Source organism: Hyperolius riggenbachi, chromosome 12, assembly GCF_040937935.1.
Source record: "Hyperolius riggenbachi isolate aHypRig1 chromosome 12, aHypRig1.pri, whole genome shotgun sequence".
In the NCBI taxonomy this organism is placed as follows: domain Eukaryota; kingdom Metazoa; phylum Chordata; class Amphibia; order Anura; family Hyperoliidae; genus Hyperolius; species Hyperolius riggenbachi.
In genome coordinates, this window is record NC_090657.1 from 169,519,929 (window position 1) to 170,673,361 (window position 1,153,433).

Genomic DNA, 1,153,433 nt, shown 5'->3' on the forward strand with positions numbered 1-1,153,433 from the left:
CCAGTAGTGTTGGGCGAACAGTGTTTGCCACTGTTCGGGTTCTGCAGAACATCACCCTGTTCGGGGTGACTATATAGCAGACTATATAGCATTGTGTTTAATGCCACTCTGTGTACACGGCTCAGCCACACTATATAGCATTGTGTTTACTTCCACTCTGTGTCTGCTGGGAACAGTAGTACACCGCTCACCCGCCACTGTATAGCATTGTGCTCTGTGTCACTGCTGACAATAGTGGTACACCGCTCACCCACCACTGTATAGCATTTCTGTACTGCCACTGTACTGCTGCCAGTCAGCGTGTACTTTAAGGATAAGTGAAATGAGGAAGAAATCCGGTGAAAGAGGGAGGGGCAAGGGAAGAGGTGTTTCCCCTGACGGTTCACGTACAGGCCACAGGGGAGCACCCAAGAAAACCCACTCAATACTGCCCATGTTGTCCAGGACAACAACCCTCACAGATCCAAAAGAACAGGACCAGATAATTACTTGGATGACCTCTCAAGCGTCCAGCAGTGGGTTAAGCAGCACCAGCACATCACGCACGAGGTCCGAGTCCTCAGCCAGTTAAAGTCTGGGCTTTCTTTGAAGACTGCACTGAGGATGTTACCATGGCGATTTGCAAGGTGTGCAAGACCCGCCTGAGCAGGGGGAAAAGTATTAACAACCTCTCCACCACCAGCATGAGCCGCCACATTCTATCCAAACATCCCACTCTGTGGGCAAACGCGGCAGGACAGGGTACCACCAGCAACACTGCCTCCCTTGGGTTCACCAGACTCACCACCAGACCCGCCTCAGCAGCAGCAGTAGCCCAGCCATTGCGTGGTTCACAACATTCACAAACATCAGACGATGCTGACACTGTCACTTTCCGGACTAGTGCTCTTGAGGTCTCCCAGTGTTCATCAAACACAACAACCAACAGCCCTTCGGTGTGCAGCGCTACGGTTGAGTTGTCTGTCTCTGAGATGTTTGAGCACAAGAGGAAATTGCCAGCAAATGACCCCCGGGCCGTGGCAGTAACAGCCAGCCAGCATAGCCAAGCTTCTGGCCTGCGAAATGCTGCCATATCGAGTGGTGGAGACAAACAGCTTCAAGGGCATGATGTCAGTGGCCATCCCACGTTACGTTGTTCCCAGCCGCTACCACTTTGCGCGCTCTGCAGTGCCTGAGTTGCATGAGCACGTGGTCAGCTAAATAACCCGAAGCTTGAAGAATGCCGTTGCCTGCAAGGTTCACCTCACCACTGACACCTGGACGAGTGCGTTCGGCCAGGGTCGATACATCTCCCTTACCGCGCACTGGGTGAACCTTGTGGAGCCTGGCAGCGATTCCTCACCTGCTACGGCGCGGGTGTTGCCCACGCCGCAAACAGCTGGATAACAACAGCAGCACCTACCTCTCTGACTCCTTCTCCTCCAACGCATCTCAAAGCTGTACCTCATCCGGAAATGCTAACCCAGCACCAGCAGCAGTAGGATCGTGGAAGCAGTGCAGCACAGCTGTTGGCATGCGTCAGCAAGCGTTGCTGAAGCTGATCTGCCTTGGGGATAAGCAGCACACAGGGGAGGAAATTTGGAGGGGAATAAAGGAACAGACGGATTTGTGGCTGGCACCGCTGGACCTGAAACCGGGCATGAAGCTAGACACCTGGCACGAACTGGCAATGTACGCAATAGAGGTGCTGGCTTGCCCGGCAGCCAGCGTTATGTCGGAACGCTGTTTCAGTGCTGCCGGAGGCATCATCACAGATCGGCGTATCCGCCTCTCCACAGAAAATGCAGACCGTCTGACTCAAATTAAAATGAATCAATCCTGGATTGGAAACGACTACGCAACACTCCTGGACCCCAACCAAGTAACATGACCGATGAACATCTGGGATGGTTTAGCGTTTCCGGTCCCTGTTTATTGAACCTCTCATCTGTATTACATTTATGACTGCATGGCGGCAAAAAGCATTGCTGCTATATCCGCACGCTTTTTGTCCTCATGCAAGGCCTGGGTTGTTGTGTCTCACAAAGCGTGGCCTTCTCCTCCTGCGCCTCCTCCTGTTCCATCACGTGTGCTGCTGCTGCTGCTGCTGCTGCTGCTGGGTTACCGTTGCCGGTCCCTGTTTATGGAACCTCTTATCTTTATTACATTTATGACTACATGGCGGTACAAAGCATGCTATCCGCACGCTTTTTGTCCTCATGCAAGGCCTGGGTTGTTGTGTCTCACAAAGCGTGGCCTTCTCCTCCTGCGCCTCCTCCTGTTCCATCACGTGTGCTGCTGCTGCTGCTGCTGGGTTACCGTTGCCGGTCCCTGTTTATGGAACCTCTTATCTTTATTACATTTATGACTACATGGCGGTACAAAGCATGCTATCCGCACGCTTTTTGTCCTCATGCAAGGCCTGGGTTGTTGTGTCTCACAAAGCGTGGCCTTCTCCTCCTGCGCCTCCTCCTGTTCCATCACGTGTGCTGCTGCTGGGTTAGCGTTGCCGCGTGGTCCCTGTTTATTGAACCACTTATCTTTATTACATTTATGACTGCATGGTGGTACAAAGCATGCTATCCGCACGCTTCTTGTCCTCATGCAAGGCCTGGGTTGTTGTGTCTCAAAGCGTGGCCTTCTCCTCCTGCGCCACCCTCCTCCTGTTCCATCACGTGTGCTGCTGCTGGGTTAGCATTACCGGTCCCTTTTCCTGGAACCTCTTATATGTATTACATTTATGACTGCATGCCGACAAAAAGCATGTTACCTGTGCAAAGAAAACAGACATTTCCCGCATTTAAAAGACAGTTTTCCCTTTGAAACTTTAAAATCGATTTTCTCAAAAACTATAAGCTCTTTTTGCTAAAAAATTTTTTCCTCTTGTACCCACTCCCAAGGTGCACATACCCTGTAAATTTGGGGTATGTAGCATGTAAGGAGGCTTTACAAACCACAAAAGTTCGGGTCCCCATTGACTTCCATTATGTTCGGAGTTCGGGTCGAACACCCGAACATCGCGGCCATGTTCGGCCTGTTCGGCCCGAACCCGAACATCTAGATGTTCGCCCAACACTAATTACAGGGAAGGATAGATGTAAATAATGCCCTGGCGAATTGATAAGGGGGGGGTCTGAGGGTAATCTGAGCGTGTAGGCGGGTGATTGGGTGCCCGCAAGGGGCAGATTAGGGTCTGATCTGATAGGTAACAGTGATAGGGGGTGATTGATGGGTGATTGATGGGTGATTTATGGGTAATTAGTGGGTGTTTAGAGAAGATAACAGATGTAAACAATACATTTGGGAGGTAATCTGACGGCGGGTTTGCGGGCGATCTAATGGTGTGGGTGGGTGATCAGATTGCCCGCAAGGGGCAGGTTAGGGGCTGATTGATGGGTGGCAGTGACAGGGGGTGATTGATGGGTGATAGGTGATTGACAGGTGATCAGTGGGTTATTACAGGGAAGAACAGATGTAATGAATGCACTGGTGAATTGATAAGGGGGGGTCTGAGGGCAATCTGAGCGTGTGGGCGGGTGATTGGGTGCCCGCAAGGGGCAGATTAGGGTCTGATCTGATAGGTAAAAGTGACAGGTGGTGATAGGGGGTGTTTGATGGGTGATTGATGGGTAATTAGTGTGTGTTTAGAGGAGAGAATAGATGTAAACAATGGATTTGGGAGGTGATCTGATGTCGGATCTGCAGGCGATCTATTGGTGTGGGGGGGTGATCAGATTGCCCGCAAGGGGCAGGTTAGGGGCTGATTGTTGGGTGGCAGTGACAGGGGGTGATTGACGGGTGATTGACGGGTGATTGACAGGTGATTGACAGGTGATCAGGGGGGATAGATGCATACAGTGCATGGGGGGGGGGTCTGGGGAGAATCTGGGGGGTGGGGGGGGTGATCAGGAGGGAGCAGGGGGCAGGGGGGGTATAAAAAAAAAATAGCGTTGACAGATAGTGACAGGGAGTGATTGATGGGTGATTAGGGGGGTGATTGGGTGCAAACAGGGGTCTGGGGGGTGGGCAGGGGGGGTCTGATGGGTGCTGTGGGCGATCTGGGGCGGGGGGGGGAGAAAATCAGTGTGCTTGGTGCAGACTAGGGTGGCTGCAGCCTGCCCTGGTGGTCCCTCGGACATTGGGACCACCAGGGCAGGAGGCAGCCTGTATAATACACTTTGTAAACATTACAAAGTGTATTATACACTTTGTATGCGGCGATCGTCGGGTTAACATCCCGCCGGCGCTTCCGTATGGCCGGCGGGATGTTGCGGCGACAGGCGGAGGCGGAGGATCGCGTCACGGATGACTCGATCGCTCCGCCCATGCCCAAACAAGGACCGCCGCCATTTGTCAATACGGCGGTCCTTGCGGCGTCTGCTTCCCGGCCGCCATTTGTCTATACGGCGGTCGGGAAGTAGTTAAAGAGAATCTGTATTGTTAAAATCGCACAAAAGTAAACATACCAGTGCATTAGGGGACATCTCCTATTACCCTCTGTCACAATTTCGCCGCTCCCCGCCGCATTAAAAGTGGTTAAAAACAGTTTTTAAAAGTTTGTTTATAAACAAACAAAATGGCCACCAAAACAGGAAGTAGGTTGATGTACAGTATGTCCACACATAGAAAATACATTCATACACAAGCAGGCTGTATACACCCTTCCTTTTGAATCTCAAGAGATCATTGTGTGTTTCTTTCCCCCTGCATCTCTCATGCACTGAAGTTTCAGGCTGCTCTTTTCTTCCTGCAAACAGCTTTGCCCTTGTCTGAATTTCCTCAGTATGTGAAAGCCCAGCCAGCTCAGAGGACGATTAATCCAGCTTGTAAAAGATAAGTGAGAAGAGAGAAGCTGCTCTAATCCTAAATAACACACAGGTAGTGTGCATAGAGGGGCCTGGAAGGGGGAGTTCATAGCAGAACCACAACACTGAAGAACTTGGCAGCCTTCCAGACACAGGCCGACAAGTCTGACAGGGGAAAGATACATTGATTTATTACAGAGACTGTGATAGCAGAAAGTGCTGCAGTAAGCAAGAACACATTAGAATAGCTTTTGGAACTTGTAGGATGATAAAAAACAGGATGCAATTTTTGTTACGGAGTCTCTTTAAGGACCAGACACTTTTTTTTCCATTCAGACCACTGCAGCTTTCACGGTTTATTGCTCGCTCATACAACCTACCACCTAAATGAATTTTGGCCCCTTTTCTTGTCACTAATAAAGCTTTCTTTTGGTGCTATTTGATTGCTGCTGCGATTTTTACTTTTTATTATATTCATCAAAAAAGACATGAATTTTGGCAAAAAAATGATTTTTTTTAACTTTCTGTGCTGACATTTTTCAAATAAAGTAAAATTTCTGTATACATGCAGCGCGAAAAATGTGGACAAACATGTTTTTGATTTAAAAAAAACCCATTCAGTGTATATTTATTGGTTTGGGTAAAAGTTATAGCGTTTACAAACTATGGTGCAAAAAGTGAATTTTCCCATTTTCAAGCATCTATGACTTTTCTGACCCCCTGTCATGTTTCATGAGGGGCTAGAATTCCAGGATAGTATAAATAACCCCCAAATGACCCCATTTTGGAAAGAAGACATCCCAAAGTATTCACTGAGAGGCATAGTGAGTTCATAGAAGATATTATTTTTTGTCACAAGTAAGCGGAAAATGACACTTTGTGAGAAAAAAAAAAAAAAAGTTTCCATTTCTTCTAACTTGCGACAAAAAAAAAAAAAATGAAACCTGCCACGGACTCACTATGCCCCTCTCTGAATAACTTGAAGTGTCTACTTTCCAAAATGGGGTCATTTGTGGGGTGTGTTTACTGTCCTGGCATTTTGGGGGGTGCCTAATTGTAAGCACCCCTGTAAAGCCTAAACGTGCTCATTGGACTTTGGACCCCTTAGCGCAGTTAGGCTGCAAAAAAGTGCCACACATGTGGTATTACCGTACTCAGGAGAAGTAGTACAATGTGTTTTGAGGTGTATTTTTACACATACCCATGCTGGGTGGGAGAAATATCTCTGTAAATGACAATTTTTTAATTTTTTTTACACACAATTGTCCATTTACAGAGATATTTCTCCCACCCAGCATGGGTATGTGTAAAAATACACCCCAAAACACATTGTACTACTTCTCCCGAGTACGGCGTTACTACATGTGTGGCACTTTTTTGCACCCAAACTGCGCTAAGGGGCCCAAAGTCCAATGAGTACCTTTAGGATTTCACAGGTCATTTTGCGGCATTTGATTTCCAGACTACTCCTCATGGTTTAGGGCCCCTAAAATGCCAGGGCAGTATAGGAACCCCACAAATAACCCCATTTTAGAAAGAAGACACCCCAAGGTATTCCGTTAGGAGTATGGTGAGTTCATAGAAGATTTTATTTTTGTCACAAGTTAGTGAAAAATGACAATTTGTGAAAAAAATCCAATAAAAATCTTATTTCCGCTAACTTTTGACAAAAAATAAAATCTTCTATGAACTCGTCATACACCTAACAGAATACCTTGGGGTGTCTTTTTTTCTAAAATGGGGTCACTTGTGGGGTTCCTATACCGCCCTGGCATTTTACAGGCCCAAAACCGTGAGTAGTCTGGAAACCAAATGTCTCAAAATGACTGTTCAGGGGTATAAGCATCTGCAAATTTTGATGACAGGTGGTCTATGAGGGGGTGAATTTTGTGGAACCGGTCATAAGCAGGGTGGCCTTTTAGATGACAGGTTGTATTGGGCCTGATCTGATGGATAGGAGTGCTAGGGGGTGACAGGAGGTGATTGATGGGTGTCTCAGGGGGTGGTTAGAGGGGAAAGTAGATGCAATCAATGCACTGGGGAGGTGATCGGAAGGGGGTCTGAGGGGTATTTGAGGGTTTGGCCGAGTGATCAGGAGCCCACACGGGGCAAATTAGGGCCTGATCTGATGGGTAGGTGTGCTAGGGTGTGACAGGAGGTGATTGATGGGTGTGGCAAGGTGTGATTAGAGGTGGGAATAGATGCAAGCAATGCACTGGCGAGGTGATCAGGGCTGGGGTCTGAGGGCGTTCTGAGGGTATGGGCGGGTGATTGAGTGCCCTAGGGGCAGATAGGGGTCTAATCTGATGGGTAGCAGTGACAGGGGGTGATTGATGGGTAATTAGTGGGTGTTTAGGGTAGAGAACAGATGTAAACAATGCACTTGGGAGGTGATCTGATGTCGGATCTGCGGGCGATCTATTGGTGTGGGTGGGTGATCAGATTACCCGCAAGGGGCAGGTTAGGGGCTGATTGATGGGTGGCAGTGACAGGGGGTGATTGATGGGTGGCAGTGACAGGGGGTGATTGATGGGTGATTGACAGGTGATTGACAGGTGATCAGTGGGTTATTACAGGGAAGGACAGATGTAAATAATGCCCTGGCGAATTGATAAGGGGGGGGGTCTGAGGGCAATCTGAGCGTGTAGGCGGGTGATTGGGTGCCCGCAAGGGTCTGATCTGATGGGTAACAGTGACAGGTGGTGATAGGGGGTGATTGATGGGTAATTAGTGGGTGTTTAGAGGAGAGAATAGATGTAAACACTGCGCTTGGGTGGTGATCTGATGTCGGATCTGCGGGCGATCTATTGGTGTGGGTGGGTGATCAGATTGCCCGCAAGGGGCAGGTTAGGGGCTGATTGATGGGTGGCAGTGACAGTGGGTGATTGACGGGTGATTGACAGGTGATCAGGGGGAATAGATGCATACAGTACACAGTCTGGGGAGAATCTGAGGGGTGGGGGGGTGATCAGGAGGGGGCAGTGGGCGGGGGGGGGGGGATAAAAAAAAATAGCGTTGACAGATAGTGACAGGGAGTGATTGATGGGTGATTAGGGGGGTGATTGGGTGCAAACAGGGGTCTGGGGGGTGGGCAGGGGGGGGTCTGAGGGGTGCTGTGGGCGATATGGGGCAGGGGGGGGAGAAATCAGTGTGCTTGGGTGCGACATAGGGTGGCTGCAGCCTGCCCTGGTGGTCCCTCGGACACTGGGACCACCGGGGCAGGAGGTAGCCTGTATAATACACTTTGTAAACATTACAAAGTGTATTATACACTTTGTATGCGGCGATCGTCGGGTTAACATCCCGCCGGCACTTCCGTATAGCCGGCGGGATGTTGCGGTGGGTGTACGGAGACAGGTGCCGGCGGAGGATCGCGTCACGGATGACGCGATCGCTCCGCCCATACCCTTACAAGGACCGCCGCCTCTGTGGGTGAGCTGGTCCTTGCGGGCTCCACTTCCCGGCCGCCCCTGTGCGTTAGGCGGTCGGGAAGTGGTTAAGACACGTAAGAATTCATTCAAGCAAACACAACAAAGCTGAAAGCTAGTCCTCAGTGCTCTCTATTGCACACTGTGACGCCTGCAGACACCCCGTGCTCAATAGTGGAGACAGTGACATATATGCTGGAGTCAGGACTGAATTAATACACAGGGGGGTGGGGGTAAACTTTATTGCAACAACTCAAACACAAACTCGCATTGTGGCTCCTCCTTGCACACTGGACTATTTTGCTACTAAAACGCATCAATACACTATTGCACAATAACCAGTAGCGGCAAGTGCTCAAAAAGTCACCAGACTGTAGTTAAAGAACATGTCCGTTCTCCTTCCCGACCGGGTTTCGGCCTTCTGCCATCATCACCCTCTGATGGGGAAGGCTGAAACCTAGTCGGGAAGGAGAATGTGTATTCTCTGAACTACAGTCTGATGCCTGCAGGCAGCACAGTGTGTGGGAGTGCAGTAGAGAGCGCTGAGGATTAAATTTTATCTTTGTCATACTATTCCATGGTTGATTGGAAAAATCTCTGGCTGCTGATTGTATGTAATGTAAGCTCAGCTGTCTTAATACTCAAACACAACCAAGCTGTACTTCCCATCTTTGGGTGGGGAAGGGTGAAAATCACTGTTCTTGCATAACTGTGTCCCTTTTGGGTAGATTTCCCTCCCTTCCTGCTTCTGGGGACATCTGTAGGTGAGTCTGAGCACTACTGTGAACATTTGTAAAATGCAAAATACATGTTTGCAAACATACAAAAAGTATATTTATTCTAGAATAAGATGAGCTATAAGCTACTTTGTTTCTATGTTGTGGTCACTTACAGGAGGTAGTAAAAACCTGACAGGTTTTGGACTTGATCATCTTCTCATGGGGGCTCTGAGTTTTCTTTATTTACATACTGCAGTTATTCAGTCCAAACGCCAAAATATTGTGTAAGTAAATTAGTAGGTAAGCTGTCCGGCATCTTTATATAAATCCTTTCCAGGGAGAGCTTTTGTGAATTATGAAGTAAATGCTGAGAATCCCTCTTGAGTAGATTACAGGTCTGATTAGTTTTGAAGTAGTTCTTCAGATTTCCTGCTTACTGTAAGTGTCGGCAAAATCAGAAGAAAGTCATTTATAATCATTTTCCTCTGAAAGAAATGTATGTACATCTCACATGTTTCAATTTTACAGTTTCTCCATGATGGTTGTCCCTAAGGGCTGGTTCACACAGGCGGCTGAACCAACAGCGCTGGCGTCTCGTTTAGACAATGTCAAATGCCTTTTTGGTACAGAGCACAAAAGCATTTGGCGATAGGGATGGTCAATGAGATGCAAATAATTTTTAGTTGATGCATGATTATGCAAATTATGTATGCAAATTAATGCAACTTGAAAAAGAACCAACTAAATTGTACCTCAGTAGGATTTGATTAGTTCATTCTTAAAGCTGCATACATTTCCGTACTAAATTTGCATAATGCTGCGACAACTGTAAGTTATTTTCATGTTATTGACCATCCCTAATTAGCAACTTTCGGCGACACTTCCCATCATTTATTTGTCATGCTTTGACCCCTGCAGAGGAACATGGAAGCGGCAAGTGTAGCCGACGCTGCGTGCTGTGCGTCGCCGATGCTGCGTGTAGCCGACACTGGATGCTGTGCATTGCCGATGCTGCGTGTAGCCGACACTGGAGGCTGTGCGTCGCAGATGCTGCGTGTAGCCGACGCTGGATGCTGTGCGTCGCCGATGCTGCGTGTAGCCGACGCTGGATGCTGTGCGTCGCCGATGCTGCGTGTAGCCGACGCTGGATGCTGCGCGTCGCCGACGCTGGATGCTGCGCGTCGCCGACGCTGGATGCTGCGCGTAGCCGACGCTGGGTGCTGCGCGTCGCCGACGCTGGGTGCTGCGCGTCGCCGACGCTGGGTGCTGCGTGTAGCCGACGCTGGATGCTGCGCGTTGCCGATGCTGCGTGTAGCCGACGCTGGATGCTGCGCGTCGCCGATGCTGCGTGTAGCCGACGCTGGATGCTGCGCGTCGCCGATGCTGCGTGTAGCCGACGCTGGATGCTGCGCGTCGCCGATGCTGCGTGTAGCCGACGCTGGATGCTGCGCGTCGCCGATGCTGCGTGTAGCCGACGCTGGATGCTGCGCGTCGCTGATGCTGCGTGTAGCCGACGCTGGATGCTGCGCGTCGCCGATGCTGTGTGTAGCCGATGCTGTGCGTCGCCGATGCTGCGTGTAGCCGACGCTGGATGCTGCGCGTTGCCGATGCTGCGTGTAGCCGACGCTGGATGCTGCGCGTCGCCGATGCTGCGTGTAGCCGACGCTGGATGCTGCGCGTCGCCGATGCTGCGTGTAGCCGACGCTGGATGCTGCGCGTCGCCGATGCTGCGTGTAGCCGACGCTGGATGCTGCGCGTCGCCGATGCTGCGTGTAGCCGACGCTGGATGCTGCGCGTCGCCGATGCTGCGTGTAGCAGACGCTGGATGCTGCGCGTCGCCGATGCTACGTGTAGCCGACGCTGGATGCTGCGCTTCGCTGATGCTGCGTGTAGCCGACGCTGGATGCTGCGCGTCGCCGATGCTGTGTGTAGCCGATGCTGTGCGTCGCCGATGCTGCGTGTAGCCGACGCTGGATGCTGTGTGTAGCATCCAGGACAAAACAAGATAACAAAATTGAGCGAGACCTTTGTGCAAACGTCAGGAAACGACAGTATCAACGTTTAAATCCCCAAAAGTGAGTTTAGCTTTACTGACTTGTGAGCTCCAGGCGAGTCTCTACTTTAGCAAATTCCTGGGTTTCCTCAAAGTAAATACCGAATCCCGTGTGTGAGTGCTGGATAAGTGGTTGATAAAAATGTTACCGCTTTATTTTGTTTCCACAGCTTTTTCTTTTAAAGAAATATTGATGCAGTAATTTGGTCTGTTAACTTATCTATACATAGTGATTTGTTTGATATATATTATAATTGTAACTCCAACCTCATCATTTAGCATTATTGCAAGTTAATTTTTTATATTATTTTATAGACCAATTTGATATTTCTATATCCAGGTGAAAGTGGAGATTTGGGTGTGACTGAGCCCTGTGAACAGTTTGGGGATGAAGGACCAGAGACACTTTCCAGTAGAGGCAGAGCTTGCGATCAGAGTGGGAGGAGCAAAGTGCGGAGTGATCACATGACTGCTGTTGCCACAACAGAGTAACAGTAATTATAGACTTTATTTCTAAAGTGCATGAAGCATTATTTCTGGTTTGGGATGGTCAGTGAGATGCAAATATGTCCAGTTTTAATTTTCCAGCCAATTCCAATAAGGTCTGCTCCAAGCTGCGTACAAATTTGCATGGGAACACTGACCATTAGGGATGATGAATGAGATGTAAATATGTCTAAGTTTATCCACAGTTATGTACATTTTATGCAAATATGTGCAGCTCAAAAATGGACCAATAAGTTTAAACTTGGGTGAGATTTCATTGGTCCATTTTCAAGCTGCATATATTTGCATACAGATTTACAGAAAGTCAAATATTTGCATCTCATCATTTATTTACTCATAAAATATAAGAAAACAAAAGATACAACCAGCTCAAATTCTTTATAACAAAAAGTCAAATTTTAATAGATATTTATATATAAAGATTTTCTTGCTAAAAAGTCCAGACACAAATGCAGTATTGGAAGAGTTATTTAGTTCCACAATAAATAGATCATAGAATAGCTGTACAGAGCAATGGCAGATAGTGATAGCATGAAAACATGGCTGGCGTGACAACATTGCAATTTTGGCAAACGCCGTGTCTGTAGTAGTGTTTAGGGGCCAAGCAAATGTTTTCCTCAGATGCAATCAATCAGATTTTTACAATTGAATTGTACAGATAATCAGGCAGTATGTGGAGAAAATCGATGTGTAGCGATTCTATGGTCGATTGGAATACAGAAATGTGTTGATCAGAATGTTGGATTTTATGATATCTGAAAAGAGAAAGTTCCCTAATCTACGCATTACTGGGAACAATTGATTATCATCTTACGATCGCTCTCGAATGATTGTGTCTGAGGAAAATATTGCCCCATTTATGGGCCCCTTAAGGCACTTTATACAATCCCGCTGAAACGCTGCAGTTGTGACACGGTTGGTCTGACACAATACTGTCTGTGCTGCTGGTGGGGACCAGTGTGGCCTCCTCTTTACGTGAGATTGTACCGCTGTGTCCAGGAGACCAGCTAATAGAAGAATCTGACTGGCTGATTTCTGACATTTCAGTGAGCAGGAATTCGGTGTACAAATATATCTGTCACAGAAAGTTATCAGTGATGAATTCTTCTAAGGGTGGATCTCCTCAGAGCATACCCAGGAAAATGTCACTGGGAATAAAACAGGAGTAACCTTTGTAATCAAAATTTCATCGTTGTTCAAAATGTATCATTAGTAAAACGTCTGTAGACTTTCTACTCAGAAACCTGGTCTAAAGGGATCCCAAAGTGAGTGGGATATGGACGCTAACATATATCCTTTTAAGCAATGCAGATTGCCTGGCTGTCCTGCTGATCCTCTAATACTTTTAGCCATAGCCCCTGAACAAGCATGCAGCAGATCAGGTGCTCTGACTGAAGTGTGACTGAATTAGCTGCATACTTGTTTCAGGTGTGTGATTTAGACACTACTGCAGCCAAAGAGATCAGCAGGACTACCAGGCAACTGGTAGGGGATGAACCCTGTCTACTCATAACTTCCTGTCAGAATATTATTGGCAGAGGTGAAATGGTCAGGCTCAGTCTTGCCAGATTCCATAGTCACAGGGGAGCCCTCCTTTAAAATTTCACCTTAAAGGGACACTTAAATCAAACAAAAAAATGAGTTTTACTCACCTAGGGCTTCCAATAGCCCCCTGCAGCTGTCCGGTGCCCTCGCTGTCTCCCTCCGATCCTCCTGGCCCCGCCAGCAGCCACTTCCTGTTTCGGTGACAGGAGCTGACAGGCTGGGGACGCGAGTGATTCTTCGCGTTCCCAGACACATTAGCACCCTCTATGCTGCTATATGGTATATGATATATGCTATAGCAGCATAGATGGCACTATTGTGGCCAGGAACGCGAAGAATCACTCGCGTCCCCAGCCTGTCAGCTCCTGTCACCGAAACAGGAAGTGGCTGCCGGCGGGGCCAGGAGGATCGGAGGGAGATGGCGAGGGCACTGGACAGCTGCAGCGGGCTATTGGAAGCCCCAGGTGAGTAAAACTCATTTTTTTGTTTGACGCAAGTGTCCCTTTAAGGCCTCTTGCACACTACATGCAATTCCATTTTTTTTTTATCCGATCCGATTTTTTTATTCCGGTTAAAAACATAGTAGCAGGTAGTACGTTTTTTAATCGGAATAAAAAATCGGAACTTATAAACAAATCGGAATCGCATGTAGTGTGCAAGAGGCCTAATACTGGTTTTGCTTTGTGAAACTTTTAAAGTCATTGGGAATCTAGTTAAAACAAAAAAAAAAAATACTTAAAGGGACTCCGAGCAGTGCAGAAACTATGGAAAGATGCATATCATTTTAAAGCTCTCTTTCTCCTCTTTCCAATGATATATAAACCGCCGCCCTACGCCTTTTAGTTTTTGCTATTTTCGCGATTGAAATCGCGGCCGCGGTAATTTCAATCGTGAAAATAGAGAAAACTAAAAGGCGTAGGGCGACGATTTAGGTGTCGCCAGAAAGAGGAGACAGAGAGCTTTTAAATGATATCCATCTTTCCATAGTTACTTGTATTACACAGGATGACACTTTCCCCAGTGTCAGCAGCTCCCATTCAGCAGAATGGAGCTGCTGACTTTAGGAAAAAGTCGCCCTGTGTAATACAATGTAACTATGGAAAGATGGATATCATTTTAAAGCTCTCTTTATCCTCTTTCTGGCGACACCTAAACCGTCGCCCTACGCCTTTTAGTTTTCTCTATTTTGTGGCAATTTCAATCGCGAAAATAGCGAAAACGAAAAGGCGTAGGTGGGCGGTTTATATATCATTGGAAAGAGGAGAAAGAGAGCTTTAAAATGATATGCATCTTTCCATAGTTTCTGCACTGCTCGGAGTCCCTTTAAGGTGAGGGAAAGCTTTAGGTCCTAATGAGCCTTCTTGCGCCTCTCCCAGTCCCCATTACAGCGCTTGATCCCCGGTAGCAGTATTCGACCAATTTGGTAAAATGGTGCTATATCCGCCACGGGAGGGATGCTTCGGGAGCAGAGTGCTCCATACTGCACACGTGCGCCCTCTCTCACACACTCCCACGTGCACAGTATGGAGCCACCTCTCTTCAGGAGTGCATGGCTCCCAAAGACTTCTGAATTCCCCCACGGCGGGGGATTCAAACGGGGGAGCCAGCGATGCACTGAGGGCACCGGGAGAGGGAAGGCTCTACAGGACCCAGAGCCTTCCCTCACCTTAGGTAAGTATCTGGCTTATTTTTTTTTTTATTGAATCCCAACGACTTTAAAGGGAAACTGAGATGAGTGGGATATGGAGGCTGCCATATTTGTTGCCTTTTAAACAATACCAGTTGCCTGGCAGCGCTGTTGATCTATTTGGCTGCAGTAGTGTCTGAATAACATGCTGAATCAAGCATGCAGCTAATCTTGCCATGTCAGATGTTTCTGACATTGTCAGCTTGTTCAGGGTCTATGGCTAAAAGTATTAGAGGCAGAGGATCTGCAAGACAGCCAGGCAACTAGTATTATATAAAAGGAAATAAATATGGCAGCCTCCATATCCCTCGTTAGTTGTCCTGTAAGTCTTTTTCGCAGATTAGTGATTGGTGCAGAGTTTGGTCCGGAGGCAGTAATGTAATTACACAGGGAATGTTATTTCAGAGTAAGAGCGCAGATCTCCCTGGTTTCACCATTAATTCCAGCAGTCTATATGTTCTGTGCGGATAATAGGAAACACATGGCTGCTGTATGCAGTCTGGAACACAGACAAATATCATATGGAAATCCTAATCCTGTCTATTAACTCTTCCAGCAGGTGAGAGAGGCGAGTGTGCGGCTGCAGGAGGCATATCTGAGACCGCCGGCGCATCACGGTGAGTTCATTTATACATATTCTTCCTACAGTAATACGGGGGGCATGTCTAATAACTAAACTTCATACTCACATTATCCTGATTAATAAAGGACACCAGAAGTGAGAGGGATATGGAGGCTACCATATTTATTTCCTGTTAAACAATACCAGTTGCGTAGCAGGGTTGCCAGGCAACTGGTATTGTTTAACAGGAAATAAATATGGTAGCCTCCATATCCCTCTCACTTCAGTTTTCCTTTACGAATATTCATCAGCTGTGCCTATTCCAGAAGTCTCTCTCTTCCTCTTCCTGTAGAAAATGCAGCATATAATGATATAGAAGGACTCCATGCCCCGCCATTGGGCAGTCAGAGCAGGCATGTGCAGCAGTCTGCATAGGTATGCGGTGCACATCTGGTGTATGGTTTCCGGCGGGTCAATTTACACATTCCATTATGGCCTCCTGTACAGATAAATGGACCCAAAGGCAATGCAGCCAGGAATGTGCGGCAGACACAGAATATTAATGTACGCCGCTCCGGCTACTGGACAGACATATTACACATGCTTGTCTCCTACACCCATACGGTCAGACGTCTTTGGGTAGAGTTCTCTTTTATCATGTACATGGTGAAATGTGAACTTCTTGACATAGGAAATTAGCAGAATCTATTTAGATGTAGTAAAATATTTTCAGCTTTGTCCGCCGTCTGCTATGGTGTGAGGTTGGTTAGGCCAGAGCAGACGGCAGACACAGCGGAAAATATTTCACTAAAACACTTTCTGCCCGTTTCCTACGTGAAATTACAGCAATCTACACCAATAACACCCAGGCTAAACACAATATCACCCGGTGCTGCTGCTTAGCCTATCCAAAGTGATGGCAAATGCTCTCCATGCAACTGTACACTTGCATGCAATGCTCTCTATGTACCGGTGTACCTGCCTGCAGATATGCTCAAATAACGAATTCGGGTGAAATCCGAATAGGTGTTAATTACATCACCTGTGCGGGTGGGCGAGAGGGGGTTAATCTTACCCATCAGGCGTCTTCTTAGGTCCGTCCCTCGGCGCCTCCCACAATGCAGTCCAGGCGCGTCATGTAACCATAAAGAGTTTCTCTTTCTACCCGGAAGAAAGTAGTGTTTGTAATCATGTGACCGCCGCTTGGACCGCATCGTGGGAGGCGCCAAGGGACGGACCTAAGAAAACGCTTGATGGGTAAGATTACCCCCACCCGCACAGGTGATTTAATGAACCGGACTAAATTCAAATAATACCTATTTGGATTTCATCCGAATTTGTTATTTGAGCATCCCTACCTGCCTGCAATGCTTTCCATGTACCTGTATACCTGTGTGCAGTGCTCTCCCCATATGTAGGATATGATATTGCCCAACTTTTTAGCTCTCTTGCAAGGGATTCTCCAATTACACCAGGGAGACCTTCCAGGGGAATGGGTAAGTCACATTTTACATAAATTAAAACATGCAGTCCCAATGAAAATTATAGCAATTTTAAGAATATAACGATCAAAATAAGGCAGCCCTGCTCACCAATTCTGCAGCGATGCCAACATCAAATCAACAAACACGGATTTAGATAATAGCTTTAATGACTAACTGCAAGCTTTCGAAACTGTAACCACTTGACCACTACTTATCACACCAAAATTATCTATATCCAATTGAGCATTTTAATAGGAATAATACAAAAAAATTAAATAAAGAAATTCATAATTTCTCAGTTTTTAGCTATTATAGTTATAAATTAAAATGTGCTACTGTGAATAAAACGCACACATTTTATTTGCCCGTTTGTCCCGGATATTACGTGTTAATTCTGTCCCTAGTACAATGTATGGCGACAATATTTTATATGAAGATAAAGGTGTATTTTTTCAGTTTTGTTGTTCGTTTACAGTTTTACACCACTAATCACAAGCCCTTATTTGCAAAGAGGTACATATTTTTTTTTTAAAGTTTGAGTTCTTAAGATAAATATTTGTTTTAATTTTTTTCCTTAAAGTGTTTTATTTCAGTAACTATGGGGGGAGGATAGTAAGGGGTTAGTTGATAGGGTATTTATTTAACCACTTTCCCTCCCCCGAGACGAGTGCATACGTCCCTGCAAAATCCCACATCTCCTTGCAGGGTAGTAGCTACTACGTTCCTCCCCACCGTACGCTCCCCCCCCGTGCTCATTACTGCTACCGATCGTTAGCCAGGAGATCAATGAATGGTGGCCAAATTCCCATTCATTAATCTCTGTCCCCGTATGAATGACTACAGCAGTCTATGAGACAGCGCTGTCATTCACAAAAACAGATACTTGTGCGTCCACGCATTGCTTCCTGTTTGTAATAATACGTATACGGAAGTTGTGCGTGAGGACATCTTGTGGCCAAATAGTGAAGCAGAATGTTTGTAGATGTAATTTTACTAACAGACTTTTTTCCCCCCATTTAAAATTAACCCTTTACATCCCACGATCCCTAATAGTTACCCAAAATATATATATATATATATATATATATATATATATATATATATATATATATATATATATATATATATATATATATATATATATATATATATATATATATATATATATATATATTACTTTAGGAACTGAACTTTATTATGTATGACAAGATGCAACATTACTGTTACTTTTTAAATTATGGGCTTGTAATAAGTGATGGATATGAAACAAAAAGTACCTTTATATCCAAATTAAAAATATTTTAACATTGCAATACCTGGGACAAAAAGGCAAATAAAATGTGTGGGTTTTAATTACGGTAGCATGTATTATTTTAAACTATGATGGCTGAGAAATAATGACCCTCGGCGACCGAGGGAAAGAAGCTGGTATGCCTGTGTGCACCACCACTGACAAGCACTAGATCACCTCTGCCAAGGACAGGGGAAGCTACTTTAGGATTCAGAGGCTTCCCCCTCCCAAGGTAAGAACCCGTTTGGGTACACTTTGGGCCGTTTTACACATTTTTTTCGTGTTGTTCGGTTCCTGCCGCATCCTATGGCAAAGTGCGCTGACATGGTCATATGCATGACCCTGCACACCGCTCACTGATTTACTCCCTGCTGGGCAGGAAGTATGTTACTAGGATTTCAAATGTCCTGTGCCACAAGGCACCATGCTCAGTCGTTTACACTACGTGCGTCCCCCATAGACTTACATCACCCTAGGCTCTGTGCGTTAAGCGGGCTTGTGGTAAAATGCCCTTGCATCGGATCAGATACTTCCGGCGTAATGTAACAGACCGTACGTATAAGTGTGAAAGTCTCCATAGACTTCCATTGCTTTTGCAGCCCCATGCAGTAAAACACGGTAACACATTGCAGGTTTCAACTGCAAGTGTAAAAGGGATCTTAACCACTTCACATCCAGGCCTCGTTTCCCCCTTATGGACCAGAGCAATTTTGACACTTTAGCTATGTCCCCATTTAATCAGCAATAACTTTTTTTTCCTACTTATGACACCTAAATGAAAAATTTTTTTGCAAGACAAACTAAGCTTTCATTGTATGGCTTTTTTTCCCCCCAAAACACATTTCTCAGTTTTACCAATTCCAGTTTAAAAATAAAAAATGCTACTTCAGATAACCACAAATTTTGTTTAGCCATTTGTACAATTTATCACAAAACTTAAATTATGATCCTGTCACAGTTTATGGTGAGGATATTTGATTCTAAAATAGTGCTACAGTGTGTATTATACACTATGAATTTAGTACATAAAAGCATTTTTAAAGCGGAACTGAAATTACAAAAAAAAAAAATGTTTTGACTTACCTGTGGCTTCTGCCAGGCCCTTGCAGCCTTCCTCTCCCATGCCGCTCCCCCAAGATCCTCCATTCTCCCGCTGCCAGCTACTTTCGGTTGTGTTAACTCTGCAACTGCGCGCCCCACATATCTTCCCCTGCAATAGTGTCTTGCGCTATTAGTGCAGGACACTACTGCAGGCGGGAAAGATACACGTGGCTTGTCGACTTACAAGTTGACAGTACCAAAAGTAGCTGATGGCGGGAGAATGGAGAACCGGTGCGGGAGAGGAAGGCTGCAATGGGGCTAGCAGAAGCCCCAGGTAAGTCAAACACTGTTTTTTTCAGTTCAGCTTTAATGGTAAAAATTAATGTTATTGGCTCAGGGACCACATATTCCCTTTCACCAATTTAGTGCTGCAGCAGATAGTGCCAGAGGTTTTGCACAGCAGCAATGCCCAACCATGCACAGCTGTGCTTCAGCTACAAGACATATTTATCTAGGTCCTCGTGGGTTAGATGAAGTCAGAGGACGTAGGTTTACTGTAGTGGTGGATAAAGGGAACCTAAACTGACAAGTATATGGATTTTTCCTTTTAAAATAATACCAGTTGCCTGACTCTCCTGCTGATCCTGTGTCTCTGCATGCTTGTTGAGGGGCTGTGGCTAAAAGTATTAGATCAGGTGCTCTGACTGAAGTCAAACTGGGTTAGCTGCATGCATGTTTCAGGTGTGTGATTCAGCCACTAGTATAAACCACTGTGGGAGGCGCCCTTACGAATCAATATATACAGCACAACATAAAAGTATGTCAAAGGTAAGCGCTCAGCATCCCTGTTATACAGCACGTATTTGACCTGAAGAAGCGACTTGTGGTCGTGAAACGCGTTGTCCTTAGTGCAATAAATAAATACGAATTACTATCTTATGTGTTTGAGTCTTCGCACCAGGTAAGACGTTTTACGCTTACCTTTGACATACTTTTCTGTTGTGCTGTATATATTGATTCGTAAGGGCGCCTCCCACAGTGGTTTATACTAAATAATACCTCACAGTGTGGGGTCATATCATTATAGTTTTATAGTGGTATTTTTTTCTTTTATTCCGGGAACGGCGACCGACAAGGCCGAGTGGAGACAGTACTTCTCCACATGCTCTGATGGTGGTTGCCATAAAAGCAACCCAGAATTGTGAGTATAATTTCACTACAATAGACCAATTTACACAACGATAATACTCGATATCGGGCTCCCGGTGTCCTTGTGTCTTTCTGTTTCTACTGATTCAGCCACTACTGCAGCCAAAGAGATCAGCAGGATGCCAGGCAACTGGTATTGTTTAAAAGGAAAGATCCATTTCCCTCTCATTTAAGGTTCCCTCTAAAGTTTTGAAAGCTTGCAATAAACCATGTACAGTTAATCATTAAAGATATTAACTGAATCAACTTTCATGTTGACATATCTGCTCCACGACCAACACCGGACTATACTTCACTTGCCAATTTGTTTACCAATACCAAAAGGTTCGGTAAACTGACCCATGTCTGGCTGTCACCACCGCTGGACCCCCAATATCACCACGTCCAGTTACCAGCAGAAATGAGGTCACTGTGTTTGCACACAACTCCCTCCTGAGGTCGGCTCTGTACACTAATGGATCAGAGTACAGCCCCAGGGTGTGACCATCCACAGACCACCCACGGTACAGCCCCAGGGTTTGGTGTACCCATCCAAAGACCACCCTTCACTGAGAAGCCAGAACCTTGAAACTAGTTCTCTATCACAGGGCAGCCCGAGCATTATTAAGGTCACTCCGCAGGTGTTTCCTAACCTAACAGGGCAGAAGGTGATACTTTCCAACCAAACAGATCTGACCATTTTTACACTCATTACCATTTTTTGTTTTTACTGAAAAAGCCAGTTTTATCTCAACATTTAGAAGGTTACAGTCTATCTCAGGGAATAGGCTTGGGCTATTGAAATGTCCTGTGACACACTGAAATATTGCAGTCCTTTTTCAGATAATTGCAGTGTTTGTGGTTCTCCTGATTGCCCTATGCTGTCCGGGGTCAGGACAGGTGCTCTTTGCAGTCCCCAATACAAGCAGTACACAGAATCGCTGGCCGTGCCGGTTCTCTGCTGCGTTTGTGTCTCGTCCAGTTGTGAGTGGTGGCAGTAACGTGATAACTGATTGGTGATTTAGCAAAGCTGTTCTAGGCATAATTCATCTCCGTGGAAGCGATACAGTAGGCGATACACAGATAGCGCATTACAAGATGCTTGTTGGATATATATAAATATATATAAAGTGGTATTAGGGTGACTTTGTTAATCGCCTGTCAGTAGAAGGGGTCGGGGTAAAGGTACCGTGTAGATATCTTCACCTCTGTGACTCTTTACAATGGAATAATAACCAGACAAATATCCATATGAAGAGCGATGCTGCATGAACGTGGAACTCGTCCAATTCGGTTAAGCCATTTTGTATGTTCCCCACCCTTGCTACCTTACAGAGCGGGTGACACACTTTTCACTCCTGCTGATGTGCAGCCACGGATATGGAAGTCCAACAGGTCTCTGTGTATAGTGAGATATTAAAGCTGTGCTCCGGCTGCCCTGGTTAACTCCTGTAGTACATCCTGTAGTATTAAGGTAACTCCGGATCTTCGTGAAATTAGGGCACGGGGCTGAGGAATGCCAGAGGGCCCAGCAGCTCCCTTCCAACGAAACTTATTTCTTCAAACTGTTTTGTAATTCCCGCTTCTCGTTGTTTTAGTGGTCTGCAGCACAGCACCTCTAGTGGTGATTGCGGTAAACTGCTGGAATTTCAGTAGATGAAATTGGACACACCCACAGTCATTTTTCGCTCCTCTACAGAAATACTGGATATGAGGTAAGGACAGTCCTGTAGAACACAAATTGCTTAATGTCACTTGTGCCTTGAATGGGTGGCGCTATGAGGGCCGCCTCCACGTGTGCTTGCTGGCATGCAGCGGTAAGTCAATAATTAAGTGTCTCTGAATGTCACTTACATGTCCTCCACAAACCTGGAGAGAGAAAAGACAGGACAGAAGTAAACCACTTTGTAAAAGTCTAGAATCAGGGTGATACTATTTATTGGCTAACTTAAAGGGATACTGTAGGGGGGTCGGGGGAAAATTAGCTGAACTTACCTGGGGTTTCTAATGGTCCCCGCAGACATCCTGTGCCCGCGCTGCCGCTCACCGATGCTCCGGCCCCGCCTCCGGTTCACTTTTGGAATTTCTGACTTTAAAGTCAGAAAACCACTGCGCCTGCGTTGCCGTGTCCTCGATCCCGCTGATGTCATCAAGAGCGCACAGCGCAGGCCCAGTATGGTCTGTGTCTGCGCAGTACACTCCTGGTGACATCAGCGGGAGCGAGGACACGGCAACATAGGCGCAGTGGTTTTCTGACTTTAACCACTTGATGACCCACCCTTTACCCCCTCTTAAGGACCAGCGCTGTTTTTAGTGATCTGTGCTGGGTGGGCTCTACAGCCCCCAGCACAGATCAGGGTGCAGGCAGAGAGATCAGATTGCCCCCCTTTTTTCCCCCCTATGAGGATGATGTGCAGGGGGGGGGTCTGATCTCTTCTGCCTGCGTGTGGCTGGCGGGGGGGCACCTCAAAGCCCCCCTCCGCGGCGAAATTCCCCCTCCCTCTCCTACCTGCCCCCCCCCGGAGATCGGGGCTGCACAGGACGCTATCTGTCCTGTGCAGCCAGTGACAGGACGTCCCGTCACATGGCGGCGATCCCCGGCCGCTGATTGGCTGGGGATCGCCGATCTGCCTTACGGCGCTGCTGCGCAGCAGCGCCGTACAAATGTAAACAAAGCGGATTATTTCCGCTTGTGTTTACATTTAGCCTGCGAGCCGCCATCGGCGGCCCGCAGGCTATTCACGGATGCCCCCCGCCGTGATTTGACAGGAAGCAGCCGCTTGCACGAGCGGCTGCTTCCTGATTAATCAGCCTGCAGCTGGCGACGCAGTACTGCGTTGCTGGTCCTGCAGCTGCCACTTTGCCGACGCACGGTATAAGCGTGCGGTCGGCAAGTGGTTAAAGTCAGAAATTCCAGAAGTGAACCAGAGGCGGGGCCGGAGCATTGGGGAGTGGCTGCGCCAACACAGGATGTCTGCGGGGGACCATTAGAAGCCCCGGGTAAGTTCAGCTCATTTTCCCCCGACCCCCCCTACAGTATCCCTTTAAGGCTGCTTACACACACGGAGGTTACAGGCGCACGTTAGTGCAGCCTGTAACGCTCCCCCAACGCACAGCAATGTAACAAAAGTGGGCTGTTCACACTGCCCACGTTGCGTTACATGTAACGCTGCACGTTCTTCCGAAAGTGCAGCATGCTTCGGCGTTACAGCGGCTTAAGCCGCGTTAGACTGTTTGCACATGCTCAGTCATGTTGGGGAGGAGCGGAGAGCGGCCAGGCACATGGCTAATTAATATTTACTGCACGTTGTGATGTGCAGTGTTTACTTCCTGGTGCGGCCGCTCTGTGCGGCGATTGGGCGGCAGGACCAAGTGATGCCGCATGCGTCCAAGAGTACGCATCACGGACGCCAGATTGAGCTGCACAACGCGGCTCACTCTGACGTCCACATTGAAGAGCACCAGGCCTTGCGTTAGGTGCACGTTATGCGACCTTAACATAGCACCTGACGCAACGTCTTAATGTGCAAGTAGCCTAAGCTTTCTGCAATTGAACCTTTTCAGACTTTACTTCAGTCCTGTTTACAGGACTAAAGTCTGAGGAAGGCTGCACAGCCGAAAGCTTACTCTTGTTCATTTTTATAGAGACTCTGAAGCGAGAATAAATCTCGCTTCAGAGCTCATAGTTTAAAACGCCGCTATCGCGCGGCTAAACGGGGGTCCCTTCACCCCCAAATCCCCCCCCCCCGCAAAACTTGGTCGTAGATTTAGTCGTGATTTATTTCTTCCTGGAGGCAGGGCTAACGGCTGCAGCCCTGCCTCCAGTCACGTCTATCAGCAGCGCCTCGCCGCCTCTCCCCCGCCCCTCTCAGTGAAGGAAGACAGAGGGGCGGAGGAGAGGCAGAGATACGCGCTGACAGACTCGCGTGGGGCAGGGCTGCGGTGGTTAGCCCTGCCCCAATGCGGAAGCACTCCCCGGCTGTACGGAGGGGATTTGGGGGTGAAGGGACTCCCGTTAAGCCGCGGGATAGCGGCGGTTTAGCAGGGGCACACATGCCCCTGCTAACTATGAGCTCTGAAGTGAGATTTATTCTCGCTTCAGACTCTCTTTAAGTTGGCCAATAAATGGTATCATCCCGATTCAAAACGTCTTGCTTTTAGTGATGGCTAACTCGGTACAACACTACTGCTGTTTGTAGAAGTCTGGTGTGAATATGTAACGAAGGGAATAATTACAGTCTAATATTCTGCTGATGGTTGCGGCTTTCATGGTGAATTACCTGTATGGGTGCCAGGAGACGCCTGCTGCACTTATGCATGCTCACTAAGGTGCCAATTTAACCACTTGCCGACCGCACGCTTATACCGTGCGTCGGCAAAGTGGCAGCTGCAGGACCAGCGACGCAGTACTGCGTCGCCAGCTGCAGGCTGATTAATCAGGAAGCAGCCGCTCGTGCGAGCGGCTGCTTCCTGTCAAATCACGGCGGGGGGCTCCGTGAATAGCCTGCGGGCCGCCAATGGCGGCTCGCAGGCTAAATGTATACACAAGCGGAAATAATCCGCTTTGTTTACATTTGTACGGCGCTGCTGCGCAGCAGCGCCGTAAGGCAGATCGGCGATCCCCGGCCAATCAGCGGCCGGGGATCGCCGCCATGTGACAGGGGACGTCCTGTCACTGGCTGCACAGGACGGATAGCGTCCTGTGCAGCCCAGATCTCCCGGGGGAGAAGGTAGGAGAGGGAGGGGGGAGAATGTCGCCGCGGAGGGGGGCTTTGAGGTGCCCCCCCCCCGCAAAATGCCTGCAGGTAGGAGCGATCAGACCCCCCCTGCACATCATCCCCATAGGGGGGAAAAAAGGGGGGCGATCTGATCGCTCTGTGTGGCCGCGGATCTGTGCTGGGGGCTGCAGAGCCCACCCAGCACAGATCCAAACAAACAGCGCTGGTCCTTAAGGGGGTGTAAAGGGTGGGTCCTCAAGTGGTTAAAGGACAACTGACCTGAGGGGGATGAGGAGGCTAGATAAAGGAAAAACTGGGTTTCAACCTGGATATGTGCAAATAAGGCTAATTTATTGTAAGCCCCACAGTTAAGAAAGCACAATGTTATGACCTGTGAGGTCCTTTTCAAGTGCTAGTAGTTTAATTGTGCAACAACCACATTTACACGCAACACAATTAGTAAATTAGCATACAGCACACCCGTCAGTGGGAGGGCACAGTCTTAAAGGTACAGGCTAATGGATTCACAGGGAGAAATGCTCGCCGAAAACATTTTAAAGGACAAATATAATGAGAAGAATATGGAGGCTGCCATATTTATTTCCTGTTAAAAAAAATACCAGTTGCCTGGCATCTATTTGGCTGGCTAGAGTAGTGTCGGTCAGATCTGAAAAGATTAGCTGCAGGCTTGTTTCTGGTGTGATTCAATGTCAGAAACACCTGATCTGCTGCATGCTTGTTCAGGGGCTGTGGCTAAAAGTATTAAAAGCAGAGGACCAGCAGGATAGCCAGGCAACTGGTATTGCTTAAAGGGAAATAAATATGGCAGCCTCCATATACCTTTCGTTTCAGTTGTCCTTTAAGTTGAAATTCTCATTCAGTCCTTTAGGGGAATCACACCTAGCCAATAAAACAAAGGAGCGGTTTGATTCTCCTGTCGGACGACACTTCTATGAGTGCAACAAATTCTGGCGCTTAATCTTCTTAAATCAATAATGCCGTCAATCCATCTTCAAAATGCGACAAGATGTAAAACCGGTAGGAACCAGCACCTTGCCTCTCTCAGGTGCAGACTCACTGGATGCACAGACAGATCTCACTGTCAAACACATGTGGGATGTAGCCGTGTGGTCTCAATGGCTAATTGCAGATCTCTCCTTCAGATAACGCAAACGTATGCATATAGATGCACAGATCCGGTGAGTCTGCACCAGTGTGGTGTGAGGTGCTGGTTTCTACCAGTTTTACATCTTGTGGCATTCTAAAGATGAAATAAGTGTTGTTGAAGACGATTAAGCGCCAGAATGTGTTGGATTTTATCTGGAGGATTGCATTTGGACTGAGCACCAGTGTTTGTTTTGTCTAGGCTGCTATTTTAGGTATATGTACTTAGTTTTTAATTTCACTTCTGAGTGCAAACACACGGTAGGAGATTTAAGATGGTGCGTACTGGAGAAACTCCCAAACTTCTCTTTTATGCAGGGAAAGCAGATTGATTAACAATCTCTGTACGCTCACTCCTAATGGACTGAATGAAGGAGGCCAAGAGAGAAGTCGCCTATCAGGTGAGTACATTGCTTTTATTTTATGTGCCACCAATGACAGCAGGGATACTAGGGCGGCACCAAGTGGGGTGAAAAAGGAACTCTGTCTAATATGTTTTATGGGGGATATGCTGCCTAATGTGTTGTTTTTAAGGGTATAAATTACTAATTATGTACCGTATATATTTTAGGGGATAATTGCTGCCTAATATGTATTTTGTGGATAAACGCTGCCCAATTATGTGTATTTTGGGGGGGAACTGTCAGATTATGTGTATTTTGTTGGTAAACACTACCACATTATGGGGGAAACGCACATAATTGCCACAAAAATACACATAATTATGAAGTGTATCCACCAAAATACACAAAATAAGGGAGTATTTGGGAGAAGGGGGGTGCTGCCAAATTACATTAATTTTTGCTGCCAATTATGTGCATTCTAGGTCAACCTGTGTATAATTATGTTTCGGATTACGAAAAACATAGGGGTACATTGTCTCAGTGATGACCCACAGAGGGGTACATATGCTGGAAAGGCTGAGCACCGCTGTTTTAGCCAATAGATCAGTGCTGGTCAAACTTCTACAGACCACAGGCCGCATTCCTGAAATTCTGCCCCTCCTCTTTCCTCCCCCTTCCTCTCTGCATAGTCGCAAGCGGGCAGTAAGTGGGGGGACTTGAAACTTTCCTGATCGCCTAATCAAGTATGGCGTCTCTATGGCAACAGGGCGTCACATGACACCAGGACGTGCCATCGTATTACTCCTGAACCCAAGGTGAGAGTGATATGGAGCCTTTTAAACAATACTGGCAACCCTGCTTATATTTTTGGCTGCAGTAGTGTCTAAATAACACCAGAAACAAGCATGCAGCTAATATTGTCAGAAACACCTGATCTGTTTCATGCTTGTTCAGGGTCTACAGATAAAAGTATTAGTGGCAGAAGAGGATCAGCACAACAGCCAGGCAACTGGTGTTGCTTAAAAGGAAATCAATATAGCAGCCTGCATATCGCTCTCACCTTGGGTTCACTTTGAATTCATTATTTATGTTTTGCTCTGAATTTACTTATCCTTAGACAATAAAATGTGTTGTATTATATTTTATAATAATGAAAAGCACACCATTAACCACTTGAGGACCGTGGTCTTTACCCCCCTTAAGGATCAGACCCTTTTTTTCCATTCAGACCACTGCAGCTTTCATGGTTTATTGCTCGCTCATACAACCTACCACCTAAATGAATTTTGGCTCCTTTTCTTATCACTAATAAAGCTTTCTTTTGGTGCTATTTGATTGCTGCTGCAATTTTTACTTTTTATTATATTTATCAAAAAAGACATGAATTTTGGCAAAAAATGTTTTTTTTAACTTTCTGTGCTGACCTTTTTCAAATAAAGTAAAATTTCTGTATACATGCAGCACGAAAAATGTGGACAAACATGTTTTTAATTAAAAAAAAAAAACCCATTCAGCCTATATTTATTGGTTTGGGTAAAAGTTATAGCGTTTACAAACTATGGTGCAAAAAGTGAATTTTCCCATTTTCAAACATCTCTGACTTCTCTGACCCCCTGTCATGTTTCATGAAGGGCTAGAATTCCAGGGTAGTATAAATACCCCCCCAATGACCCCATTTTGGAAAGAAGTCATCCCAAAGTATTCACTGTGAGGCATGGTGAGTTCATAGAAGATTTTATTTTTTGTCACAAGTTAGCGGAAAATGACACTTTGTGACAAAAAAAAAAAAGTTTCCATTTCTGCTACCTTGCGGCAAAAAAAAAAAATGAAATCTGCCACGGACTCACTATGCTCCTGTCTGAATACCTTGAAGTGTCTACTTTCCAAAATGGGGTAATTTGTGGGGTGTGTTTACTGTCCTTGCATTTTGGGGGGTGTCTAATTGTAAGCACCTCTGTAAAGCCTAAAGGTGCTCATTGGACTTTGGGCCCCTTAGCGCAGTTAGGCTGCAAAAAAGTGCCACACATGTGATATTGCCGTACTCAGGAGAAGTAGTATAATGTGTTTTGGGGTGTATTTTTACACATACCCATGCTGGGTGGGAGAAATATCTCTGTAAATGACAATTGTTTGTAAATGGACAATTGTGTGTAAAAAAAAAATCACACCATTGTCATTTACAGAGCTATTTCTCCCACCAAGCATGGGTATGTGTAAAAATATACCCCAAAACACATACTACTTCTCCTGAGTACGGCGATACCACATGTGTGGCACTTTTTTGCACCCTAACTGCGCTAAGGGGCCTAAAGTCCAATAAGTACCTTTAGGATTTCACAAGTCATTTTTGTTTCAAGACTACTCTTCACGGTTTAGGGCCCCTAAAATGCCAGGGAAGTATAGGAACCCCACAAATGACCCCATTCTAGAAAGAAGACACCCAAGGTATTCCGTTAGGAGTATGGTGAGTTCATAGAAGATTTTATTTTTTGTCACAAGTTAGTGGAGAATGACACTTTGTGAAAAAAAAACAATTAAAATCAATTTCCGTTAACTTGTGACAAGAAATAAAATCTTCTATGAACTCACCATACTCCTAACGGAATACCTTTGGGTGTCTTCTTTCTAGAATGGGGTCATTTGTGGGGTTACTATACTACCCTGGCATTTTAGGGGCCCTAAACCGTGAGTAGTCTTGAAACCAAATGTCGCAAAATGACCTGTGAAATCCTAAAGGTACTCATTGGACTTTGGGCCCCTTAGCGTGCAAAAAAGTGCCACACATGTGGTACCGCCGTACTCAGGAGAAGTAGTATAATGTGTTTTGTGGTGTATTTTTACACATACCCATGCTGGGTGGGAGAAATCTTTCTGTAAATGGACAATTGTGTGTAAAAAAAAAAAATCAGAGAGATTTCTCCCACCCAGCATGGGTATGTGTAAAAATACACCCCAAAACACATTATACTACTTCTCCTGAGTACGGCGATACCACATGTGACACTTTTTTGCAGCCTAGGTGCGCTAAGGGGCCCAACGTCCTATTCACAGGTCATTTTGAGGCATTTGTTTTCTAGACTACTCCTCACGGTTTAGGGCCCCTAAAATGCCAGGGCAGTATAGGAACCCCACAAGTGACCCCATTTTAGAAAGAAGACACCCCAAGGTATTCCGTTAGGTGTATGGCGAGTTCATAGAAGATTTTATTTTTTGTCATAAGTTAGTGAAAAATGACACACCCATACAAAAAACAATAAAAATCAATTTCCGCTAAGTGTCATTTTTCACTAAGTGTCATTTTTCACTAACTTATGACAAAAAAATAAAATCCTCTATGAACACACCATACACCTAACGGAATACCTTGGGGTGTCTTCTTTCTAAAATGGGGTCACTTGTGGGGTTCCTATACCGCCCTGGCATTTTACGGGCCCAAAACCGTGAGTAGTCTGGAAACCAAATGTCTCAAAATGACTGTTCAGGGGTATAAGCAACTGCAAATTTTGATGACAGGTGGTCTATGAGGGGGCAAATTTTGTGGAACCGGTCATAAGCAGGGTGGCCTTTTAGATGACAGGTTGTATTGGGCCTGATCTGATGGATAGGAGTGCTAGGGGGGTGACAGTGTTATAATTTAAGTAGGCCTCAGTTACTTGGCCTGAGTTTTATGTAAAAGGCTTGTCCGCAGTATATGCCTTTAAACTAAATAGAGTTTTGTGATGCAGGCAGAGGCATCTCAGGGTCTGCGTGTAGCAGAGGATACACGCAGATACTGAGAACATGTTCCTAAAAGAAGGCCATCGGCCACTCTGACCTCAAATACGTACACCACAGGAACAGTAAACATCGGCCTTATTTACTAAACATCCACATTCCTGCATATGGGTCAAATGCCTCATTGATTATTAATCAAGTAGGTGTGTATGATGACACCACGAGTAGGGTCCACCAATAATCTGGTCTAGGGGATGGCGAATATGATGTCACGTTTAACTCTTTCCTAGTCGGTATTAATAGCCGGACGAGCTGAAAAAGGTAGCTCTCTCTCTGATTCCTGCTATGCTTCAATACTGACTGGAACCCACTTATTTCTCTAAGTATGTTCTTCCTTTCTGTAATCTGATATAATGTATGCTGTACATAGGTAGTCTAGATGTAACATAGAGTAGATACAAGAAGACCTGGGTACTTTCAGAAGGAAGGTACTCAAGCAGCTGTAACGCAACATGGAAGTCTGCTTTGCAAGGAGATGATAAACTGTACCTATCTGTATTTCTGTTACTTGAATAAATACGTAAACATTGAAGAAGCCTGAGAAAGTCTATCTCCTGCTTGCTGTGTGTGGAGAGTCAAGTGATCTCACAGTCTGTGAGACGCAACTGTAAGAAGTTAATGGTGTCGAAGCAAGGTGATATAGAACAGTTTATAACAGACAGGAGGTGATTGATGGGTGTCTCAGGGGGTGGTTAGAGGGGAAAATAGATGCAATCAATGCACTGGGGAGGTGATCAGGGCTGGGGTCTGAGGGCGTTCTGAGGGTGTGGGCGGGTGATTGAGTGCCCTAGGGGCAGATAGGGGTCTAATCTGATGGGTAGCAGTGACGGGGTGATTGATGGGTAATTAGTGGGTGTTTAGGGTAGAGAACAGATGTAAACACTGCACTTGGGAGGTGATCTGACGTCGGATCTGCGGGCGATCTATTGGTGTGGGTGGGTGATCAGATTGCCCGTAAGGGGCAGGTTAGGGCTGATTGATGGGTGGCAGTGACAGGGGATGATTGATGGGTGGCAGTGACAGGGGATGATTGATGGGTGATTGACAGGTTATCGGGGGGATAGATGCATACAGTACACTGGGGGGGAAATCCGGGGAGAATCTGAGGGGTGGGGGGGGAGATCAGGAGTCCCCAGGGTGCAGGTAGGGACCTAATAAAAAAAATAGCGTTTACAGATAGTGACAGGGAGTGATTGATGGATGATTAGGGGGGTGATTGGGTGCAAACAGGGGTTTGGGGGGGTGGGCGGGGGGGGGGGTCTGAGGGGTGCTGTGGGCGATCAGGGGGCAGGGAAATCAGTGTGCTTGGGTGCAGACTAGGGTGGCTGCAGCCTGCCCTGGTGGTCCCTCGGACACTGGGACCACCAGGGCAGGAGGCAGCCTGTATAATACACTTTGTATACATTACAAAGTGTATTATACACTTTGTATGCGGCGATCCGGGGGCTAGTAACCCGCCGGCGCTTCCGAACGGCCGGCGGGTTACAGCGCGAGGGGGCGGAGCCAGTCCCCGGCGGAGGATCGCGTGACGAATTACACGATCCCTCCGCCCATGCCCGTACAAGGACCGCCGCCTCTCGTACATGCAGCGGTCCTTGTGGGATCCACTTTCCGGCCGCCCATGTGCAGTTAAAAACTAATAAGACGCCTAAAGCTAGATAAAAAAAAAAAAAGCTTCACTTACCTGGGCTTCTACCAGCCTCCTGCAGCCGCCCTGTGTCCACGCTGGTACTAAACGATCCTCCGCCACAGCTCAGTTTTGCTTTCGGTAACTGAGCCTGCCTCTGGGCGCTGCTTGGGTCTGGCTGCGTGCGTCCTCGTTCCTGCTCCCATCGCCGGGAGCGTTCTGTGCAGGTACAGTAGAGATTTATTCTGATACAGTGCCTGCACAGGATGCTTCCAGCAATGGGATCATGAACAAGGAGGGCTGCGCAGGAGCAGTGGCTAGCGGCAGGCTCAGTTGCCAAAAGCGAAACTGGGGGGACTGGAGAATCGGTGAGTGATGGTGAGGGCACAGGGGGATAGTAGAAGGCCCAGGTAAGTGAAACTTTTTTTTTTGAATATCATTTAAGTATGCTGAAATTGAAGCGAGAGGGATATGGAGGCTCTAATATTTATTTTTTTAAAGAAAATATCTGAGATTTAAAAAAAATAAAATAAAAATCCGATTTACTTACCCGGGACTTCCTCTAGCCCCTGGAAGCCTGTTGGTCCCTCGCCACAGCTCTGCTCCAAACCAGTCTCCTGGGGGTCTCCTTCGTTGCAGCAGTCAACCGGTCAGGGAGCATGCACAGATGCCACTGACCTGGCCAGGCTGCAACGGAGGAGACCCCGGGAGAACGGCTTGGAGCGGAGCTACCACTAGGGACACAGCCTTCCAAGTACTGGAGGAAGTCCCAGGTGGGTCGATCGGATTTAAAAAAAAAAAATCTCAGATGTTTCAGTCAAGCAATACCAGTTGCCTGGCTGTCCTGCTGATCCTCCAACTCTAATACTTTTAGCCATAGCTCCTGAACAAGCATGCAGCAGATCAGGTGTTTATGACATCGCATTGTCAGATCTGACAAGTTTAGCTGCATGCTTGTTTCTGGTGTGATTCAGACACTACTACAGGCCAGTTGGGCTGCCAGGCAACTGGAATTGTTTAAAAGGAAATGCATATGGCAGCCTCTGTTATTCTCACTTCAGATGCCCTTCAAGCTTGAATGTAATCAGTACTGCCTGCTGCTAATAGCTGAATTAATTCTACAGAAGTAATATAATCATCACATTTGCATCCTTTCAAAAATAGTCTTTAAAGGGACCCTGAGCAGTAACTAAAAAAATGAAATCGGAACCTACCTGCAGCTTCCTCCAGTCCCCCATAGCCCACGAGGTCCTCTAGCATCCTCTTCTTCCCTCTCCTGGTCCTGCTGGCGGCTCCGGTAATCCTGCCACTTCAACTGAAGTTGCGCTAATGTGTCCCTGGCGCACACACCCTGCGCGTCCTCGCATTGGTTACCGTAAGAGTTCTGCGCATGCACGGTTCGCTAAAGACTGAACCAGACATGCACCACAGGACTCTTAAGGCGAGATGGTGCACATGGATTACCAGAGCAGTCAGCGGGACTAGGAGAGGGAAGAAAAGTATTCTTAGAGAACTTGTGGGCTACGGGGGGCTGGAGGAAGCAAAAATACTAATTAGTATGCAGGAAGCAGCTGATGCGAGTGCACACGCCGTTGCATGTCCACCATATCGCATATGCACCAGCCATTCACTTTACATCTACTCTCTGCAGATCTTGCAAATTGTTTTTGACCTGACATGCCTTCATCAGGTGAGCTGAGAATGTATACTGACCTCACTGAGAACGTTCGTACCCTGCGGGCAGTGATCGCAGGAGGGACGCAGCACAGGTGAGCTGAGAATGTATACTGACCTCACTGAGAGCGTCCATACCATGCGGGCAGTGATCACAGGAGGGACGCAGCACAGGTGAGCTGAAAATGTATACTGACCTCATTGAGAGCGTCCGTACCCTGCAGGCAGTGATCACAGGAGGGACGCAGCACAGGTGAGCTGAGAATGTATGCTGACCTCACTGAGAGCGGCCATACCCTGCGGGCAGTGATCACAAGGGGGGAGGTCGCAGCACAGGTGAGCAGAGAATGTATACTGACCTCACTGAGAGCGTTCGTACCCTGCGGGGAGTGATCACAGGAGGGACGCAGCACAGGTGAGCAGAGAATGTATACTGACCTCACTGAGAGCGTTCGTACCCTGCGGGGAGTGATCACAGGAGGGACGCAGCACAGGTGAGCTGAGAATGTATGCTGACCTCACTGAGAGCGGCCGTACCCTGCGGGCAGTGATCACAAGGGGGGGGGGGGGGTCGCAGCACAGGTGAGCAGAGAATGTATACTGACCCCACTGAGAGCGTTCGTACCCTGCGGGGAGTGATCACAGGAGGGACGCAGCACAGCTGAGCAGAGAATGTATACTGACCTCACTGAGAGCGTCCATACCCTGCTGGGAGTGGCCACGGGAAAATGGACATGGGGATTAATAATATGAAGCATGTCTTTGTTTGACGTCACTGAGCTGCCCTGTGAATGACCCCATATTGTGCAGAGGGGTTTGGATTGCACCTGCTGACCTGTGTGTGGGGGGGGGGTCTGGCTCTGTTCCTTGGGACAGAGATGAAAGGGCAGAGAGGGGACCCCAGCAGGTGCAGGGCTATCGGGGATGACACAGATACTGTTCATGATGTGCCATGTGTGTGTAATGATCAGGGAGAGATCAATCATACCTGATGTGCTGCAGGCCTCACCCCCGGGGAACTCACACTGCTGAATGCATCCGTCTCTGTTCTATCCTGAGGTCTCGCCGCCGCCTCCTCTGTACTGAAGATCTGCTGGCAGTAACAGAACAACACATCAATGGGATGCAATCCAATTATTATTATATGCAGGAAACCCACAGGCTATACAAAACTAGATAACCCCATCACTGAACAAATTGTCATATTGATTAGAGTCCGATAAAGTACACCTGAAGTGAGAAGGATATGGAGGCTGCCTTACTTATTTACTTTTAAACCATGTGCATTGCCTGGCTGTCCTGCTGATTCTCTGCCTCGAATACATTTAGCCACAGCCCCTGAACAAGCATGCAGCAGATCATGTGCTCTGACTGAAGTGTGACTGGATTAGCTGCATGCTTGTTTCAGGTGTGTGATTTAGACACTACTGCAGCCAGAGAGATCAGCAGGAGTGCAAGGCAACTGGTATTGTTCAACAGGAAATGCATATGGCAGTCTCTGGTGTGAAAATAAAGTCTACACAATCAGTGCAGGCAGCAGAAGTCCAGTAGTCACATAGTCCCCTAGCAAATCCACCCCCTGGGCCTATAAGCCAACTGCCGGGCTCCCCCAGGTCTCCACCCAACCTTGTTTTTGTCCCCAGAGCCCTTGCAGGATTTTCGGCAGGATTGGGAGTCGCCTGTCCAGGCTGCGGCCGGGCATATTATCACTTAATAACGCACAGGGTTATGGAGAAGTGCCCTTGTGGAGATGACAGGAGTGCCCGGCTAATGTAGAGTGTCACACCCGGGACGGGCAAGTCACTAACCCTCTGCCCAAAACTCTACAGGGGCCCCAGCAACAAAAATAAGGGCCTAGTTTGCCCCTATGGAAACACCAGTACAGTCTTCAGGGACATTAAAACTAATGGACCAGCATCCCTAGTGGTATAGACCAGCCTGACTTGTCTAGGGAAAAGAAGTAGCATGGATGAGTCAGGCCAGTCTTGTAGTTTCAGGCAAGTTTTTGGTTATGTGTAAATTTTTGCATGCTCTGCAAACCTGCATAGATTTGCACATGAATGTGAATGTTAATGCAAAAAAAAAAAAAAAAAAAGGTGGTTTCTGCAAAACAGCTGAAGAGTGGGGAAATGAGGACCTGGTAGATGGGGAAAATTAAACTACGTTTTTAGACGATTTGGTGTTTGAAACTTTATTACTGGTATACTTCTCGACCAGAAGACTTGTCAATGGAACAAGCTAAATGTAACCTGCAATTGTCTCCTCGCCTAGTTTACAATCACCAAATATTCTGCCTGCTTGCTTCAAGGCCCATCTCCCTTTCACCCGCCTTTACCTTCTGAACTGTTGAGTGCTAAAGGCCACCAGATTCTCACCATGGAATCCAGCAGAAATTGAATGCCAGGGAGGTTAATAAAGCTAGCTGGTTGATATACCTAGGTGATGTTTTACAAAACATTTGATGGTAATATTTGTTCCTCCTGCAGGGGACAACAGATACGTTTTTGGCAACAACTGCTAGCAAGAATAAACAGAAGCCATGCAGCAGCATTGGGACAGCAGCCATCAGCATTCCAGGTGAGTATAGACTCAGAACCTGGTACTTGCTGCAGAGAGTAGACTAGTAACCGCTGCTGATTAGTGGAAGCTAGAAATGGCTCCCTCTGCTGGAGAATGTTCCTAGGTTTCCCTAATCAGCAGCACAGGAAGAGAAACAATTGCTGGCTTAGGCGAGTATAAAGTCAAATTTTTGGGGGAGAGAGCAGGAGGAGAACATTGTTACATTTTTGGGCCAAAATTGAGTGACTTGTCAATCGGGCTTGCTTGTTTTTCATCTGATATGATAAAATTATCGAATCGGATGGTTGATCGGACCATAAAATTGTAAACTGTATGGCCACTTTAAAGGAAACCAGATATGGTAAAAACAAAACATTTGATACTTACCCGTGGCTTCCTCCAGCCCTATAAGCACCGCTGAGTCCCTTGCCATCCTCCCGCGGTCTGCCGTTCAGCCGCAATCAGCCCCGGTAACTTGCTTAGTCGAGTCAGTCGGGGGGTCTTCTGCGCATGTATGGGCCTCCCGCACATGTGCAGAAGACCTCAACTGACATGACTGAGACAGTTACCGGGGCTGATTGCAGCAAAGTGGAGGATAGCGGGAGGAGGGTGAGGGACTCAGGGGTGCTTATAGGGCTGGAGGAAGCCCCAGGTAAGTATGACGACATGTTCTGTTTTTAATGGCTCTGGGACACTTTAAAGTTTTTTCACTTTTCACTGGATTAATTGAGATGTAATGAAGCAGACTAGTGTTGTACCTTATTTTCTGGTTGAACTCATTAGACAGATTTCCCCCCCCCCCCAACCCAACTAGCTGCTGGTATGTTAGGTACCATTACTAAACTTCTCTAGCTGTTTCCTCATCTGGGCGACCCCCGCAAACAGCCAGGCATGGAAAAGGGGGCAAGATTACCGTATATACTCGCATATAATCTGACCCCCCCCCCCCCCAACTTTTACCTGAAAAGCCAGGAAAAAAATGATTAACCCCCATATAAGCCGGGGGTAGGAAATGCTGGACTGGTGCAGATGGAAATGATCTGATCATTATATTTGTAATACAATGACATTTTATCTGATTGGATTTATATTACCTGTAACAAAGAAATGTTTTTATGTTTAAAGATTACCATATGAAATGATTATGGTGTGTATTTTTCAGAGCAGAGAGGACATTCTGAGTTCAGGTCTGCTTTTAGGATAGTCCTCCTCAGAGCCTCCCCCTCTCCATGCAGCCCCTACTACATGCCCCAAAAGGTAATAACTGCCCCCCCCCCTCCCCATCCCCGAGTGAAGCACCCACCTTAATGTAAAATAAAAATCTACACAATAATGGCCGTGTGATCCCCCCCCCCCCCCCCCCCAGTCATGTGCTCACTGTTTAGTACTGCACATTCAAGCAGGTGGCTGTGTTATCCCCCCAGCGTGCTGCTTGACAAGAATGTCTGGCAGCTTTGATGTGTCCGCTCTTTTTCCCCTGAGTGTCTTCGCAGATGTGTGCATAGTAAAGCTGCTTCATTTGCTTACCGGCGAGCCTCCGACATTCCTCCGTAATTGAAGTCCATAGAGGTCTCGTCTCTATGATACTTGCGTCATGCAAGGCGCCACTAAAAGGCGTCAGAGACGAGACCTCTATGGCCTTCAGTTACGGAGGAATGTCGGCGGCTCGCCGGTAAGCAAATGAAGCCGCTTTACTATGCACACATCTGCAAAGACACTCTGGGGAGAAAGAGATGCAGTGGACACATCAAAGTTGCCAGACATTCATGTCTGGCGGCGCGCTGGGGTGATAACCCGGCCACCTGCTTGAATGTGCAGTACTAAACAGTGAGCACATGACTGGGGGATCACATGGCCATTGTGTAGATTTTTATTTTACATTGCGGTGGGTGCTTAACTATGTGTGTGTGTGTGGGGGGGGGGGGGAGGGAGGAAGAGGGGTCACTACATACATGACTCGCATATAAGCTGACCCCCCAACTTTTGGGACACACGTTGTCCCAAAAATTCGGCTTATATGCGAGTATATACGGTAAGCTAACTTCTTAGGTTTGTTTTGTTTGTCTCAGAATGAATTGGGATTGAGTTACTAGCTGTAAGTTCACATATTTATCAGCAGTCTCCTCTGTGTACATTTCAGGAGGGACACACGTAGGGGGATCCCCCAGATCACCATTTTTCAGGATAATGGTTTTTATACTCTGAAACGAGGAGGATGATAGGAAGCTCCTTTCCCCAGGCACAGACCAGGAGTACAGATAACAAGAACACATACACACAAAGTCATCCGATACTCCTGCGCACCCCCTGGGCGCAGCACGGCTCTGACCATCCATACAAGAATACTGATCAGTCTCACATGTCAGACCTTACCTACAGGACTACACAACGTGACAACTGCTTATTCCAATCCATCTTACCCCCAGAGAGGGCAGAGGGGTTACACTGCAGCATGACTCCCGCTGCTGTCCCCCGATGCTGTCATTATACAGAAGTGGCAGATCTGCCTACATTCATCACGGCTGCTCAGGATAAAGGATGCTAATCGAGACAGCTAGGCGAATCGATCGGTTTTGTAACCATGACGAACTATAAAGGGATACATGAAGCATTCTATGGAAAAGTTCCTTATAAGGAGTAAAAGGAAACTGGATCCAGAACTGCAGGATAAATGCGGACTTTGTTACATTCCGTAGCTCCAGTCACCTATAGGCAGGTGAAATCAGATGATGTTTCAGGTCACATTCATTTAAAAATATAGAATACTTGTCACCCTAAGCAAGAAATTGCCCCCCCCCCCCCCCCCCCCAAAAAAAATGCACACTACAAGAACACATTCAAAACTCCTGTGCTACTTTCTGCCCTTATGCCTCCAGCTGACCCACTATACCTCTTTATGTCTCTGTGTGCCTCCCTCTGTCCTCCCCATGCCACTTTGTCCTCCTGTGCCTCTTTCTATCCCTCTGTGCCCCCTTCTGTCACCTTTGCCTCCTTCTGTTCCCTTTTGCTGTCCCCGTTATGCCTCTCCTTCTGCCTCCCCTCCTTCTGCACTCTCCTAGCCCGGTGTGTAATTGCAATGTACAGCACAGCTGTGCTCTCACCTCTCTGCCAGAATCCAGTGCTGTGTTCCACCTGTCCTCTCACCCTAATGCTCATTTCCTACTGCATGCAGCGAGATTACACACAACAGGAGGAGAGTGAAGAGACAGACAGGATGGTCTCCAGCGGAAAGGTGAGAGCACAGCTTCTGCTGCGTTATAATCTGCATTTACACACTGGGTTGGGGAAGTGCAGGAGGGGGGCAGAAGGAGAGGCACAATGGGGACAGGAGGAGACACAGGTGGGAACAGAAGGGGGCACATAAGGGAATACAAAGAGTCACAGGGAGACAGAAGGAAGGGGGGGGGGGGGGGGGGGGGGTGACAGTGAACTGGAGGCTTCTAACTTACACAATCTCAACCTTGTGATGCAATATTTCCTCTCCAGGGACGGGTGATGCTGCTGCTCTTCAGGCAATGGCGCTTCTGCTGCAGACACACAGCAGAAGCAGGTGAGCGTACCCCCGCAGGCACTGGGGAGGTGCTCCATTTAGGGTGTGGCTTCAGTCTGGGGTGGAGCAGATCAAACCATATGGTCGGACTGTGAAGGAAGAGGGGCAGAGAGTAGAGCTGGTGCTGTTAAGGGGATCTTAATGATCACTCTCCGCAGCACTCCCCAAGACAATGGCGCTCTAGACGAATGACTGGAAAGATTTTGGTCAACAATGGCTCTGCTAAAGCTTTTCAACTGCATTGCTGCTTGTCCCACAATTGACAGACACCTATCTTGGTCGTACAACGTTGCCTCAGTGCTGTAAACCCAATTTTTGCCTTATTAGATTTTTTTCAAATGTAACCCCGAGTCAGGCTCAGAGTAAAAGAAAAAAAAAAAGTTTCTGGAAGTAGGAATGCCGGTGAGGCAAGTCTGTGCCAGGGCTGCTGTAGATCTCTCTGCAGTGTATGTCTTTTTCCTCCTTTTAGGGTCTAAAAGCACATGAAAAAATTGTACCGCTTTTAGATCCTAAAATTAAGAAATAATTATACCGCCAGGGTAAACCATGAGTGAAATAGTTTTTTTTTTTTTTTCGTTTCAAAGTTTTTATTGAAAATTTTTGAAAATTGTACATTAACATTGGACAACAAGAAGGAAGGAGGGTAAAGCTCACATAATACAACGTTTTGTATACAGGGTGATCATAGATATCGAAATGGTCATATATCCTGAGAATTACAAAAGCTTCTGTTCCCAAATTGCCCGAAGTACGTATACGAACGGGGAAACCAGACTATACAAAGGGTCATGGGGAGGGGGTTCGGTCTAGGCCAACCAGCCCGGTGGGGTCAAGGTAGGGGTATAGGGAAGTTGCAACTGCAAGGGGGTAAATGTACCTCAGAAGATTACACCAACTATCTGGGGTATGCCGTGGTAGTGGGAGGGTGTAGGAACCGGCGGGGGAGGAAAAGGTGGAGGGGGGGGGGGGGGGGGGAGGCCTTTGTGGGGAAAAGCCTAGGAGGTCGGCTCAGGCAGTGAGCAAGACCCCTACTATTCAGGAGTAATGCGAGTTAGGGGTAGGGATGCAGCAGAGAAGAAGCAAGAGAAAGAGGGGGGTGAGAGGAGGAGAAGAGCAGAGAAAAGATAGAAGAGAAGAAAGGGTCCATCTCATAGCCTGGTTATCAATGTTTCCTCCATGTTTGGGTGTTCCAGTTAGATCCAAGGTTCCCATATTTTCCCGAAGGATTTATGGGTGTCTCGGAGTATACTTGTGAGTTTTTCATTGACCATATAGGAATGAGTGAAATAGTTTTATTTACTGACAGTACAGCTGACCATACACTATACAATAGTAGTGCCAATTTAGAATTTAATGTAACAGTCTTCAGCTCACTTACCTGTCTGTGGTTTCTGTGCAGAATGTGGCGCAGTGCCGGTCCCGGGAGTCGTCGCACGTGCACCGGAGATGTGGGTCAGGCCTCACCGGGCTCCTCCCCAACGCTCGCTTTTCCCGTACATCTCCATGGTAACTGGAGAGACCCAACGGCACTGTCCTCCTGCGAAGCAGAGGAAGAAAGAGGTGAGGCGCTAATGACTATTTAATCTGTACACGACCAATCGATTGGGGGGGAGGGGTCATGCCTTTTTCCTTCGGTGAATTTAAATTTACATTGCACATTTGTTATTTTTACATAATCCACCAATAAATGTGATGGTATTTACACTGGAGCTGAATATAGAGCATACAGGTGGCCTGATCATACACCGTGCATGCGACGGCCAAACTCATGGCTCTGGAATGATCAGCTGACCAATCACATGCCAGGAATTCTGGCTTGCATGCAAATTGTAAGCAGACTGAAATTGGACCAATCAAATGCACTTCCTGCTGTTTTTGATTGGTCCAGTTCCAGGCTGCATTACATTTACATGCATTTCAAGTGGTGAAGAAGCACTCATTGGCGTAGCGCCTGCGGACGTAACTAACTGGGGGAACAGGACCTGGATGCTATTGGTTGATAGCGTCATGGGACACACGTGACCTGAGAAGGGTTCCCTCACCTTACTGGTCGGCGTTTCTAGCCAGATTCAGTCTTGTTCAACTATTTTGTTGTTTTTTCAAGTTTCTGCCGGATGATTGGTGATTTTGGATGGCAACAAGGAGGAGTTAACATTTATGTAAATAACTGAATGTTTATGGATTCTGGCTGCCCCGTTTTGGATAATCCAGGGATTTCATTTTAATAAAGGTAATGTTTATATGTGACTTAGACCAGTGTAATATACGATGTGGATATTCATAAGTTTATTATATATTTGATATGTTGTGAACAATTGTATTCATTTACCTTGATGGGGGCATGTATCTAGTATTTAAATTGTATGTTCCCCATCAGGTGCGCACATTTGTTTACTGATTTTGATTGGATGTTTGCATGTATATAACTGGATGTCTGAATAAGCAAAGTTTATTATTGTGCAACCTGAGGATGGGCAATAGCCTGAAACAGTGGACTGTTGTGCCCTGCTGTTCTGCTTTTTAAAGGTTTATTATTTTACAATAACTAAGGACTTTTACTGAAGGTGGTGCGGATCATTATGCTTATCTTGTTACATTTACATGCAAGCAGGAATTATTTGCATATAATAGACCATCCCTAATAGTGATAAATGTAAATAAAATAATTTCTATAAACAGGTGTTAATGTTATGATTAACATTTTTAACTGTCCTAACAAAACCCAGCCCCCCCCCTCCCCCGTACACCACACCCACACTAATACTCACCTCAGCCTCACTGCACAGTTTGGTAAGCTAATTTTGTGTGAGCAAGAAGTTTTGAATTAGGATGATATCATTTATTGATCAACTTAAAAGAAAAGCAGTAAGCTTTCAGCTATGCAGCCTTTGTCACACGGTTTTCTTCTTTATACTGTCAGCATTTAGAACACACAGCTTATATGGATTATTTATATACATTGGACATTAACCACTTAAAGGGGAACTTCAGCCTAAACAAACATACTGTCATTAAGTTACATTAGTTATGTTAATTAGAATAGATAGGTAATATAATCTCTTACCCACCCTGTTTTAAAAGAACAGGCAAATGTTTTTGATTCATGGGGGCTGCCATCTTTTTGGTTGAAAGGAGGTGACAAGGAGCAGGAGCCACAGTGCCAACTGTCCTGTGTCCTGATAACCCCTCCCAGCTGCACACACTAGGCTTCAAATGTCAAATTCAAAATGTAAAAAAAAAAAATTGCATCAAAACAGCAGAACAAGAACAAAATCAGAAATCCCATCATGCTTTGCACAGCATCACGGGAAAAAAGCCTGGGCTGTTTTCTTATGTGCAGCTAAAAATGAGGCTTATATAAGAGAAACAAAGTTCTGATGCTGTGAAACTGTTAAAGAAACACCAGGCCTTTTCAGTGCTGCTGATTCGATTTTTAGTCTGGAGGTTCACTTTAAGGACCACGGGGTTTTTTAATGATCGGTGCTGCGCGGGCTCTCCAGCTCACAGCACCGATCAGGAATGTGGCAGGGCGATCAGACTCCCCCCCCCCCCCCCCCCCCCTTTTCCCCACTAGGGGGATGTCCTGCAGGGAGGTTCTGATCGCCGCCGGCTGCCTGTGATTTGCGGCCCCCTCCGCAGCGCTTCCTGGCCTCCTTCCCCTTACCTCTGTCTCCCTTCCCCTATGTGAGGCGCAGGACGGATATCCGTCCTGCGCCGGATAGGATAGGCTTCAGCCTATCAAACGACGGCGATCCCCGGCCAATCAGAGGCCGGGGATCGCCGATCTCCGTCACGACGCTGCTGCGTAGCAGCGCCGTATTGATGTAAACAGCGGGGCTTTCTTCCCCGCGTGTTTACATTACGTGTGCGAGCCGCGATCGGCGGCTCGCACACTGTTCACGGAGACCCTCTCCGTGAACTGGCATGGAAAGCAGTTTCCATGCAAAACCACAAACGACCAGGCGCCGCCTATCCGCGTTAGCTGGTCGTTAAGTGGTTAAAAAGGAGATGCATTGTTCTGCAATAAAAGTCATTGTAACATCAAAAGGGTCACACAGGCATGCCAGCTAATTTAAGACCAAAAGATAAGACCACTTGTTTGATTGAACATCACATTCCACAGACAATGGCCCCTTATGCAGTTAACATTTTCTCCTAGGTGATATTTTTACATATTCTATTTAAAATAACTTCTCAGAACTTTGTAATTGAAGTACCAAAAAGTAGTTTTCTTGCTTGTTGGGGGTTTCAAGGGCATTTTATTGACAAGTTTGAAAATATCACCTAGGAGAAAAAACTCGGGAGAAAAAGTAAATTGCATATGGGCCAATGGGATGAGGAGATATTGTAACCCATGAAAACATAACTTGATCAGGCTATATACAATGTTTTAGGCTAAAGCAAATTGTGGCATTTAAGGCCCTTCTTACCAGCACAAGAAATAAAAAAAAATATAAAAGGATAGTGGGATTTAAAACCCATCATATCTGCACAAGAAATTTGAATCCTTACTTACTCATTCTGGGGAACGGAAGTGGTTAAATACGTCCCTACAAATTTCCATATCTTCTTGCAGGGGTGTAGCTACTAAATCCCTTGCTGCTGCGCAGTCCCACTTGTGCGATCGAGAACACAGGCACACTGGCTCGGCGCAGAAACTGAGCCATGGCGGGGGACTAGATGATCAGTGAGGGACGGCATGGGCACAGGACGTCTGCAGGGGGCTGGTGGAAGCCACAGGTAAGTGATTTTTTTTTTTAATCCCTCGGTTCCCTGTAAGTAATCTTATCGTCACTATATTGATGGGTAGCTTCAAATCGCAACATGAAAGACTTAAGGTGCGTACACACATGCGACTATAGTCGTTTGAAACTATCGTTCCCCGATCGTTTCAAACGATGATCGTTTAAAAAAAGCAACCAACGATCATTAAGTCTAACGACGGACGAGCTAGATTGTTAAAAACGAACGATCTAGCATGGCGGATTTTTACCAACGACGATCGTTTGCAAAAGTAGTACATCGTTGGAAACGGTCGTTCGTACTAGGCTTGACTAGGCGCATTTCGCTATTTCTCCATGAAACTTCTCATTTTTATGCGCAAGCGCAATAGTTGCTTTATGTGATGTAACGTTCATTCTAACGATCAGATCGTTACATTTAAAAACTAACTTTACTTAGGTCGTTCTTTCATCAATTAAAAGTTCGCTCGTCGTTCTCAACGGACGATCGTTGTCGCATGTGTGTACGTAGCATAATAAGAGACAGTTTAACTAAGGATTACAATTTCTTGTGCAGATATAATGGGTTTTAAATACTACTATCCTTATTTTTTTTAATTCTTGTGCCATAATTCTTCAATGTGCTTTAGCCTACAATATACATTGTATGTGGCCTGACCAAGTTATGTTTGAATGAGTTACGATATCTCCTCATCACACTGAGTATGTGGAATGTGATGTTCAGTCAAACAAGTGGTCTTCTCTTTTGGTCATAAATTAACTGCCATGCCTGTGAAACCTTCTTGATGTTGTAATAAAAGCATCCAATGACTTTTATTGCAGAACATTGTATCTCCTAATGCTGGGTACACATGTTGCGACTTCCCACTCAATTCGCGGGATCGATTATTTCCAACATGGTCGATCGGGTTTCGATCGATACAGCCATCGTTTTTGCATACTTAATATGCAAAATCGACGGCTGTATTGATTGAGCGGGAAATCGTAACGCGTGTACCCAGCATTATGTCCAGTGTATATAGTGTGTGTGTCTGACCTAGGCTTCATGAGTGAAAGCTTACTGCTTTTCGTGTAAGTTGGCCAGTAATTAGCATCATCCTGATTCAAAACTTCTTGCTTTTAGGCTCTGTCCACACTTGTCTGTTTTCAGAATGGAACCCGTGGATCTTTGCCTAGTTTTCAAAAAAACGGATCAGTTTTTCAAAATGCTGCCTGGCAAGCCGGAGGGACACACACACACACACACACACACACACGGGTGCCCCCTTCCGCGCTCCCGCTTCAATGAGTTTCTTTTAAAAATAAATCCTGCAGCGAGCGGGGAACTCACTCACTTCCTTGTTCCGCAGCACGCCACTTCCTGCAGTGCCACCCACTGAAGTAGAGGGCGGCAGGAAGTAACGTGGTGAGCGGTGGAACAGGGAAGTGATTGAGTTCCCTGCTCACTAATGGATTTATTTTGAAAGAAACTAGCTGAAGGGGGGACCCAGGAGAGAGGGGGGGTCCAACCCCCCCCCCCCCACCGCTGTGCCCACTGCACCCCTTCCTGCCTGCTACCCCCTCCAGCATGGTGGCTCCCTCCCCACCCACAGATAGTGCTGGGACACTGGAAACTGATCCGTTTCTGTGCCCAAGGCTGTCTGTGTAGAGGGAGATCAGTTTTTGCATTGGTTTTTACTGCCTATCCGGGGGTCCGTGAAAACCCTGCAAATCCAGAGTTTCCGTTCAGTTTTCCAACCCAGATCCCCCGGATTACGCACGGATCAGTTTTTGAAGTGTGTGTGAAGACGGCCGCTATTTTTAACATTGGTATTAACTCACCTTTTCACTCTGGCCTACCACCCCTCACAATTGCTCTAAACCCACAGCTGAACTCTGGTCCCCTACCTCTCGTGCCCCTACCTCTCCCTCTAGATTGTAAGCCTTTGGGCAGGGTCCTCCTCCTTTTGTGTCCTACCTGATCATGCACCTCCATTACTGTGCACCCATGCTATGCATCTGAGTGAACCTAACTTGCCTAATCTCCATGCTTCATCCAGTGACTGACTAAGCATTACCTTGTACTCATACTATGGTGTGTGATCTGGTCTTTCTTGTATTCCTGTATTGTCATATTGCTGTTTGTCACCCCTAAATATTGTCTGTAACATAAATTAATGTCCAGCGCTGTGTAATATGTTGGCGCTTTATAAATACAATTTATAATAATAATATCCGTGGCTCCGATTTTTGGTCCAGAAGTGGATTTATGTACCCAGTACAGTTACAGCCTAACCTCTTCCAGAATTCCTTTGTGGGATAATCACATGGACTGTGTATTCTTCACTGCTGCAGTGAGCAGAAGTGGAGCAGCGCTCCTTTAGAGAGACACCCACTCCCTCCTTCACCCCGGCTGGGAACTCTAAACACAAGCAGGTGTATATGACGGCAGAGATGGATGATGGATAATGGAGAAGACAGACTAAATATTTATTAGCTGCTTCTCAAGACTTCATTGTTCCACCTTTACAAGAGAGCAAGATCACTATGCTTGAGGCCAGAGCAAGCCACCTTCACCTGCCTCATATCTACAGTCCTCTGACGGAAGCCGCCATTACCACCATCACAAGAGAGCTACATGACTAGCACGCTAGATGCAGAAGAGGGAGAGTCCAGTCTGCTGTAGCATGCTAGATACAGAAGAGGGGCAGAACCAGTCTGCTGTAGCGCACTAGATACAGAAAAATAGCAGGACTCATCTGTGCCACATAGCATAGCTCCCAACTGTCCCTCTTTTGGGACAGGTTGACTCTAAAGTGTTTGACTCTAAACTTCATTCCCATCCTTTAAATTGATATATTACGGTAACAATTTTAAAATGTTAATATGAAGGATAATGAACTAAGATAGGAAGAACCAGTGTGGTTTGAATTATAAAACAAAATATTTTTCTTATGGAATCTTTATGGTAGGCGTGATCAGGGGTGTGGCAGAGGCGTGGCTTAAGTGTCCCTCTTATCTCAAAAAGTTGGAAGGTATGCCATAGCACCAGCCTGCTGTAAATATAAGAAATGAACTTCACTCTTCTGTAAGTCAAGAGAATTAAACGATTTGGCCAGAACAAACTGACTTTAAAGGAGAAACAAGTAATGGAACTGACTGGCGCTGGGCCATCCGGGAAATGAGGGGAAGAGGCGGAGCTTGCGGTCTACGGAGGATATATCATTCCTAAATAAAACATATTATACAGATCTCTGTGCCAAGCACCTTGTTCACAGCTGTTCTGAGTTAAACTTCTCTGTGCAGATGTCTGCAACAAGAAACCCCAAGTTACACAAATCCTGTCAGTACATAAGCAATGATCAGAGGTGATTTACTGCCTGGTTCCCAGTGTTTATCCTACAGGAGCCCAAATCCTTCATACAGGGAAGAGCAAGACCGCCGACAGTCACACTTCACACTGGAGAGGGAAGAGTAAGACCTCTGGAGAGAGAAGACCGCTTGTACAGGAAAGAGCAAGGCCTAAGACAGTCACGCTGGAGAGGAAAGACAGCTACACGTGTATCCATATACATGCATGATACGGACACACACACACACACACTTTCCATTCCCATATTACACTGAAAGGGACATATTGGAAGACTGTATTCTTACATAAAGTGTCTTCTTTGGTACAACACAAGCTCTTACCTGGTGTTATAGGTGTTAGTCATCAAACTCACAGGAGCTCACATCTTCTGCAGCACTTTACAGAATACATACTTATGTCACTGACTATCATCAGAGGAGCTCACAATCTGATCAGTATGTTTTCATTTTATTTATGAACTCCAAATATGCAACGCGTTTCGCAGGTTTGATCCCGCTTCATCAGGCAATAACAACAGAGCAATAGCATGTGGTCAGTAGAAGAGCCAGGCACCTCTGTGGTGGAGGTGGAGGGTTGAACCCCCTTTTTTCTCATCTACAGAGAGCGACTTCTTATTCCTGAGTGGGGTCAGGAAAATCTCCCCACCTGCCTTTGCAGTGGTTGCCTAATGGTAACCCTGGTTTGTGAGTATTAATATTTACTCTATCTAGTAACCATTTACCAGTACATATTACACTATTGGGGCTCTTGGTGTTCCTTGTTTTTAAGATTCATACAGTCATTGCCAAAGCAAAGGGAAATGGGGGACATGGAAGTGTTTGGGGTAGGGGTACGGTGGGTACGTTTACAAGTAATTTATTTTCTGAGTAAGTTCCTTTGAGATCCTGGTTTGATTTGGGTATCTATTCTGTAAATTTTTTATTTCTTGTTTGACACGCATCAAAGCCTCTATCCCAGCAAATTTACAACACCACCAGTTTGCCTACCGAACAAATAAATCGACTGAGGATGCCATCTGCTTAGCTCTCCGTACTGCCCTCTCACACCTAGAAAAGCACAACACCTATGTTAGGATGCTCTTGGTTAGCTACAGCTTGGCATTTAACACCATTGTACCTAGCCAGCTGACCAACAAACTATGTCTAGGTCTTGTTCCCTCCATATGTAGCTGGTTATTGGACTTTCTAACAAATTGCCCTCAAGCTGTCATGTTAGAAAAACGCACATCCTCCACCCTTACCCTAAGCACTGGCTTGCCACAGGGCTGTGTTCTAAGTCCTCTCCTCACCCATGACTGCCACCCTATCCAGAATTCAAACATAATTGTTAAGCTTGCAGATTATACGATTTGTCATTGGGTTTATAATCGACAATGAGGAAGCTGCATACAGAGAAGAAGTTAAGAATCTGACTGCATGGGGCGACAACAATCCGTTATTAAAAAGAGACCAAATAGATTATTCTGGCCTTTAGGACCACCAAAAAGATGACTCACATACCGATAATGATAAATGCAAAGGCTGTGGAGAAAGTTTCCATCTTTGAAAGGAAGATCCGCGCTGGAAATATAAAACAAACTGCACTTACCTGGGGCTTCTTCCAGCCCCTGGCAGTCGATCGGTGCCCTCGTAGCAGCTCCTGCGTCTCCCGGTGTCCAGTGATGAAGAAGCCGACCTCACCAGGTCGGCTTCCGGGTCGGCTTCCAGTGCGCTCCACGGCGCGGGTCACGTGGTGTACATGATGTCATCGGGTCTACTGCGCAGGCGCAGCACTACTGTGCCTGCGCAGTAGAGACCCGATGATGTCACCTACACCACGTGACCCGCGCCGTGGAGCGCACTGGAAGCTGACCCAGAAGCCGACCTGGTGAGGTCGGCTTCTTCATCACTGGACACCGGGAGACGCAGGAGCTGCTACGAGGGCACCGATCGACTGCCAGGGGCTGGAAGAAGCCCCAGGTAAGTGCAGTTTGTTTTATATTTCCAGCGCGGATCTTTCCTTTGAGTTTTTGGGAGTCATCATCGTAGAGAACCTGTCCTGGGCTGACAATGCTTTAGCTGTAACTGGCAAAGCACAAGCCCCGCTACTTTTTGAGAAAAATAAGGAGCGCTAACCTTCCACAGAAGCTGCTGGTTCATATCTACAGATTCACTATAGAAAGTGTTCTGACCAACTGCATGATGGCCTGGTACAACAGCTGCACCAAAGTTGCTAGGGTAGCCCTGCAGCGAGTTGATAAAGATTTCTGCTGTTTTAACAGCACTACACTACCATCACTCGAACTCTTGTATAAAAGGTGGCCACTAACGATGCATTTTCTAGTGAAAAATCAAGCAATCAGATCATTCTAATTTTGGTCGACGAAAATCCAATTGCACGACTGTTTTTACGCCAATAATTTTTTTTTAAAATCTGCTGCTAATGTTATCCTATGTGTCTGTGCACACTGGAGCAATGAGGTTTTGTAAAAAACAACCCATAGCATTACATTGGGAAGAGCTTTTGAAACCTAAAAGCTCTTCCCAATGTAATGCTATGTTTTTTTTTTTTACAAAACCTCATTGCTCCAGTGTGCACAGACACATAGGATAACATTAGCAGCAGATTTAAAAACTGAAAATGCTCACAAAAACTCCTCTGGTGTGCACCAGGCCTAATGGAGTGTGCCCATCAACGGAGATTTACAACCAATCCGATCAGAACTATCTGATCATAAGAAAAAAAAATAGAGGAATTATGTAATTCTCCACGCTTCAGATGTCAATTACCGTCGGCTCTAGGTGACCAGAGGGAGGAAAGAGAGGCAGGAGGAACAGAGGTGAAAACAAGCAGGCAGACCATTTATGACGCCACTGAAAGGAGGGGGAAGCAAGAAAAAATGCATCAACAGGACATTTCGGAGGAAAAACTACAGAAAATGTTCTCAGAGTTTGCAGTCTCACTCAAGACCTCCATGACTGAATCGATTGTAACATCAGTGAGGGAGGCCGTATCACAAGAATTAAAACCACTTAAAGGGGCCATAACAGACCTGATGGATAGAATTGAGGCGGTGGAAAACTACAATAAAAAATTGGGCGAAGCAGGGAGAAATCAATCGGATCTGCTTACTAGGCACAGTAAACAACTAATGGAAATGGCAACAAAAATGGACGATCTGGAAAATAGAAGAAGAAGAAATAATATTAAAATTAAGGGAATCCCTTCTTCCTCCCCCACAGCAGAACAAGAAGCATGGGCACAAGATCTTTTCAAGCTTATTACACAATCGGAGGAAAAAATAGAGATGGACAGAATACATAAGATTGGGAAGGAGAGAAAGGCCCCGGGAGACTCAGTTACAGATGTACTTTGTAGAATTTCTTCCTTCAAAAAAAAGAGATACTAACGAAAGCAAGATATCACGGGAACTTGAAATATAAGGTCTGTAATATTGAGCTTTATCAAGATCTGTCATTTAGAACGATCTATAGACGGAGGCTATTAAAACCACTGACTGACAAAATAAGAGAAAAAGGATGGAAATATAAATGGGGATTCCCTCTATCAGTCACAATTATAACAGATAAAGAATCGATCGTGCTGAAGGATGGGGAGGACTTAAAGGGAACCTTAACTGCCGTGGAAAAATAAATTCACTTACCTGGGGGCTTTCCCAAGCCTCCTGCAGCCGTCCTGTGCCCGCGCCGGTCCTTCGGTACCCTCCGGTCTCCCTCCGCCGCTAAGTTTCGTTTTCGGACGACTGCCAGTCGTCCTCGGGCCACTTCCGCATTCCTCGTCGTAAACTGCAGTAAAGCGCGTCCGCATGACGCCAAACGCCTCATGTGCATGACGGCAAACGCGTCATGCGGACGCGCTTTACTGCAGTTTACGACGAGGAATGTGGAAGTGGCCCAAGGACGACTGGCAGTCGTCCGAAAACGAAACTTAGCGGCGGAGGGAGACCGGAGGGCACCGAAGGACCGGCGCGGGCACAGGACGGCTGCAGGAGGCTTGAGAAAGCCCCCAGGTAAGTGAATTTATTTTTCCACGGCAGTTAAGGTTCCCTTTAACGCCAGTTCTACAGAAGCTAAACCTGCCGACAATGGAAATAGCAGGCTGGACAACAGAAGAGACACCAATACTTAACCCGCAACTGGAAGTGGACTCTTGGGCTATTGTGAAAAAAAGTTAAGATTTGGCGGTGTGGAGACGGGGAGGATGGTGGCAGAGGTTTTAGTGGAGCAGACTCTTCCCTCAAGGGTTCGCCCACACAAAATTCTGGAGTGGGGGAACAAAGTGTCATCGGACACATATTGGCTCTCATGGAATAAAAACGAGAGCAAGTTTCGACACCTGAAACTATAGAATGTTTGGATAGGTGAGAGTAGGTGGTTAGTATGGTGTGATGTGAATGTAAGGGTCACCCTAATGAATAATGGGCGTAACCCGTAATTCTACAGGGAATTTATAACGCCGCAGGTACCTCCTTCAATGTTTCTCTTGCATGGTTTTTAAAGAATATAATAAAATGCATATTTTAACCACTTGAGGACCGTGGGCTTTACCCCCCTTAACCCTCTGGGCGATACAATTATATCGCCCAGGAGGTGGAGCAGCACTATTTTTTAAAATTTTTTATATCATGTAGCGAGCCCAGGGCTCGCTACATGATAGCCGCAGCGCAGCGGCATCCCCCCACCCACTCCGATCGCCTTCGGCGATCAGAGTAAGCAGGAAATCCCGTTCAGAAGGGGATTTCCTGCCGGGCTTCCCCGGTCGCCATGGCGACGGGGCGGGATGACGTCACCAACGTCATGGACGTCGTGACGTCGGAGGGAGTTCAGATCCACCCCTCAGCGCTGCCTGGCACTGATTGGCCAGGCTGCGCAAGGGGTCAGGGGGGGGGGGGACTGCACGGCGAGCGGCGGCGGATCGGCGGCGATCGGAAGTTACACGCACCTAGCAAAGTGCTAGCTGCGTGTAACAAAAAAAAAATTATGCAAATCGGCACACCAGGGCCTGAGAAATCCTCCTGCGCGATTTACCCCGAGCTCAGCTCGGGATTATCGCTCAGGAGGTTAAGGACCAGGCACTTTTTTTTCCATTCAGACCACTGCAGCTTTCACGGTTTATTGCTCGCTCATACAACCTACCACCTAAATGAATTTTGGCTCCTTTTTTTGTCACTAATACAGCTTTCTTTTGGTGCTATTTGATTGCTGCTGCGATTTTTACTTTTTATTATATTCATCAAAAAAGACATGAATTTTGGCAAAAAAATGATTTTTTTAACTTTCTGTGCTGACATGTTTCAAATAAAGTAAAATTTCTGTATACATGCATCGCGAAAAATGTGGACAAACATGTTTTTGATTAAAAAAACCCATTCAGTCTATATTTATTGGTTTGGGTAAAATTTATAGCGTTTATAAACTATGGTGCAAAAAGTGAATTTTCCCATTTTCCAGCATTTCTGCCTTTTTTGACCACCTTACATGTTTCATGAGGGGCTAGAATTCCAGGATAGTATAAATACCCCCCCAAATGACCCAATTTTGGAAAGAAGACATCCCAAAGTATTCACTGAGAGGCATAGTGAGTTCATAGAAGATATTATTTTTTGTCACAAGTAAGCGGAAAATGACACTTTGTGACTAAAAAAATAAAAAGTTTCCATTTCTTCTAACTTGCGACAAAAAAAAAATGAAATCTGCCACGGACTTACTATGCTCCTCTCTGAATACCTTGAAGTGTCTACTTTCCAAAATGGGGTCATTTGTGGGGTGTGTTTACTGTCCTGACATTTTGGGGGGTGCTAAATTGTAAGCACCCCTGTAAAGCCTAAAGGTGCTCATTGGACTTTGGGCCCCTTAGCGCAGTTAGGCTGCAAAAAAGTGCCACACATGTGGTATTGCCGTACTCAGGAGAAGTAGTATAATGTGTTTTGGGGTGTATTTTTACACATACCCATGCTGGGTGGGAGAAATATCTCTGTAAATGATAATTGTTTGATTTTTTTAAAAAATTGATTTTAATTGGTTTTTTTCAGAAAGTGTCATTTTCCGCTAATTTGTGACAAAAAATAGGAGTATGGTGAGTTCATAGAAGATTTTATTTTTTGTCACAAATTAGCGGAAAATGACACTTTGTGAAAAAAAAAACAATTAAAATCAATTTCCGTTAAGTGTCATTTTCCGCTAATTTGTGACAAAAAATAAAATCTTCTATGAACTCGCCACACTCCTATTTTTTGTCACAAATTAGCGGAAAATGACACTTTGTGAAAAAAAAACAATTAAAATCAATTTCCGCTAAGTGTCATTTTCCGCTAATTTGTGACAAAAAATAGGAGTGTGGCGAGTTCATAGAAGATTTTATTTTTTGTCGCAAGTTAGCGGAAATTGATTTTAATTGGTTTTTTTCACAAACTTGCGACAAAAAATAAAATCTTCTATGAACTCGCCATACCTCTAACGGAATACCTTGGGGTGTCTTCTTTCTAAAATGGGGTCATTAGTGGGGTTCCTATACTGCCCTGGCATTTTAGGGGCCCTAAACCGTGAGGAGTAGTTTTGAAACAAAAATGACCTGTGAAATCCTAAAGGTACTCATTGGACTTTGGGCCCCTTAGTGCACTTGGGGTGTAAAAAAGTGCCACACATGTGGTACCGCCGTACTCCAGAGAAGTAGTATAATGTGTTTTAGGGTGTATTTTTACACATACCCATGCTGGGTGGGAGAAATATCTCTATAAATGACAATTGTTTATAAATGACAATAGCTTGATTTTTTTTTTTACACACAATTGTCCATTTACAGAGATATTTCTCCCACCCAGCATGGGTATGTGTAAAAATACACCCCAAAACACATTATACTACCTCTCCTGAGTACGGTGATACCACATGTGTGGCACTTTTTTGCACCCTAACTGCGCTAAGGGGCCCAAAGTCCAATGAGTACCTTTAGGATTTCACAGGTCATTTTTGTTTCAAGACTACTCCTCACGGTTTAGGGCCCCTAAAATGCCAGGGCAGTATAGGAACCCCACTAATGACCACATTTTAGAAAGAAGACACCCAAAGGTATTCCGTTAGGAGTATGGTGAGTTCATAGAAGATTTTATTTTTTGTCACAATTTAGCGGAAAATGACACTTTGTGAAAAAAAAAAACAATTAAAATCAATTTCCGCTAACTTGTGACAAAAAAATAAAATCTTCTAATTGTTTTTTTTTTTTTTTACAAAGTGTCATTTTCCGCTAAATTGTGACAAAAAATAAAATCTTGTATGAACTCACCATACTCCTAACAGAATACCTTTGGGTGTCTCCTTTCTAGAATGGGGTCATTTGTGGGGTTCCTATACTGCCCTGGCATTTTAGGGGCCCTAAACCGTGAGGAGTAGTCTTGAAACCAAATGTCGCAAAATGACCTGTGAAATCCTAAAGGTACTCATTGGACTTTGGGCCCCTTAGCGCAGTTAGGGTGCAAAAAAGTGCCACACATGTGGTACCGCCGTACTCAGGAGAAGTAGTATAATGTGTTTTGGGGTGTATTTTTACACATACCCATACTGGGTGGGAGAAATATCTCTGTAAATGACAATTGTTTGATTTTTTTTTTACACACAATTGTCCATTTACAGAGAAATTTCTCCCACCCAGCATGGGTATGTGTAAAAATACACCCCAAAACACCTTATACTACTTTTCCTGAGTACGGCGGTACCACATGTGTGACACTTTTATGCAGCCTAGGTGCGCTAAGGGGCCCAACGTCCTATTCACAGGTCATTTTGAGGCATTTGTTTTCTAGACTACTCATGGTTTAGGGCCCCTAAAATGCCAGGGCAGTATAGGAACCCCACAAGTGACCCCATTTTAGAAAGAAGACACACCAAGGTATTCCATTAGGTGTATGGCGAGTTCATAGAAGATTTTATTTTTTGTCACAAGTTAGTGAAAAATGACACTTAGTGGAAATTGATTTTTATTGTTTTTTTTTCACAAACTTTTGACAAAAAAATAAAATCTATGAACTTGTCATACACCTAACAGAATACCTTGGGGTGTCTTTTTCTAAAATGGGGTCACTTGTGGGGTTCCTATACCGCCCTGGCATTTTACGGGCCCAAAACCGTGAGTAGTCTGGAAACCAAATGTCTCAAGATGACTGTTCAGGGGTATAAGCATCTGCAAATTTTGATGACAGGTGGTCTATGAGGGGGCGAATTTTGTGGAACCGGTCATAAGCAGGGTGGCCTTTTAGATGACAGGTTGTATTGGACCTGATCTGATGGATAGGAGTGCTAGGGGGTGACAGGAGGTGATTGATGGGTGTCTCAGGGGGTGGTTAGAGGGGAAAATAGATGCAATCAATGCACTGGGGAGGTGATCCGAAGGGGATCTGAGGGTTTGGCCGAGTGATCAGGAGCCCACACGGGGCAAATTAGGGCCTGATCTGATGGGTAGGTGTGCTAGGGGGTGACAGGAGGTGATTGATGGGTGTCTCAAGGTGTGATTAGAGGAGGGAATAGATGCAAGCAATGCACTGGCGAGGTGATCAGGGCTGGGGCCTGAGGGCATTCTGAGGGTGTGGGCGGGTGATTGAGTGCCCTAGGGGCAGATAGGGGTCTAATCTGATAGGTAGCAGTGACAGGGGGTGATTGATGGGTAATTAGTGGGTGTTTAGGGTAGAGAACAGATGTAAACACTGCACTTGGGAGGTGATCGGACGTCGGATCTGCGGGCGATCTATTGGTGTGGGTGGGTGATCAGATTGCCCGCAAGGGGCAGGTTAGGGGCTGATTTATGGGTGGCAGTGACAGGCGGTGATTGATGGGTGATTGACAGGTGATCAGGGGGATAGATGCATACAGTACACATGGGGGGGTGTCGGGGGGGTCTGGGGAGAATCTGAGGGGTGGGGGGGTGATCAGGAGGGAGCAGGGGCAGTTTAGGCAATAAAAAAAATAGCGTTGACAGATAGTGACAGGGAGTGATTGATAGGTGATTAGGGGGGTGATTGGGTGCAAACAGTGGTCTGGGGGGTGGGCAGGGGGGGGGTCTGAGGGGTGCTGTGGGCGATCGGGGGGGGGGGGGAAATCAGTATGCTTGGGTGCAGACTAGGGTGGCTGCGGCCTGCCCTGGTGGTCCCTCGGACACTGGGACCACCAGGGCAGGAGGCAGCCTGTATTATACACTTTGTATGCGGCGATCCGGGTGCTAGTAACCCGCCGGCGCTTTCGAACAGCCGGCGGGTTACAGAGCAAGGTGGGCGGAGCCAGTTCCCGGCGGCCGATCGCGTCACGAATGAAGCGATCGCGCCGCCCATGCCCCTACAAGGTCCTTGCGGGGTCCATTTTCCAGCCGCCTCTGTGCGTTAGGTGGTCGGGAAGTGGTTAAGAATAGAAACATTAAATGTTAAAGGGGCCAATTCAGGTCAGAAGAGAAGTAGAATCATTGAATAATTAAAAAGAAATAAAATTGATATTGCATTCTTACAGGAAACACATTTTAAGAAAGGAAAAACACCTTATCTGGATCATAGGAACTTTGGGGAATGGTTTGTTGGATCTAGTCTCCAGAAAAAAAACATGTGGGGTAGCAATAGTCATACATAAAAATACATAAATTTTGAACTAGAGTATAATTTCTGTGATGATGAGGAAAATTAATGGGGAGTGGGTTACCTTGGTTAATATATATGCCCCGCATAAAGGCCAAGGTAATTGTGGGGGGCGATTTTAATATAACCATGGATCCAACTATAGATAACTCAAGGAAAAAAACAGCCGTCACTAGTTCCTTAAGGGGAAAACTGCATAATACAGACCTTAACTCCCTCCTTAAACGTGTTCCTGACTGCTTGTCTGCTATATCCTCCTCAATGTCCTCTCGCTTCCTAAAACTTAATATGAGTAAAACAGAACTAATAGTTTTTCCACCGTCTCTGTCCACCTCCCTGCCTGAAGTAACAATAAATGTTAATAACACTCCCATAACTTCAGTTCCCAAAGCTCGGTGCTTGGGGGTGATATTCAACTCCTCTCTCTCTTTTATTCCTCATGTTCACTCCATAACCAGCTCCTGCCATCTCCAACTCAAAAACATATCTCGCATCCGTCCCTTTCTCACTCAAGACACAACTAAAATGTTAATACATGCTTTCATAATTTCTCATCTGGACTACTGCAACATACTTCTTTGTGGACTACCGTCTAACAAACTGGCCCCGCTCCAGTCGGTACTGAACTCAGCTGCTTGTCTCATTCATCTTTCGTCTCGATCTTCCTCTGCCGACCCTCTCTGTCGGGCTCTTCACTGGCTGCCAATTGGCCAGAGGATTCAGTTCAAACTGCTAACCCTAGCCCTCACTAATCTCCAGATACAGACCCAATCGCAATCTCAGATCGGCACATGATCTTCTGCTGTCCTCCTCTAGAATCAACTCCTCAAATTCACGTTTACAAGACTTCGCACGCGCTTCACCCCTCCTCTGGAATGCCCTCCCACGGCACGTCCGTCACTCGCCAACCTTTGCTACCTTTAAACGCTCTCTAAAAACACACTTGTTCCGACAAGCATATGCGCTACCTTAGGCCACTTCCCTTTGTACTAAGACCAAATTGCACTCCTACTAGGTATCCTAAAACACAAAGGCCTCAATTCACTAAGATCATGCTAAAAATAATAAGGCAAGAGAAAACTTACCTCCACACGTGAGAGTTATCTTACCTCTTCATTCCTTAAGTTACCTCCTCTGTAGTTAATTTACCTCCTCTGTAGTTATTTTCACATGCAGCTAATTAACAGCCTGTCTAACTCTGGAGTTATTTTAAGGATTGGAGAGTTAATTTAAAGGCAGAAGAGTTAACTTTAGGCTTGCCTGAGGTAAAATGTTTCCTGAATACTACATGCCTTATCACCATGGTAACAACTCTAGAAGAGTTATTAAAGACAGGAGATAAGTTTAGTGAATTGAGGCCAAAGCCTTTATATATCTGCTGCATACTACCCCTCCTCCTGTTCCCCCCATTCCCTTTAGATTGTAAGCTCGCAAGGGCAGTGCTCTCTCCCCCTTTTGTGTCTTGGTAACCATTATACATTTTATTCATCATGTTAATTTTATCACTGTCATTACCAATTCTATAATTTGTATTTTGTATCATTCTTTGTATCTTGTCACTAATTATGTATCTTGTATATTGGTGTACACCATTGTCTGTATTATTATGTACCCCATGTTTGTTTCTTACTTTGTACAGCGCCACGGAATATGTTGGCACTTTATAAATCAATAATAATAATATATTAAGGGCTAATAAACTTATTGATATTTGGCGAATCACAAACCTAGGGGTAAAGGATTATACATTCTATTCAATCCCACATGACACCTATTCTAGAATAGATCTCTTTCTGTTACAACAACATTATGTGAAGGAAGTTATAGAGATTAAAATAGGCAATTTTACCATATCTGACCATGCACCAGTTATCTGAACAATGAAATGGGGACCCGCAAGACAACCAGAGAGAATCTGGAGACTGGACTCAGGCCTATTAAAGGATATAGATCTGGCACAGAAAATTAATTTAGCTATCATAGACTTCCTGGACATCAACCAATCCCCCAATATATCAGGGAAGACTATATGGGAGACTATGAAATGTGTTATACGAGGCGAATTTATAAAGCATAGTGCAATTAAAAAAAGAAAAGACACGTTAGCCGTTGATACATTGATTAATCTTTTACAGAACGTGGAGGATAAACATAAAACCGAACCATCTGCTTTGTTGAAAGACAAGATTGAACAAACTAAACAGGAATTAAATAATTTACTGAATGCGAAATGTAAGAAAAATTACGAAAACTTATGCCGAAGCAATGCCTTATTTTTAAATAAATCAGGGAAGGTAATGGCTGATAGATTAAAGAAAGGGAAAGCAAAAAAATGTATTGAAAACATCTAGAATATGGATAAAAAAATGGTTTATGATACCGAGGAAATAAGTAAAGCTTTTCTGGCATACTATACAAATTTATATAATTTAGAAAGTAAGTGATGACAAATTTAAGCCAAAGGCATTTCTAGATAAAGTAACTCTACCAATCTTGACTAAAGAAGATCAGGAGGAACTGTGGGAACCAATAAAAAAGAAGAATTTTTAGAAGTAGCCCAAAAACTAATAAACAATAAAAGCCCAGGCTTAGATGGTTATACGGGCGAATTCTATAAAAAGTTTGCGGCAGTATCAACAGACCCTTTTTGTACAATGGTCAATGGGGCGCTAGATAAAACAACTTTTTCAGACCCCTCAAATAAAGCTATAATAACTGTAATCCCCAAAGAACAAAAATCACCTGTAGAAATCTCAAACTATCGCCCTATATCTTTAATAAATATAGACGTCAAAATATACGCCAAAATATTGTCAAACAGATTAAACAAGAAAATAGATCTGTTGTTAGGGAAACAACAAATTGGCTTCAGAAAGGGCAGAAGTATAAAGGATAATATATACACGGTAATAAATTTTATATGTCATAGTAGGAAAAGGGGGGGGGAGAGGCGGCTCTGCTTGCCCTCGATGCAGAAAAAGCATTCGATCGGATATCCAGAGAATTTTTATATGTAACAATGGAAAAATTTGGATTGGGTGAAAATTTTATTGGAAGGATTAAAAAAAACTGTACTCAAACTAATCCGCTTGCATAAATGTGAATGGCTTCTACTCAGAATTTTTTAGTCTGACAAATGGGGTCAGGCAGGGCTGCCCTCTCTCCCCTAGTTTATTTAACCTCCTTAGCGGTAACCCCGTGTGTGAGGGTGCCGCTCAGGCCCTGCTGGGCCGATTTACTTAATTTTTTTTTTTGCTGGACGCAGCTAGCACTTTGCTAGCTGCGCCAGCACCCCGATCGCCGCCGCCGCGCGCCCGATCGCCGCTATCCGGTGCGGCGTGCGCCCCCCCCCCAGACCCCGAGCGCTGCCTGGCCAATCAGTGCCAGGCAGCGCCGAGGGGTAGATCGGGTCTCCCAATGACGTCCCGACGTCGCTGACGTCGGTGACGTCATCCCGCCCCGTCGCCATGGCGACGGGGGAAGCCCTCCAGGAAATCCCGTTCTTTGAACGGGATTTCCTGATCGGTGATCGCCGAAGGCGATCGAAGCGGGCGGGGGGATGCCGCTGAGCAGCGGCTATCATGTAGCGAGCCCTCGGCTCGCTACATGATAAAAAAAAAAAAAATAAAAAAAAACTGCTGCGCTTCCCCCTGGCGGTATTTTTCATACCGCCAAGGGGGTTAATCTAGTATTGGAGACCTTTATACAGACTATACAGGCAGATGCAGACATTAAAGGCTTAAAGATAGGGAAGGAAGAGATTAAAATTTGTGCGTATGCAGATGATGTAATTTTGACGTTGACAAAACCAGAAAAGTCAATAGGGAGAATACTGAATCTCGCCAGTACGTTTGGGAGATACTCAAATTATAAATTAAATATAACTAAAACGATGGCCCTTAACCTGGGCTGCAGCAAGGAGACTAAAGAAATAATAAGACGGAAGCATAAAATACTGTGGAACAATGATTATATCAAATATCTAGGGGTAAACATATGTAGTAATTTGCAGCGCCTTTTTGTTAGCAACTTTGGTAAGGAATTGGAATCTTGCACTGCTATATTGAAACAGTGGGAACTACAGTGTTTTAATAGTCTGGGGAGAATAAATGTAATAAAAATGAACCTGTTGCCAAGATTACCCTTTAAATTACAAAATATCCCAGTAGAAATACACCAGAATTGGTTCGCTGCAATGCATAACATCTTTTCAAAATATATCTGGAGAAATAAAAGGGCGAGAATTGGTTATAAAAAAATTACTAGGGATAAAAAACAGGGAGGTCTGGCGGCGCCTGACCTATCAAGGTACTATCAAGCTATCCTGTTAGGGAGAATGTTAGAGTGGAGGCAAGGCTCCCCAAATAAAATTTGGGTTAGGATGGAATATGGAAGTGTGGACATGCAAGGGGCTCTGTCCTGGGATAAAAAAAGAATTGAAAAGGCAATGAGGAGGTCGGATCACCCCTTTATTATCCCTTACCTTAAAAGCGATTCTAGACTATATGAAAAAACAGGGCTCAGGTACATCCCCATTAAGGCTAATCTTGAATAATTCAGATTTTATCCCTGCAAAGGAACGGGGCTGGTTAAAAAAAGAACAAACTAGATGAGGACTTAAGGGTAATAAATACAATACAGGATATAGCTCCTGGGACTGTTTTTGGGGGATTACAGTTGCAAAGTTATCTGGCGGGATTGAGGAAAAAGGAGGGATCAATAAGATGCACCCTAAATAAACTAGAGGAACATTTTAAAAAGAAGGTTGTTCCTGAGAATTTGCTGTCCTGGCTGTACGACCACCTGGGGACAAGAGGGAATGATCAGATTATAAACCTATATAGAGAAAAATGGGGAAAAGAATCCGGTGAGATAATAGAAGAATCTACATGGGAGAATATTATAGCAAACATCTGGGTACCCAGAAACACTAGTATTCAATTATTACAATTTAAGATAGCCTCAAGGTGGTATCTCACCCCCAAAAAAACTGTACCAGATGCCTCTTAAAGACAACAATGTTGGAGATGTGGGGTTGGGGTGGGGAACTTAGTACATTTGTTATGGCAGTGTCCAATATTACAACTTTTTTGGAAAGAAATTGAACAATTCATTTCAAGATAACATAGCCCCAGGTGCCCGTATAGATACCATGGTGGCAATTTTCGGGTATTGTCAAACAGGTAGAAATAAAAATACTGCACTTCTACTCTATATGCTCTCTCTGGCGGAAAAAAGAATTATAGTGAGAGATTGGAAAACCTCAAACAAACCTTCTATAAAAGAGTGGTTAAGGCAAACATCACACTTATTGCGGATGGAGTTGGGTGAGGAGGGAACAGCAGAGTGGGGCCTGGAAAATAAGTTCCAGATACCCGGTGAGATATGGGAATCAGCAATAGAGAAATACAAAGAGAAACTAAAGTAAGTTATTTGATTGGGAATAATAATTGTATAGGGCAGGGAAAGTGAGGGAATGCAGGGCTGCGGCAGGGTGTAAAGATAGAGGACGGGGTGTGAAACCAAACAAAGGGGAGGGGGTGACGAGTTGGTGGTGAATTTTTCTTTTTGAGGAGTAGACGGGTGCAAGGAAATGAATGGAGGGTATGGGTGGTAAGCTTGAGGAGAGGAGGCTGGATGGGAATGAATGGGGAGTGCATGAGAGACAAGTAGGATGATTGAACTTGGCGTACACATTGTATATTTTAGATTCGGGTTCACATTGTATATTTTAGATTCGGGTTCTTTCTTTTCTCTGTTTTTGTTTAGTTTCTGTATTAAGACTGAACCCTGATGTACTTTCTTATCTTTTTTTCTTTTTTGGATATGACTATATTAAGCAATTAAAAAGCAAGCAAACGATGATGCAAAATGAACCCAACACAAGAGAGCTTCAGTGAAGCAGAGTGATAGCGTTGGGTACAGTACAACATCAATTGTACGCTGAGTTTGAAAAAAAAAAAAACTACTATCTGATCACTCAAATTTTTTGCTACAAATTGGACCGTTAGTGGCCACCTTAAGGCTACTCACACACTAAGACGTTGCGTTTTAGGGGACGTTATGGGCGCATAACATGCTCCTAACGCAACGCATGGTGGTGCAGGAGAGGACGTTAGAGTGAGCCGCATTAGGCGGCTCTATCCGCATAAGGTCTCCCAGAGTGGCGCTGATTGGGCGGCGGGACCACGTGATGCGGAGCGAGACACTCCGCATCACGTGGTCCCGCCGGCCAATCAGCGGCCGCCAGTGCAGTGCATATTAAGTAGCCATGTGCACAACTACTGTAGCGGCATCTCCCCGCCTCCTCTCCGCCCCCCCCCCCCCCCCACTGAGCATGTGCAAACAGTCTAACGCGGCTAAGCTGCGTAGAACGCACAGCATGCTGCACTTTCACTACAACGTGCAGCGTTACATGTAACGCAACGTGGGCAGTGTGAACAGCCCACTTGTGTTACATTGCTGTGCGTTGGGGGAGCGTTACAGGCTGCACTAACGTGTGCCTGTAACGTCCCTGTGTGGAAGCAGCCTAAAGGAATACTATCAATACCCAAGTGTTATAAAACAACAATGTACAAATAATGTCTAAGTAGCTGAGTAAATATTTTCCTATTTTTCATGTTAAATATCAGAGGAAAAAGCTTTAATTAACTGTGTGTAGGGTTTAGCTCTATTGGGACAAATAACTTGCAAAGGGGTGTCTGTAGTCTGATATGCAAAAAACAACACTGGCTGTGCATTGAAACAGAGTATTTTTCCCTGAAAGCCAAAGAAAAAAAAATATATATGAAAAGCTGTGCTGTCACAAACAATTAAAACAAGTTACATTTCCACTGCTTTCTTGCGGACAGCTTAGAAACATACAGCTTCTTCTGAGAGCTCTCTGACACACAGGGCTCGTTTCCACCATAGCGAATCCGCATGCGGCGCCGACATGCGGATTCGCTTGGTACATTGAAGTGGCCGGGGCTGTTTCCATATGTGCGGCGTGCGGGAGCGATTTGGCGGCGGGCCAAATCTGCACGACGGGACCCACAGAAATCGCCTGCGTCGGGAATCCATGCGAATCCCTGGGGGGCAATCCAGCCAGCGCTTCCTGAAAGAGGCAGAGCTTGCAGCTGCAGCTCTGCCTCTACGGATGTCAATCGCAGCGGATCGCTGGAGCATTATTGTGGGAAATTAGATCAATTCATACAGCAGGTAGTACGATTTCCCCTGGTCTGCCTTCAACTAGATCCACTTCAGTTACCTTATCTGTAGACTAAATATTCTTCTAATTGCTCTTCAATGTTAACACAATTGATATTTATAATTCAGTTTGCCTTAAATACTAATTCATTTTTATAAGTGACTCAAGTGTGATACTTCCAAAACCAGCTACAGTAACAGTACTGTTGCTATTAAAATTAGCTTGTTAAAGTGACACTGAAGCGAGAATAAATCTCGCTTCTTGTCTCATAGTCAGCAGGGACATGTGTGCCCCTGCTAAAACGCTGCTATCCCGCGGCTAAACGAGGGTCCCTGACCCCCCAACCCACCCCCTGCAAAATCAACGACCAACATGGTCGTAGATTTTGCTGCTCTTCAGACAGGGCTAACGGCTGCAGCCCTGCTCTATCAGTGGCGCATCGCTGCCTCTCCCCCCCCCCCCTCCCCCCCTCAGTGAAGGAAGACTGAGAGGGGCGGGGGAGAGGCGGAGATACGTGCTGACAGACGCGCGTGAGGCAGGGCTGCGGCGGTTAGCCCTGCCTTAATCCGGAAGAGGGGATGCGCTGCTCGGAGGAAATTTCGGGGGGTAAGGGACCCTCGTTTAGCCGCGGGACAGCGGTGTTTTAGCAGGGGCACACATGCCCCTGCTGACTATGAGGTCTGAAGCGAGATTTATTCTCGCTTCATACTCTCTTTAATACTTATTACACATCTTCCATGTTGTATCATCTTCTATACACTATGCATTGTTATTTCTATATCATTATGTGCATTTCATCTTATTTCTCTGTGCTGGTCATAGATGTCAATTTCTGTATTGAACATTTGTCAATAAAAACTGAAAAAAATATCAGAGTCCTTGAGTTCTTACATAGTGAAAGTCATTTCCCCTCATCCCTTGAAAGTCAACCCCTTCACCTATTCCGATCCAGAAAATGGTCCCCACATCCTAAGTGTCCGTAAAACATCTGTACAGCGCCACAGAACATGTCACTACTGTATATAAATAGTCATTGTAAGAGATGGCAGTAGAATAAATATTCACACGTATTCTTCACTAAACATGCCACATCACCATTAGTGGGAAAATGTTTTCTTTTATTGATTTAAAGAGACTCTGTAACAAAATGTTCAGCCTTAGTTCTTCTACCCTATAAGTTCCTTTGCCTGTGCTAATGTGCTCTGGCTTACTTCAGCTTTTCCTAATTGCACAGTGGCTGTGTTATCTCTGTTATATGATCTAATCTGTTTTCTTCTGTTGGCACAGTCAGTCGGGCTAAAGGTGCGTACACACATGCAACTATAGTCGTTTGAAACGATAGTTCCCCGATCGTTTCAAACGACGATAGTTTACAAAAAAAAGCAACCAACAATCATTAAGTCTAACGACAGACGAGCTAGATCGTTAAAAACGAACTATCTAGCTTGGCGGATTTTTACCAACGACGATCGTTTGCAAAAGTAGCACATCGCTGGAAACGGTCGTTCGTACTAGGCTTGACATGCGCATTTCGCTATTTCTCCATGAAACTTCTCATTTTGCTTTACGTGATGTAATGTTCGTTCTAACGATCAGATCGTTACACACATTTTAAAACTAACTTTACTTAGGTCGTTCTTTCATCAATTAAAAGTTCGTTCGTCGTTCTCAACGAGCGATCGTTGTCGCATGTGTGTACGTAGCATAAGGCTGGAATGTGTGGAATATGCAGGGCTGCTTTAGATAGATAGATAGATAGAAGCTATACACACCCCCTCCAGGCCCCCTGCAGGCTCTGTATGACTCACACACTGCTTATGTGAGCCTATCACAAGCTGGTTAGTTTGTTTGTAAACACTGCCTAAAACTGTTAATTACAAGCCAGGATTGCAACAGAGTGTGGCAGAAACAGCACAGAGGGGCCCAGGAGAACATAATGAATAGAATGGTATGCTTTTTGCTGTAAAAATTTTAGAGTACAGATTCTCTTTAATATAAATACAATGTGATATAGGGCCCAATATTCACAGATAGGCAGCACATCTATTAGAAAAAAAAGCCACCCATTTCAGGATGATTAGGCAGATCGCCAGGGGCCACAGAGGGCCAGGCCCATGTTTGACAAGGGAAACAATATATTTTGCAAATTGCACTTGTAAAATAAAAATAAACAAAAACTTGCCTGGGGCTTCCTCTGGCCCCATTTACTTCTTTGCCTCGCTCACTGTCCTTCCGGCCGGCTTAGTTTGTTTACAATCTTCACCAGGAGTGTGATGGGGGCTCGTGTCCAGCCTGCACATGCCCAGTACAACCCGACTGATGTAAATGGAGCCTATTACTGGTAAAAATTGTAAACGAATGGAACCGCGCGGCAGGACAGCGAGGGAGGCAACGGAGAACATGAGGCTGGAGAAAGCCCCAGGTAAGTATAAATGCTGCCATATGTGCCGTCTCAGGTTTACTCTAAGACACACCCCTAGTCACGCCTACCACTAAGAATCCACAAGCAAAAGCTGCAGTTTCATCATTGGTACCACATTTGTCCTTTCTATCATAATTAGTTTTCCCTTTATACTATCATCAGGATGGGAATAAAGTAAAATACATGAATTTTCCCTCTGAAAATGTGTTGATTTCCACAGATCTGTACCCAAGTCCTGGAAGAGGGACAAATTAAGAAAAGAGGGGGACAGAGGGATTGGGCTCCACTTGGAAATGGACGAATCAGATGCAGCTGTCCCTTCACAGATTTGCATGCAAATTTATGCAGCTTAAAAATGAACCAATTAAGTTCCACAAAGGTTTAAACTGATTGGTCCATTTTCAAGCTGCATACATTTGCATACAAAATGTACATAATCCTGCATGAACTCGGAAATATTTGCATCTCATTGATCATCTCTATCCAAAAGCTGTCAAAAAATGTAAATGAACTGAATATTCTGATTGCCCCTCCTTAATTGTTAGCGAGTTTCCAGTCATCCCAGCTTGCATACGGATCTGCGGATTGTATGAAGCCTGGAGCCGAGACTGTCAGATTCCATTCCGCACACAATCTGTATGCAATCTCATTGGCATCTGATCGGTCGCCTCTGAACAATGGGGATTTATCTGCCTCTGTGCAGCTGGATAACTCCAGAGAACCTGCTGTACTTTATTATGTACATGCTGCCTGTGGTAACTCTGCATCACAACCAAGAAAAGCGCACAATTCCAGAAACTTTATTTCTATAGAGACAATCGATTTTATTAGTTTGAATATTAGTTACCTTAAAGTACAGTAAAAATAAACTGTAAGACAGCATCACACATTGTCCCTACACTTTGCGATTGGGGGTTCCTTGCACAATTTTCCGTATTGCTGCAAAGTACACAGTAATTAAAAATGTGCACATATTGCATGGAATTTTAATGAAAACCGCTGCACCAACCAAACACAAACAAACACACTGCCAATCTCTCCATTGGTTATCAATTACCCAAAGGATCCAGTTTAAACTCCTCATGTTATCATACAAAGCTTTATACAAGGCTGTCACCTTCCTCATTAATCTCCAAATACCTTCCCACCTGCAACCTTCACTCCTCCCAGGAGACCTTCTTCTCTTCTAGTTTGGTCATCTCCTCTCATGCCCACCTTTAAGATTTCTCACGGGCGTCCGCACGTCGGGCAAATTGGGGCCGCTACTGTGGGATCCCTGTCACTACCTGAACTGGGGGGCCCTGTCACTACCTAAACTATCTAGGCCAGTCAGCCCAGCATCACCACCAGCCAACCAGCCCAGAATTGCTGCCAAAAGGCCACAGCATCACCACCAGTCAGGCCAGCATTTACTCCAACCAGCCAGGCCAGCCCAGCATCACAACCAGCCAGGCCAGCCCAGCATCACCGCCAGCCCAGCATCACTGCCAGCCAGGCCACAGCATCACTGCCAGGCCTTTCAGCCCACACATCATCCCTAAGCCAGCCAAAAACAGTATTGCCAGGCCAGCCAGGCACACCAGCCAGTAGAGGAGAATTCAGAAACCAGGTGAGAGGTGTTTAACATATTAACCTCCTTGCCGGTCCAATTCCCGCCGGCAAGGGGGCAGCGCAGCACTCTTATTTTTTTTTAAATCATGTAGCGAGCCCAGGGCTCACTACATGATAGCCGCTGAGCGGCGGCATCCCCCCACCCACTCCGATCGCCTCCGGCGATCAGAGTAAGCAGGAAATCCCGTTCAGAACGGGATTTCCTGCTGGGCTTCGCGGTCGCCATGGCGACGGGGCGGGATGACGTCATGGACGTCGGGACGTCAGAGGGAATCCCGATCCACCACCACCACTGTCCTAGTCTAATGTCCCACCATTGCTAAGTTCATGTAAATTTGGCTCCATCTGTGACCAGACCCACATTCTGGTCCATGACCACACACATTTTTTGCACTGCACCCCCAATCTTTGGCACGCTACGTGCCCTTCTCCTTTTTGATCCCCCCCCCTTCCCGTAAAATTTTCTACGGATGCGCATGCAGTCATCACCTCACCTTTGGAACTCTTTCCATAAGCTAGTCCATCATGCTCCGAGCCTGGAAACATTCAAACGTTCTCTCAAAACGTAACTGTTCAGACGAGCCTATAATTTGCTGTAGGTAGCATCGGAGGTTTACTGCCTCATCTGCTAATCCCGGTGTCTCCTTCCTTAATGTCTCCTCCCCACTACCCTCAAGATTGTAAGCTCACAAGGGCAGGTACTTGTATTGCTGGATGTCATGACAGTACAAAAACAAACATTGGGGAACAAATATACATGTTAATTCAAGTCACTGTACAATGTACAGCGCTACGGAAGATGTTGGCGCTATATAAATAATAATGGGCATCGGTGCCAGTCTCCTACTCTGCCACAGCCAACAAACCTCCATTACTCAGAGGCTGCTGGCAGATAATACCCAGCTGTGAAGTTACACGTTTAGCACATGCAGATGTTTTGTTAGTGACCTTGTCTGATCCCAGAACATCTCTCCCAGCTGTGATGAATATTAAAATGAGAACATGTCTTCCAATTTCACAAACAACTCAAATACAGCAGAATCTCTGCCCATCCATTCCACAGAGGAAATACTTTGTCACCTGCCAGGCATTTCTATTTCCACCGAAACGGCAGCAAGGTGATCAGCACTCGCCTTGCCAAGTGCTGGGTGAAGTTTGTGTGGTCTGTCTGTGTTTGGGTGGATTTCTTAATGATCACAGAAACAACGTGGTAGGTCACATGGCTGCCCACAGGTTGCCCTGAGACAATGGTGGGAACAAATGGGCTAATCCGATTACAACTGCCCCATTGTAAAATCCCATCTTTCATGACAAGGGGCCTATTCCCACCTCTGGCTCCCAGAAGGAGGTGGAGGTAAGTATACCCTGGTTCCCACTTCTGGCTCCCAGAAGTAGGTGGAGGTTAGTATACCCTGGTTCCCACCGCTGGCCCCCAGGAGGGGGTGGAGGCAAGTATACCCTGGTCCCCACTTCTGACCCCCTTAAGGAGGTGGAGATGTGGAGGTAAGTATACCCTTGTCTCCACCTCTGGCCCCTAGGAGGAGGTGGAGTTAAGTATACCCTGACCTGCGGAGAGACCTTGGGGAAGAAGGTCATCCCATTTTGGAATCCGAGAGCCACCTGTAATAAGACGATTGAGTACATCTGTCCCTCTTAGGGTTTATTCCCCTAAAGACGCAGCCCGAATCACTAAACCACGCACGTCTATAGGGATGTGGGAGCGCGCTGAAGAAAGATTCCCACAGCAGTGTGATCTGGCAATTGAAAAGATAAGCAGCATTTCCCCACCCCTCCCGCCTGCAGGAAAACGCTGCAGAGTCGTCCTGAATTCGGCCCTACAGACAACAGGTCCTAACCCATTCCTGTGGAGCGTTACAGCGCACGTGAGACTTATGGGAGGAAAGGATTTATACTTCAGATGCAAAAGATGGTGGTAGGTTGGTCTGCAGTATGGATACAATCTAGCTATAGAACATGCGCCAGTGCGGCAATAGGCTCCTCCTCTTTGTAAACACTTCGTCAGCGTGCTCAAGCTGGCAGTAGTGGTAGATTGATCAATAGTTGAGAGAGAACAAAAGCAAAGAGAAGGCTGGCACTGCTGCAGCGGCTTAATTTATTGTAGCAATAGTTGGTATCAAACAGCTCATAACTTTGTGAAAAACGGCATATAAAAAGTTGGTACACATACCAGAGTGAGTGAGGAGGCGCTGTGGATGATGGTGGGTGCTGGGTACAGGATGCCCGACGGCCGTTTCTAATGCAACGGCGCTGCTACGGACCCTCCTCACTCATTCTGGTATGTGTACCAACTTTTAATATATAAATTTGCACAAAGTTAGGATACCGACTTTTGCCAGCCTTCTCTTTGCTTTTGTTCTCCCTCAACTATTGAAGGATTTATACTTACCTGGGGCTTCCTCCAGCCCCCTGTACTCCCTCTCACCCCCTCCAAGTCCTCCCAGTCCCCCCACTGTGCTGCTGTCAGTCCCTTAGTCTGATTTGGGTCAGTCACCGAGTCCTGCTCATGTATGGTCACCTGGATGCACTCCTGTGGTGCTCTGCGCATGCACAATTCATTAAGAATGTACCTGCACTTGCCCAGAAAGCTCCTGGCTACAGCACATGGGCGACAGCCCAGCTAGAAAGGAAAGTCACCTTTTTATTTTTGATATTTGTTTGAAAATAAGACATTTTTTTCTCTCTCCCCATAATCCAAGTCCATCCAATAATCTGTCTCACGACTATGGGGACACCCGATCGCTGTGATAGGCTGACTGGGGGAGGAGAGGAGGGAATAATAATAATAAAAAATACACAATTGTATAAAAAAAATATTTGAAATAAATAAATAAACATTGGGTTAGCGATCAGGCTCCACCAACAGAAAGCTCTGTTGGTGGGGAGAAAAGGGGGGGGGTCACTTGTGTGCTGAGTTGTGCGGACCTGCAGATAGGTCTTAAACCTCAGTGGCCCAACTAGGAAAAAATGGCCTGGTCACGGGGGGGGGGGGGGGGGGGTGTTGGGTTTAACACCGTGGTCCTCAAGAGGTTAAATGAAACCTTCAACTAGAGGAAGTATGAGAGTCAGAAAACATTCAGCACAGCAGCCTGACTCTCGGATACTATCAAATCAGAGAACAATGGCCGCCTGCACGTTCCCATCACTGCAGGTGTCCAGGAAATGTTTTTTAAACATTTTTCATTGGTTGTTTATCAGTCATTTGTGTTTTGTCTTTAATATGTTGAGCAAATACTCATATGGACGACATGCCCAGAATAAATGGATTAAAAACAGGCTTTGTACCGACGCCGCACACGCCTATACCACGGAGATCAAAAGGTGGCCAAGAAAATTCTGTGTACTAAATTCATGCAGGATTTAAAAGAATGATTTATTTCCAGTTTCTACAGGAGGCCAAAATATTATCCAGAAGTTCACAGAGACCTCATAAATATTCAGGACAGCGTCTGTTCCTTGGGAGTGCATAGTGTACCGCCACACACACACACACACACACACACACACACACACACACACACACACACACACACACACACACACACACACACACACACAGCGTCCCAGCCACACGCATTATAGGATGTCCTCATCTCAGCCACACAGGTTTCATCAGGCCACCGCAGCAGCCACAAGGCATGGGTCGTCAAACTCCATACATGTTGGGGGTGGATTTACTGAGGTTGCAGAACCTAATTAATCAGCAAACTTGTGCTGAAGTTTTGCAACATTGCTCAGTAGGAATAGCCAATGAGAGGCCACAAACTCCAGCTCATGCAAACTTTACACACTTGCCAAATCAAGGAACCGCTTCGATCCTAAGAGCTCTGTCAGTGTGGTTCACATCAGACAACTGGAGGAGTCTATGGAGGAGGCATACAGGGAAAAAAATAGAACCTCTAAAGTCTGGTCCATCAGTTAATATTCATGGGCTGTACGGATTTTAGAGACCTGGGAAATAATAATTTAAAACAATAAAGGCTGACACAAGAAGTAAATGAGCTTGAAAATGGCTAATGGGGAACATACTGTAGATGATCTCAATTTTCTCATTTACCCACATTTCACATGACTTGAATAAAGACTTCCTAAAGTCCACCAGCAGATGCCTCTACTCTAAGGCTGGGTCCACACTAGACCCGGTTGCAGGATGGACACTGCAGTCCGGATCAGGGGAAGTACCCACCGTACTGCAAACTGATGAAAGTGCATCAGTTTTGTATCAGTTTCCGTTCAGGTTTTTCCCTGACAGAAAACGTCTCTATCATTAGGAAGGAGTGGGAGGATTTTTTGGGCCAATCATAAAGCTCAGGCTATCCGTTTTCACATCCGTTTTTTGCCTGTGGAGCTGGAGATGCGTTTTCTCATTGCTTTCACTACCCCTGCGTGTATCCGTGGTCCTGATCCGTTGCGTGAAAATGCAGCAGGTCCGGACCTTCCGTTCAGGTTTTGAAAACGGATCCCCGCAAACGCAGACGGATCCGTTTTTTACTTGGGTGAGGCTGGCTGCTATTTTAAACATTAGTATCCGGGACTCCGTTTTTCATCAGGTTTGAAAAACGCAGCCACGGATACGTTTCCAGACCTAGTGTGGACGCAGCGTAAAGCCATGTACACATTTCTATTCAATTTCCATTGCCTGCAAGGATCAGGACTTAATCAGTCAGGTCACAGTACAGGAATGCGTTCTGGTACTATGGAGGGGGACAGAGGGATAACACACCGCAGTCTACGACTGTGTGGGAGGGGTCTAAAGGGGGAACAATGCCGGCCTGTACTCGACCGAAACGATCCTGCAGGCCAGACTTTTTGCCAGTATGTCAGAGAGGGTTGGAGGCTGCCACTCACAAACTATCTTGTCGGTAGAGGTGGCCCAGAAAGACAACATTGGTCGATAATTTAAGGTGTGTACAAGGCTTACATTTTGGCAAATTTGCTTGGCCATTCCAGACCAGTTGACCTTAGTTGAAAAGTCATGCTGAGCATCATTGGGGGGAAAAAGCGGTCAAATGCAAAAGTCACAACGTGAACGGACGTGTCTGCGCATGAGCCACTAAGCATATTAGGAAAGCCCCTTCAAGGAGCCTTGTTAAAACTACTAAGAAAACATGTTTTTCTGCCTGTGTTCCACAAAGTTCCTCAAACATTTGTCGCCCTCCCCCTGTTGCATTGCCGATTCTAGTTGCTGTAGTCACTTGCCAAAACCAGGATAGCCAACCTCATTTTTTTCCCATTTGACGTCTAAGAGTGTTCATATTAAGGATCTAATGAATCCCACATTTTAGGGACTGTGCCTGCAGTTACGCTTCAAGATTCCTGTCTTATTTATTCCTTGAAGTTCACATGCTACCAAGCTATGAATGACAGATCAGTATAAACCAATAAAAGGTTGAAGACGATAGAGACACATGTTCACACGTTACAGGCTGCAGAACGATAAAGCAGTAGAGTGTTCCTCACATGTTTTACAGCTCCGCATAAATTCCCATCATACGGACAGACTTAAGCCCAGAAAAATTAAATTCCACACTATAATCCCAGTCATCAGAGCAGAATTACTCTTGTGCTTTGATCAGCGATGAAAGGCGTCTTAACCCTTATCCAGCAAGGTGGCACGAAGATAAATGCGGAGGTATTTCCAGAGGAAAGCTACAGAATTTAGTGCCAATAAAAAGACAGAATTTAGTGTAGAACAGAGAATATGATCCAAAAGACAAACTGTGAAACACGTGTGGTTAAATGCTGCATTAATGACGTATTTATGCTTGAAAAAAAAATCTGTTTTCCGTTTTGATGTTGCATGCACATAGCTATCATGTACCACCAGCCTGCAAACTAACAGGATGTGAGCCCGATGAAGGCTGCAAGGCCGAAAGCTTGCTTATTCTTATTCATTTTTAGTTAGCGAATAAATGGTATCATCCTAATATAAAACTTCTTGCTTTTACTGATGGCTAACACGGTACAATACCCTACTGCATTAACCTCCTGAGCGGTATGGACGAGCTCAGCTCGTCCATCCCCGCCGGAGGCTGCCGCTCAGGCCCTGCTGGGCCGATTTTCCTCAAATAAAAAAAAAAAGCACACACAGCCGACACTTTGCCAGCCGCGTGTGCTGCCTGATCGCCGCCGCTCTGCGGCGATCCGCCGCAAGCAGCGGCGAAAGAGGGTCCCCCCAGCCGCCCGAGCCCTGCGCAGCCGGACCAATCAGTTCCGGCCAGCGCTAAGGGCTGGATTGGAGGCGGCTGACGTCAGGACGTCGGCTGACGTCCATGACGTCACTCCGCTCAAGGAAGGCTGCTCATTGCAGCCTTCCTTGTTACTTATGCTTGCCAGGGGCGATCAGAAGAACGCCTCCGGAGCGCCCTCTATTGGGCTTTCATGCAGCCAACTTTCAGTTGGCTGCATGAAATAGATTTCTTTTTATAAAAAAAAAACCCTCCTGCAGCCTCCCTGGCGATCTCAATAAAACGCCGGGGAGGTTAAAGAAGTCTTCATCTTCTGGCAAGTCGAATCCATAAAATTACTGGGATTAGGAGAACAAAAAAGACACAGGAATAACGGGAGCCCAAACTAGTGTAGTACGGTCAACTCTCTGCTCCCTCCAAACTCAGATCCACAGGTCCTATCAAGAGCCCAGATAAAGCACACCACAGCCAAGAGCAAATAGGACTATGTAGATAAATGTAGGAGTTAAATAAAAAACAGTCACTAAAGTTGACCATATACCAGTCCCTACAGAGAGAATATAAAATGACCTCATACCTGGAAAATCTACTAAACTCTCAAGAGAGAAAAGCCCTGAGTGCTCACAACCTGGAAATTAAGTCTGGGAGACACAGACAGACATACAAACCCAGGGAGAATAGATTATGTCAACACTGAGCAGAAGACTCTCTAGGATGAGAATTACTTCCTGCTGCACGGACCCAAATATACCTCAACTAGGGAAACCTTCTTCAAGAAAATGATGGAACTATTTCCAGACGTTAACTTAAAGGATGGGAGAAAACTCAACCCTGCGGGTCCAATAGCTTTAAGGGATATTATCCTCGCACTTTGATTGGCCCAATAGACTGCCTGTCACTTGACAGGAAACGTGACAGTCAGCCTATTGGGCCAAAGTGCCGGGATAATGTCCTTTAAAGTGATTGGGCCCTCAGGGGCTCAGAGAAGGACGAATGGAGCTCTCGTCACAGCTAATTAGCAGACATAAGTTCATAGCACTCGCTATGCTACCCTGATATGGCATGTTAACTCTGATAAGGCATGTTAACTCTGATAAGGCATGTTAACTCTGATAAGGCTATTTGTTATAGTGAATCAACCACTATGTCACAGCATGCCACAGACTGAGAGGAGCAAAAATGAACTGTAAACCTAAAAATGTCCACGACCTGCTAACACACTGTACACCTACCTCGCCCCATGTCCCCATTCCCCCCACTTTAGCAATGTCTGCATGAATCTTGGTCATACCAATAAAGCCATCTTTGATTTGATTTGGTCAGATGTAAGCAGAAGATGTAAATTCAGTAGGTGGTATGCTCACACATCTGGGTTGCTGTACCAAGCAACCACTACTCAGAGCATGTGGGGAAGTACTGTCTCCACATGTTCCCGGTTGTCCTTGGTTGAAAGAACCAACTGAGCATTATGGGGGAAACAAGCTGTCAAATGCAAAAGTCATGACATAAATGCACGTGTCTGCACATAAACCACCATCCATATTAGTAAAACCCCTTCAAGGAGCCTTGCTAAAACTACTAAATAAAAAACTAGTTTATCTGCCAGTGTTTCACAATGTTCCTCAAACATCTGTCGGCCTTCCCTGTTACGTTGCTGATTTTAGTTGCTGTAGTCACTTGCCAAAACCACCATCCAAGCTCAGCCTTGTAGTGAAGATCCAGCCCAGCATTGTTCCTACAGGAATATCATAGCCAAAGGAACCCCCTGCTACTCTGGTGTTGCATGCTGCATAAATGATCTCAAGATAGACCATCTCTAATGAAGATCTAGCAGCATGAAGGTCCATGAGATGCCCATAACTTTATGCAGCTTGGGACTGGACCAACTGAAATCAGCAGTTCATACATTTGATGGCTCAATTCCAAGCGGCCTACAATATACATTAAATTAGCCTGTGTGCCATAATTATTAGCATCTCAATGAACAGCTGTAATCTTCACAGGTAGATACATGAGGACAAAGGGGAGTGTCCTCTGTGAATTTAAGATAAATCAATTACAAGAGTTTGTCAGAAGAAAGTGTTTGCAGCCAGATATTCCCCTTTCTGTTTCCAGGAAAAAGAAAAACGGGAGAATTTGATCTAATAAAAGCAATTAAATCAGATCCTTTACATTCCACAGAACAAGGCCAATCATGTCCAGAAGCTATAATGCTGCTCACGATGCAACAAATTTGCCAGGGAAACATCACTTTAACAAGGCCCAGTTCTATGGAAAGACCACAAACTCAAAATGGCCCCAAGGCCAAGATGTGAAGGGCCCTGCATCTAATATGTATTTACATTCATAGACAAGTGCAAAATCAATAAGCCGGAAGCCCTTTCCATCTTCTTCACCGTGAAATTGTATGGCAGTAAAGGGTCAGTGTGGCAGACAGAGTCGATTCTGGTGGCCCGGAGGTTTCGGATCACTCATTGTCCCTCAGAGTCAAATTCTTCACATGCTTTCTCCCTACACACTCCACAAGCTTCATTTTCATTATCAGTTTTATACTACACTCTAAACATGACAAAGTTGTAGTAAAATTAGTTATAGGCTTGTACTTCTAAGGGCTGGGGCTCTGAAGTGTACTTTGTATGGGGACCACAAGGTTTTGGCGGATAATGGTGGCCCGCACAGAATGCACAGGGCCACAGCTCAGTTCTCAGTATCTGGTTATGTTTGTGGAGCAGAATGCACAGGCCACAGCTCAGTTCTCAGTGTCTGGTTCGGTTTGTGGAGTAGAATGCACAGGCTCAGCTCAGTTCTCAATATCTGGTTATGCTTATGGACCAGAATGCACAGCTCAGTTCTCAGTGTCAGTTCTCAGTGTCTGGTTCTGTTTGTGGAGCAGAATGCACAGGCCACAGGTCAGTTCTCATGGTCTGGTTCTGTTTGTGGAGCAGAATGCACAGGCCACAGCTCAGTTTTCAGTATCTGGTTATGTTTATGGACCAGAATGCACAGGCCACAGCTCAGTTCTCAGTTTCTGGTTCTGTTTGTGGACCTGCATGGATAGCCTTTGTTCAGAAATAAATTCTACCGAAGAGACTGAAATTACCTGTAAAGACAATTTATCTCACTCTAAAATCTTATAGACTGCTTCAGAGCAAAAACATATGCGATTTTCCTACCCATACTGGTAAGGTGATCCATAACCACTTGTATCATCGTCATAACCAATATTCCAGGCAGAAGTTCACCTGAGATGCTGACCCGGGCTCAGGTTTCCACTCGTGGGCATGTAGCTCTGACTGATGAAGGTATAGAATGAACTGTCAACATTAGTGAAGAATTGTTCCGTTTCACCTCCCTACCATAAGTCCTCCTGAGAAGAACAGAGACTTGACAGCTGAGGTGACCTGTGACATCGGCACGGGAAACTGCAAAAATATATACATTAGGAGAACGTAAAGTTATTTGACTCAGGGTTGTTAACACACAGACCTTTATTGAGATGTAATCCTAACAGCGTGGGAGGTACAAATTCTGGACATTCTGAGAGCACATTGGTTCCCACTTATACTGTGTCTACAACTGTAACTGCTTTCTAAACAACAGAAAATAAGTACGCCAGGCAAGAGTCTCACTTGGGATTTAAAGGTTCACACAATATCAGAATTTGACAGTTTGAATGTTTTCCTTGTGTTTCCAGGGTTTCCACCAAGTAGCCAGATTTCTTTACACAACCTAAAAAAACATTGTGGAGGATAACTGGCTTCCACAATAATGGCTAGTCCTAGAATGTCATGGATATGGCAATGACATAACAATGGACGTCAGACTGCAGGTCTCTTTGAGAGACAAGAAGTGCTATAGAAGCATCTTGCACTGTGGCTGGTCTTGAAGGTTAGTTTGTGGTGATTGGGACATGTCAGTATTATAGACACAGTACTGAAGGTTAGGTTGTGGTGGTTGGGACATGTCAGTATTATAGACACAGTACTGGAGGTTAGGTTGTGGTGGTTGGGACATGTCAGTATTATAGACACAGTACTGAAGGTTAGGTTGTGGTGGTTGGGACATGTCAGTATTATAGACACAGTACTGGAGGTTAGGTTGTGGTGGTTGGGACATGTCAGTATTATAGACACAGTACTGGAGGTTAGGTTGTGGTGGTTGGGACATGTCAGTATTATAGACACAGTACTGGAGGTTAGGTTGTGGTGGTTGGGACATGTCAGTATTATAGACACAGTACTGGAGGTTAGGTTGTGGTGGTTGGGACATGTCAGTATTATAGACACAGTACTGAAGGTTAGGTTGTGGTGGTTGGGACATGTCAGTATTATAGACACAGTACTGGAGGTTAGGTTGTGGTGGTTGGGACATGTCAGTATTATAGACACCGTACTGGAGGTTAGGTTGTGGCAGTTGAGTCAGGTCAGTGTTATACATACAGTTCTGTAGGGGGTGTACGGCTTGCACTGTGTCTGGCCTTGGAGGTTAGGTTGTGGTTGTTCTAGTAACAGTACTGGAGGAGACACCAGTATTAGGTTTGCACTGGAACCCTCAGCTCTCACTGGCTGGATGCTTTGATTTCAGTGTCCTCATAATCTCACCTCTCTTCAGGAAGATTCAGTAGCATTCTCCACCTTTACATTCCTCCATAATTAATAGTTTAGCAGCTCCATTTAATTACGGATGGGCCTGAGGAGTTTTCACACTTCTGCGAGTGTGAGCTGTGAAAACAGATCATTGCCTGCAGCGATACAAAGAGATGCATAATAATGAGGAATGTTTTCTTCACGTAGAGACGCTTGCAGCCCAGCGAAAGACCAGCAGCTACAGCTTGGTCATGATCACCACCAGGCGGCCGAGGTCACACATTACATCATCTGTCCATCTGCATGAAAATCTGGAAAACCTGCCCTGCTGGAGGGATCTCACCATCCAATCTGGTTACAGTCAGTGCTCCACATCAAACTTAACATCCTCCACACTCTCTGACCCCGGGAGGATAAACACTCACCGAGTTGGCTAGACTTAAAGAGAAACCATAACCAAGAATTGAACTTCATCCCAATCAGTAGCCGATATCCCCTTTCCCATGAGAAAGGTTTTCCTTTTCCCAAATGGATCATCAGGGGGTTCTGTATGGCTGATATTGTGGTGAAACCTCTCTCACAGTGCGATGTCAGGCCCATGGTCCTGACAGTTTCCTCTCTGTGAACCTCATTGCATTGTGGGAAATAGCAGCTGTTTACAGCTGGGTCCAACTGCCAAAAAAGCAAGCAGCAGCTACTTCCACTGATATCACCTGCCAGCAGTAAAAATGTCCCCATGTGATAAATGTCAGAATGTAAATCGGAGAGAAAATATTTTACAATGAGCAAATACTGACTGGGGGTACAGACAGGTAATGTATACTGCAATGGGCACCAGTAGGGGACATATTGCACATTTGGGGGAACAGCAATGGGGTTTTGCCGCATTCATTGTTCATCCAGATATAGCTAGTTACCGCCCTGCACACGATCGACCACCACAGCCAGATATCTTGCAGCATGTCCGATCGACATGCTTAGCCCGAAATTGGTTGCATCATTGATAATAATAATCAGATGGCCAATCAGCCGCCAAGTCGATAGATGTATGAGCATCTTAAGTTTACAGTATTCAGCAGCTCAACTGGGGCATTACATAGGCTCATCCCTCTTGCCTTCACGGTTTCCCAGATGGATGGATAAATACGCCACAGCTGTGTGGATAGCCCCAATCTGCAGTCACACTGTTCAGTGTCAGCTCCCCACCTCCTTCGATATATCTTCTCACTTTAATTATATCCAACGGCATTGATATGGCAAAAACCTAGATAACAAAAATGACTTATTCCGAAAAAGGTTTATGTGAGCATTCACAGTACTCTGAAAAGTGCTCTTCCAGGCTGACCATCAGGTTGCAGACTCTTCCCACCTCCCTGTCGCTATCAGTCAGGATCCTCCCTACCGGTTTTGTCAGCACTTGGGAGGGGAAAAACTTGTAACAACAACTTGTAATGGAATGTAAAGCATTTTCAAATGATTATTTCATAGAGTTCAGGCCCAGAAAGATGTTTAATTACGATTGCCCAGAAAGATCAGTGTTGATCGTTTCAGGGTTCCAGTCTGTTCTATTCTATGGAGGGGGAACAACAAGCTCAGGACTAGCAGGAGGAACCAAAGAACATCCAATCGAGCTTGAAAAAAAAAAGTGGGGCACCACTCCTTTAAAAATCCCTTTATTCCGGTGGGGGAAACAGCAGGTACATGCAGTGGGGGTATCAAGTTCCTGACAGCTGTTTCGCTGGTCTAAACCAGCTTCTTCAGAGGCAGTATGATACTGCCTCTGAAGAAGCTGGTTTAGACCAGCGAAACAGCTGTCAGGCACTTGATACCCCCACTGCATGTACCTGCTGTTTCCCCCACCGGAATAAAGGGATTTTTAAAGGAGTGGTGCCCCGCTTTTTTTCTTCAAGCTCGATTGGATGGTCTATTTTTCTGGATGAGCACGCTCTGTATCCTGGTCCCAGTCCTGGTGTGTCTGCCCTGCTACATTTGGTGCCAGGTATCGTTGTTTCTCTTTGTATTGGAACCAAAGAATAGTGGTCAATTCTGTTGAGCCCCAAGTTAGTGATATTAGGTCATGAGCATTATTGCACGATTGAATTTTTTTAATTTCCTGGCTGGGTTTGCCATGATGACTTCCTGTGTTAATGTCACATGCAGCTTGGCTGGACTAAAGAGTCCAAACTCCTCCCCATGATCCACAGGAGGTAGTCAGGGAGGAACTGGAAGGGGAGACCAGCCAGTCTTTTACTATGAATACAGATGACCCCACCCACACAAGGGAGCAGGGGAAGGGGGTGGGTGTGGTCAGATGATCACTCTGTGCTGGGGAGGTAACTCACACACTGCTGGAAGAACTGTGCTTTGAGCAAAAATATTTGTCACATGACCAAGTTTTCTAAACAGAATTACTGTGGATCAGCTGCATAAAATATGTAAATTGCATAACTACTGGCTGTCGTAGTCTCCTATGTGCCAAGTCCCGAAGGGTGAACTTGGGGCAGACAGATGAGCCCCAAACTGCAATGAGTACGGGAGACAGACGGCTCATCCCGGGACAGAGGACCTTATGAGACATTACCAGGATTAGCGCTATGTAAATACACTGCAGGAGGACTGAGCATCTATTACTGGACAGAAACAGATGTAATTACAGCCTCTAATAAGCTAAATATTTGTCCGCCTGTGTTCAGCCAGCCGTCGGCTCACACGCCAGTTCCAATCCATTCCCTGCAACGCAGAGTGATTTGTTTTATTTATAACTGCTCCCGGCAGATGCGTGCGAGTTTCTTGGCTCATAGGACTCCAGCCTTTACTCCTGGCCGGCGATGTGAACAGCTTTCACCAAACATGGAACCACATTGTTTTTATACAGGGCCAAACCTCTTGCCTAACTATTATGCATGCTGATGTATTGTATAATGGTCACATGTATTGAGCTGTACAGGGAGTTCTCCCCCCCCCCTTTTTTCTTGATTACATGTGCAAATATTATAAGCGCACGACACGCATATTGCGTAACACATGAAACACGTGTGAGGATTAATAACATTTCAGATCCATTTACTTTTTCTAACCGTAGGCAAGTTCTGGTTTAAATACAACAGAGGGGACGCATGCGCGGCGCACTAGCGGAAGGATGTCTTCTGCGTGAGCTCCGTGACTGAGCTGAGCAAATGGGCATATAATAGCCAACAAAGGAGCCAGAGCCTGCTATTTTCTGCTGGAACCGATGCCTGACAAGCACAGGAAAAGGAAAAAGCACCCTCGGTCCCATTCCCAGACAGCTAAGAGGATCTTACAAGAAGTATTCAAGAAACCTCGTTCCAAGATGGCGTCCATGGCGGAGAAGGCCTCCACTTCCTCTGAGCGCGAAATCAGCCCGCCTAGACAGGACTTGCCTTCACCCTCGGACACCAGAAAAAGATCACGCGAGGATGACGAGCTATTCCACTCCATCCAAAAGCTCTTTCGAGCTGAACTATCCGCCGCAGTCGAAAACTTCTCGGCGCAGATCCGCGACATAGGTACCCGTTTAGAAGTACTGGAAAACAAGTACGACAGCATCTCGGACGCCCTCGCAGACGACAAAAAACAGCTTTTGAAACACGACGAACGGTTCGAAACGCTCGAATCCAGGCTAGAGGATTTCGAGAACCGAGCTCGGAGGTCCAACTTCAGGATCCGAGGCCTGCCAGAATCGGTAACAGATCTTAAGACTGCGGCACTCAACATCTTTTCCGCCATGATCCCACAATTGGATACCTCGCAGTTTAGGATGGATCGTATACACAGGGCCCTGGCCAAACCACCGAACCCAACACTCCCAAGGGATGTGATCCTCAAAATGCATTACGCCGACGTTCGAGACCAACTCCTCGCAGAAGCCAGGAACCTGGAATCACTCCCCGGAGTGGCAGAGTCGGTCCACCTGTTTGCGGATCTTTCCCCTATCACACTACAGAAGCGTAGAGCCCTACGACGCATCACCCTTACACTCCTTCGCGAGAAGATTGGATACCGATGGGGTTTTCCATTCCGGCTTCTCTTCACACTCAATGGTCGGGCCTACGCGGTGAAAACCGTACAAGAAGGGAAAGAGATCCTCCAAGAGGAAAACATCCATCTCGAGGAGGTCGAGGCCTCGCTACCACAAAGGCCGCCCAGACAGCCAAGAACCTGGTCGACAGTGGGACGCGCTCGCACGAACCCACAGTCATCTTCCCAAGATGCCTAAGGAACGATGAGTATTCTCTAACTTACTTCTGAATTGAATCTATGCAGCACTACTCTAAACTGTTTCTGCCCTCACCTCACTATTTTACGAACTCTGGGCCCCAAATATACTGAGGCCTATCATAGGCCTACCCGCGTAGCTTCAGCCTCGCTTGACTGGCTCTATGATCCGCTCGAATGGGCCTAACAACGAGGGCTTTGTCACTCATGCAGCTCTATTTCTGGCCACTCAAGCTTTACTAAGCCACGTTGGCTCAAAAACTGTCGTTTTTCTACTGAGACTTTGATATACCCCACTTAATTTTAATACCCAACAGACGAAAACTATGGGCAGTTAAACCATCACACTGTATACAGAACGTAAACTCTTTAATCTCGTAACTCGACCCAAATGAGTAATTTTCACCCCAGCGCGCCATCCTGGGCCGATCGGCAGCCATACAGGTGGGCGCGCTGTTATCTCATCTACCTTTACCCGAACTGAACCACGGAATCCGCGAGTCCCTATACCAGAACCCACAGCTTAAACTACATACGTCCTCCAATGGAGGGATTTATGCCTCAACGCACCATCCTGGGCCGATCGGAAGCCGTGCAGGCGGGTGCGCTGATGCACTCTATCCACTGATTCTTTATGGGACCAAGCTACGTAAGGGGTATTAGGCTGGACGCCACAACACCCGATGTTGGAATTAATATTATGCACATTGTATGATAATTTGTGATAAATGTACCGATTTTACAATTTATTTGGGGCCGATCCACAACCTGGATACACGCTATTGATGCCCTGGGCTGCGATCCCAGGTCAAGACCCCGTCATGCAGAAAGTCTCCCCCCATTATTCGTAGGGGAAGGTGCACAGCATGGCGGTCCCCTTAAACCTCTCCCCATAAGAAGCCACCTGGGATCGCAGTCCATGACAACGTTCCAAAACCCCGGAAAAGCATCTGTTGCCGGGGGTGGGTCGGAGCTGGCCTTAGGCCCGAATATGGAGGTGGGCTCTGCCATGCCGAGGGACCCCCCGTTTTAGGTGGGGACATACGGCATGGTGGCCCCCACTATCCCTCATGTTTCTAGCTAAGGAGCCACGGGCCGGCCGATACCACCCCTGACAGCCTCCATACAGATATCCAGACTACTCAATTGAACCGATCAATAACGAGTACCACCTTTACCAATACACAGCAGGTCTTATAGATAATGCCTCACAAACAAGAGAGGGCCTGCTGTGTCCAGGGCTCCCATGATACGAGGGGTCCCCTGTCACAGCACTAACTCCGGACTGTTATACTTGAACAACCTCCCACTGTTAACCTGACAGGCAGAGGGTCACCCTCTGATATTACCTTGTTAGATCCCTTATAAAAATATATACGAGCGGCCATTCACCTGTCACGACCTAGCAAACCAAATGATGATATAACTGTCACAAGAGCCCCACTGGCCGTGAACACGCAAAACCGTCCGATCCGATTCTAGCACACAGATTGAGAGCTATGGACGCAATCTGCGTAGAATTGGCGGAGTTTGAGCGTCACGACGCAGTAGGGAGCCTGTGAGGTTACGAAAATACACTTTTACTCCAACCCAGGGGTAGATTTGCCACCATCTCTGTTTTCTATCAGCCCAGAGATAACTGCTAACTGGCTATAGACCTGTGAAACAAACAACCGGTTAAAACTGTGCAATTCCTATCTATCTATCAAAACAGTAGCGTCCCTTCGGAAGTTTAGGTCTCGTCTGTGTATACTGAATAGAAGGTTTTACTGAGAGGTAAAGACCTTTTAAAAAGCCTTTATTTGTTACAATATAAATAATTAATATATACAGACAATCGTGAACAATTAAACGATGAGAGACAGTGATAACACAGTACATAAAAGAAAAAGGGATAAAAAGAACGAATACTTATGATTCTGTGGAAAGTCCGTTCGGGAAAAGACAAAGTTCCTTTGTTGCAGTTAGTTCGCAATATGGCCGAACCACATGGCCGTTGCTCCGCCTGCAAGATGGCCACTGCTATTTCCCCAAGCAGTGGCAGTCTTTTCGGTATGATGGAAAGTGGGGGAATTGGCTGGGGGTCCTCATGCAATCAGTTTTGAGCACTGGCATTTCTGGGCGGAGTCTCAAGCTCAGCCCAGGGGCGTGTCAGGCAGTGAGTTCTCAGGGGAGGAACTTCCAGCCATCCACAAAATATGTCCAATTTCATACCCCGCCGGGGTTTTGTCGCACATGCAAACCGATTTCATATTCAGATTGGGCTGAGAATACACGTTCATAGGACATCAAACTTGCAATATTTGGGGCGCACGGGGACCCCATTATTCATATCTCAGCCCCTGCTCGGGTTACCTGGCTATGTCTAGTATCACCATATTCTACAGAATTAGGGAAACAAAATTATGTAATTTTCATATTCCTCCCATGGATGGTATTTGCAAAATGTGACAAAGTTATCAACACCATGCATTCCATACTCAGTTTAGTCGGTGCCGTCAAGACTGGGAGGAATGTAGGTGTCAATAGACCTCATGCTGTGCTAGCTTCCCCTGTTGAATAGACTCTGTTGGTATTTCAGCTCTGCCCAATTAGCACATTAGTGTCACCAGAGCTTTTCCGGGAGCCTTAACAGGATTTCTTGCTAAACCAGGTTGCTTTAGCCATATGCTAACGCAGGCCCATTCAGCCCTCATGGCAAAAGGGGGGGGGGGGAAGGCAGGAAGGAAAAACTTCTATTTTAAAAATAAAGAATGTCAGTTTTCCGATCACGGTTGCGATCGGACAATCGGCCGCGAATCCTCGGACGACTGGGCGTCGCCCGGCGTCACACCTCCCCCTTCCCGAGCTCTGCTCAGGGAGGTGTCAACAGGACGCCTTCCGTAGCAGCTATTGGCGCTGTTGGGTCGGGTTCCCCCTGACACCGCGACAGCCCATCAGCGTTTTGGTGTCGGCTGCCTGCTTTGTGTTGGATCGTAAAGTCGTACTGCTGCAATGACAGGCTCCACCGTAGGAGCTTGCCGTTGGTTCCAGCAGTACGGTTTAGCCAACTCAGGGGATTGTGATCAGTGACGATCGTGAAGGAGCGGCCGTACAGATACGACTGCAGTTTCTGTAGGGCCCACACGATCGCCAGGCACTCCTTTTCAGTTGTGGAGTAGGCTACCTCTCGGGGCAGGAGCTTCCGGCTCAGGTAGAGGATAGGGTGTTCATCCCCCTTTCCATCCACCTGGCTGAGGACTGCGCCGAGACCGTAGTCAGAGGCATCGGTTTGCACCACAAACCGACGACTGAAGTCTGGGGCCTGAAGCACAGGGGCGCTTGCGAGGGCCTGCTTCAAGGCCTGGAAGGCATTCTCGCAAGCGGGGGTCCAGCTAACAACCTTGGGGTGCTTCTTGCTAGTGGCATCGGTCAGGGGCTTCGCCAGTGTACTATAGGCGGGAACAAATTTCCTATAGTAGCCGGCGGTCCCCAGGAACGCCTGGACCTGCTTTTTCGTGATAGGTCGAGGCCATGCCAGGATGGCGTCCACCTTTCCCGTGTCAGGTTTCAGGGTGTTACCCCCCACCCGGTGACCTAAGTACTGCACCTCGGTCATGCCAATCTGACACTTACTCGGTTTAACCGTCAGATTGGCCATGGCCAGCCTCTCTAGTACCTGGGACAGGTGTTTGAGGTATTCTTCCCAGGTGGGGCTGAACACCGCAATGTCATCCAGATACGCTACAGCGAACCCTTGCATTCCCTCTAGCAGGTCGTTCACGGCCCGCTGAAACGTGGCGGGGGCGTTCTTCATCCCAAAGGGCATCATCGTGAACTCGAAGAGGCCGAAAGGGGTGATGAAGGCCGACTTTTGCCTCGCGTCAGGTGCAAGTGGTATCTGCCAATACCCCCGGCTCAGATCCATGATTGATAGGTACCTGGCTGATGCCAGTGTATCTAGCAGCTCATCAATGCGAGGCATGGGGTAGGCGTCTGTAGTGGTGATGGCGTTCAGTTTCCGGTAGTCTACGCAGAACCGAGTTGTCTGGTCCTTCTTGGGGACCAGGACAACAGGGGCTGCCCAGGCACTACTGGACTTTTGAACCACCCCTAACTCCAGCATCTCCCTCACCTCCTTCTGCATGTCCGCCTGTACCTCGGGAGAGACACGGTAAGCGGATTGCCTGATGGGGGGATGGGTACCTGTATCTACCCCATGCACCGCCATACTGGTCCGCCCCGGGATACCGGAGAAGGTGTGCTGGTACTGGCCCAGCACCTTCTGTAACTGCTCTTGCTGGGCTGAGGCGAGCTGTGGATTGACGTTTAGGTCGCCGTCCACATCTCGTACGTCAGCCAGCAGGTCTAACAGGGGGTCTGCCTCTCCCTGCTCTAACCGGCTGCACACTGGCAGCGCATACTGGGTCCTGTCATGGTGGGCCTTCAGCATGTTTACATGAAAGCTCTTCTGCTTCCTGCCCCCCATGTTCACTAGATACGTCAGAGGGTTTAACCGCTGCACTACAGTAAAAGGCCCCTCCCAGGCTGCTTGCAGCTTGTTCTGCCTCACGGGAAGAAGGGCATATACCTTGTCACCCACATCAAATGACCGCTCTCCAGCAGTGCGGTCGTACCATGCTTTTTGTTTGGCCTGAGCCTGGGCCAGGTTGTTGGTCACTACTGCGGACAGGGACTCCATTTTGTCCCTGAACTTGAGGACGTAATCGACCACGGAGACATCAGTGGGGTCGCCCTTGCCCTCCCATGTCTCCCGCATCAATTGTAAGGGTCCTCGGACATTCCTCCCATACAGGAGTTCAAACGGGGAAAACCCGGTTGACTCCTGCGGCACCTCCCTGTACGCAAACAACAGATGAGGCAGGTATCGTTCCCAGTCCCCACCTTGCGACTCAACAAACGTGGTCAGCATTTGCTTCAGCGTCCCGTTGAACCGTTCACACAGTCCATTGGTCTGCGGGTGGTAGGGACTGGAGACAATGTGCGTCATGTGTATCTTTTTGCACAGGGCCTCCATGAGTTCGGACATAAACTGGGATCCCTGATCGGAGAGCATCTCCGCAGGGAACCCGACTCGGGAGAAAATGTTAAGTAGCGCGTCTGCTACCTTGTCCGCCCTCAGGGAGGAAAGCGCCATGGCCTCAGGATAGCGGGTGGCGTAATCCACCACCGTCAGGATGTACCTTTTGCCACTGCTGCTGGGAGTGGGCAATGGTCCAATTATGTCGACTGCCACTCTGTGAAAGGGCTCACCTATGATTGGCAGTGGACACAAGGGAGCCTTGCGGGGGTTCCCAGCCCGTTTTACCTTTTGGCAAACAGTACATGAGCGGCAATAGTTGGTCACATCGATCCGCATCCTGGGCCAGTAGAAATGACCCTGGATACGGTCAAGTGTCTTGTGGATTCCCAAGTGCCCTGCCAGGGGAATGTCATGTGCGGACTTCAGCACATGCCCCCGGAAGGCACTGGGTACCACAAGCAACTTGGTACCCACACTTGTTTCACCTTCGGTGGGCTGTACAGGCTCGCTGTACAGCTTACCACCTTCCCAATATACCTTGAAGGTATCTTCATTCGTGAGGGGCTCCGAAGCCTGCCTTCTGAGTGCCTCGAGGCTAGGGTCAGTCTGGAGTGCTTGCACAAATGCAGCACTCTCGCTCTCAGCCAGCTGGCCCGTGGCATATGCAGTTAGTGGCTGAAGGCTACCATCCCTGTGGTCAGAGGAGGGGGAGGAGGCCGGAACCTCTTCCACCTGCTCTGAGCCCAGGTTCTGAGCAGCGCGGCTGCGTGTTACTGCCAGTACAGGTACACCTTCAGACTGGCACATACTGGCATTACTCACATCCTGGCTGCATGCATGAATTACAGTGACAGGTACAACAACATTTTCATCACAAACAATCGGTATATCAAACACAGGTACCTGTGACACAGGTACTATTGGACTCGGTACCCCTGGACTGGGCACATTCAACCCACCTCCCCCCTGTTCTTGCCCCTTGGTGCAAAGTACCTTAGTGTGGGCGGAGAGTCCGTCTCCCTCCTGGCAGTCTGAGGGGCTTGGGGCAGGTTCATAATAGGACACAAGCTTGCCCAGGTCGGTCCCCAACAAAACTGGGACCGGCAGTTGGTCCAGGACCCCAACAACCTTCTCTTGAACCCCCACCCCCCAATCGATGGACACCCGAGCCTGGGGAATGCGAGAAAGAGTGCCCCCCACTCCAGTGAGGGTAAGGTATTTGTCAGGGAGGATATTTTCCGTCGGGACCAGGTGCGCACGCACCAGGGTGACATCCGCTCCAGTGTCGCGGAAACCGGTAACAAGCTGGTCGTTCACTGTAACCAGCTGGTGGTTGCTCGTAGCGGAGTGGATCCCTCTCCCACCTGCGAACATGACGTTGTTGGGTGCTCCCGGCTGGGGTGCGCTGGCTGGCGGCAGTTGCCGTGGGCGAGGTGTAGGTGGTGCAGGAGCTGGCGCTGTCTGCCTCCGCTCCGGGCAGTTAAACTTCATGTGTCCGGGCTTGCGGCAAAAGTGACAGGTGATGCCCTCTGTTACTGCAGGCCTGGACGCAGCAGCTGCGCTGGAGGGCCTCTGGGGCGCACGGCTCACAGAGGTAGGAGAGTCTGCAAAATTGTGGGACTGACCTCCTCTCCAGCTAGATGGGGCAGTCCTGCGGGTCTCCGGCACCCTGGTCGTTGCAAAGGTCTCAGCGAGGTCTGCAGCGACCGTCGCTGACGCCGGTCGGCGCTCCAGCACAAACTGGCGTACATCCGCCGGGCAAATGTTCAGAAACTGCTCCAGGACGATTAAGTCCTCCAGGACACCGTAAGACCCTTTAGTGAGGCCTAGCGTCCACTGGCGGAGTGTGGTGAGCAGACTGCTGACCACATCTTGATAAGAATCAGTAGATTTTTTCTGCCAGGACCTGAACCTTTTCCGGTAGGCTTCTGGCGTCAGCTGGTACTTAGTGATTATAGCCTCCTTTATAGCGGTATAATCATTGTCCTTTTCCACAGGCAGCTCTGAGAAAGCATCAAGCGCTTTGTAGCGCAGCAAGGGTGTCAGATGTCTGGCCCACTGGTCTTGGGACAGACGATACTGACGGCAGGCCTTTTCAAAAGACCTCAAAAACAAGTCAATGTCAGTGTCTTTTTCGATAATAGCAAATTTAAATTTTGCACTTACTGGAGCGGCAGTCCCTTCAGCAGGGAGGCTGGGCGTTGAACTCCGGCTGGCTTGCTGCACTTTCGCCATGTTCAGCTCATGCTGTCGTCTCTCCCGCGCCTCTGCAGATTGGCGTTCCTCTCGCTTTTGCTCCGCCATGTACTGCAGGTACTTGTCCACATCAGTTTCCATCAGCTTTTGCAATGCCTGCTGCATTACTGGATCAACATAACTGGACAGTCCAGTACTGGCCGGTTCCAGGCGAGTACTTTCAGGGGTTCTGGGGTCGGGGATCACACTGACAGCCTCCTGCGTATCTGTTGCCGCATTGCCCGCGGGTTGCTCAACCTCGGTACGCACAGGATCTTCAGTCTCTGGTTCCCCTCGACTTGCGTTAGATGAGCCGGTGTCCTCCACAGTGGACACCTCCAGCGTCCGCAGATTCTGGCTATCCCATCGGTACAAGTCCGTTATCAGGTCCTGCTGTTTCTTGCCGCGGATGTCCATGCCTCTCGCCTCGCACAGACTCTGCAGGTCGGATAGGACCATGACCTTGTAATTCCCGGACATTTCCATGCCAAATAAAAGAAAACTTAGGGGAGGGGTACTGGTTACACAGTCTCTCTGTATATATGAAAAATATATTGCACTCAGTCACTACCAACGAATTAGTTCGTTTCTCGATAGGGCTAATTCGATAGCCCTACCTGAGATACTATCAGCACACACAGATCCCAAACGCTGCCGACCACTGTCACAAGAGCCCCACTGGCCGTGAACACGCAAAACCGTCCGATCCGATTCTAGCACACAGATTGAGAGCTATGGACGCAATCTGCGTAGAATTGGCGGAGTTTGAGCGTCACGACGCAGTAGGGAGCCTGTGAGGTTACGAAAATACACTTTTACTCCAACCCAGGGGTAGATTTGCCACCATCTCTGTTTTCTATCAGCCCAGAGATAACTGCTAACTGGCTATAGACCTGTGAAACAAACAACCGGTTAAAACTGTGCAATTCCTATCTATCTATCAAAACAGTAGCGTCCCTTCGGAAGTTTAGGTCTCGTCTGTGTATACTGAATAGAAGGTTTTACTGAGAGGTAAAGACCTTTTAAAAAGCCTTTATTTGTTACAATATAAATAATTAATATATACAGACAATCGTGAACAATTAAACGATGAGAGACAGTGATAACACAGTACATAAAAGAAAAAGGGATAAAAAGAACGAATACTTATGATTCTGTGGAAAGTCCGTTCGGGAAAAGACAAAGTTCCTTTGTTGCAGTTAGTTCGCAATATGGCCGAACCACATGGCCGTTGCTCCGCCTGCAAGATGGCCACTGCTATTTCCCCAAGCAGTGGCAGTCTTTTCGGTATGATGGAAAGTGGGGGAATTGGCTGGGGGTCCTCATGCAATCAGTTTTGAGCACTGGCATTTCTGGGCGGAGTCTCAAGCTCAGCCCAGGGGCGTGTCAGGCAGTGAGTTCTCAGGGGAGGAACTTCCAGCCATCCACAAAATATGTCCAATTTCATACCCCGCCGGGGTTTTGTCGCACATGCAAACCGATTTCATATTCAGATTGGGCTGAGAATACACGTTCATAGGACATCAAACTTGCAATATTTGGGGCGCACGGGGACCCCATTATTCATATCTCAGCCCCTGCTCGGGTTACCTGGCTATGTCTAGTATCACCATATTCTACAGAATTAGGGAAACAAAATTATGTAATTTTCATATTCCTCCCATGGATGGTATTTGCAAAATGTGACAAAGTTATCAACACCATGCATTCCATACTCAGTTTAGTCGGTGCCGTCAAGACTGGGAGGAATGTAGGTGTCAATAGACCTCATGCTGTGCTAGCTTCCCCTGTTGAATAGACTCTGTTGGTATTTCAGCTCTGCCCAATTAGCACATTAGTGTCACCAGAGCTTTTCCGGGAGCCTTAACAGGATTTCTTGCTAAACCAGGTTGCTTTAGCCATATGCTAACGCAGGCCCATTCAGCCCTCATGGCAAAAGGGGGGGGGGAAGGCAGGAAGGAAAAACTTCTATTTTAAAAATAAAGAATGTCAGTTTTCCGATCACGGTTGCGATCGGACAATCGGCCGCGAATCCTCGGACGACTGGGCGTCGCCCGGCGTCACAATAACCAACGAGTCAAACCATCCCCCTATATTGAGTGACAAAGGCCTGGGCCACCCCCCACCCCCCCCCCCCCCCACCCCCCACCCCCCCACCCCCCCACCTGTTTTGGGGGGCCTGGGGAGGGGGGATGCCCCGGCAGACACCCACTATAGAGACCAGTAACTGAACCAATCGAGACTTAAACAAAAATATAAGACAGAGCCCACCCCCAGGCAGCAAGCATGGCTACAATGCCTATATATCCATGCCCGGCCTGCTCAGTATTACTATGCTGTCCTCTCATACGCGGAAATGCCTGGACTAAGTTTAGGCAACTTTCTGCACCATTCTTGCACCAAGGTGCACTTTGTTTCTGTTATGTTAATAATCTTTGTAAAGTTCTCTCCAACTTGTTCCCCCACCCCCATGTTGAATCGGCAATGTAACATTAACCCAAAGGCAGTCATAAACCATCCCCAAAAACAGCCAATCCCATTCACTGATCATGGTTAAACTCCTATCATGCAATGTCAGAGGTTTTAATGCCCCTGCCAAGCGCAGCAAGGCACTAATAAGTATCCTCCACCACCGTCCTGATATTATATGTCTCCAAGAGACGCACTTCTCACAAACCTCCACTCCTCGATACTTTCACAAACATTACACCACCTTTTATGCGGCCAGGGCAGACTCCAAGAAGAGGGGGGTCATCACTCTCATCAAAAACAATTTCCCATTTCAGATCAATGACACACACTCTGACCCCACGGGTCGATTCCTCATAATTCAGGGTGTCATGCACTCCAAGCATATTATACTAATAAATGGATACGCCCCGCCAGATCAGGCCCTCAAGACGTTCCAAGACATATGCAACTATTTACGGACGATCCCAAGCGCCCCCATCATCTGGGCAGGGGATTTCAATCTCACATTAAACGACACCCTTGACAAATCATATCCATCCCCAGACCGATTTTCTAAGCGAGACAGGAACAAACTTCAGTCATTACTTTCAGGATTTTGCTCTCACAGACTCCTGGAGAGAACTATACGGCCCTAAAAGGAGCTACACCTTTTATTCAGCTCCGCATAATACCTACACGAAAATAGACCATATCCTTTTTTCTAACACCCTGATTCCAGCCCTTTTATACACAAGACATATACCCGTTAGCTGGACTGACCACGACATGGTACTCACATCTTTTGACTGGACTAATCTTCACTATCCTAAGCCCCCCTGGCGACTTAACGACACTACTAATAAACCCATCTTCCAAACTTCTAATATTAGATATGCTACAACAATACTTCGACACTAACCAAAGTGATGACACCTCACCTATAACCAACTGGCTAGCACACAAAGCTGTCCTTAGAGGCAAAATTATACAACTTAATGCCAAACAAAGAAAAGAGAGATCTAAGAGAATGTCTGACTTAACCTACAGACTCCATCGCCTTACCATTTTGAATCACCAGAACCCCTCTAGATTTATTGCCAAACAAATACAAGATATTAATCTCCAAATAAACCTTATACTCGCCCAACAAGTCGAGAAAGCAATCATTTGGACAGGAGCAAAATATTATAAGAAAGCCAACAAGCCTGACACATGGCTTGCCAGGAGGCTTAGAGCAAAGGAAAAAACCAATTCAGCACTCGGAATACGCTTAGCCTCTGGGGACGTCACTAGTCACCCCGATAAAGTTCACCAAGCATTTTATAATTACTATTCTGAACTATACAAAGCGACCAAAAGTCCATCTGTTTCCACACTAAACGAATTCTTGAGTCCCCTCAGGCTTCCTAAACTAAATACAGACTCCCAGGGGCGTAACTAGAAATCACTGGGCCCCCCTGCGAATATTTGGATGGGGCCCCCCCCCCCATAGGTGCCAAATAATCGTAATGGGGCAGCGTTTCACTGTAAATTAATTGTAAAGTGGGCAGCATTTTACCAGACAATCGTAATGTGGGCCAGAAAATCGTAATGTGGGCAGAGTTCACCAGAAAATCGTAATGTGGGCAGCATTCACCAGAAAATTGTAACATGGACAGCATTCACCAGACAATCGTAACGTGGGCAGTGTTCACCAGAAAATCGTAATGTGGCCCAGAAAATCGTAATGTGGGCAGCGTTCACCAGAAAATCATAATATGGGCAGCAGACACCTGAAAATCGTAATGTGGGCAGCAGACACCAGAAAATCATAATATGGGCAGCAGACACCTGAAAATCGTAATGTGGGCAGCAGACACCAGAAAATCATAATATGGGCAGCAGACACCTGAAAATCGTAATGTGGGCAGCAGACACCAGAAAATCGCAATGTGGGCAGCAGTGACCAGAAAATCGCAATGTGGGCAGCAGACACCTGAAAATCGTAATGTGGGCAGAAGACACCAGAAAATCGTAATGTGGGCAGCAGACACCAGAAAATCCTAATGTGGGCAGCAGTCACCAGAAAATCGCAATGTGGGCAGCAGTGACCAGAAAATCGTAATGTGGGCAGCAGACACCTGAAAATCGTAATGTGGGCAGCAGACACCAGAAAATCGCAATGTGGGCAGCAGTGACCAGAAAATCGTAATGTGGGCAGCAGACACCTGAAAATCGTAATGTGGGCAGCAGACACCAGAAAATCGCAATGTGGGCAGCAGTCACCAGAAAATCGTAATGTGGGTAGCAGACACCTGAAAATCGTAATGTGGGCAGCAGACACCAGAAAATCGCAATGTGGGCAGCAGACACCAGAAAATCGCAATGTGGGCAGCAGTCACCAGAAAATCGCAATGTGGGCAGCAGTCACCAGAAAATCGTAATGTGGGCAGCAGAAACCAGAAAATCACAATGTGGACAGCAGACACCAGAAAATCACAATGTGGGCAGCAGACACCAGAAAATCACAATGTGGGCAGCAGACACCAGAAAATCACAATGTGGGCAGCAGACACCAGAAAATCACAATGTGGGCAGCAGACACCAGAAAATCACAATGTAGGCAGCAGACACTAGAAAAAAAAATGCACCTGTGAAAAAAAAAATAATTCACTTACCTGACAGAAGTCTTTTCCTCTCCCGGCATCTGGCTCGCAGCTCCCCGAATCCTCCTGCAGCACATCTCCCACGCTGACAGGCAGAGTGCAGGGCTACGGCAAGATGGCTGCCGAAGCCCTGTACTAGAGACACAAATAGTCTCCAGTGTAGGGCTTCTTCGGCGGCCATCTTGCCGTAGCCCTGCTCTGCCTGCCGGAGACTATGCAGGCTGCTGGAGTGGGGCTGCGGGGAATGAACTGGTGCAGCGTCTATTAGACGCTGCGGCCAGTTGAGCACCTTGCTGGGGGGTCCAGAGCAGCGCTCCCCCCACGCACAGTGAGCGGGCCCTAGAGCAGCCCTGGGCCCCCCTGCGGCTGAGGGAGTCGCATCCCCGGTAGGTACGCCGGTGCAGACTCCGTTAAATTTCTCAACTCCTCCATAACCGAAGAGGAAGTCTCCACCTGCATTAAAAAGCTGAAAATAGGCAAGGCGCCAGGCCCTGACGGGTTCACTACCCTCTACTATAAAAAATTCCACCATACCCTCGCCCCACACATAACAAAATGCTTCAACCACATCCTCAAAAACAACTGCCCTCCTCCAGAATTTATGGAATCCCACATCACTCTTATCCCCAAACCTGCTAGGGATCATACGAATGTAAAGAATTTCCGCCCCATTTCCCTTTTGAATTTCGATTACAAACTCCTCACAGCCATCTTAGTAGCTAGACTTAAATTCTTGCCCTCTCTAATATCCAACGACCAAGTAGGCTTTATCCCCCACCGGCAAGCCTCTGACAACATAAGGCGAAACATACTAATAATTAATCAGGCAAATACCACCAAAACCCCTTTGACTATCCTTACCATTGATATAGAAAAAGAATTTGATACCCTGGAATGGCCCTATATGTTTAAAGTAATAGAAAATACGGGAATTATAGGCCCCTTCCTCAATCTCATCAAAAATTTATACTCCCACCCCACAGCCTCTCTAAAAATCCCGGGAGCCACCCCCGCATCCTTTCCAATATTACGAGGGACCCGTCAGGGATGCCCACTTTCCCCTGCCCTATTCGCACTCTCCATAGAACCCCTTGCTGAACATATTCGACGCCACCCCAACATTCACGGTTTTCATATAAGAAAAACAGAACCCAAACTCACACTTTTTGCAGATGACGTCCTTCTCACACTAACAAAACCTACAGAATCAATCCCCTATACTCTAGCAGCAATGACTGAATTTGGTCACCTCTCAGGCCTTAAAGTTAATGTCAATAAAACTGAAATTATGTTTTGCCAAACCCCCACAAATATTGGGAAGGACCTAGCCACTAAATTCAACTTCCAACATAGAGACCACTATGTACAATATTTAGGGATTAAACTTACTAACAACTATCACACGCTCTATAAATGGAACTACACTCCTCTTATTGCTAAATTGCAACAAGATCTGATTGATTGGGATGTCCCATCTATCTCCTGGTCTGGACGCATCACAGCAATTAAGATGACCCTGCTCCCTCGAATCACCTATTACTTTAGGACTCTCCCTATAGCCATCAAAATGTCAGACATACATAAGCTCCAAAAACAGATATTTCAATATGTGTGGAATCACAAAAAACCTCGTATTAAAAAGAGTCTAATGATGAGACATAAAAGTGATGGAGGACTCTCAGTACCCAATTTAACAGGGTACTACAAAGCTTCCCAACTTGCTCAACTCCCTCTAATATATGCAAACTTGTATACCCCTTCATGGGCAGAGATAGAAAATAACATCCTGGTCCCCTACTCACTGGAAGGTCTGCTCTGGTCGCACAAGCCAATTCCGCATCGGGTGGTCTCAAACTCACCAATTACGTCACATACTCTCCAGGTTTGGAGAAAATCAAGACTTAAATATAAACTACAATCTACCACTCCCCCTCTCACCTGCTTCACAGGCAATCCAGATTTCCCAGCAGGTCTGGAAGCGGGAGCTTTCCATTGGTGGAAAAACAAAAATGTACACTTTCTCAGGCACATCCTAGTCCACAATAAAGTCCCTGCTCTGGAGAACCTAATCTCTTCACTTCAACCTCCCTTATCCGAGCATTTCAGATGCAGACAAATACACCACTTCGCATCTTCCCTGAATAACCCCTTAACAGGCATTAAGACCTCCACCTTTGAGAACTTCTGCCTAACGGATCCCCTGATGAAGGGAATGGTTTCATATCTTTACTCCACCATAAACGCACCACCCAACGAATTCACACTTCCCTATAGAACTGCATGGGAATCAGACCTAGGCACTCAATTTGATGATGAGGACTGGAAACAGTCCCTTGAAGTCCTATCCAAAGGAAGTTTGCAATCTTCCACTATGGAAGTATCCATTCGATTACTCCACAGAACATATCTTGTCCCCCTGAAGTTGGCCAGAATATATCCCTCTCAATCCCCCCACTGTTTCAGGGGTTGCACTTCCCCAGGCTCTATGTATCATATATGGTGGGAATGCCCAGTAGCCTCTGAATTGTGGTCCAAAATTGCTAGGCTAATAGGCAGAATTTTCCAAGAATCTTTTACCAAAGATCCCCAGATACTCCTCCTAGGTCACAGACCAGATTCAATGCTGCATTCTACCCATAAAATGATTCAACACATAGCCTCATCTACTAAGCTGTTTATAGCATCTAAATGGAAACAACCCACATTATGCTACCAAGAAATAATCGCACGAATAGACAAAAAAATGATGTATGAAAGAATTAATGCTAGAGTTCAGGATACAATGCAGCACTTTGAAAAAGTCTGGGGACCATGGGTAGATTACAGAGGGAATGTCCCTATGTACAACATCCTCAATGATTAGCTTATCACGGGACCAACCAAAAATAACCCCTAATGTGGTTGATAAGATGGTCGAGGTTTGCCTTATGGAACCACTTGCTGCAGCCGAAAATTAGATAAAACTGCAATAATGTTCACATATCACAATTTGCAATATGGGTTTGTGTAATATGACGTCAAAATATATCAAAACTGGTTGCAACGTCCCCTACCCTTCCCTTCCCCCTATGTTGCCGATTCCTCCCCTATAAGTATTTTTATGTACCAAAAGCACACTATTCTGATACTGTACTGTTTTCTTATCATATGTTCTCCAAATATCAAAGTACATTGTTTACTATAATTGTTAACTTCTGTTGTATCCAATAAAGCTCTCTTTGAACACTAAATACAACAGAGGGTATGCAGCTTGGCATTGGACCAATCAAAATAATCAGGGAGTACCTACAATTTGCATTAAAGAGACTCTGAAGCCTCCTAAAATGCCACTTCTTATGTAACATTTCTCTTCAGCAATATCACCCTAGCTAAAACGCTGCATCTCCGCGGCAGATCGCTGTATTTAAACCCCCCAAATCCCCTGGGCTAATCTGGGGAGCGCTTCCTTGTAGAGGCAGAGCTTAGCTCTGTAGCTCCGTCTCTCCCTGCCCCGCTCAGTCTTTCACTGAGAGGGGCGGGGGAAAGGCAGCGATCAGCGGTGATTGATGCTAATGGAGGCAGAGCTACAGCTCAAAGCTCTGCCTCCCCGAGCAGCAAAATCCATGACTTTGGAAGTCGTGGATTTTTGCCCCGGGTTCAAATACAACATTCTGCCGCGGGATGCAGCATTTTAGCTAGGGTGATACTGCTGAAAAGAAATGTTACATAAAAAGTGGCATTTTAGGAGGCTTCAGAGTCTCTTTCAATTTCCATGTACGCCAGTGTTAAGGTGGCCACTAACTATCCAATTTCTAGTGAAAAATTGTTCGAGCGATCAGAAATTCTGATCGGATTGGTTGAAAATAATCTCAGTTGATGGGCACAATCTAGAATGAACGATTATAAAAATAGTCGTCCGATTGGATTTTTGTCAAACCGAAATTTGGATTTTCTTGATTGGTTGTTGGATAGGAAGCGAAGATTGGTTCGTTGATGGTGTTGTGAACAATTTTTCTTCCGATCAGAATTTCTGATCGCTCGAATGATTTTTCGCTAGAAATTGGACCATTAGTGGCCACCTTTATTTGCACCTCATTAAAAGTGGACCTGAACTCTGAATTTTCTCTCTGCTCTAAAAGATACGCAACAGCATAATAACCTTTTACAGAAAAGCATTGCTTTGTTACAGCTGATATAATTATAAACACAGCAGATAAAGCAGTGCTTTATCTCATCACACAGTCCAGCTCACAGTCATCTCAGCTCAAATGGACAGTGCCCACTGCCCAGCACACATCATCCTGCACACATACAAAATCGATGAGACACACACAGGGTATCAGCGTAATGTGCAGAGTTGCACTGATGTAGAGCTGCAAAGGAGGCAGAGCGGTGATAAATCTTACCCTGGTGAATGGCTGGTGGTATAATATATATAATTTAGTAGTATAATATATAGCAGTAGAAAGTCTGCCGCCAGCCCAGCTGATGATGTACTAGGCTGGGCGGAGTGAGAGTGAGTGAGAACCTGCCGCGGCCGCCCGCCCGCCCAGCCGATGACTCGCTAGGAAGGGAGAAAGAGCGAGTACCTGTGGGCGGAGTCCACCGCCCACCCAGCTGATGTTGTGCTAGGCAGGGCGGAGCAAGAGAGTGCTTGCCGCAGCCGCCCACCCACCCACCGATGACGCGCTATGCAAGGCGGAGGGAGGAATTAAGATTGACGACGTAGGGGGAAGAGGCGGCCACTATGAAGAAGCTGATGAGAGGTACCAAGCTGCCGCTATGGAGCGGCAAGCGGGAGATGGACTGCCGGGCTAAACTAATACATTTGCCAGGGAAATCGTGAGAAATCGGCACCTTCACGATCACGGAATCGTCATTTAAGTGATTGCGATTTCGATCAAAAAACAATAAATCGTTCAGGCCTAGGGGAGATATCAAATTACAACTTGTGATTAGTCACAGATGAGGAGGAATTAGACTGGCTAAACTGTCTAAATACATACAGGGTGATTTTCTCTAGGTTTTCCTTCTGTCCTGTGCAAGAGTTCAGGTCCAGTACATCTATCCCCTGCAGGACTTAAGTTTCCGCACAGGGGCCTAGATATACGGCCCTTGCTGCAAATGGCTGCTGCTCACTCCCGCGCTTGTTCTTGCCCATTAGCCTGGAGATCGAAGATCCCATTCACCGATGTGCCGGTGTCAATGATCGCTGGCATCAATAAGATGCCTGCGGCCATTGTAATGAATAAGGTTACGCAAAAAGTGGGATCAGCGCATCACCAGGCCGCCTCCGAATGGCCTCCGATCAGAGATGCGCTGAGCCCCCCCAGAGACTGCAAACGCACCTTGAACCCAAACAGAGGCTCTGCATATACACCAAAAGCAAAGCTGTTAAGTGGGAGCAGCTGACCAAAAATGAATTAAATTAGTACATAGCAAGGAATTTTCAATTTTACTTGGTAGCATGCCCAGGCTATGCATATGCATAGGTAGGATTTAGTTAGTGTTAGGCCCCTCCCATGGAGGACTGATTTCTTCTCAGTGGGAGGGATGAGTACGTAACAAGTTGCATGCAAGCTGTTACAGGAAACCAACATCCTCCAGTGGTAGACAGGTCATGTGTATGCTCAGTGTGTATTTTATCCCATGAGTGGGGCTTGCACTCTTTTGCAGGTAGGCACTCATCTGTTTTTAAGTAGCGCTGTTCATTTCCTTGCTGTGTACTAATGAATAAAGTTACACTTGCTAGCATTACTTCCTGTTCACGTACTATTGAGAAGAAAATGAGTGAGGACATCTTGTGGACAAATAGAAAAAAAAATTATGTAGGGGAGATTTTACTATTATAATCAACCTTACACCCCTCACTCTACCATAGTTGCTCAAATAAAAAAAAATTGAGACAGAGATATAAATAGAGTACATATACATATACATACATGCACACACATACATACATACCTCTATCTATCTATCTATCTATCTATCTATCTATCTATCTATCTATCTATCTATCTATACACATGCACGGTTACAAACATACAATTAGAAGAAATTACAAGAATACTTACTTTAGGGACTGATCTATTTTAATTTGTATGTCATGAGGGTATATTATTGTTACTTTTAGGCTGGTTTCACACCAGGACGTTGTGTTTTAGGGGAAGTTAAGGTCGCATAACGTGCCCCTAACACAACGCCTGGTGGTGTTGGAGCAGGACGCTACCAAGAGCCGTGTTACAAGCAGCTCTTGGTGCGCCTGCTCTGTCTGAGGCACTGCGGAGACCACGTGAGCGGAGCTCTCCGCATTACGTGGTCCCGCCAGCCAATCAGCGGCCGCTCCAAGAAGAAAACACTGCAAGTGCAGTGAATATTAAGTAGCCATGTACCTGGCTACGTAGCGGCCTCTCCCCGCCTCCTCTCCGCCCCCAAAATAAAAAACCCACCCGTACTGAGCATGTGCAAACAGTCTAACGTGGCTTCGCCGCGTGTAAAGTACTGCATGCAGTATGTTATCAGGACGTGCTGCGTTACAATGTAACACAACGTGGGCACTGTGAACAGCCCATTGATTTTTCATTGCTGTGCGGTGGGGTGCGTTACAGGCTGCCCTAACGTGCGCCTGTAACGTCCCACTGTGAAACCAGCCTTAAAATTATGGGCTTGTAATTAGTGATGGACGCAAAACAGAAATAAGTACACCTTTATTTCCAAATAAAATATGGTTGCCATACATTGTATTAGGGAAACCTTTTAAACATTGCAATAACCGTGACAAATAAAATATGTGGGTTTTATCGACAGTAGAACATTTTATTTTAAAACCAAAATGGCTAAACATTATGAAATAATATTTGTTTTTTTCATTTTTTTTTATTATTATTTCCGTTAAAATGCATTTAGAATAAAATAATTCTTAGCAAACTGTACCACCCAAAGAAAGCTTAATTGGTGGCGGAAAAAAACAATGGGGGATTCTTAAGGGGCCAATACGCTTGTTTTTTTCAGCGATCGATCGGCTAATCAATTGATTTGCGGCCGATTTCGATCGATTTAATTTATCTGATAAGATGGAAAATCTAGGCCGATCTGCTGCTGGTAGCAGATCGATGGCCCATAGAATTTCATGGGATCGAATGGTGCAGTAATGCCTTTAGATCGATTTCCAATAGATTTCATTCTGAAATCTATTGGAAGTCTGTTCCTAATTTGCAGCACACATCAGATAGACTCCTGTCAGATTCGACCTGACAGGCATCTGACAGAAATCTATCTGATGGTCGATTCTGCTGCAAATCTATCAGTGTATATTTATTATTTATTATTTATTTATTGTATTTGTAAAGCGCCAACATATTACGCAGCGCTGGACAATAAATAGGGATACATACAATATTTAGGGGTGACATACAGCAAAATGACAATACCTGAATACAAGAAAGATCAGATCACGCAGCACAATATGAGTACAAGGTAATGCTTAGTCACTGGAGGGGAGCATGGAGATTAGGCAAGTTAGGTTCACTCAAATGCATAGCATGGGTTCACAGTAATGGAGGTGCATGATCAGGTAGGACACAAAAGGAGGAGGACGCTGACCAAAGGCTTACAATCTAGAGGGAGAGGTAAGGACACGGAAGGTAGGGGGACCAGAGTTCAGCTGTGGGTTTAGAGCACTTGTGAGGGGTAGTAGGCCAGAGTGAAAAGGTGAGTTTTGAGGGCTTTCTTGAAGATGTTGAAGGAGGGGGCTGCCCTAATGGGTGGATGTAGGGAGTTCCATAGTGTTGGAGCAGCTCTTGAGAAGTCCTGGAGGCGTGCATGGGACTGGGTGATGCGGGGGGCGGTTAGGCGAAGTTTATTGGAAGAGCAGAGTGAGCGGCTAGGTGTGTACCTCTGAGTAAGATCGGAAATGTAGGTTGGACAGGTTTTGTGGACAGATTTGTAGGTCAGACACAGTATCTTGAATCTGATTCTGGACTGGATAGGAAGCCAGTGGAGGGATTCAAGGAGGAGATCCGCCGTGGTGGAGCGATGGGAGCAGTGGATAATTCTGGCTGCCGCATTCATGATGTACTGCAGTGGGGCTGTTCAGGTCATAGGGAGACCAGACAGCAGGGCATTGCAGTAGTCAAGGCGGGAAATTATGAGGGCATGGATGAGGAGTTTGGTGGTGGCAGAGGTCAGGAAAGGGCGAATCTTACAGATGTTACGAAGGTGGAAGTTGCAGGACTTTGTGAGGTTTTGGATGTGGGGAGTGAAGGAGAGTGCGGAGTCCAGGGTGACACCCAGACAGCGGGCTTGAGAGGTAGGGTGAATGGTAGTGTGGTTAACAGGGACATGCACATCTGGGAGGTTTATGGATGTCCGGGGTGGGAAGATCATAAATTCCGTTTTGTCTAGGTTTAGTTTCAGGAACCTAGCGGACATCCAGGAGGAAATGGCTGATAGACAGGAGGAGACCTTGTCCATGGTAGCGGTGGATATGTCAGGGGTGCGAAGGTAGATCTGGGTGTCATCTACATACAGATGATAGTTAAAACCCATGGAGGAGATAACCTTGCCAATGGAGGATGTGTATAGGGTGAACAGTAGGGGGCCAAGGACTGAACCTTGGGGGACTCCCACCGAGAGGTGGTTGGAGGTGGACGAGGACTCATTGAAGGCGGTCGTGAAGGAGCGGTTGGAGAGGTAGGATGAAAGCCAGGACAGGGCAAGATCGTGAATGCCCATGGACTAAAGGGACTGGAGAAGTAGGGGATGATCTACTGTGTCAAACGCTGCTGAAAGGTCAAGGAGGAGGAGAATGGAGTATTTACCTTCAGCTTTAGCTAAGGCAAGGTCATTGACCACTTTGGTGAGAGCAGTTTCGGTTGAGTGGGCGGGCCGAAATCCAGATTGCAGTGGGTCTAGCAGTGAGTTGGCATTGAGGAGCTGGGTCAGGCGTTTGCCTTAATACTCCTTGAGCGTCTGGTTCACAAAGGGGAGGAGGGAGATAGGACGGTAGTTGGAGGGTAGCGAGGGGTCGAGGGAGGGTTTCTTAAGCAGGGGTAGTACAGTGGCCTGCTTGAAGTCTGAGGGGAAGGTGCCTGTGGATAGGGAGAGGTTGAACAGGGTAGTAAGGACTGGGGCCAAATCCGTGAAGTGAGGCTGGAGTAAATCAGAAGAAATGGGGTCAAGGGGGGGGGGGGGGTGGAAGCAGTAGCGTTCCTACCTAAGGGCGCAGGGGGGCGTGGCGCACCGGGTGCCAGACAGCCAGGGGGGTGTCGCCACGACCCCCCTACACCTGACTAAGGAGGGGAAGAGCAGCGCTAGGAGGAGGGATGACAGCAGGGATAGCCGCGGGGAGGGGGGAAATATCCTGCCCTCCCTCACCTGGGTCCCCCTCCTTCTGCCTCTCTTCTCCCCCCAAAAATGCGGGCCGTGGGCAGCGAGCAGGCTGGCGCGGAGAATACTCACGCTACTTCCGCGTATCAGCCTGGAACGCTGCGTCGCCATAACGTGCCTCTTCTGCGCCTCCAATCATGTATTGTTTAAAAGGAAATAAATATGGCAGCCTCCATATCACTCTCACCCGGGTTCACGTCAAATTACAGTTAGCTCCGCCCTCATCCGGTCATGGCCACGCCCATTTTTTTTACCACGCCGCGCTTCGCACACCGCACACCGCATGTTATAGCGCCACCCATGTTTTGCACCTTTACTTTTTTTTTTGGGGGGGGGGGGTGTCTTATAATACCCAGCACCGGGTGTCAAATGCCCTAGGTACGCCACTGGGTGGAAGTAGTGGTATGGGAAGTCTTTAGGGCCCATTTCCACTACCCACTGACTCCAATGAAAGCCTATGGGAAATCTGCTTCTGAAAAATTGCTTTTGGTGGAAACAGGCCCATAGGTATTCATTGGAGTCAGTTTTTCTGCATCCAGAATCCGCGTGTAGTGGAAATAGGCCCTTATGGGGTTTCTTTGTTTTCAACAGCATTTCCTGAACATCAGTGGCTAAGTCTAACTGACAAAACAGTGTGCAAGTGATGAGGGAGGCTGGCCGGTATTTGACTATTTTGGCAGATAAACTGCTGTTCAGAAAATGCTGTTGAAAACAAAGTAAACCCTGAGAATCCCCCATGAGGATATGGACTAGTCTAAAACCTGTCAGTTCTGTCAGATTAAGCTGCCTACTTTTTGGGATAGTGGTCCTTTAAACAACTCTAATAATCAGCATTGGTTGTCCCAGTTGGGGATCTGTAGTGACGCCTTATATACCTTCAAGGCAAAGCAGAGGCAGCAGAAGACCCTGGAGTATCTCCACCACCAGGACTCCATGGTGACCGCAACACCTGGCCAGAAGAACTTTATTGCCATGGTAATAACACCTGGCTAGAAGAACGTCATTGCCAGAGGGCAGACAGACTGCTGTGATTATTAATCCAGTAATGTTATGAAGCCAGCAACTACCACAAGAAAATAAATCACAATTTTGCCTTAAAATCTGTTCCCTTTATGTTTTAGTGATTTAACCACTTCATGACAACACAACGTATATACTGTATACGTTCAGTGTAGTTGTGGAGAGTGCACCATCAGATTGTTACTAAATGTGGCACATTCACAGTCTCTTAAAGCTTGGATCCACGTGACATAAATAATAGGTAGGAACAAACTCAATCAAAACATAAAAAGTCAGTTTTAGAATTATGATCACACTTGGGAAAGTTGTAGGAAAACTACAAGAGACATATGTGGTAACATTTTAACTGTGATAGGTAGTAGAAAAGAGCATTTAGAGAGTTTTAGGGTTGAGGCTCAAGTTTTGTGTATTCTTTTAGTCACAAATTGAATCAAATGCAATTACTGTTTTGCATATTCTGTACCAAAATAAAAGACAATACATAGATCATTTAGGTGTGAGAAGTAGTAATAAAGTTATTGGTGAGTGTCACGGACGGTTGCGGGGCCGCAGGCGCGTCCTGTAACCGCCCGTGAAGATTGCGCTTCAAATCGATACATTCGGGATTGAGTGTGTAGGAGCAGCTAAGTCTTTTCTCAGCAGAGAGATAGCACCAGCCCAACTGCTGGATGGCTCTTTTGATATGCTAATGAGCCTGAGCCTAATCTGCCACAGAGAGTCCCTGGCTTCAAGCTGTGCTGATGGCCCATCCATCAGGTACAGGTGACAAGCGCCATGACAGAAGCAATCTAGTTGGGGGAAAAGCCAGACCCTCTGGCTCCCTCCCAGCAGGGGAGCTGACACCTAGCTAGCTGCCCCAAACTTCAAAGAGCCTTTGCCTGGGAATGACCTGCTATAAATCCCAGAGGTATCTCATATTCCATAAACTGCTATATGTATCATATTTTCTGTGTTGCCAGGCTGGCAGACCCTCCAAACTAATAGAGCATGTAGGGCCCTGTCTGGCGTTGGTTCTGAGAACATCTCAGAACATTCTGAGGTAAAGACTGCCAGTTAGGCAGTTTGAAAGTGCCCTGATGATACCACAGGGGTCCCACCCCTCATGTTTGGTATCAGGCTGCTGGGTACATCGAGGCAGACCTGAAAATATTAGTAAATCTGCCCTGACCTGTATGGTTCTGTGAGATAGAGCACAGCACGGTGGCGTAGTGGTTAGCTCTCTCGCCTTGCAGCGCTGGGTCCCTGGTTCAAATCCCAGCCAGGGCACTATCTGCAAAGAGTTTGTATGTTCTCTCTGTGTCTGCGTGGGTTTCCTCCGGGCACTCCGGTTTCCTCCCACATTCCAAAAACATACAGATAAGTTAATTGGCTCCCCCTAAAAAATGGCCCTAGACTACAGTACTTACACTACATAATATAGACATATGTCAATGGTAGGGATTAGATTGTGAGCTCCTTCAAATGAACAGTTAGTGACAATATATATATATATATATATATATATATATATATATATATATATATATACACACATTGTACAGCGCTGCGTAATAGGTCGGCGCTATATAAATACTAAAATAATAATAATAATAATAATAATATATGGTTAAGGCATGATTTCTGGTCCCCAGGACAAGGGGAGGACTCATCTCATGTTCTAAGGGGGTGTGTGGCCCCGCCCTCACTCCCTCCTACTGAATCAGGGGCATAAGAATGGCAGAGGACCCAAACTCAGTGTCCTCCACCCTGAAAACATCTTGAACTCATCGGTGCCAGCTTGAGGATATGCTGGCATCCACCTGGTCTGAACTTTGATTGAAACCCAGAACTCTGATTTTTCCCACAAAAAGGACATCTTTCCAGGAGGTAAGTATTTTTCTCCCTTCTTTTATTTTTTATACTGGCTATTACTGTTTTAATAATTGTTGATTTTAATAATTGTCTGTATATATTAATTATTTATATTGCCGTGAATAAACGACTTTCTCCAAGTCATTCACTGTCCGCTACCCTGCTTATCAGCACACACAGAACTGATCCCGGGTCTCTGAAGAGCCGCTACTGTTTGTTTGTTTGTTGTTGGCTAGACAGAATACCGTGTGTTTAACCGTTTTATTCGCAAGACTAGTCAGTCAGTAAATCGGGTCCACTGGCCCATACCAGTGGTGGTGGCAGATACCGTGGAATCGTGTGTACGTTGTAATTACCCGTATCTCACAGGCTCCCTTCTGGTTTGTCTGTGGCTACTTCTTAGCGGTTCCTGCGCATTGACTGCGACCAGAGTTCGCACGATCTGTGCGCTGGCACCGCTTAGAAGGCCAATTGCGGTCAGCCACTAGGGCTCCTGTGACAGTGAGTGAATGGGATCAGCGCTGATATGCGAAAATTGCTCTCATCCTGAAGTGGTTAAATGGTTGGAGTGAACTTCCCAAACTAAATTTTCAAGCATATCTGTAGCGAAAAAAAAAACCAAAAAACTACAAAGGGGATCTCTCTGGCCTCGAAACGATCGTAAGCATACGGTCAGATTGTACGTGTGTGATGGGACAATAAAGGTTTCACTGTTCCTGCATAAGTCTGTGTGTGGATCCATACTTCTCTTCTATAACAAAAACCACAGACTACAAAAAATACTCATACCCACTTTCCCTGAAATTGAAACATCCCCTGAAAGTAAGCCCTAGCAGGAATTGTGAGCATGATCAAAATATAAGCCCTAACCCGAAAGTAAGCCCTAGCAGCAGGGGAAAAAGTATGGCAACTAGTGTTATTACTGGAGCCGATGGTCTTGCGGGCAAGACCATGGTTCCCTCATAGAGAGGGAAGGCTTTGGGTCCTGCACAGCCTCTCCTGTCTTATCTGTGTGGAATAGACCCAGCAATGTCTCTAGTTCACATTGTGTGCATTCACGTTTGCGCAGTATCTTCAGAAGCCCTCGGGGACACAAGCCTTCACTAGACCTCCAGAGAGTTTCCAAAGGTGTACTGGACCAGTTGGTTGCATGCCTGCAATGGGTGACAACGTTTCAACAAGGGGACCCAGAGAGGACAGGCAAGGCTCTATATGACCCAGGCCAAAATACATGTATACACATTCCTCTCTGGTGGGGCCAGCCAGCATACATGTATACATATTCAGCTCTGGCTGGGGGGGGGGGCATAGAATTTCGCTCTGGCAGGGGGGAGGGTGGCCAAAATACATGTATACACATTCCTCTCTCGTGGGGCCAGCCAGCATACATGTATACATATTCCGCTCTGATTGGGGGGGGGGAAGGAAGAGACGGGAACCAAAACCCCTACTTTTGGGCCATTTTTTTTTGGCCCAAAAGCTCGGCTTACACTCGAGTATATGTATACATTTTCACATATAGGGAAGGATTTCATGCACCCAAGACTACATGCTTACATTTTTGTTTAGGAAGTTTAAGCCCACTTTACATAAACTACTGTATGTCTAAGGCCTGGGACCCACTAGAAGCTCTATTCTAAGCTCTTGTGATGTCATGCTATGGGTGTGATCCCACTAGAGCACGTGTCAAACTCTGGCCCGCAGGCCAAATTTGGCCGGCAGTGCCAGAAAACTTGGCCCGCTGCTACTTTTTAAATTAACATTAGCTGTGGCCCGCGTCGCTTTCAAAGCTGGCCCGCAGCCACGCTAGAGGGTCCGCCCCGTCCATCAGCCTCACGTGAGTTGATCACTCACCTGCTCCACCTCCCGATGATGGCCCGGGTATCTCCCTCCCTCCTCATTGCCGCGCGCCGTTGTCCTCTCTGGTGCGGCGGGTGGCGGCAGTTCTGCACACCAGCGTGACCCCCACACTGATCACAGGAGGGCTGTGTGTCCCTGGCTGCTGACGCGCCTGTATACGCGTGCCAGCAGCCAGGGACACACAGTTCTTCTGTGCCATTCTCCAGTGCGGGGCTCACGCTGGTGTGCAGAATGCAGATCTGCCACCACCCGCCGCATTGGTGAGTGCAATGGCCAGCGGGCTATTACTGGGACAACTTCCTTCCTACCTATACATAGGCACCTTACTTTTTGCCTGGCTACCTACAGTGAGGTACCTACCTATAGCCTGGCTATCTATACTGGGATACCAATCTATCTATATTGGCACACCTACCTATTGCCTGGCTAGTGGCTACCTATGCTGAGGCACCTACCTATTGCTTGGCTACTTATACTGAGGTACCTACCTATGCCTAGCTACCTATACTGAGGCACCTACCTATGCCTAGATACCTATACTCAGGCACCTACCTATGCCTGGCTACCTATACGGAGGCACCTACCTATTGCCTAGCTACTAACACTGGCAAACCTACCTGTTGCCTGGCTACCTATACTGGCACACCTACCTATTGCCTGGCTACCTATACAGAGGCGCCTACCTACCTATACTGAGGCACCTACCTATGCCTAGCTACCTATACTGGGACACCTACCTATTGCCTATCTACCTATACTGGGGCACCTACCTATGCCTAGATACCTATACTGGGACTCCTACCTATTGCCTGGCTACCTATACTGAGGCACCTACCTATGCCTGGCTACCTATAGTGGGGCACCTGCTAAGCCTGGCTACCTATACTGAGGCACCTACTTATGCCTAGCTACTTATAGTGGGGCACCTATGTCTGGATAACTATACTGGGGCACCTGCTATGCTTAACTACCTATTCTGGGGCTCCTATGTCTGGCTACCTATACTGGTGGCACATACCTGGCTAACCTTTACTCTGGGCAATTATGCCTGGTTAACTTAAACAGGTTTTTTTTTTTTTGCACCGCAGTTATGAATTGCGGTGCAAATTGTGGGGTGTTGTGCGATCATTCCAAATGGTAGGGGGGGGCGGAAATAAACATGGCTGTCGGCCATCGACCTGGTTTAAGCTTTAACTTTCGGCCGTCCGTCTATTTGAGTTTGACACCCCTGCACTAGAGGGATGTGATTTTACAAAAATCCCCCATAGCATTGCATTAGCAAGAGCTTTTCAAATCACTAGCACTTAGAAAATGCTGCTAGGGGGTCCCAGGCCAAAGTGTGATCCCTTTATCATTATAGAGTCACAGTGCAGTGCTACTGTTCTATTTTACAGAAATTCCACCGTCCGCTTTCACTACTGATTCGGAAGAACGTTTTGCAGACTCTGGAAGGAATGGTCTTCAGAGTGGGAGAGAAGCAATTTTCTAGATGATTCAGACCTTTTTATCTCAGAGGTCATATTGATCAAAGAGAGGAATCACTAAACACGGGTCCAGATGTAATTATATTAATCATTTACGTATGAGGGGTCCAGGGGAAACGCCGCGGACAATGAACAGATTATTGATAAAGAAGCATTTAACATTCTGAAAATGCTGATAATAGCAATGCTGAAAAAGTGATTATAACAAAGAAGGTTATACTAATGAAAAATATTATTAAATAGCAGTTCTTTAAAAAGGAGGAAAGTAGTCACTGTGCGCTTTGCCTTTCTCTGGTCCAAGTTCTGTTCCTTGAGGGATACACAGAGGAGATACAGTGGTTTGCAAAAGTATTCGGCCCCCTTGAAGTTTTCCACATTTTCTCATATTACTGCCACAAACATGAATCAATTTTATTGGAATTCCACGTGAAAGACCAATACAAAGTGGTGTACACGTGAGGAGTGGAACGAAAATCAGACACGATTCCAAACATTTAAAAAAAAAAAATAACTGAAAAGTGGGGTGTGCGTAATTATTCAGCCCCCGAGTCAATACTTTGTAGAAGCACCTTTTGCTGCAATTACAGCTGCCAGTCTTTTAGGGTATGTCTCTACCAGCTTTGCACATCTAGAGACTGAAATCCTTGCCCAATCTTCTTTGCAAAACAGCTCCAGCTCAGTCAGATTAGATGGACAGTGTTTGTGAACAGCAGTTTTCAGATCTTGCCACAGATTCTCGATTGGATTTAGATCTGGACTTTGACTGAGCCATTCTAACACTTGGAAATGTTTTGTTTTAAACCATTCCATTGTTGCCCTGGCTTTATGTTTAGGGTCGTTGTCCTGCTGGAAGGTGAACCTCCGCCCCGGTCTCAAGTATTTTGCAGACTCCAAGAGGTTGTCTTCCAAGATTGCCCTGTATTTGACTGCATCCATCTTCCCATCAACTCACCCCCAGAGCATGATGCTGCCACCACCATGTTTGACAGTGGGTATGGTGTGTTCAGAGTGAGTGCAGTGTTAGTTTTCTGCCACACATAGCATTTTGGCCAAAAGGTTCCATTTTGGTCTCATCTGACAGGGCACCGTCTTCCACATGTTTGCTGTGTCCCCCACATGGCTTGTGGCAAACTGCAAACGGGACTTCTTATGCTTTTCTTTTAACAATGGCTTTCTTCTTGCCACTCTTCCATAAACACCAACTTTGTGCAGTGCACGACTAATAGTTGTCCTATGGACAGATTCCCCCACCTGAGCTGTAGATCTCTGGAGCTCGTCCACAGTCACCATGGGCCTCTTGACTGCATTTCTGATCAGCGCTCTCCTTGTTCGGCCTGTGAGTTTAGGTGGACGGCCTTGTCTTGGTAGGTTTACAGTTGTGCCATACTCCTTCCATTTCTGAATGATCACTTGAACAGTGCTCCGTGGGATGTTCAAGGCTTTGAAAATCTTTTTGTAGCCTAAGCTTGCTTTAAATTTCTCAATAACTTTATCCCTGACCTGTCTGGTGCATTCTTTGGACTTCATGGGGTTGTTGCTCCTAATATTCTCTTAGATAACCTCTGAGGCCGTCACACAGCAGCTGTATTTGTACTGACATTAGATTACACACCGGCGTACTCTATTTAGTCATTAGCACTCATCAGGCAATGTCTATGGGCAACTGACTGCACTCAGACCAAAGTGGGCTGAATAATTACGCACACCCCACTTTGCAGTTATTTATTTGTAAAAAAAAGTTTGGAATCATGTATGATTTTCGTTCCATTTCTCACGTGTACACCACTTTGTATTGGTCTTTTACGTGGAATTCCAATAAAATTGATTCATGTTTGTGGCAGTAATATGACAAAATGTGGAAAACTTCAAGGGGGCCAAATACTTTTGCAAACCACTGTATATAAAAAAAAAAATCTGCCACGCCTCACACACACACTGAACATGGCTGGTCCCTAAATCTACACTTAGGAAAACAAAATTCCTGTTCTCACTTACTTGCCTTGATTTATTCCACTGATCTCTGAAGGTGTACCTCTCATCTTTGATGGATTCACTCTAGGTCAGGGTCTTGTTTTGCTCGGCTACTGTAATATTTTACAGAAATCCCACAGGGGTTGTCAGCTTTCATCACCCCTGTGAGACGGTTCACCGATTCCTCAGACCGGCTCTGGAAGCAATGGTCTTCTGTGAGTGGGAGAAGAATACTTCTACTTCATATATCAGACCACCTTATCTAGGAGGACATTCTCACCAAAAAGAGGAACTGCTAAACACGGCTCCAAAAGTAATTACCGGTATCTTTATCAAATATGTAAGAAGAATGAAGGGGAAACACTACAGTCTATTGATAGAGAATAAATGTTTCATCTCTTTGGCTTCCCAACACTCTGCAAAATGCCAAGGATAGGTGTGCTATAGACCATCTGTGGTGCAAGCATGGCTGGCCTACACAGCTCCCCTACTGTCAGAAAATCATGCACACTTGTTTTATGGGCACGTGCTGGAAGCAATGACCTGCACTTACTTTATGTTTAAAGAGGGTAAACCTTTACTCTGCAGCACTTCATATGCCAACCTTTCACTCCTAAACAATCAGAGTTTCATTGCAGTGTCCATCCCCGCAATGGGCAGCAAAGTTCAACCCCGACTATAAAGCCAACCTCCAATAGCAAATGCTAGACACCAACACTTTCTGCTCTATCCACCACTCTGTACGATGAGAACTGGTGGAGAGGGGAGAAAAAAAAACACAGGGAAACTGGGAACCCAATCTGGTATATTATCGTAGGTTAATGGTCAATATAAACAGGTAGAAGGTTATACTCAGAAAACTGTGTTGCAAGGGATGCAACCACTCATGTAAATAGGTGGGGAAATACCATTCCCACTCAGCCTTGTGAGAGCGTAGTTGTGTTGGCCACAGCGCCAGAAAGAATCCACTCTTTGGAGGTCTCTCCTAGTAAAGTGGGTACCCCTGTCCAGGGTAGAGATGGGCCGAACCTCCGATTTTAGGTTCGCGAACCTTTGTGGAAGGTTCGGTTCGCGGAAAAGTTCGCGAACCGCAATAGACTTCAATGGGGATGCGATCTTTGAAAAATAGAAAAAATTATGCTGCCCACAAAAGTGATGGAAAAGATGTTTCAAGGGGTCCAACACCTGGAGGGGGGCATGGCAGAGTGGGATACATAGCCAAAGTCCCGGGGAAAAATCTGGATGTGACGCAAAGCAGCGTTTTAAGGGCAGAAATCACATTGAATGCTAAATTGCAGGCCTAAAGTGCTTTCAAACATCTTGCATGTGTATACATCAATCAGGGAGTGTAATTAGAGTTCTGCTTTACATTGACACACCAAACTCACTGTGTAACGCACCGCAAACCGCTGTTTGCGTAGTGACGGCCGTGCTGGACTGGTGCGCACCGTGGCCAGAGTGTAGGCCATGGCGGTTTTCAAGCCCATATGGTCGCCGGGCTGTGGTAGCTCAATGATAGAACAACAGTGACTGTCCAGCTGATCAAATTTGGTCTGACCACAATGAAGCAACGACCTGATTATCTTCTTGTATGTAGGTAGGAGTCCCAGTATAGGTAGGTAGGCATAGATAGGTGTCCCAGTAGTTTGCTAGGCATAGGTAGGAGACCCAGTATAGGTAGGTAGGAGTCCCAGTACAGGTAGGTAGGCATAGGTAGGTGTCCCAGTAGTTAGCTAGGCATAGGTAGGTGACCCAGTATAGGTAGGTAGGTGTCCCAGTAGTTAGCTAGGCATAGGTAGGAGACCCAGTATAGGTAGGTAGGCATAGGTAGGAGTCCCAGTATAGGTAGGTAGGCATAGATAGGTGCCTCAGTAGTTAGCTAGGCATAGGTAGGAGACCCAGTATAGGTAGGTAGGCATAAGTAGGTGTCCCAGTAGTTAGCTAGGCATAGGTAGGAGACCCAGTATAGGTAGGTAGGTGTCCCAGTAGGCATAGGTAGGAGACCCAGTATAGGTAGGTAGGAGTCCCAGTATAGGTAGGTAGGCATAGGTAGGTGCCTCAGTAGCTAGCTAGGCATAGGTAGGAGACCCAGTATAAGTAGGTAGGTGTCCCAGTAGTTAGCTAGGCATAGGTAGGAGACCCAGTAAAGGTAGGTAGGCATAGGTAGGAGACCCAGTATAGGTAGGCAGGCATAGGTAGGTGTTCCAGTAGTTAGCTAGGCATAGGTAGGAGGACCCAGAATAGGTAGGTAGGCATAGGTAGGTGTCCCAGTAGTTAGCTAGGCATAGGTAGGAGACCCAGTATAGGTAGGTGTCCCAGTAGTTAGCTAGGCATAGGTAGGAGTCCCAGTATAGGTAGGTAGGCATAGGTAGGTGTCCCAGTAGTTAGCTAGGCATAGTTAGGAGTCCCAGTATAGGTAGGTAGGCATAGGTAGGAGTCCCAGTATAGGTAGGTGTCCCAGTAGTTAGCTAGGCATAGGTAGGAGACCCAGTATAGGTAGGTAGGCATAGGTAGGAGCCCCACTCTAGGTAGGCAGGTGCCTCAGTAGTTAGCTAGGCATAGGTAGGAGACCCAGTATAGGTAGGTAGGTGTCCCAGTAGTTAGCTAGGCATAGGTAGGAGACCAAGTATAGGTAGGTAGGCATAGGTAGGTGTCCCAGTAGATAGCTAGGCATAGGTAGGAGACCTAGTATAGGTAAGTAGGCATAGATAGGTGTCCCAGTAGTTAGCTAGGCATAGGTAGGAGTCCCAGTATAGGTAGGTAGGTCCCCTAGTATTAGGTAGGTAGGTAGGTAGGTGTCCCCATATAGGTAAGTAGGTGCCCCAGTAGTTAGGTAGGCATAGGTAGGAGTCCCAGTATAGATAGTTAGGCAGGGCCTGGCTGGCACAGTAATAACAATTACCAAGGTCCAGCTGCAACAGATAGGGCTGTATAATGTCAGTGTCAGTGAGCAACACACACACAAAAAAAAAAAAAAAAAACATTAGCTCTCAAAAGAGCTGTTGAGGGGTGCTATTTTAGCAATAACAATCAGCCAGGAGCAAGCCAAGAGCCTAACTAATCTTTCCCTAGGAGAAAAAATCTGCAGCAGCTCTCCCTAGTCTATTTGCAGCAGGCACACGAGTGAGTGTAATGGCCGCCGGAGCCTGCCTTATATAAGGGGGGGGGGCTCCAGGGCTTAGTGTAGCCTGAATGGCTACAATGTGCCTGCTGACTGTGATGCAGAGGGTCAAAGTTGACCCTCAGTGCATTATGGGGCGAATCGAACGTCCGCAAAACCACCAAAGTTCGCCTGGAACCATTCGGCCCATCTCTATCCAGGGGTTACTAGATCCAGGTAATAGCAAGGTAGAATGCGCCCAGAAAAAGAAGCTATGTATATACCAAAAATTAAAACTAATAAAAGAATAGGTAGGTAAAAGGTCCTACCTTAAAAGGGAACTGAAGTAAGAGGTATACGGAGGCTGCCATATTTATTTCCTTTTAATCAATACCAGTTGCCTGGCAGCCCTGCTGATCCTCTGCCTCTAATACTATTAGCCATAGCCCCTGAACAAGCATGCAGCAGATCAGGTGTTTCAGACTTTAAAGTCAGATCTGACAAGACTAGCTGCATGCTTGTTTCTGGTGTTATTCAGATACTACTGCAGAGAAATAGACCAGCAGGGCTGCCAGGCAACTGGTATTGATTAAAAGGTAATAAATATGGCAGCCTCCGTATAACTCTTATTTCAGTTACCCTTTAAGCCAGGAATAAAAAAAAAAAATCAGTTTTACTTTCCTGGGGCTTCTACCAGCCCCCTGCAGCCGTCCCGTGCCCTCGCAGTCCCTCATGGAGCCTCCGGTCCCCCGCTGTCAGCTAGTTTCATTTCCGCTGACAAGCCCGACAGGCCTGGCCACACGTATCTTTCTTTGCATTCCCGTCTGCAATAGCGTTCTGCGCCTGTGCAGGACGCTATTGAGGATGGGAACATGAAGGATACGCCTGGCCAGGCCTGCGTAGGTGACAAAAGCCTGCCAACTCCCTGTTAGGGCCTGTCAGCGAAAATAAAACTAGCTGGCGGCGGGGGACCGGAGAATCCGTGAGCGACTGTGAGGGCACGGGACGGCTGCAAAGGGGCTGGTAGAAGCCCCAGGTAAGTAAAACTGATTTTTTATTCTTGGCTTAAAGGGGAACTGAAGAGAGAGGTATATGGAGGCTGTCCTGTTTATTTCCTTTTAATCAATACCAGATGCCTGGCAGCCCTGCTGGTCTATTTCTCTGCAGTAGTATCTGATTAAAACCAGAAACAAGCATGCAGCTAGTCTTGTCAGATCAGACTTATAAGTCTGAACCACTGAAACACCGGATCTGCTGCATGCTTGTTCAGGGGCTATGGCTAATAGTATTAGAGGCAGAGGATCAGCAGGGCTGCCAGGCAACTGATATTGTCTAAAAGGAAATAAACATGACAGCCTCCATATACCTCTTACTTCAGTTCCCCTTTAAGTGTCCCTTTAAATGAGGAACTCTCACATGTTAAGTAATAAAAAAAAAAATCTAACTTTATTGAGCACTTTAGGAGATAACTTGTTTCACGGCATAAACTGCTTCCTCGGGTCGATTGCTGTGCTTTTCGGGTCTGCAGTATTAGCCACAGATGCCAGTCTAATACTGCAGACCCCAAAGGCACAGGAATCTGCTTACGCTGTGAAATACTTGAGAGGTCCTCATTTAAGGTAGGACCTATTCTTTTACCTAAAAACAAGGCACACCAAGAGCCCCAATAGTGTAATATGTACTGGTAAATGGTTACTAGATAGAGTAAATATTAATACTCACAAACCAGGGTTACCATTAGGCAACCACTGTAAAGGCAGGTGGGGAGATTTTCCTGACCCCACTCAGGAATAATTAGTCGCTCTCTGTAGATGAGAAAAAAGGGGGTTCAACCCTCCACCCAGGGTGGACTCGTTATTATGCAGGAGAACAGAGGCGCCAAAAGGATAAAAGGAAGCCAAATGGAGCCTAAAAACCAAATTCTTGGTAAATAGAGGAGGTAGTGGTGGACTTACCTCCTCCAAGTAGACACACGACTGTAGTAAAGACAGTCAATATATTTTATTTAATTTTGATTGTTGGAGTTCATAAATAAAATATATTAACTGTCTTTACTACAGTCGTTGTGTGTACAGTCGTGTGTGTCAATTTACCATGAATTTGGCTCATTTAGCTTCCTATTCTTTTACCTACCTGTGTTAGTTTTATTTTTTGGTACATACATAGCTTCTTTTTCTGGGCGCCTCCTACCTTGCTTTTACCTGACTTTGTAGGATGAGATGTTATAACGATACAGAGTGATCAGCGACAGCTGTGATGACGTTGCTGTTGCTCTTTGTGTTTGGATAGAAGTACAATTTTCCAGAATTTTGGCCATTTGGTTCTAAATACTTCAAAAGGAGGAGACTGGAATAAGAGTAATGGTAAAGTTTGTGTTAGAAAGTGACAGGCTACCCATAATGCTGTAGGCTTCTACAGTAGCCAATTGGCACCTTTATCTGCATACGGACTACAGGAGTCTGGATTCACAAGAAATATGACAACTGTAATGAGATGAATATAAAGGCTGCCGTATGTATTTCCTTTTAAACACCAGTTCCCTGGCAGTCCTGCTGATCTTTAGCTGCAGTAGTATCTGAATCACACCAGAAACAAGCATGTGGCTAATCTTGCCAGATCGTACAATAATGTCAAAAACATCTTATCTGCTGCATGCTTGTTCATGGCTGAGGCAAAGGATCAACAGGTCAGCCAGGCAACTGGTATTGCCTAAAAGGAAATAATTATGGCAGCCTCCATATACCTCTCACTTCACCTTTAAGAGTCGCTAGTCAGGCAACATAATTTGGTAAACAGAGCACCATGTTTAACAGGACAGTCGAAGCCTCAAACCTGCCATGAAGAATGTGATATATGATGTAACGCTATACTCCCAGGCCAGACCTGTACTGATTTCCCTGATTAACAAAATGAAAGCTTGGATTTCAGACATTTTCTGTAGGACAACAGCCTGAGGGAGACGTTCCTCCAGCTGTCTCTCTGCACTATCCAGCTGTAGAACCACATGTGCGCGAGGCGGGAATCCTTTAGAATTCCTCATGTATTCATATTTTTTTAGTTTCTTTACACCAAACATTTCTTTCATTTCAGCAGAAAGTATGGGGGCCATCAACATGGGGAGAAAAACTATTTCTTATAGATTATCTGAGGTGAAATACCTTAAGTCAATGGTGCACTCATTGGACTTCATAATGCTGTCTTGAAGAGGACTGCGTCCTCAGTTGTGCCCCGGCACGGCTCTGCTTTCTTGTAATTCCTGCCGGACCAGGCCCAGACCCACTTTGAGTTGGGCCCTTTCAAACAGAAGCAGTTCTTTAGCATCATGTGCAGTTCGATTCTCCAAACCAACCCAGTTTTACAAGCAGTAGTTAGTTTGTTTCTATTTCCCATTGTTCCAAACCCTACACTGTACTGGCACTTTATAGTTGGCCAAAAGGGACCAAGAACCCACCTACTGGAGGCACTGCAAATGGAAGCACCATATAATGAAAGGGGTCTACACATCATCGCTTCCAGGATGTGTCCACAAAATAAGGCATGAGGCCTCCACCACACCACAGGGGTTCAGGCATATTTCTGTGAAGGTGCAAGTCTAGTAAACTTCAAATACATTCAGTTTGCTTCAGAAATGAAGCGTTCACAAAGCCAGTGCAGTCTCAGAATAAGGCAGGTGTTTATATTACATGACTATCTAAGCCGGAAAAAAAAAAATGTCACAATGTTCATCAAGTTCTACCTCTGCCTGAACCATGGCACTTATAGTGACAAGATAGGTGCACTAAACAGAAAATGATGAATATATTGAATTGCAGCGGTTCTACATACAAAAGCTGCAGCTACAACAGGATATTCATGTCCTGAGGTTATTTCTCTAACTAGTCCAGAGGAAAAGATGTCTGGGCACTGGACAGAGGTGCGCATAAAGTTACAAAGTCTGTCTCCAGCAGCCTAAGTTCGGGGTCAAGGGATGTACAGATGTTCTGTTGCTATAGAGGAGGGAGGGAGGGAGGGAGGGAGGGAGGAAGGACGGCAGCTCAGTAGAAAAGAAGAGGCTCCTGTTGAACAGGTGAGGAGAAATTCATGGGTATCAGTTGAGCATCACTTTCAGTAAAGATTTGGTGTACCAGATCTTGATGGGACATCGGGAGATACCTGTACTCACGCCGGATACTTGGCTGAGATGGTCATAAATGGGCGCCTCAGTCGAGTGTCATCTAGCATATGCCCCTAGCTCGGGAGTGATGAAGTCCTCTTATATTGATACTAATGGTGGCTGTAAAGGGGTCATTTCAAGTCACAGATGCTTCTCACTAAGTTTTGAACCCAGTGGTACAAGACCTCATTGCATTGTACGGTTGATGGGAGCAAGATATGTGTGGCAGAGAAAGTGCCAGTTAAAGCCAAAGTGGTTCTGAGGCTCGTAGTGGTCTGCCTGAATAGTGAGCTCACTGAGCTTGAAGATGGAGGCAGTTATGGAGGGAAGGGAGTTAATGGGGTGTTGCTGCATTAGGTTAGTTAGGGGGAAGAGGATATTAGGCATAAAATAACGCCAGAGATTGGCATTAAATCAAACAGTGATTGTTCATCTGAATCGTTGGACATGGCCCCACAGACAGCAATGCAAGTCATCATATTATTAAGCGTAAATTATATAGTAAGTGAAGAACACAAGTGGACTGTCTAGAGTTCCGCTTCAAACGTTAGAATCAGAGAGCGTGTTGGGCAAATCAGAGGTGTTAATGGGGTGTAGATGTGAGGAGGTAGTACTGCGCAAGCCTGAAAGCCATGATACCCAAACCCTGGTGCCAGAATCCACTGAACCAAAACCCCATCTGTTTCACGGGAAGATTTACTCAGAAATAATGCATACATTAAATGTAATTCATAAAGAAAGCTGTAAACGGTTAACATGAATAGAATCCTACAGCCGTCTCCCGGGAAGGCCGATGTACACATATAGCAAGATGTTCAATTAATAACATTCGCCCGTGTCCTGAAGCAAGATGTTTGGCTTTATTTTAGAAGAGGAAGTCATCTGTTCCCCATTAACACTGAGGTTAAAATGTTCTGACATTAAGAACCAAAAAAATGGTTTTTGATCAAGTGTAAAAGTCTTTTCAGCCAATAATTTCCTTTATCAAGGGACAAATTTTTCTCTTAACTCAACCATCAACTTTGGCAGCCCCCTCAAAAAAATCCCATTACATTTAAGGTTACATAGTTGCATAGTTACATAGTTATTTTGGTTGAAAAAAGACATACGTCCATCGAGTTCAACCAGTATAAAGTACAACACCAGCCTGCTCCCTCACATATCCCTGTTGATCCAGAGGAAGGCGAAAAAACCCTTACAAGGCATGGTCCAATTAGCCCCTAAAGGGAAAAATTCCTTCCCGACTCCAGATGGCAATCAGATAAAATCCCTGGATCAACATCATTAGGCAAGTAATTGTAGCCATGGATGTCTTTCAACGCAAAGAAAGCATCTAAGCCCCCTTTAAATGCAGGTATAGAGTTTGCCATAACTACTTCCTGTGGCAATGCATTCCACATCTTAATCACTCTTACTGTAAAGAACCCTTTCCTAAATAAATGGTTAAAACGTTTTTCCTCCATGCGCAGATCATGTCCTCTAGTCCTTTGAGAAGGCCTAGGGACAAAAAGCTCATCCGCCAAGGTATTATATTGCCCTCTGATGTATTTATACATGTTAATTAGATCCCCTCTAAGGCGTCTTTTCTCTAGACTAAATAAACCCAGTTTATCTAACCTTTCTCGATAAGTGAGACCTTCCATCCCACGTATCAATTTTGTTGCTCGTCTCTGCACCTGCTCTAAAACTGCAATATCTTTTTTGTAATGTGGTGCCCAGAACTGAATTCCATATTCCAGATGTGGCCTTACTAGAGAGTTAAACAGGGGCAATATTATGCTAGCATCTCGAGTTTTTATTTCCCTTTTAATGCATCCCAAAATTTTGTTAGCTTTAGCTGCAGCTGCTTGGCATTGAGTACGATTATTTAACTTGTTGTCAATGAGTACTCCTAAGTCCTTCTCCAAGTTTGATGTCCCCAACTGTATCCCATTTATTGTGTATGGTGCTAGACCATTAGTACGTCCAAAATGCATGACCTTACATTTGTCAACATTGAATTTCATCTGCCATGTATGTGCCCATATAGCCATCCTATCCAGATCCTGTTGCAATATGACACTATCTTCCTGAGAGTTGATGATTCTGCACAATTTTGTATCATCTGCAAAAATAGCAACATTGCTCACTACTGCATCTACTAGGTCATTAATAAATAAATTGAAGAGCACTGGACCCAGAACAGACCCCTGTGGGACCCCACCAGGTTAAGCTACGTCTTCTGGTCTCGTTGCTACCACAAACATCTGAAATAAAATCTCTGTCAAATCTGACATCTGAACTGTGAGATACAACATCCCGCCATCAACAACACAGACACACCTGCATAAAAACAATGTAAAAGAGATTTATAGAAACAGGAATATGGATGGACAGGGTTCTGCTTACCCACGTATGCATCATAAACAATTACTACCGTGTTCTTGGCTAGAAACATTGAGAGTAAGTCCAAACATCTCATTGAGTTTCTAGAAATTCCTCAGTCAAAATTTAGTGCTTTAATTAAATTACTTCCCTCGGGTGGTTTATAATGAAAATGTATCAGGATTTTGGGTGTGGGCTGTTAAACAGGAACAAATAAATAAGGGAAGAAGTTAGAGGAACATGAGGAACTTTTCCAGCAATGAGGGGATAAAAAAGCCACTGGCCCAATGCCCAACTCTCTGATGACTGAATACTGAGGTGTAGCACTGAAGACCTAATTTATAGGGCAGCAGGCAGGTGCAGCACTGGAAACCTAATTTATAGGACAACAGGCAGGTGCAGCACTGGAGACCACATTTGTAGGACAACAGGCAGCTGCAGCACTGGAGACCACAGGCAAGTGCAGCATTGAAGACCACATTTGTAGGACAAACGACAGGTGCAGCATTGGAGACCACATTTGTAGGAGATCAGGCAGTGCAGCATTAGAGATCACATTTGTAGGACAATGTACATGTACAGCACTGTTGACCATGCATGTAGGACAACAGGCAGATGCAGCACTGGAGACCACACTTGTAGGACAACAGGCAGGAAGTCATAGGAAGCCTTTTTCCTACATTGTACCTAACCCCACAACACCATGTGCACAGATTGATAGGCACGGAAACAGATAGGCAGGTGATCATCTACCACATGTCATCAGGGTGCTTTACTTCCCCTCATCAACAACACAGACACACCTGCATAAAAACCACGTACAAGAGATTTATAGGAACATGAATATGTATCGACAGGGTTCTGTTTTCCCATGTATGCATCATAAACAATCACTGCCATGTTCTTGGCTAGAAATCGTTCATTGGAGAATAGTTCAAACATCTCATGGAGTTTCTAGAATTTCCTCAGTAAAAACTGAGTGCTGTGATTATCATGGTTTATCATGAAAAGGTCTTTGGATTTTGAGTGTGGGCTGTCAACAAACAGGAACCAATAAATAAGGGGAAAGGTTAGAAGAGCAAAAGGAACTTTAACAGCAATTTAAAATAAATAAAGCCACTGGCCTATGCCCAACCCTCGGAAGACTGAGGTGGAGCATTAAAAACCTAATCTGTAGGACGAGAGGCATGTGCAGCACTGGAGATCTCATTTGCAGGACAACAGGCAGGTGCAGCACTGGAGCCCACATTTGTAGCACAACAGGCAGGAGCAGCATTGAAGACCACATTTGTAGGACAACAGACAGGTGCAGCACCAGAGACCAGATTTGAAGAATAAAAAGTAGGAATACAGGCAGTAAGCCATGGAATAAACTGTTTTTCTCTACCCCACTACATTATGTACACAGATGGGTGGGCTTCAACACAAGACAAGCTGTAGAGCATCTACCAAATGAGTTCTTGGTGTATAAAAAAAAAAAAAAAACCTGCAATTAAGTGGCAAAGCTTCATACTTCTAGCTTGGCTCCATCCGACCATAGTGAAGACTGCAGAAAGTACTGCTGACAACTGTCTCTTACAAAACGCTTTCTTTTCTTTCACACTCTCCTGTCACTAGCTAACCTGATGATGCTGGAACTGTGAAACTGGTCGGATTGGAGAATAGGCCTTTAAGTGATATGTGTTACTACGTGCTTATTATAGCCTGCATTGTGATTACTGAGCAGAGTTCTTCCTTTGTATGCACACGCCGGGAATCGGTGGACATGACGGGGTGAGAAAGGGACGGACAGGACAAGGGAAATGCTGATCCTTGTATTGAGGCAGATATTACCCTGGTTTGGTAGAGTGAGAAGTTGTGGCACTCCAGTGTGTGAGATTTAGCAGCATCTGGTACAACTCTTATTGCAAGAAGCAGAGAATTTCATTCTACGGACCAGGCTTGTGGGGCTCCACGTGACACTATAGTTTCATTATATATTCTTTGAAACTCTCTACATATAAAACTCACTCACCTCAGACTTTATTCATCACAGCTTTCCAGTAAATAGATTTCATTTGTTTTCACAAGGTCAATTCAAGGGAACAATAAAATTCCCTTTGTTGCTTAGATATAGGTTACGAAGAGTAATTTAAAAAAAAAAACACATCAGTGGAAACTCAGTGGAAGGAGAGGTTTTTAGCTTATGAAAGAACAAGGAAGTATTTGCACATCTGCCAGGCTTTTATTGCTTCCTGTGTCCCTCATCAGAGAGATCTTTCCTCTCCTCCTATTCTTGGTGAGCCATTAGTCCTGCCCCCCCCCCCCCCACCGCCCAGAAACACAGATGTACTACAAGGGTGATGAACTGCATTTTTTGTACTTTGACTCTGAACAGACATTTGGCATTGTGATGTATTTCAGTTCTACCTAACAAGCCTTAACCACTTGAGGACTGTAGGCTTACACCCCATAGTGACCAGGCTATTTTTTACTAATTAGGCCACTGCAGCTTTAAGGGCTCGCTGCAGGGCCGTACAACTCAGCACTCAAGTGATTCCCCCCCTTTTCTGCCCACCAACAGATATTCCTGTTGGTGGGCTCTGATCGCTCCCCCAATATTTGTTTATTTATTTGTATATTTATGTATTTTTTTTTTTTAAATAGTTTTTTTTTTATTATTATTTTTTTTTATCCCTCACTCCCTCCACCAACCAATCACCTTTGAGAGCCGATCGCTCCTTTGTCTCCCAGGGGGACAGCCAAGTGACACGGCTGTCCCCAGCAAAGCACTGCTGTAGATCGCAGTGCAGTACAGTGTACAGTGGGTTGCAAAAGTATTTGGCCCCCTTTAAGTTTTCCACATTTTGTCACATTACTGCCACAAACCTGCATCAATTTTATTGGAATACCACATGAAAGACCAACACAAAGTGGTGTACATGTGAGAAGTGGAACGAAAATCATACATGATTCCAAACATTTTTTACAAATAAATAACTGCAAAGTGGTGTGTGCAGAATTATTATTATTATTATTATTAATTTATAAAGCGCCAACATATTCCGTGGCACTGTACAAAGTAAGAAACAAACATGGGGTACATAATAATACAGACAATGGTGTACACCAATATACAAGATACATAATTAGTGACAAAATACAAAGAATGATACAAAATACAAATTATAGAATTGGTAATAGCAGTGATAAAATTAACATGATGAATAAAATGTATAATGGTTACCAAGGGGGAGAGAGCCCTGCCCTTGCAAGCTTACAATCTAAAGGGAATGGGGGGGGGGGGGGGCAGAAGGAGGGGTAGTATGCAGCAAATATATAGAGTCTTTGTGTTTTAGGATACCTAATAGGAGTGCAATTTGGTCTTAGGACAAAGGGAAGTGGCCTAAGGTAGAGCATATGCTTGTCGGAACAAGTGTGTTTTTAGAGAGCGTTTAACGGTAACAAAGGTTGGTGAGTGACGGATGTGTTGTGGGAGGGCATTCCAGAGGAGGGGTGAAGCGCGTGCGAAGTCTTGTAAACGTGAATGTGAGGAGTTGATTCTAGAGGAGCACAACAGAAGATCATGTGCCGATCTGAGATTGCGATTGGGTTTGTATCTGGAGATTAGTGAGGATATGTACCGGGGAGAGAGATTGTGGAGAGCTTTGTAGGTTAGGGTTAGGAGTTTGAACTGAATCCTCTGGTTAATTTGCAGCCAGTGAAGAGCTTGACAAAGAGGGTCGGCAGAGGAAGATCGAGAAGAAAGATGAATGAGACGAGCAGCTGAGTTCAGCACCGACTGGAGCGGGGCCAGTTTGTTAGACGGTAGTCCACAAAGTAGTACGTTGCAGTAGTCCAGACGAGAAATTATGAGAGCATGTATTAACATTTTAGTTGTGTCTTGAGTGAGAAAGGGACGGATGTGAGATATGTTTTTGAGTTGGAGATGGCAGGAGCTGGTTATGGAGTGAACATGTGGAATAAAAGAGAGAGATAAGTCGAATATCACCCCCAAGCACCGAGCTTTGGGAACTGAAGTTATGGGGGTGTTATTAACATTTATTGTAACTTCAGGCAGGGAGGTGGACAGAGACGGTGGAAAAATTATTAGTTCTGTTTTACTCATATTAAGTTTTAGGAAGCGATGATCAAATTATTCGGCCTCCTTTGATCTGAGTGCAGTCAGTTGCCTATAGACATTGCCTGATGAGTGCTAATGACTAAATAGAGTGCACCTGTGTGTAATCTAATGTCAGTACAAATACAGCTGCTCTGTGACGGGCTCAGAGGTTGTCTAAGAGAATATTGGGAGCAACAACACCATGAAGTCCAAAGAACACACAAGACAGGTCAGGGATCAAGTTATTGAGAAATTTAAAGCAGGCATAGGCTACAAAAAGATTTCCAAAGCCTTGAACATCCTAAGGAGCACTGTTCAAGCGATCATTCAGAAATGGAAGGAGTATGACAACTATAAACCTACCAAGACAAGGCCATGCACCTAAACTCACAGGCCGAACAAGGAGAGCGCTGATCAGAAATGCAGTCAAGAGGCCCATGGTGACTCTGGATGAGCTGCAGAGATCTACAGCTCAGGTGGGAGACTCTGTTCATAGGACAACTATTAGTCATGCACTGTCCAAAGTTGGCCTTTATGGAAGAGTGGCAAGAAGAAAGTCATTGTTAACAGAAAGCATAAGAAGTCCTGTTTGCAGTTTGACACAAGCCATGGGGGGGACACAGCAACCATGTGGAAGAAGGTGCTCTGGTCAGATGAGACCAAAATGGAACTTTTTGGCCAAAATGCAAAAACGCTATGTGTGGCAGAAAACTAACACTGCACATCACTCTGAACACACCATCCCCACTGTCAAATATGGTGGTGGCAGCATCGTGCTTGGGGAGGTGCATCTCTTCAGCAGATACAGGGAAGCTGGTCAGAGTTGATGGGAAGATGGATGGAGCCAAATACAGGGCAAACTTGGAAGAAAATCTCTTGGAGACTGCAAAAGACTTGAGACTGGAGCGGAGGTTCACCTTCCAGCAGGACAATGACCCTAAACATAAAGCCAGGGCAACAATGGAATGGTTTAAAACAAAACATATATATGTGTTAGAATGGCCCAGTCAAAGTCCAGATCTAAATCCAATCGAGATACTGCGGCAAGATCTGAAAACTGCTGTTCACAAACGCTGTCCATCTAATCTGACTGAGCTGGAGCTGTTTTGCAAAGAAGAATGGACAAGGATTTCAGTCTCTAGATGTGCAAAGCTGGTAGAGACATACCCTAAAAGACTGGCAGCTGTAATTGCAGCAAAAGGTGGTTCTACAAAGTATTGACTCAGGGGGGCGAATAATTACGCACACCCCACTTTGCAGTTATTTGTTTGTAAAAAATATTTGGAATGATGTATGATTTTCGATCCACTTCTCACATGTACACCACTTTGTGTTGGTCTTTCACGTGGAATTCCAATAAAATTGATGCATGTGTGTGGCAGTAATGTGACAAAATGTAGAAAAATTCTAGGGGGCCAAATACTTTTGCAACCCACTGTAAATTGCGATTGTCACTGGGAGAATGAAGGAGAGATGCACGCAAAGTTATGAAAAATAAAATTATCCTGGCGAGCTCCACCTCCTATACTCAACCTCCAAATACTGTGGGTATGCTGCAATAGTCATCAATGTTGTACCAACATGTATCATATCTTATTCCTATATCACACTAAGCGCTTCCTCACAGTCCACTATAGATGTGGATATCCAAGTCCCACAGTTCTCAAGTATAATACGCTCCTCTTCACTCTTCAACTCGGTGCGTCTCATGCAGAAAGGGAAACAGAAAGAACAAAAACCTTCATCGCATAGGCTGCCAGAATGTCCGAGCAATCCTCCACCAGCTATGGCCCGTGCACAACTCTAACGATATCACCATTCACTGTGCAAACCACCACCCGCCGTGGTTGCTCTCACCTTATGCTATGGCTGCCCAGACCCACAGACAGCTAACACAGCACGTGATTCCACACGACCATTCACTTGTCTCCTTACTTCAATTCCGATTCAAGGTCAATCTCCCCCAAAAAGAACACAGTTAAAACATCATTGCGCAGGCTGTTTCAACTAATATAAGAAGGTAACCCCTAGCCGGGATATATCACCGTGTCTCTAGTTATGGGGGCCACCAATAGCACACCGTGTTACCCCCACCTTCCGGGATCGTGCTCACCTGATTAATAGGCTGCCCAAATCACAGACAGCTCCACAGCGTGTGTGCACGATCTAGTGCTACCAGCAAACTTCAACTCACTCGTAGGTCCACTTTGCCAGCATCCAGCCACAAAAGATACTGCCCACTGCAACTGAAAGCTAATATGGCTGTGGGACTTGGATATCCACATCTATAGTGGACTGTGAGGAAGCGCTTAGTGTGATATAGGAATAAGAGATGCACGCAGTCTCCTGCAAAGCCCCGCCCCAGAACTTCACGCCAATTGGAGTTGAGAGGTCCTGGGGCTGCCGCCGCGTCCACGCCAATTAGCATGGCGTGGTCTTTAAGTGGTTAACTCTCTACAGAAGGAAATGGGGATGTAACAAACAAATAAAAAAATTCGTATAATTACAACATTAATTGTGAAACACAACAGCCATTTTTTAACAAACAAAAAAGGTGGAACAATTCCATTTAGATCCTGTCCACACTACCTTCTCCGGGAGTGTTCTGCACATGCGTGGTTCACAAAAGAATAAACCAGGCATGCGCAGATTGCTCCTGTTGATGGAAAGGGGATCAAGAAGGGCATGCAGACAGGATTGTGCATGCACAGTCAGCATGACCAGAGTTCTAGTCGCACATCTTACGGAGCCACCAGCGGGAGAACCGAGGGAACCCAGAGGGCGCTGAGGGACCTCACGGTCAGCAAGGGGCTGGAAGAAGCGCCATAAAATCTTTAGCATACTGCAATAAGTGAGGCCCTAAAATGCACTGTTCACATATTTGATTAAACTTAGCCAAGGAGATTGATAACTAGACTACCCCCTGCATAGCAACAGAACGTGTTCCTAGCTTGGAAGATCTCTCATCTACCCCTTTCTTCTTCCCTCCAGATTTACTGGACAACATACCTGGGCCCATATGCAATTCACTTTTTCTCCTGAGTTGTCTCCTAGGAGACACTTTCTCAACTTATTTTCAAAAGAACTTCAGCACTTTGCAATGTAAAAAAGTAGGTGACAATGTAGCTTAACAAATATTGAGTATTTTCTTACTTGTTGATGGTGACAAGGGCCCTAGGAGATAAATTTTTCTTCTCTTTAAAATACATTTTCAACACTTTGCAACTGAAAAGTACCAAAAAGTAGGTGAAAAAGTATTATCAAAATTATTTTGAGTATTTTCTTGCTCTGTCTAAAAAGGCATTTTATTGACAGGGTGTGAAAATATCCCCCAACCTAGAAGATAACTCTGTAGAAAACATTAATTGCATATTGGCCAAGGTGTAAAAAATATCACCTAGGAGAAAACTCAGAAGATAAAGTTATATGGGTACATAGCAAAGAAATGAACAGCGCTACTTAAAAACAGACAAGTGCCTACCTGCAAAAGAGTGCAAGCCCCACTTATCGGATAAAATACACACCCAGCATACTCATAACCTGTCTACCACTGGGGGATGTTGGTTTCCTGTAACAGCTTGCATGCAACTTGTTAAGTACTCGTCCCTCCCACTGCGGAGAAGTCATCCCCCTATGGGAGGGGACCTAACACTAACTAAATCCTAACCTATGCATATGCATAGCCTGGGTGCGCTACCAAGTAAAATTGAAAATTGCGCAAAAGCTGGATCAGCGCACCACCAGGTCGCCTCCGAATGGCCTACATTCAAAGGTACGCTGAACCCCCCCAGAAACTGCAAACGCACCTTGAACCCAAACAGAAGCTGTGCATATACACCAAAAGCAAGGCTGCTAAGTGGGAGCAGCTGACCAAAAATGAATTGAATTAGTACATACAGTGGGTTGCAAAAGTATTCGGCCCCCTTGAAGTTTTCCACATTTTGCCATATTACTGCCACAAACATGAATCAATTTTATTGGAATTCCACATGAAAGACCAACACAAAGTGGTGTACACATGAGAAGTGGAACAAAAATCATACAGGATTCCAAACATTTTTTACAAATAAATAACTGCAAAGTGATGTGTGCATAATTATTTGTCCTCCTTTGATCTGAGTGCAGTCCGTTGCCTATAGACATTGCCTGATGAGTGCTAATGACTAAATAGAGTGCACCTGTGTGTAATCTAATGTCAGTACAAATACAGCTGCTCTGTGAGGGCCTCAGGAGGTTGTCTAAGAGAATATTGGGAGCAATATTCCATGGAACAAGGGACTCTTCCTGGGGCATCGGAGGTGGGGAGCCAGCGATGCTGGGGGGTTGTTTCATGGTGGCATCTGGGAATCCGCTTTAAGAAGGGGATCCCAGATACCAGCCCCCTCCCCAGGAGAAATTAGTATAGGGGTATAAAGTATACAAAGGAGTACAAAGAGTATACGGGCACAAAGGGATAAATTAAATAAAAACACGACAACGAAATTGAAGATATGATATATTAAACATATAATATAAAGTTATCGGTGTTCCTGAGCGTCCATACAGTCTGTCGTTATCGGATATCACAAACGTACAGCAAAGTGTCCTTCTTGAGCATCCATACAGTGTGGTGTAATCTTGGACACACAGTTTCTATAGTTATTTTTTACAATCCATAGCTGTTCTCAGAAAATTCACAGGTAGCAGGCAATTAATTCCAGACAGAAATAAGACTATGAATTATCCATCTCTCTTGAGCAAGGAATTCACAAGTGTAAATTTTAAAATTATGAATCTTTCCCCACAACCTATCTTTACACTATGTTAGCACTGCTCAATTGTGACAGTAACAGGACTATGTACTCTGTAAAGTGCAGCAAAAGATGTAACAGCTATATAAATACATAATAATAATAATAAGTATAATAATAAGTATATAAGAATAAGACTGTGGTAGGATTAGATTGTGAGCTCCTTGGAGCACAGTCAAGGACATGATGATTTATCGTCCAGCACTGTGTAATATGTTGGCGCTTTATAAATACAATAAATAAATTATACATGTATAGACAAATATACATTCATAACAGTATGGTAGGACATTAGATTATGGTAAGGATTAGATTGTGCACTCCTCTGAGGACAGTTAGTGATATGACTATGTACTCTGCTACAGAAGAGGTCAGTGCTATATAAATACATAATAATATGGTAGGACAATAGACTATGACTATGGTAGGATTAGATTGTGAGCTCCTCTGAGGGGATCCATCTGAAAATGGCACCTGCGAATAATGGCGCACAGTGTTGCCGCTAATCTGTTTGCCGCTTATCGCTATTTAACATTAAAGCCTTATTGTTATTTAACGTTAAAGCCTTATTGTTATTTAGCGTTAAGACAAAGAACCCTCTCTGTACCTATCCCTAACCCCTAAACCCCCCCTGGTGGTGCCTAACCCTAACCATCCCCCTGGTGGTGCCTAACCCTAAGACCCCCCTGGTGGTGCCTAACCCTAAGAACCCCCTGGTGGTGCCTAACACTAACACCCCCCTGATGGTGCCTAACCCGAAGACCCCCTGGTGGTGCCTAACTGGTGGTGCCTAATCCTAACCACCCCTTGGTGGTGCCTAACCCTAACCACCCCCCTGGTGGTGCCTAACCCTAACCACCCCCCTGGTGGTGCCTAACCCTAACCACCCCCCTGGTGGTGCCTAACCCTAACCACCCCCCCTGGTGGTGCCTAACCCTAACCACCCCCCCTGGTGGTGCCTAACCCTAACAGTGTTACATTAAATCCATTCACTTTTTTGCAGTTAAATAACGTCTGCAGTTTGGCTTATGTAGGGCGCTATTGATAAATAACGTTAGTGTGTGCCGCTATTGATAAATAACGTTAGTGTGTGCCGTTTTTCTTCTTTTTTCCCTGTGCGCCATTATTATGCAGTACTAACGATAAATAGCGATAAGCGTATCTTTTTAATGCGGCGCCATTTTTATGCATAGGCGCTGTGCGCCATTATTCACTGATCCGCCTCTGAGGACAGTCAGTGACATGACTATGTACTCTGTAAAGTGCTGCAGAAGAGAACAGTGCTATATAAATACAAAATTATATGGTAGGACATTAGACTAGGACTATAGTAGGGCAGTAGACTATGATGTAATGGACTATGGCTCTAGGTCCCCCCTTTAAGCACACTAGGGTTTGTGTGTGCTGACACGGAGGTCTGTGAGATTCCAGTCAGTTTCTTCCTCTAATGCAATAACTGCAGCCAGATGTTCTGTGTGATTTCTCTGCCAGGAGTGGTCAGTAAATCAGACCTGATATTACCTAGGGGCAGTGATGGCTAACCTTGGCACTCCGGCTGTGCTGGAATTACTAGTCCCATGAGGCATTGCAATACTCTGACAGCTCTAAGCATAACTCGGGGAGGCAAAGGCATGATGGGATTTGTAGTTTTGTCCCAGCTGGAGTGCCAAGGTTAGCCATCACTGATCTAGGGGCAGATCAGTCGCTGGACAATGTCTCTCTCAATGGGAGATCAGATATTTTTGTTTTAGTTGGCTCTTTGTGAATTTCCACCCTTCACACAAGATGATGTCCATATACTGGATACAAAGGGCAAGACAGGGTCTCTTCACTGACTGGGTGCTGGTGGGAAGAGCAGAGAACCCCGGTCTCCTGTGTTAGAGGCAGAGCCAGTGCACTATGCAGCCTGTCCCTGTTATGCTAGGTACACATCATACAATTTTCTGGCAGATTTACCTGCCAGATCGATTGATTATTTCCAACATGTCCGATGTGAATTTTGATCGATTTTCTGATCGTTTTTTGTATCATTTTATCGATTTTCATAGAACTAAACAAAAATAGATATAAAAAAAACTGATCGAAAAAACGATTGGAAAATTGAAAAATTGATTGAAATTCAGATCGGAAATGTTGGAAATAATCCATCTAGCAAATTAATGTGCCAGAAAATTGTATGGTGTGTACCTAGCATTACTCTGAGCTGCAAATCTGTCCTGGAGGAGAGGTGACCTCACTATATCATAGGAGATCCTCCAGCAGCTGCTGCACTCCCATTATATCAGCATCTCCTAACATTATCACAGCTTGTGCCCCTCACTGACTGATGATGCTTGTACAGTACCACATACAGATCATATCATCAGCACAAGTACCCCGACATACAGCAGTGTAAGGAGGACATCATTGTATGTACAATGTAGCAGTAGGGTATTGTACCGTGTTAGCCATCAGTGAAAGCAAGAGGTTTTGAATCAGGATGATACCAAGCCAATAAAAAAAAGGTATTAACCTGATTCAAAACTTCTTGTATATAAAATGGGTGTCAGATTTATTTATTTATTTATTTTTTACTATTATTCATAACAATATTTAGCATTTACATTGTGCCAACATCTTCTGCAGCACTTTACAGAGTACATAGTCATATCACTGACAGTCCTCAGAGGAGCTCACAAGCTAATCCTACCACAGTCATAGTCTAATGTCCTACCATATTATATTATTATTATTATGTATTTATACAGTACTGACATCTTCTGCAACAGGTTACAGAGTACATAGTCATCATGTCACTGTCCTCAGAGAGGCTCACAATCTAATCCTACCATGATTATAGTCTAATATCTTACTATATTATTATTATTTTGTATTTATATAGCAGTGACATTTTCTGCAGCACCTTACAGAGTACTGCATTTTTGGGGCTAGAAGACGCAAAAGTTTAGGGAAAAAAAGTCACTGCGTCTTATAGTCCAAATGCAGGGAGTTCCCGACTTGTGAACGCCTGCCAATATGAACCTACAATCCGCCACAATGTCAGGGACTCCCTCTACTGTGCCCGTGCAGAGGAGGACACAGGGGGACAAACGGAGGACACAAAGGGACATAGAGGAGGACACAAAGGGGAAAGAGAAGGAGATAAGCGGGACAGTGGAGGACACAGGGAGACAGAAGAGGTACAAGGGGGCATGAGGTAGAAAGGGGGCAGAATCCCCAAGATGCCCCTTCATCATGGATGCACCAGGTTTAGTATATTTTTCCCCTCCGCTTTTTGTCCTCTAAACCTAGGTGCGTCTTATGGTCAGGAGCGTCTTATAGTCCGAAAAATATGACACTGACTGTCCTCGGAGGAGCTGACAATCTAATCCTACCATAGGTCTTACATTATTATTTTTATTATTATTAGGATTATGATTATTATGGATTTATATAGCACTGACTTTTTCTGCAGCACTGTACAGAGTACATAGTCTTGTCACTGACTGTCCTCAGAGGAGCTTACAGTGTAATCCCTAACATAGTCACATGGTAACATCTTACACAATAACATGCAGTAGCGCTCCCCTTTATAGCACCATTGTGATAGCGGAGAAAAGAGAGACTCTGCATGACCCAAAACTGCAGACCCAGAAAGTGATGTAATCCAAAAGGAAAACTCGGGGCACAATCAGACCACCAGATCTCCTTTATGTGACACAGGACAACTGAAAACCGTGGGGAGAGACTCCAGACCTCAGATTACAGGGAGGAGGAACAGGTGGGTGCCTGAGCATGCAAAGCTTATAAGCTTATAGCTTGTAGGTCATTAAGTTTGCAGATGATACCACCATACTAGGACTCATCTGCAAAAATGGGGAGCTTGAATATCGCAGCGAGATTGAGCGGATCCTCAGGTGGTCCACCGATAAACTTGTACTAAACACGGCAAAAACTGGAACTGATCAGAAGGAATGCCCTTCACAGACTTCAGAAGGAATGCCCTTTCACCCAGCCCAGCCTTCATTTATGGAACCAAGGTCATCAGGGTCCAAAGTGCTTGGTTCCTAGGCTCCACCATCACCGAGAACTTGAGATGGGATGTAAATGCCACCATGATCAATAAGAAAGCCCAGCAGAGATTGTACTTCCTGAGGCAGATGAAGTTTGGAATGCCAAGGGAGCTACTGATCAGTTTCTACACAGCAACTATTGAATCTGTCCTTTGCTCCTCCATCATTGTCTGGTACTTCGGTGCCGGGAGCAGTGAAAAATGGCACCAGGCGCGGGCGCTATAAAAATGGCGCCTCATTGAAAATCATTATTAAACGATATTTATCGTTTTTATAACGTTAAAAAATGGCCTCGACCTTCAAAACGTTATTTATGGTTTTAAAACCTGCTTTTTTTGCCCTGCCTGAACGATATTTACCGTTTTAAAGAGACTCTGTATTGTTAAAATAGCACAAAAGTAAACATACCAGTGCATTAGGGGACATCTCCTATTACCCTCTGACACAATTTCGCCGCTCCTCGCCGCATTAAAAGTGGTTAAAAACAGTTTTAAAAAGTTTGTTTATAAACAAAATGGCCACCAAAACAGGAAGTAGGTTGATGTACAGTATGTCCACACATAGAAAATACATTCATACACAAGCAGGCTGTATACACCCTTCCTTTTAAATCTCAAGAGATCATTTGTGTGTTTCTTTCCCCCTGCAGCTATCTTCCACTGAAGTGTCAGGCTGTTTCTTCCTGCAGAGTGCAGACAGCTCTGCCTGTATGTAATTCTTCAGTATGTGAAAGCCCAGCCAGCTCAGAGGAGGATTTATCCAGTTTGTAAAAGATAAGAGAGAAGCTGCCCTAATCTAAATAATACACAGGCAGTGTGCAGAGAGGGGCCTGGAGGGGGGAGATGCATCACAGAACCACAACACTGAAGAACTTGGCAGCCTTCAAGACACAGACTGACAAGTCTGACAAGAGAGAGATAAGTTGATTTATTACAGAGATGGTGATAGTAGAACGTGCTGCAGTAAGCCAGAGGACATTAGAATAGCTTTTGCAACTTGTAGGATGATAAAAAACTGGATGCAATTTTTGTTAAGGAGTCTCTTTAAGCCCTGCTTTGCTGCAGTTTAGAAAATGTCTGGCCGCCGACTTTAATGTTTAATAGCACAGCCTCCTTAAAAGATAGAAACACCAAATTTGCAGGTTATGTTAAGAAGAAAATTGGGAACAAGAACATTTTTTTTCAAAAAGACCTTATAGTTTTTGAGAAAATCTATGTTAAAATTCTCCTTCTGACTGTGGGAAAATTAAACGCCCGCCGACTTTAGCGGTTAATAGCAAAGCCCCCTTACATGCCAGAAACACCAAATTTGCAGGGAATGTTAGGAAGAGCAATTTCTAAAAAAGACCTCATACTTTTTGTGAAAATCGATTTTAAAAGTTCAAAGAAAAACCCAGATACATTTAAATGCCGCTGGTCAAAGACAGAGTGTGGGAAATATTTCCCAGCAATTAATGAAGGCCCTTACATCCTAGCAACACCAAATTTGCAGGATATGTTAAAAAGATAGTGGGAAACAATATTTAAAAAAAACATTTTTTAACCACTTGCCGACCGCGCACTCATACCGCGCGCCGGCAAAGTGGCAGCTGCAGGACCAGCGATGCAGTTCTGCGTCGCCGGCTGCAGGCTAATTAATCAGGAAGCAACCGCTCGCGCGAGCGGCTGCTTCCTGTCAATTCACGGCGGGGGGCTCCGTGAATAGCCTGCGGGCCGCCGATCGCGGCTCGCAGGCTAAATGTAAACACAAGCGGAAATAATCCGCTTTGTTTACAGTGTACGGCGCTGCTGCGCAGCAGCGCCGTAAGGCAGATCGGCGATCCCCGGCCAATCAGCGGCCGGGGATCGCCGCCAGGGGACGTCCTGTCACAGGCTGCACAGGACGGATAGCGTCCTGTGCAGCCCAGATTACCAGGGGGCCAGGTAGGAGAGGGGGAAGCGGAATTTCGCCGCAGAGGGGGGCTTTGAGTGCGAGTCCCCTTTAAGAAGGGGAACCCAGATGCCTGCCCCCCTTTCAGAAGAAATGAGTATAGGGGTGCACATTACCCCTTGCCCATTTCCATAAAGGGTTAAATGAAATAAAAATGCAACCACGAGAAATGCCCTTTAATGTTCCTAATTAATCAGAAATACTTACCTGTACCTTTAAGAAAAAGTTCCCACGCCAATATCCTCGGAAAAGGTCCCACGCTATAATCGGTTATGTCCCACGAAGACAGTATCCTCTATCTTGCGATCTTCAGATACAGTTGATTAAAGATCTCTGCACACACCCGACGGCACACACGCTGCCCCTGCTGAACTGCTCTCAGCTATACAGTATAGCTGAGAGCAAAAAGCATCTTTACATTTTGGCTCCAATGGTCCCCATTGGTTCCTTAAGGACCAGGGGTGTTTCTTGTGATCTGTGCACAGCACAGATCGTGTGGCAGCCAGGGCGACCAGACTTCCCCCCCTTTTTACCCCACTAGGGGGATGTCCTGACGGGGGTGTGTGATCGCTGCCGGCTAGTTGTGATTAGCGGGGGGGGGGGCTTTTCAAAGCCCCCCTCCGCAGCGTTTTCCGCGCTCCCTCTCCTTACCTCCCTCCCCTCCATCAGAGCGGCGCAAGACCTGCGCCGGATAGGATAGGCTTCAGCCTATCATATGCCGGCAATCCCCGGCCAATCAGAGGCCGGGGATCGCCGATCTGCCTGCAGCGCCGTATTGATGTAAACAGCGGGGATTTCTTCCCCGCGTGTTTACATTAGGCGTGCAAGCCGCGATCGGCGGCTCGCACACTGTTCACGGAGACACCCTCCGTGAACTGACATGGAAAGGCCGCTCAAACGAGCGGCCGTTTCCATGTAATAACCACTTAAACCTGCCGCCGCCTATCGGTGTTAGACCAATGGGGATCAGGAGGATCCCCATTGGTCAATAAGGAACCAATGGGGAGCCTTGAAGCTAAAATTTAAAGATGCTTTTTTCTCTCAGCTAAACAGGATAGCTGAGAGCACGTCTATACAGACGCATTACCGCCAACTCCCGCTGCCCTCTCTGCCTCTCTCACCCATGCTGGCACCCATGGGTGCATTGGGTGCCAGCATGGGTGAGGGAGACCAGTGGGGGGAGGCTGGGAGGGCAGCGGGAGACTGTGGTAATGCGTCTGTATAGACGCGCTCTCAGCTATACTGTATAGCTGAGAGCAGTTCGGCGGGGGCGGCGTGTGTGACGTTGGGTTGGCGGAGATATTCAATCAAAGTAAAGAAGATCGCAAGATAGAGGGTACTGTATTCGTTGGATCAATTACCGAGGATATGGACGTGGGAACTTTTTTTAAAGGTACAGGTAAGTATTTATGGACAATTTAGATTAATAAAATACTTTTTTCGTGGTTGCGATTTTATTTCATTATTAACCCTTTGTGGAAATCGGTAAGGGGTACTTTGTACTCCTATACTAATTTCTCCTGGGAGGAGGTCGGGCATCTGGGGGTCCCCTTCTTAAAGGGGACTCAAAGATGCCACCATGACCCCCCCCCCCTCCCCCCCAGGGAGTCGTCACTCCCACCTCCTCCTGGGGCACCGGAGGTGGGGAAGAGCCCCTTGTCCATGGATTGAACAAGGGGGGGGGGGGGGGGAAGGCTTGGCCGCCCCTTTCCCCGGAGCCCCCCGATACCATGGACCATGCGGGCTGGTATAGCTCAGGGTGCGAAGCCCCAGTTGGCCGGGGCTCCGCCTTCTGGCTATCCCAGAATGCGTCCTGTGAGCCGGTTCTTTTTGTATTGAATCGAATTAATCGGCTCAGAGCCGATTCATTCGATTTAATACAAAAAGAACCGGCTCATTCGATTTAATACAAAAAGAATTGGCTCATTCATGAGCCGGTTAGTATAGCTTAGAATGCGTCCTGTGTGGACGCGTAGCTGCTGGCTCCCGGCTCTCCTCCCCACCTGGCTGCACCTGCAAACTTGGTGTTTTTATCTTTTAAGGGGGCTTTGCTATTAAACGTTAAAGTCGGTGGGCAGACATTTTCCAAATGGCAGCAAACCAGGGCTTAAAAACGATAAAGAACGTTCAGGCAGAACAAAAAAAAAGCAGGTTTTAAAACCATAAATTACGTTCACAAGGTCTACGCCTTTAAAACGATAAATATCGTTTTAAACAAATATGGGGAAGAAGGGGGCGCCATTATTTAACCGGCGCCATTTTTCCCTGGACGCTCGGTGCCAACGCAAGAGACAGGCACGAGAAGATCATCGCGCCTCCCCTGCCCCCCCCCCCCCCACCCCACCTCCTCCACACATCCAGAATGAGGTCCAGGGTCAACAGGATCACATGACCTCTCCCACCCTGGCAATAACTTCTTCATCCTCCTCCGCTCAGGTCCTCGATGCAGGTCCATCCTCACCAAAAACACCAGGCACAGAAACACCATTCTTTCCCCAAGCGATCACCCTTCTCAATACAGACCATCTCTCCAATGTTATCTCCTAGTCCCCTCCTGGCCCCCTGGGGCCCCAGCATATGCGTAGGGCTGACTCTCAACAGACACTCTGTACTATACTCTGGTCTATCATGTTCATTCTTACACAATTACGGGTGCCATCTGCACTAGGTGTTTTCTGCTGCCTATAATGTGCCACTGTCATAATGTATTTTAAGGTGCACTATGCTGTGTTTGTATTGTATTACTGTTGTGTTATTTGTACAGTCTGCACTATGCCAATATATGCCTTAGTTGCACTGTTCCTTACTTGCATTATTTGCCCTGTCTGCACAGTGCACCTTGCCTTATGTCCACAAATAATTCCGGGTGCGGCGCCTGTCACACATTCAGCGAATAAAGAATTCTGATAACACGAGGGGGAATTGTGCAGTATATACCTCCGGGGAGAACAATAGCGAAAGCCAAACATCCTCAACACCTTTCATTATTCGCTGGATCCAGTCTACGGCCAGGCGTCCTCGGCCCGCTGCTCTGATATATATATATATATATATATTTGCGAAGCATTTAATTTATTACAGGTCTGAATGGAATTAATCTAACCTTTCATGAACCCGCACTTTATCAATTATATTCCATCCTGCGCAATAATTGGAACTCGGACGATATCTGGTCAAATTGACCAATCTACTCAGATCAGGAAGGAAGGAAACCATCAGTGGATCATGAAGGGATTTGATTATGTTCTCGTGATTTCGATCTACACAGATTGTATTAGTGGAGTGAAGAGCGTGGAGGCACAACATCGTTCAGCTCGATTAGTGAATGAAAATCACAGAGGACCTTGTCACTAATCAATCGGCTTTCGATTGACCACACTGTAGTTGAATGCACAATAAAGTCAAGCGCTTAATCACTCGCTGGAAAATCAAGCAATGTCTGGCTGCCTTTACATGCCGTCAGCCGTTGGTCTGTGGATGCTCTCATTTAACCTTCCCTGACAGATCTCATTGAATGAAAGCAGGTCGAAAGGTCTCCAAGCAGACCTGCCAGAAAACTATAATCTCCAGAATTTTCCAGAGAAAGTCCAGACCAATCAGTACTGAAAAGCAGAAAGCCAAAGAAACAAGTTCCTAAACGAAACTTGTGTTATCTGAGAGAAAAGTAAAAGGTTAGCTTAGGAAACTTGGGGATCTAAGCTGGGATCCTGGCAGCAGACACTTGACAAAGGCCTGTCGGCAGAAACGTGAGTTTTGCTATGGTACAATAAATTACTGCTATAATTGCACAAATCCAGGTTGAGACCCAGCCATCTTTTTTGTTTGTTTAGCTGTCCCTACACCTTTGGTGGATCCGGGTGGGGACTAGCTGACTCCCTGGTAGCTACTTTTTTTTTCTAGCAGTTTGACCTTTCTTGTCCTGCCAACAGATAGGCATGGGCTCACGAGTAATTACAAGCGTCTAAGCACTTTAATTTGTGATTTAAATGAGGCTTAACCACTTGAGGACCACAGTCTTTCTACCCCTTAAGGACCAGAGCCTTTTTCTCCATTCAGACCACTGCAGCTTTCACGGTTTATTGCTCGGTCATACAACCTACCACCTAAATTAATTTTACCTCCTTTTCTTGTCACTAATACAGCTTTCTTTTGGTGCTATTTGATTGCTGCTGCGAGTTTTAGTTTTTATTATATTCATCAAAAAAATGATTTATTTTTTTTTTACTTTGTGCTGACATTTTTCAAATAAAGTAACATTTCTGTATACATTTTTGTCCAAATGTATTGTGCTACATGTCTTTGATAAAAAAAAAATCCATTCAGTGTATATTTATTGGTTTGGGTAAAAGTTATAGCGTTTACAAACTATGGTGCCAAAGGTGAATTTTCACATTTTGAAGCATCTCTGACTTTTCTGACCACCTGTCAGGTTTCATGAGGTGCTAAAATACCAGGATAGTATAAATACCCCCCAAATGACCCCATTTTGGAAAGAAGACATCCCCCAAAGTATTCACTGAGAGGCATGGGGAGTTCATAGAAGATTTTATTTTTTTGTCACAAGTTAGCGGAAAATGACACTTTATGACACACACAAAAAAAAAGTTTCCATTTCTTCTAACTTGCGACAAAAAAAAAAAAAAAAAATGAAATCTGCCACGGACTCACTATGCTCCTCTCTGAATACCTTGAAGTGTCTACTATGCAAAATGGGGTCATTTGTGGGGTGTGTTTACTGTCCTGGCATTTTGGGGGGTGCTAAATTGTAAGCACCCCTGTAAAGCCTAAAGGTGCTCATTGGACTTTGGGCCCCTTAGCGCAGTTAGGCTGCAAAAAAGTGCCACACATGTGGTATTGCCGTACTCAGGAGAAGTAGTATAATGTGTTTTGGGGTGTATTTTTTACACATACCCATGCTGGGTGGGAGAAATATCTCTGTAAATGACAATCTTAATTTTTTTTACACACAATTGTCCATTTACACAGATATTTCTCCCACTTAGCATGGGTATGTGTAAAAATACACCCCAAAACACATTATACTACTTCTCCTGAGTACGGCAATACCACATGTGTGGCATTTTTTTGCACCCAAACTGCGCTAAGAGGCCCAAAGTCCAATGAGTACCTTTAGGATTTCCCAGGTCATTTTGCGACATTTAGTTTCAAGACTACTCCTCACGGTTTAGGGCCCCTAAAATGCCAGGGCAGTATAGGAACCCCACAAATGACCCCATTTTAGAAAGAAGACACCCCAAGGTATTCCGTTAGGAGTATGGTGAGTTCATAGAAGATTTTATTTTTTGTCACAAGTAAGCGGAAATTGATTTTAATTGGTTTTTTTTTCACAAAGTGTCATTTTCCGCTAACTTGTGACAAAAAATAAAATTTTCCTATTGATCTACATGTGTACTACATGGCCACTTGGAGTGTGAGATCTACCTCATTTGTATAGTGTCAATCGGCAATATTCTCCTTCTGGACGAGCTGTCATAAGAAGTTTTGAGTGTGGATCAATAGGAAAAGCTTAGGAGTTTTACCATCTAACTCTTTTTTGACCACAGAGGTACTGTGGAGTATCTGGAATAGTGACGTATTGGGTCTGCCGACATGGTTTATTGTCGGTAAACCCTATTCTGATATATTTATTTAAATTTAAATATTTCTACTATATGGTTTATTGTGTATACACACTTTTTTAGGAATTCATGAGGAACCAGCGTACTTTGGTATGCATGAGATTGTAGTCGTATGCATGTGATATGGATGAGCATTACTACGACAGTCTCCTTCGTTTTAATATGCAAAATTAATAAACCGTTTATAGATTACCGGTATATTCCCAGCGCTCTTATATTCTCTTTTATATATTGATTCACCTGTAGAGGTGGGATACAAGGGAAATCCCACCAGAATAGGAAGCAGAGGTTGAAAGGAATAAGCCCAATGTGATCGGGCCGATTGAGGTGTGTTAATTGAACCCCCAATTTGAGAGTATATTTTATTAGCAGTGCTCCTTGTTGATTGATTGTTTACCCCAAGGTATTCCGTTAGGTGTATGGGGAGTTCATAGAAGATTTTATTTTTGTCACAAGTTCGTTACATAGTTATATTGGTTGAAAAAAGACATACGTCCATCGAGTTCAACCAGTATAAAGTACAACACCAGCCTGCTCCCTCACATATCCCTGTTGATCCAGAGGAAGGCGAAAAAACCCTTACAAGGCATGGTTCAATTAGCCCCTAAAGGGAAAAATTCCTTCCCGACTCCAGGTGGCAATCAGATAAAATCCCTGGATCAACATCATTAGGCATTACCTAGTAATTGTAGCCATGGGTGTCTTTCAACGCAAGGAAAGCATCTAAGCCCCCTTTAAATGCAGGTATAGAGTTTGCCATAACAACTTCCTGTGGCAATGCATTCCACATCTTAATCACTCTTACTGTAAAGAACACTTTCCTAAATAAATGGCTAAAACGTTTTTCCTCCATGCGCAGATCATGTCCTCTAGTCCTTTGAAAAGGCCTAGGGACAAAAAGCTCATCCGCCAAAGCTATTATATTGCCCTCTGATGTATTTATACATGTTAATTAGATCCCCTCTAAGGCGTCTTTTCTCTAGACTAAATAAACCCAGTTTATCTAACCTTTCTTGGTAAGCGAGACCTTCCATCCCACATATCAATTTTGTTGCTCGTCTCTGCACCTGCTCTAAAACTGCAATATCTTTTTTGTAATGTGGTGCCCAGAACTGAATTCCATATTCCAGATGTGGCCTTACTAGAGAGTTAAACAGGGGCAATATTATGCTAGCATCTCGAGTTTTTATTTCCCTTTTAATGCATCCCAAAATTTTGTTAGCTTTAGCTGCAGCTGCTTGGCATTGAGTAAATAGTGAAAAATGACACTTTGTGAAAAAACAATAAAAATAAATTTCCGCTAACTTTTGACAAAAAAATAAAATCTTCTATGAACTAGTCATTCACCTAACAGAATACCTTGGGGTGTCTTTTTTCTAAAAAGGGGTCACTTGTGGGGTTCCTATACTGCCCTGGCATTTTACGGGCCCAAAACCGTGAGTAGTCTGGAGACCAAATGTCTCAAAATGACTGTTCAGGGGTATAAGCATCTGCAAATTTTGTTGACAGGTGGTCTATGAGGGGGAGAATTTTGTGGAACCGGTCATAAGCAGGGTGGCCTTTTAGATGACAGGTTGTATTGGGCCTGATCTGATGGATAGGAGTGCTGGGGAGGGAGGGGGTGAAAGGAGGTGATTGATGGGTGTCTCAGGGGGTGGTTAGAGGGGGAAATAGATGCAATCAATGCACTGGGGAGGTGATCGGAAGGGAGTCTGAGGGGGATCTGAGGGTTTGGCCCGAGTGATCAGGAGCCCACACGGGGCAAATTAGGGCCTGATCTGATGGGTAGGTGTGTTAGGGGGTGACAGGAGGTGATTGATGGGTGTCTCAAGGTGTGATTAGTGGGGGGAAGAGATGTAAGCAATGCACTGGCGAGGTAATCAGGGCTGGGGTCTGAGGGCGTGGGCGGGTGATTGGGTGCCCTAGGGGCAAATGGAGGTCTAATCTGATGGGTAGCAGTGACAGGTGGTGACAGGGGGTGATTGATGGGTAATTAGTGGGTATTTAGAGGAGAGAACAGATGTAAACAATGCACTTGGGAGGTGATCTGACGGTGGGTCTGCAGGTGATCTGATGGTGTGGGTGGGTGATCAGATTGCCCGCAAGGGGCAGGTTAGGGGCTGATTGATGGGTAGCAGTGACAGGGGGTGATTGATGGGTGATTGACAGGTGATCAGGGGGGAAAGATGCATACAGTACACAGGGGGGGGGGGGTGTCTGGGGAGAATCTGAGTGGTGGGGGGGTGATCAGGAGTCCCCAGGGTGCAGTTAGGGTCCTAATAAAAAAAATAGCGTTAACAGGGAGTGATTGATGGGTGATTAGGGGAGTGATTGGGTATAAACAGTGGTCTGGGAGGTGGGGGGGGGGTGGGGGGGGAGATCAGTTTGCTTGGGTGCAGACTAGGGTGGCTGCAGCCTGCCCTGGTGGTCCCTCAGACACTGGGACCACCAGGGCAGGAGGCAGCCTGTATAATACACTTTGTATACGTTACAAAGTGTATTATACACTTTGTAGCGGCGATCGCGGGGTTAACAACCCGCAAGCGCTTCCGAACGGCCGGCGGGTTGTCGTCGCGGGTGGGCGGAGCCAGTTGCCGAGGGAAGCGCGCGTCATCAATGACGCGATCGCTCCCCCGGCATCCCGAAACGACACAACGCCCTTGGGCGTATTGCGGTCCTTTCGGCGTCCACTTTGCCGCCGCCCATCGGCTGTGGGTGGTTGGAAAGTGGTTAATTGCCTCAGGTGTGCGGCGGGGAAACAAGGGGTTATTTACCCATAAGTCCATGGTATAGCGTACGCTCCAAAAAGGCTTGCATGCATCCTATTGGACACGTTGCAAGCTTCACTACGTGCACTTCCTCCAAATCGGAAGGAGGAAGTGCGCAGTAGTGAGGCTTGCAATGCGTCCAAAAGGACGCGTGCAAGCTGTTTGGAGCGCACAATATATGCCGGACTTATGGGTAAATAACCGCTTGTTTCCCCGCCGCACACCTGAGGCAATTAAGCCTCATTTAAATCACTAATTCAAGAGCTTAGACACTCGTAATTACTCGCGAGTCCATGCCTGTTAACAGACCTCAATACTTTAATTTCACAGCAAACTGTTCCAACTGCTCACTACCACTAACTGCAGATAACTGACTGAATCTGTGGCTGGAAGGAGATGGCAGATTCTGCTCCACGAGATTTCTGATTCTCTGATCAGCAGTAGAGAGGTGGCTAATGACAAGCAAATCATAAGTTGGTGCAAGTATTTATGCAAATTATGCACAGCTTGACAACAGAACAAACCACTGCGTCCAGGGTGGGATACCGATCTATCCTCCAGGCCGTGGCCCTGTGTGATGCTTAAAGGCAGGAATCCCTGAGGGCTGGTTCACTGTTCACACTATGTGCAGTCCTGTCACTCTCGTACAATCAGGACGGGAACATGAAAGTGCAGCGATATTGTCATTCACACACAGGGCCGCCATGAGAAATTTTGGGGCCCCTCACACAACATCAAGCCTGGGACCCCCTACAGACTGCTGTGCATGCCCAGTACAGTGCCCCAGTATAGCCAGTATAGTGCCCCAGTATAGCCAGTATAGTGCCCAGTATAAGTATAGTGCCCTAGTATAGCCAGTATAGTGCCCCAGTATAGCCAGTATAGTGCCCCAGTATAGTCAGTACAGTGCCCCAGTATAGTTGCCCCCAGTATAGTGCCCCAGTATAGCTAGTATAGTGCCCCAGTATAGCCAGTACAGTGCCCCAGTATAGCCAGTACAGTGCCCCAGTATAGCCAGTACAGTGCCCCAGTATAGCCAGTACAGTGCCCCAGTATAGCCAGTACAGTGCCCCAGTATAGCCAGTATAGTGCCCCAGTATAGCCAGTATAGTGCCCCAGTATAGCCAGTATAGTGCCCCAGTATAGCGCCCCAGTATAGCCAGTATAGTGCCCCAGTATAGCCAGTATAGTGCCCCAGTATAGCCAGTATAGTGCCCCAGTATAGCCAGTATAGTGCCCCAGTATAGCCAGTATAGTGCCCCAGTATAGCCAGTATAGTGCCCCAGTATAGCCAGTATAGTGCCCCAGTTTAGCCAGTATAGTGCCCCAGTTTAGCCAGTATAGTGCCCCAGTATGGGTAGGCGGTGCCCCCCGCTTGTCCCCGCCGCTGTTGTTACCTTAACAGCGGCCGCTCTCCCCTCTCCGGCGCCTGTACTTTCCAGCAGCATCTCCCGGCTACTGTGTGTGATGCGGCAGGAAGCAGGGCAGCGGCTTCCTGTAACGGTGATGTGTATCGCCGTTACTATGGGAACCGAGCCATGCTTCCTGCTGCATCATCACACACAGCAGCCGGGAGATACTGCTGGAAAGTACAGGCGCCGGAGAGGGGAGAGCGGCCGCTGCTAAGGTATTAACAGTGGCGGCCGCTGGGGGGGGGGCCCCGAAAAAGACCATTCAGCAGGTTAATGCCTGGAGGGGGGCCCGAGGCTGCGGGCCCTGGGCCCGGCTCGGGCCCATGACGGAAGTCACAGTTGTACCCCCCTGATGGCGGGCCTGTTCACACATGTGCTCTGCGTCATCACATTGTTATACACATCACAGGCACTACACACACAGGGCCCCATTCACGTTTTCTCCTAGAAGATCATTCTTCACTTTCTGTTTAAAATAACTTTTCAGCACTCAGCAACTGAAAAAGTACCAACAAGTAGGTGAAAAAGTCCTGTCAAAATTATTCTGAGCATTTTCTTCGCTGATGGCGTGAAAGGAATTTTTTTAATGATAGAGTGTGAAAAGATCATGTAGGAGAAAACTTAAGAGAAAAAGTGAATTGAATCGGGCCCATAGTGTCTGCAATTCACTAAGCATTACTGCATTCGGTAATGCTGTAACCAGTTGGTTTTACAGAATTTTTTGTGAAACGTCAACTCACTAACCACTAGTGTTGGGCGAACACCTGGATGTTCGGGAAAGTTCGCCGAACATGGCCGCAATGTTCGGCATGTTCGGGCCGAACCCCGAACTCCCCGAACATCCCGCTTTTGGGGGCCCTATGGGGTCGCAGGCATAAGGGGGGAGCATGCCCCGATCGCGGGGGGCCTGAACCGCCCGCTGCCCGGCCTCCCTCAACGCGTCACTCTCCGGACTCCTCCTCTTCAGTCACTCACTTCACAGTGCCGCCCACTGCCAGCCACCCACTACCACCAGACCGGTACTTCCTGAAACTTTTGTATGGGGAAGCGGGCAGAGGGGGGAGCGCTAGCAGAGGGGGTGGGGGGAATTTCTGACCCCCCCCCCCCCCCCCGCGATCGGGGCATGCTCCCCCCTTATGCCTGCGACCCCATAGGGGGGCAGTATTCGGCCGAACAGGGGCCCTGTTCGGCGGCCAATTAGTAGTTCGGGGCGAACCCGAACTTAAAAGGCCGAACACCATCAGGTGTTCGGCCGAACTCGAACATCACCCGAACAGGGTGATGTTCTGCAGAACCCGAACAGTGGCGAACACTGTTCGCCCAACACTACTAACCACATGGAAAAAAAACTCACCCTCTTGTGAGGTAAATACCTCATAATCAAACAAACAAACACAGAACATTTATATTGTGATTTTTCTCCTGGCGGACTCAAAGTGCCAGAGCTGCAGCCACTGGGACGCGCTCTATAGGCAGTAGCAGTGTTAGGGAGACTTGCCCAAGGTCTCCTACTGAATAGGTGCTGGCTTACTGAACAGGCAGAGCCGAGATTTTCCTGTATCAGAGGCAGAGCCCTTAACCAGTACACCATCCAGCCAATACCTAATTCACAGCACTTCAGAATATTTCTGCAGGTCTGCTTACTTCCCATATATCTCTATGAGCCTGTTCACAGTACTACAGTGTAACTGATCACGTTATTCTAGCTCTCTGGACAAAGACTTTAATACACAGCCTGCATGCATTCTCCATTGCAGTTCACATACATTTTAATGAGGAATGAACTCTTGCACAGGACAGAAGGAAAACCGAGAAATACGCCCTGTATGTATTTAGAGAGTTTAGACTGTCTAATTTCCCCTCATCTGTGCCTAAGTGTAATTTGATCTCTCAGCTGTGTCAGCTGGCTGCCTCAACAGAGCAGCCAATTCGTAAACACAGCCGTATGTCTGCTTTCAAGAAAGCAGTAAGTAGACACACTGCAAGATTTGTATCAGCTGCAACAAAGAACTTTTTTTTAACCTTAGCGGAAATCAGGCTCGGGATGGAAATCCACAGCTCAAAGCGGTAATCCCATGCCTGAGTGAGTTATAAGCTGGATTTGCTGCAGATCTCTCTCTATACAGCGGGAGGAGATCAGCGGTGCAGGGACGGAGGTGAGTTCTGCCTACAGCGCTTCCGTGCACCGCGCACTCTGCATTTGAGGGGGGGGGGGGAGCCCGGGGAGAGGAAGGGAGGGAGAGGTCTGGCTGCCCTCCCCGCAGCTGCGGCTCCCCCCTTCATTATGGGGGGGCACCTACCTACCCTATCCTGGGGGGCAGCTACCCACCTAACCTATCCTGGGGGGGCAGCTACCTAATCTATCCTGGGGGGGCAGCTACCTACCTAACCTATCCTGGGGGGCAGCTACCTACCTAACCTATCCTGGGGGAGCAGCTACCTACCTAACCTATCCTGGAGGGGCATGGGGGAGGGCAGCTACCTACCTAACCTATCCTGGGGGGCAGCTACCTACCTAACCTATCCTGGAGGGGCAGCTACCTACCTAACCTATCATGGGGGAGGGCAGCTACCTACCTAACCTATCCTGGGGGGCAGCTACCCACCTAACCTATCCTGGGGGGGCAGCTACCCACCTAACCTATCCTGGGGGGGCAGCTACCCACCTAACCTATCCTGGGGGGGCAGCTACCTACCTAACCTATCCTGGGGGGGCAGCTACCTACCTAACCTATCCTGGGGGGGCAGCTACCTACCTAACCTATCCTGGGGGGGCAGCTACCTAATCTAACCTATCCTGGGGGGCAGCAGCTACCTAATCTAACCTATCCTTGGGGGCAGCTACCTAATCTAACCTGGGGGGCAGCTACCTAATCTATCCTGGGGGGCAGCTACCTAATCTATCCTGGGGGGCAGCTACCTAATCTATCCTGGGGGGCAGCTACCTAATCTATCCTGAGGGACAGCTACCTATTCTATCCTGGGGGGCAGCTACCTACTCTAACCTATCCTGGGGGCAAGCTACCTAATCTATCCTGGGGGGCAGCTACCTCATCTAACCTATACTCCGGGGCAGCTACCTAATCTAACCTATACTGGGGGGCAGCTACCTAATCTAACCTATACTGGGGGGCACCTACCTAATCTAACCTATACTGGGGGGCACCTACCTAATCTAACCTATACTGGGGGGCACCTACCTATCTAACCTGGGGGCACTTACTTGTCTAACCTGTATTCGGGGCACCTAGCTAGCCTATACAGGTGGCAACTATACTGGCTACATATATTAGAGGCACCCACCTAGCTAACCTGTACTGGGGGCACCTATCTAACTTATACCGGCGGCGTCTGCCTATCTAACCTATACTGGGGGCAACTATACTGGCTACCTATGCTGGAGGCACCTACCTGGCTAACCTATACCGGGGGCAACTATACTGGCTTACCTATGCCTGGCTACCTATACTGGGGGGACCTATAACTGGCTATAGGGATTCGGATATGTGTGTGCGCGCGTCGGGTGTTGCCGGGGGACGGGGGCTGTTGTTGCCGTTGGGGGGGGGGGGGGGGGGGAATTGGGCCCACATCCAGATTCCGCATCGGGGCCCAGAGGTTTGTAGCTACGCCACTGACACTGCTTCCTGTTTAGCCGGAAGCAGTGTGTATCAGCATCTATACAGCGGGAGGAGATCAGCAGCGCTTGGAACGCAGGGACGGAGGTGAGTTCAGCCTACAGCGCTTCCGTGCGCCGCTCACTCTGCATCTGAAGGGGGTGGCCCGGGGAGAGGTAGGGAGGGAGAGGTCGGACTGCCCTCCCCGCGGCTGCCCCCTCCCAATAGCGCGCACGGGCCGCACGGTCGGCACTACAAAAAGACATGGGCCCCCCCGGGCCCCTCCCCTGCCTCTTCAGGAGCCGGGCCCGGTCGCCGTGGCGACCGTTGCGACCACAGGCCCTACGCCCCTGGTTTCTGCTATCCATTTGTAAAGTAAAGGGGGGGATTAGGGCTCAGGAGGAATAGTCAGGGGTCCTTAGACATGGGGGGCCCTATGCAACTGCCCAGTGTGCACAGCCCCAACACCACCATATGTCCTCTGAGCAGCTAGATTCTATGGGATTTTACCGACGATTTTTACAAAAGAGGAACGAGCATTTCTATGGTCTCATGACATGAGTGCAAGCAAGCGATGATGCTTAGCAAGGTGCAGCTATAACCAGGGCTGTGGAGTAGGAGTTGGAGTCGAGGAGGCGGAGCAATGTTGGGGAGTTGGAGTCGGTAGTTTCATAAGAACCAAAAGTCCGAAACAGGCTGTCTTGCATGTGGGGTTGATGTGGCTGTGTAATATTTAAAGCTATAGCCTTGCTATACACCAGCGGTTCTGGATGCTAGTCTGGCTTACAGGGGCAAAAAAGAGATTATGTGCATATTCAGTAGTGGTGTATTGTGGGTAACCACAAATGTTCACTTATAGCTGAATTATTGCAAGTTTCTTTCTGTTTTAAGAAGGCAAATTTCACCAAGCATTACTTATTAGCAGGAGGGCTTTTCGGTCTCTTTTATCCTCCTATACATTTCTAGTGGTTTGGGTCTCCCCGAGCTGCTTGGTTACTCTGTTCATAAACTGAGGAGTCGGAGTTGGGAATCAGAGTCGGATGATTTTTGTACCAATTCCTTAGTTCTGTTAAGTATTAGACTAAGGAGTCGGAGCCATTTTGGGTACCTAGAGTCGGAGTTGGAGTCGGTGGTTTAAAAAACTGAGTTGTCGGAGTCGGATGATTTTTGTACAGACTCCACAGCCCTGGCTATAACAACTCACAGCGTGCAAATAACCGCAATTGCTTGAACTTCCCATTTGCACCCATGGGGCTTGAGTCACAAAAGAGTGCTAACTGTTAGCACGGCCGTTTTCGCGTGAATTTTCACATTTGCACGCGCATTTAAACGTTTTCGTGTGCAAACGCAAATTTTCGTGCGAAATAGTTATAGTTTTGCGTGAAAATTTACGTTTGTGCGCAAAAACAATTAATTGCGAGCGAAAATTCTCGATCACGCACAAACGCGAAAATTTGCGCGAAAATGGCCGTGCTAACAGTTAGCACTCTTTAGTGAATCAAGCCCATTGTGTACTATCGCGTATCCCTGCTTGCAGGAAGATGGATCAAGAAACTCTCGTCGCCATGGGAGGTCCCTGGGATGCATCTTCCTCAGTCGCGAGGCAAGTTGCATGAAGTTATAGCCTACTGACGTCAACTGATTTTATTTCAGAGGAAGCTGAAATTTATTATCACAAAATTTCTCCTGAACGCTCCGAAGATGACTTTTCCAGGTCTGGCGTGCCGAATCCATAGCAGGAATTTGTGTATGCCAACATAGTACTACCACAGTGTACATTTCCACTTCTAATCATTTTTACATAACCGCAGAAGCGTGAACCCGGGAACTGTCACCATACATCCATGACTGCCCATAAATCGCAGCATAAATTATATACAGATTACGGCTCGCCAACTTATCATCCCCAGGAATTAGCACGCCACCAAAAAAAACGCACTAATGCTTGTTTAATAACTTTCCCTGCTCGGGATTAGGAAATAGAAAGACTTGGAACGTGGTGGCGACTGATGTATAGCGTGATGAATTTGACACGGGATTGGCTGCAGACCAAACTATGAGCTGAACAAGCTTACGGGAAATCAGAGGAATGGCCGCCCGCGTACGCCGAACACAAACTAAAGGTCAAAAAAAAAAAGAAGCAAAAAAATTAAAAACAACAAGAAGAACTCCGTCAGACTCGCAAAGAAAACAGAAAGAGCAGCGGCGCATTGTGCTGCGTTATCCTAGCAGAAAACACGATGCTGATCATTCATATTTCATACACACGCAAAACGGGGCTGGGCCCGAGGCAGACAAACTGCTCCGAATGAACTTCATTCGGACCACCTGATCTGCTGTATGCTTGTTCAGGGGCTATGGCTAAATGTATTAGAGGCAGAGGAACAGCCAGACAGCCAGGCAACCTGCATTATTTAAAAGGCAACAAACATGTCAGCCTCCATATCCCTCTCACCTCGGGTTTCTTAAAGGGACCCTGAATACAATCTAAAAAACAGAATCTGAACTTACCTGGGGCTTCCTCCAGCCCCCTGTAGCCTGCAATGTCCCTTAGCGCCCTCCCGGTCTCCTACATTCTCTTTTCACCGCGCATGTGCGGCCCATCCGTACACCCAGCTCAATCACGTGCCGGTCGCCACGAACATTCAGCACATGGGTGGTTCTCGGAAGAATAAACCGCGCTTGCACAGGAATCTCACGGTGATGGTGCATGATCAAGCCGAGCAGGCGGATAACTGCCAGCAAAGTCGCACACTACTAGAGCCGCCAACTGGAGAATGGAGGGAACCCAGTGGACACCAAAGGACCTCACGGGCTATGGGCCGCTACAGGAAGCCCCAGGGAGGTTCAGATTCCATTCCTACTTTGTGTTCAGGGTCCTTTTTAGTTGGCCATTAAGGATACAATTCTCTGGAGCATCGTTCGTCCAATTCAATCTTGACATCGATCGGAAACGATCATTCAGAGCTACTAACGTAAAGAAGGTTGCTATCAAAGTCGATAAGATCAAATCCATTCATTTTTTGGATCGCTCCTTCAATCTGATCAGATTGGTTATTAGCTTTCTTTCCATTAGTGACCCGAAACAACTTTTTCTGGTCAATCGTCTGGAGAACTGCATGGTTAATGGACACCTTACAATTCACCACAGCCAAAACGATTGTTTGCGATCGTCTCGTATAGAAATCTAAAATTAATTAAAAAAAAAAAAAATTAAAAAAAAAAAACAGTTCCCATAAATTCTCGTGTCCTTTCCCCTCTCCATATAGAAGAACTTGCTGATAGGCAGAAGCAGAAAAGCTTATGTATACACGAGAGAAACCCCGCCCTAGGCCCAGATAATCACCATTGTGTCTGTACAGCAAGCTTTCCAAAACTGTCACCACATACAAACTAAGGCAGTAGACACATGAGCACTTTCTGAGTGCTTTTCTGACCATCAGAGCTTTCTGAGCATTTTTAAAAATGCTCCCATTGACTTGTATTAAAATTGCGGTAAAATTGCTGCAATTAAGATCTTTCGAAAAATCATGATCGCAATTTTTCAGCGATTTTAATGCAAGTCAGTGGAAGATATGGCTAATAGATTACGACAACAGGACCCCCCCTCCCCCCTTTACAAATATTAGCCTTAGATATGGAGACAGCTTTTAACAGTATATAACTGCTGGAAAACACCAGAATACAGGACTGTACTCAAGAGAGCTGCAGATAATGAAGGCTTCACATACTGATTTATTTGTGACCGTTACGTTACTACTACTGCGACACACGATTCCAAGATGCACAAGATTTTCAAGACATTTGTATCTCAGCAGCTGTCGCACGGCTTCTGCAATCAATTTGTAAAGAAAAGGGGGATTGGGGCTTACAAGGACTAGTCGGGGGGCCCTTAGACATGGGGGGGCCCTGTGCAACTGCCCAGTGTGCACAGCCCCAACCCCACCCTGTGTCCTCTGAACAGCTAGATTCTACAGGATTTTTCCAACAACCGGCAATTTGACTGACGAACGAGCATTTCTATGCTCTCATGACATGGGTGCAGGTGAGCGATGATGCTTAGCGACATGCAGCTATAACCATCACGGCGGATCGGATTTTTAAGACAAGACGAGACAACTAACATTTATATCGCGCTTTTCTCCTGGCGGACTCAAAGCGCCAGAGCTGCAGCCACTAGGACGCGCTCTATAGGCAGTAGCAGTGTTAGGAAGACTTGCCTAAGGTCTCCTACTGAATAGGTGCTGGCTTACTGAACAGGCAGAGCCGAGATTCGAATCCTGGTCTCCTGTGTCAGAGGCAGAGCCCTTAACCATTACACCATCCAGCCACCATCCAGATATCTGCTCACAATCTCTTGAACTCCCATTTGCGATGTGTGCTGTTGTGTACAACCGCTTGCAGGAAGATAGATAGAGGAGCACTCCTCCTCATGGGAGGTCGCTGGGATCCATCTTCCTCGGTCGCGAGGCGAGTTGCATGAAGTTATACCCTACTGACATCAACTGATTTTATTTCAGAGGAAGCTGAAATTCATTTCCACAAACTTGTCATGAAATGTGGAGTTTTGGGATTTCACTTCTCAACGCTCCGAAGATGGCATTTCCAGGTCTGGCGTGCCGAATCCATAGCGAGAATTTGTATATGTCAACATAGTACTACCACAGTGTACATTTCCACTCCTAATCATTACACAACTGCAGAAGCATAACCCTGGGATTTGTCCCTATACATCCATGACTGCCCATAAATCGCAGCGCGAATTATATACAGATTATGGCTCACCATTTTATCATCCCCAGGAATTAACATGCCACAAAAACGCTCTATGCTCGTTTAATAGCTTTCCCTGCTCGGGATTAGGAAATGGTGGCAACTGATGTATAGCGTGATGAATGTGACACGGGGATTGGCTGCAGACCAAACTATGAGCTGAATGAGTTTACGGGAAATCAGAGGAATTGGCGCCCGCGTACACAAGCAAAAGGTGAAAAAAAAGCAAGACAAACCAAACCAAAAAAAACAAAAAAAAACAAATACACAACAAGAACTCTGTCAGACTCGCAAAGAAAACAGAAATTGTAGTTGAGTATTGTGCTGCATTATCCTAGCCTAAAACACGATGCAGATTATTTATATCTCGTACACACGTAAAATGGGGCTGGGCCCGAGGCAGACAAACTGCTCCGAATTATCACTGAGAGATCCTGTGCGCGCACTGCGCTGGCTAACTTTACTGGTTTAAAGGTATAGAGGTTTATGGAGGCTGCCATACTTGTTTCATGTTAAACAATACCAGTTGCTTGGCAGTCCTGCTGATCTTTCTGGTCAGTAGGGTCTAAATCTCACGCCTGAAACAAGCATGCAGCTAATCCAGTCACACTTCATTCAGGCCACCTTATCACAAGCCCTCTAGTGGCCGGACCGCACAGTGCCTTGCAATCGGTTTCAGCACACAGACCATGCAATCTGTGGTCGCAATCAGTGCGCAGAAACTGCTGGGATTTTGGCAGCAGACCGACTAGAAGGGAGCCTGTGAGTAACGGTAATACAATTCACACACTATTTCAGGGTATAACTGCCCCCACCTCTGTTACCATGGGGCAGAGGAGCCCACTGACTGGCTGACTCTAGACCTGCAAATAGAAAACGGTTAAACACACTCTATTTTATCTAGCTATCAACAACAGTAGCGACTCTTCAGAAGCCAGGGTTCAGTTTTGTGTTGCTGAATAATAGGTATAGCCGAACAAATAAATGATGTTAGTGTTGTTTATTATAAAAGCACTATAAATAATATATACAGAAAATCGTTAAAATCAACAATTATAGAGATAAATAATAGCACAGTATGGAAAATAAAAATAAGGGAAGAAAATACTTAAGTTCATGTGGAAATATGTCCTTCTGGGAAAAGAAATGCAAAGTCCTTGGTTTCAGAATCATAGGCCTTTAGGCATAGTTTGTAATCCAAGCAGATGTTACAGTTCCAAGATGGCTGCTGGGTGGTCCTCTGCCCAGCAGCAGGACTAGTTGTAATCCAAATGATGTTAAGATGGAGGACTGAAGTCCGCCTGCTGGCAATGTGCTTTTGATGAAGCTGGTTTGGGGGTGTGGCAACGCCTGCCCCCTCTGAATTACCCACCAATGACAGCCCACCTACTCCTAGGGGAAGTTTGAGCTTAAAATTGTAAAACACTGTAACTTATAAATGATAAATGTCATATTTAGGCGGATAGCGGATTCACAATTGTCAGGAAATACCGATTAATATGACATCTTGCATGAGTGCATTAGGCTATCCTGTTCCCGAGAAGGGTCATACACCCATAACCGGACAGGTTATGGTTATGAATTTTATATCAGCACATTGAGCATATTTTAACGAATAAGACTATATGAATTGCATAGCTGTGCTCTACACGGGTTTTCATTTAACAGACAGAAATCATAAGCCACATGCATTTAAATCTGTTCCCCAGTGGGGCCACTGTGTCGGAGTTCTTCAGTGGACCCCTGTGGAGCTAGTTTCCTTTGGCTTCCACTGGATGAAAGACACCTTTTGGTGTGTTAATTATCATCTAAGCGTGACCAGCTAGAACAACCTTTGAGTTGTACACCAGGATTCCAGCTAGGGTTTCACACCTCTGGCTAATTAACAAGTCACAGGCAAAAGGATTCATGAACAGACTTCCTCTAGCAGCTATGGAAGCTAGATTTTCAAAAGAAGACCCCAGGCTGACTGCCTGGTATCCATATACAAAAGATTCTGATCTGGCACGTTAACGGCAATCGGTGCAGAAAATCGATTGCGATTGCATTCTCTGGTCTCACGGCTCTTCCGTGACGCACCTGATCTGCTGTATGCTTGTTCAGGGGCTATGGCTAAATGTATTAGAGGCAGAGGATCAGCCGGACAGCCAGGCAATCTGCATTATTTAAAAGGAAATTAACATGTCAGCCTCCATATCCCTCTCACCTCGGGTTCCCTTTAAAAGAGTAAAGATGTACCTAAATCTTAAAAAGGGACCCTGAACACAACCTAAGAAACGGAATCTGAACTTACCTGGGGCTTCCTCCAGCCCCCTGTAGCCTGCAATGTCCCTTGCGCCCTCCCGGTCTCCTACATTCTCTCTTCACTGGGAATCGTGTGCCACCGCGCATGTGCGGCCCATCCGTACACCCAGCTCAATCACGTGCCTATCGTCACGAACATTCAGCACATGCTTGGTGCTCGGAAGAATAAACCGCGCTTGCACAGGAATCTCACGGTGACGGGTGCGTGATCAAGCCGAGCAGGCGGATAACTGCCAGCAAAGTCGCACACTACTGGAGCCGCCAGCTGGAGAAAGGAGGAAACCCAGTGGACGCCAAAGGACCTCACGGGCTATGGGCCGCTACAGGAAGCCCCAGGGAGGTTCAGATTCCATTTCTAATTTGTGTTAAGGGTCCTTTTTAGTTGGCCATTAAGGATACAATTCTCCGGAGCATCGCTCATCCAATTCAATCTTGACATCGATTGGAATCCATCATTCAGAGCCACTAACATAAGGAAAGTTGCTATCTAATTCGATCCAATTAACGAAAACCATCCATTTCTTTCCGTAAGTGACCTGAAACAACAGTTTCTGGTCAATTGTCTGGAGAACTGCATTGTTAATGGAGACTTAAAATTCACAGCCAAAATGATTGTTTGTGATTGTCTCGTATAGAAATCTAAAATGTAAAAATAAATAAATTTAAAAACAGTTCCCATAAATTCACATGTCCCTTCCGCTCTCCATATAGCAGAACTTGCTGGTTGGCAGAAGCAGAAAAGCTTGTGTATACACATGAGAGAAACACCGCTTCAGGCCCAGATAATCGCCATTGTGTCTGTACAGCAAGCTTTTCAAAACTGTCACCACATACAAACTATGGCGGTAGACACATTATGAGCACTGAGTGCTTTTCTGACCATCAGAGCTTTGAGCGTTGGAATGCTCCCATTGACTTGTATTAAAATTGCTGCAATCAAGATCTTTCGCAACATTGTGATCGCAATTTTACAGCAATTTTAATTCAAGTCAGTGGGAGTGGTTTTTAAAAAAAAAATGCTCAGAAAGCTCTGATGGTCAGAAAAGTGCTCACAGTGTGTCTACAGCCTAAATCTTACGTTAAAGGAAACCCCAGACGGCACATATGGCAGCATTTATACTTACCTGGAGCTTTCCCCAATCCCATGTACTTTGTTGCCTCCCACGCCGTCTTCCCGGGTAGCTCTGTTCATTTAGTATTCTCCGTTAAGCGCCAGTCAGGCTGCAGTGCATATGAGCAGCCCGGGAGTGTGATGGGGGCGTGGTCAGGCACAGTGCATCCCAAATGCCACAAATGGAGCCTATTATTGTAAACGAACAGAGCCGCCCGTGAAGACGGCACGGGAGGCAACAGAATACATGGAGCCAGAGGAAGCGCCAGGCAAGTATAAATGTGCCATATGTGTTATCTCTGGTACACTTTAAGGATATACGAATCATATGCGTTCACCACATTGTAGTTTCGTGTTCAGTGATGGTCGTCTAGAAGAACTCATGGAGAAGCATGTGATCAACCTGGTCAGGTGATAGATATGCAAGTCTCTGATTAGTGATGGTTGTGTCTAGGAGAACTCATGGAAAAGCATGTGATCATTCTGGTCTGATGATACATACAGTATGTACCACAAGTATCTGATTAGGGATGGTCATGTCTAGGAGAATTCAATCAGTCTGGTCAGATAATATGCAAGAGTCTGATTTGCTAGCCATGATCATGTGCTAAAGCAGGATGTGATCACAGCAAATCAGAGCTTTGAAAATCTATCAGCTGATCAAACAAGTCACATGCTTCTCCATGCGTTCTCCACATGATCATCACGATTTGTGATGTGTTACCAAATAAATAAATCAATGTCATTATGCAGCATTAAAAACAAATACATGTCAAAAGGGGTGCACCAAAAAGTTGCATGGTTATTTGCTACAAGTGGATGACAGTTCTAGACTACTTTTCCTATTCCGTGGAAAGGCTACCCGGTCAGGAAGGATTGTGGATCAAGGAATCACTCAGATATGGTGGTAAAACAGAGGAGATGCAATATAAATTCCAGGGGAGAGAAAGAGGAGTTAAATTGCACTCAATCATTAAAGTGCATCTCAGCTGAAACTCAGGTTCAGGAACAAATACTTATCTAAGAAGAGGAAAGCCTCTGGATCCTGAAGAGAAGTCCCTCTGTGTCCTTCAGTTCCCATTCACCAAGTGCCAACCCTCCAAAAATCACTGACAAGGGATTGTCCCATAAATTGATCGGGGTCACGCTCCTCTTAGAGCACAGGAGTGGCTGTACTGCACAGTACTTTTGATCTGATTTGTTCCTGCATTTCTTTGGATCTTGGCATGATGTCTAGCTTTTGAGGTGCGGTTGGTCTACTTCTCTGTGTCAGAGAGCTCCTATTTAAGTGATTTCTTGATTAAAACAGGTGTGGCAGTAATCAGGCCTGGGGGTGACTACAGAAATTGAACTCAGGTGTGATAAACCACAGTTAAGTTATTTTTTAACAAGGGGGGCAATAACTTTTTCCACACAGGGCCATGTAGATTTGGAGTTTTTTTTTCTCACTAAATAATAAAAACCATCATTTAAAACTGCATTTTGTGTTCAATGATGTTATCTTTGACTAATAGTTAACGGTTTTTGATGAGCAGAAACATTTAAGTGTGACAAACATGCAAAAGAATAAGAAATCAGAAAGGGGGCAAATAGTTTTTCACACCACTGTATACACACAAAGCTTAAAAATAAAGGGGTAAAATGAGAAAATTCTTAGTTATGGCTGATAGTCCATTTGGAGAATGAAGAAACAGGGTCCAGTTTAAAAGTAGGCATTCAGGTTAAGAGTCCTTCAACACAGCATGCATCGGTTCTCCTTGAACGCATGCCTGGACTTTCCTGGTCAATGGAATTTGGAGAACTGGGCGGGTTTGGTCCCACCCCACTTTTATAGGAACTGAGTTTTGGGGCTGTCACTACCTGGAAAGTAGGTGTGTTTAAGGCAGGGTTATCTCCTGGCAGCAAGGTTGCCACCCCCAGACTCAGAGCAAGAAATGTACCAATTATTAATAATCTGTGTGACTCCGCACCAGATTGGCGCATCGCAAATCCGAGACTATATTCATAAGCGGCCTGCGACCCTGTATCAAACGAGGCTATACATGCCTTTTCTATCGCATTTGCTCTACGCAGGCCGGATAAAGCCGTTTCTCTACTGATTCCTGATAGTTAGAAAATTGTAATGAAGGTGAATGATAGAACTGATTTCTAGGTATCAGAAAATGCAATTTTTGTCTTTTTGTGCCAAACCTATTTTGAATTATTAATAAATTAAAGTTTCCTTTGTTTGAGTCTATGATTTTGGAGGGAGCCCTTATCTCAGCCAGTTTGAGCTGGTTTAGGGGAGAGGGGCTGATTGTTATCTGCTGAGCTGCTGAAGCTATTCCATGGCCACCATTTGGTCCTAGCATGTAACACCTATGTGAAAAGCTGGAGGAGGTAGAGGATGGGGTGAGGGGCTCTGTTTTTAAGAGAAGAGAGGGAAAAAGACATCTATTGTACATTTACACAGGACTGACAGTAATTGTGCAGGACCATACAAAAATCGTTGGCGATTGCGCACGACTTTCCGTAATGTTCGCCACAGAGACAGTTCTCATCTCCAAAGACTCGCCTATATATTTATTGTCCGTTAAAGTGGACCTGAACTCTTGCACAGGACAGAAGGAAAAAAAGAGCAATGCACTCTATGTATTTAGATAATTTAGGCTGACTAATTCCCTCTCATTTGTGTCGAATCACAAGTTGTAATTTAATCTCCCCCGTGTCACATGACTGCCTATGGCAGATAAGCTCACTTGAAAGTATAGGCTGTTAATTTGCCTGCTTCCATGAATCAGGAAGTAGAAACAGTGCAGATTTATTTTAGGATTTGTATAAATGTTTTTTGTTTAAATGTTATTATGCTGGTGTGTATCTTTTAGAGCAGAGGGGAAGTCTGAGTTCAAGTCTACTGCCGTGCCAGTCCTTGCATCAGTATAGCAACACAAGGAGCTGTTTTTAGTGCTATGTTTGGAGTTTTACTTTATATTTTCGTGGCCGTTGTCACTGTTTTGGCCTATATCTTCTCTAAGTAAAGTTATTCATACATGATACAATCAGATTGTTAAGGTTGTTGTACAGAAAAATTAAATAGAAAAAAAAAAAAGTCTGTTCCATAGATCTATAAAATCAACTGTAAAAATAAATAAATAAAAAGCAGCAAAAAAAAAAACTTTTCAGCCTGTCCTTGGCTAATAGAAAATGACTGTTTGCTAATGGACCAAACGCAGCAGCTGCTATACAACTGATTGGTCCATTTCCAAGCTGTATGATAAAATTAGCATATGTGCGTCAACTAAGAAGCATTTTAAAAAAATCTGAGATGAACATAAAAAAGGAAAAAGTGAGTGAAATACTTACCTAAGAACAGGCTTTCCACATCTTCCTCCAAGCCACCACCGCTGTCTGGGATCTAGCCTTTTAACAGTCGCGCCCATTAGACTAAGGGGGGGCGTGGCCTGCATGGCAGAGTGAGAAGACGCATGGCGCTGAGCTCCGCTGCCCCTGTTTAAATAAAAATCATAGTCAGATCCTGACGACTGCAAAACAGCCCAAAATTCTTCTAAGGCTGCTACTAAACACCGTAGAGAAACTGGCTGAGCTGCGTGACTCTCCGGTGAAGGACTCGGAAGATACAGTCCTGCCCGGACCTGCCTGGGATCCAGCGCCTGGCCCGGACAGAAATCACTCCTCAACACAGCGCCCTGCACCGTACGGCTGTCCTATGGCTCAGCGGAACAAAGGTAACAAGGAGAAGGGGGATAAGAACAAACTGCCAGAACACCTTCCAAATACCCCAACTACAAGCAGAAACAAAACCAAGCCAGACAAAGAGGTGTGCGCGGAGGAAGAGATGGAAGAGGAGGGCGGCTCTCCGGCCTTCGTGGAGGACATTATGACAGCCATTAGGACATGCCAGTCCACTTTAACTAAGAAAATAGAGCACCTGGAGACTGGCATGGGACTTATACGGCAAGATATGTCTAAAATAAGGGACCGGCTTACCGAGGTAGAACGCCGCACTTCTGACACGGAGGATCGGGTGGCAGAACACCAGCGGGCCGTCCCTGACATGCAGAAGCGCATCAAGGCCCTTGAGGACAGGGCTGAAGATTCCGAGAATAGAAATCGGAGGAACAACCTTCGTCTCCTGGGCCTCCCGGAGGGCAAAGATGTCCCGACCTACGTGGAAACGCTCCTCCGGCAACTACTTCCCGCCGAAACTTTCTCATCGCGCTTCGTGGTGGAAAGAGCACACAGAGTGCCCAGCAAGGAAGGCCCTCCCGGGGCGCCGGCTCGGGTACTCATCTTCAAGGTGCTAAATTATCAAGACAAGAGATGCAATTCTGATGGCAGCCCGGCAGGCAGGAGACCTGATCTTGGAAAACAATCGCGCCCATGTTCTGGCTGTGCTGCATTGGTATGGGCACGACCGCACCCGCACCATGGGCAAGCAGCTCTGGCTTACTGCACAGATGCAGCTGTACATGGGCAGGTGCAGTATGGCCAAAGAGGACCGAGGCAACTTAACATATCCGACAAGCTCCACTTTCTTGCCAATTGTTCACCTTTGGTGGAGGGCTATTACCCCTTTTCTCACTACAGAAAACGACTTCCCTACCCAAATGGGGTCAGGTTCAATCTCCCCCCGGCTTTACAGTGGTTACCTGACATGTGAATATATCCCTGGTTGATATGTCATATACGCTCTGGTATACTAATATACCAGGGCTGTGGAGTCGGAGTCGTGGAGTCGGGCAATTTTGGGTGCCTGGAGTCGGAGTCGGAAAAAAATGCACCGACTCCGACTCCTAATGAATTTGTAACTGTAATTAAAATAGAAAATATGATAAAATGTTCTATTTCTCAGATAATAGTCATTAAAAATAATGTATATATACAGTATATATACAGTAATAGCTGTGCTTAGTCCACAAAAATGAAATAAACCAATCAAAATTAGTTACTTGTGCTGCTTCAATAAAGCAGTCCCCGTATTTTTAAGGTCAGATATACATATCTGATTGTGACTGTATATATGATGTGTACACAGGAATCTCTTATATATACACTAAATAACATCTATGCTGTAAGAATAAAGCCTGATGTGTAGCCGTGTCACTAATAGAGATGGTCAATGAGATGGAAATAATTCTGCACTGATGCTGATTTATGCAAATGTATGCACTCCCTTTGCTGATGAAATCAAATAATTTGATATGTTGTTAAAATTTGGTTTGGTGACTACAAATTAAAGGGTACCTGAGACGGATGAAAAGTAAAGTTTTATACATACCTGGGGCTTCCTCCAGCCCCCTTCAGGCTAATCGGTCCCTCGCTGTCCTCCACCACCCGGATCTTCTGCTACGAGTCCTGGTAATTCAGCCAGTCAGCGCTGTCCGGCCGCATGCCGCTCCCACAGCCAGGAACATTCTGCACCTGCGCAATAGTGCTGCACAGGTGTAGTATGCTCCTAGCGGCGGAGTGTGTGCATGCGCACTACACCCAACTGGCTCAAGTACCTGGACTCATAGCAGAAGATCCAGGTGGTGGAGGACAACGAGGGACTGATTATCCTGAAGGCGACTGGAGGAAGCCCCAGGTACGGTATGTATAAAACTTTAATTTCATCTGTCTCAGGTTTACTTTGTTACACAGTAGTACTATACTCTACATATGCACTCCCCACAGAGCTGCAGGGAATCCACTGAGAATGCTGTGCACATTGAATACAGAGGTGTTGTCTGTTTACAATCTCCTCATTCCCCTGCAGAGTACCTGCACATCATTCTTACATGTACCCACACTTACATTGCCTAGGGCCTGATAGATGTTCTTTGTTCCGATTTGTACCTTTTACAAGTACTCTTACCAAGGACTAGTTTTAGTCTAAAGGGAATAAATATAGTAGTCTACATATCCTTCTCACTTCAGTTGTCTTGTAAAATTCCTAAGTGTTGGCAGTTAAGAGACGAATTTCATGTTACATACTTTTAATCAACAAAATTGTAATATGCAAATTAGAGGAGTCGTCGAGGAGTCGGAGGAATCCTAAACTGAGGAGTCGGAGTCGGTGGATTTTTGGACCGACTCCACAGCCCTGTAATATACTACATGATATTGGGCTCTCAGTTGTCTTCTTTTTTTGTTTTTCTGAATACAGAGACCACCAACATTAAGCAGGTGTTGTGACCTAGCTGTCCAACCATCACAATCAGGTCCTCGTTACAGTCACTTAGATCCTTCTACCTGATAATGTTTCCTGTTTCAGAATCATCACCTTCAAGCTGCGTAAAATTTACAACAAATTGTCAATAAACTTGGAAAATGATCATCTCAATTATGATAATCTCTTGTGAACTTCAGGAATGGATGGACTGAGTCTTGCACCTTCCAGGTAGATGTAGAATCTGCTGGGGTCTGATATTCTTTTCTATAAAACGAGATCCATAAACTGTAGATATGCATGCTTAGTGGCCAGCACACGTGTTGTTCAAGACTGACCGGCTGTTCCCAGGACCCACCTGTTCTGTTCCCAGCACCGATCTTCCATAAAATGCTTTATATGCTTGTATAATACAGCCAGCAACAATGGAGGAAAAATGTACTGGGATGACATCTCCAGTGCGAGGGGAAGGGAAAAGGAAGACTCTTCCGACAAGGGGAAAAGGCAAAGGGACACTCTTCCAACAAGGAGGAAGAGGATAGAGTAGCAACTCCTCCAGCCGGGGAAGAAAAAGGATACAGCCGCGGTAAGGAGGGGGGGGGGGGGGGGGGGGGGATAGAGTCAACCAAATACAAGCAGCCATACACAAGTTTCATTCCCGAATCTTGCCCTGAACAGGAACGTGTGATGAGAATCAAACATGAATTCAGGCTAGTCTACCCTCTGACACCAGAGGACAAAACAAGGTCACTTCTCTGCGTCAAACCAGGCTTCTGAAGGTCCAATGTGATCCAAACCACGCATGGCTAAAAGGAGGAGGAGGACTATAAGCAATAAAAATATGATAGGACATTAGACTATGACCAGTGTTCTCCCCGGGCTCTTTTAGCCGGGTGCTCCACCTGGGTACTTTTGGTGAGCAACCGGCTGTGATCAGCTCACCATATTGTCATCAGCTCTCAGAGGCGTATCTGGGTTATAAGGCGCCCATGGCAAACACTAAAATTGCGCCCCCCCCCCCCCCCACGTGCGCAATAACAGCCGGTTGCAGGGTAGTGACTGAGTGCTGGCTGAGGGCAGGGTGCAAGGTGCTGCTTGCTGTGGCAGAGGGTGCTGCTTGCTGGGGGCAGAGGGTGCTGCTTGCTGGGGGCAGAGGGTGCTGCTTTCTGGGGGCAGAGGGTGCTGCTGGCTGAGGGCAGAGGGTGCTGCTGGCTGGGGGCAGAGGGTGCTGCTGGCTGGGGGCAGAGGGTGCTGCTGGCTGGGGGCAGAGGGTGCTGCTGGCTGGGGGCAGAGGGTGCTGCTGGCTGGGGGCAGAGGGTGCTGCTGTCCCTCTGCTGCTTGCTGGGGGCAGAGGGTGCTGCTTGCTGGGGCAGAGGGTGCTGCTTGCTGGGGGCAGAGGGTGCTGCTTGCTGGGGGCAGAGGGTGCTGCTTGCTGGGGGCAGAGGGTGCTGCTTGCTGGGGGCAGAGGGTGCTGCTGGCTGGGGGCAGAGGGTGCTGCTGGCTGAGGGCAGAGGATGCTGCTGGCTGGGGGCAGAGGGTGCTGCTGGCTGGGGGCAGAGGGTGCTGCTGGCTGGGGGCAGAGGGTGCTGCTGGCTGGGGGCAGAGGGTGCTGCTGGCTGGGGGCAGAAGGTGCTGCTGGCTGGGGGCAGAAGGTGCTGCTGGCTGGGGGCAGAGGGTGCTGCTGGCTGGGGGCAGAGGGTGCTGCTGGCTGGGGGCAGAGGGTGTTGCTGGCTGGGGGCAGAGGGTGCTGCTGGCTGGGGGCGAAGGGTGCTGCTGGCTGGGGGCAGAGGGTGCTGCTGGCTGGGGGCAGAGGGTGCTGCTGGCTGGGGGCAGAGGGTGCTGCTGGCTGGGGGCAGAGGGTGCTGCTGGCTGGGGGCAGAGGGTGCTGCTGGCTGGGGGCAGAGGGTGCTGCTGGCTGGGGGCAGATGGTGCTGCTGGCTGGGGGCAGAGGGTGCTACTGCTGCTTGCTGGGGGCAGAGGGTGCTGCTTGCTGGGGCAGAGGGTGCTGCTTGCTGGGGGCGAAGGGTGCTGCTGGCTGGGGGCAGAGGGTGCTGCTGGCTGGGGGCAGAGGGTGCTGCTTGCTGGGGGCAGAGGGTGCTGCTGGCTGGGGGCAGAGGGTGCTACTGCTGCTTGCTGGGGGCAGAGGGTGCTGCTTGCTGGGGCAGAGGGTGCTGCTTGCTGGGGGCGAAGGGTGCTGCTGGCTGGGGGCAGAGGGTGCTGCTGGCTGGGGGCAGAGGGTGCTGCTGGCTGGGGGCAGAGGGTGCTGCTTGCTGGGGGCAGAGGGTGCTGCTTGCTGGGGGCAGAGGGTGCTGCTGGCTGGGGGCAGAGGGTGCTGCTTGCTGGGGGCAGAGGGTGCTGCTTGCTGGGGGCAGAGGGTGCTGCTTGCTGGGGGCAGAGGGTGCTGCTTGCTGGGGGCAGAGGGTGCTGCTTGCTGGGGGCAGAGGGTGCTGCTGGCTGGGGGCAGAGGGTGCTGCTGGCTGGGGGCAGAGGGTGCTACTGCTGCTTGCTGGGGGCAGAGGGTGCTGCTTGCTGGGGCAGAGGGTGCTGCTTGCTGGGGCAGAGGGTGCTGCTTGCTGGGGGCGAAGGGTGCTGCTGGCTGGGGGCAGAGGGTGCTGCTGGCTGGGGGCAGAGGGTGCTGCTGGTTGGGGGCAGAGGGTGCTGCTTGCTGGGGGCAGAGGGTGCTGCTGGCTGGGGGCAGAGGGTGCTGCTGGCTGGCTGGGGGCAGAGGGTGCTGCTTGCTGGGGGCAGAGGGTGCTGCTGGCTGGGGTCAGAGGGTGCTGCTGGCTGGGGTCAGAGGGTGCTGCTTGCTGGGGGCAGAGGGTGCTGCTGGCTGGGGGCAGAGGGTGCTGCTGGCTGGGGGCAGAGGGTGCTGCTGGCTGGGGGCAGAGGGTGCTGCTGGCTGGGGGCAGAGGGTGCTGCTGGCTGGGGGCAGAGGGTGCTGCTGGCTGGGGGCAGAGGGTGCTGCTGGCTGGGGGCAGAGGGTGCTGCTGGCTGGGGGCAGAGGGTGCTGCTGGCTGGGGGCAGATGGTGCTGCTGGCTGGGGGCAGAGGGTGCTACTGCTGCTTGCTGGGGGCAGAGGGTGCTGCTTGCTGGGGCAGAGGGTGCTGCTTGCTGGGGGCGAAGGGTGCTGCTGGCTGGGGGCAGAGGGTGCTGCTGGCTGGGGGCAGAGGGTGCTGCTTGCTGGGGGCAGAGGGTGCTGCTTGCTGGGGGCAGAGGGTGCTGCTGGCTGGGGGCAGAGGGTGCTACTGCTGCTTGCTGGGGGCAGAGGGTGCTGCTTGCTGGGGCAGAGGGTGCTGCTTGCTGGGGGCGAAGGGTGCTGCTGGCTGGGGGCAGAGGGTGCTGCTGGCTGGGGGCAGAGGGTGCTGCTGGCTGGGGGCAGAGGGTGCTGCTGGCTGGGGGCAGAGGGTGCTGCTTGCTGGGGGCAGAGGGTGCTGCTGGCTGGGGGCAGAGGGTGCTGCTTGCTGGGGGCAGAGGGTGCTGCTTGCTGGGGGCAGAGGGTGCTGCTTGCTGGGGGCAGAGGGTGCTGCTTGCTGGGGGCAGAGGGTGCTGCTGGCTGGGGGCAGAGGGTGCTGCTGGCTGGGGGCAGAGGGTGCTACTGCTGCTTGCTGGGGGCAGAGGGTGATGCTTGCTGGGGCAGAGGGTGCTGCTTGCTGGGGCAGAGGGTGCTGCTTGCTGGGGGCGAAGGGTGCTGCTGGCTGGGGGCAGAGGGTGCTGCTGGCTGGGGGCAGAGGGTGCTGCTGGTTGGGGGCAGAGGGTGCTGCTTGCTGGGGGCAGAGGGTGCTGCTGGCTGGGGGCAGAGGGTGCTGCTGGCTGGCTGGGGGCAGAGGGTGCTGCTTGCTGGGGGCAGAGGGTGCTGCTGGCTGGGGTCAGAGGGTGCTGCTGGCTGGGGTCAGAGGGTGCTGCTTGCTGGGGGCAGAGGGTGCTGCTGGCTGGGGTCAGAGGGTGCTGCTTGCTGGGGTCAGAGGGTGCTGCTTGCTGGGGGCAGAGGGTGCTGCTGGCTGGGGGCAGAGGGTGCTGCTGGCTGGGGGCAGAGGGTGCTGCTGGCTGGGGGCAGAGGGTGCTGCTGGCTGGGGGCAGAGGGTGCTACTGCTGCTTGCTGGGGGCAGAGGGTGCTGCTTGCTGGGGGCGAAGGGTGCTGCTGGCTGGGGGCAGAAGGTGCTGCTTACCGAGGTCCGAGGCAGAGGGTTTTGTTGGCTGCAGCAGGGGATGCTTTTTGCTGGGGAAGAGGGTGCTTCTGGTGGCAGGGCCGGGCCGAGGCATAGGCTGGAGAGGCTCCAGCCTCAGGGCGCAGTGTAGGAGGGGGCGCATAATTCATTCAGCTGTCATTCCTAATTGTGTTTTGAAGCAGAAATAAATAAGAAAAGGGGATACATGGCAGAGACTTCAAGCCGGTTAACTAGATATTAAGGTGTTGGGGAGGTTGTGGGCCCTGTGGCCCTCTTAGTCTAATAGCAATCAGTGTGTGACGGCTGGGGTGGGAGGGATGGAGGGGCGCACTTTGGCGTCTCAGCCTTGGGTACTGGAGGACCTTGTCCCGGCTCTGTCTGGTGGGCTTAGGGTGCTGCTTAGCTGCTGCCTCACAGTTAATGATGTGCGCACTCTGTGCCACCTAACCGCCTGCAGCTACAGCCACCCACTGTTTCCTGGTAGTCTCTCATCCCACCTCCATCAGTATGTGGCCAATCAGGAGGAGGATCGGGGATACAAGGCAGCGAACGGAGCGGCGCCGACGTTGCTATGGCGACCAGAGACGCTGCGGGGACAGAGGTCCCCGCAGCGTCTCTGGTCACCATAGAAACGTCGGCGCCGCTCCGTTCGCTGCCTTGTATCCCCGATCCTCCTCCTGATTGGCTGACTAGTTGAAGGTGGGACTGGGAGGGGAGCAGGAAACAGTTGGTGGCTGTAGCTGCAGGCCTTCGCCAGGTAGCAGAGTGAAACACGGGTGGGGGCGCGCTGCTCAGAAAGTGTCACAGTGAGCGCCGCTCACTTTCTCCTGCTTCTCCTCTTCTTCTGCGGGCGCAGGTCCGGCGGCACAGACAATTTCGCTGGCGGTGAGCCGGCTACTACAGAGGGGGTGATTAATTGCTTACTGGGGATGCGCCCCCCCCCAGGTGAGTGACAAGGGGCGCCCATGGCAGGTGCCCTATGTGCACCCCTGTAGATACGCCTCTGTCAGCTCTCCTATACTGTAAGCAGAGTTGCACTGACTCTGCATTCCCTCCTCACATCCCACCCAGCTACTTTTTCATGCCACCCGGCTGGAAAAAAATTCTGGGGTGAAGAACACTGTGGTAGGACTAGATTGTGTACAATATACATCACAGTTTTTCTGTTTTTGCACATTGAGCTTCATATTGTATAGTGCCATTTTTGTGGACATTGTGTAGGTGACCTGTTGTCTGTGCTGCCATTTCCTCCCTATTTTTAATGTAAACATAATTTTTATACTGATAATGTGAGTAATAACATTTGATATATTTACATTTTTTTTTTTTTGCATTTATAAATACTATATATTCAGAAGTATTCTATTACCCCCTCCTTTTAATTGTGTTCTTCCAAAGTGTTATTGGACCTCAGGCCATTTAGAGGGGTAACCCTTTTCTTTCTGACCTCAGTCTCTAAATAATAATAATATTATGGTAGGACATTAGCCTCTTGTTGTGACAGCTATGCTTGCAAAGTTTCTTCCGCAGTACAGTATATCTGAATTCCAATCTATTGCATCCCTCACCACTTGAGCCAACAATTCTGCAGTAATGAGGCCATAATACGCCCAGTTTTATGAGATTGCGCTGGTAATTGTAGCAATAAAACCTCGAGGCAAGGAAATATCACATAAACACTGATGAAATCAGTCACCTGTCCTCTCACTTACATTCTTGCACTGCTTGTGTGAGTCCAGAGATCTGCAGCGCTGCTTGTGTGACCCCAGAGACCTGCTGCGCTGCGTGTGTGACCCCAGAGACCTGCTGCGCTGCTTGTGTGACCCCATAGATCCGCAGCGCTGCTTGAGTGACCCCATAGACCCGCAGCGCTGCTCGTGTGACCCCATAGACCCGCAGCGCAGCTCGTGTGAGCCCAGACACCTGCAGCGCTGCTTGTGTGAGCCCAGAGACCTGCAGCTCTGCTTGTGTGAGCCCAGAGACCTGCAGCACTGCTTGTGTGAGCCCAGAGACCTGCAGCACTGCTTGTGTGAGCCCAGAGACCTGCAAGCACTGCTTGTGTGAGCCCAGAGACCTGCAAGCACTGCTTGTGTGACCCCAGAGACTCACAGCGCAGCTTGGGTGAGCACAGAGACCTGCAGCACTGCTTGTGTGAGCACAGAGACCTGCAGCACTGCTTGTGTGAGCACAGAGACCTGCAGCACTGCTTGTGTGAACCCAGAGACCTGCAGCACTGCTTGTGTGAGCCCAGAGACCTGCAGCACTGCTTGTGTGAGCCCAGAGACCTGCAGCACTGCTTGTGTGAGCCCATAGATCTGCAGCACTGCTTGTGTGAGCCCAGAGACCTGCAGCACTGCTTGTGTGAGCCCAGAGACCTGCAGCACTGCTTGTGTGAGCCCAGAGACCTGCAGCACTGCTTGTGTGAGCCCAGAGACCTGCAGCACTGCTTGTGTGAGCCCAGAGACCTGCAGCACTGCTTGTGTGAGCCCAGAGACCTACAGCACTGCTTGTGTGAGCCCAGAGACCTGCAAGCACTGCTTGTGTGAGCCCAGAGACCTGCAAGCACTGCTTGTGTGACCCCAGAGACCCACAGCGCAGCTTGGGTGAGCACAGAGACCTGCAGCACTGCTTGTATGAACCCAGAGACCTGCAGCACTGCTTGTATGAACCCAGAGACCTGCAGCACTGCTTGTATGAACCCAGAGACCTGCAGCACTGCTTGTATGAACCCAGAGACCTGCAGCGCTGCTTGTGTAAGCCCAGAGACCTGCAGCGCTGCTTGTGTAAGCCCAGAGACCTGCAGCACTGCTCGTGTAAGCTCAGAGACCTGCAGCGCTGCTCGTGTAAGCTCAGAGACCTGCAGCGCTGCTCGTGTAAGCTCAGAGACCTGCAGCGCTGCTTGTGTAAGCCCAGAGACCTGCAGCCTGGTGGATTATTATTACTATTTATATAGTGCTGTAAAGAGTATATGGTCATGTTTAACCGTCCCTCAGAGGGACCACTAATCCCTACCCCAGTCATATGTCTGTGTATGTATTGTGCAGTGCATGTATCGTAGTCTAGGGCCAATTTAGGGGTAAGCCAAATAACTTATCTGTATGTTTTTGTGATGTGGGAGGAAACCGGAGTACCCAGAGGAAACATATACAGACACAGGAAGACCATACAGTGCCCTGGCAGGGATTAGAACTGTGGACTCAGCACTGCAAGGCAAGAGTACTGACCACTATGCCACTGTGCTGCCCTATGGGGTTGCTGTAAAGTGTGATTGTTTTCCCACTTTACGGCAACCCCATCCCATAGAAAGAGAACAAAAACATATAAAAATGACTCGTTACCTCGATCCTAACCAGAGCTTAAGGCTTATACACACCATGAAATTTACCCATCAGATTTCTACAGGTAATTTCCCATCAATCGATAATTTCCAGCATGTTCAATCTGCTTCCGATCGAAAGAGGGATACATTTTGCAGTAGGGATCTCAAAATCGATCCCTTCCTTGATAGATAAGACATGTTGGAAATTATTGATAGAGCCATCGATCTGATGTGAAAATTGCATGGTATGTGAAAGCCGGGGTACCCACACTTTTTCGGCTTGCGAGCTATTTTGAAATTTGCCACGTCCAAGAGATCTACCAGTACACGTAGCTAAGTATAGGTGTCCACAGTACAGGTAACCCCAGTACAGGTAGCTAAGTATAGGTGCCCCCAGTACAGGTAGCCAAGTATAGGTGCCCCCAGTACAGGTAGCCAAGTACAGGTGTCCCCAGTACAGGTAGCCAAGTACAGGTGTCCCCAGTACAGGTAGCCAAGTATAGGTGTCCCCAGTACAGGTAGCTAAGTATACAGGGGTTGGACAAAATAATGGAAACACCTACAATTTTGGCATCATAATCTTTGAACATGTTTTAAGCAATCAAAACTTGACATATTTTCAATTTCTTAGTTTATTATTTTTGTTGTTATTTGATATGTTTAATAAAAATAATTGTTTTTTTTACAGATATTTAAACCAAAGTTGGTTATAATTTATAAAAATGGCAGATCTCTCAGACTTTCAAAGAGGCCAAATTGTTGGTGCTCGTATGGCAGGCGCTACTGTAACAGAAACTGCCCGAATGCTTGGCATTTCAAGAGGTACTGACTCAAAAGTAATGACTGCCTTTGAAAGAGAAGGAAAAACGTCCTCAGCAAAGCACAGGAGTGGCCGAAAGTCGAAGTTGTCTGAGAGAGACCGGACTCTAAATCGAATCGTTTGAAAAGCTCGCAAGACCACGGCTCCTAAAATCACTGCGGAGCTGAAGGAATACCTACAGAACCCAGTTTCCACAAAAACTGTTTGTCGGGAGCTGCACAAATCTGGATTACACGAAGAACTACAATTAGAAAACCTCTGCTCTCAAAGACAAATGTTTCAAAGCGTTTAGAGTGGTGTAGAAACCACCAGAATTGGTCCCTCGAGCAGTGGAAAAAATTTGATTTTCTCTGACAAATCATCGCCTATTTTATTTCCAACCTCCGGGCGAGTGTACGTTTGGATGAAATGCTTCTTTCTGCTGTCTCCAGACTGCCTTCTCCCAAGCGTAAAACATGGAGGGGGTTCTGTGATGATCTGGGGTGCTATTACTTGGAAATTCGCCGGGCCAATGATTTCCCTTTCCAGGAAGGATTAACAGCCGAGACTATTTAGGAATTTTGGGCGATCAAGTTCATCCTATGGTTCAAGAACTGTATCCGGAGGGGAATGCAATCTTTCAAGATGATGACGACCCAATCCATACAGCTAGAACTGTTAAAGAATGGCACGAGGAACATTCTAATGAAGTTGAGCATATCATCTGGCCACCACAATCCCCAGACCTCAACATTATTGAGCATTTATGGTCGTTATTAGAGATTCAAGTAAGAAGTCGATTTCCGCTGCCATCGTCTCTAAAAGAACTGGAGGGTGTTTTAACTGAAGAATGGGCTAAAATCCCTTTGGAAACAATTCACAATTTGTATGAATCAATACCTCAGAGAATTGAGGCTGTAATTGCCGCAAAAGGTGGGCCTACACCATATTAAAATAGATTTTGTTGATTTTCAAGGTGTTTCCATTATTTTGTCCAACCCCTGTAGGTGTCCTCCGGAACAGGTAGCTAAGTATAGGTGTCCCCAGTACAGGTAGCTAAGTATAGGTGTACAGTACAGGTAGCTAAGTATACACTCACCTAAAGAATTATTAGGAACACCATACTAATACGGTGTTTGACCTCCTTTCGCCTTCAGAACTGCCTTAATTCTACGTGGCATTGATTTAACAAGGTGCTGAAAGCATTCTTTAGAAAGGTTGGCCCATATTGATAGGATAGCATCTTGCAGTTGATGGAGATTTGTGGGATGCACATCCAGGGCACGAAGCTCCCGTTCCATCACATCCCAAAGATGCTCTATTGGGTTGAGATCTGGTTACTGTGGGGGCCATTTTAGTACAGTGAACTCACTGTCATGGTCAAGAAACCAATTTGAAATTATTCAAGCTTTGTGACATGATGCATTATCCTGCTGGAAGTAGCCATCAGAAGATGGTACATGGTGGTCATGAAGGGATGGACATGGTCAGAAACAATGCTCAGGTAGCCCGTGGCATTTAAACGATGCCCAATTGGCACTAAGGGGCCTAAAGAAAACATCCCCCACACCATTACACCACCAGCCTGCACAGAGGTAACAAGGCATGATGGATCCATGTTCTCATTTTGTTTACGCCAAATTCTGACTCTATTGAGACTCATCAGACCAGGCAACAATTTTCAAGTCTTCAACTGTCCAATTTTGGTGAGCTTGTGCAAATTGTAGCCTCTTTTTCCTATTTGTAGTGGAGATGAGAGGTACCCGGTGGGTTCTTCTGCTGTTGTAGCCCATCCGCCTCAAGGTTGTGCGTGTTGTGGCTTCGCAAATGCTTTGCTGCATACCTCGGTTGTAACAAGTGGTTATTTCAGTCAACATTGCTCTTCTATCAGCTTTAATCAGTCGGCCCATTCTCCTCTGACCTCTAGCATAAACAAGGCATTTTCGCCCACAGGACTGCCGCATACTATGGCCTCAATTCACTAAGCTTATCTCCTGTCTTTAATAACTCTTCTATAGTTGTTACTATGGTGATAAGGCAAACCTAAAGTTAACTCTTCTGTCTTTAAGTTAACTCTCCAATCCTTAAAATTACTCCAGAGTTAAAGACAGACTGTTAATTAACTGCCTGTGAAAATAACTACGGAGGAGGTAAATTAACTACGGAGGAGGTCAATTAACTACAGAGGAGGTCAATTAACTACAGAGGAGGTCAATTAACTACAGAGGAGGTCAATTAACTACAGAGGAGGTCAATTAACTACAGAGGAGGTCAATTAACTACAGAGGAGGTCAATTAACTACAGAGGAGGTCAATTAACTACAGAGGAGGTCAATTAAACTACAGAGGAGGTAACTTAAGGAATGAAGAGAAGATAACTCTCTTACTGTGTGGAGGTAAGTTTTCTCTTGCCTTATTATCTCCAGCATGATCTTAGTGAATTGAGGCCATTATGTTTTTCCCTTTTCACACCATTCTTTGAAAACGGTAGAAATGGCTGTGTGTGAAAATCCCAGTAACTGAGCAGATTGTGAAATACTCAGACGGGCCCGTCTGGCACCAACAACCATACTATGCTCAAAATTGCTTAAATCACGTTTCTTTCACATTCTGACATTCAGTTTGGAGTTCAGGAGATTGTCTTGACCAGGACCACACCCCTAAATGCATTGAAGCAACTGCCATGTGATTGGTTGATTAGATAATTGCATTAAAGGGATACTGTGGGGGGGGGATGAGTTGAAGTTACCCGGGGCTTCTAATGGTCCCCTACAGACATACAGTGCCCGCGCAGCCACTCTCCAATGCTCTGGCCCCGCCTCGGGTTCACTTCTGGAATTTCAGACTTTAAAGTCTGAAAACCACTGCGCCTGCGTTGCTGTGTCCTCACTCCCGCTGATGGCACCAGGAGCGTACTGCGCAGGCCCAGTATGGTCTGTGCCTGCGCCGTGCACTCCTGGTGACATCAGGGGAAGCGAGGACACTGCAACGCAAGCGCAGTGATTTTCAGACTTTAAAGTCTGAAATTCCAGAAGTGAACCGGAGGCAGGGCCGGAGCATCAGTGAGTGGCTGCACGGGCACAGGATGCCTGCGGGGGACCATTAGAAGCCCCGGGTAACTTCAACTAATTTTCCCCCGACCCCCCTACAGTATCCCTTTAATGAGAAATTGAACAGGTGTTCCTAATCCTAATAATCCTTTAGGTGAATGTAGGTGCCCAGGACAGGCAGCCAAGTATAGGTGCCCAGTACAGGCAGCCGAGTATAGGTGCCCTGTACAGGCAGCAGAGTATAGGTGCCCTGTACAGGCAGCAGAGTATAGGTGCCCTGTACAGGCAGCAGAGTATAGGTGCCCAGTACAGGCAGCCGATTATACGTTGCTCAAGCTTCCAGGTTTCTAGGTACCGTGTTTAAAAGGAGGAAGAATATCCTTGAAGTAAGGCGGTAAGTGAGTTCCCCCGCCCCCATCACCCCCTCCCCCCAGTCACACCCACCCTTTTAAACAATGCAAGCTGCCTGGCTGCCCTGCTGATCCTCTGCCTTTAATACTTTTATTCATAGATCAGGAATAAAAAAATGACAACGGAGGCAGTGTCAGACATTAACCACTTTACCCCCAGCGGTACGAATTTCTCCGCCCCTTTTTTCCCTCCTAAAAAACCAGGGACGGAGAAATCCGTACCTTCCGCGCTACCGCCGCTGTCCGCGCTCCCGCCGCTCGTACCCGCCGCTCGTGCACGTCGCCGCCCGCTCGCCCGGAGATCAATAAACGGGAAAATCCATTCCCGTTCGTTGACCTAGCCCCCGCAATGATCTGCTGCTTCTTTCAGAAACAGCGAGATCATTGTGCGTCTCCCAGCCTCCTACTGCTTCCTGTAAGCGTCCTTCCGGACGCTTACAGGTCGCATGTAAACAAACACTCTGTGGCCATCTTGTGGCCAAATAGTAAACTACACCCTAAAAGCATTTTACATATACAAACATTACATTTACACAATAAATTAACTCATTACCTCCCACACTCCCCAATTTTTTTTTTTTTAATTTTTTTAATTTAAATGGTTTTATAACCGGGACATATGGGTTAATACATTTCATGGGTTTTAATTACAGTAGCATGCTTTATTTAAAAACTATAATGGCCGAAAACTGAAAAATAATATTTTTTTCCCACATTTTTTCCTATTTCCCCATTAAAACACATTTAGAATAAAATAATTCTTGGCATAATGTCCCACCTAAAGAAAGCCTAATTGGTGGCAAAAAAAAACCAAGATATAGTTCATTTCATTGGGATAAGTAATAATAAAGTTATAGACGAATGAATGGAAGGAGCGCTGAAAGGTGAAAATTGCTCTGGTGGTCAGGGGGTAAAACCCCTCAGTGGTGAAGTGGTTAATATATACAAACACGTTTTTCACATACATTTACTAAGAAAACATGTTAAGCTGGGCGGTACATGGAAAGTTTTCCAAAGGCGTACGAGAGGTGTAAAGTGTCCCAGGCAATAGGCCAGCTCCAGGTAAGGCTTATCTTCACAGAAATCATGTGGACATGTTGTTCATCTGATGGGAGATAAGATTAATAGAATGCCGCCGCAGTATGAGGTTGTACCTGGGATAAAGGTCCTCTATGAGATAAGAAATCAGAAGAAGGGTAAGGGGCCCACAGGCTGATTTACCGATAAGGAACAAGTCTTCTACAGAGCAGAAAAGAAGATATAAAAATGATTCCAAACAAACAGTATACACATGGGGACATATCGACAAGTAAGGGGGGGAGGCTGGCTCCAAAAAGGTCTTACGCCTCTATTTTAGACCCCACCTCAGAGTGAGGAAACCCTTAAAAATGGTGGGTGCTCCCTGAGTAGGTGGTGGGCTTTGTACCTTGGCAGTTTTCTTGCATGAAGTCAAATATGATAACATCCATCGAGTGACATTATTGACTGTATAGTTTAAACTAACTCCTAATGCTTTTGTAAGTCTTTGTCCAAACTGTCTCCTGAGACTCAGACTGCTCCTCAAAACTTGGTCCTCTCCAAATACAAAATGTTAAAACCCAAATCGCCAGTAGGGATGGACAAGGAGATGAAATTAATTCTGAGTTGATGCAGGATTATTTATGCTGTTTGAAAATGGACCAATCAAATCCTGTCCACCTGGAATTCAACTGGTCCATTTTTAATCAGCATCATTTTTTCATAAATGATGAGCATAAACCTGCATCATCTCAGACGTATTAGCATCTCATTGACCATCCCCCAAAGTCTACACACCTCAGCAGCATGTTCACCGCTGCTTGCCTGGACACACCTGGGCAAGAGGACTGAAGAAGGCAGGAGGTCAGTTTCAATGTGGTTCTCGGGGCCAATCAGCAGCCAGGCTAGATGGTGGGTATGACCACTAGATGAAGGCCTCAACACATTGTGAAGTGGAGCTCCCTCCTGGCCCATAGCTGACATCTGGCATCTCACCAGCCCTGGTTGTGGACTCTAACTCCACAGCCCTAAAAGTCCTCACTTGGTCAATGGAGGTCTGTAGTTAGAATTCAGAAGTCAGATAGATATAGTCCACTTCAATAATCGTTATGGAATGAACATGGAGGTCTGGGTCTACTCCAGAAGAAATGTAAATCTGTGTAGATAAAATCTCTTTTGGGCAACATCTGTATCTCACAGAGACCAGACACACTGCGGAGGAGAAGACAGATTACACACTCCACGAGTATTTAGATCCTCTAATCACATTAGTACCATGCATTATCTGACGTATGGAACTCAGGAGGTGCACAGTGAAATTCCTGCTTTATCTAAATGAGGCGAGAAGGTGGACAAGGCGAAATGGGCTTGTGATGTATGACAAACATGTACACTTTTATTAGGTTTAGGTCATAGGTCATTGTATTATGCAGATCAGTGGCATTCTACAGCTGTTTCTAGAGAATCTGAGTAGACAAGTAGACCTTTGATCTGATAGGGAGCAGGTGTCTGTGATGTCAATGGCAGACGCAATGTTTTAATTACGGACTTGTCCTGCTGCCCACATCCAGAGCTAAATTCAGTGCAGGCTCCATATTATGCAGCCTTCCTGTAGAAACATTGTGTACATTCTCACTACAGCCCAGCTAAGCCATCACGGGTTACATCCAAAACTACCTGCCTCCTGCAGGGCCTGCCGGTATGCGCGGCGGAAGAGTGGCATATATAGGAAGGCTCCGGCGGGTTCCAGCAGACGCTAGAGGCTCAGCCTCCAGATCCACACTGTCTCCTCTCCTTTGTATGCCGCTCGCACTAAATCAGGAAGCAGCGAGCGGCATACAGAGGAGAGGAGACAGAGTGGACCTGGCGGCTGAACCTCTAGCGTCTGCTGGAACCCGCAGGAGCCTTCCTATATCTGCTGCGCATACCGAGGTGAGGGAGGGAAGATAGGAGTCGGGCCCCCCACCCCCACCAGGCTAGCTTCCTACCTATTAGCCCACCCTCCCCTCCCACTAGGCTACCTACCTACCTACCTACTAGTCCACCCTCCCTCCCACCAGGCTACCTACCTACTAGCCCACCCTCCCTCCCACCAGGCTACCTACCTACTAGCCCACCCTCCCACCAGGCTACCTACCTATTAGCCCACTCTCCCTCCCTCCCACCAGGCTACCTACCAATGCATTTGCCCACCCTCCCTCTCTGCTACCTATGTATACGCCCACCCAGCTATCTATCTATCTATCCACCCTCCCACCCCCCACACCAAGCTATGTATCTGCCCAACCCCAACATCTGCCCACCTTCCCACCCGGCTATCTATCCGCCTACCCTGCCACCCGGCTATCTGCCCATCCTCCCATCCCCACCAGGCTCCCTTTCTGCCCACCCTCACCAGACTCTCTCTCTAACTGCCCACCCCCACCAGGCTATTTCATCTGCCCACCCTCACCAGGCTATCCATGTTCCCATCCCCACCAGGCTGTCTATCTACTTACCCTCCCACCCCCACCAGGCTATTTGCCCACCCTCACCAGGTAATCATCCAGCTACCCACCCACTCCATTCCTGGCAATTGTTTAGCTCACGCAACCACCCACCCTCCCTGGCAATTGTTTAGCCCTCCTACCTACTCTCCCTGGCATTTGTTTAGAACACTCACCCTCCCTTGCATTTGTTTAGCCCAAAAGACCCTCCCTCCCTGGCATTTGTTTAGTTCATACCAACCAAACCTCCCTGGCAATTGTTTAGCCCACCCACCTTAAGTATCCAGGCGCGGACAGACCGGAGGCCACTGATCCGGACCGATCAAGCAAGCACCATGGTCGGACAGTATTGGTAAGCACTGACATCTTCTGCAGAACTTTACAGAGTACATAGTCATGTCACTGACTGTCTTCAGATGAGTTCACAGTCTAATCCTACCATAGTCATAGTCTAATGTCCTACCATATTATTATTATTTTTATTTATTTATTTATTTTATTTATTTATATCGCACTGAAATCTTCTGCAGCACTTTACTGAGTGCATAGGCATGTCACTGACTGTCTTCAGAGAATCTTACAATCTAATTTCTGCTATTTGTATAGTAAATAGGACATCATTTTTTATTAGGCTGTGGCTGGATGGTGTAATGGTTAAGGGCTCTGCCTCTGACACAGGAGACCAGGGTTCCAATCTCGGCTCTACCTGTTCAGTAAGCTAGTACCTATTTAGTAGGGGACCTTGGGCAAGTCTTCCTAACACTGCTACTGCCTATAGAGTGCGTCCTAGTGGCTGCAGCTCTGGCGCTTTGAGTCCGCCAGGAGAAAAGCACGATATAAATGTTATTGGTCTTGTCATTAGGAGAGAGGGCTTCATTCAAAGTTTCCGGTTGATGTCCACTGTCAGTGAATTACTGTAGCCACAAATAAGGCGCCTTATTTGTGGCTACAAGCACTATTAGGCACTGCTATTTGGCCTGAGGAAGTGGGTATGCACCCACGAAACGCGTTGCCAGTGCAATAAAATTCTATTAATACGTGAATTTGGCTTCATTGAGGTAACATACCTCACTTTTTTCATTGTATTTGTTTTTAACGTATTTTATCTGCTCTGGGCGCCTCTTCCCCCTTTACCTTGTGCCTTCACCCTCCTTTTGGAGGGGGATCAACCCTCTTTGAACAGTTTAGGTCATTTGAGGTTTGCTTTTTATCAAGAGTGCGACCATCACCAGCTCCGTCTGGTCACCCGAGTGGAGTCGGGGTTATACATCTCCACCTGCTTCTAGTGGTCGGTTGCCCTTCTGCAACCCACCTTTGTGAGTATAATACATTCGCATATTTTACATGCTTCTGGTACTGTGACATACTGCACCATTTGGGCTCCTGTTGTCTCTGTGTTTTCATCCTGCAGGGTGCAATTTTTATTATCCCTACTTTTTGTCAGTATAATGCAGATGTTACATTTATGCATCAAGAAATATTTCTGGGCCTCAGGGAAGGTTGCCACAGACTGTATTGGTAAATATATGCAATGTGTAACCACACCCAATTTAGTTATGGCCACACCCACTTTAAACTGCCTGTCAGGGGCCCACAATTGGTATTTTGCACAGGGGCCCCCTGCTGGCTGTGTCCGCCACCGATACCAGACCATACAAAGTATGCTGAAAGGAGGCAACTGTACAGACATCCAGTCCCTGGATCCTCACCGGACACCATGGCACAACTAGCCCCAGAAACATTCAGCCAGGATAGAGGACCATCACACGCAGGGTTTCAAACCTTCCAAAGTGGAGACATCTACTAGTAAATGGAGGAGGAGAGTTGGTATGTTACTTGCAACACCAGGCTGTTGGTGGACAGAGAGAGACTCTCCTAGTAGGTAGAGGAGAGACATCGTGCAATTTCCCAGCTTTCAAAACTACCCTGTGTGCCACTAGTCCCCTATCATTACAAAGGTCCAGCCTTAAAGAGAACCAGAGATGAAGCACCCTCTTGTATTTTACTTTATAAATCAGTGGGAATGTGACAGTAAACACCTAATCTGTTCTTTGTTTCATTGTTCTCGGTTTAATCTGACTGTTATCACCTCTGATAAGAATCCCCGACTGAGCACTCAGCTATAATCTTTCCGTAGCAAAGCCAGACTGAGTCTGTCTTCTCTGGTGTATTTTCAAGCCCAAGCCTGCCCCCTTGTGGCTCTGCTATAATGACTCAGCTATAATTATTCCCAGCAAAGGAAGACTGAATGCTCAGTCCGAGATTCTTATCACAGCTGATAAGACACTTTTAGCAGTGAGGATGAAACAGAGAGCAGGGTAAGTGTTTTCTCTAATGTTCTTACTGATCTATATGGTAAAATACACAAGGATGCTTAGTCTCTGGTTCCCTTTAAGCCTCATCTACATGATATGATTCTTTGTACGATTCGATTACGTTCTATTTATGATCCGATTAAATCCAACATGTCCGATCATAAATAGAATCGTAATCGAATCGTACAAAGAATCGTATCATGTAGATTGGGCTTTAGAGTCCCAGGATTGATCTGGGCCTCCTGCATGTAAAGTCGCAATACCTGAGAATGGTGACTTAAAGGACATAGTGAGTCCAAACAGCATACTCACAAGAGACGGATGACTCAAGCTCAACCAACTGCATATCATTTTTCTTTAATTATAAAAAGTAGTACACAGAACGAATCACTGGGAGGGAGAAGGCACCCCAACAAAATAACCATGAATGTAATAAATGTAAAGTGGCTTACCTGTAAGTAAAAGGGGCAACACCAATATTAGAAAGATATTTTTATAAATCAGACAACAGTTTGTGTCTGATTATTAAAATGTCTTTCTAATATTGGTGTTGTCCCTTCTTAGAGGAAAGCCATTTTCATGTATTACATCCATGGTTATTTTTTGGGGCACTTCTCCCTCCCAGTGATATTGTTTTACAGCCCCCTAGCTATTATGCCTAGTACACACCATACAATTTTCTGTTAGATTTTTCTGGAAGATTCTCTGTAAAGCCCCATCTACACGATACGATTCTTTGTACGATTCAATTACGATTCTATTTACGATCCGATTAAATCCGACATGTCCGATTGGGATTCAATTCGATTAAATTCGATTTGCCATTGTTTTGCAATAGCAAATCGAATTGAATCGAATCGAATCGAATCCTGATCGGACATGTCGGATTTAATCGGATCGTAAATAGAATCGTAATTGAATCGTAATTGAATCGTACAAAGAATCGTATCGTGTAGATGGGGCTTTCGATTTTCTGTAATTAGATTATTTTCTGCAAAGTACTGGTAGAGACTGGTCATCATCTCTGGTGCATTGTCTTCTGGTTATCACTAGTGTTGGGCGAACAGTGTTCGCCCCTGTTCGGGTTCTGCAGAACATCACCCTGTTCGGGTGATGTTAGAGTTCGGCCGAACACCTGATGGTGTTCGGCCAAACTGTTCGGCCATATGGCCGAACTAAGAGCGCATGGCCGAACGTTACCCGAACGTTCGGCTAGCGCTGTGATTGGCCGAATGGGTCACGTGTAGTGTTGGGCGAACATCTAGATGTTCGGGTTCGGGCCGAACATGGCCGCGATGTTAGGGTGTTCGAGCTGAACTCCGAACATAATGGAAGTCAATGGGGACCCGAACTTTCGTGCTTTGTAAAGCCTCCTTATATGCTACATACCCCAAATTTACAGGGTATGTGCACCTTGGGAGTGGGTACAAGAGGAAAAAATTTTTAGCACAAAGAGCTTCTAGTTTTTGAGAAAATAGATTTTAAAGTTTCAAAGGGAAAACTGTCTTTTAAATGCGGGAAATGTCTGTTTTCTTTGCACAGGTAACATGCTTTTTGTCGGCATGCAGTCATAAATGTAATACATATAAGAGGTTCCAGGAAAAGGGACCGGTAACGCTAACCCAGCAGCAGCACACGTGATGGAACAGGAGGAGGGTGGCGCAGGAGGAGAAGGCCACGCTTTGAGACACAACAACCCAGGCCTTGCATGAGGACAAGAAGCGTGCGGATAGCAATTTGCGTTTTGTCGCCATGCAGTCATAAATGTAATACAGATGAGAGGTTCAATAAACAGGGACCGGAAACGCTAACCCATCACAGATGTTCATTGTTCATGTTACTTGGTTGGGGTCCGGGAGTGTTGCGTAGTCGTTTCCAATCCAGAATTGATTCATTTTAATTTGAGTCAGACAGTCTGCATTTTCTGTGGAGAGGCGGATACGCCGATCTGTGACGATGCCTCCGGCAGCACTGAAACAGCGTTCCGACATAACGCTGGCTGCCGGGCAAGCCAGCACCTCTATTGCGTACATTGCCAGTTTGTGCCAGGTGTCTAGCTTCGATACCCAATAGTTAAAGGGTGCAGATGGATTGTTCAACAAAGCTATGCCATCTGACATGTAGTCCTTGACCATCTTCTCCAGGCGATCGGTGTTGGAGGTGGATCTGCACGCTTGCTGTTCTGTGTGCTGCTGCATGGGTGTCAGAAAATGTTCCCACTCCAAGGACACTGCCGATACCATTCCCTTTTGGGCACTAGCTGCGGCTTGTGTTGTTTGCTGCCCTCCTGGTCGTCCTGGATTTGCGGAAGTCAGTCTGTCGGCGAACAACTGGCTAGAGGAGGGGGAGGATGTCAATCTCCTCTTTAAAGTCTCTACAAGGGCCTGCTGGTATTCTTCCATTTTGACCTGTCTGACTCTTTCTTCAAGCAGTTTTGGAACATTGTGTTTGTACCGTGGATCCAGAAGGGTATAAACCCAGTAATTGGTGTTGTCCAGAATGCGCACAATGCGTGGGTCGCGTTCAATGCAGTCCTAGGCCGAAGAGGTCATAGCCTAGGGTCACAAAAACCTGTTTATTTGGGCTATTTCAATGGTAGTGATGGTGACGTACATAAATCTCAGCCATGGCCGTTAGCAACGTCTGAATTTCACGAAATGTCTCATGCAGGTAGAAGACACATTGTTAGACTTGGATTCCAAAGATGGGGTCACTACATCTCTGCAAACCAGAGTTACAGGGGTCCAAAATTGGTAAAATCCACCATAGGCTTTCATTGCCTCCCTATTTCACTTTCCAAAATCTCACATCTTTTCAAAGGGCAATGGCTCAGCAGTACCAAATTTTCTAGCATTGTAGGGACCCTTAGGGGGATCATGACTGGTGAGTTTTGCCACTGCTGAGCCATTGCCCTTTGAAATGGTGTGAGATTTTGGAACGGTAAATAGTAGGCCCAATGAAAGCCTATGGGGGATTTTACCAATTTTGGACCCCTGTAACTCTGGTTTGCAGAGATGTAGGGACCCCATCTTTGGAATCCAAGTCTAACAATATGTCTTCTACCTGCATGAGACATTTCGTGAAATTCAGACGTTGCTAACGGCCATGGCTGAGATTTATGTACGTCACCATCACTACCATTGAAATAGCCCAAATAAACAGGTTTTTGTGACCCTAGGCTATGACCTCTTCGGCCTAGGACTGCATTGAACGCGACCCACGCATTGTGCGCATTCTGGACAACACCAATTACTGGGTTTATACCCTTCTGGATGCACGGTACAAACACAATGTTCCAAAACTGCTTGAAGAAAGAGTCCGACAGGTCAAAATGGAAGAATACCAGCAGGCCCTTGTGGAGACTTTAACCACTTCCACACCATGAAATTGTGTGCTGATCTGTGCTGCGTGGGCTCTCCAGCCCACAGCACAGATCAGCTAGCAGCCAGGGCGATCAGACTTCCCCCCTTTTTTCCCCACTAGGGGGATGTCCTGCTGGGGGGGTCTGATCGCCGCCGGCTGCTTGCGCTTGCGGGGGGGCTCTTCAAAGCCCCCCTCCGCAGCGCTTCCTGGCCTCCTTCCCCTTCCCTCCCTCTCCCTCCCCCTGTGAGCGGCGCAGGACGGATTTCCGTCCTGCGCCTGATGGGATAGGCTTTAGCCAATCAGAGGCCGGGGATCGCCGATCTCCTCTACGGCGCTGCTGCGCAGCAGCTCCGTATGCATGTAAACACCGGGGAAGATCTTCCCCGTGTGTTTACATTTACCCTGCGAGCCGCCGATCGGCTCGCAGGGTGTTCACGGAGACACCCTCCGTGAACTGACATGGACCATGGTATACACTTCAGGATTCAGGGGCGTATATATACGCACAGAGAATCCGGAAGTGGTTAAAGAGGAGATTGACATCCTCCCCCTCCTCTAGCCAGTTGTACGCCGACAGACTGACTTCCGCAAACCCAGGACGACCAGGAGGGCAGCAAACAACACAAGCCGCAGCTAGTGCCCAAAAGGGAATGGTATCGGCAGTGTCCTTGGAGTGGGAAAATTTTCTGACACCCATGCAGCAGCACACAGAACAGCAAGCATGCAGATCCACCTCCAACACCGATCGCCTGGAGAAGATGGTCAAGGACTACATGTCAGATGGCATAGCTGTGTTGAACAATCCATCTGCACCCTTCAACTATTGGGTATCAAAGCTAGACACCTGGCACAAACTGGCAATGTACGCAATAGAGGTGCTGGCTTGCCCGGCAGCCAGCGTTATGTCGGAACGTTGTTTCAGTGCTGCCGGAGGCATCGTCACAGATCGGCGTATCCGCCTCTCCACAGAAAATGCAGACCGTCTGACTCAAATTAAAATGAATCAATCCTGGATTGGAAACGACTATGCAACACTCCCGGACCCCAACCAAGTAACATGAACAATGAACATCTGTGATGGGTTAGCGTTTCCGGTCCCTGTTTATTGAACCTCTCATCTGTATTAAATTTATGACTGCATGGCGACAAAACACAAATTGCTATCCGCACGCTTCTTGTCCTCATGCAAGGCCTGGGTTGTTGTGTCTCAAAGCGTGGCCTTCTCCTCCTGCGCCACCCTCCTCCTGTTCCATCACGTGTGCTGCTGCTGGGTTAACGTTACCGGTCCCTTTTCCTGGAACCTCTTATATGTATTACATTTATGACTGCATGCCGACAAAAAGCATGTTACCTGTGCAAAGAAAACAGACATTTCCCGCATTTAAAAGACAGTTTTCCCTTTGAAACTTTAAAATCGATTTTCTCAAAAACTATAAGCTCTTTTTGCTATTTTTTTTTCCTCTTGTACCCACTCCCAAGATGCACATACCCTGCAAATGTGGGGTATGTAGCATGTAAGGAAGCTTTACAAAGCACGAAAGTTCGGGTCCCCATTGACTTCCATTATGTTCGGAGTTCGGGTCGAACACCCGAACATCGCGGCGATGTTCGGCGAACGTTCGCGAACCCGAACATCTAGGTGTTCGCCCAACACTAGTTATCACCTGCTGAGTAGAACAATGCTTAATTGCTCGGCAGATAGATGGTTAGATAGATAATTTCCAACATGTTGTGCTGGGATTACACGTTACGTTTTTGCATTCGATTCTGCGTGCAATTAGCCATTCGATTTTCTGCTCGATTCTCTTATCTTTTTTCCATTCACTTCTATGAGAAATCGAGTGGAAAAGAAGCGAGCGGAACATCGAACATGTTGGAATTTTATCATTGAAATCAACGGAACGATTCTTCGCAAAAAAGGTAACCTAATCTAACCTATACTGGGGGGCACCTACCTAATCTAACCTAACCTATACTGGGGAGCAGCTACCTATCTAACCTATACTGGGGGACAGCTACCTATCTAACCTATACTGGGGGGCACCTACCTAATCTAACCTATACTGGGGGGCACCTACCTAATCTAACCTATACTGGGGGGCAGCTACCTATCTAACCTATACTGGGGGGCAGCTACCTATCTAACCTATACTGGGTGCAGCTACCTATCTAACCTATACTGGGTGCAGCTACCTATCTAACCTATACTGGGTGCAGCTACCTATCTAACCTATACTGGGTGCAGCTACCTATCTAACCTATACTGGGTGCAGCTACCTATCTAACCTATACTGGGTGCAGCTACCTATCTAACCTATACTGGGTGCAGCTACCTATCTAACCTATACTGGGGGCACCTACCTATCTAACCTATACTGTGGGCACCTACCTATCTAACCTGTATTGGGGGCAACTATACGGCTAACCTATATTGGGGGAAACTATACTGGGGAACCCATGCCTGGCTACCTATACTGGGGGGACCTATAGCTGGCTACCTATACTGAGTGCAACTAGACCTGGCTAACCTATACTGTGGGCACGTATACCTGGTTCCACGGGAGGGGGGGGGCACAATTTCTACCCCCTCGCCCTGGGTGCATTTTAGCCTAGAAACTGCCCTGTACAGGAGTGTGGCAGGGAAGGGGTGACAGGAGTCTCTGTGGCAGGGAAGGGGTGACAGGAGTCTCTGTGGCAGGGAAGGGGTGACAGGAGAGGGCCAGATTTATCAAAGCATTACCGACAGTTTTTTCTTCTAAAACTGCTCTAACCAGCAGAAGAACAGTTCTGCATGACAGTAAGAAACTTCCCAAAGCCTATGTAATAGCTGCAGTTTAGCGTGGATTTCTAGAGCTACACTACAGTTAAGAAAAGTGCAAATCCATTCCTTAAAGGGAAGGTTCAGGGACTAACTAAAAAAAATAAAAATCCATTTTCACTTACCTGGGGCTTCCTCCAGCCCGTGGCAGGCAGGAGGTGCCCTCGGCGCCGCTCCGCAGGCTCCCGGTGGTCTCCGGTGGCCGACCCGACCTGGCCAGGCCGGCGGCCAGGTCGGGCTTTTTCTGCGCTCCATGGTGCGGTTCACGCCGGCGCGATGACGTCATCGGACGTCCTCCGGGCTGTACTGCGCAGGCTCAGAACTACTGAGCCTGCGCAGTACAGCCCGGAGGACGTCCGATGACGTCAGCGCGCCGGCGTGAACCGCACCATGGAGCGCAGAAGAAGCCCGACCTGGCCGCCGGCCTGGCCAGGTCGGGTCGGCCACCGGAGACCACCGGGAGCCTGCGGAGCGGCGCCGAGGGCACCTCCTGCCTGCCACGGGCTGGAGGAAGCCCCAGGTAAGTGAAAATGGATTTTTATTTTTTTTAGTTAGTCCCTGAACCTTCCCTTTAAAGAGGAACTCCAACCCAGAATTGAACTTTATCCCAATCAGTAGCTGATACCCACATTTAAATTAGAAATATAATGATTTTCACAAACAGACCATCAGGGGGCGCTGTATGACTGATTTTGTGCTGAAACCCCTCCCACAAGAAGCTCTGAGTACTACGGTACTCTGGGCAAACTGCCACAATGTAACAATGTTCACAGACAGGAATTAGCTGTTTACAGCTGTCTCTAACAGCCAAAAGAGCTAGGAGCAGCTACATAACCTGCCCACAGTAACAATGTAACCATGTAATAAATGTCAGATTGTAAATCTGGGAGAGGAAAGATTTCACAATGAGCAAACACTGACTAAATCATTTATACATAATGATGGTAAAAAATTAAGCACTTTTTTTTACTACATTATTTTCACTGGAGTTCCTCTTTAAGGCCCCGTTTACACTTAATCAGTTCCTCTCAGTTATAACTGAAATGTCAACTGATTTTCAAAGTAAGTCCAATGTTTTCCTATGGCACCTTTCACACTTAACGCGTTTTAACTGAAATATTTTTCACAATGCACTGCTGTGGAGAAGAAGAAAAAATGCGTACCAACTGATTAAGTGTAAACGGGGCCTAACTGCTGCAGATTAAAGGGAAGGTCCAAGCAAAAAAAAAAAAAAAGAGTTTCACTTACCTGGGGCTTCTACCAGCCCCATGTAGCCATCCTGTGCCCTCGTAGTCACTCACTGCTGCTCCAGTCCCCCGCTGGCAGCTTTCTGACCTCGGAGGTCAGGGCCGCATTGCATACATTTTTACGCATTCCAGCTAGTGCAGGAACAAAAATGTATGCGTTGCACCACTAACGCGCAAAAATGTATATGTTAATGTTCCTGCACTAGCGGGAATGCGTAAAAATGTACGCAATGCGGCCCTGACCTCCGAGGTCAGAAAGCTGCCAGCGGGGGACTGGAGCAGCAGTGAGTGACTATGAGGGCACAGGATGGCTACATGGGGCTGGTAGAAGCCCCAGGTAAGTTAAACTCATTTTTTTTTTTTTGCTTGGACCTTCCCTTTAAGAAGTGCTCATTAGCAGTTCTCCAGTGCAGGCTAGATGTTATTTGTGAAGGGCTCCTCCCCCCTCACTCAGAGCTTGCTGACAGCAGATGTGTTGGTTACCTCAGCAGCCGCAATTCCCCTCACACACTGCACTGCCTGAGACCTTCCTAGCTCCTATTCCTTACAGTTTAAGAAGGAATCTGCACCATCTAGTGATTTCTTAGGATGTCTGAGACAGTTCTGCACAGATTTCTAAAAACCTACTAATATTTTGTCTCAGACACTCTTGATAAATCTGGCCCTCTGTGGCAGGGAAGGGATGAAAGGGATGGCCATCAGACTAAAGCCAGAAAATATGCCAGATCATGTGTATTTTTGGTGAAGTGCTTTCAGATTATGTGTATTTTGGGGTTGAAACCATATGCGGACAGGTGCTCAAACCCACTTACACATAGCCGGGACAAGGTCCTCTAGCACCCAAGGCTGAGACACCAAAGTGCGCCCCTCCATCTCTCCACCCCAGCCATCACACACTGATTGCTATTAGACTAAGAGGCACCCCAGGGCCCCCAATACCTTAATCTCTAGTTATAATAATATAATAATAATCTGAACATTTGTATAGCGCTTTTCTCCTGTCGGACTCAAAGCGCTCAAGAGCTGCAGCCACTGGGACGCGCTCAGGAGGCCACCCTGCAGTGTTAGGGAGTCTTGCCTTGAACTCCTTACTGAATAGGTACTTGACCTAGCCAGGATTTGAACCCTGGTCTCCCATGTCAAAGGCAGAGCCCTTAACCAGTACACTATCCAGCCACTAGTACACTATCCAGCCACTTATTATCTAGCTTGTAGTCACTTCCATGTATCCCCTTTTCTTATTCCTCTCTGCTTCAAACACAATTAGGAATGACAGCTGAATGAATTGTGCGCCCCCTCCTACACTGCGCCCTGAGGCTGGAGCCTCTCCAGCCTATGCCTCGGCCCGGCCCTGCACTTACATCACTGCTAAAGTCATATAAATTTGGCCCCACCCATGACCACACCCATGTTGTGTTACCACGCCCCTTGCTTTGCACGCCACGCAGAAAATTTGTCAGTAAAAAATGTCCTCTGTCAGTAAGAAAAAAAAAAAATTATGGAAGGTTGGCAACACTGCACTATGGGAGTTTAATTCTTGGTTATGCTTTCTCTTTAAGCCTGATACTATCACACTCTGCCCAAGAAGCCAATGGTATGTTGGGCTGCTGCTGCAGCTGGCCTATCGCAGGTGTTTTGATCGAGGGAAGGGGGACTTCCTGCCTTGCATTTCCTTCACAGTAGAACCAAAAACCTATGAAGAATGTTCAGTATCGGCTGGAGCCTTCAGTTAGGGTAATGTTAGGCAGATGCATTTACTATGTAGCCTATAGTGGAAACCCATCTTCCTCAGGCTCCAACTGGAGCTCAAACAGACCATTGGAGCGGACAATACAGTATCCAGTGGCAGTGGGAGTCTGGGTCCAGTGTGGTACCTAGTCTAAAGGTCCGTACACACGCCGGACGGCACGCAACGACGGGTCCGTCGTCACCTCCCTCTGGGTGGGCGTTCCAGCGACAGTCCGGCGTGTGTACAGTCTGTCCGCAGACTGATACGGCTGTTTCTGAGCGATCCGTCCGGCAGATCGCTCAGAAACAGCCGTATCAGTCCGCCGACAGACTGTACACACGCCGGACTGTCTGCTGAAAACCCGCCCAGCGGGAGGTGACAACAGACCCGTCGTTGCCTGCAGTCTGGCGTATGTACAGACCTTTGGGGTTACTGGGTAGGGGAGGATAAATCTACTTGCAAGGGACAGACAGTTCAATTTAGGCATCAGTAGAAAGTTAACAATTCCTGTTACTTAAAGACGAACTCCAGCCTAAACAAACATACTGTCATTAAGTTACATTAGTTATGTTAATTAAAATAGATAGGTAATATACCGTAAGCTCTTACCCACACTGTTTTAAAAGAACAGGCAAACCTTTGATTTCATGAGGGCAGCCATCTTTTTGGTTGAAAGGAGGTGACGAGCATGAGACACAGTTCCAACTGTCCTGTGTCCTGAGCACCTCTCCCAGTTGCTAGGCAACATGAACATAGGAAATCCCATCATGCTCTGCACAGCGTCAGGGAAAAAAAGCCTGGGCTTTTTTTCTTTGATGGGTGGAGCTTAGTTAAAAATGCAGCTAAAAATGATGCTTTGGTAAGAAAAACAAAGTTTTGATGCTGTGAAACTGTTAAACACCAAGCCTTTGCAGTTCTGCTGAGTAGATTTTTAGTCCGGAGGTTCACGTTAATGTTAACCTGTAAGAAGTGGTAAAATGGGGAAGTTGATCCTCTCTGCCACAGTTTGCCCCTTCTGTATGCACAGGACAGTTTTGCTTTTCATGAAACGGATCTCGCTCATCCCTAGTCTAGAATAATGCCATACCAAAAGTGTGTGTTATGGTTAAGAATCAATGGTGCGTACTGAGGACAGACCGACCAGTCCATACGCTTTCTCGGGGGTAAGAATGGTCCCGTGCGTACGGAGGACAGAGCAGTCTGTACGCTTCCTCAGAGGTAGGAATGGTCGGTACGTACCGAGGACAGGAATGGTCAATGGAACATCAATCCTACTGAGCTGCTTTTAAAAATATGCATGTTTGTGTAGCTTGGAAATGGACCAATGAGGAGCAGTAGCATTTGACTAATTCCAAGCTGTACAAATCGGGAAATTAGTATAAACATTGCATCAACTCAAGAATGACAAGCATCTCAACGGTGTTCCCTACACTGTACTAAAGCAGATTCAGGGAATTCGGAGATCTGTGCCTCGTACTAGAAGTGAGTTTGTTCCATTTTCAGGGATGCTTTTCGTCAATCATTTCACGTCTGTCATCAGAGGATAAGAATCGCAGCATACTTAGCGAGTGCTAATCAGTCATGATGTTCCCAGCATATGTTACACAGCACGCCATCTATTCACATCTCAGCCAGTCAGATTGTTTAATGACCGTAATGGGAATGGTGAAAGATCAACGGCACCCCAGATGGGGATGATCTGCATATGCAGACATCCGTCATTAGATAGGGGGGTATAGATCATGCATTTGCCTAAGAGAAGCTCAGGACTTAAATACAGCAGCGGAATGGGGGGGGTTTATTTGGCGTTACCAGCCAGATTTGTTAGATGCATCTTCTGTGGAAAAAAAAAAAAGACCAACTTACCTGGGGCTTCTACCAGCCCCCTGCAGCCACCCTGGGCCCGTGCCGTCACTAAGGGCTTGTCACACTAAGGGCGCTTTTTTTTTTTTTTTTTTTTTTTTTTTTTTTTTTTTTTTTTTTTAAAGGAACCTGAAGCGAGTAAAATTATTTCAAATAAACACATGACGTAGCTGCAAATGAATATTACATACTGACATCACCATCAGTTCTTCTCAGAAGCTCACCATTTTCTTCTTACAATAGTCCCTTCCAGTTCTGACAAGATTTTGTCAGAACTGAAATATACCAGTTGCTGTCAGTTATACATCAGCAGCTGTCAGTGAGGCCCAGTGCACACTGAGCGGATTTAGGAGCGATCCGCCAACCACATCCACCTGTGAAAACGTTTGGCTAATGTATTTCAATGGGATGGTGCACACCAGTGGTTTGAGGTTTTTAGCAAACAAGCCTCCTGCTGCACGTTTGCGGTTTGCAGAAGCGTTTCTGCCTCAATGTAAAGTATAGGAAAAAAAACGCAAACCGCTGGGGAAAACGCTACATTAGAGCGGTTTTCCATTTTTGTTACAGAAGCTGTTCAGTAACAGCTTTTACTGTAACAGTATTTGTAATCTGCTACACAAATACGCTAGGCATGTTTAGAAAACTTCTCTAAACTTGTCTAGAATCACTCTGAAATCAGCTCCAAAAACCGATAGCATTTTGAGGATTTGCTAGTGGTTTTGGTGTGCACTGGGCCTTACAACTGAATGTGCAAGGTCCATGTCCATGTTTCCCTATGGCTCAAGTGGGTGATATTACAGTTTAACAGTGTGATGACCAGAAAGCTGTTATACGGGTAATGGCTATTTTTAAAATGGAGGACAGAGAATTCCATCGATGACAGTGGAATAATGAGAAGCGGGAGAGGAGAAAGATTGAGGGGTAGACTACACAGGAGGCAAGTATGACCTGTGTATGGTTATTTTGACTTTTTATTGTGAGTTAAGGAAGCGAAAAACACAAATCGCTCTGCAAAAGCACTTCGAAATGCGCTTTACCAAAAAAAAAAAAAAAAAAAAACGTAATGCACAGGTAAGCTAAATATAATCGCACTCAAAATCGCAATGGCTTCATCGATTGGGTTATTTATTGTGAACAAGGCCTTAGTGTTCCTCCAGTCCCCCGCAACAACCCTCTTCCGGGCCGGCCAACTGGAGGGTCAATGGGCCACCGCGCATGCGCAGCCATGGCCGCACACTTCCATTACCACATTCTGCGCATGCACAGTAGAAATTTTTTCAACAGTGTATGCGTTGAACGCTCCCGACCCTGGGAGTGCGATCACGGAGGCAAGCGGCCAGGCCAAGCATCCACAGCAACCCGCAACAGACTGTCTCCCAGCTTTCAGAGGGGCACAACTGCTGAGTGGAGAAAAGCAGAACAGAAGGTCCCCCCAGGTATGTTAAACTGGGCACCTTACTGCCACTTTAGGTTACCTTTAAGGCAAATTGTGTGTAGATTGAAGTGGACCAATTCAAAGTACCTCCTGCTTATTTTGGTGGCGTTTAAAAGGAATTGTGGCAATAAAATTAAAAAAAAAAAAAAAAAAAAAAATTCGACTTCATCTCACTGAGCATCTCTACACAACAGCCAATATTTTCTCCAAGTCAACAAATAAGGACATCACAAGGACTGGATTTACCGAAAGTGAAATCTTCTGCTGAACAATCGGAAATGACCGATAATCATTTTCTTTAATTATTGGACAAGCTGTTAAAACATTGCTTGTTCCAGAACGTGTCCAAGCAACACATCGATACAGACAACAAAAGGATGTGTTGGAAAAGCCATGGTAGGGCCACTGCTAAAGCCTGCAATACCCATTTATGCAACATCTTCAAGATTCACCCTTTCCTGACCCCCCCAAAACGCCAAACTCCTTGTCCATGCCCTCATCTGCCGTCTGGACTACTGCAACACCCTCCAGTCAGACCTCCCTCAGAACCGCATCGCCCCCTACAATCCATCATGAACACAGCAGCCAGACTAATCTATTCCTCCCACCGTTCTGTCTCCTCAACTCCCCTATGCAAATCGCTTCACTGGCTTCCAATTCACATCAAAATCTGCTTCAAGATCCTATGTTTGGTCTACAAATCTATACACAAATCCTGCCCAACCTACATCTCTGACCTGGTCAGCAGATACACACCTGGTCACCCATTTTACTTCTCCAATGACATCCTCCTAAACACCTCACGCATCTCACACTCCCATGTACGGATTACAGGACTTCACTAGAACTGCCCCCAGCCTGTGGAACTCTCTCCCACTGCTCATCAGGTTTCCACTCCTTCAACAAGTTTAAACAAGCCCTCAAAAAAAAAAAAAAAAAAAAAAACTCACCTCAAGGAGGCCTACTACATTTCAAAGCTGCCCTAAAGCCCCCTCTACAGCATTCAATTCCAGGTGCGAGCGATCTATTTCGATTAGATTGATAAAATCCAACATGTCCGATCGATCGTGTGATTGATTTTGACTAGTTTTCAATGCAAATCGATCACATGATCGATCGAATCCCGATTTGGCATGTCGGATTTAATCGATCTAATCGAATTCGATCGAATGCGTCTGGAATTGAATGGTGTAGAGGGGGCTTAACTCTCTGCTGAGAACCTCTCGATGCAGCCTCCCCCCCCCCCCCCCCCATCATGTCACCAACCCCTCCATCTAGATTGTAAGCCTTTGATAGGGTCCTCTCCCCTAGTGTATCATACTTGATATAGTCAAATCACAAGACCTGTGAATATGCCCTGTGTTAAGTCCAGGCCTGACCACCAGGGGGAGCTGCACTATATTATAGGCTGACAGTGTATTATAGATATATAGTCCGATACCACATGTCTTGTGGAGTCCAGGCCTGACCACCAGGGGGATTTATGAACCCTGGGTAGCTAGGCTAAAGGAGAAGCTAAGGGATTAAGCAAAATTGAAATTTTAAGAAATACCTGCAGATAAGTCATATCTCTTATAGACCAATCCATCCGATTCGATTATTATAATGGAACCGGATGAAAATCAGTGCCGCCAAGAGCATGCCTGACCGACAAGGCGACCAATTTCAGGATGAAAACTGGACGCATTTTCGATTGCTGCAAGATGTTGGGAACGGGTGTGCGGTGGGTACAGCATGCAATTAATCGACAATTGATGATTGCTCGAAACCCCTGGCACTGACCCTCCCTAATGAAAAATTATCCCCCCCCCTATGCCGTGCCCAGTGTAAGGTATACATTGCCTGTCCACGACCTCTGCTTGTCCCTCCTCCGCTGCACCGGGCGCAGACAGGTAATGTATACTTTACACTGGGCATGGGGGGGGACATTTTACATTAAGGGACAGCGTCAGGGCGGCGAGACGGATGGTTGAGGCCTGTGGTGTATGGGCAGCTGACAGATCGCTCTCTAATCAGATTCAATTTGTCTTGGTGGAATCTGCCCATACATCGCTATATCATTTTGACTACAATCCCACTCTATAGATGGCAACTTACTAAATGGAATCAAGCTTTCCATCTGTACATTAGATTGGTTCAAGGTTGTAAAAGAAATGATAAAGTCCTCTCACTGTTTAGCCCATTGGGAGAATTTTCTGAAGCTTACCTGTCACCAGGGCTATGGAGTCGGTGTCGAGGAGTCGGAGTCGTGGTTTCATGAACTGAGGAGTCGGATTATTTTTGTACAGACTCCACAGCCCTGCCTGTCACTGGTATTTATCTCCAGATAACAGCAGTGTTCCAACAAGGCTTAAAGTGAACCTCCAGACTAAAAATCGACTCAGCAGCACTGAAAAGGCTTGGTGTTTAACAGTTTCACAGCATCAGAACTTTGTTTCTCTTATACAAGCCTCATTTTTAGCTGCACAGAATAAAACTGCCCGGGCTTTTTTCCCCTGGTGCTGTGCAAAGCATGATGGGATTTCTGATGTTGTGGTTCTCGTTCTGCTGTTTTGGTGCAATTTTTTTTTTTTTTTTTACATTTTGAATTTGACATTTGAAGCCTAGCGCATGCAGCTGGGAGGGGTTATCAGGACAAAGAACAGTTTGAACTGTGTCTTATGCTCCTTGTCACCTCCTTTCAACCAAAAAGATGGCTGCCCCCATGACAAAGATGGCAGCCTCCATGAATCACAAACATTTGCATGTTCTTTTAAAACTTGGTGGGTAAAAAAAATATTACCTATCTATTGTAATTAACATAACTAATGTAACTTAATGACAGTATGTTTGTTTAGGCTGAAGTTCCCCTTTAACTGCCTCTAGCTGGAGTGGTTTTAAGGGGACGCTGATCCATTTATTTTGGCATAGTCCAGCTATTAGGCGTTTATGGTCAGCCATAGAAAACCGTATAAATGAATTGCATGAAAAAGTAGGAGCTCTGGGCCCACAGTCCGCTCTACTGTGTGGTTCCTGTTCACTCATTCCCACCCAGGAAAGATTTATATAGTGTAACACTCATTATTTGCCACCAGTTTGCAAAAAAACTGGAATTCCAAATATATAGCCCCAACCCTACAAGCAGGTTCTTCTGAGAGCGGATTAGCTTTTGAATGCTGCACTAACATCTCATTGGTCCTTTGTCAAGCTGAATACATTTGAATAGAATCGGCATAGGATTTGAATAGATCTGCATGAATTATTAATTATTTACATTTTATTGTCCATGCCTAATGAAGGGGCAGGCTGGATCCACGAAACATGCAAGAGGCTGGAGTTTCATAGACGGACATTGTGCACATTCACGGAACTCTCATTCTTGATCAGTGTAGGAAAGCTGGATAATAAATGGTTTGTCTCCTGGAATGTTTTTTTTTCAGGTCTTTATGAAGTTCAGTTTGGCGTAGTGAGCAGGTTTATCCCTTCACACATACCTCACTGGAGACTGGATTGAAGCTCACTCTGCGGGTCTTTAGTTGGTTTTTCTATGTCGGCTCTGTTTATGTTGGGCCATAATATAGTGGGCTGTGTGCTTTCATTGATCAGTGATATTTACCATTCGCCGTTAATCTCTGTCACATTCCAGAAGTCAGAGATAGCATTGCGGCGCTAATGGGCACAGCCCATCCGCCAAGTTGGCGGGGGCCATGCTTCTCTCTGTCATGACTGGGAGATCCAAGCCTGGCCCCACCAGTACAGCGAGGAAGACTATCTGAAGAACGCAGCACATGCTCTGCTCTCCATCCATAGCGTCTGGCTGGAGGTCTTACATCACTCTGTCTAAAGACCTACAGATTGCCCAGCAAGCTTGTGGTGAACCAGAACCCCTATGAGTGTGTAAGGGCTAAAAACGACCAAAAAGCCCTCCTGCTAAATAGAGCCATATTAATCCAAGACATGCAGTGATGAGGACCAACCAGTCTGTATATATGTTGGATTATTGTGGCTCTGTAATAACAAGCTGACACATTTTTGCATTCCAGCGGATCTGGAGGTGTGGTTAGCTTATAGGGACAACAAAGGTTGATTTGCATATTCAGCAGTGATGCATTGTGGGACACCCCAGAGCTGACTCCAACCTGAATCATTGCAGTTAAATGCCTTATGTTTTAAGAAGGCAAACTTCTCTCTATCCAGAGAGAAATGCCACATTTGTGAAGGGTGAAAGCAAAGCTGCCCATCTCAGCTCCGCACAATGCTAAGAGTTGTACAAATAGTCCGCTAAATCCTCAGCTGAGCTTAGATGGACATGCACTTCATTTCAGGGGGTTTCTAATAAAATTCAGATGGCGGGGTCCCTGCTCTGTGTAGCTAGTTGTGAATTTGGAGCATATGTATCAGTATAAGAAGTGTAATATTTTGCATAGTGGTGTGTGAGGTGAAATTTTGGCTTCCTGATAATCTTAGACCACAGGTATCAAATTCCAGTCCTGGAGGGATGTAAACATGCCAGGGTTTAGGATGGACTGAGAAATGGAGATATGTGTTCTATGTGATGACCCCCACCTTTCCTGATTCCATACCATGCAGTAATGTAAGCGGTGCTAAAATTGTGTGAGAACCTCGGCTCGAGGACTGGACTAAAGGTGCCCGTAGATCTAGCGATGTATAGGCAGATTCGACCAAGAGAGGCCTCAAAATAAGCCCACCACGGATGGACACGTGAGCCGAACGCAATGTGAACAAGGCCTAAGCGAATCTGATTAGAGAGAGATCTGTTGGCTGCACATACACCGCAGGCAGATTCCCGATAAATTTCATGCTGAAATCGATCCAGAAGTCAGCCTTGTGCGCCACATCTGCCACCCCAACGCTGTCCCCTTTTGCGAACCGAATCACTCATTTTGATGATTCGACTCACAAAATAGATTCGGATCAAAGATCCGAATCGTTTATGATCCGGACAACACTAAGTGGTGGTCTATGTGCTGAACCCTGAAGGTGTCACACTATATGCTGTTTTATATCTCTTACCCTCATATATACCGGCATGGGACGCTGGGAGACACGAGACAGTTGAAGAGGATGTCTAAATGACCGAGGATGGAATTGAGCGTTTATTGCTGTCTGTAGTTGGTCAGAAAATAACTCTGGTGAGCGCATTTGTTTATTTTAAGGCGGTGGAGGATTTGCTTTGATGTGTATTGATAACGTCTACAAGGAAGCTGCACAGAACTTTATATTATTGAAAGAGTACACAGCAGGACTGTATTATATGCCGTTTTCCTTATTCCCTGCCTTTATGTCGTTTCCACTTGTATGTCAGGATTTCAGTGTTTGAAGTGGAAGACCACTATTGGATTTGTGGTTAAGATTCATTTAGTATATGTTTAATAACTGTTGATCGCTTGTGCACAAAATTTAAATGTCCTCTAATGCCCCATGTAAAAGTATACATTACCTGTCCGTGGCCTGCGCTGCTCCGGACGCACTCCCCTCTGCATACACGCACGCCCCACGTGGTTGCCTAGTAAGGGCGCGTGTCTGACATCACACATGCATGCTCTTACTAGACAACCACGTGGGGTGTGCATGTATGGAGAGGGGAGTGCGTCCAGGACAGCGCAGGGACAAGTGCAGTCCACGTACAGGTAATGTATACTTTACATGAGGCACATTTACATTAAAGGACAGCGCCGGGGGTTTTGATCGATCGTCGGGGAATTGCACGCCGTTACCACCTCGCACCCGATCGAGCAAGACGGCCCTACATCTTGCAGCATATGCAATCGAGAATGCGACCAATTTTCGTGCCAAAATCGGTTGCATTGTCTGTCGGGCATGCACTTGGCAGCACCAATTTTCATCCAATTTGATTGTAATTGAATCGGATGGTCGATCGGCCGCCAAGTCGCCTGATGTATGGTCACCTTAAGCCTGGTACACACATGCAATTTTGCATGTAATATCAGAGCTTACCTACACAACCTGTTCATAATAGTCAGGATTTGTGGAGCCTCATACTACACCGAAGTGGTAAAATAAGCCAATCAAAATTGGATGTGTGTATAGACCCTCAAAGCCAGCTCCTGTGGGAAATGTAAAAGAAAAGATGGCATCATAATATAGCACAGATATAGGATCACATCCATACCTAAATAAAAGTGAATATACCCATCAGGACCACTTAAAGGGATCCTAAACTGAGAGGGATATGGATGTTTCCATTTAAACAATACCAGTTGCCTGGCATCCTGCTCATCTCTTTGGCTGCAGTAGTGGCTGAATAACACGCCTGAAACAAGCATGCAGCTAATCCAGTCTGACTTCAATCAGAGCACCTGATCTGTATGCTTGTTCAGGGGCTGTGGCTAAACGTATTAGAGACACAGGATCAGCAGGAGAGTCAGGCAACTGGTATTATTTTAAAAAGGAAAAATCCATATTGTTCTCAGTTTAGGTTCCCTTTAAGTGAAAAGGTTTACATTGAGGAGCCAGAGTGTAACTCGTGTAACAGCTGCAGGATAAAATGCTCAGACACAGTTTTAATATGCATTTTATAGGAGGTTATTTTAAATTGCGCTTAAAATATTTTTGTAAAAATGTTATCAAAATATCTGCATCAATCCATAGATTCCCATCAATATCCCACTACCTGCTCCCTCCTCGGCCCAGTCTGAAGTCATGCCTCACGATAGGCTAGCAGTCAGCAGAGAGGCGTGGCTTCAGATGATGAAGCTGTCAAAAACCTGAGCGGTTCTTGCCTTTTTCATGATTGCTAACTCAGTAAAGGACAAGCCCTTAAAGCGTTGTTAACATATAAGTCCGGCATAGTGGGGTCTAAACCCTCTATAACAGTAATTCTAGATTGACGGTATACCTTGAAATGAATCAGAGTACTCAGTATATGATTTTATATAAAAAAAAAAAAAAAAAAAAAAAAAAAATTGTATTTGCTTATCATACAGCATATATACAAAATATGAACAGTTCCAAGTAGTGTTTCCTTATAACAGTATTCCATCTCATCCAGGCTTTAGAGCCAAGCAATCATCAATCTTCTAAGTACATTCAAAAAAGAATATAACAGTTGTGTTAAGTAGAATAAGATCGAAAGTAGTCTCATCTGTATCAATAGCTGTGTGATATAATAGCTGTTTAAAACTTGTAGTAATCTTCTTAAAGAAATAGCATAAAAAATAGCTTCTAAAAAACTTCTTGTTAACATCTTAACAAAACTTAATGCTGAAAAATTAACAAAGTAAATCACCAGAATATTAAGCATATTACCCCTTCTCTGTCATCTCTTCAGCATCTAGAGCAGTGGTCCTCAAACTAAGGCCCGCGGGCCAAATGTGGCCCCCCGAGGCTTTTTTACCGGCCCCCCACACAAAATGTATTACTTATAGATGCAGTAAGCTAAATCTTTAAATATTGGTGGTCCACATATAGAATAGCAGTGCTGGCACCACCTATTCACATGGAAGTCAGAAAGCAGTCATTCGCTGATTTCCAATCAAATTCCACATCAGGTGACACTGCTGTCCAATTGGACTGCAGGTTGTCACCTGGGTATGCTTCACTGTCTGGCCCAAAAAGCCTTTTACATCACTTTATGTATACTCCAGCCCCTCAGCAGTCTGAAGTATGTTGACCCGGCCCGCCACCCAAAACGTTTGGGGACCCCTGATCTAGAACCACGTGTGGGAAGGTAGCTTCTGCCTCATGTGTCTTCTCAGGAGATTGTTGGGCTTCTACAAACTATGAGCTTTCAGCTTCTACTTTTATAGGGATAGGAAGCAATATGGCTGCCTAATCTGGAATGTCCCTAATTCCCAGGTTCTGATTGGCTAAAGTTTCCATGCGTCAATGCTTTATCATGTTTTGATTACCCAACTCATAATATTATTATTTATAAATTCCTTAATTATCTTATCTTGTGGGAATTAACGTCATCTGGAGTGTTTGACATTTTGTTTAAGTCATTTCTGACGCAGTTGATTAAAAATGGACGTCTCCAGCCATCTTGTCTGCTGGTTTGCCCCAGACATTGAGACTAAACAATGTCATTCATGACGCATTTCTGATAAAGTGTTCTTTGCTAATTAGTTTTTGGAATATGTCTGTACTTTCCCAGGTCAGGTTGACCCTATAACACTGTACACAGATCTGTAAGAGCCTTCAGCAATTTAAGGCTTATTGAAGCATACAGGGCTTCTAATATACTTATTTAAATATAAAGCTTATTAAATAATTCTTCTTAAAACAATCATATAAGAAATAATTGCATATTAAATCTTAATCATTTTCCATAGATTTGCCTTTCTGATGAAGAAATATAATGACTTCAATCGGCAGAGGTCACCATTTCATAACAAATAATATTAATTTTATAAGACTATTAAACCGCCAGGTGGCATCATTGAATCATCTTTAACTAATTGGGAAAACACCTTATTGTTTTATCTCTTTCATATTTTGACTTTCTCTAGCTGGGAAATTTTTCCTTGCTGGCTCTAACGGCCTTGTACAAGAACACGTTAACAACCCTCTAAAACCAAAACAATCTCACAAGAATGTTTCACAGACCCAAATCATCACTGACATAATCCAGGTTTTTTAAAATATATTTCAAAATATTATATGCTATTACATAGGGTTTAACAATAACGATTTATTTCTTTAGAAGATCCAATACTGCTGCGCTTGTATTCCACAGGTATCCAAAACGCTCGTGTAGGGAAAGAAACACAAAAGAAGGAACATAGGGTGTAACGTACAGACTGTCTCACGGTACCCCTAGTGTAACTTCACACACTACCAGAGCAAGTGAATAGGCCCCAAACGTGCCAGAAAGCAGCCTCCACCTCTCCCTATGAAGTGGCCGCTTACCCTCAAATTTCTTGCTAACAAGCATAGACCCCGGCAGCCATTGCCATCAAAAAGATTCCTAGAGCCAATGTAAAATTGAACATCGCGTAATCCAGTTTATTAAAACATTAAAACCTGCTAAGATTCTGCTTACAGTGTAAATTCTTATTGTATAGCATATCATATACAAGTACTGCACCGTAACCTCAGCGCGTCCGCCGGCCTGGTATAGAAGAGTCCTCGCTTCCTGAACGTCTATGCGTGTGTCCAAGCTCCGCCCTACGCGTTTCGTCACGGTGCGTGACTCATCAGGGGTATACAACAACAGTAACATATATGCTATACAACAAGAATTTACACTGTAAGCAGAATCTTAGCAGGTTTTAATGTTTTAATAAACTGGATTACGCGATGTTCAATTTTACATTGGCTCTAGGAATCTTTTTGATGGCAATGGCTGCCGGGGTCTATGCTTGTTAGCAAGAAATTTGAGGGTAAGCGGCCACTTCATAGGGAGAGGTGGAGGCTGCTTTCTGGCACGTTTGGGGACTATTCACTTGCTCTGGTAGTGTGTGAAGTTACACTAGGGGTGAGACAGTCTGTACGTTACACCCTATGTTCCTTCTTTATGTGTTTCTTTCCCTACATGAGCGTGTTGGAAACCTGTGGAATACAAGCGCAGCAGTATTGGATCATTTAAAGTGTGCAACGCCTACACAGAGGACACGGTTTGCAGCTCGGACTTTTAACCAAGTACTTTTTAATCGTGCGCAGCACTATCTATGAATTTGTATTTCTTTAGAAGGACTGTATTGATCATTAATATTTAGATTAATAATATCTATGTGTAATAATTAAGAAAATGTGCATTTATAATTATTGCAGTAATGTGAATTTTAAACTAGCATTCTATCTTACACATACTGTGCAGTCTAACCTTGACATTAACAAAGAATGTTTTGGCTTCTTATAACCAGTACGTCAACAATCTTCCAGCTTGCAAGTTAAAATAATCTTATAAGCTTTACAGCCTGGAATATGCTGAGATGTCACATAGCAATATATTAAAGAAGTAACCCAACTTTAAAGTTTACAATAAAATTTTGCTTAGAACATTAAAACTTAAGAACACACATACGACAGCTTTTCCTGCATAAATAAACCCGCTAGAATTCTGACAAAAGCAATCATTCTGTCCCTTGTAGACCCATGTGACTAAAGGGTGTGTGTTTCAGACTGACTGGGAGCTGGAAGTTTCTGAGTATCTCTCTGCAACCTTTTTTTGTAAAAACGCGCTCATGCGTATTTATCATTATATTAAATGTATGTAAGCAATAGCTGCTACAGCTGGAGATATAAATATACTGCACTAAAATTTGAAGAAAAATCACCTAATCTGTCAGAAGAGCTGCTAAAGGCAACAAGGATTCCCCTTATGACTTCTACTACTTGACAAGATTTGCAACAGCCATTACATAACAGAAAAACAAAACCCTTAGCTGCTGTATGGTTAGAAATAGACACGCAATAGCTGTTCGTAGCTTTGTCAGATGGAAGAGGGGGATCCCTGCCCTGAGCAGCAGACCAGCTTACACAGGAGATGTTGACCAATAATTCAAGTGGCATTTCTGAGCACTTGTGGATGAAAAGATGCAGAGATTTTACTGTTGCCATTACAAGAAATGATAGAAGAGGTGCAGAATATTCATTGTTTTGCTTCAGTGGTGGAAATTAAATCATACTAATTTCATAGGTTATGGCGAATCAAGTTTGGAAAGTCCCCTTCTCCCCCTCCCCGGTGGGCTCACTGTGAAATAAGTTGCACTTTTTTCCAGGCCGGAGCTACTTTATGTACCATCTGTGAAGCCCACAGCCAAGCAGGAACCCACCCATCCCATGGTTTCTGGACACGTCAGCCTAGACCTACAGATTGTGGGATCTTCCAGGAAAAGATATTTCAAGGTTGACCAGACAGACTGCTTGGAAAATACTCGTCTCAGACCTCTTATGTCCAGAAGCCAATCTACTACACAAGTGCCAACTTTACTTCATTTTAATGCAACTTTACGTTCAGTGACATGCAAAAATGTATGCACCTTTGAAATAGGCCAATCAAAATCTTCAGGAAATTGATTTCATTGGCTCGATTCAAAGCTTCATGAACCTTGCATGGTGGCCGCAGTTATCAGCCTGTCACTGCACTTGCCCTCAGTGTCTTCTGCCTGGCCAGCCATGCCACCCATTACCATGGCTAGCCAAAAAGAAAAACCTCCTCTTAACCCAAAGCAACATCTACACCGTACAATCCAGTGCCCAAATCAACACTATATACAGCAAAGCTCAGATGTTACCTCTATGGAGGCACACACATTCTATGGAGTCTGTATAAGCAGTCATCTCCACAACAGGCTGCCGCTCCTCAGAAATGAACGTGTTATGGGAAATCAGATGCCTCGCATTGGACAGCAGTTTGACAAGACTCAGAGAAGGCAAAGAGGCAGCTTCTGTCTTTGCCAATAATGAGACAATCTCTATAAGAAAAGAGGTAGCCAGCTACAGGTGCCCCAGTATAGGTTAGCCAGCTACAGGTGCCCCAGTATAGGTTAGCCAGCTACAGGTGCCCCAATACACGTTAGTCAGGTATAGGTGCCCCAGTATATGTAAGAGGTTTCACACAGGTGGCCACACAACACTTTTTTTCTATTTCTTTACAATTCAAGAAGCACAATCAATTTTTCCAGATTTTTGGATTTTTTGGATTGATTTTTTTTGGATTGTGGAACGAATCATCTGGGTTTCCATTAATCCTTATGGGGAAATGTGCTTTGCTGTAAGAGTGCTTTGGATTACAAGCGTGTTTCTGGTAAGAATTATGCTCGCAAACCAAGGATCCTCTACAATGAATAGTGTCTGAGAGGTGGCATTATTCAATATACATACTGTGCCTCCCCTCTGGGACCTTTGCAAATAATTTCTTTTTAACAAGCACGTGTCTGACGCCGCCAGTATGTAGTGCCACAATGCGTTCTGTGGAATATATGTATTGTAGTGGTGTGGAGGGAGTTACCAAATTACACCATAAGTGTACCGGGGCCTGAAGCTCATGTCCTTCCCACCACCAGCTTCCCACCCACACAGCCTGCTGGAGGGGTCTGGGGTCTATCCCACTATTTGCACCCTCCACACAAACTCACATTTATGGCCAATATTTTTTTCTAATAAACTGTGTGTGTGTCCTGCTTTGTGCAGCACAAAAATGGTCTGCAGAAAACCACAGTTGATTTCCACAAAAGGAAGTCTGTGTCGCCTGCCGGTGTATTTTAGGTATATGCTATGAAGTTTATCAGACAGGCAACGCTGAGATGCATTGGGTAAGATGCTCCGGCTGGTTGGCTGCATGTTTTCTTTTCGGGATACGTTGAAGGTGGTTGGGTCACGGCTCTTGGGAAATGACCGGTGTGGTTTCTCTATAAGGCTGGAGTCAAGGTGGCTGTACAGGATTACATTTTTTAAAAACCTGAACAATTTTCTGCTTGGTCAAATAAATCAGAAAAATGTAACCAATATACCATACTTATAATCGATTCCCTACACCCTACATTTGACAGAAGGTCGCGCTCGCTCTAGCGCGAGTTTCCGTGAATAAACAGAGCGGGGCTCGGTGATCACCCTGCCAGCCGTGATCATGGCTGGCAAGATGTTTAAAAAAGTTTTTCGTTTGTACAGCGCTGTATTGGGGACATCTCTGTCACTAAGCGGTCCTCTCGAGTGGCTCAAGAACTGATCCCTCTCATAGGCTGATACCTATGAGAGGGATCACTATGATTAGAACTTGGTGTTACGGGGGGGGGGGGGGGGGGCAAGAAAAGGAGACATTTATTTGGGTGGTAAGTTGTATGGCCATGCAGCACCCTGTTAAAGTTGTAAAGTGCTGAATTGTAAAAATGGCCTGGTCGCAACACTACATGGTGAATGACCTCGGGGTCACTTCCGTGTTCGCAAGCTTCCTCAACACTGCGCAGATGTTTTCCCGAGGGCCGGGCATCGTTCATCACGTGCCCGTAGCCGGGAGCGCTCTGCGCGTGTGCATGACCTCACGCAGGGCGCTCCCGGCTACGGGCACGTGATCGAGGACGCCCGGCCCCGGGGAAAGCTCCTGCCTAGTATTGAGGAAGCCTGCTAACACAGAAGTGACCCTGAGATCATTCCCCATGTAGTGTTCACAAGCGAACAGTTCGGGCCATGTCTACTGGTCACTAGGGGGTGTAAGCATGTGGTCCTCAACAGGTTAAGCAAGCAGCAAGCCAGAAAATACTAATTTTGACAGGACTTTTCCACCTACTTTTTTGGTACACTTTCAATTGCAGAATGCTAAATAATTATTTCCAACAGAAGATGAAACATCTCCAAGGAGAAAACGTACGAGAAAAAGTGATCTCACTGCTTCTGCTTGTGAGTCTCCATTATTGCTCTCTTATCACCTCTTCAAAGTAGGCGGTATTCTTCCATGCCATTACCGCCTGCTCTAATCTTTATAAATTGACATTTAGTGACATGTGTGGAGGTAATTACCGCACAAGTCCTTAATTTACCGCACTGCTCAGGAATTTCAGCTTTTCATGCTGACAGCTTTTATGAATTTACATTTTTTATGAATTTACATTTTCCTAATTGCTCGGAACAGTCAGCTGTTTTCTGCATTACCGAATGCAGTAACGCTTTATAAATCGACACCAATGTTTCAACATTGATTTAGATAACGTTTCAGTACTTTGCAATGTAAAATGTACCAAAAAGTAGGTGAAAGTACGATCAAAATTATTTTTTTTGCATCATTTTGTATGCTGGTGATTTAAATTGCATTTTATTGACATATTTGAAAAAAATCAACTATGAGAAAACTCCGGAGAAAAAGTGAATTGCATATTTCCCTCGTCCGTGTCATTTACAGTGTTGTTCATGTCATGTGTACAGCGTTGTCCGAGTCTTATGTGTACAGGGTCATCCGTGTCATGCGTACCGCGTCACATGTGTTATATGTACAGAGTCGTCATGAAGCGCTCTTACCCCTGGATTATTCAATGTGGAGTGAAGCAGCCTATACGCTTTAAACTATAGTAGTTTGAAAACTGCTGCAAACCATCATTTAAGCGAACCACCAAGGATAGACATCGATGGCAAATGCCGATCTATCTTGCCAGATCTGATTGAACCACAATCATTTATTTGCAGCTGTATATATGGATATCATTAGATAAATCAGAATGTGCAGAATCTATCCAACAAACTGACAACACTTCTGTGTGCTCCTGATGTTCCAAACTGATGGCTCACTTCATCATAAAGTCAAGAATAAATATCTCATAGTATACGTTACAAAGACAAAGTGCCGGAGGTCTCCTCTACTTTAGCCAACGCGCGCACAAACCCGATTTCGTGCACATGCTATGACGTCAGGAATTTGTGGTTCGACTCATATCAGCGGCGCTAGTTCTAAATTTACCTGAGCCATACAATTAAAAGCTCCCAGAAACGTTGTGGAATGCTTTGTCTAATGTCAATGGTAACATTAAAGTCAGACTTTGTTACCCCCGCTTATCGCATCCTAGGACTGATACGTCAAAATGGACGGATAAGCTGCTAGTGTGAAAGAGCCCTTAGGGAATTCAGTTTGCAGTGTAGTTGTCAAAAATCGTTTTTGGCCCCCACGCTGCAAATTGACTTCCATAAGGCAATTTATTGACCCGAGGAAGTGGCAGAGACCCAAGAAACGCATTGTCTTTTTTAATTGTACCTTTACCTCGTATTTATTAATGTCTTTATAATGTTTACTCAGATATTTATTTATGGGCACCTCCACCCTTCTTCAAGCCCCACATTTAAGTTTTCATTGGAGGAAAAAGGGCTTCACTGGTTGAGGCTGTGATGGAGTTAATTTCATGTTGTCTTTGCCATGAATTGTTATAACATTGTTAATAAAACAGAGCCAATAAACGGGTCCAAGTCTGATAATATTTCTCTGGTTATGTGTGTCCTTTGGTACCATCTAATCATTATGTAGAGCTCAACTGATAACCCGGTCATAAGAGTTTTCACCATTTCTCATGTTCAGGTACAGGCTATGTTTTTCGTTTGTTTCATTTATTATTTGAGTTAGAAATCAGATTTCCTTTGTTTGTTTTTTCCTTTTTATTTAACGGACTTCCGAGGTGAACTAGTATAAACCCTGTGTTACCACTCCCAATATAAACCTGTAGCAAGTCTTCACTCTGAGCAGCAACACATGATCACTGCTGCTTGGCCAGCAAGTGGATTTCCTCAGCTTTTCCACCTCCCAGTCCAACACTGAACTTGTCCAATGACAGCTGCTTATGCCTATCTGATTATCTGATGGAAATGTGACATTGTACAGGCCATACATCCAGATGAAGTACAATCCTGCAGCATCACTGGGAGTGGAACCATCAGCTCCGGTGTGATAATAAACGTGACGAACATATATACGTCCTGTGCTTGTATATTACTATAATCGATTTATATCAAGACTTTGCTTGCTACGTTTCCACTAGTGCATTGCAATGCCGTTGCTGAAAACGAGTAAACGAATTTGCATGCGGATGCAAATTTGCACGCATTTCCACATTTTTTTTTTAAGTATGTGATTTTAACCATGTCAGTGCCTGTGTGCTTTTACATTAATTTTATGCGAATATGTACGCAAATTTGCATGGAAAATTTGCATGGCGACAATGAATGCAATTTTCCTATTAATTACATTACATGCGAATCGCACACTATGCTTGTGGTGTGCAAATTCTGGTGGCTCTGCTGTGCAGATTTGTTTCTGCACAGCCCAGCGTGCAGATTTTTTGCTAGTGGAAACAGGCCCATTGACTGGTATTGGTTATGTGAATCTACATGCAGAAAATGCATGCTAATTTGCGCTAGTGGAAACAGGCCCTGTGTCAAAGTTTCATATGAACCAAAAAAAAAAAAAAAAAAAAAAAAAAAAAAAACACACACACAACAACAACAACAACAACAACAACAAAAAAAACCTTTCCTTGCTTCACAATGTGCTTGCAAGTTACCTGCATCGGCCCTCGAAAGCTAGAAGGAAAAGTCATAATTAGTCAGCAATAAAGAGACCTCAGATACACTATTGCTTAAATGGGACTATACCCCCCAGAATTCAAGAATGAATAAATGGTGTTATAACATGGCGTGATTGAGGCTGTACATAGCAGCTCCTCCTCATGCGTGACCTGCCAGCAGCTCACAGGTTTTGGAAAGAGATAGAGCGAGAGGTAAATGATAAATATCCCCATCTCTCCCTGGTCAGCTTCTCTAGCACATGCGAGGTCCAGCACCTCCAAACCAGTTCAGAAATGTACAGTTTTTCAAGCCAACACAACCATAACTCGCTCCTGGGAGACAGATTATTAGCCAACTAAATTCTGACACGATAAAGGACAGCTTGTCAGCGTCACAGAAAAGACACTGGAGAAATCTGTCCAAATCTAGAATTAATCGACATAGCATTTTACTCCAGCGTTCTGTTAAGGTGGCCATTAACAGTCCAATATCTTCCTTTAGATGTGATCGTTGGATCAGATTTGCGGGATCATAAGTAATCGGAAGGTAGTCATCGATTGTTCCCATAAATGGGTAGATTATGGCACCTCCTCACTTCAAATATAAACATAAAATCCAGCAATGCAATTGACAAAGCCCTGTATTCCAACGCACCATAGAATCGTTTCACATCAACTTTCTCCACATACTGTACGGTTTTGTGTACAACTCTGAGGAAAATATTGTACCATTAATGGCCACCTTTAGACGCTACCCAGATTATTCATAAAATCATCACAGATACAATATAATATCACATCTGCTGGAAGGAAAGTTTGTTTCAACCTATTTTACCTTAAAAATCGCCAGAGATGTGAATAACTGTAACATACGTGTAAATTTAACTATTTGCATCTGATTGTCAATCTTATCTCTGTGCATAAAGACGACAGGAAAAGCATGACCAGACAATGAAAGCGACTTCGACAAGTAATTCTATATACAATGCCGTTATAAATAATCCAAAGACATACATGGCATTACATAAATGCTACAAAGGGCTTGGACAGGCATCTGTTAGCAAATGTTGCCAAGTTATACAGGAGATTATACATTATATATAGAATCTACCATGATAGGACATGAATAAAAAAAGGTAATAGTTCTAATTAAAAGCAATTTAAAAAGTAATTAAATCATTCCGGTATTCGTCTCTTGTAATAATATGCCAGGAGATCTCGGCAACACAAGAGACACGACACACAGCAAGCTATAACCGCCCAGTATCAGCCAGGAAATCTCGGCAACACAAGAGACACACGGCACCGCGCAAGCTATAACCAGCCAACATCAGCCAGGAGATCTCGGCAACACGAGACACACAGCACCGCACAAGCTATAACCAGCCAACATCAGCCAGGAGATCTCGGCAACACGAGACACACAGCACCGCACAAGCTATAACCAGCCAACATCAGCCAGGAGATCTCGGCAACACGAGACACACAGCACCGCACAAGCTATAACTGGCCAACATCAGGAAGGAGATCTTTGTAACACAAGAGACACATGGCACCGCACAAGCTATAACCAGCCAATATCAGCCAGGAGATCTCAGGAACACAAGAGACACAGGGCACAGAGCAAGCTAAAAAAAACTGGCCAATATCAGCTAGGAAACCTCGGCTTACACAAGAGACACATGGCACCGCACAAGCTATAACCAGCCAATATCAGCCAGGAGATCTCAGTAACACAAGAGACACACGGCACAGCACAAGCTATAACGGGCCAATATCAGCCAGGCGATCTCGGCAACAAGAGACACATGGCACCGCACAAGCTATAACCAGCCAATATCAGCCAGGAGATCTCAGTAACACAAGAGACACACGGCACAGCACAGCACAAGCTATAACGGGCCAATATCAGCCAGGCGATCTCGGCAACACAAGAAACACAGGGCACAGAGCAAGCTAAAAAACTGGCCAATATCAGCTAGGAGACCTCGGCTTACACAAGAGACACATGGTTGGTTATAGCTTGCGCTGTGCCAATATCAGCCAGGAGATCTCGGCTTACACAAGAGACACATGGCACAGCGCAAGCTATAACCAGCCAATATCAGCTAGGAGATCTCGGCAACACATGACACATCGCAAGCTATAACTGGCTAATATCAGTCAGGAGATCTTGGAAACATACGGCACATCACAAGTTATAACCGGCCAATATCAGCCAGCTGCCCAGACTTCCAAGAACAAGACAACCGATTGCCAAATATGTGGACAGCAACCTAAATTCAGGGACAATTAAAAAAAAAACGAGATAGTCAATGAGATGCAAATGTCTCCGGCATGCATGCAAATTTAATGTAAAATGGAACTGGGCCAATCCCAAATCCACCGGAAGTGCATTTGGTGCATTTACAATCTGCAATAAATGTGCATCTCACCGAGCACCTCTGCTACAAAGCCTGTTGATCTCAGTATAAGAAGCACAACTTGGAAGGAAGCCACAGAAGTTGATGAAGATATCATGACAGCTGAGCATTATATATACACATTCCTGGCCTCACAGCACTAAAAGGTGATATAGACAAAAGCCCTCCGGGGCATAACTTGTCCCAGTCACACAGAGACGAGAAGAGGAGATGTACCTTTACTTACTCAGGCGTATTGATCCATATGATGTCCAGGTGACAGTAGTAGACACATTCCTTGTCTCGGTAGGTGTAGCAGGTGCAACGCCTCTCCCTCCTATGTGCACCCCCCGAATCTGGCTCCAAGTGGAAGCTCGGGCTCATCTGGTCATATCCAGGTATTGGGGTCCCCTGGGGTCCAGGGGATGTAGATGCAGACTGTAGATAGATGGATGCAGATTTCTCCTCTGCCCTGCCAGTTTTCTTTGCCCCCTCCTTGAACTGAGGGCTCAACTTAATGCCAGGAACTTGCGGGAGAAGAGCAAGCATGAAACCTAAAACCGAAAGAGGGAAAGTTGGTGGGTAAGAGCAGCGATTGGATGCCAACATTGTAGCCAAAAGGTGGCAACTAGACCTTTTCTAGGGTCCATTACAGGACAGGCACCCTACAGCCTTCAAAAAGGTCTCCCCGATAGTACTGATGGACTCCTAGAATTCTAAATCACACAGAACTGGGTCACTACTTACCAATATGCAAAAACAATAACATTGCACGTTTCAAAAACAATAACATTTTAAAAACATGAATGTTCTAATGCTGAAAACTAGATTTATCAGGCGCAAAAAAGCAGAAATTTGGGCACCATATTGACTATATTTGCATTAGCGCCTGCAGGGCCGCCCAAGTCGACCATTAGCCGTGGCCCCCAAATTTCCTGCTACAATCCCTTTCATACAAGTCGCTGGTGGGCAAAGTGGCATACGTATGTAAGAAGAATCTTACTACATGAACAGCTGAGTGGTCTGGCTTACATCCACCCAAAATCAAATATCTGATCTGAGCAGAGCACTTTAAATAAAACGGTTTCCCTGCATAGCAAGCAATGGGGGATACAGGTTAAATGATCATAAGTCACTAGATTGCTATCACTCTCTGATCACTGTCAGAGCTGGAAAGCACAGTTTATCTTGCACAATGCAGTCACACACCCATATGGGAATCTGAACGCTGGCATGGACGGGTGACTACCAGAAGAGATTACAGATTAGCTATGGCTGTCAGCAGCTTGGCAGCCTTATTCCCCAGCAGAGTCTGCAGCTTTGCCAACACCGCTGGCCATGTTTCTTAACAGCTAGATCAGATTTACTCACAATCCTCCCTGAGAACACGTTATCTACACATCACACCTGCACAGCACTCACACAATCCTACAACTACACAGAAGCCTCATGCCTATATACAAATGTGCTTAAAGGGAACACGAGGTGAGAGGGATATGGAGGCTGACATGTTTATTTCCTTATAAATAATGCACATTGCCTGGCTGTCCTGCTGCTGAATGCTTTAAAAAGGACAACCAAGGTGACATGTGACATGAGATAGACATGTGTTTGTATAGTGCCTAGCACACAAATAACTAGGCGGTGTTCCTTTTTTTCCTTTCTGTGCCAGAATTAGTTAAATATCAGGTATGCAAGTAACCCTCACTGATAAGTAATTACAGCCATAAAAACAATTTCCTGTCAGTAAATGGGTTCTGAGAGCAGGAAAGAGAAAAATGGTCAATAATTCATAGATTTGAGCTCTGGCATACTTCAATGAATGAGTCATTGAGCAGAGACAATGCAACCTAAAAAAAAAAAAAAATAATAATAATAATGAATGCAGATAAGAGGACTATGACAAATCTGACAAGATTAGCTGCATGCTTGTTTCAGCTGTGTGATTCAGATGCTAGAAGATCAGAAAGATCAGCAAGACAGCCAGGCAACTGGTATTGTTTAAAAGGAAATAAATATGGCAGCCTCCATAGGTCCCACACCTCGGGTACCTTTTAATGTCAAATTATAGTCAGTTAGTATTCCCTTCTGTGCTAACAGATTTCACACATCTGGCTACCAATACTGGGGGTCCCATCTGGATAGCAATACAGGGGGGAGAGCTACATACAGTAGCAAGAAAAAGTATGTGAACCCTTTGGAATTATATGGATTTCTTCACAAACTGGTCATAAAATGTGATCGGATCATCCAAGTCACAATAGACAAACACAGTCTGCTTAACTAATACTAATAGTTTTATTGAACACACCATGCAAACATTCACAGTGCAGGTGAAAAAGGTATGTGAACCCTTGGATTTACTAACTGCTTGAACCTCCTTTGGCAGCAATAACTTCAACCAAGAGTTTCCTGTAGTTGCAGATCAGATGTGCACAACGGTCAGGAGTAATCCTTGACCACTCCGCTTTACAGAACGGTTTCAGTTCAGCAATAGTCTTGGGATATCTGGTGTAAATCACTTTCTTGAGGTCATGCCACAGCATCTCAATCTGTTTGAAGTCAGGACTGCAACTCGGCCACTCCAGAAGGCGTAGTTTTTTCTGTTTAAGCAATTCTTTTGTCTATTTACTTCTATGCTTTAGGTCATTGTCCTGTTGCAACACCCATCTTCTTCTGAGCTTCAGCTGGTCGACAGATGGCCTTAAAGTGTACAAGAGCTATTCTAAATAAAACGATTTATACATACTTGGGGCTTCCTCCAGCCCCATATGCATGGATCGCTCCCACGCCGCCATCCTCAGCCTTCTCGCAGCTCCGATACCGGGTCCCCGCACTTCCATCAGTCGGAGCCAGTCTGACATAAGTGAAGTGCGCTGTTGGCGTATCTCTCCAGCAGCTGCTGAGGGCGCACTTCTCCTGCGTAGACTGGCCCGAATGAAAGAAGTGCGGGGACCCAGTATCAGAGCTGCAAGAAGGCTGAGGACGCGGGCGTGGGAACGATCCGTGCGTATGGGGCTGGAGGAAGCCCCAGGTATGTACAAATAGTTTTATTTAGAACAGCTCTGGTTTCCTTTAAGACCAATTTGTGAAGAAATCCATATACTGCCGAAGGGTTTACATACTTTTTCTTGCTACTGTATGCATACCCAATACTGGGAACTCCACTGGCTACTCATACGGGGCTACCCCTGGCTAACTAATACTTGGAGCTGTCCAATCAGGGGGAGGGGGGGGGGGGGAACCTATGGATAACGCATCACAACAGCATGCTCGGGGAATGGCTCAGATTGATGACTTTACACCCTCATCTTGGACCCCTGTAGCATAGAAACTGCACAGAACTCCCCTCAAGTATCACAAGATAGACCTTAAGTACCGTATATGTCCCATCACATTTTCAGATTATGGCTGTACCATGCATCTCGCCTAGATACCAACACTACAAATAAATATATTTAACAGTTTTTTTTTTTGTTTTGTTTTTTTCCGCAGAAAATCTGCCTCACAGAAGTCAAACTGTATTAAGTTCCTTCACTAATTTCTTTCACTTTAATTTTACACGTTCCGTGGTTTGAAATTCTTTTGTTTTGAATAAATGATTCATACAGATTTATAAAAAAGGTATTCATACAGATTTATAAGGTACTTGTTCAGAAACAGAACAAGTAAGTGTATTATACAAGTCTGCACCTATCAAAATGCAAACAAAAACACACAATGTTCCTCAACATTCTGCCAAGAAGGGGTACCAACAGAGGAACAAGGCACAGAGCCTTCCAAACACTGTGCTGTGTTGCTTGGAGAGTTGGCCTTGTTGAGGGTCTGGCTGGAGATCAGTGAGACCAGAAGCTCGGAGACCCCCTTAATCTGTCAGTAGCTGGAATGCATGACTGTGCACGAGTCCTTGTGCAACACATGAATAAGAAAAAGAACTGTGCCCAAAAAAGTGGGAACAAGTCAATAAAGCTCAGAAAATTGCTAAATCTGAGTCCTGGCCACAAGACGTCTGAGGACATAGAGAAGCAATGCTCCCGTCTATCAGGTGAGGGACATAGACTGGTAGGAGACAGAAGTGTATTTAGAGAGAACAGTGCCTATGACAAACATTGAAATTCTCCTCCAGGGATGAGGGGGGGTCACCTCTAAATTAACCAACTTGTCCTCCCAGAAAATGTAACCAGGCAGCAGAATGTCATCTAAAAAACTAGTATCTGTATGGAGAACACAAGGAGCTCGATTCACTAAAGGATGCTAAGTGTTAGCACGGCAGTGAAAAGCCGCTTTGCACGTGCAAACTACTTAGCACCCAAGTTAGCACGTGCAAAGCCTTTACACTCGAGTTAGCACGTGCAAAGCCTTTACACGTGATAACTGAGTTATCACGCTTTAGTGAATCGAGCCCAAGGAACGCAATAGAGCAGTGCCCCCAGTATGTGGCACCTATGGCACATGCCAGGCCTGCACCCCTGTAGATACAGTGGGTTGCAAAAGTATTCCGCCCCCTTGACGTTTTCCACATTTTGTCATATTACTGCCACAAACATGAATCAATTTTATTGGAATTCCACGTGAAAGACCAACACAAAGTGGTGTACTGACAGTGTGGAGGAGAAAGCGGGTTGGCACTACTGTGAGAGCGGGCGTCCTGCGGGGATCCTTCACTTATCCCACTTCCAGCTAAGCGTGCTCTGGTGTAGAGGCATATACAGAGTGGCAGAGGAGGCAGAACACAAAAGATACCGGCACTGCTGAAAGCTGTGTTTAATAAATATTGTTGATTGTAGTACAAAAAGCGTGCAGTAAAAAAAAGTCACTATCGCTATAGTATCAGATTAAGATGCATGAATCAAGTGGGATACCTTGTGGTGCGGTGGGTGCCGGGTGGTATTAAGCCTGACGGCCGTTTCGCGCACGTCTGCGCATCTACGTAGATGCGCAGACGTGCGCGAAACAGCCGTCAGGCTTAAAGGGACACTTAAGTCAAACAATAAAAATGAGTTTTACTCACCTGGGGCTTACAATAGCCCCCTGCAGCTGTCCGGTGCTCTCGCCATCTCCCTCTGATCCTCCTGGCCCCGCCGGCAGCCACTTCCTGTTTCGGTGACAGAAGCTGACAGGCTGGGGACGTAAGGGATTCTTCGCATTCCTGGCCACAATAGCGCCATCTATGCTACTATAGCATATATCATATACCATATAGCAGCATAGAGGGTGCTAATGTGTCCGGGAACGCGAAGAATTACTCGCGTCCCCAGCCTGTCAGCTCCTGTCACCGAAACAGGAAGTGGCTGCCGGCGGGGCCAGGAGGATCGGAGGGAGACGGCGAGGGCACCGGACAGCTGCAGGGGGCTATTGGAAGCCCTAGGTGAGTAAAACTCATTTTTATTGTTTGACTTAAGTGTCCCTTTAATACCCGGCACCCACCGCACCACAAGGTATCCCACTTGATTCATGCATCTTAATCTTATACTATAGCGATAGTGACTTGTTTTACTGCACGCTTTTTGTACTACAATCAACAATATTTATTAAACACAGCTTTCAGCAGTGCCGGTATCTTTTGTGTTCTGCCTCCTCTGCCACAAAGCTGTGTACACATGAGAAGAAGTGGAACGAAAATAATACATGATTCCAAACATTTTTTACAAATAAATAACTGCAAAGTGGTGTGTGCATAATTATTCGGCCCCCTTTGGTATGAGTGCAGTCAGTTGCCTATAGACATTGCCTGATTAGTGCTAGTGACTAAATAGAGTGTACCTGTGTGTAATCTAATGTCAGTACAAATACAGCTGCTCTGTGACGGCCTCAGGGGTTGTCTGAGGGCTGGAACCCACAGGAGCGCTTTTGGCAGCGTTTTGGCAGCACTGCGATACGCTAGCAGTTTGCCAAAACGCTGGGCTAATGTTAATGGATGGGGCAACTTCCACAGGAGCGTTTGCGTTTCTCAGAAACGCAAAAGCAGGACATGCAGCATTTTGGGAGCGTTAGCGCTTCAATGTAAAGTATTGAACCGCTAGCGGAAACGCTCAGCAAAACCTAAACTGAGCGGTTTTGCTAGCGTTTTGCGGTTTAGCACACTGTAACAAAATTAAAAATAATTCACAGGACCAATCAGGATAAAAACGCAAAACGCTGGGCACCCGCTGGGGAAAAAAATACAATGTTGCAAAACACGACCCAAAACGCGCATGAATCCGCTTGCAAACCGCTCAGACAAAACGCTAGCGGTTGCGTTTTGCGTTTGCGGTTTTCAGTGGGTTCCAGGCCTAAGAGAATATTGGGAGCAACAACACCGTGAAGTCCAAAGAACACACAAGACAGGTCAGGGATCAAGTTATTGAGAAATTTAAAGCAGGCTTAGGCTACAAAAAGATTTCCAAAGCCTTGAACATCCCACGGAGCACTGTTCAAGCGATCATTCAGAAATGGAAGGAGTATGGCACAACTGTAAACCTGCCAAGACAAGGCCATCATCCACCTAAACTCACAGGCCGAACAAGGAGAGCGCTGATCAGAAATGCAGTCAAGAGGCCCATGGTGACTGGATGAGCTGCAGAGATCTACAGCTCAGGTGGGAGACTCTGTTAATATGACAACTATTAGTCATGCACTGTACAAAGTTGGCCTTTATGGAAGATTGGCAAGAAGAAAGACATTGTGAGCAGAAAGCATAAGAAGTCCCGTTTGCAGTTTGCCACAAGCCATGTGGGGGACACAGCAAACATGTGGAAGAAGGTGCTCTGGTCAGTTGAGACCAAAACTGAACTTTTTGGCCAAAATGCAAAAAACGCTATGTGTGGCGGAAAACTAACTCTGTACATCACTCTGAGCACACCATCCCCACTGTCAAATATAGTGGTGGCAGAATCATGCTCTGGGGGTGCTTCTCTTCAGCAGGGACAGGGAAGCTGGTCAGAGTTGATGGGAAGATGGATGGAGCCAAATACAGGGCAAACTTGGAAGAAAACCTCTTGGAGACTGCAAAAGACTTGAGACTGGGACGGAGGTTCACCTTCCAGCAGGACAATGACCCTAAACATAAAGCCAGGGCAACAATGGAATGGTTTAAAACAAAACATATCTATGTGTTAGAATGGCCCAGTCAAAGTCCAGATCTAAATCCAATCGAGAATCTGTGGCAAGATCTGAAAACTGCTGTTCACAAATGCTGTCCATCTAATCTGACTGAGCTGGAGCTGTTTTGCAAAGAAAAATGGGCAAGGATTTCAGTCTCTAGATGTGCAAAGCTGGTAGAGACATACCCTAAAAGACTGGCAGCTGTAATTGCAGCAAAAGGTGGTTCTACAAAGTATTGACTCAGGGGGGCGAATAATTACGCACACCCCACTTTGCAGTTATTTGTAAAAAAAATATGTTTGGAATGATGTATGATTTTGATCCACTTCTCACATGTACACCACTTTGTATTGGTCTTTCACGTGGAATTCCAATAAAATTGATTCATGTTTGTGGCAGTAATGTGACAAAATGTGGAAAACTTCAAGGGGGCCGAATACTTTTGCAACCCACTGTACGCCTCTTGGTAGGAGAGGTCTAAAAGGTAATTCAGATTGTATGCAAAGAACCACACTAGCCACAGTGCAAGAAGAGCATGCATTTTCTGCATTTTGCGCTTCTGCACTTTTAGGCATGTTTGTCATGCATTTTTAGTGCGTTTGCATTTTTTCAATGGAGAATACAGTATAATTTAATAAGAAAAAGCAACAAAAATGCATGTAAAAAACACAATCATCAGCATCTCCATTGAAATACATGGTGTACATTTTACAAGCGTTTGAGAAACATGCAACAAGTTGTAAAATGCAGATATATGCCCAAAGACTTTTTTTTGCGCAGAATAAAAGCTTTTTCCGCAACGCCAGCTATTCTGCCTAGTGTGCTCCCACCCTCCATCTTAACTGGTCTGCTGCTTCTTCCACTGCTTACAATGCAATTGTGGAGTGGAACAAAATCTGAATTTTATGAAACCACCGACTCTTGGTACCCAAAATTGCTCCGACTCCACAGCCCTGCTCTCCAGGGATCATGGCTTTCTTCTCTACAGAAAGAGGGATATTCCCCCAACCAACCACATCAATGCCGTTAGAAACTGAAACCCAAAACAGCATGGACCATACAAGCTTACTACTTCCAAGTCGTACTATAAAATTGGCAAATGCATTTTTGGATCCACTACCAGAACGACCATCTGATAGATAGCACTCTGATCAAAGCCGATTAGATCTGTTAGACCTAATGCCTGCCCACACACTGCTGACCAATTTCCAACAGATTTCAGCAACACACACTATACATACACACACACACACTTGGGGAGGAGCAGGACACCAGCTGGGGGGTCTGCCAGTCGCCCCAATATTGAACGCCATTACCACTACTGCGCACCGGTTCAAGGTTTTACAGAATTTCTGATCAATTTAGACCGATTTCAAATTCTGCGGCACCAATTTGATAAAATGATCAGATCGACGGGTCAATCGGCTTACATACATATACGCATATGGCTAGTGGACAAAAAGGGTGCACCCATAGACTGCAATGCAAATATCGACTATTGGGCGCCAGAGGAAATTTCAGCGCCCGAGAAATAGCGGTTGCAGGGATCATGTTAAAAGTTTTCGTTTACAGAATAAGGTTCATTACAAATATCGTTTACAAATTCATTTTTACTTTCAGTTTAACTTATTTTATAGTATTCAAATTTCACTTTCAGGAGTGTAATAAGTACATTTTCATTTTTATAAGTATAATGATTAAATATCGTTTTCAAGCTTATTGTATTACAAATATATATCGTTTTTGGTATTAACCTGGTTTTCAGAATTATAATGCGTAAATTATAGTTTTCAGATTTATTATCTTACTAATATAATTGCTTTTAATATTACTGTTATTTTAAGATTTTTAATGTGTACATGATTGTAAGGCTATTTATTCTGTTATAAGTTTATAACGTTTTCTATTTAAAAATATTTTTAATACGTATGTGATTGTAAAGCTATTTATGCCATTACAAATATATAACTTATTATTTATAATATTTTAAATGATTACGTGATTGTAAGGCTATTTATTGTATTAAAAAAAATATATATATATATATATATATATATATATATATATATATATATATATATATATATATATATATATATATATATATATATATATATATATATATATATATATATATATATATATATATATATATATATATATATATATATATATATATATATATATATATATATATATATATATATATATATATTCCATTTGTGTTATTTGTAGTGAAGTATTTTATGGTATCAGATATATTATTGTTTCTATGTGTGTAAGTGTGTTTGTGCAGTGGGGATGTTTAGGGTTAGGCACCCCCAGGGGGATGGTTAGGTTCAGGCACCACCAGGGGGGTCCAAGGGTTAGGGCTCTTTCACACTACAGGCAGCGGTGAAAGGCGTTTTCAAGGCGTTTTGAAGGCGTTTTAACGCCTATACATTACAATCAATTGTAATGAGAAACGCCGCGGTAGGCCCAGAAAAAGCGCCTGGGAGCGTTGAAACGCAACGCTCCAAAACGCGGCGTTTAGTGTGAATGGTAAAATGAAAGTCTATGGACTTTCTTTTACCTAGGAAAACGCCAACTTCGGCCGTGGCGTTAAAACGCCGAAAAAGCCCTCTGGTGTGAAAGGGCCCTTAGGGATAGGTACAGGGAGGGTTCTGTGTGAGAGTAGGTTTAGGTATAGTTCCAGTACAATATTTGTAACATTTACAATTTATTAAACTATGCATATTAACACCAAGGGGGAGGTGTCAAACTAAAATACAATGTGGGCCGAAATTGAACACTGGGACCAAGTCGCGGGCCAAATTCAATGTCTACTGGCCACCTCCCTCCCTTATAAAGTTCCATGGTGGCCCCCACCCTCCCTCTCTACAGTTCCCTGGTGTTTAGTGCTTTCCCCCTCCCTCCCCCATATGGCTTCCCTGGTGATCTAGGGCTTCACCATAAATATAGCTTCCCTGGTGCTCTAGAGTGGGCCAAACATAATGCAAAGTGGGGAAACCACTTGGGGGCCAAATTTAATGGCTCTAAGGGCCAGATTTGGCCCGGGGGCCGGAGTTTGACATGTATGGTATAGGGAGAGTTCTATGTGAGAATACAGTTAGGTATAATTGCAGTAACTTACCTGTAATATATATACTACTATTATTACTATGCTTAATACAAGTTTACATATCGTTTTTTCATATAGACGGCATTTTGCCATTTCATTAGCATCAATTCAACATATTTAGCACTAGATTTTCATTTATAACATAGAAACAAAAACATATTGTTTTACATAAAAACGTATCATTTCGGCTATATCCCACTTCCTTTTTTCCAGACCCCCTTTCTGCATGGATAGATATAGATATATACACACTAAACCTGGTGAGTCCATGTTCCAGGAGTGTCCTTTACATTTTTCCCCCAATTAGTGTCCCCTTCTGTCCCCCTAGTGTATCCTCTGTCCCCCATGCGTTGTGCGCTCCACCCCTCCGCCGCGTGTGTCCTGCCTGTGTATACCTAGGAGAAGTGACAGCTTGTGTCACCTAATCCATGGCTCTAACAAGGAACACAGACCCCTTCACTCCTGCACAGCTCCCCCTAGTGATGGCTTCTGCTGATGAAGTGATCAGAAGAAGCTGTCAGTAAGGGGAGCCACATAGGGAGGACAAAAGGGGGGGGGGGGGGGGGGGTTGAGCACAGGACAAACTAGGACAATACACGGAGTCCCCGACATTCCGGCATTTTGTATTGGTTGGCGTTTGTGAGGCGGGGACTCCCTGTATTTGGCATGTAAGACGCAATGACTTTTTCTCCGTTTTTGGGGGAGAAATAGTGGGTCTTATATGCTGCAAAAAACAGTCGTTTTTTTATGGTAAAATCATTTATTATATTTTATTTCCGATGGCAGTTATTTTCTTGCTCAGATGATTCTCCACTTAAAATTGCTACATTAGTAGGCATCTTAAAGTGAACCTCCAGACTAAAAATCGACTCAGCAGCACTGAAAAGGCTTGGTGTTTCTGTTTCACAGCATCAGAACTTTGTATCTCTTATCCAAGCTTCATTTTTAGCTGCACAGAAGAAAACTGCCCAGGCAGCTATGTTGCCACTGCTTTTAATGTCTTTATAATAAAGAGCTTTTCTACTTTGGATGTGCCAGCCTCCATCATCGTTTGACTTCTGGATAGGATTCTTGGATGCGAGGATCCATTGAGGCTTGGGCACCCATCTCCCCAGCTACGAGTGCCACTCTTTGTCAGTGTACTAGGACCTCCTTTTAACCAAAAAGATGGCTGCCCCCATGACAAAGATGGCAGCCCCCATGAATCACAAGCATTTGCCTGTTCTTTTAAAACAGGGTGGGTAAAATATTATATTACCCATCTATTCTAATTAACATAACTAATGTAACTTAATGACAGTTTGTTTAGGCTGAAGTTCCCCTTTAAGAGATCACAAACAATTTTTGTCTGCTGTGTTTGGGGAAAATCAGGCAGAAGTAATTGCTACTGGTTTAACCTCCCTGGCGGTGCATTTGTGTCTGGAATTAGGAGTCAAAAGCGGTACATTTTTTCTAGAATTTTCGGCCTCCAATTCTTAAAGGGGAACTGAAGAGAGAGGTATATGGAGGCTGTCATGTTTATTTCCTTTTAATCAATACCAGTTGCCTGGCAGCCCTGCTGGTCTATTTTTCTGCAGTAGTATCTGATTAAAACCAGAAACAAGCATGCAGCTAGTCTTGTCAGATCAGACTTATAAGTCTGAACCACTGAAACACCTGATCTGCTGCATGCTTGTTCAGGGGCTATGGCTAATAGTATTAGAGGCAGAGGATCAGCAGGGCTGCCAGGCAACTGGTATTGTCTAAAAGGAAATAAACATGACAGCCTCCATATACCTCTCTCTTCAGTTCCCCTTTAAGTCATAATTTACCAAAATATGACAGAATAAAAGCCTGGTAGACATTCTGCATATAAATAAAAGCCTAGAGCACACATTTTGTGAATTACCTTTATGAAGCCACTTACAAATTTTGAAACTGTAAAAATAAGTAGTCCAAATCAGGGCAAAAATCGGTAACAGTATGGCAGACGCACTAAGCACGTGTGTGTGTGGTGTGTGGTGTGTGGTGTGTGTGTCCCTAACGCAACGCCTGGTGCTCTCTGATGTGGACGTCAGAGTGAGCCACGTTGTGCAGCTCACTCTGGCGTCCGTGATGCGTACTCTTGGATGCATGCGGCATCACGTGGTCCCGCCAGCCAATCGCCGCACAGAGCGGCCGCTCCAGGAAGTAAACACTGCACGTCACTGAGTGCAGTGAATATTAATTAGCCATGTGCCCGGCCGCTCTCCCCTCCTCCCCAACATGACTGAGCATGTGCAAACAGTCTAACGCGGCTTAGAACACACAGCATGCAGCACTTTGCTGCGTTACAATGTAACGCAACGTGGGCAGTGTGAACAGCCCACTTGTGTTACATTGCTGTGCGTTGGGGGAGCGTTACAGGCTGCACTAACGTGCGCCTGTAATGTCCCTGTGTGCAAGAAGCCTAAAGGAGTTGTCAGGCATAACATGCCGCCCCATGATATACTTACCCGGGGCTTCCCCTAGCCCCTTGCGCGCGCGTTACAAAACTGCATGAACAGATAAGGGGGAAAATCTTACATGCCGGTACTGATCAATTCAATTTTCAATTGAAAAAAAAAAAAATCAATTTTAAAAAGTGCAAGCTTTTTGGCAGCGATTGTGTTCTGAGATTTCAATTCTGATTGGTCATTTCAAATTATTATTTTTTTTTTTTCAGTTTGCAGTCATTCAAAATTGCACACAAATCGCTATGTGTAGCGATCATGAGCGATTTGGCAGCACTTCAATACTTTACAACGGAGCGCAAACGCGCCCAAACTTCTGCATGTCCTGTGATTGCGATTAGGGGAATCACAATCCCTCTATTGAAATCTGTCCCATCCACTTACATGGCAGAGGGATTAGGGAACTCGCTAGAGATTTAAAGCGATCCCTAAATGCTCCAAAAAAAAAAAAAAAAAACCCGCTGTAGTAGGTTCCAGCCCTGTGGCCTGGAACCCACTACCGAACGCTAGCGTTTTTAATGAGCAGTTTGTAAGCGATTTCATGAGCGATTGCGGGCGATTTTGGTAGAGTTTTTAAAAAAGTGTCAGCTTTTTACCAGTGATTGTGTAGTATTAGCAATTAGAAATTTTTTTTTTAGCTAATAACTACACAATCACTGGTAACAATTGCTGGCGTTTTGAAAAAGCAGGTGTGAACAGAGCCTTACAGGAGTTCCCCGGAAATTTGTAGATCTCCTTTCTAAGCAGACCCTTGGACTCCCCCTACTGACGCTGCCTGAAACTTGTAACAGCCAGCATCTGCATACTCTGCCTGCTGATATACATTAGGGAAGCCCCGGTGGTCTCAGCTGTTCAGCTATAACTGGCCGATCAGCAGGACCCCCTGAAATCAGCGGGGGGCTGCTGGGAAGAGACAGGACTGATAGACAGGTGCTCCGCTTTCTTTATGAGGGGGAGATCTCATAAATAGCACAGCAGTAAAGCACGTGCCTGGACCCCCAGTATAATCCTGCCTCTGACCCCCCAGATAGAGACGCACATATGCAGAATAGTAATGACTAATAGTATTCATCATCTCTCCAGAAATCAGCTAACCTGACGCTGGGCGTGTCCAGCTCTCCCTCAATGTCTCACACAAGGGGCTTGATTCACTAAACTGTGATAGCTCATATCACCGCCGTTTTTGCACGATCGCAAATTTGCGCACGCAATCGCGCACATTTTCGCACAAATATATGCAATTGCACGCCATAATTCACGATTGCTCAAACAAATTCGCAATCACGCGAAAACGGCCGTGATAGGAGTTATGACGGTTTCGTGAAACAAGCCCAAGGAGCGCACTAATCTGAACTGCATATAATCACATACCGGAAACCGTGTGCAAAATCGCAATAACTAAAAAGGTCTATGATTTGCACTGTACATCACAATTCTCTGTAACTTGCAATGTATGGTTTTTTAAAAAAATGACACGTTGGATCTCCCTGCCTACCTTATGTAAAACACATGCAATCCTCATCCAATGCTTTCCTGTAGGGGAGAAGACATGCATTTCACATGCAGTTTTTTTTTTTTTTTTTTTTTTTTTTTTTTTACAAAAAAACAAAGATAGAATACTGTATTTTTCTCCATCAAAAAAATGCAGATTGAAATAAAAACTACAGAAAAACTGAAGAAATGTTCAAGGCAAGAAACTCCTGGTTTTCTACACACACACACTTTGTCTGCCGCTTATCACACCAAAAACATCTCGCAGATCTGCAAAACGCTAGAGGTTTTAGAAGCAGATTTTCAGAGCAATTCTAGGCATGAGAGGTTTTCTAAACATGCCTAGCGGTTTTTGGAGCATTTTTGTGTAGCAGATTTCATAAATTGTTACAGTAAAGCTGTTACTGAACAGCTTCTGTAACAAAAACGCCTGGAAAACCGCTCTGATCTAGCGTTTCTCAGAGCGGTTTGAGCTTTTCCTATACTTTCCATTGAGGCAGAAACGCATCTGCAAACCGCAAAAACGCTGCAGGAGCCACATTTGCGGTTTGCTAAAAAGCGCAAATTGAGATACATTAGCCAAGCGGTTTCACAGGCGGCAGCGGTTTTGAAAATGCTAGCAAAAATGCTTGGTGTGCACCAGGCCTGACTCAGTATTGGGTAATGCCTGGTACATACAATGCAATTTTTTGTCAGAATGCCGGTCAAATCCATTATTTCCAACAGGTCCAATCTGATTTCTGATCGTTTATTTGGTATAGAAATGATGGAAAAAAATTGCCTGGAAATCTGATCGGACCTGTCAAAAATAATCGATTCAACCTTCAATATGACAGAAATTGCATTGTGTGCACCAGGCACAAGATAGGTGTTATCAGGCGAAGGTTGCACTATGCACAGTGCGTCGTGCAGTAACACCGCATACGATTGTACAGGCATGTTCACACCCCTGCGTTGTCACAGATCGCGTTATCTGGACTGGCTGTATGTAGTGTGTACCTGAACAATGCATGTCACTATATGCAGAAACAGACCTGCTATAAAACAGTGTGTATCTTGAGAACACACATCTGCTGAGCAGAGAAATCATGTGACCAGCGAGGCTTCTACAGCAAAGAATCCCAGCTTTACAAAAAAAAAAAAAATAATAAATAAAAACCCCAAAACTGGCCAGTTGACTAGAAGCAGCCCAGCTAAAGGAGTTCACTGCAGGACAAGACTTCAGCTTGGCATCACCACAGTGTTCAGATGACAGCAGAATACAGAGGGCACACATTTGGGGAAATGAGCTTTCTGCCATTTGCATATCTGCATATTTCATGCAATTGTGTTTTGTATTTTTTTTAACGTCTAATCTGCCTTTTTAATTGGGAAAAATACAGATTTCACCCTCTCAACCTTTTTACCCTGGCGGAATCCCACAAATACTTTTTGGATCTTGAGGAACCCCTCCATTTATTTTGCAGGTGGCATGGTCTTTACACACCAGGACATTGCGTTTAGGGGACGTTATAGGGCACATAACGTGCTCCTAACGCAACGCCTGGTGCTCTCTGGTGTGGACGTCGGAGTGAGCCACGTTGTGCAGCTCACTCTGGCATCTGTGATGCCTACTCTTGGACGCATGCGGCATCACGTGGTCCCGCCCGGCCAATCGCCGCACAGAGCGGCCGCTCCAGGAAGTAAACACTGCACGTCACACAGTGCAGGGAATATTAATTAGCCATGTGCCCGGCCGCTCTCCCCTCCTCCCCAACATGACTGAGCATGTGCAAACAGTCTAACGCGGCTTAGCAGCGGAGAACGCACAGCATGCAGCACTTTGCTGCGTTACAATGTAACGCAACGTGGGCACTGTGAACTGCCCACTTGTGTTACATTGCTGTGCGTTGGGGGAGCGTTACAGGCTGCACTAACGTGCGCCTGTAACGTCCCTGTGTGCAAGAAGCCTAAAGGAGTTGTCAGGCATAACATGCCGCCCCATGATATTCATGCCCGGTAGAAGCCGCTGAATGCGGCGAATCGCGAAGGCTGACATCCCTGGCTGACACAGCCCTTCCTCTTCCAATCCTTACATCGGTGAGTCCTCTTTGGTGCACTTGCTGTTTGGTCTTATTGACCACTTACATTTCTTTCTTCCTCACCTTGTTTACCTTCCCTACTTTTTGGGTGTATTGCACTTCTGTTCCAGTGCTGCTATCTTTACTCCACTGTGAGCACTTTGGTACCATTCCTGTCCATTCTATGTTCAGGAGTGGCTTTTTATGCACTTGTCACTTTCTCATCCTTGTTTACTACCGAGGAATTATTGTGGTTTGAGTGAAGGGTTGGGCTGTACTTATTTATTCTATATATTACACAATACTATAGTCATTGGCTGTATAAATTATCATTGTGCCAACCAGGGGTCCATGATTTTAATTGTTTATATTTTTCTTGTGTAACCATATTACAATAAAGCTCATCTTTAATTGATATACAATTTGTGTGGTGCGGTCCTTTCAGGATTCACCTTTTTTGTTTAAACTGATACTTACCCGGGGCTTCCTCCAGCCCCTTGCAGCTGACATGTCACTTGCTGCATCTCCGCTCGCTGCCTAAGGCCCGGGGTCCCTGCACGATGCAGAGGCCGACCTCCTCTACTGCGTCTGCGTGAGTGCTGCTGTCAATCAAGTCCACGTTGTCCGCAGCGTACTGAGCAGTAGTTCTGCACCTGCGCAGTACGCTGCGGACAACATGGACTTGATTGACAGCGGTGCTCACGCAGGCGCAGTAGAGGGCGACCTTGGGGTCGGTCTCTGCACTGGCGGGGACCCTGGGCCAGCAGCAGGAGATGCTGCACATGTCGGCTGCAAGGGGCTGGAGGAAGGCCTGGGGAAGTATATGGGCTGTTGCACACCAGAGCAGTTCATTTTTTCCACAAACGCAAACTCGAGCGCTGTAGCATTTTTTTAGATTTCTGAGGCGTTTCTGCCTCACTGTTAAAATATAGGAAAGTGGAAAACAACTCTGAAAAACGCTAGATCAGAGCGGTTTTCCAGGCGTTTGTCACAGAAGCTGTTCAGTAACAGCTTTACTGTAACAATATATGAAATCTGCTACACAAAAACGCTAGGCATGTGTAGAAAACCTCTCTAAACATGCCTAGAATCCCTCTGAAATCAGCTTCAAAAACCTCTAGCGTTTTGCAGATCTACTGGAGGTTTTTGGTGTGCACTGGGCCCATCAGGGGGCAGCATATTTTGCCTGATAACTCCTTTAAAAGCTGGTGTGGCTGTTTGTCACTACCCCATATTACACTGCCACCCATTATACTGTCCTTATCCTAGTGCTTTTTATTAATGGCTCATTATTATTCTGAATTTAATGCTTCTTTTTACAGTACCCCCTATTATAGAGTGCTCCATCATACTTCCCCCAACCAAAGACCCCTGCAGAGGACTCTGGGAACACTGGTCGAGAAAGCCTGCATTAGACAATTGCAGAGATCTGTGATTTGCAATGCAGCTCTTAGGGCTCTTTCACATTAGGGCAGATTTTGTGCGTTAACGCAAACGGCAGCCGTTTGCGTTAACCAAGGTAAGATGAAAGTCCATAGACTTTCATTTTACCTATCACACCCGACGCTGAGTTTTGATGCGTTGCGGTTCCGACGCACCCGGGCGCAGTTTTTCATCCAACGCACCCGCGAGCCGGCGTTTTCCGTCGGGTTTAAATACCAGCTACCGCGGCTGATTGCGTCGCACCGCAGATACCCGACGACACGCCGCAGGCAGACAACGCGTGCAGGAGAACGGCTCCTGCGCGCGTTGTCTAATGTGAAAGAGCCCTTAGCCTTTCATTATACAATAAATGGCGTGCGTTTCCCGCTGTGGGTAAAATACGCGCAACATTCAAACAAGTGCGCTGCCAGCCTTTCTGTGTTTACTGTCATTCTACGTGAAGCGGAACATCGCATGACACGAGTCGGATCCTGGAAAGTAAGGATAATTGTAAGTGTTTTACAGGTGCATTAATCAAACTGTCAGTTATTCACTTCCGAATCAGATCAGCCTTTCATTCACTGTATTCTCTGCTAATTCTGGTCTCTGCAGACTGAATCACACCGAGGGCTTATTCACAGTGGGACGCTGCCTTGTGAAGCAACATTAAAGTCGCAGCATTACAATGTACAAAAAAGGGTGATAACGAAGATGAGTGCTACATTACCGTTGCATATAATAGGTAGAGTAAAGCATACAAGCAATGAAAAGTATGCTTTTCTGTACCTGGTAACATGTGCGTTTAGAGGTAACACACCGCAAGCAGTGCGTTACCATAACGCTACATGTTACAATGCGATGCTAACGTCACACTGTGAACGTCCCATAGGATTAGCATTGCAGTGCGGTAAGCTGCGTTATAAGAGTTTATAATGCAGCCCCGCAACGTCCCACTGTGAAGTCAGCCTCCGAGCTAAACAGCTCTCTGAACTCTGACTACAGATGATCCTGGTGTGCAATCTAAACACTGGCAGGGCAAACAAAAAACAAAACAAAAAAAAAACAAAAAAAACAAACAAACAAAAAAAACACTGCATCCAAACTGAGACTATGGCTATCATTCATAAAGCATTCCTGCATGCGGAAATGCTGAAAACCGCTGACTTTACCGAGCACATAGCAAAATGTGTATTCATAAAGGCTGTTTCCGTATGAAAAACTGATATTCCCGAGCAGAGCGATAAATTACCGCCTTATGCGGTGATTATCATAACAAAATGTCGATTCATAAAGATTAGAGCAAGCGGTATGCGGACGGGGGTTACCGCTCCCTTGGAAGTAGCGATAAGCATGCGGAATACATGTAAGTTGAGAGAGAGAGAGAGAGAGAGAGAGAGAGAGAGAGAGAGAGAGAGAGAGAGAGAGAGAGAGAGAGAGAGAGAGAGAGAGAGAGAGAGAGAGAGAGAGAGAGAGAGAGAGAGAGAGAGAGAGAGAGAGAGAGAGAGAGAGAGAGAGAGAGAGAGAGAGAGAGAGAGAGAGAGAGAGAGAGAGAGAGAGAGAGAGAGAGAGAGAGAGAGAGAGAGAGAGAGAGAGAGAGAGAGAGAGAGAGAGAGAGAGAGAGACCCATGTGGCTTTCCACACCACGTGCGGTGCAAAGGGTTCCAATCATCTCGGTGTCGTGTTGTTACCCTCGGTTATCCCTCAGTTTAGCCAAAGGACCATAAGGTGGAGCTGAAGGTGCTTATTTGCCTAGGGCACCCTCTCTGGTGAAAGGACCAGTTTCCACTACAGGCATGCAAATTTGTGTCAGAAGATGTGTACACATCCCTTTTTCATGCAAATTTGCATGCATATTAGCTATAGTTTTTCATTTCCCCCCTCCCTCAATGATATCAATAGAAAACACATGAGAAAGTGCACATCAAATACATTATGTGCAATTCATGTTAAAGAGACTCTGTAATAAAAATACGCCCAGGGGAAACTTACCTCTAAATCTTAACGAGGCTCCCCCGTCCTCTTCACCTTCCGGCAACCAGCGCTGGCTCCCCCGAAAATACAGGCGACAGGGATGTCAGCTGTAGCGCAGGCACGGTATTTACCTTCCCCGGCTCCAGCGCAGACGCAGTAGCTGCTTTCCGATCGGGCTCAAGCACAAATAGTTCAGCCCGATCAAGTCCGCTGTACTGTGCAGGTGCTAGTCTGCGTCTGCGCAGTAAAGCAGACCCGATTGGGCTCAGCCATTTCTGATTGAGCCCGATCGGAAAGCTGATCCTGCGCTGGATTACGGTAAGTAAATATTTCCCTGTTCTGTGTTCGGGATCTTCCAGCGCTGAACCCCGGAGGGTGAAGAGGACAGGGGAAGCCTCATTACGACCCACAGACTTCCGCTCCCTAGGCAAAATACACCAAAAAGCAAACACACCAAAAATGCATGAAACACAAACGCATACTAAAATGCACCAAAAAATTAAAAACATGCAGAAACGGCATGCACTGCCTAGTGTGCTCCCAGCCTCAGTCACACAGTCATCCAGTCCAGGGCCAACTGTGCCTGCACTGCCACCATGCTCATGTTGCCAGGAGTGTTCTACGCGGGTGCAGAATGCTCCTGACTATGGGGGAGAGCGCACAACTGGACTGTGCCGACTGGAGAATTTTCCAGGGCCATGTTGGGGCCAAAACGAGGGCGGGCTGAACGAAGTCTCAGGTATGTATATTTTTTGTTTTATCCCATCTCAGACACTTTATTTGTATAAGCATAAATTTATTCTAATGCACTTCATACACTGCCTTTCTGGATAACAGTGTAAGCTTGCAAGGGCAGGGTCATCCTCCTAATGCTTACTGTTTTTGTTGCAACACTTGTGCTGCTTGAGACTCTGCTGCACATTTATTTGGTTGTACCTATGTTCCCCTTGTCATCTTATTGTGATTTGTAAAGCGCTGCGGAATATGCTGGTACTATATAAATAATAAATAGTAATAACGTGTGCGAACACACCGCAATTCATGCCGTGAGCATAAGGTCTCTTTTCCACAGACTGTTGAGCTGTGTGCTCAGCAAGCAGTTACCAGGCAGCAACAAGAATGTTGAGAGGCATTTCACTGCCTATCAACAGTCCATGGAAAAGAGACCTAACGCACACCTTGTAACAAGCTCAAAGCATGAAGATTGCCTACAGGTGATGCAACTAGCCAATCACTGCATTACTGACTGCTGTGCTGATCTCACTGCTCTGATGTGACACAGGTGAGACCATGCTGCAGAAGAGTCTCATTTTCCCAGTCTCCAGAGAGCTCCTATGTCAGCCTCTGTTGGTGTACCTGGCTGCCTGATGGAGCATTAGATTGTCAGCTCCTGTGCACAGGGAGAGCAGAGCTATACAGGTCAGATTACAGATCTGTGTACATCAATGTTGCACAAGTGTCACATACAGACAGGGTGCAGGATTCTTGTCACACACACACACTTATGGAAGTCACTACACTAGCCTAATGTCACACATACACGTAAAACCACAAAACACATTAATACTGCTACTCTGTAAACACTTAAGTCGGCACTTCATGAATTTAATCTATATTAGAAATTTTTACATAACACCGGTATGGTGCCAACACTACTATAATAATAATAATATTAAAATGACCTAGTTGTGTAATATTACATAAATCATAATTTGTAAGAAGAAATAAAATACATAGTTAAATATAAGTTAAACAGCTCCACAGTCCCAGATGATGTAGGTAAGCTGGGAGCTGTAGTGCATTTTGCAAGGGGATGCTTAGGTATTTATGCTGGGAGTTGTGTACCTTGTGGGGGGATGCTAGGAGCTGTAGTACACTTGGTGGTGGGGGGGATGCGGATTTATATCTGCTGAGGGCTGTAGTGCATTTTGTGGGGGGGATGCTGGGAGTTGTAGTGCACTTTGTAGCAGGATGCTGATGTGGATATGCTGGGAGTTGTAGTGCACCTTGCAGGAGGGTGCTGATGTAGATATTTTGGGTTGTTGGAGGGTTGAGCTGATGTAGATATGCTAAGAGCTGTAGTGCACTTTGTAGATTTGCTGGGAGTTGTAGTGCTGCAGACATACAGGTAAGGAGTAGAAGAATGGCTACATACATATAGTACACATGTTGGCTGTGGGGGATGCTGGGAGTTGTAGTGCCGCAGACAGGTAAGGAGTAGATAGATAGCTGCATACATACAGTGCACATAGGTTGGCTGTAGGGGTACCTGTGTTGGAGGTGGCCAGCAGCCCCAGGAAGAGGAAGATTCTCTGCTCCATGGACCCCGGACACTGCTTATATTCCCGCTTCTATAATCCGCTGTTATCGGTTCCGATGTGCATTCCCGTCCGGAAAGACTTCACACTGCGCTACAACTCATCAGGGGGACGCTCATATACTGCAGCTGCTGCCGCTGGTGGAGATCCGCCGCCCCCTGCAGGACACATAGCGGTACTAAATATCTCTGCTGCGAGTGCTATCACCCTACCATATATCAACACATATGATGAATGCCCTCCTACAGCTTACACGCTGTATCTGAGTATACCACCTGAAGCCTGGCACCAACACCTCTGCCAGAACCCCCTCCTAACCACACAAAGCTAGGGCCCCCTCCAGCCCACACAATGTTAGGGTAGGGTGACCAGTCATCCTCCAAAAGGAGGACATATCCTCTTTTTTTAGCATGGTTTCCTCTGTCCTCCAGGCACTCCAAAAGTTCATTAAAATGTCCTCCTTTCACAGAATCAGAAACAGAGATGACTGCATTTTACTTATTACATATGTGATATACATATGAGATACATCAGTGGCGTACCTAGGGCATTTGGCACCTGGTGCTGGGTATTAAAAGACACACCCCCCCTAAAAAATGGGCGTGGCCACAATCTGCGGCGTGCTTTGCGGCAAAAAATGGGCGTGGTCATGCCCGGATGAGGGCGGGGCTAACTGTAATTTAAAGTATTAGCTAGTATAGTTGCCCCAGTATAGCTAGTAGTTTCCCCCAGTATAGCTGCCCCCAGTGAAGCTAGTATAGTTGCCCCCAGTATAGCTAGTATAGTTGCCCCCAGTATAGCTAGTATAGTTGCCCCCAGTATAGCTGGTTTAGTTGCCCCAGTATAGCTGGTTTAGTTGCCCCAGTATATCTGGTTTAGTTGCCCCAGTATAGCTAGTTTAGTTGCCCTCAGTATAGCTAGTATAGTTGCCCCCAGTATACCTGCCCCCAGTATAGCTAGTATACCTGCCCTCAGTATAGCTAGTTTAGTTGCCCCCAGTATAGCTAGTTTAGTTGCCCCCAGTATAGCTGCCCCCCAGTATAGTTGCCCCCAGTATAGCTGGTATAGTTGCCCCCAGTATAGCTGCCCCCAGTATAGCTGGTATAGTTGCCCCCAGTATAGCTGGTATAGTTGCCCCCCAGTATAGCTGGTATAGTTGCCCCCCAGTATAGCTGGTATAGTTGCCCCCCAGTATAGCTGGTATAGTTGCCCCCCAGTATAGCTGGTATAGTTGCCCCCCACTATAGCTAGTTTAGTTGCCCCCAGTATAGCTGCCCCCAGTATAGCTAGTATAGTTGCCCCCACTATAGCTGGTATAGTTGCCCCCACTATAGCTAGTTTAGTTGCCCCTAGTATAGTTGCCCCCAGTATAGCTGGTACAGTTGCCCCCAGTATAGCTAGTTTAGTTGCCCCTAGTATAGCTGCCCCCAGTATAGCTGCCCCCAGTATAGCTGGTATAGTTGCCCCCAGTATAGCTAGTTTAGTTGCCCCCAGTATAGCTGGTATAGTTGCCCCCAGTATAGCTAGTTTAGTTGCCCCTAGTATAGCTGCCCCTAGTATAGCTGCCCCCAGTATAGCTGCCCCCAGTATAGCTGGTATAGTTGCCCCCAGTATAGCTAGTACAGTTCCCCTTCCCAGTAAAGATGCCCAGGAGGGGGGAAGCAGCGCTAGAAGAAGGGGCAGTGGGGGCAGCGGTGGGGAGGGGGGAAATATCCCCCCCCTCCCTCACCTGGGACCCCTTCTTCTGCCTCTCTCCCCCTCCAGAATAGCTGCGACAAGTGCGGGGCGGCCGGAGGCGTATAGACAATTACTCACCTAATCTCCGCGTTCCCAGCGTCATGACGTTACAGGTCTCCGCCTCCAATGCCGCCCACTGTGCTTCCACTAATCAGGAAGCACAGTGGGCGGCATTAAAGACAGAGACCTGTGACGTCATGACGCTGCGCTCCACGCTTGGAACGCGGAAATCAGGTGAGTAATTGTTCATACGCCTCCGGCCGCCCCGCACTTGTCGCCGCTATTCTGGAGGGGGAGAGAGGCAGAAGGAGGGGTCCCAGGTGAGGGAGGGGGGGATATTCCCCCCCTCCCCACCGCTGCCCCTCCTTCTAGCCCTGCTTCTCCCTCCTGCTGTGCTGCTGTGGGGGGTCGTGGTGACACCCCCCCTGGGTGTCTGACACCCGGTGCGCCCCGCCCCCCTGCGCACTATGGTAGGGACGCCACTGAGATACATATGAGATATACTGAGATTGAGCAGACTTTGGCTTTCATTACCAGGTTATCAATATTTATAACCTTAAAGAGGATCTGTAACCTCAAAAAATCCCCTGGGGGGTACTCACCTTGGGTGGGGGAAGCCTCCGGATCCTAATGAGGCTTCCCACGCCGTCCTCTGTCCCACGGGGGTCTCGCTGCAGCCCTCCGTGCAGCCGTGACGTAATATTTACCTTCCTGGCTCCTGCGCAGGCGCTCTGACGGCTGTCGGCTCCAAACTACACGGAAATACCCGATCGTCGTCGGGTCTGCTCTACTGCGCAGGCGCAAGTTTCCGGCGCCTGCGCAGTAGAGCGGACCCGACTGAGATCGGGTATTTACAAGTAGTTCGGAGAGGAAAGCAGACACAGCGCCCCCGCTGGAGCCAGCAAAGGTAAATATTGAAATTACAGTCGGGCCTGTCGCCGGCTGTTCAGAGGGCTGCAGCGAGACCCCCGTGGGACAGAGGACGGCGTGGGAAGCCTCATTAGGATCCGGAGGCTTCCCCCACCCGAGGTGAGTACCCCCCAGGGGATCTTTTTCATGTTACAGAGTCTCTTTAAGTGGGAGCGTGGCACTACTGTTTATATTCTAGTTCCATCCGACAGCTCAACTAACCATACTTTTTGTAAAATGAAAAAGAAACAGAAATGTCTAAAACAGAAGTTGCAAGTTTTCTGATTGTCACAAGACAAAATGTCCATGTTTTGAGGCAGGACGAAAAGAAACTGCCACGTATGCCATTGGTACTAACCAGAGATGGATTAAAGAGAACCCAAGGTGGGGATCTTAGAAAGAAATCTATACACAGAGGCTGGGTCTGGCTATAGTGCCCAGCCTCTGTTGCTAGAATCCCCCCTAAGTGCCCCCTGCGCGTCGCTGTAGCCCATAAATTATAGCCGCGCTCTCGGGCATTGTTTACCTCCCTAATGTCACTCACGCCGCTCCCCCCCCCCCGCCTCCTGCAGAGCGCCGGTCCCCGCCTGCGTCCTTTCCCTCCAATCAGCGGCGAGGGAAGGGACGCGGGCAGGGACCGGCGCTCTGCAGGAGGCGGGGGAGCAGTGTGAGTGACACTAGAGAGGTAAATACAGCCCGCTGCGACACGCTGTGTGTCGCCAGCGCAGCTGTAATTTATGGGGGAGAGCGGAGCGCAGGGGAGACTTAGCGGGCATTCACCTAGCAACAGAGGCTGGGCACTATAGCCAGACCCAGCCTCTGTGTATAGATTTCTTTCTACGATCCCCACCTTGGGTTCTCTTTAAGATGTAATGGGATCCTAGGCAAGTTGGTTATATTTGCCACCCCTTTGTGGTGCCTTTGGTAAGCTGAAGTGGAGAGGTCAAAGAAGGAAGCAGGTGGGCCTCTTGACACCCTTTAGACCCCTGGAACTTGCCTAGGTTGCCTGGTGAATGATCCTGCTCTGATGGTAACCGTGGAGTTGGAGTTATTTGGTCATACAGTATTTGTTCTCCTTTCTAACGGTCTCTGTCCTCATTTTTATCCGACCCCATCTGGTCACCCTATGTTAGGGGCCACGTCCCACCCATGTAATGCCAAGCCCCCTTCCTACCCACACAGAGCCAGTGTTCTCCCACTCACGAAAAGCCAGGGCCCCTCCCTCCCACGCAGAGCCAGGACTGCCTCCCTCCACCATGCAAAACCCCATTGCCCCTCCTGCCCACACAAAGCCTGGGACCCTTCCTGCCCACTCAAAGCCTGGGCCCCCCCCTCCCTCCCACACAGAGCCATGGCTCTTTCCCGCCCATGCAAAGCCGGGGGCCCCTCCTGCCCTTTAGATGAATCCACCTCCCCATGTGGGATTTTCAGTATTGCCTTTTATTCTTTACAAAAGCGCTTCCTGAAAAAGCATATGTACAGACTTGCCAGCCTTTAGTTGTTGTATCAGTGGCGTACAGGTCCGGATTGACCTCAAAGGAGCCAATAGGCACAGATGTTTTGGTACCTTAGACTTCACGCTCCATGAACCTACAAACCCTCGCCAAAGTGTGCTGGCTGTCACTTCTCCCTTACTTCCCTTCCCATCACCAGTAGCTACAGGTGTCCCTTAGTATTAGGTAGCCATAAGTACCCTCAATATTAAGTAGCTAGCGGTGCTCTCAAGTATCAGGTAGCTAGTGGAACCTCAGTATTAAGTAGCTAAAGGTGACTGAAGGGGGCTTTTGTTAGTGGCATGCCAAGAGCAGGGTGAGTAATCCCTCATTTAAACTCTCATCAGGACTGCATAGAGAAGGAGGAAGGGGGGCACACAGGAAGGGGAGTGAGCCGCCCTTCCATCATCAGGCGCCTGCAGGCACGTGCCTACCGTGCCTTTATGGTAAATCCGGCCCTGGTGGCGTAGCAATAAGGGGTGCAGAGGTTGCGACCACATTGGGGCCCTTGGGCCAAAGGGGCCCTCCCTCAGCCACAGAATTAGCTCTCTATTGGTCCTATGCTGGTAAAATTCACATCTATAGATGCTTTGAATAGTAGTGATTATGTGGACTGTTTTCCATCCCTTCTTGCACCTCTGATACTGTAGTTGACCTTGTTAGGTTTTGGTGCGCTGTATCAATTTTTATGTATGCTTGGAGGGCCCCAATGTAAAACTTGCACCGAGGCCCACAGCTTCTTAGCTATGCCACTGTGTTGCACACTGCTTTGGCAGTTGGACAGAGAAAATTCTGCTTCCATCAGGGGCAATTTTCTGCATTTCCTCACATGCAGCCTATCGGTTGCCATCTGATTTGCACGCAGAGAAAAAATTGTGCTGCATAATAACACGCTGTGCATGCGACTCCCTGCACAACCAGAATGTTTTGGATGCGTTGTCGTATCACATCAAGTGCCGGCAGGGGCCTCTCTAAACACAAGGAGGAACAGGGGAAATCGCATCGCAATTCTTTCTTAGGAGCGAGAATCGCAGGGCAATCATTTTCAAAGTTTTGCATGCAGCGCTTTTGCATATTGCAATGCTGCAGTGTGAAACAGCCCATAATGCAATATCGCTTTTCTATTCGCTGGCACTCCGCAAGCTCAGCGCAATTGTCCCTTCATCGATGGCACTGCGAAACAGCCATAAAGCAGGTGTCACACTTTACACACGATTTCGAGTTTTCAGGTGCTCTGTGATCTTAATGTTTCACCTTCATCTGCAATTTTCCGTTCTACATCAAATAAGGAATGCGCATGTCATAGGGGGAAAAAAAAAGCAGAAAGCTGTCCAACTTTAAAAGACAGAAAGAAGCATGGAAATAGAATGCTAAAAATTTACAATTTCAGAGTGGGCCATTGACTTCAATGTGACCCCCTGCAAGAGAATCCCCCATGAGGAGATGGACTAGTCCAAAGCATGCAAAATTCTTACTACCTACTGTAAGTGACAGCAACATAGGAAGAAAGTCATTTACATTGCATTCTACTTTGGGACAAATGTACATCTTATTTGACACATAACATTTATATTGTGCTTTTCTCCATACAAACCATAACAAGGGATCCAGGTCTGCAGCCACTTGCAGTGCACTCTACGGGAAACCAGGATTATTGGGGAGCCTTGCCCGAATGGTGGAGGATGCCGGTGTAATGTCAGAATGGGCAGCCGAGAGCAGCCAAGCACGCTGAAGGGAAACATCATCACGTACTAGAGCATTGGGCTACACGGCATCAGAACGTGTCAATGTGGTATGCATGCCCGTGTTTCTGCTGCTGCTGCCTCCGCCCACCACCAGCACTGTGATCAGAATAATAGCCTCCTACTGCCCTCCTCCTCCGCATCATTTTCTGCATTTAATTAGAGAGCTGCTGATTGTGTTATATCCTTGTATTGCCTGATAGAGGATGGTGGGAGGGGGGATGTGCTGTTGCTGTGCTCAACCAACTATTTTAATTCGGCGGCGAGAGGCGGAGCAGAGCAGCACTAAAATTATGCTCTTTACCTAAGTTCCTTCACGCTGCAGCGAGGGGGGATGACGCAGCACACACGTACTACATCCGCATGCGCAGAACCAACAGAGATGCACAATCTGCAGGGCTGCCCATTCTGACATTACACCGGGTCTGAATGACGTTGCCTCTGTCTCCCTTCCGGCATGACTAGAGTGACCAGACGTCCCGGATTGCCCGGGACGCGTCCCGGATTCGGGGTCCGCTGTCCCAGGCTGCATGAGGTCCCGGGAAACGTCCCGCTTTCAGCAGCGGGACGTCCCGGCCTCGGGACTCTGGCCACTCTATGCTTATGAACTGGCAGCGGCGTCTATAGACGCCGTGCCAGTTCATTGTCCGCAGCCCCGCTCCAGCCTCCTCTTCCGGTGTCTGTTCCGACACCGGCAGGCGAGCAGGGCTACGGCAAGATGGCTGCCGAAGCCCTGTACTGGAGACTATTTGTCTCCAGTACAGGGCTTCGGGCACCATCTTGCCGTAGCCCTGCTCTGCCAGGCTTTCAGCGCGGGAGACTTCATGAGGAAGGTGGTCCCGGGAGCAGCGCGCCAGAGGCCGGAGACTTCTGCAAGGTGAGTAAATGTTTTCTTTTTCAGGTGAAATGTTTGCCCGCATTGTTACTTTTCTGGTGAAATGTTTGCCCGCATTGTTTCTTTTCTGGGGAAATGTTTGCCCGCATTGTTTCTTTTCTGGGGAAATGTTTGCCCGCATTGCGTTTCTTTTCTGGGGAAATGTTTGCCTGCATTGCGTTTCTTTTCTGGTGAAATGTTTGCCCGCATTGCGTTTCTTTTCTGGTGAAATGTTTGCACGCATTGCGTTTCTTTTCTGGTGAAATGTTTGCCCGCATTGCGTTTCTTTTCTGGGGAAATGTTTGCCCGCATTGCGTTTCTTTTCTGGGGAAATGTTTGCCCACATTGCGTTTCTTTTCTGGTGAAATGTTTGCCCGCATTGCGTTTCTTTTCTGGTGAAATGTTTGCCCGCATTGCGTTTTTTTTTCTGGGGAAATGTTTGCCCGCATTGCGTTTTTTTTCTGGGGAAATGTTTGCCCGCATTGCGTTAATTTTCTGCTGAAATGTTTGCCCGCATTGCAGTAATTTTCTGCTGAAATGTTTGCCCGCATTGCAGTAATTTTCTGCTGAAATGTTTGCCCGCATTGCATTTTTGTACTGACATGTTGCCCGCATTGCGTTTATTTTGTACTGACATGTTTGCCCGCATTGCGTTTTTATTTTGTACTGACATGTTGCCCGCATTGCGTTTATTTTGTACTGACATGTTGCCCGCATTGCGTTTATTTTGTACTGACATGTTTGCCCGCATTGCATTTATTTTGTACTGACATGTTTGCCCGCATTGCATTTATTTTGTACTGACATGTTTGCCCGCATTGCGTTTATTTTGTACTGACATGTTGCCCGCATTGCGTTTTTATTTTGTACTGACATGTTGCCCGCATTGCGTTTTATTTTGTGCTGACATGTTGCCCATTGCATTTAGTTTCTGGTGTCCGGGGTAACTGTTGCTGCATTTATTATTTAATGGTCATAGATGGCTATGTTTGCTGCTTTGTGGTTACGGTATACTATTAGCATCACACAGTTTCTGCACACCCATGATGCAAAGTCTCGTTTGTCCACATCATGGCGTAAACACTGCTTTCTTATGCCTCACTGTTACATCATTACGTTAGCTCCGCCCATACAATGTCATGGCCACGCCCATTTTTCGCCACAGCCCCCCCCCCCCCCGGACTTCATCGCTGTGCACTCTTCAGTCCTCCCCACTTTTCGCCGCCGCCCCCCCCCCCTGCCCCCCTATGCCCCCCCCCCCCCCTGCACCCACCCTCCCTATCCCAGGTTGGACCTACAAAAATCTGGTCACTCTAGGCATGGCACGCAGGTGCCACCCACAGTGGGCGTTCTTCTCCCGCAGTGCTCAGCACCTCCAGCTAATGGAGTGAGTCCTGAGCGGCAGGGAGAGGAGTTGTGACTCAGACGCCGGCTGCAGTAATTGTGTCCGCTATATGCAGCGAGGGTGAGCGTCTGGCGGGGATAACAAGCCACAGCTGGCCGCAATAACTTTTCATCCGCGGTGGCGGATTAGGCAGCAGACGAGACTAGCTGGCTGAGACCAGCAAGGCAGGTGGAGCTGCTCTAGAGTCCCATTTGTCCTGGTTATAAAACCGTTTAAATTATGTCTCTATCACAATGTTTGGCGCCAATATTTTATTTGGAAATAAAGGTGCATTTTTTTTTCAGTTTTGCGGCCATCCCGAATTACAAGCCCATAGTTTATAAAGTAACAGTGTTATACCCTCTTGACATAAATATTTAAAAAGTTCAGTCCCTAAGGTAAATCTTTATGTATTTATTTTTTAATTACAAAAAAATAAAATTGGGGAGTGTTGGGAGGTAATGAGTTAATTTATAGTGTAAAACTAATGTATTTGTATATGAAAAATGCTTTAGGGTGTAGTCTTACTAGTCTTACTATTTGGCCACAAGATGGCCACAATAACTCTTTGCTCATGCGACCTGTAAGTGTCGGAAGGACGCTTACAGGAAGAGCAATGAGGCTGGGAAACTTTTTTTTTTTTTCCCACAATGATCGCGCTGCTTCTCATAGAAACAGCCGATTATTGCGGGGGGCTTAGATCGACAAATGGGAACGTTTTTTCCTGTTCATTGATCTCCGGGCGAGTGGCCGGCGGCGTGCGGGAGCACAAGCGCGGACATCGGCGGCAGCGGCGGGAGGTGCGGATATCTCGGTCCCTGGTGTTGACAGGGTGGAAAAAGGGGTGGAGATATCCGTACCTGTGGGGGTAAAGTGGTTAAAGGGAACCTGTACTGAGTAAAAATATTTAAAATAAACACATGAGGTAACTTCAAATGAACATTACATAGTTACCTTGCCATCAGTTCCTCTCAGAAGCTCACCATTTTCTTCTGACAATGATCCCTTCCAGTTCTGACAACATTTTGTCAGAACTGAAGTATATCAGTTGCTGTCAGTTATTTATCAGTTGCTGTCCGTTATAGCTGAGAAGACGACTGATGTGCCAAGTAATGTATATGTTTCCCTATGGCTCAAGTGGGCAATGTTACAGTTTAACAGTGTGCTGGCCAGGAAGCTATTATTATTATTTTTTTATTATTATTTAGTATTTATATAGCGCCGACATATTACGCAGCGCTGTACAGTGTATATATATATTTATCTTGTCACTATCTGTCCCTCAAAGGAGCTCACAATCTAATCCCTACCACTGCCATATGTCTATATTATGTAGTGTAAGTACTGTCAGTGCAGTTTCTAGGCTAAAATGCACCCAGGGCGAGGGTGTAAAAATTGCGCCCCCCCCCCCCAAAGCAAGGTATGGGTGCCCGCAGTGTAGGTTAGCCAGGTCTAGTTGCACTCAGTATAGATTCCCCCAGAATAGGTACCCCAGTATAGGTAGCCAGCTATAGGTCCCCCCAGTATAGGTAGCCAGGCATAGGTGAGCCAGTATAGTTGCCTCCGGTACAGGTTAGCAAGATAGGTGCCTCCAGTATAGGTAGCCAGTATAGTTGCCCACAGTATAGGTTAGATAGGCAGGTGTCCCCGGTATAAGTTAGATAGTTAGGTGCCCCCAGTACAGGTTAGCTAGGTGGGTGCCTCTAATATAGGTAGCCAGAATAGTTGACCCCCGCATAGGATAGATAGGTAGATGCCCCCAGTATAGGTTAGTTAGGTAGGTGCCTTCAATATAGGTAGCCAGTATAGTTGTCACCTGTATAGACTAGCTAGGTAGGTAGGTGCCCCCAATACAGGTTAGATAAGTTAATGCTCCCACTATAGGTTAGATAGGAAGGTGCCCCCCAGTATAGGTTAGATAGGTAGCTGCCCCCCAGTATAGGATAGGTAGGTGCCCCCCAGTATAGGTTAGATAGGTAGGTGCCCCCCAGTATATGTTAGATAGGTAGCTGCCCCCCAGTATAGGTTAGATTAGGTAGCTGCCCCCTCAGTATAGGTTAGATTAGGTAGCTGCCCCCCAGGTTAGATAGGTAGCTGCCCCCCAGTATAGGTTAGGTAGGTGCCCCCAGTATAGGTTAGATAGGTAGCTGCCCCCCAGTATAGGTTAGATAGGTAGCTGCCCCCCAGTATAGGTTAGATAGGTAGGTGCCCCCCAGTATAGGTTAGATAGGTAGGTGCCCCCCAGTATATGTTAGATAGGTAGGTGCCCCCCAGTATAGGTTAGATTAGGTAGCTGCCCCCTCAGTATAGGTTAGATTAGGTAGGTGCCCCCCAGTATAGGTTAGATTAGGTAGGTGCCCCCCAGTATAGGTTAGATTAGGTAGGTGCCCCCCAGGATAGGTTAGATAGGTAGGTGCCCCCAGTATAGGTTAGATAGGTAGGTGCCCCCCCAGTATAGGTTAGATTAGGTAGGTGCCCCCCAGTATAGGTTAGATTAGGTAGGTGCCCCCCAGGATAGGTTAGATAGGTAGGTGCCCCCAGTATAGGTTAGATAGGTAGGTGCCCCCCAGTATAGGCTAGATAGGTAGGTGCCCCCCAGTATAGGTTAGATAGGTAGGTGCCCCCCAGTATAGGTTAGATTAGGTAGCTGCCCCCTCAGTATAGGTTAGATTAGGTAGCTGCCCCCAGTATAGGTTAGATTAGGTAGGTGCCCCCCAGTATAGGTTAGATTAGGTAGGTGCCCCCCAGTATAGGTTAGATTAGGTAGGTGCCCCCCAGTATAGGTTAGATTAGGTAGGTGCCCCCCAGGATAGGTTAGATAGGTAGGTGCCCCCCCTCGGAGTGCAGGGTTATTATGCGCAGGGAAGCGCTATAGAAAACTACTCACCTCGCTGGCTCCACGCGCTGCTCTCTCGCCGCCAGTCTCATCTCTGCCTACACGCTGATACACACACACGCTGCTAAACAGGAAGCAGCGTGTGTATGTATCAGCGTGTAGGACTAGGCAGAGAGAGGAGACTGGCGGCGAGAGAGCAGCGCGTGGAGCCAGCGAGGTGAGTAGTTTCCTATAGCGCTTCCCTGCGCATAATAACTCTGCACTCCGAGTCCGTCCGAGGGGGGAATCGCATGGAGGGCGGCCCGGGGAGAGGGAGGGAGAGGTCGGGCTGCCCTCCCCGCGGCTGCGGCTCCCCCTCCATCACAGCGCCCCCCTCCCAGCAGCGCCCCGGGCGGCGGCACGCCCCGCACGGCCGTAGAAACGGCCATGAGTACTGTAGTCTAGGGCCAATTTTTAGGGGGAGCCAATTAACTTATCCATATGTTTTTGGAATGTGGGAGGAAACCGGAGTGCCCGGAGGAAACCCACGCAGACACGGAGAGAACATACAAACTCTTTGCAGATAGTGCCCTGGCTTGGATTCGAACCAGGGACCCAGCGCTGCAAGGCGAGAGAGCTAACCACTACGCCACCGTGCCACCGTAATGGCCCTTTCAGAATGGAGGACGGAGAATTCCCTTGATCACAGTGGACAAACAGGATGCGGGACAGGAGAAAGAGATTGAGGAGTAGACTACATGGGAGGTACGTATGACTTGTGTATGTTTATTTTGACTTTTCATTTTCAGTTCAGGTTTTCTTTAAGAAGCCTCTCTCACCACACGTGTGGATGGAAGGCATGGAGCAGTCAGAAGCCTGTCCTGAAGCTACCAAGCTCACTGAATGCACCTGAGCAGACTGTCGATGCTCCACAGGTACTGTGACTCCTCTCCTCTTTTTCCTCAGAGCTAATATAGGTGTAATATTATCTTATAGGGCTTGTTTTATTTGTGTTTCTTTCAGACTGTGTAGGAAATGTGTAGGAAATGTGATGTTAAACTACCATCGGGGTATAAAAGATCGCAATGTGTAGATTGCTTAGCTAAACAGGCCTCTACCCCTGTTGATACAAATGCTACCAATAGAGTTATGTTAGACCTTATGAATGCTATGAAGGCTGAACTGGCTACCACGTTTGCTGCATTAAGGTATGCCTTTTCGGTTCCAGCACAGCCTGTGTCGAAACTGCAGGAGGCTCAGCAGCTATTCCCCAAGGAAGACAGTCAGATTCCAGGTGTGTCAGGAAAACCTTCTTATCAGGATAGACAGACTCAGTTACAATCATTTGATAGTGTGTTACCTGTCTTTCCATCACAGTCTCTATCGCAGAATTTACCACCTGCTCAGATACCTAGAGAGGATTCTCAGATAGGGGGTATAGAGACTATATCTGAGGAGGAGGATGAGGAGTTCATGGAAGAGGGTGAGGCCAGAGACTCTGATATATTTCCTGAGTCTGGGCCCTCTAGAACCTCACAGTACTTGTATAGCACTGAGGATACTTTGGAATTGTTAAAGGCCGTTTATAACTCTGAACAAATTCCTGAGACCGCACCAACGACCTCTGCGCAAGACGAGATTTATAGAGGGTTGGAGGGTCAGCCAACCTAATGCTTCCCGATACATTCTGCTATTAAGCATATTATAAATTCACATTGGAAAGATCCTGAAAGGAAACGGTTTATTCCTAGGTCTTTCAAGAGGTGATTTCCCTTTAAAGAGAACCCGAGGTGGGTTTGAAGAATATTATCTGCATACAGAGGCTGGATCTGCCTATACAGCCCAGCCTCTGTTGCTATCCCAAACCCCCCTAAGGTCCCCCTGCACTCTGCAATCCCTCATAAATCACAGCCACGCTGCTGACAAACAGCTTGTCAGAGCTGGCTGTGTTTATCTCTATAGTGTCAGTCTGCTGCTCTCCCCGCCTCCTGCAGAACTCCAGTCCCCGCCTGCATCCCTTCCCTCCCTGTTGATTGGAGGGAAGGGACGGGGGCAGGGACCAGAGCTATGCAATAGGCGGGGGAGCAGCTGAGACTGACACTACAGATGTAAACACTGCCTCACACCATGGCTGTGATTTATGAGGGATTGCAGGGTGCAGGGGGACCTTAGTGGGGTTTGGGATAGCAACAGAGGCTGGGCTGTATAGGCAGATCCAGCCTCTGTATGCAGATAACATTCTTTAAACACACCTCGGGTTCTCTTTAAGGAGGAAGATCAGGCGGCATGGGCCAAATGTCCAAAACTGGACGCTCTTCTGGCTCAGTATTCCAGAGGGACTGACCTTTCATTTGAGGATATTGGTAATCTAAAAAATCCTATGGCTAGAAAGGCTGAAACCTTGTTGAAAAGGGCCTGGGATTCAGTGTCTTTTTCATTTAAGCCAGCCATATCCTCTGTTTGGCCAGAAACCTGGATAAGTAGATATCCGGTCTTAAGAAGCATTTGATAGAGGGTACTCCTCACAAAAATATTCTATCATCTTTAGCTCTGATAGTTAAAGCGGTTACTTTCTTAGCTGATGCAGCCTCAGATCTGCAACTAAAACTGCGGCTTTGATTAACTTAGCCCGCAGGGCTATTTGGCTCAACACATGGGAAGGTGATCTGGGTTCCAAGCATAAGCTGTGTGCAATGGAATTCCAGGGCGAATTACCTTTTAGGAAGGATCTGGAAGCAGTACTTGAGAGATCCTCAGATAAAGCCAAAAAGTTCCCAAATAAGAAAGACCAGTTCGGAAGCCCTTTTCAGAACAGGGGTGCTTACCAGAATAGGAGAACCGGGTAGGGGGGGGGGGGGGGACCAGAGTCAGTCTAGGAAGTGGACCTATAACTCCAGTAAAGGAAAGACTGCCTTCTTGTTCAACAAGACCATAAATCCCAGCACGCCCAAGCCTGACAAATGACAGAAAGCCTCAGGTTGGGGGGGAGACTTCTTTCCTTTTTTCCAGCTTGGGAAAAGATTACGTCCAGCCAGTTCATACTGGACCTAATAAAGGACGGGTACAAGCTGGAATTTCGGTCCCTAGCTCCCCCCAGCAGACTTGTGACAGGGACTCCCAAGGATCCAGACAAGGTGCAGGCCTTGCTAGACTTAGTGACGACTCTATCCCAAAATGTAATCCAAAGGGTACCAGTAGAGAACCACTTCAAGGGGTTTTACTTGAGGGTTTTCATAATAAAAAAAAACCTCAGGAAAGTTTCGGATGATTTTAAATCTGAAACCTCTGAACCCTTACATTGTGGAGAAACCTTTCCGAATGGAGAGCATCGCCTCTGTCTGAAATCTGATATGGCCCAGCGCCTTTATGGCGACTATCTCAATGCGTATCTGCATGTACCGATTCATCCTCTGTACCAAAAGTATCTAAGATTTGCAGTCCGGTTTGGCGACAGCATTTGCCATTATCAGTACCGAGCTCTTCCTTTCGGAACATCCTCGGCCCTGAGGATATTCATGAAGATTGTAACAGAGGCAGCGGCTTACCTCCATCTCCACAATGTAAGGGTTCTCCCTTACCTAGACGACTTTTTGTTTCTAGCAGACTCTGTAGCGGACTTGCACAGGGATCGAAATTTTTCTGTTCAGGTCCTTTCGGACTAGGGGTGGCTGATAAGCAAGGAGAAGTCCAACTTGCTTCCAACCCAAACTTTAATTTTTTTAGAACTACTGTGGGACACAAAACAGGAGACAGTTTTTCTTCCACAGGAGAAAGCAGCAAAGCTGCTGGAAAGATTACGACAGTTCCAGTCAGAGCAGACAGTACCAATCAGGGAGGTTATGTCGCTCCTAGGACTAATAACATCCACCATCCCAGTTGTAGAGTGGGCTCAGGCTCACACTCGGACACTACAGACCTGGCTACTGAACACCTGGGACAACACACAGGCTTCACTGGACAGACAGGTTACAGTTCCAGACTATGTATTGAAATCCCTGACTTGGTGGGAGAATCCTCAGACTACAATTAGGTCGACAGTGGGTTCAGAGTTCTCTTCTAAAGGTCTTCACGGACGCCAGCAGTCGGGGATGGGGTGCCCACTGCCATCAGGTTCAGGGGAAATGGCCAATGGAAGTGCAGGTCAGGTCATCAAACTACAAGGAGTTGTTAGCTGTACAGATGGGTCTGCTCTCTCTAGCACCTCACATTATGAACAAAGAGGTCATTGTATTTTCCGACTTCCGACAATGGGCTCTATTCACAATCACACATGCGGTAAGAGATTTTTTTTTTTACCGCTATATTGCCGCCAGTGATAATTTCTGCATTTTTTCCACATTCACTAAAAATGTTCTGCATGTTTCCCGCATGTGGGAACAATGCGTAAAAAAATTTGGGAAACATGCGTAATTACATAGTAAACATGTGGAAACAATGCGTTAAAGAGGCATAAAAAAAAAGTAACCGGTTCGGCCTATCTGGACGAGCTTTCTCGTCCAGATAGGCACTGCTGCTTTCCCTGCGTGGTGCGCGCGTACGGGCGCGCACCCGCCGCCCGCCGCTAGCCCCCGATCAGTGAATGGGAATATAATTCCCATTCACCGATCTAACTTCCCCGCAGAAATACCGACGCTTTCTATCCAGAGAGCGCGGTATTCCTGCCCCCAGGAAACTTCTCCGCAGCATTTTAGTTCCTGGATGCGAGATCGTTCGCACCCAGGACTTTTTTGGCCAAATGGTAAACTGCACCCACATACATTTTTAATAAAAAAAAAAAAATATTATCTTACATTTAAAATTAGCAGTTTCCCTCCCACACCAAAAATTACCCACATACATTGTTTTATTAAGAAAAAAAAAAACAACATAAATAGTTACCCAAGGGTCCGAACTTTTTAAATATGCATGTCAAGAGAATATGTTATTATATTATTTCAAATTATAAGCTTCTAAATAGTGATGGACGCAAATTGAAAAAATGCACCTTTATTTCTAATTGAAATATCGGCACCATAAATTGTGATAGGGACATCATTTAAACGGTGTAATAACCAGGACAGATGGGCAAATAAAATACATGAGTTTTAATTACGGTAGCGTATATTAATTTCAAACTATAATGGCCAAAAACTGAGAAATAATGAATTTTTTTCATTTCTTTCTTAATCTTCCTGTTAAAATGGATTTAGAAAAAAATAAATCTTAGCAAAATGTACTACCCAAAGAAAGCCTAATTAGTGGTGGAAAAAACAAGATATAGATCAATTCATTGTGATAAGTAGCAATAAAGTTATAGGCGAATGAATGAGAGGTGAACGTTGCTCGGATGCATGAGATTTTCAGCACTGCGGTGCTGAACCGGTTAAAGTCCAGCAAACGCAGCACTCAAGGCTCCAGACTACATTTACATCAATGGGAAGCGAAATATATCACCAAGTACTTGTAGGTGATATAAAATCGGTAGTTAAGTCAGAAATAAGGTGCTTCCTTTTTTTTGTGAACTTTGATTTATTTATTTTTTGCGGGAATTACCGGCTTTTGCAGACTTTTACCACACTTTTATGCATGCGGGTAAACAATGCATAAAAATTTGTAAATGTCAAGATGGTCTTTTTTTCAGTCAAATTTACCGCAAGTGCATTTACGCATGCGGAAAATGATTGTGAATAGAGCCCAATATAGTAACAGTATTGTATCTCAGAAAGCAGGGAGGTACCAGGGTACAGGACCTCAGAATGTTAGCGTTAGAGGTGATCTCTTGGGCAGAGAAATATTTGGTCTCCCTCACAGCAGCTCACATTCAGGGCAAGCTGAACAGATGGGCAGACTCACTCGGCAGAGCACCAATAGAGTCCGAATGGGAACTAAACCAGGAGGTGTTCAACTCACTAGTTCAGAAATGGGGACTACCCATACTAGACCTGTTCGCAACTCCAGCCAACACAAAGTTGACAGATTACTGCTCCCTTCATCCTGTCTCTCCATCCAACAGACTGGATGCGCTATCAGTATCATGGCCACAGGGACTTCTGTACGCTTTTCCTCCATTCAATCTAATTCCGAAAGTGCTCAGATGCATTGGGACTTCGAAGGTGATGTTCATAGCCCCTTGGTGGCCGAGGAGTGCATGGTTCCCCATTGTACAGAGACTAACTCTGAAAGGTCCATGGCATCTGGGGTCCAGACCAGACCTTCTATTCCAGGGGAATTAGATCCACGCGAATCCAGACCAGTTCAAGCTAACGGCATGGATCCTGAGTGGCAAATCCTAAGGAGGCAGAGGTTTTCAGACAGAGTGATTGCAAGTGTAAAAAGCCTAATACTAGGAAAATCTACTGTAAAGTTTGGAATATTTTTTTTTTTGTTCTTGGAAACAAAGGAAGAAAGTGCACGGTTTACGTTACATTTTGGAATTTCTCCAGGATAGAGGAGATTTAGGTTTATCGGCCAGTACCCTGCGAGTGCAGGTGGCCACTCTTTCGGTTTTTCTTAACAAGCGGCTTTCGGCAGAAATTCACATTCGAATTTTTTTGAAGTCGGTGACTAGGTCACAACTGTAGCCTTCAAAGCTTGTGCCACCTTGGGATTTGTCCAAAGTTCTCAACTTTCTTATGTTCAATACCTTTGAACCACTTACTGATGTGTCTTTAAGAAATGTAACACTAAAGGTTGCATTCCTGGTAGCCATTACATCGGCCAGGAGAGTGAGTGACATTCAGGCCCTGTCCATCAAAGAACCGTATATGATCATCCACGATAAGATCGTTTTCAAACCTGATCCTTTCTATCTATCTAAAGTTGCGTCTGCATTCCACAGGTCTCAGGAAATTGTTCTTCTATCCTTTTCAACAAATCCAAAGAATGACAGAGAGGTGGCATTAAGTACTTTGTACGTAGAGCAGTTCTGATATACGTAGAAAGAGCTAAGTTGTGGCGGAAAAGTAGTCAGTTGTTTGTAGCATACGCAGGCAAGCGTAAGGGGCTACAGGTATCTAAGAATTCGATATCCAGATGGATCGAGGATCTCATAACTCTAGTTTATAGAGAGTCAGGTTTGAATACCCCGATTGGTGTTAATGCACACTCTACAAGATCTTTATCTACATCGTGGGCAGAGAAGTCGGGCGCTTCACTCCAGCAGATATACAGAGCCGTGACTTGGTCTGCTCATGCGACCTTTGTCAAGCACTACTTGTCACAGGAGCCCTAGTGGTCAGTCCGCAAATTGCCTTCCAATCGGTTTCAGCACACAGACCATGCAAGCTTTGGTCGCGATCTTTGCGCAGAAGTCGACAGAAATTTGGGCAGCAGCCCGACCAAAAGGGAGCCTGTGAGGTTACGGTAATTACAACTTACACACTATTTCAGGGTATCTGCCACCACCACTGGTATGGGCCAGTGGACCCGACTAGCTGACTAGTCCTGCAAATAAAAACGGTTAAACACACTCTATTCTGTCTGGCTAGTAACAACAGTAGCGTCTCTTCAGAAGTCTGGTTCAGTTTGTGCGGCTGAGAAGCAGGGTAGTGGAACAGTGAATGACTTTGATAAAGTCTTTATTCACGGGCAATATAAATAATTAATATATACAGACAATTTATTAAAATCAACAATTATTGAAACATTAATAGCCAGTATGAAAAATAAAAGAAAGGGAGAAAAAATACTTAGTTTCATGGAAAGATGTCCTTTTGTGGGAAGAATCATAAAGTCCTTGGTAAAATCCTTTGTTTCAGCTCAATTTAAAATCCAAGCAAAATGGCCACCACTTGTTCCTCACGGTGGCCGTGCGTTCATCAAGGTGGAAAATGGAGGAATGAGGGAAGAGCCCCTCGCAGATGCTTTTGATGAAGCTGGTTTGGGGGTGTGGCAACGCCAGCCCCCTCTGAATTACCCACCAATGACAGATCCTTCCCTCTGAGAGATTTTGGGTTTAAACTGATAAAATGCCGTAACTCACAAACGGTACACGTCATATTCAGGTGGATAACAGATTCATACTTGTCGGAAAATACAGATTAATATGAAATCAGACATGGCTAGTGCAACGGACCCAGTTCTTGAGAAGGGTCATACCTCAATAACCGGACGGGCTATCGCGATGAATTTCATATCAGTCCGATGGCCAGATTTTACCGAATAAGACTATATGAATTTCATAGCTGTGCGATGTATGGTTGCCATATAATCGACAAGAAACCATACATCATATGCATTCAGATGGCCCGTGGTCGGTGCCGGATAGTCTGGAGTGAAAGCAGGTTTTGAATAGCCCCCTGCTGGGATTAGCTTCCTTGGCTCTGAAAAGACTCCTGATTTGTTAATTAACATCTGAGTGTTACACCTCTGGCTTAATTAGCAAGTCACAGGGCCAGGTTTCCTGCCAGCTGGTAAAGGGGGGGGGGGGGAACCTGGAATGTCAGTCTCTGATTGCTTGCCCGACTAGAATCAATAGCATTCGGCGTAATAAACCGATTGCGTTCTCGTTTCTCACGGCTGTTCCGTGACACTACCGAGTGGCACTCCTGTCAAGCCAGGATCAAACATTCGGTCACAAGGTGCTTCAAAGGTGTGATCCCTCCCTGAGGTAAGATTTCTCGCTGATCTCTTGGGAGGAAGCCATCCTGAAGGACGATGAGAGCAGGAGTACCAGTAGTAGGGTTTCGATGAGTCCTTCAGATTGGCTTCCGCAACCCACCCTTTACTAATATTAATCTATGTTAATGTATGTTATGTATATGGGTATCGTTTTCTCTTGTATGAAACTGAGTTGGATAGGAGGAGGGGGAGCTTATGTGGACAGGGCCTAATTGATCTAATTGCATTTTTGCCTTTTTTCTTAGTTATTAGGAACACTATACTAATACTATATCACTATTGTGATTCATGATCACAATTTTATTTTGCAAATAGACATACAAGATACAATTATATCCACAGCTACGTATTTTAAAGCACACTTGGTTTTCTAATCAGACAACTCAACGCTGTTTATCTTTGTTTCCTTACCTTGGCTGAAGAGGGGACCTCTGAAGGGAGTCAGTCTACAGTTGGCAGTAATCTGCCTATCACTCATCTAATCTGCTGGAAAAAAATCGACAAGAATATGGGCCTTTTTACAGATATCAAGCAAGTAAACTTTTGATAGTACCATCTGCTGGCTTCAGGCTGTATCTGTGAAATACAGAACACCTAGGTAATCTTTCAAAAGTGCCTGGGTAAAATATAAAAAAGGAAGTTTAAAGTGAACCGAGCAGCATTTTTAGTCCCTAGGGCATCTCAATAGCACAATAAAAATACATGATAACAATTTGTCTCATTACTAAAAATGTAAAGGTTTGCTAGAGGCTTCTATTGCCATACTTCCGTGGCCTGCTGTCCACAGAAAGAGAGCAGGAAGATAAGGACTGCTGTAGTAGTAGTAGCATTGAGCAAACAAAAGCTTTCATCAGCGGGGGATAGGACACTGTGCTTCAAACAGCTTAGAGAAATCACACTTGATTACATTTACACCTTCCTCTGAATAAATAAGGGCAGAGGGAAGGGGAGGGGGGAAATGGCAGCTCATACAGCTATTAGAAACCAGGACAAATGGCAGGAAAAAAAGGTGCTTGGATCCATTTAAACACTCTAGTACTGATAATGAATATCTTGTTTCAGAAAACACTACAATCTCTTTCAGTATGTGTTCTTCTCCAGGTGTCATGTGAAGAGGTGATCGCACGGTAGATCTTTGTTTTCAGAGATAGCTATCTGGACTTTGATAAGTAGATAACCGATCTGGATAATGATAGAGGTGTGACCTTTTGCAGAATGTGATGGGAAAAAAACTTGGTATCACTGAATGATTGTGTCATCATTGTAGGGAATATATTTTGTTTCTTCGTAAGTTTACATCTGTGACATCATCAGGATACCTAATGTTGGGTGTATAAATAGATTCCCAGCCAGTAAAGAGAATAAGAGATGCTGGACATTGCGCCTCTTCAATGAAGTCAGAAGACGCTTGCAATCATAACAGAGACAGGGCGCTACATGCAAGATGGTTAGGAAACCATCTAGCAACATGACAGTAGACTTTAAAGTGAACCTCCGGACTAAAAATCGACTCAGCAGCACTGAAAAGGCTTTGTGTTTCTTTAACAGTTTCACAGCATCAGAACTTTGTTTCTCTTGTCCAAGCCTCATTTTTAGCTGCACAGAAGAAAACTGCCCGGGCTTTTTTTCCTCTGATGCTGCGCAAAGCATGATGGGATTTCTGATGTTGTTCTCTTTCTGCTGTTTTGGTGCAATTTTTTTTTTTTTTTTTACATTTTGAATTTGACATTTGAAGCCTAGTGTGCGCAGCTGGGAGGGGTGATCAGGACACAGGACAGTTGGAACTGTGTCTCCTGCTTCTTGTCACCTCCTTTCAATCAAAAAGATGGCTGCCTCCATGACAAAGATGGCAGCCCCCATGAATCACAAACATTTGCCTGTTCTTTTAAAACAGGGTGGGTGAAAAATTATATTACCTATCTATTCTAATTAACATAACTAATGTAACTTGATGACAGTATGTTTGTTTAGGCTGAAGTTCCCCTTTAAAGGGACACTGTAGGGGGGGCAGGGGAAAATGAGTTGAAGTTACTCGGGGCTTCTAATGGTCCCCCGCAGACATCCTGTGCCTGCGCAGCCACTCCCCAATGCTCCGGCCCCGCCTCTGGTTCACTTCTGGAATTTCAGACTTTAAAGTTGGAAAACCACTGTGTCTGCATTGCCGTGTCCTCACTCCCGCTGATGGCACCAGGAGTGTACTGCGCAAGCCCAGTATGGTCTGTGCCTGCGCCGTGCGCTCCTGGTGACATCAGGGGAAGCGAGGACACGGCAATGCAGGCGCAGTGGTTTTTCAGACTTTAAAGTCTGACATTCCAGAAGTGAACCGGAGGCGGAGCCGGAGCATCGGTGAGTGGCTGCAGGGGCACAAGATGCCTGCGGGGGACCATTAGAAGCTCCGGGTAACTTCAACTCATTTTCCCCCGACCCCCTACAGTATCCCTTTAAGGAGCACAGTGCTGGAGATTTCAGTGCAGCTGGTGCCACCATAGGCAGTATTAGGAATTACGGCTATAGTGGTGCTTAGACAGTAATTTGGACTCCGTCAAAAGAGCAATAGCTGGCAGTTCAATTACATCTTTCTTCACTTTCTATGGTGGCCTGGAGGGGGAATAGTAATTAACGATGCTGGGATTTTTGCAGGAGCAGGGTGAGCCATTTTTTTGGCTTTATCGTGTGCCCAAATCTCCCAGCGGCTTAATTATAGATATGCAGACGTTAAGCCTCAGATCAAGACGGGGTTCCTGGAGGAAGAACTCAGCCAAGGTTAAGAGGAAATATTACAGTACTGGGTGTCAGTGTAATTAGAGATTTTACACTTAGTTAAGAGGTCTGCTAGAACAGGGCTTCTTAACCACTTCACAACGGAGGGGTTTTACCCCTGAAACACCAGCATGATTTTTACGTTTCAGCGCTGCTTCCATTCTTTTTTTTTCTGTGATATGATTGGTTATTGGGGACTGGGCTCCCCATAACCAATCATTGCACTGCAGAGCGGGGGTGTGTGTGTGTGTGCGCGCGGGTCGATCGCGCGCTGCACGTTTGTTTACTATTCATTGTTATGAATGAAGACTGCCTCTGTTTGAAGCAGTCTTCATTCTATTCACAATCGGCGAGTCTAATTGGATTTAGGAACGCTTGTTCCTAACATCCAATTAGTCACCTGCTGTGCTGGCTGGAGTGTGCACGCGAGTTCCCCACCCACTCCCAGCCGGTAAACAAACGAGTGCGCCTTTCTCCGTCCCTGGGGGTGAAGCAGTGCGCAGAGGGACGGAGAAATTTAGCACTGGGGGGGGGGGGTGAAGTGGTTAATGGACAACTGTAACAAGAGTGATGTGGAGGCTGACATATTTATTTCCTGTTTAAACAATACCAGTTGCCTGGCAGCCCTCCTGGTCTGTTTGGCTGCAGTAGTGTCTGAATTACACCAGAAACAAGCATGCAGCTAATCTTGTCATATGTCAGAAACACCTGATCTGCAGCATGCTCGTTCAGGGGCTATAGCTAAAAGTATTATGCTAGGTACACACCATACAATTTTCTGTTAGATTTACCTGCCAGATATTTTTTTTTTCCCATCATGTTGGAAAAAAAAATCATCTGGCAGGTAAATCTAACAGAAAATTGTATGGTGTTGCCTGTGATGGATTGGCAGAGGATCAGCAGGACTGCCAGGGAACTGGTATTGCTTAAAAGAAAATAAATATGGCAGCCTTGGGGGCGTGGCTAGCTATGGAGCTGTGAGGACGTGGATTCCCCAGCTCTCCCAACACCGCCGTAATTAAGCAGCAATCCTGCTTTCCATGTGTGCACCACCCAGCTCACCCTGGTACCAGAGGCTGCGGGGAACAGAAGGGTCACAAAAAATGAAGAGAGGTGTCTTGAGGACAGACGGGCCAGCGGAACGGCTGGCGAGATTTGCCCGTGGTTCATCCCAAGATGGCGCCAGTGGACATGCGGCTGAACAGACGGCAGTAGAGGGAATACAGTGCCGTGTAGCTCCAAGCAACCATTTAACAAGACAGATTCTCCACACTCTCCCGGTAAGACACAGCCTGCACATAATTCTAGCCCAGGGAAAGTGAAGGGACGGATGGGAAAGTCAAGCCCAGTGCACGTGCTGGCACCAGACCATAATATACATGGCGAACAGGCGGAGGGGGCTGAATCTATCTATCCTCCTAACAAACTGCAGCCTGCCCTCACTCCTCTCCCCTCAAGAGTGAAGAGACTGAAGGGAAAGTCCACCCCACCGGCTGAGGCAGGGGCGTAACTAGAAATCACTGGGCTCCCCTGCAAAACTTTGGATGGGGCCCCCTCCCACCAACTTTGTCCAAGTTTGTATGATTCATTATCTGTGGTTGCACAGATGTAGTCCTTACAACAATTATGCTGAGAGCAGAAAACTTTTTCTCTCCATGTCCAGACTCCTCCAGCATCCCTACAGTATACAGCACTGTTGGAGGGGAGAGGCTGGAGGTAGAACAGGCTGTACACAAGACCCTGCTGCACACTGAATAGGGACTGTCTACAAATCTTTGTCTGCAAAACTTTGTATGATTCTTTATCAGTGGCTGAGCAGATGCAGTCATTAGAACAATTGTGCAGAGAGCAGAAAGTTTTCTCTCTCCTTGTTCTGCTCTCCTTTCCCTTGGTTGTCTGTCTCCTAAGGACAGGGCCCCCTGCGGCTTCTGGGCCCTCCTGCGGCTGCATCCCTTGCAGGGTCTATTGTTATGTCCCTGGGCTGAGGTGACACAGGTCTATAGCAACCATAGTGACCACACAGACGAGGCTGACTCCCCACAATCCCCCAACAAGGCGCAATCTGCATCCACTCCTCCCTCTGCAAAGGGACAGCATGGGAACTCTGATCTACCGCCTGCATCCGAATATGAACAAAGTGACCATGTTACTGAAGTGGAGCCTTTCAGAGCTGAGATCATGGCGGCAATAATATCCTCACAGGGATCCCTAACAACTAGACTTGATTCCATACAAACTGACATATCTTTTGTTAAGCATGACCTCTCCAAGTTCAAAGAACGTACTACTGTGCAGAGCGTAGGATTTCTGACCTAGAGGACTCTGTAGCTCCCTTACAACAATGCATGCAATAAGTGTCCAGTTCCTCTCAAGCTAATTCTACCAAACTGGATGATCTGGAAAATAGAGCACGCAGATGTAACATGCGGCTAATGAGGGTTCCTGAGAAAGCAGAGGGGTCACATCCTGAATAGAGATGGCTCGAACGGTTCGACCGCGAACTTATTCGTGAAAACTTTATGGCGGTTCGACCCGCCCCCTATACTATATCATTAGGGTCAACTTTGACCCTCTACATCACAGTCAGCAGGCACAGGGTAGCCAATTAGGCTACGCTCCCTCCTGGAGCCCCACCCCACTTTTAAAAAGCAGGCAGCATCAGCCATTTCACTCACTCGTGTGGCTGCAGTAATTAGAGAAGGGAGAGGTGCTGCAGAGACATTAGGGAAGGCTTAGTTAGGCTACAGGTAGGCTTGTTAAGTTGCTCCTTCTTGCTGATCCTTATTGCTAAAAAGCACTCCTCATCCTCAAAAGCTCTTTTGAGAGCTAATGTTGTTCTTGTAATCTATCTTTTTTTTTGTGTGTGTGTGTGTGTGTGTGTGTGTGTGTGTCCCACAGACACTTGTGTTGCATATACAGCCCTGTCAGTCAGTCTTAGCTGCTGGACCTTGGCCCCTTGGTAATTCCTACTGTGCCACTGCCAGGCCCAGGCCAGCACATTCAGTGACTACCTGTGTGTGTGACAGCTGCACATTTGTAATACCCATCGCTGCATATACCTACCTGTTGTTCAGTTCACCCACCCACCTACCTACGTGACCGCACGCAGTGTCACTGCACCTGTTCACGGTACCTGTGTGTGTGACAGGTGCACATTTGTAATCAGAATCAGAATCAGACTTTATTTTCGCCAAGTACGACGGTGGATTGTACCCGGAATTGGTTTTGGCGCATACAGGGTCATTGATGAAAACAAGAAAATAGCACGGTTAAGCATGGTACATACATAGACATGGGACAAGCATACATAGGACAACATAACAGCGTGTGCGTACAATTAAGCAGAGCGTCGTATACAGTTAAGCATGGTACATACGTACAACAATAAAAGCAAAAATAAAAAGCAAAAACAGAGCATTACAGCATAAACGTACAGTTAACGTAATACAAACAGAGCAAAACATACACTGATAGCAGGAACAGAAAGAGAGTGGGACTGGAGGAGCAGCCTGAAAGCTGATATGAGCGCTGCCATTTTCGGCACTGGACGCTACACAGCGACACGCTCCCAACAAGACAGGTGCAACGATTGTCCACGAAAAGTAGAGAGGAAACTGAGTAGGATCATGATAGAGGCGGACAGCAGAGATAAAGAGAGAAGGGATAGCTAAAGAGAGAATGAGGAAAGTAGAGAGAGAACCGAAGCGAGAGGAGAGAGGCAGGGACCTTTTTGGATTGCAGATTTAACAGATTAACACACCCCTGGTACAGTCCGATAATCAGTCATCCTGTGCTTGAGCCATGCTTAAGCAAAGCCCTGTCTTACTGCCCAATCCGAGGTGGTCCAGAGTCCTTATGCTGGTGGTTGCAGGCAGAGGGGGCCCAGTGGTGATGGTTGCTCCACGTGGATTGTGGCAGCTACTCAGTTGATCAGGCCGATCAGACCCAGGCTGATCAGGGCAGCAGCTATGTGCCCCCTGGATTGTTGTGGTCTCCCCTACAGCATCCTGAATGTGCCCGAGGTGGCTTTTCAGGCAGCGGTGGTGCACGGCTCAGAGGCAGGCGAGCAGAGCAGTGCCTGGGCCCATGGTCGCTCCACGTGGGTGGCGGCCGCCTCCGACGATCAGCCCTGTGGTGACCTGGCCGTGCCCAGAGGGAGCAGCTCACCGACGGAGATGCGGCGCTGGTGAGCGGATGGTATGGCTGCGGGGCTGCAGCAGCAGATGGGCTCACAGTGAGCGCATGGGTCAATGGAGGGGGACGGCACCGACATCCGGCTGTCCTCGTGATCTCCGGTGCACCCCTCATGCGGCGTCCTGGTCTCCTGGCAACTGGTGCAGTGGTCCGACTCATCAGCCTGCCCGGAGTGCAGAAATCCGGCCGGTGGATTCAAAGCGTGTCCTCCTCACTCACAGGTCCCGGCGGACGGAGGAACGGTCCATGTGCCAGAGAGCATACACTGGGGTCAGCTCCTCGGCGGCAGAGCAGCCAATGCCAGCCTTCGGTGCACGCCTGGAGCCTCTGCATCTCACCCCGGCGGACGGAGGATGTTAGTGAGAGCAGGTGGGAGAAATTAAAAGGAAAAAAAAGAAAAAAGACCAGAGCCCTGTGGCCGTGGCGACCGCACCCGGCGCCATCTTGGTGTACCCATCACTGCATATACCTACCTGTTGTTCAGTGCACCCACCTACCTATGTGACCACACGCAGTGTGATATTTAATACCACCAGTCACTGCATAGCTGTTCACTGCACCTGTGTGACCGCACGCTGTTTTATATACCAGTCCATGCATACCTGTTAACTGCATACCTGTTCACTGCACCTGTGTAACCGTACATTGTATTAGCCAAGTCAGTGCATACCCTTCACTTCATCTCCCCCAATATGGACAAAACAGGAGGCAGAGCCGGAGGCAGGGCCACCTGGCAGGTCTGTTCGAGGTCGCGCTGTCATGATTTCAATTGGCCTTTGACCAAAGTACAGTGTTCAGAAGAAGGCACATGCCATCAACCCCCAATATTGTCAGGACGTAGTTGACTATTTAACACAGAACACCTCATCTTCCTCCGCTTCCGCACAGAAGTGTGACATATCTTCCTCCTCCTGCTCTGATTCTGGCACCCCACTTAACACTCCGTCGGAAGCCATCACCAGGGCTCAGCGGTGTGGAAATTTTTGTGTGTCTGCCTCAGATGAGAGCAATGCCATCTGTACTCTCTGCCACTGAAAATTGAGCCGTGGAAAGACCAAGACCCGGGTAGGGACAACTACCTTACGAAGGCACATGATTACAAAGCACAAACTGCAATAGGATGACCACCTGAGGAAAAGCAGCACACAAAAGCAAAGCGACACACCGCAGTGCAAGATACCAGGCCGCAATTATTTCTCAAAAAAGGCGATACCTAAACTGTACCGTGATGTTGAAAGGCAAGTGGTGACATCTCTGGCACACAGCGCTGGGTTAAGGGTCCATCTGGCCATGGATGCCTGGTCTGCAAAGCATGCTCAGGCCTGCCCGAAGACTAAGTCAGACCCCACAAACAGCATCTCTGCTTGCACGCCGTGTGACTGCCTGTCCCAAGACTAAGTCGGTCCCCACACAGCATCTCTGCCTGCAGGCCGCTTGACTGCCTTCTCCGCCATCACCAACAGGGTCCAGGACTCCAGGCGGATTCCTGAATTAGCAGCGGCCGCTATACCAATTTTTCTGGTGCGTGTGCATGCCTGGCTGCACTGCAGCTGCAACAACAAAACAAAAGGCATGTAAATGTGTCAATTTCTCTTCGTGATCGTAACCTTGCCGCGGTGAAGGGGCTTGCATATCACGAAGCAATGACCGACGGCTATATGAGTGTCTCGGGGGGGGGGGGGGGGGGCACACCCAAGATAATAAGGTTGTTGCTTCATTGTGGACAGACCAAATTCGATCAGCTGGACAGTAACTGTTTTTCTGTCATTGAGCTACCTCAGCCCGGCGACCATATGGGCTTGAAAACCACCATGGCCTGCACTCTCGCCATGGTGCGCACCAGTGCAGCACGGCCATCACTACACAAACAGCTGTGTGTGGTGTGTTGCACAGTGAGTTTGGTCTGTCAATGTGAAGCAGTACTCTAATTACACTCCCTGATTGGTGTATACACATGCAAGGTGTCCAATTTAGCATGCAATGTGATTTCTGCCCTTAAAACGCTACTTTGCGTCAAATCCAGATTTTTCCCCGGGACTTTTGGTGTGTATCCCACTCCCCCATGCAAAAACTCAGATGTTAGACCCCTTGAAACATCTTTTTCATCACTTTTGTGGCCAGCATAAATGTTTCTAATTTTCAAAGTTTGTCTCCCCATTGAAGTCTATTGCGGTTCACGGAAGTTCACGCGAACCAAACTTTTTGCGGAGGTTCGCGTTCAAGGTTTGCGAACGGAAAATCGGAGGTTCGAGCCATCTCTAATCCTGAATCCTTCTTTGAGACATGGTTTAGAGTCCCTGCACTGATTTACATTCTTCTCAAGTGTTTATCATTGAGGGCCCACCGTATACCTGGGGGACCCCCAAAACCTGGAGCTACTCCACAGCCAATAGTCATTAAATTCCTGAATTATAGGGAGAAATTTGAAATACTGAGAGCTGCCAGAAATCAACCAGATCTACTCATTACTGGGTCCAAGGTTTCAATATATCAAGACTTTTCCTTGGAAGTGCAAAAGAGGAGAGCCACTTTCATACAAGTCAAGAAAAGATTGTGTGACCAACAGCTACAGTACAGCATGTTGTGTCCAGCCAAATTAAAAGTATTGCATAGCGGCAAAGCCCATTTTTTTTCTTTGCTCCTGAAGAAGTTTCACAATGATGGATTCCCAAGGTTTTTCTGTCCATTTTCTACAGTATGAATGTCTTCGTACATTTTACTTATATATCTGGCATATACAATATTCATGGAATACAACCATACCTAAGTTAATACAAATGAACCTTTTCTACACATGAGAATGGGGCAGGTTTTACTGTTAAAACTTCAATCCTGGACTGGTCCTATCTGTCCTGCTGGGCCTATCTTTATGTATTTAGCTTCAACTGATCAGGGGTCTGATCTATATACTTGCTGCACTGTGGAATTATGTTTCCATAGATAATTGCTACTGATTACTACACATAAGTCTGTTTGCTGAATTCGTTTATTATACAGAGGTGGCTATACGTATGCAGGGGTAAACTATAATCCTTTACAAAATGTCTGACACCATCCCTCTTGCTGTAGCTTTGTACAGGCTACCTGTCATAATATATGACTGGTGAAGCATATTACCAATGTTGAATGCTATCTCCTTTTAATTTGTTTCAATATGTAATACCTGTTGTTCTTTCTGGGCCTATCATCTAGAATACTAGAACGTGTTCTAAATATGTTTACTTGCACTGATATATCCTACTGCACGCGGGTCGGGAAAGCTGGCCACACTAATTGCCGTGTTCAGTAAGTTCAGGGAATGATACTTCCTGCTGTTGGGGACAGGGAGTGGGGTGGGAATGGGATGGTTGGGGGTTGTTGGGGTGGAGGGAATCAAGGGTTAGGGCCTACATTACTTATTCATGCTATGTTCAGATGTGATCTAAGGTTGTTTTGCATAGCTCCAGGCAGGGGCATAACTAGACATCACTGAGTCCCCCTGCGAAACTTTGAAAGGGCCCCCCCCCCCTCGCTTTCTGCACAGGAAAACTGAAGACCAATGTGTTTTCCCCATGCAGATAAAAACACTTAGACTTAAAGGAAATGTCAGGCAATCTATGCTACCCCCAGATCTACTTACCCGGGGCTTCCTCCAGCCCCTTGCAGCTGACAAGTCCCCTGTCGCAGCTCTGTTCCCAGTACATACACACACATACACACACACAGCCGTATTATTTTACTACATGAGAGCACATGCTATATGGAGGAACAATAATGAGATGCTGAACGTAAGATACAGTATTCACTGTAACTTTGGCAAAGCATTCAGAATGTCACTGATTGATTCTGTTATTACAGGTTCTTAGACTCAGTATCAGACACAAGTTCTTAATGAGGCAGTGACAGTCAGACATCAATCTTACCCATTCCACGTTGTCCAGTAATTAGACACCATAAGGTCACTAGCCTGTGTGTGATAAGAATCTAGGAATCTCTTCTGAGGGAAGGTCTACAACTTTTTTTCAACTGTGACTGCTTTGTTTGTAAAGTTGTCATTAGAACTCTGCTGCAGTGTGAGACAGATGTTTTTTTGATGAACCCTAAGGAGCAGGGACAGTGTACAGATTCCAAAGTGTGTATGATTCCTTATCTGTGTGGTAGACACATGCAGTCAACATAACAATGGTACGAGAGTAGAATACGTTTTCTCTCCATGCCCTTAGTTGTCAGTCTCTCAAACTTTTTCCCCCACGGGGCCCCCTGTGGCTTCTAGGCCCCCTGTGGTGGCATCCCTTGCAGGGTCTATTGTTATGCCCCTGGCTCCAGGTGTCTCTAGTGCTATTCATCATTTTGATAATGATTAACCTTCGTATAATCTCATGGAATGTCAGAGGTCTTAATGATTCTATCAAACGCAGACTGGTCTTTGATCATCGTAAAAAACGAAATCCCCACATTCTTTGTCTGGAAAAGACTCCTCTCACAGGTGGGAGAGTGCTGTCTCTTAAAAAAAACCTGGGTGTCCAGTTACCACGTAGCCCATTTTTCATCCTTCTCCAGAGGTATGGCGGTGTTGATCTCTAAGTCATTCCCGGGTACGGTGCAGGGTTTTCAGGTTGATGCGAATGGCCGTTTAACAATTGTGACCATTAACATTGAGGGTAGGACACTTACAATTGTTTCACTATATGTGCCTCCTCCCTTCAATGGCCTCAATTCACTAAGCTTTATCAAACGCTTTGTCAAACGTTTGATAATTTTACCTCATGGGTAAAATCTAATTTTGAATTCATTAAAGTGTTATAGAGGTATTAAACGTTTTATCGATAAAACATTTGATGAATATATAACACTTTAGTGAAATCAAAACTAGATTTTACCCATGAGGTAAATTATCAAAAGTTTGATAAAGTGTTTGATAAAGCTTAGTGAATTGAGGCCAATGTCTCAGTGCTGGATGCCCTCTCTATTAAACTTAGCAGCTGCCTGGACAACCCTGTAGTTATTACAGGGGACTTTAATGTGGTCGTTGATCCAATAAAAGACAAATTAAGTAAAAGTACTCGGTCATTCACCCATCTAATAGAATGGTTGGTTAGATTTAAACTCACAGATATTTGGCGCTGGCGCTTCCCTGACAGTAGAGAATATTTTTCTTCTCAGATCAATTTAAATCAATGTCACGCATAGATATGTGCTTGGGGACTCATCACTTACTTCCTCTGATTGAGGATATTAAGTATCTACCCCATGGTATATCCGATCATTCCCCCATGTTATGTGAAATTCTTTGCCTCAATAAGCAACAAAATGGCTGCTGGATAATGGGCTCGTGGTGGCTGGAGGATCAAACAGTCCTAAATCCCTATGTGGAGGCTATGGATCATTTTTGGATAGAAAATATAGGCTCTACTGATATCTGGGTATGCTGGGATGCAGGCAAAGCCGTATTATGTGGGGCATTTATCCCTATCAATAATTAGACAGAATGATCAAGCCTCATATAATATTATGGAATCTAAACTTTTGGAGGCTAAACAGCGTTTGCTGTTAGATCCTGACGATGACTCTTATAATGAATGGGCTAAAGCACGCAGAGGACATGCATAACAAAGTGGAAATGTATCCTGCTTAAAGGGATACTGTAGGGGGTCGGGGGAAAATGAGTTGAACTTAGCCGGGGCTTCTAATGGTCCCCCGCAGACATCCTGCGCCCGCGTAGCCGCTCCCCAATGCTCCGGCCCCGCCTCCGGTTCACTTCTGGAATTTCAGACTTTAAAGCCTGAAAACCACTGTGCCTGCGTTGCCGTGTCCTCGCTCCTGCTGATGTCACCAGGAGCGCACGGCGCAGGCACAGACCATACAAGGCTTGTGCTATACACTCCTGGTGACGTCAGTGGGAGCGAGGACACGGCAATGCAGGCACAGTGGTTTTCAGACTTTAAAGTCTGAAATTCTAGAAATGAATCGGAGGCGGGGCCGGAGCATCGGTGAGTGGCTGCGCGGTCACAGGATGTCTGCGGGGGACCATTAGAAGCCCCGGCTAAGTTCAACTCATTTTCCCCCGACCCCCCTACAGAGTATCCCTTTAAATGGAAACAGGCTAAAACCCCTTCTATTGGTGATTTCAAAAATTTGGTTAACCTAAACTTGCCATTATATTATATAATCTGACGTATCAGGTTAGGGGACATCCTGGGAAATTTGATAAGTGTGTGGGGTGCATGGGTAGAGGACTCAGATACGGTAATACCGGACCTTAACATTAATGTCAGTGTTTCAGATATATACCTGTGAGTTTTTGTAAATGGGTGAAGTTATAATATGTATATGTATTGGTGATTGGTTTATTTGCGTATACATCTATGGATCACACCGTACTGGGGCATTGTATGTTTAAACATCTGTTATATTCTGATATACGGTATGTCTTGGGCCCTCTAAATGTTGCGGTTGTGGGGGGTATGGAGTTACTAATTGTTTGTATTGTTTATATACAAAATTCAATAAAAATTCTCTATTATAAAAAAAAATATGGCAGCCTCCATATCCCTCTCACTTCAGTTGTCCTTTTAACCCTCTCTGCAAGTATCAGTCCATGTCTTGCAGGAAACCACGAGTATGCACAGGTGAGGTCATTAGCATCTCAGCAGTGTGGATTTCCACAAAACATGCACTGATGGTGGGCCTTGAGGACAGGGTTAAGAGCAGTAAGATTCACTCCTCCTGCTGCCCCTCTTCAAGTCCTGCCACTGGCTCCCCGCCCCCCCCAGAATTACACTTGCACTGCTCTGCCTCGCATACAGATCCATCCATTGTACTTCCCTTTCCAACATCTCTGATCTCATCTCTCTAACTCCCTCTCTTTGCTCATCCAACACTTTACGTATGGCCACCCCTTGAATAATTTGCTCCCTCACAAAGTTCCAGAATTTCTCCAAAACCCTCCATACTCTATGGAACTCCTTCCCCCATCAGGCTCGTCCCCACCTTCAACTCATTCAAGCAAGCCTTAAAGGCCAGACAAATAACATTTATATTGTGCTTTTCCCCTCGTGGACTCAAAGTGCCAGTGCTGCAGCCACTAGGGCGCATTCTACAGGCAGTAACAGTGTTAGGGAGTCTTGCTCAAGGTCTCCTTACTGAATAGGTACTGGCTTACTGAACATGAGCCAAGAGTCAAACCCAGGTCAGGTTGCCTGTGTCAGAGGCATAGGGAGGGCCCATAACCATTACACTATCCAGACCCATCTGTGCACCACTGCTATCTTCATAGCTCGGCGGCTCACTGATTGGACGGACAGAGAGAGGGAAAAGGAGGATGCTGGATTTTAGCGTGTGCCACTAGAATGATGGAATGTTTTCTTTAAAGATACAGCAGTCCCAGGGGGGAGATTCCAGGCCACCGAAATACCCGTCTAAATGCGGCAGTTGCTCCATCCCCCTCCACTGGACCACACACCCCCTTAAGTGTCCCACTCCTTAGATTGTAAGCCTATGTGACAAGGCCTTCCTCCCTGTGTGCTCTTCTCCACCACATGGATTCAGTGACTTGTTTACTAGACTTACCCCACTGTTACATCACTATTTTGTGTATCAATGTTGAAAGCTGTAATGTCCCTGTGTAACATTGATGGTGTAATGTCTTCCCTCTCTATTGTACAGAGCAGCGTAATGTATTAGTGCTTTATAATGTTTTTATTAATAATTCTAGGTAAACAGCACAGAGAAAAGAAATTGTATGAGAAGGAAACCCACCGAATGAATGACATTTGCGGACAAAGTGAAGTACAATGATTTTGTTCATAATGCATTTAAAGTTTATATGAGGAAGTCTACCTGCGCCAAGGAGCGTTCAGGATCTAATGAGTGTAAAGGTCTCCTATGAACGATAATCGCCAGGATGGATCATCCATAGCACTTGAGATTTGTTGTCCTTGTTGGTCTGTTTTTCAAATAACGATTGTCTGATGACCTATCTTGTAGAAAAGGTGGTCACTGTGGGGATACCATGGTCACCTGTATGGCAAGGAGAGACCAGAATGGGGGTTATTAGATGTTAGATTGTAGTATAATGCTGGGCATACACGGCAAGTTTATGCGCCGGAATCGAGCCAGCGGCTCGATGCTGGTGCTTCACCGCTCGTCTGCGCGTGCGTGCGGATCAATTCCCACTCGTCCCCGCGGGCACTTCCTTCTCAGCGTTTTTTCCTATTGTCCGCCCGCGAGGATCGAGTGGTGAATCGATCCACGTGGTGATCGGACATGTCGGAAATTATCAATCGAGCCATCAGCGGCTCGATTGATAAGAAAAATCTGGGCCGTGTATGCCCAGCATAAGAGTATTTATACTCGCAAGGGCAGGGCCGGATTTCTGGGAAGGCCAGAAGGGCACGGCCTAGGGCGATAAAATTAGATAAGATAAGAAGGGTGGCATGACTTGTAGAGAGAAGAGGTCATATGTCAAAGTAAATCATCTCTTCTGGTCCCGCAGCGCAGCCATCCAGCGCCCTGCTCTGCTCTAATAGCTGAATTCCAGAGTTCCCCAATCCCTGCATCTCTCTCTCACTTCCTGATGTGTTAAAACAATCAGGATCAATCATAACTGTCACTGATTATCCATTCCTCTGTATGAAGGACATACAGATTTAGAAATACCAGAGATTTACATTACAAAGCAGATAGAACTAAGTTCTGCTGAGTTTTAATGCAGGCATTCACAAACATCAGTGAGCTCTGCTAGTTTCTTTTACAGCTTTGACACTGACCCCAGCAGTTGTTAATTAATGTATCTAATCCTAATTTATGGCTGTTTTTCTTAGCTAGCAGTGGCCTCTTCCTTAGTTAACGCTTTCCTGACTCATTTTCTGTCCTCCAGCTCCTACCATCTATGAGAACTGCAGGAATAAAAATGCTGTTGTCTTCCCTTTCATTGCTAAACTGTCATTTTAATGGACACCTGAGCAGTGGTGTTCATCCAATATTCGGGTATCCGAACTACCCAGATAATCCAAACGTTTTCCACTAACTATCTAACTTTGAATAGCAGTTCGGATATTTTTTAAAATCCGAATAGCACTATCCGAGCAAACTCGGATTTCCCATCAGAGAGAGAGAGGGATATTTATTTTTTTTTTGAGGGGGGATTTTAAGTTCCACATCATTAAAAAAAACATGATGCTACATGCCTCATTCACCCTAAAAAACGTTTTAAAGGCAATTTTAAAACCCATTTCCGGTTTTCTACCCGGATATCCGAATCCGAGTGGATATCTGGGATACTGGGTCGGATATCCGATTCGGGTTCCAAAATTTCAAACTCGGATATCCGATTCGGATTGGATATCTAGGTATCCGGATCCGAATTCAATCCGGATTTTGAAAAGTGGTATCAGAGCAGCACTGCACCTGAACTGTTACTACCTCTATGCTAGTGTGTATGGTTTGGTATTCTTCTACTTTCCTGTAGCAGTAGAGCATAGTACCATCTTAGCCATCAGCAAAAGCAGAGAGTTTTGAATCAGGATGATACCATTTATTGGCTTAAAAGAAAAAGAGTAAGCTTTCTGCTAATAAGCCTTCTTCAGACTTTGTTCCCGTATACTGTCAATATGTTAGAGCACACCACCATATGTACATTCCACATTCAAAAGAGATGCATAGATTTTTTCAGCAAATATAAATAAATGTCATTCAGATGCTTTAAAGTGGAGCTGAACTCTTGCACAGGACAGAAGGAAAACAGAGAAATTTACCATGTATGTATTTAGAGAGCCTGTCTAATTCCCCCTCCTCTGTGTCACAAGTTGTAATTTGATCTCTACACAGTCACCTGACTGCCACAACATCTAAGCTCATTTGAAAGCACAGGATGTTAAAAATGTCTGCTTCCATAAAAGCAGGAAGTAGACACAGTGCAGATTTATTGCAGGATTTGTATCAGCTGTAACAAAGAAATGTTTCTATTTAAAGGTTATGTTGTTGCGTATCTTTTAGAGCAGAGAGGAAGTTCTGAGTTCAGGTCCACTATGATTACAACAGAACCTGCAAAGTTGGTCTTGACAGGATGTTTGCTACTTACCTGTTCTCTGTTTTGGATGGGCTTCTCTCCATTGCACTGCCCTGCTACCTTTTCGTGGCTCCGACTGCAGCCAGTCGCACAGAGGACAAAGAAGCAGCGCATGCTCTGTCCACTCGCGCTCCCCAGGGCCGGATTACCAGGCAACAAAAGCAGTCGCTTGGGGCCCCATTCAGAGTCAAAGGGGCCCCATCAGCACATAAACCAGCCCTCGCTATCCTGTCAGCGGTGGCTGGATGGTATAATGGTTAAAGGGACTCTGAGCAGTGCAGTAACTATGGAAAGATGCATATAATTTTAAAGCTCTCTTTCTCCTCTTTCCAATGATATATAAACCGCCACCCAATGCCTTTTAGTTTTCGCTATTTTCGCGATCGAAATCACGGTCACGGCAATTTCGATCGCGAAAATAGCGAAAACTAAAAGGCGTAGGGTGGCAGTTTATCTATCATTGGAAAGAGGAGAAAGGGAGCTTCAAAATGATATACATCTTTCCATAGTTACATTGAATTACACAGGACAACTTTTCTCCAAAGTCGGCAGCTTGATTCAGCACAATGCAATGAAATATAAGGAACCCAGGGGGATAGAATTACAAACATCATGCTGGTAGGTGTGAGGATGTAGTTAATTAGTTGTGGGTATGCTTAAAGGCACTGCTCGGAGTCCCTTTAAGGGCTCTGCCTCTGACACAGGAGACCAGGGTTCGAATCTCGGCTCTGCCTGTTCAGTAAGCCAGCACCTATACAGTAGGAGACCTTAGGCAAGTCTCTCTAACACTGCTACTGCCTATAGGGCGCCTCCTAGTGGCTGCAGCTCTGGCGTTTGAGTCCGCCAGGAGAAAAGCGCGATATAAATGTTATTTGTCTTGTCTTGTCAAATGATGCCGTGCGCTGCTGATTGTCTTCAGAGCCAGGCTCTCCTCCTAGGTCCCCCTCCTGCTACTGTGCGCTCTGCCGCTGCCCACTCCTCCCTCCCTTCCCACAGAGAACCACAGCTGCAGCAAGAATGATAGCAGCAGATGGCAAACGCTTACTCACCATGATCCAAGCGATAGAGATGCCGTCATCTGAAACCCATCTGTCTCTTCTACAGTGCAGCTGCTCGCTCTGAACTTCCTGATTCTCAGTTCAGACAGGAAGTTGGAAGTAGTAATAGTAACAGAGCGGCAGCACTCTAGAGGAGACAGATGGGCTCCGAATGACGGGACCACTATGGCTTAGATCGCAATAGGCGAATGTGAGTCATCTGGTGCTGTCATTCTCCCCCGCTGCGGCTGCCTTCTCTGCTGGACTATCGTATTCACTGGGATGAAGGCTGCATGGTGGCTGTCTAGTTTGGGAGGAAATCGGTTGTTCGGTGGTGGGGGTGGTTATGTAATTCTGTCTGGGGAAAGGCTTCCAGCTTGGCCGTGTCCAGAGCTTTCTGCTATTGCCAGGCTGGAGATGCAGGGGAAAAGTGCTGCTGCTGTGATATCTGGCACCCTCTTCACAGGGGTGTCCCAGCCCCTGAGTGCAAATGTCCCAGCCATTCATCTCTCACTCTGCATTTTGCCACTGCTATTTCCTGCATTGTGCACCCACAGAGGAAAGCGGGCTGTTGCCCATAGCAACCAGTAGCTCGGCTGCCCCGGTGTGTGCGGCATGTTGCTGTGCAGCTGCATCTTCTGATTCTATTATGACATGATGGGGGGGCCCAAATCAGTTACTTTGCTTAGGGCCCTATTTAGCCTTAATCCGGCTCTGGCGCTTCCTGTAATTTCTCGCTCCTACCCATGGCCGGTACAGTGTTATGCATTCTTGACAAGTACCGGTCATACATCAGCATCATTTCTCAAGTATGCATGCCCAGAACACTATCGGCTACTGTGCACATTTGGGCAGGAGCGCAAATTACAGGAATTATTTGTTGAATGGGGGGGCAGAGCAGCACAACTGAAATGAGCCCATTCAAACCAGTGATCGCTAGTCAAAGTGGACATAATATTTTTTTTTTCGGGGTGGGGGGGGGGGCGCTTGGTGACAGCAGGCCTAGGGCACTGGAAAGTACAAATCCGGCCCTGCACAAGGGTGGGTTGCATTCCCTGCAACCACCATATATCACCTACGGGGAAATAACCGTTGCCGCTTGGTATAGCAGTAGGAGAACAGAGGCGCCAGCAGGATAAAAGTGGATAAAAACTTTAAAATTTGCTGGGAGGAAGTGGTGGACTTACCTCCATAAAGCAGACACGAAAGACTGTCTGAATAGTAGTCACATTTATTAATTAGTACCCCAAAACAGTGCAACGCGTTTCGCAGGCCCAGCCCGCTTCATCAGGCAATAAAAATGGGGACAAGACAGAATTTCAGCAATAGCAGGTGTAGCGCCTCACCTGCTATTGCTGAAATTCTGTCTTGTCCCCATTTTTATTGCCTGATGGCCTCCTTTATGGAGGTAAGTCCACCACTTCCTCCCAGCAAATTTTAAAGTTTTTATCCACTTTTATCCTGCTGGCGCCTCTGTTCTCCTACTGCTATACCGTGTCCACCCCTGGTGGAGGGGTGATCTACCCCCTTTCGCATCTACAGAGAGCGACTTCTTATCCCTGAGTGAGGACAGGTCTAATCTCCTCACCTGCCTATACAGTGGTTGCCTGTGTGGTAACCCATGTTTGTGAGTATAATTTTCTCACGATAACCTTTACTTCATTTATGCTTAACATACTACACTATATTGGGCTCTCGGTTTCTCTACTCTTTGTTGCCGCTTGGTATTCCAGGTCTTGCCAGAACTGGGTGGTCACACTCCTGATTGGTTCTTCTTGATTGTAGATAACACCACACCCAAAATGTGAACACCTCCAAAGGAGATGTAATTCTATAGTACTGGAGGATGGAGGTGTGCAAATATGGGTAATGTAACAAAACAAAAATATAATAAGGGGGAGGGAGATGTCTTAACCACTCTAGATGGAAGAACCCAAACCCCAGGGTTAATGTAAAAATATTAAATTATTTATTCAGCACGATTAAAAGGACAACTCTTTTCACGGGTCTCAGCCTGCTTCTTCAGGTCAATACAAGTGCCTTTAAAATATGCTCACCAGGGGCTAAATAGCCCCCCCCCCCTGCAAAAATGATAGCATGGGGCCCCCTTGGTCCCTGAACCCCACTGCACTGGGAGCTGGCAAATGGCAGCAGGGCGTGTTCTGTTGTGAAGCGGCGTCTAGAACAGCCTTTCTCAACCTTTTTACACTGGAGGAACCCTGCAAATAACTTTTGGATCTCAAGGAAACCCTGCAAGCAATTTTTTGATCTCGAGGAACTCCTGCTTTTATTTTGCAGGTGGCAACTGGCACTATCTCCTATTACACTGCCACTCATTATACTGTCTACTTATTCTAGTACTTTTTATTCATGTGCTCATAATTATTCTGACCCCCAATTTAGTGCTTTTTCAGTACCCCCTATTATAATGTGCTCTTTTATACTCCCCCCCCCCCCCCCCCCCCGATAGGGGAAAATGCCAAGGAACCCCTGCAGAGCACTTAAGGAACCCTGGTTGAGAAAGCCTTGTCTAGAAGCAAGAAAAAATTACAGATGCTCCCAATACTTGCTACTCTGCTTGGCAAAAGGTGGGGGCAAGGATGGTTTTTGTGAGCGAACGGGGACATTTTTTGCTTATGGGATGCACTTGTGGTTGGGGAGAGGGAGGAGGAGGGCCCCCAAAGCCTCTGGGCCCCCTGCAATGGCAGGGGTTGCAGGGTTGATTGCTATGCCCATGATGCTCACAAGCATGGACACCAGATGACCTACAGTGGGAGTTTGGGCAACCTTGTTAATCGTCATGTTTTTCCTGTATAAATCGTTGGTTGTTATGATACAAAATGTCAGTTAAATATATCATATAGGAGACACACACAGTGATATTTGAGAAGTGAAATTAAGTTTACTGGATTTACAGGAGGTGTGCAATAATTGTTTAAATAAAATTAGTAAGGTGCATAAATTTGGGTCATTCTATTGATTCCAAAACCTTTAGAACTAATTATTGGAACTCAAATGGCTTGGTAAGCTCAGTGACTCCTGACCTATATACAAAGGTTAATCCAATTATGAAAGAGTTTTTTTAAGGGGGTCAATTGTAAGTTTCCTTCCTCTTTTAATTTTCTCTGAAGAGTAGCAACATGGGGGTCTCAAAATAACTCTCAATCGACCTGAAGTCAATGATTGTTCACTATCATGGTTTAAGAGAAGGATACAGAAAGCTGTCTCAGAGATTTCAGCTGTCTTTTTCCACAGTTAGGAACATATTGAGGAAATGGAAGACCATAGGCTCAGCTCAAGTTAAGACGCAAAGTGGCAGACCAAGAACAATCTTGGATAATCGGAAGTGACGAACGGTGAGAACAGCAGTGACAATATCATCTTGCTGCAGATGGAGACACTGTGCATCATACAACCATTCAGCGCACTTTACACAAGGAGATGCTGTATGCGAGAGTGATGCAGAGGAAGCCTTTTCTCCACCCACAGCACAAACCGAGCTGCTTGAGGTATGCTAAAGCACATTTGCTGTGGACTGATGAGACTAAAATTAAGTTATTTGGCCATAACAAGCAGCGGCGGCTCCAGCTTCAGAATTTTGGGGGGGGGGGCTCAACAGGGGCACAATGGCTGGCTGGCGGGGCTCAAGGGGGGGGGACTTGCCGCGAGCAAAGAGCGCCACGGCGACAGGAGTGGGCGTGGTCATGACATCATGTGGGCGGGGCAAACTGTAATGTAGTTGTACCAGCTAATGTAGTTACATAAAAAAATATGAAGTAAATGCACGTAATGACAGACAGCCTTTCAATAATAAATGCAAGTAATGACAGACAGCCTTTCACCAGTAAATGCATGTAATGAGAGACAGCCTTTCAATAGTAAATGCATGTAATGAGAGACAGTGTTTCACCAGTAAATGCACATATTGAGAGACAGCGTTTCCCCACTAAATGCACATAAGAGACAGCCTTTCACCAGTAATTGCATGTAATGAGAGACAGCCTTTCACCAGTAAATGCATGTAATGAGAGACAGCCTTTCACCAGTAAATGCACGTAATGAGAGACAGCGTTTCCCCACTAAATGCACATAAGAGACAGCCTTTCCCTAGTAAATGCATGTAATGAGAGACAACCTTTCACCAGTAAATGCACCTACGAGACAGCCTTTCACCAGTAAATGCATGTAATGAGCGACAGCCTTTCAATAGTAAATGCATGTAATGAGAGACAGTGTTTCACTAGTAAATGCACATATTGAGAGACAGCGTTTCCCCACTAAATGCACATAAGAGACAGCCTTTAACCAGTAAATGCACATAATGACAGACAGCGTTTCCCCAGTAAAAGCATGTAATGAGAGACAGCCTTTCACCAGTAAATGCATGTAATGTGAGACAGCCTTTCACCAGTAAATGCATGTAATGAGAGACAGCGTTTCACCACTAAATGCACATAAGAGACAGCCTTTAACCAGTAAATGCACGTAATGAGAGACAGCCTTTCACCACTAAATGCACATAAGAGACAGCCTTTCACCAGTAAATGCACATAATGAGAGACAGCATTTCACCTCAAAATGCATGTAATGAGAGACAGTGTTTCACCAGTTAATGCACATAATGACAGACAGCCTTTCACCAGTAAATGCATGTAATGATATAGATATCCCCAGTATATGTAGCCAGGGGTATGTGTGCCCAGTATATGCAGCCAGGGGTATGTATGCCCAGTATATGTAGCCAGGGGTATGTGTGCCCAGTATATGTAGCCAGGGGTATGTGTGCCCAGTATATGTAGCCAGGGGTATATGTGCCCAGTATATGTAGCCAGGGGTATATGTGCCCAGTATATGTAGCCAGGGGTATATGTGCCCAGTATCTGTAGCCAGGTGTATAGTTGTCCCCAGTATAGGTAGGTAGAACTTACCATGTGTATAGGTGTCCCCAGGAGGGGTGGAAGAGGAAGCCGTGTGGACAGCGGCGGAGAAGGGGCCGTCTCCCCCCTTCCCTCACCTTGGGGCTCCCACTCTCTGCCTCGCTCCTCCCTCAGATATCAGCGGCTGGCCGGTCAGAAGACTTCCTCTCTTCCCAGCGCGAGAGAGAGAGATCGATCTGTGCGCCGCTACTCTGGTCTAGACTAGACCAGAGCGGAGCACAGATCAGCCGCGCTGGGAAGAGAGTGAGTTTTCTGATGTCAGCCGCTGATATCTGAGGGGGGAGCAAGGCAGAGAGTGGGAGCCCCAAGGTGAGGGAAGGGGGGGGAGATGGCCCTCTTCTCCGCCGCTCTCCACACAGCTTCCTCTTCTCTCCGCTTCCACCCCTCCTGCTGCTTGGCAACCCTGCGGAGGTGGGGCTTTTGCAGGGGCTGACAGCTTGTCAGCTGAGGCTTAAGCCTGGGTAAGCCCCAGTGTAGCGCCGCCACTGATAACAAGGGGCGTTATGCATGGAGGAAAAACAGCACAGCATTCCAAGAAAAACACCTGCTAACTACAGTAAAATATGGTGGTGGTTCCATCATGTTGTGGGGCTGTGTGGCCAGTGCAGAGACTGGGAATATTGTCGAAGTTGAGGGACGCATGGATTCCACTCAGCATCAGCAGATTCTGAAGATCAGTGTCCAGAATGAGTGACAAAGCCAAAATTGCGCTGGGGCTGGATCTTTCAACAAGACAACGACCCTAAACACTGCTCAAAATCCACTAAGGCATTCACGCAGAGAAACAAGTACATTGTTCTGGAATGGCCGTCTCAGTCCTTAGACCTGAAAATAATTGAAAATGTGTGGTGTGAGATAAGGAGAGTCTGAAACGAAAATATATTGCTAAATTTACCTTTCCATTTGCTTCAGTACTCTCTCCAGCACTAAACCGCCGAATCCCCGGTGAAAAACGAGGGCTGCCGACCCCCCCCCCCCCCCCCCAAATCCCCGGGGGGGACTAAGGATGGTGCTTCCTGGAGAAAGAAGAGCTCTCTGCTGTAGCTCTGCCTTTCCTGCCGTCAATCGCTGCGCATCGCCGACTCTCCCCGCCCCTCTCACGCTTTCTTCAGAGAGGGGCGGGAAGAGGCGGCGATCCGCGTGGCGATTGACAGCAGGAGAGGCAGAGCTACAGCAAATAGCTCAGCCTCTCAGGGCAGCACAATCCACGACCAAGTTGGACGTGGATGTTTGCCCGGGCATTTGGGGGGTCTGCAGTGCTCGTTTTTTGGCGGGGATGCGGCGGTTTAGCGCTGGTGAGACTTCTGAAGTGAATGGAAAGGTAAATTTAGCAAAAAAATTCGCTTCAGTCTCTTTAAAGAGAGCTGTTCATGCTCAGAAGCCATCAAACCTGAATGAACTACAGAGGTTTTGTAAAGAGGAATGGTCCAAAATACCTTCAAGCAGAATCCAGACTCTCATTGGAACCTACAGGAAGTGTTTACTGGCTGTAATTTCTGAAAAAGGAGCATCTACTAAATATTGATTTCATTTCTTTTTTGTGGTGCCCAAATTTATGCACCTGCCTAATTTTGTTTAAACAATTATTGCACACTTTCTGTAAATCCAATAAACTTCATTTCACTTCTCAAATAACACTGTGTGTGTCTCCTATATGATATATTTAACTGACATTTTTTATTGTAACAACCAACGATTTATACAGGAAAATCATGACGGTTAACAAGGTTGCCCAAAACTTTCACATCCCACTGTATCTTGATCGTTATTTTCCAGTGATTTTAGTCTAGCGTGTGTATGAGGCTAGAGATGGCTCGAGCCTCCAACGCGAACTTCCGCAAAAGTTCGGGTTCGTGCGAACTTTGCGAACTGCAACAGACTTCAATGAGCAGGCGAACTTTCAAAACTTCAAACATTAATTCTGGCCAGAAAAGTGATGGAAAAAATGTTTCAAGGATTCTAACACCTGGAGGGGGGCATGGCGGAGTGGGATACACGGCAAAAGTCCCGGGGAAAAATCAGGATTTGACGCACAGCAGCATTTTAAGGGCAGAAATCACATTGCATGCTAAATTGGAGGCATAAAGTGCTTTAAAACATCTTGCATGTGTATACATCAATCAGGTAGTGTAATTAGTGTACTGCTTCACACTGACAGACCAAACTCACTGTGTAACGCACCGCACACAGCTGTTTGTGTAGTGACAGCCGTGCTGGACTGGTGCGTACCATGGCGAGAGAGCAGGCGATAGCAAATATGGTCAACAGGCTGAGGTAGCTCAATGAAAGAACAACAGTGACTGTCCAGCTGATTGAATTTGGTCTGTCCACAATGAAGCAACGACCTTATTATCCTGGGTGTGCCCACCAACATTTTCATATAGCTGGCGGTCATTGCTTCATTGTGATACGGAAGCAAGGTAACTATCACGAAGGGGAATTGACACGTACATGCCTTTTGTGTTCTTGTTGCAGCCGCAGTTCAGCCCGAAATATTAGGCAGGCATGTACACGCACCAGAAAAAATTGTTATTGTTGTTCTTAAAAATTCAGGAATTCACCTGGAGTCCTGGTGGACCCTGTTGGTGGTGGCGGAGAAGGCAGTCAAGCGGCCTGCAGGCAGAGATGCTGTGTGGGGACTGTGGACTGACTTGGTCTTGGGGCAGGCAGTCACACGGCGTGCAGACAGAAATGCTGTGTGTGGGGACTGACTTAGTCTTCAGGCCGACAGTAGCCCCCTGGGATCCATGCCTCATTAATTTTGATAAAGGTGAGGTACTGAACACTTTTTTGACCTAGGCGACGTCTCTTCTCAGTGACAATGCCTCCAGCTGCGCTGAATGTCCTTTCTGACAGGACGCTTAAGGCAGGGCAAGACAGAAGTTGGGTGGCAAATTGTGACAGCTCTGGCCACAGGTCAAGCCTGTGCACCCAGTAGTCCAGGGGTTCATCGCTGCTCAGAGTATCTACATCCGCAGTTAAGGCCAGGTAGTTGGCTACCTGCAGGTCGAGGCATTGGTGTAGGGTGGATCCGGAAGGGCTAAGGTGAGGCATTGGACTAAAGAATGTCTGCATGTCAGACATTGCCATGAGATCGCTAGAATGTCCTGTCCTTGTCTGTGTGGACATGGGAGAAGGATTACTGGCAGTGGCACCTTTATTCCATTGTGCTGTGACATCACCTTTAAACGCACTGTAAAGCATACTTGCCACCTTGTTTTGCAAGTGCTGCATTCTTTCTGCCTTCTGGTGAGTTGGTAACATCTCTGCCACTTTGTGCTTATAGCGAGGGTCTAGTAGTATTGCCACCCAGTACAAGTCATTCTCCTTCAGTTTTTTTTTTTATACGGGGGTCCCTCAACGGCTGGACAACATGAAAGACGCCATCTGTACAAAGTTGGATGCAAAAGTACTATCCATCTCCTCTTGCTCTTCCTCAGTGATGTCAGGTAAGTTCTCCTCCTCCTCCTCCCCCCAGCATTGAACAATACCACAGGAAAGTTGAGCAGCACAAGCCCCCTGTTCTTCGGCCGCCTCCTCAAAAAAAAAAACCCACCTTCCTCATCTGACTCCTCTTCCCCACAGGACTCTTCCTCCTCCTCCTCCCCCCCTCCTCTGTGCTGCTGCAGGTGTTGAGGAAACATCTGGTTCTGCTGGTAATTGATCCCACAACTCTTCCTCCTGTTCCTGTTCATGCTCCTCCACAGCTTGATCCACCACTCTACGCACGGCACGCTCCAGGAAGAAAGCATATGTGATCAAGTCCCTGATGGCACCTTTACTGCGACTCACCATGTCAGACGCCGGGCAAGGGGGTGACTGGCAGACATTGGCTTTTTCCGTTCAAAGATTTCCTTCATGGACACCTGGTTGCTGTGGGCAGAGGAGCAGGAACCGCTCAAGGTCAGAGGTAGAGTGGCTGTGAAGGAGCAAGGGAGAAAGTGGCTGAAGAAGATAATGCACCTGAAGGAGGAACAGGAGAAGGAGGGTGGCTTTGCTTTTGTGTGATGCTTTTCCTCAGGTGGTCATCCCATTGCAGTTTGTGCTTTCTTGTCATGTGCCTTCGTAAGGCAGTTGTCCCTACACGGGTCTTGGCCTTTCCACGGCTCAATTTTTGGTGGCAGAGAGAACAGATGGCATTGCTCTCATCTGAGGCAGACAAATACAAAAAATTTCCACACCGCTGAGACCTGGGGTGATGGTACTATGGTGGTGTCAGCAGCGTACGTTGAAGGGCATGTTGGCTGGCTGTCCATAGGTGGCGATACATACCGCCGGAGACTGCCACAAGCGGTTTCTGACGATGAGCTACCCCTGCTTCTTTCAGCAACTCGTCTCCTCCTACTCCTCTCTGACTCTCCCCTGGTCATCTCCTCTATTGGGAACCCACGTGACATCCATGTTAGTATCATCATCATCGTCATCATCGTAATCATCCTCTACAGCTTCGCTTGTATCAGGCACCTCATAAACTGCACCAATAGCAGGCAGTTCATCCTCCTCCTCACACCTTACGGCCATAGTGCCGCCTAACTTAGACAAATGAGGTGGTGTAAATTGCTTAGCGCCTTCATCTTGTTGTAAAAATAATGGCTGTGAATCCATTAATTCCCCACCAAATAACTCCTGCGAAGTGTCAAATGGAGCGGATGTGGTGCTTGTAGTAGCGCTGGTGGCTGCGGAAGATGAGGTGTTCTGCTTTAAATAGTCAAGTACGTCCTGACAATCTTGGGAGTTCTTCTGAGCACTGTACTTTGGTCCAGGGCCGCACAAAATCAACTCAGCATGACCTCGAACAAATGTGCCGGGTGGCCTGCCTCTGGGTCTGCCTCTGCCTGTTGTTTTGTTCATATTGGGGAGGATGAAGTGAAAGGTATGCACTGACTTGACTAATACAATGTGCAGTCGCAAAGGTGCAGTTAACAGGTATGCACGGACTGCTATTACAAATGTGCAGCTGTCACACACCCAGGTACTGTGAGCAGGTATACAGTGAGTGGTATATAAAACTGTGTGCTGTCACACAGGTGCAGTGAACAGGTATGCAGTGACTAGTATCAATACAATGTGCAGCTGTCACACACACACAGTTGCAGTGAACAGTTATGAAGTGACTGGTATATAACACTGCGTGCTGTCACGCAGGTGCAGTGAACGTGAACCAGGTATGTAGTGACTAGTATCAATACAATGTGCAGCTGTCACACACACAGGTACACTGAACAGGTATGCAGTGACTAGTATCAATGCAATGTGCAGTTGTCACACACACACAGGTACACTGAACAGGTATGCAGTAACTGGTATCCATACAATGTGCAGCTGTCACACACACAGGTACACTGAACAGGTATGCAGTGACTGGTATCAACACAATGTACAGCTGTCACACACACAGGTACTCTGAACAGGTATGCAGGGACAGGTATATAGCACTGTGTGCTGCTGTCACGCAGGCGCAGTGAACATGAACAGGTATGCACAGACTGGTATTACAAATGTGCAGCTGTCACACACAGGTGCAGTGAAGGTAGGCACTGAATGTGCTGGGCTGAGCACAGTATAGCAATTAGCAAGGGCCAGCTAGCACAGTATAGCAATTAGCAAGTGCCAGCTGCGACTGACAGGGCTGTATATGCAAGTGTCAGTGGGCCACACACAAAAAAAACAGATCACAAGAACATTAGCTCTTAAAGGAGCTGTTTTGGGGTGCTTTTTTAGCAATAAGTATCAGCAAGGAGCAAGCTAACAAGCCTAACTAAGCCTTCCCTAATCTCTGCAGCAACCTCTCTCCCTTCTCTCACTATTACTGCAGCACACAGAGTGAGATCATGGCCAACGCAGCTGCCTTTTATACGGGGGGGGGGGGGGGGGGCAGGAGGGAGTGTAGCCTGGTTGGCTACCATGTGTCTGCTGACAGTGATGTAGAGCAATGATGTAGTATAGGGGGCGGGTCGACCTCGCATAAAGTTCGCGCTCTACCGCGAACGTGCATAAGTTCGGTGTGCGAACAGTTCGGGCCATCTCTGTATGAGGCTTGGGTTCTCCTGTGGAAGAATCAAGTCCTATGATAAATATTGTCTTCATCCCTGTCTAATCTCTTGGCCACCCACCTTACTAACATTCCAACGCAGTGTATTCCATGCAGAAGAAGACTGATGTTATGTTTGTACAGAGGGAAGCAAATACAGAACATAATTATGGTGTTTCCAGATGGGAAGGATCCATATGTATGAAAGACTCTAAATACTATAGCTCAGAAACTTGTCCAGGTCTCTAGAGAAGCTTCCTACCTCCAGGGAGCATCAGGTCAGGCCAGGAGACCAGCGCTAAAGTCATAAATAACAGATCTATCAGCACTCTCTGATCAGTCCTGACAGGCAATAATGCTTCCAGGGATTTACAGGGTTGTTTAACCTCCCATCACTAACAAATGGCCATCTCTGGAGCAGGTTCACCAGTTCTTCCAAGAGAGATGTGCAATCAGGCATAGCTTAGCCTCCTCATCACCCTCAACAGGTTAAAGTTATCAGTAGGTTCTGTGAAGCGAAAAATTTTCCAGATAATTCAATATACAGGTAAGTAGTACAGTCCATGAAGAGAACTCTCCCAGTCAGTTGTGAAACTAGCAAAAATTGTGTAAAGGCAGCAGTAAGGGAATAAAAGCGCTACATGCAACATATGCAAGTCAGTTAACACCAATTAGTGCAATACAACATAAATTCTATTCAGAAGGCTTGTGCTGGCTATCACCCCCCCCCCCCCCTTCCTTCCCGACTTACCAGATGTTGCGGCCTAGGATGGGCCTGTGATCTCCTCTGGGGTATTGGCCACCCCACAGCCTCTCTGGCAACTTCTTTTGGCTGTAATCCACTCCAGGCACCCACCTCCGAAGGTTGTAACAGATCCAGGCTTTATGCTACGTCTACACGTAACGATCCGGCGGCTTGATTGATAAGATCCGACAGGTCAGATCTCGCCACCGCCGATTCTCTGCTCATTCCCTACGAGGGGACAATGGCAGGGAATCGAGCGGAAGATAAGTGGCACCGGCGGGGACGAGGGCGGATCGAATCCGACGTGCGGGCGAGCGGGGACGCGCCGGGGATGCGGAAGAGGCGATCCGGCGGCTAATCGAGCCGCCGGATCGCTCCGTCTAGATGAGGCTTTAAACAACAATACAAACCGCTCTCATAGCGTAAAAAAACAACAATAAAACATCCATACAGGCTCTTAATGCATAAATGCAGATAGTTCGTACAAAAACATGAAGATTGGGCTGGGTGGCTTTAAGGTTCGTGCTAGCGGCTGATATAAATACCAAAATCTCCCACTTACTAGCTGTACAGTGACACAAGAGGAAGGGTGAGAACTATGGGCCAGTTAAGGTGCATATACATATCCAATTTTCATTTACCAATGATTGGCCAATTCTACCACCTCCATGCAGTATGAGGGCCAACAGATTTTAATACTATGAACAGATTATGTAGGTAAGCTCTCATACTACATGGAGGTGGTACAATTGACAAGTGACTAGCCAATCAAAATTGAATGTATGAATTCCACCTTAATGGACAACTGAAGTGAGAGTGATGTGGAGGCTGCCATATTTATTTCCTTTTATACAATACAATACCAGGTGCCTGGCAGCCCTGCCGATCTATTTGGCTGCAGCAGTATCTGAATAGCACTAGAAATAAGCATGCAGCTAATCTTGTCAGATCTGACAATGTCAGAAACACCTGATATGCTGCATGCTTGTTCAGGGGCTAAACGTATTAGAGGCAGAGGATGTACAGGGCTGCCTGGCAACTAGTATTGCTAAAAATGAAATAAATATGGCAGCCTCCATACCCCTCTCACTTCAGTTGTCCTTTATTTATTAGTACCAAAGACAGGGGAGTAGGGCACTTTATCAGGATTATATAATTTATTTACCACCCTCCGCCTTACCTGGGTAACGCACATGATTTTCCCTTATGGAATAAATAAGGTAAATGAGTGAGGGAGGGCTCACACTAGTCATTGCAGAAAACGCATGCATTCTTCCACACGCACTTTTTCAGAGACTGTGCCTATTGACCTGTATTTAATCAAATGCTTTTTTCCACAGCAGCCAGTGATTGTCAGAGTTGTGTCTCACTGAAAATCACTGAAAGATTGCAATTGAAATTTTCTTTTTTAATCGGTCCCAAAGCACTGCATACGGTGCTTTTGCGATAGAAAATGCTGCAGTGTGAATTTGCCGACCATTGGTGGTCAGCAACTGCATCAGAAATGCTGCATAATCACCCGCGGTGTGAAACAGCCCTAAATGAGAAAACACACACGGTGTGTGAAATTATACTAAACTGCTGTAAGGTTTTTTTTTTTTTTTTTTTTTCCCACGTGCAAAATTTGAATTTAAAGGGGAACTGAAGTGAGAGTGATATTGCGGCTGCCATATGTATCTCCTTTTAAACAATACCAGGTGCCTGGCTGTTCTGCTGATCTGTTTGGCTACAATACTGTCTGAATCACACCAGAAACAAGCATGGCATAGCTGAGGAGCTGTGGGCCCCGATGCAAGTTTTACATCGGGGGCCCCCCCATGCACTCCATAGCAATTGATACGGTGCACCAAAACCTGCCAATGGCAACTACAGTGTCGGAGGTGCAAGAAGGGGATGGGGAACAGTTTGTTAATGATTACCACTATTCAAAGTATCTATAAAAGTGATTATTATGACCACAAGACCAAGAGAGAGCTAACACTGTAGTTGAGGGAGGTCCCCTCTGGCCCAAGGGCCCAGATGCAGTCGCAACCTCTGCACCTCCTATTGCTATACCCCTGATGCAGCTAATCTTGTCAGATCTGACAATGTCAGAAACCTCTGATCTGCTGCATGCTTGTTCAGGGGCTATGGCTAAAAGTATTAGAGGCAGAGGAGAAATAAATATGGCAGCCTCCATATTCCTCTCGCTTCAGTTGCTTTTTAAAGGGACACTTAAGTCAAACAAAAAAAATGAGTTTTACTCATCCGGGGCTTCCAATAGCCCCCTGCAGCTGTCCAGTGCCCTCGCCATCTCCCTCCGATCCTCCTGGCTCCGCCGGGAGCCACTTACTGTTTCGGTGACAGGAGCTGACAAGGTGGGGACGCGAGTGATTCTTCGCGTTCCTTGCCACAATAGCGCCATCTATGCTGCTATAGCATATATCATACACCACATAGCAGCATAGAGGGTGCTAATGTGTCTGGGAACGAGAAGAATCACTCGCGACCCCAGCCTGTCAGCTCCTGTCACCGAAACAGGAAGTGGCTCCCGGCGGAGCCAGGAGGATCGGAGGGAGACGGCGAGGGCACCGGACAGCTGCAGGGGGCTATTGGAAGCCCCAGATGAGTAAAACTCATTTTTTTTGTTTGACTTAAGTGTCCCTTTAAGTGAGAACATTCCCAATGACTTATATTGGTTTCACTTTATAATTCGACTTCACGTTTGGGGAAATGCATGTGATTTTGACAAGTGTGAACCCAGCGTGATAAGTTTGTCTGATTCTCTGCATGCAGACACAGGACCTGTATGCAGCCTGCCATCTAGTGGTGCTCAGGCAAACAGCAGATTGTACATCAAGGTATCAACAATCGTATATCATACACATGCATGGTATGCACACTCTCACTCTCTCTCTCTATCTCACACTATACAGAAATATTTTATATAATTACTTGCTTTCTGGGAAAGAGTTTGGACGGACGGAATTCTCTGCGTCCTGCATAGAGATGAATGGGAGTTTTATTGTTAATTGCCTTCAGTTGTACAAGCTCCCCAGGTAATGACATTTTCTGAAACTCTGCATGTAGTTTCTAGTCTCGGTTGCATTGAGGCCGTGGTCAAACCCTTAGGTCAGAATCTGGAATAGTCAGGCAGACCAGGCCGGGACAGGAGTAGCCATGCTGGCCAGACTTACAAGGACATGGTCGGACGTATCGCTGAACAACACCGGGTCCAAGTTGGGGAGAGCCTTTTATGGGAAACTGGAGGAATTTTGAGATAAACTTGTGTGTGCGCCGTTCCCTGCACATATGCACACACGGGGTCCGATGTCACAATGTACATGCCTCAAGCCACAGTTCTGAAACCACAGCCGACTATGGACACACAAGTACTGTTTTACACTGTAATAATATGAACTATATGGAGGAACTCATAGGCAAATGCCGGGGGAGGGGGATTACAGCTGCCCAGAATCCCCCCCTCAGACCTGGGATGGTGCAGTTTCTGGGGACAGGCACAAGTTGAGACACCAGAATATCTGCAGGTATCCTGAAGCTCACAGCACAGCCCCCTTTCTTTCCCTGCTACAGTTGACTTTGGATGGAGCAGCAGCGTGTGTACAGAGCATGGAGCAGCAGCAGTGTGTACAGAGTATGGAGCAGCAGCAGTGTGTACAGAGCATTGAGCAGCAGTGTGTGTACAGAGCATGGAGCAGCAGTGTGTGTACAGAGCATGGAGCAGCAGCGTGTGTACAGAGCATGGAGTAGCAGCAGTGTGTGTACAGAGCATGGAGTAGCAGCAGTGTGTGTACAGAGCATGGAGCAGAAGCAGCTGTGTGTACAGAGCATGGAGCAGCAGCAGCTGTGTGTACAGAGCATGGAGCAGCAGCGTGTGTACAGAGCATGGAGCAGCAGCGTGTGTACAGAGCATGAAACAGCAGCGTGTGTACAGATCATGAAACAGCAGCGTGTGTACAGGGCATGAAACGGCAGCATCTGTACAAAGCATGGAGCAGCAGCATGTGTACAGAGCATGGAGCAGCAGCGTGTACAGAACATGGAGCAGCAGCATGTGTACAGAGCATGGAACAGCAGCGTATGTACAGAGCATGGTGCAGCAGCAGCGTGTGTACAGAGCTTGGAGCAGCAGCATCTGTACAGAGCTTGGAGCAGCAGCGTGTGTACAGAGCATGAAACAGCAGTGTCTGTACAAAGCATGGAGCAGCAGCTTGTGTACAGAGCATGGAGCAGCAGCGTGTGTACAGAGCATGGAGCAGCAGCGTATGTACAGAGCATGGAGCAGCAGCAGTGTGTGTACAGAGCATGGAGCAGCAGCGTGTGTACAGAGGGTGGGCGCAGCTCCGGGGAACTTAACAGTCAGGTATGAGCACAGGTCTGTGCCCCTGCTGGGTGAATGCTTCACTTTACCCTTCATTACCAATGTGGACTGTCCTCATTATTATCTGTATCCAATCTGCTCCTGATCGATCCCGTTGTCGGTCAGACAGGAAATTGCATTATATGTACTCAGCATGATGTCCTCCCATATTATACTGTATTGTGCGTGGCTGAAGGAGACCTTTCAGGAATTCCCACCTTGAAAATCCTGGGTTTGCCCCTGGAACTCAGTAGGGCTATGGCTGAAATTATTACATTCTGGGTATTTCTTCAGATTAGAAGCTTTTTATCTAAGTCTCGGATGTAAGACAAAAGTAGGTAGGTCCCTCATGACCAGAGATGGATCACCATGTTATGGGGCCCTAGACAAGGTAGTAGATTTGGGCCCCCCTTGTGGCCCTTTTGCTAAGCTGAAGTGGAGAGAGGTCAGAGAAGGTGGCTGGTGGGCCCCTTGACACCCACTAAGCCCCAGGCACCTGCTTAGGTTGCTTGGTGGATGATCCTGCTCTGCTCATGACATTCAAGGAATGATGTCTTCACACTGAGATTCAAAGGCATCTATTTTCCTCTATTTATAATACTATTCTTGCTTTTCAAATTCAGATGATCATGTGACTTGATTTGCACATTCCCGTATAAGAGCCTCATCAGCAGGTTACTACATGTAGGGATTAGCTTCCAAATTCCGATTTCCACATTAGAAAACAGCATTCTGACTCAGAATGTGGAATGCCGAGTGAAATTCTGCGTATTTCCATCATTGCATCAGTCAATAACGCCAATTTCTATGGTTAATTGCAAGGCCCACATAAGCGCAATCTTCACCAACTGTGACAGGTAACTTCGGGAAAATAGTGGGAACAACTGAAAAAAAAAATCAAAAAGACCTTGTTTTGGAGAAAATTGATTTTGAATACTTCAAAGAAAAATGTTTTTTGACGTGCGCAAAATGAAATTCTGCAACAGAATTCTGCCATTCATCGTAAATGCCGGAATTCTGTAGTACATGGTGGAACTACTGCAGGATGTCATTTTGCGGACTGTTAAAAAAACATTTTTTTGAACTATTTAAAAGGCATTTTCTAAAAAAACACCAGATCTTATTGGATTTTTTTTTCACTTGTTCCCATTGTTCTCCCGGAGACACTTGGCAAATTTGGTGAATATTGCATTTATGTTGGCTTTGCAATTAACCGCAGAAGTTGGCGGTATTTACTCTTATTTAAATGTCAGAGTTCTATGGTATATGGTTTAGAAATAGTACTTATCAGGCAGAATTTGGAATTCCATCGGATTCAGACATTGCCAAATTGTAACCGTCCCTAACCACAAGAAGCAAACTTTAAGCATAATTGTTTAATTGGACAGTATGGCCCTTTTTCAATTCCCTTTTCTTTCCTACATTTTCTCCTAGTGGATATTTTCACACCTCACCAATAAAATGCCTTTTAAGCCACCAGCAAGCAAGAAAATACTCAGAATAATTTTGACAGGACTTTTTCACCTGCTTTGTGGTACTTTCCTAAATGCAGAGTGCTGAAAAGTTATTTTAAATAGAAGATGAAAAGTGACTTCCTAGAAGAAAACTTAGGAGAATAAGTGAATTGAATAAAGGGAGGCCAACTACGCAGGTCTTCAGTAGGGCATGTCCATCTCTGACAAACTGCTGCTGGAGGTGTTGGAATGGAGAGATGTCTCTCGCTTGCATATCTGGTGGAATTGCCGTGTTCATGGCTACTAGAGACAGGTCATTGGTAAAGTTATGGGGTCAAAACTGAATTGGGAGCCTTAGGCATTTCTGCTACACCATACGTCTACCTCTCAGAAGATCTTTCACCTGCCATATGAAGAGCTGAAATATATCTGGGTTAACTTCAAAGGACAGGAATGAAACACCCTCCTGGGTGCTATCTAGGAGAGAAAATGATCTTCAAAAGACTTGGGCCCATATGCAATTCACTTTTTCACCTGAGTTTTCTCCTAGGAGATAATTTTTCATCTTCGATTTAAGATAACTTTCCAGTATTTTTCAATTTAAAAAGTACCAAAAAGTAGGTAAAAAAGTACTGTCAAATTTATTTTCAGTATGTTCTTGCTTTCTGGTGGCTTAAAAGGCATTTTATTGACAAGTTTAAAATTATCACCTAGGAGAAAACTCAGGTGAAAAAGTGAATTGCATATGGGCCTTGGTGAGCAAGCCAAATGATGGATATATAAATATGTGAAGCTTATTGGTTATCTTGGGATTGGAACTTGATTATTGTGTGGCTGTGGGGTACCGTGTCTAATCTAACCTTTGATCTATTTGTCTCTTTTTGAAATTCCCAATGAAGGGTTGCATCTTTTTTTTTCTTCCCTTGTAACTTCTTGGGTTGAGTTAATAAGGCTGTGAAGTGGGTTTGACTCAAGCCATAAATCACTGGAGCTAATTTGGAACTTAGCCTCAACTTCAAAGTGTGAGGAACAAATAAATGTTCCGTCAAGAGAGAAGAGATCTAACGAGATTCGGTGTTGTAAGACACTGCTTTATAATTGTTTTTATTACAAAACCAATGTTTTGATTTATTATTCACAATTCAGTATGTTCTTCTGTAAGAAGAAACTTGAAATAAAGAAAGTGAGCAGCTGTGGAAGTTCCCAGGACAGTTATATAAGGATAACAACTTGACCCAAGAGATAGACTATTATACAATAAATGTGATCAAAGGGCCTCCAGGGATTGTTCAATGTAACAATCTACTTCCACCTGGACCACAAACATCCACCTTTCTAATCAGAAGAAAAATTATTGATGACTACGTGCCTCCAATTCTCAACTCATCCTTCACCCGTTCCCATCTCTCTGCCCACATCTGCTTTGAATGAGGCCTGGATTGTGGCCAGTTCCGTTTTGGAGATAATCAGTAGTTATCTTGTATATTTAGGTTTGTTTTCACAGCAGTATTAAACTGAATGATAAATCCCTCTCTCTGCAAAGCACTAATCTTCTCTAATAAACTTCTTCTGTCCCCCTGTATTTACTCAATCTCCCACTGCTTCTCAGAGGGACGGACCACACAAGTCCAGGCACAGGGATTCCAGCAGGACAGCTGCTTGAAGTTCCAAGTGGGAACTTAGGTACAGTATATACATATATATATATGTATGTATGTATGTATATATATATATATATATATATATATATATATATATATACAGTGTATATATATATATATATATATATATATATATATATATATGTATATATATATATGCTTGCAAAAGTATTCAGCCCCCTTGAAGTTTTCCACATTTTGTCATATTACTGCCACAAACATGAATCAATTTTATTGGAATTCAACGTGAAAGACCAATACAAAGTGGTGTACACATGAGAAGTGGAATGATAATCATACATGATTCCAAGCATTTTTTTTTTACAAATAAATAACTTCAAAGTGGGGTGTGCATAATTATTCAGCCCCCTGAGTCAATACTTTGTAGAACCACCTTTTGCTGCAATTACAGCTGCCAGTCTTTTAGGGTATGTCTCTACCAGCTTTGCACATCTAGAGACTGGAATCCTTGCCCATTCTTCTTTGCAAAACAGCTCCAGCTCAGTCAAATTAGATGGACAGCAGTTGTGAACAGCAGTTTTTAGATCTTGCCACAGATTCCCGATTGGATTTAGATCTGGACTTTGACTGGGCCATTCTAACGCATGGATATGTTTTGTTTTAAACCATTCCATTGTTGCCCTGGCTTTATGTTTAGGGTCATTGTCCTGCTGGAAGATGAACCTCCGCCCCAGTCTCAAGTCTTTTGCAGTCTTCCGCTCCTCACTTATGGCAAAATTCTCAGACATAAAATGGTTGAAAGCGAAATCAACAGACCTGGAAGACAGTAGTCGCCGTAACAATTTGACATTCAGGGGCATCCCTGAACAAATCCAACTGCCAGATCTTAAACGATACCTGAAAGACTTTGCTAAATCTGTTCTCCCAGAAACTTCAGATATAGAACTCACTATTGACAGGGCTCATCGCCTTCCTAAGCCACTGCACTTAGCTGACTCGATACCCAGGAATGTAATAGCAAGATTCCTATTCTACCATGTAAAAGAAGGCCTTGTAAACACCACTAGTAAGGCAAGCTCCCTGCCAGAACCATACAAAAAATTTTCATATATATGCAGGCCTCTCTGCCACCACACTGAATCTACGACGTGAACCTACAACCTTTTACCAGAGCTCTTCAACAAATACAGATAACCTACAAGTGGGGCTTCCCCACGAAGCTGTTCTTTTACTTTCAAAATAGACACTATGCAATTGCTTCCTCTGATGCAGGATTTAAACTGTTTAAGCAACCGCAAATTCAGGTTCAGCAACCTTCTCCCCCAAACTCCTCGGCTTCAAAATCCATCAAACTAGCGGCAGACTGGCACCGACAAAAAAGCCACGATAAAAGTATTTTTTTCTTTTCAAATCTAAAAAGTCAAAAACGCTCAAACCCCCTACCAATTCAACCAATGGGTGCAGGATCTGGGAAGCCAGGCCAGTCCATAAATGTGTACAGAATGATCCGCAAACCAAGCAGTGGTAGAAAAACGCTGGTATTCTTTATTCAAAAATTCCACATAGCAAAATGCAGTAAAATCACAAGGTTCAACTGACGCGTGTCGGGCTTACAATCAGCCCTTAGTCATAGTTCATAGTTATTTTTTTCTTTTATAGGAAGCTGAAATTAGCAAGAAATCCTACCTACTCTGTGTAAGTGCAGGATTATTTCCCCCCACCACTCCATGTGGACTCGAACTATGTCTCACACTGTTTTACAGTAGCTATTTACATCTTTTTGTGTAGCTTCATGATCTTCAGATGGTTTAAGCTTTCTTTTTCTTTTAGTTTTGATATTAACCTGGTTATTCCCTTTACCATGCATGTTCTTTCTCAAAATAGGTGGTATGGCAAAAAATGTGATACAATGTGTTTTCTTACCTTATTAATACAGTTATTAATGCTTATCACTGCTGGCAAAAGTTACCCATGCCGTTGAAAATCAGAACTATAAATGTTCGGGGTCTCAATTCGCCTTATAAATGCCCTCTCCTGTGGATAGAGGCTAAGACACAAAAATCACAAATACCCTTTGCACAAGAGACTCCTCTACTAGAGAAAAATACTAACCTATGTACTAAACCTGTATTTCCCTTAAGTTATCACAGTACTTAAAAAAAAAAAAAAAAAAAAAAAAAGAGGTGTACTGATGGCCTTTCACAAAGACTTAAAGGTAGAGCCTTGTAACGAATGTGGAATTATCTCTGTGGTTAGCGCACAAGATGTGCGCTTACACTGCGGAAGTCCTCCACAAGCGTATAAAACGACAGAACCCAGCTTTGGTGCAATGCACCTGTAGAGAGAAAGTGAGCACAGAGACAGAATGTATGTACGGTGAACACACAACAGCGGAAACCAAGTGGGAACGCAATTGCAAGAGTGGCAATTGCCAACAGTGACACAAGACCGAGTAAGACAGAGCACAGGTGTAGCGAGAAAGACACAGTAAATAACAATGATCAGAACGCCAAGGAAAATAACAAACGCACTCACTAAGCGCGGTCGCCGCACGAAAAGCGCAACGACACAGCACGCTAATGGCGCGGTCTCCGCACGAAAAGCGCAACAGAGAAAAAACACGCCAACCCTAACTAACTAATGAACACGAAAATGAATAGAGAACGCGAACGCTTGCTAAACTGTTACCTCACCGAGCCTACAGCAAGCGTTCATTCCAGACAAGACAGACAGAAGGAGTAACCAGTAGCAACCGCAGCTCTGGCCTACACTCCCAGACAGAGTACAGAGGGAACCACTGCCACTACCACTACAGCGGATGCGATCCAGACAGACAGACAGATGGAGCAACCAGTAGCAACCGCTGCTCTGGCTTGCACCCCTAAGACAGAGTACAGAGGGAACCACCGGCACTACCGCTAGGGCGAATGCGATCCCAACAGACAGATTTCCTGTCGACCGCCCCTGGCGACAAGACAATCGCAACAGATACACAGACAAGGCAATACAGATAATAACAACCTGACTACGCTAGAAGGAATGCTAGTGCACTCCCAAGAAACTACTCTAAGATAATCTAAGCAAACAATTAACAAAGGCTGAGACTCCAGGTAAGTTAGCAGGAACAAACCTCTATGACCAGCAGGGAATTCTGGGAGCAAAAGGTATTTATACTGCAAGCCATCAAAGGAAGCAGCTAAGCAATTTGCATGACAAGTAGATGCAAATTCCTCACCAGCAGAGCAACTCTGAAACTTGCAGAGTGAAGACAGGTCTCCTTTCCAGGGACCTGCAGAACTCAGACCTACAAAATGGTCAAAAAGCTGTCTGTGCAGACAGCCGAGCGGACCATTACAAGCCTATAATAACATCTACAGATCTTAATGGAAGATATAATATTTCCGTTGGGTTGATTAATGATGAACCAGAGGTGCTCTGCTTGCTATAACTGAATTGCTGTTGTTTATCCCCTGCTTATTGCCTGAAGAAGTGGGCTGTGCCCGCGAAACGCGTTGCATCTTTGGGGTATTTTCAATAAATGTGTATATCTATACATTTACAGTCCTTGGTGTCTGCTTTAAAGAGGATCTGTAACATGAAAAGATCCCCTGGGGGGTACTCACCTCGGGTGGGGGAAGCCTCCGGATCCTAATGAGGCTTCCCACGCCGTCCTCCATCCGTCAGGGGTCTCGCCGCAGCCCTCCGTGGAGTCCGTGCAGCGGTGATGTCAATATTTACCTTCCTGGCTCCTGCACAGGCGCTCTGACGGCTGTCGGCTCCGAACTACACGGAAATACCCGATCGCCGTCGGATCTGCTCTACTGCGCAGGCGCAAGTTTCCTGCGCCTGCGCAGTAGAGCGGACCCAAATGAGATCAGGTATTTCCGTGTAGTTCGGAACGGAAAGCCGCCACAGCGCCCCCGCTGGAGCCAGCAAAGGTAAATATTGAACTGACAGTCGGCACAGTCGCCGGCTGTTCGGAGGGCTGCGGCGAGACCCTCGTGGGACAGAGGACGGCGTGGGAAGCCTCATTAGGATCCGGAGGCTTCCCCCACCCGAGGTGAGTACCCCCCAGGGGATCTTTTTAATGTTACAGAGTCTCTTTAACGGAGGCGAGTCCACCACTTCCTCCCAGCAATTTTTAAAAAATTTTATGTACTTTTATCCTTCTGGCGCCTCTGTTCACCTACCAATATATTATGAGACCCTTACCACAGATCCAACTCCTTCTCTAAATATTGCACTCAAAACCTTCATCAATAATGCCTTCCTGTCTAATATCATAACCAAAAATGAAAGAAACGTTATCATCAACGTTCAACCAACTATCCCCATATTTTACTATCTACCAAAAATACATAAAAACTTGCAGAAACCGCCCAGTAGACCAATTATTTCAGGCATTAATTCCGTCACTAGTAACCTTTCCAGATTTTTGGACCAACACTTACAGCCACACGTACAGTCCCTCCCCTCCTTTCTTAAAAAATTCACAACAACTCATTCTACTCCTACGTGACATCAGCCGCAGTATTTCATCAGATATCTAGCAGCAAGTGTTAGTTTAAAAGTTTTTAAAAGTACTTTTTTTTTTCTCTAGTGTGCTTTGCAACAGGCAGGTAATTAGCTAGGGGGAGGGATTAGCTGTAACACAGGTGATATATTAAACAGGAAGTGTAGGCCAAAGCCCTAATCTTGGTGGAGGGCTGTTTCACTTCACTGCTGGGAATTGTGAGCTCTGATTATATTATATTGCTGTTGTTTGTAAATTTGTGTTTTGCTGCTTTGATATCTGGTAGGCTTGTGCATTGCAGTTCATCAGATATCTAGCAGCAAGTGTTAGTTTTAAAAGTACATTTTTTTTTCTCTAGTGTGCTTGCAACAGGCAGGTAATTAGCTAGGGGGAGGGATTAGCTGTAACAGGAGGTATTTGGTCAGCTTCAGGACTCAGTACTGAGCTTGCTCAGTCAGTGGCTTGCTCACTAAGTGGCTTCGACACAAGTGACTTCGACACAAGTGGCTTCGGCGTTAAAAACAGGCGTTACAACACAGGCACAAACAGAGGTTGAGAGGAAGCAGGTAAGGACTTAAAAAAAAAAAAACCAAAAAAACTTTAAACAATATTGCGGTTCTTTGCATTGGTTAGGATGTGCTAACACGTTGTGGTGTAGTCTTTAAGTTTTAAGGACTCCACCCCAGCTTCACTCACTCCCCCTCCTCCCCTCCCCCTCCTCCACCCCAACTTTACTCACTCCCCCTCCTCCACCCCAACTTTACTCACTCCCCCTCCTCCACTCCAACTTCACTCACTCCCCCTCCTCCCCTCCCCCTCCTCCACCCCAACTTCACTCACTCCCCCTCCTCCACCCCTCCCCCTCTTCCACCCCAGCTGCACTCACTCCCAAACTTCACTCCCTCTCCCGTTTCAACTTTTACCGCCACAGTTTACTTTAAATAAAATTTCCCCACACAATAGTTATTATCATGGACTATGCTGTACAGTGTACATCCTGTGACATGTATGCATGCCTTGATCAGCGGATTGAGGGTGTTTACTGTTGCCCTGGGTGTGTGCGTGTTGCTCAGTTAGAGGCGGAAGTCGCAGAGCTAAATAAGCATCTCGCAACACTGAGACGCATACACAACATGGAGATGAGCTTAGATCTCACGATCCAGACACTGGATGGAATTGGTGAAGATGAGGTGGGTGGAGTAAAGCCGGAGCAAGAAGCAGAGGTAGCCGCTAGTTGGGTCACAGTTAGAAGGGGTAGGGGAAAAAAGTGGCAGGGAGGCTAGTCCCGAGTTGTCTCTCACTAATAAGTATGCTTGTTTGCATAATATTGGGGAGGATGATTCAGGAGTAGCAATGCTGCAGCAGGATGTGCTCCTTAGCAACCAAGGGGCAGACTGCTGTAACGAGAAAGGGAATAGGAGTGCAGCTAAGGCTAGACAGGTACTAGTGGTAGGGGATTCAATTATTAGGCGCACAGATAGGGTAATCTCTCGAAGAAACCGTGAATGCCGTACAGTCTGTTGCCTCCCGGGTGCTCGGGTTCGGCATGTAGCGGAAAGAATTGACAGATTATTGGGTGGGGCTGGGGAAGACCCAGCTGTCATGGTACACATTGGCACCAATGACAAAGTTAGTGGGAGATGGAAGGTCCTCAAAAATGATTTTCAGGTACTTGGAGATAAACTTAAAGCAAGGACCTCCAAGGTGGTGTTCTCTGAAATACTGCCAGTGCCACGTGCTACATCTGAGAGACAGAGGGAGCTTAGAGAGTTAAATAAGTGGCTGAGAAATTGGTGTAGGAAGGAGGGGTTTGGGTTCCTGGAGAACTGGGCAGACTTTGCAGTCGGCTACAGGTTCTACAGCAGGGATGGGCTGCACCTTAATGGGGAGGGTGCAGCTGCATTGGGGGAGAAGATGGCTAAACGGTTGGAGGAGATTTTAAACTAGGATCTGGGGGGAGGCGGGAGGATAAAGTCTTAACCCTCCTGGCGGTTTGCTAAAAAATCGCCAGGGGGCAGCAAATCTTTTTTTTTTTAAATTTTTTTTTTTTCATGTAGCGAGACAAAGTCAGCTCAGCGGCATCCCCCCAGCCCCTCCAATCGCCTCCGGCGATCAGGTTCAAAGAACGGGATCTCCTGGAGGGCTTCCCCCGTCGCCATGGCGAAGGGGCGGGATGACGTCACAGACGTCATCGACGTCGTGACGTCAAAGGGGATTCCGATCCACCCCATAGAGCTGACTGGCACTGATTGGCCAGGCAGCGCACGGGGTCTGGGGGGGGGGGCGGCTGCGGCGCGACGGATAGCGGCGGATCGGCGGGTAGCGGCAGCGATCGGGCACTGCACGCAGCTAGCAAAGTGCTAGCTGCGTGCAGCAAAAAAAAATTATGCAAATCGGCCCAGCGGGGCCTGAGCGGTGCCTTCCGGCGGCATAGCCCGAGCTCAGCTCGGGCTTCCCGCCAGGAAGGTTAATATGTAGACAAGATAAGGTAAAAAGACAGTGGGAGCCTAACATTATGGGGGGTGGAGTGGGGGGTGGGGACAGTGTAAAGATTAAGGAGGTTGGTAAAACTTCAAGTAGCCCATTTCGTGTAAACAAAATTGGTAAATGTGGTGGTAAAAATATAAAGTGCATGGTAACCAATGCTCGGAGCCTTGCAAATAAAATAGACGAACTAGAGTTCATTCTGAATGACAAAGGCTATGACATTGTGGGAATAACCGAGACATGGATGGATGAAAGCCATGACTGGATAGCTAATTTAAAAGGATACAATGTGTTTAGGAGGGATAGAACAGGGAAAAAAGGTGGAGGGGTTTGTCTCTTTGTTAAGAATTCTTTTACAGCTGTCCTCAACGATGAGATGGAGGAAGATTGCGAAGATGTGGAGTCCGTTTGGGTAAATATTCATGGTGGAAATAAAAGTTGCCAATTGCTTATTGGGGTATGCTACAGACCACCTCTTATTAATGAAGCTGCAGAACTGCGATTAATACAGCAGATTGAAAAAGCTGCAAGTAAAAATGAGGTCATAATTATGGGCGACTTCAACTTTCCAGACATTGACTGGGGTATTGAGGCTACCAATTCTGGTAAAAGCAGCAGATTTCTGGCAGCACTACAGGACAATTACTTGACTTAAATGGTAACGGAACCAACTAGGGGGAATGCGTTACTGGATCTGATCATTTCTAATAGACCAGATAATGTATCAAATGTGCAGGTTCAAGAACATTTGGGAAATAGTGATCACAACATGATAACGTTTGATCTGGTGACTGATAGACCACGGGGCAGCGGGACCACTAAAACTATGAATTTTAGAAAAGCAAAGTTCAATCAAATTAGGCAGACACTAAGTTTAGTGAACTGGGATAATGTACTACAAGGGGAGGACACTGAAGGGAAATGGCAAGCTTTTAAACTTATTCTCAGTCAATATTGTAGTATGTATATCCCATATGGAAACAAAATGTCTAGGAATAAAAAAAGGCCTCTATGGATGAATAGAAAGGTTAGGGATAAAATGAAGAGGAAAAAGAATGCCTATAAGGTCCTAAAACAGGAAGGGACCGAGGCTGCACTAAGCAATTATAAGGAGTGCAATAAAAATTGTAAAAATGAAATTAGGCTGGCAAAGATCGAAGCTGAAAATCAAATAGCTAGGGATATCAAATCTAACCCAAAAAAGTTTTACAAGTACATCAACTCTAAAAAAAGAAAGGTTGACTGTATAGGACTCCTAAAGGATGAGGGTGGGAACTCAATGGTGGATGACCAAGGTAAGGCAGAGTTATTAAATGCTTTCTTTGCTTCTGTCTTCACAAAGGAAACAGCACTGTTGCAAATTACAGAGGCAGGAGAGTCTCAATCTTCTAACTGTAATATTAAATACTTAACGCAGGAAGAAGTAAAGGCAAGACTAAATAAATTAAAAATAGACAAGGCACCTGGCCCGGATGGCATGCATCCTCGGGTCCTAAGGGAATTAAGTTCAGTTATAGCTAAGCTATAGTGAATGCTAATATGGATATTGGGAATGCTGTAGATGTGATATACTTGGACTTTGCAAAGGCCTTCGACACTGTTCCCCACAGAAGTCTGGTGCAAAAGTTGAGGATGCAAGGACTGGGGAAGAGTTTGTGTGCATGGATAGGGAACTGGCTAATGGACAGAAAACAAAGAGTTGTGGTCAATGGATCGTACTCAAAATGGGAGACTGTTAGCAGTGGGGTCCCACAGGGGTCTGTACTGGGTCCAGTGCTCTTCAATTTATTTATTAATGACCTAGTAGATACAGTAGTGAGCAATGTTGCTATTTTTGCAGATGATACAAAATTGTGCAGAATCATCAACTCTCAGGAAGATAGTGTCATATTGCAACAGGATCTGGATAGGATGGCTATATGGGCACATACATGGCAGATGAAGTTCAATGTTGACAAATGTAAAGTCATGCATTTTGGTCGTACCAATGGTCTAGCACCATACAAAATAAATGGGATACAGTTGGGGACATCAAACTTGGAGAAGGACTAAGGAGTACTCATCGACAACAAGTTAAATAATCGTACTCAATGCCAAGCCGCTGCAGCTAAAGCGAACAAAATTTTGGGATGCATTAAAAGGGAAATAAAAACTCGAGATGCTAGCATAATATTGCCCCTGTTTAACTCTCTAGTAAGGCCACATCTGGAATATGGAATTCAGTTCTGGGCACCATATTACAAAAAAGATATTGCAGTTTTAGAGCAGGTGCAGAGACGAGCTACAAAATTGTTACGTGGGATGGAAGGTCTCGCTTACCAAGAAAGGTTAGATAAACTGGGTTTATTTAGTCTAGAGAAAAGACGCCTAAGAGGAGATCTAATTAACATGTATAAATACATCAGAGGGCAATATAATAGCTTGGCGGATGAGCTTTTTGTCCCTAGGCCTTCTCAAAGGACTAGAGGACATGATCTGCGCATGGAGGAAAAACGTTTTAGCCATTTATTTAGGAAAGGGTTCTTTACAGTAAGAGTGATTAAGATGTGGAATGCATTGCCACAGGAAGTCGTTATGGCAAACTCTATACCTGCATTTAAAGGGGGCTTAGATGCTTTCCTTGCTTTGAAAGACATCAATGGCTACAATTACTAGGTTATGCCTAATGATGTTGATCCAGGGATTTTATCTGATTGCCATCTGGAGTCAGGAAGGAATTTTTCCCTTTTGGGGCTAATTGGACCATGCCTTGTGGGGTTTTTTTCGCCTTCCTCTGGATCAACAGGGATATGTGGGGGACGGGCTGGAGTTGTACTTTGTACTGGTTGAACTCGATGGACGTATGTCTTTTTTCAACCAAAATAACTATGTAACTATGTACATTTCTGGATTACTTGCGATGTCACTTCCCTCTATACCAACATCCCCCATGCCTTCGGTCTTCAAGCTTTGCAACACTACCTAGCCACTAACCCATCCATGCCGCCAGCACAGCAAACATTCCTTCTGCAATGCGCCGAATTCATCCTAACCAATAACATATTCACGTTTAACAAGAAAATTTACCATCAGATGAGCGGGACGGCGATGGGGAGCTAGTTCACCCCTTCATATGCTAATCTTACAATGGGGCTTTTAGAACTACTCAAATTATTAACACACCATCTATTTTCTGATAACATTGTCCTATACAAGCATTATATTGATGACCTCATTTTCATCTGGAAAGGCGACACTTTACTCATTCCACATTTTGTTGATTATCTTAACTCTACCACAGCAGGACTCCAATTCACACATCAGCACCACGCCTCCTCCATAGAGTTTCTCGATCTTACTCTATACATAGAATTGAATCACATCCTGACAATTTGTAGGATGTCAAAAGCCAACTCACATACATCACTTTAACACATCATTAGTATGTAATGATGTGTTAAAGTATGTGCCTGTATATTTCTATTACCAAATGTTCACTGCTCAATGGAAGTAACTTTTTTCTGTATGCCTGTTAAAAGTTAAAATCAATAAAAAAATAATTTGATGAAAAAAAACTATGATGTTTTGGGCGCTCTCCTCCCAGATCTTGACCAGGGCATCACTGAGCTTCTGGACAATCTGAGGTTTAACCTGGACCATCAGGTTTTCTATTGAATTTAGGTTAGGCGAGTGTGGGGTTCAGTCAATGGCATCCATTCCTTCATCTACCAGGAACTGTATGCATACTCTCACCACATGAGGCCGAGCACTGCCAGACACCACAAGTAAACATGTACCCACCACACCAGTGTAGGCAAGACAATGGGTACAAATATTTCATTGTGATATATTATAGCAATCAATGTGCGGTTGTCAAGCCCAGGCCTTATCAAAGTTAACACGCTCTATCAGAGTAGCATAGCTAACATATGCCTGCTAATTGGCAATGACGAGAGCTCCACTCGTCCTGCCCTGAGCCCCTGCAGGTTTGTAGTGCTCGCTATGCTACTCTAATAAGGTGTGTTAACTTTGATAAGGCGTGCTAACTTTGAGTGAATCAAGCCCTATGAGTTCAGCTTTCAACAGCAATATGACATACAAAGTTCAGCAGGAGAGACCGAGGACTCCCCAACCAATCAGCATCCTAAACATAAATGATCTAGGCCCTTATCCCATTCACCTTTTTTCTTAAAGAGACACTGAAGCGAAAAAAAAATTCTGATATAATGTATTAGTTGTGTGGTACGGATAATTACTAGAACATTAGAAGCAAAGAAAATATTTTCATATTTTTATTTTCAGTAATATAGTTTTTTTTTTATACCATTGCATCATTCTCTAATATTTGCAGTTTACACACTACTCAGCATTCTAAATGATTTTACAGAGCAGGCTAGTGAACTTTTGAACTGCCCTCTGCAGAAGAAAAAAACATTACAATGACAGACACTTGAGATAATAAGCTTCAGAAGACAGAGCTCTCTGCTACTTTGAAAGTCGTGGAGCTCAATGGCTCTTTTGCATAGATAACTGGAGTTTCTTAACCCTTCCTGTACTGGAAACAATATTAGACTTATGTCTCTGCCCCTAATGATTTATTTCTTAGCTGTACTACACATACAAATCATTATATCATATTTTTTTTCGCTTCAGTGTCTCTTTAAAGGGAACCTAAACTGAAAAGGATATGGATTTTTCATTATAAAATAATACCAGTTGCCTGACTCTCCTGCTGATCCTGTGTCTCTAATACTTTTAGCCACAGCCCCTCAACAAGCATGCAGATCAGGTGCTCTGACTGAAGTCAGAATGGATTAGCTGCATGCTTGTTGCAGGTGTGCGATTCAGCCACTACTGCAGCCAAAGAGATCAGCAAGACTGACAAGCAATTGGTATTGATTAAAAGGAAAAATCCATATCCCTCTCGGATAAGGTTCCCTTTAAGTTTTCGCATAAGAGATAATGAGCCATATCCTTTAACTTTTCTCTTGAGTAGTTATTTTCAAACCTTATCAATAAAATATTTTTGAAACACCCACGAAGCAAAAAATTACTCAAAATGAGTTGGATATTACCTTTTCCAACTTTTTAGTACTTTTTCAATTAACCACTTCACCACTGAGGGGTTTTACCCCCTGACCACCAGAGCAATTTTCACCTTTCAGCGCTCCTTCCATTCATTCATCTATAATTTTATCATTACTTATCGCAATGAAATGAACTATATCTTGTTTTTTTTCGCCACCAATTAGGCTTTCTTTAGGTGGGACATTATGCCAAGAATAATTTTATTCTAAATGTGTTTTAATGGGAAAATAGTAAAAAATGTGGGAAAAAATTTATTATTTTTCAGTTTTCGGCCTTTATAGTTTTTAAATAATGCATGCTACTGTAATTAAAACCCATTAAATGTATATGCCTATTTATCTCGGTTATAAAACCGTTTAAATTATGTCCCTATCACAATGTTTGCCGCCAATATTTTAATTGGAAATAAAGGTGCATTTTTTTCAGTTTTGCGTCCATCCCTAATTACAAGCCCATAGTTTATAAAGTAACAGTGTTATACCCTCTTGACATAAATATTCAAAAAGTTCAGTCCCTAAGGTAACTATTTATGTATTTTTTTTAAATTGTAGATTTTTTATTTTTTTTTAATTACAAAAAAAAATAAAATTGGGGAGTGTGGGAGGTAAGGAGTTAATTTTTTGTGTAAAACTAGTTTATTTGTGTGTAAAAAATGCTTAGGGTGTAGTTTTACTATTTGGCCACAAGATGGCAACAGTAACTTTTTGTTTCATGCGACCTGCAAGCGTCCTTCCGGACGCTTGCAGGAAGTAGAAAGAGGCTGGGAGTTTGTTATTGCTCACAATGATCGCGCTGCTCAGCTGAGCGGCAGCGGATCATTGCGGGGCTTAGATCAACGAACGGGAATGGATTTTCCCGTTCGTTGATCTCTGGGCGAACGGGCGGCGGCGTGTTTACTAGCGGCGGGCGGCGTGTTTACTAGCGGCGGGCGGCGTGTTTACGAGCGGGAGCGCGGCCAGCGGCGGGAGTGCGCAAAGTACGGATTTCTCCGTCCCTGGGGGTTAAAGGATGGAAAAAGGGACGAAGAAATCCGTACGGGCGGGGGTAAAGTGGTTAATTATTGAAAAAGTATTTTTTTTTTTTTTTCATAAAATGAAAAAGTGTGTCCTAGGAGCAACCTTAATGGGCTATGGCCCAATGTTTCATTTTATGTTTTAAAAAAACTTTTCAGCACTCTTCAATTGAAAAAATATCAAAAAGTAGGTGCAAAGTACTGACAAAGTTATTCTGAGTATTTTCTTGCTGGTGCCTTTAAAGGCATTTTATTGGCTAGTTTAAAAATATCTCCTAGGAGAAAAAATGAATTGCATATGGCCCAAGGGCCCATGTGCAATTCACATTTTTTTTCTTAAGTGTTCTCCTAGGAGATACTGTTTCATCTTCAATTTAAATTAACTTTTTAGCACTTTGCTATGGAAAAAATTACGAAAATGTAGTTGAAAAGTACTGTCAAAATAATTTTGAGTATTTGTTTGCTTACTGGTGGTGTAAAAGGCATTCTATTTACAGTATATTCTGGCGTATAAGACTACTTTTTAACCCTTGAAAATCTTCTGAAAATTCAGGGTTCGTCTTATACGCCGGGTGTCATTGATGCCGGGTGATAAACCCTATCCTGTTACTGACTCTCAGATCTCGCTGCTAAGGACTGTAGTGAAGCGGTGCAGGCGCACATGTGCGAGATCTGAGAGGCAGCGAAGGAGGTAAATAGAAAACAAGGGTGGGGCAGAAGGGGGAAAGAGACATGTTTTATGGGCACAGCACAATCTATTCTTCTATACCGCTCTGATAAACAGGTAGACAAGGAGAGCTGACTAATTCGCTTGTGGAGAGGGAGAGTTGACCAATCCAGTCATATGGAGCCAAGTGACCATTAGGCACTACACCAAGCAAACTGGCTTTCAGCATGTTTTTTTTGGTTTGCCATGAGTTTAGGAAGGTATATGTCAGTGCCATATTTACCCACCTAATAGAGAAACAGTAATCACATTGCATTAGGAGAAGTAATGTATCATCTGATAGCCTAACCGCTGAGCTGAATTCTGAACTTGAAACAAACGTGTCATAGTTCTGAGGAACATCAAATGATCATCTGGACAGTAAGATTAAAGGGAATGTCCAAGCAAAATAAAAAAAATGAGTTTCACTTACCACTTCCACCAGCCCCATGCAGCCATCCTGTGCCCTCGTAGTCACTCACTGCTGCTCCAGTCCCCCGCTGGCAGCTTGCCGACCTCGGAGGTCGGCAGGACGCATTGCGTACATTTTTACGCATTCCCGCTAGTGCAGGAACATTAACACATACATTTTTACGCATTACTGGTTCAATGCGTAAAAATTTACGCATTGAACCAGTAATGCATAAAAATGTATGTGTTAATGTTCCTGCACTAGCGGGAATGCGTAAAAATGTACGCAATACAAGCTGCGAGCGGGGGACTGGAGCAGCAGTGAGTGACTACGAGGGCACAGGATGGCTGCATGGGGCTGGTAGAAGCCCCAGGTAACTGAAACTCATTTTTTTATTTTGCTTGAACCTTCCCTTTAAGGGTGCAATGAGTGGAATTATTTTGTCAGAAAACAAAACTTGATCTATTTGTCATTTTCAGATATAATATGATGATGTAGACTAGAAGCTCTCCTCTATAGATGTACAGAGCAGAACTTTCTCTTGGTTTTGTTCTTATTTCAGCGGAAGGACTTTATAGCATTGCTCAATAAAATACTGTCTCCCTCGTTAACCCATTCTCTTTCTAAGTACCACAGGGCTCAGGCCTCGGACCTCTTCTTTTCTATGTCTAAGGGCCATATTCTATTGCTGAACTCGCCAGCGCTAAGCTGGGGGCATCACCTAATTTGTTTTTTTTAACATTTAAAGCTTTATTGAAAGGATATTTTGTAATACAGAAGTCATAATGCATAGCATAACGTAGAAATATTAAGTTATACAAATATCCCAGTTAACATAACATGGCAGGCAGAGCCGGGACAAGTTATTCCAGCACCCAAGGCTGAGACACCAAAGTGCGCCCCTCCATCCCTCCACCCCAGCCGTCACACACTGATTGCTCTTAGACTAAGAGGCACCGCAGGGCCCCCAACACCTTAATCTCTAGTTATCTGGCTTGTAGTCACTTCCATGTATCTCCTTTTCTTATTTCTTTCTGCTTCAAACACAATTAGGAATGACAGCTGAATGAATTGTGCGCCCCCTCCTACACTGCGCCCTGGGGCTGGAGTCTCTCCAGCCTATGCCTCGGCCCGGCCCTGATGGCAGGTATATAGGTATGCATCATCTATTAGTATATGGATGTTCAATGCTGCTCTCTTTGTTTTATCTTAAGAGGCGCATTTTGGTTATTCCAAGTTTTTTATCCTATGAGGAGGAGTTAAAGAGTTAAGTATAGGGGAGGAGAGAAAGGCATAGAAGAGATGTAGAAGAAGAAGGAAGGAGAGTATAGTGAGGTGAGAGAGGAGCGGGATAGGGGGAAGGGGATGTCTAGGTCACTAGCATACTCGAATAATCTCGAAACTTGTAACAGAAGGATTCTTATGTCATTAAAGTTTTATATTCATCTGAGTATTTAAATAATTCCCATCCTGCCCAGGTGAGTGTGAATTGTTCCGTCCTATCTTGTGATAGGAGGATGATTTCCTCCATTTGTGCTATTTTATCTAATCTGTGGAGCCATTGGGTGACAGTAGGAGGGTTTTGTTGTTTCCAGAGGAAGGGTATTGTAGCGCGGGCAGCATTCACTAGGTGTATGAGGATGGATTTTTTTGTAGTATTTTAATGGGAAAGGGCCTGAGTGCAGTAGAAAAAATTCCGGGGTCATTGGAACTTTCTCTGAAGAAATTTTTTCTGTCCATTTATGGACCTGTATTCAGAAGACGGATATTTTTGGGCATTGCCAAAAAATGTGGAATATGTTAGCTCCCGCAGAACCACATCTCCAACAGATGTCTTGAACCCCTGGGATGTATTTAGAGCGAATTGCTGGGGTTTTGTACCACTGTGTAAGGATCTTATATCCTTGTTCCTGTGTAGTAACGTTTAGGGATCCTTTGTGATTCAAGGTCCATATATTCTGCCACCGTTCCTCCATGATCGTGTTTCCTAAGAGAGCTTCCCATTTAGCTTGGTAAGGGAGGGTAGTTTGTGAAGCTGGTGTAGTGAGCCAATCATATAACCAGGATATCGAATGGAAGTGAGGGCCTTTGTCTAGGAGTCGTTTTTCAAGATCAGAAAGTTTTTTACGAGATTGTGATTTAGCATCAGGGGAGTTAAGAAAATCTGGAAAATATTTCCAGATCTGCGTATCTGGAAATATGCCCAATTGGGGAATCTGCCGGAGGAAACTGTGTCATGGAGTGTGTCAATTTGCTTAAGAACTCCCTCTGTCACAAGGTCTTTTAGTCGTAGTAAAGGGGTAGCAATCCAGTCAGGAGCAAAGGATGAGTGATATCCTGGTGGAAAGAGTGGGTTATTCTGTAGTGGTGTCATTGGGCCTATAAGAGAAGAACCTCTTTGTGATTTAATAAGATAGCGCATTGCTTTGACAGTCGAGTGGACTAGGGGGTTTAGTGATTCATGCTCCCTATTTCGAGGGTCTATTATCCAGGGAAGACCTGCTAAAGGGATTGGAATAGAGTTTTGTTCGATATAAACCCAGTGCTTTTGCTGAGTGTTATCGCACCAATCGAACAACCTACATAGTACAGATGCTAAATAGTAGTTGTGTATATTAGGTAAGCTAGCACCTCCCGCTACATTAGGTAGAAATAGGATAGACTGTCTCAATCTTGGTTGTTTTTTCTTGCCCCATATAAATTCCCCAATGTTTGCTTGTAGTTTCATGAGGAAATGTTTTGGTAGGAATATTGGTAGGGTCTGGCAAACATATACGAATCTAGGTAACAGGTTCATTTTAACTGAGGCTATTCGCCCAAACCATGAAATCTGTGGTTTGGTGCCCCAGTTGTCTAGATCTTTTGTAAGTGTATCAACAATTGCCGAGAAGTTCAGGGGAAATATTCTGTTCAGGTCTCTAGGTATAAGAACTCCAAGATATTTTATCGCTTCTGTGGCCCATTTAAATGGGAATGTCACTTTGTAATGTTGAACCTCACTAGTGGGAAGGGTTATGTTTAAAGAGGAACTGTAACGACAAAACCTGCCCCTGGGGGGTACTCACCTCGGGTGGGGGAAGCCTCCGGATCCTAATGAGGCTTCCCACGCCATCCTCCATCCGTCAGGGGTCTCGCTGCAGCCCTCCGTGCAGCGGTGACGTAATATTTACCTTCCTGGCTCCTGCGCAGGCGCTCTGACGGCTGTCGGCGCCGAAGTAGGCGGAAATACCCGATCGCCGTCGGGTCTGCTCTGCTGCGCAGGCGTAAGTTTCCGGTGCCTGCGCAGTGGAGCAGACCCGACGGAGATCGGGTATTTCCGTCTATTTCCGTGCCGAAAGTCGCCGCAGTAGAGCGGACCCGAATGAGATCGGGTATTTCCGTGTAGTTCGGAACGGAAAGCCGCCACAGCGCCCCCGCTGGAGCCAGCAAAGGTAAATATTGAAATGACAGTCGGCACAGTCGCCGGCTGTTCGGAGAGCCACGGCGAGACCCCCGTGGGACAGAGGACGCCGTGGGAAGCCTCATTAGGATCCGGAGACTTCCCCCACCCTAGGTGAGTACCCCCCAGGGGATCTTTTTAATGTTACAGAGTCTCTTCAAAGCTTCTGACTTTGAACAGTTTATTTTGAGATTGGATAATCCTCCAAATTCAGAGAATCTTTTTAGTAGGTTTGGTATTGTCACTGCTGGATTACTAATAAAAAAAGTAGGTCGTCAGCAAAGGCAGCAACTTTGAACTCTCGGTTACCCACTTTGACTCCATTAATGGATTGGTTGGCTCGAATATGGTTTAAAAAGGATTCTAAGGTAAGTATGAATAGCAGAGGGGAAAGGGGGCACCCCTGTCTCGTGCCATTGGAAATTTTAAATGATTGTGATAGAAGCCCATTAACCTTTACTCTTGTTGTGGGGTCATTGTAGAGAACTCGAATCCAGAACAGAAGGTTTTGTTGTATTCCCATATCTTGTAACACAGAAAACATGTAGTTGCATGAGATGCGGTCGAATGCTTTTTCTGCGTCTGTGGAAAGCATCATGCCTTTTATGGAATTTTTTTGCATGTGTGATATAAGTCCTATCGCTTTCATGGTGTTGTCTTTGCCTTCACGTCCCTGGATAAAGCCAGATTGATCTGGAGAGATTGCTATGGGCAAGAAAGGGGCCAACCGATTGGCAATAATTTTTGCGAAGAGCTTGGTGTCTGAGTTTAAAAGCGAAATCGGTCTATAACTAGGGCATAAGCATGGATCCTTTCCCTCTTTAGGGATGACTGTAATGTGGGCTTCGAGAAATTGGGGTGATGGTAATTTTGAGGGGCTTAAGGAATTGAAAGCAGACAAACCTTGGAGCGAGTATACTCTTGAATAGTTTATAATATTGGATGGTAAAGCCATCAGGGCCTGGGGATTTACCTGGTTTCATAGATTTAAGAGCACAATAAAACTCTCCTTCAGTGATTGGTTCATCTAACTCTTTGGCCTCGTCTGTGGTAAAATTTTTATGGCCATACTTGGATAGAAAATCCTTAAGTAAATTTTCCCTAGATAATCTATTGGAGTTGTGAGGGGTGTATGGTTTTAGATTATAGAGGGTGCTATAGTATTGCCTAAACACCTCGGCAATTTTTTCGCTTGAATGATGTTTAGTTTGATCTGATGCAATTATGCATTTAATTCTGTTCATCATGGTTTGTTTGCGTAAAGCCCTAGCCAGTAATCTCCCACTTTTATTTCCTAACTCATAAAAGATTTTCTGTCTCAAGAACCATTTCCGGCGGGTTTCTATATATTGAGTAATTTCGTAAGAGAAGAACGAGCTTGAGTCAATTCAGCCTGTACCTCTACTGCTAGTGATTGTTTATGCCGCTTCTCTAGGTCTCCGATTTTCTGAATAAGGGAGTCTATGCCTTCTTGTTTTTGCATCACCTAATCTTATTAAACTTTAGACCCCCCCAGGCGGAAAAGAACTCGCTTGGGCGATATAATCGCCCGGCAAGTTCTTTACATGGTATCCAGTTACTGTTTGCATGCCTCCGGGAAGCGATACTTCCCGGCAGACATGAGCGTTCGCTTAGACCTGCAAAAAGCAAGTGTAAAGCAGCTAACGCACGTCGTCGCCGCAAGCATCTGGGGGTCTCCTTTAATAAAGGAGACCCCTAGAGCTCCCCGTCGGGTCGCCGCACACTTTAGAAGCCTCCCACGTAGCTCTGCCCGGCACCCCTGTCATTATACATACCGCCGCCGATCACCCGACGCCTCTCGCCGTAAATTCTGTCGCGTAATTACAGTGTATCTAACACTAATTACTGTCCGCATAGTAGGAGCCCGGGCAAAGCATCTTTGAATCTGCAGCTGGGGCTCCCCATTGGTCCGCTGTCTGAGCCATTTTATTGGTACAGACAGCGGACCAATGGGGAGCCCAGGCTGCAGATTCAAAGATGCTTTGCCGGGGCTCTTATGCGGACAGTAATTACAGTGTTAGATACACTGTAATTATGTGACGGAATATGCGGCGAGAGGCGTCAGGTGATCGGCGGCGGTATATATAATGACAGGGGTGCCGGGCAGAGCTACGTGGAGGGCTTCTAAAGTGTGAGGTGACCCGACAGGGAGCTCTGGGGGTCTCCTTATTAAAGGAGACCCCCAGATGCTGCGGCGGATGTTCGACGGGTTAGTGTGCATGTGTGGGGGGTGAGGCCATGGTGCTGAAGGACAGCACCACAGCGGTAACCTCACTCCCCATCGCCCGGTAATAGGGAGCATCGCTCAGGCTTTCGCCTGAGTAATGCTCTCTAACCATCAGCCATCGCACAAAGGATATGGGCAATAGGATTTGCTAATAATCATCGCGCAATGGCAAGGTGATAAGTAGCTCGCATCTGCAAGCTACTTATCACCTTGAATAGGATATGGCCCTATATCGCTACAATCCTTGTGAGCTTATTAATACATTTATCTTCCAACATAACCTGTATGTGGGCAACTAATACCCTGACACCCTGGCAAAGTGCAAAGCCTTGCTCAACTGGGCAGTCCTGCTTGCATCCGAACAAGCTACACCAAACTATGCCTTGCCCAATAAAGTGGCTCAGGGAAGCCGGCTTAAGTATATTTTCATCCAAAAGGCTACAATACTGATTGGGCGCTGGATGATCGGAAGTAGTACAGTGTGAGCTGTGAGAGTGAGGAAGGAGAGTTGATATAACCGCGGAGGTTAAATCATTGCCCGTACAAGCAATTTCTTAATTCAATACATGCTTCACTTCATCTGCATTAAAGAAGTCACGGATGGAATTTGTCTTTAAACACAAAAAATACGTTCATCTTAAATTGCCTTTTTTTGTTTTTCAGAAGAAAATCTAAAGTGCGTTTCGACTCCCTCAGAAAATGTTCTTCATGTGAAGCTGTCTGACACTTGTTGAGGTATCGGCCCCTATTCAATGAACTTTTTTCTTGAGTTTTCTCCTATGAGATCATTTTTTTATCTTATCTTCAAAATAACTACCCGTATTTTTCGGACTATAAGATGCTCCTGACCATAAGACGCACTTAGGTTTAAAGGGCAAAAACCAGGGGAAAAATATATATACTAAACCTGGTGCATCCATGGTGAAGGGGCATCTTGTGGATTATGCTGCCTTTGAACCTCATGCCCCCTTGTACCCTTTGTGTCCTCCTCTGTCCCACTTGTGTACTCCTGTGTCCCCAGACCACCATGTGTCCGCCTCTTTTCTCCTTGTGTCCTCCTCTATGCCCCTTTGTGTCCCCCTTGTGTCCTCCTCAATGGCCCTTTGTGCCCCCCTGTGTCCTCCACTGCATGGGCACAGTACAGGGAGTCCCTGACATTGCGGCGGGTTGGAGGTTTGTATTGGCATGCGTTCACAAGTCAGGAACTCCCTGCATTTGCACTATAAAATGCAGTGACTTTTTTCCCCCACTTTTGGGGGAGAAAAAGTGAGTCTTATAGTCCAAGAAATACAGTAACTAATTTACTAAAGTTAGTAATTAAAAAAAAGTAATACCAACCTAGTTTAGAGTATTTTTTGTTTGCTGGGGGCTTAAAAGGTATTTTAAGGTGTACATGAAAAAAAAAAGATACCTGGAGAAAAGGGTGTGGGGCATTGCCGCTAGTAGAATATCAGTAAAATAAGTAATATTCTACTACTGAATTCCGATAATTCTTGTAATCTTTACCTATATTTTACTAAGACTAAACCTAACCTTACTCCCACACAGAACCCTCCCTCTACCTATGCCTAACCCTTAACCCCATGGTGTCACCTATCCCTTAACCATCCTCCCGATGGTGCCTAACGCCTCCCCCCTTTGGTGCCTAAACCTTAACCCCCCCCCCCCCCTCCTCCGGTGGTGCCTAAGCCTACTTTACTCTCATTGATGCCGGTTTTTGGCATGTAACCTTAACCCCACCCAGTGTTTTTGCTAACCCTTAAGCTTCCCCAATCCTCCCCCTTCCCCCCCCCGTGACACCAAACCCTAACCCCCCACTGGTGGTGCCTACACCTTAACCCCTCCAACCCCCCTCCCCCCCCGGTGTAGAGGCAATTCATAAATTGGGTGCAGGGATCAGTATGTGCAATTTGTCATTGACCATTGACCAATCAGGGGTCATCATCATGACTTACTAATTTGGACACACAGTTTGAGTACACCTGAAAGTTGTCGTTGGAGTCGCCCCCACACTTAATGCATTCCCACTGTTACATTATCAGAAAACACTTCCTGGTTAGAGTTCTGCTTTAAAGGGAAAGCATAAGAATGGTTTTCACGCTGGGGACTGGAAGCTTTTGTTTTGGTTTAATAGAATAAGCCTGAAGGTGCCCCTGGTTTACTCTTCTAGAAGTGGGTGGAGGGGGTTGTTTTAGTTTTCTATATGTTGAACTTAAGTATGTATAATTATATGTCCCTTGTTCTTCCGCTACTATTTTAGAACAATAATTGTATGTAGGTGTTCATTTTGAGCTAAACACCTGCTGGCTGAAAGTAGTTGTTACTTTATTATGTATTTATATAGCACTGACATTTTCTGCAGCACTTTACAGAGTGCATAGTCATGTCACTGACTGTCCTCAGAGGAGTTCACAATCTAATCCTATCCTAGTCATAGTCTAATGTCCTACCATATTATTATTATGGGTGCCAGACATAGCTAAAGCCCAAACTTACGTACAGAAGGGACAGGAAATGTTAGGCATGGGGTAATGGTAGGGTTAGTTTTAGGTGTAGATGGGGGTGTGGAGGATTATTGTTAGGAGAAGGCAGAAGCCTTAGTAGAGTATTGGCATAACTGCCATTATTTTACTAAATAGTAGCAACATCACATGGCACCCAAATTTACTTGGTGCCCTCTTACATGTATGCCAAGGAAGACCCATACAAACATGCAGAGAACATGCAATCTTCATGCAGATAGTGTCCTGGCCCAGACTTGAACCCAGCGTTGCAAGGCGAGAGTGTTATCCTTTATGCTACATTGCCTTAACTTTCTTTACCTTCTTAAAGAAAACCAATAATTTTATTTTTTCTTACTGAAATATTATGTATATAAAGAAGGACATGTGTGATGAAACGCGGAAAAGCAGCCGCCTCAGCTCAGCGTAAGGCGGCTGCTTCTATGGAGAGCAGGGCGGAACGCGGAAAAACCGCCGCGTCTGACGTGGCGGTTAGCGCACATGGCCCCGTCACTGACACTCTGTCCCTGCGCGGGGAGGCCGCCGCATGTGCTATGAGCGGTGCAACCAAGCCCGCGCATGGGAACGCAGAGACATTGCAAGACAGTGTTGGTGTGGCTGGGACTCATAGTCCCTCTAGGTTCAGAATGACGCGCGTGCGCGCGGAGAGGCAGAACTTATATGGCAGCCAGAAAAAGGTCAGCTGACCCGGTCGGTCAGCTGACGACTCTGCTCCTTCCCATTGGTCCAGCACTTAGGGAGGTGCTGGAGAATGTCTGTGTATATATACTGGTGGCTGGGCATTTGCTGGTTGTCTGCCGTTGCGATCACTACGTGGTAGCACTCAGACCAGAGTCAGATCCTAAAGTGTGCCGGGACCAGCTGGAGCTGTAATCCTACACTTAGCTAGATTCTATTGATAGTCTAAAGTACTAGTTTGATTGTGATTATCTGTTATGACCTTCTGCCTGCCTGACTATTCTTCTGAACTCTGATCCTGTACCTTGCCATTCTGATGCTCTGTTGCCGAACCCCGGCTCGTCCTTATATTCTGCATCTGCCTCCTGATTTTGTACCTCGATATTTCTGATACCCTGTTGCCGAACCCTACCTGTACTTTAGACTCCGCCTCTGCCTTCTGAATCTGTACTTTATCTGTCCGTGTGCTTTCGACCTGGCTTGTCCGACCTCGAGAACTGACCTTACTGTTAGAGGCAGTTCCTAGATCTGTTAGTGACACCCCCTCCAGGGTGTCACTCCCGTTCTGTCCTTCCTACCTTCAGCCTGACTCCTCCCCCGGGAGAGTGAAGGTCTACGGAAGGAATCAGTATTTGTGCAGTACTCCTTGCTGTACGGAACTTGTTCCTGGGGCTCAGTCCTCAAAGTATTACTGTTGCACCAAACACTCTTACTCCAGTAAGGTGTCCAGAGGTTAGCTTATATATCTGATTATCGGTGATACTGCAGATCATCAATAATCTGGTATATATCTGTATTCCCAGTGATACTGCAGATCACCGGTAATTAGATCCTCTCTGTGTTACACCGATCGTTACAACATGTTAAATACAACCAGTGAATGATACGTTCCTTCTAAAATCTATATTTCCCAAATAAGACCATTGTGTAACAGGAAGATATTTTCTGGCCGATTTATAACCATTTGGAGGTACTTAGTAACACACAGTAGGACTCTGTACAATGCTGCCGATATTCAGCCTACTGTTTTTCCAGCACGTCTCTTGGAAACTGTGAAAGGCCAAGATGATGTTTTACTGTGTGAGAGCAGTTCAAGCGACCTTCCGTGCCGGGCCATTAAACTGATGTACCACTCCAGCAGTCTCGGGTCTTCCAACTGACAGTACAAACACTTGAGGCTGGACGTGCTGTGTGTGTTTTGGCATGCGGTCGATGCGCGAAGAGGGTCAAGAGAAGTTGACATTCCACTTGGGGTGCTGAGGTCTCTTCCCACTGAATTATTTCATCCAAACACAGATTAAGAAGATATTAAAAGCAGACAAGACTTTATTGACTTTGTCTATCAGGAAAGTCGTCTGTGAACTGTTCCTTGGCTGTGTACACTGTGTAACGATGTCTGAAGAATCTTTTTCTTATCCTCGTTCATCTTACTTTCATCACTGAGCTGACATATCTGCTGAGAGTCAGGCCTACAGAGCCCTACACATCCTTTATATCAGTATCCTCTGTACCTTCTGACGTCCCTCATCCATCCTAAACAGCAAACCAGGATCACACCTCACCCCTATCCTGCCTTATGAGTTCTGTCAACAAGCTCTACAGTAGCAGAAGAAAGGATACATAGCACGGTTCTCCTACAAAGACACCAGAAGACAAACAAGAGTAAGGCCTGGAACTCATTATGAGCGCTTTTCTGAGTGCTTTGTGATTTGAAAAAACTCTTGCTAATGTAATGCTATGGGTGTGATCCCACTAGAGCAGGGGTGTCAAACTCAAATACAAAGTGGGCCAAATTGTACACTGGGACCTAGTTCGCGGGCCAACCTCAATGTCTACTGGCCACCTTCCTCCCTCATAAAGTTCCCAGGTGTCTAAGCCCCCTCTCCAACCCCTATACAGTTCCCTGGTGTCTAGTGCTCCTCCCTCCCCTGTGTAATATGTTGGCGCTTTATAAATACAATAAATAAATAAATATACAGTTTCCTGGTGTCTAGTGTCCCCCACCTTCCCCTATACAGTTCACTGGTGTCTAGTTTGTTCCCCCTACCTCCCTCATATGGCTTCCCTGGTATTCTATGGCTTTACCTCCAATACTGTATAGCTTCCCTAGTGGTCTAGAGTGGGCCAAACATACTGCAAAGTGGGTAAACCACTTGAGGGCCAAATTGAATGGCTCTGAGGGCCAGATTTGGCCCACGGGTCGGAGTTTGACAGATATGCACTAGAGGGATGTGATTTTATAAAAATCCCCCATAACATTGCATTAGCAAGAGCTTTTTCAAATCACCAGCGCTTAGAAAAGGCTGCTAGTGGGTTTCAGCTTTAACACTGATAGCTGCCCCCTAAATACGTATCTATAAAAACCACAATACTAGCAAAAAAAAGAGAAATTTCATGGTTTGCCTCAGACTTAGTCACAAGATATTCTACAAATGGAATAGTCCCCATGTGGTTGAACACATTCAGTGTTTTACTTCTGGAATATTTCTGGCCCGAGGCGCACTGAAGACAGCTGTGTTGTATGGGGCAAACTTTATTGCTATTGTTGTGATAAACAGAATGTAGTATTTTATATATCTTGGTGTTTTTGTTGACTATTTCATGGTACCACAATCTCTCCTAGCACAGTTTCTACAGTCTTGTTTTTATTCTTAAAGTGAACCCAAGATGAAAATAAACCGATGAGATCTATCAATTGGATCTGTCCAAATGACTTTTATAGACACCTCATGGTCTTATTTTATGTGTAAACATTTACAAAGTAGAGTTAATATTTTTTGTCAGAAGCCCAGTTATCTGCTTAGGAAAGTGTTTTATAGCTGTAATTTGTTATCAGTGAGGGACTCTATAGCCAGACTAGGTCCCAACTGAAGAAAAACTGTCAGTTGTATAGCTGGATATTCAGTCTTTCAGGAAGGGAAAAAGAAAAGGAGCACAGCATAGGTGTCTGTGAGCTTGCCACTGTATAAACACATATCTATCTCAACACGTCACATGTCACATTGGGTACACTTTTTAAAAGATATATATAGAGATTTTTTCTTTCACTTTGTTATATATATTATATGTATTTTAACTCTATAGTCTATAGTAGATCACAATTGCAAATGTGATAACTGTTTAGCCCAGTTTTGCTGCAGAGAAGTGAAGATGACTTGGCCCCACAGAGTACAATGAAGTCTAGCTATTTCCTAAGTTTGAGTACTTTGACCTTTTAAAGGACACATAAGCTTATGTGGCCTGGTGCGTTCTGTGCAGGCGCAAAACTACTGCGCAGTGATGCTCGGATACCCCCCAATCAGATTCGACTATTTGGCCGTGATTAAAAAAAATCCAGAACTTCCGTGATTAATTTCCGGATTTGAAATGGACTCACGAATTCGACCCGGATTTTTTCCGTGACTGAGGCAATCATGGAAATTCACGGCCGTGATCACGGAAAAGCATTTTAGCTAATAGTAAGGCCCCCATACATGCTACAATCCTCCAAATTGCATGGATTATAAAGGTGATAAGAGGCTACAACTTAAACAAAAAAATTCCAAAAAGAACTTTTAGTTTTTGAGAAAATGGATTTTAAAGTTAAATCAACACTTTAAATGCGGCTATTAATTGGTAACAAGTGGTTTTAAACAGGGAAATATACTTTAAGCAATCACAGAGGTGAAGGTGAGTCCCAATGGCACCTGGAGGTGATGGTATCACTGGAGGAGGATGAGTGTCCGACACCAAAAAACACCCAGAGAGGTTTTTGTAAATGTTTTTTTTTCTCCTTGCAGCAATAGCAATGACGTGGCAGCAGAGTGGTCTATGGCCGCTGGCGGCAGGAATGCAAACTTTAGTAGTGATATAGAACATCAGCGGCAGCAGGATGAGGACAAAAGCGGTCAGTGCGGCAGCACATAAGGACCATGGCTCCTCACTGGTGGTTCCACAGCATGATAATGCTGCCCAGAAAATTACATGCATCCGTGACTCCCATCCGTGGGTGGATGTCACAGCAAGTGTGGGCTGCTGCTGCTGGGAGTGCTGCTTACAGCAGAGGCCTGGGATAAAGTAATGATGGGCTGCTCCTCCATCATCATGTCCATCAATGCCTGTGAGTCTATCTCTTGAATGACCACACGGCGACCCAAGGTGCTGAAAATGTGCGACGCCGGTGTCGGCTGACTTGGCACAGGCTGTGCTACTGATGGACGCCTCTCTGCTGCACCCCCTACAGCTCAGTCCCAGAACTGGCGGAGGCAATGGCACTCCCTCTCCTGCCACACCCACGACCCCTGCCAGAAATGTTGTATACTATGCACAAAATTTAGAGGTGGAGAAAGTGTGCTGCTTTTTACAGTCAATACGTGTGTGGGCCTGGGGACAGACGGAATATAACAGGGTTTTTTTTATTGATTTTTCATAAAAGAAAAGAAAAACAAACAAAATACTGAATACAGTAAAATAGAACATAAAAATCAGTGGACAGCGCCGTGGTCTGCCTGCACTATGCGCACAGCAAACTAACCGGCTGCACGCTAGTAGCAAAGTTCAAGATCACTGACTAAACTTAGTAAATGAACAACTGTGGCAGTGACTGCAACTAACTGAAGTTGATCACTGGCTGGCTGGCTGGCTGGCTTAGCTAACAGCTAACAAGTATACAGTAATAGAGCAGTAGAATCAGTGTGAAGTTGAACCTGCCTGCCTGCACAAGCACAGCAATCAGTACACTCTCTCACTGACAAGTACACTGACTACAACCAACTTAAAGTGACTCCGAGCTCATAAAAAAAATTAAAGTTGTACTCACCTGGGGCTTTCTCCAGCCCAGTGCTGATCGGGAGGTCCCACGACGGCGTCCTGGCTCTTCTCCTTCTCCCCGCTCGGGAATGGCTGACAGGCCGCAGCCCGGGCGACACTCGCCCGAGTGTCGGGCTGCTCCTTCCGCGTATGACGCGGATTACGTCACACGCCGGCCGCCTCGCGTCATCACGGCGGCCGGCGTGAAAGTACTGCGCATGCGCGCTTTAATCGCGCATGCGCAGTACTTTCACGCCGGCCGCCGTGATGACGCGAGGCGGCCGGCGTGTGACGTCAGCCGCGTCATACGCGGAAGCTGCAGCCCGACACTCTGCCGAGTGTCGCCTGGGCTGCGGCCTGTCAGCCATTCCGGAGCGGGGAGAAGGAGAGGAGCCAGGACGCCGGCGTGGGACCTCCCGACCAGCACTGGGCTGGAGAAAGCCCCTGGTGAGTACAACTTTCTTTTTTTGGGTGAGCTCGGAGTCCCTTTAAGCAATCACTTGCTAGATAGCTGAATACAAGTATCAGATACAGAGGGCAATGTAAGGACTGAAAACGCTCTTGCTGATGTACAATATGGCCTGGAGATGATCCTCTCAGTACCACAGAGTCTAGCAAGGACGGAGCTCAGGAAATGGCCCCCACTTTATATACAGGAGGGGAGGGCAGAGCCTCCCCTCCTATGATTGGTTGCTAGGACCTGGCTGTGGGCCTCTGATTGGCCCAGGGATGTCCATTCTGCCCATTTCCGCCCAATCACGGATTTCCCCCAGCAATCATCGCCGTAATCGAATTCCAAATATTTGCAATCACGGAATTTCCATGGCCGATTTCCTTGATCCAGAATCGATCACGGATTCGGAAGTCGAATAGTGAGAAAGTGCTTGTGAATCACGGCTATTCCGTGATCACGGAAATTATCCAAGCACCAATGCGTACTGCGCGGAATGCTCCAGGCCACATGAGCACGATTGCAAAGGCGCAGAAGATGCTGACCTGGCGAGGTCGGCATCTCCAACGAAGGGGACATGGGAGCTGCAGCAAGGGACAGAGTGGCTGCCAGGGACTGAATGGAGCCCCGGATAAGGAGATTTAAAAAAAAAAGTTTACATTTCCTCAGACCTGTCCTTTAATTAAAGTTTTTAATGTTATAAAATGCAAAGCAACTGTTGCAGTCTAGCATGCAGAGTGTTAGTCCATCACCACCAGACAGTAGCCTTTCAACCCCCCCCCCCCCCCCTCCCCAAATTCAACCCAAGCTAATAATTTGCTATGATAGTATCATGGCTGCAGGGACATTTTTCGCAAATTAATGTTCTTAAAATTTACCTTTACAAGAAAAGAAAGATCTTTTATCCATAAAAAGTTCAAGAAAGCAAGAAAAGTTGCATCAACAATTTTTCTTTCTTTTGTTAAGGACCACTTTAGCGAAAAAAGTAAACCGTTAAAATCTGACAGAACTGACAGGTTTTGGACTACTCCATCTCCTCATGGGGGATTCTCAGGGTTTTCTATGTTTTCAAAAGCATTTCCTGAACGGCAGTACACTATTTTGTCAGTTAGACTTAGCAACTGCCGTTCAGGAAATGCTCATGAAAACATAGAAAACCCTGAGAATCCACCATGAGGAGATGGACTAGTCCAAAACCTGTCGTTCTGTCCGATTTTAACTGCTTACTTTTTTCACTGGAGTGATCCTTTAATGACATTAAAACATTTCCTTCTTCAATAGTAAGAATTACACCAAGCTTTGAAGAATAAACCAAATAGTACTCCAGTTACATGCATTCCTGTAAGGCCCGGCAGATTCACTGCAGTCTTTACTCTGTGTCACCATATGTGGCGTGTCGCCCGACCCCCTGCTTAGCCTCAGGACACAAGTTCCATCTACCCAGCTCACAGTCACACCCGGGCTTTTTTTGCACAAGGTATAGAGACTGATGGAAAAGAGACAGAGGCCCATATGCAATTAGTTTTTTCTCCAGTGTGTGATAATTTTTCATCTTCTATTTAGAAGAATACTTTTTCAGCACTTTGCAACTGAAAAAGTACAAACAAGTAGGTGGAAGAGTAATTTCAAAACTTTTATAAGTATTTCTTTTTTTGCTTGCTGGTGATTTAAAAGGCATTTTATTGACAAGCGCCTCTGGGTGATATTAGGACAAAAGATAGAAGAAAAACGGAGCTGCGGAGAAAACCGCCTGCAGGCCTGACAAGCGCTTGTTCTATCTACACACTGTAAGTGTATCTATGTTGCGTGTTTACCTGAATTAAAAAGTGAATGCACCAAGGAGCGCTCCGTTTTTCTTCTATCTTTTGCTTAGGATCGCTGGCACCACCCAGCAAAAGGAGCAGCACCTGCAACCCATCAGAGTATTAAGGCAGCGCAGGTCCATTTCTACTTCTGTTATTATGACAGCTGACTGTTAAATACTCCATTGTTTATTGCCTGATGAAGCAGGAATATACTTGCGAAACGCGTTGCAACACTGTTTTTGGAGTATGCTAATAAATCTATGTTTTTGAAAACTGACAGTTTCATGTCTGCTTCAGGGAGGTAAGTCCACCACTGCCTACACAGCAATATTTAAAGTTTTTATTATATTTTATCCTGTTGGCGTCTCTGTTCACCTTCTACAATACTGTGATATACCCCTTCTTTCTAATCTACAGAAAGAGACTCCTTAATCCTGAGTGGCGACAGGCCTTAAATCTCCCCACCTGCATGTACAGTGGTTGTCGAAAGGGTAACCCTGGTTTGTGAGGAGTATTTTACTTACCTTCATTGTCCATCCTTATCCACTACATACTACACTATATTGGGCTCTCTGTGTCTCTTTAGTGTGAAATGGATGCATCACCTGCAGCCGCCCATAATAACGTGTCAGTACATTTTATTAAATTATTGATGACAAAGACCCAAAGCTCACAAACTAGGTTAGTGAGTAATTGAGTGTTAGGGTTAGAAAAAGTGGGCCGAGCCAAAACCAGCCAAATACATACCTGGGCAAGGCCGGGCCATCAGCTAGTACATAATCATAATATTATGGTAGGACATTAAACTATGACTCGGGTAGGATTAGATTGTTCGCTCCTTTAAGGACAGTCAGTGACATGACTATATACTCTGTAAAGTGCTGCAGAAGATGCCAGTGCTATATAAATACATAATAATAATATGGTAGGACATTTAGACTATGACTATGGTAGGAATAGATTGTGAGTTCCTCTGAAGACAGTCAGTGACATGACTATGTACTCTGTAAAGTGCTGCAGAAGCAGTCAGTGCTATATAAATAATAATAATAATAATATCGATAAATGCCATTGATTAGGATCAATTGGGCCCAGCTTCTCTTTTTCATACAGTATGCTCTGAATAATCCAATTGAAAATATAATTGTACAATTAAAAATTGTAATGGGCACCTTAATGATTATCTCTAATTGAGAAATGGCCATGAAACCAGATCCAGGTTCCTCTCACAAAACACAGAGGTGGGTTAATTTACATCTGACCAAAATGGACTTGGCACTTGTGAGCCCCGTCAGACACAGCAAGTGATTTATACAGTTTCAGTTTCCTGTCCTTAATATTGTACTGCCCAGTATCTCAGAGCCATATATAACCTCACAACAGCTTTTTTAGGCTTTTATGTAGAGGCTTTGACTTTAAGTGAACCTCCAGACTAAAAATCTACTCAGCAGCACTGAAAAGGCTTGGTGTTTCTTTAACAGTTTCACAGCATCAGAAATGTGTTTTTCTTACCCAAGCTTCATTTTTAGCTGCACAGAAGCTAAGCTCCGACCCATCAAAGAAATCTGCTCGGGAATTTTTCCCCTGGTGCTGTGCAAAGCATGATGGGATTTCTGATGTTGTTGTTCTCCTTCTGCTGTTTTGCCGCAAATTTTTTTAAATTTTGAATTTGAGATTTGAAGCCTAGCGTGCAGCTGGGAGGGGTGATCAGGACACAGGACAGTTGGAACTGTGTCTCATGCTCCCTGTCACCCCCTTTCAACCAAAAAGGCAGCTGCCCCCATGAAAAAGATGGCTGCCCCATGAAATCACAAACATGTGCCTGTTCTTTTAAAACAGGATGGGTAAGAGATTATATTACCTATCTACTTTAATCAACATAACTAACGTAACTTATAGGGACCCTGAGCAGTGAGTTAAATGAAAAGATTACACTTACCTGGGGTTTCCTCCAGCACACCGTAGGTGGTGAGGTCTCCCGGCGTCCTCCTGTCTCCTCTCCGTGTGCCTCCGCTGGCCCCTGTTACCGGCGACATACGCACCGGGTGTCGGGCCAGCTCTTCTTGGTTCCTGAAGCATTGTGTCATCATGCCGGCCGCTTCGCTTCATCACGCCAGTCGGCGTGACAGGTCTGCACATGTGCGGTTTAACGTTAGAAAACCGTGCATGCGCAGACCTGTCACGCGGGCCGCTGTGATGACACCATGCGTCAGGAACCAGGAAGAGCCGGCCCGCGTGTGGCACGCGGAACAGGGGCCGGCGGAGGCACACGGAGAAGAGCCAGGAGGACGCCGGGGGACCTCGCCGCCTACGGTGGGCTGGAGGAAGCCCCAGGTAAGTGTAATCTTTTAATTTAACTCACTGCTCAGGGTCCCTTTAATGACAGTATGTTTGCTTAGGCTGAAGTTCCCCCTGTAACAGAGCATTGCATAAAAGAAACAGAGATGTGCGCTCGTACCAAGCAAGCACCTGTCTTGTAATAGCTGAAGAAATGTCTGACAAAATTTAAAGGAACAGCATGTGTAAATTGTATCTGTTTGGCAGAATATGCACGGCCTAACCTAACTATACTGCTATGCTCTGAAGGTGTTGGCCCAGACAAAATACTGCATCTCAACAGGACGCTGTGTGTAGGTCTCCTGTGGCCACTAGAAAAAAGAGAAGCACTAGCTGTGCCCCAAGCACACTCTCACTGCCAAGTGCACCCGGGGGTAAGAGGGGCAGGCTGAGAAACTCAGGCAGCATCCCCCGAATGTGACCACCATCCAGGGGAATCTCCACGGTTACCCCCAAAGGAGAGATTCCCTACCTTATTACAGATTAGATCCAACTGCAAGTATGCAAACTGCATGGCTTGGGAGCGACGACAACACCAGAAGGGGGGGGGGGGGAGAGTGCAGGCAGCTTGGGCTGACTCCTGCAGTCAGGGCATAGTAGGTAATTTTAGGTTTTGAATATTCTGGCAAGCAGGTACAATTTGCACATGCTGTGCCTTTAAATGTTGTCATGCTTGCTTGGTCTGGGCACAAACCTCTGTTTCTTTTACAGGAGCATTCAATTTCTTCCTCCTTGGTGGTGGGTTGTGCAGGCAGAACCTGCGTTATCCCCCAACCCCCCCACCCCCACCCCCCACCACCACCACTTTTGGTCTTGTTGCTTTTAAATCATGCAGTTTGCCTACTTTTGCATTTGCATGTAATTCGCAATAAGGTGGGGAATATTTTCTTTCGGAGGCAATCGTGGGCACATCTGGGCAGATGGTGGCCACATTTGGGCAATGCTGTCTGTTTCTCTGACCCTCACCCCCCTGGGGTGCAGTTGCAATGTATCCAGGCAGTGAGAGTGTACTTGGGGGTATAGGAGGCCTTTATTGGGGGCATAGGAGGCATCCACTTGGTGCCCATAGGCTACCCCTGCAGGGCATACCAGTATAGTCAGTTTAGGCCCTGTATACTCTGGCGATCAGATGCAATAGTCATTAGACATCTCTGCAGCCATTATATGATGCTTGCTTGGTCTGAGCTCACACCTCTATCTTTTATGCATTATCCCAACTGAGTGATTGAACAGATCTCCTTTTCAGTCATAATAATGCTAGAATCAACCTTCAAGGCTAATGAAGCAACCTTGAAGACTTCCCAGCCATCCAGCTTCAAACTTTATTACGAGTCACAAAATCTATCAAAATCGAGAGTGCCTCGTCTGCATGTCAGTTTTACATAAAGTACAAATGCCAGGAAGTAAATATATACAGAAGATAGCAATTCACATTGATTGTCATAAAGCTTCAAGCCGAAAAGACAACATAAATGCTTGTGAACGTCCTTCATGTGTAACAGGAAAGAGATCTTCATAAGGTAAACTGGCGTAAAATTAGGCCCTGATCAATAACGCAAAACAGAAAAATGTTTCATTGCTTGTTAGGGTCCCATTTTAAGATCCCAGCTGGACTCCATATCACCGTACTGATAAAATACGTTTCAGATGTTCCTTGACTTACAGAAGTAGCTTTTGTTATCAGAACATTTTGTTGTCAGAACAAAAGATCTAAGTTCGCTAAATTCTGATCTGCCAGGACTTTCTGGCTCCTCTAAGCAATGGGCTGATGCAGCAGTGCTGTGGTGACCCCACCTGGTGGTGAGGGTAGAAACACTATCCTTTGCTACTTACTGACACTGTTGGTCAGAGTTTGTTGGCTATTTCAGAAGGTAAGACATTGTTTGTGTAGACATTAGTCTGCAATGTCTGCAGGGTGGCCTGCAAATGATATGACACCCATAACAGCCTGCTAACCTACGATCTGCAGTATAAAGTATCATGTCTGCTGGTTCCAGAGAAGTCTATTTCCATTGAGTCCTGAACAATCACACCTGCTAGTAGCCAGATGTTGTTCCCAGCTGCCAGAGAAGCTGCTAATCCCTCCAGCCATTTAATTAAGCTGAATTGACTCAACAAGTACCTCTGCCTCCAGGCTTATGTGTAATCTTGTACCTGTCCCGGTCCTTCCTGCTCATTCCTGAGGATCCTACCAGTCCTTATCCTTCCTGCTCATTTCTGAAGACACTACAAGTTCTGATCCTTCCTGCTCATTCCTGAGGACCCTACAAGTTCTGATCCTTCCTGCTCATTTCTGAGGATCCTACCTGTCCTGGTCCTTCCTGCTCATTTCTGAGGATCCTACCTGTCCTGGTCCTTCCTGCTCATTTCTGAGGATCCTACCAGTCCTTATCCTTCCTGCTCATTTCTGAGGACCCTATATGTTCTGATCCTTCCTGTTTATTTCTGAGGACCCTATAAGTTCTGATCCTTCCTGCTCATTTCTGAGGACCCTACAAGTTCTGATCCTTCCTGCTCATTTCTGAGGATCCTACCTGTCCTGGTCCTTCCTGCTCATTTCTGAGGATCCTACCAGTCCTTATCCTTCCTGCTCATTTCTGAGGACCCTACAAATTCTGATCCTTCCTGCTCATTTCTGAGGACCCTAAAATTCTGGTCCTTCCTCCTCAGCTCTGAGGACCCAAACATCTAATTTCCAGCTCTCTCCAGCCTGACTCTGATCTATTTTGCGTACAAGATTCCTGACAGTTACAATCTCACCTGCAGGACCTTAGTGCTAAACCTGAGTCTCACCTGTCCATGTCCATTCTGTGCCGGTGTTGAATATGCCAACCTAGACAATCATCTTTAGTGGACTCAACATGGATAACTCTGTTAAACGTCCTTAATGGTAAGTGCAAATGGGCTGGCCCCGGAGGTTACCTTATACAGTAGCTATGTTTATATCTTAAAATGAGACCTCTAGTAATCATTTAAATGTATTTCATTATTAGTCAGACACCTAAATTGAACCAATTTACTTAAATCTACATTGTCACTGAAGTTACACTAGAAGAGTAAAACACTGTACCTACCACAAGATGCATAAAAATCTCAGTGGCCCTTACAACCAATACACCATCACAAAAACCATAAGGGAATGCAGAAAAAAAATACTGAAAACAATTTAGAGAAAGCTTGGAGTTTGTTATAAGCTATAGAGCTCAACAGATCACAAAATAAAGTTTGTCACTAACACCTACGATTCCTCATGTTTTGGGTAAGGAGATAGACAGAATTCAGCAAAAACTTCTGATATTATTTATCAACAGAGAGCCATACCTAGCCGACACTAAAAATATGGCTTTTTGACTAAGGAATTTTATAAACAGGACCTGTCTTAAAAAAAAAAAAATCAGATCATACTATTTTTAAAGTGAACTTGAGGTGAAAATAAACTGATGAGATAAACCATTGTATTTATCCTCCTACTCCTAAAAATGACTTTTTTTTAGACATCCAGGGATTTTACTTTATATTTAAACATTTAGAAAGTAGATTGAATATTTTGTTGTCTCTGCTCAGTTGCAGCCTATTAAGTGTCCCTAAATTAAAATACATGAACTATATTGACCCTTTTCTCTCTCCCTCTGCTCTCAGAAATATGTAGAAAAATGTATTCTGCCAGGAAAATTTTTATGGCTGTAATTAGCTTATCAGTGATGTTTACTATATTCCTGACAAGCTCATGACAAGACAGAAGTTGTCACTTACATCCTTAAAAATTAACTCTTTCAGGCAGCAAAACAAAACAAGTAAAACCAAGCTCATCGGAGCACAAGCTTCCAATCCCCGGCGTCTTTTTGCCACTTTCAACTGCCTGCTTAAACCCCCCCCCCCCCTCAGTTTCCTCCCTCTCTGCCACAGATTTAGCCACCCACTTCACCAACAAAATTGTCTCCATCCGCCAAGAAATATCTAATCTCCAATCTTCACCTCCCACCCCCTCCCAACCAGCTCCTCCTCCACCCTATCCTCCCCTCACAACCTTCACTCCTACTACCACCGAGGAAGTCAACCACCTACTGCAGACTTCCCATACCACTACTTCGCCCCTTGACCCTATCCCTTCTGATTTACTCCAGCCTCACTTCACGGAATTGGCCCCAGTCCTCACTACCCTGTTCAACCTCTCCCTATCCACAGGCACCTTCCCCTCAGACTTCAAGCAGGCCACTGTACTACCCCTGCTCAAGGCTTCCTATCCAGTCCAGAATCAAATTCAAGATACTGTGTCTGACCTACAAATCTGTCCACAAAACCTGTCCAACCTACATTTCCGATCTTACTCAGAGGTACACACCTAGCCGCTCACTCCGCTCTTCCAATGAACTTCGCCTAACCGCCCCCCGCATCACCCAGTCCCATGCACGCCTCCAGGACTTCTCAAGAGCTGCTCCAACACTATGGAACTCCCTACCTCCACCCATTAGGGCAGCCCCCTCCTTCAACATCTTCAAGAAAGCCCTCAAAACTCACCTTTTCACTCTGGCCTACTACCCCTCACAAGTGCTCTAAACCTACAGCTGAACTCTGGTCCCCTACCGTTCATGTCCTTACCTCTCCCTCTAGATTGTAAGCCTTTGGGCAGGGTCCTCCTCCTTTTGTGTCCTACCTGATCATGCACCTCCATTACTGTGAACCCATGCTATGCATCTGAGTGAACCTAACTTGCCTAATCTCCATGCTCAATCCAGTGACTGACTAAGCATTACCTTGTACTCATACTGTGCTGTGTGATCTGGTTTTCTATTATTCCTGTATTGTCATATTGCTGTATGTCACCCCTAAATATTGTCTGTAACCTAAATTAATGTTCAGCGCTGCGTAATATGTTGGCGCTTTATAAATACAATAAATAATAATAATAATAATAAAACAGCCTGGCTATATTTATGTTTAGTTCTGTGCATACACATGTTTATCTCATCATGTCACATGTCGCCTAGGGTACACTTTAAACATAAAGGGATCATCTCAGTTGCAGCATTTCCAGATATAACTGGGCTAAGCCCACAAGCACAAAACTTCTCAAGAAGGCTGCCAATGCCAAAATGGCAACATCTAAAAAGTTGCCCGGATTGTTTGGATAAAGAATGAAGGATCACCCCTTTTACTACTGATCCTCTGAGCACCACAGTAGAGAAACTAAAACTTGACAAGCATTTGCTACCAGAGGAACTGTATATTTCCTTTAAATGTTTAGGTATGCTGAAGGTCTGGTGATGCTAGGGTGGTTGTACCTATAATAAAGGTTAAGGCTTATGTGTACTTGTTAAAACTAGATTTCTATTTAACATTCTTTGAGATGTCCATCATTGTGTCCAGTCGGTGCTTCTGATGTTTTTTGCCCCTTTGTGTTCTTTCTTCTTACTTTAGAATTAGATGCTCTATAATTAGGTTAAACTAAATAAGAAACATTCTTATCCTGGCCAGAAAGCACTACAGACCAAAATCTTTTTAATGAATAGTTGTTGAGTTGACTAGGAAAGAAAGTTTAAATAAAATGATTTTTGTTTTGTAGACAGGAGGAGGAGGGCGATGGTTGTCCATTGGAAGGACCGGAGAGGAGAGATTACTGCTGTAATATCGTATATCATTATTCTGAGTCAATCTCTTTCAATCTCTATGTACAAGCGGCCCTCGTCGTCACTGCTGGTGTCACTGTACTCCACATGGGTTTGTTTCCTCATCGCTTCCAAGTTCACCTTCTTCTGAATTCTGATATCTTTCTGCTCGAGATTTGAAGTGTCACATTGGTTGTGGGATGTAATGTTCCTCGTGAAAGGCAATCTGTCACATTCTGTAGGTTTTCTCAAGTTCTGTGCATCTGACTTTGGATCTAAAGATCCACATCCACCAGTCATAAATTCCCTTGTGTTCTGTGAAGATGGACTTATTACAGCCTCTTTGGCATCTGTAAAAGTTCTGGGTTGGGGATCAGAACACGGCAAGAGAGACAAAGCACTGTTGTGTAAAGCAAAGTTGTGATTTAGCACTCTACTCTCTTCGCCCAAACTGTGTCCTATGGTTTTTGACCTCTGTAGTATCTTTCTCCCGTGTTTTTGGGGTGGGCCATCTACAAGATCTTGCTGTAGGTGGACTCGTTTGATTTCAGATGTTACTTGGTCAAACGTGGCCTCTTCATTACCAAGGCTGCTAGTACACGATTTCTGCCAGTTTAAGGAGATTATAGGGGGGATTTTTAGGCAGACAGACTCTTCGTGGACTTGTGACTTGTATTTTTCTTCTGGGATGACTTTGCAGTGAGGAGAAACCAATGATGATGTGTCAATTTTTAGGAATGTCTCCTCATTTGTTTGACCCTCTGCTCCCGCCCGACAGTCACCCTGGTGGAAACAAGACACATATTATTGAGATTTTTTCCCCACAAAATACAGCAAAGCTTTGAACACGTTACACTGAACTCAGCCAACATAGTCGAGCTCTAGAGACAAAACGACCACCACAGGGGCCTTCATATACATAATTTAGTGCATGTCACATTATTCACCACCTAACACACAACACATTATCAAACATTTCAAGTCCTGTAAATTACATTTTATCGTAAAGACGTGATCACCACAGGAGTCTTCATACACACAATTTAGTACATGTCACACTATTTGCCAATATTTTATTGTTCTGAATTTATGTGAACCTTTATTTCAAATAAATTGGCCAAACAGCCAACAAAGGAAAAAAATGTTGTTGCTTGAAAGCTATATGCCCCAAAATAGTGCAAGGTAAAAAGGTAAAAGAGGTTAAAAAGTCGAGACTTTTAGCAAAAAAGAATATGTCCTATTATATGTTGAAATTGACAAATATGAAGCTGACAAGTTACAGGAATCAGAACAAGATAACGGCAGCAGCTTTAAATGATTCATACACTGTAAACCTCACCCAGGCATATCTCAGCACTGCCAGAGGGATCCAGTGCAGGAAGTGACCATCTTACATCACATCTAAGGCTGGACCAGTTTTATGGAAAGTCCACATAGGGTGGTCCACCTGCTACCCATGGGATTGGCTGGACATGGAAGAGAGGTTCCTCCAGGCCAGTTTCTAGGGGCCGTGCAGCCGTGCGGCCGCCCTGAGCGCTATTGGGAGGGGGGTGCTGTAATGGAGGGGGGAGCCGCAGCCGCAGGGAAGGCAGCCTGACCTCTCCCTCCCTCCCTCTCCCCGGGCCGCTTTCCGTGCTCCCCCCTCGGAGTGCAGAGTCAGCGTGCAGGGAAGCGCTATACACAGCTACTCACCTCCCTGGTTCCAATCACCGCTCACTCGCCCCTGGTCTCCTCCTCTGAGCAGCCGCTGATACACACACTGCTTCCTGTTTAGCAGGAAGGCTCATATGCAATTCATTTTTTCTCCTGAGTTTTCTCCTTTTAAACCTGTCAATGAAATGTTTTTTAAGCCACCAGAAAGCAAGAAAATACTCAAAATAATTTAGACAGTACTTTTTCACCTACTTTTTGGTACTTTTTTAATTGAAAAGTGCTGGAAAGTTATTTTAAATCAAAGATGAAAAATTATCTCCTAGGAGAAAACTAAAGAGAATAAGTGAATTGCATATGGCCCAAGTGTGATAATATCACCTTGCAGAAAACTCAGGAGAAAAAATGAATGGACAATAGGCCAGGGTGTACTAACAGTCTTGTGACATAAGAACAGCTTATATGCCAATTTTAAAAAAATTGGTATGCCTCGGGATCTGCTGACCACCAGCTTTTACACTGCTACTACGGAATCTATCCTTTGCAGTCATCATCTGGTTTGCTGGCACAACGGCTAGTGATAGACATAAATTGCAAAGAATCATTAGTGATGCTGAAAAGATCATCAGATCGCCCCTACCACCTCTTAACCACTTTACCCCCGCTCGTACGGATTTCTCCGTCCCTTTTTCCATCCTTTAACCCCCAGGGACGGAGAAATCTGTACTTTCCGCGTTCCCGCCGCTGTCCGCGCTCCCGCTCGTAAACACGCCGCCCGCCGCTAGTAAACACGCCGCTGCCCGCTCGCCCGGAGATCAATGAACGGGAAAATCCATTCCCGTTCGTTGATCTAAGCCCCGCAATGATCCGCTGCTCTCCGATGAGCAGCGCGATCATTGTGAAAAGATACACACTTACCCAGCCTCCAAGTACTTCCTCCAAGCTTCCGGAAGGGCACTTGGAGGTCGCATTAAAACAAAAAGTTACTGTGGCCATCTTGTGGCCAAATAGTAAAACTACACCCTACACATTTTTCACATACAAATAAATTACTTTTACACAAAAAATTAACTCATTACCTCCCACACTCCCAATTTTTATTTTTTTTTTGTAATTAAAAAAAAATTAAAAAATGTACAATAAAAAAAAAATACATAAATAGTTACCTTAGGGACTGAACTTTATAAATATTTATGGCAGGAGGGTACAACACTGTTACTTTATAAACTGCGGGCTTGTAATTAGGGATGGACGCAAAACTGAAAAAAATGCACCTTTATTTCCAAATAAAATATTGGCGCCAAACATTGTGATAGGGACATCATTTAAACGGTTTTATAACCGGACAAAAGGGCAAATACATTTCATGGGTTTTAATTACAGTAGCATGCATTATTTAAAAACTATAATGGCCGAAAACTGAAAAATAATTAATTTTTTCCCACATTTTTCCTATTTTCCCATTAAAACACATTTAGAATAAAATAATTCTTGGCATAATGTCCCACCTAAAGAAAGCCTAATTGGTGGCAGAAAAAACAAGATATAGTTCATTTCATTGCGATAAGTAATAATAAAGTTATAGACAAATGAGTGGAAGGGGCGCTGAAAGGTGGTCAGGGGGTAAAACCCCTCAGTGGTGAAGTGTTTAAAGAGACTCTGAAGCGAGAATAAATCTCGCTTCAGAGCTCATAGTTAGCAGGGGCACGTGTGCCCCTGCTAAACCGCCGCTATAGCGCTGCTAAACGGGGGTCCCTTCATCCCCAAACCCCCCACTGCGACACTTGGTCGCAGACTTGGTCGCTCCTGGAGGCAGGGCTAACGGCTGCAGCCCTGCCTCCAGTCGCGTCTATCAGCGGCGCATCGCCGCCTCTCCCCCGCCCCTCTCAGTGAAGGAAGACTGAGAGGGGCGGGGGATAAGCGGAGATACGCGCTGACAGACGCGCGTGGGGCAGGGCTGCGGCGGTTAGCCCTGCCCCAACCAGGAAGCGCTCCCCCGCTGAAACGAGGGGATTTGGGGGTGAAGGGACTCCCGTTAAGCCGCGGGATAGCGGCGGTTTAGCAGGGGCACTGCTATCTATGAGGTCTGAAGCGAGATTTATTCTCGTTTCAGACTCTCTTTAAAGGACTCACGAGGCTAAATAGGTTAAAAAAGGTAATTACCGGCATGAAATATCAATGCGCAGCCGCACTCGCGCATATGCGGACTGCGCAGCCGGGGCTAGCTCCGTTGGCCATATTGGAAGAGGCAGGAGAGCCCGACCCGGTCTGTGGGGTCGGGACCGGCCCGGGGGGGACATTCAGCCGCGGGGACCTGGTGGAAAGACATGGAGGGCGCGGATGGCGTCCTCCGTGCATTGATATTTCATGCAGGTAATTACCTTTTTTAACCTATTTCGCCTCGTAAGTCCTTTAATATCCTCCACACTGCGAGGATGAGAAAGAGAGCCACTAGTATTTCCTGCGACCCCTCCCACCATAGCAGCTGCTTCTTCAAGCCCCTCCCATCTGGTCGTCGCTACAGAACTATCCTATCCAGAACCAGCAGGTGCAGGAACACCTTCTTCCCCCAAGCAGTTCTTCTGTTAAATGCAATCCACCCTGAATTTAAAGAGGAACTCCAGTGAAAATAATGTAATTAAAAAAGTGCTTCATTTTTACAATAATTATGTATAAATTATTTAGTCAGTGTTTGCTCATTGTAAAATCTTTCCTCTCCCCGATTTATATTCTGACATGTATCACATGGTGACATTTTTACTGTGGGCAGGTTATGTAGCTGCTGCTAGCTGTTTTGGCCGTTAGAGACATCTGTAAGAAGCTATTTCCTGTCTCTGAACATTGTTACATTGTGGCAGTTTGCCAGGAGCACCGGGGTCCTCAGAGCTTCTTGTGGGAGGGGTTCCACCACAATATCAGTCATACAGCGCCCCCTGATGGTCTGTTTGTGAAAAGCAATATATTTCTCATGTAAAAGGGGGTATCAGCTACTGATTGAGATAAAGTTAAATTCTTGGTTGGAGTTCCTCTTTAACCTCCTAGTCTGCACAACTCCCAGCCGCCCACTCCACATGCTGCCTCAATTGTATCTCTTCTGTAAATGTAACATGCTTTATTTCAAAGATGGAAATGTGTTGTTAATGTGTGTTAATGTTTTGTAAATGTAGCTGTAAATGTAACATGTACTGAATAGCTGTTAATGGTTCAGTACATCTGCATAGGCCATGTGAACTATAAGCAATTCCGAGTACGGCATCATCATACTTGGCGAATTTTCTTGATTCTGTCTTAATGATAACGCTCATGCTGAAGATTATGCTTAATCCCACCAAAAACCGACTTCTGTGTTTTGAATTTTCACAGCTGTTTCTAAAAGAAGTAAATATTGGGCAATTTTCTTAACTGATACACGTTACACTTATATAATCATTCATATGATGACATTCATTGTCAAGTTACTTTTCTGCTCTCAGACAACCATTGCCTGCCAGATACCATCACCAAACATACGGACAGTTCATCCATACAGACCAAACATATGCAAACATATGGAGGACAGTCCATCCATATAGACCGAACATATAGAGGACAGTACATCGTTATAGACCAAAAACATATGGACAGACCATCATTATAAACCAAACACACGGTCCATGGATATACAGTGGGATGCAAAAGTTTGGACAACCTTGTTAATCCTCATGATTTTCCTGTATAAATCGTTGGTTGTAACAATAAAAAATGTCAGTTAAATATATCATATAGGAGACACACACACAGTGATATTTGAGAAGTGAAATGAAGTTTATTGGATTTAACCATTTAGGCCACCTGGACGTGATCCTGACGTCCAGACTGCTGCTCACCTGCTGATGCAGAACCCCCCCTACCCCGGTAGCCTGGAGGTCAATGAACGGGAAAATGGTTAATTGATCTAAGTCCCCAGCAGAAAAACTGACGGTCTCTTATCAAAGACTGTGGTCGTTCTGAAGAAAAAAAAAAGTTTCCTGTCCTCTTCTCGCTTCCAGGAACCGAAAAAAATAAATAAATGTAGCCATCTTGTGGCCAAATAGTAAAACTACATCTACATACATTTTTCTATATATTAAACACACATTATTACATTTAAAATTAACTGTTTCCCACACCAAAAATTACCCAAATAATTTTTTTTAATGGAAAAAAAAAATGACAATTGAAAAGCAAAAAACAAAAACATAAATAGCTACATAAGGGTCTGAACTTTTTAAATATGCATGTGAATTGGGTATATTACAAACATTTTTTAAATTATAAACTTGTAAATAGTGATGGACGCAAAACTGAAAAAATGTACCTTTATTACCAAATAAAATATTGGCGCCATACATTGTGATAGGGACAAAATTAAAATGGTGCAATAACCGAGACAAATAGGGATATCAAATACGTAGGTTTTAATTATAGTAGCATGTATTATTTTAAAGCTATAATGGCCGAAAACTGAGAAATAATGATTTTTTTTCCATTTTTTTTCTTAATATTCCTGTTAAAATGCATTTAGAAAAAAATAATTTGGGCACCACAAAAAAAGAAATAAAATCAATATTTAGTAGAGATGGCCCGAACCGCTTGCCAGCGAACGGTTCCCGGCGACCTTCCGGTGGTTCAGGTTTGCGGAGAACTTTTCCGGAAGTTCGGTTCGCCCCCATAATGCACCATTATGGTCAACTTTGACCCTTTACATCACAGTCAGCAGGCACATTGTAGCCAATTATAATCAGGCTACACTCCCTCCTGGAGCCATTCCCCCCCCCCCCCCCCTTATAAAAGGCAGGCACCGTCGGCCATTTTACTCACTTGTGTGCCTGCAGTAAATAGAGAAGGGACAGCTGCTGCTGCTGCAGACTCTCATAGGGAAAGATTAGTTAGGCTCTTGTAGGCTTGTTAGCTTGCTCCTTGCTGATTCTTATTGCTAAAATAGCACCCCACAACAGCTCTTTTGAGAGCTAATCTTGTTCTTGTGATCTATTTTTTTTCTGTGTGTCCCACTGACACTTGTTTTGCATAGACAGCCTTGATAATTCATACTGTGTGTGTGTGTGTGTGTGTGTGTGTGTGCCACTGCCAGGCCAAGCACATTCAGTGACGACCTGTGTGTGTGACAGGTGCACATTGTAATACCTATTACTGCATATACCTACCTACCTGTTGTTCACAGTGCACTCACCTACCTACATACGTGAGTTGAGCGCACGCAATGTCACTGTGCCTGTCCGCTACCTGTCTGTGTGTGACAGGTGCACATTGTAATACCCATCACTGCATATACCTACCTGTTGTGTTCAGTGCACCCACCTCATCACTGCATATACTTACCTGTTGTATTCAGTGCACCCACCTACCTACGTGAGTGCACGCAGTGTGATATACCACTCCGTGCATACCTGTTAACTGCACCTGTGTTACTGCACATTGTATTAGTCAAGTCAGTGCATACCTTTCACTTTATCCCCCCCTCCCCGATATGGACACAACGGACAAAACAGGCAAGGGTAGAGGCAGACCCAGAGGAAGGCCACCCGGAAGGTCTGTGCAAGGTCGTGTTGATGTGATTTCATGCGGCCCTGGTCCAAAGTGCAGTGCTCAGAAGAAGGCACGTCCCATCAACTCCTAAGATTGTAAGGACGTGGTTGACTATTTAACACAGAACACCTCATCTTCCGCAGCCACCAGCGCTACCACAAGCACCACATCCGTTGCATTTGACACTTTGCAGGAGTTAATTGGTGGGGAATTAACTGATTCACAGCCATTATTGTTACAACCAGATGAAGGCGCTATGCAAGTTACACCACCTCATATGTCTGAGTTAGGCGACACTATGGGCGTAATGTGTGAGGAGTAACTGATGTTGGTGCAGTTTTGGAGGTGTCTGAGGCAAGCAAAGCTGGGAAGGATGATTATGATGATGATAATGATACGATTCCCACATGGGTTCCTAATAGGCAAGATGACCAAGGGGACAGTTCAGTGGGGGAGTCAGAGAGGAGTAGGAGGAGACGAGTTCCTGAAATAAGCAAAAGGGAGCTTGTCATCAGAAACAGCTGGTGGCAGTGTCCGGCACCATGTATCGCCACCTATGTACAGCCAGCCAACATGCCCTTCAATGTCAGCTGCTGATGCCACCATAGTGCCATCACCCGAGGGGGGCTCAGCGGTTTGGAAATTTTTTAATGTGTCTGCCTCAGATCGGAGCAATGCCATCTGTTCTCTCTGCCTCCAAAAATTCAGCCGTGAAAAGGTCAACACTCACGTAGGGACAAGTGCCTTACGAAGGAGAAAAGACACAAACTGCAATGGGAAGAGCACCTGAGCAAAAGCAGCACACAAAAGAAAAGCCACCCTCCTTCTCCTCTTCCTCCTTCAGGTGCAGCATCTTTAGCCGCTTTCTCCCTTGCACCTTCACAGCCACCCTCCTCCACTCCGCCTGTGTCCTTGAGCTCCTGCACAGCAGCCAGGTGTCTGTGAAGGAAATCTTTGAGCGGAAGAAGCCAATTTCTGCCAGCCACCCCCTTGCCTGGAGTCTGACAGCTGGTGTGGCGGAACTGTTAGCTCGCCAGCTGTTACCATACAAGCTGGTGGACTCTGAGGCCTTCCGATAATTTGTGGCCATTGGGACACCACAGTGGAAGATACCAGGCCACAATTATTTTTCTAAAAAGGCAATACACAAACTGTACTGTGAAGTTGAGAGGCAAGTGGTGTAATCTCTGGCACACAGCGTTGGGTCAAGGGACCACCTGACCACGGATGCCTGGTCTGCCAAGCACGGTCAGGGCAGGTACATAACTTACACAGCCCATTGGGTCAACCTGGCGACCGATGGCAAGCAGGGAGTACGTGGCTGTGCAGCAGACCAACTTGTGACACCTCCACGGCTTGCAGGCAGGCCTCCTGCCACCTACTCTCCTCCTGCTACATCCTCTTCGCTGTCGTCCTCCTCCTCCTTGGCTGAGTGGCACTTCAACTCTACTGGTGCTGCAATCTCCTCTCCAGCTACACAGCCCCATCTCTCCAGGGCCTATGCTCCATGCCAGGTACGACAGTGTCACGCCATATTAGACATGTCTTGCTTCAAAGCGGAGAGTCACACCGGTCCAGCTCTCCTGGCTGCTCTTAACAAACAGGTGGATCAGTGGCTGACCCCGCACCAGCTGGAGATCGGCAACGTGGTGTGTGACAACGGCAGCAATCTCATTTCCACGTTAAATTTGGGAAAGCTGACACATGTACCCTGCAAGGCACATGTGCTGAATCTAGTCATTCAAAGATTTGTGTCAAAGTACCCAGGCTTAGAGGACATCTTAAAGCAGGCCAGGAAGTTGTGTGGGCATTTCAGGTGGTCTTACACGGCCATGGCACGCTTTGCGGACATTCAACGGAGAAAAAACTTGCCGGTGAGACGCTTGATATGTGATAGCCCGACTCGCTGGAATTCGACCCTGGTCATGTTCTTTCGTCTGCTAGAACAGGAGAAAGCCGTCACCCAGTACAATTACAGTAGAAGGACACAATCTGGGGAGATGGGGATGTTCTGGCCCCCGAACTAGACACTGATGTGAAATGCATGCAGGCTCATGCGGCCATTTGAGGAGGTGACCAACCTGGTGAGACGCAGTGAAGGCACCATCAGCGACTTGATCCCATACACTTATTTCCTGGAGCGTGCCGTGCGTAGAATGGTAGATCAAGCTGTGGAGGAGCGGGAAGAGAAACCATTACGGCAGGAACAGCTGTGGGAGCAATTTACATCAGAATCAGATGTTTCCTCAACACCTGCGGCAGCACAGAGGGGGGAGGAGGAGGAAGAGTCGTGTGGGGAAGAGGAGTCAGACTGGGATGATGAGGAAGGTGTTTCTTTGGAGGAGGAGGAGGCGGCGGCAGAAGAACAACCGCAGCAGGCGTCGCAGGGGGCTTGTGCTGCTCGACGTTCCCATGGTATTGTTCGTGGCTGGGGGAGGACGTCACTGAGGAAGAGTAAGTGGAGATGGATAGTACGTCTGCATCCAACTTTGTGCAGATGTCATCTTTCATGCTGTCCAGCCTGTTGAGGGACCCACATATAAAAAAAACTCAAGGGGAATGAGCTGTACTGGGTGGCCACGCTACTAGACCCTCGGTATAGGCACAAAGTGCTGGACATGTTACCAACTCACCAGAAGGCAGAAAGGTTGCAGCACATGCAGAACAAGCTGGCAACTATGCTTTACAATGTGTTTAAGGGTGATGTCACCGCACAATGCAATAAAGGTACCACTGCCAGTAATCCTTCTCCCATGTCCACGCAGGCAAGGACAGGACGCTCCAGCGATCTCATGGTGATGTCGGATATGCGGACATTCTTTAGTCCACCGCCTCGCCTCAGTACTTCCGGATCCACCCTCCACCAACGCCTTGACCGGCAGGTAGCCGACTACCTGGCCTTAAGTGTGGATGTAGACACTGTGAGCAGCGATGAACCCTTGGACTACTGGGTGCGCAGGCTTGACCTGTGGCCAGAGCTGTCCCAATTTGCCATCCAACTTCTGTCTTGCCCTGCCTCAAGCGTCCTGGTCACTCACTGCTGCTCCAGTCCCCTGCAGTCAGCTAGTTTCGTTTTTGCCAACCTCGGGGTCGATGGGCTGCATTGCGTACATTTTCACGCATTCCCGCTGGTGCAGGAACATTAAGGCATACGTTTTTATACGTAAGTGGTGCAACGCGTACAATTTTACGCATTGCACCTCTGACGCGTAAAAACGTATGCATTAATGTTTCTGTACCAGCGGGAATGCGTGAAAATGTACGCAATGCAGCCCGCCGACCCCGAGGTCAACAAAAATGAAACTAGCTGGCAGCAGGGGACTGGAGCAGCAATGAGTGACTACAAAGGCACAGAATGGCTGCATGGGGCTGGTAGAAGCCCCAGGTAAGTGAAACTCATTTTTTTTTTTTTGCCTGACGATTCCTTTAAACAATTATTGCACACATTCTTTAAATCCAATAAACTTAATTTCACTTCTCAAATATCACTGTGTGTGTCTCCTATATGATATATTTAACTGACATTTTTTATCATAACAACCAACGATTTATACAGGAAAATCATGATTCACAAGGTTGCCCAAACTTTCGCATCCCACTGTAGACAAAACATACGGACAGTCCATCCATATAGACCAAACATAAGGACATTATATCCATATAGACCAAACACACAGACAACTCAACGATGTAGACCAAACATACACACAGGTCATCCATATAGAGCAAACATGCGGACAGTCCACCCATATAGACCAAACACATAGACAGCCCATTGATATAGACCAGTGATCTGCAAACTTGGCTCTCAAGCTGTTAAGGAACTACAAGTCCCACAGTGCATTTGCCTTTATGAATCATGTGTGGCTGTCAGACTCCTGCAATGCATTGTGGGACTTGTAGTTATTTAACAGCTGGAGAGCCAAGTTTGCAGATCAGACCAAACATACGGACAGTCTATCCATATAGACCAAACATACGGACAGTCTATCCATATAGACCAAACATACGGACAGTCTATCCATATAGACCAAACATACAGACAGTCCATTGATCTAGACGAAACATAAGGCCAGTCCACCGATATAGACCAAACCTAAGGACAGTCCACCGATATAGACCAAACCTAAGGACAGTCCACCGATATAGACCAAACCTAAGGACAGTCCACCAATATAGACCAAACCTACGGAAGGTACATCCATATAGACCAAACATACGGATGGTACATCCATACAGACCAAACATACGGACGGTACATCCATATAGACCAAACCTATGGACGGTACATCCATATAGACCAGGGGTCTCAAACTCAATTTACCTGGGGGCCGCAGGAGGCAAAGTCAGAATGAGGCTGGGCCGCATAAGGAATTTCACAATCGCGGTGCATCGCCGCCTCTGCCCGCTCCTCTCACTCTTCCTTCACAGAGAGGGGCGGGGAGAGGCGGCGATCAGTTCGGCAATTGACGTTCCAGGAAATGCCAGCGGATTGCCCCCCGGGCGATTTAGGGGCTCTGCAGCAGATTACTTGGGAGCACTGAAGCGAACTATAAGGAAGCTTTTGCTGGCGAGGGCCACAAAATATTGTATCGATGGCCTCAGTTTGAGACCCCTGATATAGACCAAACATACGGACGGTACATCCATATAGACCAAATATACACACGGTACATCCATATAGACCAAACATACAGCTGGTACCTCCATATAGACCAAACATACACACAGTTACATCTATATAGACCTAACATACAAACAGTACATCCATATAGACCCGCTGAAATGTCAGTGGCCAGCCACCAAGGCTCTCTGCGACGGGCCATGTTTCTAGGCACAACTTTCTGTGAATGCAGCTCCATAAAACATTCTCTATAAACCTATTTTACATGAAGAAACGTGAAAATGACACACAAAGTCTCATGAAAACTGTTTTCAATTTATTCTGATCTTAGAGCCCTCCTGGAAGATGTGAACTTGTTGCATGCGAGATTCTAAACGCACCCAATTATGTTTGTGGTTGGAAATAGTGTTGGGCGAACAGTGTTCGCCACTGTTCGGGTTCTGCAGAACATCACCCTGTTCGGGTGATGTTCGAGTTCGGCCGAACACCTGACGGTGCTCGGCCAAACCGTTCGGCCATATGGCCGAACTAAGAGCGCATGGCCGAACGTTCCCCGAACGTTCGGCTAGCGCTGTGATTGGCCGAACGGGTCACGTGGTTCGGACCCGAACGCGCTCTGATTGGCCGAACTGTCACGTGGTTCGGGTAAATAAATACCCGAACCACGTCATATCTCCGCCATTTGTCTGTGGGTTTAGCTTTGGGTAGGCAGGCAGGGTAGTTCGCGCTCCAGCCACGCTAGCCAGGGTCCCCCCCAGTCATTGTGTGTCGCTGCTGGGAATAGTAGTACACCGCTCGCTCAGCATTCTGTTTACTGCCACTCTGTGTACCTCGCTCAGCCACACTATATAGCATTCTGTTTACTGCCACTCTGTGTCTGCTGGGAATAGTAGTACACCGCTTGCACAGCCACACTATATAGCATTCTGTTTACTGCCACTCTGTGTACCTCGCTCAGCCACACTATATAGCATTCTGTTTACTGCCACTCTGTGTCTGCTGGGAATAGTGGTACACCGCTCGCTCAGCCACACTATATAGCATTCTGTTCACTGTTCTGTGTCTGCTTGGAATAGTGGTACACCGCTCGTTCAGCCACACTATATAGCATTCTGTGTACTGTTCTGTGTCTGCTGGGAACAGTAGTACACCGCTCGTTCAGCCACACTATATAGCATTCTGTGTACTGTTCTGTGTCTGCTGGGAACAGTAGTACACCGCTCGCTCAGCCACACTATATAGCATTCTGTTCACTGTTCTGTGTCTGCTGGGAATAGTGGTACACCGCTCGCTCAGCCACACTATATAGCATTCTGTTCACTGTTCTGTGTCTGCTGGGAATAGTGGTACACCGCTCGCTCAGCCACACTATATAGCATTCTGTTTACTGTTCTGTGTCTGCTGGGAATAGTGGTACACCGCTCGCTCATCCACACTATATAGCATTCTGTTCACTGTTCTGTGTCTGCTGGGAATAGTGGTACACCGCTCGCTCAGCCACACTATATAGCATTCTGTTCACTGTTCTGTGTCTGCTGGGAATAGTGGTACACCGCTCGCTCAGCCACACTATATAGCATTCTGTTCACTGTTCTGTGTCTGCTGGGAATAGTGGTACACCGCTCGCTCAGCCACACTATATAGCATTCTGTTCACTGTTCTGTGTCTGCTGGGAATAGTGGTACACCGCTCGCTCAGCCACACTATATAGCATTCTGTTCACTGTTCTGTGTCTGCTGGGAATAGTGGTACACCGCTCGCTCAGCCACACTATATAGCATTCTGTTTACTGTTCTGTGTCTGCTGGGAATAGTGGTACACCGCTCGCTCATCCACACTATATAGCATTCTGTTCACTGTTCTGTGTCTGCTGGGAATAGTGGTACACCGCTCGCTCAGCCACACTATATAGCATTCTGTTCACTGTTCTGTGTCTGCTGGGAATAGTGGTACACCGCTCGCTCAGCCACACTATATAGCATTCTGTTCACTGTTCTGTGTCTGCTGGGAACAGTAGTACACCGCTCGTTCAGCCACACTATATAGCATTCTGTGTACTGTTCTGTGTCTGCTGGGAACAGTAGTACACCGCTCGTTCAGCCACACTATATAGCATTCTGTGTACTGTTCTGTGTCTGCTGGGAACAGTAGTACACCGCTCGTTCAGCCACACTATATAGCATTCTGTTCACTGTTCTGTGTCTGCTGGGAATAGTGGTACACCGCTCGCTCAGCCACACTATATAGCATTCTGTTCACTGTTCTGTGTCTGCTGGGAACAGTAGTACACCGCTCGTTCAGCCACACTATATAGCATTCTGTGTACTGTTCTGTGTCTGCTGGGAACAGTAGTACACCGCTCGTTCAGCCACACTATATAGCATTCTGTTCACTGTTCTGTGTCTGCTGGGAATAGTGGTACACCGCTCGCTCAGCCACACTATATAGCATTCTGTGTACTGTTCTGTGTCTGCTGGGAACAGTAGTACACCGCTCGTTCAGCCACACTATATAGCATTCTGTTCACTGTTCTGTGTCTGCTGGGAATAGTGGTACACCGCTCGCTCAGCCACACTATATAGCATTCTGTTCACTGTTCTGTGTCTGCTGGGAATAGTGGTACACCGCTCACCCGTCACTGTATAGCATTGTGCTCTGTGTCGCTGCTGGGAATAGTGGTACTGTATAGCATTTCTGTACTGCCACTGTACTGCTGCCAGTCAGCGTGTACTGTAAGGATAAGTGAAATGAGGAAGAAATCCGGTGAAAGAGGGAGGGGCAAGGGAAGAGGTGTTTCCCCTGACGGTTCACGTACAGGCCACAGGGGAGCACCCAAGAAAACCCACTCAATACCACCCATGTTGTCCAGGACAACAACCCTCACAAATCCAAAAGAACAGGACCAGATAATTACTTGGATGACCTCTCAAGCGTCCAGCAGTGGGTTAAGCAGCACCAGCACATCACGCACGAGGTCCGAGTCCTCAGCCAGTTACAAGGAGCCAGTGGGCACAAAGCTGACACAACCGGCAGCGACACCACGCACACAACTGCCAGATAACCAGTCCGATGAATTACCTCAGGACACAATGGGGTATTCGCAGGAGCTATTCCCAGCCCAACAAACTTCCACCTTTCAAAGGTCAATGGAGGAACAGCCAGAAATGTTGTGCCTGGATTCACAACCGTTAACTGTGGGAAATGTACCGCGCACTGAAATACGAGGCGAGTCCGAAGAGGACTCGGAAACCCAAATCCCAGAGCAATTTGGGCAGGAGGGGTTGCAATTGCAGGAGGTCGGCCGACAAGATCTGGAAGACGACGTTGGAGTGTGCTGCGCAGAGGTTGTTGTGGGGAGCTCTACTCCACGGCGGTGGCCCACAATGACATATGACGAGTTTGAGGAGATGGAAGAGGAGGGTATGGACAATGTGGACAGAGACCCAGATTTTGTTTGTGAACGAGAACATCGCCGTCGTAGCAGCAGCACAGATGAGTCTGTTGAAGAACACACTGCTGCACGAGTTCGCCTTGTGCCACAAGGTAGGCGGCGCGCAATTTCAGGCACCACAAGCGTGGAAGTTCAAGTGAGAGGCAAAAGAGGAGCAAACAGAAATCGCCAGCAAGGAGGCAGGTGCTCCAAAGTCTGGGCTTTCTTTGAAGACTGCACTGAGGATGTTACCATGGCGATTTGCAAGGTGTGCAAGACCCGCCTGAGCAGGGGGAAAAATATTAACAACCTCTCCACCACCAGCATGAGCCGTCACATGCTATCCAAACATCCCACTCTTTGGGCAAACGCGTCAGGACAGGGTACCAGAAACAACACTGCCTCCCTTGGGTTCACCAGACCCGCCTCAGCAGCAGCAGTAGCCCAGCCATTGCGTGGTTCACAACATTCACAAACATCAGACGACGCTGACACTGTCACTTTCCGGAGTAGTGCTCTTGAGGTCTCCCAGTGTTCATCAAACACAACAACCAACAGCCCTTCCGTGTGCAGCGCTACGGTTCAGTTGTCTGTGTCGGAGATGTTTGAGCGCAAGAGGAAATTGCCAGCAAATGACCCCCGGGCCGTGGCAGTAACAGCCAGCATAGCCAAGCTTCTGGCCTGCGAAATGCTGCCATATCGATTGGTGGAGACAAACAGCTTCAAGGGCATGATGTCAGTGGCCATCCCACGTTACGTGGTTCCCAGCCGCTACCACTTTGCACGCTCTGCAGTGCCTGAGTTGCATGAGCACGTGGTCAGCAAAATAACCCGAAGCTTGAAGAATGCCGTTGCCTGCAAGGTTCACCTCACCACTGACACCTGGACGAGTGCGTTCGGCCAGGGTAGATACATCTCCCTTACCGCGCACTGGGTGAACCTTGTGGAGCCTGGCAGCGATTCCTCACCTGCTACGGCACGGGTGTTGCCCACGCCACAAACAGCTGCACCGCCGTCCCTCCCACTGGATAACAGCAGCACCTACCTCTCTGACTCCTTCTCCTCCAACGCATCTCAAAGCTGTACCTCATCCGGAAACGCTAACCCAGCAGCAGTAGGATCGTGGAAGCAGTGCAGCACAGCTGTTGGCATGCGTCAGCAAGCGTTGCTGAAGCTAATCTGCCTTGGGGATAAGCAGCACACAGGGGAGGAAATTTGGAGGGGAATAAAGGAACAGACGGATTTGTGGCTGGCACCGCTGGACCTGAAACCGGGCATGGTTGTGTGTGATAATGGGAGTAATCTCATTCGCGCTTTAAGGTTGGCTAAGCTGACACACATCCCTTGCCTGGCGCACGTGATGAACCTAGTAGTTCAGCGGTTCCTGAGGACATACCCAGGCGTGCCCGATCTGCTGTTGAAGGTGCGTCGAGTGTCCAAACATTGTAGAAATTCCAGTACTGCTTCGGGGGCACTCGCCAAGATGCAGGAGCGCTTCAATCTCCCCCACCATCGCTTGCTGTGTGATGTCCCTACGCGCTGGAATTCTACGCTGCACATGCTAGCCCGCTTTTGCGAGCAGAAGAGTGCAGTGGTCCAGTACATGACGGCGCAGTACCGAGGCGCATCCGGCCAGCTGCCAAGCTTCTGTGGATCCGATTGGGCCAACATGTTGGACCTCTGCCAAGTCCTCCAAAATTTTGAGCAATCCACGTTGCTTGTGAGCAGTGACAACTCTTCAGTCAGCATTACCATACCACTGCTGTGTTTACTGAAGAGGTCGATGTTAAAAATCAAGGAAACAGCTGTCATGATGCAACTGGGGGAATCTGAAGGAGAAAACGATCAGCGTGATGGTACCAACATCAGGCCATCCGCCTCAGGGAACGCTGGCCCCAGCAGCTATGACGAAGAAGAGGAGGAGGAACAGCTGGAGTTGGAGCAGGAATTTCATGCCACCACTGACGAGGGCCAGAGCGGTGCACGTTGGACTTCCACAATTCAACGCGAATGGTCAGCAGAAGCAGACCAGGAGGAAGGTGACGACTATGATGCATCACAACAACTATCACAACGCTCACAAGAGGATGATGAGGATTCTGGTAGGACTCTGGCACACATGGCTCAATTCATGCTAGACTGCATTGAACGTGACCCACGCATTGTGCGCATTCTGGACAACACCAATTACTGGGTTTATACCCTTCTGGATCCACGGTACAAACACAATGTTCCAAAACTGCTTGAAGAAAGAGTCAGACAGGTCAAAATGGAAGAATACCAGCAGGCCCTTGTGGAGACTTTAGAGAGGAGATTGACATCCTCCCCCTCCTCTAGCCAGTTGTACGCAGACAGACTGACTTCCGCAAACCCAGGACGACCAGGAGGGCAGCAAACAACGCAAGCCGCAGCTAGTACCCAAAAGGGAATGGTATCGGCAGTGTCCTTGGAGTGGGAAAATTTTCTGACACCCATGCAGCCGCAGCCCACTGAACAGCAAGCGTGCAGATCCACCTCCAACACCGATCGCCTGGAGAAGATGGTCAAGGACTACATGTCAGATGGCGTAGCTGTGTCGAACCATCCATCTGCACCCTTCAACTATTGGGTATCGAAGCTAGACACCTGGCACGAACTGGCAATGTACGCAATAGAGGTGCTGGCTTGCCCGGCAGCCAGCGTTATGTCGGAACGCTGTTTCAGTGCTGCCGGAGGCATCGTCACAGATCGGCGTATCCGCCTCTCTACAGACAATGCAGACCGTCTGACTCAAATTAAAATGAATCAATCCTGGATTGGAAATGACTACGCAACACTCCAGGACCCCAACCAAGTAACATGACCAATGAACATCTGGGATGGTGTTGCGTTTCCGGGCCCTGTTTATTGAACCTCTCATCTGTATTACATTTATGACTGCATGGCGGCAAAAAGCATTGCTGCTATATCCGCACGCTTTTTGTCCACATGCAAGGCCTGGGTTGTTGTGTCTCACAAAGCGTGGCCTTCTCCTCCTGCGCCTGCTCCTGTTCCATCACGTCTGCTGCTGCTGGGTTAGCGTTGCCGCGTGGTCCCTGTTTATTGAACCACTTATCTTTATTACATTTATGACTGCATGGCGGTACAAAGCATGCTATCCGCACGCTTCTTGCCCTCATGCAAGGCCTGGGTTGTTGTGTCTCACAAAGCGTGGCCTTCTCCTCCTGCGCCTCCTCCTGTTCCATCACGTCTGCTGCTGCTGGGTTAGCGTTGCCGCGTGGTCCCTGTTTATTGAACCACTTATCTTTATTACATTTATGACTGCATGGCCGTACAAAGCCTGCTATCCGCACGCTTCTTGCCCTCATGCAAGGCCTGGGTTGTTGTGTCTCACAAAGCGTGGCCTTCTCCTCCTGCGCCTGCTCCTGTTCCATCACGTCTGCTGCTGCTGGGTTAGCGTTGCCGCGTGGTCCCTGTTTATTGAACCACTTATCTTTATTACATTTATGACTGCATGGCGGTACAAAGCCTGCTATCCGCACGCTTCTTGCCCTCATGCAAGGCCGGGGTTGTTGTGTCTCACAAAGCGTGGCCTTCTTCTCCTCCTGCGCCACCCTCCTCCTGTTCCATCACGTGTGCTGCTGCTGGGTTAGCGTTACCGGTCCCTTTTCCTGGAACCTCTTATATGTATTACATTTATGACTGCATGCCGACAAAAAACATGTTACCTGTGCAAAGAAAACAGACATTTCCCGCATTTAAAAGACAGTTTTCCCTTTGAAACTTTAAAATCGATTTTCTCAAAAACTATAAGCTCTTTTTGCTAATTTTTTTTTCCTCTTGTACCCACTCCCAAGGTGCACATACCCTGCAAATTTGGGGTATGTAGCATGTAAGGAGGCTTTACAAACCACAAAAGTTCGGGTCCCCATTGACTTCCATTATGTTCGGAGTTCGGGTCGAACACCCGAACATCGCGGCCATGTTCGGCCTGTTCGGCCCGAACCCGAACATCTAGATGTTCGCCCAACACTAGTTGGAAAGCAGCAGTTATGGGAAGGTGAATAGAATGTGTGTAAAATTGGGGTCTTTCCTCACACCCCTGCTAGGCTTTATGGTATTATCCAAAAGAAGAGCAACATGTGGACACAATTAACATTCTCGGGATGGACAAAATACTAGAACTTTTCACTTCATATTTGAATTGAAAGTGGTTTACAGTGTCCAAATTACACCTCATGCCTTATGTTGGGTGTGTATACTTTATTTGAATATAAGTGCAAGGAAAACCTATGAAGATAATGCGCTACGATGGCAGGAAGATACACATGTGTATGATTTATGATCACATTCGTTGCCATGACATAATTGGCCATTTGCTCCCTTCAGTCATTGGAGCAGCACATTGTGATATTTCTAATTATTGTTAATTGCTCTTTCTAGATATCTCTACAAACCATACCAACAAGAGCCCTCTTCATTGGATCCCAAACACAATGGCATCAGTAACACCACAGCCCACTGTGGTTCTATTTATAGCATATGAACAAGAACAGCTTCCTAAATTAAAGATGAATTGTAGTGAAAATAACATAATGAAAAAAAATGTTGTTTTTTTTTAACAATATTCATTTACAGATTATTTAGCCAGTGTTTGGCTATTGTAAAATCTTTCCTCTCCCTGATTTACAATCTGAAATGTATCACTGGTGGTGACATCTTTACTGCTGGCAGGTGCATCCCCTGCATTTCCCAGCAGTGAAGCAGCTGACATCATTCTGGGCCACTAGTAACCACAATTGTAGATTCGATTTTTATATAACAAAAGCACCAAAGTCCCTTATAAATGCACATATAGAATTTGCCATTAATAATAATAATAATAATAAAATAGTGCTGTCTTTACTTCCTTCCTTCACTCCTGGTTTATTTTCCCTCTTTCCAACCTCTTCATACTATATACTTTAAACTTATTCTAGCCCATACATTCCACACAATAGACTATGTTGGCTTATTAGCCCCTCTCGCAACTTGCTAAGCAACTATATAGTCCTCCCTCCCCATACACTACTCCCCTTTGTGAGTAAACTGTTATCACCCCCTAATCACACTGGCGGTTAGGCCACGTGGGGTTCTAAATATTAGCAATAAGGGGATTAGTTCCACCCGGCCTTTATGGTTTTATGAATGGGTGGTTCTGGACTCATTATACAATTGTCATAAGTCGCTTCACATCCCACCTCACCCAATTAGATTGAAAGATAAATGATTCCTGCGGATTCAAAGGTTTTGTAATGCTGGCTGTGATGCAGGCTATGAAGTGTACACTGAATATACGATAATTGAGGTAAGATGGTCAACTGAGGTCATACACAAAGTCAGAGATATGCGGTACACAGGGACTGAGGCAGAGCAAGGTCAAAAACAGACTAGGATCATACACTGGTAATCAGATGGCTAAAGTACAGTAGGCTAAGACAGGTGCGAAAACGTTATACAGGCCAAAGTCATACACATAGGTCAGATGTCAGTCGTATTGGAAGGATCAAACAGGAGCGAAGTCAGGGACAGGCTGAGTCATACACAGATATCAGATGGCAGTAATGCAGAGGGGCTAGGCAGATTCGAGGTCAAGAGGCAGGCAAAGGTCGATACACAGAATAATATGCAATATTACAATAATACAATACTGACTGACTAGAGTACATATATATATCGTGCTGATGCACAATATATGACATATGTAGCTCTCCGGAACTTTAACTAGACTAAGTAGTAAAGCAAGGCCCAGCACTCAGAGAACTGAAAGCTATAATGGACAGTGAGTAACTGAATGCCCAAGGTTTATATAACCGGAATAGAGCACAGGCCATGCCCCCAGGAAAATCAGACCAATCAGCACAGCAACATCCCTGCAACAAGTGTCAGCTGACCACAGGAAAAAGCTGACACACTTCAGACACGCCTCCTTAACCTATAAAGGCAGTTCTGAGCTGTGCACATCCTCCTAGAGAGACTGCCAGAAACACAATGACCCACATCTACAGGGGAGCCGGGGATGCGACCAACCAAAGAGTAAGCTTCCTCCAGCTGCTCAGAGCAGCCTCCAGAGACAACACCAGGTAAGTTTGTTACATTAAGGGAGGGGTGGATTTCGGACACTCCCTACCTGGCTTATCAGGATGTTGACAAAGAAATTCCTGAATTCATTCATTGGCATGGGCTTGCCGTACAGGAACCCAACTTCTCTCCTCTGGGCCATAACCTTTCTAATCTACCAAGTATTGTAGAGAAGTACGAAACTTCTCATACTCAGGTTCCCTTATCCACCACAATTGGGGGAGGGGGATCAGAAGAAGAAACATTGGCTTTTGGTTTCAATAAAGAGACATGAAATGACCTCACTCCTCTCATGGACCAAGGTAAAGTCACCCAATATACTACATCATTAATTATTTCAGCCACAGGAAAAGGACCAATATATTTGGGGCCTAACTTAACAGATGGTTGGCGAAGAGGAATGTTGCGAGTGGAAATCCAGACAAGATCTCCTGCTGAAAATGTATATTCTGGAGATTGATGGCAATCAGCATAAAGTTTCTGCTGAGATACTGCTTTTTCTAAATTCTCTCTGACCTGAGCCCAAACTGTCTGCATCTGAGAGATCCATTCTTCTAAAACTGGGTGTGAAGAATGAGAAGTAAAGAAGGAGGTGAACTTAGGACTCTGGCCCGTGACTACCTGGAATGGCGACAGTTTGGTGGAAGAACTGGGAATTGATTGTTAAAAGCAAATTCTGCAAAGGGCAAAAACTTAAGCCAAGTCTCCTGACGGTCAGACACGAAACACCTGAGATACTGTTCTAAGGACTGATTCGTCCTTTCCGTCTGGCCGTTGGTCTTAGGATGGAAGCCTGATAAAAATGATAACGCAATTCCCAATTGAGAACAAAATGATTGCCAGAATCGAGAGACAAACTAAACTTCCCAGTCAGACACAATGTTCTCTGGAATACCATGTAATCGAACAATATGCTCAATAAATAATTCTGCCAACTCCTTTGCAGAAGGCAATTTATATAGAGCAGTGGTCCTCAAACTAAGGCCCGCGGGCCGAATGTGGCCCCCTGAGGCTTTTTTACCGGCCCCCCACACACAAAATATTAGTATTAGTATTACTTATAGATGTGGTCAGCTACATCTTTAAATATTGGTGGTCCACATATAGAATAGCAGTGCTGGCACCACTCATCCACATGGAAGCCAGAAAGCAGTAATTTTGCTTGTTTCCAATCAAATTCCACATCAGGTGACACTGCTGTCCAATTAGACTTCAGGTTGTCACCTGAGTATGCTTCACTGTCTGGACCGAAAAGACATAACTTTATGTATACTCCGGCCCCCCAGCAGTCTGAAGTATGTTGACCCGTCCCTTGACCCAAAACGTTTGGGGACCCCTGATATAGAGGAACGAAATGAGCCATCTTACTGAATCGGTCCACGACTATCCAAATGACGCTCATACCACCGGAAGAAGGCAAATCTACTACAAAATCCATAGCAATATGTGTCCTGGGGACCTGGGGTAAAGGCAAAGGCGTCAGATTCCCTCTAGGGGCGCTCCTAGAGGCCTTACTTCTGGCACAGATATTGCATTCACCAACAAAGAGTTTACAATCTCTCCTCATAGTTGGCCACCAAACATGACGAGCCAAGAGTTTTTGTCTCGCCAGGATGTCCTGCCAGTTTTTGTATCATGAAATGTATGAAGTACCTGCAGACGTAGATGAATTGGTACATAATATACGTCTGACGGTTTCCCAGGTGGACAACTTTCCTGAAAAGAGGACAATAATTTAAGTTTAAGGAATTCTGAGTGTCCGTAGCAGCGACCACACAATGTTTGGGAATTATAGAAACTAGAGCCTCAGGTTGCACAATCTCTGAATCAAAACATCTGGACAGAGCATCAGCTTTTACATTTTTACTTCCCGGCTTGTAAGTTATAGTAAAATTGAAACGTGAAAAAAATAGTGCCCATCGAGCCTGTCTGGGATTGAGTCTCTTCGCTTTTTCCACATACTCAAGGTTCTTATGATCAGTGTACACAGTGACAGGATGCTCAGCGCCCTCCAACCAATACCTCCATTCCTCAAAAGCCATCTTAACTGCCAAGAGTTCCCTGTTTCCTATATCATAATTATGTTCTGCTGGTAAAAACTTTTTAGAAAAGAAAGCACAAGGGTGCAAATGTTCAGGCTGACCTGAGTACTGAGAAAGAACTGCCCCAACTCCTACTTCAGAGGCATCAGCTTCTACACAGAATGGTAATGCGACTGTAAGGAATCGCTCCTCTCGGCTGCAGTATGGTCTGAGTCAGTGACGGAGGTAGAGTCAGCTGACCCTCAGGAAGGGGGTTTATATAATAAATATATATGTGGATGCTGACCCTCCCTGGAATTGAATCCTGGTCTCTCACGTCGGAGGCGGTGCGCTTGACCACTGTGCTATGGCTGATACTGTCAGGAAGTTTGCTGGTCAGTACTGGGTGGGTCAGCTGACCTGTTGTGGTCACCTGTGTCAGCTGATTTTGCTGTCAGCTGATTGATGCCTGCGTGTGATTGGCTGTTGTGTGTATGTGGCCGGCCACTGATTGGTTGCATGTAGGATTTAAACCTGCTGAGTGCTCTCTGTCATTGCTCATGATAGCTTCTAGCTCTTGTTTGCTGGTTGTTGGCTACTCTGTTTTCCTGTTCTTGTTATTGGATTATCTGGATTTCGATCTCTGCTTGTTGGATTTCCCCTGTTTGCTGCCTGCACCGACCAATTGCCTGGATTACCGTTATGACTGTTTGCTGCCTGCCCTGATCTCGGCCTGTCTGACTATGCATCTGTATTGACATTTTGCACCTTGATTACCTCAGCTCTATAGGTCTCAGGTGACTATTACAAATATATTGTATTGCATCCATTGCTGCCTTGGTGTCTTGCTATCTGGCCAAGTTATATGTAACATCTACCTGCAGAGGTTTAGTTTGTTGTTAGGAAGGAGCTTTGCGCAGGTGTTAGGGCTGGATTAGATGCCAGTTATATGGGCATACGATCTGACCTATGGCTAGTACCTGGCAAGCGTTACAGCGACATTGGGATGCATCAAGATGGGGGCAGCGCAAAAAGCTGTTTTCAAAGAAGCAAAAGCCTTGCAGGCCGAAGACGGCCAATTAGAAGGATCGGCCCCTTTTTTGTGAGATCTGTTAATGGTGCCACCAGAGTGGAACACTTTTTAATGAATTTATATTTTATATAGTAATTGGCAAAACCCAAAAACCGTTGCAATGCCTTAAGGTCTCCCGGCTGTGGCCACTCCAAAACTGCAGAAACTTTCTTTTTGTCCATAGACAAACCAGAGTCTGAAATCACATATCCCAAGAAAGGTACCTCAGTAACCTCAAAAATACATTTTTCTAATTTAGCAAATAATGAGTTTTCTCATAACCTCTGAAGGACCTTTTTCACATGATCACGATGTTGTAACAAGGACTTGGAATAAACTAGGATATCTTCCAAATAAACCACCACATATTTGCCCAGAACATCTGTAAATACATCATTGACGAAATCCTGGAAGACGGCTGGGGCATTACAAAGGCCGAAGGACATCACGTGGTATTCGTAATGCCTGTCCTGAGTGTTAAAAGCCATCTTCCATTCTTCCCCCTGTCGAATCCTGATCAAGTTATATGCTCCCCTCAGGTCTAACTTACTGAAGATTTTTGCCCCAGACACTTGAGAAAACAGATCATCAATAAGAGGAAGTGGATATCTGTTCTTTATAGTGATCTTGTTCAAACTTCTGTAGTCAATGCATGGACTTAGTCCACAATCTTTTTTTTCTACAAAAATAACCCCTGCCCCAGCTGGAGAAGTAGATAGTCGAATAAAACCAGATTCTCTTTAATGTAGTCTTTCATAGCCTGTTTTTCAGGACCAGAAAGACTATATAAATGTCCCCGGGAAGGTATAGTACCAGGCAATAAATCAATGGGGCAGTCATAGGATCTGTGTGTGGGCAATTTATCCGCAGACTGAGGAGAAAAAACATCAGCGAATGATAAAATGGAGAAACCGAGAGCCCAATATAGGGCAGTATGTCGGAAACAATTGGCGTAAATGATTAGTGAGATAATTATACTCAAAAACATGGGTTACCACTTGGGCAACCACTGTATAGGCAGGTGAGGAGATTAGAGCTGTCTTCACTCAGGGTTAAAAAGTCACTCTCTGTAGATCGGAAAGAAGGGGGTGTCTCACCCCCTCCACCAAGGGTGGACACGGTGTAACAGTAAAAGAACAGAGGCGCCAGCAGGATAAAAGTAGATAAAAGTTTTAAAATTTGCTAAGGGGAAGCGGTGGACTTACCTCCGGAAAGCAGACTTGATAGACTGTCTGAATAATAATAAATACATTTATTAAAGGTACACCAGGGATGCAACGCGTTTCGCAGGCACAGCCCGCTTCATCAGGCAATATGGTGGGGACAAACTGTAGACAGAGACAATAGACATAGCTATAATGATTTCTGCTGTAGATAACATATAATCAGTGAGTATCATTTTGTTACAATTGAGTAAAAATATGGAAAATATTGGTGTCGGTGATAGTGTGTAAAAGGTATAAAGTGTGGTACACTGGGCGAGGTAGAGTATACACTAAAGTTGCTGGTGTGATGAAGCGGGCTGTGCCTGCAAAACGCGTTGCATCCCTGGGGTACCTTTGTAATGTCTCTACCAGCTTTGCACATCTAGAGACTGAAATCCTTGCCCATTCTTCTTTGCAAAACAGCTCCAGCTCAGTCAGATTAGATGGACCGCATTTGTGAACAGCAGTTTTCAGATCTTGCCACAGATTCCCGATTGGATTTAGATCTGGACTTTGACTGGGCCATTCTAACACATGGATATGTTTTGTTAATTTAAACCATTCCATTGTTGCCCTGGCTTTATGTTTAGGGTCATTGTCCTGCTGGAAGGTGAACCTCCGCCCCAGTCTCAAGTCTTTTGCAGACTCCAAGAGGTTTTCTTCCAAGATTGCCCTGTATTTGGCTCCATCCATCTTCCCATCAACTCTGAACAGCTTCCCTGTCCCTACTGAAGAGTAGCAACCCCAGAGCATAATGCTGCCACCACCATATTTGACAGTCGGGATGGTGTGTTCTGAGTGATGTGCATTGTTCGTTTTCTGCCACACATAGCGTTTCACATTTTGGCCAAAGAGTTCCATTTTGGTCTCATCCGACCAGAGCACCTTCTTACACGTTTGCTGTGTCCCCCAATGGCTTTCTTCTTGTTACTCTTCCATAAGAGCCAACTTTGTGCAGTGCACGACTAATAGTTGTCCTATGGACAGATTCCCCGACCTGAGCTGTTGATCTCTGCAGCTCGTCCAGAGTCACCATGGGCCTCTTGACTGCATTTCTGATTAGCACTCTCCTTGTTCGACCTTCGAGTTTAGGTGGACGGCCTTGTCTTGGTAGGTTTACAGTTGTGCCATACTCCTTCCATTTCTGAATGATCGCTTGTATAGTGCTCCATGGGATGTACAAGGCTTTGGAGATCTTTTTGTAGCCTAAGCCTGCTTTAAATTTCTCAATAACTTTATCCCTGACCGGTCTGGTGTGTTCTTTGGACTTCATGGTGTTGTTGCTCCCAAGATTCTCTTAGACAACCTCTGAGGCCGTCACAGAGCAGCTGTATTTGTACTGGCATTAGTACACACAGGTGCACTCTATTTAGTCATTAGCACTCATCAGGCAAGGTCTATGAATAATTACGCACACCCCACTTTGCAGTTATTGATTTGTAAAAAATGTTTGGAATCGTGTATGATTTTCGTTCCACTTCTCACGTGTACACCACTTTGTATTGGTCTTTCACGTGAAATTCCAATAAAATTGATTCATGTTTGTGGCAGTAATGTGACAAAATGTGGAAAACTTCAAGGGGGCCGAATACTTTTGCAAGCCACTGTATGTTTAAATCCCCCGCCACTACACGAGTACCAGTCTGATATGTTTAACCTTACGTATGAGTGATTTAATATGTTTCAGTTGGCTTCAGTTTGGGTCATATTCATTCACAATAGTGAATGGTGTTTCCTCTATGTTCCATAAAACAATCATAAACCAATCCATGATAGTCTCTTTAATGTCCACCGTAAGCCTTTGATGAAAAGTTATGAGTAGTCCTCTCTTCTTTTTATGAAAGATGTTAAATAAGATATTTGAGAAATCCTTGAGCCTGAAAAATGCAGAGTAGTATCTATGAGGTGGGTCTCTTGGTCTAATAGAATGTCTGTTTTGAGCTGTAATAGTAAACCTTTTATTAGGTGAGTTAAGGTCATTAAGATTAAAAGAAGTAAGTCATAATGTGAACTATATAGTGGCGCAATTTCTGCTTATGACTAGATGACTGTATGAAAACATGACTATTTGAAGCAGTGTCATGTGGTGAAAAGAATTTTGGCCCATATGCCAACTAACTTTTTCACCTGACTTTTTCTCCTAAATGATATGTTCTCAAATTGTAAATAGCACACCTTCTAAACCACTAGCGAGCAAGAAAATACTTAAAATAATTTTCTTAGTACCTTTGCACCCACATTTTTGTACTCTTTCGTTTGTAAAGTGCTGAAAAATTATTTTAAATGAACCAGCTTGCAGCACAGAACTATCCTGTCTGATAGAGATGGCCCGAACGGTTCGCTGGCGAACGGTTCCAGGCAAACTTCCGTGGTTCGCTATCGCGGAGAACCGCAAACTTTTCCGGAAGTTCGATTCGCTCCCATAGTACATCATTAGGGTCAACTTTGAGTCTCTACATCACAGTCAGCAGGCACATTGTAGCCAATCAGGCTACACTCCCTCCTGGAGGCCCTCCCCCCCTTATAAAATGCAGGCAGCGTCAGGCATTGGACTCACTCGTGTGCCTGCAGTAATTAGAGTAGGGAGAGCTGCTGCAGACTTTCACAGGAAAAGCTTAGTTAGGCTCTTGTAGGCTTGTTAGCTTGCTCCTTGCTGATTCTTATTGCTAAAAAAGCACCCCTCAACAGCTCTTTTGAGAGCTAATCTTGTTCTTGTGATTTTTTTATTTTTTTTTGTGTGTGGCCCACTTGCATTATATTTATATACAGCCCTGTCAGTCAGTCGCAGCTGGCCTTTGGCCCCTTAATTCCTACTGTGCCACTGCCAGGCCCAGCACATTCAGTGACTACCTGTATGTGTGACAGGCAGTTGCACATTTGTAATCCCAATCACTGCACCTGTTCACTGTTTAGTCCACCTACCTAAATACCTACGTATCGCACGCATTGTTAATACCCCCAGCACTGCATATACCAAGCTGTTGTTCAGTGCACCCACCTACCCATGTGAGCGCACGCAGTGTGATATTTAATACCACCAGTCACTGTACCTGTTCACGGTACGTGTGTGAGACAGCTGCACATTTGTAATACCCAGCAGCACTGCATATACCTACCTACCTGTTGTTCAGTGCACCCACCTACCCACGTGAGCGTACGCAGTGTGATATTTAATACCACCAGTCACTGTACTTGTTCACGGTACGTGTGTGTGTCAGGTACACATTTATAAAACCCATCACTGCATATACCTAGCTGTTGTTCAGTGCACCTACCTACGTGAGCGTGCACAGTGTGATATTTACCCATTTCAGCCGTCCGGACATGATCCTCATGTCCAGGCGGCTGCTCTGCTGCGGTGCCGCGCTTCGGCGCGATCGCGGGCGTGCCCCCTTGCTGTCTCCCGGTAGCCCTGGGAGCAGTGAACGGGAACATGGTTCCTGATCACCGATCCGTGTCCCCAGCAGAAAAACCGAAGCTCTCTTACTAGAGGCTTCAGTCTTTCTGCAAAAAAAAGTTTCCCCGTCCTCCTTGTGCTTCCGGTGATCGAGAAGCACAAAGAGAAAAAAATAAACTCAAGGTGGCCATCCTGATGAGGGACCCCCGTATAAAAAAACTCAAGGGGAATGAGCTGTACTGGGTGGCCATGCTACTAGACCCTTGATATAGGCACAAAGTGGTGGAGATGTTTCCAAATTACATGAAGGCAGAAAGGATGCAGCACTTGCAGAACAAGCTGGCAACTATGCTTTACAATGCGTTTAAGGGTGATGTCACAGCACAACGCAATAAAGGTACCATTGCCAGTAATCCTTCTCCCATGTCCACGCAGGCAAGGACAGGACGTTCCAGCAATCTCATGGTGATGTCGGACATGCGGACATTCTTTAGTCCAAACGCCTCGCCTTAGCGCTTCCCGGATCCACCCTCCACCAACGCCTCAACCGGCAGGTAGCCAACTACCTGGCCTTAAGTGTGGATGTAGACACTGTGAGCAGCGATGAACCCTTGGACTACTGGGTGCGCAGGCTTGACCTGTGGCCAGAGCTGTCCCAATTTGCCATCCAACTTCTGTCTTGCCCTGCCTCAAACGTCCTGTCTGAAAGGACCTTCAGCGCAGCTGGAGGCATTGTCACTGAGAAGAGAAGTCGCCTAAGTCACAAAAGTGTTCAGTACCTCACCTTTATCAAAATGAATGAGGCATGGATCCCGGAGGGCTACTGTCTGCCCGAAGACTAAGTCAGTCCCAGCACACAGCATCTCTGCCTGCACGCTGTGTGACTGCCCGCCCCATGACTAAGTCACTCCCCACACAGCATCTCTGCCTGCACGCCGCTTGACTGCCTTCTCCGCCACCACCAACAGGGTCCAAGACTCCAGGCGGATTCCTGAATTTTTAAGTCCACTGCTAGCAGAGGCCGCTATAGTAATTTTTCTGGTGCATGTACATGCCTGCCTAATTTTTCTGGCTGCACTGCGGCTGCAACAACAAAACAAAAGGCATGTACATGTGTCAATTCCCCTTCGTGATCGTTACCTTGCCGCGGTGAAGGGACTTGCGTATCACAATGAAGCAATGACCGCCGGCTATATGAGTGTCTCAGGGGGTGGCACACCAAAGATACTAAAGTCGTTGCTTCATTGTGGACAGACCAAATTCAATCAGCTAGACAGTCACTGTTGTTCTGTCATTGAGCTACCTCAGCCTGGCGACCATATGGGCTTGAAAACTGCTATCGCCTGCACTCTCGCCATGGTATGCACCAGTCCAGCACGGCCGTCACAATACAAACAGCTTTTTGCGGTGCATTACACAGTGAGTTTAGTGTGTCCGTGTGAAGCAGTACTCTAATTACACTCCCTGATTGATGTATACACATGCAAGATGTTTTAAAGCACTTTAGGCCTCCAATTTAGCATGCAATGTGATTTCTGCCCTTAAAACGCTGCTTTGCGTCAAATCCAGATTTTTCACCGGGACTTTTGGCGTGTATCCCACTCCGCCATGCCCCCATCCAGGTGTTAGACCCTTTGAAACATCTTTTCCATCACTTTTGTGGCCATCATAAATGTTTCTAGTTTTCAAAGTTCACCTCCCCATTAAAGTCTATTGCGGTTTGCGAAAGTTCGCGCGAATCGAACTTTTGCGGAAGTTTGCGTTCGCGGTTCACAAACCGAAAATCGGAGGTTCGGCCATATCTACTATCTGACAGCCGTGGGGGCGGAAGAGCCAGTTAAGGATCCGACCTGCTATTCCAGCATCCCACACCGCTTGTGGCTTACAGCCTCTCCCGCTTTGTCACTGGGCACACCAGCGGTGGATTGAGGTGGCGGTGGCTGCAGACACTATCACCAGACGGCGGAGGGTAATGTAAACGCCTCTGTGATTATACCAGTGTACCAATATCTATGCTGCAGTGCATCCAATTATTGGCATCACATTTATATTCAAGGAATTGGACATTCGAATACATCCATTGTGCATTGCATTTGCAAGTTACAGATTTGCATATATCTCATGGACACATGATTCCTTATAATCAGGAGATTCATTTCATTTTTTTCTCAGCAACATATTTTTTTTTCCTTAGCAATATTTTTCACAGTGAATTTTACTTGATCCCATACATTTTAACCATTTTGTGCCCTATCAACTCACTGCAGTGAGATTGCATGTGTTACTATGCATGGAGGTAATTTGTGGTATTAACCCCCTTGGCGGTATGAAAAATACCGCCAGGGGGAAGCGCGGCAGTTTTTAAAAAAAATTTTTTTTTTAATCATGTAGCGAGCCGAGGGCTCGCTACATGATAGCCGCTGCTCAGCGGCATCCCCCCGCCCGCTTCGATCGCCTTCGGCGATCACCGATCAGGAAATCCCGTTCAAAGAACGGGATTTCCTGGAGGGCTTCCCCCGTCGCCATGGCGATGGGGCGGGATGACGTCACCGACGTCGGGACGTCATTGGGAGACCCGATCCACCCCTCGGCGCTGCCTGGCACTGACTGGCCAGGCAGCGCTCGGGGTCTGGGGGGGGGGGCCGCGCGCCGCACCGGATAGCGGCGATCGGGCACGCGGCGGCGGCGATCGGGGTGCTGGTGCAGCTAGCAGAGTGCTAGCTGCGTCCAGCAAAAAAAAAATTACGTAAATCGGCCCAGCAGGGCCTGAGCGGCACCCTCCGGCGGCTTACCCCGTGTCACACACGGGGTTACCGCCAAGGAGGTTAAAGGGGACTGGTGCTAATATCATTATTAGTTTAAGGTCTGTGATTTTTGCTATAGATTGCAATCAATAAAAGTTGTATTACTTTTAATTTTAGCGCTGTGGATATTTATTTACAATAATATTGGAAGAGAGAGCAATAGAAAAACTGGCACCAGTATGCGGCAGGGATGGAACGGCCACAGATGGGCTTACCTGCAACGTGCACCGATATGCCACAGCGTCTTGAAGAAAGGAGAGATGCGGGCACTGCTGCATAAAATCCCTTTATTGTGGCCGGGTTACAGAGTGGTCAGTAGTGGGGGGAGAGGGTTTGCCTGACAGCTGTTTTGCAAGTATACAACTTGCTTCTTCAGAGGCTAAAAACCTCTGAAGAAGCAAGTTGTATACTTGTGAAACAGCTGTCAGGCAAACCCTCTCCCCCCACTACTGACCACTCTGTAACCCGGCCACAATAAAGGGATTTTATGCAGCAGTGCCCGCATCTCTCCTTTCTTTAGGACATTTATTTACTATTTATTTACTATTTTAAATACAAGATGAATTGTTATCTCCTAGGAAAAAGATCAAGAAAAAAAGTTAAGTGCATATGGCCATGTGGGTCTGCAGGGGCAAACCCAGGATTTTCAAGGGGGGGGGGGGGGATTCCTGAAAGGTCTCCCTCAGCCACGCACAATACAGTATAATAATATGGTAGGACATCATGCTGGGTACACATAATGCAATTTCCTGTCCGACCGACCGACCGACAACAGGATCGATCAGGAGTAGTTTGCATAAAGATAATAATGAGGACAGCCGACATTGGTAATGAAGGGGAAAGTGAAGCATTCACCCAGCAGCGGCACAGGGCTGTGCTCATACCTGACTCTGTTAAGTTCCCCAGAGCTGCTCCATGCTCTGTACACACACTGTTGTTCCATGTTCTGTACAAACACTGCTGCTCCATGCTCTGTACACACATTGCTGCTCCATGCTCTGTACACACGTTGCTGCTCCATGCTCTGTACACACACTGCTGCTCCAGGCTCTGTACACGCACTGCTGCTCCATGCTCTGTACATGCACTGCTGCTCCATGCTCTGTACACGCACTGCTGCTCCATGCTCTGTACACATACTGCTGCTCCATGCTCTGTACACACACTGCTGCTCCAGGCTCTGTACACGCACTGCTGCTCCATGCTCTGTACATGCACTGCTGCTCCATGCTCTGTACACGCACTGCTGCTCCATGCTCTGTACACATACTGCTGCTCCATGCTCTGTACACACACTGCTGCTCCATGCTCTGTACACACACTGCTGCTACATGCTCTGTACACGCACTGCTGCTCCATGCTCTGTACACACACTGCTGCTCCATGCTCTGTACAAATGCTGCTGCTACATCCAAAGTCAACTGTAGCAGGGAAAGAAAGGGGACAGTGCTGTGAGCTGCAGGATTCCTGCAGACATTCTGGTGTCTCAACTTGTGCCAATTCATAGACACTGCACCGACCCTGGTCTGAGGGGGGATTCTGGGCAGCTGTAATCCACCCCCTGCATTTGCCTATGGTCTGATCCAATTCACTTTTTCTCCAAGTTTTCTCCTAGGTGATATTGTCACATCATATCAATAAATGCCTTTTAACCCACCCGCAAGAAAATACTCAGAATAATTGTGACAGTACTTTTTTCATCTACTTTAGGTTCTTTTTCAATTGCAGAGTGCTGACAATTTATTTTAAACAGAAGATAGGAAATTATCTCCTAGGAGGAAACTTAGGAGAAAACGTAATGTGGATCAGGCCTAATGTATCTTATTACTGTTTGCAACCAATAAAACACAGGAACAAGAAAATATTAGTGCATTAGGGAAAAAAAACTGCTTTTGTGTCTTTACTAACACAATTGTTTTAGCTGGCAAATACTTTACTTCATTAGTAGAAGGCTTTGCCTGGGCACTTTGTAGGAAGTGACATCATCATGCAGCACGTATACTATCCATGCCGAGGGAGTGTATGGACAAGTGCATGCAAGGTGCACATCAATATGGTGGGATGCGGTGGCTCCAGTTCTGGAGGACAAACAATATGACTGCCTGTATCATGATGGAGTCACTAATGTCAGCAGCTTAATGCTGCATACTTTTTGGATTGTAAATTTCATTTTTTTTTATCTTTTTGACAATTGTGCATAGTTTAACCTTGGCTGGTACTGTCCAGGCCGGCCATAGGGTTGATGCTGGGGCACTGTGCTTGTGCTGTAAAAAGGAGAATGAGACCCCAATTGGGGCTCATGGATGGACATGGATGGTGAAACCAAATGGTTGCTTAGCTATTATTACCTCAGACTGCCCCCGGCTGTTGGGGATTCGTAACTGGGTGAGAGCGTAGACACAGCTGCGTAGATTAATGTTTGGCTGAAGAGTACCATAAAAAGGTTGATAAATAACCTCTACTAAACCATGTGTCTGAATGAGCCCTTTTTGGTTACGAGATGTTAAGGAGTGGTTGAGAAGATGGAGGGAAGTTTATTGGTTCAGTTTTCACTTTTAGAACACTGTAGAGTCTATTTTATTAGTAAAGAGCTTTACCTTCTCCGGCTGAACCCCGCTGTGCAGTAGAGGAGGATTTAATGAAGTCTCTTTCTCTGCCTGATCTTTACCTCTGAGCGTTCTGTTCCTCTGCAGAATGTCTCCTATAAACAAACAGAAAGATCAGTCTCATTACAGGCATGCAGCTTAAATCGTTACCTCTGACTGCTACAGAGTACAAAACCTTATAAACAGAGAACGGCCAATCAGTCTCCAGCAACCAGTAGCATTCTAGTTCTATTTGTTTTGTTTTGCATTTTGAAATAAATTCTAAGGACTTTTTTGTTTTATAAGACCAGACCAGGTGAGCAGGACCACTTCTAGGTTCTGAAAAGAATACCAGAATGGGGTTGATTTACAGTGGTTTGCAAAAGTATTTGGCTCCCTTGAAGTTTTCCACATTTTGTCATATTGCTGCCACAAACAATCAATTTTATTGGAATTCCACGTGAAAGACCAATACAAAGTGGGGTACATGTGAGAAGTGGAACGAAAATCATACAGGATTCCAAACATTTTTTACAAAAAAATAACTGCAAAGTGGGGTGTACCTAATTATTTAGCCCCCTTTGGTCTGAGTGCAGTCAGTTGCCCATAGACATTGCCTGATGAGTGCTAATGACTAAATAGAGTGCACCTGTGTATAATCTAATGTCAGTACAAATACAGCTGCTCTGTGATCGCCTCAGAAGTTGTCTAAGAGAATATTGGGAGCAACAACACCACGAAGTCCAAAAAACACACCAGACAGGTCAGGGATAAAGTTATTGAGAAACTTAAAGCAGGCTTAGGCTACAAAAAGATTTCCAAAGCCTTGAACATCCCACGGAGCACTGTTCAAGCGATCATTCAGAAATGGAAGGAGTATGGCACAACTGTAAACCTACCAAGACAAGGCCATCCACCTAAACTCACAGGCCGAACAAGGAGAGCGCTGATCAGAAATGCAGTCAAGAGGCCCATGGTGACTGTGGGCGAGTTGCAGAGATCTACAGCTCAGGTGGGGGAATCTGTCCACAGGACAACTATTAGTCAAGCACTGCACAAATTTGGCCTTTATGGAAGAATGGCAAGAAGAAAGCCATTGTTAACAGAAAAGCATAAGAAGTCCCGTTTGCAGTTTGCAACAAGCCATGTGGGGGACACAGAAAACACATGGAAGAAGGTGCTCTGGTCAGATGAGACCAAAATGGAACTTTTTGGCCAAAATGCAAAACGCTATGTGTGGCGGAAAACTAACACTGCACATCACTCTGAACACACCATCCCCATTGTCAAATATGGTGGTGGCAGCATCATGCTCTGGGGGTGCTTCTCTTCAGCAGGACAGGGAAGCTGGTCAGAGTTCATGGGAAGATGGATGGAGCCAAATACAGGGCAATCTTGGAAGAAAACCTCTTGGAGTCTGCAAAAGACTTGAGACTGGGGCGGAGGTTCACCTTCCAGCAGGACAACGACCCTAAACATAAAGCCAGGGCAACAATGGAATGGTTTAAAACAAAACATATACATGTGTTAGAATGGCCCAGTCAAAGTCCAGATCTAAATCCAATTGAGAATTTGTGGCAAGATCTGAAAACTGCTGTTCACAAACGCTGTCCATCTAATCTGGCTGATCTGGAGCTGTTTTGCAAAGAAGAATAGGCAAGGATTTCAGTCTCTAGATGTGCAAAGCTTGTAGAGACATACCCTAAAAGACTGGCAGCTGTAATTGCAGCAAAAGGTGGTTCTACAAAGTATTGACTCAGGGGGCTGAATAATTGCGCACACCCCACTTTGCAGTTATTTTTTCTTTTAAATGTTTGGAATCCTGTATGATTTTCGTTCCACTTCTCACATGTACACCACTTTGTATTGGTCTTTAAAGTGGAATTCCAATCAAATTGATTCATGTTTGCGGTAGTAATATGACAAAATGTGAAAAACTTCAAGGGGGCCGAATACTTTTGCAAACCACTGTAGTAGACTTATTATTGAGTGTAAGTGACACTGATATATCACAGATAATGTACAAACTCATCTGTTTTCAAGGGACAGAAGTATTTTTGGAGTTGGTTGCTCCTGTTGTTTGTAGCCCCACTAGTAGTCTCCTTTGGTATCTAATGTACAGACCTGGTGAAAAGGGGGGGGGGGGGGCAGGGGAGGTTGCACAGTGATGATAGGGAAGAAAGATATCTGAGCATGGAAAGGTGATGTAAGGTTTAACCCTGGAATGTGAATTACTTACTTTTAAATACCAATATAAAGAACACTTACTTATGTCAGAAAGAACCAGTGCAATGTGAGGACAGGAGATGTGATGATGGCATGACTGGAGGTGTAACTGGAGGCATGACTGGAGGTCTGACTGGTGACGTGACTAGAGGTTTGACTGGAAGTTTGACTAGAGCAATACCTAGAGATGTGACTGGAGGTATGACTAGAGGTGTAACTGGAGGCATGACTAGAGGTGTGACTGATGAAGTGGCTGGAAGTGTGAATGGAGAGGTGACTAGAGGTGTGGCTGGAGGCTGGACTGGGGGTGTAAATGGAGACATGAATGGAGGTGTGACTGGAGACATGACTAGATTTTTGACTGGAAGATGGGCTGGAGGTTTGACTGGAGGTTTGAATGGAGGCTGGACTGGAGGTATGACTGGTGGCATGAGTGCAGGTATAACTGGTGGCATGACTTGACGCTGGACTGGAGACATTTGTGACTGGAAGCTGGGCTGGAGGCATGACTGGTGGCATGACTGGAGGCTGGGCTGGAGGTATGACTGGAGACATCATTAGATTTGTGACTGGAGGCTGGGCTGGAGGTGTGACTAGATGTGTGACTGGTGATGCCACTAGATTATTGACTGGAGGCTGGACTGTAGCTGTGATGAAGATGTGACTGGAGGCATGACTGGAGGATGGATTGGAGGTGTGAATGTAGGTGTGACTAGAGGTGTGGCTGGAGGCTGGCCTGGAGGTGTGAATGGAGGCTGGGCTAGAGGCATAACTGGAGGTGTGACTAGTGGGATGGAGACACTAGGATGAGGACCCTGTCCTTGTGAGTTTACAATCTAGAGTGTAGATGAACCAGGTGAGGGGATAAAGGGGTTAGCAGATGAGGTGGTGAGCCTCAATATCTGACTAACAAATGATAAGCTTGTCTGGAAAGGTGAGTTTTAAGGGGGGTTTGAAGGTTTCCAGTCTCTGAGCATAATGGACACACTGTAGGATTATGTTCTCTTATTGTCAGGTGCCAGCTCCATGACGTATTTTCCCATCAGCATCTGCTGGAATGTGTTTTATCCTAGATGTTTTCTCTGCATCTTTCTGATCCCCCAGTACCGAAATCTCCTCTTTACTGCATTGTGCTTCTTATATTGCTCCACACTGTACTGCTTGCCTGCTATGCATACCTCAATGAATTTACTTTGAATTTACAAGACATCCCTGCAGAGACAAACAGCTTCAGAAGACCTGTAAAACTCTGAAGCACTCGTATATAAATGCCTTCAGGCTGCTTTCACATTAAGACGTTACAGGTGCACGTTAGTGCAGCCTGTAACGCAGCCCACCGCACAGCAATGAAAAATCAATGGGCTGTTCACAGTGCCCAAGTTGTGTTACATTGTAACGCAGCACGTCAAGTTAAAGTGCTGCATGCTGTACGTCATATGCGGCTAAGCTGCGTTAGACTGTTTGCACATGCTCAGTAATGTTGGAGGAGGAGGTCTCCCCTCCTCCTCCGCAGCCAGCCACATGGCTAATTAATATTCATTGCACGGTGTGATGTGCAGTGTTTACTTCCTGGAGGGCCACCCTATGCGGCGATTGGCTGGCAGGACCACATGATGCGGATCACGTGGTCTCCGCAGCCATAGCACAGAAAAGGCGCACCAAGAGCTGCATAACGCGACTCTTGGTAGCGTCTTCCACGAACACCACCAGGCGTTGCGTTAGGGGCACATTATGCGACCTATAAGGTCCCCTAAAACGCAACGTCCTGGTGGGAAAGCAGCCTCAATGTTATTTTAGGATATCCCTTTTGCTGGATAGTGGGAGACTGATGCCTTTCTATGTATTTAAGATTGAGTGTCGCAAGGCAAATATCAGAGAGAATTAACATTTAAGGGCCCTTTTACACTTAATGCATTTTAATGTGTTGCGTTGAGTTGCAGCAAGGCAACTCACTGCAACACATTAAAACACAAAAAAATGAATTCGTACACCATAAATCAGGACAGCAGGAGATGGTTTATACTGTAACTCCGACCATTCCAAGTGAGGAAGAGGGGAATAGGGATAAAGGATAATCAATGTGATGTTTAACATTTCTCAAATCTGTCTACTCCTTGTTACCTTCTCTCTGTGCATCCTAGTGTTGAGCATAAATTTGCGCAATTTTGTGTTTCCGTAATTACGGATGCGAATGTTGCCACTACATCGCGAATTCCTAATTTTGTAATTGCCATACTAACAGTAATTTGGAATTCCGTAAGCGAAATTTCCATCATGTAATTTTGCATTTCGGCGCAAATTTGTGTTTAACGCGAAATTTCGGGTTTTCGATAGAAACAGTTATTTTAACCACTTCACCACTGAGGGGGTTTACCCCCTGACCACCAGAGCAATTTTCACCTTTCAGCGCTCCTTCTATTCATTCGTCTATAACTTTATCATTACTTATCACAATTAAACGATCTATATCTTGTTTTTTCCACCACCAATTAGGCTTTCTTTAGGTGGGACATTATGCCAAGAATTATTTTATTCTAAATGTGTTTTAATGGGAAAATAGGAAAAATGTGGGAAAAAATTAATTATTTTTCAGTTTTCGGCCATTATAGTTTTTAAATAATGCATGCTACTGTAATTAAAACCCATGAAATGTATTTGCCCTTTTGTCCCGGTTATAAAACCATTTAAATTATGTCCCTATCACAATGTTTGGCGCCAATATTTTATTTGGAAATAAAGGTGCATTTTTTTCAGTTTTGCGTCCATCCCTAATTACAAGCCCATAGTTTATAAAGTAACAGTGTTGTACCCTCCTGACATAAATATTTAAAAAGTTCAGTCCCTAAGGTAACTATTTATGTATTTTTTTTATTGTACATTTTTTAAAAAAATTTTTATTACAAAAAAAAATAAAAATTGGGAGTGTGGGAGGTAATGAGTTAATTTTTTGTGTAAAAGTAATTTATTTGTATGTGAAAAATGTGTAGGGTGTAGTTTTACTATTTGGCCACAAGATGGCCACAGTAACTTTTTGCTTTAATGCGACCTCCAAGCGTCCTTCCGGAAGCTTGGAGGAAGTATAAGGAGGCTGTAAGTGTTTGATTTTTCTCACAATGATCGCGCTGCCTATCGGAGAGCAGCGGATCATTGCGGGGCTAAGATCAACGAACGGGAATGGATTTTCCCATTCATTGATCTCCGGGCGAGCGGGCGGCGGCGTGTTTACTAGCGGCGGGCGGCGTGTTTACGAGCGGGAGCGCGGGCAGCGGCGGGAGTGCGCAAAGTACGGATTTCTCCGTCCCTGGGGGTTAAAGGATGGAAAAAGGGTTGGAGAAATCCGTACGGGCGGGGGTAAACTGGTTAACCTCCCTGCTGTTCTAAATATTTGCTGCGCACGGCAGGGAGGGTGTTTTTTTTGCATTTTTTTTTTAGCATGTAGCTAGCCTAGCGCTAGCTACATGCTTCCCCCCTCCCTGCGGCATTCCCCCGTTCCACCGCCGGCGCATATGCCCATCCGGAAATCCCATTCTGAACGGGATTTCCATGAGGGCTTCCCCGTCGCCATGGCGACGGACGCGATGACGTCACCGACGTCATCGACGTCGTGACGTCAGAGGGAGTCCCGATCCACCCCTCAGCGCTGCCTGGCACTGATTGGCCAGGCAGCGCAAGGGTCTCGGGGGGGGGGGGACTCTCTGATGCGGCGGGTAGCGGCGAATCGGCGCGGAGCTGTGGCGATCGTAAGTGACACGCAGCTAGCAAAGTGCTAGCTGCGTGTATAAAAAAAATTATGCAAATCGGCCCAGCAGGGCCTGAGGAATCCTCCTCGGCAGGTTACCCCGAGCTGAGCTCGGGATAACCGGCAAGGAGGTTAATTATGAAATTGGATGGAATTTCATTTTTAATAGTAATTATGCAAAATTTAACCACTTCCCGACCGCCTAACGCACAGGGGCGGCCGGGAAGTGGAGCCCGCAAGGACCAGCTCACCCACAGAGGCGGCGGTCCTTGTAGGGGCATGGGCGGAGCGATCGCGTCATCCGTGACGCGATCCTCCTCCGGCGCCTGACTCCGTTCACCCGCCGCAACATCCCGCCGGCCATACGGCGGGATGTTAACCCGACGATCGCCGCATACAAAGTGTATAATACACTTTGTAATGTTTACAAAGTGTATTATACAGGCTGCCTCCTGCCCTGGTGGTCCCAGTGTCCGAGGGACCACCAGGGCAGGCTGCAGCCACCCTAATCTGCACCAAGCACACTGATCTCCCCCCCCCCTGCCCCCTGATCGCCCACAGCACCCCTCAGACCCCCCCCCTGCCCACCCCCCAGACCCCTGTTTACATCCAATCACCCCCCTTATCACCCATCAATCACTCCCTGTCACTATCTGGCAACGCTATTTTTTTTTAACCCTAAACTGCCCCCTGGGGACTCCTGATCACCCCCCCCACCCCTCAGATTCTCCCCAGACCCCCCCCCCCCCCCCCGTGTACTGTATACCTCTATCCCCCTGATCACCTGTCAATCACCTGTCAATCACCCATCAATCACCCCCTGTCACTGCCACCCATCAATCAGCCCCTCACCTGCCCCTTGCGGGCAATCTGATCACCCACCCACACCAATAGATCGCCCGCAGATCCGTCGTCAGATCACCTCCCAAGTGCAGTGTTTACATCTGTTCTCTCCTCTAAACACCCACTAATTACCCATCAATCACCCATCAATCACCCCCTATCACCACCTGTCACTGTTACCCATCAGATCAGACCCTAATCTGCCCCTTGCGAGCACCCAATCACCCACCTACACGCTCAGATTGCCCTCAGACCACCCCCTTATCAAATCGCCCGCAGATCCGACGTCAGATCACCTCCCAAGTGCAGTGTTTACATCTGTTCTCTACCCTAAACACCCACTAATTACCCATCAATCACCCCCTATCACCACCTGTCACTGTTATCCATCAGATCAGACCCTAATCTGCCCCTTGCGGGCACCCAATCACCCGCCTACACGCTCAGATTGCCCTCAGACCCCCCCTTATCAATTCGCCAGTGCATTAGTTACATCTGTTCTTCCCTGTAATAACCCACTGATCACCTGTCAATCACCCATCAATCACCCCCTGTCACTGCCACCCATCAATCACCCCCTGGCACTGCCACTCATCAATCACCCCCTGGCACTGCCACCCATCAATAAGCCCCTAACCTGCCCCTTGCGGGCAATCTGATCACCCACCCACACCAATAGATCGCCCGCAGATCCGACGTCAGATCACCTCCCAAGTGCATTGTTTACATCTGTTCTCTCCTCCAAACACCCACTAATTACCCATCAATCACCCCCTGTCACTGCTATCCATCAGATTAGACCCCTATCTGCCCCTAGGGCACTCAATCACCCGCCCACACCCTCAGAATGCCCTCAGACCCCAGCCCTGATCACCTCGCCAGTGCATTGCTTGCATCTATTCCCCCCTCTAATCACACCTTGAGATACCCATCAATCACCTCCTGTCACCCCTTAGCACACCTACCCATCAGATCAGGCCCTAATTTGCCCCGTGTGGGCTCCTGATCACTCGACCAAACCCTCAGATCCCCCTCAGACCCCCTTCCGATCACCTCCCTAGTGCATTGATTGCATCTATTTTCCACTCTAACCACCTCCTGAGACACCCATCAATCACCTCCTGTCACCCCCCTAGCACTCCTATCCATCAGATCAGGCCCAATACAACCTGTCATCTAAAAGGCCACCCTGCTTATGACCGGTTCCACAAAATTCGCCCCCTCATACACCACCTGTCATCAAAATTTGCAGATGCTTATACCCCTGAACAGTCATTTTGAGACATTTGGTTTCCAGTCTACTCACGGTTTTGGGCCTGTAAAATGCCAGGGCAGTATAGGAACCCCACAAGTGACCCCATTTTAGAAAAAAGACACCCCAATGTATTCTGTTAGGTGTATGATGAGTTCATAGAAGATTTTATTTTTTGTCAAAAGTTAGCGGAAATTGATTTTTATTGTTTTTTTTTTCACAAAGTGTCATTTTTCACTAACTTGTGACAAAAAATAAAATCTTCTATGAACTCGCCATACACCTAACGGAATACCTTGGGGTGTCTTCTTTCTAAAATGGGGTCACTTGTGGGGTTCCTATACTGCCCTGGCATTTTAGGGGCCCTAAACCGTGAGGAGTAGTCAAGAAAACAAATGCCTCAAAATGACCTGTGAATAGGACGTTGGGCCCCTTAGCGCACCTAGGCTGCAAAAAAGTGCCACACATGTGGTATCGCCGTACTCAGGAGAAGTAGTATAATGTGTTTTGGGGTGTATTTTTACACATACCCATGCTGGGTGGGAGAAATATCTCTGTAAATGGACAATTGTGTGTAAAAAAAATCAAACAATTGTCATTTACAGAGATATTTCTCCCACCCAGCATGGGTATGTGTAAAAATACACCCCAAAACACATTATACTATTCTCCTGAGTACGGCGGTACCACATGTGTGGCACTTTTTTACACTCTAAGTACGCTAAGGGGCCCAAAGTCCAATGAGTACCTTTAGGATTTCACAGGTCATTTTGCGACATTTGGTTTCAAGACTACTCCTCACGGTTTAGGGCCCCTAAAATGCCAGGGCAGTATAGGAACCCCACAAATGACCCCATTCTAGAAAGAAGAGACCCAAAGGTATTCCGTTAGGAGTATGGTGAGTTTATAGATGATTTTATTTTTTGTCACGTGCTATTGGTCGTGCTATTGGTCGTTGTCCCTCTGTCTCCAGGAACAGCAAGCAGGAACTCCAAGAGAAGAGACCCAGCACCGTATTATAAGCTCTTTAATTTATTTAAAGCATCAAAAAGACAAAAAGGGCAAGTCTGTGCGACGTTTCGAGAGGCGACTCCTCTCTTTCTCAAGCTGACAAGCCCTCTGAATACATGAAACACAATCAGCCTTAAATAGTCCTTGCTACACTAGGGAGCCAATCAGAATGGTCTGGACGCCCTGTCATCAACCAATTAGGTTAAGTTCCTACTTGCAGGCCCTCCCATCTGGTGGAGGACCTGATGGAGAACTACATCTATTTATACACTCCAATCATTTTAAAATGGCCGCTGGAGGGCCGACCAATGAGGGTAGAGCATGTTCTGAATGGAAAAAACGTCATTCAACCGTCATGCGGAAATCCGCATTGAAAATCCGCATGTGGTTGCGTTCAATGCGTATGCGTAAAAACGTACGCGTAAAAACCATATTCCAATACTATAACCACGCGGAAATCCGCATTGGATATCCGCATACGGTTAGAATTAATGCGTATGCGTAAAAACGTACGCGTAAACACCCGGAAGCAAAAAATTGTCTAAACCATAGACATTTCAATCCAATCGCCTATACCGGGTTACGCATAAAATTGATCTTTACAGATTGAAAAATGTACATGCTCCTAACCCTAATAGGAATGAGTGTTAACAATATATAATAAGAAAAATCTGAAAAAAATAAAAGGAAAAAATGACAAAACTCACGCTAGGTGTCTGGCGGCCACCCACAGCGGCAGCCAGACACCGAACGTCACAACAAAAATAAACCACATCTCACCCTCCCAGACTGGCGTCCACCTTAATAGCGGCGGCCAGTCTGGGCTGGCGAGAACAAAATTACCAATTCTGTCCCGACTGGCGTCCATCCCTGGCGGCCAGTCGGGTAAGAAACAGGCAAAAAATCAAAAAAACATGCTTTGAAGGCCAGCCCGGACTGGCGGCCACATATCAGCGGCGGCCAGTCCAGGAGAGCCAACAAATCAACATAGTCAATAAATAAATATTTTTTTCAAACAAATAATAATAAATTTTGCTATAAGCTCCTCTCCCCCCGACCGGCGGCCACCAATTGTGGTCGCCGGTCGGGAAGGATCAGAGAAAAAAGAAAACAGAACCAACCCAAAAAGAAGACTCCAGGCGTCCAGACCAAACAATAAACAACAAGACATCTATCTATAAACACATGGACCCAACTCGCACTCCCGGTTAAGACCCCCTGGACTAAGGGCATCCAGCTTCCTAATCCAAAACAACTCCCGTCTCAATAATAATTTGACCCTATCACCCCCCCCCCTGCGTGGCGGGGGGACAGAATCAATCACCTGGACCCTCAACTGGCTAACATTATGGCGACAGGCAGAAAAATGGCTAGCAACCGCATGTTCAGATGTGCCCGAGCAGATAGCTGACGGAAGGATGGAAACTTCTATAATGGAGTAACGTATTTCTATCAGTAGATTTCCTAAATATATCGGTGGTCAATTTTCCACCAACTTTCGTGACCACCGTATCCAAGTAGGATACAGAATGAGTACTACAAGTATACGTGAGAGAAATGTATGGACAGCATGCATGTAGATCTTTAATAAAGCATTCGAGGGTCGAACGTGGCCCCGCACAAATAAAAAAAACATCATCAATGTATCTCCACCACCCCTTGGAGTGGCGGAGAAACAATTGATTCGTATACACAATTGAATCTTCGTAAAGGCCCATGTATAAATTAGCATAAGTCGGGGCCACGTTCGACCCCATAGCTGTACCTCTACATTGTTCATAAAATGTGTCCTCAAATAAGAAGTAATTCCTCCTCAAAATCACCTCCAACAGATCGATAAGAAAACGTCTCTGATCATCAAAGACATCTGAACAGGTTTGCAAATAATGAGATACCGCCTCCACACCTCCATCATGAGGGATGGAGGTGTAGAGTGACTCTACATCAATTGTAACCAATAAGTCATCATCATCTAAATTTTCAAATGTATCAATCACCTCCAGGAACACTTGAGTGTCCCTAAGGTAAGACGGTAAAGCTACTACCATAGGTCTAAGAATACAATCTAAATATTTAGCAATTGGAGAAAATAATGAATTTACACCTGCAACGATTGGCCGACCAGGTGGATCGACCAATCGTTTGTGTATTTTTGGAAGGACATACATAACAGGAGTTACAGGATTGTCCTGAACCAGGAAAGTAGCTAGATCCCTATCTATGATGTTTTTGTCCAGAGCATTCTTTAACAAACGATCAATCAACTTTCTCAGATCCCAAATTGGGTCTCGATCTAAAATTCTATAGACACTTCTATCCCCCAACTGGCGTAAAATCTCTGCACAATAATTAATAGTGTCCATTACGACAACTGAGCCCCCCTTATCGGCGGGCTTAATTGTTAGGGCCTTATTGGCCTTAAAGGGAAGGTTCAGGGACTATCTAAAAAAAATAAAAATCCATTTCCACTTACCTGGGGCTTCCTCCAGCCCGTGGCAGGCAGGAGGTGCCCTCGGCGCCGCTCCGCAGGCTCCCGGTGGTCTCCGGTGGCCGACCCGACCTGGCCAGGCCGGCGGCCAGGTCGGGCCTTGAAAGGTTGTAATAATGTGCTGCTTAAATCACCCCGATATTAAAATATATACAGCACATCACAATTTCTTAAAAATGACATCATTGCTTCAACTAGTCAGCAGCACATTCCTCCAGACAGTGCTTTACAGATACATTAATAATTAACACTCTAGAAGTTCCAGGCACCTTTGAGAGACAGAATACAAAACCTATATTTCAATACCCAGTTGGTATATTACCATACAAGCCACTGTGACAGAGATCTGAAGACTCAGACCTATTCATGCATTGTTGTTAAAAAACCTGGTCTATTGAGAAATTAACACATGTAACAAAGTCTACCTCTGCCAGTTGTTTACAGAATAACAAATCCTATTGTCTCTGCTGTCTGTACCATGTCTATGCTATTGTTTCAAATACTTTCTATGTGCACTCCGGTCTAATCTGGTTTTTCCCTAACATCAGGGTGTATATAAGATTGACCTGTAAATAAAGATTTCAGATGCTGTTCCACCAACTTAAGTGTTCGTGGTCCGTGTCTCCCAGCTGGAAGAGAGGGTATTCACTTGGATTGGGGGAGAACTTTAACCTGGGTTGCAGATTATTCTGCTAAGTCATCTTGTAGCTGCCTCCGATGAAATTGAGCTATCAGTTTGGTGTCAGAAGTGGGATCCGCCATATACAGTATCGGGTGAGTAATTCTATTTTTTGATTACCACCCTATACTGTCAGAGCGGATTAATAGAACCCGGAAGGAAAGTGCTTCTGTAGCGCCTCTCCCAGGAATCTGATATTCCTAAAGTAAATAGCGGGTCTGATGCCCAATTAAGAAAGCAGTACTGTGTGTCTAAGTGAATATTCTCTCTAAACCTTGTATATTGTTGTATAGTCGCTTAACCACCCTGGCGTTCTGATTAAATCGCCAGGGTGGCTGCGGGAGGGTTTTTTTTAAATAAAAAAAAAACTATTTCATGCAGCCAACTGAAAGTTGGCTGCATGAAAGCCCACTAGAGGGCGCTCCGGAGGCGTTCTTCCGATCGCCTCCGGCGCCCAGAATAAACAAGGAAGGCCGCAATGAGCGGCCTTCCTTGTTTTGCTTATATCGTCGCCATAGCGACGAGCGGAGTGACGTCATCGACGTCAGCCGACGTCCTGACGTCAGCCGCCTCCGATCCAGCCCTTAGCGCTGGCCGGAACTTTTTGTTCCGGCTGCGCAGGGCTCAGGCGGCTAGGGGGGCCCTCTTTCGCCGCTGCTCGCGGCGAATCGGCGATCAGGCAGCACACGCGGCTGGCAAAGTGCCGGCTGCGTGTGCTGCTTTTTATTTGACAAAAATCGGCCCAGCAGGGCCTGAGCGGCAGCCTCTGGCGGTTTTGGACGAGCTGAGCTCGTCCAGACCGCTCAGCAGGTTAAGTGAATTTTAGTTATATAAGATTGCATGTTACTGTATAGATTTGTGTAGATTGTATGTGAGGTTAAGCTGAGATTGAAGGTATAAACTTGTCCACAGAGGATAGTTAAAATTCAAACCATAAATCGGGTGTAGATAAACCTGATTAGAAACTATAGAAGAATCACATAAGCTGGAGACCAGGTTTGCCAGTAAAGTCTAATACTGACGTCACCATCCCTAGATAAACCTTCAAACTCAGCTAATCTCACTCTAATTTTTTTTTTTAGCTTAGCATAATGGGAAAGTCTCAAGGTAAGGGGACTCCCAAGGGTTATTTTTGATTCTGTGATGCTGTTTAATGCGGATATATAGATTTGTAAGTTTTAGAAAGAATCATGTTCCACAATTTGCTTTGAATCTTATTTCTGACTAACTCTATTTAGGAGTTTCATTTTTTTTCTCGGAGACACTCAGCAGTTGCAGGTGTCTCTCTGGACCAGGACATTTTGAATGGGCATTGCGGCCGCAGGATAACTTTTTTTTATCAGTCCCTCCAAAATGTTCTGGCCTGGCTACTAGATGTTTCTGAGCCTTTTCTTCTAATTACTATAAATGTGTTTGTCTATCTCCTCTCACTGTAGTTTCTGTGGAACTGTGATTTAAATTGCTTGTGTATGACTGGTTGCACTTTTTCAGCTAGGTTGTACTTTACATATGCATCTCTGGACATCTGCTCAGAGTTGTTGCAGGTTTCCACCCCCTCCCTCCATGTATTGGGAGATACTTGTGTTAATGCTTTTGTTTTTTCTCTTTCCTCTTCCCTGAAAAGACTGGGGGCAATGAGGAGAGTGGCAGGAAACAGAAACGAGAGGAGATCCCAGCTATTTGTTGTTTGTCTGTTTGTGTATGTGTCTGTGCACAGAGAGTATCCAAATATTTTTTTTAGAGTTAGGAATAAACCTCTTAATTTAATTGATCGTTTTTTTTCTACAGTCAGAAAAGTCAAAAGCTAAATTATTGTTGGAGTCTAAGGTATGCGGACTGTGGTTATGTAAATGTGCATGTGTTGTCTTTCTTTGTCTACTATAGGAGAGGGTTTGTAAATTGTCTTGAGGCAAGGCAGGTGAGATTGAATGTGTAATTGGTTTTCACCTCATATAATGAATGACCCATGCACAAAATTGCTGGCCATTGTGATGTTTTGAATTTAGTGTTTTGCAAAGGAAACAATTTATTTCGGGTGAACCAGATTTAACATGTCTTAAAATTTGTAATTTAAAGTTGGTTATAAAAAATTAACATACGGAAAGGCATGTTCCATCTGAAGTTTTTTGTTTTTCATGTGGGTTTTTTTTTGTCAGGTATTTTTGCATATACCTGAGAATTCAAAGCACACAACAGTTTTGCTGTCAATGGGTCAATTGGGTTTGTAAATATTCAAGTAGGAATTAAGTTGCTTTGAATGAAATGTAATACTTTTAGCTTGAGTTTGCACTCATGCCGATATGAATGCAATGTAGAGAGATTGTGTCCAAAATCATCTTGCTCAAATTACTAGAACTGATGCTCATTCTAGGTTTTTCATTCATATTGCCAAGAATAATGCAAACAATTGTGTGAATGTTTGAATACTTGTATGAAATTAGTGGTGATGAGTCCCTTAAGCAAAGTGACATACTTATATTTTTTTTTCACTTGTAATTGGGTAAAATTCTAACAAATGCTTTTACAGCAATTTCTTTGTTGGTTTCTGGTCTGTATCTGGTTACAATCTGAGGGGTGTGGGAAACAAACCCTGGTGTTGGTGCATTTGGGGAGGGTTTTGAACAGCAGACGTTGACCCCCTGTACCACCTACTGTGCACAGGGTGAGATGGGGTGCCAACTAAACCTGCAAGTGGCTGAATCACACAGCCTCATAACCCGGCCCACATCAGTGTTCTAACATGCCTGGAGAGGGTGGAGACAAATATGTCATGGAAAATACTTATTGGTTGATTTGATTGTAATTGTCTCCATATGTCTGTTTGTATTAATACTGTGCTGTATAAAGCAAGGTCAGAGAAATGTGTTGTGTCAGAACTCTATAGTACTAGGATTTACAGAAAGTATGATGTTAGTAAAAGAAATTTGAATAGAGACGAGAATAGAGAGAGTAACCTTTGTCCAAAATATTGTTACATAGCTACGCATGTGGTAAATAGGTTGCACACACCCACTAAGCTGTTTAACTTCTTATTACCATTGAGGACCTCTACATAACTGCTTTGATCGAGACTGAGCTATCATTTACTTGGCTCATGCAGTTTGACAAACCTTGAACTCTTGTCTGACTCATCTTTACTACTTTGCTTGCACAAGTGTTCTTTATTACCTGTTCACTTGGAGACCTACCTGTGATATCACCTGATTATGGAAGACTTTGGAGATCATCTGATCTGATTCTCCTGCAGTGATGCAGCCCTAGAAGGATGACCCTCTGCTGTAAGGACGAGCCCTTCCTGCACCTGCCCTCCTCCTGTGTTGGTGATGGCTGCTTCAAGCCTTTCTTTTGTGTCATCCTTTGGGAAGAACTCCGCCTCTGCTGTTGCAACTGTGAGGTTTCTCAACTGGGATGAGAAGTTGAGTCTGCCCTTCCCTGCCTTCTACAACCTGGCTGCAATTGCTACATCCTTGTTATAAATCTGTTTCCATTTCTTTTGTGGGTGCCCAATGCCATACAATGAAACTGCTAACAAAAAGGCACTGGGTGTAGCCACGGTGATTACACGGCCAGCTCTCAACCGCCACTGTCTGTTTGCCCCGAGACAGTGAGAGCTTGGCAGAAAAACATCTGCATTCATCATGAGGGCTTGTGGTGATGAATTCACCGTCCTCCTTCACCCTTCAAATGAACAATATTCTACTCTGCAATAATGAACTGACATTTCCTGGACCCACTCGAGGATCATTTTTTTTTCCAAAATGCATTAAGGAGTTCTAACCTTATGGGTGAGGTGTGGCTTTAGGCAACCTGTTACAGTTTACCACATTCAGTTTTCCATTAAGTTATACAGGGCTAGATTAGGATGATATACTAGCAAAGCTAACTACTGTTAATTCATCTTGTAGTTGTGTAACCCTTTAAACTGTATATTGTATTTGTGCACCAATGACAACACTAACTCATTGATCTCTAACATACATAGAGCTGTGCATAGTATCTAAGTGATCCCGCCCTTTCCTTTAGAAAAGGTTGGGATCAAAGGTTGGGTTGAAAGGTTGTAATAATGTGCTGCTTAAATCACCCCGATATTAAAATATATACAGCACATCACAATTTCTTAAAAATGACATCATTGCTTCAACTAGTCAGCAGCACATTCCTCCAGACAGTGCTTTACAGATACATTAATAATTAACACTCTAGAAGTTCCAGGCACCTTTGAGAGACAGAATACAAAACCTATATTTCAATACCCAGTTGGTATATTACCATACAAGCCACTGTGACAGAGATCTGAAGACTCAGACCTATTCATGCATTGTTGTTAAAAAACCTGGTCTATTGAGAAATTAACACATGTAACAAAGTCTACCTCTGCCAGTTGTTTACAGAATAACAAATCCTATTGTCTCTGCTGTCTGTACCATGTCTATGCTATTGTTTCAAATACTTTCTATCAGTGGCGTAGCTAAGGTGCTGTGGGCCCTGATGCAAGTTTTACAGTGGGGCCCCCCCAAGCACTCTATACATAACAATTGCCACTGCGCACCAAAACCTGCCAATGGCAACTACAGTGTCAGAGGTGCAAGAAGGGGATGGGGAGCAGTTTGTTAGTGATTACCACCATTCGAAGTATCTATAGAAGTGATAATTATGAGCACAGGACCAATAGAGAGCTAATACTGTAGTTGAGGGAGGGCCCTTCGGGGCCCCTCTGGCCCAAGGGCCCCGATGCGGTCGCTACCTCTGCACCCCCTATTGCTACGCCCCTGCTTTCTATGTGCACTCCGGTCTAATCTGGTTTTTCCCTAACATCAGGGTGTATATAAGATTGACCTGTAAATAAAGATTTCAGATGCTGTTCCACCAACTTAAGTGTTCGTGGTCCGTGTCTCCCAGCTGGAAGAGAGGGTATTCACTTGGATTGGGGGAGAACTTTAACCTGGGTTGCAGATTATTCTGCTAAGTCATCTTGTAGCTGCCTCAGATGAAATTGAGCTATCAGGCCTCTTCTGCGCTCCATGGTGCGTTCCACGCCGGCGCGCTGACGTCATCGGACGTCCTCCGGGCTGTACTGCGCAGGCTCAGTAGTTCTGAGCCTGCGCAGTACAACCCGTAGGACGTCCGATGACGTCAGCGCGCCGGCGTAGAACGCATCATGGAGCGCAGAAGAGGCCCGACCTGGCCGCCGGCCTGGCCAGGTCGGGTCGGCCACCGGAGACCACCGGGAGCCTGCGGAGCGGCGCCGAGGGCACCTCCTGCCTGCCACGGGCTGGAGGAAGCCCCAGGTAAGTGGAAATGGATTTTTATTTTTTTTAGATAGTCCCTGAACCTTCCCTTTAAGACATTTAAGAGCTTCCTGTTCTTGTTTATTAAGATTCTTCATTGCTTGAGAACCAGATCTTTGTAGCTCCTGAATGTCCCGTTGCACATTCCCTAAGAATGTATCAATCACTTGGTTGGACAGGGGGCAGAAAGAGCTCTTATTTCGTAATGGAGTGTCCTTAAGTCTCATTGGCCCCATGGTTGGTAAAGGAACCTGAGTAGGTTTCGGAAGGTTGCTAAAAAAACATTTCAACTTCAAAGTCCTTGCAAAAGACCAAAGATCATATTCCAATTGGAGTGAGTCCCCATCGTTGGTAATACTGAATGAGAGACCTCGATTGAGTACCCTAATCTGGATATCATCCAAGACATATGAAGAGATATTGATGACTAAGGATTCTTGCGTTCTCTGAGTGTCATTGGAGAGCCCGAGAGTTCGGCGCGTTTCTTTGTGCTTTTTGGCACGCTGATATTTTCTCCCACCTCTCCTAATCCGTCTGGAGGGATATTGGCCGAACTGTCCGAGGGCAAAAAATCGGATTCTGATTGCTCTTCCTCTGTAGTTGTTAAAGGATCATGAATGGGTCGAGGTTGTACAGGCCGTGCACCCTTTTCTCCACATACTCACTTCCAAGGGCCTTCAACTTCAGAGTCCCACACCACCATCCGGCTACGGAGCTCAAACCAATCAGTCAATGAGACAGTAGCACAAACGCAACAATACTTGGGAAGTCCAATGGGCCAACAACATATCAAGGTCCCAGCTATAGGTTGATGGTCACTATATCATAGGCATCCAGGTTCAAGCATGACTCAGACTAAATCCTCTTTGCAATCCAAATACATGGAGGTCACCACCACCCTATGAGACTGGACTCATCGAACCATAAGACCTCCACTCAAGTCTATTCACACATCGGGACACTTTAGGCTCAGGTTCAACCACCAGATTAGTATTGTACTTCTCCACGTGTCATAAACTTTTTCCGACTTTCAGATAGTTAAAACCTCAAAGGAAAGAACTTACATGGTCTAAAAACATACCACATTCTTTCAAATATAAAACTCTTACACTCACAGATTCCTCAATTAAAGAATAGCACAGAGTTTGGTCATGGGCTCTCCACGGTTTTGTTGGGCATCGGCTGGCTCTTGTAGACCTTCCCCATGTGCGGATCAGCGTGCCCCCAATCAGCACCCCAGGGTGGAGCCAGGAAGCGCAACTGAGAGCAACTAGAAGAGTGGGAACACTGAACGGCATCTTGACTGCTTTGGTGCTGATTGGGGGGGCGCCGATCCGCACGCAGGGAAGGGCTACAAGTGCTACAAGAGACAGCTAGTGGCATGACTATGTGCTCTGTAATGTGCTGCAGAAGATGCCAGTGCTACATAAATACATAATCAGGGCCTGGCCAAGACAGAGGCGAGAAATGCTCCCGCCTCAGGGCGCAGTGTAGGAGGGGGCGCTCAGGGCTAGGCCGAGACAGAGGCGAGAAAGGCTACAGCCACTTTGGGGTCTCAGCCTTGGGTGCTAAGACATTAGACTATGACTATGGTAGGATTAGATAGTGAGCTACTCTGGGAACAGTCAGTGACATGACTACTGTATGTACTCTGTAAAGTGCTGCAGAAGATGTCAGTGCTACATAAATACATAATAATAATATGGTAGGACATTAGACTATGACTATGGTAGGAATAGATTGTGAGCTCCTCTGAGGACAGTCAGTGACATGACTATGTACGCTGTAAAGTGCTGCAGAAGATGGCAGTGCTACATAAATACATAATAATAATAATAATATGGTAGTACATTAGACTATGACTATGGTAGGATTAGATAGTGAGCTACTCGGGGAACAGTCAGTGACATGACTACTGTATGTATGCTGTAAAGTGTTGCAGAAGATGTCAGTGCTATATAAATACATAATGATAATATGGTAGTACATTAGACTATGACTATGGTAGGATTAGATTGTGAGCTCCTCTGAGGACAGTCTGTGACATGACTATGTATTCTGTAATGTGCTGCAGAAGATGTCAGTGCTACATAAATACATAATAATAATATGGTAGTACATTAGACTATGACTATGGTAGGATTAGATTGTGAGCTCCTCTGAGGACAGTCAGTGGCATGACTATGTACTCTGTAAAGTGCTGCAGAAGATACCAGCTGATTAAGAATATAAAAACTTCATCAGGGGTTTAGCTTAAAAAAAATGAGCAAAAATGTCATGGTGCTGTAGGAAAACAAATTTAGGGCTCTTTTCCACTAGCAATCGCTAGCGTTCAGATTGAACGCTAGCGATTGCGATTCAGCAAAAGGTAAAAAATTCCCGGCGATTTTCCCGACGTTTGCGATCGCGATTTTGCTTTGCTATGCACTGCATAGCAAAATCGCGGCAATAATTGTGCCGCCGCGCGATCGCGATCAGGCAAAAAACAAAAAGCGGTAGTGAAAATGACCTACCGCGATTCCTATGTTAAAAGCAAACTGTAGCGATTTGGAAAATCACTAGCAGTTTGCGTTTTTGCGATTCAGCCATCGCAAACGCCTTAGTGGAAAAGAGCCCTAAGGGTACTTGTATGTGATGCATGGAACAAGAGTGAATAGAGCCCTGAGTGCAGTCCACCTGGGGAAGATTACATTGTGCGTCTCCCCCCCCCCCCCCCCCCTGCTATGCCATAATGGCTGACAGTGCTATGCACCTTCTGTATTATAGGGAATCTTGCTTCTATCGTCTGGGTCAGGGCTGTTCGGATCCTTTTTTAGAAGTTATTTTTTTTTCCCTCAGTATGTTCTTATGTGTCCAGACACTATTTCCACAGCTGTCAGCATAAATCTGAATAGAGCAACTCATTTATGTGATAGTCAGGCTTTAGCGTTAAAGAAATGCACTATAGCATTCCCAGGATTTTTCACATCATGAACGTATGGATATCTGGCTATAAATCGTGGACTGCCTGTGATGTACGGCACAGATTAGGGTGGGACACGGTATCTGCTACGTGTAGTGAGCGGAGAGATACATACATTCCACGCCACGCAGCCATTACTCTTCCAAATAATCTCTTGTTTGTTTTAGGTCTCAAGGCAATAACCAAAATCAAATGTCCACTTTAAATCAAAGCTACACTAAGATGTGATCATAAATTCAGTATCGCCACATTCTATAAAAGGCAGGGGTAAGTTTCTGGGCCACTTGGGGTAAATACACTGTCTGAGAGTGGTCATGTACAGAAGAAGCCTTTGTAGTGCTGCTACTGATGCTCAACGAATTTATGACGTAGTGTAGTGGGGGTGTCTCAGCACCTTGCAGGGAAAAAAATATAGGAGACAAATACGGGAGCCCAATAGTGTAGTATATTAGTATGCAATTAAAAAAAGAAATTTCAATAAATTACTACTCACAAAAGGAGGTTGCAAGGGCAACCAACCGTAGGAAGCAGGTGGAGACCATAAACCCGACTCCACTCGGGGTAGTCCCAGCCGGGACCTGGATGTGGTCGCTCTCCTTGAAAAAGTAGGGACAGGTCTCCACTGTGGGGCACCCACAGGTGGTCTGTCACCACCCCTCAAACACAGATTGTTTGGGGGTATAGCTATGCACAATTGAAGGTAAAGAGGCGCCCTGGTTGAAATAAAAGCATCTAAAAACAGCTTAAAATCGAGGAAATAATATGAGGTGGCTTACCTCAATAACGAAATCCTTGTATATGACAAAAGATTTTTATTTAGCACAGGCAACGCGTTTCGCGGGTCCAAGCCCGCTTCATCAGGCCAATAAAAGTGCCAAATGAGAGGCTCCCTTTGCCATATCGACTTGTTCATTTGGCACTTTTATTGGCCTGATGAAGCGGGCTTGGACCCGCGAAACGCGTTGCCTGTGCTAAATAAAAATCTTTTGTCATATACAAGGGCGCCTCTTTACCTTCAATTGTGAATTTATGACGTGTCCAATTTTGTAAGGTGATTAAAGCTTAAGTTTACTATTAGTCCATCCAGGTCATATGATCCTTTGTCATTTATGGTTCCTGTGTGGGTAAAAATAAAGGTTTGCAAAATAAACTTATCATCTTTAGTCAGTACTGTAAAAGCTGATGTTACACCAACATATAAAAGCATAATTACCCAAAATGGGTTTTTCTGCAGAGCCAATGCTAGTGTGATCAATGGTCCGAGGACTGTCATTGCCTGTAGGAAGATACGTATATAAAATAAAATAAGACACTGCGCCTGAATTGTATCGGTCAGCAGCTATGTGGACTAGGCAATCCTCCAATACCTGAAAAAGACTAGTAAATAAATGTCCCCAGCGCTAAAATGAAAAGTAATACCACTTGTATTGCTTGCAATCTATAGCAAAAAATCACAGACCTTAAACTAATAATGATATTAGCACCAGTCCCGTTTAAAACCACAAATTCCCTCCATGCATACAAACACATGCAACCACACATGCAATCTCACTGCAGTGAGTTGATAGGGCAAAATGGTTAAAATGTATGGGATCCAAGAAAAAGATCAAGTAAAATTCACTGTGAAAAATATTGCTGAGAGAATAAAATGAATATCCTGATTATAAGGAATCATGTGTCCGTAAGATATATGCAAATCCGTAACTTGCAAATGCAATGCACAATGGATGTATTCAAATGTCCAATTCCTTGAGAACAAATGTGATGCCTATAATTAGATGCACTGGTGCGTAGATATTGGTACACTGGTATAATCACAAAGGCGTTTACATTACCCTCCGCCGTCCGGTGAAAGTGTCTGCAGCCACCGCCACCTCAATCCACAGCTAGTTTGCCCAGTGGCAAGGTGGAGAGAGGCTGTAGGCCACAAGCGGTGTGGGATGCTGGAATAGCAGGTTGGATCCTTAACAGGCTCTTCCGCCCCAGACAGGAGTTCTGCGCTGCAAGCTGGTTCAGGATATCCTGCAGTGACGTCACTGAGCGAAGACGCTTACGTTTCAAGGGGTACGCCCCTCTTCTTCAGAGCTTCTTCTGGGATCCCATACATAACCATCTTTTGCCCTATCAACTCACTGCAGTGAGACTGCATGTGTGGTTGCATGTGTTTGTATGCATGGAGGGAATTTGTGGTTTTAAAGGGGGCTGGTGCTAATATCATTATTAGTTTAAGGTCTGTGATTTTTGCTATAGATTGCAAGCAATAATAGTGGTATTACTTTTCATTTTAGTGCTGTGGACATTTATTTACTAGCCTGTAGGAAGATGTTTGTCATTTAATGGTCATATTAGCCATAGTGTTTTCACATTTTATAGTTTAGGATGGCTTGTTAATGTTACTTCACGTCCAGATTCATGTAACTGGATCTACCAAATCCTATACAGTTTTCCAGCTGTCTCTTGCAAATAAAGATCCTCTGCCAACAGAACTGTAATTGCCTTAAAGAAGTCATACCTGCCGACAAAGACCCTTGAAATAATGTTGTCAATCTATAGTCCATCCTCCATGTGAATGGGCCTGTCTTGCAAAGTATGACTTGAGAATTTCCGTCCCTGACCAATAGTCACATTTTGTCATGTAATCGAGAGTCCAGCTCACATCCCTCAAACACATAGGAAGTCCATTATTGCACAATATGAAATCTCTGATGCTGCGTTCTTTCAATCTTCCACCACCAAATAGTACCCAACAGAAAGGCACTCACCAGCTAAAATGTGATCACTGTTAGACTGGCCAAGTAGCGCACACTTCCAGGATACCTGGACACCTCAGGTCCTGGTCCCACATGTCCAAGTTCATATATCCAATTACCTCAAACAAAAGCTTCCCATAGCGTGATACAGTTTAAAACCAGCTATACTTTATTAAAAATTTGGGTACTTATCCGTTAGCCGGGCGTATCCGGCAGGTGGCGCTAATTACTATTCCCCCTCCAGGCCGACGTGGATAGTAGGGAAAGATGTAACTCTGGTGGAGTTTTGTCGCCACCTGCCGGATGCGCCCGGCTAACGGATAAGTACCAAAATTTGCACTCACATATCACCAGATGTCAATTGGGCACAGAGTTTTTCCTATGGGCTCTCCTCCGTTGCCAAGTCAGGCTATGCTGTGTAGTCCCACGGTACGCGTCCTCCACTACCGCCGCTTGCTTCCAGGTACATCCAATCCCCGCCCGACTAGTTTCGTCACTCCCTCTTGACTCATCAGGAGCAGGGGGATTGGATGCCGTACCTGAGTATTTCACTTCTATTGTCTCTCCCTACTGGCTGCCCCGATTAGCGCTCTGATTGGCTGCCAAACGATCTCATCCGCCTCTCCTCCAATCCCCAACGTGCTTTCACAACGCGCCTATGTTTACCTTTTACTGGCGGCGGCAGCCACTCCTCCCTTAGTGCGCATCACACTATTTCTCCGACTTTAGGGTGCATCATAGCATTTCTCCGCCGCTATTGGCCTATTTACCATCAATCACTCATAGTCTGTATTCCTACAGCATAGGACTTTTGTACGGGGGAAATCTCGCTTACATACTTACATCGTTAATACATGTAATTGTATTAATTTTAATCTTCATTTTCCTTAAAATACTAATAAAACCTATAGGCCACATTCTCTTTATATTATTCCTACCTTAGTGATACAGTTTTACAATCCTAATAGAGACCATATATCCACTATTATTTCAATTCCCAGTATATAAATTAATACTATACTTCCATAGACCCACATTTTCCTTCTACATAAATACCACATATCCACGTTTTCTCTTTATCATTACAATCACATTTTAATCCCAATTCCAGACATACAACTCTTCTTTATTCCACCTGTTTTTATATATGTTTTTATATATGAGTCGCACTGGCGAACCGAGGGGGCTATTCCGGGTGTTGGAACACCCCCCCCCCTGCACTGAGCTGTGTATTCAGCCAGGGAAGCCTGCATAATATAAACAGTAGTGATGGGTCGTTCGCGAACGAGCCGGCTTTTTGCTGTGAACAAGAGCCGGCTCTCAGTTTTAAAAGAGCCGATGCCTCAGCCGCCCCACACAGCTCTGATTTGCTATGTAATAAAGGGCGTTGAGGCATGCTGGGAGATTTAGTCCACCTCTTGCAGCTTGTAGGAGTGTATGGGCGGAGCAGAGCAGTAGTAGGAGGGATTGCCCCAGTCAGCGAAGCAGTCTGGAGTTGTCATGGAGAGGGGGGCGGGGCTTTTACTCCGATTCTGAGTGGTGTCGTGATATTCAATGAAGAGCCGATTGAGAGCTGTAAGAGCCGGCTCTTTAATGGGAGCCGATTCAGAAGAGCCGATTCTCTGAGAAGAGCCGGAATTCCCATCACTAATAAACAGCCTCATTCTCCCTCCCTTCTTACTTCTGGCGCCTCCCTCCAGCTAATAGAATGAGAGAGGTGAGCCTGCAGTGAGAGAATGTTGATTCTGGAGTCCACTCTCCACAGCACAGAAGTGTCAGCTAAGCTAGGAGGACTCCAACACCAGTCACTCCTGCCTGCCCTGTGCTGCAGTCTGCAGAAGGGGTGAGTGTGTAACCTCGGACCTGGGAGGAACTGACCTCCTTGTGTTATCAACTCAGCTCTGCTAGAGGTAAATAAGTGCAGCAGATAAGAAAACACAAACAGTAAATCAGTCAAGCTGCAAACACTGCTTTTATTTCATGATGCCTGACAGAGCTTAGGCTAAAGGTCCGTACACACGTCGGACTGGAGGCAACGACAGGTCCGTCGTTGCCTCCCGCTGGCTGGGCGTTCCAAAGACAGTCCGGCGTGTGTACGCACTGTCGGCGGACTGATACGGCTGTTTCTGAGCGATCCGCCCGGCGGATTGCTCAGAAACAGCCGTATCAGTCCACCGACAGTGCGTACACACGCCAGACTGTCGTTGGAACGCCCACCCAGCGGGAGGCAACGACGGACCCGTCGTTACCTCCAGTCCGGCGTGTGTACGGACCTTAAGGCTATTTCCTGAATTTTAGCCTATAAATGTGTAAATGCCTTTTCCGTTATAAGTGCCCTGAAGTATCCCCTGAAACGCCTGTCTGTAGTGTAATGTAGGGCAGAAGAGGTTTACTTTATATACATGATGCAATTAGAGGGCAGGCAAGCTGGTAAATATGCACAGCATGATGCAGAGCTTGCCTGGACTCAGGGTCCGTGGGCAAACATCTGTCTGGTCTCTCCCCATTGTTATAATGACTGCATGTGTGTATAAGATGTTAAACAAGTTGAAAAGTTTTTGACAGTCCCTAGACTCCAGGAGGGCTTCTTTCTGACTTTTGTGAGAGACTGACAGGGACAGGAGTCCGATTACAGGCAAGTAACCTGTCTGATGTGGGACTGCAATACAGATAAGTTCTCTGCTCCATCTCAGGCTATTCTCAATTTCTCCACTCCTCTCTCTGGGCTAGTGCAACGCCAAATCGCTAGCAATTTGTGAGTGTGATTTTGTGAAGCGATTTTCAGAGCGATTTTTGAATGAATCGCTCAAAAACATGCTACATACAGTATACCTGCAATTTTGAAAAAGTCACAACGCTGCTGTGGGAACACCCTCATAGGGTAACATTAGCCAAGCGCTTTTCAAATCACTGTTGATTTGAAAAACGCTCAGAAGCCCTCTTGGTGTGCACCAGCCCTCCCTCATTCACCTTTGTTTCCCTCTTCCCCTAGTGCTGGCTGGCTGTGTCTTCTTGTCATACAGGAAAACTAAATAAAAGTGCAATCCTGGTGAGGCAAATTATTATTATTTAGTATTTATATAGCGCCGCCATCTTCCACAGATGCATATATCCCTGCATCATATGACTATCGCTTGTGCTATGTGACACTATGTAGCATATTCCACTGAATTGTCCAAACTAAGTCTATCTCCCGTTCCTCTCTCGGGGAGTTGTTCCAGCGCTGTCCCCTGTTCAAATTTGCTGCTACCAGAAGCCCTCAGAAACACTTGTATCCTTGAGTACTTCCAAAGATAGGCAGCTCCGTAATACGCCAGCGCACTTTTGTGCATGGGCAGTATGGAGCCACCTGTATTCAGAAGCACTCGAGGACATAAGTACTTCTGGACCTTTCAGTAATCCCCCCCTTAAAAATCCTGCGTTTGCCCCTGAGTCTGATGTCTGGAAACATATATAAAAACAGGTGGAATAAAGAAGAGTTGTATGAGTAGCAGTCGATTTAATTCTCAGCATCTCACAGGTTCACCACAGACATGTTTGCTCTCAGCAAGCTGGGCAGTTGCCAGTCCAGATGTTTCATGGTGGACAGCCCCTCCCAGCACTGCTCCCATCCGGGGGACAATTAGTCTAAGCAGATTAGTATCATGTCGGAAGAATCTGCTTGCAGCTATATCCTCATTTGCTTAGTTATTATTTGGCCTTTTTACTCACCTCTAATCTTAAAGTGAACCTATCAGGATATAGAAACCAGCTCTGCCAGTGTTGACTTTCATATTGGCTAGTTCCCTGGCTGCCATGTTTATGTCACTTCTCTATGTCTATAAGCCAGTAAGGACACATTACTGATGGTTGAGGAGCACTCAATGATTTGTGCATGGCAGGAAGGGGAGGGGAAGAGATGACAAAGTGCATGAAGACATCTTGTAACAGGAATTGGTGGAGGACACCCTGAAGAAGCCATAGGCTGCACTTAGAGAACATTGTACAAAAGTGAAAGTGTATGATTCCTCATCTGTGGCCTGCTGCACTCTATGTACAACATAACACTCCAGTATACTGAGCTAAACATTGCAGGAATCATGCTGAGATGTGATGGCTGGGACCTCCCTACTAGTTAGCGAACCTCAGTGCACCTGACTTGGGTCTGAACACAGAGGTCAGAAGCTCCTGTTAGCCTATTTCCCAGCTCTAGCTCCATTTTGTGAATATTGATGGCCTCAGCCTCAGCATCTTCTTAACACGTTGTCATGTCTTCTGCCAGTCATGACTTGTTGCCTATTACTAATCATATCCATCTGCTGCCTGCTCTGACCTTTGGGTTGTCTGCACCAAAGCCTCTGGTGTTCTCTGGTACTCCCGATTGGCTCTACCTTCTGTTTGCCAAGTAGACTTGCCTGTAAGCCACAACCTTGGAAACATGGTCATAAAAATCTCCATTCACTTGAGATAGGGGCACTAGTGGACAGTACGCTGGCCATTACACTCTGCGCCTCGCTCTTCTCAGAGCCACATCTAAGCCAAGCTCAGCTGGTCCACCAATCCATGACAGTTATAAGCTCTGGCAGGCTGACTTGATGTGCATGTGCATGATGTTTCTGATGGATGTGGTCACTGGGAGAGGCCACTATAAGTAACAGGCTGATGTATCTCTGAAGGAACTGCACGATATACCGTATATATTCTATCACAGATGGTCTTAATCCTGAAGAAAAAGGCTGGAACACTGTATGCTGTTTCATTGGAGGTCGGTGAGAGCATCTTCAGAATATGGGCCTCATGTTCTCTTGCGAGTCTTCATGCTAAGTTTTTCCAATTCACTCTGGTCCCTCCAAGAATTTGACATGGAGACCTCCTGAATATTTATTTTGGGTTTGTCACATTATTTTTCATGATATAATGTATAGAATGCTTGCATGATAAAACAGATGCGATCATATTTTCACAAACATTTAATATTTAACCCTTTGTGCAGGCTGTGGTAAGGCTATGTTAACCCTATGCTGGACTAGAGCCGGATGGGGTTTGAATGCGTCCATTTTTTGTTTTGGATGGAAACTCTTCATACGCTGTTATCTGTTTTTGGCCTTTGTCATAAATGTATTCTGTGAGCTGGAACTGGAATTAAAGTTAGAATTCTCAGGAAAACAAATGTTTTCTTACTGTGGGGGTGAAGTGTTCTCTTTGTGGGCGCGGCATGCTGTGGAAGGGGGTCACATGATGGAAGAGATGGATTTTGTAGGTCAACTTTCATGTTCTGGGGCAAGGTTTCAAAATCTGCACATGGAATCCTCCCAATTCTAGAATATCCGTGCAGCATTTTTCTGACTGGTGTGGGACTGATCGTAGAGATCAGGAAACTCCGACGTCCTTAATGATTAGGCCCTTCATACTAAAATAGTGTGTGGTGCACATTTTTTATTTTACATAAATACATTTAACAGGGATCAGCACACTCTGCAGCTAGTTTACTATCAGTACAGGCACAAGGTAACCGCTTATACTGGAGATAGCAGAGATCGGCACACATTGCAGCTAATTTACTATCAGTACAGGCGCAGAGTAACAGCTTATACTGTTCATACTGGAGGTAGTAGAGACTCTTCAGCTGTTTTACTCTCAATACAGGCACAGAGCAACAGCTTATACTCTACATACTGGAGGTAGCAGAGATCGGCACACACTGCAGCTAGTTTACTATCAGCACAGGCAGGGAGTAACAGCTTATACTGTATATACTGTAGGTAGCAGAGATCAGCACGCCCTGCAGCTACTTTACTATCAGTACAGGCACAGAGTAACAGCTTATACTGTACATACTAGGGATAGCAGAGATTGGTACACACTGCAGCTAGTTTACAATAAGTACAGGCCCAGAGTAGCAGCTTCTACTGTACATACTGGAGGTAGCAGAGATCAGCACACACCGCAGCTACTTTACTATCACTACAGGCCCAGAGTAGCCGCTTATACTGTACATACTGGGGGCAGCACATGCTGCTGCTAGTTTAAAATCAGTACAGGCACATAGTACAGGCATATACTGTACATATTGGGGGTAGCAGAGATTTGCACACACACACTGATAGGCAAACTCAGAGGAGATTAAAGCTGCCCAGAATCCCCCCTCAAACCAGGGCCAATGCAGTGTCTGGGGACAGACACAATGGGCTCGATTCACAAAGCGGTGATAACTCAGTTATCACGCCTAAAAGACTTTAGGCGTGATAACCTTTTCACCAGCAAAGTTATCACCGCTTTGTGCTCTAACTCGCGCGAAGTTTCTGCGCGTACGCAAAGTCCCATAGGGCTTAATGGGAGCTTCGCGCGAAGCGGGGGCCGCTGCGCGTGCGCGGTTGCGCGCGCAACACTTTGCGCGCGGAAAATTCGCGCGAGTTTCTTCTTATCATGCCTAAACTGAAGTTTAGGCGTGATAAAGGGGTTTTCACAGACGTGCAAAGTGTTTGCACCGCTTTGTGAATCAAGCCCAATATCTGCAGCACTGCCCTCTTTCTTTCCCTGCTACAGTTGACTTTGGGTGGAGCAGCAGTGTGTCTACAGAGCATGAAGCAGCAGCATGTGTACAGAGCATGGAACAGCTCTGGGGAACTTAGGTATGAGCATAGCCCTGTGCCCTGCCGGGTGAATGCTTCACTTTCCCCTTCATTACCAATGTCGACTGTCCTCATTATTATCTATATCCAAACTGCTCCTGATCGATCTTGTTGTCGGTCGGTCGGAGAGGAAATTGCATTTTGTGTACCCAGCATGATGTCCTACCATATTATTATACTGTTTTTGTGTGTGGCTGAGGGAAACCTTTCAGGAATCCCCCCCTTCAAAATCCTGGGTTTGCCCCTGACACTGCAACAAGTTTGCTATGAGAGCAGGCACAGAGTAACAGCTTATACTGTACATACTGGAGATAGAGATCACTATACACTGTCAGGGTCATTACTAGAAATCACTGGACCCTCCTGTGGCTTCTGGGCCCCCCTGCGGCTGAATCCGTTGCAGGGTCTATTGTTATGCCACTGTACACTGTAGCTAGTTTACCATCAGTACAGGCAAGGAGTATCAGCTTACACTGTACACAGGGCCGGTTCTCGACTTTTTGCTGCCTGAGGCAAACGTGAGGATGCGACCCCCTCCCCATCCCCAATTTGGAATGATTGCACAGCACCCAACAATTTACTCTGCTTCATTTAATGTTCTCACATGACATGCTGCAGCTGAACACAAAAGCACACTTGCTGGTTGTGAGTCTGTGACAAACAAACTGCTCACCCTCAGCCACTCCATTCCTCCTTAGTCAGGACAGCAGTGTCACCACCTCCCTTCTGATGTGTAAGTCAAATGAAACACTGCTACTCTCCTGCCTCCCTCCCCCTCCTCACTCACTGTCAGACTCCTCACACAGCACAACAAGCTGCTTTTCCCCAGTGATGACTTCTACACCTCGATCTCCTCTCGCTTCTCCCCCTACTCTGACTGCATGCTGTTAGTGTAAACACACAGTATAAACATGCTGCCCCTGTAATCTCTGAACCTGATGCAAATGTTTCACCTTGCTTCATGAGAGATCCGGCCCTGACTGTACATACTGGAGGCAGCAGAGATCAGCACATGCTGCAGCTAGTTTACTATCAGTACATGCAGGGAGTAACAGCTTATACTGTACATACTGGGGGCAGCAGAGATCAGCACATGCCACAGCTAGTTTACTATCAGTACGGGTAGGGAGTAACAGCTTATACTATACATACTGGAGGCAGCAAAGATCAGTTCATGCAACGGCTAGTTTACTATGAGTACAGACACAGAGTAACAGCTTATATTGTATATACTGGAGGCAGCAGAGATCAGCACACACTGCTGCTAGTTTACTATCAGTACAGGCAGAGAGTAACAGCTTATACTGTACATACTGGAGGTAGCAGGGATCAGCACACACTGTAGCTACTTTACTATCAGTACAGGCAGAGAGTAACAGCTTATACTGTACATACTGGAGGTAGCAGGGATCAGCACACACTGTAGCTACTTTACTATCAGTACAGGCACAGAGTAACAGCTTATATCGGAAGCAGCAGAGATCAGCACACACTGCAGCTAGTTTACTATCAGTAAAGGTAGGAAGTAACAGCTTATACTGTAAATACTGGAGGCAGAAGAGGTCAGCACACACTGCAGCTACTTTACTATCAGTACAGGGGCACAGTAACAATTTATACTGTACATACTGGGGGCAGCAGAGATCAGCACATGCCACAGCTAGTTTACTATCAGTACGGGTAGGGAGTAACAGCTTATACTATACATACTGGAGGCAGCAAAGATCAGTTCATGCAACGGCTAGTTTACTATGAGTACAGGCACAGAGTAACAGCTTATATTGTACATACTGGAGGCAGCACAGATCAGCACACACTGCTGCTAGTTTACTATCAGTACAGGCAGAGAGTAACAGCTTATACTGTACATACTGGAGGTAGCAGGGATCAGCACACACTGTAGCTACTTTACTATCAGTACAGGCAGAGAGTAACAGCTTATACTGTACACACTGGAGGTAGCAGGGATCAGCACACACTGTAGATACTTTACTATCAGTACAGGCACAGAGTAACAGCTTATATCGGAAGCAGCAGAGATCAGCACACACTGCAGCTAGTTTACTATCAGTAAAGGTAGGAAGTAACAGCTTATACTGTAAATACTGGAGGCAGAAGAGGTCAGCACACACTGCAGCTACTTTACTATCAGTACAGGGGCACAGTAACAATTTATACTGTACATACTGGAGGCAACAGAGATCAGCACATGCTGCAGCTAGTTTACTATCAGTACAGGCAGAGAATAAGAGCTTATACTGTACATACTGGAGGTAGCAGATGTCAGCACACACTGCAGCTACTTTACTATCAGTACAGGCATACAGTAACCGCTTATACTGGAGGCAGCAGAGATCAGCACATGCTGCAGCTAGTTTACTATCAGTACAGGTAGGGGGTAACAGCTTATACTGTAAATACTGGAGACAGCAGAGGTCAGCACACACTGTAGCTACTTTACTATCAGTACAGGGGCAGAGTAACAGCTTATACTGCAGGCAGCAGAGATCAGCACATGCTGCAGCTAATTTACTATCTGTACAGGCACAGAGTAGCATCTTATACTGTATATACTGGAGGCAGCAGAGGTCAGCACACACTGCAGCTACTTTACTATCAGTACAGGCACAACGTAACAGCTTATACTGGAGGCAGCAGAGATCAGCACATGCTGCAGCTAGTTTACTATCAGTACAGGCAGGGCGTAACCGCTTATACTGTAAATACTGGAGGCAGCAGAGGTCAGCACACGCTGCAGCTACTTTACTATCAGTACAGGGGCAGAGTAACAACTTATACTGTACAAACTGGAGGCAGCAGAGATCAGCACATGCTGCAACGAGTGTACTATCAGTACAGGCAGGGAGTAACAGCTTGTACTGTAAATACTGGAGGCTGCAGAGGTCAGCACACACTGCAGCTACTTTACTATCAGTACAGGCACAGAGTAACAGTTTATACTGCAGGCAGCAGAGATCAGCACATGCTGCAGCTAGTTTACTATCTGTACAGGCAGGGAATAACCGCTTATACTGTAAATACTGGAGGCAGCAGAGGTCAACACACACTGCAGCTACTTTACTATCAGTACAGGCACAAAGAAACAGCTTATACTGGAGGCAGCAGAAATCAGCACATGCTGCAGCTAGTTTACTATCAGTACAGGCAGGGCGTAACCGCTTATACTGTAAATACTGGAGGCTGCAGAGGTCAGCACACGCTGCAGCTACTTTACTATCAGTACACGGGCAGAGTAACAGCTTATACTGTACATATTGGAGGCAGCAGAGATCAGCAAATGCAACAGCTAGTTTACTATCGGGTGTGTGATTCAGACACTACTGCTGCCAAAGTGATCAGCAGGGCTGCTAAGCAACTGGAATTGTGTGAAAGGAAATAAATATCGTAGCCTCTATGTTCCTCTCAGTTCAGGTGTCCTTTAAGTATGAGCGCCCTAAAGTTGCAACATAGTCCTCCGTAACTAACATGGCTGCTAGCAGAAGGGTCACCATGGCTTTTTGCATGTCTCGGAGCCTCCAGCGATGAGATCTCCATAATTCTCATCACAGCTGCAGCACACAAATTACTTCCCTAAGAAACACTAAATCTGTGTGAGAACATAAAGTACAAAGCAAAGCCGCTTTATGCCGAATGATTCCCAGGCCAGACAAAATAATACAAATCTTTACATATTCTGCTTGTGCCACACAGCATATTTCTACATTAGCAAAAGGGTCAGTTTGTGCAATGTGTAATGCGTGACAAGTGTGTCCTTCAGTGTGAGGCTTACAAACATACATGCAACTGCTATTACTACTGGAGCAGAAGGCCCTGTGGCTGCTCAGGTGCCTAGGGCAGGAGAGGGCCCATCTCCTTACTAGGACTTCTACTCTGATGCTCTCCAAGTAGCCACCATTGTAGAGCGTGCAGGGAAGCGCTGGCACCCAAGTTTATACTTACCTTTAAGGATGTGCTGCGGTCCTTCCTTTTGTCTGACTTAACAACACAGTCGCATCATTGTCCAGTAGGTCTGTGCATAGCAGAAGACCCAGAATGGACCCGATTGAGCTTGTTCCCGGGGCTGATCGCAGCTGAACGGCACACTGCGGGAGGACAGTGAGGGACTCGCACGTGTTTATGGGGAAGCCCCGAGTAATTATTGGTTCTGTGTAGTTTCTGATCTCTGGTTTACGTTAAGGCACTGCCAAAGCACACCAGCTTGTCTCAGTAGCAAGGAGCCACTTGTGCTCAGCGCAGTATGGCCAGGGCATGGTCCCAAACAGATTACCAACAAGCCCGTCAGTAAATAAATCTTTGGGGTGTCCACGATTGGAAACGGGGGATCAGAAGACAGAGTGGGAAGCATCATTAGAATACAAAGATTTCCCTCTTCTTAGGTAAGTACACACCCTTGTGTGTCTTGGGATTTGTTACACATTTATTCATATTCATTTTGTCCCTGTAATTAACAATTCTGTACTTTGTACCAACTCTGTATTTCGGATATTGGTGTACACCATTCTCTGTATTATTATGTATCCCATGTTTGTTTCTTACTCTGCACAGCACCACGGAATATGTTGGCTCTTTATAAATCAATAATACTAATAATACCTTTGTCACGGAAGAGCCGTGAGACCAGAATACGCAATCGGTTTACTGCACCAATTGCCGTTGACGTGCCAGATCAGAATCCTCTGTCTGTGGATACCAGGCAGTCAAGCCTGGGGGTCTCTGTTGCAATCATAGGTGTAAAGCTGGCCACTAACGGTCCAATTTCTAGCGAAAAATCATTTGAGCAAACAGAAATTCTGATCGGATTGGTTGTAAATAATCTCAGTTGATGGGCACAATCGATAATGAACGATTATAAAAACAATCGTCCGATTGAATTTTCATTGAACCAAAATTTGGATTTTCTTGTTGATCGCGATAGATAGGAAGCAATGATTGGTTAGTTGATGGTGTAGTGAACAATTTTTCGTCCGATCAGAATTTCTGATTGCTCAAACGATTTTTCGCTAGAAATTGGACTGTTAGTGGCCACCTTTAGAGTTCTTTTCATGAAAGCCAAGTGTGCTGTCTGATAAGGCCTGTGTGGTTAATTAACTTGATCAAAGGAGTCCCTTTCCTGCCAGTGACACCAGGGGCCATATGCAATTCACTTTTTCATCTGAGTTTTCTCCTAGGAGATAATTTTTCATATTCTATTTAAAATAACTTTTCAGCACTTTACAATTAAAAAATTACCAAAAAGTAAATGAAAAAATTGCTATCAAAATTATTTTGAGTTTCATGCTTTCTGGTGGATTAAAAGGCATTTTATTGACAAAAATATCACCTAGGAGTAAACTCAGGAGAAAAAGTTAATTGCATATGGGCCCAGGTGTGAAAGCTCCCCCAGCCCCAAGCAAATGGCAAGTGTTACTGTCTTTTGAAGAGACAGGATAAACTCAGCATGAGGCCAGACTGTCTGACACCGTCAGAAGCAGAGAGTAACTGAATGCTGTATATGATGTTTTGCCTCTTTACGGAATCTAGTATCTAGGATAATTATGAGAGTTGTATCATTGGGTTTGTAGTGTCTTGCTGAATCTTTTGATACCAGTCTTAGGGGGCAAGGGGTACTCTACAACCAAGTTATTAAACTTCTCAGGAACTGGACCCTCCACCCTAATCAAGTCTGATGTCATAGGAATTGTCATAATCTGAGGAATATTAATCTGTTATCAGCGCAAATGTGGCATTTGTCGGTTTTGAATTACAGCCTTTTATAAGTTTAAACCATTAATCTCTCTCCGAGGGAATGAATTGTGATTGGTTTGTAATTCAGAGGGGACAGGCGTTGCCACACCCCAAACCAGCTTCATCAAAAGCACATTGCCAGCAGGCAGACCTCAGTCCTCCCCTGTGTACCATCACTGGATCAAGCCAGCCAGAGGACCACGTGGCTGGTGGCCATTTTCCTGAACTGAAACAAAGGACACTTTCCATGTGCCCAGATTTTCCCAGAAAGGACATATTTCCACGAACTTAAGTATCCGTATTTTCTTCCATTTTTATTTCATACTTTGCTATTATTTGTCTCTATAATTGTTGATTTTAACTATTTTCTGTTTGCAGGTCTAGAGTCTGCCAGTCAGTGGGTCCCTCTGTCCCATGGTAACAGAGGTGGTGGCAGTTATACCCTGAAATAGTGTGCAATTTGTATTACCGTAACTCACAGGCTCCCTTCTAGTCGGTCTGCTGCCAAAATCCCAGCGGTCTCTGCGCACCGATTGCATGGTCTGTGTGCTGAAACCGATTGGAAGGCATTGTGTGGTCTGGCCACTAGGAAGCTTGTGACAACCTTAGCTTTGGCTCGAGCACACGTTAAGAAGACATTATCCTCACTAAACTCTTATTAATCTCAGCAGATTAAAAACTCGCAAGTCTGGGAACCAGTGGTGTAACTACTATTCATGGGGCCCCCAGCCAAACTTTGATGGAGCCCCCCAATGTTCACACCCCTTCCATAGACAAGGAAGTCCGCACAATGTCTCCAAGTTCAAGTTTATTCAGGACGTTTCCCAACACAGTAAAAGGAGCGTGCCGCTGACATGTTTCGGACTTCACTCAGTCGTTATTCATAGCAACATTACAGCACACAACATGAGGTTTAAAAAAGAAGGGGGGCAAAATAGGGGATGGGCTCCAGATCCACCCACCCAAAATAGGAAGGGGAATCAAAGGTGAACACGCCCCCAAATCTGCCACCACATAGTACAATGCAATAGATTAACACTAATTTAAAACCTATCATGCTAAAATCAGCAAAAGAGCAAGGCACAAATGGAGCATGAAAGAACACATGCCTAGTACAGATAAATAAATTCATATATTCATTTACATATATCTACCAAAGTTCTTACTAAACGTACTAAAAAGTTCACACCCCTTTCCTTGCCTCCCACAAAGCCTAGGGGGCCCATCTTACAAGGGTCATAAGACAAGTGTGGCCATCATGATCTTCACACCCATCACCAGTGTAGCCACAAAACACCCGATCTGGAGGAGAGTCCCCTGTATCAGAGGAAGGGAAGGTTAGTAGTTGGGTCCCCCCACAGCTCTGTGCCCCCCTTGCAATCGCAGGTACTGCTCTCCTGTAGTTACCTCGGTACTATAGTCTTGCTTCCCAAACCTGGACCCTACAAGTACTCTAAGTGAGAACAACAGAAATAGCTGGATTCTATTTCACAGGTATGAAGCATTGTCCATCTTGCATTTCACACATAAACTACGATGGTGGAAGACCCACGGCGAGGATGCAGGTAACATCTTTTCTGCTAATACAATAACGACCCTGTAATATCCTCAAGATGGTGGAAGATGTGTCTTGTTTATTGCCAGTGAGGACAAATTATCTGCAACTACGTTTATTGAGTAACTTGAGTAATTCATCAGCAGAGGGTAATGGGCTGGCGACAGATAGGATGGCCAAACCAGTAAATAATTCTGTAATGGTAATAATAGTGTCAGTGAGAGATCTTCAATGTTAATTATTTCCAGGCAAATCCAGGGGACCCTATCACAACACACAGTGGGCGAGCGGACATTACCAAGAAACTCACTTAATTTTTGGATAGCACGAAAAGTGGTTATAATATCTCTGAGTTTTCATGTTTTATTCACTTCATTAATGTTTCAATGATGATAACAGCGTAATCCACCACTGCCTCCCTTCTTAAACTGTTTTGATTATCTTACTTTGCTACTGGCACCTCTGTTCAAGTGCTAATCCTATGTCCTGATTCACCCTTGGTGGAGGGGTGTTACACCGCTTTTTTTTCCTGTCTACAGAGAGCGACTTTTAACCCAAGTGGGGTTGGGTCTAATCTCCCCACCTGCTCATACAGTGGTTGCCTTAGTGGTAACCCACCTTTGTGAGTACTCGGCTTTTGTTTACAATTATATATCATTTGGTATCAACTTACTACACTATACGGGCTCTTGATTTCCTCTCTTGTATTTTCAGTGTCATACATAACATTCAGTCCCATATGCAATTAACTTTTTCTCCTGAGTTTTAACCTAGGTGATATTTTTAAACTTGTCAATAAAATGCCTTTAAAGCCACCAGAAAGCAAGAAAATACTCAAAATAATTTTGATATTACCTTTTCACCTACTTTTTGTTACTTTATTAGTTGAAACGTGCTGGAAAGGTATTTTAAAATGAAGATGAAAAATTATCTCCTAGGAGAAAACTCAGGTGAAAAAGTAAATTGCATATGGCCCTCAGTGTCTGAGTAACAACTAGATTGACAAACATTAAACGTTCTGTTACAAACTGATGCCGACCTCTCCAGTGGTCAACCTTGCTTCTCTCGTATCAATTAAAGTATAAACTAAATGCGAGATTTGACAAAAGCATAATGAATTTTTTGCATCAAGCATAAGATACAAATATAAGTCAATAAACTCAACAGAAAGCCCATTCCCAGGGCAAAGCCAGCAAAATGCTATGAGCGAGAATCTAATGCCATCGCCCTTCTCTTGGTCTGACCGCTAGATTGGGATGGGATCTCAGTTTAAAACATTTTTCAAAAGACTGTACAAAACAAAATTGGGTAGAATGGCTTACTGGCACATAGTAAAGAGAGAAGGAATGAGGACGAGAGAAGTAAAGAGGAGACCAGAGCATGGTGGGGTTGCTATCAAGCAAGAAATCCATTCTTAGGATTCATCATCATGCAGTTCTAGCATTCCAGGCCACATACCACCTCAAGATAATGCAGTCTCTTGCAGGTAATTAGTATAGCATGGTGAACAAGTATTCTCTAACTTTCTAAAGTGTAAATCCTGCATCGGCAGGCAATGGGACATTCCCACAAATATGCATGTGAGTGTCCACGCCCCCGGGAGCTCCCAGAAGAAGCGGGATGTCTAGGATACTGCTTAGATCAGCTTTTTACCATCGTAATACTGAAGCTTAATGGTATACATTTCCAAATCTGACACATCGGTGTAGGGCATACATATCAAACTCCGGCCCGCAGGCCAAATCTGGCCCTCTGAGCCATTAAATTTGGCCCTCAAGTGGTTTCCCCACTTTGCATTATGTTTGGCCCACTCTAGACCACCAGGGGAACATTATTGGAGGTAAAGCCCTATATCACCAGGGAAGGCATGTGGGGGAGGGAGGGAGAAAGCACTAAACACCAGGGAACTGTATAGGGGTGGGTGGGTGCCTCTAGATATCAGGGAACTGTATAGGGGTGGGTGGGTGCCTCTAGACACCAGGGAATTGTATAGGGGTGGGAGGGGGGCCATTAGACACCTGGGAACTTTATAAGGGAGGGAGGTGGCCAGTAGACATTGAGGTTGGCCTGCGACTTGGTCCCAGTGTACATTTTCGGCCCACTTTGTATTAGAGTTTGACACCCCTAGTCTAGCGTATGATTTAGGTGACCTTCCCATCTTAAAATATATGTTGGTTTGGGTAGGTAACTTGGAGGCATATCAAGCTTTTATACACCATAGATATTGCTACAGGTGGAGATTGATTTTGGGTGCACCTGCGTCCAAAGTTGGCTCTGGTTAAGTCATCATGGGGTGTATACAATAGGCTGCGTTAAGAAGAATGATGTGAGTAATGAGTAGTGGAGAATACAATTACATGCCATGCATTACACTCCACTCATCCTGCGTAAGACTTTATGAGCGTAATTCTGCTAAACACGGTTTATTGCATATACCCTAATGACCAATAACCTGTGCTAATAATATGTTTTAGTCATAGACAGCAGAATGTTTCCGTTGTTGGAAAACTTTTATGTTCAACTAAGTCTCTGTGGGGCCATGCAGCAAGTGAGTGACAGTCTGTGAAGGATGGTGGTGAGATGACGGCACTGGGAAAGGTGGGTGGGTGGGGGGGGGGGGGGGGGTATGGGGGAAGGTGTAAGCTTTTAATCAACTTAGTATATGATGGTTATGGGTAAACCTTTCACAAAGTCAAGCATGCATACTCTTGAAAAATCTTTAAAGGAGAACTGTAGTGAGAGGGATATGGAGGCTGCCATATTTATTTCCTTGTAAGCAATACCAGTTGCCTGGCAGCCCTGATGGTCTATTTGCCTAAAGAAGTGTCTGAATCACACCAGAAACAAGCATGCAGCTAATCCTGTCATATCTGTCTAAATTTGTCAGAAACACCTAATCTGCTGCATGCTTGTTCAGGGCCTATGGCTGAAAGTATTAGAGGCAGAGGATTAGCTGAATAGCCAGGCAACTGGTATTGCTTAAAAGGAAATAAATATGGCAGCCTCCATATACCTCTCACTACAGTTCTCCTTTAAGATACTGCAAGGATCCCTCCTGTAGCATGTCCTGTTAGTTGCAGTGGAGCTGCAACCAAGAAGTTTTGATTTCTCTGCTTGCATTTGGCTGCTTAGTTTTGATTGCATTCGCAATAAGTCTCATTGCCATCTGCAATCACTCTGCAGTTAAGAGTAGTTCAGGATGTTGTCAGGAATCCACCTATGGCTTGCTGCAGTTTAACTGCAGCCAGACAGCTATGGATTTCTTACATGCATGTTGTTGCAAAATTTGCATGCATTTGTAATGAGTCCTTTCCATTCACAGCCAGCTTGCAGCCTTCAATCAGCCTAACACAGGATTGCATGATTACCATTCAGCTGTGTAGGAATTTGCATGTCTGCTCTCATTGGCTGATGTCCATAGAAAATCCTGCTCCTCCTCTCACACCTCGCCCGTCATACCGTTCAGCTTTGCCATAGTTGATTGCTGGGTTCCTTGTGTAAAGTTTGAATATTGTATTGCATTACCTACCCTTGCCTGCTTGGACATTCACTGCACCTGCGGGGGTACAGTGAAGTATTTTCCTATTCTGACAATTTGGAGACTACCTTCATTACGTTGGTGACTGGTAGGATTCTTGCTTGCCCTGTTCCTGTGGACATAACTGTAGGCTGCAGCTACTATTAGTTATGCTCCTACTTGTTTGTCTTATCCGTGTCAGTGTGGATGTTTGCTATCGTTGGGGCAGCAATTAGATTGGCAAGCATTCTGTCTGTCTGTCTGTTCTTGTTACTCAGTGTGGTGGACATCAGATTCTCAGTGCTGCGGTCGCACTGAGCAACCATTGTGTCATGTTAGGTAGCAAGCATTCCGTCTGTCTGTCTGTTGTCTGTCTTTGTTACTCAGTGTGATGGACATCAGATGCTCAGTGCTGCAGTCGCACTGAGCAACCATTACGTCTTGTTTATTGTGACGGTTATCGGAAGCTGGCAAACATTCCATCTGTATGTTTGTTGTCTGTCTTTGTTACTCAGTGTTGTGGACATCAGATGGTCAGTGCTGCGATCGCACTGAGCAACCATTGTCTTGTTAGGTGGCAAGCATTCCGTCTGTCTGTCTGTTGTCTGTCTTTGTTACTCAGTGTGATGGACATCAGATGTGAATGAGCAACCATTGTGGCTTGTTTATTGTGGCAGCTATCAGAAGCTCAGAGCTGCGGTCGCTCTGAGCAATCTTGCTCCCTTGTTCATAGCTCCTGGTGTGATCTGTGTAACTTCCTCCACAAAAGCATTCCACTCTACTACCTAATATCACCCAGCTGCATAGTCTTGTTTGCTCTGGTGGTACTCTGGCTTTTTCGGCCTCAGCCGCTATACCTTGCATGTTAAGACTTGGGGGCAACCGAAGTCAGGAGACATATTCAGTGTCCTGTTCAAGTGGGGGGCTTGTCTATAGGTGAAGATGTGGACCGAGCTCAGAGCTATGGCACTAGATTGGGGTATAGTGGCTGAAAGAAAGCAGGAGATCTGCCAGGCATTACAGATACATTCCACTCCCATCTGACTTCTATAGGAACCTTGAGGGTGACTGAAACAATTTCACAAATATGTAAGAAGAACACGGATTTCACCAGAGCTTCTAAAAACAGTGCATGGGAACTGCTGCATGACTTGTCACGACTATTAGGCCACAAGTATATCAATGTAAGATCCTCTCGCCGCTCATGGCGACGGAATGCCGATACCCATGCTGAGGCGCAAGTCAGCTGACACGCCGCAAGGTGATTGGGCACTTTGGATTCCCTTTTTGTTTGATTAGTTAGTCCTTGTATAAAAGTCGGGTGAGCGCCCTCTGTCATCGCCCGTGATAGCTTCTGCTGGGCTTGTTGCTAAGCCTACGCTCACAGCTGGTGATCTTGTGCTGACTTTGCCTGTATCTTGACCAAAGCTTATTTCCAGATTGATCTCCTGTTGCCAACTTCTGCCTGTTCCTGACCACGCTATCTGATTGGATTACCCGTTGCCGATTTGTTCCTGGATATCCCTGATTGCTGCCTGGATCGACCCCTGCTTGTTTAAAGGTTTCTCCCATGAACTCTGCTTGGAATGACTTCGGATTGGATTGACCACGTTATCTGCAAAGTGTTTGAACTGCCAACACCTATCCTTCACTGCCTGTCACCACCTGGCTATCATCTGGATTGCCTCCACCCCCAGTGTTCAGGTGACTATATATCTGAGTACACTGTACTAATATTACTCATACTGCTTTGTTTGGTGAATACTATCTGTCAGTCTGTATGCTACATCTGCCTGCAGGGTATTGTAGAATTGTATTAGGTAGGAGTTTGTGCAGGTGTTACGGGCTGGGCCATAGGTCAGTCATATGGGCATACAGCCTGACCTATAGTTATTGACCAGGCAAGCCTGACAGACAATTGGCTACAAAGGCAAAGTAAATGGACAACCAGAACCATTAATGAGGACAAGCTGGAGGTAAAAAATGGATAAGAAAAAGCTGGAGGTCAAACATGGACATCTGCGGTCATTGCTGAGAGCTGGTCAGAAGGTCCAAGCTGGTGGCAGACAGAACATCATAAATCACGACCAAGCCCAAAGTATTTAGATGTAAAATGTTAAAAAGGATTGTGAAATGTTAAATCCTATAACCAACGGTTCTCACTACCTCTACACGCTCAAGTATTTAGAAGCATTGTTTTAAAAGCTGTACTGCTAACCTCCCTCACATAAAGCCTTTGGGGGATTCTGACAAGTCCTGCACATGGACCAGCAAAACTCCTAGGAGTGTGTAAGGGCCTACAAAGGACCAAAAAGCCCTCTTACTAAAAAAGCCATGCACTGATGAGGATCAACCAATCCGAAACCGTCTGTATTCATATAAAAACAGAAAACCGAGAGCCCAATATAGTGCAGTATGTACTGGAAAAAGGGAGAATATATGAATCGTAAGTATTTATACTTACAAACCCGGGTTACCGCTAAGGCAGCCACTGTAGAGGCAGGTGAGGAGTTTAGGGTTGTCCCCACTCAGGACTAAGATGTCGCTCTCTGTGGATAGGAGAAAAAAAGGGGGGTATCACCCCTCCACCAGGGGTGGACTCCTTGAATTGTAAAGATGTACAGAGGCACCAAAAGGATAAAATTCGCTAAAATTGTTAAAAAGTTCGGGAGGCGCTGGTGGACCAGCCAACCCAACACAGACACGATGCTGTCGATTAAGGTAATAACAAATATATTCACATACTCCTAGAAACAACTTGAAACGCGTTTCGCAGGCAAAGCCCCGCTTCTTCAGGCAATAAACAACAGGAGTACAACACAGCCAGAAGTCCAATATAAGCTTAGCACCTCTGTGTGCTAAGCTTATATTAAGCACAGAGGTGCTAAGCTTATATTGGACCCCTGGCTGTGTTGTACTCCTGTTGTTTATTGCCTGAAGAAGCGGGGCTTTGCCTGCGAAACGCATTGCAAGTTGTTTCTAGGAGTATGTGAATAAATTTGTTATTACCTTAATCGACAGCATCGTGTCTGTGTTGGGTTGGCTGGTCCACCACCGCCTCCCAAACTTTTTAACAATCTTAGCAAATGTTATCCTTTCGGTGCCTCTATACATCTTTACAAGTATGTATGCATGTTGGATTATTGTGGGTCTGTACAATTAACAAGCTGACACATCATTGCATTTCAGTGGACCTGGAGGTGTGGCTAGCTTATGGGGACAACAATGAATGATTTGCATATTCAGCAACGATGCATCGGGGGAGAAATCATATGCTCACTCCAATGTGAATAATCACAAATACCTTCTGTTTTAAGAAAGCAAACTTCTGTTTCAATTATGGCCTGGCAGCAGTCAGAGGGGCCCAGGCCAAGCTGTCATGTGATGTAAGTGCAGGCTGGTAGTTGGCTACAGAAAACCTCCCTGTGTGAATCTGGGTAGCTGTTCAGCCAAATTACTAAATGTGCCGCCTAACAGGCTGATGACTATTTGGGCCACTAGAGGGAGCTCATAGCAATCCTTTCAATTAAACAGATCTGAAATAATAAACACAATCCATTTAAAAAAAAGCATTACGTTTATTTATATAAGTTACCATTACTTAAAATAACACCAGTTATGTGCAGCCAATGTACTAAGGGAGGTGGAATGTGGAGAGAAGCAAGAACTTGCAAGCAACAAAGGTCTTGATTTTGTCCTCTGCAGAGAGTTTCTGAGATCCAGTGTACTTCTACAGACATCAGTGAGATCTGGTGTTGTACAGAGAGTTAAGGTGGCTATACATCAGGCGACTTGGCCGACGATCGACCTTCCAATTCCATTATTATATTTGAATGAAAATCGGTGCCGCCAAGATCATGCCTGATCAACAATGTGACCAACTCCGGGCCAAAATTGGTTGCATGTATCGATCGAATATGCTGAAAGATGTTGGGCCGTCATGCTAGATTGGGTGCTCAGTAGCGGAGTGCGATAGTTGCGAACAACAAATACGATGGAAACCCTCCTATTGTTTTACACCCGCGGTACACCCCCCCCCCCCCCCCCCGGGTGCCCAGTGCATTTATACTCTACCTGTCTAGCCGTCCGCTGGTGTCCCCTACATCTGCCGTACTACTGCATTCTGGTCCCACTACCGGCGTTATGGCACACGGGGCGTATGTGTGACGTCGCACAGGCCACCCACGAGCTATAATGCTGGTAGTCTCCTAGAGCCAGAACGCAGAAGTACGGCGGATGCGGAAGACACCAGTGCGTGGGGGGACATAAAACATTAAGGGGGCATCGCCCGGGGGCAGCAAGACCTTTCATGCTGAAATCGATTGGGAATTGGCCTGTGGTGTAAGGGCAGCTGACAGATCTCTCTCTGATCATATTCAATCAGTCAGAGATCTGTGTTTTGGTCGATCTGCCTTTCCAACTGCATTTTTTGCAGTGTGATCCTGGGTATAGTGTAGGTTCATGAGCATGGCAGTTCTTCATGCTATGAAAGTAACGTGACGTGAGCATTATAATGTGCACAGCGTGGATTGCATTATGTATTGTATATTGTAGCCCAGGCGTCACACAACGCACATTGCCTGAAGTTATCCCTAAAGTCAACAGATTTAGAGCTGATACCATCTCACTCTGTATAAGATAAATATACCGAGAATAAAATCCCTCAAGAGGTTCGCAGTGAAGTGCAGCGTCCAATCACCATGGCAAGGACATCATTAATAGTGACAATACAAAGAACCGCAAGCTGCCATTCTTGGGAATTATTTCAAGTAGAGCTGACAGATTAAATTCCAGGCAACACCGTGAATATGAAATGAGTGTAAATTAGATTATGTCCTGTTACGGGAAAGTGCCAGGAGGGAATACATGCCTGTAAACAGCCCGTGTGAAGATGTGAGAGCTTGTGTACGTGTAGTATGTATGGATTACATCACTGTCCATGTTTAGCATGCATAGCTATAGGGTGACACATAAGGGCTGTGGGAATGAGCCCTGCTGGACAGCGGTTGTACGGGGTCTGCACACAACAGTCACAGGAAGGAAATCATATTGCTTCAAAGTGCCAACCTCTATTCTGACAAACCGGGCGTTTGTCAGAGTGGAGGCAGGGTGCTATTTTTTCAGACATGTATTGGTTAAGAGCTGCCCAAATAATGCAAAATAGTTAAAAACAGCTTAATAATGAGTGCAAGTGGAAACCATCTTCCACCAAGATATCGCAAGCCAGCTGATAAACCAACATGGGTTTTATTGGGGCGCTAAAAGACAATGCATTTCGTCAGCTATAACCGCTTCCTCAGGACATGAAGTCTTACTGAATGAATACAATGCTTGCCTTGTACTAATGCTGGTTTGTGAATATCATACAATCCTTCTCTTATCCTCCCAGAGACACTACACTAGATTTGCCTCTTGGATTACTCTGTTCACGCCAAGTTTCAGTCAGCTCCTCGTATTCTTTTGATGCTGAGCAAGATCAAGTCCTCCTCCAATGTCAGGTCAAAGTCCTATAGATCCCTAAGTAAAGATGCCAAACGCCCCATACTACTACTGAAACATCCTTTGCTTACCTTTCTTGCACCTCCTCTGGTTACTCTTCTGCTAATCTCTCTAGCACCTCCTCTGCGTACCTCTCAGTAAAACCTTTGCTTATCCCTCTGGCACCTCCTTTGGTTACCTCAAAGTACCTCTTCTTCTAACCCTTCTGGCACCCCCTCTGCTTACCATTCTGACCCCTCCTCTGCTTACTCCTCTGGTATCGCTTCTGCTTACCACTCTAGCACCTCCTCTGCTTACCCTTCTGGCACCTCCTCTTCTTACTCCTCAGAACAGTCCCAGGTACTTTTTTTGCTCAAATTATCTCAAATGGCATGAGTGGCTCACTTTCATAATATTTTTTAATTGGCTCACAGTCCAACCTCCCTCTGCCAGCACAAGTGCTGCTGTGAAGTAAATCACAGTACGGTGATAAAGAGACAGAAAATATTTAACATGCATGGAATACATTAATCATTCTTTGAGGAAATATGGAGAAATAACCATAGTGTAACTATAATGTGTGTGGCAGGAACATCTGTTTATCCTCCAGAAGCGAGACAGAGGCAGTAAAGGCAGTCATTAGCCGTACCTGACTTAAGGCTTGACGTGGGACATGTCCTCCTCCTGCGGCACTGTTCCTGGCGGAGTACTTTCTTGGCCATGCGATGTGGAACTTTGCTGTGGGGACTTTCACGGCGTCTGTCTTTATTCCTGTATTATACAAATAGCACACAGACATCACACACAGTGCAGAGATCTCCACAGCCTGCAGCTCTACATCCACTTCTACAAAGACAAATCACATTAAGGAAGACAGAGCTGAGCCATCCAAATAAATCAGTCAGTCTGCTGAGAGAGATTCACCTGCACGAGATTTCCTGTCCCAGATGAGACATGAGGGCACAGGAAATGCTGCACCGCCGCCACACTGTTTCTGCACCGCCACACACTGCCAGGAACACTGGGTACCCTGTGGGCCACACCGGCTGAAACACACGCCAGCAAGAACTCTGATTCTCTGATTATAAGTCTGACTATTCAGGCATTGCAAAACTTAAGGGGTTTTTCCCTTTTTGGACCGGAGCAATTTTCACCTGTCAGCACTCCTCACTTTCATTCGCCAATAATGTTATCACTACTTATCACAACAAAATAATCTATATCTTGGTTTTTTTTTTTTTACACTAATTAGGCTTTCTTTGGGTGGTACATTTTGCTAAGAATTATTTTATTCAAAATGCATTTTAATAGGAATAAGGAAAAAATTGAAAAAATTGTTTCTCAGTTTCCAGCCATTATAGTTTTAAAATAAAACGTTCTGCTGTGGATAAAACCCACACATTTTATTTGCCCATTTGTCCCGGTTATTGCAACTATTAAAATATTTTCCTAGTACAATGACAATATTTTTTTTGAAAATAAAGGTGTATTTTTTCTGTTTTGCGTCCATCACTAATTACAAGCCCAAATATGTAAAAATAACAGTAATATCCCCTCAAGACATACATAATATAAAAAGTTCATTCCCAAAGTTAACTATTTCCTTTTTGTTAATTGTCTTTTTTTTTATATACAAATTATTTATTTGTGTAACTATGGGAGAGAGGAGGGGGAGGTAAGGGGTTAATTTCAATCGTATATGTATGTGTTTTTATTAAATAAAATGTATATAGGTGTAATTTTACTATTTAGCTACAAGATGTCCACGCACTTTTTCTTCATGCCGCGTGCTGTTAGTACGGGGCGTAGATAACTGCCTTAACAACAGCAAAGAGTTAAACATTATGCTGAATTTTAATAAATACACAAATTATGCTTGTTGTAGGAGATAAATAGTCTTGTTAAAACTTAACTTTTAATAAATATTTCAAAGCAAGTGCTGTCTGTACTGCCCATAGTAACGGCATCAGAGGAAAGTGGATGACTATGAATCTAACACCCTTTAGTGTTGTTTTTCCCTTTAGAGCTTTCTTATTCAGAATGCACGTTTCTAAACACAACACCACCCTCCGCCTAGCCCAACATGTTTCACCCCCATAAACTCTAGGGGCTTCATCAGGGGACAAATACAAAGTGCAGCAGTGCTAAACGTGCAAAAACATCAATTTTAAAATACATTCATGTCTCAGTAATATAACATAGCCTCAAGGCTGGCTTGTACATATATTCTGGACATTACGGTCACTAAAGGGTGTTAAATGATTCATAGTTCCCCACTTTCCACTGATGTCGTTACTATAGGCAGTACAGACAGCACTTGTTTTTAAATATTTATTTAACCTCTTGACGACCAGCTAACGCCGATTGGCGTAAACTGGTCGTCTGCAGGTTACCATGGAAACGGCCGCTCGATCGGCCTTTCCATGTCAGTTCACGGAGGGTGTCTCCGTGAACAGCCGGAGAGCCGGCGATCGCGGCTCGCCAGCAAAATGTAAACAGGCGGGGAAGAAATCCCCGCTGTCTACATCATACGGTGCTGCTGCGCAGCAGCGCCGTAAGGCAGATCGGCGATCCCCGGCCTCTGATTGGCCGGGGATCGCCGGCATATGATAGGCTGAAGCCTATCCTTCAATGCGCAGGATGGAAATCCGTCCTGCGCAGCTCACAGGGGGAGGGAGAGGGAGGGAGTGGCGAGACGGCGGAGAACGCTGTGGAGGGGGGCTTTGAAGAGCCCCCCCCCCCGCTAAGCAAATGCAGACGGCGGCGATCAGACCCCCCCAGCAGGACATCCCCCTAGTGGGGAAAAAGGGGGGTAGTCTGATCGCCCTGCTTCACTCCTGATCGGTGCTGCGGGCTGTAGAGCCCACGCAGCACCGATCACTGGAAAATCCCCTGGTCAGCAAGTGGTTAAATTTAAGTTTTAAGAAGACTATTTCTCTGCTACAACAAGCATACTATCAATTCAGACATTACCATATTTATAAACTACATAAGAGGATACTGCTGTAGGAGAGTCCTATGAAAGTGGAGACAAGGAAAGCTACAGGTATTCACAGCAACAGTCATGGAGATGAGAGTAGAAAGGAGATAAGAGGAGAGGTGAGGTGAGGAAAGGAAAAGGAGGAGAGGTGAGATGAGATGAGGAGAGGGATGTAGAGAAGAAGCGATGGGAGGCAAACACACAGAGCAATGTAAAGAGAGTAGCGTAGAGGTGAGAAGAGAGATGGAAAGGTAAATAGAGGGGAAAAGAGGAGAGGAAAAAGAAAAGAAATGACCACATAGGCAATGAAAGGAGAAGTGAGGAGAAGAGCAGGGAAAGCCAATGAGAGGAAGGGAAATGAGAGGAGTAGCGTGAAGACTAAAGCAGAGACTGGGGGAGGAAAGAAGAAAGGAGAAAAGTGGAGAGAGGAGGAGAGGAGAGAAAAAGACAGAGCAGCATAGAGGTGAGAAGATAGATGAAAGGTAAATAGAGAGGCAGCGAGGAGAGGGAAGAGAAATAACAACATAGGCAAGGAAAGGAGAGTTGAGGAGACGATCGGGGAAAGCCAATGAGAGGAGAGAAACAAGAGGAGTGGCATGAAGACTAAAGGAGAGACATGGAGAGGAGAGAAAAAAAGGAGAAAAGTGGGGAGAGGAGGAGATTGGAGAGGCAAACAAAGGAAAGCAGAGAGAAGGTAAGGAGAGGAGTGAAGAAGAGCAGAGAAGACAATATGCCAGCAGAGAAGTCAGGCAGCAGCAAGCTGTTGGAGGTATAGCAGGAAGGGAGAAGGGCCGTGTCAGGAAGCAGCAAGCTGTTGGCGGTGCAGGAGGAAGGCCATGTCATAGAATAGCAAGCTGTTGGTGATGCAGGAGGAAGGGAGGAGGGCCGTGTCACAGATCAGCAAGCTTTTGGAGGTGCAGGAGGGACATGTTGGGTTTCAGAAAGCTGTTAGCAGTGCAGGAGGAAGGGAGGGGGGCCATATCAGGGAACAGCAAGCTGCTGGCAGTGCAGGAGGAAGGGAGGAGGAGCATGTCAGGTTGCAACAAGATGCTGGCTGTGCAGGAAGGCCATGTCGGGTTGCAGCAAGCTGTTGGCAGTGCAGGAGGAAGGGAAGGGGGCCAAGTGGGGTTGCAGCAAGCCTTTGGCAGTGCAGGAGGAAGCAAGGAGGGCAATGTCGGTTGTAGCAAGCTTTTGGAAGTGCAGGAGGAAGGGAGGAGGGCCATGTCGGGTTGTAGCAAGCTGTTGGCAGTGCAGGAGGAAGGGAGGAGAGCCATGTCAGGTTGCAGCAACTGCTGGCAGTGCAGGAGGAAGGGAGGAGGGAAATGTCGGGTTGCAGCAAGCTGTTGGCAGTGCAGGATGGATGGTCCAGCGCAAGGTCCCTCTATACCTCTATCTGAAAAGTTCCTTCCTGCACCATAGACAAGCGAATGCCCAGTAGAATTAAGCTGGTCGGCATTATTTCCTCTGTGTAGGAGAGCATTTGTTCTCCTGAGCATTCGTGGACATTAGTTTCACGTGCCCAGCTGACTTACAGATAGGTATGGAGGTTTCCTGTGCTGGAACAGTGGGCTCTGGGAGGGAGGACTCTGGACCATCCAGAGTTTTCCAACTGCTGAGGTAAGCATCTAACTTCTTTTCTCCAATTCAGGTACCGTTTACCACTGATCTCTGTCCTCTCATTCCCCTTTAGGCACCAGATAAGGAAACAGTATTAGCTTCACCTCTTGATGTGCTTGGATTTTGTCTGGGATCCCTTTCTGCTCATCCTCTTGGCCAAAGGCTGGAACTTGATAGCATCTGATTGTTTTATGTCCTCCGGATGGTCCTGTGTAGGTGAATAATGTGAAGAATTAAGAACCTTTTGGCTATAGCTGAACAGCGTGTACAGTCCAGACGAGAGGGAAGGGATGGTGAACAAGTGAGTGGACTGTAAAACACCATGGCAAATCATCTGTACACAGGCTAAGATTCTTGGCCAAGGCCATGACCATCTTTCCAGCCTGTGTTTAAAGGGCACCCAAGGTGACATGTGACATGATAAGATAGACATGTGTATGTACAGTATCAATCACACAAATAACTAGGCTATGTTCCTTTTTTACTTGCTCTGCCTGAAAGAGTTAAAAATCAGGTATGCAAGTCACAGTTTCTGTTTGGGTCGGGACCGGGTCAGACACTTTCCTGGCAGAAAATAGCTTCTGAGAGCAGAAAAGAGGTAAAAAGGGGCAATAGTTCATTGCTTTTAGCTCTGGCATACTTCAATTTTTACCTCGGATGTCCTTTAAGGCCTTTGTGACTGAAAAGTATTTCCTGCAGAGCTATCTTATCTTTGTATTTTTTCATTTGTAATCTTTAAAGTGGAACTGTTAGTAAAATATAAAAAGTAAAATACATGTTATATTTACGACCCAGAAGATGCTGGCACTATATAAATGTAAAATAATAATATATTTGTGCATGGACACAAGATCGTTCAGGGAGAGAGAAAGCTGAAGTGTCTGTTAGATGTATAAAGCCAGCAGGGGAAATCAGTCTGCCAGGAAAGGACATTTAAGATTTAACCACTTGAGGACCACAGTCTTTTCGCCCCTTAACCTCCTTGCCGGTTATCGCGAACACAGTTCGGGGTAACCTGCGCAGGAGGATTTCTCAGGCCCCGCTGGGCCGATTTGCATAATTTTTTTTCCTACACGCAGCTAGCACTTTGCTAGCTGCGTGTAGTACGCGATCGCCGCCGCTCGCCGCCGATTCGCCGCTACCCGCCGCGCCGCCCCCCCCCCCGCCCCCTGCGCAGCCTGGCCAATCAGTGCCAGGCAGCGCTAAGGGGCGGATCGGGATTCCCTCTGACGTCACGACGTCCATGACGTCGGTGACGTCATCCCGCCCGGTCGCCATGGCGATCGGGGAAGCCCTGCAGGAAATCCCGTTCTCAACGGGATTTCCTGCATACTCTGATCGCCGAAGGCGATCGGAGTGGGTGGGGGGATGCCGCCGCTCAGCGGCTATCATGTAGCGAGCCCTGGGCTCGCTACATGATTTTAAAAAAAAATAAATTAAAAAAAAGTGCAGCGCTGCCTCCTTGCCTAATTTTTTATAACGGCAAGGAGGTTAAGGACCAGAGCCTTTTTTTTCCATTCAGACCACTGCAGCTTTCATGGCAGTGGTGCTCAGCAGAGCTCGAATATTCCTTTTTCAGCTATTCGAGCTCGGTATTCGAGCTCCGAATAGCTGCAGGTATTCGAATGGGCTATTCGAGTAAACTCGAATAGCTCATTCACTATTCGCGCTATTCGAGCAAACAGCGCTATTCGAGCTCGAATACCGAGCTCGAATAGCGTCATAGCCCAGATTGATGTCCTTAGAGCCAATCAGAGGGCTCCCAGGCTCTCTGACGGCAGCCAATCACTGAGGGGGACCCTGGCCAGCCCCTACCCTATAAATAGCGGCCGCCATGTTCGGTTTTTCCGTCCTTGCCTGACTTTGTACAGAGAGAGATCTGCTCCTTTGTGCTTTGGCTTAGCAAGAGCTTTATTGTGGTCAATCACCTAGCGTTTTTGCTCACATACACCTCCTATATACACCTATATTGTTGTTAGTTAGATAGACATTGTATTTTAGTTAGTAGCTTTTGTGTTACATAGAGAGAGACAGCTGCTGCAGGCTTACAGCTTTAGGCCTCAGGGCCTGCCTGTGTGGGCAGCTGTTCTCTCCTGTCCTCTGTTTATTTCTCATCTATACCAGTATTTCTGCTGTCCTTTACTACTGATTGATTGTATTTTGTATTGTAGTTATATACTGTAACTGTACTAGGACACTCACTGTCACTGTTCATAGGCTAGCTCCTGCGTGTGCGTGCACTCACTGTCTGTGTACACACACTCTATTTCCTTCTGATTACTACTTATTATTGTAACTGCTAGTTATACTTCCTGACTGTTACTACTTACTTACTGTACTAGGGACACTCACTCAGTCACTGTTCATAGGCTAGCTCCTGCGCGTGTTTGCGCGTGCGTGCACTCACTGTCTGTGTACACACACTCTATTTCCTTCTGATTACTACTTATTATTGTAACTGCTAGCTGTACTTCCTGACTGTTACTACTTACTTACTGTACTAGGGACACTCACTCAGTCACTGTTCATAGGCTAGCTCCTGTGCGTGTTTGCGCGTGCGTGCACTCACTGTCTGTAGTGTACACACACTCTATTTCCTTGTGATTACTACTGATTATTGTAACTGCTAGTTGTACTTCCTGACTGTTACTACTTACTTACTGTACTAGGGACACTCACTCAGTCACTGTTCATAGGCTAGCTCCTGCGCATGTTTGCGCGTGCGTGCACTCACTGTCTGTAGTGTACACACACTCTATTTCCTTGTGATTACTACTTATTATTGTAACTTCTAGTTGTACTTCCTGACTGTTACTACTTACTTACTGTACTAGGGACACTCACTCAGTCACTGTTCATAGGCTAGCTCCTGCGCGTGTTTGCGCGTGCGTGCACTCACTGTCTGTAGTGTACACACACTCTATTTCCTTGTGATTACTACTTATTATTGTAACTTCTAGTTGTACTTCCTGACTGTTACTACTTACTTACTGTACTAGGGACACTCACTCAGTCTCTGTTCATAGGCTAGCTCCTGCGCGTGTTTGCGCGTGCGTGCACTCACTGTCTGTAGTGTACACACACTCTATTTCCTTGTTACATAGTTACATAGTTATTTTGGCTGAAAAAAGACATATGTCCATCGAGTTCAACCAGTACAAAGTACAACTCCAGCCCGTCCCCCACATACCCCTGTTGATCCAGAGGAAGGCGAAAAAACCCCCACCAGGCATGGTCCAATTAGCCCCAAATGGGAAAAATTCCTTCCTGACTCCAGATGGCAATCAGATAAAATCCCTGGACCAACATCATTAGGCATAACCTAGTAATTGTAGCCATGGATGTCTTTCAACGCAAGGAAAGCATCTAAGCCCCCTTTAAATGCAGGTATAGAGTTTGCCATAACGACTTCCTGTGGCAATGCATTCCACATCTTAACCACTCTTACTGTAAAGAACCCTTTCCTAAATAAATGGCTAAAACGTTTTTCCTCCATGCGCAGCTCATGTCCTCTAGTCCTTTGAGAAGGCCTAGGGACAAAAAGCTCATCCGCCAAGCTATTATATTGCCCTCTAATGTATTTATACATGTTAATTAGATCTCCTCTAAGGCGTCTTTTCTCTAGACTAAATAAACCCAGTTTATCTAACCTTTCTTGGTAAGCGAGACCTTCCATCCCACGTATCAATTTTGTAGCTCGTCTCTGCACCTGCTCTAAAACTGCAATATCTTTTTTGTAATGTGGTGCCCAGAACTGAATTCCATATTCCAGATGTGGCCTTACTAGAGAGTTAAACAGGGGCAATATTATGCTAGCATCTCGAGTTTTTATTTCCCTTTTAATGCATCCCAAAATTTTGTTCGCTTTAGCTGCAGCGGCTTGGCATTGAGTACGATTATTTAACTTGTTGTCGATGAGTACTCCTAAGTCCTTCTCCAAGTTTGATGTTCCTAACTGTATCCCATTTATTTTGTATGGTGCTAGACCATTGGTACGACCAAAATGCATGACTTTACATTTGTCAACATTGAATTTCATCTGCCATGTATGTGCCCATATAGCCATCCTATCCAGATCCTGTTGCAATATGACACTATCTTCCTGAGAGTTGATGATTCTGCACAATTTTGTATCATCTGCAAAAATAGCAACATTGCTCACTACTGCATCTACTAGGTCATTAATAAATAAATTGAAGAGCACTGGACCCAGTACAGACCCCTGTGGGACCCCACTGCTAACAGTCTCCCATTTTGAGTACGATCCATTGACCACAACTCTTTGTTTTCTGTCCATTAGCCAGTTCCCTATCCATGCACACAAACTCTTCCCCAGTCCTTGCATCCTCAACTTTTGCACCCGACTTCTGTGGGGAACAGTGTCGAAGGCCTTTGCAAAGTACAAGTATATCACATCTACAGCATTCCCAATATCCATATTAGCATTCACTACCTCATAAAAGCTGAGCATGTTAGTCAAACAGGACCTGTCTTTAGTAAACCCATGTTGATGCTGAGAAATAAGATTATTTTCTACTATGAAGTCATGTATAGTATCTCTTAGTAACCCCTCAAATAGTTTGCATACAACTGATGTTAAGCTTACTGATTATTGTAACTGCTAGTTGTACTTCCTGACTGTTACTACTTACTTACTGTACTAGGAACACTCACTCAGTCACTGTTCATAGGCTAGCTCCTGCGCGTGTTTGCGCGTGCGTGCACTCACTGTCTGTAGTGTACACACACTCTATTTCCTTGTGATTACTACTGATTATTGTAACTGCTAGTTGTACTTCCTGACTGTTACTACTTACTTACTGTACTAGGGACACTCACTCAGTCACTGTTCATAGGCTAGCTCCTGCGCGTGTTTGCGCGTGCGTGCACTCACTGTCTGTAGTGTACACACACTCTATTTCCTTGTGATTACTACTTATTATTGTAACTTCTAGTTGTACTTCCTGACTGTTACTACTTACTTACTGTACTAGGGACACTCACTCAGTCTCTGTTCATAGGCTAGCTCCTGCGCGTGTTTGCGCGTGCGTGCACTCACTGTCTGTAGTGTACACACACTCTATTTCCTTGTGATTACTACTTATTATTGTAACTTCTAGTTGTACTTCCTGACTGTTACTACTTACTTACTGTACTAGGGACACTCACTCAGTCTCTGTTCATAGGCTAGCTCCTGCGCGTGTTTGCGCGTGCGTGCACTCACTGTCTGTAGTGTACACACACTCTATTTCCTTGTGATTACTACTTATTATTGTAACTTCTAGTTGTACTTCCTGACTGTTACTACTTACTTGCTGTACTAGGGACACTCACTCAGTCTCTGTTCATAGGCTAGCTCCTGCGCGTGTTTGCGCGTGCGTGCACTCACTGTCTGTAGTGTACACACACTCTATTTCCTTGTGATTACTACTGATTATTGTAACTGCTAGTTGTACTTCCTGACTGTTACTACTTACTTACTGTACTAGACACTCACTCAGTCACCTCTCCCACCAACCCACTCCATTAAAGTACCCCACTTTTCACCCGCCCTTTTAAAAACTTTTGTGTTTACGCCCAAAACATCGAAGATGTCTGGAAGTGGCAGCCAGCGCGGTTTGGGCAAGGGGAAGGGCAGCAAGGGAATCAGGAGGAGAGGGAGCAGCATTGTGGCAAGCCGCGGGCGCGGCCGCGCCACCATGCACAGTTCCGCAGCAGCAGTAGCAGCGTCAGTGGCTAAAATTTCTCCTATAGCCACTGGCCGTGGACGCCTTGGGCGCCGCCCAGCAGGAGCATCTGCAACTCACGCTGCAGAGACACAGCAGCAACAGCGTGTAGCACCTGCTCCGATTTTCCTCCAGCCGGGTTGGAAACGTCCCATTGAGGAAAAGGATGCAGACACTGTGGTGCAACTGATGACGGAGGATGAGCAGCCCGCCATCAGCTCTGTATCCGAGGCCTCCACCCTCACCACCACCACCCCTGTTCGCAGCAGCCGCCCAGCAGGGCCTGGGGAGGAGGCCAGTTCACCGTCAGTCGCCGACCTGTCACTCAGCAGTCTTTTTACCCCAGGCACCATCAGGGTATTGTCTGCTGTTGTTGGCGATTTTGAGGAGGAGATGCTGATGGGCACTTTGGGGGAGGAGGGATTGGACAGCAAGACTGTGGCGACAGTCAAGCAGCCCATCCATGCATCAGGAGAGGAGTTTGGGGGGTCATCATCCCAGCAGGACATGTTTCAGGAGGGGGAGGATGATGATGACACGGTGACAGACAGAGACTGGGTGCCACCAGCTCCAGGGGATGTCGTCATCAGCAGCTCTGAGGAGGAGGATGCGCTTGTGGGCCTTGCAAGGAGGCGCATCATTGCAAGCATTGGCAGCAGTAGGCAGGTCCCACAGCCTGCTGGTGTCTCAGGCTCAGCAGCAGCAGCAGCAGCATCTGCCAGTACCACCACCAGCCGCACCCAAGCCCCCCCCCCCCCCCCAACCACCACAGAAAGACAGGCAGCAGCGGTTCCATGCCGTAGGGGGTTGTTTTTGTCACCAATCTGGCGATTTTTCACCATGCCCACAGTGTACAGCAAGTACGCCACTTGCAACCACTGTCAGCGGAAGTTGAGCAGAGGTGCTGACCCCTTAAAGTTCAGCACCAGCTCGCTCATCAACCACCTTGCTGCGAAACATTTCCACCAGCATGAGGAGTTCCAGAGGCTGAAGGCATCTGGTGCTGGCAGTGGCACCACACCCATCACTGCACAGCCTTCAGCAGCAGCAGCAACAGCAGCCACCCGCCCTCCTGCTCCTCCAGCAGCACCAGCAGGAGTGCGGAAACGCACTGCTCCTCCCCCCTCTGCAACTCCTGCCGCCGACACTGAGGCCTGTTCTGGCAGCCAGTCCTCAGTGGCCTCCTCTGCTGTGTCCGCTGATTCCCGTGCCAGCAAAAGGCCACGCCAGAGCCTTTTGAGCGAGTCCTTCAAGGGGGTGGTTAGGGCTCTGCCTCCCAGCAGCCGTCGCGTGTGGCAGCTGAACGGCTTGCTGGCACGGGCCATGTGCTCCCAACTCCTGCCGTACACGCTCATGCAGGAGGGGAGCGACATGCGTGCGCTGCTTGCTTGTGCAGCCCCAGACTGGCAGCTCCCCAGCAGACACTTCTTCGCCCGCAAGGCCATTCCTGCACTGCACCGCTTTGTGATGGCCAATGTGGAGCGAGGGCTGGAGCATGCGGTTGGTGAAAGGGTCCACGTCACCATGGACTCCTGGAGCAGCCGCTTCGGGACAGTCCTTCACTGTCCACTGGGTCAGCTTGGTGGAAGGGGGTGAGGATGGGAGAGCAGCAGCGGGCACAGCAGCAGCAGCAACACAGTGGGTGGTGCCACCCCGCAGGGTCAGGGGAACTGCAGCAGGTTCCTCCGATCCTCTGCCATCCTCCGGCACACCTGGCCAAACCCCCCGCCCCAACAGCAGCGTGAAGGCCCGCCACTGCCAAGTGCTGCTGCACTTGGTCAGCCTTGGGAAGACCAAGCTGACGGCAACCCATGTGTTGGCCAAACTCCAGGAGCAGGAGAGGATTTGGCTGACCCCCAGAGGCCTCAGAGTCGGAGAGGTGGTGGCCGACAATGGGGCCAATCTGGTTGCCGCAATAGACAGGGGAAACCTGACCCACATCCCCTGTCTTGCCCACGTGCTGAACCTGGTGGTGCAGAAGTTCTTGCGCACCTACCAGGGGATGGGCGAACTGCTGGAAATGGCAAGGAACGTTGTGCGTCACTTCCGGCGCTCGGCTGCAGCCTGTGCGAGCCTGGAAGACGTGCAAAACGAGCTGGAGCTGCCACGCCATCGGCTGATCCTTGACGTTCCGACTCGCTGGAACTCCACCCTGGCGATGTTGGAGCGTCTGGTTGAACAGAAGCACGCTGTCAACCAGTACCTTGCCCTGGCCACTGTTTCCGCCGCTCAGAGAAGGGACAAGACCAGCAACATCCCGTCCATCGTCCCCGATGATGACTGGAGGCACATGCAGCAGGTGTGCTTAGTGCTGGCTCCCTTTCTGCAGGCCACTAACATGGTGAGCAGGGACCATGCTATGGTCTGCGAGTGGGTGCCCCTGGTTTGTCTGCTGAACAGGGCCCTCGATGCTTTGCTGGAACAGGGAGCGGCAGCCTTGGACCAGCAGGAGCGGCAAGCAGCTGCACAGTCCACCTCTGAGGGGGAGGAGGAGGAGGACTTGGTGGAGGTCCCTGACCTTGCTGCTGATGAGGGGGATCAGCACAGCGCAGCTGAGTTGGTGCGGGGGTGGAGAGAGGATGAGGCGGCAGAGGAGGAGGATGAGGACAGCAGCACTGCCATCGATGTGCCAGCACACGTGGCCCGCCTCTTCCCAATGGCAGCGCACATGCTGGCGTGCTTGCGCAGGGACCCCAGAGTGATCCAGATGAAGCAGAGGGAGGAGATCTGGATCAGCATGATGTTGGACCCACGCCTCAAGGGGAAGTTGAGCCAGTTCCTGCCGCCTGCAGGAGGAGACCCAGCGCAACAAATAAGGAGCTTGCAGCAGGCCCTTGTTGAGCGCTTGGAGGAAGCCTTCCCCCAGCCTTCCACCCCCACTGTCCAGCCAGCACAGAGGCAGCAGCAGGTGCCTGCATCCAGCAGCAAGCGCCCCACAGACCTGCTGTCTCTCAGCAATGAGCTCTACAGGACTGTAGAGGCTCCGGCAGCAGTGACTAGAGAGGAGGTGCATGCAGCAGCATCCTCCTCCGGTCACAGCCAGCGCCTGACTCGAATGGTGGCTGACTACATGGGGTCCTACAGCGGGCTTGACAGCGATGCCCCTGTTGATCCCATGGAGTATTGGGTCAAGCGCCTGGAGATCTGGAGCGAGCTGGCGCAGTACGCCCTGGAAGTGCTGTCCTGTCCCCCTTCCAGCGTGCTGTCCGAGCACTGCTTCAGTGCAGCTGGTGGCGTGGTCACCGAGAAACGCTCACGTCTGTCTCACAAGTCTGTGGACAGACTGACGTTTCTCAAGATGAACCAGGCATGGGTGGAAGGCGAGTTCCTGGCCCCTGTTGTCCGCGAGAGGGGGACATGAACTGAAGAACCATCGTTAATGTGCCTTACCACCCTTTACCACCTCCTGGCTCCTGCTCACTAAGCCAGCCTGGTTCACTTTGACTATTACGTCGCCTGCAGCCACACATTTTACACCTACAGTGGGCTGCTGTGCACTGCCCTTCTGCTGTCTGTCTGTGTTTCCCACTGTCAGGGTACACAGATTTACCTTCTGCTGCCACTCTGCCACCAGCTATTACGTCAAACAATAGCTATATATCTGTGTAATTTGTTTTACAAACAAAACCAAAAAACCATAAAAAAAAAAAGGTTTAATTTTTCTGAGGTGCCTGGGTTGAAAACTGTGTTGTCCCAGTTGTGTATTGGACACAATGTGGGCTGCACGACCGCTGTCTGGGACCTCCTGTTGTGTTTATTTACGCCATGGTATCACCGCTAGGTACCAGGGCTATTATGTCACGCTGCCTGCCTGCTGCCACACTCACAATACTCCTCCATTCCTCCTGCTGCTACTGCTGTCTGTCTGTGTTTCCCACTGCTAGGGTACACAGAATTACCTTCTGCTGCCACTCTGCCACCAGCTATTACGTCAAACAATAGCTGCTCACATAATTACTCCTCCATTCCTCCTGCTGCTGCTGCTGTCTGTCTGTGTTTCCCAACGCCAGGGTACACAGATTTACCTTCTGCTGCCACTATGCCGCCAGCTATTACGTCAAACAATAGCTATATATCTGTGTAATTTGTTTTACAAACAAAACCAAAAAACCATAAAAAAAAAAAAGGTTTAATTTTTCTGAGGTGCCCGGGTTGAAAACTGTGTTGTCCCAGTTGTGTATTGGACACAATGTGGGCTGCACGACCGCTGTCTGGGACCTCCTTTTGTGTTTATTTACGCCCTGGTATCACCGCTAGGTACCAGGGCTATTATGTCACGCTGCCTGCCTGCTGCCACACTCACAATACTCCTCCATTCCTCCTGCTGCTGCTGCTGTCTGTCTGCGTTTCCCACTGCCAGGGTACACAGAATTACCTTCTGCTGCCACTCTGCCACCAGCTATTACGTCAAACAATAGCTGCTCACATAATTACTCCTCCATTCCTCCTGCTGCTGCTGCTGTCTGTCTGTGTTTCCCAATGCCAGGGTACACAGATTTACCTTCTGCTGCCACTATGCCACCAGCTATTACGTCAAACAATAGCTATATATCTGTGTAATTTGTTTTACAAACAAAACCAAAAAACCATAAAAAAAAAAAAGGTTTAATTTTTCTGAGGTGCCCGGGTTGAAAACTGTGTTGTCCCAGTTGTGTATTGGAGACAATGTGGGCTGCACGACCGCTGTCTGGGACCTCCTGTTGTGTTTATTTACGCCATGGTATCACCGCTAGGTACGCTATTATGTCACGCTGCCTGCCTCATTGACTACCTGCTGCCACACACTCATCCTCCTCCTCCTGCTGTCTGTGTGTTTCCACTGCCAGGGAGCACATACAATGGAGCACATACAATGGCGCTTCCAACATGCGTGCGCCACCAGCTATTTGTTACGCTCAAAAATAGCTGCATTTCTTTAAAAAAACAAAAAAATTATATATACTTTTTATTAATACTGTGTAATATTATTTTTAGAGGTGTCCGGGTTGAAAACTGTGTTGTCCCAGTTGTGTATTGGACATGATGTGGGCTTCACGACCGCTGTCTGGAACCTCATGCTGTGTATTTACGGCCTGGTACCACCGCTAGGTACCACACAGCCTATTATGTCTCGCTGCCTGCCTCATTGACTGCCTGCTGCCACACAATCATCCGCCTCCTCCTGCTGCTGCTGCTGAATTTACCTCCTGCTGTCTGTGTGTTTCCACTGCCAGGTAGCACATACAATGGCGCTTCCAACATGCGTGCGCCACCAGCTATTTATTACGCTCAAAAATAGCTGCATTTCTTTAAAAAAAAAATATAAAAGAGAAATAAGTGAAGAAGAAGAAGACGATATAGAAAAAGAAGGAGAAGAAGAAGAAGAAGAAGAAGAAGAAGGAGAAGAAGATGAAGAAGAAGATGATGAAGAAGATGAAGAAGAAGAAGATGAAGAAGATGTAGAAGAAGAAGATGAAGTAGAAGATGAAGAAGATGAAGAAGATGAAGATGAAGAAGATGAAGAAGATGAAGAAGAAGAAGATGAAGAAGATGAAGAAGCAGAAGATGAAGAAGAAGAAAAAGAAGATGAAGATGAAGAAGAAGAAGATGAAGAAGAAGATGAAGAAGAAGATGAAGAAGATGAAGAAGATGAAGAAGAAGAAGAAGAAGACAATATAGAAGAAGAAGAAGAAGATATAGAAGAAGAAGATATAGAAGAAGAAGATATAGAAGAAGAAGAAGAAGATATAGAAGATAAAAAAAGAAGAAGAAGAAGTATATACAGTACTGAACAAAATTCTGGACACAACTTCTCTTTCCACCTTTTTTTTTTTTAAAGGAACATCCCCACATAATCACTTGCTGTTGTTACTTGGAAAAAAATATGTTTCTTGCATCATTTACCCTCAAAACAAGTGTTGGAAGCTATTTAAGGCCAATTCGAATAGTCAGCTCGAATAATGAGCTCGAATACCGACTCGAATAGTGAGCTCGAAGTCCGAGGTCGAATCGAATAGTAAAAAATATTCGACTCGAATATTCGACTGAATTCGAATAATTTACTATTCGAATTCGACCAAACTCGAATAATAAAAAGGGGTATCCGAGCATCACTATTTCACGGTTTATTGCTCGCTCATACAACCTACCACCTAAATGAATTTTACCTCCTTTTCTTGTCACTAATACAGCTTTCTTTTGGTGCCATTTGATTGCTGCTGCGAGTTTTACTTTTTATTATATTCATCAAAAAGGACATGAATTTTGTAAAAAAAATGACTTTTTTAACTTTCTGTGCTGACATTTTTCAAATAAAGTTAAATTTCCTATACATTTGATCGCGAAAGTTATTCTGCTACATGTCTTTGATAAAAAAAAAAACATTCAGTGTATATTTATTGGATTGGGTAAAAGTTATAGCGTTTACAAACTATGGTGCCAAAAGTGAATTTTCCCATTTGGAAGCATCTCTGCCTTTTCTAACCACCTGTCATGTTTCATGAGGTGCTAAAATTCCATGATAGTATAAATACCCCCTAAATGACCCCATTTTGGAAAGAAGACATCCCAAAGTATTCAGTGAGAGGCATGGTGAGTTCATAGAAGATTTTATTTTTTGTCACAAGTTAGCGGAAAATGACACTTTGTGACAAAAAAAGTTTCCATTTCTTCTAACTTGCGACAAAAAAAAAAAAAAATGAAATCTGCCACGGACTCACTATGCTCCTCTCTGAATACCTTGAAGTGTCTACTTTCCAAAATGGGGTCATTTGTGGGGTGTGTTCACTGTCCTGACATTTTGGGGGGTGCCTAATTGTAAGCACCCCTGTAAAGCCTAAAGATGCTCATTGGACTTAGGGCCCCTTAGCGCAGTTAGGCTGCAAAAAAGTGCAACACATGTGGTATTGCCATACTCAGGAGAACTAGTATAATGTGTTTTGGGGTGTATTTTTACACATACCCATGCTGGGTGGGAGAAATATCTCCGTAAATGACAATTTTTTATTTTTTTTACACACAATTGTCTATTTACAGAGATATTTCTCCCACTCAGCATGGGTATGTGTAAAAATACACCCCAAAACACATTATACTACTTCTGAGTGAGTTCATAGAAGATTTTTTTTTTGTCACAAGTTAGCGGAAATTGATTTTAATTGTGTTTTTTCACAAAGTGTCATTTTCCACTAACTTGTGACAAAAAATAAAATCTTCTATGAACTCACCATACTCCTAACGGAATACCTTGGGGTGTCTTTTTTATAAAATGGGGTCATTTGTGGGGTTCCTATACTGCCCTGGCATTTTAGGGGCCCTAAACCGTGAGGAGTAGTCTTGAAACCAAATGTCGCAAAATGACCTGTGAAATCCTAAAGGTACTCATTGGACTTTGGGCCCCTTAGCGCACTTAGGGTGCAAGAAAGTGCCACACATGTGGTACCGCCGTACTCAGGAGAAGTAGTATAATGTGTTTTGTGTTGTATTTTTACACATACAGATGCTGGGTGGGAGAAATATCTCTGTAAATGACAATTGTTTGATTTTTTTTACACACAATTGTCCATTTACAGAGATACGCTTTGTATACATAACAAAGCATATCATACGCTTACTATGAGACAGATCGGTGGTTAAGATCCCGCCAGCGCTGCTAATTGGCCAGCTGGTTGACGTTGCGGGTGGGCGGAGCCTAATGCCGGCGGATGCTTTTCAGTGCCCAAGGAGCCGACGCCGATGGGCGTTAGGAGGTCCTGGGCGTGCCACTTTGCAGACGCCCATAGGTAGTGGGCGGTCGGCAAGTGGTTAAAGAGGAACTCCAGTGAAAATTATGTAATAAAAAAGTGCTTTACTTTTACAATAATTATGTATAAATGATTTAGTCAGTGTTTGCCCATTGTAAAAGCTTTCCTCTCCTTGATTTATATTCTGACATTTATCACATGGTGACATTTTTACTGCTGGCAGGTGATGTTACTGGAAATACCTGCTGCTTGCTTTTTTGGCAGTTGGAAACAGCTGTAAACAGCTATTTCCCACAATGCACCGAGGTTCACAGACAGGAAACTGCCAGGAAAATGGTCCTCACAGTCTCCTGTGGGAGGGGCTTCACCACAATATCAGCCATACAGAGCCCCCCTGATGATCCATTTGTGAAAAGGAATAGATTTCTCAAGTAAAAGGGGGTATCAGCTACTGATTGGGATGAAGTTCAATTCTTGGTCACGGTTTCTCTTTAAAGAGAAACTCCAACCTAGAATTGAACTTTATCCCAATCAGTAGCTGATACCCCCTTTTACATGAGAAATATAATGATTTTCACAAACAGACCATCAGGGGGCGCTGTATGACTGATTTTGTGCTGAAACCCCTCCCACAAGAAGCTCTGGGTACCGCGGTACTCTGGGCAAACTGCCACAATGTAACAATGTTCACAGACAGGAAATGGCTGTGTACAGCTGTCTGTAACAGCCAAAACAGCTAGAAACAGCTACATAACCTGCCCACAGTAACAATGTCACCATGTAATACATGTCAGAATGTGAATCTGGGAGAGGAAAGATTTTACAATGAGCAAACACTGACTAAATAATTTATCCATAATTATAGTAAAAAATTAAGCACTTTTTTTACTACATTATTTTCACTGGAGTTCCTCTTTAAGGAGGCAGAGACCACTGATTAAAAAGCACTTGCTCCGCCCAACTGCCAAAAAAAGTGTGACGCGAGCAGGGAGGCTGGCCAGCATCTTTGTATAAATTCCATTTCAGGAGTGTGTTTATAAAATAACAAAAACCATGCTGAGAATAAAGAGATGGACTAGCCCAAAACCTGTAGGTTCTGTCAGATTTCTACTACTTACTGTAAGTGACAGCAGCATAGGAGAAAAGTAAATTCTAGCATATTTTACTCTGGAAGAAATGTACTTCTCATCTGTATACGTTTACACATATTTGAAGTTTTACATTTTTTTGCAATACTGGTCCTTTAAAGTGAACCAGAGACGAAGCACCCTCATGTATTTTACCATATATATCAGTGGGAACATTAGAGAAAACACCTACCCTGCTCTCTGTTTCATTCTTCGCTGTTCAGCTTGCTTCTTAGCAGCCATGATAAAATCCACGACTGAGCATTCAGTCTGGCTTTGCTCAGGAATCTTTATAGCTGAGTCTGTGTTCTCTGGTGTCTTTTCAAGCCCAAGCCTGCCCCCTTCTGGCTCTGCTCAGGAATCATTATAGCTGAGTCATTATAGCAAAGCCAGACTGAATGCTCAGTTGGGGATTTTATCAGGGCTGATGAAAAGCAAGCTGAGCAGTGAAGAATGAAACAGAGCAGGGTAGGTGTTTTCGCTGATTTCGATGTTCCCACTGATATATATGGTAAAATACTTGAGGTTGCTTCGTCTCTGGTTCACTTTAAGAAGAATTTTAACTTTCTATGTTTGGTCTCATATTCTGAAATAAAACCCTACCAACCCATATTGCCTCTGTGGGATTCATTTATCAAACTGGAAGATAACAGTGTGCTTAGGTAAAAACATTAAATGTGAGCATAGTAAACCAAATTGTAAAGAATGAAAGGTTGAGTGGACTGAATTACCTTTAGTTGCAGTGACTTGCACAGCACAGGATAGGCCGTTGTTTGTCTAGAAGGAGTTGGCCTGCCGTTGTCTTCACTTCTTGAATGAGGAGATGGTGGCTGCACTGGCTTCCTGTCTGTTATAGCTGGCATCTGTCCAGAAGATGTTGACCTGCCGTCGTCTTCGTTTCTTGAATGAGAAGGTGGTGGCTGCACTGGAATCCTCTCTCTTATAGCCATCATCTGTCTAGAAGATGTTGGCCTGCTGTCGTCTTCAATTCTTGAATGAGGAGATGATGGCTGCATGGGCCTCCGTTTTTTTATAGAGTTGTGGTTCAAAGAAGCATAAACAGAAAATGACTTCTCCTTTTGCTCTGCTGGGAGGGGCAGACATTTGTCCAGCCAGCACCAGGTTGACTTAGGTTCTGTGTTTAAGGTTGAAAAGGTGACTTTGGTGACTATCACATTACAGATTCCGGAGTTCCTAGATATACGAGTTGTGGAATGTGAAGAGCTTCCTTGCTCCTGAGATATTACTGGTTTAACTGCAGCACTATAGGTGAGTCCAATTTGAAGACCGTCGGTAGTTTCCTGTTTATTGGCTGCTATGTATTTACATATCTTTGTATCAAGTTTCTCATGAGAAGGTCTTTCTCCTGTTGTTGTTTCAGGTGATGCACATCTGGAAGGCATGGTTTTACTTTCTGCATCTTGTTGTGTGGCTTGAGCTCCACAGTGGAGATTGGAAACTATAGATTCGTTAGGAAGAGACTTTTCGGAATTAGGCAGATCCCCAAGTTCCTGAAGTTTGCTTTGTCCAGCTGGTTGCAAGTCATTTTGTTTACATTTTTGTTCAGTCCTTCCCCGAGCATCTAGAAATACATTTTGGGTTACATGGATGGAAACTGTAGGTGCATTACTGGATAAACGTTCTGTATTTAGGTTTATTTTGCTGAAGGGTACAATAACTGAGTCATGCTTTTGTATCAGGTTCGCTTGTTTAGCCGTAGAGTGCTGGTGGGATGGTTTTAACTTTGAACATCCGGGAAGGTCAAACCACCTTGTTTCTCCAATGGATACTCCAGAAATCTGAGTTTCATGTTGTAAAGTCTTCGATGATTCTACAGGAGATCCAATGTAATGAAAATTGATGAGATATCTTGGGGAAAAATCATTCTCCTGATGTGTCGTCGTTGTCTGAGCACATGACAAAGAAGAATGCACTGAGAAAGGATCGGTGGCTTTTTCGAGCACCTCCCCAAAATATGGAAGGGAGTTATTAGAAATAGAAGTCATACCTTGATGGGTATCATTACATACTGGTAACTCCCTCAAAGTATTTATGTTGGGTTTACCTTTTTCCTGACCAATCTCATCAGTTATGGAATATTCCGTATCATTTTCAATTGAATTAACGTTTATCTTTTCCACCATAACGCCTTCATTTTCTGAGGCTGACTTTTCTTCATATTGTAGACTTCCTTTAATATTATCTGACATGTTCCCATGTTTACTTGAACCAACAGATAATTCAATCTGCATTTCATTTAACATAGTCTCTGTTTTGGCAGATCTGACATTAGATTGATAAGAATAACCTGGTCGGCTAATTTGTGGACACTTAGCTGGACTGGGATGTTGAATTTGTAGCTCACAAACCTGATCACCAATATGGATTTTGGCAGGACTTTCTGAGCTTAAATCAGGTCTTCTTTTCTCCACTTCCACACTCAAAACACTGTGTACATCTCCTGGAAATAACATTTCTGATCCATTGTTAATTTCTGATATTGCCTTGGACAAAATTTGGGGCGAAAAATCAGATGTAGTAGCCTTCAAGTCAGACTTTGGTGGTGTACCGAGAGATGGAGATAAAATGTTATCAGGTGGCTTCACCACCACACTTGGGGTTGGCCAGAGATTTTCACTTTCACATTTCTTATCTGGAAGATCCTGATTTGTCTTCCTGTGTTGCTCACGCTTCTTAATTTTCTGATAAAATTTTTTGAATGTTTCATCCCCGTACATCTGCCATTTTTCATGTGAAAACATTTTTTTCTGGGATGTTTTTCTATTGCCAGGTTTAGCTTTAATAGTGGGTTGCACTTCCTTACATTCTTCAGAAACATGGCTTTCAAAAGCATTGCTGGTTGGCAACTCATCCACAGCAACTTGGCGGACAAGACCTCGAGGGTGACTGCTTGAAAAGTCCACTGTGCAAGCTGTGGCTGTATTGGACAGCAGTAAGTTGGCCAAACTGACATTTAAATGCTGCTTTACTTGGTGGTGTGACTTAGTATTACGTGCAGGAAACCTTTCCTGGACTTTGCCATTTTCTACAAACGGTAAAGAGTTACTTCGTGCCAGTATTACATTTTCAATAGATGAAGATATCTGAGTAGGGACGGAATGAAAAAAAAGTGGTTTGGTCTTTTCTGGTGGGGTGAAGGTAGAGCCGACTGAACAAAGTGGAACTTTGTTTTTGTTGGCATCGAGGGATTTGATGTCAAAGTGGAAAGAGTCCTTGAAGGTGTACGGCATTGGGAGATCAATGCTGCCTTGCTTTGACAGAGCCGTTTTTCTAGGCCGAACGTTGTCCAGGAGAGTGTTATCTACCACGGCTTTATTTTTAGAGATTAACATGGAAATGCGTTCTTCCAAATTCTTTTTTGAGGAAGTTTTATCTTCACAGTCCAAAGCACCACTATTAAGCACAACCTCAGATTCAAAACTGCACTCACTCAGGCTGTGAAGAGGACTACCCGAAAACATTTGCAGCTCAGCACTGTCTGAGTGGGACAAATAACCAGAGTCTGTGCTTTCACATTTCTTAAGCTTCCTTTGGGAGGAAGAGGAGTCCAACTGCTTATCGATACACGTTTCACTTTGCCTCTGTAGCAGAGCGTGTCTGTTTGTGGTTGCAGAATTCTGTTCCTTGATAGCTCGCTTTTGATTCAGTATCGCTGTTGAGTCCTTTGCTTGTGATGAATGATCAGAGTCACCAGCTATCCTGTTATAGTTCTTTATTACATCTGCATTTAATAAGGTTGGTATACTGGTGTATTCCTGTACAAGAAATCTACCATTTACAAATTTACTTTCATCACCTTGGTCTTTGTCTATACAAATATCTCCCACTGCCTTACTGATGTCCAAGCAATGGTTGTCTCCATTTCCAACTTGTTCCCCATTCTGGTCCTCGTGACAGTCTGAATCAAAGCTTTGCCTGGCGTTATTAACATGAGTTTGTGTCCTTCGATGCTTGTAGAGGTTGCTTTGAGTTTTAAATGAGATTCCACAAATAGTGCAAGGGAACGGTCTTTCCCCAGTATGTGAACGAATATGCTTCTCCAGAACACTTGGCTTCAGGCAGTCCCGGCCACAGTGGGGACATATGTGTTTCCCAGTGTTCTTTGCTTTGGCAGGGTTGGTGCCAAGGAGGCTGGTGGGATAATTTGGAGACAAAACTGGCACTGAATTCATAATGTTCAGTGTGAGAGTCTGTGTGGAAGATTTCTGAAGAGCGTTTTGAGGCTGGGTGGCCAACACTACAGATAAATTTCCATTGTCGATGGCAAAGCTTGTGCCAGGAGATGCCAGCTGGAATGGTAACTGCTGGCCTTCTTGTTGGTTGATCTGATACAAGGGTACACCTATGCCCTTTAAGAGAAGTGCTCTTGTAGATGATCCATCATTTGCAGTAGACGGTTTGGTAGTATGGTTGCCAGAAGGAATGGCAGTGGTACATGACAAACTTGCCACATTCGATGCCTCCATGTTAAAAAGATCAAACTGTGAACCTGTCAAAAAAGAAAAGAGGTTAAGATCACAGCGGTTTAGCATTCAGAACACATTAATCACAGGTACAGTATACTCTCTAGCAACTACTAGGACTTCACTAAGACTTCTGCATTGAGTAATATTACGTGATTTATTTGAGATCTGTACTTTACAGACATGCAGTAAGGAGTCCATGCTTTCTTACGAGAAATCGTTCAAAGATGTCTCGCTCCAAACTTTCCAGGTTTAGGGCCAGTTCACACGGACCTCTAGGCACTGCTAAACAGGGCCGGCGCTACCATAGAGGCAAAGGAGGCAGCTGCCCCAGGGCCCCAGAGCTTGTAGGGGCCCCCAGTGGCTACAAGAGGAAAAAAAATTTCAAATCGACCTTATAGTTTTTGAGAAAATCGATTTTAAAGTTTCAAAGGAAAAAAATACACATTTAAAAACCAGCCGACTTTAATGGTTAACCACTTCACCACTGAGGGGTTTTACCCCCTGACCACCAGAGCAATTTTCACCTTTCAGCGCTCCTTCCATTCATTCGTCTAAAACTTTATTATCACTTATCCCAATGAAATGAACTATATCTTGTTTTTTTCGCCACCAATTAGGCTTTCTTTAGGTGGGACATTATGCCAAGAATTATTTTATTCTAAATGTGTTTTAATGGGGAAATAGGAAAAATTGTGGGAAAAAATTATTATTTTCGAGTTTTCGGCCATTATAGTTTTTAAATAAAGCATGCTACTGTAATTAAAACCCATGAAATGTATTAACCCATTTGTCCCGGTTATAAAACCATTTAAATTATGTCCCTATCACAATGTTTGGCGACAATATTTTATTTGGAAATAAAGGTGCATTTTTTTCAGTTTTGCATCCATCCCTAATTACAAGCCGGCAGTTTATAAAGTAACAGTGTTATACCCTCTTGACATAAATATTTAAAAAGTTCAGTCCCTAAGGTAACTATTTATGTTTTTTTTTTATTGTATTTTTTTTTTTTTTTACAAAAAAAAAAAAAAAATTGGGGAGTGTGGGAGGTAATGAGTTAATTTATTGTGTAAATGTAATGTTTGTATATGTAAAATGCTTTTAGGGTGTAGTTTACTATTTGGCCACAAGATGGCCACAGAGTGTTTGTTTACATGTGACCTGTAAGCGTCCGGAAGGACGCTTACAGGAAGCAGTAGGAGGCTGGGAGACTCACAATGATCTCGCTGTTTCTGAAAGAAGCAGCAGATCATTGCGGGGGCTAGATCAACGAACGGGAATGGATTTTCCCGTTCATTGATCTCCGGGCGAGCGGGCGGCGGCGTGTACGAGCGGCGGGTGCGCGCGCACGAGCGGCGGGAGCGCGGACAGCGGCGGTAGCGTGGAAGGTACGGATTTCTCCGTCCCTGGTTTTTTAGGGGGGAAAAAAGGGACGGAGAAATCCGTACGCGTGGGGGTAAAGTGGTTAATAGCAAATCCACCTTAAATTCTAGAAACCCCAAATTTGCAGGATATGTTAAGGCGATCATTGGGAATAAGAGGAAAAAACTATTTTATAGTTTTTGAGAAAATCGATTTTAAAGTTTCGAAGGAAAAAAGTATACTTTTAAATGCGGTAAATGTCATTTTTAGTAACAAACCTAACGGTAGTGTAATTTTACATGCATCAAAAGAAAGAGCAATAAATTACCCGACGGGTTTTCCAGGGGGTCCATACGCAGCCGCAGCGCTTTGGCCAGGGATCGCTATACAGCCCAAATATGGTTGTATGAAGATCCCTGGCATTTTTTCCCCATTTTCCGATTTTTTTTTTTTATGTTTAGAGTGTGGGAATTTTTTTTTTTTAAATTATGTGGGGTCCCCCCTCCTGAAACTTTTTAACCCCTTGTCCCCATGCAGGCTGGGGTAGCCAGAATGTGGAGCTCCGACCGATTGGGGCTTCACACCCTGACTATACCAGCTGCAAAAAAGGTCCCTTCATGCCGATTTTTGTTCCGGGGTATCTGTTGGGGGGCCCCCAGGTTTATTTTGCCCTGGGGCCCCATTGTTGCTTAAACCGGCCCTGCTGCCAAAAGTAGCCAAATCTGTAAGCTAGCAGAAAAAGCATTTGTACGAGATGTCGAGCAGCTGCAATTTGCTGTTTCAGGTGCCTGTCTGAACCAACCCACATGATGAGATAGACATGTATATGTGCAGTGCCTAACACACGAATAACTGTGCTGTGTTCCTTTTTGTCTTTCTCTGCTTGAATAAGTTAAACATCACATATGCAAGTGACAATTTCTGCCCGGGTCGGGACCAGGTCGGACTGGGTCAGACTATAGCATAACCCTCACTGACAATTATAGCTAAAAACACTTTCCTGTTAGTAAATGGCTTTTGAGAGCAGGAAAGAGATGCAAAGGGTCAATTATTCATAGATTTTAGCTCTGGCATACTTCAATGCACATGTCATTGAGCAGAGACAATGAAACAGTAAAACTCAAAAACTAGATTTAAATATAAAATAAAACTGTGGGATATCGAAAAAAGTCCCTTTTAGGAGGAGGATGAGAGATACAATTGTTTATCTCATCAGTTTATTTTCACCTCGGATGTCCTTTAACCTCCTTGGCGGTAACCCCGTGTGTGACACGGGGTAAGCCGCCGGAGGGTGCCGCTCAGGCCCTGCTGGGCCGATTTACTTAATTTTTTTTTGCTGGACGCAGCTAGCACTTTGCTAGCTGCGCCAGCACCCCGATCGCCGCGCGCCCGATCGCCGCTATCCGGTGCGGCGCGCGGCCCCCCCCCCCCCCAGACCCCGAGCGCTGCCTGGCCAATCAGTGCCAGGCAGCGCCGAGGGGTGGATCGGGTCTCCCAATGACGTCCCGACGTCGCTGACGTCGGTGACGTCATCCCGCCCCGTCGCCATGGCGACGGGGGAAGCCCTCCAGGAAATCTCGTTCTTTGAACGGGATTTCCTGATCGGTGATCGCCGAAGGCGATCGAAGCGGGCGGGGAGATGCCGCTGAGCAGCGGCTATCATGTAGCGATCCCTCGGCTCGCTACATGATTAAAAAATTTTTTTTATTTTTTTTTAAAACTGCTGCGCTTCCCCCTGGCGGTATTTTTCATACCGCCAAGGGGGTTAAAGAGGAACTCCAGTGAAAATAATGTAATAAAAAAGTGCTTCATTTTTGCAATAATTATGTATAAATGATTTAGTCAGTGTTTGCCCATTGTAAAATCTTTTCTCTCCCTGATTTAAATTCTGACGTTTATCACATGGTGACATTTTTACTGCTGGCAGGTGATGTCAGTGGCTACTTGCTTTTTTGGCAGTTGGAAACAGCTGTAAACTGCTGTTATTTCCCACAATGCAACAAGGCTCCCACAATGTGATATCAGAACCATGGTCCTGACATTACATTGTGGGAGGGGTTTCACCACAATATCAGCCATACAGAGCCCCCTGATGATCCGTTTATGAAAAGGAAAAGATTTCTCATGGGAAAGGGGGTATCAGCTACTGATTGGGATGAAGTTCAATTCTAAGTTGTGGTTTCTCTTTAAAGGACGACTATCACGAAAATATTAAAATTGAAAGTACATGTAAACATATACAAATAAAAATTACATTTTTCCCAGAGTAAAATGAGACATAAATTACTTTTCTTCTATGTTGCTGTCACTTACAGTAGGTAATAGAAATCTGACAGAACCAACAGGTTTTAGACTAGTCCATCTCCCCATGGGGGATTCTTAGTGTATTCTTTATTTTCAAAAACACTAAGTGAATGGCAGTTGCTCCATCCAACTGCCAAAAAAACTGTGCAGCAACCAGGGAGGCTGGCTAGCATATTTGCATAAATCCTTTTCAGGGAGTGTCTTTATAAAGAATGAAGGCCATGCTGAGTATCCCCCAAGAGGAAATGAGTTGGTCCTTAACCTGTCAGTTCTGTCAGATTTCTACTACCTACTGTAAGTGACAGCAACAAAGGATAAAAGTAATTTATGTCTCATTTTACTCAGGGAAAAAATGTACTTCTTCTTTGTATATGTTTACATGTACTTTAAATTTTACACTTTTTTGCGATAGTGGTCCTTGCATTTCCGTAATGCATAAAACCGGCGTGACTTTTTCAGACAGCAGATACGTTAGCATAGAATGGCACGCATTCACTTCTGAATACATTGAAAGCTAGATGCCTAAAGCTACATACTCACGGGGGACAATTGTCCCCCGTAGCATGCGCGCACGCGAACAGGGAGCGATAGCTCCCTGCCGGCGACAGCTGTCCACACGTCTTGCCAGAAAGGCAGAGACGCGGCGGAAGCTGTTTGTGAATGGAGCATCCCCCAGCCGGAAGCTCCATTCACTCCCGTAGGTCTCCTGTCACTAGCCCGCGTACTCACGTGGGACTAGCGACAGTTCCGGCGAAGTCGCGGCGACAGCTGTAGCTGGCGATTGAACATGTCAATCGCCTGGCGACAGCTCCGGCGGGCGACGGTTCGGGGCGCGCGCGTTATACACACAGGCGACCTGTCGCCGCAACATGCGCGTGCCACGTGACTGCGGCGACGGCCGTACCCTGTGTGTATGGGCCTTAAGCCACACCGATAACTGAGTGATGAAGCAGGCCACTCCATCGTGTGCTAACCCATTGTCCATCCTCCCTCTCCAATAAACAGTATGTATAACCAAGTGACCTCATAGCTCTGTCATCTGAAGCTATACTTGCCTGGTATCATGGTTAGAGAAAGTCAAGATGATGCAAATACAGTAATTCCAGTTTGCCTGCAAATTGTATGTGGCATAGTTAGTTGTTGTAGACAATCGACTACAAATAGTGGGCGTTTTGGTGCTGGTGGTTAGTGTTATGTATTAAGGGAAAGAGGGAGGGGTGTCAGTGTTAGGCACAAGGAGGGTAGTTTAGTAAAATATTAGAAATGTAAATTACCACACGGCACCCAACTCATGTGGTGGTGCCGCAATCCGCAAAATATTTATAGCTGACGTGAAGGACTAGCTTACCAAAAGTGGAGTTTTGCCTTAATATCACAGAGGATTGTGAATATGGAGAGAGATTGCGAGGGGGGGGATTTGGAATCTGAGCAAGCCACGACGGGGAGGGGGAAAGAGGTCAACTAAGGAGTTGTGGACATGGAAACAGAAGAGTGAACAATGAAATAAGGCATCGCCTACGAAAGAATTAAACATTTGAGTGTGAACTGACTACTTGTTTATAACGCTGAGACCTACTAGCAGCTAGCTGATATTAAAAATCACAGCAGGTCAACCGCCAAGGTATTCACGATGCAGTTTTCTCCAAATATTATCCTAAGCTGTAGTAATTCAATTAAGTGCCTTATAGCCCTGATCCTAATTGTATAACACAACAAGGCTTCACGGCAGGAGCGGTACTTGGCTCTTCACTTAAGACTTCTAGTTGACGTTTGACTCCATATCTTGATGTAGCATTGGCTGATAATGTGTTCTCCTTGGCTTGGAGGAACAAAGCCATCAGTGATTCCGTTCTAGCACAGTTTGTCTCGTGGCTCCAACTCAGAATTGTTCCTGATATCAAACCGTGTTAAACCGTCATCAGCGCAGTGAGGTGTCCTCCAAAATACATCTCAAGACCTTTAGGTATACACAAAGATCGCAGTTATGGCAAACAGGGAAGCCTACGTGTTCCCCTTGGCTCAGCCCTGCAATGGTCCTCATCTGCTATCTTCATATTTTCTCAGACGTTTCCAACTTTGACGGTGTCTCAGGAACTCAAATATTGTTACTGAAGTCACACTGTTTTTCCTGAGTCTACATTTAATGTATAGAATCAATATGGGCTCAAACATAAAGTAAAAAAACAAAAACATTGATCAGGGTCAGCTTCGATTCATGCCACATAAAAGTTCACATGGAAATGGATGGTGCACAAAGGACTTCCAAACAGCAGTGGTTGCTGTTAGTTCTGAATAGCTGGGTCATTGTAGAAGCTCTATTTGTCAACCGCTTATTCTGTTCCTGGCCTCGTACCTCCAAGCGTTCGAAGCCAGGAAAGAGGGACACTAATGCCTGGTACGCACAATGAGATTTTTTGACAGATTTACTGTCAGATTGGCTATTTCCAACATGTTCAAACTGATTTCCGGTCGATTTTCCAATTGACTTTCCATTTGCTTCTATGGAAAATTAATCAGCAAATTGATCGCAAATCAGATCGGACATGTTGAAAATAGTCAATCTGGCCGTAAATCTGCCACAAAATCTCATTGTTTATAACAGGCATAGGAGACTCCCATGCCACACCTTCAGCTACCCCCCAAACTCAGACTCTAAGGAGAGTTAGGTATGACAAACTACAGATTCTGTGAGAAGAGTAAAGTATGGCAAACTCTACACTCTGGGAGGAGAGTGAGCTATGGTGACGCCCAGACTCTGAGGAGAGTTAGGTATGACAAACCACAGATTCTGTGAGAAGAGTAAAGTATGGCAAACTCTAAACTCTGGGAGGAGAGTGAGGTATGGTGATGCCCAGACTCTGAGGAGAGTTAGGTATGACAAACCACAGATTCTGTGAGAAGAGTAAAGTATGGCAAACTCTAAACTCTGGGAGGAGAGTGAGGTATGGTGATGCCCAGACTCTGAGGAGAGTTAGGTATGACAAACCACAGATTCTGTGAGGAGAGTGAGGTATGACAAACCCCAGATTCTGTGAGGAGAGTGAGGTATGACAAACCCCAGATTCTGTGAGGAGAGTGAGGTAAGAAAAACTACAGACTCTGGGAGGAGAGTGAGGTATGAAAAACCTTAGACTCTGGGAGGAGAGTGAGGTATGGCAAACCACAGATTCTGTGAGGAGAGTGAGGTATGACAACCCCCAGATTCTGTGAGGAGAGTGAGGTATGAAAAACTACAGACTCTGGGAGGAGAGTGGGGTATGAAAAACCTCAGACTCTGGGAGGAGAGTGAAGTATGACAAACCCCAGATTCTGTGAGGAGAGTGAGGTATGACAAACCCCAGATTCTGTGAGGAGAGTGAGGTAAGAAAAACTACAGACTCTGGGAGGAGAGTGAGGTATGAAAAACCTTAGACTCTGGGAGGAGAGTGAGGTATGGCAAACCACAGATTCTGTGAGGAGAGTGAGGTATGACAACCCCCAGATTCTGTGAGGAGAGTGAGGTATGAAAAACTACAGACTCTGGGAGGAGAGTGGGGTATGAAAAACCTCAGACTCTGGGAGGAGAGTGAAGTATGACAAACCCCAGATTCTGTGAGGAGAGTGAGGTATGACAAACCCCAGATTCTGTGAGGAGAGTGAGGTATGAAAAACTACAGACTCTGGGAGGAGAGTGAGGTATGAAAAACTACAGACTCTGGGAGGAGAGTGAGGTATGACAAACCCCAGATTTTGTGTGGAGAGGGAGGTATGACAAACCCCAGATTCTGTGGGGAGAGTGAGGTATGACAATCCCCAGTTTCTGTGAGGAGAGTGAGGTATGTCAAACCCCAATCTCTGTGGGGATTGGGAGGTATGACAAACCTCAGACTGTGGGAGGAGAGTGAGGTATGACAAACCTCAGACTGTGGGAGGAAATGACAACAATTCTTCATGGTTACTGTTATGGTGGCCATACACGATACAATAAAAACATTCGATTATCCCGTTTTTTCGATGTAAACGATCGAATCGAATGAAAGTTGAAAATATATATTTTTTCGATCAAGAAATTCGAACGATTATCCCGTTTTTTTTTTTTTTTTTTAAATCTGATCGGACATGCTGGAAAATTGTTTATATTCGATCTAACGGAATAATCAAACTAAATTATGTAATCGAAAAAAATGAAAAATTGTACCATGTATGGCCACCATTTGTCTCCCAAATAACAACCAGCCTATTCTAATATATTCATCCACCCTGTGAATAAGATGTTGTCACTAGTCTGTATCATGTCGTGGTTCACCAATGAAACTTTCCGCCCAGTCAACTGTTTGCACTCTCCCTGATGTGTTTCTTGCTCCAGTGGACAGTCCAGTCGTCAGAAATGGCCCTTCTGAGCAATCTCTCCAGCCTTTGTCCTCCATTCTTACATGGCTTGATACCAGCAAGTATTGGGAGAAATTCATATTACTTGAGAAAATAGGCATTGGAGGCATTCATAGCTGAACTCACGAGACAGTTTAAAGGGCATATTTAACTGGGTGAGGATTTTCACCTCTCGTTAACATCTCAGCGGCCATTATCGGAATTTCTTGTATCTTCTGCACAGAAGAGGGTACAATAATAAAACTGCCTGGATGGGTCTATTTTTAAACAATGACCTTGGTAAAGAGGAAATATGTGACGGTATTACAAAAAAGGAAGAGCAGATCCTTCCCCAACCAGTACACACTGGAAGCTTCTTCTACAAGACAGGCCTTTGCCCTACGTACCCGTATCTGAGGACATTCAACTTCTAGTCCTAAGTGACCTGTACTGTACACTTACTGTACATCTCCTGCGCCATAATCTCTTCTGGTTATGTTGTTTACTCACCCATCTTTCATGCAGAGCGATATTTGGGCAGGATGTGACTCGCATGTGATTTCCTGAGATGGTGTGTGCACCCGACACCTGCAGCCCCTGTTCTTGTCTACACCCGGTCCTCTGATGTCCTCATGGCCTGAAGACCAAGGACCAGAGCTATCAAAACTCCCAAGAGATAGTCTGAACAAACAGCTCCCTCTTCACAAGGCTATGATAGTGAGCTGAAAGAAAGAGGAAGCCGGGCAAAATTAATTTTCGTTTTTTACAGTCTCGTAACTTGGAAACAGAAACCGCTGGCTAGATTAACCCCCGACACGACAAAAGAGAATTCTGATTTGTTTATCGAGACTGGGGAAGCTCACACAGAACACAGGAGCGAAATGGTGGAGAGCAGCAAGGATGAATTATTGTGCGTTTTCAACCAGTTTTATACTTGAAAAATGTAAATCTGCAGCTTTCTACAAAAAATGAGTAACATTTTGTAGTGACGATCGTAATCAGCTAATTATGATTCCACTAAATTTCACGCACATTTTCACAATTACGCCCATACGTAACTAGGATTTGTAAATTCAATTGATTTTATGTAATCATTTGTAATTGCGCATAATTTTCATGTAATTTCCTGCCGATTTTGGCAGTGAATAGCAAAGCTCCCATGCATGCTATTGTCATTAAAATTGCTACATAGGTTAAGCAGAATAGTGGGTAAGTCAAAAAATAGAGACATTTTTCAAAAAGACCTTGTAATTTTGGAGAAAATCAATATTAAAAAGGCAAAGGAAAAATGTTTTTTAAACTCAGAAAAAGGATAGTTTAAAAAACATTTTTCGTCTGCTTTTTTAAAATTGATTTTCTCAAAAGCTGCAAGGTTATTTTGAAAAAGTCTTTTAATGACTTATACCAACTATTCTCCTTAACCACTTCAGCCCGCAGGTTGTTTTCACCTTATGGACGAGAGGAATTTTCACGTTTCATCGCTCCTGCTTTTCATTCTCCAATTACTTTATCACTACTTATCACAACAAAATGATCGGTACCTAATTTTTTTCCTCCACCAATTAGGCTTTCTTTGAGTGGTACATTATGCTAACCATTATTTTATTCTAAATGCATTTTAATGGGAATAATTAAAAAATGGAAAGAAATTCATTAATTTCTCAGTTTTCGGCCAATATAGTTTTAAAATAAAACAGTCTATTGTGGATAAAAGTCACACATTTTATTTGCCCATTTGTCCTGGTTATTGCCACGTTTAAATTATATCCCTAGTACAATGTATGGTGACAATATTTTATTTGGAAATAAAGATGCACTTTTCACAAGCCCAAAATTTAATAATAATATACTCTCTTGACATAGGGCCAACAGGTCCATTGAGGACGCCATAAACATCACCCTGGCACACATCATGGAGCACCTCGACCGGCCTGGCTCCTATGCCAGAATCCTGTTCCTGGACTTCAGTTCAGCCTTCAACACGATCTGCCCAGACACCCTGGTTGACAACCTGGCGCAGCTCGGTGTTGACCCCACACTTCGCGCATGGGTCAAGAGCTTCCTTTCAGACAGGACACAACAGGTCAAGCTCGGAAACTGCTCCTCCAGCATGAGAACTACCAATACAGGGGCACCTCAAGGGTGTGTACTGTCCCCGCTTCTATTCTCTACGTACACCAATAACCGCACTTCCGCCTCAGACTCCGTCAAGGTCATCAAATTTGCTGACGACACAACAATCATCGGTCTCATCGGCGAAAACGGAGAGCGGGAATACCGCAGGGAGATAGGGAGAATATGCGAGTGGTGCAAGAACAGCAACCTGGTCCTCAACGCAACAAAGACTGTTGAGCTGATTGTCGATTTCAGGAGGAACCCTCCCACCCTCCCACCAGTCTACATAGGCGAGACCGAAGTCTCTAGAGTATCATCAGTCCGGTTCCTCGGCACAACCTTATCCACTGATCTAAGGTGGGAACAGAACACCATCAAAATTCAGAAGAAGGCACAGCAGAGGCTTTTTTTCCAACTTAAAAAATTTGGTATGCCTCGGGAGCTGCTGACCAGCTTCTACACCGCTACCACGGAGTCCATTCTTTGCTCCTCAGTTATCGTCTGGTATGCCCGCGCAACGGCCAGCGACAGACATAAACTGCAAGGAATCATTAGTGAGGCGGAAAGGCTCATCATATCGCCTCGGCCACCTCTTGATCTCCTCCACGCGGCTAGGATGAGGAAGAGGGCCACCAGGATTTCCTGCGACCCCGCCCACCCTGGCAACCGCTTTTTTGAGCCCCTCCCATCCGGCCGCCGCTTCCGAACTATCCCAACCAAGACCACAAGACACAGGAATTCTTTCTTCCCCCAGGCAGTTCTGCTGCTCAACAACTCTGACCCCTGACTCTTCTGTCCCAGTCCGCAACCAGCATACTTCCCTTAGTGGCTCTTCTGCCTTCTCTTCTGCATCTCTAACACACAATATCTCAATAGATGTTATCGCACTGTTATGCTGCTAGTATGTGGAACTGTAGCCGCAAATGTATTGTAAATGCTGTCAGTATGTGTAATTGTCACTGTATAACATGTAAAATGTACAACTGTCATTACGTACTTGCCCAAGCCATGTGTACCACAAGCAATTCCGAGTACGGCACCACCGTACTTGGCGAATAAATCCATCTTGCATCTTGTATCTTGTATACATTTTAAAACACTTTATTCCATAAAGTCTATAGGTGTAATTTTACTATTTGACCATAAGATGTCCTTGTGCATTATTTCCTATTGCGTACAATAAGTACGCTAAATAAGAAGTAATGCGTGGCTGTTTTACTTCGCAAGTGACGCAGGCATTGATGCCGGCAATCACGTGGACCTAAAGGGGAGAGTAATGAATGGGAACTTTTGTTCCCATTCATTCATCTAATGATCGGCAGCGGGGAACGGTGGAAACGAGCGAACAGGAGGGAGAGCGGTGACACTATTTGAGAACGATCACTGTTTTTGAACAAAAATAGTGCTCATTCTTGGCGGACAAGCACGGATTGTCTCAGGGGACTTCTTTCCCCTGCCACCAATCCCCCCTGTCACCAGGATTATCGCGATCGCGGACTTCCACCCACACGATTGCATGCACAGCCCTGCAGTAGCCGCAGCAGCCGTGGACATTCTCTTTAAATAGAAGGCTGGAACCGTACATCCGTTTTGTGTATTAGTCCAATTGGATTGTTGACTACAGAATTTAATAGAAGTCTAGGGGCAAGGGACCAGGAGGACCAACAGGAAGTACACTGGAAGGAAGAACAGTGAGAAACGGGGCCACACCCAACACCTGCAGATGCATGGATGGAGGGATCAGGCAACAGCCCTGCCTTTGATCAATATGGCAACCGTGCAGGGACATAACTTCAAATCATTTTCAATCAATTTTGTTGGGTTACACAATGATAATAAATCTTGAATCATAAAGTCCCCCAGAAAAGCTTTGGTGCCCCCTGCAGGTCTATACCTTCTCCCTATGTGTTGACCTCTGTGGCCAGGGAGCCCATCTGTCATACAAAAAGTGTGGCACCATGACTCCCACTCCCCATCCATAAGTGTAGCCGCAACAACACCTGTTCTGGAGAGGGGGCTTCTGTATCAGAGGGAGGAAGGGAGGGTAAGAACAGGGCAGTTTCTAGGCTAAATTGCACCCAGGGCTAGGGTGTAAAAATTGCGCCCCCCCACCCCTGTGGACTCGGGAACCCTTACTCTTTAGGAACAGAAACACAGCCACAGGTCACAAGTAGCTCTGTCTACTTTCTAGTGACCAGCCGCTCATCCAGGAGGAAGCAAGAAAACACACAGCCGAGGAGAGCCCGGAAAGCCGACTCCTCCATGGGCACCGTGTACTGACAGCCTGCATTACCGCTACAGGACATCAGGTGTCATCACGGGGTGGTGACGTGATGATGACTTGAAGTCTGACGCAGGCAGCCTAGGAGGAGTCAAGGAGGGTGATCACGCTGGTAATCCTCTTTCTTCTTCCATTTGGCTGCACTGCTCGTCACCAGCTCCCTAGCGGTAATGTCCTTCTGCCTGCGCCCCCCTTCATCTACTTTCAGGTCTGCGCCCAGTGCGGTCGCCCTGCCCGCACTGCCCAAGAAACTGCCCTGAAGTTATGCCTCTGCAGTCACGCCCACTTTCACCTCCACACAAGCCATCAAAGGGCACTCAGCAGAGTTCTTCTTTAACTCCAAAGACTGTTTTAAAATGAATCAAATAACTAAGGACTCTACAGAAGAATTACAACTGCAATAACAAAAAACAAAACTGTATTCTCTTAACCTTTCTGTTTGCATTTTCCCCAAGGAATAGAGAGGTTCACTTGCAAATGATGTATACCTCTTCACCATAATCCCCCCCCCCCCACCAATGTACTTGTGACTCCTCCCCTCTGTACCACTTATACATATTGGACCTTTCATAGGTCCAGTTCATCCTTCTCTCCTTGCTCCAGTGAGGGTCTCATCTCTATCTAGTGCAAGCCCCCCTACCCCCTTCTCTCTGCCAGGCCTTACTCCTGGAGCCCCACCCCCTCCCCTTGCTGCCATGTTGCCCTCCCCCCCCCCCTCCACTAGGTGCTGGCTGACCTCTGGTGGTGGTTGAGGTCCATCTCATCTAGTTGGTCTTCCCCTCGCACTGTGCAGTCGCCTCTTTTTGAGTTGTGAAAGTGTTTTTCATGCAGCTCACGGCAGTGAGTCAGAAGCCCCAAACGTGAGCTAATGACAGGCAGCGGGGGGTGGGCAGCTCTTGTTATGACTCACAATAATGAAATAGCTGAAAATTGGAGAGAAATCTGCATTCTGCAGAAAACAACTACGGTGTGAGTCATGAGCAGATAGCTCACATCTGTGTATAAACGGCTTGCAGAACTCAGTGTTCAGCAGAGGGTTACAGAGCCACCCCGACTTTACAAGGACCTCTTTATAAAACGCTGTAATATTATACTGCTCCCATAGCAATTCATGTAATAGCAGCAATATAAAATGCTCTAATGACTAACTGTACAAGATTTCTTTGCAAGCTTTCGAAACTTTAAAGGACCACTATCGCAAACATGTTAAAATTTTAAATACATGTATACACATACAAATAAGAAGTATGTTTCTTCCAGAGTAAAATGAGCTATAAATTACTTTTGTCCTATGATGCTGACACTTACAGTAGGTTATAGAAATCTGACAGAACCGACAGGTTTTGGATTAGTCTATCTCCTCATGGGGGGTTCTCAGAGTTTTCAAAAGCACTTAGTGAATGGCAGTTGCTCCGTCCAACTGCCCAAAAATTGTGCAGCGGGCATGGGAAGCTAGCCAGCATCACTGTATAAATCCTTTTCAAGGAATGTCCTCATTCTGAATAAAAGCCTTGCTGAGAATCCCCTATGAAGAGATGGACTAGTCCAAAACATGTCATTTCTGTCAGATTTCTACTACATACAATTGATGGCACCATAAGAGAAAAGTAATTAATGACTCATTTTACATAGAGAAAAAGGTGTAGGCAGCGCTTCCAAATACAGAAAGCTGCACCTGAATTGATTAAGCTGCAGAGTAGTGCAGAGCTCCAATGGACCATATTACACAACATGCATTCAAACAGGTACAGCAATGGAGGGCGTTAGCTTCAGCAAATAATATGTGCACAAATCATTTCCTACTAGACTTCCCCCCGGCGTTGACGTGCCCCCTCGGGGAAGACCTACCACTAACCTGACATTAAAAGCATAACTTACCTGGTGCGACTTATCATACAATGGTATACACATTTCTTCAAGACAGACAAACAAAAATGACAGCGCTCACAGGCTGCAACTGGCTTATAAACCATCAAGGGGCGTGTACAGACCCCCAGGGGCTAAATACACGCCTTGAATCCAAATCAGATGCAAAATTATGCAAATTTAAGTGCTAATTTATGTGCTAGTCCCTAATCTAAAATTTGAATGCAGATTGGATGCAGGCTACCACAAGTATACTTAGAACATTTTACATAGAGAAAAAGGTGTAGGCAGCGCTTCCAAATACAGAAAGCTGCACCTGAATTGATTAACCTCCTGAGCGGTATGGACGAGCTCAGCTCGTCCATCACCGCCGGAGGCTGCCCCTCAGGCCCTGCTGGGCCGATTTTCATGAAATAAAAAGCAGCACACGCAGCCGGCACTTTGCCAGCCGCGTGTGCTGCCTGATCGCCGCCGCTCTGCGGCGATTCGCCGCGAGTAGCGGCGAGTAGCGGCGATTCGCCGCGAGCAGCGGCGAAAGAGGGTCCCCCCAGCCGCCTGAGCCCAGCGTAGCCGGAACAAAAAGTTCCGGCCAGCGCTAAGGGCTGGATCGGAGGCGGCTGACGTCAGGACGTTGGCTGACGTCCATGACGTCACTCCGCTCGTCGCTATGGCGACGATCTAAGCAAAACAAGGAAGGCCGCTCATTGCGGCCTTCCTTGTTTATTCTGGGCGCCGGAGGCGATCGGAAGAACGCCTCCGGAGCGCCCTCTAGTGGGCTTTCATGCAGCCAACTTTCAGTTGGCTGCATGAAATAGTTTTTTTTTAATAAAAAAAACCCCTCCCGCAGCCTCCCTGGCGATCTCAATAGAACGCCGGGGAGGTTAAGCTGCAGAGTAGTGCAGAGCTCCAATGGACCATATTACACAACATGCATTCAAACAGGTACAGCAATGGAGGACGTTAGCTTCAGCAAATAATATGTGCACAAATCATTTCCTACTAGACTTCCCCCCGGCGTTGACGTGCCCCCTCGGGGAAGACCTACCACTAACCTGACATTAAAAGCATAACTTACCTGGTGCGACTTATCATACAATGGTATACACATTTCTTCAAGACAGACAAACAAAAATGACAGCGCTCACAGGCTGCAACTGGCTTATAAACCATCAAGGGGCGTGTACAGACCCCCAGGGGCTAAATACACGCCTTGAATCCAAATCAGATGCAAAATTATGCAAATTTAAGTGCTAATTTATGTGCTAGTCCCTAATCTAAAATTTGAATGCAGATTGGATGCAGGCTACCACAAGTATACTTAGAACATTTTACATAGAGAAAAAGGTGTAGGCAGCGCTTCCAAATACAGAAAGCTGCACCTGAATTGATTAACCTCCTGAGCGGTATGGACGAGCTCAGCTCGTCCATCACCGCCGGAGGCTGCCCCTCAGGCCCTGCTGGGCCGATTTTCATGAAATAAAAAGCAGCACACGCAGCCGGCACTTTGCCAGCCGCGTGTGCTGCCTGATCGCCGCCGCTCTGCGGCGATTCGCCGCGAGTAGCGGCGATTCGCCGCGAGCAGCGGCGAAAGAGGGTCCCCCCAGCCGCCTGAGCCCAGCGTAGCCGGAACAAAAAGTTCCGGCCAGCGCTAAGGGCTGGATCGGAGGCGGCTGACGTCAGGACGTTGGCTGACGTCCATGACGTCACTCCGCTCGTCGCTATGGCGACGATCTAAGCAAAACAAGGAAGGCCGCTCATTGCGGCCTTCCTTGTTTATTCTGGGCGCCGGAGGCGATCGGAAGAACGCCTCCGGAGCGCCCTCTAGTGGGCTTTCATGCAGCCAACTTTCAGTTGGCTGCATGAAATAGTTTTTTTTTAATAAAAAAAACCCCTCCCGCAGCCTCCCTGGCGATCTCAATAGAACGCCGGGGAGGTTAAGCTGCAGAGTAGTGCAGAGCTCCAATGGACCATATTACACAACATGCATTCAAACAGGTACAGCAATGGAGGACGTTAGCTTCAGCAAATAATATGTGCACAAATCATTTCCTACTAGACTTCCCCCCGGCGTTGACGTGCCCCCTCGGGGAAGACCTACCACTAACCTGACATTAAAAGCATAACTTACCTGGTGCGACTTATCATACAATGGTATACACATTTCTTCAAGACAGACAAACAAAAATGACAGCGCTCACAGGCTGCAACTGGCTTATAAACCATCAAGGGGCGTGTACAGACCCCCAGGGGCTAAATACACGCCTTGAATCCAAATCAGATGCAAAATTATGCAAATTTAAGTGCTAATTTATGTGCTAGTCCCTAATCTAAAATTTGAATGCAGATTGGATGCAGGCTACCACAAGTATACTTAGAACATTTTACATAGAGAAAAAGGTGTAGGCAGCGCTTCCAAATACAGAAAGCTGCACCTGAATTGATTAAGCTGCAGAGTAGTGCAGAGCTCCAATGGACCATATTACACAACATGCATTCAAACAGGTACAGCAATGGAGGGTGTTAGCTTCAGCAAATAATATGTGCACAAATCATTTCCTACTAGACTTCCCCCCGGCGTTGACGTGCCCCTTCGGGGAAGACCTACCACTAACCTGACATTAAAAGCATAACTTACCTGGTGCGACTTATCATACAATGGTATACACATTTCTTCAAGACAGACAAACAAAAATGACTGCGCTCACAGGCTGCAACTGGCTTATAAACCATCAAGGGGCGTGTACAGAGCCCCAGGGGCTAAATACATGCCTTGAATCCAAATCAGATGCAAAATTATGCAATTTGCAAAGATAGGGGAGTCCAGTTCGTGTCCAAGTTTTGGAGGGCCTTTTGTCATCATTTAGGTATGGACTTGTCATTTTCCTCAGGCTACCACCCACAGACCAATGGTCAGACCGAAAGGGTTAACCAGTCCCTTGAACAGTTCCTAAGGTGTTATGTGGCTGATGCTCAACTGGATTGGGTTAAGTTCTTACCATTTGCAGAATTTGCGCACAATAACCTGAAGAGTTCTTCTACAGGTTTCTCCAAGTTTCAAGTGGTTACGGGAAGATCGCCCAAATTCTCGCCATTACCGGTGGGGTCACCTCCCTTTCCTGCTTTGGAAGATTGGCAGAGAGCTTTGAGGGAAATTTGGGTCTTGGTCAAAAAGAACCTGGAAAGGGCCTTTCAGTCCCAGAAAAAACAGGCAGATAAAAGACGGTCTGTAGAGTGGGAGTTTGCTCCAGGAGACATGGTGTGGGTCTCTACCAGGCATTTGACCTTAAGACAGCCCTCAGCTAAGTTGGGTCCCAGATTTATAGGCCCATACCCAGTGTCCAAGAGGATTAATAATGTCACTTATGTCATTGCATTACCTTCCAGCATGAAAGGTGTAAAGTCATTCCATGTGTCTCTCTTGAAGCCTGCTGTGCATGTGGATTCCTCCCCCCCCCCTGTGATGATTGATGGTGAGCCTGAATATGAGGTTGAGTAGAATTTGGATTCCCAGTGGGTGCACAACTCAATTCAGTACCTGGTGCATCGAAAGGGGTATGGGCCTGAAGAAAGATCTTGGGTGCCAGCTTATCGTTTGCATGCTGAGAAACTTAGGAAGAAGTTCCACGAGTTGCATCCAGAAAAGCCATGTAAATCATGTCCGGAGTCCACGCCTCAAGGGAGGGGGGGGGGGGGGGAGTACTGTAAGGAACATGGAGGAAGCAGCTGCGGGTAGTCTGGTGTCCTCCGCAGCTGCCTCCATTCCGCTGCCCAGTGTGTCTGTAGGGAACATGGAGGAAGCAGCTGCGGGTAGTCTGGCATCCTCTGCAGCTGCCTCCATTCCGTTGCCCACTGTGTCACCTGTGCCTCCGGCGTCTAGTACGCCGAGGACGGGTTTGTCTGCTGCCCATAGGGTTGTTGTGACGCGTGCGCGCACGCACCGTCACAGACTTTATGCGGCGAGGAGGCGGCTCAGCTGACCTACGGGTAGGCTGACGTCACGCCATGCGTCCGTCGCCGCTGATTGGCTGAACGCAGGGGGGGCGTGCTGCGAGGTGTCCTCGGGCTCCTAAGCCCGGAGGATTCAGTCTTTCTTTGTCTGCTATTGCAAATGCTACGTGTTAGCATTCAGACCCTTAGATAGATCCGGTGTGCTTTGTGACGGGAGGAAACCGGGAATTTCACACAGACTAGGAGTTAATATTGCTATTTGATATATTGCTTGATACTTGTGTATGACTCTGGCTCTCTTCTGACTTCCCTTTCTTTTAACCACTTGAGGACTGCAGGGCTAAACCCCCCTAGTGACCAGGCCATTTTTAGCAAAATTGGCCACTGCAGCTTTAAGGCCAAGCTGCAGGGCCGCACAACTCAGCACAGAAGTGATTCCCCCCCCCCCCCCCTTTCTCCCCACCAACAGAGCTCTCTGTTGGTTGGGTCTGATCGCTCCCCCCGTGTTTATTTTTTTTTAAATAAATATTATTGTTTGTTTTTTTTCTTGAAAAACCCGTTTCTTTAAATTTCTTCTCTCCCTCCCTCCCTCCCCACAGCCAGCCAATTATGGCGATCGGCTGTCATAGGCTTCTGCCTATGAGAGCCGATCGCTCTCTTGTCCCCCATGGGGACAGCCGTGTCACACAGCTGTCCCCAGTGCAGCGCTGCTGCTCATCGCAGCGCTGCACCTAGTAAATAGACGGCGTGATCGCCGTCTAACAGTCTCCCGAGCAGCAATAGCCGCTCGGAGACTGAAGGCGGGGAGGAGCTCCACCCTCCGAGCATGAGATGCGCGCGCACCATGCGCGCGATCTCATGCAAAACAGAGCCCCAGGACTTTACGCCAATTGGCGTTAGGCGGTCCTGGGGCTGCCGCCGCGGCCACGCCTACTGGCGTGACGCGGGCGGCAGAAGGTTAACGTCTCTGTACTATAGCCATCTGATCCTGTTGCCAACACTGCCTGTTATACCTTTATCCTCTTGCCTGCCAATTCTGTACTGTTTCCTCCTGTCTGTTGCCAAACTGATCTGACTACTCTACTCACCTGTGAGCCCTTGTCACTGGTGAGGTTCTTTATTGTTAGTGCCCACCAGCTCCTCTGGTGAGGACTACTGTATTGATAGTCTCCGCCAGCTCCTCTGGTGAGAACTACTGTATTGTTATCATTCACCAGCTCCTCTGGTGATAGGTTTCTGTACTGATAGTGTTCACCAGCTCCTCTGGTGAGGGCTACGGTACTGATAACATCCTCCAGCTCCTCTGGTGAGAGTCGCTATACTGATAGTATTCACCAGCTCCTCTGGTGAGCTATCAAGTATTACTGTTACACCAAGCACTATTTATCATATACCTCCTGTGTGTGGCTACACCTGTTACTCCTTCAGCATTTGTTGTCATGGCAGCTTCTGATATACCAGCATTATAGGTGATACTGCAGATCACCTAATAATCAGATTCTGCCTCTCGCTGACACAGATCGTTACAGCTGCCTTCAGGGAAGGAGAAAGTACCGTATCCTCATGCGTCCCACTGGGAACAGTGAGATCCACTCCCCTACCTGTTCTGACAAACAGGGAGACAGGGAGAGCCGACCAACGCACTCAGAGGCAGGAAAAACTGACCAATCCAGTCAGTCAAACGCCTGCGCACTGCTGTACACTGAGCACCACACACACACAACACAGTACCAGCACCCGTTCACACCCAGAACCAGTACACGAAAGTTGGGGGGGGGGCTGCCCCACACGCCAGAAAACACAGCGAGTAGAAGAGAAATCACTGAAGAAAAAGTGTACATGTGTATATAATAGCTAATTAACTCTACCCTTAAAATAGTATGGCTAGTATTTACATTTCTCAGAACAGAAATTGTACAGCTTTCTCCATCTGTTTTGTTTGTTGGTAACAGTTGTTGAGGCCTCAAAGGGATGTGAATATTCTCTCTCTAATGCTGGGAATACACGGGTCCAGCAGCGTCCCCGCTTGTCCACGCGGATCGATTACCGCTCGTCCCCGCCGGCGCTTCCTTATCAGCGCTCGATTCCCTGCCATTGTCCGCCGTCTGGCGGGGGTCGACCGGCTTGGTCGGGCCAGCTGAAAATCATCAGCTGGCCGGATCAGCTGGTCGATACACGGTACAGAAACGTACCGTGTATCCCAAGCTTAAGAGCTCATTAAATCTGGTGAGCCAACTTGATATTGTAGGGCTAATGTTGGTGCCCCAGTGTTCTATAATTAGTTTCTTATCAATCCAGGTAGAAAACATTAAAAGGTCCCTAGATAACTTGGTATTGGTTTGCAGGCCCTGACCAAAGTTCGCCTCTATTTCATTGATACAGAGGGCTAGGTCTATGTTTACTCTTAGGAAAACCTTAACATTTTTGCAGAATTTCTGGATTGTGGGACAGGACCACCATATGTGGGAATAATTTAAAACTGGATGAGAACATCTCCAGCAAATAGAGGGAACAGAACTGTATAGTTTATTAATAGTATCCGGAGTAGAATAGCAGCGCATAATTACTTTATATTGCATTAACCATCTTAGCGGTATGGACGAGCTCAGCTCGTCCATCACCGCCGATGGCTGCCGCTCAGGCCCTGCTGGGCCGATTTTGCTCAAATAAAGAGCAGCACACGCAGCCGGCACTTTGCCAGCCGCGTGTGCTGCCCGATCGCCGCCGCTATGCGGCGATCCGCCGCGAGCAGCGGCGAAAGAGAGTCCCCCCAGCCGCCTGAGCCCTGCGCAGCCGGAACAAATAGTTCCGGCCAGCGCTAAGGGCTGGATCGGAGGCGGCTGACGTCAGGACGTCGGCTGACGTCCATGACGTCACTCCGCTCGTCGCCATGGCGACAGGAGAAGCCAAACACGGAAGGCTGCTCATTGCGGCCTTCCGTGTTACTTCTGGCTGCCGGAGGCGATCGGAAGAACGCCTCCGGAGCGCCATCTAGTGGGCTTTCATGCAGCCAACTTTCAGTTGGCTGCATGAAATAGTTTTTTTTTTATTTAAAAAAAACCCTCCCGCAGCCGCCCTGGCGATCTTAATAGAACGCCAGGGTGGTTAACTGAAGTAGTTTATTTTTGGGCATCCAAACATTCTCTATAAAGCTCGACCAGCTTTTATCGTCCAGAGTAATTTTCAGTTCACCTTCCCACCTTTCCTTAATCCTGTCTCGTGAAGTGCCCGTAAAGTGCAGCAGCGATCCATACAGAAGTGACAAGCTCCCTGGGGGTTTAGTCTTAGCCAGAAACCATTTTTCAAGATTGGTTGGTTCCGTCCTAATAGGACCCAGAGACCCGATTTCTTTGAGTATATAACTTGATTTTTGGTAGAATTAAAAAAATGGTACAATGTTAAGGTAGGCTGGCTAGACTGAATCTTTCCAGGAAATCCCAGAGTCTTTTATCTTGTTCTAAACCAGTTCCATTTAGCCAAGCACTGTCCACCCCTAGGATAAACCCAGGGTTGTTAGCTATGGATAATATGGGGCATGGTCCTGGGAGTGTTTTAATCAGATATTTAACCACTTAAGGGCCGGGCTATTTTTTTTTTTTTTTTGGGAAAACGCTTTATTGTATAAAAGGACAAATACAACAAGCTGGAAATAGCAAAACATATACAGAGCGAAAACAACAACAAACGCGAGATATACATCCTACACATATAAACATTGAAGAGCAAAGTCCTAATGTCCGGACCGTTCAACCCAGGAAATGGAGCACAAAAGTACTTCCAGCTGAGATCCTAGGGATCAGTCCAATCCACAAGGCTACATAAAAACTAGCTCTTAAACTACAACTAAACACACAAAAAAAAAAAAAAAAAAAAAAAAAAAAGGGCATTATTCTGTTGAAGCACAGGAGTCCCAAATGTCATAGAGGTATATAAAACAAACAGAAACCAAGCACGCAAATGTCCAAGGGGAACTAGAGATGCCTATAGGTTTTCCATGCGTCCCAAATAAGATCAAATCTTGCTATATTCTCAACACTATAATAATACACTCGATCAATTAACATCATCAAATCAAGACGCTGAGTAACCAAAGCTAACTCCAAATCAGTGGATTTCCACTGAAGAGCTATTGACCAATGGGCAGCCAATAACATATATCTATATAAGGGTCGAAAGTTTCCAGGAACTTCATCATAAGCCATATATAAAAGGGCCTGGGAGGCAGTCAAGGAGATTGAAAAACCAAACACGTCTCGTGTTAAAATTTTCCATGAATCCCAAAAACGTTGTGCACGAGGGCAATCCCAAAAGACATGCACCAGAGACCCTTCCATGCCACAACCGCGAAAGCAAGTTGAAGAGGCCGAGGGATAAATTTTATGTATTTTAACCGGGGTATAATACCACCGAAACAAAAGCTTAATCGCCGTATCTTTCACCATATTTGACTTTATCACCTTGGAGACTGCAGTCCAGATAAGGGACCAGTCATAATTTGTAAGCTGAATTCCCAATTCCTGCTCCCAGGCCCTCATATATGGCATTTTGTCGGGCCGGGCTATTTTGTAACGATCTGTGCTGGGTGGGCTCTCCAGCCCACAGCACAGATCGTATTTGCAGCAGGGCGACCAGACTTCCCCCCTTTTTTCCCCACTAGGGGGATGTCCTGCTGGGGGGGTCTGATCGCCGCCGGCTGCCTGCATGTTGCAGGGGGGACTCCTCAAAGCCCCCCTCCGCAGCGATATCGGGCCTCTCTCTCTTTCCCTCCCTCCGAATCCTTCCCCTTGTACTGTGATGTTCATGGATTTAAAAGTATGCTACTGTACTGATCAGGCACCTGCCCTGTCTTCCCTGAACACAGCTGATAACCTTGCTGTGTCCCCGATTACTGGGATGACAGGATCAGTGCCCGATTGGCACTGCACCACTGTGTCCCTGATTACTGGCTGTCTGTTCCTCCTCTTTAACTTCCGTTAGGGCTTATTTTCCGGGTAGGGCTTATATTTCAAGCATGCTCAAAATTCCAGCTAGGGCTTATTTTCAGGGTAGGTCTTATTTTCAGGAAAAGAGGGTATCTTCTGTCTGCTGTACTTACACAGCTGTTCAGTCCATGAATGCTTCAGGAAAAAAAAACTCCACTCCCTTGTATCAACTGCAGTTAGTGTTCACAGAACAGTCGGTGTAGCTCATCCAACTTGTGTAAATGAGAAGAGTCCCAGCAATGTTAAACAGTGTTGTAAACCTTTCAGTAACTCGTTATGAATTTTTTTTGTTCTTACATGGTTTTATGTTGTTATTAAACTTTTGGAGCGGAGGGGAAATTTTGACTATAGCTCCCTTTTGAAAAAGACTCTCCTAGAATTATATTTTATTTATTTTGGTGCTGAAAATCTAGGTTTGAAGATACATTTTCACTGGCATCCACTCCTGATCTATAATGTTTATGCAGCTCCCATACAGAGTAACTATGACTATGACAAGTTTTATGATCTCTAATTAGTTATTAGGGAGAATATGTTTATGTGTGTAGCAGTCCAGCTTCACTCGCTGCAGTGAACAGAAAGTGTTTTTTTAACAGCTGTGGGAGGAGTCTAGTTTTGACAGCTAAGGAGGGCCTTAATTCTGAGGGAAGGGGCCTAGTTCTCACAGCTGAGGGAGGGGCCTGGGTCTGACAACAGGGGGTGTGGCCTGCTTCTTCACAGCTTGGGGATGGGCCTGATTCTGACAGCTCACAAGATACTGCAAGGGGGAGCCTGTGAGTTCAAGAAACAGAATGAGTCAGAACAGGTCAAACTGTTCTGCTGATCTCTGAATTAATTCTAACTGTTTTTAAACTTTTGTCTTTATAGTATCAGTACAGTGATGTGAGGCCAAGGAAATCACCAGTGACATATTTCCTTCCTGAAACGTTCCGTATACAGTATATCGGACACCAGAGGGCATTCCTCATTGCTCTGAACATTTCTCTGAAGCTTGGGGGTTCTCCTGGCACAGCATGGGGAGAGATCTCATGACCGTAATGTGATTTTGTTTCAGCAGCTTGTAATGTCGGTGCCGCATCAGCTTTGTGTGGGCGTATGAAATGACACAACTATGTTTTAACCTCTTCCGTTCCATTGAGAATAAAAACATCATTGGTTACGCATCTTCAGGTGCCAGATGTTCACACTATGTCTGTAGCTTGTATGGCGACCACAGAGAATTGTACATCTTCAAAAGAAGAACCTGTCACTAGTGCAAACCAATTCTACCAACCAACCAAATCTAGCAACAAGATCCTTTAAGGCTGAAATAAAGTCATGATATACATGCTATCTCAACTCCATTTCCCTTCATCAACACTGGAGGCAGCAACACAGCTCCACTCCCCATCATCACCACTGGGGCAGCTCCACTCCACATCATCACCACTGGGGCAGCTCCCCTCCACATCATCAACACTGGGGGCAGCTACACAGCTCCACTCCGCTTCATTATTACTGGGGGCAGCTCCACTCTACATCATCACCACTGGGGGCAGCTCCACAGCTCCACTCCACATCATCATCACTGTGGGAAGCTCCACTCCACATCATCACCACTGGGGGCAGCTCCACTCCACATCATCACCACTGGGGGCAGCTACACAGCTACACTCCCCTTCATTATTACTGGGGGCAGCTACACAGCTCCACTCCCCATCATCACCACTGGGGGCAGCTCCACTCCACATCATCACCACTGGGGGCAGCTCCACAGCTCCACTCCACATCATCACCACTGGGGGCAGCTCCACAGCTCCACTCCCCTTCATTATTACTGGGGGCAGCTACACAGCTCCACTCCCCATCATCACCACTGGGGGCAGCTCCACTCCACATAATCACCACTGGGGGCAGCTCCACAGCTCCACTCCACATCATCACCACTGGGGGAAGCTACACAGCTCCACTCCCCTTCATTATTACTGGGGGCAGCTACATAGCTCCACTCCACATCATCATCACTGTGGGAAGCTCCACTCCACATCATCACCACTGGGGGCAGCTCCACAGCTCCACTCCACATCATCACCACTGGGGGCAGCTACACAGCTCCACTCCCCTTCATTATTACTGGGGGCAGCTACACAGCTCCACTCCCCATCATCACCACTGGGGGCAGCTCCACTCCACATAATCACCACTGGAGGCAGCTCCACAGCTCCACTCCACATCATCACCACTGGGGGAAGCTCCACAGCTCCACTCCCCTTCATTATTACTGGGGGCAGCTACATAGCTCCACTCCCCATCATCACCACTGGGGGCAGCTCCACTCCCCATCATCACCACTGGGGGCAGCTTCACTCCACATCATCACCACTGGGGGCAGCTACACAGCTCCACTCCCCTTCATTATTACTGGGGGCAGCTACACAGCTACACTCCCCATCATCACCACTGGGGGCAGCTCCACTCCACATCATCACCACTGGGGCGGCTCCACAGCTCCACTCCACATCATCACCACTGGGGGCAGCTACACAGCTCCACTACCCTTCATTATTACTGGGGGCAGCTACACAGCTCCACTCCCCATCATCACCACTGGGGGCAGCTCCACTCCACATCATCACCACTGGGGGCAGCTCCACAGCTCCACTCCACATCATCACCACTGGGGGCAGCTCCACTCCACATCATCACCACTGGGAGCAGCTACACAGCTCCACTCCCCATCATCACCACTGGGGGCAGCTCCACTCCCAATCATCACCACTGGGGCAGCTACACAGCTACACTCCCCATCATCACCACTGGGGGCAGCTCCACTCCCCATCATCACCACTGGGGGAGCTACACAGCTACACTCCACATCATCGCCACTGGGGGCAACAACACAGCTCCACTCCACATCATCACCACTGGGGGCAGCTACACAGCTCCACTCCCCATCATCACCACTGAGGGCAGCTACACAGCTCCACTCCCCATCATCACCACTGGGGGCAACTCCACTCCCCATCATCACCACTGGAGGCAGCAACACAGCTCCACTCCCCTTTATCACCACTGGGTGCAACTCCACAGCTCCACTCCCCATAATCACCACTGGAGGCAGCTACACAGCTCTACTCCCCATCATCACCACTGGGGGCAGCTCCACTCCCCATCATCACCACTGGAGACAGCAACACAGCTCCACTCCCCATCATTACCACTGGCGGAAGCTCCACACCTCCACTCCCCATCATCACCACTTGGAGCAGCTCCACTCCCCATCATCACCACTGGGAGCAGCTCCACAGCTCCACTCCCCATCATCACCACTGGGGGAAGCTCTACAGCTCCACTCCCCATCACCACCACTGGGAGCAGCTCCACTCCACATCATTGGGGCAGCTCCTGTTAAGCTTGGGGGTGTAATCTCCACAGTCAGCATACAACACATAAGCTGACGTGAAGGAGGTACACACACCAGCACAAGGGATCAGGATATCCCCAGTTTAGTGGAGGAGAGGACTGACTCCAATAGGAGATTGTGGTGCACAGAGCCGGTGCAGATCTGAACAGCCACAAACACTTTCGTAATAACGTCTCAGCGCAAGGTAGCGCTGAGCGCATAAACCAGGACTGAGGAGATCAGGACAGGTAGACAGAATGAACGCTTGCTAGCTAGCGATTACTTAGCGACAGCAAGCGTCCAAAACCAGACAGACTGGAATGAGGCAGCCAATGCGTTGCGGCGATGGCGTGCCTCACAAAGACAGGACAGGAGAGACAGGAAATAGCAGGATCGAGATAGATGAACGTAACACAGATAAATATACAATAAGTATGTTTTCCTAGCGTATTACAATTACAGCTATCAATGAAACTATTCGTAACGTCTGACTAACATATGTATATATTGGCAATGAACCGATATATGACATAAGCAGGAACTCTGACTAAGACTGAAGTAATACAGGGAACAGGACTCAGAAGGATTCGCTATCTCTTCGCAGAGATGAACGCAATCCACAAACAGGACCAGGAACAGGATTCAGAAGGATTCGTTATCTCTTCACAGAGATGAACGCAATCCACAAACAGGACCAGGAACAGGATAACTAGCTCAGCACGGGTGTTCACGATACGCGCAAACTACCAAAACGTGCTGGAAAACTGACTAGCTGAACACAGGAAATAAACAGTTCGTGTACGTATATATCAGCGACACTGATATATTAACGTAACACGAATACAAGGAAAATAACAAAATGCGCAAGTATGCGTATATATTGGCGATGAACCAATATATGACACAAGACAAGCAAGTAGCAACTTCTAGAACAAGAGCAGAACTAGGAGGACTCGCTGACCCCTTCGCAGGAGTCAGCGCAGTCCACACGGACCAGGAACGAGGTGGGGCACGAGCAGAGTAACAGATAGAGTCTGAAACTATGATAGCCCATGAGGCATTGCAGGAAGCAGTTCTTTATACTGAGGTCATCCAATGGGAGCAGACCTGCAGATTCCCACACAAGTGAATGGTAATTAATCACAGGCTGATAGCAGGAAAAGGCAGACAATGATATGCAGCCTGCAGGAAAGGGACCGCCCCTCCACTGCAGCAGACAATGTTTGTTTACACAAAAGCATATTAAACTGTCATTAACTTCAGAGCGACTGCAGATGGAATCAGCAACTAGTTTAAGTGCAAACCAAACTATGCAAGCAAATGCATGTAATGACATTAGAACTGCTTGGTTTGCAATACCACTGCAGTCAGCAGAAAACGCTGCAGAAGCGATCATAACAGTACCCCCTCCCTTAAACGCGGCCTCTGGACGCCTATGAAAACTGACATATTTCTCCTGAACCACCCAAACCAAAAAATCAGAAGTGGGAAATCCAGCAAACTGATCTGACTGAAAATTCATGAAGGTCGGATCCGTCCGACAAAACCAAATTCCTGAATCAGTCTCACCAAAACTAGACCAATTGGAACCAGAACCTACCGAACCATGCCCGTCAGCACTACAAGCCTCAGTGTGATACCCATCAGAACCACGACTTCCAGAGAAAAGCCCCCAGAAACTCTCTGAGCGATACCCACCGCCTTCTCGGGACTGTCCAAAAACGCCAAAGCCTTTACAATGCCCACCGGAACTGTCCCCACCAACACAAAACCCACCGTTGAACCAGTCCAAGGTACCAGGACAAGTTTCCTCAGAGATCTCCCAGAACACTTGGAAGCTCCAAAGAGATCCCCACAGGTCAGAACGCCCCTTAGGGACACATGGAGAACCATCAAGAACCCCTATGGAACCCAGGGCAACTCTAGAGTCAGGGTCACAAGGACAAACATCAAGATCAGGGTTTTTAGGGACCAGAACCATCTCCGGGCATGCAGGCCAACCGGCAACATCAGAACATGTCTCCACTAGGGAAGCGTGTGAGCACGCCAACACAGACACACTTGGGCATTCTGGCATACGAAGCACATCTGGGCACACTGGCACAAGAGAGACTTCTGGGCATGTCAAGGAACTGCAAACCTCAAAGTCAGTCAAGGTAGGACCGAAACCAGGACTGGGCAAAAAAAAATCATCATGACTAGACTTCACAGTTACTGGATTGTCACTAAAAAATGCAGGATTAGACTTAGATGTCTCTGATTCCAGCAAAGTTATTAACAAATCATGTTCAGGGGCATTTACAAGACAGGACAAATCTTCTGATGTATGCACCGAACTAGACAGGGTTCCCATAACTTCTTCTGGACTAGACAGAGACTCATCAAATACACTGGATTGGAGCTCATGAAGGGCTGCAAAACAAGTCAGTAGTGCAGCAATCCCCACTGAACTAGGCAAAACTGAGTAACTCACTGGACAGGAAGGGGACTCAGGAATTTCTGCCACACCGGCCAGAGAACCAGAATTTTCCAGGATACAGGGCTGGGTTTCAGAAACACTCATTAACCCGGACTGAAATTCTGAGATTTCTATTATTTTTTCCAGCGAGTCAGAATTATCCATGTTACAGGGCAAGACTTTTGAAACATTCAGAGGACAGGGCTGGAGTTCCTCGGCTGTTACAACACTGGAGAGGGACTCAACAACATTGGTTAAATCAGACTGTGTACAGGGCAAGGTATCTGACACACTTGCTGACGAGGACAATATTTCAATGGCTTCTGCTTCGCTGGGCAGAAATTCATCAAGTTTTATTAGAGCAGACTGTAATTCCAAAACAGCTGCTAGACAAGTGAATATTACTGTAACACCAACTGAGGTAAGCAGTGCCTCAGACTGTTCTGCTAGAGGGTTTGAAGTATCCCAAGTACTGGGTGAAGCATAAGACTCTGTGACCACAGCTTCACTGGACAGGATCACCGAACAGTCCACACTGCAGGGCAAAACCATGGAAGCACCTGCTGGACAGCATAATGATTCTGTGACCTGAGTTTCATTGGAGAGATCTACTGCACAATTCATGGTACAGGGCAAGTTCACTGGAACATTTTCTGAACACGGTAATAATTCTGCGATTTCGGACTCACATAGCAGACGCTGTGAGTTATTCATGAGACTAGAGTGAGGTGTAGAAACAGGAAGATCAAAACACAATGTTTGCGCATCTAAATCACCATTCAATTGTGAAATTGGAAAATTCAGATGTTGGGGTTCTGAGATTTCTGGACAGGATTGCTGGGACTCAGAAACTGATGTAGTGCATCTATTGGCATCTGCTGGATCAGACAGGAGTTGAACTTTATTAACACAGGTAATTTCTGCAGAAGTATTTGCAGAGACAGGCAAGATTTTTCTGGTGTCTGTTTCACTGAACAAAGACTCATGAGTACTGGCTAAGCTGGACTCAGAAGTCAGCAGGACCTCTGGGTCCTCTGCTGAGAAATTTGTGCATGGCAAGATTAAGGAAGTATTAGTAATTTCTGTCTTACTGGGAAGTAACACTGAGTTATCCATGGTACAGGGTGGAATTACAGGAACTTCAATTTCACACAAAAGGAGCTCTGAATCACTCGCTGAATCAGCCAAAGGTGCTGAAGCAGGCGAGTCCTCAGGAACTGAGGAAGTGGAACAATCTCCACTAGACAGTGTGTCTTCCCTGGTATCAACTGATTGAATCGCATAAAAATCGTCCAGAATCATTCTCCACACATCGATCAATGGAGCCACAAAGTCATACCCACACACACCGGTTTTTATTAGGTTATAAGCAGACTTAATGCATGCATTCAATACTAATTCACTCTTTGCACTGTAAAACTGACAAAATGAACTTGCATCTTTCTTCCATTCATAGACCAGGGCTTCCATCTCTCCTTTCTCAAATGGAGGATCCCATGCATATTTAACAGCTGAGCATTCCGGCTGATCATAGTTTGCAAATGTGTTAGTGGCAGAAACATACAATGGGTTATTTAGCAGGTGATTGGCCGATTTCTTATTCCTAAGGATCTCCAATACCTGTAGCAAGTATTGAACTGTAGTGTATGCAAATTTCCCTTGCTGCACGAATAAATTGATCTGTTCAATACTCTGTAATATATCTTCATAATCATATTCAGATAATTCATTTAAACAAGAACTTTTATTTTCCCTGGCTAGCAATGAAAGTTCATTAGTAGTTTCATAGGTCCATTTGACTCCCCTGAATGGTGACTGAATTTCATTATCTACTACTGGCGGAGTCTCATTACAGATCTGATGCGCAGTCGCCAAGGGCAACGACTCCGCTGATTGTAACGCTTTTCTTTTGGAGCGTTTACGTTTGGCTTTAGACCCTGCTGCCTTAGCAGAAGAAAAGTTATCAGAACAATTATCTGCTTGCTGATTATTTTTGTAGGCAGTAGAAGGAGCAGCTGATTGACAAGCTGCCAGGAGCTTATCAAAAGGGCTAGGCAAATCGGTTTTGCGCAGCCAGTTATGGATCACAAACGCTAGAAATTCCAGTGGTCTTTCTTTTAAATTGGTATGATCCAAGACATCGTAGGCCCACTGAAACAATCTTCCCTTAAATAAAACATAAACTAGCTGGGGGGCCCACGTTGAAACAGGAGTAGCCTGGAGCTCAGGATTGGCCAGGAACCTGGCACATTCAGAAAAAAACTCATTTTCTGTTTCAGAATTGAGCTTCTCAAATTTCTTAAAGGAACAGGAACCATAACAAACAGTGTCATTTTTGCTGGGAACCCCCCCCCACAATGGGGATTGGTAATGGGGCTATCATAATGTTAAGCTTGGGGGTGTAATCTCCACAGTCAGCATACAACACATAAGCTGACGTGAAGGAGGTACACACACCAGCACAAGGGATCAGGATATCCCCAGTTTAGTGGAGGAGAGGACTGACTCCAATAGGAGATTGTGGTGCACAGAGCCGGTGCAGATCTGAACAGCCACAAACACTTTCGTAATAACGTCTCAGCGCAAGGTAGCGCTGAGCGCATAAACCAGGACTGAGGAGATCAGGACAGGTAGACAGAATGAACGCTTGCTAGCTAGCGATTACTTAGCGACAGCAAGCGTCCAAAACCAGACAGACTGGAATGAGGCAGCCAATGCGTTGCGGCGATGGCGTGCCTCACAAAGACAGGACAGGAGAGACAGGAAATAGCAGGATCGAGATAGATGAACGTAACACAGATAAATATACAATAAGTATGTTTTCCTAGCGTATTACAATTACAGCTATCAATGAAACTATTCGTAACGTCTGACTAACATATGTATATATTGGCAATGAACCGATATATGACATAAGCAGGAACTCTGACTAAGACTGAAGTAATACAGGGAACAGGACTCAGAAGGATTCGCTATCTCTTCGCAGAGATGAACGCAATCCACAAACAGGACCAGGAACAGGATTCAGAAGGATTCGTTATCTCTTCACAGAGATGAACGCAATCCACAAACAGGACCAGGAACAGGATAACTAGCTCAGCACGGGTGTTCACGATACGCGCAAACTACCAAAACGTGCTGGAAAACTGACTAGCTGAACACAGGAAATAAACAGTTCGTGTACGTATATATCAGCGACACTGATATATTAACGTAACACGAATACAAGGAAAATAACAAAATGCGCAAGTATGCGTATATATTGGCGATGAACCAATATATGACACAAGACAAGCAAGTAGCAACTTCTAGAACAAGAGCAGAACTAGGAGGACTCGCTGACCCCTTCGCAGGAGTCAGCGCAGTCCACACGGACCAGGAACGAGGTGGGGCACGAGCAGAGTAACAGATAGAGTCTGAAACTATGATAGCCCATGAGGCATTGCAGGAAGCAGTTCTTTATACTGAGGTCATCCAATGGGAGCAGACCTGCAGATTCCCACACAAGTGAATGGTAATTAATCACAGGCTGATAGCAGGAAAAGGCAGACAATGATATGCAGCCTGCAGGAAAGGGACCGCCCCTCCACTGCAGCAGACAATGTTTGTTTACACAAAAGCATATTAAACTGTCATTAACTTCAGAGCGACTGCAGATGGAATCAGCAACTAGTTTAAGTGCAAACCAAACTATGCAAGCAAATGCATGTAATGACATTAGAACTGCTTGGTTTGCAATACCACTGCAGTCAGCAGAAAACGCTGCAGAAGCGATCATAACAGTACCCCCTCCCTTAAACGCGGCCTCTGGACGCCTATGAAAACTGACATATTTCTCCTGAACCACCCAAACCAAAAAATCAGAAGTGGGAAATCCAGCAAACTGATCTGACTGAAAATTCATGAAGGTCGGATCCGTCCGACAAAACCAAATTCCTGAATCAGTCTCACCAAAACTAGACCAATTGGAACCAGAACCTACCGAACCATGCCCGTCAGCACTACAAGCCTCAGTGTGATACCCATCAGAACCACGACTTCCAGAGAAAAGCCCCCAGAAACTCTCTGAGCGATACCCACCGCCTTCTCGGGACTGTCCAAAAACGCCAAAGCCTTTACAATGCCCACCGGAACTGTCCCCACCAACACAAAACCCACCGTTGAACCAGTCCAAGGTACCAGGACAAGTTTCCTCAGAGATCTCCCAGAACACTTGGAAGCTCCAAAGAGATCCCCACAGGTCAGAACGCCCCTTAGGGACACATGGAGAACCATCAAGAACCCCTATTGAACCCAGGGCAACTCTAGAGTCAGGGTCACAAGGACAAACATCAAGATCAGGGTTTTTAGGGACCAGAACCATCTCCGGGCATGCAGGCCAACCGGCAACATCAGAACATGTCTCCACTAGGGAAGCGTGTGAGCACGCCAACACAGACACACTTGGGCATTCTGGCATACGAAGCACATCTGGGCACACTGGCACAAGAGAGACTTCTGGGCATGTCAAGGAACTGCAAACCTCAAAGTCAGTCAAGGTAGGACCGAAACCAGGACTGGGCAAAAAAAAATCATCATGACTAGACTTCACAGTTACTGGATTGTCACTAAAAAATGCAGGATTAGACTTAGATGTCTCTGATTCCAGCAAAGTTATTAACAAATCATGTTCAGGGGCATTTACAAGACAGGACAAATCTTCTGATGTATGCACCGAACTAGACAGGGTTCCCATAACTTCTTCTGGACTAGACAGAGACTCATCAAATACACTGGATTGGAGCTCATGAAGGGCTGCAAAACAAGTCAGTAGTGCAGCAATCCCCACTGAACTAGGCAAAACTGAGTAACTCACTGGACAGGAAGGGGACTCAGGAATTTCTGCCACACCGGCCAGAGAACCAGAATTTTCCAGGATACAGGGCTGGGTTTCAGAAACACTCATTAACCCGGACTGAAATTCTGAGATTTCTATTATTTTTTCCAGCGAGTCAGAATTATCCATGTTACAGGGCAAGACTTTTGAAACATTCAGAGGACAGGGCTGGAGTTCCTCGGCTGTTACAACACTGGAGAGGGACTCAACAACATTGGTTAAATCAGACTGTGTACAGGGCAAGGTATCTGACACACTTGCTGACGAGGACAATATTTCAATGGCTTCTGCTTCGCTGGGCAGAAATTCATCAAGTTTTATTAGAGCAGACTGTAATTCCAAAACAGCTGCTAGACAAGTGAATATTACTGTAACACCAACTGAGGTAAGCAGTGCCTCAGACTGTTCTGCTAGAGGGTTTGAAGTATCCCAAGTACTGGGTGAAGCATAAGACTCTGTGACCACAGCTTCACTGGACAGGATCACCGAACAGTCCACACTGCAGGGCAAAACCATGGAAGCACCTGCTGGACAGCATAATGATTCTGTGACCTGAGTTTCATTGGAGAGATCTACTGCACAATTCATGGTACAGGGCAAGTTCACTGGAACATTTTCTGAACACGGTAATAATTCTGCGATTTCGGACTCACATAGCAGACGCTGTGAGTTATTCATGAGACTAGAGTGAGGTGTAGAAACAGGAAGATCAAAACACAATGTTTGCGCATCTAAATCACCATTCAATTGTGAAATTGGAAAATTCAGATGTTGGGGTTCTGAGATTTCTGGACAGGATTGCTGGGACTCAGAAACTGATGTAGTGCATCTATTGGCATCTGCTGGATCAGACAGGAGTTGAACTTTATTAACACAGGTAATTTCTGCAGAAGTATTTGCAGAGACAGGCAAGATTTTTCTGGTGTCTGTTTCACTGAACAAAGACTCATGAGTACTGGCTAAGCTGGACTCAGAAGTCAGCAGGACCTCTGGGTCCTCTGCTGAGAAATTTGTGCATGGCAAGATTAAGGAAGTATTAGTAATTTCTGTCTTACTGGGAAGTAACACTGAGTTATCCATGGTACAGGGTGGAATTACAGGAACTTCAATTTCACACAAAAGGAGCTCTGAATCACTCGCTGAATCAGCCAAAGGTGCTGAAGCAGGCGAGTCCTCAGGAACTGAGGAAGTGGAACAATCTCCACTAGACAGTGTGTCTTCCCTGGTATCAACTGATTGAATCGCATAAAAATCGTCCAGAATCATTCTCCACACATCGATCAATGGAGCCACAAAGTCATACCCACACACACCGGTTTTTATTAGGTTATAAGCAGACTTAATGCATGCATTCAATACTAATTCACTCTTTGCACTGTAAAACTGACAAAATGAACTTGCATCTTTCTTCCATTCATAGACCAGGGCTTCCATCTCTCCTTTCTCAAATGGAGGATCCCATGCATATTTAACAGCTGAGCATTCCGGCTGATCATAGTTTGCAAATGTGTTAGTGGCAGAAACATACAATGGGTTATTTAGCAGGTGATTGGCCGATTTCTTATTCCTAAGGATCTCCAATACCTGTAGCAAGTATTGAACTGTAGTGTATGCAAATTTCCCTTGCTGCACGAATAAATTGATCTGTTCAATACTCTGTAATATATCTTCATAATCATATTCAGATAATTCATTTAAACAAGAACTTTTATTTTCCCTGGCTAGCAATGAAAGTTCATTAGTAGTTTCATAGGTCCATTTGACTCCCCTGAATGGTGACTGAATTTCATTATCTACTACTGGCGGAGTCTCATTACAGATCTGATGCGCAGTCGCCAAGGGCAACGACTCCGCTGATTGTAACGCTTTTCTTTTGGAGCGTTTACGTTTGGCTTTAGACCCTGCTGCCTTAGCAGAAGAAAAGTTATCAGAACAATTATCTGCTTGCTGATTATTTTTGTAGGCAGTAGAAGGAGCAGCTGATTGACAAGCTGCCAGGAGCTTATCAAAAGGGCTAGGCAAATCGGTTTTGCGCAGCCAGTTATGGATCACAAACGCTAGAAATTCCAGTGGTCTTTCTTTTAAATTGGTATGATCCAAGACATCGTAGGCCCACTGAAACAATCTTCCCTTAAATAAAACATAAACTAGCTGGGGGGCCCACGTTGAAACAGGAGTAGCCTGGAGCTCAGGATTGGCCAGGAACCTGGCACATTCAGAAAAAAACTCATTTTCTGTTTCAGAATTGAGCTTCTCAAATTTCTTAAAGGAACAGGAACCATAACAAACAGTGTCATTTTTGCTGGGAACCCCCCCCCACAATGGGGATTGGTAATGGGGCTATCATAATGTTAAGCTTGGGGGTGTAATCTCCACAGTCAGCATACAACACATAAGCTGACGTGAAGGAGGTACACACACCAGCACAAGGGATCAGGATATCCCCAGTTTAGTGGAGGAGAGGACTGACTCCAATAGGAGATTGTGGTGCACAGAGCCGGTGCAGATCTGAACAGCCACAAACACTTTCGTAATAACGTCTCAGCGCAAGGTAGCGCTGAGCGCATAAACCAGGACTGAGGAGATCAGGACAGGTAGACAGAATGAACGCTTGCTAGCTAGCGATTACTTAGCGACAGCAAGCGTCCAAAACCAGACAGACTGGAATGAGGCAGCCAATGCGTTGCGGCGATGGCGTGCCTCACAAAGACAGGACAGGAGAGACAGGAAATAGCAGGATCGAGATAGATGAACGTAACACAGATAAATATACAATAAGTATGTTTTCCTAGCGTATTACAATTACAGCTATCAATGAAACTATTCGTAACGTCTGACTAACATATGTATATATTGGCAATGAACCGATATATGACATAAGCAGGAACTCTGACTAAGACTGAAGTAATACAGGGAACAGGACTCAGAAGGATTCGCTATCTCTTCGCAGAGATGAACGCAATCCACAAACAGGACCAGGAACAGGATTCAGAAGGATTCGTTATCTCTTCACAGAGATGAACGCAATCCACAAACAGGACCAGGAACAGGATAACTAGCTCAGCACGGGTGTTCACGATACGCGCAAACTACCAAAACGTGCTGGAAAACTGACTAGCTGAACACAGGAAATAAACAGTTCGTGTACGTATATATCAGCGACACTGATATATTAACGTAACACGAATACAAGGAAAATAACAAAATGCGCAAGTATGCGTATATATTGGCGATGAACCAATATATGACACAAGACAAGCAAGTAGCAACTTCTAGAACAAGAGCAGAACTAGGAGGACTCGCTGACCCCTTCGCAGGAGTCAGCGCAGTCCACACGGACCAGGAACGAGGTGGGGCACGAGCAGAGTAACAGATAGAGTCTGAAACTATGATAGCCCATGAGGCATTGCAGGAAGCAGTTCTTTATACTGAGGTCATCCAATGGGAGCAGACCTGCAGATTCCCACACAAGTGAATGGTAATTAATCACAGGCTGATAGCAGGAAAAGGCAGACAATGATATGCAGCCTGCAGGAAAGGGACCGCCCCTCCACTGCAGCAGACAATGTTTGTTTACACAAAAGCATATTAAACTGTCATTAACTTCAGAGCGACTGCAGATGGAATCAGCAACTAGTTTAAGTGCAAACCAAACTATGCAAGCAAATGCATGTAATGACATTAGAACTGCTTGGTTTGCAATACCACTGCAGTCAGCAGAAAACGCTGCAGAAGCGATCATAACAGCTCCACTCCCCATCATCACCACTGGAGGCAGCAACACAGTTCCACTCCCCATCATCACCACTGGGGGAAGCTCTACAGCTCCACTCCCCATCATCACCACTGGGAGCAGCTCCACTCACCATCATTGGGGCAGCTCCACTCACCATCATCACCACTGGGAGCAGCTCCACAGCTCCACTCCCCATCATTACCACTGGGGGCAGCTACACAGCTACACTCCCCATCATCACCACTGAGGCAGCTCCACAGCTCCACTCCCCATCATCACCACTGGGGGCAGCTCCACTCACCATCATCACCACTGGGGGCAGCTACACAGCTCCACTCCCCATCATCACCACTGGGGCAGCTCCACAGCTCCACTCCCCATCATCACCACTAAGGACAGCTACACAGCTCCACTCCCCATCATCACCACTAAGGGCAGCTCCACAGCTCCACTTCCCATCATCACCACTGGGGGCAGCAACACTGCTCCACTCCCCATAATCACCACTGGGGGCAACAACACAGCTCCGCCTACCATCATCACCAATGGAGGCAGCAACCCAGCTCCACTCCCCACCATCACAAAAGCAATGATTTTCATTCAGTGATCCCGGCCTCTTTACTGCTGGAAAGGTGCATCAGTGTGGGATGTTGCCGTGAGCAGGAACTTCAGTTGATCTCTCTGAGTGCTCTAGGAGAGAAGGCTGCATGACATCATAGTCTCGGCTGTGATGCCACTCGGCGGGAGGCGCTACGTACCAGTATACTGCAATATATAATTACAGTGGCTTGAAAAAGTATTCGGCCCCCTTGAAGTTTTCCACATTTTGTCACATTACTGCCACAAACAAGAATCAATTTTATTGGATTTTGATGTGAAAGACCAATACAAAGTGGGGTACACGTGAGAAGTGAAACGAAAATCATACATGATTCCAAACATTTTTTACAAATTAATAACCGTAAAGTGGGGTGTGCGTAATTATTCAGCCCCGAGTCACCACTTTGTAGAACCACCTTTTTCTGCAATTACAGCTGCCAGTCTTTTAGGGTATGTCTCTACCAGCTTTGCACATCTAGAGACTGAAATCCTTGCCCATTCTTCTTTGCAAAAGAGCTCCAGCTCAGTCAGATTAGATGGACAGAGTTTGTGAACAGCAGTTTTCAGATCTAGCCACAGATTCTCGATTGGATTTAGATCTGGACTTTGACTGGGCCATTCTAACACATGAATATGTTTTGTTTTAAACCATTCCATTGTTGCCCTGGCTTTATGTTTAGGGTCATTGTCCTGCTGGAAGGTGAACCTCCGTCCCAGTCTCAAGTCTTTTGCAGACTCCAAGAGGTGTTCTTCCAAGATTGCCCTGTATTTGGCTCCATCCATCTTCCCATCAACTCTGACCAGCTGCCCTGTCCATGCTGAAGAGAAGCACCCCCAGAGCATGATGCTGCCACCACCATATTTGACAGTGGAGATGGTGCATTCTGAGTGATGTGCAGTGTTAATTTTCCACCAAACATAGCGTTTTGCACTTTGGCCAAAAAGTTCAATTTTGGTCTCATCTGACCAGAGCACCTTCTTCCACATGGTTGCTGTGTCCCCCACATGGCTTGTGGCAAACTGCAAACGGGACTTCTTATGCTTTTCTGTTAACAATTGCTTTTTTCTTGCCACTCTTCCATAAAGGCCAACTTTGTGCAGTGCATGACTAATAGTTGTCCTATGGACAGATTTCCCCACCTGAGCTGTAGATCTCTGCAGCTCGTCCAGAGTCACCATGGGCCTCTTGACTGCATTTCTGATCAACGCTCTCCTTGTTCGGCCTGTGAGTTTAGGTGGACGGCCTTGTCTTGGTAGGTTTACAGTTGTGCCATACTCCTTCCATTTCTGAATGATCGCTTGAGCAGTGCTCCGTGGGAAGTTCAAGGCTTTGGAAATCTTTTCGTAGCCTAAGCTTGCTTTAAATTTCTCAATAACTTTATCCCTGACCTGTCTGGTGTGTTCTTTGGACTTCATGGTGTTGTTGCTCCCAATATTCTCTTAGACAACCTCTCAGGCCGTCACAGAGCAGCTGTATTTGTACTGACATTAGATTACACACAGGTGCACTCTAGTCATTAGCACTCATCAGGCAATGTCTATGAGCAACTGACTGCACTCAGACCAAAGGGGGCTGAATAATTACGCACACCCCACTTTGCAGTTATTGATTTGTAAAAAAAAATTGGAAACATGTATGATTTTCGTTCCACTTCTCACGTGTACACCACTTTGTATTGGTCTTTCACGTGGAATTCCAATAAAATTGATTCAGGTTTGTGGCAGTAATATGACAAAATGTGGAAAACTTCAAGGGGGCCGAATACTTTTGCAAGCCACTGTATAAGAAGTGTTTTTGGTGTTAAAAATGTGAATCCTAAATTATTTTTTATGATCTGCTGGAGTCGTTATGGGTCCTCTTCAATCCTTCACAAAAGAAGAATGGCACATTAACCAGCCAACGTCAGAGCCAGGGGCGTAACTAGGTGGAGCAGCCCATGCGACTGCAGGGGGGGCCCAGAGATGTGGAGGCCTAGCTACTAACATTTCCTTTCTCTGATACTCCAGGTCAGGTGTTTTTGTGGCTATACATGTTATGGGTGGGAAGATCATGATGGCCACACTTGTTTTATGGCCCTTGTAAGATAGACCCCAGGCTGTGAGAGGTCACTAGGGTGAGGCAAGGGAAGGGATGTGAACATTAGGAGGCCCAATCAAAGTTTTGCTGGGGGAGGGAGGAACATGATTTGTAGTAGCCTCTCTTACTTCATAGGAATAGATCCGAGGATCATCACTTCAAGGCAGGACAGGTAAGAGTTGAACCCTGCCTGCATCATTACAGTACACACTACCGAATAAAGAGGTACCAGGGAAATACAATTATACATTTAGTGTCCAGAAGTCCATGTACAGCAGCTAGCACGTTGTTTATGTTGTATACCCTCCTGTCATATGGTTAGTTTGTTTAGGGGGACCTGACTTTAGGTGGTGGCACTAATCGGCTTTTATACTGAGCAGATAGCCTCCATCGTCTCACCCATAAACTAACCAACTGTGTGGGGCCAGCTGTTAACGGAGTGTGGGATAGCTACACCCTAAACGCAGCATTTTCTCGCTGTGATTTTTTTGGGGGATAAGCAAAGACCCCCACACTCGGACAGCAACAAAACATTGGCGACCCACGCAGTAGAGCATCCAGATATGGGATGTTCCCATTTTTAAATATATTTTATAGTGATATAGTAAAACCATAAATTTTACTTTTGTACCGATAGGGCTGTGTCCTTCTGCATCATTACAGTGTCAGCTGTCCTGAGCTGCAGTGCCAACTATTCCCCCCTCCTCTTGCTTACAGGTAGAAGTGTACCTACAGGGAGGTGTAACACCTTCAGCCACAGTGGGGTCCAGAGCTGTGAGGGGGGCTCACCCTACCACCCCATAGAAGGTGTTTTTATGGCCACACTGGTGGACGGCCTCTCAGGGCACTGTGTGGGTAGAAAGAAGGTGTGCAGAAGTTGGCGAGCAGGTAACTTCAGCGCACTTCACACAGCACCGAGCGCCAAAGCTGGGCGCCGTCATAGCAACGATGCTATAATGCGCGCCCCGCACAACAGTAATTCGGAGATCCGGCTATTGCCAGGCCCTGAATTACGTCTCGCTCCAAGTTGCTACAACTCGGAGGGGGAATAGTATTTAACACCGCCGGGGAGTTTAGCGGCAGCAAGGAGCACTATCATTCAGCTCTCCTGCTGCGTACGCGAAGTTGGGGAGTCAGTAGGGGAACCCCTCAATTATAGCTATGCCCCTACCTCTGGGGGGAACTGTGGTAAATCTGGTCACAATCTGGGAAGTAACAGATGGCATAAATCACTCCCAGCCTCTGCAGTCGCTGCAGGAGAAGCCCGCAGTCAGTTAGCGCTTAGTCACTAATCCACACACAGAGAAAATGGGCATATCGCTAGCCTGCTCACAGGATTACATGCTGGGCTCTCCTCCCGCTTCACACACAGTGCTTTATAAGTGTGCTTCTCCAGCAACAGGTCATTCTGTGAAGAAGAGATTAAACATCTCACGGCAGCATCAGAGGGAAATTATACCTTACTATTGAGAGCGCTCTGTATTCTGTCATTTTCCTGAGCCAGAACTATACATGTGTTATCTGCACACTCTGTGGGGAATACAAGATAATGCTCAAGAGATGGGCAGCATGGTGGTGTAGTGGTTAGCACGCTCGCCTTGCAGCGCTGGGTCCCCAGTTCATATCCCAGTGAGGGCACTATCTGCACAGAGTTTGTATGTTCTCCCTGTGTCTGAATGGGTTTCCTCTGGGTATCCTGGTTTCCTCCTGCATCCCCAAAACATACTGATGTGTTAATTGTCTATGTAATATACTACAGGAAATGTCAATGCTATACAAATACATAATAATACTATAGTAGGGCATTACACTATGACTATGGTACAATTAGATTGTGAGCTCCTCTGGGGACAGTCAGTGACATGCTATTTACTCTGTAATGTGCTGCAGAAGATGTCAGTGCTATATAAATACATAATAATACTATAGTAGGGCATTAGACTATGACAATGGTAGGACTAGGATTAGATTGTGAGCTCCTCTGGGGACAGTCAGTAAAATGACTATGTACTCTGTAAAGCGCTGCAGAAGATGTCAGTGCTATATAAATACATAATAATAATAATAATAATAAAAGGGATGGTCCTCAAGGGATCATGGTGTTTCCCCAGGCAGTGTTTTATTGTAAGGTAGGGAAAAGTTATTCCTGTAGGGTTATAAGACCACTTAGAAAGTGCTACTCATGTAGGAAGATAACGATCCTAAGCTGACAAGTTGTTGTACCAAAGAAAGGTTAAAGAAGAATTAAATGAATGCTCTGGAATTTCCAAGTTAGAGTCCTGTCATTAATTCAACTGAAATGTTGTGGAAAAAGACCTAAGTGGCTGTGTAGGGTTGTCCTGAGGATGCAGGGTTGCTCGTAAACTACGCCAGCGCGAATCTACGTGTCGTAGTACGCAACTACGCATCGTAGTTCGTAGACGAAGTTTAAGAACTACACGTACGCATTTCCGCGTAGTCGTAGTCCCGCTATGCGAAGCTTCGCCCGCTACGCGTAGTTGACGTATGTATTGCTACGCGTGCGGTAACTGCATCTATATGGATCATTGCGCATGCGCATAAATATTAATGCCCTTTTATACGCATACAATTCCGCATTAGAAGGTGGAATGTACGCTTATATTAGTTTATATTTGCAAATAGGTTGAAGATTATTGCGGAAATTTTTCCGCATAAGGGCATAAGTGGTCGCAAAGCTAGCGTAATTTAACACGTAGTCTACGAAATGCAAACGTAGTGAAGTTTCTGATTACATAGCCGTAGATTGCGAAGCGTATTTGCGTAAAAATACACGTAGTTCCAGCGTAGCGAAGTTGGCTGACTACGACCATCCCTGTAAGGTGAAGTGGCCAAGGCTCGGAGAAGTAAGCAGGTTGTGAAAGCAGTTGTCGCATGGCCACAGCTTCCGGAGAAAAGAGAAGCCTTCTATTGACGTTCAGTTCTGTATTGTGCACCGGGTTGTGGCCGCCGTGTCACTTGGAGCTCATCTTCTTGAATATTATAGACCATCTGCGAGAGAGCAGCCAGGTGCAACAAGGAGCGTCCCATCCATCATACCCAATATCCCTGCCAGCCTCACCCTCTTTCTTTAATGTTGACACCTGCTTGGTAGAAAGGTGAACAGAAGCTGATGAGAGGTCAGGATATGAATCAATGAATCTTGGGCCGCCTCCTCTCCAGATGGAAGCAAGAGTTTCCTAAGTTGGAGATAAGATCTGAAACAGTGAGATGGGCCAAAAGTTCTTCTCTGATGTCTCCAACACACCCAAACATCTTCTCTCTCTCCAGATGTTCAGCTGAGGAACGCTAAGGATGTGCAATCCTCAAACACTGATTATACGGCGGTCAGATGGCTCTACACTTTCAGCCTCATCACATAATATGCTCCATATGAGCAGCAAAAACAAGTACACCACTTACTCATAAAACAACGTGTGATATTAAAAAGGGAATGCAGCTCTAAACAACATCCTTTCCTAGTTTTTTAGTGTCTTTTCAAGTATATTTTAGTATAATATTTTGTGTTGGGGTGGGGTTGTAATGCTTCATTTACTTCTCTAACTATAGCCCTGTATAGAGGAACTCTGCTCATTGTTCTTATTGGCCGCACAGGGAGGGGAGGGGTCATAACGCAGTCAATAGAGAAGGCCCATGAAAAGCTAATTTTTCCAGATTTCCTGCAAATTATTTGCAGCTTGCCATTGGACCAACTGGATCTAAATTGACTGAAAACACATTTGATTGTCCAAGGTCCAAGCAGCTGACAATTTCCATCAGATTTGCAGGCGCAGCACTATTCTCCCGGAGAGAGCGCACTGCGCATGATCAGACTGGCAGAGGATTAAAAGAAATATCACTCTCAGTTAAGGTTCCCTTTAAAGGAGTCATCAGGCAACGTAAATTAAAATGAGTGGTACTTACCGGGGGCTTCCTCCAGCTCCAAGCTCCCAGGATGTCCCTCGCCGCAGCTCTCCCCGCAGCCGTTCGCCGCAGGTCCGTCCCGGTCCCCGGCGATGACGTCAGAGCGACCTGGAGGTCGCTCTGTACTGCGCCTGCGTGAGCGGTGCTGTCAATCACCGCCACGTGGGCCGGAGCGGACTGATGCTGATGACTCCTTTAAGCTGTAAGTGGCATATTTCCACCTGACCCCTTCTACCAGGTTATGAGCAAATGTGTTAAAAAAAATCGATAGAAAATTGTGTGTTGCCTATTTAAAGGGAACCCGAAGTGAGAGGGATATGGAGGCTGGCATATTTATTTACTTTTAAACAATGCCCATTACCTGGCTCTCCTGCTGATCCTCTGCCTTTAACCACCTCGGCGTTCTGATTCCCAAGGATTTCTGTGCAAAAAGCGGTACATTTAATTTTCAGCACCTTTTTCCTGTAACTTACCAAAATGAGCCAAGCAAGAGTTTAGTATACATTCTGAGTATAATAAAAGTGTCAAACACTAATTCTTGTCAAAAATAAAATAAAATTTATGAATAACTAACTGAAATACCTTGCATTTTTCCTCAATGCAGAAATATAAAGAAAATGCAGAAATAAATAAATCAATGCAGAAATAAATAAATGAAGGCAGAAACAAAATTATACAGGCTACAAGTGTACCTTAGAACACTTCTTTAGTGTGGTAGATCTTGAAGCATGGTAATGCGCAAAGTGGCACGTCACAATCTGGGCAGTAAGTGCGGGTCTCCTTCCGCATCTTTTTGCCATCCTTGTCCTTCTTATTGCAGCAAACAACGCACCTTCTTGTAGGGTTTGCTTTCTGTGGGGTCGGTGGCAAGTACTCCACAAAGTGTCTCCCTGAAAGCCGTGCCGGATTCACGACATATGATGCCCTGCGCCCCGGTCTAGATGTTGACTCTGGTGCGGGGTACTTCGTGCAGATTGCTTCCGTCAGCTGCCAGACAAAGTCATGGTGGGGTACAGGCCTTACACACCTTTTCTTGTAGAGCACATAGCCATTCCACAAGCACTGCTCAAGTAAGTGGCGGAAATTTTTTTTATAATATTTCCGCTGCTGCTTGCGGACAGCCGGATAGAAAGTCATGGCTCCATCAGCCCTGTCCACACCCCCCATAGTGTTGTTATAATCCAGTATGGCTTTGGGTTTATCCACCTCCTGTTTACTCCTGTTGGTGGTGCGGACAGTCTCGGCATTATGAATAGTGCTGAGGACACAGACATCACGTTTGTCCTTCCACCTTAGAGCCATCATTTTGCCTTTCTGCCAGGCAACGACCTCCCCCTTTTTCAGCTTCCTGGCAGAAAAGGCCGGCGGCAGATTCCGACGGTTAGCCCTCAAGGTACCATAGGCATCGGTTTTATGCTGGACCAGGTAATCAAAAAGTTCAGGGGAGCTGTAGAAATTGTCTGTCGTCAGGCAGTACCCCTGATCCAGCAATGGCTCAATTAGGGTTAGGACAGAGGAGGTGGCACACCCAAACTGGCTGAACTGAGGGGCAAATTTGGTGCCTTTGCCCGTGTAAATTACAGAGTTCCAGATGTACCCGGAGTTGGCCTCACAGAGCATATACGACTTCACCCCAAAGCGTGCCCTTTTTGAGGCAATAAATTGCACCCAGCTCAGTCTCCCCTTATATGCCATGAGGCTTTCGTCAACCGTGATGTCGCGATCTGGAACATACACAGCCTTGAAGTTCGCAACAATCATCTGGTATATGTCCCAAATTTTTTTCAGCTTGGGTGCGGGATGGGTGGCCTCATCAAACTCCTCGTTGTTTCCGAAGTGCAAATACTTCATGATGAGGGTATACCGTGGCTCGGACATAACAGATCCAAAGAAGGGCGTACTGAGGATCTTATTAGTGGTCCAGTACCACTTCTGCAGCGGCTTACCAACAACTCCCTGGAGGATGACGAGCCCCAGGAACACCCAGATGTCGTTGCTGGTCACAGGTTCCCACTTCCTGCTCCGCGAGAACCTGGGTAGAGAAGATCCCTGCTGATGTTGCGCTGCATAGCGATTCGTCTCCTCAACAATCTTGCGGATGACGTCATCAGTCAGGAAGAGCTCCAGAAAGGACAGCGGACTCTCGTCGCACGCGATCTTCTGCCCGGGTGCCCCTGTGAAGGGGAACCTGGGTGGCGGAGCTTGAGTGGGGCTCCCCAGCTCACACCAGGTGCGTGCGACCGTCACTGGCTCCTCGGCTTCCTCATCACTGGTCTCCGTCTCCGAAGACAGGTTACCGGGAACATCGCTGTCTGTCGATTCCTCTAGGAGCTCGTCTTCGCTGTCGCTTGCCTCGAGGACATCCAACAACTCCTCGTCACGCACACGCCTCCGGGAGGACGAGGCCATGACCCCAAGCAGGGTACGGGGTCACGAGCAGCGACAAAAAAAAAAAACAAAAAAAACCAGCAAAAGCAAACGCACAGGGATCACAGCGTCTTGAAAAAGACGGAAAGCAATACGCAATCTGACAGTAATATGAACGAAGCTAAGGCTGGAAAAAAAGCAGTAATCGCACAGAAATCGCACAGAAATCACAGATGATAGCTGTAAACAGACTAACACTGGACGCTGAGGACTCTGAAAGAGGGAGAGCCAGTAACTGTTCAGGGCTTTTATTGAGAGCTGACAGGTGTTTGTGTTTGTGCAAACAACTTTTTGAATTACTGTAGCATGATTGGATTACATAGAGTTTGTGTACCTATGTAATCCAATGATGCAGTCGCCGCGACGGACACTAGGGGGCGCAGGAGCCGGCGTCAGAGGAAGTGGCTGGGCTACGCCATCTTCCCTGACTGCCAGATCTCCGTAGGCTTGCGGAGAGGAGGGGAGCAGGGACCGGAGGATCGGGGGAGCCTGGGGAGCGGGGACCGGAGGATCGGAGGAGCCTGGGGAGCCTGGCGCCGGCGATCAGAGCCAGCAGGAGGGAGAGGGAGCCCCGCAGCAGCCGCAGCAGCACAGAGGAGGCGGCGGAGATCACGCTGTGCACGCTGGTGAGTGGGGACAGCGCTGGACGAGCTGAGCTCGTCCTAAACACTAACAGCAACTTTTTCTTGGACGAGCTCAGCTCGTCCAGAACGCTAGGGTGGTTAATACTTTAAGCCATAGACACTGAACAAGCATGTAGATCAGATTTCTGTGGCAAATCTGACAAGATAAGCTGCATGATTGTTTCTGGTATGTTATTTAGACCCTACTAACCAGCAAGATCAGCAGGACAGCCAGGCAACTAGTATTGTGTAAAACAAAAAAAATATGGTAGCTGTCATAGGCCTCACAACTCAGCTTCCATTTAAGCAGGTTGTATTATAGGCAATTGCCCATGTTGCCTATGCCTCAAACCAGCCCTAGCTAGAACAGAAAGCTTCAGAAGAGTCAACTGATATTCAGCACAGTGTGTCACACTAAGTAGCAGCAGGATATTCTGGTTTGAAGCCTCATCTACACAGTACAATTTTCTGTTAGAACGTATCAATAGGCGGATCTATTAGATAATTCCCAACCGGTCAAATAGGATTGCATTAGATTTTGGGTACTTATCAAAGCAAAATCAATCTCAAAATTGATCTGAAACAATTTGGACGTCTACACACAATGCACTTTCTTATTGGATATATCTAATAGATCCATCTATCTGATGTAAAATTGTACCGTGTAGATGAGGCTTAATGCTGGGAATACACCATGAGATTTTTCAGCAGATTTACTGTCCGATGGATTTTCTGATCATTTTTCTGATCAATTTCCATTCACTGAGAAATTGATGAGAATAACGATTAAAATCAAACCTGCCTTAAATTATCTATCGAACCATCTATCTGCCAAAATATCTTATGGTGTATTCCCAGCATCAGGGCCGGATTTAGGGCAAAGCCACCTAGGCCATGGCCTAGGGCACCACAGGAGCAAGGGCACCAAAGCAGCAGTATAAACTGGTGCAGCATTTGCAAGCTTGCAAATGCTGCAATGCAGGAAGATCAGGCGAACGTCTGACTGCGGTACACTGCTGCTAGCCGCCTGTGCAGCAGCCACCTTGCTCTCTGTGCACATTTGCACTGTGGCTGGCGGCTACGGACTAGGGCAACATTGGAGACAGAGAGGAACAGGGGAACAGGAAGCTTTGGCACTGGACATGAGCAAATAAATGAGTGACACTGATGACTGCTGTGGTGAGAAGGTGAGCTGGCTATCTATGCTAAAAAGGGGGGTTGGGAAAAGGAGGGATTACGGGAGTCAGCTGGCTACCTATACTGGAGGGAAAGGGGGAGGGGTCATCTGGCTACCTTTACTAGGGAGAGGGGGAGTCATCAGGCTACCTATACTGAAGGGGGGGCGGCTGGTGACAGTGGCTTTGGACGGTAAAGAGTACAAATCCGGCCCTGCCCAGCATTAGAGTGATGGACGATACTTCCCAAAAGTGCCTGGCATTCCTGGGTTGGCAAGCATATTGTGATGGGAGGTAGAAACAGAGGTTACAGCTTTAGGTGAGTATGCTTTAGGATTTTAGTCATACCCATTCTCATGAAAACATCCTCAAGATGTAAGTGTCAGTGTATATCAGGCACGGTGCCCTGGACATACCTGAGTTCCCACACCTCTACAAACAAAGCTCAACTTTGTGACTTCACATGCAGATATGTACCCATGAGCGGTAATCTGTCTGTGACCAGAACATGGATTGGACACATTATTGCACAATTATGGGGACAATCCATATAACCTCCCATAGCGGAGAGTATTCTTTTATTAAAGGGCAACCAAAGTGAAAGGGATATGGAGGCTGCCATATTTATTTCCTTTTAAGCAATACTAGTTGCCTGGCTAACCATCCTGCTGATCTTTTGCCTCTAATACTTTTAGCCATAGACCTTGAACAAGCATGCAGATATCAGGTGTTTCTGACATTATTATCAGATCTGACAAGATTAGCTGCATGCTTGTTTCTGGTGTGTAGTTCTGGCACAACTGATGCCGGAATGATCAGCAGGGCTGCCAGGCAACTGGTATTGCCTAAAAGAAAATAAATATGGCAGCTTCCATATCCCTCTCACTTCAGGTGTCCTTTAAGGTGTACCGGAGCCAAAGCTCTGGTCAAAAAGGAGATACCTAAGAAGAGGGAAGCCTCCTGAAGGGGCTTCCTACACCGCTTCCAGTCCCCCATTGCTGCTCACAGACCCCCAAGGTGTTGTCAGAAATCTGACCTGCGCCTCCCTCCTCTTCAAGCACGAGCTGCACCTGTGCGAGGGAAGCCTCTATAGCATACATGTCAAACTCCGGCCCGTGGGCCAAATATGGCCCTCGGAGCCATCAGATTTGGCCCTCAGGTGGTTTCCCAACTTTGCATTATGTTTGGCCCACTTAGGACCACCAGAAAAGCTATATTGAAAGGTAAGCCCTAGATCACCAGGGATGCTATATGATGAGGGGGAAAGCATAAGGTACCAGGGAACTGTATAGGAGAGGGAGGGGGGGCACTAGACACCAGGGAGCTGTATAGGAAAGGGAGGGGGGCCACTAGACACCAGGGAATTGTATAGGAGAGGGAGGGGGCACTAGACACCAGGAAACTGTATAAAAGAGGTAGTGGGGCCACTAGACACCAGGGAACTGTATAGGAGAGGGTGGGGGGCATTAGACACCAGGAAACTGTATAGGGGAGGAAGGGAGGACCACTAAACATCCAGGAATTGTATAGGTGAGAGCGGGAGAACCACTCACACCAGGGAATTGTATAGATGAGTGTGGAGGGCCACTAGACACCAGGGAACTGTATAGGGAAAGGAAGGGGGCACTAAATACCAGGAAACTGTATATGGGATGGAGGGGGCTATTAGACAACAGGGAACTGTATAAGGGAGAGAGGTGGCCACTAGATATTGAGGTTGGCCTGCGACTTGGTCCCAGAGCTCAATTTTGCCCTCTTTGTATTTGAGTTTGACACCCCTGCCCTAAAGGATCCAAACACTTCCCTCTTCTGTAAGTATTTATTTTAGACCCAAGCTTTGGCTCAGGTTCACTTTAAGGAAAATAGAAAGGGTTCCTAAATGTTAGTGACGTTGATCTTCCTTATATGCACTGTTTAAAAGGAACCCAAGGTGTGAGAATTATGGCAACTGACATGTTTATTTCCTGTTAAATCATACCAGTTGCCTGGCAGTCCTGCTGATCTTTCTGGTCATTAGGGTCTAAATCAAACACCTGAAACAAGCATGCAGCTAAATATTGTCAGATTTGTCATGGACAACTGATCTGCATGCTTGTTCAGGGTCTATGACTTGAAGTATTAGAGGCAGAGCATCAGCAGGACAGCCAGGCAATGTGCATTATTATTATTAAAAGGAAATAAACAGGTCAGCCTCCAAATCCCTCTCACTTCAGGTTCCCTTTAAACAGCTCCATGGATTGACCCGAGCCACATTTAAGAATTGTGAGAAGGTAAGAAGCCCAGTGAAAAAATCTCGATAATTATTTATTACAAAAGTACACCAGTGCTGCACAAATGTTTTGATTTAATGCAATCTTATTAAAAATGACCTGCCCATGACTATTTGCAGTCAGCTATTTCCAAAACTAATTGCAAGCCCAAGTAGCACTACTTTTCTAGTCTGGAATCTATAGATTGTGTTCCTCTACTTTTTAGTATGGACAGCCCAGGAATGCTCCTCTTCCTACATGAGTAATTAGCTGCATGGAGCAGGAACAACTATTACTTGTTTTCTACACCTGCCTAAACTGAATGACTGGCAGGTAGTTCTGAAAATAACAAGTGGCATTAATTCTAACAACATGTACAGCTGAATTAAAGGGGTTACTGTTTTTTTTTACAAAGGTGGAATTGATTTCCAGACAGACATCCCAATCTATATAGCTCACACAAGTCAATAAAAAGATAGAAATACCTTTTTAAACATACAGGGACACTGTATGTATGCTAATGTCATAGTTTCCAGACATGATGGCCCCTAGACTATAAGAAGGGTGTGTATCCCGGATGCCTAGCTGGAGCTGGAACCCAGCCATGAGTTAAACCAATGGGTGGAGCTGGGAGTTTAACTCACAACCTCAGATTTAGTAGGCAGAAGCAGTACTCCTGTGCTTTCTCATCTGCGCTAGTGTTATGCCCTGAAAAGGTGCAACTTGGTCACATGACAATGGTAGACCGCTAATTCTATAGTATAGTAGATGTTGGGCATATAAACTGTTTAGTCGGCTGTTTGGAAATCATCTTACAAACACAGATAAGGGTGTTGGGCTACTAACTTCTAACAGACCAAATATTGCATTGCTGAATGACAAATCTGCAGCTCATACCGACAACAGGCAGATAATATCAATCACAGGCAGACAATCACTATAACAAGCAGATATTGATAGGTAGTTACATGTCGGCAAACCCACCATCAAAGCAAATACAAGCACAGCGTTACTGATCTGAAAGCCTTGCATTAATGGGAAACTTCTACCTACTTAACATATTAATAGTTTGAGTAGCTCCCTGACATACTGCTGGCTTCTGGGCAGTAGTTCTGGCCCCTCTAATCACTGTGCCAGCAGGTAATGTGGATGTACAGATCCCTGAAGTATAACAGCACAATATACTGACAGCACTGTCACGACGGATACAGCAGCAGAGTACCCCACATTCCACCTCACTGCAGCCCAGGCGAGATTAGCCCCAAACTCCCCGGCAATCACAGGCAGCCCAGCATCCCCAGACACCACACCTCACCTCACTGCAGGCCAGGCGAGATCAGCACCAAACTCCCCAGCAATCACAGGCAGCCCAGCACCCCAGACACCTCACCTCACTGCAAGCCAGGCGAGATCAGCACCAAACTCCCGGCAATCACAGGCAGCCCAGCACCCCCAGACACCTCACCTCACTGCAGGCCAGGCGAGATCAGCACCAAACTCCCCGGCAATCACAGGCAGCCCAACCCCCCAGACACCTCACCACACTGCAATCCAGGTGAGATCAGCAACAAACTCCCCGGCAATCACAGGCTGCCCAGCACCCCCAGACACCTCACCTCACTGCAGGCCAGGCGAGATCAGCACCGAACTCTCCGGCAATCACAGGCAGTCCAGTACCCCCAGACACCTCACTGCAAGCCAGGCGAGATCAGCACCAAACTCCCCGGCAATCACAGGCAGCCCAACACCCCACATTCCACACACCTCACCTCACTGCAGGCCAGGGAGATCAGCACCAAACTCCCCGACAATCACAGGCAGCCCAGCACCCCCAGACACCTCACCTCACTGCAGGCCAGGCGAGATCAGCACCAAACTCCCCGGCAATCACAGGCAGCCCAACCCCCCAGACACCTCACCTCACTGCAATCCAGGTGAGATCAGCACCAAACTCCGCGGCAATCACAGGCTGCCCAGCACCCCCAGACACCTCACCTCACTGCAGGCCAGGCGAGATCAGCACCAAACTCCCCGGCAATCACAGGCAGCCCAACCCCCCAGACACCTCACCTCACTGCAATCCAGGTGAGATCAGCACCAAACTCCCCGGCAATCACAGGCAGTCCCGCACCCCCAGACACCTCACCTCACTGCAGGCCAGGCGAGATCAGCACCAAACTCCCCGGCAATCACAGGCTGCCCAGCACCCCCAGACACCTCACCTCACTGCAGGCCAGGCGAGATCAGCACCAAATTCCCCAGCAATCACAGGCAGCCCAGCCCCCCAGACACCTCACCTCACTGTGGGCCAGGCGAGATCAGCACCAAACTCCCCGGTAATCACAGGCAGCCCCGCACCCCCAGACACCTCACTGCAAGCCAGGCGAGATCAGCACCAAACTCCCCGGCAATCACAGGCAGCCCAGCCCCCCAGACACCTCACCTCACTGCGGGCCAGGCGAGATCAGCACCAAACTCCCCGGCAATCACAGGCAGCCCAGCACCCCCAGACAGCTCACCTCACTGCAAGCCAGGCGAGATCAGCACCAAATTCCCCGGCAATCACAGGCAGCCCAGCACCCCAAGACACCTCACCTCACTGCAAGCCAGGGAGATCAGCACCAAACTCCCTGGCAATCAGGCAGCCCCGCACCCCCAGACACCTCACTGCAAGCCAGGCGAAATCAGCACCAAACTCCCGGCAATCACAGGCAGCCCAGCACCCCCAGACACCTCACCTCACTGCAAGGCAGGGAGATCAGCACCAAACTCCCCGGCAATCACAGGCAGCCCAGCCCCCCAGACACCTCACCTCACTGCAGGGCAGGGAGATCAGCACCAAACTCCCCGGCAATCACAGGCAGCCCAGCACCCCCAGACACCTCACTGCAAGCCAGGCGAGATCAGCACCAAACTCCCTGGCAATCACAGGCAGCCCAGCCCCTCAGACACCTCACCTCACTGCAGGCCAGGCGAGATCAGCACCAAACTCCCCGGTAATCACAGGCAGCCCCGCACCCCCAGACACCTCACTGCAAGCCAGGCGAGATCAGCACCAAACTCCCCGGCAATCACAGGCAGCCCAGCACCCCCAGACACCTCACCTCACTGCAGGCCAGGCGAGATCAGCACCAAACTCCCGGCAATCACAGGCAGCCCCGCATCCCCAGACACCTCACCTCACTGCAGGCCAGGCGAGATCAGCTCCAAAATCCCGGCAATCACAGGCAGCCCAGCACTCCCAGACACCTCACCTCACTGCAGGCCAGGCGAGATCAGCACCAAACTCCCCGGCAATCACAGGCAGCCCCGCACCCCCAGACACCTCACTGCAAGCCAGGCGAGATCAGCACCAAACTCCCCGGCAATCACAGGCAGCCCAGCCCCCCAGACACCTCACCTCACTGCGGGCCAGGCGAGATCAGCACCAAACTCCCCGGCAATCACAGGCAGCCCAGCACCCCCAGACACCTCACCTCACTGCAAGCCAGGCGAGATCAGCAACAAACTCCCCGGCAATCACAGGCAGCCCAGCACCTCCAGACACCTCACCTCACTGCAAGCCAGGGAGATCAGCACCAAACTCCCTGGCAATCACAGGCAGCCCCGCACCCCCAGACACCTCACTGCAAGCCAGGCGAGATCAGCACCAAACTCCCCGGCAATCACAGGCAGCCCAGCACTCCCAGACACCTCACCTCACTGCAAGCCAGGGAGATCAGCACCAAACTCCCCGGCAATCACAAGCAGCCCAGCACCCCCAGACACCTCACCTCACTGCAGGCCAGGCAAGATCAGCACCAAACTCCCGGCAATCACAGGCAGCCCAGCACCCTCAGACATCTCACCTCACTGCAGGCCAGGCGAGATCAGCACCAAACTCCCCAGCAATCACAGGCAGCCCCGCACCCCCAGACACCTCACTGCAAGCCAGGCGAGATCAGCACCAAACTCCCCGGCAATCACAGGCAGCCCAGCCCCCCAGACACCTCACCTCACTGCGGGCCAGGCGAGATCAGCACCAAACTCCCCGGCAATCACAGGCAGCCCAGCACCCCCAGACACCTCACCTCACTGCAAGCCAGGGAGATCAGCACCAAACTCCCTGGCAATCACAGGCAGCCCCGCACACCCAGGCACCTCACTGCAAGCCAGGCGAGATCAGCACCAAACTCCCTGGCAATCACAGGCAGCCCAAAAACCCCAGACACCTCACTGCAGGCCAGGTGAGATCAGCACCAAACTCCCCGGCAATCACAGGCAGCCCAACACCCCACATTCCACACACCTTACCTCACTGCAGGCCAGGGAGATCAGCACCAAACTCCCCGGCAATCACAGGCTTGTGCCGCTATGTCATCCTCCTCAGCGAATCCTCCTCTCCGCAAAGATACGGCTCCAGTATTATTATTATAATATATATATATATATATATATTGCTTTCATGCAGTTATGCTTTCATCAGTTGTCACGGAAACACTGTTTTTTTCCCTTTTGCACTTGAATGTCTACATTTCGGTAACCATGGCTACAAGACAACCAAAGAATGTAAAAGGGACAGTTATCGGGATCCTGTAAGTTTACAGACGTCTGGTGCACGTGCAAGCGTTTCATTGCAATCCAAGTAAGTACATCCTTCCTCCCCCCAAACATTCCAATAGGTGCAGGTCCTAAATGATACTATGAATTATGGGAAATTACAGCTTTTTCCAACTGCCAAGCAAGCAGCATCTCTCTCTGTGCATAGAACTCTAAGTAACCAAACATTCCACAGAACTGCACCTGACAGGACTGAAGATGTCACCACCTGTAATACATTTCAGAATTTAAATCAGAGAGAAGAAAGATTTTACAATGTACAAACGCTGACTAAATAATCTATAAATGACTATTGTAAGAAATAATAAGAAAATGTATTTGAAATGTTATTTCCACTACAGTACCTCTTTAACCTCCTTGGCGGTAACCCCCGAACGTAGTTCGGGGTAAGCCGCGCAGGAGGTTTTCTCCAGCCCTGATGGGCCGATTTGTTTAATTTTTATTTTGCTGAACGCAGCTAGCACTTTGCTAGCTGCGTCAGCACACCGATCGCCGCCACCACCCCCGCGCTTGATCGCCGCTATCCGTCGCGACACGCCCCCCCCCCCCCAGACCCCGTGCGCTGCCTGGCCAATCAGCGCTGAGGGGTGAATCGGGACTCCCAATAATGTCCCGACGTCGGTGACGTCATCCCGCCCTGTCGCCATGGCGACGGGGGAAGCCCTCCAGGAAATCCTGTTCTTTTAACGGGATTTACTGATCGGAGATCGCCGAAGGCGATCAAAGCGGGCGGGGGGATGCCGCTGAGCAGCGGCTATCATGTAGCAAACCCTGGGCTCGCTACATGATATGTGAAAAAAAAAAAAAACTGCTGCGCTGCCTCCTGGCGGAATTTTTTATACCGCCAGGGGGGTTAACCTTCCTGGCGGTAAGCCCAAGCTGAGCTCGGGCTATGCCGCGCAGGAGGATTTCTCAGGCCCTGCTGGGCCGATTTGCATCATTTTTTTTTTTTTGCAACACGCAGCTAGCACTTTGCTAGCTGCGTGTGCATTCCGATCGCCGCCGCTCCGCGCAAGATCGCCGCACCGTATCGGCCCCCCCGACCCGTGCGCTGCCTGGCCAATTAGTGCCAGGCAGCGCTGAGGGGTGGATCGGGACTCCATTAGACGTCACGACGTCCATGACGTCGGTGACGTCATTCCGCCCCGTCGCCATGCCTAGGGCTCGCTACATGATTTGAAAACTTTTTTTTTTTAAATAGTGCTGCGCTGCCCCCTGGCGGTTTCTAATAGACCGCCTGGAGGGTTAAAGGAAACCTGAGATGAGAGTGATATGGAGGCTGCCATATGTATTTCCTTTTAAACAGTTCCAGTTGCTTGGCTGTCCTGCTGATCCTCTGTCTCTAATACTTCTAGCCATAGCCCCTGAACAAGCATGCAGATCAGGTGACTGAAGTGTGACTGGATTAGCTGCATTTAGCTGCATGCTTGTTTCAGGTGTGTGATTCAGCTATCACTGCAGCCAAAGAGATCATCAGGACAGCCAGGCAACTGGTATTGTTTAAATAAATAGGGCAGCACTCACCTCAGGTTCCCTTTTACTACAACATCCCTGCCATACCTCCAATCGTACCCTTGACACACCCCTAGTCATGGCTTTGACACCCCTCTGTTTACACCCTGCCACACCCCTAGCCATGCTCCTGCCACACCTCAGTTTACATCCTGCCACACCTCTGTTTACACCCTGCCACACCCCTAGCCATGCTCCTGTCACCCCTCTGTTTACACCCTGCCACACCCCTAGTCATGCTCCTGCCACACCTCAGTTTACACGCTGCCACACCTCTGTTTACACCCTGCCACACCCCTAGCCATGCTCCTGCCACACCTCAGGTTACACCCTGCCACACCGCTAGCCATGCTCCTGTCACCCCTCTGTTTACACCCTGCCACACCCCTAGCCATGCTCCTGCCACATCTCAGTTTACACCCTGCCACACCTCTGTTTACACCCTGCCACACCCCTAGCCATGCTCCTGCCACACCTAAGGTTACACCCTGCCACACCGCTAGCCATGCTCCTGTCACCCCTCTGTTTACACCCTGCCACACCCCTAGCCATGCTCCTGCCACATCTCAGTTTACACCCTGCCACACCTCTGCTTACACCCTGCCACACCCCTAGCCATGCTCCTGCCACACCTCAGGTTACACCCTGCCAGTGTTGCCAACTCATCCCTTTAATTACTGACACATCTAAGTTATACAGGTTCTGGGGCTATTTGCACATAATCAGTGCCTTAACTGCATCTACCTAGCCACCAAACCTGTATAAATCATGTGTGTCAGTAATTAAAGGGATGAGTTGGCAACACTGCACCCTGCCACACCGCTAGCCATGCTCCTGCCACACCTCAGTTTACACCCTGCCACACCTCTGTTTACACCCTGCCACACCCCTAGCCATGCTCCTGCCACACCTCAGGTTACACCCTGCCACACCGCTAGCCATGCTCCTGCCACACCTCAGTTTACACCCTGCCACACCCCTAGCCATGCTCTTGCCACCCCTCTGTTTACACCCTGCCTCACCCCTAGTCATGCTCCTGCCACACCGGTTTACACCCTGCCACACCTCTGTTTACACCCTGCCACACCTGTTTACACCCTGCCGCACCCCTATCCACGTCCCTGCCACACCTCTGTTTACACCTGCCACACCTTTAGTGACAAAAGCCACAGATAATTTATAAGCAAAAGACATAGGGCTCGATTCACAAAAGCGTGTTAACTTAGTTAGCACTCCTAAAAGCTTTGGGCGTGTTAACGCAAACAACTTTTACCTAATATACGCAAAGTTTAGCGCCACGTGGTGCGCGTGGAACGTCGCGACCAAAACGGCGCATCAGGTGCGCCTATAACGTCTCACCGGGTGTGCCTGAAACATTGCATGGTTCAAGGATTCGGGCGCACCCGGTTGCGACGTTATAGGCGCACCTGATGCGCCGTTTAGGTCGCACCGCGATGCGACTTTGCTCGCAAAGTTTAGCGCGACTTAAAGCTGTTTAGGCGTGTTAACACTTCGCACGCTTTTGTGAATCGAGCCCATAGTTTTATCCCTTCTATCACCATTACTTTTCCTTCATATTATCATTTGAAAATGAGAAATATATATGTTATCAGTTTAAAAGGTGAAGTAAAGTTTAGAGTCAAAGGGCATGATTCACGAAGCTTTGTCACCTGTTTTCACCTTATCTATGTTACATTTTTAAGCTCCCAAAAAACAAAAAATACAAAATAATTAAGGGAAGAAAAGTAATACTGTAATTGAAATGAAATTAACAACTTTGAGTGATTAATTTTGCTTGTAAATGTACTGAAAGATAATTTTTTTTATCAATCTGGTGATAAATAAGTCATGATAAGTTTTGTGAATAGAGCCCATTTCATCATGTTTTTAGTAGGAAAGTTCATATATTTGCATGGATCTGCACATCAATCCTGAAAAAGGGACAAAGGGACTCAGTTCTAAAAGAGGGACTGTCTCTCCGAAGAAGGAACAGTTGGGAGCCATGCTTTGGCCTTTGCAGAATCCTGGCCAAAGGTACGTATAGAAAAAACATTCACTGACCACTAGTGTTGGGGTTTGAATTCAGGCTATTGAATTTAGGAACAGCACACTTAGCACCCAAGCAAGCAGGAGGGAGGAAGTATCGGAGTCACGTGAGCGAGCTTCCTGTGACACTTTCCACTTTCTCTGGTGCTGAAGTGGGGCGATTGTGATTTGTGAAAATTCAGGTTTCCAAATTCAATATCCCAAACTCAAACACTGACACTGCTGACCACCACAGCAGCCAGGAGATTTCTCATATGCTTATTTCAGAAGGTTACAGACTTCTGATGCATCAACCCAATGGCAATTTGCTTTTAGATACACAATGAAATGTACAGAGGACTGTGTAATGTGCCGTTATTAAAAATTATTTATCGTAGAGCCACTGAGCCAGTACTGATATGGGATGTGTTTTGTATCAGTGAGCTCTGCTAAATATGAGGTGCCTAGACACAATGTCCCACGCTCTGCCGACTAGACTCCCCACCGTGTTCCGCAATGTCCAACACTCTGCCGAGGAGACATCCCACCACGTTCCACAATGCCCCACGCTCTGCCGAGGAGACACCCCACCGCGTTCCACAATGTCCCACACTCTGCCGAGGAGAAACCCCACCGCATTCCCCATTGTCCCACGCTCTGCCGAGGAGACACCCCACCGCGTTCTACAATGTCCCACACTCTGCAGAGGAGAAACCCCACCGCATTCCACAATGCCCACGCTCTGCAGAGGACACACCCCACCGCGTTCCACAATGTCCCACGCTCTGCAGAAGAGACACCCCACAGCGTTCAACAATGTCCCACGCTCTGCCGAGGAGACACACCACCGCGTTCCACAATGTCCCACGCTCTGCCGAGGAGACACCCCACAGCGTTCCACAATGCCCCACGCTCTGCAGAGGAGACACCTCACTGCGTCTCACAATGTTCCACACTCTGCCGAGGAGACACCCCACCGTGTTCCACAATGTCCCACGCTCTGCCGAGGAGTCACCCCACCGCGTTCCACAATGTCCCACACTCTGCCGAGGAGAAACCCCACCGCATTCCCCATTGTCCCACGCTCTGCCGAGGAGACACCCCACCGCGTTCTACAATGTCCCACACTCTGCAGAGGAGAAACCCCACCGCATTCCACAATGCCCACGCTCTGCAGAGGACACACCCCACCGCGTTCCACAATGTCCCACGCTCTGCAGAAGAGACACCCCACAGCGTTCAACAATGTCCCACGCTCTGCCGAGGAGACACACCACCGCGTTCCACAATGTCCCACGCTCTGCCGAGGAGACACCCCACAGCGTTCCACAATGCCCCACGCTCTGCAGAGGAGACACCTCACTGCGTCTCACAATGTTCCACACTCTGCCGAGGAGACACCCCACCGTGTTCCACAATGTCCCACACTCTGCCAAGGAGACACTCCACCGCGTTCCACAATGCCCCATGTTCTGCCGAGGAGACACCCCACCGTGTTCCACAATGTCCCACGCTCTGCCGAGGAGTCACCCCACCGCGTTCCACAATGTCCCATGCTCTGCCGAGGAGACACCTCACCGTGTTCCCCGATGTCCCACGTTCTGCAGAGGAGTCACCCCACCACAGTCAACAATGTCCCACGCTCTGCCGAGGAGACACCACACCACGTTCCACAACGTCACACGCTCTGCAGAAGAGACACCCCACCGTGTTCCACAATGTCCCACACTCTGCCGAGGAGACACCCCACAGCGTTCCACAATGTTCCACACTCTGCTGAAGAGACACCCCACCGTGTTCCACAATGCCCCACGCTCTGCCGAGGAGACACCTCACCGCGTTCCACAATGTCCTATGCTCTGCCGAGGAGACACCACACCTTGTTCCACAATGTCCCACGCTCTGCCGAGGAGACACCCCACAGTGTTCCACAACGTCCCACACTCAGCCGAGGAGACACCTCACAGCATTACACAATGTCCCACGCTCTGCCGAGGAGACACCCCACCGTGTTCCACAATGTCCCACACTCTGCCGAGGAGACACCCCACCGTGTTCCACAATGCCCCACACTCTGCCGAGGAGACACATCACCGCGTTCTACAATGTCCCACACTCTGCCAAGGAGACACCCCACCGTGTTCCCCATTGTCCCACGTTCTGCAGAGGAGACACCCCACCACAGTCAACAATGTCCCACGCTCTGCCGAGGAGACATCCCACCACGTTCCACAATGTCCCACACTCTGCCGAGGAGACACCCCACCGTGTTCCACAACGTCCCACACTCAGCCGAGGAGACACCTCACAGCATTCCACAATGTCCCACGCTCTGCCGAGGAGACACCCCACCGTGTTCCACAATGTCCCACACTCTGCCGAGGAGACACCCCACCGCATTCCACAATGCCCCACGCTCTGCCGAGGAGACACCCCACCGCGTTCCACAATGTCCCACACTCTGCCGAGGAGACACCCCACCGTGTTCCCCATTGTCCCACGCTCTGCCGAGGAGACACCCCACAGCGTTCCACAATGTCCCACACTCTGCCGAGGAGAAATCCCACCGCGTTCCACAATGCCCCACGCTCTGCAGAGGAGACACCCCACCGCGTTCCACAATGTCCCACGCTCTGCAGAAGAGACACCCCACAGCGTTCAACAATGTCCCACGCTCTGCCGAGGAGACACACCACCGCGTTCCACAATGTCCCACGCTCTGCCAAGGAGACCCCCCACAGCGTTCCACAATGCCCCACGCTCTGCAGAGGAGACACCTCACTGCGTCCCACAATGTTCCACACTCTGTCGAGCCGACACCCCACCGCGTTCCACAATGTCCTATGCTCTGCTGAGGAGACACCCCACCGCGTTCCACAATGTCCTATGCTCTGCTGAGGAGACACCCCACCGCGTTCCACAGTGTCCCACGCTCTGCCGAGGAGACACCCCACCGCGTTCCACAGTGTCCCACACACTGCCGAGGAGAAACCTCATAGCATTCCACAATGTCCTATGCTCTGCCGAGGAGACACCCCACCGTGTTCCCCAATGTCCCACGTTCTGCAGAGGAGACACCCCACCACAGTCAACAACGTCCCACGCTCTGCCGAGGAGACACCCCACCACGTTCTACAGCGTCCCATGCTCTGCAGAGGAGACACCCCACCGCGTTCCACAATGTCCCACACTCTGCCGAGGAGACACCCCACCGCGTTCCACAATGCCCCACGCTCTGCCGAGGAGACACCCCACCACGATCCACAACATTCCATACTCTGTCGAGGAGACAACCCACCGTGTTCCACAATGTCCCACGCTCTGCCGAGGAGACAACCCACCATGTTCCACAACGTCCCACACTCAGCCAAGGAGACACCCCACCGTGTTCCACAATGTCCCACCCTGCCGAGGAGACACCGAGGAGACACCCGCGTTCCATAACTTTCACACATACTGCAACAGAATTTGTGCGCGATTCAAACTGATGTAATTCAATGGCATTGCATTTGACTCATGTCGATGTGCGATTTTTGGGGATGCATGTTTTCTGCAGGAAAATATTCGGCTGGCTTGTTTGATTTCTTTTCACAACAGACATGCAATATGCATATTAATTCAAGGAAATGAGAATTGGGAATTTTCATATTAGCAATGCGAAAACACGTGCAGATTTTACATTCATTTAGATGCATTTTTATGTAAATGAACTTCATTTGCATTCTGAAAATTTGCATAAAGTACAGTAATTTTCTTAAAATCGCACAGGAAAATTACCAGCCTTTCGCGCATCAGGCCCTCTAAATCAAATCATGTTTCGACTATCGCTTTAGATTCTTTTTAATATTGACAGTTTAAAGGAAACTTGAACCGAAAATTTAAAGTCAAAATAAACATACACCCGTCATACTTACCTCCCGTGTAGTCTCCTCATCAATCTCTTTCTCCTCTCCTGCGTCCTGTTTGTCCACTGTGATCGATGGAATTCTCTGTCCTCCATTTTAAAAATGGCCATTACCCTATAACAGCTTCCTGGTCAGCACACTGTTATCAGTAATATCAACCATTTGGGCCATAAGAAACCATGGACATTCCCTTGTACATCAATTGTCCTTTCAGTTATAACTGTCAGCAAATGATATATTTAAATTCTGACAAAATCTTGTCAGAACTGGATATATTCATTGTTAGAAGAAATTGCTGAGCTTTTGTAAGGAACTGAGGGTGAGGTAAGTATGTAATATTCATTTGCAGGTACATCATGTGTTTTTTTTTTTAATTAATTTACTCGGTTAAGGTACCCTTTTAGAAGTCTGGACTAAACTCTCTATTTGGGTGGCTAGCACTAGAGGGTGGGAGAGGATAAAAGGAGGATGGTATTGTGGGTAAAGGTGTATACACACACACTATCATTCGCAGCGCGTGGGACAATCTGGGGCAGAGTGCAGCGCTAGAAACGCCAAAGCTTCAGACAAAAACAGAATCGCTCAGTATAGAATGGAATTGAACGCACGAAAACGAAGGGTGAGCCACCAGCGAACAAGGTAAACATAGGCACAACTCCATGCAGACCTCCTCTGTGAATCTGAATACCTAACATACAGGAGGGGGAGATTTCTCTTAATAATAAGCCAAGAATATAAAGCCAATTATGAGAGGGCTAAAGAGTGTGCAACTGATTCTAGGCCCATAAGGAAAGACAAGACAAATAACATTTATATTGCGCTTTTCTCCTTGCGGACTCAAAGCGCCAGAGCAGAGCAGCAGCCACTAGGGCGCGCTCTATTGGCAGTAGCAGTGTAAGGGAGACTTGCCAAAGGTCTCCTACTGAATTAGTGCTGGCTTACTGAACAGGCAGAGCCGAGATTCGAACCCTGGTCTCCTGTGTCAGAGGCAGAGCCCTTAACCATTACACCATCAGCCAGGGCCTCCATCACAATGGCTCCTCCCACTTATTTACCAACGGTGTGTTCCCAGTGCTTTCTGCATGGAGTAAAGCTGAATACACACGGGACATACAAGTCTTTGGAAAACAAAAGATCAACTACCAATCGGCAGATAATCTTTGTATAAAACTTACAAAACACCCCCAAAGATAGCGACCACCAATATTTGTCTCTCAATCTTTCAAATCCACCCCGGCGGATCTGGTCTGCAGATGATTGTTCAGTAAACAAGGTGTGTACGAGATCGCCTGATACTTCTTAGGTCCTGTATGCACAGCGCAAGCATGAAAAAGAAAGAAAGTAAATAGACCACAAAAGCATTTCTCAGGTCTCTTGCGTGTGTACAGCACCATAAGAACAATCTGTTGCTCAAACTTTTCTGGCAATCCTGCGCAGGGGATTGATTCCTAATTTTAGAAAGAATTGTATCTGACGTGTGTATCCATTGCTAAGCAACATTTACCTTCCTTTAGCATTAATTCCACATTGAGCCTCTGGTACACTTAGCAAGAAGAATACATAAGTCATTTTACAGATGGTTATTCAAAATTAGCAACCCAAGTTTAGTTTCAAAAAGATTTTATTGATGAAAAGCAAGAAACACACCGTAATAGCACCCCAAGTTTGAAGAATATTTGTGCTGTACACTTAAATATTAGCACTATTAGGTTGGCACTAGCAGCTTCCAAATAACTATGCTCTGGAGCACCCCACGATCCCTCCCAGCATCCTATTAGCTCTGTATAGTGGGCTGTAGGGTGTAAAGGGGGTTCACCGTGCCAGTCCCCCCACCCCCCTATTATCCATCTTATCTACCAGCTGATTATCTATAGCAGCCAGGGGTTGGGAACCTATGGCTCAAGAGCCAGATGTAGCTCTTTTGATGGCTACGTCTGGCTCACAGTTAGGGGTTGATTCACTAAGCTACACTGCTCAAGCAGCGCAGCTTAGTGTGGCAGTGCAAGTAACATCTTCAAAGTAGGCACACTACTGCTGTAGCATGCACCACTAACTTACTCGCACTAACCCAAAACGAACAACGGCTGCTCCCGTTGTCCCACTCTGGACCCTGTCAGGTCCAGTGAATTTGTAGGATGAGATCCCTGCACACTGATTGGCCCAATAGGCTGTCTGTCTCTTGACATGCAGCCTATTGGGCCAAAGTGCGGGAATCTCGTCCTACAAAGTGAATCAACCCCCAAGTCAGCTAGCTAATTGTACAAGCTGTTATTCGGGACTTCTCTCTGGCTCTCAGGAAAATTGCTGATGTTGCTGAAACCCAAGAGAAGCTGAAGACGTGTCTGATACTGCCACTGCCTGCCAGATTAACTGTATACACATCACCATGGCAATGAACTTGAGCCCTACTGTCCCACTGTGAAACATATTGTATGGCTCTCACGTAATTACATTTTAAAATATGTGGCGTTTATGGCTCTCTCAGCCAAAAAGGTTCCTGACCCCTGATTTATAGGCTCATGCCACTGTTCCCGTTTTTCTGTGTTTAAGCCACAGGATTTCCTGATGTTAAATAAATCACTCTAAAAGTAACTGATAAGGAGCATGGAAACTGCCCACTTCCTGCACTACTGCCCATCAGGGCTAGAGGCTAAAGTTTTTTCAGAGAGCATAAGTCTTTGCACCCCCCCCCCCTTTCCTGATTGAAACACAGGATGATGCAATGCAAGCAGCAGCTGCTGCAACCAGACCCACAGAGTCTATAACTCCTCCCTCCTTATTGTCTTCGCTTCCTGGTCATGTAATCAGAAGTTTAAGACAGGAATTGTAGCTGTTGAAGGCTACACTAATAAGTGGCATTTGAACATTGTGATTACTTGGCTATTTGATATTTGCCTTTAGATCATATCTGTGGCGGCAGCAAGTCAGGAAGGTGTGAGGTTCTTTGCTCTGGTTTTGGGAAGTGGTTTTGCTGAAGAAACGGAAAAGAGAGTTTTCTGCAGAAGCCACAGAATGCATTTGCAGTAAGAAAAAAATGATCTAATCACTGTTGTAGGGTTTTGTGTGACGGCCCCTTATTGCATGTGTGTGTCATAATCTAATCACTGTTGTAGGGTTTTGTGTGACGGCCCCTCATTGCATGTTTGTGTCATGATCTAATCACTGTTGTAGGGTGTTGTGTGACGGTCCCTTATTGCATGTGTGTGTCAGCTGTGTGCAGCATCCGCGTGTTAATTACGATGCCTAATTCTATGAAGGCTCTTGTGACAGGAGTCTCCATGGCAACGCATCATGTTTGTCCTGTTGATAGCACAGAAGGCTACTTCCATGGCAACCATGTTAGCTTTAGCTGGGTCATTAAATTAGCAGAACAGAAAAAGTGTTTTCTCCTGCGTGAAACTGTTAAAGGAACAGGATGTATTGTGAGCTGCATCCCCCTGTGCAGCCCATGCACATCCCCGTGCATCCTCTGTACATCACCTGTGTATCCCCCTGTGCAGCCCCTGCACATCCCTCTATGTATCACCTGTGCATATCTCTGCACATTCCCTGTCCATTCTCTGTGCATCCCTCTGTACATCCTATGCACATCACCTGTGCAAACCTCTGTACATCCCTTGTGCAAACCTCTGTACATCCCTTGTGCATTGTCTGTGCATCCGTCTGTACATCCTCTGCACATCACCTGTGCATACCTCTGCACATCCTGTTCACATCACCTGTGCATACCTCTGCACATCCCCTGTGCATTATCTGTGCATCACCTGTACATCCCTCTGCACATCCCGTGCATTCTCTGTGCATCCTCTGCACATCACCTGTGCATTCTCTGCGCATCACCTGTGCATACCTCTGCACATCCCCTGTGCATCCTCTGCACATCCCCTGTGCATTCTCTGTGCATCCTCGGCTTAATATTGCTCCCTGCCCTCTCTTGCAGGCTTAGTATTGCTACCTGCCTTCTCCTGCAGGCTTAGTATTGCTACCTGTCTTCTCTTGCAAGCTGAGTATCGCTACTTGCCATTTTCCTTTTCTCCCATTTAGTTGACTCTTTTTTGCATGGTTAGAGTAGGACTCACCAGATTGGGGACACTTTGGCGCAGTTGGTGAGCTTAAGCGCGCTAAAGTGTAACCAAGATCCCCTGTCACTGTTTTCCTGTTGTGTGCTGCTGCTCCTCTGTATTTATATATTTCTTATGGAGAGTGGGGATCTCCATTTGCTACGTGCATGCTTTGCAAAAAAATTGCACTAAAGTTGGTGTGTGCTGCTCTCCCCTTGGTGTGTGTAAAAAAAAAAATATATATATATATATATATATATATATATATATATATACATAAATAGTTGCCTTAGGGAGTGAACTTTTTATGTCAAGGGAGTATATAATTGTTATTTTTTAATTTGTGGGCTTATAAGTAGTGATGGACCCAAAACTGAAAAAAGCACCTTTATTTCCAAATAAAATATTGGCACCATAGATTGTACTAGGGCAAAATTTAAAATATTGCAATAGCCGGGACAAATGGGCAAATAAAATGTGTGGGTTTTATCCCCAGTAGAACATTTTATTTTAACACTATAATGGGCGAAGACTGAGAAATAATTAAGTCTTTCTATTTTTTTGTTATTATTCCAATTAAAATGTGTTTAGAATAAAATCATTCTTAGCATAATGTACCTCCAAAAGAAAGCCTAATTGGTGATCATGTAGTTGTGATCAAGTTATTGGCGAAAGAAAGGGAGCGTGGCGTGCTGACAGGTGAAAATTGCTCTAGTCCTAAAAGGGTAAAAACCCTCAGTGGTCAAGTAGTTAATATTGCTACCTGCCTTTTCCTGCAAGCTTAGGCCTGGGGCACACCAAAAACCGCTAGCAGATCCGCAAAATGCTAGCAGATTTTGAACGCTTTTTGTTATTTTTCTGTAGCGTTTCAGCAAGCATTTTGCGGTTTTGTGAAGCATTTTTGGTGTAGTAGATTTCAGATATTGTTACAGTAAAGCTGTTACTGAACGGCTTCTGTAACAAAAACGCCTGCAAAACCGCTCTGAACTGCCGTTTTTCAGAGCGGTTTGCGTTTTTCCTATACTTAACATTGAGGCAGAAACGCATCCACAATCCAAAAAATGCCTCACCTCGGGAGTATGCGTTTCTGCAAAACGCCTCCCGCTCTGGTGTGAACGGCTGCAGAAACGCTGAAAATGCCGCTCGGTGTGCACCAGCCCTTAGTGTTGCTACCTGCCCTTTCCTGCAAGCTTAGTATTGCTACCTGCCCTCTGACAGAGACAGTTAGGTAAGGACAAGCAGACTGTTGCAGGGAAGCATACTTTCTATGTACTGTATGCATTACACAGCATGCTTAATGTGTGATGCAACTCCTCCCATGCATTCCTGTTTTTGCAAACACACCATTTTTTCCTTTGAGTCTCCACACATGTATAACCCACCTGAAGGGTCCGCCTAGACAGTGCCTGTATGAAGGCTCTGTGGAAAGTCTCTTCCATCTTCACTTTTATCCGGCCACTTACGGGAGGCTCCCTGTGAAGATATTCTGGAGATCTCATTCCTATTTAAAAAAATAAATAAAGTATTGTACTATGTAAATGACAGGCAAGTGAATACTCTGTTGTCTAGATGTATAAAGTAAGATTCATATAATATCAGTATGTGATCTAAATCCAGACAAGACGATAAACCTCACAAAAACGTAATAGCTTATTTCACAAGGAGGTTCAGCATATTAACCAATCAGGCTTCAGCTTTCAGCTCAGTGAGAGTTTAAAGAGAAACTCCGACCAAGAATTGAACTTTATCCCAATCAGTAGCTGATACCCCCTTTTACATGAGAAATCTATTCCTTCTCACAAACAGACCATCAGGGGGCGCTGTATGACTGATATTGTGGTGAAACCCCGTCCACAAGAAACTCTGAGGACCCTGGTACTCCTAGCAGTTTCCTGTCTGTGAACCTTGTTGCATTGTGGGAAATGGTTGTTTACAGCTGTTTCCAACGGCCAAAAAAGCATGCAGCAGCTACATCACCTGCCAACAGTAAAAATGTCACCATGTAATAAATGTCAGAATGTAAATCAGGGATTTAAAAGATTTTACAATGGGCAAATACTGACTAAATCATTTATACATAATTATTGTAAAAATGAAGCACTTTTTTTATTACATTATTTTCAATGGAGTTCCTCTTTAAAGAGAACCCGAGGTGGGTTTGAAGAATGTTATCTGCATACAGAGGCTGGATCTGCCTATACAGCCCAGCAACTGTTGCTATCCCAAACCCCCCTAAGGTCCCCCTGCACTCTGCAATCCCTCATAAATCACAGCCTCGCTGTCGACACACAGCATGTCGCAGCGGGCTGTGTTTTTCTCTATAGTGTCAGTCTGCTGCTCTCTCCACCCCCTGCAGAACTCCGGTCCCCGCCTGCGTCCCTTCCCTCCCCGGTGATTGGAGGGAAGGGATGGGGGCAGGGACCGGAGCTATGCAGAGTGCAGGGGGACATTAGGGGGGTTTGAAATAGCAACAGAGGCTGGGCTGTATAGGCAGATCCAGCCTCTGTATGCAGAAAACATTCTTCAAACACACCTCGGGTTCTCTTTAAAGGATTACGATTGCGAAAAAAAGTAGGCAGTTAAAATCTGACAGAACCAACAGGTTTTGGGCCAGTGCATCTCCTCATGGGGGATTCTCAGGGTTTTTTTTGTTTTCAACAGCATTTCCTGAACAGCAGTTTAACTGCCAAAATAGTAAAATATCAGCCAGCCTCCCTAATCACCTGTAAACTATTTTGTCAGTTAGACTTTGCAACTGCTGTTCAGGAAATGCTATTGAAAACAAAAAAAACCCCTGAGAATACCCCATGAAGAGATGGTCTGGCCCAAAACCTGTCGGTTCTGTCAGATTTCAACTGCCTACTTTTTTCATGATAGTGGTCCTTTAATTCTAACTGGCATGTGTTCTTCACTTTGCATTGTATTTTTTAACCCCTTTACTTACCAGCAGTCTCTGCCCCCTTAAAGAGACACTGATGCGAGAATAATTCTCGCTTCAGAGCTCATAGTTAGAAGGGGCACTGCTAAAACGCCGCTATCCCGCGGCTAAACTGGGGTCCCTTCACCCCCAACCCGACGCAAAATCACAAAATCTACAACCAAATTGGTCGTAGATTTTGCTGCTCCTAGAGGCAGGGCTAACGGCTGCAGCCCTGCCTCTAGTCACGTCTATCAGCGGCGCATCGCCGCCTCTCCCCCGCCCGTCTCAGTGAAGGAAGACTGAGAGGGGCGGGGGAGAGACGGGGATACGCGCTGACAGACGAGCGTGGGGCAGGGCTGCGGCGGTTGGCCCTGCCTCAATCCGGAAGAGATCCCCAGCTGCATGGAGGGGATTTCGGGGGGTAAGGGACCCCCATTTAGCCGCGGGATAGCGGCGTTTTAGCAGGGGCACACATGCCCCTGCTAACTATGAGCTCTGAAGCGAGATTTATTCTCGCTTCAGAGTCTCTTTAAGGACCAGAGACCGCTGGTACAGAAACGGTGTAATCTCGATGGGATGCCGACGAATCGCCGCACATACCCGCAGCAATTGCCGTCACCGCCGCACGTCGGGAACCTGGACCGCCTAGAGTTCCTGTGAGATGGGCAGGAACCGCTTTCATTGGCTCCTGACCCTGCCTATCAATGTAAGCCAATGGGAGCGGCTTACATTGATAGACAGGGCCAGGAGCCAATGAAATTGGCTCCTGACCCGCTCACAGGGCTCTGCCGTCATAGAGACAGGCAGAGCCAGTGAGCTGCGGCGACAGACAGCAAGGATTAAGCAGCGAGGACGTAGCTTGGGGTGGGCGGGGTAGGACATTTGCCCCCAGGTGCTGGGTCCCTAGGGTCTCCCAGCCGCGACAATGATTTTTTTATTTTTATACATTTATATATTTTTCTGGGGGGAGCACAGAGAAGGCGGAGCGATAGGCACAGCGGCAGGGAAGGGGGGACGTCTCCCCCCCCCTTCCTTCACCTTAGGGCTCCCCCTCTCTCTCGCTCCCCCCTCCAGCATCCAGATATCAGCAACGGGCCGGCGGCAGAAGGCTTACTCTTTTCCCGGCGCGGCTGATCTGTGCGCCGCTACTCTGGTCTAGACTAGACCAGAGTAGCGGAGCACAGATCTCTCTATGCCAGAATAGAGTGAGTCTTCTGCTGCCAGCCTGCTGCTGATATCTGGATTCTGGAGGGGGGAGCGAGAGAGAGGGGGAGCCCTAAGGTGAGGGAAGGGGGGAGGCGTCCCCCCTTCCCCGCCCCTGTGCCTACCGCTTCCCCTTCTCTGTGCTCGCCCCTCCTGCTTGGGGGACACCTGGCTACCTATTCTGGGGACTACTATGCCCCTGGCTACATATACTGGGGACATATACACCTGGCTACATACACTGGGGACACCTATACCCCTGGCTACATATACTGGGCACATATACCCCTGGCTACATATACTGGGACATATACCCCTGGCTACATATGCTGGGCACACCTATACCTCTGGCTACATATACTGGGGACATATATCCCTTGCTACATATACTGGGGACATATACACCTGGTTACATATACTGGGGACATATACCCCTGGCTACATATACTGGGGACACCTATACCCCTGGCTACACATACTGGGGACATATATCCCTTGCTACATATACTGGGGACATATACACCTGGTTACATAATGGGGACATATACCCCTAGCTACATATACTGGGGACAAATACCCCTGGCTACATATACTGGGGACACCTATACCAGTGGCTATATATACTGGGGACATCTATACCCCTGGCTACATATACTGGGGACACATATACCCCTGGCTACATATACTGGGGACACCTATACCCCTGGCTACATATACTGGGCACATACACCCCTGGCTACATATACTGAGAACATACGCACCTCTGGCTACATAAACTTTGCACATATTCCCCTGGCTACATATACTGGGCACATATACCCCTGGCTAAATATACTGGGGACATATACACCTGGTTACATACAGTGGAGGAAATAATTATTTGACCCCTCACTGATTTTGTAAGTTTGTCCAATGACAAAGAAACGAAAAGTCTCAGAACAGTATCATTTCAATGGTAGGTTTATTTTAACAGTGGCAGATAGCACATCAAAAGGAAAATCGAAAAAATAACCTTAAATAAAAGTTAACAACTGATTTGCATTTCATTAAGTGAAATAAGTATTTGAACCCCTACCAACCATTAAGAGTTCTGGCTCCCACAGAGTGGTTAGACACTTCTACTCAATTAGTCACCCTCATTAAGGACACCTGTCTTAACTAGTCACCTGTATAAAAGACACCTGTCCACAGAATCAATCAATCAAGCAGACTTCAAACTCTCCAACATTGGAAAGACCAAAGAGCTGTCCAAGGTTGTCAGAGACAAAATTGTAGACCTGCACAAGGCTGGAACGGGCTACAAAACCATTAGCAAGAAGCTGGGAGAGAAGGTGACAACTGTTGGTGCGATTGTTCGAAAATGGAAGGAGCACAAAATGACCATCAATCGACCTCGCTCTGGGGCTCCACGCAAGATCTCACCTCGTGGGGTGTCAATGGTTCTGAGAAAGGTGAAAAAGCATCCTAGAACTACACGGGAGGAGTTAGTGAATGACCTCAAATTAGCAGAAACCACAGTCACCAAGAAAACCATTGGAAACACATTACACCGCAATGGATTAAAATCCTGCAGGGCTCGCAAGGTCCTCCTGCTCAAGAAGGCACATGTGCAGGCCCGTCTGAAGTTTGCCAATGAACACCTGAATGATTCTGTGAGTGACTGGGAGAAGGTGCTGTGGTCTGATGAGACCAAAATAGAGCTCTTTGGCATTAACTCAACTCGCTGTGTTTGGAGGAAGAAAAATGCTGCCTATGACCCCCAAAACACCGTCCCCACCGTCAAGCATGGGGGTGGAAACATTTTGCTTTGGGGGTGTTTTTCTGCTAAGGGCACAGGACAACTTAATCGCATTAACGGGAAAATGGAAGGAGCCATGTATCGTGAAATCCTGAACGACCACCTCCTTCCCTCTGCCAGGAAACTGAAAATGGGTCGTGGATGGGTGTTCCAGCACGACAATGACCCAAAGCATACAGCAAAGGCAACAAAGGAGTGGCTCAAGAAGAAGCACATTAAGGTCATGGAGTGGCCTAGTCAGTCTCCGGACCTTAAAGAGAATCTGTATTGTTAAAATCGCACAAAAGTAAACATACCAGTGCATTAGGGGACATCTCCTATTACCCTCTGTCACAATTTCACCGCTCCCTGGCGCATTAAAAGTAGTCAAAAACAGTTTTAAAAAGTTTGTTTATAAACAAACAAAATGGCCACCAAAACAGGAAGTAGGTTGATGTACAGCATGTCCACACATAGAAAATACATCCATACACAAGCAGGCTGTATACAGCCTTACTTCTGAATCTCAAGAGATCACTTGTGTGTGTTTACCTTCTGTCCCCAGCTTCTCTCATGCACTGAACATTACAGGCTTCCTGCAGACAGCTCTACCTATGTCGTTAATTCCTCAGTATGTGACAGACCAGCTTCTTTCACAGCCTCCAGAGGAGGATTTTTATCCAGCTCTCTTCTATCACTGATAAGATAGCAGAGAAGCTGCTGGCTTATGTAAATAAAACACACACTGGAGTGTGCATAGAGGAACAGTTCAACACTGAAGAACTTGGCAGCCTTCCAGACACAGGCCGACAAGTCTGACAGGGGAAAGATACATTGATTTATTACAGAGATGGTTATAGTAGAAAGAGCTACAGTAAGCCAGAACACATAAGAATAGGTTTAGGAACTTGAAGGATGGTAGAAAAAACGTTGTAATTTTTGTTACAGAGTCACTTTAATCCAATAGAAAACCTATGGAGGGAGCTTAAGCTCAGAGTTGCACAGAGACAGCCTCGAAACCTTAGGGATTTAGAGATGATCTGCAAAGAGGAGTGGACCAACATTCCTCCTAAAATGTGTGCAAACTTGGTCATCAATTACAAGAAACATTTGACCTCTGTGCTTGCAAACAAGGGTTTTTCCACTAAGTATTAAGTCTTTTATTGTTAGAGGGTTCAAAAACTTATTTCACTCAATGAAATTCAAAACAGTTGCTATCTTTTATTTAAGGTTATTTTTTCGATTTTCCTTTTGATGTGCTATCTGCCACTGTTAAAATAAACCTACCATTGAAATGATACTATTCTGAGACTTTTCATTTCTTTGTCATTGGACAAACTTACAAAATCCGTGAGGGGTCAAATAATTATTTCCTCCACTGTATACTGGGGACACATATACCCCTGGCTACATATACTGGGGACACATATACCCCTGGCTACATATACTTGGGAAATATACCTCTGGCTACATATACTGGGGACATCTATACCCCTGGCTATCTATACTGGGGACATTAATAGACCTGGCTACCTATACTGGGGACATCTATACTCCTGGCTACCTATTCTGGGGACTACTATAGATCTGCCTACTTATTCTGGGGACATCTATACCCCTGGCTACATATACTGGGGACACCTATACCCCTGGCTACATATACTGGGCACATATACCCCTGACTACATATACTGAGGACACATACACCCCTGGCTACATATACTGGGCACATATACCCCTGGCTACATATACTGGGCACATATACCCATGGCTACATATACTGGGGACATATACACCTGGTTACATATACTGGGGCACATATACACCTGGCTACATATACTGAGGACAGATATACACCTGGCTACCTATTCTGGGGACACCTATAGGCCTAGTTACTTCCACTGGGGACACCTATAGACCTGGTTACCGATACTGGGGGCACCTATTTTGGGGGAACTGCTGCCATATTAGCTGTATTTTTGGGGAACCGCTGCTGCCATATTAAGTGTATTTTGGGGAACAGCTGCCAGATTATATGTATGTTGGGGGAACCACTGCTGCCAGATTATGTATATTTTGGGGGAACCATTGCCATATTATCTGTATTTTGGAGGAACCTCTGTCAAATTACATGTATTTTTTGGTGAAATGCTGTCAGATTACATGTATTTTGGGGGGAAACACTATGGCAGAGCTCAAACTTCCCTGGCAGACCTTTTACACCACTGCTAAGGTCATGTATATTTGGCCCCACCCATTCACATTCTGTTGCGTGTCCACACCCCACCACAGGTCCCTCATTAGAAGGTGCATTAATTGTCTTTGTCCCCAGGTGCTGAAAGCCCTAGATACATCTCTGGCGAGATCGGCGGGAGCGACGGAAACAACGAATGCGTGCAACGGCGGCTAATCGAAATCTACGCCCTGCCAGCCAGGTGACCACCAAAACAGGGCGTAGATTTCAATTAGCACGATACTAAAGTAGTTAACCTACAGGATAACTGCACATATGAACATAAAGTTATTTGTTTTCCAAAGTATCCAAAAAAGTAAACGTGCCTAGGATGTCAGAGCTCTGCCCACTGCGACTCAGTGTCCCCCCAATGCTCAATGGCAGCCGCACACACTAGTGATGTCATGTTGTGTATATCCAAACAAGCAAGTAGGCAGGAAGGAGGTGGAGCCTGTCAGCTAGGGCCAGGCTTGAGTTAGCCATAGTGAACCTTATCAGACAGCCCCCTGCCAAAGAAACTTCACCTCTTGTCTACTTCCCAGCTTCTTGGAGTAGACAGGTGAGACATGACTATTTTATATAGCTGGCAGAGGAGATCAGAGAGGGGAACCAGGCCACAGTGGCTAGATCTCTGTATCAAGAATCAGGGGCGTCGCTAGCCCTATTTTTGGGGGCACGTGCCCCCAATCTGTCCTGGGGTGCCACGGATCTCTTCCCCAGGGGTGCCCGTAGGGCCGCGGGTCTCTGACAGGCGCCGCCCGGCCGCCGCTCACTCCCTCTGTCCACGCCTTCCTCCAGCCGCCGCGTCACTCAGACCTCGATCAGGCGGCGACCAATCGTGCGGGCGCTAGGACCCAGCGCCCGCACTGATATGCGGAAGTGACATCACTTCCGCATATAGAGCGGGTGCGTCCGGCGCCCGCTCGCATTGGTCGGGTCGCCGCTGATCCTGAGGTCTGCTGGCTGCGAGGTAAGGGGGAGCGGCAGCGGCTCCCTGTCACTCACTCACTACCTAAAGGGGCTCCCTGGCACTCACTCACTGCCTAAAGGGGCTCCCTGGCACTCACTCACTGCCTAAAGGGGCTCCCTGGCACTCACTCACTGCCTAAAGGGGCTCCCTGTCACTCACTCACTACCTAAAGGGGCTCCCTGTCACTCACTCACTACCTAAAGGGGCTCCCTGGCACTCACTACCTAAAGGGGCTCCCTGTCACTCACTCACTACCTAAAGGGGCTCCCTGTCACTCACTCACTACCTAAAGGGGCTCCCTGTCACTCACTCACTGCCTAAAGGGGCTCCCTGGCACTCACTACTTAAAGGGGCTCCCTGTCACTCACTCCCTAAAGGAGCCCCCTGTCACTCACTCACTACCTAAAGGGGCTCCCTGGCACTCACTCACTACCTAAAGGGCTCCCTGTCACTCACTCACTGCCTAAAGGGGCTCCCTGGCACTCACTCACTGCCTAAAGGGGCTCCCTGGAACTCACTCACTACCTAAAGGGACTCCCTGGCACTCACTCACTACCTAAAGGGGCTCCCTGTCACTCACTCACTGCCTAAAGGGGCTCCCTGGCACTCACTCACTGCCTAAAGAGGCTCCCTGGCACTCACTCACTACCTAAAGGGGCTCCCTGGCACTCACTCACTGCCTAAAAGGGGCTTCCTGGCACTCACTCACTAAAGGGGCTCCCTGGCACTCACTCACTGCCTAAAGGGGCTCCGTCACTCACTCACTACCTAAAGGGGCTCCCTGTCGCTCACTCACTACCTAAAGGGGCTCCCTGGCACTCACTACCTAAAGGGGCTCCCTGTCACTCACTCACTACCTAAAGGGGCTCCCTGTCACTCACTCACTACCTAAAGGGGCTCCCTGGCACTCACTCACTACCTAAAGGGGCTCCCTGGCACTCACTCACTACCTAAAGGGGCCACCTGGCACTCACTCACTGCCTAAAGGGGCTCCCTGTCACTCACTCACTACCTAAAGGGGCTCCCTGTCACTCACTCACTACCTAAAGGGGCTCCCTGGCACTCACTACCTAAAGGGGCTCCCTGTCACTCACTCACTACCTAAAGGGGCTCCCTGTCACTCACTCACTGCCTAAAGGGGCTCCCTGGCACTCACTACTTAAAGGGGCTCCCTGTCACTCACTCACTACCTAAAGGAGCCCCCTGTCACTCACTCACTACCTAAAGGGGCTCCCTGGCACTCACTCACTACCTAAAGGGCTCCCTGTCACTCACTCACTGCCTAAAGGGGCTCCCTGGCACTCACTCACTGCCTAAAGGGGCTCCCTGGAACTCACTCACTACCTAAAGGGACTCCCTGGCACTCACTCACTACCTAAAGGGGCTCCCTGTCACTCACTCACTGCCTAAAGGGGCTCCCTGGCACTCACTCACTGCCTAAAGAGGCTCCCTGGCACTCACTCACTACCTAAAGGGGCTCCCTGGCACTCACTCACTGCCTAAAAGGGGCTTCCTGGCACTCACTCACTAAAGGGGCTCCCTGGCACTCACTCACTGCCTAAAGGGGCTCCGTCACTCACTCACTACCTAAAGGGGCTCCCTGTCGCTCACTCACTACCTAAAGGGGCTCCCTGGCACTCACTACCTAAAGGGGCTCCCTGTCACTCACTCACTACCTAAAGGGGCTCCCTGTCACTCACTCACTACCTAAAGGGGCTCCCTGGCACTCACTCACTACCTAAAGGGGCTCCCTGGCACTCACTCACTACCTAAAGGGGCCACCTGGCACTCACTCACTACCTAAAGGGGCTCCCTGGCACTCACTCACTACCTAAAGGGGCTCCCTGGCACTCACTCACTACCTAAAGGGGCTCCCTGTCACTCACTCACTACCTAAAGGGGCTCCCTGGCACTCACTCACTACCTAAAGGGGCTCCCTGGCACTCACTCACTACCTAAAGGGGCCACCTGGCACTCACTCACTACCTAAAGGGGCTCCCTGGCACTCACTCACTACCTAAAGGGGCTCCCTGGCACTCACTCACTACCTAAAGGGGCTCCCTGGCACTCACTCACTACCTAAAGGGGCTCCCTGGCACTCACTCACTACCTAAAGGGGCTCCCTGTCACTCACTCACTACCTAATGGGGCTCCCTGGCACTCACTCACTACCTAAAGGGGCTCCCTGGCACTCACTCACTACCTAAAGGGGCTCCCTGGCACTCACTCACTACCTAAAGGGGCTCCCTGTCACTCACTCACTGCCTAAAGGGGCTCCCTGTCACTCACTACCTAAAGGGGCTCCGTCACTCACTCACTACCTAAAGGGGCTCCCTGTCACTCACTATCGGGGTCCCTGTCACTCACTACCTAACTGGAGGCGCCTGTCACTCACTAGCTAAACTGGGGGTCCCTGTCACTCACTACCTAACTTGGGGGGCTACCATATTAAGGGGGCATTCTGCCTATTTATGTGAAATGCTGTCTATTTATGTGCCTCATGACTGCTGAATTTGTCTTGTTGGAAGCCTTGATTTGTTGGGGGCCTCAAGATTGCTGAATTTGTCTTGTTGGGGGCCTCATGATTTGTTGGAGGCCTCATGATTGCTGAATTTGTCTTGTTGGGGGCCTCATGATTTGTTGGAGGCCTCATGATTGCTGAATGTCTTGTTGGGGGCCTCATGATTTGTTGGGGGCCTCATGATTGCTGAATTTGTCATGTTGGGGGCCTCATGATTGCTGAATTTGTTATGTTGGGGGCCTCACGATTGCTGAATTTGTCATGTCGGGGGCCTCACGATTGCTGAATTTGTCATGTCGGGGGCCTCACGATTGCTGAATTTGTCATGTCGGGGCCCACACGATTGCTGAATTTGTCTTGTCGGGGGCCTCATGATTGCTGAATTTGTCTTGTTGGGGGTCACATGATTGCTAACTGCGAGACTATGGGAAAAGCTGAATCCTTATCATATGAGACAATAGCATTAAATGTACTTTATTAGCTTTTTAAAACAGAAAATAAAACTGGGAGGTTCTAAAAAATTGAATACATTTTTCAGGAGTAGGATGGATGAAATTGTTTATCTTCACAGTTTATTTTCAACTTGGATTTTCCATAATGTTCATGTATGAGTTAAAACGTTTGTACAGTATTTAGTTTAAATTGCTGTTGCCACTTTGCGATAGATAAGTGACTTTTGGGTTGCAGTTTGGGCACTCGGCCTCCAAAAGGTTCGCCACCACTGTCATAATCTAATGTCCCACCATTGCTAGGTTCATGTAAATTTGTCTCCACCCGTTACCACACCTATATTCTGGTCCATGGCCCACTCATTTTTCGGTGCGGCGCGATAAGCACGACGCAAAACGTGATCCTCATATTTTTGGCACGCTAGCTGCAGTGTGCTGAATTCTGCTGCCTACAGTATGTACAGTATACGCTGTTCTCTAGTGCCTGCACTGTGTGCTGATTTACCTCCAGTGTGTACAGTGTAAGGTGTTACTCTGTGCCTTTACTGATTGTAAACCAGCTGTATTGTATGCTGATCCCTGCTACTTTCAGTATGTACAGCAGGCATGGGCAAACTTGGCCCTCCAGCTGTTAAGGAACTACAAGTCTCACAATGCATTGCAGGAGTCTGACAGCCACAGTCATGACTCATAAAGGCAAATGCATTGTGGGACTTGTAGTTCCGTAACAGCTGGAGAGCCGAGTTTGCCCATGCCTGATGTACAGTATTAGCTGTAAAGCCTGGTACACACATACAATTTTGATTAGCCAATTTTAGCTCTGTTCATAAAATTCATTGTCTGTTGGCCCACTTACTGCACGGGGTGGTAAAATTGGGGGTCAGTGATTAACCAATCAAAATTGTATGTGCGTATACATCTTTGATCTATGCCTATACTGATTGTAAATTATCTAAATAAAGGACAGGGGGCTCCATTCAATATTTCGATGGGCAGGCCCGTTATCTGTAGCTTACACCACTGCTAAGTTCATGTACATTTGGCCCCACCCATGGCCACGCCCACTCACCTCACGCCCATTTTTTGCATATACCTCCCCACCTGGTGCACACAGGTGCCCCCGATCTCCAAGGACCCTAGAAACGCCCCTGTCAAGAATATCTAGACCAGGCATGAGCAAACTTGGCCCTCCAGCTGTTAAGGAACTACAAGTCCCACACTGCATTGCAGGAGTCTGACAGGCACAGTCATGACTCACAAAGGCAAATGCATTGTGGGACTTGTAGTTCCGTAACAGCTGGAGGGACGAGTTCCCCATGCCTAATCTAGACAGAAGGTCCATGTTAGCTTTGGTTCCACTTTGGGGGAGCAAACAGGAACTTGTACGTGTGGGAAAGTGCAGCTATGCTATAAATATTAATTAAAGTAGAGTAGTTAAAAAAGCTAATGTTAAAATTCCCAGTTAAATATAATCCATGTTGCAGCTACAATGTGTTTCCTGTGAACCTGAGCCTCCCATGATGCTAGCATAGCCCACAAGAAAGTCTCCCCAGCAGATTCAGGAGAGGGATGACCAGGGGCATAACTATGCATCATGCCCTCCTCCCCTCCCCCAGCAAAACTTTGATGGGGCACCCTTAATGTTCACAACCCTTCCCTTGCCGCCCCTTGGTGACCCTCACAACATATGGGGTCCATCGTACAAGGGTCATAAAACAAGTGTGGCCATCATGATCTTCACACCCATAACATGTCACAAAACACCTGATCTGAAATATTCGAGAAAGGAAAGGCTAGTAGTTAGGGTTCTCCCATCCCTCTCTTACTAGTTATAGCTCTCCCACACACAGTCACAGGGGCTGCTCCCCCCTGGTTACACCCCTGGGGATTACATCATCACACTGCAAAGAGCAACAAGCATAGCAAAAGGGTGTTAATGAGACTGGTGGGTAGTTTAGGGCACATACAGCTGGTCAGATTATAAATAATGAGAAAGATGACCAAGTATACAATGGTGCCATATGGTAAGACAGGGGTATAACTATAAACCATGGATGCTTCCAGAAATTCTTTGAAGGCCCACTCCAATTCTCACCTCCACGACCTGGGAGCCCTTCCTTCGGGGGGTTATATAACACGTGTATCTCCCATGATCCCCAATACCAGTGGGGCCACCGTAAGTTCCTCCGCCATGTCAAGGGTTGCCACAACTCCCTGTATTGGAGTGAGAATGGAGGATTAGTTGGGGCACACACAATTCTGGGTCTTGCATGACAGTGCGGGGTGCATCCTCAGTCGTTACCCCTATGTGGGGAGATATAAGCATGCTATTGCCATCCTCAGCGGTATATTACTTTGCTCAGAGGAGCTATCTCACCACACAGATTTTCCTGTTATGGGGAAGAAAAATACTTTCTTGCAACCCAGATTAGAAGACATTACAAATATAATAGTGGTAAATAAATCCAAGACCTTTCTTGGCTCACCCTGTACAGAGCTGGTCTACACTTAAAAAACTTTAATCAGATAAAATAACTGTGAAGTCCAACATAAATCGTGTTCTGGTTTTGCTAGAATAAAAATTCAGGACAGCTGAGATGCCTGTTTCTCATAAAAACAGAACATATCTAATGAGGGCCGTGAAGTAAAAACATATCTAATGAGGAACATGATGTAAAAATGTATGTAACGAGGAGCATGATGTTGTCCAGTCTATGGGCAGCACGCTTGAAGTAGTGATTATGCTGTGCGGGCAAGGGTTGGGCAGCTATGGAGCAAGGGGGCCTTTACTGTTCACGTTTGCTAAGAATGTATGTCATACATTTGAGGGTTCCTCTTCACCTCAGTTTCAGGGAAAGCTTTTGGATAATGTGGAAAGTGATTTAGTAGAGATCAATACATTAAAAAAAAGCATACAACAATGTATTAAATTGGCTGCTACTAGAGCAAGAGAGCATGTCGCTCTGATTGATTGTATATAGAATGTGATTTTTTTATGCTGTGTTCGCACAATGCACTTGTACCCTTTGTACTGCGCACTTTTCTCCTCTGATGAAGCCTCCAATTAAGGGGGGGGTGAAACATGTTAGGTTGGTGGGGGGTCTTATGTAAATAGTAGCATATCTATTATTCAAGGAAACAGGGTTTGGTCTCACTATTTGAAATGTACATACAAAAGTGACCTATTCTCGTAAATGTAACACGGTCCTTGAGAGGATACAATCGTTCTCTAGTACCTTTCTCAGTATTTTTAATAATAATTATTAAAAGTGACTGTCATGATCGCTGCTGCAGCCGGTATTGCTGGAAGTAGTAGTGCTGCAGCTCAGGCAGTTCTGATCTCTTTCCATGCAAGCTGCATAGCTTTGTCTGCCTTTCCCTGCTGTCAGCTTGTGACTGATTATCATTCACCTGTGTGGGAATCTGCATGTCTGCTCCCATTGAATGACCTCAGTATAAAGATCTGCTTCCTGCAGGACTCCTCGGGTTTTCATAGCTTCAGTTTAAGCCTGCCTTGCTGTCGCTTCAGCCCCAGATCGTGTTTCTTGTTCTAAAGATACTTTGCTGGTCTTTGCATCATATATTGGTTCATTGCCAATATATATGCATACCAGCACGTTTATTATTTTCCTTGTATTCGTGTTACGTTGATACATCAGTGTCGCTGATATATACGTACACGAACTGTTTACCGTATTTTTCGGACTATAAGACGCTCCGGACTATAAGACGCACCTGGGTTTAGAGGACAAAAATTGGGGAAAAAATACTAAACCTGGTGCATCTATAGTGCAGGGGTATCTTATGGTCTTTTCCCCACCAAAATGTCCCTATCTAAGCTACAGTTACATTAACCCCTGCTGCCCCCCAGCTACACTCACTGCACTCCCAGCTACTCTCACTGCACTCCCAGCTACACTCACTGCACTCCCAGCTACACTCACTGCACTCCCAGCTACACTCCCAACTACACTCACTGCACCCCCAGCTACACTCCCAACTACACTCACTGCACTCCCAACTACACTCCCAGCTACACTCACTGCACTCCCAGCTACACTCACAGTTGCACTCACTGACCTCCCAGCTACAGTAACTACACTCCACACTACACAAACTACACTGCCAGCTATACTCACACCTACACTGCTACACTTTACTTGCTACAACCACAGCTACATTACACTCACTACACTTAGATGCTCTCCTCACCTATCCAGCGGCATGCTTCATCCAGTGCTCACAGATGCATTGCCAGGGTGAAGTTCCTTCGGGGGTCACGTGACGTGGTGCGGGCTGTCTCCAGCTCTTCCAACAGGCAGATCACTGATAAGTGCAGGAGCTGTTACCGCGATTTCCACAGACCCCTGGCAGTCGCATCCATCTCTGGCACTCCTGCCACTTCTATCGCTGGCCCGGATCTTCCACCACATCAGTCACTGGCCCGGATCTCCCGCCGCATTTGTCGATGACCCGGATCTTCTGCTGCATCCATCGCTGGCCCCGATCTTCTCCCGCCGCATCTTCTCCCGCCGAATCCATCTGTCGCTGGCCCGGATCTTCTCCCGCCGCATCCATCTGTCGCTGGCCCCGATCTTCTCCCGCCGCATCCATTCGTCACTGGCCCGGATCTCCCGCCGCATCCATCATTGGCCCCGATCTTCTCCCGCCGCATCCATCATTGGCCCCGATCTTCTCCCGCCGCATCCATTCGTCACTGGCCCGGATCTCCCGCCGCATCCATCATTGGCCCCGATCTTCTCCCGCCGCATCCATTCGTCACTGGCCCGGATCTCCCGCCGCATCCATCATTGGCCCCGATCTTCTCCCGCCGCATCCATTCGTCACTGGCCCGGATCTCCCGCCGCATACATCACTGGCCCCGATCTTCTCCCGCCGCATCCATCTGTCGCTGGCCCGGATCTCCCGCCGCATCCATGGGACTGTCTTCTGCATTCATCGCACGCCCGGATCTCCCACCTTCTATTCATCGCTGGCCCGGATCTCTTGCAGGTTGAAAGAGGAACTGTGGCAGCTGATTGACAGCACGGCAATTCAAAGCTCCACAGTTTAGAAACCCACAGGAGCAGGTCTGAATCTGTGCAAGCTCACAGATGTGTTCTTCCGGGTAAGCTCACAGTTGTCCACCGCGGGGGGAGCCCACATATGTCCGTCACTGGGAGAGAGCAGCTGCCTCACTTTCTATAAGCAGGAGCCCTGCAGCAGAGTATTCAGCCGGCCCTGGATACTTAAGCTTGTGCGTGGGGGGGGGGGGGGAATATGTATATTCGGACTATAAGACGCAGTGACTTTTCCCCCCCATTTTTGGGGGAGAAAAAGTGCGTCTTATAGTCCGAAAAATACGGTATATCCTGTGTTCAGTTAGTCAGTTTTCCAGCACGTTTTGGTAGTTTGCGCGTACCGTGATCACCCGTGCTGAGGTAGTTACCCTGCTCCTGGTTCTGTTTGTGGATTGCGTTCATCTCTGCAAAGAGATAACGAATCCTTCTGAATCCTGTTCTGTTACCATTTGTGGATTGCGTTCATCTCTGCGAAGAGATAGCGAATCCTTCTGAGTCCTGTTCCCTGTATTGCTCCAGTCTAAGTTAGTGTCCCTGCTTATGTCATATATCGGTTCATTGCCGATATATACATATGTTAGTCAGACGTTACAAATAGTTTCATTGATAGCTGTAATTGTAATACGCTAGGAAAACATACTTATTGTATTTTTGTCTGTGTTACGTTCATCTATCTTGATCCTGCTATTTCCTGACTATCCTGTCCTGTCCTTGTGAGGCACGCCATCGCTGCAAACGCATTGGCTGCCTCATTCCAGTCTGTCTTGTTGTGGACGCTTGCTGTCACTAAGTAGCGGCTAGCTAGCAAGCGTTCATTCTGTCTACCTGTCCTGATCTCCTCAGTTCTGGTTTATGCGCTCAGCGCTACCTTGCGCTGAGACGTTATCGCAAAAGTATTGTTTGTGGCTGTCGGATCTGCACCGGCTCTGTGCGCCACAATCTCCTTTTGGAGTCAGTCCTCCCCTCCACTATACTAGGGATAGCCTGTTTCCTTGTGCTAGTGTGTGTACCTCCTCCACGTCAGCTCATGCGTTGCATGCTGACTGTGGAGAATACACCACCAAGCCTTACAGTGACGTTTTAATATTTAGCAGCTATCCTAATAGGGCTAATCCATGCGTTTCATTTAGTGTTCAGGATTTGGGGATCCTAATATACCAAGACTGGTGTAGTCCTGTCTTCTTCACTTTTTTGTTTTTAGATACATTTTTAAATGAATACATCACAACCAGTGGGGCTGAGAGGATGTTTGGCCCCTGGGTTCATGCCTCAGATAATTACCTGTAGCTCCCAAATTGTCACAGTCGTACCAGCTCAGTTTGGCTGCTCACACAGACATAGGCGAGGAGTGGGGACGGCGCACCATTGGCAGTGGAGATGTTGCAACTTGTTAGGGTGGCGATACATCTAATGATTTTGCTGCTCGATCAACCATTAGATTCAATAATTTTATTGAATCAAATGAAAATCGGTGCCTAGAGATGGCCAGAACGGTTCGCACGGCGGGTAGTTCGTGCGGATATCAGCTGCCCACGCCCACGGCGGGTAGCGAATACATAGCACGTTCAACCCACCTCCTATACCTCATCATTGGGCTAAACGTTGACCCTCTACATTACAATCAGCAGACACATGGCAGCCATTTAGGCTGCACTCCCTTCTGGAACCACCCCCCCCCCCCCCCCTATAAAAACGCAGCAGCATCGGCCATGTTCTCAGTCTGTTGATCTTGCTACAGTGAGAGGAAGGGAGAGGTTGCTGGAGAGATAGGAAAAGCGTTAGTTAGGCTCTTGTTAGCTTGCTCCTCGCTGAATTTTGTTGCTGAAAGCACCCCACAAAAGCTCTTTTGAGAGCTAATATTCTTCTGATGTTTTTCTTTGTGTGACACAGACAGATAGATACAACCCTGTCTTTTTTTTTTTTTCTTCGACCTCAGCATGGCTTGACCTTGCCCATGCCGGACCATAATTCAGGCTTCATTGAAAGTCTGGATATGTCCGGCTAGTAATTGCATCATAGTTCGATAATTAATCTTATTTTATTATCATCAAGTAGACAAAATCAGTATCGTAAAATAAAAATATTTGTAAAGCTAAGTATGCTATAAACCCCGAAACCAAACTACATAGATTTCCTTCCCACTTATCCTCCCTCCCCCCCCCCCCCCTCTCCGCCGTTCCCACATATTTTGGACTAAACATCCAGACCTCATTCAAAAACCAGATTCACCATTCGTCTCTTGTCCTTCCAACCCTACCCACCCTCATTCAGTCCACAACCTACTCATTTACCTATTAGCCAGGTCTACACCTCCATATTCTGTTGATTCCTCTTCCTTCCATATCAAATCAATCCAAACTTCTTTTAATCTTTCTATCCTATTAGGTTCCCTTATATTCTCTGAACCCTCCACCAGGACCTCCTCCCAAAAAGAGCTCATCCCCGCCAACCATGTTTCCAAATCTAATGGATTCTTGTCTTTCCATTGCTTTGCTAAAATATTTCGTGCCACCAAGCTCCCAATTTCTGTGAGATCCCTTAATTGGGTATTCTCTTCAGTTTCAACCACTCCAAATACTGCTTCTAAACATCTTATATGTATATTTTTTTGCATATATTTACTCCAAAAGTCCTCTATTATTTGCCAGGATTGGTGCACCTGGGGGCATGCCCACCACATATGGATCTGGTCCCCTCCCTCCTGGTCACACCTCCAACAACGGTCTACCCCATCCACGGAGAACTTAGCCAGTCTTGTCGGGGTAAGATTCCATCTAGATAGAATTTTATATTGAGAGAGTTGACATCTACGATTCGGATATTTCCAAATAATCTGATAGATCTTATCCCATAATTCTTTTCCCCAGTTACTTCTTATATCCTTTTCCCATTTTTTTTGCCATATAAGGGGTTTCTCCGGCTTTCCCCCTCTGATAAATTTATATATCCGTGATAACAAGTTTGCCGGTCTTTCCCTAAAAAAAATAAATTTTTCTACCATGTTAATATTTGTTCTTATACCTAACCTTTTCTTATCCAACATTCTCAAATAACTATTAATTTGCATCATACCCCATGGACAGATATTATTCTCCCTTCTCAGGGAGCCAGTAATCCTCAATTCATGATTGCCTATTAAATCCAAAATCCGGGTCTCCTTGTCCAGTCTGTTAAAAACAAACCAGCCTCCCTGTATACCTGGAGGAAATTCCTCATTATCTCTTAGTGTGACCAGAGGGTAGGTGCCCGCCCTCCTGTCCCACTCCACCACAAAATCATACAGAGTCGTAAGTGTCGGGGCAATAAGTGGATGTGAGGCCCGGTTTTTTATGGCCCGAATGTTTCCCGGCATCCAAGTAAATATATGTTCAAGATCTACTTCCTCTTCTTCTGTCATTACCCACAGTTTCTCTTCAGAACCCAACCTCCAATCAATCACCCTTGATAGGTGAATACTTTTATAATAAGTTTCGATATCCGGGGCATCCATTCCTCCCTGTTCTCTCTCCCTCATCAACTGGGCATATTTAATTTTGCGTTTCCCATTTGCCCAAATAAATTTTTGAAGGATATTGTTCACATCTATAAACCAATAATGTGGTATGGCTACCGGGAGACATTGGAGTATAAATAAAATCTTGGGGAGGATAAGCATCTTAATAATATCCAACCTTCCTAGGGCATTAAAACAGGGGCGGTCAGCTCCCCTTAATATCTCTTTACAGTTCGTAACTAATTTGGGAAAGTTATCTGAGAAAAGCATATTTGGATTGCTGCTTAGCAGGATCCCAAGGTATCTGACAGAGTCTTCACACCATCCTAGTTGGTTCGATTTTTGAATTACTATTCGTGTCTCATTTGAGCACCCTATATTTAGGATCTTAGTCTTTCCGTTATTAATTTTAAAATTTGAATAGATACCAAATTCCTCCAACAATTCCCAAGTTTTCTTCAATGAACTTATTGGTTTTGTTAGGGTCAATAGTATATCATCTGCATAGGCTAGTAGTTTTAATTCCGTTCCTTTTAGTGGCAGCCCCTCTATCTGGGGATCATTCTGAATTAAACTGATAATCGGTTCTACACAGAGGTTGAAGAGGATTGGAGACAGTGGGCACCCCTGACGTACCCCATTTTGTAATCTAAAACTTCTTGCCAAGCAGCCATTCAGCTTTACACTTGATGACTGATTCTCATAAAGTCTCTTAATTCTATTAATAAATGTTTCTGTAAGCCCATATTTCTGTAAGGTTTTAAACATAAATTCTCTAGAGATTCTATCAAATGCCTTTTCGGCGTCTATTGTTACTACTATCGCTTCTTCCTTTTTTTTTTTACAATCATGAATAAAGCTAATGGCAGCATAGATATTTTCCTGGATGTGTTTATTTCTCCTAAAGCCGCTTTGTTGTTTACTTATTATATGTTCTATGGCAGTCTCTAGTCTTGAGGCCAAGATTCTCGAATAGATTTTTACATCTGTATTAATCAGAGATATTGGCCTATATTGTTTACAATTTTCCAGATTTCCCCCTTCTTTTGGGATTACAGAAATAAAAGCCATATTAGTTTCTTTAGAAAAGGTTATAGGAAATATGTCCTGATTAACAAGGCTGCAGAATAACGGAGCCACCTCCTCCGCTACACATTCATAGAATTCCCCAGGGAATCCGTCCGGGCCCGGACTTTTCCCCTTTTTCAATTTCCGTACCGTTTCCTTAAATTCTGACTCCGATATTGGAGCATCTAACATTGCCCTCATCTCCTCTTCAACCTCCGACAGTTTCACTTTCATCAAATACTCCTCGGGGTCCTGATCTACAGTTTTACTTAAGTTATACAATTTTTCATAATAATTTGTAAACACTGCCCCTATTTCTTCAGGTCTAATCTTTATCTCTCCATTCTCATCTCTAATTTTTTCAATGTTGTTATTCCTCTTTATTCCACTTTTAAGGTAATTTGCCATAAACCTACCAGATCTATTAATATTTTTTTTAAATGTGATTTTACTTTTTCTAATTTCCTCTTCACATTTCCTATCCAGAGCTATATTTAATTCTGATTTTATTGTATTTAACCTAGTAGTATTATCTATTGATGGGTTATGTTTAGCTGCATTATCGGCTTCCGCCAATTTATCTAATAGGAAATTTGTCTTCTGCTCTCTCTCTCTTTTTAGGGCGCATTTCATTGCGATCAGCTTCCCCCTTAACACGCATTTCATTGTATCCCATAGGGTAATTGGTGAAATTTCTGGAGTTCTATTTGTTGTAATAAATTCAGGTATACTTAATAGCAGGTCTTTCTTCATTACCTCATCTTCCAGTAAGCTAAGATACAACCCTGTCTGTCGCAGCTGGGCCTAGTTGTTCTGTGCCAGGCCCAGCACACTGTATTACCAGTGCATATCTTTCCACTGTATTTGTGATTTAACTTACTAAAGCATAGCGGTCTTTGTGGGTGACACTGCATAGATAGAGACCACAGACAGTTGCCAGGCCAGCTGGGATTTGTAGTCCCACCACTGGCAGCACACTGTATTACCATTGCATATCTTTCCACTGTGTTTGTGATTTAACTTACTAAAGCATAGCTGTCTTTGTGGGTGACACTGCATAGATAGAACCCACAGACAGTTTCCAGTCCCCACACAGCATCTCTGCCTGCACGCCGCTGCTGCCTGCCCGAAGACTAAGTCAGTCCCCACACAACATCTCTGCCTGCAGGCCGCTTGACTGCCTTCTCCGCCACCACCAACAGGGTCCAGGACTCCAGGTGGAATCCTGAATTTTTAAGGCCACTGCTAGCAGGGGGCACTACCAAAAATAATAATTATTCTGGTGCGTGTACATGCCTAATTTTTCTGGCTACACTGTGGCTGCTACAATAAAACAAAGGGCATGTAAATGTTTCAACTCCCCTTCGTGATCGTTACCTTGCCGCGGTGAAGGGGCTTGCTTATCACAATGAAGCAATGACTGGCTATATGAGTGTGTTGGGGGGCACACCCAAGATAATAAGTTTGTTGCTTCATTGTGGACAGACCAAATTCGATCAGCTGGACAGTCACTGTTGTTCTGTCATTGAGCTACCTCAGGACGATCATATGGGCTGGAAAACCACAATCGCCTGCATTCTCGTCATCGTGCGCACCAGCATGGCCATCACTACACAAACAGCTGTTTGCGGTGCGCTACACAGTGAGTTTGGTCTGTCAGTGTGAAGCAATACACTACTTACACTACCTGATCCATGTATACACACGCAAGATGTTTTCAAGCACTTTATGCCTCTAATTTAGGAATGTAATGTGATTTCTGCCCTTTAGGGATGATAACCCTGCTCTACGTAAAATCCATCATTTTCCCAGGGACTTTTGGCGTGCATCCCACTCCGTCATGCCACCCTCCAGGTGTTAGATCCCTTGAAACAGTGTTTGTAGTTTTTTAAAGTTCGCCTGCCCATTAAAGTCTATTGCGGTTCGCCGAGTTCACTGGTTCACGGAAGTTCGCGTCCGCGGCCCACGAACCTAAAATCTGAGGTTCAAGCCATCTCTATCAGTGACACGACAAGCATGCCCAGTCGACGAGTCAACCATTTGAGACAGACTTGGTTAATCCGAGTGTGCAGTAGTAAAGCGTGCAGTATCACAATGCTTGATGAACGTGACACAACCCCTGGCCACTGCCCCCAAATGTATATGGGTTCCCCCCAACCAGAGGTTGCTAAAATGGAAAAAAAATCAGATACTTACCTAAGGAGAGGGAAGGATCTGGGTCCTGTAGAGCCTTCCCGTTCCTCTCCTGTTCCGGCTCTTTCCCCCGTTAGCAGTTTCCAACTCGTTGGTTGGAGACTGCTCTCTTCTGTTTCAAGTGGTCTTCGGTTGTCTTTGGCAGCCCGAGACCTCCCCCTCTCGAGCACTCGTGCATGTGCAGGACAGAGCCACTTGTCTTCGGGAAGACTTGGACTCTCAAAGACTTATGAAGCCTCTCACAGCGGGATATTTGAACAGAGAAGCCTGCGGGGGAACAAGGGGACCAGAAGAGGAGAGGGAAGGCTCTATAGGACCCAGAGCCTTCCCTCTCCTTAGGTGAGTATCTGATTTTTTCTTCTATTTTAGCTACAGATTCACTTTAAAACAATCCTAATATGTAAAATAAGAAACAAGTGAAATACTTACCTCAGTAGTGGGAAGTGGATGGTTCAGAGGCTCCCCGGGTCCCCCTGCAGCCCATCACTCCAGCCCGGGATTCCTATATGCCTATTTCACTCAGCAAGTCAAACAGGCTTCTTCTGGCAGTGAACGGCTAAGTCTGGACTGGGCATGTGCGAGTAAGGTTCACACATGCTGAGTAGAATGAAACCTCTCGTGCAGCTTTTTTTCCTCTGTGCAGAGCACCTTGTACAACTGGGCATGTGTGGACCTTACCTTGTCCAGTCCGCATGCACTTGTTCATAGCCATTGCCAGAGGAAGCCTAATTGAGTTGCTGTGTGGTATAGGGACCCTGTGCTGGAACGGTGGGCTGTAGGAGGATCTGTGGACCCCCCATCCCACTACTGAGGTAGGCATGTCACCTTTTATTTTTGACTTCAGGTACACTTTAATGCTTCGTTGAAAAAAAAAAAATTGCTCACAAATGTTGGTGCTGCCAAAAAGCAATGACATGAGTAAGGGGTGATTGTGAAGCATGGGATCAGAGATGGATTACCCTAGGAAAAGCTGTAAATCTGGAATCTGCTTGTGATCCTTTTGTTAAGCTGTGGTGGAAAGAGGTCAGAGAAGGTGGCAGGTGGGCCCATCAACACCCACTAAGCCCCAGGCACCTGCCTAGGTTGCACGGTGGATGATCCTGCTCTGCAAGGGATATCTCTCTCTGGGAAGACAGGACCAATAGAAGTCCAGTAAAAAGACAAGATCAAGTGTTCCTTTAAGTTGAATGTCGCAACTACAGCAAAAATATTGATTATTTTCCTGGAATTCTGTTTCCAATTTCTTGTTCTGAAATGGACAGAAAGGCTGCATATTTCTCTCTCTTTCACAGGACTGTTTAGCCAACGTGTCAAAATGCATAGAATTGCATTGAACACCTTGGACACATTTTTTTTTGACCGGCAGTTAAAAAATTCCCCATATGGAGCGCACTCCTGCCCACTGCAATGCACACAATGCTCCACGGGAGAAATCTCTGAACTGCTGGTCGCTGCAGACTCTATGGCACACTCCACACAGATGGGAGCTAAAGGGGCAAAAATGGCACTCCCCTTAACCCCTGGCTCCCCAACAGCACACTGCATTATGATCCTACCTTATGACGAGGTTCTGGGTGCTCAGTGCAATTTAATTTACTCGTCATAATTTCAGTTTCATTTCAAACGCTGTTATAGCAGAAGCTACGTATGTAATGTTTATTTTATGTTCTATTGTGATACAGAATCACAAAACATCTCCATATTTCAAGCAAAGTTACAGTTTTCTGTTGGACTGTATTCATGGACTTCCTGGAGGTGTCTACATTGTTTGATAGCTGCCCTCTGGTTTTGTAGTCTACTTATCTAGTCTGGGGCTGTATGCCTTTGGATGTACTTATAGTCCATGTCCTGGAATGTTAGGGGCGCTAATGATAGTTTTAAGAGGGCAATGCTATTTGGACAAATGGATAAAGTACACCCTGATGTGCCTGCAAGAAACTCACCTACTTTCAGGTAAAACAGCGAGTCTACACAAACGGTGGGTTGGTCGACTTATAGCACTTTTTTCTTGTACTTCAGTGGGGCTCCCTTCTATTCCTCGAAAAACTAAGACATGCTATACATTGGGTGTCCCTGGATGATTATAAACGTCTGATCTGTGTTGCATGGTAGGTAGGTTGGTTGACTCATAGAAGGTTTTCCTCGTACTCCAGTGGGGCCTCCCTTCTACTCCATGGAAGGCTAAGACGTACTATACATAGGGTGTCCCTGAAGGACCGTGGATGTCTCATCTGTGTTGCATTGCACATTGAGGACTTTCATCTGGTCATTGTGAGACTTTATAGCCTTCTGCCTCCTTAGAATTGCTTAAATGAGCTTTGTTGCTGATGGGTGATTTCAATATGTTCATGGATCCTCACAAGGATAAGATATTACTAAGGGACACCCATGTCCACATGCTGCTACACCGAGGCCCGGTCTGCCCATGATGCCAAGTGAGGCGACTTCCTCAGGTGGCAGAAGTCTGGAGGCAGCACCAGGCAGAAACAGGAAGTGAAGAGAGTGTCTGGCTAACCTATATTGGGGGCAACTGTACCTGGCTAACCTATACTGGGGGCAACTGTACCTAGCTACCAACACTGGGGGCACTTATATCTGGCTACCTACCTAAACTGAGGGTGTTTTCAGGGAGGCTCACCGCAGCTATAACGCGCGGTGCAAATTGTCCGGTTCTGTGTGATCATTCCAATTCGGGGGGGGGGGGGGGGGGGCACATCCTCACAAGTTTGCCTCAGGCAGAAAAAGTCTAGAACCGGCCCTGGCTACACCTACATCCTTGGCTAAGTTTATTGCGAAGCTTCATGGATTGACGCATGAAGACACTTCCACCCTGATGAACACCAGATTATCTGTCATACTGTCTAGCAACCAGCGCCAGGTTCTATCTAGAATAGACTATATTTTGACTCTCGCTCCTGCTAATCCCTTCTATGTTAGATGGTCGTTATCTCCCTTGCTCCATATCTGACCACACTCTGCAGTTCTATTAGTGTGCTGCCTGCAACATGTACGTCCTAAGCTTGTCTGGGGGCTACACCCCTTTTGGCTATCACAAGTCTTAAATCGCTTACTAACATCCCAGGTATGGACTCGGAGTGGGAGGATGTGCTAGAATTGCATGATCATGCCTGAATATCAGTGAATAGGTGATTAATTTAATTTTATATAGTCTGTCAATCTTATCTTACGCCACACGGGATTTCTAGAATCAGACTACCCCTCCTCCAGTCCTAAATGTTCTGCAGCAAGTGTGGATTTCTGGCATATGATGAGGAGCCATGACTGTATTCATAGCTATTGGGGGAGAATCACCCGTCTGCTGTCAGATGTTATGGGGCAAACACAGCTAATGTCCCCTAATTACGTTTATTGGGGGTTCTGCCAGAATAGCAATATTCTAAGTTCCAAAGTATCCTGCTAAGGCCTTGTTCACATTGCGTTTGGCTCGCATGTCCGTCCGCTTGGGCTGTTTTTGAGGTGTTTTTTTTTTCCCGATTGGCGCTTGGGTGGGCGAATCGTTTTTGTGCTTAGCGGCAGGGATGCTCGGATACCCCTTTTAAAAATCCGAATTGATTTGGATCCGGATACCCAGATATCCGGATCCAAATCAGATCTCCGAATCCGAACATTTCGGAATCCGAATAGAATCGAAAAACAAGCCCCATTATTATTATCCGATCTCTCTCTCTCTCTGTATTTATTCTTAAATACGGGAAACGCAATCGCTACACAAAGCGATTTTGTGAGCGTTTTGCGTTTCTCCTATACTTTCCATTGAGGCGGAATCGCCCTGAAAATGGTGCACGCACCAGTTTACTGAACAGACAGCGCACAACCTGCGTTGATATGAACCTTCTCATAGACATTTATTGTACAAGTGTTTGGTGGGCGATTTTAAAAATCGCCCGCGTGTAACAAAAACCCTGAAAACGCCTCCAGTGTGAACAAGCCCTAAGAGAGTCTCTGTTACAGTATATGCCTGAAGTGTTATAACGATGGGTTTGATTACTCCTTGTGTCCCCACAGGACCTGAATGGTTGAAGCTTCCATTTATAAAACTGGTATACAGTATACTCATAGAGGTGCCATGGGAAATGTAATAAGGAATAGGCTAAGTGGGTGGCTTCACCTGTTACTGCATATTATGTTTTTATTTGGACCCTCATTCCAGTGGTAAATGGTCAGACCTGATGTACTATATTGTTTTCGTTTGTATATTAATAACCTAGACTTTAACAATCTTCATTCCTGCTGTGTCTCAGTTTATTATTGCCTGTTGGAATAATCTTGTTCAAAGGCTACCTCCCAATTCTAACTGCTGGAAAAAGGACTATTTAAATGCAATATATGGACATTACCATTGTGAACTTTGCTAACGCCCGTGGTTTTTTCACTTCTCTACTACTATTTGTCATCGTTCTAATGCTTATTGAGAAATTCGATTTTGGATATACCCGTCATATGTTGTACTTTTGCAGCCATGCCAATAAACCTGTTTTTAAAAAATGATGCAGAAATACCTCCACATATATTGGGAACCAGATCTGCAGTGGTGCATAAGTCCTACAATGCCAACCAGATGGAGAGAAAAGCCCTTATCCAATTCACTTTTTCTCCTAGGAGATAATTTTGCGTCTTCTGTTTAAAATAACTTTTCAGCACTCTGCAATTGGAAAAGTACCAAAAAGCAGGTGAAAAAGTACTATGAAAATTATTTGGAGTATTTTCTTTCTGTTGGTTGCTTAAAAGGAATAGTATTGATAAGTGAGTATATCACCTAGGAGAATACTGAAGAAGAAAAAGTGAATTGGATTGGGTTCAAATTCTAATAAGCCCAGCGCAGACAGCTCACAGAAAGCAGCTTATGCTTCCATTGTGTGTCAGTTCTCGGCAAAAGTACTCAGCTCATGTCCTGCGACAGCTGGGATCTATAGTGTGTCCTGTCCCCAGAGCTGACAGTCTGTTACTCACTGGTGGAGGCATAAAGCGCTCTTTGTAGGTAGTCTAGGCAGAAGCCGTTTTACACATATCAGACGTCTTGTCCATCTGGTTGGCATTTGCCTCACCCGCTGAACACCTTGTTCCCACAACATACACAGAGATCTCAGGCATGACGTTCTGCACCATTAATTATACAGTGTATTTGCACTGGCAGGCCTGCTCATAATTATGTATGTTTGTTTCCATGGAAAGTTGTGTTTTGTACCGTATGGCTGTTATATGGCTTTGTATTGCTATATGCCTGTTTCTGTTTATGAGGTAAGGAAGGTTTTAAAAATAAGTTGGTAAAACGGGAGATAGGCAAATAGCGTGACACTGACTTACAATTTGGGTTGTCTATTACTGTAATTATGTGGTTTTGGGAGGGTTCACAGTACGGTCGAGGTGCGCGCCATTTACCCGCTCACCACAAGCGTCCACCTGTTACAACACACGCGGTTTGAAGAAATGGTGCATGTTTTTTACCGCATGCAGGAACCTTATACTAGAAAAAACTGTAAAAAAAAAAAAATGAAACTGAGCCGGGACATATTAGGATGTAAATCTGGTGGTGCGCCTCTGTAAACACCAAAAAGAGTTCTAATCAAAAACCAACAATAGATAGCGTACGACTGTCAGTCCACAACGTGGGTAACACTGATGTAAGCAGCTGATCCCCATGCTCAGAGCAGAAACATCGAAGCGATATAAACGTAACATGGAGAGCCCATGAGAGAAATGAGAACCTTGACTATACGAAACCAGTGGCCGTCCATTTTATTGAAAATAAGCATGGAGCATGTCAGCTCAGGGGACAGGTCATCGAACACGTAAAGGCACCCTTGAGGGGAGGTGACAGGGACATTAGATTATTGCAGAGAGAAGCCTTTTGGATTCATGAATTAGGCACAGTGCAGCCTGGAGGCTTGAACAAAAATAATTCTTTAACTTGCTTCATTAGGGAAAGATAGCATGTATGCTGAATAATAGAGACTAATGGTCATTAATATCCTTTTATGTCCATAGGTTCATTAGCTGTGTCCGTGGCCATGGGATTTTATTATTCACAGGGACACTCCAATTGTATTTTATCATGTCTTGCCGTATATGTTGGATATTAGCATGTCATTATGAGATATATACAGTAACCTGGTTTTGTCTTTTTGTGTTTTCAGCCATGAGGGTTCGACCTGTCCATCATGCCAATGATCACGCCCTGGTGGGTAAGAGTGTGTCAGCGTGTATGCTGCAGTCTACGGGTACTCGTTATTATCGTTCTCCGTATGTGTATTTACTCGTTCGACATGTGTTAGGCATGGCGTGTTCGTTATGCATAATACATGACATCGCATGCACCTGTGGAGAGTTACGTCTCCGTATACTGGAGCATGCAGATTACACGAATAACACTACCATTGTCACATTTAAGAGATGGCAGTTTATCTCGATGCGACGTGCGAGTCTCACGCCCACTGGGGGCGTAATTGATAACCCTTACCCCTGTTGTGACTGTTGCATAGCAACAGGTCACAAACAGCTATGTGACGTACTGCCGGGAAATACGCACACGGGGGGCGGAGCGAGAGCTCCGCCGACAGTGTGCGGAAGCGCACGAAGTCTGGATGCTGTGACTGTTGCATGGCAACAAGTCACGAACACCCCCGCCACGCATTGTCATCAGACACACCCATTGTAGGGCGGAGCGGATGGCTCCGTCATGACTGGGCATAATGGAGGAGCGGCGAGATTTACTGGGTGGGCTTCCTCCACCTATGAGAGAGGAGGGGCGGGGCCCAGGAACGTAGCGCGCGCACGACACTGGCCATGAAGCCAGGTTAGTAACGGCTGCCTGTGGATACGCACATTCAAACGCTGCAGCAATTATTCACAATTTTTTAACAGGGGGTGACCGGCGAACCCCTCATGAGGTATGAATCACAAAGTACAGTAGCGCTGAGCGCACTCACAGCCAATATCAATTAACCCATGGTTTTGATCACAGTATATAATTGTTTATGTGGCATGTGTAAACAACGGAGATGACATCACTGTTTTGCATTATTAGGGGTGTGGTTGTTGGGGATTATGTTAGCTTATATAGGTGGTTGAATTGCATGCATTTGTAACTATACGCCTTGAGGAAGGGGGACCCTGTGTGGCCCCCGAAACAATTGTCGGCTTTATACCTGTTGGTAACGCATGGCTCAATAAAAGAGCGTGAGCTTATTCAAAATCGGTGTGCTGACACATTTTTTGCACAGTTTCACTTGAGACATTGCCTATGTCTCAGTGTCAAGCACCCGACCACACTTTTTTGACGGTGTGCCCTCCGCAACCTCTTTTTTCTTGCATGCTCAGAGCAGACTGGACACCATGAGACTGGAATAATGAGTCATTCCCAGCATACCCTCCAAATGGGGCACTCACCACATGAATAGGACCCTGTGTTAGATGGGTCAGCAGCACATCTGGTCTATCGACCCCCCACCTGCTACTGGGGTATGTTATACTGTACTATCACTGGATTCTGTCATTGGGTGCTATTACTGGGGTGTGCCTGGTACTAGGGTCTGCCTTACTGTGCTATCACTGGGGTCTGTCATGAGGTGATATTATTGGGATGTGACATGAGGTGATATTATTGGGGTGTGCCATGTGGTAATATTATTGGGGTGTGGCCAGTACTGGGGTGTGTCATGGGGTGGTATTATTGGGATGTGTCATGAGGTGATATTATTGGAGTGTGTCATGAGGTGATATTATTGGGGTGTCATGAGGTGATATTATTAGGGTGTTTCATGAGGTGATATTATTGGGGTGTGACAAGGTAATATTATTGGGTGTTATGGGGTGATATTATTGGGTTCTGTCATGAGGCGATATTATTGGGGTGGCTGATACTGGGGTCTATCATGGGGTGATATTATTGAGGGCCGGTCATGAGGTGATATTATTGGAGTGTGTCATGAGGTGATATTATTGGGGTGTGTCATGAGGTGATATTATTGGGGTGTGTCATGAGGTGATATTATTGGGGTGTTATTATTGGGTTCTGTCATGAGGTGATATTATTGGGGTGGCTGATACTGGGGTCTATCATGGGTTGATATTATTGAGAGCCGGGCATTAGCTGATATTAATGGGATGTGTCATAGGGTGATATTATTGGGTTCTGTCATGAGATGATATTATTGGGGTGTTATTATTGGGTTCTGTTATGAGGTGATATTATTGGAGTGTAATGGGGTGATATTATTGGGGTGGTTGATACTGGGGTCTCTAATGGGGTGATATTATTGAGGGCCGGTGCTCCAACGTTTTGCCCTACATTGTCGCAATGTCTGTACATTAGCTGATATTATTGTGGTGTGACACGAGGTGATATTTATTGGGGTGTCATGGGGGTGATATTATTGGAGTGTGTCATGAGGTGATATTATTGGGGTGTGACATGAGATGATACTATTGGAGTGTGTCATGAGGTAATATTATTGGGGTGTAGTCGGTACTGGGGGGCCTCAGCCTGGTACAGCTCTGCTTCCTGTAGGTACAGTAATGTCAGCTCATTTCACTAGCAGGATACAAGCTATAGGCAGGCGGTTCCTCCACACACATGCTGTACCTGGTGTGTATATGCTATATATGGTGAGTATAAATGTCCCCATGAGGAGGATTAGGGGGTCTCCCCGCCTCACATGCTGCCTCTGGACGGTGACAGGAACCTCCATCCTCCTAACAAGTCTCCAGGAAAATGGCGGCGGCGGCAGCCTGACAGAAGAAGGGGCCACATACACAACATCTCCGGTGCCAGCCAATGGCTGGAGCAAGATGGCAGGCTCGTGAGCGTGACAGGAGACGGGGCGGGGCCTCACACTCAGCAGCTTTGGTGCTAGCCAGTGGGTGGAGCAAGATGGCGGGCGCTTGACAGGGGACGGGGCGGGGCTTCACACTAAGCAGCCGGCGCCGGTCAGGTCACTGGGTGGAGCAAGATGGCAGCGCTGCCGGGGCTTGTTCTTCACGCGGGAATCTTGGCCTGGTGTGTGTTTGGCGTGTGGCAGAACGTGCTGGTCACCGACTCTGCTAAGGTGCATGGAGCTCATACCTACGGGGGCCGCTGGAAGTATCTGACCTTCATCAACCAGGTGGGCAAAAACTCCAGCAGGCAAATACCAGGGGCAGCCTGTATACACTGGGCAATTACCAGAGGGGCAGCCTGTATGTACTATGGGGCAATTACCAGGGGCATCCTGTATGTATGGGGCAATTACCAGGGGCATCCTGTATGTATGGGGCAATTACCAGGGGCATCCTGTATGTATGGGGCAATTACCAGGGGCAGCCTGTATGTATGGGGCAATTACCAGGGGCAGCCTGTATGTATGGGGCAATTACCAGGGGCAGCCTGTATGTATGGGGCAATTACCAGGGGCAGCCTGTATGTATGGGGCAATTACCAGGGGCAGCCTGTATGTATGGGGCAATTACCAGGGGCAGCCTGTATGTATGGGGCAATTACCAGGGGCAGCCTGTATGTATGGGGCAATTACCAGGGGCAGCCTGTATGTATGGGGCAATTACCAGGGGCAGCCTGTATGTATGGGGCAATTACCAGGGGCAGCCTGTATACATGGGGCAAATAAACCAGAGGAGCAGCCTGTATGTATGGGGCAAATAAACCAGAGGAGCAGCCTGTATGTATGGGGCAAATAAACCAGAGGAGCAGCCTGTATGTATGGGGCAAATAAACCAGAGGAGCAGCCTGTATGTATGGGGCAAATAAACCAGAGGAGCAGCCTGTATGTATGGGGCAAATAAACCAGAGGAGCAGCCTGTATGTATGGGGCAAATAAACCAGAGGAGCAGCCTGTATGTATGGGGCAATTACCAGGGGCAGCCTGTATGTATGGGGCAATTACCAGGGGCAGCCTGTATGTATGGGGCAATTACCAGGGGCAGCCTGTATGTATGGGGCAATTACCAGGGGCAGCCTGTATGTATGGGGCAATTACCAGGGGCAGCCTGTATGTATGGGGCAATTACCAGGGGCAGCCTGTATGTATGGGGCAATTACCAGGGGCAGCCTGTATGTATGGGGCAATTACCAGGGGCAGCCTGTATGAATGGGGCAATTACCAGGGGCAGCCTGTGTACATGGCGCAATTACCAGAGGGTGTGAGAACGCGGAAAAGCCGCCGCATGTGCTCAGAACAAGGCGGCTGATTCCGCATCCAACGTGGCGGTTTGCGCGCGGGGGCCTACATCTGCCAGTATGGCTAAATGCGGAGGAACCGCCGCATGCTCTGATAGCGGTGCGGCTGGTTCCGCGTCCAGCGCGGCGGGTGGTACACAACACATGTCTGGTGAGGCTGGGACTGATAGTCCACACAGGTTCAGAAGGGCGCGCGCTGAGAGGCAGAACTTTTATGACAGCCAGAAAGGGGTCAGCTGACAATTCAACCAGTTCCCATTGGTCCAGCACTTAGGGGAGGCGCTGGAGAGCGCTGTGCTATATATACCGGGTGCTGGTCATTCACTGGTTGTCTGCCGTTGCGATCACTACGTGGAAGCACTTAGACCTCAGATTCTGTTTTACTATTCTGTTATACTTCAGACTAGTTCCAGGGTGTTGATGATCAACGACCTCACACCCAAGATTAGGGACTTGTGTTACCATTCTGTTATACTTCAGACTAGTTCCAGGGTGTTGATGATCACGGAGCTCACACCCAAGACTAGGCATTGTTTATTATCTGTTATGACTTACTGCTTTCTTGACCACTCTTCTGTTCACTGATTCGGTACTTCGCTATATCTGATACTCTGTTGCCAAACCCAGCTTGCTTTAGGATTACCGAATCAGCCTCCTTTCTTTGTACTTTGTATGTCCGTGTGTTGCCGACCTGGCTTGCCCGACCTTGAGAACTATCTCCTCAGTTAAGAGAGAAGTAATAAACAACAGAGGCGCCAACAGGATAAAAGGAGAAACCGTATTAAAATCAATAAAACAGAGGGGGGCAAGGGTGGACTTACCTCCCCAATATTCAAAACACAACCACTGTGATCAAATGGCAAAAAACATTTAATCTGAACTCCAAGACAAAGAACAATTGCAACGCGTTTCGCGGGTCTCAAGCCCGCTTCCTCAGGCAAAAAAACAAAAAACAAGGAGCAGCTGTAACAAACAGAGAAAATAAAATAAAATAGAAGAATAAAAATATGAAATACGTACAGTAAAATGCGTCCAATAGACAACGTCCAATAAAACGCATACAATGAAAATTACAGTAATGTCCAAGTAAATAATAAACAATTGATGAAATAAACATTACTGCAAGTATAGACGTGTCAATCATGTACATAAAACCAATTTACCGTATTTCGCGCCGTATAAGACGCTCCGGAATATAAGACGCACCCAAGTTTAGAGGGCAAAAACCTGGGAAAAAAATATATATTAAATCTGGTACGTCTATATTCCAGGAGCGTCTTTGAACATGTTGTGTCCTCCTGTGTACCTTATCTCTCCACTTGTGTGCCCCATCTGTCCTTCTGTGTGCCCCATCTGTCCTCCTGTGTGCCCCATGTCTCCCCCATGTGTCCTGTGTGCGCCATCTCCCCCATGTGTCCTGTGTGCGCCATCTCCCCCATGTGTCCTGTGTGCGCCATCTCCCCATGTGTCCTTTGTCATGTCTCCCACATGTGTCGTCCTGTGTCCTGTCTCCCTGTGTCCTCCTGTGTCCTGTGTCCTGTCCTCCTGTGTCCTGGCTCCATGTGTCCTGTCTCCATGTGTCCTCCTGTGTCCTGTCTCCATGTGTCCTCCTGTGTCCTGGCTCCATGTGTCCTGTCTCCATGTGTCCTCCTGTGTCCTGTCTCCATGTGTCCTCCTGTGTCCTGTCTCCATGTGTCCTCCTGTGTCCTGTCTCCATGTGTCCTCCTGTGTCCTGTCTCCATGTGTCCTCCTGTGTCCTGTCTCCATGTGTCCTCCTGTGTCCTGTCTCCATGTGTCCTCCTGTGTCCTGTCTCCATGTGTCCTCCTGTGTCCTGTCTCTATGTGTCCTCCTGGGTCCTGTCTCCATGTGTCGTCCTGGCTCCATGTGTCCTGTCCCCATGTGTCCTGGCTCCCCCACATGTCCTTCTTTGACTGGCTCCCCCGAGTGCCTCACTTCTCCCCCTCTATTTTCCTCCTGCCCCCCTCCATGTGCCCACCTCTCCCGTGTCTCCAATATGCCCATCTCCCCCCCCCCCCCCCTTGTCTCTCAATATGCCCACCTCCCGTGTCTCCGATACTCCCCCCGTGTCTCCGAGATACCCACCGTAAATCCTTCCCCCCTCCGGGTCTGCAGCTGTAGCGGCTTACCTGATACATGCCGCCGCGAAGTCTGCAGACACCCGGCTACTCCATATGTTTCCTCTACTGCGCGGCTACTGATGACGCAATCAGTACAAGCCGCGCAGTAGAGGAAACATATGGAAGTAGCCGGGTGTCTGCAGACTTCGCGGCGGCATGTATCAGGTAAGCCGCTACAGCTGCAGACCCGGAGGGGGGAAGGATTTACGGTTGGCATCACGGGGGGCATATCGGAGACAGGGGGGGAGGTGGGCATCTCGGAGACACGTGGGATGTGCGCACATGGAGCGGGGCAGGAGGAAAATAGAGGGGAAAAGCTGTGGCACACGGGGGAGCCAGGCACAGTGATCGCCCACACAGGCAGGGAATCCCCAATGGCGGCGGGTCGGCGGTTTATATCGGCGGGCGTTCGCAAGTTGGGGATTCCCTGCCTTTGCCGTATAAGACGCAGGGACTTTTTCTCCCCATTTTTGGGGGAGAAAAAGTGCGTCTTATACGGCGGAAAATACGGTAAATGTGGCATGATCATCATATAATTATAAATAAACATATAAATACATATATAAACCATACAAAGAGAAAATATGGTGGTGACACATGTTTCTAAATATACTATTCCTACTTAATGGGAGAAGTAAGGGAGGGGGGGGGGGTGGGTTCTACTTTTCCCTTAGGTGCCAAGTTGTAGTACTGTTGTATCCCTTATCGGGTTCACTATATACCTGTTTTACCCTTAATGCAAAACGGATCCCGGGGGTGTTGGTATCACCCATGTTATAAATTATCAACGATGTCCCATATAATGGAGGGTCTATTCAGGGCTGTGGAGTCGGAGTCGTGGAGTCGGGCAATTTTGGGTGCCTGGAGTCGGGAAAAAATGCACCGACTCCGACTCCTAATGAATTTGTAACTGTAATTAAAATAGAAAATATGATAAAATGTTCTATTTCTCAGATAATAGTCATTAAAAATAATGTGTATATATACAGTAATAGCTGTGCTTAGTCCACAAAAATGAAATAAACCAATCAAAATTAGTTACTTGTGCTGCTTCAATAAAGCAGTCCCCGTATTTTTAAGGTCAGATATACACATCTGATTGTGACTGTATATATGATGTGTACACAGGAATCTCTTATATATACTAAATAACATCTATGCTGTAAGAATAAAGCCTGATGTGTAGCTGTGTCACTAATAGAGATGGTCAATGAGATGGAAATAATTCTGCACTGATGCTGATTTATGCAAATGTATGCACTACCTTTGCTGATGAAATCAAATAATTTGATATGTTGTTAAAATCTGGTTTGGTGACTACAAATTAAAGGGTACCTGAGACGGATGAAAAGTAAAGTTTTATACATACCTGGGGCTTCCTCCAGCCCCCTTCAGGCTAATCAGTCCCTCGCAGTCCTCCACCACCCGGATCTTCTGCTATGAGTCCTGGTAATTCAGCCAGTCAGCGCTGTCCGGCCGCATGCCGCTCCCATAGCCAGGAACATTCTGCACCTGCGCAATAGTGCTGCACAGGTGTAGTATGCTCCTGGCGGCGGAGTGTGTGCATGTGCACTACGCCCGACTGGCTCAAGTACCTAGACTCATAGCAGAAGATCCAGGTGGTGGAGGAGGACAACGAGGGACTGATTACCCTGAAGGCGGCTGGAGGAAGCCCCAGGTATGTATAAAACTTTAATTTCATCTGTCTCAGGTTTACTTTGTTACACAGTAGTACTATACTCTACATATGCACTCCCCACAGAGCTGCAGGGAATCCACTGAGAATGCTGTGCACATTGAACACAGAGGTGTTGTCGGTTTACAATCTCCTCATTCCCCTGCAGAGTACCTGCACATCATTCTTACATGTACCCACACTTACATTGCCTAGGGCCTGATAGATGTTCTTTGTTCTGGTTTGTACCTTTTACAAGTACTCTTACCAAGGACTAGTTTTAGTCTAAAGGGAATAGATATAGTAGTCTACATATCCTTCTCACTTCAGTTGTCTTGTAAAATTCCTAAGCGTTGGCAGTTAAGAGACGAATTTCATGTTACTTACTTTTAATCAACAAAATTGTAATATGCAAATTAGAGGAGTCGGAGTCGAGGAGTCGGAGTCGGTGGAATCCTAAACTGAGGAGTCGGAGTCGGTGGATTTTTGGACCGACTCCACAGCCCTGGGTCTATTACCTTAAATACCTGTTATACCCCTAATGCAACCGGATTCCGGGGGTGTTGGTATCAGACCATGCTATAAATAATCATAGATGTCCCATATAATGGAGGGTCTCTTACCTTGATGTTGTGTAGTAACAGCGCAGCGCCTCTAACGAGCAGGCGCCGCGTTGGCTTTTAATATACTTTCTGATCGTAATCCCAGTGTGAGGCCGGCGGGAAAATTTGTGCGGGGAGCGTGGTCGACTTGTGGCCGTGTCCATGCTGATTGGAGCATGGCGTATAGGTCCCGGCGGCAAAGCGTAAGTGCGTCATGTAAGGGCACACTGTCCGCCACCGCCATATGTGAGGAGGGCATGGTGCTGTGCGGATGTGCCGCTCTGGTTTCCGATTTGGTGGGGGATATAGTGTAATGGGCGGAAGTGTGTGGTACATGGTTAGGCGGAAGTGTGTCATCAAAGGGCACACTTCCCGCTGCTGCCATGTTACAAGAGGGCTATATATCGGTACGGGACATATATCCCATATATACTATATTTGGCAATATGTATGTACATTTTGAACGACAAGAGTTGCTATCATAGTAGAAATGGAATGTAGTAGCAGAGATTAGATGAAAACCAGGATAGTTCCGTATACCCTACTTACTGTACATGGAGGATGGAGCTTTCCATGTCCCACCTACCAGATATATATTCTTATTGTGGGACAAAAATTAATAATAAAATGAATGAGACTGATTATACTAAAATTATGGACTTGAGGAGGCTAATAATACTAGCGTTATAAGGCTAGTTAACCAGTTCGGCCTTTCTGGACGAGCTTTCTCGTCCAGAAAGGCACTGCTGCTTTCAATGCGCCGCTAGCCCCCGATCAGTGAATGGGAATATAATTCCCATTCACCGATCTAACTTCCCCGCAGAAATACCGACGCTTTCTCTCCAGAGAGCGTGGTATTTCTGCCCCCAGGAAACGACTCCTCTGAATTTTGGTTCCTGGATGCGAGATCGTTCGCATCTAGGCCTTTTCTCACTGTGGCCATCTTGTGGCCAAATAGTAAACTGCACCCACATACATTTTTAATTAAAGAATTTGCTTATTTTACATGTAAAATAAGCAGTTTCCCTCCCACACCAAAAATTACCCACATACATTTTTTTATAAAATGTAAATTTGTAAAAAATACAATTTAAAAAAAAACAAAAACAAATAGTTACCCAAGGGTCTAAACTTTTTAAATATACATGTCAAGAGAGTATGTTATTATATTATTTAAAATTATAAGCTTATAAATAGTGATGGACGCAAATTGAAAAAATGCACCTTTATTTCTAAATGAAATATCAGCACCATAAATTGTGATAGGGACATCCGTTTAAATGGTGTAATTAACGGGACAGATGGGCAAATAAAATACATGGGTTTTAATTACGGTAGCGTATATTAATTTCAAACTATAATGGCCAAAAACTGAGAAATAATGAATTTTTTTCATTTTTCTTAATCTTCCTGTTAAAATGGATTTAGAAAAAAATAATTCTGAGCAAAATGTAGTACCCAAAGAAAGCCTAATTAGTGGCGGAAAAAACAAGATATAGATCAATTCATTGTGATAAGTAGCAATAAATTTATAGGCGAATGAATGGGAGGTGAACGTTGCTCGGATGCATGAGATTTTTGGCACTGCGGCGCTGAACCGGTTAATCTAAAAGTACTGAAAGACCTACTCAATGATCAGATTAGGATGGATATATGGTGTTCCACCACCATCTAGTGGTGCACATTGGGTTTTGATATTGGTCATTTAGTGGGAGGGAGACAATATAGGAAAAAAGTATAAATACATATAAAATACATATAAAATTACATCAACGAGATTGATCACTAGGATCAGCTAAGAGACAAATTGCTAATATTGAAAAGAAAAGAAAAGAGAAGAGAAACATAAATAAGACAACATAAAAAGCATTGTAATGTACTTATTACATTAAAACCTCTGTATGAAAAAGACATGCATACATTTTTGGTGTATTATATGTAGGAGAACAAAATAGTAAGAATACAAAAAAAAGTCATACAAAAGAGCGACTGTGAGCTAAACTCTTGACTGTAAAATAATTATGAAACAGAGAGATGAGGTCAGAGGACGGAAAAAGGGGGGGGGGGGGTTACCATGCATTTTGCATTAGCTTCCTCGGGTATTTTCGTTCTCGGAATTTTTTTACCAAAATTTTCGATTGTGTGTTGTAGTCCTTTACATCTGTACAATTTTTATGAATGCGTTGGGACTGGTTGTATGGGGTGTTGAGTGTCCAGGGTCTATAGTGAAAGCTGTTAAAATGAATGTAATTATTGGAATCAACTGTTTTGAAGTGTGTTTTGGTTTTAATTTGACCATGTTGATGGAACAGGACTAGATCCAAAAATTCAATGGATGTTGGGTCATACTGTGCAGTGAAGGACAAGCCCGCTCTATTCCCATTAAGGTGGCTCAAAAATAAGGGTATGTGGGAGGGATCACCCCTCCAAATAAACACCAAATCGTCTATATAGCGTTTGTACATGACTGTTGTCCCGAAAAGGGTTGTTTTGGGAGATGTATGATGTTTCAAGTAGACCCATAGCTAGATTTGCGTAACTGGGTGCGAAGCTGCTGTCCATTGCCGTGCCCCCTACTTGGCGGTATATAGTATCCATAAAGGAAAAGTAGTTATGGGTTAGAATGAATTCAACACACTGTATGAGAAATATTTTTTGTGCCTGTGGCATGTCCATGTCCAGGTTTAGATAATGTTGGGTTGCCTCAATCCCAAAAGTATGGGAGATATTGGTGTACAGTCAAGTTTTTGGACATATTTCTGTAAGTGACAATCTACAAATCCGGAAAGGTTGCAGGTGACTGAATCTATACCTGATATTATAGGTCTGCCGGGAGGCTTGGATAGGTTTTTGTGGATTTTTGGAAGTTGGTAGAAAAAGGGGGTGGCGGGGTTTTCAATTAGGATGAAACTGCGTTCGCCCTTAGTGATGAGTCCCTTCATGTGGGCTTCATTTATAAATGCTTTTAGTTGATTGTTGTATGAGTTGGTGGGATCTTCTGTAAGTGTCTCATAGCTAGTCTGATCATTAAGACGAAGGGATTCCGTCACATAATCCTTTTTATTCAGAACCACTATGCCTCCCCCCTTATCTGCAGGTTTAATGATGAGGTCTGGATTCTTTTTCAGCTGATTAAGTGCTGCTTTTTCGGCCTGGGTGAGATTTGAAGGACAATGACCATTGTCTTTACAGAGTTTTTGGATGTCCTCCAAGGCCAGTGCATAGAAGGTCTCTATGAAGCTACCTTTGGAGGCCGTGGGATAGAACCTGGAACGTCCTTTTAAGGACGTGGTAATACATTTTTCCAGTTCTACCTCCTGTTCATTAATAGTAGCAATAATAGTGTTGGGATCCTGAGTGTATATGGGTTTACAGGTTTTGTCTATTTGTTTAAGAGCGAAATGCCTCTTGAGTGTAAGTTTTCAAACGAAAGTATTCAGATCTGTGAATAGTTCACTTAATTGGGTGTTGTTAGTGGGGCAAAAAGATAAACCCTTGTTCAATAGATTAATTTCATTTTGTTTTAATTGATAATCTGAGAGGTTGAAGATGGATTTTGTGGGTTCATTAACTGGACTCATTACATCCTGTTCTTTTTCCCCCCTTCCCCCTAGATCCCCGTTTTCGGCGTGTTTTAGTGGCCGTTTTCGAATGCTTTTGGGCTGGAGGAAGGTGCGTGATGCTTTTGGGCTGGGAAGTTGCTTGTGGAGCAGGTCCGGTGGATGATTGGTGAGTGAAATGGGAAGGTCTAAAAAAGACTCAGATTGATCACTTGTGTTATCTAGGGACCCCGTGTTGGCAAGTAAATGATCCTCCTCTTGAAGACTTGTATCAGACGTGATCCCAGTGGACTCTTGTGTTCCATAAGTGCTCAATTGGGACAGGGGAAGATCACTGTGAGTATCCTTGGGATTGGTAAAAAGGAGACCACACAGCCACTAAGGGACAGAATAGGGCAACATAGGCGTAATATCACAAAAGGTTTCCCAAACCATAGCCTTTCCAGACACTTCGATAACGTCCATAACAGGAATCCGGTTGGGGTGAATTTCACCGCAATTGAAACCATCAATCCTTTGGGTAGAAATGCAATTAACCTACTAAAAAACAGAGAGATGTTTTGGATTCAGACCTTGAGGACACTGGTACCTACAGGTCTGAATGAACAGCTAGAGAAAACGTTTTAGTCTCTGTTGCCCTGGTCCCTTCTGGTAATTTCCCCCCTCCCCCCTCCCCCCCCTTTTCCGTCCTCTGACCTCATCTCTCTGTTTCATAATTATTTTACAGTCAAGAGTTTAGCTCACAGTCGCTCTTTTTTATGACTATTTTTTGTATTTTTACTATTTTGTTCTCCTACATATAATACACCAAAAATGTATGCATGTTTTTTTCATACAGAGGTTTTAATGTAATAAGTACATTACAATGCTTTTTATGTTGTCGTTTTTTTATGTTTCTCTTCTCTTCTCTTTTCAATTTTAGCAATTTGTCTCTTAGCTGATCCTAGTGATCAATCTCGATGTAATTTTATATGTATTTATATTTTTTTCCTATATTGTCTCCCTCCCACTAAATTACCAATATCAAAACCCAATGTGCACCACTAGATGGTGGTGGAACACCATATATCCATCCTAATCTGATCATTGAGTAGGTCTTTCAGTACTTTTAGATTAACTAGCCTTATAACGCTAGTATTATTAGCCTCCTCAAGTCCACAATTTTAGTATAACCAGTCTGTCACGATCGGTGTAGCAGAGAGAGGGTCTGATTACCGGTGAACTGCAGTATCACCGAAAATGCAGAATATACCCGATTATCGATGATCTGCAGTATCACCGATAATCCGATATAACGCTAACCTCTGAACACCTGAGTAGTGTAAGTGCTTGGTGCAACAGTAATACCTCGAGGACTAAGCCTCAGAAACAAGTGCCGTACAGTATGAAGTACTGCAGCAATACAGATTCCTTCCGAAGGCCTGGACTCTCCGGGGGAGGAGTCAGGCGGAGACTAATAAACAAGCAGGGTTCGGCAACAGGGTATCAGAAATATCGGGGTACAGAATCAGGAGTCAGATGCAGAGTCTAAGAGCGAGCCGAGGTTCGGCAACAGGGTATCAGAATGACAAGGTACAAGATCAGAATACAGAAGAATGGTAACAAGCTTGAGGAACCTGAGGAGCAGGTTCCCAATGAATACAGGTTGGGCCCTGGGGCAGTAAATACAGAGCTGACCCTGTGGAGCAGGTGCCCAGCAAATACAGCGCTGGCCCTGGGGAGCAGGTGCCCAGCAAATACAGAGCTGGCCCTATGGAGCAGGTACCCAGTAAATACAGAGCTGGCCCTATGGAGCAGGTACCCAGTAAATACAGCGCTGGCCCTGTGGAGCAGGTGACCAGCAAATACAGCGCTGGCCCTGAGGAGCAGGTGCCCAGCAAATACAGCGCTGGCCCTGAGGAGCAGGTGCCCAGCACATACAGCGCTGGCCCTGAGGAGCAGGTGCCCAGCACATACAGCGCTGGCCCTGAGGAGCAGGTGCCCAGCACATACAGCGCTGGCCCTGAGGAGCAGGTGCCCAGCACATACAGCGCTGGCCCTGAGGAGCAGGTGCCCAGCACATACAGCGCTGGCCCTGAGGAGCAGGTGCCCAGCACATACAGCGCTGGCCCTGAGGAGCAGGTGCCCAGCACATACAGCGCTGGCCCTGAGGAGCAGGTGCCCAGCACATACAGCGCTGGCCCTGAGGAGCAGGTGCCCAGCACATACAGCGCTGGCCCTGAGGAGCAGGTGCCCAGCACATACAGCGCTGGCCCTGAGGAGCAGGTGCCCAGCACATACAGCGCTGGCCCTGAGGAGCAGGTGCCCAGCACATACAGCGCTGGCCCTGAGGAGCAGGTGCCCAGCACATACAGGGCTGGCCCTGAGGAGCAGGTGCCCAGCACATACAGCGCTGGCCCTGAGGAGCAGGTGCCCAGCACATACAGCGCTGGCCCTGAGGAGCAGGTGCCCAGCACATACAGCGCTGGCCCTGAGGAGCAGGTGCCCAGCACATACAGCGCTGGCCCTGAGGAGCAGGTGCCCAGCACATACAGGGCTGGCCCTGAGGAGCAGGTGCCCAGCACATACAGGGCTGGCCCTGAGGAGCAGGTGCCCAGCACATACAGCGCTGGCCCTGAGGAGCAGGTGCCCAGCACATACAGCGCTGGCCCTGAGGAGCAGGTGCCCAGCACATACAGAGCTGGCCCTGTGAGCAGGTGCCCAGCAGATACAGTGCTGGCCCTGAGGAGCAGGTGCCCAGCACATACAGGCATGAACTATCTCCTAGCGATAGAGATAGTTCTCAGGGTCGGGAAGGCCAAGTCGGCAACTCACAGACAAACAAAGTACAGGATCAGAAGACAGAGGCAGTGTAGTCAGACAGGCAGAAAGTCATAACAGATAATCACAATCAAACTAGTACTTTAGACTATCAACAGAATCTAGCTAAGTGTAGGATTACAGCTCTAGCTGGTCCCGGCACACTTTCGGATCTGACTAAGGGTCTGCGTGCTACCACAAAGTGATTGCAACGACAGGCAACCAGCAACTGACCAAGCAGCAGTATATATAGTTGCTGGACTCTGCTGCCCCGCCCGAACCATTCAGCCAATCATGAGTCCTGCAGGAATCAGCTGACCTTCCTGATCAGCTGACACTTCCTCTGCAGGTATAAAGGTCCTGAATTCAGGCCCGCGCGAGCATAGCTCTCCATCTGCCTAGATGCACTAACAGACCCAGCCACACCAAGCACATGCTACTGCATGCAAACAGCCGCTTTGCTGTCAGGACATGCGGCGGCTTTTCTGCGTTCCACCACACAACCAGACGCAAGCAAACCGCCGCGTAGGACGCGGAGTCAGCCGCCTGCCTCTTGGCACACGCGGTGGCTTTTCCGCGTTTCCTCACACAGTCTCATTCATTTTATTATTAATTTTTTGTCCCACAATAAGAATATATATCTGGTAGGTGGGACATGGAAAGCTCCATCCTCCATGTACAGTAAGTAGGGTATACGGAACTATCCTGGTTTTCATCTAATCTCTGCTACTACATTCCATTTCTACTATGATAGCAACTCTTGTCGTTCAAAATTTACATACATATTGCCAAATATAGTATATATGGGATATATGTCCCGTACCGATATATAGCCCTCTTGTAACATGGCAGCAGCGGGAAGTGTGCCCTTTGATGACACACTTCCGCCTAACCATGTACCACACACTTCCGCCCATTACACTATATCCCCCACCAAATCGGAAACCAGAGCGGCACATCCGCACAGCACCATGCCCTCCTCACATATGGCGGTGGCGGAGAGTGTGCCCTTACGTGACGCACTTCCGCTTTGCCGCCGGGACCTATACGCCATGCTCCAATCAGCATGGACACGGCCACAAGTCGACCACGCTCCCCGCACAAATTTTCCCGCCGGCCTCACACTGGGATTACGATCAGAAAGTATATTAAAAGCCAACGCGGCGCCTGCTCGTTACAGAGGCGCTGCGCTGTTACTACACAACATCAACAGTGTTCTCCCCAGGCTCTTTTAGCCGGGTGCTCCACCCGGCTAGATTTGGTGACCACCCGGCTGTCATCGGCTCACCTCCTCACCACCTCCTATGCTGTAAGCACAGTTGCCCTGCATTTTCAACTCGCCCCACCCGGCTACTTTTTCATGCCACCCGGCTACTATTTTATGCCACCCGGCTGGAAAAAAATTCTGGGGAGAACACTGATCAAGGTAAGAGACCCTCCATTATATGGGACATCTATGATTATTTATAGCATGGTCTGATACCAACACCCCCGGGATCCGGTTGCATTAGGGGTATAACAGGTATTTAAGGTAATAGACCCTCCATTATATGGGACATCGTTGATAATTTATAACATGGGTGATACCAACACCCCCGGGATCCGTTTTGCATTAAGGGTAAAACAGGTATATAGTGAACCCGATAAGGGATACAACAGTACTACAACTTGGCACCTAAGGGAAAAGTAGAACCCACCCCCCCCCCTCCCTTACTTCTCCAATTAAGTAGGAATAGTATATTTAGAAACACGTGTCACCACCATATTTTCTCTTTGTATGGTTTATATATGTATATATGTATTTATATTTATATGTTTATAATTATATGATGATCATGCCACATTTAAATTATTTAAATTGGTTTTATGTACATGATTGACGCGTCTATACTTGCAGTAATGTTTATTTCATCAATTGTTTATTATTTACTTGGACATTACTGTAATTTTCATTGTATGCGTTTATTGGACGTTGTCTATTGGACGCATTTTACTGTACGTATTTCATATTTTTATTTTTATTCTTTTATTTTATTTTCTCTGTTTGTTACAGCTGCTCCTTGTTTTTTGTTTTTTGTATTTTTGCCTGAGGAAGCGGGCTTGAGACCCGCGAAACGCGTTGCAATTGTTCTTTGTCTTGGAGTTCAGATTAAATGTTTTTTGCCATTTGATCACAGTGGTTGTGTTTTGAATATTGGGGAGGTAAGTCCACCCTTGCCCCCCTCTGTTTTATTGATTTTAATACGGTTTCTCCTTTTATCCTGTTGGCGCCTCTGTTGTTTATTACATATTGTTATCCACCTGGTGGATGGGTGTGGACACCCACTCTTTTTCTACTACAGAGAGCGACTTCTTAACCTGAGTGGGGACAGGTCTAACATCCCCATATGCGCTTATAGTGGTTGCCTGATCTTCGGCAACCCGTGTTTGTGTGTATACATCTCTCATTAACTTACTATACCCATCTCATCACCAATAATACACTATTGGGGGCTCCCGTCTCTATTTTTGTCTCCTTACATATGAGTTAAGAGAGAGTTCACAGATCAGTCAGTGACATCTTCCATTGGTGTCACTCACGCTCTGGTCCTTTCTTCTCCCAGTCTGACTCCTCCCTGCGGGAGATTCTCAGGCTGCTGAAAGGTACTCATTCTCTAGTGCAGTATTCCTTACTGCCTTTGTACCTGTCCTCCTGATTTTGTTCTCAAAGTATTTTTTTTTTTCAGCGTGGATCTTCCCTTTAAGATTTCCGTTAATCTGAGGTCATCTCCGCCATTCATCACTGTACGGTTATCTGTGAGATCTTATAATGCACAGCTATGCCGCCACCTGTAACTAATCGTGTGCGTCTGCTCGCTGGGGTCAGCTGTCAAGGACTTGTAATTTTAATATTCGTTGTGGCGGGAATGTAAGGAATGGGAGATACGCGATGGATAAAAGTCTTCAGTCTCATAGTGGCAGTTCTAGTGCCTTAAAATGGGGGTTGTAGTCTCTTCCGCACTACAATTTAATGGTAGCCCTCATCCGAACGTGAATATTTTGTCCTTTTGAAGTGACTCCAGGGAAAAGTGGGACTTTTTAATAGGACAAAATAGGCCCATAAAATGAATTCACAGTTGTGTGCCCACAGACCACGTCTTATAATTCATCCTGTTCATTGAGTGAAATGAAATCTGCCCTCCCTCAATCCTCCTGCATAATTACCAAGGCTGTGGAGTCGTTACAAAAATATTCCGACTCTGACACCTCAGTTTATGAAATCACTGATTCAAGGTACCCAAAATGGCTCCGACTCCTTAGTCCAGGGTTCCCCAAATTTTTTCAGTCAAGGGCAGGGTCAACATACTTCAGACTGCTGGGGGGCCGGAGCATGCATAAAATGTTGAAAAACATTACATTGAATCTAGGTATTCCCCCAATCATGCCCAGAGGAGAACTCCCAGCAGCATTCAGTCATGTGACGCCCGAAGAATGTCTTTGTGCACCAGGCAGTGAAGCATACCCAGGTGACAACCTACCATTCAGTTGGACAGCAGTGTCACCTGATGCAGAATTGGATTGGAAGCCAGCAAATGACTGGCTTCTACAGTATGGATGGGCGGTGCCAGCACTGCTATTCTACATGTGGGCCGCCAATGTTTAAATGTGCAGTGGGCCACATCTATAAGTTATACATTTTGTGTTTGGGGGTGGGGGCAGTGAAAAAGCCACGTGGGGCTGCATTCGGCTCACGGGCCATAGTTTGAGGATCACTGCCTTAGTCTAATACTTACCAGGGCTGTGGATTTTGTACAAAAATCATCTGACTCCAACTCCTCAGTTTATTAAATCTCCGACTCCGGGTACCCAAAATTGCACAGACTCCTCGGCTCCAACGCCACAGCCCTGATCATTTACCTCTTTCCTGTTAATGTACGATGTTGGTTCTCCACAGACAGTTACACTGCAGCGCTCCGGGAGCATAGCTGTAAGTGTAGGGGAGGAGTCCAGGCAGCCAGGTTCCTGGAGGGTGCTTGCCAGTCCTCCCTAGCACAAGTCACATGATTGAAGGCTACACTGAGGTATGTTTCGGATTTACACATTTGTAGCAACTCTCCAGAATAGTTTGTGGAGTCAGGGGTGTAGGAAACTAATTTCAGTGTCAAGGAACCTGGACCCTGGAGTGCGGAGGAGTGTCAAAAGATAGCCTGCCTTCCAGCTGGCTTTCTGGTTTTCCCAGCTTTTGTTTGTGTATGCTGCTGGCTGTCTTGAACCAGGGAACATGGTGTTCGGAGTTCAATTTAGTATGTACGTGGCTCAGCTGTGTAGCTCGGGCTCCTTAATGATAGTTGGCCCATAACCCTTGTGTTTTCTCGAGCTTCCTAAGGGCTTGTTTCCACTATTGCGGTGCGGAATCGCCTGGATTCCACCGCTGCTGAAATTGCATGCGGATGCGATTTCCCATGCGTTTTTTGCCGCGAATTCGCATAGGTGAAGGTATATGCGATTTTAACCTTGTCACTGCCTGTGTGAATTTACATTGGTACCTATGCAAATTCGCTTGCGAATTCGCATGAAAATTCGCATACCATAGCCGCATGCGAATTTCCTATTAAATACATTAGCGGCGATTCGCATGCATTCCACTCGCAGGCGAATTCGTTGGCACTTTTGTGCGTTTTTTTACCACTGAAAAAAACGCACATCAACAACGCTACAGTGGAAACAGGCCCATCCACTTGCATTACATGTGCGAATCCGCATGCGTTGGACGCATGGGGATTCGCAATAGTGGAAACGAGCCCTCAGAAGGTGTTTAAACAGGCCAGTTCCTAAATTCTGTATTCATTTGTGCATACACTTACCCTTACCTTACTTTATCATCAATTTGGGCAACGTTTTGAGGGAAGAGCACTTTATAGACACACTGTGCTGCTCTGACAGGGGAGGAGAGACTAGCACACAAGCGTTTATAGTGTCATGTGCTGTCTGCAGGTCCTTCGGTGGGTGTGGCTTGTGCGTAGTCCTGTGGCGTGTTTGGAGTCCTGTGGCGTGTTTGGAGTCCTGTGGAGTTCTGTAGTTCGGGACACAAAAAACACTGTTTTCTCATTGTTTAGCAGTCTGCCATAGCATTTGGAGGGGTGTACTCATATTAGAATTTCAGCCGAGGTGGTGCAGAAGGATCATCTGAGCTGAGGCTTATCTAGCATGTATACAAGGGTTTATGGAAGTTACTCTTACATCTTGAAAATGCCCAGTATAATTATTTAGTATTTATATAGCACCAACATCTTCCACAGCACTATACAGAGTATGATGTCTTGTCACTGACTGTCCTCAGAGGGGCTCGCACTCTAATCCCTGCCATAGTCATAGTCTTATGTCCTGCCATATTATGCATTTATACAGCACTGACCTGTTCTGCAGCACTTTACATAGTGCATAGTCATGTCACTGACTGTCCTCAGAGGAGCTCACAATTTAATCCTACCATAGTCATAGTCTAATGTCCTACCATATTATGTATTTATATAGCACTGACCTCTTCTGCAGCGCATTAGAGTACATAGTCATGTCACTGACTGTCCTCAGAGGGGCTCGCACTGTAATCCCTGCCATAGTCCTAATGTCCTGCCATAAAATTATATATTTATACAGAACTGACATGTTCTGCAGCACTTTACAGAGTACATAGTCATGTCACTGACTGTCCTCAGAGGAGCGCACAATCTAATCCCTACCATAGTCATAGTCTATGTATGTATCGTGTACTGTACAATACATACAGTATTGTAGTCTAGGGAAAATGTAGGGGAAGCCAATTAACGTATCTGTATATTTTTGGGATATGGGAGGAAACCAGGGTGCTCAGAGGAAACCCATACAGACACAGGAAGAACATACAAACTCATACTGTGTCCTCTGTGTGAGATCCCTGCAGCCTCCCCGGGTACACACTGTATGGTTAGATGCCCGGTATGTGAGTGTGTGAGATAGCATGGCATAGTATACAGTGTCCTCTGTGTGATGTTACTGGTACATGCTCTATGGAATCTGGTCATGCCTGGGACTTTGTGATGTTCAGACTAAAGATTAAAGGTGAACTGAGAGGACTTTGATATAGCAGATGTTGCCAAAAGAAAAAACTATGAATTATTAATGAGACTTTAATGCTTGAAACTCACTCTGTTATTAAAGCTCAGCTAGCAGCTGCAGATAGACTGCAAGTGTCTGTCCACAAGCAGAGGTGAGATTTTAATAATCCTCATTTGTGTGCAGATTGTACAGGCAGCACGATAGCGTAGTGGTCAGCTCTCTCGCCTTGCAGCGCTGGGTCCTCATTTTAAATCCCAGCCAGGGCACTATCTGCACGGAGTTTGTATGTTCTTTCTGTATTCCCAAAAACATACAGATAAGTTCATTTCTTTCCCCCTAAATTGTCCCTAGACTACAATACACAGTACTTGATACATACATAGACATATGACTATGGCAGGGATTAGTTTGTGAGCCCCTTTGAGGGACAGTTAGTGACAAGACAATATACTCTGTACAGCGCTGCGGAAGATGTCGGCACTATATAAATACTAAATGAATTTTATGCAGCTTGGGACTAGAGCGATCAGTGTCAGCATGTTGTGCTGTTATCGGGCCATTCCATATTGTCGCAGCTAGGGCCCCAGAGGGTTTGAAGTGGGACTGCAAGGGCTGCTAGTCTCTGTGAATGCTGTAATGTTACTCTGTTCCTTGCAAACTACCGATCTGGCCCTAGAGGAGTCATGGCACTTCTAGGCTGTATCACAGATCGTTTGGCCAGCAGAATATTTCACCTGACGACAGTGTTGTTTTTATACCTCAGTTGTGTTCTCCCCCATGAAGCCTGGACTCCCTGAACTCACACCCTCTCACGGAATGTGATGTCACAAGGAGGAGATGTTGATTTAATGTATGGCTGGGGTGTCTGTACAGCTCCTGGGATATCCAGTTTCTAGATTCCTGGTACAGTTACATCAAGAAATATTCTGCTCTGTCCGTTAGATACACTGTTCCATATGGGGATAGTTTATAACCATGAGAGATGATTGAGGAGGTGTCCTCTGCTCTGACTCATTCATTAGTCTGGGGTATCTGGCTCTATCCTTGGCGTCAGTAATCACAGCAAGGAGTGATGTGAGGAATCTCTCTGAATCTCTCCGGTATCTGTGCCATATGTGCGGAGTCTGCTCTTCGTAACAGTATGATGCAGGCATGGGCTTCTGGACGGATGAGATGCTGGACTCCATATAGCGTGCTGTTCACGACCAGAGTGCGGGGCAGCACAACCCTGTTCAGTACAAGTGAGGCTGCACATCGCAGTGCACAAGCATGCATATTTGATGCTGTCCCACTGGTGTGTGGGGACTGGTACCATGTTCAGAATGGTGGGTAGCGGCAGGGAAGGGCAATGTGAACAAGACCTCATGGGAGTCTACAGCCTACCAACTAAATAAAATAAATGATGTAGCAAATTGGAAGAATGGACACGAACGTACTGCCACCTGGGGCTGTCACTGTCTGGAGTGGTGGGAGCACTGACGGGAAATTATGTTAACCAGTAGAAATGACAAATAAAGTAAAATGCTTAAAAACAAGAAGAGAATCGAGAGCCCAATATGGTCCAGTATTGTCAGGTAAAATGAAGAGTTCAATACAATTTTATGTATATATACTCACAAACACGGGTTACCCATAGGCAACCACTTTAAATGCAGGTGGGGAGCATTAGAACCTGACCCCACTCAGGTTAAGAAGTCGCTCTCTGTAGATAGTAGATGGGGATGCACCCCTCCACCCAGGGTGGACTAGAAGATCAGCAAAAACTCAGTATACAGAGGCGCCAGAGTAGAGTAAAACGTTTTAAAAACCACTTAAAAGCAGAGGGGGATGTTAAGGTGGACTTGCCTCCTCCCTCTTACAAAAAAGAAAACTCACTTGAGTCTCGATAAAACAAAATTGAAAAAATGTATTCAACTCAACAAATGCAACGCTTTTCGCGGGCGTGACCCCGCTTCCTCAGGCAAAAATGGGAGCACAACTCAGTGGGTCAAGCAATAAGTTTGATCAAGCAATAAGTTTGAGCGCCTCTGTGGCGCTTAAACTTATTGCGTGACCCACTGAGTTGTGCTCCCATTTTTGCCTGAGGAAGCGGGGTCACGCCCGCGAAATGTGTTGCGTTTGTGGAGTTGAATAAATTGTCAATTCTGTTTTATCGAGACTCAAGTGAGTTTTCTTTTTTTGTAAGAGGGAGGTAAGTCCACCTTAACATCCCCCTCTGCTTTTAAGCGGTTTTTAAAACGTTTTTACTCTACTCTGGCACCTCTGTATACCAAGTTTTTGCTGAAATAAAGTAAAAGGCCTTTTGAGTTGATTTAATTTCATCACAATTTTGTATGCAAATTTATGCAGCTTGAGAAATGGATCCACCGAAATGGGATGGTCAATGGGATGCAAATCAGTTGCATGCAGCTTGAAAATGGACCTATAAAGTTTTTTTTACTTTGGCACTTGGCAGATGTCTAGAAGTTAATTTTTAAGTTGTATATATTTGCATACAGAATTTGCATAATCCTGCTTTAACTCGAAATGATTTGCATCTTATTGGCCGTCCCTACAATTGAATGCCTCCTCAGCGGGGTTTGATTGGTCCCCTAGAGATAGGTGTTTGTACTTGTTGCTAGGCCTATGCAGAATGCCTCTTGGATATGTTATGGATACAGTGTGTAATCACCATGTGCTCTTGTCCTACAGGTCCTGCAGGCTGTGTTCTTTGGCCTGTGCTTGGCATGTGATCTGATTCAGCTGTGTCTCTCCCTCAAGAATCCCCTCTGCTCATTCCTGACTCGGTTAAAAGACCATGTCTTCGCTGTGGCCGTGTTCCCCATCGGAGTGGTTTGTATTTTTCTTCTATATTCCATACATCCCCCTCCCAAAATAAAAATATGGCACCCCAATTTCCATTCATTGTTGTGAAGTTGTTGGCATCCAGAGGACGAAGATGTCCGGATGAGTAGGTGGTTGGAGAAGGAAAGCATCAGCAGGAACTTTCATTCTCACCATGTTCCAATGGTAGTATGAAGGCTGTTCAGCATTCTTTATTCCACTGTTCAGTTCATGCGAAAAGCAGGAGTCATTTACATTGGAAATATCTGATACGTGTGTCAGGAAACAGTGTAATACTGTATCAGGCCTGTTGGTGGCTTCGTCAGTACTGCCATAGCTTCCCTGTGTCATCTCTTCACTAGCTATCATGGAGAGAGAAGTGGGCATTTGTTCTCCACAATCCAAAATATACACTCATCTCATGCAGTCCATTTGCACGGGGAAGGCATTGATGGTGTCTTTCTTCACTAACTTCGGATCGAGCTGGGGTCAAGTATGTCCTTGACTTGGGATGTGTTGTTTGTGATGTGCCTCTGAGGAAGCGGCTTATGGCTGCGAAACACGTGTCAGGCATTTTTATGTGAAGTGAGGGTCTGATGTTGTATCTACATTTATCACCTGCGATCTGAAGAAAAAAATTGAAGAATAAAAGAGAACTTTGGTTCATGATAAAAACCCCGTTTGCGTGTATAATTTGGATTGTGAATATTTTCTGTAGGGGTGGAACCAGACTACTTTTTTTACTATTGTCATAAATTTGTTCTCCACAGCCTGGCTTTGCTTTTAGATGAGATCTTCTCTAGTTTTTCATGAATTCCTTCTCTCCAAACACCCCCCCCCCCCCCCTCCCATTTTCCATATATTTGTCTCAGTGAATCACCTTTTTTTTCGGCAGCATCGTTTTTCATCCTTCTGTATATTAATACAGGTTTCTCTCCTAGTTTGTGGTTACTTCATTCTGGAGTATCTATGCGTACGACCGGGAGCTCGTCTATCCAAAGGAATTGGATAAAATCATTCCAGTGTGGCTGAATCACACAATGGTAAGTCCTCTCAATATTTACACAGTGAATTGAAGAGTCAGCCATTTTCTTCTGCTTGAGCTTTGGGTAGCACATGAAAGAGTCAAAATATCAGACATCACCTAACATCCTGCTCTTGACGACCGACACAGGAAGACTTCACCTCACTTCCTGCTCTGACGACCCATGTGACAGACATACAGTGCTCTCCCAAAAAATTTTTCCCAGCCGGGTGGCATGAAAATGTAGCCAGGTGGAGAAGGTCACACTGGATGCAGGATCCCACTGAACGCCTTGGGTAGGGGGGTTATAATGGGGACTACTGGATGGGCGGAGTCAGCACAAGATAACACACTCAGGGCCCGTTTCCATGCAGCGTCAGTCCCGGCAAAGTGGCGGGGCTTGCAATCCCATTCATTATGCTGAATGGGATCGTGGGCTGAAGCGCCCGGAAATGCAGCAAACCATGCACAACGATTCAGCAGTGAATCGCCGCGCATGGATGGAAACTGCGGACCGTACAGTCTATGCACTGTCTGCTGTCCCTGCAATCGCGTTTCCATAAGCGTGCTATATGGAAATGAGCTCTGTGAGGACAGTACATTCAGAGTGTGAAGGATCATTTGGTTGTCTGCCTGATTCTAAATACAACAAGTGTTATCTATGAGCATTCAAAATGTCTGTACTTGGGAAGCTTACAGCAGTGATTGAGACAGCTGGAAACTACTGTATCCTTCACACACCAGCTAGAAACTAGGAGCATAGCCTCATTCACAGAAATCATAGGCATTCATTCACATAAATGCTCAGCCATTAGTGTACTTCACTCATTGCTTGCATTGTGTCTCAGCATTTGGACGGCCTTCACCTGATGGTGGATTACTCAATGCAGAGACTGCAGCTGAACAAGTGCTGGCCAAACACTGTCTGCATATAGAGGGCAATCGGCACATGCTAGGCAAGATAACACCCCATCCACCTCTCCTTTGCCTCACTCCCCCCCCCCCCCCCCCCCCATACACACACACACACACACACACACACACACACACACACTGCCCACTGCTCCCCCCCTCGTGAACGACACTGGAACACTTTACCTCACTTACTGCTCTGACGAGTTCTGCGACAGACACGGGAAGACTTCACCTCATTTCCTGCTCTGATGATCGCTGTGACTGACACAGGGAGACTTTACCTCACTTCCTGCTTTGGCTACCTCTCTGACTAACACAGGAAACTTCGCCTCACTTCCTGCTCTGGAGACTTCTGTGACTGACATGGGGAGACTTCAGAGGTGGCAGTTTAGGGAGACTTCAGAGGCGGCAGTTTAGTGAGGCCAGGAAAGGGCAGGCAGTTTAATGAGGCCAGGGAGAGGCAGGCAGTGTAGTGAGGCCAGGAAGAGGCGAGCAGTGTAGTGAGGCCAGGAAGAGGCGGGCAGTGTAGTGAGGCCAGGAAGAGGCGGGCAGTGTAGTGAGGCCAGGGAGAGGCGGGCAGTGTAGCGAGGCCAGGGAGAGGCGGTCACGGTATACAGCTGAAGCCCGAGTCTCCCTTCATGATCAGCTGGACAGAGTTTCACATGAAGGAAGTTGCTTTCTCTTGTGTGTTTTATTCTGCATGACAGAAATGTTGTAGTAAGAAGATCTGTTGTTTCCTCAGCATACCTTCATCCTCCCTCCGCTCCTGATTGAGTTGTTGGTTTGCTCTCACCAGTATCCTGGCAGGAAAGCGGGGATCACCTTGCTGAGTGTCCTCTGCCTGGTGTACTTATCATGGTAAGGCTCTAACGTGTATGCAAGTTTACACGAGATAATGCAGGGAGCTGTGTATACGTTTGTATGATCAAATCTGACAGATCAGATGAAAGGACAGTAAAGCCTGGTACACATATCCAATTTTGATTGGCCAGAGATTGTCCAATTTTGCCAGTAGTTTGAGTTAGTAGTTTGGTGCCTATACATCCACTGATTTTGCGGGCCGATGGACCATCTGGTTTAATTTATCGAGCAGGGTGAAAATCGATGCTGCAATGTATCTGCCTGTTCGATGAATTGATTTGAGTTTAGACTGAAATCAGTTGAACCATCAATTGGACAAGCTGAAAAAAAAAAAATAAAAAAAAATTCTACACTTGCTTGGGCACTTGAAGGGTGGAAGTGATGATTAAAAAAGATACTTGCCTCAGTACACCCTTCCTACACTGTGCTGGGACCTTCCAAATAGTCTTCAACATTTAAGTTGAAGATTGACTGTGGCTGCACTGCCAAGGCACAAAGCACAGCCTGCGCATTAGCACAGAGCCGCTAGTCCATGGCTCTTTGTTTGTTTGTTTTTCTTCTCCCCCTTCGTGCTGCTGTGCAGGCGTAAACCCACTGGCATCTGTGCAGTATATGGAGGGAAGCTCATCGCAGAAGAGGAAGGGGGTCTGCGCTCGGTGGTGGGAGAGCAGACAACGCACAGGGAAGCCTCAATAGAATCCTGAGGCTTCCCTCTCTATAGCTAAGTATATCTTTAACCACTTGGCGACCGCCCACTACCTATGGGCGTCGGCGAAGTGGCATCCCCAGGACCGCGTAACGCTGATCGGTGGCGGTACCTGGGGGACTGAATAGCCGGGGATCGCGCGCATAGATGCACGTGCATCCGCCGGCATTATACACGTTGCCGCATACAAAGTGTATAATACACTTTGTAATATATACAAAGTGTATTATACAGGCTGCCTCCTGCCCTGGTGGTCCCAGTGATCGAGGGACCACCAGGGCAGGAGGCAGCCCGCTAGTAAACAAACACTGATTCTGTCCCCCTCCCCCCCCTCCTGCTCCCTGATCGCTCACAGCACCCCTCAGACCCCCCCGATCACCCCCTCAGAAAACTGTTTACACCCAATCACCCCCCTAATCACCCATCAATCACTCCCTGTCACTATCTGTCAACACTGTTTTAGATCAGGTCCTAAATTGCCCCCTGGGGGCTCCTGATCATCCCCCCCCCACACCCTCAGATCACCCCCAGACCCCCCCCCCCCCTGTGAACTGTATACATCTATTCTCCCCTGTAATCACCCACTGATCACCTGTCAATCACCCCCTGTCACTGCCACCCATCAGATCAGACCCTAACCTGCCCCTTGCGGGCACCTGATCACCCGCCCACACCCTCAGATCGCCCGCTGACCCGCCCTCAGATCACCTCCCAAGTGCATTGTTTACAACTGTTTTCCCCTCTGATCACCCATCAATCACCCCCTGTCACCACCTGTCACTACTACCCATCAGATCAGACACTCATCTGCCCCTTGGGAGCACCCAATTACTCACCCACACCCTCAGACGCCCCCGATCACCTCGCCAGTGCATTGCTTGCATCTATTCTCCCCTCTAATCACACCCTGATCACCTATCAATCAGCCCGTCACCACCTGTCACTGCTACCCATCAGATCAGACCCTAATTTGCCCCTTGCGGGCACCCAAACACCCACCCACACCCTCAGATCGCCCTCCAAGTTTCCGAACGTAACATTTTTTGGGGGCCTTCTCAACATGGGTCTAGTCCAGGCATAGGCAAACTTGGCCCTCCAGCTGTGCATTGTAGGAGTTTGACAGCCACAGTCATGACTCAAGGAACTACAAATCCCACAATGCATTTGCTTTTATAAGTCATCTGTGGCTGTCAGACTCCTACAATGCATTGTGGGATTTGTAGTTCCTTAACAGCCGGAGGGCCAAGTTTGCCCATGCCTGGTCTAGTCAAAAAGATTGTAATGCCTTCTTAGTGGTCTACGCACCCAATACATCACATGCCCATGTTCTCTGCTACCATATCCAGGTCACGATTTGAGAACATCCTGCGCTTCAGTGCCAATACAACCTGTCATCTAAGAGGCCACCCTGCTTATGACCGGTTCCACAAAATTCGCCCCCTCATAGACCACCTGTCATCAAAATTTGCAGATGCTTATAGCCCTGAACAGTCATTTTGAGGAGTAGTCTGGAAACCAAATGCCTCAAAATGACCTGTAAAATCCTAAAAGTACTCATATGACTTTGGGCCCCTTAGCGCACCTAGGCTGCAAAAACGTGTTACACATGTGGTATCGCCGTACTCAGAAGTAGTATAATGTGTTTTGGGGTGCATTTTTACACATACCCATGCTGGGTGGGAGAAATATCCCTGTAAATGAAAATTGTGTGTAAAAAAAAAAATTAAAAAAAACATTCATTTACAGAGATATTTCTCCCACCGAGCATGGGTATGTTTACAAATACACCCTAAAACACATTATACTATTTTTCCTGAGTACGGCGATACCACGTGTGACACATTTTTGCAGCCTAGGTGCGCTAAGGGGCCCAAAGTCCTATGAGCACCTTTAGGCTTTACAGGGGTGCTTACAATTTAGCACCCCCCAAAATGCCAGGACAGTAAACACACCCCACAAATGACCCCATTTTGGAAAGTAGACATCCCAAAGTATTCAGAGAGGGGCATGGTGAGTCCGTGGAAGATTTCATTTTTTTTTTGTCACAAGTTAGCAGAAATGGAAATTTTTTTTTTTTTCGTCAAAGGGTCATTTTCCGTTAACTTGTGACAAAAATAAAATCTTCTATGAACTCACCATACCTCTTAGTGAATACTTTGGGATGCCTTCTTTCCAAAATGGGGTCATTTGGGGGGTATTTACGGTATACTATTCTGGAATTCTTGCACCTCATGAAACCTGACAGGTGCTCAGAAAAGTCAGAGATGCTTAAAAATGGGAAAATTCACTTTTTGCACCATAGTTTGTAAACGCTATAATTTTTACCCAAATCAATAAATATACACTTATTGGATTTTTTTAATTTTTTTTAATCAGACATGTAGCACAATAAATTTGGACACAAATGTATATAGAAATTTTACTTTATTTGAAAAAGGTCAGCACACAAAGTTAAAAAAAAACATTTTTGACAAAATTCATGTCTTTTTTTGATGAATATAATAAAAATTAAAAATCACAGCAGCAATCAAATAGCACCAAAAGAAAGCTGGATTAGTGATAAGAAAAGGAGGTAAAATTAATTTAGGTGGTAGGTTGTATGACCGAGCAATAAACCGTTAAAGCTGCAGTGGTCTGAATGGAAAAAAAGTGTCTGGTCCTTAAAGGGGAACTGAAGAGAGAGGTATATGGAGGCTGCCATGTTTATTTCCTTTTAAGCAATGCCAGTTTCCTGGCAGCCCTGCTGCTACTCTGCCTCTAATACTATTAGCCATAGCCCCTGAACAAGCATGCAGCAGATCAGGTGTTTCAGACTTTAAAGTCAGATCTGACAAGACTAGCTGCATGCTAGTTTCTGCTGTTATTCAGATACTACTGCAGAGAAATAGACCAGCAGGGCTGCCAGGCAACTGGTATTGATTAAAAGGAAATATATATGGCAGCCTCCGTATACCTCTTACCTCAGTTCCCCTTTAAGGGGTTTTAAGACTGCAGTCCTTAAAGTGAACCTTAAGTCTCGTAAAAAAAGAGTCTTACTCACCTGGGGCTTGCCTCAGCCCCCTGCAGCCGATCGGTGCCCTCACCGTGTCTCTGCGATGCTCCCGTCCCCGCCGGTGACCACTTCCGGTTTTGCCGTCAGGACCTGACAGGCATGGGAACGCGAGTGATTATTCGCGTTCCCAGCCACAATATCGCCGCCTATGATGCTATTGTTGCCTCCTTGCCGCAATAGCAGCATAGAGGGCGATATTGTGGCTGGGAACGCCACTTAAAGAGAGTCTGAAGCGAGAATAAATCTCGCTTCAGACCTCATAAATAGCAGGGGCACGTGTGCCCCTGCTAAAACGCTGCTATAGCGCGGCTTAACGGGGGTCCCTTCACCCCCAAATCCCCCTCGATACACCCGGGGAGCGCTTCCTGGTTGGGGCAGGGCTAACCGCCGCAGCCCTGCCCCACGCGCGTCTGTCAGCGCGTATCTCCGCCTCTCCCCCGCCCCTCTCAGTCTTCCTTCACTGAGAGGGGCGGGGAGAGGCGGCGATGCGCCGCTGACAGACGCGACTGGAGGCAGGGCTGCAGCCGTTAGCCCTGCCTCCAGGAAGGGAAATTCTGCGACCTTTCTACGACACACTTTTGCGGGGGGTGGGTTGGGGGTGAAGGGACCCCTGTTTAGCCGCGGGATAGCGGCGTTTTAGCAGGGGCACACGTGCCCCTGCTATTTATGAGCTCTGAAGCGAGATTTATTCTCGCTTCAGAGTCTCTTTAAGTGCCTCTTTAAGTTGTTAAAGGACCTCTGTCACGAAAATCTTAAAATGTAAAATACATGTAAACACACACAAATAAGTATGTTTCTTCCAGAGTAAAATGAGCGATAAATGACTTTTCTCCTATGTTGCTGTCATTTAAAGCAAGTGGTAGAAATCTGACATTACCGACAGATTTTGGACTAGCCCATCTTCTCATGGCTGTTCTCAGGGTTTTCTTTATTTTTTAAAAACACTTAGTGAATGGCAGTTGCTCTGTCCAACTACCAAAAAAGTGTACAGGGAGCAGGTAGGCGGGCCAGCACCTTTACATCTTTTTCAGGGAATGTCTTTATAAATGCCATGCTAAGAATGACCCATGAAGAGATGGGCTAACCCAAAACCTGTCAGATTTCTACAACTTACTGTAGTAAGAAAGTAATCAGCACAACTGCCATCTTCGAATTTTACCTGCATCAGTGTTTTACATCAGCGAACCTCTGGAAATATGCCTGAAGAAGGGGACTAGATCCCAGAAAGCTTGCATTATATAACTTTATCAGTTAGCCGTTAAAAGATATTACTTTTACAAGACTTACCAGTAGTTTTTTGTTTGTCTAGCACGGTACAGAAACCTTTTTACTACTACTTACTGTCAATTCCAGCAACATAGGAGAGAAGTAATTTATGGCTCATTTTACTCTAGAAGAAATGTACTTATTTGTATGTGTCTTAAATTTGAAGATTTTTGCGACAGTTCCTCTTTACATTTACAGGTATGCTTTTAAATAAAGTGCATTTTATTAAATAACAGATGAAGAACTTCCCCCCCCCCCCCTCATTTTTTTGGTACTATTATTGGACATGAGGCCTCGTACCTTTGCTGTCTAAGGTGGAAATGCGCGCACACACACTACTCACTCATGAGTTGGGTTTCATCAAGACTGGTACGAGAACGAGGCAGTTGCCCATTCCATTGCAGCCAATCACAATCCTCGATTCATTTAACTGAAACTTCATTGGTTTCTGTGTGCAGTTGCCCCATTTGTGCTCTGACAGTTTGTGCATCTCTTGAGAAGTCTGTATTTGTGAGTGTCGTTACCATCTATGATCTGGTGATGGTGCACTAATAGCCCATTCTCTCCTCTGGGCAGGATCCTCTGGGTGCACTATGCTGCAGATATCTGGGTGTATCCCATCCTTGCCAAGCTGGACCCAGTGGGAATGACTGTCTTTTTTGGGGCGTCTCTCCTCATCATGGTCCCTTTCTACTGTTTGGGAGAGGTTTTGACTCAGCTGCGTTGGGGTAAGTTAATGTCCAGGCAAAACTTCAAATCCTTTAGCGCACGATACTTGTGTGTATAGAACGTAAAGTATATATGTGTTAATTTGTAATCCAGCAGCAAAAAGGGTTATTTTCTTGTGTTTCTTGATTATCTTACATGAAACAAGTGTATTGTACTGTCAACTCGCATTACTGATCAGCGAAGAGCTGTAATGAGCCGGGAGGAGCTATAAGGGGTGAGAAAATGCAAATATAGCAGTACTAACTTCATCCCAATCAGTAGCTGATACCCCCTTTCCAATGAGAAATATTTACCTATTCTGGAATAGATCATCATGAACATCTGTATGGCTGATATTGTGGTGGAACCCCTCCCACAGTGTGATGTCAGGGCCATGGCCGTGACGGTTTCTTGTCTGTAAACCTTGCTGTATTGTGGGAAATAGCGGTTTCCAACTGCCAAGCAAGCAGTACCTCCTTGTAGATCAAGGTGAGGAAAGGTTTTGAAATGGGCAAACGCTGGCTAAATTATAAATAAATATTGTAAAATAAATTAGACTCAGAAGTCTCATAAAAATCATGTTTGTAGATTAAAAATATCTTTAACATGAATGCCCTAACAAAAACTGGTACTATTCCATTAGCTGGGCGCAACCACTAGGTGGCGTTAATTACTATTCCCCCTCCAGGCCGCCGTGGATAATAGGGAAAGATGTAACTCGCTGGCGGTTGCGCCCGGCTAACAGAATAGAACCCTAAAACGCTGCATCCCTGCGGCTGAACTCTTAACTAAATCCACCTAAACTCCACGCCCCCAGCTTTCAGCTGCAGCTCTGCCTCCATGTGCATCAATCAGCGTGCATCTCCGCTTCTCCCCTGCCCTTCTCAGTGAAGGAAGACTGAGAGGGGCGGACGGAGGTGGCGATCCGGGCTGATAGACGCGTGTAGAGGCAGAGCTGCAGCTGAAAGCTCTGCCTCTCTCGGAAGCGCTTCCTGCAATGTGTCCTGGGGAGTTTGGGGGGATTTAGTTAGCGCTCAGCCGCGGTGATGTGGCGTTTTAGGGCTATCGTGTTAGAGATTTTTAATCTAAAAAAATTATTTTTGAGACTTCAGTCTCTATTTAAGCAGTTTTATTCATTACATTATTTTCACTACAGTAAACCTGCAACCTGTGAGCTAATGGATGCTATATAGCATGGTATGATGCTGGGACTGCAAGGCAAGGTGGTGGAGGAGGGAGCTTACGTGACTCAGGAAGGAGTACCACGAGGTGTCCGACAAGGAAGGAAACCCCCAGGATCCCCCTCTCTTGATAAAGCGGCGTGACTGTCGCGACACCTGTAGATGTCTTCCTTCCTTGTCGGACACATCGTGGTACTCCACCTTCCTGGGTTACGTAAGCTCCCTCCTCCATCACCTTGCCTTGCACTGCGGTCCCAGCATCATACCACGCTACATAGCATCCATTAGCTCACAGGTTGCAGGTTTTCTTGTGGGTTTTTTTTTTTTTGTTTTTGTTTAATGGCACAATTTTTTCTTGATTCTATGCGATTTATTGTATGTAATTTTTTTTTTTTTGATCACTGACGATACTGGCTGCTGGCACTTTAAATGCTATGAGATCCACAGAACCCGGGTTCTATCACTGTGGTAGCTCTTATCTTGAGCACCCCAGATGATGATGAGCATTATTACTTATGCATCACCTATTCGAGGTGGCATATAACATTATATGATTACCTTTATGGATATGAGGTGTATTTGACTTGTGCTTTTAAATGGTTTTTATCCATGATAAAGTGTTCATTGCTGCATAGTAAATTGTGTATATTCTTCTTCATACCATTGCATGTGGTTCTATTTTATGGTCATAGTTTCTCTTTGGTATATATAGCAGAATGCAGTAAAGAGGCCCTGTAGTGACATGTATAACAGAATGCAAGGTACTTTTCCGTTAGCCGGGCGCATCCACTAGGCGGTTAACGGAAAAGTACAGAATGCAGTAAAGAGGCCCTGTAGTGACATATAGTAGAATGCAGTAAAGCGGCCCTGTAGTAAATTATTCAGGATACCCACTTCTACTGTAATTATCCTGGTTTCAGCATCAGAAAAACTTCCAATAGATTAGTGTTTCTCAAACCTGTCCTCATGACCCCCCAGCAGTGCATGTTCTGCAGGCAGCCTCCCCTATGCACAGGTGGGGTAATTAGTGTCTCAGCTACATGGAATCCACCCAGCTGAGACACTAATTACCAGGGCTGTGCATAGGGGAGGCTGCCTGCAGAACATGCACCGCTGGGGAGTCACGAGGACAGGTTTGACAAACGCTGCAAGAGATATAGGCTGGGTGCACAATTGGTAGTGCGAGAAACGTAGCATTTTGATGCATATGCATTTGTGCATTTTCTGTGCTTTTCCGTTTTTTTTTCTCTGTACTTGCGTTTTGCGTGCAGGTTTTAATGCGTTTGCGGTTCACATTTACAAAACGCGTACGTTTTTTCTGCAAATCACTAGAAAGTCAACAGGAAACGGAAATACATCATCAAACTTTTTTTTTTTTTTTTTATAAAAACACATACATTGCAGAACGCAAGTATATGTGTGTTTTCTGCAAAGCTAGCGTTTCTGCCTAGTGTGTTCCCTGCCATATATTGCAGTGTATTGGTATATAGCCCCGCCCTCACAATGATGTAACAATCCGCAGAGATCACCTGACATCACTAACCCACTGTGATACATTACAGAAAGTAAATCAGGGTGAGGAAAGATTTTATAATTTGCAAACACTCATTTATAAACATTATATATTGATAAAAAATAATTTACAGTTTCTCTTAAGTTTTGGAAATGGAAAATAAGATTGAAAAATCAATTCCTGCACCTTTGCACCTACCATTTCAGGCTTAAAGGGAATCTGAAAGGAAAATAAACTGGGGGATATAATGATTTGTTTGTGTAGTACAGCTAAGAAATAGAAAATGAGTAGCAAAGAAGAGTTTCATATTTCCAGTGCAGGAAGCGTTAAGGCCGTTCATTCCTCGCAGTCTCCCCAGGTGGCTCCGGTCCCCCGTAATCCAGACCAAAAGCCTGGCCAAGTCGCACTTCATCACGCATGCGCGGCCTGGCCAGGCGCACTACCAGTCTCACTCCCGTCCCTGGGAGCGGTCGGCGCCTATGCAGTAGTACTGAGCAAGCACAGAACTCTCCCAGCCGCGGCCGTGTGATGGAGGTGCGCGCCTGGCTAGGCCGCGCATGTGCGATGAAGCTAGACTCGGCCAGGCTTTCGGGCTGAATTGCGAGGCACCGGAGCCACCTGGGGAGACAGAGGGACGAGCGGCCTTAAAGAGACACTGAAGCGAAAATAAATCTCGCTTCAGTGCTTATATTCAGCAGGGGCATGTGTGCCCCTGCTAAAACACCGCTATCCCGCGGCTAAACGGGGTTCCCTTACCTCCCCAATCCCCTCGTGGAGTCCCGGGCAGCGCTTCCGCATTGAGGCAGGGCTAACCGCTGCAGCCCTGCCTCACGCGCGTCTGTCAGCGCGTATCTCCGCCTCTCCCCCACCCCTCTCAGTCTTCCTTCGCTGAGAGGGGCGGGGGAGAGGCGGCGATGCGCCACTGATAGACGGTGCTGAGGGGCAGGGCTGCAGCCGTTAGCCCTGCCTCAACAGCAGCAAAATCTATGACCAAGTTGGTCGTAGATTTTGCAGGGGGTGATTTGGGAGGTAAGGGACTCCCGTTTAGCACATGCCCCTGCTGAATATAAGCACTGAAGCGAGATTTATTCTCGCTTCAGTGTCTCTTTAATGCTGCATACACACTTGAGATAAAAGTCTCTGGAAAAGGCAAGATCACAGACCAATTTTACCCCATTCCATGTAGTATGAGAGCCATACCTACACAGTCTATTCTATGGAGCTGCACTCCCCATCAGATAAAATCTTTGCAAGATGCTGCACACAAAGATGCCTGTACACATTCAAAAGATCATTATCTGCAAAAGATCTCTTCCTGCAATAGATCCATTTCTGCAAAATGCATTCATAGTCTATGAGATCTGCAGATCCTCATACACACCTTGTTTAACAGACTTCATCTGCATATCTGGCAATCATCTGCAGATCTGAAAATCCATCCTGGTGGATCTGATCTGCAGATGATTGCCTGCTAAACAAGGTGTGTATGATGATCTGCAGATCTCATAGACTATGAATGCATTTTGAAGGAATGGATCTATTGCAACTTTGTGTGCAGCATCTTGCAAAGATTTTATCTGATGGGGAGTGCAGCTCCATAGAATAGACTGTGTAGAGTATGGCTCTCATACTACATGGAAGGGGGTAAAATTGGTCTGTGATCTTGCCTTTTCCAGAGACTTTTATCTCAAGTGTGTATGCAGCATAAGGAAGGCCCAGGTAAGTATGGAACCTGAGACGCTTCTCGTCTCTGGTACACTTTAAGGTGCAAAGCTGGACTGAATGCTCAGTTGGAGATTTTATCAGGGCTGATAACAAGAAGACTGAGCAGTGAAAAATGAAACAGAGCAGAGTATGTTTTTACTGTCATGTTCTCATTGATATGTGGTAAAATACATGAGGGTGCTTCGTCTCTGGTTCTCTTTAACCTCCTTGGCGGTAAAGCCGCGCAGGAGGTTTTCTCCGGCCCTGCTGGGCCGATTTGTTTAATTTTCTTTTTTTGCTGAATGCAGCTAGCACTTTGCTAGCTGTGTCAGCACACTGATCGCCGCCGCCCTGCGCTCGATCGCCGATATCCGTCGCGCCGTGCGCCCCCCCCAGACCCCGTGCGCTGCCTGGCCAATCAGTGCCAGGCAGCACTGAGGGGTGGTTCGGGACTCCCAATGACGTCCCCAGCTTTAAAGGAGGTTTTACTGCAGGGGAGTTCAAAAGATCATTAGCTCTGCTCTGTTTCATAGTTTAAAATACAGTTTCTGGTTTGTAATTGCAAACATGACAGAATGATGCAATGGTATATAAACAAAAAAAAACCTGAAAATAAAAATGACTCGGGAGTGAGTGAGTTCTTGCAGCTCTTGTAGGCATATGGTTTCTACTGTGATGAAGGGATTCTGGGAAATGTAGTCTTATCTATTCTTCCTAATTTGTGTGTTACATAGTCATAGTGAGAAGGTAAAGTAAGGATATCTACCCAAACCACCATCAAAGAAGTGTGATTGCACCCCTCCCCTCCTCCTCCTTTTTTTTTTTTTAAATCAGAATCTGAAATTGGATCGTATAAAAAAAAATCTGACTCACATGTAGTGTGCAGGAGGCCTGATAGTCCAAAAAATACAGTACTTGCTACCAGGGTCATCCTACTAGCCTAATTTTCCCTATAGTGCCCCTTTAATATTAACTTATCATCCAGCTTGCTTGTTAGATTTTGCCTTGTTCAGTGTTTGGTTTCTTTTGGAATTCCATTTTATCAGACTGCAGTGACTGCGTCCCTCTTAACCAATTGCTATAAACCCTTTTTGTTGCTTGTTATACAGGATCCAGACGCCCATCTAAAAAGAGAAGGAAAAAGAAGAATAACTAACGCCAACGCTCTCGATTCAGGGCTGCCTTTTTTTCTTTTTTTAATTTTAATTTTTTTTTTTTAAATGGAAGAATGATTTGAAATAAGCTTTCCCACCAAAAGGGGCTGAGGCAATGACTACTAATGTGATCGCTACATTCTGCACTTAAGGTGGGTGTTTACAGGACATATCCCTGGTGAGGAAGGGCAGCTGTCGCCTCACAGGATGTCTCCATTCTCCTCAGCGGCTGAACATTCGCCGGCTCCGGAGCTGCTCAAACAAGTTTAGGATTGTGGTCGAAGCGTCCCCTCCCATCACTTCGTGCCACGTGACATTTATAAAGTGACGGATACTTCCTCTCGTTTACATGCAGGGACTCTAATTTATAAGAATGTACCGGTTGGCGTGAGCCACTGTCTACTGAACTGTGCAGCCTTCTGAGCCAGGAGGATTCTGGGTAATGCCCAGGTGACGAGCTCCACAGGACTGTGAGGCTCACACACCATTTTCTATGACGTGAACTGTTTATAGCGACTTTTATGTGACATCATTGTGCTTTGTAGCGTATGGATGATTGCCATGTTCTTAATTTTGCATTCCCTTCTGTATATTGTCTTACATTTGTCCGGTTTGTGGTGATTTGCCATGTATACGAGGGGTAATCTGTGAGGACGTTCCACCCGCCAGGAATTGCCATCGATGAAGTGGTTTGCAGACAAATACGGAAGCTGCCTGTGTTCAGGGAGGATGCCACAGGTTGGATTGGGCATTACGGTTAATAGGAATCATGTTTAATTTATACCCATTAAACACTCTTTTGGCCTATGAATGTGATCGGCCACAAAAGTTTTGAAAATCCTTCCGACTCTGTCTTTTGTTTGCCATTAGACTGCAACCTTCTACACACTTCAAACAGCGATTGCTGGAAATTGGTGATAGTTTCAGAGAACGGTGTGGGTGTGTTCTTACTGCACAGACACGCAGCTTGGCCTGTGGTGGTGAGGAGGGGGATGAGCAGGAAGTGCCTTACCACAAGGAATCCAATAGAATGAGGATAGTGGTCAGGTAGCAGCATAGCTCCCAACTACCCCTCTTTGGAGGGACAGTCCCTGTTTGGTAACCAAATACCTCTTTCTCCCTTTTGTCCCTTTTTCAGGCCTGATGCCCAGATCTATGTAAATATATGTATTTTTCTACTTAAAAAATGTTTAGTTGACGCTAAACTTTATTCCCATCAATTAAATTGATCTAATTCTTATTTTCAAATGTTAAATTTAAGAAAAACTAATGATAGAAAGGACCAGTGTGGTTTTTGAATGATGAAACTACATCTTTTGATTCTGAATTCTTTGTCATATGCATGGTGGGGGGCGTGGCTAGAGGTGTGGCAGGGGCATGTCTTAAAGTGTACCTCCTGTCTTATCTCAAAATGTTGGGAGATATATAGCAGTGATCTAACTTGCCCATTTGCTGTTTGGGAGACACCTGTATGCACTGGATATGTTTGGCTGAGACTACCGCAGCTGAGGAAAATCTAAACGTGTACAATGCTTAAAGTGGAATATAACCCTGCATTTCATCTTTGCTCTAAAACATTATTTACAGCATATTATATGCAACCAGCATTTTTTTTTTTTACTAGACCAGCAATCGAAGGGTTACACACAGAGCTTGAAAGTTGAATGAAGTGAATTGCAGACCATCCAAACTTTAGATAATGTTATCTTGTGTTTACTTAAATGTATCAAGTGAGGAATGTGACACATTCTCTGACTGCAGGAGCTGCTGGAGACAGAGACATTGACAGCATGTCTGCCTGCAAAACAGCAACAAATAAAACCAGTTATTAATAAAATGCAAAGTCAGCTCACAAAGCAAAAAACTGTACTTTTGGAAACCTATAACTTCTAAATGAATAATACTTATGCACAAATGCAAATATGATAACCATATGGCATATAAAAAGTAGGTAAACATGTTTTTATTGAATATTATGTCAGGGTTTTAAACCGCTTTAAGGTACCCCTGAACTGAAAAGAACCTGTGAAAAAACAAGAATTACTTACCCACTTTGGAATCTCTTCGCTGTGATCTTTTTGTCCTGTCATTTCCACCGCAGCGGCCTTTCGAAAACAGTTTTTTCACCAACAAAATGGCGCTGACCCCGAAAGTACTTCTAGTATCTGAAGCGAGCGCCAAGGGGTGGAAACTAAACCACAAGGGGCATGGACAGAGACGTTCTTTAGGACGGAGTAGGCGTTGACGGAAGAGGACTGACTCTTCCTCCTCCATATTTGACGGGTGTGCCAATCAAATATTTTGGAGGAGAATGGTGGGAACCCAGGGGGCACTGTATGGTAGGAATACTGTCGTATCACTGCTCATGGAGACACATGGGTAATAGGAAAACCTTGCTCTTAGTTCTGGGGCACTTTAAAGTGTGTTTGAAGGCAAATTAGAAGATAAAGTTGGATGCTTTAATCTGTAGAGGGAAGCCAGTGGATAATCAGGAGACTTCCTCCGTCCCCCACTACTGAGTTAAGTGTCTAACTTTTTACTTTTAATTACATCTGGTATACTTGAAATCACAGAGAACCAGAACTACCAGGAATTTCTAGTGTCAAAATGATGGAGTGTCTTCTTGCTAACATGGAGGATGGAGTGTTTCAGAGTCCAGTGAGATGGAGTGGAGGTGAGGGCAGGCAGCTGGAAGCTGAGGAGTTGGGAATGGGATAAGCAGGTATTTCTCACTGCCATATTGTTTAAACTATTATATACTTTGTTGCAATAGATTATTTTTGGTAATAGTCTTTCCCTGAATTTAAGACCCCCCCCCCTTAGGACCTAGCATGCTTGAAATATAAGCCGTCACCCCAAAAAAGACCTAGCTGGGGTGCTATGTGTATGGGGAGGTGTGTGGTCTCTTACCGCACCTCCCTTGTGGCTGTGTCCCCCTTCGTTCCTTGTAACTTCTCCAGTGTAGCGGCAGCATTGTATTGATGTTGTGAGGGCGCCCTTTGATCCTCATGCTGACAATTTATGCAGTACGCTTTGCCAGCTCTTTGCTGGTGCTCCCCTCTTGTCATAATCAGTGTGCGCCCAGCTGATGCGTTGCAGGCGCATATTGATTATGACAAGCGGGGATCGCCAGTGCAGTGCCGACCTAATGTACTGCATACAGTGTCAGCGTGAGGGTCAAAGGGTGCCTTCACAGCATCTCAACGCTAAGCCACCGATACCCCGGAGAAGTTACAAGGAACAGAGCGGGACACAGCCACAAAGGATGTGCAGTAAGAGACAACACACCTCCCCATGCACATAGCGTCTACCCCTCTCCTAAAAGTAAGCTCTCCCCCCCCCCCCCAAGGGGGGGGGGGGGGGAGAGCAGTATTTTATTAAGGCAGTCTTTTATTCAGGGAAAGACGGTAGAATTGTTTGCTCTGATGTGCAGCAGTAATACACAGGCACCATAGTATATCAGTTGGGGGATCATTCTTTATTATTTCCAGTATTTATTGTATTTATAAAGCTCCCAACATATTCCGCAGCGCTGGACAATGATTACAATGGGGTGACAGACAGAGAGGTGGCATACTGTTATATGTGGTCTTGTCTTCCTGCAGCTTGGGAAGGTCTTAGGGCCAGTTTCCACTGGAGCGGAAACCGCTCTGAATCTGCAGCGTTTCCCCGCTGGCAAATCTCGCGGGGAAACTCTGCCATAGAAAACTATGGCGCCACCGGCCGAATTGCTTACCCTAGCGTTTCGGCCGACACTGGCCACAGACTTCGCGCGGGATGCTGCGAATCCCTTAGCCGTGCATGGCACGGCTTATGGGATTCGTCTGCAATCCCGCACACCCGGAAGTGCCGCTGCGCGTCTCACTGACGCGTGCGGCTACAAGTGGAAACGGGCCCGTACCCTTGTGGTCTTGTCTTCCTGCAACGTGGAAAGGTCTTCACTTGTGGTCCCGGCAGAGAAATGCTCAATCCAATCCAAAAAAGCTTTATTGGCAAGACCAAATACATTTAGCATTGCCAAAGCAAAACAAAGCATTAACATGGTTAGGGGGTTGTGGGAATAAGGGAAGGGTATGGGGGTTAGGGTATATAGTCCATAGAGTGTGGGGGATGTAAGGGACAATATGGGGGGCTGGGATATACAGTCCATAGAGGGGTATAGGGGATATACAGTCCATGTGGTATCATGTTCCTCTGTTCGTGGCAGGTCGTGATATATCGGACGGCTATTTACATGCCGGTTTCCTCTTCCCCCAGTAGGATGTAGAGTTTCCTATCCTCCTCTGTGGAGGTGAAATCCTGGATGTGGTCAGAGAGTCTCTGAAAGTGGCCAGTCCTAACAGGTGTGTATTTTCTGCAGTGTAGCAGGAAGTTGGCCTCATCCTCCAAGACCCCCTGGTCACGTTGTTTGCACATTCTCTCCTCCTGGGGCTTCCATGTCTGTCTGTGCCGCCCTGTCTCTATCTCCAGGCTGTGGGCACTCAGACGGAACAGGCTCAGGGACTGTCTTTGTGGTGGTGTAGGCTCTCCAGATATGGGTCAATTGTGTACTCTCTCTGTAGTGATTGGTAGACCGTGCGTTTCTGGGAGTTTTTTGTCACTTTTCCATTCCTCTAGGTATCGTTCCTTGCAGCTTTTTTATAGTCCCTTTTATTTGGGCTTTTGTCAGCCTGTGTTGGTGATCTTGGCTGGCTGCTGATGCATTGTTTGAGAGCACGTGGTATGGCCTCTCCCCCCGGGCTCAGTGATGCTTTATGGCGGTAAGTGCTGGGGCTGCTGTGCTGAATATGTGCCCTCTGCTGTATAGTCAGCCATAGTGGGGCTCTGCCTTGCAGGCTAATTTCGAAATGCTGCGATGGACTTTGAGAAGATACTTGCAGAACTCTAGATGGAAGATTTCTGTTGGGCTGGAGTCCTATTTTGATTGGTCAGGGTAGGTGACCGGGCCCCATACCCCAATAGAGCAGGATTGGGGTGATAATGCTGTCGTATATCTTTACCCAGACTCTCACCGGTGCTTTAAGGTGGTAAAGCTGCCTTCTGATGGCATAAAATGTTCTGCAGGATTTTTCTTTCAGGGCCTCTACTGCTGGTTTAAAGCTCCCTGATTGATCTCCAGCCTCAGGTAGGTATAAGGGTTCGTATAGACGTCCGATAAGGATCGTTCGTTACGAACGATTCGTGACGTTTACACGATATTCAAATTAGACTGAAAAGATCGTTCGTAATGAACGATTGTGTACACACGTGAGCGATATAAGTATAAAGTACTGAACGACGAACGATTAAAAAATGCGTGCGCAAACGGAAGTGACGTTATGACAGGCAATAACATGCGTTATTGGACCATCTTAGTACACACTGCAACGATTGAACGATTATCTTTCGAAAAAATCCGCCGGGTTGGATCGGTCGGATTGAACGATAACGGTCGTTATCGTCCAAAAAAACGATCGTTGGAAAATTTGGAGGGCACGATTATCGGTCCGATTGTCGTTATCGTTCGTTTTCGAACGATCGTTATCGTACGTGTGTACTCAGCTTAAGTGTTGTGGTTATCTGAACTCTGATAGGGTGAGGTCTGGTGAGATTATTGCAGATCATGGATGAGGCAACTTTTTTCCTAGTCTGGGGTCAGAGCAGGCCTCCCTCCTCCCCCCTCCTCCTCCTCCTCCACATCTGCAGGAACTAATTTCTGCAAATATTTCATCGCTCTGCGGGTTTCGGCGAGAGGAGCTGCAGCGTGCTTCCAGGGAGCACATTCACAAGCCGTTCACCAATATTTATCTTACAGGATGTATTAAGATGATTGGGAAATGGTTCAGAATAAACCCATAGATGGTACTGCAATAGACTGTTAATGAAATGCCAGTAATAATGGCTTGCATGCAAATATAATACAACTATATGTAACTTGGCCAATCAAATGAGCTTCCTGCTGATGTTGTGAGCTGCATGCCTGGAATTATTTGTTCCTCTGTGTTGTCCTTTTACCTGAATCCATCCAACACCAATCCCCCATGTCAAATCTGCTATGCTGCGGCCTATCTCCCCAGTCTAAACTTGTATAAAGTGTTTTAGGCTAGTTTCACATTGTTGGGCTGCATTGCTTTTTAATGTACACATCACACAGTGACCAAAAGCAACATTTGCAGTGGCATGCTATGTAACCAGGGCTGTGGATTCTGAGCAATTTGGGCTACCTGGAGTCTTTGGTTTCTGAGGAGTCGAAGACTGAAGTCTGATTTTTGTATAGACTCCACAACCCTGGTATGTATTAGACTAAGGCAGCCTTTTTACCCTGGAGGAACCCTGCAAATAGTTTTTTTGGATGTCAAGGAACCCCTGCATGTGTTTTGGCATGGACTTCAAAAGTAGGTGATGCTGTTTATTTTACTACCCCCTATTACACTGCCACTCATCATACTGTCTCTTCTAGTACATTTTATTCATGTGCTCATTATTATTCTGACCCTTAATTTAGTGCTTCTTTTTACAGTACCCCCTATTATAATGTGCTCTATCATACTTCCCCCACGATGGTGAAAAATGCCAAGGAAACCCGGAAGAGTATTCAAGGAACCCTGGTTGAGAAAGCTTGGACTAAGGAGTTGGAGTAATTTTGTCTACCTTGAGTCGGTTTCATAAATTGAGTTGGATGATTTTTGTACCGACTCCACAGCCCTGGATAGAACGCACTCATGACTATACGCTGTAATAATGTGCATGGTGTGAGCAGCACACTGCATGTTCTACGTTCTAACAACAGAATCTGACGGCAAGGAGGTGAGGACTGTTTATAGACACTGAATAGCGCTTTGTTACTGTATGCACTACAGTGTCCATTACAACACAACATGTTAGATTAGCCTTGAATTTTAATTATATTGTGCTACTGAAGGTGACATCAGACCGAGAAGAACACACAAGACTTGTATAAGGAAGAGGAGTCAGCTCAGATGTTACTCACAAATGGGGTCATGCAAGACCCCTAATGGTCGCCTGTGGAGACAATAAATCTGACTCCACTCAAGTATCCTGCTAGTCTCCATTCATGTTCCAAAACCAGAAAACTTTGCTAAAATATGAGTTTTAAGCAAACATGAACTTAAAGGTCAAAATAAACATACACAGGTCATACTTGCTTCCCGTGTAGTCTCCTCATCAATCCTGCATCCTGTCTGTCCACTGTGATCAATGGAATTCTTCATCCTCCAGTTTGAAAATGGCCATTACCCCATAACCGCTTCTGTGTCCGCACACAAAACTGTAATTTTGCCCACTTAAGCCATAGGGAAACATGGACTACACCTTGCTCATCAAATGTCCTTTCAGTTATAACTGACAGCAACTGAGATATATATCAGTTCTGACAAAATCTTGTCAGAACTCGTCAGTTCTGACAAAATCTTGTCAGAACTTGCAATCTTTGAACACAGAAAATGGTGAGCTTCTGAGAGGAACAGACGGTGAGGTAAGTACGGTATGTAATATTCATCTGCAGGTACGTCATGTTTATTTACTATAATTTTAATCGGTTCAGGTTCTCTTTAAACAGTTCTGAAGAACGGAGGTGCCATGAGACTAAGCTAAAATATAAAAAGCAGTATACGCTGACTAAGGAGTTTTAAACTGTAACACTGATTAAAATATGCATTTTAACTGATCAGTTCTTCTATAGAAAAAAAGCTTTCAGTTAAAATGCATATAAGGTGAACTGACCCATAGGGAAACATGGGCATTGAGCTGCATGTCAGTTGTCCAGTTATAACTGACAGCAACTGCTTTCAGTGTGAGTGGAATCTTCACTCTACAGGAGTAGTTGAGGTTTTCATCAAAAATTTCTTATCAATTACATAAACATCAAGCTGAGAGTCAGTCTCGACCCTGTGTGTAGATGATGAGTTTTTGGCTCGGCCCTGTGTGTTGGTGGTGAGGATTTGCCCGGCTTGGCCCTGTGTGTGGGTGATGCTGAGAGTTGCCGTCTCGGCCATGTGTTGGTAGTAATGAGTTGCCAGCTCTGCCCTGTGTGTTGGGGGTGAAGAAAGTTGCCAGCTCGGCCCATGTGTTGGTGATGCTGAAAGTTGCCGGCTCGACCCTGTGTGTTGGTGATGTTACTGGCTCGGCCCTGTGTTGGGGATGCTGAGTGTTGCCAGCTCGGCCCTGTGTGTTTGCGATGAGGGTTGCTGGTACAGCCCTGTATATTGGTGGTAATGAGAGTTGCCGGCTTGGCCCTATGTGTTGGGGGTGATGAGAGTTGCTAGCCCGGCCCTGTGTTTTGGTAATTTGAGAGTTGCCTGCTCGACCCTAGGTGTTGGTGGTAATGAGAGTTGCTGACGCAGCCCTGTGTTTTGGTGGTAATGAGAGCTGCCAGCACAGCCCTGTGTGTTGGCGGTGAAGAGAGTTGCTGCCTCCGCCCTGTGTGTTGGTGATGAGAATTGCCAACTTCTGATCTGTGTGTTGATGGTGATGAGACTTGCTTGGTCGGCCTTGTGTGTTGGTGGTGATGAGTTGCCCGCTTGGCCCTGTGTGTTGACGGTGAAGAGAGTTGCTGGCTTGGTCCTATGTGTTGGGAGTGATGATAGTTGCTGACTCGGCCCTGTGTGTTGGTGGTGAAGAGTTGCCGGCCCTGTATTTTGTTAATCTAGAGTTGCCGGCTCAACCCTGTGTTAGTGATGTTGAACGTTGCTGCCTTGACCCTGTTTTGGTAGTTATGAGAGTTGCCATCTTGGCCCTGTGTGTTTTGGTAGTTATGAGAGTTGCTGGCTCAGCCCTGTTTGTTGCTGCTGATGAGTTTGCCGGCTCGGCCGTGTATTGGTGTTGAGAGTTGCCGTTTCGACCCTGCGAGTTGGTGGTCATGAGTTACCTGTTCGGCCCTGTGTGTTGGGGGTGATAAGAGTTGCGGGCTCGGCCCTGTGTGTTGGTGAATAGTTGCTAGCTTGGCCCTGGTGGCGGTGATGAGACTTGCTGGCTCGGCCTTTGGTGTTGGTGGTGATGAGTTGCCGCCTCGGCCTTGTGTTGGCAGTGATGAGAATTGCAGTCTCTGTCCTGTGTAATGGGGATGCTGAGAGTTGCCAGCTCAGCCCTGTGTGTCGCTGATGAGTTGCTGGCTCAGCCCTGTGTTGGTGGTCATGAGTTACCTGCTCGGCCCTGTGTGTTGGGGGTGACGAGTTGCGGGCTCGGCCTTGTGTGTTCGTGGTGATTAGTTGCCAGCTTGGCCCTGTTGGCGGTGATGAGACTTGCTGATTCGGCCCTGTGTGTTGGTGGTGATGAGTTGCTGCCTCAGCCCTGTGTTGGTGATGAGTTCAAAACCATAAACACACCTGATTTAGAAAACTAAACAAGAATATACCCTAATAGAAAAGTATAAAACTTAGCTTTTAATAAAGTTACATTAAAACCACATCATATTTACTAGCTTATTTTGTCAACTGTGAAAAATGTGGACTGGAGGAAAGAGCGTCCTGGGTCAAAAGACCACCCTCCTAGTTCACACTAATATCCTAAACCCTACACCAAAACTCAACATGTTTCGTTTCCTATGATGGAAACTTCGTCAGGAGTGATAATGCCCTAGTGATAGAGTGATAAAGTGCTACATTGAGAAGATACAATATAAACTTTCACATATTTACAAAGAGTTAGCAAAATAGCAGAGTTGTGACCGCTAAACCAGCAGCCTGCTAAATGATGTCTGTCCAAGCTTTCCTTTTATAGAGCAGTCACAAGCCCAGAGGATGTTGGGTAGGGCGGGTACCTTCCACGCCTACCATCCTAATCAGGAAGTAGTATCTAATTGGACTAAAAGAAAGTCCATCAGCAAATTGGACCAATAAGAAGACATGTCTATAGCAACCAGTACATTCTCAAAAATGCTCTAAATGTACCTGTATACAGCCAGGGACCACTTGAATCCAAGTACCCCATCCCCCCAATCCCGTACATTCAGCCGGCAGGAGAAGCCACGCTTAGACAGTACATAAAAGTACCTCTACGTATTTCCTGTTCTCCTATTGGTTGATGCGTGTGTAGAAGGCGGGAGAGAGCGTCATTAGGGAGGAGAGGAGTGACACCAAACCTAGCCAATCAGGCGCTTGGGTCTTCCCTGCTCAGCGCTTGTATCATACACGCACCGGGGAAAGAATAATAGGCGTCACTTCCGTATTGTACGGACAAGCAGAGTTGTGTGGGAGGTTGCCATAGTAACATGTCACATGGGCTGTGACGAATTTCGAAGAGAGCGTTTCATTGGTTCACGCTCTGTACGCATCAGGTTGCCTAGGAAACACATAAATATTAGGGAGAAGATGTAAATACCGGGCAAAGCACTCTCCGTTTACACCTTATCCACCACACATCATGCAAAGCATTGGTCGCATTGGCAAGATGTAGATACCCATATTTAATTCCCATCATTATCTAAGCGTCTTAATTTCCAGACAAAACGGACTATATGCACATAAAAGGAGGGGAAAGAAAAGGAATTAACACTGATAAAGCAGAAAGCTGCAAGATCTATTTCCACCATACATATAAGTGTAGCCCCTCTCTGATGCAAAGAAGCATCTCCTAGTAATAAAGATATGGCAGATGAACTGCCAGATGCAAGTACCATTATTTAAAGACACACACCTTTAAGATGACAGTATGTAGATTTGGACCATAAACCTCTCATATCTTTCCACATGGAATAAATGACATGTGGAGGGGTATAGAGTATACCACATTACACCACCTAAATAAAAGAGGCATAAGTAAAGCCCTCATTCAGACCATGAGGGCTCAGAGTTCCTAATCTGTATATCCATCTTGCCTCTTGCTGTTTTAGCTTCTGGTCCAAATTACCACCTCTGGGACCCATTTTCCATTTTTGTATGACCCAGAAGTGGAGACAGGTGGGGTCACTCTTATGTTTCTCTTGCCAATGTCTGGAGACTGAGGTGTTACGCTTGTGGGAGATGTCACCCAAATGTTCCAAAATTCTCTCTTTGACAGGCCTCGTTGTTTCACCAATATAGAGGAGTAGGCAGGGACATTGTATTGCATAAACGACCCCCTCTGTATTACAGTTGAAAAAATCAAGTAAATCATAGACACGACCATCTTTGGGGGCTTTAAAGTTCTTACACTTTAGCACATTGGCACATGCCTTACACCTTCCACATTTATACATCCCTTTAAGGGGACCACCAAGCCAGGTTTTTTTCACTGTACTATTCTGACCAGTATTGGCTGGTAGAAAGGAATGCATCAAGCTGTCCCCTAAATTTCTCCCCCTCCTGTATGTTATTAGGGGCGATTGTGGAAGGTATTCTTTTAATTGTGGGTCTAATTTAAGAATAGACCAATGTCTTCCCAGGATTCGCTTTACGTTATGCGACTGGTTGTTATACGTGCTAATCAATCTTGCTTTCCCACCCTCCTGATGGTCCTCTCTATTCTTGGGAGTTAGGAGGTCTTTTCTCTCAACTGTCCGAGCTTTTTCGTATGCGCTAGCTATCACCTCTTTGGGGTAGCCACGATCACGAAAACGTCTCTCCAAAACTTGGCACTCCTCGGTGAAGTCAGTCAATTTTGTACAGTTTCTACGAGCTCTTAAAAACTGTCCTTTTGGAATACCCTTCTTCAGGGGTTCTGGGTGAAAACTATTCCAGGATAGTAATGAATTGGTGGCTGTAGGTTTACGGAAAATTTTTGTATCAAGACCACCACTATCATTCTTGGAGATTTGAACATCCAAAAAGTCTATTTTCTTGTCGTGTATCTCGTGGGTGAAAAACATACCGATGTCGTTCGAATTCAACTGTGTAACAAAGTCCACAAATAAGGACCTAGGGCCGTCCCACAGAATGAAAATATCATCTATGAAACGGCCCCAGAAAAGGACATGTGAAGTGAAGAATGTCAGATCCTCACCGAAGACCAATTGGTCCTCCCACCACCCCAGAAATAAATTTGCGTATGAGGGGGCACACGCCGTCCCCATCGCACAGCCCCTCCTCTGTAGATAATATTTATTCTGGAATAAAAAGTAATTGTGGGTTAATATAAACTCCAATAACTCCAGAATTAAAGAGGAGTGTTCATTCAGATGGACACTTCTGGATCTGAGGAAGAATTTTGTTGCATTAAGCCCCAGCCTGTGATCGATATTATTGTATAAAGATTCCACATCTAGGCTAGCCAATAACGTATCCTCCCCAATGTTGACATCATTTATTTTATTTAACAGATCCATGGTATCTCTGAGATAGGATGGGAGGCTTTCCACGAAGGGTCTTAAAAATGAATCCACGTATCTACTAACCTGTTCAGTAAGACAATTATTCCCTGATACAATGGGGCGACCTGGTGGTGTACGTAGATTCTTATGGACTTTGGGAAGTGCATAAAAAGTAGCAACAGTAGGAGATTTCGTCAAAATACAGTTATAATCATTTTTATCAAGTACTTCCCTACTTAAAGCATCCTTGAGTAAACCCTCAAGCTTTTTATAGAAAGTCAGTGTGGGATTCCCATCCAGACTTCTATATTGGTTTTCGTCCATTAATATATTCTGACACATTTTAATATAAGCTTCTCGTGTCATCAGAACTACATTGCCGCCTTTATCTGATTTTTTAATGACAAGCTCCTCATTTGTCATCAGGTTGTTTAAGGCTAGCTGTTCATTTTTGCTCAGATTATGGGCAGTATGAGGTCTTATTTTTACTAGCTCCTCCAGATCTCTTGTTACAGTATCGACAAAGGTTTGTATAGTTGGGTAGCCACCAATGCTAGGGCAAAATTTACTTTTATTAGTTATATGACTTTTTGGTGCCCCTAATTGTATTTCCCCTGTTCTATTCTCCTCCAGGAGATCATTTAGGATAGCAAGTGCATTGGTGTCCCTCTCTTCATCTCTCTTTGCCTGCATTGTTGGAGAATGCATATATTTATAGACTGCCAATTTTCTCGCAAATAAATTCACGTCTTTAACTGCCTCAAAGAGATCAAATTCAGGTGTGGGTACAAATGTAAGGCCCTTGGAGAGGACTGAAGTCTCATTGTCATTCAAAACATAATCCGTCAAATTGATAATTCGCATGTCATCAGTACGATTCAAGTTAAAGTTCACCACTCCTCCTCCTTTCTTCTCCAATGATGTGCCTTGTAACCCCATCTGTCCCTGTTTCTCAACTGTCTTGGTGTATTCGGAGATGGGGGATTTGCCCCTTTCGGTCGCCCCCTGCCCCGTGGTTTTTTCGGGTGCCCTAGTTTCTCCCCAGATTTTATACTTTTAGTGGATTCGGTTTCAGATTCAGTATCAGTAGTGGTGTCGTCGCTAGATGACACTGGGTCTCGTACACTGGGATCTTTATTAGGTATTTTTTTCCAGTTATATACCTTCCCGCTTTTAAAGTCACGCCAATCTCGAACAAACTTTCTATGTTTTCTGGTTTTTATGCTCTCCTTATGACTCAGAACTTTTTTCTGTAATTTTTCTTCAAGTTTTTTATAATCAGGATGTTCTTTATAATTGACAACTTTTTTATGTTCTGTTTCCAACTTTACATTTATTTTTTCTAAACACTTCACCTCATAATCTCTCAAAAACGTCATCAGTTCTAAGGTTTGTTTGGTTTTCAGAGCATTCCAACCCGTCATAAAGTCATTGTCATCAGTATGTTTATGAGGGGTGACTAGATTGCGGAGCCCCCTAAAAGTAATTTGTTCTTTTATGTATTTATTAAAGCTAGATATTTCCCACCAACTACGATTGTGTTCTTTATATAAATTGAAAATAGATTTAAATGCCTCATCCACTTCTGAGGTCGGGGAGGGGGTGACTACAGGTTGAGGAATGGATAAGTCATCACATGAGAATACTTCTTTAGCCTCTGCTAATAGATCAGTTACATCAGGTATACTGTCCAGGAAGCCTGACATGGCTTAGATCGATAAATATTTACTTTTCTTCTCAATGGAAGGGTATAATGGCGTCAGGTCGCCAGAAATAATTTTATGACGGGTTGGAATGTTCTGAAAACCAAACAAACCTTAGAACTGATGACGTTTTTGAGAGATTATGAGGTGAAGTGTTTAGAAAAAATAAATGTAAAGTTGGAAACAGAACATAAAAAAGTTGTCAATTATAAAGAACATCCTGATTATAAAAAACTTGAAGAAAAATTACAGAAAAAAGTTCTGAGTCATAAGGAGAGCATAAAAACCAGAAAACATAGAAAGTTTGTTCGAGATTGGCGTGACTTTAAAAGCGGGAAGGTATATAACTGGAAAAAAATACCTAATAAAGATCCCAGTGTACGAGACCCAGTGTCATCTAGCGACGACACCACTACTGATACTGAATCTGAAACCGAATCCACTAAAAGTATAAAATCTGGGGAGAAACCAGGGCACCCGAAAAAACCACGGGGCAGGGGGCGACCGAAAGGGGCAAATCCCCCATCTCCGAATACACCAAGACAGTTGAGAAACAGGGACAGATGGGGTTACAAGGCACATCATTGGAGAAGAAAGGAGGAGGAGTGGTGAACTTTAACTTGAATCGTACTGATGACATGCGAATTATCAATTTGACGGATTATGTTTTGAATGACAATGAGACTTCAGTCCTCTCCAAGGGCCTTACATTTGTACCCACACCTGAATTTGATCTCTTTGAGGCAGTTAAAGACGTGAATTTATTTGCGAGAAAATTGGCAGTCTATAAATATATGCATTCTCCAACAATGCAGGCAAAGAGAGATGAAGAGAGGGACACCAATGCACTTGCTATCCTAAATGATCTCCTGGAGGAGAATAGAACAGGGGAAATACAATTAGGGGCACCAAAAAGTCATATAATATTGTGTGGGTGATGCAGTAGCTGGTGCTCTGCCCTGTGTGTGGGTGATGCAGTAGCTGGTGCTCTGCCCTGTGTGTGGGTGATGCAGTAGCTGGTGCTCTGCCCTGTGTGTGGGTGATGCAGTAGCTGGTGCTCTGCCCTGTGTGTGGGTGATGCAGTAGCTGGTGCTCTGCCCTGTGTGTGGGTGATGCAGTAGCTGGTGCTCTGCCCTGTGTGTTGGTGATGCAGTACCTGGTGCTCTGCCCTGTGTGTTGCTGATGCAGTAGCTGGTGCTCTGCCCTGTGTGTGGGTGATGCAGTAGCTGGTGCTCTGCCCTGTGTGTGGGTGATGCAGTAGCTGGTGCTCTGCCCTGTGTGTGGGTGATGCAGTAGCTGGTGCTCTGCCCTGTGTGTTGGTGATGCAGTATCTGGTGCTCTGCCCTGTGTGTTGCTGATGCAGTAGCTGGTGCTCTGACCTGTGTGTGGGTGATGCAGTAGCTGGTGCTCTGCCCTGTGTGTGTGGGTGATGCAGTAGCTGGTGCTCTGCCCTGTGTGTTGGTGATACAGTACCTGGTGCTCTGCCCTGTGTGTTGGTGATACAGTACCTGGTGCTCTGCCCTGTGTGTTGGTGATGCAGTAGCTGGTGCTCGGCCCTGTGGGTTGGCGATACATTAGTTAGTGCTCGGCCCTGTGGGTTGGCGATACATTAGTTAGTGCTCGGCCCTGTGTGTTGGTGATACATTAGTTAGTGTTTAGCCCTTTGTGTTAATGATACAGTAGCTGGTGCTTGGCCCTGTGTTGGTGATACAGTAGCTGGTGTTCGGCCCTGTGGGTTGGTGATACAGTAGTTGGTGCTTGGTCTGTGTGTTGGCGATGCAGTAGCTGGTACTCAGTCTGTGTGTTGGCTATACATTCGTTAGTTGTCGGCCCTGTGTGTTGGTGATACAGTAGCTGGTGCTTGGTCTGTGTGTTGGTGATACAGTAGCTGGTGCTTGGTCTGTGTGTTGGTGATACAGTAGCTGGTGCTTGGTCTGTGTGTTGGTGATACAGTAGCTGGTGCTTGTTCTGTGTGTTGGTGATGCAGTAGCTGGTGCTCAGCCCTGTGTGTTGGTGATGCAGTAGCTGGTGCTCAATCTGTGTGTTGGCAATACGTTTGTTATTGGCCCTGTGTGTTGGTGATACAGTAGCTGGTGCTTGGTCTGTGTGTTGGCGATACAGTAGCTGGTGCTCGGTCTGTGTGTTGGCAATACGTTTGTTAGTTGTTGGCCCTGTCTGTTGGTGAATAAAGTAGCTGGTGCTTGGCCCTGTGTGGTGGAAGGTAGCCCCCTGCATATAGGAAATTGCAGTCACCCTTATGCCCTGACCACACAATAATTGCTCTTGTTTCTGAGCTTGTCTTGTCGGTTCCTGTCCCTCCTGTGCTGCTCTCTCTTGGTGGCCCCTGATCACAACTGCAGTACGTCACCTTTCCCTACAGAGTCTTTATCCTCTTCCCTGTGGGAACCGGGCTGCCCCTGCCTCACATCTCACAGCGGCCCTTTCACTGGGTGTCTGGGCCAAAGAGAGTGAAAATAAGAGACTTTCAGCTTTGAAAGGCCGGCAGCGGAGCCGCGAGGAGAGCGGAGAATACGATCAGACAGCCGTGCCTGATTAACCCTTTCTCCCAGGAGGGCCGGGGGCTCACCGGTGACTTCATCAAAGCACCATCTATTCACACAGGGGAGGAGCAGGCCAAGCCAGGCTATTGTAACCCCCAGGAAAGGAAGCTGCCGGCGTATTAATTGCTGCTGGACGCCGGCCAAACGTTTAGCCACTTCCAGCTTATTGTCAGTGATTAATAAATGACATCATTTGCCAAGAGCACAACAAATACATTCAGGCTTATTCTACAAGGTGAACAACAAAGAGCAGTAACCCCCACAGCAGCCAATCAGAATGCAAGCTACTGTTTGTAGATACTGGACTGAGGATTGTTACCCCTGCCAGCCATTCAACCCGTAACAGCAGCTTGCTTCACTGAGGCTCTAGTCCTGAGGTGCTCACACTTTTTTGGCTTGTGAGCTACTTCAAAAAATTAGCAATTCTAAATTGTCTACTGGTGTACAAGTTTAGGAGCACAATAGTATTTACAGAATAGAAAATGTAGAGTGGTCGGGATCTACCATGAAGTCCTTTGCGATCTACCGGGGGATTGCGAACACACAATGGGCATCCTGGCTCTAGTCAATAATGCAATATGCTCTCACTGCTGATTCGAGCTGTATATTACATCATAGACATGTGACTATCATTGTTTACATTACAGAAATGAGTTACCATCAGTAACAGCTTATACTGTACTTACTGGAGATAGTAGAGATCGGCACACTCTGCAGTTAGATTACTATCAGTACACATATATTGTAGTTATGCACCCTGTCTCCAGACAGTGACGTGCCAGGCAAAGGATGACCAATCCAATAAGTATATAGTAAAGAGGCCGGCACCGTCTTTTTTGATGCAAATCTTCTTATTTATTCAGTATTGCCATAAAAAAACGACGTTTCGGAGCGCAGCTCCTTTATCAAGTTAATGACATCCTGACAAAAACATATGACATATGAGCATTTATATACCCACCCCTATGAAGCAGCCAGTCACTTTGCTGCATTCAAAAAGAACCAATCACCGCTCTTGCTATAGAGCGGACTTGATGGGGAACTTACCACCAGGCGACAGGCGGAGGAGTAAAAACCTGCCCCCCTTATCACAGTCAGATGCAAAAGGTTGACATAAGACCTCTCCTGTGAACAAAAAAAGGGGACACATTTTTAGCTAGGTCATATCCAAAAGACCTTATCGACACAGCTAAAAAGGACATTGGTGGTGTAGAAGGTGCTCGGCCGGTGAGAAGGACCAATGAGACACGTATACCGTTTGTCTCGCAGTATAGTACTTTTAGCAAGACAATTGATAATATTATCAAGAAACATTGGTCGATTTTGAGTAAGTCCTTCCCATCGGTGGTCGAGTTCCAAAATGCACCCCTCATGTCCTACAAAAAAACGCCGACTTTGAAAGATCGTTTAGGTCATGCTGAAATGAGAACTCTAGTAAGACCACCTGAGTCCTCTAGAAGGGGCATTTACCCATGTCTTAATTGTGTCCACTGTAATTCCATACCTAGGGGAAGATACTTTTTTCACCCACACACGGGACATAGGTTTGAGATTAAAGGCTGCCATACATGTGACACACAGTTTGTGGTATATTTATTAAAATGTCCATGTGGACTTGTTTATGTGGGACAGACTACTACCAAATTTAAGGTGCGTCTGTCCTCGCATAAACCTGCTATTCGTAAAAAATTGGAGGATCAAGCTGTATCCTATCACTTTAAAATGTGTGGACACAATGTTAGCCAGCTTCGCTGTCAAATTATTGAATCAGTCCCTCCTCTTAACTACTTCCCGACCGCCGTATAGACAAATGGCGGCCGGGAAGCAGACGCCGCAAGGACCGCCGTATTGACAAAATGCGGCGGTCCTTGTTTGGGCATGGGCGGAGCGATCGCGTCATCCGTGACGCGATCCTCCGCCTCCGCCTGTCGCCGCTCACTCGCCGCAACATCCCGCCGGCCATACGGAAGCGCCGGCGGGATGTTAACCCGACGATCTCCGCATACAAAGTGTATAATACACTTTGTAATGTTTACAAAGTGTATTATACAGGCTGCCTCCTGCCCTGGTGGTCCCAGTGTCCGAGGGACCACCAGGGCAGGCTGCAGCCACCCTAGTCTGCACCAAGCACACTGATTTTCTCCCCCCCCCCGCCCCAGATCGCCCACAGCACCCATCAGACCCCCCCCCTGCCCACCCCCCAGACCCCTGTTTGCACCCAATCACCCCCCTAATCACCCATCAATCACTCCCTGTCACTATCTGTCAATGCTATTTTTTTTTAATACCCCCCCCCCCTGCCCCCTGCTCCCTCCTGATCACCCCCCAACCCCCCAGATTCTCCCCAGACCCCCCCCAGACCACCCCCCCCAATGTACTGTATGCATCTATCCCCCCTGATCACCTGTCAATCACCTGTCAATCACCCATCAATCACCCCCTGTCACTGCCACCCATCAATCAGCCCCTAACCTGCCCCTTGCGGGCAATCTGATCACCCCCCCACACCAATAGATCGCCCGCAGATCCGACATCAGATCACCTCCCAAATCCATTGTTTACATCTATTCTCTCCTCTAAACACACACTAATTACCCATCAATCACCCCCTATCACCACCTGTCACTTTTACCTATCAGATCAGACCCTAATCTGCCCCTTGCGGGCACCCAATCACCCGCCCACACGCTCAGATTGCCCTCAGACCCCCCCTTATCAATTCACCAGTGCATTCATTACATCTGTTCTTCCCTGTAATAACCCACTGATCACCTGTCAATCACCTGCCAATCACCAATCACCCCCTGTCACTGCCACCCATCAATCAGCCCCTAACCTGCCCCTTGCGGGCAATCTGATCACCCACCCACACCATTAGATCGCCCGCAAACCCGCCGTCAGATAACCTCCCAAATGTATTGTTTACATCTGTTATCTTCTCTAAACACCCACTAATTACCCATCAATCACCCCCTATCACTGTTACCTATCAGATCAGACCCTAATCTGCCCCTTGCGGGCACCCAATCACCCGCCTACACGCTCAGATTACCCTCAGACCCCCCCTTATCAATTCGCCAGGGCATTATTTACATCTATCCTTCCCTGTAATAACCCACTGATCACCTGTCAATCACCTGCCAATCACCTATCACCCATCAATCACCCCCTGTCACCCCCTGTCACTGCCACCCAACAATCAGCCCCTAACCTGCCCCTTGCGGGCAATCTGATTACCCACCCACACCAATAGATCGCCCGCAGATGCGACATCAGATCACCACCCAAGCGCAGCGTTTACTCTCCTCTAAACACCCACTAATTACCCATCAATCACCCATAAATCACCCCCTATCACCACCTGTCACTGTTACCCATCAGATCAGACCCTAATCTGCCCCTTGCGGGCACCCAATCACCCGCCTACTCGCTCAGATTACCCTCAGACCCCCCCTTATCAATTCGCCAGTGCAATATTTACATCTGTTCTCCCCTGTAATAACCCACTGATTACCTGTCAATCACCCATCAATCACCCCCTGTCACTGCCACCCATCAATCACCCGCTGTCACTGCCACCCATCAATCAGCCCCTAACCTGCCCCTTGCGGGCAATCTGATCACCCACCCACACCAATAGATCGCTCGCAGATCCGACGTCCGATCACCTCCCAAGTGCAGTGTTTACATCTGTTCTCTACCCTAAACACCCACTAATTACCCATCAATCACCCCCTGTCACTGCTACCTATCAGATTAGACCCCTATCTGCCCCTAGGGCACTCAATCACCCGCCCACACCCTCAGAATGCCCTCAGACCCCAGCCCTGATCACCTCGCCAGTGCATTGCTTGCATCTATTCCCCCCTCTAATCACACCTTGAGACACCCATCAATCACCTCCTGTCACCCCCTAGCACACCTACCCATCAGATCAGGCCCTAATTTGCCCCGTGTGGGCTCCTGATCACTCGGCCAAACCCTCAGATCCCCCTCAGACCCCCTTCCGATCACCTCCCCAGTGCATTGATTGCATCTATTTTCCCCTCTAACCACCCCCTGAGACACCCATCAATCACCTCCTGTCACCCCCCTAGCACTCCTATCCATCAGATCAGGCCCAATACAACCTGTCATCTAAAAGGCCACCCTGCTTATGACCGGTTCCACAAAATTCGCCCCCTCATAGACCACCTGTCATCAAAATTTGCAGATGCTTATACCCCTGAACAGTCATTTTGAGACATTTGGTTTCCAGACTACTCACGGTTTTGGGCCCGTAAAATGCCAGGGCGGTATAGGAACCCCACAAGTGACCCCATTTTAGAAAAAAAGACACCCCAAGGTATTCTGTTAGGTGTATGACGAGTTCATAGAAGATTTTATTTTTTGTCAAAAGTTAGCGGAAATTGATTTTTATTGGTTTTTTTCCACAAAGTGTCACTTTCCGCTAACTTTTGACAAAAAATAAAATCTTCTATGAACTCGCCATACTCCTAACAGAATACCTTGGGGTGTCTTCTTTCTAAAATGGGGTCACTTGCGGGGTTCCTATACTGCCCTGGCATTTTAGGGGCCCTAAACCGCGAGGAGTAGTCTAGAAAACAAATGCCTCAAAATGACCTGTGAATAGGACGTTGGGCCCCTTAGCGCACCTAGGCTGCAAAAAAGTGTCACACATGTGGTACCGCCGTACTCAGGAAAAGTAGTATAATGTGTTTTGGGGTGTATTTTTACACATACCCATGCTGGGTGGGAGAAATTTCTATGTAAATGGACAATTGTGTGTAAAAAAAATCAAACAATTGTCATTTACAGAGATATTTCTCCCACTTAGCATGGGTATGTGTAAAAATACACCCCAAAACGCATTATACTACTTCTCCTGAGTACGGCGGTACCACATGTGTGGCACTTTTTTACACCCTAAGTACGCTAAGGGGCCCAAAGTCCAATGAGTACCTTTAGGATTTCACAGGTCATTTTGCGACATTTGGTTTCAAGACTACTCCTCACGGTTTAGGGCCCCTAAAATGCCAGGGCAGTATAGGAACCCCACAAATGACCCCATTCTAGAAAGAAGACACCCCAAGGTATTCCGTACGGAGTATGGTGAGTTCATAGAAGATTTTATTTTTTGTCACAAGTTAGCGGAAAAAGACACTTTGTGAAAAAAAACTATTAAAATCAATTTCCGCTAACTTGTGACAAAAAAATAAAAACTTCTATGAACTCACCATACTCCTAACGGAATACCTTGGGGTGTCTTCTTTCTAAAATGGGGTCATTAGTGGGGTTCCTATACTGCCCTGGCATTTTAGGGGCCCTAAACCGCGAGGAGTAGTCTTGAAACAAAAATGACCTGTGAAATCCTAAAGGTACTCATTGGACTTTGGGCCCCTTAGTGCAGTTAGGGTGCAAAAAAGTGCCACACATGTGGTATCGCCGTACTCGGGAGAAGTAGTATAATGTGTTTTGGGGTGTATTTTTACACATACCCATGCTGGGTGGGAGAAATACCTCTGTAAATGACAATCTTTTGATTTTTTTACACACAATTGTCCATTTACAGAGGTATTTCTCCCACCCAGCATGGGTATGTGTAAAAATACACCCCAAAACACATTGTACTACTTCTCCCGAGTATGGCGATACCACATGTGTGGCACTTTTTTGCACCCTAACTGCGCTAAAGGGCCCAAAGTCCAATGAGTACCTTTAGGATTTTACAGGTCATTTTGAGAAATTTCGTTTCAAGACTACTCCTCACGGTTTAGGGCCCCTAAAATGCCAGGGCAGTATAGGAACCCCACAAATGACCCCATTTTAGAAAGAAGACACCCCAAGGTATTCCGTTAGTAGTATGGCGAGTTCATAGAAGATTTTATTTTTTGTCACAAGTTAGCGGAAATTGATTTTAATTGTGTTTTTTCACAAAGTGTCATTTTCCGCTAACTTTTGACAAAAAATAAAATCTTCTATGAACTCACCATACTCCTAACGGAATACCTTGGGGTGTCTTCTTTCTAAAATAGGGTCATTTGTGGGGTTCCTATACTGCCCTGGCATTTTAGGGGCCCTAAACCGTGAGGAGTAGTCTTGAAACGAAATTTCTCAAAATGACCTGTGAAATCCTAAAGGTACTCATTGGACTTTGGACCCTTTAGCGCAGTTAGGGTGCAAAAAAGTGCCACACATGTGGTATCGCCGTACTCAGGAGAAGTAGTATAATGTGTTTTGTGGTGTATTTTTACACATACCCATGCTGAGTGGGAGAAAGATCTCTGTAAATGGACAATTGTGTGTAAAAAAAAATTAACAAATTGTCATTTACAGAGATATTTCTCCCACCCAGCATGGGTATGTGTAAAAATACACCCCAAAACACATTATACTACTTCTCCTGAGTACGGCAATACCACATGTGTGGCACTTTTTTGCAGCCTAACTGCGCTAAGGGGTCCAAAGTCCAATGAGCACCTTTAGGCTTTACAGGGGTGCTTACAATTTAGCACCCCCCAAAATGTCAGGACAGTAAACACACCCCACAAATGACCCATTTTGGAAAGTAGACCCTTCAAGGTATTCAGAGAGGGGCATGGTGAGTCCGTGGCAGATTTCATTTTTTTTTGTCGCAAGTTAGAAGAAATGGAAACTTTTTTTTTTTTTTTCTCACAAAGTGTCATTTTCCGCTTACTTGTGACAAAAAATAATATCTTCTATGAACTCACTATGCCTCTCAGTGAATACTTTGGGATGTCTTCTTTCCAAAATGGGGTCATTTGGGGGGTATTTATGCTATCCTGGAATTCTAGCCCCTCATGAAACATGACAGGGGGTCAGAAAAGTCAGAGATGCTTGAAAATGGGAAAATTCACTTTTTGCACCATAGTTTGTAAACGCTATAACTTTTACCCAAACCAATAAATATACACTGAATGGGTTTTTTTTAATCAAAAACATGTTTGTCCACATTTTTCGCGCTGCATGTATACAGAAATTTTACTTTATTTGAAAAATGTCAGCACAGAAAGTTAAAAAAATCATTTTTTTGCCAAAATTCATGTCTTTTTTGATGAATATAATAAAAAGTAAAAATCGCAGGAGCAATCAAATAGCATCAAAAGAAAGCTTTATTAGTGACAAGAAAAGGAGCCAAAATTCATTTACGTGGTAGGTTGTATGAGCGAGCAATAAACCGTGAAAGCTGCAGTGGTCTGAATGGAAAAAAAGTGGCCGGTCCTTAAGGGGTAGAAAGCCCTAGGTCCTCAAGTGGTTAAAAGAGGTGGTGACAGATATAAACAACTGCTTCTTAGAGAAGCATATTGGATAAAAACCCTTGACTGTATGGAACCTCGTGGACTCAATAGAGAATATGACCTTTTACCATTTATTTAAATTTACTTCCCCTTTTTTTGTTCACAGGAGAGGTCTTATGCCAACCTTTTGCATCTGACTGTGATGAGGGGGGTGGGTTTTTACTCCTCCGCCTGTCGTCTATAGCTTTTCCAACTGCTAAGTCCAGGTATGTGCCCGGCCTCTATGACAGGCGACGATGGCTGATGGAGTATGGCGGGATCCGGTATGTACTAAGTACACTGTCGGTCCTTGTGTCTCCCTCGAGCTGTGCCGCTCCGCTATCCCTGCCCAGAGCGCAGTAGCTGTGGTTGACCAGACTGGCAGTGCGACGTAGTGTTTACACTTGCCGTCTGCTTACTGGTTGCCATGGCGATGGGTGACGTGGTGGGGTGGGCGGAGGAGGCAAGTGGCTTGCCTGGATGCTGAGCCCATGCGTACTGGATGTGTGTCTCACAGTACGTGAAGACTCATAGGAGTCCTGTTCCCCATCAGGTCCGTCTGACCTGTGGGAGGATACAGTGACGTAGATGGGCGGAGGAAGGGCGCATCCCTTCATGGCTGTGCCTATACTTTCTCGCTCTCACTTGTCCGGTCACATGGGGTGTAGGCCTCTCCATGATTGGCTCCATATCCTGGTGGTAAGTTCCCCATCAAGTCTGCTCTATAGCAAGAGCGGTGATTGGTTCTTTTTGAATGCAGCAAAGTGACTGGCTGCTTCATAGGGGTGGGTATATAAATGCTCAGATGTCATATGTTGTTATCAGGATGTCATTAACTTGATAAAGGAGCTGCGCTCCGAAACGTCGTTTTTTTCATGGCAATACTGAATAAATAAGATTTGCATCAAAAAAGATGGTGCCGGCCTCTTCACTATTACTATCAGTACAGTCACAGAGAAGCAGCTTATACTGTATATACTGGGGGTAGCAGAGATCAGCACATTCTGCAGCTAGTTTACAATTATTACAGATACAGAGTAACAGCTTATACTGTACAGCCTGAAGGTAGCAGGGATCGGCACACACTGCAGCTAGTTTACTATCCGTACAGGCACAGAGTAATAGCTTATACTGGAGATGGTAAACTAGTTGCAGCATGTGCCGATCTCTATCAGTACAGGCACAGAGTAACCGCTTATACTTTACATACTGAAGGCAGCAGAGATCAGCATACACTGCAGCCAGTTTACTATCAGTCCAGGCACAGAGTAACAGCTTATACTGTACATACTGAAGGAAGCAGAGATCGGCACACCCCGTTGCTAGTTTACTATTAGTATGGGCACAGAGTAACAGCTAATACTGTGCATACTGGAAACAGCAGAGATCAGCACACACTGCAGCTAGTTATCAGTACAGGCACAGAGTAACAGCTTATACTGTAGCTATCAATTGAAAAAATGCTGCGCCAACTAAATAAAATCACTGTATTAATAAGTCCCTACATAAATGTCACCAAACCTTGGCGAACACAAAGTCCTTGAGTCCAAAGCAATCACTGGAGTGTGCTGTGTTGAATCCTCTAGATGACTCCTTAAATCAGTTAAATCCACTGCACGCTACCATATCTGCAGAAAAACAATCTGACATAGCGTAACTTGCTTTCCTTGCATGAATTGAACACTACAACCCACATCAATCGTGTTGAAAGTGAAATAAGTGTTCATGCGCGACTCCCACCACCTCTAATAACAGAGCAGCTCACCAGATGACGACCACTAATTTACAGGTGGAATTCAGGTTCAATATGCGGTACTCGGGGCTCATCAGTAATCCAAATCCGAAATCTCATAAAAATAGGCCTTTATTCCTCAGTAAAAAAACATATAAAACTTCATTGCGCAACATAACAACTCCATGTAAAACGCACTGCGCCTCTCGTGCCCTCTATACACTTACAAGCTCCAGAAGGTATATAGACATATCACAACGGCAGGGCTGTCCGGTCTCCACTGTTTTAATGCAAGGTCCGTTCGCGGCGTCCCGCTCGATTCCCCTCAACCAGCGGCTCTCCCACACTTCCGTATTGAGCGTCAGGCGTACTGGCTCCACCCGATGCGTTTCGTCATGCGACTCATCAGGGCCTAGCGTTGCCAGTACGCAAGCCGCACTTAAACCACCCGGCGCGTGACGCAAGTATCAGCGCTTCTGCGCATCTACCAACGAGTCTCTGCGCTCCATCACCAACCACGCACCGCACAATAGCTCCCCCCATATTGCCAAACTCCGCCCACAGTACTGCCAATGTAATGCGCCTTTACAATACGTGGTTGTGCATACCCCACCTACCTATACTAATACAGGACCCACTCCTGGGCTAGCTTACATGTTTCTTATCCCACCACCCCCAAGAAACCATACAGTCAATAAGCATTATACAGAAATAACGCCAATGCATATATCACTCCTACCTATGTTAGTTTAGGAGTGGGTCCTGTATTATCACAATTCATATCCCACCCCCCAAAGAATCTGTCAATGGGTGTTAGCCATATATCATACTGCCATCTAGTGGCCATTAACCTAATAGCATGCATATACATACATGTACCAATACACAATGCATTTCCATAATATTCACCAAGTACCTCAACCAATTTCCCTCAGCAATTAGACTCTGCATAGCCCCCCCCCCCCCCCCCCCTTCCCTAGCGTTCAAATCAATAGCCCAAACCCAACATTAAGCAATATTAAATTTCTTACAGTAACCCCCTTCCCCATACGGGTGTGATGGACAACAACTAACATTTTGGACACTATTTCATCACCACCATGTGCCCCCTATCCACAAAACCCCAACCCTAATCATTACTAATGAAGTAGTTTAGATCAAACTCAATGTTAAGTCCTGCAGGGGCAAGAGTATTAAGATTATAAATCCACCTCCCCTCCGCCCTTGACAAATCTCTAACTTTGCTGGAGCCCCTCCATTTAGGCATCCATTTCTCAATTGCCATAAACCTCAACTTTGGAGGGATCACTACCATGGTACTTCTTAAAATGGCTAGAGACACTATGTGTGTCAAAACCATTTCTAATGTTATAAACCTGTTCATTAATTCTCCTGAATAAGGCCCTAGTGGTGCGGCCTACATACTCCAGGCCACACGGGCACCAGAGGATATAGACCGCCCCCACAGTGCTGCACGGAATACATTGTTTCAAAGTGTGTCTATACCCAGAGTTCAGTGCGATGAAATGATCCCCCTTCACCGGTATAGCTTCCCGGCACCCTTTGCATCTCCTACAGGGGAAAAAACCTTTACTGCCCAACAAGTCAGTCCCCACACTAGGTGGTGGGTCTATATGACTAGTTACCAGTCTTGATCTCAAGTTAAGCGCCCTCCTGTAAATAAAAGCTGGTTTCTCTGGTACATACTTACCCAGTGTTTCATCCATCTTCACAATATTCCAATGTCTACTGACAATCCTTTCTATCTGCTTATGTTGATTGCTATATCCTAACTGCAATGCAAACTCATTGCTCGATGGGTTCCGTGCAACTTTTGAAGAAAGTTTTGGATACCAACCTTCCCTCCCCCTTCCACAGAGTTAAATCCAGAAACTGCACTTGATCTTGACTCACCGTAAAGGTCAAGTCGATCTCTTCCCATAACTGATTGATATGTGTATATATATGTATGTGTGTGTGTATATATCACTAGGGGCATACTTAGCCCCCATTGTACATCACTGCTTCTGGAGATAATAATCTCCATCATACCAGAAGTAATTGTGCTCAAGGGAAAATTTTAACAAGTCCATAATAAAAATTATTTGTCTAGGGTCCAACTCTGAGCCCCTCACCAAGTGCTTCCTCCACTATCTGCATCCCCTGACTATGTGGAATTACTTTATAAAGGGATGCCACATCTGCGGTGACCACCCAATCTTCTTTATTAACTTCCAGTGTTTCCAGTTTTTGTAATAAATGTTTGGTATCTTTTAACAAGGCTGGTAATTTTTTGACCTGTGTGAGGGAGTCAACACCACTCACAATGGGGCGACCAGGGGGTCTATTAACATCTTTGTGAACCTTAGGGTTATGATAAATGACCGGGGTTCTCGGGACATTAGGAAGGAGGTATTTGAACTCCCTTGTCTCAGTAATGCCGCTTCTTTCCCCATCAAGCAATATGTCCTTTAATATGCCCTTATACCTCACCAATGGGTTTCCAGGGAGTTTAACATATGTGTGTTCAACCCCCAAAATACTCTCCATTTCATTTTTGTACTGAGTTTTGTTCATCACTACCAACCCTCCACCTTTGTCAGCTGGCTTTAGTATCAACTCATTTTCCTCCACCAACTTTTCTAAATCTGATAACACCGCTCTTTTAAAAGTGTCAATCCTTTCCCTCCATCCTGGGGGTTAAACACTGATTTATTTCTCATCTGTGTGCCTGAATACCTTCGGTGCCCCCCTATCATTTACTCCGCCCCCCGGTCTATTTAAAAAATATTTTTTCATATTGAGCTTTCTGACATACTGTGATGATACGCTCAGCTGGCTGCACTGGCAGACAGCTGTTTGACCATTCCTCTAGTCTGTGGGCTGCAGGTCTCTGGAAGAGAGACCTGTTTTTCCATTGCAAGTTTCTGGTCTGTTCTGCTGCTGAGGAATTTGCATACATTCGTTATGCAAATCCCCTACCTGCCTCCTTTGATGACTGGCACTATAAGAGCTCTCTGCTCCCAGAATGCTTTGCTGGTCATTCCTTCAGGGTTTGTAGTAAACACTCCTAGAGTGTCAGCCAAGCTACTTCTTGTTAAAGTTTTCTTAGAGTAATTCTTTGGACTGCACTAGGCAGTTTCCCTAGTGCAGTTAGGATTGCATATCTGTTTGTTTGTCTGTTGCGATTGTCCTGTCCCAACGGTGGTCGACATTAAATCGTTCTGCTTGTCCGGCACTGCGGTAGTTACTGGTAGCCCCTTCTGATCTGTCTTGCCTGGATCGCAATAGCCTCTAGCGTTAGTGGCTATGGATCCTTCTGATCTAGTTTCTGGAGTGTAAGCTGGAGCTGCGGTTGCTTCCGGCTACCTCATCTGATCTGTCTTGTTTAGATCGCACTAGCCGCTAGCGTTAGCGGCTGTGGATCTTTCTGATCTGTGTTCCTGCTTGGATCACACTTGCTCTGGCGGAAGAGCTTTGGATCCTTTCTGCCTAGTTCCTGTTTCTCGTTTTTCTGTCTTGTCTGATACGGACGCTTGCTGTAGGCTCGGTGAGGTAACCATTAAGCAAGCGTTCACGTTGTTTGTGTCGTTTGTCTGTCGGTGGTTAGTTAGACGTGCTTTTCTCTGTTGTGCTTAACACGCGGAGACAACGTTATAAACGCATTCGCTGTTGCGAATGAGTGCGGTGTTCGCGTTTCGTTTATTATTTATTATTTATTTTCTTTATTAATCTCATTGTATTATTTGCTGTGCCTTTGCTCCTCTTGTGTTCTGTTCTAGTCTGTCTTGTGTCACTTCTGGCGATCGCCTTTCTTGCAATCGCGTTCCTACTTTTGTTTCTGCTGATGTGTGTTCACCGTTGCAGGGTCGCGACTAGATTGGTGAACACACATTCGTCCTGTCCCTGTGCTCTTTCTCTTTATGGGCTGTTTAGCCCCGCATTGTCTTGATCTGTACAATCCCCATCCAGCATCTGTGGCCGTGCAGCGATTGTACTCGTCTGCACTCCACAGCGCCATCTGCCGGTGGGAATTGCCATCTGCTGGTGCATTGCACCTAGCCTGGGTTCACCCAATTATAAGCTTGTGGAAGGTTTTCGCTGTGTCAGTGCGCATCTCGTGCGCTGACCACGAAAACTATTCCGCAAACGTTACACATACTTATTAATGTCCACATAAGTGTCAAATTTATTTAATCTCGTGGGTGGGGCATAATTCAATCCCTTATCAAGCAACCTTAATTGATCTTTGGACAGGTCAATCCCACTAATGTTAAATATTCCCTTCCCTATAATCCTTTTCTTCTCTTGTTCTCGGTGTCCACCTCGGTTTCCTCTTCTATTCCTCTTTTTACCCCCCTCCCACCGCCCCCCCCCCCCCCCCCCCCGGGCTCCATCCCCCCTGTCTCTGCAAATCTAAAAAAATGATCATCGGATAACTTGAAAGGTTCATACCTATTATTATATAGTGGTATCTGTCCACTGCCTCTTGGGGGCCCAACGTTATACCGTGGCGGTGGGCCATTGAACAGAGGCGGCAGAGGTCGGGAATAGCCATCATAACCACCCCCCCCCTAGGTGGATGTCTATTAGGTTTAAATGGCCTTGGGTCCCTGTGGGCCCTGGGTGCATTCTGCCACTCCTGTTGTGGCATTGGTTGTCTTGGCCTTGTTCCACTCCATCCATATTGTCCCTGACCATGGGTCTGGTCATTGCCCCCCCCCCCCCCCCCCCCCCCCCCAGCCACTGTGGCTAGGTGGTTTAGGTGATGTCTCTTTTTTTGATCTGCCATTTGTATGCTTTATTGTTCTTATATTCTGCCAAATCATTATGAAATCTCTTTTGCCTAACCTCTACAATATCCCTTTCGTTCTTCACCATTAACTGTGTCAAATAATTTCATCGCACTGAACTCTGGGTATAGACACACTTTGAAACAATGTATTCCGTGCAGCACTGTGGGGGCGGTCTATATCCTCTGGTGCCCGTGTGGCCTGGAGTATGTAGGCCGCACCACTAGGGCCTTATTCAGGAGAATTAATGAACAGGTTTATAACATTAGAAATGGTTTTGACACACATAGTGTCTCTAGCCATTTTAAGAAGTACCATGGTAGTGATCCCTCCAAAGTTGAGGTTTATGGCAATTGAGAAATGGATGCCTAAATGGAGGGGCTCCAGCAAAGTTAGAGATTTGTCAAGGGCGGAGGGGAGGTGGATTTATAATCTTAATACTCTTGCCCCTGCAGGACTTAACATTGAGTTTGATCTAAACTACTTCATTAGTAATGATTAGGGTTGGGGTTTTGTGGATAGGGGGCACATGGTGGTGATGAAATAGTGTCCAAAATGTTAGTTGTTGTCCATCACACCCGTATGGGGAAGGGGGTTACTGTAAGAAATGTAATATTGCTTAATGTTGGGCTATTGATTTGAATGCTAGGGAAGGTGGGGGGGGGGGGCTATGCAGAGTCTAATTGCTGAGGGAAATTGGTTGAGGTACTTGGTGAATATTATGGAAATGCATTGTGTATTGGTACATGTATGTATATGCATGCTATTAGGTTAATGGCCACTAGATGGCAGTATGATATATGGCTAACACCCATTGACAGATTCTTTGGGGGGTGGGATATGAATTGTGATAATACAGGACCCACTCCTAAACTAACATAGGTAGGAGTGATATATGCATTGGCGTTATTTCTGTATAATGCTTATTGACTGTATGGTTTCTTGGGGGTGGTGGGATAAGAAACATGTAAGCTAGCCCAGGAGTGGGTCCTGTATTAGTATAGGTAGGTGGGGTATGCACAACCACGTATTGTAAAGGCGCATTACATTGGCAGTACTGTGGGCGGAGTTTGGCAATATGGGGGGAGCTATTGCGCGGTGCGTGGTTGGTGATGGAGCGCAGCGTCTCGTTGGTAGATGCGCTGTAGCGCTGATACTTACGTCACGCGCCAGGTGGTTTAAGTGCGGCTGGCGTACTGGCAACGCTAGCCCCTGATGAGTCGCATGACGAAACGCGTAGGGCGGAGCCAGTACGCCTGACGCACAATACGGAAGTCCGGGAGAGCCGCTGGTTGTGGGGAATCGAGCGGGACGCCGCGAACGGACCTTGCATTAAAACAGTGGAGACCGGACAGCCCTGCCGTTGTGATATGTCTATATACCTTCTGGAGCTTGTAAGTGTATAGAGGGTGCGAGAGGCGCAGTGTGTTTTACATGGAGTTGTTATGTTGCGCAATGAAGTTTTATATGTTTTTTTACTGAGGAATAAAGGCCTATTTTTATGAGATTTCGGATTCGGATTACTGATGAGCCCCGAGTACCGCATATTGAACCTGAATTCCACCTGTAAATTAGTGTACGTGATCTGGTGAGCTGCTCTGGTATTAGAGGTGGTGGGAGTTGCGCATGAACACTTATTTCACTTTCAACACGATTGATGTGGGTTGTAGTGTTCAATTCATGCAAGGAAAGCAGGTTACGCTATGTCAGATTGTTTTTCTGCAGATATGGTAGCGCGCAGTGGATTTATACTGTAGCTAGTTTACTATCAGTACAGGCACAGAGTATCAGCTTATACTGTACATACTGGAGGCAGCAGAGTTCAGCACACACAGCAGCTAGTCTATCAGTACAGGCACAGAGTAGCAGCTTATACTGTACATACTGGAGGCAGAGATCAGCACACAATGCAGCTACCTTACTATCAGTACAGACACAAAGTAACAGCTTATACTGGAGGCAGCAGAGACCAGCACACACTGCAGCTGGTTTACTCTCTTATCAGTATAGGCATGTCTAGTAAGGCAGTTCTTGTACATGGACCAGCAGCGGTGGGGTTGAGGATGATACGGGAAGCCTGTGTATTATCCCACTACTCAAGTAAGAGACTTTCTCCCTCTCCCTTTCTCATACACATACAGTATATCTATATATGTAAGAAGCTTTGAATAGGTATGATACCATTTATTGGCTAACTTGGAAGAGAAGCAGTAAGGCTATGTTTCCACTTGTGCGTTTTGTGTCAGTTTTTTTGCTCAGAAAACTTGCATAGATTTTAAAACTAATGTTAGTCAATGCATCTGTTTCCACGCTATGCGAATTTTTGTACGCGTGAAAAAATCTGAGGTACTGCATCATATTTTAGGACATCGCGTAAGAGTCGCGTACAATGCTTTGTATAGGCAATGTGAATTTTCGCGTTATTTGCGTGAAAATTCACATTAGATCCATGGTTGCAGGAAGTTGTCAGCAGTCATGACTAAGCTGTTACGAAACAGATTATGTATATTTAACTAATGCGAATTTTCGCATACGAAAATTCGCATAAGAACAAGTACAAATTTAAATACACATTTTCACCAATCAGAAAAATCTTATACGATTTTTTTGCAGGCAAAAATGTAACGCTACAGTAGAAACGTAGCCTTAGACTGAATGCATACAGGGATCAGTCTGATGAAGGCTGCACAGCTGAAAGCTTACTGCTTTTCGTTTGTGGATGAGCTGCAAGTGTTTCTTTCCGATAGAAGGGGTACAAATAAATAATATATTGCAGGACTTTGCTGCCCTCTTGTGTTCATTATCGGCAACACCCACTGAATATAGAAAGCTGTGATGCTTCTTGGCAGTTATAGTTGCATGTAGTGGCTGATGGTCGAATAGCTCTGTTCGATTTGCTGGCCATTCGATTAAGCAGGTAGAAATTGTGTGGGTTGGCGAGGAACTGAATTCGTATAACACTGAAGCCAATAGAGCCGATATACATGATAGAATGTGTAACTGCAGGGATGCTCAAATTCGGCTTCGGGAGATATCCGGATTTTTGCTATCCGGATATCTCCCAGTAATGCTGTGCGGGCTGGGCGGGGGGGGTCAAGCTTACCTCTCTGACGTCTTCTTCGCTCGTCCCTCGGCGCCTCCCACGATGCGCTCCATGCGCGTCTCGTGATTACAAACACTTCCTCCTTCAACCCGGAAGGAGGAAGTGTTTGTAATCAGGTGACCGCCGCTTGGAGCGCATCGTGGGAGGCGCCGAGGGACGAGCGAAGAAGACGTCAGAGAGGTAAGCTTGACCCCCCTGCCCAGCCCGCACAGCATTACTGGGAGATATCCGGATAGCAAAAATCCGGATATCTCCCGAAGCCGAATTTGAGCATCCCTACGTAACTGTGCGCTGTACTTATTCATCTGTATAAGTCTTCTTCTTGAGCTAGGCACTGTGCCAAACCCAATTTGGGGCACAGTCTGTCATGCTTGATGAAATAAATAATTCTGAATCTCTTAATTTGCTAGGTATTATAGTGTACCTGAGACTGAGAAAAATGGAAGCCTTTATACATACCTGGGGCTTCCTTCAGGCTGTGGGCTCCCTCACTGTCCTCCCTGGCCGCATGGATCTTCTGCTGGCCTTTTCAGTAAATCCTCCAGTAACACTCAGTTGCGTCGTACTGCGCTTGTGGACTGACGGCAGGTAACATGATGCCGCTGTGGCCTTGGTGCTTTGCGCTGGAAAGTGTGATTGGGTTGTTTTGGGGTTTTTTTCCCTTTACAAAAACAATATTGCAGTAATCGTGCAATAGCTTCTGGTACAGAGGAACACTTCTCTAACATTAAAAGAAGGAAACTGTGTAAACTTGAGCCTTGTAAGTTCTAATGACATCAAATCGTATTTTTGCCCCATCGAATAAGAAATTTAGTAGTAGTCTGTGGCTGTATAATATTAAAAGCTATAGGCTTGCTACACACCAGCAGTTCTGGATGCTTGCCTGGCTTACAGGGGTGAAAAGAGATTATTTGCATATTCACTAGTGCTGCACTGTGGGTAACCACAAATGTTCACTTATAGCTGAATTATTGCAAGTTTCCTTCTGTTTTAAGAGGCAAATTTCAAAGAGCTTCCTAAAAATATAAACTTTAACGGCATGTGAAAAAGGAAATTTCTGTTCCACCTTCTTGGGGTGGAAGGAAGATAAGCTGGATGGATTTGCCTCATCTGTGGGATTGGGGAAACATGTCGAGGGGGTGGGGGTGGGGGGGGAATGTTCACGGGACCTATACCTTTCCTTTAGAAGGAGTTGACAGGATTAGCTGACCTGGGTAACTGACTCCTAAATTTTTTGTATATGTGAGGCCAGTCTAAGGTGTATTTGGTTGCAGAATGTGTTTTTGAGTGCTGAGTCGCTATGCATTTCTCCATCAACGACCCCTCACACCTGGCCAGCACTTCTTCAGTCGTCTACCATCAGGCTGTAGGTTCTGGGCCATCTCCACCAGAACTTCAAGACATAAGAACTTCTTTTTCCCCTCTGCAGTCAAGCTCTCAAGCTTCCTCCATATCCTCCCACCTCCAGCACTCACCCCCCTCATGCTCTTTCCCTCCCTAAGGTTGCCAAATGGATAGATTGTCTAGTGAAATGCTGCTTTTGTAATTTTACTTTGCTTTGTAGTACTATTACTGTGCTTTGTTCTACTATTCCACTGTCTACTGTGCCTTGTTGTACCATTCCTACTTATACTCTGAGCCATGCAAGTGCCAAACCCAATTCCAGTCACAACTCAGTCAAGCTTGATGAATAAAATGTTTTGGATTCTGATCATATTTGGAGACGAGCCAATGAGGGTATATCATCTGAAAAGAAGAGCAAGTAGGTACCCACCTCTGGTTAGGTAAGTGGACTCGCAGTAACATTGGTGCTGTTCTTTGCAAGGACACCACCCTCTGCTAGACACTTAGACGCTGCAGTAAGCAGAGACAGCACACAAATGGTAGAGCAGGCGTGCCGTATTGAGGTACAGTAGTCGTGCCGTATTGAGGTAGAGCAGTCGTGCACTATTGCGGTCGAGCAGTCGTGCCCTATTGGGGTTGAGCAGTCGTGCCCTATTGGGGTCGCGCAGTCGTGCCCTATTGGGGTCGAGCAGTCGTGCCCTATTGGGGTCGAGCAGTCGTGCCCTATTGGGGTCGAGCAGTCGTGCCCTATTGGGGTCGAGCAGTCGTGCCCTATTGGGGTCGAGCAGTCGTGCCCTATTGGGGTCGAGCAGTCGTGGCGTAGTGAGGTAGAGCAGGCGTGCCGTATTGGGGTAGAGCAGACGGCTGTATTGGGGTAGAGCAGTCGTGCGCTATTGAGGTGGGGCAGTCGTGCGCTATTGAGGTGGGGCAGTCATGCTGTATTGAGGTAGAGCAGTCATGCCATAGTGAGGTAGAGCAGGCATGCCCTTTTGAGGTATAGAACAATCCAACCCTATTGAAATAGGGCAGTCTTAGAGCGGTCGTGCCATACTGGGTTAGAGCCGTATTGAGGTAGAGCAGTCGTGCCGTATTGAGGTACAGCAGTCGTGCCGTATTGAAATAGAGCAGTCGCGCCATACTGGGTTAGTCGTATTGAAGTAAAGCTGTTGTGCTGTATTGGGGTAGAGCAGTCGTGCTGTATTGGGGTAGAGCAGTCATGTCGTATTGAGGTGGAGCAGTCGTGCCGTATTGAGGTGGAGCAGTCGTGCCGTATTGGGGTTAGAGCAGGCGTGCCGTATTGGGGTTAGAGCAGGCGTGCCGTATTGGGGTTAGAGCAGGCGTGCCGTATTGGGGTTAGAGCAGGCGTGCCGTATTGGGATTAGAGCAGACGTGCCCTATTGGGGTAGAGCGGGCGTGCCCTATTGGGGTAGAGCGGTCGTGCTGTATTGGGTTAGAGCCATATTGAAGTAAAGCTGTTGTGCTGTATTGGGGTAGAGCAGTCGTGCCGTAGTGGGGTAGAGCAGACTGCTGTATCGGGGTAGAGCAGTCATGCCATATTGAGGTAGAGCAGTCGTGCCCTATTGCAATAGAGCAGTTGTGCCGAATTGGGTTAGAGCAGTCGTGCCATACTGGATTAGAGCCGTATTGAATTAAAGCTGTTGTGCTGTATTGAGGTAGAGCAGTCGTGCCGTAGTGAGGTAGAGCATTCGTGCCGTAGTGAGGTAGAGCAGTCGTGCCGTAGTGGGGTAGAGCAGTCGTGCCGTAGTGGGGTAGAGCAGTCGTGCCGTAGTGAGGTAGAGCAGTCGTGCCGTAGTGAGGTAGAGCAGTCGTGCCGTATTGGGGTACAGCGGGCGTGTGTTGTATTGAGGTAGAGCAGTCGTGCCGTATTGGGGTACTTCCTCTCCTCTGCCTAACCTCTCACCTCTCCTCTGCCTAATATTAACCTACTTCCTCTTTTCTGCCTAAGGCTCAACACCATACAATCTTGGTTGTTCAATCTTACCACTTTTATGTAGTATTAGAGCTTATCCAATCAATCATTCAAGGTATTTTCAATCTGTTGGCCCTTATACTACATAGATTTGGTAAATCTGTACAACCAAGATTGTATGGTGTGTGTTGAGCTTAATATAAACCTACTTCCTCTCCTCTGCCTAACGCTAACCTACGTTTGATTCAACTTTCAATGTCACTTTTATTCTTTCCTCTTGGGGAACTGTCAGGCTTGCTAATCATCGCAATGTTGCTTTTCCTCTTTCGGAACTCTGGGGTGGGGGGATTAAGTGTGCTTTTTCAGAAAACCAGCCTTCCATTACTGACCCCATCATACCGTCCACTTTCCTGAAACAGAAGTCATCATTTTTCAGTGCAAACCTGTTTAGCCAGATTACATGCCACTCAAGCCATAAAGCATTTATAAATGCTGCAGTGATCACCTTAGATGCTAGAAAGATGTAACAATTTACAGTAAGCAAAGCAGTCACTTAGAGGTTGCCCTTTTAAAGTATAAACGTGTGGTAGTTAACTCTTTTGGGACCACACAGCTCTGGGCTCTTAACCACCTTAGCGGTATGGACGAGCTCAGCTCGTCCATTACCGCCAGAGGGTGCCGCTCAGGCCCTGCTGGGCCGATTTTCATCAAATAAAAAGCAGCACACGCAGCTGGCACTTTGCCAGCCGCGTGTGCTGCCTGATCGCCGCCGCGAGCAGCGGCGAAAGAGGGTCCCCCCAGCCGCCTGAGCCCTGCGCAGCCGGAACAAATGGTTCCGGCCAGCGCTAAGGGCTGGATCGGAGGCGGCAGACGTCAGGACGTCCATGACGTCACTCCGCTCGTCGCCATGGCGACGAGGAAAGCCAAACAAGGAAGGCTGCTCATTGCAGCCTTCCTTGTTACTTATGCTTGCCGGAGGCGATCGGAAGAACTCCTCCGGAGCGCCCTCTAGTGGGCTTTCATGCAGCCAACTTTCAGTTGGCTGCATGAAATAGTTTTTTTTTAATTAAAAAAAAACCCTCCCGCAGCCGCCCTGGCGATCTCAATAGAACGCCAGGGTGGTTAAAGGACAATTAAATGAGGGGTATGTGGAGGCTGCCATATTTATTTCCTTGTATGCAATACTAGTTGCCTGGCTATCCTGCTGATCCCCTGCCTCCTACTTTTTGTCATAGACCCTGATCAAGCATGCAGCTGATAAGGTGTTTCTGAGGTTGTCAGAGCTGACAAGATTAGCTGCATGCTTGTTTCTGGTGTTATTCAGACACTACTGCTGCAAAATAGATCAGCAGGACAGCAAAAGCAACTGGCATCAAAGAGGGATCTATTGGCTGCCTACACTATAAACAGATTTTGAATCTATTTCACTATGAAACCGATTCACAATCTGTGGAGCTGCCGCCACACCAACCCCCCCCCCTCCCCGCATACATTATCTGGCTGGCGCGAGTCCCCGGTCTCCGCTGTCGTCTTCTCCGCTCGTGGCTCCATCTTCACTCTACTTCCTGTCCATGGAAGTTTGACCACTTGCCGACCGCCCACAGCCGATGGACGCCTTAAGGGCCGCAATACGCCAAACGGCGGCGGGTCCTTAAGGCTTCTCCGGGGAGCGATCGCGTCAGATGACGCGCGCTGCCACCGCCAAAGGCCCCGCCCACCTGGCGCAATACCCCGCAGGCCAATTAGCAGCGCCGGCGGGGTTTGAAAGCGACGATCGGGCCAATAGAAAGTGTATAATACACTTTGTTTCCATGACAAAGTGTATTATACAGGCTGCCTCCTCCTCCTCCGCACTCTTCGTTGTGCGACCATACAGTTTTTTCAACCCACAGACCCCCCGATCGCCCACCCCAGCCCTCAGGACCACTCCAGCACACCCCTGTATACACACAAGCACCCACCAATAAACCCATCAATCACCCCCTGCCACTATCTGCCGACGCTATTATTTAGATTAGGTCCCTAACTGCCCCCTAGGGTCCTCTGATCAACCCCCCCCCCTACCCTCAGATCCCCCCAGACCCCCCCCCTCCTGAATACTGTATACATCTGCCTTACCCACTGATCATCTGTCTGTCTCCTGTCTATCACCCCTTGTCACCACCACCCATCAGAGCAGACCCTAAACTGTCCCTTGGGGGTACCTGATCACCCACCCAGACCCTCAGATTGCCCTCAGACCCCCCCTCCTGATAACCTCCCCAGTGCATTGTTTACATCTATTCTCCCCTGTAATCCGTCACTGATCTCCCATCGTCACCCCCTGTGTCTGCCACCCATCAGATCAGGACCCAGTCTGCCCTGTGCGGGCACCTAATCAACCCCCCTCACCCTCAGATCGCCCTCAGACCAACCCCCCCCCCCCCCCCCCCCCCCCCCCAAAATCACCTTCCCAGTGCATTGTATTTGATTGTGCTGTAATTGTATTAGATTGTGCTGACATTGTATTAGATTGTGCTGGCATTGTTGTGCTGTAATTGTATTTGATTGTCTCGTGATCGGCTTTGATTGTCCCGTGATTGCCCTGTGATTGGCTTTGATTGTCCCGTGATTGGCTTTGATTGTCCCGTGATTGGCTGTGATCAGGGCCGGCTTTAGGGGGGGGCGAGAGGGGGCAGAGCCCCCTCAAACAGACTCGTTGCCCCCTCAAATCAGAGCGGCTCTCGCTCTGCCGCTGCGGCTGCTTCCTGGTCCTGCGTGGAGCGCAGAGCGGTCATGTGATCAGTCACATGACCGCTTCTTCCTCCGACGGCTCTCCGAGACGAGTCTCGGCTGTGACGCAGGCAGTGTGGCGACATTAAGAGCCGCCCCGCATAGAGGAGGAGTCGACTCTCTCAGAGAAAGAGGAATTCTCCTCCTCTGAGAGAGTCGACTCCTCCTCTATGCAGGGCGGCCTCTTAAGGTCCCGCTCCCGCCACTGTGCCTGCGTCAGAGCTAGCTGAGACTCCTCTCGGAGAGCAGCACTCGGCAAACTTTTTCAGCCAGCATATTTGTCCGCCCGCCTTCTGCTACCCGCCGCCATCTGACTGCCACCCGCCTCTCCAGACACTGGCTGTGGCAGTGTGGCTGCGCAGTGTGCTGTGCCAATTGCATTGGCATTTGGCAAAATCGATCAGAGTGCTGCAGGTCTGGTGTGCTGTGCCAGTTCAGTTGCCAGTGACCAGTCCAATAGTCAGCCTGGCTGGCAAATCCGATAATTGCCTCATTTAAGGTCAATCAGTGTCACTGCCAGAGTGCACTGCAGCCTTTCTGGCAAATCAATAGTTCAGAGTGCCTCATTTATTTTGTGTGCGTTCTTTGCCATCTGCTGCCACCTCAGGCCCTCTGCACAGCACTGTAATTGTGCTAAAAATAAAAAACACGCAGCATATTAGCATTTGAAGAAAATTATTTCTGACTGTGTTACACCTGAGAACATTTTTTTCAATAATCTGCAGTGCGTGGCAGAACTGTATTTGTGGTTAAAAAAACATGCAATATCAGTATATTAGCATTTGACGAAAAATATTTCTGTGTTTACACCTGAGAACATTTTTTTGATAACCTGCAGTGCGCAGAACTGTATTTGTGGTAAAAAACACCACGCAATATCAGTATATTAGCATTTGACGAAAAATATTTCTGTGTTACACCTGAGAACATTTTTTTGATAATCTGCAGTGCGCAGAACTGTATTTGTGGTAAAAAAAACACCACGCAATATCAGTATATTAGCATTTGACGAAAAATATTTCTGTGTTACACCTGAGAACATTTTTTTGATAATCTGCAGTGCGCAGAACTGTATTTGTGGTAAAAAACACCACGCAATACCAGTATATTAGCATTTGACGAAAAATATTTCTGTGTTACACCTGAGAACATTTTTTTGATAACCTGCAGTGCGCAGAACTGTATTTGTGGTAAAAAACACCACGCAATACCAGTATATTAGCATTTGACGAAAAATATTTCTGTGTTTACACCTGAGAACATTTTTTTGATAACCTGCAGTGCGCAGAACTGTATTTGTGGTAAAAAACACCACGCAATATCAGTATATTAGCATTTGACGAAAAATATTTCTGTGTTTACACCTGAGAACATTTTTTTGATAATCTGCAGTGCGCAGAACTGTATTTGTGGTAAAAAACACCACGCAATACCAGTATATTAGCATTTGACGAAAAATATTTCTGTGTTTACACCTGAGAACATTTTTTTGATAATCTGCAGTGCGCAGAACTGTATTTGTGGTAAAAAAAACACCACGCAATATCAGTATATTAGCATTTGACGAAAAATATTTCTGTGTTTACACCTGAGAACATTTTTTTGATAACCTGCAGTGCGCAGAACTGTATTTGTGGTAAAAAACACCACGCAATATCAGTATATTAGCATTTGACGAAAAATATTTCTGTGTTTACACCTGAGAACATTTTTTTGATAATCTGCAGTGCGCAGAACTGTATTTGTGGTAAAAAACACCACGCAATACCAGTATATTAGCATTTGACGAAAAATATTTCTGTGTTTACACCTGAGAACATTTTTTTGATAATCTGCAGTGCGCAGAACTGTATTTGTGGTAAAAAAAACACCACGCAATATCAGTATATTAGCATTTGACGAAAAATATTTCTGTGTTACACCTGAGAACATTTTTTTGATAACCTGCAGTGCGCAGAACTGTATTTGTGGTAAAAAAACACCACGCAATATCAGTATATTAGCATTTGACGAAAAATATTTCTGTGTTTACACCTGAGAACATTTTTTTGATAACCTGCAGTGCGCAGAACTGTATTTGTGGTAAAAAACACCACGCAATATCAGTATATTAGCATTTGACGAAAAATATTTCTGTGTTTACACCTGAGAACATTTTTTTGATAATCTGCAGTGCGCAGAACTGTATTTGTGGTAAAAAACACCACGCAATACCAGTATATTAGCATTTGACGAAAAATATTTCTGTGTTTACACCTGAGAACATTTTTTTGATAATCTGCAGTGCGCAGAACTGTATTTGTGGTAAAAAAAACACCACGCAATATCAGTATATTAGCATTTGACGAAAAATATTTCTGTGTTACACCTGAGAACATTTTTTTGATAATCTGCAGTGCGCAGAACTGTATTTGTGGTAAAAAACACCACGCAATACCAGTATATTAGCATTTGACGAAAAATATTTCTGTGTTACACCTGAGAACATTTTTTTGATAATCTGCAGTGCGCAGAACTGTATTTGTGGTAAAAAACACCACGCAATATCAGTATATTAGCATTTGACGAAAAATATTTCTGTGTTTACACCTGAGAACATTTTTTTGATAACCTGCAGTGCGCAGAACTGTATTTGTGGTAAAAAACACCACGCAATATCAGTATATTAGCATTTGACGAAAAATATTTCTGTGTTACACCTGAGAACATTTTTTCAATAAGCCAGCTTAATTTCCATTTCAGCTTTCAGCAACTCACAAAGAGAAAGTTACTTCGGCAATGCATCCATTTTTCAGAGCTTATAAAAAGAGTAGTACTGCTGCTACCTGTACTACTAATAACAATAGTAGCAATGATACCGCTGCTAGTAGAACAGGGACAGTCACAGCAATTACTACTACTACTTCAGTATCAGCAAGCACTGCTTCTTCTGATCCTCCCTCCACATGTGCTGTACCAAAGCAGCCTGCTCAGTTTCAGATAATGGCCACACCCATTGACTTAAATATCAATGCACCATCTCAGCCAGTACTGGTTAGCTACCCAAAGCGTGCATTTGGTACAACATTAAGATCATTCAATCCTGTCTGGTACCGCACACGCCCATGGCTGGAATACTCTGTTGAGCGAGATGCCTGCTTTTGTTTCCCCTGTAGGAAATATGGCAGCGTTGTTAATGAGAGGGATGTTGTTTTTACTTTAACTGGTTTTAACAACTGGAAAACAGCCCTTGATCGAGACAAGGGGCTACAGAGGCACGTGTCCAGCCGTAATCATGTGCATGCGTCAAGTGTATGGACTCAGCACAAAAGTAGAGAGGCCACAGGGGGAACTGTTGACTCCATGTTGGTTGGCAAAACACAAATTGAAAAAAATCATTACTATGTTAAGAGTGTGGCCAGTGCTGTTAAGTTTCTCTGTGTGAATGAATTGGGGCTCCGTGGGACTGTAGAAACCTTGCGGCTGGATGAAGCAGGTAATGATGACATTGCTTCAGGTCTCTTTTTGAAATTAATGGAGTATACCTTAGAGAAGGACGAGAAGCTAGCAAGCATTGCTAAAGGTATCCCAAAGAATGCAAAATATACATCTAAGGATATCCAAAATGAAATTATTCAAACACTGGCAGACATGGTGCTCAAAGAGGTCAGAAAAAAATATGAAAATGCTGATTCTGCAGGGTTCTGCCTCAAAAGTGATGGGACCAGGGACAGGTGCAATGTGGAAAATTTGTCTGTGATGATTCGATTTGTCAGCAATTCTATGCCAGAGGAGCATCTTATTGGGTTGCTTGACATGCATCAACTTGATGCAGAGTACATCACCGCTGAGATATTAACACACCTTTCTGATGCTGGCTACAGTGCTGACAAAATACTTAGCCAATGTTATGATGGGGCGTCTGTGATGAGTGGGGTAAAAGGGGGTGTACAAGCTCTGCTCCAAAATAAGTTATCTAGATATGTTCCTTATATCCACTGCTACAACCACCAACTGCACCTAGTAGTTGTGCATGCCATGCAGAGTGAACCATGTGCAAAAAGATTTTTTGACCTTTCTAGTTCACTGTACAAGTTTTTCCAGCACCACCATGTGTCTGAAAAATATGATGCACCTCATCTTAGAAGGCTGCTTGAAATACGATGGACAAGCCACTATGAGGTGACAAGGTGCATTGTTGAAAATCGAGACCATATTCTCAGTATCCTATCTGAGATGACAGAGGATGATGATGCTGCAGTTGACCTGTGTACTGAGGCATCGGGTCTGCTATGTCAAATTAGGAGGCATCACTTCTTTGAGACTGGAGAGTTTCTAGTGCAGGTGCTGGGTGTCTTGAAACCAGCAAATGCAATTCTACAGTCTCAGTCTGTGGATATGTGCAGTGCTTCTGAGGTTGTTTGTGCAGCACTGGAGTCCCTAAAAAACATTCGTAATCGTAAAGATGAGCATTGGGCAGAGTTACCTGAGGCGGCTGCTGGAGATGATTCACATCTTCCAAAGAGAAGGAGAACAATGAGCAAACACCTCAGTCAAAGTGTTGTGCTCTCAACTGTGGGCCATACAGATTCTGATAATCCTACCCTTAATCCCCATCAGTCTCTGAAAAGATCTCTGCTCAACATCCTTGACAGGGCCATTTCTGAAATGGAGACACGATTTTCACAGAGGAATGTTGACCTGATGAAAGCCATATCTTGTCTTGCACCCAAATCTAGTTCATTTTTAGATTCAACTCAGTTGCAGCCTCTAGCTATGCTGGCTGGCACAGTGGCAGACAACAATGCAAATCTGAAAAATGAAATCCTTGTGGCAAAACAGATGTTGCTCAAAAAAATTCCAAATGAAGCAGACCTGTCATCTGTGTGTAAATACCTGCAAGAGTACAAGGAAGCTTTCCCTGAATTACATAAATTGTATGTAACAGCCCTGGTAATTGGAGTATCTTCAGCAGCCTGTGAGAGTTCCTTCTCCACATTGTCAAGGGTTCTAACCCCCTATCGTCGCACCATGTCACACAAAAGAAAGCAGCATTTGGTGATCTTGGCCCATGAAAAGTCCATAACAAATAACTTGGACATGGATGAATTTGTGAAACTTTTTGCAAAGCGAAATAGGAGACTTTTGTTGTAGATTGGATTGGAGAGAAACCACCACTTGATCCACTTTAACCACTTTATCCACCGCTACAGTATCCACAGTACTGGCCAAAAGTTTTGAGACTGTCAAAAATATTAGTTTTCACAAAGTTTGCTGCTAAACTGCTTTTAGATCTTTGTTTCAGTTGTTCATGTGATGTACTGAAATATAATTAAAAGCACTTCATATGTTGCAAAGGCATTTAATGACAATTACATGAGATTTATGCAAAGACTCAGTATTTGCAGCGTTGGCCCTTCTTTTTCAGGACCTCTGCAATTCGACTGGGCATGCTCTCAATCAACTTCTGGGCCAAACCTGACTGATAGCAATCCATTCTTTCATAATCACTTCTTTGAGTTTCTCAGAATTAGTTGGTTTTTGTTTGTCCACCCACCTCTTGAGGAATGACCACAAGTTCTCAATGGGATTCAGATCTGGGGAGTTTCCAGGCCATGGACCCAACATTTCAAAGTTTTGGTCCCCGAGCCACTTAGTTATCACTTTTGCCTTATGACACGGTGCTCTATGCTGGAAAATGCATTGTTCTTCACCAAACTGTTGTTGGATTGTTGGAAGAAATTGCTGTTGGAGGGTTTTTTGGTACCATTCTTTATTCATGGCTGTGTTTTTTGGCAAAATTGTGAGTGAGCCCACTCCCTTGGATGAGAAGCAACCCCACACCTGAATGGTCTCAGGAGGCTTTACTGTTGTCATGACAGAGGACTGATGGTAACGCTCACCTTTTCTTCTCCTGACAGGCCTTTTTCCAGATGCCCCAAACAATCGGAAAGGGGCTTCATTGGAGAACATGACTTTGCCCCAGTCCTCAGCAGTCCATTCACCATACTTTCTGCAGAAGATCAATCTGTCCCTGATGTTTTTTTGGGAGAGAAGTTGCTTCTTTGCTGCCCTTCTTGACACTAGGCCATCTTCCAAAAGTCTTCGCCTCACTGTGTGTGCAGATACGCTCACACCTGCCTGCTGCCATTCCTGAGCAACCTCTGCACTGGTTGCACTCCGATCCCGCAGCTGAATCCTCTTTAGGAGACGATCCTGGTGCTTGCTGGACTTTCTTGGACGCCCTGAAGCCTTCTTAACAGGAATTGCACCTCTCTCCTTGAAGTTCTTGATCCTATAAATTGTTGATTTAGGTACAATCTTAGAAGCCAAAATATCCTTGCCTGTGAAGCCATTTTTATGTAACGCAATGATGGCTGCATGCATTTCTTTGCTGGTCACCATGGTTAACAATGGAAGATCAATGATTTCAAGCATCACCCTCCGTTTAACATGTCAAGTCTGGCATTCTAACCTCTAAACACTCTTTATAACATTCAGGAGTATATGCAAATTGCTATTATAAAAATGTAGGCACCAACTTTTCTAGTTTCCAATATTTTTGACAGTCTCAAAACTTTGGCCAGGACTGTATGTCGTCTGTAACTTCACCTAACCCACAAGGACGTACATATAGGTTGTAAGGAATTCAGTGTCTGTCAGGCAGCGGAATGCCGGGATCCGGGGTGCAGCCCCTGCTTCCGGGTCTCAGCGTGCTGCTGATGTCAGTGGAACGCAGGAGGTTTCTAAAAGCACATTGGATAGGCGGAAGACGCGCTCTCAGTACGCGCTCCGCAGATGTAAGCAGTGACACTGTGGTACTTGCTGACGGAGTGTGTCAGCTGGTAACAGCTCTGCAATTGGTTGTTTTCGATTCTACTTTCTGTTGATTGTTTAGTCCTGTTAGTTAATCTCGGTGATCGCCCCCAGTTATCGCCCATGATAGCATTAGCTTTGGCTTGTTGCTGGGTAACGCTCACCATTGTATTGATTCCTGTTGCCGACCCTTCCCTTGTACCTTGACTACGCTTAGCTTGCCGCCTGGACTGACTTTTGCCTGATTAACGGATCTGCCTTAACGCTGCCTGGACTGACTTTGGCTTAGAGTGTCCAGAGCTAACATGTGAAATCTCCTTAGCTCTGGACACTCTAAGCTTCACTAACCTGGAACACCTGTCTAGAGTCTCTACAAACAACTTGATCTATTCATCTGGAAAGCCTCAACCTCTAAGACCTCAGATGACTGTCATTACATATATACATATACAGTATGTAATCTGACAGCATTTCACCAAAAATACATGTAATCTGGCAGAGGTTCCTTGCAAGACAATTCTGGGCACAGTGGTAATATATGTATATGTAATGACAGTCATTGAAGGTTTGTCCAAACTTTTGGTCTGTGCTGTAAATTTTTGGGGGATACACTACAGCAGAGCTCAAACTTCCCCGGCAGACCTTTAACACCACTGTAAGGTCATGACATGTATATTTGGCCCCACCCATGACCACGCCCACGGTCTGTTGCATGACCACGCCCATTTTTCGGCGCGCCGCGCTACGCGCGGCGCAGGGTTTCTTCGTGCCCCCTGCAAATTTCTGTCTGCCCCCTCATATGTGCCTGTCTAGAGCCGGCCCTGGCTGTGATTGCCCTTTGATTGGCCTGTGATTGGCTTTGATTGTCCTGCGATTGCCCTGTGATTGGCTTTAATTGGCTTTGTTTTCTCGTGAGTGGCTTTGATTGTCCTGTGATTGTTTCTGATTGCCTCTGATTCCCCACTCGCCACCACCCCCCCTGTCACTATCCTAGTGATCTAAAAACAGTGATCAGTGAAAACTGTCACTTTTTTAGTATCGCTAGTGTTAGCAGTTAGGCCAGTTAGCTAGGCCCCTTTTGTTAGTGTCAGTTAGTGCTCAGCCCACTGCACCACAGTCACTAATTAGCGTCAACACTGGTACTATATAGTCTCTGTAAGTGATCATTACCGATCGCAGTCAGATCTATTAGGGTCACTAGGATCCACTAAAAAACGCAGTGTTAGCCCGATCAGGCCTGATCGTTCGCCTGCACTTGTGTTCAGCCCGCCCCACCGCAGTGACAGAATTTTTTTTCTGATCACTGCAAAAAACACTGTACACTAGCTGTGGCACTGTAAACATCAGTTTTGATTTTTTTTTTTTTTAATCAAAACTCAGTGACCACAGCTTTCTACCTCTCAAATACTCCCTTTCGCTAGGTAGGTGCTCTTTTTCCTGGGTAGTCTCAGAGGAATACCCCCTAAATTTAGCAGTCCACCATGGCAAGAAAGGGGTATTCCGATGATGAGGTGTTCAGGTACATTACCCAGTCGGATGAGGACGATTGGGACGAACCATTCGACGAATCATCTGGGTCAGAGTTTGAACCTGAATTGAGCAGTGGCTCACTGACCGATAGTGATGACGAGGTTGAGGTCCTGGCTACAGCCAGGCGTACCACACCCCATGTCGTTGGACCGCAGGTGGCGCAAGATCAGCCTCAAGGGCAGCAGAGTGGTGTTAGTGCTGGTCTGAGATTTCATGGTGGGGCAGGCACCAGCAGCACAACATCTCCTTGACCTAGCACCAGTACTTCCGTAGACCCTGGTGAAGTGGCAAGCACCAGCATGGAAGTTGAAACTGGTTCGGTGGCACGTGCAGTAAGATCCCAGTCGCAGCCACCAAGAAGACGGGCCCGTACTACCCCTAATTTACCAGAGGTGCTGGCAAATCCAAATTGGCAATCCCCTGATACCGCCGCACCCGTACTGCCCCCTTTCACCGCCCAGTCTGGAGTCCAGGTGGAGACAGATAATCGAGGATCGGTCCTAGACTTTTTTTAATCTGTTCATCACCCAGGATCTCTTAGACCTAGTAGTGGCAGAGACCAACCGTAAAGCCACACGATTTCTAACTGCCAATCCGGATGTCTTCCTTGCCCAGCCTTTACGGTGGAAACCAGTCCAGGTTTCCGAAATTAAAAACATTTTTGGGGCCTTCTCTTACACATGGGACTAATGAAACAGAATGTGTTGCGGTCTTATTGGTCTACGGACCCAGCATGTCACGTTCCTCTGTACTCTGCTGCCATGTCCAGGACACGATTTGAGAACATCCTGCGCTTCCTGCACTTCAATGATGATGAAACCTGTCATCGAAGTGACCACCCTGCTTTTGACCGCCTCCACAAAATTCGGCCCCTCATAGACCACTTGTCATCCAAATTTGCAGATGCTTATACCCCTGAACAGCAAATCTGCGTAGACGAGTCCCTCATACGTTTTACCGGGCGCCTTGGCATCAAACAGTACATCCCAAGCAAGCGCACCCGGTATGGGGTGAAACTGTATAAGCTCTGTGAAAGGGCCACAGGCTATACATGTTATTTTAGGGTCTATGAAGGAAAAGACTCCAAATTGGAGCCGGTCGGATGCCCTGACTACCTGGGGAGCAGTGGAAAGGTTGTGTGGGACTTGTCGTCACCCTTGTTCCAGAAGGGGTACCATCTTTATGTGGACAATTACTACTATTCCAAAAACATACGGATAAGTTAATTGGCTACCCCTAAAAATTGGCCCTAGACTACAGTACTTACACTACATAATATAGACATATGGAAATGGTAGGGATTAGATTGTGAGCTCCTTTGAGGGACAGTTAGTGACAAGATATATATATACACTGTACAGCGCTGCGTAATATGTCGGCGCTATATAAATATTTAATAATAATACTCAAGTGTGGCCCTCTATCAGCACTTAAAGTTAGAAGGAATCCGATGCTGTGGCACCGTGCGGCCTAGTCGCCGTGGCTTCCCCCAACGGCTCATTACCACCAGACTTCAACGGGGGCAGAGGGCCGCCTTAAGTGCTGACAACCTGCTCGCGGTGAAATGGAAGGACAAGAGGGACGTTTACTTTCTGTCCACCATTCACGCAGACACGACAGTCCAAATTCAACGGTGAACTGAGGTTATTGGAAAACCCCTTGTCGTCCACGAGTATAATACTAGGGAGGGGTGGACTTCAATGACCAGAGGTTAGCGCCCTATTTAATTTCCCGTAAAACAAGACGCTGGTATAAAAAAGTGTCTTTTTATCTAATTCAATTGGCAGTTTACAACAGCTTTGTTCTCTACAGTAAGGCTGGGAGAACTGGATCGTTTTTTCAATTTCAGAGACAGATCACTATGGAACTCCTGTATCCAGGAGGTGTCCGGGCCCAACCCCAAGATGCAACTAGCCGGCTGCATGGAAGGCATTACGCCTATCCGCTTCGGAGTACCCCAGGTCAACGCACCCGAAGAAAACGTTGTGTCTGCAGCAGGGCTGGAACAAGGCGTGACACCACTGTTTATTGTTCCGCCTGCCCTCACCAGCCTGGCCTATGCCTAGGGGAGTGTTTTGAGAGATACCACGAGCAGGTACACTAGTAGAGAGTAGGGAACTCCAGACACAGCGGTAGGCACACAAGGGTCTCTCAGTGCTGTTTCAAACTGCTGCGATGCGTTAGGGCAAAATGCCTAGCGAAAGTCACACTTTGCGCCCCCCCCCTACGCCGGAAGTGCTTGACTTAACGCTAGTGCATGCCTACGTCATATCTCCCAACTTTTTGGGATGAGAAAAAGGGACACTTAAGCCACGCCCCTGCCACACCCCTGGCCACGCCCTCACCACACCTCTAGTCACGCATACCATAAAGATTTCATAAGAAACATATGTTTTATAATTCAAACCACACTGGTCCTTTCTATCCTGGTTCATTTTCCTTCATAGTAACATTTTAAAATTAGTAATATATCAATTTAAAGGATGGGAATAAAGTTTAGAGTCAATCAAACACATTTTTAGTATAAAAATATATATATTTACATAGAAAGAGGGACAAAGTCCTGAAAGAGGGACAAATGAGGGTGAAAGAGGGACAGAGGGACAGGGCTCCCAAAAAGGGACTGTCCCTCCGAAAAAGGGACAGTTGGGAGCTATGCCTACGTTACTGCGTGGCTTCTGCGGCAATTTTGGTCGGCCTGGAAGTCATGTTCGTCTATGGCGACGCAGTTTTTTACTAGGCCGAATGCTACTCTTGTGGTATTGCCTGAAGGTCCGTTTTGGACGATACGGTGCGGCGGGCTCGACCCACCAGATATGTCAATATGCAGTGTGAAACAAAACATCTGGTTTTGAGAGACCCTAATACACAGGGCTGCCAGAAACCTCTCCTTTCACTTAGGACAAAATGCGTAATGTACTTCGCCACAATTCTGTGCGATTTGCACTTTGCACATTGTCCCATGGGGGAAGAGAGGTTTGTCCTCGGAAGGTAAGTTAAAAAAAAAACAAAAAACAGGTAAGCAAAAAAGTTAATGTTTGGTTTGCAATGTTAAGGTTTTGTTTAAAAAAGTTCAAAGTATATTAATGTTAATGAAGTAATTGCTTTGCTGCTTGCTTGTTTTTTGTGAGTTTTTTTGTATTCTTTTTTTTCTCTTTTTCCATCCATTAACCTTCCAGGTGGACCGAGCGAACAACTAACAAGCTGCAGCACTGATGGTGCATCCTGACAGAACATTGCAAGTCTGTCAGGTTACACAAAATTGGTGCATGCAGCGCTGCAGGACGAGATTTCTCCTCCGCAGTAAAAAAGATACGTGTGCAGAGGCATATGAGCTGAGGAGCGGTGTTGGAGTTCATATGCTTTGGTAAACACTTTGTATCAAAAAAGAACTCAAGCAATGATTTCTCCATTCACATCGATCGATGTGGATGAATAAATCAGGTTTGCCTGAGCATACGAGCTGGTGGGTTTGGATTTTTGGGGCGGCAGCTCCTATGTCCAGGCGGACACCTTCCCCCTCCTTTTTGTTCAGTTTTTTCGTTTTTCTTCTCTCTTTTTTCCTATCCAGACGGACCGACCAATCAGCTGCAGCACTGATGGTGCATCCTGACAGAAGCATTGTGCTTCTGTCAGGTTACACAAAATCGGTGCATGCAGCGCTGCAGGACAAGAGTTCTCCTCCGCAGTAAAAGATACATTTGCTGAGGTATATGGGCCGAGGAGCGGTGTTGGGGTTCATATGCTTTGGCAAGCACTTTGTATCAAAAAAGACCTCTGGCAATGATTTGTTCATCCACATCGATCGGTGTGAATGGATAAATCTGGTTTGCCAGGGCATTCGAGCTGAGTGGGTTTGGACGTTTTTGGTTGGCAGCTCCTATGTCCTGGCAGATGCCTTCCCCTCTTTTTTTCACATTTTTTGGCAGATATTTTTTCATCCACATTGATTGTTTGACGTTCATTTTTCCTTTCAGCCCAGAGTGCATTACCCGTATGCCCAATATAAGGAGTATAGCAGAAACTCCAAATACTGGCCATACATGTAATGATTGCAGAGACCCTAAAATGCCAGGACAGACACCACGAATGATGCCATTTTGGAAAGAGGACACCCCAAAGTATTCCGTGAGGTGCATGGTGAGTTCATAGAAGATTTTATATTTTGTCACAAGTTACCAGAAATTGTAGTTTTGTTTTTCACAAAATGTCATTTTCCGCTAACTTGTGACAAAAAATAAAATTTTCTATGAACTCACCATGGCCCTCATGGAATACCTTAGCGTGTATTCTTTCCAAAATGGGGTTATTTGTGGGGATTGTTAACTGTCCTGGCAAGTGTGTGTGTGTGTGTGTGGGGGGGGGGCTAACTTTTAAGCACCCTTGTAAAGCCTGAAGGTGCTCATTGGACTTTGGGCCCCTTAGCACAGTTAGGGTGCAAAAAAAGTGCCTCACATGTGGTATTGCTGTACTCAATAGAGAAGTAGTATAATGTGTTTTGTGGTGTATTTTTACATAAACCCATGCTGGGTGGGAGAAATATCTGTAAATGACAATTTTTTTTATTTTGTTTACACACAATTGTCCATTTACAGAGATCTTTCTCCCACCCAGCATGGTTATGTGTAAAAATACACCCCAAAACACATTATACTACTTCTCTTGAGTACGGCGATACCACATTTGTGGCACTTTTTTGAACCTTAAATGCGCTAAGGGGCCCAAAGTCCAATGAGTACCTTTAGGATTTCCCAGGTCATTTTGAGACATTTGGTTTCAAGATTACTCCTCGCGGTTTAGGGGCCCTAAAATGCCAGGGCAGTATAGGAACCCCACAAGTGACCCCATTTTAGAAAGAAGACACCCCAAGGTATTCCGTTTGTAGTATGGTGAGTTCATAGATTTTGTTTGTCACAAGTTAGTGGAAAATGACACTTTGTGAAAAAAACAATAAAAATCAGTTTCCGCTAACTTGTGACAAAAAACAAAATCTTTTATGAACTCGCCATACTACTAACGGAATACATTGGGGTGTCTTCTTTCTAAAATGGGGTCCCTTTAGCGCAGTTAAGGTGCAAAAAAAGTGCCACACATGTGGTATCGCCGTACTCAGGAGTAGTATAATTTCCGCTAAGTGTTATTTTCCACTAACTTGTGACAAAAAATAAAATCTTCTATGAACTCACCCTACTCCTAACAGAACACCTTGGGGTGTCGTCTTTCTAAAATGGCCCATTTGTGGGGTTCCTATACTGCCCTGGCATTTTAGGGGCCCTAAACTGTGAGGAGTGGTCTTGAAACAAAATGTCTCAAAATGACCCTTGAAATCCTAAAGGTACTCATTGGACTTTGGGCCCCTTAGCGCAGTTAGGGTGCAAAAAAGTGCCACACATGTTTTATCGCTGTACTCAGGAGAAGTAGTATAATGTGTTTTGAGGTGTATTTTTACACATACCCATGCTGGGTGGGAGAAATCTCTCTGTAAATGGACAATTGTGTGTAAAAAAAAAAAAATCAAAAGATTGTCATTTACAGAGATATTTCTCCCACCCAGCATGGGTATGTGTAAAAATACACCCCAAAACACATTATACTACTTCTCCTGAGTACGGCAATACCACGTGTGGCACTTTTTTGCAGCCTAACTGCGCTAAGGGACCCAAAGTCCAATGAGTACCTTTAGGCTTTACAGGGGTGCTTACAATTTAGCACCCCCCAAAATGCCAGGACAGTAAACACACCTCACAAATGACACCATTTTGGAAAGTAGACACGTCAAGGTATTCAGAGAGGGCCATGGTGAGTCCGTGGCAGATTTCATTTTTTTTTTTGTCACAAGTTAGCAGAAATGGACATTTTATTTTTTTTGTCAGTGTCTTCCGCTAACTTGTGACAAAAAATAAAATCTTCTATGAACTCACCATGCCTCTTAGTGAATACTTTGGGATGTCTTCTTTACAAAATGGGGTCATTTGGGGGTTATTTATACTATCCTGGAATTTTAGCACCTCATGAAACATGACAGGTGGTCAGAAAAGTCAGAGATGCTTCAAAATGGGAAAATTCACTTTTTGCACCATAGATTGTAAATGCTATAACTTTTAACTAAACCAATAAATATACTCTAAATAGTTTTGTTTTTTTTTTTTTATCAAAGACATGTAGCACAATAAATTAGGACAAAAATGTATACAGAAATTTTACTTTATTTGAAAAATGTCAGCACAGAAAGTAAAAAAAAATCATTTTTTTTGACAAAATTCATGTCTTTTTTGATGAATATAATAAAAAGTAAAACTCTCAGCAGCAATCAAATAGCACCAAAAGAAAGCTGTATTAGTGACAAGAAAAGGAGGGAAAATTCATTTAGGTGGTAGGTTGTATGACCGAGCAATAAACCGTGAAAGCTGCAGTGGTCTGAATGGAAAAAAAAGTGCCTGGTCCTCAGAGGCGTAGCTAGGGTTTTCAGCGCCCGGGGACAAAGACTATTAATGCGCCCCCTAAGGTGAAGGGTCGTGACCAAATGTGGGCGTGGTTATGGGTACTCCACATTTGGTCACGCCCCTTCAAATGTACATGGAGGTTAGCAGGCTCACGCTCACCCACCCTCCCTCAGTATGTACCTTCCAGCATGTTCCAAGACAAATTCAGCAATCATGAGCCCCCCACCCCCATCAAGACAAATTCCGCAATCATGAGCAAACATGAGGCCCCCAACAAGACAAATTCAGCAATCATGAGGCCCCTAACAAGACAAATTCAGCAATCATGAGGCCCCTAACAAGACAAATTCAGCGATCTTGAGGCCCCCAACAAATCATGAGGCCCCCAACAAGACAAATTCAGTAACCATGAGGCCCCAACAAGACAAATTCAGCAGTCATGAGGCACATAAATAGACAGCATTTCACATAAATAGGCAGAATGTCCCCTTAATATGGTAGACACCTCTCACCTGGCAGCAGTTCCCCAAAATACACTCAATCTGACAGCAATGCTTGCCCAAAAATAGGTAGCCCCAGGTCTATAGGTGTCCCCAGAATAGGTGGCCAGCAGTATAGATGTCCCCAGAACAGGTAGCCAGGGGTAGAGATGTCCACAGAACAGGTAGCCAGGGGTATATGTGCCCAGTATATGTAGGCAGGGGTATGTGTCCCCAGTATATGTAGCCAGAGGTATATGTGCCCAGTATATGTAGCCAGGGGTATAAATGCCCAGTATATGTAGCCAGGGGTATATGTACCCAGTATATGTAGTTAGGGGTATATGTGCCCAGTATATGTAGGCAGGGGTATATGTGCCCAGAGTAGGTAGCCAGGGGTATATGTGCCCAGAGTAGGTAGCCAGGGGTATATGCCCAGTATATGTAGGCAGGGGTATATGTGCCCAGAGTAGGTAGCCAGGGGTATATGTGCCCACGGTAGGTAGCCAGGGGTATATGTGCCCAGAGTAGGTAGCCAGGGGTATATGTGCCCAGAGTAGGTAGCCAGGGGTATATGCCCAGTATATGTAGGCAGGGGTATATGTGCCCAGAGTAGGTAGCCAGGGGTATATGTGCCCAGAGTAGGTAGCTAGGGATATATGTCCAGTATATGTAGCCAGGGGTATATGTGCCCAGAGTAGGTAGCCAGGGGTATATGTGCCCAGAGTAGGTAGCCAGGGGTATATGCCCAGTATATGTAGGCAGGGGTATATGTGCCCAGAGTAGGTAGCCAGGGGTATATGTGCCCAGAGTAGGTAGCCAGGGGTATATGCCCAGTATATGTAGGCAGGGGTATATGTGCCCAGAGTAGGTAGCCAGGGGTATATGTGCCCAGAGTAGGTAGCCAGGGGTATATGTGCCCAGAGTAGGTAGCCAGGGGTATATGTGCCCAGAGTAGGTAGCCAGGGGTATATGTGCCCAGAGTAGGTAGCCAGGGGTATATGCCCAGTATATGTAGGCAGGGGTATATGTGCCCAGAGTAGGTAGCCAGGGGTATATGTGCCCAGAGTAGGTAGCCAGGGGTATATGCCCAGTATATGTAGGCAGGGGTATATGTGCCCAGAGTAGGTAGCCAGGGGTATATGTGCCCAGAGTAGGTAGCCAGGGGTATATGTGCCCAGAGTAGGTAGCCAGGGGTATATGTGCCCAGAGTAGGTAGCCAGGGGTATATGCCCAGTATATGTAGGCAGGGGTATATGTGCCCAGAGTAGGTAGCCAGGGGTATATGTGCCCAGAGTAGGTAGCCAGGGGTATATGCCCAGTGTATGTAGGCAGGGGTATATGTGCCCAGAGTAGGTAGCCAGGGGTATATGTGCCCAGAGTAGGTAGCCAGGGGTATATGCCCAGTATATGTAGGCAGGGGTATATATGCCCAGAGTAGTTAGCCAGGGGTATATGTGCCCAGAGTAGGTAGCCAGGGGTATATGTGCCCAGAGTAGGTAGCCAGGGGTATATGTGCCCAGAGTAGGTAGCCAGGGGTATATGCCCAGTATATGTAGGCAGGGGTATATGTGCCCAGAGTAGGTAGCCAGGGGTATATGTGCCCAGAGTAGGTAGCCAGGGATATATGTCCAGTATATGTAGGCAGGGGTATATGTGCCCAGAGTAGGTAGCCAGGGGTATATGTGCCCAGAGTAGGTAGCCAGGGGTATATGTGCCCAGAGTAGGTAGCCAGGTCAGGTGTCCCCCTCCCCAGCAGGAGGGGAGCAGCGCAGAGAAGAGCTGCTCTCCCTTCCTCGCTGTCCCCTCCAATGTCTGGGTGGCTCAGGCTGGCAGCGGCGGGCGGAACTTACCTCCGTCTCGTCGCAGCGCCGGATGGATATGCCGCTACTCTGGTCTGGTCCAGACCAGAGCAGCGGCTGCGCACTCGAACATCCGGCCGGCGCTGGAGCGAGACGGAGGTGAGTTCCGCCCGCCGCTGCCAGGCCAGCCACCCGGACATTGGAGGGGACAGCGAGGGAGAGAGAGAGCACCTAAGGTGAGGGAAGGAGGGGGGATATGGCCCCCCTTCCCCACCGTCCGCACAGCTCTCCCTCTTCTCTGCGCTGCTCCCCTCCCCTCCGCCGCAAAAAAAAAAACAAACCCGCAGCTCAGCCAGGCTGAGGGCGCCCTCGGGGACCAGGCGCCCCGGGGCACTTGTCCTACCCCGACCCCCCCTAGCTCCGCGCCTGCTGGTCCTTAAGGGGTAGAAAGACTGTGGTCCTCAAGTGGTTAAACAGTAGAGGGCACTCTACTGGTTAAACTTCCTGTCGGGACAGGAAGAAGGGAAGCCTGCCGAAGCCCAGCAGAGAAGGGACAGTGGGTATACACGCCGGGCGGATCAGGTAATGTATTGCCGCTAGTTTTGGGCATTCGAACGCCGCTATCGGCGCACTCCCGATCCGCCGGTGATCGAGCGAAATCTTCCGCGCGGACAGATCGACGTCAACGATCGATTTTGGACAGAAATCGCTCGTTCGGTCAGTGTTTGCAATGATTTCACAGCAGATTTGATCACCGTGATCGAATCTGCTGTATATTGATGGGAAATAGTATAAGTGTATGAGCCCTTTAAAAAACCCTATCATTTTGGATGTGGGGATTCACCATTCTCGTTCTAGACCCTCATCTTAGCTACAGCACCTGTTTGGAGGGCCCTAATATAAATGTTTCAACTGTATATTTGCTTATAAAAGGCTTGGTTGTCTTTTACAACACCATTTACTTATGTCACTTATTTATTTGGCTAGGAACAAAGCTGAAGAATTAGTGGAGCTTTTGAAACCAGAGTCCTTTCATTCCCACTCCGAGGGACTTTAGTCTGAAGAGAATGGTTTGTTTCCATGAAGATTACTTATATGGATCCTCAGAGATGCAGATCACACCTCATTTCTGATAATACATGATACACTAAACATTCCTGTTGTGCAGACAAGTCCAGGGTAATTGGTATCATCCTGATTCAATACTTGTGAATTAAGAGATAAAGGGAAGACCAAAGTGAGTAAAGTATGTAGGGTGTCAAGCACTCATAAATTAGTTACGTTATGCAGATGTGAAGGGTCTCCTTAATCACAAGCTCCACCACTTTGATACCCGACGGACTCACTGGATCTGGCAGCTAGACAGGGCTCGAATGCACATCAGGGGTATGTATGGGCCACCCCTACGCTTAGCCGGCAATCTGTATGGCACTTTGTAATCCCCATCACCTCCTCATCAGTGAAGCCAATAGCCAGCTGTTGCGGCGCATCGAGCCGGGGTCTCACTGAATCCTAGCTCCACCCCTAATGGACCACAGTGTTGTTGAAAACAGTTAATATTTGTTTAGCATTTTCGTACTAAAGGCCTGTTCACATGGGCGCTAAAGGATGGGGCTTTGTGCTCCTCACTTAAAAAGAACCTGAGATGAGAAGCGTCTCAGGTTCTATACTTACCTGGGGCTTCCTTACGCCCTCTTGAGGCCACTCTTTCTTCGCAGTCTCCCCGGGTGGCTCCTGTCCCCCGCAATTCAGCCCAAAAGCCTGGCCAAGTCGCCCTTCATCCCGTATGCCCGGCATGCTCCCTCATCGTGCGCCCATCCCTGGAAGGCGTTCTGTGCCTGCGCAGTAGTACTGCGCAAGCACAGATAGCTCCCTCCCAGCCATGGGAGCGCGATGTACCAGGCATGCGTGACTCGGCGAGGCTTTCGGGCAGTATTGCGGGGGACCAGAGTCACCCGGGGAGACTGCGAGGGATAAGCGGCCTCAAGGGGGCTTAAAGTGTACCCGAGGTGACATGATGAGATAAACCTGTGTATGTAAAGTGCAAAGCATGAATAACCAGGCTGTTTTTCTTATTTAAATTTTGCTGCCTGAAAGAGTTAATGTTCAGGGATGCAAGTGATAGCTTGTGTCTTGTCAGAAATATAGTAAACAGCACTGAGAAGTTGTATTCTGCCAGGAAAACTTTTAAGGCTGTAGTTTTCTTGAGGGAAGGGGAGAGATGGAAAAAGGTTAATAGTTCATGTAGATTAACTCTGGGACACTTAATAGGCTGCCAATGAGCAGATACAAAAAAAAGTCAATACATAGTTAATAAATGTTTAAATACAAAATAAAACCATAGAATATCTAAAAAAAAAAAAAAAAAAGTCAGTTTAGGAGTAGTAAGCTAAATACAATTGTTTATCTCTTCAGTTTATTTTCACCTCGGGTTCACTTTGAGGAAGCCCCAGGTGAGTTTGGAACTTGAGACGCTTTATGAAACCTGAGACGCTTCTCATCTCAGGTTCTCTTTTTCTCTTTAAGTGCTATCCATTCCCATTGTCCATTGCTGTTCCAATCCTTTTTTTCCTTCTATAGCTTTAGGCGACCTTGGAAGTGACATGCTGCCTCCAGGATTGCGAAGCGCAGCACTGCTGTGTCCTCCTGCGGGAGTTTAAAAATCCACATGCCAGGAAGCAACGCTGGAAGACTGCAAATGCTTTTCTGCTTCCATGCAGAAAAGTATCTGAGTGAGATGCTGGGTGGCTGATTCAGATGCCCGTCTCCGGTTTGGATGCCTGCAGAGAGTTCTCACCTGCCTATGGAAACTGATTGAAGTATTTGACTTATCAATGGTGTTAAAACATCCCCCATGGCTGTGGGGACTGGGAGGGTATAGGGCCTCACTCCTCCCCTTCCCCCTCCCTGTACATGGTAAATATAACTGTGCAGCTGGCCTCCTCTTCCTCCGGGCATCTGTGTGCTTTATGCGGAGATCCTCCGACTCCTGATGCATGTCATGTCATTCTGAGCCTCCAGGGGCAGCATACAGCACAGAGGAAGAGTAGACCAGATTCAGGGTGGACTAGCTAAATATAACTGTGCTTTATAAGGAAGGGGAGTTTGGCCATGGGGTGGGGGGGGGTTCTGCCGTGATGCTTCTTTTGGTTGCCTGGGCCACTGAAGTTCTGCCCATGTGACCCAAGTAAACAAGAGATCAAAAGAACTAAAGAATCAATACTTACCCGGTGTCATAGACCGCACAGGCCGGTCTTTGATCGGATCAATCACTCAGACTCAGAACCTCGGTCTCGCTGTCGCTTTGCGCATAGATGCCCATATGTGGATTCGCAGTCTATGAACCGACTAGCCAAGAGCGGCGTCCTGACTCCAAAGGATTCACCACACACATAAAATTCAAATGCTTACCACCACCTGTGAGTCAGCACAGTACTGTAAATATATTAGTACACTGTAAGTAACCCTTAGCTGTATGCAGGGATCAGCGCCAGATCTGTCTATCTGTGCCCGATTTAAGCATACGGGTTATAAAAACAAGATACTCGAGAACACAAGGTAACGTTTTCAGAGGAGTAAGTATGATTGTGTATGTTCAGGAACAGGTCATAACCGTAAAACGATTTTTAAACGTTTTAATAACACAAATGCATTACACACATTTACATACACTAATTAACATATACACACAAAGCTTAAAATAAAAAGGAATAATTGTGAAAAGGTTTACTTAGCCAAAATGCATTCTGTGTGGGGATATTTCCCTCTGGGAAAAGAGATGCAAAGTCCTTTGGTTTCAGAATTATAGGCCTTTAGGTGTATTTTGTAATGCAAGCAGATGTTTCAGTTCCAAGATGGCTGCTGGGGGGTCCTCTGCCCAGCAGCAGGTCGAGCTTTAATCCAGATGATGTTAAAATGGAGGACTGAAGTCTGCCTGCTGGCAATGTACTTTTGATGAAGCTGGTTTGGGGGTGTGGCATTGCCTGCCCCCTCTGAATCACCCACTAATGACAGTCCACCTCCTCCTAGGAGGATTTTAACCTTAAATTGTAAAGCCCTATAACTCATAAACTATACATGTCATATGTAGGTGGATAGCAGATTCATACTTGTCAGAAAATACCGATTAATATGACATCTTGCATGAGTGCGTTATGCTGTCCTGTCCCCAAGAAGGGTCGTACACCAATAACCGGACGGGTTATGGTTATGAATTTTATATCAGCACATTGGGCAGATTTCAACGAACAAGACTATATTAATTTCATAGCTGTGCTATACACGGTTTTCATTTAACAGACCGAAATTAAAAACCATATGCATTTAAACCTGTTCCTTAGTGGTGCCGCTTCGGCTGGACTCCCGCTGGGAAAGCTGCCTTAGCTTTTCCTGTGATGAAAAGAACTTTTGGTGCTCAATTAGCATCTGAGGGTGACCAGCTACAACACCCTTTGATGTATTATACCAGGGCTGTGGCTAGGTTTTCACACCTCTGTGTCACTGGCCAGCAAGGTATTATTTTGAACAAGTTAATTAAATGTGGGTGATGGGTTTGCTTTCACTCAGAAGAGATGGAAAGATATCTGTGGTACGTTTAAAAAGAAAAAATGTCATTCCGCTCTGCTTTGCGGAACAATACAGAATTGCTAATCGTCCCAACTTCCGTCTCATTCATCACACCCGGGGCTTCCTCCAGTCCCATAAGCTCATCTGAGTCCCATGCATCCTCCTGTGGGTCTGCTGTTCAGCCGCGATCAGCCCCGGTAACTGGCTCAGTCGGGTCCAGTCCGGGTCTACTGCACATGCGCAGGAGGTCCGCGCATGTGCAGAAAACCCAGAATGGACCAGACTGAGCCAGTTACCAGGGTTGAACAGCAGACCCACAGGAGGATGCATGGGACTCAGATGAGCTTATGGGGCTGGAGGAAGCCTCGGGTAAGGATTGATTCTTTAGTTCTTTTGATCTCTGGTACACTTGAACAACCAGTTAAAGTGAAGCTTCCTCTTGTACTTCAGAACAGTGTTTACCATCCCTGTCCTCAAGTTCCACCAGCTCTGTATGTTTTGTGGAAATCCACAGATGTAATTAATCAGCTCTGCAGCTCTCTGACACGAATTACCTAACTTGTAAATGTGTGCTGTTTCCTGCAAAACATGGTCTGTGGGTGGGACTTGAGGACAGGGTTGGGAAGCCCCGCCCTATTATAATTTTCACCATGGCAGGGAACACACTAGATGCGATTGTGCGGCAGCAAAACGTACTCTATTCCACAGGCTGTTGAAGTCAGTAGCCTGGTGTGGGAAACGCTCGTCATGTTTTGCGCTTCTGATCTTCTGTTTTTTTAAATCGCACAAATTTGTTTTTTCATGCACTATGCGTGCGTTCACATACAGTATATTCAATCAGAAACGCAGAATAATAGCGGAACAATCATGGCAAAAATCCGCTATCACTGCGTCTTATTTGGTATTACAATTTGAAGGGTTTTTTGTTATGCTTAACCACTTCGCCGCCTGTGTACAGTATATCTACGCCCCTTTTAACTTCATTTCCCCGCCCGGGGCCTAGATGCACACGCTCCCGCTCGCTTGTGTGCGCGCTCGTGCCGCCCGCTCGTCTGGGGATCAATGAACGGGAACACAGTTCCCGTTGTCTGATCTAAGTCCCCGCAGCAATGATTGACTGCTTCCAAGAGAAGCTGCGCGATCATTGTGTAAAAAAAGAAAACGTTCCCATCCTCGCTACACTTCCTGTAAGCGTACTTGCTATGCTTACAGGACCATTCACAAAAAATTACTGTGGCCAAATTGTAAAACTACAGTCAAAAGCATTTTTTTTATATACAAATACATATTTTTAAATGAACTCATTACCTCTCACACTCCCCAATTGTTCCCAATTTTTTAATAAATAAAATACAAAATTTACAATAAAAAAATACATAAATAGTTACCTTAGGGACTGAACTCCTTTAATATTTATGTCAAGAGGGTATACCACTGTTACTTTATAAATTATGGGCTTGTAATTGGGGATGGATGCAAAACTGAAATAAATGCACCTTTATTGCCAAGTAAAATATTGGCGCCAAACGTGATAGAGCCATAATTTAAATGGTGTAACAACCAGGACAAATGGGCAAATAAATTGCATGGATTTTAATTACAGTAGCATGCACTATTTAAAAACTATAATGTCAGAAAACTGAAAAATTTTGGTTTTCCCAAATTTTTCCCATTAAAACACATTTAGAATAAAATAATTCTTGGCATAATGTCCCACCTAAAGAAAGCCTAATTGGTGGTGAAAAAAACAAGATATAGTTCATTTCATTGTGATAAGTAATGATAAAGTTGTAGGCGAATGAATGGAAGGAGAGCTGAAAGGTGAAAATTGCTCGGATGCTGAAGGGGTAAAACTCCTCAGTTGTGAAGTGGTTAAACATGCGGTGTACCGCCTCTGTTCACATTACTAGTAAAAATAAACAAAATGTATTGCTGAAACACATTTTAAAAACAGAAATAAAAACCATGAATAAAATGTTTTAGACTGTACCTTGTTGGTGGTGTTCAATAAACAACTAATAAAATCATCCTTGGGCCCTGCTTTACATTGTCCAGTGCAGATGATCTAGATGAGAGTTTAAAAGTTATGGGGTTATACATCTTTACTCCAAATTCAAATTTTTGCCTTGAGCTATAGTAGGTTGTCTGGGTGTGAGTTCCTGTCTTTGGGTTGATGTAGGTTTCCATGTGATTGACAGGTTGGTTTTAATTGGATATTGTCCATATGTTAGTTGTTGCTATTTATTATAGTGAATCTGAAGCATAATTAAAATAAAAAAAGATACTTACCTAAGGAGAGGGAATGCTCTAGGTCCTATAGAGCAGAGTTCCCCGACCATGTCCTCAAGGCCCACCAACAGTACATGTTTTGCAGGAAACCACACACAATCACAGGTGGAGTAATTTAGTGTTGCAGCAGAGCTGTCTATACTAGAGTACAAGTCTAGAAATGTAGGTCTGATTCATTTCATAAAAGTATATAGGTTGACTTGTACACGAGTCACGGGCAACACTGAGCACACTGAGTAATGTGTGTACTAATAGTGACATTCCCATTTGCAGCAATGTACCCAGTGGTAAGTGATACTTTGAGGAAAGGAAATGCCAAGAGAATACAGGTCTGGAAATCCTGACCACAATTACCAAGGAAAGGGGCAGGGGGAATACTGAGCTGCATAAAAGGGAGTGAATAATTGCAGCACTTGGGGGGCTGGAGGAGGTATTGGCTGCGCTTAAGCGACATGCGATTTCTGATTTTTTGGTACGATCTGATCTTTGATTCCAATTAAAAAAAACTTTTTAATCAATCAAAAATCGGATCGTATAAAAAAAAAAAAATCGGAATCTCAGGTAGTGTGCAAGAGGCCTTAGACCGCACGTCAAGAGATGGCACTTGCTCGTGCATAGTGTGGAGTGGCCTATCTTTGGGAGCCCAAGTGCTCCTGAAGACTTCTGAAGTCCACCCGCAGCCATAGAAAGCAGTCTCCCACGGGTTGGAAACTAACAGGAGAGCCTGCGGAGAAATGACGGGAGGAGAGGAGCGGGAAGGCTCTATAGGACCCAGAGCGTTCCCTCTCCTTAGGTAAGTATCTTTTCATTACGCTATAGACTCCCTTAAAAGGGAACCTAAAGTGAGGCTTCCATATTTACTTCCTTATCAGCAGGATAGCCAGGGAACTGGTATTGCTTAACTCAATGGCTGCAGTGGTATCTGAATCACACACCTGACACCAGTAACTTATCCAGTCAGACTTCAGTCAGTGCGGCAGTAGGATTGTGATATGGTAATGCACTGCATGCAGGTTAACAATTACAGTGTAGTACACTTTTCACTGACTGTATGCAATGCATTGTTGCCAAAACATGCGGTACTACCTTTCTGGTGCGTTCCTGTTACACAAGGAATACATCAGAATGTTCCAGTGTGAATGCCCCCTTAGGCTTGGATCACGGTAGGGAGAATCGCTAGCATTGCGGAAAACCTATGCCCACAGTGAAAGTCTATTGGCGGCATAAAAAAAGGTATATATCTTCATTTTACAAATGCATGCAAAACACACATAAGGTATTTCAGTGGAGACACAGAAGACTGTGTTTTTACATGTGTTTTTGTTGCGTTTCTTATTAACCACTTGAGGACCCACCCTTTACCCCCCCTTAAGGACCAGCGCTGTGTTGAGTGATCTGTGCTGGGTGGGCTCTGCAGCCCCCAGCACAGATCATGTAGCAGGCAGAGTGATCAGATCACCCCCCTTTTTTCCCCACTAGGGGGATGATGTGCTGGGGGGGTCCGATCTCTCCTGCCTGCATGTGGCTGGCGGGGGGGGGGGCACCTCAAAGCCCCCCTCCGCGGCGAAATTCCCCCCTCCCTCTCCTACCTGCTCCCCCCCCGGGAGATCAGGGCTGCACAGGACGCTATCCGTCCTGTGCAGCCAGTGACAGGACGTCCCCTGTCACATGGCGGCGATCCCCGGCCGCTGATTGGCCGGGGATCGCCGATCTGCCTTATGGCGCTGCTGCGCAGCAGCGCCGTACAATGTAAACAAAGCGGATTATTTCCGCTTGTGTTTACATTTAGCCTGTGAGCCGCCGTCGGCGGCCCGCAGGCTATTCACGGAGCCCCCCGCCGTGAATTGACAGGAAGCAGCCGCTCGCCCGAGCGGCTGCTTCCCGATTAATCAGCCTGCAGCTGGCGACCCAATACTGCGTCGCTGGTCCTGCAGCTGCCACTTTGCCGACGCGCGGTATGAGTGCGCGGTCGGCAAGTGGTTAAATATGATGCTGTATTTTACTTCATTGAAAAGGGAAACACATGAAAGACGCAATTGCATTGATAAACGCACGCAAAACCATAGAAACGCAAAATATAAAAAACACATGGTTTTCTGCACTGCAGAGTAGGGAAGATCAAAGAGATGCAAATACTTTTGAAATTATGCAAATTTTTATGCAAATGTATGCAGCTTGAAAAAGTACCAATCAATATATTCAAATGACATACATTTGCATTAATTTGAATCAACTTGGAAGTATTTGTATCTCATTGCTCATCCCTACTGCCTAGTGTGCTCCTAGCCTCAAAGTATTAGGCCACATACAGACATCAGACCATAGTCTTTGGAAAATGAAAGATCACAGACCAATCTTACCACCCTTCCTGTAGTATAAGAGCCATACTCTACACAGTCTTTTCTATGGAGCTGAACTCCACATCAGGAAAAAATCTTGGCAAGATGCTGCACACACAGATGCTGTACGGACACAAAAGATCAGTATTTGCAAAAGATCTGTTCCTGCCAAAAATCCATTCCTGCAAATTGCAATGATAGTCTATGAGATCTGCAGATCATCATACACACATGATTTAACTGACATTCATCTGCAGATCAAGCAATCCTCTGCAGATCTGAAAATCCATCCTGGTGGATCTGATCTGCAGATGAATGTCTGTTAAATCATGTGTGTATGATGATCTGCAGATCTCATAGACTATCATTGCAATTTGCAGGAATGGATTTTTGGTAGGAACAGATCTTTTGCAGATACTGATCTTTTGTGTCTGTACAGCATCTTTGTGTGCAGCATCTTGCAAAGATTTTTTCTTGATGTGGAGTTCAGCTCCATAGAAAAGACTGTGTAGAGTATGGCTCTTATACTACAGGAAGGGTGATAAGATTGGTCTGTGATCTTTCATTTTCCAAAGACTATGGTCTGATGTCTGTATGTGGCCTAAGAGACACAGGATCAAGGGGACAGTCAGGCAACTCTATATTTAACCCTCTGGGCGATAATCCCGAGCTGAGCTCGGGGTAAGCCGCTGCGGAGGATTTCTCAGGCCCTGGTGGGCCGATTTGCATCAATTTTTTTTGGTTGCACGCAGCTAGCACTTTGCTAGCTGCGTGTATATACTGATCGTCGCCGCTCCGCGCTGATTCGCCGCTACCCGCCGCGCCGCCCCCCCCAGACCCCGTGCGCAGCCTGGCCAATCAGAGCCAGGCAGCGCTGAGGGGTGGATCGGGACTCCCTCTGACGTCGATGGCATCATCCCGATCGTCACCATGGCGACGAGGGAAGCCAAACAGGAAATCCCGTTCTGAACAGGATTTCCTGTTTGCTCTGATCGCCGGAGGCGATCGGAGGGGGTGGGGGGATGCCGCTGCACAGCAGCTATCATGAAGCTAGCGCTAGGCTAGCTACATGATTAAAAAAAAAAAAAAAAAAAAAAGTGCTGCGCCGCCCCCTGGCGATATTATTGTATCGCCCAGGAGGTTAAGAACCAAGGTACAACTTATTGCACTGCCATCAGTTACAATAGATCACAGCAGAGATGGCAAATGTGTTGGCAAAAAAAAAAATTCTGGCTTGCATGCAAAAATGTTATGCAGCTTGAATTACACCAAATGTACCTCATCATGCTGAGATTGATTGGCAGAGTTGCAAGCTGCCCACATATCATGGGCAGTTCTTCCATGAAGCTATTTGAATCACAGGCTTCAGGGCAACAAAAATTAGAGGGTGGCCTCTCACCAAATGTCCCCCCTCCTCGCCTCTCCCTCCCTCCCTTGGTGCGCAGCGCTGCTTCACTCACCTGCTCTCACCGTTCCAGCGATGGGATTTCCACCCGCCTGTCCAGCATCCTGTATCCATGGCTACAGGTTGGATGACATGAGGTGTCGCTGTAATCAGAGAGGAAGTAGGACTTCACGTGTGGCTTGTAAACCCATCCCTAATCTGCTGGGGGCGGGTGGATGATGTGACGCCAGTGCAGCACATACCTGGCATCCTGGGGATCAGATGCTGCAGGCCAGCAGGGAGGAGATGCTATGGGATCAGGTGCGGCACATACCAGGCATCCTGGGGATAAGATGCTGCAGGCCAGCAGGGAGGAGATGCTATGGGATCAGGTGTGGCACATACCCATCATCCTGGGAATAAGATGCTGCAGGCCAGCAGGGAGGAGATGCTATGGGATCAAGTGCGGCACATACCTATCATCCTGGGGATCAGATGCTGCAGGCCAGCAGGGAGGAGATGCTATGGGATCAGGTGTGGCACATACCCATCATCCTGGGAATAAGATGCTGCAGGCCAGCAGGGAGGAGATGCTATGGGAGGAGGTGCAGCACATACCTGGCATCCTGGGGATCAGATGCTGCAGGCCAGCAGGGAGGAGATGCTATGGGAGGAGGTGCGGCACATACCCAGCATCCTGGGGATCAGATGCTGCAGGCCAGCAGGGAGGAGATGCTATGGGAGGAGGTGCGGCACATACCCAGCATCCTGGGGATCAGATGCTGCAGGCCAGCAGGGAGGAGATGCTATGGGAGGAGGTGCGGCACATACCCAGCATCCTGGGGATCAGATGCTGCAGGCCAGCAGGGAGGAGATGCTATGGGATCAGGTGTGGCACATACCCATCATCCTGGGGATCAGATGCTGCAGGCCAGCAGGGAGGAGGTGCTATGGCAGGAGGTGCGGCACATACCCAGCATCCTGGGGATCAGATGCTGCAGGCCAGCAGGGAGGAGATGCTATGGGATCAGGTGTGGCACATACCCATCATCCTGGGGATCAGATGCTGCAGGCCAGCAGGGAGGAGATGTTATAGGAGGAGGTGCAGCACATACCCGGCATCCTGGGGATCAGATGCTGCAGGCCAGCAGGGAGGAGGTGCTATGGCAGGAGGTGCGGCACATACCCAGCATCCTGGGGATCAGATGCTGCAGGCCAGCAGGGAGGAGATGCTATGGGATCAGGTGCGGCACATACCCATCATCCTGGGGATCAGATGCTGCAGGCCAGCAGGGAGGAGGTGCTATGGCAGGAGGTGCGGCACATACCAGGCATCTTGGGGATAAGATGCTGCAGGCCAGCAGGGAGGAGATGCTATGGGATCAGGTGTGGCACATACCCATCATCCTGGGGATCAGATGCTGCAGGCCAGCAGGGAGGAGATGTTATAGGAGGAGGTGCAGCACATACCCGGCATCCTGGGGATCAGATGCTGCAGGCCAGCAGGGAGGAGATGCTATGGGAGGAGGTGCAGCACATACCCGGCATCCTGGGGATCAGATGCTGCAGGCCAGCAGGGAGGAGATGCTGTCTTAGAGGAATCAGAGGGGGGTAAGGGTAGTGCCAGTGCCTGCAATGTACAGCCCGATGTGTCTCTCCTGTCCGGTCCGGCTTTGCACAGACATCTGGGGAGGAATTGGTGTTGGCTGGGCGTCCTCACAATGTATTGCTTCAGGTGCCAAAAAGTCTTGAACAGGCCCTGCTACAAATTAGAAATAAATTTGCTGGCAGGTCGACATGATTTTGTTTTGCAGTGCTACGTTCTCTTTTACAATGCAGTAGTTACAATGCACGACCACACTCCACTGTGAACCTAGCCTTAATCACACCCTTACGGCCTCAATGTGTCACCTGGATTTCTCTTCTGCTCCTGAACCATTCAACATTGGACACCTACATAGTGTTATCACTTGCTTTGGACTCAAATCCTGATATGATTTAGCAAAATACTTAAAATTGGGGATTTCTTTAGTGAGAGCATAAAGAATATCTAATATTTTGTCACCCTGACCCTCCAAGATTTACTTCAGGAATTTGCAGTTATGGGGTAAGACAAATGTATTTCCTGTTTGTTGACATCCACAAGCAGCACCCTGGGTTATTAGCAGGGGTTTGGGTGTTAGTGTGGTGGTATATGGGTGCTGAGGCTGTAGAACCTGGGTTTAACTCACAGTGGTAGCAGTTTTTTTTCTCTAGGTGTGGTGTAGATGTGATGATCCATGAAAAATTAAGCCCCTATCTGGTCTTCGAGGATTAGCAGCTAGGAAAAATCTCTGGCAAATCATAAAATCCACCCAAGTTCCAGCCTTCCTGGCTTTTACTGAGTTAGGACTTCCTTCTACCAGTGAAATATGATGGGCAAGTTCAAATCCTGGATGGCCACCAACTATACTGCTGAAAGACCTGAGTTGTAGGCTTGCTCATCATGGAATAATCACGAGTAACCATGGTGGTTACAGTTGATTCAAATTAGCTTTAATTGGCCCAGCTGAGTGGGTAGATGCGGCAGGGTTAATTACCCCTAATGCCGCTCTCCGCTCAGTGTTTCAATGAATCTTGCAAGCGTCTATGGACGCGTTGCAAGCCTCGCTATGGAGCACTTCTGCCTCCATAGCGAGGCTTGCAACGTGTCCATAGATGCTTGCAAGCCTCATTGAAATGCTGAGCAGAGAGCAGCGTTAGGGGTAATTAACCCTGCCGCATCTTCCCGCTCAGCTGGGCCAAAGAAAGCTAATTTGAATCACAAGTAACCACCGTGGTTGCTCGTGTTTATTCCGTGATGAGCAAGCCTGCTGCGTTGTAACTCCTCTGAGTGGAGGCTTTGTGGTCATGGACAAGCAACCTGTCAGAATAGTATGGAACTGTCTATTGCTTGGTGGTTTGTACATCAGACAATGTTTTTAATTGGCTGCTTTGCTCAAGGCAGCCCACTCCAAAAAGTTCTGAATAAAAAAAATATTTTTATATCTGATTTAAATTTATTTCAAATTACTTTGACCTGTTCTATTAATTGGAAATTTGAAACCACATGGCTTAGAACCAACAATTCCTATATTGCAGGCCAGAGGAGCAACTGAGATATCAGCTTCTCTCGCACTTGAATATGCTCTAGGTTTTGGTTAGTGTGGTGCTGCTATATGGGTACTCAGGCTATAGCTTTGTAGACCTGGGTTTGAAGCATAGTGATAGCAGTGTTTAGGTGTGTGTAGATTTGATGATCCGTGAGAAATGTATCTCCTAGCATTTAGCTCAAGTGATTATCAGCCAGGAAATACATTTGAAAGGTGTTGAAATCTCAGGTTCAATCTATGGTGGGTTTTTTTATGAAGTTGAGATAAAATTCTTTCTACTTGTGAAGTATGATGGACGAGCATGTGTGGTTGGGAGAATGTGGTAGCTCAGTAGTATAGGCCTCTGACAGCAATACTGAGAATCCTGAGTTCAATCCTGGCTCTAATCTTGTTATATCTTAATTAAGCTGTCAAGCTGTTCGACTTGTGAAATACAATGGACAAGTGCAGAAGGTTGGACAAAGAAGATAGCTCAGTGTTATGGGTCTCTGACAGCAGTGCTGAGAAACCTGAGTTCAATCCTGGTGGACACTTCTGGAGATTTTCTAATCTTGTTATCTCTTTAAGCTGTGAAGCTGTTCTACTTGTGAAATATGATGGACGAGCACATGTAGTCAGGAGAAGGAGATAGCTCAGAGGTAAGGGTCTCTGACAGCAGTGCTGAGCAACCTGAGTTCAATCCTGGACTCTGACAGCTCTGCTGAGATGCCTGAGATCAACCCCTCTGAGTGAAGACCTTGTGGCCCATGGACAAGCCACCACAGCTCCTGAGTCCCAGGTACAAGAGGAGTGCCTGTAACATATGTCAACGACACCAGATAGCTTGGGGCCTCTTCCCCTTACCCCATGTCTATATGGTCTATCCATCTGACAATATTTGGAGTGGGCTGTCTTTCTCAGGACAACCCACTTTCATACTTAGTAAAAATTTCCCCAACACACTTTTTTTTTTTTTTTTTTTTTTTTTTTTTTTTTTTTTTTTTTTTTTTTTTTTTCCCCACATCCTTCTCCCTACCATATAGGTAGGACTTCCACCTAATAATGTACCTGTACATTATTTCCACCAAGTTAAACTTGCCCAGTAAGGGGCTTGAACTCAGGTCTCCAGCATAGCAGGTCAGACCTCCAACTACCTGAGCCACCAGCTCTGGTCATGCATGGATCTCTTCGTCCATCATACTTCACATCTACTTCAAATCTAACAACATATCCAGGAACTCCAAGTAACAAATAGTCAAGAAATTAAGACATTTTCATCGAGAGGGACTTGAATTCATGTTACACTGCACCAGTCATGGGCTGAATATGTTAGCCATAGATAAAACCTCCAGACTGACAACCAGTTAGTGAATCGGCTCAGGGCATTAGTAAGCGGGAGAAGATCCAGCAGTAGCTGAAGACCTGAGTACTCTATTGATTTGTAAAATATGATGGACAAGCACATGTGGTTAGGAGAAGGAGATAGTCAGAGGTAAGAGCTCTGCTGACACGCCTGAAATAAACCCCCTCTGTGTGAATACCTTGTTGTGGCCCAAAGACAAGCCATTGCCGCTCCTGAGACCCAAGCACAAGTTGGGTGCCTGTAATGTGTGTTGGAAATACTTGTGGTATATTTGATGATATTTGGAGTGGGCTGCTATGCTCATGGAAGGCCAGTCTGAAATCTGTATTTAGTCGAATGTTACCCCTTATATTACTCTTAATTTCAGTACAAAACACTTTTGTTTGACACATTCCACCAGGTCATATAGAACCTCTTTGAGTCCTCTGAGAAGTAAAGTGCTCAGGTCCACAGGATGGATTGGCTGCCATCATATCCACCTGAGGCTAGCAATGTATAGAGTGCAAGGATAAAATTATGTTTGTTTATCACAATTGTATACAGTATATAAGTTTTGTTTTGTGTCTGCAGGAAACACTGACAATTGCCCACAGTATGTGCATTTTTCTGTGATTAAACCCAGCGTGGGCATCCACAACCTGACCTCCACCACCCATCAGCCACCCCACCACGGCCAAACAAACCAGTATCTTCAGGGGTGCAGGCATGCTGTGTCCCATCCTCACTGCCTATCTTGTAACTCAGAGTTGCCCAACCCTGTCCTCAAGGCCCACCAACAGTACATGTTTTTCAGTAAACTACAAACATGCACAGGTGGGGTAATTAGTGTCTCAGCAGAGCTTATTAAATATCTCTGTGAATTTCCACAAAACAGGCACTGTTAAGGTCCGTACACACGCCAGACTGGAGGCAACGACGGGTCCCTCGTCACTTCCCGCTGGGTGGGCGTTCCAACGACAGTCCGGCGTGTGTACGCACTGTCGGCGGACTGATACGGCTGTTTCTGAGCGATGGTTGGAACGCCCACCAAGTGGGAGGTGACGACGGACCCGTCGTTGCCTCCAGTCCGGCGTGTGTACGGACCTTTAGTAGGCCTTGAGGACAGGGTTGGGAAACACTATAAATGTAACAGGCAGTGTCACTCAGACCTCCGATCAGCCAGCGACCAGTGAGAAGCATCATGTTACTTCAGCAGCATGGTGTCCACAGGGGGTACCATGTGCCCGCTTCTCACTGGTTTCCGGGTGATCGAAGGTCTGAGTGTTTCTGCCTGTTACATGATAGGCAGTGCGGACAGGATACAGCCATGGATGTAATTACCATTAGCTAGCTACTCAAATTCGTGATTCTAATGAGGCTTAATTGTCTCAGGTGTCTGCATGAGAGACGGGGTTAATTACCCAGCTGCCCACCGCTTCTATGCGTATCACAGCCTCGCACACGTCCAATAGGATGCGTTCCATGACTCAGTATTACACGCTTCCTCCTTCGGCCGGAAGAAGGAAGGGCGCGGTAGAGTCGTGCATCCCATTGGATGCATGCAAGGCTGTGACACGCATAGAAGCTGTGGGCAGCTGGGTAATTAACCCCCTGCCTCCCATGCACACACCTGAGGCAATTGCGCCTCATTAGAATCACGAATTAGAGTAGCTAGCTACCCGTAATTACTCATGAGCATGTCCCTGGATACAGCAGGCAGGCAGCGCTGATCTGAGGTCTGACATCGTGGGGTGTGGGTCCCTGTCCCTACTTAAACTAGGATGGCCCTGCCACTAAACTTGGGGGCACCTGTCACCATCTAAACTAGGGGGATCCCCTGTCACTACTTAAACTGTGGGGCACCTGACACCACAAAAACTGTGAGGAGTCCCTGTCACTAAACTTGTGGGGGAGTCCCTGTCACTACCTAAACTGGGGGATCTGTCACTAAACTTGGGGGGACTCTGTCACTACCTAAACTGGGGGGTCCATGTCACTAAACTTGTGGAGCACCTGTCACCACCTAAACTGGGCGGTACATAACTAAACTCAGGGGGTCCCTGTCATTTATCACCAGCACCTGTGTCGGAGGCGCTCACAATCGAATCCCTACCAGTGTCCTAGTCTAATGTCTCATTATCAGGGGTGTAACAATAAGGGCTGCAACCCCTGCACCTGCGGGGGGGGGGGGGGGGGGTGGGAGTCGCAGCATGAGGGGAAAGCTATGGCCCCACTCGACAGGGAGGTGGGGATGGTCCTCCCCTCCCTCACCCCGGGCTCTCCCCTCCAGCTTCAATAACTATATGTGTGCACCAGCGGGCAGCGGCAGACCCACATACCTTCCGTGCGTTTCAGCACGGATGCTTCTCTCTCTAGCTTCTGACACGAGTTCCTGTATAAACAGGAAGTAACGTCAGACACTAGAGAGAGAGGCTTCCGCACTGGAATGCACGGGAGGTATGTGGATCTACCGCTGCCTGCCGCTGCACACATATAGTTATTGAAGCTGGAGGGGAGCGCAGAGGGGAGAGCCTGAGGTGAGGGCGGGGGGGGGGGGGGGAACTGTCCCCCCTTCCCGCCGAGTGTGGCCATAGCTTTCACCTCATGCTGCGACCCCTCCAGCCCCCCAAAATGGCACTGAGCGGGCCCCGAGGGGGGCGCTCAGAATTTCTGTGGGGGGGCGGGGGGACCAGTGGGTCTTAGTTACGCCCCCGCTCACTAATGCTAAGTTTATGTAAATTTGGTTCCACCCATGACCAGACCCACATGCTGGTCCATGGCCATGCCTATTTTTTGGCACAGCGCCGCGTGGCTTGTTCCCCTCTGGAAACTTTTCTGTAGACGCCCAAGGCACTTAGGCATATTTCGTTTACAGTATTCAGCGATTCTCAGTGAGGAGTCACGTGTTGTGCAGAAAAATGCAGGTTGTATTTAATTGTTTTGTTTCAAAGGTTTTTACTATTTTACCAAAGTACAAGCCTATGTAGGCCAAACACAGCTCTAAACATTAAAATGTGAAAACAAAAGAAAACATGATTATCATTAAAAAGGGTAATACTATAGCCTAATCCCAGGTGTGTGTCAGCATACATATGACAGCAAGTGGAAGTAGAGCAATCACAGATACAGTGGGATGCGAAAGTTTGGGCAACCTTGTTAATCATGATTTTCCTGTATAAATCGTTGGTTGTTGCGATAAAAAATGTCAGTTAAATATATCATATAGGAGACACACACAGTGATTTTTGAGAAGTGAAATTAAGTTTATTGGATTTATAGAAAGTGCGCAATAATTGTTTAAATAAAATTAGGCAGGTGCATAAATTTGGGCACTGTTGTCATTTTATTGATTCTAAAACCTTTAGAACTAATTATTGAAACTCAAATTAGGTTGGTAAGCTCAGTGACGCTTGACCTACATACACAGGTGAATCCAATTATGAGAAAGAGTATTTAAGGGGGTCAATTGTAAGTTTCCCTCCTCTTAAAATTTCCTCTGAAGAGTAGCAACATGGGGGTCTCAAAACAACTCTCAAATGACCTGAAGACAAAGATTGTTCACCATCATGGTTTAGGGGAAGGATACAGAAAGCTGTCTCAGAGATTTCACCTGTCTGTTTCCACAGTTAGGAACATATTGAGGAAATGGAAGACCACAGGCTCAGTTCAAGTTAAGGCTCGAAGTGGCAGACCAAGAAAAATCTTGGATAGACAGCCAAATTGGCGTGGAGCGGTTGGTAGTGATGATCGTAATCAACAAATTACAGTTTCGCTAAATTTTACGAACATTTTTGCAATTACGCTTATAGGTAATTACGATTTGCAAATTCAATTGATTTTGTGTAGTCATTCGTAATTTCTCATAAAATTTCACGAGGTTTCGCGTCATTTCATGCCGACTTTAACATATGTTGCAATTCTGGTAGCATGTATGGGGGCTTTACTATTCACTGCTAAAGGACTTACGATGCGAAGGTAGTAAAAAAAGCTATGCACCTCATTGAGATTTCAGACCTCAGGGCAGACGATCAGCAGCATCCTTTACAGTTTCTGGAGCTCTGTTATGTAAATCTAGGCTCCATTACAGTGCCCGACCCTCCCCAGGGTCGCCTTATCTGAGGGTGATTAGAATCACTGCGTTATAAATCAAACGCCTGCGCAGTTCACCCGAGGTTTACCGTACATCACAGCCCTCCGCCCGTCCTCTCTCCCAGTGCTCTGCTATACGTCATGTGGGTGTCCCCACATGACCGCCCACATAACTAATTACAGTGCATGTCAGCCGTGCCCCCTCAGTGGAGACAAGAAGCGCTGAGGGAGCGAGGACGTTCACTGCATATTTCATTTGATTCTATCAATAAGGATATTCAGATTCTTATTGATAGGATCAAATGAAGTATGCAGTGAATATTTTTGCTCCCTCAGCGCATCTCGTCTCCACTGAGGGGGTGCGGCTGACAGGCACTGCAATTAGTCATGTGTGGGGTCATGTGGGGACACGCACATGACGTATAGCAGAGCGCTGGGGAAGAGGACGGGCCGAGGGCAGTGATGTAAACCTCAGGCGAACTGCGCAGGTGTTTGATTTTTTTAAAGCGGCGATTCTAATCGCCCTCAGATAAGGCAACCCTAGGGAAGGTCGGGCACTGTAATGGAGCCTAGATTTACATAACAGAGCTCCAGAAACTGCCGCTGATCATCTGCCCTGAGGTCTGAAATCTCAAAGAGGTGCATAACTTTTTTTTTTACTACCTTTGCATCGCAAGTCCTTTAAGGAGAATAGTGGGTATAAGTCAAACAAAAAATTTTGCAAAAAGACCTTATAGTTTTTGAGAAACTCGATTTTAAAAATGCATGTAAAAATGACAATTTAAAAACCATTTTTCTTTGCATTTTTAAAATCGAGTTTCTCAAAAACTGCAAGGTCTTTTTGAAAAATGACATATACCCACTATTCTGCTTAACATATGTAGCAATGTTGGTAGCAATAGCATGTATGGCTTTGCTATTAACCTCTAAAGTTGGCTCCAAATTATGCAAAATTTCGTGAAAATGATGCGAAATTTTAAAATACTACTATTACATACAAAATTAATAATGATTTTCTCTGAAGTTTTGCATTACGATTACGATGCGTAATTGCGAATTTCGATGCAAAATTTCGACCCACCACTGGCGGTCGGCAGGTAGTTAAGCCATTGAGAGGCGATTTGGTGTGTTGATGCTACTGCAATAAAATGCACTAGCTCAAGTACTAGGCCTACGTCCTCACAGTAGTACTTTATGATATAATGTTTTTTCTGGAGTACTTAGGAAATTAAAGAACATACTTCTAACCAAAATTTGGATGACCACCATAAATGGATTAGGATACCAGAGGAAGAACAGCTCCTAAAACAAGGTGGGGAGTTTGTCTTGTGCAATCTGTGCCATCTACCAGTGACCATCAATGTTCTATGTAAGCGGCAATTAAGCCTCCATGTAAGAAATCTACCTCCAGACAAGGACCCTTATTCAACTCACGTTTCCTCCTAAGGCCTCTTTCAGACAGACGACTGAACTGCATGCTTGCCGAACAGCTCAGCATCCCGTCTGCCACCCACGTGTGTAATTTGGGTACAATTTAAATGCAGTTTTAACACCACACGTGGTAGCGATTAACACATGGTGGCGTTATCTGGCAGCAGGGGACCACAACATGTCGCACCTGAGTACTGCTGTGGCATCAGTACCCAGCACTAAAAAGCGCCCAGCCGGTACATGAGAGCAGCTGGCAGGCGGTGAATTAACCGACTCCGCCTTTCAGCTGTCCATCTGAGGCTGGTTTTACACCTGGCCTGTGCGTTTGTGGGGAGATTCCCTGGCCCCATTGCAGAGTGTGCCAACAGGGTTATATGCATAGTACTACCTCTCGCCCAGTGACATACCCAGGTCCGGATTTAGGCCAAGGCCACCTAAGCCATGGCCTAGGGCACCACAGGAGCAGGGGCACCAAAGCAGCAGGCTAAACTGGTGCAGCATTTGCAAGCTTTCAAATGCTGCAGTGCAGGGAGATTTGGTGAGCGCCTGACTGCAGTACTCTGCTGCTAGCTGCCTATGCAGAAGCCAATTCGTTCTCTGTGCACGTTTGCATTGTGGCCGGTGGCTATGGATTTGGGCAGCATTGGAGACGGAAAGGAAGAGGAAGCTTCTGCACTGGAGACGAGCGGAGAAATGAGTGACACTGATGGCTGCTGCAGTGTGAAGGTGAGCTTGTTACCTATACTGAAAGGGGGTGGGAAAAGGAGGGATTAAGGGAGTCATCTGGCTACCTATACTGGAGAGAAAGAGGGGAAGAGTCATCTGGCTACATATACTAGAGGGAGGGCGGAGGAGTCATCTGGCTACCTATACTGGGGGGGGGGGGGTCATCAGGCTACATATACTAGAGGGAAGGGGGGAGGGGTCATCTCGCTACCTATACTGAAGGGGGGCGGATGGTGACAGTGGCCTAGGGCGGTAAAGAGTACAAATCTGGCCTTGTCAGTGCGGTGTCCATGAGGTCCTAGTGCCCACACTCACTAGTCGCCAGCTGATCAGAGGTCTGACGCTGGCTGCTGGCTCTCTGCCTATTACATTATAGGCAGCAGGGAAGGCCGGGGGGCATTTGCCCCATTTGCCTGAAATCACACATGCGCCCCCTTTACTCCGACAACCATGTGGGGCGCATGTCTGGACAAAGGACTGTGCCCGGAGCAAGCGGAGGATAAGTCGCATCACGGACAGGTAACGAATAGTACACTGGGGTCACATTACAGTGGCCACGTGTGGTGTTAAAACTGGTGTTAAAACGAATTGGCTCCTGCATAGGCAGCTAGCAGCAGAGTACTGCAGTCAGGCGCTCACCAAATCTCCCTGCCCTGCAGCATTTGAAAGCTTGCAAATGCTGCACCAGTTTAGCCTGCTGCTTTGGTGCCCCTGCTCCTGTGGTGCCCTAGGCCATGGCTTAGGTGGCCTTGGCCTAAATCCGGACCTGGGTATGTCACTGGGCGAGAGGTAGTACTATGCATATAACCCTGTTGGCACACTCTGCAATGGGGCCAGGGAATCTCCCCACAAACGCACAGGCCAGGTGTAAAACCAGCCTCAGATGGACAGCTGAAAGGCGGAGTCGGTTAATTCACCGCCTGCCAGCTGCTCTCATGTACCGGCTGGGCGCTTTTTAGTGCTGGGTACTGATGCCACAGCAGTACTCAGGTGCGACATGTTGTGGTCCCCTGCTGCCAGATAACGCCACCATGTGTTAATCGCTACCACGTGTGGTGTTAAAACTGCATTTAAATTGTACCCAAATTACACACGTGGGTGGCAGACGGGATGCTGAGCTGTTCGGCAAGCATGCAGTTCAGTCGTCTGTCTGAAAGAGGCCTTAGGAGGAAACGTGAGTTGAATAAGGGTCCTTGTCTGGAGGTAGATTTCTTACATGGAGGTTTAATTGCCGCTTACATAGAACATTGATGGTCACTGGTAGATGGCACAGATTGCACAAGACAAACTTCCCACCTTGTTTTAGGAGCTGTTCTTCCTCTGGTATCCTAATCCATTTATGGTGGTCATCCAAATTTTGGTTAGAAGTATGTTCTTTAATTTCCTAAGTACTCCAGAAAAAACATTATATCATAAAGTACTACTGTGAGGACGTAGGCCTAGTACTTGAGCTAGTGCATTTTATTGCTGTAGCATCAACACACCAAATCGCCTCTCAATGGCTTAACTACCTGCCGACCGCCAGTGGTGGGTCGAAATTTAGCATCGAAATTCGCAATTACGCATCGTAATCGTAATGCAAAACTTCAGAGAAAATTATTATTAATTTTGTATGTAATAGGGGGCATCATTGGGGATTTTGTCATGTTCATTGTTGACCTGATAAAGCTTGCAGTTACCGCCCCACACCAGATGAAGTAAGTCAGCCCTACATCTTGCAGCATGACCGATCAATTAATGCAACCAATTTCGGACAGAAATTGGTCGCAGAGTCGATCAGGCATGCACTTGACGGCCCCAATTTTCATCCAATGTGTGTGTGTGCGTGTGCGTGTTACAAATCCAGGAAAAGTGGCCGGAGCATAAAACAGCCTATCAAATTTCAGCCATTCATTTTAAATGGGAAAATGTAAACTGCAACCATTCTTAGACTGTTAATCGCAGGGTTCTCAGACTTGCCACAGTTGGTCACTGGGTGAATGCGATTAAGATTCTCAAGAAAGTGGGTGGAGCTTACAACAGCCAATCAAAATTCACCTATTGATTTTCAAGGGGAATATTTAAACTGCTGCCATTCTTACACTGTTAACCTCCTTGCCGGTTTTACTGACCTGAGCTCGGGGTAGAAAAAAGAAGCTATTAGCGGTGATCCCGAGTGTGGGGTCTTTCCCTGGCCGCCGGGCAGTGTGGGGTCTTTCCCTGGCCGCCGGGATCCCCCATGTCCCCGCTATTCTTCCGGGGACCCGGCAGCCAAGCAGAGCAGCAGAGCGGTGGTGGCAGCGTGACGTCATCGGGGGCGGGGCTAATATGTAAAACGAACTTCTCTATATTAGAGAAAAATAGAGAAGTTTGTTTATATGTACATTAGCGCCATCTTGTGGTGAAAGTGCAAACTGCAGCGCTGGAGCCCAGGAAGGTAAATTTTTTATTCTGTTGCACATCTCCCTGCCAGAATGATTTTTTTCAGGTTTTAGGGTCTGAAAGAGTGAAAAAATTGCACCTTTTTTAGACCCTAAAATCTGGAAAGAATCAGAACGGCAAGGAGGTTAATGGCAGAGGCTTCAAACTTGCTACAGTCGGTCTTTGGGTGACTGGGGTCCAAATTCACAAAAGGGACGGGGCCACAAACAGCCAATCAGATTTCCTTGGTGGATAAACTGCTTCCATTCAACATTTTTGATGCCAGGAACCTGAAAGCTCACAAACTTGGTCATTGAGTGACTGTGTGTCCAGGTTACAAAAAGTGGGCGGAGCCAAAAACTAATTTTACTAGGAAAATATAACCTGTAGCCATTCTTACACCGTTAATGGCAGTGTTCTCAAACTTTGCACAGTTGGTCACTGGGTGAATGAGATTAAGAATTTGGAAGGTAGGTGGAGCCTACAACAGCCAATAAAAATTCACCTTTCGATTTTCAAAGGGAATATTTAAGCTGCTACCATTCTTATACTGTTAATAGCAGATGCCTCAAACCTGGTACAGTTGGTCACTGGGTGATTAGGGTTAAAATTCAGAAAGGGGCGGAGCCAAAAACAGCCAATCAGATTTGTTTATTTTTCAATAGGAATATACAAAGTATTGATACCAAGGACCCCAAACCTGATAAACTTGATAATTGAGTGACTGTATGCCAAGGTTAGAAAAAGTGTGCGGCGCCAACAACTTAATTTTTTACATGGCAGGGTTCCCAAACTTGACACAATTGGCCACTGGGTGACTGGGATTAATATTCAGAAATGTGGGTGGAGCCTAAAAACAGCCAATCAAAATTCACCTATTGATTTTCAAGGGGGAACATTTACAGTACATTGCTACCATTCTTACACTGTTAATGGCAGAGGTCTCAAACCTGATACAGTCAGTTATTGGGTGACTGGGGTCCAAATTCATTAAAGTGGGTGGAGCCACAAACAGTCAATCAGATTTTTTAGATTGATTTCGGCCATTCTGTTATTGGCAGGGTTCTCAAACTTGACACAGTTAGCCACTGGGTGACTGGGACTAATATTCAGGAAAGTGGGTGGAGCCTACAGCAGCCAATCAAAATTCACCTTTTGATTTTCAAGGGGAATATTTACATTGCTCCCATTCATACATTCTTAATGGCAGAGGCCTCAAATCTGGTACAGTCAGTCACTGGGAGACTGGGGTTTAAATTCTGAAAAGGGAGTGGGCCAAAACTTATTGATGCCAAGGACCCCAAAGCTCATAAACTTGGTCATTAAGTGACTGTATGTCAAGATTAGAAATAGTGGGCGGAGCCAAAAACAACTAACTTTACATGGGAAAATGTAAACTGCAGCTTTTCTTACACTGTTAATGGCAGGGTTCTCAAACTTCACACAGTTGGTCACTGGGTGACTAGGATTAATATTCGGAAAAGTTGGTGGAGCCTACAAGAGCCAATCAAAATTCACCTATTGATTTTCAAGGGGAATATTGAAACTGCAGCCATTCTCACACTGTTAATAGCAGAGGCCTCAAACCTGCTACAGTCGGTCGTTAAGTGTCTGGGGTTCAAATTCAGTAAATTCCAAAAACAGCCAGATTTCTTAGCTGGATAAACTGCTTCCATTAGCACAATTTTGATGCCACGAACCCAAAAGCTCACAAACTTGGTCATTGAGTAGTGACTGTGTGTTCAGGTTACAAAAAGTGGGTGGAGTTAAAAACAGATTTTTCTGGGAAATTGTAAACTGCAGCCCTTCTTCACTGTTAATGACAGGGTTCTCAAACTTAGCATAGCTGGTTACTGGGTGACTGGGATTAATATTCAGAAAAGTGGGTGGAGCCTAAAAATGCCAATCAAAAATCACATGTCACTTTTCAAGGAGAATATTAAAATTGCTGCCATTCTTGCACTAATGGCACAAGCCTCAAACCTGGTACAGTTGGTCATTGGGGCACTGGGGTTCTGTGAGAAAACGCGGAAAAGCCGCCGCGCGTGCTCAGAACAAGGCGGCTGATTCCGCATCCAACGCGGCGGTTTGCACGCGTAGGCCTACATCTGCCAGTATGGCTAAACGCGGAGAAACCGCCGCATGCCCTGATTAGAGTTGGGCCGAACCTCCGATTTTAGGTTCGCGAACCTGGTTCGCGAACTTCCGCGGAAGGTTCGGTTCGCGTTAAAGTTCGCGAACCGCAATAGACTTCAATGGGGATGCGAACTTTGAAAAAAAAAATAATTATGCTGGCCACAAAAGTGATGGAAAAGATGTTTCAAGGGGTCTAACACCTGGAGGGGGGCATGGCGGAGTGGGATACATGCCAAAAGTCCCGGGGAAAAATCTGGATTTGACGCAAAGCAGCGTTTTAAGGGCAGAAATCACATTGAATGCTAAATGACAGGCCTAAAGTGCTTTCAAACATCTTGCATGTGTATACATCAATCAGGTAGTGTAATTAAGGTACTGCTTCACACTGACACACCAAACTCACCGTGTAACTCACCGCAAACAGCTGTTTGTGTAGTGACGGCCGTGCTGGACTGGTGCGCACCATGGCGAGAGTGCAGGTTTTGGTGGCTTTACAGCCCATATGGTCGCCTGGCTGATGTAGCTGAATGACAGAACAGTGACTGTCCAGCTGATCAAATTTGGTCTGACCACAATGAGGCAACGACCTTATTATCGTGGGTGTGCCCCCCGAGACACTCATCTAGGCGCCAGTCATTGCTTCATTGTGATACGCAAGCCCCTTCACCACGGCAAGGTAATGATCACGAAGGGGAATGGGCGCATGTACATGCCTTTTCTTTTGTTGTTGCAGCTGCCCGCAGTGCAGCCAGAAAAATTAGGCAGTCATGTTCACGCACCAGAAAAATTATTACAGCGGCCGCTGCTAGCAGCGGCCTAAAAAAATTCAGCAATCCGCCTGGAGTCCCGGACCCTGTTGGTGGTGGCGGAGAAGGTAGTCAAGCGGCCTGCAGGCAGACATGATGTGTGGAGGGACTGGGAGCGACTTAGTCTTCTTGGGGCAGGCCAGGCAGCCAGTCACACGGCGTGCAGGCAGAGATGCTGTGTGTGCGGGGACTGACTTAGTCTTGGGGCGGGCAGCAGCCCTCCGGGATCCATGCCTCATTCATTTTGATAAAGGTGAGGTACTTAACACTTTTGTGACTTAGGCGACTTCTCTTCTCTGTGACAATGCCTCCAGCTGCGCTGAAGGTCCTTTCTGACAGGACGCTTGCGGCAGGGCAGGAGAGAAGTTGGATGGCAAATTGGGACAGCTCTGGCCACAGGTCAAGCCTGCGCACCCAGTAGTTCAAGGGTTCCTCATCGCTGTTCACAGCAGTGTCTACATCCACACTTAAGGCCAGGTAGTCGGCTACCTGCCGTTCCAGGCGTTGGTGGAGGGTGGATCCAGAAGGGCTACGGTGAGGCGTTGGACTAAAGAACGTCCGCATGTCCGACATCACCATGAGATCGCTGGAGCGTCCTGTCTTTGACTGCGTGGACACGGGAGGAGGATTAGTGGCAGTGGTACCTTGCTGGCGTTGTGCCGTCACATCACCCTTAAAGGCATTGTAAAGCATAGTTGACAGCTGGTTCTGCATGTGCTGCATCCTTTCCACCTTCCGGTGAGTTGGTAACAGGTCCGCCACTTTGTGCCTGTACCGAGGGTCTAGTAGTGTGGCCACCCAGTACAGCTCATTCCCCTTGAGGTTTTTTATACGGGGGTCCCTCAACAGGCAGGACAGCATAAAAGACGACATCTGCACAAAGTCGGATCCAGTACCCTCCATCTCCTCTTGCTCTTCCTCAGTGACGTCAGGTAAGTCAACCTCCTCCCCCCAGCCGCGAACAATACCACGGGAAGGTTGAGCAGCACAAGCCCCTTGCGATGCCTGCTGAGGTTGTTCTCCTGCCGCTGTCCCCTCCTCCTCCCCCAAAGAAACACCTTGCTCATCATCCTCTGAGTCTGACTCGTCTTCTGCACACGACTTCTCTTCTTCCTCCTCCTCCCCCCTCTGTGCTGCCGCAGGTGTTGAGGAAACAGCTGGGTCTGATGAAAATTGGTCCCATGCCTGTTCCTGCCGTAACGGTTCCTGGTCACGCTCATTCACAGCTTCATCCGCCACTCTACGCACAGCACGCTCCAAGAAGTAAGCGTAGGGAATTAAGTCGCTGATGGTGCCCTCACTGCGGCTCACCAGGTTGGTCACCTCCTCAAACGGCCGCATGAGCCTGCATGCATTTTCCATCAGTGTCCAGTTGTCGGGCCAGAACATCCCCAGTTGTAGAGGTAGTGGGTCACGGCTTTCTTCTGTTCTAGCAGGCGGGAGAACATGAGCAGGGTCTAATTCCAGCGAGTCGGGCTATCGCAAATGAGGCGTCTCACCGGCATGTTGTTTTTGCGCTGAATTTCCACAAAGCGTGCCATGGCTGTGTAAGACCGCCTCAAATGCCCACAGAACTTCCTGGCCTGCTTCAGGACATTCGCTAAGCCAGGGTACTTTGCCACAAATCTTTGAACCACTAGATTCATGACATGTGCCATGCAGGGTATGTGTGTCAGCTTCCCCATATGCAAAGCGGCAAGCAGATTACTGCCGTTGTCGCACACCACGTTGCCTATCTCCAGGTGGTGCGGGGTCAGCCACTCATCCACCTGTTTCTTAAGAGCAGCCAGGAGAGCTGCTCCAGTGTGACTCTCCGCTTTGAGACAAGACATGTCTAAGATGGCGTGACACCGTCTTACCTGGCATGCAGCATAGGCCCTGCGGAGCTGGGGCTGTGTAGCTGGAGAGGAGAACTGCCACTCAGCCAAGGAGGAGGAGGACAGCGAAGAGCATGTAGCAGGAGGAGAGGAGGTGGCAGGAGGCCTGCCTGCAAGCCGTGGAGGTGTCACAATTTGGTCCGCTGCGCCCTGCTTGCCATCGTTCACCACCAGGTTCACCCAATGGGCTGTGTAGGTAATGTAGCGGCCCTGCCCGTGCTTGGCAGACCAGGCATCCGTGGTGAGGTGTACCTTGACCCAACGCTCTTCGCAAGAGATGACACCACTTGCCTCTCAACTTCACGGTGCAGTTGGGGTATGGCCTTTCTCGAAAAATAAGTGCGGCCTGGCATCTTCCACTGCGGTGTTCCGATGGCCACAAATTTACGGAAGGCCTCAGAGTCCACCAGCCGGTATGGTAACAGCTGCCGAGCTAACAGTTCCGCCACGCCAGCTGTCAGACGCCGGGCAAGGGGGTGACTGGCCGAAATTGGCTTCTTCCGCTCAAACATTTCCTTCACGGACACCTGACTGCTGCTGTGGGCAGAGGAGCAGGAACCGCTCAAGGGCAGAGGCGGAGTGGAGGAGGGTGCCTGTAAAGGTGGAAGGGAGAAAGCGGCAGAAGCAGATAATGCACCTGATGGAGGAGGAAGAGGAGAAGGAGGGTGGCTTTGCTTTTGTGTGCTGCTGCTGCTTTTGCTCAGGTGGCCATCCCATTGCTGTTTGTGCCTTTTCTCCAGGTGCCTTCGTAAGGCACTTGTCCTTACGTGAGTGTTGGCCTTTCCACGGCTCAATTTTGGTTGGCAGAGCGAACAGATGGCTTTGGTCCGATCTGAGGCACACACATTAAAAAATTTCCACACCGCTGAGCCACCCTGGGATGTGGGCACTATGGGGACCTCAGCAGCTGATGCTGAAGGGCAAGTTGGCTGGCTGTACATAGGTGCCGATACATGGTGCCGGACTCTGCCACCAGCTGTTTCTGACGAAGAGCTGCCCCAGCTTCTTTCAGCAACTTCTCTCCTCCTACTACTCTCTGACTCCCCCTCTGAACTGTCCCCCTCTTCATCTCCTCTATTGGGAACATACAGAGGATCCCTATTACCGTCATCATCGTAGTCATCCTGCCCAGCTTCGCTTGCTTCAGACAAATCCAAACTTGCACCATCAGTAGGTCCTTCATCCTCCTGACACGTTACATCCATAGTGTTGCCGCGTAACTCAGACATAGGAGCTGGTGAAAATTCATCTGGCTGTAACAACAATGGCTGTGCATCAGTGATTTCACCACTAAATAATTCTTGCGAAGTGTCAAATGCAGCGGAAGTGGTGCTAGTAGTAGCGCTGGTGGCTGAGCAAGATGAGGTGTTCTGTGTCGCTAAATACTCAACCACGTCCTGACAATCTTGGGAGGTGATGGGACGTGCCTTCTTCCGAGCACTGTACTGTGGGCCAGGTCCACACGAAATTACATTTACACAACCTCGCGCAGACCTGCCGGGTGGCCTTCCTCTGGCTCTGGCACTACCTCTTCCTCTACCTGTTTTGTCCATATCGGGTATGCACGGAGTGGTATATCACACTGCGTGCACTCACGTAGGTAGGTGGGTTCACTTAACTGCACAGGTATGCGCACTGATGCAGTGGGTTCACTGAACAGAACAGGTATACAGTGGCTGGTTCACAGAACAGGTATGCAGTGGCAGGTTCACTGAACACAACAGGTATGCAGTGGCGGGTTCACTGAACAGGTATACAGTGGCGGGTTCACTAAATAGAACAGGTATACAGTGGCGGGTTCACTAAACAGAACAGGTATACAGTGGCGGGTTCACAGAACAGGTATGCAGTGGCAGGTTCACTGAACAGGTATACAGTGGCGGGTTCACTGAACAGAACAGGTATACAGTGGCGGGTTCACAGAACAGGTATGCAGTGGCAGGTTCACTGAACACAACAGGTATGCAGTGGCGGGTTCACTGAACAGGTATACAGTGGCGGGTCCACTGAACAGAACAGGCATGCAGTGGCGGGTTCACTAAACAGAACAGGTATACAGTGGCGGGTTCACTAAACAGAACAGGTATGCAGTGGCGGGTTCACAGAACAGGTATGCAGTGGCAGGTTCACTGAACACAACAGGTATGCAGTGGCGGGTTCACTGAACAGGTATACAGTGGCGGGTCCACTGAACAGAACAGGTATGCAGTGGCGGGTTCACTGAACAGGTATACAGTGGCGGGTCCACTGAACAGAACAGGTATGCAGTGGCGGGTTCACTAAACAGAACAGGTATACAGTGGCGGGTTCACTAAACAGAACAGGTATACAGTGGCGGGTTCACAGAACAGGTATGCAGTGGCAGGTTCACTGAACACAACAGGTATGCAGTGGCGGGTTCACTGAACAGGTATACAGTGGCGGGTCCACTGAACAGAACAGGTATGCAGTGGCGGGTTCACTAAACAGAACAGGTATACAGTGGCGGGTTCACTAAACAGAACAGGTATACAGTGGCAGGTCCACTGAACAGAACAGGTATGCAGTGGCAGGTTCACTGAACAGGTTTGCAGTGGTGGGTTCACAGCACGGGTATGCAGTGGTGGGTTCACAGAACAGGTATGCAGTGGTGGGTTCACAGCACAGGTATGCAGTGGTGGGTTCAATGAACAGGTATACAGTGGTGGGTCCACTGAACAGAACAGGTATGCAGTGGCAGGTTCACTGAACAGGTATGCAGTGGTGGGTTCACAGCACAGGTATGCAGTGGTGGGTTCACAGAACAGGTATGCAGTGGTGGGTTCACAGCACAGGTATGCAGTGGTGGGTTCAATGAACAGGTATACAGTGGCGGGTCCACTGAACAGAACAGGTATGCAGTGGCAGGTTCACTGAACAGGTATGCAGTGGTGGGTTCACAGCACAGGTATGCAGTGGTGGGTTCACAGAACAGGTATGCAGTGGTGGGTTCACAGCACAGGTATGCAGTGGTGGATTCAATGAACAGGTATACAGTGGCGGGTCCACTGAACAGAACAGGTATGCAGTGGCAGGTTCACTGAACAGGTATGCAGTGGTGGGTTCACAGCACAGGTATGCAGTGGTGGGTTCACTGAACAGGTATGCAGTGGTGGGTTCACAGCACAGGTATGCAGTGGTGGGTTCACAGCACAGGTATGCAGTGGTGGGTTCACAGCACAGGTATGCAGTGGTGGGTTCACAGAACAGGTATGCAGCCAGACAGGAACAAGTTAAGCCTAACTAATCTTTCCCTGAGAGACAGTCTGCAGCAGCTCGCCCTACTCTCACTAACGCAGGCAGCACACGAGTGACCGTAATGGCCGCCGCTGCCTGCCTTATATAAGGGGGGGGTGGGGCTCCAGGGGCTAGTGTAGCCTAATTGGCTACACTGGGCCTGCTGACTGTGATGTAGAGGGTCAAAGTTGACCCTCCATGTGCATTATGGGGCAAACCGAACTTCCGCAAAGGTTCGCCTGCGGGACGCGAACGCGAACCACTGAAGTTCGCATGGAACCGTTCGCAGGCGAACCGTTCGGCCCAACTCTAGCCCTGATAGCGGTGCGGCTGGTTCCGCGTCCAGCGCGGCGGGTGGTACACAACACATTTCTGGTGTGGCTGGGACTGATAGTCCACACAGGTTCAGAAGGACGCTGAGAGGCATAACTTTTATGACAGTCAGAAGGGAGTCAGCTGACCAAGCCGGTCAGCTGACGATTCAACCAGTTCCCATTGGTCCAGCACTTAGGGGAGGCGCTGGAGAGCGCTGTGCTATATATACCGGGTGCTGGTCATTCACTGGTTGTCTGCCGTTGCGATCACTACGTGGAAGTACTCAGACCTTATTGTCAGAATCTTGTGTTACCATTCTGTTATACTTCAGACTAGTTCCAGGGTGTTTATGATCACGGACCTCACACCCAAGACTAGGGACTTGTGTTACCATTCTGTTATACTTCAGACTAGTTCCAGGGTGTTGATGATCACGGACCTCACACCCAAGACTAAGGATTGTTTATTATCTGTTATGACTTACTGCTTTCCTGACCACTCTTCTGTTCACTGATTCAGTACTTCGCTATATCTGATACTCTGTTGCCAAACCCCTGCGTGCTTTAGGATTACCGAATCAGCTTTCTGTCTTTGTACTTTGTATGTCCGTGTGTTGCCGACCTGGCTTGCCCGACCTTGAGAACTATCTCCCCAGTTAAGAGATAGTTCACAGATCAGTCAGTGACATCCTCCTACATCCTCCACACCGCTGAGCCACCCTGGGATGTGGGCACTATGGGGACCTCAGCAGCTGATGCTGAAGGGCAAGTTGGCTGGCTGTACATAGGTGCCGATACATGGTGCCGGACTCTGCCACCAGCTGTTTCTGACGAAGAGCTGCCCCAGCTTCTTTCAGCAACTTCTCTCCTCCTACTACTCTCTGACTCCCCCTCTGAACTGTCCCCCTCTTCATCTTCTCTATTGGGAACATACAGAGGATCCCTATTACCGTCATCATCGTAGTCATCCTGCCCAGCTTCGCTTGCTTCAGACAAATCCAAACTTGCACCATCAGTAGGTCCTTCATCCTCCTGACACGTTACATTGTCGGGCGTTTTGTCAATGTTTGTATAACTTGTTTAAAAATAAATATAAAATCAAAAATGTAAATGTAATGCTCCTGGGAAAATAGGAGGAGCTAAAATACAAACATACGCCTAACTGTGTGAGCTTGTTTTCCGAGGTTTTACAGTACTGGTTTAAACATGCAAATAAATGTGGACCAATTTATAAAAATATCAATTTAATATCGAATAAATATTACAATATCAAAACAATATAATATTGCACTTTTGATATAAAACAAAACTCATAAGGTCATTCTTATAATAAGTAAGGAGCTGGATAATAATTTCAGTAAAACATCAAAATGTTATTATACTTATTCACCAATACAAAAGGCTTAAACCAATTAGCAGTCAACTCAAATACAGTGCAGAGATATGACTCATCAAATATGGCCGTCGGCCCTGTTACTCAATTTACCACAGGGTCTCTGGAGACAAAATGGATGAATTGAACGAAAACAAAATGGCTGTTATCAAAATCAAAATGGCTGCTATCAAAAACAAAATGGTGGCTATCAAAAACAAAATGGTGGCTATCAAAAACAAAATGGTGGCTATCAAAAAATCAAAATTGCGCAGTCCAAAATCAAAAATGCGCTATCCAAAATAAACTGGCTGATGTCAGCTATACCACTCAATATAACAAATTTAGGATGACTCAGTGGATCTGACGACTGGGCGTTGCCCCACAATCGCTATGCAATCAACTATAAATGACAGGAATTTTCCCTCTGTCTACACTTTAACCTCCGCTGGCCTGTGTTACTACACAGAGCAGGCGGGTAAAATACATATAATTTTGGAATAAAATACCTATTGAGTCGTCCTAAACTTGGTTAGGTGTGGCTTGCACATGCTGCGGCAAAGTATCAAAATATCTAGAGGAGGTAGCTTGAAGTATCTAGCGCTTTTATCCAAAACAAGTTATGGCATTCACAGTCAGCGATTCTTGAACGATTGATTGTGTTTATCTAAAGAAAAGATTCCCACTGAATGGGTTTTATCAAATATATGGAATGAGTAATTCCTGTGCACTGGAAGAACGCACTCCCTTTGGCTATAAATGACTATAAACTTAAGAAAGACAATCGTCAATAAATCAAAAGTTCAGATATTCGTGCTGTGATAAGCCATATGACTAAAAAGAAAAATCAGAACTGGGTTCAAGTATAGTCACCAAGATGGCCTCTGGGCGTGTTCCTCTTAGGCGTGGCTGTGTTCAGATGGCATGAATCCTCTATGTCCTGGTCTGCTCAGATCTCCTGATGGTCTGATTCCTCATTGCATGACCCCTCTCATCTTATTCCCCTCACTACCTATGGTCCTGCCCAGGAGATTAAATCTTCTAGCCTATCACTGGGCAGTGGGAGTGACCAATGGGAGCTTTCTGTGACTAATCTTTAACCCAAGTGTAATACTGGCTTTCACCCTTTGTAGGTGCTGTTGGCTAACTAATCACAGACTTACTGGGATATTTGGCAAACTAAAAACAAAAATCATGTTTTATTATAGCCCAACAGTGAATAATCAATGTTATAAAAATTCATATGGATAGTTGACCTTGCTGGAATCACTGGTTATTATTTATTATACAGTGACCTTTTCTACCATATTTCGGATAGATTGGATTTGATCCAAAATCATAGTGACATATTGAAAACCACCATGTTTCCTTATATAAAACATTGTTTTTGTTAGCATGGTTTTATATCTCTAACATTATTGTTTAATATACAACACTGGTAACCATATAACATTTCTATACCATTCTGGATATATTCATTCAGGGAATCTTTATATTAACACGTATACATTTTCAATAACATTTTCATATTGTTACTGGTTTGCCCAGCTATAAGAAAAATAAAGGTATTTCCTAAGCCTTGTGTTTGTGTCTGGACTTTGGAAACACAAATATTGCATAGAAACCTTGCATGGGTTTTGGTTTCACATTCAATGTAGCCAGGTTTGAGCCATTGTATACAGATATTAGTCCATTTTTAAACACACTATTGTCACTCAGACTCCTCTTGTTTGCTATCTTGTCAAGTGTTTTGACCTAAAACAAAGAATGGTCTGATATCATTGTTCCCAGTAAGGTGAATGGGATTACCCATTGCAAATAGCACATCAGCTGACTGCCTGTTGTTCAACATCTGACCTTCCTTTAGAGACACATACAAGTCAGCCTTGCATGGCAATATTACATCGCCATATTAAAATATGCTCTGCCTTTTTCAATGATCAATGTATATATTAACCTACAATCACCATACATTAAAAAGTCTTTGTCTCCTGTACCTTAGGGGAAGGAAATTAATTAGGTTTATTTGTATCTGATCATATGCGGTTCAGTTTATCGGAAAAACGATATTCCGCCTTATGGAAATCTCGACACATCCCCCTTTTCTTTTGGAATGTTCCAGTGTGTGATCATTTCAAAAGAACAACAAGGATTATTAAACGTTTTACGTTTTAACGAAGCTTTATGTTTTGTATTTGTAATCCAAGTATGAAAGGGAAATGGACTTTAAACATTGTCTTCATCACATTGAAGTTTATGTTTCATGCTTCAAGAAAAATAAACTTGGCAAATGATACTCCAGCTGTAAACAAACAGGTTTCCTCTTGTTGCAAAGGTAGCAAACAGCAACTGTAACAGCGATGAACTGCTTTGGCCTTTGGTTCAAACAAAAGGATTTTCCGGATCTGCTTCAAGATTTGAATAACTCACTCCTGTGAGTATCTGAACAGGTATCAGACTTGCATCTCCCTTCAATGGACCCCGGATACATCAGCTCGTCATTCAACGACACATCGCGGGTTTAGGCTCATCTGGACCCTCTAGGATAGGAACATCTATCTGGTCATGATGAACTCCGCTGTATCCGGTAACCTCACGGATGCTGGATCTGGCATCACTCGTGGCTCGGCACTTTTCCCCCAAGATTAGGACTGCGTAAAGGATGGCAATTATCAGGTGGGACATCTTTGCGCCGGATTGGAATCTTTGTGTCCATATGGATTCTAGTAGAGATTAACACATCATTAGGTATACCTGTCAGGAGAAAAATAATTTATTAGCATACATTTCCAGATTGCTCAATTCTCCGCAACTGTGAGCTAGGGTGACATATACGCAGTTGATTAATATGCACCCATTTTTCAACAAAGTCATCCCCCTTAGGGATCTTAACCTTATACACTACAGGAGACAACTTATCGGTGATTGGATATGGGCCCTTCCATGAAGGTAGGAACTTCTTCTCCTTTACCTGGTCTCTGGCGAAATTGTACAGATACACCTTATCGTCAACCTGATACTCCTTTTGTGTAGTTTTGAGGTCATAGTACGTTTTCGTACTGACTGCGGCTTTTTCGATGTTTCTTTGAGCAAATGCAAAGGCATGCTGGAGGTGCTTTCGTAAGTTCTCCACGTATTGATGTGCAGTAGTTGCATTCATCAAGTTATGATCTGAGGTTTTGTAAAGCAAATGCTGGGGTAACACCATCTTTCTACCTGTGAGCATCTCAAATGGAGAAAGTTTGGTTGCTGCGCTTGGAGTAGCTCTAATAGCCATGAGAACTAGTGGCAGCTTGACATCCCAGTCTTTACCTGATTCGCTAACAAATTTTTTCAGGATATTTACAATGGATTGATTGTAACGCTCCACTCCACCACTAGAGGCTGGTCGGTAAGCTATGTGGAGCTTCCGTTTTACCCCTAGGATTTCCCACATTTTGGTCATTACTTCACTGGTGAAGTGACTTCCGCGATCGGATTCGATACGCTGGGGAAGACCAAATCGGGAAAATATGTGGTTAATGAGTAGGGATGCGCACACACTAGAACTGCATGTTTTACTCGGTAGACATTCTACCCATTTAGTGAACAGGCATGTTACGGTTAACATATACCGGTTTCCTTTTGAGGACGTTGTTACTGGACCAATAAAATCGATCTGGATGTCTGACCATGGCATAGCTATGCCTCTTTTCATCAGCGGTGCCCTGTGAGTGGGACCTTGTGGCTGGAATTGAGGGCATATCAAGCACCCTTGACAATATGTCCTGACATCCTGTAACATGTGTGGCCAGTAAGCGTAGTCTCTTAATAACTCATACGTTATTTTCTCTCCTCGATGACCAGCCGTCGGGGCATCATGAGCATGTTGCAACATCAAACCCCGATATGCTGCGGGTACTACCCACTGCGTAATACCATTTTTCGAGGTTCGTATCAGCAATCCATCCTGTAATGAAAATTGTGACACACCTTTCATCAGAATACGTAATTCTTCGTTGTCACTGCAGTCTTCCACGGTGATGGGATAATCATGTGGACTTCCAATATGTTTATAAAACAAACCAATAATGGGATCCCCCTTTTGGCTCGCAATGAGATCCTCATTAGGAGAATCTTGACTCCACATTGCTACACTGGGTTGAGACTCCTTTTGGGCCTGCCCCCTAGTGGTGACATTTACTTCGATAGTTCCCATGAGGTCATTGATATCGAAGATTTCACCATCAATGGCTGCTTTCTTAGCGAGGGAATCTGCTAGATCGTTCCCATCTTTATCAGCGCCAGGGTGTTTCGAATGACCCCTTACCTTTTTCCAATAAATGGTAAGGTCATGGGTATTAACCAGTTCATCAATTTTACAAAACAATTTACCATGTTTGACTGGCTTTTTGTTACTCCTTGTCATGCTAGTCCTTTTCCAACTGGGAAAATATTCCACAAAACTGTTCCGAACATACTCAGAATCTGTTATCAAAACAGATTCCTTAAGGTCATGTTCGATAGCCATTTGTATAGCTTTATACACGGCAGCGAGTTCTGCGACCTGGCTACTTTTGGGACCAATTTTGTATCCCGCAGATATCTCTGGAAATATGTTATTCCATACGATACCGATACCTGCAACCAGCATCTTTTCATCTCCTTCTGTGTGAAAAGAACAGCCGTCAACATATGCACATGGTAGTGATTTGCAGTACTCCTCTTCATAGGATTTATATGGAGATAGAGATTGCTCTTCCAGAAAATCGTTTTCTGGTGGCTCATCTTTATGTTCCACATGAGTGCAATCATGGAGTTCAGCTAATCCTTGAGCAACTGGGTTTTTAGTATCCTGTTTATATTTGATTTCCAGTGGCCATCCCATTAGGGACATTGTCCATGCCGTTATCCTGCTGTTTGACAGGTTACCTTCTTTTATTTGATCACTTTGCAAATATTGTAGTGATTGGTGTGCAGTTTCTACAATGATCTTTTCCCCTTGAATAAAACTTCTGAAATATTGCAAAGCCCACACAGTTGCTAATAATGCCTTCTCACAATTATTAAATTTGATTTCAACTGGTGATAGTGATTTACTGGCATAAGCAATTATTTTATTCAGTCTTTCTTGCTTTTGGAAAAGAACTGCACTTACACTCTTGTCGGTAAAACCTGTTTCAACATAGAAGGGTTTACCACCTTCTGGATAAGCAAGGCATGGGGCCTGTATGAGTTTTGTTTTAAGCTCAGATACAGCTTGTTCATGGCACTCATTCCATTCCCATTGTACTCCTTTCTTTAGCAGCTGCAATAGCGGCTTTGTAATCTCAGCATAGTTATCTATGAACTTGCGAGAATAATTCATCATCCCCAGGAATGATCTCAGTTCCTTGAGATTTGTGGGGGACTTCGTATTTTTGATTGCTTCCACTTTCTTTTTCTGTGGATTAATTCCTTCTGCAGTAATTTCATGCCCTAGGAAATTTACCTTAGATCGGCACCATTGAGCTTTCTGTAGGGAAAGTTTAACACCTGCTTCTCTTAGTTGATTCAATACATATCTCAACTCTGAAATATGTTCCTCAAAAATTGTACTTTTGATAAGGATATCATCGACATAAGTTAGAGTACCTCGTTCAGCTGCATCAGGCATTGCTTTGTGCATGAACACAGCAAATTCGTGGCCTGCGTTGATGTATCCGAAAGGCGTACGGGTCCACGCAAATTGTCTATTACCGAATGTGAAGGCTAGTTTGTATTGATCCCTTTCATCCACTTTAATTGTCCAATATCCTTGTGCGCAGTCAAGGGCTGTGAATATTTTAGACCCTTGGATTTGCGCCAAGCATTGGTCAATGTATGGTACAGGCCAACCCGACATGTAGACACGTTTGTTTAACTGTCTCAAGTCTGAGCATAGACGGAACTGACCATTCGGTTTGAGAACTCCGAGTACTGGATGATTGAAGGAACTGTGTACTGGGCGGATAATACCTTTCTTTTCCAGGTTCTTAACTATTTCCGATAATGACTCGTAGGCTGCTAATGGAAGTCGATATTGTTTGATAAACACAGGGGGTGCATCTGGATCAGTCAGGATTCTTGTAACATGTAGGTTAGTTTTCCCACAGTCATAAGAGTCCTTGGCAAATATCTCCTGGAAATCCCAGAATAGTTGCCTTAGCTGCTGTCGTTCTGATTCATTAGAACATCCATCAGCTATAGAGAGTTGTTCTTCTACCCGTTCCTGAAATTCTGGGAAAATCTCAGGTTGACCTACCTCATAAGCTTCTTCAAGCCTATTAGTTAAGTCATTTGGGGTGTAACATGCTTGATCCTTACCCTGCTGGAGTGATTGATACTCACTTTCATTGATTTCATGGTTAAAAATCAATGATGTTTCCTCGACATGACATGTACCTTCCTCAGAACTGAAAGGATAAATAGAGTGTATGCTGAACAATCCTTCAGGTGTTGAGAAATATTGTTGGTCCACTATTTGTTCTTCTGTCAAATATTCATCAGGTATTATTCCAATGACTTCATTTTGGAATCCAAAAGTGTAATATTCTGAGTCAATGGCTAAGCCAATCATTGTATCCTCCTGTAACGTGATACTATGAGGGCTCATGTTTTGCATGACCATATATAATGGTTCCTGATGAATATTTATTAGGGGAATTGGTTTTACCTTCAACCCCAATTGTTGCATCCGATTGGATAAACAAATCAAGGCATCTGCATTTCTCATCTTTTGACCCTTCTTTACTCGAATGGGTAAAAGAAATGATTTGCAACCTTCAGGGATTTTTACTTTTTCAGCGACAGTGATATCCACTGCATATGGTATTCGCTGTCCCCATCTCAAGGCTTGTTCTCTATCCTGGAATTCCTCTGGGTTTCCGGATAATTTGGACCACAGAACATCATTAACCAGATCAACCTGTATGGCAAATCGGTGAATAATGTCGTTTCCTAAGTACATTTGGTACTGTGGTTCCTTTAACACACTGAAGACATGTTTTGTAGATTTGTTTCCTAGAGACACAGATAAAATGCATTTTGCAATCACATTATGACTCTGGTTATCGTTATCCAGATCGTGTATCCATTCCTGTGTGGAAATAAATTTGATGACCTGAGGGTCTGTAACCTGCTTCAGCAGTCCTAGGCCTATGTAGCTGGCCTCAGATTTGAGGTCCAACTTGGCATATTTTACCCGAGCAATATCATCTACCTGCACGGGAACCAGCACAGTATCATTGATTTTCTCGATTTCAACCAATGCCTGTGTATGCTTGGTTATGCCTGCCACTTCCTGGTTTCCCCCTTTAAAGGAAATAGTTAACACATCCTCTTCAAGGACTATCTTTTCAATCTTATCCTTTCGGATATTTATGATGTGAAAAGCAGTGTTAGCATTTTCCTCGGGTTTACCGTTTTTCAGGATCGTGACTTCTGGTATCTGACTGTTCCGGAAATGGATTTCAACAGAGTTAGGCCTTTCCTCAATCATATGGCAGCTGCGTTGCGACTGTGCATTGCTGGAGCGCTCAAAATCAATTGGAGTATTGACTTGAGCCCATATTGCTTCATTAATGAAGTCAATTATGGAATTTAGTCGCTTGAGCAGATCAATTCCAATGATCAATCTATCATATGGAAGATCAACAATCAAAGTCGGATGTTTAATGACCTTTTTACCAATCTTGTATGTCAGCCAGGATGTGCCTTTTACTTGTAAACTATTACCACCAACGCTTATCAGCGCACCCTCAAAGGCTTTTAATCTTGGCTTCCTTTTTGATGAATCCAAGATCTGCTGGTAATAGTTAAAAGACAGAATAGTAACCTGGGAACCGGTATCCAGTAAACCTGGGATCGGTCCGATACATCCATCTTGTAGATGGGTATCGATAAAATACCGGCCATCTACCTGTTCAAGATTGCAAAGAAAATTGGAATGTTTTTCCATTTGTTGCTTCAGAGAATGATCTCTCTGTAGCGTCAGGGTATTAGGAACTTGTTCCTCCTGATTCTGCCTGCAAGGCATTTGTGTTCCCATGGATTCTACCACTGGGACAATCTGAACAGAGGGTACTTCACGCTCTGGCTCACATGACACAATATCACACATTTGTGGCGAAATATCAAGAACATTAGACTTCCCTTCCTCGACCTGGGGTAGGTCGGTACATTGCACATCATTTTCATTACTCGTATTTAGTATTTCCATATCCATTTCCGTATAGTGATTTGTCTCGGTTTCCTTTAATTGGCAGAGCTGGGCCCTGCCTCCCCAGCTAAAAAATCCTCATGCTGTCTTCCTGCAGATCCCTGAGCCAACTTACCCATCATGTCACTCAATTTGTTCACTTGATCAACAAGCTGATCAAACCTATTAGGTCGGCGAGGGTTCTGGTTCCTGGGATCATATCTGTTCCCTGCGGGTGATCCACTCCTAGGTGAGTTAGGTGGTGATCTACCCCTAGGTGAATTAGGTGGGTGCTGTCTCCTTTCCCACTGCTGCCTGGGTCGGTTATCCCATTGTCTATATCTTTGGGGACGTCTGTACCCCTGGGGTTCTCTATATCTCTGGTAACCTCTGTACCCCTGGCTACCCTGGTTTCCTTGGTAACCCTGGTATCCTTGATACCTGCGATTGAACCGAGGACGGTAGACCTGGTTCTCAGAACCTGAGCTATCCCTATCTGACCCTTTAGGATTTTGTGGTCTGTTTTGATTAGGGTTTTGTTGCTGTCTTTGGCCCTGCTGGATAGGTACTTTTGCAGGAGGTATTTTCTTCTGTTGGGATTCAAGGTTTAGGTCCGCTTTCACTTTGGTTTCTTCTACTCTGTGCTCTGGGTACTTTCTGTTGTTCCTTCCACTTACATTGGAACTCCCACTGATGTTGAACAGCAGTGTCGCTGAGGTAACCATTTTCTCTAGGGAGTTTCCGAAGTCTAACTCATTGGCCATGCTTAACTTTATTTGGGTAGGCAATGCATCGTAATATGCCTGTTTAAAATCAAGAGACTCCCAGTTAGGATTCCGATATGCTAAACTGTAAGAGTTTTTTAGCACGGAAAGGAATTCTCGGGGGCTCTGATCGGGTCGACAAGTAAGTCGATACACATCTCGTTTTGCTTCTGAGATAGTGCGATACGGCCCAAACTCCAGCTTCACTTCGTGTGAAACTGCTTGCCATCTAATGATACCTCGCTCCTTAAATGAGGTGAAATAGTGGCGGTATCTGTCATCAAAAACCCATGGGAGAAATCTGATTTTGTCTGCTTCAGACAGATTTAAAGAGTCCATAGTGGATTCATACAACTCCATGTGGGATGCTATTTGCGCTGAACCCTTTTTAGTGAACTTTGGCACAGCGGTGTTTAAGAATTTTATGATGCTGGCCGAGCTCTGTTTTTCCTGGGGGTACTGATTATTTCCCCTATTTGACTCCCCCCTATACGTACCTTTCCCCCTTCTTGGGATAGGGCTGGATTCTCGCTTTCTCTCATCAGCCTCCAATTCATCTGAATCGATATCAGCAAGGGAGTCGTGACCTTTATGGGAATCATCATGCCTAGGGGCCCTCATTTGCATATCTCTCTCTGGAGAGGAATCCAAATGTTGATCTTTAGGGACCCTTGTACTGTCATCGATTATGGTATTCATAGTCTTACATACCGTCTCCATACGATCCAACATGCCTTGCCATTTTAGGTCATATGGAGTGAGTATTGGCGGGCAAGGGCTGGATGATCTATCGAGTCTACCTGCCTGTTGGATTTTGAAGTACTGCTGTTGTAGTTCTTCAAAATCCTGTTTAAGTCTGCGATGCGCTTCACGATTCCGTTCGGCGTCTCTTTCCAGACTTTTGATCGCTACCTCCCTGTCTGAAATATTAATCATTAATTGGTCTCTATCAGCCCTTATAATTTGAAGATCTGATTCCACATCCCGTAACTGGGAGTTCAATGATTGGACGTCTCCCTCTGTTCCTTGCAATTGGGATCTCAACTGTACAATCTCTTTTTTTCTAGACTGTGCAAGGATATCTACCTCTAATAACCCATATAGAACAGAGGGTAGGGCGCCTAACAACCTCTTCTTCAGTTCGGAATCCGAGGTTATTGTGGTCATACATGAAAGATAATGATCCACCAGACCCTTAGATTGAAATATATGATCAGCTTCCTGTTTTATACTTTTCCTCATTCCGCTTATCCATTCATCTACTTCCTCATTATGTTTTAGTTGTATAAATATAAATTCCACAATTTTTCGGAACGTCTGTTCCAAATGCAGTTCTGAATCACTACCTGTAGCACTCATGATTCAATAGCCAATGCAATAAAACCAGCTCAATAAAACGTTTTTACACTGTTTAAACCAGTAATGGAAAGTAAACGGATCTCGCTGGGGCCTCCAATCTTATGTCGGGCGTTTTGTCAATGTTTGTATAACTTGTTTAAAAATAAATATAAAATCAAAAATGTAAATGTAATGCTCCTGGGAAAATAGGAGGAGCTAAAATACAAACATACGCCTAACTGTGTGAGCTTGTTTTCCGAGGTTTTACAGTACTGGTTTAAACATGCAAATAAATGTGGACCAATTTATAAAAATATCAATTTAATATCGAATAAATATTACAATATCAAAACAATATAATATTGCACTTTTGATATAAAACAAAACTCATAAGGTCATTCTTATAATAAGTAAGGAGCTGGATAATAATTTCAGTAAAACATCAAAATGTTATTATACTTATTCACCAATACAAAAGGCTTAAACCAATTAGCAGTCAACTCAAATACAGTGCAGAGATATGACTCATCAAATATGGCCGTCGGCCCTGTTACTCAATTTACCACAGGGTCTCTGGAGACAAAATGGATGAATTGAACGAAAACAAAATGGCTGTTATCAAAATCAAAATGGCTGTTATCAAAAACAAAATGGTGGCTATCAAAAACAAAATGGTGGCTATCAAAAACAAAATGGTGGCTATCAAAAAATCAAAATTGCGCAGTCCAAAATCAAAAATGCGCTATCCAAAATAAACTGGCTGATGTCAGCTATACCACTCAATATAACAAATTTAGGATGACTCAGTGGATCTGACGACTGGGCGTTGCCCCACAATCGCTATGCAATCAACTATAAATGACAGGAATTTTCCCTCTGTCTACACTTTAACCTCCGCTGGCCTGTGTTACTACACAGAGCAGGCGGGTAAAATACATATAATTTTGGAATAAAATACCTATTGAGTCGTCCTAAACTTGGTTAGGTGTGGCTTGCACATGCTGCGGCAAAGTATCAAAATATCTAGAGGAGGTAGCTTGAAGTATCTAGCGCTTTTATCCAAAACAAGTTATGGCATTCACAGTCAGCGATTCTTGAACGATTGATTGTGTTTATCTAAAGAAAAGATTCCCACTGAATGGGTTTTATCAAATATATGGAATGAGTAATTCCTGTGCACTGGAAGAACGCACTCCCTTTGGCTATAAATGACTATAAACTTAAGAAAGACAATCGTCAATAAATCAAAAGTTCAGATATTCGTGCTGTGATAAGCCATATGACTAAAAAGAAAAATCAGAACTGGGTTCAAGTATAGTCACCAAGATGGCCTCTGGGCGTGTTCCTCTTAGGCGTGGCTGTGTTCAGATGGCATGAATCCTCTATGTCCTGGTCTGCTCAGATCTCCTGATGGTCTGATTCCTCATTGCATGACCCCTCTCATCTTATTCCCCTCACTACCTATGGTCCTGCCCAGGAGATTAAATCTTCTAGCCTATCACTGGGCAGTGGGAGTGACCAATGGGAGCTTTCTGTGACTAATCTTTAACCCAAGTGTAATACTGGCTTTCACCCTTTGTAGGTGCTGTTGGCTAACTAATCACAGACTTACTGGGATATTTGGCAAACTAAAAACAAAAATCATGTTTTATTATAGCCCAACAGTGAATAATCAATGTTATAAAAATTCATATGGATAGTTGACCTTGCTGGAATCACTGGTTATTATTTATTATACAGTGACCTTTTCTACCATATTTCGGATAGATTGGATTTGATCCAAAATCATAGTGACATATTGAAAACCACCATGTTTCCTTATATAAAACATTGTTTTTGTTAGCATGGTTTTATATCTCTAACATTATTGTTTAATATACAACACTGGTAACCATATAACATTTCTATACCATTCTGGATATATTCATTCAGGGAATCTTTATATTAACACGTATACATTTTCAATAACATTTTCATATTGTTACTGGTTTGCCCAGCTATAAGAAAAATAAAGGTATTTCCTAAGCCTTGTGTTTGTGTCTGGACTTTGGAAACACAAATATTGCATAGAAACCTTGCATGGGTTTTGGTTTCACATTCAATGTAGCCAGGTTTGAGCCATTGTATACAGATATTAGTCCATTTTTAAACACACTATTGTCACTCAGACTCCTCTTGTTTGCTATCTTGTCAAGTGTTTTGACCTAAAACAAAGAATGGTCTGATATCATTGTTCCCAGTAAGGTGAATGGGATTACCCATTGCAAATAGCACATCAGCTGACTGCCTGTTGTTCAACATCTGACCTTCCTTTAGAGACACATACAAGTCAGCCTTGCATGGCAATATTACATCGCCATATTAAAATATGCTCTGCCTTTTTCAATGATCAATGTATATATTAACCTACAATCACCATACATTAAAAAGTCTTTGTCTCCTGTACCTTAGGGGAAGGAAATTAATTAGGTTTATTTGTATCTGATCATATGCGGTTCAGTTTATCGGAAAAACGATATTCCGCCTTATGGAAATCTCGACAACATCCATAGTGTTGCCGCGTAACTCAGACATAGGAGCTGGTGAAAATTCATCTGGCTGTAACAACAATGGCTGTGCATCAGTGATTTCACCACTAAATAATTCTTGCGAAGTGTCAAATGCAGCGGAAGTGGTGCTAGTAGTAGCGCTGGTGGCTGAGCAAGATGAGGTGTTCTGTGTCGCTAAATACTCAACCACGTCCTGACAATCTTGGGAGGTGATGGGACGTGCCTTCTTCCGAGCACTGTACTGTGGGCCAGGTCCACACGAAATTACATTTACACGACCTCGCGCAGACCTGCCGGGTGGCCTTCCTCTGGCTCTGGCACTACCTCTTCCTCTACCTGTTTTGTCCATATCGGGTATGCACGGAGTGGTATATCACACTGCGTGCACTCACGTAGGTAGGTGGGTTCACTTAACTGCACAGGTATGCGCACTGATGCGGTGGGTTCACTGAACAGAACAGGTATACAGTGGCTGGTTCACAGAACAGGTATGCAGTGGCAGGTTCACTGAACACAACAGGTATGCAGTGGCAGGTTCACTGAACACAACAAGTATGCAGTGGCGGGTTCACTGAACAGGTATACAGTGGCGGGTTCACTAAACAGAACAGGTATACAGTGGCGGGTTCACTAAACAGAACAGGTATACAGTGGCGGGTTCACAGAACAGGTATGCAGTGGCAGGTTCACTGAACAGGTATACAGTGGCGGGTTCACTGAACAGAACAGGTATACAGTGGCGGGTTCACAGAACAGGTATGCAGTGGCAGGTTCACTGAACACAACAGGTATGCAGTGGCGGGTTCACTGAACAGGTATACAGTGGCAGGTCCACTGAACAGAACAGGCATGCAGTGGCGGGTTCACTAAACAGAACAGGTATACAGTGGCGGGTTCACTAAACAGAACAGGTATGCAGTGGCGGGTTCACAGAACAGGTATGCAGTGGCAGGTTCACTAAACACAACAGGTATGCAGTGGCGGGTTCACTGAACAGGTATACAGTGGCGGGTCCACTGAACAGAACAGGTATGCAGTGGCGGGTTCACTGAACAGGTATACAGTGGCGGGTCCACTGAACAGAACAGGTATGCAGTGGCGGGTTCACTAAACAGAACAGGTATACAGTGGCGGGTTCACTAAACAGAACAGGTATACAGTGGCGGGTTCACAGAACAGGTATGCAGTGGCAGGTTCACTGAACACAACAGGTATGCAGTGGCGGGTTCACTGAACAGGTATACAGTGGCGGGTCCACTGAACAGAGCAGGTATGCAGTGGCGGGTTCACTAAACAGAACAGGTATACAGTGGCGGGTTCACAGAACAGGTATGCAGTGGCAGGTTCACTGAACACAACAGGTATGCAGTGGCGGGTTCACTGAACAGGTATACAGTGGCGGGTCCACTGAACAGAACAGGTATGCAGTGGCGGGTTCACTAAACAGAACAGGTATACAGTGGCGGGTTCACTAAACAGAACAGGTATACAGTGGCAGGTCCACTGAACAGAACAGGTATGCAGTGGCAGGTTCACTGAACAGGTTTGCAGTGGTGGGTTCACAGCACGGGTATGCAGTGGTGGGTTCACAGAACAGGTATGCAGTGGTGGGTTCAATGAACAGGTATACAGTGGTGGGTCCACTGAACAGAACAGGTATGCAGTGGCAGGTTCACTGAACAGGTATGCAGTGGTGGGTTCACAGCACAGGTATGCAGTGGTGGGTTCACAGAACAGGTATGCAGTGGTGGGTTCACAGCACAGGTATGCAGTGGTGGGTTCAATGAACAGGTATACAGTGGCGGGTCCATTGAACAGAACAGGTATGCAGTGGCAGGTTCACTGAACAGGTATGCAGTGGTGGGTTCACAGCACAGGTATGCAGTGGTGGGTTCACAGAACAGGTATGCAGTGGTGGGTTCACAGCACAGGTATGCAGTGGTGGGTTCAATGAACAGGTATACAGTGGCGGGTCCACTGAACAGAACAGGTATGCAGTGGCAGGTTCACTGAACAGGTATGCAGTGGTGGGTTCACAGCACAGGTATGCAGTGGTGGGTTCACTGAACAGGTATGCAGTGGTGGGTTCACAGCACAGGTATGCAGTGGTGGGTTCACAGCACAGGTATGCAGTGGTGGGTTCACAGCACAGGTATGCAGTGGTGGGTTCACAGCACAGGTATGCAGTGGTGGGTTCACAGAACAGGTATGCAGCCAGACAGGAACAAGTTAAGCCTAACTAATCTTTCCCTGAGAGACAGTCTGCAGCAGCTCGCCCTACTCTCACTAACGCAGGCAGCACACGAGTGACCGTAATGGCCGCCGCTGCCTGCCTTATATAAGGGGGGGTGGGGCTCCAGGGGCTAGTGTAGCCTAATTGGCTACACTGGGCCTGCTGACTGTGATGTAGAGGGTCAAAGTTGACCCTCCATGTGCATTATGGGGCGAACCGAACTTCCGCAAAGGTTCGCCTGCGGGACGCGAACGCGAACCACTGAAGTTCGCATGGAACCGTTCGCAGGCGAACCGTTCGGCCCAACTCTAGCCCTGATAGCGGTGCGGCTGGTTCCGCGTCCAGCGCGGCGGGTGGTACACAACACATTTCTGGTGTGGCTGGGACTGATAGTCCACACAGGTTCAGAAGGACGCTGAGAGGCATAACTTTTATGACAGTCAGAAGGGAGTCAGCTGACCAAGCCGGTCAGCTGACGATTCAACCAGTTCCCATTGGTCCAGCACTTAGGGGAGGCGCTGGAGAGCGCTGTGCTATATATACCGGGTGCTGGTCATTCACTGGTTGTCTGCCGTTGCGATCACTACGTGGAAGTACTCAGACCTTATTGTCAGAATCTTGTGTTACCATTCTGTTATACTTCAGACTAGTTCCAGGGTGTTTATGATCACGGACCTCACACCCAAGACTAGGGACTTGTGTTACCATTCTGTTATACTTCAGACTAGTTCCAGGGTGTTGATGATCACGGACCTCACACCCAAGACTAAGGATTGTTTATTATCTGTTATGACTTACTGCTTTCCTGACCACTCTTCTGTTCACTGATTCAGTACTTCGCTATATCTGATACTCTGTTGCCAAACCCCTGCGTGCTTTAGGATTACCGAATCAGCTTTCTGTCTTTGTACTTTGTATGTCCGTGTGTTGCCGACCTGGCTTGCCCGACCTTGAGAACTATCTCCCCAGTTAAGAGATAGTTCACAGATCAGTCAGTGACATCCTCCTATTGGTGTCGCTCATGCTCTGGTCCTTCCTTCTCCCAGCCTGACTCCTCCCAGAGGGAGATTCTCAGGCTGCTGAAAGGTACTCATTCTCTAGTGCAGTATTCCTTACTGCCTTTGTACCTGTCCTCCAGATATTGTCCTCAAAATATCACTGTTGCACCAATCACTCATATCACTCAGGTGTCCAGAGGTTAGTAATATATCTGATTATCGGTGATACTGCAGATCATCAATAATCAGGTATATATCTGCATTTTTGGTGATACTGCAAATCACCAATAATCAGACCCTCTCTGTGTTACACTGATCGTTACAGAACGGCAGACCAAATTGCAAATGGACGCACTCACCATCCGTCTGGGCACACTTACCACTTCGGTGGAAAACATCAATAAAGTGCTGGGAAGCCACCAGACGTTAATTGACGCTTTGTCTGGATCTATACAAACCCTCCAGACGGCTGTGAAGGAAGTGCGATCTCCTCCTAGCACAGACATACGTATGCCTGTACCTGAAAAATTTTCTGGTCACAGATCTGACTTCCGAAATTTTAGAAGTTGAGTGTTGTCATACTTTGAGTTAAGACCTAATTCTTCAGGAACTATGGCCCAAAGGGTTACCTTTATTAAAACCTTGTTATCAGGCGATTCTCAGACCTGGGCATATAGCCTTCCCATCAGTCACCAGGCCCTAACCTCTGTAGAGGAATTTTTTAAAGCTATGGCTATAATTTACGATGACCCGTACATTGCTTCGACTTCTGAGCGGAAGCTCAAACTTTTACGTCAAGGCAAGAGTCCGGTTGAAGATTATGCTGCTGAATTTAGGAGATGGTCAGTATCGGCCAGGTGGGACACATTTGCCCTTTTAGATTGTTTTTTATCAGGGTTGTCAGACGAGGTCTCTCGATTTTATGTTAAGTCAGCCTGAACCTAAGTCCATCGATGAGGCCATTTCATCGGCCATCAGGATAGATCGCCGGCTGCGCTATCAGAGACAGACCTGGGGTAAAAACCATGTGAGAATGGTGTCCCACGCTGCACCCCCAGTGACTCCACCTTCACCCGCTTCACCTGCACCGGAGCCAATACAGATTGGTCGGTCAAAGTTGTCTCAAGTGGAGCGGAAACGCAGAATATCAGAGCATCTCTGTCTTTATTGTGCAGTGGGGGGTCATAGAGTGCAGAATTGCCCTAAGAAGTCGGGAAACGCTACTGCCTAGGTGTAGTCGGGGGTAATACCCTAGGCATGCCATTTTTACCCCTAGATGATAAACGTTTGCTTCTTCCCTGTACTATTTCGTGGGAAAATAGGTCTGAAGTCACTGAAGCCTTCATTGACTCGGGCTCAGCAGCTAATATTATGGATTATGAATTTGCAAAAAAGTTGGGTATTCCGGTCACCCCGGTAAAACCACAGATTCAGGTTACTGCAGTAGATGATTCCCCTCTGCAGGGTAACAGTTCTCTGTCACAGACTCCAGAAGTGGGAGTCACTATCGGGGTGTTGCATAGAGAAAATTTGTTTTTTTTGTGTTACGAATGACAACCTCCACGATCATTCTTGGCATGCCTTGGTTACACAACTTCACTCACCTTAGATTAATTGGGCCACTGGTCAGCTAACGAGCTGGTCTTCCCATTGTTTTCATCATTGTTTAGCGAAGGTAACCTTGGGTGAGACTAAGATTCACGTGGAAGGATTGCCAGATCAGTATTCTGAGTTTGCAGACGTGTTTTGTCCTAAGTCGGCCGATAAACTTCCTCCACACCGCCCTTTCGATTGTCCGATTGATCTCCGGTCTGGTTGTATGCCCCCTAGAGGTCATCTCTACAATTTATCTGGGCCCGAAAAGTTGGCCATGCAGGAATATATCCGTGAAAACTTAGCTAAAGGGTTCATTCGCCCTTCCCGGTTGCCTGCTGGAGCAGGTTTCTTTTTTGTAGAGAAAAAAGACGGAGGCCTTCGGCCGTGCATTGATTATCGGGGCCTGAATAAAATCACAGTAAAAAAATCGCTATCCATTGCCTTTGATAGACGATTTATTTACTCAGGCCACCAATGCTAAGATTTTCTCAAAGTTGGATTTGCGGGGTGCAAACAACCTGGTACGGATCAGAGAGGGCGATGAATGGAAGACGGCCTTTAAAACACCCGATGGGCATTACAAGTACCTGGTGATGCCCTTCGGGTTGTGTAACGCCCCGGCCGTCTTTCAGGAGCTCATTAATGAGGTGTTCAGAGAGGTTTTAGGCAAATTTGTCCTGGTATTTGGATGATATACTAATCTTCTCAGCCAACCTCTCAGAGCATAGGGATCATGTCAGGTTTGTGTTGCGCAAGCTAAGACAAAACATGTTATATGCCAAGTTGGAGAAATGCATTTTTGAGGTAACATCTGTCACCTTTCTGGGGTACATAATTTCTACCTCGGGCCTTTCTATGGACCCTGCCAAGGTGTCTGCTGTTCTGGAGTGGCCTCAGCCGGTGGGACTGAAGGCTCTCCAGAGATTCTTAGGGTTCGCTAACTACTATAGAAGGTTCATAAAGGGGTACTCCACAGTCAACGCACCCCTCTCCAGCCTCACAAAGAAAGGGGCAGATACTAACCACTGGTCCTCCGAAGCTCTTGCTGCTTTCTCCAACCTGAAGGAATTGTTTTGTACTGCACCCATTTTGAGACACGTCGACATCTCCTATCCCTTTATTGTGGAGGTAGATGCCTCAGAGGTTGGGGTAGGGGCTGTGCTGTCTCAGCGTTCTGGGTTGCAGGGAAGGTTACACCCGTGTGCCTATTTCTCTCGTAGATTTTCACCCGCAGAGAAAAACTACGATATAGGCAACAGGGAGCTCCTAGCCATTAAATTGGCCTTTGAAGAATGGCGTCATTGGCTAGAAGGAGCAGAACATACGATTACAGTTTACACTGATCACAAAAATTTGGAATACATCGAGGGGGCTAAGAGATTGAGTCCCCGACAGGCTCGGTGGTCACTGTTTTTCTCGAGATTCAGATTTATAATTACGTATACCCCGGGTAGTAAAAACATTAAAGCAGACGCTTTATTCAGATGTTTTGAGCCAGAGACAGCACAGCCCTCAGACCCAGAGACTATTCTCTCACAGAAAGTGGTGTTGGCAGCCACAGAGACCTGGAGGAACTGGACTGAAACTTTAAGTCCCTTCCAGCAGGATTTCCCTGAAGAAAAGCCTAAAGGGGTCATGTTTGTACCTTTGCCATTTTGCCTCCCCGATATTGCAGATGTTCCACTCCCACAAAAATGCTGGACATCCTGGTGCCACCAGAACACAGGACCTTGTTGCTAGGTGTGCATGGTAGCCTTCATTGGCAACTGACTGCAAGGAGTATGTGAGAGAATGAGCAGTGTGTGCAAGAAGTAAACCCTCCCGTCAGGCACCTGTGGGAACATTGCAGCCTTTACCCACCCCGAGTGAACCATGGACCCATTTGTCCATGGATTTTGTGGGCGAACTCCCGAAGTCTGAGGGCATGTCGGTCATTTGGGTGGTAGTCGACAGATTCAGTAAAATAGCCCATTTCATGCCCCTGAAAGGACTCCCCTCGGGCCAGGAGTTGGCCGATCTCTTCATCCTGCATATCTTCCGGCTACATGGCATTCCGGAAAATCTAGTGTCAGATCGGGGAGTCCAATTTGTTTCTAAATTTTGGAGGGCATTCTGTCATCAGTTGGGCATGGAACTTTCGTTTTCGTCGGGCTACCACCCACAGACCAATGGTCAGACCGAGAGAATTAATCAATCTCTGAAACAGTTTCTAAGGTGTTATGTTGCGGATGCACAGACTGATTGGGTCAAGTTCTTGCCGTTTGCAGAATTTGCACACAATAATTTGAAAAGCTCTTCTTCTGGATTCTCTCCATTCCAGGTGGTAACAGGAAGGTTGCCTAGGTTCTCCCCATTGCCAGTAGCTTCTACTCTGTTTCCAGCTCTGGAGGCTTGGCAAAAGTCATTTAAAAACATTTGGGGAATTGTAAATAAGAATCTAAAGAAGGCTTTTCAGAGTCAGAAAGGACAAGCTGACAAGAAACGTTCCGGCCAGGAGACTTGGTCTGGGTGTCCACTCGTCATTTGGCTCTAAAACAGCCTTCACCCAAGCTAGGACCCAGATTTGTGGGTCCTTTCCCAGTAACCAGGAAAATCAACAATGTTACTTATGCATTGATATTCCTGCCAGTATGCGTGGTGTGAGATCATTCCATGCATCCCTGCTTAAGCCAGCAGTGCATGTAGATTCCACTCCTCCTCCCCCTGTGATGGTGGATGACCAACCTGAGTATGAAGTGGAAAAGATTTTAGACTCACGTATTGTACAGAACTCAGTACAGTATTTGGTTCACTGGAAGGGTTATGGCATTGAGGAAAGAACATGGGTACCTGATTGCCGCATGCATGCGGATGAATTAAAGAGGGAGTTCCACACCCTACATCCTGAGAAACCGGGTAGGAGCTGTCCGGAGTCCACTCCTCGGGGGGTGGGGGGTACTGTGAGAAAACGTGGAAAAGCCGCCGTGTGTGCTCAGAACAAGGCGGCTGATTCCGCATCCAACGAGGCGGTTTGCACGCGTAGGCCTACATCTGCCAGTATGGCTAAACGCGGAGAAACCGCCACATGCCCTGATAGCGGTGAGGCTGGTTCCGCGTCCAGCGCGGCGGGTGGTAGACAACACATTTCTGGTGTGGCTGGAACTGATAGTCCACACAGGTTCAGAAGGACGCGCGCGCGCTGAGAGGCATAACTTTTATGACAGCCAGAAGGGAGTCAGCTGACCAAGCCGGTCAGCTGACGATTCAACCAGTTCCCATTGGTCCAGCACTTAGGGGAGGCGCTGGAGAGCGCTGTGCTATATATACTGGGTGCTGGTCATTCACTGGTTGTCTGCCGTTGCGATCACTACGTGGAAGCACTCAGACCTTATTGTCAGAATCTTGTGTTACCATTCTGTTATACTTCAGACTAGTTCCAGGGTGTTGATGATCACGGACCTCACACCCAAGACTAGGGACTTGTGTTACCATTCTGTTATACTTCAGACTAGTTCCAGGGTGTTGATGATCATGGACCTCACACCCAAGACTAGGGACTTGTGTTATCATTCTGTTATATGTCAGACTAGTTCAAGGGTGTTGATGATCACGGAGCTCAAACCCAAGACTAAGGATTGTTTATTATCTGTTATGACTTACTGCTTTCCTGACCACTCTTCTGTTCACTGATTCGGTACTTCGCTATATCTGATACTCTGTTGCCAAACCCCTGCGTGCCTTAGGATTACCGAATCAGCCTCCTGTCTTTGTACTTTGTATGTCCGTGTGTTGCCGACCTGGCTTGCCCGACCTTGAGAACTATCTCCCCAGTTAAGAGATAGTTCACAGATCAGTCAGTGACATCCTCCTATTGGTGTCGCTCACGCTCTGGTCCTTCCTTCTCCCAGCCTGACTCCTACCTGAGGGAGATTCTCAGGCTGCTGAAAGGTACTCATTCTCTAGTGCAGTATTCCTTACTGCCTTTGTACCTGTCCTCCAGATATTGTCCTCAAAGTATCACTGTTGCACCAAACACTCATATCACTCAGGTGTCCAGAGGTTAGTAATATATCTGATTATCGGTGATACTGCAGATCATCAATAATCAGGTATATATCTGCATTTTTGGTGATACTGCAGATCACCAATAATCAGACCCTCTCTGTGTTACACCGATCGTTACAGGTTCAAATTCAGAAAAGGGGACAGAGCCACAAACAGTTAATCAGATTTGTTTCATTTCATGGGAAAATACAAATTATTGATGCCAAAGACCCCAGAGCTCACAAACTTGGTCATTGAGTAGCGACTTTGTGTCCAGGTTACAAAAAGTGGGCGGAGCCAAAAACAAATTTCACTCTGAAAGTGTAAACTGCAGCCCTTCTTACACTGTTTATGGCAGGGTTCCCAAACTTTGCCCAGATGGCCACTGAGTGACTGAGATTAATATACAGGGAAGTGGGTGGAGCCTATAATAGCCAATCAAAGTTCACCTGCTGATTTTCAAGTGGAATATTTAAATTGCTGCCATTTTTACACTGCTAATAGCAGATGCCTCAAACCTGCTACAGTTGGTCATTGGGTAACTGGGGTTCAAATGCTGGAGAGGGGTGGAGCCACAAACAGCCTATCTGATTTGTTTAATTTCTATGGGAATATACAAATTATTGATGACAAGGACCCCAAAGCTCACAAACTTGGTCATTAAGTGTTTGTGCGTTAGGGTTAGAAAATGGGCAGAGCCAACACCAGTCAAATACATACCCGGGCAACGCCAGGTCATCAGTGGGTGGAGACAAATACAAATTTCACTGGGAAAATGTAAACTGCAGCCATTTTTACACTGTTAATGGCAGGGTTTTTAAACTTTGAACAGTTGGTCACTGGGTGACTGGAATTAATATTCAGAAAAGTGGGTGGAGCCTACAAAAGTGAATCAAACTTCATCTGTTGCTTTTCAAAGGGAATATTTAATTGCTACCATTCTTGAACGGTTAATGGCACAGGCCTCAAACCTGCTACAGTTGGTTATTGGGTGACTGGGGTTCAAATTCAGAAAAGGGTGTGGAGCCACAAACAGCCAATCAGATTTTTTCATTTCAATGCAAATTATTGATGCCAAGGACCCCAAAGCTCACAAACTTGGTCATTGAGTGTTTGTGCGTTAGAAAAAGTGGGCGGAACCAACACCAGTCAAATACATACCCGCGTCATCAGTGGGTGGAGACAAATACAAATTTCACTGGAAAAATATAAACTGCAGCCATTCTTACACTGTTAATGTCAGGGTTCCTAAACTATTGCACGGTTGGTCACTCAGTGAATATGATTAATATTCAGAACAGTGGGTGGAGCCTGCAAAAGTGAATAAAGCTTCACCTATTGCTTTTCAAGGGAATATTTAATTGCTACCATTCTTGCATTGTTAATGGCACAAGCCTCAAACCTGGTACAGTTGGTCATTGGGTGACTGGGGTTCAAATTCAGGAAAGGGGGTGGGGCCACAAACAGCGCATCAGATTTTTTCATTTCAATGCAAATTATTGATGCCAAAGACTACAAAGCTAACAAACTTGGTCATTGAGCAATTGTGTTAGGGTTAGAAAAAGTGGGTGGAGCCGACACCAGCCAAATACATACCCGGGCAACGCCGGGCAATCAGCTAGTTCTAAATATAATAATCAAGCCTTCAGCGAACACCGCGTTAGTACACAGTGTTCCCTCTCTGGCATCCGTCCAAACAGGAAATGACAGCTACAATTAGGACCCAGCAGGGTCGGAAACGCATCAGTTCTTTTTCTGCCATGTACAACTACTGTACCTTTTATTGATGATCGGACAAAAATATGGATTTTTAATACGATGAAGGAGTGTGGGGAACTTTGCTTTATAGTGAAGCATGGTTTTGAAAACTGCAATGCTGTACTTTGATATATTTTCAATAGATTTCATGGTGAAATCTATTGAAAATCTTTGTGCAGTATATTGAGGGATTTGATCCCCCTCTGACCAGATTCCGATCAGAGAGGAATAATCCGATTGCCTTATCTGTACAAAAGTAGCAGCTGGCCTGACTACTTCTTTGCACACTGTTCTGGCAGTTAGGCTGAGCAACTACCATTCAGTAAGTGCTTTTGAAATGAAAGAAAACCCAGAGAATCCCCTTTTGTTTTTATCCTGTTTAGCAATCAACCAAAGAATCGTTCCTTATCAATTGCCTTCATAAGCAGCGAATTTTCTATACAATACAATCGTAAAAATCGCATCGAAAGATTGCATTTGGTGAAAAAAATTTACAGTTAATGGGCACCTTTATAAGGAGATGGACTAGTCCAAAATCTGTCCAATTCTATCTATCTATTGTCAGTGGCAATGATGTAGGAATAAAGACATTTATAGTGCATTTTATTTTGAATCAAATGTACAGTACATGTTATTTGTATGGATTTAAAATGTTACAAATTTTCACAATAGGGATCCTTATAACATTTGTGTTCAACAGCTGCTGTTTCATTTTCCCAATCACCTGCAGAGGGCGCCAACGCAAAACAAAAGAACAACTACTCATCTTCTTTCTTTATGAGCTTCTTAAAGGAGAACTGTAGTGAGAGGGATATGGAGGCTGCCCTTTTGATTTCCTTTTAAGCAATACCAGTTGCCTGGCAGCCCTGCTGATCCTCTGCCTCTAATACTTTTAGCTCTAGACCCTGAACAAGCATGCAGCAGATCAGGTGTTTCTGACATCTTTGTCAGATCTGACAAGATTAGCTCCATGCTTGTTTCTGGTGTGATTCACACTACTGCAGGCAAATAGCCCAGCAGGGCTGCCAAGCAACTGGTATTGTTTAAAAGGAAATCAATATGCAACCTCCATATAACTCTCACTACAGTCCTCCTTTAAAAACTGAGAAATGTAAACTGACAGAGTGCCCTGAGGATAGGAACAGACGTCCATCCATCTCAACCAATGATTGGCAGAAGAAGCCTGGTTGCCATAGGTTACCGCGCCATGCAGATCAGCAAAGCCGCACATCACATTCACATGATAACCTTGGCTGCCCCAGCATGCTTGCTTTCATTACTGGCCTGTTTTTCATCTCTGCGATGTGAAAGAGGAGAATGTCTCTGCTGATGTCACGTTCCCCAAGGGATGAATTGTTCCTGCAGACCTCGCAGAAGAACATCACTTTTTAACGCCATCCCTTCCTGATGCGAACAGCGCCTAGAGGGCCAAATGCCGGCATGTTCAAAAGTGCACCTGCTTACATAACCGACAGCAGCCCAGCATTTCTCAGGCAAGGAGTTATCGCAGACCTCAGAACACAGCTAGGCTGCTATAGAAATTATTCAGCTACAGCCGTGATGGGCATGATTGGCTGCAGACGGTTCTCAGAGATTGAGCTATACAACAACGCAGCAAGGTGTAAACAATGTTATAAGTTTCCAATCCACACATAAAGAATAAAGGCTAGAAGGCTAGAATGCAGATTGAAAATATTACCATACTACTACTACTTCATAATTATCTCTCCTTATTATTGACCTCATGATTTATCTCACCTTGGGGTCGATTCAAATAACCACCATGAATTAGCTTAACTCACGATACTCGAATAGCGTGACCGTTATTGCAGTAAAGCATTTAACTAAGTTAAAACAGTCTTACCTCAGTATGGAGGTTTAGGAATCTACTTATTGGACACCAAAAAAGACAAAGCGTTTTGTGGGACTCGCCCGCTTCCTCGGGTCAATACAATGGTGTCTTAGAGGATAGCAGCACAGACTCAGTATGTCCAATATAGTAAGATACCAATCAGCCTCCCTACTTGTACTAATGTACTAGAATATAGTGCATAGAGAAAATATTGCTTATACCATTGACAAATACTCTTGAGACATACTATCAATAATCTCTAATACTGATTAAATGGTTTTTGATATATATTTAAAATACATTGTCATTTAGCAGCGTCAGTATACACATACAGTATATATGTATTTTTGTTTGTAGGCACTGACCTAAAGAAGCGTACCGAGACCCATGAAACGTGTTGTCCTTTCAATCATGCTGCTACATTCACCCTGTGGTTTGGGTTCTTCCATCTAGAGTGGTAAAGACACCTCATCATCCTCATCCCCTTATTATTTTTTGATTTCAATATATTTATTAAAAATGGTTCATTAACATGAACAATAACAAGTTGAGCAGTTATACATAATGTGGACATCAATAGGTGCAACCCACGCAGAGGAGCACTCACACAGAACAAACCATGGTTGGAAGACGATGTGGCAGCTCGTGGCCTCATGTACCAGAAAGTCAGAACCAGGATATTGATCATGTACACATCAAAACAAACTGAAATCTGGAAGGTTTCTCGGCGACCAGAGTCGAGAACCAGTGTTCACAGAAAGAGCTAATTGGGAGAGAAGAGGGAAACCATCCCAATTCTTCTCAATATGCCCCCACCTCTCGCCCGAGATGTAAGGCAAGCAAAGGGTGCAGTGAAGACAGGAAAGAGGGAAAAGAAAGAAGGGGAGAGAAGGGAATATGGAAGAGGAGTCCTAGGGAGCGTGAGAGAGCTCAACAGGTTGTGTATAGATCAGCATCTAACCCTGGGAATGCAAGATCGATTCATGGTTGCCATATGCAGAGCTTATTATTATTTTTTGTTTCATCACATTACCTATTATTGGGCACCTCCACACCCCAGTATTCCAAAACCTGACAGTTCTGATAGATTTTAACTACTTGCTTTTTCGCTGGAGTGGTCCTTTACTCTGGTGAGTGCTGTCCCTAACGGGTGTCCTGGTGGAGGTCTCATTCCCAGATTTAACCCTTTTCCTGCCAGCCGATTTGACCTAACAGCAAACATCTACTGCCAACTTTGCCAAGCAGTTTTTAGATATTTTGCACTCATTAGGTTTACTTAAAGAGACTCTGTAACATGAAAAACATCCCCTGGGGGGTACTCACCTCGGGTGGGGGAAGCCTCGGGATCCTAATGAGGCTTCCCACGCCGTCCTCTGTCCCACGGGGGTCTCGCCGCAGCCCTCCGAACAGCCGGCGACTGTGCCGACTGTCAGTTCAATATTTACCTTTGCTGGCTCCAGCGGGGGCGCTGTGGCGACTTTCAGCACGGAAATAGACGGAAATACCCGATCTCCGTCTGGTCCGCTCTACTGCGCAGGCGCCGGAAACTTGCGCCTGCGCAGTAGAGCAGACCCGACGGCGATCGGGTATTTCCGCCTACTTCGGCGCCGACAGCCATCAGAGCGCCTGCGCTGGAGCCAGGAAGGTAAATATTGCGTCACCGCTGTACGGAGGGCTACAGCGAGACCCCCGAGGGACGCAGGACGGCGTGGGAAGCCTCATTAGGATCCTGCGGCTTCCCCCACCCGAGGTGAGTACCCCCCAGGGGCCGTTTTGTCGTTACAATTCCTCTTTAAGATTTTTGAAAGAAAACCTACATGAAATAGGACATATTATATATCATTTTTCCTGTAATGAATTGGGCTTGAACACTGAAACAAAATGTTGTATTTTGTCTGGAGCTATAACAACATTTTTTAGTGAAATACTGTGTGTTAAAAAAAAAGTGAAATAAAAAATAAAATAAAAAATTCTGTTGTGTTTTTTTCAAAGAATAATTACACTGACAAAAATGTTACTGTTTGTAAAAGCCCAGATTCTGTTGAATCCAACAATACCGGATATGTATTAGTATCCCACTTTTTCTGTCCTGGAATAGGTGCACCAGTACAGGTAGCCAAATATAGGTGCAGCCAGTATAGGTAGCCAGGAATAGATGCCCCAGTCCTGGTAGCCAGGTGTTAAGCTTGGTGGTATATTCTCAAGAGTCAGCATGTGGTGTATATCCTGACGTGAAGGAGGTACACAAACTAGCACAAGGAACCAGGATATCCCCAGTTTAGTGGAGGAGAGGACTGACTCCCGTAGGAGATGTGGCGCACAGAGCGCACAGAGCAGGCGTAGATCCGAGCAACCACAAACAATACTTAAATACAATGGATACGATATTCCTAGCGAATTACAATTACAGCTATCAATGAAGCTACAAATGACTGACTAACATATGTATATATTGGCGATGAACCGATATATAACATAAGCAAGGAACGCTAGCTAGGAACTTGAATGATACAAGAAACAGGACTCAGAAGGATTCGCTACTTCTACACAGAAGTGAGCGCAATCCACACAAGGTAACAGGAACAGGACTAGGAGGGATTTGCTACATCTACGCAGAAGTGAGCGCAATCCACACAAGGCAACAGGAGCAGAACTGAGCTAACTAAGCACGGGTGATCACGATACGCGCAACCTACCGAAACGTGCTAGAAGCTGACTGACTGAACACAGGATATAAACAGTTCGGGTACGTATATATCAGTGATACTGATGTATGAACGTAACACGAATACAAGGAAAATAACAAACGCGCTAGTATGCGTATATCTTGGCGATGAACCGATCTATGATGCAAGACTAGCAAAGTAACAATTACTGATAACAAGAGGTGAACTGGAAGGACTCACTGACCCCTTCGCAGGAGTCAGTGCAGTCCACACGAGATCTAGGAATGGGGGGCCTCGGACAGAGTAACAGACTGAATCTGAGACTATGATAGCCCATGCAACATTGCAGGAAGCAGTCCTTTATACTGAGGTCATCCAATGGGAGCAGACATGCAGATTCCCACACAGGTGAATGGTAATCAATCACAAGCTGACAGCAGGAAAGGGCAGACAATGTTATGCAGCCTGCAAGAAAGGGATTGCAACTCCATTGCAACAGACAATGTTTGTTTTCATAAAAGCATATTAACCTGTCATTAACTTCAGAGCGACTGCAGATGGAATCAACGCTCAGTATAAGCGCACACAAAACTATGCGAGCAAATGCACGCAAATAAATCAAAAACTGCTTGTCTTCAGTAAAACTGCAGCCAGCAGAACATGCTGCAGAAGTGATCATAACACCAGGTATAGGTGCAACCAGTATAGGAAGCCAGGAATAGGTGCCCCAGTATAAGTAGCAGGTATAGGTGCCCTAATATAGGTAGTAGGTATAGGTGTCCCCAGTATAAGTAGCGGGTATAGTTGGCCCAACATAGGTAGTAGGTATAGGAGCCCCCAGTATAGGTAGCAGGTATAGCGGCTACTGCAGGGAGGGGGGCCGACATCATCCTCCCTCCCTCCACATGGGCCCCCCTCCTGTGGCCCCCTGCAGAGATGGAGCACAGAGGTCAGTGTGTAATTACCAGGGCTGTGGAGTCGGTACAAATATCCACCGACTCCGACTCCTCAGTTTAGGATTCCACCGACTCCGACTCCTCTAATTTGCATATTACAATCTTGAAAGTATGTAACATGAAATTCGTCTCTTAACTGCCAAGCTTAGGAATTTTAAAAGACAAGTGAAGTGAGAAGGATATGTAGACTGCCATATTTATTCCCTTTGGTCATAGACTAAAACTAGTCCTTGGTAAGAGTACTTGAAAAAGGTACAGACCGGAACAAAGAACATCTATGTGGCCCTAGGCAATGCAACTGTGGGTACATGTAAGAGTGATGTGCAGGTACTCTGCAGGGGAATGAGGAGATTCTTCCTCTATTACACATTCTTCATGTACAATCTGAACCAGGTTTATGGGTGATAGACAACACCTCTGTGTTCAATGTGCACAACATTCTCAATGGATTCCCTGCAGCTCTGTGGGGAGTGCATATGTAGAGTATAGTACTACTGTGTAACAAAGTAAACCTGAGACAGGTGAAATTAAAGTTTTATACATACCTGGGGCTTCCTCCAGCCCCCTTCAGGCTAATCAGTCCCTCTCTGTCCTCCTCCGCCACCTGGATCTTCTGCTATAGGTCCAGGTACTTGAGCCATTCTGGTGTAGTGAGCATGCACACACTCTGCCGCCGGGAGTGAACTACACCTGCGCTGCACTATTGCAGAATGCTCCTGGCTGTAGGAGCGGCACGCGGCCGGACTGAGCTGACTGGCCGAATTACCGGGACTCATAGCAGAAGATCCAGGTGGCGGAGGAGGACGGCGAGGGACTGATTGGCCTGAAGGGGGCTGGAGGAAGCTCCAGGTATGTATAAAACTTTTATTTTCATCCGTCTCAGGTACCCTTTAATTAGTAGTCACCAAACCAAATTTTAACAACATATTAAATGACTTGATTTTCTGAGCAAAGAGAGTGCATACATTTGCATAAATCAGCATCAACACAGAATGATTTCCATCTCATTGACCATCTCTATTAGTGACACGGCTACACATCAGGCTTTATTCTTACAGCATAGATGTTATTTAGTATATATAAGAGATTCCTGTGTACACATCATATATACTGTACAGTCACAATCAGATGTGTATATCTGACTTTAAAAATACGGGCACTGCTTTATTGAAGCAGCACAAGTAACTAATTTTGATTGGTTTATTTCATTTTTGTGGACTAAGCACAGCTATTACTGTATATATAAATTATTTATGATGACTATTATCTAAGAAATAGAACATTTTATCATATTTTCTATTTTAATTACAGTTTAAATTCACTAGGAGTCGGAGTCGGTGCATTTTTCCCGACTCCGACTCCAGGCACCCAAAATTGCTCCGACTCCACAGCCCTGGTAATCGCTGGCTCCACGCAGTGTCCCCTCCGGCCGCAGGCTCCTCTCTCCACTCCTGAACTCTGTATGATGTGTCATTACTACGCATCATACAGGAAGTAGAGAGGAGACGGCTGCCGGCAGGGACACTGCATGGAGCGAGCGATCAGGTGAGTATTTACACACTGACCGCTGCTCCAGCTGTGCAGGGAGGCAGAGGAGGGAGGCTGGCTACTTATACTAGCTAGCCTAGTGCTAGCTAAAGGTTTTGCAGCCATGCAATCCTTACATTAACCCTGGGGGACTCAAAAGCTGCAAAACCTCCTGAGCGGTGTAACGCTTAGGAGGTTAATGCCTACTATAATTGCGTATAAACTGTTTTAGCATAACACATCTACATACATACATACACCACCACCATTTTTATCTAAGATTTTATCTAAGAAAATAGATTAAAGTGTAACTGTTGGGCATAAAATAAAAAATCAAGTCTTTATTGTTATCTGGTAAACAAGTAATAAGGATGCTAAGTTAAAATCGCTATTACTTTTCTTGTTGATAAATGATCATTCCCCAGTTTACCTGACTCTTATTTGGTACACACAAAATTTGGTAAACAAAAAGGAAGTTGCAGGGCATGCTGGGTTGTCCTTTTTTGCTTCTCTACTTCCCCTCAGACTTAACTAATGCAGCCTGATTGGCTGAAGCCTCTTTCCCTCCTGTTTCCCTTTCCACACCTCTGTTCCTCCCTGATTGGGCAATATTTCTCATGCTGAGACAATGCACTTTCTATAGTGAAGGGGAGGCAATGCATACACAATCAGGCAGAGGAGTGTAAGGGAGGAAATGACATCCGGATTGGCTTCAAAATAGACACAGTTAAAATGGGAAATGCTAAGTAGGATTTTCTCTTTTTTTTTACTGTAGAAAAATCCCTAAAATCAAAATGTGGACAGTGCAATACATATGTTATGTAATTAGAGCAAGTATTTATCTACTAATACATGTGGTTGTTTTTTTCTGAGATAGTATGGCTGACATCTCCTCTTTAAAAAAACAGATCACCAGACTGTAAACTGAGGGGGTCTTTACAGCCACACCACAGGTCCTGCTACCACATTGGGTCGTCCATCAGTCGGATAATCACCTCAGGTCGGTTGTGTGTTTTTGTGGTCACTTAGGTTCACGATATGACCATTATTTGGGCCCACCCACAGTCTGCTGTGACCATGTACCCTTTACCACTGCCACGCTAAGCAGGTGGTTTCAATGCACGTCGCTCAGTGCAGAAACTAGGCGTCCCATAGCAGCAATGTTATACAGCGTGGGACTTGTAAGGGTAATTTGGGGATCTGGCGATCGCCACACCCTGAATTACAAGTAGCAATGGGAGAATAGTATTTTACCATGCCAGGGATTTCAGTGGCAGCATGAAGGCTCACCGCCTTCATTCAGCTGACCCTGCGCCCTGCTCACCGGGTGTGTACATATGTATGCACGCCTGCCACTCACTACACATACCAGTCGTGTCCTCTAATGGCTGTGCCATGCTAGGTGTGTGCCATATACTTTCCCTCTATAGCAGAGCCAGGACAAGGTCCTCCAGCACCCAAGGCTGAGACACCAAAGTTTGCCCACCCATCCATCCCACCCCAGTTGTCACACACTGGTGATTGCTATTAGATTAAGAGGCACCCCCAGGGTCCCCAACCCCCTCAACACCTTAATCTCTAGTTATCTGGCTTGCAGTCACTGCCATGTATCCCCTTTTCTTATTTCTCTCTGCTTCAAGCACAATAGAGGAATGATAGCTGAGTGAGTTGTGCATCCCTACTACACTGCGCCCTGAGGCTGGAGCCTCTCTCACCTCTGCCTCAGACCGGCCCTGCTGTGTTTGGAAAAGGTGTGCAACTTTAACGCTTGCCATGAGTGCTATTTTCCCTTAGTACACCACCAGCGGGGAGGATCTGGAGGTCAATTAGGTATATTCACTAAACTCCGTTCAACGTAGGTAGAAAGATTACCGGGTTTTATGCGAATTACTTTAGTCCTTACATAATTTGTGTAACTCGTATTATATAATGAACACCTACATTGCCTGTTACACAGGTGAACATATAACACGATTGCTTGCATAGTTTAAAAACAAATATATGCAGTGGAGGTATCATGGAGGTATCTTATCTTTACTACTTTAACCACTTCAGGACCACAGTCTTTCTACCCCTTAAGGACCAGGCACTTTTTTTCCATTCAGACCACTGCAGCTTTCACGGTTTATTGCTCGGTCATACAACCTACCACCTAAATGAATTTTACCTCCTTTTCTTGTCACTAATACAGCTTTCTTTTGATGCTATTTGATTGCTCCTGCGATTTTTACTTTTTATTATATTCATCAAAAAATACATGAATTTTGGCAAAAAAATGATTTTTTTTAACTTTCTGTGCTGACATTTTTCAAATAAAGTAAAATTTCTGTATACATGCAGCGCGAAAAATGTGGACAAACATGTTTTTGATAAAAAAAAAAACCCATTCAGTGTATATTTATTGGTTTGGGTAAAAGTTATAGCGTTTACAAACTATGGTGCAAAAAGTGAATTTTCCCATTTCCAAGCATCTATGACTTTTCTGACCCCCTGTCAGGTTTCATGAGGGGCTAAAATTCCAGGATAGTACAAATACCCCCCAAATGACCCCATTTTGGAAAGAAGACATCCCAAAGTATTCAGTGAGAGGCATGGTGAGTTCATAGAAGATTTTATTTTTTGTCACAAGTTAGCGGAAAATGACACTTTCTGACAAAAAAAAGAAAAAAAAAAAGTTTCCATTTCTTCTAACTTGCAACAAAAAAAAATGAAATCTGCCACGGACTCACTATGCTCCTCTCTGAATACCTTGAAGTGTCTACTTTCCAAAATGGGGTCATTTGTGGGGTGTGTTCACTGTCCTGGCATTTTGGGGGGTGCCTAATTGTAAGCACCCCTGTAAAGCCTAAAGATGCTCATTGGACTTTTGGCCCCTTAGCGCAGTTAGGCTGCAAAAAAGTGCCACACATGTGGTATTGCCGTATTCAGGAGAAGTAGTATAATGTGTTTTGGGGTGTATTTTTACACATACCCATGCTGGGTGGGAGAAATATCTCCATAAATGACAATTGTTTTATTTTTTTTACACACAATTGTCTATTTATAGAGATATTTCTGCCACTCAGCATGGGTATGTGGAAAAATACACCCCAAAACACATTATACTACTTCTCCTGAGTACGGCGATACCACATGTGTGGCACTTTTTTGCACCCTAACTGCGCTAAGGGGCCCAAAGTTCAATGAGTACCTTTAGGATTTCACAGGTCATTTTGAGAAATTTCGTTTCAAGACTACTCCTCACGGTTTAGGGCCCCTAAAATGCCAGGACAGTATAGGAACCCCACAAATTACCCCATTTTAGAAAGAAGACACCCCAAGGTATTCCGTTAGGAGGATGGTGAGTTCATAGAAGATTTTTTTTTTTTTGTCACAAGTTAGCGGAAATTGATTTTAATTGTTTTTTTTCACAAAGTGTCATTTTCCGCTAACTTGTGACAAAAAATAAAATCTTCTATGAACTCACCATACTCCTAACGGAATACCTTGGGGTGTCTTCTTTCTAAAATGGGGTCATTTGTGGGGTTCCTATACTGCTCTGGCATTTTAGGGGCCCTAAACCGTGAGGAGTAGTCTTGAAACCAAATGTCGCAAAATGACCTGTGAAATCCTAAAGGTACTCATTGGACTTTGGGCCTCTAAGCGCACTTAGGGTGCAAAAAAAGTGCCACACATGTGGTACCGCCGTACTCAGGAGAAGTAGTATAATGTGTTTTGGGGTGTATTTTTACACATACCCATGCTGGGTGGGAGAAATATCTCTGTAAATGACAATTGTTTGATTTTTTTTTACACACAATTGTCCTTTTACAGAGAGATTTCTCCCACCCAGCATGGGTATGTGTAAAAATACACCCCAAAACACAATATACTACTTCTTCTGAGTACGGCGATACCACATGTGTGACACTTTTTTGCAACCTAGGTGCGCTAAGGGGCCTAACGTCCTATTCACAGGTCATTTTGAGGCCTTTGGATTCTAGACTACTGCTCACGGTTTAGGGCCCCTTAAATGCCAGGGCAGTATAGGAACCCCACAAGTGACCCCATTTTAGAAAGAAGACACCCCAAGGTATTCTGTTAGGAGTATGGTGAGTTCATAGAAGATTTTTTTTTTGTCACAAGTTAGCGGAAAATGACACTTTGTGAAAAAAAAAACAATACATATCAATTTCCGCTAACTTGTGACAAAAAATAAAATCTTCTATGAACTCATCATACACCTAACAGAATACCTTAGGGTGTCTTCTTTCTAAAATGGGGTCACTTGTGGGGTTCCTATACTGCCCTGGCATTTTACGGGCCCAAAACTGTGAGTAGTCTGGAAACCAAATTTCTCAAAATGACTGATCAGGGGTATAAGCATCTGCAAATTTTGATGACAGGTGGTCTATGAGGGGGCAAATTTTGTGGAACCGGTCATAAGCAGGGTGGCCTCTTAGATGACAGGATGTTTTGGGCCTGATCTGATGGATAGGAGTGCTAGGGGGTGACAGGAGGTGATTGATGGGTGTCTCAGGGGGCGGTTAGAGGGGAAAATAGATGCAATCAATGCACTGGGGAGGTGATTGGAAGGGGGTCTGAGGGGGACCTGAGGGTTTGGCCGAGTGATCAGGAGCCCACACGGGGCAAATTAGGGCCTGATCTGATGGGTAGGTGTGCTAGGGGGTGACAGGAGGTGATTGATGGGTGTCTCAAGGTGTGATTAGAGGGGGGAAATAGATGCAAGCAATGCACTAGCGAGGTGATCAGGGCTGGGGTCTGAGGACGTTCTGAGGTGTGGGCGGGTGATTGGGTGCCCGCAAGGGGCAGATTAGGGTCTAATCTGATGGGTAACCGTGACAGGTGGTGATAGGGGGTGATTGATGGGTAATTAGTGGGTGTTTAGAGGAGAGAAGAGATGTAAACACTGCACTTGGGAGGTGATCTGATGTCGGATCTGCGGGCGATCTATTGGTGTGGGTGGGTGATCAGATTGCCCGCAAGGGGCAGGTTAGGGGCTGATTGATGGGTGGCAGTGACAGGGGGTGATTGATGGGTGGCAGTGACAGGGGGTGATTGATAGGTGATTGACAGGTGATCAGTGGGTTATTACAGGGAATAACAGATGTAAATATTGCACTGGCGAATTGATAAAGGGGGGTCTGAGGGCAATCTGAGCGTGTGGGCGAGTGATTGGGTGCCCGCAAGGGGTAGATTAGGGTCTAATCTGATGGGTAACAGTGACAGGTGGTGATAGGGGGTGATTGATAGGTGATTGATGGGTAATTAGTGGGTGTTTAGAGGAGAGAATAGATGTAAACAATGGATTTGGGAGGTGATCTGATGTCGGATCTGCGGGCGATCTTTTGGTGTGGGTGGGTGATCAGATTGCCCGCAAGGGGCAGGTTAGGGGCTGATTGATGGGTGGCAGTGACAGGGGGTGATTGATGGGTGGCAGTGACAGGGGGTGATTGATAGGTGATTGACAGGTGATCAGTGGGTTATTACAGGGAATAACAGATGTAAATATTGCACTGGCGAATTGATAAAGGGGGGTCTGAGGGCAATCTGAGCGTGTGGGCGGGTGATTGGGTGCCCGCAAGGGGTAGATTAGGGTCTAATCTGATGGGTAACAGTGACAGGTGGTGATTGATAGGTGATTGATGGGTAATTAGTGGGTGTTTAGAGGAGAGAATAGATGTAAACAATGGATTTGGGAGGTGATCTGATGTCGGATCTGCGGGCAATCTATTGGTGTGGGTGGGTGATCAGATTGCCCGCAAGGGGCAGGTTAGGGGCTGATTGATGGGTGGCAGAGACAGGGGGTGATTGACTGGTGATTGACGGGTGAATTACGGGTGATTGACAGGTGATCAGGGGGGATAGATGCATACAGTACACGGGGGGAGAGGTCTGGGGGGGGGGGTCTGGGGAGAATCTGAGGGGTGGGGGGGTGATCAGGAGGGGCAGTGGGCAGGGGGGGGATAAAAAAAAAAATAGCGTTGACAGATAGTGACAGGGAGTGATTGATGGGTGATTAGGGGGGTGACTGGGTGCAAACAGTGGTCTGGGGGTGGGCAGGGGGGGGTCTGAGGGGTGCTGTGGGCGATCAGGGGGCAGGGGGAGGGAAATCAGTGTGCTTGGGTGCAGACTAGGGTGGCTGCAGCCTGCCCTGGTGGTCCCTCGGACACTGGGACCACCAGGGCAGGAGGCAGCCAGTATAATAGGCTTTGTATACATTACAAAGCCTATTATACAATGTAAGTGCGGCGATCCGGGTGCTAGTAACCCGCCGGCGCTTCCGAACGGCCGGCGGGTTACGAGCGGTGGGCGGAGCCAGTCCCCGGTGGCTGATCGCGTCACGAATGACGCGATCGCCGCATAACCACTCCCGCAGCCGCCCCCGCCGATGGGCGTATTGCGGTCGTTTGGGCCCGGACTTTGCCGCCGCCCATCGGCTGGGGGCAGTCCTTAAGTGGTTAAAGGAGAACTGTAGTGAGAGGTATATGGAGGCTGCCATATTTATTTCCATTTGAACAATACCAGTTGCCTGACTATCCTGCTAATCCTCTGCCTCTAATACTTTCAGCCATAGGCCCTGAACAAGCATGCAGCAGATCAGGTGTTTCTGACAAATTTGACAGATATGACAAGATTAGCTGCATGCTTGTTTCTGGTGTGATTCAGACATGTCTTCACCCAAATAGACCAGCAGGGCTGCCATGGAACTGGCATTGCTTAAAAGGAACTAAATATGGCAGCCTCCATATTCTTCTCACTACAGTTGTCCTTTAAAGAAAACCTGTACTGAAAATAAAATTCAAAATAGGCATACACAAGTCATACTTACCTTCCATGTAGTCTACTCCTCAGTGTCTTTCTCCTGTCCTGCGTCCTATTTGTTCACTATGATCAAGGGAATTTTCCGTCCTCCATTTTGAAAATAGCCATTACCCATAACAGCTTTCTGGTCAGCACACAGTTAAACTGTAACATCGCCCACTTGAGCCATAGGGAAACATGGACATTGCCTGGTACATCCGTTTTCCTCTCAGCTATAACTGACAGCAACTGATATTTTACTGACAGCAACTGATATATTTCAGATCTGACAAAATGTTGTCAGAACTGGAAGGGATTATTGTCAGAAGAAAATGGTGAGCTTCTGAGAGGAACTGATGGCAAGGTAACTATGGAATGTTCATTTGAAGTTACCTCATGTGTTTATTTTATATATTTTTACTCAGTACAGGTTCTCTTTAAAGAGAAACCGTAACCAAGAATTGAACTTCATCCCTATCAGTAGCTGATACCCCCTTTCCCATGAGTAATCTTTCCCTTTTCACAAACGGATCATCAGCGAACTCTGTATGGCTGATATTGTGGTGAAACCCCTCCCACAGTGTGATGCAGTGGCTGGATAGTGTACTGGTTAAGAGCTCTGCCTTTGACATGGGAGACCAGGGTTGGAATCCTGGCAAGGGTCAGTACCTATTCAGTAAGGAGTTCAAGGCAAGACTCCCTAACACTGAAGGGTGGCCTCTTGAACGCATCCCAGCGGCTGCAGCTCTTGAGCGCTTTGAGTCCAACAGGAGAAAAGCGCTATACAAATGTTCGGATAATTATTATTAATATATGTCAGGACCATGGTTCTGACATCACATTGTGGGAACCTTGTTGCATTGTGGGAAATAACAGCTGTTTCCAACTGCTAAAAAAGCAAGCAGCAGCTACTTCCACTGACATCACTTGCCAGCAGTAAAAATGTCACCATGTGATAAATACAAAATGATTGCTCATTCCCAGAAAGCCTTCCGCTACTTATATATAGTCCGCAAACTACAAAGTCAGTTATAAGAAGTGCAAATACATTACACCTAGTCTGCAGTACTTAATTGAACAGAGGCTGAGCAATTCAGCCAATCGTTGGAGAGGGCTTCAGTCGCATATAGACAAGGGCTATATGACCAGCAGGGGGCACCAGCGTGCAGGAAACTCCCTCTCGTCCGCCCCCCTCCTAACTAAACTGCATAAGGAGCTGCAAATGAAGTTTAACCATTTAAGCCTATCTGGACGAATATGTTCATCCAGATAGGGTGTGTCGCTGCCAGTGTGCGGTGCGTGCGCTCCCACGCACTCCCCCCGATTTATGAATGGGAATATAATTCCCATTCATAGATCTAAGTGCCCCGCAGAAAAACCGATGGTCTCTTATCAGACCGCGGTATTTCTGCCCAAAAAAACGGGTTCCCCGTCCTCTTTCTAGTTCCTGGAAGCAAGATCGTATGCTTCCAGGACTTTTTTGACTGTGGCCATCGTGTGGCCAAATAGTAAACTACACCCACATTGAATTTTTTAATAAATAAATACATTGTATTACATTTAAAAATTAGCTGTTTACTTCCCACACCAAAAATTACCCAAATAAAATTTTTAATAAAAAAGAATTAAAAAAATTACAATTAAAAAACAACAACAACATAAATAGTTACCTAAGGGTCTGAACTTTTTAAATATGCATGTCAAGAGAGTATGTTAATATAATTTTTTAAATTATAGGCTTGTAAATAGTGATGGACGCAAACCTTTATTTCCAAATAAAATATCGGCGCCATAAATTGTGATAGGGACATAATTTAAACGGTGTAATAACCGAGACAAATGGGCAAATAAAATACATGGGTTTTAATTACGGTAGCATGTATTAATGTAAAACTATAATGGCCAAAAACTGAGAATGAATTTTTTCCATTTCCTTCTTAAAGAGACTCTGAAGCGAGAATAAATCTCGCTTCAGAGCTCATAGTTAGCAGGGGCATGTGTGCCCCTGCTAAACCGCCGCTATAGCGTGGCTTAACGGGGTCCCTTCACCCCCAAAGCGACCACTGCAACACTTGGTCGCAGATTTGGTCGTGATTTATGGCTTCCTGGAGGCAGGGCTAACGGCTGCAGCCCTGTCTCCAGTCGCGTCTGTCAGCGGCGCATTGCCGCCTCTCCCCCGCCCCTCTCAGTGAAGGAAGACTGAGAGGGGCGGGGAGAGGCGGAGATATGCGCTGACAGACGCGCGTGGGGCAGGGCTGCGGCGGTTAGCCCTGCCCCAACCAGGAAGCGCTCCCCCGCTGTACGGAGCGGATTTGGGGGGTCAGGGACCCCCGTTAAGCCGCGGGATAGCGGCGTTTTAGCAGGGGCACACGTGCCCCTGCTATCTATGAGGTCTGAAGCGAGATTTATTCTCGCTTCAGACTCTCTTTAAAGCGGAATATAACCCTGCATTTCAACTTTGCTCTAAAATATTATTTACAGCATATTATATGCAAAAAGCAATTTTTTTTTTACTAGACCAGCATTGGAAGGGTTAAACACAGAGGTTTAAAGTTCGGTGGAGAGATATGCAGAAGTTCAGATAGATACATTCTATTTAGTTGAATGTATCTATTGATAAATGTTACACACTCTTTGGCTGTCCTCCAAGCTCCTTCTCAGTGAGAGAGAGTGAGTCACATTCAACACTTAGATACATTTATGTAAACAAAATGTATCTATTTCAGCTTCGGATGCATCTGCAGAAATCTCCAGGAACTTTAAAGCCCTGTGTAACCCTTCCAATGCTGGTCTAGTAAAAAAAAAATGCTGGTTGCATATAATATACTGTAAATAATGTTTTAGAGCAAAGTTGAAATGCAGGGTTATATTCCACTTTAATCTCCCTGTTAAAATGGATTTAGAATAAAACAATTCTTAGCAGATTGTACCCTCCAAAGAATGCCTAAATGATGGCAGAAAAAACAAGACATAGATCATTTCATTGTGATGAGTAGTGATAAAGTTATTGGCAAATGAATGCGAGGTGAAAGTTGCTCAGATGCAAAAAATGAACAACCCTGTGTATGCAAACACTAGTGCAGATGACACTCGGGGGCCCCGAGCACAGCCACTGCTCGGGACCCCCAAACCAGCATGTAACACAATAGGGGAGTGCAGGTGAGCCCCGGAGCTGCTACCACCAGGAACTCACCCCCACCACTCCTTCAACTTACCAAACACAAAAGGATTGCTAAAAATATATGTTAAACTGCACGTCCAACAGTCTCTACAACTTATTATTCTTCAGAGATCACAGTGGTTACTTGTCATCTTGCAGCTTCATATAGTAACCACCACCATTAGCACCCAAAAGAAACAGACTCACCGGACGTGTTGGCCACTGTTAGACTGGCCAACCATGCACAAGTCCAGGAAGCCTAGGCACCTCAGGATCCTGGTATCCACTTTGCAAAGAATAACACTTCCCACTTTCATCTCCTTTATATGACCTCAAAGAAAAACCTCACATAGCGTGCTACTGGTATCATAAAAACAGCGTACATTTGAAATCGGCGCCGGTAGACTTGGGCGCAGGATACAGCGGTATATGGCTGATCCTGCTTCTGCACAAGTCCGGGCCGATTTAATTACTATTCCCCCTCCAGGCCGACATGGATAGTGGTGGAATGAAATAATTCGGCTTCCAGCGATTGCTGGAGGCCGAATTATTATGTTTTTAAGCAACTTCGGCTCTGTCTTCTGACGGAGCCGACGTTACTCACTGAGCGCTTCAATAGGAATGATTCCTATTGAAGTCTATGGAGGCGCCGGCTGCGCCCAAATCTAGCAGCGCTGAAAAGCACTGCTCCGTAAAAACACCCTTATTTTAAAAGTACACTCACATGTTCCAGGCTCTTTGGTCAGCACAGAGTTTTTTTCCACAGGCTCTCCCCCATTGCCAAGCTGGGCTGATGTTTGGCTGGCTCCCACACTCATCAACTGCTCTTTTCCGCCTATATTCAGCGTTAAGCTTCTCCTGGTATGTCCACCTCCACTCTGTGCTCAGCCTCTGCTCAATTAAAGAGACTCTGTAACAAAAAAAGTTCCCCTGGGGGGTACTCACCTCGGGAGGGGAAGTCTCAGGGTCCCAATGAGGATTCCCCCTCCCCTGTAGCTGCAGACAATCCAGTGCTGGCTTCCTTAAAGTCTCCGGCAATCCTGGCTCGACATGCCTGACAAGCTATTTATTTACCTTCCCTGGCTCCAGCGGGGGTGCTGTTGCGGCTCTCAGCGCGGAGATAGGCGGAAATAGCCGATCTCCGTCGGGTCCGCTCTACTACACAGGCGCAGGAGACTTGCGCCTGTGCAGTAGAGTGGCCCTACAGCGATCAGCTATTTCCGCCTATCTCCGAGCGTAGAGCCGATACTACGCTGTAGCCGGGAAGGTAAGTATTTACATCCCCGCCATTCTGGGAGCTTTTTTGCCGCCGCCGTGGGACACAGGAGGACGGGGGAAGCCTTGATAGGATCCGAAGGCTTCCCCCACACAAGGTGAGTACCCCCCAGGGGAACTTTTTCCCATTACAGGTTTTCTTTAAGTACTGCAGACTAGGTGTAATGTATTTGCACTTCTTATTGGCTGACTGGCAGTCTGCGGACTATATATAAGTAGCAGAGTGCTGTCTGGGAGTGAGCAATCCTTTTGTGTTTGGTAACTTGAAGGAGTGGTGGGGGTGAGTTCCTGGTGGTGGCAGCTCCGCGGCTCACCTGCACTCCCCTATTGTGTTACATGCTGGTTTTGGGGTCCTGAGCAGTGGCAGCACTCGGGGCCCCCACCCGTCATGTGCACTAGTGTTTACCATGTGATAAATGTCAGAATGTAAATCAGGGAAAGATCTTACAATGGGCAAACACTGACTAAATCATTTATACATAATTCTTGTAAAAATGAAGCTCTTTTTTATTATATTATTTTTACTGGAGTTCTTCTTTAAGGGGTAACTGAACTAACATGTGGCATGATGAAATAAGCATCTGTGTTCCTTTTTTATTTTCCTCACTGAAAAGGTTAGGAGTTTAGGTATGCAAATGACAGTTCTCTCCAGAAGAATTTAGTTAGTAAATAATAGTAAAGGCTGATACATACGTCCAACATGCACACAACCACATGACAAACCACACAACCTGCCGACCCACACGACCTATACGTACACACGCCTAGACGGCTAAACAACCAACTCAATTAACATACTGCGCACACAAGAGGACTGACGGACAACACATTCAAAACAAATATACCGGTAAGTCTTTCAAACAACTTCTACACACACACCAACTGCATGATATCAGACCAACATAGATTCAACAGTTGGATTGATCAAACCGCCTGTTATCAGTTGCTCATCAAGTTGTTTACACGCGTACACATGCCTGATTATCATCCCACAGATGATAAATCAGGCTGCAGGTTGGTGCATGTGTACTTATATTAACTCTCACTGCTAAGTGTTTACAAGCCATAAAATTCTAGCCTGGCAGAGAACAACATTTGAGGGCAGGAGATAGATTAAAAAATGATTGTGGCTCTGGAACACTAAAGGTGGCCATACATCAAGAGATTTGGCGGCCGACTGAGCAAAAGACAGATCTGTTGGACTTGTGATGCTGTACTCCTGCATTGGCGCCACACGTGGCTGCTGGGACATGACATGACATAGCAGCGGCACTAGCGGGTGGCATGACAGGTAAAGTGTTTTAATGCATGGGCACCGACGGGTACACATAACATTTTGGAGCGAAGCAGGTTGTTTCGGCACAGGGCACTCAGCAATGAAACCAGGTGTCCCATAGCGGCAATGTAATGCTGCGCAGGGCGTGTAAGGGTAAATCGGGGCTCCCGCAATTGCCAGACCTCGAATTACATCTCCCACTGAGTTGTGACTACTTGGAGGGGGGGGAATAGTATTTAACACCTCCTGTGACAATCCAGCCCCACGATCCCGTCTAATCTGCTCCCGTTAGCGTACGCAGGAAGTACGGTGAGCAGACGGACAACAAAGACCGGTTGCTAGATTGTCAGAGGAAGAAGGTTAATGTGACAGAGTGTGCCAATCCCGTCTAATCTGCTCGCGTTAGCATACGCAGGAAGTACGGTGAGCAGACTGACAATAAAGATTGGTCGCGCAGCTGCCGACAATATGTAATGTGACAATCACTCACCAATCCCGTATTACTAGGCCACTGTTGCCATGCAGGTCTCATGCACAAGAGACTTCTGGAGGCAAATTCACTGTGTGCGTAGTAAATGGTTAAGATTGGTTGGAGGTGCCCATACATGTACAATCACGATTGTATGTACAATCAGTAAACTAAAAATATCAATTTTGCGCTGGAAATCGGGTAAATTCACTGCCACCACTCTCATGTTTTGTAGGGAGGAAAGAGACTCCCGCTATCATAATACGGTAGCCAGCCCAATCGCGTTCGACATGCTCCAGTCACCGTTCGGGGAATAGTCACTTCCGAAGGCTTAAAGACCGTGAGCAATGTGATGTTTAAAAAAGGTTACTGGGTCCATATATGATGCAATCTCGATTGTATGTCCAATCGAGAAACTAGTTATCGATTTTGCACAGGAAATTGGGCACTAGCTAATCCTAGAAGGAAGAAACGGTTATTTACAACCTAGCTAGCAAATCAACAATTTATAAGCAAATAATAAAACAATGCGGTAGGATGACTGACTCTTCAGAGGGCAGATTCGTTGTAGCAACAATCAGATGACCAGAACAGGCACACAACTGAACGATAAAATCGTTAGTTGTATTCTAAAACTTCATACACATAGCCTATTTTAGCCCACAGGTAAATATACCTGTCCGACAGAACAGATTGGTTTGATAGAAAGAGAATAGAGATGAAAAGAAACAGAATGTCTTATAGTATAGTTCAAATACCGTTATTGGTAGTCCATGCGGTAATCAAAGTCCAGAATGGGCGATTACCATGCGGCCTGAGACCTTTTGTGAGAAAAAATCCAAGATGGAGGTTTTGGCCTGTGTCCTTGCGGGCTGGTCGATTTGATGTTAATTCAACATCAGATTAAAGGTGAAGGACGCTGGACCTTTGTGTCATTGAAGTTTTAATCCTCACGGTAGATGGGAGGGATCATGACACGTCAAAGTCCAGCCTTGTGCAGTTTGAATAAGGCAGTGCCCCCTTAGGCAGGGAGAAATTTTGGGCCAATTCATGTTTTGCCCGCTTTCTCCGTGCCCGTAGGTCACATCAAGAGCCCGAATGAATATTCATAATCAGCGTAATTGTGTGAATCTGGTAATACCACACACTAGGATCAGATATGACTCATAACACCGTTTTTTTTTACTTTTTCCCTTAGTAGTATTGGTTCTGGAAGATCCAGATGCTTGAAACTCTTTCAGAACCAGTGTCACGTGAAGTCCAATAAACACTGCAAATTTGAAGGACCTGCTATCTTGGTAACACCAGAAATATTACAAAACTGTGCCTATTGTTAAATATAGTTTGTAAGGTTGGTTGAACTTTTGGGAGTCCCCAGCTGAAGTGATATAAATCACTCCTGCCTCTCTTTCAACTTAGGCCAGAAGGTAGCTACGTGTTGGACACCTGCTGGGTCGGTGCCTAACAGCCTAGCAAGGGATGCCTTAAATTGGTTCTGTCAGGCTGGTATCTAATCTTCATCTGATGGATGAGCTATATAACTTTTCCAGAAATGCTAGGTGACAGATTTCTCACTTGGATGAGAGAGACTAGGTGATTAGAAACAGCCAGTGTTTGGTCGCTTACAATGAAACTTGCGTTTGCGACTCCATGACGCAGTCGATATGTCATATCGACGGCATCACATCTCCCCCCCTACAAGATTGGGGAAGGATTGGTTAACAGGACCTTGACTGAAGCAATACAAACTTGCTACTTTATTATTACAGTGGGAAAGCCCATCGGCATTCTGATGCCGGCTTCCCGATTTGTGTTGGATGGTGAAATCGTACTGCTGGAGCATTAAGCTCCAACGGAGGAGTTTTCCGTTGGTGCCAGCAGTCCGCTTCAGCCAGCTGAGGGGGTTGTGGTCGGTGATGACCATGAAGGAACACCCATTTAGGTATGATTGCAACTTCTGGAGGGCCCGCACTATCACGAAGCACTCCTTCTCGGTTGTGGAGTAGGCGGCTTCCCTTGGAAGTAGCTTCCAGCTCAGGTATAGGACAGGATGCTCATTCCCGGTTGCATCTACCTGACTAAGCATGGCGCCCAAACCGTGATCGGAAGCGTCCGTTTGAACAATGAACTGGCGGGAGAAGTCGGGAGCTTGGAGGACACGAGCGCTAGCCAGTGCCTCCTTTAAGGCCCGAAATGCCTGCTCTAGTTCTGGGTTTCACGTGACCTTGTTGGGTTGTTCTTTACCCGTTGCGTCGGTCAGTGGTTTAGCCAGAGTACTATAGGACGGAACGAACTTCCTATAGTACCCTGCTGTTCCCAGAAAGGCCTGGATTTGTTTTTTGTTGGTAGGTTGAGGCCATGCCACAATGGCATCGACCTTCCCTATCTAGGGTTTCAGGGTCTGACTGCCTACTTTGTGCCCTAGGTAGTGGACCTCGGTCATGGCAAGCTGACATTTGTTGGGCTTACCTGGTCAAGGTGATCTTCCCAGGTGGGGCTGAATACAGCGATGTTGTCTAGGTAGGCTACTACATAATCTTGCATTCCTTCCAGCAGTTCATTCATGGCCCGCTGAAAGGTGGCTGGCGCATTCTTCATCCCAAAGGGCATACGAGTAAACTCGTATAGGCCAAAAGGGGTGATGAATACAGATTTCGCCCTCGCCTCTGGCACAAGCGGAATTTGCCAGTACCCACGGCTCAAATCCATGATTGTCAGATAGCTGGCGGAAGCCAGCTGAACCAGCAATTCATCAATTCGTCCCATGGGGTATGCGTCCATTGTGGTGATGTCATTCAGTCTCCGATAGTCGACACAGAACCGGGTCGTCTTGTCCTTTTTGGGGACTAAGACAAACGGGGCGGCCCATGGGCTGGCGGATTTCTGGATGACCCCCAGTTTCAGAATCTCCTCAATCTCTCTCTTTATCTCGGCTTGTACTTCTGGTGAGGTGTGGTAGGGACCCTGCCGTAAGGGCTTGTGGGTCCCAGTGTCAACTCGGTGAGCAGCTAGGTTGGTTTGGCCAGGGAGTCCTGAGAAGGTGGCGCTGTGCACGCTCAAGAGAGCAGTGAGCTGGCATCGCTGTGGGTACGAGAGGTGGGGGTTGATATCCCAATCCTCCGCCACTTCTCGTAGCTCTGCTAACAGGTCTATCAAGGGATCCGGCTCTTCTGGTTCTAGCTGGCTACACACTGCCATTACATATTGTTCTCGCTCCTCATGTGCTCTTAACATGTTCACGTGGAACAGTTTCTGTCATTTACCTCCCAGGCCTACTAGGTAGGTGACTGGGTTTACCCGCTTCAGAACGGTGTATGGCCCCTCCCATGCGGCCTGCAATTTGTTGTGCCTGACAGTGAGTAGGGCGTAAACCTTCTGGTCGACCTTGTATGACCGATCCCTAGCGTGCTGGTCATACCAGGCCTTTTGTTTGGCCTGTGCCCTGGACAGATTTTCCATCATGAGGGCTACAAGGGACTCCATTTTGTCCTGAAATTTTAGGACATACTCCACCACGGAGGCTTCTGAGGGGTCACCTTTCCCCTCTCAAGTCTCCCGTATCAGTTTTAATGGCCCTCGGACGTCTCGGCTATAGAGGAGCTCAAAAGGCGAAAACCCAGTGAACTCCTGTGGCACTTCTCGGTAGTCGAACAGCAAATGAGGCAAGTGCCTCTCCCAGTCCTTCCCCTGCGATTCTACGAAGGTTGCCAGCATTTGTTTCAACGTTCCATTGAACCGTTCACACAAACCGTTGGTTTGAGGGTGATAGGGACTGGAAGTGGTGTGCTTGATTTGCATCTGCTCACAGAGGGCTTCCAATAGCTCTGACATTAAGGCATCTGCTATGGTGGCAGACCTAAGGGAAGACAGGGCTACATCCTCAGGTTAACGGGTAGCGTAATCCACAACCGTTAGAATGTAGCGCTTGCCAGAGCCGCTAGGAATGGGTAGGGGCCCAATTATATCCACTGCCACCCTCTGGAAGGGCTCAGTGATTACTGGCAGTGGCTGCAAAGGAACTTTGCGGGTGCCCCCGGCCTTCTTAACCCTCTGGCAAGTGGAACATGATCAGCAGTATTTTGCTATGTCCTTCACCATCGCAGGCCAGAAAAAATGGTTCTGCACACGGGTTTGGGTCTTTTTGGTACCCAAGTGTCCTGCTAAGGGAATGTCGTGAGCTGTTCGGAGTACCTGCGCATGAAATTCCCTAGGGACTATCAGCTGTCGGGTGTTCCCACCCACGTCACCTGTGGTAGGCTGCACCGCTTCGCAGTACAGTCTATCGTTTTCCCAGTATACTTTGTACGGAGTGCTCTCGTCCGGAGGCTGGTCGGCTTGGGCCCTAAGCGTTTCCAGACTGGGATCACTCCTTAAGGCCTGCACAAAGGCAGTGCCACGGGTCTCCTCCAGCTGACCGGTGATGTAAGAAGTCAGCTGCGGAGAGTTACCCTCACTGCTGGGGTCAGATGTTATTGGAGGGACAGTTGGGGCTGCCTCTCCAGCATCACCTGAGCCCAGGTTACTGGCGACACTGGAAGCATCTGCCAGCGGGGTTGTATCATCAGCAACACAAACATTAGGATTGTATGACATGACCGCTTTTTCTTGATTGTCATCCACCTGACGGTCAGAGCAGCCAGAGGGGGTCCCTGCTGTCGGCTCTGAGTTCAGGTGGTTGGCCATAGCACGTGTAATAGCCAGAACAGCTACAGAATCAGGCATACCACAATTATTGTCATTGACACATGCATCTTGGTCAACAGTGACAGGTACAGGCATGGTTAAAGGACATTTAGTCGCTTGTACATTTAAGTCTGATACCTCGCGCCTAGATGCGGTCGGTAAGGTAGAAATAGCGGGCAAAGGGTTCCCCTCACCCCGTTTTCCTAAAGGTTGGTACAGTACCTGGTTGTCAGGGAGTCCTGCTTGGGTCGCCTGCAGGTCCGCAGGGTATTCACAGTGGCAAATAAGTGTGCCCAAATCAGTGCCAAGCACTGTGGGCACGGGAAGATCATCCAGAACCCCAACCACTCGCTTTTGACACCACAATCGATGGTGACTTGGGCTTGGACCATGTTAGTTCGAGTACCTCCGATGCCTGTCAGTGTGAGGTACTTTCCTGGCAGAATATCCTCTTCCGAGAAAAGATGTGAGCGGACAAGAGTGACATCTGCGCCGGTGTCTCTAAGTCCGATGACAGTCTGGCCGTTCACCGTGACAGGCTAGTGATTCTGGGATATGTGGTGTACCTCTGATCCTCCAACCAGCAGTGCAGTAGATGAAGCAGGTGCAGAGGGGTTGGCCCCTCTAGGACTTGATGTCGCTGCGGTGCTAGCCACTTGGCTAGGTTGTTGGGCTGGCTTTCCTGCGTAGCAAGTTTGCTTGGTGTGGCCATGCCGTTGACAACACTCGCACCAGGGCTTGGCCCACTCCCGGTTCGCAGGGCCAGCGGGCCTGCTTTCTCTCCAGTTCTGGGACATAGCTCTCTCCTTGTCAGGTGCTGGAGGTTTACGGCTGTCAGGTACCAGGGGTTTGCGAGACTCTGGTACCGCAGGCATGCGAGTGTCCGGTACCCGAGTTGCGACATACATGTCTGCCAGCTCAACGGCTTCTTTCGCAGAATTAGGCTTCCACTAAAACACAAACTGTCTCACGTCTGTAGCACAGATAGCGAGGAACTGGTCGTGGAGCATCAAATCCACAATAGCATCAAAAGTCTTGTCTTTAAGGACTCAGATCCATTGATATTTCATCAATGGATCTGAGTCCTTAAAGACAAGACTTTTGATGCTATTGTGGATTTGATGCTCCACGACCAGTTCCTCGCTATCTGTGCTACAGACGCTTAAACGGCTATACACATCTGCGTGAGAGTCTGTGGATCCTTTTTGGATCAGGTGGAATTTTTTCAGGTAAACCTCTGGCGTGAGCTGGAACTTAGCGAGTATGGCCTTTTTAATAGTCGGGTAATCACTGTCCTGGTCGGTGGGTAGCTCCGCAAAAGCATCCAGGGCTTTACCAGTGAGCTGAGTGTCAAGTGTAGTGCCCACTGATCCTCAGGGATGCGGAACTGGCGGCATGCTCTTTCAAACGAGCGTAGATACAAGTCAGGACAGTAGGATATCAGTAAAAGCAAGAAGTTTTGAATCAGGATGATACCATTTATTGGCTTACTTAAAAGAATAAGAGAAAGCAAACTTTCGGCTATCTTCTTCGGGGTTCAATCCTGTTTGCTCACACAATGTTGGAACAGACATCTATATACATGCAAAAATGTTTGTATATATACATCTATATACAAAAACTTTTTATATTGGTATGGAGGCTGATGATATTTAATGCCATAACTCTTTCTCAGCCTAGACAAATATTGCATCCACTGCTTGTAGCTAAACTTGTGAACTCGGAATTTACTGTGCCTTTTGGGGGTTTTGTAGGACAAATAATACTCACAGAGTTTCCAGCGCCATCTCATACCCTTCCTGTAGTTCCTAGCAGCTTTCCAGCATCCGTGCACAGCTCCTGTCATGCACACACGTGACCCAACGCAGGTCAGGTGACAAGTCAGGAGTCGTACACGGAGGACCTTGGAAAGTTGCTACGAGCTACAGGATAGGTATAAGACGGCGCTGGACAATTGGTATTTCATTTTGCACATGGGGGCGATTAGTGCTTTTTCAGTCAGTCGGTTTCTCAAGCAACAAGCAAGTACATGTATCCGGCACCAGGCAGTCCACACCAGTGTGAGATACTGGGGACTTTGCTGTACTATGTCTGACAATTCTGTATTATGTACCAGTTTCTAAATTTTGGATATACCACAGTCCATATAATAATTTACCCCTTTTGTATCTTACGCTATACAGCGCCACGGAACATACTGCTGCTTTTTAAAACAAAAAGCCATTACGCCGATTTAATAACAGGCACTAGGTTGTGCACACTGCCATCTGCCGTACCACTTACATGCAGGGTAGCAGCAGTCGCGGCCCGGAGAGCACACGCCCGCAGCCATGCGTCTGCACAGTACGGCAGCATCGCACGTGGATGCAGACACCTGCAGTTTAATATGGTACCATACAGTAATAACAAATAATTATATATTAGTACCTCAACTATGACAGCACCGCAGGTTTCTCATTCTGGAACAACGTCTTGGATAGAACACTACCTGCATACAGTATGTGTATATTTTCATAATTCATCATTATGTAAGCTCTGTGCCACATCCAACATACAGGGTGGCAATGAACTCTCATTAATTGCCCTCAACCTAACATTTCCCCTGGGCTATGCTAGTCATATAAGATTGTGGTAGTTTACCATGTTGGCTGCAGCGGAAATGCCATAAACCCCCATGGGAGGGAAGCCTTACATAACCACCAGTCCCATTACAGTTCCCCATAGAATCCTCTTCCTGTTCAGCGACAAAACAGACGTCCCCGCCCCCTTCTCCTCCTCCCTCCCCTGACAGACCAACTAACACACCGCCTGCCGCGCTTTTTCTGATCACGTGACAGGCTGGAGCCCAACATGCGGAGCGGATCCATCGCGCGATGGGGGGGGAAGACAAACGCCCGGTTCACACGTTTACCCCCCGCCTCCTGTACCCCTCCCGATCCCGTCCTGCTCTACCCCCTTCCGTCTGTCTCACGGCGGGAGGACACGAAAAAATACCCCGTCTTCACTGGCACATGTGACTCTTGAGCACCCCTCTGAAAGGAGATGGTACAGTCCAGCAGGCAGTGTTTACACTCGTCCCGCTCTGGAGCGTACCATTTCCCCGGGGAGCATGGTTTCCAGTGAAAGCCGTTTCTATCGTTTCCTCTTCGTTCTAACAAGAAAATCACCGAGTGCTACGTGTGGAAGGCGTGATAAATTCCCGGGTGCTCGGATATGTCTGAGCGGCTGAGGCGAGGCGTTCAGCTAATGGTCGCAGCCAGCCTATCGCCCCTCCTCCGCAGGAATGGTACGGCCCCCTTTATAGCTGGCCTGCCAGACAGCTGCGGCGCTCAGTGTATGAGAAGCCGGCTGGCTGTGTGGCCGCTGTGGAGCTGAAGCCAATCAACGCTCGTCTCGCGCTGCGCCCCACCACGCGGGGAACATGAAGGGTTGCCATGGAGCCCGCTAACAACAAGAGACCCGAGAGGAAGCGGCGCCGGCGGCCCCTGGAAGAGCGCCTCCCCGCCCCCCTGACTGTGAACGGCGTGTGCCGCCCGGAGGAGAAGCAGAAGCTCGAGGCGGGAGGTGGAGGAGGCGGCGGGGGTTCCCGGCCTCGCTACAGCCTGCTGGCGGAGATCGGGCGCGGCAGTTACGGAGTGGTGTACGAAGCCCTGGCCCGGAAGAGCGGCGCCCGGGTGGCCGTGAAGAAGATTCGCTGCGACGCTCCAGAGAACGTGGAACTGGCCCTGTGCGAGTTCTGGGCGCTGACCAGCCTGCGCCGCCGCCACCCCAACATCGTCCGCTTCGAGGAGTGCGTCCTGCAGCGCAACGGCCTGGCGCAGAAGATGAGCCACGGCAACAAGAGCAGCCACCTGTACCTGCGCCTGGTGGAGACCTCCATCAAAGGTGACCGCCGGGGGGCTGCGGCCTGCCAGGGGGGTGTGTCACTGCGAGGCCTGGCTACTCTCATCTCTGCCAGGCCCAGGCATCAGTGTGTGTCCTGCAGAGAGCTGTGCCAGGCCCAGGCATCAGTGTGTGCCCTGCTGGGAGCTGTGCCAGGCCCGGACATCAGTGTGTACCCTGCAGAGAGCTGTCAGGAGAGAGGGCTGGGCTCACTGGAGGAAACAGCTGGGATCAAGGCCTGCGGGAGGAGAGGCTGGGGCCTGCTGTCTGGAGAACAAAATTAATTGTAGATCTCCAGGTATAAAAGGAGAGCAGGCCAGGCAGGGCCCATTGCATGAGTTCTGTATCTGCTGATATATAGAGGATGAAATGGCAAGACAATGAGTTCTGCATCAGCTAGTATAGAAGAAAAGCTGTCTGGGCAATAACGTGTTCAGTATCAGCTGGTATAGAGGGAGAGCTGGCAAAACAATAGCATTGAGTTCTATGGCTTCAGGTAGAGCTAGTGCCTGCTGGCAACACAATGGTATAGAGGAGACTGAGACAACAATGGCAGGATGACAGCACTAGCTCTTGATCAACTGGTATAGAGAGAATGCTGTCAGCAATATAGCGTGAGTTCTATTTCTCCAGGTATACAGAAAGTGCTGGTGCATGCTGGCATGTCAATAGAATGAGTACTGAATCAGCTGATATAGTGGATAAACTGCCAGGACAGTAGGTGTTTTACTCCTCAAGGTATAGTAGAAAAGTTGGCAGAATAGCTTGTATTATGCACCAGCTGGTATGGAGGAAAAGCTGGCACTTGCTGCCATAGTTTTGAGAATGAGACCGCTCATTGTTATGGAGAAGTTAAGGGTAGCTGGTGATGAAAAGGGCCACTAGCTTAGTTTCGGGGACCCTGCGTGTAAATTCAGGTAATGTGATTGGGTGGATGGCACCCTCTGAAACTGCTAGGTTTCCAATAGGTTGTAGTAAACACACTGCTATGTGCTGTAAGAGGGAACTGTGATTGGAGAGCAGCGCCCCTGAAGTTATAGGTTTGTGAGGACAAGAGGAGTCCTAGCATTGAGAAGTTGCGGTTTGCTGGTATAGTGGTTATGGTTTCAGTTCAGATGCTATTTTGTACCACACAGCATCTGGTACTCATTGTAGACTGGTTTCAGAGGTTTCCTTGTCTTGATTACTGTTCCTGGGTGTCTTTCAGAAGTGTGGAAATCTTATGCTGGGAATACACCATGCAGTATCCTATCAGATAGATGGGTTGATGGATAAGTTCCGAAGTGATCAGGGCTGTGGAGTCGGTACAAAAATCTTCTGACTCAGACTCCTCAGTTTATGAAACTTCAGACTCCAGGTACCCAAAATTACTCCGACTCCTCAACTCCGACTCCACAGCCCTGGAAGTGATCAGAAAAACGATCACGATAAGATCTGTCTGACATTATCTATCGACCTATCTGCTGGGAAATTGCATGGTGTGTTCTCAGCATAACACATACTCTAGTGTTGTCTCCATTGCATGATTACTTTAAGAACTTCTTGTGGCATTTGTAACTGGTAAATCTCCATTCAGAACAGTCAGCAATAAAAATGTGAGAAGCTTGGCCACAATTCCGGTTGAAGTGTAGCTGTCAGAGATACATGGTAAACGCCATCACTGATCTCCGAGAAATGCTAGTTTTCTGTTCACATTTGTTCCTGATGAGTGACTCTCAAGTATTATAGCCAACGGGTTAGCATCGTAACTAAGCAACTAGTCAGGTCAAAAGCAGCCACCATGGCTTCTCAAGATATTGTGCTTTGAAGGAAAGATCGAGGACCTTAAAAAAAAAAAAAAAAAAAAAAAAAAACACTTACCTGGGGCTTCTCCCAGCCCTTGGCAGTTAAGTCCCTCGCTGCAACTCCGCTCCCACACGATGGCCTGGGGTCCTCTGTTGGAGATGGCATCGGCATCTTCTGTGCAAGCTCGCAGCTGCGACTCTCGATCGTGCTCACATGGCTTGGGGAGTTTTGCGCATACGCAGAACACTCCAGACCACATGAGTGCGATGACGAGTCACATGCTCGTGCAGGTGCTGACCTGGCAATATCAGCATCTTCAACTGAGGGGACCCCAGTCCACCGTCTGGGAGAGGAGCTGCAACAAGGGACATATCGGCTGCCAAGGGCTGGAGGAAGCCCCAGGTAAGTAGCACTTTTTTTTTTATGTCCTCAGATCTTAAATTGTGGCCTACATGAAGCAGTTATATACATAGTCTATACATAATGTTCTGTGGGAAAGTGGTGCAGGCAGGACCCCCCCCCCAGGATTTACTTATTATGGTTGTCTAACATTAATCCAGTGTGGTATACATAGCAGATGGCCACCCAGTGTACCCAAAGGTTAGATCCCTCTGTGATCTGATTCCCCCAATCAGAGAGGGATCTATTGCCACCACACAGACTGCCGGTAATCAATGAGGAAAGCTGGACTAGTGTATGGGCACCTTAAAGAAAACTTAAACATTGAGGGAAAAAAGGGCCAGTTACTTACCTGGGGTTTCTTCCAAACCCCCATAGCCCCCCCACTTTTTTTTCATTGAAGTATCCCTTTAATTCTAATGACAGTAAAGGTGGCCATACATTAGTTGATAGCCACCAGATTGACTATTTGATCCTTCTGTGATTGGCTGCTCACATACCTCACACAGATTTCTGATAAATTTCAGCGTGAAATCTTAGTGCCGCCGGCCCACCCTCAGATGTGCCGCCGTCGATGCCTCAGATGTGGGCACCTTTTTAGCTGTGTGGTTGAACTTGTGTGAAGAACCCTCAGTGGTGACAGATTGGGTTGTGACACGAGACTAAAAATGCTGGGCATAATAAACCTATGGTAGTCTATCTGGAAGAGGCAGTGCTTTGTTTGCTGATTATGCTGTGATATGAATGATTGCGGCTGGATTCTAATCATGAGCAGGTGTTCTCCCGGGTCGTCATCTGTCACTTGTGGGAATTGAGCCAAGAGAATGGGAACTAGGGATAGCAGCTGGGATTTCATATACTGTATCACAGAAACATTCATCTTTTAAGCAAAACTTTTTTTTTTTCTAGAGCAAATAAGAATTATCTAGCAGTAGCATTGATTGCAGGCCTTTTCAGTGAGTGCAGTAAAGAGTGCAAGTCTTATCACAGTGTTGATAGGGATTGTTGTCCTTGTCCCACAGCAGCTTTGTTTCCACTTCAGTGGAGAATAGATTTTTTTTTTTTTTTTTTTTTTTTGTCCATTCTCAGATTGCTAAATGGACCTATTTTATGAATGGGAGCCGTTCACACTTGTCACCCTGCAAAAGATCCGCGGGATCTATTGCAGTAAGCAGGCCTCGCTTCTGTGCAGTCCGCAATAGTCCCAAACCGATGCGCTCCCCCATATAGCCTTTGGGGGTAACACAACTGACCAGGGCTACAGCCGGATCATCAGCGCGGACACTACACTGTCTGCTCCTAATGATCCTGCGCAAGTGGGAACCGAGCCTTAGGGTCAAGGTGCCTACACACAATTACTGTTAAGGCTCGTACACACGTCTGATCAAAGGCAACGACCGGTCCGTCGTCACCTCCCGCTGGGCGGATCGCTCAGAAACAGCCTTATCAGTCCACCGACAGACTGTACACGCTCTGTACTGTCTGCTGAAAACCCGCCCAGCGGGAGGGGACGACGGACCCTTTGATCAGACATGTGTACAAGCCTTTACTCTTGGATTGGGACACTATCCCTAGGGTGGCAGTCAGGGGCAGAGTCCTTTACAGACTAGCCTATAGGATTGCAAAGCTTTCTGTTGCTACTGGTGGGTGGAGATTGTACAATGCACTAACACTAACTCTAATGTTGTTTTTATGTGCTTCATTTTTACAATAATTCTGTATAAATGATTTAGTCAGTGTTTGCCCATTGTAAAATCTTTTAAATCCTTGATTTACATTCTGACATTTATTACATGGTGACATTTTTACTGTGGGCAGGTGATGTAGCTGCTGCATGCTTTTTTGGCAGTTGGAAACCGCTGTAAACGGCTATTTCCCACAATGCAGCAAGTTCAGAGACCGGAAACTGCCAAGAGTACGTACTCAGTTTCTTGTGGGATAAACACGTGCTTGCCTGCTTTGAACTCCCACAAATTTGCAGAATTGGGCCAATGTAAACTAATTTGCATTTATTGTTGGAATGTATCTGGGGATAGACAGTTTGTCTGGGACAGGATTACGAACGCATGAAGAGGAAAGATTGGATAATGTGACCCGGTTGTATGGCAGTTGACCTACACTTGGAGGTGATACTTATCTACACAGAGCTCGTACATGATGTTCAGATTAAGCAGTGTGGCCAGACGTAATCCTAGTCTGATCTCTGACCAGCACAGGAGGTGACCCACTCGCTGTATCATCCTGAGAGGGAAAGCGCTTATCACTAGTAACTTCACTCCTATACTCCCGCTGCAGTCACCAGACATGTAAACATCTCTGCTGTTCCCGGGGGCTGTTATAAGTTACAAGTGTAGTCACGTTGTGTAGTCACGTTGCTTTTCAGAGCAAAAGGTAAATCACATTTGCTGCCTCATAATAAAGTGACCCTTACCTACTGCAGTCTAGCATTAGAGATTGTGCACTTTCCCACATAGTTCTGCCTAGTGTACACCGTTCTAGGAAGCAGGTGAATGGCTTAGTAATTTGGTCTATTAAAGAATTGCTGTGGCCCCTGGTGAGTTGGTATTCCCAAGATCCAGTCTGGCAAAGTAGAAATATTTCCAGCAATGAATTGTGTGCTTTCTATGGAGCCAGAGGCCCATGTGCGCATGACTGCTGCCGAGCGCTATCCACATTCCATAGGGGGAAGTGTGAAATTAGTGTTCGGTTGCACTGTGCCTCCAAAGCAGTGGTGTGCTTGTATAGCTCTGACACTTTCAGCAGCATTTTACAGTACACTTCATTCCCTAATCTGTCTCAAGAATGACAACTGACTGTCCTGGGCATAGTTACACTAATGGCCATACTGCTGAACAAGCCACTTAGCCTTAATGCTACAGATATAAAGATTGATAAAAAGAGACAGGTAAAAAGGAACGAATGTAAATTGCTTATTTTTTTTTATAATCCTTTTATTTTAGTCAGTGTTTGCCCATTGTAAAATCTTTCCTCTCCCTTATTTACATTCTGACATTTCACTGGCGGTGACATCTTTAGTTATGCCAGCTGATCTGTACAGAATGTTAGTTTCTGAGTCCTATGCACAGAAGGGGGTAATGCTTGCCTGGCAATTGGGAAATGCCATTTCCCACAATGCAACAAGATTAACAGATGGCAAACTGTCAGGACCTTGGTTATGACATTACTGTGGGAGGGGTTTCACCATAATATCAGCCATACAGCCACCCTTGTGCGCCCCCCTCCCCCGTGATCTATTTGAGAAAAGGTAAAGATTTCTGGGGGAAAGGGGGCATCGTCTACTAGTTGGAATGAACTTCAATCCTTGGTTCTAGTCTTCATACACATGCAAGAGTGTTCCCAGCTGGCAGGTGGACTCTGAGCTCCCACCACCACCAACATGTTAACAGAGTGCACTGCTGGCTTATAGACTACCAACATATAACCATGGCCATAGTCTGTACAAAAATCATCTGACTTATCCACTTATGAAACTTTTGATTCCCAAGTACCCCAAAATGACTGACTCCACAGCCCTGCACATCACTTCTGCATTCAGTCCCAATCTGATGTATGTGGCCTGAAGGGATCAGGTCACGATCAGTGCAGGTGACAGTAATGTGTGTGCACCTTTAGGCTTGGCTTACACTGTAAATTGCTTAGCGATAGGGATTTGTGAAGAAATGTGTGTTCTTTCACATTCTTTCAAGCTCACAAATCCTGCACCTAGAGCTCTTTATCAGCTGAAAGGACAAGGATGCTGCAGGAATGTTTCTAAGCAGGAAATATCCAGACCTTTGTGGAAAACCTGAGTCCAGCTGTAAGGTACATATATGCTTTTTTTTTTTTTTTTTTTTTTTACATAAATCCAGAGTCAGAACGATGCTCTCCTGTCATTTTGGTCTATTTATGAGAGGCAGAGGACTACCGGTCTGAGATTAGATTTGAGGTTGACAGCGGTTGTGCTGCCCTGCAGGTGTGTAATTGTATCTCCCTTCTCCCTCCATAGAGAATGGCACGCATGCTAAGCAGAGCTGCATTTTTATGGCGGCATGCACTGACCTTTCACAAGGAGTGTTTAGACCTTCTGTGTGTCGTCAGTCCACTGAACAGATCTGGGGAAGAAGACCATGAGTGTTAGTTGGTAGCTTATAGTAAAAAAAAAAAAAAAACTCAGCAATACAGATAGTCCCCGGTTAACAAACAAGATAGGGAGTGTAGGTTCGTTCTTAACTTGAATCGGTTCTTAAGTCGGAACATTGTACCATCTTTGTCCCCTTTACCTCCTCTGCCTCCAGTGTCCCCCTCTGTGTCACTTCTGCCCTCTGTACCTACTGGTGGCTGGATGGTGTAATGGCTAAGGGCTCTGCCTCTGACACAGGAGACCAGGGTGCGAATCTCGGCTCTGCCTGTCCAGTAAGCAAGCACCTATTCAGTAGGAGACCTTAGGCAAGTCTCCCTAACACTGCCACTGCCTGTAGAGTGTGCCCTAGTAGCTGCGGCTCTGGCGCTTTGAGTCCGCCAGGAGAAAAGCGTGATATAAATGTTAAAAGTTTAAAAGCCATTTATTTTTCTTTGAATTTTTTAAAATAGATTTTTCTCAAACTACAAGTCCAATTTGAAAATGTTTTTGACTTGTTCCCAAGTTTAAAAAAAAAGTCTGGTCGTTCGTAAGTCGGACTACCTGTACGTTCTACAACTAAGCAGTTTCTTTGTGTGCAGGAACTTTAAAAATGAGATAATGTGTTAAAGTGGACCTGAACTCTTTACACAGGACCGAAGGAAAACCTAGAGAAACGCACACTGTATGTATTGGACTAAATCACAACTGTAATTGAAACTCTCAGCATCATCAGCTGGCTGCCTCAGCAGAGCAGCTAATCTGTAAACACAGGATGTTAACCCCATGTCTGCTTCCATGAAAGCAGGAAGTAGACACTGCATATTTATTGCAGGATTTGTATCAGCTGTAAAAGAAATGTTTTTTTCTTTAAAGGTTAATCTGCTGCTTATCTTTTAGAGCAGAGAGGACATTCTGAATTCAGGTCCACTTTACCTTGTAGTGAGGATTTGGAGGCTGCCATATGTATTTTTCTTTCAATACCAGTTGCCTGGCAGTCCTGTTGATCTTTTTGCCATCAGTGTCTGAATCACACACCTAAAAACAAGCATGTTAAATACTTTAGTTGGGTCTAAAGTATTAGAGGCAGTGAATCAGCAGGAGCGCTGGTCAATTAGCATTGTTTGAAAGGAAGTAAATATGGCAGCTTCCGTGTTCCTTTCGCTACGAAGTCTGAGTCTTGTGAAATGGATCACTGCACTTTTTATGAATAGGATAAGAAAGTCTTTGAGGTATAGGAAGGAAATGAGAATTTGATCTTTGTGATTTCCTGTTACTTTAAATGATTGCGTACTAAAGCCAGAGCTTTGTGTGCACATCTTGGCGTGACTGAAGTGCAAATACTGATTTCATAGCATGTACCGTAGATGTCCTTAGCATGCTGCTTTAGTGTTCTTTAACATGCAAGTAAACCCATTGTTTTCTCAATCTCTTGCAGGCGAGCGGGTTTTGGGCTATGCGGAAGAAGCCTGTTACCTTTGGTTTGTCATGGAGTTCTGTGAAGGTGGCGATCTCAATCAGTATATCTTATCCAGGCGGCCGGATCCCGCAACCAACAAGAGCTTCATGCTGCAACTGACAAGTGCCATCGCCTTTCTGCACAAGAACCAGATAGTCCATCGGGACCTGAAACCTGACAACATTCTGATTACCGAGAGCTCTGGTTCACCTGTGCTAAAGGTAGCAGACTTTGGCCTCAGTAAAGTGTGTGCAGGACTGGCTCCCCGGGGGAACGAGGATCCCGGACAAGAAGCAAACGAGAACAAGGCTGTGAACGTGAACAAGTTCTGGCTGTCTTCGGCGTGTGGCTCTGATTTCTACATGGCTCCGGAGGTGTGGGAGGGTCATTATACTGCTAAAGCAGACATCTTTGCCCTGGGCATAATCATGTGGGCCATGATTGAGCGCATCACTTTTGTGGATGCCGAGACCAAGAAGGAGCTACTGGGGACCTACATAAAGCAGGGCAGTGAGATTGTGCCTGTCGGGGAGGCGCTGCTAGAGAACCCAAAGATGGAACTTAACATCCCTCAGAAACGCAGGACTTCCATGTCGGAGGGCATCCGGCAGCTGCTTAAGGACATGCTGGCCGCTAATCCTCAGGATCGGCCGGACGCTTTTGAGCTGGAGACACGGATGGACCAAGTTACGTGTGCTGCTTGAAGCACTGCTCTGGTAAGAGGGCTGAATAGTGTCTAGAGTAAAAAGTGGTTCAGGTAACTGATGGAATGCTGACTTCTTGTTTACCTGGCTGCTGTTCATTTGCCTCCGAACTAATCTGAATCCCCAACCCACTGAGTATGCCCATCAAGTGTTCTAACTCAACCTGCTGTATAATGGCAGGAAGGACTTAAAGTGTACCTGTGATGAGAAGCAACTCAGGTACCATACTTACCTGTGGCTTCCTTGAGGCCACTTGTCCCTTGCCTTTTACCCAGGTAGCTCTCATCCCCTGCAATAGGGCCTGAAAGCCTGGCCAAGTCACCAGGTGCGCTCCTCTGCAGCTGGTAGTGTTCTGCGCAGAACACTCCCAGAGATGGGTGAGCAATGAAGCAGGGCTTGGCCAGGCTTTCAGGCACTGTTGCAGGTGACAGGAGCCACCCAGGGAGGCGACAAGGGACAAGCAGCTTCAAAGGGGGCTTAAAGCGGAACTGTAAATTGCTTAAAGTTTCACTTACCTAGGAGTTCTGCCAGTCTTTCTGTGACTGCACCGACTCTGATAGATCCTCTAGTCCCCCGCTGCAGCTAACGTTTTGTTACCACAGACTTACAAGTCAACTGCCACTGCGCTGGTTGCTCTCAGTAAAGGGGGGGGAAGTAGGACATGAGGCCAGGGCCGGTGACTTGCGATAACTAAACTGAGCCCGGCGGGGGACCGGAGGATCATATGGTAACGGCGTAGGCACAGGGAGTGTAACTTACTATCTGGTGTGATATTCTATTATACTTATAAAGTTATCCTCCTTGGTTTTTGTCCCATAGTATACAGGGTGGGCCATTTTATATGGATACACCATGTTATGTGAATGGTGAAGTTAATAAACAAAACAATCGCTATTGGTCTGACACTAACCCACATTGGAAAGTTCCCTCCAAGACTGTTGGAACAAAAAAAATGATGGTATGGTGTAGTATATGGGTATCCATAGATAAGGTGTATCCATATAAAATGGCCCACCCTGTATAATCTGTTCCATAGTTGCATAATTTTCTTCAGCATACAGCAGGCTGGAAACCACCATTGCTATGGGTGTCTTATCACCTTCATTGAGGAAAACTCTTCTCTGCTGAGTCACACTGTGCAAAAAAACACTGTTTACCCACCCCAAAATTAGTGATAAGCATTTCAGCAAAGTGAAAGTGTAGTAACTACCTAGCAAATTTATAGAAGTTGTGGATAATCAATGTGCAGGAGGATATTTAGAGTAGAATTTGTCTTAAAAGTGACCCTGTAGTGAAAAAGTGCCCCCGGGAGGTACTTAACCTTAGAAGAGGGAGCCCTCTGGATCCGAGAGTCTAGAGGCTTCCCCCTCCTGAGCTAAGTATCAGGGTTTTTTCAAATTATTAAGACTCTGATTCTCTTTTAAAGGGAATACTTACCTGGGGCTTCCTCAAGCCTCTTGTCCCTTGCTGTCTGCCTGAGTGACTCATGTCACTCACAATTCAGCTCAACAGCCTAACAGTCGCGCTTCATCACCAAGTGCATTTCCCCATTTTGCTCCTGTCCCTGGGAGCATTCTGTGCTGCGGGAGTGCACCTGGCAGGGTTTGCGCATGCAGACTCTGCCAGGCTTTCGGGCTAAATGACGAGAGGCCTTAAGGGGGCTTAACCACAAGGACCAGGCCAGTTTTAAATGACCTGTGCTGCGTGGGCTCTTCAGCCCGCAGCACAGATCGTGTAATAGGCAGGGCAATCAGACTTCACCCCCCCCCCCCCATTTTTTTTTTTTCCCACTAGGATGTCCTGCTGGGGGGGGGGTCTGATCGCCGCCGCTGCATTGTGGGGGGGCTCCTCAAAGCCCCCCTCCGCAGCGCTATTACGCCCTCCCTCTCCTTCAGCAGAGGACGGCGGCGTGGGAGCGATCCATGCACATGGGGCTGGAGGAAGCTCCAGGTATGTATACCTTTTTTTTTTTTTTCCTCTGGTTTCCTCTAAGGAAACCCCAGGTAAGTATGGTACATAAACAGCTTCTTGTCTCAGGTACACTTTAAGACTATATAAAAACCTGGCTGGCAAATCATAAAATTTCTGCTAGTACAGCACCCTTTTTAAATAAAACCCCTGAAGTTCAGGCAGCATATAGTAGGACAATGTTAAATTCATACCTGTGTATAGCCATCTTCTTGTCTATCCTTCCCTTTATATTGGACTACATTTGCACAATAGAACGGCCTCTTGATATTCAGATGTTACTATCTAGAGAGACCAGCTACACAAGATTAACATTTTAGTTTTTATGTAAATATCCACTAATAAAAACCCTAGTAAAAACTATGGATCAATCAAGTATTGTTTGGATCTGCCCATCCTTTGCACAAACTGTTAATCTGACTGAGGGCTCTTTTCCACTAGCAATCGCTAGCGTTCGTGCTGAACGCTAGCGATTGCGATTCAGCAAAAGTGCTAAATTTTGTGGCGATTACCCTACGTTTGCGATCGCGATTTTGCTATGCACTGCATAGCAAAATCGTGGCAATAATCGCTCCGCCTCGCGATCAGGTCAAAAACGAATCGCGGTAGTGGAAATGACCTACCGCGATTCCTATGTTAAAAGCAAACTGTAGCGATTTGAAAAATCACTAGCGGTTTGCAGTTTTGTGATTCAGCCATCGCAAACGCCGTAGTGGAAAAGGGCCCTTAATGGGGCACTGTATAAATGCTAAACTTTCATCTGAGGATTACAATAATTTGGAATGTAAATCTAGTATGTACAGGTAGATTTATCAAGTGATATGAAGGCTGCCATATGTTTCCTTTTCAATAGCATTTGCCTGGCTTTCCTGCTTATCTTTCATGCACCAATAGTCAGGATCACACACCTGACACAAGCATGCAGCCAATCCAGTCAGAAGCATTTGATCTGCATGCTAGTTCAGTGTCTATGGCTGAAAGTATGAGGACCAGAAAGCAACATGCATTGTTTATAAGGAAATCTGGTAGCCTCTCACTTCACTTTCCTTTGAGAAGCTGTGTATATTCTGGGTTTCTCCTCTCTCAGAAGACTGGGGTTGTTGTGTTGGGACTGCTGCTGTTGGCTTGTGTCTCATCAGGCAGCTGCCTAGAGCAAGCATTCTAAACAATGTTATGACACTCAGAGCAGATCTGTCAGCTCTCATTATGTCTTGTGAGGGAGCTGCACACAGCGACTCTTCCTCATACGCACACATTTTCTCTTGCTTCAAGATGCTGTCTTCAGCAGTCATGCCATATATACCAGTATTTCAAAGCTGATTATAAGCAAGACTGCATTCAATGAGTAAAAGAATACCCAAGCTGCTCCACTAGGAAAGTATAGGGGGCTAAAGTAACCCATTCACTGGGCTGAACTCCTGCCGATACACAGCAGACTATCACTAATTGCATTAACTATTTCACAGCAGATTAAAATACTGACAGATTGCCATCTGTCATCGGTCGATCGGTGCCGACGGGAAAGTTTGCTCGATCGTTGTCGGGTGAGTCTTTCTAGCGGCGTTCAATTCAGGAATGACCAATGCTGCAGCAAGAACATCAACTTACTGGCCGGCACGAGTCCTCGGGGTTCATACTGTCTCACTTTCTTCTCAGTCTTCTCTTCACTTCCTGTCGCGTCCTGTGACTAGCCAAAGTTCAAACATTAGAGCGCCCTCTACTGCATGAACTTCCACTAGTCGCAGGACGCTACAGGAAGGGAAGAGGGGAAGAAATGACAGCACTGATCCTGGGGACTTACGACAGCCGGACAGACAGGTGATGTTGCTGCTGCTGGCCTGGGGAGCCCAAATGAGAACGGGGGGGGGTTGGGGGGGGGGCCAGTGGACGGCATTTCATGCTGAAATCTATTCAAACCTGTTTGCAGTGTGTGGACATAATTAGATCCCTCTTTGATCTGATTATATCAAGTAGGGCTCTGTAGGTTGATCTCGTGGCCATCTATTAGTGTATGGCCACACTTAGACTGAAAAGCCCTCCTACAAAAAAGCAATGCTTGGTGTGCTTTTCCTTTTTAAAACAGAAGGTACTTGCAATAATTCAGCTGTACGTGAACCTCTGCAGTTACCCACAATGCACCACTGAATATGCAAATGATCTCACTGCCCCTGAAGCCAGGCTAGCATCCAGAACCGCTGATGTCAAGCAAGCTTCTAGCTTTAAATTTCAGAGCTACATCAACCTAACATGAAAAAATAAGTCTCTCTGTCATCCCTAGCAGTCTGTGCTGGAGTGTTGGGGTGATGCAGCTATGCATAAGTGCAGTGTGCTGGCTTCCATCGCATACATGTAAAAAGGCATTGGAAAGTTTGGGTGTAGAGTGAAGCCGAACTACTGCTCACCCCATTACATCCTATGGCGGGGCCCAAATGTCCTGACGCACTGTGTCCTTTACCTGACACAGGCTTCCATCTCCTTTGGTATTTGATTTTTCTTAATTAGAAGGTACATTTTATGTCCTGAAGTCCTCTTTTAAAGTAAATCTGAGCAAAGAAGTTGGATGCTCAGATCCTTCCCTAATTCTCGACTGCTCCTCTGCTGCTGGGTGTTATCCTCTTTATATTTGTGGCCATACTCCTAGCCATGTAATAACATGGCTGTATTGTGCAGGTGCCAGTGGGTTTGACCCAACGCAGTAGCATTGAGCCACACTCCGCTCAATGCTGGTGCTCAGGCCATACTGTGCACCTGCGCTGTGTGGCTGTGCTTGCTTACGGAAGCTGCGAGCAATCTAAGAATTAGAGGGCTGCAGTGCAGGAGGTGTGGTCAAGGATCGGAGAAGCCTCGGGACTATCCAGATAATAGGACACAGAGCCATGTTCCGTGCACAGTGACATGCCTCTGTGTCCTATTGCCGTTGCTAGTCTTCCCCACTCCCTTGGCTCTGCTGCCCCCCTACAATCTGATTGTTGCTAGCTTGCTATTTACCTGCCAGTTGTCCGTGTCCTCCCCTGTCTCCTTCATTAAATGGCTCCCTGCCTCTGTCTGCTTCCTCCAGTCGGAAGCTACGCTGTGACCCGCAAGTACTTCTGGGTCAGGGCTTAGCTTCCAGTTGGAGGAAGCTGACAGAGGCGGGAGCCATTCAATGGAGGAGGCTGGGAAGACACTGACTGGCAGGTAAGCGGCTAGCAACGATCAGATTGTTGCTAGCCTGGCACTATTTTGCAGATGGGGCAGTGGGAGGGGAGGGGGGGGGCAGCAACGGCAATAGGACACAGAGGCATGTCATTGTGCAGAGAACATGCCACTGTGTCCTATTTTCTTTAGTAAAAACCACCTCTGGTTCTCTTTAAGGCCACCAACCAAAATAGTCATTCAGGTAACATTGATCAGGCAGGGGATTGATTCTCCATAGCTTTGTATCACATTAGTCAGTGTGCAGTTAGCAGTTCGATCAGATCTTTCAGATTTTATTTTTTTCCAAGCAGCAGCTAATGCATGCTGATCACAGTAGATCTGAGCTGTGTATGTAACTTTGGCTGCCATTGAGCACATGGAGCTTGTAGATCATTGCTTTGTTCATAGAGGCAGCACAGTGAGTGGAAATGCAGAAATTGCTGCAGCCCTTGCATTGCTAATTTTCTAAACACTGCACCTGTGATTGCATTGTCACATTTTACTGGTGACTGAGGTGATATCCATGTTTAATGCCAAGTTTCACAGCCCTGGTATGGTTAGGTGCAGAAGTACCTCTGTGTGAATGGCATTCAGCCTTGTGCTTTACGCTGAGTTTCCAGGCTGCTCAGTTATGACTCCTTCATTTGCCCATCCATGCTTGAATAATGCAGCTTACATAACTTGCCCGTTGCCTGGGGGGGTTGCGGGTCGGATCATGCTTATTGGTGTACATCTGCTTCCTGAGAGCTGCCACCTCTGCACATTCCTCCACACCAGCCCCCTCCCCACTTTGTCCCCGGCACTGACTGTCCTAAATCCTCACGTGTCTGTGCCAGGCGGTTTTGTGCCGTGTTGCCCCCTCCACACGTGCTGGGGGAACCTTTTTTTATCATGTCACATGTGCCAGCTCAGAAATGGGTCAACCAGTCATTAAGGCCAACGACTATGCTTCCTCTGCACAGCATGATGCGGATGTGTACGCTGGGTAGTCTTCATTGGAAGACACCTTGCGGAATGCGTGCAGCAGCGATGCAAGGGAGTGTAACGGTAGAATGGACACCCTCTTCATATAAAGTAGATCTGAGTCTTACTGACAAGCTTATTGTAAGCTGACGATGACTGACATCTCTAATGGGAAACTGGCAGTGAGCAGTTTCATATTGTCTAGTCCTGGCTGAACCTAGACTGACCACAGTTCTCCTGTCCACTTTTACAGCATCTGCCCCTCCCCGATTAGAGAACAATTAAACTTAGTACAGGTAGCCCCCGAGTTACGAACGCCCGACTTACAAACTACCTGCCGATACAAACAGCATGGATTCAGTTTCCATGGGAACAAGAAAATTTTTTTTTTCTTTTTCAAATTGGACTTTTTGAGAAAATCTATTTTGAAAAATTCAAAGAAATGCTACAGTTAGACTTACCGGTAACTGTATTTCTAGACGTCCTACAGGACAATGGAGATGTGGCTCCGCCCACCCAATTAGTGGAAACCACGAGAGTAAAGAGTACTAATAGCCCCCACCCTCCCCCTGGCTCCTCAGTGTAAGGGCTGGTTCAGACGGACGTTTGCAGAGCGTTTACAGCCAGCGTTCAGGGCTTGGTGTTAAACGCTCCCATTCAAGTGAATGGGAGCGTTTGTACCAAGCTTTCAAGCGCGTTTACACAAACGCGGCGTTTGGGTCCCGATTTTCTCTGGCGTTCAAGGAGCCCCTGGAAGCTACATGTAGCTTCCAGGGGAGGTTAACCGCGACGGCTAATGTCCCCCTAGGGGAAGAAAAAACGCGACCGCATCCAAACGCACACGAACGCTGCTGAACGCGACGCCAGCAAACGCAACGCCTCCAAACGTCCGTCTGAACCAGCCCTTATGAAAGTAACCTCAAACCAAAACACAGAAGAGGAGGAAATAAGACCTCAAAAGAAGTGTAACCCATGAACCCCCAATCAAATAGCTGTAAGAGGGTGCGACAGGAATAGAGGTGGGTCAGTGTCCCAGATGACGTCTAGAAATAGTTACCGGTAAGTCTAACTGTAGCATTCTCTAGCCGTCATACGGGACAATGGAGAGATAAACAAGTAGTCAGAAAAGACATACCTAGGGTGGGCCACAACCCTGGAGCACTACTCTGCCAAAACGACACAGTACTGTGCGCAGGTCCATAGAATTGTATAGGCAGTGAATTCTCATGTAGAATAATTCTGCCACACAACTGAGCACTGGCCCCCAGTGCAGGATTGGCAATATTCCATTATAATCCTGGATAAAAAAAATCTACTGCATACATTTCTAGGATTTCAGCATCTCAACCCTCTGCTCTGCATCCACTTGTATCCTCTCTACAAGATTGTCAATCTCCACAGCCAGCATAGGTAAAGTGTTGGCCTGTACATAAGACCAATTCGAAAAACAGGTTCGAAGACCAATTCGAAACAAGAGACTCTCTGAAAACTACCCAGAGATTCATTTCTTGAAAGTTTCCATTACCCCTTAAAGAGACTCTGAAGCGAGTTAAAAACTCGCTTTTTAGCTTATCAACATGGGCATGCTTGCCCCAGCTAAAACGCCGCAATCCCACAGTCTTTACCCCCTGCAAAATCCACGACCAACTTGGTCGTAGATTGTGCTGCTCATGGAGGCAGAGCTAATGGCTGTAGCTCTGCCTCCATGCGCGTCTATCAGCGGCGGCTTTCTGCCTCTCCCCCGCCCCTCTCAGTGAAGGAAGACAGAGGGGCGGGGAGAAGCGGCGATCAGCGCTGAGAGGGAGGGCTGCGGCCATTAGCCCCTGCCTCAACAGGAAGCGATCCCTGGCGAGTACGGAGGGGATTAGCGGCATTTTAGCTGGGGCAAGCATGCCCATGATGATTATAGGCTAAAAAGCGAGTTTTTAACTCGCTTCAGACTCTTTAATTGTCAATCACCATCGCTCCAGTGCAGGTTTGACAAATCATGTTCTAATATTGGGGAAGCTAATTGCAGCAATGGCAACAATTTACCATCACCCCACCCCACCTGCTGCTTATCATTCACAGCTAGATTGCATGGACACAAAGCATAGGAGAAAAGAAGAAATATACAGGGAAAAAAAATCACTCTAATCTCAATCATAAGTGCACATCCCTGCAAACGTCAGTTTCTGCATTTAGCATAGGAAACAAATGACTCCTTGAGACTGCTCAGCGGATTTTCTTACCCTGAAAGACTCCCATTACCTCATTATATAAATTGTCAATCACTACAGCTCTCATAGACTTAGTGCAGACTTGACAAATCCTCTCGTTAGAATACTGGGGGAGCTTAATGTTTTTAGTTTTTTGCTTCTCCAAACACTATCCTATACCTCCTAAATGGGGTATAGGGAAAAAGTAGGGACATGAGTAAGTTAATTGAGCATCACCTTTACCAAGTTGGGCAGTGGTCCTGAACCTTATTTGTATATCAAATCCTATACCTCTCCTGCTTTTACTTTATAGCTTGCTATGATATATAGAGAGGGGAAAGGATAAAACACAGGTGAAATCACTCTAAACTTCATCATGTGAGTGTATATCCCTGCAAAAATGCACTATCAGTGCACTCACCTCTGCTGCTGGAACAGACTGGGAAGCCTCTTGCCTGTGATCCCATCTCTCCAGCATGGTCAGTGCACTCACCTCTGCTGCTGGAACAGACTGGGAAGCCTCTTGCCTGTGATCCCATCTCTCCAGCATGGTCAGTGCACTCACCTCTGCTGCTGGAACAGACTGGGAAGCCTCTTGCCTGTGATCCCATCTCCCCAGCATGGTCAGTGCACTCACCTCTGCTGCTGGGACAGGCTGGGAAGCCTTTTGCCTGTGATCCCATCTCTCCAGCATGGGGAGAACAGAAGCAGTTCCATTTCTTATGCTGCCAAGTTCACCTGTATTGGACTCCCCCCACCAGCGCCAGCTTCCCAACCATCGCTTGTGGCCAAGGTATTTCATGCATGCGCAGCGCTGCCAAGAGGACGCCAATTCAGGGAAAGAAACTCAGCAGCTGTGGGAGAGTGCCACGATCCTTGCCTGCACAAATGCATATGGAGGGCAGAGGAATCGACATATGAACACCGCGTTCGGCAGAAAACCGGGTTAGTAAAGAGACGCCACTAACGTTCACAACTATCACCCAAGCCACCAGGTCTTCTTGGCCTCACCACCTAGTGAGGCTAAATAAAAATTAAGGGACCTACTCCTCTTCAGTGTTTCCGGGACGGAAACCAAATTAAACTGAGGAGCCAGGGGAGGGTGGGGGCTATTAATACTTTTTACTCTTTCAGGTGGTTTTCACTAATTGCCACATCTCCATTGTCCCGTATGACTTGTGGTTTTTGAGAAAACCTATTTTGAAAAATTCAAACTTTTATAAGCAGGTACAGAGGTGACACAGAGGGGGACACTGGAAGCACTGGGGGGCATAGAGGAGGTACAGGGGACAGTGATGGCACAGTGTTCCGACTTGTAGACTAACAATTTTCATCCCTATTTCTTCTATCCTATAAGTTCCTATACCTGTTCTAATGTGCTCTGTCTTACTGCAGCCTTTCCTAGTTGCACAGTGGCTGTATTATCTGTTATATAATCTAATCTTCTTTCCTTTGTCGGCTCAGGCAGGAATGTGCTGCTATGCTGTGATAGGCTGAAGTTGTACACACCCTCTCCAAGCCCCCTCCAGGCTCTGTATGAGTCAGACTGAGCTTCTCTCAGCCCATCACATGCTGGTTAGCAGTCATGTCTCTTGTTTGTAAACACTGCCTAAAACTGGCAATTACAAGCCAGGATTGCAGCAGGGAGTGGCAGAAACAGCACAGAGGGGCCCAGGAGAACATAATGAATAGAATGGTATGCTTTTTTATTGTAAGAATTCTAGAGTACAGATTCTCTTTAAGAACAGATTCAGGTTAAGAGCGAACCTACAGTCCCCATCTCGATAGGTAACCGGTGACTACCTGTAAATGCTTTAGGAAACTCCCTCTTGAAACTTGTTGCCCAGTAGAATGGGTTTGGTATGGTTTCTATCTCCTGGTGAATGTCTTGGAGAAAAGGCTTTTAGGATGTGCAGTGTGGTCACATTAGTTTGACCCAAAGCTATTTGGTGTTAACGGTAACGTGAAGCAAGAGGTGTATGGGGCCCGACCATGTTTCCTTTTTAAATACCAGTTGCCTGGTAGTCCTGCTGATCTCTATGGCTGCAGTAGTGTCTGAATTGCACACCTGAAACAAGCATGTGGGTAATCCTGTTTTTTTTTTTTTTTTTAAGAAACCTATTGTGCATAGATTCAATCAAAACTGATCAGGCACCTGGCCTGGATGCCATACATCCTTGGATGCTAAGGGACTCAAGTTCAGTTATCGGCAAACCCCTTTCTTTTTGTAACCTCTTAGCAAAGTGTTGTGGTCAATGGATCATAATTAAAATGGGTGACCGTTCCCTATGGAACCCCACTGCTGTCGTTTGGATGCATTAAAAGGGAAATAAAAACTCGGGATGCTAACATACTATAATACCCGTCTGCTGAGAATATAGTGTGTATACCCATGAGGTTTTGCGATGTTCCTCAGCAGATTGCTGAAAGATGTGCAAGTGCTCCGCTCAGTGTGCAAGCATGGCCGCACTGCGTAGACGCAAAGAACTGCATGCACGGTAGCATGGAGCTTGCTATTGCACAGCTTTTTCCCCTATGCTATTGCACAGGTATAAGCCCTGCTAGCACTGGTGCAGTACACCCATGCTTGTACAGAGGGGAGCCAGGCAACAAAAGGGGGTCCCAGCTAGAAGCAGAGGGGTCAAGGGAGTATTGCGTAAGCCTCTGGAGCTACCCTATAGTTCATTGAGGTCTTTACAGGGGTTACCTGGCATCTTTCCCGCCCATAACAGTAGTGGGCTGAGAGTTTCAAAAGTACCTCTTTGGCTCCTCTGTGTGCTCATTTCAAATGAGGTGGGGGTGGAGTATAACACAGCTCACTATCATTTGGGGTACTGTTTAATGAACTAAATTGGAGGTCAGAATCATGAGCACATGAATAAAAAGCAATAGACTAGGAAGACTGTAATAAGCTGAACCATAAGGGGAAGTGTAAGAATACTGTTACAGGAACACACTAATTGTGGGGTCTTGCAAGAATCACACTGACGTGCACTAGTATAATGGTAAACCCTGTAAGGAAGAAATATGGAATGGAGGCTACAACAATGAACAACCACACCTACTTTAAGTCTATGCATTCTGCAAAATAGATTCCCACTCCCCTGCTAATGCATGGGTTCCTTGAGATTCCCTAAATAGTTGCAGGGTTCCCCCAGTGTAAAAAGGTTGTCTGATAGGGTGTCCATCTGTTTGGGTTTTTGTCTTGTAAATGTGGTATGGGCTGAGACGTGCGAGTAGTTCTGTCCACAAAATCTACTCCTCAATGCCATTATTTGTGAAACCTGTCTGTTTAAAAAGGTCAGCTTATATAGACATTACATGGCAGAGAAGAATACTTACAGGTATGCTGGAGAACAGTCGTCGTCGCCCATCCCCTCCCCACCTCACATGCTGTCCGTTCACATCTCATCCGACCTCAGGAACATGGTCTGCCTCGGGCATCACATGATCTCTACAGTATTATTCCCAGACCTGCTGCTGTCCACATGGCCCTGGCCTTCTCCAACATGAGCCGTCTCTATAGGAACAACCTGTTCCCAGACATGAAAGATAACAGGGTTTTCTGGAAGTGATTTCCTGTGGACTCTTCCCAAATCCTCCTTTTCCTCCAAATCCATAAACTTCATCTAATATGGATTTCTCAGTCTTTCTGCCCTTCAAGGCCCCAGCTGTGTTGTTCCACTGCAGGACTCCAAAAATATTTTTAATCTGTGTCAGATCTACCTTAGGTTCAGAGTTACCATATTAAAGCATACCTGTTAGTAATGGCATTAGTGTATCAAAATATGCTTAACCAATCTGAAGTCCTGTATTTTTGGTAGAACTGCTTCATAGAAGAGGGATGAGCCTGTATATGACTACATAGAAGGCAACAGGAGAGATGCATTAAAGGATTTCCGAGGCGATAAATTTAAATCTTTACTTGGGACTTCTTCCAGCCCCTTGAAGTCATTTGGGTCCCTCGCCGCAGCTCTGGTCTTCTCCTGTGTCCTGCTGGTGGCCTCTGAAGGGCGGTGTCTTCTGTGCGGGCACCTGCGCAAGAACACGCCCACGTCAACAGGAGCGTACTGCGAAAGCTGCTCCCTAAGACTTGGGTCGGGTCAGCAGTCCTTCAGTCTGCTAGCGGGACACAGAAGACCAGAGTTGTGGCGACGGACACAAATGACTTCTATGGGCTAGAACCTAGGTTCTCAACATATGGCATGTGTACCCCAGGGGGTACATCTTATGGTTCCAGGGGTACTCTAAATTTTTTATTCTTGGTTAAGTATATCAAGTCAGAGTTTTAGAAAATGATAAATCTTAAACAATAAAAGTAGTACCGTATTTTAGCTAATAAAAAGCAATAGTAAATGCTTGGAATTTTTTTTAGAACAAATTACCATGTACTACGATTGGCTATATATTTGTCAAGGGGTACTTGTGAGGTTTACTATGCTATGGGGTACTTGGTGACTACAGGGTTTTAAAAGGGGGTACATACCAATAAAATGTTGAGAAACGCTTGGCTGGAAGTCCCAGGTAAAAAAAACTAGATTTATTGCCTCGGTCTTTTAACCACTTCATATCAAGACCTTGTTACCCCTTATGGGCCAGAGCAGTTTTGACATGTTAACTAAGTCCCTATTTAAATCAGCAGTAACGTTACCCCTACTTGTGACACCTAAACGAAATGTATATCTTCAAGACTCTTATGCTAGGTACACACCATACAATTTTGTTAGATGGTTCGATAATTTCTGACATGTCTGATATTTCCTATCGTTTTTCTGATCGATTTCTCATAGAAGTGAATGGCAGTAATTAGAAAAGATAACAGACTTGAATCGGAAATCCATTGGAAAATTGAATCAGAAATCGATTGGATGGAAAATCTAACAAACGCATTGTGTGTACCTAACATAACTAGGCTTTCATTGTATGGCATTTTTTCCCTCAAACAATTGTTTTCTTTGCATTTTTAATAGAAAGAGGGAAAAAAATAGAACAGTTTTCTCAGTTTTTCCAGTTCCAGCTTAAAAATAAAAATTGTAGATGAACACAGATTTTGTTTGGCTATTTCTACCGTTTATCACAAAACTTAAATTATGTTCTTGTCACAATTTATGGTGGTGATATTTGATTCTGAAATAATGTTAGTGTGTGTTTTTCACCATGAACTGAGAAAATAAAAGTATATTTAATTGTAAAAGTCAATCTTATTGGTTCAAGGAACATCTATTTGCTTTCACTACTTCGTGCTTGCAGCAGATCTTTTGCACATGAGCAAGACCAATCGTGAACAGCTGTGCTAAAACTACAAGACTTATATCTATGTCCTCGTGGCTTAGATGAAGTTAGAGGATGCAGATATACTGTAGTGGTGGAAAGAGTGGTTAAAGGACCACTATCGTGTAAAATTAAAAATACCGGTACATATAAACCTGTACAAATAAGTACATCTCTTCCAGAGTAAAATGACAAATTGCTTTTCTCCTATGTTGCTGTCACTTACAGTAGGTAGTAGAAATCTGACAGAACTGACAAGTTTTAAGCTAGTGCATCCCTCCACAGGGAATTCTCAGCATGGCCTTTATTCTTTATAAAGACATTCCCTGAAAAGGATTTATACTAATCTGCTAGACATCATCCGTGCTAGCTGCACACAGTTAATGGCAGTTGCTGCATTCAACTGACAAAAGTGCTTTTGAAAATAAAGGCCCTGAAAAAAACCCCATGAGATAAGCTGGCCCAAAACCTGTTGGTTCTGTCGGGTTTCTACTACCTACTCCAAGTCACAGCAACAAAGGAGAAAAGTAATTTATAGCACATTTTACTCTGGGATATGTATGGATTCAGTGATCTCCCCCGAATTTTTCTCCAGCCGGATGGCATAAAAAAATAGCCGGATGTGGCGAGATGAGAATGGAGGACTGGCACTTTTCTGCTTACAGCAGAGGAGGTGAGCAGATAACAGCCGGGTGGTCACCAAAAATAGCCGGTTGGAGCACCCAGCTAAAAAGAGCCTGGGGAGAACACTGGGATTGTACTTATTTGTATATGTTTATGTTTTTTACATTTTAAAATTATTCGCAATAGTGGCCCTTTAAGGTGGTCACTCACAGCAGAGTTGGGACAGTCATTGATATGCTTATTCAGAGTTGTCCCTAATTGTATATCCTCTCTTCTATCTCCACAGGTTTAAAGTGGAATCAAAGCTTTGAGCTGTCTCTCCAGGGCTGGGACCCACCACTGCACCTCCCTACGCCTGCACGCTTGTGGAAACTGTGACTAGATCTGTCATATGTTATAGAATAAAAAAATTACAGCGTGACTTTCACATCAACCATCGCTGGTGCTAGTTACCCCAATGTTACTCTGGAACTGTTCTGTACCCCCTGTGGTTCTCACATGCACTTATATATCCGCTGGTGAATCCAAATGCTTTTGTAGTACAGGTTGTTACCTCGCAGTTGGTTGCTATGGAACATCTGCTAGTTTTAGGTTAATCTGTAATGCAATGGGTTGAAGCTCCCCTCTGCTGCTGGTAACATGAACCCATCTGGGCTTTTTTTTTTCTTTGAGATTTTGGGCTTTCTTTTTGGGATGGCACTTTTTTTTTAGTGAATTCTGTAAGGCATCCTTACATGAGGTGAGCTGATCTGTGCCTGTATGTGGTCCCATACTGAGACTTTGTTTTCCTTCCTTCCAAACCTATGCTGTAACTTGGAAATCTTGTCTTAAGTGGGTTGTATGGGCCCATCAGTGTGTGCGTCTCTCCTCCACCATCCCTCAAACTGCTTCCCAGCCACCTTTCTCCTGCAGGTGGGTCTTCAGGTGATGCAGACCCGCATCTAGCACTGCTTTATCTCCTGCACTTCCATGTCTCAGGGATATTGGACTCTAGTGGGGTAGTTGGACCTCTACTCTGATGCAGTTAACACTCCCAATCTGTGCCTCCTCAGTTTCTCCTCACAGCACCTTTATGACGTCTGCATGGCTACACTGTTGTCGTTTTTATGTTCTAACTCAAGTGCCTACTTGTAGCCAGGAGTTATCCTGCCCTGATGCAGTAGGTGGCGCTAGTCAAAGGGGTACTGGGAGGGGGCTTGCACTCTTTCGCTGGCACTTAAGTTTGGATCGCTGTGCCTTATTTTAATCCGTTGCTTCCTGCACATTCCTACCCTCTGTTCCCTTTTTTTGGGCTGTCCCAAAAACTCCCCATTTCCTTCCCTAACCCCACCACTGGATGGGCTGCAGACTGCTCACTTTCTAAGGATACCAGTGACCAGACTGAAATGGAGTTAAAAGATAAGTCTATGCACAAATGTCTGGGGGGGGGTTGGCGGGGTTTAGAGGTTCCTCTGCGTTTCTTTCACTGCACTTGCTACTTCTTGGCTCTTAAAACTATCGGGGACCTACAGCTTTTGAGATGTGTCCTATGTATGTAAAGTCTGCAGGGTCATGCACAATCTATGCTCCTAAAAATATAAATATTTATGGTGTATCACCTTTCAAGTTGCCATTAGCTTTGCCGATCCTGGATGCTGAGCAGATACAGCCTTGTGTCTCCAAAAAAGTAGTTCATCTCTATGGATGCTATGTATTGAGGGGTGAGGCAACAGAGCCATTGGTTGATTTTTTATTTTTTTTTATGAGCGATGTTAACCTGTAAGTCAGTTTATGGCAGGGTGAGCCTAGTGTGCAGCATTAACACATGGCAAAGGGCTTAGACAGTCACTTCAGATGTTTATCTTTTTGCTGTGATCCTATCGTGGGTTACCATGCTAGTGGTAAGATTGTATACTAAGTTACTTTACCAGAACAGGGATTCTGCAAAGCCTTCATTGGGTCCCCAATGTTTAAAATAAAAAATGGGCCTTACTGTGAGCATGTCTGGCAGTTCGGAATGCTGAGGGCCTGTATATGATTAGCTTTCATACCAAGAGGTTCAGCTAATGTCAGAGATATCCAATGTCTGCAAGTCTAGTTGTAGGGAAGGAACCCCCTAGACATAATGCTACAGATGCGCTGGAAAAATGTAGCCTGAAATCCTGTCCTTGAGCTTGTCAGGTGACTTTCCTGATGAGCTTCTGGAATATTTGCAAGAAATGTCCCATCTGAGCTCAGAGGGAAGTCTGAAATAGGATCTATCTTTGCAGATTACTCTTCTAATACATTTCTACTTTCCCTTGCAGCCAATACAATGCAAATTATTTTGGGTCACATTTTTTGGGGGGTAAATGGGTTAAGGATCCATATTTCCGCATCCCACTTCAATGAGACTTTTTGCCAAATACCCGATTTTCCCACCCCTCTCCTCAATGTGAAGTGCTTGCTGAAGCTGAGCACCACTTCATACAATCTGAAGGTGTTTTGTTTTTCTACACCCTACCCAGCATGATTGCTTTCACAATTTGTGCTGTTCAGTTTTGGGTTGTGGTCGGGCTTTAAAGGAATCAGGCAAAAAAAAAGTTCACTTTCCTGGAGCTTCTACCAGCCCCATGCAGCCATCCTGTGCCCTCGTAGTCACTCACTGCTGCTCCAGTCCTCCGCCTCCTGCTAGTTTCGTTGCAACGCTAACCCTAAAATTTATTAGCGTTGCACTGGTAACGCAAAAAATGATATGCGTTAATGTTCCTGCACTAGCAGAAATGCGTAAAAATGTACGCAATGCGGCCCTCTGACCCCAAGGTGGGCAAAAACGAAACTAGCTGCTGGCGGGGGACTGGTGCAGCGGTGTGACTACGAGGGCACAGGTTGGCTGCATGGGGCTGGTAGAAGCCCCAGGTAAGTTTTTTTTTTTTTTGTTTGTTTTTTTTTTTTTCTTGACTATTCCTTTAAACAGTTCTCATTTGGTGAATTTTCATGAAGGTGTCTTCAAAGGGCCACTTTTGACCTTTCAAACATCATGGTCGGTCATCTAATTTGACGACTTTACTGACAAATAGGCATGTCCAGATCTCCCTCTTTAAAAGTCTTTATTGCCACCTCTAGGACCAAAATTTAAACCTGGCTTTCTCTATAGGTGACCTGGCTGTGTGGTTATTCCATCATAAGCACTATTGGCAGGGAATTTTGTCAGGGTTACTTGTAACTGCAAGCAATAAATGTGTCTCAAACTGCCTTAGTTATACTTCATAGTCTGTTCTAAAGGGTACATGGAAAATGTAAACCACTACTGAATAAAGGCATCTCATTTGACCTGAAACTGCCTTGCTTAAAACCTTCAGGCCCTCTCCCTCCCTAACAGCCTGCATCCACTCTTGATAGGCTGCCATTCACTAGGGAGGTGGACATAGTGGTCAGACCTGCCTCATGTAACCAAATCACTGCAGTTGCAATGTAACTTGCAGGGGGTGGAGTTTAGACTGCCTGAGCTGCATGCAGGCATTAGGCTGCTGGTAGGGAGGAAACTGGGACCTGTAATCTGCTGCTGACTGGGTGATCTGGTGGAATGAAGGTCTATGGGATGCTAATAGTTTTTTTAGGTTGCATCACACGTGATAGAATAGTTTGTATAGTACTAATGGTAAGTAAACTGGAAGAAAAATTGGCGTTAGTCTAGGGGACCCTGTAGAAAACTTGATAGCGAAATTCCGGAAACGTGATTGGGTGAACAGTGCCCAAACTGCTAGGTTGTAAAGTATGCCCACACTGTTCTCGAAGTCACAGCACCCTCTACAGCACAAAGCGTTGTGATTGGCCAAACTATTGCCTATGAGGTTTCCAGCTGCATCCCCTAAAGCAGTGTTCCCCCAATCCTGTCCTCAGGGTCCACCAACACTGCATTTGTATAAATCCAGAGGTAGATGATCAGCTCTGCTGAGACACTAATTACCTCACCTTTGAGTGTGTGTGGTTTCCTGCAAAACATGTACTGTTGGTGGACCTTGAGGACAGAGTTGCACATTAATGTCCTTCAAATTGTATGCAAGTTGGGATTGGGCCAGCCAGGACCAGCAGTAAGCGGTATACAATTTGCAGCAAGTTTGTGTACAGACAGTACGATTAGCCTCTCTAGCTTTGGGATTAATCATGTGGGCATGAGCAGTTACCAATCTTTGTGGTTGGCTTAACACCCAAGCCAGGGTGCCAACACCTCTGCAGTATGCCATCTTCTTTGCTGTGGAGTGTGGCTGCTGGATTGCTGGCTACGGAGCAATATTCACAGCAGAACCTGGAAGCTTAAAGCTCAACCTCCCTGGACCACACTAGTATAATGTGTGCCACACTTGCCTTGCCCTATTCAAGTCATGTGACAACAAAGCACTTCTCCTTTCTGTAAAGGAATTGGTTGTCACAGCCAGCTGCAGTGATGTACATAGAGCAGCCATGGATGATTGCTGTTTACATATAGGTGAAGAAAAAAAAAATCAGGAGTCTTGAGTTTTTCTCCTATGGTAGAAATGGCCTCTGGGAGTATTAAGTGGCCATTTCCATCCTACGGCTACCCGAAACAGGTTTGGCTTAGAACTGCAGCTAAGATTGCAACAGCCATGTCTATATAAGCTGAGTTTTGGCTTGGACTGCCTAACACTAACCACCCCATAGATAGCATGCTATGGTGACGAGATGGCGGCAGCCTATGTATAATTCTCCACAAGGGGCTGTGTTTACACCCAGCCCTGTGTATTCCGCTGTGATCATTCCTAATTGCTGCTTCTCGTGCTAGATCACAAATTCCAGTCTTCACTCTGCTCCCCTATTAGTGCACCCCCTGGTGGGCAGACCTGTCCTATCCCTTGTTTTGCACATTTGCTGGTGACAGGACCTTTAGGATTATTTTTTTTATTTTGTGTTTACAATATTTATGTCCCTTTTACACTGTAACTCTACCTGATGTATGAATGACATTTGTGTTTGATGTAAGAGGTATTTTTTTGTTTTGTGAGTCTTAATAAAGGGAGTTAAAAATGAAATGGTGTGTTCTGTCATTCTGGTCTGTTTATAAAGCACTGCAGGTATATTTGGGCTCTGAAGAATTGGCGTTCTGTATTGGGAATTGGCAGTGAAGGCACGCTGGTAACTTGTTACTGGGAGTGAGGTAATTGGGAGAATTACTGAATGTAAACTGATGGGAATTGCAGTCACTAAGCAGGTCTGCCTGGTTGTAATTGGTATAGGCAGAGCACCTGGTCTGGAGGGGGAATTGGCAGCTTGAAGCTTTGGCTTAATTTAACTGCTTCAGGACCACAGGCATATTTTCTGCCCCATTCTCCCCCAACCCCCCCCCCCCCCCCCCCCCCCCCAAAGTGATGGCCTCTACAGCTTTAAAGAGAACCCGAGGTGGGATTTAATTATGTTACTGGGGCACAGAGGCTGGTTGTGCACACTAAGACCAGCCTCCATTGCCCCATGGTGTGCCTCCATGTCCCCCCTGCGCGCCGCTATCACCCCCCCCCCCCCCCCACCCCCGCAGTGCTGGCGACACGCAGCGTATCGCCAGCACAATGTTTACCTGCCTGTCAGTGCCACTCCCCCGCCTAGGCGCTACCCACCCGTGTCCCTTTCCTCCCGCTGATAGGAGGGAAGTGACGCGGGCGGGTAGTGCCGATGCGGAGGAGCAGTGCTGACTGACAGCGCATAGGTAAACATTGTGCTGGCGACACGCTGCGTGTCGCCAGCACTGCGGGGGGTATAGCGGTGCGCAGGGGGGACATGGAGGCACACCATGGGGCAACGGAGGCTGGTCTTAGTGTGCATAACCAGCCTCTGTTCCCCAGTAACATAATTAAATCCCACCTCTGGTTCTCTTTAAGACCTCGCTGCAGGGCCGTACAACTCTGCACCAGTGATCACCGGATGAAATCTGAATAGATTTTATTTGGATTTCATCCAGCTAATTAAAGCACCTGTGTGGGTGGGTGAGGGGGGGATTTAATCTTACCCATCAGACATCATCTTTAATCCATACCACGGTGCCTCCCATGATGTGTTCCAAGCGCGTCACGTGACCACAAACACTTCCTCCAACCTGGAACACATCATGGGAGGGGCTGAGGGACGGATCAGAAGATGTCTGATGGGTAACATTAAACCCCCCCCCTCATCCAACCGCACAGGTGCTGTAATTAGCTGTATGAAATCCAAATAAACTTATTCAGATTTCATCCGAATATGTTTTTTAAACACCCCTGCTCAGCACACAAGTGATTCCTAGCCTATGACAGGCGATCGCTCTCTTGCCTCCCAGGGGGGGCAGCAGAGTGACACTGCTGTCCCCAGTAAAGTGCTGCTATAGATTGCAGAGCTGTACAGTGTAACGGTAAATAGACGGCATTTTCGCCGTGTAACAGTCTCCTAGCGGAGATGCGCGTGATCTGCAAAACCCCACTCCAGGACTTCATGCTGCGTGGAGCAGTCATTAAAAGGTTAAGGACCACTATGGTGAAATGTTTACACAAACTTCCTGTATATATGTGTATGAGTAAAGCTAGTGATGATGAGCAGATTGGACTAAGATAAATTTCTCTCTGAGCCACTTCCCGATCAATTTCAGCATGAAATCTGCCAAATCCACTCTCCGCTGCCCCCTAATGTATAAATGTATCCTCCATGTGTGCATTTATACATCACCTGTCCTATGTCCACCGTGTGGTGCCCATCCGTCTTCTGTTTCCCACGCCGCTGTCTGGTTCTGGTACCAAGCAGGACTGGTGTCAGCAATTTTTGGGTACCTGGAGACGATGGTTTCATTAATGGTGTTGGTACCAGGGTTGTGGAGTCAGTTATCCAAGTGCTAAAAAAAAAAAAAAAGCACCTAATCTGTGCAGGAGAGCAGCTGACAGTTGGGGAATCTGCCAACTTCAGCTGCCTGTCTGAAAGAGGCCTAAAGTGTTTGTCTACCCAGATTGTCAACTATCCTTTGAGTCATCCAAGATCCCAAGTAATCCTGGTGCTCCTAGGTCTTCCAATTTTGTGTGAAGCCAGAATGCTGGCTAGTTTGAGGCTCTATATAGGGCTGCTACTCTTGATTGTACTAACCACACTATTTAGACTAAAGGCTGCCATACACAGGTTGATTACCACCAGATCAACCAACAGAGACATCCCTCTCTGATGAGGGGAATCTATTGGCTGCCCATATACTGCACACAGATTTTGAATCTATTTCAGCATGAAATTGATTCACCATCTGTGAAGCTGCCTCTCTGCCCCCCGCTGCCAGCAGCCATACATTACCTGTTCAGCTGGCGAGTCCCCAGGTCCATGCTAATGCTTCCTCCAGCTGTCCGCCTTCTGCATCTCCTCATTACTTCCTGTCCAATCCTGTGAGAAGGGGAAGTTCAAACAGTAGACCGCCCTCTACTGTTTGAACTTTATCTGGTCACAGGATGGGACAAGAAGTGAAGATTAAGAAGGCCAGTAGGAGAAAGGAACAGCATGGACTTGGGGACTCTCACCGGGTGAAAGGGTGAGATTATTGCTGAGTTGGTCGTTGCCGAATCAACTGCCACTATCTTCTCGCTCCTGACCTGCTGGCAATTGAACAATTTTCTGCCTGGACAGATAAAATTGATCGATTGTGGTTGGAAATCTGTCTGCATTTGTGTAATTTATTTCACAGCAGATTTGATCAGTGATCAAATCGGCAGGAAATCTTGTAAATGTATGGATAACTTAGAGAAACGCTGACCAAAAATTGAACTTTATACCAATCAGTAGCTAATACTCCCTTTTACATGAAAAATGTATTCTTTTTCACAAACAGACCATCAAGGGGCGCTGTATAACATTGTGGTGAAACCCCTCCCACAAAAGTTCATTTTTTTTTTGGCAGGTTCCTGTCTGTGAACCTTGCTGCATTGTGGGAAATGGCTGTTTCCAACTGCCAAAAACCATGCAGCTACATCACCTGCCAACACTAAAATGTTCACTGGAGTTCTTCTTTAAGGACTTACGAGCTGAAACTATGAAAGTTAAATACCTTTTTAAAATATATATATATATATATATATATATATATATACACACCATCCCACTCATTCTGCTTTGCTGTGTCCCGACCCCTCTGAGCGGGTTGGGTTAAAATGCCCCTCAATATGGCCACTGCTGCGCAGTCCGCATATACTATTGCAGCTGCGCAGCTCTAAGGCCCCCTGCCACGTCATCAATCCATGACTGTGGCAGGAGGAGGCCCTAGAGCTGCACAATCGTGGCCATCGGTGGTGGCCATATTAAGGGGGCAAATTTTAACCTGACTTGTTTGGGGTTGGGACCCCACCTGGGGGGGGGGGGTCCTCCCATATATAAAGGATTTAGGATGCAATTCACCTTTTCACCTGAGTTTTCTCCTAGGAGATAATTTTTCATCTTCGATTTAAAATAACTTTTCAGCAATTTTCAACTAAAAAAAGTAGGTGAAAAAGTACTATCAAAATTATTTTAAGTATTTTCTTGCTTTCTGGTGGCTTTAAAAGCATTTTATCGACAAGTTTAAAGTTATCACCTAGGAGAAAACGCAGGTGAAAAAGTGAATTGCATATGGGCCCAGGTCTCTTTCTAGGACTACAGCTTGCAGCACAGGCAGTCTGGTGTTGGAAGTGTTTTGACATCAGCTTATCCTGGAACTAGTGCGCCAATAGAAACCGGCTCTGCAGTTCAAAAATATTTTGTCTGGAGTGACTTTACCCTTACTCCAAGAAGAGTACGTTATCTACAGAATGGAGAATGCTTATTTTAACAATCTTTACAAAGCAAATTATCAGCATAACTAAAAGCTGGTATTCAATGATTAATTCCAACGCCTGATATAACTAGCTGGGTACAGCTCCAAAGTATATTTGGCATGAATATGTATTGCTGACTTTGTGACAGCTCACATAGCCTGGCTATTACTCTCTTCTGGCTGGGATACAATCTTAATTAAGCCACATACACATGCTCAATCGCCATCTTTTACAGTAAGTGAAAATCAAACGACCGACAGCCTTTACGTGTAGCGTGCGGACTACTGGGCGAGGACAGAAACTCCAAATGACAGATAAGTGGTTGAATTGTTCTGGCTGTCGGATTGATTTTGGAAAAGACGGTGAGAAGATGTCTACAAACAATGTGTACACAAATCTAGATGATTATGCTATTATGTACTATTATTGCCTATGGTGAAGAGACGTCGCTGTAGAGCTTTAACGATATGGTAAACATGTATTTTAACCAGCACCCTCTGCCCCCTTAAAGAGAACATGTACTGAGTAAAATTATTTAAAATAAACACATGAGGTAACGTCAATTGAACATTACATAGTTACCTTGCCATCAATTCCTCTCAGAAGCTCACCATTTTATTCTGACAATGATCCCTTCCAGTTCTGACAACATTTTGTCAGAACTGAAATATATCAATTGCTGTCAGTTATAGCTGAGAGGAGAGCTGAAGTGTCCATGGTTCCCTATGGCTCAAGTGGGAGATGTTACATTTTAACTGTGTGCTGACCAGGAAGCTGTTATGGGGTAATGGCCATTTTCAAAATGGAGGATAGTGAATTCCCTTGATCACAGTGGACAAACAGGACGCAGGAGAGGAGAAAGATTGAGGAGTAGACTACATGGGAGGTACGTATGACCTGTGTATGTTGATTTTCAGTTCAGGGTTTCTTTAAAGAGACTCTGTAACAAAAATTGCATCCTGTTTTTTATCATCCTACAAGTTCCAAAAGCTATTCTAATGTGTTCTAGCTTACTGCAGCACTTTGTACTATCACAGTCTCTGTAATAAATCAACTTATCTCTCTCTTGTCAGACTTGTCAGCCTGTGTCTGGAAGGCTGCCAAGTTCTTCAGTGTTGTGGTTCTGCTATGAACTCCCCCTTCCAGGCCCCTCTCTGCACACTGCCTGTGTGTTATTTAGATTAGAGCAGCTTCTCTCTTATCTTTTACTAGCTGGATAAATCGTCCTCTGAGCTGGCTGGGCTTTCACATACTGAGGAATTACAAACAAGGGCAAAGCTGTTTGCAGGAAGAAAAGAGCAGCCTGAAACTTCAGTGCATGAGAACAGGGGGAAAGAAACACACAAATGATCTCTTGAGATTCAAAAGGAAGGGTGTATACAGCCTGCTTGTGTATGGATGTATTTTCTATGTGTGGACATACTGTACATCAACCTACTTCCTGTTTTGGTGGCTATTTTGTTTGTTTATAAACAAACTTTTTAAAACTGTTTTTAACCACTTTTAATGCGGCGAGGAGCGGCTAAATTGTGACAGAGGGTAATAGGAGATGTCCCCTAACGCACTGGTATGTTTACTTTTGTGCGATTTTTAACAATACAGATTCTCTTTAAGGACCAGAGGGTGCTGCTGGTCCAGTAAACCGCCGCTTCCTGACGAATCGATGCGAAAATCCGACTGTCATGCTGCTCTTTCTGCCGTCGGTATGACGGCAGAGCGCTGTGCGCTGGTCAGGAGCCGTTTTCATTGGCTCCTGACCCTGTCACTCCATGTAAGCCAATGGGAATGGCTTACAGTAATGACAGGGTCAGGAGCCAATGAAAACTGCTCCTGCCCGGCTCACAGTGCTCTGCCGTCATAGAGGCGGCAGGGCAGCACATGTCTGCAGAGACCAAGTGGCGGGGACGCACGGTGAATGGGACGTCGAGTTTACGTCCGGTCAGAACCGCAGTGCCCCCCTGCCCGCCATAGATTTATACTGCGGCGGTCCGCAGGTAGTTAAGGAAGTTGCTCGTTTTGTCGTAAGGTGTGTATTATTGCCGTGTGCATGTCAAGGTGTATCTTTATCGCTTAAATTTGTCTTCTCGTTTGTACTGATTGTCCTTGGTTGAGTGTGTGTATGGGGCTTTACACCTACCCCTGTACCTGTCAGAGGTTCTGCTCTGCATCTTTCGGTGATGGCACACAAGTAAATGTGCTGGATTAAACTCTGTGGAGGCCCTGTAGTGACATACAGTAGAATGCAGTAAAGAGGCTAGGTAGTGCCATACAATAGAATGCAGTAAAGAGGCTCTGTAGGGACATACAGTAGAATGCAGTAAAGAGGCTCTGTAGGAACATACAGTAGAATGCAGTAACGAGGCTCTGTAGGGACATACAGTAGAATGCAGTAACGAGGCTAGGTAGTGACATACAGTAGAATGCAGTAAAGAGGCTCTGTAGTGCCATACAGTAAAATGCAGTAAGGAGGCTAGGTAGTGACATACAGTAGAATGCAGTAAAGAGGCTCTGTAGTGCCATGCAGTAAAGAGGCTCGGTAGTGACACAGTAGAATGCAGTAAATTATTCAGGATATCCACTTATGAAATTCCTGGTTTCAGCAACAGAAACACTTCATATACATATATAGGTATGCAATGCATACAGACCCCATGTTGTGGTCGCTGGAGTAATGGGGGTGCGTGTGATGTCACACACCCACAGCATGTACGGACAGAGCCAGCAGCGGCCGAATAGACAGGTCTAGTGCGCCGGTGAGCACCTTTGACATTAAGTGGGGACAGCACCGGGGTTTTGTTGCGATCAGTCGGCCTGATATCGCTCGCCATTACCTGATCAACCATGGCAACCCAAAATCTTGCAGCATGACCAATCAACATGCTTGGCCTGATATTGGTCACATCATTAATCAGGTATGCACTTGGCAGCACTGATTTTCATTCGATTCAATAATTATGAAATTGGATGGTCGCCAAGATAGAGGTATGACCACCTTAAAAGCGCTATCAACAAGACTAAAGGCTGATACACACCAGTTGATCTGATTAGGCAGAAATGATGTTGCTTGTTGAATGCCACCTTTCAGTTTGAAGGGATGTTAATGGTCTGTTTCTCGATCAGAAGGTGATCGGACTGGCTTGAGATCCTCATTCAAAAATGGGATCGACTCGAGCATGACTGATTGGTTCAGAAAGTGGCATATTAGCCCCACCCCAACCCTGCTGTCATCATTATGGGAGGAGACAATAGAATGTTCAAAGGTGATAAGCCGCACATTGACTTGACAATACAGCACCTAGGCATATAGAATGCATACATGAAGAGGTGCAGGGGATTGCCGCTAGTATATCGGTAATATATTTTACTATGACTATGAATGCTCAGTCCGGAATTTTATCATGGCTAATTAGAAGCAAGCTGAACATTTAAAATAGAAACAGAGAGCAGGGTAGGTGTTTTCTTTAATGTTCCCACTGATATATATGGTAAAATACATGAAGGTGCTTCGTCTCTGGTTCACTCTAACACTGCGGTCCTCAAGTGGTTAAGCTTGGTACACACCTTCAAGTTTGATTGGCCAATTTTACCACCTGGCCATATGAGGTAGGGCCAACATATTTTGAATAGTATGAGCAGATTGTGTAGGTAAGCTCTCATACTATATGGAGGTCTTAAAATTAGTCAGTGATTGGCCAATCAAAATTGAACATGTGTACCAGGCTTTACACTTTCAGAAAGAGTACAGTGTCCTTTTAAAAGTCTTTTTTTCTGCTAATGTGCGTTGTATGATCTGTGTCCCAGGGCTTATCTGATGGGTTATGACACCTAACTAAGCTCGATTACTTCAGCCTGAATGCCCCTGAATTGGACCTGTCAGCTCTCGAGTCTTCTCTGTGATGCGTTCTCGGGCGGTGTGAACACCTGTGTGTGTGTGTGACACGGTACAGAATGTACTCTTGTTTACAACACGTGACACGCATATTACACCTGCCTGATCACACACCTGCAGCGTCCCTACCCCAGCTGTTCCACGCCAGCTCATCCGCAGGGCACAGACGGGCCCGAGACACGCCGGCTGGCTCTCATCCCCGCTGGATTGTGTGGAGTCAGCAGACGGGCAGTGTTGACAAAGGACACAATGCCAGGGGTCTGACCGCATTACCAATCTGCTGAGATACGAGGAACGTCCCTTTGTGTGAGCCGGGGGTAAGGTTTATTTTCAAACAATGCATACAATAAGCCTCCCACAATATTTTTGTAGGTCTACAGTGTGTGTTCCCAGAACCAAGACTGTTTGTCCCGACGCTGGGGAAAATTGTTTCAAGTCTTGCCCCACACTGTTTATGTACAATGAAAGGTATCCATTTATTATAACGGCCAAAGTCCTATTTGTACATAGTTTACAGCACTGATAAGAGGACCATTCCTGCAAAAAATAAAACAAATAATCGGACAGAACTGACAGGTTTTGGACTAGTCCATCTCCTCATGGAAGATTCTCAGGGTTTTGTTTGTTTTCAAAAGCATTTCCTGAATGGCAGTTAAGTATAACTGACAAGATAGTATGCAAGGGAGTTGGGAGGCTGGCTGGTATCTTACTATTTTGGAAGTTAAAGGGGTTCTTCCGTGAATGAGGAAAAAAATAAAAAGTGGTTTATGCATAAACTATTAAACATCCTTCTAAAATAGTGTAAAAAGTTTTTTTAAAAAAATTAATGGTTTCATCAATATAACATGTATTGTAAGTAGTGAGGTATGAAGAACTGGGAGGCTAATCCATTTGTTAGGGGTGTTTTTTTTTTTTTAACTTTCTTTTACAACCATAACTGCTGCCTACATAGTTTTCAGTGGTATAACCCACTTCTAGCAGCCATTATAACCCTAACTGCTGAGCTCTGCTGAGCTGCTGAATATGTGTTTACATTGTTGCTAGGCAACCAGACCCCTGTGCAGAGACTGGTTTTGTGAAAAGAGTCATAAGCTGCAGGGAGAATCAGTCCCATCTACACCATATGATTCTTTGTCAGATTCGATTAGATTCATTAATTTGATTAGATTCAATCTGACATGTCCGATTCATGATTCGATTCAATTTGAATCAAATTGAATTGAATAATGAATCAGACATGTCAGATTGAATCAAATCTATGAATCAAATCAAATTTGATCATATTGCAACAGGATCTGGATAGGATGGCTATATGGGCACATACATGGCAGATGAAGTTCAATGTTGACAAATGTAAAGTCATGCATTTTGGTCGTACCAATGGTCTAGCACCATACAAAATAAATGGGATACAGTTGGGGACATCAAACTTGGAGAAGGACTTAGGAGTACTCATTGACAACAAGTTAAATAATCGTACTCAATGCCAAGCCGCTGCAGCTAAAGCGAACAAAATTTTGGGATGCATTAAAAGGGAAATAAAAACTCGAGATGCTAGCATAATATTGCCCCTGTTTAACTGTCTAGTAAGGCCACATCTGGAATATGGAATTCAGTTCTGGGCACCACATTACAAAAAAGATATTGCAGTTTTAGAGCAGGTGCAGAGACGAGCTACAAAATTGATACGTGGGATGGAAGGTCTCGCTTACCAAGAAAGGTTAGATAAACTGGGCTTATTTAGTCTAGAGAAAAGACGCATTAGAGGGGATCTAATTAACATGTATAAATACATCAGAGGGCAATATAATAGCTTGGCGGATGAGCTTTTTGTCTCAAGGCCTTCTCAAAGGACTAGAGGACATGATCTGTGCATGGAGGAAAAACGTTTTAGCCATTTATTTAGGAAAGGGTTCTTTACAGTAAGAGTGATTAAGATGTGGAATGCATTGCCACAGGAAGTCGTTATGGCAAACTCTATACCTGCATTTAAAGGGGGCTTAGATGCTTTCCTTGCGTTGAAAGACATCCATGGCTACAATTACTAGGTTATGCCTAATGATGTTGATCCAGGGATTTTATCTGATTGCCATCTGGAGTCAGGAAGGAATTTTTCCCTTTTGGGGCTAATTGGACCATGCCTTGTGGGGTTTTTTTTGCCTTCCTCTGGATCAACAGGGGTATGTGGGGGACGGGCTGGAGTTGTACTTTGTACTGGTTGAACTCAATGGACGTATGTCTTTTCAACCAAAATAACTATGTAACTATGTAAATTGAATAAAATCTGACAAAGAATCATATGGTGTAGATGGGACCGATTCTCCCTGCAGCTTATGACTCTTTTCACAAAAGAAGTCTCTGCACCAGGGTCTGGTTGCCTAGCAACAATGTAAACACATATTCAGCAGCTCAGCTGAGCTCAGCTATAAAGCCGCATCTACACACGTAGATGCGGCCGCGATGTTCCTTATCAATCGAGCCGCTGATACGGCTCAATTGATAAGATCCGACAGGACGGTTCTCCCCACCGCCGATTTCCTGCTCGCTCCCCGCGAGGGGACAATGGCAGGGAATCGAGCGAAAGATAAGCGGCGCCGGGACGAGCGGGAATTGAGTGGGTATTGATTCCGGCGAGCGGGGACGCGGAAGAGGCGATCCGGCGGCTAATCGAGCCGCCGGATCGCCGCCTCATCTACACGTGTAAATGAGGCTTTAGGGTTATAACGGCGATTCCTGCTAGAAGTGGGTTATACGACTGAAAACTATGTAGGCAGCAGTTATGGTTGTGAAAAGAAAGTAAAAAAAACAACACCCCTAACAAATGGATTAGCCTCCCAGCCGTCATCCGTCACTATTTACAATACATGTTATATTGATGAAACCATTCATTTTTTTATTATTTTTTTAAAGCGTTTTACACTATTTTACAAGGATGTTTAATAGTTTATGCATAAACCACTTTTTATTTTTTTTCCTCATTCATGAAAGAACCCCTTTAAACTGCTGTTCAAGAAATGCCTTTGAGAACAAAGAAAACCATGAGAATCCCCCATAAGGAGATGGCCTAGTCCAGTGATCTGCAAACTTGGCTCTCCAGCTGTTAAGGAACTACAAGTCCCACAACGCATTGCGAGAGTTTGACTGCCACAGTCATGATTCATAAAGGCAAATGCATTGTGGGACTTGTAGTTCCTTAACCACTTGCCAACCGCCAACAGCACATTTTTGGCGGCAAAGTGGACGCCTTAGGCTCAACACACACCATACAATCTTGGTTGTTCAATCTTACCACTTTCATGTAGTATAAGAACTTATCCAATCAATCATTCAAGGTATTTTCATACTACATACATTTGGTAAATCTGTACAACCAAGATTGTATGGTGTGTGTTGAGCCTTAAGGACCGCCGAACGCAGAAACGCGGCGGCTCCTTAAGGCGTGTCTAGCGGGAGATCGCGTCACTAATGACGCGATCGACCGCCGGCAACTGGTCCCGCCCACCTAGCGCCGTAACCCGCCAGCCAATTAGCAGTGCTGGCGGGTTTTAAAAACGGCGATCCGGCCAATCAAAGGCGTATAATACACTTAGTTTATAAAACAAAGTGTATTATACAGGCTGCCTCCTCCTCATCCGGTCTCTTTGCCGTGCGACCATCAGAGGAGGAGGCAGCCCTATCAGTAAGCACCACCACAACACCCGTTTTTCCACCCACAGACCCCCCGATCGCCCACCCCAGCCCTCAGGACCCCCCCCCTGACCACCCATAAACACCCCAGTGTGCACCCAAGCACCCCCCTATCAACCCATCAATCACCCCCCGCCACTATCTGCTGACGCTTGTTTGTGTATTAGGTCTCTAACTGCCCCCTAGGGTCCCCTGATCACCCCCCCCCCTACCCTCAGATCCCTCCAGACCACCCCCCTGTATACTGTATACATTTGTATACAGTATCTGACTCACTGATCACCTGTCTGTCACCTGTCTGTCACCACCACCCATCAGAGCAGACCCTAAATTGTCCCTTGGGGGAACTTGATCACCCACCCAGACCCTCAGATTGCCCTCAAACCCCCCTCCTGATAACCTCCCCAGTGCATTGTTTACATCCATTCTCACCTGTAATCACTAACTGATCTCCCATCTGTCACCCCCCTGTGTCTGCCACCCATCAGATCAGGACCCAATCTGCCCTGTGCAGGCACCTAATCAACCCCGCTCACTCTCAGCAGTGACAGAATTTTTTTTTTCCGATCACTGCAAAAAACACTGAACACTAGCTGTGGTACTGTAAACATCAGTTTTGATTTTTTTTTTTTATCAAAACTCAGTGACCACAGCTTTCTACCTCCCAAATACTCCATTTCGCTAGGTATGTGCTCTTTTTTTCTGGGTAGTCTCAGAGGAATACCCCCTAAATTTAGCAGTCCACCATGTCAAGAAAGGGGTATTCCAATGATAAGGTGCTCAGGTACATGACCCAGTCGGATGAGGACGATTGGGACGAACCATTCGACGAATCATCTGGGTCAGAGTTTGTACCTGAATTGAGCAGTGGCTCACTGAGCGATAGCGATGACGAGGTTGAGATCCCGGCTACAGCCAGGCGTACCACACCCCATGTCGTTGGACCGCAGGTGGCGCAAGATCAGCCTCAAGGGCAGCAGAGTGGTGCTAGTGCTGGTCTGATTTTTCATGGTGAGGTAGGCACCAGCAGCACAGCATCTCCTGGACCTAGCACCAGTGCTTCCTTATACCCTGGTGAAGTGGCGAGCACCAGCATGGAAGTTGAAACTGGTGCGGTGGCACGTGCAGTAACACCCCAGTCGCAGCCACCAAGTAAACGGGCTCGTACTACCCCTAGTATACCAGAGGTGCTGGCAAATCCTAATTGGCAATCCCCTGATACCGCCACACCCGTACTGCCCCCTTTCACCGCCCAGTCTGGAGTCCAGGTGGAGACAGATAATCTAGGATCGCCCCTAGACTTTTTTTTTTTTATCACCCAGGATCTCTTAGACCTAGTCGTGGCAGAGACCAACCGTAAAGCCACACAATTTTTAACCGCAAATCCGAATGTCCCCCTTGCCCAGCCATTTCGGTGGAAACCAGTCCAAGTTTCCGAACTTAAAACTTTTTTGGGCCTTCTCCTACACATGGGACTAACCAAACAGAATGTGTTGCGGTCTTATTGGTCTACGGACCCAATACAGCACGTTCCCTTGTACTCTGCTGTCATCTCCAGGACACGATTTGAGAACATCCTGCGCTTCCTGCACTTCAATGATGACGAAACCTGTCATCAAAGTGACCACCCTGCTTATGACCGGCTCCACAAAATTCGGCCTCTCATAGACCACCTGTCATCTAGATTTGCAGATGCTTATACCCCTGAACAGCAAATCTCCGTAGATGAGTCCCTCATTCATTATACCGGGCGCCTTGGCATCAAACAGTACATCCCAAGCAAGCCCGGTATGGGGTGAAACTGTATAAGCTCTGTGAAAGGGCCACAGGCTATACATCTTATTTTAGGGTCTATGAGGGAAAAGACTCAAAACTGGAGCCGGTCGGATGCCCTAACTACCTGGGGAGCAGTGGAAAGGTTGTGTGGGACTTGGAGTCACCCTTGTTCCAGAAGGGGTACCATCTTTATGTGGACAATTACTACTCAAGTGTGGCCCTCTATCAGCACTTAAAGTTAGAAGGAATCCGATGCTGTGGCACCGTGCGGCCTAGTCGCCGGGGCTTCCCCCAACGGCTCGTTACCACCAGACTTCAACGGGGGCAGAGGGCTGCCTTGAGTGCTTACGACCTGCTCGCGGTGAAATGGAAGGACAAGAGGGACGTTCATTTTCTGTCCACCATTCACGCAGACACGACAGTCCAAATCGAACGGCGAACCCAGGTCACTGAAAAACCCCTTGTCGTCCACGACTATAATACTAACATGGGAGGGGTGGACTTCAATGACCAGAGGTTAGCGCCCTATTTACTTGCCCGTAAAACAAGACGCTGGTATAAAAAAAGTGCCTTTATCTAATTCAATTGGCAGTTTACAACAGCTTTGTTCTCTACAGTAAGGCTGGGAGAACTGGATCGTTTCTTAAATTTCTGAGACAGATCATCACGGAACTCCTGTATCCAGGAGGTGTCCGGGCCCAACCCCAAGATGCAACTAGCCGGCTGCATGGAAGGCATTATGCCTATCCGTTTCGGAGTACCCCAGGTCAACGCACCCGAAGAAAACGTTGTTGTGTCTGCAGCAGGGCTGGAACAAGGTGTGACACCAGTTTTTATTATCCCCGCTGTCCTGACCAGCCTGGCCTATGCGTAGGGGAGTGTTTTGAGAGGTACCACGAGCAGGTACACTATTAGAGAGTAGGGAACTGCAGACACAGCGGTAGGCACACAAGGGTCTCAGTGCTATTTCACACTGCTGCGATGCGTTAGGGCAAAATGACTAGCGAAAGTCACACTTTGCGGTCCCCCCCCCCTACGCCGGAAGTGCTTGACTTAACGCTAGTGCATGCCTACGTTACTGCGTGGCTTCTGCGGCAATTTCGGTCAGCCCGGAAGTCATGTTAGTCTATGGCGACGCAGTTCATTACTAGGCCGAATGCTACTCTTGTGGTATTCCCTGAAGGTCTGTTTTGGACGATACGGTGCGGCGGGCTCGACCCACCGGATATGTCAATATGCAGTGTGAAACCAAACATCTGGTTTCGAGAGACCCTAATACACAGGGCTGCCAGAAACCTCTCCTTTCACTTAGGACAAAATGCATAATGTACTTCGCCACAACTCTGTGCGATTTGCACTTTGCACATTGTCCCATGGGGGAAGAGAGGTTTGTCCTCGGAAGGCAAGTTAAAAAAAAACAAAAAACAACACAAAAAAAAAACAAAACAGGTAAGCAAAAAAGTTCATGTTTGGATCGCAATGTTAAGGTTTTGTTTAAAAAAGTTCAATGTTTATTAATGTTAATGAAGTAATTGCTTTGCTGCTTGCTTGTTTTTTTTTCTTCCTCTTTTTCCATCCATTAACCTTCCAGGTGGATCGAGCGAACGACTAACCAGCTGCAGCACTGATGGTGCATCCTGACAGAGGCATGGTGCGTCTGTCAGATTACACACAAGTCGGTGCATGCAGCGCTGCAGGACGAGATTTCTCCTCTGCAGTCAAAAAGATACATTTGCTGAGGTATATGGGCCGAGGAGCGGTGTTGGGCTTAATATGCTTTGGCAAGCACTTTGTATCAAAAAAGAACTCTGGCAATGATTTGTTCATCCACATCGATCGTGTGAATGGATAAATCTGGTTTGCCTGGGCATACCAGCTGAGTGGGTTTGGACGTTTTTGGTTGGCAGCTCCTATGTCCTGGCAGAGATGCCTTCCCTTTTTTTTTTTCACATTTTTTTGCAGATATTTTTTCATCCACATTGCTTGATTGTTTGACGTTCATTTTTCCTTTCAGCCCAGAGTGCATTACCCGTATTCCCAATATAAGGAGTATAGCAGAAACTCCTAATACTGGCCATACATGTAATGATTGCAGAGACCCTAAAATGCCAGGACAGACCCCACGAATGATGCCATTTTGGAAAGAGGACACCCCAAAGTATTCCGTGAGGTGCATGGTGAGTTCATAGAAGATTTTATTTTTTGTCACAAGTTAGCAGAAATTGTTGTTTTGTTTTTTCACAAAATGTCATTTTCCGCTAACTTGTGACAAAAAATAAAATTTTCTATGAACTCACCATGCCCCTCATGGAATACCTTAGCGTGTATTCTTTCCAAAATGGGGTCATTTGTGGGGTTTGTTTACTGTCCTGGCAAGTGTGTGTGTGTGTGTGTGGGGGGGGGGGTGCTAAATTGTAAGCACACTTGTAAAGCCTGAAGGTGCTGATTGGACTTTGGGCCCCTTAGCACAGTTAGGGTGCAAAAAAGTGCCACACATGTGGTATTGCCGTACTCAGGAGAAGTAGTATAATGTGTTTTGTGGTGTATTTTTACATATACCCATGCTTATATTTTTTTTTATTTTTTTATTTTTTTTTACACACACAATTGTCCATTTACAGAGATATTTCTCCCACCCAGCATGGGTATGTGTAAAAATACACCCCAAAACACATTATACTACTTCTCCTGAGTACGGCGATACCACGTGTGGCACTTTTTTTGCACCCTAACTGCGCTAAGGGGTCCAACGTCCACTGAGTACCTTTAGGATTTTACAGGTCATTTTTGAGACATTTGTTTTCAAGACTACTGCTCACGGTTTAGGGCCCCTAAAATCCCAGGGCAGTATAGGAACCCCACAAATGACCCCATTTTAGAAAGAAGACACCCCAAGGTATTCAGTTAGGAGTACGGTGAGTTCATAGAAGATTTTATTTTTTGTCACAAGTTAGCGGAAAATGATTTTTATTGTTTTTTTTACAAAGTGTCATTTTCCGCTAACTTGTGACAAAAAATAAAATCTTCTATGAACTCACCATACTCCTAACGGAATACCTTGGGGTGTCTTCTTTCTAAAATGGGGTCATTTGTGGGGTTCCTATACTGCCCTGGTATTTTAGGGGCCCTAAACCGCGAGGAGTAGTCTTGAAAACAAATGTGAAAATGATCTGTGAAATCCTAAAGGTACTCATTGGACTTTGGGTCCCTTAGCGCAGTTAGGGTGCAAAAAAGTGCCACACATGTGGTATCGCCGCACTCGGGAGAAGTAGTATAATGTGTTTTGGGGTGTATTTTTACACATACCCATGCTGGGTGGGAGAAATATCTCTGTAAATGGACAATTGTGTGTAAAAAAAGCAAAAAATTGTCCTTTACAGAGATATTTCTCCCACCCAGCATGGGTATGTGTAAAAATACACCCCAAAACACATTATACCACTTCTCCCGAGTACGGCGATACCACGTGTGGCACTTTTTTGCACCCTAACTGCGCTAAGGGGCCCAACGTCCAATGAGTACCTTTAGGATTTTACAGGTCATTTTCAAGACATTTGTTTTCAAGACTACTGCTCACGGTTTAGGGCCCCTAAAATGCCAGGGCAGTGTAGGAACTCCACAAGTGACCCCATTTTAGAAAGAAGACACCCCAAGGTGTGAAACAAGCATGCAGCTAATCCAGTCAGATGTCAGAAACATCTGATGTGCATGCTTGTTCAGGGTCTGTGGCTGGACGCCGGGAGGGAGAGGAGCTGTGGCGAGGGCATAGATTTTTTGTATACTGCATACATTTTTTATTAAATGGAGAAGACTTTTACAAGATGAGGAGCCTTTGCTTATATTAACAACACCAGATCCATTGCAGATCCATCAAAGCGGGAGGTGAATTGCCGGAGAGGCTCTGGGGTGGCCTATGCCCCAGATGCGAGAATTGGCCCTGACGGTCATTACATCCGGTGAGTTCCCACCTGATGGGGGGTCCCATTATGATTTGCATGTTGCTGTGTTAAAGGCTTCTTGGCACAAGCATTTGTTGAAGCGCTTATTGCCATTACCTGAAAATAACTTTTTGATGATATACACATCAAGCAGCAGCGCGCCACATGATTGGAAGTCATTGGACTTTTTATGTGTTTTAATGCTAGTGGACATTTGCTATCTATAGCAAACGCTGTATGTAATTTACTTCACTGAGCGCAGTGTTCTGGTGTACGCTTATTGAATGTGCATTATTTAAAAGGAAATAAGTCAACATATTATGCTTTTTTCCTGTCAGACTCAAAGCGCTTGGGAGGCAGCCACTAGGGAGCGCTCAATAGGGAGTAGCAGTATTTGGGAGTCTAGCCCAAGGACTCCTTTGCTGAATAAGTGCTGGCTTACTAAACCAGAAGAGTAGAGATTCAAACCCAGGTCTCCTGTGTCAGAGGCAGAGCCTCTTAACCAGCAAACTCTCCAGCCACTACCGTATATATGGCAGCTTCCATATCCCTCTATATGTAATGAATGTGATGCCAATAGTGCACAACGCTATCAAATATTTGGTACTTATCAGTTAGCCTTGCGCATCCAGGCAGGTGGCGACAAAACTCCACCAGAGTTACATCTTTCCCTACTATCCATGTCGGCTTGGAGGGGGAATAGTAATTAGCGCCACCTGCCGGATGCGCCCGGCTAACGGATAAGTACCAAATATTCTTCAGGACAAAATGCAAAAAATAGCAATTCAAGGCCCTAATCAGAGAAATGATCAACAGTTAACTGGTTGCCAACCGCATCACGCTGATGGGCGTGGCCGCGGCGGCAGCCCCAGGACCACCTAACGCTGATCGGTGTAAAGTCTTGGGGCTTCGTTTTGCAGGAGATTGTGCACACGCTGCACGCGCATCTCCTGCTTGGTAGGCTCCGCTTTCAGTCTCCCAGTGGCGATCGCTGTCTAATTACCATGTACAGCACTGTGATCTAAGGCTGTACTGTGCGACACGGCTGTCCCCTCTGCTGCTACGGAAGTGATCCTCTGTCATAGGCTGAAGCCTATGACAGCCCATCATGCTGATTGGTAGGTGAACAGAGGCGCCAGAAGGATAAAAGTACATAACATTTTTTTAAAAATTGCAGGGAGGAAGTGGTGGACTCCACTGGCGTTGTGACGGGGGTGCGACCCGCACCAGGTGGGGTGACCCCAGCCGCCCTAGAGGGGGTGCGCTGCATATAGGGGAGAGCCGCAGCCTCGGGGAGGGCAGCCCGACCTCTCCCTCCCTCTCTCAGGGCTGCCCTCCGTGCTCCCCCCTCCAGAATTCATACAGCAATGCGCAGGGGAGCCGGTGTACTAAACGACTCACCTCCCTGCGTTCCCATCGCTGCTCAGTCGCCGCTGGTCTTCTCCTCTCCGTATACGCTGTTACACACACTGCTTCCTGTTAGCCGGAAGCAGTGTGTGTAACAGCGTGGGGGGTGTCGGTGAATTATCAGCGCCGGGTGTCAAACACCCTAGCTACGCCACTGGAGGACTCGCCTCCATTAAAGCAGACACCAAGGACTGTAAATATATAGATATACACATTTATTGAAAATACCCCAAAGATACAACGCGTTTCGCGGGCACAGCCCACTTCTTCAGGCAATAAGCAGGGGATAAACAACAGCGATTCAGTTATAGCAAGCAGAGCATCTGTTTTTTTTTTTTCTTGTTCATCATGCTGATTGGCTGGCAGGGGAGGGAGGGGGAAGTGTAAAATAAAAAAATATTAACAAAATAAAGACAAATATTTATTGCAAAAAAAAAAAAAAAAAAGCACCTGGGGTGCAATCAGACCCCACCAACAGAGCACTCTGTTGGTGGGGAGAAAAGGAGGGGAAGGGGGGGAAATCACTTGTGTGCTGCAGCTGTGTGGCTCTGCAGCGAGGCCTTAAAGCTGCAGTGGCCATTTTGTGAAAACTGGCCTGGTCTTTAGGGGGGGCTGAAGTGGTTAATCTGGTCACAAAAGAAATGCGTAAAAAAAAAATAAAAAAAAAAATATCACATAAACAGAATACAAGGTGGCAATATAGTCCCTGAGGTTCTAAAATAGTAGAAATAAGATGCCATGTACTCACAATTAGGGATGATCTATGAAATGCAAAGTCTTCTAAAATTATGCAAAGTTGTATGCAAATGTTTGCAGTTTGAAAATGGACCAATCAATTTAAACCCAGCTTTAAATTGATTTGCACAAAAATGTGCATATATTTGCATCAACTCTGAATAATTTGCATACCTGTTCATTCCAACTCACAATGCACACGGTTGTCACTTGGGACAGTCAGTGAGATGCAAATAATGCTGAGCGCATGCAGGATTGTGTGAATTTTGTAGGCAAGAATTTACGCAACTTGAAAATGGACAAATCAAATCACACCTCGATGTGGAAGGTGGAATTCAATTGGTTCATTTTCAAGCTGCATGAATTGGCTTACATAATTAGCACAACCTTACATCAACTCAGAATTATTTGCATCTTATTGGCCATCTCCGTTTCTCATGCGCACAATTCTTGTATATGGGGAGGGTGAACCTTATCCCCACTCAGATTTGTAGAATGTCATCCAGACAGTGGTCACTGAGGGCAGGTGCACACATAACATAACATAACATAACATGAAAGGCTGCGTTTTAAGCACTTAATGACCGCAGTGCTAACCCCCCCTTAGGACCAGGTTGTTAATTGTTGCTTTGAGCTGTGCAGGCTTTTCAGCCTCCTGCACAGCCCAGCGATCGGACTCACCTTTTTTTGTCCCTAAGGGCCCGTTCCCACTATCGCGAATCTGCATGCGTTTCCTGCATGCAGATTCGCACAGCCAATACAAGTGGATGGGCCTGTTTCCACTTGTCAGTTTTCCAGAGCGTTTTTCTGTGCAGGATTTTTCTGCACGGCAGAGCCCTCAGAATTCGCCTGTGTGTGGAATGCATGCAAATCGCCGCTAATGTATTTAATAGGGAAATCGCCTGCGGCTTTGGTATACGAATTTTCATGCGAATTCGTATGGAAATCAATGGAAATGCACACCGGCACTGCCATGGTTAAATTCGCATACAGCGACATTCATGCGAATTTGCATGAAAATTCGCATAAGCCCACATTCGAAATTCGCATGCAAATTTTTACTGCGGCGATTCGCACCGCACAAGTGGAAACGGGCCCTAAGGGGACATGCCGCCGGAGGGGTCCAATCGCTGCGGCCGTTTATTTTTTTCTTCAGCCTCATCAAGGCTCTCTCTCCCCGTCTCCCTCCCTCCTTACTCCCTTCCTCCACCTACAGAATTGAACAGGATGGCGATCCGTCCTGTTCCGCCTCTCATAGGCATCAGCCTATGAGAGGACAGCGCTCCCCAGCCAATCAGAGGCCGGGGATCGCAGCGCCGTACAGTTGTAAACAAAGGGGATTTCTTTCCCCTTTCGTTTACAAACAGCCTGCTAGCTGCGATCGGCGGGTAGCAGGCTATTGTGGCAGGGAATGATCGCACATGTGCGCGCCCGTTCCCTGGGAAACTGCAGCCCCAGGACTTGACGCCAATGGGCATTAGGCGGTCCTGGGGCTTGCCACCGCGACCACGCACGTCGGCGTTAGGTGGTCCCCAGAAGGTTAAGTCATGTGCAGTTTTTTTTTTTTGTGTGCGTTTGCATTTTTTTTTTTTTTTTTTTTTTACCGCAGATGGAGTTTTTCAAGCGTTTTGCATGCAATTTAATGCATTTGCAGTTATGCGTTTTTACAATTGCATTTTTTTGCAAATAACTAGAAAGACAACAGCAAGCGGAAATACATCACAAAACAATTTTTTTTTACAAAAACGCATATAAAGACGCATGAGAACGCATACCATTGCGTTTCCATTGACATTCATTATGTGCATTCTTGATGCGTTTTTGCAGATTATGCAACAAAACCAGCGTTTTTGAAAACGCATGCATAGAAAACACATGTGTTTTTTCCTGCGGCCCATAGACTTCCATTAGTGGCAAAAATGCCGTGTTTTCCACAATGCTAGCTTTTGTGCTAAGTGTGCACCCAGCCTAAAGGGGCAATAAGATTTGTAGGACTGTGCCAGTAAACAGCACATGCTGTTCCAGGCCTCACACCTCCTCCATGATGCCTCCAGGGCCGGGAAGATTCTGCACAAGGGCAGTTTCAGTCTTCACACTGTTGCACACGGGCCGGGACAGCACATGCGCAGGAGTCCACAACTGAGCCAAGTCACAGACTTTACGGGGCTGAGAGCGCCACAACAGGGGACCGGGATAAAATTGAGGGGGCACACAGACGACAGGGTAAGTAAAAATACTTTTCGCTCATCTATTTTAGAAACACTTTAAAAAAAATTTGGATGGTAAGATACAGTGGTTTACAAAAGTATTCGGCCCCCTTGAAGTTTTCCACATTTTGTCATATTACTGCCACAAACATGAATCAATTTTATTGGAATTCCATGTGAAAGACCAACACAAAGTGCTGTACACGTGAGAAGTGGAGCGAAAATCATACATAATTCCACACATTTTTTTACAAATAAATAACGGCAAAGTGGGGTGTGTGTAATTATTCAGCCCCCTTTGATCTGAGTGCAGTCAGTTGCCCATAGACATTGCCTGATGAGTGCTAATGACTAAATAGAGTGCACCTTTGTGTAATCTAATGTCAGTACAAATACAGCTGCTCTGTGACAGCCTCAGAGGTTGTCTAAGGGCCCGTTCAGACTGCAAAATGCGGACGGCCACGCATGCGGACCGCAACGCGTACGAACGCACGCCATCCGCGTTCCTATGCGTTGCGTGGCTGATCCCATCACTGAAAAGTGAATGGGACAGCCGCGCATTTTTGTAAAATCTGCGTGCAGCATGCGTTCCCGGACCGCACAGGTCCGGAACGCATGCAGTGTGAACATCAGACATTGCACTCTATGCAATGTCTGATGTCCTGCGTGTCGGCCACCTGCACGCGTTTCCAAAACGCGGCTGGAAACGCGTGCAGTGTGAACGGGCCCTTAGAGAATATTGGGAGCAACAACACCATGAAGTCCAAAGAACACACCAGACAGGTCAGGGATAAAGTTATTGAGAAATTTAAAGCAGGCTTAGGCTACAAAAAGATTTCCTTGAACATCCCACGGAGCACTGTTCAAGCAATCATTCAGAAATGGGAGTATGGCACAACTGTACACCTACCAATACAAGGCCGTTCACCTAAAGGGCCCGTTTCCACTTGTGCGGTGCGAATCGCCGCGGTAAAAATTTGCATGCGGATGCAAATTTCGCATGCGGGTGTATGCAAATTTGCACGCGAATTCGCATGGATGACGATGTATGCTAATTTAACCATGGCAGTGCCGGTGTGCTTTTCTGTTGATTTCCATGCGAATTCGCATGAAAATTCGCATACCAAAGCCGCAAGCGATTTCCCTATTAAATACATTAGCGGCGATTCGCATGCATTCCACACACAGGCAAATTCTGAGGGCCCTGGCGTGCAGAAAAATCCTGCACAGATAAATGCTCAGGAAGACTGACAAGTGGAAACAGGCCCATCCACTTGTATTGGCTGTGCGAATCTGCATGCAGGAAACGCATGCAGATTCGCGATAGTGGAAACGGGCCCAAACTCGAAGGCTGAACAAGGAGAGTGCTGATCAGAAATGCAGTCAAGAGGCCCATGGTGACTTTGGACGAGCTGCAGAGATCTACAGCTCAAGTGTGGGAATCTGTCCATACTATTAGTTGTGAACTGCACAAAGTTGGCCTTTATGGAAGAGTGGCAAGAAAGCCATTGGTAATAGAAAAGCATAAGAAGTCCCGTTTGCAGTTTGCCAATTGCCACAAGCCATGTGGGGGACACAGCAAACATGTGAAAGAAGGTGCTCTGGTCAGATGAGGCCAAAATGCAAACAGCTATGTGTGGCGGAAAACTAACACTGCACATCACTCTGAACACACCATCCCCACTGTCAAATGTGGTGGCAGCATCATGCTCTGGGGGTGCTTCTCTTCAGCAGGGACAGGGAAGCTGGTCAGAGTTGATGGGAAGATGGATGGAGCCAAAAACAGGGCAATCTTGGAAGAAAACCTCTTGGAGTCTGCAAAAGACTTGAGACTGGGGCGGAGGTTCACCTTCCAGCAGGACAATGACCCTAAACAAAAGCCAGGGCAACACAATGGAATGGTTAAAAAAACAAAACATATCCATGTGTTAGAATGGCCCAGTCAAAGTCCAGATCTAAATCCAATCAAGAATCTGTGGCAAGATCTGAAAACTGCTGTTCACAAATGCTGCCCATCTAATCTGACTGAGCTGGAGCTCTTTTGCAAAGAAGAATGGGCAAGGATTTCAGTCTCTAGATGTGCAAAGCTTGTAGAGACATACCCTAAAAGACTGGCAGCTGTAACTGCAGCAAAAGGTGGTTCTACAAAGTATTGACACAGGGGGCTGAATAATTACGCACACCCCACTTTGCAGTTATTTGTAAAAAATGTTTGGAATCATGTATGATTTTCGTTCCTCTTCTTACATGTACACCTTTTTTTATTGGCCTTTCACGTGGAATTCCAAAAAAATTGATCCATGGTTGTGGAAGTAATGTGACAAAATGTGGAAAACTTCAAGGGGGCCAAATACTTTTGCAAACCACTGTTTTTATAGAATATGAGAGGTTCTCCTGCTAAGCCTTGGCCTAACAGCACATTATAGACCTGAGGAAGCAGGAAGATTACCTGCCAAATGACTAACCAATTTTATCACTTCCTTGTATTAAAAGGGCCAACGGATTTTAAACACAGATTGTGATCGTATCGCATATTTTCATCTCTACTGCATTGGTAGGGCCAAACTAACGTTTCCGATCTATAGCAGTGATCAGACGGTCGATTGTGCACGAAATTGTACCATTAGTGGGCAATTTAAAAGTGGCAGAAAGAGCTTTGTACTGCAGTGAGGAGTTAGTATACCTAGCTAGTTTTAGTGAAAAGTTAGTACCCCCAGTTTGTTTTAATTGCAATCTACAATTTCCGGTCTTTGAGACTACCAGATTTCATATTTAGGTTGTATTCACAGTGGGACATTATGGTCGCACGTTATAAAGTCTTATAACGCAGCTTACCGCACTACAATACTAATCCTATGAGCTGTTCACAGTGCAACTTTAAAGTAGCATTAAAAAAAAAAAAAAATGTTGCACTGTGGTAACTTACTGCTTGCTGTACGTTACCTCTTAACGCAGACACATTGCGACTTTAACGTCGTATTAAAATGCAACGTCCCACTGTGAATACAGCCTAAGCCACAACACTACACGGAAGTCACAGGAACAGGAAGCGATTAAATATCTCTGTGTTGAGAACACAAACTGTAATAAAGCCTCCAAAAAGATCCAATTGCCCTTTCAATACTATCCACTGCTGAAATAATGATTTTACTAGAATTGGGATTAGTGGTAATCCTATTGTCATCCAGATAGAAGCTGCTGAAGTCTAACTGGGCGTGTATTCACATCCATTGTTGCCACGGCGGGTGCGCGCACATCCGCCGCTAGTTCCTAGCGCCACTTATGTGCCGGAGATTGTGCCTTAGGCTATCTGTGGCCAGCACCCACCGCCATCACACCACCTCAGACAATGGTATGTTCATGCATGTTTACGTTGAATGAATATTTTTGATGCCACAATTTGAAGATACACTGTCTTGGATTGTTTACATGTGTTCCACCGCACTCTGGATTAAATAGCAATAGAAGCAGTGCCGATTGTCTCCCTCTCCTCTCCTTTATCGTATTGCAACTTCTAATCAATCAGAGCACGCTATCAATACCAGAAGTGTGGATGAAGAGGTGTGTGTTATATGCTATATCCTTCCAAATCCAGCGCAAATACTGTAGTGCCGAAGCTTTTTTTCTTCTGTCACACATATTTATTTATATTTGCCTTAGGCCTTGTTCACATTGCGTTTTGATCGCGTTAGCATTGTGCGTTTTTTTATGTATTTATTCTTAAAAACACAAAGCAATTTTGTAAGCGTTTTGCGTTTTTCCTACACCTTCCATTGAGGCGGAATCGCAAAAAAAAAAAAGTACAGGCAGCGCTTTGCTGAGCGGATTGGAAACGAACCGCTCAGATGTGAACTCTCCCGTAGGGAATCATTGCACAAGCGTTTTTAGGGCGATTTTGAAAATCGCCTGTGCTTGGAAAAAGGGCAAAATGCCCTCAGTGTGAATGAACCCTTAGGGAGATTTTTTTAACCAGCCTGGCGTTCTATTAAGATCGCCAGGCTGGCGACCGGACATTTTTTTTTAAATTGAAAAAAAAAAAACTATCGCATGCAGCCAACTAGAAGTTGGCTGCATGAAAGCCCACTAGAGGGCGCTCCTGATGCGTACTTCTGATCGCCTCCGGCGATCAGAAGTAACAAGAAAGGCCGCGATGAGCGGCCTTTCTTGTTTCGCTTTCCTCGTCGCCATGGCGACGAGCGGAGTGACGTCATGGACGTCAGCCGCCTCCGATCCAGCCCTTAGCTCTGGCCGGAACTGTTTGGTCCGGCTGCGCTGGGCTCGGGCGGGACCCTCTTTCGCCGTTGCCACGCTGCGGCGGCAATCAGGTAGCACACGTGGCTGGCAAAGTGCCGGCTGCGTGTGCACTTTTTTATTTGGTAAGAATCGTCCCAGCAGGGCCTGAGCGCCAGCCTCCGACGGTAATGGACGAGCTGAGCTCGTCCATACCGCCTGGCTGGTTAATATGCATGTCACAAAGGTATATTACTGTTATTTTTGTAAATAAAGGTTTGTAATTATTGCTCGGATAAAAAATAAAAAGACCCAAAACAGAAAAAATAATTAACAAAAACAAGTATCACCCAATTTGTGGCAAAAAAACAACAAGATATAGAACATTTAGATGTGATAAGTAGTGATAATGTAATTGGCAAATTAATGGGAGGAGCGCTGATAGGTGAAAATTGCTTCCGTCCTTGAGGTGAAAACACCCGTAGGCTAAGGTGGTTAAGCAAATTCAGTTCCTAATAAATAGACACAACAAATCCATGATGTTGTCGCACGTCCCACATGCTACTGTATGCAACAGTTGCAAGCAACAGACTGGTGACATCACTCGCATATTTCGCATGTTGTTTTCTTCGCTCGTGCCCTGGGTCACGTGTTGCCCTGGTTTCGTCTGAACCCGCGCTGAGGACACATCACACTGATTGGGATTTACACTCTGAGAGGAGGGGCAGTTGCCGGAGAGATGTTCTGATTTTATTTTCCTAATGGGACCGAGCTCATCCCTGGCACAGAATCTGGTACGGTCTGTCCTGTGCAGTCTCCGGAAGAGATAAAGCCCAAATGTTCAGCCACCATGAAAAAGCTGGGTACAGAGGCGGACCTGGCCTCACACGGCACACTGACCCACATACATTCCTAAATTTAAAAAACTCACACAGGCTGTCACAATCATGTAGACCTGGCATGCTGACCCACTTACAAGTGCTGCTGGAATTTACTGCCCTCTGCAGGTCACAAAGTATAGGACAGCAACAAACTAACTACTATGCTAAATACAGCTTTGCTCAAAAGTCAAAATTCATGTATGATCAGTGTTTGTTTTTTTATAAGTTTTTTCTTTCTTCTTCTTAGCCTTCTACAAATTCCTATTGCTTTGGTTGTCTGTGCCTTAAAGATGAACACCAGTGAAAATGTAATAAAAAAAGTGCTTCATTTTTACAATAATTATGTATAAGGGCCGGTTTCCACTAGAGCGAATCTGCATGCGTTTCCTGCATGCAGATTTGCATAGACAATAAAGTGGATGGGATTGTTTCCACTTGTCAGGATTTCTGAGCGTTTTTCTGTGCAGAAAAAATCTGCACGGTAGACCCCGCAGAATTCACACACGCACGCGATTCGTCAGTAATGTAACTAAATAGAAAAACCGCAAGCATTTTAGTCTTGCGGTTTTCCCGGCGATTCCGCGTGCGTCTCCGCTTAAAAACCCATGTCATTGCTTGCCGGCATTGAAATGGTTAAAATCGCGATTCCGCATGAAAATCCGCATAGGAACCGCAAGCGGATTCGTTGCCGCGATTTTTCCCGTCGAAATCGTGCCGCACAAGTGAAAACGGGCCCTAAATGATTTAGTCAGTGATTGCCCATTGTAAAATCTTTCCTCTCCCTGATTTACATTCTGACATTTATCACATGGTGAAATTTTTACTGCTGGCAGGTGATGTCAATGGGAGGAGATGCTGCTTGCTTTTTTGAAAGTTGGAAAGACCTGTAAACAGCCATTTCCCACAGTGCAATAAGGTTCACAGACAGGAAACCATGGTTCTGACATCACACTGTGGGAGGGGTTTCGCCACAATATCAGCCATACAGACCCCTCTGCTGATCTATTAGATAAAAGGAAAATATTTCTCATGGGAAATGGGGTATCAGCTACTGATTGGGGTGAAGTTCAATTCTTGGTTACGGTTTCTTTTTTTTAACTGCTTCCGGACCAGCGAGGTTGAAATCTACATCTTGCTTGTGGCTGCATGGCTCTCTGACAGGACGTACTGTATATTCCTGCGTATAAGACTACTTTTTAGTCCTTGAAAATCTTCTGAAAAGTTGGGGGTCGTCTTATACGCCGGGTGTCATTGATGCCGGGTGATACGCCCTATCCTGTTACCGTCTCTCAGATCTCCCTGCTGAGCGCAATCTATTCTTCCATACAGCTCTGATAAACAGGTAGACAATGAGAGCTGACCAGTCTACTTAAAGAGAACCCGAGGTGGGAATTACTTTTACTATCGGCGCACCCGCCCGTGTCCCTTCCCTCCCGCTGATAGGAGGGAAGTGACGCGGCGGGTGGCGCCGATGCGGAGGAGGCGGGGGAGCGGCGCTGACTGACAGCGCAAGGTAAACATTGAGCTGGCGACACGCTGCGTGTCGCCAGCAATGCGGGGGGTATAGCGGCAAGCAGGGGGGACATGGAGACACACGATGGGGCAACAGAGGCTGGTCTTAGTGCGCACAACCAGCCTCTGTGCCCCAATAGTAAAAGTAATTCCCACCTCGGGTTCTCTTTAAGGAGAGTTGACCAATGCAACAAGTCAATTGACTATATACACTGTTATATACCGGGTAACACATACAGTACAGCACCAGTATCTGTTCAAACACAGTACCAGTACATGATTTTTTTTCTTTCTTTTTATTTGGTTTGCGTTGGAAGAGGGGTAGTCTTATACGGCGAGTATATCCCAAACTCAATATTTTAACTGGAAAAGATGGGGGGGGTCGTCTTATACGCCGGAATATACGGTAGATTTTAACATCCGCAAGGAGCCATTGAAAGCGGCTCCTGCCCAGGGCACAGAGCTCTGCTGTCATAGCGACAGCAGAGAAAGGGACCTGCAGGTATGGAAGAGCGGCATGACCAACGGGTATGTGTGGCAATTGGTCAGGTGGCACCTTTTGTGGTACTTAGTCTCTGGTACTTAACCGGTTCCCATTGTGGCTCTATGGCATCATTTCACGAGGAGCGAGATTTGATGGGAGCTTGCAAGTATATCATGATTTTATATTTATATAGCGCTGACATCTTACGCAGCGCTGCACAGAGAATAGTCGTCACTTAACTGTCCTTCGGAGGGGCTCACAATCTGATCCCTACCATAGGCATATGTTTATGTAGGTCATGTAGTGTTTGTATCGTAGTCTAGGGCCAGTTAAAGGGGACATTAACTTATCTGTATCTTTGTTTTTTATTCCTTTTTTAATTAAAATAATACAAAATAAAACTAGCAGCAGCATGGCCTGGTTACTAAAGGCTTATACACACATCAGACTATAGTCTTTGGAAAATGAAAGATCACAGACCTATCTTACCACCCTTCATGTAGTATGAGAGCCATACCTACACAGTCTTTCTATGGAGCTGAACTCCCCATCAGAAAAAAATCTTTGCAAGATGCTGCACACACAGATGCTGTACAGACACAAAAGATCAGTATCTGCAAAAGATCTGTTCCTGCCAAAGATCCGTTCCTGCAAATTGCATTCATAGTCTATGAGATCTGCAGTTCCTCATACACACCTTGTTTAACTGACATTCATCTGCAGATCAGACAATCATCTGCAGATCTGAAAATCCATCCTGGTGGATCTGATCTGCAGATGAATGTCTGTTAACCACTTTACCCCCAGCGGTACGAATTTCTCCGCCCCTTTTTTCCCCCCTAAAAAACCAGGGACGGAGAAATCCGTACCTTCCACGCTACCGCCGCTGTCCGCACTCCCGCCGCTCGTGCGCGCGCTCCCGCCGCTCGTGCACGCCGCCGCCCGGAGATCAATGAACGGGAAAATCCATTCCCGTTCGTTGATCTAGCCCCCGCAATGATCTGCTGCTTCTTTCAGAAACAGCGAGATCATTGTGAGTCTCCCAGCCTCCTACTGCTTCCTGTAAGCGTCCTTCCGGACGCTTACAGGTCGCATGTAAACAAACACTCTGTGGCCATCTTGTGGCCAAATAGTAAACTACACCCTAAAAGCATTTTACATATTCAAACATTACATTTACACAATACATTAACTCATTACCTCCCACACTCCCCAATTTTTTTTTATTTTTTTTTTAGTAATTAAAAAAAAAAAAAAAAATACAATAAAAAAAAAAAACATAAATAGTTAGCTTAGGGACTGAACTTTTTAAATATTTATGTCAAGAGGGTATAACACTGTTACTTTATAAACTGCGGGCTTGTAATTAGGGATGATGCAAAACAAAAAAATGCACCTTTATTTCCAAATAAAATATTGTCGCCAAACATTGTGATAGGGGCAGAATTTAAATGGTTTTATAACCAGGACAAATGGGTTAATACATTTCATGGGTTTTAATTACAGTAGCATGCTTTATTTAAAAACTATAATGGCCGAAAACTGAAAAATAATAATTTTTTCCCACATTTTTTCCTATTTCCCCATTAAAACACATTTAGAATAAAATAATTCTTGGCATAATGTCCTACCTAAAGAAAGCCTAATTGGTGGCGAAAAAAACAAGATATAGTTCATTTCATTGGGGTTAAGTAATAATAAGGTTATAGACAAATGAATGGAAGGAGCGCTGAAAGGTGAAAATTGCTCTGGTGGTCAGGGGGTAAAACCCCTCAGTGGTGAAGTGGCTAAACAAGGTGTGTATGATGATCTGCAGATATCATAGACTATGAATGCATTTTGCAGGAACAGATCTTTTGCAGATACTGATCTTTTGAATGTCTACAGCATCTGTGTGTGCAGCATCTTGCAAAGATTTCTGTCTGATGGGGAGTTCAGCTCAATAGAGTAGACTGTGTAGGTATGGCTCTCATACTACATGGAAGGGGGTAAAATTGGTCTGATATCTTTCAAGTGTGTACACACCATTAGGATGATCAATGAGATGCAAACATATGCAAATCTTTATGCAAATACGCCATTTGATAATGGACCAATCAATGAAAACATGGGTTTAAACGGGTCGGTCCATTTTCAAACTGAATATTTGCATAAACTCAGAAATATTTCTATGTTTTTGATCATCCCTATTCAGGAGGGAAGCAGTGTATGGGTGACAGAAACTCAATATAGAAACGAGATAATATTAGGAGTTAAAAATAACCTATTATCAAAACAAATATCTGCTTTCAAGGAACGCCATAACCAAAGCTGTAAATGTATACATACATATAAGGGCTGGTGCACACCAGAGCGGTTCTGAAACGTTTTTTAAAATGCTTATGGGGGAAAAAAACGCTTAGCTAATGAAAGTGAATGGGCTGGTGCACACCAGAGCGGTTTGTTTTTCCCCCAAATGCAAACGCCTGTCCTGCAGCATTTTTTAGATTTCTGAGGCGTTTCTGCCTCAATGTTAAAGTATAGGAAAGTGGAAAACAGCTCTGAAAACGCTAGATCAGAGCGGTTTTCCAGGCGTTTGTTATAGAAGCTGTTCAGTAACAGCTTTACTGTAACAATATTTGTAATCTGCTATACAAAGAACACTCCAAAAAACGCTAGGCATGTTTAGAAGACCTCTCTATACATGCCTAGAATTTCACTGAAAATCTGCTTCAAAAACCTCTAGCGTTTTGCAGATCTGCTAGAGGTTTTTGGTGTGCACTGGCCCTAAGAAGTACAGAGTAAAATGTACTGTAAATTACTCAATATAAAGCTGTCAAGTACAGTAAAAAATTTTACTCTGATGGTTCTTACCGTTTACTGACAGGTTTTGGACTAGTCCATCTCCTCATATGGGATTCTCGGGGTTTTCTTGATTTTCAAAAAGCCCTTACTGAACAGCAGTCTGTCCAACTGCCACAAAAGTGTGCAATTAAAAAACTGCAGAGAAAGATAGAGGTGTGAGCTCTATCCAGGTTCAGCTGACCATATGGCTGGCTGCCTGATTGTCTATTTACTAATTGAAATGGCATAGCATCTGCCTTCCAGAATATGCAGGGGCTAAACCTGAGGGCTAGTGCACACCAAAAGTCGCTAGCATAATTGCAAATGCTTAACATTTTTTAAAAGCGATTTCAGGCATGTGCATAACTAGGGATTTTTTCTTTATGCCTAATGATTTTTGGAGCATTTTTTAGCAATTTTATCCTTCTTCTACACTGGAAAGAGATCAAATTTTTAAAAAAAAGCACTTGGAAAACCCCTCTGGGTTCTTTTCCGTTAGCCGGGCGCATCCACTAGGTGGTGATAAAACTCCACCAGAGTTACATCTTTCCCTACTATCCATGGCAGCCTGGAGGGGGAATAGTAATTAACGCCACCTAGTGGATGTGCCTGGCTAACGGAAAAGTACCCTCCTCTGTTTTAGAGTTTTTTTTACAGCGATCCTCCACTTTTATATATATATATATATATATATATATATATATATACTGCATACATCGCTCATCAAAGCGGTTATGCAGCGCTTTGGGGGCCCGAGCGATTGCGCTTTAAATAGAACTTTAAATACTCACCCGATGTCTGGATTTCCTTCTTCCGTCCATAGCCCCGCCCCCTAAAGTAAGAGGTCGCAGGTGCTTCTCTGATTGGTCCTAGAGAAGAACCTATGACCTCTTCCTTTAGGGGGTGGGGCTACAGCTAGAAGACGGATGCCTAGTAAGTATAATAAAGTTTTATTAAAAAAAATAAAAAAAAAATAACAAACAAAAAAAAAAAAATCGCAAATCGGAACGCTGTACAGATTACTGTACAGCTCTTACAAGCGTTGGCAAATCACGTTTGCAAATGTCCTAGGAGTTGCTGCACACAGCGCTGCAGCGATTCCAAGTGAGTTCCAGGCCTGAGTGACAGTTATATTTATGCAAATATATGCAGCTTGAAAATAGACCAAACAAGTCTCACCAGGGATCAAATACATTGTTCCATGTTCAAGCTGCAAAAATTTGCATACAAATGTACATAACCCTGCATGCACTCATCATAAATATTTTCATCTCATTGATCATCCCTACACCTTATGCTGCATACACACATCAGACCATAGTCTTTGGAAAATGAAAGATCACAGACCAATTTTACCCCAGTCCATGTAGTATGAGAGCCATACCTACACAGTCTATTCTATGGAGCTGCACTCCCCATCAGATAAAATCTTTGCAAGATGCTGTACACACTCAAAATATCTGTTCCTGCAAAAGATCTGTTCCTGCAAAAGATCCATTCCTGCAAAATGCATTCATAGGCTGTCGGTAAGGGGAATCAATGCGGGAAAACACCGCTGCCGGTATTTTAGACTTCTGGGTGGTCATTCATAGAAAAGTATCCATGTGCGGAAGCAGTGCGGAGATTCCCCGAACTAAGCTGGCGGTAGGCAGGCGGATACACGGAAGCTGCAGAGTTGATACATTTCTCTGTGTTCCGCTCTGCTGCAGCTGCCTGGGAGGTCTGTGTGTCTCCATTCACTTACATTGGTATCGCCACATCAGAGGGAGCGGTACTTCCCGACCTCTCACTGCTTGCGGTGATCTTTATGAATGAACATTTTGCTACATTTGTTCCGATAATCAGCGCACAAGGCGGTGATTTATCACTCTGCTCGGTAGTGTCATTTTTCCATGCGGAAAGTGCCTTTATGAATGCTGACTTTGCTGAGTGGTCGGTAAATTCAGCTGTTTTAAGCATTTCCGCATGCGGAAATGCTTTATGAATGATAGCCATAGTCTATGACCTAGGTTCTCAACATGCGGTACGCGTACCCCAGGGGGTACTCCTGATGGGTCCAGGGGGTACTCGGGCTTGATATACTTAACCAAGTATAACAAATTTAGAGATTTAGAAAATTATAATTCTTATTTAAACAACACCAAATTAGTATTTTAGCTAATTAAAAGCAATAATAAATGCTTGCACATTGTTTAGAACCAATTATCATGTACTACGATTAAATATATATTTGTCAAGGGGTACTTGTGATCATGTTTACTATGCTAGGGGGTACTCAATGAGTACAGGGTTTTAAAAGGGGTACATACTTATAAAATGTTGAAAAAAACACTGGTCTATGATACCTGCAGATCCTCATACACACCTTGTTTAACAGGCAATCATCTGCATATCTGACAATCATCTGCAGATCTGAAAATCCATCCTGGTGGATCTGATCTGCAGATGAATGTCTGTTAACCACCCTGGCGTTCTGATTAAATCGCCAGGGTGGCTGCGGGAGGGTTTTTTTTAAATAAAAAAAAAACTATTTCATGCAGCCAACTGAAAGTTGGCTGCATGAAAGCCCACTAGAGGGCGCTCCGGAGGCGATCTTCCGATCGCCTCCGGCGCCCAGAATAAACAAGGAAGGCCGCAATGAGCGGCCTTCCTTGTTTTGCTTATATCGTCGCCATAGCGACGAGCGGAGTGACGTCATCGACGTCAGCCGACGTCCTGACGTCAGCCGCCTCCGATCCAGCCCTTAGCGCTGGCCGGAACTTTTTGTTCCGGCTACGCTGGGCTCAGGCGGCTGGGGGGACCCTCTTTCGCCGCTGCTCGCGGCGAATCGCCGCAGAGCGGCGGCGATCAGGCAGCACACGCGGCTGGCAAAGTGCCGGCTGCGTGTGCTGCTTTTTATTTCATTAAAATCGGCCCAGCAGGGCCTGAGCGGCAGCCGCTGGCGGTGTTGGACGAGCTGAGCTCGTCCAGACCGCTCAGCTGGTGTGTATGATGATCTGCAGATATCATAGACTATGAATGCATTTTGCAGGAACAGATCTTTTGCAGATACTGATCTTTTGAATGTGTACAAAATCTTTGTGTGCAGCATCTTGCAAAGATTTCTGTCTGATGGGGAGTTCAGCCAGTGGCGGACATACGGCCGTGCAGGCCGTGCCGCCGCACGAGGGCCCCTGAAGTTCTGCTGCTTCAGGGGCCCATTAAGTATTGCAGGTTTTTTTTATTTATTTTTTTTTTTTATTTTTTTTTTTTAACCTGGGGGGCCCAACTCCTGTCCTCCCCCTCACCTCGCCCCCCCCCCCCTCATGCGGCGGGAGAGCGGAAAATACAAGAAGTCTCCGGCCGGGGTGGCAGCTGCCGCTTGGTCTCCAACTTGGAGACATATCGAAAACTAAGCAGCAGCTGCCTCTAGCGTCTGCTGCAGCCCCGGCCGGAGACTTCCTGTATTTTCTGCTCTCCCGCCGGCTGCAGCGCATACCGGGAGGGGGGCCCCGAGGTGAGTGAGGGAGGATAGGAGTCGGGCCCCCCACCCGGATAGCTACCCACCCGGATAGCTACCCACCCGGCTACCTTACCCACCCACCCGGCTACCTACCCCGCTACCTAACCATCCACCCGGCTACCTAACCAGGCTACCTACCCACCCACCCGGCTACCTAGCTACCCACCCGGCTACCTAACCACCCTGACGGCTATCTACCTGGCTACCTACCCACCCGGCTACCTAACCACCCTGCCGGCTATCTACCTGGCTACCTACCCACCCGGCTACCTACCCACCCGGCTACCTAGCTACCCACCCGGCTACCTAACCACCCTGCCGGCTACCTACCTGGCTACCTACCCACCCGGCTACCTAGCTACACACCCGGCTACCTAACCACCCTGCCGGCTATCTACCTGGCTACCTACCCACCCGGCTACCTAGCTACCCACCCGGCTACCTAACCACCCTGCCGGCTATCTACCTGGCTACCTACCCACCCGGCTACCTAACCACCCTGCCGGCTACCTACCCACCCGGCTACCTAACCACCCACCCGGCTACCTAACCACCCACCCGGCTACCTAACCACCCACCCGGCTACCTACCCACCCGGATACCTACCTACCCACCCGGCTACCTACCCACCCACCCGGCTACCTACCCACCCGGCTACCTAACCACCCACCCGGCTACCTACACACCCACCCGGCTACCTACCTACCCACCAGGCTACCTACCTACCTACCCACCCGGCTACCTACCAACCCACCAGGCTACCTACCCACCCACCCAGCTACCTAACCACCCACCTACCCACCCACCCACCAGGCTACCTACCCACCCGCCTACCCAGCCACCCACCAGGCTACCCACCCGGCTACCCAGCCACCCACCAGGCTACTTACCCACCCGGCTAAGGGCTACCTACCTACCCACCCGGCTGCCTACCTACCCACCAGGCTACCTATCCACCCAACCACCCATGGGAGCTGCGCGCCGGATGGAGGCTGGGGCAGGAGGTCTGCTGCTGCAGGTGAGTAAATGTTTTTTTTTTATTATTTATTTTAGCAGGTGTATGTTCTGGGCAAGTCTGCCACATGATTGCGTGTATGTTCTGGGCAGGTCTGCCACATGATTGCATGTATGTTCTGGGCAAATTTGCTACATGATTGCATGTGTTTTCTGGGCAAATCTGCCGACATGATTGCACGTATTTTCTGGGCATATCTGCCGACATGATTGCACGTATTTTCTGGGCATATCTGCCGACATGATTGCACGTATTTTCTGGGCATATCTGCCGACATGATTGCACGTATTTTCTGGGCATATCTGCCGACATCATTGCACGTATTTTCTGGGCATATCTGCCGACATGATTGCACGTATTTTCTGGGCATATCTGCCGACATCATTGCACGTATTTTCTGGGCATATCTGCCGACATCATTGCACGTATTTTCTGGGCATATCTGCCGACATCATTGCACGTATTTTCTGGGCATATCTGCCGACATCATTGCACGTATTTTCTGGGCAAATCTGCCGACATGATTGAATGTATTTTCTGGGCAAATCTGCTCACATTATGTGTATTTTCTTGAGAAAACCTGCACAATTATGTGAATTTTCTGGGGAAAGGGTCACCAAAACTTGGTGACCCTTGTTCTTTGCGTTGCACTTTTCAAGGGAACCTGAGGTGAGAATAATATTGAGGCTGCCATATTTCTCTCCTTTTAAGCAATATCAGTTGCCTGGTTGCCGTTCTGGTCCTCTGCCTCTTATTCTTTCAACCATAGACCCTGAACAAGCATGCAGCAGGTCAGGGGTTTCTGACAATATTGTCAGAACTGAGAAGATTAAGCTGCATGCTTGTTGCTGGTGTAATTCAGTTTATTACTGCAGCCAAATAGATCAACAGGGCCGCCAGGCAACTAGTATTGTTTAAAAGGAAATAAATATGGCAGCCTCCATATCACTCTCACCCCGGGATCACTTTAAATTACAGTTAGCTCCGCCCTTATCCGGTCATTGCCACGCCCATTTTTTGCCGCGGCGCTACGCGCCGCAGGTTCTATCCACGCCCATTTTTTTGACGCGGCTATAGCTGCACCCATTTTTGGGCACGGCGCTTTGCGCGCCGCAGGTCAGGGGGGCCCACAATTGATATTTTGCACAGGGGCCCACTGCTGCCTGTGTCCGCCACTGAGTTCAGCTCCATAGAATAGACTGTGTAGAGTATGGCTCTCATACTACATGGAAGGGGGTAAAATTGGTCTGTGATCTTGCCTTTTCCAAAGACTTTTATCTCAAGTGTGTATGCAGCATTACACACATTTACTCAAATTTTTACAGTTTTTTTGTCTTTGGCCTCGATTCATAAAAGTGCTGTCGGTAAGGTAAACTCGAGCGGGGAAACACCGCTGTCGGTATTTCAGCCTTCAGGGTGGTAATTCATAAAAATGTTGCCTGTTGTGATATGCGTGCGGATATATTCCGCTGTAGGCTGGCGTTAGGCTGTCCTACGCATGCGGAAACAGGAGAAGCTGGCCGAGTCCCTCCGTGCGGTGTTCTCTGCTGCAGCTGCTTGGGAGGTCTGTCCCATTCACTGCAATGTATTCCGCACGCTTCTCGCCACATCAGAGGTAGCGGTAATCTCCGTCCGCATACCGCTACCTCTAACCTTTATGAATTGACATTTGTTACTTTTGGTAAGATAATCACCGTGCAAGGCGGTGATTTATCACTCTGCTCGCGAATGTCGGCTTTTCATGCGGAAAAAGCCTTTATGAATACAGATTTTGCTGTGTGGTCGGTAAAGTGTGCCGTTTTCAGCATTTCCGCATGCGGGAATGCTTTATGAATCGAGGCTATATTAGTGCCCATTTCATGTTGTTCTCTAGGGTAACATTATAAAAAATACTATATTGTACTTCAATTAAGAATTTGCTATAAACATATTTCAGGGCTGTCTGTATATTAGTTATCATCAAAGCAGAGCCTCATTTTACTTTTTAAAGCTAGGGTTGGGACCCACTAGAGCGATTTTGGCCGCGTTTTTAGATCACTGACAATCGCGGCTGATTCCCCCAAAAAGTTTTGCCAAAGTATTTAAATGGTGGGAAACCCATTAGTGCGATTGCAATTAGGGTTAATCGCAATCGCAGGACATGCAGCATTTTGGGCGCAATTGCACTCAATTCAATGTATAGAAGCGCTGCAAAATCGCTTTGAAAAACGATTTGGGACCCGAGCCTTTTGATTTTTAAATAAAGTTAATTATACTTACCGGGTGAGCTGATGTTTGGCTTCTGTCCGTAGCCCCGCCCTCTAGCAGAAGAGGTCACCGGCGCTGCTCTGATTGGTCCTAGAGAAGTACCTATGACCTCTTTCCTTAGGGGGCGGCAGGAATATGGATGGAAGCCGGACATCGGGATACATGGTAAATATAATAAAGTACATTTTTCAAAACATTTTTGCTAAAAAGCGCTGCAGCGATTCCTATTCCTCCGATTTGCATGCAAATGTTAATGCAAAACATATGAAACTTGGAATTAGGCAATATAAATTAGCAGGAAGGTCAACTGATTGGTCCAATTCAAAGCTGCACACAATTTACATTAAATTTGCATTTTGCAAGCAAGTTGATAAAATTAGCGGTACTTTTCCGTTAGCCGGGCGCATCCGCTAGGTGGCAGCAGAATTACATCTTTCCCTATTATCCATGGCGGCCTGGAGGGGGAATAGTAATAAACGCCACCTCAGCCATCGCTATCTTTCCCTACTATGCATGGCGTTAAATACTATTCCCCCTCCAGGCCGCCATGGATAGTAGGGAAAGATGTAACTCTGCTGCCACCTAGCGGATGCGCCCGGCTAACGGAAAAGCACCAAATTAGCACCTTACGTACAATCTTGAGCGAGATTAAATGAGGGCCCATAGACTGTCTGGCTGTAGACAGTCTATGGGCCCTCATTCAGTTCACTTCTAAGGGCTGGAACCCACAGGAGCGCTTTTGGCAGAGTTTTGGCAGCACTGCGATACGCTAGCAGTTTGCCAAAACGCTGGGCTAATGTTAATGGATGGGGCAACTTCCACAGGAGCGTTTGTGTTTATCAGAAACGCAAACGCCGGACATGCAGCATTTTGGGAGCGTTAGCGCTTCAATGTAAAGTATTGAACCGCTAGCGGAAACGCTCAGCAAAACCTAAACTGAGCGGTTTTGCTAGCGTTTTGCGGTTCAGCACACTGTAACAAAATGAAAAATAATTCACAGGACCAATCAGGATAAAAACGCAAAACGCAAAACGCTAGGCACCCGCTGGGGAAAAAAATACAATGTTGCAAAACACGACCAAAAACGCGCATGAATCCGCTTGCAAACCGCTCAGGCAAAACGCTAGCGGTTGCGTTTTGCGTTTGCGGTTTTCAGTGGGTTCCAGGCCTAAGAGATCATTTTTCATTCTCTGTTTAACCACTTAAAGAGAATCTGTACTGTAAAATTCTTACAATAAAAAGCACACCATTCTATTCATTATGTTCTCCTGGGCCCCTCTGTGCTGTTTCTGCCACTCTCTGCTGCAATCCTGGCTTGTAATTGCCATTTTTAGCCAGTATTTACAAACAAAATACATGGCTTCTAACTAGTGTGATAGGCTTGAGTGTAGCTCAGTCTGTGACTCATACAGAGCTTGGAGAGGGTGTGTATAGCTTCTGCCAATGACAAGCAGTGCAGCACATTCCACACATTCCAGCCTGAGCCGACAGAAGAGAGAAGATTAGATCATATAACAGAGATAACACAGCCACTGTGCAACTAGAAAAGGCTGCAGTAAGACAGAGCACATTAGAACAGGTATAGGAACTTATAGGATAGAAGAAATAAGGCTGAAAATGTTGTTACAGAGTCTCTTTAAGGACTGCAGTCATAAAACCTAATTTTCTTGTCACTAATACAGCTTTCTTTTGGTGCTATTTGATTGCTGCTGTGATTTTTAGTTTTTAATTTATTCATCAAAAAAGACATGAATTTTGTAAAAAAAAAAAAAAAAAAAAAAAAAAGATTTTTTTTTTTACTTTCTGTGCAGACATTTTTTCAAATAAAGTAACATTTCTTCATACATTTTTGTCCACATTTATTGTGCTACATGTCTTTGATTAAAAAAAATCCAATTACTCTATATTTATTAGTTTGGGTAAAAGTTATAGCGTTTACAAACTATGGTGCAAAAAGTGAATTTTCCCATTTTGAAGCATCTCTGACTTATGCTATGTACACACATGCGACAACGATCGTTCGTTGAGAACGACGAACGAACTTTTAATTGATGAAAGAACGACCTAAGTAAAGTTAGTTTTAAAAGGTGTGTAACGATCTGATCGTTAGAACGAACGTTACATCGTGTAAAGCAACTATTGCGCCTGCGCATAAAAATGAGAAGTTTCACGGAGAAATTGTGAAATGCGCATGTCAAGCCTAGTACGAATGACCGTTTCCAACGATGTACTACTTTTGCAAACGATCGTCGTTGGTTAAAATCCGCCGAGACAGAACTTTCTTTTGTAGCGATTTTGCTCGTTCGTCGTTTGCCTTAATAGTCGGTGGTTCTTTTTTGGAACGATCGTCGTTGGTAAAGATCGGGTAACGATCGTTACAAACGACTATAGTCGCATGTGTGTACGCACCTTTAGGAACCCCACAAGTGACCCCATTTTAGAAAGACAACACCCCAAGGTATTCTGTTAGGAGTATGGTGAGTTCATAGAAGATTTTATTTTTTGTCACAAGTTAGCGGAAAATTGATTTTTATTGTTTTTTTTTTTCACAAAGTGTCATTTTCCACTAACAAAAAATAAAATCTTCTATGAACTCATCATACACCTAAAGGAATACCTTGGGGTGTCTTCTTTCTAAAATGGGGTCACTTGTGGGATTCCTATACTGCCCTGGCATTTAAGGGGCCTAAAACCGTGAGGAGTAGTCTGGAAACCAAATGCCTCAAAATGACTGTTCAGGGGTATAAGCATCTGCAAATTTTGATGACAGGTGGTCTATGAGGGGCCGAATTTTGTGGAGCCGGTCATAAGCAGGGTGGCCTCTTAGATGACAGGTTGTATTGGCACTGAAGTGCAGTAAGAGCAGGATGTTCTCAAATCGTGACCTGGACATGGCAGCAGAGAGCATGGGCATGTGATGTATTGGGTGCGTAGACCAATAAGACCACAATACATTCTTTTTGACTAGACCCATGTTAAGGAGTTGAGAAGGCCCCAAAAAATGTTACGTTCGGAAACTTGGAGTGGTTTCCACTGAAAAGGCTGGGCATGGTAGCTTCTTGGATTGGCGGTTGCGTATTTTGTGGCATAACGGTTGGTCTCAGCCACAATTAAGTCGAAGAGACCAGCAGTGATCAGAAAAAAAAAATTCTGTCACTGCAGTGTGGTGGGTGAGGGTTTGGTGATCAGAAGCCCGCAGGGGCAGATTAGGGCCTGATCTGATGGATAGGAGTGCTAGGGGGTGACAGGTGGTGACAGGAGGTGATTGATGGATGTCTCAGGGGTGATTAGAGGGTAGAATAGATGCAATCAATGCACTGGGGAGGTGATCGGGGGGGGTCTGAAGGTGATCTGAGGGTGTGGGCGGGTAATTGGGTACCCGCAAGGGGCAGATTAGGGTCTGATCTGATGGGTAGCAGTGACGAGGTGATTGATGGGTGATCAGTGGGTGAATAGAGGGGAGAACAGATGTAAATAATGCACTGGGGAGGTGATCGGGGGGTGTGTGAGGGGGATCTGAGGGTTTGGCCGAGTGATCAGGAGCCCACACGGGGCAAATTAGGGCCTAATCTGATGGGTAGGTGTGCTAGGGGATGACAGGTGGTGACAGGAGATGATTGATGGGTGTCTCAGGGTGTGATTAGAGGGGGAATAGATGCAAGCAATGCATTGAGCAGGTGATCAGGGGGGCTCTGAGGGTGATCTGAGGGTGTGGGCGGGTGTTTGGGTGCCCGCAGGGGGCAGATTAGGGTCTGATCTGATATGTAGCAGTGACAGGGGGTGATTGATAGGTGATCAGGGTGTGATTAGAGGGGAGAATAGATGCAAGCAATGCACTGGCGAGGTGATCGGGGGGGGGGGGGTGTCAGAGGGCAATCTGAGGGTGTGGGCGGGTAATTGGGTGCCCACAAGGGGCAGGTGAGGGTCTGATCTGATGGGTATGATGGGTAGCAGTGACAGGTGGTGACAGGGGGTGATTGATGGGTGATTAGAGGGGAGAATAGGTGTAAATAATGCACTGGGGAGGTGATCAGGGGGGTCTGAGGGCAATCTGAGGGTGTGGGCGGGTGTTTGTGTGCCCGCAAGGGGCAGATTAGGGTCTGATCTGATGGGTAGCAGTGACAGGTGGTGATTGATGGGTGATTAGAGGGGAAACAGATGTAAACAATGCACTTTAGAGATGATCTGAGGGTGGGTCTGCGGGTGATCTGAGGGTGTGGGCGAGTGATCAGGTGCCCACAAGGGGCAGATTAGGGTCTGATCTGATGGTTGGCAGTGACAGGGGGTGATTGACAGGTTATCAGTGGGTGATTACAGGGGAGAATAGATGTATACAGTACACCGGGGGCGTGGTCTGGGGAGGATCTGAGGGGGTGGGGGGTGATCAGGAGCCCCCAGGAGGGCAGTTTAGGACCTAATCTAAAAAATAGCGTTGACAGATAGTGACAGGGGGTGATTGATGGGTGATTAGGGGGGTGATTGGGTGCAAACAGGGGTCTGAGGGGGTGATCAGGGGGGGGGGGGGGTCTGAGGGGTGCTGTGGGCGATCAGGGGGGGGGCAGGATCAGTGTTCTGTTGTCCTTACTGGGGGGCTGCCTCCTGCCCTGGTGGTCCCTCGATCACTGGGACCACCAGGGCAGGAGGCAGCCTGTATAATACGCTTTGTATACATTACAAAGCGTATTATACGCTTACTATGCGGCAGATCGGGGGTTAACAACCCGCCAGCGCTTCTAAATAGCTGGCGGGTTGATGTCACGGGTGGGCGGAGCCTAATGCCGGCAGATGCGCATGCATTTATGAGCGCAATCCCTGGCTATTCAGTCCCCCAGGTGCCGCTGCCGATCGGCGTTAGGCGGTCCTGGGGGTGCCACTTTGTCGACGCCCATCGGTAGTGGTTAAAGGCTCAAACCCATTAGCAGCCTTTTCTAATCACTAGTGATTTTAAAAAGCTCTTGCATTACATTAGCAAGAGTTTTTATCACACAAAAGCACGCAGAAGTGCACGTAAACGCAAGGTAATGTGTATTTTTTTTATGCATAATTGTATTAGTAATTGTAGTTTTGTACACATATAGAAATCCTGCCCAGCCCTCCCATTATGCAGGGGAAAAAACACATAGAAATGCATACACAAATGTGCAAAAATGTGCTGAAACACGCTTGCATTATTAAAGCCCATTCATGTGCGATCCCAAACGCACCTGATGTGAATGAGGCATTAATGATTCGGTAAGGAGCCAGTTTTATTGGCTCCCTACCATGTGATCGCTGTGAGCTAATCACTGTGATCACTAGATAGAAAGCAACAAAGTTGCATTCTATCCAGCTTTCTCCACCAGCTGCAGTGATCTCTGGATAGAGAGAGCTGTAGCTGCTGTGTGTCTGTGTCTCACAGACAGCGTTACAGTGTAAAAACACATTTATTCACATAATTTCACCTCCCAACTCCTCTGATCCCTTTCCATCCACCCCTAGTATGTAGGTGAAGTCAGATATAGATATATATATATATATATATATATATATATATATATATATATATATATATATATATATATATATATACACACACGCATATATGTATATATATATATATATATATATATATATATATATATATATATATATATATATATATGTATATATGCTGTGTAATGTTACTGTATACAGGGGCTGTATCCTTATACAGTTAGTTTATGTAATGTATGTATATTGACAACTTTCTCTGGACACTGGTTTTTACTACAGACACAATGTAGCCACATATATCTTATATCGTTTTATTCAGAAGGAGTTACTGAATCATTTTTGGGGTGAATTAGTACAATACTCCAAAGCATATCTGTGAAAAAGCAGAACAGCTAACATATATGAATAAAAGAAATGAATTTTACATTTTCTTGTTATACATTCCATCAAATTTCACCAATAATCTCTGCAGCCAAAATTATCAACACACCCAACGTAGGATACCTCAGGTGGTGTAGTTTACTAAATGAAGCCATTTATGGTGGGAATTTGACAATCTCCTTACCTCAGACTTCATTGTAAGTGGCCTATGCTGGAAAATACAAGCATGTGAATTATGCTCTGTGAAAGCTTAATTATTGACAACTTTCTCTGGACACTGGTTTTTACTACAGAAAAAATGTAGCCACATATATCTTATATCAGTTTGTTCAGGAGGAGTTACTGCATTATTTTTGGGGTGAATTACTACAATACTCCAAAACATATCTGCGACAAAAGCAGAACAGCTGACATATCTGAATAAAAGAAATGCATTTTTCATTTTGTTGTTATACATTCCATCAAATTTCACCAATAATCTCTGCAGCCCAAAGTATCAATGCATCCATCCAAGGGTACCTCAGGGGGTGTAGTTTACTAAGTGAAGTCATTTTTGGTGGGAATTTGACAATCTCTTTACCTGAGACTTCATTGTAAGCAACCTACACTGGAAAATACAAGCATGTGATTTATGCTCTGTGAAAGCTCAATTATTGACAACTTTCTTTGGACACTGCTTTTTACTACAGAAACAATTTAGCCGCACATATCTGATATTGTTTTATTTAGAAGGAGTTACTAAATCATTTTTTGGGTAGATTTTCTGCCATATTCCAAAGCATGACTGTGAAAAAGCAAAAATGTATATATTACCATTGAATTGCAATAGGTAACATTTGATTGGCTGTTGTAAGCTCCGCCCAGTTTTCTCAATTTTAACCCCAGTCCCCCAGTCATGGTCTGTGCCAAGTTTGGGGCCTCTGGCTTTAAAACTGTGAGAATGGCAATGTTTGAAAATTTTACATTGATGTCAATAGGTGAAATCTGATTGGCTGTTTGTGGCTCCACCCACTTTTGCTAAATTTTGACTGCAGTCACCCAGTGAGTAATTGTGCTAAGTTTGGGATGCCTGGCATTTAAACTGCAATAATAGCAGTAGTTAATCTTTTTTTTCATTAAGGTCAATAGCTGAAATCTGATTGGCTGTTATTGCCCCACCCCTTTTTTCCCTTAACTGTGAACCACAGTCACTCAGTGGCCAACACTTTAAGGTTTGGGAATCCTGGCATTCAAAGTGTCGAAATGGCAGATGTTTTAATTTCTCCATTGAAAATCAATGGGTGAAATCTGATTGGTTGTCGGTGGCCCCGCCCACTTTTTCTAACCTTAAAGTGCAAACACCCAGTGAGAACATTTGTAAACTTTGGGGTCCTTGACATCAATAATATGAGAATAGCAGCATTTTAAATGTTCCCATGTAAATAAATCACTGAAATTCAATTGGCAGCTTGTGGCTCCGCCCACTTTTAAAATTTGAACCCAAGCCACAACCCAAGCTGCAATTTAAATTTTCCCATATAAAACAAACAGCTGAAATGTGATTGGCTGTTGTAGGCTCCGCCCACTTTTCCAAAATTTTAACCATAGAAACCCAGTGACCCACGGTGCCAAGTTTAGGGACTCTGGCTTTAAAACTGTTAGAATGACAGCTTTTACAATTTTCCCATTGAAGTCAATAGGGAAAATGCGATTGGTTGTTTGTGGCTCCGCCCACTTTTGCAGTCCCCAAAATGTGAAAGAAATTTTATTTCAACCCCATGACTAAGTGACCCAAGTTTGGTGAGTTTACCTTCAGATCTGTCTGATTGGTGAAAGTTTAACATTTTCCAATGAAAGTCTATGGGAAAAAATGGGGTTTTCGGGGGGCCGCCCCAGGGGTACCGAGGGTAAAATAGCTTAACAGAGCACAAGCAACCTACATGGCTATGGGCCGAAGAAGTGTGCAAAATTTCACACATGTACTCCTAAAACTCTTAAAACTGTAGGAAGAATAGAGTTTCCATGTTAAAAGTATTATTTGCATCTATTTACATTGGGCAGGTGTGTTGGCGAAGGGTTACTGTACTGTGTCTACCAAGTGGAAGGTTGTGAGTTCGATTCCTGGATCAGTCCAGCCCACCGAACCATGGGGGACGTGGGCTAAATTCCATGGCTGGGCCGGGGTTGTAGACTCCAACCCCCTAGGTGGAGACAAAGCAGTAAAGCCTGCCCCAGTTTTTATGTCACAATACTTTCTGACTGATTTTAGCAGCAAGTCATTTTTTTCCCTTTGGCTGTTGCTGGCTCCGCCCACTTTTTTTTTAACCTTTTCAGCCCGCAGGTATTTTTCACCTGATGGCCGAGAGGAATTTTCCCATTTCAGCGCTCCTCCCCTTCATTCCCCAATAACCTTATCACTACTTATCACAAAGAAGTGATCTATACCTTGTTTTTTCCACCACCAATTAAGCTTTCTTTAGGTGGAACATTATGCTAAGAATTATTTTATTCTAAATGCATTTTAACTGAAATAATTAGGAAAAAAATGGAAAAAATCATTATTTCTCAGGTTTCGGCCATTATAGTTTTAAAATACCACATGCTACCGTAATTAAAATCCACCTATTTTATTAGCCCATTTGTCCTGGTTAATGGAACCATAAAATTATATCCCTAGTATAATGTATGGTGACAATATTTTATTTGGAAATAAAGGTAAATTTTTTCAGTTTTGCATCCATCGCTAATTTTTAGCCCATAAATGTATAATAATATGGCCTTTTATTTTGTTTTTGTTCCCTAAAGTCAGTAGATGTCATTTTACTATTTGGCCATAAGATGTCCCCGCTGACCAAAATCCTATGTAGCGTACAAGTACGCTACATAGGAAACAATTTGTTGCTACATTGTTACTAGGGAAGTGATGTAGGCTTCAATTAAAGCCTGCATCACGGGTGTCCGGTGGGGAGATTAATGAATAGGAACTTTGTTCCCATTCATTAGTCTATCGATCGGGTGGCGGAAAGCGGCAGAAATCGTCGGCAGGAGGAAGCGTGGCGGAAATTGTCGGCAGAAGGAAGCGCGGCGGCTCTATTTAAGAATAAACACTGTATTTGAACAAAAACAGTGTTTATTCTCGCTGGACATGTACGGATTGGCACAGGGGACTTTTGTCCCCTTCAGCCAATCGCCCCTGTTGCCGGCATCATCGCGAACGTGAGCATCTGCCTGCACGATTGTGTGCACACACCCCCCAAACTGCAGGGACGTGACTAGCGCGTCCCTGCGGCTGTAGCAGCTGCCGCTGGGGATGTGAAACTCACGTCCGCGTGGCATAAATGGTTAAAATAAGCTTATCGCAGTGAATTTGAGATTAAGGGTGTGATATATGAAAGGCTGATAATTTTCCTGTGTGCAAATTCACCAGTCCTAACGTCAGAATTACGCCGCCAGTTACCACAGCAATGCCCGCATTCGTTTTTTTTTTCTTGAAAGTGAGTGCTTCATGCTGATATCAAAGTCAACAATACAAGCGAGAGCAAAAATGCAAATGCAGACGCATAGAGATTTATTAATTTTGCGGCAAAATCTGGACATGCACCGCACAGGACGCACATGACAGGCAAGCTGAAAATGCAAAAGATACTGCTCAATTGCCTAGAGATAAGTAAATCCTATGCCGCAGTTGTGGCCACTTATCTCAGAAGCGGCATCGTATTTACACCGCCGGATTTCAACGGTACTGTGTCAATCGACTGTGCACGCTGCTGGTGAATCGGCTGTGGTAAATCATGACAGCTGAGTAGTTAGGGCTCGTTTACATCTTGGATGTTTTTATGCACTGTAGCATAACGCTGACACAATGCATAACGCATGGTGTCTATAAAATGTATTTAAATCAATTGACCCCATGCAGGTCATTGCACTGCAATAAAGAGCGATGCTGACACTTAGGGTTGTCAGCATTTTTGAGCGTTGCTAATTAGCAACGCATGTAATGAAAGTCAATGCCCGTTTTCTTTTTATCACACAAAAGCACACAGAAGTGCACATAAACGCAAGGCAATGTGTATTTTTTTTATGCATAATTGTATTAGTAATTGTAGTTTTGTACACATATAGAAATCCTGCCCAGCCCTACCATTATTCAGGGGAAAAAAACACATAGAAATGCATATACAAATGTGCAAAAATGTGCTGAAACACGCTTGCATTATTAAAGCCCATTCATGTGCGATCCCAAACACACCTGATGTGAATGAGGCATTAATGATTCGGTAAGGAGCCAGTTTTATTGGCTCCCTACCATGTGATCGCTGTGAGCTAATCACTGTGATCACTAGATAGAAAGCAACAAAGTTGCATTCTCTCCAGCTTTCTCCACCAGCTGCAGTGATCTCTGGATAGAGAGAGCTGTAGCTGCTGTGTGTCTGTGTCTCACAGACAGCGTTACAGTGTAAAAACACATTTATTCACATAATTTCACCTCCCAACTCCTCTGATCCCTTTCCATCCACCCCTAGTATGTAGGTGAAGTCAGATATAGATATATATATATATATATATATATATATATATATATATATATATATATATATATATATATATATATATATATATAATACATACACACAAGCACATATATATATATATATATATATATATATATATATATGTATATATGCTGTGTAATGTTACTGTATACAGGGGCTGTATCCTTATACAGTTAGTTTATGTAATGTATGTATATTGACAACTTTCTCTGGACACTGGTTTTTACTACAGACACAATGTAGCCACATATATCTTATATCGTTTTATTCAGAAGGAGTTACTGAATCATTTTTGGGGTGAATTAGTACAATACTCCAAAGCATATCTGTGAAAAAGCAGAACAGCTAACATATATGAATAAAAGAAATGAATTTTACATTTTCTTGTTATACATTCCATCAAATTTCACCAATAATCTCTGCAGCCAAAATTATCAACACACCCAACGTAGGATACCTCAGGTGGTGTAGTTTACTAAATGAAGCCATTTATGGTGGGAATTTGACAATCTCCTTACCTCAGACTTCATTGTAAGTGGCCTATGCTGGAAAATACAAGCATGTGAATTATGCTCTGTGAAAGCTTAATTATTGACAACTTTCTCTGGACACTGGTTTTTACTACAGAAAAAATGTAGCCACATATATCTTATATCAGTTTGTTCAGGAGGAGTTACTGCATTATTTTTGGGGTGAATTACTACAATACTCCAAAACATATCTGCGACAAAAGCAGAACAGCTGACATATCTGAATAAAAGAAATGCATTTTTCATTTTGTTGTTATACATTCCATCAAATTTCACCAATAATCTCTGCAGCCCAAAGTATCAATGCATCCATCCAAGGGTACCTCAGGGGGTGTAGTTTACTAAGTGAAGTCATTTTTGGTGGGAATTTGACAATCTCTTTACCTGAGACTTCATTGTAAGCAACCTACACTGGAAAATACAAGCATGTGATTTATGCTCTGTGAAAGCTCAATTATTGACAACTTTCTTTGGACACTGCTTTTTACTACAGAAACAATTTAGCCGCACATATCTGATATTGTTTTATTTAGAAGGAGTTACTAAATCATTTTTTGGGTAGATTTTCTGCCATATTCCAAAGCATGACTGTGAAAAAGCAAAAATGTATATATTACCATTGAATTGCAATAGGTAACATTTGATTGGCTGTTGTAAGCTCCGCCCAGTTTTCTCAATTTTAACCCCAGTCCCCCAGTCATGGTCTGTGCCAAGTTTGGGGCCTCTGGCTTTAAAACTGTGAGAATGGCAATGTTTGAAAATTTTACATTGATGTCAATAGGTGAAATCTGATTGGCTGTTTGTGGCTCCACCCACTTTTGCTAAATTTTGACTGCAGTCACCCAGTGAGTAATTGTGCTAAGTTTGGGATGCCTGGCATTTAAACTGCAATAATAGCAGTAGTTAATCTTTTTTTTCATTAAGGTCAATAGCTGAAATCTGATTGGCTGTTATTGCCCCACCCCTTTTTTCCCTTAACTGTGAACCACAGTCACTCAGTGGCCAACACTTTAAGGTTTGGGAATCCTGGCATTCAAAGTGTCGAAATGGCAGATGTTTTAATTTCTCCATTGAAAATCAATGGGTGAAATCTGATTGGTTGTCGGTGGCCCCGCCCACTTTTTCTAACCTTAAAGTGCAAACACCCAGTGAGAACATTTGTAAACTTTGGGGTCCTTGACATCAATAATATGAGAATAGCAGCATTTTAAATGTTCCCATGTAAATAAATCACTGAAATTCAATTGGCAGCTTGTGGCTCCGCCCACTTTTAAAATTTGAACCCAAGCCACAACCCAAGCTGCAATTTAAATTTTCCCATATAAAACAAACAGCTGAAATGTGATTGGCTGTTGTAGGCTCCGCCCACTTTTCCAAAATTTTAACCATAGAAACCCAGTGACCCACGGTGCCAAGTTTAGGGACTCTGGCTTTAAAACTGTTAGAATGACAGCTTTTACAATTTTCCCATTGAAGTCAATAGGGAAAATGCGATTGGTTGTTTGTGGCTCCGCCCACTTTTGCAGTCCCCAAAATGTGAAAGAAATTTTATTTCAACCCCATGACTAAGTGACCCAAGTTTGGTGAGTTTACCTTCAGATCTGTCTGATTGGTGAAAGTTTAACATTTTCCAATGAAAGTCTATGGGAAAAAATGGGGTTTTCGGGGGGCCGCCCCAGGGGTACCGAGGGTAAAATAGCTTAACAGAGCACAAGCAACCTACATGGCTATGGGCCGAAGAAGTGTGCAAAATTTCACACATGTACTCCTAAAACTCTTAAAACTGTAGGAAGAATAGAGTTTCCATGTTAAAAGTATTATTTGCATCTATTTACATTGGGCAGGTGTGTTGGCGAAGGGTTACTGTACTGTGTCTACCAAGTGGAAGGTTGTGAGTTCGATTCCTGGATCAGTCCAGCCCACCGAACCATGGGGGACGTGGGCTAAATTCCATGGCTGGGCCGGGGTTGTAGACTCCAACCCCCTAGGTGGAGACAAAGCAGTAAAGCCTGCCCCAGTTTTTATGTCACAATACTTTCTGACTGATTTTAGCAGCAAGTCATTTTTTTCCCTTTGGCTGTTGCTGGCTCCGCCCACTTTTTTTTTAACCTTTTCAGCCCGCAGGTATTTTTCACCTGATGGCCGAGAGGAATTTTCCCATTTCAGCGCTCCTCCCCTTCATTCCCCAATAACCTTATCACTACTTATCACAAAGAAGTGATCTATACCTTGTTTTTTCCACCACCAATTAAGCTTTCTTTAGGTGGAACATTATGCTAAGAATTATTTTATTCTAAATGCATTTTAACTGAAATAATTAGGAAAAAAATGGAAAAAATCATTATTTCTCAGGTTTCGGCCATTATAGTTTTAAAATACCACATGCTACCGTAATTAAAATCCACCTATTTTATTAGCCCATTTGTCCTGGTTAATGGAACCATAAAATTATATCCCTAGTATAATGTATGGTGACAATATTTTATTTGGAAATAAAGGTAAATTTTTTCAGTTTTGCATCCATCGCTAATTTTTAGCCCATAAATGTATAATAATATGGCCTTTTATTTTGTTTTTGTTCCCTAAAGTCAGTAGATGTCATTTTACTATTTGGCCATAAGATGTCCCCGCTGACCAAAATCCTATGTAGCGTACAAGTACGCTACATAGGAAACAATTTGTTGCTACATTGTTACTAGGGAAGTGATGTAGGCTTCAATTAAAGCCTGCATCACGGGTGTCCGGTGGGGAGATTAATGAATAGGAACTTTGTTCCCATTCATTAGTCTATCGATCGGGTGGCGGAAAGCGGCAGAAATCGTCGGCAGGAGGAAGCGTGGCGGAAATTGTCGGCAGAAGGAAGCGCGGCGGCTCTATTTAAGAATAAACACTGTATTTGAACAAAAACAGTGTTTATTCTCGCTGGACATGTACGGATTGGCACAGGGGACTTTTGTCCCCTTCAGCCAATCGCCCCTGTTGCCGGCATCATCGCGAACGTGAGCATCTGCCTGCACGATTGTGTGCACACACCCCCCAAACTGCAGGGACGTGACTAGCGCGTCCCTGCGGCTGTAGCAGCTGCCGCTGGGGATGTGAAACTCACGTCCGCGTGGCATAAATGGTTAAAATAAGCTTATCGCAGTGAATTTGAGATTAAGGGTGTGATATATGAAAGGCTGATAATTTTCCTGTGTGCAAATTCACCAGTCCTAACGTCAGAATTACGCCGCCAGTTACCACAGCAATGCCCGCATTCGTTTTTTTTTTCTTGAAAGTGAGTGCTTCATGCTGATATCAAAGTCAACAATACAAGCGAGAGCAAAAATGCAAATGCAGACGCATAGAGATTTATTAATTTTGCGGCAAAATCTGGACATGCACCGCACAGGACGCACATGACAGGCAAGCTGAAAATGCAAAAGATACTGCTCAATTGCCTAGAGATAAGTAAATCCTATGCCGCAGTTGTGGCCACTTATCTCAGAAGCGGCATCGTATTTACACCGCCGGATTTCAACGGTACTGTGTCAATCGACTGTGCACGCTGCTGGTGAATCGGCTGTGGTAAATCATGACAGCTGAGTAGTTAGGGCTCGTTTACATCTTGGATGTTTTTATGCACTGTAGCATAACGCTGACACAATGCATAACGCATGGTGTCTATAAAATGTATTTAAATCAATTGACCCCATGCAGGTCATTGCACTGCAATAAAGAGCGATGCTGACACTTAGGGTTGTCAGCATTTTTGAGCGTTGCTAATTAGCAACGCATGTAATGAAAGTCAATGCCCGTTTTCTTTTTATCACACAAAAGCACACAGAAGTGCACATAAACGCAAGGCAATGTGTATTTTTTTTATGCATAATTGTATTAGTAATTGTAGTTTTGTACACATATAGAAATCCTGCCCAGCCCTACCATTATTCAGGGGAAAAAAACACATAGAAATGCATATACAAATGTGCAAAAATGTGCTGAAACACGCTTGCATTATTAAAGCCCATTCATGTGCGATCCCAAACACACCTGATGTGAATGAGGCATTAATGATTCGGTAAGGAGCCAGTTTTATTGGCTCCCTACCATGTGATCGCTGTGAGCTAATCACTGTGATCACTAGATAGAAAGCAACAAAGTTGCATTCTCTCCAGCTTTCTCCACCAGCTGCAGTGATCTCTGGATAGAGAGAGCTGTAGCTGCTGTGTGTCTGTGTCTCACAGACAGCGTTACAGTGTAAAAACACATTTATTCACATAATTTCACCTCCCAACTCCTCTGATCCCTTTCCATCCACCCCTAGTATGTAGGTGAAGTCAGATATAGATATATATATATATATATATATATATATATATATATATATATATATATATATATATATATATAATACATACACACAAGCACACATATATATATATATATATATATATATATATGTATATATGCTGTGTAATGTTACTGTATACAGGGGCTGTATCCTTATACAGTTAGTTTATGTAATGTATGTATATTGACAACTTTCTCTGGACACTGGTTTTTACTACAGACACAATGTAGCCACATATATCTTATATCGTTTTATTCAGAAGGAGTTACTGAATCATTTTTGGGGTGAATTAGTACAATACTCCAAAGCATATCTGTGAAAAAGCAGAACAGCTAACATATATGAATAAAAGAAATGAATTTTACATTTTCTTGTTATACATTCCATCAAATTTCACCAATAATCTCTGCAGCCAAAATTATCAACACACCCAACGTAGGATACCTCAGGTGGTGTAGTTTACTAAATGAAGCCATTTATGGTGGGAATTTGACAATCTCCTTACCTCAGACTTCATTGTAAGTGGCCTATGCTGGAAAATACAAGCATGTGAATTATGCTCTGTGAAAGCTTAATTATTGACAACTTTCTCTGGACACTGGTTTTTACTACAGAAAAAATGTAGCCACATATATCTTATATCAGTTTGTTCAGGAGGAGTTACTGCATTATTTTTGCAGGGAATTACTACAATACTCCAAAACATATCTGCGACAAAAGCAGAACAGCTGACATATCTGAATAAAAGAAATGCATTTTTCATTTTGTTGTTATACATTCCATCAAATTTCACCAATAATCTCTGCAGCCCAAAGTATCAATGCATCCATCCAAGGGTACCTCAGGGGGTGTAGTTTACTAAGTGAAGTCATTTTTGGTGGGAATTTGACAATCTCTTTACCTGAGACTTCATTGTAAGCAACCTACACTGGAAAATACAAGCATGTGATTTATGCTCTGTGAAAGCTCAATTATTGACAACTTTCTTTGGACACTGCTTTTTACTACAGAAACAATTTAGCCGCACATATCTGATATTGTTTTATTTAGAAGGAGTTACTAAATCATTTTTTGGGTAGATTTTCTGCCATATTCCAAAGCATGACTGTGAAAAAGCAAAAATGTATATATTACCATTGAATTGCAATAGGTAACATTTGATTGGCTGTTGTAAGCTCCGCCCAGTTTTCTCAATTTTAACCCCAGTCCCCCAGTCATGGTCTGTGCCAAGTTTGGGGCCTCTGGCTTTAAAACTGTGAGAATGGCAATGTTTGAAAATTTTACATTGATGTCAATAGGTGAAATCTGATTGGCTGTTTGTGGCTCCACCCACTTTTGCTAAATTTTGACTGCAGTCACCCAGTGAGTAATTGTGCTAAGTTTGGGATGCCTGGCATTTAAACTGCAATAATAGCAGTAGTTAATCTTTTTTTCATTAAGGTCAATAGCTGAAATCTGATTGGCTGTTATTGCCCCACCCCTTTTTTCCCTTAACTGTGAACCACAGTCACTCAGTGGCCAACACGTTAAGGTTTGGGAATCCTGGCATTCAAAGTGTCGAAATGGCAGATGTTTTAATTTCTCCATTGAAAATCAATGGGTGAAATCTGATTGGTTGTCGGTGGCCCCGCCCACTTTTTCTAACCTTAAAGTGCAAACACCCAGTGAGAACATTTGTAAACTTTGGGGTCCTTGACATCAATAATATGAGCATAGCAGCATTTTAAATGTTCCCATGTAAATAAATCACTGAAATTCAATTGGCAGCTTGTGGCTCTGCCCACTTTTAAAATTTGAACCCAAGCTGCAATTTAAATTTTCCCATATAAAACAAACAGCTGAAATGTGATTGGCTGTTGTAGGCTCCGCCCACTTTTCCAAAATTTTAACCATAGAAACCCAGTGACCCACGGTGCCAAGTTTAGGGACTCTGGCTTTAAAACTGTTAGAATGACAGCTTTTACAATTTTCCCATTGAAGTCAATAGGGAAAATGCGATTGGTTGTTTGTGGCTCCGCCCACTTTTACAGTCCCCAAAATGTGAAAGAAATTTTATTTCAACCCCATGACTAAGTGACCCAAGTTTGGTGAGTTTACCTTCAGATCTGTCTGATTGGTGAAAGTTTAACATTTTCCAATGAAAGTCTATGGGAAAAAATGGGGTTTTCGGGGGGCCGCCCCAGGGGTACCGAGGATAAAATAGCTTAACAGAGCACAAGCAACCTACACAGCTATGGGCCGAAGAAGTGTACAAAATTTCACACATGTACTCCTAAAACTCTTAAAACTGTAGGAAGAATAGAGTTTCCATGTTAAAAGTATTATTTGCATCTATTTACATTGGGCAGGTGTGTTGGCAAAGGGTTACTGTACTGTGTCTACCAAGTGGAAGGTTGTGAGTTCGATTCCTGGATCAGTCCAGCCCACCGAACCATGGGGGACGTGGGCTAAATTCCATGGCTGGGCCGGGGTTGTAGACTCCAACCCCCTAGGTGGAGACAAAGCAGTAAAGCCTGCCCCAGTTTTTATGTCACAATACTTTCTGACTGATTTTAGCAGCAAGTCATTTTTTCCCCTTTGGCTGTTGCTGGCTCCGCCCACTTTTTTTTTAACCTTTTCAGCCTGCGGGTATTTTTCACCTTATGGCCGAGAGGAATTTTCCCATTTCAGCGCTCCTCCCTTTCATTCCCCAATAACTTTATCACTACTTATCACAAAGAAGTGATCTATACCTTGTTTTTTCCACCACCAATTAAGCTTTCTTTAGGTGGAACATTATGCTAAGAATTATTTTATTCTAAATGCATTTTAACTGAAATAATTAGGAAAAAAATGGAAAAAAATCATTATTTCTCAGGTTTCGGCCATTATAGTTTTAAAATACCACATGCTACCGTAATTAAAATCCACCTATTTTATTAGCCCATTTGTCCTGGTTAAAGCGGAATATAACCCTGCATTTCAACTTTGCTCTAAAACATTATTTATAGTATATTATATGCAACCAGCATTTTTTTTTTACTAGACCAGCATTGGAAGGGTTACACAGGGCTTTAAAGTCCCTAGAGATTTCTGCAGACGAATCCGAACTTGAGTTAGATACTTTTTGTTTACAAATATGTGTTTATTGTGACTCATCTCTCTCACTGAGAAGGAGCTTGGAGGACAGCCAAAGAGATGTATCTATTGATAAACAGTTACACACTAACTAAATAGAATGTAACTATCTGAATGTCTGCACGGAACTTAACACCTCTGTGTTTAACCCTTCCAATGCTGGTCTAGTAAAAAAAAAATGCTTTTTGCATATAATATGCTGTAAATAATGTTTTAGAGCAAAGTTGAAATGCAGGGTTATATTCCGCTTTAATGGAACCATAAAATTATATCCCTAGTATAATGTATGGTGACAATATTTTATTTGGAAATATAGGTAAATTTTTTCAGTTTTGCATTCATCGCTAATTTTTAGCCCATAAATGTATAATAATATGGCCTTTTATTTTGTTTTTGTTCCCTAAAGTCAGTAGATGTCACTTTACTATTTGGCCATAAGATGTCCCCGCTGACCAAAATCCTATGTAGCGTACAAGTACGCTACATAGGAAACAATTTGTTGCTACATTGTTACTAGGGAAGTGATGTAGGCTTCAATTAAAGCCTGCATCACGGGTGTCCGGTGGGGAGATTAACCACCCTGGCGTTCTGATTAAATCGCCAGGGTGGCTGCGGGAGGGTTTTTTTTAAATAAAAAAAAAACTATTTCATGCAGCCAACTGAAAGTTGGCTGCATGAAAGCCCACTAGAGGGCGCTCCGGAGGCGATCTTCCGATCGCCTCCGGCGCCCAGAATAAACAAGGAAGGCCGCAATGAGCGGCCTTCCTTGTTTTGCTTATATCGTCGCCATAGCGACGAGCGGAGTGACGTCATCGACGTCAGCCGACGTCCTGACGTCAGCCGCCTCCGATCCAGCCCTTAGCGCTGGCCGGAACTTTTTGTTCCGGCTACGCTGGGCTCAGGCGGCTAGGGGGGCCCTCTTTCGCCGCTGCTCGCGGCGAATCGCCGCAGAGCGGCGGCGATCAGGCAGCACACGCGGCTGGCAAAGTGCCGGCTGCGTGTGCTGCTTTTTATTTCGTTAAAATCGGCCCAGCAGGGCCTGAGCGGCAGCCGCTGGCGGTGTTGGACGAGCTGAGCTCGTCCAGACCGCTCAGCTGGTTAATGAATGGGAACTTTGTTCCCATTCATTAGTCTATCGATCGGGTGGCGGAAAGCGGCAGAAATCGTCGGCAGGAGGAAGCGTGGCGGAAATCGTCGGCAGAAGGAAGCGCGGCGGCTCTATTTAAGAATAAACACTGTATTTGAACAAAAACAGTGTTTATTCTCGGGGGACATGTACGGATTGGCACAGGGGACTTTTGTCCCCTTCAGCCAATCGCCCCTGTTGCCGGCATCATCGCGAACGTGAGCATCTGCCTGCATGATTGTGTGCACACCCCCCCAAACTGCAGGGACGTGACTAGCGCGTCCCTGCGGCTGTAGCAGCTGCCGCTGGGGATGTGAAACTCACGTCCGCGTGGCATAAATGGTTAAAATAAGCTTATCGCAGTGAATTTGAGATTAAGGGTGTGATATATGAAAGGCTGATAATTTTCCTGTGTGCAAATTCACCAGTCCTAACGTCAGAATTACGCCGCCAGTTACCACAGCAATGCCCGCATTCGTTTTTTTTTTCTTGAAAGTGAGTGCTTCATGCTGATATCAAAGTCAACAATACAAGCGAGAGCAAAAATGCAAATGCAGACGCATAGAGATTTATTAATTTTGCGGCAAAATCTGGACATGCACCGCACAGGACGCACATGACAGGCAAGCTGAAAATGCAAAAGATACTGCTCAATTGCCTAGAGATAAGTAAATCCTATGCCGCAGTTGTGGCCACTTATCTCAGAAGCGGCATCGTATTTACACCGCCGGATTTCAACGGTACTGTGTCAATCGACTGTGCACGCTGCTGGTGAATCGGCTGTGGTAAATCATGACAGCTGAGTAGTTAGGGCTCGTTCACATCTTGGATGTTTTTATGCACTGTAGCATAACGCTGACACCATGCATAACGCATGGTGTCTATAAAATGTATTTAAATCAATTGACCCCATGCAGGTCATTGCACTGCAATAAAGAGCGATGCTGACACTTAGGGTTGTCAGCATTTTTGAGCGTTGCTAATTAGCAACGCATGTAATGAAAGTCAATGCCCGTTTTCTTTTTATCACACAAAAGCACGCAGAAGTGCACATAAACGCAAGGTAATGTGTATTTTTTTTATGCATAATTGTATTAGTAATTGTAGTTTTGTACACATATAGAAATCCTGCCCAGCCCTCCCATTATTCAGGGGAAAAAACACATAGAAATGCATATACAAATGTGCAAAAATGTGCTGAAACACGCTTGCATTATTAAAGCCCATTCATGTGCGATCCCAAACGCACCTGATGTGAATGAGGCATTAATGATTCGGTAAGGAGCCAGTTTTATTAGCTCCCTACCATGTGATCGCTGTGAGCTAATCACTGTGATCACTAGATAGAAAGCAACAAAGTTGCATTCTCTCCAGCTTTCTCCACCAGCTGCAGTGATCTCTGGATAGAGAGAGCTGTAGCTGCTGTGTGTCTGTGTCTCACAGACAGCGTTACAGTGTAAAAACACAGCACGGTGGCGTAGTGGTTAGCTCTCTCGCCTTGCAGCGCTGGGTCCCTGGTACGAATCCCAGCCAGGGCACTATCTGCAAAGAGTTTGTATGTTCTCTCTGTGTCTGCGTGGGTTTCCTCCGGGCACTCCGGTTTCCTCCCACATTCCAAAAACATACGGATAAGTTAATTGGCTCCCCCTAAAATTGGCCCTAGACTACAGTACTTACACTACATAATATAGACATATGGCAATGGTAGGGATTAGATTGTGAACTCCTTTGAGGGACAGTTAGTGACAAGATAAATATATATATATACACTGTACAGCGCTGCGTAATATGTCGGCGCTATATAAATACTTAATAATAATAATAATAATAATAATTCACATAATTTCACCTCCCAACTCCTCTGATCCCTTTCCATCCACCCCTAGTATGTAGGTGAAGTCAGATATATATATATATATATATATATATATATATATATATATATATATATATATATATATATATATATATATATATATATATATATATATATATATATATATATATAATACATACACACAAGCACACATATATATATATATATATATATATATATATATATGCTGTGTAATGTTACTGTATACAGGGGCTGTATCCTTATACAGTTAGTTTATGTAATGTATGTATATTGACAACTTTCTCTGGACACTGGTTTTTACTACAGACACAATGTAGCCACATATATCTTATATCGTTTTATTCAGAAGGAGTTACTGAATCATTTTTGGGGTGAATTAGTACAATACTCCAAAGCATATCTGTGAAAAAGCAGAACAGCTAACATATATGAATAAAAGAAATGAATTTTACATTTTCTTGTTATACATTCCATCAAATTTCACCAATAATCTCTGCAGCCAAAATTATCAACACACCCAACGTAGGATACCTCAGGTGGTTTAGTTTACTAAATGAAGCCATTTATGGTGGGAATTTGACAATCTCCTTACCTCAGACTTCATTGTAAGTGGCCTATGCTGGAAAATACAAGCATGTGAATTATGCTCTGTGAAAGCTTAATTATTGACAACTTTCTCTGGACACTGGTTTTTACTACAGAAAAAATGTAGCCACATATATCTTATATCAGTTTGTTCAGGAGGAGTTACTGCATTATTTTTGGGGTGAATTACTACAATACTCCAAAACATATCTGCGACAAAAGCAGAACAGCTGACATATCTGAATAAAAGAAATGCATTTTTCATTTTGTTGTTATACATTCCATCAAATTTCACCAATAATCTCTGCAGCCCAAAGTATCAATGCATCCATCCAAGGGTACCTCAGGGGGTGTAGTTTACTAAGTGAAGTCATTTTTGGTGGGAATTTGACAATCTCTTTACCTGAGACTTCATTGTAAGCAACCTACACTGGAAAATACAAGCATGTGATTTATGCTCTGTGAAAGCTCAATTATTGACAACTTTCTTTGGACACTGCTTTTTACTACAGAAACAATTTAGCCGCACATATCTGATATTGTTTTATTTAGAAGGAGTTACTAAATCATTTTTTGGGTAGATTTTCTGCCATATTCCAAAGCATGACTGTGAAAAAGCAAAAATGTATATATTACCATTGAATTGCAATAGGTAACATTTGATTGGCTGTTGTAAGCTCCGCCCAGTTTTCTCAATTTTAACCCCAGTCCCCCAGTCATGGTCTGTGCCAAGTTTGGGGCCTCTGGCTTTAAAACTGTGAGAATGGCAATGTTTGAAAATTTTACATTGATGTCAATAGGTGAAATCTGGCTGTTTGTGGCTCCACCCACTTTTGCTAAATTTTGACTGCAGTCACCCAGTGAGTAATTGTGCTAAGTTTGGGATGCCTGGCATTTAAACTGCAATAATAGCAGTAGTTAATCTTTTTTTCATTAAGGTCAATAGCTGAAATCTGATTGGCTGTTATTGCCCCACCCCTTTTTTTCCTTAACTGTGAACCACAGTCACTCAGTGGCCAACACTTTAAGGTTTGGGAATCCTGACATTCAAAGTGTCGAAATGGCAGATGTTTTAATTTCTCCATTGAAAATCAATGGGTGAAATCTGATTGGTTGTCGGTGGCCCTGCCCACTTTTTCTAACCTTAAAGTGCAAACACCCAGTGAGAACATTTGTAAACTTTGGGGTCCTTGACATCAATAATATGAGAATAGCAGCATTTTAAATGTTCCCATGTAAATAAATCACTGAAATTCAATTGGCAGCTTGTGGCTCCGCCCACTTTTAAAATTTGAACCCAAGCCACAACCCAAGCTACAATTTAAATTTTCCCATATAAAACAAACAGCTGAAATGTGATTGGCTGTTGTAGGCTCCGCCCACTTTTCCAAAATTTTAACCATAGAAACCCAGTGACCCACGGTGCCAAGTTTAGGGACTCTGGCTTTAAAACTGTTAGAATGACAGCTTTTACAATTTTCCCATTGAAGTCAATAGGGAAAATGCGATTGGTTGTTTGTGGCTCCGCCCACTTTTACAGTCCCCAAAATGTGAAAGAAATTTTATTTCAACCCCATGACTAAGTGACCCAAGTTTGGTGAGTTTACCTTCAGATCTGTCTGATTGGTGAAAGTTTAACATTTTCCAATGAAAGTCTATGGGAAAAAATGGGGTTTTCGGGGGGCCGCCCCAGGGGTACCGAGGATAAAATAGCTTAACAGAGCACAAGCAACCTACACAGCTATGGGCCGAAGAAGTGTACAAAATTTCACACATGTACTCCTAAAACTCTTAAAACTGTAGGAAGAATAGAGTTTCCATGTTAAAAGTATTATTTGCATCTATTTACATTGGGCGGGTGTGTTGGCAAAGGGTTACTGTACTGTGTCTACCAAGTGGAAGGTTGTGAGTTCGATTCCTGGATCAGTCCAGCCCACCGAACCATGGGGGACGTGGGCTAAATTCCATGGCTGGGCCGGGGTTGTAGACTCCAACCCCCTAGGTGGAGACAAAGCAGTAAAGCCTGCCCCAGTTTTTATGTCACAATACTTTCTGACTGATTTTAGCAGCAAGTCATTTTTTCCCCTTTGGCTGTTGCTGGCTCCGCCCACTTTTTTTTTAACCTTTTCAGCCTGCGGGTATTTTTCACCTTATGGCCGAGAGGAATTTTCCCATTTCAGCGCTCCTCCCTTTCATTCCCCAATAACTTTATCACTACTTATCACAAAGAAGTGATCTATACCTTGTTTTTTCCACCACCAATTAAGCTTTCTTTAGGTGGAACATTATGCTAAGAATTATTTTATTCTAAATGCATTTTAACTGAAATAATTAGGAAAAAATGGAAAAAAATCATTATTTCTCAGGTTTCGGCCATTATAGTTTTAAAATACCACATGCTACCGTAATTAAAATCCACCTATTTTATTAGCCCATTTGTCCTGGTTAATGGAACCATAAAATTATATCCCTAGTATAATGTATGGTGACAATATTTTATTTGGAAATAAAGGTAAATTTTTTCAGTTTTGCATCCATCGCTAATTTTTAGCCCATAAATGTATAATAATATGGCCTTTTATTTTGTTTTTGTTCCCTAAAGTCAGTAGATGTCATTTTACTATTTGGCCATAAGATGTCCCCGCTGACCAAAATCCTATGTAGCGTACAAGTACGCTACATAGGAAACAATTTGTTGCTACATTGTTACTAGGGAAGTGATGTAGGCTTCAATTAAAGCCTGCATCACGGGTGTCCGGTGGGGAGATTAATGAATGGGAACTTTGTTCCCATTCATTAGACTATCGATCGGGTGGCGGAAAGCGGCAGAAATCGTCGGCAGGAGGAAGCGTGGCGGAAATCGTCGGCAGAAGGAAGCGCGGCGGCTCTATTTAAGAATAAACACTGTATTTGAACAAAAACAGTGTTTATTCTCGGGGGACATGTACGGATTGGCACAGGGGACTTTTGTCCCCTTCAGCCAATCGCCCCTGTTGCCGGCATCATCGCGAACGTGAGCATCTGCCTGCACGATTGTGGGCACAGCCCCCCAAACTGCAGGGACGTGACTAGCGCGTCCCTGCGGCTGTAGCAGCTGCCGCTGGGGATGTGAAACTCACGTCCGCGTGGCATAAATGGTTAAAATAAGCTTATCGCAGTGAATTTGAGATTAAGGGTGTGATATATGAAAGGCTGATAATTTTCCTGTGCGCAAATTCACCAGTCCTAACGTCAGAATTACGCCGCCAGTTACCACAGCAATGCCCGCATTAGTTTTTTTTTTTTCTTGAAAGTGAGTGCTTCATGCTGATATCAAAGTCAACAATACAAGCGAGAGCAAAAATGCAAATGCAGACGCATAGAGATTTATTAATTTTGCGGCAAAATCTGGACATGCACCGCACAGGACGCACATGACAGGCAAGCTGAAAATGCAAAAGATACTCCTCAATTGCCTAGAGATAAGTAAATCCTATGCCGCAGTTGTGGCCACTTATCTCAGAAGCGGCATCGTATTTACACCGCCGGATTTCAACGGTACTGTGTCAATCGACTGTGCACGCTGCTGGTGAATCGGCTGTGGTAAATCATGACAGCTGAGTAGTTAGGGCTCGTTCACATCTTGGATGTTTTTATGCACTGTAGCATAACGCTGACACCATGCATAACGCATGGTGTCTATAAAATGTATTTAAATCAATTGACCCCATGCAGGTCATTGCACTGCAATAAAGAGCGATGCTGACACTTAGGGTTGTCAGCATTTTTGAGCGTTGCTAATTAGCAACGCATGTAATGAAAGTCAATGCCCGTTTTCTTTTTATCACACAAAAGCACGCAGAAGTGCACATAAACGCAAGGTAATGTGTATTTTTTTTATGCATAATTGTATTAGTAATTGTAGTTTTGTACACATATAGAAATCATGCCCAGCCCTCCCATTATTCAGGGGAAAAAACACATAGAAATGCATATACAAATGTGCAAAAATGTGCTGAAACACGCTTGCATTATTAAAGCCCATTCATGTGCGATCCCAAACGCACCTGATGTGAATGAGGCATTAATGATTCGGTAAGGAGCCAGTTTTATTGGCTCCCTACCATGTGATCGCTGTGAGCTAATCACTGTGATCACTAGATAGAAAGCAACAAAGTTGCATTCTCTCCAGCTTTCTCCACCAGCTGCAGTGATCTCTGGATAGAGAGAGCTGTAGCTGCTGTGTGTCTGTGTCTCACAGACAGCGTTACAGTGTAAAAACACATTTATTCACATAATTTCACCTCCCAACTCCTCTGATCCCTTTCCATCCACCCCTAGTATGTAGGTGAAGTCAGATATATATATATATATATATATATATATATATATATATATATATATATATATATATATATATATATATACATACACACACGCACATATATATATATATATATATATATATATATGTATATATGCTGTGTAATGTTACTGTATACAGGGGCTGTATCCTTATACAGTTAGTTTATGTAATGTATGTATATTGACAACTTTCTCTGGACACTGGTTTTTACTACAGACACAATGTAGCCACATTTATCTTATATCGTTTTATTCAGAAGGAGTTACTGAATCATTTTTGGGGTGAATTAGTACAATACTCCAAAGCATATCTGTGAAAAAGCAGAACAGCTAACATATATGAATAAAAGAAATGAATTTTACATTTTCTTGTTATACATTCCATCAAATTTCACCAATAATCTCTGCAGCCAAAATTATCAACACACCCAACGTAGGATACCTCAGGTGGTGTAGTTTACTAAATGAAGCCATTTATGGTGGGAATTTGACAATCTCCTTACCTCAGACTTCATTGTAAGTGGCCTATGCTGGAAAATACAAGCATGTGAATTATGCTCTGTGAAAGCTTAATTATTGACAACTTTCTCTGGACACTGGTTTTTACTACAGAAAAAATGTAGCCACATATATCTTATATCAGTTTGTTCAGGAGGAGTTACTGCATTATTTTTGGGGTGAATTACTACAATACTCCAAAACATATCTGCGACAAAAGCAGAACAGCTGACATATCTGAATAAAAGAAATGCATTTTTCATTTTGTTGTTATACATTCCATCAAATTTCACCAATAATCTCTGCAGCCCAAAGTATCAATGCATCCATCCAAGGGTACCTCAGGGGGTGTAGTTTACTAAGTGAAGTCATTTTTGGTGGGAATTTGACAATCTCTTTACCTGAGACTTCATTGTAAGCAACCTACACTGGAAAATACAAGCATGTGATTTATGCTCTGTGAAAGCTCAATTATTGACAACTTTCTTTGGACACTGCTTTTTACTACAGAAACAATTTAGCCGCACATATCTGATATTGTTTTATTTAGAAGGAGTTACTAAATCATTTTTTGGGTAGATTTTCTGCCATATTCCAAAGCATGACTGTGAAAAAGCAAAAATGTATATATTACCATTGAATTGCAATAGGTAACATTTGATTGGCTGTTGTAAGCTCCGCCCAGTTTTCTCAATTTTAACCCCAGTCCCCCAGTCATGGTCTGTGCCAAGTTTGGGGCCTCTGGCTTTAAAACTGTGAGAATGGCAATGTTTGAAAATTTTACATTGATGTCAATAGGTGAAATCTGATTGGCTGTTTGTGGCTCCACCCACTTTTGCTAAATTTTGACTGCAGTCACCCAGTGAGTAATTGTGCTAAGTTTGGGATGCCTGGCATTTAAACTGCAATAATAGCAGTAGTTAATCTTTTTTTCATTAAGGTCAATAGCTGAAATCTGATTGGCTGTTATTGCCCCACCCCTTTTTTCCCTTAACTGTGAACCACAGTCACTCAGTGGCCAACGCTTTAAGGTTTGGGAATCCTGGCATTCAAAGTGTCGAAATGGCAGATGTTTTAATTTCTCAATTGAAAATCAATGGGTGAAATCTGATTGGTTGTCGGTGGCCCCGCCCACTTTTTCTAACCTTAAAGTGCAAACACCCAGTGAGAACATTTGTAAACTTTGGGGTCCTTGACATCAATAATATGAGCATAGCAGCATTTTAAATGTTCCCATGTAAATAAATCACTGAAATTCAATTGGCAGCTTGTGGCTCTGCCCACTTTTAAAATTTGAACCCAAGCTACAATTTAAATTTTCCCATATAAAACAAACAGCTGAATGTGATTGGCTGTTGTAGGCTCCGCCCACTTTTCCAAAATTTTAACCATAGAAACCCAGTGACCCACGGTGCCAAGTTTAGGGACTCTGGCTTTAAAACTGTTAGAATGACAGCTTTTACAATTTTCCCATTGAAGTCAATAGGGAAAATGCGATTGGTTGTTTGTGGCTCCGCCCACTTTTACAGTCCCCAAAATGTGAAAGAAATTTTATTTCAACCCCATGACTAAGTGACCCAAGTTTGGTGAGTTTACCTTCAGATCTGTCTGATTGGTGAAAGTTTAACATTTTCCAATGAAAGTCTATGGGTAAAAATGGGGTTTTCGGGGGGCCGCCCCAGGGGTACCGAGGATAAAATAGCTTAACAGAGCACAAGCAACCTACACAGCTATGGGCCGAAGAAGTGTACAAAATTTCACACATGTACTCCTAAAACTCTTAAAACTGTAGGAAGAATAGAGTTTCCATGTTAAAAGTATTATTTGCATCTATTTACATTGGGCAGGTGTGTTGGCAAAGGGTTACTGTACTGTGTCTACCAAGTGGAAGGTTGTGAGTTCGATTCCTGGATCAGTCCAGCCCACCGAACCATGGGGGACGTGGGCTAAATTCCATGGCTGGGCCGGGGTTGTAGACTCCAACCCCCTAGGTGGAGACAAAGCAGTAAAGCCTGCCCCAGTTTTTATGTCACAATACTTTCTGACTGATTTTAGCAGCAAGTCATTTTTTCCCCTTTGGCTGTTGCTGGCTCCGCCCACTTTTTTTTTAACCTTTTCAGCCTGCGGGTATTTTTCACCTTATGGCCGAGAGGAATTTTCCCATTTCAGCGCTCCTCCCTTTCATTCCCCAATAACTTTATCACTACTTATCACAAAGAAGTGATCTATACCTTGTTTTTTCCACCACCAATTAAGCTTTCTTTAGGTGGAACATTATGCTAAGAATTATTTTATTCTAAATGCATTTTAACTGAAATAATTAGGAAAAAAATGGAAAAAAATCATTATTTCTCAGGTTTCGGCCATTATAGTTTTAAAATACCACATGCTACCGTAATTAAAATCCACCTATTTTATTAGCCCATTTGTCCTGGTTAATGGAACCATAAAATTATATCCCTAGTATAATGTATGGTGACAATATTTTATTTGGAAATAAAGGTAAATTTTTTCAGTTTTGCATCCATCGCTAATTTTTAGCCCATAAATGTATAATAATATGGCCTTTTATTTTGTTTTTGTTCCCTAAAGTCAGTAGATGTTATTTTACTATTTGGCCATAAGATGTCCCCGCTGACCAAAATCCTATGTAGCGTACAAGTACGCTACATAGGAAACAATTTGTTGCTACATTGTTACTAGGGAAGTGATGTAGGCTTCAATTAAAGCCTGCATCACGGGTGTCCGGTGGGGAGATTAATGAATGGGAACTTTGTTCCCATTCATTAGACTATCGATCGGGTGGCGGAAAGCGGCAGAAATCGTCGGCAGGAGGAAGCGTGGCGGAAATCGTCGGCAGAAGGAAGCGCGGTGGCTCTATTTAAGAATAAACACTGTATTTGAACAAAAACAGTGTTTATTCTCGGGGGACATGTACGGATTGGCACAGGGGACTTTTGTCCCCTTCAGCCAATCGCCCCTGTTGCCGGCATCATCGCGAACGTGAGCATCTGCCTGCACGATTGTGGGCACAGCCCCCCAAACTGCAGGGACGTGACTAGCGCGTCCCTGCGGCTGTAGCAGCTGCCGCTGGGGATGTGAAACTCACGTCCGCGTGGCATAAATGGTTAAAATAAGCTTATCGCAGTGAATTTGAGATTAAGGGTGTGATATATGAAAGGCTGATAATTTTCCTGTGCGCAAATTCACCAGTCCTAACGTCAGAATTACGCCGCCAGTTACCACAGCAATGCCCGCATTAGTTTTTTTTTTTTCTTGAAAGTGAGTGCTTCATGCTGATATCAAAGTCAACAATACAAGCGAGAGCAAAAATGCAAATGCAGACGCATAGAGATTTATTAATTTTGCGGCAAAATCTGGACATGCACCGCACAGGACGCACATGACAGGCAAGCTGAAAATGCAAAAGATACTCCTCAATTGCCTAGAGATAAGTAAATCCTATGCCGCAGTTGTGGCCACTTATCTCAGAAGCGGCATCGTATTTACACCGCCGGATTTCAACGGTACTGTGTCAATCGACTGTGCACGCTGCTGGTGAATCGGCTGTGGTAAATCATGACAGCTGAGTAGTTAGGGCTCGTTCACATCTTGGATGTTTTTATGCACTGTAGCATAACGCTGACACCATGCATAACGCATGGTGTCTATAAAATGTATTTAAATCAATTGACCCCATGCAGGTCATTGCACTGCAATAAAGAGCGATGCTGACACTTAGGGTTGTCAGCATTTTTGAGCGTTGCTAATTAGCAACGCATGTAATGAAAGTCAATGCCCGTTTTCTTTTTATCACACAAAAGCACGCAGAAGTGCACATAAACGCAAGGTAATGTGTATTTTTTTTATGCATAATTGTATTAGTAATTGTAGTTTTGTACACATATAGAAATCATGCCCAGCCCTCCCATTATTCAGGGGAAAAAACACATAGAAATGCATATACAAATGTGCAAAAATGTGCTGAAACACGCTTGCATTATTAAAGCCCATTCATGTGCGATCCCAAACGCACCTGATGTGAATGAGGCATTAATGATTCGGTAAGGAGCCAGTTTTATTGGCTCCCTACCATGTGATCGCTGTGAGCTAATCACTGTGATCACTAGATAGAAAGCAACAAAGTTGCATTCTATCCAGCTTTCTCCACCAGCTGCAGTGATCTCTGGATAGAGAGAGCTGTAGCTGCTGTGTGTCTGTGTCTCACAGACAGCGTTACAGTGTAAAAACACATTTATTCACATAATTTCACCTCCCAACTCCTCTGATCCCTTTCCATCCACCCCTAGTATGTAGGTGAAGTCAGATATAGATATATATATATATATATATATATATATATATATATATATATATATATATATATATATATATACATACACACACGCACATATATATATATATATATATATATATATATATATATATATGTATATATGCTGTGTAATGTTACTGTATACAGGGGCTGTATCCTTATACAGTTAGTTTATGTAATGTATGTATATTGACAACTTTCTCTGGACACTGGTTTTTACTACAGACACAATGTAGCCACATTTATCTTATATCGTTTTATTCAGAAGGAGTTACTGAATCATTTTTGGGGTGAATTAGTACAATACTCCAAAGCATATCTGTGAAAAAGCAGAACAGCTAACATATATGAATAAAAGAAATGAATTTTACATTTTCTTGTTATACATTCCATCAAATTTCACCAATAATCTCTGCAGCCAAAATTATCAACACACCCAACGTAGGATACCTCAGGTGGTGTAGTTTACTAAATGAAGCCATTTATGGTGGGAATTTGACAATCTCCTTACCTCAGACTTCATTGTAAGTGGCCTATGCTGGAAAATACAAGCATGTGAATTATGCTCTGTGAAAGCTTAATTATTGACAACTTTCTCTGGACACTGGTTTTTACTACAGAAAAAATGTAGCCACATATATCTTATATCAGTTTGTTCAGGAGGAGTTACTGCATTATTTTTGGGGTGAATTACTACAATACTCCAAAACATATCTGCGACAAAAGCAGAACAGCTGACATATCTGAATAAAAGAAATGCATTTTTCATTTTGTTGTTATACATTCCATCAAATTTCACCAATAATCTCTGCAGCCCAAAGTATCAATGCATCCATCCAAGGGTACCTCAGGGGGTGTAGTTTACTAAGTGAAGTCATTTTTGGTGGGAATTTGACAATCTCTTTACCTGAGACTTCATTGTAAGCAACCTACACTGGAAAATACAAGCATGTGATTTATGCTCTGTGAAAGCTCAATTATTGACAACTTTCTTTGGACACTGCTTTTTACTACAGAAACAATTTAGCCGCACATATCTGATATTGTTTTATTTAGAAGGAGTTACTAAATCATTTTTTGGGTAGATTTTCTGCCATATTCCAAAGCATGACTGTGAAAAAGCAAAAATGTATATATTACCATTGAATTGCAATAGGTAACATTTGATTGGCTGTTGTAAGCTCCGCCCAGTTTTCTCAATTTTAACCCCAGTCCCCCAGTCATGGTCTGTGCCAAGTTTGGGGCCTCTGGCTTTAAAACTGTGAGAATGGCAATGTTTGAAAATTTTACATTGATGTCAATAGGTGAAATCTGATTGGCTGTTTGTGGCTCCACCCACTTTTGCTAAATTTTGACTGCAGTCACCCAGTGAGTAATTGTGCTAAGTTTGGGATGCCTGGCATTTAAACTGCAATAATAGCAGTAGTTAATCTTTTTTTCATTAAGGTCAATAGCTGAAATCTGATTGGCTGTTATTGCCCCACGCCTTTTTTCCCTTAACTGTGAACCACAGTCACTCAGTGGCCAACACTTTAAGGTTTGGGAATCCTGGCATTCAAAGTGTCGAAATGGCAGATGTTTTAATTTCTCAATTGAAAATCAATGGGTGAAATCTGATTGGTTGTCGGTGGCCCCGCCCACTTTTTCTAACCTTAAAGTGCAAACACCCAGTGAGAACATTTGTAAACTTTGGGGTCCTTGACATCAATAATATGAGCATAGCAGCATTTTAAATGTTCCCATGTAAATAAATCACTGAAATTCAATTGGCAGCTTGTGGCTCTGCCCACTTTTAAAATTTGAACCCAAGCTACAATTTAAATTTTCCCATATAAAACAAACAGCTGAATGTGATTGGCTGTTGTAGGCTCCGCCCACTTTTCCAAAATTTTAACCATAGAAACCCAGTGACCCACGGTGCCAAGTTTAGGGACTCTGGCTTTAAAACTGTTAGAATGACAGCTTTTACAATTTTCCCATTGAAGTCAATAGGGAAAATGCGATTGGTTGTTTGTGGCTCCGCCCACTTTTACAGTCCCCAAAATGTGAAAGAAATTTTATTTCAACCCCATGACTAAGTGACCCAAGTTTGGTGAGTTTACCTTCAGATCTGTCTGATTGGTGAAAGTTTAACATTTTCCAATGAAAGTCTATGGGAAAAAATGGGGTTTTCGGGGGGCCGCCCCAGGGGTACCGAGGATAAAATAGCTTAACAGAGCACAAGCAACCTACACAGCTATGGGCCGAAGAAGTGTACAAAATTTCACACATGTACTCCTAAAACTCTTAAAACTGTAGGAAGAATAGAGTTTCCATGTTAAAAGTATTATTTGCATCTATTTACATTGGGCAGGTGTGTTGGCAAAGGGTTACTGTACTGTGTCTACCAAGTGGAAGGTTGTGAGTTCGATTCCTGGATCAGTCCAGCCCACCGAACCATGGGGGACGTGGGCTAAATTCCATGGCTGGGCCGGGGTTGTAGACTCCAACCCCCTAGGTGGAGACAAAGCAGTAAAGCCTGCCCCAGTTTTTATGTCACAATACTTTCTGACTGATTTTAGCAGCAAGTCATTTTTTCCCCTTTGGCTGTTGCTGGCTCCGCCCACTTTTTTTTTAACCTTTTCAGCCTGCGGGTATTTTTCACCTTATGGCCGAGAGGAATTTTCCCATTTCAGCGCTCCTCCCTTTCATTCCCCAATAACTTTATCACTACTTATCACAAAGAAGTGATCTATACCTTGTTTTTTCCACCACCAATTAAGCTTTCTTTAGGTGGAACATTATGCTAAGAATTATTTTATTCTAAATGCATTTTAACTGAAATAATTAGGAAAAAAATGGAAAAAAATCATTATTTCTCAGGTTTCGGCCATTATAGTTTTAAAATACCACATGCTACCGTAATTAAAATCCACCTATTTTATTAGCCCATTTGTCCTGGTTAATGGAACCATAAAATTATATCCCTAGTATAATGTATGGTGACAATATTTTATTTGGAAATAAAGGTAAATTTTTTCAGTTTTGCATCCATCGCTAATTTTTAGCCCATAAATGTATAATAATATGGCCTTTTATTTTGTTTTTGTTCCCTAAAGTCAGTAGATGTTATTTTACTATTTGGCCATAAGATGTCCCCGCTGACCAAAATCCTATGTAGCGTACAAGTACGCTACATAGGAAACAATTTGTTGCTACATTGTTACTAGGGAAGTGATGTAGGCTTCAATTAAAGCCTGCATCACGGGTGTCCGGTGGGGAGATTAATGAATGGGAACTTTGTTCCCATTCATTAGACTATCGATCGGGTGGCGGAAAGCGGCAGAAATCGTCGGCAGGAGGAAGCGTGGCGGAAATCGTCGGCAGAAGGAAGCGCGGTGGCTCTATTTAAGAATAAACACTGTATTTGAACAAAAACAGTGTTTATTCTCGGGGGACATGTACGGATTGGCACAGGGGACTTTTGTCCCCTTCAGCCAATCGCCCCTGTTGCCGGCATCATCGCGAACGTGAGCATCTGCCTGCACGATTGTGGGCACAGCCCCCCAAACTGCAGGGACGTGACTAGCGCGTCCCTGCGGCTGTAGCAGCTGCCGCTGGGGATGTGAAACTCACGTCCGCGTGGCATAAATGGTTAAAATAAGCTTATCGCAGTGAATTTGAGATTAAGGGTGTGATATATGAAAGGCTGATAATTTTCCTGTGCGCAAACTCACCAGTCCTAACGTCAGAATTACGCCGCCAGTTACCACAGCAATGCCCGCATTAGTTTTTTTTTTTCTTGAAAGTGAGTGCTTCATGCTGATATCAAAGTCAACAATACAAGCGAGAGCAAAAATGCAAATGCAGACGCATAGAGATTTATTAATTTTGCGGCAAAATCTGGACATGCACCGCACAGGACGCACATGACAGGCAAGCTGAAAATGCAAAAGATACTCCTCAATTGCCTAGAGATAAGTAAATCCTATGCCGCAGTTGTGGCCACTTATCTCAGAAGCGGCATCGTATTTACACCGCCGGATTTCAACGGTACTGTGTCAATCGACTGTGCACGCTGCTGGTGAATCGGCTGTGGTAAATCATGACAGCTGAGTAGTTAGGGCTCGTTCACATCTTGGATGTTTTTATGCACTGTAGCATAACGCTGACACCATGCATAACGCATGGTGTCTATAAAATGTATTTAAATCAATTGACCCCATGCAGGTCATTGCACTGCAATAAAGAGCGATGCTGACACTTAGGGTTGTCAGCATTTTTGAGCGTTGCTAATTAGCAACGCATGTAATGAAAGTCAATGCCCGTTTTCTTTTTATCACACAAAAGCACGCAGAAGTGCACATAAACGCAAGGTAATGTGTATTTTTTTTATGCATAATTGTATTAGTAATTGTAGTTTTGTACACATATAGAAATCATGCCCAGCCCTCCCATTATTCAGGGGAAAAAACACATAGAAATGCATATACAAATGTGCAAAAATGTGCTGAAACACGCTTGCATTATTAAAGCCCATTCATGTGCGATCCCAAACGCACCTGATGTGAATGAGGCATTAATGATTCGGTAAGGAGCCAGTTTTATTGGCTCCCTACCATGTGATCGCTGTGAGCTAATCACTGTGATCACTAGATAGAAAGCAACAAAGTTGCATTCTATCCAGCTTTCTCCACCAGCTGCAGTGATCTCTGGATAGAGAGAGCTGTAGCTGCTGTGTGTCTGTGTCTCACAGACAGCGTTACAGTGTAAAAACACATTTATTCACATAATTTCACCTCCCAACTCCTCTGATCCCTTTCCATCCACCCCTAGTATGTAGGTGAAGTCAGATATAGATATATATATATATATATATATATATATATATATATATATATATATATATATATATATATATATATATACATACACACACGCACATATATATATATATATATATATATATATATATATATATATATATATATATATATATATATATATATATGTATATATGCTGTGTAATGTTACTGTATACAGGGGCTGTATCCTTATACAGTTAGTTTATGTAATGTATGTATATTGACAACTTTCTCTGGACACTGGTTTTTACTACAGACACAATGTAGCCACATTTATCTTATATCGTTTTATTCAGAAGGAGTTACTGAATCATTTTTGGGGTGAATTAGTACAATACTCCAAAGCATATCTGTGAAAAAGCAGAACAGCTAACATATATGAATAAAAGAAATGAATTTTACATTTTCTTGTTATACATTCCATCAAATTTCACCAATAATCTCTGCAGCCAAAATTATCAACACACCCAACGTAGGATACCTCAGGTGGTGTAGTTTACTAAATGAAGCCATTTATGGTGGGAATTTGACAATCTCCTTACCTCAGACTTCATTGTAAGTGGCCTATGCTGGAAAATACAAGCATGTGAATTATGCTCTGTGAAAGCTTAATTATTGACAACTTTCTCTGGACACTGGTTTTTACTACAGAAAAAATGTAGCCACATATATCTTATATCAGTTTGTTCAGGAGGAGTTACTGCATTATTTTTGGGGTGAATTACTACAATACTCCAAAACATATCTGCGACAAAAGCAGAACAGCTGACATATCTGAATAAAAGAAATGCATTTTTCATTTTGTTGTTATACATTCCATCAAATTTCACCAATAATCTCTGCAGCCCAAAGTATCAATGCATCCATCCAAGGGTACCTCAGGGGGTGTAGTTTACTAAGTGAAGTCATTTTTGGTGGGAATTTGACAATCTCTTTACCTGAGACTTCATTGTAAGCAACCTACACTGGAAAATACAAGCATGTGATTTATGCTCTGTGAAAGCTCAATTATTGACAACTTTCTTTGGACACTGCTTTTTACTACAGAAACAATTTAGCCGCACATATCTGATATTGTTTTATTTAGAAGGAGTTACTAAATCATTTTTTGGGTAGATTTTCTGCCATATTCCAAAGCATGACTGTGAAAAAGCAAAAATGTATATATTACCATTGAATTGCAATAGGTAACATTTGATTGGCTGTTGTAAGCTCCGCCCAGTTTTCTCAATTTTAACCCCAGTCCCCCAGTCATGGTCTGTGCCAAGTTTGGGGCCTCTGGCTTTAAAACTGTGAGAATGGCAATGTTTGAAAATTTTACATTGATGTCAATAGGTGAAATCTGATTGGCTGTTTGTGGCTCCACCCACTTTTGCTAAATTTTGACTGCAGTCACCCAGTGAGTAATTGTGCTAAGTTTGGGATGCCTGGCATTTAAACTGCAATAATAGCAGTAGTTAATCTTTTTTTCATTAAGGTCAATAGCTGAAATCTGATTGGCTGTTATTGCCCCACGCCTTTTTTCCCTTAACTGTGAACCACAGTCACTCAGTGGCCAACACTTTAAGGTTTGGGAATCCTGGCATTCAAAGTGTCGAAATGGCAGATGTTTTAATTTCTCAATTGAAAATCAATGGGTGAAATCTGATTGGTTGTCGGTGGCCCCGCCCACTTTTTCTAACCTTAAAGTGCAAACACCCAGTGAGAACATTTGTAAACTTTGGGGTCCTTGACATCAATAATATGAGCATAGCAGCATTTTAAATGTTCCCATGTAAATAAATCACTGAAATTCAATTGGCAGCTTGTGGCTCTGCCCACTTTTAAAATTTGAACCCAAGCTACAATTTAAATTTTCCCATATAAAACAAACAGCTGAATGTGATTGGCTGTTGTAGGCTCCGCCCACTTTTCCAAAATTTTAACCATAGAAACCCAGTGACCCACGGTGCCAAGTTTAGGGACTCTGGCTTTAAAACTGTTAGAATGACAGCTTTTACAATTTTCCCATTGAAGTCAATAGGGAAAATGCGATTGATTGTTTGTGGCTCCGCCCACTTTTACAGTCCCCAAAATGTGAAAGAAATTTTATTTCAACCCCATGACTAAGTGACCCAAGTTTGGTGAGTTTACCTTCAGATCTGTCTGATTGGTGAAAGTTTAACATTTTCCAATGAAAGTCTATGGGAAAAAATGGGGTTTTCGGGGGGCCGCCCCAGGGGTACCGAGGATAAAATAGCTTAACAGAGCACAAGCAACCTACACAGCTATGGGCCGAAGAAGTGTACAAAATTTCACACATGTACTCCTAAAACTCTTAAAACTGTAGGAAGAATAGAGTTTCCATGTTAAAAGTATTATTTGCATCTATTTACATTGGGCAGGTGTGTTGGCAAAGGGTTACTGTACTGTGTCTACCAAGTGGAAGGTTGTGAGTTCGATTCCTGGATCAGTCCAGCCCACCGAACCATGGGGGACGTGGGCTAAATTCCATGGCTGGGCCGGGGTTGTAGACTCCAACCCCCTAGGTGGAGACAAAGCAGTAAAGCCTGCCCCAGTTTTTATGTCACAATACTTTCTGACTGATTTTAGCAGCAAGTCATTTTTTCCCCTTTGGCTGTTGCTGGCTCCGCCCACTTTTTTTTTAACCTTTTCAGCCTGCGGGTATTTTTCACCTTATGGCCGAGAGGAATTTTCCCATTTCAGCGCTCCTCCCTTTCATTTCCCAATAACTTTATCACTACTTATCACAAAGAAGTGATCTATACCTTGTTTTTTCCACCACCAATTAAGCTTTCTTTAGGTGGAACATTATGCTAAGAATTATTTTATTCTAAATGCATTTTAACTGAAATAATTAGGAAAAAAATGGAAAAAAATCATTATTTCTCAGGTTTCGGCCATTATAGTTTTAAAATACCACATGCTACCGTAATTAAAATCCACCTATTTTATTAGCCCATTTGTCCTGGTTAATGGAACCATAAAATTATATCCCTAGTATAATGTATGGTGACAATATTTTATTTGGAAATAAAGGTAAATTTTTTCAGTTTTGCATCCATTGCTAATTTTTAGCCCATAAATGTATAATAATATGGCCTTTTATTTTGTTTTTGTTCCCTAAAGTCAGTAGATGTCATTTTACTATTTGGCCATAAGATGTCCCCGCTGACCAAAATCCTATGTAGCGTACAAGTACGCTACATAGGAAACAATTTGTTGCTACATTGTTACTAGGGAAGTGATGTAGGCTTCAATTAAAGCCTGCATCACGGGTGTCCGGTGGGGAGATTAATGAATGGGAACTTTGTTCCCATTCATTAGACTATCGATCGGGTGGCGGAAAGCGGCAGAAATCGTCGGCAGGAGGAAGCGTGGCGGAAATCGTCGGCAGAAGGAAGCGCGGCGGCTCTATTTAAGAATAAACACTGTATTTGAACAAAAACAGTGTTTATTCTCGGGGGACATGTACGGATTGGCACAGGGGACTTTTGTCCCCTTCAGCCAATCGCCCCTGTTGCCGGCATCATCGCGAACGTGAGCATCTGCCTGCACGATTGTGGGCACAGCCCCCCAAACTGCAGGGACGTGACTAGCGCGTCCCTGCGGCTGTAGCAGCTGCCGCTGGGGATGTGAAACTCACGTCCGCGTGGCATAAATGGTTAAAATAAGCTTATCGCAGTGAATTTGAGATTAAGGGTGTGATATATGAAAGGCTGATAATTTTCCTGTGCGCAAACTCACCAGTCCTAACGTCAGAATTACGCCGCCAGTTACCACAGCAATGCCCGCATTAGTTTTTTTTTTCTTGAAAGTGAGTGCTTCATGCTGATATCAAAGTCAACAATACAAGCGAGAGCAAAAATGCAAATGCAGACGCATAGAGATTTATTAATTTTGCGGCAAAATCTGGACATGCACCGCACAGGACGCACATGACAGGCAAGCTGAAAATGCAAAAGATACTCCTCAATTGCCTAGAGATAAGTAAATCCTATGCCGCAGTTGTGGCCACTTATCTCAGAAGCGGCATCGTATTTACACCGCCGGATTTCAACGGTACTGTGTCAATCGACTGTGCACGCTGCTGGTGAATCGGCTGTGGTAAATCATGACAGCTGAGTAGTTAGGGCTCGTTCACATCTTGGATGTTTTTATGCACTGTAGCATAACGCTGACACCATGCATAACGCATGGTGTCTATAAAATGTATTTAAATCAATTGACCCCATGCAGGTCATTGCACTGCAATAAAGAGCGATGCTGACACTTAGGGTTGTCAGCATTTTTGAGCGTTGCTAATTAGCAACGCATGTAATGAAAGTCAATGCCCGTTTTCTTTTTATCACACAAAAGCACGCAGAAGTGCACATAAACGCAAGGTAATGTGTATTTTTTTTATGCATAATTGTATTAGTAATTGTAGTTTTGTACACATATAGAAATCATGCCCAGCCCTCCCATTATTCAGGGGAAAAAACACATAGAAATGCATACACAAATGTGCAAAAATGTGCTGAAACACGCTTGCATTATTAAAGCCCATTCATGTGCGATCCCAAACGCACCTGATGTGAATGAGGCATTAATGATTCGGTAAGGAGCCAGTTTTATTAGCTCCCTACCATGTGATCGCTGTGAGCTAATCACTGTGATCACTAGATAGAAAGCAACAAAGTTGCATTCTCTCCAGCTTTCTCCACCAGCTGCAGTGATCTCTGGATAGAGAGAGCTGTAGCTGCTGTGTGTCTGTGTCTCACAGACAGCGTTACAGTGTAAAAACACATTTATTCACATAATTTCACCTCCCAACTCCTCTGATCCCTTTCCATCCACCCCTAGTATGTAGGTGAAGTCAGATATATATATATATATATATATATATATATATATATATATATATATATATATATATATATATATATATATATATATATATATATATATTATACATACACACAAGCACATATATATATATATATATATATATATATATATATGTATATATGCTGTGTAATGTTACTGTATACAGGGGCTGTATCCTTATACAGTTAGTTTATGTAATGTATGTATATTGACAACTTTCTCTGGACACTGGTTTTTACTACAGACACAATGTAGCCACATATATCTTATATCGTTTTATTCAGAAGGAGTTACTGAATCATTTTTGGGGTGAATTAGTACAATACTCCAAAGCATATCTGTGAAAAAGCAGAACAGCTAACATATATGAATAAAAGAAATGAATTTTACATTTTCTTGTTATACATTCCATCAAATTTCACCAATAATCTCTGCAGCCAAAATTATCAACACACCCAACGTAGGATACCTCAGGTGGTGTAGTTTACTAAATGAAGCCATTTATGGTGGGAATTTGACAATCTCCTTACCTCAGACTTCATTGTAAGTGGCCTATGCTGGAAAATACAAGCATGTGAATTATGCTCTGTGAAAGCTTAATTATTGACAACTTTCTCTGGACACTGGTTTTTACTACAGAAAAAATGTAGCCACATATATCTTATATCAGTTTGTTCAGGAGGAGTTACTGCATTATTTTTGGGGTGAATTACTACAATACTCCAAAACATATCTGCGACAAAAGCAGAACAGCTGACATATCTGAATAAAAGAAATGCATTTTTCATTTTGTTGTTATACATTCCATCAAATTTCACCAATAATCTCTGCAGCCCAAAGTATCAATGCATCCATCCAAGGGTACCTCAGGGGGTGTAGTTTACTAAGTGAAGTCATTTTTGGTGGGAATTTGACAATCTCTTTACCTGAGACTTCATTGTAAGCAACCTACACTGGAAAATACAAGCATGTGATTTATGCTCTGTGAAAGCTCAATTATTGACAACTTTCTTTGGACACTGCTTTTTACTACAGAAACAATTTAGCCGCACATATCTGATATTGTTTTATTTAGAAGGAGTTACTAAATCATTTTTTGGGTAGATTTTCTGCCATATTCCAAAGCATGACTGTGAAAAAGCAAAAATGTATATATTACCATTGAATTGCAATAGGTAACATTTGATTGGCTGTTGTAAGCTCCACCCAGTTTTCTCAATTTTAACCCCAGTCCCCCAGTCATGGTCTGTGCCAAGTTTGGGGCCTCTGGCTTTAAAACTGTGAGAATGGCAATGTTTGAAAATTTTACATTGATGTCAATAGGTGAAATCTGATTGGCTGTTTGTGGCTCCACCCACTTTTGATAAATTTTGACTGCAGTCACCCAGTGAGTAATTGTGCTAAGTTTGGGATGCCTGGCATTTAAACTGCAATAATAGCAGTAGTTAATCTTTTTTTCATTAAGGTCAATAGCTGAAATCTGATTGGCTGTTATTGCCCCACCCCTTTTTTCCCTTAACTGTGAACCACAGTCACTCAGTGGCCAACACTTTAAGGTTTGGGAATCCTGGCATTCAAAGTGTCGAAATGGCAGATGTTTTAATTTCTCCATTGAAAATCAATGGGTGAAATCTGATTGGTTGTCGGTGGCCCCGCCCACTTTTTCTAACCTTAAAGTGCAAACACCCAGTGAGAACATTTGTAAACTTTGGGGTCCTTGACATCAATAATATGAGCATAGCAGCATTTTAAATGTTCCCATGTAAATAAATCACTGAAATTCAATTGGCAGCTTGTGGCTCTGCCCACTTTTAAAATTTGAACCCAAGCTACAATTTAAATTTTCCCATATAAAACAAACAGCTGAAATGTGATTGGCTGTTGTAGGCTCCGCCCACTTTTCCAAAATTTTAACCATAGAAACCCAGTGACCCACGGTGCCAAGTTTAGGGACTCTGGCTTCAAAACTGTTAGAATGACAGCTTTTACAATTTTCCCATTGAAGTCAATAGGGAAAATGCGATTGGTTGTTTGTGGCTCCGCCCACTTTTACAGTCCCCAAAATGTGAAAGAAATTTTATTTCAACCCCATGACTAAGTGACCCAAGTTTGGTGAGTTTACCTTCAGATCTGTCTGATTGGTGAAAGTTTAACATTTTCCAATGAAAGTCTATGGGAAAAAATGGGGTTTTCGGGGGGCCGCCCCAGGGGTACCGAGGATAAAATAGCTTAACAGAGCACAAGCAACCTACACAGCTATGGGCCGAAGAAGTGTACAAAATTTCACACATGTACTCCTAAAACTCTTAAAACTGTAGGAAGAATAGAGTTTCCATGTTAAAAGTATTATTTGCATCTATTTACATTGGGCAGGTGTGTTGGCAAAGGGTTACTGTACTGTGTCTACCAAGTGGAAGGTTGTGAGTTCGATTCCTGGATCAGTCCAGCCCACCGAACCATGGGGGACGTGGGCTAAATTCCATGGCTGGGCCGGGGTTGTAGACTCCAACCCCAAAGGTGGAGACAAAGCAGTAAAGCCTGCCCCAGTTTTTATGTCACAATACTTTCTGACTGATTTTAGCAGCAAGTCATTTTTTCCCCTTTGGCTGTTGCTGGCTCCGCCCACTTTTTTTTTAACCTTTTCAGCCTGCGGGTATTTTTCACCTTATGGCCGAGAGGAATTTTCCCATTTCAGCGCTCCTCCCTTTCATTTCCCAATAACTTTATCACTACTTATCACAAAGAAGTGATCTATACCTTGTTTTTTCCACCACCAATTAAGCTTTCTTTAGGTGGAACATTATGCTAAGAATTATTTTATTCTAAATGCATTTTAACTGAAATAATTAGGAAAAAAATGGAAAAAAATCATTATTTCTCAGGTTTCGGCCATTATAGTTTTAAAATACCACATGCTACCGTAATTAAAATCCACCTATTTTATTAGCCCATTTGTCCTGGTTAATGGAACCATAAAATTATATCCCTAGTATAATGTATGGTGACAATATTTTATTTGGAAATAAAGGTAAATTTTTTCAGTTTTGCATCCATCGCTAATTTTTAGCCCATAAATGTATAATAATATGGCCTTTTATTTTGTTTTTGTTCCCTAAAGTCAGTAGATGTCATTTTACTATTTGGCCATAAGATGTCCCCGCTGACCAAAATCCTATGTAGCGTACAAGTACGCTACATAGGAAACAATTTGTTGCTACATTGTTACTAGGGAAGTGATGTAGTCTTCAATTAAAGCCTGCATCACGGGTGTCCGGTGGGGAGATTAATGAATGGGAACTTTGTTCCCATTCATTAGACTATCGATCGGGTGGCGGAAAGCGGCAGAAATCGTCGGCAGGAGGAAGCGTGGCGGAAATCGTCGGCAGAAGGAAGCGCGGCGGCTCTATTTAAGAATAAACACTGTATTTGAACAAAAACAGTGTTTATTCTCGGGGGACATGTACGGATTGGCACAGGGGACTTTTGTCCCCTTCAGCCAATCGCCCCTGTTGCCGGCATCATCGCGAACGTGAGCATCTGCCTGCACGATTGTGGGCACAGCCCCCCAAACTGCAGGGACGTGACTAGCGCGTCCCTGCGGCTGTAGCAGCTGCCGCTGGGGATGTGAAACTCACGTCCGCGTGGCATAAATGGTTAAAATAAGCTTATCGCAGTGAATTTGAGATTAAGGGTGTGATATATGAAAGGCTGATAATTTTCCTGTGCGCAAATTCACCAGTCCTAACATCAGAATTACGCCGCCAGTTACCACAGCAATGCCCGCATTAGTTTTTTTTTTTCTTGAAAGTGAGTGCTTCATGCTGATATCAAAGTCAACAATACAAGCGAGAGCAAAAATGCAAATGCAGACGCATAGAGATTTATTAATTTTGCGGCAAAATCTGGACATGCACCGCACAGGACGCACATGACAGGCAAGCTGAAAATGCAAAAGATACTCCTCAATTGCCTAGAGATAAGTAAATCCTATGCCACAGTTGTGGCCACTTATCTCAGAAGCGGCATCGTATTTACACCGCCGGATTTCAACGGTACTGTGTCAATCGACTGTGCACGCTGCTGGTGAATCGGCTGTGGTAAATCATGACAGCTGAGTAGTTAGGGCTCGTTCACATCTTGGATGTTTTTATGCACTGTAGCATAACGCTGACACCATGCATAACGCATGGTGTCTATAAAATGTATTTAAATCAATTGACCCCATGCAGGTCATTGCACTGCAATAAAGAGCGATGCTGACACTTAGGGTTGTCAGCATTTTTGAGCGTTGCTAATTAGCAACGCATGTAATGAAAGTCAATGCCCGTTTTCTTTTTATCACACAAAAGCACGCAGAAGTGCACATAAACGCAAGGTAATGTGTATTTTTTTTTATGCATAATTGTATTAGTAATTGTAGATTTGTACACATATAGAAATCATGCCCAGCCCTCCCATTATTCAGGGGAAAAAACACATAGAAATGCATATACAAATGTGCAAAAATGTGCTGAAACACGCTTGCATTATTAAAGCCCATTCATGTGCGATCCCAAACGCACCTGATGTGAATGAGGCATTAATGATTCGGTTAGGAGCCAGTTTTATTGGCTCCCTACCATGTGATCGCTGTGAGCTAATCACTGTGATCACTAGATAGAAAGCAACAAAGTTGCATTCTCTCCAGCTTTCTCCACCAGCTGCAGTGATCTCTGGATAGAGAGAGCTGTAGCTGCTGTGTGTCTGTGTCTCACAGACAGCGTTACAGTGTAAAAACACATTTATTCACATAATTTCACCTCCCAACTCCTCTGATCCCTTTCCATCCACCCCTAGTATGTAGGTGAAGTCAGATATAGATATATATATATATATATATATATATATATATATATATATATATATATATATATATAGATATATAGATAGATATATATATATATATATATATATATATATATATATATATATATATATATATATATACATACACACACGCACATATATATATATATATATATATATATATATATATATATATATATATATATATATATATATATATATATATATATATATATGTATATATGCTGTGTAATGTTACTGTATACAGGGGCTGTATCCTTATACAGTTAGTTTATGTAATGTATGTATATTGACAACTTTCTCTGGACACTGGTTTTTACTACAGACACAATGTAGCCACATTTATCTTATATCGTTTTATTCAGAAGGAGTTACTGAATCATTTTTGGGGTGAATTAGTACAATACTCCAAAGCATATCTGTGAAAAAGCAGAACAGCTAACATATATGAATAAAATAAATGAATTTTACATTTTCTTGTTATACATTCCATCAAATTTCACCAATAATCTCTGCAGCCAAAATTATCAACACACCCAACGTAGGATACCTCAGGTGGTGTAGTTTACTAAATGAAGCCATTTATGGTGGGAATTTGACAATCTCCTTACCTCAGACTTCATTGTAAGTGGCCTATGCTGGAAAATACAAGCATGTGAATTATGCTCTGTGAAAGCTTAATTATTGACAACTTTCTCTGGACACTGGTTTTTACTACAGAAAAAATGTAGCCACATATATCTTATATCAGTTTGTTCAGGAGGAGTTACTGCATTATTTTTGGGGTGAATTACTACAATACTCCAAAACATATCTGCGACAAAAGCAGAACAGCTGACATATCTGAATAAAAGAAATGCATTTTTCATTTTGTTGTTATACATTCCATCAAATTTCACCAATAATCTCTGCAGCCCAAAGTATCAATGCATCCATCCAAGGGTACCTCAGGGGGTGTAGTTTACTAAGTGAAGTCATTTTTGGTGGGAATTTGACAATCTCTTTACCTGAGACTTCATTGTAAGCAACCTACACTGGAAAATACAAGCATGTGATTTATGCTCTGTGAAAGCTCAATTATTGACAACTTTCTTTGGACACTGCTTTTTACTACAGAAACAATTTAGCCGCACATATCTGATATTGTTTTATTTAGAAGGAGTTACTAAATCATTTTTTGGGTAGATTTTCTGCCATATTCCAAAGCATGACTGTGAAAAAGCAAAAATGTATATATTACCATTGAATTGCAATAGGTAACATTTGATTGGCTGTTGTAAGCTCCGCCCAGTTTTCTCAATTTTAACCCCAGTCCCCCAGTCATGGTCTGTGCCAAGTTTGGGGCCTCTGGCTTTAAAACTGTGAGAATGGCAATGTTTGAAAATTTTACATTGATGTCAATAGGTGAAATCTGATTGGCTGTTTGTGGCTCCACCCACTTTTGCTAAATTTTGACTGCAGTCACCCAGTGAGTAATTGTGCTAAGTTTGGGATGCCTGGCATTTAAACTGCAATAATAGCAGTAGTTAATCTTTTTTTCATTAAGGTCAATAGCTGAAATCTGATTGGCTGTTATTGCCCCACCCCTTTTTTCCCTTAACTGTGAACCACAGTCACTCAGTGGCCAACACTTTAAGGTTTGGGAATCCTGGCATTCAAAGTGTCGAAATGGCAGATGTTTTAATTTCTCCATTGAAAATCAATGGGTGAAATCTGATTGGTTGTCGGTGGCCCCGCCCACTTTTTCTAACCTTAAAGTGCAAACACCCAGTGAGAACATTTGTAAACTTTGGGGTCCTTGACATCAATAATATGAGCATAGCAGCATTTTAAATGTTCCCATGTAAATAAATCACTGAAATTCAATTGGCAGCTTGTGGCTCTGCCCACTTTTAAAATTTGAACCCAAGCTACAATTTAAATTTTCCCATATAAAACAAACAGCTGAAATGTGATTGGCTGTTGTAGGCTCCGCCCACTTTTCCAAAATTTTAACCATAGAAACCCAGTGACCCACGGTGCCAAGTTTAGGGACTCTGGCTTTAAAACTGTTAGAATGACAGCTTTTACAATTTTCCCATTGAAGTCAATAGGGAAAATGCGATTGGTTGTTTGTGGCTCCGCCCACTTTTACAGTCCCCAAAATGTGAAAGAAATTTTATTTCAACCCCATGACTAAGTGACCCAAGTTTGGTGAGTTTACCTTCAGATCTGTCTGATTGGTGAAAGTTTAACATTTTCCAATGAAAGTCTATGGGAAAAAATGGGGTTTTCGGGGGGCCGCCCCAGGGGTACCGAGGATAAAATAGCTTAACAGAGCACAAGCAACCTACACAGCTATGGGCCGAAGAAGTGTACAAAATTTCACACATGTACTCCTAAAACTCTTAAAACTGTAGGAAGAATAGAGTTTCCATGTTAAAAGTATTATTTGCATCTATTTACATTGGGCAGGTGTGTTGGCAAAGGGTTACTGTACTGTGTCTACCAAGTGGAAGGTTGTGAGTTCGATTCCTGGATCAGTCCAGCCCACCGAACCATGGGGGACGTGGGCTAAATTCCATGGCTGGGCCGGGGTTGTAGACTCCAACCCCCTAGGTGGAGACAAAGCAGTAAAGCCTGCCCCAGTTTTTATGTCACAATACTTTCTGACTGATTTTAGCAGCAAGTCATTTTTTCCCCTTTGGCTGTTGCTGGCTCCGCCCACTTTTTTTTTAACCTTTTCAGCCTGCGGGTATTTTTCACCTTATGGCCGAGAGGAATTTTCCCATTTCAGCGCTCCTCCCTTTCATTCCCCAATAACTTTATCACTACTTATCACAAAGAAGTGATCTATACCTTGTTTTTTCCACCACCAATTAAGCTTTCTTTAGGTGGAACATTATGCTAAGAATTATTTTATTCTAAATGCATTTTAACTGAAATAATTAGGAAAAAAATGGAAAAAAATCATTATTTCTCAGGTTTCGGCCATTATAGTTTTAAAATACCACATGCTACCGTAATTAAAATCCACCTATTTTATTAGCCCATTTGTCCTGGTTAATGGAACCATAAAATTATATCCCTAGTATAATGTATGGTGACAATATTTTATTTGGAAATAAAGGTAAATTTTTTCAGTTTTGCATCCATCGCTAATTTTTAGCCCATAAATGTATAATAATATGGCCTTTTATTTTGTTTTTGTTCCCTAAAGTCAGTAGATGTCATTTTACTATTTGGCCATAAGATGTCCCCGCTGACCAAAATCCTATGTAGCGTACAAGTACGCTACATAGGAAACAATTTGTTGCTACATTGTTACTAGGGAAGTGATGTAGGCTTCAATTAAAGCCTGCATCACGGGTGTCCGGTGGGGAGATTAATGAATGGGAACTTTGTTCCCATTCATTAGACTATCGATCGGGTGGCGGAAAGCGGCAGAAATCGTCGGCAGGAGGAAGCGTGGCGGAAATCGTCGGCAGAAGGAAGCGCGGCATCTCTATTTAAGAATAAACACTGTATTTGAACAAAAACAGTGTTTATTCTCGGGGGACATGTACGGATTGGCACAGGGGACTTTTGTCCCCTTCAGCCAATCGCCCCTGTTGCCGGCATCATCGCGAACGTGAGCATCTGCCTGCACGATTGTGGGCACAGCCCCCCAAACTGCAGGGACGTGACTAGCGCGTCCCTGCGGCTGTAGCAGCTGCCGCTGGGGATGTGAAACTCATGTCCGCGTGGCATAAATGGTTAAAATAAGCTTATCACAGTGAATTTGAGATTAAGGGTGTGATATATGAAAGGCTGATAATTTTCCTGTGCGCAAATTCACCAGTCCTAACGTCAGAATTACGCCGCCAGTTACCACAGCAATGCCCGCATTAGTTTTTTTTTTTCTTGAAAGTGAGTGCTTCATGCTGATATCAAAGTCAACAATACAAGCGAGAGCAAAAATGCAAATGCAGACGCATAGAGATTTATTAATTTTGCGGCAAAATCTGGACATGCACCGCACAGGACGCACATGACAGGCAAGCTGAAAATGCAAAAGATACTCCTCAATTGCCTAGAGATAAGTAAATCCTATGCCGCAGTTGTGGCCACTTATCTCAGAAGCGGCATCGTATTTACACCGCCGGATTTCAACGGTACTGTGTCAATCGACTGTGCACGCTGCTGGTGAATCGGCTGTGGTAAATCATGACAGCTGAGTAGTTAGGGCTCGTTCACATCTTGGATGTTTTTATGCACTGTAGCATAACGCTGACACCATGCATAACGCATGGTGTCTATAAAATGTATTTAAATCAATTGACCCCATGCAGGTCATTGCACTGCAATAAAGAGCGATGCTGACACTTAGGGTTGTCAGCATTTTTGAGCGTTGCTAATTAGCAACGCATGTAATGAAAGTCAATGCCCGTTTTCTTTTTATCACACAAAAGCACGCAGAAGTGCACATAAACGCAAGGTAATGTGTATTTTTTTTATGCATAATTGTATTAGTAATTGTAGTTTTGTACACATATAGAAATCATGCCCAGCCCTCCCATTATTCAGGGGAAAAAACACATAGAAATGCATATACAAATGTGCAAAAATGTGCTGAAACACGCTTGCATTATTAAAGTCCATTCATGTGCGATCCCAAACACACCTGATGTGAATGAGGCATTAATGATTCGGTAAGGAGCCAGTTTTATTAGCTCCCTACCATGTGATCGCTGTGAGCTATTCACTGTGATCACTAGATAGAAAGCAACAAAGTTGCATTCTCTCCAGCTTTCTCCACCAGCTGCAGTGATCTCTGGATAGAGAGAGCTGTAGCTGCTGTGTGTCTGTGTCTCACAGACAGCGTTACAGTGTAAAAACACATTTATTCACATAATTTCACCTCCCAACTCCTCTGATCCCTTTCCATCCACCCCTAGTATGTAGGTGAAGTCATATATATATATATATATATATATATATATATTATACATACACACACGCACATATATATATATATGTATATATGCTGTGTAATGTTACTGTATACAGGGGCTGTATCCTTATACAGTTAGTTTATGTAATGTATGTATATTGACAACTTTCTCTGGACACTGGTTTTTACTACAGACACAATGTAGCCACATATATCTTATATCGTTTTATTCAGAAGGAGTTACTGAATCATTTTTGGGGTGAATTAGTACAATACTCCAAAGCATATCTGTGAAAAAGCAGAACAGCTAACATATATGAATAAAAGAAATGAATTTTACATTTTCTTGTTATACATTCCATCAAATTTCACCAATAATCTCTGCAGCCAAAATTATCAACACACCCAACGTAGGATACCTCAGGTGGTGTAGTTTACTAAATGAAGCCATTTATGGTGGGAATTTGACAATCTCCTTACCTCAGACTTCATTGTAAGTGGCCTATGCTGGAAAATACAAGCATGTGAATTATGCTCTGTGAAAGCTTAATTATTGACAACTTTCTCTGGACACTGGTTTTTACTACAGAAAAAATGTAGCCACATATATCTTATATCAGTTTGTTCAGGAGGAGTTACTGCATTATTTTTGGGGTGAATTACTACAATACTCCAAAACATATCTGCGACAAAAGCAGAACAGCTGACATATCTGAATAAAAGAAATGCATTTTTCATTTTGTTGTTATACATTCCATCAAATTTCACCAATAATCTCTGCAGCCCAAAGTATCAATGCATCCATCCAAGGGTACCTCAGGGGGTGTAGTTTACTAAGTGAAGTCATTTTTGGTGGGAATTTGACAATCTCTTTACCTGAGACTTCATTGTAAGCAACCTACACTGGAAAATACAAGCATGTGATTTATGCTCTGTGAAAGCTCAATTATTGACAACTTTCTTTGGACACTGCTTTTTACTACAGAAACAATTTAGCCGCACATATCTGATATTGTTTTATTTAGAAGGAGTTACTAAATCATTTTTTGGGTAGATTTTCTGCCATATTCCAAAGCATGACTGTGAAAAAGCAAAAATGTATATATTACCATTGAATTGCAATAGGAAACATTTGATTGGCTGTTGTAAGCTCCGCCCAGTTTTCTCAATTTTAACCCCAGTCCCCCAGTCATGGTCTGTGCCAAGTTTGGGGCCTCTGGCTTTAAAACTGTGAGAATGGCAATGTTTGAAAATTTTACATTGATGTCAATAGGTGAAATCTGATTGGCTGTTTGTGGCTCCACCCACTTTTGCTAAATTTTGACTGCAGTCACCCAGTGAGTAATTGTGCTAAGTTTGGGATGCCTGGCATTTAAACTGCAATAATAGCAGTAGTTAATCTTTTTTTCATTAAGGTCAATAGCTGAAATCTGATTGGCTGTTATTGCCCCACCCCTTTTTTCCCTTAACTGTGAACCACAGTCACTCAGTGGCCAACACTTTAAGGTTTGGGAATCCTGGCATTCAAAGTGTCGAAATGGCAGATGTTTTAATTTCTCCATTGAAAATCAATGGGTGAAATCTGATTGGTTGTCGGTGGCCCCGCCCACTTTTTCTAACCTTAAAGTGCAAACACCCAGTGAGAACATTTGTAAACTTTGGGGTCCTTGACATCAATAATATGAGCATAGCAGCATTTTAAATGTTCCCATGTAAATAAATCACTGAAATTCAATTGGCAGCTTGTGGCTCTGCCCACTTTTAAAATTTGAACCCAAGCTACAATTTAAATTTTCCCATATAAAACAAACAGCTGAAATGTGATTGGCTGTTGTAGGCTCCGCCCACTTTTCCAAAATTTTAACCATAGAAACCCAGTGACCCACGGTGCCAAGTTTAGGGACTCTGGCTTTAAAACTGTTAGAATGACAGCTTTTACAATTTTCCCATTGAAGTCAATAGGGAAAATGCGATTGGTTGTTTGTGGCTCCGCCCACTTTTACAGTCCCCAAAATGTGAAAGAAATTTTATTTTAACCCCATGACTAAGTGACCCAAGTTTGGTGAGTTTACCTTCAGATCTGTCTGATTGGTGAAAGTTTAACATTTTCCAATGAAAGTCTATGGGAAAAAATGGGGTTTTCGGGGGGCCGCCCCAGGGGTACCGAGGATAAAATAGCTTAACAGAGCACAAGCAACCTACACAGCTATGGGCCGAAGAAGTGTACAAAATTTCACACATGTACTCCTAAAACTCTTAAAACTGTAGGAAGAATAGAGTTTCCATGTTAAAAGTATTATTTGCATCTATTTACATTGGGCAGGTGTGTTGGCAAAGGGTTACTGTACTGTGTCTACCAAGTGGAAGGTTGTGAGTTCGATTCCTGGATCAGTCCAGCCCACCGAACCATGGGGGACGTGGGCTAAATTCCATGGCTGGGCCGGGGTTGTAGACTCCAACCCCCTAGGTGGAGACAAAGCAGTAAAGCCTGCCCCAGTTTTTATGTCACAATACTTTCTGACTGATTTTAGCAGCAAGTCATTTTTTCCCCTTTGGCTGTTGCTGGCTCCGCCCACTTTTTTTTAACCTTTTCAGCCTGCGGGTATTTTTCACCTTATGGCCGAGAGGAATTTTCCCATTTCAGCGCTCCTCCCTTTCATTCCCCAATAACTTTATCACTACTTATCACAAAGAAGTGATCTATACCTTGTTTTTTCCACCACCAATTAAGCTTTCTTTAGGTGGAACATTATGCTAAGAATTATTTTATTCTAAATGCATTTTAACTGAAATAATTAGGAAAAAATGGAAAAAAATCATTATTTCTCAGGTTTCGGCCATTATAGTTTTAAAATACCACATGCTACCGTAATTAAAATCCACCTATTTTATTAGCCCATTTGTCCTGGTTAATGGAACCATAAAATTATATCCCTAGTATAATGTATGGTGACAATATTTTATTTGGAAATAAAGGTAAATTTTTTCAGTTTTGCATCCATCGCTAATTTTTAGCCCATAAATGTATAATAATATGGCCTTTTATTTTGTTTTTGTTCCCTAAAGTCAGTAGATGTCATTTTACTATTTGGCCATAAGATGTCCCCGCTGACCAAAATCCTATGTAGCGTACAAGTACGCTACATAGGAAACAATTTGTTGCTACATTGTTACTAGGGAAGTGATGTAGGCTTCAATTAAAGCCTGCATCACGGGTGTCCGGTGGGGAGATTAATGAATGGGAACTTTGTTCCCATTCATTAGACTATCGATCGGGTGGCGGAAAGCGGCAGAAATCGTCGGCAGGAGGAAGCGTGGCGGAAATCGTCGGCAGAAGGAAGCGCGGCGGCTCTATTTAAGAATAAACACTGTATTTGAACAAAAACAGTGTTTATTCTCGGGGGACATGTACGGATTGGCACAGGGGACTTTTGTCCCCTTCAGCCAATCGCCCCTGTTGCCGGCATCATCGCGAACGTGAGCATCTGCCTGCACGATTGTGGGCACAGCCCCCCAAACTGCAGGGACGTGACTAGCGCGTCCCTGCGGCTGTAGCAGCTGCCGCTGGGGATGTGAAACTCACGTCCGCGTGGCATAAATGGTTAAAATAAGCTTATCGCAGTGAATTTGAGATTAAGGGTGTGATATATGAAAGGCTGATAATTTTCCTGTGCGCAAATTCACCAGTCCTAACGTCAGAATTACGCCGCCAGTTACCACAGCAATGCCCGCATTAGTTTTTTTTTTTCTTGAAAGTGAGTGCTTCATGCTGATATCAAAGTCAACAATACAAGCGAGAGCAAAAATGCAAATGCAGACGCATAGAGATTTATTAATTTTGCGGCAAAATCTGGACATGCACCGCACAGGACGCACATGACAGGCAAGCTGAAAATGCAAAAGATACTCCTCAATTGCCTAGAGATAAGTAAATCCTATGCCGCAGTTGTGGCCACTTATCTCAGAAGCGGCATCGTATTTACACCGCCGGATTTCAACGGTACTGTGTCAATCGACTGTGCACGCTGCTGGTGAATCGGCTGTGGTAAATCATGACAGCTGAGTAGTTAGGGCTCGTTCACATCTTGGATGTTTTTATGCACTGTAGCATAACGCTGACACCATGCATAACGCATGGTGTCTATAAAATGTATTTAAATCAATTGACCCCATGCAGGTCATTGCACTGCAATAAAGAGCGATGCTGACACTTAGGGTTGTCAGCATTTTTGAGCGTTGCTAATTAGCAACGCATGTAATGAAAGTCAATGCCCGTTTTCTTTTTATCACACAAAAGCACGCAGAAGTGCACATAAACGCAAGGTAATGTGTATTTTTTTTATGCATAATTGTATTAGTAATTGTAGTTTTGTACACATATAGAAATCATGCCCAGCCCTCCCATTATTCAGGGGAAAAAACACATAGAAATGCATATACAAATGTGCAAAAATGTGCTGAAACACGCTTGCATTATTAAAGCCCATTCATGTGCGATCCCAAACGCACCTGATGTGAATGAGGCATTAATGATTCGGTAAGGAGCCAGTTTTATTGGCTCCCTACCATGTGATCGCTGTGAGCTAATCACTGTGATCACTAGATAGAAAGCAACAAAGTTGCATTCTCTCCAGCTTTCTCCACCAGCTACAGTGATCTCTGGATAGAGAGGGCTGTAGCTGCTGTGTGTCTGTGTCTCACAGACAGCGTTACAGTGTAAAAACACATTTATTCACATAATTTCACCTCCCAACTCCTCTGATCCCTTTCCATCCACCCCTAGTATGTAGGTGAAGTCAGATATAGATATATATATATATATATATATATATATACATACACACACGCACATATATATATATATATATATATATATATATATATATATATATATATATATATGTATATATGCTGTGTAATGTTACTGTATACAGGGGCTGTATCCTTATACAGTTAGTTTATGTAATGTATGTATATTGACAACTTTCTCTGGACACTGGTTTTTACTACAGACACAATGTAGCCACATATATCTTATATCGTTTTATTCAGAAGGAGTTACTGAATCATTTTTGGGGTGAATTAGTACAATACTCCAAAGCATATCTGTGAAAAAGCAGAACAGCTAACATATATGAATAAAAGAAATGAATTTTACATTTTCTTGTTATACATTCCATCAAATTTCACCAATAATCTCTGCAGCCAAAATTATCAACACACCCAACGTAGGATACCTCAGGTGGTGTAGTTTACTAAATGAAGCCATTTATGGTGGGAATTTGACAATCTCCTTACCTCAGACTTCATTGTAAGTGGCCTATGCTGGAAAATACAAGCATGTGAATTATGCTCTGTGAAAGCTTAATTATTGACAACTTTCTCTGGACACTGGTTTTTACTACAGAAAAAATGTAGCCACATATATCTTATATCAGTTTGTTCAGGAGGAGTTACTGCATTATTTTTGGGGTGAATTACTACAATACTCCAAAACATATCTGCGACAAAAGCAGAACAGCTGACATATCTGAATAAAAGAAATGCATTTTTCATTTTGTTGTTATACATTCCATCAAATTTCACCAATAATCTCTGCAGCCCAAAGTATCAATGCATCCATCCAAGGGTACCTCAGGGGGTGTAGTTTACTAAGTGAAGTCATTTTTGGTGGGAATTTGACAATCTCTTTACCTGAGACTTCATTGTAAGCAACCTACACTGGAAAATACAAGCATGTGATTTATGCTCTGTGAAAGCTCAATTATTGACAACTTTCTTTGGACACTGCTTTTTACTACAGAAACAATTTAGCCGCACATATCTGATATTGTTTTATTTAGAAGGAGTTACTAAATCATTTTTTGGGTAGATTTTCTGCCATATTCCAAAGCATGACTGTGAAAAAGCAAAAATGTATATATTACCATTGAATTGCAATAGGTAACATTTGATTGGCTGTTGTAAGCTCCGCCCAGTTTTCTCAATTTTAACCCCAGTCCCCCAGTCATGGTCTGTGCCAAGTTTGGGGCCTCTGGCTTTAAAACTGTGAGAATGGCAATGTTTGAAAATTTTACATTGATGTCAATAGGTGAAATCTGATTGGCTGTTTGTGGCTCCACCCACTTTTGCTAAATTTTGACTGCAGTCACCCAGTGAGTAATTGTGCTAAGTTTGGGATGCCTGGCATTTAAACTGCAATAATAGCAGTAGTTAATCTTTTTTTCATTAAGGTCAATAGCTGAAATCTGATTGGCTGTTATTGCCCCACCCCTTTTTTCCCTTAACTGTGAACCACAGTCACTCAGTGGCCAACACTTTAAGGTTTGGGAATCCTGGCATTCAAAGTGTCGAAATGGCAGATGTTTTAATTTCTCCATTGAAAATCAATGGGTGAAATCTGATTGGTTGTCGGTGGCCCCGCCCACTTTTTCTAACCTTAAAGTGCAAACACCCAGTGAGAACATTTGTAAACTTTGGGGTCCTTGACATCAATAATATGAGCATAGCAGCATTTTAAATGTTCCCATGTAAATAAATCACTGAAATTCAATTGGCAGCTTGTGGCTCTGCCCACTTTTAAAATTTGAACCCAAGCTACAATTTAAATTTTCCCATATAAAACAAACAGCTGAATGTGATTGGCTGTTGTAGGCTCCGCCCACTTTTCCAAAATTTTAACCATAGACACCCAGTGACCCACGGTGCCAAGTTTAGGGACTCTGGCTTTAAAACTGTTAGAATGACAGCTTTTACAATTTTCCCATTGAAGTCAATAGGGAAAATGCGATTGGTTGTTTGTGGCTCCGCCCACTTTTACAGTCCCCAAAATGTGAAAGAAATTTTATTTCAACCCCATGACTAAGTGACCCAAGTTTGGTGAGTTTACCTTCAGATCTGTCTGATTGGTGAAAGTTTAACATTTTCCAATGAAAGTCTATGGGAAAAAATGGGGTTTTCGGGGGGCCGCCCCAGGGGTACCGAGGATAAAATAGCTTAACAGAGCACAAGCAACCTACACAGCTATGGGCCGAAGAAGTGTACAAAATTTCACACATGTACTCCTAAAACTCTTAAAACTGTAGGAAGAATAGAGTTTCCATGTTAAAAGTATTATTTGCATCTATTTACATTGGGCAGGTGTGTTGGCAAAGGGTTACTGTACTGTGTCTACCAAGTGGAAGGTTGTGAGTTCGATTCCTGGATCAGTCCAGCCCACCGAACCATGGGGGACGTGGGCTAAATTCCATGGCTGGGCCGGGGTTGTAGACTCCAACCCCCTAGGTGGAGACAAAGCAGTAAAGCCTGCCCCAGTTTTTATGTCACAATACTTTCTGACTGATTTTAGCAGCAAGTCATTTTTTCCCCTTTGGCTGTTGCTGGCTCCGCCCACTTTTTTTTTAACCTTTTCAGCCTGCGGGTATTTTTCACCTTATGGCCGAGAGGAATTTTCCCATTTCAGCGCTCCTCCCTTTCATTCCCCAATAACTTTATCACTACTTATCACAAAGAAGTGATCTATACCTTGTTTTTTCCACCACCAATTAAGCTTTCTTTAGGTGGAACATTATGCTAAGAATTATTTTATTCTAAATGCATTTTAACTGAAATAATTAGGAAAAAAATGGAAAAAAATCATTATTTCTCAGGTTTCGGCCATTATAGTTTTAAAATACCACATGCTACCGTAATTAAAATCCACCTATTTTATTAGCCCATTTGTCCTGGTTAATGGAACCATAAAATTATATCCCTAGTATAATGTATGGTGACAATATTTTATTTGGAAATAAAGGTAAATTTTTTCAGTTTTGCATCCATCGCTAATTTTTAGCCCATAAATGTATAATAATATGGCCTTTTATTTTGTTTTTGTTCCCTAAAGTCAGTAGATGTCATTTTACTATTTGGCCATAAGATGTCCCCGCTGACCAAAATCCTATGTAGCGTACAAGTACGCTACATAGGAAACAATTTGTTGCTACATTGTTACTAGGGAAGTGATGTAGGCTTCAATTAAAGCCTGCATCACGGGTGTCCGGTGGGGAGATTAATGAATGGGAACTTTGTTCCCATTCATTAGACTATCGATCGGGTGGCGGAAAGCGGCAGAAATCGTCGGCAGGAGGAAGCGTGGCGGAAATCGTCGGCAGAAGGAAGCGCGGCGGCTCTATTTAAGAATAAACACTGTATTTGAACAAAAACAGTGTTTATTCTCGGGGGACATGTACGGATTGGCACAGGGGACTTTTGTCCCCTTCAGCCAATCGCCCCTGTTGCCGGCATCATCGCGAACGTGAGCATCTGCCTGCACGATTGTGGGCACAGCCCCCCAAACTGCAGGGACGTGACTAGCGCGTCCCTGCGGCTGTAGCAGCTGCCGCTGGGGATGTGAAACTCACGTCCGCGTGGCATAAATGGTTAAAATAAGCTTATCGCAGTGAATTTGAGATTAAGGGTGTGATATATGAAAGGCTGATAATTTTCCTGTGCGCAAATTCACCAGTCCTAACGTCAGAATTACGCCGCCAGTTACCACAGCAATGCCCGCATTAGTTTTTTTTTTTCTTGAAAGTGAGTGCTTCATGCTGATATCAAAGTCAACAATACAAGCGAGAGCAAAAATGCAAATGCAGACGCATAGAGATTTATTAATTTTGCGGCAAAATCTGGACATGCACCGCACAGGACGCACATGACAGGCAAGCTGAAAATGCAAAAGATACTCCTCAATTGCCTAGAGATAAGTAAATCCTATGCCGCAGTTGTGGCCACTTATCTCAGAAGCGGCATCGTATTTACACCGCCGGATTTCAACGGTACTGTGTCAATCGACTGTGCACGCTGCTGGTGAATCGGCTGTGGTAAATCATGACAGCTGAGTAGTTAGGGCTCGTTCACATCTTGGATGTTTTTATGCACTGTAGCATAACGCTGACACCATGCATAACGCATGGTGTCTATAAAATGTATTTAAATCAATTGACCCCATGCAGGTCATTGCACTGCAATAAAGAGCGATGCTGACACTTAGGGTTGTCAGCATTTTTGAGCGTTGCTAATTAGCAACGCATGTAATGAAAGTCAATGCCCGTTTTCTTTTTATCACACAAAAGCACGCAGAAGTGCACATAAACGCAAGGTAATGTGTATTTTTTTTATGCATAATTGTATTAGTAATTGTAGTTTTGTACACATATAGAAATCATGCCCAGCCCTCCCATTATTCAGGGGAAAAAACACATAGAAATGCATACACAAATGTGCAAAAATGTGCTGAAACACGCTTGCATTATTAAAGCCCATTCATGTGCGATCCCAAACGCACCTGATGTGAATGAGGCATTAATGATTCGGTAAGGAGCCAGTTTTATTAGCTCCCTACCATGTGATCGCTGTGAGCTAATCACTGTGATCACTAGATAGAAAGCAACAAAGTTGCATTCTCTCCAGCTTTCTCCACCAGCTGCAGTGATCTCTGGATAGAGAGAGCTGTAGCTGCTGTGTGTCTGTGTCTCACAGACAGCGTTACAGTGTAAAAACACATTTATTCACATAATTTCACCTCCCAACTCCTCTGATCCCTTTCCATCCACCCCTAGTATGTAGGTGAAGTCAGATATATATATATATATATATATATATATATATATATATATATATATATATATATATATATATATATATATATATATATATATATATATATATATATATATTATACATACACACAAGCACATATATATATATATATATATATATATATATATATGTATATATGCTGTGTAATGTTACTGTATACAGGGGCTGTATCCTTATACAGTTAGTTTATGTAATGTATGTATATTGACAACTTTCTCTGGACACTGGTTTTTACTACAGACACAATGTAGCCACATATATCTTATATCGTTTTATTCAGAAGGAGTTACTGAATCATTTTTGGGGTGAATTAGTACAATACTCCAAAGCATATCTGTGAAAAAGCAGAACAGCTAACATATATGAATAAAAGAAATGAATTTTACATTTTCTTGTTATACATTCCATCAAATTTCACCAATAATCTCTGCAGCCAAAATTATCAACACACCCAACGTAGGATACCTCAGGTGGTGTAGTTTACTAAATGAAGCCATTTATGGTGGGAATTTGACAATCTCCTTACCTCAGACTTCATTGTAAGTGGCCTATGCTGGAAAATACAAGCATGTGAATTATGCTCTGTGAAAGCTTAATTATTGACAACTTTCTCTGGACACTGGTTTTTACTACAGAAAAAATGTAGCCACATATATCTTATATCAGTTTGTTCAGGAGGAGTTACTGCATTATTTTTGGGGTGAATTACTACAATACTCCAAAACATATCTGCGACAAAAGCAGAACAGCTGACATATCTGAATAAAAGAAATGCATTTTTCATTTTGTTGTTATACATTCCATCAAATTTCACCAATAATCTCTGCAGCCCAAAGTATCAATGCATCCATCCAAGGGTACCTCAGGGGGTGTAGTTTACTAAGTGAAGTCATTTTTGGTGGGAATTTGACAATCTCTTTACCTGAGACTTCATTGTAAGCAACCTACACTGGAAAATACAAGCATGTGATTTATGCTCTGTGAAAGCTCAATTATTGACAACTTTCTTTGGACACTGCTTTTTACTACAGAAACAATTTAGCCGCACATATCTGATATTGTTTTATTTAGAAGGAGTTACTAAATCATTTTTTGGGTAGATTTTCTGCCATATTCCAAAGCATGACTGTGAAAAAGCAAAAATGTATATATTACCATTGAATTGCAATAGGTAACATTTGATTGGCTGTTGTAAGCTCCACCCAGTTTTCTCAATTTTAACCCCAGTCCCCCAGTCATGGTCTGTGCCAAGTTTGGGGCCTCTGGCTTTAAAACTGTGAGAATGGCAATGTTTGAAAATTTTACATTGATGTCAATAGGTGAAATCTGATTGGCTGTTTGTGGCTCCACCCACTTTTGCTAAATTTTGACTGCAGTCACCCAGTGAGTAATTGTGCTAAGTTTGGGATGCCTGGCATTTAAACTGCAATAATAGCAGTAGTTAATCTTTTTTTCATTAAGGTCAATAGCTGAAATCTGATTGGCTGTTATTGCCCCACCCCTTTTTTCCCTTAACTGTGAACCACAGTCACTCAGTGGCCAACACTTTAAGGTTTGGGAATCCTGGCATTCAAAGTGTCGAAATGGCAGATGTTTTAATTTCTCCATTGAAAATCAATGGGTGAAATCTGATTGGTTGTCGGTGGCCCCGCCCACTTTTTCTAACCTTAAAGTGCAAACACCCAGTGAGAACATTTGTAAACTTTGGGGTCCTTGACATCAATAATATGAGCATAGCAGCATTTTAAATGTTCCCATGTAAATAAATCACTGAAATTCAATTGGCAGCTTGTGGCTCTGCCCACTTTTAAAATTTGAACCCAAGCTACAATTTAAATTTTCCCATATAAAACAAACAGCTGAAATGTGATTGGCTGTTGTAGGCTCCGCCCACTTTTCCAAAATTTTAACCATAGAAACCCAGTGACCCACGGTGCCAAGTTTAGGGACTCTGGCTTTAAAACTGTTAGAATGACAGCTTTTACAATTTTCCCATTGAAGTCAATAGGGAAAATGCGATTGGTTGTTTGTGGCTCCGCCCACTTTTACAGTCCCCAAAATGTGAAAGAAATTTTATTTCAACCCCATGACTAAGTGACCCAAGTTTGGTGAGTTTACCTTCAGATCTGTCTGATTGGTGAAAGTTTAACATTTTCCAATGAAAGTCTATGGGAAAAAATGGGGTTTTCGGGGGGCCGCCCCAGGGGTACCGAGGATAAAATAGCTTAACAGAGCACAAGCAACCTACACAGCTATGGGCCGAAGAAGTGTACAAAATTTCACACATGTACTCCTAAAACTCTTAAAACTGTAGGAAGAATAGAGTTTCCATGTTAAAAGTATTATTTGCATCTATTTACATTGGGCAGGTGTGTTGGCAAAGGGTTACTGTACTGTGTCTACCAAGTGGAAGGTTGTGAGTTCGATTCCTGGATCAGTCCAGCCCACCGAACCATGGGGGACGTGGGCTAAATTCCATGGCTGGGCCGGGGTTGTAGACTCCAACCCCCTAGGTGGAGACAAAGCAGTAAAGCCTGCCCCAGTTTTTATGTCACAATACTTTCTGACTGATTTTAGCAGCAAGTCATTTTTTCCCCTTTGGCTGTTGCTGGCTCCGCCCACTTTTTTTTTAACCTTTTCAGCCTGCGGGTATTTTTCACCTTATGGCCGAGAGGAATTTTCCCATTTCAGCGCTCCTCCCTTTCATTCCCCAATAACTTTATCACTACTTATCACAAAGAAGTGATCTATACCTTGTTTTTTCCACCACCAATTAAGCTTTCTTTAGGTGGAACATTATGCTAAGAATTATTTTATTCTAAATGCATTTTAACTGAAATAATTAGGAAAAAAATGGAAAAAATCATTATTTCTCAGGTTTCGGCCATTATAGTTTTAAAATACCACATGCTACCGTAATTAAAATCCACCTATTTTATTAGCCCATTTGTCCTGGTTAATGGAACCATAAAATTATATCCCTAGTATAATGTATGGTGACAATATTTTATTTGGAAATAAAGGTAAATTTTTTCAGTTTTGCATCCATCGCTAATTTTTAGCCCATAAATGTATAATAATATGGCCTTTTATTTTGTTTTTGTTCCCTAAAGTCAGTAGATGTCATTTTACTATTTGGCCATAAGATGTCCTCGCTGACCAAAATCCTATGTAGCGTACAAGTACGCTACATAGGAAACAATTTGTTGCTACATTGTTACTAGGGAAGTGATGTAGGCTTCAATTAAAGCCTGCATCACGGGTGTCCGGTGGGGAGATTAATGAATGGGAACTTTGTTCCCATTCATTAGACTATCGATCGGGTGGCGGAAAGCGGCAGAAATCGTCGGCAGGAGGAAGCGTGGCGGAAATCGTCGGCAGAAGGAAGCGCGGCGGCTCTATTTAAGAATAAACACTGTATTTGAACAAAAACAGTGTTTATTCTCGGGGGACATGTACGGATTGGCACAGGGGACTTTTGTCCCCTTCAGCCAATCGCCCCTGTTGCCGGCATCATCGCGAACGTGAGCATCTGCCTGCACGATTGTGGGCACAGCCCCCCAAACTGCAGGGACGTGACTAGCGCGTCCCTGCGGCTGTAGCAGCTGCCGCTGGGGATGTGAAACTCACGTCCGCGTGGCATAAATGGTTAAAATAAGCTTATCGCAGTGAATTTGAGATTAAGGGTGTGATATATGAAAGGCTGATAATTTTCCTGTGCGCAAATTCACCAGTCCTAACGTCAGAATTACGCCGCCAGTTACCACAGCAATGCCCGCATTAGTTTTTTTTTTTCTTGAAAGTGAGTGCTTCATGCTGATATCAAAGTCAACAATACAAGCGAGAGCAAAAATGCAAATGCAGACGCATAGAGATTTATTAATTTTGCGGCAAAATCTGGACATGCACCGCACAGGACGCACATGACAGGCAAGCTGAAAATGCAAAAGATACTCCTCAATTGCCTAGAGATAAGTAAATCCTATGCCGCAGTTGTGGCCACTTATCTCAGAAGCGGCATCGTATTTACACCGCCGGATTTCAACGGTACTGTGTCAATCGACTGTGCACGCTGCTGGTGAATCGGCTGTGGTAAATCATGACAGCTGAGTAGTTAGGGCTCGTTAACATCTTGGATGTTTTTATGCACTGTAGCATAACGCTGACACCATGCATAACGCATGGTGTCTATAAAATGGATTTAAATCAATTGACCCCATGCAGGTCATTGCACTGCAATAAAGAGCGATGCTGACACTTAGGGTTGTCAGCATTTTTGAGCGTTGCTAATTAGCAACGCATGTAATGAAAGTCAATGCCCGTTTTCTTTTTATCACACAAAAGCACGCAGAAGTGCACATAAACGCAAGGTAATGTGTATTTTTTTTTATGCATAATTGTATTAGTAATTGTAGTTTTGTACACATATAGAAATCATGCCCAGCCCTCCCATTATTCAGGGGAAAAAACACATAGAAATGCATATACAAATGTGCAAAAATGTGCTGAAACACGCTTGCATTATTAAAGCCCATTCATGTGCGATCCCAAACGCACCTGATGTGAATGAGGCATTAATGATTCGGTAAGGAGCCAGTTTTATTGGCTCCCTACCATGTGATCGCTGTGAGCTAATCACTGTGATCACTAGATAGAAAGCAACAAAGTTGCATTCTCTCCAGCTTTCTCCACCAGCTGCAGTGATCTCTGGATAGAGAGAGCTGTAGCTGCTGTGTGTCTGTGTCTCACAGACAGCGTTACAGTGTAAAAACACATTTATTCACATAATTTCACCTCCCAACTCCTCTGATCCCTTTCCATCCACCCGTAGTATGTAGGTGAAGTCAGATATAGATATATATATATATATATATATATATATATATATATATATATATATATATATATATATATATATATATATATACACACACGCACATATATATATATATATATATATATATATATATATATATATGTATATATGCTGTGTAATGTTACTGTATACAGGGGCTGTATCCTTATACAGTTAGTTTATGTAATGTATGTATATTGACAACTTTCTCTGGACACTGGTTTTTACTACAGACACAATGTAGCCACATTTATCTTATATCGTTTTATTCAGAAGGAGTTACTGAATCATTTTTGGGGTGAATTAGTACAATACTCCAAAGCATATCTGTGAAAAAGCAGAACAGCTAACATATATGAATAAAAGAAATGAATTTTACATTTTCTTGTTATACATTCCATCAAATTTCACCAATAATCTCTGCAGCCAAAATTATCAACACACCCAACGTAGGATACCTCAGGTGGTGTAGTTTACTAAATGAAGCCATTTATGGTGGGAATTTGACAATCTCCTTACCTCAGACTTCATTGTAAGTGGCCTATGCTGGAAAATACAAGCATGTGAATTATGCTCTGTGAAAGCTTAATTATTGACAACTTTCTCTGGACACTGGTTTTTACTACAGAAAAAATGTAGCCACATATATCTTATATCAGTTTGTTCAGGAGGAGTTACTGCATTATTTTTGGGGTGAATTACTACAATACTCCAAAACATATCTGCGACAAAAGCAGAACAGCTGACATATCTGAATAAAAGAAATGCATTTTTCATTTTGTTGTTATACATTCCATCAAATTTCACCAATAATCTCTGCAGCCCAAAGTATCAATGCATCCATCCAAGGGTACCTCAGGGGGTGTAGTTTACTAAGTGAAGTCATTTTTGGTGGGAATTTGACAATCTCTTTACCTGAGACTTCATTGTAAGCAACCTACACTGGAAAATACAAGCATGTGATTTATGCTCTGTGAAAGCTCAATTATTGACAACTTTCTTTGGACACTGCTTTTTACTACAGAAACAATTTAGCCGCACATATCTGATATTGTTTTATTTAGAAGGAGTTACTAAATCATTTTTTGGGTAGATTTTCTGCCATATTCCAAAGCATGACTGTGAAAAAGCAAAAATGTATATATTACCATTGAATTGCAATAGGTAACATTTGATTGGCTGTTGTAAGCTCCGCCCAGTTTTCTCAATTTTAACCCCAGTCCCCCAGTCATGGTCTGTGCCAAGTTTGGGGCCTCTGGCTTTAAAACTGTGAGAATGGCAATGTTTGAAAATTTTACATTGATGTCAATAGGTGAAATCTGATTGGCTGTTTGTGGCTCCACCCACTTTTGCTAAATTTTGACTGCAGTCACCCAGTGAGTAATTGTGCTAAGTTTGGGATGCCTGGCATTTAAACTGCAATAATAGCAGTAGTTAATCTTTTTTTCATTAAGGTCAATAGCTGAAATCTGATTGGCTGTTATTGCCCCACCCCTTTTTTCCCTTACCTGTGAACCACAGTCACTCAGTGGCCAACACTTTAAGGTTTGGGAATCCTGGCATTCAAAGTGTCGAAATGGCAGATGTTTTAATTTCTCCATTGAAAATCAATGGGTGAAATCTGATTGGTTGTCGGTGGCCCCGCCCACTTTTTCTAACCTTAAAGTGCAAACACCCAGTGAGAACATTTGTAAACTTTGGGGTCCTTGACATCAATAATATGAGCATAGCAGCATTTTAAATGTTCCCATGTAAATAAATCACTGAAATTCAATTGGCAGCTTGTGGCTCTGCCCACTTTTAAAATTTGAACCCAAGCTACAATTTAAATTTTCCCATATAAAACAAACAGCTGAAATGTGATTGGCTGTTGTAGGCTCCGCCCACTTTTCCAAAATTTTAACCATAGAAACCCAGTGACCCACGGTGCCAAGTTTAGGGACTCTGGCTTTAAAACTGTTAGAATGACAGCTTTTACAATTTTCCCATTGAAGTCAATAGGGAAAATGCGATTGGTTGTTTGTGGCTCCGCCCACTTTTACAGTCCCCAAAATGTGAAAGAAATTTTATTTCAACCCCACGACTAAGTGACCCAAGTTTGGTGAGTTTACCTTCAGATCTGTCTGATTGGTGAAAGTTTAACATTTTCCAATGAAAGTCTATGGGAAAAAATGGGGTTTTCGGGGGGCCGCCCCAGGGGTACCGAGGATAAAATAGCTTAACAGAGCACAAGCAACCTACACAGCTATGGGCCGAAGAAGTGTACAAAATTTCACACATGTACTCCTAAAACTCTTAAAACTGTAGGAAGAATAGAGTTTCCATGTTAAAAGTATTATTTGCATCTATTTACATTGGGCAGGTGTGTTGGCAAAGGGTTACTGTACTGTATCTACCAAGTGGAAGGTTGTGAGTTCGATTCCTGGATCAGTCCAGCCCACCGAACCATGGGGGACGTGGGCTAAATTCCATGGCTGGGCCGGGGTTGTAGACTCCAACCCCCTAGGTGGAGACAAAGCAGTAAAGCCTGCCCCAGTTTTTATGTCACAATACTTTCTGACTGATTTTAGCAGCAAGTCATTTTTTCCCCTTTGGCTGTTGTTGGCTCCGCCCACTTTTTTTTTAACCTTTTCAGCCTGCGGGTATTTTTCACCTTATGGCCGAGAGGAATTTTCCCATTTCAGCGCTCCTCCCTTTCATTCCCCAATAACTTTATCACTACTTATCACAAAGAAGTGATCTATACCTTGTTTTTTCCACCACCAATTAAGCTTTCTTTAGGTGGAACATTATGCTAAGAATTCTTTTATTCTAAATGCATTTTAACTGAAATAATTAGGAAAAAAATGGAAAAAAATCATTATTTCTCAGGTTTCGGCCATTATAGTTTTAAAATACCACATGCTACCGTAATTAAAATCCACCTATTTTATTAGCCCATTTGTCCTGGTTAATGGAACCATAAAATTATATCCCTAGTATAATGTATGGTGACAATATTTTATTTGGAAATAAAGGTAAATTTTTTCAGTTTTGCATCCATCGCTAATTTTTAGCCCATAAATGTATAATAATATGGCCTTTTATTTTGTTTTTGTTCCCTAAAGTCAGTAGATGTCATTTTACTATTTGGCCATAAGATGTCCCCGCTGACCAAAATCCTATGTAGCGTACAAGTACGCTACATAGGAAACAATTTGTTGCTACATTGTTACTAGGGAAGTGATGTAGGCTTCAATTAAAGCCTGCATCACGGGTGTCCGGTGGGGAGATTAATGAATGGGAACTTTGTTCCCATTCATTAGACTATCGATCGGGTGGCGGAAAGCGGCAGAAATCGTCGGCAGGAGGAAGCGTGGCGGAAATCGTCGGCAGAAGGAAGCGCGGCGGCTCTATTTAAGAATAAACACTGTATTTGAACAAAAACAGTGTTTATTCTCGGGGGACATGTACAGATTGGCACAGGGGACTTTTGTCCCCTTCAGCCAATCGCCCCTGTTGCCGGCATCATCGCGAACGTGAGCATCTGCCTGCACGATTGTGGGCACAGCCCCCCAAACTGCAGGGACGTGACTAGCGCGTCCCTGCGGCTGTAGCAGCTGCCGCTGGGGATGTGAAACTCACGTCCGCGTGGCATAAATGGTTAAAATAAGCTTATCGCAGTGAATTTGAGATTAAGGGTGTGATATATGAAAGGCTTATAATTTTCCTGTGCGCAAATTCACCAGTCCTAACGTCAGAATTACGCCGCCAGTTACCACAGCAATGCCCGCATTAGTTTTTTTTTTTCTTGAAAGTGAGTGCTTCATGCTGATATCAAAGTCAACAATACAAGCGAGAGCAAAAATGCAAATGCAGACGCATAGAGATTTATTAATTTTGCGGCAAAATCTGGACATGCACCGCACAGGACGCACATGACAGGCAAGCTGAAAATGCAAAAGATACTCCTCAATTGCCTAGAGATAAGTAAATCCTATGCCGCAGTTGTGGCCACTTATCTCAGAAGCGGCATCGTATTTACACCGCCGGATTTCAACGGTACTGTGTCAATCGACTGTGCACGCTGCTGGTGAATCGGCTGTGGTAAATCATGACAGCTGAGTAGTTAGGGCTCGTTCACATCTTGGATGTTTTTATGCACTGTAGCATAACGCTGACACCATGCATAACGCATGGTGTCTATAAAATGTATTTAAATCAATTGACCCCATGCAGGTCATTGCACTGCAATAAAGAGCGATGCTGACACTTAGGGTTGTCAGCATTTTTGAGCGTTGCTAATTAGCAACGCATGTAATGAAAGTCAATGCCCGTTTTCTTTTTATCACACAAAAGCACGCAGAAGTGCACATAAACGCAAGGTAATGTGTATTTTTTTTATGCATAATTGTATTAGTAATTGTAGTTTTGTACACATATAGAAATCATGCCCAGCCCTCCCATTATTCAGGGGAAAAAACACATAGAAATGCATATACAAATGTGCAAAAATGTGCTGAAACACGCTTGCATTATTAAAGCCCATTCATCTGCGATCCCAAACACACCTGATGTGAATGAGGCATTAATGATTCGGTAAGGAGCCAGTTTTATTGGCTCCCTACCATGTGATCGCTGTGAGCTAATCACTGTGATCACTAGATAGAAAGCAACAAAGTTGCATTCTCTCCAGCTTTCTCCACCAGCTGCAGTGATCTCTGGATAGAGAGAGCTGTAGCTGCTGTGTGTCTGTGTCTCACAGACAGCGTTACAGTGTAAAAACACATTTATTCACATAATTTCACCTCCCAACTCCTCTGATCCCTTTCCATCCACCCCTAGTATGTAGGTGAAGTCAGATATATATATATATATATATATATATATATATATATATATATATATATATATATATATATATACACACGCACATATATATATATATATATATATATATATATATATATATATATATGTATATATGCTGTGTAATGTTACTGTATACAGTGGCTGTATCCTTATACAGTTAGTTTATGTAATGTATGTATATTGACAACTTTCTCTGGACACTGGTTTTTACTACAGACACAATGTAGCCACATTTATCTTATATCGTTTTATTCAGAAGGAGTTACTGAATCATTTTTGGGGTGAATTAGTACAATACTCCAAATCATATCTGTGAAAAAGCAGAACAGCTAACATATATGAATAAAAGAAATGAATTTTACATTTTCTTGTTATACATTCCATCAAATTTCACCAATAATCTCTGCAGCCAAAATTATTAACACACCCAACGTAGGATACCTCAGGTGGTGTAGTTTACTAAATGAAGCCATTTATGGTGGGAATTTGACAATCTCCTTACCTCAGACTTCATTGTAAGTGGCCTATGCTGGAAAATACAAGCATGTGAATTATGCTCTGTGAAAGCTTAATTATTGACAACTTTCTCTGGACACTGGTTTTTACTACAGAAAAAATGTAGCCACATATATCTTATATCAGTTTGTTCAGGAGGAGTTACTGCATTATTTTTGGGGTGAATTACTACAATACTCCAAAACATATCTGCGACAAAAGCAGAACAGCTGACATATCTGAATAAAAGAAATGCATTTTTCATTTTGTTGTTATACATTCCATCAAATTTCACCAATAATCTCTGCAGCCCAAAGTATCAATGCATCCATCCAAGGGTACCTCAGGGGGTGTAGTTTACTAAGTGAAGTCATTTTTGGTGGGAATTTGACAATCTCTTTACCTGAGACTTCATTGTAAGCAACCTACACTGGAAAATACAAGCATGTGATTTATGCTCTGTGAAAGCTCAATTATTGACAACTTTCTTTGGACACTGCTTTTTACTACAGAAACAATTTAGCCGCACATATCTGATATTGTTTTATTTAGAAGGAGTTACTAAATCATTTTTTGGGTAGATTTTCTGCCATATTCCAAAGCATGACTGTGAAAAAGCAAAAATGTATATATTACCATTGAATTGCAATAGGTAACATTTGATTGGCTGTTGTAAGCTCCGCCCAGTTTTCTCAATTTTAACCCCAGTCCCCCAGTCATGGTCTGTGCCAAGTTTGGGGCCTCTGGCTTTAAAACTGTGAGAATGGCAATGTTTGAAAATTTTACATTGATGTCAATAGGTGAAATCTGATTGGCTGTTTGTGGCTCCACCCACTTTTGCTAAATTTTGACTGCAGTCACCCAGTGAGTAATTGTGCTAAGTTTGGGATGCCTGGCATTTAAACTGCAATAATAGCAGTAGTTAATCTTTTTTTCATTAAGGTCAATAGCTGAAATCTGATTGGCTGTTATTGCCCCACCCCTTTTTTCCCTTAACTGTGAACCACAGTCACTCAGTGGCCAACACTTTAAGGTTTGGGAATCCTGGCATTCAAAGTGTCGAAATGGCAGATGTTTTAATTTCTCCACTGAAAATCAATGGGTGAAATCTGATTGGTTGTCGGTGGCCCCGCCCACTTTTTCTAACCTTAAAGTGCAAACACCCAGTGAGAACATTTGTAAACTTTGGGGTCCTTGACATCAATAATATGAGCATAGCAGCATTTTAAATGTTCCCATGTAAATAAATCACTGAAATTCAATTGGCAGCTTGTGGCTCTGCCCACTTTTAAAATTTGAACCCAAGCTACAATTTAAATTTTCCCATATAAAACAAACAGCTGAAATGTGATTGGCTGTTGTAGGCTCCGCCCACTTTTCCAAAATTTTAACCATAGAAACCCAGTGACCCACGGTGCCAAGTTTAGGGACTCTGGCTTTAAAACTGTTAGAATGACAGCTTTTACAATTTTCCCATTGAAGTCAATAGGGAAAATGCGATTGGTTGTTTGTGGCTCCGCCCACTTTTACAGTCCCCAAAATGTGAAAGAAATTTTATTTCAACCCCATGACTAAGTGACCCAAGTTTGGTGAGTTTACCTTCAGATCTGTCTGATTGGTGAAAGTTTAACATTTTCCAATGAAAGTCTATGGGAAAAAATGGGGTTTTCGGGGGGCCGCCCCAGGGGTACCGAGGATAAAATAGCTTAACAGAGCACAAGCAACCTACACAGCTATGGGCCGAAGAAGTGTACAAAATTTCACACATGTACTCCTAAAACTCTTAAAACTGTAGGAAGAATAGAGTTTCCATGTTAAAAGTATTATTTGCATCTATTTACATTGGGCAGGTGTGTTGGCAAAGGGTTACTGTACTGTGTCTACCAAGTGGAAGGTTGTGAGTTCGATTCCTGGATCAGTCCAGCCCACCGAACCATGGGGGACGTGGGCTAAATTCCATGGCTGGGCCGGGGTTGTAGACTCCAACCCCCTAGGTGGAGACAAAGCAGTAAAGCCTGCCCCAGTTTTTATGTCACAATACTTTCTGACTGATTTTAGCAGCAAGTCATTTTTTCCCCTTTGGCTGTTGCTGGCTCCGCCCACTTTTTTTTTAACCTTTTCAGCCTGCGGGTATTTTTCACCTTATGGCCGAGAGGAATTTTCCCATTTCAGCGCTCCTCCCTTTCATTCCCCAATAACTTTATCACTACTTATCACAAAGAAGTGATCTATACCTTGTTTTTTCCACCACCAATTAAGCTTTCTTTAGGTGGAACATTATGCTAAGAATTATTTTATTCTAAATGCATTTTAACTGAAATAATTAGGAAAAAAATGGAAAAAATCATTATTTCTCAGGTTTCGGCCATTATAGTTTTAAAATACCACATGCTACCGTAATTAAAATCCACCTATTTTATTAGCCCATTTGTCCTGGTTAATGGAACCATAAAATTATATCCCTAGTATAATGTATGGTGACAATATTTTATTTGGAAATAAAGGTAAATTTTTTCAGTTTTGCATCCATCGCTAATTTTTAGCCCATAAATGTATAATAATATGGCCTTTTATTTTGTTTTTGTTCCCTAAAGTCAGTAGATGTCATTTTACTATTTGGCCATAAGATGTCCCCGCTGACCAAAATCCTATGTAGCGTACAAGTACGCTACATAGGAAACAATTTGTTGCTACATTGTTACTAGGGAAGTGATGTAGGCTTCAATTAAAGCCTGCATCACGGGTGTCCGGTGGGGAGATTAATGAATGGGAACTTTGTTCCCATTCATTAGACTATCGATCGGGTGGCGGAAAGCGGCAGAAATCGTCGGCAGGAGGAAGCGTGGCGGAAATCGTCGGCAGAAGGAAGCGCGGCGGCTCTATTTAAGAATAAACACTGTATTTTTTGATGCTTCCGCATCATGAGGGTCTCACCCTCCGGTTTTATTAAAAGTTTATGTTATACTATGGTTTACCTGCTTACTATTTCTCCTCTCAACCTCTTCATGTTGTTGTATATGTGGTCAATTATGCGATGTATGCTATGCAAATGGATAGTCATCAGCCAGAGAGTATTAGCTTGTCCCTTTCTGAAGCCATGCCGCTAAAGATCCTATCATTAAATGTTCGGGGACTGAACACCCCCTACAGACGACACCTCCTGTGGAACGAGGCCAAGACACAAAAATCTCAGATTCTTTTTATACAGGAGACACACCTTCTTGAGAAGGACACCCACTTATGTACAAACACCAACTTTCCCCTAATTTACCATAGCTCATTTAAAAAAAAAAAGAGAGGAGTTATGATGGCGTTCCATCGAGATCTAAAGGTCACCCCAGATACAGTAATCACGGACCCAAACGGTAGACACGTCATTTTCACTGGCTATGTCAATGATGAACCTATTACTCTAGTCGCTTTGTACGCCCCAAACGCTGGCCAAAAAACATACTTGCAAAAACTATGCACTAAAACCAAAGCTTGTCAAATTGGCCGGTTATTAATGGGAGGAGATTTCAACGCCTGCCCAGACATATTAGATCACTCACGTAAATCCCCCCAACAAACCATTGCCAAAATATTGAACTGGAACGATCTCTACGACACGTGGCGCATACTACATGCTTCAGAGCGTGACTATACATACTTCTCGAGTGTTCATAAAACACATACGAGAATAGATCTGTTCCTTACAGATAAGCTCTTATTACAATCAGTAATAGATTCATCAATTGGCAGTAAGCTATGGTCCGACCACGCCCCTATCAAAATTGAGTTAAGTGAGAACTCAACAACGCCGAAGCCCTTTATGTGGAGATGCAATGCATCTCTCCTCTCTAACCCGGAATTTTTAGACAACTTGACCAAACTGAGTCAAGAATTCATAGACACCAACCGCAACCCCATGTTGAAATCCTCAACAATTTGGGCAGCTTACAAAGCCTTCACGAGAGGTATTCTGATTAGACAGGGTTCAATCCAGAAGAGGGAGAGACTGTCTAAAATTACTAAGTTACTTGAACTGATTCGATGCCAGGAGAGGCTACACAAACAGAACCCTTCTTGCCAGATAGAAAGACAGCTCTTCCAAACACGTCATGACCTCCAGGTATTGTTACAGGCTAAATATGAGTCTAATATTCACAAAGCCAAACTAAACTCATACTTTCAAGGCAACAAAGCCGGGGCTTACCTAGCTAAATACATAAAGCAAAAACAAGTCAAAGCTAAAATACACTCGCTACAGAACCCTGTGACGAAACAGATGGTATACAACCCCAAGCAGATAGCAGATCTTTTCTGCGACTATTATTCCAAGTTATACAATCTTAAAGACGATATTAATACCCCTTAGCCCACCGATGAAACCATTACCTCCTTTTTGGATTCCATCAACCTACCATCGTTAAACACATCCCAACTAGACCGGTTAAATCTACCATTCACGATAGAGGAAATCACCAAAACAATCAGGTCCCTGAAACGGAATAAGGCTCCAGGGCCTGATGGGTTTAGCGGAGAGTTTTTCCTGGCTTTGAATCACACCATCTCCCCTCTTCTGGCGGACCTTTTTTATGAATTTGCTCATACGGGCTTAATTCCTGCAGAATTCCTAGAAGCCACGATTACTGTGATTCCCAAACAAGGGAAGGACCCAACCATTACATCTAACTATAGACCCATTTCCCTATTGAACTCTGATGTTAAATTATACGCGAAATTAATAGCCAACAGGCTCATGGAAATCACCCCGACTCTGCTCGCGCAGGACCAGGTGGGTTTTACCAGAGGCCGTCAGGCATCGGACGCCACTAGGCGCATGTTAAATGTACTGAGACACATTGAACTCTGTCGGACGCCTTCACTGCTACTGACACTGGATGCGGAGAAGGCGTTCGACAGAGTCCACTGGCGCTTTCTCAAAGCCACGCTAGACAAATTTGGTTTTACAGGAACGGTTAGTTCAGCAATTATGGCTTTGTATACCGCTCCATCCGCCCGAGTTAATGCAGCAGGCTTTATTTCCAAATCCTTCACTATATCCAATGGAACAAGACAGGGTTGCCCACTATCCCCGATATTATTCGTGTTATTAATGGAGACAATTGCTCAAAAAATTAGATCCAACTCAGCCATTTCAGGCATAGAGACTGGGGGCCTCAAACATGTAATTAGCATGTTTGCAGATGACGTTGCTTTAATCCTAACAAACCCAACCTCATCTCTACCTGCCCTCCTACAGGACCTTCAAAGCTTTTCCGCGGCCTCGCTATACAAACTAAATCAAACAAAATCCCTTGTCCTGGGCCTAAACATCCCTCACCAGTTAAAAATGTCCCTCTTACAGTCTTTCCCATTCCCTTGGGCGGATGAAGCGGTAACTTATTTGGGTATACAACTAGCCAGACAAGCAACTAATTTGTTTAAACTAAATTATGTACCTCTACTGGAGGCAATACGGAAGGAATGCTCAGCTATGTCCAATCTTTGGCTGTCCTGGTCAGGACGGATTGCAGCCTTTAAGCAATTTCTTCTACCTAAGATACTTTATATATTCCGCACGGTACATCTGCTGATTCCCAGCTCCTGGTTTACGGATATAAGGAAATGTGTCAATACCTTTATATGGAAAGGGAAGAAAATTCGCACCTCATATCAGATAATGACCTTGGCTAAGACAGCAGGTGGGATGGGCCTCCCTAATCTAGAGGCGTATCATAGGGCCTCAATCTTAGACACCATAAGACATTGGTGGACACCAACAACGCAAAAACCTTGGGTGATTTTTGAATCTCATGCACTAAACACCGCACTCAGACCTCTCTTAACCAGTATTCTAATGGGGGCAAAAACTCCACCTTCCTCTTACCCAACCATACAAGCCACACTCAAAGCTTGGGAACAATTTGTTAAATACCCTCCCCCCACGGGAGACTCAATCCCCATTAATACCTCAATCTCAGTTCTCGAACACTTTACACAAGATTTAGATCTCAAGATGTGGGAAAAAGCAGGGATAGTACATTTACACAATCTCTTTGACAATAATCACCTCAAAACATTCCTCAGTCTTACCAAACAGTTTCCCCTGCCTTATTCCCAATTATTCACGTATCATAGAATTTTCCATTTGGTCAAAACAAAGGGCCTATCTACCCCCCGGTTACAAGCTATAATCGCCACCACACTAAACGGTAAGGGCCTCACTAAAAGTAATACGGCAGTTTGGTATAAAGCACTGACTACTACGCAACCCTCTCCTCTTCAACGCTACTCCGCGGTTTGGGCAATAGATCTGGGCTGCAACATAACAACTGAACAATTACTCCTAGCCAACAAGATCACACTGTCTAGTTCCAAATGTAATACACATTGGGAAACCTCAAGGAAAATCCTATTTAGGTGGCACTTGACCCCGAGACAAGTAGCCGCCTTTTCACCCAACTCTTCACATCTATGTTGGAAATGCAACACTGACATTGGCACATACAAGCATATGCTATGGGACTGCCCCATAGTGACTCGCCTTTGGTCCAGTGTAGAAGCTCTAGTTAAACGGACTTTATGGCATAGGTTCTCACTCACTCCGAAGCTAGCTCTACTCTTCATAGGCACTGGTGAGTTGCCTGAGAAATATAGACATCTTATTTGTCACCTTATATTCAGTGCACAACACCTAATTCTCCTAAATTGGAAATCAACAGAAGAGATATCCCTCTCCCATCTGCTAAGTAACACTAAACTCAACTTAAACATGGAACTCAGGATCAGAAGCAGGCTAGGTTTTAATAAAGAACATTACTCTATCCCTGCAGCTTGGCAACATCCAAGTGACTGTATACCCACAGACCACATCTTGAGATCTTGACCTACCCCCCCTGGTTAGACTACACCCATATGATAAGGGACCACTCTAACTCTAATTATTAGACCGCCTCATTCCATAAGAGAGAGGAGCATAGATAGGTAGTTAGCTAGTTAGTTATAGTTATAATTAGTCGGTTACAACTATAGGAATAGTCACAGTAACAGCTACAGCTACAGGTATAGCTACAGCTACAGTTATAGCTAGTGGAGATAGTTGAGCCAGGATCATGAGCACCTTCACCAGTACTCCACCCTTCTTGGACTTACCCGCAATGATACTTAGGCGAACTTACCTAATACACAATATAACGCTGTAATAATTTATGTTGCCACACTGTATGCATGAAAGACAGTTCGTATAGCCTCTATCTATGATGTCGGCTTCGGCCACCTGATGACATCAGGGATTGCTTATGAAACGGGGATGACGTTGGATACCTAGAAGGTTTTGTAAATTCCAATGTACAATACCCAAACTGGAGATTACCTAACTGTTTATTACATTTTATGGCTTTGTGGCTGTTGTTATACATCTTGCTTCACTTGTATATCTGCAATGTGTTCAATAAAAACTTTATTGATGGAAAAAAAGAATAAACACTGTATTTGAACAAAAACAGTGTTTATTCTCGGGGGACATGTACGGATTGGCACAGGGGACTTTTGTCCCCTTCAGCCAATCGCCCCTGTTGCCGGCATCATCGCGAACGTGAGCATCTGCCTGCACGATTGTGGGCACAGCCCCCCAAACTGCAGGGACGTGACTAGCGCGTCCCCGCGGCTGTAGCAGCTGCCGCTGGGGATGTGAAACTCACGTCCGCGTGGCATAAATGGTTAAAATAAGCTTATCGCAGTGAATTTGAGATTAAGGGTGTGATATATGAAAGGCTGATAATTTTCCTGTGCGCAAATTCACCAGTCCTAACGTCAGAATTACGCCGCCAGTTACCACAGCAATGCCCGCATTAGTTTTTTTTTTTCTTGAAAGTGAGTGCTTCATGCTGATATCAAAGTCAACAATACAAGCGAGAGCAAAAATGCAAATGCAGACGCATAGAGATTTATTAATTTTGCGGCAAAATCTGGACATGCACCGCACAGGACGCACATGACAGGCAAGCTGAAAATGCAAAAGATACTCCTCAATTGCCTAGAGATAAGTAAATCCTATGCCGCAGTTGTGGCCACTTATCTCAGAAGCGGCATCGTATTTACACCGCCGGATTTCAACGGTACAGTGTCAATCGACTGTGCACGCTGCTGGTGAATCGGCTGTGGTAAATCATGACAGCTGAGTAGTTAGGGCTCGTTCACATCTTGGATGTTTTTATGCACTGTAGCATAATGCTGACACCATGCATAACGCATGGTGTCTATAAAATGTATTTAAATCAATTGACCCCATGCAGGTCATTGCACTGCAATAAAGAGCGATGCTGACACTTAGGGTTGTCAGCATTTTTGAGCGTTGCTAATTAGCAACGCATGTAATGAAAGTCAATGCCCGTTTTCTTTTTATCACACAAAAGCACGCAGAAGTGCACATAAACGCAAGGTAATGTGTATTTTTTTTTATGCATAATTGTATTAGTAATTGTAGTTTTGTACACATATAGAAATCATGCCCAGCCCTCCCATTATTCAGGGGAAAAAACACATAGAAATGCATATACAAATGTGCAAAAATGTGCTGAAACACGCTTGCATTATTAAAGCCCATTCATGTGCGATCCCAAACGCACCTGATGTGAATGAGGCATTAATGATTCGGTAAGGAGCCAGTTTTATTGGCTCCCTACCATGTGATCGCTGTGAGCTAATCACTGTGATCACTAGATAGAAAGCAACAAAGTTGCATTCTCTCCAGCTTTCTCCACCAGCTGCAGTGATCTCTGGATAGAGAGAGCTGTAGCTGCTGTGTGTCTGTGTCTCACAGACAGCGTTACAGTGTAAAAACACATTTATTCACATAATTTCACCTCCCAACTCCTCTGATCCCTTTCCATCCACCCCTAGTATGTAGGTGAAGTCAGATATATATATATATATATATATATATATATATATATATATATATATATATATATATATATATATATATATATACATACACACACGCACATATATATATATATATATATATATATATATATATATATATATATATATATGCTGTGTAATGTTACTGTATACAGGGGCTGTATCCTTATACAGTTAGTTTATGTAATGTATGTATATTGACAACTTTCTCTGGACACTGGTTTTTACTACAGACACAATGTAGCCACATTTATCTTATATCGTTTTATTCAGAAGGAGTTACTGAATCATTTTTGGGGTGAATTAGTACAATACTCCAAAGCATATCTGTGAAAAAGCAGAACAGCTAACATATATGAATAAAAGAAATGAATTTTACATTTTCTTGTTATACATTCCATCAAATTTCACCAATAATCTCTGCAGCCAAAATTATCAACACACCCAACGTAGGATACCTCAGGTGGTGTAGTTTACTAAATGAAGCCATTTATGGTGGGAATTTGACAATCTCCTTACCTCAGACTTCATTGTAAGTGGCCTATGCTGGAAAATACAAGCATGTGAATTATGCTCTGTGAAAGCTTAATTATTGACAACTTTCTCTGGACACTGGTTTTTACTACAGAAAAAATGTAGCCACATATATCTTATATCAGTTTGTTCAGGAGGAGTTACTGCATTATTTTTGGGGTGAATTACTACAATACTCCAAAACATATCTGCGACAAAAGCAGAACAGCTGACATATCTGAATAAAAGAAATGCATTTTTCATTTTGTTGTTATACATTCCATCAAATTTCACCAATAATCTCTGCAGCCCAAAGTATCAATGCATCCATCCAAGGGTACCTCAGGGGGTGTAGTTTACTAAGTGAAGTCATTTTTGGTGGGAATTTGACAATCTCTTTACCTGAGACTTCATTGTAAGCAACCTACACTGGAAAATACAAGCATGTGATTTATGCTCTGTGAAAGCTCAATTATTGACAACTTTCTTTGGACACTGCTTTTTACTACAGAAACAATTTAGCCGCACATATCTGATATTGTTTTATTTAGAAGGAGTTACTAAATCATTTTTTGGGTAGATTTTCTGCCATATTCCAAAGCATGACTGTGAAAAAGCAAAAATGTATATATTACCATTGAATTGCAATAGGTAACATTTGATTGGCTGTTGTAAGCTCCGCCCAGTTTTCTCAATTTTAACCCCAGTCCCCCAGTCATGGTCTGTGCCAAGTTTGGGGCCTCTGGCTTTAAAACTGTGAGAATGGCAATGTTTGAAAATTTTACATTGATGTCAATAGGTGAAATCTGATTGGCTGTTTGTGGCTCCACCCACTTTTGCTAAATTTTGACTGCAGTCACCCAGTGAGTAATTGTGCTAAGTTTGGGATGCCTGGCATTTAAACTGCAATAATAGCAGTAGTTAATCTTTTTTTCATTAAGGTCAATAGCTGAAATCTGATTGGCTGTTATTGCCCCACCCCTTTTTTCCCTTAACTGTGAACCACAGTCACTCAGTGGCCAACACTTTAAGGTTTGGGAATCCTGGCATTCAAAGTGTCGAAATGGCAGATGTTTTAATTTCTCCATTGAAAATCAATGGGTGAAATCTGATTGGTTGTCGGTGGCCCCGCCCACTTTTTCTAACCTTAAAGTGCAAACACCCAGTGAGAACATTTGTAAACTTTGGGGTCCTTGACATCAATAATATGAGCATAGCAGCATTTTAAATGTTCCCATGTAAATAAATCACTGAAATTCAATTGGCAGCTTGTGGCTCTGCCCACTTTTAAAATTTGAACCCAAGCTACAATTTAAATTTTCCCATATAAAACAAACAGCTGAAATGTGATTGGCTGTTGTAGGCTCCGCCCACTTTTCCAAAATTTTAACCATAGAAACCCAGTGACCCACGGTGCCAAGTTTAGGGACTCTGGCTTTAAAACTGTTAGAATGACAGCTTTTACAATTTTCCCATTGAAGTCAATAGGGAAAATGCGATTGGTTGTTTGTGGCTCCGCCCACTTTTACAGTCCCCAAAATGTGAAAGAAATTTTATTTCAACCCCATGACTAAGTGACCCAAGTTTGGTGAGTTTACCTTCAGATCTGTCTGATTGGTGAAAGTTTAACATTTTCCAATGAAAGTCTATGGGAAAAAATGGGGTTTTCGGGGGGCCGCCCCAGGGGTACCGAGGATAAAATAGCTTAACAGAGCACAAGCAACCTACACAGCTATGGGCCGAAGAAGTGTACAAAATTTCACACATGTACTCCTAAAACTCTTAAAACTGTAGGAAGAATAGAGTTTCCATGTTAAAAGTATTATTTGCATCTATTTACATTGGGCAGGTGTGTTGGCAAAGGGTTACTGTACTGTGTCTACCAAGTGGAAGGTTGTGAGTTCGATTCCTGGATCAGTCCAGCCCACCGAACCATGGGGGACGTGGGCTAAATTCCATGGCTGGGCCGGGGTTGTAGACTCCAACCCCCTAGGTGGAGACAAAGCAGTAAAGCCTGCCCCAGTTTTTATGTCACAATACTTTCTGACTGATTTTAGCAGCAAGTCATTTTTTCCCCTTTGGCTGTTGCTGGCTCCGCCCACTTTTTTTTAACCTTTTCAGCCTGCGGGTATTTTTCACTTTATGGCCGAGAGGAATTTTCCCATTTCAGCGCTCCTCCCTTTCATTCCCCAATAACTTTATCACTACTTATCACAAAGAAGTGATCTATACCTTGTTTTTTCCACCACCAATTAAGCTTTCTTTAGGTGGAACATTATGCTAAGAATTATTTTATTCTAAATGCATTTTAACTGAAATAATTAGGAAAAAAATGGAAAAAAATCATTATTTCTCAGGTTTCGGCCATTATAGTTTTAAAATACCACATGCTACCGTAATTAAAATCCACCTATTTTATTAGCCCATTTGTCCTGGTTAATGGAACCATAAAATTATATCCCTAGTATAATGTATGGTGACAATATTTTATTTGGAAATAAAGGTAAATTTTTTCAGTTTTGCATCCATCGCTAATTTTTAGCCCATAAATGTATAATAATATGGCCTTTTATTTTGTTTTTGTTCCCTAAAGTCAGTAGATGTCATTTTACTATTTGGCCATAAGATGTCCCCGCTGACCAAAATCCTATGTAGCGTACAAGTACGCTACATAGGAAACAATTTGTTGCTACATTGTTACTAGGGAAGTGATGTAGGCTTCAATTAAAGCCTGCATCACGGGTGTCCGGTGGGGAGATTAATGAATGGGAACTTTGTTCCCATTCATTAGACTATCGATCGGGTGGCGGAAAGCGGCAGAAATCGTCGGCAGGAGGAAGCGTGGCGGAAATCGTCGGCAGAAGGAAGCGCGGCGGCTCTATTTAAGAATAAACACTGTATTTGAACAAAAACAGTGTTTTTTCTCGGGGGACATGTACGGATTGGCACAGGGGACTTTTGTCCCCTTCAGCCAATCGCCCCTGTTGCCGGCATCATCGCGAACGTGAGCATCTGCCTGCACGATTGTGGGCACAGCCCCCCAAACTGCAGGGACGTGACTAGCGCGTCCCTGCGGCTGTAGCAGCTGCCGCTGGGGATGTGAAACTCACGTCCGCGTGGCATAAATGGTTAAAATAAGCTTATCGCAGTGAATTTGAGATTAAGGGTGTGATATATGAAAGGCTGATAATTTTCCTGTGCGCAAATTCACCAGTCCTAACGTCAGAATTACGCCGCCAGTTACCACAGCAATGCCCGCATTAGTTTTTTTTTTTCTTGAAAGTGAGTGCTTCATGCTGATATCAAAGTCAACAATACAAGCGAGAGCAAAAATGCAAATGCAGACGCATAGAGATTTATTAATTTTGCGGCAAAATCTGGACATGCACCGCACAGGACGCACATGACAGGCAAGCTGAAAATGCAAAAGATACTCCTCAATTGCCTAGAGATAAGTAAATCCTATGCCGCAGTTGTGGCCACTTATCTCAGAAGCGGCATCGTATTTACACCGCCGGATTTCAACGGTACTGTGTCAATCGACTGTGCACGCTGCTGGTGAATCGGCTGTGGTAAATCATGACAGCTGAGTAGTTAGGGCTCGTTCACATCTTGGATGTTTTTATGCACTGTAGCATAACGCTGACACCATGCATAACGCATGGTGTCTATAAAATGTATTTAAATCAATTGACCCCATGCAGGTCATTGCACTGCAATAAAGAGCGATGCTGACACTTAGGGTTGTCAGCATTTTTGAGCGTTGCTAATTAGCAACGCATGTAATGAAAGTCAATGCCCGTTTTCTTTTTATCACACAAAAGCACGCAGAAGTGCACATAAACGCAAGGTAATGTGTATTTTTTTTATGCATAATTGTATTAGTAATTGTAGTTTTGTACACATATAGAAATCATGCCCAGCCCTCCCATTATTCAGGGGAAAAAACACATAGAAATGCATATACAAATGTGCAAAAATGTGCTGAAACACGCTTGCATTATTAAAGCCCATTCATGTGCGATCCCAAACACACCTGATGTGAATGAGGCATTAATGATTCGGTAAGGAGCCAGTTTTATTGGCTCCCTACCATGTGATCGCTGTGAGCTAATCACTGTGATCACTAGATAGAAAGCAACAAAGTTGCATTCTCTCCACCAGCTGCAGTGATCTCTGGATAGAGAGAGCTGTAGCTGCTGTGTGTCTGTGTCTCACAGACAGCGTTACAGTGTAAAAACACATTTATTCACATAATTTCACCTCCCAACTCCTCTGATCCCTTTCCATCCACCCCTAGTATGTAGGTGAAGTCAGATATATATATATATATATATATATATATATATATATATATATATATATATATACATACACACACTACACACACGCACATATATATATATATATATATATATATATATATATATATGTATATATGCTGTGTAATGTTACTGTATACAGTGGCTGTATCCTTATACAGTTAGTTTATGTAATGTATGTATATTGACAACTTTCTCTGGACACTGGTTTTTACTACAGACACAATGTAGCCACATTTATCTTATATCGTTTTATTCAGAAGGAGTTACTGAATCATTTTTGGGGTGAATTAGTACAATACTCCAAAGCATATCTGTGAAAAAGCAGAACAGCTAACATATATGAATAAAAGAAATGAATTTTACATTTTCTTGTTATACATTCCATCAAATTTCACCAATAATCTCTGCAGCCAAAATTATCAACACACCCAACGTAGGATACCTCAGGTGGTGTAGTTTACTAAATGAAGCCATTTATGGTGGGAATTTGACAATCTCCTTACCTCAGACTTCATTGTAAGTGGCCTATGCTGGAAAATACAAGCATGTGAATTATGCTCTGTGAAAGCTTAATTATTGACAACTTTCTCTGGACACTGGTTTTTACTACAGAAAAAATGTAGCCACATATATCTTATATCAGTTTGTTCAGGAGGAGTTACTGCATTATTTTTGGGGTGAATTACTACAATACTCCAAAACATATCTGCGACAAAAGCAGAACAGCTGACATATCTGAATAAAAGAAATGCATTTTTCATTTTGTTGTTATACATTCCATCAAATTTCACCAATAATCTCTGCAGCCCAAAGTATCAATGCATCCATCCAAGGGTACCTCAGGGGGTGTAGTTTACTAAGTGAAGTCATTTTTGGTGGGAATTTGACAATCTCTTTACCTGAGACTTCATTGTAAGCAACCTACACTGGAAAATACAAGCATGTGATTTATGCTCTGTGAAAGCTCAATTATTGACAACTTTCTTTGGACACTGCTTTTTACTACAGAAACAATTTAGCCGCACATATCTGATATTGTTTTATTTAGAAGGAGTTACTAAATCATTTTTTGGGTAGATTTTCTGCCATATTCCAAAGCATGACTGTGAAAAAGCAAAAATGTATATATTACCATTGAATTGCAATAGGTAACATTTGATTGGCTGTTGTAAGCTCCGCCCAGTTTTCTCAATTTTAACCCCAGTCCCCCAGTCATGGTCTGTGCCAAGTTTGGGGCCTCTGGCTTTAAAACTGTGAGAATGGCAATGTTTGAAAATTTTACATTGATGTCAATAGGTGAAATCTGATTGGCTGTTTGTGGCTCCACCCACTTTTGCTAAATTTTGACTGCAGTCACCCAGTGAGTAATTGTGCTAAGTTTGGGATGCCTGGCATTTAAACTGCAATAATAGCAGTAGTTAATCTTTTTTTCATTAAGGTCAATAGCTGAAATCTGATTGGCTGTTATTGCCCCACCCCTTTTTTCCCTTAACTGTGAACCACAGTCACTCAGTGGCCAACACTTTAAGGTTTGGGAATCCTGGCATTCAAAGTGTCGAAATGGCAGATGTTTTAATTTCTCCATTGAAAATCAATGGGTGAAATCTGATTGGTTGTCGGTGGCCCCGCCCACTTTTTCTAACCTTAAAGTGCAAACACCCAGTGAGAACATTTGTAAACTTTGGGGTCCTTGACATCAATAATATGAGCATAGCAGCATTTTAAATGTTCCCATGTAAATAAATCACTGAAATTCAATTGGCAGCTTGTGGCTCTGCCCACTTTTAAAATTTGAACCCAAGCTACAATTTAAATTTTCCCATATAAAACAAACAGCTGAAATGTGATTGGCTGTTGTAGGCTCCGCCCACTTTTCCAAAATTTTAACCATAGAAACCCAGTGACCCACGGTGCCAAGTTTAGGGACTCTGGCTTTAAAACTGTTAGAATGACAGCTTTTACAATTTTCCCATTGAAGTCAATAGGGAAAATGCGATTGGTTGTTTGTGGCTCCGCCCACTTTTACAGTCCCCAAAATGTGAAAGAAATTTTATTTCAACCCCATGACTAAGTGACCCAAGTTTGGTGAGTTTACCTTCAGATCTGTCTGATTGGTGAAAGTTTAACATTTTCCAATGAAAGTCTATGGGAAAAAATGGGGTTTTCGGGGGGCCGCCCCAGGGGTACCGAGGATAAAATAGCTTAACAGAGCACAAGCAACCTACACAGCTATGGGCCGAAGAAGTGTACAAAATTTCACACATGTACTCCTAAAACTCTTAAAACTGTAGGAAGAATAGAGTTTCCATGTTAAAAGTATTATTTGCATCTATTTACATTGGGCAGGTGTGTTGGCAAAGGGTTACTGTACTGTGTCTACCAAGTGGAAGGTTGTGAGTTCGATTCCTGGATCAGTCCAGCCCACCGAACCATGGGGGACGTGGGCTAAATTCCATGGCTGGGCCGGGGTTGTAGACTCCAACCCCCTAGGTGGAGACAAAGCAGTAAAGCCTGCCCCAGTTTTTATGTCACAATACTTTCTGACTGATTTTAGCAGCAAGTCATTTTTTCCCCTTTGGCTGTTGCTGGCTCCGCCCACTTTTTTTTAACCTTTTCAGCCTGCGGGTATTTTTCACTTTATGGCCGAGAGGAATTTTCCCATTTCAGCGCTCCTCCCTTTCATTCCCCAATAACTTTATCACTACTTATCACAAAGAAGTGATCTATACCTTGTTTTTTCCACCACCAATTAAGCTTTCTTTAGGTGGAACATTATGCTAAGAATTATTTTATTCTAAATGCATTTTAACTGAAATAATTAGGAAAAAAATGGAAAAAAATCATTATTTCTCAGGTTTCGGCCATTATAGTTTTAAAATACCACATGCTACCGTAATTAAAATCCACCTATTTTATTAGCCCATTTGTCCTGGTTAATGGAACCATAAAATTATATCCCTAGTATAATGTATGGTGACAATATTTTATTTGGAAATAAAGGTAAATTTTTTCAGTTTTGCATCCATCGCTAATTTTTAGCCCATAAATGTATAATAATATGGCCTTTTATTTTGTTTTTGTTCCCTAAAGTCAGTAGATGTCATTTTACTATTTGGCCATAAGATGTCCCCGCTGACCAAAATCCTATGTAGCGTACAAGTACGCTACATAGGAAACAATTTGTTGCTACATTGTTACTAGGGAAGTGATGTAGGCTTCAATTAAAGCCTGCATCACGGGTGTCCGGTGGGGAGATTAATGAATGGGAACTTTGTTCCCATTCATTAGACTATCGATCGGGTGGCGGAAAGCGGCAGAAATCGTCGGCAGGAGGAAGCGTGGCGGAAATCGTCGGCAGAAGGAAGCGCGGCGGCTCTATTTAAGAATAAACACTGTATTTGAACAAAAACAGTGTTTATTCTCGGGGGACATGTACGGATTGGCACAGGGGACTTTTGTCCCCTTCAGCCAATCGCCCCTGTTGCCGGCATCATCGCGAACGTGAGCATCTGCCTGCACGATTGTGGGCACAGCCCCCCAAACTGCAGGGACGTGACTAGCGCGTCCCTGCGGCTGTAGCAGCTGCCGCTGGGGATGTGAAACTCACGTCCGCGTGGCATAAATGGTTAAAATAAGCTTATCGCAGTGAATTTGAGATTAAGGGTGTGATATATGAAAGGCTGATAATTTTCCTGTGCGCAAATTCACCAGTCCTAACGTCAGAATTACGCCGCCAGTTACCACAGCAATGCCCGCATTAGTTTTTTTTTTTCTTGAAAGTGAGTGCTTCATGCTGATATCAAAGTCAACAATACAAGCGAGAGCAAAAATGCAAATGCAGACGCATAGAGATTTATTAATTTTGCGGCAAAATCTGGACATGCACCGCACAGGACGCACATGACAGGCAAGCTGAAAATGCAAAAGATACTCCTCAATTGCCTAGAGATAAGTAAATCCTATGCCGCAGTTGTGGCCACTTATCTCAGAAGCGGCATCGTATTTACACCGCCGGATTTCAACGGTACTGTGTCAATCGACTGTGCACGCTGCTGGTGAATCGGCTGTGGTAAATCATGACAGCTGAGTAGTTAGGGCTCGTTCACATCTTGGATGTTTTTATGCACTGTAGCATAACGCTGACACCATGCATAACGCATGGTGTCTATAAAATGTATTTAAATCAATTGACCCCATGCAGGTCATTGCACTGCAATAAAGAGCGATGCTGACACTTAGGGTTGTCAGCATTTTTGAGCGTTGCTAATTAGCAACGCATGTAATGAAAGTCAATGCCCGTTTTCTTTTTATCACACAAAAGCACGCAGAAGTGCACATAAACGCAAGGTAATGTGTATTTTTTTTATGCATAATTGTATTAGTAATTGTAGTTTTGTACACATATAGAAATCATGCCCAGCCCTCCCATTATTCAGGGGAAAAAACACATAGAAATGCATATACAAATGTGCAAAAATGTGCTGAAACACGCTTGCATTATTAAAGCCCATTCATGTGCGATCCCAAACACACCTGATGTGAATGAGGCATTAATGATTCGGTAAGGAGCCAGTTTTATTGGCTCCCTACCATGTGATCGCTGTGAGCTAATCACTGTGATCACTAGATAGAAAGCAACAAAGTTGCATTCTCTCCACCAGCTGCAGTGATCTCTGGATAGAGAGAGCTGTAGCTGCTGTGTGTCTGTGTCTCACAGACAGCGTTACAGTGTAAAAACACATTTATTCACATAATTTCACCTCCCAACTCCTCTGATCCCTTTCCATCCACCCCTAGTATGTAGGTGAAGTCAGATATATATATATATATATATATATATATATATATATATATACATACACACACGCACATATATATATATATATATATATATATATATATATATATATATATATATATGTATATATGCTGTGTAATGTTACTGTATACAGTGGCTGTATCCTTATACAGTTAGTTTATGTAATGTATGTATATTGACAACTTTCTCTGGACACTGGTTTTTACTACAGACACAATGTAGCCACATTTATCTTATATCGTTTTATTCAGAAGGAGTTACTGAATCATTTTTGGGGTGAATTAGTACAATACTCCAAAGCATATCTGTGAAAAAGCAGAACAGCTAACATATATGAATAAAAGAAATGAATTTTACATTTTCTTGTTATACATTCCATCAAATTTCACCAATAATCTCTGCAGCCAAAATTATCAACACACCCAACGTAGGATACCTCAGGTGGTGTAGTTTACTAAATGAAGCCATTTATGGTGGGAATTTGACAATCTCCTTACCTCAGACTTCATTGTAAGTGGCCTATGCTGGAAAATACAAGCATGTGAATTATGCTCTGTGAAAGCTTAATTATTGACAACTTTCTCTGGACACTGGTTTTTACTACAGAAAAAATGTAGCCACATATATCTTATATCAGTTTGTTCAGGAGGAGTTACTGCATTATTTTTGGGGTGAATTACTACAATACTCCAAAACATATCTGCGACAAAAGCAGAACAGCTGACATATCTGAATAAAAGAAATGCATTTTTCATTTTGTTGTTATACATTCCATCAAATTTCACCAATAATCTCTGCAGCCCAAAGTATCAATGCATCCATCCAAGGGTACCTCAGGGGGTGTAGTTTACTAAGTGAAGTCATTTTTGGTGGGAATTTGACAATCTCTTTACCTGAGACTTCATTGTAAGCAACCTACACTGGAAAATACAAGCATGTGATTTATGCTCTGTGAAAGCTCAATTATTGACAACTTTCTTTGGACACTGCTTTTTACTACAGAAACAATTTAGCCGCACATATCTGATATTGTTTTATTTAGAAGGAGTTACTAAATCATTTTTTGGGTAGATTTTCTGCCATATTCCAAAGCATGACTGTGAAAAAGCAAAAATGTATATATTACCATTGAATTGCAATAGGTAACATTTGATTGGCTGTTGTAAGCTCCGCCCAGTTTTCTCAATTTTAACCCCAGTCCCCCAGTCATGGTCTGTGCCAAGTTTGGGGCCTCTGGCTTTAAAACTGTGAGAATGGCAATGTTTGAAAATTTTACATTGATGTCAATAGGTGAAATCTGATTGGCTGTTTGTGGCTCCACCCACTTTTGCTAAATTTTGACTGCAGTCACCCAGTGAGTAATTGTGCTAAGTTTGGGATGCCTGGCATTTAAACTGCAATAATAGCAGTAGTTAATCTTTTTTTCATTAAGGTCAATAGCTGAAATCTGATTGGCTGTTATTGCCCCACCCCTTTTTTCCCTTAACTGTGAACCACAGTCACTCAGTGGCCAACACTTTAAGGTTTGGGAATCCTGGCATTCAAAGTGTCGAAATGGCAGATGTTTTAATTTCTCCACTGAAAATCAATGGGTGAAATCTGATTGGTTGTCGGTGGCCCCGCCCACTTTTTCTAACCTTAAAGTGCAAACACCCAGTGAGAACATTTGTAAACTTTGGGGTCCTTGACATCAATAATATGAGCATAGCAGCATTTTAAATGTTCCCATGTAAATAAATCACTGAAATTCAATTGGCAGCTTGTGGCTCTGCCCACTTTTAAAATTTGAACCCAAGCTACAATTTAAATTTTCCCATATAAAACAAACAGCTGAAATGTGATTGGCTGTTGTAGGCTCCGCCCACTTTTCCAAAATTTTAACCATAGAAACCCAGTGACCCACGGTGCCAAGTTTAGGGACTTTGGCTTTAAAACTGTTAGAATGACAGCTTTTACAATTTTCCCATTGAAGTCAATAGGGAAAATGCGATTGGTTGTTTGTGGCTCCGCCCACTTTTACAGTCCCCAAAATGTGAAAGAAATTTTATTTCAACCCCATGACTAAGTGACCCAAGTTTGGTGAGTTTACCTTCAGATCTGTCTGATTGGTGAAAGTTTAACATTTTCCAATGAAAGTCTATGGGAAAAAATGGGGTTTTCGGTGGGCCGCCCCAGGGGTACCGAGGATAAAATAGCTTAACAGAGCACAAGCAACCTACACAGCTATGGGCCGAAGAAGTGTACAAAATTTCACACATGTACTCCTAAAACTCTTAAAACTGTAGGAAGAATAGAGTTTCCATGTTAAAAGTATTATTTGCATCTATTTACATTGGGCAGGTGTGTTGGCAAAGGGTTACTGTACTGTGTCTACCAAGTGGAAGGTTGTGAGTTCGATTCCTGGATCAGTCCAGCCCACCGAACCATGGGGGACGTGGGCTAAATTCCATGGCTGGGCCGGGGTTGTAGACTCCAACCCCCTAGGTGGAGACAAAGCAGTAAAGCCTGCCCCAGTTTTTATGTCACAATACTTTCTGACTGATTTTAGCAGCAAGTCATTTTTTCCCCTTTGGCTGTTGCTGGCTCCGCCCACTTTTTTTTTAACCTTTTCAGCCTGCGGGTATTTTTCACCTTATGGCCGAGAGGAATTTTCCCATTTCAGCGCTCCTCCCTTTCATTCCCCAATAACTTTATCACTACTTATCACAAAGAAGTGATCTATACCTTGTTTTTTCCACCACCAATTAAGCTTTCTTTAGGTGGAACATTATGCTAAGAATTATTTTATTCTAAATGCATTTTAACTGAAATAATTAGGAAAAAAATGGAAAAAAATCATTATTTCTCAGGTTTCGGCCATTATAGTTTTAAAATACCACATGCTACCGTAATTAAAATCCACCTATTTTATTAGCCCATTTGTCCTGGTTAATGGAACCATAAAATTATATCCCTAGTATAATGTATGGTGACAATATTTTATTTGGAAATAAAGGTAAATTTTTTCAGTTTTGCATCCATCGCTAATTTTTAGCCCATAAATGTATAATAATATGGCCTTTTATTTTGTTTTTGTTCCCTAAAGTCAGTAGATGTCATTTTACTATTTGGCCATAAGATGTCCCCGCTGACCAAAATCCTGTGTAGCGTACAAGTACGCTACATAGGAAACAATTTGTTGCTACATTGTTACTAGGGAAGTGATGTAGGCTTCAATTAAAGCCTGCATCACGGGTGTCCGGTGGGGAGATTAATGAATGGGAACTTTGTTCCCATTCATTAGACTAGCGATCGGGTGGCGGAAAGCGGCAGAAATCGTCGGCAGGAGGAAGCGTGGCGGAAATCGTCGGCAGAAGGAAGCGCGGCGGCTCTATTTAAGAATAAACACTGTATTTGAACAAAAACAGTGTTTATTCTCGGGGGACATGTACGGATTGGCACAGGGGACTTTTGTCCCCTTCAGCCAATCGCCCCTGTTGCCGGCATCATCGCGAACGTGAGCATCTGCCTGCACGATTGTGGGCACAGCCCCCCAAACTGCAGGGACGTGACTAGCGCGTCCCTGCGGCTGTAGCAGCTGCCGCTGGGGATGTGAAACTCACGTCCACGTGGCATAAATGGTTAAAATAAGCTTATCGCAGTGAATTTGAGATTAAGGGTGTGATATATGAAAGGCTGATAATTTTCCTGTGCGCAAATTCACCAGTCCTAACGTCAGAATTACGCCGCCAGTTACCACAGCAATGCCCGCATTAGTTTTTTTTTTTCTTGAAAGTGAGTGCTTCATGCTGATATCAAAGTCAACAATACAAGCGAGAGCAAAAATGCAAATGCAGACGCATAGAGATTTATTAATTTTGCGGCAAAATCTGGACATGCACCGCACAGGACGCACATGACAGGCAAGCTGAAAATGCAAAAGATACTCCTCAATTGCCTAGAGATAAGTAAATCCTATGCCGCAGTTGTGGCCACTTATCTCAGAAGCGGCATCGTATTTACACCGCCGGATTTCAACGGTACAGTGTCAATCGACTGTGCACGCTGCTGGTAAATCGGCTGTGGTAAATCATGACAGCTGAGTAGTTAGGGCTCGTTCACATCTTGGATGTTTTTATGCACTGTAGCATAACGCTGACACCATGCATAACGCATGGTGTCTATAAAATGTATTTAAATCAATTGACCCCATGCAGGTCATTGCACTGCAATAAAGAGCGATGCTGACACTTAGGGTTGTCAGCATTTTTGAGCGTTGCTAATTAGCAACGCATGTAATGAAAGTCAATGCCCGTTTTCTTTTTATCACACAAAAGCACGCAGAAGTGCACATAAACGCAAGGTAATGTGTATTTTTTTTATGCATAATTGTATTAGTAATTGTAGTTTTGTACACATATAGAAATCATGCCCAGCCCTCCCATTATTCAGGGGAAAAAACACATAGAAATGCATATACAAATGTGCAAAAATGTGCTGAAACACGCTTGCATTATTAAAGCCCATTCATGTGCGATCCCAAACACACCTGATGTGAATGAGGCATTAATGATTCGGTAAGGAGCCAGTTTTATTGGCTCCCTACCATGTGATCGCTGTGAGCTAATCACTGTGATCACTAGATAGAAAGCAACAAAGTTGCATTCTCTCCACCAGCTGCAGTGATCTCTGGATAGAGAGAGCTGTAGCTGCTGTGTGTCTGTGTCTCACAGACAGCGTTACAGTGTAAAAACACATTTATTCACATAATTTCACCTCCCAACTCCTCTGATCCCTTTCCATCCACCCCTAGTATGTAGGTGAAGTCAGATATATATATATATATATATATATATATATATATATATATATATATATACATACACACACGCACATATATATATATATATATATATATATATATATATATATATATATATATGTATATATGCTGTGTAATGTTACTGTATACAGTGGCTGTATCCTTATACAGTTAGTTTATGTAATGTATGTATATTGACAACTTTCTCTGGACACTGGTTTTTACTACAGACACAATGTAGCCACATTTATCTTATATCGTTTTATTCAGAAGGAGTTACTGAATCATTTTTGGGGTGAATTAGTACAATACTCCAAAGCATATCTGTGAAAAAGCAGAACAGCTAACATATATGAATAAAAGAAATGAATTTTACATTTTCTTGTTATACATTCCATCAAATTTCACCAATAATCTCTGCAGCCAAAATTATCAACACACCCAACGTAGGATACCTCAGGTGGTGTAGTTTACTAAATGAAGCCATTTATGGTGGGAATTTGACAATCTCCTTACCTCAGACTTCATTGTAAGTGGCCTATGCTGGAAAATACAAGCATGTGAATTATGCTCTGTGAAAGCTTAATTATTGACAACTTTCTCTGGACACTGGTTTTTACTACAGAAAAAATGTAGCCACATATATCTTATATCAGTTTGTTCAGGAGGAGTTACTGCATTATTTTTGGGGTGAATTACTACAATACTCCAAAACATATCTGCGACAAAAGCAGAACAGCTGACATATCTGAATAAAAGAAATGCATTTTTCATTTTGTTGTTATACATTCCATCAAATTTCACCAATAATCTCTGCAGCCCAAAGTATCAATGCATCCATCCAAGGGTACCTCAGGGGGTGTAGTTTACTAAGTGAAGTCATTTTTGGTGGGAATTTGACAATCTCTTTACCTGAGACTTCATTGTAAGCAACCTACACTGGAAAATACAAGCATGTGATTTATGCTCTGTGAAAGCTCAATTATTGACAACTTTCTTTGGACACTGCTTTTTACTACAGAAACAATTTAGCCGCACATATCTGATATTGTTTTATTTAGAAGGAGTTACTAAATCATTTTTTGGGTAGATTTTCTGCCATATTCCAAAGCATGACTGTGAAAAAGCAAAAATGTATATATTACCATTGAATTGCAATAGGTAACATTTGATTGGCTGTTGTAAGCTCCGCCCAGTTTTCTCAATTTTAACCCCAGTCCCCCAGTCATGGTCTGTGCCAAGTTTGGGGCCTCTGGCTTTAAAACTGTGAGAATGGCAATGTTTGAAAATTTTACATTGATGTCAATAGGTGAAATCTGATTGGCTGTTTGTGGCTCCACCCACTTTTGCTAAATTTTGACTGCAGTCACCCAGTGAGTAATTGTGCTAAGTTTGGGATGCCTGGCATTTAAACTGCAATAATAGCAGTAGTTAATCTTTTTTTCATTAAGGTCAATAGCTGAAATCTGATTGGCTGTTATTGCCCCACCCCTTTTTTCCCTTAACTGTGAACCACAGTCACTCAGTGGCCAACACTTTAAGGTTTGGGAATCCTGGCATTCAAAGTGTCGAAATGGCAGATGTTTTAATTTCTCCATTGAAAATCAATGGGTGAAATCTGATTGGTTGTCGGTGGCCCCGCCCACTTTTTCTAACCTTAAAGTGCAAACACCCAGTGAGAACATTTGTAAACTTTGGGGTCCTTGACATCAATAATATGAGCATAGCAGCATTTTAAATGTTCCCATGTAAATAAATCACTGAAATTCAATTGGCAGCTTGTGGCTCTGCCCACTTTTAAAATTTGAACCCAAGCTACAATTTAAATTTTCCCATATAAAACAAACAGCTGAAATGTGATTGGCTGTTGTAGGCTCCGCCCACTTTTCCAAAATTTTAACCATAGAAACCCAGTGACCCACGGTGCCAAGTTTAGGGACTCTGGCTTTAAAACTGTTAGAATGACAGCTTTTACAATTTTCCCATTGAAGTCAATAGGGAAAATGCGATTGGTTGTTTGTGGCTCCGCCCACTTTTACAGTCCCCAAAATGTGAAAGAAATTTTATTTCAACCCCATGACTAAGTGACCCAAGTTTGGTGAGTTTACCTTCAGATCTGTCTGATTGGTGAAAGTTTAACATTTTCCAATGAAAGTCTATGGGAAAAAATGGGGTTTTCGGGGGGCCGCCCCAGGGGTACCGAGGATAAAATAGCTTAACAGAGCACAAGCAACCTACACAGCTATGGGCCGAAGAAGTGTACAAAATTTCACACATGTACTCCTAAAACTCTTAAAACTGTAGGAAGAATAGAGTTTCCATGTTAAAAGTATTATTTGCATCTATTTACATTGGGCAGGTGTGTTGGCAAAGGGTTACTGTACTGTGTCTACCAAGTGGAAGGTTGTGAGTTCGATTCCTGGATCAGTCCAGCCCACCGAACCATGGGGGACGTGGGCTAAATTCCATGGCTGGGCCGGGGTTGTAGACTCCAACCCCCTAGGTGGAGACAAAGCAGTAAAGCCTGCCCCAGTTTTTATGTCACAATACTTTCTGACTGATTTTAGCAGCAAGTCATTTTTTCCCCTTTGGCTGTTGCTGGCTCCGCCCACTTTTTTTTTAACCTTTTCAGCCTGCGGGTATTTTTCACCTTATGGCCGAGAGGAATTTTCCCATTTCAGCGCTCCTCCCTTTCATTCCCCAATAACTTTATCACTACTTATCACAAAGAAGTGATCTATACCTTGTTTTTTCCACCACCAATTAAGCTTTCTTTAGGTGGAACATTATGCTAAGAATTATTTTATTCTAAATGCATTTTAACTGAAATAATTAGGAAAAAAATGGAAAAAAATCATTATTTCTCAGGTTTCGGCCATTATAGTTTTAAAATACCACATGCTACCGTAATTAAAATCCACCTATTTTATTAGCCCATTTGTCCTGGTTAATGGAACCATAAAATTATATCCCTAGTATAATGTATGGTGACAATATTTTATTTGGAAATAAAGGTAAATTTTTTCAGTTTTGCATCCATCGCTAATTTTTAGCCCATAAATGTATAATAATATGGCCTTTTATTTTGTTTTTGTTCCCTAAAGTCAGTAGATGTCATTTTACTATTTGGCCATAAGATGTCCCCGCTGACCAAAATCCTATGTAGCGTACAAGTACGCTACATAGGAAACAATTTGTTGCTACATTGTTACTAGGGAAGTGATGTAGGCTTCAATTAAAGCCTGCATCACGGGTGTCCGGTGGGGAGATTAATGAATGGGAACTTTGTTCCCATTCATTAGACTATCGATCGGGTGGCGGAAAGCGGCAGAAATCGTCGGCAGGAGGAAGCGTGGCGGAAATCGTCGGCAGAAGGAAGCGCGGCGGCTCTATTTAAGAATAAACACTGTATTTGAACAAAAACAGTGTTTATTCTCGGGGGACATGTACGGATTGGCACAGGGGACTTTTGTCCCCTTCAGCCAATCGCCCCTGTTGCCGGCATCATCGCGAACGTGAGCATCTGCCTGCACGATTGTGGGCACAGCCCCCCAAACTGCAGGGACGTGACTAGCGCGTCCCTGCGGCTGTAGCAGCTGCCGCTGGGGATGTGAAACTCACGTCCGCGTGGCATAAATGGTTAAAATAAGCTTATCGCAGTGAATTTGAGATTAAGGGTGTGATATATGAAAGGCTGATAATTTTCCTGTGCGCAAATTCACCAGTCCTAACGTCAGAATTACGCCGCCAGTTACCACAGCAATGCCCGCATTAGTTTTTTTTTTTCTTGAAAGTGAGTGCTTCATGCTGATATCAAAGTCAACAATACAAGCGAGAGCAAAAATGCAAATGCAGACGCATAGAGATTTATTAATTTTGCGGCAAAATCTGGACATGCACCGCACAGGACGCACATGACAGGCAAGCTGAAAATGCAAAAGATACTCCTCAATTGCCTAGAGATAAGTAAATCCTATGCCGCAGTTGTGGCCACTTATCTCAGAAGCGGCATCGTATTTACACCGCCGGATTTCAACGGTACTGTGTCAATCGACTGTGCACGCTGCTGGTGAATCGGTTGTGGTAAATCATGACAGCTGAGTAGTTAGGGCTCGTTCACATCTTGGATGTTTTTATGCACTGTAGCATAACGCTGACACCATGCATAACGCATGGTGTCTATAAAATGTATTTAAATCAATTGACCCCATGCAGGTCATTGCACTGCAATAAAGAGCGATGCTGACACTTAGGGTTGTCAGCATTTTTGAGCGTTGCTAATTAGCAACGCATGTAATGAAAGTCAATGCCCGTTTTCTTTTTATCACACAAAAGCACGCAGAAGTGCACATAAACGCAAGGTAATGTGTATTTTTTTTATGCATAATTGTATTAGTAATTGTAGTTTTGTACACATATAGAAATCATGCCCAGCCCTCCCATTATTCAGGGGAAAAAACACATAGAAATGCATATACAAATGTGCAAAAATGTGCTGAAACACGCTTGCATTATTAAAGCCCATTCATGTGCGATCCCAAACGCACCTGATGTGAATGAGGCATTAATGATTCGGTAAGGAGCCAGTTTTATTGGCTCCCTACCATGTGATCGCTGTGAGCTAATCACTGTGATCACTAGATAGAAAGCAACAAAGTTGCATTCTCTCCAGCTTTCTCCACCAGCTGCAGTGATCTCTGGATAGAGAGAGCTGTAGCTGCTGTGTGTCTGTGTCTCACAGACAGCGTTACAGTGTAAAAACACATTTATTCACATAATTTCACCTCCCAACTCCTCTGATCCCTTTCCATCCACCCCTAGTATGTAGGTGAAGTCAGATATAGATATATATATATATATATATATATATATATATATATATATATATATATATATTATACATACACACACACACATATATATATATATGTATATATGCTGTGTAATGTTACTGTATACAGGGGCTGTATCCTTATACAGTTAGTTTATGTAATGTATGTATATTGACAACTTTCTCTGGACACTGGTTTTTACTACAGACACAATGTAGCCACATTTATCTTATATCGTTTTATTCAGAAGGAGTTACTGAATCATTTTTGGGGTGAATTAGTACAATACTCCAAAGCATATCTGTGAAAAAGCAGAACAGCTAACATATATGAATAAAAGAAATGAATTTTACATTTTCTTGTTATACATTCCATCAAATTTCACCAATAATCTCTGCAGCCAAAATTATCAACACACCCAACGTAGGATACCTCAGGTGGTGTAGTTTACTAAATGAAGCCATTTATGGTGGGAATTTGACAATCTCCTTACCTCAGACTTCATTGTAAGTGGCCTATGCTGGAAAATACAAGCATGTGAATTATGCTCTGTGAAAGCTTAATTATTGACAACTTTCTCTGGACACTGGTTTTTACTACAGAAAAAATGTAGCCACATATATCTTATATCAGTTTGTTCAGGAGGAGTTACTGCATTATTTTTGGGGTGAATTACTACAATACTCCAAAACATATCTGCGACAAAAGCAGAACAGCTGACATATCTGAATAAAAGAAATGCATTTTTCATTTTGTTGTTATACATTCCATCAAATTTCACCAATAATCTCTGCAGCCCAAAGTATCAATGCATCCATCCAAGGGTACCTCAGGGGGTGTAGTTTACTAAGTGAAGTCATTTTTGGTGGGAATTTGACAATCTCTTTACCTGAGACTTCATTGTAAGCAACCTACACTGGAAAATACAAGCATGTGATTTATGCTCTGTGAAAGCTCAATTATTGACAACTTTCTTTGGACACTGCTTTTTACTACAGAAACAATTTAGCCGCACATATCTGATATTGTTTTATTTAGAAGGAGTTACTAAATCATTTTTTGGGTAGATTTTCTGCCATATTCCAAAGCATGACTGTGAAAAAGCAAAAATGTATATATTACCATTGAATTGCAATAGGTAACATTTGATTGGCTGTTGTAAGCTCCGCCCAGTTTTCTCAATTTTAACCCCAGTCCCCCAGTCATGGTCTGTGCCAAGTTTGGGGCCTCTGGCTTTAAAACTGTGAGAATGGCAATGTTTGAAAATTTTACATTGATGTCAATAGGTGAAATCTGATTGGCTGTTTGTGGCTCCACCCACTTTTGCTAAATTTTGACTGCAGTCACCCAGTGAGTAATTGTGCTAAGTTTGGGATGCCTGGCATTTAAACTGCAATAATAGCAGTAGTTAATCTTTTTTTCATTAAGGTCAATAGCTGAAATCTGATTGGCTGTTATTGCCCCACCCCTTTTTTCCCTTAACTGTGAACCACAGTCACTCAGTGGCCAACACTTTAAGGTTTGGGAATCCTGGCATTCAAAGTGTCGAAATGGCAGATGTTTTAATTTCTCCACTGAAAATCAATGGGTGAAATCTGATTGGTTGTCGGTGGCCCCGCCCACTTTTTCTAACCTTAAAGTGCAAACACCCAGTGAGAACATTTGTAAACTTTGGGGTCCTTGACATCAATAATATGAGCATAGCAGCATTTTAAATGTTCCCATGTAAATAAATCACTGAAATTCAATTGGCAGCTTGTGGCTCTGCCCACTTTTAAAATTTGAACCCAAGCTACAATTTAAATTTTCCCATATAAAACAAACAGCTGAAATGTGATTGGCTGTTGTAGGCTCCGCCCACTTTTCCAAAATTTTAACCATAGAAACCCAGTGACCCACGGTGCCAAGTTTAGGGACTCTGGCTTTAAAACTGTTAGAATGACAGCTTTTACAATTTTCCCATTGAAGTCAATAGGGAAAATGCGATTGGTTGTTTGTGGCTCCGCCCACTTTTACAGTCCCCAAAATGTGAAAGAAATTTTATTTCAACCCCATGACTAAGTGACCCAAGTTTGGTGAGTTTACCTTCAGATCTGTCTGATTGGTGAAAGTTTAACATTTTCCAATGAAAGTCTATGGGAAAAAATGGGGTTTTCGGGGGGCCGCCCCAGGGGTACCGAGGATAAAATAGCTTAACAGAGCACAAGCAACCTACACAGCTATGGGCCGAAGAAGTGTACAAAATTTCACACATGTACTCCTAAAACTCTTAAAACTGTAGGAAGAATAGAGTTTCCATGTTAAAAGTATTATTTGCATCTATTTACATTGGGCAGGTGTGTTGGCAAAGGGTTACTGTACTGTGTCTACCAAGTGGAAGGTTGTGAGTTCGATTCCTGGATCAGTCCAGCCCACCGAACCATGGGGGACGTGGGCTAAATTCCATGGCTGGGCCGGGGTTGTAGACTCCAACCCCCTAGGTGGAGACAAAGCAGTAAAGCCTGCCCCAGTTTTTATGTCACAATACTTTCTGACTGATTTTAGCAGCAAGTCATTTTTTCCCCTTTGGCTGTTGCTGGCTCCGCCCACTTTTTTTTTTACCTTTTCAGCCTGCGGGTATTTTTCACCTTATGGCCGAGAGGAATTTTCCCATTTCAGCGCTCCTCCCTTTCATTCCCCAATAACTTTATCACTACTTATCACAAAGAAGTGATCTATACCTTGTTTTTTCCACCACCAATTAAGCTTTCTTTAGGTGGAACATTATGCTAAGAATTATTTTATTCTAAATGCATTTTAACTGAAATAATTAGGAAAAAAATGGAAAAAAATCATTATTTCTCAGGTTTCGGCCATTATAGTTTTAAAATACCACATGCTACCGTAATTAAAATCCACCTATTTTATTAGCCCATTTGTCCTGGTTAATGGAACCATAAAATTATATCCCTAGTATAATGTATGGTGACAATATTTTATTTGGAAATAAAGGTAAATTTTTTCAGTTTTGCATCCATCGCTAATTTTTAGCCCATAAATGTATAATAATATGGCCTTTTATTTTGTTTTTGTTCCCTAAAGTCAGTAGATGTCATTTTACTATTTGGCCATAAGATGTCCCCGCTGACCAAAATCCTATGTAGCGTACAAGTACGCTACATAGGAAACAATTTGTTGCTACATTGTTACTAGGGAAGTGATGTAGGCTTCAATTAAAGCCTGCATCACGGGTGTCCGGTGGGGAGATTAATGAATGGGAACTTTGTTCCCATTCATTAGACTATCGATCGGGTGGCGGAAAGCGGCAGAAATCGTCGGCAGGAGGAAGCGTGGCGGAAATCGTCGGCAGAAGGAAGCGCGGCGGCTCTATTTAAGAATAAACACTGTATTTGAACAAAAACAGTGTTTATTCTCGGGGGACATGTACGGATTGGCACAGGGGACTTTTGTCCCCTTCAGCCAATCGCCCCTGTTGCCGGCATCATCGCGAACGTGAGCATCTGCCTGCACGATTGTGGGCACAGCCCCCCAAACTGCAGGGACGTGACTAGCGCGTCCCTGCGGCTGTAGCAGCTGCCGCTGGGGATGTGAAACTCACGTCCGCGTGGCATAAATGGTTAAAATAAGCTTATCGCAGTGAATTTGAGATTAAGGGTGTGATATATGAAAGGCTGATAATTTTCCTGTGCGCAAATTCACCAGTCCTAACGTCAGAATTACGCCGCCAGTTACCACAGCAATGCCCGCATTAGTTTTTTTTTTTCTTGAAAGTGAGTGCTTCATGCTGATATCAAAGTCAACAATACAAGCGAGAGCAAAAATGCAAATGCAGACGCATAGAGATTTATTAATTTTGCGGCAAAATCTGGACATGCACCGCACAGGACGCACATGACAGGCAAGCTGAAAATGCAAAAGATACTCCTCAATTGCCTAGAGATAAGTAAATCCTATGCCGCAGTTGTGGCCACTTATCTCAGAAGCGGCATCGTATTTACACCGCCGGATTTCAACGGTACTGTGTCAATCGACTGTGCACGCTGCTGGTGAATCGGCTGTGGTAAATCATGACAGCTGAGTAGTTAGGGCTCGTTCACATCTTGGATGTTTTTATGCACTGTAGCATAACGCTGACACCATGCATAACGCATGGTGTCTATAAAATGTATTTAAATCAATTGACCCCATGCAGGTCATTGCACTGCAATAAAGAGCGATGCTGACACTTAGGGTTGTCAGCATTTTTGAGCGTTGCTAATTAGCAACGCATGTAATGAAAGTCAATGCCCGTTTTCTTTTTATCACACAAAAGCACGCAGAAGTGCACATAAACGCAAGGTAATGTGTATTTTTTTTATGCATAATTGTATTAGTAATTGTAGTTTTGTACACATATAGAAATCATGCCCAGCCCTCCCATTATTCAGGGGAAAAAACACATAGAAATGCATATACAAATGTGCAAAAATGTGCTGAAACACGCTTGCATTATTAAAGCCCATTCATGTGCGATCCCAAACACACCTGATGTGAATGAGGCATTAATGATTCGGTAAGGAGCCAGTTTTATTGGCTCCCTACCATGTGATCGCTGTGAGCTAATCACTGTGATCACTAGATAGAAAGCAACAAAGTTGCATTCTCTCCACCAGCTGCAGTGATCTCTGGATAGAGAGAGCTGTAGCTGCTGTGTGTCTGTGTCTCACAGACAGCGTTACAGTGTAAAAACACATTTATTCACATAATTTCACCTCCCAACTCCTCTGATCCCTTTCCATCCACCCCTAGTATGTAGGTGAAGTCAGATATATATATATATATATATATATATATATATATATATATATATATATATATATATATATATATATATATATACATACACACACGCACATATATATATATATATATATATATATATATATATATATATATATGTATATATGCTGTGTAATGTTACTGTATACAGTGGCTGTATCCTTATACAGTTAGTTTATGTAATGTATGTATATTGACAACTTTCTCTGGACACTGGTTTTTACTACAGACACAATGTAGCCACATTTATCTTATATCGTTTTATTCAGAAGGAGTTACTGAATCATTTTTGGGGTGAATTAGTACAATACTCCAAAGCATATCTGTGAAAAAGCAGAACAGCTAACATATATGAATAAAAGAAATGAATTTTACATTTTCTTGTTATACATTCCATCAAATTTCACCAATAATCTCTGCAGCCAAAATTATCAACACACCCAACGTAGGATACCTCAGGTGGTGTAGTTTACTAAATGAAGCCATTTATGGTGGGAATTTGACAATCTCCTTACCTCAGACTTCATTGTAAGTGGCCTATGCTGGAAAATACAAGCATGTGAATTATGCTCTGTGAAAGCTTAATTATTGACAACTTTCTCTGGACACTGGTTTTTACTACAGAAAAAATGTAGCCACATATATCTTATATCAGTTTGTTCAGGAGGAGTTACTGCATTATTTTTGGGGTGAATTACTACAATACTCCAAAACATATCTGCGACAAAAGCAGAACAGCTGACATATCTGAATAAAAGAAATGCATTTTTCATTTTGTTGTTATACATTCCATCAAATTTCACCAATAATCTCTGCAGCCCAAAGTATCAATGCATCCATCCAAGGGTACCTCAGGGGGTGTAGTTTACTAAGTGAAGTCATTTTTGGTGGGAATTTGACAATCTCTTTACCTGAGACTTCATTGTAAGCAACCTACACTGGAAAATACAAGCATGTGATTTATGCTCTGTGAAAGCTCAATTATTGACAACTTTCTTTGGACACTGCTTTTTACTACAGAAACAATTTAGCCGCACATATCTGATATTGTTTTATTTAGAAGGAGTTACTAAATCATTTTTTGGGTAGATTTTCTGCCATATTCCAAAGCATGACTGTGAAAAAGCAAAAATGTATATATTACCATTGAATTGCAATAGGTAACATTTGATTGGCTGTTGTAAGCTCCGCCCAGTTTTCTCAATTTTAACCCCAGTCCCCCAGTCATGGTCTGTGCCAAGTTTGGGGCCTCTGGCTTTAAAACTGTGAGAATGGCAATGTTTGAAAATTTTACATTGATGTCAATAGGTGAAATCTGATTGGCTGTTTGTGGCTCCACCCACTTTTGCTAAATTTTGACTGCAGTCACCCAGTGAGTAATTGTGCTAAGTTTGGGATGCCTGGCATTTAAACTGCAATAATAGCAGTAGTTAATCTTTTTTTCATTAAGGTCAATAGCTGAAATCTGATTGGCTGTTATTGCCCCACCCCTTTTTTCCCTTAACTGTGAACCACAGTCACTCAGTGGCCAACACTTTAAGGTTTGGGAATCCTGGCATTCAAAGTGTCGAAATGGCAGATGTTTTAATTTCTCCACTGAAAATCAATGGGTGAAATCTGATTGGTTGTCGGTGGCCCCGCCCACTTTTTCTAACCTTAAAGTGCAAACACCCAGTGAGAACATTTGTAAACTTTGGGGTCCTTGACATCAATAATATGAGCATAGCAGCATTTTAAATGTTCCCATGTAAATAAATCACTGAAATTCAATTGGCAGCTTGTGGCTCTGCCCACTTTTAAAATTTGAACCCAAGCTACAATTTAAATTTTCCCATATAAAACAAACAGCTGAAATGTGATTGGCTGTTGTAGGCTCCGCCCACTTTTCCAAAATTTTAACCATAGAAACCCAGTGACCCACGGTGCCAAGTTTAGGGACTCTGGCTTTAAAACTGTTAGAATGACAGCTTTTACAATTTTCCCATTGAAGTCAATAGGGAAAATGCGATTGGTTGTTTGTGGCTCCGCCCACTTTTACAGTCCCCAAAATGTGAAAGAAATTTTATTTCAACCCCATGACTAAGTGACCCAAGTTTGGTGAGTTTACCTTCAGATCTGTCTGATTGGTGAAAGTTTAACATTTTCCAATGAAAGTCTATGGGAAAAAATGGGGTTTTCGGTGGGCCGCCCCAGGGGTACCGAGGATAAAATAGCTTAACAGAGCACAAGCAACCTACACAGCTATGGGCCGAAGAAGTGTACAAAATTTCACACATGTACTCCTAAAACTCTTAAAACTGTAGGAAGAATAGAGTTTCCATGTTAAAAGTATTATTTGCATCTATTTACATTAGGCAGGTGTGTTGGCAAAGGGTTACTGTACTGTGTCTACCAAGTGGAAGGTTGTGAGTTCGATTCCTGGATCAGTCCAGCCCACCGAACCATGGGGGACGTGGGCTAAATTCCATGGCTGGGCCGGGGTTGTAGACTCCAACCCCCTAGGTGGAGACAAAGCAGTAAAGCCTGCCCCAGTTTTTATGTCACAATACTTTCTGACTGATTTTAGCAGCAAGTCATTTTTTCCCCTTTGGCTGTTGCTGGCTCCGCCCACTTTTTTTTTAACCTTTTCAGCCTGCGGGTATTTTTCACCTTATGGCCGAGAGGAATTTTCCCATTTCAGCGCTCCTCCCTTTCATTCCCCAATAACTTTATCACTACTTATCACAAAGAAGTGATCTATACCTTGTTTTTTCCACCACCAATTAAGCTTTCTTTAGGTGGAACATTATGCTAAGAATTATTTTATTCTAAATGCATTTTAACTGAAATAATTAGGAAAAAAATGGAAAAAAATCATTATTTCTCAGGTTTCGGCCATTATAGTTTTAAAATACCACATGCTACCGTAATTAAAATCCACCTATTTTATTAGCCCATTTGTCCTGGTTAATGGAACCATAAAATTATATCCCTAGTATAATGTATGGTGACAATATTTTATTTGGAAATAAAGGTAAATTTTTTCAGTTTTGCATCCATCGCTAATTTTTAGCCCATAAATGTATAATAATATGGCCTTTTATTTTGTTTTTGTTCCCTAAAGTCAGTAGATGTCATTTTACTATTTGGCCATAAGATGTCCCCGCTGACCAAAATCCTATGTAGCGTACAAGTACGCTACATAGGAAACAATTTGTTGCTACATTGTTACTAGGGAAGTGATGTAGGCTTCAATTAAAGCCTGCATCACGGGTGTCCGGTGGGGAGATTAATGAATGGGAACTTTGTTCCCATTCATTAGACTATCGATCGGGTGGCGGAAAGCGGCAGAAATCGTCGGCAGGAGGAAGCGTGGCGGAAATCGTCGGCAGAAGGAAGCGCGGCGGCTCTATTTAAGAATAAACACTGTATTTGAACAAAAACAGTGTTTATTCTCGGGGGACATGTACGGATTGGCACAGGGGACTTTTGTCCCCTTCAGCCAATCGCCCCTGTTGCCGGCATCATCGCGAACGTGAGCATCTGCCTGCACGATTGTGGGCACAGCCCCCCAAACTGCAGGGACGTGTCTAGCGCGTCCCTGCGGCTGTAGCAGCTGCCGCTGGGGATGTGAAACTCACGTCCGCGTGGCATAAATGGTTAAAATAAGCTTATCGCAGTGAATTTGAGATTAAGGGTGTGATATATGAAAGGCTGATAATTTTCCTGTGCGCAAATTCACCAGTCCTAACGTCAGAATTACGCCGCCAGTTACCACAGCAATGCCCGCATTAGTTTTTTTTTTTCTTGAAAGTGAGTGCTTCATGCTGATATCAAAGTCAACAATACAAGCGAGAGCAAAAATGCAAATGCAGACGCATAGAGATTTATTAATTTTGCGGCAAAATCTGGACATGCACCGCACAGGACGCACATGACAGGCAAGCTGAAAATGCAAAAGATACTCCTCAATTGCCTAGAGATAAGTAAATCCTATGCCGCAGTTGTGGCCACTTATCTCAGAAGCGGCATCGTATTTACACCGCCGGATTTCAACGGTACAGTGTCAATCGACTGTGCACGCTGCTGGTGAATCGGCTGTGGTAAATCATGACAGCTGAGTAGTTAGGGCTCGTTCACATCTTGGATGTTTTTATGCACTGTAGCATAACGCTGACACCATGCATAACGCATGGTGTCTATAAAATGTATTTAAATCAATTGACCCCATGCAGGTCATTGCACTGCAATAAAGAGCGATGCTGACACTTAGGGTTGTCAGCATTTTTGAGCGTTGCTAATTAGCAACGCATGTAATGAAAGTCAATGCCCGTTTTCTTTTTATCACACAAAAGCACGCAGAAGTGCACATAAACGCAAGGTAATGTGTATTTTTTTTTATGCATAATTGTATTAGTAATTGTAGTTTTGTACACATATAGAAATCATGCCCAGCCCTCCCATTATTCAGGGGAAAAAACACATAGAAATGCATATACAAATGTGCAAAAATGTGCTGAAACACGCTTGCATTATTAAAGCCCATTCATGTGCGATCCCAAACGCACCTGATGTGAATGAGGCATTAATGATTCGGTAAGGAGCCAGTTTTATTGGCTCCCTACCATGTGATCGCTGTGAGCTAATCACTGTGATCACTAGATAGAAAGCAACAAAGTTGCATTCTCTCCAGCTTTCTCCACCAGCTGCAGTGATCTCTGGATAGAGAGAGCTGTAGCTGCTGTGTGTCTGTGTCTCACAGACAGCGTTACAGTGTAAAAACACATTTATTCACATAATTTCACCTCCCAACTCCTCTGATCCCTTTCCATCCACCCCTAGTATGTAGGTGAAGTCAGATATAGATATATATATATATATATATATATATATATATATATATATATATATATATACATACACACACGCACATATATATATATATATATATATATATATATATATATATATATATATATATATATATATGTATATATGCTGTGTAATGTTACTGTATACAGGGGCTGTATCCTTATACAGTTAGTTTATGTAATGTATGTATATTGACAACTTTCTCTGGACACTGGTTTTTACTACAGACACAATGTAGCCACATTTATCTTATATCGTTTTATTCAGAAGGAGTTACTGAATCATTTTTGGGGTGAATTAGTACAATACTCCAAAGCATATCTGTGAAAAAGCAGAACAGCTAACATATATGAATAAAAGAAATGAATTTTACATTTTCTTGTTATACATTCCATCAAATTTCACCAATAATCTCTGCAGCCAAAATTATCAACACACCCAACGTAGGATACCTCAGGTGGTGTAGTTTACTAAATGAAGCCATTTATGGTGGGAATTTGACAATCTCCTTACCTCAGACTTCATTGTAAGTGGCCTATGCTGGAAAATACAAGCATGTGAATTATGCTCTGTGAAAGCTTAATTATTGACAACTTTCTCTGGACACTGGTTTTTACTACAGAAAAAATGTAGCCACATATATCTTATATCAGTTTGTTCAGGAGGAGTTACTGCATTATTTTTGGGGTGAATTACTACAATACTCCAAAACATATCTGCGACAAAAGCAGAACAGCTGACATATCTGAATAAAAGAAATGCATTTTTCATTTTGTTGTTATACATTCCATCAAATTTCACCAATAATCTCTGCAGCCCAAAGTATCAATGCATCCATCCAAGGGTACCTCAGGGGGTGTAGTTTACTAAGTGAAGTCATTTTTGGTGGGAATTTGACAATCTCTTTACCTGAGACTTCATTGTAAGCAACCTACACTGGAAAATACAAGCATGTGATTTATGCTCTGTGAAAGCTCAATTATTGACAACTTTCTTTGGACACTGCTTTTTACTACAGAAACAATTTAGCCGCACATATCTGATATTGTTTTATTTAGAAGGAGTTACTAAATCATTTTTTGGGTAGATTTTCTGCCATATTCCAAAGCATGACTGTGAAAAAGCAAAAATGTATATATTACCATTGAATTGCAATAGGTAACATTTGATTGGCTGTTGTAAGCTCCGCCCAGTTTTCTCAATTTTAACCCCAGTCCCCCAGTCATGGTCTGTGCCAAGTTTGGGGCCTCTGGCTTTAAAACTGTGAGAATGGCAATGTTTGAAAATTTTACATTGATGTCAATAGGTGAAATCTGATTGGCTGTTTGTGGCTCCACCCACTTTTGCTAAATTTTGACTGCAGTCACCCAGTGAGTAATTGTGCTAAGTTTGGGATGCCTGGCATTTAAACTGCAATAATAGCAGTAGTTAATCTTTTTTTCATTAAGGTCAATAGCTGAAATCTGATTGGCTGTTATTGCCCCACCCCTTTTTTCCCTTAACTGTGAACCACAGTCACTCAGTGGCCAACACTTTAAGGTTTGGGAATCCTGGCATTCAAAGTGTCGAAATGGCAGATGTTTTAATTTCTCCATTGAAAATCAATGGGTGAAATCTGATTGGTTGTCGGTGGCCCCGCCCACTTTTTCTAACCTTAAAGTGCAAACACCCAGTGAGAACATTTGTAAACTTTGGGGTCCTTGACATCAATAATATGAGCATAGCAGCATTTTAAATGTTCCCATGTAAATAAATCACTGAAATTCAATTGGCAGCTTGTGGCTCTGCCCACTTTTAAAATTTGAACCCAAGCTACAATTTAAATTTTCCCATATAAAACAAACAGCTGAAATGTGATTGGCTGTTGTAGGCTCCGCCCACTTTTCCAAAATTTTAACCATAGAAACCCAGTGACCCACGGTGCCAAGTTTAGGGACTCTGGCTTTAAAACTGTTAGAATGACAGCTTTTACAATTTTCCCATTGAAGTCAATAGGGAAAATGCGATTGGTTGTTTGTGGCTCCGCCCACTTTTACAGTCCCCAAAATGTGAAAGAAATTTTATTTCAACCCCATGACTAAGTGACCCAAGTTTGGTGAGTTTACCTTCAGATCTGTCTGATTGGTGAAAGTTTAACATTTTCCAATGAAAGTCTATGGGAAAAAATGGGGTTTTCGGGGGGCCGCCCCAGGGGTACCGAGGATAAAATAGCTTAACAGAGCACAAGCAACCTACACAGCTATGGGCCGAAGAAGTGTACAAAATTTCACACATGTACTCCTAAAACTCTTAAAACTGTAGGAAGAATAGAGTTTCCATGTTAAAAGTATTATTTGCATCTATTTACATTGGGCAGGTGTGTTGGCAAAGGGTTACTGTACTGTGTCTACCAAGTGGAAGGTTGTGAGTTCGATTCCTGGATCAGTCCAGCCCACCGAACCATGGGGGACGTGGGCTAAATTCCATGGCTGGGCCGGGGTTGTAGACTCCAACCCCCTAGGTGGAGACAAAGCAGTAAAGCCTGCCCCAGTTTTTATGTCACAATACTTTCTGACTGATTTTAGCAGCAAGTCATTTTTTCCCCTTTGGCTGTTGCTGGCTCCGCCCACTTTTTTTTTAACCTTTTCAGCCTGCGGGTATTTTTCACCTTATGGCCGAGAGGAATTTTCCCATTTCAGCGCTCCTCCCTTTCATTCCCCAATAACTTTATCACTACTTATCACAAAGAAGTGATCTATACCTTGTTTTTTCCACCACCAATTAAGCTTTCTTTAGGTGGAACATTATGCTAAGAATTATTTTATTCTAAATGCATTTTAACTGAAATAATTAGGAAAAAAATGGAAAAAAATCATTATTTCTCAGGTTTCGGCCATTATAGTTTTAAAATACCACATGCTACCGTAATTAAAATCCACCTATTTTATTAGCCCATTTGTCCTGGTTAATGGAACCATAAAATTATATCCCTAGTATAATGTATGGTGACAATATTTTATTTGGAAATAAAGGTAAATTTTTTCAGTTTTGCATCCATCGCTAATTTTTAGCCCATAAATGTATAATAATATGGCCTTTTATTTTGTTTTTGTTCCCTAAAGTCAGTAGATGTCATTTTACTATTTGGCCATAAGATGTCCCCGCTGACCAAAATCCTATGTAGCGTACAAGTACGCTACATAGGAAACAATTTGTTGCTACATTGTTACTAGGGAAGTGATGTAGGCTTCAATTAAAGCCTGCATCACGGGTGTCCGGTGGGGAGATTAATGAATGGGAACTTTGTTCCCATTCATTAGACTATCGATCGGGTGGCGGAAAGCGGCAGAAATCGTCGGCAGGAGGAAGCGTGGCGGAAATCGTCGGCAGAAGGAAGCGCGGCGGCTCTATTTAAGAATAAACACTGTATTTGAACAAAAACAGTGTTTATTCTCGGGGGACATGTACGGATTGGCACAGGGGACTTTTGTCCCCTTCAGCCAATCGCCCCTGTTGCCGGCATCATCGCGAACGTGAGCATCTGCCTGCACGATTGTGGGCACAGCCCCCCAAACTGCAGGGACGTGACTAGCGCGTCCCTGCGGCTGTAGCAGCTGCCGCTGGGGATGTGAAACTCACGTCCGCGTGGCATAAATGGTTAAAATAAGCTTATCGCAGTGAATTTGAGATTAAGGGTGTGATATATGAAAGGCTGATAATTTTCCTGTGCGCAAATTCACCAGTCCTAACGTCAGAATTACGCCGCCAGTTACCACAGCAATGCCCGCATTAGTTTTTTTTTTTCTTGAAAGTGAGTGCTTCATGCTGATATCAAAGTCAACAATACAAGCGAGAGCAAAAATGCAAATGCAGACGCATAGAGATTTATTAATTTTGCGGCAAAATCTGGACATGCACCGCACAGGACGCACATGACAGGCAAGCTGAAAATGCAAAAGATACTCCTCAATTGCCTAGAGATAAGTAAATCCTATGCCGCAGTTGTGGCCACTTATCTCAGAAGCGGCATCGTATTTACACCGCCGGATTTCAACGGTACTGTGTCAATCGACTGTGCACGCTGCTGGTGAATCGGCTGTGGTAAATCATGACAGCTGAGTAGTTAGGGCTCGTTCACATCTTGGATGTTTTTATGCACTGTAGCATAACGCTGACACCATGCATAACGCATGGTGTCTATAAAATGTATTTAAATCAATTGACCCCATGCAGGTCATTGCACTGCAATAAAGAGCGATGCTGACACTTAGGGTTGTCAGCATTTTTGAGCGTTGCTAATTAGCAACGCATGTAATGAAAGTCAATGCCCGTTTTCTTTTTATCACACAAAAGCACGCAGAAGTGCACATAAACGCAAGGTAATGTGTATTTTTTTTATGCATAATTGTATTAGTAATTGTAGTTTTGTACACATATAGAAATCATGCCCAGCCCTCCCATTATTCAGGGGAAAAAACACATAGAAATGCATATACAAATGTGCAAAAATGTGCTGAAACACGCTTGCATTATTAAAGCCCATTCATGTGCGATCCCAAACACACCTGATGTGAATGAGGCATTAATGATTCGGTAAGGAGCCAGTTTTATTGGCTCCCTACCATGTGATCGCTGTGAGCTAATCACTGTGATCACTAGATAGAAAGCAACAAAGTTGCATTCTCTCCACCAGCTGCAGTGATCTCTGGATAGAGAGAGCTGTAGCTGCTGTGTGTCTGTGTCTCACAGACAGCGTTACAGTGTAAAAACACATTTATTCACATAATTTCACCTCCCAACTCCTCTGATCCCTTTCCATCCACCCCTAGTATGTAGGTGAAGTCAGATATATATATATATATATATATATATATATATATATATATATATATATATATATATATATATATATATATATATATATATATATATATATATATATATACATACACACACGCACATATATATATATATATATATATATATATATATATATATATATATGTATATATGCTGTGTAATGTTACTGTATACAGTGGCTGTATCCTTATACAGTTAGTTTATGTAATGTATGTATATTGACAACTTTCTCTGGACACTGGTTTTTACTACAGACACAATGTAGCCACATTTATCTTATATCGTTTTATTCAGAAGGAGTTACTGAATCATTTTTGGGGTGAATTAGTACAATACTCCAAAGCATATCTGTGAAAAAGCAGAACAGCTAACATATATGAATAAAAGAAATGAATTTTACATTTTCTTGTTATACATTCCATCAAATTTCACCAATAATCTCTGCAGCCAAAATTATCAACACACCCAACGTAGGATACCTCAGGTGGTGTAGTTTACTAAATGAAGCCATTTATGGTGGGAATTTGACAATCTCCTTACCTCAGACTTCATTGTAAGTGGCCTATGCTGGAAAATACAAGCATGTGAATTATGCTCTGTGAAAGCTTAATTATTGACAACTTTCTCTGGACACTGGTTTTTACTACAGAAAAAATGTAGCCACATATATCTTATATCAGTTTGTTCAGGAGGAGTTACTGCATTATTTTTGGGGTGAATTACTACAATACTCCAAAACATATCTGCGACAAAAGCAGAACAGCTGACATATCTGAATAAAAGAAATGCATTTTTCATTTTGTTGTTATACATTCCATCAAATTTCACCAATAATCTCTGCAGCCCAAAGTATCAATGCATCCATCCAAGGGTACCTCAGGGGGTGTAGTTTACTAAGTGAAGTCATTTTTGGTGGGAATTTGACAATCTCTTTACCTGAGACTTCATTGTAAGCAACCTACACTGGAAAATACAAGCATGTGATTTATGCTCTGTGAAAGCTCAATTATTGACAACTTTCTTTGGACACTGCTTTTTACTACAGAAACAATTTAGCCGCACATATCTGATATTGTTTTATTTAGAAGGAGTTACTAAATCATTTTTTGGGTAGATTTTCTGCCATATTCCAAAGCATGACTGTGAAAAAGCAAAAATGTATATATTACCATTGAATTGCAATAGGTAACATTTGATTGGCTGTTGTAAGCTCCGCCCAGTTTTCTCAATTTTAACCCCAGTCCCCCAGTCATGGTCTGTGCCAAGTTTGGGGCCTCTGGCTTTAAAACTGTGAGAATGGCAATGTTTGAAAATTTTACATTGATGTCAATAGGTGAAATCTGATTGGCTGTTTGTGGCTCCACCCACTTTTGCTAAATTTTGACTGCAGTCACCCAGTGAGTAATTGTGCTAAGTTTGGGATGCCTGGCATTTAAACTGCAATAATAGCAGTAGTTAATCTTTTTTTCATTAAGGTCAATAGCTGAAATCTGATTGGCTGTTATTGCCCCACCCCTTTTTTCCCTTAACTGTGAACCACAGTCACTCAGTGGCCAACACTTTAAGGTTTGGGAATCCTGGCATTCAAAGTGTCGAAATGGCAGATGTTTTAATTTCTCCACTGAAAATCAATGGGTGAAATCTGATTGGTTGTCGGTGGCCCCGCCCACTTTTTCTAACCTTAAAGTGCAAACACCCAGTGAGAACATTTGTAAACTTTGGGGTCCTTGACATCAATAATATGAGCATAGCAGCATTTTAAATGTTCCCATGTAAATAAATCACTGAAATTCAATTGGCAGCTTGTGGCTCTGCCCACTTTTAAAATTTGAACCCAAGCTACAATTTAAATTTTCCCATATAAAACAAACAGCTGAAATGTGATTGGCTGTTGTAGGCTCCGCCCACTTTTCCAAAATTTTAACCATAGAAACCCAGTGACCCACGGTGCCAAGTTTAGGGACTCTGGCTTTAAAACTGTTAGAATGACAGCTTTTACAATTTTCCCATTGAAGTCCATAGGGAAAATGCGATTGGTTGTTTGTGGCTCCGCCCACTTTTACAGTCCCCAAAATGTGAAAGAAATTTTATTTCAACCCCATGACTAAGTGACCCAAGTTTGGTGAGTTTACCTTCAGATCTGTCTGATTGGTGAAAGTTTAACATTTTCCAATGAAAGTCTATGGGAAAAAATGGGGTTTTCGGGGGGCCGCCCCAGGGGTACCGAGGATAAAATAGCTTAACAGAGCACAAGCAACCTACACAGCTATGGGCCGAAGAAGTGTACAAAATTTCACACATGTACTCCTAAAACTCTTAAAACTGTAGGAAGAATAGAGTTTCCATGTTAAAAGTATTATTTGCATCTATTTACATTGGGCAGGTGTGTTGGCAAAGGGTTACTGTACTGTGTCTACCAAGTGGAAGGTTGTGAGTTCGATTCCTGGATCAGTCCAGCCCACCGAACCATGGGGGACGTGGGCTAAATTCCATGGCTGGGCCGGGGTTGTAGACTCCAACCCCCTAGGTGGAGACAAAGCAGTAAAGCCTGCCCCAGTTTTTATGTCACAATACTTTCTGACTGATTTTAGCAGCAAGTCATTTTTTCCCCTTTGGCTGTTGCTGGCTCCGCCCACTTTTTTTTTTAACCTTTTCAGCCTGCGGGTATTTTTCACCTTATGGCCGAGAGGAATTTTCCCATTTCAGCGCTCCTCCCTTTCATTCCCCAATAACTTTATCACTACTTATCACAAAGAAGTGATCTATACCTTGTTTTTTCCACCACCAATTAAGCTTTCTTTAGGTGGAACATTATGCTAAGAATTATTTTATTCTAAATGCATTTTAACTGAAATAATGAGGAAAAAAATGGAAAAAAATCATTATTTCTCAGGTTTCGGCCATTATAGTTTTAAAATACCACATGCTACCGTAATTAAAATCCACCTATTTTATTAGCCCATTTGTCCTGGTTAATGGAACCATAAAATTATATCCCTAGTATAATGTATGGTGACAATATTTTATTTGGAAATAAAGGTAAATTTTTTCAGTTTTGCATCCATCGCTAATTTTTAGCCCATAAATGTATAATAATATGGCCTTTTATTTTGTTTTTGTTCCCTAAAGTCAGTAGATGTCATTTTACTATTTGGCCATAAGATGTCCCCGCTGACCAAAATCCTATGTAGCGTACAAGTACGCTACATAGGAAACAATTTGTTGCTACATTGTTACTAGGGAAGTGATGTAGGCTTCAATTAAAGCCTGCATCACGGGTGTCCGGTGGGGAGATTAATGAATGGGAACTTTGTTCCCATTCATTAGACTATCGATCGGGTGGCGGAAAGCGGCAGAAATCGTCGGCAGGAGGAAGCGTGGCGGAAATCGTCGGCAGAAGGAAGCGCGGCGGCTCTATTTAAGAATAAACACTGTATTTGAACAAAAACAGTGTTTATTCTCGGGGGACATGTACGGATTGGCACAGGGGACTTTTGTCCCCTTCAGCCAATCGCCCCTGTTGCCGGCATCATCGCGAACGTGAGCATCTGCCTGCACGATTGTGGGCACAGCCCCCCAAACTGCAGGGACGTGACTAGCGCGTCCCTGCGGCTGTAGCAGCTGCCGCTGGGGATGTGAAACTCACGTCCGCGTGGCATAAATGGTTAAAATAAGCTTATCGCAGTGAATTTGAGATTAAGGGTGTGATATATGAAAGGCTGATAATTTTCCTGTGCGCAAATTCACCAGTCCTAACGTCAGAATTACGCCGCCAGTTACCACAGCAATGCCCGCATTAGTTTTTTTTTTTCTTGAAAGTGAGTGCTTCATGCTGATATCAAAGTCAACAATACAAGCGAGAGCAAAAATGCAAATGCAGACGCATAGAGATTTATTAATTTTGCGGCAAAATCTGGACATGCACCGCACAGGACGCACATGACAGGCAAGCTGAAAATGCAAAAGATACTCCTCAATTGCCTAGAGATAAGTAAATCCTATGCCGCAGTTGTGGCCACTTATCTCAGAAGCGGCATCGTATTTACACCGCCGGATTTCAACGGTACTGTGTCAATCGACTGTGCACGCTGCTGGTGAATCGGCTGTGGTAAATCATGACAGCTGAGTAGTTAGGGCTCGTTCACATCTTGGATGTTTTTATGCACTGTAGCATAACGCTGACACCATGCATAACGCATGGTGTCTATAAAATGTATTTAAATCAATTGACCCCATGCAGGTCATTGCACTGCAATAAAGAGCGATGCTGACACTTAGGGTTGTCAGCATTTTTGAGCGTTGCTAATTAGCAACGCATGTAATGAAAGTCAATGCCCGTTTTCTTTTTATCACACAAAAGCACGCAGAAGTGCACATAAACGCAAGGTAATGTGTATTTTTTTAATGCATAATTGTATTAGTAATTGTAGTTTTGTACACATATAGAAATCATGCCCAGCCCTCCCATTATTCAGGGGAAAAAACACATAGAAATGCATATACAAATGTGCAAAAATGTGCTGAAACACGCTTGCATTATTAAAGCCCATTCATGTGCGATCCCAAACGCACCTGATGTGAATGAGGCATTAATGATTCGGTAAGGAGCCAGTTTTATTGGCTCCCTACCATGTGATCGCTGTGAGCTAATCACTGTGATCACTAGATAGAAAGCAACAAAGTTGCATTCTCTCCAGCTTTCTCCACCAGCTGCAGTGATCTCTGGATAGAGAGAGCTGTAGCTGCTGTGTGTCTGTGTCTCACAGACAGCGTTACAGTGTAAAAACACATTTATTCACATAATTTCACCTCCCAACTCCTCTGATCCCTTTCCATCCACCCCTAGTATGTAGGTGAAGTCAGATATAGATATATATATATATATATATATATATATATATATATATATATATATATATATATTATACATACACACACACACACATATATATATATATATGTATATATGCTGTGTAATGTTACTGTATACAGGGGCTGTATCCTTATACAGTTAGTTTATGTAATGTATGTATATTGACAACTTTCTCTGGACACTGGTTTTTACTACAGACACAATGTAGCCACATTTATCTTATATCGTTTTATTCAGAAGGAGTTACTGAATCATTTTTGGGGTGAATTAGTACAATACTCCAAAGCATATCTGTGAAAAAGCAGAACAGCTAACATATATGAATAAAAGAAATGAATTTTACATTTTCTTGTTATACATTCCATCAAATTTCACCAATAATCTCTGCAGCCAAAATTATCAACACACCCAACGTAGGATACCTCAGGTGGTGTAGTTTACTAAATGAAGCCATTTATGGTGGGAATTTGACAATCTCCTTACCTCAGACTTCATTGTAAGTGGCCTATGCTGGAAAATACAAGCATGTGAATTATGCTCTGTGAAAGCTTAATTATTGACAACTTTCTCTGGACACTGGTTTTTACTACAGAAAAAATGTAGCCACATATATCTTATATCAGTTTGTTCAGGAGGAGTTACTGCATTATTTTTGGGGTGAATTACTACAATACTCCAAAACATATCTGCGACAAAAGCAGAACAGCTGACATATCTGAATAAAAGAAATGCATTTTTCATTTTGTTGTTATACATTCCATCAAATTTCACCAATAATCTCTGCAGCCCAAAGTATCAATGCATCCATCCAAGGGTACCTCAGGGGGTGTAGTTTACTAAGTGAAGTCATTTTTGGTGGGAATTTGACAATCTCTTTACCTGAGACTTCATTGTAAGCAACCTACACTGGAAAATACAAGCATGTGATTTATGCTCTGTGAAAGCTCAATTATTGACAACTTTCTTTGGACACTGCTTTTTACTACAGAAACAATTTAGCCGCACATATCTGATATTGTTTTATTTAGAAGGAGTTACTAAATCATTTTTTGGGTAGATTTTCTGCCATATTCCAAAGCATGACTGTGAAAAAGCAAAAATGTATATATTACCATTGAATTGCAATAGGTAACATTTGATTGGCTGTTGTAAGCTCCGCCCAGTTTTCTCAATTTTAACCCCAGTCCCCCAGTCATGGTCTGTGCCAAGTTTGGGGCCTCTGGCTTTAAAACTGTGAGAATGGCAATGTTTGAAAATTTTACATTGATGTCAATAGGTGAAATCTGATTGGCTGTTTGTGGCTCCACCCACTTTTGCTAAATTTTGACTGCAGTCACCCAGTGAGTAATTGTGCTAAGTTTGGGATGCCTGGCATTTAAACTGCAATAATAGCAGTAGTTAATCTTTTTTTCATTAAGGTCAATAGCTGAAATCTGATTGGCTGTTATTGCCCCACCCCTTTTTTCCCTTAACTGTGAACCACAGTCACTCAGTGGCCAACACTTTAAGGTTTGGGAATCCTGGCATTCAAAGTGTCGAAATGGCAGATGTTTTAATTTCTCCATTGAAAATCAATGGGTGAAATCTGATTGGTTGTCGGTGGCCCCGCCCACTTTTTCTAACCTTAAAGTGCAAACACCCAGTGAGAACATTTGTAAACTTTGGGGTCCTTGACATCAATAATATGAGCATAGCAGCATTTTAAATGTTCCCATGTAAATAAATCACTGAAATTCAATTGGCAGCTTGTGGCTCTGCCCACTTTTAAAATTTGAACCCAAGCTACAATTTAAATTTTCCCATATAAAACAAACAGCTGAAATGTGATTGGCTGTTGTAGGCTCCGCCCACTTTTCCAAAATTTTAACCATAGAAACCCAGTGACCCACGGTGCCAAGTTTAGGGACTCTGGCTTTAAAACTGTTAGAATGACAGCTTTTACAATTTTCCCATTGAAGTCAATAGGGAAAATGCGATTGGTTGTTTGTGGCTCCGCCCACTTTTACAGTCCCCAAAATGTGAAAGAAATTTTATTTCAACCCCATGACTAAGTGACCCAAGTTTGGTGAGTTTACCTTCAGATCTGTCTGATTGGTGAAAGTTTAACATTTTCCAATGAAAGTCTATGGGAAAAAATGGGGTTTTCGGGGGGCCGCCCCAGGGGTACCGAGGATAAAATAGCTTAACAGAGCACAAGCAACCTACACAGCTATGGGCCGAAGAAGTGTACAAAATTTCACACATGTACTCCTAAAACTCTTAAAACTGTAGGAAGAATAGAGTTTCCATGTTAAAAGTATTATTTGCATCTATTTACATTGGGCAGGTGTGTTGGCAAAGGGTTACTGTACTGTGTCTACCAAGTGGAAGGTTGTGAGTTCGATTCCTGGATCAGTCCAGCCCACCGAACCATGGGGGACGTGGGCTAAATTCCATGGCTGGGCCGGGGTTGTAGACTCCAACCCCCTAGGTGGAGACAAAGCAGTAAAGCCTGCCCCAGTTTTTATGTCACAATACTTTCTGACTGATTTTAGCAGCAAGTCATTTTTTCCCCTTTGGCTGTTGCTGGCTCCGCCCACTTTTTTTTTAACCTTTTCAGCCTGCGGGTATTTTTCACCTTATGGCCGAGAGGAATTTTCCCATTTCAGCGCTCCTCCCTTTCATTCCCCAATAACTTTATCACTACTTATCACAAAGAAGTGATCTATACCTTGTTTTTTCCACCACCAATTAAGCTTTCTTTAGGTGGAACATTATGCTAAGAATTATTTTATTCTAAATGCATTTTAACTGAAATAATTAGGAAAAAAATGGAAAAAAATCATTATTTCTCAGGTTTCGGCCATTATAGTTTTAAAATACCACATGCTACCGTAATTAAAATCCACCTATTTTATTAGCCCATTTGTCCTGGTTAATGGAACCATAAAATTATATCCCTAGTATAATGTATGGTGACAATATTTTATTTGGAAATAAAGGTAAATTTTTTTCAGTTTTGCATCCATCGCTAATTTTTAGCCCATAAATGTATAATAATATGGCCTTTTATTTTGTTTTTGTTCCCTAAAGTCAGTAGATGTCATTTTACTATTTGGCCATAAGATGTCCCCGCTGACCAAAATCCTATGTAGCGTACAAGTACGCTACATAGGAAACAATTTGTTGCTACATTGTTACTAGGGAAGTGATGTAGGCTTCAATTAAAGCCTGCATCACGGGTGTCCGGTGGGGAGATTAATGAATGGGAACTTTGTTCCCATTCATTAGACTATCGATCGGGTGGCGGAAAGCGGCAGAAATCGTCGGCAGGAGGAAGCGTGGCGGAAATCGTCGGCAGAAGGAAGCGCGGCGGCTCTATTTAAGAATAAACACTGTATTTTTTGATGCTTCCGCATCATGAGGGTCTCACCCTCCGGTTTTATTAAGAGTTTATGTTATACTATGGTTTACCTGCTTACTATTTCTCCTCTCAACCTCTTCATGTTGTTGTATATGTGGTCAATTATGCGATGTATGCTATGCAAATGGATAGTCATCAGCCAGAGAGTATTAGCTTGTCCCTTTCTGAAGCCATGCCGCTAAAGATCCTATCATTAAATGTTCGGGGACTGAACACCCCCTACAGACGACACCTCCTGTGGAACGAGGCCAAGACACAAAAATCTCAGATCCTTTTTATACAGGAGACACACCTTCTTGAGAAGGACACCCACTTATGTACAAACACCAACTTTCCCCTAATTTACCATAGCTCATTTAAAAAAAAAAAGAGAGGAGTTATGATGGCGTTCCATCGAGATCTAAAGGTCACCCCAGATACAGTAATCACGGACTCAAACGGTAGACACGTCATTTTCACTGGCTATGTCAATGATGAACCTATTACTCTAGTCGCTTTGTACGCCCCAAACGCTGGCCAAAAAACATACTTGCAAAAACTATGCACTAAAACCAAAGCTTGTCAAATTGGCCGGTTATTAATGGGAGGAGATTTCAACGCCTGCCCAGACATATTAGATCACTCACGTAAATCCCCCCAACAAACCATTGCCAAAATATTGAACTGGAACGATCTCTACAACACGTGGCGCATACTACATGCTTCAGAGCGTGACTATACATACTTCTCGAGTGTTCATAAAACACATACGAGAATAGATCTGTTCCTTACAGATAAGCTCTTATTACAATCAGTAATAGATTCATCAATTGGCAGTAAGCTATGGTCCGACCACGCCCCTATCAAAATTGAGTTAAGTGAGAACTCAACAACGCCGAAGCCCTTTATGTGGAGATGCAATGCATCTCTCCTCTCTAACCCGGAATTTTTAGACAACTTGACCAAACTGAGTCAAGAATTCATAGACACCAACCGCAACCCCATGTTGAAATCCTCAACAATTTGGGCAGCTTACAAAGCCTTCACGAGAGGTATTCTGATTAGACAGGGTTCAATCCAGAAGAGGGAGAGACTGTCTAAAATTACTAAGTTACTTGAACTGATTCGATGCCAGGAGAGGCTACACAAACAGAACCCTTCTTGCCAGATAGAAAGACAGCTCTTCCAAACACGTCATGACCTCCAGGTATTGTTACAGGCTAAATATGAGTCTAATATTCACAAAGCCAAACTAAACTCATACTTTCAAGGCAACAAAGCCGGGGCTTACCTAGCTAAATACATAAAGCAAAAACAAGTCAAAGCTAAAATACACTCGCTACAGAACCCTGTGACGAAACAGATGGTATACAACCCCAAGCAGATAGCAGATCTTTTCTGCGACTATTATTCCAAGTTATACAATCTTAAAGACGATATTAATACCCCCCAGCCCACCGATGAAACCATTACCTCCTTTTTGGATTCCATCAACCTACCATCGTTAAACACATCCCAACTAGACCGGTTAAATCTACCATTCACGATAGAGGAAATCACCAAAACAATCAGGTCCCTGAAACGGAATAAGGCTCCAGGGCCTGATGGGTTTAGCGGAGAGTTTTTCCTGGCTTTGAATCACACCATCTCCCCTCTTCTGGCGGACCTTTTTTATGAATTTGCTCATACGGGCTTAATTCCTGCAGAATTCCTAGAAGCCACGATTACTGTGATTCCCAAACAAGGGAAGGACCCAACCATTACATCTAACTATAGACCCATTTCCCTATTGAACTCTGATGTTAAATTATACGCGAAATTAATAGCCAACAGGCTCATGGAAATCACCCCGACTCTGCTCGCGCAGGACCAGGTGGGTTTTACCAGAGGCCGTCAGGCATCGGACGCCACTAGGCGCATGTTAAATGTACTGAGACACATTGAACTCTGTCGGACGCCTTCACTGCTACTGACACTGGATGCGGAGAAGGCGTTCGACAGAGTCCACTGGCGCTTTCTCAAAGCCACGCTAGACAAATTTGGTTTTACAGGAACGGTTAGTTCAGCAATTATGGCTTTGTATACCGCTCCATCCGCCCGAGTTAATGCAGCAGGCTTTATTTCCAAATCCTTCACTATATCCAATGGAACAAGACAGGGTTGCCCACTATCCCCGATATTATTCGTGTTATTAATGGAGACAATTGCTCAAAAAATTAGATCCAACTCAGCCATTTCAGGCATAGAGACTGGGGGCCTCAAACATGTAATTAGCATGTTTGCAGATGACGTTGCTTTAATCCTAACAAACCCAACCTCATCTCTACCTGCCCTCCTACAGGACCTTCAAAGCTTTTCCGCGGCCTCGCTATACAAACTAAATCAAACAAAATCCCTTGTCCTGGGCCTAAACATCCCTCACCAGTTAAAAATGTCCCTCTTACAGTCTTTCCCATTCCCTTGGGCGGATGAAGCGGTAACTTATTTGGGTATACAACTAGCCAGACAAGCAACTAATTTGTTTAAACTAAATTATGTACCTCTACTGGAGGCAATACGGAAGGAATGCTCAGCTATGTCCAATCTTTGGCTGTCCTGGTCAGGACGGATTGCAGCCTTTAAGCAATTTCTTCTACCTAAGATACTTTATATATTCCGCACGGTACATCTGCTGATTCCCAGCTCCTGGTTTACGGATATAAGGAAATGTGTCAATACCTTTATATGGAAAGGGAAGAAAATTCGCACCTCATATCAGATAATGACCTTGGCTAAGACAGCAGGTGGGATGGGCCTCCCTAATCTAGAGGCGTATCATAGGGCCTCAATCTTAGACACCATAAGACATTGGTGGACACCAACAACGCAAAAACCTTGGGTGATTTTTGAATCTCATGCACTAAACACCGCACTCAGACCTCTCTTAACCAGTATTCTAATGGGGGCAAAAACTCCACCTTCCTCTTACCCAACCATACAAGCCACACTCAAAGCTTGGGAACAATTTGTTAAATACCCTCCCCCCACGGGAGACTCAATCCCCATTAATACCTCAATCTCAGTTCTCGAACACTTTACACAAGATTTAGATCTCAAGATGTGGGAAAAAGCAGGGATAGTACATTTACACAATCTCTTTGACAATAATCACCTCAAAACATTCCTCAGTCTTACCAAACAGTTTCCCCTGCCTTATTCCCAATTATTCACGTATCATAGAATTTTCCATTTGGTCAAAACAAAGGGCCTATCTACCCCCCGGTTACAAGCTATAATCGCCACCACACTAAACGGTAAGGGCCTCACTAAAAGTAATACGGCAGTTTGGTATAAAGCACTGACTACTACGCAACCCTCTCCTCTTCAACGCTACTCCGCGGTTTGGGCAATAGATCTGGGCTGCAACATAACAACTGAACAATTACTCCTAGCCAACAAGATCACACTGTCTAGTTCCAAATGTAATACACATTGGGAAACCTCAAGGAAAATCCTATTTAGGTGGCACTTGACCCCGAGACAAGTAGCCGCCTTTTCACCCAACTCTTCACATCTATGTTGGAAATGCAACACTGACATTGGCACATACAAGCATATGCTATGGGACTGCCCCATAGTGACTCGCCTTTGGTCCAGTGTAGAAGCTCTAGTTAAACGGACTTTATGGCATAGGTTCTCACTCACTCCGAAGCTAGCTCTACTCTTCATAGGCACTGGTGAGTTGCCTGAGAAATATAGACATCTTATTTGTCACCTTATATTCAGTGCACAACACCTAATTCTCCTAAATTGGAAATCAACAGAAGAGATATCCCTCTCCCATCTGCTAAGTAACACTAAACTCAACTTAAACATGGAACTCAGGATCAGAAGCAGGCTAGGTTTTAATAAAGAACATTACTCTATCCCTGCAGCTTGGCAACATCCAAGTGACTGTATACCCACAGACCACATCTTGAGATCTTGACCTACCCCCCCTGGTTAGACTACACCCATATGATAAGGGACCACTCTAACTCTAATTATTAGACCGCCTCATTCCATAAGAGAGAGGAGCATAGATAGGTAGTTAGCTAGTTAGTTATAGTTATAATTAGTCGGTTACAACTATAGGAATAGTCACAGTAACAGCTACAGCTACAGGTATAGCTACAGCTACAGTTATAGCTAGTGGAGATAGTTGAGCCAGGATCATGAGCACCTTCACCAGTACTCCACCCTTCTTGGACTTACCCGCAATGATACTTAGGCGAACTTACCTAATACACAATATAACGCTGTAATAATTTATGTTGCCACACTGTATGCATGAAAGACAGTTCGTATAGCCTCTATCTATGATGTCGGCTTCGGCCACCTGATGACATCAGGGATTGCTTATGCAACGGGGATGACGTTGGATACCTAGAAGGTTTTGTAAATTCCAATGTACAATACCCAAACTGGAGATTACCTAACTGTTTATTACACTTTATGGCTTTGTGGCTGTTGTTATACATCTTGCTTCACTTGTATATCTGCAATGTGTTCAATAAAAACTTTATTGATGGAAAAAAAGAATAAACACTGTATTTGAACAAAAACAGTGTTTATTCTCGGGGGACATGTACGGATTGGCACAGGGGACTTTTGTCCCCTTCAGCCAATCGCCCCTGTTGCCGGCATCATCGCGAACGTGAGCATCTGCCTGCACGATTGTGGGCACAGCCCCCCAAACTGCAGGGACGTGACTAGCGCGTCCCTGCGGCTGTAGCAGCTGCCGCTGGGGATGTGAAACTCACGTCCGCGTGGCATAAATGGTTAAAATAAGCTTATCGCAGTGAATTTGAGATTAAGGGTGTGATATATGAAAGGCTGATAATTTTCCTGTGCGCAAATTCACCAGTCCTAACGTCAGAATTACGCCGCCAGTTACCACAGCAATGCCCGCATTAGTTTTTTTTTTTCTTGAAAGTGAGTGCTTCATGCTGATATCAAAGTCAACAATACAAGCGAGAGCAAAAATGCAAATGCAGACGCATAGAGATTTATTAATTTTGCGGCAAAATCTGGACATGCACCGCACAGGACGCACATGACAGGCAAGCTGAAAATGCAAAAGATACTCCTCAATTGCCTAGAGATAAGTAAATCCTATGCCGCAGTTGTGGCCACTTATCTCAGAAGCGGCATCGTATTTACACCGCCGGATTTCAACGGTACAGTGTCAATCGACTGTGCACGCTGCTGGTGAATCGGCTGTGGTAAATCATGACAGCTGAGTAGTTAGGGCTCGTTCACATCTTGGATGTTTTTATGCACTGTAGCATAATGCTGACACCATGCATAACGCATGGTGTCTATAAAATGTATTTAAATCAATTGACCCCATGCAGGTCATTGCACTGCAATAAAGAGCGATGCTGACACTTAGGGTTGTCAGCATTTTTGAGCGTTGCTAATTAGCAACGCATGTAATGAAAGTCAATGCCCGTTTTCTTTTTATCACACAAAAGCACGCAGAAGTGCACATAAACGCAAGGTAATGTGTATTTTTTTTTATGCATAATTGTATTAGTAATTGTAGTTTTGTACACATATAGAAATCATGCCCAGCCCTCCCATTATTCAGGGGAAAAAACACATAGAAATGCATATACAAATGTGCAAAAATGTGCTGAAACACGCTTGCATTATTAAAGCCCATTCATGTGCGATCCCAAACGCACCTGATGTGAATGAGGCATTAATGATTCGGTAAGGAGCCAGTTTTATTGGCTCCCTACCATGTGATCGCTGTGAGCTAATCACTGTGATCACTAGATAGAAAGCAACAAAGTTGCATTCTCTCCAGCTTTCTCCACCAGCTGCAGTGATCTCTGGATAGAGAGAGCTGTAGCTGCTGTGTGTCTGTGTCTCACAGACAGCGTTACAGTGTAAAAACACATTTATTCACATAATTTCACCTCCCAACTCCTCTGATCCCTTTCCATCCACCCCTAGTATGTAGGTGAAGTCAGATATATATATATATATATATATATATATATATATATATATATATATATACATACACACACGCACATATATATATATATATATATATATATATATATATATATGTATATGTGCTGTGTAATGTTACTGTATACAGGGGCTGTATCCTTATACAGTTAGTTTATGTAATGTATGTATATTGACAACTTTCTCTGGACACTGGTTTTTACTACAGACACAATGTAGCCACATTTATCTTATATCGTTTTATTCAGAAGGAGTTACTGAATCATTTTTGGGGTGAATTAGTACAATACTCCAAAGCATATCTGTGAAAAAGCAGAACAGCTAACATATATGAATAAAAGAAATGAATTTTACATTTTCTTGTTATACATTCCATCAAATTTCACCAATAATCTCTGCAGCCAAAATTATCAACACACCCAACGTAGGATACCTCAGGTGGTGTAGTTTACTAAATGAAGCCATTTATGGTGGGAATTTGACAATCTCCTTACCTCAGACTTCATTGTAAGTGGCCTATGCTGGAAAATACAAGCATGTGAATTATGCTCTGTGAAAGCTTAATTATTGACAACTTTCTCTGGACACTGGTTTTTACTACAGAAAAAATGTAGCCACATATATCTTATATCAGTTTGTTCAGGAGGAGTTACTGCATTATTTTTGGGGTGAATTACTACAATACTCCAAAACATATCTGCGACAAAAGCAGAACAGCTGACATATCTGAATAAAAGAAATGCATTTTTCATTTTGTTGTTATACATTCCATCAAATTTCACCAATAATCTCTGCAGCCCAAAGTATCAATGCATCCATCCAAGGGTACCTCAGGGGGTGTAGTTTACTAAGTGAAGTCATTTTTGGTGGGAATTTGACAATCTCTTTACCTGAGACTTCATTGTAAGCAACCTACACTGGAAAATACAAGCATGTGATTTATGCTCTGTGAAAGCTCAATTATTGACAACTTTCTTTGGACACTGCTTTTTACTACAGAAACAATTTAGCCGCACATATCTGATATTGTTTTATTTAGAAGGAGTTACTAAATCATTTTTTGGGTAGATTTTCTGCCATATTCCAAAGCATGACTGTGAAAAAGCAAAAATGTATATATTACCATTGAATTGCAATAGGTAACATTTGATTGGCTGTTGTAAGCTCCGCCCAGTTTTCTCAATTTTAACCCCAGTCCCCCAGTCATGGTCTGTGCCAAGTTTGGGGCCTCTGGCTTTAAAACTGTGAGAATGGCAATGTTTGAAAATTTTACATTGATGTCAATAGGTGAAATCTGATTGGCTGTTTGTGGCTCCACCCACTTTTGCTAAATTTTGACTGCAGTCACCCAGTGAGTAATTGTGCTAAGTTTGGGATGCCTGGCATTTAAACTGCAATAATAGCAGTAGTTAATCTTTTTTTCATTAAGGTCAATAGCTGAAATCTGATTGGCTGTTATTGCCCCACCCCTTTTTTCCCTTAACTGTGAACCACAGTCACTCAGTGGCCAACACTTTAAGGTTTGGGAATCCTGGCATTCAAAGTGTCGAAATGGCAGATGTTTTAATTTCTCCATTGAAAATCAATGGGTGAAATCTGATTGGTTGTCGGTGGCCCCGCCCACTTTTTCTAACCTTAAAGTGCAAACACCCAGTGAGAACATTTGTAAACTTTGGGGTCCTTGACATCAATAATATGAGCATAGCAGCATTTTAAATGTTCCCATGTAAATAAATCACTGAAATTCAATTGGCAGCTTGTGGCTCTGCCCACTTTTAAAATTTGAACCCAAGCTACAATTTAAATTTTCCCATATAAAACAAACAGCTGAAATGTGATTGGCTGTTGTAGGCTCCGCCCACTTTTCCAAAATTTTAACCATAGAAACCCAGTGACCCACGGTGCCAAGTTTAGGGACTCTGGCTTTAAAACTGTTAGAATGACAGCTTTTACAATTTTCCCATTGAAGTCAATAGGGAAAATGCGATTGGTTGTTTGTGGCTCCGCCCACTTTTACAGTCCCCAAAATGTGAAAGAAATTTTATTTCAACCCCATGACTAAGTGACCCAAGTTTGGTGAGTTTACCTTCAGATCTGTCTGATTGGTGAAAGTTTAACATTTTCCAATGAAAGTCTATGGGAAAAAATGGGGTTTTCGGGGGGCCGCCCCAGGGGTACCAAGGATAAAATAGCTTAACAGAGCACAAGCAACCTACACAGCTATGGGCCGAAGAAGTGTACAAAATTTCACACATGTACTCCTAAAACTCTTAAAACTGTAGGAAGAATAGAGTTTCCATGTTAAAAGTATTATTTGCATCTATTTACATTGGGCAGGTGTGTTGGCAAAGGGTTACTGTACTGTGTCTACCAAGTGGAAGGTTGTGAGTTCGATTCCTGGATCAGTCCAGCCCACCGAACCATGGGGGACGTGGGCTAAATTCCATGGCTGGGCCGGGGTTGTAGACTTCAACCCCCTAGGTGGAGACAAAGCAGTAAAGCCTGCCCCAGTTTTTATGTCACAATACTTTCTGACTGATTTTAGCAGCAAGTCATTTTTTCCCCTTTGGCTGTTGCTGGCTCCGCCCACTTTTTTTTTAACCTTTTCAGCCTGCGGGTATTTTTCACCTTATGGCCGAGAGGAATTTTCCCATTTCAGCGCTCCTCCCTTTCATTCCCCAATAACTTTATCACTACTTATCACAAAGAAGTGATCTATACCTTGTTTTTTCCACCACCAATTAAGCTTTCTTTAGGTGGAACATTATGCTAAGAATTATTTTATTCTAAATGCATTTTAACTGAAATAATTAGGAAAAAAATGGAAAAAAATCATTATTTCTCAGGTTTCGGCCATTATAGTTTTAAAATACCACATGCTACCGTAATTAAAATCCACCTATTTTATTAGCCCATTTGTCCTGGTTAATGGAACCATAAAATTATATCCCTAGTATAATGTATGGTGACAATATTTTATTTGGAAATAAAGGTAAATTTTTTCAGTTTTGCATCCATCGCTAATTTTTAGCCCATAAATGTATAATAATATGGCCTTTTATTTTGTTTTTGTTCCCTAAAGTCAGTAGATGTCATTTTACTATTTGGCCATAAGATGTCCCCGCTGACCAAAATCCTATGTAGCGTACAAGTACGCTACATAGGAAACAATTTGTTGCTACATTGTTACTAGGGAAGTGATGTAGGCTTCAATTAAAGCCTGCATCACGGGTGTCCGGTGGGGAGATTAATGAATGGGAACTTTGTTCCCATTCATTAGACTATCGATCGGGTGGCGGAAAGCGGCAGAAATCATCGGCAGGAGGAAGCGTGGCGGAAATCGTCGGCAGAAGGAAGCGCGGCGGCTCTATTTAAGAATAAACACTGTATTTGAACAAAAACAGTGTTTATTCTCGGGGGACATGTACGGATTGGCACAGGGGACTTTTGTCCCCTTCAGCCAATCGCCCCTGTTGCCGGCATCATCGCGAACGTGAGCATCTGCCTGCACGATTGTGGGCACAGCCCCCCAAACTGCAGGGACGTGACTAGCGCGTCCCTGCGGCTGTAGCAGCTGCCGCTGGGGATGTGAAACTCACGTCCGCGTGGCATAAATGGTTAAAATAAGCTTATCGCAGTGAATTTGAGATTAAGGGTGTGATATATGAAAGGCTGATAATTTTCCTGTGCGCAAATTCACCAGTCCTAACGTCAGAATTACGCCGCCAGTTACCACAGCAATGCCCGCATTAGTTTTTTTTTTTCTTGAAAGTGAGTGCTTCATGCTGATATCAAAGTCAACAATACAAGCGAGAGCAAAAATGCAAATGCAGACGCATAGAGATTTATTAATTTTGCGGCAAAATCTGGACATGCACCGCACAGGACGCACATGACAGGCAAGCTGAAAATGCAAAAGATACTCCTCAATTGCCTAGAGATAAGTAAATCCTATGCCGCAGTTGTGGCCACTTATCTCAGAAGCGGCATCGTATTTACACCGCCGGATTTCAACGGTACTGTGTCAATCGACTGTGCACGCTGCTGGTGAATCGGCTGTGGTAAATCATGACAGCTGAGTAGTTAGGGCTCGTTCACATCTTGGATGTTTTTATGCACTGTAGCATAACGCTGACACCATGCATAACGCATGGTGTCTATAAAATGTATTTAAATCAATTGACCCCATGCAGGTCATTGCACTGCAATAAAGAGCGATGCTGACACTTAGGGTTGTCAGCATTTTTGAGCGTTGCTAATTAGCAACGCATGTAATGAAAGTCAATGCCCGTTTTCTTTTTATCACACAAAAGCACGCAGAAGTGCACATAAACGCAAGGTAATGTGTATTTTTTTTATGCATAATTGTATTAGTAATTGTAGTTTTGTACACATATAGAAATCATGCCCAGCCCTCCCATTATTCAGGGGAAAAAACACATAGAAATGCATATACAAATGTGCAAAAATGTGCTGAAACACGCTTGCATTATTAAAGCCCATTCATGTGCGATCCCAAACACACCTGATGTGAATGAGGCATTAATGATTCGGTAAGGAGCCAGTTTTATTGGCTCCCTACCATGTGATCGCTGTGAGCTAATCACTGTGATCACTAGATAGAAAGCAACAAAGTTGCATTCTCTCCACCAGCTGCAGTGATCTCTGGATAGAGAGAGCTGTAGCTGCTGTGTGTCTGTGTCTCACAGACAGCGTTACAGTGTAAAAACACATTTATTCACATAATTTCACCTCCCAACTCCTCTGATCCCTTTCCATCCACCCCTAGTATGTAGGTGAAGTCAGATATATATATATATATATATATATATATATATATATATATATATATATATATATATATATATATATATATATATATATATATACATACACACACGCACATATATATATATATATATATATATATATATATATATGTATATATGCTGTGTAATGTTACTGTATACAGTGGCTGTATCCTTATACAGTTAGTTTATGTAATGTATGTATATTGACAACTTTCTCTGGACACTGGTTTTTACTACAGACACAATGTAGCCACATTTATCTTATATCGTTTTATTCAGAAGGAGTTACTGAATCATTTTTGGGGTGAATTAGTACAATACTCCAAAGCATATCTGTGAAAAAGCAGAACAGCTAACATATATGAATAAAAGAAATGAATTTTACATTTTCTTGTTATACATTCCATCAAATTTCACCAATAATCTCTGCAGCCAAAATTATCAACACACCCAACGTAGGATACCTCAGGTGGTGTAGTTTACTAAATGAAGCCATTTATGGTGGGAATTTGACAATCTCCTTACCTCAGACTTCATTGTAAGTGGCCTATGCTGGAAAATACAAGCATGTGAATTATGCTCTGTGAAAGCTTAATTATTGACAACTTTCTCTGGACACTGGTTTTTACTACAGAAAAAATGTAGCCACATATATCTTATATCAGTTTGTTCAGGAGGAGTTACTGCATTATTTTTGGGGTGAATTACTACAATACTCCAAAACATATCTGCGACAAAAGCAGAACAGCTGACATATCTGAATAAAAGAAATGCATTTTTCATTTTGTTGTTATACATTCCATCAAATTTCACCAATAATCTCTGCAGCCCAAAGTATCAATGCATCCATCCAAGGGTACCTCAGGGGGTGTAGTTTACTAAGTGAAGTCATTTTTGGTGGGAATTTGACAATCTCTTTACCTGAGACTTCATTGTAAGCAACCTACACTGGAAAATACAAGCATGTGATTTATGCTCTGTGAAAGCTCAATTATTGACAACTTTCTTTGGACACTGCTTTTTACTACAGAAACAATTTAGCCGCACATATCTGATATTGTTTTATTTAGAAGGAGTTACTAAATCATTTTTTGGGTAGATTTTCTGCCATATTCCAAAGCATGACTGTGAAAAAGCAAAAATGTATATATTACCATTGAATTGCAATAGGTAACATTTGATTGGCTGTTGTAAGCTCCGCCCAGTTTTCTCAATTTTAACCCCAGTCCCCCAGTCATGGTCTGTGCCAAGTTTGGGGCCTCTGGCTTTAAAACTGTGAGAATGGCAATGTTTGAAAATTTTACATTGATGTCAATAGGTGAAATCTGATTGGCTGTTTGTGGCTCCACCCACTTTTGCTAAATTTTGACTGCAGTCACCCAGTGAGTAATTGTGCTAAGTTTGGGATGCCTGGCATTTAAACTGCAATAATAGCAGTAGTTAATCTTTTTTTCATTAAGGTCAATAGCTGAAATCTGATTGGCTGTTATTGCCCCACCCCTTTTTTCCCTTAACTGTGAACCACAGTCACTCAGTGGCCAACACTTTAAGGTTTGGGAATCCTGGCATTCAAAGTGTCGAAATGGCAGATGTTTTAATTTCTCCACTGAAAATCAATGGGTGAAATCTGATTGGTTGTCGGTGGCCCCGCCCACTTTTTCTAACCTTAAAGTGCAAACACCCAGTGAGAACATTTGTAAACTTTGGGGTCCTTGACATCAATAATATGAGCATAGCAGCATTTTAAATGTTCCCATGTAAATAAATCACTGAAATTCAATTGGCAGCTTGTGGCTCTGCCCACTTTTAAAATTTGAACCCAAGCTACAATTTAAATTTTCCCATATAAAACAAACAGCTGAAATGTGATTGGCTGTTGTAGGCTCCGCCCACTTTTCCAAAATTTTAACCATAGAAACCCAGTGACCCACGGTGCCAAGTTTAGGGACTCTGGCTTTAAAACTGTTAGAATGACAGCTTTTACAATTTTCCCATTGAAGTCAATAGGGAAAATGCGATTGGTTGTTTGTGGCTCCGCCCACTTTTACAGTCCCCAAAATGTGAAAGAAATTTTATTTCAACCCCATGACTAAGTGACCCAAGTTTGGTGAGTTTACCTTCAGATCTGTCTGATTGGTGAAAGTTTAACATTTTCCAATGAAAGTCTATGGGAAAAAATGGGGTTTTCGGGGGGCCGCCCCAGGGGTACCGAGGATAAAATAGCTTAACAGAGCACAAGCAACCTACACAGCTATGGGCCGAAGAAGTGTACAAAATTTCACACATGTACTCCTAAAACTCTTAAAACTGTAGGAAGAATAGAGTTTCCATGTTAAAAGTATTATTTGCATCTATTTACATTGGGCAGGTGTGTTGGCAAAGGGTTACTGTACTGTGTCTACCAAGTGGAAGGTTGTGAGTTCGATTCCTGGATCAGTCCAGCCCACCGAACCATGGGGGACGTGGGCTAAATTCCATGGCTGGGCCGGGGTTGTAGACTCCAACCCCCTAGGTGGAGACAAAGCAGTAAAGCCTGCCCCAGTTTTTATGTCACAATACTTTCTGACTGATTTTAGCAGCAAGTCATTTTTTCCCCTTTGGCTGTTGCTGGCTCCGCCCACTTTTTTTTTTAACCTTTTCAGCCTGCGGGTATTTTTCACCTTATGGCCGAGAGGAATTTTCCCATTTCAGCGCTCCTCCCTTTCATTCCCCAATAACTTTATCACTACTTATCACAAAGAAGTGATCTATACCTTGTTTTTTCCACCACCAATTAAGCTTTCTTTAGGTGGAACATTATGCTAAGAATTATTTTATTCTAAATGCATTTTAACTGAAATAATGAGGAAAAAAATGGAAAAAAATCATTATTTCTCAGGTTTCGGCCATTATAGTTTTAAAATACCACATGCTACCGTAATTAAAATCCACCTATTTTATTAGCCCATTTGTCCTGGTTAATGGAACCATAAAATTATATCCCTAGTATAATGTATGGTGACAATATTTTATTTGGAAATAAAGGTAAATTTTTTCAGTTTTGCATCCATCGCTAATTTTTAGCCCATAAATGTATAATAATATGGCCTTTTATTTTGTTTTTGTTCCCTAAAGTCAGTAGATGTCATTTTACTATTTGGCCATAAGATGTCCCCGCTGACCAAAATCCTATGTAGCGTACAAGTACGCTACATAGGAAACAATTTGTTGCTACATTGTTACTAGGGAAGTGATGTAGGCTTCAATTAAAGCCTGCATCACGGGTGTCCGGTGGGGAGATTAATGAATGGGAACTTTCCCATTCCCATTCATTAGACTATCGATCGGGTGGCGGAAAGCGGCAGAAATCGTCGGCAGGAGGAAGCGTGGCGGAAATCGTCGGCAGAAGGAAGCGCGGCGGCTCTATTTAAGAATAAACACTGTATTTGAACAAAAACAGTGTTTATTCTCGGGGGACATGTACGGATTGGCACAGGGGACTTTTGTCCCCTTCAGCCAATCGCCCCTGTTGCCGGCATCATCGCGAACGTGAGCATCTGCCTGCACGATTGTGGGCACAGCCCCCCAAACTGCAGGGACGTGACTAGCGCGTCCCTGCGGCTGTAGCAGCTGCCGCTGGGGATGTGAAACTCACGTCCGCGTGGCATAAATGGTTAAAATAAGCTTATCGCAGTGAATTTGAGATTAAGGGTGTGATATATGAAAGGCTGATAATTTTCCTGTGCGCAAATTCACCAGTCCTAACGTCAGAATTACGCCGCCAGTTACCACAGCAATGCCCGCATTAGTTTTGTTTTTTCTTGAAAGTGAGTGCTTCATGCTGATATCAAAGTCAACAATACAAGCGAGAGCAAAAATGCAAATGCAGACGCATAGAGATTTATTAATTTTGCGGCAAAATCTGGACATGCACCGCACAGGACGCACATGACAGGCAAGCTGAAAATGCAAAAGATACTCCTCAATTGCCTAGAGATAAGTAAATCCTATGCCGCAGTTGTGGCCACTTATCTCAGAAGCGGCATCGTATTTACACCGCCGGATTTCAACGGTACAGTGTCAATCGACTGTGCACGCTGCTGGTGAATCGGCTGTGGTAAATCATGACAGCTGAGTAGTTAGGGCTCGTTCACATCTTGGATGTTTTTATGCACTGTAGCATAACGCTGACACCATGCATAACGCATGGTGTCTATAAAATGTATTTAAATCAATTGACCCCATGCAGGTCATTGCACTGCAATAAAGAGCGATGCTGACACTTAGGGTTGTCAGCATTTTTGAGCGTTGCTAATTAGCAACGCATGTAATGAAAGTCAATGCCCGTTTTCTTTTTATCACACAAAAGCACGCAGAAGTGCACATAAACGCAAGGTAATGTGTATTTTTTTTTATGCATAATTGTATTAGTAATTGTAGTTTTGTACACATATAGAAATCATGCCCAGCCCTCCCATTATTCAGGGGAAAAAACACATAGAAATGCATATACAAATGTGCAAAAATGTGCTGAAACACGCTTGCATTATTAAAGCCCATTCATGTGCGATCCCAAACGCACCTGATGTGAATGAGGCATTAATGATTCGGTAAGGAGCCAGTTTTATTGGCTCCCTACCATGTGATCGCTGTGAGCTAATCACTGTGATCACTAGATAGAAAGCAACAAAGTTGCATTCTCTCCAGCTTTCTCCACCAGCTGCAGTGATCTCTGGATAGAGAGAGCTGTAGCTGCTGTGTGTCTGTGTCTCACAGACAGCGTTACAGTGTAAAAACACATTTATTCACATAATTTCACCTCCCAACTCCTCTGATCCCTTTCCATCCACCCCTAGTATGTAGGTGAAGTCAGATATAGATATATATATATATATATATATATATATATATATATATATATATATATATATATACATACACACACGCACATATATATATATATATATATATATGTATATATGCTGTGTAATGTTACTGTATACAGGGGCTGTATCCTTATACAGTTAGTTTATGTAATGTATGTATATTGACAACTTTCTCTGGACACTGGTTTTTACTACAGACACAATGTAGCCACATTTATCTTATATCGTTTTATTCAGAAGGAGTTACTGAATCATTTTTGGGGTGAATTAGTACAATACTCCAAAGCATATCTGTGAAAAAGCAGAACAGCTAACATATATGAATAAAAGAAATTAATTTTACATTTTCTTGTTATACATTCCATCAAATTTCACCAATAATCTCTGCAGCCAAAATTATCAACACACCCAACGTAGGATACCTCAGGTGGTGTAGTTTACTAAATGAAGCCATTTATGGTGGGAATTTGACAATCTCCTTACCTCAGACTTCATTGTAAGTGGCCTATGCTGGAAAATACAAGCATGTGAATTATGCTCTGTGAAAGCTTAATTATTGACAACTTTCTCTGGACACTGGTTTTTACTACAGAAAAAATGTAGCCACATATATCTTATATCAGTTTGTTCAGGAGGAGTTACTGCATTATTTTTGGGGTGAATTACTACAATACTCCAAAACATATCTGCGACAAAAGCAGAACAGCTGACATATCTGAATAAAAGAAATGCATTTTTCATTTTGTTGTTATACATTCCATCAAATTTCACCAATAATCTCTGCAGCCCAAAGTATCAATGCATCCATCCAAGGGTACCTCAGGGGGTGTAGTTTACTAAGTGAAGTCATTTTTGGTGGGAATTTGACAATCTCTTTACCTGAGACTTCATTGTAAGCAACCTACACTGGAAAATACAAGCATGTGATTTATGCTCTGTGAAAGCTCAATTTTTGACAACTTTCTTTGGACACTGCTTTTTACTACAGAAACAATTTAGCCGCACATATCTGATATTGTTTTATTTAGAAGGAGTTACTAAATCATTTTTTGGGTAGATTTTCTGCCATATTCCAAAGCATGACTGTGAAAAAGCAAAAATGTATATATTACCATTGAATTGCAATAGGTAACATTTGATTGGCTGTTGTAAGCTCCGCCCAGTTTTCTCAATTTTAACCCCAGTCCCCCAGTCATGGTCTGTGCCAAGTTTGGGGCCTCTGGCTTTAAAACTGTGAGAATGGCAATGTTTGAAAATTTTACATTGATGTCAATAGGTGAAATCTGATTGGCTGTTTGTGGCTCCACCCACTTTTGCTAAATTTTGACTGCAGTCACCCAGTGAGTAATTGTGCTAAGTTTGGGATGCCTGGCATTTAAACTGCAATAATAGCAGTAGTTAATCTTTTTTTCATTAAGGTCAATAGCTGAAATCTGATTGGCTGTTATTGCCCCACCCCTTTTTTCCCTTAACTGTGAACCACAGTCACTCAGTGGCCAACACTTTAAGGTTTGGGAATCCTGGCATTCAAAGTGTCGAAATGGCAGATGTTTTAATTTCTCCACTGAAAATCAATGGGTGAAATCTGATTGGTTGTCGGTGGCCCCGCCCACTTTTTCTAACCTTAAAGTGCAAACACCCAGTGAGAACATTTGTAAACTTTGGGGTCCTTGACATCAATAATATGAGCATAGCAGCATTTTAAATGTTCCCATGTAAATAAATCACTGAAATTCAATTGGCAGCTTGTGGCTCTGCCCACTTTTAAAATTTGAACCCAAGCTACAATTTAAATTTTCCCATATAAAACAAACAGCTGAAATGTGATTGGCTGTTGTAGGCTCCGCCCACTTTTCCAAAATTTTAACCATAGAAACCCAGTGACCCACGGTGCCAAGTTTAGGGACTTTGGCTTTAAAACTGTTAGAATGACAGCTTTTACAATTTTCCCATTGAAGTCAATAGGGAAAATGCGATTGGTTGTTTGTGGCTCCGCCCACTTTTACAGTCCCCAAAATGTGAAAGAAATTTTATTTCAACCCCATGACTAAGTGACCCAAGTTTGGTGAGTTTACCTTCAGATCTGTCTGATTGGTGAAAGTTTAACATTTTCCAATGAAAGTCTATGGGAAAAAATGGGGTTTTCGGTGGGCCGCCCCAGGGGTACCGAGGATAAAATAGCTTAACAGAGCACAAGCAACCTACACAGCTATGGGCCGAAGAAGTGTACAAAATTTCACACATGTACTCCTAAAACTCTTAAAACTGTAGGAAGAATAGAGTTTCCATGTTAAAAGTATTATTTGCATCTATTTACATTGGGCAGGTGTGTTGGCAAAGGGTTACTGTACTGTGTCTACCAAGTGGAAGGTTGTGAGTTCGATTCCTGGATCAGTCCAGCCCACCGAACCATGGGGGACGTGGGCTAAATTCCATGGCTGGGCCGGGGTTGTAGACTCCAACCCCCTAGGTGGAGACAAAGCAGTAAAGCCTGCCCCAGTTTTTATGTCACAATACTTTCTGACTGATTTTAGCAGCAAGTCATTTTTTCCCCTTTGGCTGTTGCTGGCTCCGCCCACTTTTTTTTAACCTTTTCAGCCTGCGGGTATTTTTCACCTTATGGCCGAGAGGAATTTTCCCATTTCAGCGCTCCTCCCTTTCATTCCCCAATAACTTTATCACTACTTATCACAAAGAAGTGATCTATACCTTGTTTTTTCCACCACCAATTAAGCTTTCTTTAGGTGGAACATTATGCTAAGAATTATTTTATTCTAAATGCATTTTAACTGAAATAATTAGGAAAAAAATGGAAAAAAATCATTATTTCTCAGGTTTCGGCCATTATAGTTTTAAAATACCACATGCTACCGTAATTAAAATCCACCTATTTTATTAGCCCATTTGTCCTGGTTAATGGAACCATAAAATTATATCCCTAGTATAATGTATGGTGACAATATTTTATTTGGAAATAAAGGTAAATTTTTTCAGTTTTGCATCCATCGCTAATTTTTAGCCCATAAATGTATAATAATATGGCCTTTTATTTTGTTTTTGTTCCCTAAAGTCAGTAGATGTCATTTTACTATTTGGCCATAAGATGTCCCCGCTGACCAAAATCCTATGTAGCGTACAAGTACGCTACATAGGAAACAATTTGTTGCTACATTGTTACTAGGGAAGTGATGTAGGCTTCAATTAAAGCCTGCATCACGGGTGTCCGGTGGGGAGATTAATGAATGGGAACTTTGTTCCCATTCATTAGACTATCGATCGGGTGGCGGAAAGCGGCAGAAATCGTCGGCAGGAGGAAGCGTGGCGGAAATCGTCGGCAGAAGGAAGCGCGGCGGCTCTATTTAAGAATAAACACTGTATTTGAACAAAAACAGTGTTTATTCTCGGGGGACATGTACGGATTGGCACAGGGGACTTTTGTCCCCTTCAGCCAATCGCCCCTGTTGCCGGCATCATCGCGAACGTGAGCATCTGCCTGCACGATTGTGGGCACAGCCCCCCAAACTGCAGGGACGTGACTAGCGCGTCCCTGCGGCTGTAGCAGCTGCCGCTGGGGATGTGAAACTCACGTCCGCGTGGCATAAATGGTTAAAATAAGCTTATCGCAGTGAATTTGAGATTAAGGGTGTGATATATGAAAGGCTGATAATTTTCCTGTGCGCAAATTCACCAGTCCTAACGTCAGAATTACGCCGCCAGTTACCACAGCAATGCCCGCATTAGTTTTTTTTTTTCTTGAAAGTGAGTGCTTCATGCTGATATCAAAGTCAACAATACAAGCGAGAGCAAAAATGCAAATGCAGACGCATAGAGATTTATTAATTTTGCGGCAAAATCTGGACATGCACCGCACAGGACGCACATGACAGGCAAGCTGAAAATGCAAAAGATACTCCTCAATTGCCTAGAGATAAGTAAATCCTATGCCGCAGTTGTGGCCACTTATCTCAGAAGCGGCATCGTATTTACACCGCCGGATTTCAACGGTACTGTGTCAATCGACTGTGCACGCTGCTGGTGAATCGGCTGTGGTAAATCATGACAGCTGAGTAGTTAGGGCTCGTTCACATCTTGGATGTTTTTATGCACTGTAGCATAACGCTGACACCATGCATAACGCATGGTGTCTATAAAATGTATTTAAATCAATTGACCCCATGCAGGTCATTGCACTGCAATAAAGAGCGATGCTGACACTTAGGGTTGTCAGCATTTTTGAGCGTTGCTAATTAGCAACGCATGTAATGAAAGTCAATGCCCGTTTTCTTTTTATCACACAAAAGCACGCAGAAGTGCACATAAACGCAAGGTAATGTGTATTTTTTTTATGCATAATTGTATTAGTAATTGTAGTTTTGTACACATATAGAAATCATGCCCAGCCCTCCCATTATTCAGGGGAAAAAACACATAGAAATGCATATACAAATGTGCAAAAATGTGCTGAAACACGCTTGCATTATTAAAGCCCATTCATGTGCGATCCCAAACGCACCTGATGTGAATGAGGCATTAATGATTCGGTAAGGAGCCAGTTTTATTGGCTCCCTACCATGTGATCGCTGTGAGCTAATCACTGTGATCACTAGATAGAAAGCAACAAAGTTGCATTCTCTCCAGCTTTCTCCACCAGCTGCAGTGATCTCTGGATAGAGAGAGCTGTAGCTGCTGTGTGTCTGTGTCTCACAGACAGCGTTACAGTGTAAAAACACATTTATTCACATAATTTCACCTCCCAACTCCTCTGATCCCTTTCCATCCACCCCTAGTATGTAGGTGAAGTCAGATATAGATATATATATATATATATATATATATATATATATATATATATATATATATATATTATACATACACACACACACATATATATATATATGTATATATGCTGTGTAATGTTACTGTATACAGGGGCTGTATCCTTATACAGTTAGTTTATGTAATGTATGTATATTGACAACTTTCTCTGGACACTGGTTTTTACTACAGACACAATGTAGCCACATTTATCTTATATCGTTTTATTCAGAAGGAGTTACTGAATCATTTTTGGGGTGAATTAGTACAATACTCCAAAGCATATCTGTGAAAAAGCAGAACAGCTAACATATATGAATAAAAGAAATGAATTTTACATTTTCTTGTTATACATTCCATCAAATGTCACCAATAATTTCTGCAGCCAAAATTATCAACACACCCAACGTAGGATACCTCAGGTGGTGTAGTTTACTAAATGAAGCCATTTATGGTGGGAATTTGACAATCTCCTTACCTCAGACTTCATTGTAAGTGGCCTATGCTGGAAAATACAAGCATGTGAATTATGCTCTGTGAAAGCTTAATTATTGACAACTTTCTCTGGACACTGGTTTTTACTACAGAAAAAATGTAGCCACATATATCTTATATCAGTTTGTTCAGGAGGAGTTACTGCATTATTTTTGGGGTGAATTACTACAATACTCCAAAACATATCTGCGACAAAAGCAGAACAGCTGACATATCTGAATAAAAGAAATGCATTTTTCATTTTGTTGTTATACATTCCATCAAATTTCACCAATAATCTCTGCAGCCCAAAGTATCAATGCATCCATCCAAGGGTACCTCAGGGGGTGTAGTTTACTAAGTGAAGTCATTTTTGGTGGGAATTTGACAATCTCTTTACCTGAGACTTCATTGTAAGCAACCTACACTGGAAAATACAAGCATGTGATTTATGCTCTGTGAAAGCTCAATTATTGACAACTTTCTTTGGACACTGCTTTTTACTACAGAAACAATTTAGCCGCACATATCTGATATTGTTTTATTTAGAAGGAGTTACTAAATCATTTTTTGGGTAGATTTTCTGCCATATTCCAAAGCATGACTGTGAAAAAGCAAAAATGTATATATTACCATTGAATTGCAATAGGTAACATTTGATTGGCTGTTGTAAGCTCCGCCCAGTTTTCTCAATTTTAACCCCAGTCCCCCAGTCATGGTCTGTGCCAAGTTTGGGGCCTCTGGCTTTAAAACTGTGAGAATGGCAATGTTTGAAAATTTTACATTGATGTCAATAGGTGAAATCTGATTGGCTGTTTGTGGCTCCACCCACTTTTGCTAAATTTTGACTGCAGTCACCCAGTGAGTAATTGTGCTAAGTTTGGGATGCCTGGCATTTAAACTGCAATAATAGCAGTAGTTAATCTTTTTTTCATTAAGGTCAATAGCTGAAATCTGATTGGCTGTTATTGCCCCACCCCTTTTTTCCCTTAACTGTGAACCACAGTCACTCAGTGGCCAACACTTTAAGGTTTGGGAATCCTGGCATTCAAAGTGTCGAAATGGCAGATGTTTTAATTTCTCCATTGAAAATCAATGGGTGAAATCTGATTGGTTGTCGGTGGCCCCGCCCACTTTTTCTAACCTTAAAGTGCAAACACCCAGTGAGAACATTTGTAAACTTTGGGGTCCTTGACATCAATAATATGAGCATAGCAGCATTTTAAATGTTCCCATGTAAATAAATCACTGAAATTCAATTGGCAGCTTGTGGCTCTGCCCACTTTTAAAATTTGAACCCAAGCTACAATTTAAATTTTCCCATATAAAACAAACAGCTGAAATGTGATTGGCTGTTGTAGGCTCCGCCCACTTTTCCAAAATTTTAACCATAGAAACCCAGTGACCCACGGTGCCAAGTTTAGGGACTCTGGCTTTAAAACTGTTAGAATGACAGCTTTTACAATTTTCCCATTGAAGTCAATAGGGAAAATGCGATTGGTTGTTTGTGGCTCCGCCCACTTTTACAGTCCCCAAAATGTGAAAGAAATTTTATTTCAACCCCATGACTAAGTGACCCAAGTTTGGTGAGTTTACCTTCAGATCTGTCTGATTGGTGAAAGTTTAACATTTTCCAATGAAAGTCTATGGGAAAAAATGGGGTTTTTGGGGGGCCGCCCCAGGGGTACCGAGGATAAAATAGCTTAACAGAGCACAAGCAACCTACACAGCTATGGGCCGAAGAAGTGTACAAAATTTCACACATGTACTCCTAAAACTCTTAAAACTGTAGGAAGAATAGAGTTTCCATGTTAAAAGTATTATTTGCATCTATTTACATTGGGCAGGTGTGTTGGCAAAGGGTTACTGTACTGTGTCTACCAAGTGGAAGGTTGTGAGTTCGATTCCTGGATCAGTCCAGCCCACCGAACCATGGGGGACGTGGGCTAAATTCCATGGCTGGGCCGGGGTTGTAGACTCCAACCCCCTAGGTGGAGACAAAGCAGTAAAGCCTGCCCCAGTTTTTATGTCACAATACTTTCTGACTGATTTTAGCAGCAAGTCATTTTTTCCCCTTTGGCTGTTGCTGGCTCCGCCCACTTTTTTTTTAACCTTTTCAGCCTGCGGGTATTTTTCACCTTATGGCCGAGAGGAATTTTCCCATTTCAGCGCTCCTCCCTTTCATTCCCCAATAACTTTATCACTACTTATCACAAAGAAGTGATCTATACCTTGTTTTTTCCACCACCAATTAAGCTTTCTTTAGGTGGAACATTATGCTAAGAATTATTTTATTCTAAATGCATTTTAACTGAAATAATTAGGAAAAAAATGGAAAAAAATCATTATTTCTCAGGTTTCGGCCATTATAGTTTTAAAATACCACATGCTACCGTAATTAAAATCCACCTATTTTATTAGCCCATTTGTCCTGGTTAATGGAACCATAAAATTATATCCCTAGTATAATGTATGGTGACAATATTTTATTTGGAAATAAAGGTAAATTTTTTCAGTTTTGCATCCATCGCTAATTTTTAGCCCATAAATGTATAATAATATGGCCTTTTATTTTGTTTTTGTTCCCTAAAGTCAGTAGATGTCATTTTACTATTTGGCCATAAGATGTCCCCGCTGACCAAAATCCTATGTAGCGTACAAGTACGCTACATAGGAAACAATTTGTTGCTACATTGTTACTAGGGAAGTGATGTAGGCTTCAATTAAAGCCTGCATCACGGGTGTCCGGTGGGGAGATTAATGAATGGGAACTTTGTTCCCATTCATTAGACTATCGATCGGGTGGCGGAAAGCGGCAGAAATCGTCGGCAGGAGGAAGCGTGGCGGAAATCGTCGGCAGAAGGAAGCGCGGCGGCTCTATTTAAGAATAAACACTGTATTTTTTGATGCTTCCGCATCATGAGGGTCTCACCCTCCGGTTTTATTAAGAGTTTATGTTATACTATGGTTTACCTGCTTACTATTTCTCCTCTCAACCTCTTCATGTTGTTGTATATGTGGTCAATTATGCGATGTATGCTATGCAAATGGATAGTCATCAGCCAGAGAGTATTAGCTTGTCCCTTTCTGAAGCCATGCCGCTAAAGATCCTATCATTAAATGTTCGGGGACTGAACACCCCCTACAGACGACACCTCCTGTGGAACGAGGCCAAGACACAAAAATCTCAGATCCTTTTTATACAGGAGACACACCTTCTTGAGAAGGACACCCACTTATGTACAAACACCAACTTTCCCCTAATTTACCATAGCTCATTTAAAAAAAAAAAGAGAGGAGTTATGATGGCGTTCCATCGAGATCTAAAGGTCACCCCAGATACAGTAATCACGGACCCAAACGGTAGACACGTCATTTTCACTGGCTATGTCAATGATGAACCTATTACTCTAGTCGCTTTGTACGCCCCAAACGCTGGCCAAAAAACATACTTGCAAAAACTATGCACTAAAACCAAAGCTTGTCAAATTGGCCGGTTATTAATGGGAGGAGATTTCAACGCCTGCCCAGACATATTAGATCACTCACGTAAATCCCCCCAACAAACCATTGCCAAAATATTGAACTGGAACGATCTCTACGACACGTGGCGCATACTACATGCTTCAGAGCGTGACTATACATACTTCTCGAGTGTTCATAAAACACATACGAGAATAGATCTGTTCCTTACAGATAAGCTCTTATTACAATCAGTAATAGATTCATCAATTGGCAGTAAGCTATGGTCCGACCACGCCCCTATCAAAATTGAGTTAAGTGAGAACTCAACAACGCCGAAGCCCTTTATGTGGAGATGCAATGCATCTCTCCTCTCTAACCCGGAATTTTTAGACAACTTGACCAAACTGAGTCAAGAATTCATAGACACCAACCGCAACCCCATGTTGAAATCCTCAACAATTTGGGCAGCTTACAAAGCCTTCACGAGAGGTATTCTGATTAGACAGGGTTCAATCCAGAAGAGGGAGAGACTGTCTAAAATTACTAAGTTACTTGAACTGATTCGATGCCAGGAGAGGCTACACAAACAGAACCCTTCTTGCCAGATAGAAAGACAGCTCTTCCAAACACGTCATGACCTCCAGGTATTGTTACAGGCTAAATATGAGTCTAATATTCACAAAGCCAAACTAAACTCATACTTTCAAGGCAACAAAGCCGGGGCTTACCTAGCTAAATACATAAAGCAAAAACAAGTCAAAGCTAAAATACACTCGCTACAGAACCCTGTGACGAAACAGATGGTATACAACCCCAAGCAGATAGCAGATCTTTTCTGCGACTATTATTCCAAGTTATACAATCTTAAAGACGATATTAATACCCCCCAGCCCACCGATGAAACCATTACCTCCTTTTTGGATTCCATCAACCTACCATCGTTAAACACATCCCAACTAGACCGGTTAAATCTACCATTCACGATAGAGGAAATCACCAAAACAATCAGGTCCCTGAAACGGAATAAGGCTCCAGGGCCTGATGGGTTTAGCGGAGAGTTTTTCCTGGCTTTGAATCACACCATCTCCCCTCTTCTGGCGGACCTTTTTTATGAATTTGCTCATACGGGCTTAATTCCTGCAGAATTCCTAGAAGCCACGATTACTGTGATTCCCAAACAAGGGAAGGACCCAACCATTACATCTAACTATAGACCCATTTCCTTATTGAACTCTGATGTTAAATTATACGCGAAATTAATAGCCAACAGGCTCATGGAAATCACCCCGACTCTGCTCGCGCAGGACCAGGTGGGTTTTACCAGAGGCCGTCAGGCATCGGACGCCACTAGGCGCATGTTAAATGTACTGAGACACATTGAACTCTGTCGGACGCCTTCACTGCTACTGACACTGGATGCGGAGAAGGCGTTCGACAGAGTCCACTGGCGCTTTCTCAAAGCCACGCTAGACAAATTTGGTTTTACAGGAACGGTTAGTTCAGCAATTATGGCTTTGTATACCGCTCCATCCGCCCGAGTTAATGCAGCAGGCTTTATTTCCAAATCCTTCACTATATCCAATGGAACAAGACAGGGTTGCCCACTATCCCCGATATTATTCGTGTTATTAATGGAGACAATTGCTCAAAAAATTAGATCCAACTCAGCCATTTCAGGCATAGAGACTGGGGGCCTCAAACATGTAATTAGCATGTTTGCAGATGACGTTGCTTTAATCCTAACAAACCCAACCTCATCTCTACCTGCCCTCCTACAGGACCTTCAAAGCTTTTCCGCGGCCTCGCTATACAAACTAAATCAAACAAAATCCCTTGTCCTGGGCCTAAACATCCCTCACCAGTTAAAAATGTCCCTCTTACAGTCTTTCCCATTCCCTTGGGCGGATGAAGCGGTAACTTATTTGGGTATACAACTAGCCAGACAAGCAACTAATTTGTTTAAACTAAATTATGTACCTCTACTGGAGGCAATACGGAAGGAATGCTCAGCTATGTCCAATCTTTGGCTGTCCTGGTCAGGACGGATTGCAGCCTTTAAGCAATTTCTTCTACCTAAGATACTTTATATATTCCGCACGGTACATCTGCTGATTCCCAGCTCCTGGTTTACGGATATAAGGAAATGTGTCAATACCTTTATATGGAAAGGGAAGAAAATTCGCACCTCATATCAGATAATGACCTTGGCTAAGACAGCAGGTGGGATGGGCCTCCCTAATCTAGAGGCGTATCATAGGGCCTCAATCTTAGACACCATAAGACATTGGTGGACACCAACAACGCAAAAACCTTGGGTGATTTTTGAATCTCATGCACTAAACACCGCACTCAGACCTCTCTTAACCAGTATTCTAATGGGGGCAAAAACTCCACCTTCCTCTTACCCAACCATACAAGCCACACTCAAAGCTTGGGAACAATTTGTTAAATACCCTCCCCCCACGGGAGACTCAATCCCCATTAATACCTCAATCTCAGTTCTCGAACACTTTACACAAGATTTAGATCTCAAGATGTGGGAAAAAGCAGGGATAGTACATTTACACAATCTCTTTGACAATAATCACCTCAAAACATTCCTCAGTCTTACCAAACAGTTTCCCCTGCCTTATTCCCAATTATTCACGTATCATAGAATTTTCCATTTGGTCAAAACAAAGGGCCTATCTACCCCCCGGTTACAAGCTATAATCGCCACCACACTAAACGGTAAGGGCCTCACTAAAAGTAATACGGCAGTTTGGTATAAAGCACTGACTACTACGCAACCCTCTCCTCTTCAACGCTACTCCGCGGTTTGGGCAATAGATCTGGGCTGCAACATAACAACTGAACAATTACTCCTAGCCAACAAGATCACACTGTCTAGTTCCAAATGTAATACACATTGGGAAACCTCAAGGAAAATCCTATTTAGGTGGCACTTGACCCCGAGACAAGTAGCCGCCTTTTCACCCAACTCTTCACATCTATGTTGGAAATGCAACACTGACATTGGCACATACAAGCATATGCTATGGGACTGCCCCATAGTGACTCGCCTTTGGTCCAGTGTAGAAGCTCTAGTTAAACGGACTTTATGGCATAGGTTCTCACTCACTCCGAAGCTAGCTCTACTCTTCATAGGCACTGGTGAGTTGCCTGAGAAATATAGACATCTTATTTGTCACCTTATATTCAGTGCACAACACCTAATTCTCCTAAATTGGAAATCAACAGAAGAGATATCCCTCTCCCATCTGCTAAGTAACACTAAACTCAACTTAAACATGGAACTCAGGATCAGAAGCAGGCTAGGTTTTAATAAAGAACATTACTCTATCCCTGCAGCTTGGCAACATCCAAGTGACTGTATACCCACAGACCACATCTTGAGATCTTGACCTACCCCCCCTGGTTAGACTACACCCATATGATAAGGGACCACTCTAACTCTAATTATTAGACCGCCTCATTCCATAAGAGAGAGGAGCATAGATAGGTAGTTAGCTAGTTAGTTATAGTTATAATTAGTCGGTTACAACTATAGGAATAGTCACAGTAACAGCTACAGCTACAGGTATAGCTACAGCTACAGTTATAGCTAGTGGAGATAGTTGAGCCAGGATCATGAGCACCTTCACCAGTACTCCACCCTTCTTGGACTTACCCGCAATGATACTTAGGCGAACTTACCTAATACACAATATAACGCTGTAATAATTTATGTTGCCACACTGTATGCATGAAAGACAGTTCGTATAGCCTCTATCTATGATGTCGGCTTCGGCCACCTGATGACATCAGGGATTGCTTATGCAACGGGAATGACGTTGGATACCTAGAAGGTTTTGTAAATTCCAATGTACAATACCCAAACTGGAGATTACCTAACTGTTTATTACATTTTATGGCTTTGTGGCTGTTGTTATACATCTTGCTTCACTTGTATATCTGCAATGTGTTCAATAAAAACTTTATTGATGGAAAAAAAGAATAAACACTGTATTTGAACAAAAACAGTGTTTATTCTCGGGGGACATGTACGGATTGGCACAGGGGACTTTTGTCCCCTTCAGCCAATCGCCCCTGTTGCCGGCATCATCGCGAACGTGAGCATCTGCCTGCACGATTGTGGGCACAGCCCCCCAAACTGCAGGGACGTGACTAGCGCGTCCCTGCGGCTGTAGCAGCTGCCGCTGGGGATGTGAAACTCACGTCCGCGTGGCATAAATGGTTAAAATAAGCTTATCGCAGTGAATTTGAGATTAAGGGTGTGATATATGAAAGGCTGATAATTTTCCTGTGCGCAAATTCACCAGTCCTAACGTCAGAATTACGCCGCCAGTTACCACAGCAATGCCCGCATTAGTTTTTTTTTTTCTTGAAAGTGAGTGCTTCATGCTGATATCAAAGTCAACAATACAAGCGAGAGCAAAAATGCAAATGCAGACGCATAGAGATTTATTAATTTTGCGGCAAAATCTGGACATGCACCGCACAGGACGCACATGACAGGCAAGCTGAAAATGCAAAAGATACTCCTCAATTGCCTAGAGATAAGTAAATCCTATGCCGCAGTTGTGGCCACTTATCTCAGAAGCGGCATCGTATTTACACCGCCGGATTTCAACGGTACTGTGTCAATCGACTGTGCACGCTGCTGGTGAATCGGCTGTGGTAAATCATGACAGCTGAGTAGTTAGGGCTCGTTCACATCTTGGATGTTTTTATGCACTGTAGCATAACGCTGACACCATGCACAACGCATGGTGTCTATAAAATGTATTTAAATCAATTGACCCCATGCAGGTCATTGCACTGCAATAAAGAGCGATGCTGACACTTAGGGTTGTCAGCATTTTTGAGCGTTGCTAATTAGCAACGCATGTAATGAAAGTCAATGCCCGTTTTCTTTTTATCACACAAAAGCACGCAGAAGTGCACATAAACGCAAGGTAATGTGTATTTTTTTTTATGCATAATTGTATTAGTAATTGTAGTTTTGTACACATATAGAAATCATGCCCAGCCCTCCCATTATTCAGGGGAAAAAATACATAGAAATGCATATACAAATGTGCAAAAATGTGCTGAAACACGCTTGCATTATTAAAGCCCATTCATGTGCGATCCCAAACGCACCTGATGTGAATGAGGCATTAATGATTCGGTAAGGAGCCAGTTTTATTGGCTCCCTACCATGTGATCGCTGTGAGCTAATCACTGTGATCACTAGATAGAAAGCAACAAAGTTGCATTCTCTCCAGCTTTCTCCACCAGCTGCAGTGATCTCTGGATAGAGAGAGCTGTAGCTGCTGTGTGTCTGTGTCTCACAGACAGCGTTACAGTGTAAAAACACATTTATTCACATAATTTCACCTCCCAACTCCTCTGATCCCTTTCCATCCACCCCTAGTATGTAGGTGAAGTCAGATATATATATATATATATATATATATATATATATATATATATATATATATACATACACACACGCACATATATATATATATATATATATATATATATATATATATATATATATATATGTATATATGCTGTGTAATGTTACTGTATACAGGGGCTGTATCCTTATACAGTTAGTTTATGTAATGTATGTATATTGACAACTTTCTCTGGACACTGGTTTTTACTACAGACACAATGTAGCCACATTTATCTTATATCGTTTTATTCAGAAGGAGTTACTGAATCATTTTTGGGGTGAATTAGTACAATACTCCAAAGCATATCTGTGAAAAAGCAGAACAGCTAACATATATGAATAAAAGAAATGAATTTTACATTTTCTTGTTATACATTCCATCAAATTTCACCAATAATCTCTGCAGCCAAAATTATCAACACACCCAACGTAGGATACCTCAGGTGGTGTCGTTTACTAAATGAAGCCATTTATGGTGGGAATTTGACAATCTCCTTACCTCAGACTTCATTGTAAGTGGCCTATGCTGGAAAATACAAGCATGTGAATTATGCTCTGTGAAAGCTTAATTATTGACAACTTTCTCTGGACACTGGTTTTTACTACAGAAAAAATGTAGCCACATATATCTTATATCAGTTTGTTCAGGAGGAGTTACTGCATTATTTTTGGGGTGAATTACTACAATACTCCAAAACATATCTGCGACAAAAGCAGAACAGCTGACATATCTGAATAAAAGAAATGCATTTTTCATTTTGTTGTTATACATTCCATCAAATTTCACCAATAATCTCTGCAGCCCAAAGTATCAATGCATCCATCCAAGGGTACCTCAGGGGGTGTAGTTTACTAAGTGAAGTCATTTTTGGTGGGAATTTGACAATCTCTTTACCTGAGACTTCATTGTAAGCAACCTACACTGGAAAATACAAGCATGTGATTTATGCTCTGTGAAAGCTCAATTATTGACAACTTTCTTTGGACACTGCTTTTTACTACAGAAACAATTTAGCCGCACATATCTGATATTGTTTTATTTAGAAGGAGTTACTTAATCATTTTTTGGGTAGATTTTCTGCCATATTCCAAAGCATGACTGTGAAAAAGCAAAAATGTATATATTACCATTGAATTGCAATAGGTAACATTTGATTGGCTGTTGTAAGCTCCGCCCAGTTTTCTCAATTTTAACCCCAGTCCCCCAGTCATGGTCTGTGCCAAGTTTGGGGCCTCTGGCTTTAAAACTGTGAGAATGGCAATGTTTGAAAATTTTACATTGATGTCAATAGGTGAAATCTGATTGGCTGTTTGTGGCTCCACCCACTTTTGCTAAATTTTGACTGCAGTCACCCAGTGAGTAATTGTGCTAAGTTTGGGATGCCTGGCATTTAAACTGCAATAATAGCAGTAGTTAATCTTTTTTTCATTAAGGTCAATAGCTGAAATCTGATTGGCTGTTATTGCCCCACCCCTTTTTTCCCTTAACTGTGAACCACAGTCACTCAGTGGCCAACACTTTAAGGTTTGTGAATCCTGGCATTCAAAGTGTCGAAATGGCAGATGTTTTAATTTCTCCATTGAAAATCAATGGGTGAAATCTGATTGGTTGTCGGTGGCCCCGCCCACTTTTTCTAACCTTAAAGTGCAAACACCCAGTGAGAACATTTGTAAACTTTGGGGTCCTTGACATCAATAATATGAGCATAGCAGCATTTTAAATGTTCCCATGTAAATAAATCACTGAAATTCAATTGGCAGCTTGTGGCTCTGCCCACTTTTAAAATTTGAACCCAAGCTACAATTTAAATTTTCCCATATAAAACAAACAGCTGAAATGTGATTGGCTGTTGTAGGCTCCGCCCACTTTTCCAAAATTTTAACCATAGAAACCCAGTGACCCACGGTGCCAAGTTTAGGGACTCTGGCTTTAAAACTGTTAGAATGACAGCTTTTACAATTTTCCCATTGAAGTCAATAGGGAAAATGCGATTGGTTGTTTGTGGCTCCGCCCACTTTTACAGTCCCCAAAATGTGAAAGAAATTTTATTTCAACCCCATGACTAAGTGACCCAAGTTTGGTGAGTTTACCTTCAGATCTGTCTGATTGGTGAAAGTTTAACATTTTCCAATGAAAGTCTATGGGAAAAAATGGGGTTTTCGGGGGGCCGCCCCAGGGGTACCGAGGATAAAATAGCTTAACAGAGCACAAGCAACCTACACAGCTATGGGCCGAAGAAGTGTACAAAATTTCACACATGTACTCCTAAAACTCTTAAAACTGTAGGAAGAATAGAGTTTCCATGTTAAAAGTATTATTTGCATCTATTTACATTGGGCAGGTGTGTTGGCAAAGGGTTACTGTACTGTGTCTACCAAGTGGAAGGTTGTGAGTTCGATTCCTGGATCAGTCCAGCCCACCGAACCATGGGGGACGTGGGCTAAATTCCATGGCTGGGCCGGGGTTGTAGACTCCAACCCCCTAGGTGGAGACAAAGCAGTAAAGCCTGCCCCAGTTTTTATGTCACAATACTTTCTGACTGATTTTAGCAGCAAGTCATTTTTACCCCTTTGGCTGTTGCTGGCTCCGCCCACTTTTTTTTTAACCTTTTCAGCCTGCGGGTATTTTTCACCTTATGGCCGAGAGGAATTTTCCCATTTCAGCGCTCCTCCCTTTCATTCCCCAATAACTTTATCACTACTTATCACAAAGAAGTGATCTATACCTTGTTTTTTCCACCACCAATTAAGCTTTCTTTAGGTGGAACATTATGCTAAGAATTATTTTATTCTAAATGCATTTTAACTGAAATAATTAGGAAAAAAATGGAAAAAAGTCATTATTTCTCAGGTTTCGGCCATTATAGTTTTAAAATACCACATGCTACCGTAATTAAAATCCACCTATTTTATTAGCCCATTTGTCCTGGTTAATGGAACCATAAAATTATATCCCTAGTATAATGTATGGTGACAATATTTTATTTGGAAATAAAGGTAAATTTTTTCAGTTTTGCATCCATCGCTAATTTTTAGCCCATAAATGTATAATAATATGGCCTTTTATTTTGTTTTTGTTCCCTAAAGTCAGTAGATGTCATTTTACTATTTGGCCATAAGATGTCCCCGCTGACCAAAATCCTATGTAGCGTACAAGTACGCTACATAGGAAACAATTTGTTGCTACATTGTTACTAGGGAAGTGATGTAGGCTTCAATTAAAGCCTGCATCACGGGTGTCCGGTGGGGAGATTAATGAATGGGAACTTTGTTCCCATTCATTAGACTATCGATCGGGTGGCGGAAAGCGGCAGAAATCGTCGGCAGGAGGAAGCGTGGCGGAAATCGTCGGCAGAAGGAAGCGCGGCGGCTCTATTTAAGAATAAACACTGTATTTGAACAAAAACAGTGTTTATTCTCGGGGGACATGTACGGATTGGCACAGGGGACTTTTGTCCCCTTCAGCCAATCGCCCCTGTTGCCGGCATCATCGCGAACGTGAGCATCTGCCTGCACGATTGTGGGCACAGCCCCCCAAACTGCAGGGACGTGACTAGCGCGTCCCTGCGGCTGTAGCAGCTGCCGCTGGGGATGTGAAACTCACGTCCGCGTGGCATAAATGGTTAAAATAAGCTTATCGCAGTGAATTTGAGATTAAGGGTGTGATATATGAAAGGCTGATAATTTTCCTGTGCGCAAATTCACCAGTCCTAACGTCAGAATTACGCCGCCAGTTACCACAGCAATGCCCGCATTAGTTTTTTTTTTTCTTGAAAGTGAGTGCTTCATGCTGATATCAAAGTCAACAATACAAGCGAGAGCAAAAATGCAAATTCAGACGCATAGAGATTTATTAATTTTGCGGCAAAATCTGGACATGCACCGCACAGGACGCACATGACAGGCAAGCTGAAAATGCAAAAGATACTCCTCAATTGCCTAGAGATAAGTAAATCCTATGCCGCAGTTGTGGCCACTTATCTCAGAAGCGGCATCGTATTTACACCGCCGGATTTCAACGGTACTGTGTCAATCGACTGTGCACGCTGCTGGTGAATCGGCTGTGGTAAATCATGACAGCTGAGTAGTTAGGGCTCGTTCACATCTTGGATGTTTTTATGCACTGTAGCATAACGCTGACACCATGCATAACGCATGGTGTCTATAAAATGTATTTAAATCAATTGACCCCATGCAGGTCATTGCACTGCAATAAAGAGCGATGCTGACACTTAGGGTTGTCAGCATTTTTGAGCGTTGCTAATTAGCAACGCATGTAATGAAAGTCAATGCCCGTTTTCTTTTTATCACACAAAAGCACGCAGAAGTGCACATAAACGCAAGGTAATGTGTATTTTTTTTATGCATAATTGTATTAGTAATTGTAGTTTTGTACACATATAGAAATCATGCCCAGCCCTCCCATTATTCAGGGGAAAAAACACATAGAAATGCATATACAAATGTGCAAAAATGTGCTGAAACACGCTTGCATTATTAAAGCCCATTCATGTGCGATCCCAAACACACCTGATGTGAATGAGGCATTAATGATTCGGTAAGGAGCCAGTTTTATTGGCTCCCTACCATGTGATCGCTGTGAGCTAATCACTGTGATCACTAGATAGAAAGCAACAAAGTTGCATTCTCTCCAGCTTTCTCCACCAGCTGCAGTGATCTCTGGATAGAGAGAGCTGTAGCTGCTGTGTGTCTGTGTCTCACAGACAGCGTTACAGTGTAAAAACACATTTATTCACATAATTTCACCTCCCAACTCCTCTGATCCCTTTCCATCCACCCCTAGTATGTAGGTGAAGTCAGATATATATATATATATATATATATATATATATATATATATATATATATATATATATATATATATATATATATACATACACACACGCACATATATATATATATATATATATATATATATATATATATATATATATATGTATATATGCTGTGTAATGTTACTGTATACAGTGGCTGTATCCTTATACAGTTAGTTTATGTAATGTATGTATATTGACAACTTTCTCTGGACACTGGTTTTTACTACAGACACAATGTAGCCACATTTATCTTATATCGTTTTATTCAGAAGGAGTTACTGAATCATTTTTGGGGTGAATTAGTACAATACTCCAAAGCATATCTGTGAAAAAGCAGAACAGCTAACATATATGAATAAAAGAAATTAATTTTACATTTTCTTGTTATACATTCCATCAAATTTCACCAATAATCTCTGCAGCCAAAATTATCAACACACCCAACGTAGGATACCTCAGGTGGTGTAGTTTACTAAATGAAGCCATTTATGGTGGGAATTTGACAATCTCCTTACCTCAGACTTCATTGTAAGTGGCCTATGCTGGAAAATACAAGCATGTGAATTATGCTCTGTGAAAGCTTAATTATTGACAACTTTCTCTGGACACTGGTTTTTACTACAGAAAAAATGTAGCCACATATATCTTATATCAGTTTGTTCAGGAGGAGTTACTGCATTATTTTTGGGGTGAATTACTACAATACTCCAAAACATATCTGCGACAAAAGCAGAACAGCTGACATATCTGAATAAAAGAAATGCATTTTTCATTTTGTTGTTATACATTCCATCAAATTTCACCAATAATCTCTGCAGCCCAAAGTATCAATGCATCCATCCAAGGGTACCTCAGGGGGTGTAGTTTACTAAGTGAAGTCATTTTTGGTGGGAATTTGACAATCTCTTTACCTGAGACTTCATTGTAAGCAACCTACACTGGAAAATACAAGCATGTGATTTATGCTCTGTGAAAGCTCAATTATTGACAACTTTCTTTGGACACTGCTTTTTACTACAGAAACAATTTAGCCGCACATATCTGATATTGTTTTATTTAGAAGGAGTTACTAAATCATTTTTTGGGTAGATTTTCTGCCATATTCCAAAGCATGACTGTGAAAAAGCAAAAATGTATATATTACCATTGAATTGCAATAGGTAACATTTGATTGGCTGTTGTAAGCTCCGCCCAGTTTTCTCAATTTTAACCCCAGTCCCCCAGTCATGGTCTGTGCCAAGTTTGGGGCCTCTGGCTTTAAAACTGTGAGAATGGCAATGTTTGAAAATTTTACATTGATGTCAATAGGTGAAATCTGATTGGCTGTTTGTGGCTCCACCCACTTTTGCTAAATTTTGACTGCAGTCACCCAGTGAGTAATTGTGCTAAGTTTGGGATGCCTGGCATTTAAACTGCAATAATAGCAGTAGTTAATCTTTTTTTCATTAAGGTCAATAGCTGAAATCTGATTGGCTGTTATTGCCCCACCCCTTTTTTCCCTTAACTGTGAACCACAGTCACTCAGTGGCCAACACTTTAAGGTTTGTGAATCCTGGCATTCAAAGTGTCGAAATGGCAGATGTTTTAATTTCTCCACTGAAAATCAATGGGTGAAATCTGATTGGTTGTCGGTGGCCCCGCCCACTTTTTCTAACCTTAAAGTGCAAACACCCAGTGAGAACATTTGTAAACTTTGGGGTCCTTGACATCAATAATATGAGCATAGCAGCATTTTAAATGTTCCCATGTAAATAAATCACTGAAATTCAATTGGCAGCTTGTGGCTCTGCCCACTTTTAAAATTTGAACCCAAGCTACAATTTAAATTTTCCCATATAAAACAAACAGCTGAAATGTGATTGGCTGTTGTAGGCTCCGCCCACTTTTCCAAAATTTTAACCATAGAAACCCAGTGACCCACGGTGCCAAGTTTAGGGACTCTGGCTTTAAAACTGTTAGAATGACAGCTTTTACAATTTTCCCATTGAAGTCAATAGGGAAAATGCGATTGGTTGTTTGTGGCTCCGCCCACTTTTACAGTCCCCAAAATGTGAAAGAAATTTTATTTCAACCCCATGACTAAGTGACCCAAGTTTGGTGAGTTTACCTTCAGATCTGTCTGATTGGTGAAAGTTTAACATTTTCCAATGAAAGTCTATGGGAAAAAATGGGGTTTTCGGTGGGCCGCCCCAGGGGTACCGAGGATAAAATAGCTTAACAGAGCACAAGCAACCTACACAGCTATGGGCCGAAGAAGTGTACAAAATTTCACACATGTACTCCTAAAACTCTTAAAACTGTAGGAAGAATAGAGTTTCCATGTTAAAAGTATTATTTGCATCTATTTACATTGGGCAGGTGTGTTGGCAAAGGGTTACTGTACTGTGTCTACCAAGTGGAAGGTTGTGAGTTCGATTCCTGGATCAGTCCAGCCCACCGAACCATGGGGGACGTGGGCTAAATTCCATGGCTGGGCCGGGGTTGTAGACTCCAACCCCCTAGGTGGAGACAAAGCAGTAAAGCCTGCCCCAGTTTTTATGTCACAATACTTTCTGACTGATTTTAGCAGCAAGTCATTTTTTCCCCTTTGGCTGTTGCTGGCTCCGCCCACTTTTTTTTTAACCTTTTCAGCCTGCGGGTATTTTTCACCTTATGGCCGAGAGGAATTTTCCCATTTCAGCGCTCCTCCCTTTCATTCCCCAATAACTTTATCACTACTTATCACAAAGAAGTGATCTATACCTTGTTTTTTTCCACCACCAATTAAGCTTTCTTTAGGTGGAACATTATGCTAAGAATTATTTTATTCTAAATGCATTTTAACTGAAATAATTAGGAAAAAAATGGAAAAAAATCATTATTTCTCAGGTTTCGGCCATTATAGTTTTAAAATACCACATGCTACCGTAATTAAAATCCACCTATTTTATTAGCCCATTTGTCCTGGTTAATGGAACCATAAAATTATATCCCTAGTATAATGTATGGTGACAATATTTTATTTGGAAATAAAGGTAAATTTTTTCAGTTTTGCATCCATCGCTAATTTTTAGCCCATAAATGTATAATAATATGGCCTTTTATTTTGTTTTTGTTCCCTAAAGTCAGTAGATGTCATTTTACTATTTGGCCATAAGATGTCCCCGCTGACCAAAATCCTATGTAGCGTACAAGTACGCTACATAGGAAACAATTTGTTGCTACATTGTTACTAGGGAAGTGATGTAGGCTTCAATTAAAGCCTGCATCACGGGTGTCCGGTGGGGAGATTAATGAATGGGAACTTTGTTCCCATTCATTAGACTATCGATCGGGTGGCGGAAAGCGGCAGAAATCGTCGGCAGGAGGAAGCGTGGCGGAAATCGTCGGCAGAAGGAAGCGCGGCGGCTCTATTTAAGAATAAACACTGTATTTGAACAAAAACAGTGTTTATTCTCGGGGGACATGTACGGATTGGCACAGGGGACTTTTGTCCCCTTCAGCCAATCGCCCCTGTTGCCGGCATCATCGCGAACGTGAGCATCTGCCTGCACGATTGTGGGCACAGCCCCCCAAACTGCAGGGACGTGACTAGCGCGTCCCTGCGGCTGTAGCAGCTGCCGCTGGGGATGTGAAACTCACGTCCGCGTGGCATAAATGGTTAAAATAAGCTTATCGCAGTGAATTTGAGATTAAGGGTGTGATATATGAAAGGCTGATAATTTTCCTGTGCGCAAATTCACCAGTCCTAACGTCAGAATTACGCCGCCAGTTACCACAGCAATGCCCGCATTAGTTTTTTTTTTTCTTGAAAGTGAGTGCTTCATGCTGATATCAAAGTCAACAATACAAGCGAGAGCAAAAATGCAAATGCAGACGCATAGAGATTTATTAATTTTGCGGCAAAATCTGGACATGCACCGCACAGGACGCACATGACAGGCAAGCTGAAAATGCAAAAGATACTCCTCAATTGCCTAGAGATAAGTAAATCCTATGCCGCAGTTGTGGCCACTTATCTCAGAAGCGGCATCGTATTTACACCGCCGGATTTCAACGGTACTGTGTCAATCGACTGTGCACGCTGCTGGTGAATCGGCTGTGGTAAATCATGACAGCTGAGTAGTTAGGGCTCGTTCACATCTTGGATGTTTTTATGCACTGTAGCATAACGCTGACACCATGCATAACGCATGGTGTCTATAAAATGTATTTAAATCAATTGACCCCATGCAGGTCATTGCACTGCAATAAAGAGCGATGCTGACACTTAGGGTTGTCAGCATTTTTGAGCGTTGCTAATTAGCAACGCATGTAATGAAAGTCAATGCCCGTTTTCTTTTTATCACACAAAAGCACGCAGAAGTGCACATAAACGCAAGGTAATGTGTATTTTTTTTATGCATAATTGTATTAGTAATTGTAGTTTTGTACACATATAGAAATCATGCCCAGCCCTCCCATTATTCAGGGGAAAAAACACATAGAAATGCATATACAAATGTGCAAAAATGTGCTGAAACACGCTTGCATTATTAAAGCCCATTCATGTGCGATCCCAAACGCACCTGATGTGAATGAGGCATTAATGATTCGGTAAGGAGCCAGTTTTATTGGCTCCCTACCATGTGATCGCTGTGAGCTAATCACTGTGATCACTAGATAGAAAGCAACAAAGTTGCATTCTCTCCAGCTTTCTCCACCAGCTGCAGTGATCTCTGGATAGAGAGAGCTGTAGCTGCTGTGTGTCTGTGTCTCACAGACAGCGTTACAGTGTAAAAACACATTTATTCACATAATTTCACCTCCCAACTCCTCTGATCCCTTTCCATCCACCCCTAGTATGTAGGTGAAGTCAGATATAGATATATATATATATATATATATATATATATATATATATATATATATATATATTATACATACACACACACACATATATATATATGTATATATGCTGTGTAATGTTACTGTATACAGGGGCTGTATCCTTATACAGTTAGTTTATGTAATGTATGTATATTGACAACTTTCTCTGGACACTGGTTTTTACTACAGACACAATGTAGCCACATTTATCTTATATCATTTTATTCAGAAGGAGTTACTGAATCATTTTTGGGGTGAATTAGTACAATACTCCAAAGCATATCTGTGAAAAAGCAGAACAGCTAACATATATGAATAAAAGAAATTAATTTTACATTTTCTTGTTATACATTCCATCAAATTTCACCAATAATCTCTGCAGCCAAAATTATCAACACACCCAACGTAGGATACCTCAGGTGGTGTAGTTTACTAAATGAAGCCATTTATGGTGGGAATTTGACAATCTCCTTACCTCAGACTTCATTGTAAGTGGCCTATGCTGGAAAATACAAGCATGTGAATTATGCTCTGTGAAAGCTTAATTATTGACAACTTTCTCTGGACACTGGTTTTTACTACAGAAAAAATGTAGCCACATATATCTTATATCAGTTTGTTCAGGAGGAGTTACTGCATTATTTTTGGGGTGAATTACTACAATACTCCAAAACATATCTGCGACAAAAGCAGAACAGCTGACATATCTGAATAAAAGAAATGCATTTTTCATTTTGTTGTTATACATTCCATCAAATTTCACCAATAATCTCTGCAGCCCAAAGTATCAATGCATCCATCCAAGGGTACCTCAGGGGGTGTAGTTTACTAAGTGAAGTCATTTTTGGTGGGAATTTGACAATCTCTTTACCTGAGACTTCATTGTAAGCAACCTACACTGGAAAATACAAGCATGTGATTTATGCTCTGTGAAAGCTCAATTATTGACAACTTTCTTTGGACACTGCTTTTTACTACAGAAACAATTTAGCCGCACATATCTGATATTGTTTTATTTAGAAGGAGTTACTAAATCATTTTTTGGGTAGATTTTCTGCCATATTCCAAAGCATGACTGTGAAAAAGCAAAAATGTATATATTACCATTGAATTGCAATAGGTAACATTTGATTGGCTGTTGTAAGCTCCGCCCAGTTTTCTCAATTTTAACCCCAGTCCCCCAGTCATGGTCTGTGCCAAGTTTGGGGCCTCTGGCTTTAAAACTGTGAGAATGGCAATGTTTGAAAATTTTACATTGATGTCAATAGGTGAAATCTGATTGGCTGTTTGTGGCTCCACCCACTTTTGCTAAATTTTGACTGCAGTCACCCAGTGAGTAATTGTGCTAAGTTTGGGATGCCTGGCATTTAAACTGCAATAATAGCAGTAGTTAATCTTTTTTTCATTAAGGTCAATAGCTGAAATCTGATTGGCTGTTATTGCCCCACCCCTTTTTTCCCTTAACTGTGAACCACAGTCACTCAGTGGCCAACACTTTAAGGTTTGTGAATCCTGGCATTCAAAGTGTCGAAATGGCAGATGTTTTAATTTCTCCATTGAAAATCAATGGGTGAAATCTGATTGGTTGTCGGTGGCCCCGCCCACTTTTTCTAACCTTAAAGTGCAAACACCCAGTGAGAACATTTGTAAACTTTGGGGTCCTTGACATCAATAATATGAGCATAGCAGCATTTTAAATGTTCCCATGTAAATAAATCACTGAAATTCAATTGGCAGCTTGTGGCTCTGCCCACTTTTAAAATTTGAACCCAAGCTACAATTTAAATTTTCCCATATAAAACAAACAGCTGAAATGTGATTGGCTGTTGTAGGCTCCGCCCACTTTTCCAAAATTTTAACCATAGAAACCCAGTGACCCACGGTGCCAAGTTTAGGGACTCTGGCTTTAAAACTGTTAGAATGACAGCTTTTACAATTTTCCCATTGAAGTCAATAGGGAAAATGCGATTGGTTGTTTGTGGCTCCGCCCACTTTTACAGTCCCCAAAATGTGAAAGAAATTTTATTTCAACCCCATGACTAAGTGACCCAAGTTTGGTGAGTTTACCTTCAGATCTGTCTGATTGGTGAAAGTTTAACATTTTCCAATGAAAGTCTATGGGAAAAAATGGGGTTTTCGGGGGGCCGCCCCAGGGGTACCGAGGATAAAATAGCTTAACAGAGCACAAGCAACCTACACAGCTATGGGCCGAAGAAGTGTACAAAATTTCACACATGTACTCCTAAAACTCTTAAAACTGTAGGAAGAATAGAGTTTCCATGTTAAAAGTATTATTTGCATCTATTTACATTGGGCAGGTGTGTTGGCAAAGGGTTACTGTACTGTGTCTACCAAGTGGAAGGTTGTGAGTTCGATTCCTGGATCAGTCCAGCCCACCGAACCATGGGGGACGTGGGCTAAATTCCATGGCTGGGCCGGGGTTGTAGACTCCAACCCCCTAGGTGGAGACAAAGCAGTAAAGCCTGCCCCAGTTTTTATGTCACAATACTTTCTGACTGATTTTAGCAGCAAGTCATTTTTTCCCCTTTGGCTGTTGCTGGCTCCGCCCACTTTTTTTTTAACCTTTTCAGCCTGCGGGTATTTTTCACCTTATGGCCGAGAGGAATTTTCCCATTTCAGCGCTCCTCCCTTTCATTCCCCAATAACTTTATCACTACTTATCACAAAGAAGTGATCTATACCTTGTTTTTTCCACCACCAATTAAGCTTTCTTTAGGTGGAACATTATGCTAAGAATTATTTTATTCTAAATGCATTTTAACTGAAATAATTAGGAAAAAAATGGAAAAAATCATTATTTCTCAGGTTTCGGCCATTATAGTTTTAAAATACCACATGCTACCGTAATTAAAATCCACCTATTTTATTAGCCCATTTGTCCTGGTTAATGGAACCATAAAATTATATCCCTAGTATAATGTATGGTGACAATATTTTATTTGGAAATAAAGGTAAATTTTTTCAGTTTTGCATCCATCGCTAATTTTTAGCCCATAAATGTATAATAATATGGCCTTTTATTTTGTTTTTGTTCCCTAAAGTCAGTAGATGTCATTTTACTATTTGGCCATAAGATGTCCCCGCTGACCAAAATCCTATGTAGCGTACAAGTACGCTACATAGGAAACAATTTGTTGCTACATTGTTACTAGGGAAGTGATGTAGGCTTCAATTAAAGCCTGCATCACGGGTGTCCGGTGGGGAGATTAATGAATGGGAACTTTGTTCCCATTCATTAGACTATCGATCAGGTGGCGGAAAGCGGCAGAAATCGTCGGCAGGAGGAAGCGTGGCGGAAATCGTCGGCAGAAGGAAGCGCGGCGGCTCTATTTAAGAATAAACACTGTATTTGAACAAAAACAGTGTTTATTCTCGGGGGACATGTACGGATTGGCACAGGGGACTTTTGTCCCCTTCAGCCAATCGCCCCTGTTGCCGGCATCATCGCGAACGTGAGCATCTGCCTGCACGATTGTGGGCACAGCCCCCCAAACTGCAGGGACGTGACTAGCGCGTCCCTGCGGCTGTAGCAGCTGCCGCTGGGGATGTGAAACTCACGTCCGCGTGGCATAAATGGTTAAAATAAGCTTATCGCAGTGAATTTGAGATTAAGGGTGTGATATATGAAAGGCTGATAATTTTCCTGTGCGCAAATTCACCAGTCCTAACGTCAGAATTACGCCGCCAGTTACCACAGCAATGCCCGCATTAGTTTTTTTTTTTCTTGAAAGTGAGTGCTTCATGCTGATATCAAAGTCAACAATACAAGCGAGAGCAAAAATGCAAATGCAGACGCATAGAGATTTATTAATTTTGCGGCAAAATCTGGACATGCACCGCACAGGACGCACATGACAGGCAAGCTGAATATGCAAAAGATACTCCTCAATTGCCTAGAGATAAGTAAATCCTATGCCGCAGTTGTGGCCACTTATCTCAGAAGCGGCATCGTATTTACACCGCCGGATTTCAACGGTACTGTGTCAATCGACTGTGCACGCTGCTGGTGAATCGGCTGTGGTAAATCATGACAGCTGAGTAGTTAGGGCTCGTTCACATCTTGGATGTTTTTATGCACTGTAGCATAACGCTGACACCATGCATAACGCATGGTGTCTATAAAATGTATTTAAATCAATTGACCCCATGCAGGTCATTGCACTGCAATAAAGAGCGATGCTGACACTTAGGGTTGTCAGCATTTTTGAGCGTTGCTAATTAGCAACGCATGTAATGAAAGTCAATGCCCGTTTTCTTTTTATCACACAAAAGCACGCAGAAGTGCACATAAACGCAAGGTAATGTGTATTTTTTTTATGCATAAAGCTTAATTATTGACAACTTTCTCTGGACACTGGATTTTACTACAGAAAAAATGTAGCCACATATATCTTATATCAGTTTGTTCAGGAGGAGTTACTGCATTATTTTTGGGGTGAATTACTACAATACTCCAAAACATATCTGCGACAAAAGCAGAACAGCTGACATATCTGAATAAAAGAAATGCATTTTTCATTTTGTTGTTATACATTCCATCAAATTTCACCAATAATCTCTGCAGCCCAAAGTATCAATGCATCCATCCAAGGGTACCTCAGGGGGTGTAGTTTACTAAGTGAAGTCATTTTTGGTGGGAATTTGACAATCTCTTTACCTGAGACTTCATTGTAAGCAACCTACACTGGAAAATACAAGCATGTGATTTATGCTCTGTGAAAGCTCAATTATTGACAACTTTCTTTGGACACTGCTTTTTACTACAGAAACAATTTAGCCGCACATATCTGATATTGTTTTATTTAGAAGGAGTTACTAAATCATTTTTTGGGTAGATTTTCTGCCATATTCCAAAGCATGACTGTGAAAAAGCAAAAATGTATATATTACCATTGAATTGCAATAGGTAACATTTGATTGGCTGTTGTAAGCTCCGCCCAGTTTTCTCAATTTTAACCCCAGTCCCCCAGTCATGGTCTGTGCCAAGTTTGGGGCCTCTGGCTTTAAAACTGTGAGAATGGCAATGTTTGAAAATTTTACATTGATGTCAATAGGTGAAATCTGATTGGCTGTTTGTGGCTCCACCCACTTTTGCTAAATTTTGACTGCAGTCACCCAGTGAGTAATTGTGCTAAGTTTGGGATGCCTGGCATTTAAACTGCAATAATAGCAGTAGTTAATCTTTTTTTCATTAAGGTCAATAGCTGAAATCTGATTGGCTGTTATTGCCCCACCCCTTTTTTCCCTTAACTGTGAACCACAGTCACTCAGTGGCCAACACTTTAAGGTTTGGGAATCCTGGCATTCAAAGTGTCGAAATGGCAGACGTTTTAATTTCTCCATTGAAAATCAATGGGTGAAATCTGATTGGTTGTCGGTGGCTCCGCCCACTTTTTCTAACCTTAAAGTGCAAACACCCAGTGAGAACATTTGTAAACTTTGGGGTCCTTGACATCAATAATATGAGAATAGCAGCATTTTAAATGTTCCCATGTAAATAAATCACTGAAATTCAATTGGCAGCTTGTGGCTCTGCCCACTTTTAAAATTTGAACCCAAGCTACAATTTAAATTTTCCCATATAAAACAAACAGCTGAAATGTGATTGGCTGTTGTAGGCTCCGCCCACTTTTCCAAAATTTTAACCATAGAAACCCAGTGACCCACGGTGCCAAGTTTAGGGACTCTGGCTTTAAAACTGTTAGAATGACAGCTTTTACAATTTTCCCATTGAAGTCAATAGGGAAAATGCGATTGTTTGTTTGTGGCTCCGCCCACTTTTACAGTCCCCAAAATGTGAAAGAAATTTTATTTCAACCCCATGACTAAGTGACCCAAGTTTGGTGAGTTTACCTTCAGATCTGTCTGATTGGTGAAAGTTTAACATTTTCCAATGAAAGTCTATGGGAAAAAATGGGGTTTTCGGGGGGCCGCCCCAGGGGTACCGAGGATAAAATAGCTTAACAGAGCACAAGCAACCTACACAGCTATGGGCCGAAGAAGTGTACAAAATTTCACACATGTACTCCTAAAACTCTTAAAACTGTAGGAAGAATAGAGTTTCCATGTTAAAAGTATTATTTGCATCTATTTACATTGGGCAGGTGTGTTGGCAAAGGGTTACTGTACTGTGTCTACCAAGTGGAAGGTTGTGAGTTCGATTCCTGGATCAGTCCAGCCCACCGAACCATGGGGGACGTGGGCTAAATTCCATGGCTGGGTCGGGGTTGTAGACTCCAACCCCCTAGGTGGAGACAAAGCAGTAAAGCCTGCCCCAGTTTTTATGTCACAATACTTTCTGACTGATTTTAGCAGCAAGTCATTTTTTCCCCTTTGGCTGTTGCTGGCTCCGCCCACTTTTTTTTTAACCTTTTCAGCCTGCGGGTATTTTTCACCTTATGGCCGAGAGGAATTTTCCCATTTCAGCGCTCCTCCCTTTCATTCCCCAATAACTTTATCACTACTTATCACAAAGAAGTGATCTATACCTTGTTTTTTCCACCACCAATTAAGCTTTCTTTAGGTGGAACATTATGCTAAGAATTATTTTATTCTAAATGCATTTTAACTGAAATAATTAGGAAAAAAATGGAAAAAAATCATTATTTCTCAGGTTTCGGCCATTATAGTTTTAAAATACCACATGCTACCGTAATTAAAATCCACCTATTTTATTAGCCCATTTGTCCTGGTTAATGGAACCATAAAATTATATCCCTAGTATAATGTATGGTGACAATATTTTATTTGGAAATAAAGGTAAATTTTTTCAGTTTTGCATCCATCGCTAATTTTTAGCCCATAAATGTATAATAATATGGCCTTTTATTTTGTTTTTGTTCCCTAAAGTCAGTAGATGTCATTTTACTATTTGGCCATAAGATGTCCCCGCTGACCAAAATCCTATGTAGCGTACAAGTACGCTACATAGGAAACAATTTGTTGCTACATTGTTACTAGGGAAGTGATGTAGGCTTCAATTAAAGCCTGCATCACGGGTGTCCGGTGGGGAGATTAATGAATGGGAACTTTGTTCCCATTCATTAGACTATCGATCGGGCGGCGGAAAGCGGCAGAAATCGTCGGCAGGAGGAAGCGTGGCGGAAATCGTCGGCAGAAGGAAGCGCGGCGGCTCTATTTAAGAATAAACACTGTATTTGAACAAAAACAGTGTTTATTCTCGGGGGACATGTACGGATTGGCACAGGGGACTTTTGTCCCCTTCAGCCAATCGCCCCTGTTGCCGGCATCATCGCGAACGTGAGCATCTGCCTGCACGATTGTGGGCACAGCCCCCCAAACTGCAGGGACGTGACTAGCGCGTCCCTGCGGCTGTAGCAGCTGCCGCTGGGGATGTGAAACTCACGTCCGCGTGGCATAAATGGTTAAAATAAGCTTATCGCAGTGAATTTGAGATTAAGGGTGTGATATATGAAAGGCTGATAATTTTCCTGTGCGCAAATTCACCAGTCCTAACGTCAGAATTACGCCGCCAGTTACCACAGCAATGCCCGCATTAGTTTTTTTTTTTCTTGAAAGTGAGTGCTTCATGCTGATATCAAAGTCAACAATACAAGCGAGAGCAAAAATGCAAATGCAGACGCATAGAGATTTATTAATTTTGCGGCAAAATCTGGACATGCACCGCACAGGACGCACATGACAGGCAAGCTGAATATGCAAAAGATACTCCTCAATTGCCTAGAGATAAGTAAATCCTATGCCGCAGTTGTGGCCACTTATCTCAGAAGCGGCATCGTATTTACACCGCCGGATTTCAACGGTACTGTGTCAATCGACTGTGCACGCTGCTGGTGAATCGGCTGTGGTAAATCATGACAGCTGAGTAGTTAGGGCTCATTCACATCTTGGATGTTTTTATGCACTGTAGCATAACGCTGACACCATGCATAACGCATGGTGTCTATAAAATGTATTTAAATCAATTGACCCCATGCAGGTCATTGCACTGCAATAAAGAGCGATGCTGACACTTAGGGCCCTTTTCCACTACAGCGTTTGCGATTGCTTAATCGCAAAACCGCAAACCGCTAGTGATTTTACAAATCGCTACAGTTTGCTTTTAACATAGGAATCGCGGTAGGTAATTTCCACTACCGCGATTCGTTTTTGACCTGATCGCGATCGCGCGGCGGAGCGATTATTGCCGCGATTTTGCTATGCAGTGCATAGCATAGCAAAATCGCGGCCGCAAACGTCGGGAAATCGCCGGTCATTTTTTACATTTTGCGATTCAGCAATCGCTAGCGTTCAGCGCGAACGCTAGCGACTGCTAATGGAAAAGGGCCCTAAGGGTTGTCAGCATTTTTGAGCGTTGCTAATTAGCAACGCATGTAATGAAATAATATACATACACACACGCACATATATATATATATATATATATATATATATATATATATATATATATATATATATGTATATATGCTGTGTAATGTTACTGTATACAGGGGCTGTATCCTTATACAGTTAGTTTATGTAATGTATGTATATTGACAACTTTCTCTGGACACTGGTTTTTACTACAGACACAATGTAGCCACATTTATCTTATATCGTTTTATTCAGAAGGAGTTACTGAATCATTTTTGGGGTGAATTAGTACAATACTCCAAAGCATATCTGTGAAAAAGCAGAACAGCTAACATATGAATAAAAGAAATGAATTTTACATTTTCTTGTTATACATTCCATCAAATTTCACCAATAATCTCTGCAGCCAAAATTATCAACACACCCAACGTAGGATACCTCAGGTGGTGTAGTTTACTAAATGAAGCCATTTATGGTGGGAATTTGACAATCTCCTTACCTCAGACTTCATTGTAAGTGGCCTATGCTGGAAAATACAAGCATGTGAATTATGCTCTGTGAAAGCTTAATTATTGACAACTTTCTCTGGACACTGGATTTTACTACAGAAAAAATGTAGCCACATATATCTTATATCAGTTTGTTCAGGAGGAGTTACTGCATTATTTTTGGGGTGAATTACTACAATACTCCAAAACATATCTGCGACAAAAGCAGAACAGCTGACATATCTGAATAAAAGAAATGCATTTTTCATTTTGTTGTTATACATTCCATCAAATTTCACCAATAATCTCTGCAGCCCAAAGTATCAATGCATCCATCCAAGGGTACCTCAGGGGGTGTAGTTTACTAAGTGAAGTCATTTTTGGTGGGAATTTGACAATCTCTTTACCTGAGACTTCATTGTAAGCAACCTACACTGGAAAATACAAGCATGTGATTTATGCTCTGTGAAAGCTCAATTATTGACAACTTTCTTTGGACACTGCTTTTTACTACGGAAACAATTTAGCCGCACATATCTGATATTGTTTTATTTAGAAGGAGTTACTAAATCATTTTTTGGGTAGATTTTCTGCCATATTCCAAAGCATGACTGTGAAAAAGCAAAAATGTATATATTACCATTGAATTGCAATAGGTAACATTTGATTGGCTGTTGTAAGCTCCGCCCAGTTTTCTCAATTTTAACCCCAGTCCCCCAGTCATGGTCTGTGCCAAGTTTGGGGCCTCTGGCTTTAAAACTGTGAGAATGGCAATGTTTGAAAATTTTACATTGATGTCAATAGGTGAAATCTGATTGGCTGTTTGTGGCTCCACCCACTTTTGCTAAATTTTGACTGCAGTCACCCAGTGAGTAATTGTGCTAAGTTTGGGATGCCTGGCATTTAAACTGCAATAATAGCAGTAGTTAATCTTTTTTTCATTAAGGTCAATAGCTGAAATCTGATTGGCTGTTATTGCCCCACCCCTTTTTTCCCTTAACTGTGAACCACAGTCACTCAGTGGCCAACACTTTAAGGTTTGGGAATCCTGGCATTCAAAGTGTCGAAATGGCAGACGTTTTAATTTCTCCATTGAAAATCAATGGGTGAAATCTGATTGGTTGTCGGTGGCTCCGCCCACTTTTTCTAACCTTAAAGTGCAAACACCCAGTGAGAACATTTGTAAACTTTGGGGTCCTTGACATCAATAATATGAGAATAGCAGCATTTTAAATGTTCCCATGTAAATAAATCACTGAAATTCAATTGGCAGCTTGTGGCTCCGCCCACTTTTAAAATTTGAACCCAAGCCACAACCCAAGCTACAATTTAAATTTTCCCATATAAAACAAACAGCTGAAATGTGATTGGCTGTTGTAGGCTCCGCCCACTTTTTCAAAATTTTAACCATAGAAACCCAGTGACCCACGGTGCCAAGTTTAGGGACTCTGGCTTTAAAACTGTTAGAATGACAGCTTTTACAATTTTCCCATTGAAGTCAATAGGGAAAATGCGATTGGTTGTTTGTGGCTCCGCCCACTTTTGCAGTCCCCAAAATGTGAAAGAAATTTTATTTCAACCCCATGACTAAGTGACCCAAGTTTGGTGAGTTTACCTTCAGATCTGTCTGATTGGTGAAAGTTTCAAATCACAAAGCGCTCAGAAAATCGCTCCTAGTGGGCTCCAGGCCTGAGGGCTTGTTCACACTGTGAGCGTTTTCATATGTTTTTAAGTGCTGGTGTTTTTTAAATTGTTTCAAAAGCGCTTGTGTAATGTTGCTCTATGTGAGTGTTCTCACGTGAGCCATGAGCTTTCTTTCCAAGCACAAACGCGGCTCCTGCACCATTTCCAGAGCAATTGCGCTTCAGTGCAAGGTATAGGGAAATCAATAAGCGCTCTAAAAAGTGCTTTGAAAAATGATTTTGTGAGTGCTTTTGATCACAATGTACTGTATATTAGATACATTCAGTTTCAGGTCAAAGAGTTCAAATCGTGATTGTCTTCAGGAAGAAAATCTCAAATCGCCAGACAAAAGCGCTTAGAAAACCGCTTAAAGCGCAAATCGCTCTGAAAGCGCACGAAAAAGCGCTCAGCGCTTGCGATTTATAATGTGAACTAGACCTAAGGGCTCATTTCCATGGGCAGCAGTGAGTTGTTACCAAGCAGCACCGAGCAATTGCCAGGAAGCAGTGAGCAGTTGTCAGGCTGCAGTGAGCAGTTACCAGGCAGCTGCAAGCAGTTGTGAGAGTTTGAGAGGCTGCCTATCAACTGCCCGTGGAAAAGAGGCCTAAAATAACTTTTCAGCACTCTGCAATACAAAAAGTACCAACAAAATAAGTGAATAAGTACTGCCAAAATTATTACCGGTATTATGAAAGAGTATTTTTCTTTCTTTCTGGTGGCTTAAAATGCATTTTATTGATAAAGTGGGAAAATATCACCAAGGAGAAAACTTGGTAGAAAACATGAATTGAATATTTACAAATGGGTCCTTTTACAGTGAGCCCGCTTTTCCATGGACTGTTGAGCTGTGTGCTTAGCAAGAAGTTACCAGGCAACAGTGAGCAGTTACCCGGCAGCAGTGAGCAGTTGTGAGAGCTTGAGAGGCATTTCACTGTCTATCAACTGTCTGTGGAAAAGAGGCCTGAGAGGGGTTAAAGCGGACCTGAACTCAGAACTTCCTCTATGCTCTAAAAGATAAGCAACAGCATAATAACCTTTAGGCTAAGGTCAGAGTGGGACGCTAAAGTCGCACGTTAAAACAAAATTTAACGCAGAATAGCGCACTGCAATGAAAAATCAATGTCCCATTCACAGTGCACACATTGCGTTGGTGCCTAATACTGCACATTAAGTGAAAGTACTGCATGCAGTGCGTTATACATGTTATTAGCTGCATTAGACTGTTTGCACATGCTCAGTAATGACTTTTTATTACATGTATGCTCTACTGTATCTGCTGTATGCGACGGTAACGCTGCATTGCTTTTTTTGGCGTATTGCGTTGTAAGTTTGCATTGCGACTTTAATGTTGCATCAAACTGCAACATCCCACTGTGAATCTAGCCTCAAAGAAAAACCCGAGATCAACAAAAAGAAAAAAATGGTATATACCTGGGGCTTCCTCCAGCCCCCTTCAGGCTAACTGATCACTCACCATCCTCCTCCGCTACCTAGATCCTCTGGTAGATTCCCCGTTATGTCCGTGAATGGGGACGTACTTTGCCGAGCAGGCGCAGAGCACCCGTTGCGGGTGAGCACACGCGGCCGGACTGCATCTGTGCTGACTGGAGGTAACAGGACATCTACTGGAGGATCTAGGCGGCGGAGGAGGATGGTGCGAGACTGACTAGCTGATTAGCCTGAAGGGGGCTAGAGGAAGTCCCAGGTATATATATATATATATTTTTTATTTTGTCATCACAGGTACACTTTAAAGAAAAACATTTATTTGTTACAGCTGATACAAAGCCTGCAAATAAATCTGCAGTGTGTCTACTTCCTGTTTTCATGGAAGCAGACATAGGGTTAACACCCCATGTTTACAAATTAGCTGCTCTGCCAAAGATTGCTGAGATTCCTGAGCTGACACAGCTTGAGAGATCAAATTACACCTGTGATTAGTCACAGGTGAGTCGGAATTAGACAGGCTAAACACTCTAAATACATACAGGGTGTATTTCTCTAGGTTTTCCTTCTGTCCTGTGCAAGAGTTCAGGTCCACTTTTAAAGGCATTTAATTGATAAGGTGCGAAAAAAAAATCACCTGGGAGGAAACGTTGGAGAAAAGTGAATTGAACAAGGGCCTGTATATATTATAAGGGCAGCGGGATTCAGCGAGCCCATCACAGCATCCTCAGCACAGAGGAAGCAGCTCGCTCACCTGACTGACGGAGGATTTTCCACTTTATTGTACTGATGACGACATCACAGACTAAAATAGAGAGAGCGTGATGTTTTAGGCGTGACTTCCTTCCCTTCCTCAAGTAGCTTGCTTGGAGATGGCAGTCCTGCCCCAAACAGTCTGCTCTGTGTTTACATCTTACCAGGCGCGGATTTACCTCACAGGAGCCTATAGGCACAGATGTCCTGGCACCTTAGACTTCGCCCTCCATGAACCTACAAACCCTCGCCAAACTGCACTGCAAGTGTGCTGGCTGGCCTAGCTGTTACCTCTTTCCAGCACAAGAAGAACAAGGAGACTGACTTTCCCCGTAAAAACCAGAGCAATTTTCACATCACGCTCCTCCCATTCCCATTAATAATTTTGGACTGGACAGCAGAACTAATAACCCTTTTGCATAGATAAGTAAAGTTTCTTAACTCCTTCTGTACTGGAAAACAATGAGACTCTTTTCTACGCTACTAATGTTCTGTTTCTTAAGGCTAGTACACACTAGCAATTTTGATTGACCAATGATTGCTCAATTTTACCACCTCCATGTAGTATGAGGGCCAAACAGATTTTCAATTCTATGCAGATTATATAGGTAAATGGTCATACTACATGGAGGTGGTAAAATTGAGCAATCATTGGTCAATCAAAATTGCTAGTGTGTACTAGCCTTTAGCTGTACTACAAATACCAATTTAATATTTCATAAGTTTATTTTCACTTTACGTTTGGTTTAAATCAGGGAAAGATTTATAGGAGCCAACGTAATCAACTCAAGAACAGCAGAGGGGGTCTAGCTTTCCAGAGCATTATAATAAGCTTCCTTGCAAAACCAATTAATGATGTGAAATGACGTTTGGCAGCACACCTGCTAATTAGATCATCTATAACTCCCACCAGCATCCTGCTAGGATTGAGCTCCCAAACCATACCAGAGATCATGCAAATATTCCCTATTTGCAGCCAATAGGGAGCAATTTTCGAACAGCTCCATGCTATATGAAAGAAACCAGCTCTTTGTTCTCTACACCTTCAACCCAGAGCTGTTGCTGCAAATGCCATGATTCTTGAAGGTGACATATTGGCCCAACGCAGAAACTTGAGCCCAACCAATCGGTCCCTCAATGCAATCGATGATGAGAGGAGGCAGCCAGCCAGTTACCTTTGACCACTCTCCATGGAAAAGGTCTGTCATGTCCCTTTGCCATGACTCTAGACACCCAAGAGGCTTTCTGGATCTCAAAGCAAGAAAAATCTGATCCCATCAAAGAAATATTTTACCTTACAGGCATCATGCTACTAATTAATTTCATATTCTGCCATGTGACCCTAAATCCCTCCCCAAATGGAACAAATTCAGCAGAGTAAACATGCATGAGTTGGAGGGATCTTAAAGTGGACCTGAACTCTTGCACAGGACAGAAGGAAAACCTAGAGAAATACACCCTGTATGTATTTAGAGAGTTTAGTCTGTCTATTTCCCCCTCATCTGTGACTAATCACCTGTGGAATTTGATCTCTCAGCTGTGTCAGCTGACTGCCACGGCAGATAAGCTCATTAGAAACCACAGGATGTTAAAGCTATGTCTACTTCCATGGAAGCAGGAAGTAGACACACTGCACATTTATTGCAAGATTTGTATCAGCTGTAACAAATAAATGTTTTTCTTAAAAGGTTATTATGCTGTTCAGGTCCACTTTGAAAAAAAAATGTATTATCTAGATCAGGGGTAGGGAATCTATGGCTTGGGAGCCAGATGTGGCTCTTTTGATGGCTACATCTGGCTCACATACAAATCAGTAGGGGTTGATTCACTGAGCTACACTGCTCAAGCAGCACAGCTTAGTGTGGCAGCACCTGCCACTTGACAGGCAGCCTATTGGGCCATAGTGTGGGATCCCATCCTACAAAGTGAATCAACCCCAAGACAGCAAGCTAATTGTACAAGCTGTTAGTCGGTATTTCTCCTCTCTGGCTCTCGGGGGAAATTGCTGATTGTGCTAAAACCCAAGAGAAGCTGAAGATACTGCCTGGTGGATCAACTGTATACACATCACCATGGCAACAGGGACGTGAGCCCACTGCTGCGCATGCGCACTATCCCAGTTTGAAACATATTGTGTGGCTCTCACGGAATTACATCTTAAAATATGTGGTGTTTATGGCTCTCTCAGCCAAAAAGGTTCCTGACCCCTGATCTGGATTGAACAGCAGATTGTCTGCAAATAAAGAGACCTTCTCTTTTAGTACACCAATTGTAAGTAGGGTTGCAACATGGCTCAATTACCAGAGCAAAAAATAGATGGAGACATTGGACACCTCTGTCTGGTCCCCCTTTGAAGAGTATTTTGTCTGATATGAACAGGCTAGTACTTATGCAAGCCCTAAGGACTGGTCTGTTCATAGCAAACCTTCAGTCCCCACCTCCTGTAAGCAAAACTTTCAGTGACTGTAGCCCTTCCCCTCAATCTTCAAATACAGAGTGTGCAGGAGATTGCAGGAAGACGATATAAACAACTAGCCACTTATACCAGTTCTAACACCTAAACAAAATGCAAAGTGATTTTTTTGTATTGTTTTTATTGATTTTTTAAGCTTGGCTTCAAGGAAGGGGAGAGGGGGATTCTGAAGTTGCAACCTCTCCCCTCAACTCCACCCCACCCTTGGGAAACAAACATCTGCCCACTTACATACTTACAAAGTTGCATTTTAAAGCCTTCCAGTGATATCACCCTGTCTCTTGATCCGCTGGGCGGATGAAGGTGTGAGGATTGTAGAGACTGGACAGTCGTTCAGTAGGAGAGAAGAGAGGAGAGAAGTAGGCTGGGCACCAAAGAAAAATAAACCCTGTAACAGGACTTTACAAACATATTAACAACAGCAGTTCAGATGTCTCTGTTTTAAAGTATCCATTTTAAAGTGTAAGTGAAACCAGAAACTTTTTTTTTTTAAATCATCTATGTAACATAACTCTTTTTTGTTTTGGAGTCTTTTGGATGTCAACATAATTGCCTGATTTTTTGACCATTCTCTCACTTCCCAGGGCTGCAGAGGCAGATATAACCCTTTAGTCCCTGTAGCAGTTCTCATCCCACACTCAGCATGCACAGTAAAGTGTGAAAGGCTGTGCGGTAGTAGCTGTAGGTTACCCACAAGGCAGGATTTATACTTTTTTGCCCCTAGGCCAGCTTTCTTGTGGCTCCCCTTCCATGTGCTGCAGCCACCCTCCCATCCTATGTGCAGCCCCTTTTTTCATGGTAATACCCATGTATAGCAGTCTCTCATTTAGAACTCCATTAGGCAACAGCTCCCCTCTTTCAACTGCAGCAGCTTCTCCTCTATGTTATGCCGCCCCTTGGGAGTCGCCGTCCAAAGCCTGGGCCTTTGTAGCTTTTCCATAAATCCAGCCTTGGTGATCCAGGTAGGTAAACCGCATTGAAGACATCATTTAGTGGACAGAAATGTTGTTCCGGGTTTTCATTTCGTTATCAGCAACACAAAAAAAGACACTGATAACAACTATATGATAATTGTAGTACATTTATTTTAAAAATCAGCCAATAAAAATACAAATTTCATACAGTAAAATACATCTTAGCAAAACAGTTTGCAATTCTTTTCAGTTTTCAGATTTAAATACAATTAAAAATGTACTAATTCCCTGAGACTGTCCCATCAGGAAAAATGTATGCACACACACACATACAACAGGGGCACCACAATTTCATTAAAAAGTGCTAAGTCAGTAAAAAGAGATTAGTCGAGGGTTAGTCGAGGCAGGACTGTATTTTTTTTTACTGTTGGAGCATTAGTATGACAGCTGCTAAGAACAACCAATCAGAGTTCTTATTTTGTTTAATAACTTAAATCTGATTGGTTGCTCTGGGCAACTGCTCCAGCTCAGCTCCAGGTGTGTTCCCAGCCACACCCATCTACTTCAATGTCACTGATATATTCCTCTTTCCCTTTATCTTAGGGAATGTGGCAAGTGGGTGGCTTCTAGGCAGTTACAAAATTTTCGGGAATGGTCCAATCAATCAGAATCCATCCAAACTAAAATATCAGTTTAGTGTGGAGTGACCCTTTAAAATGAAAGTTAACTTTGACAATATAAACTGAGCGTATCGTAATAAAAAACATAATCAGGGAGTCTCCTTATTTGTCAAATAAACCATCCATCATGTTAAAAGCCCAATGATTGGGTTTCATAACCCATAGGGGAGGAGCTTCCTCTTGACACCCTTACCAACCGTAGTATTATTGATATATCTCTGGAACAGACAACAATTTTATTGTGCAGTTTTTACTGATGGCACTTTTTGACAATGTAGTTTATCATTATACACTCTGTTTATATTAACCCGAGTTAACTTGAGAGCCCTTTTAAGTTTAAAGAGAACCCAAGGTGTGTTTAAAGAATGTTATCTGCATACAGAGGCTGGATCTGCCTATACAGCCCAGCCTCTGTTGCTATCCCAAACCCCACTAAGGTCCCCCTGCACTCTGCAATCCCTCATAAATCACAGCCGTGCTGGGAGGCTGTGTTTACATCTGTAGTGTCAGTCTCAGATGCTCCCCCGCCTCCTGCATAGCTCTGGTCCCTGCCCCCGTCCCTTTCCTCCAATCAGCAGGGAGGGAAGGGATGCAGGCGGGGACCGGAGTTCTGCAGGAGGCGGGGAGAGCAGCAGACGGACACTAGAGAGATAAACACAGCCAGCTCTGACAAGCTGTTTGTCAGCAGCGTGGCTGTGATTTATGAGGGATTGCAGAGTGCAGGGGGACCTTAGTGGGGTTTGGGATAGCAACAGAGGCTGGGCTGTATAGGCAGATCCAGCCTCTGTATGCAGATAATATTCTTCAAACCTACCTCGGGTTCTCTTTAAAGACACATTAAAGTGGACCCGTCACTTTTCAACACTGTGAAAAGTTAAGTTACTGAGCACATGAACATTTCTCAGTATTTACTAGTAGATCAGGAGACTTACCCGGTACATGATGTGCTTTGTATGTCAGAAACGGCACCAGTGGTAAGTCAATGCGAAGGCAGCATGCTATAAATGCTATAAATGCTGCTTTGGTTAACACAATGGCAGATCTTGCTTTCTGCACAGGTACACGTTTTTTTTTCTCCCCCTCCCGACACGCACACATTTTACAAAGATCAGGCTGTCTGCCACACCACAGTATAAATAAAGCTATTGCAAAAAAAAAAAAAGGGTAAGACAACACTCTGACTTCTATGTAGATGATGGTATAAAATGCTGGTGACACAAAAAGAGCCTCTTTCTGGAATGTATAAAGACAATACAAGGAGAATGATGGTTACCGATGGCAACCAAACGGATCAAGGCCATCAACTACTAGACAAAAGGCCATTCTTGTTGCTATGGGTGATAGGACTACACTTCGGAAACTTAGGCCCTGCTTCACTGAATGTTATAGTCCGCAGATGTAAAGTTTAGCGGGCGTTCCACAGACTGGTATAATGAATATGACTGTCTGAACCGGTCAGCCAGTAGCCCGCATCATACTATGTATAAGTTGTATGTATAACAAGTTTACAGTTTTTGTAACACTCGCTAAACTTTACATGTGACGCCCCCCACACTATAGTGCTTATTAAATCAGCGCTGATATTATGTTGAATGTTTAGTTTGTTTGTAATGGATAATACAACGCTCTATACAGGCCAAGGGAGGGGCTTATACTGTACATTTCACAACCATTTCCTGGTCCTTTGTATAAAATAATTAATTACTTTTTTTAAAACCAAGTTAAAAATATAATAATAAAATAATTAATTTTTGTTTACCTTTCTCTCTATAAGGGGATCAGATGGCTGAGGTAGATCATATATATTTTTTGCTGTCACTTTAAAATGGTATGGTTCACCACATCGGTGGTTTCGTTGACTGTCTAAAAACACATGCTCCACCTTTTTTTGCCAATTAAATATAAAGACTTCCTTAGTGAAAATGGTCTTCATGTTAGCTGACAGTGCTGGGCACTTTTCAGTAATGTAAGGTGCATGCACATGGGGTCTCCATGTTCTCAGGCCCATAGAAACCAGAGATGATCATTTCATTCTGAATAAATTCTCCAATGGATGGCGAAACATGAGCCAATTGATGGGGGTGCTGATTTGTCAGTCTGTGAATGGCTGGTCATGATCATGTGACTATGCCTTCTATGTTGCCTAAGTGCTTACTTGTAAAGGGACAGCAGGAAAAGGATTGGTCTATTACAGAAGGACTTGCAGGCATCTTCTAGTACCTGCTGAAAGGCAGCGGTGCCAGTCTGAAAATACTTCAAGCTGAGTCAGACTGGCTTTAGAGATGAAATGTTAACACAGTGTTAAACCTTAGCTATTACTTAACCACTGGAGGCAGATGTTTGGTGTGAACAACCAAAGATTTTGGTAAACCGGCATCCACAAAAATACAGTGGCCACTGAGTTTTCTTACACTCGTGGACTTCTCAGCGACGGCGAGCAGGCGAAACCCCGATGTCAGCTGCATGGACGTTGACTCCCTTTTTTCCGTAGTGTTGCAGAAGATGCTCCCAGAGCCGACAGCACCGTAACAATTTAGGGTTTCCTATCGGGAAAAAAAAATTACAAAGTTGCTTTTTGCGATGATGCAGCACAATGTCACGCTTGAATATCTCAGAAACTTGCATACTTTAAAGCACACCGGTGTTGTGTCTGATTACGCTGCCTTTGGATTTGCGCTGCCCCGCATGCGCAGTAGGAGACTATGTGGCCACAGTTCCTATTTCATAATGCTGCTGATGGTAAAATACTAAATATCTCTGCTTCTTCACATCCTACACTCCCCAAATTTTCAGGGTAGGGAGGGGACCCCCCGAACTACCTATATGCCTAATTGCAGCCCCCGAGACCCACTGGTTCCCGAGATAGGTTTCTCTAATCTATCTCCTGAATCAGCGGGGCTCGGGGGCTGCAATTTGGCATATAGGTCGTTCGGGAGGTCCCCCTCCCTACCCCGAAAATTTGGTGAGTGTATGATGTGTGGAAGCGGAGATATTTATTATTTTACCATCAGCAGCATAATTCACTTCACACTGAGCATGCGTACTACTCAGTGTGGAAGGGAGCTTCCGGGCAGCGCAATCAGACATTACACCGAAGTGAGAGTTATATGGTGGCTGCCATGTTTATTTCCTTTTAACCAGTGAGGGGGTTTCCCCTTTAGCACTCCTCCCTTTCTTTCGCCAATAACTTAATCACCACTTATCACAAAAGAATGATCTATAGCTTGTTATTTTGCCACCAATTAGGATTTCCTTGGGTGGTACATTATGCTAAGAATTATTTTATACTAAATGCATTTTAATGTAAATAAGGAAACAATAGAAACCGTCATCATTTCAGTTTTCGACTATTAAAGTTTTAAAATAAAATGTCCTACTGTGGCTAAAAGCCACATATTTGATTTGTTCCAGTTATTGCAACATTTAAAATATTTCCCTAGTACAATGTATGGTGCCAATATTTTATTTGGATATAAAGATGCATTTTTCAGGTTTGCGTCCATCACTAATTACAAGCTCATAATTTCAAAAATAACAGTAATATACCAGCTTGAAATGCATACATATTAAAAAGTTCAGTCCCTAAGGAAACTATTTACTATATGTATTTTTTTAACTGTCATTTTTTTCATGCAAAAAATGTATTTGGGACTTTGGAAGAGTGTGAGAGGGAAGGAGTTAATTTTGAATGCAAGTGTGGGTGTTCTAATTAAAATATAGGTATGTAGGTGTAATTTTACTATTTCACCTCAAGGTGTCCTTGCACATTCCTTTCTAGTGCATACTATAAGTATGCGAACAGGAAGTAATGCGTGGATGTGTTACTTCCTTACTTACAATGATCGCCGGGGCATTTCATTGATGCCAGCGATCATTGAGATGGGGACTTAGATCAATGAATGGGAACTGCGTTCCCATTCATTGATCTCCCCTCTAATGGGAAGTGGTGAGTACCTGCGCGGTACTGAGTGGTGGCCATTCGCCGCAACAGACGAATATCTACGTCCCTAGAACTTCAAATGAAGTTTCCCAGGGCGTAGATATACTGCACAAGGTGCAGTAAGTGGTTAAACAATGCATATTGCCTGGCTGTTTTGCTGATCCTCTGCCTCCAATATGTTTATCCACAGCCCATGAACAAGCATGCAGATCCAATGTTTCTGAATAAAGTCTGACTGAATTAGACGTGTGCTTGTTCCAGGTAAGTGATCAGATACTATTGCAGCTAAAGAAATCAGCAGAGCTGCCGGGCAACTGATACTCTTTAAAGTGAAATAAATATGGCAGCCTCCATATACCTCTCACTTGAGATGTACTTTATGTCCACCTAAATCCGTAGCTCAACCTTCAATTCTTTAACAGTAAATTTGTATGCAATAGAAATGCATTCGATTTTGTCCATTGTTATTGTGGAGAAAAGGTCCAGACTCCTAGCCCTATTATTTAATCATCAACAACATGAGATAGTCAGGAAAAAAACTGGGAAATGGCAAATGATGGGAGTGACAGACAGATGGATAAGTAAAAGAGAGGTGCCAAGAGAGAGGGGACAGAGAAAGGAGTGAGACAAACTGATACTGACAGTGGTGGGGTTCGGAGAAGCAACAGAGAAGTGAAGGAAAATGATAAAGCAAAGTATTATAGAAAGACAGTTAGCATAGGGAGTGGCAGAGAGTGATGCTAGAGAAATAGAGGTGGCAGAGAAAGACATTGGTAGCAGAGGGAGTGGTAGAGAAAGAGAGGTGGCAGAGAGAGACTGAGGTAGAAGAGGGATGCTGAAGAAAGGGAAGTGGCAAATAAAGATAGAGATAGCAGAGGGAGTGGTAGAAAGAGACACTGGAGAAAGGGAGGTAGTAGAGGAAGTGGCAGAGAGAGAAGCTGGAGAAAGGGAGATGGTAGAAGAAGTGGAAGAGAGAGATGCTGGAGAAAGGGAGGTGGTAGAGGAAGTAGCAGAGAGAGATGCTGGAGAAAGGGAGATGGTAGAAGAAGTGGCAGAGAGATACTGGAGAAAGGGAGGTGGTAGAGGAAGTGGCAGAGAGAGATGCTGGAGAAAGGGAGATGGTAGAAGAAGTGGCAGAGAGATACTGGAGAAAGGGAGGTGGTAGAGGAAGTGGCAGAGAGAGATGCTGGAGAAAGGGAGGTGGTAGAGGAAGTGGCAGAGAGAGATGCTGGAGAAAGGGAGGTGGTAGAGGAAGTGGCAGAGAGAGATGCTGGAGAAAGGGATATGGTAGAAGAAGTGGCAGAGAGATACTGGAGAAAGGGAGATGGTAGAGGAAGTGGCAGAGAGAGATGCTGGAGAAAGGGAGGTGGTAGAGGAAGTGGCAGAGAGAGATGCTGGAGAAAGGGAGGTGGTAGAGGAAGTGGCAGAGAGAGATGCTGGAGAAAGGGAGATAGTAGAAGAAGTGGCAGAGAGAGATGCCGGAGAAAGGGAGGTGGTAGAGGAAGTAGCAGAGAGAGATGCTGTAAAAAGGGAGGTAGCAGAGGAAGTGGCAGAGAGAGATGCTGGAGAAAGGGAGGTAGCAGAGGAAGTGGCAGAGAGAGATGCTGGAGAAAGGGAGGTAGTAGAGGAAGTGGCAGAGAGAGATGCTGGAGAAAGGGAGGTGTAGAGGAAGTGGAAGAGAGAGATGCTGGAGAAAGGGAGGTGGCATGGGAAGTGGCAGAGAGCGATGCTGGAGAAAGGGAGGTGATAGAGGAAGTGGCAGAGAGAGATGCTGGAGAAAGAGGTGGCAGAACAAGACAGAGGTAGCAGAGGGATTGGTACAGAGAGATGCTGGAGAAAGGTGGCAGAGAAATACAGAGCTAGTAGAGGAAGTGGCAGAGAGAGATGCTGGAGAAAGGGAGGTGGTAGAGGAAGTGGCAGAGAGAGATGCTGGAGAAGGGGAGGTGGCAGAGCAAGACAGAGGTAGCAGAGGGAGTGTTAGAGAGAGATGCTGGAGAAAGCGAGGTTTGCCGAGGAAGTGGTAGAAAATCGCGGAAGAAAGAGAGGTGGATAGGGAGAGTGAGAGGTTGTGTCAACAGAAAGAGAAAGGCATGGCAGAAAGGAAGACAGAGAGAACTTATAGTTGTGCATGTTACCCCAGGCATACAAGATTTTATTGACCCCAAAAAATACACCAGATGCTGGAAGGAGGAGTATTAGTGATAGCAGCAGAAGTAGCAGTAGTCATAGTAGTTGTACTAGCATACTAGTCTAGTACAAATCTATAGGCAGATGTGCTTAAGCGTGCGACTGTTCCCTGGTTGCTTTAAGGTTCCCTTACTGAGAGGGATATGGATGTTGCCTTTTACACAATACCAGTTGCTTGTCAGTCCTGCTGATCTCTCTGGCTGCAGTAGTGTCTGAATCACACACCTGAAACAAGCATGCAGCTAATCCAGTCTGACTTCAGTCAGAGCACCTGATCTGCATGCTTGTTGAGGGTTGTGGCTAAGAGTATTAGGGCTCGTTCCCACTGTTGCGACGCGATTTCGGCCGCATTCCGACGCTTGTAAAAACGCATGCGGATGAGTTTCCGCATGCGTTTTTACCCGCGATTTCGCATGCGATTTCGCATGGCAGGGTGCCATGCGAAATTAACCATGACACTGCCAGGGCTAAATAAAATTGAAAAAGGTGCGAAATCGCACGCGAAATCGCGGGTAAAAACGCATGTAACAAACGCATGCGTTTTTACTATTAAATACATTAGCGGCAATTCGCACGGATTCCCGACGCAGGCGAAATCGTTGGCTCTTTTGTGCGTTTTTTTCACGCTGAAAAAAACGCACCTCAACAACGCTACAGTGGAAACAGGCCCATCCACTTGCATTACATGTGCGGATCTGCATGCGTTGGACGCATGCAGATTCGCGATAGTGGGAATGAGCCCTTAGAGACACAGGATCAGCAGGGGAGTCCGGCAACTGGTATTACTTAAAAAGGAAAAATCCATATCCTTCTCAGTTTAGGTTCCCTTTAAATAAGCATTGCCTGACCAGCAGTCAAAATGGCCAACACTAAAAACTGTTGGCAAGTTTTCCTCATGGTTGCTATCCCAACTCCAGTTGGAAGTCATCGGGAAAGTTAGTGAAGGGAGTAAAACAGCAATAAAAACCTGATGGGTCCAATCTCTGCTAAGTTCTTGGGTTACTTTCCATTTGAAGGAGGGAAGCAGTCAGGTTTGCACACCTGCCCTTCCTTGTGCGCGCCTGTATATAATTCCTCCCAAAGTGCCTCGTGCTTGCTTACCCAGTACACAGAGACCCTCCTTCGCTCTGGTCAAAGCAACGTTTATCTGATTTGGATCACCAAGAAATCCAAGATATTTCCTCTGCCAGCTTAAGGTAGGATAGCTGTCCAGTTCCTGAGCATCAACTGAACGCACGGTGGAAAAAATGACGTATCGCCACTCACTTCCTGTAGACATCCATGAAAAACAAAAGGTAGAATCAAACATTTTTATTTTATAAGTTATTAAAGAGGAACTGTAGCGAAAATCTTAAAATTTTAAACACATACAAATAAGAAGTACATTTCTTTCTGAGTAAAATGAGTGATAAATTACTTTTCTCCTATGTTGCTGTCACTTACAGTAGGTAGTAGAAATCTGACATTACCGACAGGTTTTGGGTTAGTCCATCTCTTCATGGGGGATCCTCAGCATGGCTTTTATTCTTTATAAAGACATTCACTGAAAAAGATTTATACAAAGTGCTGACCAGCCTCCCTGCTCGCTGCACACTTTTTTGGCAGTTGGACAGAGCAACTGCCATTCACTAAGTGCTTTTAAAAATAAAGAAAACCCTGAGAATCCCCATGAAACCCAAAACCTGTCGGTAATGTCAGATGTCTAATACTTATGCTGCATACACACTTGAGATAAAAGTCTTTGGAAAAGGCAAGATCACAGACCAATTTTACCCCATTCCATGTAGTATGAGAGCCATACCCTACACAGTCTATTCTATGGAGCTGAAATCCCCATCAGATAAAATCTTTGCAAGATGCTGCACACAAAGATGTCCGTACACACTCAAAAAATCATTATCTGCAAAAGATCTCTTCCTGCAATAGATCCATTCCTGCAAAATGCATTCATAGTCTATGAGATCTGCAGATCATCATACACACCTTTGTTTAACAGGCAATCATCTGCAGATCATCTGCAGATCATATCCACCAGGATGGATTTTCAGATCTGCAGATGATTGCCAGATATGCAGATGAAGTCTGTTAAACAAGCCGTGTCCATTGAGAAAACAGGAAGCTGTCACAGGGTAACAAAATGTAAAAAAAAGTGAACACCTCCTATAACGGGAGATTGTTCACTAGCGCCATCTTGTGGCAAGAAAAAGTATATTACACATACAGGCACATACATACACTTATACACAATATCAATAAAATTAATAACTTATACTTCCAAAGCCCCCCCGTCCCCCGACTAGTAAAAAAAAATCAGCTTAAAAAAAGACATAAATAGTTGCCTTAGGACTTTTTTCATCTATATTTTATGAGGGAAAATTACTTTTACTTTACTACATAGGGGCTTGTAATTATGGACCGGACAAAAAAATAATAATATATTGTCGCCATACATTGTGATAGGGACATAATTTAAAGGTTTAATAATCGGGACAGCTGGGCAAATAAAGTGTGTTGGTTTTATCCACAGGAGAACGTTTAATTTTAAAACTATAAGGGCTCTTTTCCACTACGGCGTTTGCGATAGCTGAATTTTCCAAATCGCTACAGTTTGCTTTTAACGTAGGAATAGCGGTAGGTCATTTCCACTATTGCGATTCGTTTTTTACCTGATTGCGATCGCGTGGCGGAACGATTATTGCCGCGATTTTGCTATGCAGTGCATAGCATAGCAAAATCGCGATCGCAAACGTCGGGAAATCGCTGGGAATTCTTTACCTTTTGCTGAATTGCAATCGCTAGCGTTAATGCTAGCGATTGCAAGTGGAAAAGAGCCCTTATGGCTGAAAACTGAGAAATAATGAATTGTTCCCATTAACCACTTGATGACCCAGCCTTTACCCCCTCTTAAGGACCAGCGCTGATTTTGCTGATCTGTGCTGGGTGGGCTCTACAGCCCCCAGCACAGATCAAACACCAGGCAGAGCGACCAGATCGCCCCCCTTTTTTCCCCACTAGGGGGATGATGTGCTGGGGGGGGTCTGATCGCTCCTGCCTGCGTGTGGCTGGTGGGGGGGCCCTCAAAGCCCCCTCCACCGCAGGATTCCCCCTCTCCCTCTCCTCCCTCCCTTCCCCGGAGATCAGAGGCTGCACAGGAACGGATCTGTCCTGTGCAGCCTCTAACAGGCTCCTGCCTGTCATGTGACAGCGATCCCCGGCCGCTGATTGGCCGGGGATCGCTGATCTAGTACAACGCTGCTACTGTTAGCAGCGTGGTACAAATGTAAACAAAGCGGATTATTTCCGCTTGTGTTTACATTTAGCCTGCGAGCCGCTATCGGGCGAGCAGGCTATTCACGGAGCCCCCCGCCGTGAATTGACAGGAAGCAGCCGCTCGCGCGAGCGGCTGCTTCCTGATTAATTAGCCTGCAGCCGGCGACGCAGATCTGCGTCGCTGGTCCTGCAGCTGCCACTTTGCCGACGCGTGTTATGAGTGCGCGGTCGGCAAGTGGTTAAAATTAATTTAGAATAAAAAAAATCTTAGCAAAATGTACTACCCACAGAAAGCCTAATTGGTGGCAAAAAAAACGAGGTATAGATCATTTTCTTGTGATAAGTAGTAATACAGTTATTAGGGAATAAAAGGGAGGAGCACTTGCCCACGCATCCCCATGGCAGAACAACGAAATGTATCTCCCTGAAATACCCAGGCAAAATTCTGCGATTGCAGAATTTTGCTTCCTGGAAGAGGCAGAGCTGTGTGCAGTAGCTCTGCCTCTTCTCCAGTCAATCTCCGCCTTTCCCCACCCCTCTCTTCAAACCGGAAAAGTCTTCTTTCACTGAGAGGGGCGGGGAGAGGCGGAAATCGGCGGAGATTGACTGGATAAGAAGCAGAGCTACAGCACAAAACACTGCCACTCCCAGGCAGCAAAATCTTCAAGAGTCATGGAATTTTTCCCCAGTATTTCAGTGGGATAAATACCTCGTTCTGCCGTGGGGATGCGGCGAATCAGCTTGTATCTTAATGCTGAAGTTGACTGCTTAATATAAAGAGAGGAAAAATAACACTTCCGACTCTTCTTAAAGTCTTATGAAACTCAAAATTTTATCTCTGCTCTAAAAGGTTTCAGAGCATGCCTTTGACATGGGAAAACAGGGTTTGAATCCTGGCTAGAGTCAGTACCTATTCACTAAGAAGTCCTTGGGCAAGACCTAACACTGCAGGGTGGCCTCTTGAGCGTGCCCTTAGTGGCTGCAGCTCTTTAGCACTTTGAGTCCAACAGGAGAAATCAACTCTACAAATGCTAGGCTTATTATAATCATTTGTGTTGTTTAGGGGCAGTGAGCATTTCCTTACCTACAGGGGAGCTGCTCTCTCTGTCTATACAGGTAGGTAGAGGCCTACCTTGCTTCTTCGTGTGCCACAGAACCACAGTTCAGAGATATTGCCTTAGCTGCTTTGAACTGCGGTTCTGCAGCACAAGAAAGAGGCGAGATGGAGGCATGCAGAGAGACGGGAGGGCTAGAGAGCAGTCCCCCTTAAAATGCTTGCTGCACCCCCAAAACACACACCATTTTCAGACCTGCCTTAGGAGGAGGTTCATTTTGATTTTGATTTTTTTTTAAACTTAGGTTCTCAGTTAACTTTAAGAACTTCTAGGGGGAAAAAACAGTGGTATAAAGTTACTAGAGAAGTTAATAACTCAAAGTTCCACCTCACTCAGTAGCTATTTGTAAGATTGCCATTGCCGGCACAAACTTATCAGACTGTATTGTGTTACTTTTTGCAGATCAAACAAAGCAGACAATCTGTAAATATTGTACTGGCAAGAACAATCTTCAGCATTCCTATCCATTACAAGCGGTGTGGAATGCCAACATTTTATATAGACATAAAGTAATCAAGTTTAAAAAAATGTAATTACTCCTAGCAATACATACAGCAAAACTAAAAAAACTGAGTGGAGTTTCCCTTTAAGTGTGACTTCATGGGCTGCATGCTTGTAGCAGGCGGGAGACAGGGGCGTAACTTCAGTGGCCTGCTGCTCCTCCCAGCATGGACCCCATACCCCCATATCAGGGCTGTTCTTGCTCATCACTTCCGGAGAGGCCAGCTGCCCCCCCCCCCCCCCCCCCCCAATGCAGAGTAAGCACAGGGAGCGCTTGTAGGGCTGTGTCTTACGGGCTTCTACTGGCGGGTCAGTCAAATGCTTTTGTGTAATCGTGCATAAAAGCATTTGACATCTTCCGGAGGCTTTCGGCGGCTTCTGGCCTTTTTCACCTCTGCAGGGGAACACAGAGACTCTTCAGTAAGTGACCTTGGAAACAGCATGTTGCTTCCAGGGTCGGCTGAAACAACGTGATAAATGGAGACTGGAACCTCGTGGAAACAAGGTAAAAAATGGTATCGGCACTGGTCTCCTCCTGGCATCTGCACACTGCATGCTGACACCCCTGACTCCCGATGCATGTCATGTCATCAGGAGCCTCATGGTGGCAGCATAAAGCGTGCTGAAGAAGAGGAGACCAGATGCAGTGTGGGCTAGATAAATATAACGTCGCTCCCTGCACTTACTCTGCACCAGAGGGGGAGAAGGAGGGGATCTCAGGTTGCGGGGGCTATTATTGCAAAACATCCGAGGTGAAAATAAACTGATGAGAAAAACAACTGTATCTATTCACCTCCTCCTAAAAATGACTTTTTGTTAGATATCACATGGATTTATTTTATATTTAAATATAGTTTTAAAGTGTTAACTGTTTCATTGTCTCAGCTCAATGACACCTTCATTTAAGTGTGCCAGAGCTAAAATCTATGAATTATTGACCCTTTTTAGCTCTTTCCTGCTCTCATAAGCCATTTACTGACAGGAAAGTATTTTATGGCTCTAATTACTTATCAGTGAGGGTTATGCTATAGTCTGACCCAGTCCAACCTGGTCCCGAGCTGGACAGAAACTGTCACTTGCATACCCGATGTTTAACTTTTTCAGATAGAGAAAGAAAATAAGGAACACAGCATAGTTATTTGTGTGCTTGGCACTGTACATACACGTGTCTATCTCATCATGTCACATGTCACCTCGGTTGTCCTTTAAGCCATTGGTGGTAGAGCCACAAATAAAGCCAAAAGTACATAAAGGCAGCCCAGTAACTGGCACTTGTAAAAGTATATAAAGATGGCAACCTCCAGGTTTCCTTTAAAGATAGGGTTTGATATGAGATTCTGGTCAATGAGATTGTAACATTTGCAGCTGGTGTACAAATTTCATGCATATTGTGGGCAGCTTGGAACTGGGCCAATCCTAATTAACAGGAAATGTGTTTAATTGGTCAACTGCAAGCTGTATACAGTTTGCATTAAATCTGCATGCAAGTCGTCATTATTGGTAGCCAGTAAGCAGCCGTACATAGTGCTGATCAGAGATGCTCCATGAGATGCGGATAGTTCTTTCTTGCATGCAAACTGGAATTGGACCAATCAGATGCACTTCCTGTCAATTTCGATTAGCGTAATCCCAAACTGCATACAATTTACATTACATTTGCATGCAAGCTTGAATCATTAGCAATCATGGACTGTCTCTAGGTAGATGTCTATGTTGAAAGCAGTGTGGCACAGTTATATATATGCCTTTATGAGTATCCCCCCTCCACAGTAGTTCGGCCACCAATACACACTGACCTTGGCTCTTCATGATGGTGGACACAGTAACGTCCCTCAGACGAGCTTCCTCCAGGCGTTTGGTGATCTCAGACACCTGCGCATTGTAGGCAGTCAGGATGGCAATGTCTTTCGGGTCTACAGAGTGCCGCACAAGGAGAGCGGACAGACGCACCTGGCAACAAAAGACGATACACTAATGTGTGACACCTAAAGCTATGCCATCTTCAGTTGAAACCAATGTTCCTTATATTGAAAGTCCTCTACAATGATCCGTCAGCCCCGGTGTTTTTTGCTCTCTGAGGGAGCCTCAAAAGCAGCTACCGCAGTGTGATGCCACTTGCTTTTAGGCCCCCTCAGAACTGCAGATCCTGGGAGAGACGACTGCTTAGCCCCCTAGCAGCCAATTTATCTAGAGGCTTGTGAGTGCTCCAGACCAATTTATTTTAGCACATTTTCTTTTTCTTATTTGTTGCATTTCCTTGCTTCTAATTAGTACTGCTGCAATGTGTATGTATGGCCACTTATCACTAGGGGGCAGTGTGAAACAATAACAGAGGACTTCTGCTTTCAAAACATTCCAAGAGTTTACAGCACTACGAGTTCTGCCTTTTGAGGTGAAAAGCAGTGCACTTATCTTAAACGAGATAACTCTATTAAAGCTGCTAATGGGTTAAGTGTACCTGATGGGAAAATGTCCAAATGCATACTTACCTAGGTAGAAGGAAGCCTCTGATTAGGGTAGAGGGAAGATTAATACAGAAGCTTCCACCGTCCCCTTTCACCTCACTGTTCCAGCGGTGAGACCTCCCCAAAGCCTGAGCATGGCCACACTGCACTGACCCATTAGCAGAAACCTGTAGTCGAATGCTCGTCCAAACCGGAAAAGCCAAACAGCGCTGCAGCGCCGCTACCTGTAGCCAGTGCTTGGCTATACAATAGCCAAACTCCGATTTCAGTTAACGCACCATTCCCTACCGCTAGCTGGAATTCGGCTCTGACGCCTCTCCCCCAAATTACAAATTACCCAGCCAGTGTCACCATTGCCACCAATTACATTGCGGGGTATGGCGGACCCCAAACCACCATGCACCCGAATTGCCTGCTTAGCACTAGGCCACTGAGCAAGATCTCTGTATCTAAAAATACTTGGAACAATTGAGTTTTTCGATGCAATTTCCCTTGATGCGTAGGAAACATGTACATACTGCTTCCTTGGCTTCTTGAAGGTTTGCCTTGGAGTTCAGATTTCCTTGTTCGGTGGCTACCACCAGGCTTTCCTCCTGTCCAGTGACCTCCCCGAACAGTATGGGGAGGTGCTTCCTGTCTCCGCAGCAGAAGAGGCTGAGCTGCAGGTTCATGCGCTGGTAAGTACGCAGCCGGCCATCGTAGAATTCCTTGGACGGAAACGCACAGATCTCTGCATGCTGCATAGAGAGAGAAGACATAGAATTGTGATTAGGAAAACATATTTGGTTTTAGATCATGCTTAGATAACTTTACGAGCTTATTTGGGGTGTCAGATAGAAGGGGCAAGATTGGTGAACAAATAACCTTTTATGTATCACTGGGAGGGAGGAGGCTCCCCAATATGTAATGTGTGGAAGGGGAAATGTCAACTGGATAAAACATAAAAAAAGTTGGCTTACCTCTAATAAGAAGAGGTAGTCCAAATAAAATGATACATTTTAATAGAAACTGGACACTTGAATAACGCGTTTTGTGGATCGCAGTCCGCTTCCTCAGATCAAATAAAAATTGCCACTTCCACACATTACATCTTGGGGCGCCTAGATTATCCTTCCCCCTCTGCACAGGGTGCTGACCGTGTATATCGATTCCTTGGAACTCTTTGCCTAGAGTGTGACAAACATTGTGGAAGACTTCAACCAGCTGCTACACTGTGGTTGCCAGTCTTGCAACGTACTGTTAGGAGTATTCTGCACATACTGTTGTTTAGTATCTCGTACCCTCGACATACTACTCCATAAGGGGCTCCTGGTGTCCCTTTCTTGATTTTTTGTCTCCTTTGGAAGGTCCATTGGTACCACACCCTCTAAACCCTTTATGAAGGTACTTTAGCGACTAAGAAACTCATTACAAAATACTGGCGGAGTAAACATATTCCATCCTTCCAAGAATGGCACAATGAGGTCAACGCAATTTTCAAAGCAGTCAGAGATACCGAGACCTGTTGGATCTTAAGTGATGCTTGATACCCGAGTACCGCACAATGCCATTGTTCTCACCGCTCCCCCACCCACCGGAAACAGCTTGTCTCCCCTCCACCACCCATCATAGCAACATGTGCGTCAGCCAGAGGCTGATGATGCGTATTTACAGCATCGCTGCTGTTCTGTTGCTTGGCAGGGATCGGTAGACAATCTGTTAGATGACAGAGCTCTTCAAGACGTCAGTAGATGAGTATGTAGCTTTACTCTTCCTGACTGAAGAACTACAAAAATATGGTTACATTTTTGTTTTTTTCTTATTTTTGTGTTGTTTTTGTTTACTCTCCCTTAGGCAAGTAAACGTCAGTGATATGAAAAGGAAAAAATACTCTTCAAATAATATATATATATATATATATATATATATACTGTACACATGTTATACACTATATATATATATATATATATATATATATATATATATATAGTGTATAACATGTGTACAGTATACATATAGTAGCAATGCTACTTAGAACTTGCCTGTGTTTCCTTCTGCAAGGGTTAATACTCCAGGGCTGTAAATCACAGTTCCTCTGCAGTTGGGGAAGCTGGACTGTGAAGCCCCTTTACGCACGCTAGTCTGTGAATCTAGTGTGTGTATAGGTGTCCCTTGAGGTTGCTTACTGTTCCGACATGCTGGAACTTTAAAGAGGAGCTGTTAGGTATAAGGTCTCAGAGAAAATAAACACATATATCAGTAGCTAAAGATTGGCTGTACTTACATTACATATGCATTTCACTGTCCACATTTGTACTTCACAGAATTTTTATATAGTATATGCAGAGATTGATGCTCCTGACAGCTCATGGCAGGTTCCATGTTTTTCTGTCTTCTATGAAGCCAAATGTGTCGTCATGTCCTGCCTGCTTCCTGATCACAGAAAAGCTCATACTGAATAACACAGTGTGCAGTGAATATTAATTAGCCATGTGGCTAGGAACAATAGCTGACTCCTGCAGTGTACTCTGCCTGGAGATTTATCAGTGCTACGAGCTGGACTGATTACAAGCTGCTGTAACGTCTCATTAGCAGCCGAGGGGAGGGCCCCAGAATGCTTTGCAGTATAGTATGCGGCTTGCGTCCTGCTTGGGTCTAACAGCTTTGCTGATAAGCACACATCAAAGGTAAGAGAGATTTTTATCTTCACTAATGCCTTTTTGGCTTCCTTCTAAACTGTTTAACACAGGAGAATAGAGGTTTAAATTAGCTTCTGCAGCCTGACAGTTACTCTTTAAGCAATGATTGGTCGCCGAGTCCATTCTTCCCCCTCCTTACCCCTTCGCCAGAAGCTGCTCCGCCGTGAGCAATACATACCTCCTTCCCTCCCCATAGCAACAGACCTTTCATTCGCTAACTATTTCCCTAAATGCTCTGCCAATGTAAATGGATGGGACAGGACAGATTCCACTAGAGCGACTGACTGCGATTAGGCATATTGCAATCACAGGACATGCAGCATTTTGGGAGCGTTTCCATTCTAACGTATTGTATAGGAGCAGGGAAATCACTCCCAAAATCACTTGCAAAGCGCTACCAAAAATTGCTAGCGATTGCGATAGCGCTTTGCACTTTCTAGTGGGCCTGACAGGTTTTGATGCTCCATATGAATTGTTATATATTGAGCGCTTAAGAGGGACCAAATGTAAAACTTGCACTGGGGCCTGGAGCTCTTAGCTACACTAGAGAAATATTCTCTTGCATGTCTCTCCAGACTGAGCTGGGTATTGTGGGTAGCGTTGGATAAATCAGCAGTAATAGTTACGCAGAGACTAATGAATTTTTGATCAAAGTCCCCATAGCTTGTTATGAAATTTAAGATCCATGCAGGTCTCTCACCATCCGGTACTGTGTATCCAGAAACAGCGCCTGCTCCTCATATCTCTCGAATAGAGATCGGTCCACTTTAAGCAATCGACAAACGTCATTCATCACCACTGGGCGGAGCTGCCGATGGTCACCAATCAGAACAATCTGGGGCAAAACACAAGAAGGCAAGGTTACAAGCCCTGAAATATATATATATATATATATATATATATATATATATATATATATATATATATATATATATATATATATATATATATATATACAGGGGTTGGACAAAATAATGGAAACACCTAACATTTTGGCATCATAATCTTTGAACATGTTTTAAGCTATCAAAACTAGACATGTTACATTTTTTTTGTTATTTGATATGTTTAATTAAAAGAATTGTTTTTTACAGATAAAAATGGCAGATCTCTCAAAGAGGCCAAATTGTTGGTGCTCGTATGGCAGGCGCTACTGTAACAGAAACTGCCTGAATGCTTGGCATTTCAAGAGGTACTGTCTCAAAAGTAATGACTGCCCTTGAAAGAGAAGGAAAAACGTCCTCAGCAAAGCACAGTTGTGGCCGAAAGTCGAAGTTGTCTGAGAGAGACCGTCGGACTCTAAATCGAATTGTTAGAAAAGCTTGCAAGACCACGGCTCCTAAAATCACTGCAGAGCTGAATGAACACCTACAGAGCCCATTTTCCAAAACTGTTCATCGGAAGCTGCACAAATCTGGATTCCACGGAAGAACTGCAATTAGAAAACCTCTGCTCTCAAAGACAAATGTTTTAAAGCATTTAGAGTGGTGCAGAAACCACCAGAATTAGTCCCTCGAGCAGTGGAAAAATTTGATTTTCTCTGAAATCATTGTTTACTTTATTTCCGACATCCGGCCAAGTATACATTTGGAGACAGCCGAAAGAAGCATTTCATCCAGACTGCCTTCTCTCAACCGTAAAACATGGACGGGGTTTCTGTGATGATCTGGGGTGCTATTTCTTGGAAATCTGCCGGGCCAATGATTTCCCTTCATGGAAGAATTAACAGCTGAGACTATTTAGGAATTTTGGGCGACCAAGTTCATCCTATGGTTCAAGAACTGTTTCCGGAGGCGAATGCCATCTTTCAAGATGATAATGCCCCAATCCATACAGCTAGAATTGTTAAAGAATGGCACGAGGAACATTCTAATGAAGTTGAGCATCTCATCTGGCCACCATAATCCCCAGACCTCAACATTATTGAGCATTTATAGTAGTTATTAGAGATTCAAGTAAGAAGTCGATTTCCAACGCCATCGTCTCTAAAAGAACTGGAGGGTGTTTTAACTGAAGAATGGGCTAAAATTTATTTGGAAACAATTCACAATTTGTATGAATCAATACCTCGGAGAACTGAGGCTGTAATTGGCGCAAAAGGTGGACCTACACCATATTAAAATATATTTTGTTGATTTTCAAGGTGTTTCCATTATTATGTCCAACCCCTGTATGTATGTATGTGTATATATATACACATACATACAGCGCCAGGACAAGGTCCTCCCACACCCAAAGCTGAGACACCAAAGGGCGTCCCTCCATCCCTCCCACCCCAGCCGTCCCACACTGATTGCTATTAGACTAAGAGGCCCCTCAGGGCCCCCAACACCCTAATCTCTAGTTATCTGGCTTGCAGTCACTGCCATGTATCCCCTTTTCTTATTTCTCTCTGCTTCAAACACAATAGAGGAATGATAGCTGAGTGAGTTGTGCGCCCCCTCCTGCACTGCGCCCTGAGGCTGGAGCCTCTCTTACCTCTGTCTTGGCCCAGCCCTGTATACATATCTACTAACACACACACACACACACACACACACACACACACACACACACACACACACACACACACACACACACACACACACACACACACACACACACACACACACACACACACACACACACACACACACACACACACACACACACACACACACACACACACACACACACACACACACACACTGCTTGCTTGACAGTTGGAAAAAGCTGTTAGTTCCTACAATTGAACAAGATTCACTGACCGCAAACTGCATAGCATTTTTAGTAAGAATGCTTTTTGGTCTCTTTCAGCCTCTTACACACTCCTAGGAGTTCTGGCTGACCACGGGCTGGCTGGGTAATCTGTAAATACAGTATAGTGATGAGCCCACATACAAGTGGCAATCACCTGCTTGACGCTTTTACAATGGATGTGAGAAGAAGCTGCCCTCTAGTGGCCTTTTCTGATAATGGAGCTATGGCATATACACAGCTTGAGTTTTGATAGTTTAATATCCAGTACAAATTCAGTATAATTCAAACTATTGCAAAATATTTTATTCAAACTCACCCAGTATCCTGCCTGGGTCCTTAAACAATAGGGGTGGGTGACACACATCTGGCGTGCCTGTGTAGCCTTTGGTTGCTCGACTTATGAGAAGAGTTTGGTTTATGAGAAGAGGTAAATCCAGTTAAAGCTAAGAGAAAACTCCTAACTTCACACTGGTGTACATAATGATTGCACCCACCCCACACCACCCTACATGTTTCATCCCCTCAGAATGGGGGTCTTCATCAGGGGGAAAAATGTGCCCAGTGCAAGAATGCCAGTGCTAAAGTACAAAGATTTAATCACTTATATATTTAAATCATGTTATATGTTAAATATATAATGTGATTTAATTATATATGTGATGTAATCTTTGCACTTTAGCACTGGCATTCTTGCACTGGGCACATTTTTCCCCTGATGAAGTTCCCCATTCTGAGGGGGTGAAACATGTAGGGTGGTGTGGGTGCAATCATTATTTACACCAGCATGAGGTTAGGAGTTTTCTCTCAGTTTTAAATGGGATTTACCCCTTTAGGCAAGGGTCACACTTACCGGCTTTCGTACGCGTTTTCTGCACAGAAAAACTGACTTCAACTGAGAACTCATGTTAATCAATAAGCAAGGTCACACTTTAATGCAGATTTCGCATGCAGGAAAAAAACTGACATCTTGCGCAATTTGTCAGTTTTCTCTATAAATTACATTAGCTGCTGTAAGTCAGGGGTCACACTTGTCTTTCAGTTTTCTGCAAAGTGTAGAAACTGAAAGACAAGTGTGACCCCTGCCTTAATCAAACCACCTACCCACCATTATTTAAGTCACCAATTACTCAGTCTAATTAAAAAAGTATAAATCCAAAATTATCTTAAAGTTATGTTTTAGCATATTAACTGCCTCCTAACAGGATAATTAATATGTGCTATTTCTAATCAGAATCTGTGGATCATTTACATTCTACTATGTGTACTATAGGCCCTCTTTAGGAATGACACTGACGTGATGATGTTAATACGGTAGGAAGTACCTGTAACTCAGTATTCAGCATTTGCACTCACCGACTTCACCAGCTTGTGGCTGACAAGCGGAACGAGAGCCTCTGGCTCGGTACACATTCCACATTCATCGATGACAACCTGGGTGACAGGCAGGTCTGCCAGTATTTTGCCTGAGGATGCGACGCATGTACACAGGATGATGTCATGGGACGTTAGCTCCTCCTTTCGAGCCTTGGACAGCAGATCCTTATACCTGAAAAGACACAGATTGCCTTATTCGGTGGGATGACGCAGACCAGGACAGGTGCAAGGTGCCGCCACCCATAGCATTAGCAACCAATCAGATTACTTCTTTCAGAAACACAAACAGGAAAAAATCCAAAAACGACACACTATACTTTGAATGTAAGGGCAACTCTGCCCAAAATAGGCAGTTCAGGAGTGGTTGGGCAATGGAGGTTTAAATCACTTATCATACCTCTCTGAGACCCACCTGAGAAGGTCTCTGAAACAATTTGGGATGCTTTATTGGCATCATAATGACAGTGCCACGCCCTTACAGCTATGCTAAATTAGGTCAAATTAGGCAGCCAAATTAGCAATTCAAGATCAGAGCGTGAAATTACAAATTATTGCAAAATGAATTAAAGTGATACTGAAGCAACTGTGGAAAAGAACAGTCAGATACTCACCTGTAGAGAGGGAAGGCCCAGGATCTCATAGAGCCTTCCCGCTCCTCTCTCGGTATCCCTGTTCCAGCAATGTTACCCCCAATGCACGTATTCAAGCAACTGGTCGTATACACCTTCAGGAATTCTCTGGAAGGTTTGGAAACACTCGTGTCCCTGACTGCGTCTGAAGATGGACGGCTCTGTACCATGCATGCGCGAGCACAAAGTCTTGCATGTGCAGTATGGACCTGGCTGCCTTCGGACGCACTCAGGGACATGAGTGCTTCCGGTCCCTTCCAGGGGCTCCCAGAGGCCGTAAATTGGAATAGGGATGATGGCACTGGACCGGGGACCAGGAAGGAGCAATGGGATCCAGAGACTGCCCTCTCCATAGGGGAGTATCTGACTTTTTTTTACCACAGTGACAGCCACTTCAGTATTGCTTTAAAGAGAACCCAAGGTGGCTTCTAAGAATCCAATTAGCATACAGAGGCTGGGTCTGCTTATAATACCCAACCTCTGTTGCTATACTGCTTCCCCCCAGCCCCCCTCTGATGTGCCCCCATAAATCAATCGCCGGCTGTTTACATGTGAAGTGTCCATCTTTGCCGCTCCCCCGCCTCCTCCATAGCGCCGGTCCCCGCCCGTGTCTCATCCCTCCCCGCTGATTGGAGGGAAGGGACACAGGAGGGGAGCGGCGCTATGGAGGAGGCGGGGGGAGCGGAAGAGACTGAAGCTTCACATGTAAACAGCGGGCTGCGTGTCGTCAGCACGGCAATTGATTTATGGGGGCACAGCAGAGCGCAGGGGGGAGACTGGGGGAGACAGTATAGCAACAGAGGCTGGGCATTATATGCAGACCCAGCCTCTGTATGCTAATTGGATTCTTAGAACCCACCTCGGGTTCTGTTTAATACAATGCATAATTTTGCAATGTTTTGTAGATTCGCAAAAACATAACATGTATCCAGAAGATTCATATTTTAGCAAAAATTCTGAATTTTCTTTAAAATTTGTCATGCCCATTGACTTCAATGCATTAGGAAAAATCTCTTTCTCATGCCCATACAGCTTTGCATACACTTTCACCTGCGCAGGAATGTGACATTTTGGAGAAAAGGATTTCAAAATGAAAATGGCAATATTGTCTCATCGCTACTCGTAGACAAAAATATGTCAGTGGATCCCATGAATGTAACTCACAATTCACAAAATTGTAAACATGATCAGAATCGTTATGGCTAAAATTATGTAAAGATTCACAAAAGCAAAATTACCTATTATGCCCAACATTATGCAAAAAAAAACAAAAAAAACACAAGAGGATAAAGTGATTAGTGATGGTCATGCCTAGGAGAAGTCATGGAGAAGCATGTGATTTGTTTGATAGATTTGCAAACATCTGATTTGCTGTGATCACATCCTGCTTTATCATGACTAGCAAATCAGAGACTTGCATATCTATCACCTGACCAAACTGATCATATGCTTCTCCTTGCGTTCTCTTAGACGTAACCATCACTAAAATTGATATCCAAGTAAAGATAAACATGACATATAGGATGCCTCCTCACTCTGCCACATCCTCAGCGCTCATTTCTTCTCCAATGCGTATTCTCTCGTCCATCTCTCGGATTTTCCTGGCATACGGCTTCCCTGGTTCCCGGATCAGGTGATGCAAAGTGATGGGCCTACGGAATACAGTAGGATAATCAGTTAGCCAAATGAGCAGCATTTCTGCCTGACCACTGATACACGCGGACTGCAGAGAAGTATTAAAACAACCCTGTAACATCCCATAAAAAATGTTTTTACCCAAGTAGGAGGAAGCCTGTGGATGCCATGTCCTCTCTCCCCCCCATTGCTGGCTGGGACCTTCCTCCTCTTTGCAGCCACGCCCCCTCTGTGTACAGGCATGGTCGAACTATGAGAGTATGCCTGTGCAGTTGCAAAAAGTTGCTTGACCACAAGTGGGTCTTGTGCTACTGCACAGTTGTGGTCTTACAGTGCAGCCATGCTCAATCACAGAGGGAAGTGTAGCCACAAGAACATACCTGACAAGCTCCTATATGTTTAGAGTGACCTGTGCACGGGTAGGATAGGTAGGATCTCTTACCTCAGTGAATGAAGAGTGGGTAGGATCTCTTACCTCAGTGAGTGAAGAGTGGGTAGGATCTCTTACCTCAGTGAGTGAAGAGTGGGTAGGATCTCTTACCTCAGTGAGTGAAGAGTAGGTAGGTTATCTTACCTCAGTGAATGAAAAGTAGGAGGGACCTCTTACCTCAGTGAATGAAGAGTAGGAGGGACCTTTTACCTCAGTGAATGAAGAGTAGGAGGGATCTCTTACCTCAGTGAGTGAAGAGTAGGTAGGGTCTCTTACCTCAGTGAGTGAAGAGTGGGTAGGATCTCTTACCTCAGTAAATGAAGAGTAAGAGGGACCATTTACCTCAGTGAGTGAAGAGTAGGTGGGATCTCTTACCTCAGTGAATGAAGAGTAGGAGGGATCTCTTACCTCAGTGAATGAAGAGTAGGTAGGATATCTTACCTCAGTGAATGAAGAGTAGGAGGGACCTCTTACCTCAGTCGATGAAGAGTAGGAGGGACCTCTTCGATCAATGAGTGAACAGTGGGTAGGACCTCTTACCTAAGTCAGTGAAGAGTAGGTAGGACCTCTTACCTCAGTGAGTAAAGAGAAGGTAGGACCTCTTACCTCAGTGAGTGAAGGGTAGGTAGGGCCTCTTACCTCAGTGAGTAAAGAGTAGGTAGGACCTCTTACCTTAGTGTATGAAGAGTGGGTTAGGGTGGGTGACCTCTTACCTCAGTTTTTCATTGGGTTTTCCTTCTCGGATGTATCCAGAAACTCTGCGATTGCTTCCGGGATAGGGAAATTCACTAAGCTCTATCTGCTCACTGTAAACACGCAATGGGCGGAGCTTCTCCCAGAGTGGAAGCAGCATTTCTGCAGAATAAGAATAGGGCACCATGGTTAAATGTTGGTGACCAGCACACGACTTGTGTACTTATAGAAGTTTAGGTTCTAAGAAATGTAGGTTTGTCCAGAATAACGTTTATCCAAAGATGGATGTTATATTATGAGCAAGAAGGCAGCACCCTGAGGAAGGAAGGTAGTAATAATAATAATAATACAAAATAAAAATTCTTACCTCCCACAACATCCACTGACTTGTTTGATGGCCCACAGTACATAAGGATCCGCCGGGCTGGTATCTCTTCTCCCTTCTCTGTATTGTCCACAGTGATGTCCTGGTTCAAGTGATGGAACCAGTAAACGAGATGAGCACCAACAACAGTTTTTCCAGTACCTGATGAGAAAGAAAATCTGTGATTAGCTGCAGAGCAGGATCATCCACCAGGCACCTTAAGCAGGTGCTTGGGGCCTAGTGGGTGTCATGGGGCCCACCTGCCACCTTCTCTGATCTCACTACGATTCAGCTTACCAGAAGGACCCCAAGGGGGCCCCAAATCTGATACCTTGCCTACGGCTCAATTACATTTTAATCCACCCCTGAGCTGTTACCTGGGCTGGATTTCTGGAAAGGCCACATAGTCCTGGACCATGGGGGCACTTGGACATAAGAGGGGCTGCTATATATGAAAGAGGAGGCTGAGTATGGGGAGCAACACATGATAAAAGTAAACAGATTCTCAAGGGAGCCATTCATGAAAGAAAGGGACTGCTGTACATGGACGATACACATGGAATCGGGGGTGTTGCTGCAGCACAAGTAAGGGGAGCCACAACATACTTGGCCTAGGAGCACAAACATTTAAATCTGGCCTTGGCTGTTACTCAACAAAAGATAAGAACTGCAAGTTCACAGCCAAATAGACTCAAATGTGACCTCACCAGGGCGTGCAAACCAGTACACTGTACAGGCAGCCGGTACACCAAGCCTGCTAACTGAACCACAAAATCCAATGAGAACACAGCGCTCAAAGGCCTTCAGCAAGTAATGCTTGTATCAGAAGCAAACAGAGTTGCAACCACCAGATGTTTCATGTAGAGCCCTTCCGCAGCTGTGAAGGTAAGGGCTCCACCCAGCCATACATCTAGCGATGTATGGGCAGATTTCACTAAGAGACAAATCTCTGAAAAGAGAGAGATCTGTCAGCTGCCCGTACACCGCAGGCCAATTCCCAATCAATTTCAGCATGAAATTACTCAGAAATTGGCCTTGTGCGCTGCATACGTCCGCCTCACCTCACTAATGTAAATGTCCCCCTATTGCCCCGTGTACCTGTCCACGACCTCCACTTGTCCCCCGCTGGCTTCCTCCTCTGCATACACGCACGCCCCATGTGGTTTCCTAGTAAGGGCGCACGTGTGTAATGCCAGACGCGCACCCTTACTAAGAAACCATGTAAGGCATGCAAGTATGGAGAGGGGAAAGCGCCCGGAGCAGCGGACGGACAAGCGCAGGTCGTGGACAGGCAATGTATACACTTTGCATGGGGCACCTTTACATTAGGGGGACATGGGCCGGAGGTTTCGCGGTGTTCGTTGATAGTCGGGAAATTGCATGCCATTACTGCCACACACCTGATCGAGCAACATCTTGCATCAGGCGCGATCGAGAAAGCGACCAATTTTGGTCCCGAAATTGCTTGCATTGTCGGTCAGGCATGCACTTGGCAGCACAGATTTTCATCCAATTTGATTATAATAATCGAATTGGATTGTCGATCGTCCGCCAAGTCGCCTGATGTATGACCACCTTAACTGCTTGCTGGCTCCTAATACAAGCAAGCATTATCTGCTGAAACCCTTTCAGTGCCGTGTTCTCGTTTGATTTTTGTAGTTTGCAGCCAACCTATTGCCCAAAAAAACCCAAAACGGGAGTTGCAAAATTCTCATAGCACTATGTTGTTTAGTGTAAATAATTAGTATTACTTTTGGAAGTTCAGTTTACGATTTTAAAATTGTTAACAGCCTTTCATATAGCGACAACTGACATAGGTTATGCCCCCCCCCCCCCCGCATGTGTAAAATGTCCCCCCTGGTGCCCCTGCTGTGTAAATAATTCTCAAGCGCCCCACTGGTGCAGCTCCAGGTCTCCTCCCCCGTCACCCTGTGTGGCACCAGGCATGTATGTGTGATGTCGCACACGCCCCATATGGTACATGAGGTACATGAGGGTGACTGCGGAGGAGATCGGGAATCCTGTCTGTGGGACAGGTGTGCATTTACATTGCATGGGCACCGGGGGGGGGGGGGGGGGGGGGACATTTACATTGTAGGGGCTTCCAGGCAGGTGACGAAGGCAGCGTCACTAGGCCGATTCTGGATTGATTTCATGGTGAAATCTATCGGGAATCGTTATGCGGTGTATGAGCAGGCAACAGATCTTGCTCCAATCAGATTCAATCAGAAAGAGATTTGTCTCATGGTCGATCTGCCCATACATCGCTAGATGTATAGGCACCTTTAGTGACATGACTATGGACTCTGTAAAGTGCTGTGGAAATCTATATATAGAAATGCAAAACAATAATAATGATAAGTCATTGACACCCCCACACAAGCATTTGCCATTGATGGTTGAAACGTCAGTTTTGTGACAGACTGCGTCAGTAGTTGTAATACCTGTGGGCAAGTAGCAGTATGCTTGGGCACCGAGAGCACCTCCCTCTGCACGTGCCTGTCGAGATAGGTAGATATTTACCTCGCCACTGTTTGGGGGGGTCGCAGCACTGGATTGCCGGGACTGAGGAGAACGAGGGAAGCCTCCTTAGGATCCAGAGGCAATTCCGCGGTGCAATGAAATCATCGCATCACACCGCATACACCCACGGGTACTCCCAGTCATCCTGCGACACGGCTCAGTACAACCACTATGGGAATCGGATGCGTGAAACTGCGGCATGCTATCCATCATTTTACCCGCATCGCATTGCGAACGTAAATCTGCGTCAATGGAAACTATTTCAATGACTTACAGTAGCTGCAGTTTGGATGTGGTGCGATGCGATGATCGCATCTCACCGCGGCTAGTGGAAGCGGGCCCATAACAGCCAGCCACCCTACTCTACACACTATTTTGGCAGTTAGACTTAGCAACTGCCATTCAGGAAATGCTTTTGAATACAAAGAAAACCATGAGAATCCCCCCATGAGGAGATGGAGTAGTCCAAAACCAGTCAGTTCTATTTTAAAGAGAGTCTCTAATGAACCTCCCCGGGGGATACTTACCTCGGTAGGGACCCTGAGCATTCCACTGTAGCTTGGGGGAATCCAGCGCTGGCTTCCCCAAAACCTCCTCGACAAGCTTGTCAAGTGGTGCTACATTTACCTGCCGCGATCCAGCGCAGGTGCAGCAGCGGCTTTATGTTCGGGCTAAGGTGGAAATAGCTGAAGCCGCCTGCGCAGTACAGCGGATACGATCAGGCTCTCCTATTTCTGCCTTAGCTGGAACGCAGACACGATACTGCGCCTGCACTGGATCGAGATACAGGGCCATGCAGAGGGTCCTTAAGTGGGGAATGCCCAAATTAAAAAAAAAAGGCCCTCGCAATGCACGCCCCACCCTATCCTCATTCTGGCTAGGGGGTATTGGCTATCATGTGGCTGCTGAATGCAGATGCTGGGTGCAATGTGGCTTCTGGGTGTGAGTACAGATTGTCATGTGGGTTCTGGCTATGGTTGGGTATCAAGTGTCATGCAGGTGTTGATTGCAAGTACTTAGTGCCATGTGAGAACTGGGCGCATGTACTGGATGTCATGTGGGTGCTGCGTGCAGGTACTGGGTGTGACATGGGTGCGAATACTTGGTACCATGTCTGTACTGGGTGCTGGCTATGGGTGGGCTTTGGGCTTCACATGGGTTTTGAATGCAGATACTTTGGGTGCAGGTAATGGTTAGGTAAGTGCTTGGTGCAGATAGTGGGGGCCATGTGAAGGCTGTGTGCAGGTATGAGTACTGAGTGCAATGTCAGGCCTGGGTGCAGGTACTTGAGGTCATGTGAGCGTGAGTACTAGGTGCCAGCTATGGGGGAAGGGGTGGATGTTAAGAGAAGTAGAGGTCAGTGTGGGTGCTACAGAAAGGGGAAGTCATTGGGGGTGCTGGGGGAGGGAGAGGTCATTTTAGGTGCGGGAGGAGGTCACTATGGGTGCTGCTGGGGACAGGAAGGGTACTGCTGGGGACAGAAAGGGTGCTGCTGGTGGAGGGAAAAGTTAATGTAGGCTCTGCGGGAGGGAGGGGTCAGTGTGGGTGCTGGGGAGGCAGGATCACTGCAGTGCTAATGCTGTGGAGGGAGAGGTCAGTATGGGTTCTAGGTAGAGGGAGAGGTCCCTGTGGGTGCAAGGTTGAGGGATAGGTCACTTTGGATGCTGGGGGAGGGAGAAGTTACTGCTGTCTGAGATACACTATCTTACCTGCTTCCACACAGCTGTGGGGATGGTTACATTAGGATTCCTGTATGGCGCCTCGGGGGTTACCCCACAGGAAGGAGCAGAGCTTATTGCGACCGGAGGCAGAGCTTCGTTTTTACAGCCAAAGGGGCCTTTTTATAGGAATTTACGGGGGGGGGGGGGGGGGGGTGCTTGGGCACCCAGAGCACCTCCCTCTGCATGTGCCTGTCGAGATAGGTAGATATTTACCTCACCACTGTTTGGGGGGTCGCAGCGCTGGATTGCCGGGACTGAGGAGAACGAGGGAGGCCTCCTTAGGATCCAGAGGCTTCCCCCTCCCGAGGTAAGTATTCCCCAGAGGGGTTTTTTTTTGTTACAGGTTTTCTTTAATGGCTTACTTTTTTCGCTTTAGTGGTCCTTTAAATCTGTCAGGTTGACTATGAACTATATCCCTATGTTAATAAACACTTACCAGGTGGCCCCTGGATGAGGGTGAAGGGCTGTGTCAGGGCTTTACGAATAGCTTCTGTCTGGCTGTCATTAAGCTCACGGCGGGTTTCTGGGATGACAAAGGATCTCTGTTCTTGGAAGGCCTTGTTCATGTCTGTAGGGTTCAATATAGATATTAAAATGAGATCAAACCCGAATGTACAGCCCTGTCCTATAATCACCACTCTCTCAATCCCTGAGACTGAACCCGCATGTCCCTCCATGTTGTGCTATTCCTCATTCTATATTGTGGCACTGGGCTCAATCATCTATATCTTTTCTAGTCCTACAATGTTATGTTGACCATTCATATAACTCCATCTCGTATTGCACCACATTCTGGATTCCTGCATTAATATTTTTCACGCCACCATCTTATCCAGTTCTGGAACATGTATATTGTACTGATGTTTCTCAGTCCTCCACGTGTCCAGTTCTCTGCCCCATATTCCTGTACCAATGTCTCCCATACCTCCATCATGTCCAGTTCTTGTCCCCACGTTCCTGTACCGATGTCTCCAATACCACCACTTCTGTCCCGTTCTCAGCTCCATATTCATGTACTGATGCCCCCAATACCACCACTTCTGTCTAGTTTTCAGCCCCATATTTTTAAACTCATGTATTCCATACCTACACCTTGTCCAGTTTTTGGCCCAATATTCTTATACTACCCCCAATACCACCACTTCTGTCCAGTTTTCAGCCCCATATTTCTAAACTCACGTCTCCCATACCTACACCTTGTCCAGTTTTTGGCCCAATATTCTTATACTACCCCCAATACCACCACTTCTGTCCACTTTTCAGCCCCATATTTCTAAACTCATGTCTCCCATACCTACACCTTGTCCAGTTCTTGGCCCAATATTCTTATACTACCCCCAATACCACCACTTCTGTCTAGTTCTTGGCCCCATATTTCTAAACTGATGTCTCCAATGCCTCCATCTTGTCCAGTTCTTGGCCCAATATTCCTATACTGATGTCTCCTATACCTCCATCTTGTCCAGATCTTGTCCCCATATTCCTATACTGATGTCTCCTATACCTCCATCTTGTCCAGATCTTGTCCCCATATTTCTGTACCGACGTCTCTTATACCGCCATCTTGTCCAGATCTCAGCCCAATATTCCTATAATATCTCCCATACCTCCATTTAGTCTAGTTTTTGGCCCCATATTTATGTAGTGATGTCTCCCATACCTCCATCTTTTAAACATATGTATGTACTGATGTCTCCCATACAATCCTATACATACAGGAGGCATACAGGGTCGACAGATGTTTAACACAGGACCAACCGGCACTTCATCATCCAGCTCTCGGACTCATATTTCTGTACCAATGCCTCCCATACATCCATCTTGCTCAGTTCTCAGCTCAATAATCCTACATTTATGTCTTCCAAACCTCCATCTTGTTCAGTTTTCGGACCCATATTTATATACTAATGTCTCCCATACCACCATCCTGTCCAGTTCTCAGTCCAATATTCCTATAATATCTCCAATCTTATCTAGTTTTTGGCTTCATATTTCTGTACTGATGTCTCCCATACCTCCATCTTGTCCAGTTCTTGGCCCTATATTCCTGTGCTGAGGCCTACCATACCTCCATCTTGTCCAGTTCTCTGCCCCATATTTCTGTACTGATGTCTCCCATATCTCCGTCTTGTCCAGTTCTTGGTCCTATATTCCTGTGCTGAGGCCTACCATACCTCCATCTTGTCCAGTTCTCGGCTTTTAATTTCGGTACTGATGTCTCCTATGCTTCCATCCAGATCTCTGCCCAAATTTCTGTACTGATAGGTCTCAATAACTATCTTGTTCAATTCTCACTCCCATGTTTTGTTACTGGTCTTCCATACTTCCATCTTGTCCAGCTCTCGGCCCTATATTCCAATATTGGTGTCTTCTATACCTCCATCTTGTACTCTATTGTGTATCCTTATTTTGCCACACTATCTCTTCAAGATTCCTATGCTAATATCTCCACACCTCCACACTATAACACACCTTATACATAAACAAATCACTGCCTTTAAATGTTAATTTGTTTACTGTTATTTTATACTTTTCCTACCCACTTACCAACATCAGGAACCTGTTTTCCAAGCATTATATTCTTTGTGAGTTCTGAGGCTTTTTGCAGTTCTCCAATAGCATATTCCTTCCGTCTGAGGAAAGAAACAGGTCAAATAATAATAGTAATAATAATAATAAATACAACATAGCCAAAGAGGCAGCAGATGTGTTGATGAGATGCAAAGACAAAGAAACAGACACAATAAAGTGATAGTAAGAAAGCATCTAGAGTTTTCAAACTTGGTCTTCCACATCCTGGTAGTTGGAAATCCGTGTGTCAGGATAATTCTCCACTCATCCACAAGAGCCACCTATTAATTACCCAGTATAAATGTAGGCTACCAACAAGGGCAAGCCTCAGTATACTGACAGCTCCCTTTCTTGTGATTGTTTAGTGCCGATCTGGGGTTTTCTAAGGTTGACTGTCAGTGGCGTCACTACAGGAAAGTATTAAGGGATTTTGCCCTTATCCCTCCATAGGAAAAAAACAATACTGTTTCCGATTTGTGTACAAACAGGCAGGAAGCAGTCTTTGTGCATGGGGGAGACATGCTGATTAATTATGTTTTTTTGAAGCACTCTGCATCGTTATGTTATTTGGGGGGGCTCACACTGTTTAAATATGTTCTTTTAAGGGGACACTGTTTGGGGCTACACACTGCCTAATTATGTTGTTTGGGGGCACATGCTGCCCAATTATGTTAATTCGGGAGACCTGCCACCTATCTGTTTTGGGATATGCCTCCTTAATTATGATTTAATATTCAAGAAGAGTTTGTTGTGGAAAACATACACTGTCTATTTTATTATATCAGATGTGGTTGTTTTATTGCAGTTAGGGTCGAATTTTTTTTCTTTACATGAAGGGGGCTTCATCTAAATGTTTTGCTTGGGAGGTGGGGAAAAGATGTGGTGGACTGATTTCTAATCACACCCCTACTAGTTTCACATACATAATTTGGCCATGCACAAAATCTATCATGACTAAGACAACTTATTGATGGATCTAGGGGTGCACCAGCTATTCTGGTATATGAGCAACACCCGCGGGGGCCATGCACCATACATTCTTGGTAGCCCAGTCTTACCACTTTTGTGTACTATAAAGGTTTATCATAACAATCTTTTCAAAGTATTTTAAATTTGTTGGCCTTTATATACTACATAGATTTGGTAAATCTGTACAATCAAGATGATATGTATGGCCTCCCTTACGCTTGTTGGGCATGGGTGGTCCTACCAAAACCTTAGCTCCTGCTTAGATTACAGGAGTCATTGAAGCATGCAGGCCTATACATGGCAAAAAGGCACTGATCCCACTGAGGAAGGTAACTAGTAGCAACTAGACACACAGATAAATATAAGATAAGCATAGAGAGAGACTGGATAGACAGATGATCAGATGGATTATCTACATTCTTACATGTCTGGCAACAGTTTTGGGATGATTTCTATGGTGAACAGGTCCCTAGATGCAAGGACAGCCTCAGGAACTTCCTTCATTGTAGACTGGTGTATTTGAAAGTCGACGTGACCTCCTTTATCTTTAGAAATAGAACTACTACTTTCAGTCAAGGCATGGGCGACCCAGGTGTAGGTCTGTAAGCTAGAAAGATCTTCTGTCTTCCCTGCTGGAAGATCTTCCATCCGTACACATAGATAGCAATGTTGGAAGTCCATTTCTAGGTCACACTCTTCAATAAGAGAAAGTCTTAACTTGAAGGTGCCTTTTAGTCCCACAGCTTGTTTAGAACCGGTTTTCCTGTCCCATTCAATAGGCACATCTCTCAGCAACACCGATCCTCCCTCCTTTACAGCAGACTCCACCGCTTCCATAGCACACAGTGGTTGCCACACCGATTGATAGTCCCTTACATTTCGGTAGCGTTTAAGAGGCGCACGGTTTGCCAAGCTGGAGAAACAGTCAATAGGCCGAGAAGTGTGTTCCAAGCAAAGCTGGATCCCTGGAACCAGAGTGCAAAGCTGTAGGATTGGGCTGGGGAAACCCCGCTCAAGAGCAGTGCAGAGGTGGACAGGAAGAGTGTCCCCAGGCTTCAGCTCCAAAGTAAATTCCAAATAGTGGCCACAGGTGCTCTGCCACACATGACTCATTGGATCAAATTTCTCCTGTCCTTCTGCTAAGGAGTGCATGGCTTCTTTTGGAGAACCTTCATTTATAGCTTTCATAGCATCATGCAAGGCTTGAGGGTTAAACGTAATGATGTCTTTCCTAGTTACATTTTTTAGAGGGGCGCTCTTAAAGTGAATGTAGGAATAAACACGTCGTTTCCAAGACAAACTAAAGCCATTTTTGGTGGGTTGTGGTTGATCCACTGGTTGGAGATGACTATAATCCAGTGGTATTAAATTGGGTAAAGAGTCTCCATTTAATGGGAAGGCTGCCTTAAAACTCCGATTCTTGGCATCAGCTGCCATAATCACTGCTATCTTTTGCTGCCCTTCTTTCCATAATGACATCGCTAACCTTAGAGCATGTGCCCTCTTCTCATAAGAGGATTCTCTCTTACACTTTTTGTCAAAATCAAGGCAAAGCAAGTCCATTTCTTTAGAAGACATCAAAGTTTGTTCCGATTGAACCACGAGGGCCTTTTCAAGCAGCCGTTGCACCACAATGTCTATGTACCGACGCAGAGGTGATGAGGCCCAGGTATATTCACAGAGCTGTAGGCTGTAATGGACAGTAGCACTTAATGTTCCAGAACAAGTGAAATAAGAGCGACCTAGCTGACTTCTAAATTCCCGAACAGCATAGCTCAGTTCTGGATGCAGGTCTTCTGCAGTTAGAAGGTCAGTAATCTTGGAATGGTCATTGTTTTCAGCAGCATCCTTCAGCTGATTCCACACTGAGGTCAACATGGTAACTCTCTGCTCAGAAAATGGTCTTGGTAACTCAGGTTCCTCCAGCAAATGGTGTGACAGGTAAGCAGAAAAAGGTAAAAGACGTTCAAATTTTTTCCTCAGCTCCTCAATCTTTTGAAAGTTTGGGCACTTCTGACATCGCACCGGTGTCAGAGTCATGCTGTGCTCTTGGTTCATCAAAAATTCCGCCACCCAGCTGTTGTACATGATCATAAGCTCCTCAATCATCCTCTGTGCATCTCTTGATCCTGGCATGGAGTCTTCATCAGGCTGTTTGTAATTGGCGGCTTTTTCCAATCTGGCAAATCGGTGGACTTTAGAGAAGTGCTCTGCAATACAGATACACCCCTCTACAGTCTCAAATGTTTGGGGGCTTTCACGTTTAGCTTTCAGGATAGAATTGGCTTCGTCATATGACAGCTGATGATCAGATCGGATAACAGAGTGGCAAAAGTAGCCTCCCAACATCTGGTCAGTATGTTTGTCAACTGATACAAAGAGAGAGACTGCCAAACGGTCACAGCCTGGTTTCAGACTGCAAAGGTCCGAGCACAGCTTGGGTGGCAACATGTGGACAGGTTCACCTATATGGGAATAGAAAGTGACACTCCTTCTCTTTGCCTCTCTGTCTAAACCACTACCTTTGGGAATCACTGCAGTCAGATCTGTGATATGGATCCCAATCTCATAATTATCCCCTTGGTCCTGCACTGAGATGGCATCGTCCAAATCTTTGGCATGGGCAGGATCCACAGTGAACGTTAACATTTTTCTGCAGTCATTTCTGTCTTTTGTTTGTAAGGTTTCAGTTGACAGTCTATCAGCCTCTTTAGATGCCTCTTTGGGATATTTACTGCCTTTTTCAATACCAAATTCCAGCGCTAATACGTCAAGACCCTTTTCCAGCGTCAACAATGGTGGAAGAATTTTAGTTACTATACCCAAAGGATAGTAGTAACCCTCACGCCAGTTGATCACTTGTACCAGGAAGAGTGTATTACGTCTCATCTCTTGTGTTACTTTCTGAAAATCTATCGTTCTGATGGAACCATCTGTCCGAATTTCACGGATTGGAATATAGCCTGGTTTGCTCTTAAATCCGAAACAGAAAATCTTAGTTACGCTTCGGTCTTGAGGGACCATAATGCTAGAGTCATAGGTCTCTATAGTGCAAATATAGCGCCGAGTTTTTTCACCTGCTTCAAGGATTCCAACAACTTTTCCTGCTTCAGGATGGACACCTGGGAGCAGCTGGACCACAACCTGATCACCACTGAATCCCATACCACAGTTTTTCCGTCCATTAATAGCAATATGTCGGGGTGAGTTTTCATCAAGGGTTACAGCATAGCCACGGTCAAAATAATCCTTGACTAGTTGACACCTTTTGTATGCGTCAGGCTGTGTTTGCAGGTATTGATCAAGTATGTGCCTAGAAAAGTTTGTGTATTTGTCTTTTCTTTTATCTTCATCTTTACTGTATTCAGCTTCAGGTCTCATTTCCAAAATTCCCTCAGCAGACACAGTCACGCATGCCTCATTTTTGCTGTCCAACAACTCTCGAAGAATGGCATCTTCTGCATTGAGGTCCAGGTCAGGTGCCCAAGAATCACTGTCTTCATCACTGTCTTCTTCCCCGTGTTGCTGCCTCCAAGCTTGTTGCTCACAAGCCATCTGCTTTATATCCTCCACGCTAAGGTCTGGTGGAGAGGCACTTCCTGCCTCCACACACTCCCGCAAGTAGTTCCTCCAGATGCGGCTGCAAGCTCCGAAAGAACACAAGGCCACCACATCTCCAACCACGATGACCTGGGCACGTGCACGTGTTAGGATGGTGTTCAGAACTCTTGGATCACAGAAAAAGTCCAGGCTGAAGGTGGAAGCAGCTGGAGGATGAGTGGGTAGACTCTCCAGGGATCGAACAGTGCTCAAGATAATGACAAGGAACTCTTGACCTGCAAAGATAATTATCGTAAGTAGACATATGGCATATAAATATTTTTCAAGACACGCATACTGCGCCGACAAAAACAGGCCTTCACGGATCACGGCTTTAATACGCGGTAATCTCCTTCTGGCTGACAGCCAAACAGGAAGTGACGCTCTAATGGGCGGCGGCTGGAACACACGTGGGAGCGAGTGGCAACCATCTGCCGCAATAGACGATTATCTATGTCCCTGGGCAGGAACTGAAGTCCTGCAGGATGTAGATAATCCGTCTTAAACCACATAAGTGGTTAAAGGATACCTTAGCCCTTGTAAAAAAATCAAAACTGGGGGAGCAGGCATGTGTATTGGGCTCTCCTCTGCCCCCTCCATTGATGCCCAATATTCCCCAAAGCTACTTCCTACTCGGAAAGGTCAGTGTGCACTGCACAGGCGATACCAGGCAACATGCTTCCTTTATCAAATGCCCGTAGCACTCTGCTCATGCACACTACATACTTGTGACATAGTGCGCATGCGCAGAGTGCACCCGGCCGCTCGATCAAGGACAAACAGTTCTGTGCAGCACCTGCGAAAGGCACACCGACCCACCCGACCAGGAAGTAGCATTGGGGGAGACTTTAGCCATCAACGAAGGTGTACGGTGGAGAACGGGGAGTGCGGTGGGCATGAAGTGAGCCTAATAAACATGCTTGCTCCCTCCGTTTTTGAATTTTTACAAGGGCTAAGGCAGTGATAGGCAAACTTGGTTCTCCAGCTGTTAAGGAACTACAAGTCCCACAATGCATTGCAGGAGTCTGACAGTCACAGTCATGATTCATAAAGGCAAATGCATTGTGGGACTTGTAGTTCCTTAACAGCTGGAGAGCCAAGTTTGCCTATCACTGGGCTAAGGTATCCTTTAAAGAGGCACTAGAGTGAATTAGGCATTTTTAATTACTAGCTAAAATCAAACAAGCATGTGACATAAGTATGAAAAAAATAATTAAAAAAATAAGCAGAGCTGTCACATCATTTACATAATTTTTGGGCATCCTGTTGCTTGTGCAGTTAGTGACGCAGATGCTGATCAGCTCGTTCACTTTTGGGGGACTTCAAGAGAAACAGCTGTTTTTGTGCATAACTTATCTCCCTTCCTGCATGTGGTAGAAATGGTGATTTGTTTGAAGCTCCAGAGCTGATCACAAAGAGTTAATCTCTCAGCAGCACAGAGAGGAGCAGGGCGGGGTCCATGGCCGTTTCTTGGGCCGTGCGGCCCGTGCGGGCGCCCTGAGCGATGAAGAAGGGGGGCGCTATAATGGAGGGGGAAGTCAGCCGCGGGGAGGGCAGCCCGACCTCTCCCTCCCTTCCTCTCCGGGCTGCCCTCCTGCTCCCCCCTCCGATGCAGAGCGGAGCAGCCAGCAGGGAAGCGCTAATTGTAACAACTCACCTCCCAGGTTCCAATCGCTGGTCACCTCCTCTGCACACACGCTTATACACACACTGCTTCGCGGAAGCAGTGTGTGTATCAGCGTGTGTGCAGAGGAGGTGACCAGCGATTGGAACCTGGGAGGTGAGTTGTTACAATTAGCGCTTCCCTGCTGGCTGCTCCGCTCTGCATCGGAGGGGGAGCAGGAGGGCAGCCCGGAGAGGAAGGGAGGGAGAGGTCGCGCTGCCCTCCCCGTGGCTGACCTACCCCTCCATTATTGGGGGGGTCACCTACCTACCTACCTACCTACGGGGGAAGCTACCTATCTAACCTATACTGGGGGGCACCTACCTAATTTACCTATACTGGGGGCACCTACCTAATCTAATTTATACTGGGGGCACCTACCTAATCTAACCTATACTGGGGGGCACCTACCTATCTAACCTATACTGGGGGCACCTACCTAATCTAACCTATACTGGGGGCACCTACCTCATCTAACTTATACTGGGGGGCAGCTACCTAATCTAACCTATACTGGGGGGCAGCTACCTATCTAACCTATACTGGGGGGCAGCTACCTAATCTATCCTATACTGGGGGGCAGCTACCTATCTAACCTATACTGGGGGCACCTACCTAATCTAACCTATACTGGGGGCACCTACCTCACCTAACTTATACTGGGGGACAGCTACCTAATCTTACCTATACTGGGGGGCAGCTACCTATCTAACCTATACTGGGGGGCAGCTACCTAATCTAACCTATACTGGGGGGCAGCTACCTATCTAACCTATACTGGGGGGCACCTACCTAATCTAACCTATACTGGGGGGCAGCTACCTATCTAACCTATACTGGGGGCACCTACCTAATCTAAACTATGCTGGGGGACAGCTACCTATCTAACCTATACTGGGGGGCAGCTACCAATCCAAACTATAATGGGGGGCAGCTACCTATCTAACCTATACTGGGGGGCAGCTACCTAATCTAACCTATACTGGAGGCATATACCTATCTAATCTATACTGGGGGCACCTAGTTATCTAACCTATATTGGGGGCACCTACCTACCTACCTAGTCTATACTGGTGGCAACTATACTGGCTACCTATATTGGAGGCACCTAACTAACCTATGCTGGGGGCAACTATTCTGGCTCCCTATTAGAGGCACCCACCCAGCTAACCTGTACTGGGGGCACCTACCTATCTAACCTATACTGGGGGCACCTACCTATCCAATCTATACTGGGGGCACCTACCTATCTAACCTGTACCGGGGCACCAACCTATCTAACCTCTACTGGGGGCACCTGCCTATCTAACCTATACTGGAGGCACCTACCTGGCTAACCTATACTGGGGGCAACTATACTGGGGCACATATGCCTGGCTACCTATACTGGGGTACCTATGCCTGGCTACCTATACTGGGGTACCTATGCCTGGCTACCTATACTGGGGGACCTATAGCTGGCTACCCCTACTGAGTGCAACTAGACCTGGCTAACCTAAACTGCAGGCACGTATACCTGGCTAAACTAAGGGCACCTATACCTGGCTCTGCGGGGGGGGGGGGGGGGGGCGCGCGCGCAATTTTTACACCCTCACCCTGGGTACATTTTAGTCTAGAAACTGCCCTGGCGGGGTCAAATAATGCAAAAATAATTAACAGGTTGTGCCTTATAAATAATTATACATTCCACACCATATGCACTACAAATACAAGTGCAAGCCACAAGAGGTAGAGGGGCTATAGTCCTAGCTTAATCTCTGACAGCTGCTGGTAAAGCAAGGATGAGGCTTCACCCTCCACTAGCTGTAAAAAATGAGTGCTCCAGCACACTACTGCCTCTGGACTTCTTTGTGCTTTGTGTTTTACTGATATGGTTTGGTTGTATGTCTGTACAAATGACATAATATCACAATAACAATCACCCTGAAGAAGAGTTCTAAAGTATATGTTGCTATGAAGACCGAAGGACTCACCAATGATGTTGTCATAGTTGGTCACCACGACATCACGAAGATATACTTTACGAAGCTCTTGGCGTATAACTGCTACCTGTAGAGTATGAATGAATGGGTTTAAGCGTACGACATGAGTAATGAGCAATAAATAAATTTTAAAAGTCTCTAGCCTTCAATGGTTTATCCAGCATAACCCATTCCATTATGGAGTAGTGCACCATAAAAAAGATATACAACGTAACAGCACACAAGTCTCTGCATAACAAATGGGCAGAGGGGACAGGATGGCTGCACTAAAGAAATGATGGGCACATGTCCCATAAGAGAAAATTATTAAACCCTAAAGGTGGACACACGTACACATCTCTCATCTGTAGGGATATGGAGTCAATACCTAGGGCGACAGTTCTGGCACATGCATTACACACACATACTGCTCAGCTAGAGCCAAACAGCTAAGAGACATGCACTAAAGACATACAAAGGAGGGACAAGGCATGAGGGTTAATGAGGAGAACTATCCACTTTGCTTCATACTGCTTAAAGCTCAACAGAACGCTAGCACAGCACACAATGTCAACTCTTTGTTCCTCATATAGTTGCTGAAGAAATCCACTGCTCTGTGTTCTGTGGTTGCTTAGCCAAATCAAGGTGTCTAATTAGTTCTTATCAGCATCTGTGAATAGACTGCAGGAGCTCTGCCTGGGCAGTTCTCATACAGTAAACACTGACGCATAACCCCTTCAGTGCTCCCTGCAAAGTGAAACCAAGTTATGATTTTCATGTTTTTAGGATTTCCATAAATTGTAACAAATACATTTTCTTTTCCATAAAGGTCATCATTCAGTAAATAATCTTTTAGAGCACAGAGAAAATTCTGAGTTTCGTTCCACTTTTAACATCTGGCACTTCAAGCTTTGAGCAATGTTGGAGGGCCTCAGTAAACACGCTAGATTCTGAGACAGCCCTGATGGGCGCCTGGTTCGAGTTCTCGAGTGTGCTTACATATACACACACAATTACTGTCACCCACAAAAATTGGGACGCAATGACTCGGGTGATAGTTCGGGGACAATTTCTGTACAGATGTGTTGCTAGCCTATGGGCTAGCGATACATTCTGTTGCTAAAGATGGGGACGGAGGGATGACACGAGATGGAGCGATGGTAAGCAGGGTGAGCATGATGTCTCATGCCAGGATTTTCAAAGATGAAGATAATTGGAAGGTCTTCAATGGGGTATCAGGCTTATGCCTGCACACATCACAACCAACGTCATCCTAGGATGATGAATGGAGCTCTCCTTTGGCTAAAGACTTAACAGTTATTTTGTAAAAGTTCTCATCTATCCCAACATGATATACAGTATCTAGGAAAAAAAATAAGATAGCAACAACAAAATATATTTCTGTGTTCTAGAAACACAGTTGATCCAGTTGTATTTTGTTTGGTATATAAGACGCACCAGACCACAAGACGCACCTAAGTTTATAGGGAAAAAATATATACTAAACTTGGTGTGTCCATGGTGCAGGATCGTCTCGTAGAACTTCTCCCAGAATTATTGTGCCTTCCTGTGTCCCCATGTGTCCTCCTGTGTCCCCATGTGTCCCCTTCTGTACCCGTGTCCTCCTTTACACCTGCATGTGTCCCCTTCTGTCCCCTCATGTGTCTCATCTGTTCCAGGTGTCCTCCTGCATTCCCCTGTATGTCCCCTTCTGCACCCCCATCTTCCTGTCTCACGATGAATAAATAGAAGTCAATGGCAGCATGGCTCACCTAATCCAGCGGCTCCAGCAGCGATCAAAGACCTCTCCATCACAGCTTCCCCTAGCGCCGACTTCTGCTGATCGCGTCATCAGCAGAAAGCGGCACTAGGGGAGCCGTGATAGAAAGGAGAGGTCTGTGATCGCCACTGGATGAGGTGAGCCGTGCTGCCACTGATTTACGTTTATTCATGGGGCGTGGAGGAAAACATGGAGAAAGTACAGGAAGTCCCCGACATCATGGCGGGTCATTTTTGGGGGAGAAAGAGTGCATCTTATATGCCCAAAAAATATGGTACCTAATTTTTGCGGGGAAATGCCCAAGAACATTAAAAACTTGATTCTTGATTATTGACAGTGAGAATGGACATATTTCAAAGGTGAGGAACAATCTTCTAACCTACCTGACTTCCATGAGAGACCACACATATTTTGCTTCTATCCACTCTTCCCCACGTCTCTGGCCAACGTTGGATAACATCTTTGGTGACGTCCACCACCTGCAGCACTTCTGAAACATTTGTCCAGGAATTACCCATGGGGGCACAAGAGCCATGCACATGGAAGAGAGAAAGGGCATGGCATCCTTCAGGTGGATTCATAGGCTGAACAGCACAAGACTCAATGGCATCATCACGCCCAACGTAAAAGTAACGGGACACAAAGGAGATGATGGCGGGGACAGAGCGGTAGTTTTGGTGGAATACAATACGGCTCGTCTTGGCCACTGGGCATGTCTTTGACTGGTAATAAGAGAAAAGGCGTGTGAGAAGAGTTTGCTCTTCAACATCTGTTCGCTGGAAGAACCGTGGAGTTTCTTGCATATGGTCACCGGCCACAACTATTCTCGTTCTATGATCCGCTAAGGTCAGGGGAATGAGGGCCTCACACTCCATCATTTGTGCCGCCTCATCCAGCAGGATATGGGTGAAGTACCCACGTGGTACATCTAGGTCACGCGCCGTGACAGCTGTAGCTATGACGATGCGGCGTTTGTCGAGAAGAGCAAGGGTTGGCTTAAGAAAGCAAGATCTGTCATCGCTGAGAACACAGTACTGTAATGTGATTGGTGTCGTTCTGTTGACAGGACTCTTGGTGTACTTTACCCTCAGTGGAGTGGCTTCCGGGTGACCGTTTCCTACGTATGGATGGAAATGTTCTTCAATATACAGGTCGGCAGCGCTACAATGAGAAAAATGAAGGGAGACTAGATGATGGGCTATTGTACAAATGGAAAATGCACAAAATGCTTTGGAATATATGATCATTCTGACATGCGGTTCTACTAAGGGTGCCATTTAATTGTATTTTCTCAGTTCTTTATACAAAACTTCATACCGATTTTACTTGAAGTGGTATCATCTGTGCTCTGAAAGATCAGCCATACATAAAACCTGTAAGGACAAACCACTATTTAAAAAAGTTATTGAAGGTTCCATAGAGTGTATTTCACTTTACTGTGAAGTCTATCAGTTTTCAGTTGCAGAAGCTTATGGAACCTCCCCAGATTGTTCTTTGAACATTAATTGCAATTGATAAGACTGAGCAGACACCACACAGTTTTATCTCCTTCAGTACTCAATTACCGTAAGCAGGTCTGTAAGCACAACTAACAAAATTCTACTCACCCAAAAATATAGGAATGAATGTGATATTATACAACAGCCACCCGCAATTGGTAATGCTGTACTTGGAACTGGGTGGATTTGTGCTTTTTACTCAGATGACATTACTGTGGGAGACAAATATGGATAACTGAATGGGAAATAAAGAGTAGACTCCTCCTGGTTTACATAGCCACCATTATGACAATGGCTGGACATCCCAATTGGTCACACACTGCTGTTTGGCATGAAACCAGGAAGTGTGGCTATGCTCCCCAAAAACAGTAAGTTCATGGCCAGCAAAAGTACAAACTGCTGATCAGGCAATGGCATTTAGAATTGTTACTTGGCTATTAGCATTACTGCTAGGGCTCATAGGAAGTGTAGTTCTGTGTCCAACAGCCAGTTAGTACAAGAGGCCTGCAACTAGACATACTGCTAGAATATAGAGCTGGGCCTAGAGTCTTGATGTCATTAGGGTAATAAAAAATACTTGAAAGTGTCTAAGTGGTTTATTATTTATTTTAACCACTTTGGTACAGTATTATTGGAAATCTACGCTATGTTTGAGGACGCTTATTTCTGACACAGAAACTTTCAGGAACTATTATTAACAAACATGACGTAGGTGTCCAATAGCATGGTCCCGGAGTGGTTAAAGCCTCTGGCTTTGACAAACACTCCTGACAGCAGGAATTAGAAAAGCAGTTCAATACTTAATTTTTTGGAAAGTCAGGTTAGTCTCTAAAATGTAATTTCTTTTAACAGCGAGTACCTGTTGTTATGCGTGCAGATCAGCACCCTGGCTCCTGCTCTGATCACTTCCAAGGCTGCTTTGGCCAAGGTAGAGGTTTTTCCAGTGCCGAATGGACCATAAATGACCAGCGGGGCCACAGGCTGCTCCACCAACACCTTTCCAGATATGTAAGAGATGGCCAAATGTTGCTTATCATTGGCCCATAACAACCGCACCTGAGAGGTGGGCACACAGCACTTGGTCAAGTCTGGCAGCAGTAATGTCACATCCCGAAGACGGTCCACCGCTTCGTGGTACATGCAGAATATCAGTCGGTCAAGCTGGAACTGGATCTCCAGTTTGGTGGGAGTTTCTGCTTGGAGAGACAACTCCCGGCAACATCTCTCTGGGAAGCGAAGGATAACGCTGCTCTCCAATTCGTTCTTGTGCTCCACATGGACCTCGTAGACTTTGTGGCCTTGCTGTGAGCATGGAGCCACCCAGGCGGTGGTCACAGATCTCTGTAGTAAGTATCCTTCTTCTGTGTCTTGTGTCATGCACTTCGGAATTGGCACTTGTGCAAAAAGCTCCCCGTTTTGTGCAAAGCTCATTTGACTGAACAAAGTCACCATCTTGGTAAAGGTCACCTGGGTCTTCAAGTTTAACCTATGGAAAATTGTGACTGTGGTGAACAACCAAACTCCATCTTTGTTAAAAAAAAAAAAACTTACTTACATAATACATGCTAGCAAATAGGATCCTCCTTGGGCCACAGATTGTGGAAGACACGTTTAGCAGGAAAAGAATATGAGGTGCAGGCTAATAAGAGCTGTACCAAAGGAGGCACAGGGGGCATGACAGGTAGAAAGCACACAGGAACATGAAGGTCTTCACAAGAGGGTCAAGTACAAACAATCACATACAAGTGACTAAGGCTATGATGTACTCTGCTGAAATGCCCAGCAGGGGCATAACTTCAGTGGCCAAGGACCCCAGCAGAAGTATCTTGGTGGCCCCTCACCAACACCATGTCACAACCATACGCTCCCCGCCCCAACTTCATAGATGGAGACCACTATATATGGAGACCCCCCCCCCCCCCCCCCCATGCAGAGTAGAAGTGCAGGGTCATTGCCGTTATATTTACCGTGTCCATACTGCACCTGGTCTTCTCTTCCTCTTGAAATCTGTGCACTCTCTGCTGCCACCCTGAGAGCCCTAATGGCATCACATGCTTTGAATCTTAGCATATAGCATGTAGATTCCCGGAGGAAGAGGAGACCCAATGCAAATTGGAATAGATAAGTACAACAGCATTCCCAGCACTTTATCTCTGAACAAGAGGAGAGGGGATGGGAAGGAGGAGCAAGCCTCTCTAGCCCCCCCCCCCCCCCCTTCCCAGTTATTGTTACACCACTGCTGCTGAGTCAGAAATTGTGAAAGCTGCACAGGATCTTGTTGTATGAGTGCAGTGCAGAGAACTCAGATATAGTGAGGCAAGGGATATGTGAAATATATGGCAATAAGGTCTAATATAGGTCTATTTTTCTGCAGTGCTATATAAATACATAACAATCATATGGAACAATAATATGGTAGGACAAGCGACTATGACTATGGTAGGATTAGATTGTGAGCTCCTCTGAGGACAGTCAGTGACATGACTATGTACTCTGTAAAGTGCTGCAGAAGATGTCAGTGCTATATAATACATAATAATAGTAATAATAATAACAATAATAATATGGTAGGCATTAGACTATAACTATGGTAGGATTAGATTGTGAGCTCCTCTGAGGACAGTCAGTGACATGACTATGTACTCTGTAAAGTGCTGCAGAAGATGTCAGTGCTATAGATATATACATAATAATAATAATAATAATATGGTAGGACATTAGACTATGACTATGGTAGGATTAGATTGTGAGCTCCTCTGAGGACAGTCAGTAACATGACTATGTACTCTGTAAAGTGCTGCAGAAGATGTCAGTGCTATATAATACATAATAATAGTAATAATAATAACAATAATAATATGGTAGGCATTAGACTATAACTATGGTAGGATTAGATTGTGAGCTCCTCTGAGGACAGTCAGTGACATGACTATGTACTCTGTAAAGTGCTGCAGAAGATGTCAGTGCTATAGATATATACATAATAATAATATGATAGGACATTACACTATCACTATGGTAGGATTAGATTGTGAGTTCCTCAGAGGACAGTCAGTGACATGACTCTGTAAAGTGCTGCAGAAGATGTCAGTGCTATATAAATACATAATAATAATATGATAGGACATTACACTATCACTATGGTAGGATTAGATAGTGAGCTCCTCTGAGGATAGTCAGTGACATGACTATGTACTCTGTAAAGTGCTGCAGAAGATGTCAGTGCTATATATACTGTATACATAATAATAATATGGTAGGACATTAGACTATGACTATGATGGTGTCAGTACTCTATAAATATGTAATAACAGCAAGAGTTTTAGACATTGTAAAAACGATGGGGGTGATTCACTAACCTTTCATAAAACTGCTGTAAGCAAACAGTGCACAAAAATGTTACTGGTATTTATAGAAGTGCCATGCATAACCCAACCCTTATTATGTAGGCAATGCGCATGCTGCTTCTATATTGCGTTTAACACAAGTAGCAAAATGCATTTTAAACTAGCAAACTGTGCATTACCTATACAATGCAAGCTGCACTATGTGCGCAACATGCGCTACGTCACTTGGGCAAGTACCAGTGAAACTGCCGCATGCTCTATAATGCGTGGTTGGTGGGGTATCAACATGGAAAATAGCTTGTGGTTCAATCAATGCTTCTGCTGAAATCGAGATTGACTTTTCAGTGTACTGAAGGAATCGCCATTAACCATTCAACAGAAATTCTAAACGAGAAGCGATCAATTAGCTTTGCATATCAACCTGCGCCTCCCTAGCTTTAGTAACTCAACCCTCGGTGTATAAGTTTCCAGTAAACAAGTTATACGTTTCATTGTAGTAAACCATTAGTCTTTTGGTATAGTGGCCTCAACTCATCTAGACATACCTGGAGATGACCTCTTCCCTAGCGGCCTCCTCTTGCAGGAGCTTTTGGTGCATCATCTCACGGTAGTTGGCCACTGTAAGGACCTGACGCTTTGTGTTTCTTCCACAGTAACTTGGATTCGTGGAGGGAGGCTTGTACAGGTCCAAGAGCTTCTTCTCCTCTTGGGTTCTCACCATGCATGGAACTAAGAGAATCTTGCTGGGGTTCCAGCATTCAGAAGAAGACAGCTGACTGGCATCTGACAGTGGTGTTCCTCCATGACTACTGGAGGTATCCTCCTGGCCCCCAACCTGAACAAAAATCTTCTGCAGCAGGACTGGGCGAATACCAAAGTCCAAGGCAAGCCACTGCTCAAACACTCCAAATACCAAGCATTCAGCAGACACCCTAATGTTATAATGTGCGCCGAAGCCTTTAACCTTGAAGTGGCTGCCACCAGCATAATGGCAAGATTTGGGCAAACCTTGTGCATCCAATCTGAAGACCGCTCCAGGATCAGACTTTAGCAAAGCCACATGGTGCAGTGCCATCTATGGGGCAAGTAGAGGAATTGAGAATTAATATTATGATCATATACAGTTGCTCAAATCACAAGTATGGGGATATAAATAAATGGAAATTATATAATTAGGTTTTTTGTTTTTTTTTTAAATATTCATATGAGTTCAGCACATGCACTCCGCAGCACTTGGTGATGTCACAGATCAGCCTATCTATTCAGAAATCAACTCACTAATTATCAGCACACCAAAATTATGCAAAACGGTTTGAAAAGTGTTGAGATGAAAATCCAACGTTTCGGGATGTCGTAGCGTCCCTTTTTCAAGGACAACAAAAATGAACCGATATCTTGTTGGGTTTAGTAACATATTCTGCACTTACCAACAGGCGAAAAGGCCGGGGTAACACGCACATTGCAGTGGTTCCCAACCTTTTTGAAGTCGTGACATATCACGCCAAACGCTCAGATCTCCGTGACACATCACATATGTATAAATAGTATAGCTGCCCCAGTATAGGTAGTATAGTTCCCCAGTATAGGTAGTATAGATGCCCCAGTATGGGTAGTATAGATGCCCCAGTGTAGGTAATAGAGCTGCCCCAGTGTGGGTTGTATAGCTGCCCCAGTATAGGTAGTCGAGCTGCACCAGTATAGGTAGTAGAGTTCCCCAGTGTAGGTAGTATAGATGCCCCAGTATAGGTAGTATAGATGCCCCAGTATAGGTAGTATAGATGCCCCAGTATAGGTAGTATAGCTGCCCCAGTGTAGGTAGTATAGATGCCCCAGTATAGGTAGTATAGATGCCCCAGTATAGGTAGTATAGCTGCCCCAGTGTAGGTAGTATAGTTGCCCCAGTATAGGTAATATAGCTGCCCCAGTGCAAGTAGTATAGCTGCCCCAGTGCAGGTAGTAGAGCTGCCCCAGCGTAGGTAGTATAGCTGCCCCAGCATAAGTAGTATAGCTGCCCCAGCGTAGGTAGTATAGCTGCCCCAGTGTAGGTAGTAGAGCTGCCCCAGTGTAGGTAGTATAGCTGCCCCAGTGTAGGTAATAGAGCTGCCCCAGTGTAGGTAATAGAGCTGCCCCAGTGTAGGTAATAGAGCTGCCCCAGTGTAGGTAATAGAGCTGCCCCAGTGTAGGTAATAGAGCTGCCCCAGTGTAAGTAATAGAGATGCCCCAGTGTAGGTAGTAGAGCTGCCCCAGTGTAGGCAGTAGAGCTGCCCCAGTGTAGGTAATAGAGCTGCCCCAGTGTAGGTAATAGAGCTGCCCCAGTGTAGGTAATAGAGCTGCCCCAGTGTAGGTAGTATAGCTGCCCCAGTGTAGGTAATAGAGCTGCCCCAGTGTAGGTAGTATAGCTGCCCCAGTGTAGGTAATAGAGCTGCCCCAGTGTAGGTAATAGAGCTGCCCCAGTGTAGGTAGTATAGCTGCCCCAGTGTAGGTAGTATAGCTGCCCCATTGTAGGTAGTATAGCTGCCCCAGTGTAGGTAGTATAGCTGCCCCAGTGTAGGTAGTAGAGCTGCCCCAGTGTAGGTAATAGAGCTGCCCAGTGTAGGTAGTAGAGCTGCCCCAGTGTAGGTAGTAGAGCTGCCCCAGTGTAGGTAGCAGGAAGCAGGGGGAGGCTGGCTGTACACTGTTCAAATCTGCTGCTCTCCCAGCCACAGCACAGCTGCAGCAATGTGTCTGCCACACATATGCTGGCTGTAACACGGAGAGAGACACTCGGGAAGGATGCCACCTTTTTGCAGGAGCAGGCACATGTAGGCTTGTACCTCAGTTCTTTATGGTATGCCCGGTCTTCTCCTCCCTCTCCGCTCCAAGTGTTTATCTCTGGCTCCCTCCTCGCTCTGGCTCCCTCCTCGCTCTGGCCTCCACCCTCACTCTGGCCTCCACCCTCGCTCTGAGTAGCTAGTGCAGTGCTACAAAAAAATGGCCGACTATGTCCACAAATGAGGACGTCGGCGGCCATTTTCTTGTAGCACTGCTCTAATACACTGAGCGGCGGCCAGAGCCAACAAGCGAAGAGGAGGCTGAGCAGAGGAACGCGGCGACACATTCCCGGTGCTGCCGCGACGGCACACAGGTTGGGAACCACTGCAATAGGATATCGGTTCATTTTTGTTGCCCTTGAAAAAGGGACCAGGGATGAGTGACGGATTAAAAATGGATGAAATCCGAATGGGTTTCATTTGGATTTCATCCTCCTAATTACTGCAGCTGAGCAAGTGTGCAAGGGGGGTTAAACTTACCCAGCATGCATCTTCTTTCATCCATTCCACGGCGCCTAGCACGCTGTGTTCCAAGCCGCGGTCACATGACTACAAACCCTTCCTCCTTCCGGATTGAAAGAGGAAGTGTTTGCAGTCACGTGAGAATGCAGCCTATTCATTCATTAGAGACCAGTGACATCACTGAGAATCAGGGCCGGATTTCAGCCAAGTCCACCTAGGCCATGGCCTAGGGCACCACAGGAGCAAGGGCACCAAAGCAGCAGGCTGAACTTATGCAGCATTTGCAAGCTTGCAAATGCTGTAATGCCGGGAGACTCAGACCAGGCAAGCGCCTGACCACAGTACTCTACTGAAGGCAAGATGGCTACCTATACTGAAAGGGGAAAGGTAGGAAAAGGAGGGATTAAGGGAGTCATCTGGCCAAGTATACTGGAGGGGGGGGGATGGGTCATCAATTTACTTATACCAGAGGGAAGGGGTCATCTGGCTAACTATACTGAAGGGGGCGGCTGGTGACAGCGGCCTTGGGCGGTAAAGAGTACAAATCCGGCCTTGCTGAGAATACAGCCTATCCATTTACTAGAGGCCAGAGACATTGCGGAGAATGCAACTTATCCATTCACTAGAGACCAGTAACATCATTAAGAATGCAGCCTATCCATATCCAGCCCATGGGCCGGAGTTTGACATGTATGATATAGACCATATAAACAAAGCTACGCCTCAAATAAACCGCACAAAACTGGTATCAATTGAAAGATCAAAACAGCATCTTTGAGGACCTAGCCTTTACCCCCCCCCCCCCCCCGTTTTTTCAGATCTGTGCTGGGTGGGCTCTACAGCCCCCAGCACAGGTCAAATGACAGGCAGAGCGACCAGATCGCCCCCCTTTTTTCCCCACTAGGGGGATGATGTGCTGGGGGGGTCTGATCGCTCCTGCATGCTGTGGGTGGCGGGGGGTGGAGGGGGGTTCACCTCAAAGCCCCCTCCACTGCAAGATTCCCCCTCTCCCTCCCTGCCCGAGAGATCGGAGGCTGCACAGGAACGGATCTGTCCTGTGCAGCCTCTAACAGGCTCCCCGCTGTCATGTGACAGCGATCCCTGGCCGCTGATTGGCTGGGGATCGCTGATCTACTACAACGCTGCTACTGTAGCAGCGTTGTAAAAATGTAAACAAAGCGGATTATTTCCGCTTGTGTTTACATTTAGCCTGCGAGCTGCGATCGGCATCCCGCAGACTATTCACGGAGCCCCCCGCCGTGAAATGACAGGAAACAGCCGCTCGCACGAGATCTGCGTCGCTGGTCCTGCAGCTACCACTTTGCCGACGCGAGTTATGAGTGCGCGGTCGGCAAGTGGTCAACCACAACAATAAAAACAATTAAAATAGCAGAGTTAAGCATGGCAAGGCAATCAGTCATATGAGTTATCATCATGGTAATAAAAATCATAAATCATAACCTTAACGCTGCCCTCTCTCTGCTGCCCCCTCCCCTCCTTTCGTTCACCACCCCCTCCCTCTGGGGTTATGATTTTTATTACCATGATGATGCCTCATGACTGATTTACCCACCATGCTTATCTCTGCTATTTTAAGTGTTTTTATTTTTGTGGTTGTTTAATAAAGATGGGGTTTTGATCTTTCAATTGATACCAGTTTGGTGCGGTTTATTTGAGGCGTAGCTTTGTTTTTATGGTCTACAACACCTACCTATTCACTAGAATCAGTGACATCACTTACTGTTCATAGACGTTGGTTAATAAGGCCAACAGAGCCTTGATCAGACATCTCTTCTTACCTGTGTATGTATGGTAAAGTTCCACACGGTCGTCACCGGTTTCTGCTGGGAATGACTCGTCAGAGGACGATCACATGTGATCTTCACACCTTGAATATATTCAACTTCTTCAGATAGCTGTGTGGGGAAAAAACATCATTTCTAAACAGAGGAATACTTATATACAGCAATGCATACCATGCGGAGGCCATGTGACATCCCACACACGTGCCTGGTGACACATGGCACTCGTTAACGGGGGTGACATGGATGAGGCTGGGGGGTCATCACAGTGGGACAGGTGAGACAATGGACATTTCACAATTGAGGATACAGCGGTTGTGGGTTCCATCGCATGCTTCGGTTATCGTGATATCGGCGCACCTGATCGAGCACTTTTGCCCGAGATTTTTCAGCATGCTCGGTCAATGCATTTGACCGATTTAGGTCTGAAATCAATTGAACCATCAATCAAGTGTACATGTTGCAGCACAGATTTCAATCTGATTCAACAGAATTATCTAATCAGATGGTCGATCAGGCCGCAAAATCGCCAGATGTATGTCCAGCTTTAGAGTCCACAACTAGTTCCCAGAGAAAGGAAGTAAGGGAAACTCTCTCCAATGAGGAACAGATTGGAGATGTTTTTATTCCATTTCCTCGTGGTTTAAGGCTGCTTTCACAGTGGGACGTTACAGGCGCACGTTAGTGCAGCCTGTAACGCAGCCCCACCGCACTTTAATGAAAAATCAATGGGCTTGTTCACACTGCCCACGTTGCGTTACATTGTAACGCAGCAAAGTGCTGCATGCTGTGCGTTAGACTGTTTGCACATGCTCAGTCATGTTGGGGAAGAGGGGAGAGCGGCCGGGCACATGGCTAATTAATATTCACTGCACTCAGTGATGTGCAGTGTTTACTTCCTGGAGCGGCCGCTCTGTGCGACGATTGGCCGGGCGGGACCACGTGATGCCGCATGCATCCAAGAGTACGCATCACGGCATCACGGACACCAGAGTGAGCTGCACAACGCGGCTCACTCTGACGTCCACATCAGAGAGCACCAGGCGTTGCGTTAGGGGCACGTTATGTGCCCTATAACGTCCCCTAAACGCAACGTCCTGGTGTATAACTAGCCTAAGAATACTAATGGATTACTTCCTGTTACACTAATCCCCATGACATTTAATTATTTATTCTATTTATAAAGCACCAACATACTAGGCAGCGCTAGACATTAGTTAGAGAGACACTTAAAATGAACCAGAGATGAAAATAAACTAAAGAGATAAACAATTGGATCTATCCCTCTACTCCTAAAAATGACTCTTCGACATCTCCAGCTTTTATTTTATGTATCAACATTTACAAAGCAGATTTAATGTTTCATAGACTCAATTGCAGTGTCTCAAGAGTCCCAGACTGAGTGAAAATACATGAACTATTGACCTCATCTTTTCCTCTCACAGTCAGAAGCCCAGGTATCTGCTTAGGAAAGTGTTTTATGCTGAGTACACACAATGCGTTTTTTCAGTTGATTTCCCGTTTTTCCGTGCAATTCTCTTATCTTTTCTTATGAATTTCCATTCACATCTATGAGAAATAATCGAGTGGTAAAACGATCGAAAGTGATATCGGACATGACGGAAATTATCAATCGAATGCATCTATTGACCACAAAACGCAACGTGTGTCCCTAGCATTATAGCTGTAATTTGTTATCAGTGAGCCGACTGAGTCCTGACTGGAGTAAAACTGTCAGTTCCATAGCTAACTATAAACTCTTTCAGGCCTTGTTCACATCATAAATCGCAATCACTGATGTCAGCGTTTTGCGACTTTGTGAGCGATTTTTTTTAACGCCTCCCGACGCTTACCTGCGCGTTATTGTTTTTTTGTAAATCGCTTTTCTAAGCGCTTTTGCAGAGCAAATAATTTTTTCACTACCTGACGCCAGTCACGGAGTGAACTCTTTCACCCGCAAAGGAATAAATACAATGTATTTATTCATGAAAGCGCTGGGGAAATCACTATACAAATCGCTTTCTCAAGCGCCTTTGCGATTTCCCTATACCCTCCAGTGAGGCAAATCGCCCCAAAAATGCTACAGGCAGCCTTTTGGTGAGCGGATCGAAATCGAACCGCTCATACTGTATGTGAACACTCTCATAGGGAATCATTGAACAAGCGCTTTTAGGGCGATTAGGTGTGAATAAGCCCTCAGGAAAGGAAAAAAGAAAAGGAGCACAGCATAAGGTTCTGTATGCTTGCCACTGTATATGCACATGTCTATTTTATTATGTCACACATCATCTCTGGTACACTACAAAAAAAAAATACTTGTACACAACTGGGGCTTCTACCAGCCCCCTGCAGCCATCCCGTGCCCTCGCAGTCACTCACAGATCCTTCTGTCTTATGCCGCCAGCTACTTTCACTTCGTCTCCTTCTACGAGTTCCCGTCCGCAATAGCATCCTGCGCTTACGGCGCAGTGCGCATGTTGGCCGAAAGTGAAAGCTGGCGGCGGGGGACAGGAGGATTCAATTGTGATTGCGAGGGCACAGGACGGCTGCAGGGGGCTGGTAGAAGCCCCAGGTGAGTAAAACTGATTTTTTTTTTCTTAGGCTTAAAGATCACTTTAAGGTTACAGACAATATTTAGGGTTGACATACAGCAATAAGACAATACAAGAATAGATGCAATACAAGAATAAAAACAGTAGCAGCACAGTATGAGTGCAAGGTAATGCTTAAGGGACTCCGAGCAGTGCAGAAACTATGGAAAGATGCATATCATTTGAAAGCTCTCTTTCTCCTCTTTCCAATGATATATAAACCGCCGCCCTACGCCTTTTAGTTTTCGCAATTTTTGTGATTGAAATTGCCACGGCCGCGATTTCAATCGCGAAAATAGAGAAAACTAAAAGGCGTAGGGCGGCGATTTAGGTGTCGCCAGAAAGAGGAGAAAGAGAGCTTTAAAATGATATCCATCTTTCCATAGTTACTTGTATTATACAGGACGACACTTTCCCCAGTGTCAGCAGCTCCATTCAGCAGAATGAAGCTGCTGACTTTAGGAAAAAGTCGCCCTGTGTAATACAAGTAACTATGGAAAGATGGATATCATTTTAAAGCTCTCTTTCTCCTCTTTCTGGCGACACCTAAATCATCGCCCTACGCCTTTTAGTTTTCGCAATTTTTGCGATTGAAATTGCCGCGGCCGCGATTTCAATCGCGAAAATTGCGAAAACTAAAAGGCGTAGGGCGGCGGTTTATATATCATTGGAAAGAGGAGAAAGAGAGCTTTCAAATGATATGCATCTTTCCATAGTTTCTGCACTGCTCGGAGTCCCTTTAGTCACTCACTGGATGGGAGCATGGAGAGTAGGCAAGTCGAGTTCACTCAAGAGTTTGCTCAGATCCATAGGATGCATGACCGGTAACGGAGGTGCGTGATCAGGTAGGAGACATAAGGAGGAGGGCCCTGCCCGAAGGCTTACAGTCTAGAGGGAGAGTTAGGGACACGAAAGGTAGGGAACCAGAGTTCAGCTGCGGCATGACATGATGTAAAACAAATTAAACCGTTCCCAGCAAAAACTAAACCTAAATAGTATATTCTGAGCCTAGGATGAGGAGGTACATCATCATTAGAGAAGTATTTGACAAAGTGAGTTTTTTGTTCCAGAGCTCCACTAAGGATACGCACTACCACCACCAAGAGCGTAAAGAGGAAGTTTCTCTGGTCTGAGCAGGAAGACCCGCCCTTTTGGCTATTTTATTTCAATAATCTTTATTGAAATTCTCACAAAAAGTCAAACAACATGTGCTGACAAAGTAATCCAAGTCTCTCAGTACAATCAAAAGGGAAGAATGGTCCCATTCTGTTTACATGGTCTACATGAAAGCGCTAAAGGTAGGCAGAGGAGGACGACAGAGGAGGATGGCAGAGGGGCCGATTAGTCTGAAGGGGGCTGGAGGAAGCCCCTGGTATGTATATTTTCTTTATTTTTAGCTATCTCAGGTTTACTTTAAGCTCAATACACACTCTTGACCACCATCGCTAAACAACAAGCGATGCCCGACAAACGAACAACGTCTGAAGGCAACACATGCTGTTTGATTAAAATGATGGACCAAAGAAAGCTCTACCGATCGGACCATCAGCGGAAGTTAAACAATGAGTACCTGGAAGTATGTCATTAGTCACACAAATGGTTTTTAAATGGAGTGATGTTTGTTATCACCCGATAAACGACTTTCACATGAATTACACCAATAATAGTACAAACAAATCCGCTGGGATCTTTTCACGTCGTTGTACATCTTTTTTCCAACAATACATGGCTGACCTGTCGTTTCTCATTCGTTACGGGCGATGGCGATTGAGCGTGTGTGCGAGGCTTAGACGACGATGAGCTGGGAGTACCTGAAGAGAGAGATCAACTACAAAGAACTCTAGGGTTTTTGTGGCCCCAAGCAGCACATAATTTGTGCCCTCCCAGTTAGAGGCACTTTCTCGCATAACAATAGGTTACCAAAGGTGCCCCCCCCCCCCCCCCCCCCCCGAAAACAAATTAGCCCTCCAGTAAAGGTAGGTAGCCAAAGGTGCCCCCCCCTCAGTATAAGTAGCCACCATCTTCAGTATAGGTAGCCAAGGTGTTCCCCAGTATAGATAGCCACCCTAGTATAGGTAGCCAGGGTGTGTGTCCCCATTCTAGATAGCTACCCCAGTATAGGTATCCAAAGGTGCGTCTCCCCCATCTTCCCCTTTACATAGGCCATTGGTTTCAGAGGGGGTATGTAGCTTCCTCTGTCTTCCCATCCCCAGCACTTGTAGACCTGAAGATCAGCTGTGAACGGAAAAGAGGAAAGCAATACACAGTAACCATGCGGCACACTTCAAATATAGGAAATGAGCAATGACCTCACTTCCGTAACTGGAATGTACTCTGTGGTCACTGTGCCGCTCTCCCCTCCGTTCACGCTGCCACTGATCTGAGGTCAGCGTGTGAGTGATGTGGAAGCAGTGGCAGCCATACAAATCACAGACAGGGCAGCCTGAACTGGACAGTGAGTCCTGACCTGTCCAGAACCCTTTCCCCAATTCTCCATGATCCCAACCTCTTTTCAAAGTTTGACCCTCTTAACGACTGTTGAATCTATAATGGACACCGTCTTATGAGCTAATAAAAGATACTTGTTTCTCACCAGTTCTTTATGCAGACCAATGCCTTCCCTTCCTGTTTACTGATCACCAATCATGGACATCAGTCATTTAAAGCAAAGGAAAAAAAAGGGAGGGGGGGGGGGGGGGGGGTCTTGCAAAACTCTTCTTAGGGCTGAAACCTGCTTTAAATTGCTAATCACAATCAACATTACTTAGACACTTTTTTAATTTTGGAATTTAGTAGTAGCGATTTGTATAGCGCTTGCATTTTCCATCAGCACAAGGTCTTATTGGTGCAGCAAGTGGTGTTGGGAAGTAAAAAATGGCTTTATTCACCAGCTGAAAAGTGATTTTGCAGCAATCCCATATTTTGTATAGCGGTGCAAATGCTCCAAAAATGCTGCTGGCATCGCAATTGGATTTTAGGAAATCACAATGGCTCCTGTGGGATCAGCCCTGTTGACTTTCATTAACCTCCCTAGCGTTCTGGACGAGCTGAGCTCGTCCAGAGACGCTAGAGGGCACCGCTCAGGCCCCGCTGGGCCAATTTTGATCTTTTTTTTCTTTCAAACACGCAGCTAGCACTTTGCTAGCTGCGTGTTTGCCCCAATCGCCGCTGCTCGCCGCCGATCCGCCGCAAAAGAGGGCCCCCCCGCAGACCCCGTGTGCCGCCTGCCCAATCACCGCCAGGCTGCGCTTTGGCGTGGATCGGGAGTCCCAGTGACGTCACGACGTCGTTGACGTCAATGACATCACTCCGTTAGTCGCCATGGCGACGGGGGAAGCCCTAAAGGAAATCCCGTTCAGAACAGGATTTCCTTATGGGCGTGATCGCCGGCGGCGATCAGAAGGGTGGGAGGGAGGGAAGAGGGAGGGGAGAATCATGTAGCTAGCGCTAGGCTAGCTACATGATAAGAAAAAAATATGGGGCGAAAAAAACCCTCCCGCGGCCGTGCGAATTGAAACGCCCAGCAGGTTAACCTAGTGCTTTTTGAACTGCAGGCACACCCAGAACACTGCTGAAAGTGCCCTTGTGGGCCCCAAGCCTAAAGCTTAATGAGAACCTGAACTGAAAATGAAAAGTCAGAATAACCATATGTTAGGCTTGGTGGTGTATTCTCCACAGTCAGCATGCAACGCATGAGCTGGCGTGGAGGAGGTACACACACTAGCACCAGGAAACAGGCTATCCCTAGTATAGTGGAGGGGAGGACTGACTCCAATAGGAGATTGTGGCGCACAGAGCCGGTGCAGATCTGACAGCCACAAACAATGCTTTCGTTATAACGTCTCAGCGCAAAGTAGCGCTGAGCGCATAAACCAGAACTGAGGAGATCAGGACAGGTAGACAGAATGAACGCTTGCTAGCTAGCGGCTACTTAGCGACAGCAAGCGTCCAAAACCAGACAGACTGGAATGAGGCAGCCAATGCGATGCGGCGATGGCGTGCCTCACAAAGACAGGACAGGATAGTCAGAAAATAGCAGGATTAAGATAGATGAACGTAACACAGATAAATATACAATAAGTATGTTTTCCTAGCGTATTACAATTACAGCTATCAATGAAACTATTTGTAACGTCTGACTAACATATGTATATATCGGCAATGAACCGATATATGACATAAGCAGGAACGCTGACTAGGACTGGAGTAATACAGGGAACAGGACTCAGAAGGATTCGCTATCTCTTCGCAGAGATGAACGCAATCCACAAACAGGACCAGGAACAGGATAACTAGCTCAGCGCGGGTGTTCACGGTACGCGCAAACTACCAAAACGTGCTGGAAAACTGACTAACTGCACACAGGATATAAACAGTTCGTGTACGTATACATCAGCGACACTGATGTATCACGTAACACAAATACAAGGAAAATAATAAACGTGCTGGTATGCATATATATTGGCAATGAACCAATATATGATGCAAAGACCAGCAAAGTATCTTTATAACAAGAAACACGATCGGGGGCTAAAGCGACAGCAAGACTGGCTTAAGCTGAAGCTATGAAAACCCAAGGAAACCCTGCAGGAAGCAGATCTTTATACTGAGGTCATCCAATGGGAGCAGACATGCAGATTCCCACACAGGTGAATGATAATCAGTCACAAGCTGACAGCAGGGAAAGACAGACAAAGCTATGCAACTTGCATGGAAATAGATCAGAACTGCCTGAGCTGCAGCACTACTACTTCCAGTAATAGCTGCTGCAGCAGCGATCATTACAGTACCCCCGCCTTTAAAAGCGGATTCCAGACGCTTTTCAAAACCGAAATTCCCAACAAAACAGTCTGACTGATAATTCATGATGACCGGGACAGCCCGGCAAGACCGAATTCCAGAATCAGTCCCCACAAGACTGGACCCATCAGAACCAGAACCTACAGAACCACGCCCATCAGTACCACAAGCCCCAGTGTGATACCCATCAGAACCATGATTTCCAGAAGAAAGCCCTCCGAAATTCCCTGAGCGATACCCACCGCCTTCCAGGAACCGTTCAGAAACGCCAAAGCCTTTGCAATGCCCACCGGTACTGTCTTTACCAACACAAAACCCACTGTTGAACCAGTCCAAGGTACCAGGACAGGTTTTCTCAGAGACCTCCCAGAACACCTTGAAGCTCCAAAGAGATCCCCATGTGTCAGAACGCCCCTTAGGCTCACATGGAGAACTATCAAGAACCCCTATGGAACCTAGGGCAATTTCCGAGTCAGGGCCACAAGGAAAAACATCAATATCAGGGCTTTCAGGGACCAGAACCATCTCTGGGCATGCAGGCAGACTGGCAACATCAGAACGTGTTCCCACTAAGGAAGCATCAGAGCACGCTAACACCTTAGACACACTTGGGCATTCTGGCACACAAAGAACATCTGGGCACACCGGCACAAGAGAAACCTCTGGGCATGTCAAGGAACTGTGAGCCTCAGGGTCAGCCAAGACAGGACCAAAACCAGGACTGGCCAAAAAAAAATCATCATGACTAAACTTCGCAACCACTGGACTTTTACACGAGAATGCTGGATCAGACTTAGATGTCGCTGATTCCAGCAAAGTCAGTAACAAATCAGATTCAGGGGCACCAACAAAACAGGACAAATCTTCTGATGTATGCACTGAACCAGATAGGGACTCCACAACTACCTCTGGACTGGACAGAGACTCATTTAATACACTGGATTGGAGCTCATGAGGCGCTGCAGAACAAGTCAGTATTGCAGCAGCCCCCACTGGACTAGGCAAAACTGAGGAATTCCCTGGACAGGAAGGGGACTCTGGAACCTCTGCCACAGCGGACAGAGAACTAGAATCTTCCAGGATACAGGGCTGGGTTTCAGGAACACTCATCGGACCGGACTGAAATTCTGAGATTTCTATTATTTTGACCAGAGAATCAGAATTATCCATGTTACAGGGCAAGACTTCTGAAACATTCAGAGGACAGGGCTGGAGTTCCTCGGCTGTTACAACACTGGAGAGGGACTCAACAACATTGGTTAAATCAGACTGTGTACAGGGCAAGGTATCTGACACACTTGCTGACGAGGACAATATTTCAATGACTTCTGCTTTGCTGGGCAGAAATTCATCAAGTTTTATTAGAGCAGACTGTAATTCCAAAACAGCTGCTAGACAAGTGAATATTACTGCAACACCAACTGAGGTAAGCAGTGCTTCAGCCTCCTCTGCTAGAGGGTTTAAAGTATCCAAAATACTGGGTGAAGCATAAGACTCTGCGACCACAGCTTCACTGGACAGGATCACTGAACAGTCCATATTGCAGGGCAAAACCATGGAAGCACCTGCTGGACAGCATAATGATTCTGTGACCTGAGTTTCATTGGAGAGATCTACTGCACAATTCATGGTACAGGGCAAATTTATTGGAAAATTTTCTGAACAAGGTAATAATTGTGCGATTTCAGGTTCACATAGCAGATGCTCTGAGCTATTCACGAAACTAGAGCGAGGTGTAGAAACAGGAAGATCAAGACAATGTTTGCGCATCTGCTGGATCAGACAGGAGTTGAACTTTATTAACACAGGTAATTTCTGCAGAAGTGTTTGCAGAGACAGGCAAGATTTTTCTGGTGTCTGTTTCACTAAACAAAGAGTCATGAGTACTGGCTAGGCTGGACTCGGAAGTCAGCAGGACCTCTGGATTCTCTGCTGAGAAATTTGCGCAGGGCAAGGTTAAGAATGTATCAGTGGCTTCTGTTTTACTGGGAAGTAACACTGAGTTATCCATGGTACAGGGTGGAATTGCAGGAACTTCAATTTCACACAAAAAGAGCTCCGAATCACCTGCTGAATCAGCCAAAGGTGCTGAAGCAGGCGGGTCAGAACGCCAAATTTGCGAATTCGGAGTCACAAAAAAATCATCCAAAATCAGTTCCCACACATCAATCAATGGAGCCACAAAGTCATACTCACACACACCAGTTTTTATTAGGTTATAGGCAGACTTAATGCATGCATTCAATACCAATTCACTTTTTGCACTGTAAAATTGACAAAATGAACTTGAATCATTTTTCCATTCATTGACCAGAGCTTCCATCTCTCCTTTCTCAAATGAAGGATTCCAAGCATACTTAACAGGCAGATCATGGTTTGCAGATATGATTGTGGCAGGCACATGTATAGGGTTAATTAGCAGGTGATTGGCAGATTCCTTATTCTTAAGAATCTCCAATACCTGTAGCAAGTGTTGAACTGTAGTGTATGCAAACTTTCCTTGCTTCACAAATAAGTTGATTTGTTCAATACTCTGTAATATCTCATCATAATCATACTCAGATAATTCTTTTAAACAAAAATCTTTATTTTCCCTAGCCAGGGAGGAAAGTTCATTAGTAGTTTCATAAGTCCATTTAACTCCCCTGAAAGACAATTGCATTTCATTATCTGTTAATGGCAGAATCTCATTATAGGTCTCAGTCGCTAAGGATAACGATTCTGCAGATTGGACACGTTTCTTAGAACGTTTGCGTTTTGCCTTTGACCTTGCGGTTTTTGGTGATTTATTCAAAGCTGCAGGAAAATTATCAGTAACACTTTCTGCTTGCTGCTCATTCTTGCAAGCAATTGAAGGAGCAGCTGATTGGCCTGCTGCCAGGAGTTCATTATGGGCCCGTTTCCACTCTCGCGGAAACGGCCGCGAATCCGCAGAGTTTCCCCGCAGGCAAATCGCGCGGGGAAACTCTGCCATAGGGGACAACGGCGCCGCCGGCCGAATCGCTTGCAGTAGCGATTCGGCCGGAAACCCCCACAGAATTCGCGGCGGAGGCTGCGATTCCCATAGCCGTGCATGGCACGGCTGATGGGAATCGCCTGCGATCCCGCCCACCCGCTCAGTGCCGGCGTGCGTCTACGAGACGCACGCCGCACTAGTGGAAACGAGCCCTAAGAGGAAAAGGCAATGGATCTATGCGCAACCAGTTATGGATCACAAACGCTAGAAATTCCAGCGGTCTATCTTTCAAATCGGAATGATTGAGAACATCAAATGCCCACTGGAATAATTCCCCTTTAAACAAAATATAACTTAGTTGGAGTGCCCAGGTTGAAACAGGAGTCGCTTGGAGATCAGGATTGGTCAGGAACCTGGCACATTCAGAGAAAAACTCATTTTCTGTTTCAGAGCTAAGTTCTTCAAATTTCTTAAAGGAACAGGAACCATAATTAACAGTGTCATACTTTCTGGGAATCCCCCCCACAATGGGGATTGGTAATGGGGTTTTCATAATGTTAGGCTTGGTGGTGTATTCTCCACAGTCAGCATGCAACGCATGAGCTGGCGTGGAGGAGGTACACACACTAGCACCAGGAAACAGGCTATCCCTAGTATAGTGGAGGGGAGGACTGACTCCAATAGGAGATTGTGGCGCACAGAGCCGGTGCAGATCTGACAGCCACAAACAATGCTTTCGTTATAACGTCTCAGCGCAAAGTAGCGCTGAGCGCATAAACCAGAACTGAGGAGATCAGGACAGGTAGACAGAATGAACGCTTGCTAGCTAGCGGCTACTTAGCGACAGCAAGCGTCCAAAACCAGACAGACTGGAATGAGGCAGCCAATGCGATGCGGCGATGGCGTGCCTCACAAAGACAGGACAGGATAGTCAGAAAATAGCAGGATTAAGATAGATGAACGTAACACAGATAAATATACAATAAGTATGTTTTCCTAGCGTATTACAATTACAGCTATCAATGAAACTATTTGTAACGTCTGACTAACATATGTATATATCGGCAATGAACCGATATATGACATAAGCAGGAACGCTGACTAGGACTGGAGTAATACAGGGAACAGGACTCAGAAGGATTCGCTATCTCTTCGCAGAGATGAACGCAATCCACAAACAGTAACAGAACAGGATTCAGAAGGATTCGTTATCTCTTCGCAGAGATGAACGCAATCCACAAACAGGAACAGAACAGGATTCAGAAGGATTCGTTATCTCTTCGCAGAGATGAACGCAATCCACAAACAGGACCAGGAACAGGATAACTAGCTCAGCGCGGGTGTTCACGGTACGCGCAAACTACCAAAACGTGCTGGAAAACTGACTAACTGCACACAGGATATAAACAGTTCGTGTACGTATACATCAGCGACACTGATGTATCACGTAACACAAATACAAGGAAAATAATAAACGTGCTGGTATGCATATATATTGGCAATGAACCAATATATGATGCAAAGACCAGCAAAGTATCTTTATAACAAGAAACACGATCGGGGGCTAAAGCGACAGCAAGACTGGCTTAAGCTGAAGCTATGAAAACCCAAGGAAACCCTGCAGGAAGCAGATCTTTATACTGAGGTCATCCAATGGGAGCAGACATGCAGATTCCCACACAGGTGAATGATAATCAGTCACAAGCTGACAGCAGGGAAAGACAGACAAAGCTATGCAACTTGCATGGAAATAGATCAGAACTGCCTGAGCTGCAGCACTACTACTTCCAGTAATAGCTGCTGCAGCAGCGATCATTACACCATACACACGTCATACTTACCTCCTGTGTAGTCTACTACTCAATCTCTTTCTCCTCTCTTGTGTCCCATTTGTCCACTGTGATCAATGGAATTCTCCGTCCTCCATTTTAAAAATGGCTATTTGTAATGATCTGCTCTGCTGTCTGCACAGGCAGGCAGCTTTTTGACCATTTTTTTGCATTCACTTATCTGGCTATTGATAGCTTTGCCTCTCTTGAGGGCTTGCAGTATAAATACCATTTCCTCTCAGAATTCCCTGCTGGTCATAAAGGTTTGGTTCTGCTGGACTTACCTTGAGTTTCAGCCCCTCTGCTAATTGTTTGCTAAATATTGTCTTAGAATAGTTATCCTTTGGAGTGCACTAGCATTCCTCCTAGCACAGTCAGGATGTTTATTATCTGTATTGCCTAGTTCTGTCTTATCTGTTGCGATTGCACTTGCTCCTACGGCAGCTGACAGTGAATCGCTCTGTCTGTTTAGATCGCATTCGCCCTAGCGGTAGAGGCGGTGGATCTTTCTGTATTCTGTCTTGGAGTGTAGCCAGAGCAGCGGTAGCTACTGGTTGCTCCATCTGTCTGTCTGTTGGGATCGCATTCACCCTAGCGGTAGAGGTGGTGGATCTCTCGGTACTCTGTCTTGGAGTATAGCCAGAGCAGCGGTTGCTACTGGTTACTCCTTCTATCTGTCTAGTCCGGAACGAACACTTGCTGTTGTCTGGGTGAGGCAACCGATTAGCAAGCGTTTGCGTCATTTGTTTGTTTTCTTTTTTCGTGTTTCATTTGTTAGTCAGGGTTGGTACGCTTTGTCGCTGTTGCGCTTAACGTGCGGTGACCGTGCCTTGCACGCGCTTTGTCGCTATTGCGCTTAACGTGTGGTGACCGCGTGTAGCTAGTCCTGTCTGTTCTTTTGTGTTGGATTATAGTTTGTTATTGGTTCTGTCTTTATTCATCCTGTGATCTGTCTTAATATTCAGCTATGAAACTGACAGTTTTTCTCCAGTCGGGACCCAGTCAGACTATAGAGTCCCTCACTAATGAGGAATTACAGCTATCTCATCAGTTTATTTTCACTTAAAGAAAACCTGAACTGAAAATTAAAAGTCAAAATAAGCATACACAAGTCATACTTACCTTCCATGTAGTCCTCCTCAGTGTCTTTCTCCTGTCCCGCGTCCTGTTTGTTCACTGTGATCAAGGGAATTTTCCATCCTCCATTTTGAAAATGGCCATTACCCCATAACAGCTTTCTGGTCAGCACACAGTTAAACTGTAACATCGCCCACTTGAGCCATAGGGAAACATGGACATTACCTGGTACATCAGTTTTCCTCTCAGCTATAACTGACAGCAACTGATATTTTACGGACAGCAACTGATATATTTCAGATCTGACAAAATATTATCAGAACTGGAAGGGATTATTGTCAGAAGAAAATGGTGAGCTTCTGAGAGGAACTGATGGCAAGGTAACTATGTAATGTTCATTTGAAGTTACCTCATATGTTTATTTTAAATATTTTTACCCAGTACAGGTTCTCTTTAAGTATCACTTTAAACATTACTGAATTAAAATAAAGCTGTATTAACAACTTGAGGACCGCGGTGTTAAACCCCCCTAGAGACCAGGCCATTTTTAGTTAATTGGGCCACTGCAGCTTTAAAGAGACCCCGTAACAAAAATTGCATCCTGTTTTTTATCATCCTACAAGTTCTAAAAGCTATGCTAATGTGTTCTGGCTTACTGCAGCACTTTCTGCTATCACAGTCTCTGTAATAAATCAATGTATCTTTCCCCTGTCAGACTTGTTGGCCTGTGTCTGGAAGGCTGCCAAGTTCTTCAGTGTTGTGGTTCTGCTATGAACTCCCCCTTCCAGGCCCCTCTATGAACACTGCCTGTGTATTATTTAGATTAGGGCAGATTCTCTCTTCTCTCTTATCTTTTACAAGCTGGATAAACCGTCCTCTGAGCTGGCTGGGCTTTCACATACTGAGGAATTAGACAAGGGCAAAGCTGTTTGCAGGAAGAAACGAGCAGCCTGAAACTTCAGTGCATGAGAACTGCAGGGGAAAGAAACACACAATGATCTCTTGAGATTCAAAAGAAAGGGTGTATACAGCCTGCTTGTGTATGAATGTATTTTCTATGTGTGGACATACTGTACATCAACCTACTTCCTGTTTTGGTGGCCATTTTGTTTGTTTATAAACAAACTTTTTAAAACTGTTTTTAACCACTTTTAATGCGGCGGGGAGCGGCGAAATTGTGACAGAGGGGAATAGGAGATGTCCCCTAACGCACTGGTATGTTTACTTTTGTGCGATTTTAACAATACAGATTCCCAAGCTGCAGGGCCACACAACACAGCACACGACTGATTCCCCCCCTCTCTGCTGGTGGGGTCTAATCGACCCCCCTCCCCCCATTGTTTATTTATTGGTTTATAAATATTTATGTAATTTTTTTTTTTTTACATTCCCCTACCCCCAGCCAGCCAATGATGCGATCGGCTCTCATAGGCTACAGCCTATGAGAGCCGATCGCTCTCCTGTGGGCCAGCCGTGTCACACGGCTGTCCCCAGTACAGCACTGCTGCAGATGACAGCACTGTACAATATAATTTTGTCTAACAGCCTCTAACAGCCTCCCGACCGGCGATTGCTGCTCGGAGACTGAAGGCAGGGCGGAGCTCCGCCCCCCAAGCAGGAGATGCGTGCGCAACCTGCGCGCGATCTCCTGCTAGCCCCATAGACGGCCGTTCATGCCAATCGGTGTGGAGCGGTCCAGGGGCTGCCGCACTGCTCACGCCAATTGGCATGGAGCAGTCGGCAAGTAGTTAAAGGGGCACTATGGCGAAAAATTGTAAAATTTAAAATATGTGCAAACATATACAAATAAGAAGTACGTTTTTCCAGAGTAAAATGAGCCATAAATTACTTTTCTCCTATTTTGCTGTCACTTACAGTAGGTAGTAGAAATCTGACAGAAGCGACAGGTTTTGGACTAGTCCATCTCTTCATGGGGGATTTTCAGGGATTTATTTATTATCAAAAGCACTTAGTGAATGGCACTTGCTCTGTCCAACTGCCAAAAAAACTGTGTAGTGAGCAGGGAAGCTGGACTGGACAGCATCATTGTTTAAGGCTAAGTTCACAGTGGGACGTTAAAGTCGCACGTTAAAACAGCATTTAACGCAGAATAACTCACTGCAATGAAAAATCAATGCCCCATTCACAGTGCACACGTTACGTTAGTGACTAACGCTGCACGTTAAGTAAAAGTACTGCATGCAGTGCGTTATACACGTTATTAGCTGCGTTGGACTGTTTGCACATGCTCAGTAATGACTTGGATGCATACTTTTCATTCCCTGTATTTTTTACTGTATCTGCTGTATGCGACGGTAACGCTGCGTTGTCACTTTTTGGGCGCGTTGCGTTGTAAGCTTGCGGTGCGACTTTAACGTGGCATCAAAACGCAACGTCCCACTGTGAATCTAGCCTCAATCCTTTTTAGGGAATATCTTTATAAAGAATAAAAGCCTTGCTGAGAATCCCCTATGAAGAGATGGACTAGTCCAAAACCTGTTGCTTCTGTTAGATTTCTACTACCTACTGTAAGTGACAGCAATATAGGAGAAAAGTAATTTATGGCTCATTTTACTCTGGAAAAAAACGTACTTCTTATTTGTATATGTTTGCACATATTTTAAATGTAAAAAATGTCACCATAGTGCCCCTTTAAATGTGGTGGGTGAAGTTGGACTTTTAAATGTTATTACAATAATCCATGAAGACCAGAGCGATATCTTTCAGCGTGGGTAAATCGGATGGTAAATAATGTGTAATTTTGTGTAGCATGAGCATCTCAGTTAATGGCGAGAAGAAATGGCCAATCAAATGCTAATAATTCCAGCTTGCATGCAATTTAAATGAAAATTTTATGCATCTTGGAATTGGGCCAATCAAACACACTTCCTGACGATTCTGATTGGCTCAATTCTAAGCTGCATAAAATTTGCATTTAAATACACATCAGAGCACACTAGCATCACACTGGCCACCTCTGCTGGCAATCAGGCGATAAAACAAAAGCCCTTACTTACCACTGGTGTGCTGCTGCTGTGGAGCCGATACTCCTGCAGGAGGCGCTCTTGGTAAGACTGGAGACCTTCTTCCTCCACCACCAGTTTGTTCCGCCTGCTGACTTTCTCCCTCAGGATCCACTCCTGCAGCTCCTCCTGGCTGTGAGCCTTCTGGCATCCCTCACCATAGATGCACTGCTGGGGGCTAACACAGAAGATCAAGTCAGGATGAATAAAGACTAAACCAAACAATAGGTCTTAGTATGTGAGTAATGCAGGGTTAGCTAAACCGCATAAGTACTGGATGTTAAAGGAAAGTGCATTAAAGGGAAATTCCACATTCATTATAAAACTGCTGTATGGGCAGATGGGCACTGCACATCGCACAAGTCTTATTACATTTTAATGTTATTAAAAATGATGATTCCATTTCAATATGCAACCGGCTAAGAATCTCTATAACTGACAGTAATCTCAAATGGTTCTTTGCAACCGTGGAAACACTGACCTGTTGTCATGAGACTGTTGGGAACCTCCCACCTTGCAGCAGCCAATGTTGCTCATTTATTGACACTAATCCATTGACTGGCAGCTTTGGCGGTCCACAGAAGTGAACGGAAATCGATCGGAAAAACAATCGGACAGTCGTTTGAAATTCAGATCGGACATGTTGGAAATAATCCATCTGGCAGGTAAATCTGCCAGAAAATTGAATGATGTGTTACCTAGCATAATGCACATTTTTGGTATGTTGTGGCAGAGATAAGATCAAGTGTAGGAAGGTTCATTTCAGGGTTATCTTAAAGTACAGATAGGTTGATTCACTATAACAAATAGCATGTCTTATCACAGTTACCATGCAACACTTTGATTGGCCCAATAGGCTGCAGCCTATTGGCCCAATAAAAGTGCAGGGATAATTACTTTTAAAATGATTGGACCCGCAGGGGCTCAGGGCAGGACGAATGGAGCTCTCGTCATTGCCAATTAGCATGCATAAGTTTGTAGTGCTTGCTATGCTAATCTGATAAGGCATGTTAACTGATAAGCCACGCTATTTGTTATAGTGAATCAGCCCCCATGTGACTGTAGTATTCATCTATGGGGGGTATTCTGTTGCCCAAATATTTCTGCAAATGTTCTTACACAAATTAAATGCTTTGTGGCACCCACTGTCTCCTCTCCACCCCCCCCCCCCCCCTCACATCCCTGTAAGCACTAAGTAGTCACCCAAACCATGTCTTCTCATGTACCAGGGTACTCCTGACACACACACACACACACACACACACACACACACACACACACACACACACACACACACACACACACTCACACACCTACCCTGACACACACACACTCATACACCTACCCCGTACATCACCAGACCATCCTAGCATCAACACAGCAGAGCCAGATAATCCACAAGGTAACTAATGCAGGTGCCTTGGGCCTGGCAGGTGTCCACAGGCCTTGCTGCTAGCTTTTTCTGGTCCCCATTCCTCATCTAACCTTTCCAAAGAAACCAGGTGGCTAGCAAGGGGAGACAAATATTCTATCTTACCTAGGGCCCCATTTGATGTTAACCCTTCTCTGCAATGCAGAGAAACACAATAAACAAAACAGTCAGTCTAGAGGCTAGTGACAAGTCTGTACAGCCTCAGCCCTGCACTGTCGCCCACACAATCAAGTCTCGACCCCTCTCTGGCAATATTTTTCGCAAGTGTGTGCATGAGGCTTTAGAGAGTACCCAGCAACATCCCTCTTCCTGCATGAGTAATTAGCACAAAGCAGGAAGCATTGCAGCTGTTTTGTTGCTGTTTGCAACACTGTAGAACTACTATTTTTAGGTGTGCAGAGAAAAGCAAGGCAAGAGATCCAAAATACTTTTTTTTGCAGAAACTCTTGTGATGTTTACAGCTAATCTGAGAAGAGTGTGTTTCCTTTCAACAAAATAGTTGAGTGTGCTCAGGTTGATATCAAACAAATGACAACGCTAATAGGCTGCAACTGAACTGAAGACCAACAGAGGCATGCAGAGCCTTCCAGTGGCTAAATACAATGGGGTGCAAAAGTTTAGGCAACATTGTTAATTGTCATGATTTTCCTGTATAAATCGGTTACAGTGGTGGTTACGATAAAAAATGTCAGTTAAATATATCATGTCATATATCATATAGGAGACACACACAGTGATATTTGAAAAGTGAAATTAAGTTTATTGGATTTACAGAAAGTGTGCAATAATTGTTTAAACACAATTAGGCAGGTGCATAAATTTGGGCACCACAAAAAAGAAATGAAATCAATATTTAGTACATCCTCCTTTTGCAGAGATTACAGCCTCTAAACGCTTCCTGTAGGTTCTAATGAGAGTCTGGATTCTGATTTAAGGTATTTTGGTCCATTCCTCTTTACAAAACATCTCTTGTTCATTCAGGTTTGATGGCTTCCGAGCATGGACAGCTCTCTTTAACTCACACCACAGATTTTCAACTATATTCAGGTCTGGGGACTGAGATGGCCATTCCAGAACATTGTACTTGTTCCTCTGCATGAATGCCTTAGTGGATTTTGAGCAGTGTTTAGGGTCATTGTCTTGTTGAAAGATCCAGCCCCGGCGCAGCTTCAGCTTTGTCACTGATTCCTGGACATTGGTCTCCAGAATCTGCTGATACTGAGTGCAATCCATGTGTCCCTCAACTTTGACAAGATTCCCAGTCCCTGCACTGGCAACACAGCCCAACAGCACGATGGAACCACCACCATATTTTACTGTAGGTAGCAGGTGTTTTTGTTGGAATGGTGTGTTGTTTTTCCTACATGCTTAACGCCCTGTTTTATGCCCAAATAACTCAATTTTAGTTTAATCAGTCCACGGGACCTTATTCTAAAATGAAGCTGGCTTGTCCAAATGTGCTTTAGCGTACCTCAAGCGGCTGTTTGTACTGTGGGTGGAGAAAAGGCCTCCTCTGCATCCCTCTCGCATACAGCATCTCCTTGTGTAAAGTGCGCTGAATGGTTGAAAGATGCACAGTGACTCCATCTGCAGTAAGATGATGTTGTAGGTCTTTAGTGCTGGTCTGTGGGTGACTCTGACCGTTCTCAATATTCGTCACTTCTGTTTATCCAAGATTTTACTTGGTCTGCCACTTTGAGCCTTAAATTGAACTGAGCCTGTGGTCTTCCATTTCCTAAAACTGTGGAAAAATACAGCTGAAATCTCAAAGACAGCTTTCTGTATCCTTCCCCTAAACTGTGATGGTGAACAATCTTTGTCTTCAGGTCATTTGAGAGTTATTTTGAGACCCCCCCCCCCATGTTGCCACTCTTCAGAGAAAATTAAAAGAGGAGGGAAACTTACAATTGATCCCCTTAAATACTCTTTCTAATAATTGGACTCACCCCTATATGTAGGTCAGGGGTCACTAAGCTTACCAAGCCAATTTTAGTTCCAATAATTAGCTCTAAAGGTGTTGGAATCAATAAAATGACAACAGTGCCAACATTTATGCACCTGCCTAATTTTATTTAAACAATTATTGCGCACTTTCTCTAACTCCAATAAGCTTCATTTCACTTTTCAAATATAACTGTGTGTTTCTCCTATATGATATATTTAACTGACATTTTTTATCATAACATCCAACAATTTATACAGGAAAATCATGACAATTAACAAGGTTGCCCAAACTTTCGCATCCCACTGTACATGCCTTGAAAGCAAATCACATGCAAATTATGTACTAGTCCCTAATCTAAAATTTGAATGCAAGTTGAAGCACATGGATGCAGCTAGCCAAAAGTATACTTACATGAGTATTGTACAGCAGGAGACATTGGCAGCACTTCCAAACAGAGGCTGCACCAGAATTGACTACCTGCAATAGATGTGCAGAGCTCCACATTGTGGACAAAATTACACAACCTACATTCAAAACAGGTACAGCAAAGGAGGGCGTTAGCTTCAGTATAAATAATATGTGCACAAATTATTCCCTACTAGACTTCCCCACGGCGATGACGGCCCTCGTGTTTTTATCGTTAGACTAGCAGTAGGTCTTCCCTGCGAGGGCCCGTCATCACTGCAGGGAAGTCTAGTAGGGAATAATTTGTGCACATATTATTTATACTGAAGCGAACGCCCTCCTTTGCTGTACCTGTTTTGAATGCAGGTTGTGTCATTTTGTCCACAATGTGGAGCTCTGCACATCTATTGCAGGTAGTTAATTTGGGGACAGCCTCTGCTCAGGTAGAGGGACAGCCCTTGTTCTGATAAAAGTCATGCGGTACAGAACAAGAGAAAGGAAAAAGAAGACGTGCGGTCACATGGTTTATAGATCACAGAGGAAAAATTGGTAGGGGAGACCCTGCTACAGTTTATTGAGGCCATATTCCAAGAAGACAAAGGGTTAACAGCCTGTGTTTACAAATTAGCTGATCTGCCGAGGCAGCCAGCTAACACAGCTGGGATATCAAATTACAGTTGTGATTAGTCACAGATGAGGGGGAATTAGACAGGCTAAACTCTCCAAATAAATACAGGATGCATTTCTCTGTTTTCCTTCTGTCCTGTGCAAGAGTTCAGGTCCACTTTGAGCTGGATGTCTCATCTAGCTTAGTTAATCAGGGAAGTGGCCCTAATAGAAAGATTAGGGCATGGGCCCTGGCCTGAATATCAGCACTGGTGCCCTGATCCTTTTGTAGGACAAAACTGTTTGATCTGGATCTTTAAATCTAGAGTTGCAGGAGTTCAAGTTCACTTTAAAGTGTACCTTAGCCAAACCTTTGGGTCAAAAGTCAAATACTTACCTAAGAAGAGGGCAGCCTCTGGATCCTGTAGAGGCCTCCCACGCCATGCTCTGGTCCTCTGCTGCTAAGCACTGATCTCCCCAAGCTCTTGTCAGATTCCAAGCTCCCGGCCATGTCTTCTTCAAAACACTCAAACGGCTGTACTGCACCTGCGCGATCATGACCATGTAGGGCATGATCGTCGGTCCAAAAATCATGCGACTCCTCAGTTTATGAAACCACCGACTCCAATTCTGACTCCAGTTGCCCAAAATGGCTCCGACTCCTTAGTCTGATACTTACCAGGGCTGTGGATTTGGTACAAAAATCATCCGCCTCCAACTCCTCAGTTTATGAAACCACCAACTTCAGGTACCCAAAAGTGCTCCGACTCCCGACTCCACAGCCCTGTGACCGTGTCCAGTGCAGTAAGCCAGAGCCGCTCGCACGTGAAGAGGAGTACAGGCGCGATGTGCAGGAGGGTCCCAGAAAACGGCAGAGCTCCGGAAGACAGCGTGGAAAGCCTCCAAAGGATCCAGAGGCTTAGCCCTCCTTGGGTAAGGCTAGGGCCACACTAGCTCCGGGTGCGGGACGCATCTGCGGTCCGGGCTCCGATTTTCAAAAAACGGAATGCAAACGGATCCGTGCTGCCTTTTTTGCAGCACACGTTCTGGACCCGTTTGCGTGGTTTTTTTTGCTAGAGGGGGTAGTAGCGACAATGGGGGGCTGCGGGCAAAGCGGTGGCCAGGGGGGTCACCCCCCCCCACTCACCTGGGTGCCCCCCGTCCCCGCTCCCCCTCCAGCTCGCACATAATGTAATAAATTGTACCTAAGTTCGGGGAGCTGGGCTTTTACGCCCACACCACTCGCCGTCACTTCCTGCAATGCCTCCCTCTGTATTTCAGTGGGCGGCATCGCAGGAAGTGACTCGAGCGGTGTGGGTGGAAGTGCCCGGCTCGCCGAACTTCCTTAGGTACGATTTATTACATTATGTGCGAGCTGGAGGCGGAGCGGGGACGGGGGGCACCCAGGTGAGCAAGGGGGGGGGGTGACCCCCCTGGCCGCCGCTTTGCCCGCAGCCCCCCGTCCTGGCTGCTACCCCCTCCAGCATGGTGGCCCCATCCTTCACCAAGGGACACTGGAAACTGATCCGTTTCCAGTGTCCCAAAATGTCAGTGAAAAGGGAGGCGCGTTTCCCCATTGATTATCACTACCCGTACGTGTATACGGGTCCGTGAAAAATGCTGCAAGTCCGGACTCTGCGTTTCGGGTTTAGAAGCGTATTCCGCGGATCGCACACGGATACGTTTTTAACTTGAGTGTGTACTGTTCCTATTTTTAACATTGGTATCCGTGGCTCAGTTTTTCGTCCTGGAAAAAAAACGTAGCTACGGATACGTTTTTAAAGCAAGTGTGAACTAGCCCTAAGTATTTGATTTTTCACCTAAGGTTCTCTCGAGTATTCTTTCACACTGAGGCGGTACGGTATTTTTACCGCACCCCACCGCAGGGCAATGAAAGTCTATGGGGACTTTCATACCGACACGGTACGGCACGACGCGATGGAAGTGATGTTTTCGACCACATTCCAGCGCTAGAACAAATCTACATTACCGTGCAGTTCTTCGGCGAAGTGGGGCGAACCGGAAGTCATGTAAGTCTATGGCAACGCACGTGTGCAAGAAAACCCACGGCAAGTTTTATGCATTGCACATGCGCTGAAGCGTATCTTAGCAATATGCTTCCGCGCATGTGAACGCTTCGGCCACAAGAAATGAGCATCACTTCCTGCTTGGCCGGGTGCCAGATGGGGATTACCGATTATGAAGGCCTGTTTTTGGCGGTGCAGTGCGGCCCCGGACTGCACCGTACTGCTGCCGCCAATCCCCAGTGTGAAACCGGCCTAAAAGTTGTTACCACGGTTGTATCTGCAGAAACAGTTTAGGCACACATTTTAGTGAGCGATTATGTTTTCGACCAGATAATTCAGATCAGTGGAGTACTGACTTTCTTACCTACCTTTTTCTTGTTATGATTTTCACACAAGAAATGCAGATATCCTCGGGTAGATTAGGCTAATTACCTCCCGAAGGGAGTAAACGTATAATTTGCGTTATGTAACCTCCTGCATGGGAGTGTCTGTCTGTACAAATTCAATTATTTCTTGGAATTTTATGCAATGTATCTGTTCAAAGTTTTATATTTGGAAAATGTAGTAATAATAATAATTTAACAGTAAACAGAGAAACTGGTGGGCCCAGTCGATGCAGAACAACTACATTATCAATCACTTAACGAGGAACTCCAGTTAAGATAATGTAATAAAAAAGTGCTTCATTTTTACAATAATTATGTATAAATGATTTAGTCAGTGTTTACCCATTGTAAAATCTTTTAAATCCCTGATTCACATTCTGACATTTATTACATGGTGACATTTTTACTGCTGGCAGGTGATGTAGCTGCTGCATGCTTTTTTGGCAGTTGGAAACTGCTGTAAACAGCTATTTCCCACAATGCAACACGCTTCACACACAGTAAACTACCAGGAGTACCACGGTCCTCAAAGTTTCTTGTGGGCAGGGTTTCACCACAATATCAGTCATACAGCGCCCCCTGATGGTCTGTTTGTGAAAAGGAATAGATTTCTCATGTAAAAAGGGGTATCAGCTACTGATTGGGATACGCTCCCGTGCTGTCCCCTGGTAGCCCTGAGATCAGTGAACGGGAACATGGTCCCCAGCAGAAAAACCGAAGCACTCTTACAAGAGGTCTTTCTGCAAAAAAAATGTCCCTGTCCCCTTGTGCTTCCGGTTAGCGAGAAGCACAAGGAGAAAAAAATAAACTCAAGGTGGCCATCTTGTGGCCAAATAGTAAAACTACATCTACATATTTTTTTACATTACAATTTACACACATAATAACATTAAAAATTAACTGTTTATTTTCCACACCGAAATATTACCCAAATAAGAAAAAAAAATTACAATTAAAAAAAATAAATAAATAGTTACCTAAGGGTCTGAACTTTTTAAATATGCATTTGAATGGGGTATACTACGAACATTTTTTAAATTATAAGCTTGTAAATAGTGATGGACGCAAAACGGAAAAAATGCACCTTTATTTCCAAATAAAATATTGGTGCCATACATTGTGATAGGGACAAAATTGAAATGGTGTCATAACCGAGACAAACGGGCAAATAAAATACATAGGTTTTAATTATGGTAGCATGGATTATTTTAAAGCTATAATGGCTGAAAACTTTGAGAAATAATGCATTTTTTCAATTTTTTTCTTATTAATCCTGTTAAAATGCATTTATAAAAAAATAATTCTTAGCAAAATGTACCACCCAAAGAAAGCCTAATTAGTGGCGGAAAAAACAAGATATAGATCAATAAATTGTGTTAAGTAGTGATAAAGTTATTAGCGACTGAATGGGAGGTGAAAATTGCTCTGATACATAAGGTGAAAAATCCCCACGGGCTGAAATGGTTAAAAGACAGAATGTGGTTTTAAAACGACAACTGTGACAGAATCATGCAATGTTATAAAAAATTAAAAAAAAACTATATAAATGAAAATAAAAATATGAGGCTCGTTTCTTTGCTACTTATGAACTATTCATTATCTGTACTACACATTCATTATATCATAAGTTTTTTTTTTCTGATTCAGGTTTGAGAACACTTAGAGCATGTTTAAGAATAAATTTACTTTAGACCATGTTGTAAGAACAGTTAAAATCCTAGATTACAACACACCTAGTACGCACTATACTAGCAGGAAGGCTGAGCTGGGCAAGTGAATGTGCCCATTAACAGTGCAATGTTTAGCAAATGATTATATTTTTAGATTAGATTTATTTTAAGTATTTATATAGCGCCAACACATTACGCAGCGCTGTACAGAGTATATATTGTCTTATCGCTAACTGTCCCTCAGAGGGGCTCACAATCTAATCCCTACCATAGTCCTATGTCTATGTATGTATCATGTAGTTTATGTATCATAATCTAGGGACAATTTTAGGGGGGGAGCCAATTAGCTTATCTGTATGTTTTTTGGGATGTGGGAGGAAACCAGAGTGCCCTGGGGGAAACCCACGCAGACACAAGGAAGAACATACATACTCCTTGCAGATGTTGACCTGGCTAGGATTCGAACCGGGGACCCAGTACTGCAAGGTGAGAAGGCTAACCACTATGCCATCGTGCTACCCGATTAGATCCTTTAGATAGAAAAAAAAAAAAAGAATTGTATATTAATCAACCTGCAGTATTAAAGAATCCCAGCTATTCCCGATATTGGCCTCGATTCATAAACAGCAGTGCGATAAAAAAAATCTTGTCGGGAAAATACCGCACTCGGTATTTTCCCGGTTTGTGTGCTAATTCATAAAGATTTCCCCAGCTGCCCTTGGAGGTCGGTAAATTACCGCAGCCCATTGAGCGGTAGAGTAGAGCAGTGTTCCGATTCCCTTTTTGCCCTGCAGAAATGAATCACACAGACGGCTCTCTCTGGCTCTCCCACTGATGACTCAGACAGATGAGTCACGCAGTCTTTCCCTGCCTGCAGAAATTACTCACACAGACGGCTCTTTCTACTGATGACTCAGACAGATGAGTCACACAGTCTTTCCCTGCCTGCTGAAATGATTCACACAGACGGCTTCTGGCTCTCTCCACAGATGAATCAAACAGACTTTCGGCTCTCTGCACTTTGCATTAATCAGAGCTGTCAGAGCAGTCGGTAACTTGTTAAGACCTCACCAGAGGTGTCGGTAACTACCGCCAGGCTTACCGCCTGGCGCCTGTTGAAGGCTTTATGAATTGACATTTTCTGACAATTTACTGACATGTGTTGTCGGTAACTGCAGCCAAGTCGGTAATTTATCTCCCTGGTCGGTAATGTCAGCTTTTCATGCGGTAACAGCCTTTATGAATTTACATTTTGCTAAGTGGTCGGTAAAGTCTGCTGTTTTCAGCATTACCGCATGAGGTAATGCTTTATGAATCGAGGCCATTGAAACCAATTGCGATTGTATGTATTAAAAAAAAAAAAATCTGTTGCACAGGTCAACTACTTCTTTGACCTATTTAGGAGCGGAGCTTATGGTCCCTTTAAAGTAGACCTGAACTCTTGCACAGGACAGAAGGAAAACATAGAGAAATACACCATGTATGTATTTAGAGAGTTTAGCCTGTTTAATTCCCCCTCATCTGTGTCTAATCACAACTGTAATTCGATCTCTCCCCTGTGTCACCTGACTGCCATGGCAGATAAGGCACCTAAGCTCATTTGAAAGCACAGGATGTTAACAATATGTCTGCTTCCTTCAATATAGGAAGTAGAAGCAGTGCAGATTTATTGCCGGACTTGTATCAGCTGTAACAAATAAATGTTTTTCTTTAAAGGTAATTATGATGATTATCTTTTAGAGCAGAGAGGAAATTCTGAGTTCAGGTCCGCTTTAAAGAGACCCTGAACAGAAAATCAGCCCTGTTGACTTTCATTAACCTAGAGCTTTTGGAATTGCAGGCGCACCCAGAACACTGTTAAAAGTGCCCTTGTGGGCCCCAAGCCTCTATAAAACACAGCAGAAATAATGACCCTTTGAATTTTCCTGCAGTAAAACCTTATCTCAAGCTGTCTCTCCCTGCTTCTTGGCTGTTTAAAGAGAAACTCCGACCAAGAATTGAACTTTATCCCAATTAGTAGCTGATACCCCATTTTACATGAGAAATCTATTCCTTTTCACAAACAGACCATCAGGGGGCGCTGTATGACCCAGTTGACTGTATGACCCAGTTGGGTGAATAGTTCAGAGAATCTCTTGCATAGATAACAGCTGAAGCACTGTTAACTCTTTCTGTACTGGAAAACAATTTATTTGCTACTAATGTTCTATTTCTTAGCTGTACTGCACATACAATTCATTACCTCATATTATCTTATAAGTTTTATTTTACCTTCGGGTTTGCTATAAAGCGGAACTGAAGAAGGTTAAAAAAAAAAAAAGTTTCACTTACCTTCTGCCAGCCCCCTGCAGCCGCCCTGTGCTCGCGACATTAGCAAATGATCCTCCAGTGCCCGCCACGGCACCGTTTCTTCACTGCCGACTTACAAGTCGATGGCCTCTGACTGCGGCTGCGCAACCCTGGCCGCACGCATCCTCGCTACCGCTCACTTCACCAGGAGCGTCCTGCGCAGGTACAGTGCAAGAGAATCTATACTGCGCCTGCGCAGGACGCTCTTGGGGAAGATTGTGCGTACAAAAAGTGAAAGTGAGCCGTGGCGGGGGAATTGGAGGATCATATGGTAACAGCGCGGGCACAGGATGGCTGCAGGGGGCTTGAAGAAGCCCCAGGTAAGCTAAAACATTTTTATTTTTTTTAAATCATTCTTCAGTTCCGCTTTAACTGTGAAAAAGAGTACCATTTGCATGAAAAACTGCAAAAGGCAAGATGGCCAACCCCCAGGAAACTGAGACAAGATGTTCTGCACTTACCATTCACAGAGGGCGAATTGCTTTATGCCAAGCGGTGGTTTGCGGTAATTCCACACCGGCAACGAATCGTCAGCCAGCATCCGCCCATGTTCCAGCGAAGAGCAGTGTTCCTCAAATCTTTCCTGTGTGCTGGCGCTAACCAGGCAGAGGCGGCAATGGAACCCTATGTCCTCTCTGACATCTTTCCGCATGCCGCTCCTACTGAGTCCATGCTCCTGCTCCAGCTTCCACACCGCAAGCTCCACCTCACTGTGGGCATTAGGGCAATGTCCACTTTCTTCCCGACACAGGAGCCCCTTGGAGCTCTGGTCACACAAGCGCATGTGATGTGCGTAAGGCATGGGTCGGATGGTGTGACAATGCGTAGCGGAGCCTTTTATGACTATGTGAGCGAGAAAAGGAACAGGGCGAGGATGAGACTGGCATTTGGATGTCTGAGTGACTTTTCTGGGAATTTGGTAGAAACATTGTTCACAGATGTCCACAAATTGTCCTCCAAACTCATTCAAAAGATCTTCCCAGGTTCTGTTGACCTTAAAACTTGGCCTCAGAGCTGGTGTAGGCTGCAGAAGTGAAAGTAAATGGTTCCTTTCCAGATTATGGTGCTTCTCAAAGGACCAGACATGAACTTCTTCTATTGTCCAAGCGAAGGTGCACCTCTGATAGTGCTTGCTGCAGCCATTGATGGGATGGTAGTGCCAGCAGACAGCATAACGTGCCGGCACAGGGTAATATGGACGACGTCTCACCTCGCGCCATTCAGTGGAGTTGTTGGCATGCTTTGGCCGTGATAGGAGCAGGTTGGCAGCACATATGTGGCTGCAGGGTTTGTAGGTGTAGGCAAAGCCATTTGTCTTCTTGCAGCATAGGGCACACGACAGGCGAAGTTCCACATTCTCCAACAGTGGCTGTAAATTAGGCGGCACCAGTCCTGTAAACTGCCCCATCTCTCACCCTTTAACAACAAGAATAAATCAGGAGGTATTAAACAGCATGAACAACTACCATATCATACTAACAGAACTAGGCTTGTTTAAAAAGTGTAGTTGCTAAGATTAAGATGGTAAGTTGGGCAAAATTAGAGTATTCAATTAAGGTTTGCACAGGCAAATTATGTATTTATATAGCACTGACACCTTCTGCAGCACTTTACAGAGTACATAGTCATGTCATTGACTGTCCTCAGAGGAGCTCACAATCTAATCCTTACTATATTCATAGTCTAATATCCTACCATATTATTATTATGTAGGATTAGATTGTGAGCTCCTCTGAGGATGGTCAGTGACATGACTATGTACTCTGTAAAGTGCTGCAAAAGATGTCAGTGCTATATAAATACATAATAATAATATGGTAGGACATTGGACTATGACTATGGTAGGATTAGAGTGTAAGCTCCTCTGAGGACAGTCAGTGACATGACTATGTACTCTGAAAACTGCTGAAGAATATATCCATACTATACAAATACATAATACTGTAATAATTCCGTACTGAACTCTGCTGCTCGACTCATTCATCTCTCCTCTCGCTCTTCCTCTGCTGACCCTCTCTGTCAAGCTTTTCACTGGCTACCAATTAACGAGAGGATTCAGTTCAAACTCTTAACCCTAACCTTCAAAGCTCTCCACAATCTCTCTCCCCTGTACATCTCCTCACTAGTCTCCAGATACCAACCCAACTGCAATCTCAGAACTGCACACGAGCTTCTTTTATCCTCTTCTACAATTACCTCCTCACATTCACGTGTACAAGACTTCTCACGTGCCTCTCCCCTGCTCTGGAATGCCCTTCCACAACACATCCGCCACTCTCCCACCTTTGAAATCTTTAAACACTCCCTCAAAACCCACCTTTTCCGACAAGCATATTCTCTAGCTTAGGCCATGCAACCACTAAATAATCTAATTACGCACTGCCTGTACATATACTGTATACTTCCCCCACCTCTTGTTTCCATCCCATTCCTTTAGATTGTAAGCTCGCAAGGGCAGGGCTCTCACCCTTTTGTGTCATGGAATGTTATTAATTGAATTGCTTGCACACTGTTAGACATTCACCGTATACATTTTAGTCATCATGTTAAATTTGCTATTGTAATCAGAATTTCTGTATTTTGTATCAGTTTTCATATTTGATGTATATCATTGTTTGTATCCTTATGTATCCCTTGTTTGTTTTCTTACATTGTACAGCGCCACGGAATATGTTGGCGCTTTATAAATAAATAATAATAATTTAACACAGGCACACACATTCCTCAAAACCTGCAACTTTACTGTACTCTCTCACATATTGAGCTTTGTGACTGACTAGTGTCTTGTGGTTAATATGCAACAAAATGAAACAAAACCAGTCTGTGTTGATTAGGGAAAGCCTGTAGCACATCCTTTGTCCATTTTGAAAGAATTTACAAACAAGGGACAGACCTGGGGCTTCCCCCTCCCCGGGCGACACACAGCACATGGTCAGTAGCTCTACGTGAAATAAGAGAATACTTAAAGGGCCAGGCAGGGTGAATGTGGTGGTGATAGTTACCAGCAGGCAGGATGGCTCGGGTGGCCGGGTCACCGCAGCTTGCAGGGCTCCCGGGTGTCTGCAGACTGGCTGGGCTCCTCTCTGGGTCGCATCATATGACAGTTTCTGCAGCAGTTTCGTTTCTGTGTTGTCGGGTAGATGTGTGAGTCACGCAGCCTCCCCTCCCTGGGTGGGAGGAGCCGAGAGATGCTGGGAGAGGGGGGCGAGGCTGGAGCACCCTGCTTGCTACACAGAGAGCACACTCAGCACAGGGGACCCTAGGGTGACCTGCAGAAGGCTGGTGCAAGCAGGTGGGGACGTGGGTGCTGCTGCCTCATCTGGGGGAGGGGAGACTGTGCTGCCATAAAGCATGTGTGCAAGAGGAAGAACAATTGCAGAAATGTTTTGTCAACAAGATACTCCCCCCCCCCCCCCCCCCCCACACACACACTCATACTACAATAAAACAGCAGGCAATCAGAAGCCTTTCTTTTCTTGATCTTATCTCTGCCATGCCTGAGATAACATTCAGTGTTAATGAGAATCTGTAAAAACCCCTCTGGGGGATACCTGGAGGAGAGGGAAGCCTTTGGCTTCCCCCTCCTCCTCCATCCTTCCTTTCAAGAGCCGGGACCCCCAGAAGTACAGCGAGGTAAATAATTACCTACTGCGATCATGCGCAGGTGCACTAGTAGCTCTTCATTCGGTTAAAGTGGACCTAAACTCAGAACTCCCCTCACCTCTAAAAGACACAGAACAGCATAATAACCTGTTACAGCTGATATAAATCCTAAAATAAATCTGCACTGTTTCTACTTCCTGATTCATGGAAGCAGACATATTGTTTACAGGGGTGCCCACACTTTTTCGGCTCGCGAGCTACTTTAAAATTCGCCGAGGCCAGGAGATCTACCCATGTTTCAAATGCACCTCCCCCCCCCCCCCCCCCCGGAAATGTAGTTAGGTATAGGTCCCTTCAGTATAGGTTAGCCGGGTATAGGCCCCTTCAGTATAGGTTAGCCGGGTATAGGCCCCTTCTGTATAGGTTAGCCGGGTATAGGTCCCTTCTGTATAACTTAGCCGGGTATAGGTCCCTTCAGTATAGGTTAGCCGGGTATAGGTCCCTTCTGTATAGGTTAGCCAGGTATAGGTCCCTTCTGTATAACTTAGCCGGGTATAGGTCCCTTCAGTATAGGTTAGCCGGGTATAGGTCCCTTCAGTATAGGTTAGCCGGGTATAGGCCCCTTCAGTATAGGTCAGCCGGGTATAGGTCCCTTCTGTATAGGTTAGCCAGGTATAGGTCCCTTCTGTATAACTTAGCCGGGTATAGGTCCCTTCAGTATAGGTTAGCCGGGTATAGGTCCCTTCTGTATAGGTTAGCCAGGTATAGGTCCCTTCTGTATAACTTAGCCGGGTATAGGTCCCTTCAGTATAGGTTAGCCGGGTATAGGTCCCTTCAGTATAGGTTAGCCGGGTATAAGTCCCTTCTGTATAGGTTAGCCAGGTATAGGTCCCTTCTGTATAACTTAGCCGGGTATAGGTCCCTTCAGTATAGGTTAGCCGGGTATAGGCCCCTTCAGTATAGGTCAGCCGGGTATAGGTCCCTTCTGTATAGGTTAGCCAGGTATAGGTCCCTTCTGTATAACTTAGCCGGGTATAGGTCCCTTCAGTATAGGTTAGCCGGGTATAGGCCCCTTCAGTATAGGTCAGCCGGGTATAGGTCCCTTCTGTATAGGTTAGCCAGGTATAGGTCCCTTCTGTATAACTTAGCCGGGTATAGGTCCCTTCAGTATAGGTTAGCCGGGTATAGGCCCCTTCAGTATAGGTCAGCCGGGTATAGGTCCCTTCTGTATAGGTTAGCCAGGTATAGGTCCCTTCTGTATAACTTAGCCGGGTATAGGTCCCTTCAGTATAGGTTAGCCGGGTATAGGTCCCTTCAGTATAGGTTAGCCGGGTATAGGTCCCTTCTGTATAGGTTAGCCAGGTATAGGTCCCTTCTGTATAACTTAGCCGGGTATAGGTCCCTTCAGTATAGGTTAGCCGGGTATAGGTCCCTTCAGTATAGGTTAGCCGGGTATAGGCCCCTTCAGTATAGGTCAGCCGGGTATAGGTCCCTTCTGTATAGGTTAGCCAGGTATAGGTCCCTTCTGTATAACTTAGCCGGGTATAGGTCCCTTCAGTATAGGTTAGCTGGGTATAGGGCCGGTGTCTTCCCGCGGTCGTGTCCAGGTATTCATGCCTGGCTCCGGTGGGCAGTGTGAGTGGAGTCGGAACTCGGAAGTTTTCCGCCTCTCCGAGTCCCGATTGGCTGCGCGCCTCTCCTCTCCTGATTGGCTGCGCGCCTCTCCTCTCCTGATTGGCTGCGCGCCTCTCCTCCCCTGATTGGCCAGGCTCTCTCCTCCCCTCCCCTGATTGGCCAGGCTCTCTCCTCCCCTCCCCTGATTGGCCAGGCTCTCTCCTCCAGCGGCCAGCAGCAGAAACTGCGTTATACAGCTGCTGGCTGCTAAATTCAATGGGACGCGGCCAAGAGGCCGCGATCTACCAATCAGGCGGTCGCGATCTACCGGTAGATCGTGATCGACCTATTGGGCACCCCTGGTTTACATCCTGTACTTTCAAATGGGGTTATCTGTTTATCTGCCATAGGCAGTCATGTGACCCGGGAGGGAGATCAAATTACAACTAGTTATTAGACACAAATGAGGGGGAATTATACAGGCTAAACTCTTTAAATACATACAGGGTGCATTTCTGTTATGTTTCTTTGTGTCCTGTGCAAGAGTTCAGGTCCTCTTTAAGGCGAAAATAGCTGAACCTGTTCGTATCTGCTCTATTGCGCAGGCACGAGTCCTTTGCGCCTGCGCAGTAAAGCAGATGCGATCGGGTTCGGCAAATGAAAGCTGCCAGAAGCTGTGAAATGCTTTTTTGCATGTTTGCAGAAGCTTGTGTGAACTGGCCCTTAAAGAGAGCCAGAGGTGGGCTCAAAAAAATAAAAAAAAAGTAGGCTACCTAACGGGGGGGGGGGGGGGGGGGGGGGGGTGTCTGGCGTTGGGGGGGGCTGGGGGGGGGGCTAAGCGGATCAGGTAGCTGCAAAAACCGCTGCTCCTGTGGACCACACCTATAGGTCACAACGCTGCAAGGAGAGACTTTGGCTATCATTCATAAAAAGGCTGTGCGGTAAATAAATCTGGTTGGGAAAATACACGTTCGGTATTTTAGATTTTGTGTGCTAATTCATAAACATTTTCACAGCTGCGGTACAACTGTCGAAAAGAGTGTTTTGTTACATTGTTACAACAGAGTAACCAAGCAGCTCAGGCAGGGGCGTAGCAATAGGGGTTGCAGAGGTAGCGACCGCATCGGGGCCCCTGGGCCAGATGGGCCCCGAAGGACCCTCCCTCAACTACAGTATTAGCTCTCTATTGATCCTGTGCTCATAATAATCACTTCTATAGATACTTTGAATAGTGGTAATCATTAACAAACTGTTCCCCATTTCCTTCTTGCACCTCTGACACAGTAGTTGCCATTGGCAGGTTTTGGTGCGCCTTATCAATTGTTATGTATAGAGTGCTTGGGGGGGCCCCAATGTAAAACTTGCATCGGGGCCCACAGCTCATTAGTTACGCCACTGAGCTCAGGGTGACCCAAACCACTAGGAATGGGGGGATAAAAGAGACCGAAAAGCCCTCCTACTAATAAGCAATGCTTGGTGAAATTTGCCTTGCTAAAACAGAAGGAAACTTGCAATAATTCAGCTATACGTGAACATTTACCCACAATGCACAGTTTACATTTACCCACAATGCACAGTTTACATTTGCCCACAATGCACCACTACCGAATATACAAATTATCTCTTTTCATCCCTGTAAGCCAGGCAAGCATCCAGAACTACTGGTGTATAGCAAGCCTATAGCTTTAAATATTACACAGCCACATCAACCCCACATGTAGACAGCCTGTTTCAGACTTTTGGTCCTCATCATTACATTCCTGTTCACTGTGCAGAGACAGCAGTACAATTAGGAGGCATCCTCAACTTCCCTTTAGATGTGCATGATATGTTATGCTACCTCTGCTTGCCCTGAATCTGCTCTGTATCTGTCTAGTAGTCTTTCTTAACAATCTATTTAAGTGCCACAGCATAGAAGAACTTCAAGAAACTTTACACATGCTAGGCTTTCTGATGTGAAATACACATCTTACAAGCAGGAACCATGGAGGTTAAACACACAGCCTAAGGTATTTAGGGGAAGCCTTGTTTGTTCACCTCTTGCTGCTGTTGAGGTAATTAAGTCGGTAATTTCCCTTACTGCTCGGCAATTTCAGCTTTTCATGCGGTAACAGCTTTTATGAATTGACATTTTGCTAAGTGCTCGGTCAAGTCAGCTGTTTTCTGCATTACCGCATGCGGTAATGCTTTATGAATGACAGCCTTTGTGTCTCCCGTAGCGTGCAGGGAGGTGTGGGAGCGCCAAGGAGAGAGAGCTGCCCAATGGCAGCTCTAGAAACCCTGAAGGAAAGCCCTTGGTGGGTGTTTTTTTTGGGGGGGGGAGGAAGGCAGGGCTAAAGCGCAGCGGTGGGGGGGGGGACAAAGAGCAGCGGTTGGGGGACACAGACGCATGTCATGAAGCAGAGAACGGCCAGGGAGAGGGCGCTCAGCTGTACGGGGTCAGAGGGCAGCAGAGCCTGGGCCGAGTAAGCCGATGCCAGTATCACAATTTTTCAAACCTTCGGGTCCCCCGTGTGGTGGTTGAGCAGCTTGTGTAGATGAACATCATGGCTTCATCCCAGACTTCCGCTGTGAGCAGCGCTCTCAGCAGCAGCAGCCAACTTCCCACGCTTGCTGTGACATCCACCCCCAGCAGCCAGTGGTCAGCAGCCCTCCTCGGATGAGAGTGTTCTGTCCCTCAGTCCGGCATCTGGGAACGTGTTGATGGCTAAAGCTCAGGACATACTGGGGACTGACGTGGAGGAGATTGTGCTTGGGCCAAGATCAGAAGTCTTTTGAGGATAAACAGGGGTCTGTGTCTGGGGATGTAGGGGTGGAAGAGGAGGTGGGGGAATCAGAAGAAGAGCTTTATCCTGAGAAAGATGATGATGAATGATGATGTTGTGGACTGTCCATATGTGCAGCCTGAGTCCGCGGAAGAAAGTTTGGAGCAGGATGATCAGACACCTAGGCAATTACATCCCCATATGTCAGACAGGGGCAGGTCCAGCAGTGGGCGTGGTAGAAGACAGGCTGCTGCTTCAGCCAGCACCACCACAAGCAGTAGCACCACCACCATGCAAACCCCAACCACAGAGATTAACGCTGCACCCTATGCTTGCCGTAGCGGCCAGTGCCAGAGGTCATTTACGTCCCCAACATGGAACATCTTTGAAGTGTCAAGTCAAGACAAAACGTATGCTATCTGTAATTCATGCAGAAAAAAATTGAGCCGTGGGTGCAACGTGTCCAAGATGGATACCTCATCCCTCCAAGGCCACCTGAAGAGCTCCCACTGCCATGAGTATGCCAAGTTCAAGAGGATGCAGGGACAGCAAGCAGGGGGTCTTCAGAGCACAAGACCCACCACCGCAGCAGCATCATCCCTCCCTCAGGGTCGTGAATCCCCCACCGCAGCAGCAGTAGCATGCAAGCGCTGTTCGACCTCTAGTGCTCCCACGGCTACTCAGGACACAGACATTGAGGCTGACAGCCAGTCCTCTTCAATGGCCTCCTCTGTTTCCACTGCAGCACATCATCATCAGACCCTGCTGAGCTACACCTTTCAGGGTCTGATCAAGCCTCTGCCTCCTGGCCACAGGCGAATCAGGAAATGAAATGGCTTGATGGCCCGAACATGGCATCACAGCTCCTTCCCTACTCCCTGGTGCAGGAGGGGAGCGATCTTCGCACGCTGCTCCAGTTTAGCATCCCAGAATGGCAAATCCCAAGCCGCCATTACTTTTCGAGGACAGCCATCCCAGCACCCCACAAGTTTGTGGTGGAAAATGTGGCCCGTTCGCACGACTACGGCGTGGGTGAGTGGGTCCACATCACCATGGACTCGTGGAGTAGCCGATTTGGGACAGGCCGCTACCTGTCCTTTATGGCGCACTGGGTGACATTGGTGGAAGGGGGGGGGGGACAAGTGCTCAGCAGCCCAGTTGGTGGTGCCACCAAGCAGGATCAGGGGGATGCAGCAGGCTCCACTGATCCCATTCCCTCCACACCTCGCAAGCAAGCCCGCCTCAGTAGCAGCAGCGTCAAGCCTTGGCACTGTCAAGCGCTGCTGAAATTAGTCCACCTGGGGAAGGAAAAACTTATGGCCGCCAACATCCTGGCCACCCTCAGGCTACAAGAGTGGAGATGGTTGACCCCCAGAGGCCTGGAAGTGGGTTATGTGGCGGCCGATAATGGGGCCAACCCGGTGGCCACAGTGCAGCAGGGAAACCTCCAGCACATCCCCTGCTTCGCCCATGTTCTGAATCTCCTGGTGCATCGCTTCCTGTGCACCTCCCGGGGGATAAGCGACCTGCTGCAAGATGCCCGGGAGGTGGTGCGCTATTTCCACCACTCAGTCACTGCCTCTGCACTTCTTTCCAGCCTACAGCGGAAATATGGCAAGCCACACCGCCTAATTATTGATGTGCCAACTTTTGCCTTGTTTGAGCTGCTATGTCAGCAAAGGGTGGCTCTTAGGGCCTACATTTTAGACCAAAGTGTCCCCAGCAACCAGCAAGTTCCCATCATCACAGCAGCTCAGTGGACACTGATGCAGCAAGTGTGCCTGGTGCCGAGTCCCTTCCTGCAGGGAACCAAGATGGTCAGCCGGAAGCGGGCCTCCATGTGTGCCCCTGGTTTGCCTGCTGGACAGGGCAATGTGTGATTTGATGGAAGAGGGGGAGGCAGCCCTGAGGCAGCTGGATTAGGAGCAGTTGGCAGCACAGTCCAGCTCACAGGAGGGCTTACAGGTAGTGGCAGAGGTGGAGGAGTTGGAGGCCCTAACCTGAATGGTGAGGAGAAGAAGGAGGAGAAAAGCGCCGCTGCTGTTGTATGGGGATGGCGGCTTTAGGAGGAGGACACGGCACTAAAAGAGGAAAGGCATGTAATATTGGATGATGATGAAGATTGTGTTTGCCAATGCCCACGTGTTCCCCATGGCTGCGCACATGTTGCGCTGCCTTCGTTGGGACCCCTGGGTGATCCAGATGTGTCAAAGGGAGGACCAGCAGCACCACCAGCAGCAGCAGCCGGCGCCCTGGAGACCTGCTGAGCCTAAGCAAGAACCTGTATGCAGTACAGATGCCCAGAACAGAGGTGCCAGCAGACACAGCATCCTCCTCCAACCACCACCAGCGACTAACCAGCATGGTGTCTGACTACATGGGGTCATTCAGCGGGCTTGACACCGACAGCCCCGTGGACCCCATGGAGTACTGGGTCAAGAGACTGGACATCTGGAGGGAGCTTGCCCAGTACGCCCTTGAAATCCTGTCCTGCCCCCCTTCCAGTGTCCTCTCCGAGAGTTGCTTCAGTGCGGCTGGTGACGTGGTCAACGAAAAGCGCTTTTGGCTGTCCCACGCCTCTGTGGAGAAACTCACCTTCCTGACAATAAACCAGGCTTGGGTGGAAGGTGACTTCCTGGCCCCTATTGTCGGCCACAGGGGGACATGAAGTGGCTGCTGCAATTTGTTAACCATGCCTGCCTTTCCAAAGCAAGTTAGAACCTGCCTGCCTTGGTTCATTTTTTGGCTGTGGTACTACCAGTGAGATGCCATGGTCGTTCTGTGCTGCCGCACTTACCGCTTAATCCTCCTCCTGCTGCCGCTGATGTTCTAGTTCCCTACTAAAGTCTGCATTACCTCCTCACATTCACGTGTACAAGACTTCTCACGTGCCTCACCCCTCCTCTGGAATGCCCTTCCACAACACATCCGCCACTCTCCCACCTTTGAAATCTTTAAACGCTCCCTCAAAACCCACCTTTTCCGACAAGCATATTCTCTAGCTTAGGCCATGCACCCACTAAATAACCTAATTACGCACTGCCTGTACATACTGTATACTTCCCCACCTCTTGTTTCCACCCCATTCCTTTAGATTGTAAGCTCGCAAGGGCAGGGCTCTCACCCTTTTGTGTCATGGAATGTTATTAATTTAATTGCTTGCACTCTGTTAGACATTTATACATTTTAGTCATCATGTTAAATCAAATTGTAATCAGCAGTGCTGTATCTTGTATCAGTGTTCATATTTGATGTATATCATTGTCTGTATCATTATGTATCCCTTGTTTGTTTTCTTACATTGTACAGCGCCACGGAATATGTTGGCGCTTTATAAATAAATAATAATAATAATAATTCCCACTGCCAGGGTCCACGGATGCATATCATTTTTTGGGCAGTATTATCAAACTGTGGTACTACCAGTGAGGTGTAGAGTTGGGCCGAACCTCCGATTTTCGGTTCGCGAACCGGGTTCGCGAACTTTCGCGAAAGGTTCGGTTCGCGTTAAAGTTCGCGAACCGCAATAGACTTCAATGGGGATGCGAACTTTGAAAAAAAAAAATAATTATGCTGGCCACAAAAGTGATGGAAAAGATGTTTCAAGGGGTCTAACACCTGGAGGGGGGGATGGCGGAGTGGGATACATGCCAAAAGTCCCCGGGAAAAATCTGGATTTGACGCAAAGCAGCGTTTTAAGGGCAGAAATCACATTGAATGCTAAATGACAGGCCTAAAGTGCTTTCAAACATCTTGCATGTGTATACATCAATCAGGTAGTGTAATTAAGGTACTGCTTCACACTGACACACCAAACTCATCGTGTAACGCACCGCAAACAGCTGTTTGTGTAGTGACGGCCGTGCTTTACTGGTGCGCACCATGGCGAGAGTGCAGGTTTTGGTGGCTTTACAGCCCATATGGTCACCTGGCTGATGTAGCTGAATGACAGAACAGTGACTGTCCAGCTGATCAAATTTGGTCTGACCACAATGAGGCAACGGGTCCACTGAACAGAACAGGTATGCAGTGGCGGGTTCACTAAACAGAACAGGTATGCAGTGGCGGGTCCACTGAACAGAACAGGTATGCAGTGGCGGGTTCACTAAACAGAACAGGTATACAGTGGCGGTTCACTAAACAGAACAGGTATACAGTGGCGGTTCACTAAACAGAACAGGTATGCAGTGGCGGGTCCACTGAACAGAACAGGTATGCGCACTGATGCGGTGGGTTCACTGAACAGAACAGGTATGCAGTGGCGGGTTCACTAAACAGAACAGGTATACAGTGGCGGTTCACTAAACAGAACATGTATGCAGTGGCGGGTCCACTGAACAGAACAGGTATGCAGTGGTGGGTTCACAGCACAGGTATGCAGTGGTGGGTTCACAGCACAGGTATGCAGTGGTGGGTTCACAGCACAGGTATGCAGTGGTGGGTTCAATGAACAGGTATACAGTGGCGGGTCCACTGAACAGAACAGGTATGCAGTGGTGGGTTCACAGCACAGGTATGCAGTGGTGGGTTCACAGCACAGGTATGCAGTGGTGGGTTCACAGAACAGGTATGCAGCCAGACAGGAACAAGCTAAGCCTAACTAATCTTTCCCTGAGAGACAGTCTGCAGCAGCTCGCCCTACTCTGACTAATGCAGGCACACGAGTGGCCGTAATGGCCGCCGCTGCCTGCCTTATATAAGGGGGGGTGGGGCTCCAGGGGCTAGTGTAGCCTAATTGGCTACACTGGGCCTGCTGACTGTGATGTAGAGGGTCAAAGTTGACCCTCCATGTGCATTATGGGGCGAACCGAACTTCCGCAAAGGTTTGCCTGCGGGACGCGAACGCGAACCACTGAAGTTCGCATGGAACCGTTCGCAGGCGAACCGTTCGGCCCAACTCTAGTGAGGTGCCATGGTCGTTCTGTGCTTCCACACTGATCGCTCAGTCCTACTGACTGGCTTCTAAAGTCTGCATTCCCAACGCCAGGGTCCACTGACAACTCTGCTGTCATGTTGCTATCGCTGCAAGAAAATAAATATTTAACCTCTCTGGATTTTTTTTGTGTCGTCGCCCACTTCTCTCATCCTCCTCCAGTGGTACCACCACTGCCAGCTGCCATTGGGACGCACCATTACCTCTGCGATTGCTTAAAGTGTTCTTTCCTGTTTAAAATCAATTAATAGTCACATTTCAAGTGTTGATTTAACTTTAAAGAGGAACTGTAACATAAAAAGATCCCCTGGGGGGTACTCACCTCGGGTGGGGGAAGCCTCCGGATCCTAATGAGGCTTCCCACGCCGTCCTCCATCCGTCAGGGATCTCGCTGCAGCCCTCCGTGGAGTCCGGGCAGCGGTGACGTCAATATTTACCTTCCTGGCTCCTGCGCAGGCGATCTGACGGCTGTCGGCTCCGAACTACACGGAAATACCCGATCGCCGTCGGGTCCGCTCTACTGCGCAGGCGCAAGTTTCCTGCGCCTGCGCAGTAGAGCGGACCCGAATGAGATCGGGTATTTCCGTGTAGTTCGGAATGGAAAGCCGCCACAGCGCCCCCGCTGGAGCCAGCAAAGGTAAATATTGAAATGACAGTCGGCACAGTCGCCGGCTGTTCGGAGGGCTGCGGAGAGACCCCCGTGGGACAGAGGACGGCGTGGGAAGCCTCATTAGGATCCGGAGGCTTCCCCCACCCGAGGTGAGTACCCCCCAGGGGATCTTTTGAATGTTACAGAGTCTCTTTAAAATGCGTTTTCTCAAAAACTAAAAGTTCTCTTTGAATATTTTTTTAGACCCTTATCACCAATATAATCTATGCTGTTTTGGAGATTGTAGCATGTATGGGGGCTTTGCTATTAAAGTTAAAAAAGAAAATCTGGATCACGGGCCATGAATAGCCGTGATCGACTCATTCATGGCAAAAATCCGTTTCAAATTCGTGATTCCGTTTCAAATCCAGAAATTAATCACGCCATTTCCGGATTTATTTTTAGCACACGGCCGGATTTGTCGAATCCGTGGATGGGGGTATTCGAGCATCCCTATTCCCACTGACTTTAGCAGTTAATAGCAAAGGCCCCTTACATTCTAGCAACACCAAATTTGAAGGATATGTTAAAAAGATAGGGGGAAACAATATTTAAAAACTTTTTTTTTTTTAATGTTCAGATAGTGGGAAATTTAAAAAAAAAATGACGTGGGGTCCCCCCTTCCCAAGCATCTGTAGCCCCTTGTCCCCCATGCAGGCTGGCATAGCCAGGATGCGGAGCCCCGGCCAACTGGGGCTTCGCACCCTGAGCTATACCAGCCTGCATGGTCCATGGACAAGGGGCTCTTCCCTACCTCCAGTGCCCCAGGAGGAGGTGGCGCGACGACTCCCTGGGGGGGTTCATGGTGGCATCTAGGAGTCCCCTTTAAGAAAGGGACCCCAGATGCCCACCCCTCCCAGGAGAAATGAGTATAGGGGTACAAAGTACCCCTTACCCACTTCCATAAAGGGTTAAATGAGATAAAAACGCAACAACGAGAATTTAATTTAATTAACTAGAAATACTTACCTTTACCTTTAAAACCACTTGAGGACCAGGGGATTTTTCCCTGCTCGGTGCTGGGTGGGCTCTTCAGCCCGCAGCACAGATCCTTTTTTCCCCACTAGGGGGATGTCCTGCTGGGGGGGTCTGATCGCTGCCACCTGTTTGTGCCTTGCAGGGGGACTCCTCACAGCCCCCCGCCGCAGCGATATTCTGCCTTCCTCTCTTTCCCTCCCTCCCCTTCTCTGTACAGGCGGTACAGGACGGCGATCTGTCCTGTACCGCCTCTGATATGCTGGTGATCCCTGGCCAATCAGAGGCCGGGGATCACCGATCTCCTTTACGGGGCTGCTGCGACAGCAGCGCTGTAAGCTGTAAACACCGGAGATTTCTTCCCCGGGTGTTTACAATTAGCCTGCAAGCCGCGATCGGAGGCTCGCAGGCTGTTTACGGAGCCCCCCCCCCGCCGCGAACTGACAGGAAACGGCCGCTCGAACGAGCTACTGTTTCCATGGAAACCCACTTACGACCAGCCGCCGCCTATCGGCGTGAGGCGGTCGTTAAGTGGTTTGAAAATGTTCCCACGCTAAAATCCTCGGTAATGTCCCACCCCTATATCCTCTGTTATGTCCCACAACGACAGTATCTATCTTGCGATCTTCAGAAATACTTACCTGTACCTTTAAAGGGGAACTGAAGAGAGAGGTATATGGAGGCTGTCATGTTTATTTCCTTTTAATCAATACCAGTTGCCTGGCAGCCCTGCTGGTCTATTTCTCTGCAGTAGTATCTGATTAAAACCAGAAACAAGCATGCAGCTAGTCTTGTCAGATCAGACTTATAAGTCTGAACCACTGAAACACCTGATCTGCTGCATGCTTGTTCAGGGGCTATGGCTAATAGTATTAGAGGCAGAGGATCAGCAGGGCTGCCAGGCAACTGGTATTGATTAAAAGGAAATAAACATGACAGCCTCCATATACCTCTCTCTTCAGTTCCCCTTTAAGAAAATCTCCTCCTGCCTATCAGCCATCTCCTCCTGGATGTCCGCTAGGTTCCTGAAACTAAGCCTGGACAAAACGAAATTTATGATCTTCCCACCCTGGCCATCCATGAACCTCCCAGATGTGAATGTCATTGTTAACCACACTACCATTCACTCTACCTCTCAAGCCTGCTGTCTGGGTGTCACCCTGGACTCCGCACTCTCCTTCACCCCCTATATCCAAAACCTCACAAAGTCCTGTAACTTCCACCTTCTTAACATCTGCAAGATTCGCCCTTTCCTGACCTCTGTCACCACCAAACTCCTCATCCATGCCCTCATAATTTCCCGCCTTGACTACTGCAACGCCGTTCTGTCTGGTCTCCCTATGACCCGAATTGCCCGCTGCAGTCCATCATGAATGCGGCAGCCAGATTTATCCACTGCTCCCATCGCTCCACGACAGCGGCTCCCCTCTGTGAATCCCTCCACATGACCCTCCCAGATGTGAATATCACTGTTATCCAGTCCAGAATTAGATTCAAGATACTGTGTCTGACCTACAAATCTGTCCACAAAACCTCCCCAACCTACATTTCCAATCTTTCTCAGAGGTACACACCTAGCCGCTTACTCCGCTCCTCCAATGAACTTCGCTGCCCCCTGCATCACCCAATCCCATGTACGCCTCCAGGACTTCTCAAGAGCTGCTCCAACACTATGGAACTCCCTACCTCCCCTCATTAGGGTTCCCCCCTCCTTCAACATCTTCAAGAAGGCCCTCAAAACTCACCTTTTTACTCTGGCCTACATCCCCTCACTAGTGATTTAAACCCGCATATCAGCACTGGTGCCCCAATCCTTCTGTAGGACAAAACTATTCCACACTAAATGTAGAGTGACAGAGTGATCACCAGCATTCTGAGGCTTTCTAAAGACAGTCTTAGGTGATGCGGAGGGATATGTGCTGCAGTTGCATCACCCGGGAATTCATTATAGTACATCCTGGTGCCTAGTAGAATTTGCTAGCTGCACTACTGCAGAGGCTGCAGGTGAGTATCCTGAATTCATATTCTTAGCTCATAACAGTGACACCAGGAATTTGCGAAAAACACTGCCTTTAAGGGGCAGAATCTGCCTAATCAAAGGCAACTGAGAGCTAGGAGAATTTTATTTCAAAATAAACCTCCCCATAAGGGAGGGGTTTCAGTGGTGTGTGCTGTTGGGGTGAGTGGCATTACTTACCTACAGGGGCTGCTCCTGTGGCCTCTTGTTTGGAGTGCACCATGCTTTTCATGGAGAGCCTGCACAGTGCTGCATTTTGTAGTTCCTGGCAGTGTAGTGTGCGTCCACCGCAATGTTTACTGGGAGATGTAGTCCATGAGTGCGAGGGCAAGGCGCTCAACCTCTCCAGTGTGTATAACTAAGGACAAAGTGGTTGACCTCTCCAGTGTGTATGGCTAAGGACAAGGCGCTTGACCTCTCCAGTGTGTATGGCTAAGGACAAGGCGCTTGACCTCTCCAGTGTGTATGGCTAAGGACAAGGCGCTTGACCTCTCCAGTGTGTATGGCTAAGGACAAGACGCTTGACCTCTCCAGTGTGTATGGCTAAGGACAAAGAACTTGCCCTCTCCAGTGTGTATGACTAAGGACAAGGCGCTTGACCTCTCCAGCGTGTATGACTAAGGACAAGGCGCTCAACCTCTCCAGTGTATATTACTAAGGCGCTTGACCTCTCCAGTGTGTATGGCTAAGGACAAGGCGCTTGACCTCTCCAGTGTGTATGGCTAAGGACAAGGCGCTTGACCTCTCCAGTGTGTATGGCTAAGGACAAAGAACTTGCCCTCTCCAGTGTGTATGACTAAGGACAAGGCGCTTGACCTCTCCAGTGTGTATGACTAAGGACAAGGCGCTCAACCTCTCCAGTGTATATTACTAAGGACAAAGTGCTTAACCTCTCCAGTGTGTATGACTAAGGACAGTGGCGTAGCTAAGGAGCTCTGGGCCCCGATGAACGTTTTACAATGGGGTCCCCCAAGCACTCTATACATAATAATTTATATGGCGCACCAAAACCTGCCAATGGCAACTACAGTGTCAGAGGTGCAAGAAGTGGATTGAGAACAGTTTGATGTACGAAACGTGAAACCCTCGTACCTAAAGCAGTATGTGAATCAACTCCAGAAAAAAAAGTAAGCAGTTAAAGGGGCACTACAGCGAAAAATTTAAAATATGTGCAAACATATACAAATAAGAAGTACATTTTTTCCAGAGTAAAATGAGCCATAATTTACTTTTCTCCTATGTTGCAGTCACTTACAGTAGGAAGTAGAAATCTGACAGAAGTGACAGGTTTTGGACTAGTCCATCTCTTCATAGGGGATTCTCAGCAAGGCTTTTATTCTTTATAATGATATTCCCTAAATAGGATTTAAACAATGATGCTAGGCCAGTTTCCCTGCTTCCTACACAGTTTTTTGGCAGTTGGACAGAGCAACTGCCATTCACTAAGTGCTTTTGAAAATAAATAAATCCCTGAGAATCTCTTATAAAGAGATGGACTAGTCCAAAACCTGTCGCTTCTGTCAGATCTCTACTACCTACTGTAAGTGACAGCAACATAGGAGAAAAGTAATTTATGGCTCATTTTACTCTGGAAAAAATGTACTTCTTATTTGTATAGGTTTGCACATATTTTAAATGTTACAGTTTTTCGCTGTATTGCCCCTTTAAACTCTGACAAAACCAACATGGGAGATTCTCAGAGTTTTCTTTGTTTTCAGAACCATTTCCCGAACGGCAGTTTAACTGCCGAAACAAGTAGATACAAAAAGTAAGATACCAGCCAGCCTCCCTATTCACTTGCACAACTGCTGTTCAGGAACTGCTTTTGAAATCAGAGAAAACCCTGAGAACCCCCCAGGAGGAGATAGACTAGTCCAAAACCCAGTGTCGGACTGGAAACTAGAAGAACTGAGGAAATCCACTTGCTGGCCAAGCAGCAGTAATCAGGTGTTGCTGCTCACAGAGAAGACTTGCTGCAGGTGCGCAGGGTTACTGCTGCTTGGCCAGCAGATGGATTTCCTACGTTTTTCCACCTCCCAGTCCGACATTGCCAAAACCTGTTGGTTCTCTCAAATTAAACCACTAGAGTTTTCTGCTGGAGTGGTCCTATAAACATATTTAAAATGCCCACACACAAGTATTTGTTTTACCTAGTATAGTTTCCTGTAAGGCAGGGCTCCCTGCAATCATGGGACCACAGAGGCCTTCTACACTACCCCCCGGCTGGGGGAAGGGGGGGGGGGGGGGGTTACATGGGAAAAGGTTGGGAGCCAAGTTCAGCCAAGTTTTATCTACTGTGTCTTCACAGCTTAAAGGACAACTGACCTGAGAGGGATATGGAGGTGCTATGTGCATTTCCTTTTAAACAATACTAGTTACCCGGCAGCCCTGCTGATCTTTCATACATCAGTAATGCCAAAATCACACACCTGAAACAAACATGCGGCACATGCAGTCAAACTTACAGTAAGTCTAAACATCTGATCTGCTGCATGCTTGTTCAGGGTCTGTGGCTAAAACTACTAGAGGCTGAGGATCAGCAGGACAGCCAGGCAATCTGCATTGTTTAAAAAGAAATGCGTCATCCTCCATATCCCTCTCAGGTCAGTTGACCTTAAAGGACACCCGAAGCGACAATAAAATAATGAAATAAACAATTATATCTATCTTCCTTCTCCTAAAAATGACTTTTTAAGATATTCCACAGTTTTATTTTATGTTTAAATGTACTTTTTAAGTTTTAACAGTTTTATTGTTTTTGCTCAATGACACATTCATTGAAGTATTCCAGAGCTAAAATCTATGAACAATTTACCCTTTTTATATCTTTCCTGCTCTCAGAAGCCATTTTCTGCTAGGAAAGTGTTTTATAGTTGTAATTTCTTATCAGTGAGGGTCGCACTGTAGTCATTTCCTGTCTGAGTCAGGACTGAGTCAGCCACTTACATACATAATATTTAACTCTTTCAGGCAGAGAAAGAAAAAAAGTAACACAGCATAGTTATTAGTGTGCTTGGCACTGTACATACCCATATCTATCTTATCATGTCACATGTCACTTCGGGTATCCTTTAAAGTACCCCTGACCTGGTCGTATATACTTTTGGAAGTGTTTTATTGCTGGTGCTGTGACTGGAGGGGAAGCATCCAGGCTGGGGGTGACAGCAGTCGGAGGGGGGTTCCCCCCCCCCTCAGTCCACCGCCCCCCTCCAGCTATTTGTGCAAAATGAGTTAAAATGTAAAGTATGCGGCGAGCAGGGATGCTTATCTTCCTCTCTTGCATTCCACCACTCGCCGCTTGACTTCCTGCAATGTCGCCCTCTATACTTCGGAGGACGGCGTTGCAGGAAATGACGCGGCGAGTGGAGGAAGTGGAGAGAAGGTAAGCTCCCTGCTCGCCTCATACTTTACATTTTAACTCATTTTGCACAAATAGCTGGAGGGGAAGCGGGGACGGGGGGCCCAGGTGAGAGGGGGGGGGGCGTCCCCCCTCCCCGCCGACTGCTGTCACTCCCACCCTGGCTGCTTCCCCCTCCAGCATGGCGGCCCCCTCCCCACTCACAGGCTGTGACACAGAAACCGATCCGTTTCTGTGTCCAAAATTGCCTGTGTAGAGGGGGATCAGTTTTTCTATTGCCTGCCACTACCCCTCCATGTATCTGAATCCATGTACGGTTCGGGAAAATGCTGCAAATCAGGACCGTCCATTCAGGTTTTTAAAACGGATCCCCCTGAAAGCAGACACATCTGTTTTTTGTTTGGGTGAAGACGGCTGCTATTTTTATTGCTATCTGTGGCTCCAGTTTTGATCCAGGCTGAAAAATGGAGCCACGGATACAATTACGGACCAAGTGTGAACCTAGCCTAAGGCAAACCAGGATCTTAATTTACTTTGATGATCACACCCATTGTTTGAGGTTACACGGAACACTGAAAACAGGTCACACGGACAGCCAAAAACGTTAAGAGGGTTTTTTTTGTTTTTTTTTAATTAAATATAAAAATTAGACTTTGCTTTGTCATTTTCCATACGGTGGTGTTTTTCTATCGCAGATTTATACAATTAGTCAATTAAATGACATTCTAAGAAAAAAAATAAAGTGAAACCCATTTTTAAGCTTTGGATAGAGTTTGAAAGGCTTGTTTACGTCATCGTGTCTTTACTGATGTTAAAGGACAACTGAAGTGAGAGGGATACGGATGCCGACATATTTATTTCCTGTTAAACAATACCAGTTGCCTGGCAGCCCTGCTGATCTATTTTGCTGCAGTAGTGTCTGAATGACACCAGAAACAAGCATGCAGCTAGTCTTGTCAGATCTGACAATAATGTCTGAACCACCTGATCTGCTGCATGCTTGTTCAGGGTCTCTAGCTGAAAGTATTAGAGGCAGAGGATCAGCAGGACAGCCAGACAACTGGTATTGCTTAAAAGGAAATAAATATGGCAGCCTCCATATCCCTCTCACTCCAGTTGCTCACTTATGATTGTTACCCACGTTATGTTTTTCCGCTCGATAGATGGATCGGATAGATAATGCCCGTCATGTCCGATATTCCTTCCGATCGATTCTGCACTCTCTTTCTCATAGAAGTGAATGGAAAAAGATAAGAAAACTGAGCAAAGATAGGAAAAAACGATCGGGTGGGAAAATCAAGCGGAAAAACGTAACGTGTGTACCCAGCATTACAGACTCAGGAGAGGAGATCTGCAAGGAGAGCCCTATCATGACAGTCAGGGTGGCAACTTTGACTACAGTGCTATCTACATATACTCCAGTGAGGACTGGAGACCTCAACATAGTTACATCACACAATAGTGTATAACCAATAAACCTCTATGGACAAGTCAGCTTACAGCCAAGTCCCGGGGGCAGCAAGACAGCTGGGGGAAGATCTCCACGCAGAAGGCATTGAAAAGGCCCAATGGAGAAACACATCCTTCCTAAATTCACCTAAAAGTAGGAACAAAACTTTTGGCCAAAACTCAAATCAGGGGCAGGCAAAAACTTGAATGTTTCCTTTTTTGAAAAGTGTGTGTGTGTGTGTGTGTGTGTGTGTGTGTGTGTGTGTGTGTGTGTGTGTGTGTGTGTGTGGGGGGGGGGGGGGGGGGGGGGGGGGGGCCTTGAGAGCTTTCAGTCCTACACATCACATGAAGGTTCTGGACATTCCATCTGTGCACAGCCGGTTTTGGTTACAGGTGGAGCTTGGAGGAATCTGGCTTCATAGAACCACCTTGGAGATACAAACTGAGCACATGAGGGAACAGCATATGGTCAGCATATAACTACTGGGAAAAACTGCTTAGCAAAATGATTTTGTTTGTTTCAAAGATATGTCCACTGATGTACAAATTAGTATTGTTTCAGGAGAAATCCACCCATGTATCAGGAGAAAGTCCCTCTAGTCTCATTTCAAGCCTACTTTGTGACCCTGTAAAGTAGTAGTCAAGATTTCACTTCTGCTTCAGTAGATTTGCCACAGTAGTATAACCACTAAAAAAAAAGACTACTGCTTTAAAAAAATACATTGTCTGAAACAGTTAATAAGATTTACTTTCCTGTTCCCCCTGGAGCTTGAGACTGTGCTGGTACACATCTCTCCAGATGTGGAGGACACTGTAACAGCAGCAGATAAAACACTGTAAATCAGACTGCAGGAACTTTATTTTAAAGTAAACTTGTAAGTTTTTGAAATCAACAATTTAAATACTTACCTCAGGAAAGAAAGCTTCCCAAACATCCAGAGGCTTCCCACATCTCCCTCCACCTGACCTAAAGCTTGTGGCGGCACTACCTTACGAGAATGAGCTCAGCCACACTGTGCCTGTGCAGTAGCATGGATCTGCTTGGGAACCGGTGGAAAAAGCCAAGCCTGATCAGGTACGTGCTTCTGCACAGGCACAGATGGCTGGCGCATGCACAGTAGCATGGACCGGCTCTGGCTTCTGTGGAAAGCCACGCCCAATCGGGTCTGTGCTACTGCACATGCATGAGCAATCGACAAAGGCTTGTTTTAGGGAGGGGACAGTGCTGGAACGGGCCAGTGGAGGAGGACAGAGGAAGCCTCTGGATTATCCAGACGCCTCCCTGTATTAAGGCGAGTACCCATTTGGGGCACTTTTTTCCCCTAGAGGTACAATTTAAAGCGGACCTGAACTCTTTCACAGCATACAATGAAAAGTCTTTCTACCACATATAGTTTCTGAATAAATGCACTGCACTGTGTTCTGTGGTTGTAAAGCCAGCTCAAAGTCCCCATGCAGCAAACACTGAAGCTTAACCCGTTCAGGGCTCCCTGCACAGTGAAACCAAATTGTATTTTTTTTAAACATTTTACATAAATTGTAATGAAGAAATGTGCTTGTCCATAAAGGTTATGCTGTGGCGAATCTTTTAGAGCAGAAAGAAAACTCTAATTCCACTTTAAGGACTGATGGGATAGCTGCACTGATTCTCCAGTAGCAGATTGCGGTTTCTCTCACTGCTGAATAGGATATTTGATGTATATTCAGGGCTTCTTCTACACTGGTTGTACTGTCATTGCTGATGGGGGGGGGGGAGGGGGGATTGTGATTTTTGCGCAGATGACATTACTTTGAAGTAACAGTGCCAGGTAATAAAGAGTTAAGGAGCTGGGGGAAAAGGATTCTATGTATTTCTGTGCCGGACTGCACTCCTGGTATTCTCAAGAAAATACTTCTGTAGGTAGAAAAATATTAGCAGTCAATGGTATGCTGAAAATTTCAACTTGAATGCATAATTAATTCAAATGGCAGTCTGAAATTGGGCCAATCGAATGCACTTCCTGTCAATTTTGATTGGCTCCATTCCAAGCTGCATACATTTTACATTAATAGTGGCAAAGAGGAGAAGAACAACGCTGAGCCACTGTAGAAGCAATCCCTACGTGAACCGACCATCAGTTAGGCACCTTCTGTGCCAGTCACCCGCCTGCTATGGTGGCTTCCTGGTGAACGTGTAATCTTCACGTGTTGAAGCCCAATATGGGTCAGTAGTGAGGGCAGTGCCCAATTTTCTTCTCCTTTCTGCAGCTACTTATGCTGTGACTCACTGGCAAGCACGCCCCGCACCGAATGCCAAGCGGCGACTTGTCCTGCTTTTCCTCTACCTGACATTGTGGCTTCTTTTGTGTGCCTAGTTCTCTTCTTCCTTCCTCACAATTTGCATTTCAAAGTACTTTTTAAAATAAATGTTAAATCCTTCAATGCAAAGCTCTATCTGAGAGCTGCACGGATGGGCGGGAATCAGCTGCAGTAACTCACCTGATAATCTTTGGGTTAGTTCACACGGACTGTTCTGCGATGGTAAACTACGGCCTCAGCGCTTGTCATTTAAACTCTCTATTCCATAATGCAAAGCGCACATCCACATTAATGACAGCTCATTCAATTGTAATTTCAGAACTTCTGCATGACGATATCCTCCACCATTAGCACCCGTCTGTGAATAGACTCACTAGATATCTCTGACCACTGTTAGATTGGTCAGATATGCACAATATCCAGGTAGTATCCAGGTAGCCTTGGAGCCTCAGGTTCCTGGTGCCTCTGCAGTTGTGGATATTCTGTGTCATGCAGATTTCAATATCCCATATCTTGTTGTAAAAGTTACCATTGCACACTTCCTTCACCCGTACATTAGCGGCTCACCTCACTGGGTCGCAGGCAAGTATGACTTTTCATGCAAAAATATCCCACCCTCCATATATGCAAGCCGCTCCTCCCTGGCCGATAGTGATTGTCATGGGGACATGACAGAACAACACTGACTATTGGCCAGGGAGGAGCGGCTTGCATATGTGGAGAGTGGGATATTTTTGCATGAGAAGTCATACTTGCCTGCGACCCAGTGAGGTGAGCCGCTAATGTACGGGTGAAGGAAGTGTGCAATGGTAACTTTACAACAAGATATGGGATATTGAAATCTGCATGACACAGAATATCCACAACTGCAGAGGCACCAGGAACCTGAGGCTCCAAGGCTACCTGGATATTGTGCATATCTGACCAATCTAACAGTGGTCAGAGATATCTGGTGAGTCTATTCACAGACAGGTGCTAATGGTGGAGGATATCGTCATGCAGAAGTTCTGAAGTTACAATTGAATGAACGGTCATTAATGTGGATGTGCGCTTTGCATTATGGAATAGAGACTGTAAACAGGCCTGCCAGGTCTAAATGTAGCGCACTCCAATGCATTTTATGAAATAATGGCTATTGCGCTTTGATATTGATATTACATACTTGTCCTTTAAACGTTGTCTGTTCAGATGAATGGACAGCCGTCGGTATGACCGTTTAACGGTGTTCGTCCATGTCCATCTGCAGTGATGAACAATGCCACACGCTGGGAAGTGCAGCCGAAAGCCGACAAATTCTTTTCTGGAAACTTGCAGAAAACCATTTGCAACAAGACCCCGGGCTGCCGCGGTGTCCTTGATTCAATCGCCTGTCTGGACCAGCCCTTTAGAGCTCTGATTATTTTTTTTTTCTAAGGAATTCCGAAGCTCTGTGGTTGAAAAGCCTCAGAACACTAATAAAGATTGCCATGACCTTCTTGCCACTGGAGGGTGGCAGAGATTAAGAACTCTATTGATTAAGGGCGGTGGGTGATTCACTGCAACTGTCACCTGCCGATTCGTGCAGCTCTCAGTTAGAGCTTTAAAGAACAATTGAAGTGAGAGGTATATGGAGGCTGCCATATTTATTTTGTCTTAAACAATAGCAGTTGCCTGGCAGTCCTGTGGATCTATTTGGCTGCAGTAGTGTCAGAATCTCACCAGTAACAAGCATGCAGCTAATCTTGTCAGATCTGACAATAATGTCAAAAACACCTGATCTGCTGCATGCTTGTTCAGGGGCTATGAATAAAAGTATTATGCTGGGCATACACGATTCATTTCTGCAGCTCGATTCTCCTGTTCAATCGTTTCACAGCTCGATTTTGCAGCCAATTCTCTTATCTTCCGCTCGTTTTTCTTATCTTTTTCCATTCACTTCTATCACAAATCGAGCGGCGAAACAATTGAGCGGGAGATTGGACATGTTGGAAATGATCTATCGAGCCATCTATCTGGCTCAAAAACGAACCGTGTATTCCCAGCATAAGAGACAGAGGATCAGCAGGATAGACAGGCAACTAGTATTGCTTATAAGGAAACATATGGCAGCCTCCATATCCCCCTCACTTCAGTTGTCCTTCAAATTAAAGGGTTTAAACGTTACAAAAAAAGTAAACTTTCTTTAAACACATAATCACATGGTGGGATGTGGGAGGGGAAATTGATCAAAATCTATTTAAGATTGAATTCACCAGGTATGACCAGGTACAACAGGCACACTTGCTTTTTGTTTTCCCCTAAAAGTCAACATGCATTAATAATATGAAAACAGATTGATAATCAATGCATCCAAATAAAAAGGTCCTTGTGTTTGGAATTTGAATGAAAAAATAAATGCACTGCCAAATAATTGGAGGCTACTGGCCTGTCAATTCAACATGCCGACCACACATAACTGTCCTGGTGACTGAGAGCATAAAGTCTGACAAAGCTGTCTCTAGGCACTGTTAGCAAAGCATACGCTATTCTCATCTTTTCAACATGAATATTTTGCAGCTGTAACTTACCCCAGCACTCTGTAGTGTCTGAATTTGAGGGGGTAGTAAAGCAAACCTGAAGTGAAAATGAACGTATGAGATAATGAATTCTATGTGTAGTACAGCTAAGAAAAAGAATATTAGTAGCAAAGAAACGAGTCTCATATTGTTTTCCAGTACAGGAAGAGTTAAAGTGGACCTGAACTCTTGCACAGGACAGAAGGAAAACATACAGAAATGCACCCTGTATGTATTTAGAGAGTTGTGTAATTCCCCCTTCTCTGTGACTTAGCACAAATTGTAATTTGATCCCTCAGCTGTGTCAGCTGACTGCCATGGCAGAGATCTCATTTGTAAAGGATGTTAACAATATGTCTGCTTTCATGAAAGCAGGAAGTAGACAAACTGCAGATTTATTGCAGGATTTGTGTCAGCTGTAACAAAGAAATGTTTTTTCTTTAAAGGTTATTATGCTGTTGCTTATCTTTTGGAGCAGAGAGGAAGTTCTGAGTTCAGGTCCGCTTTAAGAAACTTCATATGTTATCTATGGAAAAGAGCTTCTCTGAGCTCTTCGACCTAACTTGGGTCTAATACAGCCCTGTTTTCTAAAGCAGTTAAACAACCAAGAAACAGAGAGAGGCAGGTAAGAGACAGATATGGTTTTACTGCAGAGAAGTTCAAAGGGTCATTATTTCTGCTTTGTTTTATAGTTTAAAATGCAGAGTTTGGTTTGTAAAATGCAAATATGACAGAATGATGCAAAGTTATACAAACAAAAAACTATATAACTGAAAATAAAAATATGAGACTATTTTCGTTGCTACTAAATGTTCTATTCATTATCCGTACTACACATACAATTCATTATATCATAAGTATATTTCGCTTTAGGTTTGCTTTTAGCCTCATAGCCTCAGGCACTGATACTGTTAGGTTCTGAGGGCCCCATATCACATGTGGAGATCACAACTCAATGGATTTTTGAATAACTTAATAGGTCTTTCTTATTATCCTAACTATTGAACTTCTGTAAAAAGCTTTTTCTAATTTGGTGCAGGATAAATCCCAAGAGCCACCAAAATGCAGAATACAAACAGATGGCTGCAATTGGTTTGAGCCGTTTTAATTCTTGACAGTGGAATCATGGCCTTATTAAAGCCTAAGTCCAGGAAGGAAGGAAACCTTCAGATATGAAATGGACATCTGATGTTGTCCACATTGTTGAGTGTTCTTTGGACTATACATTTCTAAATAATTGCATCGCGGTTTCCCCAGTATCTCAACTCCAGTCTACCGACACCAGTAGTTCCTGGCAATCACATTTACTCCGGTCGGGTCAGTCTTGGTGCTGCTGAACTGCAAAGCCTGATGGGAGTATCAAGAGAGGCATGGCTAGTATTATACAAGCCGTGTTCTGAGTTCAGTAGCACCATTCACAGACCAGTGTTGTAACTGACAGTGTACAGCAGCCTAAAAACTCCACCCCATTCGAAGCCTGAAGCAGATGCTGGGTCTTGAGGATGGATAGAGATCATTAAAGCGATGGAAATATAGCTGGGTTTGCAAAAAACGTAACGTTTAGTGGAACAAAATTGAACAGATAATTTGCAAGGCAACAGGCTCGGTTCGTTCCGGTGAGCAAAACGAGAGTTTGAGTCCAGTTTGGGTCCCGGATTGGCTTCATATGATGGTAATGAAATTAGTCCTAGCCTATGAGAACAGACATGTCTGTTCCCACTAGGCTGGAGGCTGCATGCTTTTCATGAATACTCACCTGCCACCATCCATTCGGGTCCTCCCCACTGCTGCTAATGCAGCACGGTCCCTACACGGAAAAAGCACCAGAATACTGATTACTGATCCAAAAGCCCCATCAGAAGCATCAGGCTCCCCTTGGTTTGCAATAGTCCAATGGGAATGTTCACTCCCCAGGAAGTATTCTTATTGGTTCACTGAGTGTTGGACCAATGAAAATCCTTGCTGGTGCTAAGGGAGAATTTCCATTTGTCATTTGCAAACCAATGGGAGCCCGATGCTGCTGATGGGGCTCTCTGATAGCCCAATGGGAATCCTCACTCCCCAGGGAGTATACTCATTGGTTCACTGAGTGGTGAACCAATGAAAATCCTCACTGGTGTTTAGGGAGGAGTCCCAATGGTGTTTTGCAAAACAATGGGGCTCTCAGATCTGTATACTGGCATTTCTTCCGTGCAGAGGACCTGAACGGCCGCGCCAGTGGAGGAACGCAAATGTGAAGGTGACAGGTACAAAGCAGGTGGCGACGTGAAACGGAAAACAGATTTTTAATCTGGTATTGTGCACCCAGCCTTATTCCAGCTTGTATGTAGCTTGGAAATAGACCTGTTTGCATTAATTTTACATGCAAGCTGGGGTATTAGCATTGACCATCGCTACAGGTGGCTGTACACAGTCACTCCTTCTAGATGGCAACATAAATGTGATCATGTGACCAGATGAACGGTCAATCGGTATAGGTACGTGGCTGCTTTAATACAAATGTGCCACATTTGATTAAGAGCCTTTCGGAAAACTTCTTTCTGCTTTGCCAAGACCTGAGACTTTAGAACCATCATCTCGTAAACCGAAAACATCATAAACTCTACTGAACTCTACGACTAACTCTATGAGTGATGTACCTGCTTGACCTCACAGGGCAGGATTGTGAAAGGCTAAAGCTAGGTTGGGCTTCCTCTCAACTCCATCAAAGCTTCCTTGGAATTAGGAACAAAAGGTCTTCCAGGGGGTTTCTTCTAATCTTATCTTGTTATAAGCTGTGCTCTAAATAATGAGTGCAATAATGAACTGGCATATCCTAGCGTATTCAAATGCACGTCGAAACAAGCTTTTAAATGCTCAACCCACTCTACAGCACTCAGGTCTGATGTTAGGAAAACAAAACGACGAAGGAATCTTTCTCTGCAAAGCGATTTACGGTCACGAAAGAGGCCATCGAACTATCCTAGGAGCGCCTCTAACAATGTCCATCATTCTGTTTAAGTGCCGGAACGACCCACCAACCCAGTTCTGTGCAATACGGTGCAGGCTTGCTTATCCACACAGGAGACACCCCCTCGACCCTCTTTGGTTCATCAGCTCCCTCCGCCTTCGTTGCCATCACCCCGCACAGTCATGTGACAACTCTGAACTGTGAAGATACTGAAAACATGGCTTCCCCTGCTCTATTTCTGTATCTGCTCCTCAGTCAGTGATGTCACCTCTATGGTGGTATGCTCCTCCTCCCCATCTACAGATTCACAGGGCATGGCTACAATGGTGCTGCCGGCAGGCGCTAAGTGCGCCAAGTTCTGTATAGTAGCGCCCAGCCCTGGGAGCGTGAGCAACTGAATGGGGCTCATAACTTTAAGAACCGTGTTGCTGTCCTGCATGGCGGCTGTGCTCAGAACCGTGAGATTGGACGAGTCGGGATGTATTTCCAGAGTGTTGGGGAAGCCGCTTCCTGAAGGGGTTAGGATGGTGTAGCCCCCCAAAACTTGGGAGGATGGTGAACTGGACTGACAAGTTGTGTTCTTAGTAACTATGGAGGAGCTGGAGGAGGAAGAGGGGATGCTGGTGGACAGTACTTTAGCGAAGGGGATGCTGGCCAGCTGAGAGAAGGACATTCCTTGAGGCAAGGTGATCTGCGTTGGCTGAGAGATTTGGGAGCCGATGGCAGCCGGGCCAGAGGTCGCACGGGTCAGCCGTGGTCGCTTGGCTGGAGGAGGCATGGTGACTGGTGTCAGGGTCATCAGGACATTGTTGAGATGCTGGGACTTGTGTTTCAGCTCCTTGGCTCGTCTTCGATGTTCATCACACTGCTGTTCTAGTGCTGTGGAGACAAAGGCCTCAGTAAGATTCATTTGCTTATTAATCGAGAATATTACATTACGCTTGTTGCTCTAAATACAGCTAAATCCGGGTTGAAAGAAGGCCATCATCATAACCCAACTCTCTGACTGGATCAAGGTGCCATCTTTCCACATGTGACAGCTCCATCCATTTTTAAAGTACACCCAAACCTTGGGTATGAAAAAAGATACTTACCTAAGAAGACAGAAGTCTTTGGATTCTATAGAGGCTTCCTACTTCCCCTCTGAACCCTCATAGCCGTTCGTGGACCCCCTGAAGATCACAGATGGGCTTGTGGGTAATCACATCGGGACTGCACACCTCTTCAGGAATGAGCACGGCCACACTGCGCCTGCGCGAGTATGGCCATGCTTGCCGAATAAGCTGGAGTCGCCACACCGATAATGCACGAGTATGGCCATGCCTGCACAATAAGCTGGAGCCGCCACACAGCGCCTGCCCGAGTATGGCCATGCCTGCGCAATAGGCTGGAGCGTCACACCGCGGCTGCCTGAGTATGGCCGTGCCTGCGCAATAAGCTGGAGCCACCACACCGCCCCTGCGTGAGTATGGCCATGCCCAGACACTGCGTCTGGGCGAATATGGCCATGCCTGCGCAATAAGCTGGAGCCGCCACGCTGCGCTTGCCCAAGTATAGCCATGCCAATAAGATGGAGCCACCACACTGCACCTGCCCGAGTATGGCCATGCCTGTGCAATAAGCTGGAGCCGCCACACTGCGCCTGCCCGGGTATGGCCATGCCTGCACAATAAGCTGGAGCCGCCACACTGCACCTGCCCGAGTATGGCCATGCCTAGGTAATAAGCTGGAGCCGCCACATTGCGCCTGTGTGAGTATGGCCATGCCTAGGCAATAACCTGGAGCCGCCACACTGTGCCTGGGCGAATATGGCAGTGCCTGCACAATAAGCTGGAGCCGCCACACTGCGCCTGCCCGAATATGGCAGTGTCTGAACAATAAGCTGGAGCCGCCACACTGCGCCTGCCTGAGTATGGCCATGCCTGCACAATAAGCTGGAGCCGCCACATTGTGCCTGTGTGAGTATGGCCATGCCTAGGCAATAACCTGGAGCCGCCACACTGCGCCCGGGACGAATATGGCCGTGCCTGCACAATAAGCTGGAGCCGCCACACTGCGCCTGGGCGAATATGGCCGTGCCTGCACAATAAGCTGGAGCCGCCACACTGCGCTTGCCCGAGTATGGCCATGCCTGCACAATAAGCTGGAGCGGCCGCACTGCGTCTGCCCGGGTATGGCCATGCCTGCACAATAAGCTGGAGCGGCCACACTGCGTCTGCCCGGGTATGGCCATGCCTGCGCAATAAGCTGGAGCCGCCACACTGCGTCTGCCCGGGTATGGCCATGTCTGTGCAATAAGCTGGAGCCGCCACACTGCGCTTGCCCGAGTATGGCCATGCCTGCACAATAAGCTGGAGCGGCCGCACTGCGTCTGCCCGGGTATGGCCATGTCTGTGCAATAAGCTGGAGCGGCCACACTGTGCCTGCCCGAGTATGGCCATGCCTGCACAATAAGCTGGAGCGGCCGCACTGCGTCTGCCCGGGTATGGCCATGCCTGTGCAATAAGCTGGAGCGGCCGCACTGCGTCTGCCCGGGTATGGCCATGTCTGTGCAATAAGCTGGAGCCGCCACACTGTGCCTGCCCGAGTATGGCCATGCCTGCACAATAAGCTGGAGCGGCCACACTGTGCCTGCCCGAGTATGGCCATGCCTGCACAATAAGCTGGAGCGGCCACACTGTGCCTGCCCGAGTATGGCCATGCCTGTGCAATAAGCTGGAGCGGCCGCACTGTGCCTGCCCGGGTATGGCCATGCCTGCGCAATAAGCTGGAGCCGCCACACTGCGTCTGCCCGGGTATGGCCATGTCTGTGCAATAAGCTGGAGCCGCCACACTGTGCCTGCCCGAGTATGGCCATGCCTGCACAATAAGCTGGAGCGGCCACACTGTGCCTGCCCGAGTATGGCCATGCCTGCACAATAAGCTGGAGCGGCCGCACTGCGTCTGCCCGGGTATGGCCATGCCTGTGCAATAAGCTGGAGCGGCCACACTGTGCCTGCCCGAGTATGGCCGTACCTGTGCCTATAGAGAATTCAGAGGTTCCTCTTTCCTTAGGTAAATATTTTGTTTTAGACATTCATTACTCCTATATTTCTCTTTAAATGTAAGTAGTTTTCCATAGCAACTTCCTGTGGTAAGTTACTCAACAAGTCCTTTTGTTTGCATCCTTGATTGCATCAAATGTGAACGACTGGATTTGTGCTGGGTATGCACAATTCCTGAACTCCTGCATGTGAACTGCAGCTGCTTGTTCACGGCTTCAGTCTCTCCCGGTATGATGGACCGAAGGAAGCCCATAACCCAGGGAAAGGGAGGAGCATCGGAGACCGTAAAGTGAGGTAAGCACTTGCTAAATCATACACAAGCACTCACAGTTATCTTAATTTACTTTTTTCCAGTTCAGGTTTGCATTCAAATCTTTACCTGCAAGGTCCCGGGTATACTGCTCTCTAGAGCGATCCATCTGGCTTTTGTTACTTGCCAAAACTTTCTTAATCAAATCCAAAAGGCCAAAATTCTGGACAATGTTGTTGAGAAGCACAGCATCTGAAAGACAGCAAAATGATGAGTGGCAAAGATATTGTAAGTGGCTGAATAGCATGTTAAACAGCAGTGTCATGGTTATTTAAAGAGTTACCGTGACCAAGAATTGAACTTCATCCCAATCAGTAGCTGATACCCCCTTTCCCATGAGAAATCTATTATTTTTCTCAAATGGATCATCAGGGGAGTCTGTATGGCCGATATTGTGGTGAAACCCCTACCACAGTGTGATGTCAGGACCATGGTCCTGACAGTTTGCTGTCTGGGAACCCTTATTGCATTGCGGGAAATAAACAGCTATTTACAGCTGGGTCCAACTGCCAAAAAAAGCAAGCAACATCTCCTTCCACTGACACCTGCCAGCAGTAAAAATGTCACCATTTGGTAAAATGTCAGAAAGTAAATCAGGGAGATGAAAGATTTTACAATGGGGAAACACTGACGATATCATTTGTAGCACATAATTATTGTAAAAAAAAGGAAGCACTTTTTTATTACATTATTTTCACTGGAGCTCCTAAAAACCAAAAGTGAACAAAGTAAATCTAATGGAAAAAAGATTACCAAGTGAAAACAAAACAGTGTACAGAACAAAAAAGGTGGACAAAACACTTGTATTAAGATCCAAATATTCTCTTTTTTGTCACTTATCATATTCAATTTGTGGTGTGAATATTTAAGACTTTTGCTCTTGATATTGATGGTAGCTTCTAAACTATACATTTTATGCAAAGTTATGTAACTTAGAGTTCCAAATTGCATTTTGCTTTATACATTCAGGGATCTTTATGACCGTTTTTATTATTCTGACATACCTTCTTGTTGTACAAGATCAGATACTGTATTTTGGTTATTGTAATATTGAAAAACATGGAAACTACGTTATTCAACAAAAAAGATCCAAATATTCTGGCCTCTTCTCTCTGTATAGAGCCAGTGGAAAGGTCATTCAGTTGTGACAATAAGACACTCAAATTAGAAAGAACAGTAGATGCCATTTCCCAGTATTCCTGTATTTAAAGGACAACTGAAGTGAGAGAGATATGGAGGCTGACATATTTAATTCTTTTTTTAAGTAATACCAGTTGTCTGGCTAGCCTGCTGATACTCTGCCACACATACATTTAGCCATAGGCCTGGAACAAGCATGCAGCAAATCAGGTGTTTCTAACATTATTGTCAGATCTGACAAGATTAGCGGCATGCTTGACTTGGGTGTGATTCAGACTCTACTGCAGCCAAATAGATCAGCAGGTCTGCCAGGCAACGTGTATTGTTTTTATTTTTTTTACATATCTTTTTTATTAAAGTTTTTCCAAACAGAACAGTAATATTAACAGAAGTGTCAAATTACAGAGAGAGTGTGTGTGTGTGTGTGTGTGTGTGTGTGTGTGTGTGTGTGTGTGTGTGTGTGTGTGTGTGTGTGTGTGTGTGTGTGTATATATATATATATATATATATATATACATATATATATATGTATACACATACATATACATCAATAGTATAGAAAACAGTCCATCAAGTGAAGGCCCAAAGGACAATCAAGGACAATCATATTTCAATCAACCAGAAACAAACCTTAGAAAATATATAAAAGTCTGTATATCCAATTAGTCTAAGCTAATCATGTAATTGGCCCATAATCTTGCTCAATTTTCCATAAATCCCATAGCCGCCAGACCCCATCAAATAGGTCCATTCTGTCATTCAGCCTAGCTGTCATTTCCTCCAACCGTTTCCCATGAAGAATTTTTTCAATTAACATATCTTTTGTTAGAGGAGATTGGGAACGCCACAGTGCTGCAATAGATCTTTTAGCAGCATTAAGAATAATGGCCAACTAGTATTGTTTAAAAGGAAATAAATATGTCAGCCTCCATATATCCCTCTCTCTTCAGTTGCCCTATGAAGGGATACTGAGCAGGGATAAAAACACAATTTTGGCTTACCTCGTGCTTCTTTCAGCCCACCGTAGCCTGTGAGGTCCCCCGGCACCCTCCTGGCTCCTCTCTCAGTCCCACAGGCAGCTCCGTTAATCGGCTACTTCCACCTGAAGTCGCCAGTACTAGTCCCTGCCACACAGGTTACATGTCATAACACTGGCCGCTACATGTAATCAGGCCGGCCGCTGTGAGAGTCCTGCGCATGCGCAGCTCTCTAACTTAGAACTGCGCATGCACAGGACTCCCAAGAAGAGCAAGGAGGATGCTGGGGGATCTTGCGGGGTACGGTCGGCTGGAGGAAGCCTGAGGTAAGTCCAAATTGTGCTTTTAAACCCTGGTTAGTATCCCTTCAAGTAAAAACCATGCGTCCTATGTGAGGTGGCAGACTCGCAGTTCACAGGAAGTATGTTATAAGACCTTAGTTTATTAAGGAAACAGCTAAGGGCTCGTACACCCCTAAATGATACATTTCCTCTATGTCTGCAGGCAGCTCGCTGGCCATCAGACATGTATGAGGCGAGGTGTGGAGTGGGTGAGGTGAGCAATGCTCTTGGCTATCACTCCGAGGTGATCCACCCAGCGCCTCTTCACAGAGGCGCTGTAAAGAGGCGCTGAGCCTGGGTGTTATATCGACACAATTTTAAAGGTTTTAGTGTATTTGGTTCTGTTGGTGCCTCTGTTCACTGCATATGATACCTGTGTCCACCCCTGGTGGAGGGGTGTTATACCCCCATCTTCCGATCTACAGAGAGCAGCTTCTTAATCCTGAGTGGGGACAGGTCTAATCTCCCCACCTGCATATATACAGTGGTTGCCTAAAGGGTAAGCCTGGTTTGTGAGTATTATTTTACTTACTTACACTATCCATCTTACTCCAATACTTACTACACTATATTGGGCTCTTAGTGTCCCCCCTTTTTGTATCTTCTTAGGTAAGCATGTTTTTTTTTTTATTTCACCTTGCAGCACAGTGGTTGGGTTTCAAGAATGCTTGGAGAAATTGCATTCGACAAAGATGAGTGAAAATTTATTTTCACAAAAGCAAATTCAAGAATTCATGAGACCGTTTGTTGGAGACTCTCCCCATTTGGTTTCGGAGTCCAGTACCTCACGAAGAATTAAGACCTCTCCCGCTGCAGGTTACCAGAAGTGCTTCTCTTTTTTTTTTTTTTTTGGGCTGAAAATAAATTTGGCTGAGCTTACTGCATTACATTTTTTGGTAGTAAACTCCCACCCAAAAAAAAAAACCCGCAAGCAAGCAAGCAAAGGCTGGATGGTGTAATGGTAAAGGGCTTTGCCTCTGACACAGGAGACCTGGGTTCGAATCTCGGTTCTGCCTGTTTAGTAAGCCAGCACCTATTCAGTTGGAGACCTTGGGCAAGTCTTCCTAACACTGCTACTGCCTATAGAGCGCGTTCCAGTGGCTGCAGCTCTGGCGCTTTGAGTCCGCCAGGAGAAAAGGGCGATATAAATGTTATTGGTCTTGTCTTATATGTACACGGACATTTAGTTATGCCTTTCGTCTGCATTTCAGAAGCACTTTGAATGAATCATAAAAGCGGGGTTTGAATGTGAAATGAGATCTTACAGAATGGTGCTGATCTGGATTTAACGTGCGCAGAGCTGTTTATGGCTTGTTTTGTGAATTTCTGCGTCTGAAGTTCATTTCTGATTGGTTTGAAGAAGTGGATTGCTGGCTGGCTGAGGCCAAACCCAATGTAAGTGCTCCTCCCTAGAGACTGGTGAAAGCACAGTTCACCCTCCGATCTGCCTTTAAACTGAGACTTAATGAAGCTGAATTGAACCGTTTCTAGCCACGTATGTCAGCTATTGACACACAGTGTGGCCAAACAGAAGCAGAAAATGGTCAGTCTAGATGGAGTAGGCACGGTGCTTAGATGTCCATCCTTGGGATAGACTCCACTCCACTTTCCTGCAGGTCCATGTAGGCAGCTGACAGGCAAGGGATGCACCTCCCATCAGCTGCCCATTTGAAATAGGGCTTAAGGTAGTCAATATTTTCCACAGATATCTGGCCAATTCGATCATTTGATCAAATCTGCTAAAATTCAATACTGCAAATGATTCATGAGTGATTTGGGGAATGGAAGAGCGTCGCTAGTGGCGTTTAATATCGGGATGACCGACGCAGCAGCAGAGCTTACACTCACCTGTCCATCGGTGCTTTGTCCCGTGTCTTCTTTCCACCATTGAGCGCTTCTCCTTGCCTCTTCTCTCCTGGGGCTCCTGTGTCATGTGATAAACACTAGAGGCCTCTAGTAGTAACACAACATACATGTCATGGTGGCTCTAGTGTTTGGCCTCTAGCTTTAGTCACGTGACACATGTGCCCTGGGAGAGAAGAGACGGGGAGGACAGCCCGGCAGTGTGCACAGATTTTCAATCTATTTCATGCTGAAATCTTTTGAGAATCGTTGTACAGTGTGTGGAGGGATTTGACTAAATAGATCCCTCTCTTATCAGATTATCCTCTGAGCCAGATCTATCTGTTGGCCACATCGGCCAGTGTATGGCCAGCTTAAGTGATGACCGACAGTTGACCTCAAATGTTTCTATCTCTAGGCACAAAGGCAAATTACCTTGCAGTTGTATAGGGGGAGACTGCAGCCGCTGCCTTAGGCTCCTCATGGTCTCTATGAGCTGCTGCTGAAACTCTTGAAGGACGTTGCCCAACAGGCCGGCATCATGCAGGCCCTGCCAGAACGTCAGCGAGTCATCTGTAAGGGAAAGAAAGTAAAGGTCAGGAACAGCAGATGGAATTAGGCCTTACATACATGCAAGATGGTCCTAAGCCAAGGGGGATGATCGAGACTGCCTCTGCCAAGAATCTAGCATCCCCCCCTCCATGCCTTGGCCAGTAATCAGCCAGGCAGATCAACTCTTCCGAGCGCTGGCCGAGTGCATTGTACCCCCCGCCCGCTCTGTGATGCGCCACTCTGTCAGCCCTCCTCCATAGCTACAGAACACGTCACCCCAGGTCAGTACAGCCACGGTCCTGCACTGTCACTCGAGGGATAAGCTCCCAATTGCTGCCAGGCAACAGTGTATGGGCCTTAGGACACCAAAATGGGCCACCATCTCCTCATGTAACAGTAGCGATGGTCATGTCTATGAGAAATCATGGAGAAGCATGTGATCAGTTTAATCAGCTGATAGATTTGCAAAGCTCTGATTTGCTGTGATCACATCCTGCTTTAACACATGATCATGGCTAGCAAATCAGAGACTTGCATATCTATCACCTGACCAGACTGATCACATGCTTCTCCATGACTTCTCCTAGACATGATCATCACTATTTAATATACTTCACTTATGCTTTATTCACACGACTCTGCACACAAAACTGTATGGTGATAGTGGACAGCTCTCTTCCATAGAGGCGTCTCTAGGGAAAACTGTGCCTATGGCAAACACTGGTGGGAGCGCATTCTCCAAATATTTAAACATTTGGGGCTGTATGCAATTCACTTTTTTAGTACTTTATCGGCTACTTTTGCTACTTTTCAGTTGCAAAGTGCTGAAAAGTTATTTTAAATAAAAGCTCGTTCCCCTAAAAGATGTAACCTGGCAGCAGAATGTCCCCCAGATAGAAACTAGTATCTGTATAGAGATAGAGAACACAAAGGATGCTACGGAGCAGTGCCCCCAGTATGAGGCACCCATGGCACATGCCCTACCCGCACTGCTGAAGATACGCCTCTGCTCTTCCAGTGTTTCAGCTTCAAACCTCAGGCAAGATACTGTCTGTATGGAGTTTGTATGCTCTTACCACACTTTTGTGATCTTCCTCCATGTACTCTGGTTTCTCTATACACCCCTAAAACATACTACTGATAAGTTAAATTAATTATTCACAAACTGCTCCTACAGTACAGTATGGACATGAGATTGTCTGATAATTTTTCTGATCAGTTTTTTCCGATCACTTCTATACAAAATCAATCACAAAAATGATCGGAAATCAGATCAGACCTTTCGGAAATAAACGATCGACCTGATTATTTGGTGGGAAATTGCATGATGTGTGCAGAGCATAATGAGCCCCAGAAGATGTCAGCATTATAAAAATGCATAATAAAGCACTTCAAGAGACTCTGTATTTGAAAAAAAAAAGCCCTCTGGAGGGATGCTTACCTCAGGAGGGGGAAGCCTCAGGGTCCCAATGATGCTTCCCCCTCCCCGTAGCTGTGGGGAATCCAGCTCTGGCTCCCCAGAAACCTCTGCCAACAAGCGGTGATATTTTTACCTCTCTGTGATCCTGCGCAAGCGCACTAGCAGCTTTTCATTCAGGTAAGGTGGAAATGGCCAAACCCGATCGTATCTTCTCTACTGTGCAGGCGCAAAGGACTCACTCCTGTTCAGTAAAGAGGATCCAAAGAGGTTTGGCTATTTCCGCCTTAACCTGAACAGAGAGCCGCTAGTGCCGTTCGGGGGCTGCAGTGCTGGATTGCCGGGACACCGGAGGACAGGGGAAGCCTTGTTCGGATCCCGAGCCTTCCCCCTCCCGAGGTAAGTATCCCCCACAGGGTTTTTTTGCTGTTTTTTTATTACAGATTTTCTTTAAAGTAGACCTAGCTCTCCTGACAACTCCAGGGTCCTTACTGTGTTCGGCCCCCACTCCATCTTCTCGCTTTAGACTCAAATTCCCCAACATCAGCCCAGGGACGTAACTACAAATCATGGGCTCCCCCAATAAAACTTTAATGAGGCCCCTTAAAAAGTGTACCAGAGATCTCTGCTTGCAAAGTTTTTTTTTTATTTACCCAGGGCTTCCTCCAGCCCCATAAGCATGGATGCGTTTCCTTTGCCGTCCTCGGTTTAGCGGTAATCAGCCCTGGTAACTGGCTCATTGACGGCAGCCAGGGTCTTCTGCGCATGCGCGGGAGGTTTGTGCATGCGCATAAGACCCCAGCTGACCCAGACTGGAGCTGACTGAGCCAGTTAGCGGGGCTGAGTGCGGAGGACAGCGAGGGACGCATCCATGCTTATGGGGCTGGAGGATGCCCCGGGTAAGTAAAAAAGCTTTGTGAACAGAGATCTCTGGTTTTCTTTAATGTTCACACCGCTTCCCTTGCCTTCCCTTGGTGACCCTCAAAGCCTCGGGGCCCATCTCACAAGGGTCATAAAACAAGTGTGGCCATCAGGATCTTCACACCCATAACATGCCACAAAACACCTGGAGTATCGGAGGGAGAGAAGGTTAGTATTTGGGGCCCCGCACAGCTCTAGGCCCCCCTGCAGTTGCAGGGACTGCTCCCCCCTAGTTATGCCCCAGCATCAGCCTAGTCTTACCTGCAATAGTGCCCGTCCATTCTCCAGAGCCGTCACATGTCTCTATAGTGATAGTTGTTGGGTTCCCGTTGACAGTAAAGTCTACAAATGAGAAGAGAAGGATGATTATGGATGGTTACAATGAATTCGTTAAGTCCAAGAAGAACATCACACCGATCACCCCCAATTACTGCAGGGAGAGGATATCAGAGGAGGCCTGACTTACTTTCGCCGGCTGTAGTTGTGATGGGAATATACTCAGTGGACACCTGGCTGCAGAGAGACACGCGGGTCCCGGTCACGTCAATCTTGGTGCTCCGGCACGTGTTAGAGCAGACTTTGGAGTGCTGGTAGAAATCCAGCTCACCTGAATCCATAATTTTCCTGATTTAAAAACAGAATTGGACTTTAAAGAGGAACTTTAACCAAGGATTGAACCAATCAGTAGCGGATACCTCCTTTCCCACCAGAAATATGTTCATTTTCTCTAATAGATCATCAGGACCTCTGTATGGCTGATATTGTGGTGAAACCCCTCCCACAGTGTGATGTGATGTCATGTCCATGGTCCTGACAGTTTCCTGTCTGTGAACCTCATTGCATTGTGGGAAATAGTGGCTTTTTCCAACTACCAAGCAAGCAATATCTCCCTCTGTGCATGGAACGCTCAGTAATAAACAGTAATGAACATTCAGTACAGATCACCTGGCAGGAATATGTCACCACAAGTGAAACATTTCAGAATGTTAACAAGGGAGAGGAAAGATTTTACTAAATAATCTATAAATGAATATTGTAAAAAAATAAGCAATTTTATTAATTATGTTATTTTCATTACAGTTCCTCTTTAAAGCATAACTGTATTTACAATACTCTCTCTTTGCGTTCCCAAAGTGCATCAAAAATGAGACCTGACCACCTATGATGTCCAGTTACAGAAATACACCACTGTGGCATAGAACTACCCCTCACTTCACACTGGCAGTTGTAAACAAAAAAAAATGTAACGCCATCTACTGTCTACCAGGGGAAACTGGGAGTAGCAGAATAGGGGCGGGGCTTCTGGGGGTGCAGCTATGGTGGTCTATGGCTGTAATGGCAGAAGCGCCACCCGCTGGTCACATGGGCTGCCTGTGCCATTCCGATTCACATTGTAAAAAAACACGTGCGGATGATACAAGTGTAATTTTACTGGGACATGTATGCTGCCTGATTACGTTATTCATGACAAAGTCTTAGTTGCTGCCATAGGTGTCCTTTTCCTAGATGTACCGCTGGTGGCGCTAATGTTATAGATCAGTGTTTCTCAACATTTTATTGGTATGTACCCCTTGTAAAACCCTGTACTCACCAAGTGCCCTCTAGCATAGTAAACATTACCACAAGTACCACTTGACAAATATATATTTAATGGTAGCACATGAAAATTGGTTCTAAATAATTTCCAAGCATTTAGGGCTCAGCCACACTATAAGCGCTTTTCTGAGCACTTGTGATTGATTAGCGATTTTTCGCATACGTGATCACCGCTATTTTTATGCAATCTTAATGAAAGTGGATGGGAGCGATTTTTAAAAAGTGCTCAGAAAGCGCTAATCAATCACAAAGTGCTCAGAAAAGAGCTTATAGTGTGGCTGAGCCCTTACTATTGCTTATAATTAGCTAAAACACTAATTTGGTGTTGATTTATAAGATTTATTATTTTCTAAAACTCTAAATTTGTTATTCTTGGTGAAGTATATCAAGCCTGAGTACCCCCTGGAACCATCAGTAGTACCCCCTGGGCTACGCGTACCACAAGTTGAGAACCTAGGTTATGGATGACTGGTGCATGTACCGCTGAAACCAATGAGAATATGCACAGATACACAACTACACCTATGAACATATTCTGCAACACCATCAATGTGTATGTATACCGGATCATGCAAACACACACCTGAGCATGACTCCATTCATCCGAATGGCTCTCTTCCAATCCTTCAGCGTAGACTTCCCCGCCAAGTGCACAAACTCCTTTGGACTGATTATATGCTCATTATACTGAAGATTGAAGGGAAAAAACAAATAGTATAGTACCTTCACAATTTCTAGGTATCCTTCCTAGTCTGTTCTCTCAATTGCAATTCACTATTGTGAAAAATGTAAAGATTTACAAATATATACACATAACATGTACATTTGTCCTTGACTAAAATGCACTATAAATAACTTTTATCCTACGTTGCTCTCACTTACATTATTACAGATCTGACAAGTTCATTTCCTCATGGAGGATTCTCAGAGTTTCCTTTATTCACATAAGCACTTACTGAACAGCAGTTGCTCAGTTCAACTTCCAAATTAGTGTGCAAATAGTAGGGAGGCTGGGCAGCATCTCATCTCTCTTTCTCTCTCTCTAGATACTTTCCAGGGAGTGCTTTTGTAAATAATAAAAGAAACACAGACACCCATGAGGAGATTGACTAGTCCAAAACCTGTCAGATTTTTACTGTACATGACAGCAACATAGCAAAAAAAAAAAGTAATGTATATTGCATTTGACTCTGAGAAATCTACTACTTATATGTATGTGTTTACAAGCATTTAGCTTGTACATTTTTTTGTTATAGTGGTCCTTTAATAAACAGTGCAGCATGATGACTGAGTTTCTGTGAAAAAAATGTCCATATTATAATTGGATACCAACTCCCAGTAATAACAGACAAAGCTCTGTAAGGGCCCTTTTCCACTGGCTACGATCCGATTCAAAAAGCAGATCGCAGCCGTTTTTCTAATCGCTAGTGCACCGTGATAACATGTAAATCGAAGTACTCATTTTCAACTATGGCGTTTCAATCGAGATTTGTTTTTAGCCGAAACGCGATCGCTGTCCAGTGCGATTCTCATCGCGATTGTATTACATTCCCGACGCCGGTACAGCAGAACTCGGACAATGGGGAAAAAGGAGCTTGCATGATCGCAAGCGCAGGTGATTTGCGCTTGCGATCGCGCTTGCTAGTGGAAAAGGGCCCTAACAAGTGGATGGACACACATGCACGCACGCAAACAAGCGCACAAGCACCCACCCCTGCATACACACACATACACTCACCTGCACACACTTGATGTTGATCCCCGGACACACAAACTTCCTCCAGATGAGGTTGGCCTTGCTCTCTCCACAGGTGATGGGATAGGCAATCTCAGCCTCAAGAGTTTCCTCTTCCTCGTCCTCCATCTTCACTTCTCAGCCAATTATAAGGGCAGAAAAGAAGATGCAGCTTTCTATGAATCTCTGATGTGTGATTACTTTTCATTTATATAGCGCATCTTTTGCTTATGAATTTTTAGTGGTATGCATAGCTAGGGTTATGGTGGGGGCTTGATTAACCTCCTTGCCGGTTATCCCGAGCTCAGCTCGGGGTAACCTGCGCAGGAGGATATCTCAGGCCCCGCTGGGCCGATTTGCATAATTTTTTTTTTGTTACAAGCAGCTAGCACTTTGCTAGCTGCTTGTAACTTCCGATCGCCGCCGCTCGCCGCCGCAATCCGCCGCGCCGAGTTGCTCCCCCCCGCCCCAGAGCCCTGCGCTGCCTGGCCAATCAGTGCCAGGCAGCGTTGAGGGGCGGATCGGGATTCCCTATGACGTCCCGACGTCCATGACGTCGGTGACGTCATCCCGCCCCGTCGCCATGGCGACCGGGGAAGCCCTGCAGGAAATCCCGTTCTCAACGGGATTCCCTGCATACTCTGATCGCCGAAGGCGATCGGAGTGGGTGGGGGGATGCCGCCGCTTAGCGGCTATCATGTAGCGAGCCCTTGGCTCGCTACATGATTTAAAAAAAAAAAAAATTAAAAAAATGTGCGGCGCTGCCTCCTTGCCGGATTTTTTAGACCGGCAAGGAGGTTAAAAGTGTGGCAGAGATGTGCCTTAAATATCTTTCTAACCTCAGAAAGTTAGATGGTATGCACTTGCTTTGAGTTGCTATGACTCTTTGTCCTTAAAGGACAACAGAAGTGAGAGGCTGCCATATTTACTTCCTTTTGGTCCTGATGATCCTCTGCCTCTAATACTTTTACTTTACTTAAACAATACCAGTTACCTGGCAGCCCTGCTGGTCTATTTGGCTGCAGTAGTGTCTGATTCACACCAGAAACAAGCATGCAGCTAATCTTGTCAGATCTGACAATAATGTCAGAAACGCCTGATCTGCTGCATGCTTGTTCAGGGGCTATGGCTAAAAGTATTAGAGGCAGAGGATCAGCAGGATATCCAGGTAACTGGTATTACTTAAAGGATACGTTAGCGGTCACAAAGTTTAACGTCCCCCTCCGTTCTCGTCCAAAGGTCCCGCAAAGTTACGTCCCTTGGCCGTGAGCACTCTGCACATTTCGTAGTTGTGATGTAGTGCACATGGGCGCGGTCAAGGACGTGCTCAGCTGGTACAGCGCCTGCACACTAGTCACTGACTTTCGCAACCAGGCATTAACTTCATGGGACCTTTAGAAGAGAACGAAGGATGAAGGAAGAGAACGGGGAAGTGGTGGTCATGAGGACTGCTTCCTGCACATGCTCACCCCGCCCCCCCCCTTCCCGGTTTTTAAAATTTGTGCCTAAGGTATCCTTAAAAAGGAAATAAATATGGCAGCCTCCATATACCCCTCACTTCAGTTGTCCTAGGCTGGGTTCTGACTGACAAGTATTTAGGGTGATTGGTCATGCAGCTGGACATCATGAAGCAAGAATTGACAAGTTGACAACCAGTGAATAAATGCAACAAAACATTTAGATGTTTGTTTTTGTTGTTGATTCCCCCCTAAATACATTAAGAATCACTCTTCAAAAATAAATACAAAAACGTCTACAAAGTGTTACAACACACATGCCATCCATTACTCTGTAACAAGACATGATTGAGTGTAAGCAACACCAGAGAAGTCTGTGGAATACTTTGTGTTCTCATTCGCCCTCTAGCGGCTGGGAGGCGGTACTGCAGCACTCGATACATAAGCTAGCAGCTAGTACAGATTATAGTACAGCATTATTTTTTATTTTTAGTATTCACTAAGAGGCATGGTGAGTTCATAGAAGATTTTATTTTTTGTCACAAGTTAGCGGAAAATGACACTTGGCGACAAAAAAATAAAATAAAAATAAAAAAGTTTCCATTTCTGCTAACTTGTGACAAAAAAATGAAATCTGCCACGGACTCACCATGCCCCTCTCTGAATACTTTGGGGTGTCTACTTTCCAAAATGGGGTCATTTGTGGGGTGTGTTTACTGTCCTGGCAATTTGGGGGGTGCTAAATTGTAAGCACCCCTGTAAAGCCTAAAGGTGCTCATAGGACTTTGGGCCCCTTAGAGCACCTAGGTTACAAAAAAGTGTCACACGTGGTATCGCCATACTCAGGAGAAATAGTATAATGTGTTTTGGGGTGTATTTTTACACATACCCATGCTGGGTGGAAGAAATATCTCTGTAAATGAGATTTTTTTGAATCAGCTGAATCAGTGTGTGTGTTTACTAGGGGGGCTGCCTCCTGCCCTGGTGGTCCCTCAATCACTGGGACCACCAGGGCAGGAGGCAGCCTGTATAATACACTTTGTATACATTACAAAGTGTATTATATACTTTGTATGCGGCAGATCGGGGGTTAACAACCCGCTGGTGCTTCTAAATGGCCGGCGGGTTGACGTCGCGGGTGGGCGGAGCATAATGCCGGCGAATGCGCACATCTAATCCCCGGCTATTCAGTCCCCCAGGAGCAGCCACCGATCGGCGTTACGCGGTCCTGGGGGTGACACTTTGCTGCCGCCCATTGGTAGTGGGCGGTCGGCAAGTGGTTAAAATACTTTACCTGTCAAGCTGCATGATAGAGTCCGCTGTACTTCTGCATTCAGGTCCCACGTGACAGCCAGCATATAGCATATATGACATAACTCATGCGCTCCACGTGCTATAATGGGAGCAGTCACATGGGGCGCCAACGCGAAATACAGCAAACACTCAGCGTACAGCAGACAGGTAAGGGTATCAGATAGAGATCTGTCTCTTGGTTATAGGCCTGTTTTAGGTCGGGTTCGGGTACCCGTTTTGATGTTTATTGGGTTGCGGGTCGGGTGCGAGTACCAGATTTACCAGAAAGCGGGTTGCGAGTAGGGTGCGGATAGCGGGCTGTGGGTTGGGTTTGAAAAATTTGACCCGCACAGGGCAATAGGTTGGGTACCCGCGGGTTACATGAAATGCGGATCGGGTTCGGATACCCGTTTTGATTTAATCGGATTGCGGGTCAGGTGCTGGTGGCGGGTCTGCGGGTACCAGATTCACCAGAAAGTGGGTTGCGGGTCGGGTCTGAAAAATTAGGCCCGCTAAGGCTTCTACTTTTGGTGGATAAGCCCATCCATTACTATATGTATGGGCGCCTTCACTCTCGCCCCGGAGGCTAGGAGTTGGCAATGCAGCCCTGATAATATATGCAAGGTCATCGTTCTTGAACAGGCGTCAGAGCAGGATCATCCACCAGGCAACAAAGGCAGGTGCCTCGGGCATAGTGGGTGTCAAGGGGCCAACCTGTCACCTTCTTTAAAGTGTAGAGAAACCGAGAGCCCAATATAGTGTAGTATGTTAAGCATAAATGAAGTAAAGGTTATCATGAGAAAATTATACTCACAAACGTGGGTTACCACAAAGGCAACCACTGTATAGGCAGGTGAGGAGATTAGACCTGTCCTCACTCAGGGATAAGAAGTTGCTCTCTGTAGATGCAAAAAGGGGGTAGATCACCCCTCCACCAGGGGTGGACACGGTATAGCAGTAGGAGAACAGAGGCGCCAGCAGGATAAAAGTGAATAAAAACTTTAAAATTTGCAGGGAGGAAGCGGTGGACTTACCTCCATAAAGCAGACACGAAAGACTGTCTGAATAGTAGTCACATTTATTAATTAGTACCCCAAAACAGTGCAACGCGTTTCGCAGGCCCAGCCCGCTTCATCAGGCAGTAAACATGGGAACAAGACAGAATTTCAGCAATAGCCAGTGTAGCGCTACACTGGCTATTGCTGAAATTCTGTCTTGTCCCCATGTTTACTGCCTGATGAAGCGGGCTGGGCCTGCGAAACGCATTGCACTGTTTTGGGGTACTAATTAATAAATGTGACTACTATTCAGACAGTCTTTCGTGTCTGCTTTATGGAGGTAAGTCCACCGCTTCCTCCCTGCAAATTTTAAAGTTTTTATTCACTTTTATCCTGCTGGCGCCTCTGTTCTCCTACTGCTGTCACCTTCTTTGACCTCTCTCCAGTTTAGTTTACCAAAAGGACCACAAGGGGTTCCCAAATCTACTATCTTGTCTAGGGCCCCATTACATTTTAACCCATCTCTGGAACGCATTCGGAAGAATATAGATGCCACATACCTAAAACAGCTTCTTTCAGCTCAGTGGAGGCATTGAAGGCTGCTGCAGCTGCGGCTGCCATATTCTCGGACTCCATCGCTTCCTCTGCCAGGGTCCTGCACCCAAACAAGCATCAGCAATTACAAAAACGCCACATTTTGTGTATAAATGTGGCCAACGCATGGCATTCCACTTGATTTTGGCTGAACTGAATCCCTAGTTTACCTGAGACAAGAAATACACCTTAACTGCCCGATTTATAGACAGGAAAGTTATCCAGAAATTAACAGCCATTGTCAATGAATGAAACATTTCATTTATTGTATTTTAGACACACTCCATTGTCTGATTCGTTTTCCACATAATAGCCTCCTTTATTTAAAGGGAACCTAAGCTGAGAAGGATATGGATTTTTCCTTTTAAAATAATACCAGTTGCCTGACTCTCCTGCTGAGCCTGTGTCTCTAATACTTTTAGCCACAGCCCCTGAACAAGCATGCAGATCAGGTGCTCAGACTGAAGTCAGACTGGATTAGATGCATGCTTGTTTCAGGTGTGTGATTCAGCCACTACTGCAGCCAAAGAGATCAGCAGGACTGACAAGCAACTGGCATTGTTTAAAAGGAAACATCCATATCCCTCTCAGTTTAGGTTCCCTTTAAAGAGACTCCGTAACAAAAATTGCATCCTGTTTTTTATCATCCTACAAGTTCAAAAAGCTATTCTAATGTGTTCTGGCTTACTGCAGCACTTTATACTATCACAGTCTCTGTAATAAATCAATGTATCTTTCCCCTGTCAGACTTGTCGGCCTGTGTCTGGAAGGCTGCCAAGTTCTTCAGTGTTGTGGTTCTGCTATGAACTCCCCCTTCCAGGCCCCTCTATGCACACTGCCTGTGTGTTATTTAGGATTAGAGCAGCTTCTCTCTTCTCTCTTATCTTTTACAAGCTGGATAAATCGTCCTCTGAGCTGGCTGTGCTTTCACATACTGAAGAATTACAGACAATGGCAAAGCTGTTTGCAGGAAGAAACGCGCAGCCTGAGGGCTCTTTTCCACTATGAAATGCAATCGCGATTGCGATCGCGATTGCGATCGCAATCGCGTTTCAATTTCCACCATGCGTTTGCGATTGCGATTGAGCTACTATACTCATAGTGCAGCTCAATCGCATACAAAATGCGGCAGGACGACGATTGCGCTTTGACCAAAATCGCATCGCAATCGGATCGCACTAATGGAAATTACTGCTGCAGTTTCCATTATTTTAATGTACCTTGCGATTTGCGATCAGAAGCAAATCGCAAATCGCAGGCTAGTGGAAAAAGGCCCTAAAACTTCATTGCATGAGAACAGGGGGAAAGAAACACACAAATGATCTCTTGAGATTCAAAAGGAAGGCTGTATAGAGCCTGCTTATGTATGGATGTATTTTCTATGTGTGGACATACTGTACATCAACCTACTTCCTGTTTTGGTGGCCATTTTGTTTGTTTATAAACAAACTTTTTAAAACTGTTTTTAACCACTTTTAATGCGGCGAGGAGCGGCGAAATTGTGTCAGAGGGTAATAGGAGATGTCCCCTAACGCACTGGTATGTTTACTTTTGTGCGATTTTAACAATACAGATTCTCTTTAAGTGTTTATCATATATTTTTGCAAGGTTTTCAATCCCTTTGTTGTAGTAGAATCATACTCATCACCTTTGAGTTGAAGATATTGGGGATGGGGGTTCATGTTAATGCTGCTGAACAAACAGTTACTTGGGTTCTGTAGTCATGTGACAAACATTGCAAGGAGATAAGAGGTTAGCAGCCGTTTGCATTTATCTGCCATGCAAGGTAGTATTTTTTCTGTGTAATTGAGCTTGCATCTGTCATGCTAGGTACACACGATACAATTTTCTGTCAGATTGATTTTTTCCAACATGTCTGATCTTAATTTCAATTGATTTTCCATAGAAGTGAATGGAAATCGATCATAAAATCGATCAAAATTAAAGATCAGACAAGTGGGAAAACATTGATCTGGCAGGTATCGTTTGTACCTAGCATTACTTTTTAGCACTCTGCAGTTGAAAAAGTACTAAAAGGTAGGTGAAACAAGTACTGTCAAAATTATTTTATTTTCTTGCTTGCAGGTGACTTAACTGACATTTTATTGCCGAGGTGTGAAAATATCACCTAGGAGAAAACTTGAATTGCATATGGCCCAATTTACTGTAAATTTAAGTTAGTAGTCAATATTATCACATTATTATAATTATTCTGTAATGATATACAGTAGTGCTGACAACTTCAGCAGGGCTATACAGGGTCACTTACTGTGGGCAGCACTCAGAGGAGCTCACCATGTAAACCCTAACATAGTCCAAGTGTAATGTCCCTTAACGGTACAATTTTTTTTGAATGCTTGTATTTAGATTGGATTTTTCAGATCGTATTCTATGAAAACACAGAACCTTTAGGCTGGTTTCCCACCAGGACGTTGCGTTTTAGGGGACGTTATGGTCGCATAACGTGCCCCAATCGCAACACCTGGTGCTCTCTAATGTGGACGTCAGAGTGAGCCACGTTGTGCAGCTCACTCTGGCGTCCGTGATGCCGTGATGCGCACTCTTGGACGCATGCGGCATCACGTGGTCCTGCCCGGCCAATCGCCGCACAGAGCGGCCGCTCCAGGAAGTAAACACTGCACGCTGAGTGCAGTGAATATTAATTAGCCATGTGCTTGGCCGCTCTCCGCTCCTCCCCAACATTACAACGCATGTGCAAGCAGTCTAACGCGGCTCTGCCGCTTATGAAGTACTGCATGCAGTACATTCTGTTATGGCGCAGCGTTACTGAGTAACGCAACGTGGGCACTGTGAACAGCCCATTGATTTTTCATTGCTGTGCGGTGGGGTGCGTTACAGGCTGCTCTAACGTGCGCCTGTAACGTCCCACTGTGAAAGCAGCCTAAAGGCTCCTGAACACATTATCAATCTCTACCTTAAAGAAAACCTGTAATTTAAAAAAAAAAACTCTGGGAGATACACACCTCGGGAGGGGGAAGCCACTGGGTCCTAAAGAGGTTTTCCTGTCCTCCTCTGTCTCAAGGGGGCAGTGCCAGAAGCCCCCGAACAGTGGGCATGTAAATATTTACCTTCCCCAGCTCCAGGGCAGGTGCAGTAGCGGCTCTCCACTCGGGCCCAGGTGGAAATAGCCTGATCAGTCCGCTGTACTGCGCAGGCGCGAGTTGCCTGTGCCTGCACAGTACATCGAACTGATCGGGCTCAGCTATTTCCACAGGAGCCCATTGGGAAGCAGCTATTGCACCTGCGCTGGAGCCGGGGAAGGTAAATATTGCAGGCGACAGTCAACTTTCCTTGTCGGCTGTGGTTTCAGGGGTGCCACCGTGGGACGGGGGAAGCCTTGATAGGATCCAGAGGCTTCATCCTACCAAGGTAAGTACCCACAGGGAACATTTGTCATTACAGATTCTCTTTAAAAAATGGCCAATTGGCGTGGTGGATTTCTTCATTCGTTCGCAGTTAGTCTAGATATGATCACAAGTTGGAGTCTTTATAATAGTGTAAATCAATGAAATATGATCTTTTCTTTCAATCTGAATGATCTCACCAAAAATATGGTTATTTGTTACAAATTGCACCATTAATGAGCACCTATAATCTAATTTCTTTGGGGAACCAATTCATGAATCTGGATGTTTTTGGGGTGTGGAAGAACACCAGAGTGCCTGGAGGAAACCCACAGAGACACGAGGAGAACATACAAATATTATGCAGATTTTGTCCTGGCCCAGAATAGAGCGCTGCAAGGTGAGAGTGCAATCCATTACGTCAGATGCCTGGAAATGGTGAAAGCGGGTCAACGGGCGCAGCTTAGCTTAGTAAGGGCTCAGACACACTATTAAGCGCTTTTCTGAGCGCCTGCAATTGATTAGCGCTTTCTGAGTACTTTTTAAAAAAAAATCGATCCCATTCACTTTCATTAGAATCGCGGCATTACGTCACAGGGTTTGGACACAGGTTAAGTTTAAAGGACAACTGAGGTGATAAGAATATGGAGGCTGCCATATTTTTTTTTCCTTTTAAACAATACCCGTTGCCTGGCTGTCCTGCTGGTCTATTTGGCCGCAGTGATGTCTGAATCACACCGGAAGCAAGCATGCAGCTAAGCTTGTCAGATCTGACAATATTGTCAGAAACACCTGATCTGCTGCATGTTTGTTCAGGGTCTATGGCTAAAAGTATTAGAGGCAGAGGATCAGCAGGGCAGCCAGACAACTGGTATTGCTTAAAAGGAAATAAATATGGCAGCCTCCATATCCCTCTCGCTTCAGTTGTCTTTTAAAAGAGACTATAAGAATGTGAATGTGAAGGTTTCGGTGTGTCTAAGCCCTGGGCTGCTCTACATTCTGCGTGGTGTGACTGTTCTGGAGAGAGGAATATGCCAGCGTTCCCCAGCTGGGGGTGTTTGATGTCAGCCCTGTGAGGATGTCTCAGGAGTTGGTCCTGGTCTGTTGCCATGACGAAGCAGTAGGAGGCAGATGGGTTACCTCCTCCGCCTACTGCTAGCTCCACAGAGCCGGTTCAGGATGACAGAGATCCTCGAAGACACTTGCTCTGACAGACACGGCTGTATATCGGACTGTGGGATATCCCCCACCGTGCAACGCGGACTGTGAAAGTTCAGTGCAGTCATGGGAATCAAACCCTTTAGTTTGATACAAGTTTTCTCACTGATCTAAACAGTTCTACAGCTGACCACACCCACTACCAGACAGCAAGCCAATCACGCTCAAGATGGATACTCTGCCATCAAACGGGCAACCGGGAAGTAGCGATGGATGAGTCACACTGCAGCCTCAATTCTAATGATGTGTTAACGAGTTTAGTCTGATTCTAAGAAACCTGCTGCTATTAAAGCACACCTGAACATTAAAAAAAGGGGGATATTTTTGTACCTGGGGCTCCTGCCAACTGTCAGGTCCTTTGGGTCCCCTTTTGTTGCTGCCAGCAGCAAAATATCAGCGCCCACTGAACATTCGCGGTCCCGTTTGTGTGTTTCTTTGAACAAACTGCCATTGCTGGTAGAGTTCTGTGCATCTGCGGTTCTCAAAGGAATGAAACGCAGATGGGCAGAATGCTCCTGGCGACGGGAGTGCAATTCGATGGAGGAGGCATATGGAGGGGATTGTGCATGTGCAGTAGGCACAACTTACGTTCCAGCCACAGATATGTGGGAGCTGACAGTGGTGCAACAGAGGAGACCCAGAGGGATCTGAGGGACCTGACATACCACAGGGTGCTGGGAGGAGCTCCAGGTACGAAAAAAATCTTTTTGTTTTGTTTAGTAAGCCAGCACCTATTCAGTGAGGCGACCTCGGGCAAGACTCTAAGGCCAGAAACCCACTAGGAGCGATTTTCTGAGCGATTTGAAAACTCTTGCTAATGTAATGCTATGGATGTGATCCCACTTGAGCGATTTGATTTTATAAAAATCCTCCATAGCATTGCATTAGCAAGAGCTTTTTCAAATCGCTCCCAGTGGGTTTCTGGCCTAACACTACTGCCTACAGCACAGAACACTGAGGCCGGGCACACACTAGGTGTTGCGTGAAAGGTTGCGTTTTGTTGCATATGCCTTTGTGCGTTTGAATTGAGTTTTGAGTGTGTTTCGCACACCCATTTTTCTTGTGTTTTAATGCATTTGCGTTTCGCACATAAAATTCGCATATGTGGTTTTGAATGTATGCAGTTTTTATATGCATTTTATGCAAATCACTAGGAAATCAACAGGAGGTAGAAATACATCATCAAACTTGTTTTAAAAAAATGCATACAAAACACAATACCTCTGTGTCACTACTGACATACATTAGTTGCGTTATAGATGCGTTTTGGAAAAATATCCAGTAAGTTCAGTGTTTTTAAAAACGCACATTGCAGAATACAAACATATGTGTTTTTTTATGCGGCCCATTGACTTGCATTATGTGTGTTTTTGCTGCGTTTTCAGCAACGCTAACGTTTCTGCCCGTCTTCCTACCCTGAAACCGCACAAAGTGTACAGTGCCATCTTGTGGTCATTTAGCATACATACAGTTTAGGCATTAAAGGGAAGGTTCAAGCAAAATAAAAAAATGAGTTTTACTTACCTGGGGTTTCTACCAGCCCCATGCAGCCATCCTGTGCCCTCGTAGTCACACACTGCTGCTCCAGTCCCCCGCTGGCAGCTTGCCGACCTTGGAGGTCGGGGACCGCATTGCGTACGTTTTTACGCATTCCCGCTAGTGCAGGAACATTAACACATAAATTTTTACGCGTTACTGGTTTGTAATGCGTAAAAGTGTATGTGTTAATGTTCCTGCACTAGCAGGAATGCGTAAAAATGTATGCAATGCATCCCGCCCACCTCCGAGGTCGGCAAGCTGCCAGCGGGGGACTGGAGCAGCAGTGAGTGACTACGAGGGCACAGGATGGCTGCATGGGGCTGGTAGAAGCACCAGGTAAGTGAAACTCATTTTTTTATTTTCCTTGGACATTCCCTTTAAAGCAGTTGCATTTACAGTACCCGTGGCGTAGCAATAGGGGTTGCAGAGGTAGCGACCGCATTGGGGCCCTTGGGTCAGAGGGGCCCTCCCTCAAGCACAATATTAGCTCTCTATTGGCCCTTTGCTGGCAATAAATAAATCACTTCTATAGATGCTTTAAATAGTAGTAATCATTAACAAACTGTTTCCCATCCCCTAATTGCACCTCAGACACTGTGGAAATCCTTGGCAGGTTTTGGTGCGCCGTATCAATAATTATGTATACAGTGCTTGGGGGGCCCCATGTAAAATTTCCCCCGGGGGCCATAGCTCCTTCGCTACGCCACTGTACAGTACTGTATATTAACTCTAACGCTCCCACTCCAGTGTGTTGGTTCCTCAGGCACAGTACTGTGTTTTGCTAGCTCATCATTGGGCCTTGGCCCTCATTTCTGAGATTCTGTCCGCATGCCTTGACTTTCAACCATTAATAAATGTATACAGCAGCCAAAGAATACACCTGTCACAGTAAACACCCCCAGACAGGCAGCAATGTTCTGCAAGCACATCCCTACCTGTTAGTGGTCACAAGCACGGCTTTCACCTCCTCCATACCGCTTCCGTCCATTATGCTGTCTGGTGTGGTCACCACCACCACCTCCTCCACGTGAACGCTGACATCAGGAGTGGCCATGGTGGCTGCGATCAGTGGGCAGGAAGAGCCACACAGAGCTCCTTAGTAAAAAGAGACAATGGGATCATGTTACTGCCCAGACAGAAGCAAGCAGTGGCAGATCTGATCAGCAAATACATATAGAATGTACTTAAAGTGGACCCGAGATAAACTTCTACTCATTGCATAATTGTGCCCCTTACATATAGTTTATAGGACATTCCTAAAACCAAGTCCATTTTTTTGGTTTGTTTTAATACCCTAATTCCCTATACACTAAACAAGCCTTGCCCACAGCTCCTCCAGCGCCTAGGCATTCTGTGTCCCATGTAGCAAGTGCTCATGGGAGCCTAGTCTGGGGAGGAGGAAGTTTTTCCAGAAGAAGGAGGAGGCATGACCAGACAGAGATTTCAGAAGCAAGGGGGCGAAGAAGGGAGTGGAGTTTTCACAGGCTGAGGGCTGGAGATGCAGAGCAGCTTGGCTGTGTAATGATGACAAGCAGAACATGGCCACTCTCATTGTATCACAGGAAGAAATAATCATATACTGTTGAAGCTGTTTGCAGCTAGACTTGCTGTGTGAACGATCTATCGAATTATTAAAACTTTCAATTATTGTCTGAAATCGGTTGAATGGATCGACTGGGATTTTCATGCTGAAATCTACTCCGTGCAGTCTGTGGGCAGACAACAGATCCCTCTCTGCTCAGGTTCAATCAGAGAGGGATGTATCTGATGGTTGATCTGGCAAAACATCAAGCAATGTATGGCCAGTTTAATCATTTAGCCATAGACCCTAAACAAGCATGCAAATCAGGTGTTTCTGACCAGATTTGCTGAATGTGATTCAGACACTCCTGATCAGGGCCGTATTTAGGGGCGGGGGATGTGGGCGTTTGTCCAGGGCGCGGATAAGAAGGGGACGCAGTGCAGGAGGGGGAAGCAGCAGGCACACACAGCCGCGGGGAGGGGGTCCTACCTCCCCCACCTCGGGCTCCTTTTCAGTACTCCCGCCTCCAGAAATTAGAACAGCAGGCAGGGAGCACAGACCCAGCTCTTCTGGACTCCATGTGATGGAGCCCCACGTGCCGCCGATCTTCTCTGTCTTCAACACCGCTCACTCTACTTCAACTACTCTACTTCCTGTTAGTGGAAGTAAAGTGAGTGGTGCTGGAGACAGAGAAGACCACTGGCACGTGGAGCTCCATCACATGGAACTCGGAAGAGGCAGGTCTGTATTCCCTGCCCCCAGTGCCCAATGTGCCAATTTCTGGAGGGAGGAGCACTGAAGGGGGCCCTGGGGTGAGGGAGTCGGGTGTATTTCCACATTGCTGTGTGTGCTCTCTCTTGTGTTATAATCCTGAGGGCACCTATACCAGGCTACCTATACTGGGGGCACCTATACCAGGCTACCTGTACTGGGGGTTGTCATGATATCGCAGCTAGTTATGATGTTGGGATAATACAGAAGCCATATTTTCCCATTATTATGGCTGCTGTGTATTATGTCACATGGGTATGGCTGAAGGAAGGGGTTACCTTGAGTTGCTAGCTTCAGGCAAGGAAATGGCTCATTAGGCCACTAGCCAGTCACCTTTGATCTGCTGTCTCAGATGCGATTGTCTGTGAAACTACATTTGCATTCAGTTCCTCTGGGTACAGGTAATTGCATGGCAGCTTCCGCCTTTTGGTTGCATTGCTTTGAACTTTGTGTATATGTAAACAAGCCCAAAATACAATCCAGACTAGACAGTTGGAAGGTGACACAGGAACATTTGAAGTTTACATATAACAGCCTGCTGGAAGTGGTTTTGAAATCTCTGCAAACTTCAAAAGCTGAGACAGGGAAGCTTTGAAGTTGCATATCACAGAAAGGATATGACGCGCGTTATGTAGGAAATTGGATTATTCCTGGGTATGGACATTTGAGTGGCCCCGGGCCACACAATGGACTATATAAGTGGCCCAGGATAGTCACAACTGGTAGTTCTCTGGGGGTAGCAACACGCTAGGATTAACCTGGTCTGACCAGAACTGCGTCCCCCTTGCAACAACGCTCAGATCTATATGCTGGTATGTTTATTCCCGTTTATTTTATGCAAACTGTCTTGTGTGTATCTTTTGTAATCTTTGTAACTTTTATTTTAATTTTTACTTTCTTTTCTGTAAATCTTGTGCATATATTATTTTCTGCATTGTTCCACTTTTTTCCTGGAATATTAAATCGTTATTTAATAAGTTTGACTTCTGCTGTACTAAGCCTAGAGAGACTGCAGTGTAACTTGCATTACAAGATTCAGTGCCTGATTGTGCCTGGCTACTGTACGATTGTAGTGTGTGTGTGTGTGTGTGTGTGTGTGGCGGTTCCTGACATCGTAGAATCGTGGAAGTGTCTTGCAGCAGCTAGTGGTGGCAGTGAGAAGTGCTTTCAGGGGCGACAGCCTTGCTGTAGCTTGACTAAGGCTGCTTCTCTCTCGATCTGGTCAAACCCGCAGTCGGGAACCGTATCTGCAGGCTTGCCGCGGGGACGGTTCCTGACAGGGGTACCTATACCAGGTCACCTATACTGGGGGCACCTATACTGGAGTCACCTATACCAGGCTACCTATACTGGGGACACCTATAGCTGGCTAACTATACTGGAGTCACCTATACTAGGCTACCTATACTGGGGGCACCTATAGCTGGCTACCTATACTGGGGACACCTATAGCTAGCTTACTATACTGGAGTCACCTATACTAGGCTACCTATACTGGGGGCACCTATAGCTGGCCACCTATACTGGCGCGGGTAGCACCGATACAGCCGTCCCTGGGTCTCCACACTGAATAATTAGGTGAGCCTTGCGTTTTCTTCTTCCAACTCTGCCTCCATCTTCCTTCACTATTTATCTTTCTCCATTTCTTCTACTTCACCTTCCGCACCTGTTTACTTCTATCTAAATCCTCAGCTATCTTTGGCAACATTGATCACTTCATTTTTCGTACCCACTGCTCAATATTGCAATTCAGCATTGTATTTCATGTTTGATAGAATTATTCACATTTTGTGGTGTTCGCACGATACCCCTTATTTACTTATATAGTAATCCAGTATAGTCACTATCTGTGCTTTATCACTTAGTGTTGCAGATGTTGGTAATTGAGAGAATTTTATATCCAGGCAGGATTGGTATGTGTGCATTCACCTAGATCTGGCTGGGCGCAGTGTCAGTTTACATATTCAGTTACTTTTGGCAATACTCCTGACACTGCAATATTGACCACAGTCTTTTTTTTTGGGGGGGGGGGGGGGGGGGGGGGGAGATGCACATATACCATATATATTTATAATATTTTTAACTTAGCAAGAGCTCAGGCAGGTTATTGATTATATGAGGGGCCTATGACCTAGGCACGGCTGTTTTGCTTTTAATTTTTGTAGTTGGCATTTATATAGACTTTTTGCATTTACCTTTTGGCTTCTTGATTATCTATTTTCCCTTATGAAATATGGTACTGTTGGTATTGAAAATATAGGGGAGTCTCTTTTTCATGGACCAAACGTACGTAAGTGCGTGAGAAACCACTATGCAGCTCATCTCCTCTCCTCTGGTGGCAGAGAACCACGACATGTCCCTTTTGACAATGGTTGTGCTCAGATGCAACTCCATGGGGGGGGGGGGGGGGGGGTTGCCTGTCCAGCATCTGAACAGTGCAGCAGAGCAGCTAACAGGCAGTGAATTGCCCATCTGAACGAGGCCTACGTGGTGTGAACAAGGCCTTTTCAACACTAATCCATTCACTGGCGGGTAACTTTATCCACCTATCTACCGCATCTTGTAAGAAGCCCTGCGAAACAGCTGTGTCCTACATCCGCACAGGGATAAGTGACATGCTAATCATTTAAAGGTGATGCACACTAAAGGTGCGTACACACATGCGACTATAGTCGTTTGTAACGATCGTTCCCCGATCTTTACCAACGACGATCGTTACAAAAAACGAACCACCGACTATTAAGGCAAACGACGAACGAGCCAAATCGCTACAAAAGAAAGTTCTGTCTCGGCGGATTTTAACCAACGACGATCGTTTGCAAAAGTAGTACATCGTTGGAAACGATCGTTCGTACTAGGCTTGACATGCGCATTTCACTATTTCTCCATGAAACTTCTCATTTTTATGCGCAGGCGCAATAGTTGCTTTCTGTGATGTAACGTTCGTTCTAACGATCAGATCGTTACACACATTTTAAAACTACCTTTACTTAGGTCGTTCTTTCATCAATTAAAAGTTCGTTCGTCGTTCTTAACGAACGATCGTTGTCGCATGTGTGTACATAGCATTAGACAGATTGGAAATGAACTGAATAAGAACAGCAGCTGCTGTCTTATATTGGACAGGTCCCTAAGCTACATATAGTTGTTTAAAATCTGCCTCAGCTTGAAATTATTAGCATGTCATTGAGGCTTGGATCAATCGCTCAGCATTTCTGCTAGCATTTTGTAAGGGCTGGTTCACATGGGCGTTTTTTGCGGCGTTTAACGTGGCAGTATTTGGGATATACCGCCATCCCATGCAAGTGAATGGAAGCGTTTAGAGCTGGCTTTTGCAGGCTTCCATAAAAGCCTATTGAAACAAACAGAGAACGAAAACCAGTATATGCTGCTCAAAAAACTGCACTTTATTCCATGAAAGCCTGACAGTTGATTGCAGCGTTGCATCTCGTCTCGAAAGCAACATGCAGCTTTCAGAGGCGATAAAGTGTAGGGACCCAAACAACTAGCCTTGAAGGCTTTGCAAAAGCCTTCAAAAGCTAGCGTCTAAACGCCGGCATTTGAACGCAGCGCTGAGCGAAAGGCTGTGTGAACTAGCCCTTAAAGAAAACCTGTAACTTTAAAAAAGTTCCCTTGGTGGGTACTCACCTCTGGTGGGGGAAGCCTCCGGATCCTATCGAGGCTTCCCCCGTCCTCCTCGTTCCCACAGCGGTCTCGCTGTGCCACTCCGAACAGCGGAGAAGTAAACATTTACCTTCCCGGCTTCAGCGCAGAAGCAGTATCGGCTCTCCGCTCGGAGATAGGCGGAAATAGCTGATCGCTGTCGGTCCGCTCTACTGCACGGGTGCAAGTCTCCTGCGCCTGCGTAGTAGAGCGGACTTGACGGGGATCGGCTATTTTCGCCTATCTCCGTGCCGAGAGCTGCAACAGCGCCCCCCACAGGAGCCAGGGAAGGTAAATATATCAGTGCTTATCAGCGCTTGTCGAGGGAGGATTCCGAGACACTTCGGGGGAGCCAGCGCTGGACTGCCTGCAGCTACAGGGATGGGGGGAGCTTCATTGGGACTCTGGGACTTCCCCCTCCTGAGGTGAGTACCCCCCAGGGGAACTTTTTTTGTTACAGGTTCTCTTTAAGCAGCGATTCCTAACTTTTTTGTAGCAATTTTATTTTACTGGTAGAGGTTGCGAAAGTGATTGTGATTATGATTCCAATATTTGGTGGTTCTGGTAGTAAAATTGCTGCAAAATTGCTTTTGTACAGTGATTGAAAAGTGATTTTACAGCAATTCTATAATTAAAGAGGAACTGTAGTGAAAATAACATAATGAATAAAATTGTTTAAGATTTACAATATTCATTTATAGATTATTTAGTCAGGTTTGTATTATAAAATCTTTCCTCTCCTCGATTTACATTCTGAAATTTATCACAGGTGGTGACATCTTTAGTTCTGCCAGGTGATCTGTGCGGAATGTTCGTTCGGCCCAGTGCACACCAAAACAGCTAGCAGATCCACAAAACGCTAGCGGTTTTGGGTGCGGAGTATGAGATAAAGGCGCAGTGCACACCGAATGGATTTGGATGCGATCCGCGTGGCTATTGTATTTCAATGGGCTGGTGCACACCGGCGGTTTGAGTTTTTTTGCAAAGGAGGCACGTTTTCGATTTGCTACAAACCTCAAACCGCCGGTGTGCACCAGCCCATTCAATTACATTAGCCAAGAAGATTTTCAGGCGGATGCGGCCGGCGTATCCGCTCGGTGTGCACTGGGCCTTACTGAGAGTTCTCTGCACAGAGGGAGATGCTGCTTATTTCCCACAATGCAATAAGGTTCACAGACAGCAAACTGTCAGGACCATGGTCATGACATCACACTGTGGGAGGGGTTTCACCACAATATCAGCCATACAGAGCCCCCTGATGATCTATTAGAGAAAAGGTAAAGATTTCTTGTGGAAAAGAGGGTATCGGCTACTGAATGGAAGAAAGTTAAATCCTGGGTTAACGTTCCTCTTTAACACTGAATCGCAATCACTAGCAAAATGCCGCAGGCAGAGTGATTGCGATTTGGCCAAATTGCAATCACTCCAGTCGGCTCATCTCAATCCATTTTCACATCTATTTTTGGAATCGCGGAGAATGTGGCGATTCTAAATCGCTGCTGAAAGCGCTCTAGTGTCTAACCACCCCTAAATGTAGGAAAATCACTGAGCTGAGATAGTGTTTGCTGTTAATTTGTGCAGCACAGAAAAAATGGTGCGTTTGCACGTTGAGCAGCTGTTAAGAAACATGCCCTTTGCAGTCTGGAGGTACTATTAAAAAATGATTACACTGAGGTCGTCCTGCATAACTGAATAACCCCCCTCCCCCAGCTACTGTGACCCACCAGGCTTCCAGCAATAAATGAACGCCTTTGTATACTGTACAATGAACCAGTTATTAAAGTCTAATGCCGAACTGGCCCTTCGATCCTCCTTTGTGTGTCTGTGGACAGCCAGGCTGCTGTTTAATCTTGTTAGCCTTGGCTGACCTAGACAGGATGAAGAGGAAGTACTGGCAGCTTTCCATTAGGGGCAGCTGTTACTGGAGGAACCAGTACACCAGGTATCCCTGAATTCACCATGTGCATGAGACAAAGACAAACAACTATGCAAGTCTTAAAGGGCCAGGACACCCAAAGCATGAAATCTGTAGTTTTTAATGCATGGGCGGGCAGGCAGGTGAGCCACCTGATGGAGGGCTTGTCCCGTGACATGTAATGTGCAGTGCAATAAACTGAACGCAAGTAGACACTAGTGGTGTGATTCCTGGTCTGTGGCAGGTTTATTTGGAATAGCAAGAGATGTACCTGCGTGCAGGATTGCCACCATATCCCTTTAAAGGGGAACTGAAGAGAGAGGTATATGGAGGCTGTCATGTTTATTTCCTTTTAGACAATACCAGTTGCCGGGCAGCCCTGCTGATCCTCTGCCTCTAATACTATTAGCCATAGCCCCTAAACAAGCATGCAGCAGATCAGGTGTTTCAGACTTATAAGTCTGATCTGACAAGACTAGCTGCATGCTTGTTTCTGGTTTTAATCAGATACTACTGCAGAGAAATAGACCAGCAGGGCTGCCAGGCAACTGGTATTGATTAAAAGGAAATAAACATGACAGCCTCCATATACCTCTCTCTTCAGTTCCCCTTTAAATACCAAAACATCTAAGTTATACAGGTTCTGGGGCTAATCACACATAATCAGTGCCTAAACTGCATCTAACTAGCGGCAAGGCATGTATAATTCATATGTGCGGGTATTAACCACCCTGGCGTTCTATTAAGATCGCCAGGGCGGCTGCAGGAGGGTTTTTTTTAAATAAAAAAAAAAACTATTTCATGCAGCCAACTGAAAGTTGGCTGCATGAAAGCCCACTAGATGGCGCTCCGGAGGCGTTCTTCTGATCGCCTCCGGCGGCCAAAAGTAACACGGAAGGCCGCAATGAGCGGCCTTCCGTGTTTTGCTTACTTCGTCGCTATGGCGACAAGCGGAGTGACGTCATGGACGTCAGCCGCCTCCGATCCAGCCCTTAGCGCTGGCCGGAACTATTTGTTCCGGCTGCGCAGGGCTCAGGCGGCTGGGGGGACCCTCTTTCGCCGCTGCTCGCGGCGGATCGCCGCAGAGCGGCGGCGATCGGGCAGCACACGCGGCTGGCAAAGTGCCGGCTGCGTGTGCTGCTCTTTATTTGATCAAAATCGGCCCAGCAGGGCCTGAGCGGCACCCTCTTGCGGTAATGGACGAGCTGAGCTCGTCCATACCGCTAAGGTGGGGATGAAGTGGCAACCCTGCCTGCGTGAAGGATCAACACGGTCCTAAAACTAAGCACAAAGGCCTCAATTCACTAAGCTTAAAGAGGAACTCCAGTGAAAATAATGTAGTAAAAAAAGTGCTTCATTTTTTACCATAATTATGTATAAATGATTTAGTCAGTGTTTGCTCATTGTAAAATCTTTCCTCTCCCAGATTCACATTCTGACATTTATTACATGGTGACATTGTTACTGTGGGCAGGTTATTTAGCTGTTTCTAGCTGCTCTGCCTGTTACAGATAGCTAATAACAGCTATTTCCTGTTTCTGAACATTGTTACATTGTGGCAGTTTGCCAGCAGTACCGCGGTATTCAGAGCCTCTTGTGGGAGGGGTTTCAGCACAAAATCAGTCACACAGCGCCCCCTGATGGTCTGTTTGTGAAAATCATTGTCTTTCTCATGTAAAATGGGGTATCAGCTACTGATTGGGAAAAAGTTCAATTCTTGGTGTCTTTAATAACTCTTCAGAGCTGTTTTACAGTTATCACAATTATATCACCATAGTGATAACTGTAAAACAGCTCAGAAGAGTTATTAAAGACAGGAGTTAAGCTTAGTGAATTGAGGCCAAACTCCCAATTATTTTTCTCACAGGGATGGGGACTCGACTGGTCAGGCCGTAAATGCTGAACAGATGCGTCACTGGCTACTAGGCTAGCAGAACAGTGTGTTATGGCGCAGGAAGGATAAGGAGGCAGAATGAAATCCATCAGCAAGGCTTGGAACAGGATGATCTGGCAGCCTGAGCAAGGGGGTGGGGTGGTGGCAGCCGTTTTTCACCCCTCCACAACTTCACCCTGAGCAGTCACCTGCCCGCCTCTTAAAACAGCCCTGCACAGCAACTTTCTGCTAGGAAACAGTGTAGGTGCCCACAGGGAGGGTTCTAGGTGGCACCCCCCCCCCCCCCCCCCCCCCCTCGACATGCATACCATAGGTTGGCCACCACTGCTCTAGGGTGTGTATGAGCCTTTATTCTCATAGACCTTGAATTAAAAGGCAACTGAATAGAGAGGAATATGGAGGCTGCCATATTTATTTCCTTTTAATTGATCAAAATTGCATACATACCCTAAGTATATACACGTCATGTGCGTCTCTGTGCGTTGCGTGGCTGATCCCATTCAATGAAAGTGAATGGAACAGCCGCGCGTTTTGCTAGGAAACGCGTGCAGCATGCGTTCCCGGACCGCACAGGTCCGGAACACATGCAGTGTGAACATCAGACAGTGCACTCTATGCACTGTCTGATGTCGTGCGTGTCGGCCTCCCGCACGCGTTCCCAAAACGCGGACAGGAATGCGTGCAATGTGAACGGGGCCTAATAGAGGAAAGCCTCAGGATCCTACTGAGGCTTCCCTTGCTGATCTACAGGCCCCTGTTGTTGAGTGCGGACCCTCTCCACATCAGGGCCGCGCAGCTCTTCTTCCTGATCGCACAATAGCCACGCCTGAGCAGTACCATGGAGCCCACAGCTCCGGCTTACTGCGCATGCACGGGCCGGCTGGGTCAGCTATTGTGCGGCCACGCTGGAGCAGGAAGAGCTGAGCGCTTAGCAACGGGGGACAGCATAGCAGGGAGGGAATCCTCAATAGGATCTTAATGCTTCCCTCTCTTTAGGTAAGTATCTGATGTTGTGTACTAGAGCTTTGCCTCGCTATCCTGCTGATCCTCTGCCTCTAATACTTTTAACAATAGCCCCCGAACGAGCATGCAGTAGATCAGTTGTTCGGACATAATTGTCAGACCTGACAAGATTAGCTGCATGCTTGTTTCTGGTGTACTTTAGACTCTATTGCAGCCAAATAGACCAGCAGAGCTCCCAGGCAACTGGTATTGTTTAAAAGGAAATAAATATGGCAGCCTCAGCAAAAATGTTATTTAATTTAGTTAGTTTGCCCCCCCCTCCCAGCACTCAAGAACAGTGATATGGCCCATGGACTAAAAAGTTGAGACACCCCTACCCTAGACAGTGAAGCCTCTGTGAAGATAATAATGACGAGCTTGGATGTCAGGGCAGGATATCCCATGTGAGACAAGACAGATGATAAACTGGCAGGTGAGGTGGATTCTGCAGTGCTTCATTTAATTGTGTATGTGCTAGTTCTGTGGACATATGAGTTTATCAGTGTATGTGTACTACAGAAGTGTTGGTAATGTCTAGAACTCATGATGAAGCATGTGATCAGTTTGGTCAGGTGATAGATATGCAAGTCTCTGATTTGCTAGTCATGATCATGTACTAAAGCAAGATGTGATCACAGCAAATCTGAGCTTTGCAAATCTATCAGCTGATCAAGCAAATCACATGCTTCTCCACAAGTTCTCCTACACATGACCATCACTAATTATGTACATATGTAAATATATGTAGGCAGATGTGTATATATGTGTGCGTATGCCATACACTGTATATTTGTTTACACGTGTCTGCAAGTGCATGTGTGTGTAACTCATATTTTCATGTACATGTATGCCTTTGTGTATACTCCCTGGGTGTAAGGCCTTGTTCTCATTATGAAACATACAAGGTCGTGCATTCGCAATGCAAGTGATCACACGCCATCTGCGTTTTTCTGCCGCGCTGCTGATCCCACTCACTACAGTGTACAGAAGTAACAGACGCGCCAACAGGATAAAATATAAATCTAAAACGAAATAAGATGGAGGGTAAGGGTGGACCTAGGTAAGGGTGGACCTCCCTCCATCTTACTCCAAAAATATGCAACGCGTTTCACTCACTACAGTGAATGGGTTAGCGTTGCATTTTGACCAAAAATGTGTGCAATATTGCTATGCACTGCTGCACAGCATATAAGTGAGAATGCAACATGTATAGTGTGAACAAGACTTTAGCGTTCATACTTTCTGGTCATGCTGTGAAACTTGAAGGACCATTTCTTAAAGTGGATCTGAACTCTTGCACAGGACATAAGGGAAAGAAATGCACCTTGTGTATATTTAGAGAGTTTAGCCTGTCTAATTCCCCCTCTGTGACTAATCACAACTGTTATTTGGTCTCTTAGCTGTGTCAACTCTGGAATTGCCTCTGCCATGGCAGAGAAGCTAATTTGTTAACACAGGATATTAATCCTATGTCTACTTCCATGAAAGCAGGAAGTAGACACTGCAATACAAAATCACTTAAAACACAACGGTATAGTTCCACCCCTCACACAATGTCACAAACCATCCACATAAATTGCAATGGGGCTTTAAATGAACAGTCAGTCTTTTATTCTTCAGTGTTCAAAATTCTAATGTCTTCAAGGTTGCGGACAAGTGAGCACAAGACCCAAATACAGGACTCCACATCATAACAAAGAACTGCCTGCCAGTTTAGGTTCCCTTCATATCTAGTTTTTTAAGTTTTTACTGTTTCATAGTCTCTGCTCAATGACACCATCACTGAAGTATGCCAGAGCTCAAATCTCTGAATTATTGACCCTTTTTATCTTTTTCCTGCTCCAGTAAGCCATTTACTGACAGGAAAGTGTTTTATGGCTGAAATTACTTATTAGTGAGGGTTATGCTATAGTCTGACCCAATTCCAACCCAGAGAGAAACTGTCACTTACATACCTGATTTTTAACCCTTTCAGGCAGAGAAAGAAAGGGAACATAGCCTAGTGATTTGTGTGCTTGGCACTGTACATACACATGTCTATCTCATCATGTCACCTCGGTTGTCTTTTAAGAATTTGAGCTGTCCAGACTCTAACAGATGCCACCATTCTGTTAATGAGAATGTGATGGGCACACTACATCTTTATTGAAAATATGCCCACTCTTGCACACTGTACACTACAGCTCCACAGAGCATGTTGGCACATTATAAATCAGTAACAGCTGGTTCAAGCAATGAAAGCTGCACATAGCATATGGGAAATGCCATTAACTGTCACAGTCGAGCATCTATGCAACCACAAATCAAACTACTTTTTACATTTAAACTCTGAGGGGACAGCAGATAGCTGGTATCAGCTATTGAAGAATCCCTGAACTGTTGGAAAGCCATCCTTGTGTCATAGTGGATATGCTAGCTGCAAACATTGATTTTGATCAGTGTGAGAACCACAACTCAGCATGGCTACCAGGGATGCACAAAACCGAATTCGGGTGAAACCCAGATAGTAGCTACCCGGATTACACCCAGTAAACCTGTTGCAAGGTGGGTAGGGGGGTCAATGTTACCTGTCTGACGTCTTCTTGGTCCATCCCTCGGCGCCTCCCACGCTGCGTTCCAATCCAGCGTCACGTGACTATACACTTCCTCCTTCAACCCAGGAGGAAGTGTTTGTACTCACGTGACGCCAGATTGGAACCCACGGTGGGAGGCGCCAAAAGCCGGACGAAGAAGACATCAGACAGGTAAGATTGACCCCCACGTTTACTGGGTGAAATCCGGATAGCTACTAGCTGGGTTTCACCCAAATCCGGTTTTGAGCATCCCTGATGGCTGCATGGTGTCAAGAAGCCAAATAACTGAATGAAAACAACTCAGCATAGTTTCAATGGTGTCATTAAGGCCTCTTTTCCACAAACAGTTGATAGGCAGTGAAAAGCCTCCCAAAAACTTTCACAACTGCTGGCTGCTGCCTGGTAACTGCTTGGTAAGCACACAGTTGAACAGTCCGTGGAAAAGAGGCCTAAGATAGGTGAGGACTATTACTCCCAGCATGGCTACATGGCGTCAGCTAGGCAGGTAAAAGGAAGGCCACAATGTTATGCTTCTACTCTATGCGAATGCCCCCCTCCCTCTAGATTGTAAGCCTTTGGCAGGGCCCTCCCTCCTTGTGCTTCATACTTGATTGTGAACTCTACCCAGAATAATGTGAACTTTTATTATTAGGACTACCACTCCAGTGTATGATCTGGCATTGTATATCTAATTGATTACCTGCATTGTGTCTGTGACCCCCTATTATCATCTGTATGCCTATATATTGTACAGCGCTGCGGAATATGCTGGCACTATACAAATCCAATAAATAATAATGCCAAATTGCTTCCATTAGGCACCATTTTTCCCCCGTATGTTAATCAGAAGCAGCCTATTGATTTCAATAAGCTTCAGCTGCACATCCGAATTCACAGGCAAGAAATCGCTGATGATCAGCTACAGTGGAAACGTAGCCTAAAGTTGGCCAAATCTCTAGCAATTTAGTAGGCTAATTCACCAACCAATTCAATAATTTAATTGAATCAAGCATGTCCCAGTATGAGCGATTGGCAATAACTGACCCATCTTATGCCTGTTTTCCACGACCAGTTGAACTGTGTGCTCAGCAAGCAGTTACTAGGCAGCAGTGAGCAGTTACTAGGCAGCAGTGAGCAGTTACTAGGCAGCAGTGAGCAGTTGTTAGAGTTTGGCAGCCATTTCACTGCCTATCAGCAGTCCATGGAAAAGAGGCCTTATGTTAGGTACACGCCATACAATTTTGTGTTAGCTAGATAATTTCCGACATGTCCGATCTTATTTTCGATTGTTTTTCTGATCGATTACTCATAGAAGTGAATGGAAATAGATAAGAAAAGATAACAGAATCGAATTTCTATCAGACAGAAAATCGACCAAAAAAAAAAAAAAACACATCGTGTGTACCCAGCATGAGTGGAGGGATTAGATTGGAAGTCCCTCTGAGAGAGTTAGGCCTCTTTTCCACAGACTATTGAACTGTGTGCTCAGCAAGTAGTGATAAGCAGCAGTGAGCAGTTTCCAGGCAGCAGCAAGCAGTTGTAAGAGTTTGAGAGGCATTTCACTGCCTATCAGTCCATGGAAAAGAGGCCTTAATTGACAATACAATCTATACAGCGATGTTGGTGCTATATAAATACTAAATAAAAAGAATAATGACGTTGACTTGCCCTTCAAGCAAAATGGAAGATATCGGTCAATTGTAAAGGTTGTTCAATTGTTAAATTGTTCAAAAATCGGTCATCAATCAAAATAGTGCGAATTCAGGGCATGGAGGCACAACATCGGTTTAGAACGGTTAGTGAAGGTGAATGGCTTAGGATATTGCTTGTAGTGGTGGGCCACTAGTCCATCAACTTTTAATCAACCACACCTTTAGGCCTCTTTTCCACGGACTGTTGATAGGCAGTGAAATGCCTCTCAAGCTCTTACAACTGCTCACTGCTGCCTAGTAACGGCGTGCAGAGCACAAAGCTAAACAGTCCGTGGAAAAGAGGCCTTATGCTGGGAATACACTGTTCGTTTTTGAGGCAAATAGATTGCTCAATAATTTCCAACCGTTCAATCGTTTCACCGCTCGATTTCTGATAGAAGTGAATGGAAAAAAAGATAAGAAAAACGAGCGGAAGATAACAGAATCAACTGCAGAATCGAGCGGCAAAATGATCGAACGTAATAGAGTGGCAGAAACGAAGTGTATGCCCAGCATTACTCAACATGCTCCCACACTGCATACAGTAAGTACTATTCAGGCGAAGAACACCATTTGTCCATGCAGGAAAGCAAGTGTTTTAATAGGCATTGTACGCTTCGCTCTGCGTTTGCAAATCTGGATATCTTGTTTGAGCTTTGAATGAGTTTGCGGTTTTAATCATCTGCCTACATGCATCAGATCAATTTTACAGAGAATATCAAATTGCTTCCATTTTGCCAAGCTTTGCACAGCTATTGGGTTGCGAATGCAATGTCCAAAAAAAGTTTAGCAGGCACCATTTTTTCCCCAGCACATTATTCAGAAGCAGCCTATTGTTTTCAATAGGCTACAGTTGCACATCCAAATTCACAAACGAGGAATCACTGCTAATCAGCTACAGTGGAAACATAACATAAAATATGGCCATACATCTTGGTAGGCAGCAGGCACAATTTATCATCCGCATAGCCTTTGAACAGCATTGTCGGCGTATGCAGGGTGAGGCATCTTTTACACTACAAATTGCAATTCAGATTTTCACTGGAAGCTAGCGACACAAGAAGAAAAATGCAAAATAAATTCAGCACGCAGGACTACGTTTTAATCACATTCAAAATTGGAATCACATGTAGTGTAAGAGACTCCTAAAGAAAGTTGCTTTTTGACTTTTAAAAGCACACAAAAATCGCATTGGAAAACACACCTATACAAAGTTTGTGCAGCCTACAGACTTACATTATATGCGACTTCACTTGCATTTTCAGCTATATGACAAAACACATGTGATCCTAAGGCCCCCCCCCCCCCCCGTTTGCACTTAGTTGGTATGAGTGTGCGTTAGTGCGCGTTTTTTTCCATAGCAGTGCATTGGGAAGAAAGTTTCAGTTAAAACGCGTTAAGTGTGAACTGTGCCATAGGAAGACATGGGCATTACTTTAAAAATCATTTTTCTTTCAGTTAGAACAGAGCAACTGATTAAGTGTAAAAGGTGTGCGCTGCGTGGTGTACTTATGCCCAGCCATGGGAGAACTACAGCTCTCAGCATGCCTGCTCTGCCCAGCCATGGAAATACTACAGCTCTCAGCGTGCCCGCTCTGCCCAGCCATGGAAGGACTACAGGTCTCAGCGTGCCCTCTCTGCCCAGCCATGGAAGGACTACAGGTCTCAGCGTGCCCGCTCTGCCCAGCCATGGAAGGACTACAACTCTCAGCGTGCCCGCTCTGCCCAGCCATGGAAGGACTACAGCTCTCAGCGTGCCCGCTCTGCCCAGCCATGGAGGGACTACAGCTCTCAGCGTGCCCGCTCTGCCCAGCCATGGAGGGACTACAGCTCTCAGCGTGCCCGCTCTGCCCAGCCATGGTGGGACTACAGCTCTCAGCGTGCCCGCTCTGCCCAGCCATGGTGGGACTACAGCTCTCAGCGTGCCCGCTCTGCCCAGCCATGGTGGGACTACAGCTCTCAGCGTGCCCGCTCTGCCCAGCCATGGCGGGACTACAGCTCTCAGCGTGCCCGCTCTGCCCAGCCATGGCGGGACTACAGCTCTCAGCGTGCCCGCTCTGCCCAGCCATGGCGGGACTACAGCTCTCAGCGTGCCCGCTCTGCCCAGCCATGGCGGGACTACAGCTCTCAGCGTGCCCGCTCTGCCCAGCCATGGCGGGACTACAGCTCTCAGCGTGCCCGCTCTGCCCAGCCATGGAAGGACTGCAGCTCTCAGCATGCCCGCTCTGCCCAGCCATGGAAGGACTACAGCCCTCAGCATGCCCGCTCTGCCCAGCCATGGAAGGACTACAGCTCTCAGCATGCCCACTCTCTATCAGTACCAGACAGCCTATAGGCAGGAGGATGAGCAGCAGACGCCATACTGCTATGTGCAGACCCTCAGCCCCCCTCCCACCACACGCAGCACGGCCCCTGGCGCACGCTGGGAGTTGTAGTGCTCCTCAGGCCCAGCTCGCCGCACCACAAGCCACGCTGGTCGCCATAGAGCTGCCGTGCGGCCACGCCGAGGTGACGCTTATAAGGCGGCCGTGCGTTCTCCCCCTCCCCCCGGCGCCGCCGTGAGCACGGCCCGCCGTCACGTCCTGACGCTCCGCAGGGACCCGGTGCGTGCTGAGGGGGAGGGGAGGCCCGTCACTCACCTGTTACGTGCTGCCGTTGCACCGCCGCTCCTGCGTCTCCCGCCCGGCCGCCGGGGATTGGGCGCCTTGTGAGGGAGGGAGGGGGGCTGGGGTGGGGGGGTGAAGGGAGAAGGCCGCGCGCGTTCACGAGATCCGGGCTGAGGAGAAAGGGTGGGGGGTGCGCGCTCACGTGACGGCTTCTAATATGGCCGGAGTTGGAGTGCTCCACTGCGCATGCGTGAGAGCTCCAGCGTCTGCCAGCTGCTATATTGCGATAAAATCAGCAGTGCCAGTCATTAGTGGTAGTGTTTATGAATAATTCAGTAGGAATCATTACAACGCACATCTATTCACCGAATTTCTTTGTGTGGTGGAAGCATGTACAGTTAGTCATTAAAGGTATCACCTAAACAACTTTTGTTGTTTTGTCTTCGGATTCTCTCCATGACTAATACAGGACCACACGCAACTGGTGGAAGCATAGCTCCCCACTGTCCCTCTTTTGGAGCCCAATCCCACTGTCCCCCTTTCTTCCTTATTTGTTCCTCTTTCAGGACTTTGTCCCTCTTTCTATGTAAATATATATATTTCTATACAAAAAAATGTATTTGACTCTAAACTGTATTCCTATCCTTTAAATTGATATATTACTAATTTTAAACTGTTAATATGAGGGAAAATGAATCAGGATAGAAAGGACCAGTGTGGTTTGAATTATAAAACAACATATTTTTCGTATGAAATCTTTATGGTATGCGTGGTCAAGGGCGTGGCTTAACCCTCCTGCGGTCTATTAAAAACCGCCAGGGGGCAGCGCAGCCGTTTTTTAATTTTTTTTTTTTTAAATCCTGTATCGAGCCTAGGGCTCGCTACAAGATAGCCGCTGTGCAGCGGCATCCCCCTACCCTCTTCGATCGCCGATCAGGAAATCCCGTTCAAAGAACGGGATTTCCTGGAGGGCTTCCCCCGTCGCCATGGCGACGGGGCGGGATGACGTCGCCAACATCATCGACGTCGTGACGTCATCGGGAGTCCCGATCCACACCTCAGCGCTGCCTGGCGCTGATAGGCCAGGCTGCTCAAGGGGTCGGGGCTCTGCGGCACGGAGCGGCGGCGAACGGTGTGCTCACGCAGCTAGCAAAGTGCTAGCTGCGTGCAGCAAAAAAAAAATTGTGCAAAATCGGCCCAGCAGGGCCTGGGAAAAACTCCTGCACGGCTTACCCCGAACTACATTCGGGGTTATCGCCAGGAAGGTTAAGTGTCCCTCTTTCTCATCTCAAAAAGTTGGGAGGTATGGTTGAAGTGTTTAGTAAAGTGAAGTGTACTGGATGGGGAACAAAAAGTTAGATACTTGGTGTTACACGTGCTATTATTACCACATACAGGGCCGGATTTAGGCCAAGGCTACGGACTTGGGTAGCATTGGAGAGGAAGGGGAAGACTAAGCTTCTGCACTAGAGAAGAGCAGGGGAGTGAATAACAAAGATGGTTGCTGCAGTGTGGAGGAGAGCTGGCTACCTATACTGAAAGGGGGGGGGGGGGGAGTGGGAAAGCGAGGGATTAAAGGAGTCATCTGGCTACCTTTACTGGAGGGGAGAGGTCCTCAGGCTACCTATATTAGAGGGAAAGGGAGGAGGGGTCACTTGGCTACCTATACTGGAAGGGGAGGGGTAAGCAGGCAACCTATACTAGAGGGAAGGGGTCATCTCGCTACCTATTCTGGAGGGAAGGGGGAGGGGTCATCTCGCTACCTATACTGAAGGGGGCGACTGGTGACAGTGGCCTTGGGCGGTAAAGAGAACAAATCCGGCCATGACCACATATCGCTGCTGCACAGGTGGACTCTATGGCCCCCTATGTGGAGCTTATAGATAACTTATTTTGGACTCACTGCTTATGCAGTCGCTAAACGTGTGTATGGTTGGGCCCATGTGTAAGTGTGTTGGTGGTTGATATGCCGGCCTAGCATAGTCAGTTTTGCTAGCCTATTATGAGGTGCTGTTGCTCCAGCAGAATTTTAGCTTGTTTTAAATGCTGATTTTTGCATGCAATCAGGCAAGTGTGTAAATTGTATTTCAATAAATGTGTAAATTATCTGGTATACATATCAGGGACCCGTGCCATAATTTATCTTTTTCGATAAATTAAATACCCAGGTGTGTCAAGATAAAATAATTAACCACTTCAGTACCAGAGGTCTCTGGCCCTTTAAAGCAAACCTGAACTGAAAATTTAAAGTCAAAATAAATATACGCAGGTCATACTTACTTCCTGTGTAGTCTATTAATCGATCTCTTTCTCCTCTCCTGCATCCTGTTTGTCCACTGTGATCAATGGAATTCTCCATCCTCCATTTTGAAAATGGCCATTACCCCATAACAGCTTCCTGGTCGGCACACTGTTAAACTGTAATATCTCTCACTCGAGCCATAGGGAAACATGGACATTACCTTGCTCATCAGTTGTCCTTTCAGTTTTCACTGACAGCAACTGATATATAACTGACAGCAGCTGATATATTTCAGTTCTGACAAAATCTTGTTAGTACTGGAAGGAATCTTAAGAAGAAAATGGTGAGCTTCTGAGAGGAACTGACGGCGCGGTAAGTACATAATATTCATTTGCAGGTCAATCATGTGTGTATTTTAAATAATTTTACTTGGTACAGAATCACAGCAGTGGCCTCAATTCACGGAGCTTTATCAAACGTTTGATAATTTACCTCATGGGTAAAATCTAATTTTGAATTCACTAAGGTGTTATAGATTTATCGAATGTTTTATCGATGAAATGATCAATAAATCTATAACACCTCAGTGAATTCAAAATTAGATTTTACTCATGAGGAAAATTATCAAACGTTTGATAAAGTGTTTGATAAAGCTCTGTGAATTGAGGCCATATGTGTGTAGCATTTGAGGTCCCTTTTCATGGCTCACATTTTTGAGGATTTTTCTCCTCATAAATGTGAAAACAGGCAAAAGAATAATGAAACTTTATTATGTTGCTTATATAGTTGCTTTAATGCTGGCTTTCCACTAGGTGGTGCTGCAGGTATTTGAACGACCATTTTGTTTGTGCTGCTTGTGTGCTACTGCAAGTTATTTGTGGGTTATACTGTAGATGTAATTGCTCACACTTACAGTTAAGGTGCCCATCAACGATCCAGTTATCTGAACGATTAACCAAGACAATTGACTGGGCCCAACCAAATGGAAGGGAAAATGATAAGCAGTCCGATCAGATTAAAAAGAACCTTAAAGAGACACTGAAGCGAAAAAAAAATATATGATATAATGAATTGGTTGTGTACTATGAATAATTACTAGAAGATTAGCAGCAAAGAAAATATTCTCATACTTTTATTTTCAGGTATATAGTGTTTTTTCTAACATTGCATTATTCTATAATATGTGTAGATTACACAACACTCAGCATTCAAAATGAGTCTTTCAGAGCAGTCTGTGAACTAATGACCTCTCCTCTAGCAGAGGAAAAGTAAACAGTTCAATTACAGTTGAGATAATAAAAGTCAGATAACAGCCCTCTCCACTACTAAGTTAGTCGGAGAGCTTAATAGCTTTTTTGCATAGAGATAACAACTGGGTATTTCTCAACTCTTCCTGTACTGGAAACAATTAGACTGATGTATCTGATCTTAATGTTTTTTTTCTTAGCTGTACTACACATACAAATCATAATATCATCATTTTTTTTTCGCTTCAGTGTCTCTTTAACTGTGGACAAAAAAAAAAATTCACTTACCTGGGGCTTTCCCAAGCCTCCTGCAGCCGTCCTGTGCCCTCCGGTCTCCCTCCGCAGCTAAGTTGTGTTTTCGGCAGACTGCCAGTCGTCCTCCGGCAAAGCGTCCTCTTCTTCCGCACTCCCCACCGTAAAGCGTGTCCGCATGACTCAAGATGCAGAAGAAGAGGACGCTTTGCCGGAGGACGACTGGCAGTCGGCCGAAAACAAAACACCCATTTACTTATCTGAGGCTTCTTCCAGTCCCCTGAAGTCTTCCGGCTCCCTCGCAGTGACTCCACGCTCAGCTGTTCCTCAGTTGTTCCCCCCTCCGTAATCCAGCTGACCACTGCACATGTGCAGCGCCGGCTGTGCGCATCCTCTATTGCGCTCCTGCAGCCGGGAGCATTCTGCGCATGTGCAGTAGCATTTTTTGCCATTTGAGTACCTCAGTGTGTAATTCCTTAACTCTGTAGCTGTTTTTCCTGTTCAGTGCACACTGCTGGAGCTTGAAAACAGTTAAATGTATGTTACTCAGCAGAGAGGGGGATGGGCTCCAGTCACTACGGTCCCCTTATAAGGCTACTGGTTACAATGCCCTGTCAGCGGCGCTGGTCATGTGACACAGGAGAGAAAATAGCAAACTTGTGCTAGTGGCAATAAAAACATGGGGCAAAGTGTAGAAGAAAAGTCACTTTGGTCAGGTGAGAATGCATTTATGAATGTAAACAGTGTCCTCCCTCCCATGTCAGACCCATTTCTATGGGCCTGTAACCAAAGAACACACAGGTTGACTTCAATTGTAGATACAGTAAATGACTTTGAATGTGTGAGCCAGCGCAGCTATGGCCAGGAACAATTGCACAGCAGAGGCAGCACTCTAAGGCCTGGTGCACACCAAAAAACGCTAGCAGATCTGCAAAATGCTAGCAGATTTTGAAACGCCTTTTCTTCTATTTCTGTAGCGTTTTAGCTAGCATTTTGTGGTTTTGTGAAGCGTTTTTGGTGTAGTAGATTTCATGTATTGTTACAGTAAAGCTGTTACTGAACAGCTACTGTAATAAAAAACGCCTGGCAAACCGCTCTGAAGTGCCGTTTTTCAGAGCGGTTTGCATTTTCCTATACTTAACATTGAGGCAGAAACGCATCCGCAACCCAAAATCTGCAGCAGCCCGGGAGTATGCGTTTCTGCAAAACGCCTCCCGCTCTGGTGTGCACCAGCCCGTTGAAATACATTACCCTAGCGGATCCGCACCCGCAAGCGGATCGCAAACCGCAGCAGAACCGCTCTGGTGTGCACTAGGCCTAACAGTGCATCCCACCTCTGAGGGTCTTCTAGGCTAGGAGGTCATGTGACTCCAACATCCAACCAGAGAGTCTCTGGATCTTCCCATGCTCAATCTTGAGAATCACATTCCCCCAACCACTCAAAATACTGGAGGTGGGAGGGGTGATTATCAGAGCACCCTGCCCCTTCCAGGAAGTCACACGGGAGAATGGGATATGGTCACCCGCCTCCAGACATCAGCAGAGGCCCAGACGACAGCACCAGTGTGACATCATTGCTGGTAATGTTGGGGGTACCAGTGAATATAAAAGGGGAGGTGGGGGGGCAGTGATTTCTAGTTACGTCCCTGGTAGTGGGACTTACGGTTGACAGAAGCAGATAGCGTGTCACCGATGAGTAACTTTTGGTACCACCAGGCACCCATATTAAAACACCTGGTATATAATTCATGTTATGGCAGAGGGGTTCCTACTGCAATCTCTGCCACAGCCACACTTCCTAGTAACTGATGTGCAGAAGGGATGGTCAATGAGATGCTATTAATTGCAAGTTGATGTAAATTGTATGCAGCTTAGAAATGGACCAGTCCAAAGCAGCATCTCCTGCCTTTCATTGGTCTAATTCCAAGTTATTACAAACAGCCTGATGCCTGTTTCTTGGTCTTCATAGGGGGCCCTTCTTCAGAGGCAAGAGAGATTGCAGAAACGTGTTCATGACGACAAGTAAAAAGTACAAGAAAAGGGGAACAAAATATACAAAAAGAGAATCCAATAATGTGCATCAGGTTGATTGCATGCACTTATTTTATGGGACTGTACTGTACTTACGTTTTATACTCTATATCAACTACTGGGTGCAAAACCATTTTTTTTCCTTTTGTTGATGCTGTATGTTCATATCTATTGAGGGGTGGTGTCTTTGTATACCATAAACCTGTTGAATGTATTCCAATTCCAAGTTGCATAAAATGGCTTCAAAATGACTGTAATAAAACTCGAAAGGGCCGTTGCTGGCCATTTTGGCTGCAAAGGCTAGGCAGCTGTTGCCTGCACCCACCTCCCCCTTAAAGAGGAACTCCAGTGAAAATAATGTAATAAAAAAGTGATTCCTTTTTACAATAATTATGTATAAATGATTTAGTGTTTGCCCATTGTAAAATCTTTTCTCTCCCTCATTTACATTCTGACATTTACCACATGGTGACATTTTTACTGCTGGCAGGTGATGTCACTGGAAGGAGATGCTGCTTGCTTTTTTGGCAGTTGGACCCAGATGTAAACAGCTGTTATTTCCCACAATGCAATGAGGTTCAAAGACAGGAAACTGTCAGTACCATGGTCCTGACATCACACTGTGGGAGGGGTTTCACCACAATATCAGCCATACAGACTCCCCTGATGATCCGTTTGTGAAAAAGAATAGATTTCTCATGGGTAATGGGGTGTCAGCTACTGATTGGGATGACGTTCAGTTCTTGGTCATGGTTTCTCTTTAAAGGGAACCTAAACTGAGAAGGATATGGATTTTTCCTTTTTAAATAATACCAGTTGCCTGACTCTCTTGCTGATCCTGTGTCTCTAATACTTTCAGCTTTTTAGTAAATGCTTCTGAACCAATGGTATTGGATGTGCAGGGATCAACTTTGGAGTAACAAGTGCTTGCAAACACTCCACATGATCCGCACCATCAATAGTCCATCTTTATTAGTTAATCGATAAAATACATGATAAGATCTGCATGGGTAAGTATAAGATATTTTATACTTACCCATAGATTTTATCATGTATTTTATGGACTAACTAATAAAGATGGACTATTGATGGTTCGGATCATGTGGAATGTCTAATACATTCAGCCACAGCCCCTGAACAAGCATGCAGATCAGGTGCTCTGACTGCAGTCACACTGGATTAGCTGCATGTTTTTTTCAGGTCTGTAATTCAGCCATTAATGCAATCAAGAGATCAGAAGGACTGCCAGGCAACTGGTGTTGTTTAAAAAGAAACATCCATATCCCTCTCAGTTTAGGTTCCCTTTAACTCACGAATAGGAAGTCTGTAGCCTGCCCTACATTAATTGGCTATGCAGACAGCAATGAGGAATTAATAGGTTAGAAACAAAAATATTGTTTCTCAAAACAAGGCTATAAAGGATACGGTTGACAGAATGAAACAGAGGCACCAGGAAGGTTGAAATACACTAAAAACATTTTTAAAATGGGATGTAGTGGACTTACCTTCCCATTAAAGCGGAACTTAAAGGTCCTAAAAAATAAGAAGTTCACTTACCTGGGGCTTCTGCCAGCCCCCTGCAGCCGACAGGTGCCCGCGCCGGGACATACCGATCCTCCATTCCCCCGCCACCACTCACTTTTCTTCTCGTAGTGGAAACCGACTTCTAAGTCGACGTCCAATGCGCCCTGGCCACGCATATGCTCATGTGTTCCCGTGGCCAGGAGCGTCCTGTGCAGGTGCAATACGAGAAAATCGCCTGTGCAGTACACTCCTGGCGAGGGGAGCGTGAACGAGGATGCGCGGGGCCAGGGCCGCAGTGGACACTGGCTTCAAGAAGTGAAAGTGAGCCGTGGCGGGGGAATGGAGGATCGGTATGTCACGTTGCGGGCACAGATCGGCTGCAGGTGGCTGGCAGAAGCCCCAGGTAAGTGAAACTCGAATTATTTTTTTTAGGACCTTTCAGTTCCTCTTTAAAGACTCATATTGTTTGTATCAGAAAAAACATTTCACAGGTATTTCCCTCGCTTCCTCAGGCAAATTACAGGAGTAATGTATACAAGCTCTCCGCAGGAATGGCACCTCCGGGAAAGCTCGTATAAGTTACTCCTATTATTTGCCTGGGTAAGTGGGTGAAATACCTGATACAGACAATACAAGTGTTCAGTGGGGAGGTAAGTCCACAACTACCTCCTAGTTTCATTTTTTACTGTTTTTAGAGTATTTTAATTTTGACTCAGACACTACTTATTCTGGAAGGTCAACAGGACAGCCAGGCAACTGGCATTATTTACATGGAAATAAATATGGCAGCCTCCATATCACTCTCACCTCAGGTTCCCTTTAAAGGGAATGTCCAGGCAGATTTAAAAAAATGACATTTACTTACCCGAGGCTTCCTCCAGCCCATTGCAGCCGACATGTCCCTCGCAGCAGCTCCGCTCCCAGCCCCTGGCCCTTGGTCTCCGCCAGTGCAGAGGCTGACCTCGCGAGGTCGCCCTCTACTGCCCTTGTGCAAGCGCTGCTGTCAATCACTTGCATGTGGAGTGTACTACACAGAACTACTGCACCTGTGCATACACTCCGGACAACGTGGACTTGATTGACAGCGGTGCTCGCGAGGTCGGCCTCTGCACCGGCGGGGACCCCGGGCCGGTGGCTGAGAGTGGAGCTGCTGCGTGGGACATGTCGGCTGCAAGGGGCCCCGGGTAAGTAGATGTCTTTTTTTGTATCTGCCTGGACATTCCCTTTAAGAGAGGTGTGTAGTCACTTTACAAAAAGAGAATGATACTGTTAGTGTGAAGCCTGGGTCTTTACAGGTTGTCCTGGAAAATCAGAAGTGTTGCAACAAACCAAACCAAATAAAAAAAAGTGCAATTGAATTAACTCATGAACAGTATCTGTCATTTATTGTTATGTTATTAAACCAACCTCTGCTATTTTAATCAGTAGTACCCATTAAGGTGTTAAAATTACTATCCATCCATGTCTTAAGGTGGCCACACATCTATCGACTTGGCTGTAGATCGACCATCTGATTCAGTAGTTGTTTAATCGGATGAAAATCGGTGCCGCCATGTGCATGCCCGATCGACAATGGAACCGATTTCAGGGCAATCATGTCGATTGCACATGCTTGCAAATTGTCAGGCCACCGTGGTCGGTCGGGTGCGCAACACTACCAGCGAGCGATATCGGGATGACCGACAAAGTCCCCAACGCTGTCCCCTCTAATGTTCAATGTGGCCATCCCCCCTCTCCCCCGGTGCCCTATACATTAACTGTCCATGTCTGCTGCTTGTTCCGGGCTCCATCCTACGTCCATACTCGCGCCTCACGTGGTTGCCTAAGTAACATGGGCACGTGTGTAACGTCACACGCCGGCAAACCACGTGAGGCGCGTGTATGGACGAAAAACGGCACCCAGAGCCAGCAACGCACATGTGGTGGATAGGGACAGGTAATGTATAGTGCACTGGGGACGGAACACAGTGAGCATTAGGGGGATAGTGTCGGGGTGGCGAGGTGGCTGATGTGGCATTGCAAGGTTAATTCCGGATTATTTTCAGCATGAAATTGATTTGAGAATTGGCATGCGGTGTGTGGCCAGCCAACAGATCTCTCTCTAAGCAGATTTGATTAACCACTTAAGGACCACGGGCTTAAACCCCCCCCCCCCTAGTGACCAGGCCATTTTGGGCCGTACAGCCCAACACACGTGACACCCCCCCCCCCCCCCCCCACACACACACACACACACACTTTTCTGCCCACCAACAGAGATTTCTGTTGGTGGGCTCTGATCCCTGCAGGGATGTTTGTTTATTTATTATTATTATTTTTTTAATTGTGTATTTTCTTTTATTACCCTCCCTCCCTCTGCCAGCCAATCAGCGTGATCGGCTGTCATAGGCATCAGCCTATGACAGAGGATCACTTTAGTGCCTCCCAGGGGGACAGCCCTGTCACTAGGCTGTCCCCAGTGAAGCACTGCCGTAGATCGCAGCGCTGAACAATGTAAATACACGTCTGGGAGACTGATGACGGAGCGAAAGTTACATACTTACCTATGAAGAGGGAAGGCTTTGGACCCCATTCAAATATCCCACTAGCTGCGTCTTCAGGTCCTCGGAAGGCTACAGAAGAGATTGGGTCCCCGAGTACTTCCAAAGAGGAGCAGCTTCATACTGCGCAGGTGCAAGTCCTTGTTCCGTGTGCGCAGTATGGAGCCATTTTCAGATGTACTCGGAGACTCCAGAACTTCTGTAGCCTTCTGAGGAGACCAAAAGGCTTCTTGGACTCGCTGGAATGGTGGGCCCGGCGGTGGAACGAAGGGACGCAGAGAGGAACGGGAAGGATCTAAGGGATCCACAGCCTTCCTTCTCTTAGGTGAGTATGCAACATTTCTCCCCCTGGTGGATACAGCGTATGGATGGCCCTGCCTAGGAGAACTCATGGAGAAGCATGCAATCAGTTTGATCACCTGATAGATTTGTAAGGTTCTGATTTGCTGGTCATGATCATGCATTAACCCAGGAAGTCATCACAGCAAATCAGAGCCTTACAAATCCATCATCTGATCAAAATGATCACATGCTTCTCCATGAGTTCTCCTAGGCAGGGCCATCCCTAGTTACAGGTTTCCTTTAATTGAGCAAGCGGTTGTGCATAAGAACTGAATAAAGCACAATCTGCCAAGAATAGCTCATTGATGCTCCCTCAATCAGCTGTTATCCCAGTTATGTTATGCTTCCTGGGCTGTCTATGTCTAAAAACGGCCCTGCCTATAAACTAGGGACATAAATAAGTGGTCACACCCAGACATAGACTTTATCTCTCCACTAGTCCTAAGGCCCCTTTAAAAACGGGCGGTAGGCTGTGGTGGCGCCCTTCCTCGGCTCCCCCCCCGCCCTGGTTTCTCTATCGGTGCACATACATCGCCGCCGCCCGCGCACGCCCTTGACCGCGCCCCTTCAGGACCCGTCCTCTGCCACACGTCATTCCCCCCAGCTCTCGGCAGTGTCTCGCACTGACACACGGACATGGGACGCAGGGACACTTGCCAATTATTAGGTTGGATTCACAAGATCAGTGGGAAAATGACTCTTCCTACCACTAAACTGCTGCCTGTACAAACTCGCTATCCCCAGTATGAGGTTCAGGGCCGGTTTAAGCAACAATGGGGCCCCAGGGCAAAATAAACCTGGGGGCCCTCCCGCCAACGTGTACCCCGAAACAAAAATCGGCATTAGGGGACCTTTTTTTGCAGCTGGTATAGTCAGGGTGTGAAGTCCCAATCGGTCGGAGCTCCACATTCTGGCTATCCCAGCCTGCATGGGGGACAAGGGGTTAAAAAGTTTCAGGAGGGGGGACCCCACATAATTAAAAAAAAAAAAAAAAAATCCCCACACTCTAAACATAAAAAAAAAATTGGGAAAATAGGAAAAAAATTCCAGGGATCATACAGCCATATTGCGGCTGTATAGCGATCCCTGGCCAAAGCGCTGCGGCTGCGTATAGACCCCCTGGAAACCCCATCAGGAAATTTATTGCGCTTTCGTTTGATGCATGTAAAATTACACTACCGTTAGGTTTGCTACTAAAAGTGACATTTACCGCATTTAAAAGTATACTTTTTTCCTTCGAAAGTTTAAAATCGATTTTCTCAAAAACTATAAGGTCTTTTTGAAAAATTGTTTTTTCCTCTTATTCCTAATCATCTCCTAAACATATCCTGCAAATTTAGGGTTTCTAGCATTTAAGGTGGATTTGCTATTAACCATTAAAGTCGGCAGGTTTTTAAATGTGTATTTTTTTCCTTTGAAACTTTAAAATCGATTTTCTCAAAAACTATAAGGCCGATTTGAAAACTTTTTTTTTCCTCTTGTAGCCACTGGGGGCCCCTACAAGCTCTGGGGCCCTGGGGCAGCTGCCTCCTTTGCCTCTATGGTAGCGCCGGCCCTGATGAGGTTCACTGTGAATCAGCAGAGTAAAGAGACCCCCAGGCACAAACAAAAGACAAAGAGCCCAAATCCTCGAACCATTGTATTTTATATGGTTTAAAAATAAAAAATGGCAGGGGCGTTCTCCTCTGGGAGATTCTGCAGGCGTGCGATCCGGACGGCGTTATCCTATGGAGGTCATTACCCCAGGATGGCTGGGCTATGAAGGTGACAGATGGGGGGAGGGGGCATGGGAGTCGGGGGTTGAGTGATGACGTGGCAGATGACTTGTACGTAAAATAGTTTCGTTTGCTGTTTCCAGGAGGCGGCGGCGGCGTGGAAGATGGCCGCGTCTAGCCGGACATCTCCTCTCGCTGCTCCTTGTTCCTGCGGACCTCAGCGGCATGCAGCTCCTGCAACAACACAATGGCGGCTCCGTGACAACACCCAATACAGTACAGCTGGGCTACAAGCATGAGGGATGGTCAGTGAGACGCTAATGATTACTTTAGATTGTAAGCTCACCGGGAGAGGGCTCTCTCAATATTGTGTCTTGTAAGGGTGCCCACTAATGATACAATCTTGATTGTACAATCTTAGCAAGTCTATGTAGTAGATGGGTAAACAGAGTGGCTTTGTGTGAATACTTTAGGTAGTCCCTCATATTACATAGAAGTGATGAGATTGTACAATCAAAATTTTAGTGGGCACCTTAAAGGGAACCATAACTGAGAGGGATATGGATGTTTCCTTTTGAATAATGCCAGTTGCCGGGCTGTCCTGCTGATCTCTTTGGCTGTAGTAGTGGCTGAACCACATACCTGAAACAAGCATACAGCTAATCCAGTCTGGCTTCAGTCAGAGCACCTGATCTGCATGCTTGTTGAGGGGCTGTGGCTGAAAGTATTAGAGACACAAGATCAGCAGGAGAGTTCGGCAACTGGTATTTTTTTTAAAAGGAAAAATTCATATGCGTCACAGTTTAGGTTCCCTTTAAAGAGAACCCCGGTTGGGTTTGTGAAATCAATATTAGGACACAGAGGCACATTCTGCAAACAATCACCAGCCTCTGTGTCCTTTTATTCTGCCTCCAGCCGCAGTGAGTGAACCACAAAAGGGTGTGGTGGTGGCCTGTTTATATAGGAGGGAAGTGACCATTGAACTACCTAAAGAAAAGGAAGGATTGCTGTTTGTTGAAATAGTGGTGCAAGTGGAATTGAGAGGACTGGTTCACACTGGCTGTTGCTGAACTGTCTATGCAGAGAGTGTAATTGGCATTTTTTTTAGCATAAAATATAGTAAATGTTGTTTTATGGACTGGATTTAAAGGGACCCTTAGCAGTAACTAGAACAGGCATGCGCAAACTCGGCCCTCCAGCTGTTACGGAACTACAAGTCCCACAATGCATTTGCCTGTATAAGTCATGACTGTGGCTGTCAGGCTCCTGCAATGCATTGTGGGGCTTGTAGTTCCTTAACAGCTGGAGGGCCAAGTTTGCCCATGATGGAGCTAGAATAAAAAAAATCACTTCCCTTGGGCCTCCTCCAGCCCACCGTGACAGGTCTGCGCATGTGCAGACCTGTCACGCTGGCCAGTGTGATGACGACGAGCGTCAAGATCCAGGAAGTGTCTCCCGACACCCGGCCTGGTAACGGGAGCCGCTGGCACGACTTCGCGGCCTACGGTGGGCTGGAGGAGGCCCAAGGTAAGTGAAATTTTGTATTCTAGCTACTGCTCAGGGTCCCTTTAAGTGGATAGTCTATGCAAACTGTGAGCGCTACCTCTTGAGAATTGAATTTAGTTGTATATAAGCGGAGGTGAACTGGTCTATGCTGATATTATTACAGCTGTGAGCACATACCTCTTTTTATAAAATGTTAGTATGAGGTTTTACCTATACAATCTGTTCATAGTATTTAAACTCTGTTGACCCTTTATACTATATGGAGGTGGTAAAATTTGGTAAAATCATTGGCCAGTCAAAATTGGATGTGTGTACCAGACTTTATGTGCTCTGGGGTTGCTCGAACTTCAGAGGTCGCTGCCAGACCTTTAGGTGACGTCAGGTAGCCACTGTACACATTCTGAATACTCTCTAGATTCTTTGCTGAGATGGTCCTTATCAGCCGCCCCAGCCGAATGTAACCCTTTCCGTACCAGCTGTTTCTGGACCCTTATGGATCACAGACCTTTTTTTCACAATATATCGAGCTGTGATCACTATGATTGGCTCTCAGTGATCACAGGGTCAGGAGCCAATGAAAGCAGCTCCTGAGCAGTGTACAGAGCTCAGCTGCCATAAGGACAAGGGCTGCAGCTAGAATGGCGAGAGTGACAGTACTGTGCGGCGGTTAGCAACTGAAATCTACGCATTGGCAGGGATAAGAGGTAGTGATCAGGGAGTGGATTGCAATTACTTACGTCTGGAAGAGGTTCATCTAACTTGTGTATGTAGCTTAAATACATAAAGCCCCATCTACACTGCACAATTTTCCATCAGATCGTCCAGTGATCTGATAAAAAATTGCATCGTGTCTAGACGTCCAAATTGTTTCCGATCGATTTTGTGTTGATAAGTACTCAAAATCGATCAGAATCTGATCGGACCGCTTGGAAATGATCTAATAGATCAGTCGATCTGACGGAAAATTGTACCGTGTAAATTGGGCTTTAGATGTCAGCTTTAATTCCTCCTCCCCACAGCATTATAGAACGCCCCTTTACATCAGCCACATGCCCTAGACAGCGGCAGAGACGTCACTTGGGTGGGTGTCACCTTATGCGGAAACTTATGGTGTCACCCCTGCGGGAGGGGGCGGGGTTCCGGCCATGCTTGCTATGGGAAGAGGGAGCATTACCACACTGGCCACACATGTTGGTTGGAGGCAGTGGCATAACTACAATTCATGGGGCCCCCCAAAGAAATTGTGATAGGGCCCCCCCCCCCAATGTTCCATTGTCTCCCCTTGGTGCCCTTCACAGCCTGGGGGCCAATCTCACAAGGGTCATAAAACAAGTGTGGCCATCATGGTCTTCACACCCATGACAAGTGCAGTATAGTCCCCTGTATCGGAGGAAGGGAAGGTTAGTAGTTGGGGGCCCCAGCAGCTCTGGGCCCCCCTGTAGTCACACCCCTCGTTGGAAGGGTTTATATGAGATACACTTGCTATGGGGGAAGGATTAATGATTGTTATGCTGGCCATGTTTGCTGGGGTGGGAGTACCATGCTGGGCACACGATTAGAGGTGGGGTGGGGAGTTGGAGGAGACACATTAGCTAAGGGGTGAATAGAGGGATGTTAAGGTGATCGCCACATTGCCCTGGTGGCCTCTGAACTCTGTTACCAGCTCTATACGGGGCAGCCAGAAGAGAGAAGTACATCAGGCACTAGCCTGGTCCATATTTACATAGCCTTACTCTCCTCTCCTTTAGCCTGCAGCTTGGTGTCACCCCCTCTGCTGTTGACGCCCAGTGCGGTCCGCTTCTCTCACACCCCCTTAGTGACGCCACTGGACAAAGGTACCTTTTCACGGAGACGCTCCCTGAGTGCAGACAGGTGTGCGTCGCGGATCTCCTTGCTGAGTTCCATCTTGTAGTTGAGCTTCTCCTCGGCCATTCGGCTGAAGTTGTTGTTGTCCTCTATCGCCCGGTGCAGGACGTCTCTCTCGTGTTCCCGCTTCTCAGCCAGCTGTTTCAGCACTTGTGCTTCCTGGGACTGGAGGGGGGAAGCATAGATCCACAATCATGAAGTGTGTTCCTTCAAAGGAAACCTGAACTAAACCTTCCTTCAATTCTCATCTACGCCACATTCAATATAAATATAACATTGTTTCACCAATGCACATTGCCATGGAATCTCACAGGCCAGAGCTGCAGAGAGGAGCGGCGGGGGCCTCAGCAGAGGTCGGGGCCATGGAGCAATCGCCCCCTTTGCCTTTATGGTAGCGCCGGCCCTGAGCCCACTGGTGAACCCTGCTGCAATTTGCAATCACACAAGGTCTTCGTGCAAATAACTTCCGAAGCAATTGGCGCCGCGATTCCTGGGCATTTGGAGGCGCTGTAGAGTAAACTGTACAGAGCTTCTGATTTGCTGTTTTCTGTGGGAATGAAGTTTAATACTGATGTCCAACTTCTGGCCCATAGCCCTGCCCCCTAGCAGAAGAGAGAATAGGTCACAGGTGCATCTCTAGCTACAATTAGAGAAGCGTCTGTGACTTCCTCTGCTAGGGGCAGGGCTATGAGCCAGAAGACAAACATCAGTAAGTATATTAAACTATATGGAAAAAATAAAACAAAAGCAACAATCACCCCCAAAATGCTGGAAAATCACATTTGAAAAGCGTTTCAAAAGTAATTTTGCTGTGCTTGTATCTCTTGTATTGGAGAGCAAACACTTCCAAAATGCTGCAGGACTCGTGATTGCGATTTGCCTTAATCCTAATTGCTGAAATGCTCCCCCACCCCCTCAATAAATTTGCTTTGGCAAAGCGCTTTTTGGCAATTGTCAACGATCCAAAAATGCTGCGAAGAGCGCATAAAGGGAAGGTCTGTGCAAAGTAATTTACTTACCCGGGGCTTCCTCCAGCCCCTAGCAGCCGCTATCTCTCTCACTGCAGCTCCGCACTCAGCCGCTGGCTCCCGGTCCCCTCCACTGCAGAGGGCAACCTCACGATGTTGTCCTCTACTGCGCCTGCGCTGCTGTCAATCACTCGCACGTGGTGTGGAGTGTACTGCGCAGGCTCATAAGTACTGTAGAGGACGACCTCGCGAGGTTGTCTTCTGCAGCGGAGGGGACCGGGAGCCAGCAGTTGAGTGCGGAGTTGCAGCGATTACTAGGGGCTGTAAGGAAGCCCCGAATAAGTAAATTACTTTTTTTGTTAAGCTGCTGCTCGGACCTTGTTTTAGGCCTAAGAGGCTAATTCTCAATCTCAGGTGAGGAGGCTCAATGAGATGCCTACAATTCTGGTATGATATACATGTTATGCGTCTCGTAAAATGAACCAGCCATATGCAGCAGTCGTTGCCTTTGACTGCTCATCAGTGGCGTACCTAGGGCATTTGACACCCGGTGCTAGGTATTGAAAGACACCCCCCCCCACGGTACACTACCTGCGCCGCGGCGAAAAAATGGGCGTGGCTATGACCGGATGGGGCGGAGCTAATTTAAAAGTGCACCCAAGTTTTATTCAACCTTTCTCCAGAAAATTCACATCATTGCGCAGCTTTTCTCCAGAAAATACACAAAATGTCAGAAGCTTTCAACATAAAATACACGTAATGCGAGAACATTTCACCAGACATTACACGTTATGTGAGCAGATTTCACAAGAAAATACATTCAATCATGTCGGCAGATTTGACCAGAAAAAAATCATTCAATCTTGCGGTAGATTTGACCAGAACATACACAATGTCAGCACCAGATTTCACCACAAAATACACAATATCAGTAGTTAAACTGACCACAAAATACACAATGACGGTAGTTAAACTGACCACAAAATACACAATGACGGTAGTTAAACTGACCACAAAATACATAATGACGGTAGTTAAACTGACCACAAAATACACAATGTCGGTAGCAGATCTGACCACAAAATACACAATATCGGTAGCAGATTTGAGTGTTGGCAAGCTGATAGCCTGGTGGGTAGGTGGTGAAGGGTGAGCAGCCTGATTGCCTAGTGGGTAGGTGGGCAGCCTGCTGGGTAGCAGTGGTGGGTAGGGGGGCAGCAGTGGTGGGTAGCCTGCTGGGTAGCCTGGTGGGTAGGTGGGTAGCATGGTGGGTAGGGGGGCAGCAGTGGTGGGTAGGTGGCCAGCCTGCTGGGTAGCCTGGTGGGTAGGTGGGCAGCCTGCTGGGTAGCAGTGGTGGGTAGGTGGGCAGCAGTGGTGGGTAGGTGGGCAGCCTGCTGGGTAGCCTGGTGGGTAGGTGGGCAGCCTGCTGGGTAGCAGTGGTGGGTAGGTGGGCAGCAGTGGTGGGTAGGTGGGCAGCAGTGGTGGGTAGCCTGGTGGGTAGGTGGGCAGCCTGCTGGGTAGCCTGGTGGGTAGGTGGGCAGCAGTGGTGGGTAGCCTGGTGGGTAGGTGGGCAGCAGCGGTGGGTAGGTGGGCAGCAGCGGTGGGTAGGTGGGCAGCAGCGGTGGGTAGCCTGCTGGGTAGCCTGGTGGGTAGGTAGGCAGCAGTGGTGGGTAGGTGGGCAGCCTGCTGGGTAGCCTGGTGGGTAGGTGGGCAGCAGTGGTGGGTAGGTGGGCAGCAGTGGTGGGTAGGTGGGCAGCAGTGGTGGGTAGCCTGCTGGGTAGGTGGGCAGCAGTGGTGGGTAGGTGGGCAGCAGCGGTGGGTAGGTGGGCAGCAGCGGTGGGTAGGTGGGCAGCAGCGGTGGGTAGATGGGCAGCAGCGGTGGGTAGGTGGGCAGCAGTGGTGGGTAGCCTGCTAGCAGTGGTGGGTAGGTGGGCAGCAGCGGTGGGCAGGTGGGCAGCAGCGGTGGGCAGGTGGGCAGCAGCGGTGGGTAGCCTGCTGGGTAGCCTGGTGGGTAGGTGGGCAGCAGCGGTGGGTAGGTGGGCAGCAGTGGTGGGTAGGTGGGCAGCAGTGGTGGGTAGCCTGCTAGCAGTGGTGGGTAGGTGGGCAGCAGCGGTGGGCAGGTGGGCAGCAGCGGTGGGTAGCCTGCTGGGTAGCCTGGTGGGTAGGTGGGCAGCAGCGGTGGGTAGGTGGGCAGCAGTGGTGGGTAGGTGGGCAGCAGTGGTGGGTAGCCTGGTGGGTAGGTGGGCAGCAGTGGTGGGTAGGTGGGCAGCAGTGGTGGTAGGTGGGCAGCAGTGGTGGGTAGGTGGGCAGCAGCGGTGGGTAGGTGGGCAGTAGTGGTGGGTAGGTGGGCAGCAGTGGTGGGTAGGTGGGCAGTAGTGGTGGGTAGCCTGGTGGGTAGGTGGGCAGCAGTGGTGGGTAGGTGGTGGGCAGCAGTGGTGGGTAGGTGGGCAGCAGTGGTGGGTAGGTGGGCAGTAGTGGTGGGTAGCCTGGTGGGTAGGTGGGCAGCAGTGGTGGGCAGCAGTGGTGGGTAGGTGGGCAGCAGCGGTGGGTGGCCGGGCCGGTGCACCTGTAAAAGAAAAAAACCTTACCTGCAGATGTCTTCCGAGTCCCAGGCAGCCTCCGCAGCTCCTCTTGAATGTCCCGCGCCGTCTCCTGCTGCGTCATCAGTGCAGGGCTACGGGAAGATGGCCGCCGAAGCCCACACTGGAGACAAAAATAGACGGCAAGATGGCGTCGGCGGCCATCTTGCCGTCTATTTTTGTCTCCAGTGCGGGCTTCGGCGGCCATCTTCCCGTAGCCCTGCTCGGGTAAACTGAGGGCGGCTATCAGCCGCCCTGTCAGTGCCCGTTGCCGGCGCCCGTGGAGGGGAAGCGCGGAAGGAGGGGACCCAGGTGAGGGAGATGTGGGGGGTATTTCCCCCCTCCCCGCCGACGCTGCCACCCCTCCTTCAGCGCTGCTTCCCCTCCTGTGTCATCAAGGCTTCTGGGGAGGCCTTGATGACACCCCCCCTGGAGCTGACACCCGGAGCGGAGCGCTCCTGGCCGCCCCATGGTAGGGACGCCACTGCTGCTCATAAACTTTGCACTTACATTATTGTTCTCAAACTACAAGCATGCAGTGAACTTGAAGCACACTCAGTAAGCTGCCCTGCTGGTGTGTAATAGTGCAGGGGGGGGGGGGGGGGGATACTATTATGGACATAGACCAATAACTACTGCCATAGTCTACTGCAGAGGCTTAACTATAAATCATGGGAACCCCAGCAAAACTTTAATGGGTCCCCCAATGTTTGCACCTACCCTTGCCTCCCCTGGTGACCTTCACAGCCTGGGGTCCATCTTGCAAGGGTCATAGAACAAGTATGGTCATTGTAATCTTCACACCTTTCATAACAACCTTCACACTTCCATAAAAAGTGTAGCCACAAAAACACCTGATCTGAAGGATGGACGCCTTTATCAGAGGGAGTGAAGTAGTAGTCAGGGACCCCTTTGGGCCCATTCACACTGGCGTGATTTGCAGGCGTTTACCACCAATCCCCAGTGCTCGCTCGCACTTTTACAAGCACTAGTGTAATTAAAAGTATATGGCAGAGATCTCACTGCTGCGATTCGTGGTAAACGCAGACGTGGTGCATGCAGTGTTTCTTCGCAGTTTCAGAGCCATTGCAATAGAAATGTTAAAAAAAACAAAAACAAAAACAAATTCCGATTGCTCAAAAATTGCAAAAATGTCCAATAAAATGTGTTCATTGCGAAAAAATCCCTGTCGCCAAACGCTACCGACTTTGCTAGCGTTTTACGATCCCTAGTGTGAATGGGACCTTACAGCTCTTGGGCTCCTGCAGTCAGGGCAGGATTTCTGGATAGGCCAAAAAGGCTTGAGCCTTGGGTGGCTGCAGTGAAAAGGGGCTGCATATGAAAGGCGATCCAGATGCTAATGAAACAAATAAAAAGAATGCAATTACACAATAAAAAAAAAATTGCAAAATGCATAGAAAAACTATAAAGATTTAAATTTGAAAATATCGCAATTGAATCACAATGCCTTAAAGGCCCTCGATGCTTATCAAATTCAAATTTTATTTTATTTTTTGTGCAGTTTGGCGAACTTTAAAGGGAACCAGAAAGGATGAACTATACATACCTGGGGCTTCCTCCAGCCCCATACGCACGGATCGCTCCCACGCCGCCGTCCTCCGCTGCCTGGATCCGCCGCCACCGGGTCCCGTCATTGCCGCGAGTCGGCAAGTCGGCCGGCGGACGCGGCCAATTCTCCGCATCACAGGGTGCTTTCCCCATACAGATACGCATGTGGCTGCTCACTGCGCAGCCGCATGCGTACATGTATGGAGGGAGCCCCTGTGATGCGGACAATTGGCCGCGTCCGCCGGAAGTGACGGGCCCGGTACCGGCGGATCCAGGAAGCTGAGGACGGCGGCGTGAGAGCGATTCAGGCTTATGGGGCTGGAAGAAGCCCCAGGTATGTATAAAATCTTTGCCCTTTTTCACCCCTCGTTCCTCTCTGGTTCCCTTTAAAAAAAAAGATACATAAAGTGACACTGAAGTGAAAAAAAACCTTATGATGTAAAAATTTTGTATGTGTAGTACTGATAATTAATAGAACATTAATAACAAAGAAAAAAAGTATAATTTGAATTTTTAGATATATAGCTTTTTTTTATTACATTGCATAATTCTCAAATATTTGCAATTACAATTACAACTTCCCAGAAGTAAAAATGTTATCTAAATATGTCTGACTGTTTCTTCGATGTATAAATGCTCCAGAAAGCAGCCACCGTCATGCCAGTCATGGAGCTCAGATAAGCTCTTTTGCACAGATAACAAAGTGAAGTTTCTTAACTCTCCCTGTACAGGAAACAATTTCTATGCTGCTAATGTTCTACTTCTTAGCTGTACTACACATACAAATCATTATATCATAAGTTTATTTTCACTTCGGATTCCCTTTAAGAAGAGGGAAGCCTATGCATCCTGGAGAGGCTTTCCATGTCCTCCTTGCCTCCACCATTGCCGCGTGCAGACCCTGAGAACATGACGATAGTTATCGTGGCTGCGTTCCTTTTCATGCTGTGCCTGTGTAGTAAGCTGGAGCTGCTCACCCATGAGCCGTTCTGTTGGCAAGTCTGCGCTTTTGCATGAAAAGGAGCGCGGTCACGGGCAGTGGTGGTGGTGGTCGGTAGGAGGATGTTGCAATGGGGATCCAGAGGCTTTACTTATCTTAGGTATCTTATTTGTTTGCTTTTTAGATCACTTCAGATTCTCTTTAACTTTGCAAATAGCATTTTTACAGACTGAGTAATGCGCAGTGAGTGACGGTGCGTACCTTCCTCCTCTCCTCTGCGGCCTCCAGCCTCTTCTGCAGTTCCTCCAGAGAGATGTCCCTCTTCCTGGGAGAGATGGCCAGTGGGGGGCTGTCTGGGGACAGGTCTGAGGGAGACTTCAGAATCACCTCAAAGCTCTGCCCTGACGCCCGTTTATTCAGCTGCTTTACCTCCATGTCTGTAAGTGTACAGAAGCACAGATCATTGTTATACACAATGTTATACCAGGACTGGACAGCACCCTAATCAATTCTGATAAGAGAGAGGGTCAATGGCATGCAAACAACTCCAGCTTACATGCAAATTGTACACACACACTACGGAAGCCAACGACGGGTCCGAGCAGATCGTTCAGGAACAGCCTTATCAGTCCGCTGACAGTGCGTACACACGCACTACTGTCTGCTGAAAATCGGCCAAGCGGGAGGGTCTGACGGACCCGTCGTTGGCTTCCATAGTGCGTTTGTACGCACCTTAAGAGGAGAGGGAGTCCCTGAGAGGAAATATGCCTGCAGGAGCTACACCTGAGAGGAGATACACCTGCAGGAGCTACACCTGAGAGTAGATAATCCTGAGAGGAGATACACCTGCAGGAGCTAAGCCTGAGATGAGATACGCCTGCAGGAGCTACACCTGAGAGGAGATACAACTGCAGAAGCTACACCTGAGAGGAGATACACCTGCAGGAGCTAAGCCTGAGAAGAGATCCACCTGCAGGAGCTATGCCTGAGAGCAGATACACCTACAGGAGGTAAGCCTGAGAGGAGATACACCTGCAGGAGCTACACCTGAGAGGAGATACACCTGCAGGAGCTACACCTGAGAGGAGATACAACTGCAGGAGCTACATCTGAGAGGAGATACACCTGCAGGAGCTACATCTGAGAGGGGATACAACTGCAGGAGCTTCATCTGAGAGGAGATACGCCTTCAGGAGCTACGCCTGAGAGCAGATACACCTACAGGAGCGAAGCCTGAGAGGATATACACCTGCAGGAGCTACACTTGAGAAGAGGTACAACTGCAGGAGTTAAGCCTGAGAGGAGATACGCCTGCAGGAACTACGCCTGAGAGAAGGTACACCTACAGGAGCTAAGCCTGAGAGGAGCTACAACTGCAAGAGCTACACCTGAGAGGAGATACACCTGCAGGAGCTAAGCCTGAGAGGAAATACTGAGAGGGGATATGCTTGCAGGAGTTATGCCTGAGAGGAGATAAGCCTGCAGGAGCTACACCTGGGAGGATCTACTCTGGAGAGAAACTACCCTTGAGAGGAGATACAGCTGCAGGAGCTACACCTGAAAGGAGATACACCTGCAAAGGCTAAGCCTGAGAGGGGATACACCCGCAGGAGCTACCCCTGAGAGGAGATACACCTGAAGCAGCTACGCATGAGAGGAGATACACCTGCAGGAGCTATGCCTGAGAGGAGATAGGCCTGCAGGAGCTACAGTACATCTGAAAGGAGACAAGCCTGCAGGAGCTACACCTGAGAGGAAATACATGTGAGAGGAGATATGCCTGCAGGATCTATACCTGAGAGGAGATAAGCCAACAGGAGCTACACCAAAAAGGTGATAAAGACAGGAGCTACACCTGAGAGGAGATACACCTGCAGGATCTACACCTGAGAGGAAATACACATGCAGGAGCTACACCTGAGAGGATCTACACCTGAGAGGAGATATAACTGCAGGAGCTACGCCTGAGAGGAGATACGCCTGCAGGAGCTACGCCTGAGAGGAAATACTGAGAGGGGATATGCTTGCAGGAGTTATGCCTGAGAGGAGATAAGCCTGCAGGAGCTACACCTGGGAGGAGCTACCCCGGAGAGGAGATACTCCTGCAGGAGCTACCCCTGAGAGCAGATAAACCCGTAGGATCTACACCTGAGCAGAAATGCATGGGAGGATATACGCCTCCAGGAGCTACACCTGCGAGGAGATACTCCTGTAGGATCTACACCTGAGAAGAAATACACCTGCAGGAGCTACACCTGAGAGGAATTGCATCTGCAGGAGCTACACCTGAGAGGAGATAAGCCTGCAGGGTCTACACCTGAGAGGAAATACACCTGCAGGAGCTACGCCTGAAAGGTGATACACCTGCAGGAGCTACACCTGAGAGGAGATATGCCTACAGGAGCTACACCTGAGAGGAGATATGCCTGAAAGGGGATACACCTGCAGAAGCTACGCCTGAGAGGAGATATGGCTGCAGGAGCTACATCTAAGAGGAAATGCGTGTGAGAGGAGATATGCTTGCAGGAGATACTCCTGAGAGCAGACACACCTGTAGGATCTACAACTGAGAAGAAATACATGTGAGAGGAGATCCACCTGCAGGAGCTACAGCTGAGAGGAAATACACCTGGAGGAGGTACACCTGAGAAGAAATATGTCTGCAGGAGCTACACCTGAGAGGAGATAAGCCTGCAGGATCTAAGCCTGCTGGAGCTACATCTGAGAGGAGATACACCTGCAGGAGCTACATCTGAGAGGAGATAAGTCTCCAGGACCTACACCTGAGAGGATATATGCCTGCAGGAGCTACACCTGAAAGGTGATACACCTGCAGGAGATACACCTGAGAGGAGATACACCTGAGAGGAAATATGTCTGAAGGAGCTACACCTGAGAGGAGATACGCCTGAGAGGGGATACTCCTGCATGAGCTGTGCCTGAGAGGAGATAAGCCTGTAGGAGCTATGTCTAATAGGGGATATGCCAGCAGGATCTACACCGGAGAAGAGATACGCCTGCAGGAGCTACACCTGAGGGGAGATTTGCCTGCAGGAGCAATGCCTGAAAGGAGATATGCCTACAGGAACTACACCTGAGAGGAAATGCATGTGAGAGGAGATATGCCTGCAAGAGAGTTGCCTGAGAGGAGATGCTCCTGCAGATACACCTATACGATCTACACCTGAGAAGAAATACGTGTGAGAAGAGATACACCTGCAAGAGCTACACCTAAGGGGAGATTCGCCTGCAGGAGCAATGCCTGAAAGGAGATATGCCTACAGGAGCAACGCCTGAGAAGAGATACGCCTGCAGGAGCTACGCCTGAGAGGAGATACACCTGCAGGAGCTACACCTGAGAGGAAATACATGTGAGAGGAGATATGCCTGCAGGAGATACGCCTGAGAGGAGATACTCCTGCAAGAGCTACCCCTGAGAGCAGATACACCTGTAGGATCTACACCTAAGAAGAAATACATGTGAGAAGAGATACACCTGCAGGAGCTACATCTGAGAGGAGATACTCCTGCAGGAGCTACGCCTGAGAGGAGATACACTTGTAGGATCTACAGATGAGAGGAAAAACACCTGCAGGAGCTACACCTGAGGGGAGATTCACCTGCAGGAGCTACCCCTGAGAAGAGATACAGCTGCAGGAGCTACACCAGAGAGGAGATACATCTGCAGGAGCAAAGTTTGAGAGGAGATATGACTACAGGAGCTACGCCTGAGAAGAGATACGCCTGCAGGAGCTATGCCTGAGAAGAGATACATCTGCAGGTGCTATGCCTGAGAGGAGATACTCTTGCAGAAGCTACGCCTCAGAGGAGATACAACCTCAGGAGCTACACCTGAGAAGAGATACACCTGCAGGAGCTACACCTGAGAGAAGCTACACCTGAGAGGTGATACACATGCAGGAGTGATGCCTGAGAGGAGATACACCTGAGAGGAGATTCGCCTGCAGGAGATATACCTGCAGGAGCTACATCTGAGAACAGATACGCCTGCAGGAGCTACACCTGAGAGGAGATGTGCCTACAAGAGCTATGCCAGAGAGGAGATACCCTTGCAGGAGCTATGCCTGAGAGGATATACAGGAAGTACGTTACTGAGATTCCCGTCGGGCTGTGCATAAGCGCCGCGTCGCCCATTGACTTGCCCATGATGAATCCGGAAGTGGCGACGAAACGTGTAGGATGGAGCCAGCAGGTCTGACGTCAGCACACCCACCAGCTGGAAGGAAGCACGATATACGAATATCAGAGAGAAACCACAGCTGCACTGGGAGTACAGTGAGCTAGCATCGTGGATAAGCCACGGAAACCAGATGGGCAGCAGGGTAGATTGATATTCGATGTGCTTGATGAAAACCAAGGGCGCGCAATTGGAAGCTAACTTTTTAACAGTGCTACGCAATGTTGTTTTTATATTTGCTTTTTATGGATTAAAACGCAGCATTATGCAGCAGTGAGGAATCTCAATAAGCGCTTGATCCACCTGCAAGCTGAGGTGGTTGTGATCTGGAGAGCTGAAGGTGGAAGGGGGTGTGCAGTGAACTCACATAGAGCATGGTGTGATTCACATACACTGGGAGATGCATGCTTGATGTGCAATGAAGGAAGTTTGAATACCTATGTAGTATCACAATATGAGAGATTGCTTTTATTCATTGTAGGAATTTGAGGAGAGCGCAGTGGGACTGTCGCATTGCATTGACTTGCATTACTGCATAATCTGTGCAGTAGGCATGGATCATGCGATAACGTGCTGAAGCCTTTGCGTTGGGAATGCGGCGACTTTGATATTTCTAACACACTGTGTTGCATCTCCATAGACTTGCATGGCCCTTGCGGAGATGCAGCAGGGTAGCGTAACGCCGGGCAACGCAGCACGCAAGTGTGCAAGGGGCCTGAAGAGCATGGTGGCATGTCTCATAGACATTCATGACCACTGCAACCAGCTGCGGCGGGGAGAGTATCGCAACACACCATGACATGATAAATATGAAAGGGGCCATAACTGTATTACCGGCATCGGCTGCACTTATTCTGGTTATTCTGCTCCCATACAGAGTAATGATGATCGCATGAATGTCTTATCTCCTCGCTGCCACCAGGAAATGGTTGTCACAGCCACAGACAAGTTTTTCTAACCTCTGATTAGTTATCAGAGAGAACTGTTCTGCAATCTGACTTCACCTAACTGAATAGTAAAGGTGGCCACTAATAGTCCAATGTCTAGTGAAAAATCGTTCGAGCAATCAGAAATTCTGATCAGATCAGTTGATGGGCACAATCGATTACGACCGATTATAAAAATAGTCTTCCGATTGGATTTTTGTCAAACCAAAATTTGGAATTTCTCTTTAGTTGTGATAGATAGGAAGCAAAGATTGGTTCGTTGATGGTGTAGTGAACAATTTTTCTTTCGATCAGAATTATCTGATCGCTCGAACTATTTTTCGCTAGAAATTGGATCGTTAATGGCCACCTTCAGGCCCATGTCTATGGGCAGGTGAGGAGAGGCTAGGCATTGCCCAAGTGGCAGCTGCATGGTGGGGCACAGCGGAGGGCGCATGCAGAGTGGGTAAATTAGGATACTAGAGGGCACTATTACTATGAGATGGAATGCAGGACCAGGAAGTAAGTACATGCAGCGCATGGATCCCGGCAACGTGAATATCCTTATTACTCAGTGTGGGGGGCACTGTGCATGCCAGGATATGTAAAGGGATTACAGACTACATCTCCCAGCAAACACAGCAGTCAGGAATATGCTGGACTTGTGGCCACTTTGAACTGAGGCCGTGTGGCAGTAAGGTGGACGCCTTCGTGGAGACGGGGGCTACAGAGTAACACCTGTAGGTAAGTTAATTTGACGCTGCATCCCACAAAGTAGACATCATTTACAAAGGTTAATTTGACATATTTTTTATAGATGAGGTGTTTAGGTTACTTTAAGGGCTCTTTCACACTAAGACGTTGCGTTTCATGCGACGTTAAGGTCGCATAACGTGCCTCTAACGCAACGCATGTTAGTATTGAAGTTGGACGTTATATAGAGCCGCGTTATGCATCTCTTAATGCGTCCGTGATGCGTACTTTTTGACGCATACTATCGAACAAAAATGGCGCATGCAGCAAATTTATAAAAAAAAGTACTGAGCATGTGCAAACATCCGAACGCAGCCAAATACGAGTATAATGCACAACACTTTCATTGAACGTGCTGCGTTATACTCCAACACAACGTGGGCACTGTGAACAGTCCATTGATTTTTCATTGCTGTGCGTTGGGCTGCGTTACAGGCTGCTGTAATGTGCGCCTGTAATGTCCCACTGTGAAAGCAGCCTAAAGGATACCCGAGGTGACATGGGACATGATGAGATAGACATGTGTATGCACAGTGCCTAGCACACAAATAACTATGCTATGTTTCTTGTTTTCTTTCTCTGCCTGAAAGAGTTAAACATCAGATATGTAAGTGGCAGTTCCTGTCTGAGTCAGTACTGAGTCAGACTACAATGTGAACCTCACTGATAAGAAATTATAACTATAAACCACTTTCCTAGCAGAAAATGGCTTCTGAGAACAGGAACAGATAAAAAAGGCCAATAGTTCGTAGATTTTAGCTCTGGCATACTTCAATGAATGTTTCATTGAGAAAAAACAATAAAACCGTAAAAACTTGAAAAGTAGGTTTAACCCTCCTGGCGGTATGAAAAATTCCGCCAGGAGGCAGCGCGGCAGTTTTTATTTGTTTTTTAAATCATGTAGCGAGCCTAGGGCTCGCTACATGATAGCCGCTGCTCAGCGGCATCCCCCCGCCCTCTTCGATCGCCTTCGGCGATCTCCGATCAGGGAATCCCGTTCAAAGAACGGGATTTCCTGGAGGGCTTCCCCCGTCGCCATGGCGACGGGGCGGGATGACGTCACCGACGTCAGCGACGTCGTGACGTCATTGGGAGTCCCGATCCACCCCTCGGCGCTGCCTGGCACTGATTGGCCAGGCAGCGCACGGGGTCTGGGGGGGGGGGGGCGCGCGCCGCAACGGATAGCGGCGATCGGGCGCAGGCTGGCGGCGATCAGTGTGCTGGCGCAGCTAGCAAAGTGCTAGCTGCGTCCAGCAAAAAAAAAATTAAGAAAATCGGGGTTACCGCCAGGAAGGTTAAATATAAAATAAAACTGTGGAATACCTTAAAAAGTCATTTTTAGGAGAAGGAGGATAGATACAATTGTTTATTTCATTACTTTATTTTCACCTCGGATGTCCTTTAACAATGATAAATGTCTCCTGTGCTGTGTACAATTGGAAGAGAGACGTGTGCTGACTCACCTTCATACTCACCTTCATACTGGTAAGCTGTGTTGGGATGAGGCTGGGAGTAGAAGCAAGAGCAGATCAGAGATAGCATAGACAGCTCCTTCATCTTCTCTTTGTAGGCTGCAAAACAGAAAATTCACAGTTTACTACACTGTTCTTATAGGAGAAATGACTGTATAGCACCCTGTGGCATACATACATACATACAGAGCGCCTGGTAATAATTTCGGAACCAACGGACTTTGGCCCCATAAGGACCAGAGTCTTTTTTTTTTCCCTATTTAACTACTGTGAATGGCTCACAGTGATCACAGGGTCAGAAGCCAATGAAATTGGCTCCTGACTGGCACACGGAGCTCAGCTGTCATTAGACAGCTGACTGAGCAGAGTGCAGCGGCGAGAGAGCCACACAAACGGCTGGGACTGCACAGTTATGAGTGTTTAATGTACGTTCTGGCAGGTATAAGAGGCAGTTAACACAGGGCTGTGGAGTCGGAGTCGGGGCAATTTTGGGTGCCTGGAGTCGGAGTCAAGAAAAAATACACCGACTCCGACTCCTAATGAATGTAAACTGTAATTAAAATAGAAAATATGATAAAATGTTCTATTCCTCAGATAATAGTCATCATAAATAATTTATACATACAGTAATAGCTGTGCTTAGTCCACAACAAATGAAATAAACCAATCAAAATTAGTTAATTGTGCTGCTTCAATAAAGCAGTCCCTGTATTTTTAAAGTCAGATATACACATCTGACTGTGACTGTATATATGATGTGTACATAGGAATCTCTTATATAGACTACATAATTACATCTATGCTGTAAGTATAAAGCCTGATGTGTAGCCGTGTCACTAATAGAGATGGTAAATTCTGCATTGATTCTGATTTATGCAAATGTACTTTGCTTTGCTTTGCTCATGAAATCAAATCATTTGATATGTTGTTAAAATTTGGTTTGGTGACTACGAATTAAATGGTACCTGAGAAGGATGAAAAGAAAAGTTTTATACATACCTGGGGCTTCTTCCAGCCCCCTTCAGGCTAATCAGTCCCTCGCTGTCCACCTCCACCACCTGGATCTTCTGCTATGAGTTCTGGTAATTCAGCCAGTCAGCGCAGTCTGGCCGCATGCCGCTTCCACATCCAGGAGCTTTCTGCGCCTGCGCAATAGTGCTGCGCAGATGTAGTATGCTCCTGGTGGCAGAGTGTGTGCATGCGCACTACGCCAGACTGGCTCAATTGCCAGGACTCATAGCAGAAGATCCAGGTGGCGGAGGAGGACAGCGAGGGACTGATTAGCCTGAAGGGGGCTGGAGGAAGCCCCAGGTATGTATAAAACTTTAATTTCATCTGTCTCAGGTTTACTTTGTTACACAGTATTACTATACTCTACATATGCACTCTCCACAGAGCTGCAGGGAATCCACTGAGAATGTTGTGCACATTGAACACAGAGGTGTTGTCTATCACCCATAAACCTGGTTCAGATTGTGCATGAAGAATGTCTAATAGAGGAAGAATCTCCTTATTCCTGTAACGATCGGTGTCAACACCAATAGAGAATCTGATTATTGGTGATCTGCAGTATCACCAGTAATACAGATATATACCCGATTATGGATGATCTGCAGAATCACCAATAATCCGAGTATGACTAATGTCTGGACACCTATATAGTGTGAGTGTTTGGTGCAACAGTAATGACTTTGAGTAGGACCACCCGAGGAGCAGGAAGGCCCTGTGGCTAAATGACACCTAGAAGGTGGGCGTCACACGCAGCACTGAGAACTAATCCCTCAATAGAGAGTAACAGCTCGCAAGGTCAGGCAGGCTAGGTCGGCAACACACAAGCAGGTAAGGTACAGAGACAGAAGGTTGATTCGGTAACCAGGGACAGGCAGGGTTGGCAACAGGTAATCAGATATGCGTAGGTACCGAATCAGAAAGCAGAAGGAGAGTCAGGAAAGCAATAGGTCATAACAGATATCAAACAAGGCCTAGTCTTGGGTGTGAGGTCCGTGGTCTCAACACCCTGGAACTAGTCTGAAGTATAACACAATAGTAACACAGTATCCCTAGTCTTGGGTGTGAGGTCCGTGGTCTCAACACCCTGGAACTAGTCTGAAGTATAACACAATAGTAACACAGTATCCCTAGTCTTGGGTGTGAGGTCCGTGGTCTCAACACCCTGGAACTAGTCCGAAGTATAACACAATAGTAACACAGTATCCCCAGTCTTGGGTGTGAGGACCGTGGTCTCAACACCCTGGAACTAGTCTGAAGTATAACACAATAGTAATCTGGCTCAGTGTGAATCCCCAGGGGCACCTGGTTCTAACACAGTATGGTCTAAGTGCTTTCACGTAAGTGTTCGCAACGGCAGACAACTTGAGACTGACCAGCAATAACTATATATAGAGCGGTGCTCCCCGGCGCCACCCATCGCTGATCAACCAATAGCCGCCCGCTCTGAGATCAGCTGACCAACCTGGTCAGCTGATCCCTCTTCGTTTGTCATAAAGGTTCCCCCTCTCAGCGCGCGCGCGTATTCCTCAATCTGTGTGCACTAGAAGGCCCAGCCACATCAGACGCACGCCGCCGCGTGTAAACCGCTGAGCTGGATGCGGAACCAGCCCCCTCGCTGCCAGTCCGCGCGTCGGCTTTTCCGCAATCTATTACAATTCCCCTGCAGAGTACCTGCACATCACTCTTACATGTACCCACAGTTACATTGCCTAGGGCCTGATAGATGTTCTTTGTTCCGGTCTGTACCTTTTACAAGTACTCTTACCAAGGACTAGTTTTAGTCTATGACTAAAGGGAATAAATATGGCAGTCTCCACATCCTTCTCACTTCAGTTGTCTTTTAAAATTCCTAAGCGTTGGCAGTTAAGAGACGAATTTCATGTTACATACTTTCAATCAACAAGATTGTAATATGCAAATTAGAGGAGTCGGAGTTGGTAGAATCCTAAACTGAGGAGTCGGAGTCGGTGGATTTTTGTACCGACTCCACAGCCCTGAGTTAACATGGCGTGGATTTCAAGCGCCTACGTCCATAAAAGGTAAATCTGGGTACAAGATTTTGCTGATAATTAGAATATTGGTAATGTTACTGATACTCAAATATTAGCTTTCCCTGGCGAAGGTTGGTATGGGTGAGTATCTGTCCCTAGCATTAACCTCCCCAACCAACGCCTAGCACTAACCTTCCAAAAATTATGACTAACTAACTACCACCCACCAACACCTAAGACTAACCCCCTCTCCACCAACGCCTACACTCTAACCTACCCCAACACTGGATAGTGTACTGGTTAAGGGCTCTGCCTCTGACACAGGAGACCTGGGTTTGAATCTTGGCTCTTCCTGTTCAGTAAGCCAGCACCTATTCATTTGGGCTAGACTCCCTAACACTGCTACTGCCTATAGAGTTCACCCTAGATGCTTTGAGTCCATGTTATTTGTCTTGTGTAAACTAACACTAATGGAACGGAGCTGAGCATCCAATCTAGTATTCAGCAGCTGAACAGAGGGCTTCCATAATTGTCCTCCCCAGCTGGCCGTGATTGCCGATATCTAGGCCTGGCACCACTTACACACCTCCACTGGTGCATCCATCGTGGTTCGGTTATATAATAGCCAAACAACAGGTGCACTTTTGCTGCCAGCTCGGAAACCCAGCGCACCTTCACTGATCCCTCCACCGTTATCTGGGGATGGGCTACATAATAGCAGAACACCGAACGCCTAGCTGGAGTACCAGAGCTACCTTCTCCGGTAGCTGCTGTCTTCGCTGATGGATAGATTTTGGCTGTATTAATAGCCAAGCCCTGGTGCACCTTTGCTGCTAACTCTGCATTCTCCTCCACTGCTAACTCTGCTGGTTCTGAACCGGCGCCCCAAATTGCTCAATCAGTGCCACCATAGCCACATATCATACTGTGCTTTATATTTGCGCTCAATTTACCTGATTCACATACTAAGGCCCTTCCGTTCTTTCAATGTATTAAGAATGAAAGTCTGCAGGTAGGAACCCCTCTGACAGACTCTGCAGGTGACACCTACTAAAGGAGCGCATGCATGCACACGGACATATGCACACACACACTCATGCACACGGACATATGCACGCACGCACACACACATGGACATATGCACGCATGCACACACACACACACACACACGGACATATGCACGCACACACACACACATGGCCATATGCACGCACGCACACACACATGGACATATGCACGCATGCACACACACACACACGGACATATGCATGCACACACACACACATGGCCATATGCACGCATGCACACACACACACGGACATATGCACGCACACACACACGGACATATGCACGCACACACACATGGACATATGCACTGACGCACACGGACATATGCACGCACACACACACACACGGACATATGCACGCACACACACACACGGACATATGCACGCACACACACATGGACATATGCACTGACGCACACGGACATATGCACGCACGCACACACGGACATATGCACACACGCACACGGACATATGCACGCGCACACACACACACGGGCATATGCACTCAAGCACAATGACATATGCACGCACGCACACACACACACACATATGCACGCACACACACACACACATGGACATACACACACACACACACACACACACACAGACATATGCACGCACGCACACACACACACTTGGACATATGCACGCACGCACACACACACACATGGACATATGCACGCACGCACACACATGGACATATGCACGCACGCAAGCACACACACGGACATATGCACGCACACACACACACATGGACAAATGCACGCACACACACGCACGTACATATTCAGGCACACACACATGTGTGTGTGTGTGTGTGTGTGTGTGTGTGTGTGTGTGTGTGTGTGTATATTTGCTAAAGGTGAGCACTGCCACCATCACCATAAGCCGGGAATATGTGTTTTCAAATTGCACAACGTTTCTGGTATGCCGGAACATTCAATGACACTGACCGGCGAGTGCATTGCTCCTCTCCTTATTCTGTCCGCCAGAAGCTCCTCTGTCATGAATTAGGCCATTATACTTTCTCTGCTCTACATAGAAACCACACTTACCACCTGAGTATACCTGAGCGATGTGTCTGTACAGCACTCATTGCCTGTAGCTTTGACCTGATTGAGCTTTATGCTTATGGGAGACACTTACTAAAGATATGTATACACCTTAAAGGGGACATATGCACGGACATATGCACGCACGCACACGGAAATATGGAGGCACACACACACTAAATGCACGCATGCACACAGACATATGGAGGCACACATGCACCGACACGGACAAATGCACACACGTGGACATATGCACGCATGCACACGGACATATGCAGGCACACACGCACGTGGACATATGCACGCACACACTCTGACATATGCAGGCACACACGCACACGGACATATGCAGGCACACATGCACGCAGACATATGCACGCACGCACGCACACGGACATATGCAGGCACACACACACTCGGACATATGCACGCGCACACATGAACATATGCACTCACACACACGCAAGCAAACTGACATATGCACGCACACACAAGTAGACTCCCGCACCGATTGGGACGTGATCCCTCAGGCAATAGTTAGGGACCAAGTGCCATACACTGTGAATGGGATGGCTTCCAGCAGGAGTTGAGGAGGGGAACCATACACCAAACAGTCTGGAACTCTCAATCTGGTAACACACAGCTGAACCGGTGAAGCAGTGGATCAGCACACACTGCAGCTAGTTTATTATTAGCATAGGAATCGAGTAACAGCTTATGCTGTGCACACCAATGGTAACTGAGATCAGCACACACTGCAGCTAGTTTACTATCAGTACAGGCACAGAGTAACAGCTTATACTGTACGTACTGGAGGTAGCAGAAACTAGCACACACTGCAGCTAGTTTACTATCAGTACAGGCCAGAGTAAAAGCTTACAGTGTACATACTGGAGGTAGCAGGGATCAGCACACACTGCAGCTAGATTACTATCAGTACTGACACAGACTAACAGCTTATACTGTACATACTGGAGGTAGCGGAGATCAGCACACACTGCAGCTAGTTTACTATCAGTACAGTCGCAGACTAACAGCTTATACTGTACATACTGGCGGTGGCAGGGATCAGCACACACGGCAGCTAGTTTACTATCAGTACAGACACAGACTAACAGCTTATACTGTACATCCGGGAGGTAGCAAAAATCAGCACACACGGCAGCTAGTTTACTATCAGTACAGGCACAGAGTAATAGCTTATACTGTACATACTGGAGGTAGCAGTGATCACGCACTGCAGCTACTTTACTATCAGTACAGGCACAGTGTAACAGCGTATACTGTACATACTGGGGGTAGCAGAGATCAGTACACTCTGCAGCTAGTATACTATCAGTACAGGCACAGAGTAACAGCTTATACTGTACATACTGGGGGTAGCAGAGATCAGCAAACACTGAAGCTAGTTTACTGTCAGTACAGACACAGAGTAACAGCTTATACTGTACATACTGGGGGTAGCAGAGTTCAGCACACACTGCAGCTAGTTTACTATCAGTACAGACACAGAGTAACAGCTTATACTGTACATACTGGAGGCAGCAGAGATCAGCACACGCTGCAGCTAGTTTACTATCAGTACAGGCACAGAGTAACAGCTTATACTGTACATACTGGAGACAGCAGAGATCAGCACACACTGTAGCTAGTTTACTGTCAGCACAGGCACAGAGTAACAGCTTATACTGTACATACTGAAGGTAGCAGAGATCAGCACACACGGCGGCTAGTTTACTATGAGTACAGACACAGAGTAACAGCTTATACTGTACATACTGGAGACAGCAGAGATCAGCACACACTGCAGCTAGTTTACTGTCAGCACAGGCACAGAGTAACAGCTTATACTGTACATACTGGGGGTAGCAGAGATCAGCACACGCTGCAGCTAGTTTACTATTAGTACAGGCACAGAGTAACAGCTTATACTGGAGACAGCCGAGATCAGCACATACTGCAGCTAGTTTACTGTCAGCACAGACACAGAGTAACAGCTTATACTGTACATACTGGAGGCAGCAGAGATCAGCACACGCTGCAGCTAGTTTACTATCAGTACAGACACAGAGTAACAGCTTATACTGTACATACTGGAGACAGCAGAGATCAGCACACACTGTAGCTAGTTTACTGTCAGCACAGGCACAGAGTAACAGCTTATACTGTACATACTGGAGGTAGCAGAAAGTTGCACACACTGCAACTAGTTTACTGTCAGCACAGGCACAGAGTAACAGCTTATACTGTACATACTGGAGGTAGCAGAAACTAGCACACACTGCAGCTAGTTTACTAGCAGTACAGACACAGAGTAACAGCTTATACTGTACATACTGGAGGCAGCAGAGATCAGCACACACTGCAGCTAGTTTACTGTCAGCACAGGCACAGAGTAACAGCTTATACTGTACATACTGGAGGTAGCAGAGATCAGCACACACGGCAGCTAGTTTACTATGAGTACAGACACAGAGTAACAGCTTATACTGTACATACTGGAGACAGCAGAGATCAGCACACACCGCAGCTAGTTTACTGTCAGCACAGGCACAGAGCAACAGCTTATACTGTACATACTGAAGGTAACAGAGATCAGCACACACTGCAGCTAGTTTACTATCAGTACAGGCACAGAGTAGCAGTTTATACTGTACATACTGGAGGCAGCAGAGACCAGCACACAATGTAGCTAGTTTACTGTCAGCACAGGCACAGAGTAACAGCTTATACTGCACAGACGCTGCAACAGGGTTACTATCAGTAAAAGCACTGTGTAGAGTTAAGTGCATATTTTCCATCACCATAATAATGGTTAGGGTTGGTTTCAGATGATTGTTTAGGTACGATCATTGTACTGGCAGGAAGTATGTTCTGTTCTATGAAGGGGAAAGAGTGTCAGTTCACATATTTAATGCTAAGAAGTCATGGCTCAGCAATAATGAAGATATGATGTACTAGAACACCTTTGCCATATTGAGGCAGTGAACGCTATTCCGATCTGTGAGGCTCTATGAGGCTGCCCAGCAGCTTGTGTTCTCCATTGAGCCCTCCTCTGGGACATATCAGACCACAGCAAGGTTTGTTGTAGGGCTAGTCAAGTAAAATATCTGCGATTGCAGTCATATGCACACACTTCCAATGACTGGCCAATGTTGCCACTTCCGTGAATGTGACGGCCAACAGATTTTGAATACTATGAACAGGTCGTGCAGGTAAGCACTCCTACTACATGGGAGTAGTAACATTGGCCAGTTATTGACTAATCAAAATTGGACACCTTACAAACCTGAACTGAAACTTAAAAGACAAAATAAACATACACAGGTCATACTTACCTCCCATATAGGTTACTCATCAATCTCTCTCTCCTCTCCTGCATCCTTTTTGTCCACTGTGATTGATGGATTTGTCCATCCTCATTTTAAAAATAGCAATGACCCCGTAACAGTTTACGGATCAGCACACTGTTAAACTGTAATATGGGCCACTTGAACCATAGGGAAACATGGGCATTACCTTACACATCAGTTTTACTTTCAGTTATTACTGACAGCAAATGATATATTTAGATTCTGCCAAAATTTTGTCAGAACTGAAAGGAATCATCGTAAGAAGAAAATGGTGAGCTTCTGAGGAACTGATGGCGAGGTAAGTATGTAATATTCATTTGCAGGTACGTCATGTGTTTATTTTAAATAGTTTTACTCGGTTCAGGTACACACTTTTAGTTACGATTGGCCAATCACTGACCAGTTTTACCACCTGCATGTAGTATGAGGGTCAACAGATATTGAATACTATGAAAAGATTGTGTGGGTAAGGTGTCACACTACATAGCTAGTGATTGGCCAATTATAATTGTAAGTGTGTATCAGGCTTGACACAGTGTCTTCTTGTATCTGCCACCCAATTACAAGATGCGCAGATCTACAGGTGAAACTTGAAAAATCTGAATATTGTGCAAAAGTCAATTTATTTCAGTAATTCAACTTTTAAAAGGTGAAACATACATGAAATAGGAGCCCTCTGCAGGCGTTTTGGATGAATTGGCTGATTAGAGTCTGACAGTTTGAGCCGAGAATATTGAACATTTTCACAATATTCTAATGGGAGATTTTGATTTTGGGGTTCCCATAAGCTGTAAGGCATTATTATGAAAACTATAACACATAAAGGCTTGAGATATCTCACTTTGCATGTAATTCGTCTATTTCATATGCAGTATTAGTTTCACCTTTTAAAGGGACCCTGAACAAAGGCATAAAGTTAAAATCTGTACTTACCTGGCGCTTCCTCCAGCCACCCATAGCCTGCAAGGTTTTCTGGGTCGCTTCCGTGGTCCCGCTGGCGGCTCCAGTAATCCGGCAACTTCACTATGTGTGCACCTGGTGCGTCATCACGCCGGTCGCCGTAAGTGTTCTGTGCATGCGCGGTTCAGTCTTTAGAGAACCGTGCATGCACAGGGAACCAGAAGATGCCAGAAAACCTTGCAGGCTACGGTGGCCTGAAGGAAGTCCCAGGTAAGTACAGATTTTAATTTTATGTCTCTGTTCAAGGTCCCTTTAAGTTGAATTATTGAAATAAATGGACATGATATTCTAATTTTTCGAGTTTCACCTGTATAAGATGGTCTTGCCCTGATCTCAGACATGTGTCCCTAGACAGGCCACCGTTTTAAGCTAGGAAACCCAGACATGCCGCTAAGGAGTCAGATGATAAAAGCTATTCCCAGTGCTCAGCCCTAATTAGCTGTTAGAAGTGCAGCCTTCCGTCCTCCAGGGGCGCCTGATGCTGCTTTCATCCTTAATTACTCAACACGAGACACGATCTGCAGCCGGCCGCACACGTCTCTGTCTGGGAGACAAAACAGGAAGCTGGGGTTAGTGGAACACTATTTGGGAGAGCTCCAGTTAAAGGCTAAGTAAGTATACAGAAACATGGGGGGTGCTGGTATATATGCAAGTGTCTCTTATTCTGATCCTGGCTTCACTACTGAATGAGATGCTGGTTCCCCAGGACAGGAGTTCAGACTGTTCACAGCTCATTGTCTGCATGCTTGTTCCGGACCAGAGATTCATGGTTGAAGCTTGGTTAAGAACAGGGCTGGATTTCTGAAAAGGTCACATAGGTTGTGGCCCAGGGTGGCTGCTGCCTGGGAAGGGGGGGGGGGGGGGGGCTGCACATGAAACATGAAGGGAGCTTGGTTATGTTTAGTGTTTGGCACTGTTATTTGGCCTGAGGAAGTAGGCTCAGACTTACGAAATGGCGGCCTGTTGATGCGCTGATCCACCTTTTGCGCAATTTTCAATTTTCTAATTTACTTGATATATGCATATACTGTACATAGGTTAGGATTTAGTTAGTGTTAGGTCCCCTCCCATGGAGGATTGACGTCTTCGCAGTGGGAGGGACGAGTACTTAATAGGTTGCATGCAAGCTGTTACAGGAAACCAACATCCTCCAGTGGTAGACAGGTCATGTGTATGCTCGGTGTGTATTATATCCCACAAGTGGGGCTTGCACTCTTTTGCAGGTAGGCATTTGTCTGTTTTTAAGTAGCGCTGTTCATTTCCTTGCCATGTACTAATTTAATTAATTTTGGTCAGCTGCTCCCACTTAACAGCTTTGCTTTTGGTGTATATGCAGAGCTTCCGTTTGGGTTCAAGGTGCGTTTGCAGTTTCTGGGGGGGGGGGCTCAGCGCACCTCTGATTCGAGGCCATTCGGAGGCGGCCTGGTGTTGCGCTGATCCACCTTTTGCACAATTTTCAATTTTCGAATTTACTTGATTAGCCGCATCCAGGCTATGCATATACATAGGTTAGGATTTAGTTAGTGTTAGGTCCACTCCCATGGAGGATTGATTTCTTTGCAGTGGGAGGGACGAGTACTTAATAGGTTGCATGCAAGCTGTTACAGGAAACCAACATCCTCCAGTGGTAGACAGGTCATGTGTATGCTAGGTGTGTATTTTATCCCACAAGTGGGGCTTGCACTCTTTTGCAGGTAGGCACTTGTCTGTTTTTAAGTAGCACTGTTCATTTCCTTGCCATTTATGAAATGTGTTGCCAGTGTATAATACATTTAATTGCTATATGAAGTTGTCTTTATTGAGGTAAACCACCTCCTTTTTCCACTTTATAATTGAATTTGATATGCCTCTGTACACCTCTTTATCCCCCCTGTGCTTCTCAGCCTCCATTGGAGGGGTGTTCTTGGTCCCTCGTGGCGCTGCCACGATCGGTATCAGGTATTTTTTCCTTAAGAGAGCGACCGCTTCCAGCACTTCCTGGACACCTGAATGGAGTCGGGGGTGAATCTCCACCTGCCTTATTTAGTCGGTTGCCCCTCAGTGCAACCCACCTTTGTAAGTACTACTACTTGGTGTTGGTGGCATATTGCACTATTTGGGCTCCCATTGTCTCTGTGTTTCCCTCTTCAAGGTGTACAACCATCTCCCCTTCATCTGCAAATAGGGAGCAACACATGCTGCACAAGCGAGCTGTAGATGGACGTTACACATGAAACAGGGGCCTGCACATGGGTGAGAGGGGCTCCCGTAATTAAACTGCAGCTACAAATGGTGGGCGCACAGCTAAATCTGGAATGGGGGGGCTGCAGTACCTGGAATTGACACATTGAAGAGGGCACTGCAGTTCATGGTTGTTACACATAGAAGAGGGGGCAGCACATGGAATGGGAGAAGCACTGCTGCCCATGGAAGAGAAGCTACTAGGGATAGAAAAAGTACTAATCCAACCTTGGATAACGATAACCTCCTTAAAGCTTTAACAAACAAGTACAGTGACAGCCTCTATAGATCTGCGCTGACAGGTTGATGGTGAAATCCACCTGATTTACAAACAGCAGTAACCATCTGTAATTCCCTGCCAATAACATCCTGCAGGCAGTTCTCACTGTGAGCGATAAGACTGCGGATTCACCAGCAGACTGCTTTCCCCAGCTCCCTGCCATGCCTATCATATTTCTATCCTCATAGGTCCACTTTATTAGGAATCCGAGCTCACTTTACAGAGTCAGGTACCCTAAAAATTACTGCAAACAGACTAAGGCTAGTTTCACACAGGGACGCATCTAGGGGGGGGGGGGGGGGGGGGGGGGTGGGCAGCGAGTCTCTTGCCCCAGGGGAAGTTTGTTGAATTCTTAAAAAGTTGCCAAAACTGGATAGGGAAAGGCAGTCTAGGTGCCAAAACCTGACCTTTAGGCGCCAAAACTGGATGAGGAATGGCAGTTTAGGCGCCAAAACCTGACCTTTAGGCACAAAAACTGGATGGGGAATGGCAGTTTAGGCGCCAAAACCTGACCTTGCCCCAGGCGCAATTTGGTCTAGATCCGTCCCTGGTTTCACACTAGGGTGTTGCGTTGCGGACCCTCTAAAAACAGGATCACAATGATGGGGAAAAATGGCATTGCGTGAATGAGGAACTCCATTTCAACATTTGATGCTGCTGCTTCTGAGAAATTCCCTTTGGAAAAGTCAGCCATGTGACCAGGGGTGCAGCTAAGGTTTTGGTGGCCCCAAGCAGTCCATAACTTGAGGCCCCCATCCATGAAAGAAGCGCACCGCTTCTAAAAATGGATAGCCACACCTTGGTGAAAATGGCGTGGCCAAAACATGATGTGGATGGAGCCAAATACTAGCAGTTTCTAGGCTAAATTGCACCCAGGGCGAGGACGTAAAATGCGCCCCCAACGTGGAAACAGGTATAGGTGCCCGCAGTATAGGTAGCCAGCTATAGGTCCCCCCCAGCTATAGGTAGCCCATATAGTTGCCCCCAGTATAGGTTAGATAAGTTGGTGCCCCCGTATAGGTTAGATAGGAAGGTGCCTCCAATAAAGGTAGCCAGTATATTTGCCCCAGTATAGGTTAGATAGGTATATGCCCCCACTATAGATTATATAGGTATATGCCCCCAGTATAGGTTAGATAGGTATATGCCCCCAGTATAGGTTAGATAGGTAGGTGCCCCCATATAGGTTAGATAGGTTGGTGCCCGCGTATAGATTAGATAGGTAGGTGCCTCCAATATAGGTAGCCAGTATATTTGCCCCAGTATAGGTTAGATAGGTATATGCCCTCACTATAGATTAGATAGGTATATGCCCCCAGTATAGGTTAAATAGGTATATGCCACCAGTATAGGTTAGATAGGTATATGCCCCTAGTATAGGTTAGATAAGTATATGCCCCCAGTATAAGTTAGATCGGTATATGCCCCCAGTATAGGTTAGATAGGTATATGCCCCCAGTATAGATTAGATAGGTATATGCCCCCAGTATAGGTTAGATCGGTATATGCCCCCAGTATAGCCAGGAGGTTGTGCGCAGCGGTGGGGAGAAATAAGTTTCCACTTACCTGCACATAGCTTCTATCTTCTGTCTCTCCCAGTGCGCGACGCATCGGTAAGAGCGCCCCCTGTGATGACATGCGGTTACGTCATCACAGGGGGCGCTGTTACCATAGCGACAGACGCCGGGACAGGAAGTAGATAGAACCTGTCAAGATCGAGGAAGGTAAGTGGAAAGTTTTCTCCCCGCACGCCAGTCGACCGGTGCCCGCACACCCCGGTGCCAGCAGCAGGGCGAGGCCCCCCGCAGTGTGAGGCCCCAAGCAGGGGCTTGGCTTGCTTGTATGCTGGCGGCGCCCCTGCATGTGACCCACAGATCTGTGCACAACGCATAGAACTGCCTCAAGAGTCGGAGTAGCTTCCCCAGCACCAAGCCATCACCTGACCCCGCCCACCTCCTCTCTCTGCTTCCTCCTGTAAAACACGGTGCTTGGGGGGGGGGGCGGAGTCAGTCCTGTGCTTGGATGGAAATAATAGTTGATGCCCCACTTCTACAGTCTACTGTTTATTTTAGTCTATTCAAGCTGCATCGGTTATTTACACGGGGAGACAGTTCTGCAATCCCTGCCAGCAGGTAATAATACAAAAACAAACAACAAAAAAAGAATAATGTAAATAGTTAATGAACATTGCACTAATCTTAGTGCTTTGAAAATGATATGTTCTGCACAATGTGCCTTAACCACTTTATCCACCACTACAGTATATCTATGTCCTCTGTGACTTCATCTAAGCCACGAGGATGTAGATATATGTCTTGTAGCAAAAGCAGTGCTGTGCAGGATTGGGCTTGCTCCTGTGCACACTTTTGGCACTATCTGATGCAGCACTAGTTGGTGAAAGGGAATATAAGTTCCCTGAGCTAGTGAGATTGATTTGTACCATTAAAAATACTTTTATTTTCTTAGTTCATAGTGAAAAATACACTCTGTTGCATTATTTCAGAATGAAATATCTCCACCATAATTTGTGACAGGGACATAATTTAAGTTTTGTGATAAACGGTAAGAATAGCCAAACAAAACTTGTGGTTTTTTTTCCTACAGTAACGCTTTTTATTTTTAAACTGGAATTGGTAAAACTAATAATAATAGAAATAATGTGTTTTTTCTATTTTTTCTTTTTTTCTAATTAAAATGCATGGAAAACAAAAATTGTTCGTGGGAAAAAATGCCACACAATTAAATCCTAGTTTATCTTGAAAAAAAAACAATATATATTTCATTTACCGTATGTGTCATAAGTAGGGATAAAGTTATTGCTGATTAAGTAGGGACATAGCTAAAATGTCAAAACTGCTCTGGTCCATAAGGGGGAAACAAGGTCTAAATGCGAAGTGGTAAAAAAAACAGAAGTTTGCTGTAGAGTTTAAAGGGCTTTCTGGCACAGGACAGAAAGAAAACAGAGAGAAATGCACCCTGCATGTATTTATAGAGTTTAGCCTGTCTAATTCCCCCGCATCTGTGACTAATTACAACTGTAATTCGATCTCTCAGCTGCCTCTGTAGAGCAGATAATTTGTAAACATAGGATGTTAACCCTATGTCTGCTTCCATGAAAGCAGGAAGTAGACACACGGCAGATTTATTGCACGATTTGTATCAGAGATGATGTTCTGAGTTCAGATCCGCTTTAAATCGATGTCAGTTGTCCCACAGAAAGAGGTTATTTCTGTGAAATTACAGTTCTTTTGTAAGACTGGCTGACGTAGTCCAACTTATAAATAGTCCCGCAATCTGGCTTGTTTGTGTTTACAATTATGTCTCTTTGAAAATCGTGATCCGAGGCAGCCTGTTCACTGGAACATCTATTCCATCTTTCGGCTTAAGTGCCGTCACCTCAGCCTGTGGGGCATCCAGCAAGTCTAGCAGTTCACAGCAACCTCAGCAATTATATTTCATTAAAGCGGGATTGTCAGCCACAAAATCAAATTTCATTTACCCACTGCTCTGTGTTTATTATGTAGTCTACTTCCTGACCCTGCATTGCAAGCATTCCAATATAATCACAAATGTTTCTGCTGTAATGAATCTTATATCAGTCAGCCTGGCTCTATTCTGTTACATTGCCAAGGAGAGGGAAGCTTGTTATCTCCCCTCCCACATTCCTGCTCCTCACCGAATGGCTGAGGGCAGTTCAGTGTGACACGCTGAGGCTGAGAAGGGAAATACACCTCGCCCCTCTGCAGAAGCTACTAAGATACAACCTATGCTGTGCTCACATGTGTTTACAAAGCAAGCTAGATATGACAGTGCAGTTTCTAGGAGAAAAAAAAAGAGTAAGGGAGGAAATGACATCAGGATTTGCTTCAGTCGGAGGCAGTAAAGATGGAAAATACCTGGAACATGTTTCTCTTTATTTACTATATAAAATTGACTGAAATCAAAACATGGACAGTACAATACACAATACACATGTTATGTAAGTAGAACAAGCATTTATCTACTTATATATGTAGGGTTTTTTCCCTGTGGTAGTATGGCTGTCCCTGCTGCTTTAAAGCAAACCTGAGTTTGAAAAAAACTGAGTGAGTTTGAAAAAAAAGAAATGCAGATACTTACCTTGGTAGAGGGAAATCTCTGGATGATCCAGTGGCTTCTCTGATACTCCTGTACCCCACTGATGCTCGCTGGGACCTCCTTCTTCTTCATGTCAGCACTCCCGTCTGTGTACAAGCACGGCTGCACTGCACAGGCACAATGACAACCCATGCTTGCGCAGTAGCACCGTGCCACTCATGCACAGAGAAAGACGCTGCATGCAAGCAGCTCTGTGTTACTGGGCAGGCGTGGGCTGTCTTGCTGCTGTGCGGGGTGGCCGTGCTTGTACAGAGACAGGAGCCTGGCCGTGCAAACAAACTCAACTACTCCACACTAGTGACCACTAACAATTACACCTACCTAGGGCTGGAGATTAACCAATCAGAGAGCTTTAAGCCAGCAATAAAAAAAGCCTGCAGAACCTTTTATGCCATCAGAAGGTAACTGTACCATCTGAAAGCACCGGTGAGAGTCTGCATATTATATATTCACCTACTTTGACCAATCAAAATGAGACTCCAGCCCAACAGAAGTCTTCCATGTAGAGTTCTGCAAGTATCTCCTCCAAGTCCATCACAGCACTTCAAACTCAGCTTGGCAGGCAGAGCTAGGGAGATTCCCCATATGGCTATCCAGCAGAGGGTGCTTTCATACTGGGCGCATATACAGAGCAGCAGCCCCAGCACTTACCACCATAAAGCCTCAGTGAGCACCGTGGCCCCGGCCAACCCACGTGCCCCAAAGCAAAGCGTCAGCAGCCCGCCCAGTCAGGATCACCAGCAGTGCACAGCATGACAAAGGCCAAAATAAAAGGGAAAACACTGCAGCAAATACTCACTGGTGAGGACTGCCCACTTCCAGAGACCAAGCCACATCCCAGATTTCATCTCCACAAATGAGGAGAAACTTTACATCCTACTGGGAGAAGAGGAAACAACCGTGCAAATAGCTGCCCGATATGTCACTACCTGCCACCAACTGAGAGGAACATGATACCACATGGACTGTATACCTCTTATACTACCCCCTATACCCTTATCACCCCTATGAATTATATACCCACACCCCTATACTGTCCCTTATATCCTCCACACCCTTATGGACTATATACCCCAGCCCCCTATACCCTTCCCACCACCACCCCACCCATGCTAATGCTAATATTTTGCTTTGGCAATGCTAAATGTATTTGGTCCTGCCCATAAAGCTGTTTTTGGATTTGGATCCCAGCATTGGATTGGTGGTGTGGAGGAGGATGGGGGAAGCCTCTAGAGTATCAGAGGTTTGCTTCTACTGAGGTAGGTAAGTATCTAAAGTGGGCATTTCCCCCCCTGCAGCACAGATGTTGAACTCCAGTCTTCAAGGGCCATATCCATACCAGTGTTAAATGGATTGAGAATTGGGGAAATGTGTTTTACTTGGTGAACCACACCTTTACTGATTCAGTCCTGTCTTCTAATTTGAGCTGTGCCAAAAGTATGTGAGGACCTCAGTCCTTGAGGACTGGAGTTGAACATTCTTGCCTTACAGTTACTCTTTACCACTTCAGCCAAAGATTTTTATCATATGTATTTAACAGAACCTTATTTGAAAATAGTTGTACTTCAAAAAAGTTTTGTAGAAATGTAGTTACCGCAAAATGAAAAAGGAAAATACCCGTATCTCCCAAGTCATTGATATAACTAAGGCCTCTATACAGCAATCTACAGACTAATTCGCAGCAATATATAGATACTAGTAAAAAGGCCTGCCCGTTAAATAAATGGACTCTAGGCCATGGCTTCCTGTATTCACTCTGTATTCTCTCTGTTCTAAGTAAGCTGCATTACGTGATGGTGGTGTTGGTGGTGTATGTCTGTATGATTTATCTCTGCTTGTTTTTTTCAGTAAAAAGCTTTAACTTGTTATACTGGGTGCCTATCTGCATGTAGATGCTCCAACAGTCTGCGTGTGTACGAGTCATTTGAACGACCTGTATTTGTTTTGAATGCGGCCATATCATCCATCGTTCTGCTTGCGTGCGCAGTATGTAAATTAGTTGGTAGTTTAGTTGGTTTGGCTGTGTGGAAATTCAGGTCATGTCAGCGGGTTGTCGTGCACTTTGTTGGACGTGTGTGCGAGCCTTAAATGTGGCTATCCCAGGCATGGGCAAACTTGGCCCTCCAGCTGTTGAGGAACTACAAGTCCCACAATGCATTGCAGGATTCTGACAGCCACAGTCATGACTCATAAAAGCAAATGCTTTGTGGGATTTGTAGTTCCTTAACAGCTGAAGGGCCAAGTTTGCCCATGCCTGGGCTATCCTGAATAATGTACTAAACTCTATGGTAAAGACCTGTACGGGTCGGGTACCCGCGGGTTACCCAAAATGCGCGTCGAGTACCCGTTTTGATTTTAATCGGGTTGCGGGTAGTGGGTCTGCGGGTGCGTTACGGTTACCAGACTCACTAGAAAGCGGGTTGCCCATCGGGTGCGGGTTGTGGGGCTGCGGGTCTGAAAAATTTGACCCGCACAGGGCATCAGGTTCGGTACCTGCAAGTTACCCGAAATGCGGGTCGGGTTCGGGTACCAATTTTGATTTAATCGGGTTGCAGGTCAGGTGCGGGTAGCAGGACTGCGGGTGCGTGTACCAGATTCATGAGAAAGCGGCTTGCGGGTCTGAAAAATTAGACCTACGCAGGCCTCTACTGTATGATATGTCACTAGAGTCCACTTATGTAGACAAACAATATCCAAAACGGGAGGGTAGGAGGCGCCCTTAGAGGTACTATTGGTCAGACCAATAGTACCTCTAAGGGCGCCTCCTACCCTCCCGTACTGGAAATTTCCCCTGGGATCAGGGGTCACCACCTTGGCAGGTGGTATCGTCTTGAAGGAGTTGCGACCATCGACCCTACCTCACAAGGCCGAGTGGGGACGGTACTTCCCCACATGCGATACAGATTGGTTGCCTTACGTGCAACCTAGCCTTGTGAGTATATATAATCTCTTCCTACTAATTACGATATCCCCTCGTGAGATACTACACCAGATTGGGCTCCCGGTGTCTTCCCGTCCTTTTTTCTATCCTTGCAGTATACAAAACAATATCCAAAGGCATTGCTAGAGATATAAATGTTTACCTAAATTGGCTACCAAGGATGAAAAGAAGCACAACAAAGAAATCTGTAGAGTCAGAAAATAATTCTCTATAGCCAGGTTCATGCTTGGTTAAATTCGGAATAAGGATCCTGGAGCCAGTAAACCTAACTGGGGTAGATTTATAAAGATCAGAGTCAGTAACGAACATTCCATACAGATCATCTGGCAGAACTAAAGATGTTGCCACTAGTGATACATTTCAGAATGTAAATCAGGGAGAGGAAACAATGGGCAAACACAGACTAAATAATCTATGAATGAATATTGTAAAAAATAAGCGATTTTATTCATTGTTATTTTGGCTTTAAATCAGGCCTTCAATGCAGCAAGTCATATAAGAAACATATCTTGAATCTATCAGTACAGATCCTCACAAAGATCTTCCTATGTTTGACTATAATCTCCATCTATAGTATGTGCTACCCTTGCGGACAAAGATTAAATACAGATTTAGGCAGATTGGGTTATTGCCAAAACCAGGCCGACATTGCCATAACTTGTCCACTGGAGCGGTATATGTGCCAAGCACAATGGCAGTGGACCTTGGTGTCCTCGTCACTTGCAGAGGGAGCAGCCTGTCTCGCTTTTGCAGCTTTACTTTGCTGTAGGCTGAAGGGAACGGCTGTCATCTTCCACCATTAAAAAAAATGATAACATCTCCATTTTTTATAACAATAAAAGATGACATCCCTATTTAATTCCAAGGTCATATTGCTTTGCTAAAAGATGCTGCTGTGTGGTGACAATTCTTAATGGAGAGGAAAAAAAAATAGAGCCAGGAAATCTGTGCCATCTCCTACGAAATCCCACCCATGCAGATGCACCCGGAGTAGCTGCGTGGGCGCTGAGGCCAATCCACGGGAGCTAAAACGGGCTCCCTAAATATGCTGTGACGCTGTTACCAGGCAATTCATCATCAACAAAGACACAAATTTCGTCTGTATGGTCTATGCAAAACCAGACAGGGAGGGGAGAGGAGGTGTGCACTGCACATTGCAGCCATTCTACACGTGTGTCTGCATGCATGGCTTGTCACATACATCTGCATGGTCTGTGCATGCCATGGCCATCCTGTGCTTCCAGACAGACCATTGATGGAGGGATACTTTGTATAAAGCACATTAAACAGGTTCATTATACTCAACCAAGTGGTAATGACGTATCTATGGATTAGTAACTAGATGTGAAAAATAAAAAAATTCAAAAGGGGGTGTCGGTCGCCCCTGACTTCCTGCATGCTGGAAAATCTCTGCAGTGAACCACAAAAAAAGGCGATTGATCCCCAAACTGTCCACCGTCCA

The 1,153,433-nt window shown here is 45.2% G+C and overlaps 9 protein-coding genes and 1 long non-coding RNA gene across 25 annotated transcripts in view; 4 read left to right on the top strand and 6 right to left on the bottom strand.

Moving 5' to 3' along the window:
• The window catches only part of LOC137542500 (chloride channel CLIC-like protein 1), a 392,696-nt gene extending 381,234 nt beyond the window's left edge, over positions 1–11,462 (top strand). For all 3 annotated transcript variants that reach the window (XM_068264465.1, XM_068264468.1, XM_068264466.1), the window contains one exon: positions 11,325–11,462. The gene's annotated coding sequence lies outside the window, so the exon portion shown is untranslated. The remainder of the gene's footprint in view (positions 1–11,324) is intronic.
• Positions 11,463–17,952: 6,490 nt separating this feature from the next.
• On the bottom strand, positions 17,953–236,195 carry EDN3 (endothelin 3). 2 transcript variants are annotated; one of them, XM_068264564.1, is made up of 5 exons: positions 236,070–236,195; positions 214,429–214,735; positions 41,078–41,236; positions 34,579–34,680; positions 17,953–22,158 (listed from the first exon to the last, which is right to left on the bottom strand). In XM_068264564.1, the coding sequence occupies exons 1-4, from the start codon at positions 236,119–236,121 to the stop codon at positions 34,611–34,613; spliced, it is 588 nt and encodes a 195-aa protein (XP_068120665.1). In that variant the 5' UTR covers positions 236,122–236,195; the 3' UTR covers positions 17,953–22,158; positions 34,579–34,610. The 2 variants fall into 2 exon arrangements, with proteins under 2 accessions (XP_068120665.1, XP_068120664.1); XM_068264563.1 differs by having other exon boundaries at positions 34,579–34,683.
• A 39-nt stretch (positions 236,196–236,234) lies between these two features.
• Positions 236,235–534,735, bottom strand: ZNF831 (zinc finger protein 831). 8 transcript variants are annotated; one of them, XR_011025092.1, is made up of 7 exons: positions 448,329–448,399; positions 431,428–435,206; positions 416,227–416,330; positions 412,175–412,296; positions 365,394–365,497; positions 256,082–256,153; positions 236,235–236,276 (listed from the first exon to the last, which is right to left on the bottom strand). XR_011025092.1 is itself a non-coding variant. In XM_068262315.1 (7 exons), exons 3-7 carry the CDS (start codon positions 435,181–435,183, stop codon positions 330,972–330,974), a joined length of 4,827 nt encoding a protein of 1,608 aa, XP_068118416.1. In that variant the 5' UTR covers positions 435,184–435,206; positions 503,397–503,515; positions 534,598–534,735; the 3' UTR covers positions 329,356–330,971. The 8 variants fall into 8 exon arrangements, 6 of the variants coding, with proteins under 6 accessions (XP_068118418.1, XP_068118416.1, XP_068118415.1 ...); XR_011025091.1 differs by having other exon boundaries at positions 256,082–256,156; XM_068262315.1 differs by lacking the exons at positions 236,235–236,276; positions 256,082–256,153; positions 448,329–448,399 and adding exons at positions 329,356–331,712; positions 503,397–503,515; positions 534,598–534,735.
• A 125-nt stretch (positions 534,736–534,860) lies between these two features.
• Positions 534,861–570,708, top strand: LOC137542403 (androgen-induced gene 1 protein-like). The gene is made up of 6 exons (XM_068264288.1): positions 534,861–535,044; positions 555,653–555,793; positions 556,726–556,827; positions 558,466–558,581; positions 564,185–564,336; positions 569,824–570,708. The coding sequence occupies exons 1-6, from the start codon at positions 534,892–534,894 to the stop codon at positions 569,868–569,870; spliced, it is 711 nt and encodes a 236-aa protein (XP_068120389.1). The 5' UTR covers positions 534,861–534,891; the 3' UTR covers positions 569,871–570,708.
• Positions 570,709–661,590: 90,882 nt separating this feature from the next.
• Positions 661,591–710,656, bottom strand: LOC137541455 (uncharacterized). The gene is made up of 3 exons (XR_011025167.1): positions 710,577–710,656; positions 685,486–685,569; positions 661,591–662,535 (listed from the first exon to the last, which is right to left on the bottom strand). It is a non-coding gene; the product is annotated as an uncharacterized lncRNA (long non-coding RNA).
• A 604-nt stretch (positions 710,657–711,260) lies between these two features.
• On the top strand, positions 711,261–739,492 carry LOC137542057 (serine/threonine-protein kinase 35-like). The gene is made up of 3 exons (XM_068263679.1): positions 711,261–711,821; positions 719,558–720,294; positions 734,770–739,492. Exons 1-2 carry the CDS (start codon positions 711,371–711,373, stop codon positions 720,280–720,282), a joined length of 1,176 nt encoding a protein of 391 aa, XP_068119780.1. The 5' UTR covers positions 711,261–711,370; the 3' UTR covers positions 720,283–720,294; positions 734,770–739,492.
• A 216,651-nt stretch (positions 739,493–956,143) lies between these two features.
• HELZ2 (helicase with zinc finger 2) lies at positions 956,144–1,036,281 on the bottom strand. Its single transcript, XM_068263429.1, has 20 exons — positions 1,036,171–1,036,281; positions 1,033,630–1,034,584; positions 1,022,343–1,022,526; positions 1,006,070–1,006,186; positions 1,001,544–1,002,073; positions 998,511–999,137; positions 996,532–997,313; positions 994,385–994,456; positions 987,573–990,984; positions 986,156–986,241; positions 984,045–984,176; positions 979,368–979,526; positions 979,021–979,162; positions 977,778–977,894; positions 975,593–975,785; positions 972,201–972,335; positions 969,341–969,559; positions 968,154–968,307; positions 962,573–962,740; positions 956,144–957,887 (listed from the first exon to the last, which is right to left on the bottom strand). The coding sequence occupies exons 2-20, from the start codon at positions 1,034,574–1,034,576 to the stop codon at positions 957,769–957,771; spliced, it is 8,295 nt and encodes a 2,764-aa protein (XP_068119530.1). The 5' UTR covers positions 1,034,577–1,034,584; positions 1,036,171–1,036,281; the 3' UTR covers positions 956,144–957,768.
• Positions 1,036,282–1,057,863: 21,582 nt separating this feature from the next.
• GMEB2 (glucocorticoid modulatory element binding protein 2) lies at positions 1,057,864–1,104,412 on the bottom strand. Of its 4 annotated transcripts, none has more exons than XM_068261968.1 (10): positions 1,104,323–1,104,412; positions 1,087,588–1,087,747; positions 1,080,497–1,080,591; positions 1,076,192–1,076,322; positions 1,075,037–1,075,140; positions 1,073,324–1,073,481; positions 1,073,119–1,073,199; positions 1,070,403–1,070,540; positions 1,065,737–1,065,859; positions 1,057,864–1,063,192 (listed from the first exon to the last, which is right to left on the bottom strand). In XM_068261968.1, the coding sequence occupies exons 2-10, from the start codon at positions 1,087,704–1,087,706 to the stop codon at positions 1,062,546–1,062,548; spliced, it is 1,596 nt and encodes a 531-aa protein (XP_068118069.1). In that variant the 5' UTR covers positions 1,087,707–1,087,747; positions 1,104,323–1,104,412; the 3' UTR covers positions 1,057,864–1,062,545. The 4 variants fall into 4 exon arrangements, with proteins under 4 accessions (XP_068118069.1, XP_068118070.1, XP_068118068.1 ...); XM_068261969.1 differs by lacking the exon at positions 1,104,323–1,104,412 and adding an exon at positions 1,102,920–1,102,978; XM_068261967.1 differs by lacking the exons at positions 1,087,588–1,087,747; positions 1,104,323–1,104,412 and adding an exon at positions 1,085,036–1,085,211.
• Positions 1,104,413–1,116,049: 11,637 nt separating this feature from the next.
• RTEL1 (regulator of telomere elongation helicase 1) overlaps positions 1,116,050–1,153,433 on the top strand; it is a 441,366-nt gene continuing 403,982 nt past the window's right edge. Inside the window, exon 1 of one of the 2 annotated variants that reach the window (XM_068262473.1) lies at positions 1,116,050–1,116,487. In XM_068262473.1, the coding sequence (XP_068118574.1) occupies positions 1,116,485–1,116,487 (3 nt within the window). In that variant the 5' untranslated portion in view covers positions 1,116,050–1,116,484. Of the gene's footprint in view, positions 1,116,488–1,142,949; positions 1,143,005–1,153,433 lie in introns of those variants that run through there. The other variant, XM_068262475.1, reaches the window with a different exon arrangement.
• Positions 1,116,094–1,153,433, bottom strand: part of STMN3 (stathmin 3) — a 38,423-nt gene continuing 1,083 nt past the window's right edge. The window contains exons 2-5 of one of the 2 annotated variants that reach the window (XM_068262480.1): positions 1,132,951–1,133,058; positions 1,125,872–1,126,047; positions 1,119,528–1,119,719; positions 1,116,094–1,116,416 (exon numbers count right to left, since the gene is read on the bottom strand). In XM_068262480.1, coding sequence (XP_068118581.1) covers positions 1,116,357–1,116,416; positions 1,119,528–1,119,719; positions 1,125,872–1,126,047; positions 1,132,951–1,133,058 — 536 coding nt within the window. In that variant the 3' untranslated portion in view covers positions 1,116,094–1,116,356. The remainder of the gene's footprint in view (positions 1,116,417–1,119,527; positions 1,119,720–1,125,871; positions 1,126,048–1,132,950; positions 1,133,059–1,153,433) is intronic. The other variant, XM_068262481.1, reaches the window with a different exon arrangement.

Bases quoted from the DNA above. Each gene is read 5' to 3' on its own strand.
- EDN3 (XM_068264563.1), bottom strand. From the start codon at position 236,121: ATGGAGCAGAGAATCTTCCTCTTCCTGGGGCTGCTGGCCACCTCCAAC. The intron at 41,237-214,428 runs GTAAGTAAAGGT...TCTGCTTCGCAG, and splicing joins ATATGGATCAATACGCCTGA to GAGGACAGTGCCGTTGGGTC. The intron at 34,684-41,077 runs GTAAGTGAGCTG...TGTTACTGCCAG, and splicing joins TGCACAGAAACCACAGACAG to CAGATCTTCAGTACAGAGGA.
- ZNF831 (XM_068262312.1), bottom strand. From the start codon at position 448,356: ATGAGATGGACCTCAACCACCACCAGAG. The intron at 435,207-448,328 runs GTCAGCCAGCAC...CTTTTTTGACAG, and splicing joins GACCTCAACCACCACCAGAG to GTTCACAGTTTGATCTTTTT. The intron at 365,498-412,174 runs GTACGGCTAATG...GTTTGTTTATAG, and splicing joins CACGTCAAGCCTTAAGTCAG to GAGACATTCTGCAGAGGAAC.
- LOC137542403 (XM_068264288.1), top strand. From the start codon at position 534,892: ATGGCAGCGCTGCCGGGGCTTGTTCTTCACGCGGGAATCTTGGCCTGG. The intron at 535,045-555,652 runs GTGGGCAAAAAC...CTTGTCCTACAG, and splicing joins ATCTGACCTTCATCAACCAG to GTCCTGCAGGCTGTGTTCTT. The intron at 558,582-564,184 runs GTAAGGCTCTAA...TCCTCTGGGCAG, and splicing joins TGCCTGGTGTACTTATCATG to GATCCTCTGGGTGCACTATG.
- LOC137542057 (XM_068263679.1), top strand. From the start codon at position 711,371: ATGGAGCCCGCTAACAACAAGAGACCCGAGAGGAAGCGGCGCCGGCGG. The intron at 711,822-719,557 runs GTGACCGCCGGG...AATCTCTTGCAG, and splicing joins GGTGGAGACCTCCATCAAAG to GCGAGCGGGTTTTGGGCTAT.
- HELZ2 (XM_068263429.1), bottom strand. From the start codon at position 1,034,576: ATGGGGCAGTTTACAGGACTGGTGCCGCCTAATTTACAGCCACTGTTG. The intron at 1,006,187-1,022,342 runs GTAAGTAAGGGC...TTCCCCACACAG, and splicing joins ACAGCAGCAGCACACCAGTG to CTATCTGAAGAAGTTGAATA. The intron at 994,457-996,531 runs GTTAGAAGATTG...CTCTACAGGTAG, and splicing joins CTCTCATGGAAGTCAGGTAG to CAGTTATACGCCAAGAGCTT.
- GMEB2 (XM_068261967.1), bottom strand. From the start codon at position 1,085,181: ATGACTGCACTGAACTTTCACAGTCCGCGTTGCACGGTGGGGGATATC. The intron at 1,076,323-1,080,496 runs GTATGTGGCATC...TTGGCTGAGAAG, and splicing joins GCTGAAAGAAGCTGTTTTAG to TGAAGATGGAGGACGAGGAA. The intron at 1,075,141-1,076,191 runs GTGAGTGTATGT...TTCAATCTTCAG, and splicing joins TCAACATCAAGTGTGTGCAG to TATAATGAGCATATAATCAG.